At 46.3% G+C, this 1,054,631-nt stretch overlaps 408 protein-coding genes across 408 annotated transcripts; 210 read left to right on the top strand and 198 right to left on the bottom strand.

Annotated features, from left to right (window-relative positions):
* Positions 1 to 1,880: 1,880 nt before the first annotated feature.
* Positions 1,881 to 3,857, bottom strand: N7469_000408 (serine hydrolase domain-containing protein; the record flags this gene model as incomplete). Its single annotated transcript, XM_056639328.1, has 5 exons — positions 1,881 to 1,891; positions 1,960 to 2,756; positions 2,811 to 2,844; positions 2,912 to 3,076; positions 3,134 to 3,857. 5 exons carry the CDS (start codon positions 3,855 to 3,857, stop codon positions 1,881 to 1,883), a joined length of 1,731 nt encoding a protein of 576 aa, XP_056505085.1.
* A 377-nt stretch (positions 3,858 to 4,234) lies between these two features.
* N7469_000407 (fungal specific transcription factor domain-containing protein) lies at positions 4,235 to 6,268 on the bottom strand (the record flags this gene model as incomplete). Its single annotated transcript, XM_056639327.1, has 6 exons — positions 4,235 to 4,884; positions 4,954 to 5,234; positions 5,293 to 5,514; positions 5,569 to 5,997; positions 6,053 to 6,124; positions 6,222 to 6,268. The coding sequence occupies 6 exons, from the start codon at positions 6,266 to 6,268 to the stop codon at positions 4,235 to 4,237; spliced, it is 1,701 nt and encodes a 566-aa protein (XP_056505084.1).
* Positions 6,269 to 7,535: 1,267 nt separating this feature from the next.
* N7469_000406 (uncharacterized protein) lies at positions 7,536 to 8,399 on the bottom strand (the record flags this gene model as incomplete). Its single annotated transcript, XM_056639326.1, has 1 exon — positions 7,536 to 8,399. One exon carries the CDS (start codon positions 8,397 to 8,399, stop codon positions 7,536 to 7,538), a length of 864 nt encoding a protein of 287 aa, XP_056505083.1.
* A 2,826-nt stretch (positions 8,400 to 11,225) lies between these two features.
* N7469_000405 (uncharacterized protein) lies at positions 11,226 to 12,091 on the top strand (the record flags this gene model as incomplete). The annotated part of the gene is made up of 2 exons (XM_056639325.1): positions 11,226 to 11,324; positions 11,420 to 12,091. 2 exons carry the CDS (start codon positions 11,226 to 11,228, stop codon positions 12,089 to 12,091), a joined length of 771 nt encoding a protein of 256 aa, XP_056505082.1.
* A 1,087-nt stretch (positions 12,092 to 13,178) lies between these two features.
* Positions 13,179 to 14,078, bottom strand: N7469_000404 (class I SAM-dependent methyltransferase; the record flags this gene model as incomplete). The annotated part of the gene is made up of 1 exon (XM_056639324.1): positions 13,179 to 14,078. One exon carries the CDS (start codon positions 14,076 to 14,078, stop codon positions 13,179 to 13,181), a length of 900 nt encoding a protein of 299 aa, XP_056505081.1.
* A 3,081-nt stretch (positions 14,079 to 17,159) lies between these two features.
* On the bottom strand, positions 17,160 to 17,656 carry N7469_000403 (uncharacterized protein; the record flags this gene model as incomplete). Its single annotated transcript, XM_056639323.1, has 2 exons — positions 17,160 to 17,264; positions 17,351 to 17,656. The coding sequence occupies 2 exons, from the start codon at positions 17,654 to 17,656 to the stop codon at positions 17,160 to 17,162; spliced, it is 411 nt and encodes a 136-aa protein (XP_056505080.1).
* An 811-nt stretch (positions 17,657 to 18,467) lies between these two features.
* N7469_000402 (hybrid sensor histidine kinase/response regulator) lies at positions 18,468 to 22,271 on the top strand (the record flags this gene model as incomplete). The annotated part of the gene is made up of 3 exons (XM_056639322.1): positions 18,468 to 18,757; positions 18,808 to 18,949; positions 19,017 to 22,271. The coding sequence occupies 3 exons, from the start codon at positions 18,468 to 18,470 to the stop codon at positions 22,269 to 22,271; spliced, it is 3,687 nt and encodes a 1,228-aa protein (XP_056505079.1).
* Positions 22,272 to 23,524: 1,253 nt separating this feature from the next.
* On the top strand, positions 23,525 to 24,895 carry N7469_000401 (kinesin family protein; the record flags this gene model as incomplete). The annotated part of the gene is made up of 1 exon (XM_056639321.1): positions 23,525 to 24,895. The coding sequence occupies one exon, from the start codon at positions 23,525 to 23,527 to the stop codon at positions 24,893 to 24,895; it is 1,371 nt and encodes a 456-aa protein (XP_056505078.1).
* Positions 24,896 to 25,591: 696 nt separating this feature from the next.
* N7469_000400 (putative 2-methylcitrate dehydratase) lies at positions 25,592 to 27,387 on the bottom strand (the record flags this gene model as incomplete). The annotated part of the gene is made up of 3 exons (XM_056639320.1): positions 25,592 to 26,208; positions 26,275 to 27,052; positions 27,127 to 27,387. 3 exons carry the CDS (start codon positions 27,385 to 27,387, stop codon positions 25,592 to 25,594), a joined length of 1,656 nt encoding a protein of 551 aa, XP_056505077.1.
* Positions 27,388 to 31,794: 4,407 nt separating this feature from the next.
* Positions 31,795 to 32,229, top strand: N7469_000399 (uncharacterized protein; the record flags this gene model as incomplete). Its single annotated transcript, XM_056639319.1, has 1 exon — positions 31,795 to 32,229. The coding sequence occupies one exon, from the start codon at positions 31,795 to 31,797 to the stop codon at positions 32,227 to 32,229; it is 435 nt and encodes a 144-aa protein (XP_056505076.1).
* Positions 32,230 to 32,583: 354 nt separating this feature from the next.
* On the top strand, positions 32,584 to 36,024 carry N7469_000398 (uncharacterized protein; the record flags this gene model as incomplete). Its single annotated transcript, XM_056639318.1, has 4 exons — positions 32,584 to 32,847; positions 32,908 to 33,173; positions 33,233 to 35,300; positions 35,359 to 36,024. Coding segments are annotated over 4 exons (3,264 nt in total), but the record flags the coding sequence as incomplete, so codon positions are not given.
* A 585-nt stretch (positions 36,025 to 36,609) lies between these two features.
* N7469_000397 (uncharacterized protein) lies at positions 36,610 to 38,182 on the bottom strand (the record flags this gene model as incomplete). The annotated part of the gene is made up of 4 exons (XM_056639317.1): positions 36,610 to 36,858; positions 36,914 to 37,792; positions 37,851 to 37,954; positions 38,047 to 38,182. 4 exons carry the CDS (start codon positions 38,180 to 38,182, stop codon positions 36,610 to 36,612), a joined length of 1,368 nt encoding a protein of 455 aa, XP_056505074.1.
* Positions 38,183 to 40,331: 2,149 nt separating this feature from the next.
* On the top strand, positions 40,332 to 42,397 carry N7469_000396 (Proton-dependent oligopeptide transporter family; the record flags this gene model as incomplete). Its single annotated transcript, XM_056639316.1, has 7 exons — positions 40,332 to 40,695; positions 40,747 to 40,924; positions 40,976 to 41,124; positions 41,178 to 41,286; positions 41,348 to 41,487; positions 41,542 to 41,728; positions 41,779 to 42,397. The coding sequence occupies 7 exons, from the start codon at positions 40,332 to 40,334 to the stop codon at positions 42,395 to 42,397; spliced, it is 1,746 nt and encodes a 581-aa protein (XP_056505073.1).
* Positions 42,398 to 44,332: 1,935 nt separating this feature from the next.
* Positions 44,333 to 45,203, bottom strand: N7469_000395 (carbonic anhydrase family protein; the record flags this gene model as incomplete). Its single annotated transcript, XM_056639315.1, has 2 exons — positions 44,333 to 44,709; positions 44,756 to 45,203. 2 exons carry the CDS (start codon positions 45,201 to 45,203, stop codon positions 44,333 to 44,335), a joined length of 825 nt encoding a protein of 274 aa, XP_056505072.1.
* Positions 45,204 to 46,454: 1,251 nt separating this feature from the next.
* N7469_000394 (MDR family MFS transporter) lies at positions 46,455 to 48,416 on the bottom strand (the record flags this gene model as incomplete). Its single annotated transcript, XM_056639314.1, has 6 exons — positions 46,455 to 46,756; positions 46,805 to 47,308; positions 47,367 to 47,750; positions 47,821 to 48,016; positions 48,090 to 48,104; positions 48,168 to 48,416. 6 exons carry the CDS (start codon positions 48,414 to 48,416, stop codon positions 46,455 to 46,457), a joined length of 1,650 nt encoding a protein of 549 aa, XP_056505071.1.
* Positions 48,417 to 48,920: 504 nt separating this feature from the next.
* On the top strand, positions 48,921 to 51,082 carry N7469_000393 (uncharacterized protein; the record flags this gene model as incomplete). Its single annotated transcript, XM_056639313.1, has 3 exons — positions 48,921 to 49,023; positions 49,099 to 49,403; positions 49,463 to 51,082. 3 exons carry the CDS (start codon positions 48,921 to 48,923, stop codon positions 51,080 to 51,082), a joined length of 2,028 nt encoding a protein of 675 aa, XP_056505070.1.
* A 333-nt stretch (positions 51,083 to 51,415) lies between these two features.
* Positions 51,416 to 51,820, top strand: N7469_000392 (uncharacterized protein; the record flags this gene model as incomplete). The annotated part of the gene is made up of 1 exon (XM_056639312.1): positions 51,416 to 51,820. One exon carries the CDS (start codon positions 51,416 to 51,418, stop codon positions 51,818 to 51,820), a length of 405 nt encoding a protein of 134 aa, XP_056505069.1.
* Positions 51,821 to 52,034: 214 nt separating this feature from the next.
* Positions 52,035 to 53,839, bottom strand: N7469_000391 (fungal specific transcription factor domain-containing protein; the record flags this gene model as incomplete). Its single annotated transcript, XM_056639311.1, has 7 exons — positions 52,035 to 52,605; positions 52,662 to 52,778; positions 53,063 to 53,133; positions 53,237 to 53,371; positions 53,423 to 53,437; positions 53,555 to 53,766; positions 53,821 to 53,839. The coding sequence occupies 7 exons, from the start codon at positions 53,837 to 53,839 to the stop codon at positions 52,035 to 52,037; spliced, it is 1,140 nt and encodes a 379-aa protein (XP_056505068.1).
* Positions 53,840 to 55,379: 1,540 nt separating this feature from the next.
* N7469_000390 (CDR ABC transporter) lies at positions 55,380 to 57,367 on the top strand (the record flags this gene model as incomplete). The annotated part of the gene is made up of 6 exons (XM_056639310.1): positions 55,380 to 55,398; positions 55,467 to 55,938; positions 56,022 to 56,104; positions 56,163 to 56,657; positions 56,696 to 56,892; positions 56,951 to 57,367. 6 exons carry the CDS (start codon positions 55,380 to 55,382, stop codon positions 57,365 to 57,367), a joined length of 1,683 nt encoding a protein of 560 aa, XP_056505067.1.
* Positions 57,368 to 57,688: 321 nt separating this feature from the next.
* Positions 57,689 to 58,183, bottom strand: N7469_000389 (uncharacterized protein; the record flags this gene model as incomplete). The annotated part of the gene is made up of 4 exons (XM_056639309.1): positions 57,689 to 57,758; positions 57,828 to 57,898; positions 57,995 to 58,069; positions 58,175 to 58,183. The coding sequence occupies 4 exons, from the start codon at positions 58,181 to 58,183 to the stop codon at positions 57,689 to 57,691; spliced, it is 225 nt and encodes a 74-aa protein (XP_056505066.1).
* Positions 58,184 to 58,912: 729 nt separating this feature from the next.
* On the bottom strand, positions 58,913 to 59,204 carry N7469_000388 (uncharacterized protein; the record flags this gene model as incomplete). Its single annotated transcript, XM_056639308.1, has 2 exons — positions 58,913 to 58,969; positions 59,016 to 59,204. The coding sequence occupies 2 exons, from the start codon at positions 59,202 to 59,204 to the stop codon at positions 58,913 to 58,915; spliced, it is 246 nt and encodes an 81-aa protein (XP_056505065.1).
* A 3,491-nt stretch (positions 59,205 to 62,695) lies between these two features.
* N7469_000387 (uncharacterized protein) lies at positions 62,696 to 64,161 on the bottom strand (the record flags this gene model as incomplete). The annotated part of the gene is made up of 3 exons (XM_056639307.1): positions 62,696 to 62,731; positions 63,002 to 63,073; positions 64,054 to 64,161. 3 exons carry the CDS (start codon positions 64,159 to 64,161, stop codon positions 62,696 to 62,698), a joined length of 216 nt encoding a protein of 71 aa, XP_056505064.1.
* A 5,630-nt stretch (positions 64,162 to 69,791) lies between these two features.
* N7469_000386 (uncharacterized protein) lies at positions 69,792 to 70,079 on the top strand (the record flags this gene model as incomplete). The annotated part of the gene is made up of 2 exons (XM_056639306.1): positions 69,792 to 69,915; positions 69,940 to 70,079. 2 exons carry the CDS (start codon positions 69,792 to 69,794, stop codon positions 70,077 to 70,079), a joined length of 264 nt encoding a protein of 87 aa, XP_056505063.1.
* A 981-nt stretch (positions 70,080 to 71,060) lies between these two features.
* Positions 71,061 to 73,075, top strand: N7469_000385 (cytochrome P450; the record flags this gene model as incomplete). The annotated part of the gene is made up of 7 exons (XM_056639305.1): positions 71,061 to 71,259; positions 71,314 to 71,446; positions 71,575 to 71,766; positions 71,827 to 71,978; positions 72,048 to 72,274; positions 72,343 to 72,614; positions 72,670 to 73,075. The coding sequence occupies 7 exons, from the start codon at positions 71,061 to 71,063 to the stop codon at positions 73,073 to 73,075; spliced, it is 1,581 nt and encodes a 526-aa protein (XP_056505062.1).
* A 166-nt stretch (positions 73,076 to 73,241) lies between these two features.
* Positions 73,242 to 73,784, bottom strand: N7469_000384 (uncharacterized protein; the record flags this gene model as incomplete). Its single annotated transcript, XM_056639304.1, has 2 exons — positions 73,242 to 73,627; positions 73,769 to 73,784. The coding sequence occupies 2 exons, from the start codon at positions 73,782 to 73,784 to the stop codon at positions 73,242 to 73,244; spliced, it is 402 nt and encodes a 133-aa protein (XP_056505061.1).
* A 1,088-nt stretch (positions 73,785 to 74,872) lies between these two features.
* Positions 74,873 to 76,906, top strand: N7469_000383 (uncharacterized protein; the record flags this gene model as incomplete). Its single annotated transcript, XM_056639303.1, has 4 exons — positions 74,873 to 74,891; positions 75,253 to 76,042; positions 76,102 to 76,318; positions 76,394 to 76,906. The coding sequence occupies 4 exons, from the start codon at positions 74,873 to 74,875 to the stop codon at positions 76,904 to 76,906; spliced, it is 1,539 nt and encodes a 512-aa protein (XP_056505060.1).
* A 1,190-nt stretch (positions 76,907 to 78,096) lies between these two features.
* N7469_000382 (uncharacterized protein) lies at positions 78,097 to 79,822 on the top strand (the record flags this gene model as incomplete). Its single annotated transcript, XM_056639302.1, has 7 exons — positions 78,097 to 78,257; positions 78,322 to 78,335; positions 78,400 to 78,472; positions 78,526 to 78,857; positions 78,916 to 79,497; positions 79,561 to 79,676; positions 79,733 to 79,822. The coding sequence occupies 7 exons, from the start codon at positions 78,097 to 78,099 to the stop codon at positions 79,820 to 79,822; spliced, it is 1,368 nt and encodes a 455-aa protein (XP_056505059.1).
* Positions 79,823 to 80,651: 829 nt separating this feature from the next.
* Positions 80,652 to 81,695, bottom strand: N7469_000381 (sterol desaturase family protein; the record flags this gene model as incomplete). Its single annotated transcript, XM_056639301.1, has 1 exon — positions 80,652 to 81,695. One exon carries the CDS (start codon positions 81,693 to 81,695, stop codon positions 80,652 to 80,654), a length of 1,044 nt encoding a protein of 347 aa, XP_056505058.1.
* Positions 81,696 to 83,005: 1,310 nt separating this feature from the next.
* Positions 83,006 to 84,192, bottom strand: N7469_000380 (cytochrome P450; the record flags this gene model as incomplete). The annotated part of the gene is made up of 2 exons (XM_056639300.1): positions 83,006 to 83,457; positions 83,517 to 84,192. The coding sequence occupies 2 exons, from the start codon at positions 84,190 to 84,192 to the stop codon at positions 83,006 to 83,008; spliced, it is 1,128 nt and encodes a 375-aa protein (XP_056505057.1).
* Positions 84,193 to 87,670: 3,478 nt separating this feature from the next.
* Positions 87,671 to 88,906, bottom strand: N7469_000379 (biotin synthase; the record flags this gene model as incomplete). The annotated part of the gene is made up of 2 exons (XM_056639299.1): positions 87,671 to 88,627; positions 88,700 to 88,906. 2 exons carry the CDS (start codon positions 88,904 to 88,906, stop codon positions 87,671 to 87,673), a joined length of 1,164 nt encoding a protein of 387 aa, XP_056505056.1.
* Positions 88,907 to 90,094: 1,188 nt separating this feature from the next.
* On the bottom strand, positions 90,095 to 90,890 carry N7469_000378 (uncharacterized protein; the record flags this gene model as incomplete). The annotated part of the gene is made up of 2 exons (XM_056639298.1): positions 90,095 to 90,148; positions 90,210 to 90,890. The coding sequence occupies 2 exons, from the start codon at positions 90,888 to 90,890 to the stop codon at positions 90,095 to 90,097; spliced, it is 735 nt and encodes a 244-aa protein (XP_056505055.1).
* A 1,027-nt stretch (positions 90,891 to 91,917) lies between these two features.
* Positions 91,918 to 93,181, bottom strand: N7469_000377 (uncharacterized protein; the record flags this gene model as incomplete). Its single annotated transcript, XM_056639297.1, has 2 exons — positions 91,918 to 92,022; positions 92,075 to 93,181. The coding sequence occupies 2 exons, from the start codon at positions 93,179 to 93,181 to the stop codon at positions 91,918 to 91,920; spliced, it is 1,212 nt and encodes a 403-aa protein (XP_056505054.1).
* A 554-nt stretch (positions 93,182 to 93,735) lies between these two features.
* N7469_000376 (NAD(P)/FAD-dependent oxidoreductase) lies at positions 93,736 to 95,103 on the top strand (the record flags this gene model as incomplete). Its single annotated transcript, XM_056639296.1, has 2 exons — positions 93,736 to 94,531; positions 94,604 to 95,103. The coding sequence occupies 2 exons, from the start codon at positions 93,736 to 93,738 to the stop codon at positions 95,101 to 95,103; spliced, it is 1,296 nt and encodes a 431-aa protein (XP_056505053.1).
* Positions 95,104 to 95,648: 545 nt separating this feature from the next.
* Positions 95,649 to 97,736, top strand: N7469_000375 (putative very-long-chain acyl-CoA synthetase family protein (CefD1); the record flags this gene model as incomplete). The annotated part of the gene is made up of 4 exons (XM_056639295.1): positions 95,649 to 95,658; positions 95,723 to 95,851; positions 95,906 to 97,247; positions 97,319 to 97,736. The coding sequence occupies 4 exons, from the start codon at positions 95,649 to 95,651 to the stop codon at positions 97,734 to 97,736; spliced, it is 1,899 nt and encodes a 632-aa protein (XP_056505052.1).
* Positions 97,737 to 99,628: 1,892 nt separating this feature from the next.
* Positions 99,629 to 101,555, top strand: N7469_000374 (putative MFS maltose transporter; the record flags this gene model as incomplete). Its single annotated transcript, XM_056639294.1, has 5 exons — positions 99,629 to 99,865; positions 99,989 to 100,243; positions 100,300 to 100,548; positions 100,606 to 100,912; positions 100,975 to 101,555. The coding sequence occupies 5 exons, from the start codon at positions 99,629 to 99,631 to the stop codon at positions 101,553 to 101,555; spliced, it is 1,629 nt and encodes a 542-aa protein (XP_056505051.1).
* Positions 101,556 to 101,975: 420 nt separating this feature from the next.
* mcsA (putative citrate synthase Cit1) lies at positions 101,976 to 103,525 on the bottom strand (the record flags this gene model as incomplete). Its single annotated transcript, XM_056639293.1, has 3 exons — positions 101,976 to 102,179; positions 102,253 to 103,398; positions 103,478 to 103,525. The coding sequence occupies 3 exons, from the start codon at positions 103,523 to 103,525 to the stop codon at positions 101,976 to 101,978; spliced, it is 1,398 nt and encodes a 465-aa protein (XP_056505050.1).
* Positions 103,526 to 105,043: 1,518 nt separating this feature from the next.
* On the top strand, positions 105,044 to 108,491 carry N7469_000372 (putative mRNA-nucleus export ATPase (Elf1); the record flags this gene model as incomplete). The annotated part of the gene is made up of 2 exons (XM_056639292.1): positions 105,044 to 108,364; positions 108,438 to 108,491. The coding sequence occupies 2 exons, from the start codon at positions 105,044 to 105,046 to the stop codon at positions 108,489 to 108,491; spliced, it is 3,375 nt and encodes a 1,124-aa protein (XP_056505049.1).
* A 760-nt stretch (positions 108,492 to 109,251) lies between these two features.
* On the top strand, positions 109,252 to 112,662 carry N7469_000371 (beta-glucosidase; the record flags this gene model as incomplete). Its single annotated transcript, XM_056639291.1, has 3 exons — positions 109,252 to 109,938; positions 109,989 to 110,151; positions 110,273 to 112,662. 3 exons carry the CDS (start codon positions 109,252 to 109,254, stop codon positions 112,660 to 112,662), a joined length of 3,240 nt encoding a protein of 1,079 aa, XP_056505048.1.
* Positions 112,663 to 114,746: 2,084 nt separating this feature from the next.
* N7469_000370 (putative IgE-binding protein) lies at positions 114,747 to 115,418 on the top strand (the record flags this gene model as incomplete). Its single annotated transcript, XM_056639290.1, has 2 exons — positions 114,747 to 115,001; positions 115,053 to 115,418. 2 exons carry the CDS (start codon positions 114,747 to 114,749, stop codon positions 115,416 to 115,418), a joined length of 621 nt encoding a protein of 206 aa, XP_056505047.1.
* An 876-nt stretch (positions 115,419 to 116,294) lies between these two features.
* On the bottom strand, positions 116,295 to 116,612 carry N7469_000369 (uncharacterized protein; the record flags this gene model as incomplete). The annotated part of the gene is made up of 1 exon (XM_056639289.1): positions 116,295 to 116,612. The coding sequence occupies one exon, from the start codon at positions 116,610 to 116,612 to the stop codon at positions 116,295 to 116,297; it is 318 nt and encodes a 105-aa protein (XP_056505046.1).
* A 2,880-nt stretch (positions 116,613 to 119,492) lies between these two features.
* On the bottom strand, positions 119,493 to 121,115 carry N7469_000368 (malate synthase; the record flags this gene model as incomplete). The annotated part of the gene is made up of 1 exon (XM_056639288.1): positions 119,493 to 121,115. The coding sequence occupies one exon, from the start codon at positions 121,113 to 121,115 to the stop codon at positions 119,493 to 119,495; it is 1,623 nt and encodes a 540-aa protein (XP_056505045.1).
* Positions 121,116 to 122,509: 1,394 nt separating this feature from the next.
* N7469_000367 (glutamine synthetase family protein) lies at positions 122,510 to 124,126 on the bottom strand (the record flags this gene model as incomplete). The annotated part of the gene is made up of 4 exons (XM_056639287.1): positions 122,510 to 123,203; positions 123,259 to 123,311; positions 123,374 to 123,630; positions 123,703 to 124,126. The coding sequence occupies 4 exons, from the start codon at positions 124,124 to 124,126 to the stop codon at positions 122,510 to 122,512; spliced, it is 1,428 nt and encodes a 475-aa protein (XP_056505044.1).
* A 583-nt stretch (positions 124,127 to 124,709) lies between these two features.
* On the top strand, positions 124,710 to 125,729 carry N7469_000366 (putative short-chain dehydrogenase/reductase family protein; the record flags this gene model as incomplete). The annotated part of the gene is made up of 4 exons (XM_056639286.1): positions 124,710 to 124,762; positions 124,833 to 125,372; positions 125,425 to 125,608; positions 125,676 to 125,729. The coding sequence occupies 4 exons, from the start codon at positions 124,710 to 124,712 to the stop codon at positions 125,727 to 125,729; spliced, it is 831 nt and encodes a 276-aa protein (XP_056505043.1).
* Positions 125,730 to 127,307: 1,578 nt separating this feature from the next.
* On the top strand, positions 127,308 to 127,689 carry N7469_000365 (uncharacterized protein; the record flags this gene model as incomplete). Its single annotated transcript, XM_056639285.1, has 2 exons — positions 127,308 to 127,399; positions 127,494 to 127,689. The coding sequence occupies 2 exons, from the start codon at positions 127,308 to 127,310 to the stop codon at positions 127,687 to 127,689; spliced, it is 288 nt and encodes a 95-aa protein (XP_056505042.1).
* A 687-nt stretch (positions 127,690 to 128,376) lies between these two features.
* On the bottom strand, positions 128,377 to 130,233 carry N7469_000364 (uncharacterized protein; the record flags this gene model as incomplete). The annotated part of the gene is made up of 6 exons (XM_056639284.1): positions 128,377 to 129,380; positions 129,431 to 129,703; positions 129,760 to 129,790; positions 129,850 to 129,987; positions 130,041 to 130,071; positions 130,127 to 130,233. The coding sequence occupies 6 exons, from the start codon at positions 130,231 to 130,233 to the stop codon at positions 128,377 to 128,379; spliced, it is 1,584 nt and encodes a 527-aa protein (XP_056505041.1).
* Positions 130,234 to 130,896: 663 nt separating this feature from the next.
* N7469_000363 (uncharacterized protein) lies at positions 130,897 to 133,391 on the top strand (the record flags this gene model as incomplete). The annotated part of the gene is made up of 18 exons (XM_056639283.1): positions 130,897 to 130,982; positions 131,051 to 131,084; positions 131,138 to 131,280; positions 131,330 to 131,358; positions 131,417 to 131,419; positions 131,469 to 131,533; positions 131,592 to 131,663; positions 131,716 to 131,830; positions 131,878 to 131,956; positions 132,006 to 132,040; positions 132,092 to 132,120; positions 132,170 to 132,202; positions 132,253 to 132,277; positions 132,334 to 132,535; positions 132,598 to 132,855; positions 132,902 to 133,049; positions 133,098 to 133,176; positions 133,231 to 133,391. 18 exons carry the CDS (start codon positions 130,897 to 130,899, stop codon positions 133,389 to 133,391), a joined length of 1,596 nt encoding a protein of 531 aa, XP_056505040.1.
* A 3,789-nt stretch (positions 133,392 to 137,180) lies between these two features.
* N7469_000362 (sugar porter family MFS transporter) lies at positions 137,181 to 138,862 on the top strand (the record flags this gene model as incomplete). The annotated part of the gene is made up of 2 exons (XM_056639282.1): positions 137,181 to 137,378; positions 137,438 to 138,862. 2 exons carry the CDS (start codon positions 137,181 to 137,183, stop codon positions 138,860 to 138,862), a joined length of 1,623 nt encoding a protein of 540 aa, XP_056505039.1.
* A 2,007-nt stretch (positions 138,863 to 140,869) lies between these two features.
* Positions 140,870 to 142,257, top strand: N7469_000361 (intradiol ring-cleavage dioxygenase; the record flags this gene model as incomplete). Its single annotated transcript, XM_056639281.1, has 5 exons — positions 140,870 to 141,119; positions 141,172 to 141,327; positions 141,380 to 141,522; positions 141,580 to 141,745; positions 141,806 to 142,257. The coding sequence occupies 5 exons, from the start codon at positions 140,870 to 140,872 to the stop codon at positions 142,255 to 142,257; spliced, it is 1,167 nt and encodes a 388-aa protein (XP_056505038.1).
* A 767-nt stretch (positions 142,258 to 143,024) lies between these two features.
* Positions 143,025 to 143,807, bottom strand: N7469_000360 (uncharacterized protein; the record flags this gene model as incomplete). The annotated part of the gene is made up of 1 exon (XM_056639280.1): positions 143,025 to 143,807. The coding sequence occupies one exon, from the start codon at positions 143,805 to 143,807 to the stop codon at positions 143,025 to 143,027; it is 783 nt and encodes a 260-aa protein (XP_056505037.1).
* Positions 143,808 to 145,082: 1,275 nt separating this feature from the next.
* Positions 145,083 to 146,333, bottom strand: N7469_000359 (cupredoxin domain-containing protein; the record flags this gene model as incomplete). Its single annotated transcript, XM_056639279.1, has 4 exons — positions 145,083 to 145,667; positions 145,728 to 145,796; positions 145,860 to 145,895; positions 145,962 to 146,333. The coding sequence occupies 4 exons, from the start codon at positions 146,331 to 146,333 to the stop codon at positions 145,083 to 145,085; spliced, it is 1,062 nt and encodes a 353-aa protein (XP_056505036.1).
* Positions 146,334 to 149,131: 2,798 nt separating this feature from the next.
* Positions 149,132 to 149,549, top strand: N7469_000358 (uncharacterized protein; the record flags this gene model as incomplete). The annotated part of the gene is made up of 3 exons (XM_056639278.1): positions 149,132 to 149,188; positions 149,236 to 149,276; positions 149,327 to 149,549. The coding sequence occupies 3 exons, from the start codon at positions 149,132 to 149,134 to the stop codon at positions 149,547 to 149,549; spliced, it is 321 nt and encodes a 106-aa protein (XP_056505035.1).
* A 1,165-nt stretch (positions 149,550 to 150,714) lies between these two features.
* On the top strand, positions 150,715 to 151,750 carry N7469_000357 (sulfotransferase family protein; the record flags this gene model as incomplete). Its single annotated transcript, XM_056639277.1, has 4 exons — positions 150,715 to 150,791; positions 150,860 to 151,055; positions 151,111 to 151,412; positions 151,471 to 151,750. The coding sequence occupies 4 exons, from the start codon at positions 150,715 to 150,717 to the stop codon at positions 151,748 to 151,750; spliced, it is 855 nt and encodes a 284-aa protein (XP_056505034.1).
* Positions 151,751 to 151,931: 181 nt separating this feature from the next.
* On the bottom strand, positions 151,932 to 152,777 carry N7469_000356 (uncharacterized protein; the record flags this gene model as incomplete). Its single annotated transcript, XM_056639276.1, has 2 exons — positions 151,932 to 152,422; positions 152,534 to 152,777. 2 exons carry the CDS (start codon positions 152,775 to 152,777, stop codon positions 151,932 to 151,934), a joined length of 735 nt encoding a protein of 244 aa, XP_056505033.1.
* A 1,396-nt stretch (positions 152,778 to 154,173) lies between these two features.
* On the bottom strand, positions 154,174 to 156,389 carry N7469_000355 (putative phenol monooxygenase; the record flags this gene model as incomplete). The annotated part of the gene is made up of 5 exons (XM_056639275.1): positions 154,174 to 154,559; positions 154,617 to 155,070; positions 155,133 to 155,155; positions 155,223 to 156,000; positions 156,057 to 156,389. The coding sequence occupies 5 exons, from the start codon at positions 156,387 to 156,389 to the stop codon at positions 154,174 to 154,176; spliced, it is 1,974 nt and encodes a 657-aa protein (XP_056505032.1).
* A 1,159-nt stretch (positions 156,390 to 157,548) lies between these two features.
* On the top strand, positions 157,549 to 158,586 carry N7469_000354 (t-SNARE; the record flags this gene model as incomplete). Its single annotated transcript, XM_056639274.1, has 4 exons — positions 157,549 to 157,600; positions 157,669 to 158,132; positions 158,187 to 158,466; positions 158,522 to 158,586. The coding sequence occupies 4 exons, from the start codon at positions 157,549 to 157,551 to the stop codon at positions 158,584 to 158,586; spliced, it is 861 nt and encodes a 286-aa protein (XP_056505031.1).
* Positions 158,587 to 159,766: 1,180 nt separating this feature from the next.
* Positions 159,767 to 161,942, top strand: N7469_000353 (flavin-containing monooxygenase; the record flags this gene model as incomplete). Its single annotated transcript, XM_056639273.1, has 8 exons — positions 159,767 to 159,982; positions 160,008 to 160,050; positions 160,162 to 160,355; positions 160,405 to 160,569; positions 160,622 to 160,787; positions 160,844 to 160,912; positions 160,963 to 161,655; positions 161,755 to 161,942. The coding sequence occupies 8 exons, from the start codon at positions 159,767 to 159,769 to the stop codon at positions 161,940 to 161,942; spliced, it is 1,734 nt and encodes a 577-aa protein (XP_056505030.1).
* Positions 161,943 to 162,428: 486 nt separating this feature from the next.
* Positions 162,429 to 164,823, top strand: N7469_000352 (uncharacterized protein; the record flags this gene model as incomplete). The annotated part of the gene is made up of 7 exons (XM_056639272.1): positions 162,429 to 162,516; positions 162,584 to 162,638; positions 162,708 to 162,807; positions 162,867 to 163,244; positions 163,303 to 164,063; positions 164,116 to 164,399; positions 164,453 to 164,823. The coding sequence occupies 7 exons, from the start codon at positions 162,429 to 162,431 to the stop codon at positions 164,821 to 164,823; spliced, it is 2,037 nt and encodes a 678-aa protein (XP_056505029.1).
* Positions 164,824 to 165,021: 198 nt separating this feature from the next.
* Positions 165,022 to 166,024, bottom strand: N7469_000351 (putative short chain dehydrogenase/reductase; the record flags this gene model as incomplete). The annotated part of the gene is made up of 3 exons (XM_056639271.1): positions 165,022 to 165,530; positions 165,587 to 165,937; positions 165,994 to 166,024. 3 exons carry the CDS (start codon positions 166,022 to 166,024, stop codon positions 165,022 to 165,024), a joined length of 891 nt encoding a protein of 296 aa, XP_056505028.1.
* Positions 166,025 to 167,216: 1,192 nt separating this feature from the next.
* On the top strand, positions 167,217 to 169,037 carry N7469_000350 (uncharacterized protein; the record flags this gene model as incomplete). The annotated part of the gene is made up of 5 exons (XM_056639270.1): positions 167,217 to 167,460; positions 167,524 to 167,836; positions 167,890 to 167,969; positions 168,026 to 168,634; positions 168,685 to 169,037. Coding segments are annotated over 5 exons (1,599 nt in total), but the record flags the coding sequence as incomplete, so codon positions are not given.
* Positions 169,038 to 169,246: 209 nt separating this feature from the next.
* N7469_000349 (SDR family NAD(P)-dependent oxidoreductase) lies at positions 169,247 to 170,149 on the bottom strand (the record flags this gene model as incomplete). Its single annotated transcript, XM_056639269.1, has 1 exon — positions 169,247 to 170,149. The coding sequence occupies one exon, from the start codon at positions 170,147 to 170,149 to the stop codon at positions 169,247 to 169,249; it is 903 nt and encodes a 300-aa protein (XP_056505026.1).
* A 429-nt stretch (positions 170,150 to 170,578) lies between these two features.
* N7469_000348 (uncharacterized protein) lies at positions 170,579 to 174,649 on the bottom strand (the record flags this gene model as incomplete). The annotated part of the gene is made up of 1 exon (XM_056639268.1): positions 170,579 to 174,649. One exon carries the CDS (start codon positions 174,647 to 174,649, stop codon positions 170,579 to 170,581), a length of 4,071 nt encoding a protein of 1,356 aa, XP_056505025.1.
* A 721-nt stretch (positions 174,650 to 175,370) lies between these two features.
* On the bottom strand, positions 175,371 to 177,029 carry N7469_000347 (uncharacterized protein; the record flags this gene model as incomplete). Its single annotated transcript, XM_056639267.1, has 5 exons — positions 175,371 to 175,788; positions 175,846 to 176,205; positions 176,262 to 176,423; positions 176,498 to 176,909; positions 176,972 to 177,029. 5 exons carry the CDS (start codon positions 177,027 to 177,029, stop codon positions 175,371 to 175,373), a joined length of 1,410 nt encoding a protein of 469 aa, XP_056505024.1.
* Positions 177,030 to 179,372: 2,343 nt separating this feature from the next.
* N7469_000346 (aldo/keto reductase) lies at positions 179,373 to 180,504 on the top strand (the record flags this gene model as incomplete). Its single annotated transcript, XM_056639266.1, has 4 exons — positions 179,373 to 179,524; positions 179,588 to 179,852; positions 179,901 to 180,228; positions 180,305 to 180,504. The coding sequence occupies 4 exons, from the start codon at positions 179,373 to 179,375 to the stop codon at positions 180,502 to 180,504; spliced, it is 945 nt and encodes a 314-aa protein (XP_056505023.1).
* Positions 180,505 to 181,118: 614 nt separating this feature from the next.
* On the top strand, positions 181,119 to 183,198 carry N7469_000345 (methylisocitrate lyase ICL2; the record flags this gene model as incomplete). The annotated part of the gene is made up of 6 exons (XM_056639265.1): positions 181,119 to 181,527; positions 181,596 to 181,884; positions 181,936 to 182,348; positions 182,401 to 182,824; positions 182,878 to 183,131; positions 183,191 to 183,198. 6 exons carry the CDS (start codon positions 181,119 to 181,121, stop codon positions 183,196 to 183,198), a joined length of 1,797 nt encoding a protein of 598 aa, XP_056505022.1.
* Positions 183,199 to 183,896: 698 nt separating this feature from the next.
* Positions 183,897 to 184,610, bottom strand: N7469_000344 (uncharacterized protein; the record flags this gene model as incomplete). The annotated part of the gene is made up of 1 exon (XM_056639264.1): positions 183,897 to 184,610. The coding sequence occupies one exon, from the start codon at positions 184,608 to 184,610 to the stop codon at positions 183,897 to 183,899; it is 714 nt and encodes a 237-aa protein (XP_056505021.1).
* Positions 184,611 to 186,148: 1,538 nt separating this feature from the next.
* N7469_000343 (uncharacterized protein) lies at positions 186,149 to 188,373 on the bottom strand (the record flags this gene model as incomplete). Its single annotated transcript, XM_056639263.1, has 3 exons — positions 186,149 to 188,018; positions 188,071 to 188,221; positions 188,283 to 188,373. 3 exons carry the CDS (start codon positions 188,371 to 188,373, stop codon positions 186,149 to 186,151), a joined length of 2,112 nt encoding a protein of 703 aa, XP_056505020.1.
* A 1,144-nt stretch (positions 188,374 to 189,517) lies between these two features.
* Positions 189,518 to 189,785, bottom strand: N7469_000342 (uncharacterized protein; the record flags this gene model as incomplete). Its single annotated transcript, XM_056639262.1, has 2 exons — positions 189,518 to 189,694; positions 189,747 to 189,785. 2 exons carry the CDS (start codon positions 189,783 to 189,785, stop codon positions 189,518 to 189,520), a joined length of 216 nt encoding a protein of 71 aa, XP_056505019.1.
* Positions 189,786 to 191,067: 1,282 nt separating this feature from the next.
* Positions 191,068 to 192,346, top strand: N7469_000341 (uncharacterized protein; the record flags this gene model as incomplete). The annotated part of the gene is made up of 4 exons (XM_056639261.1): positions 191,068 to 191,238; positions 191,295 to 191,794; positions 191,847 to 191,914; positions 191,961 to 192,346. Coding segments are annotated over 4 exons (1,125 nt in total), but the record flags the coding sequence as incomplete, so codon positions are not given.
* Positions 192,347 to 193,534: 1,188 nt separating this feature from the next.
* On the bottom strand, positions 193,535 to 195,061 carry N7469_000340 (DUF3237 domain-containing protein; the record flags this gene model as incomplete). Its single annotated transcript, XM_056639260.1, has 5 exons — positions 193,535 to 193,563; positions 193,628 to 193,922; positions 193,999 to 194,319; positions 194,423 to 194,914; positions 194,993 to 195,061. 5 exons carry the CDS (start codon positions 195,059 to 195,061, stop codon positions 193,535 to 193,537), a joined length of 1,206 nt encoding a protein of 401 aa, XP_056505017.1.
* Positions 195,062 to 196,353: 1,292 nt separating this feature from the next.
* Positions 196,354 to 198,644, bottom strand: N7469_000339 (Rad21/Rec8 N terminal domain protein; the record flags this gene model as incomplete). The annotated part of the gene is made up of 6 exons (XM_056639259.1): positions 196,354 to 197,532; positions 197,602 to 198,055; positions 198,130 to 198,264; positions 198,344 to 198,484; positions 198,536 to 198,572; positions 198,626 to 198,644. The coding sequence occupies 6 exons, from the start codon at positions 198,642 to 198,644 to the stop codon at positions 196,354 to 196,356; spliced, it is 1,965 nt and encodes a 654-aa protein (XP_056505016.1).
* Positions 198,645 to 199,411: 767 nt separating this feature from the next.
* Positions 199,412 to 202,162, bottom strand: argEF (bifunctional acetylglutamate kinase/N-acetyl-gamma-glutamyl-phosphate reductase; the record flags this gene model as incomplete). Its single annotated transcript, XM_056639258.1, has 3 exons — positions 199,412 to 199,467; positions 199,527 to 201,450; positions 201,554 to 202,162. 3 exons carry the CDS (start codon positions 202,160 to 202,162, stop codon positions 199,412 to 199,414), a joined length of 2,589 nt encoding a protein of 862 aa, XP_056505015.1.
* A 1,631-nt stretch (positions 202,163 to 203,793) lies between these two features.
* N7469_000337 (SNAP receptor SNC2) lies at positions 203,794 to 204,435 on the bottom strand (the record flags this gene model as incomplete). Its single annotated transcript, XM_056639257.1, has 3 exons — positions 203,794 to 203,813; positions 203,907 to 204,135; positions 204,325 to 204,435. The coding sequence occupies 3 exons, from the start codon at positions 204,433 to 204,435 to the stop codon at positions 203,794 to 203,796; spliced, it is 360 nt and encodes a 119-aa protein (XP_056505014.1).
* Positions 204,436 to 206,443: 2,008 nt separating this feature from the next.
* Positions 206,444 to 207,732, top strand: N7469_000336 (glycoside hydrolase family 76 protein; the record flags this gene model as incomplete). Its single annotated transcript, XM_056639256.1, has 2 exons — positions 206,444 to 207,109; positions 207,163 to 207,732. The coding sequence occupies 2 exons, from the start codon at positions 206,444 to 206,446 to the stop codon at positions 207,730 to 207,732; spliced, it is 1,236 nt and encodes a 411-aa protein (XP_056505013.1).
* A 529-nt stretch (positions 207,733 to 208,261) lies between these two features.
* Positions 208,262 to 208,794, bottom strand: N7469_000335 (uncharacterized protein; the record flags this gene model as incomplete). The annotated part of the gene is made up of 3 exons (XM_056639255.1): positions 208,262 to 208,389; positions 208,469 to 208,653; positions 208,757 to 208,794. 3 exons carry the CDS (start codon positions 208,792 to 208,794, stop codon positions 208,262 to 208,264), a joined length of 351 nt encoding a protein of 116 aa, XP_056505012.1.
* A 487-nt stretch (positions 208,795 to 209,281) lies between these two features.
* Positions 209,282 to 210,616, bottom strand: N7469_000334 (phosphatase PAP2 family protein; the record flags this gene model as incomplete). The annotated part of the gene is made up of 3 exons (XM_056639254.1): positions 209,282 to 209,900; positions 209,964 to 210,472; positions 210,551 to 210,616. The coding sequence occupies 3 exons, from the start codon at positions 210,614 to 210,616 to the stop codon at positions 209,282 to 209,284; spliced, it is 1,194 nt and encodes a 397-aa protein (XP_056505011.1).
* A 4,033-nt stretch (positions 210,617 to 214,649) lies between these two features.
* On the top strand, positions 214,650 to 215,074 carry N7469_000333 (uncharacterized protein; the record flags this gene model as incomplete). Its single annotated transcript, XM_056639253.1, has 2 exons — positions 214,650 to 214,778; positions 214,811 to 215,074. 2 exons carry the CDS (start codon positions 214,650 to 214,652, stop codon positions 215,072 to 215,074), a joined length of 393 nt encoding a protein of 130 aa, XP_056505010.1.
* Positions 215,075 to 217,531: 2,457 nt separating this feature from the next.
* Positions 217,532 to 217,837, top strand: N7469_000332 (uncharacterized protein; the record flags this gene model as incomplete). The annotated part of the gene is made up of 1 exon (XM_056639252.1): positions 217,532 to 217,837. The coding sequence occupies one exon, from the start codon at positions 217,532 to 217,534 to the stop codon at positions 217,835 to 217,837; it is 306 nt and encodes a 101-aa protein (XP_056505009.1).
* A 190-nt stretch (positions 217,838 to 218,027) lies between these two features.
* N7469_000331 (uncharacterized protein) lies at positions 218,028 to 220,304 on the top strand (the record flags this gene model as incomplete). Its single annotated transcript, XM_056639251.1, has 4 exons — positions 218,028 to 218,378; positions 218,449 to 219,642; positions 219,689 to 220,091; positions 220,177 to 220,304. The coding sequence occupies 4 exons, from the start codon at positions 218,028 to 218,030 to the stop codon at positions 220,302 to 220,304; spliced, it is 2,076 nt and encodes a 691-aa protein (XP_056505008.1).
* Positions 220,305 to 220,969: 665 nt separating this feature from the next.
* On the top strand, positions 220,970 to 222,239 carry N7469_000330 (DODA-type extradiol aromatic ring-opening family dioxygenase; the record flags this gene model as incomplete). The annotated part of the gene is made up of 4 exons (XM_056639250.1): positions 220,970 to 221,257; positions 221,308 to 221,480; positions 221,544 to 221,704; positions 221,779 to 222,239. 4 exons carry the CDS (start codon positions 220,970 to 220,972, stop codon positions 222,237 to 222,239), a joined length of 1,083 nt encoding a protein of 360 aa, XP_056505007.1.
* Positions 222,240 to 222,456: 217 nt separating this feature from the next.
* N7469_000329 (L51/S25/CI-B8 domain-containing protein) lies at positions 222,457 to 222,993 on the bottom strand (the record flags this gene model as incomplete). The annotated part of the gene is made up of 4 exons (XM_056639249.1): positions 222,457 to 222,512; positions 222,583 to 222,615; positions 222,673 to 222,802; positions 222,841 to 222,993. The coding sequence occupies 4 exons, from the start codon at positions 222,991 to 222,993 to the stop codon at positions 222,457 to 222,459; spliced, it is 372 nt and encodes a 123-aa protein (XP_056505006.1).
* Positions 222,994 to 223,457: 464 nt separating this feature from the next.
* Positions 223,458 to 224,304, top strand: N7469_000328 (mitochondrial pyruvate carrier family protein; the record flags this gene model as incomplete). The annotated part of the gene is made up of 4 exons (XM_056639248.1): positions 223,458 to 223,654; positions 223,757 to 223,772; positions 223,903 to 224,039; positions 224,100 to 224,304. 4 exons carry the CDS (start codon positions 223,458 to 223,460, stop codon positions 224,302 to 224,304), a joined length of 555 nt encoding a protein of 184 aa, XP_056505005.1.
* An 833-nt stretch (positions 224,305 to 225,137) lies between these two features.
* On the top strand, positions 225,138 to 226,814 carry N7469_000327 (putative extracellular exo-polygalacturonase; the record flags this gene model as incomplete). The annotated part of the gene is made up of 7 exons (XM_056639247.1): positions 225,138 to 225,462; positions 225,554 to 225,920; positions 225,976 to 226,034; positions 226,086 to 226,246; positions 226,299 to 226,589; positions 226,637 to 226,711; positions 226,770 to 226,814. The coding sequence occupies 7 exons, from the start codon at positions 225,138 to 225,140 to the stop codon at positions 226,812 to 226,814; spliced, it is 1,323 nt and encodes a 440-aa protein (XP_056505004.1).
* A 496-nt stretch (positions 226,815 to 227,310) lies between these two features.
* Positions 227,311 to 227,811, bottom strand: N7469_000326 (uncharacterized protein; the record flags this gene model as incomplete). Its single annotated transcript, XM_056639246.1, has 1 exon — positions 227,311 to 227,811. One exon carries the CDS (start codon positions 227,809 to 227,811, stop codon positions 227,311 to 227,313), a length of 501 nt encoding a protein of 166 aa, XP_056505003.1.
* A 1,301-nt stretch (positions 227,812 to 229,112) lies between these two features.
* On the bottom strand, positions 229,113 to 230,649 carry N7469_000325 (FAD-binding oxidoreductase; the record flags this gene model as incomplete). The annotated part of the gene is made up of 3 exons (XM_056639245.1): positions 229,113 to 229,246; positions 229,305 to 230,460; positions 230,518 to 230,649. The coding sequence occupies 3 exons, from the start codon at positions 230,647 to 230,649 to the stop codon at positions 229,113 to 229,115; spliced, it is 1,422 nt and encodes a 473-aa protein (XP_056505002.1).
* Positions 230,650 to 232,350: 1,701 nt separating this feature from the next.
* On the bottom strand, positions 232,351 to 235,384 carry N7469_000324 (non-ribosomal peptide synthetase; the record flags this gene model as incomplete). The annotated part of the gene is given in 2 exon segments (XM_056639244.1): positions 232,351 to 234,594; positions 234,605 to 235,384. The coding sequence occupies 2 exon segments, from the start codon at positions 235,382 to 235,384 to the stop codon at positions 232,351 to 232,353; spliced, it is 3,024 nt and encodes a 1,007-aa protein (XP_056505001.1).
* A 1,426-nt stretch (positions 235,385 to 236,810) lies between these two features.
* N7469_000323 (uncharacterized protein) lies at positions 236,811 to 239,361 on the top strand (the record flags this gene model as incomplete). The annotated part of the gene is made up of 7 exons (XM_056639243.1): positions 236,811 to 237,579; positions 237,635 to 237,777; positions 237,830 to 238,276; positions 238,336 to 238,518; positions 238,566 to 238,731; positions 238,871 to 238,997; positions 239,061 to 239,361. 7 exons carry the CDS (start codon positions 236,811 to 236,813, stop codon positions 239,359 to 239,361), a joined length of 2,136 nt encoding a protein of 711 aa, XP_056505000.1.
* A 21-nt stretch (positions 239,362 to 239,382) lies between these two features.
* Positions 239,383 to 239,793, bottom strand: N7469_000322 (molybdenum cofactor biosynthesis protein F; the record flags this gene model as incomplete). Its single annotated transcript, XM_056639242.1, has 1 exon — positions 239,383 to 239,793. The coding sequence occupies one exon, from the start codon at positions 239,791 to 239,793 to the stop codon at positions 239,383 to 239,385; it is 411 nt and encodes a 136-aa protein (XP_056504999.1).
* A 3,232-nt stretch (positions 239,794 to 243,025) lies between these two features.
* On the bottom strand, positions 243,026 to 245,568 carry N7469_000321 (Zn(II)2Cys6 transcription factor; the record flags this gene model as incomplete). Its single annotated transcript, XM_056639241.1, has 3 exons — positions 245,358 to 245,568; positions 245,045 to 245,215; positions 243,026 to 244,962 (listed from the first exon to the last, which is right to left on the bottom strand). The coding sequence occupies exons 1-3, from the start codon at positions 245,485 to 245,487 to the stop codon at positions 243,026 to 243,028; spliced, it is 2,238 nt and encodes a 745-aa protein (XP_056504998.1). The 5' UTR covers positions 245,488 to 245,568.
* A 2,436-nt stretch (positions 245,569 to 248,004) lies between these two features.
* Positions 248,005 to 248,484, top strand: N7469_000320 (cupin domain-containing protein; the record flags this gene model as incomplete). Its single annotated transcript, XM_056639240.1, has 3 exons — positions 248,005 to 248,099; positions 248,159 to 248,390; positions 248,455 to 248,484. The coding sequence occupies 3 exons, from the start codon at positions 248,005 to 248,007 to the stop codon at positions 248,482 to 248,484; spliced, it is 357 nt and encodes a 118-aa protein (XP_056504997.1).
* An 891-nt stretch (positions 248,485 to 249,375) lies between these two features.
* On the top strand, positions 249,376 to 251,468 carry N7469_000319 (putative serine/threonine protein kinase; the record flags this gene model as incomplete). Its single annotated transcript, XM_056639239.1, has 3 exons — positions 249,376 to 249,928; positions 250,002 to 251,316; positions 251,381 to 251,468. The coding sequence occupies 3 exons, from the start codon at positions 249,376 to 249,378 to the stop codon at positions 251,466 to 251,468; spliced, it is 1,956 nt and encodes a 651-aa protein (XP_056504996.1).
* A 393-nt stretch (positions 251,469 to 251,861) lies between these two features.
* On the bottom strand, positions 251,862 to 252,462 carry N7469_000318 (uncharacterized protein; the record flags this gene model as incomplete). Its single annotated transcript, XM_056639238.1, has 3 exons — positions 251,862 to 251,948; positions 252,018 to 252,380; positions 252,451 to 252,462. 3 exons carry the CDS (start codon positions 252,460 to 252,462, stop codon positions 251,862 to 251,864), a joined length of 462 nt encoding a protein of 153 aa, XP_056504995.1.
* A 382-nt stretch (positions 252,463 to 252,844) lies between these two features.
* N7469_000317 (uncharacterized protein) lies at positions 252,845 to 253,778 on the bottom strand (the record flags this gene model as incomplete). Its single annotated transcript, XM_056639237.1, has 2 exons — positions 252,845 to 253,673; positions 253,744 to 253,778. 2 exons carry the CDS (start codon positions 253,776 to 253,778, stop codon positions 252,845 to 252,847), a joined length of 864 nt encoding a protein of 287 aa, XP_056504994.1.
* Positions 253,779 to 255,251: 1,473 nt separating this feature from the next.
* On the bottom strand, positions 255,252 to 257,091 carry N7469_000316 (uncharacterized protein; the record flags this gene model as incomplete). Its single annotated transcript, XM_056639236.1, has 3 exons — positions 255,252 to 255,283; positions 255,460 to 256,809; positions 256,956 to 257,091. 3 exons carry the CDS (start codon positions 257,089 to 257,091, stop codon positions 255,252 to 255,254), a joined length of 1,518 nt encoding a protein of 505 aa, XP_056504993.1.
* A 1,549-nt stretch (positions 257,092 to 258,640) lies between these two features.
* N7469_000315 (uncharacterized protein) lies at positions 258,641 to 260,155 on the top strand (the record flags this gene model as incomplete). Its single annotated transcript, XM_056639235.1, has 2 exons — positions 258,641 to 259,651; positions 259,709 to 260,155. 2 exons carry the CDS (start codon positions 258,641 to 258,643, stop codon positions 260,153 to 260,155), a joined length of 1,458 nt encoding a protein of 485 aa, XP_056504992.1.
* A 431-nt stretch (positions 260,156 to 260,586) lies between these two features.
* On the top strand, positions 260,587 to 261,223 carry N7469_000314 (copper transporter family protein; the record flags this gene model as incomplete). Its single annotated transcript, XM_056639234.1, has 2 exons — positions 260,587 to 261,047; positions 261,109 to 261,223. The coding sequence occupies 2 exons, from the start codon at positions 260,587 to 260,589 to the stop codon at positions 261,221 to 261,223; spliced, it is 576 nt and encodes a 191-aa protein (XP_056504991.1).
* Positions 261,224 to 261,797: 574 nt separating this feature from the next.
* On the top strand, positions 261,798 to 263,874 carry N7469_000313 (uncharacterized protein; the record flags this gene model as incomplete). Its single annotated transcript, XM_056639233.1, has 4 exons — positions 261,798 to 262,052; positions 262,189 to 262,453; positions 262,528 to 263,195; positions 263,260 to 263,874. 4 exons carry the CDS (start codon positions 261,798 to 261,800, stop codon positions 263,872 to 263,874), a joined length of 1,803 nt encoding a protein of 600 aa, XP_056504990.1.
* A 430-nt stretch (positions 263,875 to 264,304) lies between these two features.
* Positions 264,305 to 265,771, top strand: N7469_000312 (uncharacterized protein; the record flags this gene model as incomplete). The annotated part of the gene is made up of 2 exons (XM_056639232.1): positions 264,305 to 264,335; positions 264,402 to 265,771. The coding sequence occupies 2 exons, from the start codon at positions 264,305 to 264,307 to the stop codon at positions 265,769 to 265,771; spliced, it is 1,401 nt and encodes a 466-aa protein (XP_056504989.1).
* A 2,143-nt stretch (positions 265,772 to 267,914) lies between these two features.
* On the top strand, positions 267,915 to 268,924 carry N7469_000311 (palmitoyl-(protein) hydrolase; the record flags this gene model as incomplete). Its single annotated transcript, XM_056639231.1, has 6 exons — positions 267,915 to 267,997; positions 268,054 to 268,065; positions 268,131 to 268,221; positions 268,289 to 268,342; positions 268,399 to 268,769; positions 268,825 to 268,924. The coding sequence occupies 6 exons, from the start codon at positions 267,915 to 267,917 to the stop codon at positions 268,922 to 268,924; spliced, it is 711 nt and encodes a 236-aa protein (XP_056504988.1).
* Positions 268,925 to 269,273: 349 nt separating this feature from the next.
* On the bottom strand, positions 269,274 to 270,083 carry N7469_000310 (uncharacterized protein; the record flags this gene model as incomplete). Its single annotated transcript, XM_056639230.1, has 3 exons — positions 269,274 to 269,776; positions 269,886 to 269,985; positions 270,042 to 270,083. The coding sequence occupies 3 exons, from the start codon at positions 270,081 to 270,083 to the stop codon at positions 269,274 to 269,276; spliced, it is 645 nt and encodes a 214-aa protein (XP_056504987.1).
* Positions 270,084 to 270,758: 675 nt separating this feature from the next.
* On the top strand, positions 270,759 to 271,864 carry N7469_000309 (putative short-chain dehydrogenase/reductase family protein; the record flags this gene model as incomplete). The annotated part of the gene is made up of 2 exons (XM_056639229.1): positions 270,759 to 270,942; positions 271,005 to 271,864. 2 exons carry the CDS (start codon positions 270,759 to 270,761, stop codon positions 271,862 to 271,864), a joined length of 1,044 nt encoding a protein of 347 aa, XP_056504986.1.
* Positions 271,865 to 272,255: 391 nt separating this feature from the next.
* On the top strand, positions 272,256 to 273,176 carry N7469_000308 (NAD-dependent epimerase/dehydratase family protein; the record flags this gene model as incomplete). Its single annotated transcript, XM_056639228.1, has 1 exon — positions 272,256 to 273,176. One exon carries the CDS (start codon positions 272,256 to 272,258, stop codon positions 273,174 to 273,176), a length of 921 nt encoding a protein of 306 aa, XP_056504985.1.
* Positions 273,177 to 273,722: 546 nt separating this feature from the next.
* Positions 273,723 to 274,851, top strand: N7469_000307 (nascent polypeptide-associated complex subunit family protein; the record flags this gene model as incomplete). The annotated part of the gene is made up of 4 exons (XM_056639227.1): positions 273,723 to 273,768; positions 273,818 to 273,905; positions 274,368 to 274,540; positions 274,613 to 274,851. The coding sequence occupies 4 exons, from the start codon at positions 273,723 to 273,725 to the stop codon at positions 274,849 to 274,851; spliced, it is 546 nt and encodes a 181-aa protein (XP_056504984.1).
* A 251-nt stretch (positions 274,852 to 275,102) lies between these two features.
* On the bottom strand, positions 275,103 to 276,472 carry N7469_000306 (uncharacterized protein; the record flags this gene model as incomplete). The annotated part of the gene is made up of 2 exons (XM_056639226.1): positions 275,103 to 276,333; positions 276,390 to 276,472. The coding sequence occupies 2 exons, from the start codon at positions 276,470 to 276,472 to the stop codon at positions 275,103 to 275,105; spliced, it is 1,314 nt and encodes a 437-aa protein (XP_056504983.1).
* A 691-nt stretch (positions 276,473 to 277,163) lies between these two features.
* On the bottom strand, positions 277,164 to 277,551 carry N7469_000305 (uncharacterized protein; the record flags this gene model as incomplete). Its single annotated transcript, XM_056639225.1, has 3 exons — positions 277,164 to 277,344; positions 277,436 to 277,476; positions 277,534 to 277,551. 3 exons carry the CDS (start codon positions 277,549 to 277,551, stop codon positions 277,164 to 277,166), a joined length of 240 nt encoding a protein of 79 aa, XP_056504982.1.
* Positions 277,552 to 278,014: 463 nt separating this feature from the next.
* On the bottom strand, positions 278,015 to 279,752 carry N7469_000304 (histidine phosphatase family protein; the record flags this gene model as incomplete). Its single annotated transcript, XM_056639224.1, has 4 exons — positions 278,015 to 278,390; positions 278,474 to 279,230; positions 279,287 to 279,332; positions 279,411 to 279,752. 4 exons carry the CDS (start codon positions 279,750 to 279,752, stop codon positions 278,015 to 278,017), a joined length of 1,521 nt encoding a protein of 506 aa, XP_056504981.1.
* Positions 279,753 to 281,347: 1,595 nt separating this feature from the next.
* N7469_000303 (uncharacterized protein) lies at positions 281,348 to 283,846 on the top strand (the record flags this gene model as incomplete). The annotated part of the gene is made up of 4 exons (XM_056639223.1): positions 281,348 to 281,745; positions 281,810 to 281,921; positions 281,992 to 282,668; positions 282,736 to 283,846. The coding sequence occupies 4 exons, from the start codon at positions 281,348 to 281,350 to the stop codon at positions 283,844 to 283,846; spliced, it is 2,298 nt and encodes a 765-aa protein (XP_056504980.1).
* Positions 283,847 to 284,765: 919 nt separating this feature from the next.
* Positions 284,766 to 285,217, bottom strand: N7469_000302 (uncharacterized protein; the record flags this gene model as incomplete). The annotated part of the gene is made up of 3 exons (XM_056639222.1): positions 284,766 to 284,798; positions 284,859 to 284,926; positions 284,977 to 285,217. 3 exons carry the CDS (start codon positions 285,215 to 285,217, stop codon positions 284,766 to 284,768), a joined length of 342 nt encoding a protein of 113 aa, XP_056504979.1.
* A 2,330-nt stretch (positions 285,218 to 287,547) lies between these two features.
* On the top strand, positions 287,548 to 289,261 carry N7469_000301 (SH3 domain-containing protein; the record flags this gene model as incomplete). Its single annotated transcript, XM_056639221.1, has 2 exons — positions 287,548 to 288,972; positions 289,034 to 289,261. The coding sequence occupies 2 exons, from the start codon at positions 287,548 to 287,550 to the stop codon at positions 289,259 to 289,261; spliced, it is 1,653 nt and encodes a 550-aa protein (XP_056504978.1).
* Positions 289,262 to 289,952: 691 nt separating this feature from the next.
* On the bottom strand, positions 289,953 to 290,722 carry N7469_000300 (uncharacterized protein; the record flags this gene model as incomplete). Its single annotated transcript, XM_056639220.1, has 3 exons — positions 289,953 to 290,199; positions 290,245 to 290,643; positions 290,700 to 290,722. The coding sequence occupies 3 exons, from the start codon at positions 290,720 to 290,722 to the stop codon at positions 289,953 to 289,955; spliced, it is 669 nt and encodes a 222-aa protein (XP_056504977.1).
* Positions 290,723 to 291,531: 809 nt separating this feature from the next.
* On the top strand, positions 291,532 to 293,130 carry N7469_000299 (putative MFS transporter; the record flags this gene model as incomplete). The annotated part of the gene is made up of 3 exons (XM_056639219.1): positions 291,532 to 291,715; positions 291,787 to 291,887; positions 291,937 to 293,130. The coding sequence occupies 3 exons, from the start codon at positions 291,532 to 291,534 to the stop codon at positions 293,128 to 293,130; spliced, it is 1,479 nt and encodes a 492-aa protein (XP_056504976.1).
* Positions 293,131 to 293,338: 208 nt separating this feature from the next.
* On the bottom strand, positions 293,339 to 294,941 carry N7469_000298 (sugar porter family MFS transporter; the record flags this gene model as incomplete). The annotated part of the gene is made up of 2 exons (XM_056639218.1): positions 293,339 to 293,636; positions 293,689 to 294,941. The coding sequence occupies 2 exons, from the start codon at positions 294,939 to 294,941 to the stop codon at positions 293,339 to 293,341; spliced, it is 1,551 nt and encodes a 516-aa protein (XP_056504975.1).
* A 1,058-nt stretch (positions 294,942 to 295,999) lies between these two features.
* On the top strand, positions 296,000 to 296,538 carry N7469_000297 (uncharacterized protein; the record flags this gene model as incomplete). Its single annotated transcript, XM_056639217.1, has 2 exons — positions 296,000 to 296,334; positions 296,364 to 296,538. The coding sequence occupies 2 exons, from the start codon at positions 296,000 to 296,002 to the stop codon at positions 296,536 to 296,538; spliced, it is 510 nt and encodes a 169-aa protein (XP_056504974.1).
* Positions 296,539 to 297,399: 861 nt separating this feature from the next.
* On the top strand, positions 297,400 to 301,409 carry N7469_000296 (2-alkenal reductase; the record flags this gene model as incomplete). The annotated part of the gene is made up of 3 exons (XM_056639216.1): positions 297,400 to 297,428; positions 297,484 to 299,995; positions 300,051 to 301,409. The coding sequence occupies 3 exons, from the start codon at positions 297,400 to 297,402 to the stop codon at positions 301,407 to 301,409; spliced, it is 3,900 nt and encodes a 1,299-aa protein (XP_056504973.1).
* Positions 301,410 to 301,634: 225 nt separating this feature from the next.
* N7469_000295 (uncharacterized protein) lies at positions 301,635 to 302,375 on the bottom strand (the record flags this gene model as incomplete). Its single annotated transcript, XM_056639215.1, has 1 exon — positions 301,635 to 302,375. One exon carries the CDS (start codon positions 302,373 to 302,375, stop codon positions 301,635 to 301,637), a length of 741 nt encoding a protein of 246 aa, XP_056504972.1.
* Positions 302,376 to 302,930: 555 nt separating this feature from the next.
* N7469_000294 (uncharacterized protein) lies at positions 302,931 to 306,043 on the top strand (the record flags this gene model as incomplete). The annotated part of the gene is made up of 4 exons (XM_056639214.1): positions 302,931 to 303,930; positions 304,884 to 304,906; positions 304,969 to 305,611; positions 305,706 to 306,043. The coding sequence occupies 4 exons, from the start codon at positions 302,931 to 302,933 to the stop codon at positions 306,041 to 306,043; spliced, it is 2,004 nt and encodes a 667-aa protein (XP_056504971.1).
* Positions 306,044 to 306,317: 274 nt separating this feature from the next.
* N7469_000293 (lipase family protein) lies at positions 306,318 to 309,836 on the top strand (the record flags this gene model as incomplete). Its single annotated transcript, XM_056639213.1, has 2 exons — positions 306,318 to 306,665; positions 306,735 to 309,836. 2 exons carry the CDS (start codon positions 306,318 to 306,320, stop codon positions 309,834 to 309,836), a joined length of 3,450 nt encoding a protein of 1,149 aa, XP_056504970.1.
* An 898-nt stretch (positions 309,837 to 310,734) lies between these two features.
* Positions 310,735 to 311,683, bottom strand: N7469_000292 (C2H2-type zinc finger protein; the record flags this gene model as incomplete). Its single annotated transcript, XM_056639212.1, has 2 exons — positions 310,735 to 311,441; positions 311,509 to 311,683. The coding sequence occupies 2 exons, from the start codon at positions 311,681 to 311,683 to the stop codon at positions 310,735 to 310,737; spliced, it is 882 nt and encodes a 293-aa protein (XP_056504969.1).
* A 9,035-nt stretch (positions 311,684 to 320,718) lies between these two features.
* N7469_000291 (DNA repair ATPase SMC5) lies at positions 320,719 to 324,624 on the bottom strand (the record flags this gene model as incomplete). The annotated part of the gene is made up of 6 exons (XM_056639211.1): positions 320,719 to 321,858; positions 321,912 to 322,039; positions 322,093 to 322,165; positions 322,219 to 323,103; positions 323,168 to 324,082; positions 324,157 to 324,624. The coding sequence occupies 6 exons, from the start codon at positions 324,622 to 324,624 to the stop codon at positions 320,719 to 320,721; spliced, it is 3,609 nt and encodes a 1,202-aa protein (XP_056504968.1).
* A 240-nt stretch (positions 324,625 to 324,864) lies between these two features.
* N7469_000290 (uncharacterized protein) lies at positions 324,865 to 325,234 on the top strand (the record flags this gene model as incomplete). The annotated part of the gene is made up of 2 exons (XM_056639210.1): positions 324,865 to 324,978; positions 325,052 to 325,234. The coding sequence occupies 2 exons, from the start codon at positions 324,865 to 324,867 to the stop codon at positions 325,232 to 325,234; spliced, it is 297 nt and encodes a 98-aa protein (XP_056504967.1).
* Positions 325,235 to 326,034: 800 nt separating this feature from the next.
* Positions 326,035 to 328,061, bottom strand: N7469_000289 (ankyrin repeat and BTB/POZ domain protein; the record flags this gene model as incomplete). The annotated part of the gene is made up of 3 exons (XM_056639209.1): positions 326,035 to 327,565; positions 327,677 to 327,762; positions 327,828 to 328,061. The coding sequence occupies 3 exons, from the start codon at positions 328,059 to 328,061 to the stop codon at positions 326,035 to 326,037; spliced, it is 1,851 nt and encodes a 616-aa protein (XP_056504966.1).
* A 627-nt stretch (positions 328,062 to 328,688) lies between these two features.
* Positions 328,689 to 330,981, top strand: nimA (serine/threonine protein kinase nimA; the record flags this gene model as incomplete). Its single annotated transcript, XM_056639208.1, has 3 exons — positions 328,689 to 328,740; positions 328,805 to 328,857; positions 328,918 to 330,981. 3 exons carry the CDS (start codon positions 328,689 to 328,691, stop codon positions 330,979 to 330,981), a joined length of 2,169 nt encoding a protein of 722 aa, XP_056504965.1.
* A 948-nt stretch (positions 330,982 to 331,929) lies between these two features.
* On the top strand, positions 331,930 to 332,780 carry N7469_000287 (ADP-ribose diphosphatase; the record flags this gene model as incomplete). The annotated part of the gene is made up of 3 exons (XM_056639207.1): positions 331,930 to 332,118; positions 332,190 to 332,430; positions 332,539 to 332,780. The coding sequence occupies 3 exons, from the start codon at positions 331,930 to 331,932 to the stop codon at positions 332,778 to 332,780; spliced, it is 672 nt and encodes a 223-aa protein (XP_056504964.1).
* A 452-nt stretch (positions 332,781 to 333,232) lies between these two features.
* On the bottom strand, positions 333,233 to 334,117 carry N7469_000286 (uncharacterized protein; the record flags this gene model as incomplete). Its single annotated transcript, XM_056639206.1, has 3 exons — positions 333,233 to 333,520; positions 333,590 to 333,784; positions 333,860 to 334,117. 3 exons carry the CDS (start codon positions 334,115 to 334,117, stop codon positions 333,233 to 333,235), a joined length of 741 nt encoding a protein of 246 aa, XP_056504963.1.
* Positions 334,118 to 335,345: 1,228 nt separating this feature from the next.
* Positions 335,346 to 336,179, bottom strand: N7469_000285 (WW domain binding protein 11; the record flags this gene model as incomplete). Its single annotated transcript, XM_056639205.1, has 1 exon — positions 335,346 to 336,179. The coding sequence occupies one exon, from the start codon at positions 336,177 to 336,179 to the stop codon at positions 335,346 to 335,348; it is 834 nt and encodes a 277-aa protein (XP_056504962.1).
* Positions 336,180 to 337,603: 1,424 nt separating this feature from the next.
* On the top strand, positions 337,604 to 338,227 carry N7469_000284 (uncharacterized protein; the record flags this gene model as incomplete). The annotated part of the gene is made up of 2 exons (XM_056639204.1): positions 337,604 to 337,882; positions 337,997 to 338,227. 2 exons carry the CDS (start codon positions 337,604 to 337,606, stop codon positions 338,225 to 338,227), a joined length of 510 nt encoding a protein of 169 aa, XP_056504961.1.
* A 1,216-nt stretch (positions 338,228 to 339,443) lies between these two features.
* Positions 339,444 to 340,035, bottom strand: N7469_000283 (ribonuclease P Rpr2/Rpp21/SNM1 subunit; the record flags this gene model as incomplete). Its single annotated transcript, XM_056639203.1, is given in 2 exon segments — positions 339,444 to 339,693; positions 339,707 to 340,035. The coding sequence occupies 2 exon segments, from the start codon at positions 340,033 to 340,035 to the stop codon at positions 339,444 to 339,446; spliced, it is 579 nt and encodes a 192-aa protein (XP_056504960.1).
* A 365-nt stretch (positions 340,036 to 340,400) lies between these two features.
* Positions 340,401 to 342,545, top strand: N7469_000282 (ATP-dependent RNA helicase SUB2; the record flags this gene model as incomplete). Its single annotated transcript, XM_056639202.1, has 5 exons — positions 340,401 to 340,653; positions 341,282 to 341,692; positions 341,766 to 342,126; positions 342,189 to 342,446; positions 342,500 to 342,545. The coding sequence occupies 5 exons, from the start codon at positions 340,401 to 340,403 to the stop codon at positions 342,543 to 342,545; spliced, it is 1,329 nt and encodes a 442-aa protein (XP_056504959.1).
* Positions 342,546 to 346,542: 3,997 nt separating this feature from the next.
* N7469_000281 (ketopantoate reductase family protein) lies at positions 346,543 to 348,812 on the top strand (the record flags this gene model as incomplete). The annotated part of the gene is made up of 5 exons (XM_056639201.1): positions 346,543 to 346,576; positions 346,713 to 346,833; positions 346,916 to 346,956; positions 347,053 to 347,482; positions 347,549 to 348,812. 5 exons carry the CDS (start codon positions 346,543 to 346,545, stop codon positions 348,810 to 348,812), a joined length of 1,890 nt encoding a protein of 629 aa, XP_056504958.1.
* A 95-nt stretch (positions 348,813 to 348,907) lies between these two features.
* On the top strand, positions 348,908 to 349,231 carry N7469_000280 (ApbA-domain-containing protein; the record flags this gene model as incomplete). Its single annotated transcript, XM_056639200.1, has 2 exons — positions 348,908 to 349,047; positions 349,117 to 349,231. The coding sequence occupies 2 exons, from the start codon at positions 348,908 to 348,910 to the stop codon at positions 349,229 to 349,231; spliced, it is 255 nt and encodes an 84-aa protein (XP_056504957.1).
* A 1,363-nt stretch (positions 349,232 to 350,594) lies between these two features.
* N7469_000279 (DASH complex subunit HSK3 family protein) lies at positions 350,595 to 350,840 on the top strand (the record flags this gene model as incomplete). The annotated part of the gene is made up of 1 exon (XM_056639199.1): positions 350,595 to 350,840. One exon carries the CDS (start codon positions 350,595 to 350,597, stop codon positions 350,838 to 350,840), a length of 246 nt encoding a protein of 81 aa, XP_056504956.1.
* A 131-nt stretch (positions 350,841 to 350,971) lies between these two features.
* Positions 350,972 to 351,915, bottom strand: N7469_000278 (histidine phosphatase family protein; the record flags this gene model as incomplete). The annotated part of the gene is made up of 4 exons (XM_056639198.1): positions 350,972 to 351,035; positions 351,098 to 351,310; positions 351,405 to 351,668; positions 351,740 to 351,915. 4 exons carry the CDS (start codon positions 351,913 to 351,915, stop codon positions 350,972 to 350,974), a joined length of 717 nt encoding a protein of 238 aa, XP_056504955.1.
* A 323-nt stretch (positions 351,916 to 352,238) lies between these two features.
* Positions 352,239 to 352,631, bottom strand: N7469_000277 (uncharacterized protein; the record flags this gene model as incomplete). Its single annotated transcript, XM_056639197.1, has 1 exon — positions 352,239 to 352,631. One exon carries the CDS (start codon positions 352,629 to 352,631, stop codon positions 352,239 to 352,241), a length of 393 nt encoding a protein of 130 aa, XP_056504954.1.
* Positions 352,632 to 354,088: 1,457 nt separating this feature from the next.
* Positions 354,089 to 354,781, bottom strand: N7469_000276 (uncharacterized protein; the record flags this gene model as incomplete). Its single annotated transcript, XM_056639196.1, has 1 exon — positions 354,089 to 354,781. One exon carries the CDS (start codon positions 354,779 to 354,781, stop codon positions 354,089 to 354,091), a length of 693 nt encoding a protein of 230 aa, XP_056504953.1.
* A 432-nt stretch (positions 354,782 to 355,213) lies between these two features.
* trm44 (tRNA (uracil) methyltransferase) lies at positions 355,214 to 356,299 on the top strand (the record flags this gene model as incomplete). Its single annotated transcript, XM_056639195.1, has 1 exon — positions 355,214 to 356,299. One exon carries the CDS (start codon positions 355,214 to 355,216, stop codon positions 356,297 to 356,299), a length of 1,086 nt encoding a protein of 361 aa, XP_056504952.1.
* Positions 356,300 to 356,668: 369 nt separating this feature from the next.
* On the bottom strand, positions 356,669 to 358,540 carry N7469_000274 (CorA family magnesium transporter; the record flags this gene model as incomplete). Its single annotated transcript, XM_056639194.1, has 3 exons — positions 356,669 to 357,248; positions 357,298 to 357,935; positions 357,998 to 358,540. 3 exons carry the CDS (start codon positions 358,538 to 358,540, stop codon positions 356,669 to 356,671), a joined length of 1,761 nt encoding a protein of 586 aa, XP_056504951.1.
* A 431-nt stretch (positions 358,541 to 358,971) lies between these two features.
* Positions 358,972 to 359,991, bottom strand: N7469_000273 (uncharacterized protein; the record flags this gene model as incomplete). The annotated part of the gene is made up of 1 exon (XM_056639193.1): positions 358,972 to 359,991. One exon carries the CDS (start codon positions 359,989 to 359,991, stop codon positions 358,972 to 358,974), a length of 1,020 nt encoding a protein of 339 aa, XP_056504950.1.
* A 369-nt stretch (positions 359,992 to 360,360) lies between these two features.
* Positions 360,361 to 361,704, bottom strand: N7469_000272 (metal-dependent hydrolase family protein; the record flags this gene model as incomplete). The annotated part of the gene is made up of 1 exon (XM_056639192.1): positions 360,361 to 361,704. The coding sequence occupies one exon, from the start codon at positions 361,702 to 361,704 to the stop codon at positions 360,361 to 360,363; it is 1,344 nt and encodes a 447-aa protein (XP_056504949.1).
* Positions 361,705 to 362,368: 664 nt separating this feature from the next.
* N7469_000271 (uncharacterized protein) lies at positions 362,369 to 364,912 on the top strand (the record flags this gene model as incomplete). The annotated part of the gene is made up of 10 exons (XM_056639191.1): positions 362,369 to 362,406; positions 362,459 to 362,578; positions 362,656 to 362,690; positions 362,756 to 362,890; positions 362,945 to 363,486; positions 363,544 to 363,668; positions 363,722 to 363,870; positions 363,924 to 364,099; positions 364,161 to 364,344; positions 364,410 to 364,912. The coding sequence occupies 10 exons, from the start codon at positions 362,369 to 362,371 to the stop codon at positions 364,910 to 364,912; spliced, it is 2,007 nt and encodes a 668-aa protein (XP_056504948.1).
* A 205-nt stretch (positions 364,913 to 365,117) lies between these two features.
* On the bottom strand, positions 365,118 to 366,147 carry N7469_000270 (alpha/beta hydrolase; the record flags this gene model as incomplete). Its single annotated transcript, XM_056639190.1, has 2 exons — positions 365,118 to 365,889; positions 365,978 to 366,147. 2 exons carry the CDS (start codon positions 366,145 to 366,147, stop codon positions 365,118 to 365,120), a joined length of 942 nt encoding a protein of 313 aa, XP_056504947.1.
* Positions 366,148 to 366,933: 786 nt separating this feature from the next.
* N7469_000269 (uncharacterized protein) lies at positions 366,934 to 369,067 on the top strand (the record flags this gene model as incomplete). Its single annotated transcript, XM_056639189.1, has 6 exons — positions 366,934 to 367,130; positions 367,180 to 367,345; positions 367,403 to 367,498; positions 367,568 to 368,268; positions 368,324 to 368,653; positions 368,728 to 369,067. The coding sequence occupies 6 exons, from the start codon at positions 366,934 to 366,936 to the stop codon at positions 369,065 to 369,067; spliced, it is 1,830 nt and encodes a 609-aa protein (XP_056504946.1).
* A 169-nt stretch (positions 369,068 to 369,236) lies between these two features.
* On the bottom strand, positions 369,237 to 371,219 carry N7469_000268 (purple acid phosphatase family protein; the record flags this gene model as incomplete). The annotated part of the gene is made up of 3 exons (XM_056639188.1): positions 369,237 to 369,621; positions 369,672 to 370,805; positions 370,870 to 371,219. The coding sequence occupies 3 exons, from the start codon at positions 371,217 to 371,219 to the stop codon at positions 369,237 to 369,239; spliced, it is 1,869 nt and encodes a 622-aa protein (XP_056504945.1).
* A 784-nt stretch (positions 371,220 to 372,003) lies between these two features.
* N7469_000267 (F-box protein) lies at positions 372,004 to 373,678 on the bottom strand (the record flags this gene model as incomplete). Its single annotated transcript, XM_056639187.1, has 2 exons — positions 372,004 to 372,596; positions 372,664 to 373,678. The coding sequence occupies 2 exons, from the start codon at positions 373,676 to 373,678 to the stop codon at positions 372,004 to 372,006; spliced, it is 1,608 nt and encodes a 535-aa protein (XP_056504944.1).
* A 562-nt stretch (positions 373,679 to 374,240) lies between these two features.
* On the bottom strand, positions 374,241 to 376,410 carry N7469_000266 (WASP family protein; the record flags this gene model as incomplete). Its single annotated transcript, XM_056639186.1, has 4 exons — positions 374,241 to 374,272; positions 374,341 to 375,076; positions 375,129 to 376,124; positions 376,201 to 376,410. 4 exons carry the CDS (start codon positions 376,408 to 376,410, stop codon positions 374,241 to 374,243), a joined length of 1,974 nt encoding a protein of 657 aa, XP_056504943.1.
* Positions 376,411 to 377,358: 948 nt separating this feature from the next.
* On the top strand, positions 377,359 to 377,673 carry N7469_000265 (uncharacterized protein; the record flags this gene model as incomplete). The annotated part of the gene is made up of 2 exons (XM_056639185.1): positions 377,359 to 377,494; positions 377,603 to 377,673. 2 exons carry the CDS (start codon positions 377,359 to 377,361, stop codon positions 377,671 to 377,673), a joined length of 207 nt encoding a protein of 68 aa, XP_056504942.1.
* Positions 377,674 to 378,041: 368 nt separating this feature from the next.
* On the top strand, positions 378,042 to 381,351 carry N7469_000264 (ssDNA endodeoxyribonuclease RAD1; the record flags this gene model as incomplete). Its single annotated transcript, XM_056639184.1, has 6 exons — positions 378,042 to 378,089; positions 378,160 to 378,328; positions 378,386 to 378,473; positions 378,765 to 379,241; positions 379,295 to 380,384; positions 380,446 to 381,351. 6 exons carry the CDS (start codon positions 378,042 to 378,044, stop codon positions 381,349 to 381,351), a joined length of 2,778 nt encoding a protein of 925 aa, XP_056504941.1.
* Positions 381,352 to 383,617: 2,266 nt separating this feature from the next.
* On the top strand, positions 383,618 to 384,847 carry N7469_000263 (uncharacterized protein; the record flags this gene model as incomplete). The annotated part of the gene is made up of 1 exon (XM_056639183.1): positions 383,618 to 384,847. The coding sequence occupies one exon, from the start codon at positions 383,618 to 383,620 to the stop codon at positions 384,845 to 384,847; it is 1,230 nt and encodes a 409-aa protein (XP_056504940.1).
* A 1,112-nt stretch (positions 384,848 to 385,959) lies between these two features.
* Positions 385,960 to 388,285, top strand: N7469_000262 (uncharacterized protein; the record flags this gene model as incomplete). The annotated part of the gene is made up of 6 exons (XM_056639182.1): positions 385,960 to 386,089; positions 386,179 to 386,313; positions 386,371 to 386,625; positions 386,679 to 386,805; positions 386,863 to 387,721; positions 387,785 to 388,285. 6 exons carry the CDS (start codon positions 385,960 to 385,962, stop codon positions 388,283 to 388,285), a joined length of 2,007 nt encoding a protein of 668 aa, XP_056504939.1.
* Positions 388,286 to 389,251: 966 nt separating this feature from the next.
* On the bottom strand, positions 389,252 to 389,904 carry N7469_000261 (translation initiation complex factor eIF1A; the record flags this gene model as incomplete). The annotated part of the gene is made up of 2 exons (XM_056639181.1): positions 389,252 to 389,680; positions 389,884 to 389,904. The coding sequence occupies 2 exons, from the start codon at positions 389,902 to 389,904 to the stop codon at positions 389,252 to 389,254; spliced, it is 450 nt and encodes a 149-aa protein (XP_056504938.1).
* Positions 389,905 to 390,432: 528 nt separating this feature from the next.
* N7469_000260 (uncharacterized protein) lies at positions 390,433 to 390,921 on the top strand (the record flags this gene model as incomplete). Its single annotated transcript, XM_056639180.1, has 1 exon — positions 390,433 to 390,921. One exon carries the CDS (start codon positions 390,433 to 390,435, stop codon positions 390,919 to 390,921), a length of 489 nt encoding a protein of 162 aa, XP_056504937.1.
* A 642-nt stretch (positions 390,922 to 391,563) lies between these two features.
* N7469_000259 (putative chitin biosynthesis protein (Chs5)) lies at positions 391,564 to 392,973 on the top strand (the record flags this gene model as incomplete). The annotated part of the gene is made up of 2 exons (XM_056639179.1): positions 391,564 to 391,635; positions 391,765 to 392,973. 2 exons carry the CDS (start codon positions 391,564 to 391,566, stop codon positions 392,971 to 392,973), a joined length of 1,281 nt encoding a protein of 426 aa, XP_056504936.1.
* A 446-nt stretch (positions 392,974 to 393,419) lies between these two features.
* On the bottom strand, positions 393,420 to 394,802 carry N7469_000258 (putative aspartate transaminase; the record flags this gene model as incomplete). Its single annotated transcript, XM_056639178.1, has 3 exons — positions 393,420 to 393,484; positions 393,551 to 393,656; positions 393,720 to 394,802. 3 exons carry the CDS (start codon positions 394,800 to 394,802, stop codon positions 393,420 to 393,422), a joined length of 1,254 nt encoding a protein of 417 aa, XP_056504935.1.
* Positions 394,803 to 395,658: 856 nt separating this feature from the next.
* On the bottom strand, positions 395,659 to 397,001 carry N7469_000257 (protein HGH1; the record flags this gene model as incomplete). The annotated part of the gene is made up of 5 exons (XM_056639177.1): positions 395,659 to 396,474; positions 396,539 to 396,652; positions 396,708 to 396,811; positions 396,877 to 396,922; positions 396,981 to 397,001. 5 exons carry the CDS (start codon positions 396,999 to 397,001, stop codon positions 395,659 to 395,661), a joined length of 1,101 nt encoding a protein of 366 aa, XP_056504934.1.
* Positions 397,002 to 397,345: 344 nt separating this feature from the next.
* On the top strand, positions 397,346 to 398,356 carry N7469_000256 (inositol monophosphatase family protein; the record flags this gene model as incomplete). The annotated part of the gene is made up of 3 exons (XM_056639176.1): positions 397,346 to 397,463; positions 397,520 to 397,601; positions 397,687 to 398,356. 3 exons carry the CDS (start codon positions 397,346 to 397,348, stop codon positions 398,354 to 398,356), a joined length of 870 nt encoding a protein of 289 aa, XP_056504933.1.
* A 114-nt stretch (positions 398,357 to 398,470) lies between these two features.
* N7469_000255 (lipase ROG1 family protein) lies at positions 398,471 to 401,592 on the bottom strand (the record flags this gene model as incomplete). Its single annotated transcript, XM_056639175.1, has 2 exons — positions 398,471 to 401,372; positions 401,543 to 401,592. 2 exons carry the CDS (start codon positions 401,590 to 401,592, stop codon positions 398,471 to 398,473), a joined length of 2,952 nt encoding a protein of 983 aa, XP_056504932.1.
* Positions 401,593 to 401,972: 380 nt separating this feature from the next.
* Positions 401,973 to 403,367, bottom strand: N7469_000254 (uncharacterized protein; the record flags this gene model as incomplete). Its single annotated transcript, XM_056639174.1, has 1 exon — positions 401,973 to 403,367. One exon carries the CDS (start codon positions 403,365 to 403,367, stop codon positions 401,973 to 401,975), a length of 1,395 nt encoding a protein of 464 aa, XP_056504931.1.
* A 431-nt stretch (positions 403,368 to 403,798) lies between these two features.
* Positions 403,799 to 407,762, bottom strand: N7469_000253 (inositol polyphosphate kinase VIP1; the record flags this gene model as incomplete). Its single annotated transcript, XM_056639173.1, has 3 exons — positions 403,799 to 403,901; positions 403,953 to 405,297; positions 405,362 to 407,762. The coding sequence occupies 3 exons, from the start codon at positions 407,760 to 407,762 to the stop codon at positions 403,799 to 403,801; spliced, it is 3,849 nt and encodes a 1,282-aa protein (XP_056504930.1).
* A 960-nt stretch (positions 407,763 to 408,722) lies between these two features.
* Positions 408,723 to 412,137, top strand: N7469_000252 (rRNA-processing protein UTP21; the record flags this gene model as incomplete). The annotated part of the gene is made up of 6 exons (XM_056639172.1): positions 408,723 to 408,842; positions 408,951 to 410,213; positions 410,245 to 410,442; positions 410,507 to 410,767; positions 410,832 to 411,470; positions 411,529 to 412,137. 6 exons carry the CDS (start codon positions 408,723 to 408,725, stop codon positions 412,135 to 412,137), a joined length of 3,090 nt encoding a protein of 1,029 aa, XP_056504929.1.
* Positions 412,138 to 412,358: 221 nt separating this feature from the next.
* Positions 412,359 to 414,144, top strand: N7469_000251 (PIN and XPG domain-containing protein; the record flags this gene model as incomplete). The annotated part of the gene is made up of 2 exons (XM_056639171.1): positions 412,359 to 412,615; positions 412,680 to 414,144. The coding sequence occupies 2 exons, from the start codon at positions 412,359 to 412,361 to the stop codon at positions 414,142 to 414,144; spliced, it is 1,722 nt and encodes a 573-aa protein (XP_056504928.1).
* A 553-nt stretch (positions 414,145 to 414,697) lies between these two features.
* N7469_000250 (rRNA-processing FCF1 family protein) lies at positions 414,698 to 415,447 on the bottom strand (the record flags this gene model as incomplete). The annotated part of the gene is made up of 4 exons (XM_056639170.1): positions 414,698 to 414,779; positions 414,838 to 415,200; positions 415,257 to 415,316; positions 415,377 to 415,447. 4 exons carry the CDS (start codon positions 415,445 to 415,447, stop codon positions 414,698 to 414,700), a joined length of 576 nt encoding a protein of 191 aa, XP_056504927.1.
* Positions 415,448 to 416,568: 1,121 nt separating this feature from the next.
* N7469_000249 (uncharacterized protein) lies at positions 416,569 to 418,135 on the top strand (the record flags this gene model as incomplete). Its single annotated transcript, XM_056639169.1, has 2 exons — positions 416,569 to 416,763; positions 416,846 to 418,135. 2 exons carry the CDS (start codon positions 416,569 to 416,571, stop codon positions 418,133 to 418,135), a joined length of 1,485 nt encoding a protein of 494 aa, XP_056504926.1.
* A 1,106-nt stretch (positions 418,136 to 419,241) lies between these two features.
* On the top strand, positions 419,242 to 420,204 carry N7469_000248 (sulfotransferase family protein; the record flags this gene model as incomplete). The annotated part of the gene is made up of 2 exons (XM_056639168.1): positions 419,242 to 419,910; positions 419,968 to 420,204. 2 exons carry the CDS (start codon positions 419,242 to 419,244, stop codon positions 420,202 to 420,204), a joined length of 906 nt encoding a protein of 301 aa, XP_056504925.1.
* Positions 420,205 to 422,098: 1,894 nt separating this feature from the next.
* On the top strand, positions 422,099 to 423,154 carry N7469_000247 (Aryl-alcohol dehydrogenase (AAD); the record flags this gene model as incomplete). Its single annotated transcript, XM_056639167.1, has 1 exon — positions 422,099 to 423,154. The coding sequence occupies one exon, from the start codon at positions 422,099 to 422,101 to the stop codon at positions 423,152 to 423,154; it is 1,056 nt and encodes a 351-aa protein (XP_056504924.1).
* Positions 423,155 to 423,725: 571 nt separating this feature from the next.
* On the bottom strand, positions 423,726 to 425,286 carry glkA (glucokinase glkA; the record flags this gene model as incomplete). Its single annotated transcript, XM_056639166.1, has 2 exons — positions 423,726 to 425,030; positions 425,110 to 425,286. The coding sequence occupies 2 exons, from the start codon at positions 425,284 to 425,286 to the stop codon at positions 423,726 to 423,728; spliced, it is 1,482 nt and encodes a 493-aa protein (XP_056504923.1).
* Positions 425,287 to 426,558: 1,272 nt separating this feature from the next.
* Positions 426,559 to 428,047, bottom strand: N7469_000245 (M20 family metallopeptidase; the record flags this gene model as incomplete). Its single annotated transcript, XM_056639165.1, is given in 4 exon segments — positions 426,559 to 426,850; positions 426,867 to 427,007; positions 427,071 to 427,885; positions 427,946 to 428,047. 4 exon segments carry the CDS (start codon positions 428,045 to 428,047, stop codon positions 426,559 to 426,561), a joined length of 1,350 nt encoding a protein of 449 aa, XP_056504922.1.
* Positions 428,048 to 428,513: 466 nt separating this feature from the next.
* N7469_000244 (uncharacterized protein) lies at positions 428,514 to 429,295 on the bottom strand (the record flags this gene model as incomplete). Its single annotated transcript, XM_056639164.1, has 4 exons — positions 428,514 to 428,519; positions 428,552 to 428,842; positions 428,901 to 429,060; positions 429,129 to 429,295. The coding sequence occupies 4 exons, from the start codon at positions 429,293 to 429,295 to the stop codon at positions 428,514 to 428,516; spliced, it is 624 nt and encodes a 207-aa protein (XP_056504921.1).
* A 1,762-nt stretch (positions 429,296 to 431,057) lies between these two features.
* Positions 431,058 to 431,981, top strand: N7469_000243 (Mic19 family protein; the record flags this gene model as incomplete). The annotated part of the gene is made up of 3 exons (XM_056639163.1): positions 431,058 to 431,116; positions 431,295 to 431,352; positions 431,445 to 431,981. The coding sequence occupies 3 exons, from the start codon at positions 431,058 to 431,060 to the stop codon at positions 431,979 to 431,981; spliced, it is 654 nt and encodes a 217-aa protein (XP_056504920.1).
* Positions 431,982 to 432,258: 277 nt separating this feature from the next.
* Positions 432,259 to 434,935, bottom strand: N7469_000242 (ribonuclease P/MRP protein subunit POP1; the record flags this gene model as incomplete). Its single annotated transcript, XM_056639162.1, has 2 exons — positions 432,259 to 434,526; positions 434,603 to 434,935. The coding sequence occupies 2 exons, from the start codon at positions 434,933 to 434,935 to the stop codon at positions 432,259 to 432,261; spliced, it is 2,601 nt and encodes an 866-aa protein (XP_056504919.1).
* A 393-nt stretch (positions 434,936 to 435,328) lies between these two features.
* N7469_000241 (Zn(II)2Cys6 transcription factor domain-containing protein) lies at positions 435,329 to 437,334 on the bottom strand (the record flags this gene model as incomplete). The annotated part of the gene is made up of 3 exons (XM_056639161.1): positions 435,329 to 436,327; positions 436,379 to 436,709; positions 436,757 to 437,334. The coding sequence occupies 3 exons, from the start codon at positions 437,332 to 437,334 to the stop codon at positions 435,329 to 435,331; spliced, it is 1,908 nt and encodes a 635-aa protein (XP_056504918.1).
* A 1,000-nt stretch (positions 437,335 to 438,334) lies between these two features.
* On the bottom strand, positions 438,335 to 440,003 carry N7469_000240 (vitamin H transporter; the record flags this gene model as incomplete). The annotated part of the gene is made up of 3 exons (XM_056639160.1): positions 438,335 to 438,732; positions 438,783 to 439,289; positions 439,346 to 440,003. 3 exons carry the CDS (start codon positions 440,001 to 440,003, stop codon positions 438,335 to 438,337), a joined length of 1,563 nt encoding a protein of 520 aa, XP_056504917.1.
* Positions 440,004 to 440,504: 501 nt separating this feature from the next.
* N7469_000239 (uncharacterized protein) lies at positions 440,505 to 441,665 on the top strand (the record flags this gene model as incomplete). The annotated part of the gene is made up of 1 exon (XM_056639159.1): positions 440,505 to 441,665. One exon carries the CDS (start codon positions 440,505 to 440,507, stop codon positions 441,663 to 441,665), a length of 1,161 nt encoding a protein of 386 aa, XP_056504916.1.
* A 213-nt stretch (positions 441,666 to 441,878) lies between these two features.
* On the bottom strand, positions 441,879 to 444,033 carry N7469_000238 (putative MFS drug efflux pump; the record flags this gene model as incomplete). The annotated part of the gene is made up of 8 exons (XM_056639158.1): positions 441,879 to 442,289; positions 442,354 to 442,484; positions 442,543 to 442,915; positions 442,971 to 443,350; positions 443,420 to 443,576; positions 443,631 to 443,689; positions 443,742 to 443,820; positions 443,881 to 444,033. The coding sequence occupies 8 exons, from the start codon at positions 444,031 to 444,033 to the stop codon at positions 441,879 to 441,881; spliced, it is 1,743 nt and encodes a 580-aa protein (XP_056504915.1).
* Positions 444,034 to 445,125: 1,092 nt separating this feature from the next.
* Positions 445,126 to 446,071, bottom strand: N7469_000237 (PaaI family thioesterase; the record flags this gene model as incomplete). Its single annotated transcript, XM_056639157.1, has 2 exons — positions 445,126 to 445,503; positions 445,655 to 446,071. The coding sequence occupies 2 exons, from the start codon at positions 446,069 to 446,071 to the stop codon at positions 445,126 to 445,128; spliced, it is 795 nt and encodes a 264-aa protein (XP_056504914.1).
* Positions 446,072 to 446,616: 545 nt separating this feature from the next.
* On the bottom strand, positions 446,617 to 448,507 carry N7469_000236 (ubiquitin-specific protease UBP6; the record flags this gene model as incomplete). The annotated part of the gene is made up of 3 exons (XM_056639156.1): positions 446,617 to 446,687; positions 446,746 to 448,416; positions 448,492 to 448,507. 3 exons carry the CDS (start codon positions 448,505 to 448,507, stop codon positions 446,617 to 446,619), a joined length of 1,758 nt encoding a protein of 585 aa, XP_056504913.1.
* Positions 448,508 to 448,714: 207 nt separating this feature from the next.
* Positions 448,715 to 449,624, top strand: N7469_000235 (actin-related protein 2/3 complex subunit 4 family protein; the record flags this gene model as incomplete). The annotated part of the gene is made up of 8 exons (XM_056639155.1): positions 448,715 to 448,717; positions 448,772 to 448,797; positions 448,855 to 448,974; positions 449,034 to 449,068; positions 449,129 to 449,274; positions 449,334 to 449,459; positions 449,516 to 449,560; positions 449,616 to 449,624. The coding sequence occupies 8 exons, from the start codon at positions 448,715 to 448,717 to the stop codon at positions 449,622 to 449,624; spliced, it is 510 nt and encodes a 169-aa protein (XP_056504912.1).
* A 632-nt stretch (positions 449,625 to 450,256) lies between these two features.
* On the bottom strand, positions 450,257 to 451,346 carry N7469_000234 (tRNA wybutosine-synthesizing 3 family protein; the record flags this gene model as incomplete). The annotated part of the gene is made up of 2 exons (XM_056639154.1): positions 450,257 to 450,754; positions 450,879 to 451,346. The coding sequence occupies 2 exons, from the start codon at positions 451,344 to 451,346 to the stop codon at positions 450,257 to 450,259; spliced, it is 966 nt and encodes a 321-aa protein (XP_056504911.1).
* Positions 451,347 to 451,936: 590 nt separating this feature from the next.
* N7469_000233 (DUF2461 domain-containing protein) lies at positions 451,937 to 454,703 on the top strand (the record flags this gene model as incomplete). The annotated part of the gene is made up of 8 exons (XM_056639153.1): positions 451,937 to 452,513; positions 452,590 to 452,705; positions 452,879 to 452,932; positions 453,049 to 453,068; positions 453,131 to 453,201; positions 453,275 to 453,477; positions 454,292 to 454,432; positions 454,665 to 454,703. 8 exons carry the CDS (start codon positions 451,937 to 451,939, stop codon positions 454,701 to 454,703), a joined length of 1,221 nt encoding a protein of 406 aa, XP_056504910.1.
* A 1,207-nt stretch (positions 454,704 to 455,910) lies between these two features.
* On the top strand, positions 455,911 to 456,405 carry N7469_000232 (uncharacterized protein; the record flags this gene model as incomplete). Its single annotated transcript, XM_056639152.1, has 3 exons — positions 455,911 to 456,056; positions 456,101 to 456,126; positions 456,185 to 456,405. The coding sequence occupies 3 exons, from the start codon at positions 455,911 to 455,913 to the stop codon at positions 456,403 to 456,405; spliced, it is 393 nt and encodes a 130-aa protein (XP_056504909.1).
* Positions 456,406 to 461,329: 4,924 nt separating this feature from the next.
* On the top strand, positions 461,330 to 462,434 carry N7469_000231 (Zn(II)2Cys6 transcription factor domain-containing protein; the record flags this gene model as incomplete). Its single annotated transcript, XM_056639151.1, has 3 exons — positions 461,330 to 461,512; positions 461,621 to 461,947; positions 462,039 to 462,434. 3 exons carry the CDS (start codon positions 461,330 to 461,332, stop codon positions 462,432 to 462,434), a joined length of 906 nt encoding a protein of 301 aa, XP_056504908.1.
* A 3,202-nt stretch (positions 462,435 to 465,636) lies between these two features.
* Positions 465,637 to 466,379, bottom strand: N7469_000230 (uncharacterized protein; the record flags this gene model as incomplete). Its single annotated transcript, XM_056639150.1, has 2 exons — positions 465,637 to 466,027; positions 466,300 to 466,379. 2 exons carry the CDS (start codon positions 466,377 to 466,379, stop codon positions 465,637 to 465,639), a joined length of 471 nt encoding a protein of 156 aa, XP_056504907.1.
* Positions 466,380 to 468,037: 1,658 nt separating this feature from the next.
* Positions 468,038 to 471,998, top strand: N7469_000229 (serine/threonine-protein kinase; the record flags this gene model as incomplete). The annotated part of the gene is made up of 5 exons (XM_056639149.1): positions 468,038 to 468,630; positions 468,692 to 469,420; positions 469,472 to 471,333; positions 471,384 to 471,707; positions 471,766 to 471,998. 5 exons carry the CDS (start codon positions 468,038 to 468,040, stop codon positions 471,996 to 471,998), a joined length of 3,741 nt encoding a protein of 1,246 aa, XP_056504906.1.
* Positions 471,999 to 474,320: 2,322 nt separating this feature from the next.
* Positions 474,321 to 476,068, top strand: N7469_000228 (fungal specific transcription factor domain-containing protein; the record flags this gene model as incomplete). The annotated part of the gene is made up of 4 exons (XM_056639148.1): positions 474,321 to 474,755; positions 474,814 to 475,087; positions 475,154 to 475,513; positions 475,581 to 476,068. 4 exons carry the CDS (start codon positions 474,321 to 474,323, stop codon positions 476,066 to 476,068), a joined length of 1,557 nt encoding a protein of 518 aa, XP_056504905.1.
* Positions 476,069 to 477,097: 1,029 nt separating this feature from the next.
* Positions 477,098 to 478,516, bottom strand: N7469_000227 (NAD(P)/FAD-dependent oxidoreductase; the record flags this gene model as incomplete). Its single annotated transcript, XM_056639147.1, has 2 exons — positions 477,098 to 478,201; positions 478,307 to 478,516. The coding sequence occupies 2 exons, from the start codon at positions 478,514 to 478,516 to the stop codon at positions 477,098 to 477,100; spliced, it is 1,314 nt and encodes a 437-aa protein (XP_056504904.1).
* A 456-nt stretch (positions 478,517 to 478,972) lies between these two features.
* N7469_000226 (pyrroline-5-carboxylate reductase family protein) lies at positions 478,973 to 479,957 on the top strand (the record flags this gene model as incomplete). Its single annotated transcript, XM_056639146.1, has 2 exons — positions 478,973 to 479,015; positions 479,098 to 479,957. 2 exons carry the CDS (start codon positions 478,973 to 478,975, stop codon positions 479,955 to 479,957), a joined length of 903 nt encoding a protein of 300 aa, XP_056504903.1.
* A 184-nt stretch (positions 479,958 to 480,141) lies between these two features.
* Positions 480,142 to 481,074, bottom strand: N7469_000225 (uncharacterized protein; the record flags this gene model as incomplete). The annotated part of the gene is made up of 2 exons (XM_056639145.1): positions 480,142 to 480,865; positions 480,932 to 481,074. The coding sequence occupies 2 exons, from the start codon at positions 481,072 to 481,074 to the stop codon at positions 480,142 to 480,144; spliced, it is 867 nt and encodes a 288-aa protein (XP_056504902.1).
* A 462-nt stretch (positions 481,075 to 481,536) lies between these two features.
* N7469_000224 (Aldehyde/histidinol dehydrogenase) lies at positions 481,537 to 483,346 on the top strand (the record flags this gene model as incomplete). Its single annotated transcript, XM_056639144.1, has 2 exons — positions 481,537 to 482,143; positions 482,250 to 483,346. 2 exons carry the CDS (start codon positions 481,537 to 481,539, stop codon positions 483,344 to 483,346), a joined length of 1,704 nt encoding a protein of 567 aa, XP_056504901.1.
* Positions 483,347 to 485,145: 1,799 nt separating this feature from the next.
* On the bottom strand, positions 485,146 to 486,677 carry N7469_000223 (proline dehydrogenase family protein; the record flags this gene model as incomplete). The annotated part of the gene is made up of 2 exons (XM_056639143.1): positions 485,146 to 485,950; positions 486,022 to 486,677. 2 exons carry the CDS (start codon positions 486,675 to 486,677, stop codon positions 485,146 to 485,148), a joined length of 1,461 nt encoding a protein of 486 aa, XP_056504900.1.
* A 1,249-nt stretch (positions 486,678 to 487,926) lies between these two features.
* N7469_000222 (peroxiredoxin family protein) lies at positions 487,927 to 488,829 on the top strand. Its single transcript, XM_056639142.1, has 4 exons — positions 487,927 to 487,980; positions 488,143 to 488,255; positions 488,414 to 488,577; positions 488,646 to 488,829. Exons 1-4 carry the CDS (start codon positions 487,934 to 487,936, stop codon positions 488,823 to 488,825), a joined length of 504 nt encoding a protein of 167 aa, XP_056504899.1. The 5' UTR covers positions 487,927 to 487,933; the 3' UTR covers positions 488,826 to 488,829.
* Positions 488,830 to 489,535: 706 nt separating this feature from the next.
* On the bottom strand, positions 489,536 to 493,861 carry N7469_000221 (Mtc5p; the record flags this gene model as incomplete). The annotated part of the gene is made up of 1 exon (XM_056639141.1): positions 489,536 to 493,861. One exon carries the CDS (start codon positions 493,859 to 493,861, stop codon positions 489,536 to 489,538), a length of 4,326 nt encoding a protein of 1,441 aa, XP_056504898.1.
* A 471-nt stretch (positions 493,862 to 494,332) lies between these two features.
* N7469_000220 (E2 ubiquitin-conjugating protein UBC13) lies at positions 494,333 to 494,987 on the top strand (the record flags this gene model as incomplete). The annotated part of the gene is made up of 4 exons (XM_056639140.1): positions 494,333 to 494,385; positions 494,455 to 494,543; positions 494,624 to 494,755; positions 494,812 to 494,987. The coding sequence occupies 4 exons, from the start codon at positions 494,333 to 494,335 to the stop codon at positions 494,985 to 494,987; spliced, it is 450 nt and encodes a 149-aa protein (XP_056504897.1).
* A 2,057-nt stretch (positions 494,988 to 497,044) lies between these two features.
* N7469_000219 (60S ribosomal protein eL24) lies at positions 497,045 to 498,065 on the top strand (the record flags this gene model as incomplete). The annotated part of the gene is made up of 3 exons (XM_056639139.1): positions 497,045 to 497,095; positions 497,337 to 497,480; positions 497,778 to 498,065. 3 exons carry the CDS (start codon positions 497,045 to 497,047, stop codon positions 498,063 to 498,065), a joined length of 483 nt encoding a protein of 160 aa, XP_056504896.1.
* Positions 498,066 to 499,285: 1,220 nt separating this feature from the next.
* On the bottom strand, positions 499,286 to 499,923 carry gup1 (glucosamine 6-phosphate N-acetyltransferase; the record flags this gene model as incomplete). The annotated part of the gene is made up of 2 exons (XM_056639138.1): positions 499,286 to 499,375; positions 499,447 to 499,923. 2 exons carry the CDS (start codon positions 499,921 to 499,923, stop codon positions 499,286 to 499,288), a joined length of 567 nt encoding a protein of 188 aa, XP_056504895.1.
* Positions 499,924 to 500,809: 886 nt separating this feature from the next.
* On the bottom strand, positions 500,810 to 502,858 carry N7469_000217 (class II fumarate hydratase; the record flags this gene model as incomplete). Its single annotated transcript, XM_056639137.1, has 6 exons — positions 500,810 to 501,013; positions 501,090 to 502,107; positions 502,197 to 502,312; positions 502,406 to 502,443; positions 502,510 to 502,554; positions 502,640 to 502,858. The coding sequence occupies 6 exons, from the start codon at positions 502,856 to 502,858 to the stop codon at positions 500,827 to 500,829; spliced, it is 1,623 nt and encodes a 540-aa protein (XP_056504894.1). The 3' UTR covers positions 500,810 to 500,826.
* A 455-nt stretch (positions 502,859 to 503,313) lies between these two features.
* Positions 503,314 to 504,605, bottom strand: N7469_000216 (alpha/beta hydrolase; the record flags this gene model as incomplete). Its single annotated transcript, XM_056639136.1, has 3 exons — positions 503,314 to 503,586; positions 503,692 to 504,009; positions 504,075 to 504,605. 3 exons carry the CDS (start codon positions 504,603 to 504,605, stop codon positions 503,314 to 503,316), a joined length of 1,122 nt encoding a protein of 373 aa, XP_056504893.1.
* Positions 504,606 to 505,134: 529 nt separating this feature from the next.
* On the top strand, positions 505,135 to 507,303 carry N7469_000215 (Zn(II)2Cys6 transcription factor; the record flags this gene model as incomplete). The annotated part of the gene is made up of 1 exon (XM_056639135.1): positions 505,135 to 507,303. One exon carries the CDS (start codon positions 505,135 to 505,137, stop codon positions 507,301 to 507,303), a length of 2,169 nt encoding a protein of 722 aa, XP_056504892.1.
* A 619-nt stretch (positions 507,304 to 507,922) lies between these two features.
* Positions 507,923 to 508,700, top strand: N7469_000214 (glyoxalase 3; the record flags this gene model as incomplete). Its single annotated transcript, XM_056639134.1, has 2 exons — positions 507,923 to 508,517; positions 508,576 to 508,700. The coding sequence occupies 2 exons, from the start codon at positions 507,923 to 507,925 to the stop codon at positions 508,698 to 508,700; spliced, it is 720 nt and encodes a 239-aa protein (XP_056504891.1).
* A 706-nt stretch (positions 508,701 to 509,406) lies between these two features.
* Positions 509,407 to 515,186, top strand: N7469_000213 (transcription factor IIF subunit TFG1; the record flags this gene model as incomplete). Its single annotated transcript, XM_056639133.1, has 10 exons — positions 509,407 to 509,885; positions 509,972 to 510,030; positions 510,091 to 510,446; positions 510,503 to 511,016; positions 511,085 to 512,427; positions 512,492 to 512,546; positions 512,982 to 514,279; positions 514,335 to 514,616; positions 514,689 to 514,941; positions 514,966 to 515,186. The coding sequence occupies 10 exons, from the start codon at positions 509,407 to 509,409 to the stop codon at positions 515,184 to 515,186; spliced, it is 4,860 nt and encodes a 1,619-aa protein (XP_056504890.1).
* A 553-nt stretch (positions 515,187 to 515,739) lies between these two features.
* On the bottom strand, positions 515,740 to 522,014 carry N7469_000212 (tetrafunctional fatty acid synthase subunit FAS1; the record flags this gene model as incomplete). Its single annotated transcript, XM_056639132.1, has 3 exons — positions 515,740 to 516,162; positions 516,224 to 520,860; positions 520,889 to 522,014. 3 exons carry the CDS (start codon positions 522,012 to 522,014, stop codon positions 515,740 to 515,742), a joined length of 6,186 nt encoding a protein of 2,061 aa, XP_056504889.1.
* Positions 522,015 to 523,040: 1,026 nt separating this feature from the next.
* Positions 523,041 to 528,705, top strand: N7469_000211 (trifunctional fatty acid synthase subunit FAS2; the record flags this gene model as incomplete). Its single annotated transcript, XM_056639131.1, is given in 5 exon segments — positions 523,041 to 523,231; positions 523,428 to 523,561; positions 523,666 to 524,534; positions 524,554 to 528,534; positions 528,595 to 528,705. The coding sequence occupies 5 exon segments, from the start codon at positions 523,041 to 523,043 to the stop codon at positions 528,703 to 528,705; spliced, it is 5,286 nt and encodes a 1,761-aa protein (XP_056504888.1).
* Positions 528,706 to 528,970: 265 nt separating this feature from the next.
* On the bottom strand, positions 528,971 to 531,019 carry N7469_000210 (tRNA (guanine26-N2)-dimethyltransferase; the record flags this gene model as incomplete). Its single annotated transcript, XM_056639130.1, has 1 exon — positions 528,971 to 531,019. The coding sequence occupies one exon, from the start codon at positions 531,017 to 531,019 to the stop codon at positions 528,971 to 528,973; it is 2,049 nt and encodes a 682-aa protein (XP_056504887.1).
* A 1,064-nt stretch (positions 531,020 to 532,083) lies between these two features.
* N7469_000209 (uncharacterized protein) lies at positions 532,084 to 532,452 on the top strand (the record flags this gene model as incomplete). Its single annotated transcript, XM_056639129.1, has 2 exons — positions 532,084 to 532,106; positions 532,164 to 532,452. 2 exons carry the CDS (start codon positions 532,084 to 532,086, stop codon positions 532,450 to 532,452), a joined length of 312 nt encoding a protein of 103 aa, XP_056504886.1.
* Positions 532,453 to 533,242: 790 nt separating this feature from the next.
* N7469_000208 (MCP1 family protein) lies at positions 533,243 to 534,335 on the bottom strand (the record flags this gene model as incomplete). The annotated part of the gene is made up of 2 exons (XM_056639128.1): positions 533,243 to 534,037; positions 534,102 to 534,335. The coding sequence occupies 2 exons, from the start codon at positions 534,333 to 534,335 to the stop codon at positions 533,243 to 533,245; spliced, it is 1,029 nt and encodes a 342-aa protein (XP_056504885.1).
* A 203-nt stretch (positions 534,336 to 534,538) lies between these two features.
* Positions 534,539 to 535,199, top strand: N7469_000207 (putative C2H2 finger domain protein; the record flags this gene model as incomplete). Its single annotated transcript, XM_056639127.1, has 3 exons — positions 534,539 to 534,547; positions 534,677 to 534,889; positions 534,918 to 535,199. The coding sequence occupies 3 exons, from the start codon at positions 534,539 to 534,541 to the stop codon at positions 535,197 to 535,199; spliced, it is 504 nt and encodes a 167-aa protein (XP_056504884.1).
* A 266-nt stretch (positions 535,200 to 535,465) lies between these two features.
* Positions 535,466 to 536,830, bottom strand: N7469_000206 (pyruvate dehydrogenase (acetyl-transferring) subunit E1 beta; the record flags this gene model as incomplete). The annotated part of the gene is made up of 4 exons (XM_056639126.1): positions 535,466 to 535,937; positions 536,014 to 536,300; positions 536,359 to 536,482; positions 536,586 to 536,830. The coding sequence occupies 4 exons, from the start codon at positions 536,828 to 536,830 to the stop codon at positions 535,466 to 535,468; spliced, it is 1,128 nt and encodes a 375-aa protein (XP_056504883.1).
* Positions 536,831 to 537,234: 404 nt separating this feature from the next.
* On the top strand, positions 537,235 to 539,131 carry N7469_000205 (metallophosphoesterase family protein; the record flags this gene model as incomplete). The annotated part of the gene is made up of 2 exons (XM_056639125.1): positions 537,235 to 537,395; positions 537,457 to 539,131. 2 exons carry the CDS (start codon positions 537,235 to 537,237, stop codon positions 539,129 to 539,131), a joined length of 1,836 nt encoding a protein of 611 aa, XP_056504882.1.
* Positions 539,132 to 539,250: 119 nt separating this feature from the next.
* N7469_000204 (enoyl-[acyl-carrier-protein] reductase) lies at positions 539,251 to 540,530 on the bottom strand (the record flags this gene model as incomplete). The annotated part of the gene is made up of 2 exons (XM_056639124.1): positions 539,251 to 540,292; positions 540,343 to 540,530. The coding sequence occupies 2 exons, from the start codon at positions 540,528 to 540,530 to the stop codon at positions 539,251 to 539,253; spliced, it is 1,230 nt and encodes a 409-aa protein (XP_056504881.1).
* Positions 540,531 to 541,058: 528 nt separating this feature from the next.
* Positions 541,059 to 542,325, bottom strand: N7469_000203 (NAD(P)/FAD-dependent oxidoreductase; the record flags this gene model as incomplete). The annotated part of the gene is made up of 2 exons (XM_056639123.1): positions 541,059 to 541,441; positions 541,497 to 542,325. 2 exons carry the CDS (start codon positions 542,323 to 542,325, stop codon positions 541,059 to 541,061), a joined length of 1,212 nt encoding a protein of 403 aa, XP_056504880.1.
* Positions 542,326 to 545,150: 2,825 nt separating this feature from the next.
* Positions 545,151 to 545,432, top strand: N7469_000202 (uncharacterized protein; the record flags this gene model as incomplete). Its single annotated transcript, XM_056639122.1, has 1 exon — positions 545,151 to 545,432. The coding sequence occupies one exon, from the start codon at positions 545,151 to 545,153 to the stop codon at positions 545,430 to 545,432; it is 282 nt and encodes a 93-aa protein (XP_056504879.1).
* Positions 545,433 to 545,871: 439 nt separating this feature from the next.
* On the top strand, positions 545,872 to 547,566 carry N7469_000201 (glutamyl-tRNA(Gln) amidotransferase subunit HER2; the record flags this gene model as incomplete). Its single annotated transcript, XM_056639121.1, has 4 exons — positions 545,872 to 546,007; positions 546,070 to 546,394; positions 546,449 to 546,624; positions 546,692 to 547,566. The coding sequence occupies 4 exons, from the start codon at positions 545,872 to 545,874 to the stop codon at positions 547,564 to 547,566; spliced, it is 1,512 nt and encodes a 503-aa protein (XP_056504878.1).
* Positions 547,567 to 547,762: 196 nt separating this feature from the next.
* Positions 547,763 to 549,610, bottom strand: N7469_000200 (SPRY domain-containing protein; the record flags this gene model as incomplete). Its single annotated transcript, XM_056639120.1, has 1 exon — positions 547,763 to 549,610. The coding sequence occupies one exon, from the start codon at positions 549,608 to 549,610 to the stop codon at positions 547,763 to 547,765; it is 1,848 nt and encodes a 615-aa protein (XP_056504877.1).
* Positions 549,611 to 549,992: 382 nt separating this feature from the next.
* Positions 549,993 to 551,591, top strand: N7469_000199 (snoRNA-binding rRNA-processing protein ENP1; the record flags this gene model as incomplete). Its single annotated transcript, XM_056639119.1, has 3 exons — positions 549,993 to 550,364; positions 550,431 to 550,678; positions 550,733 to 551,591. The coding sequence occupies 3 exons, from the start codon at positions 549,993 to 549,995 to the stop codon at positions 551,589 to 551,591; spliced, it is 1,479 nt and encodes a 492-aa protein (XP_056504876.1).
* A 4,502-nt stretch (positions 551,592 to 556,093) lies between these two features.
* hacA (transcription factor HAC1) lies at positions 556,094 to 557,249 on the top strand (the record flags this gene model as incomplete). The annotated part of the gene is made up of 3 exons (XM_056639118.1): positions 556,094 to 556,299; positions 556,356 to 556,840; positions 556,921 to 557,249. The coding sequence occupies 3 exons, from the start codon at positions 556,094 to 556,096 to the stop codon at positions 557,247 to 557,249; spliced, it is 1,020 nt and encodes a 339-aa protein (XP_056504875.1).
* Positions 557,250 to 557,770: 521 nt separating this feature from the next.
* N7469_000197 (putative SNF7 family protein Fti1/Did2) lies at positions 557,771 to 558,497 on the top strand (the record flags this gene model as incomplete). Its single annotated transcript, XM_056639117.1, has 2 exons — positions 557,771 to 557,815; positions 557,898 to 558,497. The coding sequence occupies 2 exons, from the start codon at positions 557,771 to 557,773 to the stop codon at positions 558,495 to 558,497; spliced, it is 645 nt and encodes a 214-aa protein (XP_056504874.1).
* A 518-nt stretch (positions 558,498 to 559,015) lies between these two features.
* On the bottom strand, positions 559,016 to 559,432 carry N7469_000196 (uncharacterized protein; the record flags this gene model as incomplete). Its single annotated transcript, XM_056639116.1, has 2 exons — positions 559,016 to 559,167; positions 559,189 to 559,432. 2 exons carry the CDS (start codon positions 559,430 to 559,432, stop codon positions 559,016 to 559,018), a joined length of 396 nt encoding a protein of 131 aa, XP_056504873.1.
* A 48-nt stretch (positions 559,433 to 559,480) lies between these two features.
* Positions 559,481 to 559,784, bottom strand: N7469_000195 (uncharacterized protein; the record flags this gene model as incomplete). The annotated part of the gene is made up of 2 exons (XM_056639115.1): positions 559,481 to 559,662; positions 559,697 to 559,784. The coding sequence occupies 2 exons, from the start codon at positions 559,782 to 559,784 to the stop codon at positions 559,481 to 559,483; spliced, it is 270 nt and encodes an 89-aa protein (XP_056504872.1).
* A 1,117-nt stretch (positions 559,785 to 560,901) lies between these two features.
* On the top strand, positions 560,902 to 562,185 carry N7469_000194 (uncharacterized protein; the record flags this gene model as incomplete). Its single annotated transcript, XM_056639114.1, has 1 exon — positions 560,902 to 562,185. The coding sequence occupies one exon, from the start codon at positions 560,902 to 560,904 to the stop codon at positions 562,183 to 562,185; it is 1,284 nt and encodes a 427-aa protein (XP_056504871.1).
* A 1,149-nt stretch (positions 562,186 to 563,334) lies between these two features.
* Positions 563,335 to 565,818, top strand: N7469_000193 (Zn(II)2Cys6 transcription factor; the record flags this gene model as incomplete). Its single annotated transcript, XM_056639113.1, has 7 exons — positions 563,335 to 563,507; positions 563,559 to 564,056; positions 564,120 to 564,644; positions 564,692 to 564,830; positions 564,881 to 564,957; positions 565,002 to 565,075; positions 565,130 to 565,818. 7 exons carry the CDS (start codon positions 563,335 to 563,337, stop codon positions 565,816 to 565,818), a joined length of 2,175 nt encoding a protein of 724 aa, XP_056504870.1.
* A 262-nt stretch (positions 565,819 to 566,080) lies between these two features.
* Positions 566,081 to 566,470, top strand: N7469_000192 (uncharacterized protein; the record flags this gene model as incomplete). Its single annotated transcript, XM_056639112.1, has 1 exon — positions 566,081 to 566,470. The coding sequence occupies one exon, from the start codon at positions 566,081 to 566,083 to the stop codon at positions 566,468 to 566,470; it is 390 nt and encodes a 129-aa protein (XP_056504869.1).
* A 367-nt stretch (positions 566,471 to 566,837) lies between these two features.
* Positions 566,838 to 567,768, bottom strand: N7469_000191 (uncharacterized protein; the record flags this gene model as incomplete). The annotated part of the gene is made up of 2 exons (XM_056639111.1): positions 566,838 to 567,536; positions 567,610 to 567,768. The coding sequence occupies 2 exons, from the start codon at positions 567,766 to 567,768 to the stop codon at positions 566,838 to 566,840; spliced, it is 858 nt and encodes a 285-aa protein (XP_056504868.1).
* A 446-nt stretch (positions 567,769 to 568,214) lies between these two features.
* Positions 568,215 to 570,303, top strand: N7469_000190 (uncharacterized protein; the record flags this gene model as incomplete). The annotated part of the gene is made up of 11 exons (XM_056639110.1): positions 568,215 to 568,336; positions 568,413 to 568,568; positions 568,696 to 568,870; positions 568,929 to 569,022; positions 569,073 to 569,158; positions 569,214 to 569,344; positions 569,395 to 569,524; positions 569,575 to 569,671; positions 569,727 to 569,996; positions 570,052 to 570,136; positions 570,186 to 570,303. 11 exons carry the CDS (start codon positions 568,215 to 568,217, stop codon positions 570,301 to 570,303), a joined length of 1,464 nt encoding a protein of 487 aa, XP_056504867.1.
* Positions 570,304 to 570,523: 220 nt separating this feature from the next.
* Positions 570,524 to 571,813, bottom strand: N7469_000189 (uncharacterized protein; the record flags this gene model as incomplete). The annotated part of the gene is made up of 2 exons (XM_056639109.1): positions 570,524 to 571,511; positions 571,605 to 571,813. The coding sequence occupies 2 exons, from the start codon at positions 571,811 to 571,813 to the stop codon at positions 570,524 to 570,526; spliced, it is 1,197 nt and encodes a 398-aa protein (XP_056504866.1).
* Positions 571,814 to 572,856: 1,043 nt separating this feature from the next.
* N7469_000188 (uncharacterized protein) lies at positions 572,857 to 573,936 on the top strand (the record flags this gene model as incomplete). Its single annotated transcript, XM_056639108.1, has 1 exon — positions 572,857 to 573,936. The coding sequence occupies one exon, from the start codon at positions 572,857 to 572,859 to the stop codon at positions 573,934 to 573,936; it is 1,080 nt and encodes a 359-aa protein (XP_056504865.1).
* Positions 573,937 to 574,074: 138 nt separating this feature from the next.
* On the bottom strand, positions 574,075 to 575,840 carry N7469_000187 (cytochrome P450; the record flags this gene model as incomplete). Its single annotated transcript, XM_056639107.1, has 3 exons — positions 574,075 to 574,760; positions 574,820 to 575,656; positions 575,708 to 575,840. The coding sequence occupies 3 exons, from the start codon at positions 575,838 to 575,840 to the stop codon at positions 574,075 to 574,077; spliced, it is 1,656 nt and encodes a 551-aa protein (XP_056504864.1).
* A 901-nt stretch (positions 575,841 to 576,741) lies between these two features.
* Positions 576,742 to 578,217, top strand: N7469_000186 (putative cytochrome b5 reductase; the record flags this gene model as incomplete). The annotated part of the gene is made up of 2 exons (XM_056639106.1): positions 576,742 to 576,871; positions 576,929 to 578,217. 2 exons carry the CDS (start codon positions 576,742 to 576,744, stop codon positions 578,215 to 578,217), a joined length of 1,419 nt encoding a protein of 472 aa, XP_056504863.1.
* A 3,333-nt stretch (positions 578,218 to 581,550) lies between these two features.
* On the top strand, positions 581,551 to 583,017 carry N7469_000185 (uncharacterized protein; the record flags this gene model as incomplete). The annotated part of the gene is made up of 2 exons (XM_056639105.1): positions 581,551 to 581,659; positions 581,741 to 583,017. The coding sequence occupies 2 exons, from the start codon at positions 581,551 to 581,553 to the stop codon at positions 583,015 to 583,017; spliced, it is 1,386 nt and encodes a 461-aa protein (XP_056504862.1).
* Positions 583,018 to 584,641: 1,624 nt separating this feature from the next.
* On the top strand, positions 584,642 to 585,114 carry N7469_000184 (uncharacterized protein; the record flags this gene model as incomplete). The annotated part of the gene is made up of 3 exons (XM_056639104.1): positions 584,642 to 584,711; positions 584,768 to 584,960; positions 585,015 to 585,114. The coding sequence occupies 3 exons, from the start codon at positions 584,642 to 584,644 to the stop codon at positions 585,112 to 585,114; spliced, it is 363 nt and encodes a 120-aa protein (XP_056504861.1).
* Positions 585,115 to 585,769: 655 nt separating this feature from the next.
* On the bottom strand, positions 585,770 to 586,537 carry N7469_000183 (putative allergen; the record flags this gene model as incomplete). The annotated part of the gene is made up of 1 exon (XM_056639103.1): positions 585,770 to 586,537. One exon carries the CDS (start codon positions 586,535 to 586,537, stop codon positions 585,770 to 585,772), a length of 768 nt encoding a protein of 255 aa, XP_056504860.1.
* Positions 586,538 to 592,515: 5,978 nt separating this feature from the next.
* On the bottom strand, positions 592,516 to 592,947 carry N7469_000182 (MAPEG family protein; the record flags this gene model as incomplete). Its single annotated transcript, XM_056639102.1, has 1 exon — positions 592,516 to 592,947. One exon carries the CDS (start codon positions 592,945 to 592,947, stop codon positions 592,516 to 592,518), a length of 432 nt encoding a protein of 143 aa, XP_056504859.1.
* Positions 592,948 to 594,109: 1,162 nt separating this feature from the next.
* Positions 594,110 to 595,774, top strand: N7469_000181 (uncharacterized protein; the record flags this gene model as incomplete). Its single annotated transcript, XM_056639101.1, has 1 exon — positions 594,110 to 595,774. One exon carries the CDS (start codon positions 594,110 to 594,112, stop codon positions 595,772 to 595,774), a length of 1,665 nt encoding a protein of 554 aa, XP_056504858.1.
* Positions 595,775 to 596,931: 1,157 nt separating this feature from the next.
* N7469_000180 (uncharacterized protein) lies at positions 596,932 to 597,371 on the top strand (the record flags this gene model as incomplete). The annotated part of the gene is made up of 2 exons (XM_056639100.1): positions 596,932 to 597,250; positions 597,304 to 597,371. 2 exons carry the CDS (start codon positions 596,932 to 596,934, stop codon positions 597,369 to 597,371), a joined length of 387 nt encoding a protein of 128 aa, XP_056504857.1.
* Positions 597,372 to 598,885: 1,514 nt separating this feature from the next.
* N7469_000179 (uncharacterized protein) lies at positions 598,886 to 600,512 on the top strand (the record flags this gene model as incomplete). Its single annotated transcript, XM_056639099.1, has 3 exons — positions 598,886 to 599,045; positions 599,099 to 599,812; positions 599,872 to 600,512. Coding segments are annotated over 3 exons (1,515 nt in total), but the record flags the coding sequence as incomplete, so codon positions are not given.
* Positions 600,513 to 603,085: 2,573 nt separating this feature from the next.
* Positions 603,086 to 604,746, top strand: N7469_000178 (sugar porter family MFS transporter; the record flags this gene model as incomplete). Its single annotated transcript, XM_056639098.1, has 2 exons — positions 603,086 to 603,293; positions 603,383 to 604,746. 2 exons carry the CDS (start codon positions 603,086 to 603,088, stop codon positions 604,744 to 604,746), a joined length of 1,572 nt encoding a protein of 523 aa, XP_056504855.1.
* Positions 604,747 to 605,323: 577 nt separating this feature from the next.
* On the top strand, positions 605,324 to 606,181 carry N7469_000177 (uncharacterized protein; the record flags this gene model as incomplete). The annotated part of the gene is made up of 3 exons (XM_056639097.1): positions 605,324 to 605,432; positions 605,513 to 605,698; positions 605,763 to 606,181. The coding sequence occupies 3 exons, from the start codon at positions 605,324 to 605,326 to the stop codon at positions 606,179 to 606,181; spliced, it is 714 nt and encodes a 237-aa protein (XP_056504854.1).
* A 48-nt stretch (positions 606,182 to 606,229) lies between these two features.
* Positions 606,230 to 606,623, top strand: N7469_000176 (Oxoglutarate/iron-dependent dioxygenase; the record flags this gene model as incomplete). Its single annotated transcript, XM_056639096.1, is given in 2 exon segments — positions 606,230 to 606,323; positions 606,334 to 606,623. 2 exon segments carry the CDS (start codon positions 606,230 to 606,232, stop codon positions 606,621 to 606,623), a joined length of 384 nt encoding a protein of 127 aa, XP_056504853.1.
* Positions 606,624 to 606,772: 149 nt separating this feature from the next.
* Positions 606,773 to 608,923, bottom strand: N7469_000175 (fungal specific transcription factor domain-containing protein; the record flags this gene model as incomplete). Its single annotated transcript, XM_056639095.1, has 6 exons — positions 606,773 to 607,261; positions 607,320 to 607,385; positions 607,445 to 607,683; positions 607,740 to 608,225; positions 608,281 to 608,344; positions 608,396 to 608,923. The coding sequence occupies 6 exons, from the start codon at positions 608,921 to 608,923 to the stop codon at positions 606,773 to 606,775; spliced, it is 1,872 nt and encodes a 623-aa protein (XP_056504852.1).
* Positions 608,924 to 609,402: 479 nt separating this feature from the next.
* Positions 609,403 to 610,221, bottom strand: N7469_000174 (SDR family NAD(P)-dependent oxidoreductase; the record flags this gene model as incomplete). The annotated part of the gene is made up of 1 exon (XM_056639094.1): positions 609,403 to 610,221. The coding sequence occupies one exon, from the start codon at positions 610,219 to 610,221 to the stop codon at positions 609,403 to 609,405; it is 819 nt and encodes a 272-aa protein (XP_056504851.1).
* Positions 610,222 to 611,851: 1,630 nt separating this feature from the next.
* On the top strand, positions 611,852 to 612,223 carry N7469_000173 (biliverdin-producing heme oxygenase; the record flags this gene model as incomplete). The annotated part of the gene is made up of 1 exon (XM_056639093.1): positions 611,852 to 612,223. One exon carries the CDS (start codon positions 611,852 to 611,854, stop codon positions 612,221 to 612,223), a length of 372 nt encoding a protein of 123 aa, XP_056504850.1.
* A 307-nt stretch (positions 612,224 to 612,530) lies between these two features.
* On the bottom strand, positions 612,531 to 612,966 carry N7469_000172 (CVNH domain-containing protein; the record flags this gene model as incomplete). Its single annotated transcript, XM_056639092.1, has 3 exons — positions 612,531 to 612,571; positions 612,627 to 612,742; positions 612,794 to 612,966. 3 exons carry the CDS (start codon positions 612,964 to 612,966, stop codon positions 612,531 to 612,533), a joined length of 330 nt encoding a protein of 109 aa, XP_056504849.1.
* Positions 612,967 to 615,440: 2,474 nt separating this feature from the next.
* On the top strand, positions 615,441 to 617,350 carry N7469_000171 (sugar porter family MFS transporter; the record flags this gene model as incomplete). The annotated part of the gene is made up of 7 exons (XM_056639091.1): positions 615,441 to 615,564; positions 615,617 to 615,670; positions 615,730 to 615,965; positions 616,020 to 616,137; positions 616,198 to 616,288; positions 616,343 to 616,628; positions 616,691 to 617,350. The coding sequence occupies 7 exons, from the start codon at positions 615,441 to 615,443 to the stop codon at positions 617,348 to 617,350; spliced, it is 1,569 nt and encodes a 522-aa protein (XP_056504848.1).
* Positions 617,351 to 618,831: 1,481 nt separating this feature from the next.
* On the top strand, positions 618,832 to 619,380 carry N7469_000170 (uncharacterized protein; the record flags this gene model as incomplete). Its single annotated transcript, XM_056639090.1, has 1 exon — positions 618,832 to 619,380. One exon carries the CDS (start codon positions 618,832 to 618,834, stop codon positions 619,378 to 619,380), a length of 549 nt encoding a protein of 182 aa, XP_056504847.1.
* Positions 619,381 to 619,756: 376 nt separating this feature from the next.
* N7469_000169 (uncharacterized protein) lies at positions 619,757 to 619,990 on the top strand (the record flags this gene model as incomplete). The annotated part of the gene is made up of 1 exon (XM_056639089.1): positions 619,757 to 619,990. One exon carries the CDS (start codon positions 619,757 to 619,759, stop codon positions 619,988 to 619,990), a length of 234 nt encoding a protein of 77 aa, XP_056504846.1.
* A 342-nt stretch (positions 619,991 to 620,332) lies between these two features.
* On the bottom strand, positions 620,333 to 620,992 carry N7469_000168 (class I SAM-dependent DNA methyltransferase; the record flags this gene model as incomplete). Its single annotated transcript, XM_056639088.1, has 1 exon — positions 620,333 to 620,992. The coding sequence occupies one exon, from the start codon at positions 620,990 to 620,992 to the stop codon at positions 620,333 to 620,335; it is 660 nt and encodes a 219-aa protein (XP_056504845.1).
* Positions 620,993 to 623,622: 2,630 nt separating this feature from the next.
* On the bottom strand, positions 623,623 to 625,429 carry N7469_000167 (uncharacterized protein; the record flags this gene model as incomplete). The annotated part of the gene is made up of 5 exons (XM_056639087.1): positions 623,623 to 624,222; positions 624,282 to 624,359; positions 624,418 to 624,706; positions 624,795 to 624,905; positions 624,960 to 625,429. The coding sequence occupies 5 exons, from the start codon at positions 625,427 to 625,429 to the stop codon at positions 623,623 to 623,625; spliced, it is 1,548 nt and encodes a 515-aa protein (XP_056504844.1).
* A 639-nt stretch (positions 625,430 to 626,068) lies between these two features.
* Positions 626,069 to 626,710, bottom strand: N7469_000166 (cupin domain-containing protein; the record flags this gene model as incomplete). Its single annotated transcript, XM_056639086.1, has 1 exon — positions 626,069 to 626,710. The coding sequence occupies one exon, from the start codon at positions 626,708 to 626,710 to the stop codon at positions 626,069 to 626,071; it is 642 nt and encodes a 213-aa protein (XP_056504843.1).
* A 678-nt stretch (positions 626,711 to 627,388) lies between these two features.
* On the bottom strand, positions 627,389 to 628,304 carry N7469_000165 (uncharacterized protein; the record flags this gene model as incomplete). Its single annotated transcript, XM_056639085.1, has 3 exons — positions 627,389 to 627,472; positions 627,524 to 627,612; positions 627,704 to 628,304. The coding sequence occupies 3 exons, from the start codon at positions 628,302 to 628,304 to the stop codon at positions 627,389 to 627,391; spliced, it is 774 nt and encodes a 257-aa protein (XP_056504842.1).
* A 1,996-nt stretch (positions 628,305 to 630,300) lies between these two features.
* On the top strand, positions 630,301 to 630,766 carry N7469_000164 (uncharacterized protein; the record flags this gene model as incomplete). Its single annotated transcript, XM_056639084.1, has 2 exons — positions 630,301 to 630,524; positions 630,607 to 630,766. 2 exons carry the CDS (start codon positions 630,301 to 630,303, stop codon positions 630,764 to 630,766), a joined length of 384 nt encoding a protein of 127 aa, XP_056504841.1.
* A 261-nt stretch (positions 630,767 to 631,027) lies between these two features.
* N7469_000163 (polyketide synthetase) lies at positions 631,028 to 643,376 on the bottom strand (the record flags this gene model as incomplete). The annotated part of the gene is made up of 7 exons (XM_056639083.1): positions 631,028 to 633,876; positions 633,933 to 635,768; positions 635,878 to 636,578; positions 636,629 to 638,912; positions 638,979 to 639,202; positions 639,262 to 642,323; positions 642,399 to 643,376. 7 exons carry the CDS (start codon positions 643,374 to 643,376, stop codon positions 631,028 to 631,030), a joined length of 11,934 nt encoding a protein of 3,977 aa, XP_056504840.1.
* A 1,413-nt stretch (positions 643,377 to 644,789) lies between these two features.
* Positions 644,790 to 645,875, bottom strand: N7469_000162 (zinc-binding alcohol dehydrogenase family protein; the record flags this gene model as incomplete). The annotated part of the gene is made up of 1 exon (XM_056639082.1): positions 644,790 to 645,875. One exon carries the CDS (start codon positions 645,873 to 645,875, stop codon positions 644,790 to 644,792), a length of 1,086 nt encoding a protein of 361 aa, XP_056504839.1.
* Positions 645,876 to 646,189: 314 nt separating this feature from the next.
* N7469_000161 (uncharacterized protein) lies at positions 646,190 to 647,515 on the top strand (the record flags this gene model as incomplete). Its single annotated transcript, XM_056639081.1, has 1 exon — positions 646,190 to 647,515. One exon carries the CDS (start codon positions 646,190 to 646,192, stop codon positions 647,513 to 647,515), a length of 1,326 nt encoding a protein of 441 aa, XP_056504838.1.
* Positions 647,516 to 648,014: 499 nt separating this feature from the next.
* On the bottom strand, positions 648,015 to 648,500 carry N7469_000160 (uncharacterized protein; the record flags this gene model as incomplete). Its single annotated transcript, XM_056639080.1, has 1 exon — positions 648,015 to 648,500. The coding sequence occupies one exon, from the start codon at positions 648,498 to 648,500 to the stop codon at positions 648,015 to 648,017; it is 486 nt and encodes a 161-aa protein (XP_056504837.1).
* Positions 648,501 to 648,876: 376 nt separating this feature from the next.
* On the top strand, positions 648,877 to 649,263 carry N7469_000159 (uncharacterized protein; the record flags this gene model as incomplete). The annotated part of the gene is made up of 1 exon (XM_056639079.1): positions 648,877 to 649,263. One exon carries the CDS (start codon positions 648,877 to 648,879, stop codon positions 649,261 to 649,263), a length of 387 nt encoding a protein of 128 aa, XP_056504836.1.
* Positions 649,264 to 649,393: 130 nt separating this feature from the next.
* N7469_000158 (uncharacterized protein) lies at positions 649,394 to 650,701 on the bottom strand (the record flags this gene model as incomplete). Its single annotated transcript, XM_056639078.1, has 1 exon — positions 649,394 to 650,701. One exon carries the CDS (start codon positions 650,699 to 650,701, stop codon positions 649,394 to 649,396), a length of 1,308 nt encoding a protein of 435 aa, XP_056504835.1.
* Positions 650,702 to 654,858: 4,157 nt separating this feature from the next.
* N7469_000157 (MDR family MFS transporter) lies at positions 654,859 to 656,667 on the top strand (the record flags this gene model as incomplete). The annotated part of the gene is made up of 2 exons (XM_056639077.1): positions 654,859 to 655,205; positions 655,263 to 656,667. 2 exons carry the CDS (start codon positions 654,859 to 654,861, stop codon positions 656,665 to 656,667), a joined length of 1,752 nt encoding a protein of 583 aa, XP_056504834.1.
* A 713-nt stretch (positions 656,668 to 657,380) lies between these two features.
* psoB (hydrolase psoB) lies at positions 657,381 to 658,664 on the top strand (the record flags this gene model as incomplete). The annotated part of the gene is made up of 1 exon (XM_056639076.1): positions 657,381 to 658,664. One exon carries the CDS (start codon positions 657,381 to 657,383, stop codon positions 658,662 to 658,664), a length of 1,284 nt encoding a protein of 427 aa, XP_056504833.1.
* A 1,219-nt stretch (positions 658,665 to 659,883) lies between these two features.
* Positions 659,884 to 660,303, top strand: N7469_000155 (2EXR domain-containing protein; the record flags this gene model as incomplete). Its single annotated transcript, XM_056639075.1, has 1 exon — positions 659,884 to 660,303. The coding sequence occupies one exon, from the start codon at positions 659,884 to 659,886 to the stop codon at positions 660,301 to 660,303; it is 420 nt and encodes a 139-aa protein (XP_056504832.1).
* A 5,033-nt stretch (positions 660,304 to 665,336) lies between these two features.
* N7469_000154 (uncharacterized protein) lies at positions 665,337 to 665,570 on the top strand (the record flags this gene model as incomplete). Its single annotated transcript, XM_056639074.1, has 1 exon — positions 665,337 to 665,570. One exon carries the CDS (start codon positions 665,337 to 665,339, stop codon positions 665,568 to 665,570), a length of 234 nt encoding a protein of 77 aa, XP_056504831.1.
* A 312-nt stretch (positions 665,571 to 665,882) lies between these two features.
* Positions 665,883 to 667,297, bottom strand: N7469_000153 (uncharacterized protein; the record flags this gene model as incomplete). Its single annotated transcript, XM_056639073.1, has 5 exons — positions 665,883 to 666,310; positions 666,376 to 666,443; positions 666,499 to 666,872; positions 666,961 to 667,065; positions 667,136 to 667,297. 5 exons carry the CDS (start codon positions 667,295 to 667,297, stop codon positions 665,883 to 665,885), a joined length of 1,137 nt encoding a protein of 378 aa, XP_056504830.1.
* A 1,291-nt stretch (positions 667,298 to 668,588) lies between these two features.
* On the top strand, positions 668,589 to 669,629 carry N7469_000152 (alpha/beta fold hydrolase; the record flags this gene model as incomplete). The annotated part of the gene is made up of 1 exon (XM_056639072.1): positions 668,589 to 669,629. One exon carries the CDS (start codon positions 668,589 to 668,591, stop codon positions 669,627 to 669,629), a length of 1,041 nt encoding a protein of 346 aa, XP_056504829.1.
* A 761-nt stretch (positions 669,630 to 670,390) lies between these two features.
* N7469_000151 (uncharacterized protein) lies at positions 670,391 to 670,978 on the bottom strand (the record flags this gene model as incomplete). The annotated part of the gene is made up of 1 exon (XM_056639071.1): positions 670,391 to 670,978. One exon carries the CDS (start codon positions 670,976 to 670,978, stop codon positions 670,391 to 670,393), a length of 588 nt encoding a protein of 195 aa, XP_056504828.1.
* A 2,784-nt stretch (positions 670,979 to 673,762) lies between these two features.
* N7469_000150 (ankyrin repeat domain-containing protein) lies at positions 673,763 to 674,440 on the top strand (the record flags this gene model as incomplete). Its single annotated transcript, XM_056639070.1, has 1 exon — positions 673,763 to 674,440. One exon carries the CDS (start codon positions 673,763 to 673,765, stop codon positions 674,438 to 674,440), a length of 678 nt encoding a protein of 225 aa, XP_056504827.1.
* Positions 674,441 to 675,155: 715 nt separating this feature from the next.
* Positions 675,156 to 675,872, top strand: N7469_000149 (class I glutamine amidotransferase-like protein; the record flags this gene model as incomplete). The annotated part of the gene is made up of 1 exon (XM_056639069.1): positions 675,156 to 675,872. One exon carries the CDS (start codon positions 675,156 to 675,158, stop codon positions 675,870 to 675,872), a length of 717 nt encoding a protein of 238 aa, XP_056504826.1.
* A 61-nt stretch (positions 675,873 to 675,933) lies between these two features.
* On the bottom strand, positions 675,934 to 677,892 carry N7469_000148 (fungal specific transcription factor domain-containing protein; the record flags this gene model as incomplete). The annotated part of the gene is made up of 4 exons (XM_056639068.1): positions 675,934 to 676,679; positions 676,733 to 676,998; positions 677,056 to 677,244; positions 677,318 to 677,892. Coding segments are annotated over 4 exons (1,776 nt in total), but the record flags the coding sequence as incomplete, so codon positions are not given.
* A 1,651-nt stretch (positions 677,893 to 679,543) lies between these two features.
* Positions 679,544 to 681,349, bottom strand: N7469_000147 (GMC family oxidoreductase; the record flags this gene model as incomplete). The annotated part of the gene is made up of 1 exon (XM_056639067.1): positions 679,544 to 681,349. One exon carries the CDS (start codon positions 681,347 to 681,349, stop codon positions 679,544 to 679,546), a length of 1,806 nt encoding a protein of 601 aa, XP_056504824.1.
* A 1,487-nt stretch (positions 681,350 to 682,836) lies between these two features.
* On the top strand, positions 682,837 to 684,152 carry N7469_000146 (uncharacterized protein; the record flags this gene model as incomplete). Its single annotated transcript, XM_056639066.1, has 3 exons — positions 682,837 to 683,222; positions 683,285 to 683,765; positions 683,832 to 684,152. The coding sequence occupies 3 exons, from the start codon at positions 682,837 to 682,839 to the stop codon at positions 684,150 to 684,152; spliced, it is 1,188 nt and encodes a 395-aa protein (XP_056504823.1).
* Positions 684,153 to 688,630: 4,478 nt separating this feature from the next.
* Positions 688,631 to 689,314, bottom strand: N7469_000145 (uncharacterized protein; the record flags this gene model as incomplete). The annotated part of the gene is made up of 1 exon (XM_056639065.1): positions 688,631 to 689,314. One exon carries the CDS (start codon positions 689,312 to 689,314, stop codon positions 688,631 to 688,633), a length of 684 nt encoding a protein of 227 aa, XP_056504822.1.
* A 786-nt stretch (positions 689,315 to 690,100) lies between these two features.
* Positions 690,101 to 691,829, top strand: isn1 (IMP 5'-nucleotidase ISN1; the record flags this gene model as incomplete). The annotated part of the gene is made up of 8 exons (XM_056639064.1): positions 690,101 to 690,125; positions 690,183 to 690,193; positions 690,276 to 690,296; positions 690,357 to 690,371; positions 690,435 to 690,582; positions 690,668 to 691,462; positions 691,530 to 691,669; positions 691,737 to 691,829. 8 exons carry the CDS (start codon positions 690,101 to 690,103, stop codon positions 691,827 to 691,829), a joined length of 1,248 nt encoding a protein of 415 aa, XP_056504821.1.
* A 483-nt stretch (positions 691,830 to 692,312) lies between these two features.
* On the bottom strand, positions 692,313 to 695,057 carry N7469_000143 (ATP-dependent 6-phosphofructokinase; the record flags this gene model as incomplete). The annotated part of the gene is made up of 4 exons (XM_056639063.1): positions 692,313 to 692,395; positions 692,606 to 693,749; positions 693,803 to 694,264; positions 694,320 to 695,057. The coding sequence occupies 4 exons, from the start codon at positions 695,055 to 695,057 to the stop codon at positions 692,340 to 692,342; spliced, it is 2,400 nt and encodes a 799-aa protein (XP_056504820.1). The 3' UTR covers positions 692,313 to 692,339.
* Positions 695,058 to 695,691: 634 nt separating this feature from the next.
* Positions 695,692 to 696,591, bottom strand: N7469_000142 (uncharacterized protein; the record flags this gene model as incomplete). The annotated part of the gene is made up of 3 exons (XM_056639062.1): positions 695,692 to 695,867; positions 695,951 to 696,180; positions 696,245 to 696,591. The coding sequence occupies 3 exons, from the start codon at positions 696,589 to 696,591 to the stop codon at positions 695,692 to 695,694; spliced, it is 753 nt and encodes a 250-aa protein (XP_056504819.1).
* A 1,221-nt stretch (positions 696,592 to 697,812) lies between these two features.
* Positions 697,813 to 698,586, bottom strand: N7469_000141 (glycoside hydrolase family 11 protein; the record flags this gene model as incomplete). The annotated part of the gene is made up of 3 exons (XM_056639061.1): positions 697,813 to 698,177; positions 698,233 to 698,267; positions 698,333 to 698,586. 3 exons carry the CDS (start codon positions 698,584 to 698,586, stop codon positions 697,813 to 697,815), a joined length of 654 nt encoding a protein of 217 aa, XP_056504818.1.
* Positions 698,587 to 699,967: 1,381 nt separating this feature from the next.
* Positions 699,968 to 701,192, top strand: N7469_000140 (zinc-dependent alcohol dehydrogenase; the record flags this gene model as incomplete). Its single annotated transcript, XM_056639060.1, has 3 exons — positions 699,968 to 700,085; positions 700,146 to 700,436; positions 700,501 to 701,192. The coding sequence occupies 3 exons, from the start codon at positions 699,968 to 699,970 to the stop codon at positions 701,190 to 701,192; spliced, it is 1,101 nt and encodes a 366-aa protein (XP_056504817.1).
* A 1,458-nt stretch (positions 701,193 to 702,650) lies between these two features.
* Positions 702,651 to 703,920, top strand: N7469_000139 (phosphatase PAP2 family protein; the record flags this gene model as incomplete). Its single annotated transcript, XM_056639059.1, has 3 exons — positions 702,651 to 702,733; positions 702,796 to 703,310; positions 703,370 to 703,920. 3 exons carry the CDS (start codon positions 702,651 to 702,653, stop codon positions 703,918 to 703,920), a joined length of 1,149 nt encoding a protein of 382 aa, XP_056504816.1.
* A 732-nt stretch (positions 703,921 to 704,652) lies between these two features.
* On the bottom strand, positions 704,653 to 705,289 carry N7469_000138 (NuoB/complex I 20 kDa subunit family protein; the record flags this gene model as incomplete). Its single annotated transcript, XM_056639058.1, has 2 exons — positions 704,653 to 705,103; positions 705,159 to 705,289. 2 exons carry the CDS (start codon positions 705,287 to 705,289, stop codon positions 704,653 to 704,655), a joined length of 582 nt encoding a protein of 193 aa, XP_056504815.1.
* Positions 705,290 to 705,676: 387 nt separating this feature from the next.
* On the top strand, positions 705,677 to 707,900 carry N7469_000137 (Zn(II)2Cys6 transcription factor; the record flags this gene model as incomplete). The annotated part of the gene is made up of 7 exons (XM_056639057.1): positions 705,677 to 705,807; positions 705,861 to 706,634; positions 706,685 to 706,751; positions 706,806 to 706,992; positions 707,061 to 707,220; positions 707,273 to 707,422; positions 707,471 to 707,900. The coding sequence occupies 7 exons, from the start codon at positions 705,677 to 705,679 to the stop codon at positions 707,898 to 707,900; spliced, it is 1,899 nt and encodes a 632-aa protein (XP_056504814.1).
* Positions 707,901 to 708,266: 366 nt separating this feature from the next.
* On the top strand, positions 708,267 to 709,204 carry N7469_000136 (Short-chain dehydrogenase/reductase SDR; the record flags this gene model as incomplete). Its single annotated transcript, XM_056639056.1, has 4 exons — positions 708,267 to 708,577; positions 708,647 to 708,754; positions 708,809 to 708,965; positions 709,019 to 709,204. The coding sequence occupies 4 exons, from the start codon at positions 708,267 to 708,269 to the stop codon at positions 709,202 to 709,204; spliced, it is 762 nt and encodes a 253-aa protein (XP_056504813.1).
* A 118-nt stretch (positions 709,205 to 709,322) lies between these two features.
* N7469_000135 (uncharacterized protein) lies at positions 709,323 to 709,729 on the bottom strand (the record flags this gene model as incomplete). Its single annotated transcript, XM_056639055.1, has 3 exons — positions 709,323 to 709,326; positions 709,385 to 709,553; positions 709,615 to 709,729. The coding sequence occupies 3 exons, from the start codon at positions 709,727 to 709,729 to the stop codon at positions 709,323 to 709,325; spliced, it is 288 nt and encodes a 95-aa protein (XP_056504812.1).
* A 970-nt stretch (positions 709,730 to 710,699) lies between these two features.
* N7469_000134 (uncharacterized protein) lies at positions 710,700 to 711,723 on the top strand (the record flags this gene model as incomplete). Its single annotated transcript, XM_056639054.1, has 2 exons — positions 710,700 to 711,211; positions 711,264 to 711,723. The coding sequence occupies 2 exons, from the start codon at positions 710,700 to 710,702 to the stop codon at positions 711,721 to 711,723; spliced, it is 972 nt and encodes a 323-aa protein (XP_056504811.1).
* A 237-nt stretch (positions 711,724 to 711,960) lies between these two features.
* Positions 711,961 to 712,341, top strand: N7469_000133 (uncharacterized protein; the record flags this gene model as incomplete). Its single annotated transcript, XM_056639053.1, has 2 exons — positions 711,961 to 711,994; positions 712,049 to 712,341. 2 exons carry the CDS (start codon positions 711,961 to 711,963, stop codon positions 712,339 to 712,341), a joined length of 327 nt encoding a protein of 108 aa, XP_056504810.1.
* A 20-nt stretch (positions 712,342 to 712,361) lies between these two features.
* N7469_000132 (NAD(P)/FAD-dependent oxidoreductase) lies at positions 712,362 to 713,531 on the top strand (the record flags this gene model as incomplete). The annotated part of the gene is made up of 2 exons (XM_056639052.1): positions 712,362 to 712,589; positions 712,656 to 713,531. 2 exons carry the CDS (start codon positions 712,362 to 712,364, stop codon positions 713,529 to 713,531), a joined length of 1,104 nt encoding a protein of 367 aa, XP_056504809.1.
* A 559-nt stretch (positions 713,532 to 714,090) lies between these two features.
* Positions 714,091 to 716,168, bottom strand: N7469_000131 (mediator of RNA polymerase II transcription subunit 17; the record flags this gene model as incomplete). Its single annotated transcript, XM_056639051.1, has 3 exons — positions 714,091 to 715,367; positions 715,436 to 715,821; positions 715,909 to 716,168. The coding sequence occupies 3 exons, from the start codon at positions 716,166 to 716,168 to the stop codon at positions 714,091 to 714,093; spliced, it is 1,923 nt and encodes a 640-aa protein (XP_056504808.1).
* A 232-nt stretch (positions 716,169 to 716,400) lies between these two features.
* N7469_000130 (glycoside hydrolase family 1 protein) lies at positions 716,401 to 718,600 on the bottom strand (the record flags this gene model as incomplete). The annotated part of the gene is made up of 6 exons (XM_056639050.1): positions 716,401 to 716,647; positions 716,712 to 716,850; positions 716,917 to 717,528; positions 717,623 to 718,106; positions 718,171 to 718,378; positions 718,434 to 718,600. The coding sequence occupies 6 exons, from the start codon at positions 718,598 to 718,600 to the stop codon at positions 716,401 to 716,403; spliced, it is 1,857 nt and encodes a 618-aa protein (XP_056504807.1).
* Positions 718,601 to 719,195: 595 nt separating this feature from the next.
* On the bottom strand, positions 719,196 to 720,698 carry N7469_000129 (glycoside hydrolase family 76 protein; the record flags this gene model as incomplete). Its single annotated transcript, XM_056639049.1, has 3 exons — positions 719,196 to 719,765; positions 719,825 to 720,528; positions 720,590 to 720,698. 3 exons carry the CDS (start codon positions 720,696 to 720,698, stop codon positions 719,196 to 719,198), a joined length of 1,383 nt encoding a protein of 460 aa, XP_056504806.1.
* Positions 720,699 to 722,682: 1,984 nt separating this feature from the next.
* On the top strand, positions 722,683 to 725,405 carry N7469_000128 (putative glycosyl hydrolase; the record flags this gene model as incomplete). Its single annotated transcript, XM_056639048.1, has 4 exons — positions 722,683 to 723,271; positions 723,328 to 723,822; positions 723,891 to 723,928; positions 724,002 to 725,405. The coding sequence occupies 4 exons, from the start codon at positions 722,683 to 722,685 to the stop codon at positions 725,403 to 725,405; spliced, it is 2,526 nt and encodes an 841-aa protein (XP_056504805.1).
* A 283-nt stretch (positions 725,406 to 725,688) lies between these two features.
* On the bottom strand, positions 725,689 to 727,291 carry N7469_000127 (uncharacterized protein; the record flags this gene model as incomplete). Its single annotated transcript, XM_056639047.1, has 9 exons — positions 725,689 to 725,770; positions 725,826 to 726,254; positions 726,309 to 726,496; positions 726,564 to 726,589; positions 726,652 to 726,692; positions 726,974 to 727,028; positions 727,076 to 727,110; positions 727,163 to 727,215; positions 727,271 to 727,291. The coding sequence occupies 9 exons, from the start codon at positions 727,289 to 727,291 to the stop codon at positions 725,689 to 725,691; spliced, it is 930 nt and encodes a 309-aa protein (XP_056504804.1).
* A 708-nt stretch (positions 727,292 to 727,999) lies between these two features.
* On the bottom strand, positions 728,000 to 729,178 carry N7469_000126 (uncharacterized protein; the record flags this gene model as incomplete). The annotated part of the gene is made up of 1 exon (XM_056639046.1): positions 728,000 to 729,178. The coding sequence occupies one exon, from the start codon at positions 729,176 to 729,178 to the stop codon at positions 728,000 to 728,002; it is 1,179 nt and encodes a 392-aa protein (XP_056504803.1).
* A 523-nt stretch (positions 729,179 to 729,701) lies between these two features.
* On the bottom strand, positions 729,702 to 732,213 carry N7469_000125 (putative carboxylesterase; the record flags this gene model as incomplete). The annotated part of the gene is made up of 4 exons (XM_056639045.1): positions 729,702 to 731,078; positions 731,139 to 731,403; positions 731,575 to 732,041; positions 732,109 to 732,213. 4 exons carry the CDS (start codon positions 732,211 to 732,213, stop codon positions 729,702 to 729,704), a joined length of 2,214 nt encoding a protein of 737 aa, XP_056504802.1.
* A 410-nt stretch (positions 732,214 to 732,623) lies between these two features.
* Positions 732,624 to 733,060, bottom strand: N7469_000124 (uncharacterized protein; the record flags this gene model as incomplete). The annotated part of the gene is made up of 2 exons (XM_056639044.1): positions 732,624 to 732,683; positions 732,743 to 733,060. The coding sequence occupies 2 exons, from the start codon at positions 733,058 to 733,060 to the stop codon at positions 732,624 to 732,626; spliced, it is 378 nt and encodes a 125-aa protein (XP_056504801.1).
* A 775-nt stretch (positions 733,061 to 733,835) lies between these two features.
* Positions 733,836 to 735,386, bottom strand: N7469_000123 (aldehyde dehydrogenase family protein; the record flags this gene model as incomplete). Its single annotated transcript, XM_056639043.1, has 3 exons — positions 733,836 to 734,459; positions 734,517 to 735,296; positions 735,354 to 735,386. The coding sequence occupies 3 exons, from the start codon at positions 735,384 to 735,386 to the stop codon at positions 733,836 to 733,838; spliced, it is 1,437 nt and encodes a 478-aa protein (XP_056504800.1).
* A 659-nt stretch (positions 735,387 to 736,045) lies between these two features.
* Positions 736,046 to 737,538, bottom strand: N7469_000122 (amidohydrolase; the record flags this gene model as incomplete). The annotated part of the gene is made up of 3 exons (XM_056639042.1): positions 736,046 to 736,817; positions 736,873 to 737,117; positions 737,167 to 737,538. 3 exons carry the CDS (start codon positions 737,536 to 737,538, stop codon positions 736,046 to 736,048), a joined length of 1,389 nt encoding a protein of 462 aa, XP_056504799.1.
* A 405-nt stretch (positions 737,539 to 737,943) lies between these two features.
* N7469_000121 (glycoside hydrolase family 88/105 protein) lies at positions 737,944 to 739,041 on the bottom strand (the record flags this gene model as incomplete). The annotated part of the gene is made up of 1 exon (XM_056639041.1): positions 737,944 to 739,041. The coding sequence occupies one exon, from the start codon at positions 739,039 to 739,041 to the stop codon at positions 737,944 to 737,946; it is 1,098 nt and encodes a 365-aa protein (XP_056504798.1).
* A 681-nt stretch (positions 739,042 to 739,722) lies between these two features.
* Positions 739,723 to 741,523, top strand: N7469_000120 (uncharacterized protein; the record flags this gene model as incomplete). The annotated part of the gene is made up of 3 exons (XM_056639040.1): positions 739,723 to 740,130; positions 740,218 to 740,495; positions 740,551 to 741,523. 3 exons carry the CDS (start codon positions 739,723 to 739,725, stop codon positions 741,521 to 741,523), a joined length of 1,659 nt encoding a protein of 552 aa, XP_056504797.1.
* Positions 741,524 to 743,190: 1,667 nt separating this feature from the next.
* Positions 743,191 to 744,002, top strand: N7469_000119 (uncharacterized protein; the record flags this gene model as incomplete). Its single annotated transcript, XM_056639039.1, has 3 exons — positions 743,191 to 743,226; positions 743,408 to 743,783; positions 743,842 to 744,002. 3 exons carry the CDS (start codon positions 743,191 to 743,193, stop codon positions 744,000 to 744,002), a joined length of 573 nt encoding a protein of 190 aa, XP_056504796.1.
* A 1,448-nt stretch (positions 744,003 to 745,450) lies between these two features.
* On the top strand, positions 745,451 to 749,998 carry N7469_000118 (putative RNA helicase/RNAse III; the record flags this gene model as incomplete). The annotated part of the gene is made up of 5 exons (XM_056639038.1): positions 745,451 to 745,657; positions 745,708 to 745,736; positions 745,783 to 746,084; positions 746,153 to 747,368; positions 747,430 to 749,998. 5 exons carry the CDS (start codon positions 745,451 to 745,453, stop codon positions 749,996 to 749,998), a joined length of 4,323 nt encoding a protein of 1,440 aa, XP_056504795.1.
* Positions 749,999 to 750,656: 658 nt separating this feature from the next.
* N7469_000117 (uncharacterized protein) lies at positions 750,657 to 752,041 on the bottom strand (the record flags this gene model as incomplete). The annotated part of the gene is made up of 3 exons (XM_056639037.1): positions 750,657 to 751,603; positions 751,758 to 751,956; positions 752,018 to 752,041. 3 exons carry the CDS (start codon positions 752,039 to 752,041, stop codon positions 750,657 to 750,659), a joined length of 1,170 nt encoding a protein of 389 aa, XP_056504794.1.
* Positions 752,042 to 753,224: 1,183 nt separating this feature from the next.
* N7469_000116 (uncharacterized protein) lies at positions 753,225 to 754,436 on the top strand (the record flags this gene model as incomplete). The annotated part of the gene is made up of 1 exon (XM_056639036.1): positions 753,225 to 754,436. The coding sequence occupies one exon, from the start codon at positions 753,225 to 753,227 to the stop codon at positions 754,434 to 754,436; it is 1,212 nt and encodes a 403-aa protein (XP_056504793.1).
* Positions 754,437 to 756,994: 2,558 nt separating this feature from the next.
* Positions 756,995 to 761,350, top strand: fphA (putative sensor histidine kinase/response regulator; the record flags this gene model as incomplete). The annotated part of the gene is made up of 2 exons (XM_056639035.1): positions 756,995 to 760,987; positions 761,042 to 761,350. 2 exons carry the CDS (start codon positions 756,995 to 756,997, stop codon positions 761,348 to 761,350), a joined length of 4,302 nt encoding a protein of 1,433 aa, XP_056504792.1.
* Positions 761,351 to 762,006: 656 nt separating this feature from the next.
* N7469_000114 (uncharacterized protein) lies at positions 762,007 to 763,823 on the bottom strand (the record flags this gene model as incomplete). Its single annotated transcript, XM_056639034.1, has 7 exons — positions 762,007 to 762,207; positions 762,274 to 762,681; positions 762,733 to 763,102; positions 763,158 to 763,316; positions 763,364 to 763,488; positions 763,536 to 763,629; positions 763,684 to 763,823. 7 exons carry the CDS (start codon positions 763,821 to 763,823, stop codon positions 762,007 to 762,009), a joined length of 1,497 nt encoding a protein of 498 aa, XP_056504791.1.
* Positions 763,824 to 765,214: 1,391 nt separating this feature from the next.
* Positions 765,215 to 765,865, top strand: N7469_000113 (uncharacterized protein; the record flags this gene model as incomplete). The annotated part of the gene is made up of 1 exon (XM_056639033.1): positions 765,215 to 765,865. The coding sequence occupies one exon, from the start codon at positions 765,215 to 765,217 to the stop codon at positions 765,863 to 765,865; it is 651 nt and encodes a 216-aa protein (XP_056504790.1).
* Positions 765,866 to 766,023: 158 nt separating this feature from the next.
* N7469_000112 (uncharacterized protein) lies at positions 766,024 to 767,034 on the bottom strand (the record flags this gene model as incomplete). The annotated part of the gene is made up of 1 exon (XM_056639032.1): positions 766,024 to 767,034. One exon carries the CDS (start codon positions 767,032 to 767,034, stop codon positions 766,024 to 766,026), a length of 1,011 nt encoding a protein of 336 aa, XP_056504789.1.
* Positions 767,035 to 768,971: 1,937 nt separating this feature from the next.
* N7469_000111 (cupin domain-containing protein) lies at positions 768,972 to 769,517 on the bottom strand (the record flags this gene model as incomplete). Its single annotated transcript, XM_056639031.1, has 1 exon — positions 768,972 to 769,517. The coding sequence occupies one exon, from the start codon at positions 769,515 to 769,517 to the stop codon at positions 768,972 to 768,974; it is 546 nt and encodes a 181-aa protein (XP_056504788.1).
* Positions 769,518 to 770,712: 1,195 nt separating this feature from the next.
* N7469_000110 (SDR family oxidoreductase) lies at positions 770,713 to 771,840 on the top strand (the record flags this gene model as incomplete). Its single annotated transcript, XM_056639030.1, has 3 exons — positions 770,713 to 770,732; positions 770,782 to 771,019; positions 771,073 to 771,840. 3 exons carry the CDS (start codon positions 770,713 to 770,715, stop codon positions 771,838 to 771,840), a joined length of 1,026 nt encoding a protein of 341 aa, XP_056504787.1.
* Positions 771,841 to 772,405: 565 nt separating this feature from the next.
* On the top strand, positions 772,406 to 772,999 carry N7469_000109 (uncharacterized protein; the record flags this gene model as incomplete). Its single annotated transcript, XM_056639029.1, has 1 exon — positions 772,406 to 772,999. One exon carries the CDS (start codon positions 772,406 to 772,408, stop codon positions 772,997 to 772,999), a length of 594 nt encoding a protein of 197 aa, XP_056504786.1.
* Positions 773,000 to 774,487: 1,488 nt separating this feature from the next.
* Positions 774,488 to 775,289, bottom strand: N7469_000108 (uncharacterized protein; the record flags this gene model as incomplete). The annotated part of the gene is made up of 2 exons (XM_056639028.1): positions 774,488 to 774,869; positions 774,931 to 775,289. 2 exons carry the CDS (start codon positions 775,287 to 775,289, stop codon positions 774,488 to 774,490), a joined length of 741 nt encoding a protein of 246 aa, XP_056504785.1.
* Positions 775,290 to 776,011: 722 nt separating this feature from the next.
* Positions 776,012 to 776,566, bottom strand: N7469_000107 (cupin domain-containing protein; the record flags this gene model as incomplete). The annotated part of the gene is made up of 1 exon (XM_056639027.1): positions 776,012 to 776,566. The coding sequence occupies one exon, from the start codon at positions 776,564 to 776,566 to the stop codon at positions 776,012 to 776,014; it is 555 nt and encodes a 184-aa protein (XP_056504784.1).
* A 221-nt stretch (positions 776,567 to 776,787) lies between these two features.
* On the bottom strand, positions 776,788 to 777,828 carry N7469_000106 (uncharacterized protein; the record flags this gene model as incomplete). Its single annotated transcript, XM_056639026.1, has 1 exon — positions 776,788 to 777,828. One exon carries the CDS (start codon positions 777,826 to 777,828, stop codon positions 776,788 to 776,790), a length of 1,041 nt encoding a protein of 346 aa, XP_056504783.1.
* A 365-nt stretch (positions 777,829 to 778,193) lies between these two features.
* Positions 778,194 to 780,363, bottom strand: N7469_000105 (transcriptional regulator family TF; the record flags this gene model as incomplete). The annotated part of the gene is made up of 2 exons (XM_056639025.1): positions 778,194 to 779,259; positions 779,312 to 780,363. 2 exons carry the CDS (start codon positions 780,361 to 780,363, stop codon positions 778,194 to 778,196), a joined length of 2,118 nt encoding a protein of 705 aa, XP_056504782.1.
* A 567-nt stretch (positions 780,364 to 780,930) lies between these two features.
* Positions 780,931 to 782,535, top strand: N7469_000104 (putative MFS monocarboxylate transporter; the record flags this gene model as incomplete). Its single annotated transcript, XM_056639024.1, has 5 exons — positions 780,931 to 780,962; positions 781,024 to 781,258; positions 781,328 to 782,176; positions 782,232 to 782,329; positions 782,382 to 782,535. The coding sequence occupies 5 exons, from the start codon at positions 780,931 to 780,933 to the stop codon at positions 782,533 to 782,535; spliced, it is 1,368 nt and encodes a 455-aa protein (XP_056504781.1).
* Positions 782,536 to 782,781: 246 nt separating this feature from the next.
* N7469_000103 (cytochrome P450) lies at positions 782,782 to 784,449 on the bottom strand (the record flags this gene model as incomplete). The annotated part of the gene is made up of 3 exons (XM_056639023.1): positions 782,782 to 782,954; positions 783,007 to 783,940; positions 784,000 to 784,449. 3 exons carry the CDS (start codon positions 784,447 to 784,449, stop codon positions 782,782 to 782,784), a joined length of 1,557 nt encoding a protein of 518 aa, XP_056504780.1.
* Positions 784,450 to 785,657: 1,208 nt separating this feature from the next.
* On the bottom strand, positions 785,658 to 785,903 carry N7469_000102 (uncharacterized protein; the record flags this gene model as incomplete). Its single annotated transcript, XM_056639022.1, has 2 exons — positions 785,658 to 785,669; positions 785,724 to 785,903. The coding sequence occupies 2 exons, from the start codon at positions 785,901 to 785,903 to the stop codon at positions 785,658 to 785,660; spliced, it is 192 nt and encodes a 63-aa protein (XP_056504779.1).
* Positions 785,904 to 788,312: 2,409 nt separating this feature from the next.
* rglA (putative rhamnogalacturonase B) lies at positions 788,313 to 790,415 on the top strand (the record flags this gene model as incomplete). The annotated part of the gene is made up of 11 exons (XM_056639021.1): positions 788,313 to 788,568; positions 788,622 to 788,723; positions 788,774 to 788,895; positions 788,950 to 789,019; positions 789,066 to 789,141; positions 789,191 to 789,242; positions 789,291 to 789,724; positions 789,777 to 790,023; positions 790,078 to 790,218; positions 790,276 to 790,332; positions 790,386 to 790,415. 11 exons carry the CDS (start codon positions 788,313 to 788,315, stop codon positions 790,413 to 790,415), a joined length of 1,587 nt encoding a protein of 528 aa, XP_056504778.1.
* A 170-nt stretch (positions 790,416 to 790,585) lies between these two features.
* Positions 790,586 to 791,393, bottom strand: N7469_000100 (alpha/beta hydrolase; the record flags this gene model as incomplete). The annotated part of the gene is made up of 2 exons (XM_056639020.1): positions 790,586 to 790,927; positions 790,980 to 791,393. 2 exons carry the CDS (start codon positions 791,391 to 791,393, stop codon positions 790,586 to 790,588), a joined length of 756 nt encoding a protein of 251 aa, XP_056504777.1.
* An 896-nt stretch (positions 791,394 to 792,289) lies between these two features.
* N7469_000099 (phosphotransferase enzyme family protein) lies at positions 792,290 to 793,102 on the top strand (the record flags this gene model as incomplete). Its single annotated transcript, XM_056639019.1, has 3 exons — positions 792,290 to 792,328; positions 792,380 to 792,584; positions 792,645 to 793,102. The coding sequence occupies 3 exons, from the start codon at positions 792,290 to 792,292 to the stop codon at positions 793,100 to 793,102; spliced, it is 702 nt and encodes a 233-aa protein (XP_056504776.1).
* Positions 793,103 to 793,487: 385 nt separating this feature from the next.
* Positions 793,488 to 795,171, bottom strand: N7469_000098 (uncharacterized protein; the record flags this gene model as incomplete). The annotated part of the gene is made up of 3 exons (XM_056639018.1): positions 793,488 to 794,233; positions 794,275 to 794,790; positions 794,850 to 795,171. 3 exons carry the CDS (start codon positions 795,169 to 795,171, stop codon positions 793,488 to 793,490), a joined length of 1,584 nt encoding a protein of 527 aa, XP_056504775.1.
* A 1,200-nt stretch (positions 795,172 to 796,371) lies between these two features.
* Positions 796,372 to 799,620, bottom strand: N7469_000097 (glycine decarboxylase subunit P; the record flags this gene model as incomplete). The annotated part of the gene is made up of 3 exons (XM_056639017.1): positions 796,372 to 796,427; positions 796,489 to 799,043; positions 799,088 to 799,620. 3 exons carry the CDS (start codon positions 799,618 to 799,620, stop codon positions 796,372 to 796,374), a joined length of 3,144 nt encoding a protein of 1,047 aa, XP_056504774.1.
* A 1,157-nt stretch (positions 799,621 to 800,777) lies between these two features.
* N7469_000096 (putative phthalate transporter) lies at positions 800,778 to 802,671 on the bottom strand (the record flags this gene model as incomplete). Its single annotated transcript, XM_056639016.1, has 8 exons — positions 800,778 to 800,901; positions 800,968 to 801,429; positions 801,497 to 801,714; positions 801,782 to 801,927; positions 801,983 to 802,100; positions 802,165 to 802,293; positions 802,355 to 802,394; positions 802,457 to 802,671. The coding sequence occupies 8 exons, from the start codon at positions 802,669 to 802,671 to the stop codon at positions 800,778 to 800,780; spliced, it is 1,452 nt and encodes a 483-aa protein (XP_056504773.1).
* A 1,829-nt stretch (positions 802,672 to 804,500) lies between these two features.
* On the bottom strand, positions 804,501 to 812,708 carry N7469_000095 (type I polyketide synthase; the record flags this gene model as incomplete). Its single annotated transcript, XM_056639015.1, has 15 exons — positions 804,501 to 805,388; positions 805,449 to 805,932; positions 805,990 to 806,327; positions 806,390 to 806,464; positions 806,520 to 806,801; positions 806,856 to 807,722; positions 807,773 to 807,798; positions 807,861 to 807,957; positions 808,018 to 810,170; positions 810,226 to 810,675; positions 810,734 to 811,172; positions 811,225 to 811,337; positions 811,393 to 811,516; positions 811,572 to 812,085; positions 812,146 to 812,708. The coding sequence occupies 15 exons, from the start codon at positions 812,706 to 812,708 to the stop codon at positions 804,501 to 804,503; spliced, it is 7,413 nt and encodes a 2,470-aa protein (XP_056504772.1).
* A 745-nt stretch (positions 812,709 to 813,453) lies between these two features.
* N7469_000094 (mannoprotein) lies at positions 813,454 to 814,037 on the top strand (the record flags this gene model as incomplete). Its single annotated transcript, XM_056639014.1, has 2 exons — positions 813,454 to 813,792; positions 813,846 to 814,037. The coding sequence occupies 2 exons, from the start codon at positions 813,454 to 813,456 to the stop codon at positions 814,035 to 814,037; spliced, it is 531 nt and encodes a 176-aa protein (XP_056504771.1).
* Positions 814,038 to 814,267: 230 nt separating this feature from the next.
* On the top strand, positions 814,268 to 816,181 carry N7469_000093 (uncharacterized protein; the record flags this gene model as incomplete). The annotated part of the gene is made up of 2 exons (XM_056639013.1): positions 814,268 to 814,348; positions 816,053 to 816,181. 2 exons carry the CDS (start codon positions 814,268 to 814,270, stop codon positions 816,179 to 816,181), a joined length of 210 nt encoding a protein of 69 aa, XP_056504770.1.
* An 809-nt stretch (positions 816,182 to 816,990) lies between these two features.
* N7469_000092 (uncharacterized protein) lies at positions 816,991 to 818,073 on the top strand (the record flags this gene model as incomplete). Its single annotated transcript, XM_056639012.1, has 1 exon — positions 816,991 to 818,073. The coding sequence occupies one exon, from the start codon at positions 816,991 to 816,993 to the stop codon at positions 818,071 to 818,073; it is 1,083 nt and encodes a 360-aa protein (XP_056504769.1).
* Positions 818,074 to 818,775: 702 nt separating this feature from the next.
* On the top strand, positions 818,776 to 820,397 carry N7469_000091 (dienelactone hydrolase; the record flags this gene model as incomplete). Its single annotated transcript, XM_056639011.1, has 3 exons — positions 818,776 to 819,022; positions 819,079 to 819,516; positions 819,574 to 820,397. The coding sequence occupies 3 exons, from the start codon at positions 818,776 to 818,778 to the stop codon at positions 820,395 to 820,397; spliced, it is 1,509 nt and encodes a 502-aa protein (XP_056504768.1).
* Positions 820,398 to 821,041: 644 nt separating this feature from the next.
* N7469_000090 (class I SAM-dependent methyltransferase) lies at positions 821,042 to 821,866 on the top strand (the record flags this gene model as incomplete). Its single annotated transcript, XM_056639010.1, has 1 exon — positions 821,042 to 821,866. The coding sequence occupies one exon, from the start codon at positions 821,042 to 821,044 to the stop codon at positions 821,864 to 821,866; it is 825 nt and encodes a 274-aa protein (XP_056504767.1).
* A 249-nt stretch (positions 821,867 to 822,115) lies between these two features.
* N7469_000089 (GNAT family N-acetyltransferase) lies at positions 822,116 to 822,845 on the bottom strand (the record flags this gene model as incomplete). Its single annotated transcript, XM_056639009.1, has 2 exons — positions 822,116 to 822,360; positions 822,413 to 822,845. 2 exons carry the CDS (start codon positions 822,843 to 822,845, stop codon positions 822,116 to 822,118), a joined length of 678 nt encoding a protein of 225 aa, XP_056504766.1.
* Positions 822,846 to 825,546: 2,701 nt separating this feature from the next.
* Positions 825,547 to 827,139, top strand: N7469_000088 (aldehyde dehydrogenase family protein; the record flags this gene model as incomplete). Its single annotated transcript, XM_056639008.1, has 4 exons — positions 825,547 to 825,948; positions 826,018 to 826,490; positions 826,557 to 826,974; positions 827,032 to 827,139. 4 exons carry the CDS (start codon positions 825,547 to 825,549, stop codon positions 827,137 to 827,139), a joined length of 1,401 nt encoding a protein of 466 aa, XP_056504765.1.
* A 1,557-nt stretch (positions 827,140 to 828,696) lies between these two features.
* Positions 828,697 to 829,937, bottom strand: N7469_000087 (fungal specific transcription factor domain-containing protein; the record flags this gene model as incomplete). Its single annotated transcript, XM_056639007.1, has 2 exons — positions 828,697 to 829,524; positions 829,596 to 829,937. 2 exons carry the CDS (start codon positions 829,935 to 829,937, stop codon positions 828,697 to 828,699), a joined length of 1,170 nt encoding a protein of 389 aa, XP_056504764.1.
* A 1,714-nt stretch (positions 829,938 to 831,651) lies between these two features.
* Positions 831,652 to 833,172, bottom strand: N7469_000086 (uncharacterized protein; the record flags this gene model as incomplete). Its single annotated transcript, XM_056639006.1, has 1 exon — positions 831,652 to 833,172. One exon carries the CDS (start codon positions 833,170 to 833,172, stop codon positions 831,652 to 831,654), a length of 1,521 nt encoding a protein of 506 aa, XP_056504763.1.
* Positions 833,173 to 833,548: 376 nt separating this feature from the next.
* N7469_000085 (GMC family oxidoreductase) lies at positions 833,549 to 835,575 on the bottom strand (the record flags this gene model as incomplete). Its single annotated transcript, XM_056639005.1, has 4 exons — positions 833,549 to 833,754; positions 833,812 to 834,480; positions 834,552 to 835,129; positions 835,181 to 835,575. Coding segments are annotated over 4 exons (1,848 nt in total), but the record flags the coding sequence as incomplete, so codon positions are not given.
* A 1,736-nt stretch (positions 835,576 to 837,311) lies between these two features.
* On the top strand, positions 837,312 to 839,337 carry N7469_000084 (Sodium/calcium exchanger membrane region; the record flags this gene model as incomplete). Its single annotated transcript, XM_056639004.1, has 4 exons — positions 837,312 to 837,937; positions 838,084 to 838,279; positions 838,356 to 839,254; positions 839,307 to 839,337. 4 exons carry the CDS (start codon positions 837,312 to 837,314, stop codon positions 839,335 to 839,337), a joined length of 1,752 nt encoding a protein of 583 aa, XP_056504761.1.
* A 484-nt stretch (positions 839,338 to 839,821) lies between these two features.
* Positions 839,822 to 841,855, top strand: N7469_000083 (DUF4246 domain-containing protein; the record flags this gene model as incomplete). Its single annotated transcript, XM_056639003.1, has 5 exons — positions 839,822 to 839,890; positions 839,945 to 840,021; positions 840,074 to 840,152; positions 840,217 to 841,197; positions 841,262 to 841,855. 5 exons carry the CDS (start codon positions 839,822 to 839,824, stop codon positions 841,853 to 841,855), a joined length of 1,800 nt encoding a protein of 599 aa, XP_056504760.1.
* An 892-nt stretch (positions 841,856 to 842,747) lies between these two features.
* Positions 842,748 to 843,915, top strand: N7469_000082 (cupin domain-containing protein; the record flags this gene model as incomplete). The annotated part of the gene is made up of 2 exons (XM_056639002.1): positions 842,748 to 843,208; positions 843,270 to 843,915. 2 exons carry the CDS (start codon positions 842,748 to 842,750, stop codon positions 843,913 to 843,915), a joined length of 1,107 nt encoding a protein of 368 aa, XP_056504759.1.
* A 680-nt stretch (positions 843,916 to 844,595) lies between these two features.
* On the top strand, positions 844,596 to 845,293 carry N7469_000081 (acetyltransferase; the record flags this gene model as incomplete). The annotated part of the gene is made up of 2 exons (XM_056639001.1): positions 844,596 to 844,995; positions 845,070 to 845,293. The coding sequence occupies 2 exons, from the start codon at positions 844,596 to 844,598 to the stop codon at positions 845,291 to 845,293; spliced, it is 624 nt and encodes a 207-aa protein (XP_056504758.1).
* A 2,059-nt stretch (positions 845,294 to 847,352) lies between these two features.
* cat1 (catalase catB) lies at positions 847,353 to 849,795 on the top strand (the record flags this gene model as incomplete). Its single annotated transcript, XM_056639000.1, has 5 exons — positions 847,353 to 847,658; positions 847,722 to 847,947; positions 847,998 to 848,413; positions 848,487 to 848,651; positions 848,707 to 849,795. 5 exons carry the CDS (start codon positions 847,353 to 847,355, stop codon positions 849,793 to 849,795), a joined length of 2,202 nt encoding a protein of 733 aa, XP_056504757.1.
* Positions 849,796 to 849,968: 173 nt separating this feature from the next.
* treA (alpha,alpha-trehalase treA) lies at positions 849,969 to 853,372 on the bottom strand (the record flags this gene model as incomplete). Its single annotated transcript, XM_056638999.1, has 4 exons — positions 849,969 to 851,171; positions 851,230 to 851,517; positions 851,567 to 853,303; positions 853,361 to 853,372. 4 exons carry the CDS (start codon positions 853,370 to 853,372, stop codon positions 849,969 to 849,971), a joined length of 3,240 nt encoding a protein of 1,079 aa, XP_056504756.1.
* Positions 853,373 to 854,851: 1,479 nt separating this feature from the next.
* On the bottom strand, positions 854,852 to 858,717 carry N7469_000078 (hybrid sensor histidine kinase/response regulator; the record flags this gene model as incomplete). The annotated part of the gene is made up of 4 exons (XM_056638998.1): positions 854,852 to 855,114; positions 855,142 to 855,376; positions 855,418 to 858,538; positions 858,632 to 858,717. The coding sequence occupies 4 exons, from the start codon at positions 858,715 to 858,717 to the stop codon at positions 854,852 to 854,854; spliced, it is 3,705 nt and encodes a 1,234-aa protein (XP_056504755.1).
* Positions 858,718 to 860,658: 1,941 nt separating this feature from the next.
* On the top strand, positions 860,659 to 860,868 carry N7469_000077 (response regulator; the record flags this gene model as incomplete). Its single annotated transcript, XM_056638997.1, has 1 exon — positions 860,659 to 860,868. One exon carries the CDS (start codon positions 860,659 to 860,661, stop codon positions 860,866 to 860,868), a length of 210 nt encoding a protein of 69 aa, XP_056504754.1.
* Positions 860,869 to 861,734: 866 nt separating this feature from the next.
* Positions 861,735 to 862,766, bottom strand: N7469_000076 (fungal specific transcription factor domain-containing protein; the record flags this gene model as incomplete). The annotated part of the gene is made up of 1 exon (XM_056638996.1): positions 861,735 to 862,766. The coding sequence occupies one exon, from the start codon at positions 862,764 to 862,766 to the stop codon at positions 861,735 to 861,737; it is 1,032 nt and encodes a 343-aa protein (XP_056504753.1).
* A 125-nt stretch (positions 862,767 to 862,891) lies between these two features.
* N7469_000075 (fungal specific transcription factor domain-containing protein) lies at positions 862,892 to 863,617 on the bottom strand (the record flags this gene model as incomplete). The annotated part of the gene is made up of 1 exon (XM_056638995.1): positions 862,892 to 863,617. One exon carries the CDS (start codon positions 863,615 to 863,617, stop codon positions 862,892 to 862,894), a length of 726 nt encoding a protein of 241 aa, XP_056504752.1.
* A 509-nt stretch (positions 863,618 to 864,126) lies between these two features.
* N7469_000074 (uncharacterized protein) lies at positions 864,127 to 864,596 on the bottom strand (the record flags this gene model as incomplete). Its single annotated transcript, XM_056638994.1, has 2 exons — positions 864,127 to 864,276; positions 864,372 to 864,596. 2 exons carry the CDS (start codon positions 864,594 to 864,596, stop codon positions 864,127 to 864,129), a joined length of 375 nt encoding a protein of 124 aa, XP_056504751.1.
* Positions 864,597 to 865,504: 908 nt separating this feature from the next.
* On the bottom strand, positions 865,505 to 866,596 carry N7469_000073 (non-structural maintenance of chromosomes element 1 family protein; the record flags this gene model as incomplete). The annotated part of the gene is made up of 3 exons (XM_056638993.1): positions 865,505 to 865,741; positions 865,798 to 866,429; positions 866,482 to 866,596. 3 exons carry the CDS (start codon positions 866,594 to 866,596, stop codon positions 865,505 to 865,507), a joined length of 984 nt encoding a protein of 327 aa, XP_056504750.1.
* Positions 866,597 to 867,184: 588 nt separating this feature from the next.
* N7469_000072 (zinc finger CCCH domain-containing RNA-binding protein) lies at positions 867,185 to 867,929 on the bottom strand (the record flags this gene model as incomplete). Its single annotated transcript, XM_056638992.1, has 2 exons — positions 867,185 to 867,513; positions 867,629 to 867,929. The coding sequence occupies 2 exons, from the start codon at positions 867,927 to 867,929 to the stop codon at positions 867,185 to 867,187; spliced, it is 630 nt and encodes a 209-aa protein (XP_056504749.1).
* Positions 867,930 to 868,769: 840 nt separating this feature from the next.
* Positions 868,770 to 869,724, top strand: N7469_000071 (SDR family oxidoreductase; the record flags this gene model as incomplete). Its single annotated transcript, XM_056638991.1, has 4 exons — positions 868,770 to 868,806; positions 868,869 to 869,182; positions 869,216 to 869,619; positions 869,688 to 869,724. The coding sequence occupies 4 exons, from the start codon at positions 868,770 to 868,772 to the stop codon at positions 869,722 to 869,724; spliced, it is 792 nt and encodes a 263-aa protein (XP_056504748.1).
* Positions 869,725 to 870,462: 738 nt separating this feature from the next.
* On the top strand, positions 870,463 to 871,133 carry nctB (negative cofactor 2 transcription regulator complex subunit NCB2; the record flags this gene model as incomplete). The annotated part of the gene is made up of 3 exons (XM_056638990.1): positions 870,463 to 870,484; positions 870,663 to 870,922; positions 871,014 to 871,133. The coding sequence occupies 3 exons, from the start codon at positions 870,463 to 870,465 to the stop codon at positions 871,131 to 871,133; spliced, it is 402 nt and encodes a 133-aa protein (XP_056504747.1).
* Positions 871,134 to 872,396: 1,263 nt separating this feature from the next.
* On the top strand, positions 872,397 to 874,444 carry N7469_000069 (uncharacterized protein; the record flags this gene model as incomplete). The annotated part of the gene is made up of 3 exons (XM_056638989.1): positions 872,397 to 872,426; positions 872,487 to 873,822; positions 873,882 to 874,444. 3 exons carry the CDS (start codon positions 872,397 to 872,399, stop codon positions 874,442 to 874,444), a joined length of 1,929 nt encoding a protein of 642 aa, XP_056504746.1.
* A 634-nt stretch (positions 874,445 to 875,078) lies between these two features.
* Positions 875,079 to 876,236, top strand: N7469_000068 (putative C2H2 finger domain protein (Kin17); the record flags this gene model as incomplete). Its single annotated transcript, XM_056638988.1, is given in 3 exon segments — positions 875,079 to 875,152; positions 875,172 to 875,458; positions 875,527 to 876,236. The coding sequence occupies 3 exon segments, from the start codon at positions 875,079 to 875,081 to the stop codon at positions 876,234 to 876,236; spliced, it is 1,071 nt and encodes a 356-aa protein (XP_056504745.1).
* Positions 876,237 to 876,480: 244 nt separating this feature from the next.
* N7469_000067 (glycoside hydrolase family 32 protein) lies at positions 876,481 to 878,602 on the bottom strand (the record flags this gene model as incomplete). The annotated part of the gene is given in 7 exon segments (XM_056638987.1): positions 876,481 to 877,063; positions 877,103 to 877,110; positions 877,121 to 877,357; positions 877,426 to 877,533; positions 877,549 to 878,252; positions 878,311 to 878,392; positions 878,447 to 878,602. The coding sequence occupies 7 exon segments, from the start codon at positions 878,600 to 878,602 to the stop codon at positions 876,481 to 876,483; spliced, it is 1,878 nt and encodes a 625-aa protein (XP_056504744.1).
* Positions 878,603 to 881,719: 3,117 nt separating this feature from the next.
* On the top strand, positions 881,720 to 883,760 carry N7469_000066 (uncharacterized protein; the record flags this gene model as incomplete). The annotated part of the gene is made up of 2 exons (XM_056638986.1): positions 881,720 to 882,041; positions 882,115 to 883,760. The coding sequence occupies 2 exons, from the start codon at positions 881,720 to 881,722 to the stop codon at positions 883,758 to 883,760; spliced, it is 1,968 nt and encodes a 655-aa protein (XP_056504743.1).
* A 551-nt stretch (positions 883,761 to 884,311) lies between these two features.
* On the bottom strand, positions 884,312 to 888,783 carry N7469_000065 (pleiotropic drug resistance family ABC transporter; the record flags this gene model as incomplete). Its single annotated transcript, XM_056638985.1, has 2 exons — positions 884,312 to 888,117; positions 888,177 to 888,783. 2 exons carry the CDS (start codon positions 888,781 to 888,783, stop codon positions 884,312 to 884,314), a joined length of 4,413 nt encoding a protein of 1,470 aa, XP_056504742.1.
* Positions 888,784 to 890,202: 1,419 nt separating this feature from the next.
* N7469_000064 (fungal specific transcription factor domain-containing protein) lies at positions 890,203 to 891,753 on the top strand (the record flags this gene model as incomplete). The annotated part of the gene is made up of 4 exons (XM_056638984.1): positions 890,203 to 890,359; positions 890,626 to 891,410; positions 891,467 to 891,610; positions 891,697 to 891,753. 4 exons carry the CDS (start codon positions 890,203 to 890,205, stop codon positions 891,751 to 891,753), a joined length of 1,143 nt encoding a protein of 380 aa, XP_056504741.1.
* Positions 891,754 to 893,050: 1,297 nt separating this feature from the next.
* Positions 893,051 to 894,183, bottom strand: N7469_000063 (zinc-binding alcohol dehydrogenase family protein; the record flags this gene model as incomplete). The annotated part of the gene is made up of 2 exons (XM_056638983.1): positions 893,051 to 893,997; positions 894,072 to 894,183. The coding sequence occupies 2 exons, from the start codon at positions 894,181 to 894,183 to the stop codon at positions 893,051 to 893,053; spliced, it is 1,059 nt and encodes a 352-aa protein (XP_056504740.1).
* A 1,753-nt stretch (positions 894,184 to 895,936) lies between these two features.
* On the top strand, positions 895,937 to 903,390 carry N7469_000062 (type I polyketide synthase; the record flags this gene model as incomplete). Its single annotated transcript, XM_056638982.1, has 7 exons — positions 895,937 to 896,146; positions 896,212 to 896,356; positions 896,418 to 896,686; positions 896,748 to 897,110; positions 897,174 to 902,438; positions 902,511 to 903,180; positions 903,239 to 903,390. 7 exons carry the CDS (start codon positions 895,937 to 895,939, stop codon positions 903,388 to 903,390), a joined length of 7,074 nt encoding a protein of 2,357 aa, XP_056504739.1.
* Positions 903,391 to 905,341: 1,951 nt separating this feature from the next.
* N7469_000061 (uncharacterized protein) lies at positions 905,342 to 906,964 on the top strand (the record flags this gene model as incomplete). The annotated part of the gene is made up of 1 exon (XM_056638981.1): positions 905,342 to 906,964. One exon carries the CDS (start codon positions 905,342 to 905,344, stop codon positions 906,962 to 906,964), a length of 1,623 nt encoding a protein of 540 aa, XP_056504738.1.
* A 1,493-nt stretch (positions 906,965 to 908,457) lies between these two features.
* N7469_000060 (prolyl hydroxylase family protein) lies at positions 908,458 to 909,971 on the top strand (the record flags this gene model as incomplete). Its single annotated transcript, XM_056638980.1, has 2 exons — positions 908,458 to 908,740; positions 908,800 to 909,971. 2 exons carry the CDS (start codon positions 908,458 to 908,460, stop codon positions 909,969 to 909,971), a joined length of 1,455 nt encoding a protein of 484 aa, XP_056504737.1.
* Positions 909,972 to 910,173: 202 nt separating this feature from the next.
* Positions 910,174 to 911,861, bottom strand: N7469_000059 (uncharacterized protein; the record flags this gene model as incomplete). Its single annotated transcript, XM_056638979.1, has 2 exons — positions 910,174 to 911,039; positions 911,111 to 911,861. 2 exons carry the CDS (start codon positions 911,859 to 911,861, stop codon positions 910,174 to 910,176), a joined length of 1,617 nt encoding a protein of 538 aa, XP_056504736.1.
* A 5,380-nt stretch (positions 911,862 to 917,241) lies between these two features.
* Positions 917,242 to 918,357, bottom strand: N7469_000058 (uncharacterized protein; the record flags this gene model as incomplete). The annotated part of the gene is made up of 3 exons (XM_056638978.1): positions 917,242 to 917,889; positions 917,950 to 918,016; positions 918,086 to 918,357. 3 exons carry the CDS (start codon positions 918,355 to 918,357, stop codon positions 917,242 to 917,244), a joined length of 987 nt encoding a protein of 328 aa, XP_056504735.1.
* Positions 918,358 to 919,207: 850 nt separating this feature from the next.
* N7469_000057 (uncharacterized protein) lies at positions 919,208 to 919,800 on the bottom strand (the record flags this gene model as incomplete). Its single annotated transcript, XM_056638977.1, has 2 exons — positions 919,208 to 919,500; positions 919,563 to 919,800. Coding segments are annotated over 2 exons (531 nt in total), but the record flags the coding sequence as incomplete, so codon positions are not given.
* Positions 919,801 to 920,511: 711 nt separating this feature from the next.
* N7469_000056 (pyridoxal phosphate-dependent decarboxylase family protein) lies at positions 920,512 to 922,134 on the top strand (the record flags this gene model as incomplete). The annotated part of the gene is made up of 2 exons (XM_056638976.1): positions 920,512 to 920,530; positions 920,585 to 922,134. The coding sequence occupies 2 exons, from the start codon at positions 920,512 to 920,514 to the stop codon at positions 922,132 to 922,134; spliced, it is 1,569 nt and encodes a 522-aa protein (XP_056504733.1).
* Positions 922,135 to 923,051: 917 nt separating this feature from the next.
* On the top strand, positions 923,052 to 924,366 carry N7469_000055 (uncharacterized protein; the record flags this gene model as incomplete). Its single annotated transcript, XM_056638975.1, has 2 exons — positions 923,052 to 923,756; positions 923,830 to 924,366. 2 exons carry the CDS (start codon positions 923,052 to 923,054, stop codon positions 924,364 to 924,366), a joined length of 1,242 nt encoding a protein of 413 aa, XP_056504732.1.
* Positions 924,367 to 924,703: 337 nt separating this feature from the next.
* Positions 924,704 to 925,942, bottom strand: N7469_000054 (NADH:flavin oxidoreductase/NADH oxidase; the record flags this gene model as incomplete). Its single annotated transcript, XM_056638974.1, has 1 exon — positions 924,704 to 925,942. The coding sequence occupies one exon, from the start codon at positions 925,940 to 925,942 to the stop codon at positions 924,704 to 924,706; it is 1,239 nt and encodes a 412-aa protein (XP_056504731.1).
* Positions 925,943 to 926,847: 905 nt separating this feature from the next.
* N7469_000053 (amidase signature domain-containing protein) lies at positions 926,848 to 928,860 on the top strand (the record flags this gene model as incomplete). Its single annotated transcript, XM_056638973.1, has 7 exons — positions 926,848 to 927,111; positions 927,166 to 927,288; positions 927,349 to 927,997; positions 928,066 to 928,115; positions 928,171 to 928,308; positions 928,376 to 928,673; positions 928,742 to 928,860. 7 exons carry the CDS (start codon positions 926,848 to 926,850, stop codon positions 928,858 to 928,860), a joined length of 1,641 nt encoding a protein of 546 aa, XP_056504730.1.
* Positions 928,861 to 933,186: 4,326 nt separating this feature from the next.
* N7469_000052 (cytochrome P450) lies at positions 933,187 to 934,829 on the top strand (the record flags this gene model as incomplete). Its single annotated transcript, XM_056638972.1, has 3 exons — positions 933,187 to 933,497; positions 933,545 to 933,781; positions 933,836 to 934,829. The coding sequence occupies 3 exons, from the start codon at positions 933,187 to 933,189 to the stop codon at positions 934,827 to 934,829; spliced, it is 1,542 nt and encodes a 513-aa protein (XP_056504729.1).
* Positions 934,830 to 935,171: 342 nt separating this feature from the next.
* Positions 935,172 to 935,615, top strand: N7469_000051 (uncharacterized protein; the record flags this gene model as incomplete). The annotated part of the gene is made up of 1 exon (XM_056638971.1): positions 935,172 to 935,615. The coding sequence occupies one exon, from the start codon at positions 935,172 to 935,174 to the stop codon at positions 935,613 to 935,615; it is 444 nt and encodes a 147-aa protein (XP_056504728.1).
* Positions 935,616 to 936,336: 721 nt separating this feature from the next.
* N7469_000050 (HET domain-containing protein) lies at positions 936,337 to 938,350 on the top strand (the record flags this gene model as incomplete). Its single annotated transcript, XM_056638970.1, has 2 exons — positions 936,337 to 937,605; positions 937,733 to 938,350. The coding sequence occupies 2 exons, from the start codon at positions 936,337 to 936,339 to the stop codon at positions 938,348 to 938,350; spliced, it is 1,887 nt and encodes a 628-aa protein (XP_056504727.1).
* A 697-nt stretch (positions 938,351 to 939,047) lies between these two features.
* Positions 939,048 to 940,754, top strand: N7469_000049 (uncharacterized protein; the record flags this gene model as incomplete). The annotated part of the gene is made up of 1 exon (XM_056638969.1): positions 939,048 to 940,754. The coding sequence occupies one exon, from the start codon at positions 939,048 to 939,050 to the stop codon at positions 940,752 to 940,754; it is 1,707 nt and encodes a 568-aa protein (XP_056504726.1).
* Positions 940,755 to 941,514: 760 nt separating this feature from the next.
* Positions 941,515 to 943,323, top strand: N7469_000048 (cytochrome P450; the record flags this gene model as incomplete). The annotated part of the gene is made up of 5 exons (XM_056638968.1): positions 941,515 to 941,809; positions 941,891 to 942,276; positions 942,342 to 942,958; positions 943,009 to 943,085; positions 943,148 to 943,323. The coding sequence occupies 5 exons, from the start codon at positions 941,515 to 941,517 to the stop codon at positions 943,321 to 943,323; spliced, it is 1,551 nt and encodes a 516-aa protein (XP_056504725.1).
* Positions 943,324 to 944,098: 775 nt separating this feature from the next.
* N7469_000047 (acetate uptake transporter family protein) lies at positions 944,099 to 945,021 on the top strand (the record flags this gene model as incomplete). Its single annotated transcript, XM_056638967.1, has 2 exons — positions 944,099 to 944,722; positions 944,782 to 945,021. The coding sequence occupies 2 exons, from the start codon at positions 944,099 to 944,101 to the stop codon at positions 945,019 to 945,021; spliced, it is 864 nt and encodes a 287-aa protein (XP_056504724.1).
* Positions 945,022 to 945,477: 456 nt separating this feature from the next.
* On the bottom strand, positions 945,478 to 949,353 carry nrps6 (putative nonribosomal peptide synthase; the record flags this gene model as incomplete). Its single annotated transcript, XM_056638966.1, has 1 exon — positions 945,478 to 949,353. The coding sequence occupies one exon, from the start codon at positions 949,351 to 949,353 to the stop codon at positions 945,478 to 945,480; it is 3,876 nt and encodes a 1,291-aa protein (XP_056504723.1).
* Positions 949,354 to 951,917: 2,564 nt separating this feature from the next.
* On the top strand, positions 951,918 to 952,916 carry N7469_000045 (uncharacterized protein; the record flags this gene model as incomplete). Its single annotated transcript, XM_056638965.1, has 1 exon — positions 951,918 to 952,916. One exon carries the CDS (start codon positions 951,918 to 951,920, stop codon positions 952,914 to 952,916), a length of 999 nt encoding a protein of 332 aa, XP_056504722.1.
* A 353-nt stretch (positions 952,917 to 953,269) lies between these two features.
* Positions 953,270 to 954,360, bottom strand: N7469_000044 (putative oxidoreductase, 2OG-Fe(II) oxygenase family; the record flags this gene model as incomplete). The annotated part of the gene is made up of 3 exons (XM_056638964.1): positions 953,270 to 953,914; positions 953,975 to 954,041; positions 954,098 to 954,360. The coding sequence occupies 3 exons, from the start codon at positions 954,358 to 954,360 to the stop codon at positions 953,270 to 953,272; spliced, it is 975 nt and encodes a 324-aa protein (XP_056504721.1).
* Positions 954,361 to 958,417: 4,057 nt separating this feature from the next.
* On the bottom strand, positions 958,418 to 959,144 carry N7469_000043 (uncharacterized protein; the record flags this gene model as incomplete). The annotated part of the gene is given in 4 exon segments (XM_056638963.1): positions 958,418 to 958,712; positions 958,753 to 958,903; positions 958,999 to 959,040; positions 959,060 to 959,144. The coding sequence occupies 4 exon segments, from the start codon at positions 959,142 to 959,144 to the stop codon at positions 958,418 to 958,420; spliced, it is 573 nt and encodes a 190-aa protein (XP_056504720.1).
* Positions 959,145 to 960,526: 1,382 nt separating this feature from the next.
* On the bottom strand, positions 960,527 to 961,552 carry N7469_000042 (TauD/TfdA dioxygenase family protein; the record flags this gene model as incomplete). Its single annotated transcript, XM_056638962.1, has 3 exons — positions 960,527 to 961,102; positions 961,164 to 961,373; positions 961,427 to 961,552. The coding sequence occupies 3 exons, from the start codon at positions 961,550 to 961,552 to the stop codon at positions 960,527 to 960,529; spliced, it is 912 nt and encodes a 303-aa protein (XP_056504719.1).
* A 1,299-nt stretch (positions 961,553 to 962,851) lies between these two features.
* On the bottom strand, positions 962,852 to 964,065 carry N7469_000041 (zinc-dependent alcohol dehydrogenase; the record flags this gene model as incomplete). The annotated part of the gene is made up of 3 exons (XM_056638961.1): positions 962,852 to 963,781; positions 963,849 to 963,897; positions 963,950 to 964,065. The coding sequence occupies 3 exons, from the start codon at positions 964,063 to 964,065 to the stop codon at positions 962,852 to 962,854; spliced, it is 1,095 nt and encodes a 364-aa protein (XP_056504718.1).
* Positions 964,066 to 964,514: 449 nt separating this feature from the next.
* On the top strand, positions 964,515 to 966,003 carry N7469_000040 (uncharacterized protein; the record flags this gene model as incomplete). Its single annotated transcript, XM_056638960.1, has 3 exons — positions 964,515 to 965,257; positions 965,314 to 965,717; positions 965,786 to 966,003. 3 exons carry the CDS (start codon positions 964,515 to 964,517, stop codon positions 966,001 to 966,003), a joined length of 1,365 nt encoding a protein of 454 aa, XP_056504717.1.
* Positions 966,004 to 966,367: 364 nt separating this feature from the next.
* N7469_000039 (fungal specific transcription factor domain-containing protein) lies at positions 966,368 to 968,493 on the top strand (the record flags this gene model as incomplete). Its single annotated transcript, XM_056638959.1, has 3 exons — positions 966,368 to 966,855; positions 966,907 to 967,373; positions 967,424 to 968,493. 3 exons carry the CDS (start codon positions 966,368 to 966,370, stop codon positions 968,491 to 968,493), a joined length of 2,025 nt encoding a protein of 674 aa, XP_056504716.1.
* A 608-nt stretch (positions 968,494 to 969,101) lies between these two features.
* N7469_000038 (uncharacterized protein) lies at positions 969,102 to 969,819 on the bottom strand (the record flags this gene model as incomplete). Its single annotated transcript, XM_056638958.1, has 3 exons — positions 969,102 to 969,515; positions 969,544 to 969,637; positions 969,725 to 969,819. The coding sequence occupies 3 exons, from the start codon at positions 969,817 to 969,819 to the stop codon at positions 969,102 to 969,104; spliced, it is 603 nt and encodes a 200-aa protein (XP_056504715.1).
* Positions 969,820 to 970,154: 335 nt separating this feature from the next.
* N7469_000037 (uncharacterized protein) lies at positions 970,155 to 970,592 on the top strand (the record flags this gene model as incomplete). Its single annotated transcript, XM_056638957.1, has 1 exon — positions 970,155 to 970,592. One exon carries the CDS (start codon positions 970,155 to 970,157, stop codon positions 970,590 to 970,592), a length of 438 nt encoding a protein of 145 aa, XP_056504714.1.
* Positions 970,593 to 971,510: 918 nt separating this feature from the next.
* On the top strand, positions 971,511 to 972,599 carry N7469_000036 (major facilitator transporter; the record flags this gene model as incomplete). Its single annotated transcript, XM_056638956.1, has 1 exon — positions 971,511 to 972,599. The coding sequence occupies one exon, from the start codon at positions 971,511 to 971,513 to the stop codon at positions 972,597 to 972,599; it is 1,089 nt and encodes a 362-aa protein (XP_056504713.1).
* Positions 972,600 to 973,232: 633 nt separating this feature from the next.
* Positions 973,233 to 974,852, top strand: N7469_000035 (uncharacterized protein; the record flags this gene model as incomplete). Its single annotated transcript, XM_056638955.1, has 7 exons — positions 973,233 to 973,364; positions 973,422 to 973,469; positions 973,527 to 973,783; positions 973,847 to 973,992; positions 974,049 to 974,257; positions 974,328 to 974,410; positions 974,465 to 974,852. The coding sequence occupies 7 exons, from the start codon at positions 973,233 to 973,235 to the stop codon at positions 974,850 to 974,852; spliced, it is 1,263 nt and encodes a 420-aa protein (XP_056504712.1).
* A 1,938-nt stretch (positions 974,853 to 976,790) lies between these two features.
* On the bottom strand, positions 976,791 to 977,342 carry N7469_000034 (uncharacterized protein; the record flags this gene model as incomplete). Its single annotated transcript, XM_056638954.1, has 1 exon — positions 976,791 to 977,342. One exon carries the CDS (start codon positions 977,340 to 977,342, stop codon positions 976,791 to 976,793), a length of 552 nt encoding a protein of 183 aa, XP_056504711.1.
* A 1,220-nt stretch (positions 977,343 to 978,562) lies between these two features.
* On the top strand, positions 978,563 to 979,124 carry N7469_000033 (Zn(II)2Cys6 transcription factor domain-containing protein; the record flags this gene model as incomplete). Its single annotated transcript, XM_056638953.1, has 3 exons — positions 978,563 to 978,622; positions 978,680 to 979,001; positions 979,078 to 979,124. The coding sequence occupies 3 exons, from the start codon at positions 978,563 to 978,565 to the stop codon at positions 979,122 to 979,124; spliced, it is 429 nt and encodes a 142-aa protein (XP_056504710.1).
* Positions 979,125 to 980,413: 1,289 nt separating this feature from the next.
* Positions 980,414 to 981,213, bottom strand: N7469_000032 (putative extracellular soluble lytic transglycosylase; the record flags this gene model as incomplete). Its single annotated transcript, XM_056638952.1, has 2 exons — positions 980,414 to 981,020; positions 981,080 to 981,213. 2 exons carry the CDS (start codon positions 981,211 to 981,213, stop codon positions 980,414 to 980,416), a joined length of 741 nt encoding a protein of 246 aa, XP_056504709.1.
* A 3,874-nt stretch (positions 981,214 to 985,087) lies between these two features.
* N7469_000031 (uncharacterized protein) lies at positions 985,088 to 986,233 on the top strand (the record flags this gene model as incomplete). The annotated part of the gene is made up of 3 exons (XM_056638951.1): positions 985,088 to 985,138; positions 985,210 to 985,923; positions 986,003 to 986,233. 3 exons carry the CDS (start codon positions 985,088 to 985,090, stop codon positions 986,231 to 986,233), a joined length of 996 nt encoding a protein of 331 aa, XP_056504708.1.
* Positions 986,234 to 987,519: 1,286 nt separating this feature from the next.
* Positions 987,520 to 988,185, top strand: N7469_000030 (SGNH/GDSL hydrolase family protein; the record flags this gene model as incomplete). The annotated part of the gene is made up of 1 exon (XM_056638950.1): positions 987,520 to 988,185. The coding sequence occupies one exon, from the start codon at positions 987,520 to 987,522 to the stop codon at positions 988,183 to 988,185; it is 666 nt and encodes a 221-aa protein (XP_056504707.1).
* Positions 988,186 to 988,635: 450 nt separating this feature from the next.
* N7469_000029 (uncharacterized protein) lies at positions 988,636 to 989,691 on the top strand (the record flags this gene model as incomplete). The annotated part of the gene is made up of 3 exons (XM_056638949.1): positions 988,636 to 988,704; positions 988,763 to 989,006; positions 989,087 to 989,691. The coding sequence occupies 3 exons, from the start codon at positions 988,636 to 988,638 to the stop codon at positions 989,689 to 989,691; spliced, it is 918 nt and encodes a 305-aa protein (XP_056504706.1).
* Positions 989,692 to 989,965: 274 nt separating this feature from the next.
* N7469_000028 (uncharacterized protein) lies at positions 989,966 to 991,770 on the bottom strand (the record flags this gene model as incomplete). Its single annotated transcript, XM_056638948.1, has 5 exons — positions 989,966 to 990,078; positions 990,134 to 990,322; positions 990,375 to 990,983; positions 991,039 to 991,450; positions 991,501 to 991,770. The coding sequence occupies 5 exons, from the start codon at positions 991,768 to 991,770 to the stop codon at positions 989,966 to 989,968; spliced, it is 1,593 nt and encodes a 530-aa protein (XP_056504705.1).
* A 788-nt stretch (positions 991,771 to 992,558) lies between these two features.
* Positions 992,559 to 994,102, top strand: N7469_000027 (putative MFS pantothenate transporter; the record flags this gene model as incomplete). The annotated part of the gene is made up of 3 exons (XM_056638947.1): positions 992,559 to 992,728; positions 992,791 to 993,208; positions 993,266 to 994,102. 3 exons carry the CDS (start codon positions 992,559 to 992,561, stop codon positions 994,100 to 994,102), a joined length of 1,425 nt encoding a protein of 474 aa, XP_056504704.1.
* A 562-nt stretch (positions 994,103 to 994,664) lies between these two features.
* Positions 994,665 to 995,905, bottom strand: N7469_000026 (uncharacterized protein; the record flags this gene model as incomplete). Its single annotated transcript, XM_056638946.1, has 4 exons — positions 994,665 to 995,144; positions 995,197 to 995,474; positions 995,624 to 995,639; positions 995,855 to 995,905. The coding sequence occupies 4 exons, from the start codon at positions 995,903 to 995,905 to the stop codon at positions 994,665 to 994,667; spliced, it is 825 nt and encodes a 274-aa protein (XP_056504703.1).
* A 1,374-nt stretch (positions 995,906 to 997,279) lies between these two features.
* N7469_000025 (uncharacterized protein) lies at positions 997,280 to 997,540 on the bottom strand (the record flags this gene model as incomplete). The annotated part of the gene is made up of 1 exon (XM_056638945.1): positions 997,280 to 997,540. One exon carries the CDS (start codon positions 997,538 to 997,540, stop codon positions 997,280 to 997,282), a length of 261 nt encoding a protein of 86 aa, XP_056504702.1.
* Positions 997,541 to 998,230: 690 nt separating this feature from the next.
* Positions 998,231 to 998,875, bottom strand: N7469_000024 (GNAT family N-acetyltransferase; the record flags this gene model as incomplete). Its single annotated transcript, XM_056638944.1, has 3 exons — positions 998,231 to 998,259; positions 998,310 to 998,789; positions 998,842 to 998,875. 3 exons carry the CDS (start codon positions 998,873 to 998,875, stop codon positions 998,231 to 998,233), a joined length of 543 nt encoding a protein of 180 aa, XP_056504701.1.
* A 520-nt stretch (positions 998,876 to 999,395) lies between these two features.
* N7469_000023 (putative vesicle-mediated transport protein (Imh1)) lies at positions 999,396 to 1,003,214 on the bottom strand (the record flags this gene model as incomplete). Its single annotated transcript, XM_056638943.1, has 4 exons — positions 999,396 to 999,438; positions 999,496 to 1,002,508; positions 1,002,577 to 1,003,108; positions 1,003,206 to 1,003,214. 4 exons carry the CDS (start codon positions 1,003,212 to 1,003,214, stop codon positions 999,396 to 999,398), a joined length of 3,597 nt encoding a protein of 1,198 aa, XP_056504700.1.
* Positions 1,003,215 to 1,004,279: 1,065 nt separating this feature from the next.
* On the top strand, positions 1,004,280 to 1,008,717 carry nte1 (lysophospholipase; the record flags this gene model as incomplete). Its single annotated transcript, XM_056638942.1, has 2 exons — positions 1,004,280 to 1,004,434; positions 1,004,490 to 1,008,717. 2 exons carry the CDS (start codon positions 1,004,280 to 1,004,282, stop codon positions 1,008,715 to 1,008,717), a joined length of 4,383 nt encoding a protein of 1,460 aa, XP_056504699.1.
* Positions 1,008,718 to 1,009,356: 639 nt separating this feature from the next.
* N7469_000021 (uncharacterized protein) lies at positions 1,009,357 to 1,009,904 on the top strand (the record flags this gene model as incomplete). The annotated part of the gene is made up of 2 exons (XM_056638941.1): positions 1,009,357 to 1,009,525; positions 1,009,621 to 1,009,904. 2 exons carry the CDS (start codon positions 1,009,357 to 1,009,359, stop codon positions 1,009,902 to 1,009,904), a joined length of 453 nt encoding a protein of 150 aa, XP_056504698.1.
* A 416-nt stretch (positions 1,009,905 to 1,010,320) lies between these two features.
* Positions 1,010,321 to 1,010,936, top strand: N7469_000020 (uncharacterized protein; the record flags this gene model as incomplete). Its single annotated transcript, XM_056638940.1, has 2 exons — positions 1,010,321 to 1,010,556; positions 1,010,672 to 1,010,936. 2 exons carry the CDS (start codon positions 1,010,321 to 1,010,323, stop codon positions 1,010,934 to 1,010,936), a joined length of 501 nt encoding a protein of 166 aa, XP_056504697.1.
* Positions 1,010,937 to 1,010,995: 59 nt separating this feature from the next.
* Positions 1,010,996 to 1,011,379, top strand: N7469_000019 (RTA1 like protein-domain-containing protein; the record flags this gene model as incomplete). Its single annotated transcript, XM_056638939.1, has 1 exon — positions 1,010,996 to 1,011,379. One exon carries the CDS (start codon positions 1,010,996 to 1,010,998, stop codon positions 1,011,377 to 1,011,379), a length of 384 nt encoding a protein of 127 aa, XP_056504696.1.
* Positions 1,011,380 to 1,012,444: 1,065 nt separating this feature from the next.
* On the bottom strand, positions 1,012,445 to 1,013,171 carry N7469_000018 (MARVEL domain-containing protein; the record flags this gene model as incomplete). Its single annotated transcript, XM_056638938.1, has 4 exons — positions 1,012,445 to 1,012,598; positions 1,012,662 to 1,012,790; positions 1,012,865 to 1,012,968; positions 1,013,025 to 1,013,171. 4 exons carry the CDS (start codon positions 1,013,169 to 1,013,171, stop codon positions 1,012,445 to 1,012,447), a joined length of 534 nt encoding a protein of 177 aa, XP_056504695.1.
* A 2,088-nt stretch (positions 1,013,172 to 1,015,259) lies between these two features.
* Positions 1,015,260 to 1,017,747, bottom strand: N7469_000017 (actin-related protein ARP5; the record flags this gene model as incomplete). Its single annotated transcript, XM_056638937.1, has 5 exons — positions 1,015,260 to 1,015,289; positions 1,015,347 to 1,016,123; positions 1,016,179 to 1,017,119; positions 1,017,175 to 1,017,495; positions 1,017,552 to 1,017,747. The coding sequence occupies 5 exons, from the start codon at positions 1,017,745 to 1,017,747 to the stop codon at positions 1,015,260 to 1,015,262; spliced, it is 2,265 nt and encodes a 754-aa protein (XP_056504694.1).
* A 418-nt stretch (positions 1,017,748 to 1,018,165) lies between these two features.
* Positions 1,018,166 to 1,018,676, bottom strand: N7469_000016 (DASH complex subunit DAD4; the record flags this gene model as incomplete). Its single annotated transcript, XM_056638936.1, has 5 exons — positions 1,018,166 to 1,018,194; positions 1,018,287 to 1,018,371; positions 1,018,427 to 1,018,471; positions 1,018,539 to 1,018,595; positions 1,018,674 to 1,018,676. 5 exons carry the CDS (start codon positions 1,018,674 to 1,018,676, stop codon positions 1,018,166 to 1,018,168), a joined length of 219 nt encoding a protein of 72 aa, XP_056504693.1.
* A 199-nt stretch (positions 1,018,677 to 1,018,875) lies between these two features.
* Positions 1,018,876 to 1,019,448, top strand: N7469_000015 (uncharacterized protein; the record flags this gene model as incomplete). The annotated part of the gene is made up of 1 exon (XM_056638935.1): positions 1,018,876 to 1,019,448. One exon carries the CDS (start codon positions 1,018,876 to 1,018,878, stop codon positions 1,019,446 to 1,019,448), a length of 573 nt encoding a protein of 190 aa, XP_056504692.1.
* A 780-nt stretch (positions 1,019,449 to 1,020,228) lies between these two features.
* Positions 1,020,229 to 1,020,876, top strand: N7469_000014 (uncharacterized protein; the record flags this gene model as incomplete). The annotated part of the gene is made up of 5 exons (XM_056638934.1): positions 1,020,229 to 1,020,259; positions 1,020,325 to 1,020,351; positions 1,020,406 to 1,020,454; positions 1,020,510 to 1,020,525; positions 1,020,580 to 1,020,876. 5 exons carry the CDS (start codon positions 1,020,229 to 1,020,231, stop codon positions 1,020,874 to 1,020,876), a joined length of 420 nt encoding a protein of 139 aa, XP_056504691.1.
* A 467-nt stretch (positions 1,020,877 to 1,021,343) lies between these two features.
* pfy1 (profilin) lies at positions 1,021,344 to 1,022,097 on the bottom strand (the record flags this gene model as incomplete). The annotated part of the gene is made up of 5 exons (XM_056638933.1): positions 1,021,344 to 1,021,475; positions 1,021,567 to 1,021,701; positions 1,021,768 to 1,021,846; positions 1,021,986 to 1,022,001; positions 1,022,070 to 1,022,097. 5 exons carry the CDS (start codon positions 1,022,095 to 1,022,097, stop codon positions 1,021,344 to 1,021,346), a joined length of 390 nt encoding a protein of 129 aa, XP_056504690.1.
* Positions 1,022,098 to 1,022,727: 630 nt separating this feature from the next.
* On the bottom strand, positions 1,022,728 to 1,024,033 carry N7469_000012 (ADP-ribosylglycohydrolase family protein; the record flags this gene model as incomplete). Its single annotated transcript, XM_056638932.1, has 3 exons — positions 1,022,728 to 1,023,107; positions 1,023,335 to 1,023,780; positions 1,023,876 to 1,024,033. The coding sequence occupies 3 exons, from the start codon at positions 1,024,031 to 1,024,033 to the stop codon at positions 1,022,728 to 1,022,730; spliced, it is 984 nt and encodes a 327-aa protein (XP_056504689.1).
* A 2,519-nt stretch (positions 1,024,034 to 1,026,552) lies between these two features.
* Positions 1,026,553 to 1,028,620, top strand: N7469_000011 (uncharacterized protein; the record flags this gene model as incomplete). Its single annotated transcript, XM_056638931.1, has 2 exons — positions 1,026,553 to 1,027,407; positions 1,027,469 to 1,028,620. 2 exons carry the CDS (start codon positions 1,026,553 to 1,026,555, stop codon positions 1,028,618 to 1,028,620), a joined length of 2,007 nt encoding a protein of 668 aa, XP_056504688.1.
* A 452-nt stretch (positions 1,028,621 to 1,029,072) lies between these two features.
* Positions 1,029,073 to 1,030,818, top strand: N7469_000010 (alpha-keto acid decarboxylase family protein; the record flags this gene model as incomplete). The annotated part of the gene is made up of 1 exon (XM_056638930.1): positions 1,029,073 to 1,030,818. The coding sequence occupies one exon, from the start codon at positions 1,029,073 to 1,029,075 to the stop codon at positions 1,030,816 to 1,030,818; it is 1,746 nt and encodes a 581-aa protein (XP_056504687.1).
* A 1,815-nt stretch (positions 1,030,819 to 1,032,633) lies between these two features.
* On the top strand, positions 1,032,634 to 1,034,424 carry N7469_000009 (fungal specific transcription factor domain-containing protein; the record flags this gene model as incomplete). The annotated part of the gene is made up of 5 exons (XM_056638929.1): positions 1,032,634 to 1,033,023; positions 1,033,084 to 1,033,360; positions 1,033,408 to 1,033,595; positions 1,033,649 to 1,033,823; positions 1,033,874 to 1,034,424. The coding sequence occupies 5 exons, from the start codon at positions 1,032,634 to 1,032,636 to the stop codon at positions 1,034,422 to 1,034,424; spliced, it is 1,581 nt and encodes a 526-aa protein (XP_056504686.1).
* Positions 1,034,425 to 1,034,864: 440 nt separating this feature from the next.
* N7469_000008 (uncharacterized protein) lies at positions 1,034,865 to 1,035,885 on the top strand (the record flags this gene model as incomplete). The annotated part of the gene is made up of 2 exons (XM_056638928.1): positions 1,034,865 to 1,035,259; positions 1,035,327 to 1,035,885. 2 exons carry the CDS (start codon positions 1,034,865 to 1,034,867, stop codon positions 1,035,883 to 1,035,885), a joined length of 954 nt encoding a protein of 317 aa, XP_056504685.1.
* Positions 1,035,886 to 1,036,172: 287 nt separating this feature from the next.
* N7469_000007 (DUF3632 domain-containing protein) lies at positions 1,036,173 to 1,037,162 on the top strand (the record flags this gene model as incomplete). The annotated part of the gene is made up of 3 exons (XM_056638927.1): positions 1,036,173 to 1,036,535; positions 1,036,606 to 1,036,678; positions 1,036,729 to 1,037,162. Coding segments are annotated over 3 exons (870 nt in total), but the record flags the coding sequence as incomplete, so codon positions are not given.
* Positions 1,037,163 to 1,037,258: 96 nt separating this feature from the next.
* Positions 1,037,259 to 1,043,291, bottom strand: N7469_000006 (RNA helicase SLH1; the record flags this gene model as incomplete). Its single annotated transcript, XM_056638926.1, has 1 exon — positions 1,037,259 to 1,043,291. One exon carries the CDS (start codon positions 1,043,289 to 1,043,291, stop codon positions 1,037,259 to 1,037,261), a length of 6,033 nt encoding a protein of 2,010 aa, XP_056504683.1.
* Positions 1,043,292 to 1,043,610: 319 nt separating this feature from the next.
* On the top strand, positions 1,043,611 to 1,044,524 carry N7469_000005 (palmitoyltransferase YKT6; the record flags this gene model as incomplete). The annotated part of the gene is made up of 6 exons (XM_056638925.1): positions 1,043,611 to 1,043,631; positions 1,043,705 to 1,043,763; positions 1,043,827 to 1,043,850; positions 1,043,914 to 1,044,283; positions 1,044,343 to 1,044,435; positions 1,044,489 to 1,044,524. The coding sequence occupies 6 exons, from the start codon at positions 1,043,611 to 1,043,613 to the stop codon at positions 1,044,522 to 1,044,524; spliced, it is 603 nt and encodes a 200-aa protein (XP_056504682.1).
* A 592-nt stretch (positions 1,044,525 to 1,045,116) lies between these two features.
* On the bottom strand, positions 1,045,117 to 1,047,792 carry N7469_000004 (extracellular dihydrogeodin oxidase/laccase; the record flags this gene model as incomplete). The annotated part of the gene is made up of 7 exons (XM_056638924.1): positions 1,045,117 to 1,045,254; positions 1,045,316 to 1,045,351; positions 1,045,410 to 1,046,312; positions 1,046,367 to 1,046,442; positions 1,046,494 to 1,046,713; positions 1,046,780 to 1,047,042; positions 1,047,788 to 1,047,792. The coding sequence occupies 7 exons, from the start codon at positions 1,047,790 to 1,047,792 to the stop codon at positions 1,045,117 to 1,045,119; spliced, it is 1,641 nt and encodes a 546-aa protein (XP_056504681.1).
* Positions 1,047,793 to 1,048,227: 435 nt separating this feature from the next.
* Positions 1,048,228 to 1,048,837, top strand: N7469_000003 (uncharacterized protein; the record flags this gene model as incomplete). The annotated part of the gene is made up of 2 exons (XM_056638923.1): positions 1,048,228 to 1,048,384; positions 1,048,464 to 1,048,837. The coding sequence occupies 2 exons, from the start codon at positions 1,048,228 to 1,048,230 to the stop codon at positions 1,048,835 to 1,048,837; spliced, it is 531 nt and encodes a 176-aa protein (XP_056504680.1).
* Positions 1,048,838 to 1,050,527: 1,690 nt separating this feature from the next.
* Positions 1,050,528 to 1,050,970, top strand: N7469_000002 (cupin domain-containing protein; the record flags this gene model as incomplete). Its single annotated transcript, XM_056638922.1, has 2 exons — positions 1,050,528 to 1,050,553; positions 1,050,604 to 1,050,970. The coding sequence occupies 2 exons, from the start codon at positions 1,050,528 to 1,050,530 to the stop codon at positions 1,050,968 to 1,050,970; spliced, it is 393 nt and encodes a 130-aa protein (XP_056504679.1).
* A 635-nt stretch (positions 1,050,971 to 1,051,605) lies between these two features.
* Positions 1,051,606 to 1,052,653, bottom strand: N7469_000001 (NADP-dependent oxidoreductase; the record flags this gene model as incomplete). Its single annotated transcript, XM_056638921.1, has 2 exons — positions 1,051,606 to 1,052,394; positions 1,052,438 to 1,052,653. 2 exons carry the CDS (start codon positions 1,052,651 to 1,052,653, stop codon positions 1,051,606 to 1,051,608), a joined length of 1,005 nt encoding a protein of 334 aa, XP_056504678.1.
* Between the last annotated feature and the right edge of the window lie 1,978 nt (positions 1,052,654 to 1,054,631).

The raw sequence follows: 1,054,631 nt of genomic DNA, 5'->3' as shown, positions 1-1,054,631 counted from the left end.
TGCTTTCGCATTTGGCGAAGTAATCTTGCGTGACGGGCTTTATCTTATCTAGGGCTGGGAAATACATTGAAAAGAGTTTGGCTCCGCCGAGTATACTAAATCGTGGTCAGTTTGAATATACTCGTGATCTGCGAGATGTAATTCAGATCGCGAGGGGCTTTGACCATAGATTTTCTTCATTAGAAGCATTGAATGACAGCATATAGCCCTAATCCAGTTATTGTCTAGTACATATGGCCATAGGGTGTGGAGAACAGGGCTTCCCGTCCGCTCAGCTGTACTTAAGCCAAATACTAAACGCAGACATTAACCAAAGAGCTCTGGATCTTCAAATAGTGTCAGGTTTTATGTTAGGGGGGGTAAGTGCGGATGATATGGGTGAGAATTCTGGAGAATGGGGTGAGAGAGATGAGAACAGGGTGAGAGCGGGTGAGAACAGAATGAGAAGGGGTGAGAAGATCTGCTGCGATATATTGGTCTTTTCCAGTATACAATGATTGATAAATAAAGGTCTGAGAATGCAAATCAAATCTGTTATTCTTGAATATATATACATATATATGTTTGACTTTGATTAATTGATACAAAATATTTTCTGAAGAAACACAAAAGGAATTGAATAAAAGAAATATATAAAAATAAGAGAACAATATTGTTTGTTATAAATAGTTTGTTTCAGCAATAATCAAAAATTATAAAAATACAAATATTAAATTAAATACTATTGATAATTTCCATATCAATTTAAAATTATTAAAATTTATAAATATCTGATAGATAAAGATTTTTTTGCAACAAAAAAAAATAGTCAATGCAAATGTCTTCAAAAAGAAATCTGATTTTATTTTTCAGTTATAGTGACGAGGGGGAAAACCGTCGGCGATCCTTTTCACGGCATCCTGTGAGATGTAGTCACCGAAGAAAGTGCGGCAAGAGAGAGCACAGTTCTCGCTGAACATGGGCATGAATGACATTGGCTTCAATGACTTTGATGCACTTGCTGCAACAAATTTCTTAAAATATATTCCAGCATCTTGTCTTGTACTGGGAGATATGTTGAAATTGTCTTGTTGGTAAACAACAGTGTAGATCCCCTGCGATACTCCGCGTGAGCTTTTCCCTAAAGTATTACCCATGCTTTATGACCAAGCAAATCCTTTGCAATCGGAACAATGCATGACTTTTCATATGAAGGGAATTTGAAGATTTCGTGAGCGATGCATCGTTCAGAGGCGAGAACAACGAATCTGTAAGTTTAGATGTCAAAATGGATAACCTCGATCTAATGAACGAGCAGCATAGGACGTACTGATGAAGAATAGAGACGCAGCTGAGAGGACCATTCGCCCACTGTGCTCAGTATAACTCAGATATGGGATTGATGGCTTGGAGGAATGGACCCATCAATAGAATCTTGAAGATAAGCCCAGCGATAGGCCCCATTCCGCTTGAGGTACATAACTTTTCACATATTAGCGCGCTCGATGGGTTTCAGCAGTGACCATCAATTACTTTGGTCTGATAGTACTAAACCAGTAAATGCAGGTATCATGTACTGCCAAGTTTCTCACTTCAGAAGAATTGAATGTAGACAACGGATGAAATCCAGCCTATCGTCCACAAGCCCTTCCAGTCCTTGTTGCCAGGTAAGAGATGTATTCAACCTATCGGATGATATTGTCTTCCATCTCATTCCTTGGCTCTTACGTGGTGGTGCCATTTCAAGTACTATGGACTATTTCTGGAGTTCCTGAAGAGGTAAGTTAGACTGAATACCTTGTGGAGCTACACACTTGCCGCGTCAACGATCTTGATTTTAATCTAATGACCAATAAGACAAACAAAATGTACAGTCCATGCCACACCATTACCCATACAGGTCACATCTCTACTACAATGATTAGCACCACATAAAAGCCAAAGTAAATGAATACAGATACGTCGCATCGACCTACTTACCTTTCTTTAACTGTAGCTCAAGAGCCGAGATCTCAACCCCAATAGCTTTTTTATCGCTATCCACGTCAAAAATAAACGAGTCCAGCGCACGACCGTGGTATTTCAACCTATCCACATCCATCCACGAAACACAAGTCGGCGTCCCAGCATCGGCAAGCTCATTCTTATCCTGCAAAACGGCCCTGAACGCCACCCTCGAACCACCCGCTCCTGTCTCCGAGACCAGTCCAGTCGGGTACAACCGGACACTCAACGCGTCCGGATCCTCAACCCCAATCAACGAGGCCAAGGTTTCCCTAAAATCTGTCCCATTACTGACGAAGCTTTCGACATACATTCCAGGCAGCTCATCAACAGACACAGTAATAGAGGAATTTAGCCCAGAAGAGGCGGTGTATTGGCCACCAAACTGAGCGCCCGCCTGCTTAACGGCCATCTCCATCAACGCAGGCAAGATAACATCACCGATGATATCAGCGTGCACGTTCAAGTCTGGAGCTGACACACTATCGGCTGCGAGTACGGCGAAGCCGACATTATAGTCTGGCACGAGACCGATGTAGGAAGTGTACTGGCTGATGCTGCTGTAATAGGTATAGATGTCTACCATTGAAGTATTGGGGTAGTCACCGCTGCTGTAGATGATCCATGGGTAGCCGATGGAGTTGGATGGGTTGGATGTGTGGGTGACTGGTTTGAGCCATCGATTTGTTTGGGTTTGGGGTAGGAGGCTTGAGTTGAGTATTGCTTTTCCGGCAATGGAGAGGTCGCTGATTGTTGAATACATCGAGAGTGCTCTGTATCTTTGATTAATTTCAGTTTGACTATGGGGTCAGGAGCAGAGGAATTACGCTTCTTCTTGTCTATGGTGAGGGGGGCCAGCCGCTGCTTTTGGGGTCTGTTGGGATGTTTTCGGATGAATTGCGTAAAGGGTTATGCAGGCCTGTTTTACCGAGGGAGAGTGGCTGGAGGATGCGACTTTTGAGAACATCGTCGAATGGCTGGCCTGTGATCCTCTCTATGATGTAGCCTAGGATTTGGTATCCAATGTTGGAGTAGATTGGGGTTACTCCAGGAGGAGCAACTGGAGATTGCTGAGCTAAGATGTCAAAAGGCCCTGACAAGTAGATATATTAGAATTGGATATGTAGTAGCGAGGGAGCTAGTGTCATACTGGCCGGATTGCGGTTAATGGATGTGCTATCATTGGACGGTGGTAATCCATAGTCGACGCTGGAGCCCTCTTTTCCCGTGTCATCCGCACAGTCTAGAAGCAGGATGGTTAACTCGCTGCTAGGTGCATGTTTCTTTTGAAAATCCTCACAGCTCCTAGGAAGGCCTGCCATATGACTTGCTAGTTGGCCCACAGTAATATTTTCCCAATCCACATCCCGAATAGGGTCCTTTTCCGCGCGGATACCCTTCGTAAGTGAACCTAGCTCAGGGAGATACTTCGTCACGGGTTCACTCCAGATGCTGTCGCCTTTCTCAATTAGAGTAATCCAGACGAAGAAGATCTGCGTAAGTCCACCGATGCGATAAATGCTGTCCCGACTCGCATGTTCAACTCGACTGGAGGATCCTTTCAATGAAGGGGCAGTGTAATGATAGTCGAAGAAGACTGGACTGTCACTCGCGGTTCCCTGGTTGGTAGAGAAAAGTGATACACTGAACGAGGTGGTATTGGGAGAGACATCCCCATGGGGACCGGAGCCTTGGCTAATTTGCTCATCAAATTTTTTGGTGAGATTGGCCAGGGCAGACGTTAATATTGATGAGTCCTTGTCGAGCGTGAGTGCTGGGAAAGCTGGTCCTAAGAGCGGACAAGGAGTAAATGAAGATACGGAATGAAAAAAACAAACGACGGTGAAGACGATGGTAATGTATGATCCAGACATTTGTGACATAGGATAGTGCTTCTGATGTTTCTACTAGACAACGTTATCTCTGGGTGACTTGGGTTGGATATTTATCTCCAACGTCTCGGGCCGGAGATAAACAAATCTGAAGCTATCCTGGCCCCAGCATTAGGATGACCGGATCGGATATGCGACTAAGCTTTGATACAAACGCTAACACAGCCTCGCGCAGAAAGGAGCCTTATCCATGGACCAGCATTAGATATCACGACTAGACAAGATACAGAGAAAATTAAGTTTAACAATAGACAGAAAAAAAGCTTCGAAAAGACGACACGAATAAAGTCAGTAGCAGGGATGTACATACACATCCAGGCACTGGCCTAATCACCGTAGGCTGATTAATGCGAAACGTGTTATAACCAATCCGTCATCATTTCAAGGCTTGAAGGGATGAAGAAATCCGCAGCCAGCTGGAAGTCATCCCCAATCAGTGGCGGAAGGCCCGATACGTCCAAGGGAGCAATCGAAGTGTCATACGGCCTTCCAGTTGCAGCATCTAGACCTGCATCTCCTCTTTCAGCGAAGCTCCGCGGAGGCAAATCTCCTTCAGGGTTATCAAAGTTGCAATCGAACCAGCCCTGGATGCGAGAAACGCGTTTCTCAAAGTCAACAAAGACGTCCCGCTCGCCATCCAGATCTACCTGATCTGTAGATAATGCTTCCAGGCGCTGACGCAGTTTCTCTAGAGTTTCCGGCCATGTGTGAATCTGTGGAAGTAGTGCCGCTTTTCCCATACTTGACGCGGCGACAACTTGTCGGGAAGCAACCAGTATGCAGAGCGCCATTTGTACCCACTGCGTGTTGTTGAACGCCTGCTCGCCTCCTAGTGGAAGCCCCAAGTACATGTTTAGAATATTCTCTGCCGCGGTCAGGCCAGAACAAAAGATCTCACCCCACCAAGTCTCGGAGACTATGGAATATGCCGATGACAGTGGGATTTTCTGCGAAAGACTCAGTTGGTACAAACATAGCTCTGAGCTATAAAGCTGCATGGCCATAACCGCTGGATGGTTGAACAAAGCAATTCTCAGTCTACCCGATACATTATTGCAAGGGTTACGAGGGTACTCACGAGTTTCATAAAATCCGAGCGGCAGTTGATTGCGTAGTTTATCCAAGTCAGATTTAATGTTGCTGACATACAGCCCCGCCGCAGAACCTTTGCTTCCCAGCTCCATGCCATGATTCCAAGAGAGGTTGTTTAGTTTTTCCGCGATAACCTGCAACTGGAATATGTGCAAGATGTATTTGTCATGAGAGACTTCACCTTCATCGTATAGGGACTGGCAGCATTGTTCGAGGTAAGGGGTTATATTTGGGAAGCAAGACGGCTTATGTAAAAGAATGGCAATTCTAACACATCTAATCTCAGTAACTGCGGTGCATGATTTGGGGGCAATGAGAAGCTTACGTAGATGATAGGTAATAGCACCCAACAACTGCTCTCTGCTCATCAAGACCCCAGTATGGTCGAGAATATTTATCATCGTCAAGGGCATATTCCTTGTTGAATTTGATCGCCGTCTTCCACGTCTTAGTCTGTGGTGGTCTATCTAATCGCAGCTCGACCATAAGACCTATGGCCAACTGTAAGAACTGTGTGTAGCGATAGGGTCGCGAGTGATAGTGGGACCTGTCAAAAGTATGTTAGGGAATGGTATTGACGGGTAGTTTCAAGGTTTGTTACCAAGCTAAAAACACCAGCATTCCTTGTAGCAGCTCAAACGAAACTTCTCCGTTCATGACCATGCGAGAAGCAATGACCTTTTTCATTTCCTTGCCTAGCAATCTCTGAAGTGGCATGTTGGAATATGCCGCAGATGCAAGTACAGCCAAGAAGAGGAATGGCTTCTGCTGCCGGAGATCCGAAGCCTGGACCTGCGGCGAGATAACGACGAATGGAAAGTGTAATATCATATCCGTCTTATAGATATCGATTAAAGCCTGCGCAGTTTTCATATCGACTAGACCTTGCGCAATGACGTCTAACGTCGTTTCGTCTATTTCTTGCCCGTTCAGGCTGTGTGTAGCATTCCCACCCGTAGTTCGGCTTGCTGGGATTAATTTGGAGTAGGTCATGAGTTCGTTTACCCTTGACTCCAGAGCTTCAATCTGCCTACACTGTGAAGTGAGCTATAGAATATGCTAGTCCTTCCACGAGGTCTTCCTACCGATCTTTCTTGAACCCCTTGAAGCGCCGACCAGTCTCACGATATACACATTGTTTGTTTAAACGCGCACACCTATACGTATTTAATTAGCGATCGTCTAACAGTTAAAATAGCACAAATACACCGTTACCGAGAGCAGATCTTCGTCTCTTCACTATTTCGTACACACCGAACCTTGGACTTGGCACAATTTTGACAGGTGCTTGAAAGCGGCATAGTGCTCAGTATTACCGAATAAAACCTGCAGTAAGCGTTCAAAGCTTTCCCTTTTGCGGGTTTTGTTGACGAAATACCAGTTTCATGTTCACCATGTAGTCGAGAAATCACAACGTAAGTTGTATGATGGTCAAGACAGAAGGCGCTTGAAGTGAGGCTGTGCAGCAGTCAAACAGTTAACTAGTGAATTAGTGCTTACCTAAGGTTCCTGACGACGGAAAACACACAGTGAGACAAGATATCTATATTGAGACTTCTGGGCTCTCCGCTCTGCGGATAACAACAATTATGCCACAACTCGCTTTTTCGACAATCTCTTTTACTCTGTCATTTTGTCAATCCTTTTAACTAAGTCTTCAAAAGTCATTGCTTATATGTATTCATATTCAAATTGTCAAGACGATGTAATTAAAATGGCTGTCAATTTTGCTGTCTTGGCGGGGGTTTCTCCATCTCTTTCTTCAAGGGAAGTGGCATCTCCTGTCGACCATCCTCAGCAAGTGGTCTTCGAAGGTCTTCCATCCATTTTAGGTGAGGTGCTTCAAATGTGTGAAGATAAAACAATATAATGAAGAGCAGGACATGCGGATTGAAGAGAAGCGATCGCCGTAAACATTTTCTTGCTGATTAACATATCCCTGCTGCCGTAAAAGGCATCGAATTAGCTAGAATGGGCCAATCAATGCCCTGGAATAGCCCATTCCGCAATTAAGCGGTTAAGGCACAGGTCGTAAATGGCTTGCTTCTGCGTCATGCAAATTGGGCCATTGTCGAAGGCGGAGCATGTCAGGGTTCCTGAGGAAGGCGGGTATTCCATTGAAACTTCTCGGGGAGTGCCTATGATGAGCAACCGTAGTGACCGGCCGTGAATGCTGATGCGAAGAAAAGAATAAGTGTTTGCTTGTCAGGTAAACTTGGCTTCCTCGCAACTTCGCCTGGCACTTTTGCCAGTTCAAATCTAGCGACAAGAATTCAGACTGAGTTTCTACAGCTTCTACTCGTGCAGCTTAGGCGACAAAGTTAATAACTCTACAGGCCGCCCTCGTACGCATCCTGGGATTCTAGATCTTGAAAGTGAATCTAGAAGTGAACCAGGCCATATATACAATTCGAGGACCAGATGCATTTCTAAGGGAAATTGTTCCTTTATAGACAACGAGGAAATAATCACGACCGTACAGCGAAGTTCCTGGTCTGATCCAACCTCATCTCACAGCAGATCCCCGTCCCCATTCTCAAGATAGACGAACGTAACTCCATGAATAAGTCAAGTTTGCGAACAGGTCAAATTGTTGAAAGGAGCCAGCAATGGCGTCGGGTTGCCGTTGCCGTCGAGCAAATAAGAGGCAGCCACATTTGTATCACAATGTGTGACAATTTTGTTACCCGAGTTCCAAAATATCTTTTCGATCCATTCGATCTGTTGTCCCCAGGCGAAGAGTTCGTTCATGAATTCTGACGACTTGGCCCACGAGCTACTCGTCGGAGCGTCACAGTTCAGCTGCCTCGGTGCAATTTCGGTGATCCATAAAGGTTTGTCGTTGTACTTATTACGAAAGGTGTTGATAGCAGTCTTGGCGTCATCGATTGTGTGGTTATAGATATGGACGCTGTGCGCATAGAAATGGTCTCTGCATTTGCATTTCTCATAGAACTCAGGAAGCCAGCTGCTCATTGGGAAGGCCGGCACTGGTGCGATGAACTTAGTATGCTTTGCAGTCGTTTTCAACAATGGTTCAATAAGATCAGCAGCAGCTTGAGGAGTCAATTTCGTCTTCCCTGTTTTATAATCCCAGTCGGGCTCGTTGAATGTGAGCAGGAATTCTGGCGGACTTGTGCTGGTGACCATTCTAATGGCCTCCTGAACAGCATCTCTGTTGTCACCCAGCATGGGTATTTTCTTCTCATATTGATGCTCATTAAAGGTTATCCAATTCTTGGCGGCTGGCATCTTGGAGAACCAAGAAAACAACTGAGAGTCGGGGTGCGATCCAGGCCCAGTCTTATTACCTGGCCCATTGAAGACAATATTGACAAGTCCAGCTGAGCACTTTGCCGCTACCCCTGGCGGCGCAGTCAATATGCCATATATGGCCATCGGTAGGAGCGATGTTGATAACGTTAATTTCATGTTGAAGTTGTTTGAAGATGATCTATCTTGTCGTTTGGTTTTGGTTGATGAGCGGTTGTGAAGAGAGGTGGTGGGTAGAGACGTCAGACTTTATATGAAGACCAGCAAGAGGAAATCATCACCCAAAATAGTCTCTGGTGGCCTTAAAGTACATCCCTTTTTCTGTCACAGCCTCTCAGCTCCGTCGAAATGCTCATATCCATCCATCATAGGGCACAACTTGTGTTTCCCAGGTCGCCTTAAGCCTATGAGGACCCAACGTTGCATTTCAGTTTAGATCAACAGTACCGATTACCATTTATCGCGGATGAAGGGCGGGATGAGTACACGAACCAGCCAATCCATGAATGGCCAGGTCAGGCGGAGGTCGGCTCGGGAATCAGCCCTCTATTGTGGAGATCGGCTCGGGGATCAGATTTGTCATTGACGCTTCTACGTTGGAGATCATCCTGCCACCTCGCGGTAGGTCAATGAAACTTTTTAGAACTTTGCTTCATCCACGGTCAGTCTGGGTTTCTTTAAGTTTTCCCCATGCACTAGAGTACAGTAAAGCCAAAGTCAAGAGGGAATCACACCATCCATTCTCTATATCTTTTGTCCACTATTCTGTTATTGAAAATATAATCTCGAATCATTGATACAATCAGTACATAGTCCCTCTTTATCGCCATGATAATTCTGGGCCACTTGGTACAGGAAAGAAGAGGCAATCAATAAGGCTGATTCTGAATTCTGGTACAGAATCATTTTTTCTCTGTACTACCAAATATTATTAGTTGATTTAACCTTGCGATTTTCCCTGGGACGTAAATTACTGCTCAGAACTGCATGTATCTATCTTGATATGTTTTTGGGGATATAAGTTATTCAATTGTAACCATGTTGGCAATTTATTCCGACGAGTACGGTTCCTTGTATGCATTAGTAAGATATTAATTTTTCTCTCCACCTGTGCCACGGAAATGAGCTATCAGTGAAAACCAATCCCATTGCTCAATCATAGAAAGTGAGGTATATTCATTCCCTTGCCTCTTTGAATCGAGCGACGAATCTCTCATATTCATACTCTATCAAGGTATCTCTGCCGGCGCAAGTATCCGGCAGAAATGTGCATCGCCACATTGTCGGTCCGAATTTTGCTTTTCTATGTAATATCTTGCTTTTAAGATGGAAATTCCCAACTCGTCAGTGGATAAGTCCTGAAAATCGCAATAGAATTATGGATACCCTACTGCAACACTTTTAAGGGCCTGGGAATACTTTTTCCCTGATAAAGCCACGAAAACTTACAAAGAACGGATTTTAAATCATCGTAGCCGACGTTTCTCAAATTGAATACCATGGAATACCCAAGCACTCGACCTCAGTGCGAATAAATAAGCAACCCCAAAACCAACGTGGAGAACATCCCAAAACATGTCCAGATAATATAATACATAGTCATCCCACCAAGAACTAAAAGTATCCTCAAAATCATCACATTTTGTCGTACATGGCCGCTGTTCCCAGCCCGAATGAGATTAGTCTAATTCATGAATTACACGTCTATGCCCCTTGTGTTTAATATCCAGGGACCCAAGCTCGTGCGGAGGAGGCTGCCCAATTTCGTGGATAGCAGTTTGTTCTGACGACATTTCGGAGGCTTGCCAAGCTGAACCATCCCTGTAAGATACATCTTGTAACGCAGACTGCGTTTGCGAAGGAGCATACGTGGGTTGAGGTAATGGCTGCTCCTCGTCGGCGACAAGCTGTTTCCTGCGGCTGCAGCAGGTAACGACCTGCTTCCTGAATATAAGAAGCAGAACTATTGTCACTGCTGCAAATGAAACGACTACTACACCGGTTATTGCGCCGCCAGATAGGTGGTATGTTTTATCTTCTGGCGAATCCGATCTAGATCGTATGATACGATTGATTTCTGCTGCCGCTGACAAGAAAATAAATAATGTCAGTGTCTAGCAGAACAAGTGTCTGAAAGTATTAAGTCTTTGGGAAGGGTTTGCTCTATTCAAAATTTACTCACTGTGCGAGAGGTTGGAAGTGTTTGTAGTCATCATAATAAATCCGTACAAAAAGAAGGTATTGCTTCAAAATAGATTGTTGGAACGCCCAAGGGTCCGAATCTCTTCAGTAGGTTGAATACTTGCTCATGAATCAGAAGGGGTGGAAAAGATAAAAACTTTGTCACAGAAGACTTCATAGTTGTTTGGAATAAAAATATTAGATTTGGGATCGACATTCGCTGCCACGAGGATTTCGGATCGGCGATACTACTGGGTGGAGTCGGTTTAAGCCTTATGGTTGCGCAAAGGAGGGGCCTTCGGGACGGAGATCGTGTTACAGCTTGAGGGCGAAGAAGCCTTGGGACGCCTAATCTCTGCACAGAAAAGGTATGCCAATGGCCGAAAGCGAAGGGTTGATCGGTCGGAGATGGGCTGCACAGCCCTGTCGCAAAGCCGATCAATGAAAAGGCACCGAGACGTCTCGATTGGGTTGATTACTGGTACTTAAAGTTTCAAACGATCGTATCAATGGATTTTTTACCAAGTATGGCTGGCCCGCCTTTTTTATCTGTTGGCACACCCCGACTCTATTGCCTTTGAAGAAGGGTTTGTAGCACACAGGTTATCCAAGGAGACACTTTCGGATTTTATTCTGAATAATTCTAAGGGAGCCCGACTAGGAACTGTCTTTAGAAATGTCCTCCGGCTCGAGGACGATAATCTTTGATATTGTGAAGTAGTCGCGATTAGTCCTTGATCACAGCGCTGGGAGAACTTCCATTCTGCCGTTATTGATCAGAGCAGAAGAAACACATGGTCTGAGATGGATCTTGAAAGTGACATAACGCACGCATCGAAGCCTCCATCGGTTCTGTGGGTGTTAATTTGTGTTTTATGCGTGTGGCAGGGAAACCGCCACGGGGTATGCGTGCGCAGGTACTTGGACGCCTTAAGCCTCATATGTATGACGGGCTATCTCCAAGTCCAGTTATTCTTAGTTCTGCCCCTATTTTAAAGAGATTCGCCAAGGCTCATCACGACCTGGGACAAGCAACGATCTCTTTTCACGCAACTTCTACCCCTGGCGAGAACCTGATTACATATATTCGAACACTGCTCGTCGATTTTTCCTTATTTACAAGATTGTCACTCAAGAGACTCGCTACTGGCGGTCGATTGCGAAAGAACACCAAGGTCGGGGCATCGACTGCTGCGATATCTGCGCCCGCGAGGTGGGAACTTCAGAGGGAGTTTGTGATCAGTGCAATGACGAGGTTTCCAAAGTCAGCGAAGATTGGTTCCGAAATGCGCTCGCTTCTTGGGGAACGGCCCATTGATTACGAACCTCTCGACCCAGAGCCTCCACGATACGGGCGACACAAGCACTTTGAGATCAATGATAATGAGTTAAACTATAATAATGTCAGATTTGAGAAGATCCTCAATTTCTATGAGGAGCTAGACGAGCTTGAGGGATACAACTATTTACAAGATTTACGAGCGCAAGCTGTGACGTTCATTGTAGCTCATAGGGAAGCAGAGTGGCCTTCGAGGAAAAAAAAAGGTCGATTGAGAAATCTTCAGATACTGACAGTACGAATAGGCCTGGGCAATGAGCGGCTCATGAGCGAATTTTTGAAAGGCACGTCCATCTTGAGCGGCCCTGACCATGAGCGTGGGTGCTCATGAGCCTGCTCAATCCGCACAAAAATGGATACCCTTTTGCATTATTTAATACCAGTAATTTTGGTTGTACTGTAATTAATCCATTAGCTATGGCAAATTACCAAAATTACTATTTCTATTGTACGAAGAGAGATATATATGCAACATTTGTACTATTTTTTTTTGTTGTTGTTTTAATTTCATTTTTTTTTTTATAATAAATATTTTTAAAAAAAATCTAAATTGAAATACCTGAATAAAAATAGATTCATTCTTGATTTATTTTCTGAATTTTCTATATTTTGTTGTACTACAAAATGACTAAATCAAATAGTAAAATTCTTCTGATCGGAAACGGGGATATACCAAAAAATGAGATCTTAAGTGGTCTGGCTATTTATGAGCGGCTCATTTTTATTAGTCAATCATTAGCTATCTAAAGCGGAAACCGGAGTGGACACAAATCAAAACACCCAATCATTAGTTGATCTGTATTGTTATTATATAAATATTCAGAATTATTTATTGAATTAATATTCATGCCTGAGTATATATCTACGTAATGTAGTAGGCAGTATCCACCTGCCCACCAGCATAGGGATTATGTAAGGAAATTGGCCTAGTTTGGAAGGGAGCTTATATACATTCATTTAGATAGCATCTTTAGCATCACACAGAGTCATTCACACGAGTTACAGTCTATTCGAGAAACTGCTAGCACATAGCCCTGGTTGGGGTGTTGTTTACCCTCATCCTTCTGCCCCATTCGGCCTGCACGTACCGGCCGTGCTGCCTTGAGCATCCTACCCCGTTACGTAGATATATAAAAGACACAGGTATCCAAGATACAGATTTCTCGATTGCACATAGTAAGATTAGGTGTTGGGACGGACTTTTTTAGGACTAAGTCTGGAAGGACTAGTTAATAATCTCTATAATGGAGCATAATTGGCGTTCTAACTTGCTACACTTTTTGACGACAAACGAGCACCGAATATTACTACATTTGACGCCGTTTTAAAAAGCATTCATCAATAATTGATGGATTAAGACCGCCCGAAATTATCTAGATATATCAATGACTAACAAATAGCTATATCTGGTTGTAGTTTCAAGAGGAAAAAGAAAGAGCCTCGCGCACAGCATAAGGCACCGGTCTCTTCTTTGCAATACAGACAACCCTCGGAGTCGTGACCCCAGCACCGCGCCCGGCCTCCTCATATGCCTCCTCAATAAGGTCATCAAGAAGTTTCGCCTCTTCCTCTCGTCCATCAGCCTTCATCTGGCCATTGAACTCCTTGACAGTCATCAGGTGAATCTCTGTATCGTGGCAGATCAAGTCCGGCCGCCCATGATAAAATGTCAACTGACTCTCTTCAAACCCATGCTTAAGCAAATGCAAAGGTAGATCAAACACCCAGTCATGGCGACCCTCCGAGTGCACAAAGTCCCTAATCTTGTCGAGTGCCTTTGTCTCAAGTTTATCGTCTGTCTTCTCAACATAGGTGTGTGCGGTACTCAAATCGTCCCACTGGATCCAGCCACCGGGCTTGAGCAGCTTGATCACATTCTTGATCACAGGGCTCGGGTCTCTTCCTGAGATGGTAAGGAGGAGAAGACGTAGGTGGATCACGTCATATCGCTCCTCCAACTCGGCCGGAACTTCGTCGAAAATGTTCCAGTTGTAGAGGCGGTGGATGTTGCTGGGGCGCCACGCAGGGGGCGGAAGTCGAGAGAGGTTAATGTCAATTCCATCGAGAATAGCATTTGGGAAATCGTGAGCCGTGTCAAGAAGCCAGAGGCCTGTTCCTGCAGTGATTTCGGCAATACGAGGGTGATCTCCAGCGGCGTCTCTGATGACGGGGTGCAGAGTATAGCCGAGGCATTGTTTCCAAATGAGGTATTGGTAGTTCAGCCGTTGGCTTCCAGCGTGGCCATTGTCGAGGAGGTAGCCCTTCCCTTCGCGCAGGCCGAAACCAACGGTATGGTTGAGGGGCGAAGTCTCGGTCATGTTCTGGAATAACTTGGATGGAATCAATGGATATATGGGCAGAGAAGGAGTGATAATGATGATATCGAGTAATTGATAGATAAGGAAGTTGGAGGGTAATAGTGCCCTATTTATGTGAAATACCCATGGTGAACGTCAAGGAGCCATCGTGCTATTTTCAATAATGAAATTGGACGAAGTCGATCATCGTTCGGAAAAGGACAAAATTACCAAGCTCGTACGGGCTGAGTCCCTGATCGTCAAGAGTAGTACTTGACTAAGGAGTACTCCTACATCGTCACAGATCTACGAGTGGTTGACCGATCTTTCAAACAACCTACCCTAGGGTATAACTACCAACCAATGAGTCGCCGGCCTCGGAAAATGCGCGCCAGTATACATGTCAGAGGTCCGATGATAAATGTAGGCCCGTATTCCAGATACCCAGATGAGATTTTTCTGTATGAGGACTTAGCTGTTTCGATACCGTAAAATTACAATCACTGCGACAATGCATACTAAGAAGGCTCAATCCACAGGCCATAGAGCGTACTCTCCTTGGTATGTGGCCCTAGAATGGGATATCTTGTCTCGGGTCTCATGATGTGATTTACATTTGGTCAATATATGTCCACGACCTGCATAATATGGATTCAGTACATCTCTGTGAAACCATAGCATCAAGTATTATCGGTAGTGGGGTAATACGAACAAAACTCTCACATCGAGCTCTTTTAGTTTTACTTGTAGCGATCGACGTCTCAGTTTCCTAAAGAGGTCTTAGAAAAGGAATTCTATAAAGCTTTGTGGATGACACCTAATTACCTATTAAACTATCTATTGTTGAGTAACCAGTATTAATATTGATTGTACTACTCAAAGAGATCTTCAAAATCCGCAGGGGCTGATCCACACGAGCTGAACTTCGGCACATGCGGAGCCACTACCTGCATAAAGGACTATACTACTAGTGTAACGGGATAGGATGCTCGAGACAGCACGGTCGGTACGTGCAGGCCGAATGGGGCGGAAGAATGAGGGTAAACAACACCCCAACTAGGGCTTTCTGCTAGCACTCTCTCGAATAGACTGTAACTCGTGTAATTGAACTCTGTGTGTTGCTAACGATGCTATCTAAATGAATGTATATAAGCTCCCTCCCAAATTAGGCCAATTCCCTTACATAATCCTCCTACTGGCAGGCAGGCCGATACTCCCCCACTACACTAGGTCATACCGTCCCAAAGAAGCAGGATATCGAGGCTATATCCAAGAAAGCTTCTGTTCAGCCGAGATTGTCACTGCAGTACAATTTGAATCTGGTCGATCGGCGTTTACTGTCCTTATGGTCGTGCCGCGGTGCAAGCGTAGTAAATGCCTTATCAGAAGTCGAAAACAGAAAGGTTAGGTTTCCACATCCTGACCATGTAGTATCATACTGTCAGTCGGTGTCTATGTGTACCCCCACAATCAGGGGAAACATTAGTCTGACAGTTTGCCTACATTAGCAGGTTCTCTCTCCGAGGATTTTCCACTACTATCGTCTTTGAATCATTCAATCGAGCTCCTCGGGATCTGTTCGAATGATCTCCCCCCCCCCCTCTCCCCCCCTAAACAAATAGAATAGAATAGCACTTTACCGACACAAGATACTATATGCTGTGGTGCAATCGTTGTCGACGGCGAAGCTCTTAACATTTCTCCGACCCCGTCAGACTGGTGAGCTCGCAAGAACCCCAGAAGCTGCAGAATCAGCACCAGTAGGAGTGCCAGCACAGGCACAGGCACTAAGTGAGTACGAATATGAACCCGAATCAGAACGCAATCTTACAACAGCTGCATCAGTCCAAGAGCAGCGGAGCGAATATGGGAAGACCCAGTCCTCCTCCTCCCAACCGATGTCAATTCTCTGGGAATCCAGATCCACAGACGCTGCTGAAAGAGGACTAGGCGTTGTTTCGTGGCTCTTCAGGGTCCTTACATACCACGGAACGAGGTCGATAAGGAAATCCAGGGTGTCAATGTACTTACAAGGGTTCGTGATATTGACGATCTTCCCACGATTCAAGATACGGGTTTTTGACCTCTTTCAAAGGCTTTTATTCTACTTACACGGTTCTTCCTCTGCGTGGCGCACAAACTAGGTAGTTTGTGTGCTGGAATGTACTAAAAATACAGTATAATCTGCTCCTCTAACATATTCACAAAATAGAAAACGATCCTTTCGTGCAAATATCGATACACATCATATCTCCCTACGTGCACTCAATCTTCACGATATAATTATCGATCAGATCACTAGATCTATCCACCAAAGAATCACCATTTGCAAAACCTGAGATCCCTGCGATGGGAGCCTGTCATATTGATGATAAATGGGCTATGAACTGCGTAAAGGGAGCCTCCACCACGCAAGCCCTTGCGTGGGGAGGTATACCCGACTGGAGTTGGGTTTGCCCGAGATGTATTTGATCAGTGACTATCCAAAAGTATCTCAGCCTCTTCTCTCAACAGGACGCTCTGAATGGGCTATCCATATGCGAATTCTGTTCGGGCTTTGGTATTTTGCGTCGACTATACTGTACCCATCTAACACGTGAGATTCTGTTATCCATTACTCCTGGAGAGTACAGCAAAAGACCGTAGATGTGTATGTCATTAATTCAGTTTCAGCTCTCTTTCTTTTGTATTATTTTCAAGGTATTTCAATTTCTTTAAGAGCTGGATAACGATGGAGCAAATAGGCTCCGACACGTAGAGCCAAGCAAAACTTCCGAGCAAATTATCCCTAACAATGTACACGAAAATTCAAAACTACGTATTTCCATCACTTCACTGAACATGCTCGTTTCCATTGCCTAGATATAAAGCTAACGATTCGAGGCTTCCCATATGGATACCTGGCCGGTAAAGTGAAATAATCGTCGACTAACGGTAAAATTGTGATGAAACTGTAAATATTTGGAAGGTCCATGTCTTCTTTCAGGTCCTTAAGAAATTCATTTATCTCTTTTTCGTTAGTCTCGAACCCTCGAGAAACTTGACAGCACCAACATTCGATTGTGCAATGACCAATTCCTCTTCTCCGACCTCGCAATTTACCTAAGTGACAATTTTCGCAACACCTGCAGTCTCGCCCACAACAACCACCTCTGGATATACAGTCTTTGACAAGAGAGTCGCGAAGGTACCACGCACGATCTTCCTCTGATTTCATCAAATGTCATCTTAAGCGGCTTTGGGGGTAGTAGATTCTCAAGTCTATGGGTGGCAGTTTCCAGCCCAAAAAGGACCCTTTCTAAAGTTTCATGTTGCATATCGTACTTTTCAAGTTTATTTGACTCCTCGTCGCTTCGATCAGTCTTCAAGAGAGCCCGTTTTTTTCGTTCCAAACATTCTGTTCGCTGCACTAGACATCGCAGAACCTCATCCATTTGTATGATACCAGACAAGATGGACACATCCACCAGTGATCCTTTTCCGTATGTCAATACCCATTCCTCTTCCTCGTTTAAACGTATGAGCTTGAAGTGGCTGGTATAATCGGCAAGTTTAAGCGCATCCCAATTCGAGCGCTTCATGGTAAAATCGCCAGGCATGACTTTAATTGCACCGAACGATACAATTTACGACTCTGAGATTGTGTGATACTTTATATCAAGCAAATCAAAAGGTGTTTTTGAGGTCTTGACGTTGAACACAAAATTGAAAAGAGCAATGAAGAGAAGTCGCGGGACTAGATTTACCATGAAACATGGTATCATAATGCGATGCACCGCCGCCCAGAAGAGCTTAGTACTTTGTTCTCATAAAGTATAGGTAGAAATTAGAATGATGACGATATTCTAACCTTGGAAATGCCCTGAGCCTAAGCATTCCACGCGTGCCCGGTACGGGGTCGGGAGGGAACTGTAGTGGTCATAACAAGTACATCGGAAAACGATGCCTGCATGCCTGTTGTCAATGTTATGTAATGGATCTAGCCTGATTGGGGTTTCTAAGCCCACAACTCTCCTGGTATATTCTTCCATGGTTCCCCGAACCCGAAATGCCAAGACAAGCTAGACCTTATTGTGAAAGATACAAAGAATAGTAGCTTTCCGGTTTTTTTTTGCAAATACAGGTACTTACAGAATGAAGTTATACACCATATACTTACATGTGTAAGAGAGTGTACGATCACAATACCGGTTGGCTGGCTGATCACTCATTTATGGCAGGCGGTGAAGATGTTGTGGCTTGGGATAGAGTTTCAAAAATCATGTTTTCCGCAAGCATTCGGCAAAGGGACAATTTTATAATATCCGGCGATCGCTCAAGCAATTAGAGATAATTAAATATATTCCGTCGCTTAGTCTATCCCAGTCTATGTGATACAAAGTATTTTGATGTCTTGTTTATCTGTCAGAAATGCGATATCAGAAAAAGAAGGCGCATCGGGCCGATAGGCGATCGCGGGAGGTCTATCGCTATTTTCAGCCAAGCAATCCAGCTGCGTTGAATTCAACGTGGCTTCCTTTTGGCAATGAATCGAATTCAGCAGCGAGCCTATCGGCATCAACCCCCGCTTTTGCAACGGAGGCTTCCACATCTGCAAAAGTAATCCACCAGACTAGTAGTCGGCACAGTTCCAATACAACTTTGACATCTTTCGCACAGCTTGCAGCGTTAGGTTTGAATGCCGAGCGCTGTTTAATTACGTATTTGAGGCGGCCCCTGATCCATCGCTTTCGGAAGCTAAACGAGGCAGAATCATTGATCGAGAAACACAATACAACCTTGCGGAAGCGACGCGAACGATTGATGTCAGTGATACCAGCTCATTCATCAGTCCAGGGGATGGCCTTTGGCTAGGAACTTCTACCGTGAAGGAGGCATGGAGCTTATGTCAGGTATGCCTTTCAGTTTGGCCTGAAGTCTTTATTTGTACGACTGATCCCATTCATTCATTATTCCAAGGAAACAATTGCCCTTGAAACAGATGACCTGTCTCAGAGATATCCATCATTTGTCGTTAACAATCTCAAGGAGGATGCGCGTTTTGATTCTCTACCATTTGTACAGGGCTCGCCAAATTTTCGATTCTATGCGGGAACACCTTTGAGGACAGAAAATGGTATAAATATAGGCTGTTTGTTTATTCTGGATCCAGTTCCACGCCTTGGTATATCGGAAGTCGAGAAAAGGTCATTGGGAACTATTGCTTCCCTTGTTATGGACTTTTTGCGAGTGAGCCGACAGGCTTCAGAAGGGAGGCGTTCTTCGCGTTTATCAAGAGGACTAAGACACTATGTCGAAGGCAGCTCAACATTCATTCACAATATTGAGTCATCAACACATACAAGCTTGCAGAGTTCGTCTTCTCGGTCCGTTCGCTTTCGGTCTACATCAAATAAATCGAGCAGCAAGAGTTCTACGAAACGCTCGAGCAGATCTGGCACTGGCGATACACAGTCACACGAAGTTCCTTCGGACGGAAGGGCCCCTATGACATCTTCTGATGCGTCGACGCACGTTTCCGACGATGACGAAGAAATCAGCAACGCTCCACCTTCCAATCAGAAAAATAGCCAACAAGGTAATCGATGGGCATTCCAGCGCGCCGCAAACCTGCTCCGGGAAAGTCTAGAATTGAGGAAAGGAGGTGGGGTTGTGTTTCTGGAGCTCGGAAGTAATCACATTATCCAAGAAGAGACGGGTGCATTTTTCTCTATCGAAACAAACATACCTGCTCCACTTCTGGCAATATCGACAGAAGATGAGCCTTTCGAAGTTTCTGAAGGCCCGAAATCTCTCCCAGCTGCCTCAGACGTTGACTCCGCTTTCTTACAGCAAATAGTTCATCGTTATCCCAGAGGCAGGTTGTGGTCTTTTCATCGCGATGGCACTCTGACATCATCGGATGAGGAACGACTGACCGGCGGCTCCGCCAGTGAGGCTTCTGACAGCGGACTGAAAGATACCCGGCAACGGACTAAAGCTACTGAGACAAGTATGCTGAACGCATTTTTCCCTAAAGCCAGCCAGATCATGTTTGTTCCACTTTGGGATGCAGCTGCATCTCAGTGGCATTCAGGCTGTTTCTGTTGGAATACCGACGAAACTGATATCTTCAGCCCTGCTGTTGATCTCAATGCTGTTATGGGTTTTGCTTCGTCTGTTATGACCGAGGTCAATCGGGTTGACTCTCTCAGAGCGGATCGTCGAAAGGGAGACTTTATTGGCAGTGTTTCTCACGAGCTCCGTAGCCCTTTACATGGTATTCTTGCTGCTGCAGAGTTTTTGGAAGACACTTGTCTTTCTGGATTCCAAAGCTCACTGATCGAAACTATCAGGTCTTGTGGCCAGACTCTACTGGATACTATGAATCAAGTACTCGACTTCACCAAGATTATGTCGTCTGATAGGAAGCAGAAGCGACTTTCACGAATTGCTCAAGACATATCGGAGCCAAGCACTCGACGTGTCTCACGCCTGGATCCACTTGTGATCACGGATGTCTCCCAGCTTTTGGAAGAAGTTATTGAAAGTGTTTGCCGAGGCCATTCGTTCGGGAAAAAGTCTGCCGCTAAGATCGATCAAACAATGCGTGTGGCTACTCAGTCTTCATCATTTAGTGGCCATTCCGATAAAGATCCAACAGACAGTCGAGAAGACGTTCAAGTGATCATTGACATCAAAAATGGTGACTGGATGTACTTGACTCAACCAGGGAGCCTGCGTCGTGCTGTGATGAATATATTAGGGAATGCCCTGAAATATACTCATCACGGCAAGATCGTTGTTCGGCTGGAAGTCGATCATCAACGCTTGGATATACCGCGTCGTCAAGGTTTGGAAGACGAAGTCAAAATTACCGTCTCAGATACTGGAAAGGGAATCTCTAAATCATTTTTGCGGGAAAAGCTTTTTAAGCCATTCAATCAGGAGGACCCTTTAGCAGTTGGAACAGGACTTGGGCTTTCAATTGTCCGCAGTCTGGTGAGGAATATGAACGGGAGAATCGGAATCGAAAGTAGGCCGAGCGAGGGCACTACTGTGACTTTGATGTTACCACTCGCGCGCCTTGTGGGGAAAGATACGTCCTCTGTAACCCCTCACTCAATCCCAACCTCCTCAGAGTTGGATCTTCATGGCCTGCGACGACTTCGCCATTCACATGCTCATAAACGTTTTGCAATTTGGGGTCTTGAAACAACCGCTATGGGCCAAGACGACATATTCTGGGCGGCAATCCGAGAGTATATGACAATGTGGTTTTCAATGCAGCTTGTTCCTCTTTCCCCAAATGAGGAGGTCGATTTGATTTTGGTTAAACAATACAATACAAGTCGGATTGCACGTCAATTGTCTCCTGGATATCGCGGCCTAGTCCTTGCATTCTGCAATGATCCGGCGGAATTTCGGAAAAATGAGAATGAAGTGTCGGAAATTACCTACAGGTTGGCTTTTGTATGGCTCCCATGTGGACCACGCAAATTAGCAAGGGCTATTCTCGAGATCCTCGATTCGTCTTCTGAAGAAGACAACTACCACTCTGGCACGCAAGGTCCCAGCTTAGCCAAAATTGCACCCGCTCTTTCTCCCAATATTCAAGCCAACTTTACTCAAATTCCTGACGCGGGAGTATTGAATCCGGAGAAAGATGCAATGCATAGGACTACAGAATCGAGCCTTGCGAATGGCCCCGCTCCATTTCAAACAACCGAAGACACTTCATCTGCCATTAGACCATTCCCAGCTGCTGAAGCTTCGGCATCTGACATCGATAATTCCCAGAAGCATCAATGCGCCCCACGGATCCTGGTTGTTGAAGACAATGAGATCAACCTTAAACTGATATTGACTTTTTTGAAGAAGAGGGACTATCATGTACTGGACGCCGCTACAAATGGAAAGATGGCTGTCAACTTGGCAGAAAATAACTGTATCGGTTATGACATAATCTTTATGGATATGTCGATGCCAATAATGGATGGATTTGAAGCAACGCGCACAATCCGGTGCATTGAAAGAGAGAAAGATGGGGGTAAAGCTGCATTTATAGTTGCATTTACTGGGCTGAGTAGTTTCGAGGATGAGACTAAAGCATTTGCAGCGGGTGTCGATATGTTTCTCTCAAAGCCTGTTTCTTTTCGAGACGTTGCACGGCTTCTTGATGACTGGGAAATCAAGCGGAAAGATAGCTCCAAGGAAGTTAGAACTGCCTCGTAGCTTACCATTTGCTCAAATTTGGATGACCAATTTATGCTACTGGGAGATAACTGGGAGATATTCATTAACCTCAAAGTAAGTACAAGAGTAGATTTGGCTCTAGGAGCTACGCTAGTGGAAGGATTGATCAGAAAATTTCGGCTAAGGCAGGCGAAACCCCAAAGTGGCAACTTTTGGGGCATACAGGTAAAAAACACAGTTGTCGCCAAAATAATGGTCCGGTAATTTACAGTACGTTTCCAAAACAGATGAGGCTGATAAAGGCTCTTCCGAGAATAGTTTAGTCTCTCTTAGCATTTAGAGTTCGGGGAACAATGAAAGAGTACGGGTGATGACACCAATTTCCGGAAATACTGTACGTGGGGATATGCAAAAATAAAGAGATCCGAGGATCCTTCAATTGTAAAAGGTGAGCTCTATATAGTCAGAAAGAAGAAAGTAAGTCACCTAGTGTTTGTTCATGAAGTGAAAAAAGGCCGTTTCTTTCAAACAGACTCAGTGTGATACAGGGCAGGGTCTTTGTACGGAAGAATTGGCCAAAGTGGTGGAACCAGGGACTGTTACAACCGTGATTAACGTAAAGGGCACTGATCGGATGGACAGAACGCCGAATAGTATTCGGCGTTCTCTATATAGTATATAGTCGAGATAAACTATTCCAGCAAGATCGAAAAACCAAATACAGTAATGAATTGAAGCATACCCTTCGTAACACCCCAAGGTCTAGTCTATTAGAAACTTCGTACTGGTCTACTAAAAAAATCAAGGATGCCTCCTTGACGTGTGTATGTATAATTGCGGGCCGTTTATATCCATACAGGATATTCGGTAATAAAAAGTAGTTAAGACCCATTTCACAATCAGTCATTCGTACTTTGGTATCTGAGAATTGTTTATGCTCATACACAGAATCTTTGGAATGTGCCCAAGCACGACTAAAGTTCTCGGTCCACTTACAAGAATGCATCATATAGTGATACCAGGCTTTGGAAGATTCATTCTCCACTGATATCCACAGTTTGCATATGATTGTCTCGAGCCAATATACCCGTATATTTATGGCGTGGACGCCATACCACTTTTGGGTGTTTACGAGAGGCTCCACTTATCATCCACAGTTCCCATTTCACCAAGTCAGGACCTCTCCTCTATGGCCTTGATTTCCATTCTTCTAGGCTTTCAGGATAAATAAGGCAATTCTCAAGTTCAGATTGTCTTCCACGAAATATATTTTCTTCAGGAGATATTTGTCGATGGCCGGGCGGGAAATGAACACACTCAAGGCATGGGCGAGGTGGCGGCCCCTTGACTCTACTGAATCTCGAAATGGAGAAATTATACGTGGATCCGACCAGGACCATGATAGTCAACAATTTCGGATCTCGATCGCTGCGCCCGCCCAAATCCAAACGCTTTCAAGCCGTGAGAAATCCTGGAAAAGTGGTTGTGCGTTTGATGGAGTCATTGAGCCTGGTGAGAACAACCAGGCTGTATACAAACGCGTTGTGGCACCCATCATTCCCGACGTGTTGCGGGGCCGGTGTTGCAATTTCTTTGCATATGGGCACTCGGGAAGCGGTAAAACACATACCATGGTTGGCTACGATTTTGCAAACGAAGACGAATTTGGGTTGTGCTTTGCAGCAGCGCGTCAGCTGGCGATTGCCCTTGATGGAATCAACGCAGAGAAACATACAGACAATTTCGGCATTGGCCTTCGAGTGTACGAACTTCGAAAGAACAGTGCATATGATCTACTCAACAACCGTAATGAATGTTTCGTCCGCGAAGGCCCTGATCGACGAGTTTATATCCGAGGCGAAACAGAAACGCTAGAAAACGGAAAAGTCAGGGTCCGACCGATTGTTACCAGGTCATGCTGGAGTTTCGAACAGCTCCAGCAGGAACTACAAGATGGTTTGAAGCATCGCAAGACCGCAACATCGACTATACATGACCAAAGCTCACGTACGCATGCAATCATCGAGATGGAAATTATTACTAAAGACCTCCTTGCTGCGCGTGACAGCGTCGTTGAGCGGCAATCAGAGCTTGTTCCAGTGGGGAAGCACGCAACAGATGTTTACATTGAGGAACAACTTCGTGCAATGATTCAAACCAAAGATGGGAAATACATACCAAACCCAGATTACAATGTGGACCAGAAACGTATCAATGATGCGGAGACGAGGAAAGCCGAGTTTGAGTCTCGAGTCAGAGAGGCAGAGGAGCACGAATCTGAAGTTTTCGCTAGGGCTGCTCATGTTCATCAATGTGTTGGTGGAAAGCTTATTTTCGTCGACTTGGCTGGTGCCGAATTCCTTTCAGGTATAACTGGACCTGGGCTCAAACAAACCCCTCAGGAGAAACAACAAGGGAGGCAGATTAACACAGATCTTCTTGCATTGAAAGAGGTGATTCGAGCCAGATCGCTTGCTCAATCGCGTATCCCATATAGGTCTTCTCCATTGACCATGGTGCTCCGTCAACACTTTGAAGCATCAAGTGATGCTCAATCGTCAATCATTGTGACTGTTTCCCCGGGGGCGGAGCAATACGCAGCTACAATGAATACATTGAAGTATGGAGATCTGGTCGGATTAGCAAATAAACACAAGGGATAAATAGCCATAGATTTGAACATCAGAAAAGCACGCATGTCAACTTTTTGCAAGCTAAATGCCATTTACAGGATGTCTCACGGCTTAGACATGGTAGGTCTCTCTCAATAAAAGAAAAACTATGTACGAGCATCGTGGATGTAGAGTCATTGCCAGCGAATTCATCAAGACGGTAGCCGAATTTGAACCATTCGCGGCGAATTTCGGCCTATTTCGTGGATATTAGTGGTTTGCTAGAAATTCACAAGCGGTGGAAGCTTACTGGGACTGATCCATCATTTGCAAAGAACCAGAGTAGACCTTTTATAAAAGTAGCTATTTCATCAAGGATCCTCTGTCGACCCTCAGCATCTGCCGTAGGCCATTCATCATTCATACCAATGAGATCAGTAGAAAGTACTTAGCCCAGTTTATCTCGCTGCAACTATTCTATGTTCATTATTAAAAGGTTTTTTCTAGGGTCATGGGCCGGTGACAAAATGCGTTGATGACCGGCTATTTGTGAAGCAGGTTTACTAGACCTGCTTCGAGGTAGTACCTCAATATAACTGAGCTGAGGGAAGTAATTGATCTACTGGCATGTCGTGTGGAAGACAAGGCATAACGAGAGTAGCAGTGAACAGCTAATGGTGAATGAAAAAGTACCCAAATATCACATTCTATACAGTTTTGCTATGAACCAAATATGTAGACTTCCATCTAGGAAGACTCGATAACCTTATCCTTGACATAAAGATCGACATACTGGTCAACATCATAGTTCTCCAGAGCAGGACGGTCCCAGCCGACCTTCAGGAGCTCATCAACACGAGCCTGGTCAAAGTGAGCCGAGATGTGACGCTTGTACTTGGCCAGAATCTCGGGCTTGGCCTCCTCACGACGGAGACGGTGGCCAAGGGGTGCCTCGACGGAGACCTCCTCGAGAACGGTGCCGTCGTTCAGGGTGACGGTGAGAGCGTTGGGGATAGTACGCTTGGTGGGGTCGTGGTAGTCGACGGTGAATTGGGGGTCCTCAACACACTTGATGCGCTTGCGCAGGTCCTCGACCAGAGGGGAGGTGGCGGCCTCGGATCCATCGGCGTAGTCGGAGGCTGTCAGGCGGTTGAAAGAAAGCATGGTGGCAACCATGTACTGAACACAGTGGTCACGGTCGGCGAAGTTGTCCATGGCCTTGAATTGCTTGTCGATGATACGGATGCAGGCCTCGTGTGTGCGGTTGGTGATCTCCTTGATGTCTTTGGCGCTCTTGCCCATCTCGGCGAGCTTCTTGTTGATGATCTCGGCGGCTTCGATGGCGGTTTGAGAGTGGAACTCAGCTGTGAGAGAAATTATATTAATTTCATGGACAAATTTCTTCGAAAAATTGAATTGCATTGACATACCAGGATAGGAAACCTTGAAGAGAACATTCTCCATGACGTAGCTGCCATAGTCACGCTGGAACTTGAACTTGTTGCCCTTGAACAGGACATCGTAGAAACCCCAGCCAGGGGCAGAGAGAACAGTGTGAAGACCACCCTCGCCCTTCTGCACCTTCAGAACAAGGTTGACAGCACGCTGGCAGGCATCACCGGCGGCCCAAGACTTGCGGGACATGGTGTTAGGGGAATGGCGGTAAGTACGCAGACTCTGGCCATCAACCCAGGCCTGAGTAATGGCATCGGCGGTCTGTTTCTCGGTGAGGCCGAGCATCTTGGAGACGACGGCAGTGGTAGCAACCTTAACAAGGACAACGTGGTCGAGGCCAACCTTGTTGTAAGAGTTTTCAAGGGCCAGAACACCCTGAATCTCGTGGGCCTTGATCATAGCCTCGAGCACATCGCGAATCTTGAGAACCTTTCCATTGCCCAGGTTTCCACCAGCACGGTTAGTACGGGAAATCCAGTCAGCAACGGCCAGAATACCGCCGAGGTTGTCGGAGGGGTGACCCCACTCGGCTGCCAGCCAGCAGTCGTTATAGTCGAGCCAACGGATCATGGCACCGATGTTGAAAGCACCATTGACGGGATCGAGTTGGTAAGGGGTACCAGGAACGCGGGGTCCATTGGGGACGACGGTGCCTTCGACGATAGGACCAAGGAGCTTGGCGCACTCCTTGAACTTGAGAGCCTCAAGACCACATCCCAGGGTATCCAGGAAGACCAGACGAGCAGTATCGAACTGTAGCAAAATGGTCAGTGTCATTCCCGGAGCGGGGTATATTTTTTTGTTGAGGTGATTTCAGGTCCACTCACAGCCAGGTCAGAATCCACCTTGTATTGGTGAATATAGTCGGCCATGTCCTTGATCTCAGGATCGTAGGACTTATCGGCCTGAACCGGCGGGGCAGCAGATTGACGGGCAGCCATGGTGGAAAACTGTGAAGTCCGAATTTGACGAGGGACCAGTTTGGAAGCAGGAGAAGGAGAAGTGAAGGTAGAAAATCTGGAGACGGGGAGGCGGGCCCAAGTGCGGGGAGATGAGTGGGTCAGCCGTCGCACGGCGGGAAGGGACATTGTGGGATTGAGGGACAGGTGGGAAGTTGTTGAGTAACAATGACTCAAAAGAAGAGGGAAGGATGATTGGGAGGAGAGGAGGGAGGAGAGGAGGGAGAAGATAAAAAGAACCAAAGGTGTCAAAAGGGAAGAAGGGGGGAAGAGAAGAACAGGAGGAGAGAAGATCAAAGGCGGAGAGGGCGGAGAAAAAGGAAGTTGTCAAGCTGACTTCATTGCCGAGGCCGGTCGGTTAGTGTCGGCTGAGAATCAACAGCTTCATTATTTACCCAGTATTGAGCATATATATATATATGGTACATATATTTGCTAGAGCAATTCATTATCAATTGTATTGACTATCAAGTTTAATTCTGACTACTTTACTGAATATCTTTCAGTATAACACACTCTACAGATACACAATCAGCTGCAACATGAGCGACCGGCGACTTTTTTCCTCATACACTGCTATTCCAATTGACTTTCTACTGTCCGAAAATCGGAGGTATCAATTCAATGTTTGATTGGCAGAAACACTAAAGTGAAGCGTCTAACGACAGTACTAGAGCTACAGCTACAGCTAACATACTCAACAACATGCGTACTAAACAATATAGCAAAATCCGATGATCGGAGTATTCTGTCCCAACGAATTGACAACATTCCCATTTCTTGTTTCCATCTTATCTTATTTACTCAACCCCGGCACATTTGCTTCTGTACAAGGTAGCCGCATCCACGCCGGCGTGCAGCTCCATGTTTCCTCGGCCCGGTCTCGGTCTCCTCGGCTCCCGACCTTCACATGGGGTGATCACCCACTAACACATCCTGTCTGCTTCACGATCAGTGTGAGTCGCTGCATGACTTGTAACATAGAATATGCACGGACACAGATAAGATATTTAACTTAGCGTTCCAACTTTATCTGATCCAAATGTGTCTACATATTTGTACATAGTCCGCTTCTATTAGGTAAGCGGTTCATCTGTGGCAGTAGCAGTGGCAGTCAGGTCTCAATAGCTACCACCGTATCGAGGTCGGCGCGAACATTTGAATGCCGTGTGAAATCAATTCTTCTAAAATTATTGACATTGATAGAGTTACTATGGTTTTTCGTTTTAATTCATCGGGGTAGGTTACTCATACACTTCTACCTACGAAAGACGTTGCAGTGGTAGCCCAAGTCTCATGGTCGATATATTTAAGCACCATTCACAGCAATCACCCCTTCAGTCTCTTAGATTTTTTCCGCAGTTCTGTTTTTCGCTTTTTAAGTGCACTCGTAATTACATCTATGGAACATGATGGCATCACCTTGAATGGATAGCCAATTGTGCCATCTTGCCATCTGGCTCGGATGGAACATCTGCATATATATATCCTGAACCAATGTAGGGTACCGACAAGGTCTCACGGGCTTATTTCACAAATCAAAGTTAATTGTTACCTTGCCTGTATCGCATTGTATAGGATATTGTCAGTAACCCCCCCCCCCGGAATAGGTATTCGGGGGGGGATCGTAGGTACGAACAGATCTCAGGCCTCGCCTGACGTTGAGCAACAACTTTGTTAACCGAAAGAGTATTGAAATACTCTTTCTCGACACACTTGATCGTGTCTTGAATGACCCAACCCAATTAAATTAAATCTTGTTGGATGCTGCTGAAACATCACATATTGGGAGCCCGACCTGATCTGAGATATCACAATCAGTTCAAGATTGCGTAGACTAAATTTCGGGATTTGCTGAGATAAAATTTGTGAGATAACACTTGGAATCTAATACATAGATTGACTCGATCCTTTCTACGGGGAGGTGCAGTTCTACTACTATGACCTAGGTTGTACGGGCAGTATGAGAGCATGGAATTGCTACTGATATTAGTCAACCCATTGGCTAAATGACGCCTACTAGTGTATTAAAATGCAACAATAGCATTTACTAATGCGGTCTATTGCAATCTCATAGTAGTACTACGAGATTAGTATGATATGGATGAATAATGATACGGGTTCGCGGTGTAATGCATACTGGGTTCCAGTGGAGCCATAATATATTTTGAGGGGGGTTGGCTGGGGGGTAGATTCAACTCTAAATTGAATCTACCAAACGGAGGGTCAAACTTGAATATAATAAATGGTATTTTCGACTCTCATCCTAATACCCATTAAAGCTAGTTTGTTAGTTCTGGAAGTGCTCCTTGACCGCAAATTGGTCGTGGAAAAGCCACAGAATATCAAAACGTGGGAACTTATATCCTCACCTCAGATAACACGCATCATCTTACTGTAACTCACACTTTGCTTTATGCTCTTTCTGCCCCCGTCCAATAACGAAAGGTCACGAAGGAAATGGATGAACCAATGAATAAATAAAGAGGACTCCGAGTTAGAGTGCATGGATGCATTTCCGGCAGGTGAATGCGTGAAGTACATGAACTCCAACCCCGATTTAGCTTTCGCGGTGGTTTTGTATTCTTGCGGTGTGAGTCAATAAATACACCCAGACCTGGGCATGAATTGATGATGTTTACTACCTGGAGCAGCATCATCACTTTGGTTAATTGGGGATAGATCATTAATTCTCTCGGAGTTGTATACATGTCATATAATAATGTAAGTGGCTTTACAAGGACTGTGGAATTCCTAGTGGCATTGTTGCACTATTCAATAAATCAAATTCATTATCATGAAATGCATGGACATATTTACTTGAGAGAAATGGAGTAGCCAAGGCAGAATTTCCAGACAAAGGAAATTGAAGAGAACAAACGCCGACTACGCCAAGGCACCAAATCGAGAACATTCATTGAGGGCACCCATCAGTAGGGGAATAAGAGGCTTGGCAGAGTGGGCAGCGGTAGTGTCGATATTCAAACCAAGAAGAAAGACATCGTAAATGAAAAGCATGATGACATCGGTTAAGCACGAGAATCCCACTATCTCGTCGGGTATCTATTCTTGCAGCTCCACAACATGAGCCATCTGAGGGTGTTGATGAGATATCTTCTCCAAGAGGCTGGCGGCGGGGTAGATGGGCGGGTTTCGGGCAGGCGAGATTAGAAGTCGACGATAAGGAGGAGAGGCAGATGGGGCTAGAACATGGTCAGTCTTCTTGTAAGGTTCAAGGCTCTTGGGAGTCGTCTAAGCGTGGAGGCTGAGAGGACTTGGCACATTGGGCAAGGCTTGGGATAATGAGTTAAGATAAGAAGAAGGGAAAAGAGGATCCGGCCAAGATGTCTAGTTCGAACAAGTCTTGTTCGACAATGATGCAGGGTCTTGGGGATAGCGTGGTGTAATAATGATGTGACAACAGGGAAGACAAAGCGATACGCAAGACCCAAGAAGCTCCAAGGCTGAACAAGGTGCCGAAACTCCGAATGCCCAGATGCCGAGAGTATAGGCACATAATGGGGCACACTCGGAGAGCCTTATAGGGCCACTTTGTCCCTGGCCCAGCCCTGGGCATCTGGGCGTTCCCCGCATCACATCATATTGAACCAAGCCAAGAATTTGGTGCCAGGACTATCCCAGCTTCAATGCGAATACGCATGCGGGATGACCATATGTGCTAGTTCGGAATGACAGGATGTAGGTAAGAAGTAGAGATGGAAGAGAGTGAACGTACCAGGTATCTGTAGCATATTGCTCAATATCACTATTTGTGGTTTGCTGTTCGAGCCATCTCTCCACAGAAACTTGTTCCATAGAAGTGCTTAATGGTAGAACTTGATTTCCAGAACGAGAAGCAACGGCAGTTGCAGCGCGTCTTCTCCTGCGGTACCACACCAAGAAGCTATTTTGTCGCAGTCCAGTGTTAGCTTTGTCCGACCTTCGAGACGATTCGCATGCATAAAGTGGACCGGAAGGGACGCCAAGACGGGTCTGTGTACTCAAGCCCAATGCGCTAGCGCGAAAACTCACATTGGAAGGATGCTGATAATCGAAAACAGTGCAATAGCCCCAATCACGATCCCTATCACCTCACCTTGGGGAAGGGTGGCATCCTCCAGCATAAGTGGAGAGCATGGGACCCCGCAAGCCTGGGTCCACGCAAGAAGAAAGATGTGGAATACGAAAACAGGGACTATAACGCGGATCGCCCAATAATCGACCGTCTGCTTCGGTAGAGTCGGGAAAGATGAACACTTCGAAGGTGCCCTGCTCGTACAGCGTGGATCAGATCTCACAGGCTAATGCTAGACCATGCAGAAAACTGACAGAGATCAACCGTCGACCATCCTTTGGAAGGCGGAGTAGAGTTATCTTAGTCACGAGGTGGCCGAACGTTGAAGGTTAGCTTGAGAGGCGAATATTTGCCACCAAAAGAAGGGGAAGAGCGGAGGACCGTTTTTTTTTCTACCAGGAAAACCGACCTGGACGGGCGGGCAGATTTGAACCGCTCGGTGGACTCTCAGGCCTCACATAATGCAGGATTGCCAAGAAAAGCCGAGGATGAGCCAAGAAAGAGACGTGTCGGGAAAATGCATCTTGAAGCGAGAAAAAGGAGAGACTCGTCCAGCGCGGAACGCCAAGCCCTGCTCAGAATCCCGCTCTTGGCACTCCGCGACTGTCTCCGCCAATCACCGCCGTGTGGCGGCTCGTAGCCGAGCCAACGCCGAGACCAGTCGTGTGCGTCATCAGGGCCTCGGCGGAAAACAACGAGGGATGCGCCAAGCTGGGTCCGCCGGAGCCAGAACTATGGTTGATGGCCTTGATTGGCTTAGTAGAATTGAGATTCCCCAGATTAGGGATGTAGATTTTGGAACCGCTCTTGGGGGAAATGGTGGGACCCCGTTTGCATCACCGGACAAAGTCACCATTCGGGACCGCCGGTGCTCCGATGCTTGGAACGATCCCTGATGGAAAAGTTCTGGGCGTCGGACTATTTATATCAGCCAAGGACCCCATGAGGGGAGAAGAAAGAAAACTTTAGATTCTTAAGAATACAAAAGTGTACTTTAGTTCGGACTAAGGATCAATATCTTACTGCCATAAGAGTAGATTCTTTCCTGACTACTACTACCCCGTGTATGGACTCGCATTCTCTTCAGGATACTTTCTACATGACACCTCCTTGAAGAAAGATTCATAGACGTATACGTGACGACATAACCCAGTGTCGTTTATCAGAGCCTGTATCCTTGTTCAACTCACCAACCCCAAACCCTCTGTGCATACAAAAACAACTCTCTTTTTTTGAGGACACTCCTAGACACTCGCGTGATGTCTAAGGAGAGCTCCCGAGCACAAGGCTCCAAGTCTTCCAGCGATGTATCCACACAGTATCTTTCCAAACCAGCACACAGCCTCACTTATGAGGAGGTGATCCAAGAACTTGGCACAAACTGCGACGATGGCCTGACTACAAGTGAAGTCAAGGAACGGTTGGAAAAGTATGGTGGAAACGTTTTGGAGGGAGACGAGGGTGTCTCTTTTGCGAAAATCGTCATTCGACAAATCGCCAACGCTATGATGTTGGTAAGTATAATAGGATTTTGGGAATCGAAGTGATATAATTTGCTAATGATATTTCATTAGGTCCTTATTATTGCGATGGCCGTTAGTTTCGGTATCAAATCATGGATCGAAGGTGGTTTTATTGCTGCTGTCATTGCACTCAACATTGTAGTCGGAGTTTACCAGGACTTCGCTGCTGAAAAAACAATGGACTCTCTACGATCTCTGAGTTCGCCTACTGGCGTGGTGACTCGTGATGGGAAAACCCAGACAGTTCCTGCGCAAGAAATCGTCCCCGGTGATATGGCAGAGTTAAAAGTTGGAGACACGGTCCCTGCCGATCTGAGGTATGTTGAAAGTTCCAGCAACATTTAGCGGTAGGCCTTGGCTAATTGAAACATAATAGACTTGTTGAGGCCATGAATTTTGAAACCGATGAAGCTTTACTTACAGGTGAATCACTCCCTGTTCAGAAGGAAGTCGATTCTACCTTCGACGTGGATACCGGGCCCGGAGACCGTCTGAACATTGTCTACAGCTCCTCTACCGTTACGCGTGGCCGTGCTAGAGGTGTTGTCATTGGAACCGGAATGAAGACTGAAATTGGTGCCATCGCTGCCGCCCTTCGTGGAGGCGACTCGAAGCGTCGCCCTGTCAAGCGTGGACCCGAAGGTGAAACAAAGAAGCGGTGGTATATCCAGGCCTGGACATTGACCACTACCGATGCCATTGGTCGTTTCCTTGGAATCAACGTTGGAACTCCACTGCAGCGCAAACTCTCTAAGCTTGCACTTCTGCTATTCGCTATTGCCGTTGTGTTTGCGATTGTTGTTGCGGCCTCAAACGATTGGCGTGGTGATAATGAGGTTATTATTTATGCTGTCGCTACAGGCCTGGCTATGATTCCTGCCTGTTTGGTTGTCGTTCTGACCATCACAATGGCAATGGGTACTCGGCAAATGGTGCAACGACATGTCATTGTTCGAAAGCTGGATTCCCTTGAGGCTCTGGGCGCTGTTACCAACATCTGCTCGGACAAGACCGGTACTCTCACCCAAGGTCGCATGGTTGCCAAACGGGCGTGGCTTCCGTCAGTTGGTACATACTCGGTTGGAGCATCCACGGACCCTTTGGACCCTCAAGAGGGAGAGCTCAGTTTAACAGATGCGGCTCCCGTGGAGCTGGGCCCTGATTCTCGTGCTGGTGATCCCGCTACACCAGAGGGTCTTTTGAAGCGAAACGCTCTTCTGAAGCCATTCCTCGACGTTGCTGCGCTTGCTAACCTTGCCCACCTGCACAAATCCGCTAGCGAGGGATGGCAAGCTCGTGGAGAACCCACTGATATTGCCATTCAGGTCTTTGCCTGGCGCTTTGACTGGGGTAATGACCGTCTTGTCAAGGGCGAGAAGCCTATCTGGAGACAAAAGGCCGAATATCCCTTCGACTCAAGCGTGAAAAAGATGTCCGTTGTCTTTGCTAAACGCGACGAAGACTCCGGAGAAAATCGCGAAATGGTTTTCAGCAAGGGTGCCGTCGAACGCGTGCTCGAAGCTTGCACAACAATTCACTGGAAGTCCGATGAACCTGTTCCTCTTACCGACGAAATTCGTAACCAAATCCTTCAGAACATGGAGGCATTGGCCAAGGAGGGTCTGCGTGTTCTCGCATTAGCTGGCCGTGAGCATGTTGGAAACAAGGAAAGCAATGAGCCCCTTCCTCGTGAGGAGATTGAAAAGGACCTTGTCTTTTACGGATTGATTGGTCTTTATGACCCGCCCCGGCCTGAAACCGCCGGTGCTATTGCCCAATGCTATAAAGCTGGTATCTCCGTTCACATGGTCACCGGTGATCACCCAGGCACTGCTCGTGCCATTGCTGCACAGGTTGGAATTATCCCATCGAACATGGATATGGTCGCCAAAGACGTGGCCGATGCAATGGTTATGACCGCAGGAGAGTTTGACAAACTATCTGAAGAAGAGATTGACGCATTGCCAACTCTTCCCCTTGTCATTGCTCGCTGCGCCCCTAACACTAAAGTCCGTATGATCGATGCTCTGCACCGTCGTGGAAAATATGTCGCCATGACTGGTGATGGTGTGAACGATTCTCCCTCCCTCAAGCGAGCTGATGTTGGTATTGCCATGGGCCAGAATGGTTCTGACGTGGCTAAAGATGCCTCGGAACTGGTTTTGACAGACGACAACTTTGCTTCTATTATCAACGGCATTGAAGAAGGTCGCCGAATCTTCGACAACATCCAGAAATTCGTTCTGCATTTACTCGCTGAGAACGTTGCTTTGGCGATCACACTACTTATCGGTCTTGCATTTAAGGACGAGAGTAACCAATCCGTCTTCCCCATTGCCCCCGTTGAGATTATCTGGATCATCATGATTACTTCTGGTCTTCCCGACATGGGTTTGGGAATGGAAGCTGCAGCACCGGAAGTTATGGATCGACCACCCCAGAGTGTAAGTAGAATGTCCGTTTTTGTACTAAATTTAATGGTGGTATGCTGACTTTACGCAGAAACAAGGTATCTTTACCTGGGAGATTATCGTTGATACCCTCGTCTACGGTGTTTGGATGGCAGCCCTCTGTCTATCCGCCTTCGCTCTCGTTATGTTCCGCTGGGGCGATGGTGATCTTGCCATGGGATGTAACACACAATATAACGATGCTTCTACTGATTACACCTGCGACACTGTATTCCGTGCTCGAGCTACAACCTTCACCTGCATGACTTGGTTCGCGCTATTCCTTGCATGGGAGATGATCAATCTTCGCCGCAGCTTCTTCCGCATGCAACCCGACTCCAAGCGTTATTTCACCCAGTGGATGTTCGATATCTGGAGCAACCGTTTCTTGTTCTGGGGTATCATGGCCGGTTTCGTACTTGCCTTCCCCATCTTGTACATCCCCGTTATCAACCACAGCGTCTTTAAGCACACTGCTATTTCATGGGAATGGGGTATTGTTTTTGTTGAGACTGTCCTGTTCTTCGCTGGCATTGAGACTTGGAAGTGGTGTAAGCGAATCTACTTCCGTCGCCAGGCACGCAAGCAGGAGAAGAAGGGACATGAGGGTGGTGAGCAGGCTTATCTTGGAGATTTCAATCGATACATCTCCATGAGCCGCTCGGATACTCAGGCCTCCACCAACAACGGGATGAAAGTCGAGCAGTCGATGGTCTGAGCATAGAAGATGAAATGTTTTCTCATGAGTTGTGATTGAATTGCACCTGGTGGGCAATTTTGTATCGTGGTCATCTAGCGTATAATTGATAAACATATAGATTTCTTATTTTAGTTTTGCTGGATACCAACTAGACATATTCAATAAATGATGAATTTGAAGCCGAGCACTTCCAAAGAGATCGAATAGCATGTATTTGGGCAATAGAACCTGACTTAGGTGTGTCATGTCTAAAATTCGAAGCTGAAAGTGCGGAGATTTTAGAATCGGTTGCTCAACCTTCCAGGGCTCTCGGAAATGAAATTGATTTTCAAGGTTTGCTAAACTATTATTGGCCTCTGGAATTCAGGAAACTTCCGAAGATAAACATAAATTGATTTACTTGCATTAACTAGCTGGACATGGAAAAATATTCAGAATTGATTATCTGCACACCTCCAAGCAAATGAGCTACGTATCGGCCGTTAAGATACCAAAGCCGTATTCCCGTATTCCGGCTCGAATAAGCCTCTCATATAAATATCAATATGCTCATGAAAAATATGTGACGAGAAAATAACCTTTCGGAAGGTTATTTTTTCGCGTTCATTGAGGCATCTCAAGGCCATTACCCTTTGACTCTGATTCCTGTGGCACCTCCTCGGGATAATCGATTTCTCGCCAATGCTCAAAGACACAAGCACCCTTCCTAAGAGAGCCGACTGTTTCCCAAACGAGACAGGCAACATACATTGCCATGATGACCGAAAGAATCTCTGTAGCGTTGAGATGATGGGCAAGTGGCAGTAAAATGGTGATCAGAGCTGTAACTGGGCGCATGATAAGACGAACATGCTGCACAAGAGTCAGCAATATGTCAGAATTTGTATTAGTGAAAGAAGACACTTACCTTCGTCATCATCAATGTACCAGGCTCATCTTGGGAACCATGGACCAGGGCTAAGAGGTATAGACACATCATTCCCACGCCAAGGCCTTCACAAAGCAGCCACCGCTGGGGATCTTCAAAGTCCTTTTCAGCTACCGAAGCTGCTGCGACGTGTCCACCGGCCAGAAGACTAGCAATGAGTGGCAGATGAAGCACAGCAAAAGAGAATGCAGTATATACATTGTGTCTGAGAGGATGCGTGCTATCCATAGACCCATCTGCATGCGTGTATAGCCAATTCAAGCAGAATGCAATGACCAAAGTCCAAACGGCACGTAGGAGCCTCTCGTTCAACCCAATAGCAGCGTTGGAGCCCTTAACGATAAGGTAGAGAAACTCGCCCAGAACAATGATGTAGAATGCCGCAAATCGATCTATCTCATGTGGAATATCCACGGCCGTGGAATATTTCACGCGAAGCAACTTCTTCGCTGCAGGACAATAGCAGAAAATCCATGTAATTTCTTCCAACGACACCGCGACCGCAGCAGCGGCAATCTTACCTCGAATCGGTACGGCTTCGAAGTAAAGCGGGATATAAATACATAGACAGATAGTCGACAAACCGACCCACAATCGTTGTTGTCGGCGGTGGTGATAGTCTGCGTAGGAGAAGACCACATGCGCAAGATTGCAAGTGATACGTGCGACCATATACGAACCCACTGCTGCGCGCATCGCGCCAATATCCTCATCGACCAGAGGAGCATTATTTCCATAGACAACCAGCACAGCCATCAACCAAAGAATTAGCAGACGTTGGAGGAGGTCGTCGTTATAGAACGAATTCATTAACTCGCGAATGTCGCTCCATACATGCCATGATGGAGCCAAGACTAGCTATAAATGCGCTGTTAGATTCGCATGACGAAATTTTCTTCCGGGATGAAGAACTCACAATGTACTTGACCAGTTTGGCGCCCGAGATATCTTCAGCTAGCGCATCGGCGAAGTTAGACAAGATCGCGACATATAGCAAATCGAGGAACAGCTCAAAGCGACCTATACAATTATGATATATATAAGTCAGCATTCTCTCAATTCTCGAAAACCTTGTCTCGGAATGCGTCGGCATTCCAAACAGATGTGCTAACCGGCTTGTCTTTCACAGTCATGACGTTTAACCAAGCGACCGTGCTCAAACCATTGAAGAGCTTTGGGCTGACGAAGTAAAAAACGCGGGTTTTGCGCTTTCAAATCATGCTCGTCGATGCCAAGAGCGTCTGACATCGTGTCACCACTTTTCGCCGCAATCTGTCGCAAATTGGGTGTTGGGAAGGGAAAAAAAGGGACGTGCTGATGCACGAGGGTGTTCGCCAGGGATGCGCAATCTTTGAGCTTAGCTGATCTTGGCCGATCTTCGTGTGCCCCACGTCTCTTGGCGTTCTTGGCCTTTTTGTCTCAATTTTGTGCCGGATTGGGTTGCCCGAGAGATAGTTAGGGCTGGACCCGGGTTGTCAACGGTTCTTTTTATCAACGACGTACCCCGCAAGTATATACTTTTAGCAGACATGGCATGGCTTGGCTGGGAATATATCGGAGGTCGAAGTAGACCACAATCCATCTCCAATGGAGACGCGAAGTCTCCTATGCACCCTACTCTGGGATGCGCATAACGTCACTGTCGCGGAACATGGGAATATCTCGTGATTTTTTTCAAAATGCTTTCGAACTTTCCAGGGATTTTAGTATACGCTTTTCAGCAATAGGTGCCTGGATTGCTGGAGAATCGAACACTGAGTTTATGGATTGCAATTAGCTCAATTTTGGACAAAGACCGAATTATATACAAGCCATCAAATAACTTTAAAACTAATCTTTGCAAGTCGAAAAAAGGAAGAGTTCAGCGATATTATAAATGGTAAAAAGCAATCAATATATACCTATATTTCCACACGGGGGGCTCTTGTTACGTTAGATGATGTTGTTTTCACGCGATTTTTTCTAAAAGTAGCAGTGGGTAAGTAGAGGTAGAGCTTACATGATATTGAATTTAATATCCCAGCCGCCATCCTGCCGAAATATCCATAATTCTTACGTAGAAATACACTATTGAGACCCCATGACGATTTGGAGCTATTTCAAGCTATCTTGTGCCATTCTCAGATCGATAAATACGTAATCTTATGAGCAGGAATTAATTTCTTTCTAGGGACAATCCCGATGGAAGGTCCCAATCCGTAGGGACGGGTTGTGATGGTCTACATTTATCTTGGTTATTTTTATTTTATTTTCTTTCTTTTCTTTCCTCGGCGATTTTTGAGAAGTATAAAAGTCAACATGGGTAACAGCGCTTAAGAACACTATTCTTTAATAGGGTAACGGCCGATTTCTACTTGCATTCACCCCAAAACTCGGAAATCCCCTTTAACAGCGTTCCAAGGAAAAATTCCTGGATTCTATCATCAAGCTTTCAGGTCTGATGTCAATTGGCATCTCAAGTCGATGAACTATGAAGAGCAGATCTCCGTCAACTACGATGTTTCAAGACTAGCAGTAAAGGTTTATTCGCCTCACTGGTATGATCACATACGGGAAAACAGATTGATACCAATCATGAAGTTCGTCATACCACCGCTTCTGGCTCTATTTGCGTACTTGGAAGAGCGCTATGAGGTCGTACGCTCAGTCTGGTCGACGTCTCGACCAATTGAGGGCGACGAAGCACGGTATTTGGGTTTGGCAAAATTTAATACTTTTAGATGTATAACCTATACGTTGATCTGCCGTAGAGGTGCCAAGGTCATGGAGGTCATGCCATAATTAGAGCTATTCTGATTGACTCGTCATGATTGCCAGCTCCAATAAGTTGCAGATAATAATATCTACAAAATAATGAACACTGTCAAGCCGAAAGAAGTTAATTATGGTCTATGTGCGACAATTAAAACGAACGGATATCGCCTGTCTTAGACCCCTACTCATAGTCTTCGTCTACGAAAGAAATACTGAATGTTTCATCGGCTAATATAGGGTCTTGACTAAAATAGATTTACAGAACATTAAAATACTTCATGTTGGTGGGATGTATCAAATCCGAAGTGGAAGGAAGAAGCTTGAGACACTTTGGATTTCATTTCTGGTGCAAAATGAATGGTAATTTGTATCGTTATTGTGTTAGATGTCATAATCTGCTGTATGTATTGCCCACGCGCCGAATCACAAACAGTCTAGACAATGAAAGAAAATGGAAGCCCGACGGTCTCCGAGTTGGCCCCCATCCTGCCCTCTGCCGAGTCATACTTTCTGTTTTTCTCACCGTCTTTTCTCTTCATTTATAAATTAAGTCGTCCTCTCTTCTCTCTTCTGGCACGATTTTACCACGAACGCTTGACCGAATATATAACAAGCCTTCTTACTGTCGATCCTTATTTTGAGGATGTCGAGCATCATGCCCGATTTGCGCGGCTCCGTGGATTTGACCACGGAATCTGATTTACAGTCACGGTTGGTGATGGCTCCGCAGGATTTGAATTTGAGCTATAATACTGATGCCCGAGCCCCTTTTTCTTCCCCGGAAGCAGACCAGAGAAATAGTCTTTCGTCTAAGGGCCAAGACATCGAGGCAGCTGCCACGAACCACACTATACCTACCTCCGGAGCAGATGACGGTCGCGTTGCTACCGAGGAGGAAGTGTGTAATCTAGTTCATGTCGTCGACAAAATCCCGACGCGGGTGTGGATAGCGTGCATCGCGGGTGTCCTGGAGCGCTTTGCTTGGTACGGAGTGACAGCTCCGCTACGTTTGTGAATCCTGCTCCCTATGTGCGTTATGTGGCTGACTGAAATTATAGAAAATTACCTACAAAATGAACCCGGTGGTGCGGTGCCCGGAGTGCTCGGCCTGCGCCAGGCTGCTGCGTCAAATATCGTCAATGCACTCATTATTGGATCCTACATTTCATCAGCACCTGCTGCAGTGATTGCCGATAGCTGGCTAGGTCGCTACAAGACGATGATATACTCTGCCATGTAACAAAACTTTCTTATTCTGCCATATTCTGGATCGCTAATTTGAAGTAGTGTCGAAGCGATAGGGGCCACAGTTCTTTTCACGACTTCCCTTCCAGCTGTTGTCAACGAAACCGCTACCTTGGCCGGTGTTATAATTGCTTGCGTATTGCTGGCCATAGGTTCAGGTGCATTTAAGACTACTGTAGTGCCTTTTATCGGTGAGTCAATTTCCTGAATCTCAAGATCGGACTCAACGTCTAATACCTTTTAGCCGACCAATACGATGAGACCGAGTATCGAATCAAGATAACCAAGGACGGAGGAATAGTAGTCACTAGCCGAGAGTTGACTATAACATACATATACAATTTTTTTTACTGGTAAGACGGGCTTTCGTCGATTTGAGTCCACCCTGTTTTGGTATTAATATTGGATGTACAGGTGTGTTAATGTTGCGGGCTTCGTGGCTGATTGCACGCCCTTACTGGAACGATATGTCGGCTTTTGGCTCGCGTACTTGATTCCATGCTGCGCCATGGGCCTATCCTTGTCGCCGGTTATACTTGGTCACAGACTATTCGGTGAGTCTTCCATCCTGATACCGCGGTATAAACGAACTGACATGATTACAATAGTGCGAGCGACGCCAAACAGCAACGTGATGCCCCAGGCATATACTGCACTCAAATATGCCATTATGGGTGGCTTCAAAATGGATGCTGCCAAGCCAGAAACCCAGCTTCATCAACATGGACGCCAAGTCCCTTGGGAAGACTCGTTCGTAGAGGATCTCAAGAGATGTCTTCTGACCTGTCGAGTACTGTAGGTGAATTATCTACCCCCAGGTGCTGCAAGCACTAACATCGACTCAGGCTTGTGTTTCCTATTCACTGGCTTTGTTATAATCAGACATTCAATAACCTGATATCGCAAGCTGGACAAATGGTCACATACGGCATTCCGAACGACATGATGAAAATAGCAGGAGCCATCTCAGGGATTTTTGTAGCGCCCTTTATTCAGAAGCTGCTTTATCCATGTCTAACAAAACGAAGAATATCATTCGGCCCGATTGCAAAAATAACGGTTGGGTTCATTGCGTTGACGTTGTCTATGGCTTACACCACCGTGGTTCAGAAGCTTATATACCAGACGGGTCCATGCTATGATGCACCATTAGAGTGTGCTGCCTCTGAGGATCACACGATTCCGAACCAGATTTCCGTCTTCCTCCAACTTCCAATCTACTTCGGTGGTGCATTCGCGGAGGTATTCTGTCTTACCACGGGAACTGAGTATGCGTATAACCAAGCGCCTAAAAGTATGAAGACTCTGGTACAGGCGATTTGGCTCGGTATGGCTGGAGTTGGGACCATTCTTGCCCTGGCATTCACTCCACTTACAAAAGATCCCAATCTGGTCACTATGTATGCCATTCTGACTGGTCTACTGGGGGGGAGCCACCATATTGTTGTGGACTCTATTCCGTAGCTTGGACACGTTGAAAATGGAGTCCTAGGCTGAATAGAGGTGCTTACATGCATGCCCCTGAGCAATATTATAATGAGCTAACCTCCCATTATATCGGGGTTCCGCATTTCGGATTCCTAGAAAAGATCTGGGACGAACTTCAAGTACGATGTGTTTGGTATCTGGAAGAGCTGGCATGGGCCGTGCGGTACCTCGAGTACCCTTTTGAACAATTTGGAATGGCCATTTGAGTTTCTGGATGAAGGTAGAGGGAACTGCCAGTGGATAAATATTTTGAAAGTAGGAACGGATTTGAACGCTACGCGATTTTACTGGTGTTGATAATTTGGGAATGCATCGATATACTTCATGTATCTTCTCACCACCCTAACTTCGATCCAGTGACACTGGACACATAAACCGTAGTAAAGGCTCATGCTAAGCCTTACGTACAGCTTTTCCGCATGACCCCATACTTAGCTCCAACACGACATGGCAGAATCTCGGAGTGGGCCTGCCATCCTTGGAAAACTCGATGGTACATATACGTAGTACTGTACTAGGTGTGAAATCGATTTGGTTAGCTTGTCAGTTCGAAATCGCTAGCAAAAACCTTCTAGTTCATAATTTGGTATCAATTGGACTTGAACACGCATCAACTCCATTCTCCCTCAATGGTACGATGGTCAAATTCCCTAGCTCACATGTCTTTCCGGATAGGGATCCCACAACCAGAGTTCATCAGTCAAAGTCGAAATTCAAATTATGAGAGAGAAATAGATGTGTAATAAATAAAGTCCTTTGTGAGAGGTCTCTCGCTCAAAAATGTCTTGCGGCGTAGATCTAGAACGAGTACCTTGTAAGAATCAATGACAATCTACAAAGATTCCCTCTACCGAAGACTCTGTTCATAATTACCTTCTTGCATATTGAAAAGCAAAGTTAATCAAATTTAATGAAATCATCATCCTACTCTCCCATTTATTTCATTGTGATCCTATTCACCACGAGAAAATCCTCGGGTTTCACTGTATTTGAATACGCCACTCCATACCACGTAAAAACATACCATGGGGATAGGATAGGGGTAAAAAACAATGGAGCGTAAGCGAGACATATGTCAGCCTGGCACATGGACCCGGCACATGGCAAAGTCGTAGGTTCGCGTCATTTATCCTGACGTTCCGATTTGCTCTATCTGGTCCGGTTACGAGGCCCGCGGGAGTAAACACGGGATATCGACGGAACCCTAGAATCCCAAGGACTTGGATAGGAAAGGTTCGCGAAGCGGGTCAATGAGCCCATTGTTAGCTAAGATCGACAGGGCTGAGGTCCCAGAGGACACTATTTTTTCACTTGACGGAGTTCTCCGAATAGACGACATTTGAGGGTGATACTGGTGCGTTCACGAGTAATCAAACGGTCATTTCCAAACTGCTTTACATCTTTCTTGAACTTAAACAAATAGTATCTTTGTGCCGGATGAGAGGTATAATTGACATCGACATTTAAGGGGTCCACCTCAGCTGCAAACTTTTCGGGGTGCATCGCGATCTCGGACTCCACTTCGTCTGCCAGAAAGATCTGGCACTAGCGAGGCCTAAACGCTTGTATTGAACAAGCCCAGTTCCCACATGGCCAAGCGAACTATAATCCCCGCTTTGCTTTAGAAATTTCCGGAACATCTGCGGTATTCTACACATGTCCTGGTTCGACTTGTCGTCTCCTGATAACAGAAGTATATCGAAAACAGGTCAAGTTTGTTAATTTATTTTCACTACATCTTATTACAATATTTTGGTATTATGGATGGGTAAGACATAGATATAGTAAACACACATTAATTAATTATTGATAATAGAGACAGCCACGTACTCCAAAAACACGGCAGTTTCAAGATGAATGCATAATAGCTGACACGATTTCAGAATCATATTCATGCCTCCCCAGAGCAGATTAGTTGAGCTTCTTGGCGGCAACCTCGAGGAGGTTGTCCTGTCCAAGAGCGTTCTGGGTGTAACGGGCGTTGAACTTCAGGACGTGCTTAACAGCGTTGTAGCTTTGCACATTCAGAGGCAAGGGCTCGGTGCTCAGATACCAGGCAACACCCTCAGAGCAAGGGGGGGTGGTGAGAGAGCCGTTGTAGTAGTAGATGCCGTGGGAGTGGAGGTGAGCAGTCAGACCCGAGAAGTCAAGGGGACCGGTCTTGGTGTAAGTACCGGGAGTGGCAATATCGTCGATATGAGCGAAGACGGAGTCGAACAGAGGAGTGGAGTAACCAAACTGTGAAAGCTCAAAGACGAAGCCGACGACAGCAGCGGCACCAGCTAGTGCTTGTTAGAAGGTCTGTGGGATAAATTCGATCAGGAAATAACTTACCAGCGTTCTCGAAAACGAAGTGAGCCTCCATTGGGAAGTACTCATCGTTGATGCGGTGCTCACTAGGAGTGTGGAAGTGGAATTGGGCAAGCTTGTAGGAGTTGTCCTTGGTGACAAGAGTGCCGTTGGTCAGGACAACCTCGAGGCCGGAGCCCAGATTCTCAAACTTGGCCTCGTCGGCCTTGGGAACGTTGAAGCGCAAGGAGTTGGTGTTGACATAGTCAATATCGTCAGTCTCGATGACAATAGGAGACTGACGCTTGCCCTTAGAGCAGGCAGAGTTTTCCTTGTCCAGACCGTACCAGTTCAGAGGACCACCGGTGTTGGTATAGTTGAAAGGGTTGATATCAACGGTGCCATCAGCAGAACGAGGGAGGAGAGATGTGCCGTGTAGGCAAGACGCAGAGGCCGCAGCGATAAAAGGAAGGACGGAGGTAGCGAACTTCATCTTGCTCTAAAGATTATAACTTAAGAAAGTAGATAGTCGAGCTTGACACAAAAGTCTGGCGCTGAAGTAGGCTTTTATAGTCTGCACAACAAGCTACCAGTCATTCAAATCTACTAACTTACGCGAGAATCGAATACAGATATCTCGTAAGATTACTGTGGAAATCGCTCCTTTTCCATGAAAGGTCCATTGGTGCGGGTCGAATAGATCGATGCCCCATAACCACTTTCAGAAACAGATCGACGGCTTTGAAGCCATCTTCGCCGGCATTAATCGGACAGAGAGCTGAATGTGGAGAAGATCCTTTTCGCTTTTTATCACTGTGCCATTAAGGGTATAGAAAGCTCCATAATGGCGGATTCTCGAGGACTTAATATTTCTTTTAACCCGCTCCGCTGAGTGGAACACCGGATCTCTCCTGAGTAGAGCACCGGATATCCACCTGTATGATTCAATCGAATCCTTTTCTAACCAGCTTACGCGATTCCGCGAGATCGGGATGATCATTGCCTCATTACCAGTGACTAGTTCAGAAGTAGTTCATGGTAGAGAGGGTTGGTATTATGGTATGGCCAATGTACAGAAAACCGAGTGGTGGGTCGTCATATAGGTTACGTCGTAAACTAAGTATTTCATGGTGAAGTACTTTTGTACTAAAGTTCATAGCTATTAGGGAAAGAAAAAGCTTCGAAAATGGATTGGGTCGAATGTAAAGGAGACGGGCAGACTCGTGACACTATCGAAAACTGGCTCAGACTGGACGCCGAATAAACATATAACATATAATGAAGCTGTTGTGTATTCTATGTGGGAAAGCTGCCTTTGATACAAGTCTGGTCAAATGTATCCTTTTCCTCTTTTAGGGTTCCTAGACCTCGCGAGCCCCGGGAAATGAAATCTTACAGTGATCCACCTGAAGTTTCCTTTTGAGGCTTCATAGGGAAGACAAAGGTTTTGTGTAGCCTGAGCTTTCCACTCCATGAATACCTTGATGAAGTCGAAGGTTTTCATGGAACAAATTGCAGTCTTGAAAATTCATAAAGAGTCTGTTGCTAGGCAAAATGCCTCCTAGCCTGAGCTTCAGCTGGACGTCATTTCAAAAGCATTACAAATAGAATTTTGAACTCAAACTTGCATCGTAAGAATTCTATTTATCACTCATTCATTCCACCACAGTGGTGGATCAATAGAGTTCAGATAGCTGATGTTGAAGTATGAAATTTGATCTTCCTGATATTCAAAAAAAGCCTGCTAAACAGCCGTTGGAGGCAGAGATCCTGCCAGTTTTGTCCGGCGGACACCCATGCTCACGACGGTTGCTGTGCTGGAGGCGATTATTGCCACAAGAAACGCAGCTTTAAGACCCTTCATGTAAGCAACCAGTATCTCCGATAACTGAGCAGAGCTAAATGCTTGACGCAGCTCGGTAGAACCCGTTTTCAAAACAACTTTTGGGTCGATGCCTGATATGTTTGGAAGAGACTTGAGGAGAACGTTGTCAAGAGCAGACTGTCCCGCGGAGACAAAAACAGATCCACCGAGTGTTTGGACAGCTGTTGAAGTTAGTTTAGTCAATAATTGGGTTGTATGATATTACTTACTTAGTACCATTCCAGTTACTGATGGGAGGTCGGATGGGGCAGCGGTTGACTGTGCAGTGACTACAGGGACCTGGAAACACCACCCAATCCCAATCCCAGTCAGGATCTGAAATCCGATCCATTTCCCCGATGATGAGCCAATGTGCAATGTGTAAAGTAGACCGGACCCAATAGCTGTTACGCCAGCACCAAATAAAAGAAATGGTTGAGGCCGTTGAAATTTGCTAAGAGCAATACCTGATAATATGGTTGCAATACTCTGCGCAAGAATCAAAGGGAGATTTCTGATTCCACTTTCAGCAGCGGAGACACCGGACACAACCTGGAAGTAGATTGGAAGGTAGTATACCAAGAGGAAAAATGTCCCGGCGAGAAGGTCAATATAGATCATTGCAAGGATAACGTTGCGTTCAAACAGCCGGCCTACCATAGCGGCGCGTTCTTTCTGCACCCATTGCACGACGACATAAACCGTCAACAGGACGCCAAAACCAACCAAAGTCCCTATGACGGTAGAATCGTTCCAGGATCGAGATAATCCCCCCCCACTGAAGAGCCAGACAATAGCACACCATAGCTCCAATGAGAAGGAAAGCACCAGGAAGATCCATTTGTAGCAGCTTCTCCTTCAAATCCTCATTCAGCAGGGAAGATGGAGGGGGTGGCCGGTAGAACAGAAGAATTATCATACCCGAGACTCCCCCGATGGGTAAATTGATATAGAAGCACCATCTCCATGTCGCATGACTGGTAAAAGCACCCCCAATCAACGGCCCTACTGCGGCTGCAATGCCATATGACGCGCCAAGTATACCGATATATGCAGGCCTCTGCTTAGGAGGAGCAGAGAATGCGATTATTGTGAAAGCCCCAGAGGAGATACCCGCGCCTCCAACGCCAGTGATGGCCCGTCCAATGATAAGTGCAAGGCTATTCGGTGCGACCCCTAAAAGAAATTCCGTTGGATTAGACAAGAATAGAAAGAGCTCATAGGTCCAAAGATGAGGTTTGCCTACCGCATATCAGGCTTCCGATTTCAAACAGCACAATCGAAATCAAGAAGGAGATCTTCAGCGGAAAGTATTTGTATATTTTCCCCCACGCAGCCTGAAACCCACCCAGCGTTATGAAGAAAGCTGATCCATACCATCCGACGAGATCAATCCCACCAAATTCGTCTGTAATTCGCGGTATGGCTGTTGCAACGATTGTCTGATATTGTCGATGGATCATGTTAGTCCTCTGCGTGGTATATGCTGACTGTAAATGCAATAGAACCACTCACCATATCCAAAGACACCTAAAGTCAATCACCAGATCAGCAGGGGACCGTTCGAATTCTGTCGTAGATATTGAAGCTTACAAGAAACATGCTCAATGCCAGCGCCATAACTGTCATGAGAAGGGCGAATCCCTTCTTGTTAGATTTTGTCGCGTCAATTCCGAGATCCTTTGGTTCAGAGGGACGGTCAACATCTTTTCCAGCTTCAATTTGGACATCGCATGGTGTTTCGTGTCGACCAGCATCGTCACTCTCTGACGACTTGTCACATAGGAGATTCGACGTTTTTCCAATTCTGAGGTGGCCCTGCTGCTGCGATCGGGTAGTCATCGCGGCTTGTGCAAGTTGCTTGATCGCGATTTTACTAGAACAAATGATATTTGTAACATGATTTGGAAAGAATGAGGTCCTTAAGTACTCTCTCCGAGGCTTCTGTTAGAATTCAATCTTCCCCCGAGTCGGTGGTAGCTTACTACATGCCACTGCTAATAGCCTCCGCATTTCCTGGTGAATCTCCGCCGACTCGGCGGAAAATGCAAGACCCATCGAGGAGATCGACCAATTGTTGCGTCTCATCAAGTACAGCCCACCTCAACACGCCTCGTTATTCAAGCCTCTGATCAATCACTTGGCATCCCTGAAGGAGAGAATACAATAGACTTTTGTAGCTTTACAGTCAAGATAGTCCACGGGGCTTTGTTTGTCTATCGATCTGGGCCACCCTGCTGATGTCACGGTGTCCAAAGTGCGCCGAGTGGGTCTGTCTCTAGGACACGAGGAAGTTGGATATATCTCGGCGCATACTGGGACGTCCTCTCCAGCTCACAATTGAATATGGGTTCGTCTCATCGCGGCGACGAGACAAACTTGTCTCCTTTGGACGCTGAACAACCCCCTCGAAAGAAAGTTCGCAAGGGTACCCGAAGTTGTTGGGAGTGTAAGTACAGAGACAAAAGGCCCAAACGCTCCCACTTTTATCATCCACAGGGACATAATTGACTTTGGAATATAGGCAAACATCGGAAAGTTCGCTGTCATTTTGAAAGCGATGGAAAGCCCAGTTGCAAAGAATGTATTTCTCGAGGATCAACCTGTCGAAGCCAGGACTTGCCTGAGCCCGAAAATCCTCGCGAGTCTGATCGTTCAAATTTAAACGAGCGGATGACTCGAGTTGAGCTTCTTCTGGAGAAAGTCTTGCAAAAATTAGACGGTGCCAATGGCGCTGCAAGCCCTAATCAATTCACTGCCCTCAGCACCTCTGAAGCGGCGACTCCAGCAGACAATGCTCCAGTTTTGTCACTCTTTCAAAATGAAATCGTAAGCGTTTATCCCTTTTATAATACGGGCTTGTTACTGATGGTCTTCTCGTGATGTAGATTGGATGCCGTCAGTCTAGTCCCACTGTTATTCACAATACCCTGCCTGTGAAGAATGGGCGAGACATGGACAGACTACGACATGACCTACTGGTGCTAATGCTGCCCGAGAAAACAATCCACAAGATATCAGAGGCGAGTAGCTGCTGGTGGCTACTCCGAGCACAATGTTTCCATGTTTATGAACAGTCACTGCTGCCTATACCATATCCGCAACTATCCAACAGCCATCCGACTCTGATTACGATGTGTCTTTTATGGGTTGCCATAAGTCTTCAGCAACTTCCGACGGACTGTCCGATGGGCTTTCTCAATCTTCCGTGCTCTCCAAAGCAGCTCATTGAGCAGTACATGGCGGCGGCAGGTTCGTTGGCCAGTCTCAATGAGGACATGCTCAGCAGTCTCGAAGGGATTGAATGTTTTATCTTACAAGCAATCATACATAATAATGACGGAAGACTCCGGAGCGCCTGGACATCTTATCGGCATGCCATGAATATTGCCCAGATCACGGGACTGCACTCTCCAGTGCCCGCCGACAGAGAGCCTGGGCAAGTGACATCGAAGGCAAGCTTGATATGGGGCCATATTATCCACGCAGATCGATATCTTTCACTGATGTTGGGGATGCACCATGGCATCGGCGACGTCGCTTTTGACTCTCGATATTTCAGCGATCAGAAACCGAGTTCAGGCTCTATGGTTGCTCTTGGTCGGATTGCCGGGTCAATCATTGATCGTAATCAGACCTTCGGCGAAATGACCTCAGGAATGGTACGCATGACACAAACCATAGATGCGACCCTGGGAGCAATTGAGCTTCCCTCAATAGATCTACGAATAGCTCATGTGTCACAACACAGAACCATCGAGCGAGCAAAATCATATTCAGAACTTATGACCCATTTATGGTTCCATCAGTTGACTGCTTGGTTACATCTACCCTTCCTTCTCAAACCAAATATTCGAGATCGTTATGACTACAGCAGAAGATCTTGCTTACAGGCATCCCGAGAAATGATCAGTTGTTATACAAAAATTCGAGATCTTACTTCGGGGAGTTTCTGCTGCAAATCGCTCGACTTCCAAGCGTTTACTGCAGCAGTGACTCTTGTACTCGATATGCTGGGACCAGGCACTATTGTCTCTGGCAGTCAGAGTGACTGGGCAGCTGTTGAAAGTGTCATGGCGGTTCTACGGCAACAGAAAGATGCTGAATTCCCCGGTAAGGTCGCAACGCGAGGAGTTGCTGCTCTAGAGACACTCATGGGAATAGTCAAGCACAATGCTTCCGAGCAATCTTCACCCCATGTACCAGTGTCTCTTCAGCAGGAAGGAGAAGGTCATATCAAGATCGAGATACCTTATTTTGGTAGTTTCCTGCTCCATCGCAACGCACGTAAACATATTGACGTGGCCCAGTCTCAGACTGTCGCTGATGTATCCCCCCGCCAGAGCACTTTACCAACTCCCGTGGACAATACAAATACGATAGAGGAATCTCAACTGGCGCTGTTAGATCTTGGGCCAGATTTGGATCTTTGGACATTCGATGTTGACCTTTCGACGCTGCCTCCTTTTCTCTCCGACTTCGGGGATAACTGGGACTTAGGGTTATAGCGAACATACAAGTCAAAATATCCAACCACATCCCCAAAATGAAGATAATGTTTCATCGTACTCTACTATTATTCTTATTAAAATCGATCAAAATCAATCAAATGACTCCCTAGGAGAAGACTCACGCGCACGCTTACCAAAAAAGCGGTGAAAACAAGTCTCATGCGGAACTGATCAGCGGATTGGCTAAAGACTAGCGCTTTAGTCAAGGCACGTCCAGTTTTCCCCCGCTCGAGTCTCAACTGCACAACATCTGTCCTCAGAAAGCCGAGGGCAATATTCCTCCAAAGGCTGCTAAATTAGACACAAATAAAAGTCTCATTTTCTATCATAATGATACCTGTCGCCGGCGCCTCGCGCCTATCACTTCAAAGCGCCGTGAAAGGCCTCACATCCCAGACCCGACTGGGAACCCCACATACCAGCTTCGGCACACTCCGGACTCTCCCCAAACACACGACCCATCATCGAGTGGAAGTGGGCTCCAGATCAGCATTCTCTACACGAACAACGAGTTTAGGTACCGCGCAGAGTCAACGAAAACCAGATAACAATTATTGGGGATCCAAACCGTTCGGCACACCACTAGCTATGAGCTTTGAGTCCCTAGGCATCCGCAAGAACATGCAACTATTGGTCATGCTTGTTCTAAGTGTGGGTGCTATTTTGGAGGCTTTTTTATGGGGAGAGAAAGTTTGGATTTGGTATAAAGGGGAGGAAGGAGATCGTCTTGATTAAGTTTGATCCAGCTGGACTGGACAGTTGGTATTTGCGGGTGAAATTACTTTGTTCTTGTTTTGAAGCAGATTGCAATATACCTCTTTTGTCTCCTTTCGGATATCATACGACTTATGTCTGGAAATCCTGGTGAACATACCTCCGAGCCATACTATGAGACGGGCGTAACTAGTTGAGTGTCAGGGTTAATCCATGACTTCCAAATAGAACGACATCACATCCCACTCTCAGTTCCCGGATTGAAATGCGGGAAGTCGAACAGATACTTTAGATCAATACCGAGTAATCCTAAATCTTCGACGCGGTAGCTGGGATCATCGATAAGCGGAATAAAGAGCTGATTTTCACTGTCATCAGTAGACCCGACATTCCACCTTGGTGTTGATATGGATTCAGGTACCAGAAATGCTTGCGAACTCGCTAGCATTTGCTCATCGGAATCCGAAGCAGCGTGCTGGGTTGCTATCTGTGGGTTTTCAATTGCCAGGGTTGTCGCTCGTACTGCGCTTGGCAGTTCCGATTGCATCGAGAGAGTGCTAAGATTCTCTTGGTTGATTTGACGCTTGCGCTGACGTTGGTTTACAACATATTGCCGAGCTAAACGTGCGAATTTTGCTAGCAAAGATCCAGGTAGGGTTCCTTTACTTGCAAATTCCAAGCGGCTAAAGTGATCGCCGGCAATGTCCAGTAGAGCAAGACTCAGCGCGGTCTCAGGATGTTCGGGGTTGTGGACAACAAGATCGAAAATAATCATGAGGCAGGACAGAGGCAGAACTGCGAGGATCCTGGGAAATTGTCAGAAAAATGCTTGGATATGGTCATATGTGGGTTTACGGCCAACCATATTGGAGTGGAGGGAGAAACTTCGATGAAAGTGGTCAACTCGAGTACCGATCGAGCAGTCCTGATGAGGTCACGCTTTAGATTCATCTGATGCGTGGCTCCCAGCTTGGCGGAACTGTAATGAAGCAGTGTCCATGATAGAGTTAATGAAGCATGCAAATAGAGATAATGCGTCAGTAAAGCAATTCTTTGAGCGTTCGCTTCCTTTAGCAACCGTGGCTTCAATAGTTCATTTGCTCGAAAGCGTATCGGAACAGAGACTCTCCATTGCTCCAACTCCTCAAGATGGCTTGAACTCTGGCGTTGTATTTCGGAGAGGGCTGACTGATAGCACTGATGGTGAATAGACTGGTATGAATCTTTGAAACCAGCCGAGCGTATTTGATGAAGCTAAAAAACCAGTCATAGTCCTCGAAGTTTGACTCTTCAACATCGGGAATGGAACAGCTAATGTTCGAGTCGTGCGGAACCTAAGAGATATTAATAGCTGAGCAGGGATTATGAAAGGGTCAATTTATCTACCGAGGATCTTCCCGTCGTGAAACAAGATACTTTCTCCAAAAAGTAAAGTACCAAGAACGTGCACCGAAGGGTACCCTCACTTTCAGAGTTCAAGCGATTGAATCCAAGGCCCTGTGCCATTGTTGCAGCCCCTGTAAGGAAGAGTGGCTCAAATTGAAAAGCAGAAGCTGTGGAAGAATAGAGTGCCTAAACAGAAATTAGGTGAAGAGGAGCGGCAAGGACGACTTCTCAACGCACCATTGCCATAAGCGCCTATAAATAGCAAAGAAGAGTCAGCGAGTGAAGCATACGATCATGTAGCTTTGATTGACGAGCTTGTATTGCGGTCAGAGATCCACGAAGAAACACCAGTTCTTCAAAGTTAGATACTAAATGCTCGAAGTAAGACCAGGCCTCCCCAGTCCCAGCTTCAAACGTCCCGCCATCATTGTTCTGACAGCCAATGGCGACAACGGCATAGTAAAGCGCCGCAAATGCCTTGTCGGATGCAAGTGAGTGCAAGAGACCAGATGCCGAGATCTGGTTTCTGAACTCTTGGGGATCAAGGAATGGATAAATTGGATGTACTGCTTCAAAGTAGACTGTAATGGTTTATTAAATAAATTATCACATAGCAAAGACGACTATATTCACACCGACCTTGAATATGCCCATCCAAAATGTCTCGACAGGGAAAGTAATGACCACTTTCCAAACCTTGTTCGTGGAATACAGTCGCTAATGAAATGGAGCTTGTTCTTTTGATTTTTGTGGCTACAACCTCTTTGATATCATCCAGGAGTTGGGCAAGTCGATTGTGACCACGTCTGTCATTAATTACCCGAACTCTCTTGGCTGGGAAAAGAAAAATGTTGGGAGTTGATCCTTGAATTGTGGTCAACTGAGACAAATTGTTTTCATTGTCAGTTGTGGTCGCACTCTATCCTTTTGAGTTACCATACCTGATCTGGATGATTGGCATTTCCTGGGGTTCGAGAAGCATGTCGATCGGCGAGCAGTGAATCTATGTATAGTTCTGATGATATGGTTGTTCCACCAGCGTTAGTATCGAAGGAATCATTCCCTAATAATCTTGGCTTTTTGAATTGATCATTTTCTATATATCTGCTCATTAGTCAGGTCCCTCTCATCAGATTCAGTAATTGGAATTATTTGGTCACCGTACCTGGTTGATCAAGCTTCCGCTTTCGTGGCTTCTTGATATAACTGAAACAGCACCGAGTATTTCGAGACTTTCCAAAATGTGTATCAATAGATTTCTTTCCGTAATCCTATCAGTGACAATATAGATATCTCATCAAGCAAAGCTCACATGCATCAGCATTCTTCCTGATTGATTATATCAATGTGTCAGAACAAGCATGCATGTGTGACTTCGGAACTTACTGCACCGACCCTTTCGGGCCCGGCACGCATCGCATGCTTTGTGTAGCACTTCCGACATTCAAAATAAATCAGCGACGGTGTAATGCGAGAAATGATTTCCTCTCGGACGGTGGAAAAGTCGGGATAGTCTTAAAACAAGCCAGATTTACGGCGCCGAAGATAGTGGCCAATCATATTGAGAGGGTAGAAGCATTTATGACCCAGATCGGCGCCGTTCGGATTTTGCCAAAATTAGCAATTAGATATACATCGACATCGATGTGAGGCAAATGTTTGGTTGTTCTGTGTAAGGGGTATTGCCTTTTTGATGTATTGGATTCGCACCTTCAACTGGGTTGTTCCTACAGACGAAATAGTTTTCAAGTTCCTAAATTTACTGATGCAAGACTCCTGTAATTTAAATTCTAGCGAATAAAGTAGCTAATATATAGTTATGAACCAGCCGTCATGATAGGACGGTGAGGCTTTTCTGATTTACGGAAGGAGTTCCACATCGGCGCCGAAGCATTGATATTGAGATGAAGCAAATCGTCTCGGATCTTCCTTTTCTACATCTGCCCAGTAGTACATGTTCAATCTTTATGTTAAATAGCGTCATCAAAACAACTTAGAGTTCTTTGTTGATTGGACAGCCTACTTAATGACCACGTCCTTGCAGAGATCCCCTCTGTGTACCAACTTCAACGCTCGTGAGCCCAAAGTACTGTCTCACACATGATCGATCCATTATCATGACTGAAGTATTTAGACTTGGTCATTATCTTTGAGTCTAACACAAGCATTCAACAGCCCAAAAGTGCCCTTTTCAATGTCTTCTAACAAGAGAGGTATGTTTGCGCTACCCAAGCATCGCTTCAATTCGAGCTGCGAGCTCTAAAAACTTCAACCAAAACAGAGAATCTGCATAATCAAGAGCCAGCTGAGGAGAGATTCGACAATCGTGGGGCCATGCCAGCTCCCTCTGAGAAAACCGACTCCCAAGTGAAACGGTCTCCAAGTCCCTCTAATTCTGGCCATTTCGAAAGCAATTTCTCCGACCTATTCCACAAGTCCGATGGACTCACTCTTGACCCCAATTCCAAGGACTTCAGTCCAGCCGAATGGGCCACAAGATTCATGCAACTGAAATCTCGAGACCCCGATCGATATCGTCCACGAAGTGCAGGTGTGTCCTTCCACAATCTCAGTGTTCATGGATTCGGCAGCCCGATTAACTACCAGAAAGACTTTTTCAACGTCTTCCTGCAAATCACTGATCTATTGTCAGGACTCATCAATCGAAGAGACCAGAAGATCGAAATTCTACGGGGACATAATGGACTCACGCGAAGTGGAGAAATGCTTCTCGTTCTGGGACGTCCGGGCAGGTAAATCCAGTTCATACTCCATTCAAGAAGCCAGCCTTCGAATTACACTGCAGAATCAATTCACTGCTAGTTTCCATAAATAGTGGCGTCTCAACTTTTCTCAAGACAATTGCAGGAGAAACAAAGGGACTGTATCTGGATACCGAAGCAAAATTCAATTACCAAGGTTTGTCCCTTTGCTAGCTTGAAGTAAATCGCATGTCGCTGACCATGTTGATCTATAGGAACCCCAAGAGACTCCATGCGGCGTGAGTTCCGCGGTGATTTGATATATCAGGCCGAGACAGACGTACACTTTCCACAACTGACAGTCGGTCAAACTCTTCTCTACGCTGCCCTAGCAAGAACACCAGCAAACAGACCCCCCGGTGTATCGCGCGAGCAATACGCGGTACAGTTGCGTAATGTGGTCATGGCTGTTTTTGGTATCTCTCATACGGTGGACACTAAGGTTGGTAATGAGTTCGTTCGCGGTGTCAGTGGTGGTGAGCGGAAGACAGTGAGCATCGCAGAAGTAGCTCTCTCATCTGGCTCTATCCAATGCTGGGACAGTAGTACCCGTGGACTTGACAGTGCGACTGCTCTGAAATTTGTCCAAACTCTGAAGCTTCCGGTCGGTTTGACGGGTACTGCCGCCGTTGTGGCCCTGTATCAAGCATCACAGCAGGCCTATGAGGTGAGGAATATCTTCAAAGAGCCCTCCGAGTTTCGGAATAAGAGTTGACTAACGCAAGGTCTTAAACATTTGACATGGTAGCTCTCCTATACGAAGGACGTCAGATTTACTTTGGCCCGATCGAGTGTGCTAGAGAATACTTCACCGACCTTGGATACATTTGTCCAGGTCGACAGACCACTGCTGATTTCCTCACTTCTCTCACGACTCCAGCCGAGCGAATAGTTCAGCCCGGATTTGAAAATCGAGTACCTCAAACTTCGGAAGAATTCGCAAAGGTATGGGAAAATAGTAGTCTCTTCAAGGATACGATGAAAGAGATCATCCATTTTGAAGAGGAATATCCAGTCGGAGTTCCATGTCCATTGTTCCGAGCTCGAAGTCACACTGATTCAACCCCCGGACGGTACGAGCTGTGGGGAATACATGGCACCTTATCTGCAGCTGGCAGGTGGAGAGGTCTACAATCCAACCGACATGGCTGGCTGCCAATATTTTCAGTTCTCAAATTCAGACATGTACCTGGCAGCCGTCTCTGTTTACTATGATGAACGCTGGCGCAATTTCGGCTTGGTATGGGCATACGTGGCCTTCAACATCTTCGGCGCGCTGTTCTTCTACTGGTTTGTGCGGATTTATGGAAGTCCAAGTCTAGCTCAAACGGTAGCCCGGATTACCAAGGCCTGTTCGATCCTCAAGTGGAAAAAGAAAGAGCAAATAAAATCGAAACGTGAAGAGGACCAGAAAGGTTGAGACGGTTGCCAATTTTTATTTAGTGAAAAGGTTTTCATTTCTAGCGCATATGGAGATTCGTGAACGACAATCGTATCCTTTAATTCATCAGCGTGCCTGAAATAGCCAGATAACCCCATTTTTCGCCTATTGGTGGCACTGGGCAATTGTCTCTGTCACAAACCATAGACAACGGCCGTTTGGTGATAGAGGGGTCGGGGGCTTCGATTCCTCGCTCTGGATGCGGTATTAGTGGAATTGCAGAGTCGGTGTCGTCGCTAATGGGCGCAAGTTCATAGTATTAAGAAAATCCGGCAGTTCTTGGATCGTAGGCAACGGAGCTCAAGCGCTAACACCGGGGAAGCAATCCGGGAGACCCTTCTTGTGTTTGTTCGAGGCATGCTCAAGGAGACTATCATTTTGAAGCCACGTTAGAACCGAGTAAGTTGAACAGAAGAAAATAGAGTACTAAACCACATACGCAGGGGCTTTAGTAGTCTGCAGGAAAGTCTGTTTGCAGACCTGGCATTGGATGCTCATGGCCTTCTCATTCTAAACAAGATGTAAGCGACCCGAACAGGTCCCTTTAACGGCAATCGCCAAAGGAAAAAAAAGTGCCCATTTGTATGATTTTGAATTTTCACATACGCTCTTAGTCTGCGACTTGGCGACACTTTTGCCTTGGGTCGCGTTGCGCTCACGCTTTTGCTGGGCTCTGGCTCCCTATGGAGAAATCATTAGTTGACCTGTACGTTAGCCAAGACAGTCCAGCAGGATGTGTGAAAATATCACACAGCCCACTGAACCATCATGAGGATTTCCTCTTACGTTTCCCATGGTTGCGAGTTTCTTTGTGGTTGGGGAATGGAAAAGGGAGAAAATTTGCGACGGCGTTGAAGTCGGGGGAATTTCAAGTGGGACCGGGGGGCAACATTGCTGATTGGTTAGTCTTTATTTATCGGACCAGTGGGATGGTCGAGTATTGTATGAAGCATGTAACTATCCTATACTTACTAGGGCTAGTATGCATGGGGGATTTGTTCGATCCGTGAATAAAAAAAAAAGCAGTGGATATCATTTGCGGAGTTAATAAAATCAAAATATATATAATAAAAGATGATTCTATTAATGGTCTACAGTAAGATTGATTCCTTGGATACTTCGAATTGACAAAAAAAGAATAGTATTCTTTCTAAGTTGACGCTCCTAGTAGTGCCATTTGATAAAGAACTTGGAGGTCTACTTACCATGCTTGAACAGAATTTGTATCTGATCACTAAACTAAGAATATTTGTCAGTAGTCCTCACTGGTTTTCACTTAGAAAGAGGCTGTCGTCCTGGACAAGATTAATCTGTGGCATTGCCAACATTGACAGTCTCCCACCGGAAAATGAAGGCGTTTCCACATATCTCGCAAAAAAGGTGTTATGGAATCATCAGTTATATGCACTGAGCCCATCCTAGCATCGAGTTCAGAGGACATTTTATCCATGGCAACGACGGTCGCGTCTTTTCTATCAAAAGGGATCAAGGTGAGCCGCCCGACCTGAACACTAATCATTGTAATCAATTCTGCGATTTCGGACGTCGGATGAGACTTCGTTTTGAGTAATAGACTAGCGTCTTCAATTGTAAATTTGATAATTTGACATCGGTGTCTAAAACATACATTCGCCGCGTTCATGTTGCCCAAGTCCCTGAGCAGTTCCATTTCAGAAATGAGACCATCAAGAAGCTGAGAAACTCGCTGTGCACTTTTGGGGTCTTCTGCGAGGGCATTGCTCCATTCTGAAAGTGATTCGGCGAAGCTATCACGGGCTCTGGCATAGTTAGCAATATTTTCGCTCCACGCTGACATGACTGGAAGAGAGTAAAGTCGATCTACTACCTCTAGATCAACCAGCCGTCCGATGAATTTCAACTTCCAGTGCGTTGATTCTTAAACAAGGCTATCTCAATCTTTTGCCATCCAAACTCTAGCTCTCGATAAAAATAGAAGCGGTTTTTGAATCGCGGCAGACAAAAATTCTTTGCCTTAAAGAATCGGGAACAATGGCATGTATATTCAAAGCAGGAGAATGGGTATCATTGAACCGCATACTTCAAGATAAACAATGCTTTGTCAAGACACAGCACAAGAGAAATGTAACTCAAAGACGATTTATTCTTTGTATATCTCTTTGATTAGTCTAAGGTTATCACAATTAGCGGATGATTTTCCCACACTGTGTTATCACCGAAGCGACAAGGGCTTGTCGCTTCGGTGATCTTACAAAACCTCCAGGTTTTGTAAGATCCATCTTATAATGGACGTATAGCCCTTTGTTTTCGAGTATCCGATATTCTTGAAGTCCAAGTACAAGAAGTTTTTTTTTTTTCAGTACCACCAAGATAGTAACAATGGCTTTAAGTCGAAATATATTCTTAAGGTCCCTTTGTCGATAAGGCGATAGATATAACCTAATTATAACTCGAGGGTTATAAAAGCAGTTTCAAATCGAATCAAAATATCTCAGAGTATTACATCAATTTATACACTCAGAGATCGCATCCAAAATATTTGGGGCAAGAACGATAGCCTACACTAAAAAATCTGACACATAGACCAACATTTTCAAGATTTAGGAAAAAACACTTTCTTTCTAAGATAATGCCAAGGGACAAAAAGACTCGCGCACGCCTGTTATAAGAGCAAGGTGCTATTTGCGAAAGGTGGATAAGTAATACCGAGTGTTTAGTCTTCTGTCCAACTTCGAAAAGTGATTTCACATTCGAAAATGTGGATGAAAACTATTGGGATATCAACAGCCATCCAGATGGTCTTCCAAACGGTACAGTGCCGACCGTTATTGCCTTCCATATTGGAAGACAAAGATATACTATTTCAAACCCTAATCATGCTGGGGATAGAAAGCCAACGGATCGACTCGATCAATATAGCTGTAAAAAGCGGAAACAAATCCCCGGTCGTATACACCGAATTCATAGAGATTGTGATAGGTATTCAGTTCACAGCAGAAACAATTTAGATCTCGATCTTTTCTTATATATCCAGGGTCTCCATTATTGTGAAACTGGTAGATTAGCGCTATCCTTGGGGATGTAGAGATTTGAATTCACAAGCTTTATAATATATGGTTTTTCAAATAGCCGGATTTCATAGATTGTTGAAGCTTTTGAGTGACTGAGCTCATACTCTATTTCAATATCAGAGGGATTTAGCGCTAAAAAGCAAGTACTTTGCAAAGGCATAGTCTCTCCTTGAGCTACATAAAGTATAACGCGACTGAGTGAAGCGTGAAGACTTGCCTTCTAGATTTATATAAACTCATTATATAAGCATAGTTCAGATCATGTGATCTGGGGATCCAGCTGACCCCACTCCTGTCGAGCTTCAATCATAGTTCTCGTGTCAGTCTTACTGCAAGAGGTGAACCCATTGAAGCAACTAGAAATGGCAAATCAAATACAATCACTTCTACAGTATCTCTCAGTTGCCCTTTCAGCGATACCGAGTAGGTACTCTAGGCCCAAACACAACAAATCTTCAATACAATGCGGATGATATAACAGAAGTTGTCCCATGGCCGGAGTTCAGTTATTCCAATGTTATTCAACACTATAGATAAGTACTAAATTTGAAACAAATACAGTCTGATTCCTTTATATCTCCGTCTGTGCCACTGAAAAATAAGCCAACTTTCTATCTTCATTTCGCCGATCTGGTTATGACTTGTGTTCGACGCATTCTACGAACTGGTTTTGAACAGCTTTCTCCGCAGCTTGCAATTCTACAGCTATCTGAGATAACAATAGACAGAGAGAGATCGGCTAAGGTAATTGATCAGTTCAGACCAGATACTGCATTTATCGTAGTTGGAGCCAGTCTCCCCATAGATGTTAATAGAGCACCCGGGGACTTGAAGATATCTTGGAAATAGAGATCTTCAATACAATTTTCGCAAAACCTGGCAGACCGTCGAGAGTTCAAGCAGGTGTTGGCCCAAGTAAACTTTTATATAGATCAGCACAATGTCCGGCACAGTTTTATCCTCTCCAACGTTGAACTTGTCGCCGTGAAAGATCTCGATAGAAATGGTCGGTTAGCTGTTGCTGTATCAGTTCTGTGGAGAAGCGGAGAGGACGGTCAACTTTCGGTGTTACTAGGATTATGGTATCTCGGGATGCTGGCAGCCGACAATGATTACTGGGCTTTGAATTAGGCTAATTTAATTTACTCGACCTCTAAATATTGCTAACTCTAGGAGATTGGAGAACCGTCCAGGATGGCCTTCCATACTCGGAAACCAGAGATACCATCTCAAATCCTCATTGTTTGACACGGTAAACTTATATTTTACCTATACATAACAAGACGAGTCCTTTCTTGTATGTTGAAGGATGAGATGCAGATGTCTATAATTGGAAGTCCAAAATCCCTTGTAAAAGATCAAATGCAAACCGAACAAACAGCGCAAACGAAGCAACAGATTTCTTATCCCTCAGAAGAGACATGCTTCTGGAGACTGTAATCAGTATGACCGATGCCACGTCACTCCTAAAAGCGCCACGTCATCATCATCATCAATATGCCTTGCCGGTCATAAAGTCATTGAGCGTTAAGTCAGGTAAGTTTGGGGTTTCTCAAAAGTTGCTACTCTACACACACACACACACACACACACACACACACACACACACACACACACACACACACACACAATTCATTAACGCCCGGCGGCTGAGCCGAAAGGGCAACTATCACTAATCTATCAGTACATGCATGTTTGAGCATACGCCGTGTCGCCTTGGAGCCCATATAGTATTTTCTTCCGTATTTGACATCTCGGCTTTCAATCTCATAGTTGACTCATTAGTGCGCCCCGAAACTGGTGCAACAACCCACACTCTTTGAGACTTTCTCTTGCCCTACCGCCAAGTTGCACTAGTCTATTTTTGAATCCTTGCGAAATACCCCCGTCAATATGACATGTATTGCTTCTGACATAGATTACATATGGATTTAAATATGTGTTTGCTTGTAAATTCAATACATCTCCTACCTCAATGCCCCTCATCCCATATAGGCTTTTTCGGTCGGCGCATCTTGACGATCAATCATAAGCGGTCGAACCAAAGATGGCTTCAAACCTAACTCCTTCGAGCATGAGTTTAAAATGACATGATCCACAGTGGGAAATTTCCTATATCGGAGAATGCAGAGGCTGCTGGCTGCAACAGGATTACTACCCTAAGAATCTGGACATCAAAAGGCGCTGAGCGACTTTGCCCGCGAAATTTGGTTCGCAATCATGATACAGTATACATGTAAAGCAAGAATGATAATCACTAGACCTTTGTATTCACATAAGGGCATAGGGAAACCTAACCAAATAGGGAAAACCTATACCAAGGTCACAACAAGGCTCGGCTGGTATAATCCCGACGAACCGTCAGGACTTGGGCACCATGACATATCCTACAGGCCATCACGCACGTAATGACATAATGAGCGAGGTATCATAGTCCGACAGTAAGTTCTTACCTATTTCAGTTGTCCATGCATGTACGATGCCACCCACACAGGGTTAGGTCACTAGCATGGATTAGTCTGGAGATACTCTTCAAAATATCTGTCAATGATTAGTCACTCACATAATCGGGGCTTCGACTAGTCACACTGTCCATTCTGAGTTGGCCTTGCATTCCCAATAAACATCTCGTTATCTTAAAATAAATCACTCACTATTTGCCTATTTGTTCAGTTAGCACAGGATTCTCAAGATTGGTTCTGTGTCGTATATCTAATACTTACTTGCTGTCCATATATACATATATTGGTGAGCTGTGTTCTCAGTCTTTTCTCTGAACTGTACGATAAATACTCACGGTCTATTCGCATACATATATTCTCAGTTATTTTAAACTCGAAATCATCATCTGAATAAATTGTCAATCACTTACCCCCTGTACCCATTTCATCTAGGTCAGCCTTATGCTCTTATACTTCTAATCTCATCTCACAAATGAACGGCTGTCACTTACTGCCTGTCCCCATTCCATCTGGGTCAGCCTTGTGCTCTTGTGCTTCCAATCTCATCTCACAAACGACTGTCACTTACTCACTATCCCCATTCAATCTAAGTCAGCCCTGTTTTCTCAGTCTTCTCTCTCAGTTGGAGGGTTGACACTTACGTCCTGTTCATATTCCATTTCAGTAAGCCCTGTGTTCTCATGCTCTCAATCTCATCTCAATTATTGAAGGCCTTTCACTTACGATCTATCCAACACCCCGTCTAAATTAGCCATGTACTTCTGATTCAATCGAACAAATATTGACCAGTACTTACACCCTGTCCATATATTGTCACAAATCAATCCTAAATCCTCCGATATTCTGTCAATTAGGCGCTGGTCACTCACCATCTGTCCAGGTGCAGCCTCAGTCAGCCCTGTCATTTCGATGTTATCTCTCAATCAAAGGTTAATTACCACATACCGGCTGTTCACACATCATTCCAGTCAGTCATGTGTAATCACTTTCCTGAAACGTCTTCTACTTACCAACTGGCCAAATTTCATTTCAGTCAGCCCTATGCCTGCTCTCAATTCTATCTCCGAACGATAGATTGTTTAATCACATACTGCCCAAATATTGTCTCGATTAGCCCTGGTATGTAAATTCTGTTTCAGAATTTTCGTCGTACCCCTCTCTTCTCAATCATATTATTGCTTTCAGTGTCGACGTCCGTTGCTGGTCGAGCCATCACTAAGGTAGCGAAGATAACTGCGAAAATCACTGCGAACACCTTCATATTGCTGAATTCGGCGTGTTTAGAAGATTTAGACTAGATAGAGACACCAAAAGATTGAGAATGTAACTGCGATTGCCGTGAATGTTTTTGAACTGTTCCGAGCCCCCCCATCTCCTACTACCTAAATATTTATAGGAAATTCGATGCCCAGCAAATAGTAAGGGATAAAAGCGGTATTCACATGATAGCAATATCCTTTGCTTTTTCTACCTAACTTCCAATACATGACGTTATGCGTGCATTTCAACGTTACACAGCTGTGATATGCAATAATCTGTGTCATATTTTGAAAAGAAGAATAAATCGATTCTACAGAGCGAGAGGGTCTAATAGCTAGTCAATCATGTTGGATGGAAAAACTTGGCAAACTGGGCCGCAAATTAGGTCGGACCCTTTGGAAGCGAGGGTGTAAAAGCTATGTCATCCGGGAGGGGAAGAAAGGGCTATGGCCCAGTTTCTCCCCTTGCTGATGATTCCGACTAAATCACAACATCTCATACACATTGTTGGATTTGGTTCCAGAGGTTTTGTGTTATACGCACGGTGCCTGTGACATATTGATCAGTTGTTGACCACCGGCAGAAAGAAGTGACCCTTAATGCCTTGCTAGGCTCAAGTACGTAAGCAAGAACCAAAAATCTACATACGTGGGGACAAGATTACCTTTTGTTCCAATCATCTGCAATGATTCACCTGAACTGGACATCTTGTTATCTCGACTTGCTCTTGGCTGCGTGGGTCATGCTAACGATTCAGGTCCAAGGATTTCATGATAAAGAAGGTAACCGAAAATCGAACCGTCGAACGCCACTCTTGAGCCTCAAGCCTGGCTCACTTAAGCGATTGAGGAAAGTGACAGCTGGTATCATAGTGACCTTGGCTTTCCTTTTCGGGGTTTCAGCAATGGTGCATTTCAAAAATGTACATGGAGCTACAGTACTGGTTTGTTGGTCACAGCATGTCTATAATGTCGGCACTATTATTTCTGAAAGAAGGATCTCAAAAATATCCTCTAAGGAGACCGATGAGACTACATTACATACAAAGTCTTTTATATGCTGACTTCGTATATTTTAGTACTGTATATTTGCTTCATTAATAAACATATATGAGACCAGCAGACATATATCTATTCACAACCTTCTTCCTATTCAGCTAATCAGAGCTATTCCGCTAGTGATACGTGTTTGGTTTGTTTTCAAGTACCAAAAACTTCTATATTATGGCCCGCATGTCGAAAATGGCCTTTGGCACTCTCATCTTTCGCACCGACCACATTAATACACCATTCAAGAAAAGTATCAAAGCCTCGCTCCGGATCTTTCTCGTAGTAGTCCCAGTTCCGCTTAATAAACGCCTTGAGCTCAGCAAAAAACTTTTCAATTGGGTTCAGGCACTATCTTCACCCGTGCATTCGCACATATCTATTCAAGTTCTTCTGACCGGTGAAATGATACATTGTCCATGACCAGGACGGAATTGGGCTCAGGCCATCGTCTGCAATGTTGGAGCAGTTGAACTATAAAGTCTTCGAATATAGTGGTATCTGTAGAACCACGGAAATCATACGATAGAACAATTTTATTCTATGTATACGCGGGTAATATCTGGTATCTCTGATCTCGATGGAATTGTGTTACTTGCAAAGGAGATATGCTATGTGGTACCCAGTCTGTCTGTCTAAAATCTATATATTTGTCATATCCAGATTCATCAGTGTAGACTAGGTGGTATAATTTAAAATCAGATAGATTATGCAGATAGTAATCCCGCAATTCGGTATTTTGTTCTTTAGTATGTCTCTATGCTGTTTTTTTAGACCAATCTCTCGCTGTAAGGGTCCTTCTGACACTGGAGGTTGTAACCACAGCCTGAAACTCATCCCATAGGAATACAACCATCTCCTCAAGATAGAGACCAGGTTTCTCATATAGATAATTACAGAGGACTTCAATCATTAAGGGCGTTACAGTTCGTTTTTGTCCTACTCGGGTTTGTGGTGCATATAAGCTTCCAAATTGTCGCAAGTTGTTGCGGATACTGATGATGGTCTGCTTGCTACATTCAGCCCGTTCAGCCATTTCAGATGTGCGGAAAGATTCACTCTCGATCATATCACGGATGAAAGCAAGCTTTGAAGGTGAGAGCCTTGGAGCCATATCGCCCGCACCAATAAAGGCAAACAGGAAGCTGTTGCACATGAAGTTCCTGATTGTTACGCAGGGAAGAGATGTCGGAGCAATTGGGTTATGTAAGAACGCTGTGGAGCCGCCGTGATCTCGGCTAAGGAGAAAGGAGGTCACCCCCCATATAAATTACTATGGGGTGGTACTTAGGATAACCTTAGACAAGACATTAACCATTCTGTCGATTTCAACCTTGTTGTACACCGCCTATCGTAGCTCTTATACATTCGATAGGGATTCGATAGACAATCGATATCACATGTGAAGGGCTGAAGCAAGACTTAAATTCAATCTAACTATGCCACAAACTGTGTACAAAAAGCTTAAGGAGGGGAAGTTTATCCCGCGCGTTCTCCACGTCAACATACCAAGGTCCCGTGGTACACGTGACCAACATCGGGCACTGGCCCGTGACATTAGTTACACAGCAACTCCCATTAAAGGCCTTACGATTCAGGCCTCACTCAACCTTTCCGTAACAATTCGGATCATCTTCGGGAGGGCTACATTGTGATAGGTTTATAACCCTACAAATCAGTCATACCACGTTTTTTAATCTATATGAATATTGACCATCCTCTACTCCGTACCTTCCCCGATATATGACATAGGAAACCAATCCACATTATAACTTGAGAAGGAAATTTGAGGCCAGTAAGGAGAAATTGCTAGGCAACCATCTCGCATGATTTGCTAATATATTTCCACGGGATTCCATTCAAATCTCGTACCTATCTCGTAATTTATATACCAAGATATAGTACCATACTGGGTGCCTTTTTGGACGTCCATCAAATTGATGCGATCCGCTAAATAATTGATCTGCGCTAAGGCCTTGGCGGTGGGGCCAGAACAGAGTGACGAAGAGTGTTTCCGTTAAGCCGATTTCGAAAATGACTGTAGGCTTCGATAGTTACAGTATAATGACTGCGTATGATGTGTATAATCATCTTACGCTGCCAGTCATTCAGGTTTTGCGCCATTTTGTAACGGCGTAGGGCTTGATCCTTGCCTATGTTGGGCAATTTGATTTGGAATCAAAAACCTGGCATGGGTATTTTTAGATCGGTGACCAATATGTAGCATTACAGCCTTCCCCCATATGGATTTTATGTCCAAAGTGGAGACCTAATCTAAATTACGAAATAACTATATCTGGACATGGAGATCATGTGGTTACAGTTTGAAAGGCCATCTCTCCCCTTCCGATATGGGAGGCGATGCTGAGCGGATCAGTAGCCAGACTTCTTATACGCTGTCTTTCAGCCAGGGATGAAAAGTTGCGAAAACACTTGAAATCAGTTTTCATTCAATAATCTCATAAACCAATAGTTGCAATATAAAATACTCAGGCCCAAAGGCAAAATATATAAACGCCTCGACGCGCGGAAATTCCGCCTCTTAAAAATCTGGAGTGTGTAGTCAATCAGACCTTGAAGCAAAAAAGCGAGCTGTTAAAGATTTTCGGAACCACCAAGAATTTTTTCTGTGCCCTGGTGGAGTGGCAGGCTGGTCTTTATCACTGTAGCCCATTCATTTATATTATATAGAAAGCGACGGGCTATTCCAATTTGAATTCCAATTTGAATTCCTCGTTGAACAAAGAATCCAGCATCTGGATTCTCAAAGATCAGTTCAAGATCGAGATGATTTTCCAACATTATCTGGCAGATCTTCCGAAAATCTGCTTTGTACTTCTTGTCGGTGATGCATAATTCCAGCTATTTGCAGTAGTCTCTTACTGCTGCTTTCCGAGAACCAGAAATTACAAAAGGCTCGTTGAATATATATTTGGGTAGAAATAAAATTACTATTAATATATTCGCGGTTTGCGCTGGCAGGACATTGATGATGGTTGGAGAATATAGTGGTCCAGTCGATGTTGTATCTATCTTTTTCGACTTTCTTTCTATCTGACTTTCCAGAACTAGATCCCGACAGATATCGCTAGAAATATCATTATGACAATCAAGGCTTTCACCACTATCAATATAGTCAATAAATCTTTCTAGATATAAGATTCTCAGTTTGTAATATTTCTTATCTATCGGATTCTCCCAGCACCAATCAGATCTAAGCAGACATATACGAATATTATACTATATATAGTTATATACAATACTCCATATTGCAGTTTGCCCAGTTCTCTCCTGAGCAGCAATATAAGTCTCTCGCTTAGCTACCATTCTGCTTATTGCAGATATACAGCCTCTTTTGTCGACTTTTCTTGATGCTAATATATACTGATCTTCATGTTCACTTCTATAACTAAAAACGATAACTACAGTGAGCTTCTTGGCGATACAAAACAAATTGCTCCATTTATATAGCTGCTTCTCTACTGATTTCCAATCGATATTAGTAGAATTGCAGAATTTTTCGATCTTTCTCTAGATCCAATCATTCAATTTCGTCGTAATATCTGTGTCCTCAGATCGAACTCTCTGGTGATACTTCTTTTTCATTTGCAGTATATCTTCAATATCTGTTTTCAGAATCTCCTTCCAATATTCGCTAGAGACTACAATCAAATTTTCTTCTGTCACTCTATCAACTATTTTTTGATTCAGTAAAATCTTCTATTCAATTGTATAGCAGATATATTTCGGAGACATCTTATTGTATTTGTCACCTTTTTCCTATTCGACAAATAGTAGAAAATTAAGTTGATCCAATTATGGCTGTTCTGTGGCACAATACGGAGCAGAACTCTGGAAGTACAAACTTGCGGATATACTACCGAAGTTACCAGAAGTAGGGACATACTTCCATAGATCGATCATCTGGGACTGAGTGTCATCTTCAGCGAAATAGCTCTGATTCATCGCGAATATCTCTGGAATTGCGGAAAGCCTAAAACTGTAAGTGGTTAGTCAGAAATACCTGACACCCAATAAAGATTCGCAGCCGCCACATGGCAATAAGCAATAGTGATCTCGAAACAAATCTTACTGTCAAGCTCCGCCTATCACTTTGACCCAAGATAGACACCCAGAACAGCGCCAGATCCTCTGCAGTGAAGCAACTGAGTGATGGAGGAGAGAAGATTCCCCCGGTCGCCCAGTTTAGTTCGCTCTGTTTGCATGGAGTCTTCTAGACGTACAGGTCTTTGACCTTTGATTGTTGTACCTATACAGATGGATACATTGGTAGGTATTATTACACTGTATATACACATTGGTAATTTACGCCAAGTTCATGTTGGGTAAGCATATCATGTGATTAGGGTTTGAAATAGTATATCTTTGTCTTCCAATATGGAAAGCAATAACGGTCAGCACTGTATACAACTTTCAAATATGCAAGCAATCGATATTCCGGAGCAAGCATATTGAAGATATTGCCAGATTCGGCAGCAATGATGATGTCGGTCCCTGGATTTCTGAAGTTTCCAAGGCAGCTTACCAGCATTGCTTTCCTCTTTTTACGCCGCGGCACATCTTCATGGTTAATGTTTGCGAGCATGGCACGAAGGAGTTCGTAGTTGAGCGTCTCAACCTAGGAACTGAGTCCAAAGGCTTTGAAAGTGGCACGCCTGAGTTCCAGCAAATTCTTGGTACTCGAGTTGGTAAGACTGTGGCATACATTATAGTAAATTCATTCGACCCTGGAACGCGAAAAATTGCTAGGATTGCAATGTGGTTGACTGGATTACCAGCTAGATTCATTCAAGCTCGGTTCGATATTGAGGTTACCAGTCGGTCATCCTCAGAAACTAGTCCACGACTTTAGGAAGGATCAATATCGGTAATCGAAAAGTGCAGATATGGTGGTAGACTCAGCGGCACCCTGAGATCGAGATGATTAGAAGCGACGGATGCTTTTCTGGGATTTCGTACTAACTCTTAGTAAACTCGTACTGATACAATAGATAGATCAGATCCATGTCTCCATTTTACTGCAAACGAATGTCATAACACCTGCAATATGTTTTGGAATTTCATTAGCATTGATTTCCTCTTCGATTGAATATGTAAACCACTTAGATCACGTTCAAGTCTTCCGAGTCATATCCTATTTTAGATTGTGCCGATAGTAAGACGGAATGTTCAAGTAGCTGACACTGGCTATGTGGGAGGCTTTTGTCGAACTTCTCGTCAATTATACAAATTCCCCAAACGGAAAGCGTACTAATTCCAGCACCAGGCGATTTTCAACATCGTGCAGGAATGGTGCAGTGACTATCCTCATTGAGGCCGGAGCGGCTCAGCTATCCAATTACGTCGTCGCTAAGTCGGCCGAACAAAATATTAACCGATTCAATTGGATATGAAAAACCTCGGCCCCACCAACTTGATGCCTGGAACATTTCAGCATTCAGAACCATATAGAAAAACGATTGGAGCTGGTCTTTCTTGTCGATACGCACAGAGCACTAATTGGAGAGACTAGCCATCAGGTCCCACAAACAATAAGACCTTGGCATGACATGACCAGCCCTAAGACGAGCTAAGATGTGTCTTCATCATTGCGGAGCCCAATGGGGAACTGTATGGATACCTTCAAGAAGGCTAAATATCTAGCTGCATGCACTGCCGAGTTGATTGAAACAACCACACGTGCTAAAATAGGTCGGAGAATTCTCAGGGTCACACCCCACAAATATTTAGTTCCGCTTGGGCTGTCGTTGTTTCTTTTTTCTTCTGAAGCGTGTTAGGATTTCTCAAGTTGAATATTGGCGATCTGAAGCTTTTGGGCTTTCTCCAAGTCAAGATGGTGTTGATACAGCAACTGGCCATCTTAGCCATCTGTTTTATCCTATTCTTTGCTTTGCGAAGAGCATTAACTCCAAAACGCACTGGAAAGCTACCACCTGGTCCAAAAGGTAAACCAATTATTGGAAATTTGCTTGATCTTCCACCCTCGGGCCACCAAGAATGTGTACATTGGCTCAAGCATAAGGAGATTTACGGTGCGTATTCAAGGTTTCTGAAAACTCGTTTCGTGCTTTGACACATTTGAACAGGCCCGATAAGCTCTGTTACAGTTCTTGGGAAGACAATCGTCTTGATAAATGACCGAAAGCTGGCAGTTCAAATCCTGGAAAAGAACTCTGCAAAGCATTCGTCCAGGCCTCGACTTGTCTTTGCTGATGAATTGTAGGTTCTTACCATCCTCTTTTAATCGGAAACCAGCTGTAGTTTAGCCTGCTGGGGCCGAGGGTCCGATTTAAAGACTCTCAATGGGTCAAAGTCTTGCCTAGTAAAATACTAACTGACTGCCTCAGGTCGGGATGGGGACAAGCGCCCTCAGGCCAAAATAATACTCCTCTTTTGCGGTCATATCGACGCGCGATGGCCAAAGTAATTGGCACGCGTGCATCGGCATCGAAATTCGACGGGTTATTAGAAGATGAGACTCGCCGCTTCGCATGGCGAGTTCTTCAAACCCCCGAGAAATTTGTCGACCATCTCAGGACGTAAGTTCGAACAGAGAGTTATTTCCATAGTCTTATCACTAAAATGACGGCCTATGAAAGTGAGGCAGGTGCTTTTATTTTGAAGATCACATATGGATACAATATCGAACCCCATGGAGAAGATCCTCTCGTGAGTCTAGCGGATTTGGCGCTTCAACAATTCTCCAATGCCATTATTCCAGGCGCCTGGCTTGTTGATATGATACCAGCCTGTGAGTATTTAAACACCCCCGAAAGAGTCTTTTCTTTGGTTGAATGGGGTTTTTTAATACAATTTACAGTGAAGTACATTCCAGAATGGTTTCCAGGTGCAAACTTCAAGAAAATCGGCCGTCAATATTTTGATACATTGACGAAACTGGTAGAAAACCCCCTCTCATTCACGAAATATCAAATGAAGGAGAAGAAGGAGCGGCATTCATTTACATCTTCACTTTTGAATCAAGGCGAGGATGAGAGCATTGTCAAATGGTCTGCTGTGGCGTTGTACGGTGGTGGTGCTGATACGGTAAGGAAATCCTGGAGTTTCTTCCCCTTTCGTATAGATCCGATCATGAATTAATGATGCAAATACAGACCGTCGCTGCTCTCGAAGGATTCTTTTTAGCAATGGCGCTATTCCCAGATGTCCAGCGCAAAGCCCAAGAAGAGATCGACCGCGTGTTTGGCAAACCAACATTCCCCACAATGGCTGACAGAGAGAAGCTGCCGTATATTGAGGCAGTTGCCAAAGAGGCACTTCGATGGCACACAGTCGCAAATCTCGGAGTTCCTCATCGGACTGACGAAGACGATATCGTTGAGGGTTATCTCATCCCGCGAGATGCTATGCTTATCCCGAACATCTGGTATTTGAGATCCGCACTTGCCGTGAACTCACCTTCTTTGCTAATTATACGACAGGTCATTCAACAACGATCCAGAGCTCTATCCCGAGCCTCGAGTTTTCCGACCCGAGCGATACATCCCCTCCGATGGCAGTGATCCTGCGATTGACCCTGCGGACGTGAGCTTTGGATTTGGGAGAAGAATATGCCCTGGTCGTCTTATTGCCGATGCTTCTCTTTATCTCACCATAGCCAATACTTTGGCTGTATTCGACATTAGAAAACCGATCGGTGATGATGGAAAGGAGGTGGAGCTACCCCAGGACTTTACCCCAGGGATCATCAGCCACCCTATCCCTTACAAATGCCGAATCACGCCTCGAAGCGAAGAACATCGACAACTTATTGTCGATTTTGAGAAGTACACTCCGTTTGAGAATAGTGATGCGGGTGATTTGGAAAAGTCTCTCCAGGTAAATTAGACTGACTTTCATTTGATAATATTTCATAATTGCCAATAACATTCAATAAAGCACCTTAACAATAGTTGAGATTGCTATATATACTGGCTCCTGAATAACCGTGCACTAAGTTGATACACTTGGGAACCACTATGCCATAGCTTCTTCAATTTCATCAAACCACTCTTCAAGCATTGGATGGAGGCAAACCTGGCATGGAAATAGATATAAAGTCTCCTTCGTCATCTTCGTCCGTAATATTCCACTGCAGGGAAAGGACATCGTCATGCTCAGTTTTCTTGGCATAGAACAACGATTTGTACTTTCCACTATCACTTTCGACAAGTGAAAAGTGACCGTACCAAATAAATTTGGTTATTATTTGGTTCGACGTCGCATTCTGGGTAAAACCCATTTGGTGATCGGTTGGGTCTTGACCGGGAACGAAAAGTAGTTGCTGATTCTGGCATGGCGGCTTGCTGGTACCATTTCCGGTTGCATTGGCAGTTGGATTGCCTACCATTGGGCCGGATGAGCCCGGGATGGCTAGAAGATATGTCAACTCGTGCTGTGCTGTATGTTGCTATTTTAGGTTCACTTACAGGAGACCTGCCCGGCATTGGTTGCGTTAGGCGGAGTTCTGTTTCCTACGGCAGCATTACCTGGGCATATTTGTCAGTAAAGCATGGTGTAGCAAATAATAGAAAATCTAACCATCAGAGTAATACATCGGGGATCCTCCAATATTGTCACCAAACGCATAGAGACTATAGGAGTCCGAGGAGGATGATCTCGATGCCACTTGTGCTGCTGGAAGAGCAGATCCCAAAAAGAGACACACAAGGCTGACTGAGGCAACTCGTATCGTGAGTGGAAATCAAGAGAGCCAACACAGAGAAGATTAGTGTAGTGAAGACAATCCAAAATGCGAAATCCAGACTGCACGAGAAATGAATTACTTTATGTATCTTGACTTTAAAAGATTTACATTGAAGACTTCATTCACTCGACTTATAGCCCCTATCGCAGGCCCTACCTAGTCCACACAAATTCCTCACTACTTGATGTAGTCCATAGAATTTTAGGATTTCGGAAAGAACTTTGCAGGGAACACATCGTAGTGCGATGACTGCTAAAAGGCTCATTGTCCGGACGTGCATAGTCAGCGTGCAGGGTTTATATGGAGAAATATGCCTCAGCATATCGAATCCAACTACACGTACTACACAATCAAGGCCCTATTATACTATTATGGGGAATCTTGGCTGGGAGCGGCTTGCGGCGGAGCTGACGTTGGCGTTGTCAAGCTATGCCCGAATTAGTTTGAAAATATCGGTGATAGTGGGTCGAACCAGCCGTCCGGGGGCGTTGGAGTGCTCCTATCTGAGCTTGATTCCAAAGTTATTGGAATAGGGCTGATCTGGTCAGTAATCGGATTTGTAGATCGGCGGTATCAAGCATTGTAAGTAACATTGGAACTCGTGTACTGCTTTTTCTTCTTGACTGCTTTTCTAGTTATTTTCATTGTTGTCATCCCATTTCTATGCGTGCAAATATTCTGAATTTTTCCAAGTAATACTCTATGAACATGAACTTCTCTTGTGGAATATTGAATCTAACAAGAATAGCATGCTTAGCGGCATGATCGGCAAAGTATAGACCCATGCCACTCCTCAGCTTCACGTCCATGAGGGGCCCAGGTTATCTCACGCTCTATTTTCCTACTATGCTCGAAGGATGATCATCAACAAATGATACGGCCGGTGTACATCTGGATGTTGCCTATTTTATCTGCTTGAAAGGTCGTTCCGTTCAAGAATGCAGATCATCAAATGTGGTAAGATTTTCCCATCGCCATACTCTAGTTCTGTCTATTATTAAATCTAAACCATTCAAATGGAAACCCCCCTGAGAGATTCACATCAAAATATGTCTATTTAGACATAGTTCACTCGTTTCATTTCATTCTTACACAGCCAAAATGCTTGTGATCCTCTCATTATTCTTTATTTTTGTCTCTCGTTTAATCTCTTGATCAATTCTGTATCTAGCACCATGAGACCGATCTCGACATTGTCGTTTATATGCGGACTTGCATCTTCAATCTCCGCCGCATTCATTCCAGAGCCTCATTTGAATTCCCACACCTCAAGATCGGCTATACCCTGCGGAAACTCCGCTGCTACAGCATGCAAAAGAAACACAGCAAGCACACGGTAGCAGTGGTGCGATTACAATATCCACACCGACTATATCACCAACTACTTATGTCACTCGAGAATACCGGTTCAACTTGGAGCAGATTATTGTGGCACCGGATGGTCGTTCGAGAAAGGCAATTGCAATTAACGGTTCTATTCCCGGGCCTACTATTGAAGCAAATTGGGGCGACGAAGTCGTTGTACATCTGACGAACGGCCTTTCCAATGATTTGCAAAATGGAACTAGTATTCACTTTCATGGAATTCGCCAATTCTGGGCAAACCAGGACGATGGTGCTGTTTCAATTACACAATGCCCGACCACACCGAACAACAGTATCACCTACAGATGGCGTGCTATGCAGTATGGCACGACTTGTTATCATTCTCATATTGGATTACAAGCCTTGGAAGGATTGTTTGGTGGAATTGTCATCCATGGTCCTGCCAGTGCCAACTACGACGAGGATAAAGGCGTTATCATTCTGAATGATTGGGATATTAATACTGTGGACGAGCTCTTCTTGAGTGCTCCAACGGAGGTTCTTCCCACGCTCGAAAATGCTTTGATGGTACCAATGTCTTCGGTCAAGATGGAGCAGCAAACCAAACTAGCACTCGCTTTAATACTTCTTTCACTGAGGGGACATCTTACTGGCTTCGTCTGGTCAATGCTGCGTGCGATACTCACTTCAAATTTCCATCGACAACCACACCATGACCGTTATTTCGAACGACCTTGTCCCAATCAAGCCTTACAAGACAAAAATCTTGCATCTTGCAATGGGTGAGTAGTCATGATAGGCTACTGAAATGAAATTTTTGCTGACAACATTCCACTGACAGGGCCGCGATACGATGTTATAGTGAAAGCAGACAAAGAGGCCATTGCGAAGGATTTTGGATGCGCGCAATTCCTCAAACAGCTTGCTCTGAGAAAAAGTCACCAAAAAATATTAAGGGAATCGTTTACTATGGCGATGAACTTTCAACTCCTACCACGAGCGGCCACACCTATACCGATGGCTGTGACGACGAGGCTATGTCGGATCTAACTCCAATAGTATCCAAAACTGTTTCCACTAGTCCTTTCTAACAATCACTCTCAGCCTGTCTCACTTGGGACGAATTCGGGTAGTCTCTACCGATGGAAACTCAATTCCACCTCGATGCACGTCGATTGGACGATCCAACCCTAATGGAAGTTTACCGAGGCCATCACTCCTGGGTTAGCACCAGTGGAGTGATAGACCTCCCCCACAAGGATGTGTGGACAAATGTCGTCATTGAAACTACCCTTTCTGTGCCTCGTCCAATTCATCTGTACGGGCATGACTTCATCATCATTGCCCAGGGAAGTGGGACAGATGATGGTCAACCTACCACTCTTAGCAGGCCCCTGAAAAGAGACACCGCGATGTTGCCCGAAAATGGACACTTGGGTATTGCGCTTAAGACGGACAATCCCGGGGCTTGGCTTATGCATTGTCACATAGGATGGCATTCTGAGGAAGGCTTCGCTATTCAGTTTGTTGAACAGTACGATGAGATCAAGCCTTTGATCGATTATAAAGATCTAAACGATAATTGCAAGAGCTGGGATAAGTATGAGAATATGTACATTGTCGAGCAAGACGACTCGGGAATTTAAATGATCATTTGTTATCGGGGTTTGTGTTTGTCAAGATATGAATACTGTATGGCCTGCGTCATTTGCTTCCAAGGCCAATGCAATCCTTCAGAGACCTTAGTAACTCGGCCTAGTGTTAGGTAAAGAGTTTGGAAAATCACGTCCTCATTGAATGTACTCCGTACATGCCAACTCATTCCCCAAATTTCTCTGATTTGCCTCATATGTGGAGAACAAAATCCCACACAGCAATTTGGGGTAACGCGGGGGGAGTCTGGTGCAGTTTCAATGACATAAAAAACTGTCAATATCTCGGGAATGAATTGAGTAATAGAGTAAATTTATTCCCGAGCCCTTCTCCTTTGGTTCCTGACCCAATGTTCCTCAAGTAGAATGCTTGCCCTGAGAGATGAAATGTCTTCTTATGCAGTGGCAACCATGCGCTTCGAGCCGCACTCACCCATGGCTCGAATCAGCCATTTGATGCTTCTATTAGCCACCTATTACTGATTTCGGCAGCCTTACCACCATCGGATTCTAGCCGAAGGTCTCGGGATTGGCTGTCCTGTTCTTCCAATTTCACTGCAGACTATTCTATAGACATAGTTTCAACTGCGAATACCTCTTGAACAAGTGAACAGACAATTGGTTCACTTCTTGACATTACCTTCCTCCATTTCGGATTCTCATCATTTCCGGCTACCGTCGGGGTAGCCACGCGAGTCCCGGCTTCCGGGTTCTTGTTAGATAATAGAATTCCGAGCCGAATATATCATTGGTTTATATCTGCATCAAAGTGGAGCAAAAGACCCGCCGCTGAGCCTTGAAGTGGACCGAATGGACGCTTAATTCTGTCTGTTCGCGACAATGTCCCCAGGCTCTTAATTTGTATGACCTAACTGGACCCCTTCCAGACATTTTGCACCCCGTAATTCAATATACTCTTAGAAATTCGAATGACTACCGATAAGCCCGATACCTCCCGCCTTTTCCCAGCCTTTAGCCCCGGAATTTTTGCCCCAAACCTTCCATAAAAAGCAGTCTGTCGCGGGGTTCTCGGCTGTCGCAGGCGACGTTGAGCTCCACTCACGGTGAGCAGAGGATTTTTGCACACATACATATGTCTTCTTGTCTTTTCTCGTTCTTACTTCTTCTTCTGCTTGATTTTGCTCTATTTTGCATTTTATAATTGACCCTTGTTCATCGCCGAAATGATCATGGAGGGAGTTCCTACACATCCTGACCCCGTTGATTCGGAGGCAGGATCTGGATGGAAAGAGAAGGAGTTTGAGGGTAGCAACATGCCGCAATACCAAGATGCCTTTGGTGATGAGACCAACGCAGAGGTTAAGTACAAGACTATGGAGTGGTGGTAAGTTGAATAGCTATATAAACATTCCTTGGAAGACATAACATCTAACGAACGAGTACTCTAGGCAAGCTGGAATGTGTAAGTAACACGAGCTATTCAGTGATCATTTATGTCAGAGAAAGGGCCTTTCTAATTGAACTAGTCATGATTGCCGAGTCCGTTTCACTTGGTGTCTTGTCTCTTCCCGCAACTCTGGCTTCTCTTGGCCTTGCACCGTATGCAACGCCCTGCGTTATTCCTGGAATATATTTGTGCTGACACTCCCTAGCGCTATCATCCTTATCATTGGCCTCGGTCTCTTGGCCACTTATACCGGATATGTCATAGCGCAGTTTCATCAGCGATACCCTCATATTCAGAATCTTGCCGATGCGGGTGAGGTTTTATTCGGCGCGTTTGGACGCGAGCTTTTTGGTATTGGCCAGCTCTTGTTCTCCATCTTCATTATGGGCAGCCATATCTTGACTTTCAGTGTCATGATGAATACGGTCACTGAGCATGGTACTTGTACCATGGTTTTCACCACCGTTGGATTCGTAATCTGCATGGTCTGCTCGCTGCCACGTACCATGAAGAACATGACATATATTTCGTGTGCTTGTATGTGTCTGTTTCTAATTTTGATTTCTTAGCAATACTGACACTTTGTCCCTTACAGCTTTTGTCAGTATCTTGACTGCTGTCATCATCACTATGATTGGTGTTGGCATCCAAGGACAAGTTGCTCCTATGAAAGACACCATCCACACCGATCTGTTCCACGCTTTTACCGCTGTTACTAATATCGTCTTCGCCTACTGTGCTCATGTTGCTTTCTTCGGTCTTCTTGCTGAGATGCGCGAACCCCGTGACTTCCCCAAGGCACTTTACATGCTACAGACTTTTGAGATCATCTTCTATACTGTTGCGGCTGTGGTTATCTACTACTATGCCGGTCAGAGCGTTACTTCCCCAGCCCTGGGATCTGCCGGTCCAGTCTTGAAGAAGGTCGCTTATGGAATTGCTATTCCAACCATTATCGGAGCTGGTGTTGTCAATGGACACGTTGGATTGAAATATATCTATGTTCGCCTTTTCCGCGGTACTGACCGCATGCATCGCCGTGATTTGACATCTTACGGCACCTGGGTTCTCATTGGCCTCACCTGCTGGATCATTGCTTGGATCATTGCCGATGCTATCCCTGTCTTCAGCGATCTGTTGAGTCTGATTAGCTCTCTTTTCGCTAGTTGGTTCAGCTGTATGTGTTACCTGCCCCGAAAGGCCTTCTCTGTAGTACCTGATGCTAACTCTTCCATTGCAGATGGCCTGGGAGGTGTTTACTGGCTTCACATCAACCGTGGACAGTGGTTTTCGTCCCCTCGCAAGATCTTTCTCTCGATTGTAAATGTCTGCATTGTTCTGATTGGTGGCTGCATGGTAGGTTATCATCTTACAATCGTTGGTCTCGACTTTATACTAATCAAATACCATAGTGCGGTCTTGGCCTTTACGTCTCCGGGAAAGCAATCCACGACGACGCCTCCAGCAACTCCTTCTCTTGTGCTAGCAACACAGAGGTATAGAAAATGGGTGTTCGATATGATAGAGCTGTAAGACTTTTTCTTTAATTGGTGATTGTACATTGCCCACCACTTGTGTATATGGGATTGGCTTTTTGTAAAAACTAGCATGTGGCTTTTAGAGATAGACATGAATATTCAAGTTATTTTATTGTTCTGTTACATTCAAGTATGCTCTTTTTCTATCACCAGTATATCAAAGCGAGATTGCAGCGGAGTATACGACAGATACCAAGCATTTGCCAAGCAAAATCTCCATGATATTAGCTGGCCGATGCGTGAAGGTCCAGTTAGTCTGTATGTCTTGGCATAAGTTGATGAAGAGAGCCGTCCAGAACTCCGATTATCCTATATTTTTATAGGGTGTATTGAATTGAGGTCGTAGAAGTTGGATTTCTTTGCGACCTGAATTTCTCCTGCCCGGAGGCAATGATTAGTAGGTTTCTCGTACACCAATTTGTTCGGCAATGGGTGAATTGCAATAGACTTGGGGATCAACCTACCCTGGCGATTATTGTATCGATTCATCCGCAATCAAGGCGAAAGCGGCAAATCGAGTGGCATTTGAATGGGAACACTCTATTCACTTTGGTTTTCTTTACAATTTAGTCTATTTTACTTGATCATAAGGGCTCGATCCTCATCAGACACAAACGACGTGGCTTTAGGTAACTTCGAGTCCACGCTTTGGCAAACTTGAACTTTGTTTCATTAAAACTGTCAATAGTCACAATGACTCAGAACGCTAACAAGACAACACCAAAAGGTACACTGATCATCACTCATGTCAAAGGAGATGCAGAATCATCACAGAATATATGCGAAGAAGATATTAGAAAAGCGGCATAGTAGCCACATTCTCATAGTCAATATTCGCCGGGACTGACTCTATCCGCTCAGTACAAGTGCCAAAAATCTTGTCCCAGAGTCTAGTCTGCTTCCCATAGTTGTGAGACTTTCTCCAGCCCTTGCGATGATGCAAATCATGATCCTCAATAACAATCTCCGCATCCAGCATCTGCAAAAGCCAGCTCATAGTAGATGGAACAGTAAGGTGTACGCGTAGACCGGAATGCCCAAAGACCTCAGCAAAAGCAACATACTGGTGACAAATCCACCATTCGTAAAAGCCCATCGGCAGGCCCATAAGGCGAAGACTCGCGTACGTGAGAAATGGAACACCAACCATATCGAAGAATTCCTGCTCGTGGTCTGCGTACGCGGCAAGGAGTGGGTTCGGATGTTTGGTGAGATGGTGTGTTCGGTGGAATTTCCAGAGAAATCCCACGTCGTGCATCAATCGGTGATACCAGTAGAACCAGAAATCGAGGACAATTCCATATAGCCCGATTTCCAGAGGGAGCCAGGCCCAGGCTAGAGAGGTCGGCAAGGCGTCGCGGTTATAACAAAGGTAAGTTGCCATAATCAGTCTTGATCCAGTCGTTTTATACAGAGATGCAACCACCTTGGCGATGCCGACGTCTGGTACTCCATCACGTTCGTGTTTGTCACCGTCTAAGAAGCCATATATGTGGCCTAATCGCCGCAAAACGTGAACTTGGTAAATGACTGTTGCATTAAAGGCGAAGAAATACAGGTTGAAAGCGGCGAATGGTCCCAGTGTCCGGCCGGTCATCGTCATGTACGTTTGATGGAAGATCAATGGCAGGGCTGAGTAAAAGAGCACCCAACGTTGTAGGGACCATTGTGGCATGAAAGGAACCTTTTCGTCCTTAGAATGCACGGGAACCTCTTTGTTCAACTCTTGTGGGTGGGCATTCAGGAGCTCCAAAGCCCAATGATTATGATTCCATTCTTTGCGGTCGGCGGTGCGCCAGGTGGATTTCATAGAATCCTTGTTAAGTGGCGTCTCCATGATAGCGTACTTCTAGTCTTCTGCGGGACTAGATATTTCGGTACTATCTATGAATCGCGATGGGTCATGGTGGGAGGGAGAATTGTGTTTATATCTAAAGCGCTGACCCTGGGCATGTGAAGACACAAAACTATGATATCGCCCAGGGTGGATCTAGTTTCCCAACAAAAGGGCATATCAAATGAGATGCAAAGAATATGGTAAACCGCATGGCAAACCGGGGCAGATCCGCCGGTACATGTGAACTTCTCCCCGCATGAACTACCGAGGACGTCGTGGTTAGACGACGAAGATCACGAAAATCCTGGCATCTACGGAGACTGGCCGCCAATCCGGGGTGTGATTATGGAAATGTATGCAGATCTAAAGATCAAGGTTATTCTCCATGATGCACATATTGCTGGGACTTCAGCCTCGTGCAGAACAGTAGCCTCGGCTAGCCCTAATGTGAAAGTCAAGATCGTAGATCATCACCCAGGAACAACTAGCTCGCTTAAATCAGGGCGATATAATTGGCTTTTGTACTTCAGGGTAGATCCACCCTATCGAAAAAGCCAACCCAAATCGGAAACCTCTGCGACCATGTTGGGGAGAAGAAGAATCTGGAGAGATGAGTGTTACTAGATGGCTATATGGTTATATGAAAGAGCCTATTCGGAGTTCGGAGAATGTCGAATACAATTCCTTTACAAAACTTGATATTTCCCTCGTGTCCTGCATAATGACCACATAACTGCTCGTTCGGCCGATCTCGTAGAATCGAGGATTAATTTGCAACCGTGCAAATTAATTTGGTAATATTTCTTCCCATTTTCAGTGTTTAGCACGAAGTCAAACGGGCTTGCGTGAACCAAAAATATCTCAGAATGGGTTGATCAAGATCTGAAAATAAGGTATACTAACAACAACCCGCCGACTGATTTTGAACTTACAGGCAAATGGCGTTCTCATATCGAGTAACTTTTGCATTGAATGACACTATTCATGACGTCCAGTTCAAATTATTGATGGGTAATGATAACTTTTTGAAACCCCAGACTCTGGAGTAGGCCAGTAATACATGGGAAATCATCCATAGCCAAAAGGATATCATACATATGCAATGACGACATGCTATCAGCAATATTACGGGCATGATATTAGCTCTCTAGGTCCTCGACGGTAAGCTTATTCCAGTCGAAGTCACGCGAATTCATACAATCTCTAGAATGCTGTACCAACAAATGTGGACGTGGCATCCCAAATTTCTCTTGGTTTTCCTAGTACTCCTTCGCTCCATGTTGCTTTTTTTTTCTTTCTTCCCATTCCAACTAGGCCTTACTTCCAGCTACTTCCAACGGGATCTCCGGGGTTCGTCGCGTCAAATTGATCCGCAATTCAGGATGCGCGACAACGGTGTACGCACGATCCAATTGTGCACCTTCAGCAGGGACCTTGACCGAAAAATCATATTTCATAAGAATGTGGCAAAGGACGATCTTGATCAAGTATCCCGCGAAGAATCGACCCGAGCATGCTTGATTTCCATGTCCGAAGCCCATGTGCTCCGGGCTAGTGGAGACATAATTGAAAGATGACTGGCTTGCTTTATTGGCTTTCTGGCGCAGATTATAGAATCTGTATCCGTCGAAATTTTGACCATCTGGCCAGACGGAGGAATCCATCATCATGTGAACGCCGGATATCATGACGACTGTGTCTTTGGGGATCACAATTCCGTCTGGTAAAGTGACGTCCTCCATGGCCAGTCGTTGAACGGGGACTAAATACGGGCGTAAGTTGCGACTGGCACTGCTGTGGTCTGAGATGAGATAGACTTACCGTAGGACTCTGGGTGTAGACGCTGGCTTTCTTTCATAACACTATCCATCAAATGTAGGTTTTGCAATGCGGTTCTGCTGAACCCTTCCTTTCCAATCACCTCGATGATCTCACTGCGTAGATCCCTAATCAATTGATCCTTTCCAGAGATATCCGTCAGAATTTCAGTTAGAGCTTCAGTGCCAGCATCGTATGATACAAAGCAGATGGCAATGATCATTGACACAAGGTCCGGTGATTCATCATGGAATGCCTTGTTAAGCCACTCCACAGGACTTGCGGGGTTCTCTGCCGGCTTTTGCGAATTCAGTTTGGTGACAAGAGGCTTTGTAAGTTCTCGGAGGCTCTCGAGCCGATTTTGAATGAGCTTGCAGCGGGGATTGAATTTTGCCGCAATCTTTCGCACGGATTTCGGCCAGCTTCGAAGTTCATGGGCTGCGACAGTAGACATTTTGATATAGTCCGCACTGAGTCTGATCCACTCGGGATTTCGGTAAATTTCCTCTTCGTTAAAGTAAATTCGCGATAATATTTGTCCTACGATTTTCCACATCGTTTCTTTCAACATGACCTCGTGTGTTTCTGAAAATGAAGGGTTAGCGCCAACCCTCTGGTCAAGAGACGGTACAAAATACCAGTTTTGTCGGTCCAGTTCTGGCGGAGCGCATAGTCGCATTCTGAGTTGATCGGTTCCGTGAAGGTTGCTATATTTAATTGCATGAGCAACGATCATTGATGCTAAAGGGTATTATTTCAAGATGCTGCAAAACTTACACAATGACCTCGTCAATACTTGTATGACCACTTCTCGAACAAATCTCCGGTCACTGCATGCTTGCATATGCGGCTCGAACCCGTGAATTCCACTACTCGTTCTGAATTTCTGCAGTCTGTTAGTTGTGTTCTCACCAGGAACACCATATAACTTGCGTGTTGGATGGCTTTCATGAAGCTCAGGCGATTATCGTTTCGAATGGCATCGGCATATTTATAATTAAGAATCAGGTTAAATTTGGAATCGGTATAAAGATAGAAAGCGTCGCCATGCTATGTAAATTTTTCCATACAACAGTTAGCCATGCTCCTCGATAAAAGGAAGTTCCTTTGACCTGGCTAGGTACCAACCAACCTTCTTAATAGAATCCTTAATGACATGCGGGGCACCAGTCAAGAAACGGTCTCTGGCATTCCTATACCCCAATTCATACCATTTTCTACCAACAACTGGTAGCCCAGACGGATTTTGTAACTTGGGGGAATTGTGCCATATCAAAAACAGTACAAAGATAGCAAATCCAAGTATAGAGTAGCGAGGGTTCGAAAGGTCGTCAAAGGAAACATTGCTTGTCGTGCTATTAACCAAAAAGGGATTCCATTTCTCGTTGAATTCCAGCTGTACCGTGCTTACATGCTGGATGAACTCCATTTCGCACAGAGTGCCAGTTGCAGAACTGGATCTTCAACTAGCAAATAGTTTGCGGAATTAACCACCTACAGATATAGCCCGTTGCTGGAACTCTCTCTCACTAAATACATTGACCGGATCCGTTTTCACCATACTCCTTGCTGTCCAGCTACACATTTCCAAGTCCAACCTTGAAGAAGCAAGGACTGGTGATGCAAGTCTAGTGTTTGTGTGGATCCTCCCCTTTTATGTGGGGCGTTCTGCAATGCGCATATGCACGCAGTAGATCTATCTGCACTGCTACTTTGAGTTATACATATGCGTGCGTAATATTTATTGACTTTTCGGGGTATGGTGAAGTACATACGAAGCAGTCAGTTCGGAATTGCTCCAGAAAAAATCAAAGTTGATCGTGATTACGTGCGAAATTGGGGCGAAAAATGCGATCTATAAGTTTGTGGCTCTACCATTTATCTGGACTCAGAAGTCATAGTCGCTTTTGCTTTTCTCTTGGAACCTGAACTATCGCCAAGATTCTGTCCACGAACGTACTTTTGAGTTCCAAATCCGCGGACGGAGTATTTACTCGGAGTATTTAGTCGGAGCTGGGATGTTTCCGGGATGGCTCTGTAGTTGTAACAGGAGTTGATCACGATCATCGCGCTAATAACTTTCTCGAGACCACAAAAGCTGCGCAGAACATTCGCTATAATAGTACTATCATGATACCTGTATATGTACATTGCCTAGGATACAAAAGTCTACCAAATGATAGAAAGCCAATTCCACGAGAATCCAGCAGAAGAAATAATCAGATCGGGCCAAGGATCGAGAATTCATCGATCTACAAGCCGTTGTGTAACAAGCAGTGCATGATCCAGGCAGCCTACATAAGCTCAGCTGGTCCACTGCAGCCGATCGTCGCGAGACCCCAAGTATACTATGTATGTAAGTAGTCAAACTTACTCAGAAGCGATTCATCTCTGGATCCTTGGACATCAATTTCAGCCAATTTCAGCATAAGGAGCTGGCTAGAAGCAGGTGTAAACTCCGATGGATTCGTGCAGTCTAAATATGATTAGGAGTGCATGGGAAAGAATACCAGTAATAGGTGATTATACATACCAGGCTGGAGATAACATATTACGGCCAAAATGACTTGATTGTATGTATCTCTCCACTATTCTGGACAGAGTAATGGAAGTTATGCGACAGTACTCAAAGGAAAAAAGAAAATCATACATCCAATCGTGCACTCAAGAATACTCATTAGATTTTACTCGGTCGCCGTTCCAACTGCACTACACAATTAGTACTTAATATATAATATACGAACAGCTTAGTCTTAATATTATGCCACATTGTTGTGATTTTCTTCTTCTCGCTTCTTCTCGGCCTGTGTTCTCCGCTATATCCATAAGTATCTCCAGATACATTGCACCTCGTCAGTCCGTATAGAATGTTCATGAAAATCCTTGTCACAACAGCCAGAAAAGAAGCATTTCAAGCGATTAGTAGTTCGTAGCACTTCAACTTGGCTACTAGTCGGGCTTGATCTTTGATTTCTTTGCGCACTCTATTTATGTAGTACATAAATAGAATGCGCCTCAGCGGCCGAGACTGCGTATATAAGCCAGATAATGCGATAACACCAGTGCCAGCGAATGAATATGAAATTAATTTGAATTGAAATACTACATTATAGTTAGAGAAATATTCCAAAGCTAATTCATAGTATATTGGTGTTATTGCCAAGACAGCCCTGGACAATGAGATGCATCAGATCTATCGAGCATCCGCAGTGGCAATCGTCCTGCATGTTCAGCTGCTTTCCCATATGTAGATACATACAATATGTATTGAATGCTTCAAATTCTGCAAGTTTCCTTCTCAGCCAATAATATAGCAACTCAATATGTAATAAATATTTGACCCTGCATAATCCCCTGACCCTCCAGCCTCCAGCCACAGTTCCGAATTATCCTTTAACATGCCTGGACCCCCCAAAATTCATTTAAAACTTTCAGAAACAGAGAAGTCGAAGCAAATGCCCTGCCAATACAAATAAAATGCTGATAAATCTATGATATCTCTGGGTATCACGTTTCAACTCAATCCTTTATACCGAGTATCTAGGCAAAAGGAAGAAAAAGCGACCGAGACTAACCTCTCCTCCAATCTATTACAGTACTATCATCTCTCTATGAACCATCTAAACTACTATACCCATAAGCGGGATCTGATTCTTAGTACGGAGTGTACACCTGTGAACCATTAGCCCACTCACGAATATACTTAGTTAAGACGTGCTTCTGCATCCGAAATGCCCGGAATCTCCCTGAACGACCCGATCTCGGAACTTTATTAGCAACGACTGGAAGAAATCGGGGTTCTACTAAAATCACCCAATCATCCCCGATGCAATTCCATTCGAAATGACCAAATCGGAGAAGCCTTTCCGGGGATCGTCTTTCCCGAGGGACTTTCTTCTAGTCTTGACGGACGTCAGTGGATCATTTTGGAGTCTGTAATAGAATCGGCTGGACTCAATGCAGAATTCACAATTCTGGTTCATTGGAGTAAACAAGTTGCTTTATCTTGGCTAATCCTTTGAAAAAAAAAGTATACCTGCTGGTAGGAGGATCCTGATTAATGTGTACGTATCTATAGAATTCGATTTCGCCAAGCGACCGTAGACTAAAACTTCATTTTGCGGGCTATGCCCAACTTATATCTAATAACATAAATCTTAAGTGCTAGCTGCGACCGGCGCAACAGTCTCTGCCTGGTCAAGAGGTGCCACAGACGGAGCCTGTTTAGGCTCGGGCTTTTCAAAGCTCTTCATAGGATAATATCCCCATTTCTCAAACATAATACGATCCTCACCCCATCCATTGCACTCAGTCGTAAGCATCTTCTCACCGGTAAACACTGCATTAGCACCGGCCTGGAAACAAGCCACTTGCTGCTCCTCGGAGAGAGCAATGCGACCGGCCGCTAATCGCACAATAGTACCAGGCATCACGACACGCGCGGTCGCAACAGTTCGTAGAAGTCGGTCGAAGGGAATCATTTTCCGATCACCGAGGGGAGTTCCAGGAATTGGGACGAGAGCATTCACGGGGAAAGATTCGGGGTGTTTGGGCAGGGAAGAGACAGTGTGTAGTAAACCGATTCGGTCCACGTCGGATTCACCGAGACCCAAAATACCACCGGAGCAGACGTTGATTCCAGCATCACGGACATGGTCAAGGGTACGGAGACGTTCATCGTATGATCGGGTCGTAATAACATTGGGATAATACTCGCGGGAAGTATCCAGGTTGTGGTTGTAGGCTGTCAAACCGGCATCTTTAAGCTCCTTTGCTTGGTGCTCGTCGATCATACCGAGAGTGACGCAGACTTCCATGTTCATTTCACGAATCCCAGAGATCATAGATTTGACATTCTTCAAACTAGTCTTGCGACCACGCATGTCACGCCAGGCGGCACCCATACAGAAACGAGTACTACCGTTTGACTTGGCAATTCGGGCTTTCTCGAGGACCTCGTCGACGGGACTCATCTTTGTAGCTTTAAGACCGGTATTGTGTCGGGATGATTGAGCGCAGTAGGAACAGTCCTCACTGCAACCGCCAGTCTTGATGTTCATCAATGTACACATCTGGATGGCGGATGGATCATGGAATCGTCGGTGAACGGCTTGCTGCAAGATATTAACGTCATATTCTCTTCGCACAGAAGTTAAATCAAATGATCTATAATCGTTCAAACTTACCGAAGCATGTGTGAGCAGGTTCAATGGGGTGTTATACACCTGGGCCACCTCCTCCTTAGTCCAGCTCGTCCGCGGGGCAGCGGCTGTCACTGCCTCGGCTAAAGCATTGGGAATTCTGTTTGGGATGGCAGTGCTAGCAGGACCCTGGACGGTCCCGTAAGATCGTACCAGAGACCGAGGAAGAGATCGAGACAAAGGGAAAGACATGATGTGTATAGAAGAAGTGTAAAGGAAAGAGAAGAAGAGAAGGAAGACGCAGCAGCAGCAGCAGCAGCAGACGGTGGGAATCTGGTAAGATTCACCGGGGAAAGTCTGTGGGGAAAGCAGAAGTCATTATTGGTTCCAGCGGGCTCAGGGCCAACTTTAACTGCAGATTTGAAGCTGGCAGGGGATGGGTCACCGTTAAAACATTTTAAGTAAATCAGTTGGGTAACTCGAGGAGTTACAAGGAAAGCTTTTCCCACTTTGATTGACTCACACGGACTACGGAATGTCTAGAGGACTCCGAGATCCGATCTACTGTAGTACTATGTAGGAGTTTTCCTTGGGGATTGTTGAATAGTTGAATTGCTTGCTTGTCCACTCCCCCGATGACTCGTTGGGATCATCATTTCTGAATATTTTTCCAATCATTTTCCCTCGGAGATGAAACTGATCGACCATGGACCATCCCCGACAGTAACCGCAGCTGGTCTATGCTTTCTTTTTTTTTATCAGATGTGAATCCCAAACCAGGACTCGTCACGATCATCAGTCTCGTAAACTCGTCTAGTCACACCGTAAACGCTTGCGGTACCATCGGTTCTGGGTTCTGTTGAACCCGCTCGTTGCGTCACCGTTTATCAGGGTTCCACCGGTCCCGTGATAACCAATGATCATTCCTATATTTGAAGGTGAGGGGGGGCCAGAACGAGAGAACGAGAATGGTGAGAAGTATGGCCCGTGCTGATCACTGCCCTACAATGTGAGTATGTTGATTCCGAGATTTCACCGGGTGCCAATGTGGGAGTTACTGTATTGCTGGTGCCTGTGATTTATACTATGTAGTAGGCTACTTGAACTGGTGATAAATTTCCTACACTATGCTAGTATTGCAATGATAGACATTCTGAATGTTCATTAATGGTTATCCTATTTCGTTCTAGATGTATCCCCGGTACCCTCACTAGGACAGTATAATCATAGATCTTCTTAATCTTCAATTTCTTGGTTGAATCGGCCACCAGCCCGAGTTTCGGCCTTTCCAGCCGGTCGCGAAAAAGACACCCCCAATAATCAAAACAACATTGCAGTTTAACACTATTCGAGCCAAACAAACTAAAAGGTACAAGAAGGGTATCATAAAAATGTAAAATGCTGGAAACCTAGTAGAGACAGTGTTGGGTTCGATAATGTTCAACTTGATGCTCCAAAGAGAGTCGAAGGAAATAGTACCAGATCGCGTGCAGACTAGTATTTGAAAGATGAAACGAAATCGGAACAATAAGTTCAAGACATATGTTGTACATACATCATTCACAACTACCGTCCCCCTGGTCGCGGAAGAATAATTCGATCGTATATCAGAACGGTCGCAAAGAGGCTCAGTAACTTCACACAGCGCAGTAGGCCCGCGACAGCCTACTTCTTGACCGATACGCCATTGTGCAGTCTCGGAATGAGCGGACGCATCATCGGGTATAGGAGTCAAATAAGGCACAGTGACGTGATGGATGGATGATGGGTGGAGTGCTGCTGGGGTCGGGGTATTGTCCTGCGTAGATGAGCCAGGGGCGGCTGTCTCTTCTTCCAGAGGTTCAATTTCCGACGAACTCCCATCTATGTAGCTTTCCACTTGAGATAAATCTGGACTCGGGACAATTGGTTCGGATTGTGCTCGATGGAAATCCTGTACAAGTCCACGCCATTCGGATTTCAGTTCTTGTCGGCGGGTTTCGCCCGCTGCGCCATGTCGTCGTTCTTGAACTAATAGCTTCGAAAGTTGATCCAAACTAATTTCAATTGAACCGCCATCCCTTTCAAGTTGTGCGACACTTTGGACGAGAATGAGTCGTGCTTGAGATAGTCGTTGCTTGCCTAGTTCATGATTACAAGGCCTGGTGTCACCAGGTATTTTGGTGCGTCCGAAGCAATTGACCTGTTCGCCCAGCGAGATGTGGAGTATATCTCCGAGGGAAGTCTCAAGCGACATTTCCGGCGAGTCTTATGTTAAAGAATAGAGTAGATATGGATGTGGACACAATACTACTAGTACCAAAAGAATAGTAGACCACTCAACTATGGAGATTGAACTCGAATGATTCTCGAAAGGCTTGATTCTCGAAAGGCTTGATTCTCGAAAGGCTTGATTCTCGAAAGGCTTGATTCTTCTCATTTCCGGGACAACCATCGCACACATTTATGTCCTTCTATAGAAGCAGCAAAAGCTAAGCCTCGAATTCAGCCTTAGCTAGGATGTCCAGATTTAGAGCATTTTGGGATTCAATCAGCCACAGTGCATGTTACGCGCCGGGACTAAGTGAGGGGTGCATGGTTAGCCCCAGGCAGCAAGAAACAGACTGATCAAATGGGCTTAGGATGGGGGCCATTCAGGCAAAAATTCAGAGAATAGCATAGTGGAAAGCGATTCAGGATCTGAATCCCTGTTGAAATTGTGGCTGATGGGAGATGCCTGGATTTTAGAGGAACGCTCGGATGATTTGGAGATCAAGGTTGATCTGAGCGGGCCGAACCCTCTACTCGTACGTAGTATGTATAAATGTTTGAATGATCTTAACAATCGGCATTACGATACTGGAGAAATAATACTATTTGAAGGCACCTAAATTGTCTAATAGTACAATAGTAAACGATTTATGAGACTATTGGGAAAGGAGGATATTGGCAGTGCTCAATTCAGGTGCTGGGGCTATGCGCATTCGTACTTTTGCACGACCAGGGTGTGTTACAGGAAGGGGTTAGTATGATGCACAGAGATGATTGCAACTTTCTCCCCTAGCTTAGTCCTTGAATGACGTCAAATAATATAAACGTTCAAGCGAATTGAAATTCGCTTGAACGTTGAAAGAGAAGGTTCTCTGTCGTTGCTGGATGAGTATCTTGAGGCTAACCAAGATAAGATTTCATATTATCGCCCGTTGACAAGGAGTGTAGATTTTATTGGCAGGCATAACGATTTACCATTAGCATTATGTGGCGTAGCCATGTCTGGATTCTATCTAAGAATGCTTCGAGTGATCAAAAATCTCATGCTCTAGACTCGCTTGAACAAATGCTGCTGTTCCATGAACACTGTCGTACAGAAGAGGTTGCGAGACGTAATACTAGACGATCAGCAATGAACCAACCGAGAAGCAGGTAATATAAAACACTCACATCATAAGTAGCGGAAGAGTTCAAGCTACAAACTGACACAGTCCCATTATAGTCCAGTGTCCCATTTTTGTTCTCAACGACGAACGTGTCAACGAGATGGCTATAACATTGCTCAGCAGTCTTTCTTGCTGCTGCAGCGAGTTGGTTGGGAAGGTAGCCAAGTCTGACAGCTCTAAATAAAGCAGTCGTAAACATGGCTGATCCACTGGACTCGATGTAATTCCCTTGTCGTCCAGGTTGAGTCATGACCTGCCACCAGCATCCAGTATTAGGATCGGCAGCGGAGATCACGGATTTTGCAAGTTGAACGAGTCTTCGCTGAATGTATTCTGACAGACGCTTTGGAAACGGTGAAGATAGCTCTAAGCTATCGACAAGCGTCATCAGATACCATCCCAAAGAACGGTCCCAGACGATGGGACTAGCCCCAGTAACTGGGTTGGCCCAAGAAGCTTTTTTCGAGGCATCATAGCCGTGAACAAGAAGACCGGATTCATTTTGGTAGCAGTGAGTCCATAGAAGATCCAGTTGATGAATAACATCGTCTGTGACCGTACTATTCTGCGGATCGAAATGTGTGGTGTAAGACAACAGGAATGGAATCAGAGAGTACATTCCATCAAGATAGCTCCAATTCGGGTACTCAAAATACCAATACCCACCGAGCGCGTTTTGGGGCTGAAGGTTGATAGAATCGCGCAAGGCATGTAGAGCATCTGAGGCGGTAGAGGTGTGAAATTCTTCGAATTGATGTAACAGTCCTTTGCTGGTGGATAACCGGTCAAGGGGGTAAGTTGTATCCTTTGTAGCATTGCGAAGATAAGGCGTGATGCTATCTGTACTGGTTTGCAAATAATCTTGCCAGTCATTCTCTGCGCATACGGAGCCGGGTGTATGGTAATGGTTGACTAGCCGGATGATGGCGGATTGAAAGAATCCCACTTGGAGATAGGTCGACGCTGACGGGGTTGAATCCCCTGGGACAATCGCTTGACCGCGTGAGATGACGCTGTCCGCCATCCAGACGGAATACGGACGATCACAGGCTAATACATTCTCGATGGAGAGAAGTACCAGGGCAAAATACCCGGCAGAGTGAAGATGCATCTTGCTTTTGTTCGAAGTGAAAACAAAAGACTGACTCCGATCAGCTCGGGTAGAAGCCTTGCCGATCATTTCCGTAGAAGGCGATGTTGATTGATGAATCGAATGGAATTCCACAATCAATACTATTTGTTGTGACATGCTAATAATATTAGTATAGTGCATTCAATGAGGAACTGAGAAATTTCATGAATTTCATGTATGACTTCAACTTGACGCACAGCCCAGAAATATATATACAACACCGCTGTGATGCTAGGGGTAAAAGGAGTCAACTTTGTTAAATCTTCGATAGCTATAACCAACGTCGATATATAGAATTTTTTTTTGTCATAACGAGTTCACCATACCAAACAGCAAGTTCTTTGCCAAAATCAGAGGCAATGCTGAGTGCTACCAGGATATAACAGAGATCCTTATGTACCAAGTACAGTCGTGGGTTGCATCAGATCTGCATAAAACTTGACTCGACCAGCATTACACCATTTTTGAGCGGGGAATTCTCAGCCATCTCCAACAAACTGCATCAAATATTCTACCACCACCATCTCTCCAAAATGAACGCAGAAACTCTCATCGTCGGAGCAGGAATTTTCGGTCTTAGTACAGCCTACCATCTAGCCCAGCGTAATACCGACCCATCAACAATCATCGTCCTAGATCGCGCAAGCCCGCCATCAGAGCATGCCGCATCTACAGACATCAATAAGATCATTAGAGCAGACTATTCAAATCCACTATATATGGAACTCGGACTTGAAGCTATCCAAGCATGGCAAAATAACCCTCTCTTCAAGGATGAAGAGGTTTACCACCAGACAGGGTGGATCATGTGCGATGAATTGGGCAGTGATCTTGGAGAACGAATTCGACAAAACTTCCAGACATTCAACCTTGATCCCATGCAAGAGTTCAAGGAAGATGATATCCGCAGAAACTGGGATGGTCTACTTGAAGATGCAGATTTGAGTCCATTCGGCTCGTTCTATTTCAACCCGCTAGCTGGATGGGCAGATGCCGGTCGCGCATTGGAAGTGATGGCGAGGGAAATTCAAAGGATGGGAGTTCGATATGTCATTGGTGAGGCAGAGCAACTTGTCTTAGGAGAGTCCAAAGTCAAGGGCGTCCAGACTAAATCTGGTGACATTATCATTGCGACGAAGGTGGTGCTTTGTACTGGGGCTTGGACGAGTTCCTTGATCGCACCGACCGAGGATGTTCTTGATATTCCTGTTCAAGATCGAGTCGAGACTCAAATGACTGCAGCAGGTGTCTGTGTTGCACATTTACAGCTTTCTGAGGAGGAAAGGATTCGATTTAACCAGTTACCGGTCTACGTCTACGGAGGACAAGGTGGGATTCCACGATTTACACGCAGTAGCTTGATGCAAGACATATTGAATTATTATTGCTAACTTCAAACAGGAGAAGTCATTCCACCCACCTCATCTGGAGTACTCAAATTTACCAGTTCGACCTCCTTTCAAAATACCATTCAGACATCCACCGGGTATACAATTTCCATCCCCACGAATAACCAATCAATCGTCCCGAAAACGTTACAAAACGAGTCAATCAATTCTATCAAAGCTCGACTTCCCCAAATTCTATCAAAAGACCGCCCAGTCGACCATTATCGACTCTGTTGGGATGCAATCACACCAGATCAACACCCCCTTATAACGCAACACCCTCATCCCCATTTATCAAACCTGTATCTAGCCGCAGGCGGTTCATTCCACTGCTGGAAATTCCTGCCCACAATCGGCACATACGTAGCGAATGTCCTGGCAGGAATTAGCAACGGAGCCAGCCGTGATTCAGCATGGACTTGGAAGAAGACCGAGACCGAGGGAAATGACTTGAATCTGGGCGGGGTACATTCAAGCTTGAAACCGAGCAGACAACTCAGAGATATCCACTAAAATACCCTGTGTACATTGTAAGTACTCCGTACAGTGGGATAGCATCCACTGTGGGGAATCTCAACAAATCTCATAAAGGTTGTGAGCGAGTTATGCAGTGCAGAGCGGATCCATGCGGAGTCGAAGATGAAGCCGAGGTTAGTCCGTAATAAAATGAGCACAAACTGTGCAGCGACCCCATCACTATTTATCGTATTCCCCGCATTCTTCGCTGAATGGGAACCTTTAGTGGAACTGTCAGTGGAGAATTAAGGACTGATCAATACGGAAATACGCCAGGGGATTCGTTGATGCAACCAGCTCGTCCGTGCGGAGGCGTCCATTTGTGCCGAGGATCGATGGTATTCGGTTTATACCTTCTCCTCTTTACTTCGAATGTTCCATCTTCATTCAATTTCGCTTTTTCTTCTTCACTCCGTGATAGAGGTAGCTTGTTATTGGGGCAAATCTTTACCATTTCTTTGTTTCTTTTCTTCCTGTGAGACCTAACCGACGATCTACACCGAAACCGACGCACGCTAGGGATAGCATTTCTCCAACTCATCATGGATCTGGGTAAGGAACCATCAGGGGAATAACACTTAAAAAACAAACACAATTAACCCGATGTTGAATATAGGGACCGTCGCCGCGGCAGTTATAGGAGGGACTACAGTTGCAGCATATCTCGATGCAAAATTCCACATCAAAAAGGATGTTTCAGCAGTCTTGACCCTGCGAAAGGGCGAACGCGAGTATGCGCGCGCTGGTAAGTCTATCTCACTGAATAATAATATAAATTCATCCATCTAACAGTGAATAGTCAGTCAAGAGAAGGGAAATCCATGGTTTGTCTTTGTCGAAACCGCAAAGCAATATCCTAATATGACATGTCTCTGGACCCGAGACCGATCATACACTTACAAAGACGTACTCCAACAAGCCTGCCAATATGCGCATTTCTTCCTGTCACGCGGTGTTAAAAAGGGTGATTTAGTCGGATTTTACCTTCAGAATCGTTCCGAGTTCATCATTGCTTGGATTGGTTTGTGGAGTATAGGTTGTGCACCCGCAGCTATAAACTACAATTTATCCGGCGACGCATTGATCCATTGTTTGAAAATCAGTGGAGCGAAATTAACTCTCGTCGATGAAGACCAGACATGTCGAGCACGTATTGATGAGGTTTCAAATATCCTTACGAGTGATCTGGGAATGGATCTGGAGACATTGGATGAATCCTTGAAAGTGCAGATTCGCGGATACCCGACGAGCCTCCCACCAAAGGACCTTGCCATGAAAATCGACGGTCAGTTCCCGGCCATTCTCCTTTATACTTCCGGAACAACCGGTATGCCTAAGGGTTGTGCCTTCACCATGTCCCGTCTATACACAACTCTATACATTCGTCGTGGTTCAATGGGCGATACAGAGGGACCCCGCGGTGATCGCTGGTATAGTTGTATGCCTCTTTATCATGGCACCGCCGCTATCAGCTTGATAAGTTGTTTAGTCGGAGGCGTGAGTATCGCCCTAGGACCGAAATTCAGTGTTCGGAATTTCTGGAAAGATGTTCGAGATTCCGAGTCCACTGTTTTCGTATATGTCGGTGAAACTGCTCGATATCTCCTCGCTGCACCTCCATCCCCTCAAGATAAAGTTCATAAAGTCCGATGTATGTATGGAAATGGACTTCGACCAGATGTATGGGAAGCATTCCGTGAACGATTTGGTGTTGCGGAGGTTGGTGAATTTTTTAATAGTACTGAGGGTATTTTCGGGTTATTTAATTATAACCGTGGTCCATTTACAGCGGGGAGTGTTGGCCATCATGGACTTTTGATGCGTGGTCTTTTACATAATGTTTTTGTCCCTGTGGCTATTGACCCCGAAACTGGCGATGTCCTTCGAGATCCGAAGACTGGATTTGCTGTTCGTGCATCTTATGAAGATGGTGGAGAGATCGTGGTGAATATTCCTGAGAAGCAGGCGTTTCAGGGATATTGGCGGAATGAGGATGCGACGGAGAAAAAATTCTTACGTGATCTTTTTAAGAAAGGTGATCTTTATTATCGATCTGGTGATGCTCTTCGTCGACAGAGTGATGGTCGATGGTACTTCCTTGATCGTCTTGGAGATACCTTCCGATGGAAGAGTGAGAATGTGTAAGTCTTTCAGCCCGCGTGAAATATCACCGCTACCCTTGATCATGAATCTAATGAGATCTTTTCCATAGGGCTACCGCCGAAGTCTCCGAGGTAATTGGTCAATTCCCCGGTGTCGCAGAGGCAAATGTATACGGTGTCAAACTTCCAAATCACGAAGGTCGAGCCGGATGTGCCGCACTCCAAATCAAACCTGAAGCAAGGCAAACCTTTGATTATGCTGCTCTTGCGAAATTCGCATATTCCAAGTTACCTCGATACGCAGTGCCGATATTCCTGCGGATTGTCGAAAACTCGACGCATATCCATAATCATAAGCAGAATAAGGTTCCGCTTCGTGATGAGGGTGTCGATCCTAGTTTGAGAGGGACCAAGGTAGTTGATGGTGCGGATGATCAGATTTTGTGGATTGCACCTGGGGAGAAGGATTATTCTGTTTTTGGGAAGGATGAGTGGGAGAAGATTTGTAGTGGACAGGCGAGGTTGTGATTGTTTGTGGATTATACTAGTAGATCTTAGAATAAGCTACAGTTAGTTTTGCTGGATGATACAAGCATGTCTTAAGTATTTCTTCAGTTTGGGTGCATTTGTGACAAGCGATGATCAACGTAAAGTAGATGAACAACGTTCAAGGGTAGTGCTAGCATACCTCTAGTCATGATACCCTATAGTGATGGATAGGATCTCAAGTATGAGTTTTTTTTAGTGGGAAATCCAGCTTGAACTGATGCTACATCTTTCTGCCTTCAAACTATAGTAAATGCGGATAGTTCCTCGTGACATGCTTGGTTGCTCCTGTAAACAGTGTAAATTCTAGATATACAGACCAATCGGGTTGGTGCATTTCTACTTTACTCCTACCAAGCCTGGCGAGTGCGGCTGCATGATTAGTTGCGCTTTGATTTCCACCGAATTTGTGGCGACGCCACCGGCCATTTTATGTGGAGGGAAGCGTGAAAGATGGCAGATCAAGATGTGTGGCGCAAGCTTGATCATCTGAGATCGTTATTCATCTGCAGTAGCTGTGTATCAATAGGTTATAGAAATAGTCTCTTCGGGATATGAGAAAAGATAGGATCAGTGGCGTATCTGTACGAGGAACAAAGTCTTCATGGAGAAGGTTGCAACGAAAGGTCCGTTCTGGCCAGGTTGTGAGCGACAGTAGCATCGGATTGAAATGGAAAAACATAAAACGGTTGGACAAAAATACCCGAGATCGATGGCAACCGCGCGCTAACCAATATGATCTGGAGAAACCAAGTCATTCCGAGTTCAGCCCGGATTTCACCTGATGAAACCAACGTCTTCGTTCCAACTCAGGCAACGAATGATCCGATTACTTGAATCCTAGAAGGATTCTTGAACAACCGTGCACGACACTCGAAATGAGATCTCATTTCTTGTTCGTAAATGAAACATAATGAAAGTTTGGCCCATCACATGCGGGTTGCACGGTCATCTTCCTCTAAACCGCATTTCGTTAGATTGGCCGGGGAAGAGTGGAGTCGCGCAGTCAGACGAGTCGAGACATCCTGGCGAAGACCCGGATGAGACCAGGGTCAGACCGAATGAATTCAGAGTTCATTTGATTGGTATTCAAACCCAAGGCAAAAAAAGAATGGCCGGATTGCCATTGCCACCGAGTTCACTGTAGTATCCAGTGTGATTCTCCTCCGCGAGTCTCTAGTGAGAAGTGGAATGGAAGTCTCCACTGAACAGTCTTTTGCGTTAGACTACTTTTAGCGGGTCATCCTAGGATCTTCTGAGATTGGAAGTCCGGGGTCTGGGGTCGGTTCTCCAGATTCTCCAGGTTTCCACGGGGTATTCTTGATTCCAGATCTGTTCAGCAGTTCAGCTTGATATTGGGGAATGGGATCTTCTCATGTCTGTAATGTACATGATGTCCAACTAGACTCTTCCACTGCTCACACTATGTTACTTCCACACTTGAATGTTCAGTATTGAATCTTGGCCCGCCGGTAATGGCTTATGGCTTAGCTTTTTTTGGTCATGGCGTCTTTCTGGGATGGCGACAAGCCCCCCCCCCGCTTGAATTCCACCAACCAAAGTGATGCTGCATTGCTGAGACTTGGTGAGACTTAGAACACTCTCGGATGTTAGCTTAGACGAGCTTAGTTTTTCGGCTAATTGAAATGTTGACTCGGGAAAAGCCCGATAGAAAGCCCGAAAGATCAATGTATTAATTGTTCAATGTTGTATGTTGGATGTAGGAGTGAAGTGGAGGAAGTGCCTACTGACCTTTTTAAGACTTCCCCTTTTCCCCCACTCTTCTCTTCTTCTTTTCTTCTTCTCTTCTTCTTCTTCCTTTCACTCTTCACTTTTCAACCACACTTCCCCCTATGCTGTAGGGAATATTCACCATGTCTGAGAAAGAAAGTAGTCATCATCATGATAAGGATCATTCTGATCACTCAAATGATCAAGATCACGCCAAGGTCGAAAAAGTCGAGATCCATCAAGATGAAGTCCTCGCCAATCCAGAACTGATGAATGATGCGTTCGAAGGTGAAAACCTCGAACATCAAATGGGTAGTTGGGAAGCTGCCAAGAAACATCCTTGGGCTTGTTTTTGGGCTTTCATGATGTGCTTTACCATTGTGAGTTTCGTTTCCCCGCAGAGTATCGTTTTTCTCGCCCCATGCGATCTGCATCTCAGCTGATCGGATCTGATTTTACTATTTACTATGTAATACGATGCTGATATACCTGTGATTGGATAGGTCATGGAATCCTTCGACATGTTCTTGAATGGCAACTTCGTCGCTCTCCCCGCTTTTCGTGAAAAATACGGGGTTTATCATTCCGATGGTTGGGTCATTCCCACTCGCTGGCAAAGTGCTCTTTTCCAAGCCGGTCAATGCGGTGCGTTCGTCGGTGTCTTCGCAGCTGGTCCCGTTACAAATAGACTGGGTTATCGATGGACCACTATTCTCGCTTTGGTTTTAATGAACGCCACCATTTTCGTCTCCTTCTTTGTGAGTCGCCCGTTCCCCCTTCAGCCTTAAAAAGCTTATCAACTAATCGAGTATAGGCCAATTCCCTCACTTTGTTGACAGTTGGTCAAGCGCTTGAAGGTGTACCATGGGGTTTCTTCATTGCCAATTCTCCCGCGTATGCCTCGGAGATTGTCCCCATCTCTCTACGTGGTGCTTGTACTGCTACTCTGCAGATGAGTTGGTCTATCGGTTCGATTATCGTCGCTGGTGCTACATACGCTTTGAACAAACGCGGTGATGAATGGTCCTGGCGTATCCCGCTGGCTCTGCAATGGATCTTCCCTGTAAGTTTGCTCAAACTATACCCATGCGCTACTTTTGTGCCTTGGCTGACTGTATAGACCCCTCTGATGCTCCTCGTCTTCTTCGCCCCCGAATCGCCATGGTGGCTCATTCGTCGCGGACGGAAAGAAGAGGCTCTCAAATCGATTAAGAGTCTTGGAACAAAAGATCCAGCCGACGCCCAGCGATCCCTAGCCATGATTGAACGTACCGTTGAAATCGAAGCAAATATGGGCGGTGCTCCCTCCCTTCTAGATCTTTTTAAGGGAACAGATCTACGTCGAACAATCATCACTTGCTTGATCTACGCTTCTCAGAATTTTGCCGGTAACCTGATTGCCAACCAAGCAACCTACTTCTTCGAACGTAAGTACAGCCTGCAGTTCAACTCAGTCTACAAGATGAAGTGCAAAGCTAACTCTCAACAGAAGCTGGAATGTCCCCAGACCGAGCCTTTCAACTCAACCTCGTCAACGCATGCCTCCAATTCTTCGCAAACATCTGCTCCTGGTTCGTAACCGCATGGTTCGGCCGTCGAACTTTGTACCTCTGGGGCACAGCAGCAAACATCGTCCTTCTAGTAATTCTCGGAATTTGCGCCTCAATCGCCCAAAACAACTCAACAAACTACGCCCAAGCCTCCCTGGGGATTCTAATTTCCTTCGGTTACGCCTTAACCCTTGGACCCATCTCCTACACCATTATCGCAGAAACGTCATCCGTCCGTCTGCGCGCGCTCAGTACCGGTGTCGGTCGTGCTGCGTACTACATCGCGGAAATCCCAATGATTTACCTCTCTTCCCAGATGCTCAACACCACTGGCTGGAACCTGGCGGGTAAGTGTGGGTATATTTGGGCGGGTACTGCATTGGTTTGCTGGGTTCTGGCTTACTTCGGTCTGCCTGAGCTTAAGCATCGGTCTTACCGTGAGATTGATATCCTGTTCAACCGCAAGGTTCCGGCTAGGAAGTTCAAGAAAACTGTTATTGATGTCCATGAGAATGAGTGAGATTTTTTTTTTCGTTTTGCGGTGCTGTTCTTGGGGGATTTATCAATACCCGGTAAGATTCGTTTAGTGGATTAGTTATGCATTACTAGGGAGTCCATATAATAGAATATCATACTGGACATCATCAGGCTATGCTGATAGTTTGAATATTTACTGTATGGAGCTAATTTGCGTTGCTTGGGTAGCACTGATTCACCACTACTTGTCATTATACCACAAAATCAAAATACTCTACAAATCTACAAGCCTACCAGATACTCAAGACAATGAAGATAACATATTTCTATAACATCAATCGAATCTCAATACAGACAAGCAATCTAAACAAAAGCAGAACGGACTCAAATAAATCGCTAGCATCATTTTCATCACTCACTCTCTCCAACCAGGAAAGACGAGTCCATCATATCAAGAAATGGCTTATTTCTTCAGGAGACCGAGTAGGTTAATGCTCTTAGGACGTTCAATGGGCATACCCAAAGCACGATCCCAGATTAATTGAACCAGGGGTCCAAGAGTACGACTAACGCCGAAAGCCACGGTGTAATACAGTGGTTTCTGGAATCCGTAGTGATGGAAGAGAACGCCGGAGACGGCGTCGACGTTGGGATGGGGGTTTTTAGTCTGATACATTCGTTAATATTGACAGAATTAATGGAAAGGGTTAATTCAGGACAAGGGAAAGGGCAAAGCTTACCTTTCCGTGCTCGGTCAGAACACCAGGGGCGATTTCAGAGTTCTTCTTGACGAGTTGGAAAACGGGGTTGGCGAGGACATCGGGACGGGTAGCGGCAAAGTCCATTAGAGCCTCGAAACGGGGATCGGGTTTACGGAGAACACCGTGACCGTATCCTGGTACGACACGACCTGATTTCAGAGTATCCCACAGGTAATTGCGGACATCTTCCTCGGTGAACTTGGTACCGATGTGATCCTTCATAGCCAGGATCCAGCGGAGAACTTCCTGTGCGGCGAGACCGTGCAGGGGACCGGCTAGACCGAGAAGACCGGCAGAGTAACTGAGGAATGGATCGCTGAGAGCACTACCCACGAGGTGAGTTGCGTGAGCAGAGACATTACCACCTTCGTGATCACCGTGCAGAGCAAGGTAAAGACGAAGCAAATCGTGGAAATCCTGATTCTTCTCGCCTCCCTTACCGAGCAACTCGGCGAAATTGTAAGACCAATCCTGAGCAACGTCAAGCTTCTGCGTACCAACGAGATCAATTTCATTGGGGCGGAAAACAAGAGCTGCAACGCGGGGAATCTTGGCTAGAAGCGAAATACAGTCGTCAAAGGTAGGTTCCCAGTACTCAGCCTTATTAAGACCTTTCTCATAAGCCTGAGCGAATTTAGACTCAGTGTTCAATGCAGCGACAGCAACAGAAAGTTGGGTCATTGGATGCATGTTTTTAGGGAAGGATTTGATTAAATCCAGGATATGGGTGGGTAATTCGGATTTCTCGGCCAATTCCCGACTGAAGGCGCGGACTTGCGCGGTGGATGGGACTTGACCGGTTAAGAGGAGCCAGAACATAGCTTCTGGAAGCATTTCAGTTCCAGATGTACCCTTGGGTAATTCTTTCTGACAATCTTTGATTGTTTTGCCGTGGAAACGAATTCCCTCGTCGGCGTCGAGAACGGATCCTTCCCAGAGCATGGCCTTGAGGCCGCGCATGCCGCCGATAACATTGCCGACTTTGACTTCACCGATGGTTTCGTCACTTTGAGCCTTGACTTGTTGGAGGAGGTCTCGCTTAGCGGGAATGACCTCCTTCAGGGTGGTCTTGAGATCAGGCTCGGCGGTCGCATATGTGCGGGCCGAGATGAGGGGGCGAGAGGTCTATCTTAGTTAGCTTGGTTCAATTAATTGTTATGGCTAGTTGGCTAGTTGGCTAGCTGAGTAGAACATAGGAATTTACCTGAATCAGACGGGAGGCATGGCGGGTGGTTCTGAAGGTCAGAGCCATTGTTGAGTGTTGGGGGATGAGGGTCTGGGGTAGAAGTGTGGGGCGAGTTCAATTGCGGGGGATCTGGGGATGAAGATGAGGTGAAGAGGTGAGGATATGAATTGAGAGAGAAAAGGGAGGAAGTGAGAATATGAAAAGGTGAGGAAGAAAAGATGAGAATGAAGAATGAAGCAGGGCAATATTGGAAGAGTCCAACGTGATCGACCTTTCGTGCAGGACGGTTGGCCGCGGGGTTCATTTCAACCGAGGCCCGGGCGGCTGCATGCGGAATCACACATACAATTAGTTAGTAGAGTAGAGTAGAGTAGAGTAATATGTTTATCAGTATAATAGTAGAAATATATAATTTAATAGCTACTAATCCCAATACTCTTATCATTAATATCCCGTTCATTAAGATACTGATATAGGTATGCATCCTGATATCCAAGGATATAGACATAGGTAGGAACCTCGGGCCGGTAAGCAGCGATACTCGGATGGATGGGAAAGTGGCCTGAGTGGGATGAGTTCGGAATAGATTAAGCTACTTTAACTAAGTTAGTTCACTACTGTAGACCATACTTATTACAGTAGGAGCTTCTAGGGCTGTACTTTTGTTCGGTAGTAAGTACCACCCGAACAGTTCGGGTTATTCACATGTACATGGATGACTAACCGAGTACACCCTACTCTGGTGTGTAGCTAGTAGATACCCCTGTAGCAACTTGTTACAAAGTAGTATACGTTGATACAAGCCTTTGCGTTAATGTATATCTATAAACACCGCGGTATTTTATAGTTTATATAATAGATCGCAAGATATATAGTCCTCGTATATGTTCTAGAATGAGCTTGCTCACGGAGACTGTTAGAATGAACCCGATTATCAGTTTTAAAAGAGAGACTAAGTCGAAAGTTGTGATTACTAGCTGTAGGAGTACTGCAATAATCGCATTGCAGTACTACTACAGCTAGTATACTCACTGTTGAATGAGTCTACTATGTACGCGGATGTATACGTCATGTACTGCTCTCAGCCACCCAGCCACAGCCACTCCCTCACCAGCCACAAGGCACAGTGTATGACTAATCTACTGATAAGCCCGATCAGGCTAGCGCCCTCGTGCAATCTCCTCTACTGTGATTGGTCAACCAACTCACCCAAACAAAAAAAAATCCATTTTGGTAAGCAAAGACCAAAAGACCAAAAGCCAAAGACCACTCAATTTCTCTTCCTTTCTTCTTCAACTCTCCCCTCTTTGTACAGTTTAGACCTTTCGGTCGGTTGGTGTCTTGTGTTGTTGATCTGTTTTATATTCAAAGTTCTCTTTGAGGAATATTACGTCGTTTCCTCCTCGATTCGCCGATTCCTTTTTGCTTATATTTTTTTTTTCTCGCTCCCCCTTGGGCCCCGGTTTGCCCCGCCCCGCCATCCATATCGCCGCTTTCTTTTTTTATTCTCCGCGCTTTCTCTTCTATACTCCTTGGTATCCACGCGAAATCCTCGAGCTATTCGAGTCGCGATTTCAGGAGATCATGCCACACACCGTCTCACCCTCTGAGACGCCCGTTATGCCGACCGTCGTCGCCAAATCCCCCTCCGGGGTGCCCCCCACCAACGAAGAGATTTCTTCTCTCCTAAACACAATCTTCAACGCCGAGACCTCCCAGCAGTCCCTTGATGGCGCATATGCTGTAACCAACCTTCTTATTCAGAGTGTCGGCACTGCTGGTCTACTCAACTACAATGTCCTGGCTGAAGCCCGTAAGGCCGCCACCGATAAGAAGAACGGCGCTAAGCGCGAGAGTGCCATGTTGATCATCGGCGCCCTTTTTGAGCGCTTCCCCCGTGAATTCCCTCTCAGTGAGGCCGTTTTTCTCCTCAAGGACGAAGGTATTCTGAGTGTTGTTCTGGATTCGCTGGCCGACAAGGGTGCAGTCGTTCGCGACGCTGCCCAATACGCCGTGGACGCTCTGTTCGCCTGCCTCTCCCCCGAGGCTAAGGTCAACGCTCTGGTCCCCGCCTTGGAGAACTATCTGAGCAAGGGTAGTGGAAAATGGCAGGGTTTCGTGGGAGGTTATGCTCTGTTGGAAAAACTGGCTGTCGGTGCCCAGATGGGTACTGGTTCCCTGGAGGAGGAACGTGAGAAGGATATTCAGCGTGAGGCAATGGGTAAGACTCTCAAGGAGTTGATCCCTATTGTTGAGAATGGCATGCACGACCTCAAGAACGAGGTAGCCAAGCAATCCACCAAAACCATGAATGCCCTCACGAGCCTGCTCTCCAACGATGATGTCCTCCCACGCATTCCCCTCCTCGTGAAGACCATGGAGCAGCCTTCCCCCCAGACCCTCCAAAAGGCCATCCATGCTCTGTCGCAAACCACTTTCGTCGCTATTGTTACTTCTCCTGTGCTCGCCCTTCTCACTCCCCTGCTCGAGCGATCCCTCAATGACCCTACTACCCCACAAGAAACTCTCCGCCAGACCGTTGTCGTCGTCGAGAATTTGACCAAGCTGGTTCACGATCCCGCTGAAGCTCGTACTTTCTTGCCCAAGCTTCAGCCTGGTGTGAAGGCTGTTAAGGACCGCGCTTCTCTGCCCGAGGTTCGTGAGCTCGCCACTCGTGCTCTGGATGTCATGGAGAAGGCTATGACCGATAAGGATGTCGCTTCTGGCTCTGTCACCAAGACTACCCCCGAGGAAGTCCTCGCTTTCTTGAACCCCAAGATCCAAGAGCAGGGTGGTCTGGTCGGTTTCGGCGACGTCAAGTTCCACGACCTTACTAAGTCTTACATCGCCAGCATGGTTCGGGAGTCTGTCAATGCTCGCATGCTCGATCGTATCCCCTCCAACATTGGCCCATACCTCCGTGGTCTGCTTTCCGAGGAGAGCATTGAAGCTATTACTACCGCCGCCAAAGAGCACTTCACCGCGGAAGATGAGCGCAAGTTCGGTAAGCCTGTCCAGGCCGATCCCAACGAGGTTGTCATTGTCAACGCAAACTTCTCCCTCGCATACGGTGGTATGCTCCTGCTTTCTCACACCAACCTGCGTCTTGTCAAGGGCCACCGCTACGGTCTTTGCGGTCGCAACGGTGCTGGAAAGTCTACTTTGATGCGCAGTATCGCCAATGACAAGCTTGAGGGTTTCCCTCCCCCTGACGAGGTCCGCACTTGCTTCGTCGAGCACAACCAGGGCGAGGATGCTGATCTCAGTATCTTGGAGTATGTTTCCAAGGACCCCGCCGTTGCTGGCGAGGGCAAGGAGCACATCAGCAGTGTTCTTCTCGAGTTTGGTTTCACCGATGGCCCTGAGGGTCGCCAGTCCCAGCCTGTCGGCTCCCTGTCTGGTGGTTGGAAGATGAAGCTCGCTCTGGCTCGTGCCATGCTTCTGAAGGCCGATGTTCTGCTTCTTGACGAACCTACTAACCATCTGGATGTTGCGAACGTCAAGTGGCTGCAGGAGTACCTCAAGAAGCACACCGACATCACTAGCTTGATCGTGTCTCACGACTCTGGCTTCCTTGACGAGGTCTGCACCGACATCTACCACTACGAGCAAAAGAAGCTGGTCAACTACCCCGGTAACCTTGCCGACTTTGTCAAGGTCAATCCTGAGGGTAAGAGCTATTACACCCTGTCTGCCTCCACTGTGCAGTTCAAGTTCCCTCCTCCTGGTATCCTGTCCGGTATCAAGTCCAACACCCGCGCCATTCTCCGTATGACCGACTGCTCCTACACCTACCCTGGAGCTTCCAAGCCATCCCTTCAGGGTGCCTCTCTATCTCTGACTCTTTCGTCCCGTGTCGCCATCATCGGTGGTAACGGTGCCGGAAAGTCCACCTTCATTAAGATGTTGACTGGCGAAACCATTCCTCAGGGTGGTAAGGTCGAAAAGCACCCCAACCTGCGTATTGGCTATATCAAGCAGCACGCTCTGGAGCACGTTGAGATGCATCTTGAGAAGACTCCTAGCCAATACATTATGTGGCGTTACGCCAACGGTGATGATCGCGAGGTGTTTATGAAGCAGACTCGCATCTTGACTGAGGAAGACAAGAAGCAATTGGAGACTCCCATTGATCTGGGTGATGGCCGTGGACCTCGCCGTATCGAGACTCTGATCGGTCGTCAGAAGTACAAGAAGACCTTCCAGTACGAGGTCAAGTGGGTTGGACTCCTCCCCAAGTTCAACACCATGATCTCCCGCGAGACCCTGATTGCTCGGGGCTTCAACAAGATGGTCCAGGAGTTCGACGATCACGAGGCTTCCCGCGAGGGTCTGGGATACCGTATTCTCGACCCCAAGACCATCTCCAAGCACTTCGAGGACGTCGGCCTTGACCCCGAGATCGCCAACCACAACGAGATCTCCGGTCTGTCTGGTGGTCAGAAGGTCAAGGTTGTCCTGGCCGGTGCTATGTGGAATAACCCCCACTTGCTGGTCCTTGACGAGCCTACTAACTTCTTGGACCGTGATTCCCTGGGTGGTCTTGCAGTTGCTATCCGTGATTTCAAGGGTGGTGTCGTGATGATTTCTCACAACGAGGAATTCGTCGGTGCTCTTTGCCCTGAACAACTTCACATCGCTGATGGTCGTGTCGTCAGCCGTACCAACACCGCTATCAGTTTGGACCGTTTTGAGGATAGCGCTACCAACTCCCCTTCTGCCCCTGGCACTCCTGCCGTCGCCTCATCCGCCGCATCCGCCAATACCAGCGCTGCCCCTTCGGCTGTGAACTCCGGTGCTGAAGATAACGGAGAACTCAAGTTCCGCGCTAAGAAGAAGAAGAAGATGACCCGTGCTCAAATGAAGGAGCGCGAGACTCGCCGTCGTCTCCGTCACATCGAATGGGTATGTGTCTCGCCTCATCCTGCCTGGTGCAGTTTCTATAAAGACCCTTTGAACACTGCTAACTTTTTACTAGCTTAACTCGCCTAAGGGTACCCCCAAGCCCGCCGACACCGATGACGAGGCTTGAACATATTAAGGAATGATGCGTAATGGATATCCGATGTTGTATTTCCTTGCATACCTTGCCTTTGGGATTGATAGACGGCGTTTTGGGCTTGATTTTTGATTATTAGATATGATGCATCTGTTAGAACTTATGATGTCGACCATGAACAAAAGTTTGATTTTTTGGATGTTTTCATTATTCCCAGTATATTATCCCAGTATATATGCCGTAGAGTGTAGTGTATTAAATACCTAGTCATTACAATGCGTTGCTTCAAGAAATAGTCCTCCGGCCACTGCCCTCAGCGCGGAGCCATGAAACCATGCAATAACGGCGAGTCATTATCAGGAACAGTATTTACTAGTATATCCGTCGTCGAAAAGAGGATCATCGTCGAGCACCTTCACGTTCCAAAGTTCCCTGGTCATTCTGGATGAGAGGATGTCATGTCATTCATTGTTTGATTAGACATAAGTTGTACAGCACATTAAATATCTGCCATTGGAGAAGCTTTATTTTTATTTCGATTTTGTGGGATACAAGACTATTCGATGCATTCGAAAGTAGAGCAGAAGCGTGTACAAACTAATGCAACGTTGTATACTTCCAGTCACCTGACCTCCTTCCCCCGTCAACCGCCATCAAAAGAATCTCCCATTTAACATCCTCCACTACCAATCCCAATTGTCTGCAATTCAGTCCTCGAGCAGATAATACGCAGGATGTACGATAATACCCGACAATAAATGTCCGCCGGATCCAGATCCAGACCTAATCAGCGATGGCTCGATCCTCTCGTACCAAATCCGGCGGCGCGCGCCGCGGAGACTACGAATCACTCGATAACGAAATTCCGGTCGACGAACATACGCATACGAGGGAAGCCGAGAACCAGCTATCCTCTGATAGATTTGCCTCTCGGGGAAAAGCAGATGATGTTGACTTGTTATCCAGTAGCGACGAATTCACCGAGAACGAAGCGGACGTTAAACTTCTACCACTGAAGGAAGATACAAGGCGCGGACCATCTAGTGCACGCTCGAAGCGTAGGGTAGTAATTGAAACACCCTCTGCTAGCTCGTCCAGTCTCCTTCCAGAAGGAGGTGAGCTCGGGGATCGGGGCACGGATGAGGTCGCTGTACCGAAGGAACAACGAGATGTTGGCAAGCGCATTGAGAACTTCCTCGAGACGGAGCGGAAGAATGTATTGGCGGACTCATTCAGGACGGATATCGAAGATGCGAATACAGACTTCATTCTTAGTGATGATGAAGACGAGTACGGGGTTCCTGTTAAACCGCGCGAGATCCGGGATGAGTCTAGATTACTACGATTGAAGAATGCTATCTTCGGGAAAAGGACCTGGTGGCATATTGGTTTCTTCTTTGGGGCTGCTATCTTTCTTATATTCTTTGCTTTGAAGGGCCTTGCTTGGATTCGTGGTGATAAAGGTGCAGGGCAAGAATATGTGAGTTTCCACACATTGAGGTTTATGATGAGTATGGCTGATTTCTCTAGCGTCCTGTTTCATGGTATCCTGCTCCTCTGGGCGGTACTAGTTCATCCTGGAGCGAAAGCTATAGGAAAGCTCACGATATGGTTGACCAAATGAATCTTGTTGAGAAGGTCGGCATTACAACGGGGACCGGGTGGCAGATGGGTCTCTGTGTAGGAAATACCGGTATGTTGACTTCCAAGCCGACGTCTATCTGGCGATCTCCCCCGGGAGCTTATCCGACAGGGCTAGACTACGACTCCATTTTATTCCTCCCATTGCTCAAATTGCTAATACCTAATCACAGAGGGTGTCGACTCTGTTGGCTTCCCGTCTTTATGCCTACAAGATGGACCGCTTGGTCTCAGATTCGCAGACAACATTACTGCTTTCCCTGCTGGAATAACAACAGGCGCAACCTGGAATCGTGATCTCATGAGAGCTCGTGGAACTTCTCTAGGCCGAGAAGCTCGTGCGAAAGGAGTGAACGTTATTCTCGGACCATCAATGGGTGCCATGGGACTGATGCCAGCTGGTGGTCGAAACTGGGAATCATTCGGGTCAGATCCTGTATTGCAGGCCGTCGCGGCAGCAGAGACTATCCAAGGGATTCAACGGATTGGTGTCATGGCGACGGCGAAGCACTTCGTGTTGAATGAGCAGGAGCATTTCCGCCAACCAAACGAATGGGACAATGAATACGCAATATCATCTAACATTGGCGATCGTGCTCTTCATGAGGTTTTCGTTTGGCCATTCGCCGAAAGTGTTCGCGCAGACGTTGCAAGTGTCATGTGCGCCTATCAAATGGTCAACAATAGCTATTCCTGTGAGAATAGCAAACTGATCAATGGAATCCTCAAGGATGAACTCGGCTTTCAGGGATTTGTTCAGTCGGACTGGCTGGCACAACGATCCGGCGTTCAAAGTGCTTTGAGTGGCCTCGACATGAGTATGCCAGGTGATGGTCTTAAGTGGGCTGATGGCGAGGCGCTTTGGGGACCACAGTTGACAGCTGCAGCTCTGAACACCTCCGTCCCAATGGAGCGCTTGAATGATATGGTGACGCGTATTGTCGCAGCTTGGTTCCACTTCCGACAGGACACCTGGGAAGAGCGCGGCCCTAATTTCTCCTCTTGGACGAACGAGAAAATGGGCAAGTTACATCCAGGAAGCCCCGATGATGATTCCCAAGAAGAAGTGAATAAGTTCGTGAATGCCCAGGTGTCTCCAGGATCCAAATTACATTCTACAATCGCCCGTCAAGTCGCCGCCGAAGGCACAGTCCTTTTGAAAAACGTCAACAATACGCTTCCTCTCTCGCGAAGTGCTTCCCGACTGAAAGGGAAATATCGGGTCGGTGTCTATGGCGAGGACGCAGGTCCTGGAAAAGGTCCCAATTTCTGTGCCGATCGTGGCTGCAATCAAGGTACTCTAGCATCAGGCTGGGGCAGTGGTACGGTAGAATTCCCGTACCTAGTCAGCCCCTGGGAAGCCCTTGAGTCCGCATGGTCAAATGAGACAGTTGACGTTCGTAGTTATCTGACCAACGATATTGCATATGAAGATCTAGTGGAGCAAGACCTGTGTCTTGTTTTCGCAAACTCAGATGGCGGTGAAGGTTTCATTCACAGCGACGGCATAAATGGCGATCGCAATGATCTGTTCTTACAGCGCAATGGCACAAACCTGGTAGAGGGTGTTGCTCGACAATGCGGAGATGGCCGAGGCCGAACGGTCGTTGTGGTGCATTCCGTCGGGCCCGTCGTGCTTGACCCCTGGATCGACCTACCAGGTGTTCACGCCGTGTTGTATGCAAACCTTCCTGGCCAAGAAAGCGGGAACGCCTTGATTGATGTGCTCTTCGGTGACGTTGATGCTAGTGGACGCTTGCCCTACACCATCGGCCGATCTCTCGAGGATTACGGTCCCAGTGCGCAGGTGCTATACGAGACCGACGATGCAGTCCCCCAAGCCAATCTCGACGAAGGTCTATATATAGACTATAGACACTTTGATCGGCATAATATCACACCCCGATACGAGTTCGGTTTTGGTCTCTCGTACACTACCTTTGACCTTTCTGATCTCAACATTCATCCCCTGCAAGAAAAGTCTCGACTCCCGCACCCTAGCCAAAAGAGCGATATTGAACCACCCACATATGATGACAGACATGATATACCCGAAGATTGCTTGATGCCGAAGGATTTCAAGCCTTTGTCCAAGTATATCTACCCTTATCTCTTGACCACCGACGGCACCGAGAAAGGAAAATACCCCTACCCCGAAGGATACGACAAGAAACAAAAGCCGTCCGAAGCCGGGGGTGGACCGGGCGGAAACCCATCTTTATGGGAAGCCATGCTCGAAGTATCGGTGAAGATCACCAACACCGGTCCCCGAGCAGGTAAAGAAGTTATCCAGCTTTACGTCTCCTTCCCAGAAAGAGTTGTCGAACACCGCGGGATGTCCTTGAAACAAGAAGAGATCGACTTCCCCGTTCGCGTTCTCCGTAACTTCGACAAGATCTCATTGGAAGCCGGTGAGTCGAAGACGGTCAATATGACATTATCCAGAAAGGATCTTAGTTATTGGAGTGTTCGAGCACAGAATTGGGTCCTACCGACGGAGGGTACTTTTAAGATTTGGGCTGGGAGGAGTTCTCGGGATTTGCCATTGATGGTTGAGTATTAGCCATTTTGATATCCATGGCATCGTCGATACCTATCAAACACCTAGGTAGCTTTTTACTTTCAGGATTATTTGTACATACACTCTGTATAATTTACGCTAAACCTACGCTAAGCCTTGGACCATTTTCAATTGCGAATTGATTAAGAGTAAATGCCGGGATACCCGGTGGGAAAACTACTAACATACTAGTAGTGGAGATACTCTGAAGCTATCAGAAACGGCGCGATTTAGTGTCAGGCTTGGATTCCACGGACGAACTTCTATGGCACATCCACCAGCACTGCAGAAAGTCCCAAGGTTGTCGTTTAAATCTATTTGGATACTTTTATGTACATGGCGCTTCTGCCGGACTTGGTTGTCTCCAGGGTTGTATAATATGCAGAATCAACAGAGTCTGCTGCAGATACAGTCGAGTACTAGTAATGAGTAGATCATATTAGTAACCAGGGTCGATGACATATTTCCAGTACTCTTATACAGTAGTACTATTAGCAATCAACCAGTTGGTGTCAACTTGAATCTATTCCGAACGGGTGTACAAGTATAGATCTGAACATTTCTCGTTTCACTCGACATAAGTGCTGCAACTCTCGCATAACTCACAACTAAAAAAAGAAGCTTCTATTCTTACTGAATGAACTAGGCAGAAGAAACCAAAAATGAGACAACAAAGCTAAAAAACACTAAGAGGGCCGAAGAGGGCCGTGGCGGTGCCGAAAACACCGATACTCCTCCATGTCGATCCCTTGATTCCTGTCAGAAACAGATTGCATCGAAACTTCCAGACCGACGCAATGTCCCATCTCCACCGAGAAAGGTCCCTGAGTATCCATTCCATGCGAAGAATTGCCAGCCGAGGATGGAGGGCGATCAACATCACCTTGCAATTGTCCTCGATTGCGATCTCGACGGAGGCCGGTTGAGATACGGGGAACTCCGTCTCTGTCAAGGTAGGACCTTGGTTGATCTTGTATCTAATCGGACTCACATTCTGATTGTGATGTCAAGTCCGTTCAGCCCGAGACAAAGTGGAACCCTAATGGATCCGTCCCAGTCGCCACGCCCGTTAAGCCACACTCGCAATTGTAACACTCGAAAAAACTGCATCGTACACTTTGTATACAGGATACACAATGTGTCGTGATGACTGTGACCCTTGAGAAATCATCAAGATGCAGGGCATTGCTAAGACATCGTCGATCCCTACTTCTCTCCGCCGGCACGTTATTTGGCTGAAACGACCCACCTGTCAGGGTCTTCCAGGAGTTTCTGAGATCGGATACATATATGACGATCCAGGGTCCAGACAACATGATAATTCAATGTGCTCAATCTATCCATGACCAATGTCCCGATTCAATATGGAAAAATATCCCCTACGGCCGAAGGAAGCGTTGTACATCTCGTACTGAATGATAAACCTTCAAGGTCGTTTAGGTACGAAAGCAAAATAGCATTCAGAATTCTCTGGGTGTGGCTGTCGATCACTGCAAAAGCGCAAGTGGATACTTCTGCAGCAAATGTCTCAGGTTTCTCATATCATCCAATGACAATTTCCGGACCCTGAACCGACCTCCTAAAAGGGGAAATCATGGAGCTTTCTGCCTTGATACTGTACAGAGATGGAACCGATGTTCTTTCTACGACTTGTCATCAATTGGCCAATTCCTCTGCTTAACTCGACGCTATTCCTAACATCGAAGTTCCCGATGCAATTATCTTTTAAAGAAAATATTCCGCAGTAGCACTGGTTGCGGGCCCTTTGCTTGATGCTGCAGAGCAAATCCTGGTCCGCGAGCTATGATATCAAATTTATTCTTAGTTGCAGCGGGGACAATATCGAAGTCAAGTGAAATAAGACGGCGATCAAATCCATCTTGGGCGATTGGGTCTTAAAAACGGCACATGGGGAAAATGAAGTGGAGGAGTGGAATATAAAACTCGCTCATCTTGTGGAGAGGTCATTTACCTTGACAACATTTATAGACTCCCAGTTTTCCACCCTTGATTCTGTTGTTTTATTTTCGTCTTATTTTGCTACCAACCAGTCTTTACAACTTATTTTCAACCTACTTTCGTTCATAATGAAGGTCTCCGCCCTGCTTTCCCTCATTCCCCTGGTCGCCGCCATGCCCGGCCGCCGCCAGGAGTCTTCCTCCTCTTCAAGCGGTTCTTTCGGCGTCACTGCTGCTCGCTCCGGCTCGCCCATTCACTTCCTGCCTCTGACTGCTTCCGGCTCTCACTTCTACCTCGGTGGAAAGAGTCAAACTTACACCCCCGAGGGTGTTCCCCTTAACAAGGCTACCAACGACACCATCCTGACCGGCAGCCACTACCTCGTACGATTGACTTGATCCCATTCAATAATTCACAAACTAACAAGTAAATAGGACGTTGTTGTCCCTGGCGGCCAGGAGATCTACGTCGACGCCTCTGGTGCTCTCTCTTTCACCCAACCCCACTCGGCTTACATTCCCGAGGGCTCCTCTGAGGGTCCCTTCAAGTACACCCCTGGCAAGGACGGTGGTCTCGGCTCCTGGTCCTATGGCAACGGCTTCATTGCTTGCCCTACTAGCAATGCCACTGCTACTCCTTACAGCCGTCGCCGTGCCGCCTCTGCCGCTAAGTGGCAGGTCTTCTCTGCTCAGAAGAATGCCACCGTCCCTACTGGCAACATCAACGATTGCCTTGGTTTCGACGCTCTTACTGTGCCTATCAACACTACTATTACCCAGCCTGCTTGGGAGTACATCTAAATCGCTCGTTGAGTGATTGAAATTAATCGTGTATAAAGTCTAGACTTTGTGCTCTTGACTTGTTTGTTAGGAGACCGATCTGGTTTTCTGGAGACTTGCCATTCTAGTTGAATTGTATATTCGGATTTGATCTGCTATTTTTATTTGCACATAAATGACCACATTCCTTACGATCCTTTTATAGAAATGCATCATGAATCAAGGAGAATTTCACGGTGTATCGCATTAGTTTATTGTTGTCGGCTTCTGTCTTTATCAACACTAGCACCATAGTGAATTCTGTTCCGAGTATGCAAATAGAGATCTATATTGGTACCGGCAGGCAAACCCTAACTTCACTCGTGCGCTTTAAAATGCTGAGCAATGCATGGCGCTCCTTGAGCAGTGCACCAAGAACCCGAATCAAAAATGAATCAAAAATGGACCATGTATCAAATTAGTAGTGCAGGATGTTGCGCCTCTCCTTATTTGATACGAGATCCGCTTCACCTCTATCAATGTTAAGCCACTACACTTTTTTCTGAATTTTCGATGAACTGGGCCTACCGGTTCATATTGCATGATCTGATTCATTGAACAACCGATCCAGTCCTAGTAATAATACATCACGGGGTACCCATGCAAAGAATCATCATAGCAAACGTTTGCGCCCCAAGTTTCCAAGAATCTGAAATTCTTAGACAATTTCTGCCACTAACGTCATCTCCATCACGACCGATGGTCATATTAACGTGTCGAACCCAATAGCCAGTCAGGATTCCTGTGTAGTCAATGCATGTTTAGCTCACATCTTTACATGCATGTCATGAAAATAATGGCGACAAATGTCACATCACCAGAAAAAAAAAAGAGTAACACCTAAGAAAGTGGAAATCCTCACTTGTGATCTCGTTTATGCAATGACTCTCTCCTTTGATCCCTCAAACAGTGTTCCGTATCCATGAGCACATTCTGTAAGGACCTCCCAGCCTTCGACCCAGTCCCTATCCTGTCATCATTGAGTAAAGCAGTAGAAGCAACTTTAATCTGTTGCTGGTAATTATCCTCATGGTCCTTTTTAGCCAAAATAGCTTCGGTAGGAGCTTCATGGCCGGGATCGGAATATGACGACGATCGCTTTATTGTTTTCGCGGTACTCAACGTCGGAACATGATTCGTCGATGCTGCTTCTTGGCTATGAGGTCGTGAGTCCATTTTTGATGTGGGGATTTGCAGCATGAGAGAGTGGGAATAGATGGGGAAGATTGTTTTCGTTGAAGATTTCTGAACGAGATGACCTTCTTTAATAAATAGCCCACATTCCCCCTTGCAAATTCTTTGGTCAAAAAACAAACTCGCTCCTCGTTTGATTCCTTTTTGATTCGTCGATCTGAACTCATCATGACGTCTGATGTGAAGCCCATCCCTGACTATATAGCCACCACCAAATCCAAATCACAGGAGGGAACTTCTACAACAGTTACGAATTCTATCATTTACCAAGTATTCAAGAGTTGATGAATCAAATGATAGTCATAGTGGAGCTGTCACATCCCCGGACGATATAATCGTGCTGGGTAGATGATTGGTCGGGATTGTGCGACTATAGTAACCTGATCACCGTGCGAGTTACTTCGTACTTTTGACTCTCATTCATTTCCAACAGCCGGAAAAGTTACATAGTATTCATGACTGAGCTGCAAGTAAATGAAATACTTAGCCTATAGTATTTTATTTAGTGATGTACGGTTTGGACCAGTCATCCCATTTATTACTTTCAATGATCGCAATCTCATCGTTCTTCACTCATTCCTGCTAACGCTCCCTGCCGTAATTGACGCGACGGTTCAATCCTAACCACCAATTTGAATGACAGCTACTGAACTCATCCGGCTCCTGCGAGAGTACCCATGAAGGGTATAATGCGCGACAGCGACCTTCAGTGATACCCGGACAATCCGAGACACACAGCCCGACCAAAACAAGGTAGTGTAAGTGTTCTCTCCACGGAACGTCTCAATATCAGAGCCCGATTTCGAACCGATTCAATCTTCAAATACTACACATTTATCGTGAATTCCCCCCGAATCGTCGATCGTTGATCTAGTACTTATTTCGAGGGTCATATATGTGACCTCCAGAAGCATCGCCGTACATTCTGCTATGAGGAAGGTAAAATCGTTGGATGGAAACATACTGGGATGGGGAAACTCCAAGCAACTATACTCTTGTCCAAGGCATCCTTTACGAGAACTTGGTAAATTTGAAAGCTCGGTATTCAGCCGTTCCTTTCGCCAAACAACTAGCTTCTAAAATATCAGGCGTAATGCCGGCAACTGTGATACAGCACAGCCATAGCTGGCCGAATAGATTGTTGTTATATCGGAATGGAATGAATATCATCTTCAAGATATTCAAATTGAGGGAAGAACATGCCAAGATGTAAGATTGAGGCTGCCAAGCTACATGGGACTATTCTCTTTTCATCATCCCACTTACCATTTCGAGTATACCGGACCGCAGGCAATTGCAAAGTGGTTTTGATTTGCTGGTTCTCCATGAGTAAATAAGTATCTGAGAATAAGAGTAAATCTTCAAATAATCTTTGTGTCGATTAGTGTGATGCCGGCGAAGACACGAGTTGTATGCATGGCGACCATACTTGAGTCCTGGCTGGCAGGATGATAGCCAATGTTGTGGTTTGCACAAATAGTATAAATACTTCGCCTTTTCATGTTGTAAATCACCTCGACTCCCAAGCTTGAACAGTCAGAGACTTTGGTATAACAGTCAAGTACTATAAGTCGATTTACATTTCGCCAAAGTCCACAACGACTTCTTCAAACAATTTCACTGAGGACTCAAGTATGGTCGCCATGCATACAACTCGTGTCTTCGCCGGCATTCACAGTAATCGACACTCCCCTCGTCCGTAAAGCCCTCGAATTCGCCCAAGCCCATCACGACCCAATCTCACTCAACCACATCTACAGATCCTGGATCTTCGGCACACTAATTGGCTCCAAAATCCCATCCTACTCAGATTTCAACCTAGAAATTCACGCCGTATCAGCAATTCTCCATGACCTAGCTTGGGATTATACCAGAGTTTTTGCAACAAAAAGCAAACGATTCGAAGTCGATAGTGTAAATGCTTCCTCGGATTTTCTCACTCGTAAAGCACCGGAAGTTGATGAGCGACAGCTGCAGATTGTTTGGGATGGTATTGCGTTGAATACCACCCCTAGTCTTGCTCGGTATAAAGAGATCAAAGTTGCTCTGTGCCATATCGGATCACGGACGATCTTATGGGTGTCGAATTTCCCGGTGGTCTTTTGATGAGGGAAGAGTATGATGCTATTGTCATCGAGTTGCCGTTGCTTGGTTTGAAGGAGAAAGTGAAGGATTTGCTTGTGGATTGTGTAAGTATAAGCCGGAGACTACTTATGATAATTTTGTGATGGATTTTGGTGAACGTTTTGTTCATGGGTATTCTGGTAGAGAAACTTCCTATTGATATGCTGATGAAGCCCATTGAGTAGTATTTCTGGGATTGGCCAGTATTTACTGAAGCTTACCTTATTACCTCTCTTATATTTTCCTTTTATCCAACTTATCTTCTATTGCATATACAAGCCCCATACTAGTGGAATTATGAGACTGAACTAGAATCCGAGGCCGTCAGAGGGCTAAGATTGAACCGTTATTGAAGGCTATGCGCTTTAAGACTATGTAAACTCCATTTCATCTTACTCAAATCAAGTACTGGCCAGAGTCGTCTGATATACACAAGTGTCGTTGTATATCAAATCAAAGATCAAGGATCATGACGTCACGGCTCCATAGCTGGGACTACTCACCAGGCTGACGGAGAATAAATACATTAAAAATGACACAATGTATACGAATGGTAACTGGTTTATACGAAGGTGGGTGAGAACAAAAAGGAATGTTATACAACAATGCTAACTAAACTAATCAAATTCACACAAAACGACATATTTCGTTTGCGTTCCATATAAAAAGAAAGGGTATTCATGATCATCACACGGAGCATTAACCATCCATCCCAGAAGGGATCAAGTCCGATCAAGCTTAAAGCTTCGCCGCCTGTCCAGCAGAAGAAATCTCGTTGTACAGAAGACTAGTCAAGAAATCGGCATAATCCTCACCAGTAACCTGACCAGCGAAATAACGCGCAGCAAGCTGGTACTTGTTACCCTTAGGACCCTTCGAAGCAAGAGCATCAGCCTGCTCTTGAAGAAGACGAAGAGCATAGCTCTTATCAACCTTCTTGCCCTCGGATGTGGAGACATTGTGCTTAGCCCACTGCCACAACTGGGAGCGGGAGACTTCCGCGGTAGCGGCGTCTTCCATCAAGAAGTTAATAGGGACGCAGCCGATACCGCGGAGCCAGCCTTCCATGTAGCTGAGGCCGATGTTCAGGTTCTTGCGGATTCCGTCCTCGGTGATCTTTCCGGGGACGTTGGTGTTTAGGAGGTCGTTGGCGGTGATGTGGACGTCTTCGCGGCGGACGAAGAGTTGGTTGGGGGTTGGCATGTGCTTGTTGAATACCTCGGAGGCAATGGCTGCCAGGGCAGGGTGAGCGACCCAGGTACCGTCGTGACCGGCGCGAACCTCACGGAGCTTATCGGCGCGAACGGATTCCATGGCCTTGTCGTTGGCGGCGGGGTCGTTCTTGACGGGGATTTGAGCGGCCATACCACCCATAGCGTGGACACCACGACGATGGCAGGTCTTGATGAGGAGCTTGACGTAGGCGTCCATGAAGGGGACGGTCATAGTGACGTCTGAACGGTCGGGAAGGACAAAGTTGGGGTTGTTGCGGAATTTCTTGATGAAGGAGAAGATATAATCCCAGCGACCGCAGTTCAGACCGGAGGAGTGGTCGCGCAGTTCGTAGATGATTTCATCCATCTCGAAAGCGGCCGTGATGGTCTCAATCAGGACGGTACCACGGATAGTACCACGGGGCAGACCGACGTAGTCCTGGGCCAGGTTGAAAGCGTCGTTCCAGAGACGGGCTTCGAGGTGAGATTCCATCTTGGGCAGGTAGAAGTATGGGCCAAAGCCACGGGCCACGAGCTCCTTGGCGTTGTGGAAGAAGTACAGACCGAAGTCGAAGAGGGATCCAGACATGGGCTCACCGTCAACGGTGAAGTGCTTCTCATCCAGATGCCAGCCACGAGCACGAGCGATGAGAGTAGGCAGGGTTCGGTCAGTGCGGAGCTTATATTCCTTACCACCCTGCTTGAAGTCGACCTGACGGCGAATAGCATCGTACAAGTTGACCTGGCCGTTGATCATGTTCTCCCAGGTAGGAGCAGAGGAATCCTCAAAATCAGCCATGTAGGTCCAGACATCGGAGTTCAAGGCGTTGACGACCATCTTGCGGTCAGTCGGCCCGGTGATCTCAACACGGCGGTCAACCAGACCGGGAGCTGGGGGAGCACCCTTCCAGGCGTCATTTTCACGAATGTGCTTAGTCTCGGGGAGAAAGTCGAGCAGTTGACCGTTATCAAGGGCAGCTTGGCGGTCGATACGGCGTTGAAGCAGGGACTTGCGGGTGGGGTTGAAGGTACGGTGCAGAATAGCGAGGAAAGCACAGGCGTCCTTGGTGAGGATCTTGCGAGCTTCTTGAGGGATGTTACCGAGAATGGTGACACCCTGAAGGTGAACGTCGGCAGATTGGGCCATGGTGGTGATGATGACGATGGGGAGACGTTAGGGTTGATACAGATGCGGAGTGTATACTAGTATAGATGTACAGTCGAATATAAGTGCACCCTCCACACAAACTTCAAATTTTATTCAAGAGGAGATGATAAAATGAAAATGAGAGAATCTCATTTGTAGGATGTCACCATTTATATAAATCTCCGCAGGGAATAACCAGCAAACCCCATTCATCCGAGGAGTCGACGTCAGGATCCGTGAGCCGCGGCTGTCTGGCGGGCCAATGGGAATGTCCACTGCATATCACAGACATTGAATAACCGTTGTTTAGCCTTGGGTAATGGGGAATCCAAGTGGATGCCAGTGTTGAGTCAAGTTAGATAATTGCCGGTCGTCGGATATTCAATTACTCGATTTCTTTACCATTATCACTCCTCAGTCACCTCTTGGACTGCAAATTACTCGATTGTATGAGGACGGGTTATCTATTCACGTGACTTTCCCACGGCCAAAGTGAGCTCTCCCCAACTTTTCGACGACGAACTCTCAACTGTTCTCCACATCCATCCACAGTCTACCTGAATTGTCCAATCATTGTTGATCCTCTCGGCCGACATCGCCACTTTCCCGTTATCCTACATTAAACAACTGCCCGATCTTCCAGACCCCCGAAAAAGCTCGGGATGCGCCGCAGCCCGATCGGTGACCTCGGCGGATCCGCCAGAGGAGCTTTCTCGTCCGGATGGGATGGGAAGGGGTCCTTATAGATTTTTTTTTTGCTCTCGATACGTGTCTGTGAAGGATGACAGTCACGCTGTATCGATCATCATTATCTTAAAAGTTTCCTGGTGTTGGCTTGAGCTTGTCCTCCTATTCCACCCGAAATGTGCCACTCAACGCCTCTTCTTTCATCCCCCGCACACCCGAGATCCAATCAGCCGCGGCTCAGAGGTGTTCCCTACGATAGTGTACGATGTACATATGCAGTTGACTCCGTATTGGAAGGGGAGTGAACGGTGTGGCAGGGCTGGACTCGGGTGATGCTTGTCGGTCTCGGTGATTATCGTTCTGGCCGAATTGTCCCGGGTGAAGAGAGCTCTTCCGGTGCGTCATACATACATGTGATGGCATGTGAATGCGCCAGCAGAGTACATCACCACGGAGCGCAGCGAAGCGAAGCGAAGCGAAGCTCCAAATAGCTACGGGAATAATAGAAAAGTAAAGCGATGACCGAGTATAATATGTTTATGGAATAACTGGATTCATTTATAGAAGATATTGCGCCCAGCGCGGGAATTATATACAACTTACAAGAACAATCAAACCGTCTCGATATACCGCCGCACCTCCCTGCAAAATAGTCAGCATACACAAACAAGGATATAAGATAAAAGATATAATCCAAAGGATGGGACTTACCAATCAGTAACAGCTTCCTCCCAAAGACGAACCTCATGTTCTCTCGTTCCGCCAAAGTGCTCTACGAAGGAATCCCCAAAGATCTCTCGCGCCACACTCTCCGGCCGCGTGAAGGTGGCAATTGCATCCTTGAGGTTCTTCGCCAATCGCACTCCTTGATCACTCGCACCACCCATATCCTCTCCCTTTGACAACGGTGGGACCGGAATCTCCAGCTTCTTTTCCACGCCGCGCCAGCCCAGAGCCATGACTGCTGCCAGCACGAAATGTGGATTCGCGTCTGCGCCAGGGACTCGAACTTCGAAGCGTGTAGATTTTGCGCTAGCGGTGGGTGGTGCGATGATTCGGATGGATGCCGCGCGATGCTCTAGACCCCAGGAGACGGTTACGGGGGCCCAGAAATTCTCGACTAGACGCTTGTAGGAATTGATCGTGGGCGCAAAGAGAGGCATGATATCTGGCAGTCCGACCAGCAGTCCTGCCAGGAAATGACGGCCGAGATCAGAGAGGTGTGCGATGTCCGGGTACTGCGGCGAGGGGTCGGGTGTGTCACGGATGAAGGCGTTCGTGCCGTCGGTGTTAACAAGAGAGATGTGCATGTGGCCGCTGTTCCCAGGAAGTCCTTGTCGCGGTTTCGCCATGAAGCAGGGAGTAATACCGTGCTTAATGCCCTTGGCTTTTACGACATATCTGTGGGTTGTTAGCTATGGGACTCTGTTACGTTGCCGACTGAATTGTTTCTCACTTGAAGAGGGTGGCTCTATCGGCCATTTCCTTTGCTTCACCGAATTGTAATGCCTTTACGAACGATTAGCCCGGATGCGACCCAGTAGACCAACTTGACCAATTTCACTACTCACAGCTTCGAACACCCCCGGACCGCTCTCCGTATGCCATCCCTCAATATCACAGCGGAAAGCTTCGCAGTCATCAAAGATTCCATAATAATAGTCCTGGTTGTGCAATGGTCGTGTGATCGAGTATCCAAACATACCCTCTGTAAGCGACGGCAATGAGTCGACCGGGTTATTCTGAAGGAACAACGCGGTTTGAGATGCCGCGCGTTCAGGAGAAGGATGATCACTGGGTGCGCGGAATTGGTAGAATTCGTATTCGGCTGCAATAAGTCAGTAATTTGTTGCGAGCGTTTCATCACGCTATTTTGTTTATGCTCCGGATGAGGTCATACCGCCAGCCATGGCCCGATAACCTGCCGCCTCAGCCCTCCCAGCAACAGTCTTCAACAGACCCCGCGGGCATGCACACACAGATTGACGGGTATCAGGATCCAAAAAGCTGATCAAGAAGAATGCCACATTATTCTCCCAGGGGATACGACGAAAACTGGCCAGGTCCGGTACAGCGACAAGATCCCGGTATCCATTTTCCTTGTTGCTGATTGTCAGCTCTTTGAAGTAGGTCTGATCATGCTGGTCCCAGCCAAAGATAACCGAGCAAAACCCGAATCCCTCAGTCACAATTGATAAAAACTTCTTCTTTTGCATCAGCTTGCCTCGTAGTTGGCCGTCGACATCAATACCGGCTACCTTGACCATGCGGTCATGTTGTAGTATCTCGGCGACATTCTCGGGGGTGACCACTGGTGTCGACATGGCGCAGTGGTATATGGTGTAAATAGTGAAGCTGAACCTGGAGCTAAATGACAAAGAGTGACGAACAGCTTAAGAACTTGACTGAAGTAGAAAAGACCAAATCAACTGAAAGCCGAAGCTGAAGGAGGCCCCGCGGACCTGCTGACCGCATTTGATAAGTCGACCTTATCGGGACCGCGGTGTTCTGCTTGAGGAAACCGCGATCGACCTTATCGGCGCTTATCAGCGCGGTCCGGGACCGCGCTGCTTCCATGTTGGGCAGCCGCGCTCCAGCGAGACGACGGCGTCGCATAAAAACGGCTTAGTCACCGCGGGGAATAGAAGAGCACTGGGGAAAGCTGAGCTGTTCAACACTTCAAAGAATCACAACTCTCAAATTGTCGAGGTGAGTCTACTCCCAAGGGCCAATGCTATAATACCAGGGTGCGACGCAGCTTCCAGTCGCCTTTGTCCCCGCATTCCACAGCACATTGTTTCACGATCAACCTTGCAGCGATTATCATCGCTAACACCATCTCGCACAGTGCCCCTCCTCTATAACATCACCCCTCACATTACAAACCTCTTTTTTTAAAAAAAAATAATGGCCCAAGGACGTCTTCAAGGCAAGAATGCCATCATCACTGGTGCCGCGGGGTAAGTCGTCTCTCTCTACACCCAGCAGCTTCAAAAAGAGCTCCAAGAACCCTCACTAACAACAACATAGCGGTATCGGTCTCGAAACCACTATCCTCTTCGCCCAGCAAGGCGCCAATGTCCTCCTAGCCGATATCTCCGAGCCCGCCCTCGCCAAAGCCCTCGCCCGAGTTAAGGAGCTCGTTCCTAACGCCGGTCGTCTCGAGACAATCCGCTGCGATGTCTCCAAGGAGGCTGACGTGCAAGCCATGATCGAGTCCCAGGATAGCTGGGGTGGTGTTGACGTTATCTTTAACAATGCAGGCATCATGCATGCCGATGACGCCGATGCTGTCGATACCTCCGAGAAGATCTGGGATCTGACTCAGAGCATTAACGTCAAGGGTGTTTGGTTCGGCTGCAAGCACGCTGTTCTCAGCATGCGCCGCAACAAGAAGACCAAGGGTAGCATCATCAACACCGCTTCTTTTGTTGCTCTCCTCGGTGCCGCGACTCCTCAGCTTGCGTACACTGCTAGCAAGGGTGCTGTTCTGGCGCTGACTCGCGAATTGGCTATTGTACATGCTCGGGAGGGTATTCGTTTCAATGCTCTTTGCCCCGGTCCACTCAAGTTCGTTTATTCCTCATCCTCCTTCCTGCTTCTGTACTAAACAAGAAACTAGCACCCCTCTCCTTCAGGACTGGCTCGGTGACGACCACGCCAAGCGTTTCCGTCGTGAGGTCCACTTCCCCAGCGGTCGTTTCGGCGAGGCTATTGAGCAAGCCCAGGCTGTTGTTTTCCTGGCTAGTGACGAGAGCAGCTTCGTCAATGGTACTGACTTTGTTGTTGATGGTGGTTTGAGCAAGGTATGTTATTTTTCTAAAATGTTTCTTAGCGCGGGGTCAGATCGAAGACTAACCGCTTTCTTGCTAGGCTTATGTTACCCCGGAAGGCCCCGCTACTGTCGGCCCTAAGAACCAGGCTTAGGTTTAATGTTGTGGATTTGTTACGAGTTTTCTTTATTTCATTCTAGATTGGTTATGAATTCATGGATATGTCACGGCGCTATTTCTCGGGTTGAAAGATGCCCGCATACTAGATATCCGCATGTACTCGTAGTGACTAGACGTGAGTCTACCCACGTACACAATGGTCGGCCTGAGCAACTGAACCTATCAGGAATAATGTTAGTATTGAACTATATTCTCCAATTGGTAAATTATAATTCCGTCCACCCACATTGATGACGATGCCAGAGTATTTTGTTCGAATTCAAGCCCTGTTAAGATCCATAGCACCAACCGGCCACTGAAGACAATTTGCAGCTCAATATCCAAGTTCGTGTTCAGTATCACTTAAGTCCAGCATGAAACAATATTCGCACGCAATTTGAATAGACACAGTACACACTGCATCTCCTCTGTTTACACTGGTGTTCCTATAGTGGCCGAGTACCACAGAATGTTTTTTTGTGGACGCGTGGTCTTTGCTAGACCTACCAGGGGATTTATATATTTTCGTATCGCGAAAGCTTAGTGTATATTCAAGCTTAATGTGAGTTGGAACTCACATTAAGCTCGAATGTATTCTTCTTGCTCAGCTTTCTAAAGGATCCGATCGACTAACCTGCATTCCAAAGCATCTGAAAGTTTCAGAGGCTTGATATATTTCCCAAAATATTAAAGGTCTGAAGAATTGCTACCTAACTCGAGGTACAGTATCGTCAAAGGCCCATGGGATTTGCTTAGAAAGGAGGGTTCCAATTTTAATTGTTCTCAATTAATGAGTGTATTATTTGTAGGTGCTACGTACTACTTTAACTAGGTAGTTAATAGTGATATAGTTCAATTGAACAAACAATCTAAGACGCTCGGAGGGGGCCTTCATGGCCATGTTGCCCTGTTGGGCAATTGTTCATGATACCTAGACTCTAAGAGTACCATCCCATCTCTAGGAAGCTACAACCTGTCTTTTTGCTTCATACCTTGATTTGGACAGAGTCTTGCTTAAGCCACGGCTGGGCCTCACTCGTCGACTAATGTTTCAGCCCAATTCATCCTGCATGGGCGTACTACTATGTCCGTGGTATACAAACAGACGTACTAGCTATGTATGTGTTTGGTCATCACAGCTCTTCTGTCAAGGTTGATTGGTTGGAAAAGATTCCTCCGGTGGGCTGTGCAGAACTAATTTGTGGGGGAACCCTAAGAGCCGATATTCGGATATTACAAGCTATGTTCAAATACTGGATATTATGAGATATGAATGAATAGCTTGAATGAAGTAGAGCACCATGAATCTGCTGAATGTACTTAGATATCTTGATTTATCAGTCATACCATGGTCAAGGCATCCAAATAGGTGATGGTAGTATGATCGCGTGTGGCCTGATTTGATGCGGCATCTTCTCCACGTCATGCAATCCCCGCATTCCGGCGATCATTAAAGTCCGGTGCACGCGCCGCGCCTTTTCTCCCTTCTTTCACTCTCATCTGCGATTTCTCCTATCCCTCGCGATCAATCCAAGCATCATTCTGCAACTATCATATCTCAAATCCGTACAACATGTCTTCTCACGCGTTCCCGGGTACAAACAAGTCTTCTCAATATCGTTCCCACCCATCCGGCCCGAGCCTCAAACCTAGAAATGGACGATGGTAAAGTGCCCGTGCCCCTTTACGAAAATCGAGATCCCTGAAGCTTCGTTTTCAGTCTTACTTCCTATTGAACTCTGTACTGACTTATGCCCAGGTACATTCCTCTTGTCGCAGCCATCGGTCTCGGATTTGGAGCATACAACTACTACACACAAGCACAAGCTCGTCACGAGTTCGCCATCCTGGAAGAAGAGAAACGTCTAGCCAAGAATCGGGAACTCATGGACGCCTACGGTAGCAAGGACAGCTTAGAGGATGTACAGCAAGCACTGGAGATGTACGGCCGGTAATGCTTCCATCATCGTTAAGCCGAACTGAGCCGAGCCGAGCCGAAACCACCCGGTTCGGAATGCCGTCGGCTGAAATATCGAATCTTCACGGCATTTGCAATGCGGGCGTTTGCATGGTCGGGAAGGCTTTCTAAGGAGTTTAGTCTTGATTGCATTTGAGGAGTTTGGGATGTATCTTTATTATTATTCAATCTTCACCGCAAGTCGGTGGTCTATGACCTAAATAGGACAATGGCACTTTTGTTAATTCCAAGGTGTGTTATTCTCGACTTCAACTTTTTAGCCATGGAGTTCCCAGCCGGTTTCTCTAAGGGAATTTATTCAAGACCGTTGAGCATAATGTGTTGCGTCACTGGCGAATGCAGTCTACTGGTTTGGCATAGTTCAACTTGCCGGTCCAGATTCCGTTGGGAATTCGTCATTTGGCGATCTTCGTCCTAGTTTCACTCGAAGCTCCACCGCGCCAGCTTTCCCATGCCCTTGTTGTCTAGTACCTAGTTGGCTACGGTATTAGTCTTGGCCAAGAGGACGACAATATTTAGAATGTGAATTTATTCTCAGACCAAGGACTTGAACATTGGCCATTTCTAGTAAATGTCTCCTATATACAACTAACTACAAGAAACTGCTAGGTAGCAATTTCTTGGAAATATCATCGCCACATATTCACACCTTGTATTGTCCTGTTCAACTGCTGGAGTAGAAGCTGCTCACAGGCCACCCATCAAAAACTGTGTAATCCGCCAACGGCGAAGATCCATGTAACTTGCTGTAGTACCTGCGGTTTCCACAATACTCGGAGGTATCCGTGACATTACTGCATTTCTTCTGAAGCAATGCTGCAATTTGTTGACCAGCATCACGACCTTCAAACCATGCACCATGCAAGAATCCAAAATACTGCGCACTCGTCGCCTCACCGGCAAACCAAAGACGATTTACGTTTGCGCGCAGATTCTCATGCATCTCCAGTGTAGTTGAAGGGGGCCAATTTGAATAGCTCCCGTATGACCAGGGTGTCATGCTCCAGCGTGGATACATGAAGGCAGTGGGTTCAGGGATATCCTTTTCTGGATACATGTCTCGAAGGACTTTCATGACTTCTTTCTTGGTTTCCTCGTCGGACTGGCGCTCGACTCGGTATGCCTCCTGTGATACGACAGTGACGAAGATAATATTCGATTCGGGAATGAAGCCTGGTGCCGAGAGAGATTGCCAGACCGGGTAGTATCCTCTTGTGGTTGGGTCTGCGTAGAGGAAGTACTGGGTATCACGGGGCCAGAACGTCTCATTGAATTGTAGGAAGATCTTCGTGTAGGTACCCATGCTGAATTTCTCGATCGCGGTCCGTTTCCAGTAAGGTAGTTTGGGATTGAATGTTACATTGCTGTTTTGAAGGACGCCGAGAGAAAACGTACAGACGGCATATGCGGCCCGGACACAGCTTCCATCATCCTTATGGATCGTTACTCCATCATCTGTGTAGCTGATATTCGTGATGATAGAGTTCAGCTGAAGACGTGGGTCGTTCTTCTTTAGAAACGTCGAAGCCTCGCCATTGATCAAGTGGTTATAGCCACGTTGGTCCCAAACATAGTTGTTTGCATCGCTGAATTGATTGAAGGTGAGGTTCTCGCCCGCAGCTCCAAAGATGAAAGAACTCTCTTCAGGCGAGTAGGCATCCTCCCAGTCTATCCAACGTTAGAATCGACGGTCATGATTGATGATGATAACAACAAACCCCATTCCCACCATTCCACAGCTTGAGCCTTCATATCGTCGACTTTGGGTCTCCACCCAGCCAGTGCAAGGCCAGTGCGAGCAGTCTGATCTTGCAGGTTTTCCTTCAGGAGAATACCAGCCTGTTCGGCTGCTCCATCGTACAAGTCTTCGAAATCATCGAGGAGAGAGGCGTAATCATTAAATCCACTGTCGTCGTAGGTCAAGATGGAACTATAGTTGGAATAAGTGTTGTTCAGATTCCACTTCTTCGCAAATGTCCAAATTGGATTTTCTATTCATGTCAGTCGTAGATCAATCTTGACAGGTCTGAATCTGATTTGATCTTACCAGGACCACCAGGAGAGCCAAGGCCTTGTACCTATGGAAGTCAGTGATCGAGCTCCCCATACTTTTCCAAAAGAAACAATGACAACTTACCCAATTGGCACCTAATTCCACCTTGTAAGGCTTGCCATTCTCATCCTTGCCAAAGTCCGTGTGCGCAACACGTCCACCAAGAGTATCGCGGTACTCAATGATGACAAAGTCATCAATAGATGAATTATGCAATGCTTGCTAACCGAGAATTAGATCGGAAGCTCCAACCACATGTCGCGGAGACAACTCACAGCCGCGGCGACGCCCGCCATTCCACCTCCCCTGCAAACAATGTTAGCGCGGATCCTTTCACGCTCCACTTAAAGCTCGAACTTACAGAATTGCGACCGTTGTCTTCGTGCAGGACGCGTCGTCGCGTGCCTTGACAACCGCCGCAGTACATATCTGCGCGGCCAATACAGCCAACAATCCCTTGCAGAGCATCGTGCGATATCTCAGAGATGGTTTCAGAAAGGAAAGAAGAAAAAAAAAACATACCAGCCACGCGCAAATACTTATAAGACCGCGAGCAAGTCCACTTCGCTGCTTATCACCGCCTGGACGAGCTCCACCGCCGATACCGCGATCGACAGAGAGCCATGCGAGGCGAAGTATATTGCATCTGCAGCCCTGGGGAACACGACTAGAAACGATTTGGTAGGTACATGCGGAGAATGACAAAACAGGGAGGACAAGCCGGGCCGTTCAATAGCTTTGATAAGCTTTGTGGAGGATGCCCTAATTCTGTACAGCTTCATTATCCCAAGATCCTTTTACCTCGGGGCGATAAGACCGGAATTGTGGATATTGTGGATATAGTGGAGTATTCTCTCCAACTCCATTCGATCTTCTCTTCTTTCATGATTGTTCGCTATTGGTCTGCCCGCTGATAACTGCTGAAGTTGTAGGTAATGAGATTCTTCCCCGCATGCTAGCGAGTTGTAACCCTGTCGGCGCTATCCGTTAATGACATGGCCATGCGATGATTGAGATGCATTTGGTTGATACTTAGTAGTCGCCGAGACTCTACTCTGGTCTATTCATATCTATCTGTTCTTTCTTTTCTTTTTCTCTACGCAACTGCTTCTTCTTGATATCTACTTCACCATGAAAGAAGCACCACTACAAGATGATGATGCTCAACTCGCATCTATGGGCCACCGGCCCGAGTTGAAGCGTCAGTTTTCGACCTGGTAAGATCGACATTGAAATCGCACACATTTCGATGATACTCCGTACATGGTTGCTAACCATGCTGCAGGGCAATGCTAGGTTTGGCATTTGCCGTCTTGAACGTTAGTATCCAATCTGGCGGAACCAGATGAAAGCTAATGCTCGAGCTACTCAGTCATGGACCGCGCTCTCAGCTAGTCTGTCGATTAGTCTTACCTCTGGTGGTAGCACAAGCGTCATCTGGGGTCTTGTGACTGCGGGGTTCTGCAACATGTGTATTGCCTCCTCGTTGGCTGAATTCCTTTCGGCTTATCCGACGTACGTGAATGCTGTTGAGTGATGTTGGAAGGGATACTGACAGTTATAGCGCGGGTGGTCAATATCATTGGGTTGCTGGTAAGTCAAGTTGTCAATACAATTGAGATTTACGAAAACATGGCTAATTAAAAACTAGTTAGTATGTATTGTACCCGTGCGAAATTGGCAAGCTTGTACTAATCGTGTAGTCGGGTGGCCGAAATGGGTTCCCATTCTATCGTGGGTTACAGGATGGATTAATGTCGCTGGGTGGGTAAGTGGATGGGATATACAAAGCGTGTTCCAACAAATGGAGAACTGACATCTCTTAGGTTGCATTGGTAGCCACCAACTCGCTTCTATCCAGTCAACTCATCGTGGGCATCATCTCTCTCATGCATCCGGTTCGATGAAACATTCTTTCTAGCGGAGTAACCGACATCTAATAATGACTAGAGCTATGAAACTCAGCGCTGGCATCAATTTCTTATTTACATTGGCTTGACAATGGGAGCATTTTCCATCAACGCGTTTATGAACTCGATTCTACCAATCATTTACCGCGGCGCGTGTATGTAGCCCTGATTGTGTGTTACAGTCTATTGCTAACAACTTCAGTCACTTGGTCTATTGGTGGCTTTGTGATTGTATCAATCACAGTACTGGCCTGCTCCTCTCCTGAATATAACTCGGCCTCGTACGTGGAATGACACCTCGTGTATTAGTCGGTTGCTCACAAAATGTAGTTTTGTTTTTGGAAATTTCGTTAACAGTACTGGATGTAAGTACTGTCTTCTTATCGCTAGTACAAGTGTGTTCTAATATGTTCTAGGGCCCGATGGTGTTGCTTGGTTACTTGGAGTAAGCAACCTTCCTCAAGCTCACCATGCACAGACTCTAACAGAGACAGCTGTTACAAGGTGGACTAGGAGTGACCGCATTCGTTAGTTCAAGCTCTCTATTTGTATTAACTGCTTGCTAACCGGTCTGTAGGATGCAGTTGCGCATATGATCGAGGGTAAGATCTCGAAAATTAAAATGCAGCTTGTCTAATCAAGAGACTAATTCGACCAGAGGTTCCTAATGCATCTGTCGAAGGACCAAAGATTATGGTTTCGTGTGTTGGCATTGGTACTTTCACTGGATTCATCTTCCTCATTGTCTTACTTTTCGTCGCCGGTAGTATGGACTCAGTTACCACTTCCGCAGCTGGACCATTGCTCCAGATTCTATACGATGCTACCAAGAACAAGGCTGGAGCCATTTGCCTATTGATGTACGTGTATCCAAAGGTAACAAGGTAAACGCTATGGTAAAGAAAATGCTCACACGATACAGGCTTCCGCTGGTTTGCTTGATTCTGGCTATCCTCAGTGTCATGACAACAAGTAGTCGCATGATCTTCGCTTTTGCTCGGTGTGTTGCCCATCCAGATAAACTATTCCAATCACTCACTGACATCCTTAGCGACGGTGGTCTTCCCGCATCTCGCTTTTTCGCTACTGTTCATCCTACCTTGAAGCTACCTCTTAATGCGCTCATTCTGACAGTAGTCGTGGTGATCTGTTTCGGATGTATCTTCCTGGGATCCTCGAGGTAATTTGTCCTTCTTTGACTTTAAATTCTTCCACTGACCAAAAAGTGCCTTCAATGCGATTATTTCTGCCTCCGTCGTGGCCCTTGATTTGTCCTATGCGATGCCTATCCTCGTCAATTGCCTGCAAGGCCGCAAGGCCCTCCCCAAGGGAAAGTGGAAGCTTCCCAATGTTCTCGGATGGATCGCAGATATTGTGAGTCTCCTTTATCGAATTCCTGAATAGAATACTTATCAAAATTAGGTCGCCCTGTCCTATATTGCCCTGACGACTGTTCTCTTTGTCTTCCCTCCCTCCAGCACTGTGACCGGGAGCAGCATGAGTAAGAATCCCCCTACTTGTGAAATTATAGAGCAGTAGACTAACCAGGCTCTAGACTATTGCGTCGCTGCTTTTGCGGTCATTATAATCATATCCGCTTTCCAGTGGGTTGTTGACGGCCGCAAGAATTTCACTGGCCCTCGTATCGATCTCGCAATCGACGCCCTCGACACGACTCCAACGAATGATACGCATACTAACGAGTATGAAAAATAAATCATCTGCGTCACTGCTTAAAATTTGAAGGAGAATACTTTAGTCTGTCTTGAATATTTCTTAATAGCAGGGACATCAAATATCCATGAGGCACATGTACTCCATAACCTAGTAGGTTAGCAAGCACCTTGTGCAGCAGAATTAAGTACATTCAATGTACACAAATTATGGAAGGAAATGAAGATTGATAAAAGACTTCAAGTTGAACTCATTTAAAGTGCCAGCTCTAGAATCATACCGCCCAAGGTCTAACTGTGAAGTCACATCCTTTCCACGGGGTATAAAATTTTCGATGAACACATTCACTCTTGGAATAGAGATCTATATAATATTACTTGTACCAACTAGAGTGCCTCCAGATCTAGCGTTGCAAGGATTATTTATGCGAATGCAAGTCCTAATGCTCCAAGCATAACAATAGCTCCCCAACGGGGCAGATCAATAGAGGCAGCTATTCCAGTTTTTGTGCTGCTAGCACCAGTCTCGAATGCAGTTGAGTCCGCAGTGCCAGACGTTGAAATATCGCATATGGATCTCATTGGGCAAGATCCACTGAGTAAATGAAGTTTATAGGGCACACAGGAATGTATGATGATGATGAATTCATTCGCCGGGTGCAACTTACAGTCTATATCAAGGCTGATATGGGGGAATGCAGTCAGGCCAGCCGACAGCTGTAGATAGTGAAAGTCAACCACACATCGATCAACTTCCCCCAGTGGGAGCTCACTTGACCATAAAGAATTGAATTGGGAAAATGAAAATATTGCATGAGCACAATCAAGTTCTATACCCCCTCAACCATCTAGTAGGGACTCGAATGCGCGCGGGAAAAATGCCCAAAAGTTTCCGCAATGCTCATATCTTCAGGATAATGGACGTTCCGTTAGAAAATTTGAAGAAAGAGATAGAAACAAAAGTACCTGATCAGTAGGAATCTTACTATTTTAACGAACAGGATTATATCCATTTTCTGTATTTTACTAAATATACAAAGCCGCTCTTATGCAATATAGAGGTATATTTTGCAAACCACTGGTCAATTTGCAATATATATATATTCCATCCGAACTGCACAGCACTCCTAACACATTGTTGGTAGTAGCGGCGCATTAATGTTTGATATTCCCAAGTTGCTCCAAAAAGATCATCCATTGAATGGAAGGTAGAAATAGCGAGGGAGTTACAACGGGTATCAATTCGAGATTGAGAGAGGAAAAGGATAAGATTTGAGGTACTTCGAGATGACAAATTCAACTTAAAGTAACTAGTCTAGTCTCTAAAGAGAAGATGAAATTCTGCTAACAGTCACGATCGGACAAAGAATAAAACAGCATATAGAGTTCCTTAAAAAATGGACTATATGTATCAGAAGCTAAATATGTTCCATTCAAGGAGATTTATTATGCCAGTTGGCTCGACAATCTAGAAGTTGGAAATTTCGATTCGGTTCGGGTCGGATCTTGGATATAAGTGGAGAAGGAAATCTTCGGTTTGGCCCGAGAAAATAAATATGGACTGGTGCGATCGACCATTCATTATGGGCACAATCGTTTGGGCTCCGAAACAATCAATGAAAAAGACCGTTGCAGGGGCTTTGATGGTCAGTGGAGGGAGAGATCAGCAGGGGCTGCCCGGGCCGTTAGAATATTCCTTGTTCCTTGCTGATCCTTCGATACATATGTGAGATTAGGATACCAAGACAGTCATGGATTTGTGGAACGATGCCGTCTCATGAGTATATTCATCTGCTAGACCTATGCAATTCCAGGTTCTTGCTTAGCTTTCACGAGAACGGGACAGACTGAAACGGGGCACATCTCCTCCGGCCGGGAAATTTTTTTACCCCTTTCTTCCTGGAGATGATTTCCTCGGCAATTACAAAGTGGGGAGTATTTTGGTGCATATGGTTTTGAGTACGTGGAGATCTGTCAAACTCCTTCTCCCCAGACTATTGCATAGGGCTATGGAGAGACAGAGTCTTGGATTGCTTGAATCGGCCACCGGTGAGCCAAGAGAGTATCTTGAGAAACGCTAGAACGCTGTCTCAAACGTGAGGATACCGTGGTAGAAGGATTGAGGAAGATGCAGGCCACGGACAGCCAAGGTTTTGTCCCGGTCACGAATGCCTTCAAAGGCGTTGGTCCGATATTAGCCCGGCACGGCAAACCTTGGTAAGGTGACACTTCTGCCTTTGTCTTTCCCCGCTAGTCTTTTAATGGGTGAAGTAGAGCGTACTATGTAGAAAGAAGAAGAGAATTTCTGAGAACGGCCTCGATAGGACGCCACGAGAGGCGCCAAGCGACCGTCGACCGCCAGAGACAAAGCCCAGCGTCTAAAAATTCCCCACAGGTGTACCCCGTCAGATCGTCTTACTGGTTACTGACCCCGTGGGAAAAATCTCAAGTTGCTCTGGGGGTGGGACCGCGCGGGATATTGGATGGCCAGAGTTGGATTTACATACTGTATGAGACTTAGTAGGGTACCATCGGGAATCGGGCACGGTGACTCGACTCTGACTTACCTTTACCAGGTAAAATGGATGCATGTCATGGTTGCGTTTGAATCATTCAAACCAATCAAGTCGAGGGACCATTTATTTTGGGCGGCCCAGTTTGCCGTCAGACGATTTGAGTCGCACGGTCTATTGGAAAATGCTAGCGTGTGCCTTACGCTAGAACACCAGTGGTTTGAGAAGGCATTTGCCCGTTTCGTAAGATATCAGTAGTTTTTTCTATGTACTCCGTACACCTGCCGGTTTTACAAGAGACCAGGGCATGCATAAACCCCCCCATATACCGCTAAAAGAAATCGGACATGGCCGGGAGGTCACCCGATCGGCTCACGCGACTCGGGGGGGCTGAGTCCATCGTTCTATAGAAGAATAAGAACATAGAAATGACTATTTCGGGGTGCCGAATAGTGTCTCGGTCCCAAATCTTTCGGGTCACGACGCAGTGAAAAAAAATGGTTGAAAAAAGTAGGCCCTGGCCATGTGGCGCAGTTTGCCCTTGTTCCTCGTAGGACTTTCACCAATCGCTACCGATAATTCCCCGGACCCCAACCCTAATTCAGACACCATCTCCGCGTCCCGAGGAACAAATCCGCTGGAAAGTGTCCAAGCCCGGGCTGGACCCGAGTTCCTGTATGGCTAGGTCTATGCTAAACGAATCCTGGGGAGATATTGCCCCCATAACTCTGCCATGATTAGCGAATCAGCTGTCTTCCAGCGAATTTTAGACAGCTTGATCCGTGCAGACCTTTCCCCGGGTTCTGTACCGCATGGCATGTCCCTCTCATTTCGGGGTAGTCTGGATCCCTGCATTAAGCTCAATTCGATCTAGTCATGGTTCGAAATTGACGATTTTCTCGGATGTCAGAAGGTTCGAGCAGTCAGAGTCCACCAATCTCCCAGCGTTCAGCCGAGTCTAGCACGGCGATGGCCGTGCTTCGCGTGCCGAGAGTGGCCAAAATCCGTAATCAATGTGGTTTCGCTTCGCTTGTTCGTGGGACTAAGTGGTTTGGTTGGTTTTTTCCTCCACCCCCAGTTCTTTTCAGTCCGGGGATCGTGGCTCTCATGCAACCCCGGCCCCAGGTTATAAACTGCCTGGTTTCCCCCTCTTTGGCATCTTTCTTCCTTTGTATACCACACTTTCTTCACTACCACTCTTGATTCTCTAACACCCTCGACAAGTAATATCACTTACTACTCTTCTAAACATCACTACTTCCCCCACCACTCCAACTATCTCTGCAGATCTAACTCTCGTGCCAAGAGTAATCGCCAAGATGCCTGGTGGTGCAGTCACGACGGTGACTGACTCTTCGGAGACGGTCGACGAGCGTCGCGTCGAAGCCCCCGTCACCTTCAAGACCTATCTCATGTGTGCTTTCGCTGCATTTGGTGGTATCTTCTTCGGTTATGACTCCGGTTACATTAGCGGTGTCCTCAGCATGGACTACTTCATCGAAACATTTGAAGACCTGGTACGTATTTGATCTATATCTTGACCATGCCGGAAATGATAAGCTAACAATGTTTGCAGGACAAAGCAACTACCCCAAGTGACAAGTTTGTCATTCCCTCCTCGCGCAAGTCTCTCATCGTCTCTATTCTCTCGGCTGGTACTTTCTTCGGTTCCCTCATCGCTGGTGATCTGGCAGATTGGTTTGGTCGTCGATTCACCATTATTGCTGGTTGCATTATCTTCATCATCGGTGTGGTGCTCCAGACTGCTTCAACTGGTCTTGGTCTTCTGGTCGCTGGTCGTTTGATTGCTGGATTCGGTGTCGGATTCGTGTCTGCTGTTATCATCATGTACATGTCCGAGATTGCTCCTCGCAAGGTTCGTGGTGCTATCGTATCCGGTTACCAGTTCTGCATCACTATTGGTCTCATGCTTGCCTCTTGCGTTGACTATGGCACTGAGAACCGTTCCGACTCTGGTTCCTACCGTATTCCCATCGCTCTCCAGATGCTTTGGGCTGTTATCCTCGCTGTTGGTCTTTTCATTCTTCCTGAATCCCCTCGTTTCTACATCCGCAAGGGCAAGAAGGAAGAGGCTGTTCATGCGCTTGCTCGTATCCGTGGCCAACCCCAGGACTCCGAGTACATCCAGGCTGAGATCAACGAGATCGAAGCCAACTTCCTCTATGAGATGCAGGTCATTCCTCAGGATGGTTACTTCAACAGCTGGCTCAACTGCTTCCGTGGAAACATCTTCCATCCCAACAGCAATGTCCGTCGTACTGTTCTTGGTACCTCTCTCCAGATGATGCAACAGTGGACTGGTGTCAACTTCGTCTTCTACTTCGGTACTCCCTTCTTCACCCAACTTGGCACAATCCAGAACCCCTTCCTTATCACCATGATCACCACCATTGTCAATGTCTGCTCGACCCCTATCTCCTTCTACGCCATTGAGAAGGTTGGTCGTCGTCCCCTGCTTCTGTGGGGTGCTCTGGGCATGGTTATCTGCCAGTTCCTGGTCGCCATTATCGGAGTCACTGATGGAGACAACAACAAGGCTGTCTCTGCCATGATCGCCTTCATCTGCATCTACATCTTCTTCTTTGCCAGCACATGGGGACCTGGTGCCTGGGTTGTGATTGGTGAGATCTTCCCTCTGCCAATCCGTTCCCGTGGTGTTGCCCTTTCCACTGCCTCCAACTGGCTCTGGAACTGCATCATCGCTGTCATCACCCCTTACATGGTTGATGCCGACCAGGGCAACCTGGGTCCCAAGGTTTTCTTCATCTGGGGATCTCTTTGCACTTGCGCCTTTGTCTACACCTACTTCCTCATCCCCGAGACCAAGGGTCTTACTCTGGAGCAGGTCGACAAGATGATGGAGGAGACCACCCCGCGTACCTCAGCCAAGTGGAAGCCCCACACTACCTTCGCTGTCGAGATGGGTCTCGATGACGAGAAGTCTTCCGCTGTTCCCCAGGTTACCCAGCACGAAGTCTAGATTGGATAGTGTGTTTCATACTCTATCTGAAATGACGCGTCTATTCCATCCTCTTTCGTTTGCGTTGGCTGGGCCTGTTGATTAGCGCAAATACCAGGGTATTCGTCTGTTTGTGCTTCATAATACTACCACATAAATGTCTCTTTAATATGGAATTATGAGTCGATGTATCTTTATGTTAATTCAATGATAATTTACAAAATGCTGTGTTCCCTTGTAATCAATCGGAAACCCTGCAAAAACTATGATCTCAATATCTTGTGATGTGGTAGCATACCAACAAAGAATAGAAGGGCATAGTAGCATGAAGGAAGAATGAAAGAAACCCCATACTAGAGAAATAGTATAAGAAATTCCAGTCGAGGCGAATAGTATTCGCCTCGACGAAATGATCAATGAACTACGGCTTTCCAGAAATTCAAATGACCCACAAGTGCGTGAGCTTCGTTCTAATCAACCATGTCATTCAATTACGATGGCTGAAATTTCCTAAGCCCCAATTCTTCCATTACTCGTACTATACCCGTAACAGCGAGTATAAGCTTATGTTAGTGAGTATACACGTATGCAATGGGTCATTTATTTCATCAGCTTGCACTCTCTATCATCATCCACAATGAGCCACACCTTTATTACGGGGTACATGAAACCAAAAATTCTCCGCAAGACTTCCAGATTCTACGATACCAGCAAGGCGCACTCTCCATGAACTTCCGCTCGGCAGATCTTCGGGATCGCCCGGGCGCAAGCATCTGCCAAGCCCGGTCCGCAAAATTCATTTTATGCTTGGCGTGTTGAATTTTCCATGATTACGACTTCAAAGCTCTTCGCAATAGAACCGTTCTACTAGGATATTGAGGTGAGTTCCTCCAATTGTACCGAATACGTAGCTACTGATATGTTTGCTACTGTTTGGCGCAATATATACTGGATTTGTGATCGTTTTATCACGGACGCCGCCGGTGGAAAAGTGCCAAGAAAGAGTACGTATGCGAAGTACGTTGGACTTGCAAGGGAGTTGGTCAGGGCAGAACATGCACCTTATTTCAAAGGGTAAGGATCTACAACATCGTACCAAACTTCTGTCAATATTTGACACTTGTTAAGCCGATTAATAATATTGTGGCTTATCCCGTTATACGTCTCTGCTCCCAGTTTTGGGGGTTTCTCTTCTGTTTGAGCCGTGACTATTCTGGAGCGGATTGCACCATTTTGTGATTTGAGGAAGACTGATTTGTATCTGCTGCATAAGCACTTAATAAAGACTACCGGGTTGTCATTTATATTGATGGAAGCATAGCACCTGCCAATGGCAATGTGACAATACTGCTGCATATTATAATCACATCAATAATCAATGGTCAGTTACTACAGCCCTGCGGCGAAATACAATGCTCTACTAGTACGCCTCGTCATCGTTGCAGATCTGTATAATTTCCTCCACTTAGATGTGTCTAATTTTGTGTTAAGGGCCACGGCCTGTTCCTCTTAATCCTCCATGTGGGGAATTTGCCCTTCGCAACTTGTGTAGAAGCACCTTGGCGGAGCTACGCGTGTTTCTTTGACATGTAAACGTATCTAACGCTTGCCCATCAGGGTCAACGCCGACGAAAGTGTCCCTCGATGAAGTACCGAGGCCCAATGAGCTCTCCCAGGACGAATTTATCTGAACCACGACTCTCCGTCTTTCCAATTTCTAGATCACTAGGGACATGGCACATGCTCCGCTGTGGGACCGGTGTTTACATGTTAATGTCTGCTGGCGCAGAAGGTGAGAAATGTACTTTCTCTGATTTGCTGGTCTTGGTGGGCATACCTCCATCACTTTCGTCAATCCAAGACTTGTGCCGCGGCCCCTCTGTGGATGGGTCTATCTATAGATGGCCGTCTTTTCTATAAAGACAGGATGATCCGCTGCTGGAGAATGGAATCGATCATCAGACACTCCATTCAAAGCCCGATTGTCTCTTCTAAAGTCCTCATCTTGAAGATTGTGATATAACCATTATGGTTCAGCTCGCTTCCACTCTTGCTGTCGGGCTCTTCGGCTTGACCAGCGTTGTCTCTGCACACCCCGGCCATGACCACAAGGCTGAAGCCGCCGAACGTGCCCTTTTCATGCGCAATGCTCCCATCCAGTCCCGCAGTCTATCTCAGTGTGCCTCGCAGTTGAAGGCTCGTGGCCACGAGAGCAAGAACGTTGCCCGCCGCTCTGCCGCCGTCAAGAACCTCCGTCGCCGTCGCGGCCTCAAGTCTGGTTCGAAACCCTGAACGTTCCATGTAACAAAATTGTGTCTAACAATTCATAGACGCAAACTTCCTCAAGGCTCGCGACCTTGACAGCATTCTGGCTACTTCTCACGCTTCCAACTTGACTGGTGTTGACTTCAACACCGACCCCAACGTTCTGTTCTCCTCTGAGGGTACTTGTATTCTTGCCCCGGATGTTACCCAGGGACCTTACTGTTCGTCAATTGCCTCCTCGTCTTTCAATCTCCGTACTAACATTATACGAAGATGTTACCGGTGAACTTATCCGCCAGAACATTGTCGAGGACCAGGCTGGTGTTCCTCTGTACATGGATATCCAGCTGATCGACACCAACACCTGCGATCCCCTGCCTAACATCTATACCGATCTCTGGCACTGCAATGCTACTGTATGTCACTCCAGCATCCATGATCTCTCAAGACTAGATCTGACCATCCTTAAATAGGGTGTATACTCTGGAATCAGCGCCAGCGGGAACGGCGACTCTTCCGATACCAGCAACCTTGACAACACTTTCCTTCGTGGAATCCAACCTAGCAATGCCGATGGTGTTGTCCAGTTCGAGTCCATCTTCCCTGGCCACTACACTAGCCGCGCTACTCACATCCACGGTATGGAATCGCTTTCACAGCTAATTGTCTGTTATCCAAACATATCTAACAATTTGCTAGTCCTGACCCACCCTGCCAACGAGACTACTGTCCTGCAGAACGACACAATTTCCGGCCTGTATTCTTCCTCTTCATCCCACGTCGGTCAGCTTTTCTTCGACCAGGATCTCATCACCAAAGTTGAGAAGACTTCTCCCTACAGCACCAACACCCAGGATCTCACCACCAACGCTGACGACAGCATTCTCTCCGAGGAGGCTGACACCATCGACCCCTTCATGGAGTATGTCCTCCTTGGTGACTCCGTCAGTGACGGTATCTTTGCTTGGATCTCTGTCGGTGTTGACCCTACTGTTGACACTGATGTTACCCCTGCTGCCTACTACACCGAGCAAGGTGGTGTCGAGAATGAGAACTCCGGTATGGGCGGTGGCGGTGGCAGTATGGGTGGTGGTGCTCCCCCTGGATTCTCCTCCACCTCCAGCGCTTCCTCCCGTAGCACCAGTGCTTAGATTGATTCTATTTTCCCGGAATTGATTTATGGATGGTGAATGGCCAATTTGGAATCAAAAATATTTTGCGATTTGACTATCCTTTCTTGATCTATTTGATGGCATTCCTTTGTGATATGTCACTCGATGTTGTCTTGATAGTTTAATTACTTTTATCGTACCATCGCGATATTTGCCCATTTGGGTTTGATAGCGCATTTATTTCAATGTATCATCTTATACTTATTTTCATATCAAGACTGACTCGGTGGTCTGACCTATGTTTGACTTAGTAGTAGCTGATTCGCAATGATCGACCTACTGTAACAGTTATGAGACTCTGCAAGATCTCGAGAGGACCAACTCAGCTCAAAGTCACACCATTTATCGATGGTGAACTTGATTTTTTGTTAATCAGACTTCATTTGTAGGACACATACTTCGTCACTCGACATGTGGAAGTCCAATCTCAAGAAGATCGTAGTAGATCAGATCCATTTCATTCAAAACAGCACGTATAGCATGAAGGGCAAAGGTATCGGAAGAAAAGTGTCTAAGTAGACGCCATGAGCAAAAACTTGCACCGATAGGACATGCCTGTGGGAGGAATACTGGATTTCAGAAGGTACGCAATGTTGTAATACTCTCATTCCTTTGTAGAGCTTCATGTAAGTTATAAACTTAGAGGCTCTTGTGAAGCGATTAATAAAGGCATGAGAATACATGTTCAATTAGTTGCTTAAATAAATCGAGTAGTGGGTCCACAAAATATGAATTCAAACCTCCCCTTAACCCAGCAATACCTGGGGTAGGCTCTTCCAATTTCGTCTCCGAGACATGCCTTCGCCCCAGTAAGCCCACACTGCCTTTCGTGCTCCATCTACAACTTTCATGTGATGCTTTTCAAGAAATTGAGAAAAGATATGCATGATAACCGTCCTGTCACTAGTCGACACAGCCAGACGACCCACGATATACAAAGGCCAGGTCAGGGTAGCCATGGGCATAGACAAAACACAAACCCGAAGAACACTATCGAATGCAGACCTATAAGCCTCCTCGTCCTTCGTTTCAAAAACATTTTGATCTGAAGCTGAATCCTGACGAGAGGACGACAATGTCATGCGTAGTATTAGAATTCCGCAAAATCTGTACGCCCGAGCAATTTGTAGCATAGCTTCCATATAAGCATCGGTGGATGGCCCGATGGACGACTCTACCGGCCATGCCTCGAGGCTTTCTATTAGACTCTGTGCTTCCGACATGCCATCTTGGCCCAGACGGATGCGACCGATCAGATCGGCCAAGCGATACATCAAAGGCCATAAGCGCCCGGCACAACCGAAGACAGTATCGATTGTATCCGGTAGCTCTGGCCCGCGTATTCCATTGACCACGAGAGGCTGTCTCCCAAGTGATAAGGCGAGCATCACATTGAAGTACTGGAAGACTTTGTGGAAGAACTGTATTTCGGGGCCGTCGGAAGCTTCATCTTGATATTCCAGGAACACCTTTGCACCTTGGAGGTGACACCAGGCATTACTTGCTGAATTCCCAAGGACGATCTGCATTTCATTGTTAGTAAATACTAGGGTCGAATGGCATAATGTCGCGCAAGGAAGACGCACCTCATAATAAATTAACAGCAAACTACTTGCTAACAAATTAATGCGAGCACCCGCGTCTATTTGTGGCGAAGAAAGCTCCGTAGCCAAAAGTGTCAACGCTTGCGAATGTAGATAAGTCGCACGGTCGTGAGTCTCTGCTCCGAGGTGATACAGATGTGCTGCAGCAACAGCCTCCACGGCCCGTTGAACTTGCGTTGAGCAAGTAGTTCGAGGAAGAATATGAAGTATGAACGGATTCGAGATATTAGGCTGTGGAAATGAAAAGCTAATTAAATGGGCGACGATATTTGAAAAATGATAAACAAACTTCGTCTCTGCGCTGCCAGGCTGCGCGGGGAGTAGCACTGGCCGGTGCGACGTGGAATTATTCAAGTTTGCAGCATCTAGATATTCTCGCACGCGTTCTCGTGTTCGACCATATTTTACCATAGACCAGTCTGGGTAGATGCATTCCAAGTGACGATCCACGCATATTTGACATGATGGTTGAGCTTCATCGCATTTCTTACGACGTTTGCGGCTGCATATAGAATTACGTTAGCGCACTCGGAGTTTCCCGAGAAGAAGACAGAAGTCCCAGTATGTGATACCAATTCAAACATCCCCATCTTGATCTTCTTTCTGGACCGCGAGGCATGCCGTGGTTTTATATCACTCCGATCCTGCAGAAATCACACTCGGTCGCCGATGTGGGGATCTGACGATGATCAAGGATGAAACGCCATGTGATGGGCTTTATGCTTGTATATTATTCACCAGGGCATGTTCTTTCGTGAACTTCCAAGCAAAGTGGGGTTCGTAGTGTGACATTCCCCCTCCTGGAAGAGGGGGGATGTCACGGAAAGATCATGCAGAATGCGGAGTTGTGGGTTGTGGCGGGTTGAGCCGATAGTATGTTTTGAATATCTCTGGCCACCGCGGGATTGATCATGCAATAACAGACAGTAGATAGTTATAGTGTATGAGAAGTATAAAATATTAGAGACAAGTAATATGCTCTCAGCGGTACTAGGTGATATCATCTCACGTCGAGTACTCTACAAATAATAATAAACTATAGATTAAATGACAGGAGAAATTTGGTATAAACCCGACGCCAATCAACAGATAGACAAGAATTTCAAACAATGCAAGTTGATAAAGAATAACAACATCCCTGACAGACCCAAAGAGATCGTCATCCCAATAGAAAGCTATCCATTCCTAGTGTTTTTCTTTTCATCTCTCGTTTGACGATTCCGGGAGCTGGTGAATACTGTGTGTTGCGTCCAACTCAGACGGGCCCTGAACCCGAGCATTGAGAGAGGGATCCCAACTCCAATGTCCAGATGGTTGTGGAGATGAAGAGACTTGACTAGGTGCCGTCTCACCAAGTTGAGGTGACATTGCACTGTAGCGATTGTAATCTGGACCTGTGACCGAAGTTGTGTCTGTCATAGGTGGCTTTCCAGGATTGCTAGCCACATCAGTACCACCACCATTCGTGTTATTGAACATTGCCCAGCGAGCCGTTCGCTCATTCCGACCATCTTCGGAAGACATCCACTTCTTATAGACTCGATTTCGGCCAAGTAAGAAGAAAAGAGCAACCAAAATACCAACAAAGACAACACCAGCAACGGCGATTCCGGCGATGGCACCCTTGCTAAGACCGCCACCACCAGAAGAGCCGCTGTCTGAACCCGAGTCGGAACTTGAGCCGGAACCATCGCTCCCCTCTGCTGGCATTTCCTGTCCCGGAACTAGCATGTATGGGTAAGAAAGCGCCTTGCTGTATTGTGATTGAAATGTTTGCGAAGAGTTCTAACAGACAGGCATCTAATTAGTATTGTTCTCGTGAGTTCAGACTTTGAAGTCACATACCGGATTGATAACACCGACCATTCCATTGTCTCTGCATGATCCAATGGCAGTACAGTAGAAGAAAGTTGGCTAGTAGAGCAAATACGTTAGATGTTTCGCGCAGTATGCAGATGTTTGGAGACAATTTCTTACCTGAGTGTCATTAATTACTACTGACCATGTTGGTGCCTATACAAAGAGTTGTCAGTAATAATTCTGAGACATGACTGAAAAAGTTGGCCGAGTGCGACTTACTGGTCCATTACTGTCAAAGTCTTCAAAGGCTCCCGAGTAGAATACCCCTTCATCAGCCGGAACGCAAGGTGCTCCATAATCAGCCTTGACGACGGAGTGGTTAGTCGGGTAGAACTCGAAGACAACTGTATCTCCGGGATTTGCTTTAATGGTATGCGGTACATAGGCGTGTGGGCTACTCTTGGGCCCGACTGAGATTGTGTGTGTCGCTTCTCCGGTTGATGTACTTTTTGAGGAAGAAGGTGTCGTCGACTCGGACGTCGCGGGAGTGGCGGCTCTGGTCAACTCGGTAGTTGAAGACTGTGCACCTCCTAGGTCGACCAGCGTGATTGACGCCAGAGCAGACCAGAGAAAATGCCGTCTAAGCAGCATCTTCGTAGGAATTCAACGATAGTGACGATCTGCTGTAGGATATTGGCGATAGTGAAAATGAGGAGCGGGGAGAAAAAGAGGTCAGTCGATTATGAAAGACACTCAGTCGAATACAATTTAGGGCCAGCACATTTAGGCTTGGCGTATGGCTGAGTGCTGAGCTTTGTCGGGCTTTGTTTTGGGTCAGCCTCGCTTGTTCCGTTCAAGGATAATGAGTCTTAACCTATTTTGAATCAAAGAGGGTCAAAGGATGTTATCCTAAAATATTGCCGGGCTTCTTTCAGATCCACCCATGAGCCCGTGAGCTCCCAGATGTCGATTCAATTATCATTGTGTGTCAAAACTTGGGATACACTTCAACAAAGGTGGGGCCTTCAACGACCACGAGGCTTTTAGCCTGTTGATATCCAATCGAAAGACTTGTGGGCTTCGTATAAGATTACCAGAAACGGAATCGTGGATCGATGGGTCATTAATTCTGCTATTGCGCCTCTTGAAAAGATAGAATTAACTGCGGACTCTCTGCAGTCAGCAAGGCTCCCAATGGTACCAATATTAGATTGGATGAGCTGCCTGCCAAGACGCACTAGGGGGGACGGGGCTTTTAGGGTCTGTGCCACCAATCTACAAAGGGACCTAAGTTGGTATGATTTTAACAAGAATCCGAAACACACCAATGCAAAATTTGCAGATTCATTGTAGAGAAGCAATGCAACTATTAAATATTGAGTGACGAACTATCCCCATTGGTACCGAGAGGCTTTTCAATCATATATTCTTGGGGAGATAATATACTAGCATCAGAAGAACGGACTAGCTGCCGAACCAGGAAATAGTCCCACCTGTCAGCCTCAGAATTCAGCGTGGGGCGGCCACAACTTCATCACAGGGAAGGCTGTGGTATACCTACATATACCGCAGCATTCCCTGTCGCTTCTTCTCGGCAAATCCGAGGTCTGTGCCAAATGCATACAATGTGACAGTCGTATATATCCTATGTATACCTCCGGTAGATAAAATGATGGATTTCAATGTCATCGTAAATCAGGTTGAGACAATATCCAATCTATGAATCATGGACGGAACTTTTGGCCATGGAGAATTAGACCTACTAGCATTTCAGAGGACGACCGATGTTTAGCTTTCCAGTGAAGATAATATTACAGGAACGAGGCCCTGGAGGAGGAAGAAAATCCCTTAAGCGACAACAGGGGATGATGTTACATGTTGATCTTATTAAGGCGTCTTTGTCGGATCCATAGAACTTGAAATTGGCCGAGCCTCGTGCACTAGTCTACTGACCATCCTCAAAAACGTTGGAAGTCCCTACTTGTTTCTGTCTAAATAGTATACATCTGATTTTTCTTCTCCAGCAAGCTCCACTTCGGTCTATTCCGTACATAACAGTTTGATGAGCCGGGACTTATCAATGAGGTAGTTCACTGCGAGAACCGACATGATTGCTATCTCCCAATGATTCCCTGGGTTGCACTCGATAATCAGCCCTACTGTGTCGGGGACCCATACCAAGTTGGCACACCGCCCAGCCCCCTATCAACTCTCCCAGTCTTTTGAAAGATAGACTTTGTGGCCAGGGCGCTATTAACTGATGAGCCAAGTGATTGGGCGAGAGGGTCTAGACTTTTTTTGCAGACTCTCTTTCTCTTCTCTCTAAATCCAAGTTCTGGGATATACCAATTAATATAACGTTCTGACATTTGAATTCCATGCATCAAGTACTATGAAGGATTTGTTGTGTGCTCAAAGGGCTCTTAGATTAGCTCGACTGGACACCACTAAATATTCAACGGCGAATACCAGCCACTTCGGTATACCAATCTTGAAGATCGATATGACTAAACACGCTCAATTTGCATATTCGATCTGATCCTTTGCATTCTAAATCCTCAACGCAATGGACGTAATCTTACCTGAAAGATCAAATTCCGGGTTTCAAGTCATTGGCTAAGGCATAATTTTAAAGCTGGAAACATCGAGACATGCGGGCGGAATAATCTGTCACTGGTGCTCTTAAATCTCAAGGGAATGCAATTCTCGATGTAATCTACAATAAACAGGCTGTATACTTTTGAAAGGCTTCGAATGTTTCTCGATTGTTTTGTTCCTATTACGAGCTAGCCCTAGTCCAGCTTAGCGTGAACCTTCCCTCTCACCCCACATTATCCAACTTGTCTGATTGGCTACCAAATTACCGGTTCAACGCAAAAACAGGCGCTGAGTCAGCCTCATTTCATTCCCTTCCTGACCCCATGGCTATATTTTCGTTGACTTTGGAAGGGAAACATGTCAAATGAGCCAGTAGACCCAGTATGAAGCCTAGAATTTCGAACTTTTGAGATTCATCTACTGACGCGATGTAAAGGACCAAAATTCCTTCTCGGATGAGTCCGACGACTCCGACGGGTCGCAATCGTAGGTTCCGCGGTATCATCGTCGGGAGATCGTCTCACCACTCACCCGTCCTCAACAGAACATGTTCAGTTAGCACGTCTATCTTCAATGGATTGATTGAGAATAGGAGAAGGTTTGTTCGACTGATTCCTACTCTTTTCAACGAAAATTAATCCATTATCTTCTCAACGAAGATACCAAAACTACAGGCCGGGCTACTCCTTGTAGGTTTGCTTTTGTTTGTTCGTCATTTAATCACTGACGCTTGAAGTGTGCCTTCGGATGAACTTCAGCTCGAGACATAGGAGGCAGGGTACGTACAAGAGAAGCCAAGATTGAATTGACTGTTCGTCTCATGTTGAAGTAGACATGTGGTTGCATTGCTCATGGAAAATGTCCAAAAAAATGTCCATTTCCGAGCACCGATAGGGTCCAACCCACAAGTACGCTTTAACCAGTTCCTTGAATGTGGCTAAGCTGATTTGTACAGCGCATTCTAGACGTTGGGACAGGACAAGGAACATGGGCCATGTAAGCAGGCCAATTCAGCAGTTTTAGCTTTCAAGCTGACATATTACTAGTGAGGTTGCTGATCAATTCCCGAGTGGTGAGACACATCATTCATTCCGTCGCCGGTGGCAATTTTTACTGAATGTTCCGCTAGCCATCGTTTGTGGTGTAGCTTTATATCCACCCCGGCTACTTGGGTACCACCCAACTGCATTCTCGAAGTCGATGATATTTCTCGAGAATGAGATAGCACCCCGAAAGAATGGAGTCGAACAGTATTCGATACTGCAGTGAGGTCAGGAAGACCAATGGAACTATATGATGTATTTGCTCCCATGATCAAGGAGGCTGGCTTTGTGGATACTCATGTCCATGAACTAAATGGCCCATTGGGACATGGCCGAAAGATCCAATGCGCAAAGAAGCTGGCCTGATAAATCTCCAACATTGGCAGAGTGGCTTGGAAGGTTATTCCATGCACCTCCTCACGAACCACGACGAGCCTACACCCTGGTCAAGGGAGGAAGTTATGACATTCGTGGCCAAGGTCAGGAGTGGCCTTGCTAATAACCATCATCACCTTTATCATCTCGCGTAAGCACCGCGGTATTTTTTTGAACTATAAGCCACGGCTGATGTTATGACAGTAAGTGCGTGTGGGCTCCCAAACTCAGCTTCGATGAAAAAGCAGTCAGATCGCCAAGACCAGTAGATTAGAGCAAAGGCTTGAATACTGAGATGTCTTTGACAACTGACTGTCCGTGCTAGTTGGGCTCTATTTGACCAAGTTATTTTGCTCCCCCAAGAGGCAAGAGGCTTTTGATCGCTATTGGGAATCTTTTTATGTGATGTCTACCTACTTGAAGAGTTCTAGCCTACGACGCATACCATCTCAACGAAATTTCGCTCATATAGAGACTATACCACTGCTGCTCCAGCCGGTGATTAGGTGTTGGTAGATACCTCCAATAAAGTCCTTTTCTTGCTGATGGAGAAGGCTTTCTGGGCATGGGTCTTTCACATAATGGACTTGTAGCGAGTGCAAGGTTCCAAGGTTGTTTAGGAGTGCTGAACGACATAGGGTTGCTAAATACAAAGCAGTATGAAGAAAGCGCTAAGGAGGGATCGACGAAAAGGAGGAGCTGAAACTACACGATCAAGCCATAATTATACCAGGATAAATACTACGCTAGTGCGGCCCCGCTTAATGCACTTCGGACGTCTCTGGCCGTAAGCCAAAAGGGGCCTTGACGAAAAACAACGGGTATCATCTCAGGCAGAAATTGATTCGCCAAAGAAGTTGTCGTAGTCACGACCTATTTCAGGAGGCGTCAATGCAAAGACAACCAGTGTGGCTCTAATCCTCGTAGTGCCCGCGGTCTGTGCGGAAGACCCTCAGCTCTCTATAAATGGGTGGGCTGCCTGACTAGACCTTCAATCCAGCAACAATTCTTGCACCATGTCTCGAGAGGTGGATAAGCTGCCGACTCCTACTGTGATTCGGAGGAAGAAGGTAATAGTTGCGAGCGCGAGTCGGTAAGATCAATAAGAAAACCTTTTGTATAGGGGAAAGCCAGTGCAGCACATCTACTAAAGCTATGTAGCTCCGGGACACTTGGTCTTTATGAAGCGATGAAAATCCTGGGATATCGCCCCTACCATCTCTTTGAGACGGTTACTGTTCATGGCGAGACACATCTCAAGATTTTCAAGGAAGCATTGATTGCCCAGTTCAACTATTTCTCCGGTATAAGGCGACTGAGAAAGCCGGATGTGGAGAAGTGGCTAGCAGACTACGACGTAAGTCATATACTACAGGCATTTCATTAGCTATTCGCAAACTTACCAGATATAGGCAATCGTCGAAGTCCCAAGCTATTTGGGAATGGACATGATCGACGCTTATGCAGAAGACCCCGATGTCAAATTTATTCTTACCGAGAGGGACCCGAAGAAATGGGCACTCTCTTTCAACAACACATGTTACAATGTAGCAAAAATGGCAACAACCTTTCCATTGAACATTCTAAAATATTTCCAAGCCGATTTGTATCAGTTCTTGGAGGTGAACAAATTGGTCTACCAAGCCTTTGCAAATGGAACAATGCCAGGTGACCCCGATAACGAGGATTCGCTTTGTGACTATTATTCCTCATAGTGAGTTCCATTCTACTTCTTAATTTGGATAAAGTTACTAAGAGATAACTCCCAATAGTATCAAGAGAGTCAAATCAACCATTCCCGCAGATCGGCTATGTCTTATTCGGCTGGAAGACGGAATTGACTGGGACACCATTTGTCCTTTCTTGGAAGTCCCAGTTCCAAAAGAGAACTATCCAGACAGAAATCAGCCGGCCCGTTTTGAGGCTCTGATAGGAACGTTCCTGCAGCCAAGGATTCTAACAGCAATGCTGAGATGCGGTGCGCTAGTATTGACAGTACTGGGAGCTGGTGGCTGGGTCACCTTCAATTATGGACCGTCCGTACTCCCATGATTCATGGTTATTACCCCCACTTTGAATAACGCAGTCCGAGATGCTTACTTATCGATAGGAACTTTGAATGTAAAATTGAAAATGTTGTTGGCTTCTAATGAAGTTCAATCAATTGCATATGAATTCTTGGTTGTTTCTTGGTAGAATATGCTGATCTATAAATTGAAAAAAAAAAAAGATATCAGGACCTGCTCGAGAGCTCTTGTTGGCTTTCCCCGTCATCATCCTGTTCCAAGTACTGCGCACTCTTTTGAAGCGAAGGTAGTTTTGTCGCAATCACAAAAGTGCAGACAGCGACAATAGCGACCTCAGGCAACATTGTCAAGACCAGATAAGCAGTGGGGTTTCCTTTGATAGCGTTAAATGTCATGTTGCTGGAGATAATGAATATGAGTGAATATGCGAGTCGAATGGCTAGCAAAGGTACGCAGACAGTAACTGCATGTAGTGCCCACTTTTCCACCTCGAAGTATTCATGTCGACGGACCCAGAAAACAACGAAGACACCAACAAGGTAGATATAGATCACCGCCAATAAGCCCATGCTAGCCTGACTCCATGCGGTAGGAAGAAGAGGGTGTTCGACATGCATGACGGAGACCCATCCTCCGATTGAAATTCCGATATCAATCCAGGTTATGAAGGACGGAGCCAAGAACATCCATTTTCCGACTATACAGATGACTTTGTTTCTATTTGTGTGATCAATAAGTACTTGCTCTGAGGTTATGAGCAGCATCGCCTCTTACATTCTTTCAAGAAATTCCAATAGAAGAAATATACTCAATATCATTCCTAGTGATTCGCAAACAAATATGGCGGCCCATAGTCCTTGCGTATCTTGGTGTATCGTGGCTAGCTTGCAACTAGCCCCGATAATCCTTAAGAGTGTGAAAAAGCCAACACAGAACCAGCCTATTCGTCGGGTCCATCGAAAATAAAGAGCGTAAACGAACGGTACGGTGAATGCGACAATTTGGGCGGCAGCAATACCATCACGATATGTGAAATCGCCATTGCCAGCCATCTTTGGAATAAATAACACGAGATTGCGCAATTGAACCGACTCAGCTTGAAGCAAAAATAGGGTCAATCCTGGGAAGGAAATGCTCATATAGTTCAACAATTAATATTCAAAGACAATCCTTAGGCTCTTTATAATCATCAAAACCTGAATATTCTCCAAGCCTTACTAGGCAGTGAAGCTATTGATGAATAACAAAACTATTCTATAAGTGGCCCATACAAACCCGCAATAGTCTGGGCGTGCAAGAAGGGCAGCAGTCACGAGCACACGTGATTTTCGGCCGAATATCCCTCCGGTCAATTTCGATGTTGAGAATTCGCATTTTGCATTGCAGTTTTTTTTTTTTTGTTGGCGATCTGTCAATGCCCTAAGGCGCGTCTTGGGGGCGGTTTTCAGCCCCCACCGATGTCTGCAGATTGGTGTACTTACAAACCAACAGAGGGTATATGCCGGTAGAATGGGTATCTGAACGATCCATATCAATGAGAGATTGCTTGATATGGTGGAACTTTCCCTCTGATAAGCACTGCAATCCACGGCGAGGACATGGCTTGCTCCAGACGACGATGGGTAGGAGGCGTTCGAGTTGACTGCGTATGCTGACACGAGCCAAGAAATGGCCAATTGCGCTGATCCAAGGAAAATCACTACCAGAAGTGGAAATAGTTGAGAGCGTCTGAAATGATGCTATTTTAGTTACAAACTGAATGTTGGTGGGAGATTGTCTTGTCATTAATTCTGTACTACTGCTACTGTTTCAAGGACCACTCAAAAGGATTTGCGAAACTTTTGAATCCATTTCTACTTTTCCATACTTGTCCTTTGACCTGGACTTTTGTCCTGCATCGAGTGCGAAGGAATGCCACAATGTTCACGGTGTGGTTATTTGATATTGATGACTAGAATTTATGGGCCCCAGGAGACTCAATATACATTCTTAAAGTCTTAAATCATTAGCAAAAGGTTACAAGCATAGCTCGATACTTGAAGTCAAGAGCACACTGATCCTCAATTTTTTGGCTTCTTACGTTTCTCTATTCTCTGATGTACCTGGGAGGAGTTTCGATGATTCACGGGATCCAACTCTTGAAACAGTACGAGTGCCTGTCAACTCGACAAATTCAATTTTCTTCTATCGTAGCAAGACGAATATGTTCTTTGCCTATTGAGGATACATGTTCATTCCTCTATTCCGTGGAAACCTCAGCGAATGTGACTATACCGAAGACAAATATATGAAAATGATATAAGAACTGGCCAACTTATCGATTTTGGAGGCACTCGGGTTTCTACGGATAATTTGGACTATTGAGAAATCACCCAACAGAAGTGCAAAATAACTCGGGGATATCCCCTTGGAATATAGATATGGGATTAGAATTTAGAGACTTGTCATCTATACAGTACGAATCAATGATTCTAAGAATTTCTCCAAGCGCCCAACATCCTGCAAAGAAGCCACGATTCCAACATATCCATCTGGTCGAACAACCGCCAATGCTCCTTCTACCGAATTGACGCCATAGGTTTTGTACACATCATCCAGTTCAAACCCACTATAAAATGCCATCTCGGAATAACGTTTGATTTCGGACGGGATATCATTCCACATGAAATCCCTTTCCAGTCGAGGGTGGATCACAACCTGCTCGATCACGGACGGAGGGAATCGCAGAATAACATTTCCAAGGGCATTAAGAGTCTTCGCTGAGACCCCTTGTGGATTCAAAAGATCGGTAGAGGTAAGGCACAATATACGGAAACGGCCTGTAGATGCAAAGTCTGGAATATTGTTAGTATTGTATTCCATGTCATATCCAAAAATCGAATTGATTTTACCATCTTGGAGATCACGTCGATATCCATCCGCATGTCGGACAAGACGCACATTCAATAACCTCCGACCAGGCCGCAAAAGACCGGATAGATAATCATTGCCAGAGATTGGGTTCACATAATTGCTGTCTCGATTGACGGCAATGTTCTCCGGATACTCGATTCCACAACCGCTGGTGAAGCCGTTGCCCCGACTGAAAACTTCCAGAAATTCTTCATGCGTTAGTCCTCCAACTCCATCTTCAGATGGTCCGATCTTGCCGGAAAACATGGACGAGAAATCCCGATCAAATGCGATAAGCTCCTCGGCGATTGTGTGCCGCTCTGTATGATATGTTTGAAGGATTGGGTCCGATTTGTCATTTGCTGCGCTTGGGGTGAGTCCGTGAATTGAATATGCGAGTTTCCACGCTAGGTTGTAGGAGTCCATCATTGATACATTCATTCCTTGACCGGCCTGGTGGTTGCATTGGTAAGTTGACAGATTAATCAATAATAATAGGAGGCCCGAGTACAAACCTTTGGGCTATGGGTATGACAAGCTGGAAGATCACCGTTAGCAAAATTGCACGTCTTTCACTTCTCCTGTCTGAATGCTACGGGGCATACCATCACCTGCTATAAAGACACGATCTACTCCTTTCGAGTCCTTAACTGAGAAGTTATCCGTGACACGCTGGCCAATCTGATATGCGGCCCACCAATCCACCGCACCGTCTTTCTTAGGTCTGATATAGTATGGTTTGAATGCAGCGGCTGCATTATCAAAGATCATCTTTTCAGTGACTTGACTGCGCCGAGATCGAGCATCAGTCGGTGGTGTGCTTGTCAAGTTCGACACTTCTGGGTCGTCATTATCTGGATTGACATCTCCTGGGACTTGGACATATAATCGCGTGAGATAATCTCCTGTCGCGATCCTTTCCCGTGGAATTACCATCACCGAGCCTGCCGGTGAGTGAATTGCACATCGACGTCTAATATCAGGGAAATCGGTGTCGACGATCAAATCAACAACGCCCCAGATGTGATCTAGCGATTCACCTTCCAGCTTCAATCCCATGCTGCGACGAACGACAGAATGGGCACCATCTGCACCAACAAGGTATTTCGTTCGCACCGTCCGTTTGTATCCCTCTGTCTCCATTTCACAGAGGACAGGGAACTCGGAATCACCTGCCTCGTCAATTCTAACGTTAATGAGCTTTGTGTTCCTCTGTACCCCTCGTTTCGAGTATCTATGGAGATCTGTCTCTAGGATTCGTTCAATTCGACCTTGATGGATGGTGACTTCATGGGGGTATCGAGCGGGGACGGAAACATCCTGAATAATAGATGTTCGTTCAATAATTTTCTCCTTGTCATTTGAGGGATTCCAAAAGGCGACCTGCGCGATTCTGTTAACGATCACTCCTCTCATTGAGCGCACTTCGACCGAAATACCTGCCACATCTGACAACCTTCAGTGAGGATCTCATCCGCTAGGCCAAGAGACTTGAGTGTCTCCAGCGTTCGAGGTTGAAGTCCATCTGCTTGTCCCGATTTCAAAGTTGTTGACTTTGCATCCACGCAAAGCAGCGACTCGTCACTCAATCCATAGCGTGCTAGAAGTAAATTGAGCATAAGACCAGCCGGCCCAGCACCTGCTATTACAACTTCATATTTTTCAACATTATTTGCTTCCGGTATCGGAGAAAAACGAGGGAGTGGAGGTGCGAAAGATGGCAGAACGCGCAGCTCGCGCGACGCGGCAGCGTACTCGGTGAAGACTGGCATGGAGTTGATTGATACGTAGTCGCTAAAGAATCTACAGGAAGACAATTGCAAGATTTACAACAAAGCGACGAATTTATATTCAACCAGCTAAGAAAAGATCAATGGGGACAATCTCTTAGAAAATAATGGATAGCGGGGAATGAGGGGAAAGATGGGAGAATGTGCCTGCACACCTGTGTTGGATCTGGTGGATCAAAGCGTGTGAAGAGCCAGTTAGAGCGACGAGAACGAGTTGAAGTGGATTGGTGAGATTCTGGTAATCAACAGTCAGAATGGCATTCCGTATGTTCGGATTTATACGACGGCTATATATTCACGATGCCAGTGGATAATTCCGTGTCAGTATGCAATGAGTACGTATGCAAGGTCGATATAACAATAAAACCAATGGGATTATGCGAAACTGGAAGATTCAATGGAAGGTACTTGTATCATAAACAAGGGACTTTGCTGAGAGGGCTTGCCATCACACCGCGAGATCACGCCGAATAAACAACATATACAGATCACGGGCTGCGATGTTAATTGGAGGTGCCAGTTGTCTGCTCAAATATCTATTTGAGCGAGTGGAGGAATAGAGTGCAGATAGAGTGCAGATGGCGTGCGGCCAACGTGCCTTTTATCTCTGAAATATACGGTCGCATCGACCAAGTGCGGAAGTTCAGTTGTAGCTTTACTACTTAAATCCAATGAACTAAATTAAATAACGAATGAAACGGCCGATTGATCTTTCTAACGTCAGCCTGCGGGAGAGAAACCACTGAAGCTCAGCTTCATGCTCGCGCCTCTCGCACTGTGGACTATTTTAGGAAAATTGAAGCATTAGCCTCGCATTTTGGGGGCTGCAATCGACGCTAATGATGCTTCGCCCCCAAGAATACTGCGAACATGAGAATCTGATGGCCTTATAATTGCCAGTGTTAGGCCCCCCCAATAGAAGAGAAAAAGTAAATTTCTAGATTTATATTCCCTAGGTTTAGGCATCTTGATTTGCACGAGAAATCTTCAAGTTGAAGTATACATCTGCCTTGTGTCTGCCAAAGATCACCAGTCCCGCATACTCGGCTTGAACAAGGCTTGAAGATATAAGACGCCTCGAGCCAACGCAAAATTTGAGGCTGGAAGTCAGGCAAAAGATTACCATCTCGACGAATTCAAGATGAATGGGTTCACAGAAGATTTAGAGGCAGGCGCTACAGACACTGGCTACAGTATGTGACGCAAAAGCAACACTATGCTCGTGGGTGAGAAGAGAACTATACTGACTCCCAACTTGAAGACCCTCCATCGCTCCAGCAGAATGGTTTCCAACATATCCTGCAAACGAGACGTCTGATTAATGAAGAGCTGCAAAAAATCGAACAAACTCATCACACTCTTCTCCGACCTGCCCAACAAGCCCTCTTAGATGCTAGCAACTCGACAGAAGACTATCAAGCCAATTCACGTCTTACAGCAATCGACGAAGAGATCTCTGAATCATTCAGACGAATTCGAGGACTGATCGCTGATCTAAAAGCCGCCTCTGATAGAGCGGATCCTCGTATCGAAGAACAGATCAAGATCATCGGCAATTCAATGGAACAACCTTTGCAAGACTATCGTATGGAGCAGACGCAATTTTCAAAGAAACTTCGTGAGCAGGTCCGAAGACGCTATGAGATTTCGCACCCAGATGCAACAGAGTCAGAAGTATCACAAGGCGTTGAAAATGTGATTGAGGGCGGGGAGCAACTTTTCGCGGTATGTAATTTGATACCAATGAAAGCTTTCTGATAAATTCTGATCAATATATAGGTCCAGGGTGTACGAAGTCAAATGGCCAATGACGCCCGAAGTGCAGTTCAACAGCGTTCGGAAGCCATCCGCAAGATTGAACAGGACCTTATAGCCGTTGCTGCTTTATTCGAAGAGGTCGCTGAACTTGTGGAGGAGCATGAATTCAAGGTCGAGAAGATTGAAGAAAATGCCATATCTACTCATGATAACATACGAGGGGGTAATGAGAAGCTTTCTTTTGCGGTACAGAGTGCGCGTAATGCGAGGAAATGGAAGTGGTGGATTTTACTAGTGTGTAGTAAGTTTTCGACGAGGTTATCTTTTCATCGGATTTTTAGCTAACGTGATTGTAGTACTGATCATTGCCATTATTGTTGGTGCTTCCGTGGGATGGTGTAAAGCTACCGACCACTGCTGAGATTTCCTGCTCTGTTATGAATACCTTTGAGAATCCTATGAATACTATATCCTAGCAGGATATAATTAATGATTAACGCGATTCAAGTCTTTTTGTCAGTCGCATTCTCCAGTATTACTGGAAGACATAGTAGATCTTCCATTGTAACACTATGAGAACTTCATTCCAAACTGCCAAAGGATTTCAAGTCTTCAATCTTAATTTAATCACAATGCCGTTGATATAATTCACAATTACTGAGCTGTTACAACTGCCTCGAAACCAGATAATTCCGCTTCAACGCGGAATTTTCCCTCGTTGCCGACGCTATTCGGATATAAACTCAACTTCAACAGCCGGACCCGGCAGATGATATGATGGACTACCGACATCTTTTATCATTCCCAGCACACTCACGATCAAACAAAGCCCAAGAGAAGATATAATCTTATCCAAATTTACTGGTTTCCTCCATAGCTGTTATTGTACGAGAGAAGTTGCTTCTATCGGCTGAAATTGCAACTTCCTGTCTTGCAAACATGCCTTTAGCCTGACAGCGTGCACTGCGCCGAGGACTAGCGCACCCCCACCGTGACAACACACTGACAAATTCACTCGATCTCAGAGCCAAGGTCAAAACACAAAGCATACCTTGAACTATACCCCCGCAAATGGCGTTTTGTGGGGTACTGACAGGCTGGGGGATTCCCGGTCATCCAGTCAGGGCTCAACCGTCGCTAAATTACCAAGTACACGCTTGAGCCTCGGCGCTGATCTATAAGATCAACACCCCGGAAGTTAGAAATGCTCCATAAATCCGAGAATTGTGGATCTATCATGGGGGTTTTCCAGGTGTTGAAAGGAATTCAATGCAGAGAAATCGGGGAGGAAGGCTATTGTTGGCGGTTTGCTGGTTAATCTTTCCTCTATGGGTTCTATGTGTGCTTACTATGACTAGACTAGTGAGGCAATATTGACAGACCGGATATATGTTCGGTTGCATAGATGGTATAGAGAATACAGTTCAAGTCGTTTAATAGTAAATCCCGACTCCGAGGCTTATATCTTCTCCGATCTGTTTGTCACTTAAGAGATCGTGCGGCCTTCAAGTCTTAGATGACAACACCAATCCGAATACGACTTTAGAGTCATTTTCTGTGGTCTATCACTCCCGCGCGTTTCATACTTATTTGAACTCAATATGAAGCGTATTTCTCGTGTCTTCAGCAGCAGCCCAAAGCCTGTCCCTGTTGTGTCCCAGCCAGAGACAGCTGCCCCGGAAGCACCCAAGCATCTTCTGGAAGATCGGTCTATTGATGACAATCGACCTCTACGTGTTCTGGTCATTGGAGCTGGTATATCTGGGATACTCAGTTGTATTCGATTCAGACAGAGGATTCAAAACTTAGAGATCTGCGTTTATGATAAAAACGAAGATATAGGGGGGGACTTGGTTTGAAAACAGATACCCTGGATGCGCTTGTGGTGAGTACCAATCTTTTTCCATCCTGGAAGACAGTCCATCCTAGCACTCCATACTAGCATCACGTAGTATACACCATCAATGAGATTACTGACGGATATCCCAACCCTTAGACATTCCGGCCCATACATACCAAGCCACCTTCGAGCCTAATAAAGAATGGTCTACCTTTTACGCAAGCGCTCCAGAGATTCACAGATACTGGAAACATGTCGTCGATAAGTATGGGTGCATGGATTATATCAAGTTGAGACAAGAAGTCACCTCCGCTACATGGGATGAGAAAAGCTCTAAATGGAAGCTTGAAGTGAGTATATGACTGCCGATCGAGGGCCTACTACTAATGACATTATCAGATCCAAGATTTGGAGACCGGGTCCACATACAGTGATGAGGGCAACATTGTCATCCAGGGAACAGGATCATTGAACAACTGGAAATGGCCACAAATCCCAGGCTTGCACGATTTCAAAGGCAAATTGCTGCATAGCGCTCGTTGGGATGAAGAATATGACTATTCAGTACGTGTTCTGGACTAAAGGAACCGGGTCCACATGGCTGACATACTGAAAGGATCAACGGGTTGCCGTGATTGGCAATGGTTCAAGTGGAATCCAAATTGTTCCTGGAATTTTGTCAAAGGTGACACACATCGATCACTACGTGCGCAGTCGTACCTGGGTGTCTCCCACTTTTGCCAGAGACCACATTGAGAAACATGGGAAAGGCGACGATAACTGTGCGTGATGTACCATTTTCCTCTTTAAATTAGACTTCAAAGCTAACCCTTAGAAGTCCATTTCTCGGCAGAGGATATCGAAAGATTCAAAGCCAATCACGAAGAATATCAGAAATTTCGAAAGGGTATATCTTAAACCCCTGAATTTGAAACGAATTGGGCTAAAACTTCTTAGGTGTGGAGCTCGAACTTCAGTCCATTCATGGGGCTACTCTTAATGGACACCCAATGCAAGTTGGGGCCCAGGAAGCCTTTATAGAGAATATGAAACGCCGATTAGCGAAAAAGCCAGAACTGATTGACGATCTCATCCCCTCGTTCCCCCCAGCATGCAGGCGTCTTACGCCAGGACCAGGTTATCTGGAAGCTCTGACCGATGCAAAGGTTGAGATGATAAGATCTGAAATCGCCAAGGTCGATGAAACGGGTATAATAACCGCAGATGGACAACACAGACCTATCGACGCCATAGTCTGTGCGACAGGCTTCGACACAACTTGTACACCTCGCTTCCCAATTCGTGGACGTAACGGGCTCCTGCTATCTGAACGTTGGAAGAAGACTCCCGAAACCTATATTTCAGTTGCGACAGATGGGTTTCCGAATTATTTCATTTCATTGGGACCAAATGCTGCCTTGGGTGAAGGCAATCTACTACTTCTTATTGAGAAGGAGATTGATTATTTCACCGAGTGTGTGCAGAAGATGCAGCGTGATAATATCCGAGCCATGGCTCCGCGCAAAGATGCAGTTCGTCGATTCACGCAATATTGCGACGAATATTTCAAGGGTACGGTTTTTGGAGGTAAATGTCGCAGCTGGTATAAAGGGGGAACGGAAGAGGGTCGGATTATAGCCCTATGGCCTGGTAAGTACAGCCACCTTGATGTTTTGTTCTATCCTGATCTTGGATGCCCATCTTTCATCTACTGATTGGATTTCAACTAAATTGGAATTATCTCCCTAGGATCCTCCCTACACGCGATGAAAGTATTCAAACAGCCGAGATGGGAGGACTTCGACTATGAATACATCAACGACAACCCATTTGGTTGGATTGGCGATGGATGGACGGACAATGAGAAGAACAACAGAATAAACGTAGATTACTTGGATGATGACCAGATTCAGTTTCCTGCTCTCGGTGAAACTTAAGGTCCAATTTTGAGAGAGACTTATCCAACCATAAGGAGCAACGCGTGTGGATACAATTGCACTATAGCCATGGAAATACACCATTGGTAAAACCTTCCGATAAGGCATAAATCGAGAATTCCTGATATAGAGTCTGTTCAGCAGTATATGCCGAGTTTCAATACCACTTTCAATCATTTAATCGCGTCAAAAATATATCAATCAAGACTATTTTTGGTCAATTTGGTTGATTTACGACGGTCGTGATATCATCCAATTACCATACAATACACAACCTGTATTGAGCCAAGTACCCTTCACGCGTCATTTTGCGGATCCGCACTCCACTCGGTACTTGAGATCCACTAAAACACCGTAATACCAATACTAGACCTCCCCTCGACCTTCAATCTTCGGGGGAAATTCCAACTTTGTTGAACTTTCCCACCTCCGCAAACCCTCCAAAGAAGATAACTCTCTCCTTTCTATCTTCCCCAATGGACAATCATGAAGTCCGCAGACAAGCACTTTCGCTGCACTGTTTGTCAGCGGAGCTTCACACGCATTGATCATCTGAAGCGACATCACCTGCGCCGTGCGTCCCTACATAATTGATCCCCCCCCCGACTTCGGCTTCGGCATGATAGCTAAACGTGGAGCAGATTCCGGTCAGAAACCCTACTCCTGCATATTTTGCTCTGAAGCTTTCGCGCGATGGTACGTTAGACCCTCGGGAATATTGCAGTATTATCTATTTTATGGAGCTGTGCCGCTGATATCATCAAGCGATAATCTTCGCGATCACTATACAGATTGCGCCCAACGCGGGGATCGCAAAATCCCCGAAACTGGCCAGAGGGGTCGCAGGCGACATGCTTGCCAATCAGTGAGTGTCACGATCCTAGCTTTAGTATAGTCTTTACTGATCATAGATATGCGGAATAGTGTACCTCGATGAAGCTCCGCTGCGACGGTGGGAGTCCTTGCGCAGCGTGTGTGAAGAGAAATCTCCATTGCAATAATGAACGACTTGTTCGCGCCGAAACCTCCGACCTCCTCGAAGATGCAACAACACATTCACCCACGTCGAATATCATCAATGAACCCCCGGGTTTCGATTCTCCGTCAGTTAAGCCTGAAATATACGGCCAGCCTTCGGATCGCGGATCGATCAAGTTCTTGTTGAATGGCGGTACGGATAGCTTTACTGAGAAGTTTCACTTACCACCGCGAAATGACCGTGCTCGGGGAATGGAATTCCATAATCAGGTTGAAATGCAAGAGGCTGCGGGGGGGATCATTCGCATACGTGTCGGAGAATCGGTCTGAATATGCACCATCAATGGTTGGCGCGGATCCAACCTCGCTTCAATTTTTCCAGGATACATTCCTGGACTTCTTCAGTGGACCATTTGGTGATCCGTCGAAGAATTCTGAGGATCCTTTCAGTGGTCGAGTTGCATTTGAGACAATAACAGGATGGCAAGACCCAAATTTATCCCTCCAATCCGATTCACAAATTTTCGAACCAGAGCGGCCATTCGCAATGGCTCTCATTCAGTCTATTTTGGCCAGGGCATGGACTGTACCACTTGATGCTAAAGGCCAGGAAGAGATATCTACCGGTCTTAACTTTTTGCTCACAACGGCACGGATACGCAAATTTGTATCACTCTATCTCAGGTATTGGCACATCAACTGCTCACTCTTCCACATCCCTTCCTTCGACCCGGAGACGACCTCTCTGCCATTACTTGCTGCCGTCACTCTCATGGGAGCTATGTACAGCTCTGACCCACGAGAAAATCACATTGCTAAACGTGTATTGGACTTCGCCGAGCTTTTCGTGTTCTCTAATCCAGTTTACTCACCGGAGACTGAGGTTGCATCCAATTTCACCGGAAACAAGAGCTTGGACGAAGAGGAAGACAATTGGGTTAAATTCCAGAATTTTTTGGCGGGCGTCGTGATGACGATCGTTCAATATTGGGCAGGAAGTCCTGCATCTCGTGACCGCGCAATGGAGAATCGATTTGGTGAAGTAGTTAAGGTTGCTCGACGTCTTGAGCTTTTGAAGTGCCGACATCAACAAAGTGAGGAAATGCAAGAACATCTTTGGATTCAAACAGAATGTCGGATTCGGTAAGCCTCTACTCTTTTCCTTTCAACACCCCTTCTAACAAGATTTTTACAGTGCGGTCAGTGTCATATCATTGCTGGATGGTGCTTTTTTGTTTTATCAAAATTATCCATGTCGTATGACCCATTCAGAAATGGAGAGTGAGCTCCCTTGTGAAGAATCACTTTTCCAAACCGAGCACCCATTTTCACAGCCCAACTTCCAGTTCACTCGTGGAATCACAATTTACCAGGCCTTCCAAAGTCTTTTCGAACCCATCAAACAAGAGTCGGCTGGTCCTTCCACTGTTGTTAGCCAAATGAGACTGACTGTCTTGGATACATTTATCTTGATTCATGGTACGGATTTCCCACCCTGCTAAATCACATTCAAAACTAACGAAGCTTCACAGCTTTATTCACATTCATCAATTTACACATGTCACTAGTTGGACTGCTGAAAAAGCAAAGCTTGGTCACGCAATCTTTACACAACCCGAAACGCCCTGAGAGCAGCAAAAGCATGATCCCAGAGGACTCCCTTCTGACCTCCATTCGAACGGCTCTCACGCGATGGCGGGATTACTGGGTCGCCGTTCGCAATCAAGTCTCTAGTGATGAGTGGGCTATAATGGGATTCTACAAAAATGGTTACAATTTCTGGCTAGTCTCGCAGCTCCTCATCACAAATAAGGATGCTGTCGACGTTATTATGCAAATGGAGGTCCATTGTGAGGACAAACTTAAGAAATTGAGGGTCTTGCTAGAGGATGAACGAGATTAATTCGGTCCTCAATATTTCAGCATGGTTAATACACGGATCAGGCGTTTATGTGGTCAATTTCCTGGATAGCCAGTGACGGGTTCACGGCACAGAAAGAACTGGGTTTGCTAAAGATTGTGTTGGCTATTTTGAATGATGACTTTACGATCCATTTCTATCAAGATTCATCCTTGTAATTGCAGCGAAAAAAAATTCTCCCTATGCATAGCCTAAATTCCAAAAATTCTCAATATTTCTTCCGGTATTTTCATCAACATACTCAGGCGCCTCCGCAAATGTGACATTTTCCCCGTGCAATTCCGCCACTTTTCCACTCAACGATGGATCATTCATAAGGTTTGCCACGGCAGTCATCACGGTAGACATGGGTGTAAGTATCATAGATTTGAACAGATCAGAACTTGGCGCGATGTTGGTTTCTAGCAGTGCTTGTGAGTAAATGTATGACAGAGCATAGTAAAGTAGCGAGCGGTGGATGCTGGACTTACCAACAACAGCAGGTGCCAATGCATTAATTCGAATTCTTTTGGCTTCTAGTGTCCTTGCAAGAGATCGTACAAGTCCAACTACGCCATGCTTCGTAGTTGCATATAATGGCGCCATGGGAAATGGGTAGAGTCCTGCATTCGAAGCTGTGCAAACAACCATACCTCTCGACCCATTGACAACTTCATTCTTGGAAATGTAGTAGATTCCAAGCTGCACGGCTATAATCTCATGTTACCAGAAGTTCCCTGAATATAATGACCGGTAGCGAACGTACTGTAAATGCATCCAATCAAATTGACATTCAAAGTGGCAAGCTCTGGTTTCATCGGACCTTCACCATCTACATCTGATGGCAGCAGACTTCCCTTTTCGGTAATCCCAGCATTTGCGAATACCGTATCGATTTGACCCTGTTGCTTGTATATCTTTTCAAAAATAGCAGCTTGGCTTTCCCAGGAAGATACATCACATTGCTCGAACGTCACACTCGCAGAGGGAAACTCATCGCGAAGTTGGCTCAATGTTTGCGCACCAGTTGTAGCATTGATATCTAGAATAGTCACATGGGTGTTATCCTGGTTGAGAAAATGTTTCGTGATTCCCAGACCAATGCCCGATGCTCCTCCTGAATATAATATCAGTCCCAACTGCAAATTTGACAATATTTTTCTAGCTTCATACCCGTGACGACAATACTTCGTTGTGGCGACATATTCGAAGATTTGCTTCAAAGTCTTCAAGTTTCAAGACTCCAATTGAGATATTTCGGTTTATTACTGGAAGGACTAATTCCGCATTCTTGATGTGCCTCACCTCGCTGCGTCACAAAAACCCCTCTTGTGCTCCGCTCTCCACATGTGAGAGTGGATCAGGGGGGAATTCCGGTATTGATGAAGCTTAAGCCTATTTGGAGAACGAGGTGCGTTTGATACTTTTTTTGCCACGGTTTTCTTACCACGTCGGCTAGTCCTACCCTCCGATAACCGAAGGCATACTCTGTATGTTCGCTGTGCTTGGATATGCCAGTCCTCGTTAGTGGCGGATTTGCGGATATGTTTGAATTTAGATTTCGTGGCGTACTGGAGAAGTATATCCCCGCATCACGTACCCCCAAAAATGTCAAATTGGATCACTGAATGATTTTGTAAGTCTGCCGTTCTCGAAACCGTTTTAGACTTGTTGAAATTTCAGAGGAGATTGAGCTGACTCATACCTATTAATGAGGGACTGCATTAGCGTAGAGCAAAACCCCCCTATTGGTACTAGAAATAATACATTATTTGATGGGCCGATCAATATCAGTTCATTAAGCTGCCTAGTTTGTACTGTTGAGGTCTTTTCGGCTGATACTCACTAGTATCTCCCGGTAACTTTGAATACCGTGTAGCTTGCAGAGCGAATGCTGACAAGCATCCAGTCGTTAAGTCGATCTAGTCCAGTGCCAAATGGTGGGCTTGTTCGTCGAGGTGTACCAATGATTGAAGGTACAAGATCCTTGGAACCAGATTCAAACCCTCCACACCTGCTCGTCTGTTCGCTCGAACAATCCCCGTGGGGGACCCCGGATTCAGATTCATCAAGCTCTCCACTTCTAGACTGACAGCCCCATATTGTTTTCAGATACTAAGCGTGACTAGTCTTGTATTTATGGGTAGAAAGTTAATGCTGTAAGACTTATTGACAGGGGATACATCTTGTGCGTAGTCAAATACCCAGCCAAGTTTCATTCTATCTATCAAGCTCTTTTAGCAACTCTTCAGCCCCGACAGCATACCGGGATACCAATTTGACACATAAAGACCGCTGTCGACTGTTTGTCACTTCCCAGTGCGAATTGGGAAACATTTTGTCTGATTTTCTGCCTTGCCGCCGTCCAGGCCCATTCCATTCAAAGTCACTACAAAATGCCTCTCGGCATTCTGGACGACAGTAAACTAGAGCATATTCCAGGAACTGCTCCTCTGAATGGACTGAGTAATACCGACACTTACTCAGGAATAGATCCTGGATTTCTCAAACGCGACCAGACTGGGAAAATTGTTCTCGTCCCTCAACCTTCGGATTCTCCAAATGACCCCTACAACTGGTCACGCACCAGAAAAGAATTGTTCACACTCACATTCGCATGGGGTTGTGGATGCGTAGGTGGTAAGCGTAACTTCCAAATGGAACAGAGTCTAGCATGCTGATTTGTATTTCTCTCATTTCTAGCCGTCGGTCCGCTCCTTGGAGGCGCTTTTGTCCCACTTGCAGCAGAGTTCGGCGTTTCCCTCTCTACATTCATCTCGGCCGTTCAAGGTGGTGCAATTGCGGCAATTGCTGTTGGAAGTCTGATATTTAATTCTCTTGCCGTGAAATATGGGAAACGACCTGTATATCTGGGCACAACGGTTGGATTGATGGTTTCTTGCTTTTGGGCTGCTGAAGCGAAAAGCTTCGAGTCCTTTGTCGCAGCGAGGGTATTCTGTGGACTTTGCATGGCACCATTGGAAGCATTGGTCCCTGCATCTATAGCAGACATCTGGTATGTTGATTCAGGATCTCACCGGAATGATGTATATTGATCCACACGTCAAGGTTCGTTCACGAGAGGGGATTCCGTACGGCTGTTTTCAACCTCGGGGTTCTTGGTGGTATCAACCTGGCTGTTCCCATTGGTGAGTCCATATCAACCATCAAATAATGCAAAAAGACCCGAGCTAAAGGATGGAAGCTGCTGCCATCATCGAGTACGGCTCTTATCGCATCGCACTACACGGAATGGGAGGAGCATTTGCTCTGACTCTGATCATGGTGTTTTTCTGGATGCCAGAGTCCGCGTACACCAGGAAAGCTTTAAACATTGATACCGGAGAGACAACAGTGAGTATACCGAAGAATACATTCAGAACTTTCTCTAAAACTCTCCAGATCTCGGTCGATGAGAAAGGGACGTTAGAACAACTTGAACATTCACATAACAGTACTTCCGAGCCCACGCAAAACGAGATCCCGATTTCGTGGGCGAGACGACTTCTGCCATATAGTGGATATGTGAACAACGTTTCATTGTTGAATACTCTTATTCGGCCTTTCTATCTCGTGGCCTCTCCAGCTGTGCTATGGGCTATCATCCTTTTCACAACATGCATATCGTGGTTGGTCGGCGTATCTCTCACGCTTTCACAGATCTTCTCCGCACCACCCTATAACTTTTCAGTGGTTGGTGTTGGCGCGACGAACCTATCATCATTCGTTGCTTCTTTTCTGGGTACACTGACTGCAGGGCCGATGATCGATGGTTTAGTCAGTAGAATGTCAAAAATGAATGGGGGAATATTTGGTATTTGAAATTGCTCCCATTTGTTGGACTAAGTGCTGACATGGCTACAGAGCCCGAATTCCGACTGCCTATCATGGTGACGTATCTTCTATTTACATCGACTGGGTTCTTTGCATGGGGTCAATCTTCATACGCGCAAGATCCTTGGCCAGTGCCAGTGATTGTGTGCTTGGGTTTGATCAACTTTGGCGTTCAACTTGGCACGACTGGCGTCGTGACTTACGTCGTCGATTGTCATCGAGAAAAAGCTGGCGAAGCATTCGCGGCCATGAATTTCATCAAGAATCTCTTTTCATTTGGATTGTCGTTCTATATCAATAGCTGGATTGAAAATCAAGGGGCTCGGAACTGCTTTTTCACCATGGGAGGTATCACAATGGGTGTCACATTATTCACCATTCCAATGTAAGTCATTGGGGGGACAGGCTTATCTTGATGATACGAGACGCCATGGGGACTGATAACTTTCTTAGGTACATTTTTGGAAAGCGAGCCCGGAGCTGGGTGCATCGACATGGAATTGCAGATAGGCTATGATTTCAAAGTTGAAATCATAAGTATATATTTACAGGGCACGCTCTCAGAGTATGAAACTGAAATACCATTCAAGCTTTAAAGAGTCATGCGAAATTTGAACAAGTCCCTTTCCACAATCTGATCTTTCTTGGTCTCCAATTCCTTCATATCCCAGTTACTGAACACAAATCTTCCATTAAGCCACTCTCGTCGTTCTTTAGCTAGCCACACAATAGTGTCAGCAGGGAGTTCTAGCTCATCGGTGAGTGAAAAATGCATGAACGAGGGAAGATTATCTGCCATATCAGTTTTGATCCCTCCGGGGTGCAATGAGATAACGACTAAGCCATCTTCCTCATGATCACGCGCAAGGAACTCGCTGAATCGCACATTTGCGAATCGAGAAGTTCCATAAGCAGATCCTCCGTAAGTCAAGAGGTGGGCCCCAATGGAAGAAAGGTTGATCACAATCTTGGTATCTGACTTCAAGACGAAGGGCAAGAAGTAATGACAGCTAAGGAATGTTCCTTTGAAATTCACATCCCACCCTTTCAACCATTCCAGAGGATCTGACTCAACCACAGTCTTGTACTCAGGCAGATACCCTGCATTGTTGACTAGAATATCTAGTTTCTCCCCAAACACCGATCGATATTGTTTAGCGGCTTCTTTGACAGAATCATTCGAGGTGACGTCCATTTGCAGCGGAAGCACATGAGGACGTTCAACCCCGGCTTTTTCGGCTTCTTGATATATGTTTTTCGTGACTTCTTCCAATGAAGATCGTGCGGCGACGGCGATGTGTGTACACCCTGCCTTAGCACAACGCACAGCAATGGCGCGTCCAATCCCCTTAGAAGCTCCGGTGATTAAAATGGACTTGCCAGAAAGCTCACTACCAGTTGGGGTGATATGGGGATATGTATCATGGTGGTTTTCGACGAATGCTGCCAGCTCGAAAGCATTGTTTGGTCGAATTTGGTCCATAATAACCTCCATGGTGGTTCTCAAAAAGTATGAAAGTTGGATGGGATGGTGCTTCAAGCGGTGTCTTAAACTGATAATATGTTTTCACAATTGTTTGGTTAGGAAGAACCATCGGGATTCTAGGGCTCTTTATACGTTGAATTTGTCATGCTTGGTGAGCAGGAGTTGTGACGATCGGGGTTAACTACAACTAAGACCGACATGACATATCTCCGGACGATTCCCAATGGTGGGAATATTCACTGATGCCGAATTCGAATTTCTCATGAGGCTGCTATGTGATACGCACCATCCCAGAAAATGGCCCTAAATAGCCCCGGGTGGAACCTTCGATTAGCGACTAAAATTTACGAGCTTACATGACGTCAAATATCTCCACGCAAGCTATATTCGAGCTACTCAGACCTGCAAAACTTCAAAATAAAACAAAGAAATATAGTTTCAGGGGCCGGAATGAATGAAGGCTCCCCAGAGAATCGGGTGTACTCCTTTCTGCCTCATCACGCTTATTGCATTGTGGAGAGCAAAAGGCGCTCGATCCAAGTCAAGACCATCTTGCCCAACCCGCTGAAGTTTTGCGTAGAAAAGACCAGATAGCTCGGAGGAAATCTCATCAGATACTTTCCACAGGGTAGAGATAACATGTGATACCCCTGCGATATGAAACCCTCCAGCGATATGTATACCTTCGTCTCTTAAGAGAAGATCTTTACTTGCTCCAGATTCGCAAGCGGAGAGATAGACAAGCTCACAACTCTTCAAATTGAGATTCAACAGCGTTCGGACTGATAACGGAGGTGATTTCGTTTGCCAATCCTGCAACATGATAGCGCTCCGAGATGGATCCTTGTCATCAGCACGCGCGTGGCATGCGAAGTGGAGAATAGCTGTGTCTGGAGATATATTTGTTTTCACAGATGGCGTGTCAGGCTGCATGAGAACTTTGACGTCGAAATTAGCCAAAAGCGCCTTTTCTACAGATTCAATTTCGTATTGGACATCCAGGTTGCCTGCCGACCCGAGGCCTGGGGTTTGAGCCATAGCTGCCACCAGGACTTTTGGGTTGCTGCGAGATGGGAATGATTTGCGATCGGAAGAACTCTTTCTGATATAAGAGAGAGCCTTTAAAGAGTTTGTGTACGATGACACCGCAACATCGTGCACGCATCTGGGTCCTTCGTTCTCCGAGGACGTGTCGTTCTCAAAGTCTCCTGCGGCGTGGATTGGTAGGGTGCTTATCCATCCAGTCGAAACCCATATTATTCTTGGCTTCTCTGAAGAACTCTTCTCGTAGATCTTCCATTCAATTTTCTCCATTATGGGCCTTGCAGCAACTTCCCAGAGCCATTTCATGATGACGTTATACTCGGAGAGTGCCTTGAGTTGGTCTTCGTCTTTACCAAGCGAATATAGTGCTACTGCAAACCGTAGCGCATACGATTTGACGTCTGTCACATTGAAACCGGGAAGCGAAATGCTATCAATGCCATTTGAAGTGATGATAATTGCATCGCTTCGGTACAAGCTGGCGTTGATGAAGACAATAGGGGCATCATTCGCGTGAAGCTGAAGATCTGAGGGAACATCCGAGGTTTTCAAGAAGGAACCGAAGCCTGGCAAAGATCTAATTTCTTGGAGAGTCTGCCGGTATGCATCGGCCTCATTGTGGCTTTTAAGTCTCTTCTCATCACCGGCAGATACAAAAACAAGTTTATCCCCGCTTGAAGTGTCCGAAGAACTTGATTTCTGCAGTACGCGCTGCTGCAGTGTGCGAAAACGCTTAGCGAGTTCCGGATTCTGAGCCTCCAGAGCGTCTAGCTCGCTTGGTTGGCCTTGAATACGATCCCAAATGAAGGCTCTCCCTGATTCCAAACGGTGTATCGCGGTACTCGGATCATCACCGGCAAGTAGCGACAAAGCAGCCGCTGTACCTGGAACGTACTGGTATTGCCGAACAAATTTCAATTGCGATAATCGGTTTTCATGCATGAGTATAGCCTCAGGGAGCAGGTCCAGACAAATAAGAATATTATCCCGGGCTCGTATTGGGTCGTGCATAATATCATTTGCAATTTCAGCCGCGATAGACGCTACGTGGATGCGATCAGAGACCGGTAGCGCAGCGTTGCGGGAATATCGTTCATAATTTTCGAGTCCTTTACGAGCATCTTCAATGGAACCTGGCCCTGGACCTCTCTTATAGGTATTATATCTGAACCGAGCTTGTCGCTGGATCACCATCCAGTACAATGGATGACTCTCTGTCAGCACATTGGAGGCTTCCTGTAATGCTGCTTCAGTAGCTTGGAAATCGGAGTCTTTCCCAGTATTATCCGCAAGAGTAGATTGAGCCGTAGCTTTGTTTACTAGTAGGATGCCTCGGACTGAGGGTGAAGCTGTTCCTTGCTCGGCGATAGCTTTGTCGTAATGTCGGATGGAGTTCTCTAGATCTGCTAGTTGTGATGTGACTTTGAACGAGTTCTGGTAAGCATCAGCAACTAGAGTACCCAAGCTAGTTCTCAGGTCATCGCCCAGATCTATAGGTCCTTCAAGTGCTGCAAGCGCAATTTTTTGTGATTCTCTCAAATCATTCACATCTCTTTTGGCTTCAAACCGTAGCTGAAGAGCATAATTCAAGTTCGCTGCACGCATTCCAAATCGCCGTGTTCGATTATCAATTTGTGACATGCTTTTCTTGAAGTATTTGACTGCAGATTCAATGTCGGCCTCGGACCTCCAATGAAGAAATCGCTGGACCATGACGCCTCCAAGGGCAGCGGATATCATGAAAAAGTCTCGACTTTTCTTTCCTTCATTCTGACCCTCTAGCTGGGTTAGAGCTTCCTCATACGACTTGATTGCTTTTTCCAAGTTATCAGGGGATGCATTGTGAGTGAAAAGCTGCGAGTATGCATGACCAAGGTCATTTAGAGCAAGTGGCCGATATGCGTAATCTTTTGGCATAAGATCAGCAGTCATCTTGAATGCCATGCAGGTTTTCTGCAGCAATTCCGGGTTTGGCATGAAATCATAGAATTTTCGACTGGTCTTTGCAACTACCCATGCAGCTGACGCTTGTTCAATATTATCACCTGGTCGACACTTCGTAAATGCTGTCGTTGCTGCCGCAGTAGCTGCAATGAGATCTTGTATGCCACCAGTTTTGTCAGATCGATCGATCAATGCGACTGCAAGAAGCCGATAACGTGCCGACAAATCAGTGCTGTTTTGATCTTGGATCGACTTTTGCGCAAAGTCAACTGCTTTATCAATGTCACCTGTGTCCCCACTCACTTCATACAGAGAATGATATAAAGAGGCGCAACAGGAGAATACAAGTCCAGAGTCTCGATGGCCTGGAGGAAGCTCATTATTCACGTCGTCCAGTATATTCTTGGCCTCTTGTAAAAGAGTCATTCCCGAAGTTGGATCAATCAATTTTTCTGCTTTTGCTTCAAGACACCTTGCCAAGCCAAGCTTAGGTTTGATCGCAAATGGGAAAGATATGATAGCATTTCTCCACACGTCGCAAGCTTTTTGAGCCGGATCTGCTTGTCCCATGAACTTGGCATGCAGTTCCTCAAGGTCTGCAAGCTCTCCCGTGAAGCCTTCCCAATGTTGATCTTCAACTGTCTGGAATGCGATTGCTTTATTGAGCAGCTCAATTGCTCTAGCGCCATCTGATACTTGCTTACTTACTGCATAACGTGCCTTTAAAGCCAATGCAGCATTGTGGTGAATCATTCCGTATGGAAGGTGTGGCTCAGAGGACAGGCCCGGGTTAGCATCACATATCCGAAGCGCATTCTCATGAATCTTGATAGACTCCGCCAGCACAGCTTCCATCTTCTTAACATCATCCGCTCGGAATTGATACAAGAATTCGCCCTTGTTGGAAAGATGACGTGCGCGGACTGGAGACTCCCCCGCATGTTCGATAGCTTTGTCAAAAAACGTCAAGGCCTTTTCTTTATCCGTCGGTTGTTTTCCCTGTTTATATCGCTGCATATAAACGACGGCAAGGTCACAGGCCCATTCACGAAGAACCTCGTCAGTCTCCTGCGCATATTCTATTGCCAGAGAGTAATATCGAATCGCTTTATCAAGATCTGACATGTTTTTGCTATTTTTCCATTTCCGCTGGTATAACGCACCCATATGGTGATTTGATTTTCCGCGACCCGGATGGGACTCCGGTACATAACGAAGAGACAATGCTTCCAAAGCAAACGCCATGTTTAACTCCTCGTCAGTTTCAAATTGGATGTATCTAGCGAAGGCTCGTTCGGACTGGATATGGCAGAGACCGGGTCGATCGGGATGATCACCGGCATGCTGAACAGCACATATCAATGCTTTTGCATTATGAGGGAGAGTTCGAAGATAATTTGGATCATCAAAAAAGTCGCCAGGGATCAGGTCTTGCGTTATTGGCCGATCGCGAGAAAATGTGTCGTTGGCGGCGTTTAGAGTAGATTCTGGAATTTCGGCGCGAGGGGAATCAGTCGCCATGGCTGAGCGCGGACTAACGAAAGCTAGTAGTAATAGAGAGATATGAGTGAGGAGAGCTCTTGAGAGATCAGCTTAGGTCCAGACGTGTCATGATATACTCACGGGGACATCGCTGACACGTTCAGACTCGTATTGTATTTGTTGCCAAGCATGCACTCTTTAGCCCCCGGCGCCAACATGCACTGCGCCGTAAGCCTTATTTTCGCCTAATATTGCCAAATTGACTCTCGCAGTCAGCATTATATTATCAATTAATGATTGACGAACAAACTAAGCAGTTGGACTGGATGTTGAGATAGATGTACCTACATCTACTTCTATAGTGACTTCAATGCTGATGTTTCTCTTCTAATGATTCGTTTCTATTAATGTTGGCCTACTTAGAGTAGCTGGTTCTTACTAATATTTCCCCTTGTTCTCTTTTGGAGAAGAGCAAGTCATGTATACTACAGTAGTATGCTGTATGCTTTAGTATATTTATTTTCGCCGCGTGGCAGAAGCTTCCATAGTGAAGTTCTCGTCTATTATATCCAACTCTTTATCGACATTCTTCTCAATGGGATTATTTATAGGTAATAAACTTACTTATAGTAATGGCGAGGACAGAAAAAAGCGATTCGTGATCATTAGACAAAATATTTCCATCATCCGTCCATTCCGTGTAGATGACATACTATAGTCAGAGTCAGCTAGTCTAAGCAAAATTAATAGAAACGAATCATTAGAAGAGAAACATCAGCATTGAAGTCATCATAAACAGTGCAAAACAGTTTAACAGGGGTATCGAAAACATCATTCGGGCTTCATTCTTCGGGGTCGTTCTTTCTGGGCTTCCGGAGGGAGTCGCCGTCCCAGTAGCCTGACTAGATGTCTTTGATAGACTAGGTTCATTGTTTGAGGCAATATTTGCCGTGTTCGTTGTGGTTGGAAAAGTCGCGAATGTCGTGGTTGCAGTTCCTTGACTCGTCGCACTTTTCTCTTGGGGGTAATCATAATCCAAGCAAGCATTATAGTCATCCCAGTCACTTGAATTATCATCCTGCGTCTGCCATAACAGGTAGAGCGTATCGTTACACGGAATTTCAGGAGAATAGGACAATCCAACGTATCCCAAATCCTTCATCTCGGGTAGGTAAATACTTCATTGTATATCGCGTTAGACTTATACCTCCAGCGTTCAAGACGTCGCTACATACCTGCGCAGTTTTCCCCAGATATTAAACTCTTGTGCTGTTTCGATCGTTGAGTAGAAGCTGAGGGGGATGTCTGTGTTCAGTTCAGCGCGTACATTCGTCTTACCTAGAGAACCCAGGCTTAGACTAAACATTATTGGTGAGCGAACGGCCCAAGAGGGGTGTGACTCCAAGACAATGGCTGACCTTGATAGACCACCGTACGCTTCAATCGATCCATTGAGTATATGGAGATTCGGAGCATTAAATTCAAGCCTGTTGTCTTTGGTATCTTCGATATTGATGCGCAGTCCTTGTCTGGGAAAGTAGTCTGACGATGGCCACACAACGTATCCTACAACCTCCAGTTTAGGAACAGAAACACTGGATGGATATAAGATCAGCATGGACCTTCAAATCAAAGGACTATAATAACAGACCTTTTTACTGCCCCTGCGACTTCAAAGTAATCCGTTTTCTCGAGTGACGGTAGGTCGACGTCGATATACGGAAAATGTCTTTTGGGCCCATAGATAGAACAATCTTGCGAAGCGCAGAATTGCGTTCCCAAGTTGACTGTTTTCAAGGAGCCAACCTTTATGCTATATATTGCGATACCTTAGCAAAATTTCCAATACCATTGCATATTGCACTTTGTAACTCGTTGAATACGCACTCTAGCCAACTTCCACGAATTGAGACATCGTCGGCCTCATTCAAGGAGCTCAAATCGACCGATCCTGTATCTGATAATTGAACAAGCTCTAAATCCCCAATACTCTCAAGCTTCGGCATTTTCACGTCGCCTGAAAGACCAAAGAGATGCAAATGATCGATTTCGCGCAGCTTCTCCAGCTCAAATAGACCGAGTCCTTCGACGCCATCTTCGATCGTGGATATATTTCCTTGAAAGCTGGTTATTCCATCAAGAGAAAAATGCCCCTCATAATCGGCCTGAATGACAATATGTCCTTTCAATATTGTGCAACCCTCAAATGCATCCAGTTGTTCTGGGTTGTGGAGATCAAGGGTTGTCGCGATATCGCCGGTCGCACTGGCGTCGGTTCTGCATTCCTTTGTCTCGACACCTAAATTGAGCCAGTTAGTGTCTCATTTCACGCTTTATAGCAAGAATCAAATCAAACCATACCAAGACAAGACCTGAACGCGCCGAATGTGATTATCAAACCAATAGCGGAATACTTCATCGTCGCGGCAGATCATTCAAGACAGATAATGGAAAATTGAAAATAGACCAATCCACATGGCAGATATAATGAGTGGCCATTCTTTCACCGGTGAGTGCCAAGTTAACTCGGACCGTGATCTCAAAACTGCTCCATGCTACCCAGTGCAAATGGCATGCACCGGATCGTCTTGGCTTTGCCCATTGTGTTAGGCGATGAGAGCCTCATAGGGCCATTTCCAGGGGGAACATGGGGGCCGAGGGCTCTCATTCGTCTAGTTTCAGTGTCGAAGCCACACGCTCTTGGCTCTCAAAAAGAACAGACCAGTTCAGATGTTCAGATGGGTTTAAGTGGAAAACATGTCATTCCGGTGGCTGTGCGCATCTACCCAGAGCATTAGCGAAGGTTTGAAATGGGATGCATGCCGGTAGCAAATCATCTGGGCAAAATACTGTATCATAAACCAAATTGGAAAGGAAAACGATTTTCTAACAGCGGAGCCGACAAACAACAAACCGCCCCATAAAGAGCATGTCGCTAGATGACAAGACCAATAATAGTTGGGAGCTTTCTACTCTCCGTATACAGCACTGAATACTCAGTTAGCCACTGCTTAATTTACTAAAATTTGCGGGACGATCAGGCGAGACTTTGTCCCATTGTTGATTCGGCCCGCGAGCCTGGAGATTGGTTCGACATTGTCAGAAGCCCATTTTTGCTCGGTGCTGGCACGCATATAAAATTCATAGTTTGGATTAATTAATCCAACCAATCTAGGGAGTTGAGATGCAATATCAAACGAAGGGATATGGAATGTTTTGCAGTTTCCTCGAGCCTCAGTCGTGCTAGAATAAGCTCAAAGGATGGCAACTCCCATGATCCACTAGGCATTCTCTACATGATAAAACCGCTAAATTACTTCCTAATACCCTTCTAACAAGGCTAAGTGAAAATTCAGGGAAAGTTCGATATTCAATCGGAAATCACTGCCTCCAGATCCGTTGCCCTGGGTTGAATACCAGGTGTTTCGTCATCGTGGCAAAGTAAGTCCTCGATAAATTCCGATTCAAAACCACAAGATATTGTCTTTCCTATGCAAATGAGAACTCTTACATCTCTTTACTTGTGCTGACACCCAGACATTGTACCGTCTAGTAGCTATCATGACCTCCACCGATATTTCATCAGATACTCCATCCCAGTGTACCGCCGACTTTTCTCTCATTCCGGTATGTCACGATCGAGTTGTTTCTTTCTGCTTCGTAATTTCACTTATTGGTAACGATGTGACACAGATCGGATCACAAAGCTCCTCATTCTCTAAGACCGTCGCCGCTATCCAGCAGCTTATTCACGAATCAGGCTTAAGATACCATACACATACTACCGGAACCACTATAGGCAAGCATTTCGCATTACCTTGCATTAACCAGCAATTCGGAGAGAACTGATACTTTATTTAAGAAGGAGAATGGGACGAAGTTATGCGACTTATCGGCGTTGCTCATACTTTAGTTCATCACGCTGGTATCTCACGGATCCAAACAGACCTTCGCATCTTAACGAGGTATGCGATCCGACCTTATTCTCATTCATTTTCTGTTCCTGACAAAGCACTGGCACAGAACCGATAAGAAGGAGTCGATCAAGGCAGATTTTAAGTCAGATGCTGGAAATATCCCAAATGCATCGTGATCTTACCGTATCAATTTGTATGTAGAGCAGATTGACGAAGAGATTGTTTCATTACACTATATATTTGTATCTTCTGTATCCACAGGATTCTAAAAGATGGCCCATGCTAGAATAAGTAGCTGAGTTATCGAAATTAAATTCTAAGACAAAAGGTAATCCCTTCCCCCGGTCGGACAAAGTCCAGACATTGTAGCCGAGCGATAAAGAAGATGCACCATTGTCTCTACATAGCACGAATCCACACATCCAAGGCCCGATATCTCTACATACCGGTTATCATCAGGTTGAATTGGTATCGTAAACTTCGCCTGTGGCACAATACCGTCATACTGAAGTCAAGACAGAGCGGTCGAAGTGAACCAACAATACTTTGATACTCGATTCTCCACACAGTGGATATCGCATCACCAATCATCAAAACACCCCTACTTTAGGTACAGACCTTTACATCATTAGAGAGTCCACTTTTTTCAACTCTCACGGTATTCGCAAACTGGCTTATATGGTAGTCCATCCTGAAAGTCGAATGATCTGCCGTCATAACGGCGTCGCAAATCGAAGAAATTAGCGCATGTTTGTTCGTGTAGTAGAGACCCCATTAATTTAAATACAGGGAATATCTCTTCGTTTAGATAGCACAAATCGAATCTTCTTTCACATCACATCATCATGTCTCAACCAAACCAAAAGACCTACAAGCTCAACACCGGCGCCCACATTCCAGCAATCGGGCTAGGAACCTGGCAGGATAATGACTATCAAGAAAATGCGGTTCTCGCGGCACTGAAGACAGGATATCGTCATATCGATACTGCGAGATGGTATGTCGTAATAGTCCACCTTGCAAATTATTGATAATATGATCGCTAATTCATATTCACCAGCTATGGCACTGAACCTGCTGTAGGTCGAGCCATTAAGAAGAGCGGAATTCCCCGGAGCGAACTCTTCGTAACCAGCAAGTTGTGGAACAATAAGCACCATCCTGAGGATGTTGCCCCAGCACTACAGCAGACTCTGGATGACTTGGGCCTGGAATATCTTGACTTGTTCTTGATGCACTGGCCCGCGGCTTTCAAGTCTGGAGACGACCCTTTCCCTACTGATAAGAATGGCAAATTGGCTCCAAGTGATATCGATTATCTTGATGTGAGTAGTATCACCGAATGCGATAGTTACATGGCTAACAAAGATCAGACATATCGAGCTATGGAAGCTCTGATCACATCTGGCAAGACCAAGGCCATTGGTGTTAGCAACTTTTCCAAGAAAGAAATTCAACGCATTGTCGAGAAAGCCGAAATTGTTCCAGCCGTCCATCAGTTCGAAGTACACCCATGGCTACAACAGACCGATTTCATGAAATTCCATCAGGATAACGGCATTCACGTAACGCAATATTCACCATTCGGTAACCAAAATGAGATTTATGGTGGTCGCGAGAAGCATGGTCAATTAGTCAACGATGAGACACTCGTGGCTATTGGAAAGAAATACGGCAAAACATCCAATCAGGTTGCTCTAGGTAAGATAGTCCCATCACTAATACCATCCGCATTAAGACGTTATTTTCGCAGTCGCTGACAGTAATGTTCGTTTAGTTTGGGGCATCCAGCACGGCCGATCCGTTATCCCGAAGTCCAAATCTCCCGAGCGAATTGCGCAGAACTTCGATATCGCATTCACGCTTAGCGATGATGATATGCAGAAGATCGATAAGCTTGATAAGAAGCTTCGCTTCAACGATCCCAGCGAAGATTTTGGATATAAGCTCTACACGGACCTTGATGGAAAGGCTTAGTTACAGGACAAGGCTATTGTCGATATCTTAAAAGAAGTCTTTTTAAGTTATTTACCCACACTCATATAGTTAGTTGTACATGGACATTCCAATTTCTTGATAGAAGCCATACCACCTGGGAAACCTTGAGCTTGAAATTTAAGTGCTACTTCAAGTATATGAGTTCACTCATTGGATGCAATCGTATATGGCCTTCGCCTGGTTATTACCAGTATCCTTTGTAAAGCTCCAAGTCGCTTGGGTTTTACTAAGCTCCGTTGCTCCCGGTAAATAACCGGTCAACCCGGCTGCCAATGATGATTTTGTTTTTCTGCATTCACTCAGTGATATTGGAAAGTAGAAACCTGATAGACAGCATCTTCCAGTTGCTATTATCCCACATACTCTAAGTGGAGATGGTGGAATTAGTGGATAAAGTGGAAATAGCGGGTAAACCGGGCTGACTCAACTGGCGATTCTCGGAGTTCGCGGGGAACGGCAAGGTTCCCCACAATTTGGATTCGTCCGAGGCCCTTCATAAACATCATTCTTGCCCGAGGTCTTCTTCTTCTTCTCCTTTGCTCTCTCTCTCTCTCCATACCTCCTACTGATCACCATAGTAGCAGTATATCAGTATGCTTCGCACAATATCCCGACGAGTTCCACGTCAACTCCCCCATCTCCCCCAAACAACCACGCCATCTCGACTGGCCCTACGTGCCTTCACATGCGGTTATCCTCGGATGTCTCTACCACCCGTTCAACCACCCGTGTCAACGACACTCCCCTCCGATTCATATCAATTACTCTCAACGGAAGACAAGGCCGGTGCTGCAGAGGATGCGCTGTATGAACAACAAGTGCGAGATGTACAGGAATGGTGGAACTCACCTCGCTATGAGGGGATCAAGCGTCCCTATTCCCCCGAGGATGTTGTGAGCAAGCGTGGATCGCTGCAACAGACGTACCCCAGCTCTATAATGGCGCGCAAATTATTCAATCTATTGAATGAACGCGCTGCGGCTGGTGAACCCGTGCATACTAGTGAGTCGGACGGTTTCAGTTGGAATTTGTTGAGAATACGAAGCTAACCATGATCTGCGCGTGCATAGTGGGTGCGATTGACCCTGTGCAGATGACACAGCAGGCTCCTAATCAGGAGATTCTATATGTTTCGGGATGGGCTTGTTCATCTCTCCTCACTTCTACTAATGAGGTTTCTCCGGACTTTGGCGACTACCCTTATAACACCGTGCCGAATCAGGTTCAACGATTATTCAAGGCGCAGTCAATGCACGATCGGAAGCAATGGGATGCCAGACGCAAGCTTAGTGCTGATGAACGCAAAGCAACGCCTTATGTGGATTATATGCGACCAATTGTGGCGGATGGTGACACTGGGTATGTGTGATGCACATTGTCGAAGGGGTACCAAGGCTAATATGAACTTAGACATGGTGGCTTATCTGCTGTTCTCAAGCTGGCCAAATTATTTGCAGAGAATGGTGCCGCAGCTGTTCACTTCGAGGATCAGATGCACGGTGGAAAGAAATGCGGTCATCTCGCGGGCAAGGTCCTTGTCCCAATGGGCGAGCACATCAATCGTCTCACTGCAGCACGTTTCCAGTGGGATATGATGGGCTGCGAGAACTTGGTCATTGCTCGTACTGACTCGGAAAGTGGTCGATTGATCAGTAGTGCGATTGATGTTCGCGACCACGAATTTATTCTCGGTGTTACAGAGGAAGTAGAACCCCTCGCAGAGACCCTTCAAGCGATGGAGCGTGAAGGTGCCTCGCCAGCAGAAATTGACGCCTTTGAACTTGATTGGGTTAAGAAGCACAAGCTCGTAACTCTGGATGAAGGTACGTACCAGCTTTTCTACTCTCTTTAAATTTTCCTTGCTAACAATATCAGCTGTCGATGCCCACCTTGAAGCCGAAGGTGCCCCTCAATCTGCCCGTGACGCCTACAAGAGCTATGTTCAAAAGAACCCCGATCTCTCATTCTCTCGCCGTCGTGCCTTGGCCAACGACTACTCGAAGACCCCCGTCGTTTGGTCCTGCGATAGTCCACGAACCCGCGAAGGATTCTACCACTACCGCGCCGGATTTCCGGCAGCAACTAAGCGCGCAAAGGAATTCGCTCCCTACGCCGATCTACTCTGGGTTGAGACCGGCGACCCAGACGTTGCAAAGGCCGGCTCGCTTGCTGGTGAAGTACGCGCCGCGTATCCAGGCAAGAAATTGGTGTACAATCTGAGCCCATCATTCAATTGGATGGGCCAGGGATTCACCGAGGCATCGCTCAAATCATTTATTTGGGACCTTGCCAAGCATGGGTAAGTACAACACCAATTAGCAGTGTCAAATCTAGCTTTACTAACAGCATTAGTTTTATTTTGCAATTGATCTCGTTGGCTGGTTTGCATACCAACGCCACCATCACCACCGAGTTATCCCGCGCTTTCAAGGATGAGGGCATGCTGGCCTATGTCCGTCTTATTCAGAGTCGGGAGAAGGAGCTTGGTGTTGATGTCCTCACTCACCAGAAGTGGAGTGGTGCTCCTTATATGGATGGTATCATGGGTGCTATCCAGAGTGGAAGTAGCAGCAGCAAGAGTATGGGTGAGGGTAACACCGAGAAAGGTACGTCAATTCTTAATATCAATATTCCAGCTGATCCATCTTCTAATTTTTTGTACTAGGCTTCTGATTAAAATTTGTTCAAATACCTTGACATGCGTTATGCTACTAAGCGATTGCGATAGTTTGTTTCATTATTGTCTAGATACAAAATAGAATCCATTTCAGTGAGCTTATTTCGCGTTCAACTTCGCAAACTAGTACCAAGACTTTCTTCAGCTTCTCCGATTCTTGTGAATAGATTGAAATATTCGATTTAGACTGCGCTTCGCCAGAGGATCGAACAAGCATTTTATATAACATCACATCTGATCTCTCTCTACTCCTCAACACAGTACTTCCGGATATCGATGTCGCCGCCATAGGATTACCATTAGATTCGCCTTCTACCCATTTAGATTACGCGCATGTAATCAAACTTCATATTAAGGAATCTCGGATCTCTCATCTTGTCCAAGTGGACCTCCAATGATCCTGAACTCATGGTCCGTTATCCTCTGGACTCTGCTCTGGTGGGACGCGTTAAAGGTCTACGGGCGATAAAATTTGGTTTTTTTTTGATGCTTTGGAGAAGTTTCAGGCTCTCCTAATCTCAAAGTACACGAGATCCTATTGACCAATATTTTCGAAAAGGATAGCAGTCTACGAATACAATTACTTCCAGTGTTGAGTCAGTAGCTAGTTTCAAATCCAATCTATAAGTTTCCGGTCAATATAGTTGGTAGAGTTATATCTAATGATTCAAAATTGGTAATCAAATTAGCTACACTACTTATATCGAATCTCCCTCCTCCAGCGCAGGTTATCTGTCTTAACGACCGCAAATACATCCTCCCACTTTCGTCCACCATCCAGAAGGACTTCATCCTCCCCTTCCACCTTCACCTCAATCTGCTCGAGATACAATCGCACCGCCTGCATAATCTCCCGGGCACTTTCATATCCCCCTTTCCAGGCCTTCACCAGAATAGGCCCTAATCGCTCCTCTTCTAACAACTGCAACTTACCCTCCTTCACCCGTTTCTCATGATACTTCCACGCATCCTCATTTTCCCCAGGCTTTTCGGTCTCATCCAATGGATCAGTCGGCAATGACCACCTCTTCCCTTCACTATCTACATCCATCCGCATCAACTGCCAAACAAAAGTTGCCCAATCGGAAAGATCGATTTTTGGCGTCAGCACCGGAAACCCATTCCCCTGCACGGTGGGATAGTAGATTTCTGGTTCATATCTGGATCCATCTGGAGAATAAGGCCATTCATCGGTTGGGATAGTTGCGTTCACAAATCCTGATAAGGCAATTGAGAGATCCTCGCGGATCCATATCGTGCTCAGGCTAAAATCCATGAAGTACACTTCGTGTTCATGTAGGTAGGCTAGCATGTTGAGTGATTGCAGTGCCCAGCGATAGTAAAGCAAGAGGAGAGGTTCTCTGTTTGCCTTATTGGTGGAGGAGGGATTGTGGCCATTGGAAGACATGCGCGATGCAGGGAAGGTGGTTAAGAGCGGTAGTGTTGTAGCAGCCAGTGGCCCTGGATCCAGCTTTTCCAATAAATATCCCACGGGGAGGGGACCGAGATATCTACCCGCACCACGCAGTAATGCGGTGTTCTAGCAGTGATCGCAAGGATGATAGATAGGGAGGTCAAACTCACTTGACGATGCGGGGGTGAAGATCAATCTGTCTGTCGATATCTATATCTGGGGCATTGGTGCTGCTATGAGCCAGATATTTATAGATCCGGGGATACGCGAGGAAAGGATGAACCATTCCTCGGGTTCGACGCATGGATGTTCTTTCTCGCAATCTTCAAAGGCTACAATAGAGTCTTGGTACTTATGCTGCACGAAATATATCTTGTCGTATAACGCGTCGTAGAAGTCCTCGAGACGGTCGCCACAAACAGAGGGCACTACGTTTCCGTAACAGCGTAGATATTTGGACTGGCTGGGTGGATCGGGGGGGCTGTTCTAGATCCACACCCAAGTCCGAGGGTTTTCCAGGGTGGACTGTTGACCAGCTGGCTCCCATGGTGGTGGATTTTTGTTCCCCTTGGAAGAAAGGGGATTGAAAAAGAAAGAGTGAAAAAAGAAGGGTGGAGGGACGCCACTTGGCTATGGCTTAATATAAGTTCAACTTATAGTTAACCTATAGTTAGGGTTTAGGTAACAACTTGTTACCTAAACCCTAGGTAAGCCCTAGGTAACTAGAGGTCTGACACCCATTTTGGACTAGTGAATAAAACGAAGTACAGAACTGCAGAGCCTCAAGAGCTATACAGATTGGGCTTATACTCAAGAGAAGAGTGAAAAACGACAAAGCTGGGTTTGCACACAACTGTCAAAAGGTAATCAAAATTCTTAAATGAGCACTTGTCCTGTGAATATTTTCAATACGGATCTTTAGTATGGGTTGACGCCTATTTCCGGAAATACTGTATCAGCTAGGCCATTCTGCACTCGCGTCTAAACCCATCCAAAAGTTCAAGACTGATGCTCACAGAAATTTGTACTAATCGTAGATTCTACGAACATTTTTTTAACTTCTTTATGCTAGCTTAGAAAATAGTTTCGAGTGCCACCAAAGTCATAATGAGCACTATCTTTCAATCCGGAGGTACTACAATGCATTCGCTTCTACAGGTTGGAGCGAAAGCAGTTTCACCACTTGCACACACAGATTCTTTCTCGAACCCTCTTTCCAAACACGCTAATCTGTATCCCGCCTAGCCTTGTTTCAAGTATGGAATTGTATTGAAAGATCGTATCGTGCGGCGTTCAGCTTAATATATTACGTGAAGCCCGCTTTCACTTCATCCCGCTATGACAGGTTCCCCACTCTTGCATCATCTCCATCCTTAACACTTGGTAGAAACGTTTTTAGAGCGATAGGTCAATTTTCCTCACTCCATGCGCTCTAAGACAATCGGCAATAGTATTATCATTCAGGCAATTTCAACCTCAAGGCAGAAATTAGTCTTCAAAAATGGGATACAGTATGCAAGTATCTAATTTATCTACGAACTAATATTCAGATTGTCCGTTTCCCACGCCAGCAATGTTCGAGAATTAGACAGCGTACGCGGATGATTTAAACCAAGTTTTTGTCTTTGCTTGGCCAAGCATTTTCGTAATAAGTCGAGTGCTTGAGCATCGTGACCTAAAGATTTCCAGGTGAAAGCTAGATTGGTCATACTCGACAGCGTTTCGGGATGATCCTCGCCGAGCTTTCTCTTGCGAGTCTCTATCACCTGCATAAAGAGCTGCTCGGCCTCTTCCCGACGGCCATGTTTTCGGTATGTCGATGCCAGCTTATGCATACTCATCAACGTGTCGGGATGATCGTCACCGAGCTTTGTCTTGCGACTCTTTATTACCTGCACAAAGTGCTGCTCGGCCTCCTCTCCTCGGCCCTGTTTTCGGTACGTCGAAGCCAGGCTATGCATACTTGTCAGAGTGTCGGGATGATCCTCGCCAAGCTTTGTCTTGCGAGTCTCCATTACCTGCACAAAGAGCTGCTCGGCCTCCTCCCATCTTCCATCTAGCCAGTATGCTCTTGCCAACATGCTTGTGCTATCAATTACTTCTTCGTGTTCATCACCTAATAAAATCCTTCTTTGATCTCTCGACTTTGAAGCCATTTCTCTTGTATCCGCGATATTACCGCTTTGCGACGCATACCATGCACCTCTATAAAGCAATGTAGCCCATTTTTGTAGACACTGAGATGATTCTGGCCGCTGTGACATTGCGGATTTGACATGAGGAAAAAGTGGCCTGCATCTCTCCCAGTTTTCGTATTCACCGGTGGGAAATTCGTCGCACAGAATACTAATGAATTTATTCTTCCATTTCTTTATTTGTCCATCAGATTTCAACCATGCGCGCGTAGTCAGTTGTACCAGTCGATGCATTGTAAAAGAAGTACCGTTCTCACTGACAGATATGAATGAATAGTTCCTTAGTGTTGCGATATCATCTTCAAAATCGGAATCTAAATCAGATTCAGATATTTCCTCATCACTGAAGTCACTTGGGGATTCAGAATTTGATATTTCATTGGCCTTAGATTGATGCAAAATAAGGTTCTCTGGTATCCCTTGTCGATCGAAAAAGCTCATGAGAGAAAGTAATTCTGTAGCAGATGGCCTCGTTTGACGTATATAGTCAAATGACATCTGCCACGTTACCAAAATTGAATTCTTTGCTTCCCAGTCTCGGTAAGAGTAATCTGCCTCTTTTTTAAGAAGCTTTGTCGCTTCGCGATCATTCTTTAGGAAATCTCTTAGATATTGTGACACCGAATAGCGAGGCGCCTGATTTTGAATATAGCTGGAGGCCTGTACGATCGCTAGCGGCATGAACTCTAACGCGGTCACCAACTGCTGACTTTCTTGGCTATCACATGGTTGTTCAAGCTTTCTTTGGAGAAGCTCTAGTGCTTCGGACCCTTCCATGGGTTTAACCTCAATAAGGTCCTGGTGATGGACCATCTTTAGCGCAACCTTTCTGCTTCGGCTTGTAATAATGATAGATCCATTCCGGTTTCTGGGAACATATTCTGATAGTGGTTTTGTCAGGGCGTTTGTTAAGCCTATCATCGGATCTCCTTTATCTGCTACCGGACCCGAGCAAAGAAGCTGATCGTCATCAACGTTATCAAGGATACATACCCATTTCCCTATCTTCTCATCCCGAAGCCAGTTTTCAACCAATTTCAATATGTTAATTTTAGGATCTTGACGACCCGGGATTTTAACCTGGTCCGCAATATCCCGGAAACTTTCTTCGAATCGGGCTTTATTACTCGCATAGACCCAGAAAACCCATGTCGTCGGAGATTCGGATCGAACCTGGTACGAGTATTCAATGGCAAGTTGCGATTTCCTTTTGACTTATAAGTAATGAGCCAGGTATTTACTTGTCGGGCAATACTCACCCGACGCCACCTAGGCCCACTAACGCTATCCGCGACCCTGGCACTGAGCTTTGCTCATGAATCCGATTGAGCAGCGTGTTACGGCTGACAAAGTCTGGATCACGCGGGAATGGGACAGTCGATAGAGGACTAGGCGGGGTTTCCGGTCGCTCTGGGGTGAGAGGCGGTCATTAGGAAGTCGGCCTTTCGGTCGTGCCCGATTCCTGACTTACCCGGCGGGAGATGGAATTCCGCGTTGATCGAGCCACGATTGTCTCGGATCTGTAAACCCTGGTTGTTGCCCTGGAATGAGACCGGTGCCATGACCAACTAAATTTCCGTCGTATGAATTTCATTCGAACGGCCGTGGTCTCGTCCGCAGCTGAGGGAGGGGAACATCTTGAGCTTCACCATCAGATGACCCCACGGCGCTAAGACAGAGGACCAAATTAAGATTGGCAACTCACAGAGAGGGGCGGGTGGGGATCGGACCTTCCTGGGAAACGGATCGACCCAAGCCAGAACGCCCAGATCCCTCATAGCACGCGATAGACAGCAAATTCCTCTAGCTAAAAGCATGCTTGGACATTCGAAATTTGACATCTACTGTTGCCAGGTATAAACCGCACAGTATAGCAGTTACATGTCAAATTTGTTCTACAGTCAAGCTACCACATGATGATCCAGTCCCACCTCGCCTTTTTTGAGGCCCGCAGGTTTGAGATGGCCACCAATCTCCCACGTACTTCGGGGTCTCCAAGTCACGTGCATTTTCCAATACCTCGCATCCCTCGGAATTTTCGCCCAAAATCTTCTTGACTGCTCAGTGAGCAGTCACTCCTGTGGAAGTTGGGTGGTTGATAGAGAAGTCGAATTCTTGCCAGATAACCACACTGACAAGACGAATTTTCTTCTGTTTGCCTTGTTTGCAGGATCAATATTCTAGAATCCCTCAGGACCATACAAGCCTATTATGGATACTATTTTTACACTGCCATTTACAGCCGTACTGGAATAATGCCAAGAAAGGGGTTCAGGGTTGATTGACTGTAATAGGCATAGCGCAGTTTCAAAAGAGGGATTCAGAAGGAATCTCTGTGTGTAGGTGGTGAATCTGATTTCGATCCAAACTGTATCATCACGTCATTATGTACGATTTTTCACAATTACTCTCGAGCTTTATTACTGATATCTTCGTTCAGGACGCCATGTAGTAGGCCGAATAGCCCATTCGTGTTTTTATTAATTTTAGTCTTTTTTTTTATGTTTTTTTTTTTTTTAAAAAAAAAAAGAAAAGTATTTTTCAAAATTTCCCATACTCCCAAAACAAGAAAACATCAAAGCATGACCCAACTACCTAGCAAGCAATTCCAAGGACCGACCCGATCTTTCCTCAAAAGAGGTTCCGCTCATTATGAGATTGTAGAGAAGCGAAGCGATAGCTATTATGGAAAGGATAAGTGTCGGCTCATTTCTTGTCGGAGATCCGGCCGGACGAGGCAGGACTTTTTTTCATGCCATCATTGGGGCCAGCTGCTGTTCCATTGCCGGAGAAGCCGGGGGAAGAGCTTTCTGATTTGGTATTTTTGGCCGCAGCCACTTGAGCTCGAGCCGGGAAGCGGTTCATGTCATTGCCAGCTTTGGCCTGGTAAAGCTGTTATAATCTCACACATTCCTTGTTACAGTACATAACTTACATCTGCGGCCTGGATCATGGTAGCATCCGTTGGAGACATTCTTTGGCGACACATTTTGAAGTTGTAGTGGAACTTTTAGAAGGCTAAGAAGAGCGGTTGAGGATTGATTTGGAAAATAATACATAGAAGAATGATGAAGAATCTCAGGTAGATACTGAAAGGTTGAGGGTATTTATGCTGCGTTTAAGGAACGAGCCTAAGGTCGTAAGAATATTCTACAAACGAATATCCATTGATATTCCTGGGTTTTTCCAAAGCTTTCAAGGAAATTTGGTTTGACTTTTTATACGCAGTTTGCTCATCATAAGGTCATCTTCAATGGTTCGATTGATCTGTTCGTCAACAAACAATCAGGGATGTTCCGTACTTCGAGAACAAATATAGAAGTTTCTGTCTGGGCTAGTATGACAATCCTTGTGATTATAAGCTCTAATTGAGATTTTCAAACAGTATATTACTAGTCACATTCATTCTACTGAGGGAAGAAGACAATGAATGGCAAAATATGTCAGGCATTGAACGCCGGAGTGCAAATTCCCTATATTAACGGATCCCTCGAGAGATCAACAATAAATGACATTTTAGCGGGTACTTTACCTTGGATACATCCTAGTCATCATTCCCATAAGGTTAGCTCTGTTTTTATAACAGGTTTTCCCAGAATTCGAGTCTATTCCCAGGGCTTCAGGTCAATGTACTCTATGTTTCACAATACGGCCGTATTAAGATTTCCAAGAATCGATCTCACAATTGCAACCCCCAAACAATAAGAAATACAATGCCTCCCCCAGTAACACCCTCTTCATTAATTTCTTCAGCATTTCGCCCCGCAATCTCTGGACCGCACAGATTCCACACCTGTTTCAGATAAATCTCGCTCATCCAAAACCAGCAATAGCCCCACTCATCGAAGCTCCGCGCTTATCCCACACGAGGTTTTCAGGGTCTAGAATTAGTTGGTTTGATCTATCAATCGCGGTACATTAAAGCATTGGCCTTGCTTTATATTACGTTAAACATGGTATTGAGTATATATGGGGTATTTTGTTATTTAAAAAAGTGGTTATTGGTGTGTGGATGTTTCTGGGACTTGTCATTTTGCAACACTTTGGATTATATTTCCGGTAGGGTTCTACAAATAGGTTCTTTACCCAAGTAGGAATGTATCGAAAATAAATCAAGCTATATCTGAGGTAGAATATTGATGATTCCTTTTCGAAACAACATTCATCTCATTGTAGCCGTTGACTATCTTCCACTGTGGCATTTACCTAAACTTAGTACATCAGTCTCCGAGATAGGGCTTGACTTGACGCTCTAGGCCATATTTTCATCTGCAACTATGAATGACAGAACTCAAGGCCCGACAATCTTGGCGATATGCTGGATCCTCGTCCTCATCCCGGGACTAGTCCTAGCTGCCCGAATATGGTGCAAAGCATTCCTCAGCAAAGTAATCGGCTGGGATGACTTTGTTATCAGTCTCGCATGGGTACGAGTCTAACCCCCCCTCGTCATAATCTTCAACTGACTCACACGTGAGCAAAGATTCTCCAACTTATATACACGAGCCTCGTCACAAAGGCCATTCAAATGGGCGTGATCGGAAAACACATCGAAACAATCGAAGATCAAAACATCGTACCACCAGCCCTAAAACTAATTTACATATCATTTATCATCATAACCATCGGATGTGTACTCAGCAAGACTTCTTTTGCCATTACACTCTTGAGAATCGTGACTCGACCATGGATGAAGATCCTCCTGTGGTTCATCATCTTCACCATGAACGCCGCTATGTGGCTTTGTGCCGTGTGCTATCTAGCACAATGTAAGCCGGCAGCTGCTCTCTGGACTCCAAAACTCATGGGTACTGCTAAATGTTGGCCTACTATCGTCTTTGAAACTATTGCTCTTACGGCTGGTGCGTATTCCGGGTGTATGGATCTTATTCTTGCCATTCTGCCTTGGTCTTTACTATGGAATCTTCAAATGAAGAGGGGAGAAAAATTCGGAATCGCGATTGCGATGAGTTTGGGTGTTTTGTATGCCAATTATGATCTTCTTGAGCTTTGCAGTCACTGATTAAATTACAAGCGCCGCCGCCGCCGCATTCATTAAGACTTCGAAGCTAGTCAATGTCTCCAAAGTCCAAGACTTTACCTGTAAGTGCGACTCAGTCTATTGTAATATCGATATTAATATAACCAGTCTACTGTTCTAGTATCATTATCTGGGCATCAACAGAAACCGGTCTAACAATCTTAGCAACATCTATCCCATCCCTTCGGGTCCTCTTCGCTCGCATGAGATCCAGCTACGGTCAAGCCGAGAGACCCGTATCAGGAAGCTATACAGTGACTGGGAAAAGCTGCAAGAAGAATATGAATGCTCATAATGCTGATGGATACTACTATTATGCCGGAGAGCCAATAACTCTACTGGATCGAGGTGATACTAGTAGCGAGAAGAGTATTCTGAACAGATTTGGTGGAATCAAGCATACCCAGGAGATTTCGGTTAGCTATGAGAGGAATGTTTATGAAGATCAGCTTGAACATAGGATGGGCGCAGTTAGTCCTGGTCGTACTCTGTGATCTTGTCTGATTTGGTTGTTTGGTTTATGAGGTTATTTCCAATACTATCTAGCATAGGTATGAATGTGTCCCGTTTTAAGTTAGATGTATTGCATTTTCTTCAAGGCTTCACCTCAGGTGAACCCTTTCTGGGTGTGGTATATTATCATCATTTAAAGTTTCTCAATTGGTACACAAGATATTGAAAATATAGTGAAGATTTCAATGAACTACCAATACACTGTACACTAATGTAGGAAACATGAAACATCGTTCCTCAATAAAGCGCTAGTAGTAACTCATACTATACCAATTAAATGTTCATGTCCATTATAAAAATCTCATACATCGAAAAGACATACAATTTTTTTTAGGTAGTTATTCCTAGATTATAAAATACATACTAATACCAGGTACAGCGGTACCTTATACATGAAAGTATAGTGCCAAAGTACCATTTTGTGACGTACCGGAAAACCACCAGTTTGCTAATACCGAGGGGGTCCACATGATACATATACATTGCAGATACTGTACTCTACCAAACTTTGCGAACATGTGAATGAAATAATAAATATTAAATACTACGCAAATCGTACACTCATAGAGTCTATTCTATTGGTGATCGTAGCTGAATATACGAGTACGAGTAATTAGAACGGTTTCTGCAGGTGGATCCACAGTGTATACAGTAGCATGCTAGTATAGTTACGAAATATAGTAACTATTGACGAAGACGAACTGTATACTCGATTCAATCAGAGTAATAAAACTAAACAGAGAACCTAACGGGAAACATCTCGATCCGAGAAAAGTAACAGTAAAATAAAACAGAACCATCATCAGGAGGATTGGGAATTCCAATCCTCGGGAAAGAGTTACATCAGAAGGGGAAAAAGTAAATCAAAAACAGTCAAAACGATAGAGCAGGATGTCGATGAGTATACAAGAGGCAGCGACACCTTTTAAGAAGTAGATAAAAAGAAAGGAAGAAAGAAAGAAAGAAAAAAAAGAAACCCAAGAACCAAGAACCAATAAATTCATTCCATGTGGAAGTCAGCATATCGAAGTTTGAAGCTGGGAGAAGCTGATCAAGTTCCACGCTCAAAAGTGGTTCAGAAAACACCATTTTCCCCAATCGCAAAACATAAAAAGAAGACATCGCTTAAGAACGGACGGCAAGATCGTGAGTGAGGGAAGTCGGGTATTTCAGTTAACGCGGAATGCGTCGAAGATGACTATACACAAGTTAGTGAGGGCTCTTGTAATTAAAGCGGGAAACATTGAGACTGTGTAACTAACCTTCTTGTCCACGGCGACAGCCACTGCCGATCCACATAAGGGTATTCAAGAATGTGTACCGTTCATCGCCGGTCTCCATGCCCAAGTTGAGACGGTACTTGTAGCTACCAGGGTTGATACCGTCGGCCATTTGAGAGTCATTGACTTTTTCCAGGACGTCCTTAGCACCGGTCAGCCAGCCCTCGGCCTTGATGATGATAAAAGCCGCAGGTTCATCGGCGGTTTGAAGAAGGTAGTTGGCGCGGATATTGGTAGTAGAATCCTTAGTCACCACTTGAGTGTCTTGGCCACCGGGCTAAGATAGAAAAAAAAATATTAGACGAAACGATTCGCTGAGGCCACGGTAGGAGTGATATGACGCTGAGACTTACCAGGACAATTCCCTTGCCCCATCTACCGGCCCACTGTCCACCGATATAGGAGACCCATTCCCGATGACCCCAGATACTCGCACCAACACCAACTTTAGGGTTCATCTTGATGCTCATTCGGAAGTCAAGCTCCAGAGTCGGAGCCGGGATTTGAAGTGATCGGGCGACATCGCCTTCGGGGAAAGTGTGCAAGAGGTTGTTCGCCGGAATGGAGTCCTTCATGACACTGAGATAGGTCGGACATTCCAAAAGATGCTGGCGTTGACGACTGGTATTTTTGGCGCGCACTTGTTGGCAGTAGATGCATTGTACCGAGAGGCACTAGAAATACATGTTAGCGTTATGAATATGCGCCGGAATACGGGTGTTGGCCATCATCTCTACCAGGAGAAAGCTGGTCGGGGATTCCCGCGAGATAACTTACTTTATCTTCTTCCTTAGCGCGGAACTCCACAAAAGCCGCGTGCACATCGTCCAGCGGTGGCGCGGGCAAATTCGAAGTGCTTGACTTGGGCTTTGGTTTCGGGGTCGGACGCGACGGAGTGGAGGATGGGGGCGCGGATCCGGGGGGTCCTGGTGGAGGACCTGGGGTGGGCATAGGCGGACGATTCTGCAAACTCTGCAGAGGGGTCTGCATCGGAGTGGCATGAGGGTTCACACCATTTGGAATCATAGTTCCATTCGGGGTGGGAATGGCTGTTGGGCCTGTTGGGCCTGGTGGTGCGGCCGACGGACCGTTTGGTGTGCCGGGATATCCATTGGTGGTGGGTAGACCATTTGGGGTCTGAGTGGGCTGTGTAGGTTGGGGGGCGTTGGGATGACCACGCAGACCAGGACACTCTAGCAAGTGTTGTTTCTGACGAGAAGTGTTCTTTGCGCGAATCTGTTGACAATAAATGCACTGCACGGAGAGGCACTAAAACCGGGTCTCGTATGTTAGTAACGAGGGCGAACGCGTTGGTGCTGAAATATTACGAAATACACAGTCACGCACCTTATCATCTTCCTTGGCGCGGAACTCAACGAAGGCGGCGTGCACCTCCTGGTCGACCGTGCGACCCATGGCGAGAGTGGAGAGAGAGATCGTGAAGGTGTTTTTCTGAATCACTTGAGAATAAAAAGATCAGAAGTTACCAGTGGTTTGGGGGGGGGGGAGAAAGAGTCGGATAGAAAGTCGATGGGGTTTTGGGGGTGGGGGGGAGGAAAGGGAGAGGAGAAGGAGAAATGGAAATGGAAATGACCAGACGGAAGAATACTCAGCAATACCGCCTTACGCGCGGTATTTCACGCGGCAGTACAGCAGTATCACTGTATCACTGGTAGTGTCCCACAGTCTTAGCATAATTATATTAGTGAGTAGAGTTGAAAATAACAGTAGATTTAAATATTATAATAATAAAATAATTACAGTATTATTATTTTTTATTACTCTATTCTGCATTCACTCGCTGTCATTCAGCGCGTCAAGCACTGACCACTTATGCGCGCGGCAAGTACGCATACACAACAGTACAGTATGTACAGCACACCACTGTATACACTACACTAGTAAGGAGAATCAGTCATGACTATTACTCGCAGTAGTATCATTATAAGAAACAATCTCAAGTACAATATTAAATCTGTTAATACAATATCCTCTTCATGCTAGTCAACTAGCACACTCGATTTCGTATTCATAGCGACCGAGTCTATTGGCGCCAAGTCCACACACTCGCTTAGGCCAGGCTGCCATAAGAGAGTCGGGGATAGCAAGATGAGTACGGAGTACCTCTATGGTAAAGACATTGGTATCAGAAGAACATTAGAATATGAGAGTAAGTTAAATCAAATCTTATCTGATCTCGGTTTGGTTTACATTTACGTGTCAAATATGTAAGTATGTATGAGTATTATTACCCAATACTGTCTGTTCGACTTGTTCGTACGGAGTACGCGATACTCATACTCCATACTCCATACTTGCCAGTATTACCGATTGAACAATACTGGTGCTCATACAGAGTATATATTGAATACTAGTAAATAATAATAAACTGTAGTCGTAAATACTAACTAGTAGTAAATACTAATGAAATATAATTGAGTTGGATCACTACTGACAGCCAGTAATAGTAGAGAGTGATCTCACTCCTGAGACTAATAATACTAGCTAATCATTCTCGTATAAATATGCCCTGCTGAATATAACCTTACCTAGGGAACGAAATATCCATATTGGTTAGGGATAACCCGTCTGGCAATATCATCATGGCAAATAAATGAAGCTCACCACAAATGCCCCCTCAAAACAATAAAGAGTCATCTCAGACACCAGAATATTGTTACGCAACCCTCAAACACCACCAACACCACCTAATCCTCCACAACCCGTAAATAAATCTCTTCAGCTCGTGTACGAGACTTCCCTCCACCACCCTCACCCTGTGACACAATCAACCACCCCTCATTCGCAAGCGTAAGAATATTCATAAATGCCTGCGTAGCAATAAGCCGACTCGTTTCCGAGGGCGGAAAAATATCAGTGAAAGCAGTCGATGTGGTACGAACACGACCACTATCACCATCATCGATACCACCACGCATTGACAAAACATTCTCATGAACAAATTCATAAAAATTGAAACTCTCTTGATGAAGACTTGAAAGGTCACGTCTTCGACTTGCACGTTCTGGTCGCACACTCTCTCTACTAGAGAGTATACTGATATTTTCCCGGTCAGAAGCAAGTTCACCTTCTAAATATCGGGTAACATCCAGCTCATCGCCGAAATCAAGTCCGCTTCCACCAAGACCGAGTCCCATATCCTCCCGGTCTAGTTCGAGATAACTTCTTCCGGTGAGGGGACTGGAACTCGTGATTCTATTCCCGTGTCTTTGAACCGAATCATGACGGTGTTCACTGCTCATCCCAATACTGCCGTACCGCTGGACCTGGCCAGAGGAATGAATTGATGCACTGATGTTCCAGGGCATTTGAGAGTGTTCATCGATAACGCTGGATGCACGACGAGCGAATTCAACGTCCGGTAGATTCTCTCGTTCTTGGTTTTCGCGACCTCGTGGATTCTCGTCTTCTTTTGCTTCCTGTGATTCTGCCTCATATTCTCCTCCGAGAATTTCGAGTAAATTCTTTCCAGAGAAAGTGTCCAATGGGTGTGGTTCGCGATTTGCTCCAAGTCCTATACCCACGCCTCCGAGTCCCTTACCGTACACCCAGAATGCGGCGTTTTTCTTTGCAATTGTGGGGAGTTTGTTGTATGCCTTTTGTTTGGATTTTTGGGCCATGTTGGAAAGGTAATTCGTATTTGAATTGTAGAGGTCTGTGTTTCGTAAACTCGTTTGTTCGTCAAGAATGGACTCGTGGATCCGACGTTTGCGAGGTGGTGCGCGGTGTATTTCCGTTGGATCAATGGACGTTCCCTCGCATGTTCTGTTTTCTTGCTCTTTCTCTTGGTTTGTCGTCGTATTGATATCCAGGTCCATTATCACTTGCTCTGGAACGAGATTTTGGTCATGAGTGGTCATGGCCATCTTTCCCCGTTAGTGTTCACATTTCTCATTGAGGAAATACCTCGATATCTATCGCTGGGTCGAACTTACTTCCTCTTGATTAGGCATATCAAGCAATCCATCACTCAGTCGAGGCATGGAGGTAATCTTCCGTCTCTTCCGCGGCGAAAGACGACTAGAATGAAACTCAACGATATTCCCTTCCTCATCGAATTCGAAATCAGGCTGAAGAAGTACACCCTCTTCATCTTCTTTGCCGGTCAAAGGAGTCTTCCCGAATAAGCCATGCTTCACCTGAGACCCAGAAACAGGCCCAAACACATCATCAACTCCCGGAACGACTTCATCTGGTAATTGAATCTGAATATTATTACTCAGAGAAAATGTCGACTGAGACTCCGCTGACTTGGATTTACTCCAAAAACTTGAATTTTCGACGCGGCTAGTATAACCTTGATCAAAGACTGAGAAGTCGATATTTAGACCTGGTAGCCCTGTTTCGGGTAGGAAAGTTGGATCGTATGGGAGGATCAGAGAAGTTGGTCTGAAAAGGGTTGAAGTCGAATATAAGTATTTCTTTCGCTTCACTCATATCCCCCATTCAAGTGAGATACTTACTTGACTTTCCCAACATTCGGATCTAAGCCTCCACCAGGCATGAGTTTCAACATTGAAACCATTTTATCTCGCATCGACTGAGCGTCTAGGAGAGTGTATCCGCATTGTTGATTGTATATACTTGTCACGCCATACCTATATCATCTTCTCAGCACCTTCATTTCCAAGCAAGAATGCGCGATTCTTGGGTAATTGTAGTCAGAATATCACTTACAACATGCTACCCTGCAGTCGCAGAGCCATTGGGATTTCCGGATTGATTATAACTCTGCATGCGCCGGAGACGTTGACGTCGAGGATGGCTTTGCGGTTTATCTTGCGTGTTGTAGATTTGGGGCCAAGGGTTGCGGCCAACCTGGATATGGTAAGAATATTCCCATATTGAGGGATTTGAAAGGATAATTACCAGACTGTTGCAACGCCATGCTCTGGTGAAGTGAGGACTGGGTATGTTAGTTAGCTTCATATCTTATTTCTGGTGAGATGATGGTCTTACTTTCGTGGCTGTAGAACATGATGAGAATTCAATTTGATTGTAATTGTATCTTAAATCCAGGGTATACAGAAAGGGGATATGACGAGGAAGAGAAGAGGGAAGAGAGGGGGGGGGAGCAGGGTGAGGGTTGATGGGAGAAGAGGATTGAATGACCATCTTCAATTCAATCTGCAAAACACAATGGCAATACCCAAGGATACTTCAGAACCCGAATTAGATTGTACCTAATAATGTCACTACACCATTTGCTTCAAAAGTACTAGTTAGAGTCACTTCTTCCAAAGCTCATTCATCTACAATAGAAAGGAGGCCATTCATATACAATGCACAAGAAACCACTTTTCAGTCAACCCCAATCGCGCAAGACGGCGAGATGGAAATAGTAAAGATCAGGAAGAACAGAACTTGGAAGGGAAAAAAAAATAGAATGGAATCTAAGAAGCGGAACACCCAACAAAACTCTTTCAGACAAAAATCGATAAGAACAGCAAAGCCCAGTAAAGCTTGGATAAATCATGGTAGTAGATATAAAACAGCCCCAAAAAATCTCAACATCATCAACACGCCTGAATGCCCGTATGTCCATGGGAATACAACATCTAGGGATAACTGGAACATCAGGAAGAGCAAAATGAAAGAGCAGAAGAGATGTATATCTCCAAAGCTTGAGCGATAATCAATATAATCCGGGTCGGGGCCAATGATCATTCGCTCTAACAGCCCCCTGCCTTCCCAATTTTTTTCTCTCTCTTATTTCTTTTGGATCATTGCAGAGTAATCAACGGTTTACTCCAGGGGAATGCCCTCGTACTCGGAGTAGCCAAGGGCCAAGTTCATGTTCTCTGCGAAAAGTTAGTACATTACATTTTGAAAGGATCAATGAGACTCGGGAAATACTTACGCAGGCATTGAGTGGCGGCACCCTTGAGCAGGTTGTCGATGGTAGCGCAGACAACAACACGCTTACCGCTAGAGTGAACGGCAAAGCCACCGATCTCGACACCGTGACGACCAGCAATGTCCTTGACGAGAGGGGCCTCACCGGTGATCTTGACAAGCTTCTCACCGGCGTAGCGCTCCTGGTAGAGGTTACGGATATCACGAGAGGTCATCTCCTTCGCCAGAGGGATGCTGATAGTGTGGGAAATACCCTGGAACCAAACGGCGACGTGGGGGATGAAAGCGATGCTAGTGCCCAGTTGAGCGCTAATCTCACGCTCGTGAATGTGATCAGTCAGACTGTAAGGGATGAGGTTGTTGGTAAGGAACTGGACGTCGTTCTTGGGGCTGGGCTTGGTGCCGGCACCCGAGTAGCCGGAAACACCGAAGGTAGTGGGTTGACCACCCAAGAAGGGGACGAGAGGAGAGATACCGAGCTGAGCAGCGGTGGCGTAGCAGCCAGGGTTGGCAATACGAGTGGCACGAGCAATCTTAGAACGATCGACCAGCTCGGGCAAACCGTAGGTCCACTTGTCGTCAAATCGGTAGTCAGCGCTGAGGTCGACAATGACATTTCCCTTCTCAGAGCCTTGATCGACAGCATCAACGAAAGGCTTGCAGACACCGTTGGGGAGAGCCATGACCCAGCAGTCAATGTCACCGTTCTCGGACATCTTGCGGACGTCCTCGGGGCTGAGGTTCTCATAGATGATCTCGCGCTTGTTGTAGCCCTGGAGCTTCTTGCCAGCCAGCTCACGCGAAGAAACATGACGAAGATCCATGTTGGGGTGGGCGTTGAGCAAGTTGATCAGAGCCTGACCAGTATAGCCACGGGCACCGATGAGAGCAACCTTGGCAGGGGTAGCGTTGGAAGCGTTCTTCTCGCCCAGGGGTGGGTTGGGGTTGGTAGTGGCGTAGGTGCGCATTGCGTTGACGGCAACGGTAGGACGCACACGAGAGGCACGGAGGGCGTTAGAGGTGGAAGAGAAGGCACGCTTCTGCTCAGCAGAAGCACCGCTGACACCGTGACCCTTGGCGAAGCTGGTAGCGGCCTGGTGAGCACGGTGGAGGCGGGACTCGAGGTTGATGTCGCCGAACATCTGGCGACCGTTCTTGGTGAACTCCTGGACCAGCTGTTTGACTTCCTCGCCATTCTCAACACCGTACCAGAACAGAACCTGGCCGTCACGGCTCAGGCTACCATCGGCCTTGTCAAAGAACCAGGTCAGGTTCTCGTCATCCTCCTTGACAGTCCAGGCCAGCTTGGGGAAGTCCTTCTTGAGGCTCTGGAAGACATTATCGGCAACGTTGGTGAGCCAGCCGGACTTGGTAATAGTGAAAGTAGCTAGTTGGGCGATCAGGGAGCCCTGCTGGGGAGGAAGAACAACAGCGAGAGCCTCCATGGGATCATCGTAGTAGAGCTTGAAGTCATTCTCCTTCAGACCCTCGACATAGCGGTCAACCACAGCGCGCGCATCCAGACCCTCACGGTCACGGACCAGCACGTCCTTCAGCTTCTGAATATCCTCGATCTCGGAGAGGGAAGTCTTGACGTGGACCTTGTTACCCCGACGGATCAGGGTACCAGCACCGGAATCGGTGAACAATTCCTTCTGAAGATCGGCGGGGTGAATGATAGCGACACTGGAGGAGCGGGGCAGGTCGCTGAGCAGCTCCTTCATCTCCTTGATCTTGAGGCGAGTACCGTGGCGAACCCACCATTGAGTCATCAAGTGGTCGTACTCCTCGTCCAAGTTGATCGCAGAGATCTTCTCACCAGTATCACCGTTGAAGAGACCACCCTTCTCAGCCAAATAGACGATCTTCAAAGGCTGCAGAGCGCGAGCCAGCTCACCGGCCGCGACATCGGCGTTGACATTCAGAACCTGGCCATCGGGGGGTTTCGGCCATAGAAGTCAGAATGGGCAGGCAGCCAGCAGCGATAGCCGACTCAATGGGCTTCTTGTCGACACCATTGATCTTACCAACCAGGTTATACTTGGGCTTGTCGAGATAGCCGGCAGAGAATACGCCGGCGGTCAGAGGACGAGCACGGATACCCATTCGCTCCAGTTCCTCGACCAGCTTCATGTTCTCCTCCAGGAACAATTTGCGGGCCAACGAGAGGGTCTTACCATCAGTGACCCGAATACCGTCCTCGAATTGGGGCTCAACACCGGCATCCTCAAGCATCTTGTTGAGCTGGGGACCCGCACCGTGAACAACGATAGGGTACAGACCGACATGGTTCAGGAAAGCGAGTGCGGAAGACAAGGTCTGCAAGTGCTCTGTGATAATTGCACCACCGACCTTAATGACGGCGAATTGCTGGGAAGAGACGGAGGTAAAGTGGGAGAGATATTGCTGAACCTCCCGCTTAGAACCAATATTGCTAAGCAGTTGAACGACAGTGCTGCGAGTCGAACTCAGGTGAGCATCAGTAGCACGAGAATAACCACGGGCTTGCGAGCGAGCAGACTTCAGCTTAAGACCAGCTGTGAGACCAGCCCGGAGGGGAGTATAAGGTGCGGAGAAAGATCGGAGGGGCGTGGAGGAGGCTCTCCGCACAGCGGAGCGAAGGGACAGCATCTTCGACATGCGGCAGCTTCAATTGGGAACTTTGGGCGAAGTGACCGGGGCGAACTTGAGGGGAAAGTAATCCCCTTAGTGATTAATTTGTACAGAGAAAAAAGGGGCGGGATAAGAGGGGAGAGATAGAGGAGGGGAAGGAAAAGAAGAAGAGAAGAGAGAAGAGAGTGAACCATTCCGAGAGAGAGTGACTAACTCAGGCAGAATTTGGCAATTCTCCACCGCCCACCGCCTTCTCCTCAATCTTTTCTTTTTTTTCTTTTCGAGTGAATTTCCTTCACGAATGAGAATTGTTAGCCAGCCAATATTGATTTTTTGGTTAGAACATATTTATGCGCGTCTTTTCTACAAATTAGATCATTTCAATTACGACGCTCTTCTACAAATTGGGTTGATTCTCATGCACATCTCATCAATTTCCCCTCCCCCTTCATGGGCTACAGCGGTGTCGGCGCAAATCTCGCATCGATATAAGCGAACCAAAAAAAAAAAAATCAGATAGCCCATAATGACCCGATCAACCCACATTTAGCTGCAAAGTCTACCCGAGAAAAAGGTTGGAACTGATTCTTCAATATCGACTTAAGTCTAGTGCCAAGTTATCTGATCCTGTCGGCGACTGTGACTCGTGCGTGGCGTGGCTCGACTATCCACTTCCTCCACTCGGTCTGAGCTTTTCGTCCATTCAGATGATTATATGACTACGAGGACCCTACCCGGGGAGAGTCAACCGGGAGTCAACCAGGCGTCAGCCGAGTTACTGGGTCTGCTCGTACGAGATGAGCGGATTGTGTGCCAAGAGGAAGCGGGTCGCGGACTTTGTAACCTGTTCAGTCTCGGATCAGATATGATGTCCAAGTGTCAGGCGTACGTAGTACATGTGTAGGAGAGGTGTTGGAGTAGCAGTGGGACTAGCGGAGTCCGACAGACATTGGGATACGTAAATTGGAGGTGTAGAACGTACTACTAGCTACGGAGTTTGCCAGTAACGTACCATTTATGTGGTTGAGTAGCCATATCTCTGATGTTCCCAGGGCTATACTTGAGCTTAATGGTGAGTATGTTTACTACTGATTGTGTTTGTGTCTGAGATGGCTTACACTGATACAATAAGTACTTCTGTGCTATGTCCTGGTAATGTGCTCCATGCTGTCTACGCGAAACTGCACCACCAGAGAGAGTATCAGTGGAGACTCAGACTGCACTCTTCAGGCATTCAGGCATTAAGACACTACTGCAGCTGGCCAGTAATAAATAGCAATCGCATAATATGACAAACTAACGAGTATCATATACATTCCCCGGACGAGGGGGCAGGGCTTCATCCCATGCAGAAAAAATAATAACCCTAAACATCGGACGTCGCTCGTCTCGTCGGCACGGGAGGATGGTAAGGAATTTGGTCATTTCAACAAGCATAGCGCAATACAGCTGACAAAGGAAAAAGAAAACAACAAGCACAAGCACAAAAGCAGGAGGTATTAACGGTTAACGGCTGGAAAACGCGACACGGCCATGATTCCTCGACAAGTAAAAACCCGGTAAAAAGTTCAATTCATTTCCCCATGTTCCCAATTGAAAAAAGCACAACGCGCGTGGCTGCGTGAGATTGATTCGAGTGTCGAGTCGGTGGTTCACGTCTAGTGCTTGACAACCGCGACTAAATAAGAAAGTGATCATGTTAGCGGGAGATCCAACAACTAATCCAAATTCGCAAATCTTAAATTTGCAAACCTCCGGGGGTGTTACATACCCGGCACAATGATGACAACCAATAAGACAATCACGCAAATGACCAGGCATACGCGCATCTTCATGTCCTTCCACCACATCTGCTTGCGCACGCGGTTGGCGCCACGACGGAACCCCTGGGCTGATACGGCCAAGTTGTCCGTCTTATCTTGGAGGGAATCGAGGCGCTCACCACGCTGGGAGACCTTGTTGATATTCTCGCGCATGACGCCGACAGTGTCATCGATTTGCTATTGATTGGGTTAGTCTGACTGTTGTTGCCGCTGCCGCTGGACCGAACCCATTGTTTGGGTAGCAAGTATTCCGCAAACAAAGCCTGCGCGCTGTATACCGCGGTCTACATTTCGCACGCCGGCTTGTTTCACGGAAACATCATTTCACATCTTCGATCGGGGGTTTTTTTTTTTAGGAAGACTAACCGCTTGCAATGCGGCCGTTCGCTGATTGCCATTTTGGGAGCCACCTGCGGTTGCTGTCGCGCCTTGCCCGCCGGCAGGGATATAAGGATCGTAGGGCTGCTCGGAAGCCATTTTTTTGATTTGGGAGATGGATCTATAAGGAGTAGAGAAAGGGTTAGATATGTTTGGCGAAGGGAGGCTAGGCTTCCTCGATTTCGGATAATCAGGGTGGCTCGGATCTGGATGGGGAGGGAGTGGACTGACCAGGGGGAATGGAATATGTGTGGCGGGAAGAGAAGGATCGAAAGGACGGGGTTTTGAGATGACTGTGGCTTTCGAAGGGGGATATTTGAGAGAAGAACGTGGGAATGAAGTCGTGAATTGAATGGAAGATGGTCGATCTGAAGCTGACTGCCTCCACGGCGGGTTTCGCCCAGCGTCACGTGAGTGTGGCGCTGTCTCAAAGACCCTTTGGATGCCACAATTAGGTACATGACATTACATTATGGAGAATTAATTGGATTTATGATTGGAACAATCCAGAGAGTACAGTACTTGCTTAGATTTATTGAAATGGCCACTTTTTTTATAAAGTGGCTGTGGCAATCCAGTCACTGCACTTTAGTACACTGCAGTGTATGAGGCCAAACAACGCAACGTGGCAGTATACAACAACCCATAGATGCGATATCCAGTATTAGTATGCAATACTTCTAGACAGATCACTTTATATCAGGAAAAGAACATAATTACACTAAATAAACCCATCTAATGACTCTATTCTACCATTTAACCTTCCATAATATACCCTACATACACTGCTGTATCTCATTAAATCATAACTGTTTTGGTTGCTCGAGGAACCACTTCTTAATTTAGCAACACGCCCCGATTGTGCCGAGTTCAACTTTGAACTTCCCACCGCGCTTCCGACTATCAACCACTTGACTACGGAGTACACAACTTAATAAAAAAACCAAGCTCATTCCGCACAAGATACCTTTTCTATACTTAAATCCCCAGATCAGTGATCTCATTCGATTGTCGACCCAACTTTCGCACTCCCTGCTGTCTCGGGGTGTCTCCACCCCCTACACCATCGCTGCACTTTAACGCCAACAGGCAGGAGATCTGTCGATCTTAGTGCTCCGGATCTGTCGATTTATGTACTTACAGAGTCCTCGTTTGATCCTTCGAGAACCCTACGACACAGCCTCCTAAGTACTGCCTGATGGAGGCGGCTCTCTTGTCGGCACTGTCTCCGGACACAACCCAGGGGACGATGTGATGATATCTACCCGGTGATTTACCATCTTTACAGAGTACTAATGTAGAATACATCGACGACATCCGACTATTGCTTCAAGTCATTGTTATTACTCAAAACTCAAAACTAATCGAAAAAGAACACCCATCCGATTTTAGGTAGATTCGATAATGTTGCTACGTTCAGCCCTGTGCTGTCTAACGGCGATGATTTTAGATATCCATCACAAGCTACCGACTCGCTTTAGCCCCAATGTGACTTAACTCCATCTCTGAACCCTGGCCCCCATTCACCCTCCTGCACTCTGTAGGGCGAGTTCGCTCGCTGTTGGAGTAAACCTGTTTCATCTTTCGTCGATCCCCATTTCCTCGCATCTATATTGGGCTTTGCATATTCCTTCCATAGGTAGTGCCTGTGGTGATTCGCTCACACGTGTTCGGGTACTTTTTATATGCGGACTGCTCTACGGGACTGGGCTTGTTCTGCGGGATTAGACCAGTTCCTTCTGAACGGTTTCTTCGATCGTTCATATTATAATAACTGTAAATAGATTCCATACTCGCCTTTTACTTTTCTCAATCGTCCTCTTTTACCTCCCTTCTCTGTTCCACCTTGCTATACTCTCAAAATTCGTCAATTATCTTCAGAGTACTGAACAGCTATCCGCGTTTATTTCGTCTTTGCAATGAGGCGATTATGGTGGACAGCACTACTTCTCTCTCCACTGGCATCACAGGTGGCATTTACTATAGAGCTTGATCTATCATCTGAAGGTTTGCATCTGCTACTCACCACACCACCCAGTACAGATTCATTTAACCAGGTACATGACCAGACTCCATAAAATCAGCCGCTAAACATGTCGCAAAAGGCATGCTAAGCTACTACACTGGTTACCGTCCCGGAGACGTACCAGGCAACATCCCAGATCCATATTATTGGTGGGAATGCGGTGCAATGTTCGGTGCAATGGTCGAATATTACTATTACACCGGCGACGACCAATGGAACGACTGGACAACACAAGCTCTCCTCCATCAAACCGGTGACGACAACAATTACATGCCCGTAAATCAAACCCGTGCGATGGGAAACGACGATCAGATTTTCTGGGCCTTTGCCGTTATGTCTGCCGCCGAAACAAAATATCCCGATCCACCCTCCGACCAGCCGCAATGGCTTCAACTCGCGGAGAATGTATTTAATTCACAGGTCGCTCGGTGGGACACGTCGACTTGTGGCGGCGGATTGCACTGGCAGGCATTTTCGTATTTGGGGGGATATAATTTGAAAAATTCGATTTCGAATGGGGGACTTTTCAATGTTGCTTCTCGATTGGCATTATATACGCGGAACGAGACGTATTCTGAGTGGGCGAATAAAATTTGGGATTGGTCGGAGGATATCGGGCTTATTCGATCGAATTATTTCATTTATGATAATACGGATTCGAAGGATAATTGCAGTACTTTTGATCAGACGCAGCATGCTTACCTCCCTGGCGTTTACTTACATGGAGCTGCCAATATGTACTCTTTAGTAAGTCAATGGCACGACGAGATCGTCGAGTCTTGCTAATCACACTATACCAGACAAATCAATCACGGATATGGGAGAAACGAGTCCGAGGTATCATCAATGCTCTGGATTATTTCTTCGAAAATAAAAACCATAATGTCATGTCTCAGCCTTGCGAGGTAGCAGAGTGCAACCTCAACGAACAATCCTTCAAAGCATATCTCGCCCGATTCATGGGTGCAACAGTCCCACTGGCTCCGTTCACAGAGCAATCTATAATGACGAAGATTAACGCCTCTGCAATTGCAGCAGCGAAACAGTGTTCCGGTGGATCAGATAATAAATGTGGACTACGATGGACAGAAGGGGACCAATATGATGGGAGGACGGGCATTGGAGAGCAAATGTCTGCACTGGAGGTGATTCAGAGTACGCTTTCCAGACCGAAGAAAAAGCCTGTTTCTAATGGGAATGGGGGTACTAGTAAAGGGAATTCACCTGATGGTGGTGGATCGAATACGAAGGATACAAATGTGAAAACGAGGGATCTGACTAAAGGAGATAAAGCCGGTGCAGGGATTTTGACGGCTTTGTTTGCTTTGGTGCCGATTGGGGCGTTGATTTTCTTGAGTGAGATGATTTAACTTTTAGCTTTGATGTTGTTTTATATATTTTGGGGTTATTGGAGTTATGTGGAAAATGGTGGTTGCTTGGGCTTATAGTTAAATTTGTGAATATGCTTCAAGACCACTATCATGTGATACATTATGGCGCCTGCCTTGGTCAAACTAAGTACCATGGCTACCAATGAATAAGTTATTACGTCTAGAGTACTAGTCTAGGCGTAAATTACTGATTCATTAACCGGTACATTGTTAGTATTAGTACTTACTAAGAATGATTCTGAAATCCAGCACGTAGCCAGTAGGTATCAAAGGAAGATCCATGCAATCGTAAAAAATATAATACACACAGGCCAAATCCAAAGGCCACACGATAGCACTAGCATATAATACATAGTCCACAACATACCAAACTCCTGAGCAATCTACCATGAAATCCCACTCGAACGAGGCCATCACAGCACGAGCTATCGAGTATTCATTCTAGTAGACCACCCAGTCCAGTTGATTCATTTGAATTTCGTCCATCCCACAATATACGAAAGCAAGCTCATTTCTCTCCAAGCATTTCCTTCCGCATTTCCTCCCGTTGTACCTTAGCCTGCTCCTTAGCCTGCGAACGCTGCGCATCTTCGGCCGCACGTCGTCGATCCTGCTCTTCCTGCGCCGCATACCAAACTGCAACAATCAGCACAGATGTTCCAGCAAGTGGCCATCCCAACCACGCTCCAGGTACAACCGGTAAAGGTGAACTCACTCGACTTATCCGACTTAGACCATTCCTTCAATTTAGTCACGTAATCATCGAATTCCTGCTCACGTCGACTCCCCTGTTCTGCGGCGCGCTTTTGGAGATCTGGATTATATCTTTTTCGAAGTTCTTCGTCTGTTGGTCGGATGTATTCGACGAAGGCTGGACCTCCGATTGAGATGAGGATTCCTCTGCGCGTCTGTCAGTTTGTTTCTTTTTGCTTGACTGGATGAATTGAGGTATTGCGAGCTGCGAGGAGCGTTGTAAATTGTGAAGTGATGAGTGTTAATTTACCCTGCGATAACTTTGAACCAGAGTCCTGCACGAGACATTTTGTTGGGGGGTGAGAGAGTCAGGGTTCGTTTGGGGTGCAGTTGGAGTTGGAGTTGGACATCATCGCGATCAGCGCGGCTCTGATTTGCTGGAATGTGGGCGGTGAGTATAGCGGTGAGACTACATGGTCTACATCTACATAAGCCGACAGACACCAAAGAGACGATGTAGTTATGATGCTTGAGATTCTGCTTTAGTCAAGAATTAATCTCACGCGAAAGTGCATATTGGTGCGAACATTTGTCTATGGGATATGTACGAATACTATACTATGTAGAAGTATGTACGATTAATGTGGATAGTTCCAAGTCTCCGAGGGAGAACCGAACTCCACAATGGACCAATTCTCGAATAGGAGGAGATCGAGATGATCGACCTTGATCGACCTTCCCCAGATTATATTGGGGGCCATTGCAAAAGCACCATCTATAAAAAGCATATACCATGCTGTATATGTATATGTAGACACGGAAAAAAATAATGAAATCACCGCTCTAAATCATAGGTAGAGACTGCCCTATATCGGGGCGACTCTGCCTCCCTCCAATCCTCCTGTTTCCCAATATTAGGAGTTGGCTTTGCGATTCTCAGAATCCAGCAAATGCAATATTCAATCGGTAACAAGAGGAGTAGGACCCTATTACCGAAGAAACATACTGTCACCGAGACCATGGCCAAGACTGCGTCGAGCCAGTAGTGATTTGCGGTCGCGACAATAACGCTGAGGACGAGGATGGAGTATAGGAATGCGAGTGCTGTGTAAATAATTTGCGAAATGGGTGATTTTCGGACTCGCTTTCCGCGGAGTCGATGGAGGGTACCGGAGTGGTAAAGGAATGTGCAGCTGATGCAGAACGCGTAGGTGAAATGGAGACTTGGCATTGCGGCGAATTGATTGACGGATTTGCTGTTTACCCAGACACTTTCGGCGTGTTCTTGTCGGACTGTGTCGAAAAAACCGTATGATTCGGGGAGGAGGCGAGGGGGCATGCAGGGGTAGACGCAGAAGGTTGCGAAAGCGAGAAAGTTTCCTAGGGTCATGGTACGTCGGGCGATGGCGAATGTTTCGGCGTCGGGTGCTTCGTGATAGAACCAGGAGAGGAATCTGTGATATCACATTAATATTTATGGATATTTCCTGAAGGTCGTGGGGGAGGGATCGACTTACAGCACTGTGCCTGGGATATGAACGAGGGAGTAAATACGGTTGAAGAAGGTCATCATCGCCGGGGCATTGTCGACGAAAAATCGTTGATAGTCCGACTCCAGTATAGGGAACATCCATCGGAAGATAGAGTCGTGTTCGAACCAGAGAATATCTTCGCCGTGTTGTTGGGCAACTTGGACAACTTCGATTTGAGCGGGTAGTAGCCATTGCGAGATGGCCTTGGTGACGGAGTAAAAGAGATAATTAACGGCCCAATAGAACATTTCGATAAGAAAGGGATATTTCCACAGGATCCTGCTGTGAAGGTGATGTGCCCATCGTGAAGAGTCTGGGGTTTCAATGGGAATTCCACAAAATTTCTCTGGTTTTTGCGGACAAGGGGGTGATTGATCGCGGCCATTATTAGGATTAAAGTACTCGTCGTTCGATTTCTGTGTATTGCCGCCGAATATACTGTAGTTTTTGCGTCGATTGAGTATTAATGAGCCAAGCATGATGCTCACGACGACCTATTTGGGGTCAAGGATTAGCTTCAGCTTTCTATCTTCTCCGTATACTAGGTAAAGATATCGTATGGGCAAACTTACTATTGGCTCGAGCCATGAGTGCGACGCAAACTGTGGCTTACCCAGTTCAGGTGTACTGGACGACATGAAGAAGTAATAATAAAACAAAAAAAAAAAATAGAATGAAAGAAAGGAAGGAGAAAAACAAGAATGAAAGACCGGAAAAATCGACGGTCTTGCGAGGGGGAGATTAATGCTTAGGAATTAAGAAAAGGTGGGCTTCAGCCAAGCAAATAACAGACTCAAATGATCGACACCAAGGCTAAATGCCACCAACGAAGACAATACTGGACGTAATTTAGTCTAGGCGCACCACTGTACCTCATACAGAAACAGAGAAAGTATGGCCTTAAGATCGAAAGGGAAAAAACCTGCGCTGTCAAGAAGGGAGAGTACGCGTCTAGGGCATCAGGAAAAATTTCATTGGCTCGCACTCGCATCTATTTCAGGGTGGAAATCGGAGTTAGGAGTCCGGCTCTTGAATCGTATGGAGTCGCAGCAGGAGAATTCTTCGAAGCAGGTTTAGCGCGGAAGGGAGAGCGGGGAGTTCATTCTCCAATCTCGCTGCTGTAAGTGTACTAAAAGCATCATTGAATGATTCAGGCATAGAAATTTCGTCCAATCGCAATCCGGCACGAATACGTATACGATCCAACTAATGTCGTCGTACTAGTGGAAGTGGAAGTGGGCGGAACCTCCGAATGTGTACATAGTACAGTTACTAGTTCAGTCATGTACTTTAGATGGTCCAATGGATTTCAATTTTGTGTTAAGACACCCCGTACTCGTATTTCAGATGATCATCGATCAATATAAGGCTGGAATTAAATCTTAGATAAGCGGGTCTATCCTTGCGCTTTCAAGGGGTGTGATAGTACATTGATACAACCCCATGATGGAGTTTTGATTATTATTTTGTGGTTGTCATTGCTATTCTCTCAAGGAAATTTCTTTTCTGTCAAGTCCTGTTTCTCAACCTACATAGTATGATCCATGGATAGTGTCTCTATCATGTACATACACCGTACAAGACATGGCTCCGAAGTACATCTTGGCATAAGCCGGAGTTTCATGCGGACACTAGCCGGGTCCGAATCTGCATTACTGGGATGATCGTGAATAAGGGGCTGTGCCCTAGGATACATAAGTGGAATCGGCCAGACCGAGGAGACTGAAAACCAGAACTTGATTAAAATTCTTGATTATTGATCTTCGCAAACTTGAAATCGGAAGTTGGTCGCGCCGAGAAATAGGGTTTTCTAGAGTCGGCCCCAAATGTGTCAATCGTGAGACAACGTGGTGGAGTTGTGTCTCTGCAGAGTACGGAGGATCGGAAGCGGAGGAATCGGATACGGAGGATAGGATTCCCGGTTTGTATATTCTCGGGGTTCGGTTTAATATCCGTCCATATACGGAGTAAGCCCTGTCTTGTTCCTTGGTGGATCGATTAATCGAAGATCTGCATTTTTTTCTTCTTCATAAATGGTTTTGTGAGCTCATTTAGTCGAGTATAAATTGTGCAAAATGGGCACGCGATCAGTCACGCGACAGTGGCATTCCTGAACTGTCTACTTAAATATGAGTTTTATTAGTAGGAAATGTAATTAAGGAGAATGTTACTCTTTTCGCTAGTGTTAATTTAAATAGTTAAGTATCTTCGATTGAATCACTTGTGAGACATGTGGAAACAAGAGCCTATCACACAATCTGACATACATACTATGTAATATTTCGTTCGGTCCACGATCCCGACTATTGAACAAGGCTAGTTCATGCAGTGCGAAACCCAACATTGAGATAGACTTCTTCAAAGTTCACCGAGCTACAATTATGCTTCCGCCAGTTGCCGGTACCTAACACTAAGCTCAACCCACCCCAAATACACGTGGGTTTTGAATGGTAGCCAAGATTATGATCCTCTGTGCTCCATCTGCTATCAGAAACTAAGTCTCCACTTCGGAGTCGGAGTCGGTCGTGTCGAGACCGAACCGACCGTGAGTGAAGATGAACGATTGAAGCAGGTGAAAGTGAAAAGATTAACAAGAACAAAAGATGAAGACGAAAAAAATCTTGGCACTTGGCACTTGCGGGTGTTTTGTGTAAGATGTGGCAGTGTCTCTATACTAGGTGGCAGTCTCGTGGCTAAGTACATGTCTAGGGCAGCGAAGAAACTAAGCAAACACCGAATTTAGAACATTTTGGATATGGTCACACACTCCTCGAGGAGTACGCCGTACAGGCCTCCAAATTGAATACTCATACGCCAATGCTTCATGTAGACTTCACCGCCCATAGTATTACCATACAATACAACTATGAGGCTCTTTTCCGCAATATCACACTATCTACACTTGAACACAGACATCGGCAGAAGCCATTCATCCCTATCCAGTCTGGACTTTGGATCACAATTATTTGAAGGTTATCTGATTCGGCTTATTAGTACATTTGACCATCCTCATAATGGCTGGTGAGTACCGAGAACGCTCTCGCACTGTTTACAACGTCAAGACTGTTTCCTTTGACTAGAGTGAGCACCAGGGGAACGGGTGGCGTATTTTATCTTAAGGTGATCGCATAACAAATCTCGCCTTGGCTGCAAGCTATGTAAGGCGAGGCGGGGCAAGGAACGTATTCTCTATACTTGCACGACATTGAATATCAAGGAATCCATTCTGAGATCTACTGGCACAACAGCAACCCTGGAGGGTTCGACATGATTTACAGACTCTAAGAATGGTACATGGTAATTACTACTAGCAATTACCATGTATCGTCAAAAAGCGTGGGCTTCGTTTCGCCAAGCTATTATAGAAATGACCCTAAAGGAGACCAATATATCTGATAAATAACAAAACATACAAAATACTGAACCCAAATCAAGTATTCCCATTCTATATGTTTCTCGCGTTTATCGGAGATCGCCATCGACATCGTCGACCGCTTGTTCATTCTGACATGTAAAATCGCCCTCGTGACTTTGAAAAGGCCGAGAACGTCAGCTGCAGTGCGAGACCGATGAGAATAATTGTCTTCCCGAGAGATGAATGGCTCGTGCTTGAAATTATGCCAACGTCTACACATTGAACAATGAAGGAGAGGAAATCGCCAGTAACGAATTCTTTTTTGTCACCCAAGATGATTGAATGAGGGACAACGACTCTTCAACGAAGGCGACAAGCGACAATGACTCGACCGAAAAGCATATAGATCAAAGCTGCTATCAAAGCTAGGGCAACCAGAACACAGAGTATTTGAGCAATAAGAGGTATATCCTTGGGATATACCTCAAGCGATGTATCCTGCAGTTTCCACTTGGTCGTATCAGCGACGAGTTCCAAACTGACAGAACTTCGAGGACTCAAGGATCAATCGTAAAATAATGGGAGTGAAATGCCATGTTCAATCACGAATTGAAGTAAATATAAGAGCTATGGCTGTAAGTGAGAACGCCACTGCAAAGACAAACGCTGCCCGCAGTGAAGGGGTGTATTCGTAGATATTGTAAGTCATGTCGAACCATGTTGTGTCAATAGATCTCCAAACCTTGAAACGACATCCTGGAAAGCCATAATTATATAACGCATTTCCCCCAGTCAATTTTTAAAATTGTATAAAGGACCGGGCCTCCTTGACCACTTCACGGAGATGTTCTGAGAGCTAAACGTTGCTGCTACGAGGCTTGGGATGTTACACTCATATTCGAACTTGCTAAATGGATAGAGAAATAGCCAAGAATACTCTAAATTACCTACATTCTGATGTGCGAGCTTCTACTTCATAATCCATTGGCCGAAACCGAACATTCGAATTCAGGTTCTGGTTCAGATCCTTATTTTGATCCACTCATGTCGACAATCAACTTGAACGCATTTTGAAGATATTTACATATGCTGCGAGAATCAATTAGATATTTATTTTTAATTACAGTCTGGTAGGCATTGATTTTTCTTTCTTGACGATTGTTTTAATTTATTATTCAAGCTTACAATAGACAAGACAATAGTAGATCTGTAATTAGTGCATGCTCATACAAATTCAAGGCCAAATTTACCAGACTATAAAAACTTTTTGACGTGCTTCGTCTGAATATCATTAGCTAGAACGCTTTCTGCATCCAATGCCGATAGTATTAGGGTCAATTAAGCGGTGGTCCTCCCTCTCATCCTTCTCAAAAATAGGCTACTACGACTACACACCCTCTGTGGCCGCAGCTGTGATCCTTTGTATACTCTTCGGCAGTGTCACAGTATACCACATTTGGCTACTAATCAAACATAGAACGTTGTTCTTCATAGTATTTGTGTTTGGTTGCCTTTGTCTGTATCCCCTCTCTCAAATAAGCAAACCAGACTCATGCTAATCTTCATCGTCATCATAGTCGAAGTCGTCGGTTACGGAGCTCGAGCGGTTAGCGCAGACCAGAATCCGGACTACATTGTCCTCCCATTTCTCATCCAGAACCTTTTGATTTTACTTGCTCCTAGCCTGTTCTCTGCATCAATTTACATGCTCCTCGGCCGGATTATTCGCGTCACCGATTGAGACTCCCGATCTTTCATTCGCGGTCGATTTCTAACAACCATTTTTGTTTGCGGGGACTTTGTATCATTTCTCGTCCAAGTTGAGGTACAAATCCATTTCTACGTCTCCACTCTTTTTGGATGACAGTGGCTGACAGATACAGGCGGTGGAATGCTATCCGGTGCCAAAACCGCCGGTCAGCTTTCCTTAGGGAAGAAAGTCATCATAACGGGCTTAGTGGTCCAGGTCATATTGTTCGGATTATTTTTGATTGTTGCGTGTGTCTTTCACAAATGGATGAATGCTCGCCCTACCTCATCTTCATCGGATCCTCAGCTGGCATGGAGACAGTATCTGAAGATTCTCTATATTGCTAGTGGGTTGGTGTTGGTCCGATGCTTGTATCGTGTTATCGAATATGCCAGCTCATCCGAGGCATTCAAGGGTAACGAAATATATGGACATGTGTTTGATGCGATGTTGACGTTGGTTATAGTGGTGATATATGTCGTCTATTATCCCAGTCGCTTGTTATAGGCATCTAAGAGGGAGGAGTCACTTATAAATCATTTGTATGCTAATGTATAGATGGAGTGTTCGATAGATATAGAGTACAAGCGGAGCTTCAAGGAGTTTTAGGAGAAGACGAAAAGTATTCGTCAACTACGAACAGATAGTATTCTTTTGGTACCTGAAAGCGCATATACCATTTGGAAGTGGTATATGCGTTCTTAAATACAAATGGACCCAAGACAAGTAAGAATCTTCTTTTTTCAATCTCTCTGGGGGACAGCCTTGTAAGGTTTCAAGTTAATCTCAGTAATTCATCCATCTACACTTAGATCCATTAATGCCCATTTTGTAATCTAGGTGGATTATGAATTTGTGCCCACAAATCAGGTGTTTATGCTCCAAAATCTGTCCAGATACTCGTTCAGTGTTCATTTTCGTGTCAATGGATCAAATAAAGCGGATTTCGTTTCAAAAATTCCCCATTTTGATGTCAAAGTTGGGACTCTTGAATGGTTATAAATATTGCATCCATGCACATGGATGGATCTATCGATTCGGCGAATTGAAATTGAGTTTTCGTAGCCCAATGTTCACTAAATGGTGTTTAAGATCAGGAAATTCAGGTCAAATTGGTTCTGCCGATGTCTAATAAGAATCAAAGACGAAGGAAATGAAAATATGCACAGATAACAAGAAAAGATGAGAAGATGAGAATTTCTTGGCATTCGGGTATATTAGGTAATATGTGGCTGTGTTTTTGTTTTAGTGGCTGTGGGCAAACCTCCTTGTGGCTGAGTACATGTCTGAGGCGACGATGAAACTGACTAAACGCTGAATTATTACCAGTTGAATGAATACAAAGTTATGAAAATAGAATACTTTTCAGGCTAGCATTAAGGATGTTGATTATTTCTCCGCGACATGGCGATGTAGTTGATGTCTATGTACCACCGTACATCCCCCACGCACAAGTACTCCGTAGTTAATAATTAACTATACAACAGACTAACTAACTACATTGTATACTTTTAGACAAACTATGTAGACAGTAATGAGAAATATGAACTCTGGCTGAATATATTAAATTTCCCTTACTTCCTAGAGGTAACTTTTTCTTGGGAATGTAATTTCCCACTGTTCTACTCTGAGATGATCCGCTTGCAATTTCTTCTCTCCAGTGGACCCTCTTGGTCTGGCAGGGTCCAACTTGGAATTGTATTGAGCCATGGTTAGACTGAGTGGGGAGTTTCAACGGTATGTACTCGGCAGCCTGGACAACTGAATGAATAGATCTGCCTCCTTGAAGCTATGCTATGCGATACTCCTTGATTCAAGTTTGAGGCAGGGCAACTTCCTTGGAGTATCAAACATTATAATACTCTGGACGATTAGCCAATCTCATCCTGCAGCCCCTGATCGTCAGGCACAGTGCGAGCCCGATGAAGAACACACGATGAGTATGAATGGATTGGTCTAACAGCAATAGAAGAGTATGTACATCTATTAGCATCAAGTCTTATATTAATTCAGTATCAGAATATTAGATGTACCCATGGTATAGTGAACTATACATAGTTAGTACATAAATAAATGCATGGATGGATGTAGATAAAAGAATGGAGGAAGTGGGTCAATTTTAATGAAGAAGTCACCTGCCCGACGCCCCTCAAATTCCACTCCCCGCGAATCTTTGGAAACTTCAACTTGTTCTCTTGTGAGTTACTTCAGTTTTCATGGCGGACTGATTGTTTTCCACGTGGGACAAGTCTCGTGCGCATACCACTCATCTCACATACTGTCTGTAGTACATACTGACCACTGCAGTCATTCGGCCTCCTTGCTTGCGCACCAATCCCATTCGCAAACCCTCCCGTCCCCAATTTCCAACTTCGTCCCTTTTTTGACATCGCACTCCTCTTCTCAACGTGAGCGCTTGCTCTCTTCCCCTCTCGGCGAGCCAGCGCCATGGCATACCCTCCATCATCTCAGCGCCCGCCGCCTATGAGGCAATACGCGCCTTCTCCCGCCTCGGCCCCTGCGCCCTACGGTCAAGATGATATGTACGGCGCCGGCGACTATGCGCCTGATTATGGACCCGAGGACCCCGGTTATGGCTACCAGGCTGGTCCTCCGGCTCCTTATAGCTCATCGCAAGCACCGCGCTCGATGCGCCCACCAGGTCCGCCAGGTCCTGGCCGACCTCCAAATGGACGTGGTTATCCTGGCGATAGACCTCCCCCGCAGAAGCGCAGAGGACCACCACGTAAGTGATTTGTGCGAGACGCTTGAAGAAACCAAAATGGCTAACAGAGAATCAAGCGAACGGTCGTCCCCCGCCTGGTTTCGACAACCCTTTCCCCGCCGTCGGTCCCAGAGACCCGAGAGACCCAAAGAGACCCCAGAGACCCTAGAGATAGACGGGGCCCCCCCTCCTCGCGGCTTGGAAAAGGGTATGGCTGCGATGGATATCAATGGACGACCTCCTCCTCGTCCTCATACTTCGAATTCGCGTCGTCCTCCAGATATGCGCCAACCACCGCCTCGAGGAATGCCCCCAGTTCGTGGTAGAGGAGGTTATCCCCCGGGCCCTGGACGTCCGCGACCAGATCGCGCGGATCGCGCATTCACCGATCCAAACGGACCGATGCCAGGCCCTCCGCGAAGTAACACCATGCCTCTTGGACAGCCACCAGTCATTTACCCACCTCATTCAGCCTACCCCGAGCCCGATTACCCAGGTAGCCCAATGGGTGAGATGATGCCTCCTCGGCCTAGTACTGCGGGTGGCACGCGACCCCCTCGCAGTCGCCCAGTGAACGATATTGACCCGGGACTTATGATCCCCCCCGGACCCTGTGAACCGTGTCTCTTACGCACCTAAGGACTTTCTGGAGAGCTACTTTGACGGCGCGCCTCATGACGATGAACCGGACATGCCTAACTTCGACGCCATGCCAGCTAATACCATGGGACCAATAGACGAGATGGGACTGGATACGCCAAAACCCAAACCGACGGTGCAGACTCCCACATCCCCTGCATCTGGGGGAGGTCAATATGCAGCATTTTCCCCAGACTCCGGACCCGGAACCCCGCGTTCTCGATCTCATCCTAATCTCCGAGGTGATGGCCCTAACCAGTTTGAAAATGCCGGTTTCCAATTTGACATTCCACAAGAGACGCCGCCAGTACCTGGAATGCACCAGCCGGACGGCTCAGGATATGGATACGAGCAGATGAGTCCATATTCTGCCCACAGTCAATCACCCTATTCCAACCAACCGCCTTATCAACCTGAGCCCGCACCGGCGCCAAATGCAGAGCAGAACCCGGATGCGCTACCGCATCACCCAATGCCAGTGCCATTCCGACCGGGTCATGATCAAGCGGCAAAACCAGCCCCTGTCCGTCAATATAACAACCCAACTCCAGCTTCGGCACCGGCGCCGGCGCCAGCACCCGCCCAGGCTACCCCGCGACCCATGCCTCCTGATGGAATGGGAGCAGGGCCCGCGCCAGTCACGCAGGAGGAATTGCAGTCATTGCAAGCGAAGGCCCGTTCCAACCCCAGTGACCAGGCGACACAGCTCTTGCTGGCAAAGAAGCTTGTTGAGGCTGCCGTAGTCCTTGTGGAGAATAATAGCCGATTGGACACGAAGACCAAGATCAAGACTAAAGAGAAGTATATCGCAGACGCGCATAAATCTGTCAAGAAGCTTGTCTCTGCTGGCTACTCGGAAGCCCAGTTCTTCATGGCAGACTGCTACGGCGAGGGTTTGCTCGGTCTAGAAGTCGATCCCAAGGAAGCTTTTTCTTTATATCAATCTGCTGCGAAGCAAGGACATGCCCAGTCTGCCTATCGTGTCGCGGTCTGCTGTGAAATCGGCCAAGAAGAAGGCGGCGGCACAAAACGCGACCCACTCAAGGCTGTCCAGTGGTATAAACGAGCTGCGGCTCTAGGTGATACACCCGCAATGTATAAGATGGGCATGATTAATTTGAAGGGTCTACTCGGACAACCACGCAGTCCCCGCGAAGGAATCTCCTGGTTAAAACGAGCAGCCGAACGCGCCGACGCAGAGAACCCCCCACGCTCTCCACGAACTTGCTCTGATGTATCAGAACGCCGGTAGCAACGATGTTATTATTCGTGATGAACAATATGCCAGTCAACTCTTCCACCAAGCCGCAGAATTAGGCTATAAGTATTCGCAATTCCGTCTTGGAACAGCATATGAGTATGGCTTGATGGGATGTCCAGTTGATAACCGCACGAGTATTATTTGGTATACCCGTGCCGCAGCACAGGGAGAGCACCAAAGTGAATTAGCTTTGAGTGGTTGGTACTTGACTGGATCGGAAGGAATTTTACAACAAAATGACACAGAGGCGTACCTATGGGCACGTAAGGCCGCAACAGCCGGTCTTGCCAAGGCTGAATATGCGATGGGATATTTCACGGAAGTGGGAATTGGAGCTTCGGCTAATTTGGAAGATGCTAAGCGATGGTATTGGCGTGCAGCAGGTGAGTTTGCTTTACCTTTACCTTCCATTTACCTTTGCCTTCTACCTAGGATAGTGTTAGGGGTAGATTGGCTAATTTCTCGCAGCTCAAGGATTTCCCAAGGCGAGGGAGCGTCTTGAAGATTTGAAGAAAGGTGGACAACGGATGCAGAAGACTCGTCTTTCTCGCTCGGCTGTTAATAAACAGAGTGATGGAGATTGTGTTGTTATGTGATCGTTCTTTTGTCCACTTCGATCTGATCTGATCCTGATTCCCCCGACTTGTTCTAGTTTTAACTAGACTGACTCGACTCGCCTTATGTAACCTTTAATGACCCCAACGCTTGATGTACCATTTTTGTTTTTGTTTTTTTTTTCTTCTCTTCTTGCTGGACACCAGCTCTTATTCTTATATATTCTCTTTTTTTTTTTTTCCTCTTTGGATTGGTGTGCATACCCCGGAGCTAGGCTATTACATCAATAGACGGATTGTTCATATTTCAAGTAGTACCTAGTATTTTGATAATATACGATATCTACCTAGATATCGTATATTACCAACATCTCCCATGAACCTGAATATCAATCCTATCTTATTATACTCTTGTACAAATAATATAATATCATTCTAGTATACTATGTACTAGTATACTACATACTAGTTAGTATATGGCGAAATCAACTACCGCGGCCCTTTTCCGCGCTGACACAATCACTCCGCTTTCCATCCGTAAATCCGCGAATATTCATCGATCTTGCTAATCCTGAGTAATTCTACTAATTAGGTACTTCTAGATTATTCTCACCGACAGATTGATTTTCTTTCTCAAAAACACCCGACATCCACTCTCCCTTCTATCGTCCCGAATCAATCTACCTCGCATTGACAATCGGATATATATGTCTAGCTCGGGCACAACAGACCCCAACCCCAATCAACCCTCACATCCAACGCAGGATTCAAGCACACCCAATCGCAGAGCCCTCTACTCGCTCTTCGCACTCATTTTCGCCATCCTTATTGCCGTACTTGCACCAGTCAATCTGGATAGAATCCGTCACTTTACCCGCTTCGCTCGCTCCGCTACTAGCGGATCTGGATCTTCAGCACCAGCACCGCTTGAGTCGAGGGTACGCTCGAATCTTTCGAATATGAAGACACCGATTTATTTCCTCAGCCATGGTGGGGTACGTATCAGCACCAGCACTGAAAAGTATTGAATACTAATGACGTGCAGCCAAATGTGATGTATCAAACAGATCATCCAGCGTACAAAACACTAGGATCCATCGGCAAAGAAATCACGACGAAAGTCAAGCCCGATGCTGTGGTTGTTTTCTCTGCGCATTGGCAGGGTGGCGATGAGACTATTTATGTTAATACGGCTGAGATGACTGATCTGATTTACGAGTATGAATTTATCTCACTTAATTGTGCGGTGCATTGAGATAGATTGAATGCTGATATCACTAGTTTCTATGGATTCCCGGATCACTACTATAAGGAGAAATATCCTAATGTCGGTAGTAGAAAGGTTGCTGATAAAGTCCTTGCTGCGTTGACTGGTGCCGGGATTGAAGCGAAGGGTGTGAAGCGTGGATTGGATCATGGAGTTTGGGCTAGTTTTAAGTGTGGTATGTATATCCGCATCAGAACAAACGACATGGAAGAAGGGTGAAGTGAAGACCGTACTAATGCAAAAAAAAAGCATTCAACCCAGAAACAAACCCTCTAAACGTACCAATCGTACAAGTCTCACTATTCAACACCGAAGATCCAAATCAACACTACCGTCTTGGTCAAGCAGTCTCACACCTTCGCGAACAGAACATTCTCATCATTGTTTCCGGAATGGCGGTGCATAATTTGCGTGATCTGCGCTTTACATTTGGTGATTCACGGCCGATGCCGTATGCGATTAGTTTCGACGAGGCGCTTAAGGAGGCTGTTGTTACTGATCCCGAGAGTCGGCAGGAAGCGTTGGCGAAATTGTTGTTGAGACCTGATGCTAGACAGGCGCATCCTACTTTTGACCATTTGCTTCCTATTCATGTTGGGGCGGGAGCGGCGGGAGAGGATCTTGGGAGGAGATTGTGGACTTATCCGGAGGGAAGTATGAGTTGGGCGCAGTTTCGGTTTGGGGAGGTGGAGAATAGTAGTTCGCTGTAGCTGTCGTGTGCTGGTGGTGCTAGTGCTTGTGGTGAGATAAATGCCGTGAATTTAGTGTATTTGTTTCAATCTTCTCTCAATGAGTCTTCCGTATGCTCTGTTTTAGGTGGGTTTTAAGTGAGGTAGGTGCATGAATTTTGATGCTCGATTCATCTATAGGTACACATAGGATTGATGATTGAAAACGCGAAACGGAAATTAAGAATCGTGGTCAAATTTATGACTGCTTGACCAGGTTCGTGATGCGCTCTTCGATCTGGGAATCAGAAAGTCCTATTGAGAATTAGCATGTCATTCACTCAAAACCTCCCCGTCATTCGAATCTTCGGAGTCCAACACATACCAGACAGCGCCTCATTCTTCTCCTTTCCAAACTCTGTTACAGACTATGTATTAGCATAACCTTGCTGATCCGCGACGTGCATGTGCGTACCGTATCGGGCAAAGACTCGCGGCTCGGTACCCGAGGCCTCGCGCATCATGATGGGTGTGTGCGGGTTGTGCTTCTTCATGGTAGGGTAAGCGCGGTTAATGAAAGACCTAATTAAGTACAGAGCTGTTAGCTAGAGAGCCATTGGCGCGAGGAATGGCTGGTGTAGACAAGAGAGTCGGGGATCAGAGTTGGGTCGGGGAGGATAGGGTCGGAGTCGGCGGATGGGAAAGCTTGCCTTGTAGCGGCGCTCTGCTCAGAGGTCTGGCAGAAGAGGAAGCGGAGCTCCTTCAGGCCCTTGGTAAAGACGTATTTGCCGGACATGGTGGGTTGAGGGGGAAGTGGGATGAGGGCGAAGGGAGTTCTCAGTATCAAACAGAGCAAGAGTGACACTTTGGATCACGGGATTATTCGCGGGGATTCTGATTGGTCGGATGATTAATGCCTAAGGTGTTCAAAGTTACCCAATGGGGATGGTTTTATTGCCTGAGGCAGGAAAGGTAGGATTGCCTCTTTTGGACTAGTGGATGTGATTATATCAGCCTTCAAGATGGCTGTAATGCGATTCCAGGATACTCGAGGAGAATAAAAGAATTTAAATGATTAATTGAGAGATAACGATATATCTTCACTTTGTATATCCCCTTTTCTAGCAACACACTGCGCTGTGCTGCTCGTTAAAGAATTGCCATCGGAAAACTCCCTCCCCGATCACCGGACACTTCCGCCCTTCTTCTCCCCAACGACAACGACCTTCTCTCCACCACATCACTCTCCTCTCCACCGCCATGTCATCTCGTGTCGGCTTCCGTTTCTTCAACAACGCTCGCTTTGCGTTCCGCAATGCCTCTGCACCATTCCGCCGGCCGGGTGGTCAGGGCTGGCGATTCCAGAGCTCCGACGCCGGCGCCGCCGCCGCGGAGCAGCAGAGCACTTTCCAGCGCATGTGGAACAGCCCTGTTGGTGTGAAGACTGTGCATTTCTGGTGAGTTCGGAAGTTCAGCTTGAGAATCTGAGCTATGTGATGTTATATGGCCAGCGAATCGGCCTAATTTGTATGATTGTATGCTAACCGCGTCATCTGTAGGGCTCCCGTTATGAAGGTACGATTGATTCGAGCTTCCGTTTGATATTACTTCCTATGCTCTCTACACATTTTACGAATACCGCTGGATAAACAAGACTGGGAATATTGCGCGACAGACTGTTGTAACAGAATGCTGACTCTAACAGTGGGCCCTTGTCATCGCCGGTATCTCCGACTTCAACCGTCCCGCCGAGAAGCTCTCTCTCACCCAGAACGCTGCTCTGATGGGCACTGGTGCCATCTGGACCCGCTGGTGCTTGATCATCAAGCCCCGTAACGTCCTGTAAGTTGCCGATCCACATATCTTGTACCTTCCACGATGACGTTCGCTAATATGGCTTAGGCTTGCCGCCGTTAACTTCTTCCTTGGATGCGTTGGTGTTGTCCAGGTTTCCCGTATCTACATGTGGCGCAGGAGCCAGGAGGGTTCCGCCGTTGAGGCTGCCAAGGACCTGGAGCAAGATGTCGCTGACTCTGCTAAGTCTGTCGCCAAGCAGGCTGAGGGTGCTGTTGAGGGAGCTGTCAAGTCTGTCGAGAAGTCGAACTAAAAGACGGTATCCTCATGCGTGGGTAGAGTATGATGCAGGTGCTAGAAGGTCTTACTGGTTGGATCTGTGCAGGGGAAACGGGGGACCTGCATGATAGAGAATCTGGGTTCCTCATCGAGGATTTTCGATCTGACAAGCTCGCCGTGAATGATTGAAGTTTCGTTTCCCTGTTTCAATTTATTCCAGATAAGCCCGCTGTACATATAAATTGCAGTGATTTGTTTCTCTCCGTTTCTCAGTAAATCATATCATCCGTAGTCCTTAGTTATACTTCGTATAGCATACCAGACAACTTGCCTGGAGCATAACAAGTTGAGTTTCCCCTAGATTAGACTTGCTTATAGATAGAATGAACGAACCCGACTAATCACGCATCATCCTGAATGCTGCAGTCAATTTCTTCTCCACATTCAATTTCCCCGGGATTTTCCTCCCAATCGGTGAAATTTCTCCTAAATCTTCCTCCTATCGGACATCCTCAAGCCCTAAAATCGAAGCATTCCTCAATCTCCGTCCACCTCGCTAATAAATCAATGTTTTCAGATTTACGCCAAAGTCCCCATCTTAAAGCCCTCTCCACAATTAACCATGCCATTTCCCCGGAGAAAGCAGATTACCCCGCGAGCCTTCGTCTGCGGGTCGTGCTAGCGCGTGCATGGGGGAAGTCAACAATTGAAGAGTTTAGTGTAACTTATTTCCATTTTCAAATACCGGTATATAAAAGAAGGGGATGGCTAGGTATAGATCTAGTAGCGAACACTTATTCCAAGAATTCCCCCATAAATCACCCTTGAAAGTACCTCTGGGATAGCTGCTATCCAACGAGTCCCAGAATGAAGATCTCGAATACATTGACACAGGCCCTTGGCCTGTTCTTGTCATTGGGAATGACGGTCGATGCAAAGCCCCCTTCAGCATCGAAATATTCTCGCACCGAGGCTTGCAAACCGCATCATCCCTTCCGTCCGTTGCCTGTTAGTCAAGCTCGTACGCGAACTTGCCATGTTTCCAGCCATGGAAATGGAGTAGATGATTCAAAGAATATCCTCAAAGCACTGAAGAAGTGTAACAATGGTGGGAAGGTTATTTTCGACGAGGACAAGACGTATACCGTTGGTACGGCACTGGATATGACATTCTTGAAACATGTGGATTTAGGTACGTTGCCTTAGGGTGTCTGTAAAGCGACAATGTGCAAATAGTAGTTGAGCCATATTGATTAATAACTAACTATTTCCATGATTTGCAGAGGTCTTGGGTACAATTCAATTTACCAATGATACGGACTATTGGCAAGAACATGCATTCAAGCAAATTTACCAAAACGCAACGACCTTCTTCCAGCTAGGTGGTGAGGATGTTAATGTCTACGGTGGTGGTACATTGGATGGCAATGGTCAAGCTTGGTATGACCTTTACGCTGAAGATGCCTTGATTTTACGTCCGATTTTGATGGGTGTTATTGGATTGCATGGTGGAACTATTGGGCCACTCAAGTTGCGCTATTCGCCGCAGTGGTACCACTTCGTTGCCAATTCCTCGAACGTGCTTTTCGAGGGAATTGATATTTCGGGGTATAGTAATAGTAAGCATGAGGCGAAGAATACTGATGGCTGGTGAGTAATCTCTCGGCGAATATAATTCCGAAAATTCAATCTAAGCATGAATTAGGGATCTATATCGGTCGTCCAATATTGTCATTCAAGACTCGGTTATCAACAATGGCGATGGTAATATGTTGATCGAAAAACCTTTACTTGCACAAGACTAATACCTTCTAGACTGCGTTTCATTCAAGCCGAATGTTACAGATATCATTGTTCAAAATCTTCACTGCAATGGTTCCCACGGAATCTCCGTTGGCTCCCTAGGTCAATACCCAGGTGAAGTGGACATTGTCGAAAATTTGCTTATCTATAACATTTCCATGTTCAATGCATCAGTGAGTATGAGCCAGCTACTAAGAACTTTGGATGATCACTGACAAAATCCAGGACGGTGCCCGCATCAAAGTTTGGCCAGGAATTTCCTCTGCCATGTCGACCGACCTACAGGGTGGAGGTGGTTCTGGAAGTGTCAAGAATGTCACTTATGATACCATGGTGATTGATAACGTCGATTATGCCATCGAGGTGACCCAGTGTTATGGACAGAAGAACCTCACGCTGTGCAATCAATACCCCTCGAACTTGACCATTTCAGATATTCTGTTCACAAATATCAAGGGTACGACGTCAGGTAAACGTGATCCTGACGTTGGTACTATTGTTTGCTCGAGTGAGACGGTAAGTTGATATGAATCTGGACAAGGGAATCCTTCTGACCATCTTAGGTTTGCTCAAATATCAAGGCTACCAATATTGATGTACAGAGTCCGGATGGCGATGATGAGTTTGTCTGCACAAATGTGAGTTTCATCGAACTAGAGAGTGACCATGAAAAGTCCTAACTGACTTTAAATTAAGGTTGATAATACATTACTGGAGGTCAACTGCGCTGCTTCCAGTTAAGTTATGCTCCAAAAATTAGCGTTGAAAGTACATCGAGACCCTCCTGGGCGAAGCAAGCATTGAAATGAATGTTCAAGTTCAGAGAGAAGGATTTTCTATTCTAGCACTAGTATACATGCTCGCGTAGGAGTTTGAGCTCTTCTAATAAGTCTATAAATACCACATGACACACCATGCGAGGCACATGTCACTTTAGGGGTCACGGCTTTGCAACCACCTTTCAACCTCCCCCACGCTTTCTCGAAATAGCAAATCCGCATAGAGCCTATGCATCCCACCGATAAACTGCAAAAGAGAGCCTACCATATTTGGCCATGGATGAGAGGCTACTTGACAAGAATATTGTATGACTACATGGTCGCCTGTGCAGGTGTCGTTACTTTTCGATCTTGAAACTGAGAAACGGTGGATACCAGCGAAAGAAGTCCCATCTACACCAAAGCCAATATCGATATAACTTTGGATTTCTTCGGATGAGGGTTCTGGAATTTGAGAATCAATCACTTGGAATCCACCATATATCTTTGTTGATACCGGTAGAAGGGTAGACGTCGGAATTTGCTCGGGGCTCCACACCGGGGAGGCATTTTGTGAATTCATTGCTATTTCCTCTATTAGTTACGTTCTTCAATACCGAGAACACAGTCATACCCGAAAGATGAACAAGCTCCCATCGCAATTTCCGTAATACAGTCCTTTCAGGACGAAGGACTGCCCCACCGAAGAAACCTTTCGTGAATCTGGCGAGTAGTTCCTGATCCGAGATATCCCGTCGATGAGCTGGTATGGGGACACTGATATAACGTGTATCAAAGACGATAGATCCACCCCTGGGATCAACGATTTTATTGACAGATCTTGAATTGCGAAGAGAGTCGGAAACTGTCTGCTGCCGTGTCATTCGTTGAGGATCAATCTGGCGAACTGCTTTGTGAACCGTGTACGCATATGTGGCGGATGCAGCCGCGGCTGCGAATCCTGATATTTTTAATAACATATTTGATTTCATCGGAATGATTTGGATGTCGGTATAAGCGGTGGTGGAAAAGAATAAATAATATGGCTGTCAGATTGTTGAGTCATACTAGGATCAGGTGACAGCCTCGTATAGTTAGTCGCTATGCTGAGCAGGATTACATGGAAATATGACGAAACAAGATATTGAAAAGTGAAGAAAGGCCAACAGAAAGCTATCCAATGGGAAATCCAGCATCTAGAGCCAATACGAGTAATTGGGATAATGGATCAATTACCGAACAGACTAGGCATGGAGAAACCAGCATATCACAACTTCCATTCCTTGCTTTTCTTCTTCCCATTATTCACTTTCTAGTATCAATGACTGGAGAGGAAATTATACCAAGAAGCTATGAAATCACGTAGTCAACTCATCTTCGTGGATCTGTAGGATTAATATCTAAATAAGTTGTTTCTTCGAAGACCAGGCTTCGTCTGCGGTCTCCCAATTCATATTGCCTATACGGCGAAAGTATTCGCTATACAGCTCAGTACTTCCATGGGTTAATGATTGTACATTATACACTACTCCCATATCGATAGGTAAGCTGGAAAGATGATCAATACGCAGGCATCTGGAGCGGGGCACCCTTCCCTATCTACTACGTCGTACGAGGATCCTAAACGTGCGGGTAAGTTACCATCTTTGGTCTACGTGAAGACTTGATGCTCACTAACAAGGAATATTCATGGTCAAATGGTATACACCATAGGTATAGTACTTTGGCTATCTCGTGGCGTCTTATCCTGCTGGTAGTTTAAAGTAAGATGGAGGGTTGTGAAGATCATTACAGCCTCGATATAAGTGGATTGCACAACCGCGATATTGCCATGAATCTCAAAAAATGCTAACATTAAGTTTTCTAAAGACTTAGATGGGGAGCTCTTCTAATACTAACAGTAATCTGCGGCTCTGGTCTTGGATTTGGTCTTGAGATGGTTATCAAAACCGAATCGATTTGGTGTGCAGTCTTGAGATTCTAACCAAAATCTAACCGCAAAATCGAGAGGTCTTCAAATACTGAAAAAGCACAACGACTCTTGCGGTGAATATCGCAGTCTACTGGGCGAAATACCAATAAACAGATAGATATTCGATATAAATATGTAAAACTACTCAACACGGAATCGGCAATTTGTTTCAATAAAAAGCAAAAGAACTCATTACTCATCCATTTAAGACCAAATAAGGCTTCCTTGAGGTAAAGGAAGCCGTATTTGGTCTTAAATTGATAGAACAGTATGTGCACGTCTCTGCAATCATAGGCACCGAGTGCAACTCTACTCAGATTCCGTCAAAGATAAGCTCAGCGGATTCAGATTGCAGAAGAGATTATCCGGGTCATACTTTCTTTTAATGGAAAGTAGTCGATCGGCATTGACACCAAACATTTCTTTAGGTGTCCTACCATTATCTATATGACCAGATTAGCATACATTTACACAATTCTGTCGACTTGTTTTAAAAACTACCTTTTGTATATCCAACGAAGTTCGACACGAATGACGGAGATTCGTTCTTTGTTCTCTCCATTTCCTCCACGCACATCATTTGAATAGTCTCGCCCCAAGAAATGTATTCAGAATTGTTGGCGGAATCTTTCCACTGCAGAATCAATGCCCCGTTCAAACAGTCATCACGTCTAGGAAATGCGGTGTCTGTCACGGAGGTCTTGCAAATTTGCGTAGGATCGAAGAAATCAAGCTCGAGACAACTTTGACGTAGATCAGGCTCATTTTTTAATTTTATCGTAATGGTCTCTAAGAGCGAGAAGGCAAATTCAGCTCTAAGTGGTGTAGCCAACTGGACGCCTAGCAGTTTTTTTGGGCCTCCGGGGGGCACCAACGCGTTAAGTAGCGTATTCGCTTCCAAGTAAGGCTTCATCTGCATATTTTCTTCAATGCAAGCTATACTGAGTAGCATCTGGAAATGGTGCCTGCCTTCTTTTTCGGAACCGTTGAAGAATAATACAGTTGTGATGAGAGGTTCTTCATTCTCAGGTGACAGTGAGAAAACGCATTGTGCCGCAGCTTTTCCATCCACATGGAAAAGCGCAGAATTGAGGGCCTGAACAACCTCTGAAAGTTGATTGGGATGGTAAGTTATAGTACCATTCCATACCTCGTTATGTTGCGAATATCCTTGGAATACAAATTCGACCACGATGGCAAAGTTTTGACCAGCTCCGCGAAGAGCCCAGAAGAGGTCTGAATTTTCTGTGTCGGAAACATCCAGTATAGATCCATCGGGAGTGATTACTTTCGCTTTAAGAAGATTATCGATTGCAAGGCCGTACTGCGGAGTAAGATACCCATACCCCCCGCGAAGCGTAAGCCCTCCCACTCCAGTTTGGCTGACTGTTCCTCCAACCACAGCTAGATCATGTAAAGCAGCTGCCTCGTTTACATCACTCCACAAAGCTCCTCCCTCTATAGCCAACGTCTTTGTTTCAGGGCACACGATCACTCGATTGAGGCGGCAGAGGTCAAGTAAAATACCACCCTCAGTCGACGCGGAGGTATCTGTTGAATGGCCGCCGCCTTTTACGGCAAAGTCGATTTCATACTTCTTTACGAAGACCACAGTTCTTGCTACATGATCTGCCGTCTCGGGTATAACAACCACTCCCTTGCACAAGAATTAGCAACCACAATCGAGGGTATTGCAGAGAATGTCTGAAAATACCGGTGTTTGGTTTCCAATACTGGACCACCTCTTGGTGCTCGTGCTAAATTCACAAGAGCCCGGTTTAAAAACGTTAGATCCGAGCTGCAATTCTAGCTCCTGGATCTGAGCAATAGAGATCTTTGACCACATTTTTTCAGGTAAGTTTGAAAAGTTGTTTTCCGTAGCTTCTATTGAAACTCAAGGGTTAATGATTGTGCTTGTTTGTACCTGGTGCAACTTCCTGAAATTATATATGTTGATGTGTGTAGTTGAGTTATACTACTAGTATAACACAGGGAGCACTCCAAGTCTGGAACCAATCCCATGACAGAAACTGTGTAACCCCTAAAACTTCAAGTTTGAAGGTTTCAAGTTTTATACAAGGATGTATGAACGCAATAGGCCGCTTTGAGCTCAATCGACAACAAGAAACGCCTACCATCAAGTTCAAGAACTAACTTGGTTACGTGTCGATGATGCTATAAACGTCATTCAGATTATATTGATGACCTCTCGCAGCCAAAATAAAAATAGGAAAGTGTATGATTTGGCTGTAATGGGTCACCTATCGCTAAGATCTTGTTCTTAAACGCATTACATTGTAGCATCAGAAAAGGCCCGTCCGCACTCCCTTGCATAGAGGCAATATTTCCGTGTTTTGTAATGCTGGTTTCCATATACTATGTGCAGGAAACGGTGAGAAGCACAGTTGATTCTTGGCTGCATAATATCGGTGACTCGGTGTATGGTGTACGGACGTGAGACTCGGACAGCGTTGACAGCATGTTTGCCTCGTCACGTGTGGGTTTGGCATTGAAGGACTGCGCTTTGACTCGTCAGATTTAATTTGATTGATTCTTCAGGCCTTTCGCAGCCTAGTGTACGGCTGCATGCAGCCCACTAGCAATGTACATATATGTATACTGAATTAAGCTGCACGCATATCCAGCTTGCCGACGATTTGCAGCCAAGTTGCCGGGACCACATTTTGAGAATGCATCAAAGCGTGATTTTCCTAGCAATGGTAATTTTGTTGGAGGTGGAGAGCAATCAGGAGATATAATCAAGTCTGGGATCATATTATGCCACTTACACATAGTTCATATTGGCACTTGACAAATTACTTAATGGTCTACTCTGAGAATAGTAGTACTATTCTCAGATAATTTGGTGTGCTTTCCGCGATATCTATGTATAGAGAAGTATCCCAGTTCGTACCGACATTTTGGTAACCAGTATACTAAATTCCTTAACTAGTTAGTTGATTTATTATCATTAACAAATTAGGTTGAAAATATGTTGTATCAAAAGGCAACCGAAAATATCTATATTCTCTTGACAAGAGAGGCTGGCTGCCTTTGATCAGCAATGTCCAACCCAAAGAAACTTTATATCAATGCATTTAATTTTAATAATTTCATCATTTTCTGGATTTCCTGGATTTTCTGGCTTTTCTCTTGTTTTACGTGACATCCAAAACCCTGTTAGGCACAGTCTCCGTTGAGTAGCAATGCGTCGAGGAAATTTATTTTTCCTTTTTGCTGTTGGCTACAAAACCCCCCAAAACCCTAAAGCAAGTATAGTACCCAAAGGTGCTAAACTTTTTCTTGCATTCGGCTGTCGAAACAGTCTCTTCTGACAAAACGAAATGGCTTTATGGGAACTGAGTGACTGTCTATATTCAGATTCAGGCCATCTTCATTGTAATTACAGGTTTGGAAATATCTCTCTAGAAAATCGGTAATGCAAAAATCAAAATTTGCGTGTTCATTTAACTCAAGGACTTAAAACTTTCAGTAACCTCATCATCTCACCTTCAGCATCAGCTCGAAATGGTCCATCTAATATAACCTAAATACTAAAGTCACCTCTATTTACCCAGTAATCAACAAGTCTCCGTAAGAGGTCTGCATCAAGTGCCTTGTACCTGATGTCGGGACGGTCACGCAAGGCCCGAGTAGTGTTTTGTGCATCGTAGATAGGATTGTATGTGCCGGTTTGGATTCGACTATTATTCCCCAGGACAGATTCCTGTAGAAGTGGCACCATAGACTCCAAAGGATTTCCTGGGGAAGACTTTATCTTCTCGACCCAGTCATTGTAAGGTACCTGCTCCACCGAGAACCCAGCCTCATTGATAATTTCGCATGTACGTTCCATGCTTACCGACTGCGTAGGGTCTGTGGATACCAAATGGTAAGATCGGCCTAGGTTATCCATCTTGGATGCTATGTGCAGTATTGCAGAACACACATAGTCCACTGTGACCCACTCCAGGCGCTGGCTAGGCAGATATGGGAAGTTTCCACATTGAATGCAACCCACAATCATGCGACCAAAAAAATCATCAGGATTGCCGATAGCTCGAGAGCGATCCCCAATGATAAACCCTGGCCGATGAATGATAACTGGAAGGCCACGCGCACGGGATCGCTGAATCATCTCCTCCACTACCCACTGACTTTGAGAATAACCCATGTCGTAAGGCAATGATCCAGCGTGTCTTGATAGTGGCTCATCTTCAAAAACGCGTTCAACCTTGTTGATGAAGCCCGTGACGTTCCACACATCAATAGATGAGACGTACTGGAGGGACTTACGTCGACCCTGCACTGCAAGTCGGATTATGTTCTTTGTTCCGATAACGTTGGGTTCATAATGGGCTTCGTATGGTTCGCACCAATTGACACGAGCTGCAACATGAAACACAACACTCGCCCAATTAGCGAGCCAGTAAAATTTGTCCCTTCCAATTCCCAGATCATCATTTGCAAGCTCGCCATCGAGAACAATGACCTTCTGCATCATTTCCGAGCAATTATCCCACAATTCATACTTTTGGAGAGTCTGTCGGATACGGTCCTTCGCAGTCATACTCCCACGATGTCTAGCAAGACAAGCAACTTGTCTCACACAAGGCATTTCCAGAAGGGAACTCAACAAGTAAGCACCCAGAAAACCAGTTGCTCCAGTCAGAAAAACACGACCCTCCCCTTCCGATATCCAATCCGCAGGAGCTGCAATCTCGTCAGCCAAATGGGAATCCCGCTCCCACTTCAGCACCTGCGAGTGAGAATCGGGAGTGCCGCGAGAAACATTGAGTAAAGCTGAAAGGTTCTTGTATAAAGGTTTCTCATGGAGTTGGGCCATCGTTATCGAAACGCCCGTATGGTGCAAGATTTCTCCAAGGAACTGAGCAGCCTGGAGGGAACTCAACCCGAGAGAGAACACATTGTCGTCGGGGCGGATATGCGAGACACCAAGATAGTTTTTGATTTTTGATTGCAACCATTTTACGTTATCTCCATCGGTTGGTTCGGTTTGGGATTCTTCGCTAGAACGAGTCTCCACGTTGTGATTTTGAGTCTGCCCTTCCTCTGCTAATGCCTTTCGATCAACTTTGCCAGCCGGCGTAAGGGGAAATTCATTCCGAATATCGATAGTATCAGGAATCATATAGGGCGGGAGTTGCTCTTTGGCCCATTGAATGATTTGGTCTTTCTCGCATTCGCGACTGGTATCTTCAGGAATCACGTATGCAGTCAAATGATCAGAAGTCTCAGACGTGCTTTGGATGACGGTGCATGAGAAAACCTGTGGGTGATTCTCTAGGGTACTTTCAATATCTCCGAGCTCAATTCGATTTCCATCTCGTTTGATCTGATTATCTGTTCGGCCAATATAATCCAGAAGGCCGGTGGAATCTCTCCATTGGCCAAGGTCACCGGTTCGATAAACACGAATTGATTCACCAGGTTCCCCGCCCAGGTCGCCGCTATCTAAGTAGATGAATTTTTTGTTTGACTCGTCAGGCATGTTTAAATAGCCACTTGAAAGCTGGGGCCCGGAGACACATATTTCTCCTGCCGCTCTTATGACGGTAACAGGTCTCATATGTTCGTCCAAAAGATGTACTTTGGTGTGTCCAACTGGCCTGCCAATGCTAATATCATCAAATTCACACTCCTCCAAATCAATCAGATGAATCGTGACATAAATGGTCGCTTCTGTGGGTCCGTAAATATTCCACAGATGCTCTGGCGAACCCCCTTCAAGGACTTTCTTCACAGCAGCAGCATTCGCTCGCTCGCCCCCCTAGTAAAACGTTTCGTTGACCAGAAAACGTGTCTGGCATGACATGCGCAATAACATTGAAAATGGCAGCCGGAACAACCATCGCTGTTACTTTATTCTTGTCCAGGAAACCTTTGAGGGCGAGTGGGTCGGTAGCAATGAGTTTGGGAACTTGAACCACTGCTGCCCCGCGAAGAAGCGGCATCCAAACTTCTAGAAGCGATAGATCGAATCCAGGATTAATGAATGCGGTCATTCGATCTGAGGCAGTGAGAGTTGGTCCAGGGAAGTAGTTGATTACATGGAGAATACTAGCGGCGCGAATCTCGATCGGCTTTGGCTTCCCCGTTGACCCAGACGTGAAAAGAATATGGCTGCGATGTCCTTCTGGACACCCAGCCTGCACATGTATCTCTTTACATTTCCCCGTATTGCCCTCCTGCTCCAGGATATCTTCCACAGCCAAGACCTTGGAATCCGTAAACTGTTTGGCGAGGTCTCGATTAGTGACCACGAGATGAAGGTCAATATCACGAAGCATATCCGAGACACGCTTTGCGGGCATGTCCGGATGAATAGGCACAACGGTTCCTCCAGCTCGCAGGATGGCGACTTGTGAAATAATCTGCTGTATTCCCGGGTGAAGAAAAACACAAACAGGCTCTTCATTTGCGAAATCTTGCGATTTAAGAGCCTGGACTAGGAGATCCGCTTTTTTGATAAGGGTTTGGTAGCTGATTTCACGGTCATCTTCGATCACAGCGGTTGACTGAGGAGCGTCATTGGCAACTTGCACTAAAATACTCTCCATTTTGTAAGAAAGGAAGTAGCTTGGGATAGTAAAGTCTTTGAAATAAAAATAGTATTGATATATCGTGCTCAATAGTAATAAATTGATATCTTCCGTTGTAGAGAACTTGAATGATATTGATGATTGTTATTTATATTCGAACATATTATTCTGAGCCAAGCTCTACAAACATGATATTTCGTATTTTGTCTACTTCATACTATGCACTGCATTCTTCTGTGCATGATTCTGAGAGACATGCCGTCATTTCGCAGCCCCAAGCTCTGTATAACATCATATTGCCATCGCTACCCTGAAAAGGTCAAAACGTTTTGTAGAGAAAGAACTACTTGATCCCTCAACAAGACGACGCGTAATCTCGTCTTACATTAGGTCCAGCGAAAATGAGTAGTGCTTGCATACCGCTCTTCCTCGAATCGATCTGAGAGCTCGTGGGAAGTACTCAGTTGCGTGGCGATTCCCAGTTTGAGAATACAATGCATTAACGTTAATGCATTGTATTCTCAAACTGGGAGGAAAACCCTGAATTAGCACACCCGCGTGCCATCACAGTTCATGCTTTGAGTTTCTGTGTCACTTTCGGGTACAATATCCCGGGATATTATACCCGGAAAACTTGTAGTAAGTACGAGGCTTCTAGGTACGACTTCTGGCAGGATATCCATCCGCGGGTGTAACATTCACTTATGAAGATGGTATGAATAGACTCTTCCTAAGGCGAGGGGATTATATTTCCAAGATGCTACTTGTTTTGACTTTCAATAGAGATGCATTTCTAGAATTGCTAACTAAATTAGTTGAATGATATTGCGATCCCTGAAATGTCTCATCACCTTGTACCTTCAACGTCGATTATATCCTCGACCTGATTATGATCCTTTCTCAGTCTAGGAAGCCACCTATTATTACTTTTAAGTTTTCGAAAATGTCATCATTATGGTCTTTAGGGTTCCATTCACCCTGAAGATTTCTCAGAATCAAGGATCTCTCGTTTACATTCCCTGAACAGTACGTCAATCCATTCTTCGGTGTTATGATACAACCTCACATTGGATGGTGACTGGTAACCGAAGAAATGATTCTACATATTAGAACTTCACCTAATGTGAATATGATGACGCGTTTTTATTCAAGATGCTGCATGAGTAAAATCTTATGAATAATGGAAATATCCTCCTTCACGTTATAAAAGGCGTTCTGAATTACCACCAGACCGGGCAAGGAATTCAGGATTAAAGCTTCGCTCTGGATATAAGATCGTCTTTCAGAAGTGATTGTAGGTTTCACAAATACTCTTTCCATTTGCCGTGCAGTTATACATTTTGGTACTGATTATACTGATTAAACTAGATTTATTCTTCTAAACCGCTTTTCTCTACATAATCCATTGTTCCCCAGTTATCCTTTACAGCTACGCAACCCAAAAATGCACCAAGGACAACTTCTTTCTCAGCGTCTGCTGACCAGCATGAGGAACCTGAAAGAGAATAAGGGGGATATTATGTCTCCACCCAAACCGAGCCAGTTCGCAGGAATGGTTGATTTTGGGTCTAACGACACGCTTTCTCTTACAACTTCTGGGGCCCTAACAGAAGCCTTCTTGAGCGAACTAAAGAGAAACCCGGGTTTCAAGGTTGGGAGTACGTCCAGCCGTATCTTTGAAGGAGGGAGTAAATATTTGGATGATCTAGAGCACGACCTGGCTCAGATTCATAGGGCTGAATCAGCCTTATTTTTTGGTTCTGGGTTCGACGCCAATGTTGCTCTTTGGTCGACCATTCCACGGGAAGGAGACTTCATACTCCACGACGAGTACGTGCACGCAAGCATTCACGATGGTATGCGAAGAGGGAAAGCAGCTACAAATTCATTTCCCCATAACGACTGTGATGGCTTTCGAAGTCGCCTCCAAAATTTGATCGATGAACATCAAGACGTGGCTGAAGGCAAGGTATTTGTTTTCGTGGCTCTGGAGTCTTGGTATAGCATGGATGGCGATGCTGCTCCCGCTAAAGAACTTCTTAGCATTGCCAAAGGAGTACTACCTCACCAAAATACCATTTTTGTAATTGATGAAGCGCATTCCAGCGGCCTCCTGGGTCCAAGAGGAGCTGGATTTGTGACAGAGCTGGGGCTGGAAGAAGACTTTCAGATCCGTGTTCACACTTGTGGCAAAGCTCTGAGTTCCACAGGAGGTAACTCAGCCTTTCCCTAGACCTTTATCCTTATTGTATCTGACTGGCTGCACAGCGGTCATATTGGCTAGCCCGGCTGTTAGATCAGCCCTCCTCAGCTACGCACGGAACTTGATATTCTCAACAGCTCCTTCTTTTGTGACATTGGCAGCTGTAAGAGCAGGATATAACCTGATTACAAGTGAAGAAGGCCAAAAGGTGCGTGCTTCTATTTTCCACTGCCACATATTCTATCTAATGAAAATCAAAGCGTCGCCAACAGCTCCAGAAAAACATCCGTCTATTTTATGATAATCTAGTAGGTGATTCTGAATGGGCAAACGTCAAGCGTGAGGAAATTATTACTCTGCCCACGGAGAGAATGCAAAAGCATAATACCATCCAATCACCGATTATAGCCCTTGTGACACTGCCAGGAAAGGCGAACGACCTGGCAGAATATGTCCGACAAGCTAAATTCTGGGTCAACGTCGCGCAGTATCCAATTGTGCCCAAAGCACTGGAGCGGGTCAGAATCTGCATACACGCTCACAACTCAGTAGAAGAGATCAATGGCTTGACAACAAAAATACTGGAGTGGGCTAAGTCTCAGCATCAGCATCAGCCGCCTTTGAGCCTCTCGTGGAGCCAGCCAAGGTCAAAACAGGCTGTTACATTGGTCGGTGCAGGAACTCAGGGTACTCGATTAGCTTATATGGTTTGTCTTTTTCCTCATTGGTGTTTCTTCAACAGCAACTGATATGGGTTCCTCTGCAGTGGTCAAAGCTTGGAACAACCGTCTATCTACTCGATGAGATATCGGGCAAACCAAAAAAAGCGCTCAATGATGTCGTCAAGCTTCGATTTAAAAATTTGTCATCGGAGAAGTGGGGAACTATACTGACTGGCTCCTTTGACATGATTAAGACGGCTTTAGAGTCTTCGTGGTTGGTCATTGAAGTAGGAACTTGTGAATTCCCTACATTGAGTGCCGCTAACTTTTTAAGTGTGTTCCTGAAAATCTCGAGAAGAAGCGAGCGGTACTGCAAGAGCTTGATAGCCATGCAAGCCTCGAAACCATTATAACATCTAACTCAAGTAGCTTCACCATCGCCGATATACTAAATAACTCGGAAATTGTCGACAGAGGTCGGTTTGCTAATCTTCATTCATGTAAGTTATTGAGAATCATCGCATGGAATCCACTGCATAATTCCATTTATTAACAGAAGTCGTTTACTAGATTGGCCTCCAGAAACAACAGGTTGGTGCTTAATGAGAAATCAAATTGTTCATCACTAAAATTCAGCAGTGGTCGAGATTATGGGATCGGAAAATACTCATCCTGAGATAATAACCAAGCTCATTCAGGAAACGAGAGCCCACGGCTTTGAACCTTTTCATGTTCGTAAACAATCTACTGGGTTTATTTTCAACAGGTAAGTCTCAGTTCTACTTCCCAATACATCGTTTGCAACCATGCAGAGCTAACCAGAACTCAGAATCTGGGCAGCAATCAAGCGCGAATCACTTGCTGTATTGCAGGAAGATGTGGCTTCTGTTGAGGAGATTGATTCCATCTACAAAGCAATAACCGGATGTCAGAAAGGACCCTTCGAGCAAATGGATATTGCCGGGTTGGACGTCATATTTGATGTTGAAGATCACTATACGGCCGTTAAAACACAGCTACCGGTGGGTCCTAGAGATCTTCTTCACCGCATGGTCTCATCTGGGAAACTTGGGGTGAAATCCCGCAGCGGATTTTATAGTTACAAAGAAGAGGAGCAAGGTCCGCAGTAGGCAGCCTGCTCTATGATGCCTCTAGCGGAACTTCACTAATTCGGTCGTGGTTCGTTGTTCGGCTTTTGTACGATCCAGTCTAGACAGCCCAGCTATAACCTGACCAGTGGAACGATTCAAAATTAAGCTCACATGCTCTTCGAATTCTGGTTTGTAGAAAATAAAGAAGTTGCCAGGTCGTACTTCAAAGGCTTTGTATTTGTTTGTGCCTTTCAAGCCTTTCTCTGGACCCGTAATGACTTCCCATTTCGGAAGGGTTTCGGTTTCGAAATGATGAATGATAAGTGCATGGCCTTCAAATTTGATGCTGATTGTTTCGCCTACGAGGGCAAAAGAGGTTGGCATGAGATGCTCGTCAAACCCCACTGAAAGCTCCTCTAAATTCGGCCATTGCGAGACGGATACGAAACCATTTGACTTGGTGGATGCCATGTTAGAGAAGTTGCTAGCCTTGAAATTGTTGAACAACTGAGTAACCTTGAACGATAATTATTTAGATATATATACAGACATATATGAATCTATACATATGTTGAGGTGTATTTTCCGCCACTTAATTTCCTATAGAAATGTCGCCTAAAGACGCCGGCAGTTGCTAAGGATCCAAGGATGGCCACTAGGGAATAACGCGAGCAAGATCCCCAATACTATAAGACATTCCCACTTACAAATGAATCCATATACCAGGGATACTGGATCTCCACAGCTAAGCCCTGTAACTATTGTACTGCAGTCTTTAGTAGACATGACTGGGTTTTCATGCGGCTAGTAGCATACCTACAAAACGCCTCCCAGGTTGCCATGAGGGAAACACTCAACGACAGCATAGAAAAGACGGAAAAGTTCTGCTGCAAGAAATTGATTTCAGTAGAGAGCTTTCATCGTATGGTGTTGTAGAACTACCTGAAGATCTTCTACCTGCCCAAGAGCTTCATTAGGGACGTTGGTGGCATCGACGGCCTTTTTCCATTCGAACATTTGCCTCGCACATATTCGAGTCCGGCATTGCTCGTCAAAAGTTGTGACCACGTCAGGGTAGACAAATTGGCTTATGGATATGCATACTAATTCATTGGACATAGATGACCTTAGATGTACAAAAATAAATATGAAGGAGAGCCGAAGCGCTGTCGGAATTCCGGCCAATCAATGAGCTTGATATCTCTCTGAGCATATTTAGAGCTGCGAAGTGCGTTTGGCTCGCACTAAATGGTCGTTCGCGGTTAAGTGTAAGATTGGAAGTACCCGAAACATTGATACTCTTCTGTGTTGAATGCTTCTCCGCATCTGACCAGATAACGCGCGAGAACCCTGCCTTAAATTGGATGAGTATCATACTAAGATCCTATTTCCCCCATTTTCTCATTGTCTTGTCTATTACTGCCTGTGTGTACAAATTAGCCCTAGTTAGACTCTGTATGTATTCCCAGCACATCCAGTAAGCACTTAGCATCTTCATCTATTCGTTTCACGATGATTTCATCAGTCATAATCGAACAGACGGCGATATAACTACCTCTCTCTACCTAGAGGTAGTTGAAGTAAGTTCCATGGGCATATCCCTCCCAGCAAGGCCACTTGACACGGGGTTGACCGACTTGGTACCATATCTTCGACGAAATTGTTGTTGAAACTCGATCAAACTCCATCTTGACACATCTCTAATCATAAAAAATTAAGCTCTTGGAAGCATCTGTAGATTTCTATAATATTCTGATATCCTGGTCCTAATTGAAATAGCGATATCTCGAGGTCTACTAGCTCGTTTGTTACGTAGAGAAGTGTTTCCAAAATGGTGCATTATACGATTCAAACCGGCGCATCAGATTATACTCCTGATATAAAAGAAATATGTTTACGATTAAGATAATACACAAATAATAAATGATCATCCCCTAGGTGCGTTATCCTTATCTCTATCTGGCTTGGTAGCACCTTCCTGACATACTTTATTTCCCCCACCTTCCTGCCTTAAGGTGCTTTCCTCCATAATCGAATCTCCCACCTTTCATCATCCTTTTTCTCTAGACTATCCTATCACGAGACCCTTGCAATTCTACGACGCATAATCGCCAACCCACATATCGACGAGGTCGATGATAAGGAGGCCTGTCACTGACAAAACAGCCAAAATGGCCTAATACTCGTCTATGGAATGCGACCTCCCCGACGAATGGGTGACTTTTATCATCCAGACAATCGCCGTTCGCACGCAAAGCAAACGATGGGCTTCAACCCTCGACAAAGATGGAGACGTGAGACGGAAGCGGCCAAACCATAGAGCCAACTTCCCTCGGCTGGTTCCACGCATTACCAAGCTTCATCAGCTCACGCAACTACTAGCTTTTTCAAAGGAGCGAACGGAAATCTACGCGTTAAAGTGGATATTCGATGTATGAATCTCCGCGGACGCGGGATAAGAGGTATGTCTGGGTCGGGAACGGGGAATTGCGCGAAAATAATTCCTTTCATCATATTTTGGTAAGTCTATCAACTGCCTCTGTAAATTGTGAATGCTAATAGATCAGTGGTGATCCCCGTAAATGGCCCAATACGTGGTCTTGTGCCGAGAGGATACAATCAGATGGATTATGTCTATGGAGAGGTCAAGGTCCGGGCACCTTTTCGAGAACCATGGATTAATTGCTAAGAACTATTCGGAGGATGGGAGGTGTTTAGCGGAAATTCAGCATCAATCAAATCAATTGGTTGGCCGACTTAAATTGTTGACTTCAATGTTAGATAAGTCAATTTCTCCAATACTAGTGCTTTGTCCAATAACTATTTCCCGGCATCTGCTGGTAAAGATTGTGCCTGGATTGATAGTGACCATCAACAAAATGAGGCACCGGAAGTCTATTCATACTTTTTCAATTACATGGGCTGTTGCTGGGGGCTCAAAATTGAGAAGGTTATAATGGAGGCTGTTCGACGGGACACTAGAGGCTAAAATCCGCGACGGCGTTAATATGAGTGCTGGTGAACTAGGCTAGCAGAGTCGTGAATGATTCTGGTATACAGTTCGCTGATAAGGGCAGTTAGAATGGGAACTCGGACCAGTGGGCCTACATATCCGAAGATTTGGGAGATTGGTAAGTTGGAAATGTAGTGAATGATGGCTGGATCCGGGTGCATTGCAGTGGCATTGGCAGTGGTAGCGGAATTAGCATCGAAACTGGCATCCATGCCAGTTAATGAATGGATTCAATTGGGAGCGGGCTTCTGGGAGACTGAAGTGCAGGTTTTGGTCATGTACAATATGAAGTGGTGAAATCTGTATAGGACCGATCTTGAACGGATTGCCTAGATTTGCAAGGGGGTTAGATATTCACGGCCAGAGGTGGCCAGAAAGTGAATCTAGAACTATCTACAGAAGCAGAGAGAAGAAATAAAGAGATCAAGGGCGAGTGGTCAGTCAACAAGGACACGATCGAGACCAGAAAGATTGGCTGAGAGTACAATTTGAACAAAAAAAAAGATCACAATAGGGCTTCTTGGTTGTCGTTATTCGTCACGATTATGTAGACAAGGTCCATCGGAAATGTATTAGGTCGGTACGTCGGGAGGAAAATGCTGATGGATCTTGGGTAAGATTCTTTTAGTGAGATCATCCGAGAAACACTGGGAATTTTGATTAGCGCAGATCAAGAAACATAACAACGTATTATTTACCTTCCCATCCCCATTCACCCATAACATTAACCCAATGCAATCTGCTTCGCACCGTTCTCTCAAATTCAATATTCTCCAGGGATGATAGAGCCGATCCTCTCCTTTTGGAAATGGGGCTTGTTCCTGTCGGAGCCGAGCCGCCTAGGTCACCAGGTGCTCCACGAACTTGGAAACCATGTGGAATATTGTCGGGTCCACGCAATGCTGAGGGTCCCTTCCCGTCACTTGAAAAGGAACCGGGACGTCTGCCGTTAGTGCTTATACTCGACTGTCGTCTCTCGGCTTTCAATGCGTCTCGACGAGACCAGACCTCTCTCATCACATCGAGACACCGATCAACTCCGCCAAGCATCAGACGAGACTGAACAGTGTTCCACCGATCCAGAACCCACTTTCGATCATCTTCCGTGTCGACTTCAGAGCCGGCTGCGAGGAGAGGAAACATTTGGATAATGATCGTTCGCGACGTATATGGAACCGTTGCGAGAAGAATTAAGACGCGTTTCGCGAGCTCTTCGGCAGGTTCAGAGGGCATTTCCGGCACTGCTTGATGTAGGTACAAGAGGGTTGCCCAACGATAAGCGTGTGCGACTTGGATGCTGTGTTGGACTTCGGACGTAGGATCTTCAGGTGGTTCAAACCACGTTGGTGGTTCCCACTGCTCAATCAAGGTCTTCAGCTCCATCGCCTGTGCCACAATTGACACGGAGTTTGTTGCTGTTTTACGGACCCGTTGGACAAGTCGGGCGACGCGACCTATTAGAGGGAACAGGGTCGATGCACAGCCCATCAATGGATCGATCTCATGGATCGCGTCTCCGGGGAGTTGGAAGATAGCGGGATTGAGGTCTTGAGGGCTCGATTCATCCAGAGAGGTTAATCTGGCGATGACATCCATATATGTCCAAGTATTATACAGGAAGCGAATGCGGTCGAGCTCCTCAGGTTGCAGGCCTCCTTGGAGACCCATATTTAGTAGCTGCATCATCAGTGCTTTGGCACCGCGTAAATGCTGGATACAAGTGCGTGTATTTTGATCCCAAGTGTCAGCAAATGCCAGGGCGAGACTGGTAGCTAAAGCAGTATCGGCCCGCATATTCTGTATCTGTTGCCTAAGACATGTAATACTTTGACGCATGTGTTTGACACCCTGCACTCGTAGCGATGGATTCTCTTTAGCATAGTGGAAAGCCGACAGAGCGAAAAGCGCATGGTACAATGCGGGTGTACTCTTCGCTAGAGGCCATATGAGGGTCCGCCATGGGTTCTCAGTTGCACCATCCTTGACAGAAAGAATACCGCATGTCATTTTATCAAAACGCATGGCCAGCATTTCTCGACTCTCCGGTGCTAAGCTGGGTTGTTCCGGTATGCGGGAGAAATCAAGTGCATCGCCATCATCACACGAGAAGCTCAGATTCCAGGGTCCACCCCCTGGGTCTGATTGTCGAATGATTTCTTCAATATCGCCGTTGTCATCCTCAAGCAACTGGGAAAAGCTGAGCCCCGGACTGCCGGAGGGTTGCATTTGCTGCGGACCAAAGAAGACTGGAACCGAGTGATCATCCAGATCTTGATCCGACATCAACTCATCTGTGAATGGCACTGAATGCTGGAAAGGTTCCAGGAAAGACAGAAAATCCAGAGGATCGGAGTCGGCAGGCATCGTCACACCCATGGGGGTAGTAGACTCAACGCCATTGGATGACTCGTCCGGAAGTTGAAACTCATCAAGGGAATGGTTTTCGAGTGAAATGTAGCTCTTGAAACTATCTGGCGATCCTCGAGGGCCAGTTTCAGGAGGCGTCACGTTAGAGCTGGTTTGCAAAAGAGTAGGCGGCGTCGACTGTTCCGTCCTCGGTGGAGTGGGAAAATTTTCCGAGTTAGCCAAATTTGTCTGCGCAGGCTGTGACTGCTGCGATGATGCAACTAGAAATGATGTTTTAGCGAAGACAATACGTAATTTATGATACAGAGTGATGCACGGCGGCATCTTTGGGAAATAGTGTACCCTTCTTGGTCTTCACAGTGGGCCGGCCCACGGCAAGATTAGTCTCCTCAAATGGCCGCCATTTAAAATCCTTCTTATATCCCCCACAGGTGACTTTACGGCGCTCGCACTGATGGCAGGACGGCTTCGTCTCGTCGCACTTCAGCCGCTTCGCCTTGCAGGTAATGCAACCTGGGCGAAGCAGATAAATGGGTCAGCGTTTTTGTTTTGATCGCGGATGATTAATTGTTCAGCCAGTAGCCAACGGCTAGGAAGACAGTCAAAATGCCACTGGCCAAATCACCAAGTCCATTAAAACTCGACATCATCGTACCATTGCGACTCTTGGTCTGTTTGGGTTTCTGGGTTGACTGCTTCGCCTTTCTGGGCGAGGCAGGCTTCCCGGCCGGAATGTCGGGCGAGTCTAGAATCGTGGACGGCGATGGGATTTTGATTGTTTCCATACCAAGGTGTCTAGTGTAACCTTTGGACCTCGCTGGGTCGAGAAGAGATGATGGATGAGAAATATCAAAATCCAACTCTGGACGAGCCTTGGACAGGATGGGGAGATAAGAGCGGGGTGCATGACGCGAATGACACGAAGGCGACGAAGATAGGACCGGGCCAGTCTCCGCCTGTGGATTACCGTTCCCTTGTCTTCCGTGAGATAAGGCCCATGCGGGGATGTCGATCTTGGAGGCGCTGAGGGGTAGATAATTGCAATTCCAACGATGCGAAGATGCGTTGGCAGAAGTCTACAAGCATATCAATATATTCAGTATAGCTCGAGATTGGCATTGGGGAGATTGGATCGAAGTGATCGTGAAAGAGCAGTATCATGTCAACGAATAACTAAGTACCTCGAGATGCTATAGAAAACTGCAGACTGGATCGACAGGTGCCACTCTTCCGCCGAGGCCTTGCAGGATGGTTGGTGGTTGGTGGTTGGTTCATGCGGGGAATACCCAGGTACAGGATGAGATAAGCACGTATTGATAGTGAATTTGAACATGTATCGTTTGTATGAAAGTGGTATCGGACGGGACCAATACCGGCCGATAGCCTACATGACGGTGTTTTGTACTGTTCCATTGATAAAAAACAATCAATACCGATTAGTTTTTACACCCTCTACAGTTGATAGAGCCGTCCTTAATGGAAGACTTCTGGAATTCCCCATCTAGCCTTCCATTTGGGAAAAGAATTCAATGATCACTATTCCAGTAGTAATCCATCAACAGCACCGTGTAATACAAAGCTCATTAGAGTGTCGGCATTCAAACTGTATCAGCCGTGAAATCACCTGCAGCATGGGGTAAGGAACTATCTACAAGGCTAACGGAGCTACCAGCCGTGAACCGAGCCTTCTCAGATCAACCACCTATCAGATGAAGTATACACTCAGCCAGATCAACTACCATGGGCCAGACTCTTCAATGATCCGATTCTCTTCCGACATGAATAGGTTTCCCCGCATTCTTCAGGTTCACGAGGATCATTCCAAGGCGGGGTGTTTGCTTCTTCTCTGTCAGCGTGGATGGTTTATATTCAAGGTGGAGATGCATAGTAGCCTCCCAAAGGGCATATAGCGAAGGGAATTTGTGCTGGTATCTTTGGGCTGATGTGGCGAGAGTAGCCATCCATGGCTACTTAACATGGATGTTAACTAGATGCTACCAGCACACAATGGGATAGCAGTGTCTTTCTCCGAAAGATAAGCTCTGGATTGCCTCTAGACCTCCAGACCATAGTCATTATTCTCGAAGGACATAGACTAACCCTTGAGTTATTGGTCACGCGGTCAAGTCGTTAGCCTATCCCGATTTCCAAAGGTTCTACAGTAACTCAACCCTCATCGTCTGAACATCGAGACAATGGAGGTTTATGAACTCTGCCAGTCACACTAATACCAACTTGTTGAACTGATGCGAGATCTCTTTATGGGAATTCTTTCCCTTCAATGCATCTGAGAGAATCATTCTATCCTCTCTATGGCGATGGATCGCTCGATCAGTCAAGATATCCACTTACCCTTTCGGGCAAAAGTATCCCGTGGACGGCGCAGTACACAGCTGACTTAATAGCCAATTTCAAAAGTATGAGCATATTGCGACTTCAAGATGCTGCATTAAGTGATACCAGGAAGACTTGCATCTATATTCAGAATAATAGTAGTTTCAGCTCTTTTCATGAGCCATATTTGCAACTTGGTCTTTGGTTCTTCTATCGTCGTATCCTTTTTACCAATCATGTACTTTCAACTCTAGCTGGGTGTTTATGCTGTATCAACAAGAATAGACAGAAAGAAATGCTATAGCATTATACTGTCACACAGTACTGTATTAGATCTATTCAGAAAGCCAAATTTCAGTGGTAGTCTTGTGGTTAAGACCAATAGTTCATATCTGAGTTCTTCTGCTGGCCCCGGTAGTGTTGAATAGGATATCCTCTTCCTTACTTCAACTCGTATATTCATACTATGAATGTACGAGTAATGTTGCAGCGCTTCACATTCTTAGTTATGCCTGTACAGTTACTGATCTTTCATAACTAGTATGCGATCATAAAGAGTACGACAGTGCCATAATTGTCTGAGCATAGTTCCATAAACCCTGCAGTAGTACTATCATTGCTATCAACCTCATCCGGCCAAGCTTATCTACTTCCCCTCACCAGCCCCTCATCAATTCGCAAATCACACATCGCATTTCTCACTATGGCTAATCTACTCAAAAGTGATATTTGAATGTCCTAGGTTCACCCTTGGCCTGCCTATTCAGGGGCTAAAATCCGATTGCTTTCCAAGTCCATGATGGAAGAAGTTGCCTCTACTCCAGTCCAAGAGCTATGGTGAACGTCCCCAAAAGGGATGCGCTTGCGAATTTCTATGATTGAGAGCATATAAAACGAGACGAGGGAATCAGTTATAGAATAGTTTTATCATAGTCTCCCCTATCAGGATATAGACTCCCATTTACAAGATGACCGGATTCACATACTACGCCAAGGCCCAGTCTACCTTCAAGCCGCCTCTCATCGCGAATGAAAACGCTTTCCTCGGCGATGTCATCTCAAGGTGAGTTCATACATAGTGAGTACTCCGCTTCAATAGTTCAATATACTGAGCCAGCCTAGCGACAAAGACAATGCCGAAAAGCCCATCTCCTGCGGGTTCTACCGCCTGGAAAAGGGGACACCCCTCGTCTACACCTACACCTACGACGAAATGAAGATCATTCTAGAAGGCCAATTTGAAATTTCCGATGAGACTGGACAAAAAGTGACAGCTTCCCCTGGTGATGTCTTTTATTTCCCCAAGGGGGTGACTATTACCTTTACGACACCCGACTATGGGCTAGCGTTCTTCGTAAGTAGGAGCAGTAGTGGGGAACAAAAACTATGATTGAGGGTCCAACTAACCGATATCGCAGACGGGTCAGCGTGCTGAGGGGCAAGTTTAGATTGGCGTAAGAGAGAGAGAGTATGTGTGTGAAAATACGATGTGAAATGAGATTTGCAAAAATGGTGGAAGATCCCCAAGCGGGCGGATTATAGTACTATGTACATACACATCATGCCTAATCGGGTAGTTTGCTTACCCTCGGACTATCACCCTTGCACGACCAACAAGACTAGTAAAGCAGCAACAAAGGAACAATATAAATACAATTCAATTATGAGGTGAAGAATCAATAATTGAGTAACTACTCTTTCGTTGTATTTCTCACACTCTATTATATGAAGGGTACTACCCTTCAATATATCCTTCCCCTTGACTTACTGTAGAACTGCTAGATACACTCGCACCTCACCTAATTTAATGATAATCTCCGATAGTCAAGACTAGCAGACCCTCCCATCCACTCGATTGGGTCAGGAACAGGAGGAGATGTCCGATGACCTGCAGCGCTTAATCCCCCCGAGTGGACCAAGTTCAGCTCGCCTCGATCAAGTCCGAAGTCTACACAGCCTGGCATGACGTGGGGAGGAAGAGTTGCTCAGGCAACAAAACCAAGAAAATAGACAAAAAGTGGATGAAGCTGAATCGAAGAAATCAAGATCCAGACGATCGGAGTGGAGGCGATCCTGTTTGTGAATTCTATTTTATAATTTATTACATTAGGATAGACAAATACTAATAGTGTAGAATATCCTACTCGCATTACATAGTAGTTTAATTGATTGTTGCTGACTGCAAGTACTCTCCGTCTCCGCCCAAACCTGCCTGATCCCAAGGGGGTTCTTCTCTCCCTTCTTCAACTTCAACCTCCTTCTTCCCCTCAAACTTGGGTTTCTCTCCATCTTCAATCTGATTGTTTCTTCTCATACACATACACATACATTCACTCACCATGGCTATCGATGTCGACGGTGGCCTTCGACTACCCAATCCCCCACCACTTCTTCATACTCGCTCCGGCAATGAATCCTTCGATCGCCCCTCCACCCCCGCCGGCAATGGCTTCACCAGTCCCCCACAAACCCCTCAAGGAAGTCCAAGTAAATCGCGAGCACCTCCGGGCGCTCTCGATCTACCAAATGTCTTCGATAAGGCCTTGAAATTGACACCAACATCCCCTTCAAAATCCACCCATAACCACTTCAATCATCCCATGTTCACCGATCGCGAGCGCGGTCCAGATGACTTTAACGAAAGTGTCATCCATCAGCGTCCGACAAGTCCTACGCGTCGCGCAAACAAAGAAAATACACCTCCGACCACTGCTCGTCTTCAGAAAGATTTGGGAGCCAACCCGACCCCCGCGGCCATCTCTCGTCATGAGCCCTATCAGCAGCGAGAGGACACGTCCAAGCGCCAGGTTCAGCTGCGCGGGCTGACCCCCGAGGAGATGGAGAAGTTACAACAACCTAAGGTCAAGCGTTTGGTAAATGTGACTCAATTATGTAAGTTCTGACGAAAAAAAAAAGGATCCTGGTCGAGATGAGGTTATGTATACTGATATGATACTGTTTGCAGACTTCCTCGATCACTACTTTGATCTCCTCAGCTATGTACACAATCGTCAGACCCGCCACTCTCAATTCAAGGCCGCCTATCCTGAACCTCCCACAACCCCCAACGAAGAATATGAACCAGCTCTCCTTAAATATCTCGGCCGTGAGCGCGCGCACTTACGGAAGCGTCGCACCCGTCTGCGCCAGCACGATTTCCAGATCCTCACACAAGTTGGTCAGGGTGGTTATGGTCAGGTTTATTTAGCCCAGAAGAAGGATACCCGTGAAGTGTGTGCTCTCAAGGTGATGAGCAAGAAGCTTTTATTCAAACTGGATGAAATTCGTCACATTCTCACCGAGCGCGACATTCTGACGGCCGCCAAAAGTGAGTGGCTTGTCAAACTTCTATATGCCTTCCAAGATGATTCGCAAATATATCTCGCGATGGAGTACGTGCCTGGCGGTGATTTCCGCACATTACTTAATAACACAGGTGTTTTGCACAATCGACATGCGCGGTTTTATATCGCGGAGATGTTCAGCTGTGTCGACGCACTCCATGTTCTTGGTTATATTCACCGTGATTTGAAGCCCGAGAATTTCTTGATCGATTCAACGGGCCATGTGAAATTGACCGATTTTGGTCTCGCCGCTGGTATGCTGAGTCCTGGGAAGATCGAGTCGATGCGGGTGAAGCTAGAAGAAGTGGGCAATACCCCTGTCCCGTTCGGCCGACCCATGGAACAGCGAACAATGGCCGAGCGTCGACAAGGCTACCGAACTCTACGTGAGCGCGAAGTCAACTATGCCAAGTCGATTGTTGGATCGCCCGACTACATGGCACCGGAAGTGCTGAAGGGTGAACAGTATGATTTTACGGTCGATTACTGGAGTCTGGGTTGTATGCTTTTCGAGGCCCTTGCCGGATATCCACCATTCGCCGGTGCGACAGTTGACGAAACCTGGCAAAACCTGAAGCGCTGGCAAAAGGTACTCCGCAAACCTGTATACGAAGACCCGAATTATTTCCTCTCGCGCCGGACGTGGGACCTCATCACCAAGCTGGTTGCTGCTAAGGAACAGCGATTCAAGAACATACACGAGATTCACGCCCACGACTATTTTAGCGAGGTTGACTTCAACCGTCTTCGCGAGCAACGCGCACCCTTTGTGCCGGAGTTGGACTCGGAGACGGACGCAGGATACTTTGACGATTTTGGCAATGAAGCTGATATGGCTAAGTACAAGGAGGTTCATGATAAGCAGCGTGCTCTGGAGGATATGGCCGACCGTGATGATAAGATGAGTAAAGGATTATTTGTTGGATTTACATTCCGGTATGTTCATTCCCCCTCGAATCCCATAATGAAGTACTGAAGTACTAATTGATTAATTTTCTAGCCACCGCAAGCCAGCTGTCGATAGCACCGGTCGCAGTTCGCCACGTAAACCCATTGCGACAGATGGTAGCTTCGGAACGATGTTTTAATAACACCATTTTATCTGATTGGGGTTTGCTTCACCTTATCTATCCTTTCCTCCCATTCATTGTTTCATCCGATTCCAAGCTGGCTTGATCGATGATCGAGAATGCGTATGTGTTTAATGGCGCTTCTTTCTTTTCTCTTTATTCCATGCATTTCTACTGCTGTGTTTGATTCCTTTGTACTGCAACTCACTAGTTCTGCTAGTTTATTCTTCATTTGGTTAAGGTGTCTTATGAAGGAGCTCTAAAATTGATTGTATGATACAATAGACGCAGTAATTAACGCAGTGAAATCACGATTCCATAGTACGTGTAGTGCAGTGTAGTTTGCAATAGTTGTACAATGCCATACAGTGTATTCATTTCAACGCCCCGACAATGAAGCTATGCCGTGCTTTAGTTCTCGGGCAATTGACGAACCATACGAAGAATCTCAGACTCGCCATCACCAATAACAGCACGACCATTCACCCAATCAACAGTCTAAGTCAATTAGCAACAGATCACCTCCACCAGAAGCCGAGACCAGGGTACGGAAAGAGAAATACTTACAACAGGCTTAACAAAGCTATTGCCATCAGCCTTAAATCTCTTAATAGCATCCTCGGCATCCTTCGCATCACGAATGAGTTCGGAAACGGCGTATGTCTCCTTATTTCCCAGACCGCCTGTTCCGGAAGTAGGCGAGATGTAATCCAGGATAGAACGGAGTTGGTCTGTTGTTGGGTTATCGGTTGTGATTTCCAATTCGAATTGGCCGCGTTGTTGCTTTGCGTGGGCGGAGTGATCGCTTGCTTGATCTTCTGTTGCTGAGGATGTGGCTTGGGCTGAGGCTTGTTTTAGGATGTTTAGGGTTCGGGTTGAGGCTGAGATACTGGGGGAGTGGAAGAGGGTGATTGGGTCGAGGGTTTTGCTCTAGATATCATTGTTAGCATGCTTCTCTGGGGGAGATGGAGCTGAAGCTGAAGCTGGGATTGAGACGTACGAAGCGAAACATCTTGGTGGGTTGGTATTGGTTTGGAATTTATGGGAAGATTGTAGAGAGAATTGTAGAGGAGAGAAGGTGAGGAAGAGGAGTGAAAGTGGAAGTTGAGTTGGAGTTGGCAGTTGGCGCGGGTGATGTCATCTCCAAGTTTCGCTGGGTCACGTGTAGCTCCCGTGTTTACTTCGGGTTGCCTCGGTTATTCCTCAATCCTCCACGATGTATAAAAGTACATTTTTGATTGGTCAGTCTAGCAATTGATGTTCATTGCTGGTATACAGGCAATCTGAGAGGAAGAGTGAGGGAGGGTCTTCGTAGTATAGCTCTACTGGAGTAGAGCTATACTATAGCATACCTATGCTTTAGGAAATTCATGGATGCTTCGGGAAGCCAGATATCATTTCTTCAAACCCGGTCTTTCAAGATTCGCAACAGCAAGTCCAGTCAAAATAACCAAATCCCGTATATCCCGGGTATCAGGTCCTTCTAAACCCAAGTCCAAATTCTCAAGAAAGACAAACCAATCCGGATTCATAACTGCAATAACACGATCCGGTACAATATCCATCTCTGTCTCCCTAGACGCACAAGTTATCCGACAAAGACGCGTATCCTCCCCCATTTCAAACGGTAAACTTGGTTTGGCCTCTTTATCCCTCCATCCCCAACTGTTATTCCGAAACCATGATATGACTCGATTAGATCGAGTCAGCTCCTGGGAGGTTTCATCTTCAGATGATTCATCTACCTTGCTGAACTGAAAATGCTCTCGCAATTTCTCATCGAATCTCCACCGCTCGTTATTGCTTAACCTCACCCATCCCCGATATTGTAAGCAGCAAGTGCAACAAAAAAGTGGGGGAGGATCGACGTCGATACTGCCGACAATGTTCTTTGGATTGAAAGTGAGGTTTTCGGGTTTGCTCTCCTTTAAGGATATCGTGTCCTCTTCGGATCTGGTGATGATGAAGTCACTTCGACTCAACTTGTACTTGCCCGTCTCTAATTGTGAAAGAGTCATTCCAAAGAATGCAGGACTCCACAGATTATATGCCGGGAATCCGTCTCCATCTTCCCAGTTGGGGGTTTGGCTGATCTGGAATTGAAGGCGTGGCTCGGAGGTGAAAAGCGAAATTATGGCTTTGTTCAAACCCTGTGGCTCTGGTTTTATTCGGAGGAGCTCTGTGTATTTGAGTTGGGATGGCTGCTTTGGTGATTTCGGACAACTATTAGAGCTGTTTGAAGCTAGTTAGTACGAGTCCTTTTGCTACAACGTCGTGAACGCATGTTACTCACATGGCTTCTGTATTTGCATTTACATCGGTATTCATTTTGGAGCCGGAAATGAGACTTATTTTTGAAAGGTCGTATACCAGAATGATAGTGGACAGATATGACAGATATTAAGGGACAGATATACGATAGTGCATTTGATCTGCGAATAATTTTCGACGATAATATGACTGAGAAATGTTATGTAGCTGACTGGGGTATTGGTTTAGTGCTGACTTTCAGCCTCATTTGACGTGTCATCCTAAAAGCTTTGGGCACGAACTTTGCAGGTATCCCGGTCATTTTCGCAAGCAACTCGTATAGATCGAACCCTGTTTTACTGTTGCCGAGGCCGATGTCCGCGATTCCTATTACCCTTCGCCAATTGCTGTAGAATTTCAAGATTTATACCTCGAAACCTTCCGTCACTCACAGAAGCCGGTAGCAAATCACGGCCTCATCAGGCACGCCAATAGCTATATTCTCTAAACACGGCTGATGCATATCTTGATTTCTACCAGGACATTGATAAAGCAAGTACTGAAGGTTCAGTACTTGCTTCGAACTCCACCTGTCCATGCGATTGGAAGATCCGACCTTACAGGTAGAGTCGTGCGCAACGATTTAAAGTGAAGCTCGATGCCGGGGTCATACAAGAGAAACAGGAGTGCCTCAGCCCCAAGTTAAGGAAGGCTCAAATATGTGTTCGTTGCACCGTAAATAGAATGATGGTCTGTCGATCTTCTCAGACCCTTTTGTGCAAAACGCTGGCGAGCCTTGAGTTGAAATATCTTACTTTCCTCACACCTGCAATACCTTCAAGTTCTGGGCTTAGTTCCAGTTCTAATTTCCATTCGATAACAAATAGTATTTTTTTAATTACACCGTGCACCTTGATTGTCACATCGAAAGCATCAAGGCCTCCCATCTTGTTCAATTTAGGCTCGAAATGAGTGGATTTGATCATTTTGAACAATTTCGTAAGTGTAAGTTTGTAAAAATAGAATTATTACTGTCATTCGCATCTAGCGATGTAGTAGCAAGGTACAGACAGTACTTAGTCTCTTTCAGAACCTGAACAGCAGCAAGAACAGCATAAGCACCATCCTTGGTCATCGTTTCGACCGCGACCATCAGTGTAATTACCTGCTCTTTGAGTTCTGGCATTCATTTCAATATTATTTGCATATCCTTGGTTAGCCACTTGGTAATTACCTCCCTGGTAGTTCATGCTATGGCTTTGGCCATTGTCTCTCGACTCAATATTATTTCTATCCCTTGTGGATATCGAAGTTATCTCCATATTGTTCAAATTTCCCTGGTCGTTAAATTGATCATTGTGGCCCAGGCCGTAGCCTCTTGACTCCGCGTAAAGCACATGCTGGGGTTCTGCTTCTCCAATTACCCTTTCATTTGCGTTATCAGCTGCTCCTTGAAATCTCCGTTTCCGTCTCTCTTTGGCCTGTTCTAATTCTCTTTCTGATTGCCTTTCAGCTTTTTCCCGCAGTGTTTGATTGTGTAGTCTCTTCACTTCACTCGGTGGAGGCAGTCTCGTTCGATCTCCCTTTGAACGTGCCGTAGATGCGTTTCTTTTCCACTCCATCCTTTGTTTCCTTTCTCTTCTTTCTTTCGCTTCGAATTGCTCAACCATTCGCTGAAAGTTTCGCTCCGCGATGCTAGCGGCTGCTTGTCCACGAGCTGGCACTTGATTGGGCGCTTTTTGTTCAAGCGGCTGCTGACGGGTGACATCGTCTTCTCTAACCGCACCTGTTTCCTGAGCTTCAATTTCTGGGCTGCTAGGCATCTGTTCCACATCTCCCACTGGCGCTTTTCCTTCGTACATCCTATCCATTGCTGTCTCAATTCGCTCCCTCTGTTCACCTTGACTTTCGCCTACTTCGTACTCTTCACATTTGTTCGCCAGAAACTCCCCGTGACTAATCTCCCAGATGGCGTCATATACTTTTGGCTCATTTGATAACCATTCGTAGTAAGGCTTGTTCAAAAGCTCACTTCGGTTCAAAGACGAGTATTGATCGATCCATGTGCGAGCAGCGACCTCCGCATCAGGATCATCCGCAACGACCAAGTCGGACTGGGGGTACAAACCTCCATGCATTGCTCGAAGCTCCCGAGCAAGCCCCTTTTGACCTTCTGGCCAGGGTGTTAAGCTCCCGTTGTCATACCTTGTACCGTATTTCATCCCATCCGGTGTAATGACGTCCGCTAGACGGGTACAGGACGAGAGCACCACATCAGGGTTGTCTCTCCTTAATTCTAAAACAACATCGATCATGGCTCGATCGACGCGGCTCTCGAACAGGATCTCTAGGTCAGAGAAGTCAAGGGATTCTCCTGTCAAGGGGTTTGCTGGGCCGTTCGAAGGCTTTTTTGATTCTGGATAACCGTGATAACCGAGGCCCAGGCCACTATATACAATTTCAAGCATGAAGTTGTATACGCCCTCGCCTATTTCAATATTAACAAAGGACTGAATTTGCTCTCTGGCGACGCTGGTAAGATGTTCCAGCGTGAGAGAATTCCAGCGTTCTTTAATAGAAGCACGCGGGCTCATCCCCCTTCGTTGCATTGCAAGATCAACCAGAGGTCCTGGATAAAAGACCATTGTTAAATTCGGACATTCGAAGAGTTGATCTGGATGAAATTGACGACCGTATTCTGCTCGAGCATACTGTCGAGCTCTGTGTATAAGCATTCCATAAGAAGCATATCGGATATTGTAACCCTTCAGAATTACATTTTGGCGCTGATATTCGGTATCGGATATGAACATTCGTGCTCGAGGATTCTTGACTTTGGGGTAATGTGAGGTAAACTCGACAATAGCCTTCGCAAAGTCGTCTTCTCTCAAATCGATTTGAAGCCCATAAGGGATTGTATGATCCATATGCATTGCCTGTCTCAATCGGGGCACTTTCTCATGCGCGCGGAGATATGTACTTGCAAAGTCGAGATTATCCAAATCCACTCGTCTAGAAACAAGCTGTGTTTCCTGGACCTGTTCGTAGGCGAGCTCAGACCAATCTTGTAATCTCCACGAAGTGACACGTTCGGGGCCTAGGTCATGGGCTATAAATTGATAGTTTCGAGTGTCAGGGCCAGAAGAGTCAGAGCCGAAGCGACAATCAACCTCATGGAGGAAAAAATTGTGTGCAAATCCCCAAGCAATGGCAGAGAGTGAATTTTCCACAATGTGCGCGGCACGTTCATAGTACCCGCGATGGCAGAATACAAGGCCAAATCTTCCTGGTCGTATTTTGTGCTGTATTCTGGGGTATCCAGCGTGCGCTCTTTTGATCGTCCCCGATGAGAATCTGCAATATACTTTCTTTTGTGCTGACCAGTCGTCATACCCAGGGGGGAGTTCGGGCAATTGTCTGCGATGGATAAATTCGCCCCTTCTCCTTAACAAATCTGCCATGGCGACGACAGTGTCTCAAATTCTCTCAATATACAAAGTGCTGATGTGTGAGAGGTGTGAGAAACCAGCTTAACTGCAAAGAGAGTCACAGTTGGAGGTTCAGGCTTGTTGCGAATGTTTTTGGGACCAGTAATACTTTTTAGACAAAATGATAAAGTAGGTAGTCGAGAGGGTAAGCTGTCGGCCAACTTTACCGACTACTTATATTACCAACTCACAATCTATAGAAATAGTCAAATACTGCAGCACCGCTCTCACTGGTCCTCCAAGCTTGATGCAAGCCCTAGCCTCATAAATAGAATGAGTCTTGGCGTGATGGTTTGTCTAGTATGTACATAAGCACTGAAGGTACAACACACGAATCCAAACATTCTTTGGCCACAGAAGAGACACAGAACCGCAGATAGCGCAAATTTGTAAATGTATTCTTCCGTATGTCTTGGTGTGGCTGTTACTAGTCAGTACCCAGTGGCAGTTAGTCAAGCCCTGGACTTTCGCCAATTGGTCAGGTTTATATTTGTGCTTTTCTCCGCAGTACAAAATCTTAAATGCCGTAGAGTATCTGGAGAAAATGTTAATTACGTTGATAGTCATGGCATGTTGGAATTCATGATCGGAAATTTCTGCCATGAGATACCATGAACCGTAAATACAAATGTGTAATTTATCCGTTTCTAGGGCATGGCACTAATGCGAGGTAATAAGCCACTCGTAATCATCTCAGAAACTGCAAGGAACCTCACAAGGAGTAAACTTCACAAGGAGTAGATCTGTCGGTATATCCTCTAAAGAGGAAATTAGGTTACTCCAACTATCCTCTGCAATGCCGGGCATTTTTAGCAGCCCCTAATGCCCTGAACCTGCTGATGAGACTGGCAAATTGTATCTATGGCGTAATGCAAGGCAGACTAGCTCATACTTTGATAAAGAATAGCCGGGGTCTTTCTTTCTTGCCACGCCTCATGCCGCAGACAGGGTTCATTTATAGCCTACCAAGTTGTTCGAGCCGCTTTCCAAAAGCCATGCAGCTTGTACGGGGGTGGCTTAAAATGCCTACTCCCTCAATTTCGTGGTGGCTATGGAATGGACTGCATGGATAAAGCCCGAAAGAACCCCGATATCTGCATGATCTTGTACAATCACCGTCAGCAGCCATCCTTTCCCCAGCCCCGCGAACTAGTCCGTTTCGCAACAGCCATGCAGCTCATGCCGTGGCAAGGCGGAATTTTGCTCTAGTTGGTTCGCCTCTCGGGTTGCTTTGGACGTTGGCATGCATCCATACCAATAAGCATTGGCTTGGGATTTCTCCTCTGTTATATTTGTGGTGGCGATGTAAGAACTTGATTTTTGTCTTACTTGCACTTAAATCAAGTCACGGTTGAGCCTCATTTAAAAACGTTAAGACATCATTTTGATAAGTCTATTAAAGTGGAAGAATAATCTGATCTTCTGTATACAACACTTTGACATTAATTAATGATGGAAACCAGAGAAGAGAAACTTGCAACATGGGCTGACCTTTCTGTCGATGGCCAGCAAGGTATCAGGTTCTTGGAAGGATCAATTCCTTTGGTCCCCAATAACCTCAATAACCAAGCTCGCTTTTCTCAAGATCGATATGAATGTAGTCAAATTGATCATCTCCTTCAAACAAACAACGATGGCTCTGATTTATGGCACTTCAAAGTGATATCCTTTCCCCAGATCCAACTGGGAAGACTCCGACTCTCCATGTCCAAGCCGGTCTTTCAGAATATCCAAGAGTCTTGGAACTTACACCCGCGCACCATCGAAGTTTTCCTCGCAAATAACGGTGTTTTTACGAATTTCCACTGCTCTCATAGTGGGCGCACCTATTTCATCCTGAAAGTGGCCAATTCGCGTACGACAGGTTTTGATTGCGCCTCTGTAACCTGTGACCCTTCTCATCGCACTACTTACGTCCTATATCAACACATTCGAGATGAAGATTCCGTCTTCGCTACTTTGACCTCTTCACTAGAGCGATGCATTGATCCTCTGTTTTTCATCGCCGCGCTTTATCGCTCACATCATCAGCAGATCGAAGCCTACCGAAATACCATCGACGATGCAATCCTCAAAATCGAGCGACAAACTGGTCTCGGAGTCCCCGCAAACCTGAACGGACGTCGTGCGAGCTTAGACAAAGAGCCAATGCATTTCAGTTCGAAGGGAACCATCCAGCAGCTGAGCTACTGCCAATCCGACGTGGCAATAATTAAACATGTTGGGCGGTGCTGTTTGGAATGCGGAGATTGGCTGGTACAGTTGTTCGACGAGACCCTTCTCAAAGAGCATAATACGAAGTCGAGCACAAATCAAATTGGAAAAGGCCTTGAAGTATCGAAGAGCCTCAGGGCAGCGCGGTTGATGAGTCGCGATGATGTGGAATACACGCGGCGAAGGAGTAAAATGCTGTTGTCGCAAATACAGCAAATAGGGGAGCGGGCGCAAAGCCAGACTAATTTTGTGAGCATTCAACATTAGGTCAGTAATTGATGTGCAGTAACTTATTGTTCATACCAGCTACTTGCGACCCTATCCCAAAGCGATACAGAATACTCCGCCTCCATCGCTATAGACGGGAAAAGTGATAGCAACGCAATGAAAGCCATTTCCATTCTCGGTGCCATTTACTTACCAGGGACATGCGTGGCTACACTACTCAGTATGGACATATTTATCTGGCGTGATGCAGATGGCACACTGAAAATATCTCCAAGTATCTGGATATACTGGACGATAGCGTTGCCATTAACTCTCGCGACTTTCGTTGTGTGGATTGCTTGGTCTAGAAGAGAAGACAGGAAGAGTGAGAAACGGTTGACCATCTCCCATACTAAGCCTCGTTTTGGGCCCGACAGTACTGTTCAGGAGAATACTGGCACTGTCTTAGACCAGGCTGGTGGTTCTGGCCATCTGGCTTTTTGGCATGAATGGGTGCCCCGTCGGCGTGATATATGGAGGGTGTAAGGTTTCAGTCTTCTCATGCTGCGATAAATAAAACCATCGACAAAGGAAATGCCCTAATCATGAGGCAAATCTAGTAAAGAGTACACATGAATTTGTCTTGCGACTGCCATATATCCATTCCTCATGTGGAGTCCGTAGAAGCAGAGGACCAAAACAGTGACGAAATTGCCAATTACGGCCACGGTAATTCCCAAAGCGATGAAAAAACAACTCGGTGGCTGATGAAGTCATTTTTGGGGGTTATTCGACTGTATTCTGATGAAGTGTAGTCATGAGCTCCCCAATGTGACGGTAACGGAAATCACCTGATGGGCAGCCTAAGAAGGCCATACAGAGTTTCCGATCCAGTTCAATTGGACATTACACATCTCCACTCTCAATTTCTCGCCACAATCAACCAGCCAGTTTGATATCTCACTATGGACCATTCAATGGGCATGGACTCAATAGATGGGATGGCCATGTCTGCCAGCTCGGGCTCCAGCTCCTCTATGAGCATGCCAGTGGTCTTCAGCGATTCCCACACCACGCCTCTTTTCTCCAATGCATGGAAGCCCAGCTCCCCTAGTACCTATGCAGGCACATGTATCTTTCTCGTTGTTCTTGCCATCATTTACCGGGGCCTTCTCGCCTTCAAAGCTGTCATGGAACGACGGTGGCATGCTGCTCATCTCTGCGGGCGATATGTTGCTGTTACAGGCAAGAATCATGAATCTGGCTGTACTGAGTCTATCCCCGATGCAAAAATTGGGACCTTGGTCGATGCACAAGGCGTTGAGGAGGATATCCAGATCGTCCGCAGCGTAGATGATGGCCCGATGCCATGGCGGTTTAGCGTTGATCTTCCACGTGCGGGCTTGTTGATAATCATCCTGGGCATTTCATATCTATTGTGAGTTGACTACACTACTGCATGAACTCGACCATACAATTTTCAAGACTAATATATTCAGGATGCTTGCCGTCATGACGCAAAATATTGGGTACTTTTGCTCGGTCCTCGCTGGGGCCTTTCTAGGGGAGCTGGGTGTTGGTCGCTACATCCACCTGAATGACCACGCGCATTGAAGAGCTACGATATTGTGTTGGAAAAGCACTTTCTTTTATATTGACCATTGAGCTAGCCATATCTTTGTATAGCCAGATACCAATTCTATCTTCAATTTTTGTCTGAACAATTCGATGCATGCATCATTTAATGCCAACGTTGGATCTAACCCAATACGGAGATATCCGCCTAACCTCATTCTGACTAGCGTAGTTGAACCCTGATCATCTGCGCTAGTCCAGATCAGGACAGATATAGTGGGGTGAATATCCAATATTGGCCAATCACATGGTCGAAGGAGCCGTAAATATTGTATTGGACAGGTACAAGTTGAAGGCTGCAATCTGCTCGCTGCTGACTAGGATTCAGACGGAAGGCTGCAGTTTTATTTTCCAGTGAAGAGGTCCCTTAAATTCGATCCCTGAAAATTCTAGACACACAAAGAAAATTCAGGCAAATTCAGGCACGCACGGGTAGGTTTGGACGTCGAAGACCCTTGGGTCCCTGGCCCGCTCTGACATCTCATCCACATTGACGTTTGTTTACACTCTCCAACCCTAGAAGAGCTCGAAGCATCACAACCACTACTACACAATGGAAGAATATCTTCTACAAAATGTACAGCGATATCAATTGCTCGTCAAGCGATTTGTGCCGCCGCCTGCCAAACGGAATGCTGCCCCCGAGCCAACGGCCAGCAACCTCGTCGTGGCGACGCGTATCCGCCCGATTCTGGAAGATGAAATATCGTCGGGGCAAGTGCCTGCTATTTTCACTCGAAAGAATGAGAGTGGAGTAGTTGATTTGCATGAACTGAAAAGGGTTGTACGGGGTTTGCCCACTTTGAATGTGAGTATTGACTCGCTGTGGGATCGGACAGAATCCACTCCCTGAAGTAACGATCTCTTCATTCGCCGAAGATCCCGAGATTTGCCTACAGTCAGCAACTGTTCACTTTCTAGGGAGGCTAAGTAGCTCTTTCTAGTCATCGGTCTACCAAGCTGGAAAGGTTTATGGCGCAGATTCTACAACTGATACCATTTACGAGGATATAGTGCATCCTCTTCTGCCATGGGTGTGGGCAGGAAACGTGGGAACTCTTTTCGCCTATGGTCAAACCGGATCTGGCAAAACATTCAGTATCAGCCGTCTCGAAAGATCCGTTGCAGGTGCTTTGTTTGATGGGTCATTGCCCGGAAAAAGAAAGATATTCGTCTCCATCTTCGAGCTTGCTGGGTCATCTGCGCGAGGTACGATGTCATCAATCGGAGGGACTAGAACCTATACTCCATCTTTCAAGTCCATTTGACCTAATCTCTGACAGATCTACTCTCCTCGCAACTGACCGGCCCCGCGCCTTTTCAACTACTTGAAGACTCCTTTGGAGATATCCAGCTATCAGGTGCTTCGGAATTCGAAGTCGGCTTTACTGGTGAGTTCCTACAGCTCATCGAGCAAGCTACCGCTTACCGCAAAACGGCATCCACGGAGAAAAATAGCGGTTCTTCACGAAGCCATGCTGTTTGTCGTCTTCGAATTGTGAACCCAGATGCCAATGTCGTGGACGATGGGTATCTTTACCTCGTCGATCTAGCCGGGTCCGAGGCTGCCCGCGATATCTTTGACCACAGTGCGGACCGAATGAAAGAAACTCGTGAAATCAACATGAGTCTATCTGTGCTGAAGGATTGTATTCGGAGCATTGCAGGTGTTAGCACCTCCAATTCGAAGAAGTCTTATGTTCCTTTTCGCCAAAGCACCTTGACAAAGACCCTCAAGCATGTATTTGACCCTTCTGGCGCCCGTAAATGCAAAACTGCGGTGCTTGCATGTGTCAATCCGAGTTTCCTGGATACAGGAGCAACGAAGAATACTCTTCGATACGCAGAGATGCTCTTCGCCACGCGGACGACACATAAACAGCCCGGCCATAACCCGAATGTGCCGATGACATGGTCAAACAAGGATGTCCGCCACTACATTGTCACCAAAGTACTTCTCATCTCATTCTATACTTTCTATCGGATGGGAAAAGCTAACATATGTTTTGATATAGTCTGGTAATCCATCAGTCGCACCTTTTGATCTCGCGCCGAACGAAACGGGCGCTCAACTCTTACGCCTACCAGTAGAGATCTTTGTGGAGCGATGCATGAAAACACCTGGAGTTACAGAAGATCAGGCTAGAGCCTTCCACCTGAAACTTTGGTCCTTACACACTGACTCGCAGCAAAAGCAATCTACAAAGAAAGCCGGTCAAGGGAGCGGAACGACGGATCGACAAACCCTCGCCATGTCAAACAAGTCCAGCCGAGACTTATCTGAAACCAGCCCAGGTCCTCCATTTATCGAAAGAATTCGCCCCGGTATTACTATCAGTTGGAATCCACCAGCCCATTTTCCCTTCCACCAAAAGTCTCAGAATCTAGCAGTTGTACTTTGCCCGCAGGATGCGGCTGGAGAGCACGCAGTTGATGTACGAGGGAATTTTGTACAGCGTTCCCAAAATGGAGAAAAGGCATTCCTTTGCGCGTTAGTCTTATCTGGTGAGACTGCTCTATCCTACGAGATCCATCTATGGAAGCAGTTTGTTGTTCCGGTACAGGATATGCAGGCGGAAGTAATTCTCGAGTATGATCCTGCAACACGATATTATCATATTTCGGTATAGTCTAGAATACAGCTCGGAGCTTCCGATGGCTCAATCTCTGCTCTGATCATGGAGGTGTCTCTTAGACTTTTCAAAATCAAAATCCATTTCATATCCACAACGATCAATCCATCATGTTCCAAAAGTAGTATATAGCACGCGGTGTGCAAACTTATACAAAAGACCCTAGATTCAGTCATCCATACCCAACTTCTCTTCCACCGTCATATTCCGCGTGAATATAGGCTAATTTTCATTGCCTGGTTCATTCGGATATATTTCTAGTGACCTCTGTCCGGGATGACAGGAACCCTAAGACCGCCCTTGCAGGCACAATGCACAACTAAGTGGGGCGACAAGATCTTTTGATAGTCCGACTCCGAGGTCCGATGGAACCGATTACTCCATTGATGATTCCACTTCTTCCTCTAATTAACTCTGCCACAGCATCATGGATCAATTCGAAAAGCTTCGTCCAGTCGGTATGTATCACTACAACACCTCCCAGTGCCTTTTCTTCCTAATCGACCACTAATCCATCAACATAGGACGGTTGGAAAAGTACTCTACTGCGCGTCATCAGGTTGGATTTTATCTGAACCTCGCTGTAGCAGCTACATATACGCTCCCCAAAGAGTATACACTTTCAATCAAGGACTATGTGTTCAAGGCATGCGCGGCTGTTATTGAAGAACATCCAATTCTGTCTGCTATTCCCGCGGCGGATGATACGCAAGAGCCGTATTTTGTGCGACTACCCACAATTGACCTAAATCAGGTGGTACAATTCACGCAGCGACAGCAAAAGTCATCAAACAGCACTCTTACTGGAGATAACGACTTAACTCCAGATTTAGATCTGCAGGCTGTGCTCCAGAGTGAACACAACAAGCCTTTCGCCGCGCCGAACCCCTTTTGGCGACTACACGTCCTACTCGACAAGGAGGATAATTCTCGCTTCACAGTAGCTTTGATTCTACATCACGCACTTGGAGATGGAACCTCCGCCAAATCATTCCATCTTTCATTTTTGTGCGCATTAAGATCTACTTCTGACGGCGAGATTTCGCACACTGTGATGACTCCGCAGGTTCCGCTGTTGCCTAATATCGAGGATATCCACCCCATGTCCCTCTCGTTCTGGTTTCTAGCAAAGAAAATCTTCCAAGCTAAAATTTACTCGCCAAGAGATCCGGGGCTATGGACTGGTTCGAAGATTCTGTTACCTACCAGCACCCGCATACGATTGGTGCCATTTTCTAAGAAATTGGTGGGTCAGTTGAGAAGTGCTTGTCGTCAGGAAAGCACGACTATCACGGCACTATTACAGACTGTCTATGCACGGGCATTGTTCAAGAATATTCCAGAGTCATTTACGCGGTTGAATTGCACCGGTGCTTTTTCCACTCGCAGATTTCTACCAGATATCATCACTGAAGGGTCTATGGGTGTTTTCGTCGCTGATATTGAAGAGTCATATACTCGTTCCACTGTGCTCCCTCGCGATTCTATCACATTTCCCTGGGAAGAAGCACGCCGCTCGCGGAAGACTATTCAAGCCGCGTTGGACCGCCAGGGTGCTGACACGGGACCTAATCTTCTAAAATTCGTCAACGATTATCAGAAAGAGCTTTGTCTTTCTAAGGTCGGGGAAGACCGTGATAAGAGCTTTGAGGTTTCTAATATTGGAGCTGTTGTGTTCACTGAGGATCCTAGTCTACCTTGTATTCAGGATATGGCTTTTTCACAATGTGCCAGTGTGATGGGGAATGCTATTGGAGTCTCGGTCGTCACGGGCGGTGATGGATGTCTTGTGCTGTCCTTGACTTGGCAAGAGGGTGTTGTAGAGGATGATATTATGGATGCCTCTATTGAAACCATGAAGGAGGAGTTGCGTTCTTTGTCCGTCGGGAAGTAGAACCTTTCATGTCTTGTATGGGACTATCTAATGTATAATAATCTTGAGCTCAGTTATTGTTCGAATTGTCACTAGTAAATTTGCATCGGCTCATACAATATTCTACTATCAGTTAGCACTCACTACTATCACCAGTGCGATCATAGTCGAGGATCCGCATTTTTTAGTTTCAATATGTGGATAAGTCTTGTATTAGACCCTATACTTTTTCTTATTCAAGTTGCAAACCTCAGAGGTGTGACCTTCCAAGGGATATTTTCTCAGTCACCCAGATTGTACAAGTATGTAGCGAAGAATGGCTTCGGGTCTCGACAGGAGATTGATAGGGACCATTTCCCAACACGTACAAATTCACTTCATCAGTGTTCATGCTGGATCCATTCCCTAACGCCTAGGTAGGTGGCTATAGGAATGCCCTGGTCCGCTGCACCATTTCTTGTCTGGAGCTATTGGCTCACCCCAGTAGGGATTCTGCATACATGCTATATGGTAGCTTCTATGCCAATTTTGTCTACCAGATCATCTTCCTTGTCACCTTCCTCGGTTTTATCGAATATACCGGCACGGGCTGGGTGCGTTGGTTATTCTTCTGGTGCAAGAAATCCCCATCAAGGCCGCATCACCCAGTCGATGATGATCTCCCCTCATTTGATAATCGACGAGACATTATGCTTGACTAAAATGATACAAAGCGATTAGCACCGATCTTAGATGTTTCTCGCATTAGCAAGTTCTTTGGTTGATCATTTGCCGCTCAAAACGTTTCATTACCTATCTCCCCTAGCCAAACGCTTACACTGCTCGGTGGCAATAGAGCAGGGAAAACCACGGTGATTGACATGATTCGAGAACAGTATCGACCTGATTTCGGAAACACTTTTGTTAACAGGCTCCCTATACTCACTCAGTTCCGAAAATTGCGACTAAACACTGGCGTGTGTCCACAAGATGGTGCGGTGGATAATTAAACAACTGTTCGCCAGACTCTGGAGTTCTACGCCACAGTCAAATTTCTGCGGTGCGTGAAGAAAAATTTGGACCAGGTTCTCGCAGCTTTGAATAACACTCAGTATCAGAAAATAGCTGCGAGAGCGTGGAGTGGTGGAACCAAAAGAAAGCTAAGCGTCGCCATTGCAATTCTTGGTATGCATCACTCCATTGTGTATTAGTTGTGATGGGCTCTGAAACCCTGCCCTCGTCCTACTAGACGAACCATCCACAGGCCAGGATGCCTCCGCGAAACGATTGCTGTAGCGATCCCTTAAACGACTTCATGCGAACCGCGCAATCCTCCTTACAACACACAGCATGGAGGAAGCCGAGGCGCTAACGTCCAAGGTAGCTATCATGCGGATGTTCGTATTAGTCTCTGGATCCTTTCAGGATTTGAATGGTATCTATGGAGAGCATTCCAACTCTTAGCTTCCCGTTGAAATGGCATGAGTGCCGATATCGTACGTGCGTAGGTACGGGATAGAGTGTTTGCAGTCTTTTCAAAATTGAGATTGAATGCTATACAATATTTCGATATAATATTTTCATCAAGTATGAGAAAAAAGATCTTAAGAAAACATGTCGGCCATGGAGGTCTTGAAGATGGGCGTTTTGGGCGAGCCTGGTGATCGAATTGGAGAGGGCCCTATCAGGACAAAGAGCCATCCATACGATGATACAAGTATTTTTGATAATTTTAGATTGATTTAGCCCCTCGCTTAAGAAACATGCGTGAACTTGGTGAAAGATGGTGAGTAATTTGTGTTGGGTGACAGATGTATATATCAATCATAGTCTCGTTGACATTTTCAAAATGCGTTGTCGTGGTGGCTGTGCTTGGTATTCAGTCTATACGTCAACATGAAACCATCAGTGGATCAAATTTTCCAACAGCAACTACTAGCGGTGATGTTCAATTTTCTATGATCTTCCAACATAGCAAGCAGTCACAAGCAAATGAGAAATTCAAACCAAGCCAAACTCCATTTTGATAGAAGAAGCGGTGAATTAAGCGGTGACACCGACGAAGGCATCCTCGCCAAGTAAATCCGGCAGAATAGTTATTGCTCAACTCGTCCATTCACTTTTCTTCTCTCGTCTCCTTTCTACATTCCATTCTTTGAATTGATACCCTCGATCTCACTTCATTATGGCTTCCCGCGCTCCCTATGTTGTTCCCGCACTCAAGAAACACACCGCGACGGTGATCATGGCCCATGGTCTGGGTGACAGGTTCGTCAACAATGTCATGCAGCAATCAACAACCCAGCTAATCTTCCTCCTTTTAGTGGTGCCGGCTGGTACGATCGAATCTAGATACATTTCCGAATATCAAAACATTATAGCTAACCATGGTCTGATTCAGGATGGCGCTTGCGCAAAACTGGCGTCGTCGCGGAATGTTCGACGAAGTCAAGTTCGTCTTTCCCAATGCGCCATCTATCCCTATCACAGTGGTAAGACCATTCGCTTTCTACATTATTCTGTACTTTTTTTAAGGGTACTAATTGAACTTTCGCATAGAACATGGGCATGAGCATGCCCGGCTGGTACGATATCTCGAGCCTCGGTAGTGACGTGAGTTCCTCAACTAACCCCCGCCAATCGAGTCCCCCACTGATGGCTTCCTATAGCTTCGCTCGCAAGATGAACCTGGCATTACCCGATCCCGTGAATACTTCAACAATCTCATCAAGGAGGAACTTGATAGCGGTATCGTTTCGTCGCGCATTGTGTTAGGTGGATTCTCGCAAGGCGGTGCGATGTCCGTCTTCACTGGCTTGACGACTGATAAGAAATTGGGCGGTGTCTTTGGATTGTCGTGCTACCTTCTTCTCAGTGATCGAATCAAGTCTTTCATTCCTGAACAGTGGGCGAATCAGAATACGCCTTTCTTCTTGGCTCATGGTGAAGACGATGATATCGTGAAGTACCAATATGGTCAACAGTCGGCGGAGAAGTTGAAGGAGCTTGGCTTGTCGGATGTCGAGTTCAACACTTACAGGTTAGTATTGCTTGTTCTCTACTTCGCAGGATGGAATTGCTGATCAACATTATAGTAATCTGGGCCACTCGGCTGATCCTACCGAGATCAACGATCTTGAGAAGTTCTTCGTCAAGGTCATCCCGCCTGAGAACAGCCAGTCGGCCGGCCTATGACTTGATGCAAGGAGTGCAGAAAGCGATTTCCATAGAGGATGGGGGTACACCTTCGTCATGGCCTTAGTGATGATTATCATTGCAGCCGCATGGTCAAAATATTTTTCTCGGTCTAATAAGTCTAAGCAGCAATGAACATATTCGATCTAGCTTGCGCTAGCTGCCAGGATGCATTCATGATAAATACATATCCAAAATGAAATGACTACTAGCAAGATAATCAGGCGCTTATCCAATGATGCAATACGAATGCAAGAGTAAGCTGCTGGTACTCAAAATAGCTAAGCAGTAACATAATAATGCAAGTCGTCGTCCAGTATCTTCCAAGTCAGTCATCAATCACCACCGATCACCCTCTCATAGCTTTCGCAATAGTATCTTCAATAGTCTTCACCATCGCAGTCGTATTCTTCTGATCAAACGGAACCATATGTTTCGACCCATGATCATAAAAAGCCGCATTCGCCGGCTCACATAACGCATACAACTTCATACTCTCCGGATACAATGGATCCAATTTCCCAACAATATGCGCCGTAGGAATCCTAATAGGAAACTCATCAGGTTTCGGAACCACATACTCAAGTCCTGAGCTCTCCCAGGGTATTCCACCGCAGAGGAAAACCGCTACTCGCCATGGTGGCGGCGAAGTTGGATTTGTTTTCGCGTGGTGGATGAGGAAAGCCGCGGCGAGAGCTGCACCCTGTGAGAAACCCATTACGGCGTCGAAGGGGCCTTTCTGGGCGGTTTCATTCTGGATATGTTCGAATGCATCGTTTAAGCCGGAGCTTGGAAGATCGGGGGATCGTGGGTAGTGATTGTAAAATGGTCCATCTACGATTCCTTCGAGTTCTGCGGAGTATAAGATTAGTCATTGTGGGGGGAGGGTAGTTCCAGTGAGATTGAAGTTTTATGCCTTCCCATGTACTACTAAGTAGTACTAGATCAGAGTACAACTTACCTGCTTCCACTTTGGCGTCTAAACTACCATTTATAAAAGTAAATGTATGGCCTTTGGCTTCAAGGGCCTGACGCAGACCACCGGTTTGGATCTCGAAGATCTATTAATTTGGCAAGCATTAGCGATTTATTTCGAAGTGGGGTGATGAATATGTACCTCGCTATTGGTACTAGCACCGTGAAGGCAGAGGAACCGCATGATTGAGGGTATACTAGAAGAGTAGAAAGAAGAGTAGAAAGAAGAGTAGAAAGAAGAGAGGAGAGAGAGAGAGAGAGATAGAGAGAGATGAAATGTGAAGGAAGAAGGAGGAAGTGGGCAAGTTGAAGTTCAAGTTTCTGCAGGATGTCAGATTGTAAGGTGCTGCAGGGGGAGGCAGCGGGGAAATGGCAGTAGGGATATGCAGGGAGTATTCTATAGTAGGAGCTAGTTAGTTAACTAGTTATCTATCTAACTATAGTTGACTAATTAATTGTGTTTATTAATTTCTAGTAATTTGACCATTTTTCATATTTCATCTACTCAATTTATCTAATTGATATTCTATAACTAGTCCAATGTTTACACAAGTGTATATACTATACTTCTTGCTTGGGTTCTTATCAGATCGTCTCGTGACTTTCCAACTTCTGTTCTTCCTCACTCTTCAATCTTCAACCCCTTTAACTCCCAAGTATTCTCTACTAGTCTATTGACTATGCAGAGCATGTATAATCTCGAAAATTTCACGGTTTTCAGCTCAACATCCCCGCTCGACCTTCTCGGCAACAGTCCATTCCAGTAGCGACATGGCGATCACCCTTCTCCGCGATCGGCGATCTGCCGTGAAGCTACAACTCATTCAACCATTTACACTAACCGCAATAACATCTCAAGATGGATTTGCGCGACCTTGCTGCATTCAGCAGCTTTGTAACACTTGGCTTGCGACGCCCTTTTGAAGCCTGGTCGAGCCTGGGTCCAACCCTGAATGAAACGACCGTCGGCTTGCTCGGTTCCTCCTTCAAACCTGAACGCGACATCCCCAACCTCGAAGGCAAAACGATTCTCGTCACTGGAGGTATGTTCAGTCTGGTATAATAAATTCACCAACGCAGATTTAGCTCACCATTTGCGCTTCAGGGAATGCTGGTTTAGGCAAAGCAACCATCCTCGAGCTCGCCAAACACTCCCCCTCACGCATCTATTTGGCCGCACGCACCGAATCAAAAGCTCACGATGCTATCGCCTCAATTCAGTCGCAGCTCTCTTCCCCCACAGATATTCGTTATATCCCACTAGATCTAGCCTCCTTCAAATCCATTCGTGCCGCGGCAGAACTCTTCCTCGCAGAAAATGATCGGCTCGACCTCTTGATTCTCAACGCTGGGACTATGGGTAATCCGCCCACTAAGACTGAGGAGGGGTTCGAGGTGCAGCTGGGTACAAATCATGTTGGTCATTTCTTGTTAACAAAGCTCCTTCTCCCGACACTACAGAAAACGGTCGACCACGTTCGCGCAAGCGGAGCGACTCCTGACGTTCGTGTCGTGACTGTTTCGTCTGCTGCCCACATCATGAGCCCGGCGACCTTTGAAGGACTAACCTCGACGTCATCACTGTTGTCGGGAAGTACCTGGCATCGCTACGGGGCATCCAAGGCGGCGAACATCTTCTTCGCTTCTGAGCTGGCCCGTCGACACCCAGACATTCTTTCGGTGTCGGTGCACCCAGGTGCGGTCAATAGTGATCTCTACATTCATGCAAAGGCTTCTGGCTCTTTTATGAAGCACACCCTGACTACAATCGGGTCAAGCTTCTTCCGAAGTACCACCAGTGGAGCTTTAAATACTCTCTGGGCTGTCGGAACCGCGAAGCATCAGCTGGTCAACGGTGCATACTATACCCCCATTGGCCTCCGGTGCGACGGTACAGAGTTTGTTCGGGATGTCGAGATAGCCCGGAAGTTATGGGAATGGACTGAAGAGCAGAGTTCCGAGTGAAGCTAAAAATGTACATAATTTCTAGGTGTGGTGTCATCACGATCTAGTACAATCTATATATCATCATGACCCGTTTGTACAAGGCTCGCCGATACATCCATCAGCTCTCATTTACCACAAATATCCATCCCACACGCTAGTCCATCAGTCTTCTTTCCTTCAATTGAATTGATAATCAGCCGAACTGGTTCGGCAATCCATTGAATGTTCAAATACCAATGTCATCATGATGATCCGACACCCAGTCATCCGACTCGCCATTCTAAATCCTCAACCCGGCCCATTGACCCAACACCTTCACCATTTCGCCAAAATCCCAACACGCTCTACCAAGGCTCAAAAATACAGTCTCTCCCCGGGCGTCCCTCAAACTCCCAATCCCAATTCCAAAATGGGCCGCATCGTCGTCACCGGTGGCTCAGGCAAAGCCGGTCAATACGTGATCACCGAACTGCTAGCCGCCGGACATCAAATCCTCAATCTCGACCTAATGCCAATGACCCGTCCAGACGTGCATACACTGAAAACCGACCTCGCCGACAGCGGACAAGTATTCAACGCTCTTTCTGGTCAATGGCAACTTCACGAACCCTTCCCCGAGGGTCTTCCACCCCGACCAGACGCCGTGATTCATTTAGCCGGATACGCACGTAACATGCTAGTTCCGGACAATGAAACCTTCCGCGCCAATACACAGGGAACTTACAATATCGTCGAAGCAGCATGTAAACTCGGGATTCGAAAAATCATCATCGCTAGCAGTGTTACTGTCTACGGGGTGAGTTTTGCACAAGGGGATGCCGATTATCCATATTTCCCCATCGACGAAGATCAAGACGTCAATCCCACGGATACATACGCACTGGCCAAACTATGTAATGAGCGCGTTGCTCGCGGATTCGCCGCGCGTTTCGGGGTTGATATTTACATTCTTCGAATTGGAAGACTTATTGAACCGGATGAATATGATGGGGAGATTTTTTATAGTTATGTTCATGAGCCTGCTCAGTGGAAGGTTCATGGGTGGTCGTATATTGATGCTCGGGATTTGGGAGGGATGTGTGAGGCTGGACTTCGGAAAGATGGATTGGGATTTCAGGTCTTTAATGCGACGAATGATACGATGACGAATGGAAGACGGACGGAGGAATTTTTGAGGGAAAATTATCCTGATACGCCGATCCGGAGGGATTTGGAGGAATTTGAGGCGCCGTTGTCGAATGCGAAGATTAAGCGGTTGTTGGGATTTCGGGAGAAACATCCTTGGAAGAAGTATTTTACGAAATGGAGGAAAGTAGAGAGTGATGGATAGTGATCGCAGAATGATTGATTAGTATTTTCAGCAGTGGGTGTATCCAGTGTAGAAGTGTAGACGTGTAAACGTGTAAATGTGTAGATGTATAAAGAGTGTAGAGTGTAGAGTGTGATACTCTCCACTCTACCGGAAAGAGAGTCGTTAGGGTTAGCCGAGAACAGCACCTCACCCACAAACCACAAGAAATAGAAGAAAGAAGAAGAAATGAAGTTTAGTTAGTAGATATACGTAGAGTAATATGTATAATATTGAAGCTATCAATGCTCAATTGAAGCTGTTCAATCTAAGAGAAAAGCAGAGAAAGTTGCTTAGCGAAAAGATCCACACAAAACGGAGGCGCATCATCTCCCGCCAACTTGAACTCTCCGACTTCAACCCCTCAACACAAAACTCGGTACGTCCACCCAGATCAGATCAGATCAGCAGAAGAGTTCTAGATTTATATATTCAACGGATTCTTTTGACTTGGTTGATTACTTTTCATTTTTACAATTTTCATTTTCTGACTCGACTAGATCCGATCACCCCACAAAAATCGACATCATGGATCAGGCTAAGCTGGCGAAGATGCAGGCGAGCGTGCGGATTGGTAGGTTGATTCTTGCTTTGATTTCGATTCATTTTGTGTGATTTTATAGTTGGATTATTGGACCTGGATTGTATGAACTACACAAGCTGGATACGACTGGATTTGAACTGTTGGAGGTGGAGGGGTGTGATGAAGCTGTGGGAGCTTGTGCCGCGATGACCACCACCACCACCATGACTAGCAGCAGCAGCATCAGCAGCAGTCTCGATCAGTTGGATAGTTCGAATACAGTCCAGGTGGAATAATCAGCTAGCTGTGTTGAGTCTACTCTATTGGTGATGAATCTTACTAACTTGAACGCTTAATAGGGTACGTATAATCCAATTTCTTTCGATTTCCCCCCACCGACTGTGACTCCCACTGTGATGCGATGCGATGCGATGAATGCGATGCGATTCGAATATCGGAATGGAATGGAATGATTCAATTGGATCTTTGCGACTATTCTAAATACTTTACATCTTCCGACCGGGTCCGATTTCAATTCCCAGCAGAGCAGCAGCATTCGCACAATCCTTCACATCGTCATCATCATCATCATCATCATCACCACCATCATCACCACACCACGATCACACACACTCGCTAACAAGTCGCAGAGGCAAGGGTACTCCCCGCCGCAAGGTCAAGAAGGTCACCCGCACCGCCGGTGCCGACGACAAGAAGCTCCAGGCCGCCCTGAAGAAGATGAACGTCCAGCCCATCCAGGGCATCGAGGAAGTTAACATGTTCAAGGAGGACGGCAACGTCATCCACTTCGCCGCTCCCCGCGGTAAGTTTCCATCCTTCATGTTCCTTTCCTCCACTTATTCCATGGTATCAATCTAATACGCTTGCTGAATAGTCCACGCCTCCGTCCCCTCCAACACCTTCGCCCTCTACGGTAACGGCGAGGAGAAGGAACTCACCGAGCTGGTCCCCGGTATCCTGAACCAGCTGGGTCCCGACTCTCTCGCTTCCCTGCGCAAGCTTGCCGAGAGCTACCAGAACATGCAGAAGGCTCAGGGTGAGAAGAAGGATGATGATGAGGATGATATTCCTGATCTGGTCGAGGGCGAGAACTTTGAGAACAAGCCTGAATAAATAGCTGGCGTTTTCTAAAATTTTCTAGCAATCAATGAATTGATTTGTTCAAGACATTACCACTCACTGCATCGCGATTGGTAATTGAATGATTGTAGTTCACTAGTACAATTTCATAAATTGAAAAGGGTAACCTCCGAATGATATTCATATTCCAATTGACGCCTATTAATGCTATTCCATCGTCCATGTCCAATACCATTTTGACTCTGCTAGCCCAGTCCAGCTCTACTCTCCTCTGATGTGCTCGCTCACGCCTCCTCCTTTAACCCGCACATGTCCGTACCCAAAATCACATCAATCATATACCAGAATCGCCAATAAGCATTCGACTTATCGGTATCGAAAGTTCCGTCTTCGCGGAGCATAGGTCCATCCCCGACAATATCACCCGTGAACCAACTAAGAATGGGAATAGATCGGAGAACTCGCTCGGTCAAGGTTGGTTGCGGCGGCAAGGCTTCAGTCAACGGGCGAAGTTTTGTGCGGCGCACGGTGGGAATGTGTGTCATGAATTCGGAATCGGGGTTTTGGTCTGTGGTTGTCGTGGCCGGTCGTTGGGTTAGAGTGGGCGAGGTACCGAAACTCGTTGATACGCCTGTTGTCGTTGCTGTCGATGTCGTCGATGTCGATGTTACTGGCGGTGGTACTGTGGCTGTGCCGGAGGTCGCGGTTGTAGTAGATTCATGCAATGATGTCTCCTCGTCCTCGTCATTGGCTGTACCGGCGAGATTTTTCATCGCGAAGGAACGCGGAAGAGTAGCTGGTCCCCGACCAATATCATTACTGCTCAGAAACGCGGTAGAATGTGCGGTTGTCAGGGTTCGAGGTCCTCCGCTACGTAATCGGTGCGAGTTGGAGGTTTCCACTGCGTCTTTGGGGACGGGGATATCTTCCGCTGGTCCATGACCGTGGTATAATTCGCAGAACACGAGATGACCATCTATTTCTTGTGGAGAATAGAAACATGCCCGATCGGCAGCTTGTGTGGAATCAAATGTCACCTTGATCCAGTGATATCCGCCATCGTAGCGCTTGGATTTGCGATTTGCGTCGGCGGAGAGGTTAGCGCGGATCACGACGTCGCCGCTGAAAAGTTGTCCGAATTGAGTGGCGGAGTTGGGATCACTGCGAGGATAATCTTCACAGATCATACCCTGTGAGATACGCTCGTATTTATCAATAACCTTCCATTCGCTATCCTTGGCCTTGTATCCACGAAGGATACATTCTGTCGCGACTTTCTCGGTCTGTTTGCGAGGATTGTCGAGTGAGGAGGAAGATGTTGATTTGGGGATTCCTTGGATCTTCTCTTCTTCTTGTTGTCTGGCGAAAAGTTGGCCGAATTCAGCGACGCTGGGGTTCTCGCGCTTGGCTGGGGTTCCCGTGCGAGTTCGAGACCGGGCATTGTCCCATCGAGCGTTCTTTCTTTTGCCGAAGGGTCCGTGTTCTTCTACTGGTCGGCGGGGATTGCGAGTATCACTGAGATTGAGTTAGAATGGACTAGAGCATTGGACGAGAGTGAGCAGAAGTCTTACTCTTTGTAGACGTATCCCCAGGGAAGCAAGTTGCCATTCTCATCTCTTGCGCGCTCCTCGGGCGGCACGGCGTGGTATTCCATGGGCGATGGAAGGGAGGAAAGTTTGTGTATTGGGGAGAAGCAGAAATGAAGCTGTAACTGGTCTAGCTGCTGGTCCAATGAAAAGGGAAATGAACTGGCTGAAGACGAGTCTGGCGAGCTTCAAAATTCGCCGAGGAACTTTTTGGTAAACAACGGCGCAGTCACGTGATATAGTATTGCATCGAACTATGCGATTATTGCTCGACCATAAAGATTATATACATAATTCAATTAATATAATTGAATGACCGACCGATCACTTCCAATTATTTGATTGGGTATGGCATCTGGCCATTTCCGGTACTCCTTGCGGGATCAATAGATGTACTGTTCGTGAGTATATCAAGAGCATGCAAATGGAGAAACCAATAGAGATTTGCACATTTACAATAATTAATAAATGAATCAGCTCAAAACATCCTCTTCTTTTCAATTTGTACTACCCTACTAGTAGACACGACTCAAATGAAGTATAGTCTCTTTCACGCCAGTTGATATTCCCGGAAGATCCGGGAACTACATCGACATCTCACACGAATACAACGATTGCATAGTCCTGATTGATTCTAGTAGCTCGGGGTAACATAGAGTACAAAAAAAAGATCTCAGTCTGTCTCCGTTGACATTAACCTAAACATACACTCCAATAGCGTACAATAACCCAGGGGTTCGGATTCAATTCGGAGCTCTGCTAAAAGTTCTGAAGCTGCGCAGTCGCCCACTCAGTTCCCAATTTCGGGGTCGATTGCGGTGTTCTTTCACTTTGCTGATTCGACTCGTTATCACTCTTCGCTTCCAATTGCTGACGCTTGGTCTTCGAGCTTTGTAGCTGTCCCTCCACCTGTTGAGCCTTTATTTCGGCATCGCGGATCCTGGGCAGAGATCGGGTTAAAAGGGGGTTTGCGGAAAATACGCATAGTATGCTTTCATTTGCGATACTATGCCCATCGCAGGGTGTCGTACTCTTGTTGGAGTTGTTGCAACTGTTCCTGGAGTGCTTTGACCTGTGAACGTGTTAGCGAAGGCCGCTATGAACGAATATATACTTGGGGAAAATGCACTTCTTCGGCTTTGCCCATTGTGGTGAGTTTTTGTGGATGGTACTAAATATGAAGATGTAAAAGAAATATCAACTTGAAAGTGAACTGGGAAATCGAGGTATAATTAATAATTGAAGATATAAAATGAAGAAAGGGAGGAATCTGCAAGGTGGTTTGTTCTATTTGTTTGATGACTTTGTTTTGATGAGCTAATAATGAAGTCAATCGGTATGGACTGACACATTTGCAGTTGATCTGTCATGTCCGTTTCAGATATATCATTTATACAATATATATAGACTAGTGAAGTATATTACAGTAATTAGTGGATGTATTATTATGCCCATATATACAGGTGTATATATACATTCATGAGTTGGTGTGAATATCATGATTCCATCTGATCTGATCTGGTCTGATCTCAGCGTTGATCAATCACCCCCGGCTTCTCCATCCTTCATACTATATAGTAGTACTAATGTACATTAGCTATCTGAAACATCTAATCTTGTCGCAGAAACGTGATTCGCTCCGCATGTCCCTCCAACCCACACACTTCGCCAAAATTACCAACCGCTTCCCCGCGGCCTTGCACGTAATCTATAAACTCCGCCAACGTGCAGGAACCGGTAGGCCCGGATCGACATGACGCCAGGGGCATAATGCGATCATTGATGTTGATTCGAATGTAGGGTTGCTCATCTTCGCCAGAGGAGCAACTCATCCGTTCAAGCGTGACTCGTGCCCCCATCGGTAGGACCGATGAAGTTTTCCAGAGTCGGTCGCTGGGGATATGTGTTGTTGGTAGATTGGTCTCGATGGGGTTGGACAAGATGCCTAATGCCGCGAGGAATGGGGAGATGTCTCCATCATGAACACTTGTATCGTTAGTTACTATACTATATCTAGTACTAGTGTAGGTCTGACAGAAGATATTGCCAGCATCTCGGAATATACTCACAAACTCAAGAAAAGCGTACCCGCTGTTGGTCCAGCTTGAAGTATGGAACTCGTTGCATTCAACCATAGCCACCCCATTGCACCGGCATAGGAGTTGCCTGGTCCAGCGCGGTAATAGTGAACAAGATCTCGAGCATACTCAAAGCTCTCCCATTCTTGCTCAGTAAACAGATTGCACCACGGACTCGATCCGCGCACGGTAGTCTCAAATGCACACATCTCTTGCATGCTAAATACTTCGACATTCCCTAACTTACCCAAAGAAGGGTTCTCCTTGACGAGTCTCCGTGCTATAGATGGAATGTAAATATCCTGAAATCGTGCCAACATATGAGCTCCGTAGTCATGGCCATGTGTGACATCTTCAAGATATCTCTTGCAGGTGTCTCCCGGTGTCAGTGTGTCGGCGCCTCGTTCAAATGTTTCGGGAATGATATCTAATTTTGCTCGGCCATTGGATTCCCAATTAAGGCCGAATAACCCCGATGCAAAATATTGGGCTGTATCAATGACACGCTGCGAGTCACTGGCCCATAATCGCGTGGTTGATTTGTCGGAGATCAAGTTGCCATATCTTGTTCGGAAGCGAACTCCCGACGTGAATGCAGTCAATGTTCCCGCGTAAGGACCAGTGCTGGTTAATTGTCCAAAATCCCGAGATGGGTCATCGGTAAAGTATGTCCAGTGATTGAGAAAGGCGAGGGAACCATTCAAAGGGACTCCTAGGGCCTTGACACGGTCTAAAAATTCCAGATGGCCTGGGGAGGAGAAGTTTAGTTGCAAAATTCATGGAAGAATCAAAGGATCAACATACGATTTCCGGCAGATTCTGTGGGGTATCTTTCCGCATGACGAGACATCTGCACTCGTTAGCTTCGCTTTCAGTTGAACATGTCATGATAGACACGAGAATCTCGAAAAAAAATAAAAGTCCATACCAAATGCACCTGATTAATTGAACACCCTTCAGGAGGCGCCAGATCCGTCAGTACACCCTGCTCATCAACTTTCTCAATCCAAGGCCCATAACCACCCAAATGCTCGAACAAATTCCAACCCTTAACAGGCTTCTTGTGTTTATTATTTTCAGCTACTCGAAGAGGATGGAACCAGGACTTCCAGCTAGCTCCCCGGGGAGTTGTGTTGTCGGATGCACCCCGGGACAAAGTGACCGAGTCTATTCTCGGTAACGAGGGCGATCCATGATTATAGAGGGTAATTGCGCTGAAAAGAATAATCAAGAAGACTCCGATCTTGAGGAACGACCGTATATAAGGCATGGTTCGTCACTGCTCAACAATCTTGAACTGTGATGAATTGGATGAGTTTGACTTGTGAGACGTTCAGGCTGGCCGATCCTCCGCCATGCCAAGCCCGACGTCAACATACTTCATCTATGAAGAATACAGACAACTCAATCCACTACAACATACCAATTTAGTAATATGGTACTGATCGTTCTAGATATTGAATCCAAATCACTCGGAAATTTTGTAGATTTAGAATTTGTTCAGAGTGTACAAACGCCAAATGGTAGAATGTACATATTCCAACTATTATCTTTCACCATTGGGCCAAGTTGGATCGCTTACGTACTGCATTGTAAGTAAATTTTGGCGATATCAGCAATCAACGGCCGAATGCACTTCTTGCTATCTCAGGTTTCAGAGGCTATGTTATAGGAAAAATAAGAAAAAAAGAAGAAGCATTTTGTGTAATAATGATAACGGTAACACTGCCGCCTCGGAAAGCGATATTGGCTCCCGGAGCCCAGCTGGATTAGTCCCCTTGTCGCCATGAGCACACTGATCACTCATCTTTGATGTTTTTTAATCACAATAGAGATATACATATATATTCTTTAACAGAAGATAAAACAAAAACCAATTTGATTTCTGCCTTTTGCTCTATGCACTGCCAGTGCCTTGTACTAATCCATCTGGATTAGTTCAGCCCCCTCCCACCACTACGCAAGTAGATTGTTAGCCGTAGCTGATCATCATCATTCATTCGAGTGCTCTTTTTTTTTCCAATTTTTATCATTTGATCAATTTAGCCTGCTTTAGATGTAGATGCTGCCATGCTATCGGGCTTGGACTGGAAGATAGGGAATAGAAGCTTCCGACTGGCAGGGTGATCTATACTAGAATAATGGGAGACACCGACCTTTCATCTTGTAGGCATCTAGCTATACTACGTCGGATTGAAGTCCACAGTAATGCTGCAGTTCAATCAAGATGAATTTATAAAATGATACACCACGTGGAGGTGAGTGAGTCTCTCTCTCTCTATCTCGTACTCAAAGACCTCCGCAAATTGAGCCACAAACCCTTCTCGAAAAAAATTTCCTCGCTACTCTAGATAGAACACTTATTTTGCTTCATCACCTCACCACTAATATTACTGTTCGTGTTCTGGTTGCACCTTTCATCGCATCCGGTGCTCTTGTAACAGGGAAGATCTAAACTAGGATACGACAGAAGCTCAGCGAAATGAAGCGCTGATGTATGGAAATGCGTGGCTATTACTATCTCCTTAAGGCTGTAGCACACTCAATATTTGACAGTCTATGTAGTTTCTATCCTGACAGAATTGGCCATCAATGCCTTTCGATGTTAGTAGCAGGTCAGTGCTCCATGCCGGGGTAGGTATGTAGACAGGGGCTAATATTTCCGGTCGATGTTGTGACCTTTCATTGGTCGGATAGGTCAACCGGCCACATGGAATCTACCACAGTGCTAGGGAGTCAGTACTTTGGTCTAGCCAGCTCAAAGTCAAGTAAGGGAGAGGAATATAACGGTAGCCGTATTTAATATTAGTACAGTCGCACTGGCAAGGATGCAGACACGCCGATTTCGAACAATTCAAGTCCACGATGGAACAGAACCTCAATTTGCCTTTGAATCCGGCTCTTGAAGGCATCTTTGGATCAGACTTGTTCTGTTTTCCGGGCTTTGTCTTGGATGAATCGCCTCAGCTGGAAGAAAATGATCCCTTGGAAGATTTGTGTTTCGACCACTATCTTGCGAAGCAGACTGAGGCACCGTTCGGTTTGAATCCTAACCCCATTCAAAGAGAACAAAGTGATAAAGTTGCAATACCACGCACACGCCAGGTAAAGAGCTGGAGCAGTCGATCTCGGGTTAGTCTCGCATGTAACTCATGCCGTACGATGAAAGCCAAGTGCAGCGGCCATCGGCCGGTGTGTGACCGGTGTGAAAGACTCAGGGTTGAATGTAACTATGGAGAGCGAAAGCGGCAGAATACTGGGAAGTATGCAATATATAAAGCAGATGCAGAGATAGAAGCAGTACTGACCAAAGCTGCTCACTACCAGGATGGTTGAAGAACTCAAATCTCAGATTGATGAGCTTGAAAATCTACTAAGTGAAATTTATCCAACACTCGATGCCAGGTCTGCCCATCTTGTTGATCAATCAACGGTGAAGGTAGCATGATTTCCAATTCCTGGAGAATTATGGGCGAGAAGAGGATTCTTTACTAACGGATGGCGCCTAGTTTGCAACACACTATCGACCCAAGCTCTCCCGCGCTGCTTCTTCGGTGACATATAACGTGCCTGAATGCCCTTCAGATACGCTAGGGTATACCCCCGAAGATTTCAGTATGCAAAGGGGCATTCGGATACCTGGATTTATCGGGGAATTATCAGCAGTTGCATGGCTAAATCGCCTCAAAATCACCCTTGAAAAAGACCATATAGTGCCTTCGAGCTCACAGCAAGATATGGAGGGACAGCCATTCCCACCGCTTGATTACTATCAGAATAGTTCTAAGATGGTCATTAACGAAGATGTTGATACACTGAAAAGACCAGAACGGGCCCTTGCAGATCATTTGATTAGAACATACTTCAGAGTTGTCCACCCTTTCTTCCCTATCATCGGCAAAATGGCATTCCTCAATCAATACAATCTGTTCTATTCAGATACAACAGTGAGGCCAAGAGATCAATGGCTAGCCGTATTCAACTTCATCTGCGCCATTGCACACATACACACCCCGCCAACACAAAAAGCAACTTCCAATGATGAACACGCTCATGCAATTCATTTTTCGAGAGGGTGGATGCTTAGTATGGATAAGACCTCGCTGCGCCATCATGAAAACTTGCAACAGGTCCAGATCGAAGGCTTGGCAGCATTCTACCTGCTCTCTGTTGGACAGGTCAATAGGTAGGTGAATAATCGCAGGAAAATGTCCTAGAAGGTTCTGTTCTGACCGTGTGAATTTTTTGTGCAGATCATGGAAATGCTGCCATGTTGCAATTAGCTCTGCTCTAGCCATGGGACTCAATCTTTGTAATGAAAGCACGGCTACTGCTCCACTTTCGAAAGAAATCAGATACAGGGTATGGTGGTCTTTGTATGTTCTTGATATCTCCCTTTGTGGAGTTACAGGACGTCCATTGGCAGTTTCTGGGAGATTCTGTACAACACCACTCCCATCACCCTTTGAGGAGAAAGTTTTTGCCACAGTGTCAATTCCAGAGCCCACTGAAGACAACATGGCTCAGAAGTATCTACAGAAAGAGCTCCCGGAACAAACTCGCCCAAATACATCGATTGAGTCTAGATTTGACAAGAGATCAGAACATCCATCATCAACAACAACACGCTCCCTGTTCAAAGATGAAACCTTTCCATCTTCCCGTACTGATCATGCCCCCGAAAGCGATTCATCATGCTTTCTTTACATCGCAACGCTTTCAACTATATTGCGTGACGTGATGGAAGACATTTACGCACCCAGTGCAGTGCAAAGAGAATGGGCACAAATCGAACTTAGGATCAATTCATCACTCAGGAAAGTTGAAAATTGGTTGCTATCTCTCCCTCTGTCATATGGCCTCCGGGACGCAGACGGGACCAGGCCTTTGAAATGTCAATCCAGAAGGCTTGCTTTACAACTGTGCTACACCAAAATCATGATAACGCAGCCGTATCTTCGCCGGCATTTGTCTACTTCTTCAGAAGCCTCGAGCTGCCATGAGTCCTCATATGACCCTATAGCAGAGATGTGCATCCAGAATGCAAGCCAGCTCCTGGACTTGCTACCAGATGAGCCCAACTTACCTTGGCTATTTGGTGTATGTCCTTGCTGGAGTGCGCTCCATTACATCATGCAGACGATAGGTGTCTTTTTGACCGCGTTAATTTTGCAGTTCGAGTTCTCAAATTCTAGCCGTATCGATATGGCCGATAGACTAGTGAAGGCATCAATGTGGCTAAGGGAGCTATTCAAGGTGAATGAATCTGCGCGTAAAGCTTGGTCAATTACTTCGGATATAATTGCAAGTCATAGCGCTCAGCTTGGCTTCTCCTCTTGGTCACTATCAGGAGCATTGATTTAATCTTTTATTCAGGGGACCTCGGCTTTAAATTATCTGCTATATAGCATATGGTTGCCAATGCATTGACTTTGACCGTAACACCAAATTCATCCGCTATTAGAACATGGAAGTTACCAGCCTTTTGACTGTAGAGGGAGGTAAGATGACCTGTAGGTAATGCTGCTGGAGAAAATGAATATTTGTTTGCAGATGGACACTTGCGGTGATACTGTCTATCAATGTTGTAGATGAGACTGATAGACTTTCCACATGTGGCATAATAAAGGTTAAAGCCTTTCGGTGATGGTGAACCTAACTTCAAACTGCGATATTTAGAATGGAACAGCCATGTCAGGGATCTACGTAGATAACGAAGTTTTTGAAGAAAGGAATCGGTTCTCTCCTGGGTACCCCACAGACTCTTAAAGTCCCTTCATGTATCAGGCATTGCACACATGCTCTTGGGCAGATTTAAGCACCACTTTCCTGTTCTGTTTATCAACATGGTTATTCGGTTGACAGGTTTATTGTTAAACGGAATCCATCAAAGAAGACCGAAAATTGGAACCGTGGAATGAGCCAGATAAGATTCAATTTATGAAAACCATAAATTGAACCTCACTGTAAGCAAAATGACACAATTAAAGAGGAAATCGATTATTCATATAAATAGTACTAGCTACGTTGTGTAAGGAGCGTACAATTGCTAATAAGCATTCAAATAGAAGCGAAAATGATATGAAAAACATCTCAAATCGTTGCGAGAACATCCGAGTTTGAGAAAACCACCCTTTGCATGCTTGTCAATAATCAAGAGCCGATTGGACTGAGAAACTCATCGAGGCTGAACAATAGCCCTCTCTCGTTCATGAGAGGCAATTGAAATGCGCTCTCGGCGTGACCGATAGCTTTCGTTGGATTTGGCGAGAATCGGCGTAATTTATTTTCCGTCGATTGCACCGATAGCGTGGCACTGTCAGATTTGAGTTGGATGGATTTTTGTTGTCAATAAATGTTATTGTGAATGACCTACCTCGTGACCACTGCAGCAGGCGGCGGTCTGGTTGCAGTAAGGCTCCTCATGAGGCGAAGAAGCAAAACCTTTGAATGTTCAGCCAACATCCGGAATTTAGGAAATATGTCCAACGTACCCAAGATGTTGATCTGGCCAATCAGGTCAAAAGACATACAAGCAGAATCTTCATGGCCAATGAGCTTTTTGACAAGGCCATCTTTGAGGAGGTCAAAATCAAGAAGGGACTTCTCCTCTTCATTCTTGAAAATTGTGCAGCATGCTGCGTTGCCGAAGGTGCAGACCTCCTTAGCTTGAACCCTTGTGCCCGTGCGCAGAAGAAGAAGCGCTGAGAGGGCTTGCAGCAATAGCCATGGCATACATTGCTTTGAACGTGCAGCTGAGTGCTCTCGAACCATTCCTCTGCGTAAAAAGAAAGCCCCAGAAAGGTTCTTGGCTATGACCGAACAGGCAAGAGTCATGCACCCAGAAAGGGGCCTAGGGTTTTAATTTACCCCCGGAAAAGATAGGTAAGGTATGAAGGTTACGAAAACTACATTTTTGAGGGCTTGCAGCCTATTCTCCTCTGCAGTGAATCCGACTAAAAGTTATGTTTGACTAAAGCTAGAAGCCCATATACTATGTAAGTTCTCTACATTAAATCTGACTCGCCGGTGAAGACCTTGAAATAAATGCAATTAAATCCTTGATAGCTTTTAGGATCTTTCGATCACTTATATCTGAGAGGCTTTTATAATATGATGGGTTCACTATCCGAGAGTCTATACGGTCCTGCGCGTGTCCAGTTCAAGAACACAGAGGCTTAGGGGGGTTGATTGGCTGCACGAAGGTAAGGCATGCATTTTTGTCTCAAGACTTGATATGCACCCCACACCACGGCGGAGTTGCGTAGGTGGGTGAAGTTATCCACTAACAGGTTCGGAGTAGTCTCCATGTGGCTTGATAGTGGAGTCCCCCTAGAAGACTCATTATGCGTTCATTGGCGGATCTTCTCTCCCGCCGCAGGTATTCCATGTGGCTTGATAGCGGTGACCCCCTTGAAGCCTCATTAGGCGTTCATTGGCGGATCTTCTCTCCCGCCGCCCGTATTCCATGTGACTTGATAAACGAGTGAAAGCCTCATTGAGCGTTCATTGGCGGATATGCTCTTCCGTCTGGGGAATTGGACCAGTGGCAGGGGTTCTTATATCGATATTTACAGTACTATGTCTGAAATTCGTGAGATTGCGCAAACTATCCCGTTCACAAGAAATGTGAAACTTTTGTAGACTTATATTATGGATCAAGTGCGCATCATCGATCCCGCTTCTAAATAAGGATACTTGCGCTGGAGTTGGACGTTCGGTCCTCAAATGAGCTTTACTGTCGAATCAAGAGTATACTAGTAGTCTATATAGCTTCAGCGGAGGAAATTTTACCTAATTGGTATTGGCATTCGACTATTCCAATAGTCGAATAAGGTTATTACTACGCATTGAGATTATTGTATGTCTGGTGAAAATAAAAGTAGATAGATGATAGTGCATGGCCTCTTACGGGATTATGCGTAGAATCAATGCTACCTAGATAATTTGCATCTATATAGGCGCAAAGTTCCTATTTGGCTGTTGAGAAATCCACCGGTCAAATTTCAATGACCCGATACCGCTGCGTTTGACCTTGACTATTGGTGCGAAAGATATCAGAACCAAAGCGAACGGAACATTGAGCCCTTAAATAATTGATAGACCTTCTTTATAATGAATGAAGATTTCAAATATGCTTACGTCCATGCGAATGGATTAGGCGTAAACAACTACAACATAGCTGAGAAAAGGTGAGTTCGATTTCGGACACGGAAGCTCATATAGATTTTCGGGTCATCATCACGAATCTCTGCGCCAGATTTACTGTGCCCGATTCAGAGTCCACCTGGGTTATGGAACAACCTGAACAACTTATACAGATATTTCGTATATAAATTGAGGATCACATTAACCTTCCGATGAATGCCGATGAACTGTAACTTCTCTATATTGTATTGGTGAAATTGATTCTTAGAATGCTCTTTTTGAATTTACGACTCATCTCTGAAAATTTTCTTTTAATGTTGTTTACAGTTGTTGTGCCTATTGCATTCGAGCAGTGTAATCATTACGTGAACGTATTCTGTATTTGCAAATGCAGAAGGGTACTGCAGGTTTTTCTATTTCTGAAGAGTATCTCGGGGTTCAGAGGCTTTGTTATGTTGTGATAACTTTCAGTGCATCTTGGAAAGACGAGCCTGCAAACTCGATTACACAAACTTGTTCATTAAGGTGAGCCTTCACTAGGAGCCAGCAAAAAGAGACATTAAGCTGGATCTTCAGTGTCGGCTGTTTCAAGTTAGAGAGTGATATATCTTATACCGAGAAAGAAAATGCATTTAATTTCCCCGGCCCTTGTGTTGTGGCATGACATCGACAGTGAAGAATTCCAGCCTGGGACATTTGTGTACGTGATTTGACGGTCAATGCCGCTGGAGGAAAATTGGTAGACGATACTATAAAGTTGCAGCATTCCATCCAATACAAAATATGAAGGGATCTTTCTTTATGTTTTTCTTCAGTACAACATCCACTTCGGAGTGCCCTTAACTCAAATAATGGTTCTCCCTCCAATATTTTGACCTTCCAACAACATCATCCCCTTGACTCTAAATCCCGTCAATATGCCTGTAGCAACAGCTACTTATCTTCAAAAAGCCGACACAATGTATGGCTTGGACCTTCTATCAGCCTCATCCGGCAATCAATATTTTTCTACAGATACCACAAACCGAACCCCTGATGATGGCATGTATCATCCATCTCAGGGCTTCATCTCCCATAACCAGGCTACTCAAACAGAAGCCATGGATACCCCAACAACTGCGAAAGTGGAAGTGGATAGTAGAACCGTGCAGTTGAGCCAACCGACAGTCCTCCAAATGGCTCAGCCAAGCACTCAACAGAGCGGTCATTCTATCACTCAATCAGCTTCGCGCCTTTCCGAGCCTGTGACACTTTTGAATAGTGGGTTTCACACGTCTCAACAAGCAGAAAATCTGTCTCAAACGGCTTTGAATCCGCTCGAAACTTCAGACTCATTCTCGTCTACTTCATATCAATCTCCAATTCCTCAAATGACATCCGCTTCAAGTTCTGGAGATTCGAGTCACGCAAGTGAGGCCAACACCTCAACTGTTATTGCCTTGGTTATTGTCGCACTTGCCACTACATTCATTGCCTTTTACATTCTATTTTGGCTTTACTTGCACGGGAAAAAACGACAGACAATGATTTTTAGCTCGAAACCGAGAAGTCTGTCCGATTGTGAGACTGTTACATCCATTAATAATCTCAAATCCGCAGAAAATGCAGTGCAGAGAAGTCAAGACCGAGAGACAAGATATTGGAAGAACACTTCGGAAGTTGTGCATTCATCCGCCAAGGATTCAGTTGAAGTATTGGCTCAGCCCGCACCTGCAATGACTACCACATTTCAGAACAGGATAGCTTCCTTCATTCACCACGAATGGAAAAGAGCAAAAAGCTATGGGTCAAAGATCGTGGTCTTCACTAGCAGTAAGGGAGGTCGCACTGACTTCCCCACACGCTCCGGAACCATTCGTTCTCATTACGGTACCAATGTCCCGTTTACCTCCAGTGCGTCTAGCTTCGAGTCTATCAGTCCTCTTGACCTCCAGATCCCAGGCTGGGCGAGTTTAACAGCGAGCGATAGAGGTGAAACCAGCATTCCTCAACAGGCAGTTCTATCAAGAAAGCCAAGTCCACCGATTTCTATCAAATTAATAGAAACTTGTAACGAGCAGCAAATTTTGCGCAAGCCAGTTAGCTCAAGGTCCAGCTATCGTTCGGTCAGCGCGGGCTCCAACCCACGTTCAGGATCGAGCTCAGCACACTTAACGCAAGGCGAAATAAGCCCTTCAGTTTACAGCACTCTCCAACCTATTGCACCTCCTCTGCTTCCAATGAATCTATATTGGAGGGATATTTTCCATGTGGAGATTGACTACCAGGCTCGCAGTCCCACACAACTGAGTATTCAAGAAGGCGAAAAGGTAGTTCTTATGCAGGCATTCGACAACGGTTGGGTAAGTTATCCTACCACACCACGTACCATAAAAAAGGTCATCCTCTGATTCTAGAAAACAGGTCAGTTGCTATAAGATGAACGGAGATGGAGAAGAAGGTCTTGTTCCGAGAGCCTACCTCTCCTCCTGGCCCTTCGACCGTACCGCTGTTTCAACGGCAGGCGGTTCAATTGCAGGTGGTTCAAAGACATCTTCATCTTCAATTTCTACTCCAAATTCTGTTGAACAACCGCGCTTTTACGCTTCTGATGTATCGAGACAAAATAGCGATGCAAAATTGCCCCTTTAATTCACTTCTCTCATTGATTGCCCTGTTTGTTTGTTTGTTTGTTTGTTTAGAGATAGGACTGTCTTTGGAATTATTCTGGCCAGCAGAGTCATTGTATAATAATGAATTGTTTTCTTCTCTATATTGGTCGTGACTAGAATTCCTGAATGAGGGTTTTGGGATCTCGCATTCTCCAAATTGTTCTGCCGCACAAAGTGTATTTGCAAAAGCACGCATATCATCCACTGCATTTCCCTTCTCCTCGGGGTACAGGATCCTTCACTTGTAAAATAAATGTTGACCAATATAATACCAAGGCTTGCAATATAACCCCATTACTTCTCCTGCTCCAGATTATAACTTTGAAAGATAGAATAGAGATCTTGACACTAATCACATCTTTAAATATATAAATAGTAGATCAAACTAGACATTGTAAGGTTACTGTCCATTAATGTAACTGAATATAGAGGTTCTCATAGTTATTGATTATGTGGCCGATCTTTTCACAACCACTTATCTATCAAGGGAAGATTTTAGTAGGATTTGCGGGATCCACAGGGTGGTGAGATACGTTACCACCGTATGCTCACTAACTACTAACTACTGATGTAAGCAACTACAAGTAGGTATAGTTACTAGTTGACAGGTATTAGATAAGGTAGAGATATTTTCCAATATAACTCACATTATTTATCTATTTATGATCTTCTCATTTTTCGATCTCCTCAATATCAAACCGCAAGTGGACGGCACATTCAGTAGGAGCAGGGCAGGTAACAACTCGTGCAATATGACGCGTACCCCGGGGAAACGCACCAAGCACCAGGTACGAAATCATTTTCCCACATCGGGTCCCTAATAACATGCCAAATATCTCTGGATCCCGAGCAAAGTCCCAGATTTGTGCACCTCCACCTGGCCAGCTCAAATTGTTAGCATTACGATATAAATGGTGCCTAAAAAATGGGTAAGTTTCATCATTGACAACCATATCCACGTACACTCTTTTCAGACTCTCGATAGGAAAGTTTCTTGTGTAAATTGCGTGAGTAATTTCCGAGATATTATGTCTGTTCATCCTTGGATCTCTTTTGATTGATTCGATAACGATCATTCCTAGTGCGGTGAATCCCAACCAGGTAAATGCTTCGTCGACGTGGACAAATCCTAGAAGATTGAGATTAGGATCAAGGCCATGTAGTTCATGATCAGGAAGCACTCTAGCTGGAACGTCTTTAACCTCCGAATTCAGCTCGCAGGTTTGTTTCAATGTTTCGTAGTCGAGATTTGATTGGGGGATGAAACAATTCGGTTCACTTGGGTCTTCCATCCACCGTCGGCGCTGCGATCCACTCCTTTGGAACTCAATGTATAGAGCCCCAAGGTCCTGGCTTTCATCACTGTCTGATTGTTCGTCGAATGGATTAGATGGAGAGTTATGAGATGGATTGCTTACCGGGAAACTTTCTTCTGGGCCATCTTGTGGGTTAGTTGGACTAGGCATTTCAAACTTCTTAGATTCTGGGACGCGATTTCGCACCCTGTAGTGTGATTTGGTCTTATAATAAATCGAACACCATCAAGAGAAGCTGCTTCACTCGAGATAATTTATATCCAAGGCTCATAACCGAAGAGTGAACAAAAATAGATGAATTCTATTATGCTTTACAAAGGCATTCATCGAGTTGCTAGAATATTTCGTGACTATTTGAAGACAAAGCGCGAAAAGAACAAAGGATAAAGAGAAGAGGATTTGATCAAGATTCGAGACAATAGGATTATCCGAGCTACGAAATCAGAACAACAATGACGATAACGGTCCTTATTCATTTGTGATATTCAATCACTTGGTCAAAATGTTTAAGCATTCGCCCAGAGTAATCCAAGGGATCTGCAGAGGCAAATTCGTCAGCTGAAGACCCTGAAGATCAGAGAACACCAGAGATAAGCAGTATGAGTGGCAGACAAACTCACACTGCAGGAATAAAAAATTAAATACATCATTGTAGAATATCTCTAAAATGATACACTCGTACAATGATATATGATATTGTTAATTCCAAGCCCTAACTTGATGATTTCCCGGCTAAAATGTGCGCCGATCCCGCATTTTCCCATATCGCTTGGCATTTTCGATCCCTTTTTCAACCTCCAATTTTCTCCCCTCTTCCCCGGGATCCCCCGCAAAACCCATATCCATTATATCGACATGCAGAACTAGTCAGGTCATACAGATTTTGCGAACACATTGGGCCATGCTGACGCTATATCTCACGCAATCTCAAGGAATGGAGAGGCAGGAAGAGACCAAGAGGGAGCGAGACGTGGGTCCGCCCATGGGCTACGATGATGGAGACAGGAATGAGGTTCCGATCTTAGAAGAGAAGATGGAGCGCACGCTGGTTAGGAAGATTGATCTGAATATCCTGCCGGTTGTGGTGTTGCTGTATCTGTTCAGTTTTCTCGATCGAGGTGGGTGATGCTATTCTGACTCATCTTTGCCTCGCTCTCAAACCATTGCTAATATTCAAGTTGCGTTTCAGTAAATATTGGAAATGCTCGCCTTTATGGCTTGGAAGAGGATCTTGGTCTAGTTGGTAACCAATATCAAATCGCAGTCTCCATCCTCTTTGTTACCTACTGCGTATGTAATTTGTCTTCCCCAGTTCAGCGCATGCTAATCTTGCTTCTAGTTCTTTGAGGTTCCTTCGAACCTAGTGCTCAAGAAATTGAGACCATCACGTTACATCGCGGCAATCTCCGTCATCTGGGGCATTATCGCGACTCTGACTGGCATCACTCAAAACTATAGCGGCCTCATCGCCTGTCGCGTCCTGCTTGGCGTTGTCGAGGCAGGTCTATTCCCAGGCTTCATTACTTATCTTACATTATTCTACAGTAAGCGTGAAATTGCAGTCAGAACCGCATATTTATTTAGCAGTGCTGCTATCGCTGGTGCTTGCGGTGGACTTCTCGCTTACGGTATTGGCTTTATGGATGGCATCAGCGGGCTACGTGGCTGGCGCTGGATCATGATTATCGAAGGCATTCCCACTGTGATATTGGGCGTGGCGACTTGGTTCTTCCTGGCAGATGACCCTGATACCGCCTGGTATCTGAACGAAGAGGAGCGCGCACTTGTCGCACAACGTCGAAGCCGGTATATCGGCCAGACTGAGTCTGCTCAAAAATTTCACTGGGCTGATGTCAAAGAGGGCGCTCTTGATTGGAAAATCTATGCCTTCTGCATTGGTCAGTTCGGTGTTGATACAATGCTCTACGGATACAGCACATTTTTGCCGACGATCATTGAAGGAATGGGGGATTGGTCTGTGCCTCAAGTGCAAGCTTTGACAATCCCTTGCTATGCGCTTGGTGCAATCGCCTACCTGATCGTCGCTTGGATCAGTGATCGAACACAGCACCGCGCGCTGTTCACATGTCTCTTCAGTGCGATTTCAGTCGTGGGATATGGGATACTGATCTCAGATTCCTCATCCGGGGTCCATTATTTTGGTGCTTTGATGGTTGCTCTAGGTCTTTACGTTGCCGTCGGTCTTCCACTTGCTTGGTTACCCACAAATATTCCTAGATATGGCAAACGCACATTTGCAACAGGCCTTCAACTGACCTTTGGAAATATCAGTGGTGTCATGTCACCCTTCCTGTACAAAACCACCGAGGCCCCACGATATGTTCGTGGAAATGCTGTCACTCTTGGTCTGGTGGGTTTCGCCGGCATTGTGTACGGTATTATGTGGCTCTGCCTCCGCATCATTAATAAACGGCGGGCACGAGGTCTGGAAGATGAAAGGATTTCCTCGATGTCGGAAGCTGATATACAAGAACTTGGTGACCGTAACCCACGGTTCCGATACAGCACCTGATGATCTTCAATGGCTTTGGTTCTTTTGGGTTTAGACTTCATGGATTTCGGTTATGACTAGAATTTGCAAAGTGAACACTAGAAATGATTTTTTTTTGGCGAGAGCTAGAGCGATCTACTACGATAGAAATTTCGGTTCAAAGATACAAAATTTGCGGCACCTTTTCCCCTTTATAAACCGAGCACTCCTCCCATTTAGCATAATACACTCAATTTTGGCCGGCGTGAGTGTGCTCTATCTGTTCAATCTGGGCCTTCAACTGTGTCCCTGGAGTTTCCTCATCCGGGGAAATTTTCGCCAACTTGCTAGCAACGCGAATAGTCTCCGAGATAGAAATGTTTTGTTGAAAGAGGTCCTCCAGTTTCTCGAGACTCTGCCCCATTGTTTCAGGGTAAAAGAAGTACACTGATCCAACATAGGTAAGTCCAATAAGAGTGTACACGATGTAATAGCGGTAACCAATATTTGCCAGAGCCACAGGCGTGATCATCTGAACAACAAAATTCCTATTAAATGTTAGAAATCATCACAGCAAGTAGAAAAACTTGTGATACCTACCATATCCAATGGTTTGCGATTGAGATCGATGTCATGGCCACACGTAGCCTGACGGGCGCAACCTCGGTGCCATAGAGAAAGCTTGGTCCTAAGAAACCGATAGGAAAAAAGAAGTTGAACAGAAATACAAAGAATGTACTTCCTATCGCAGCTCCCCGGTTATTTCCCGAGAAGCTTGACGTGATAGCCATCGACAACATGCACGATGTAATTCCAACTCCACAAAAGAGGAATAACTTTCGTCGGCCAAAGCGATCAACTGTAAAGAATGCGATGAAGGACGCGAGACATTTCCATGTCATCGCACAGGCAGCTAGGATACGCGTGGTGCCGTCTGAGAGATTCAAGTTGTCTTGAAAGATTGTGGTAGAATAGGTGCTTATGACTTGCGCTCCTGTCATCTGAATCCAGAATTGCAAACCGACGCATAGCATGAACCGATAGAACAACTTCCCATCCTTTGACGTAAATATATGCATGAGTGAGGCTGTGTTGCGTGCTGTTTCTTCGAGTGATAACTCTATTGATGCGATTTCTTGTACGACCTCATCGGAGTCTGCTCGCTTGTCTTTGATACACGAAAGCTGGAGGGATGCCTTTTCGGTTTCTCCCGCGCGGACGAGCCAACGAGGCGATTCGGGAAAGAAGAATATGGAGACGCATAAGACGAGGGATATAACCGTTGGTATTGCAAGTGGCACTCGCCATGATACTGCATGCTGTTGAATATGAGAGAACCCAAAGTTGATCCAGTAACAAGCTACATATCCACTTGTAATGAAAATTCCATCCACTACAACGTGTCTCCCACGATTCTCTGGTGGAGAGCATTCAGATTGCCATACAGGAACAATTGTAGCGAGCACTCCGACTCCAAATCCTGTTATTATCCTGCCAATGAAGAGCTGTGGTAGTTCGAATGAAGTGCATGATATGGCTTCACCTACGAAGGTCAAGACACCTCCGACGAAAATGGTTTTTCGGCGTCCTAGCATGTCTCCCAGAAAAGAACAAGAAAGAGATCCGAAGAATGCTCCAAGCGTAAATGATGAAATGTAAATCCCTTGAATCACAGAGCGATGAGATTTCAGCGAGCCAGTAGCGTTTGTCGTGTCGAGCTGAGGGAAACGGTCGGTCCAGCTTTGGAAGGATACCAACCCTCCCACCACGACTTGGTTATAACCGAATAGAAAGAAACATGGAAATGTCGCAAATATTGTTTGTAGTAAGTGAAGCGCCTTTCCTCGAGCCATGTTTATTCTTTTTCGATTTTGAAATCTTCCGCTGTGCTACTACTAACTGTGGGCTAGAGTTGGTCTTATAGAGGGCGACATTATTACCAATTCATGCTTTCAGAGAGCGGGGATACCCCAGTATAATTCCCCACAACTATGATTCCTTTGAAATACCTCAAATCATAGCCGTATGTTTGGATAGAGTGGATCGCTTCATTTGTCGAGTGCCGAAAGATTCAGCCGAAATCGGCTTTATGGCCATGCCAAGGGATAAGTCAGTGTTATTGATCAATATGATCCTTGAGCTCGCTAATTGTTTCTTAGAATTCAGTTTTGGATCATTTCACTTCAAAGATCGTTTTTGTGCTTCCATCAATGCCAACAATTTTGTAGGTATTCGATTGGCTGTTGGAATAAGCTGCTTTCTTGGGCTTGGCATAGCAATTTCTACTATGTCGACCTGCCAGCAATAGCCGGAAAGTAGCCTTGGTAGCGCCACTAGTTGTTCACAGCTAAAAGACCGAGACTGTTTCAAATAATTCACTTGCACTGGCTCATTTCATCCAGATGCAATCTTTACTTAGACATGTCAATTTGATTGTTCATTGAAAAGACACCGATTAGGCGTTGTCATTCTGAAATTTGGGATTCTTGTCTTTCCGTGTGTTTTATCCTATGTTCGATGTTTGAATGATTTGTACTGTCATTCAGCGTTTTCATTGTCTTTCTTCAATCCAGTTGTGATCAAGTCCTTTTGTTTTATCCGAATTGTGTCTCTTGTAACAAAGATGAATTTGCATGGTGCTGTATTGCTTCCGAGATCTATGCGGTTTCAAGTTTAGAGGCTCGCATTCTTTCATACACTTGAAGGATATAAATATCTCTTTTGCAAGGAGAAAATCTCTCATAATGCCCAGATTCACGCACCAACTTCGTGGCAGTTTAAAAACTGTTTCTTCCCTTTAATTCTTCAACCCTACTAATAACTAGCATTTATTTTTCCAAAGATCATCTAGGTCTTCTGATTGGCTAACCGCTTTTGATTCAACGGGGTAACTATTACTATACCCCCCGGCATGCCTCTATATGGTAGATTACAAAAGGCTGGAAGGCAGCGAAGGCGATGGATACGAGACCCATCACGCCCAAACTGCTATATCAAGAGAAACAATCTGACTCTCGAGTGCCTCTCGAATATTCCTGGTGTTGGCTTCCAGCTGATTCCTATAGCGAAAAACCCTCCCATCGGCCGAAAATCGCAAGTGGTGGAGTTGGATTTGCCTGACGAGTTTCACGACGGTGTTGAAGTATCTGTATTTCGCTCATTCGACATCCAGACCCCGAGATTCAAATGGACTGGTTATACTGGACCTGGAATAATCTGTCTTAATAGCATTGGCAGATATAGTCGGTGTCTCCCTAGCTCCGCATATTTCACAGATCTGTCAAGTCCTTTATGAGAAGGATTTCTCACTATTTCTCACTCGATAGCCTTAGGCACGTTTTTGTTACTACGGCCATTAACCATGATACCAATGGATTCATTACCCAGGAGCTGTATCGTGGAAGGCCTATCCTGGAACCGCAAGCATGGCATATTGGTACCCCGGCATAGGATGCTTTGCTTGGGACCAGAATTGGCATGGTTATTGCATATTTAGTATTAGGAGCCTATGAACGAGGTGCTAGGAGGATCAAAAGTATTACCATATGGCCCGATACAAGCGGCTGTCCAAATCTGCGATTTGATATTGAGCCAACTAGCTGGACGAATCCCAGTTGGATGACAACTGTGGTAAACCAATTTCAACTTTCAGAGTGAATATTTCATTTTTGTAGTTAGACATGAAGCAATTGCAGTAGATACTAGACTACATCATTTTTGATTCTCAATTCAATTCAAGAATTACGCACGCGCTGTTGTGTATACATCTTAATCTTCCAATTCCAGCTCGGACTTTGCCTGATTTACCGGGTTCGAGTAAACATATTCGTAGGATGCTATCATACCAGAATAGATGTCTTTATATCACTCACTATATATTCTCACTAAATCATAAAACATGGTCATAAAACATGGTGTCTCTGACATTTCCAGGGCTAGGAATGGTCTTATGACTAAATTCTAGCCTCAGGCAGACTCGGATGTGACCGCTCCTTTGAATGACTTCACACCGCATAAAGCCATCTCACGTTCTCGAATCCGACCATGCTGTGCTTGTGCTTGTGCTTGTACATCAAGTTTTAACGTCTGTATTACATACTCTCGTCTAATTCAGAGTAATAACACAAGAGGCTGAGATCATCCGAGAACCGGCTAGTTTGGTCAATCCACAATGCGGAAGCGGACTGGCAGACAATACAAAGATCCAACAGTCCCAACAAAAAAGAGATCGGAGCCAATTCGCAAAGATGTACAGCCTCGAGTTCCATTTTTCACTCGTCTTGAAGAGCTGATTGGGATTTTCACTTTCCAATGGATTTCTCCATTGATGACGAGGGTGCGTGCTCACCAGCATTTTGTCTTACGCAATGCAGTTGATGACTGACAAGTTACCAGGGGGGGCTCGATTCCCGCTGTCTTGCCTGATAGTGGTGCAGATGAAATCGATAGGACTATGGACAAACTATGCGAGAATTTCGATGTCCTCTTCCGTCGCCATGTCGTAAGCGGAGCCCGACATCCGTTAATGCGGACACTTCGGGATATTTTGTGGCCTGATATTTGGGCGTCGGGCATGTTCCAGCTACTGAGTGCTCTCTTACAACTTCTTGTCCCATTCCTGATCAGATATCTGATCTCGTGTACCATTGAGGCTCATGACGCCTTTGATCAGCGGCAAGACTCAGCTTATGTTATCCAGGGCCTGGGATTCGTTTTCGCTATTTCCTGCACGCAGATTTGCCAGACAGTCTTTGCGAGTCAGTTCTTATTTCGCGGACAAAGGCTCTCTTGTCAGACTCGAGTAGTACTCATGAATCAAATCTTATCGAAAAAATTGAGACTATGCAACAAGCCCAGTGCCTCTTCAACCATCACACATCGCGATACAGGCAAGTCGAGCAAAGAAATTCCCAACATGGCTTATGAAGATGAATGGACCAATACTCAGCTTTACACTTTGATCACGTCGGAGGTTACTCGAGTCCAGAATGCTTGGGAAATGCTTCACTATGTGTGGACAGCTCCAATTTCGATTGGAGTAGCAACACTTACATTGAAAGCCAATATCGGGAAAAGCGCTTTTTGGGGCTGTACCATAGTGGTCCTGGGAATCACTGTCATAACGGTCGCGATGGAACGCGTAGCCAAGTCAAAAAGGCTGATAACGAAGCTAACTGATCAGCGAGCATCCATGACTCACGAGGTGTCGAACTCCATACATCTCCTTAAAATATTCGGGTGGGAATCGAAATTCATGCAGCGTTTTGTAGATATCCGAGAACAAGAAACTGGGCGAATTCAAATAATTCACAGAACCCTCACTTGGATCCGCACAGTCTGGGTCCTGTTGCCGACATTTGCAACAATGGGATCTTTGATTGCATACTCTATGTCAAGCGATACATTTGAGCCGATGTCGATTTTCTCTACCTTAGCGACATTTAATGCATTGAGACCTCTTCTGAACATGCTACCCCATGTCATCGGACAGGTAACATCCGCCCTAGATTCGTCGTCCCATGTGGAATCATTCCTGTTAGAGGACGAGCCGGAGGATTATATACAGAAAACATCAACAGACAATTTTGCGATCCGCCTTAATCATGCGGCACTCAGCTGGTATAAAACATCTGAGATCGGCTTGCAAAAGAATAGTAGAATTGACCAAAGTCCGGCGTCGAAGGCATCAGCTACAAGATTCATGCTGAGGGACTTCAGCCTAGTCATCCATCCAGGCGAGATGTTAGCGGTGGTTGGGGTGACTGGGAGCGGCAAGTCATCCTTTCTGGAAGGGCTTATGGGTAATATGGATCTGGTTGAAGGCAGTATTCAGATTACTGGAAATGCAGCTTATTGCTCGCAACATACCTGGATGCAAAATGCGTCAGTCCGCGATAACATCTTATTTGGAAGGGATTACGACCCAGTGCGCTACAAGGAGGTTCTCCGGGCATGTGCTCTCCAGACAGACCTTGAAGAGCTTGTAGATGGAGACCAGACTCAAGTTGGGGAACGTGGAACCGCCCTTTCGGGGGGACAGAAATCCCGCATCAGCATTGCACGAGCTGTTTATGCCCAAACGGATATTTTAATCATGGACGACCCATTCTCGTCCATAGATTCCAACGTGGGGCAGCATATCATAGAGAATCTTCTTTGCGGAATCCTCAAACATCAGTGTCGGATAATCTCCACCCACAACCCTTCGATCATCCGTCGCTGTGACCGCATACTGATCATCGATGAAGGTCGCATCAAGGCAATAGGTAGCTTGGATCAGCATGTTAAAAATGGATTATTGGAAAATCACCTTATCTCACCATCGGCTGAGGAATGCCTCACTTCCTCTCCGCTTACAAGAAGTGATGCCGGCGAGCGAGTGCGGGAGAATGTCAGGACCACGGCTACAAACTCATCCATTAAGTTTATTCCACCTGCAGAGGTCTCCTGGGATGGATGGAAAACATATCTCGCGGCAGGCGGAACCCGGTTCAATTGCCTTATCATCCTTCTTTCTACAGTCATTGGAAACGGAATGGGTCAGATATGCAGCTCGTGGCTTTCATACTGGACGTCTGCTAAGTATTCTGGTCTATCAAGTAAGCAACATGCTGCAATCTACGCTGCTTTATCAATTGGACAGGGTGTTTTTCTTGCGTACTCTACGACGTCGATGATGGCTCGCGGTATAACTGCCAGTAAATATCTTGTCAGCCGGGCAACAGCTCGTGTTTTGCGAGCGCCGATAGCCTACTTTGAGACTGGATCCCTCGGTATAGTGCTTCAGCAGATGGCAGCCGACACTGCTATTCTTGATACGCAAATCTTTAATTACATTCGATTATTCTCGATGAAAGTAGTCACTATCTCGATGGTCATTGCTGTAACCATCTATCACTGTCATTACGTACGTTCTCCTATCTTCGAAACTCCGCCTTGAGAGTGACTCTGATGATTCATAGTTCTTGCTTGCTGTTGGACCCTTTCTCCATATTTTCCAGCATGTGGCTCGTCGCTATAGACGAATGGCTGTTAACTTACATCGACTCAAGTTAAAGCGACGATCGATCTTATATGCAAAAGTAAATGAGACATTATCTGGTATGAGGTGTATCCGGAGTTACGGCGTGTGGTCCAAGTTTAAAGGCGATTTTCGTAAGGACTTGCGTGCTTGGAATGAGATTCATCTCTTAAGTTCTGCCTGTCCGAGATGGCTCACTATCCGACTCGATACCGTCGGGATTGCGCTGACCTCGCTTGTTGGCATCCTAAGTGTTGTCCCATGGTTCGGTCTTTCGCCCAGTATATCCGGGATGTTGATCACAAATATTCTTTCTATATCACAGACACTCCCACTCGCAATGCGAAATATGCACGACACGATGAATTCGCTTCGTGTGGTTGAGGGGATGGTATACTACCAAAACAATATTCCTCAGGAGGACTCAACCTCCCCAGGCGAATCTGAGTCCTCGCCTTCGTCATGGGACCGAAATATGTATCACCCAAGGACTGGTCGAATAGAATTCCAGAATGTCTCGATGAGGTATCGGCCAGAGCTTCCTTTGGCATTAAACAGCATTAACCTTGACGTTCGTGATGGAGAGAAATTAGCAATTGTTGGTAGAACTGGTGCGGGAAAATCTAGCATCCTAGCTACGCTTCTTCGATTGACCGAAATATCCGACGGAAAGATCGAGATTGATGGCACTGATATCAGTTCGATGCGACTGAAGGACTTGAGATCAGCGATTGCTGTCATTCCCCAAGACGTCACTCTATTCGTTGGATCGGTCCGCTCCAACGTAGACCCTTTCAACGAATACAATGATTCTGAGATTTACAGCGCACTTGAAAGAGTAAAATTCGTTGACGACCAGGGCAAATCCCGCCAACATGAGAACGAAACTCATCATGATTCCCCTAGCAGTGCTATGAACCATGCTCTTGGTGCGGCTGTTAAAGAAGGAGGCGCCAATATATCCCTTGGGAACCAGCAAAAGATTGCACTTGCTCGTGTTCTTCTTCGCAATTCCAAGATTGTCGTTTGTGATGAGGCCACGTCCGCAGTGGACCATGAGATGGACGAACATATTCAACAGACAATTACACAGGTGTTTCACCAGAAGACCATCCTATATATCACACATAGGATACGCACAGCCTTTCACTGTGATCGAGTATGCGTTATGGGACAAGGCCGCATCCTTGAAGTTGGTTCGCCTGCTCAGTTATGGAGCAAGACTGAGGGAGATTTTCGGGCTATGTGTGATCAGAGTGGAATGTCAGAGAATGATGTGTTCAAGCAGGATTCTGCTTAGATGGATTATTTTCAAGTTCTATTGAGAGACCGAAAAGCTCATGTGGTCAAGCGTATAGGCCAGTCACAAGATTATACTATGGCTTCTGGTACATAATTACGAATGAGAAAATTCCAAGCAGTTGGTTGTGTTATTTATTTCCTACTACTTATAAGACTAGAAACGCGAAGGTTCCCTCAATGCGATGAATCAACTACCTGAAGTCTCATGAATACCTATTCATATTTAGACTCGCTCAACATCAAAACGCATATTTGCCGGTGTACCTGTATATTGTGAACGCAGGTCCAGAGATGGCCAAGTAATGATACGTGCAATTCGAACTGTACCTCGAGGAAACCCACCAAGGACAATATATGCGACTAACTTTCCGATTCTAGTTCCTAGTATAGCATCAAACTCGGCTGTTCCATGCTCCCAAGTTTGAGGCTGTCCGAGCTCGGTTTGGCCATCCTGTTTCCCCTCAGGCCATTGAATGTTGTTGACATTACTATAGAGCTTTTTCCTGATGAATTGCAAAGTCTCCTCATTGAGCACATCCGTGACGAAGATATACTTTAGATCTTCGATATTGAAAAGCGCATTGAATAATGCCAAGGTCACCTCTGATATTGATGGTGCATTGGAGCCTTTCGTTCTTTCAATATTATCGACAGAGATCATGCCCTCTCCCATCGCGCCAGACCAAAAAATTTCATCATTTGCGATACTCCAACTGCTATAAACTGATTTTGCAGTCTCGATTTCACGCTCGATATGAAGTCCGAGCAGGGGTAGCTGGTCTGTGATTATGATAGAAACCTGGTGACCATCGTTAATAGGGCCCTCAATGTTATATCTAGCTTGAATATCAATGAGCGTCAGTTGAGATTTCTTAATAAGGCAGCTTTGGTCGTTGGAATTATCTAGCCACTGTCGCCGTAGCTCACCGGCTTGTTGAAAAGTTCCGTATTTGTAGACTGACATATTGTTTACTTTTCCTTTTCTCTGGCTAGTAACCAGTTTGCTAGGACCGTATGTGGCTGATTTCGTAACATGATGATTTTATATCTCAGACTTGGGTTAGATAAATGAACTCAAAATACATTGAAACAATGGGCATTAGAAAACAAAGGCATAAAGGCTTACAAAAAGATAGTCCATATGCTACTTTTGATTTAAAAAGGGACAAAGTCTGGGTCGAGTCACAGTGGGAACCTCGAAAGCCGTTAAAGACTTCACGTTCAACGGGGCAATGATTATAGCAGGTCTTATTCTTTATGATTCTTTCAAGCATTTATTTCCATGCTTGGACACATCTTTACAATATCATTGTTCATTAGGTTTTATATAGACCTTACTACTACAATGTTGCATCCCAACCACTCTTTGTAGACGTGCCTCCAACGTCTATAGGAATAGATTCAAAATAATCGGAACCCACCATATAAAGTCTCGATGTTATTTCCAGCAGTATCTTCAAATCAACAGCGACTTCGATAGTAAAACATTCCCAATCATAAACGCATAGCCATCTCCAATATGGCTCGCCGTCTGAGTGATACTCTCAAGGATTGCTTGTGCTGCAGTTGCCTTGATAGTGATTCAAGCTCGAGTTCCAGTTCGCATCAAAGTCAAAATGCTCCTAGCCATCATACTCCTAGCCACCATACACCTAGTCACCATACACCTAGTCACCATACACCTAGTCACCATACACCTAGCCATGGTACCCCCAGTCATTTATCTCGAAATTCCGGTGAGACTACCAGTTCTAACGAGTCGACCTTTGCCGCTGCCCAACATTGGAACAAAGACGACCCTATCATCCAAGATGATCCTGCATTATCACATTTGAAATACAACAGATTTCAACAGGTTGGTCAACTGCGACAGAAGTGGATGGAAGACCCTAACGAGCCTGGATGTCCAGTTACCTTAACCACACTCACCTTCGCAGACCTTAAGCAAAGCCTGGGATTCTCTGAGCCCACTCCCGCGGATCTCGATAGATCTCTAAAGGCTCAAGCGGACCAACTTGGTCTTCCCACTTGGCCTTCTGCTTACTTTAATTTTGACCATGGTGCGTACAGTAGTGTTTTCACCTGGATAGGACAGGCTGGGCCTGGTGTAATTTCCATAAATGAAGTATTCCGAATCCCTACTTCTGACACGCCACGCATTGCTTATGTGACAAAGGCCATTTATGAGTATAAGTACCCCCTGTCAAGCTTGAAGCATGTGTTTGTGATGGACATAATTAACAAGAGCACGTATCACTTTTTTAAGAAGCGGCTTTACACAGATGACATCGGTCTTGCTTGGCCGAAACTGCATGATAATGCGAAAGACTACCCACCGCGGACATGGGAGTCTGGTACTTCAGAGTATGAGGGCCTGCTTGGAACACAGTTCGGTAAGGTTATCTCCTACTTGGTTTTGTGTGCTTATCCTAGGGGTACTCGACGGATCGCCCGGATCGTCACCTGGCCTATTCCTCCTTGTATGCGTTTTGATATCGAGAACATTTCTAATCAAGTCAGTAAATGTTTTCCTTTTATTCACTCGTTTCAATATTACGTTATGCATTTAGATTTCCCTTTCACTCTGATCTATAATGAAATATATTTTTTTTTTTCTTGTCACAATTTCGTTCGTAAATGATTTACATCGTACATCGTACCATGAGTTATATGAAACTAATTCTAGCTAATGTCACTTTAGTACTTGAAATGGCCATACATATGCACATATCTGCATCCTTCGAGACTCAATATTGCGACAATTGATAGCCTCGAACTGCTTGATGGTCGATCTACTATGTATGTGTCGATCGTCGGCCGCACAGCAACATGCACATTCCCGCATTCCCTGTCACAAACCATTCCAAAAGTCGTAAAAGGCCCGAAGAAATATCAAAATGAAATAAACTATTATCCCGAATATAATTAGAATCGAAGTCTCCTTTTTTAAGTTTCTCGCAAAAATAGGTCAATTGACAGTGTCAGCCCTGTCACTGTCGTATGTACTCCGTACTTCCGCTCTGTCCCATGCTAGTCTTCCCCCTGACAGAGCTCGGTCTCCATCATCGACCGAGGTCCATCGAAAATGAAGTAACCGACTCCACTTCACCGAATCCGGGGTCTTTGATTTGATTCCCCCGACACTACAATTTCCTTTCTGCAAGTTTACTTACAGCTAGTGAGGTCACGAAATAACGCAATGTCGGATAACTACGGTAGCTATCAGACCGAAATTTATGGCAAGGGGGCCCTGGCAGGTATTTTGCCCAGCGTAACGACGGACCCCCGTCTGCTGGAGGAGCAAGCAAAGCGGGCATTGGGCGTTCGTGCATTCAATTATGTGGCCGGGGGTGCGGGCGAGAAGGCAACGATGGATAGTAATCGGTTGGCATTTCGACAGTGGAAATTGTACGTTTCGGTTCTGTTTTGAGATATTGCTAATCTAATTCTATAACCCTTCGTGGTAATGCAGAATCCCCCCGGATGCTGAGAAGTGTTGGTCTAGAATCTATATCAAAGGATCGGTTCTCGGGCATGGAGGCTAATTCTCTCTACAGATGAACGGGCAAGATGTCTCAGTTGAGCTTTTTGGTAAGAAATATGACCATCCCCTCATTATGGCACCGATCGGAGTCCAAGGCATCTTTCATGATGATCGGGAAACTGGCCTCGCCAGTGTATGCGAAGAAGTCGGCGTACCTTATACAATGAGTACCGCAGCTACCAGCAGTATCGAAGAAGTGGCCGCTGCTAATGGAGACGGGAAGCGCTGGTATCAATTGTACTGGCCGCAAGACAACGATATCACGCTATCGCTGCTCAATCGGGCCAAGGCAAACGGGTTCGAGGTGTTGGTGATTACGTTGGATACGTGGTCGCTCGCGTGGCGACCGGCAGATCTAGACAATGCCTATGTACCTTTTATCAAGGGTGTTGGATGTCAGGTTGGATTTAGTGATCCGGTATTCCGGGAGAAGTTTGAGAAGGAAACTGGGTCTAAAGTTGAAGATGATGTGCTAGGTGCATCTCGGGCTTGGATTGGACAGGTTGTTGCCAGCGGCCCCCATACATGGGAGGATCTGGCATTCGTCCGGAAGCATTGGGATGGTCCGATCGTGTTGAAGGGCATTCAGCATGTGGATGATGCGAAGAAGGCATTGGAATATGGCTGCGATGGAATCACAGTATCGAACCACGGTGGTAAGTCTCCACTCCTTTGACGGTCTAGAATTGTCGCTACAGTACAGTAGTCCACTCAAGATAAGCAGGAATTGACTTTATTCGGGGCTATCAGGTCGTCAAGTTGACGGGGCCATAGGGTCCCTGGACGTTCTACCGGAGATCGTCGATGCAGTCGGCCATAAAATGACAGTACTTTTCGACTCAGGCATTCGTACCGGGTCTGATGTTGTCAAAGCATTATGCCTGGGTGCAAAAGCTGTGCTTATCGGTCGCCCAGTCATCTATGGCTTTGGAATTGACGGACGCAATGGAGCTCGCCAGGTATTCCAAGGGCTTCTGGCGGATTTCTGGCAAACTATGGGATTGGCTGGAATTCGCACAGTTGGCGAGTGTAATCGGCAGTTGATCCGCAAGGTACAACACGCTGGTGATATGAAAGCAATGATGTAGATCCCTTCTGTTGTTAGTTTCAACTAGTTCTAGACTGGTTGTTGCACAAAGTAAAACCCTAAGAGGATTATAGAAGATACCTCGAGGTACTTCCGGTTTGGTGGGGAACTCCCGCAATTCAGAAGTACCACTACGTCATTACCCACGCGTTATCACATGCTAGTATCAGCCCGGTTTGATTCTCAACAAAATGGATTAAGCCAACTATATTCAACTCTTTGCTTTTCATCTAGATGCTTTTTTTTATTGCTGTTGTTACTCTTCATGGCTCATAATGAAGGCACCTCTTACTATTGCACATAACCCTGAAAGTACAGACCCGAATACGGACATAGACGCCGACGCGCTCACTCATCCCCCACCTACTTCGGGCCTAACACTCCTCCCACGACCAGTCGCATCGTTTGTATCTCTGCTGACACAGTCGACTTCACTCTCGTTACGCGTCGGAACTTTCTTCGGTAGTGTTGCCCTCGATGGTGCTCGAGCGACCACATTGACCAGTCTCGAACTGGGTCGCGCCGTGATCGAGGGGATCCTAACGCGCGCCGGGCGAGATGTGGCTATTCGTAGTGGGGACGAGCATGGGAGAATCGAAGCAGAATCGCTGTTGGAAAGAAGTGTAAGTTCTGGGGCAACTATCCGCGAAGGAGACTCTCTTGGGGATGAGCTTATGCTGATATAGATCTAGTTAGCAACCTTGCATACCACGGTGACCTCAGCGTCTTTCTTTGCAGCTGCGACATTTCACTTCTCCTCGACGACACTATCATCAGTGGCAAATTTCTCACAGGCTCTTCTGTCGACACTCGATGCCATTCTGGGCTCCACTGAATCGTCACGGGCTATTGCCGCTATAATCACTCTCATCCGGCGGGAGTTTCGCTCCGTGGATGCCAGCCCCGGTGCTGAGAATATCGGCGTTGGAGACCTCTTCATTGGATCTGTTGGATTCGCGCTATTGCAACGCTGGGGAAAGAAAAAGTCCGAGCGAGTACTTCGAGAAAAGGGTGGAGACGAAATCGTCTGGGATACTGTCATTTTGGATAACGGAGCTAGAGCCGACGTACTGGAAACTCACCAATTGCAATTCTCTGATGCCAATCAAAATCACGATGAAATGCCTCCTGGGGATGGGCGGGCATCCTTCGTGATGCCTGGTAATAGTGATGAGGCTTTTGGTGCGGTGCGTCGCCGATCCAGCGTTGGCGATGCCCTCGCCGGCTCGCGACTATCAATCCCCTTGAACGGTGAACAGCAGATATCCGATGAAGACATTCAATCATATATCATGAGCCAGCTACCTCATGGCTGCCATGCCTCGATTAAATCTGAAGTATTGACAGCTCGCACGATCACCGTTGACATCTTTGACGACGACATGGCGGAGATCGCAGCTCCTCCTGGGACCACCATGATCGAGGAACGGTTCCACCATGATCAAGATTATGAAAGTGACAACGCGCCGGAGAACAAACGGGTCCCAAAACACACAGTCGTCTTTAGAACCGCGTTCAATAAATCCCACAGCACTCAACTACGCCCTCAGGAAGTTCCAAACCTGCCAACTCCGTCTGCGTTGCAACAATCTCAATCCCCTCTATCAACTCAGACATCGTCATCTGCCAAAGCAAAGCCTTTTCTGCAGAGATCACAATCTCAGCCGGATACCAGCAATTCTGTTGTCAAACGGCAGTTTTCAAGTCTTATCGCTTCCAGTGATCAGTCTCAAAAATCACCACCTAGCAGAAGTTCCTTCTCAAAATTTGCCCAGCGCGTAAAACCAAATGGCTCAGAAAGGACAGAGTCTTCCAAGCGACCTCCGCCCAAAAAGCCGGCTTCGAAATCCTTCAGTGCTGCAGGGGCCCCTACCATTCGTCCCCCTTCAAAGCCAGTCAGGGGAACTGCTGCCGTGAAAGAAGCAACTGCCCGTGAATCCGCTAGTCGAATGGAACCAAAGAAATGCCCAACTGAAATGCCAAATCGGCCTAGCACACCAATTCCAAATCGAGGACTACCACGATCCCCATATCCGGGTTCACCGCAGTCTCCTCGAACGACGACAAGACCACCCCGGGATGTTCACGATCGCAAGAACTCGAGACCAGGCCATTTCGCCGTTCGTGAAAGGAGTCAAGAATGTCTCCTCACACAAACAGATGCCTTTTCTCATCGACACAGAGGAGAGTTACGACCAGGTTCCCCAGCCACGACTCGACATGTCCGCAGCAGCAGTTCTATGTCTTTGACCAGGTCTGAAACAGATGGAACGATCTCGGTGGATGAGCATCGTCCAAGTTCGTCAGCACTGCATCGTCGATCCAAATCATATACTCCTAGTATGTACTCTCTTGCCACCGCTGGCTCAGAAACATCCCTTCTACTAGCCCATCGACCACGAAAAAGCGCCTACGAAGATACGGATACGATCCAAGCACTCAATCGCGACGGTCTTATTCCTGGTATCTTCCCGGAGAGACACTTTGTCCAGAACGTCCGTCGCTTCTGTCGATTCTCATCTGCCTCGTATGGAGCCAGTGCATTGAAAGTCATGGGTGTGCCAAAAGGAGACGCTAAGATCCCCCCTCGATATACAACAGATAGCCACGAGCATAGTGCATTTTCGGACCATGCCGGTCTCCCACCTTCTACCATCCTACTCTCCTCCTTCGTCGATCCAGCCGGTGGTTCCAACGCAGCTGGTGAAACAGAAAGTGGCTTCCCGCTCGTCCATTATCTCTCCATTGACCACGACTCTAAAGCAGTCGTGCTTACGCTCCGCGGAACCTGGGGCTTCGAAGATATCCTCACAGATATGACCTGCGACTACGACGATCTAACCTGGCAAGGTAAAAATTGGAAAGTTCACAAAGGCATGCACGCCTCTGCCAAGCGACTCCTCGAAGGAGGCGGCGGTAGAGTGATGATCACGCTCCGGGCTGCATTGGAGGAATTCACTGACTACGGCGTCGTGCTTTGCGGACATTCTCTAGGTGGTGGTGTCGCAGCTCTACTCGCAACGATGATCTCAGAACCAAATCCCACTCTTGCCGGAACTTCTTTTGTCACGGCTTCCTATCAACCGGCTCCGCGTCCACGCCTCTTGACAGGAGACAGTGAAACAAGTCTCAATGCCTCATCTTCGCCATCACAAGCATATACTCTCCCAAACGGTCGTCCAATTCATGTCTATGCCTATGGACCCCCGGCCGTGATGTCCCCGTTCCTCAGACGCGCCACTAGGGGTTTAATCACAACCATTGTAAATGGTAGCGACGTCGTTCCAAGTCTCTCCCTCGGTATACTACATGACATGCATTCTGTTTCACTATCATTCAAGTCCGATATCAGCGGAGCAAAATCCCATATCCGCCAACGTCTCCACGAGTCTCTGCGTCAAAGTATCATTCACAAGTTTTACGTGAATCAGCCACCGCTCGTGGTCAACGCCGGCGATGGAGTGGGTGAGGATGCCTGGGCGTGGAATACGCTTAATCTCCTCCGTGATGAGATGCGAGCACCGAAACTGGTGCCGCCGGGGGAAGTCTTTGTGGTCGAGACGATGAGGGTTCTGCAACGTGAGGCTTTTACGCCAGCACCGGACTTTGCGTCGGATTCTTATTCGTACCCGCGGCTTGGAAGACCTGCTACCCGGGTGCAGATGAGGTTTGTTCGAGATGTGGATGCTTGGTTTGGTGAGTTGAGGTTTGCTGGGGGGATGTTAAGTGACCATAACCCGGCCAGATATGAGACTAGTCTTGCGGCTTTGGCTAGGGGTGTACTTGATGAGTGAAGGAGACGATAATTTGGATTTGATATGATTTATGACTATGGTTAATACTTTACTATGATACTGACAGAGCGAGAATGAACTTGCTCTTTGGCGTAATATTGATGAAACTGACTGGATACATACAGTAGATAGAATTAGACAATTTGAAATACAACCAAAACAAAAAGCCTCTTTCACGGATCTTCATTCTCGGTCATGGTCTGTCCTGTTCCGTTCTGCTCTGCTCATCCACCATAAGCCCTAACCGCCACCGCCACCGCCGCAAGTCAAGCAAATGCTGTATGTCATGGTATTCTGCCCAACCACCCCATCATATCAAAATCATCACGCCACCGCAGAACCCCCATGCAAATCCCACGCAAAACAAGTAAACCATCCGGTAGTACTATCTACCTCATCCCAGTCTAAACGCCTTAACCACGACTACCCCTCACAAGTGAAACCCGCTGAACCCACCAACCCCGAAAATGCCTCATCCCACTCTCCACTCGATGAGGTTATTGTCCACTTAGTTGCATACTGCCAGGTGATTTAGAACTGCGCACTGATAAGAACAACAAAGTGGCATCAACCAATTACGTATTGTGAGCATCATACAGACTACTACCGTGCTCACAGCCTATTATACTACAGATGAGATGAGATGGAAGAAGTTCAGACATAGTAGATAATACATTTCTCATAAAATATTTAAGTAAAAAGAGAATCATCCATCTAAACCGGCCGTCCGATCCAGAAAATAGTCAAGGGTATCACGATCACGACTAGAAATCCACTCGAAAAACGCCAGCCCGTAGCGCCATACAGTAAAAAATAAATCATCTTCCATCATGTGCCGGAATTGAAGATGTAGAAGATATCAAACATAGAATCACAAAGTAGATGATATGTGTATCATCTAGGCAACCAGTGCCGTAGCAGCGGGAGGAACAGCACGACCAGAGTGGCAGCCACGCTCATGACGCTTCATGTTGCTGCGCACGGAGAAAGCCTTGCCACAACCAGCGTGGGTGCAGCGGAAAGGCTTCTCGCCCGTGTGCGAGTGGGAGTGAATGCGCAGGGACGAAGGGCGAGAGAAAGCCTTGTGGCATGTACGACAGATATATCGGTCGTGGTTCTGTTGATATGGGGCCGCGGTGCTTGGAGGGAAGTAATGGTGATGTTGCCAGGCAGGAGTGACTGGGGAGATGAGAGATGGCGAAGAGGCGGATTGGGGTTGGGGCTGAGATTGGGTTGTTTGCGGGAGTGTTTGAGGTTGAGAGTGAACTGGGGATGCGGTAGGTGCAGCAGATGGAGCTTGGGGGATTGGAGCTGAGATGGCCGGCGCAAAGGTGGTGGTTGCTTGCGGACGGTAGTAAATTGGTCCTTCGATCTGCGAACTGTAGGATGATACGCTTGGTGCAGGAGAAGCGTAGGGTCCATGGCGGTGGTGATGGGAGCTTGTTGAAGAGATAGATGTGCGGTGGACTTCTTTGGCCTCAATGGGAGAGCTGCTGTGGCTGTGACCGGAACCAGAGCCTGGACGCAGTGGTGGTGTTGGAGGAAGATGATTTAAGTCGTAGCGAGTATCACGCTGGTGAGCGGGAGGGCTCAGGCGTTGACGCTCTAGAAGTTCCAAGTCAGTCAATCTGTTTTGTATATATATGGAGTATAGTCTTTTAAAGATACTCACTGGCTGCATGACCATCGGCACCTTCAAGAAGAGCCGTGATAGAAGGCAGCGAACACTTAGGTTGCTCCTCAACTGGCGGCGACAGAGGTGGTTGCGGGGAGCGCTTGTATGCCGGGTACTCAGGCTCAGGACAAGCCCGCTTGGGGGCGGCATGGAGAAGATTGGCCAGATCCATGATGGTGGTGAAATAGTGTGGGGGGGTGGGAGGAGGAGGAGAGTATTTTGAGCCACAGGTGTAGAGCGAAGAAGAAGAGAAGGGACAGACACGAGGTTTATAGAAGGCGGGAGGCGGGAATCTCGCGTGGATGATCGCCAGCGGACGATGCCGATGGGGGTGGAAGAGTGGAGGGGAGTAATTTTAATTGACCAAAAAAGGTGAGACGGTCGGTTCCAAAGCTTAAATTGAAAGCAATAAAAGAATATATTTTTTATTTTATTTCCATTTAATTCATTCATTCTTTTTAGTCGGAGATTAAGCAGTGGATACAAAGTGCAGCAAGCAGGAAGGTATACTTCGGTATGTATATTACCATACGGTATTGGTCTAACTCGATATGGGAGGCCGGAAAGTCCCCGTCCTTCGGCTACGTTAGTGCAGATCCTGCTTACCTGTCACATTGCGTCCTGCTCCATAAACGGTTGATCGCACCGAACTGATCGTGTCGATCTGTTTCACCTGTTGCATGTTTGTGCAGCGATGCTTTAGTTCGAAGCGAGTTCAGCATACTGAAGTATGAATACATATAGTGATTGACTGATGAACCACTAACCCATTAGCTGTGTACGTGATTATCTGGTCAAAGTACTATCATATGCTATTTACTCTTTCTCACTGCATTAGTTTAATATTATCTACTCCGTAGCTCTTCTCTGATATATGTACTCACAAGCATACTTATACTGTGGCTAACAGCACATAGTTATACTGCAGTGTAAACCAAAAGGGAAGGTGAGAACAGCCAGTCTAACCCAATCCGTGCATAACTCCGATGGGGCCAAATCCTCCTTACATCAGCGTGCACGGTACTGTATTTAATACCACAATACGAGGCCATGTGGCTCGCTTAGGGCAACCTTGTTCGTCTTTAAACTTTCAAGCAGCATCAAAGGCATACGATGATGTACAGGCATATACTATCATTAAGGAAATTAGAATGGGGTCAGTACGAGGTGATCAAGGTTATACTTTGGACTCAGACTCTGTTTCTCTGTCAATGCTCGACTCGTTACTATTCTCAGAAGGTGCATCTCGTCGATCGCAGGGTCTCCTGAAGATCCAATCGACCCACGACTATCGCTAACTTAGGGTAAGCGATCGTCGATCTGCAGTTCTGGAAGGTGATCATGAGTGCTCTCTCTCTCACTGTCGCGTACTTGATAATCTGCTCAGTCTGTGCACTTTCTGCACATCGGGGATTGGCCGTTGGCGGGGCCCGCTCATCCCGGCCTCGTGGAAGCGAGCTCCACTGGGTCGTTTTGGGTGGGATCGCCTGCTCTGTGCGTGCCGTTGAGAATAGGAGTTACATACATACCTAGTCGGAATAGTTAATTGCTGTTGTAGGAGATTCAGTGAGGATAAATTGAGCATCAGATATTAGACTCCATACTCTATACTCCATAATATCCTCTGCGTGTAGTTATACTTCTCCTGATGCTTCAATCACGGGATCTCCCTAACCCTATATCAGAGCTGTCATAAATCACGCGACCGGAGAAACTGCCCTTTCTCTCATGCCTCCGTACATAGTCCGTCCACTACTGCCTACATACTATAGTTAACTATACAGAGTACAGTAGTATGTAAGCCTACTGCCTGGGCTAGTCCCGATGTCATGATCCGCGACGATCCTCCTGATCGCCTTCTCGAAAACCCACCCCCTTCGTCCTCGGCATTTCGTTCGGGATCGACTAGCGTCAGACCCGGTCTTATTATTCCACCCGCCTTGATTGGATGCGGCTCTCATGGTCACCATCAAGTCTTTCAATCTCGAGTACCCCTGGGTAATCGAATCCATTAATTATCAATCATCTCGGGTGTAATGGGGCTTGTCCCCCCCATATCGGACCCGGTGGTACCAGATTTGTACGGGAGTCCAGAACGTTGCTCTCCCACGTAGGAAGGTCAAAGAACCTTTTTCGACAGGTGGGTGCGGTCGCTCTTCATTTCCACTGAACTTTGCTCCGTTCAATTCTGTTGGGTTGCTGGTTCTGCTGGAACTCTGTCGACTTTTCTTTCCCTTCTCGTATACACCGCAAAGCCAAGGCTTTCTTCTAAATTATGGATGCTTTTTTCCCACCAACATTGAATCTGGATTATTTTTTTAAATTTCATTTTACTTTGTTTAAATTACCAACCAAAGGATGACCACTCTACCGGTGTCGCTAACCTTGCTGTGCACCATTCCCGGTCGCAGGATTCCTGGATTGCAGCTTGCTACACCAGCCCCTTATATTATATGCATTAGTATTCGGACGCAATGCCTAGTTGACGATTAGCTTGCTGCACACCGCACTTGAGTAATCCCTGAGTCAGGCTTCCTTTTTCAGCTATTCGCCCGGATCCGTGGGGATCGATCGGGGATCATCCGGGGCATTGGCCCCAGTGCCACGCGAGATCCCCCTTTTTCTCCTTCTTTTTTCTTTTTCTTTTTTTACCCTGCCGTACGTGTACGTACCCGCCCGTATTCTGACATCTCCATACGATATCCCTTGATTTACTTTTGCTTTTTTGCCTTTGCCTTTGCCTTTGCTCATCGTCACTGGTGGGGCTACGAAGCAGTGCAGCGTCGCACAGTCGAGCCACGGGGTTGACGAACACATGGCACTTGCATGCAGATACATCTGACCTATATCAGCTGAATGGAATATCTGAAGATTTTCGAAGTACATCAATTCAACCTCAAGAATAATATGATCATCACACTCCCTGCTTCACTGACTTTACACCGTGTGATATACTTGAATCTCTCTTCGAACTCTTACTCTCCTCTTCTACTACAAGTATAGACTAAGATCTGCAGCCCGGCGTTGCCCGTCTTGGGAAGGTGGTTAGTCCCGGCAATCTGGAAATCCGGGAATGGCGGGAAACCCGGTCCGCTTTTGTATTTTATACAGTACATAGTACTTCCTCAATACGTCCTGGCTGTATGGAGAATTGCCTCTTCTGTGAGTATACTCCGTAAATTGACCTCAGAGATCACCCCGGATCCGGCCCCTTCATCTAACGTCCCCCCGTAATTGCAGATTGCACTGCAGATGTGTAGATGCAGATTCAGCCTGCTGCATAAGGTTTCACTTCGATCTCTTCTTGGTCATTCGCCCGGATATAGTCAGCCAGTCTTGAATAGTAAGATCAATAGTTTTGATGGTCATTGTCTATGTTCTAAATTTATAGAGAACGACTATGTACTCCGTACTGCTACTAGTCCTCAGTAGAGGGGTTCCTACGGAGCAGATTCCTGATGTTCCAATCTTTGAGCCACAAGTTTTGCAATTTTTACTTTGCTCTACTGACGTGTTTCCTGACGCAGACCTGTCACAGCGCCTAACCTCCTTCCTTTTTGGGCGGGATCGCCTCGGTGGATCATCCCAGACAAACGCTGGCCATAGCTCCATTCGGGCAGTCTCTCCGACGCACTGATAGTATACATACTCGGTGCTTCACTATGTATTTTGGATAGACTAGTTGCAAGCTGTAGCTATGTACTACGTAAGCTGCGAGCCGAGGATCTCACGTCCTGATTCTCACCACGGAGTACTACTCCATACTACTAGTATGGGGACGGAGAATGTCTGAAGATTTACTCCGTTCCTAGGCAGTGACGATAGAATGAAACATCTCCATCAACATGTCGGCACCGAACTTGGGAGCCTTTGCCTCACCCGCCTCATTCCGGTGTCTCGTAAGATAATTTTAAAGTAAAAGCAAACAAAGCTATCGTGAAACCAAATTCCGGGATCCGTGTCTCTTCGTACACGGTGAAAACACAATGGCACATTTTCATGAACATTGACATATGTATGTAGAAATGTAGACACATTTGGGGTCACCAGTATATCATAGTAAGTAGAGAAACCCCCCTGACAAGGTGGTATGTACTCCATGCCTAGGTAGCATTATGCTAGGGGCTGTTATCAACAAAGGAACGCCTAGAACTTGAATCAGTCCAATACCACACGCGGGAGGCTGCGCAGATCGACGGAAGATCAAACGATCTCGCCTCGGACGACGACTGTGTCAGCCCGTGGTGAAACACTGCACCTGTTCGTCACTCGGGACCGAGGGTCGATCGCCTTGCCCCTCTACACCTCACTCCTGTCGATAATGTACACTAAGGGGCCTTTTAGTGCCGGGATCTTAGCGAACATCCCACCCGCATGCCGCATGCACGACCACCTACACTAGACTATCTTGGGTATAAACCCCGTGTGAGATCGTCTGTGGGTCTGACTGCCTTTGTTTTTTTTTCTCTGCTTTCACACTACGTGTGTTCTGTGTCTTTTCCTTTTTAGCTAGGTCGAGGCGCGTTACAGTAGCTATTTTAGGGAGGTGGTTGGTTCTTAACTCCGGACTTATCGGCGAGACGGAGCCTGTCATTTACATTTATAGCGTTTGTGGAGAGGAAATGGACCATAGTGGATGAAATCCAAGACCAGGAGCAGGAACAGGAACAGGAACAGGATCGTACACAGCAGCACATTAATTGAATACGTGGTACCTAGCATTGGCATTGGAAGTCGGTTAACGGAATTGCCTCGGACAAGGCAACCGCTGAACTAGCCCCTTGATTGTGATCCTTTTGAAAGTGGGTTTCTTCGTTCGCAGAAGGATTGTACGAAGGAGATCCGGTCTAGCTTGGGGGCCGTAAGCACAATTGTTGGTTTGATGATGGGATGGTTGGCGCTCCGAGAACTATGGAGTACCGAGTTAGGGTTACAGACTACAAACCAACTGAATTGAACTACCCCGTGGTGGGCAAGGGTACTACTGGTGTTCCTTTGTTTGTGCTATTGGTAAGTCCTGACTAAATTAATCCTTCAATTGCGCGGCATCATTGAGTCTACGTATGCAGTTTAGCTATACCGTCTTTTAGGATTTGTTTTTCGGTCCATTTCACATTCGTCCACTTCCCGATCCAAGTACGAGATACGGAGTTGACGGCGATCCTTCGGCCAAAAGCAATGTGTCCTACAATGCACTATACATAGCACATCCTTGGTGTGTTCTTTCTAGCAGTACATACTAATTAAAATTATCGAACCCTGGCATTGGTCGTCATTTTCCATAAAGCATGCGGTAGCATACGTAAATCCCGTGCTACTGTTTACATAGTACTCCGTAGATACTTCAGACGATGTGTTCACACTAATGGCAGATCCTAGATGATCGACCTCGCCATCGGCAATGAATTATTCCATTCTCCCTGACAGGCTTTCACCGAGGAATAAAGTTCAGCACATGCCTTGGACAAGGATACTTTCCACCGTACTCCGTAGAGTAGCAAGGATGTGCGATGAAAGTCCGAAATTTGCGTACTTCTCCGAAGACACCGTAAATCCTGTACTGTAAGATATCACATACGAGATAAATGCTGCGAGACTACTGTAGTTTAGAGTATTCCATACTGTACTATGCTCGAGCATTGTGGATCTCTCGAAAACTCTCCGTCTTCGTTTACTTTTACGCCTCCATTCTCCATCCTCCATCCTTTTCCCCCACTCGATACTTTCTCTTTCGCTATGACTGGTAGATCATACCACGGTTGCATTTCCATGCGACAAGTTCTCGGTCTCGATTGTCCCAGCGCCAGAGCGAGGGAGTGCACACCACTTTCTCCATTGGACCCCATCCTACCGGGAAATTCAACTAATTTTACACTTGCCGCCGGAGTCCATTGCTGGCGCATGTCTTACTTTGGGTTTATGGCTCGGATTGGAGATTGATGGAGTTGTATGCAGTTGTATGTAGAAGTGAGTGGGAATTCAGAGCCAAAGCCCTGCAGCTTTCAGGCCAACAATGAATGCAACTGCCAATGCAGCTGGGAAGGCAACCTGAAAAGTATGAACTGACTTATTTTGCTTCTTTTGCTTTTCCTCCACCCCCCACCCACCACCACTTTTCCTCCAAATATTCAGTTTCAGGGGATGTCATCTGCTCGTCCAGATCTGAATTTGCCCTGTCAAGTCAGACTCGTGGCCAGATTGTGCGACACGTCGTGCGACGCTGGGATCGGAACACATCCCTAGATTGGCGGGTACTGTGATACTTCGTACATATATACCTGGCAGGCATTGTAGTCGGTACATACCATGGCTTGTGTAGCCTGTCGTCCCTGTCGATATATCTCCGAGCCTCGACCACGTTATGGGCCGTTGGAGAAGATCCGATCATCACTAGCCTTGTTCGTAGGATTGCAGCTCTTGGTACTGTAGCTATAATACCATGTGAGATACACTGCATGATGCTAAGGCATGATATGCTGTTGAAGCCTTGAAGCTAGATGCTCGAGGATCGGCCGGTCGCGCCTCAGATCATTTCCATCTTACTTTCTACTGTACGATACTGCAGTCTGTGCTTGGGAGACTGTTACGTTGTGGATAGTGGACCTGTTGGCACACTCTGTTTGGTCATTGTAGCCGCCTGCATTTACTGTACAGTATGTACTCAGTATCACGCATGAGATGAGATACCGATACATCTAGTACTACATTTACAACATCACCTGGTTCGGTCATGAAAAACACGAAACATGATGCATCGTCCAGTCCTCGAGCCAGCCCCGTCATGGCGTCCGGGGGGCTGGATACTGGGAATCAACGATCTGGGCTGGATTTTCCATGCGCGGACACAATCAAGCCACCTTGTTTGAATCCCTTGGTCTTACAGGATAGAAGTGTCCGAAAGGATCCCCATGTTGCAGGGGGCTGAGAATTGGGCAGGATCCTCAGTGACGGGCGAGCGGATGACTGCGTAAGAGGTTCTCATCCTCAATTCTCCGTAGTGGAAAGAAATTAAACCAGGATCTCCTAGGGTCGGCTTACTGACACAGCCTTTCACGATATTGAGGCGGCGGGGTTTTTCTTAGTGCGCCATTTTTGCCTTTGCTTTTTCGTGGAGGGTCCTAGCAGTCACCAACCACATCGCATGGTATGGAGTCAATGTGGGATTTGGATGCCATCACCGAAGGCGAAAATGGAAGGGCGGTGAATCCACGCAAAGTGTCGAGTAGCACTGCAGGGGGGGGGGGGGCTTTCACTTTTTGGAGTACATCCAGTCCTGCTTGCATATGCTACTATGTAGATATACTCTGTAGTCCAAGCGTACGGAGAAGGGCCCCGCCAAACATGCGGAGGCAGTAAGAACATCTTGGTCCATGCGCGGGGGGTCATGTAGGCTGTACGGAACATGGAGTACATACATGCAATATGCGGTTGGAGACCGGTTTGCTGATGGATGAAACCAACCCACGCGCTGTTGAACGACTTTGACTGGCTGGTTTGCCATGAGGATTGTCGGCGGGATCGTGGAATATCGAACCAATCATCCCTTTCCCAACCTCCACCAAGCAGATGGGGCTGCAAAGATTGTCAGCCCTGTATCCTTTGTGCATGCAGCACCTATACATACATATGCTAGGCCAGAGGCGCAGAAGATGGCCAACACATGAATGGAGTAACCATCCAACAAGAAAATCCAAGAGTGTCAATTCCATCAAATGGAGTGTGGATGGTACTACACACCAAGATACGACACCCGGACCACTCTGAGGCCCGGACTGTGACCGAGAGGAAAAGTATGGGAGACAAAGGAAGGGGCGAAAAGGAAAAGCCAAAAACAAGAGGCAAAAGCAAAAGCCAGAGCCAAAGCAAAAGCCAGAGCCAAAGCAAAGTCAAAGCCAAAAGCCAGTCTGGGTCCCTGTCACTGAGCCACACAAAGAGACGATTTAGAGTTGGCCGTAGCGAGTCACTGCCCAACGTCGCCCAACGATTGGCATGCAAAACCTCCGAGATGGAGCCTGTGATCTGCAGCGGAAACGCCCGGTGGTCGATCTGCATGACACGGCGTAACGAAGCGTCTTGGCTTTTGTCCTGGCCTTACTGGCACGAGGATCTGCTCGCCGCCAAAGCGAAGTCGCAAGGGGGAAAGTGAAAGAGAACCAAGTCAAAAACATGGCAAAGAGCCCTGACGTTAGGCCAAGCCACGGCCTTGTCTCTTTCTGTCGTCTGGTCCGATCCGAGCAGGGATGCTCACATCCCTCTGGGATCGTCCCCCGATGGAGAACCTTCGAACGGAGGCCTCCGACTGTGTCTTTGGTCAATGCTCCGGCACTGACTTTGCGGCATTTTGTTTGATCGACAACGATCGGCTATGTAATCATAATGTAACGCCTATGGTTGATGCAGTCTCGTCACATCTTCGCTGGCCTTGATACTCGTGGCTTTGGCTTTGGCTTTGGCTTTGATTTTGACCTCCAACCCTCCCCCCTTCCATTCCTCCATTCTTTCAACTACCGAGAGGTTGGAAGAGGGGATGTGGACTGGAGCACGGACACGGAGTGGCCGATAATGCATGGATGGGATATTAATTAACCTCCTGGTGGGGCAAGGCTCTGGTCGTCATGGTTGATATCCGTTGATACCGGCAATTGGACTGGGAACTTTCCTGGAAGTTTCTTGGAAACTTGAATGCTTTGATCTGCGTATCTCTGTCAAGGCATCGGTATGAAGCAAGCACCTGTGATGTAGTGATGTAGGCTCTGTTTTTGGCACGAAAACCCAGCCCCCCGGCCCCCAACACCCCATATCAGAAATGGATGCCAGTGGAGCTGATTGAGATTAGAGTGGATGTGTGCTTGTGCTTTGACCGGTGTCCGCTTCAACAAGCCATGCGAATCTAGAATTTCTTGAAACCTTGAGCTTCGAAGGCCAGCTGCTTCGGATTCGGCAGGATATCAAAAATAATCAACATGATCATTACCCAGACATGCCGAACACGAAGGAAAGCTGCGAACTTCAATGCGAGGCAAAAGACAAAACATATGACGCTCAGTACGAAGATCAGGATTCACTCTCACGTTTAATTGCTCCAATCGAAATGTAATGGACTTGAATGAAATGCTAACTAGGATATCACTTTCGAACTCTAAAAAAAAGAACCATTGTTGAGTATCTCAAAATGCAAAGCACAATAAAGTAAAATAGAAATCTCCCTTAAGCGTAAACATCGACATGTTGTTGACTTGCAGTCCCTTGGGCTGTATCGCTGCCAACTGACCTTCCACTTTGCGCAGCGATCGCCTTCATGTTTCGAACCGCGAGGCTAAAGTCTAGTTTGGGATAATCCTGCGGCATGTGCTCACCACTGTAGATACAGAGCACCCTCATGCCAGGCTTGTAAGCCAGTCCGCTGAGCAACTTCGGCGTAATGAGGAAGTATTGACCTCCGCCACCACCGCCGATAGCATTGCCTTGCTCATCTGTGTCTCCCTCGCTTGATGCACAAGCAATGTCGACCAAGCGACCGTGCACCATACGCTCGTTTCGAGGGTCCATACCCTGATTGATCTCGTCGACGACACGGAATGGTGATGCAGAAAGCGATTGAAGTGCCATCAGGTAGAAGATAGTACTGACAGCTCGCTCTCCACCAGATTGGCGGTGCGCATTGAGGAGTGCTAGCTGCTCATTCTCACGGAACTTGACGTGGATTTCAATGGACCATTGATCGTACTCATACTCAGGTGAAGTCTCATCATTAGGACCAGGCTCGGCTTTCACCTTGTCCAAGCTGACTTGACCGGCACAACCAATACGTGCAAAGGAGTCAGAGAAAGCAGCACTGATCTTACTGATGAGAGCATCCAACCTGGGCTCCCATCGCTGGCGAACCTCGTCGATAGCTCCGCTGAGATCATTGAGTTTCTTGTCTAGATCCGAAAGTTTGCGCCTGAGTTTGTCAATCTGGCGCTCACGATGCTCGAACTCTTGGACCATGTTCTCGTTGCCTCCGTGGGTGAATTCGAGCTCGGCCTTTTTGGAATCGATGTCTGCATTGAGTTGGTCGATATTGTAGTCGGGTGCACTAATTGACTCAAGAGCTTCGCTGCCACCTTCGAGTGGTCGTGCTTGAAGAGTGACCTCCTTCGCTCTCTTAAGCATGTCTCTCCCCCTTCGAGTTGCTTCTTTAAACTCATTCGAGACTCGTAGCGCCTCTAGACGTTTATCCTCGAGGAGTTTTGCAAAATCAGCATGTCGAGTCCTCAATGTTTGCACATCTGAGTTCGCCTCAAGATGCAGCATTTCAGCTTTCATGAATTCTTCGTAAGCCTTGCGAAGGTCGTCGACCGCGTCCTAAGCATTGTTAGCATCTCTGTCCGGCCATTAGGCTTTGACAGCAATCTTACAGCGTATGCGATGGTAGCCTCGGCCTTTTCGACTGCTTTTTCATCTTGTCGATTCCGGATACCATGAACTCGCTCTCTCACTTCGGCAAAGAGCTCATGGAAGCTCTTAAGTTTCTGCTCTTGTTGGGCTGTAGGAAAATTAGTACACTTGTATGCACGGAGAAAATCTACTTTAACATACCAAGTTTTTCGGGAATCGCTCGCCATTGTGTATGTTCAGTCTGTTTTGCACTCTTCTCGGCTTCGATTGCATTCTGGTACAGCATGTCAGTAGATGGAAGATGAATGATACTGCTTGGAAACATACATATTCTTTTTGAAGTTCTCTGAAAGTGGTCGCAACTCGGGTCGCTTCCTCTTTCTCCTCCTGCATATTGCTCTCGAGTTCAGAATACTCCATTTTACTCCGGCGAATCTCCTCAAGGCATCGTTGTTTGAGCGACGCATCTGCTGGCTTCGACGTCCAAGCTTGAGCTGGTTTCACCGGCCGGACACGAGTTGACTGAGCGCCAGGGCCATACTCTCGACGGCGTGTGACTAGATAGCTATTTTTTCCAGAGACCCACGAGTTGAGTGGCCCATTTTCCATGCGCTCAAACGCTGCTTCAGAAATCTCCCTTAAGCCGACTGGCGTCTTGTTTAGTTGCTTTTCCATGCAGAGCATGGCAATGACTGGATCGGGTCCTGAGAGGAAGTCCTTGGCCCACCCATCGAACCCAAGGCTGCGGATATCCAGGTCGGGCGTCGTCATAGAGTCAAGAGATGCGGAGCACGTCCTAATACTAATATCAGAGAGCTTCAATTGCCCAACGAGATGCCTCTGAAGAGTGCGGAAGTCATTTCTAGTTTGAACTGTGAATGTAAAGAAATCCGTTCTCTGGAGAAGAGATTCCATGGCATCGGCATATTTTGGATCAGCTACAGAGCAAGTAATGATCGGAGGGCCAAAGACTTCTTTCTCGAACTTGTCTTGATTATCACGAACCCATCGCCATGCTTTGAGGGAGTCCGACGAGGCGTTCTGCAACTTGCTCTCTTGTTTGCCTGTCGCTGAGTCCAGGTGTTGCAATTGATGCTCGGAATTTTCAATTTTGCTCTGCAGCGATCTCAGTTGCTGTACTAAAGGATCTCTGCGTGCTGTTATTTCGTCACGCTTTGCTTCAAGTGCACGTTTCTCAAGTCTTTTCTCTTTCTGTAACACTGACATTAGCCATCTGGAAGATTTGATCGGACTATCCTCCATCAAGTCTACTTACCAGTCGTTCGTTATACACTTCGGGGTCAAACTCCACAGCCTCCTCTTCCTGTCGCCTTCTCAATCTATTAATGTCCTGTTGGACTTTCGTAGCCTCCTGTTTGTGTTTTTGGCCAGACTTTCGTTCTCCTTCAATGTCATTTCCTAGTTCTTTGATAGCATCTTCCAACTCTTTAATCTTTTCTGCGCGCGTTGTGGCTATCCGAGATAGTTGTTGCATTCGTTCCTTGCGATACTGCTTGGCGGCGGTGATTTTCTCGGCATAATCTTGTTTTCGATTGAGAGATTGCATTGCGGGCTCGAGTTCCTCCTTGAGCCGGTCATACGCTTGATCAACAGCGGCCTTTCTGTCTTTCAATACAGAAAACTCTTTGTGGTAGTCTCTATACTCGACTACAGGGCGCACAAGTTCAAGAAGCTCCATCTTTTGCTTAATGACATCCCTTTCACGCATTCTTTCGACAACCTCCCGTTGAGTCTCTTGTCTATCTTCAAGGTTCTTCAACGTTTCCCTGTCTGCCCGGTTGGCCAATTCGATTCGCTTTTGCTCGCCGCGAAGTTTCTTTAGGCCGTCATGCCATTCTACCATCTCAGGCCCAGCTGCCGCTCGCTGTGTCGAGTGTAGAAGTTCAATCGGTGTCAATGCTGCGAATTCGGCCACTTTATCTTGAGGTAGGAATTGGCACAGATTGTCGACCTGAATCGCGAAGGATTGCGCTAGCTGGCGGACTTCCTTGTTGCTAGAAGCTCGACCATTCAAGGTGAAACTACCTTTATTGCCACCGTCACGCTTGATAGTACGGGTGACCACGGGATTGTGGGAGAGCTTCGGTCGCCCAGCAAGTTCGATCTCTATCGTGGCTTCTCGGCAGCCATGTTTAACGAATTCACCGGCTTCTTTGGCGCGTCCGAGGTGCTATTCATCTCATATAGTATATCAGTACGTATCCTTGGAAAGCTGAAAGCAAGCATGCATCGTAATAGTCATACCTGAGGACCCCACCCAAGACCAAGGCAGATAGCACAAACCAATGTACTCTTACCAGTACCGTTAGGTCCAATCACCATGTTCAATTTGGGCCCGGGGAAGAACTCCGCTGAAGTGTAAGTCACAAAGTTCGTCACTTTAATGCGCACGATTGCACCTGGTTTGTAGCCACCCGGGCCAACTCCATGGTCAACCACTGGCTGCCGAGCGATAGCTTTTGCGCCTGCGACGTCCATGTCCTCGCTCGTCTCACTCTGCTCCCCGTCATCATCTGATTCACCTTCCCCTTCTTGAGCATTGCCGCCGTTGTCTTCATCGCTAGACTCGTCGTCATGGCTGTCATCCTCTGCGGGGGTCAAACGAGCGCGCTTGCTTATTGAGGTTGAAGTGGGGTGAGATGAGTCGGATTCTTCTTCATCTTCGGAATCCTCATGATGCCGACGTTGAGGAACCGATCTTCGAGCTGACATTCTCAAGTATTGCAGTAATCACCACCACTGTCACTAGCCATCAAATGCTCGTTCAGGGGGGTATATGAGGAACAAATTTCGGTTTGCTCAAGTTGGGTTGGTAATTCGCGTCGACGCGTCCACGATGATGTGTCCCAAAGAGGAAGGCGGAATGGTAATTGACACAAGGCGGTGAGACCTCGGCGATTCTCCGCGGCGAATTGAACGGCGGACAGTCTGCGTTTGCAGACTTCAAAACAAATGCCGTCGCCTCAGAATATACGCCGTCTGGTGTTGACGGCGGCCATCACTTCGATTACAATTGCAGGATCTCTTTATGGAGCTGGGATCAAGACTACGGAGGAGGTTGCTGAAGTAAGCCATGATATGCGCCGGAGGAACTCGTGAGCTAGTCAATAAATTCTAACTTTTCGTTACGATCAAATAGACCCAAAAGAAACGCCAGGAAGCTACATTTGATGAACAAATGAAGGCTCTTCAAGGCATGCGGTCGAACTTGACGGCTCGGAAAGGAATGATTGAGACTCAGATTCGCGACCTAGAGGAGAAGATTCAAAAAAAGCAAGAGAGGACCGCCAACAACCAAAACCAACCTGGTGGAAAGCAATAATTCAAGACCTTGGATATTTGTCGTTGAAACAATGATGACAATGTTCCTCACCCTGACATTGAGCTCCAAACTGGTCTGAGAAACTAGCATGCATGGCAGATGCCATGAGCTGGAGCTTGCCTCAGTTGCACGCAGCTCCATGCCCACCCAATGACGTCCCATCTCGACATTCGGCTGGACAAAAATGCTGACTGCACTATCTTGATTTGATCTGTCTGGTGCCAGTCATCCTTTTGCCTCGTGGATCTGCAAACGGACGACCGGCAGGTCATTGTTTCTACCCGCCGTTATAGCCGTCCCAGACACCCCCGGCACTTATTCCTATGATCCATTGTTGCCTCTGGTGGGTGCGAAGAGCATTGTCCCTTCTCCCATGAACTCTGTTCTATTACGCCACTCCTCTCCAAATTTGGCCAAGGGCCTCAATGAGCAAGGCGATACCGATACCGGCTTCAGCCGGTAGAATGGCTTGTCAACATCAAATCTAATTTATATGTGTAAAGAGTCTGTTTATATGTTGTCGCATCTATTCTTTTTTTAACAAACTATATGTATATATTACATATCTTTGATTGAACTTGAAATTTCGTGAATTATCCCAAAGTCTTAACAACTTGAATATACATTATATTCATCCATGAATATATATGGATATATAGCACATATATATTATATGTGATATAATGTATAGATATATACTATATAGAAGGTACTACCTTCTGCACTTGAGTCACTGAATCTTTAAACAATTGCAAAGGTGTCCAACATCATCTAAGATCCAATGTACATTGTATATCACTCTAAGCATCTAGATTGAGAGTCTCCAAAAGAGCATCCAGTTTTTCCATCAAAATTTGATAGTTCATCGCGTCTTCGGAGAACTCATCCTCAACAACGGCACCATCCAGGGTCCGAATTTCTCGGTAAGCACCAGCGTCATCAGCCTGCTCGACCGGCTTGGAAATATCCAAGCCTTCAACACCCTCAGTAATCTTCGAGACGTCCTCGGACTCGACATTGGCCTCGCCATTTGTGGGCGGTTCTTGCGGATGCCCATTTAGCATCTCATCGAGGCCAGCATCGTCAAATCGTAACCGGAAACGTTCATTCAGGTAGAAGCGAATGTCGTCCAACAATTCAATGGAATCAGTCTCTTGGCGAGCCTGGATACGAGACGCCGATTCTTGTATGAGTTCTGCGAACTCAGGTGAGTCAATGTGAGCCTCAAGTCGATATGCCAGGTACCGAGCGGCGAATTCTTCTAGTCGCTGAACTCGGGTTAACCATGCAGCTCGCATAATGGCGTATATATCAATGTCGTCTTCGTCTTGATCGCCTCTTGTCTTTGCTGCTTCTTCTTGCGATAGTCCTCCGCTTCCCAAGGTACTGATGACGACTGCGGCCTTGGTTTTGAGCTTCTCAATGAAAAGCATATCGGCTGCGAATAATACATCAACAGCTATATCCAGAGGGAAATCTGCTTTTTCGGTATAAAGGAATGTAAGGATGATATCTAATACTTCAGGTGAGCAGTCCACGTCAATTATATGCAGATTGTCTTTGACGTGCGCCTCGCGAAAAGAGGATGTGAACATGGCCTGGAAGAACTCCGAGCGAAGCAACATCGCTCGATGACATGGAAAAAGTGTAGATTTCTGCAGGCCATCCACTGTGGCCGTACCAGAGTCCTCGGCTTCTTCGGGTAGTTCATCAGCCCGAAGAAGAACATCTGCAAATATATGATTGTTGTGATCCCATTTCACATCGCTGGCCTTTGAAGTCTCGACAACAACTTTGTTCCCAAGAACATTGGTTCGGAACCATTCCTCCAATTGATCCCTGCCTTTGGATAGTTCCAAACTTCTTCTCTGTCGAGCAAGCCGTCGGTCTCCGCTGTCGAGTATACTATCCACCAGGCTTCGGATCTCTAGATACGTAGCGATCTTGTCGATACCTTCAAATACCTCGGACTCGGTGAACCCGGTTCCAGGGCCACCCCGCAATTCGCGCGGAGCCTCGCCCAAGTAAAGATACCGAATAGCTGCGCCAAAGGCTTGCGGTGGAATATGACTGGGGATTTTCCAGGTCGTCGAATCAGGGGCAGCCGATAACTTGCCATGGAAGTAAGGGGAGCGAGCCGCTAGGATGAATTTATGTAGGTGAAGCGACTCTTCGTTGGCGGTTACAATAATATCGGCTGTGACGGGAGAATCTCGAGTGAGGAGGGAAGCTATATGTGCCGCAAGGGGTTGTAGCGGGTCGGTAGACTTGGAATAGTCATATTCCAGAAGAAGATTGCGGATACGATCGTTGAGGGCATTATACAAGCATCTACCATAAACAGAGATATATTTCGTCAGCCCACGACGCTTACAAGAAAATACACCACTATACTCCAACTATTGGAGAGATAGTAAGCGGTATATGCAATTGAAAATTTACCTTTCACCTTGGAATGTATCCCGTTCACACAAGGCTCCGGATTCTAGTAATAGCCGGGCAACTTCATAATGGCCGCACAGACTGGCCTAGTGGTGGGGATATGGTTAATTGTATGATCGGGGTGTTGTGCTTGCGATTTCCTGGCACCTACCAAAATCAAGGGCGTATAATCGTATAAATCGCGGGCATTTACATTGACACCCTCGGTAATCTTTTCCTGGCAAACTTTCAGATCGCCCTTCCTACAGGCACTGCAGAGATCGCGAAATGGCTCACTCAGGTCCAGCGGATTGTCATCCTTGATATGGCCCTCTTGAATCAGTTTCTTCTCATTGTGCAAACTGATCTCCAGTTGATCCTTCCGCAGTACTGTCGGTCCATCCATTTTTTGTAAGCTCTACCAGAACCCAATATAACGCTGGCCGTCGAATTGCAGGGAAAAGCTGTGATGATGAAATGCGACTGTCCAACTGGGAGATTGCGGGACCTTATCGATAATAAATCATGTGATTAAAGCTCATCGTCACGTGTCCAGAATACCCTATAGTGAGACATCGTGAGTCAAGCATGGCTGTCTTCTGGTGCTAATGAAGGAAGATTCTGTCAGATAGTAAGGAAGAATGTATGGAACAAATTGTTCTGTGATATTTCATCTCCCAATTCATTTGTTTCAAATATACCACTCACTATACCAGGACTGCGTCAATGCTACGTACCCCCGTCGCGCACACCCGACCGCCTACCAGGAAAAGACAAGCGTCATGGCAGAGGGCGTTGCTGCGCAACCACCTCCACCCAAACAACCAGCGATCTTCTAGTCAAATGCACCGTTGCGTATCTTTTCTTCTTCTCTTCAATTTCATTCAACTAACCAAACAGGGTCTGCACACCTTACTCGTCTCTTCCATGCCCATTGAGCACTCGACCTACTTGTTTTCTTCTTTTTGTATTCCTATTCCTCGGCATCGTTGATTCTATTTTCCTTGTCTGCAACATACCTACATCTACAGCCATGGCGATTGCTTTGGCCGAGGCGGACAAGTATGAGATCTTGGAGAAGATTGGTATGCTTAAGTTCGCCCTGAAACCATGTGTTTGTTCTATGATCTTAACAATATCTTACTATAGGATGCGGTTCCTTCGGGATCATTCGCAAGGTGAAGCGAAAGACAGATGGATTCGTGAGTGTCTTTCATCCAATCGATGATGCAATTGCTGGGATGACACTAACATCGACATAGATCCTCTGCCGTAAAGAGATCAACTACATCAAGATGTCTCAAAAAGAGCGAGAGCAACTTACAGCCGAGTTCAATATCTTAAGCTCCCTTCGACACCCGAACATCGTCGCCTACTACCATCGTGAACACCTCAAGGCGAGCCAGGACCTATACCTTTACATGGAATACTGCGGCGGAGGAGATCTTAGCATGGTGATCAAGAATCTCAAAAAGGTCAACAAATACGCGGAGGAGGAGTTCGTTTGGCGCATTCTCTCGCAACTCGTGACCGCCCTTTTCCGCTGCCATTACGGCCATGATCCCGCAGAGGTGGGATCTAATATTCTGGGAGCCCAGGCTAAGCCTTCCGGCTTGAAAGGGAAACAGGGGCAAGTGACTATTCTTCACCGTGACTTGAAGCCAGAGAATATTTTCCTTGGAAGTGACAACACGGTCAAGCTGGGTGACTTCGGCTTGTCCAAGCAGATGCAATCCCATGACTTTGCCTCCACCTATGTCGGCACTCCCTTCTATATGTCACCGGAGATCTGCGCTGCCGAAAAGTATACCCTTCGTTCCGATATCTGGGCTGTTGGATGTATCATGTATGAGTTGTGCGCGAAAGAGCCTCCTTTCAACGCCCGAACCCACATCCAACTTGTGCAGAAGATTCGCGAGGGAAAATTCAACCCCTTGCCCGATTACTATTCTCCTGAGTTGAAGAATGTTATTGGAAGCTGTCTACGCGTTAATCCTGATCACCGCCCTGATACAGCCGCCTTGATCAACCTTCCGGTTATCCGCATTATGCGCAAGGAAAAGGAGGTCGTTGATCTTGGCAAAATTCTCCGGAGGCGCGAGGAGGTTGCTGTGCAGAAGGTCCGCGAGATGGAACAAACTTTGGCTAAAATGGAGAAGGAAAAGCAACAATTGAAGGCCGAAGTTGAGAGCACCGTCCGAAGAGAGTGGGAGGTAAAGGCTCGGTTGGAGATCGACAGACAAGTACAAAACGAATTGGATCGTCTTCGTAAGCGATTCGAAGGAGAAGTGCAAGAACGCGTGGCTATTGAAGTAGAAAAAGAGAAGGAGAAGCAGCAACCAAGGCACGCCAATTCTCGCGAAGAGGCTTTCCGAGCAAGTCTTCGTCGTTCAGGCTCTCGTGCATCATCTCGGACCAACAGCCAGACATCACGCTCCTCCGCCAACGATGACTCCAGTACCCCTTCCAGCACTGATATCAGTCAGCTTTCGCTGGAATCACCCACTTCCAACACCAAGAAGCAAAAGCGAGAAGCGCGGACTCCATTCTGCCGCTCAAAAACGACTGTGGTTGACTCTCCCCAGGATGTCCAAATGGCTGAACCTTCTCCTATCTCCATTGCTTCGCTTTCCTTGTCGCCGCGCCGTACCTCCGCGACTGCAGGCTCGCGAAACATTTTCGCAGAGGCCGAACGCCAAAAAGCCAAATGGGAGCCAACCCTAGCATACTCGGACGATGAAGACGATACCCCCGACCTACCTTCGCCTACTCGTCCCAAGGTCAAACCCGATCCATTCAAGGCTCCCCCACGTCCACTCCTTCGTCAAAACACGGCTTCTCTCGTCCAAAAGCTCAATACCCAACCACCTCTATTCCCTTCGAATGGATCTCGCTTACCTCAATCGACTTCTGTCTCTCCCACTCGCTCAGAAGACCGCAACGTCATGAGCGATAGCCGTTCTAGGTCACCTCACCGACGTCTATCTAAGATCCCATCATCTGCCAACCTTGCCGCGGACGCCGGTTCTCCGACGCGCAAATCTGGCAAGCAATCACCCTCCAAGGTCAACGCTGGTGGCGACGAGATGTATAAAGCTGTCATGCAGCGCAATATGGGTGGCCGAACCCTGGTAGAACTTGCACAGGCCCGTGCTGGTGGCCGTCCCATGGACGAGGTGAAGCGATGCGCCAGTGACTCTCGTGCAACTGCGCCAGGCCTCAAATGTTCCGAGCGTGAACCGCCTGCTATTTGGGACCCTGAGTGTGATGAGATGCCCAGTCCCTTTTTGGCTCGAGGCAAGAAGGTCATCCGCAACCTGCGGTAGACTTTTATTTTGATTTTCGACTTTTCTTGTCATTCCCCGATCATGTCGAAGCGGATTCATTTTGACCATCTTTCGGTGTAATGGCGTTGACGGTGATGGTCCCCCTGGGCTTAAAGATATTTGCTCTTTTTGTTTTCTCTCATTCTTGCGCATACCTTTCTGTTATGTCACGGTGTTGGGGCTGGTATTTTCTTATTTGAAACTGCATACAACTTCTCGTTGTTTGGCTCTACCTGCTTTTGCTGGCTACTGACTCGACTGACTACTTTATCTTCCCTTTGTTACGCTGAAATGTCCCCCAGATCCCTGCTTCTTCTTTTTTTTTAATCAATCCCCGGAAGAGGAGTTTCGTGTACAATTTATGATACATCAGTTTTTTTTTTTTTTAACTCTGGTGTCGGTTTTACTTTGTGGTTCTGGTCTTTTTTTTTCTTTCTTATTTTCACTTGCATGAAGCCCGTATCTTGGGCTTCCAATGCGACATGGTTTCTTTTCCTTCGTGGCGCACAGAGAATTTCTCCGCTGCCTTGCATTTCGCGGCGTATCTTTGATATGTGTCTGGCTTTTTCTTTTGAATTCTGTCTCTCTTTTGGATACCTCTTTCGCCGTCGTTCTCTTATTATCGACCGGTTTTTTTTCGGTGTTTGGGGTGTGGATATGGGGGCGTTTCTAGGCTGGCACTCGCCTTTGTTCTAGGTGTAGGTACATACAATTCCCGAACACGATTGTTCATTTCAAGATCTTCTTCCATTTTTGAGGTATCATAATATACTGTATCCATTTTGTAGATCTTTTGGTCTGCTTCCTTTTACCCTGCTTTGTCATCTTTTGGTTACCAGGGCATCAGACCGACTTCTTGGAGAAACACACTCGTCGCACGCATTCATTTCAAACCCTCAGACCCTTTTGTTTTTTCTTTCTTTTTTTGTTTGCGATTACATTTTCCGGATGACATATCTCAGATCTAAAGTGTTCCAACAGGAGCCATTGGTAAATAACACATTCCTGAAATTCCCACAGTCCAGCCACTCACCGATATTTCAGGATCCATCTGAGGCGAAATGGAAACGACTAGTCAAGACTACATACCTTGATCCAAATGGAGTCAAGAGAACCTGGGAATCTGCGGAACGAGTGGTAAATTTTTCATTCAATTTGCGATATTCCCAGTTTCTAGGGGGTGAAGCTCGATACTTACTCTAGTATAGACAAGACCGGCCGATTCATCAGTCGATGGCGTTGGGATTATTGCCATTCTGGATAAACCAGGAGGTCAAGAGATCCTTCTTCAAAAGCAATATCGTCCACCACTCAATCGAGTTGTCATTGAGACGCCGGCGGGCATGATTGATGCAGGCGAAACGATTCAGCAATGCGCGGAACGTGAGCTTAGAGAGGAGACTGGGTATTTTGGCGTTGCGGTCAAAACGAGCTTCATTATGTTCAATGGTCTGTTTGATCTTCCCTTTTTTATTGCCGTTGGATTGATATTGCGATGAACATTGCTACCTTTGTATTTTCCAATTCTGTTTTGAACCGAGAACTGATCTCCTATAGACCCGGGCTTTTGCAACACCAATTTCAACCTTGTTCATGTCAAGATTGATATGAGTTTGCCGGAAAATCAGCATCCAATGCCTGACCTCGAGGAAGATGAGTTTATTGACTCTTTTACTCTTCCCTTATCGTCTCTTTACGATGGGTTGCGGAAGCTCGAGGCTGAGGGGTATGCGATTGATGCGCGAGTCGGGTCTATCGCGCAGGGTATTGAGATGGCTAAAAATTTGGAATTTGATTAAGTCACAAGCTTACTTGGAGTTATTCAGCCTGTGCTCCAAGGCCTAATTTATTGATCGTTCGGGTTATTTCTACATCGTGGTATGAATGCGGGATCTATAGCAACGTTTAGACTAATTTTTTTTTCACTGCCCAGTTGGCATCTAAAAGGCTGCGCTTTTGTATTCATTTCTATTTCTGGTATATTAGTCGGAATTTCAGTGGTCGTTTATCAGTAGCTACTACTGAAGGGCCGTTCTCAACATCTGAGTTGCAAGACATTCCTGGCTGGACCGCAATTAAATATCCACGTCTGTGAATACTAAAACAGGCATATATAACTTCCATCACGGATGACAGAGAAGCAGAACACTAGACTACTGAATGGGTTGTTTCTCATGTCTCATTATTGTTATATTAAGAATTAAGTATAGTTCTTATCTAGTTTATCTAGTCATTATACAGACACAAAGGTCTAATCGACGCCAAATCGTAAGCTGCTGCTAGTTCTCGGACTCGAGATACTGCGGAAATCGTAAGGAGCCAATTTATGTCCTCCATCTTCGCTAATCACAGATCTCAATCCATGATCAAAGTTAACAACACATTGAATGGCACATGTCAGGCTCAATGCCGTGAAAATCACAGCTGTAATTGAGAAAAGTAGCATTTTATCTTTGCCTGCTGTATCAGCTCTCCATCCATCACCATAAAGAGTGATGATTCGGCTCAGGAAGTAGGCGATCAATGCGAGGTAACAAATCTATGTGAGAGTCAATAAAACGGTCTCACTTTTACCGAGAATAAGCTGCCTGGGAAGATGTAAACTCACGATGATTCCGATCATTGCCCACTTCCATTCTTTCCGAACAAACCAAATACCAAGAACCATGACAAAAAACACGACCGGTATCAAAGCCATGGTAAGTGAGTACTCTGGCTCCTCGAAATGAACATCAATGAGATTATATTGGATAATGAAACCAATAGAGAAGAAGAAGTTGAGCTTTGTCAAAACGAGGTATATCTGAATCAATGAGCATCAAAATTCTTGCAAAAGATAATCTCTTCAGATCTCAAAAGGGTTTTCAAATTCACTTACCTCGTAAGCCAGATATTTGATTTTAATAGCCGAGTCACCATGAATCCGTCGATAAATAACCCATTTATACTCTGAATGCACCTTATATGCAAAGTACCAAGTGGGTAGGATGCAAATGCCCAAGATAAGATTCGCTGCCAGCTCTGCAGGCTGAACATACGCCCAAAAGTCACGGTTTGTATGGACGAGAGTCTCCTTATGATTATCGCGATTCTGTGGTAAAGTAATAGATGTTTGCAGTAATTCACGGTATTGCATGGCTGCAAATGCGAGAATCAGACAATTGCTGATACAGATCGCCAGTAGGAGAATGTTATTTCTAGAATGGATTGCGTCCAGGGCTAGAAGTCCCGCGTAGAAACAGGCAAATATCAAGATAGCGATATCGATGGGCACCGTGAATGAAATTGTAATCTGTGTCACGGTAGATTTAACCCATATCTGCCATTGTGTTAAGATGTAACTGGGCAAGTGGGTTAGATTCTGTCGTATATCGGATGCCAGCCCTAGCGTGATCTTCTAGGCTGGTTTCTCTATGCTTGATATCGTTGTTCAATACTCACATTTGCAGTGCCAGAATTACAACAGCCTGTATACCCATAACCCCCGCAAATCCCCATTCATTTTTCGAGAACCGATTTGACATTTTCTCACTATCGCCTCTCTTGAAGCAGACTGGCTTGAAGTGGGTTGGGATTGCAATGGCAATCGTTAGGCTTGGAGCAAAAAGACTACGCAACGGTCCCTGAAATCTTCTAAACTTTTAAATCAAGGCCCCGAAATTCAGGTTTTAACGAAGTAAAACATTCTAACCAGATTTTCGGTGACCCCACATAAATTCGTCTATAAAAGGAAGAAGATCCGGTGGTGAACCACTCACTGGCAGTGTTCACGTACCGCAAAATTGGCAATTCTCCACTTTGGACCCTTTGTTCAGCTCCCATCGAATTTTGCCCTGAAGGGATTTTCCTTAGCTCCTTGGCTTCCATAACTATGCGGACTAGCTTGAATATATAGAAACTATTCTGGGATGTGATTTTTTTTTTCCTTTTATTTGTCTCTCGTATTCCGCACTGACTGACAATTCACGACGTATATATACTGTCCTCAGTACGATGATAACGTGTACCAGGCATTTTGTAAACTTGAGAACTACAGCACTCAATTAACACGGTGGAATTTGAATGGACCAATTCAATCACCAGTGCGTAGAACGTAAAATACTTTCCCATGAATGAAGAACCATTTATGTATATGGATGTACTCAAGTGTCTCTCCTAGTTCGCGGGGTGAAGTACACTGGCTCCGTAAAAGGGATGCCGATCCTCAACGTCTTTACGGAGTCATTGCATCGGGTAACCGGGTCTCGCTGTGGAGCAACATGCAGCCTTCGAATGAACCAATGGTTTCTGATTTTATAGGCGTTACTATTATACATACTGTATGTCACAAGTGGCTGTGTAAGGCTGCGAGGCGGTGCAGGCAGCTATGCTTCTTCATCGGAGACTTCCTCAATCTGAACGGTGCGCATCTCGCGATTAAATCGTGCCTCTTCTTCCTCCAAGGACCTTTGCTCTTCTGTGGATGGCTGTTGGGCCTCGGAATGTGAAGTCCCGACGCTGGCCTGATAACCGGCCTTCTCCAATTTATCCATTTCCTCTGGTTCGAGGAGCTTCCCTTGTCCCTTGATGGAATCTTGCTTCATCCGAACCGCCGCCGGAATGAATTTGTTCACAGCCTCTTGTCGCAAATTCCGAATCTCAGGTTGAGCTTCGTAGACAGTCTTAGACTCAACCACCGGGGGCTTAGAAGGCAGTGAGTGCGGTCCCCGACGTTCCGAGTGATCGTCTGGACCGCGTTTCCTCTGCGGTCGTGGGATTGGTGGTGGTGTATCTCGAGGCATCGGTATCCTGCGCACATCCTCGTCCGTCTCACTGCTATCACTCTCCTGATATCGTCGGAATTCAGAGTCGCGTCTCCGCTTTCCAAGAACTGCGTCGCCACCCTCCCGTCTGTGGCCACCTCCGCCATGGAATTTGGGGGCCTTGTCTCCGAGAGCTTCGCGAGCTTTCAAAACCGCCCGAAGGTCTTTTTCTAATGCCTCAAGGATCTCCTTATCACGAGGTCGTAATTTTTGACCCGACTCTTCCATAGACTTGAGATCATTAATTTGTCGCTCGATTCGCTCGGGGTTTCGACGAGCCAATTTTTCATTGCGGCGAGCCAGCGCCTCTGCCTTGCCTTTCTTCAGGCTCTTCTGCTTATCCTGTTTCCGTTGCGCAGCGGCAGGGTTGAAGGATCGTTCCTTATCTTTGGCCATGATTATGATAGTGAAGTGTTATCGGGTAGGGTTGGGGTAAATCGTCCGAAAGTCTCGTGAGGTCTCGCAGATCGGAGTTAGGGCTGGGGAAGCACGAATTGTCGAATCAAACGTAATGGCGTCGTTAGCCCCGTCCAAATTCTCTTCTTCCAAGTCTTAAGCCAAGGAAGTGGGCGCGTCTCGAACGGCGACTTTCTCTCACGTGCGAAATTAAAAAAAAAATGAAAAAAATTGTCAAGGAAATAGAAAGATGAAGGACGCGGGTGAGCCCAAAGACCCGATAGTCAGGGATTGGTAGAAGCGGGGATTCAATGACGGGCGAGACTTTCGCGGATGCAAGAGAGTGCAGCAAGGCGTGACCAAAGCGCGCGCAGTGGCTCCCAATCCCCTCTTAGAGCAGTTTTCCAGTCGGGCCGTCAGGTTGGAAGGGCCCGCAGAAGCGGAGCAATGAGCGGCAGTCTGGAGGCGATTAGAGGTTGTAGGGGTGGAGAGGCGCGTCTGTGAGCTGCAGAGAGTGTGTTCAGCCTCACTTCGGGCAGAAGTAATGTTAAAGGAGGATGGAGGTGGAGGTGGAAGTTGACGGTTGAGAGTAGAAGGTAGATGATGTCGTGAGTGTTGGAGGAAGTTGGATGAAGTGGGGAGAGTCGCAGGCGGAAGACCAGCCTTGCTCTTCAAGTATACAACTACAATGAACCAGCTCTCTAATAGTTAATGGTGTCTCAATATGTATAAGAGTAGACTATAATTAATACTGAATATTTGGAATATAACATTATTTAACAGATAGTGGTTATATTATTTATCATACTGTATCTCAGTAACTATTGCATACTATTCGAGCACAACTACATATATATCACCGGTCGAGCTACTCCATACCAACAATGTACGGCACTCTATAGCCGCAACCGGTGCAGTCAACCAGTATTGTTAGTAACAATACTGATTGGCTAGTAGTGGGATTAGATGATTGTGAAGGTTCATTGCTTGGTTCATTATTCTGTCATAGACTTTTACATAATTTCAGTTAGAATACAAAGTAGCTACCCAAGTAGATACCAGAAGATCGGAGATACAGTATAACTTACATGGAAGTCTCGCCGTACCCAATGTACTATGTACAGTACAGTTGCACTCCTTCGTATATCAAATCACCTTCCCTCTTCACACCTTCACATCTTCATCCCTTCACCTCCAAATCCAGATTCCTTCCACACTGCTGCTTCTTCAATCCTCCACTGCCTGGGATTGTCGGTGTGAGACCTCTTTAATCCCCTCTCTTCCACCTCTCCTCCAACCTAACACGCTGCGACAAACGCCCGCGCTTCTCCAACCCCTCCCCTCCCCCCGTCCACCATGACCTTCGGTCCGCTTGCATTCACCTCCCTAATCGGCTCGTAGGAGCATGTCTCTGCCGGGACCAAATGTCCGTCTCAGCACAATCGATTCCCGATACCTCGCTTGGCCTCACCTCTTCCGAGATTCAGATCCTCCGACAACAACAACAGATTGCCCTACAAGGTGGTCATGGCAGCAATGGGGTTTCCAGAGGCAGGGGAACCGGGAGAACCAGCAACTCCAGTTCGCGCGCCACCAGCGCTGCCAGCAGTCAAGGTCGCTTGCTGTTGGACCCCATGAGTCTACGTGCGCTGTCTCATCAGCTCGACGGGCTTCAGGCTCAGATCCGCGGCCGAATCGAATATGTGCGTATATCAGCATCCCCTTCGCCTCCCGACTGGGCTTACGACTCAAACTCACTGTATCTTACTACGATACTTAATGAACCATGACCAACTGATGCTAATTACCCCATTCAGCTCGAAGAACAAATGCAGCTCTCCGTCCAAAACACCTACGACCGCGCCGGAAATGTCATCCGTAATGCCGATGCCGAAATCGCCCGCACTCGCTCAATCCTCGCCGCTATCGACGACTTGGATAATGAGTTGGCTAAGATCTCTCATATCAGAGATATAGTCAAATCTTTTCGTGGGCGTATCGAGACTCTCGACCATCGCATGGATCAGAGTTCTCGACGGCGGCGCTGACCGACTTTCTTCACGACAATCCTATCCTACATTAATCCCCAAATAGCTTCCAGCAGCGAGAGATTTAGCAGAATTGCTTCGAGACTACCATTGATTGTATCGTGACCATGTCCCCAATACGTGATCACTTCTCCGCCTCACCGAAATACCGTCTATCAACCTTCATCTACTCCCAACCCACTCACCACTCACCACTCACCACTCACCACTCACCACTTTATCATTATCTCATCCTCACCGCATCTCTCCGAGTCCGATCATACAAAAATCAAACTCGAAAACCACAAAAAAAGAATAAGCTTATATACAAGCACCGTCCTCGCGGACATGTCTCCTTGGGTTTGCACAATCTGAATTGTCGACAGTCAGATATAAGAACTGCACGCCTCGCGGCACGTTTGGGATCATTGGACATTGTATGTCATCCATCATCCCAAGGAATTGCAGTGATTTGTTTACCTCCTTTTCTTTTCTTCTCTATGGCCGATCTTACATCTACATCTTTTGAACGCCCTTACTCTCGTTTTCAAGGCCCGCCGCAGGCCCACAAGTTTAATGACGACCACGACGATGGATTTTTCTAATGGCTTGTTTTCTTCTCTTCCGATTCGAGCGCATAAACATGATCTGGTTTTGCTTTGCTTGTGATTTATGACTACACCTGTGGTTTCGATTCCCCTCTCTGCATGTTTTATGTATATTGGTTTAGTCTTTCTGTTTTCTTGGCCATGTCAATACCAAGATGATCACATATTCGCTTTCATGCCGATTCCTGGTAGTTTCCTCGGCTTGCGGAATATTACAACCTTCAAATTCATCCTGCTAGCATTGCCGAGGCCCGTCTCCTTCCAGACTGTAGATTCAGGAAGAGGGATGGATGTGCCCGCAGAGGCCTATTCAATGCACATGTCCATCCTTCTCTAACCGCCAGAGATTTTTCCCGTTCACACCAGATGGAGAACGGATGATTGGCCGAAAAAGGCCCGAACCCTGATGGGCGACCATATGACCACACCAGAGCAGTGCACGGCCCGGCATCACGGCTAATGCCACTTAAATTGCCGTATCGCTTTATTGTGGTAGTCTCCCAGGAGGATAATATGCCAAGGTTCATAGTTCCTGCATATTCACATGCGGGATAACAGCCTCCGCGGCACTACATAGATTCGACATGGCATTATGAGGCTCAAAGTCTGCTGATTTGAGGATTTGGAATTCAAGAACCTCTATTTTGAGTCTCTGCCTTTGCCTGTTCTTGTGCCTGTGCCTGGGTCTGCCTTTGAATAAGTTGCCGACGTTCCAAGAGTTTCTGGCTTCTGCGTCCAGTTTCGGGAAATCGCTTCTCGGTTCCGCAAACTAAGCAGCGTATGACCATCACATCGGCCCAGGGCTTCTTGCGTCCTCGACTGGCATTTTGCGTTTCAATGGTGCAGGTTGTCCCAGATGAAAGGGGGGGTTTCACAACGCTTGCAGAATGACCGTTTGGTTTGTATTGGTAGACGTGTCAATGTTTTGAGGGATATGCCGTACATTTGAGAGATGTAGACTCTGGAAAGATTTGATGATGGAGCTTGGATTGTTCGTGGAGTCCGAGTTCCAACTTCAGTCTTAGCATTCTCTTTCGTAGATGTATAGTCTGCATTTCTAGACATCTGAGACGTTTCGTCCGTTTCAGAAACTTCATCGATATTTTTTCCAGTGGTTTTTGCAGCCTGCAGATAATTCGCGGCCTTCTCTAAGAACCCCATTCGGGCTTTGAGATGACTCTTGGCATTTTTACCTTCTTTCATCCCTTTCGCTTTCGCCATTGTGAGCCATACACTCCACAACCGTGGAATTTGAATGAATGAATGAATGATCATTCATGCATATCAAAGAATTAAGTCTTTCGCCAGCCTGATATCACGTGGATGCCCCATCCGGTCATACCACGTGACTCGCCGTCTTCGCATCCCTCGCCGCAACCCAGTCATCTCGCCCCCCCCCGTCGAACTTCGTCCTCCAACCTTTTCACCCAAAAGGACCGTCGCACATCGACAATTTATCTTTCTTTTTGTTCTCTGTTCCTAGTACCCCTACTTCCATCTTCTTTCCCTCCCATTCGAACTTTTCTTGTACGACAAGACGCGCACCGACCATCTTAACCTCAGCCTCATCCGATACGCCCATCAAAATGTCTCACGAGGAGGATCTCATCGACTACTCTGACGAAGAGCTTCAGACAACAGCGGCGCCCGCGACCACCGCTGCCCCCGCTGCTTCTAACGGAGATGCTGCTAAGGAGGGAGATCTGACTGTCTCTGGCGGTCGTCCCGACAAGAAGGGTAGCTACGTTGGTATCCACTCGACCGGTTTCCGCGACTTTCTGCTGAAGGGAGAACTTCTGCGCGCCATCACCGACTGCGGCTTCGAGCATCCATCGGAGGGTTAGTCTAACTTTTTTCCCACCTGCCTTCCTCCATCTTTTCAAGCTTCAACGTCCGTCCATCTCCGCGAGAATCATAAATCGGCCGGTATTGGCGAATTGGCCGCGTCCACAAATTTCTGCAGACGACATGAGGAGTATTTTTTTTCCCCGGGAAATGACACGTCTATACTGCCTCACATGGCCGAGTGAATGTTGCGTAATGGCACATGCACATCAAAATAGCCAAGTCACTGTCCAGCTCGGTCGTCATTACTTCCACGCATTGGCACTTCTTCCCTTGGCCTGGTCTGGCCTTGCCTGGCCTCCCTGTATCTCTGTCCCCCAACCTCTCTGGCTATTTGGTGCCAAGTGGAATGCAATGCGGCCTGAATTGTTGGTACTTCCCATCAATGGACCCCCCTCATGTCGTCTGTAGACAGACGTCCCAATACCGGAGTCTGGATTTGCGCTAGGCTGCCATCGGCAGTTGTGGTATGATCGATTCAAGGATCCTAGAAGATTACTTAGGTCTTTCGTGATGTTTGTCAATTGGTTTCGGGAGATGGACGGACATTTGCGACGCGAACTGTTTCTACTGCTTCATCTTGATCGAACACGAGTCTAACCACCGCTCCGCCTACCTACAGTCCAGCAAGTCTGCATCCCAACTGCCATCCTCAATGTCGACGTTCTTTGCCAGGCCAAGTCCGGTCTTGGTAAGACTGCGGTCTTCGTTTTGACCACTCTTCACCAACTGGAGCCCGTCGCTGGCGAGTGCCAAATCCTTGTGATGTGCCACACCCGTGAACTGGCCTACCAGATCAAGAACGAGTACGCTCGTTTCTCCAAGTATCTTCCTGACGTTAAGACCGCTGTGTTCTACGGTGGTACCCCCATTCAGAAGGACGTTGAGCTTCTCCAGAACAAGGAGACTCACCCTAACATTGTGGTCGCCACCCCCGGTCGTCTCAACGCCCTGGTTCGGGATAAGAAGCTGTCCCTTCGTAACGTCAAGGCTTTCGTTCTTGACGAGTGTGATAAGATGCTCGACCAGATTGGTAAGTTCTGAGGAAGCTTTCGACAAGTCAGCGTTCGCACTTTGCGTTTTCTAACAATCTTCTTTTTCCGCAGACATGCGCCGCGATGTCCAAGAAATCTTCCGTGCCACTCCTGCCGACAAGCAAGTGATGATGTTTTCCGCTACACTCTCCCAGGAGATTCGCCCCATTTGCAAGAAGTTCATGCGTAACCCCCTTGAGGTCTACGTCGACGACGATACCAAGCTTACCCTGCACGGTCTGCAGCAGTATTACATCAAGCTCAGCGAGCAGGAGAAGAACCGCAAGCTGAACGAGCTTCTGGACAACCTGGAGTTCAACCAGGTCATCATCTTTGTCAAGAGCACTCTGCGTGCTAACGAGCTCGACAAGCTTCTGCGCGAGTGCAACTTCCCAAGTATCGCTGTCCACTCTGGTGTCAGCCAGGAGGAACGGTAAGCCTTACACTCACCCCTCACCCGATCTCCTCTGGGCCCGACTAATCAAGAATATATAGTATCAAACGCTACAAGGAATTCAAGGAGTTCAACAAGCGTATCTGCGTTGCTACCGATGTGTTCGGACGTGGTATTGATATCGAGCGTATCAACTTGGCCATCAACTACGATCTTCCCGCCGATGCGGATTCCTACCTGCACCGCGTCGGTCGTGCCGGTCGTTTCGGTACCAAGGGTCTGTCCATCTCTTTCGTCAGCAATGAGGATGACGAGAAGGTCCTCAAGGACATCGAGAAGCGCTTCGAAGTCGCCCTCCCGTATGTACACAGACACCCATTCCGACTAGAACACAAGCTAACCAAAATCACAGTGAGTACCCCGAGGGTGGTGTCGACTCCACGACCTACATGGCTTAAAAGCTAGTTGATCCGAAGCTGTCAGCACTTCATTCTTGTTCTCTGTTTTGATATGGCGCAATAGCTAGGCTATGGATTTTTTAGGGCCGTAATGTGCGGACTCATGTATCGAGGAATCGAATGCTTTCCATTGTACTTTATTACATGCGTAGTCATGAACTGTGTAGTCCCTCCAAGTATAAACCCGAAGCTCTGTCTAAATTGTGAGGTCTAGGGTCTTCACCTGACATTCAAGCCACGGAGTACATAGTACATAAAACACGAAGAGATCAGCACAGGCGATCTGTTATTTCAGATTACCAGTGCACTAATTAGCGTAGCCAAGCCTTCAGTTTGGACTCTGTGGATCCGACGCTCGGATTCGTATCTGAATCAGGGTTCCAAGGTTGAGTGGAGTTGTCATTGAGTACACTGTACACTACAGTGTAATTATGTGGCATGTGTGCTTGCGAGATTGACAGTATTGATGAGTTCTAGTCTCTTCGGTGCCTAAGGGGTAGAATTGGGCAGCGCTTGCGAGGTTTATTTGCAGAGTATAAAGGTAAAGGACGTTGCGAACCACGAACCATGTATTACATACATAAGCACAACAAGGTGACCTTGATCTTGTATTTTCCATAGCTTCGTTTCATGCTAGGCAGGACAAGCAAGTGATATCCACGGGTATGGTACTAGTTCCTCCTCAGCTAGTCTTTTAGTTGGTTAGTAGCTGAATTATAATATACTGTGGACAGTAGATCCGGGAACGATTCCTTCCAATGAACCTCAACCTCAAAGCTACTGTATACGCGAGATTACCAGATCCCTCTTACATCCATAATATGGAGAGGAGAGCATTGCTTGCTTACTTTGATTCTGCTCCACCACGGGAACGCCGTTAAGTGTGATCAACGTGCAGAAATGAGACTTTTGAGCTGTCACTCCATTGAATATTTTGATAGGTTGATCGTGTGGTGATCGGCGGCGCAGCAGCCGGTATTTTCTTGACAATCTTTTCCTGTACTTCGTACTGTAATACTAGTTCTAGTCCTGATCCTGATCCTGACCCTGATTCCTTGATCCATTGATGTACAATATTGGCGTGAACTACAGAGTCCTTTGCACAGAAGATGTACGGAGGATGTACTTCGTAGCGGGTTAGGGTTTGGTGGTTTTTGATCGGCATTTTTTTTTTGGTGGCTGTGATTGTCTCGGTAGTAATTGAGAGTACGTGATCTTGGTTTATTGGTTAGTGGTAGACTAGTCATTTAGTATAAAGTATCTTTTTCTTTTTGACTGTACAGTAGGAAGAGTACCTATCAGGCTAATCTATCTGGTACAGATAACTATTTGGTACAGATAATCTGCGAGCGCAGATGTGTTCGCGACCGTGGATAAGAATACTCTAGACTAGAGATCAATACATAACTGTAGTAAATAAATTAATCAATCTAGCCTTCACATTCATCTGGACATGTACGGAGTACTTTATACAGCACTATCTTCGAGAATAACTAATTAGTACCTTTTACGATGGAATCTCCACTCTCAAACAAGGCACAGAGAAACTAACACGTCCAACTCTCTCTCGGACCTCGCCCCAACAACGCCTCCTGTCTCGCTTTAGCGTCGATGCGACCCGTTCAATTTGCTAGCTTTGCTTTGGGGGGGTGTTTGTCTCACAGAGCCCCTGTTCAGAATTTTCTTTTTCTTCTCCCGAGTGCATCCGGCGCCCTCCGCAGCCGCAGTGCCGTGGTGTGATGGACGGGTAGAGGAGAGCTGTGGGTGAGACAAGGCTAGTCTGTTCGAGATCGAGCTAGGATGATTTGATTGGATGCCCCTTTCTTGTAAACCAAGGGCAGTATGTATGTATGTACAGATGGAGTACTGTACCTGCTGTCCTGTACGGCTTGATCGAGGCTATCATTCTACATCGTAGAGTGTGTAGTACTTCATGTAACTAGAAAGGATCGTGTGCTATACAATACTCCGTATACAGACAAAGTACCTACTTTGTACATGCACGCGCTACAGCCTCCTGAATATCACGACAATCGTGAAGTCATGGTGCCCATCACTTCTTTGTCGAGCCGATCGAGTGATCTCATCGTGGCGAAGCAGATGTTTTCGTGTTTGAATATATACTGTACACAACTAAGTCGAGTAACTATATCAATGTACACATGATAGTGTAGATCGTGTTGTAAATAGAAGTTGCTATGATTACTGCGTTCGGAGATTACTGCAAACGTGGTTCCTGCGTACGTGTCGATAACAATGGCATGTACATTACACTCTATACACACTGTATTTCGTGTGTATAGAGTGTATTGTGTATTCTCGGAGAAAACCCACGGATTTAGGACTCCACTGGGAATGTGGTCCACTTGGTCTAGACTACTACTAACGAACTATACTATGTATACTTAGTACCATTTATTACTGGAGTAAAGATAAGACATCATCAATATAATTTATTTTATAGAATAGAGTTTTATGTACTGTACTCTGCTTATACTGTATATAGGATATCTCTGATAGTCTGTACTGATATACTGTATACTGTATGCTATACTGTACAGGGATGCTGTTTGCGGCACGTCGATCATGGCATGTACAACACCGCCTCCCCCTTCCTGCACATCCCTGCTCCTAGTCCGGAAAAAGAAAACAGCTGCATCTGCAGTGCATCTGTAGTACATAGTACATTACAAAAGCAGTTACTACAGTATGCATAGTATATCGTACAGTTAGGAGATAAAAGTACTGCAGTCATAACTCAGTGTACTATGTACGCGGAGGATGCGTGTGCAGTGGGGACTGACACGAGTCGTACGACCAGTACAGAATAAACAATGTATAGTAAACAATAATAACAGTATACATGAAGCTGTCTAATTCAATCTTGAATACTCGTACTGAGTACCACTGGAGAGTTATAGTGTATCTGTGAATAATAGTGCTATAATCATTCGTATTTAGTAGTATACTATATACTACATAGTGATCTTATGCAGATATAATACTACTATAGTGGTACAGGAGTACCCAGTAGGACCCTTCAACCAATCCTCTTCCAACAATCTCTACTATATATCATGATCTAGTGAAAATGTATCTTATACTCTGATATAATGAATATTCTGTATACTGTACACTCGGGGATAGTAGAATGCCGATCTAGTGGAGTCAGTGTGGCCCGAGCCAATTTGAAATAAAATTAACTAATTATAGCAAGCGTCTGTTCTATCATCTAGAGTGTTCATATTGATAGATTCTGTTATAAGAACTACATTTATCAGAGTACTCACAGACTTTTTTTGGTTGCTCTCTCTATTATACTGATATACTGAATCTCTATATGCTATACTATACTATACGTATACGGTATACTATACTGTATAGTACGATTGCGTGGAGGACTACGCGGCATCCCACTTCGACAATCATAGTATACTATGGTCATAATGATACCGTGTACATTAAGTATTATTTATTGTATTATATTATTATAAGAATACTATACTATAGACTATAGACTCTATCCTCATTCTATCTGCATCTGTATATACACAATTCCGAATGCAGTACTAAATACTTCCGGATTGAGACTGGCGGGGGATCCACGCCGTTAGAAACGGGGAAGTTCTGAGAAAGCAGGATTGTTTCGCTCGTTTTCTGCTTTCTGCTTTCTCCCCTTGGCTTTCTCATCTTCTCATCTTCTCAACTTCCTCATCTTTCCTTCTACACACACTCTCTCTTCCTCTCCTCCACTTGGACTTCATTGTTCATTTCCTTCGCTTTCCCCCCTTCTATTCGCCCTTCGCCCTCTCTCCCTCCCTACTCCCTCTCTTCCCTCTCTCATTCTCTCCCTCTCTCTCTCTCTCTCGCTCTCTTTTCTCGCCCTGCTTTGGTATATCCATCGAATTTCTCTCGGCCTCGCGCCAATTTCTTTTGAAGATTAGTTGGAATTGTGACTTGGTCCTTCCCCAACTTCGTCTTCTTTCCTTTTCGCACGATGGCGCCTCCTCCACGCTTGCGCATTTTGTCCGGTGAGTGTCCCAATAATTTCCCACCATCTCCCCTCGTCCATCCCCAATTTCTCTGAATTTCTCTTTTTTTCTCTCTCCTTTTTCACTTTTTCCCGCTCGCACAAGATGAGTCGTCAACTAAAACATGTTTGTACAGTCGGTGGAAACGCCATCTCGGCCTTCCTCTCCTGGAGATTACAGGCTACCACCTCCTGCGATGTCACTCTTGTCTGGAAATCCGGCTTTGAGGCCGTCTCCCAATATGGTGTTTCCTTCAAGTACGTCTGCCTCTGATCGCGAGAATCGCCCTCCAGTCGATCCTCCTGTTACTCACAATTTTCGCTTTTTGCCCTCTCACAGATCAAAAGCTTTCGGCAATGAACGTTTTAAACCCCGTCATGGTATGATTTCGCCCTCCCTTGGAAGTCTCTTCCGATCGATGCCCATTTCCGCGTTCGGGCACAAATGAGAATTCTAACCCTTTTTTTCTTTCGCAGTCGTTCGAGCCCCCGAAGAAGCCTCCTCCCGAGAAAGCGTCTACGACTATGTTATTCTCTGTGTGAAAGCTCTTCCGGACGTCTACGATCTAGCCTCCGTGATTGAATCTGTCGTCACCCCCCAACACACTTGTATCCTCGTCAACACCACAAATACTCTTGGAATCGAGTCCCATATAGAGCAAAGATACCCGACAAATGTCGTCCTCTCACTGGTTTCCAACGTCGAAATTACCCAAACTGGTCCCGCCGAGTTTGAACACCTCAATTCTAGCGAAATTCACGTGGGCGCAACCAGCAAGAAATCCTCCATTCCGACCTCTATACAGAATGACATGGCCGCGGCACTGGCTATGACGCTGAATACTGGTCAGGTCGATTGTAAGGTGTCACCAAATATTAGACAGGAGCAATTCGAGCGGATGATCGGGTAAGTCGCGTTCTTTATCTCTCTCTCAGACTATTGATGTGATGTGCTGACTCTGAAACACAAAAGACCGATCGCATTTCACCCGGCCAGTGTGGCATTCGATTGTTCGAATCCCACACAACTCCTGGAGAAAACCGGCGTTCGTCAATTAGTCACAGGGATTCTAGACGAACTCCTGGCTTTAGCCGCCTCCCATGGCTGTGATTTCCCTAGCGATTTCCGTGAGAAGACGATCGAAAGGATGACCACTTCCGATGCCCCCAGCACAATGTTCCAGGATTTCCAAGCGAGGCGCCCGATGGAAATCGAGAACTTCCTAGGATCTCCCATTAAACTGGCCACCGAGGCCGATTCATCCGTGCCCCGGATTGAGGCTTTGTACGCAATGCTCCACCACATCAATATCGTGAACCAGACCAAGCCTCGTCATGGGGACTCTCCCCCTGCGTCAATTATGGGCCAACCTCCTCCCCGCATGTCTTCTGTACCCCCGCAAGGTACCGGTCCAAGACCCCCGCTTAATGCTAATGGCGCGATGCGAGCGAGTCGGACACATTCAAGCATGGGAATTCCACCGGGCGCGCGACGAGGCCCGCCGCCAGGCATGATGCGTCCTCCACCTGGCGGTCCGATGCTCCCTCCAGGCAGTCGTGTTCCCCGTGATCCATCGTTGGAGGGTCTCGAGGAATTTAGTCACTTGGTACATTACGATGATATGATGGAAGGCGGATCGCCACGTCCAAATGGCAATGGTCATCCAGATGGTGGTGCTGATTTGGCTATTCGAGAGCGTGAACTTGCCCTTCGCCAACGGGAACTACACCTTCGGGAACAAGAGATGAGCATGCGACGTGGCCCTGGCCCTGGTCCTGGACGCCGTGGTCCCCCACCTCCTCGAGCGCCCGCTTCAGTATTCGATGAGGAGGACGAGGATTATTTCGACCCCATGGACACCATGGCGATTCCCCATATCGACCCTGATCAAGTGGACATGATGAGTATGACTTCGCGCCGCCGTAAAGGCCCCAGCAACAGCCAATTCCGCAAGAACCCCGAGATGGCCGCTGGCGGCCCTCCGATGCCTGCGAGCCGACCGTCATCATCAGCATTCGGCCGTTATTTTGGTCGCAAGCGCGCAAGCGATCGAGCGATGGCGGACATTCCCGGACTCCACGATTCGCTTATGGACAACCCAATGTTGAGCTACTCGTCGAACAGATACGGTGCCGTCGACCGGAACCAACTTCACGCCGACTCACGAGCGAACTCAATGACCGCCAGCCAAATGGGAGACTTCCCCCCCTCGCCCTTACCCCCAGAGCCGGCGTAACAGCCAGTCCCCCGGCGGACCGTTCCCTGGAGGACCTCCCGGACCTCCTGGCCCCGGTGGCCCTGGCGGTCCTCGAATGGGTCGCCCACCCACCCATGACCAAAATCTTGGACCCCCTGGTGGACCTCCCTATAACGGCCATCCGTCGCCGCCTGGAAATATGCGGACACCGGTTCCCCGGCATCCGTCAGGACAAGGCCCGGTTGGACCGCAACAGCTTGAGCAACACTACGGGGTGAGCAACTCCTTCCCTGCAAAGGGTCCCCCCCAAGAATAAAAGTCTGACCGGAAGTGCGAGTGCCAGCGCGGAGAGTGGTGATAGCGGGGCCAGTGCCAATATTGATTCCGAGGTATCAGCTCACAGCAGCCAGGCCAGCTTAGGAGACCAGCATAACATCACAGCACCAGCTGTGCATTAAAAATCTCGATTCAAAACCGATCGAGTCGAATCGCATCGAATCGATGACCGACTGAACAGTCACCTTTGACGGCTATTTTCCTTCCCCCCCCTCCTTTTCCCTTTCTCATCTCACCTGGACGACCAATAAGCGCTTTATATCAACCACCTTCTCTCTCCCTTTTGTCATGTTTGGACTTTTGCATCGTTCCATTCCACGAGGATTATTGTCTTCTTCGGTTACCCTCCCGTGGAATGCGATATTCGGTTAATACTCTGCGGCTCGCTTTTACATATACATGAGGGACATAGGGGCTTCTATTGCTTATCTGCTGTTTTTTTTTCCTCTTTTGGTTTCTCAATTTCGGAGTGGTTGGGATATGGGTTCTGCTTTCTTCTTTGTTCCGCCTTTTACCACTGCATTGATACTCATCTTGTCCTTTGACATGTCGATTGTTTTACCAAGGTCCTTTTGAGCATGCTTAGACTGGAAATCATCTTCCGACGGAGTACAGCACAGCGTCGCTCTGTCTCACCCGGCTACTCGTCTATAAACAAAAGGAAAACCTCTCACCCAGTCGCGACTACACCCTCGAACGTTCACCTCCCTGCATGACTGTACACTACCGGCGCCTTCATTTCTCTTTTTCCTTGACTCTTTTCTGGGCTCGTATACGTCTGCGCTTTCATTGCTCTATTGTCCTCAATATCATCATCTGTGCCTCCTGTGGCACTTTCCTTCATTGTCTGATGTTATTTCCTTATTGCTTTTATCTGGTATCGTTCTTGGCGCATGATGAAAAGAGCAGGAGGCTCATTTATTCGAGGTCTTGAGTTTTGATTTGCTGGACTGGTTCGCGCTGGATGGGGAAATTAATGACAGCGATGTCGCTGCGTCTGGACAGTTTCGTATTCTCATGGTGCACGAATAGACTTTTTTTTTCACTTTATTCACATACTGTACCCAATTTAGAGCTGTAATAATCATTTGAATTCGTGTCCGATACATTTGTATTTGAACTCGTAATATCTCCCACTCTCCGCGGGGACATGAGGTAAATCACGTGACCATATAAACAATCCCACGGATCAACAATCAAACAATCTCCCAAGTTTCTCTTTGCCTACACATTCCCACAAACAGAAGCTCAAACCAGCAAGTCCGACATCAAAGTCAAATCGACGCCCATAAAAAAAAGCATAATGCCCCCACTAAACCCACACCGCCGAACAGACTCCCACCCATACCGCGCCTCCATCCTCCCCCAAACCCCGAACCCATACGGTACAAGCCAACCCACGTCCTTCGGAGGAAGCATTGCCAGTACCGGTGCCGGCACCGGTGTTAGCGTAGGCATGGGAGGAGGGGAGGTAGTTCCGCCTCAATGTCCGCCGCGAAACAGCGACAATACGCACACCTACATTCGCAACTCGCACAACTTAACGCTAATCTGGCGGATACGGAGAATCTACTTCGTATGACGGCTGTTCAGGCGGGCGATATGCGGTTTTTGGGTGGGTATGTTGGGGCTCTTTTTATGGGATCTGCAAAGGTTATTGGGGAGGAAGGTGTTAAGGGGCAAGCTGATGGTGAGGTTAAAGTTAAGAGGGAGAATGAAGATGAGGAGTGAGGAGTGATTTCTTTCGATTTCCAATGAAGGATTTATTGTGAAGAATTGGTGAGTAATGTTTTTTTTTTTCTTTTGAAATATTCTAGATACTGTATGAGCTAATCGGTCTACTAAGCTGTAGAGTACATAATCTACTCGACCACGAATCCACCACCCAAAATTATGGCCGGTTCATTGATGTTATGGTGTTCATAGCTGGACTAGTTAGTCACTGCGTGATTCTCGAGGGAGAAGTATGTGCTTGGTGATTGACTCACCTTAATGTTCCGACACCACCGGCTTCCAAAATCAATGATGTCTCTGTCAATGGTTTACCGGTCCATCGCATCGCGAATGCGCGGAGGATATGACCATGTGCGACGATAAGGATATCGCCCTTGGAATCTTTACCTTCGAGACAGGCTCGATGGTACTTATCTTTTATTTCGATGATAAGTTCGTCAAGGCGCTTGATGACGTCGGAAGGGGATCTTTGAATGATGATTAGTTATATTGATTCTTATCAATCGGATCAAGTAAAGATCCGAATGTATTTTATATAGATGGTCATGATCGTGTACATACTCTCCACCAGGACATCCGTCCGTCCAAATATTCCAAGCACCCTCGCCTTTCTCCTTTCTCAGTTCCGCAATCTGTTTACTGGTTAAACCCTCATAATCGCCATAATCCCATTCACGGACGGCTTCGGTGATTTCGACTTTTGCGTCTGTACGAATTGGTTCAGTTTCTTCGTCTTTACGTTGAGATGTCCATGGTAGACGTTCGCGACAGCCTAGTTCGAGGAGTTCGAGGGTTCGTTGGGCGCGGGCGCGTGGGGATACGTAGCTGGGGAATACTTAGTGGTTGATTCTTGGACGGAAGTTAAGGAGTGGTATGTGAGAGAGGGGGGAATGTACACATGAACGACGTTCTTTGGAACGATAAGTCTGTCATTACCGACAAGTGCTTTGCCGGTTGCTTTGATTCGTTTCTCGCCGTTTTCTGTGAGGGGTAGGTCTGTTGTACCTGTGTGTCTACCATTCAGGGACCATTCTGTTTCGCCGTGGCGGACGATGAAGCAACGTGGTGCCATTGTGCGAAATTCGACTGAAGGGTAACCTGGGGGATGTAGGAGGAAGCGAAGAACAAGAATTGTGGAATGAACGAGATTCAACAGGAAAAAGACTCGTCTAACGTCATCGTGGTGGATAAGCTTATCGGGTCTTGGCACTGGCGGGGTGGAGTGGGGGGTGGAATCACATAGTACGGATTTACAAGTACATAGTACAGTATCTGCAATTGATTTCATCTCGACCAGTGAAAATAACAGCAATTGATTAGATGATCACTCATACTAAACTATAAAGCAAATAGGAATTGAACATTAAATCGAACCGAGGGTCCTTGTGACTGGTACTAACACTGCACCTCGAAGCTTTTGATATGCTTGTGCTTCTTGGACTCAGCACAAACATTCTTAGAATTTGCCTCGAGAGTCGCGACATCATCCTTTTTCGAACACTGGCTATCTTTATAGAATGTCACTTTGCAGTGAGAATTGACGTCCACTTTCATATATGCTTGGGCTCCTCCCTTGGGAAGATTATCTGTTTTGCATCCGCTGGTTCCACTACCTGCGAGACTGATGGGCGCGTCATTGCAGTGTTTATCTTTGAAAATGTTGAAGTGCCAGTTGTATTTGGTATTTGGGTGACTTGATGGTTGGACTTGGGGTGGGGGTGCGGCGGTAGTCAATGCTGGTAGGGAGATGAAGGCTAGGGCAGCGAATAGTCCGAATTGAAGCTTCATTTTTGATTGTGATGAAAACTAGTCTGGAAATCTTTGTGGCTTAAGGGACGCTCTGTGACGATGCGGTTTGGTGTGCGGTCAACTCAATTGATGGAGGTACTTGTATGAGTGGAATTGGCGGGACAAAATGGAGGAGATTGGACTTTGTGTCGCTTTATAGTATGTATTTGTTTAGTCTCTCCACGCAATTTTTACGCATCTGTGACAGCTACGTTGTGCTATCGACCATGGGTACAGCTATTGATGGGCATACAGTCATGCCGTAGCATCCGCCCCATGATTGTCGGATAACGAAGAGACAAGCTGCAGGAATTGGGGAGCCCAGGAGTATCCTAGACAAGAATACTCCTGCATGAATGTTTTTTTTTTAAATCATCATTGAGACATTGAATTGTACATAGTGATATGTTTAGCCCGTTTGTTGGAGGGGTTTTAGTTTCAAATTGCGCGTAGAGCATCGATTGACGTAGCATTTGGGATACATCCCGAGGTCATCTTGACGCCATCAAGCACAGCAGAATTCAGCTATGGAGGGAGACAAATAACCGCCTGAGTAGTAACCTAGTTACCAGATTGAATCTAATATGAACTTGACAACTATATTTGTTATTTACATTGCTGCCGTGAAATCGACCTCACGAAAGAATCATTCCTACAATGAAGTAATATATTCCAGAACTCATGCACAGTTGCTGTTCGAAGAGGAAGCTAACGGTGCTAAGATTAAAAGTTCATTATCATAGGAGAATACTATTCTGTTTGAATCCTCAACTTGATCAAATATTGGAGCAGTCCTACTATCTGGTACTCGCCTAGTACTCTTCCAATGGTGTAGTCTAATATCGGAGACAGAGGAAATAGTTCATACAAACGGCACATCTATCAAGTTAAAATACACAGCGCTGACAAGCTAACGCCCTCGCGGGGCAAAATTCGCTTGACAATAGCGAAATGGGCTTAGGTTGACTTGGCATGCCAATCTATACCAACATGAGGGTATTTAAGATGGTATACCTGCGCCCTGAAAGAGAAACGCCCTCAAGCTCGGAATAGGAGTCGAAATACCGAGTCTCGAAATATCAAATCGCCACCGTATTTATCATCGAAATCAATGGACAGTGACATCAAGGGAGCTCTTAGTACGGGCACGACGTTGCCAAAAGCGGCATCTCAAAACAGGATTGATATTGTGAGCTCACTACTGGATAAAGGGGGAAAAGCAAGAAAAAAAAATTGGAGAAAAGAGTTCTTCGCTGAGGATAGCAAGCTCTGCTCCGCCTCCAGGATACCTATTCCAACAGAGTCAAGGAGTATAGGTATACTCCTTGACTCTATTCAAGGGATTCCACATCGTCGACTTTGAGTTTGTGAGATAGTATGATATTTACATTAACTACCAGTGGGTATATGAATAGACTAAGATACAAGCTCAATCCACGAAAGTGAGAAACAAAACCTTATTCAATTGGTTTCTCAACACTCGCTTTCTCAGCAAGAGCCTTGACCGATCTTTTCTCCTTCTCCGATCCATTTCGTCTCTGTGCTGTATCGCAAAACTCGAGATCTCCACATTCACAATCTCCTCCACGGAGCCATCGATATGTGATACTCCATCTTTTTTCACGAGGTCGAACAGTACCATCGGATAAAGTATCATTTTTGCGTTTCTTGATGCCATGCGTCCAATGTAACCGGGCATCCCCAGTCATCTGCATCATGCTCCGAGGATTCAAATCAACATCGATGCGAGTTTCCCCTCGACGGAACTGCATGATAGCCGGTGCGCCAAGTGAAAGCGCATAGAGTTGATCATATGGAGCGTGCGCATCCACATGTGGCGGAATCCCAGCACCTGGTGGATAATATTGAAGACAGACCTGGTCTGGTGGTCGATCTTCGGTGGTGGGAATAAGAGGTTGTAGCCATTCAGGAAATTCCTTATACGGAATCTCTGGATCTATATCGAATGTCTTATAGTCAAATGTATATCCGTAATGAAGGGATATCCTTCCAGGTCGATCAGGCCATTGTAGTTCGTTGGTAAAGAGTGAGATGAGTCTTTGCTCATGTTCCTCGCTCACGAAATCGTTTTCCCAGAAGATGCCTGACGGTTTGATGGGCAATTCGTTAAATTTAGGTCTTGACTTCATTTCTCGACTCTTTCAATTTGTGACTTGACACTTAAATAGTTGGATGAAGAAGTGAAGAGGGTGTGAATGATATTTCCACGTGATGACAATTTCTGCCGTTTCTTTTCGTTTTGCCCCACAAACCAAAGTACATTTTGGACTTTACAACGTGCATCTTTATATTGAACCTCCTCTACAAGATATTATTATCACACGATCCAAATTACGGCTATATCAAATACCCGGAGCTACAATCTGAAAGCTGATACTCCAATGATTCTTCTACTGCAATGAAACCCGCTGCATTGTGACCTCAATCTTCTCTTCCGCAACGTAATCGCAAACAAGAGGTTACTTCCGCAAAAGAAACATGAAATTATGAAGATTTCTTCGCATAGTACTATAAAAGCCGATGCAGAAGAATGGCGCAGATTACCACCGAGCCGCACGAGTATGGCTCGCAATAATTTTGCCAAAGACACTGCCACGAATAAGAATACTTTGGTCCCGCATGACCTGGTGCAAAAGACTTACGCACGATTGAATGATATCTATGCCCAACGTCTGTGTGATAATTGGGCAGAAGAAGCTGAACCAGCTAAGCATGTCTTTGAAGATTTGGCTATCGCCGCATTTATTATTGAACTGTGGCGTAGTCTATATGACATCTCTCCTAAAAGTGAAGCGTTGGAACCCAGCAGTTCAAAATTTCCTGGATTCGTGGATATGGCCTGTGGGAACGGTGTCCTTGTGTATGTACTCCTGATGGAAGGATACTCAGGGTCAGGAATTGACGCTCGAAGAAGGAAGTCTTGGAAGACATTTCCTGAGTTCATTCAAGATCGATTGATAGAGAGGGTCTTGGTCCCTCGGCCTTTTATTCATGCGATTGAGTCTGATGATATAGACATGGAGTATGAATTGGGCAATTATCCCGAAGGCACTTTTATAATATCCAATCATGCCGATGAACTTACAATTTGGACTCCAATAATGGCGGCTCTTGCTCGCTCAGAAGCACCTTTACCATTTCTTGCTATTCCATGTTGCTCCCATTCCTTTTCTGGAGATCGATATCGATATTCACCACCACAGAAAGAGAATATCTCCCAGGAACTGAAAGAAGATGAACCTGGATCACAGAAGAAATTCACAATCGATCAAAACGCACAACCTGCTTCCGGAGACCTGAAAGCACTACGATTCTTGAAAGAGAAGGAGAAGACCGAAGAAGGAATATCTGAATCAATGTATGGATCATTGGCTGCGAAGACCATGGAGGTCGCGAGGGAGATTGGTTATGCAGTGCAAGAGAATAAGCTTCAAATCCCAAGTACTCGGAATATTGGCATCATTGGCACCCAATCGGTAAGTACTAGGGAATATAGAGATATTGAGAGGGTTATTTTGGGAATCGTCGAGCGCGAATGTGAAATGGATGGAGGGATCCAAGTTGCTGCGAAGAAGTGGGTTGAGCGTGCCCAGAATTTACATACAAGCATTGCAGAAGGCATTGCAGAAGGCATTGCGATGCATTGATTGTTAGATAATTGATTGTTAGAACCTATTAGCACAGTGGATTGAAAATTGAGAATGTCAACCCGAACTTTGTCACGCGGAGTTTTTTGATATCGAATATGATTTCCATTATCGACTCAACAGATGTCAATATGACCAGATTCAGTGAGCGCCAGACGGACTCTGAAAAAACAAAGGGTGGATGTATACTATATGATCGAGATTGTATTTGTATTGTATTTGCAAGCCCTGAAGCAGAGCAAGGAGCGAAGAAAGATGGTAATCGATAGTATACAAGAAGAACGGGAGAGATGAGAATCCCCAAATCAAACGCCAGATCAAATGCAACTCGCTATTCCATCCAAATGCAAATATTAATACGGATTGTTTCTAAGATGATGGCTTGGTTTTATCAGTGTTATCATGGTTTTGTGGGGTATCATCAGGCTGACATTCAGAGTTCAAAGCAGACTCGAAGCCTGCACTTGCTGCCGCCGTAGAATTTGGGATATTGGCCCCAGGGGACCTAGAAGCAGTACCAGCCGCACTTGCAGCTGCGGTTTGGCGGAGTCTCTTCATGCGATCAGAGCGTGCTTCACCGGGTAGACTACCCCAAACTGGTTCAACGGAATCAGCGCGCCAGTTGTTGCGTGGAGAAGCAATGCTGGCTCGTCGGGGTGACAATGGTGGTGTCAATGAGGCAGTGCCCACGCCACCTTCTCCCCACATACGCACACGCTGAAGCTTGCGTAGTCTGCCCAGTCCATAGTAGCAGACAACTGCGGTGAGAATAAAGCAGATGGCGGAGACACCACCGAATCCGAAGTCATCCTCTTCAATGAAGTTCTTCAAGTTCATTCCGTATAGAGCGGAGAAAAGGGTTCCCGTCGCTAGGCCTAGAGTTCCGATGCTAAACTTGAGGTCGAGAAGCATGAGAGAGTTGCGATTCGCATCGAGAATAGCCTTGACTCTGTTATGTATTAGCTTCACGTTTCTCCTGTTTTCGATGGCAAGCTTACACTTCTTCGGTGTTGCGAATACCAGTTACCAAGCTACCACTAGCCTGAACAATTTCATCGCACACCTTGTGATAAGATTCCAGGAGCATTTCCACCTCTTGATGGTCATCTTCTTCGCGCTCTTTGCCATGGGACCTCTCGGTGAGATACATGGCAGCTAGATCATCATCGGCCTCGAGCAAATCGTCAATGGCGTCTCGAACTAGTCGAGCTTTCTGCTCAAATGTACCAAGTTTCTTGGAGTATATAAGGAGATGTCGAAGCTTATCACGATCGATATCTTCTTCCAATGCACGAAGGACCCGAACAACCGGATCCCTGACTCCATTGAATTCTTCCTCCAGTCCCGTTGTAACGCTAATGAGGACGGCTTCCAACGCACGGAATTCGTAGGGCAGTGATTGTCCACCTTGTGCCACTTGCGATGATTTTTGACGTAGCTTCGCCTCAAGGTCATAGATAAACAATGATTGCATATATGAGTCTGTTGAACCATAGGCATCGAAGACAAGCACGCGATCCGACTTGATTAATACTCGGAGATGAAGAAGGTTTATGAGAATGGCGCTTGGTCGGACTAAGATGTGTGGTAGGGTAGAAGAGTCAATCTTGCGGAGGTCGCGAGGAAGAAGACCGTACTAAAAAGACAATCCAGTTAACAAAGCACCGAATAAATTAACAAGCATGCAATAAGACCAACCTTCGCAATCAACTCGAGCTTCCTAAACTCCCCATTCACCAGTGTCACATTCCCGTTGTTGTCGAATTCCGTGCATCGAATGCGAAGCTCATTAGAGGCCCTGGCAGCGAGCCCGCGACCAATGTTGAACATCCCCTCCGCCCCATCATCAATCAATGCAGGGCCCGCTCGGCTACCTTTATATTCAGCAGTTTTCTTCTGCTTCAGATCGAAGAGCCTTCGAAGGAGCGGCCGACGAGTAGTAGATGCATTACGGGAGATGATCAAAGGTTCAGCAACGGGTCGCGCATTTGTAGTCTGGGGTCGAGAAAATGTGCCAGGATGAACATCTGCTTTAGACTCCAAAGCAGATCGCGACTGACCAGGACACACCCAGTTTGAAGAATTGCGAGGTGACCCAGCTGGAAACTGCTCCAAGGCCCGAATGCGCGGTCGAGGTCGTGGCCGAGCGCAGATGCCTGGTCCGATTACAATCTCTGACTGCAATCTTAAGAATCGCAGCAGTGATGCCGACGGCACAGACGGCTTTAACGGAGACAGCATGCCTCAGTGATGTCAAAGAGCGCTGCGGGAAAAGGCGATGATCTCGAGTCGCGGCTTTTTTCCCGCGCGGACGAGATGTGCCGGAAGAAAATTGTTCCGGGGCGAAGTATAAACGAAAGAATGGGAAGGAAATGCAGAGTGTTTCAGGAAGAAGTTATTTATTTGAGATAGAAAGATAAAGTACAATTGCTTGAATTGTCATGCCAGATGATCCACGTGATACCTGGTAAAGCTGGGAGATTCTACATCCCGCTTGTGCAAACCTATGTATGTACCAAAACAGACTGAATAAACGGCCGCCGTCGCTTTTATGAGGATGTCTATCTAGGCTCAGACTGCGCTCAAATCATTCGAGTCATACTAATAACTAGTAGTTAGAGGCAAAACTTGCCAGGCATTATGCGGTATGTATGGGTTTCTCAAGACTATTTTCACGGAAATCCAACCATTGGCAGTAGTCGGTCTTCATCAGCAAAGAACAGAACAGCCAACTCTGCAATCGCCTGAGAATCATCATAAGGTCCGCAATCTCCATCAATAGAATCAACAGATCCCCATATTTTCGCGAGGTGGGAATTAAGATGGGAATCAGTCCAATTGAATGTACGTCCAAATTGACGGCACAATTCACCAGTAGCAAATGCATCAAATTCAAAATGGCCTTGCAAAGTAAGAACTCTTTCAGGATAGAAAAGTCCTTGAATAAGGCATTTGGAGGTATTTCCAATATTCATCCACGGGTCAGGAAGTGAAAGCGCATTTTGGTCCATGTGAGAAGGAATGTCTTGCGATGGCGTGACAATGTCACCATGTATGACTTGAAGTTGAACTGGTCGCTCCTTTGAGAATTGATCGAGTGAAGAGAATCTTGAACTAAATTGAGTGTTCAATATAATGGGATGAACACCGATTTCATGGCCTTGAATTGAAGGTTCAACGAAGATTTTGGAAATTTCTTTCCCAATAGAGCATTTTTGACCTTCTAATAGAGCTTGACCTATAAGTTGATGCCCGAAACAAGATCCATATATCTTGACAAAAGGAAATTCTGTAAAAATAGTTTGGATGAACGTCCGCAGTGCCGGAATCCACGGCAAATTATCGTATGCCGCGGCAGCGGCACCAGTAACCAAGATCACATCAATCGGACCAGCAGAGAACTGGTCAGTTGGGACGAACAGATTTCGAGGACTTGCGCGCATGAAAGAGAGAGGTGGGTATGAGCCTCCCACGACATCAAAAGCTGTGACATGGATTTCGATAGGGCCATGTCGCAAATTTTGTGCATTTTGGTTGAGACGTTTGGCTGCTGCTTGAAGAAGAGTGCGAAATCGCGAGCTGTGCAGACCACGCTTAGCATACACGGCGGGACAAGGTACGTCTGTGTCGAGGACTGCGATGTGTACATGGTTTCGAGGAATGTTTTCGTGGGATGGTTTTATGAGGGGCATAGTGGAGGGACGATGGTTAGGAAAGTAATTTCAAAAAAAGGATTATCAGCCCTCGATGTCGACTACTATAGCCAATAGGGTTACAAGAATACTGTCCGCTATTGGAAATACTGTAGTATCTTCTCGAGATGGGATTTTTCTGATTTAGAGAAAGTGACCCGCAGAAATCCCCCTCATTCCTGTCGGAGATCATCCGAGGGTTTGTCGGCTTGAGCTTCCGAGGAAGATATCCCTTCTACATGATGGGGCTGTCCCTTGCATGAGTGGACGAAAAGAACAAATTATACGAGAAGACTCTCTGAGAGTATCGGTATATAGTTGTTTTAGCTCAGAATGAGAATATCCAGAACATCATATAGATCATTTTCCTCATGTAGACTGTACACGGCACGGGTCATACATCGGATCTACAGATAACCACTCAGAACGCTTGAAAACCGGACGACCATCTTTGAGCATGGCTACCAGGCTTTTATCAACCCGATCTAAGACAGTAATGTCTTCAAGCGGGTTCTCTTTCAGTACGAGAATATCTGCGAGGGCCCCCTCTTTAATACATCCGAGCCGATCTTCCATTCCTAAGAGTTTAGCAGCGTTCACAGTGGCAGACTGGAGAATTTCCTTCGCACTGAGAACAGAGGAGCGAATTCTGAACTCCTCATTTTGTAAAGAGTGCAAGCCTGCTAAAAGGTCTGATCCGTAGCATATCGTTGCTCCTACCTTTTGAAGGGTTGATAGTGCAGATAGACCACTTTCAAGAACCTTGCGGTTCTTCTGCTGGCTAAATTCATCGAGGAAATGATCGAAGGGAGGCCGGGTCATGCCTTGGTATACAATAAGAGTCGGAGTGAATATAACACCCTTTTCTTTGCAGTAAATTGCAGTCTCCTCGTCAATGAAATTTCCATGTTCGATTCCTCTCACCCCGTTATCAACTGCGTGACGGATTGCATCGACAGTATAGGCATGAGCCGTGACGTAGGTTTTGGAGTAAGCTGCTGTTGTTGTTATAGCGCGAATTTCCTCCGCCGTGAATTGAAGCATGTCAAGTGCATCGGCTGGTGTAGCAACACCTCCTCCGCACATTATTTTGATAAAGTCTGCACCTTGTCGCAGCTCATCTCGTGTCGCGGCCAGACACTCTGGAACGCCGTCACAAATGCGGGCTAAAGCAGGCGAATGTCCACCACAGCATTTATACTCTACTCCCTGATAGCTGGCTCGTAGATCACCATGACCTCCTGTTTGGGAGAGTGCCTTTCCAGCGATGAAAAGCCGAGGTCCGATCACCAATCCTTCTTCTATAGCTTGACGAAGAGATGCATCTGCGCCACCCGTGTCGCGGACAGTCGTGAAGCCACGCAGCAGCATCTCTCGAGCAACAAATGCAGTCCGATATGCAAGAGTATTTGGGGTTGCCGATAAGATATCCTTGAGTAAAAGCGATCCTGGTGTTGCTATCAGATGAACATGGCAATCGATAAGACCAGGGCAGAGATACTGGCCCTCCAGGTCGACTGCGTTGGCATCGGCAAGTAAAGAGGGATCCGCATCCCCGGTTTTCACCTCAATTACGGAGCCGTTCTTTAATTTGACAATGGAATTAGGTACGACCTTTCCCAACTCGGTATCGACCACATTGGCATTATAGAAGGTTATCTCAGGCGGAGGTGTTTGAGGTAACCATGGCTTGCTGCGTAGATTGCTGGCCATCTTGATAGTGGATCAAAGTCGAAAGCCGATATGTGTTAATCGCTTCAAAGTTGAGGATTCTGGAGTGAGGAGAAGTGAAGAACAATCTGCAAGGAGACACTGACTTATCTCAAGCTGTACAATGATAAGCATTATTTATCATCATGGGGTAGAAGTACAAGTTCGTACTAGTTATAGATCCTTGTTAGTGTTCTACCTGGGGTTACATCCGTTCGGACCTCTTGAAGCGGGGAATCAAAGAGCGATTCACCCCAGCAGCTTATTATTCTGGTGGTGCGACTCCAAATGAGGATAGTCCTTATGAATAGTGCCATATCGCTTTGGGTCTGTCTTTGACTTGAAGTTGGTGGGTTGTTCTGTGCATGGTTGGATAACCGGCATGCATGATCATGCAATTCCCACTCTTTGCCATTCACAAATCTCGATAAAGCGATGAAATCAGGACAAGTCAGACTAGAAATATCTAGTCTTTATTTATTGTGGATTATTTCAATATCAATCAATGATAAATTACCTGTCTCTATCTAGTCTTTTCACTGCCACATGCCAACTCGGGAGCTTATCCGGTGGTCCCCACCGCATCGGACCGACTTGCCGACTCAACTTCTCCAACTCCGAGATAAACTCCAATGTCTGAAGCCGAAGTTGAACTATTCTATATACAATGGTAGCTTCAAATCAGAATTCACGATCAGCCAATGCGTAAGGTGCCTCGATTGTTCTTTAATCAATATTTCTGCTAAACCCGGTCCAGATGCGAGGCATGTCGTCGGCGGAAGGTGAAGTGTTCCGGTGATCAACCTTGTCGGGGGTGTTTGAAGCATGGCTGGAGCTGTACTTTTGGACATCCAGGTCGAAGGAGATTCTCAGAAGCGTGAGTCACTCACTGCTATATCTCAAACCGTATTGACCATCGAGCAGCCAGGTACAGCATCTTCTTGATAAAATTAGATCATACGAAGAGAGGCTGGGCGGTCAAGCTTCTGGTATGCCTTGGAAGTTATAACATTTCACTCGGAGAATATCCCATATTCTGATTGATCCATTACAGAGCCTGCGACGCTTTCACCAGGTGCTTCAGGTCCAAGTTCGAGCCGACAAGGCGATGCTGAAACATCGGCAAGCAATGGGCGCACTCGGCCTGCGGGTCTTTCTTACGAAGAAAGCGTTTCTGCAATAAGTCCAGGTACGTTATATCGACTTCTGACTTGGGAATCATTGGCTCTGATGACAGATTAAGCAACGGATCTCGCTTCTGGGCCGGCATTCGAGTCTCAAGCCAAATCCCTCCTGGATAGATCATATTCAAGTCCCCTTGAACCCTCCAGAGATACACAAAATACAAATTATGACCGCCCGCAATCACGATGGGAATCTGTTGATACGATTCTAGAGAATACAGCCGATTTTCTCCCTTCACTTGAGGAATCGCAGCATTTACTCGAACAGTTTCTCTTTTACCTTGGTGTGAGCCAACACTTTTTTGATTCAAGAACCTTTTCGGATACCCTCATGCTGCTTTTTCAGAGCCAGCAAACCCGAGAAGAAATTAAAAGATCTTCTTGGTACACAGAATATCTTCTCGTGATGGCAATGGCTAAACTCATGGACGTGGAATCCCCAGCCAACCATCCGCCCGGTTCCGCTCTTTTCACGGAGGCATTGAGTCGACTACCTCCACTACATCATCTTGGGAGCGAGGGCATCATTTCAGTCGAGATACTCACATTAATTGCCACATACCTGCAGTGGTGTGACAGGAAACATGATGCATATCTTCATGTAAAGCCACCTCGATGCGTAATTCAATTATATTTGAAATGGAACTGACTTTATAAGATCGGCCTTGCATTACGCCTAGCCATCGCGCTTGGCTGCAATCTCCCGGAGAAGGAGCAAGATTGCTTGCCTTCTCAAAGTGCTCATAGAGTGAGACTATGGTGGACGGTTTACATGTTAGACAGGTATGCTGCCATATGATGACTATACTCCCTATGAAAGGTTCTGATATAAGCAGGCGACTTTCGTCTGGCCTCGGCTTGGCTGCTGGCGCCGATGAGCGACAGCTTCGAGCTGGCTTTCCCCGACATGTGGCAGGCTTTCAATCTCCAGTTGCATTAAACATAAACGTACGAATTGCACGAATAACGGATGAAATTATGTCCTGTAGGTTTGGAAGTGAGTTTTCTACCTTGAATTGGATACTGACACTGGTAAAGCGCTATATGGGAACTCATCAATTACACAACTGGCTTTGGTCAAAACAATCCAGGATATATTGAAAGAATTATCAGACATCGGTAGATCATTCCCCACTGCACTTGTTTTGGATTTCACTCGACCTCTGGGGACAGTCACACGGACAGGTTCTTCTCTATACTTGATGCTCTTTCAGGTTCGTACTGAGCTATGCAGCCAAATTTGATAGCCGCAAAACTGACTTTATCCCTGCAAAGGCCATTATCCTATGCACACGACCGATGCTGTTGCGAAGTGTTCGGTTAAAGGTCGAGCAACAGCAAAAGACGGAAACGACAGAGGTTGTACCAGACATGCTTGCACGGCTGTGTGATACTTGCAGTGAGGCAGCCACGCGAAGCTTGGCAATATTGCATTCGCTACAGCGTCAAAAAACAATACGTAAGTCAGGCTGAATACTTAATGCAAATGCAAAAGCTCAAATCTTTAATACAACTTTCGATCAGCCCGGTACGGCTTTTTCGATCTCGACGCAACATTTTCAGCAGCGTTTGTTCTCGTCATGGAAGGCTTCATAAATAGTTCGCAAGGTGGACCGCCTCCAGCTTTGAAACAGGCTTTTGAGGTCCTACAGTTCCTCGCCCAATCAGGGAACTATGCCGCTGAACAGCGTCTTCAAGATATCTCGCAGTCTTGCTCTCATGTATGGCCAAATCATACTTTTAACATATCTTCACCAAATCAATTATCCCCTCGGGCCAATAGGAGCGTGGAAATGAGAGGTATTAATCGAGGGGATGAGAGCCAATTGCTGGAGCCATGGGCAAACCTACTTTCCACAAATACAGCTTTTGGTGTACAAGATGATTGGAATATTGATTTATCTGGGGAAGCGGAAGATATCTACTTCAGTTTCAATAACCCAACTCTCCCATTGACGGGTGTCGACTACACGGATTGGTTAGAGATTGAGAAAATACTGAATGGCCCAGAGGGGCTACCAGGCTAATAAGATAAGACTCGTCAGCATTTGGACGGGAACAAATTCAATTGTCGGTGGCTTGAATGACAAAGTACAAATCCCAGTCTGCATATGTGATATTGCACCTTTCGAGAGCGGCCTATGTACCTGTACTGGTATCACCAAGCAGAAGAACCAAGCCGTCAAGAGCAGATGGAAAAAGTGAAAGCATAAATTTGCTGTTCAGGCTCCCTCAAGCCTCAGCCTCTGTGCAATCCTCACCTGAATCTCGCGAATTATCAATAAAAAAGAGGATAGATCCGCTTAAAGAGGTAGCAATAACACTTCCATGATCCTCCCCTTCATAAACGTTCTTCTTCATAATTCCAACTCGTTCACTTGCCTTTAAGCATACATACATCTCATCACAATTATCTGCCATGCGCCGTTCAGCCGCGCTAAGTCGTCGCTTTGCGAAATCATCAGCGGACTCATCTTTCTGTTGCTCGGGTGTTTGCTCCAGGGAACCGTAAGACATCCAGACGAGAGGATGGTGGTGAACATCTGATGATTGATAAAATGCATTCTCTTCTTCTATGATGAATTTGTCATTCCACCAGATTGAAGGACTGGCAGCAAGGTATGCGTCAAAAGACGTGGGTGCAGTGAATAATGTATGAAGAGCAAAAAGAGCACCATACGAGTGTCCGAAAAGTGCTGTTTGGCGCACTGAGACCTTTTGGAAAATCTCGTTAAATAGGAAGCGATGGACCTGGTTGATGAAGCTAAGAAGAATGTCCGCTCCCCCGTGTGGTTGAGGATAAGATTTTCCATTCTGGTCTTTCGGTGGTGTATAGTTCTCGCATGGCGGGGTGAGATCGAATCCTCGACGAGAACTATAAACAGCATCAGACATTAGATAGGAAATGCCGACAATGATTGTTCCTAGTTGGTGACGATTGAGTCCATTTCGTCGTACGATGTCTGTGGCGGAAAGAAACATTGCATTTCCATCTACCAGGTAACTATAGATGAAGTGTTAAAAGGTTTTCAATTCGAGGCATTATTTGCCACCATTTGCCTGCGTAATTCCAGGATTTTATTTGGTCTTACATTACATTCGTTGGCTGTGAAATGTCAACAACTTGTTCCAGTGCTGGCCATCCCAATGGCCAAGCAACTTGAATAAGATATGGCTCATTTCCCTCGCTAGTGGCGCTCCAGTGAGCTATATTGGGAATGAGGCTATCATTCTTCTCAACGAACTTCCATTCACCGCTCATGGTTCAAGTTGTATGCTCGTCTAAATCTGTCAATATAGAGACGAGAAGAGATGAGGAACAAGTAAGCTACAAGTCGTAGAGGAAGGTAGGGCTATTAGCTCACTGTTTCTCGGAGTATGAAAATTGTCAACCACTTTCGGTCAAAATAGGCGAATCCCTTCTAGAAGTTCATGTTGGTGGGCACATTTCCAACTATCGAGCCACATGTATCCCGCCTCTCCCCGAGCCCGTGGGGAATCGAACGCCGAGAAAATCCCGTTTTATAGGGTCTCACCACTTTGAAAAGAGATGGGGCTCTCTTTAATCCTCTCCGAACCTCGTGAAAATCAGCCTATTCGGCTCTACTCCGTGATTAAAATACGGCGGGTTGTCTTGGCGCGCCCTTCTACGGCTTGGCAGAAGTTATCTGATTCGATCGTGACTCTGGGACGCGTAGGCTGGGGCGAATTCGCTGCAAATCAGATAAGATATACTTTTTTGATATAAGCCACGGTTAAAATAAGTTCCCCTGTTCGGGAATAAGCTTGCACTATAGTACAGTGACTACCAGTAAGTGCCATTGCCGGATTTTATGTGGATGGCAGTACGGGCGTCGTCAATTCAATGCCTTGGCATTTAATTTAATGCTTGAATAGGCCTCGGTCCCGGTCAAATTCCGATGTATACAAGATGGACACATAGGATTTTCTTTTGGCACTTGAATTTTAAATGCTGCAATTCCATTATCAAGCTTGTAAAGGGTCATTTCTAAGGCATAGTACATCTCTAGACACACGTGGCATGACAATGTCAAAGCAACTTGAACGAGATATTGACATCGTTCCTGTGAACACTGGACCAAGTGACATTCAAAATGATGCAGTCTTTGCTTCCGATCTGGAAAAAGGACCACAAATCTCCTCCAACGTGCAAGCCGGAGTTCAAAAAGCTGGCCTGTTACGTGCTGCATGGACGAGGCAAGGTCTGATTATGGTCTTTGCAGGGTAAGTTAAACCATTCGTATTAATGATGACCTGAGCTAATGTTTCAAAGTCTTTTCCTTTGTACGTTTGGAATCAACTTTGCGGACTACTCGACTCAGGTTTATACGCCGTACACAACCAGCTCGTTCAAGCAACATTCTGCCATGAGCGCAGCCAAAGTGTTGATGAATATCGCACGTATTTCAGCGTATCCTATGATAGCCAAGCTTGGAGACGTGAGTTTGCATTTGAGCTATCAACTATCATCAGAGACGAAGTTAATCTCTTCTTAGGTTTTTGGCAGAGCTGAGATGTTTATCTTCTCTATTTTTGCTTCTGCTCTTGGATATGTGATTTATGCTGCCTGCACGAACATAGCTCAATATATTGTATGTGATTCTCATTCTATATCGAACAGTATGCTTCGAAAAATCTCTAATGTTGACTCGGTAAAATAGGCTGCCGGTATCTTCGAAGCCATCGGATCAACTGGGTACGCTCTCACGCAGCAAGTGTTCGTTGCCGATATGACTTCGCTCGTCAATCGTGGCGTATGGTCCACACTTCCAGACTCTTTAACGACGATACCAACGCTTTATATTGGAACAATCGTTGCGGAGCGAATCCTCGCCCATTCAACTTGGCGTTGGGGCTGGGGAATGTGGGCAATTGTTCTACCTGTAGCTTCTGTTCCACTCATAGGAACAATGCTCTTCTATCAGCGTCGTATCCCGAAGACAAAAGCCTTGACCAGCAACTCTCTCGGATTGGAGTCTGGTCAGCCTTTGTGGAGAAAAGTCTTCCAGTTATTTTGGTACCAACTTGATCTGCCAGGCGCAATTTTCCTTCTGGCTGGGTTGTCTCTTCTACTTGTTCCGCTGTCCTTAACGGGCACGACGAATAGCGACTCTTGGACCCGGGGCTCTTTCATAGCGATGCTTGTACTTGGAGTTGTGTTTCTTATTGTGTTCTTGGTTTGGGACGCTTGGTTCGCTCGACAACCCTTTGTGCCATATCGTATGATCAACAACCGTACTGTCGCTGCGGCCTGCCTTCTTGGGGCCCTTGATTTCTTCCATTATTCGGTCTTTACTGTTTTTTTCACGAGTTACCTACAAGTTGCAGGCCATTTTGCTGCGGGACCAGCGACAAGAATTGAGTGAGTTATTACCCTAACACTGATACATCAGAAAACTTTCTCACATTTTCTATAGCAACTCGCTTCGAGTTGCTTTCCAGGTGGCCGGAATATTTGCCGCGTTTTTCATGAAGTATACGAAAAGGTCGCAGATATGGGTTCTGGTCGGCGTCCCGCTTTGTGTTCTTGGAATGGGGGTCCTGCTACATCTAGTAGACATGGGGAATGGCCAAGTGGGAAGCGAGGTGGCTTTTATAACAGCGAAGTCTTTGATTGGTATCGGTCGAGGCTTTTATCAGACTGCTGCCCAGGTTTCAGTCCAAGCAGTGGCATCACGACAAGAGGTTTCAGTCGTGACTGCAGTCTTTTTTGCTTCCATGAGCGTGGGAGGGGCAGTTGGTACTAGGTATGTTCGCACCACACACCCCATTGAATCTTGCGAAGCCTTCTCGAACTCTTTTCTGAATACTTGTCATATAGTGTTGCCGGTGCGATTTGGCGCAATACGCTGCCAGACAAACTTCGACAATACTTACCATCAGAGCTGAAAGACCAGGCAAACTCTATATTCGGCTCGATAGTTGTTGCTCGGAAATATGTCATTGGCACAGATGCTCGGAATGCAATTGATCGCAGTTATCGCGAGTCACAGAGGCTCTTGGCTATCGCTGCCTTGGTGTCGCTATCACTCATGCTCATTGTAATGTTCTTTTTGAAGAATATTAAGCTAGATGAGAATGGAGGTACAAAGGTCTCTGAAGTGCACGATAACTCGGAGGGCATGCCAGAACCAGAGCCAGGCAAGAAAAATAGTCAGTAGATATGGTAACTACAGGAAGTTGCTTGTGGGACTTTATGTACTATAATTTATTCACAAGGTAGCATCTCACATTACTCAATCAAAATATCAGTATTCCATTTCTATTCGAGATCAAATAAGCTTAAGAAATTACTTCACAACGTTGGAAACTTCAAATTTCACGTTCCAACTAGAAAGAACCACGAGGCTTCTTCCCACTAACAGGACTCTTGCCATGGTGACCTTGATGCGTCTTCTCATCCTTGAAAAGCCAAAGCAGATCACCAACTGATCCATCCTTGCCTTGAATATACTCCCATTTCAGCGCCGTAGAATTCGCGACAGTCAATTTACTGAATCCAAATTCCTTCTTATTGAGCACAGCAGTGATATTAGTTAAACCTTGTCCACTGCTGAACTCGCTGTGGCTTTCTATATTACCCGCCATACCGTTGACGATGTGTGTCATGGACTTTCCGGCGTTGGTCAGATAGGTGTTTTTGTTCACAATTGAAGACGTATCGATGGTTCCGTTGACACCTAATGGGTAAAGACGCTCGTACCAATGAATGTGTCTGTGAGAATTAGCTCTGGTGCATTCTAGAATGGAGAAATCGAATCTTACCCAGATAAGTATGCGTCAACGCCGTACTCAAGTAACAGGTCCTCGAAAGCTTCGCGTATCTTCTTCTGGTAAGAAGAATAGGCGGAGCTGTACATAGGCCGATGGCTCATTACAACCACCCAAGGTGTTTTCTTGCGGTCCACACTAGCCAAATCCTTCTTCAACCATTTATATTGCGCGTAGGACTTGGTGTTCTTTACATTGTCGACAGCACCGAAGGGCCCGCTATCTGTAAGGAAGGTCTCTGACTCTTTGGGGTGGGTCTCGTTGCCAGAGATTTCCTCTCCAAAGGACCACTCAGGACTATTAGCATAGTCCGTTTCGCCATCGATTGAAACGAAATGAGCAAGACCGTAGTCAAAGGAATACCAAAAGTTTCCAACACCTCCTGTTTCTGCACCCGGCATCCGGAAACGATGCTGGTAAGCCGTGAAGTTTCGCTGTGAAGGTGGACAGCTATAGTATGTAAGACCATCCTTTGTAGCCGTTGAGTTTGACTCGTTTTTGTTCAGATATGCTGTCAGAATGTTTCCAGGTCCATCAAATTCAGCACAAGCGGCTTCGTGATTACCGGGGAGAACCATGTAAGGAATCTTCTTGGTAACGTTTCCTAGCCATTGTTGCCAGAGATCCCAGTTGGATTCGTACAGGACGCTCATATCACCTCCCTGTGCGCTACCCTCGTTGGGAATCTCGCCCTTGGGCAGAGGAGTCTTATACTCGTCTGGCACGGTACTCTCTCCTGGAAGCGTTGTGCCCGTGCCGTTGTAACAGACAGGCCAGTCATCAGAGCATGGCAAGATCCCCGAATACCAATCGTCGGCATAACTGATATCTCCACCGTGCCAGGCAAATGCGGTTCCCTCATCTGCTGCTTGGGTCAAGTATTTGTGCGTGCCCTTGGCATTCGTGTAGCCCATATCGTTTAAAACAGCGACACTGAACGCTTTAGGATCACCGGCTTTCTGTGCCGTTGTGAAGCTCAGAATATCAGATGTGGTGGTTCCATTAGCACCAGGAATTTGATAATAGTAAGTCTTTCCAGATTCAAGATTATCAAGAGAAACCTCGTGGAAAAATTGACTGCACTGCGTGATAGCTTTGACTTGCGAGCACGAAGGGGTACGATCGTAACTGGAAGATTCATCAGGATTCAGCTCATTTCCTAATATTTTGAACGAACAATCAATTCACTTACGTATGAGTATATCCCTTTGCAATGCGATTGAGTCGTCGAGGATCTTTTCCCCACTTGATAGTAGGAGCCTTTCCTAATCCGAAGGGTGTCTGATAATGAACATGCATTCCATCAGGGATATACGACAAAGAAATCACATTGATGTTGTTAGTCGGGTGCGAGGAATATGGCTTCACAGCTGGTGGTTCCACCAACCGAGCGAATCCCTTTCCATTGCCATTTATAGTGGGATCAACCCAGTCACCAACGGGAACATCAGGGCCCTTGTAGGGATACTTGGTGTCAACTGTTGGGCGGCCGTTGACAGCGACAGAACATGCCAATAAGGCTGAGGCAATGGTAGCCTTCATGGTGAAAGGAGATATTCTATGATTTTGCAATTCATTGGCAATTCAAGGAAAGTCATTGCCTTTTTATCCTGTTTACGTCCGTGGTGAAGCATCGATGTACCGCGTATTAGTTGTTGGTGACAACCGCGCTTGTAATTCTCCACGTGCATATGCATCACGTATCGATTGGGGGGGGGGGGGCGCGTTGAAGCAATTTCCTGGCATTTTGTAGCCGAAAGAGCCGATGTCATAAGTGGAGAAGCTTGTGTTCTTTAGTGCGTCTGGAATTGTTTTAGTATCGATCTAGTCCCGGTCTGGCTGAATTCCGATGGCACATGGTGGTTAGTAGGCTAGCGATTGGATAGAGAAGGATTTGGAAAAACAGGCGAGCCATTCGCTTTGGATTACATCGATTAATATCAGGATTAAAATGACTAGGACATCGAATGCCCGCGTTGTGCTTATTTGTCAAAGTTGTGATTGGTAAACCCTAGTTTCGACATTTGAGGAACACCAGACAACATTCCATGTTTACTTTTAGGATTGCTGGATTCGAGTGTAATGTAAACTGAGTATCATTCAATTTTTACATTCACAGAGCTTTGACTCGACTAATTTTCTTCTGAATGGAGTGAAATAAATAGAATTATTCCAATGCTAGACGAAGCCATTACTTAAAACCACAGCTGACCTCCCAGTGCGATGAAAGGAATATGGGTGACATCGAAAGAGACTATCATGGAAATAACTTCAAGAATTGCAAACATTCTGCAAAGGCCTTTTAGAAACTTAGGCAGTAAATCACTTACCATGGAAGTCTCGTATACGACTCAGTACAAACAGGAGGCATTTCCTCAATTGACCCATACAAAGCCCATTCCGCCAATTTCTCAGGCTTCTTTTCCACCTCGTCATGAACAGCATATACCCATTTATAAAAATCCTCCAAATCATCATACATGCGCATCCAAGTCCGAAACCAACCATTTGACTCCCCCTGCTCCCTCTCTCGAATAATCCTCGCCTTATTAGAATCCAATACTCGCGCCCGCATCGCCATCCACACATCATACCGTTCCCGAAGAAATCCCAATTCCTCGACCGTAAAGTAATTTTCCATGGAGCACTGGGATCGATCTTTGCTTTTTACGAGATTATTGGGTTCTTCGGCTATGTTTCGGATTTCCTCTTGCATTGCTTTCGGTAATTTCTTTAGTTCTGGTTCGAAGAGGAGACAGTGGAAGCCGTGGCCCAATCTATATGTAAGTTCCGAAGCCATTTTCAGGAGATCTTTCTGGAGGCCATTTGCTAGAATCATTCCTAGTGGACCGGCTCCGTTTTTTTTGGCGTAGCATTGTAAGCAGCGCATGTCGTCGACCTCGTTTGGTGAGAGATTCCCTATGATTCTTGTCAGCCTTTTCTCGACCCATAGATCGTAAAGAGTCTATGGCATTTTAATACTCACAAGGGTCTCTGCAGGATCCACCAGAGAGCCTTGCGCCTGAATAAAATGCTCGATGTTCCTTCCACTTCTCGCAAAATGGACATCGAACCATATGCATCGTCCAGAAACGATCACGTACATCAACCCGATAAATCGCGTAAGATGGTGGATTAACGCTCGGTCTTTTGTTTTGTAAATTCTCCCAGAATCGAGGATAGAAGCGATCGAGAATAGTTGGGATCCTGAATTGACGGGCTCGAGTGTATGGAATTTCTGTCGTTCTATTTGTCCCAAGGAGGAAGATGTTTAATTGTCCGGATTGATACTTGCATTCGTGACATTTGCGTAGATGTCGATTATAACCACAGCGTATTTTCTCAATGGATTCCCTCTCAGCTTTGAAGATGGATTTTTTCTCATTGATATCTAATTGGATGAAGTTGGATAATGGCATGTTTTCGAAAACTTCCCATCCGCAATTCAAGAGTTCGTGGTATGTTTCGCCGATACGGGGGCCATAGGCAGGTTCGTTCCAGCGATTCGAATTAGCGAGTGCATATCTTCGTCGAATTCTTTTGTCTTGGATGTACTGCTCGGATTGGCTGCGCTTTTCACGCTTGGTATGCGGTAAATAAGGATTGACCTTTGGCGTGACATCCCACGTACTGATATGGGTTGATGCAGGAGAACCTGGGGAGGGTTTACGGTACGCTAGTCGGAGAAGGGAATGATTGTCGAACTGGTCCTCTGGTAGAAGACGAAGGCATCCAGTACATGCCCAGCGCATGGCCTTCCACTCTGGCGTCGTCCATCCTGGACTGAGATCATTGGTGGCAGGGTCGAAGAGGGGAACTATTCCACCCTCTTTTTCATCACATTCTAGGTGGAGAAGTCTTTCAAGGAAGTGTTTTCGGGATGGCTGGATGACTTTTCGAAAGTGACGATTGGTTTGGCTGGTTGATATCAAGCTGACGGGGTCTAAGAGGCGGATGATGGCACATTGAAGCTCGACGGGAATGCTGGTGAAAGACGCCATCTGTCGGAATTAAATTGAATTGTTCTTTTTTGGAGCTCACGAAGTCAGTCCACTTTTTATATCCAGAATAACTTTTGTTTTACAAAAAAAGGGCCAGTTATGTTGAAAGTGCCAAGTTCATCCATCCAAGCAGCTACTAGTCAATCGCGCGTAAAGATCGTCGGTGGGGGTGCTGCAGCCTTATATTTTGCCAATTTCGGGGAACGAAAGAGGAAAATCAAGCAATGATGATACAATTAAATATAGTATTCAGCGTTACGGTTGCTAAATTGGAACTTCCAGTGTGAATTATTGAGGCTTCTACGTTCTGGAACAAACAGAGCTCACGAGAATAAATCTCGATAAGCAATTTGCCTTCGAAGGATCTCACTTGCACTACATCTGCGAGAATATATACAATGTACACGGTTCCCTTCCCATGAGCGCTGGAAGTCAGACTTTTAGACAAAACGCTGCAACATAAGATAAAATGCACAATGTCCGCAAAACCATGCCCGCAATGACCGGTAGGTATCATGAACAAGAAAAGGCGCTCCAAAGCACCAGGGCAAAAAGGAACAGCTCACCAGTCGTCATCGTCGTCCTTCTCATCATCTGTCAAGAATAGTTAGCAGCTGGCTCATTTCCATGAATAACAATGGGATATAAAACAAGAGACTTACCACTTCCGCTAACCCGCTGCTTTCTCTTGCTCAGGGCATCTTGCAGCGCACCAGCCAGACCACCTTGCTGACCACCACCAGAACTAGATGCCGCAGCGGTTGTCTCGGCTGCACTACCCGGAACCATGGCAGCACTTCGATCTTTCTTGTCCGACTCCTTGACCTTCTTAAGGCCACCTCCGCCTTGGCCACCCGAGGCACGAATAGCAGCCATGAGATCGTCCCGTCCTCCAGAACTCTGCGGCAACGGCGGAGGTGCCCCTCCAGAAGGTGCAGGTGGTGGTGGTGGTCCTCCAGCTGATCTTCCCGGGGGAGGCGGAGGCGGTGGTCCGCCAGGTGCCCCAGAGCCAGGGACTGGAGGTGGAGGTGGAGGCCCGGAACGACCTGGAGGTGGAGGTGGTGGAGGTCCTCCAGGAGCACCAGAGCTTCCTCCAGGTGGAGGCGGAGGCGGAGGGGGAGGTCCGCCAGGTGCGGCTGCTGGGGGAGGTGGTGGTGGTGGCTGAGGAACAGATCGAGCAGGGGGAGGGGGTGGGAATCCTCCCGGTGGTCCAGAATCGGCCGTGGGTGATACAGGCGCTCGTGGTGGAGGCGGGGGAGGTGCAGCAGGTGTCGATGGCGCAGCGCGAGGAGGCGCAGGCGGAGGAGGCGAGGTTGGTCCCCTTGCAGGCGGGGGTGGTGGAGGACCAGAAGGAATTGATGAATTGGGAACTTTGGGGGGGTAGCTGAGGTGGTGCTGCTGCTGCAGGACTCAGAGCACGAGGAGGGGGAGGCGGAGGACCAGGTGGAACAGGGCTGCGACTTGGAGGTGCAGGCGGGGCGGAAACCTTGCGATCTCCTGCAAATGGTGGAGGTACCCCAAATCGTGGCTGACTGCCGTCCATTGGATCCTTAGGTGGTCGCGGGGGCGGAGGTGGACCAGGAACGGGTCCTGTAGCTGCTCCTGATGTTGCTCGAGGTCGTCTCGGCGGGACAGGCCCGGCGGGTTCGGCGTATTTCCCTGCATCTGCAAGTGGAGGCGGCGCATTGAATCTTCGAGCTGGCGGAGAGGGCTCACGAGGGGGAGGAGTAGATGCAACTTCTTCAGTCGTATCTGTTCGAGCTTTGCGAGATGGGGGTGGTGGTGGGGGACCACGTCGGCTTCCCGAACTTGTTCCGGTACCTTGAGGACTGATCGTATTCGCTTTGGGGGCAGCCGGAGGCGGCGGTGGAGGAGCGCGCGGTTTCGGTTGGTCGTCAACAGGAGGAGCAGGCTCGGCGGCGCCTTGCTTTTGTTGTATATATCCCATAATGAAATCGGAGTTCTCCGCAATTTGGTCTTCCGTAATACCCATCTTTTGCAACTCGTCCATCAATGGTTTCCATTCCGGATCTTTGGGATCAAACGGTAGTTCTGCCTTGGCAGGTGGCGCGCTGGGGGGTAACGAAGGAGGTTTTAACGATGGCGGTGCCGCTGGGGGAATAATTGACTGCGGCTGGTGAGTAGGATTGGGACCATGAGTATTGCGATGCAACAAGCTCCCGAACAAGGATCGACCCTTGCCATTGGAGACTGGTGCAGGGCCTTGTCCCCGAGAAGAGGCAAACGGAGTCTGTTTAGTCTCTTTGCTGACATTCTTCTCCCGCTCCTGTACTTTCTTGATGAATGTCTTTGCTTCCTTCTCGTCGGCGAAGGAGAGACCAGCGGCACAGTCTTCAAGCTCAAATGTGTGAAAAAAGGTTCGATCTTGGTTATAAGCGAAGTTGTCGTAGATTTCTTGATCCCAGATTACACCTCGTCCAGCAGGCTATGGCGATTAGTAGAGTCAGCTGGTTGAACGACACTCTCTTCTCATACAGGGCGTTGTGCTATGGACCACCTACCGAGACATCAACGATCTTCAACCAGCATGTTCGACCGACAAGGTCATTGCAAACTACCGCCGCGCCTTGGATACCAGTGTAGGTCCATCTTTGAGGGTCTGGATAGGCAACATAGAGTCGTGCGACAGCTACAGCAAAGATCTTATTGGCGGGTTTCGGAACATTTCGCTTAACCGTTTCTTTATCGGCATCGCTGAGAATTGAGGGCATGACGAATTAACGTTTGCCCGGGGAGGGGGGTATGAGAGATGTGAGGAAGAGAGAGCGTGACGTTGTTGAGTGGGGAGGGCGTTAGGCCGGTCGAAGGCGCATGGCAAACGGGCGGTGCAGCGGGATTGAAAGAGCGGACCCCAACAGACCGACAAATAAAGAAATGGTAGATGGGAGAGAGGATGACCCAGGGAATTCAATGTTCTCTTGAAAAATAAGAAAGGGTGGAAAGTGTGAGGTGGTATAAGAAAAAAAGGATCCGACCGGCGGTTGCCTTGGAGGAGAAGAGGAGGAGGAGAGGAGGTGAAAGACGAGAGTTCGCAAGGAGAGAGAAGGTGGAGGGGCCAGGGTATATTGGAGGTACTTGGCAGTACTCGGTAGTCCCGCATGTTAAGTATGGGCCAGGTGGTATTTTCTAGGTACTACTATGCGGGAGCCGCATGGAATGGGTTTCGATTGGGCCATATCAATTGGGACTGCAATTAGTGAAAATATATCCAGATCCAACTGAATTACGGATAACTGAGGTAGATTTGAAGAGTTATCTATGATTTAGGTAAGTTCTCATATATATTGTTCATACCATGGAGGAAGTGTGAGTAGATCAGTCGACCACGGAGGACTATTACCACAGGTATATTGTTTCGAATATCCAGTCTCTGTCCACAATCCTAGTATCTCGACTATGTAAAATACAGCTAATGCTAATTAGTTAAACTATTAGTAATATCCCATATATCATAACTTTGAATTATAATCCTCAACCTTGAATGACTCGCAAAATTATCCGTTGATTGTACAACGTTGACTGCCGCCGACGTCATCCCGCCGAGATCTATAAAACCGATGAGATCAACTCAATCTAAACTCTTCCTCTCCCACCTCACACGATTTTCCTTATTCATAACTACCAAATACAAATAACACTATTCTGATACAGCTTTAGCTATGCCCATCATTCCAGAATCCTCGGAATTCCCGTCAGCTCCTCAGAAGGAGGATAAGGGGGCTCCAAACAAGTCAGGCGAGCAGCAAAAGGCATCTGCAGAACAGCATCTATCCAAGGGCCCTCAAATCCCCAATGGTAAGTAAAATACTACAGATTGTATCTTCTATTTTTTTTTTTTATGATCACCATGAACAATCTCGTTTTGAGGCTTCCAGGTGTGCATAGCTGATCTATATATTGCAGACATGCCACCCAAGGCATCGAGGGAGGAAATCGAAGCACGTATGAAGGAGTTGAACAAGCCTGCTAGCTAGATTAGCGAGCTGTGCCTACTTTCTATGTCAAATAATCTTTCAACACTCTACTTAGGTAGTGAGCAATCTACTTGTACCTGAGTACATATGAAAAAAACTCTTCGCTCGATGAACTACTACAATGCAATTGGTCGTTTGTCTTAATTAAACAACCCTCACTCAACTCAGAGTAGAAATAATCTGAAATAAAGAGAATCAATCCATTACAATAGATATTTACTTTCTTCATCAATTTGAAAATAATCAAACTAAAAAGAATGAGAAAGTCCATTTCTGATGTATGCTCATTACATCATACACACGTGACCACGCGTGATCCTCGCCGACTCGACTCGTTTCTCTCTTCAACGCGTCAAGAAAGGCTCCTCATGCCTCCAGAACGAACAAATGTGCCGGTGAAGCTGTCCTTGCCGCTGGTAAGCTCACATGTCACCAAAATATGATCTGTTCACAAACTAAGCAGCTCTCCAAACCAAGCAATACCAGCAGGACATCTTCACCGAACTACGCACGGAGGACGAGCTGGTTATTCTGGCTCGTGGCCTCGGCTTGCTCCACTTGATTGCGAATCTACTACACTTTTACGATGCGGCGGGGAATAATTTGGTTCTGGTAGTCGGGGCTGACGATCAGGAGAATGACTGGCTCGGAGAGGGTATGTCTATGGATCTCAAGCATACATTTCCAATAAACTGATGCTCTGAAATGATAGCACTGGCGGAACATGCCGCGATAAGCAAGGCGCCTTTAGCCAGAGGATTGAAGAAAATCAATACGGAGAAGGCATCGGTGCCAATGCGGTGCGTTTGGCTCAAAATCACAGATGTACATGTCAAAAGATGCGCCGTGCTAATTATATACAGAGAGCGGATCTACCGCGAGGGTGGTATTCTGAGTGTGACATCCAGAATATTGATTGTTGATTTGCTGTTGGGTTTGTCATAAAACCATGATTCTCAGAGAAAAATATCTTCTCACCCGTGCACTAGATATGATTGATCCAGAGAAGATCACTGGTGTGATCATCTTGCATGCCGAAAAGTAGGGGACATTGTTTAGCCTGTCAAAACTCTTAGCTGACATAGTCACAGAGTCCTCGCGACATCCTTAGAAGCATTCATTGCTCGTGTTTACCGACAAAAAAACAAAAATGGCTTCTTGAAAGCTTTCTCCGATGCACCCGAACCATTCACCACCGGATTTGCCCCGCTAGCTAATATGCTCCGGAACTTGTTTCTACGCAAGGCATCTCTATGGCCCCGGTTCCATGTATCGGTGGCCGAGGCTCTTGAGGGAAATCGCAAGGCCGAAGTGATCGAGTTAGAGGTCCCGATGAGTTCAAAGATGCGTGAAATTCAAAACGCCGTTCTTGAATGTGTCGATGTCAGTGTCGCTGAGTTACGGAAGTCAAATACTGGCTTAGATATGGAAGAATGGACCCTTGACAGTGCTCTACATCGCAACTTTGATGTCATGATCCGACGACAGTTAACTCCCATCTGGCACCGCGTTAGCTACAGAACAAAGCAGATCGTTAATGCCCTGACTGATCTTCGAGGCATTCTTCAGTAAGCATGTTCTGTCAACGCTAGCCTGTATAAATCACCTAATCGTATACCAGTGCTTTACTTACCTACGACTCGGTGTCTTTCGTCAAATATCTGGACACGATCGTTACAGCTAACTCACCAGCCCCTGGAGCCAATAAACACAACGATTCGCCTTGGCTGTTCCTTGATGCTGCGCATGTGCTTTTCCAGACAGCGAAGTCCAGAGCATACGAGGGAAAGCTCAGCAAGGATCTTGATCGTCCCTTAGGGTCTACAACATTCTCGGCTGAACTACAACCTGTCCTTGAACCGCTTCCCAAGTGGGATGTTCTTTCCGAAGTCCTCGGCGAGATCGAACATGATGCATATCTCCACCCAGCAAGCCACGATGGCTCAAACAGCACCATCTTGATCATGTGTAGTGAACGACGAATATCCCGTCAACTTCGCGAATACATTAGCACAATGCACACTAATATCGGGCGTACATCCAAGAACGAAACTTCAGAGGATGGTCCTGCCGAAGATAAGTCGTCAGCGGGTGTTCTGATGCGCCGCCGTCTGCGTGACTATCTCAACTGGAAACGATCGCTCGCCAATATTAATAAAAACCTCTCCCTATCAGTTCGTGACGGCGACTCTGGGAAGCCTGGCATATCGTCAGGCCAACAACAAGGAAGGCCGCCACCAAATAAGCGCCGTCGAGTACGAGGTGGTGGAGCAGTTAATTCAGCCTCTGGACGTGTGCCAAATGCCAGCGTTCAAACGGATGTCGAAATGCCTGATCAGGTTGTGAGCCTTCTCAATGAAATTCAGCCCACAGAGGTTGAAGACAATCAAAAAGAAGAGATCATCATTGACGATATGATGGATATGGATGATTATTACGAACTTTACGACATGGACGACCTAATCATGATACATCCCTACGATGGAGAGAAAGATGGGCAGATACTCGAAGAGGTGCGGCCACGATACATCATTATGTACGAGCCAGACCCAGCCTTCATCAGGCGGGTGGAGGTCTATCGCAGCTCTCATGCCGGAAGAAACGTGAAGGTATACTTTATATACTATGGGGGGTCTGTGGAAGAGCAGCGCTACCTCAGTGCGGTGCGACGAGAGAAAGACTCTTTCACAAAATTGATCAAGGAGAAAGGCGTAAGCTCATCCCTACTGTATTGTCTACGACAAAATCCGGCTCACAGATGTTTTCCCACAGAATATGGCCGTCACATTATCGCACGATAAGAGTGCTGAGGATCCCCAAGAACAGTTTCTCCGTACAGTCAATACCCGCATTGCTGGAGGCGGCAGATTAGCAGCCACTGCAGCTCCTCCGCTGGTAGTAGTGGATATACGAGAGTTCCGAAGCGCTCTGCCTTCTCTCTTACATGGAAATAGCATGGTTGTCATGCCCGGCACATTAACCGTTGGCGATTATGTTCTGACGCCTGATATTTGTGTTGAGCGCAAATCAGTCAATGATTTGATTTCTTCTTTACGGAACGGTCGTCTTTATAACCAAGCCGAGAACATGCTTCAGCACTATAAGAATCCACTTCTTCTCATTGAATTCGATCAGAACAAATCATTTACCTTCGACGCATTCTCGACTGGTCCATCCTTTACGACTGAATATGGATTTTCCTCCTCTGGGTCAGCCATCACCTCGAGTACCAGTTCGCTAGCCAACCCCTCCAATCCGAAATCTCTTCAACATCTTCTCGTCCTTTTGACACTCGCATTCCCTCGTCTCAAGATTATCTGGTCCTCTTCTCCCTATCAAACAGCCGAAATATTCATCGAGCTCAAAAAAAATGCACCCGAGCCAGACCCAAGTCGAGCTGTTATTCTTGGCACCGGCATAGATTTCACAGAAGCTTCGGATTCAGCCAATGGCAATACGACAACTGGGATTCAAAGCCGAACATTCAATCAGCTCCCGCAGGATATGCTTCGTGCAGTTCCAGGGGTAACACCACAGGCTTTAGAACGACTCATCTTTGAGACCGATAATCTCTCCGAGGTTGCGAACATGGAAGTTGAGCAGCTGGATCCGATAGTTGGTAAGGAGGCTGCTCGGAAAATCGTTGGCTTCTTCCAGAAGAGTGTTTTTGAGGATTAAAACAGTAATTGGTTTGAACTAGTAACATGTAATTATAATCACCTTGAAGATAAATAAGTCATTATCTACAATGAGTACTACTCATTGTAGTACTTTGGATCTCCACTGACTAGGCGGCACACTATATACTTTGGAATTGGTATTACCGTATTCCGTACAAACTACTGCTTGGCTGTCCCCTCTACTTTTGACTAATTGCCTACTTTTTAGGGCTTAGTTACTTTCCAAGGCAGAAAGTTTCGCGAGAAAAAAAAACACTCGTTCACAACGAGTGAATATCGAACTTATGTCTATTCAGGCTGATACTGTCTCGTATGTGGATGGACTAGGATTAAAACACACTTTAAACTTATCCTCATATTATACTACGTTACTGTAACACGCTATTTACGTTTAATACAACAAAGTATGCATCTCCACCAGGAGATACGTACTTTTTATTCTATGCAATATCAAGAATGACACGGCCTCACTCTTCCAAGTGTTTTATTGTGCCGTTGCACTCGGACAGTAATCGTCCATTCTAGTTAGTTATTTAAGCCCAGGGCGTGCTTACTAGCAGATCAAGGGTGATCATGCATACCACCAAGTTCGTATAGCGTACAAGTCCTCCCCTGAGCAAATGCGGCTAGACAAGCCCTAGGACGAAAAGACGTCGCCAAGCGTTGCCTAAGTTGCCCGATAATATCCGGTAGGATGTTTGTACATAGTTATACAGTCATTACTTGAAGTTCCTCCGTTGCGTCCGTATCCGTGAGGATAGTCCTGTAGTCTCAGCTTTAGATCTCTTCCTTCTCTTTTCTCCTATACTCTCCACTGGTAAGGGGTGGGGTCGTTGTGAAGATCACATTCCCACTAATGAAAGGATACTAGACGTACTCAAATTTATCCAAAGTTATTTAGTTAAATGCGTGATAATTCCAACAAATAGTACATCATGTCACTGCATACGTTTTTTCATGATCTCCTTACATCCCGTGTGCTGGATACTTCGGAAATCGAGCGTGCGGGGATCGGAGTACAGTGATGCGCGCACGAGCTTCAGGGAACAGACCTCCAAAACCTGGCAAAAGTCGTAACGCTAGGTCCACCTGTTAAACGTCGCACGCGATCGTTTGCTGCGGGAAATACCGGTGGAGTCAGTGGGGTGATTTTGGTTGTCCCTAAACCGGTTGTATACCCGAGGAATATGGGGGAGTGTGGGAGGTTCCATTCAATCCTGTAATGCCCATGCAAGTGTTTCGATGTAGTTGGGCTTCGGTCTGAGGGAGGAATAGTGTTCATGTGGAAGGTTGCCCGCGTGCTGAGAAAGTAGAGTTTCCGATTTAAAATATAAATAATTTATTAGGGATGGTTTGTCTCGTGAATCGCTTCGACCATGGCTCTTGATACTCCTCCACACCTAAATTCGGCCCATCCCCTGAATGTCTAGATACGACCATGGATTCTTTACCGGTAGAAATCAAGCTGATGATATGCCGCTTTGTATGTTTCTATGGTTTCTTGTCCCATATTATGCTTTTGAGAATGCATCCTTATTGATCCTTTTCAGGTCAAAGCAGATTCATATAAAGATCTTTCGTGCGTGAGTCGAATTAATCACGCATGGTATAATACAGCGGCCCCGTTCGTCTATGAAACTTTGAGTATTGCCTTTCATAATGATGGAAGTCTTGCAACTCTTACTTCAGACGTAAAAAAGAATACCCACGGCGAACCCTTTCTGAAATTTGCCCGCAGACTAGATATTGTCTGTCTGCCGGATCCTTCTCGAAAAAGCTCCAAAGCACACCAAATCCGCGATGTGAAGAATAGAGCCCTTCAATCCATTGATTTCAGGTCTCCTGCTTCAGTCGATACATTTTTAGAACATCGACTTAAACGCTGCCATGACCAGGTGCTCCCATTTCTGGCCACCGAATCCGTATACTATAAACAGAGAGACTGGCAACCACTGGTGTCATTGATAAGTCGCCTGGAGCGCTTAACAGAACTCAACTATGTGATTCAAAATATCTTTCCATCAGAACTGTTTTCAGCAATCAGTGAATATCATCCATCGTGCCGTTTAAATGTCTGGACTCATCAATCTTTAAATCTGAATTTGCCAGACTACGGAGGATGCTATCCGGGGCCTCCCTCCAAATTCAACGATGCATTTGATCTCAACGTCCTGCGTTCACCTCAACTTCATACATTTTGCATGTATCACTCAAGGACACCGGGTTCGTCAAATCGTTCGGCTCCAGTCCAACTCACAGAAACTATGTTGTTCGCTCTGATGGCGTCCAATCTCAAACATCTCTCTTTCCAGGATCTGGGATACCTGACAGCAGAAGATGTAACAAGGGTCAAGAAGAAATGGCAAGACCTTTCTCTTACGGGGGACTTCACTCCAAAGGCATCTCTTGATTCGCTTTCCTTTGATTCCCATCCACCTCTAAGCCCTTGGGAAGAAGTGTTGTCAAGCATGACCCACTTAGTGGATCTTTCTCGACTGCGATCCCTCGAGATCGGCGTATACAGCAGTCCAAGTACGCTGAAGAATGTTGCTTCAGAGCTACATGGTCTCGAAAGGCTTTATATTAACATGCATCCATGGAAATTGCACCATGAGGACATTCACGCGGACGATGAGCAAATGGTCGCAGCGGTGCAAGCTTTCCGACCCCTTCGATATTTGTGTCTAGAAGGACTACGAAGCTTCATCTCGCTGCGTGATATTCTATCGCACCACGGCAGTACCTTGAAAGGACTTTTACTACAGTCAAGCACACATATGCGCAGGATATCGAACGTTGTGGACACGGGATTTAAATACCCTGTTTGGACGAATGGTCAAATTACCGAGATATCCCAAAATTGTCCGATCTTGGAGGAACTTTGTCTTCCTATCAAGCGTGATGAGGGTAGTCCACAGGAATGCGGGTTGTATAAAGAGCTTGGTAACTTCTCACGACTTCATACCTTGGTTTTGGATCTACACTATGATCCGAGACAGCGCCCCGTCACGCCTTGGCCTGTCGAACCTGCAACGGATACCGATTTACTCAGAAAAACATTCTCAAATGCGGCTGTGGACGAGGCTCTTGTGACAAAGATCTGGCATCTTATCTCATCAGCTCAACACAGTCGGTCTCTCAATAATCTTCGCGTCACGCCTGTTGGAATGGAGTTCTTCGATAAATCGGAACAACAGATTCTTGGACAACTTGGCCGTTCGTTCCTTGTGCGACCACCAATTAATCCGCAATCAAATGTGGAAGTTCAAGAGATTGGACGAGTAGCTTGGGAGCTGTGGTGGGAGAGTCAGGTTCGAGACGAATCGATGCATATTCCCAAGCCCGTGGAGCTAGTTTTACGAGAGTTGTGGCCAAGTATTCAATTGAGTCAAGGGCTGATCAAAGGCTGTCACAGCTTGACGTTGCAAGGTTGGGATATTTCTAATTCCTCGTCGTGGAGTCGACGGAACTGGCACCGAGCTAGAACGATCTAATCCTGGCGAATCATTGCGGTATTGGCTTCTCGTTAACTACTAGATGATCTTGCTGAGCATACAGAGCACAGGCCGAACACTCAGATGGGTAGATGGGTGCCTCTGTTTACTTTCATTTTTTTTTCTCTTTTCATGAAGCGTACATGCAACAAGTGATGTTTGCTTCTGCCCAGAAGCCTTGCGATTTCACATACCCAGGGCTTTTATATAGTATTTATCTCAACTCAATACAATCTATATCCCACTTCCTTACAATCTACTATCATACATTTACTAGTATGAGTACCAAGTTTGGTCATTGTCATTCTGCTATTAAGAATAGTTCTGTTGATAGTTACAAACTGCTTATAGAATATGACCCCCCCACCATACTTCACTCGCAGAATCGAACACCACTAGCAGCCTGATTTAAGGACGAAATCAGCTCGGATGAGCCCATCCACCCAGTGCTATTATGAAGCTATTCTGTATTCCTGTGAATAATTCCTGTGAATACTCATTTCAGTAACCCGGTGGGATCCGCATTAAATTCAATTTGATTTTAGTATATCATACAGATCAATGCTCCAAAAGTACGCCTCGTATGGAAGAGGTTGATTGATTTCAGTTTCACGTTCTCTTTAATCCCGGCTTTCTTTTCGCTCTGGATCGAAATATTTCAAATTCAATCAAACGCTACAGCTTCGAGTAAAATGTAACCTCCATCTATAAGATCGAAATGTGCTATCAGAAAATTTAGGTTCGAATCTATTAATCTGTCTTCAACATTGGAAGATCGATTTATGCCAAGCCTACTCAGTCCATGTTTACTTCTTCTCACCAACGCCAATACACAACAAAAAAGACCCTGATAGTATCCAACATCTAATACTAACTCACGGAAAATCTCCAATCTGAAGAGAAAAGCAACCAAGCGAGACACTCAGTCCGTTTCACAATTCTCAACGCCTACTTGCCGTCTTGGCGTTGCCCCAGGGGATCCACGCAGATCTGCCAAAATAGTAACGCCACGCAAGGGTCCACTAGAACGCCCCTGAGAGTGGAGAAATACTCAAGACTGCATGATCGAACCCTCTCGACTTTATGATTCTAGCATCATCATCACTCTATCAATGTATTGGAAAACGAGTCTCCTGGCCCCGGCCGCATTGGGGGTTATTGTTGGTGCGAGTAAGAATGCTCGCGATATTGATCCATGTGCGCAGATCACTCGTCTCGTGGCGGACGCCAATGAAAACAAGTGTACGTCATCTTAAATGGATGAGAGGGTGGTTGATGCTCATCATATGGGCGAAAGTCTTCATTTGGGACAAAGGTACTAACATTCACAGCTGCTACAACGGTGCCGCATGATCTGGCATACCAATGCCTAAAATCGATGCCATTTGAATCGGATCGAGCGACGACTTTTCTAACAAATGTGCGCAAGATACTCGAGTTTCAGTCAACAGTCGATTTCTTGAAAGGTTAGCTGTTTCATCGTCATTCGATCTTTTTCGGATTTGGCTAAGGTTTTCGCATAGATCCTCCATCTGGTTACAAGATGCCATCGGTTGATCTTCTCGGCGGGATTGATACCATCTTGGAAAAGGTTAAGGGGAGTGGCTACTCAGGTCAATTCGAGATGGACTTGGAGATATCCAACCTTATCAAGTCTGCACATGATAGTCATTTGGTTTTTCAGCTTTGCTCACAAACGATCTTTAATTATGTGATTGACTTGCCGCTTGTATCGGTTTCATCTGATGGGCTTTCACTTCCTGAAATTTATACATTGAGTAAGTGTATACTCAATCGCTGCCATTATCCAGTGACTAACATTGTTTGATAGGTGACGCAAAGATCAAAGAGGACAGTCCCAATGCCGTCTCGCCCCTTGTCTCTATTAATGGCACAGACGCAGCGAAGTATCTCGAGTCATTCGCTTTCAGTCAAGCCCTTCAAGATCGCGATGCACAGTATGACTTCAATTATTTTGTATGCGCATGCCAAATTCATTAGCTGATAATATCCAGATACAATCGAATATTCCCGGCCACGGCTCGTACAGTCACCAACACACCCACTGGCGTCAACGGCCTTTGGACCTCCTCTGCTGAATGGAGTGAGGGTTCTGAGTTGACACTCGAGTATGGAAATGGGACGAAGCAGACCGTCGAGAGAAAAGCATCTCCCAAAGAGAGATTCTTCAAGTACAATAACGGTACTGAGCTGTACAACATCAACTGTATCCCTCGTACATTAAACACCAACTCTGCCGTGAGCACCGGGACTGAAGAAGCCTCATCTGAAGTTCCAGGACTGCCTGAAACTACCTGGAAGAATTCTGCAAATTCAGTTGCAGGGTTTTTCTCTAAGTTGACCGGGTTAGAAGACACTGGCATAATCTTCCTCCCTACATTCTCGTCTAGTCCCCGAGAAGTCTCACAAGTGACAGTTGAATTTCTAAACAATGCCACAGAGGCCGGGAAGCAGAACATTTTAATCGATTTGACTGGCAACCCGGGAGGATCGATTTCCATTGGACTTGATCTTTTCAAAATCTTCTTCCCTGAGGAAACGCCCTATACAGCTACACGATACAGAGCGCATGAAGCGGCCAAGTACCTCACAAAAGCCGAATCAGTCGATCCCAGCGCCGACTCAAACAACCCATTCGCGTACAAGGAAAACGTTCGACCTGATCAAGAAACGGGCTTCAAATCCTGGGAAGACCTATATGGCCCACACGATACACTAGGAAGATCATCGTCTAGCTTGCTCGCAAACTTCAACTACACAGCTCTCTCATCGTCAAGTTTCCCCATCAATGGATATGGCCCTATCCCTCTAAATCCGCAAAAGGCACTATTCCCAGCGGAAAACATCGCAATCGTAAGTGAACCCGGTGGTGGCTAATCGCAAGATCTTTAGAATTACACGCTGACAAGAATATAGCTTACAAATGGCGAATGTGCTTCGACCTGTGCCCTCTTCGTTAAATTGATGAAGCGTCAAGGTGTACGTACCATCGCCTTTGGCGGTCGTCCATCTAATGGACCCATGCAAGGCACAGGTGGTGTCAAGGGTGGCCAATCTCTTCAAATCAACTATCTAAATGGCTACATTCAACAAGCAAATCAAGCGATTAAAAAGGCCTCCAATACATCTTCACCCATACTGTCCACCACGGAATGGGAACGATTCAATAAATCAAGTCCCAACCTCACGCCGTCATATACGTGGAGTGGTAATATCAATTTACGGAACGAGTATGATCCTGAGGATGGCAATACCCCGTTACAATTCGTCTACGAGGCTGCAGAGTGTCGACGGTTCTATACGCTGCAGAATTATATTGAGCAGGAAAGTACTTGGCAAGCTGCAGCCAAGTCGGTTTTTGGGGATGGTGGATGTGTCGAGGGTTCTACAGGTGGAGAAGGGAGTCTGGATGCTTGAACAAGTTTGCCTTGTCTATCAAGTACCTACTGGCATGATTTCAGTCGGGGATGTGTGATTTTGAATACCATTTCATACTAGAACTACCAGTGTGAAGTTCAAAAGTAGAATAAAAAATAGACATGGAAAATCGAAATACAGAGTAAAATATCCAATTTGAATCTTAGAAGAATCCATTCTATTCTATAACTAACGAAAGAAACCAATTTCGTATACACTATACATATATACATGGTTAAATCCCACGAGTTATCCTATATTCAGAGTTATGCTGGAACCAATAGTCCTGCTACTGATATTCTTCTTAGAACCATTGGTTCTCATGACTACAAGAAAAGGTATGACCAAGTATTTTCAATTCCGGTGACTTTTAAACATATCTATCACAAGAAAGGAATGGAAGGAAAGCAAGGCTAAACAGAGCAAAACAGATAGCATGCGATGCGATGCAAGGAAACAAGCCCGCAGGTTCATAATGCGTGCCTTGCAACCATTTTTTGTGTTTATCTCTGTAGCATGATCCCGAGTATTTTGAAGCAAACAGATATGGGAATCCTAAGAGATACTTGACTCCAAGAAACAACACCATCTATGCTTCCAAATCTCGAAATCGTCTAATCGACTGTCTCATACCCTGGTATCTTGTCGCAGGGGCGCCCGAGGGGGGAAGGGAGCCCTCGTTCCTCATGCTAGACCGAAATGGCGGGGGCGTTGCAGTGGCTGATGGTTGTCTCTCGAGCAAAGCTTCTTGTTACTCGCTGAGTTGCCACAGAAAGGACTGATCGTATGGAGGGAATTGTCTCGCAATAGATCAAGGTCCCAGCGGTTCAGGAGCAAAGCCACAGCGTCTGAGCCAATATCGACAAAGTAGGAGAAAGTATGGCGGTACATAGAAAATACCACTGGGTATCTCGTGGTATTCTCGCAGGGTACAGAGCATCGAACTCTGGGGTGGTAAGGGTGACCTTAGAGGTCGTCGACATCGATTTCCTTCTCATCCTCACTCTCGCGGTCCTCGTCGAACTCGACGTTGTCATCGAGACCATCATTGGCGTAAGTGTCGGTCTCGTTGATCTTGGCGTGCTCGGGAAGTTCACCGTAGGCCTTCAGACTGCGGGCCTCATCGGAGGTATACTTCATGATAACATCACCCTTCTCATCCTGGTAATCACGGAGAGAGAGCAGAATGATATCACCCTGGTTGATCCAGACCTTCTTGCGGAGCTTGCCACGAATGTGGGCCAGACGCTTCTCGCCATCGAAGCAAAGAGCCTCAAGGCGACCGTTACCCAGCATCTTCACAACCTGAGCATACTCTTGGCCCTCCTCCTTGAAGACGAGCTCACGCTTCTCATTGTCGTTCTCGTTCTTACCACGGCGACGGTTCTTACCGCCCTATTGTTTTGAAAAAGAAAAGAGTTAAGAATTGTTTCCAGTGCGGATTTGTGCGTCTCCCGTTGAAAGAGGTATCATAGCTCCAACCCTCCTTTGGGATGATCAACCTGCATCAAAATGCGGTCGGGCATCCACAGGAGGAGGATGGTGGCGGGGTGATACATTCCAACCAGGAGGGGTTGAAGAATATTTTGCGCTCTTACCTTTCCCTTGTTCTTGGGCATGGCGGTGGGGCACGACTTGCACTGGACTCGAGTCTAGCTGTGTGTCGATACTTTTCTTTCTTTTCCTAAAAGAAAGGAAGAGAAGAGACGGAGACTTTGGATTTTTCCCCGGAGTTGTCTGAAGAGAAAGAAGAGCGAGAAGAGAAGAAGGTGGGGGGGGGGGAGATTCTGTGCTGCAAATCTCGTGCTGAGGTAATCAGGCACCAAGGAGGCAAAAATTCAGACCGCCCGGCAGAATCGGCGGATTTTCTCGAGTTGCGACGAATTGGAGAGAAATAAAGACATTCAGTACATTCTGAATATCTGGGGGGAAGAAAGGATACCCATTCCCTATTTTGGGCATTTAGAGTCTCAAGCCGGCTTTCGACGCGGGTTTTCTTTCAACTTGATTGAAAGAAGTACAATATTCGTGCGCCTCTCAATGAAGCTTTTGGCTCATCCGCCATGATATCGAAGCTATACAGTTTACCGATCCTTTGATAACTGGTCGAGCGTGAAAGACTCCGTGACTGGCTTATTATCGTCATCATGAAGTCTACCCGAGTGTCCTCAAGACTGTCTGCCTCCTCCGTCAACTTTATCGTCCGTTACAACCCCAGACACACAATCCCAGTAGTCGCAAGTCGGTACCTTACCTCGCCGGGCCACCCTCTTCGACCCAAAATATCGCATATGTGGGACAATCGGAGCAAAGATGAACTGTGGTGGCGGGTGAATATTAATCTGCAACTATCTCAATATAAAAGGGTGGTAAGGTCGTGGGCGGCGCGAAGGGCACGTCTTGCTTTCAGACAAGCGTTGGCGCATCATGGGCTTGATATCACGGGGCATCCACTTCCTTCGAATTCCCATACCCCTCCGGATCCTCTGCTTGGATCTATGGAGGTGTTTGTGCAGTCTGCATCCTTGACTCATAAGTTCGATGTGATACAGGAAGATGCGAACTATCTTCTACAAGTCATTCTCAATCGGAAGAAACTACGTGAGCAGAAGGCTGGGTCAGCCCCAGCTGCGTGAGGCCCTCGATCTCACCCAGGGACATCTTTGTTTTGTCTCATTGTATGGATAGGTATTGGCGACCTTGTATATTGGGAGCATTTCACGGCGTTTGGATGTATATTATGGGGTGCATCACAACACTTTCGATTTCTTCAAGAGGGCCTTGTATTATTATCTACCTATCGGTCAGTCATGTCATTCTTCATAAAATGGCAAATAATCACTGTTCATCTACTCCATCCTGAGATTACCAGTATCAAATATCAATTGATTGTTTCGAACCTTATACTTGGAAGTATACTGGGATCAGGTGCCTTAAGGATAGACCAGACTGCCTTGTCGCATGTATACCTATACATAAAAATGGCCAAATTGTCCAACTTCTACATCATAAACATTAATTGCTCAGACTACTACTGCCTCTATTCATTCAATTAAATTTTTTTAATTCAATATCTACCAACCACTACATATAATTACTCAAGTTTATTGTACTATTCTCGGAGTATTGCAGTACTACTGCCATGCTCCGCCCCAATGACTAGCCTCGCTAATGTCGATCTGGCGGAATCAACGGGGAAATCCACCTCGTTCTTCCCCCCATCTCCTTTCAAACTCCCCTCTCCTCCCAGTTTAATCAAATCCAATTTCTCAACCACCATGCTCGTCTCCTTGACTGTCGGCAAGGTAGATGCGGGTGTCGCTGTTCTTCTCACCCAAGACAATCGCCTGGTGAGTTGAATTTCCCCCCCTGGTCGCATGGGAAACAAAACACAATCCTCCATGTTTACCATATACATAAACAATGAATGCCAATGGATTCGATGCCTTGACTGCAATATTAACAAATACCAAATCTAGATTGAGTTCCCCTCTGTTCTTCTCCCCAACGACATTTCCTCCGGAAGTATTGTCGATATCACCGTTGCGCGCAATCATGCCGCCGAAACAGCCAACGCAACCGCCTTCCAGTCGCTCCAAAAACGTATCCTGAACACTTATGGCGCTAAAGCCCCCTCTCCTCCAGTCCTCCGCCTACGAAATGCTACTCAGACCTCTCTCGTGTTAGAATGGGATCCAATCGACCTTGCGACCGCGTCCTTGAAATCGCTCTCCCTCTATCGCAACGGCTCAAAGGCTGGCTCCATCCCACGTCCTCTGGAGACGCGCAGCACAAAAATTAGCGGTCTGGCCATTCACTCCGAATACACGTTCCACCTGGTCTTGCGCACAACCGCTGGGACCTACCAGTCGGAGAAGCTGACATGTCGGACACACAAGATGACCGACCTGTCAGGTATCACCGTCACTCCTGGAGTGATGGATCCACACAGGAGGGAGGCGCTTGGTGTCGCTCTGGATCGTGTTGGTGGTAAGCTAATCGATTCTGTTCGCATTGACACCACGCACTTTGTCTGCACGGAAGGCCGGGGTCCACTCTGGGAGAAGGCTGTGGAGATGAATATCCCTGTTGTCGTGCCGGAGTGGGTAGATGCTTGTGAATCGGAGGGTACGATTGTCGGTGTACGGGGTTATTATCTCAATGCGGATCCCAAACTTCGTCAACTTGGTACACTTCATGGAAACTCACATCAACGAACCACGTCTACAATGTCGACTTCCACGCTCGCGAACCAGGGCCGTCCTAGTATCCAGCAGCCTATTCCCGAACCCACACCTGAAGAAGAGCCTGCTGCAGCTGAGCCACCTCTGACGCCTTTCCCTGGTGGTGAAACGAGCTCGCAGCCGCAGGCTCAAACACAAGAAGTCGGATCGGAGGATGAAGGTGACTTGCCTCCTCCGCCGCCGCCGCCAAAGGATGAGTCTGAGGAGTCAAGTGAGCCCGTTAAGACAAATGGGCAGACTGAGGACGCGCATGAGGAACCAGAGAAGGCAGATGAGGTAGAGCCCGAAGAGAAAACCAACGATGCGGAGCCCGAGGAGGATGTCAGCAAAGAGAACACTCTTCCGCAGAACATGCCTGACGAAGATGCCGAGGTGAAGAGCAAGACAAGTCCCAAGGGTAAGGGCAAGGAAGGAGAGGGTGACTTCAACGAAGTACCTCTTTAAGAAAGTTGGATTCTATCCCATTCAGACAGACGCCTATACGACTATATCCAGTACAGTTTTCATGCCACTACATTTTGAAAGCTTCTGTTAGAGCTTGGGGATTAAAGCTTATGATATCGATTCCCAATCCCCATGTTATTGTTCTAGTTTTACTGTTGATGTATAGTAGATAGCCTTTTTTTTTGTTTTCTTTACCTAATGCAAATGAACCTATTCACTTAGATAAATTCATTTTTGTTCATTTCTCTATGATTTTATTTTGTATCATAATTCGTTGTAGCATTTGAGGTTCAACCCCGAGTCAGCCCGCATGATGCATAAATAGTGGACAAATGCCGAAAGATAAATCACCCCATTGAAGAATTGAGTATACTCAAGTGACTCTTCAGGGTAAGTTGCTATGTTCAATCCGAGGAAAAAGTCATGCAATTTCCAGATCGTATTGTTTAGAGTACGTTTCGGACAACGTCGTCAATGGCCTGGGCCACATAGGCAACGTTCTTCTCGCTCACTATATGTATTGTCAGAATGATATTGGCTAATATAAGGTAGACATGTTTTGATAGGTAGAACTTACAGCCGCTGATAGAGGCACGACCAGACTTCAGCAGGTAGACGTGGTACTTGTCCTTGAGAGCGTAGACTTGCTTGGGAGTGAGACCGGTGTAAGAAAACATACCGTTCTAAGAATGTGAAGTTAGCAAAAGGAAGATGAAGTAATCTTCAAAGAAAAAAGATAGACATACCTGCTCCACGATGTGCTCCCATGTACCGGGGGTCTTTAAGCGAACAAGTTCATTATAAAGTGCCTCACGCATAGACTTAATGCGGGAACTCATAACCTGCAAATCCTGATGCCAATCCGCAGTCAACTCCTCACTAGTCAAGATCTTCTTCACAATCGTGCAACCAATACGAGGGCCCATAGAGAATTCACCACGAATCAAATGACAAAGGTTATTCACAATAACATCACGAATCGAAGTAGCACTACGATTAGTCACGTAATGGAAAGCACCAGTTCGCTGACCATATAAACCAAAGTTCTTGGAGAAACTTTGCGCAACACACATTTCCATATCGGGCTTATTGTTGAAGAAATAACGTACGGCCCAGGCATCTTCTTCGACGGATCCAGATGCAAAACCTTGATAGGCGGAGTCGAAGAAAGGGAAGAGTTTCTTTCGTTCACATAGATCTGCGATGGCGACCCATTGTTCTTTATTCGGGTCCAGACCGGTGGGATTGTGCGCGCAAGCGTGTAGCAGGACTGCGTCACCTTCCTGTGCATCATTCTCAAGAGTCGACATCATCCCGTCGAAATCGAAGGAGCGGGTTTCGGCATGGTAGTATGGGTATGTCTTGCGGGGGACACCAGCCAATTCCCAAATGGTCATATGGTTTGCCCAGGATGGATTGGATAACCAGACGGTACGTGGTTTCATATGGTGAGCGAGGAAGAGTGCACCTAGGTGATTTGCGCCGGTTCCAGCGACGGTCTGAACGGATGCAATACGGGCTTTCGCTTCTTGCTGGCTAGTCTCCGGTCCTTCAAATCCGAACATCAAGTCCCGAGCAATCTTCAGGAATGGCACGTCGCCTTCAATGGCGGTGTATTCGTGTCGCATCAGGTCATTTTCCTGGGCTAGTTGTTTCTCTGCTTTCTCGACGACGGGGAGTGGCCAGGGTTTTCCATCATCTGTGCGGTAAACGCCTACACCTAAGCTGACCTTTTGCGGGTGGGTATCGGCGAAGAAAGCACCGTTCAAAGCAAAGATCTCGTCCGGAGGGACCGGGGCGACGTTGAGACGGGTAGGGACTTTCTCCATTGTGGGTTATGGGATATGTGCAGATTGTACAGATGTGCAGGTATTGGAGTATAAGATTGAGAGAAGGTTAGAATTGAAAGAGAATCAAAAGCAATCGTGGAACAAACAAAACTCGAAAAGTCCCCCCCGCTGAGTCAAGCCGATATCGCCGGCCCGCATTTTCCTTTTTCTTTTTTTTTTTTGGTTTTGCCCCTTCGGGAAACCCCGCTTAATGCCGGCCATCTCGACTTTATATCAAGTAAGGAGTATCTTTTGCCTTTTGTCTATTTTTGTGTTGGTCACACGATGAAGATACCGCCAGTAGCCTGTTGCGAGCCATGGTTGGTGAGGAGAGGTGAGGTGAGGAGAGAAAGAGAAGTTGAGGTTGAAGTGGTTCAAGAAAGGATAAGATCGAAACCTTGTGATCAGCATTGGACGTCATTTTATGCGGGCTGACTGTCCAGCAAATCATCTTTGGATTTGATTTGATTTAGTTTCACAGGTATATAGATGTATTGGTCGAATGATTACAATTCAAATTTAGTGTTTGAATAATTAATACTATGAGCTAATGTACTACCCAGCAATAGTAAAAAAAGAGAGAAAACACACGACCTCATAGAATAATACCTATGATTTGGTCATCCATTAAAATATAGATCTACTAGATCTATATTTGAAGCAGCCGATAAGTCTACCCGTAGACTACCGTGACAATATTTGTACTGTAGCCCTAAAAACCAGAGAAAGTTATGCTACCTAGATTTTCCAAATATGTCAGTCACAGACCCGCCGTTTACATGAGACAAATGGGATAAATGGTAATAAATGAGTATATTGAGTGTATAGATGAGTAGATGGTAGATAGTAGATCTAACTAGAACAATTCAGTCACTTGTTTATCCTCATCCACTTTAGGCGCCTCGATCTGTGCCCGTGCATTGGCAATACCAGCCTCAGTCTTTGCCCCTTCACCCTCCTCATCACGCATGATAACTTGAACAAGTCGATCACAAGCCTCTTTCACACCTTCGTCTTCCACGTGGAGATGACATTCCCGAATCACCGGGTAAACCTTAACCCTGCGCATCAAGTCCCGACCTTCGCGAGTGGTGGTTAAGAGCAAAAGAGTCTCAACATGAGTAGCGATGATAGTAGGGTCGCTATCTCGCTTTTTATCCGGGGGTAGAAGCTGGAGATCGGGCAACATGTCCATCATATCCTCATCAGAGTACTCCTCAGGCCCGGTGATAGGCAACAAAAGGTATGGCAAGAGGTTGGCGGCATCCTCATCGAAGAGCATTGGGTGAGAAGGAACATCAAAAGCAACATTCTTGATGGTGGATGCTACACCTTTACGACGAATGTCACTCTTGTGTTCTGTGAAAACGGTCAATTTGGTAATGGGCACAACTCCGTCGTACTCTTGACGGGTGGTGAAGTAATTGCGTCCTGCCTCGGTTTGAGAAAGATCGGCGAAAAGATAGGATAGGTAGTCGAAGTTGGCATGCTTGTTGAGACCGCCCTCGGCACCTTTCACAAAGCAGTCCATCAATTGATCGATGGCATTGGCTGAGGTAGAAACTGATTCGGGTACGCGCCGTTTCAAGGTGAGTAACTTTTGAAGGGCCTCGGATTTGGCAAGGTTGGCTATGAGAGTGGCGAATTCATCGGCATTGGGTTCTTTAACACTCTTCTCAGCAATTAGAATCAGCATGCAGTAGTATCAAAGGGCTAAGTGGGCTGCAGTAGCATACCGTCAGTTTGAAGAGTAGAGTCTCGATAAAATCGTCATCTTCAGCCAAACACTTCAGAACCTCCTCATCACTGGATAAATTGATCAAAATCGTCAAGGCATTCTTCGCAATAGGCTGTCGAGGTATCAGTATCATCGATTCGAGCTGCGCGGGGCAGTGGATGACGCACGGTATAGTCGCGGGCGAGGAGTTTCAAGTCTCGAACGGGGAGTAATTGCTGGCGTTTGAACAGATTAGGCTCTGCAGAGGAAAAACCGACAAGATTCTCGCAAGCTAATAGGTCTCAGTATATGCTGCATGTCTCTGGAGTATATCGAATAAATTCATGACTGGCTTACCAATCTGGCGAATCTGGGTATTTCCATGATGGAGGAATTCCACCAACTTCAAAGTGTCAGTATAATCAAACAAATACAGTAGTATCCATCAATAGACTACACACCTCTTCCAATTCCGTCGGCATCTTTCAAAGGTTGTAGTGTTCGAGAGAAGTCGAAGTTGAAAAGGCGGCGTCTTTTTTTTTTCTGCCAAAAGGTCGAAGTGGGGGACGACGTCATTGTATTTTGCAGTATTCTTCAATTATTTGTTGATTTTAATTGATGAAATCGTATGAATTGTATAAAGATATTCAATCGAATTAATCTAGCTAGTTATCAAATGATATAATTAACTGTAATACCCAATTATGCTCTACTTTGCTGATTATGTGTGTAGATCATGTGCTTCCCCCCCCACTTCAACCTCATTTTATATTCCTCCCTCCTCCTCTTCTCCTCGTTCTTCACCAACATTGAACTACTTTTCACCATGGCCACTCCCAATTTGAATGAAATTCACGATACTCTCGTGGACCTCGCATACAAAGCAGGCGACATCATCAACAATGCCCTTCCGGAAATAAATGACCCTGGATCAAAGAAGAACAGTATGCCCTTCCTCCACTTCCACCACTTCCACCATCAGCTAATTAACATGATATAGGTGCTGATCTAGTAACTCAATATGACCGCGCCGTCGAGAACATGATCTCAACCTCTTTGAAGGAGAAATACCCCGACTACGCGTATGAATCTAGACATCCACCTACCCCACCTACTCCACTCTCAACATAGTACATATTGTGCAGTATATACTAACTTGATTATCAGTTTCCACGGCGAAGAAACCTACACCCCCGAATCCCCTCTTACAAACAAGCCAACCTTCATAATTGACCCAATAGACGGAACAGTCAACTTTATCCACAATTTCCCGCACGCCTGTGTATCCCTCGGCTTCGCGATAGACCGGATTCCCATGGTAGGAGTCGTTTACAACCCATCGAGCAATATCATCTACACCGCGATAAAAGGACAAGGAGCCTACAAGAATAAAGTTCGTCTCCCTCTCAAACAGCACCAGCCGGAACCATTGCAGGGTCTTTCGAATGCGTTGGTTAGTATTGAGTGGGGGTCTGATCGGGCGGGGAAGAATTGGGAGACGAAGGTGAAGACCTTTGAGAAGTTGGGGAGTTCGAAGGAGAATGGTGGTGCGATGGTTAGATCGTTTCGGAGTTTGGGGTCTGCTGCGTTGAATATTTGTGCTGTTGCTGAGGGGACGATGGATGTTTATTGGGAAGGAGGTTGTTGGGAATGGGATGTTTGTGCTGGATGGGTTATTCTTACTGAGGCTGGTGGAATTATTGTTGATGGGAATCCTGGGGGTTGGGAGACTAAGTTGGATGGGAGGAAGTATCTTGCTGTTTGGGGGGCACCGAGTGGACAGAAGGAGATTGTTGAGGAATTTTGGAGTTATATTCAGGGAACTTTGGAGTATTAGTTACTCCAAGTACAGTTGGTTGAGTGTATATATTTACATTATGTCCGGATCTATGTATATACCTATATACATACAGTATAAATGTAGGTACATTTATACTGTTCAAGTTCAAGTTCAAGTTCCTCGGAGTGCAGGCGACCAGCGATACCCAGCATCGTCCTCTTCGTCTAAACCGGATTCATACTCGTCATCTTCATCGACTTGTCGGTCTGTCCAACGAGCGGAGTCCTGTCGAGATACATCCGTGTAATGGGAATGGGTACGACCATGCGTGCTGACGGTCTTTTGTGATTCATTATCGGGGAATGGTTCCGCTGGGCCCGAACCCGGACCTGAGCCTTCAGGGCCATTTCCAGCAGCACTGTGAACTGGCGTGGCTTTGCTGTGCTCATTATACTCATTATGTCGGCTGTCTTCACATTGCCCTTCCACTTCATCGCCTGAACTGGTAGGTCCAACATTAGGGGACTTCGCCCGGTCAGAATCACGATTGAATGTGTCATCTTCGGCGATAGAAGATGGGCCAAAATGCGTGTCGACAAGGTGCTTCACCACAGGCCATCCATACGCATTAGTGAACATTCTCCGCACAATGATATTATTATGCGCATCTGGCTCAAGACGAACCAAGACTTTACGCCAGGATAAATCTCGATGATAAGCCCGTGCGATTTTCTCTTCAACCTTGAGTCCACTCTCGCCAGTTTGAGGCTGTCCAGAACTAGAAGATTGTTGACCAGGAGGAACGGTCTTGGAATTCTTATTCGGCATCGAGCCAAACGCCACCGTGCGTCGTTTCTCTGGCATAGGAGGGGGAATATCATCAGGGTGGTAGATCCGGTCATGGAAAATTGTTCTTGATCGAGCTGCTGGGTCGAATATGAATTCGCTGGGTGGCAATGGCGGCATAAGTAGATCTCCCGCGGACTCGAAGAAGGTTGTTTTCGGCGGTGTGTATACACCTTCTTCCTCTTCGTATATTGAATTACCACGAACAGGTGCGGGTGACTCATGCGTATCGAGATTGGCGAGTGTTTGGCTGCGTTTGTAGATCTTCGCGTGTTTTCCACTAGGTGTGCTATGTTTCACCTCCGGTTTCGTTTCTTTAGGTCGGAATAGAGATAGGAAACTGCTCAAGGGACCTGAATTCGGGCCGGAGTTCTCAGAGACAGAGTTCTCTTTGTGACCTGTTAATTCCATTGCACTGTTTTGATGAGAAGGTCGTTGTTGCACGAGAAACTGCTCTGGATTTGGTGACGAATTCTCACTCTCGGCGCCAACTGCTTCTTGACCTTGTAGTGTGGGCGCAGATGCACCCTCGCCTCCGCTGGACTCTGGGATGTCAGCAGACCGTGCCGTCTTGGAGGACTTGGAATTCGCTCCAGTGAGTTCGGCCCAGCCCCATTCCGCCATAGTTCCCACTATCCCATTACCTCGTCTTGCCTTTTCAACCCGATCAAGACCTCGCCAATCGAGAAATAGAAGACAGGAAGTTCGGAGCGGAACAATTCCATCATTAACAACATTCGAATAGACCGTTCGATGGTGAAATTTATGAAGGACTTCATGGGCAGGACCACAGGGCAGAATCCTTAATAGTGGTTTGGCGCCGGGGTCTGATGGCGCTTGATCTTTAGCTGAATCCCCTCGACCACCAATGATAGCACCCCAGCCACTTCGCACCTTAGGCGCTGTCCAACTCAATCCCAGATCTTGACCTGTTCTTCCAACAAGGCCCAGATCTAGAGCAAACCGAACATACATGGGATTCTCATTGCTGAGTCCTAAGAATGGCGTTGCCAGTGCGATGAAATTGACCGGTTGAATTCGGTTGAAGAATTCGGGCGAATGTTTCTGGATATAGGCAATGGCGTACGTTTGGATTAATCCGCCTAGCGAATGTCCGATAAAACTTATACTGGTGATCTGATAAGCGTGGTATTCCTCTTCGGGACCATCGCGAGTCTCGGGCTGTGAATGAGGCCCCGAGGAAGGCTTGGCCTGTTCCTTACGAGCACTAAAGGGACGAGTCAATGGGTTTGACTTGGAGTTCTTCAATGGGAAGTATGGTTGGTCTGGGTATGTCATGAGCAAGACATATTTTGCCAGACGTTTTCCAAGATACTGAATTCCACGCTCAGTACGAACGGCATTGCCAGAGAATCCCCGAACAATGACCTGTTCACTGTCTTCGGACGTATCTTTATTGACAACAGCATCGATGCTCTCTTTAAGATAGAGCATATCGGCGCCAAGATTACTATGCAGCCCATGTGTCAGAACCACCAAGTGAATTTTCTTCTTCGGTGTTTTGATAGTGGGTATTTGAGGTTGAGGTTGACTCTGTGGACCAAGTTCTTGCTGCTGCAATCCCTTTGTTATATCCGTAACTTCATTCGTTGGCTGGACTGGCTGGGCTGGTTGAGACTGCGGCAAGGAAGGACTATTCCATAGACTGTTCGTATCATCAATTCGCAACGTGATTGATTGTGAAAAAACTCCCTTGGTAGCAATCACATGCTCACCCCGTGATGCTGGCGACCAAAATTCATGGAATTTCCCCGGAGGACCCAGACTCGCCGTAGATGATCCACCACTAGAGAAAAACTCCATGGACTTCGCATCTCGACCGACCAGTAACTCAAAATGAACCACGGCACTACTTGAAAATACCACTTGCGACACGATCTCGATGGTCCAAGTCACGCTTGCATCATGTCCAGGTCCAATCTGACCAGTCTGTGAATTCGCGAAATGCGTGGGGATCTTGATTGTTGCATCCCAGTTTCCACCGGCTTTCAGATATGGTTCGAACTGAGGCACCCCCTGTGTATCTTGTTCGGTGTATTTGGTATTTGGGTCAAAGTTCGATGGGTAGCATGCTGCATATAAGGTATAAGGGCCATGGAGATACGCGGCTCGGAGGGGGATTGCGGAGGTATTCCTGACTCGGACTTGAAGTTCTGAAGGGATCGGAAGGATTGGATCTGATGCCGGTGTATATGTGAGAGTGTACCTGAAGAGTTCCAATTATATTAGCGGTGTTTCAATCCGGGTTGGTCTAGCTGATTCAGTAGGGGGGGATTATGCTTGTCACACTTGGCACTTCTCCGCACTCCGCAGTCACACGCAGAATAGTTCGGAGTTTATAAGACTAATATTGCAGAGACTGGAACTAAAACTCACCTAGCGATTTCCCCGACACGTACACTGCCAACTTGATGGACCAAAAGCATTTCGGAGTCTTTCTGGACTGTTTGACTCTGGCGCCAGCCCGCGAGTGTATGAAAGCGGGATGGGCCTTCAGCGCGAGGCGCTTGTGAAGTTTGTGAAGCTAAATAAGTTCGAGGGGTAATTAGCATCGAAAGTATTTAGTTGATACCACAAATATCTTTCCATGGTAAAAGCAGCAGAACCCAGCATCAAATACAAAAGAAGGCGGGGGAAGGGAAGAGGAAGAATTGAAGACGGAAGAGTCGGGGCTCGTGACGATCTCGTGATGAGCCCCTTTCGGCAATTCAACTATAAAACCGCAATAGAACAACAATATTCAATATAATCAGACCATTATTGTTATAATAAGAGTAGATCCTAATAGGGATTGTAGTGTCTGATACTAACTGACAATATTCAACACACTTCCTCCCTTTCTAATCTCCATCCATCCCCCCTTCTCCACAGCCACAATCTTCCCATCAACACAGACTCGTCTCCACCGTTCCTCTTCCTCGTCAAATTCAATCCGAACCATTTGGACCTCTTCGTAAAGAACTCCCTTCTCCTTCACATGCCCACCCCCTTGGTAAGCCAAAGTCATAAGCCTCATCGCATCGTCCGGTGAAAGAGGTCCAAACCGCAATAACCGCAAATCCCCCGATAAAACCTCCGAAGAAGGCGATATAACGAAATCCTTTTCTAAACGCGGTACCATCGTAGTCAGAACATACATATGTTCTTCCTCGGGGATTCTCCGTATATTACCAACTCCAATGGAAGTAGCAGTGGCAGTGGCAGTAGTACTCGAACCAGACACGGGTATGAAAGTAATCTTGCCCCGGAATCGATGAGAGTCGGATCCATCAGACGGATGAAGGAGTTCTTTCGCTGCCATTTGGAATCGTTCAGATCCGAATTCTCGATATTTGGTCGTGTCACTATCTGCTACTAATGCAGCATGTAATCCCCAACTTGCAACAACAGCACCGTACATGGTATGCGTTGTTTCATCGGCATTTGCATTTGCATTAGTATCTGCCTCTGCATCTGCATTGATGGGTACACGATCATTCCCCTCATTAACAACAAGTTGGCTACCAGCAGATAATTTCACCGTAAAAGTCGGTAATTTCCGCGATCTCCCTCGAAGTAGAGTCTTCAAACCAGAGGCCGGTCCAGATCGAAGTCCTATCGAGCTGGCCATGGCATTTCCAGTTCCACACGGGATAAGAGCGATATTAGGCTCAACGTTGATTTTCTTCTCATTTCGATAAAATACATCAAGTATATCGACTAGGCCTCCGTCTCCGGAAAGGAGGAGGATAGTTTGCGGGGTGGAATTTGTGCTTGTAGAAGCATATGGGAGGAAATTTGACTGTGATAATTCGGTGATTGTCTGCGCTGATTTCGTTTCGTAAATTGAGTAGTTCAAATTTAGATCTTCTAGGAATGGTTTCACGAGGGTGGTAAAGATTGTTCGTGCTGCTCCTGTGCCGGAACGTGTGGATATCACCACTTGAATTGGTTCTGGTCCCTGGAGGTATGCCGGGATATCTGTCCAGAATGGAGTTAGACTCGGCGGGATTGAGGAGATGTCAACATATTTCAGTTGAGTGGAAATGTCTCCGTTGGTGTTTTCATGCTTCAGAAACAGGACTCGGTGGCCTGATTCCTTTGGTACCACGCAGATGATATCGTTCAATTCCACCTGGTCTTCTTCGTTGTCGATGCTCCATTTGAAGGTACTTCCCTCAACTGAAGAAATGTCAGCTCTCAGTTCATTATCAGCGGACATATTGGTGAGTCTGAGCTACCCTGAATGTCGGGCTTGAGTTGCAAAGGAAGTAAGTAATATAGTTGGACAATCCCATGTGAAGTTTGATAAGCGCGGGGCTGCCCTAAACCCTCAACAATCGCGGTGGGGGCTGAGGATGATTCATTCATACGTACTCTAGGAGTATAGAGTACACATGCTTATTTAACTATTGATTGTAATTAACAGAAGACTGTTCTGTTAGTTTATATATCAGTTTTATCTTAACACTGGTACTACTACATTACAAAAATTTTCAAATACACACTGGTACAATTGGGCGTCAATCATAGAGACACGTAGTAATACAGTCTAACAATATCTACCACCTCTATATCCAACCGATAATAAGTAAAGACGTACATTATCACCTAAACGTACAGTTCTCCTGGTACAATAATCTAAACAGAGTGTCAGGCAGACTGCGATGGACTCTCGTGGTCCTCGACCTCAGCCTGCGGAGCAATGTGTTTGTCACTCAGGTTGACAGCAATGAATGACTTGGGAAGTTTGACCCTAGAGACAATTAGCAAAGGGCCCTTAGAAAAGTGAGAAGGAAATACTTACGTGTCGAACTTCGCCTTCAATGTCTCAATCACTTCCTTCCAGTCCTGATGTGCGGTCAGACTGCGTCGTGGGGCACATCCGATGGCGTGCCGAGAGTCCAGTTGCACATCAAGTGGATCAAAGGCATGACAACCGGGACTGATTGAAATCCGAATAGAGTAGTTGTTAACTTCTGATTCGCTATCTCGAGCCTCATATAATTCGAAACAGATCTGAGAAAGATAATCCAGTTCGGGGATCGCACTGCGGGCAATCTTGGTCTGAATCCCGCCTTCCAGAATGCAGTTCATGAGCGTGTAAATGTGGGATTCTTTGGTGAAGTAGAAAAATGATTTCGCGTCTGGTGATGCCTGCACTTCTTCAAGATCATGGACGATTTCTTGTAACAGAGGAAGCGAGGTGAGAAGACCAATCTCCAGCTTCTCGCTGTCGGTAATACCGTATTCCTGAGGTGTCACATAGTCAAATAGCACCTTTGCCAACTTGTAGAGCTCTCTAAGCTTGGACAGGCGTTCATCCATCTTGCATTTACTCGAGTTCGAGCCCGGGAAAAGCTTAAAATAATGGTCGTAGGAATCATCAAGTGCATGGAGGTGCGGCAACGATTCCGGTACATGGAGTCGCTTCTTCAGTCCAAGGCGATGAGCAAAGGTGTGACCGGAGCCTTCTCGTTCGTCAGACTTCTCTTTGTCATTAGACACATCCGATCCAGCCTTTCCCTCAGAAGCCGAGTCAGATTTAGATAAACTCTTGCCCTTGATGCTACTCCGGTCATCGTCGTCACGATCATTGTCTGGTGGCATGAAAACCCATTCCAGGAACTGTCGATTATGCAAAGCATCAAATTTCATGCTATCGTAAAGTTCCGATAGCTTGCTTGGGTCAACCTTCTCCGTGTCGCAGAACTCTGCAAAAAGTTTTTCCCATCGCTCCTTGAAAAGACGTGGGTCCTCTCCCGCACACCAACGTCCCTGGATATTACATATCTCAGGGCTTTCGGCGCCCAGATCTGACTGAGTCTTTTCATCGGGAGTGGGAGAATTCGTGGGGGAATTATTCGAGGTGGACTCAAGTTTGCTGAAATTGTGGCGCATCACACTTCGGTGGAATTTCATCAATTCAACAACCGTGGCCAGCACAACAGACGGCTCAGGAATATTGCTATCTTTGGGCCACGCAAATTGTGATGGAGCAGATCCTTCTCTAAGAAGAAGTTTCAGCTTCTTCTTGACTTTATCCATAACATCTTTCGCAGCATTTGAGTCATCAAGCAGATCCTTTCGAACCTGTAAGAAATCTTCTGGGATCTCCTTTTGATCGAGGAATGAACAAGCCCAGATTTGTGCTATCCATCTCGTTAGCATATAAACCTCCCATGGGGTCTATTGGGTATATGTTGCTCGACTTACCGCTGGTGCTAACTCTCCTTTCCGAGCTTGTGAAAAGACGAACATTGCTGAGAGCTTCCTTGTTCATCAACTTTAGATCGTCCCGCATATTCAGTCCGAGATCCTGAGACTGGTAACGAGCAGCGTGTGTAGGCTCTCCTCCCCACTTGATCACAAGCTGGAGCTTATCCAGAATGAGATCATTTTCCACGGCAGAGAAGCGCGAGAAAGTTGGCCCAGAGATTGAATCACTTCGCGTCTGGGACTTTCGCAGTGCTTCATGTTCTGGTGTCTCTCCAGGGATAGGTGAGAGAGGCTCTTCGGGCTCCGCATCGACCGAAGGTGTCGCTGCTGTCGCAGGTGCAGTTGTAGAGGCATCTTGATCTCGCATTTCTTCGGGTCTGCGCTTGCGGAACATGGGCTTAATTTGAACTTTTGTCCCAGGCCATCCACCCTTCTTTTCTAATGAAGTACGAAGCAGTTTCAGCTTGTCTATATCCTCCAGTCCCTGCTCCATAGCGATTTTGACTGCGTCTGAGACACTGGATAAGGCGGCTGCACCCTTAATGACCACCTCTTCCTGGTGACCTTTCAGCAGATCCACAAATGGCTGGCTATGAAAAGTGAATTTGAACTTTTGTTTCGGGGTACGATCGGCATGACGAATGACAGCCACCATTCCCTTCAATTTCCAGGAGTGCTTCGAGGCAGGAGGCGGCGGAGGAACCTCTTCATTCGTTTGGTGAAGCGACACGGCAGGCGATTTAGTGTTAGAAGGGCTATAACCGCGAGAATCAGAACGAGTGTCTCTCGGGGGCAAGCTGCTGAGGTTGGCCGGTGGATCAACGGGTTCAAGACCAGAGGAAGATGCAACAGAAGGTGTTGCTGTTGACACATCCGAAGATGGGGCTTCTTGAGACTTTGGGTTCTGGCCACTGTATAGTCTGGATGTACTTGGAGACTTGAGTAACGTCTTCAATGCTTGACGATGAGAGCCCGCCGTGCTTCGTCGGCTGGGACCCATGTCTGGCGACGGTGGTTCAGAGAATTCCATTGATCCTTCAACTTTGCGTCGATCGGCAAGGAAAGTATCGCGGAGAATTTTGGCGCACTTATCATAATAGTCATTGTTATCCTTGACAAAACTCCAGCCGTTGACGTCGATAACATAGCTGTTGTCTCCTACACGAAGCATATCAAACCCGCAGATTCTTTGACCGAATCCATTTGATATTTTAGAGGCGATTGCCGCTTCTTCCTTGCTCAATTTGGTGATATACCGAAGTTCCTTGCCATGGGTATTACGTCGAACCAGTCCATCCACGACTGGTGACTTGCGCGTTTCGGCGTGACAAAAGTCGGGTCCGACTGTGTATGCTTTGACATCCTCCGCATTATCCACCCGCAGGAATTGTTCGTATAGATAGCTTGCTCCGGTCTCGGTCACTGATCTGGGCACGGTTAATTCGGGATCGTACTCGGAGCTTTTGTTGCCAACTTTGCGGAAGAGCTTGCGGCCACCTCCACCATATTGCTGATCATTGGGGAAATAAATGTGGATATTATGATCTTCTCCATTCACAGGCTTTTCGACAAAAGGTTTGCGGAAGACTTTCCCATCCACCACCAGGGCCTCACCATCCTCGGACATGGACACTTTCTGCGTTTGAGGAGCACCACCTCCCGTCCCATCCTCTGGACCTTCTAATTTCACCCCCGTTAACCTGTAAATGTGTTGTGCGAGTTCGGCCGATTCAAGAACTGGACCACCATCACGATTGACCTCGAGTCTCTTTGGTGTCGGGACACCCATCTGGTCCAGAATTTTAAGACAGAGCCGACGATCCCACAGTACCTGTTGCATTGGCAAATCATTGACGCAAAATGGCTTGCGAAGCTTGGCATATGCGATCGCCTTATCCAGAGGAAACCCATCGGAGAAGAATGCAATCAGAAAATCACAGACCGGCCAATTCTCCACGGCCTCGTCCAAGATGACCTTATCACCGAAGACGATGACTTCAAATTCTCCTTTGGATTGAAGTCTTGTCAAAATATTCTGACTTGGTTTACTCCGAGCTTTCACGTCCAAGGCACAGACTCCAATCCTCCACGGTCTTGGAGCTCCAGGTTCCATTTCGCTGATTGAGCTAGCTGCGGTACTTGCAGCTGTACTCCCGCTGAATCTTCGAGGTGCGCGACTGGATGAACGAGTTGAATTGCCGATCAAAGGTGCGGAACGGGCGTCTGTGGCGACATCGGATTTATGAGGCTTGATCTGGGACGAGCTGTGCGATTTGGCCGATGTCTCTCCAGTCGTCTGATCTAAGTCGACATGCGGGACCGATCGGAGGATATCGACGTTGCTTTTCTCCGACGAGGTGTTGGCAGACATACCACTCATGTGGTCATCGGTATCCATGTCGGGGAGGGGGGGGGAATTCGTGGGTACGGAGGGGCAAGGCGGGGGAGAAATTTTTTATGAATTCGGGGACTAATCAGTAGGCAAAGTAGAGATAAAGTGGAGTAATTTAAAAAGGAATGAGACTAGACCAAACCAATTACCCTGATTGAATGAGGGTGATTGGGTAGTCCAACGTGGAGGAGAGAAGAGAAGAAGAAGTGAAGAAGTCGAAGTTGGCCGCTTTCGATTCGCGGGAATTGGCCAATGCAGCAGGTGCGCGGAGCATACACTTTGCATTTATACATTGTGTATGTATACGTATATATAAAGATTCAAGCGTAGATATAAATTATTATACATGTACTATAAATATATTAGATGAATGTAATAATTAACATATCCTCGCTTTACTCTTTCATTGCTGTCTGTATGCACTGTATATACTTGTCCATGCAGTTCGGCAAATGATGCTAGATAATCGCAGCTCTTTCTTTTCAGAACTCTTGTAGAGATTACCTCCTCTATTCCTTTTTTTTTCTATATATTCTATACAATCTCTATACTATATAAAGATATATACTCAAACATATATGTAATGAATGAATGTAAACTCCTCGTCTGGTCTCGCCCAGCGCAAAGCGGTGAGAGGGCGGTGAGTGGGCGGTGGGTAGGCGGTGAGAGCTCGCCGCGGAGGTCGCCCAAAAGAGAAAAAAGAGAGAATTGCATTCATGAATTGTGGATTATTTAGTTGGTTATATATATCGTAAATAAACGTGTAGCTTGAATAGTTCAAGATTAAATTAAGAGGTTGATCAAGAATGTCATTACTGCCAAATTAACATGTTAAAGTATAGACAAACCCCCATCATATCTGTTGCTCTGTCCACTGACCCACTTTTCCAATTTTCCAATCTCCAACGCCCCGACTTTTTTTTTGCGCATCGCATCGTATCGCTTCTTCGTTTGACCACCCCAACCATGCCGGCTGTGGCAAATGAACAGTTCGATCTGCCCCTGGCAAAGAGGCAGAAGAGAGCCCCCAATGTTCATCTTCAATCAAAGACGCGCGCTGGCTCTAAAATCTTCGCGCCTTTCCGAGTATGTTAACACCAAACCTCCACGAAGGCCTCACTGTGGTACTCGTATCGATGATGGTACTGGTGCTGCACTGACGTTAGTATGCTAGGATCAGCTGACATTTTATAGACATTAGGGCTTGTCTCACCCACCCCTGTTCCTTTCACCAGTGTGCGACTTGGTAAATCTACTTATCAAATCACCACCTCTGTGGGTCACTCGCTGCAAACATATGATCTGCGCAAAGGTCTGAACTTGATCTTCCTTACTCGTCCCGAGACTCCTGAAATTATCACCGCTACATATGCTTGGCAAGATAAGATCTTTGCGGCTTGGGGTCATCTTCGACCGCGGTCCTCGGGTGGTATCTGGGTGTTCAAGCGTGGCAAGCGAGTTGCTACTCTCGACAGCCCCGGTCTCGATGCCCCCATTGAACGACTAATGGTCTTCGGTTCGTGGATCGTGGGTTGCTGGGCTGGTGGATTGGAGGTGTGGAAGACCGGCACGTATGAGCACTATACGAGCCTGCGTCCTCGACCTGTCCCCGGCTCGTCTACTGATTCGGTTTATACGGGAATCCTCTCGAACATGCCAACTTATCTCAACAAATTATTCGTCGGACGAATTGATGGTGCCATTGATATCTGGAACTTGCGCAGTGGAAAGTTGATTTATACTCTCCCGGCTCCGGCTGCTGATGCCGGTCCCGTGACCGCGTTGCAAGCAACCCCAGCTTTATCACTTCTGGCCGTCGCCCATAAGAGCGGCGCTTTGTCCATTGTCAATGTTGACTCGGGCGAGCCTGTTCTTAGCTTAAGAGCCGCATCTGCCCGCACCCCGGCTATTTCATCCATTTCTTTCCGAAGTGATGGCCTCGGAGCCGGCCATGACGGTCGTCAGGCAGGTGTGATGGCTACTGCGGCTAGCGGAAGTGGTGATATCACAATGTGGGATTTGAATGAAGGTGGCCGTGTGGCTGGTATTCTACGTGGTGCTCATAGAGTCTCAAGAAGTGAATCTAGCATGGGTGTCAACCGTGTGGAATTCCTTGACGGCCAGCCTGTACTAGTCTCTACCGGAGATGACAACACCTTGAAGACTTGGATCTTTGATGAAACTCCATTCTCACCCACTCCTCGCCCCCTTCATTCTCGAGGTGGTCATTCTGGTGCAGTCAGTGCCCTCGACTTCCTACCTTCAGCATCAGACGGCTCCGAGTCAGGTGGAAAGTGGCTGCTCAGTGCCAGCAAGGACTGCAGTCTTTGGGGTCTTAGTCTGCGAAAGGATAGTCAGCACTCAGAGCTCTCCCAGGGTAATGTGGAAAGCAAGGCAAAGAAGCTTGGACCGTCCGGCTCTGGTGCTTCCATGGTGGATGCGTTGAAAGCCCCCGAGGTGACCTGCATGGCTTGTTCCTTGAACCGAGATGCGGGCATGGGGGGCTAAGACCGCGGGCCCTGTTTGGTCTAACCCTAAGGCCTCAAATGCCGACGCCACTAGTATGTTAGGGTGGGAAAGCGTTGTCACCGGCCACCGAGGAGACAAGTATGCCCGGACTTGGTTCTGGGGTAAAAAGAAGGCAGGACGCTGGGCGTTTGCTACAAGTGATGGAACTGAAGTCAAGGTATGTGAAATCCAGGATTCCCTGAGGGTGAAGGTATAAAATGCAGTCACTGACAATCAAATAGAGCGTCGCAATGTCACCATGCGGGACTTTTGCGGTCGTTGGTTCTGCTGGAGGCTCTATCGACATGTTCAATATGCAATCTGGTCAGCATCGTCAAAGCTTCCCAGCCCGTGCGCCCAAATCGGGCCTGGCAAAGCGTAGCACAATTGCTCTGTCTCCCTTGAGTGCCCAGGAGGCTAAACACACCAAGCCTGTTACGGGTTTGATGATTGATAACCTCAATCGGACGGTCGTCAGTTGTGGTCTGGACGGCAAAGTGAAGGTAGGGCTCCCATCCCCCATGTGGTACCCACTGCAGTCATGCTAACATGTTATGCTTGTACTAGTTTTGGGATTTGCTTTCCGGCTCACTGATTGATCAATTGGATTGGCATCCTATGGCTGCTGTCACAGGGCTTCGCTACAGCAAATCGAGTGAACTAGTCGCCTTCAGCTGTGACGACCTCTCAATTCGCGTCGTTGATCTCGAAACCAGAAAGCTTGTTCGTGAATTCTGGGGATGTGTTGGTCAAGTAAATGATTTCATCTTCTCTAATGACGGTCGTTGGGTTATTGCCGCCTCGATGGACTCCGTAGTGCGAGTATGGGATCTACCTACGGGACACTTGATCGATATTTTCCGGGTGTCTAGTACCTGCACCTCCCTGGCTATGCCTTCTACTGGAGAATTCCTGGCAACCGCACACGCAGGAAACATTGGCATCAGTCTTTGGAGTAACCGCAGCCTCTTCATGTCCATTTCCACTAAGAACCTTGAAGAGGATGTAATTGAGGATGTGGGTGTGCCGACTACCTCTGGTGAAAGTGGCGCGGGTCTCGTCGAGGCTGCATTCGTGGATTCCCCCGAGGAGGATGAGGCAGACGGACCTGTTCTTGTCACTGATCAACTACGCAAGGATATGATGACCCTGAGTCTGGTCCCTCGAAGCAGATGGCAGGGACTTTTGCATCTTGATTCGATTAAGGTTTGTTCGACGACTTAATCTAATAGAACAAAGAGCTCTTTCTAACTATACACCCCAGGAACGAAATCGTCCCAAAGAAGCCCCCAAGGCCCCAGAAAAGGCACCTTTCTTCCTGCCCTCTCTTCACGGCAAGGATGATACTCAAACGCCCAACCCAGCCACCGCCGCCGGAGCAGCTGAACTGGACTCTCTCATGCAGAGCGTCGACGCAGAGCGATCCAGAATTTCAAAGATGCAGTCCGGAGTCATCGGCTCCTCCGACTCCCCCATCTCGCAGTTCTTAGAATCGGGCCATGAGTCCGGAAACTACGATCCCTTAATTGAGCATCTCAAATCTCTATCGCCCGCCCGCGCAGATCTGGAGATTCGCTCTTTAGATCCTCGTGTACGTAGCGGTTTCTCAGAGCTTGTCGTTTTCGTCAATGCTTTGACCATGCGCTTGAAGTCGAGAAGAGACTTTGAACTTGTGAATGCTTGGATGGCGGTTCTCCTCAAAATTCATGCTGATACCGTCGGACTTTGTGCTCACCGTGATGAACCTGAGTATCGTCTCTTGCAGAAGGCTTTGGCTGCTTGGGCTCAGGAACAAGAACAAGAAGGCAAACGCCTTGCTGGCTTGGTTGGATACTGTCGTGGTGTGGTGGGCTTCCTCAGGTCTGCGCGGTAAATATCAGATTATTACTTGCTGTTAGGCGTACATATAAAAACATTGTTTTATAAAGAGTTCAAATTCATTATCTCGATACACTATATCATTCCCTAGTCGTATGTATTCTAGTTGCGATGTTGAAGCTGAACAAGTGAAGTTAGGGTTCTGTCTGACTAATCTGCCCTACTTCTTCAACCTCCACTCATCTCAACTTCTTTGCTCCACTCAAATATGTCAGGATGGGGATTTTATATCTCACAAGACATCTATTACCATGCGCCGAGACAATTACACTAGGATCTACAGAAGAAACTGAACTCCCATGTCTACAAACTGTAGTCATCGATGGCCCGAGCCTGGTATACGATGTTTACCATCGTTTACTCGCCTGTATGAGTCCAGCATGCGACATCTTAGATGTCCAACCAACATGCAATGAAGTGAGCCGTGGAGTCGTGATCTTTCTTCACAGACTTGCTATTCAAGGCGTTGACGTGTAAACTTCCCCTTTTCCTCACTTCGAACATGTCGCTGCCATTGGCTGGGTCTAACTCGCGCAGAAAACAGATCTGCTTTGATGGCGCTCTGCCTCTTTCAAAGCGCTCCACAAGACTATCTCGAATTGAAAAATCTAGATCTCGTCTTGAGGCATGTCGTCGACAAAGTTTTGCAATGAGAAAAGAATGTCGTCGTGAAATGTCGTCGGATGTTATATCATCAGCGATATGGCGATCTCGAAGTCTTCCAACTCGTTGGAAAAATCTTCCTGAAAACCCTTTTATGGTTTCGGCTGTTTTTGAAGATTTGATACATCGTTGGAATAAAACGAGTATCCAGCATGAATTCGACTTTGAGCTCGCGTGTCTTCCAGATGCAGAGTATCCCTGGTCAAATATCACGATAATGGTCCCAGGTGAAGCGGACGTTGGATGTGCTCGTGTTACGAAAATGACTGGTGCGGCTATTCTAACGAGTGACTCGGATCTTTTAGTTCATGATCTTGGTTTAAATGGGTCCGTCGCTTTCCTTAATACGTTGCAGTTGATTGAAGAGTCCCAGGAGAATTCAACTGCAACTGAACTTCGTGCACAGAGAATATCCCCGGCTGATCTGTGCCGGCGGCTTGGAATCCCTAATATCCAGCGGTTCGCTTTTGAACTTTCCAGGAATCCCCAAGCTCCATTTAATGAGCTATTGCGGTTGGCAAAGGAGTATGATGAAGGTGAAGAAAGCTCTTCGGAATACGTCGAATTTCTTCGGGAATATCGAGAAGATCACAGTTTGAACATGAAGAAAGACGTGCTCATCTCTCGTCAAATGGATCCAAGGGTCTCTGAATTGTTTTGGCAGTATGAATTGCCCGATACTTATAGTGAAACACCCCCGTTCCATGTATATCTTGGTCTCCTCCATGAAGATCATTCTCGACGATGTGCCTGGGAACAGGCCCGAGCTTATAGATCTCTTGGATATGCACTTTTGGATCTCAGTCGTCCAGAGAATCAGCGGTCTGGGTCTATACATGAATTTGTTCGAAGGGGCACTCGGGTCGTCGCCGAACAAGTTACTCTACCGGGCGAAAAATCAGTGATGTCGACCCTGAAATATCTCCAACAGCGTCTGAATATAGCTCGGGGCGTCTTTCAGGGCTACTCATTATCCGACTTCTGGTTCTTGTTCGCTTTTTCCGAGGTCTATGAGGAAATCTCAAGTACAGCAACGATTCCAAGTGCTAAGAAGCTTGAAAGTTTCTTAGGGAAGGGTTATATGGGGAATTCAGGCGCGGACTGGGCGGATATTCACCTTTTAGCCCAAGTTCAGGCTGTTTTGTATTCCCTTCGAATGTTGCAGCAATTCATTCTGATCACTGCCGCGACATATGATATAGGGCTATATCGAAATATGCTGGAAGACTTGCCCCCATTATACCTCCTCATGAGACCGCGCGGTGAAATTATTGGAGGTTTCTCTGAAAAAGAGACTTGTCGTCGAGCTGTTCAGCAGTTGGTCCAAAATTATGGTTGAGCATTAGCATTCTGTATATACAGTTTCATAATAAATTTTACTACTATTTAACATATAAACATAGTATGTCACTTGGAGATGTACTGGTACAGTGTCTAGATGTATGGCCTTTTTAAGAATTCCTCTTTTCTCCCAAAACCAGAATTCCGAGCCCCTTAAACTAGTGTCGTAATTCGCTTCATGGATACTACTGAGCTATGTACAAAAGCCGGTGCATTGAATATGCCCCGAACGAGCGCGTTTTTATTGCGCTTGGATAATTTTCTGAGAAACACAATGATTCCAGAGATGAAGTTCTGCTAAAATGCCACGTTGCTGCGGCAGATAGCCATAGTGCTAGGGTCACGAGGGTATCGAGAGTAATTTGTGACCAGCACAACATATTGAGATGTAAGCAGTAGCCTACATGATCACATGCATAAATGAGTTGTGTCCAGAAGAACACCGACACAACAAAATCAATCAGCCGATGCAATTCCAAAGAAATTTTTGCAGTGCCAAAATCAGGCGGTATAAAGCAGGAATGCACTCGGGCGGAGATCTGAGAATTCTTTCACTTTTCGGGTGCATCTGGGAGGCGCTCGATCACGTATTTCCCTCTTGCGACGCTCATGATAGGAGCACCGGGAATTTTACTAGGTTGTTATTAGCATCTCTGTGCGGTAGACAATCAGGGTAGACCAGGGAACCTACCGAATGCGTCGTTTGAGGTCCCTATCGTTAGTCGCAACGATATAAACACGATGTTTGATGAGACGATCCACAAGGCAGTCATCAGCATATGTCCCTTTGTGATCACATTTGATTCTCTCGAATCGAGGGTCCTTGGCAACGCGCAGTGCCAATCTGTATTTCTGGCCCAGTTTTTCCAATTCGGCAATCACGCAGTCTGTGATGACGGGTGTACACTTGGCATAGAGACAGTCCATCATTGTAGGAATGATTTCCAACTTGTGCTGGATAGTATGGGAAATGAAGTTGGTATCGACTAGCACTGAGTACGGGGGTGTCAAGGCGGTATTGTACTGAAAGAACATAGACGAAGGAGCTTGCGGTCTAGACGGGTCAAATCAGCAATCTGAGATGCCAGATGGAAATGAGTTACCACTCACGCCTCGCGGACAAGGTCATCCTTCTTATCCTTCTTCTCTTCCTTGTTCTGGTTCTCCTTCCTGTAACTTTGTCAGTCGTGGGGAACAGATATGGATTTGTTAAGCAAGTTCAGCACGTACAGGCGATTATCACGGAGCGAAATTGCTCTTTTCGCTTGTGCGAACTTTCGCGACTTCTTGTGAACACCCATCGCAGCGAAGACTTGAATCACTGTTGAACTGTCGATCCTCGAAGGCTGTCAAAAGTCCGAAAGATTTTTGTTATCGGCTTATCAGTGCTGACTCATCTAGTAGGCGGTGTGAAATTGAAAATCGACATCTGCGTATGTAATCATGTTTACGTCCTGTAGTCGAGCTGGAACAAACAAGACAAACAGATCTGACACTTTTTTTGACTGCAGTCACGATTTCACAATTGGAAGATGATCAACAAACCCGACAATCTGGAAGGACCCAGTTAAATCGAGCCTCGAATGCGGGCCACGTCGACGGTGATCTGCTTGACGCCGAGCTCTGGTTTTGTTTAGATTTAGGAAGTTCAGCTGTGTACATAGACAAATGCGTTCCACCTATTCGTGGCGAAAAGTGGCCGCTCCCTCCAAAGATACATATACATGTAGCCCTTACACGTGTTGCTATCGCTTGACGCATGTCACTCCCTATTTTAGCTCTCAAAGCTGATCATGGTCGATTAGATTTTGTTTTGTGGAGACGAGACAAGAGCTATTGAATGTCAATTCCTTCCATGGCAGGAAAAAGCGTCGAGGTGCCACCGCAGCATTGACATGTCCGTTTATTAGATTGAAACAGCCTCTTATTGGCACCATGAACAGTCAATTACTGCAAAAATACTTTAATCTTTCTTTCAATGACCAAACAAATTTTTTCTGGGGTATGATCTGGAACATCATGAAGGATGAAGCAGTTCCTGTTCCAGATCTCTTCAAGTAAAAACACTCTCCACTCTGTAAGCTTGGATAAGGAGTACCGAGATAGAATTGACCAAGAGAGGAAGGCCAATGGGTAGGGCCGGATTCGAGATACGTACAAAATACTGACATGTTTGGTCTCTTCGGTCGTGGACTGGCAAAAAGCGGATCTCTTGCGGGTTCATGGGGACGATCATGATGTGGAAGTGGGTCAGATCGACAACACAGTCTCGATTAAGGGATGATGACAATAAAGGCAACCGGTCGTGTGCTCCCTCGCTTAGTCTGATGGACAATCTTTCGAGAGTTTAAAGGGTTTGACGATCAACAGTTCCCCATGTTGTTGTTGACTGTTGGTTATCCTCTTGAACACTGGTGGAATGATGGAAAAGGGTGACCATGGCGCGCCGTTCACAGTTCTTTCGGAGCGACACAAGAAATGGACCATTGCAATTACTTCGCTTGTGACGTTTGTGTCTCCAGTCTCGGCAAATATATATTATCCTGCTCTCAATGAGATGGCAAGCGAGTTGCACAGCACCTCCTCGAAGATCAATCTTACCATCACAGCATTCATGGTAAGTTCCAATTAACCCAACGTATCCATATACATTAGTCTATCTAGGTCTTTCCAGTCAGCTCACTGGTTTTGATCTACAGATTGTACAGGGTGTAGGGCCATTCTTGGTAGCAAGCTTCTCGGATATATACGGCCGTCGAGTAACGTCCATCGCCGCTCTTATTGTCTATTTAGCCGTCAACATTGGCCTGGCCCTACAAAGCAGCTATCCTGCCCTGATGACCCTCCGGTGTCTGCAAAGCTTTGGCAGTAGCACAGCATCCATAGTCTGCACTTCGGTAGCAGCAGACCTCGTACCCCGAGCTGAAAGAGGTCGATACATGATATACTCGACTCTAGGTGTGACCGTAGGTCCGGCTGTTGGTCCAATTGTTGGTGGTATTTTAACCCAATTTCTGAATTGGCGAAGTACATTTTGGTTCCTTGCCATCTTTGCGGGCGTAATGGCAATCTCAATGCTTCTTTTTGTTCCGGAGACATGTCGTGCGGTCGTTGGTAATGGATCTGTCTCACCACCCCGGTGGAATCTACCTCTCGTGCAATGTTTCGGCAACATAAAACCCTCAAGTGATCCGTATTTATCGGAATGTGGCAAACTACCTCCTCCGCCTAAGCGACCGACGCCTTTAGATAGCATCAAGATCTCCATGGAAAGAGAGACTTTTGCTGTTATACTGTCAACCACTCTGTTATATTGCGGATACACTGCCGTGTTAAGCACACTTCCATCGCAATTGGAGGAAAAATATGGATTCAATCCACTGCAAGTTGGTCTATGCTATATTCCATATGGAATTGGAAGTCTTTCATCTCGATGGACAATAGGCACACTCATTGACTGGAATTTTCGACGCTTTGCCAAGATCCATGGGGTGGAGATAGTTAAGAATCAGCAATCGGATCTGGACAGTATTCCAGTTGAGAAAGCACGACTTCAAATTGTTATTCCCTTGCTATACGGATCTGCCGTCGTCATCGTGGGCTATGGTTGGGTCATGAATTATCGAACAAACCTGGCGGGTCCGCTTGTCATGCTCTTCTTTGTGTCTCATCTTGTTGCTGGGGCATCAAGCGTGCTAACCGCTTTGCTGGTCGATTTGCATTCCTATAGACCGGCTACTATCAACACCGCACGGAACCTTTTCCGGTGTCTAGCTGGCGCTGGCGCTGTGGCAGGAGCTGTTCCATTGATTAATGTAATTGGAATTGGGTGGTTTGGAACAATGATTGCTTTTATATGGGTTCTTTGTAGTCCTATCATGTGGGGTGTTTATTTCTGGGGCTACGATTACCGCCAAAGAAAAGTTGTATTTCATAAGAGATCGAGTGAAAGTTCGTCTGATGATGAACCAAATCGGGATACAAAATAGATTAGATTTTTTTAATTAATGAATCAATGACTGATGACTTGTTTGGACAATTCAACATTGTTTGATGTGAGCTGATAGGATGAAGTAAAGTAATGTATGTCTATGGCGCTCAAACAGACGCAATCCGTGTAGTGAACGACGGTGTTAGAAGAATCGCTGTTTTTACAAATAGAACCGCTATATTGTTTACTTATATTATTGTTTGCATAGAGCGAGATTAATTTACTTATTACTTAGTCTGTATTTCCCATGCTTATTCTATTTTGGATGATCAAAATCCGTATTACATGGTATCTTCGATATCTTGGTATATACCTATAGTAAGTAGGTGCCCAGTAAGTATATTAGTAGTTACTCTTATTATGTATAACTGAGAATCCATAAGCTTATTTGACACGGAATTTCAACAGCTTGGTTAACTATACTTGTCTAAAGTCGGAGGAATGATCGTCCAAGCAAATAGAAAGGGTGGCTCTTCTAACAAATTTCGTGGATTGCATGGCTTGCATCTATCCAGTAGCGTACATATCAGAGGTGTAGTAGGCCAATCGGGCTATTCATATGCTGACAGGTTTTAGGCGCTCAATCTAGCTTCGAGGGGGTAGGTTGTATCTTAAGGCAGCGGCCTTCTGTGAAATGCGATCACAATAAATACAAATAACACAAATAGAGTGAGTGGCCTTGAATGAGTACACATTGTTTATTTATTGAATTTGCAATTTGACGCGAATCAGCTCTTTCTCATTCCTAAACGTACGCGTCAGTGCCGTTTGTCAATCTTGCCCAAAAATAGCGGTGTTGTGTAGAACCGCAACTTGCTACTTCGAACAGTGTTTCTTTAGATTGCAACATATCCACTCACTAGATTTACAGCTATACCATGAGATTGATATCAATTGGTTGCTGGGAATAGATTTCCTTGTGCCTCTATACAATTTACGATTTGATTTATAGAGAATTTCAGGCCCCCAAACCGCATCCGGACTCTGACCTCCAATTGGTCCGCTCTGGGAATCAGGCGACCAACCATAGCTACTACTTATGACAGATCCTTTCTCCTGACTTGATGACAGTTTGGCTATTTTTGATAATTTTCAAGTCTCTCAATGTCGGCCCTCCAACGATTATTCTACGGGTTTCCCGAGCCAGCCCATCACAAACGCAGTAAACCTGTCGAGGTGCTATGCTTAGGCTTACCACGTACAGGAACCGAATCATTGAGCGTGGCATTGCGCACTCTGGGTCTACAAACATATCATGGCTGGGACTTAGTCTTCGAGCCAGATGGCAGCAAGTTACAACTCTGTAATGAGCTACTGCGCCGAAAATTCCACGGTGCTCGCGATGGCGACGTACAGATTTCCAGAGCGGAGTTCGACATTCTTATCGGTGATAGTCAGGCTGTTGTTGACTCCTTATGCCTTTTCTTTGCTCCTGAGCTGCTCGCTGCCTATCCAGATGCGAAAGTGGTTCTCAATCTACGTCCTGATATGAACGCCTGGTACCGCAGTATCGATAAGACTATCGTTCAAGGGGTCGATCAATCATGGCTTATGTGGGGGATGCAGTGGTTCTCCGCGGAGTTCCATTGGTTGTACAGTCTTTATTTGAGAATTGGATATCCAGGCGTGTTTCATGGCACCTCCACTACAGACAGCATCCAACAAAATGCCAAGTGGGTTTATCGCAACCATTGCAATATGATTCGGGGTATGGTGCCCAAGGATAATTTGCTTGAGTGGTCTGTTGAGGATGGCTGGGAGCCGCTTTGCAAGGTATGGCTTAAAGAGACCTGGATGTTCCCCAGAACTATGGCTGATAATGTATTATAGTTCCTCGACAAGCCTGTTCCCAACGAAGCTTTCCCTCGGACTAATACCCCAGGAAGCTACGCCGAACGTGCAGATGAGCTTGTCAAAAGGCGCATTGTTCAATGTCTACGTAACTTCAGCCTCACCTTCGTGGCTCTAGCCGGAATTTCTACTGCTGCTGTGATGTGGTATCAGGGAAGGATCCCAGAGACTGCAAGGTTGAGGGATCTTCTTGGGCGATTTACCGCGGTAAACTAAAAACAATTATCGTAATGGATAAATTTTGTTTCCGAGAATTGGGAGATTCTTAAGCCTTGGATATAGTTATAATGAGAGGTCCAACGGCATGATGAAAGTATCCTATCCTGGATTTCTTAATTAGTACATAGTAAATGTGCCCTGTCTTTCGCCCCACACCCTCTCGGTGTTGGTGCTCCAAGGCTCAATACAAGGTCAGATCTGATCAAAATGGAAGATAAGTAAATAGTAAGGCTTGACAGGAGAATATAATAAATGCACAGTTAAGTATGTGTGTCGAGCTGAAAAAGAAATAGAAAAACCACCACAAGGCTGTATTTCTTTATTTCCTTGTAGAACTTACATAAAGGCCTCTATGGGCAGATATCCATATCATCGGATGTCACTCACAGTGACAGGATGCGATTTGTTAAGTATAATAACTTGGAAATTATTATACTTCACCAAGGAGCCCGGGAGGGCGTTGGTATCAAATGGATAGGATAGACATACCAATGGCGTCGCGGAGCCTTGTACAGGATTATATATAATTAGAGAAATCTTGGAAGTTTAGTAGTTTACATCTGCTGGACCGCTTTCATGAGTATTCTAGCACTGTATTACTTCTCATATCTAGTTATCACAGAGATTGAAGGTAATTATCAAGCTTCCCTTTTCATAAAATCTTGAATTTGGTGAAATTAGCATCCTCGATACTCCACCGTTTTCCTCAGTTTCTTTAGCAGTCATCTATAGAGTTATTTAAACTTATAATATCAACTAGCCCCTATAGCTCAGTGGTATGAGCGCAGCACTTGTAATATTACCGTATTATAACGGTGATGGCATGCTGAGGTCCGTCGTTCGATCCGGCGTGGGGGCTAGCTTATCTTTTTTTCTTTTTTCGCCCTTTTTTGCAGAAGAAGTCTTGATGTTTGTTTTACTACATCATGAGAGGTCTCTTGAATCACGAATGGATGTATTTAATGATCCCTAAGCGCCTTTGACGGGTGTCGCTTTGAATCCTATAATCAGACCCAGGCACCCAGGCGCCAAACTATGACCCCAGTTCATGTTATGTAGTAGCTAGTAATATGAAAAGTAATGATTAGACAGGGCATTGGGCCAATACTACTACAACATTTCATTGGAATTGCAAAGGATGAACGTTAGAAGAAAGCACATCATTCAAAGGTGAATACCGACTGTTTGCAACCGCATAAAGAAAAGCAATGAGTCAGCAAAATGACAGAAAACTAACCTGAATAGGAATAGCCCATGATGTATATACCGGGGTCAGCGCGGAGATCGGAGTTAAGCATAACTTTTTGCACATCAGACAAACATTGCAGAATGACTGAATCGGGGAGTGATGATGCAATGAGATTATACACATTCGCAGAGCCACTGTCAGGGCATACGATGGGTACAGGGTTGTTCAAGATAAACATGGATTAACTATGATATCATACTGATCGAGGAAACAGCATCGGTTTAGAGTCATGGTGTTCGGTGTGACTTGGGCATCTCGTTGAGATGTATGAAGTGAAATACCTTGGTGGCCAAGGTAGACTAAAACCAGAGGCTCGATTCATATCTCCGGGTCCTCATGCATGATTCACCTCGGTTCGCATAATACACATATTGATCGACGGAGGAGTCTTAATTCCGGATGACAGACCGGAACCACAGTTTACCCATCCGAGTCGAACAACTCTATAAATACGAGCACCTACTTACCAGAGATAGACCATCACTTATCAAAGAAACACACTTCGAAAATTGAACACCTTCTTTCTGCCATCACAATGGAATCACTCTTCGCTCCCGCTCCCGAGCCAGTCACCCCTTGGGCCGGTACCGAGTACTCTCCTCCACTGCAGGTGTCCGAGTCTCTCCTCTCCAGCTAGGAGGAATGTCAATCGGAGACAGTTGGTCGCAGTTCATGGGTAGTATGAGCAAAGAACAATCATTCGCCCTCCTAGACGCCTTCGTTGAGGCCGGAGGCAATTTCATCGACACCGCAAACAACTATCAAAACGAGCAATCTGAAGCCTGGCTAGGTGAATGGATGACAGCCCGCAAGAACCGAGACCAAATGGTCATCGCGACGAAATTCACCACAGACTATCGCAGCCATGCTCTAGGAAAGGGTAAAACCCCGAATAGCTGCGGCAATCACAAGCGAAGCATGTTCAACAGCGTGCGGGACTCTCTCCAGAAATTGCAGACAGATTACATTGATATCCTCTACCTGCATTGGTGGGACCATACCACATCTATCGAAGAGATCATGGATTCTCTACACATTCTCGTCGAACAGGGTAAAGTGATGTACCTCGGTATTTCCGACACACCAGCCTGGGTCGTCTCAGCAGCGAATACTTACGCCCGTGCACACGGTAAGACGCCCTTCTCAATCTATCAGGGTCGTTGGAACGTGATGCGTCGCGACTTCGAGCGGGATATCCTTCCCATGGCACGACACTTTGGTATGGCGCTTGCACCATGGGATGTACTGGGTAGTGGCCATTTCCAAAGCGCAAAGCAAATTGCCGAACGAGAGAAAAATGGCGAAGGTTTGCGAAGCATGTTAGGACAAGGACAATCAGAAGATGAGAAGAAAATCTCGCAGGCCTTGTCTACTGTTGCGGCTGAGCATGGAATCGAGTCTGTGACTGCTATTGCGCTGGCATATGTGCTTTGCAAGGCACCGAATGTGTTTCCACTTGTGGGTGGGCGCAAGGTCGAACATTTACATGATAATATCCAAGCTCTCAAGATTCGATTGACGGCCAAGCAAATTCAGTTCTTGGAGCAGGCTACTGAGTTTGATATTGGATTCCCCAATAACTTCATTGGACCTGACCCAAGCACGACTGATGGAACTCCTGCAATGCTGATGGGTGTTTCTGGGCGATATGACTATGTTATGTCTCCCCGGGCTATTGGCTACGAGCCCGAACACTAAGGAATTTACATTTTATACTATTGACAATGTATTACCAGCTCTATCAATCAATTTGAGAGTCATTTTACTTCAGTTCTAACTAAAATTTCATAATATTGATCAAGCTGTAGATGCAAAATGTGTACTAAGATGCCACCGCGCCATTTCTGTGTAACTCCATACCGAAAGCCGGAACCTAATGTTACAATCCCACGTGAGGATCGATAAGCAAAATAGCAGAAGAAAAGGGAGAACGTATGCGGCGCGTGAGCTTCTGCATATCCCTACAGGGCCAGCCCTGATCAGACCAGGTTACCTCCCGTCAACCTCAGCTGATGCTTTCTGCTGCTGCTGAGCCCGAAGATCGACCAAGGAAAAATGCAAAGGCAAAAGGTGCGAGTGTGCGGATGATATCACCAGGCTGAGGGGAAAGAGGCCGCTCGTTATGATCGACCGAGACGCAAAAAGATTGGTCTAGCCGGGAAATCACCAAGCTACATACTCAAATGTACCACACCGTAGATAGCGAAGAAGATGGGTGATCAAATGATTCGTCAAGCATATGCACATATGAGCTGTCACATTTCGACGCTCATTCCTTGTGGGGGGTATGCAGAGTCTCGTCCTTGCTGGCAACGAGGGCAATAAGGGCTGCACCAACACCGCTTCCATCCTTGGAGATACCGATGCGAATCTTCTTGTTGCCTGCGTCTCCAACCTGGGGAACCTCCTGTAAGGCCTCCCGCATGTATCCCTCAAAGTTGGGGTAGAACTCAACCAGGCTGCCGTCAACGCCGACATCGACGACGTCATCAGAGTCAAGCTTTCCAGCGTCGATGAGAATGGCAGCAAGGGGCACAGCACTAAGACGGGCGGCTCGCTTGCCGATAGCGTGGACTAGAATCTTTACAGCCTCGCATTCGTCATTGCTCGGGTTCTCAATTTTCAGGTGATCCTTGAGGGCAGCCTTGACATCCACGTAATCCTTGGTGGTATCACCCTCGACCTGGCTCAACAAGCTGGTATCCAAGCCCCACTGGCGATAGAAGAGAGAGTCGGATGGTAGGGAGACCTTTGACGTCTCGCTGGGTTTGAAGATGGCCAACTTGGGGTTGTTGTGAATAGCCAAAAGAGCCCGACGCAGAATCTCACCCAGGAACATGCCAGAAACACGCTTCTCAAACATCTGAACACCAGGGTTGTTACTCTCAGCATCGAGATCATGGTCATAGACAGTGCTGGGTAGCACACTGAGGTGGTTATCAAAACTACCCCACTCAGCATTGATGATCATCTCCCCAGTAGACTTGTCATAGTGAGCATCCTTCATATGCTGCAGCTTGGTGATCTTGTCAAGCTTCTCCACGTAAGCGCCATTGGTACCTGTACCGAAGATGGCACCCAAAAATGTGCCGGTCTCACCGGGGGAGGTATAGGAGCGAGCCATCAGAGTACCAACAGTGTCATTGACCAGAGCAGCAACACGAACAGGCAGTTGAAGCTCGTCAATGGCGGACTGAAGCAAAGCACAAACATCGTGACCGACGGCATCAGGGATGTTGAAGCCCTTGGTCCAGCGGATCAGGGTTCCAGAGTTAATACCAAACTGGCGCACAGGGAAACTGAAAGTGAACCCCAAATCAAACAGATCTTGCTCGTGATTGCCATCCAGTCGTCGGCGCAAGTGGGCCTCAAAGTGTTCGTTGTGGTGAATGCGAAGGAAAGACTCGATCTGACGGGCGAGGAAAAGGAAAAGGTCCTTGGAAGTACCAGAAGCCATGAGCTCCCGCGGGATCATGATCTTGGACTGGGTCAGGGAGAAAGTAGTATCGCCATGCAGCTGAACGGAGCAAACACGGAAGTTGGTGCCACCGAGATCGACGGCCAAGTAAAGACCCTAAATGATAGGTTAGCGAGGGAGAAGAGGAGAGGGGGGGGGGGAGGATATTGATTCGGAAGGGTTCTGTCAGACGGACCTTTTCCGTGCCATTGGGTACAGCCGTAACGAAGGTAGGAATTTGGCTCAAAGTAGTGTTCTCCTTAGCCAAACCCTCATTCAGTTGGCGAATGTACTCAGAAACACCGCGCTGGACCTGCTCAGCGGGGTAGTCGAATTCGCGCGCAATGCGCGTAGCCTCCTCCACGAGAGACATGATGTGAGAAGTGGGGGGGAGGGGAGTAGAAGAGATGGAGATAGAGTCAGAGGGAGGAAAAGAGGGGAAGAGTAAGAAGAGAACAGAAGAAAAGAGTTAGACTATCACAGAAGGCTGAAGAGAAGATGGAGAAGAACAGAAGGGAAAGAGAAGAAGAAGAAAAAAAAGAAGCGCAAGTGTGGATGGCGGGGGGGGGTTTTCCCATGAGGTCAGTCCCTCCTCCGCAGCCAAGATACCTTTTACTCTCTTCGCACCAAGAATTCTCCGGGTTCACCGGAATCCATCATGAATAAAGGGCTTTGACTAGGGCTTATTTACGATTGACGAGCTTCTATTGACGGTTTTCTATCAAATGGAAGATCTCCGGTTTATCACTTGAGGATTCATTTACTACTTCTATGTATAGGAGTGGTGACATTCTATTTCCCACCGGATGCAGCCGTATCCCGCTACATTCCGCGGGGTCACACAACACTTTTGCCCTGCTTCTAGTGAAACCTCTAAAATGATTGTGATTGGGGACTAGAATTAATTCAAGAGGATAGAATTTAAATTGATTATTCAAGCAATTTTTTGGTTTGTACATAGTACATATCCTTGTTTTGTCCCGCCTCAAACCAATGACGCAGGAACTGTTCAACAACTACGGAGATGCAGCAGTGTGGAGGGCTGTGACTGGCTGTAACTGGCTCACAGTCCGCCATCCACGTTTCCCCGGGCTTCACCGGTGAGCGACAGCGGTTAAGACGCGGGCGACACGGGGGAAGGATTGCAGGGGACGGACATTCATGCACACAAAATGTTGCAGCCGGGGAAAAATTTGGGGAGCATGGGGAAACGAGAGGCGTCCTTGGGTCCGCTTGGAATTCAACTCTGAAGCCACTTTCTTCATTTGATTTGAGTATGTCTTTCAATTTGTGACTACTTCACATACTCCGTACTGTACATATCTAGACTAGACTAGCCTGTCACAATGGCAAAAGAGTACCAATGAGGGTGCATCGGGACGACTCGGCATCGAATCGGCAGCCTGGCGAGGGGTTGGACGGTCCCGAAGAGCGGGCCGAGTGTGCAGGCCAGTCCCGAGAAAACACGGAATGCATCGGTTTCGGTGACTAACAGAGCCAGCGGGTCTCAGACATTGTTCGGTAGATATATGCTGTCTTATTTCGTATGGACAGTGCCTCAAATAGTACTTTCAACGCTATTTAGCCATTCCGATAGGCGTTGCTGCTCATAGATACATGACAATTTACAAGCTGCACTGATCTTCTACCTACGCCCCCTCGCTTTCATCGAGTCTTCCCATTCAGATTGTACTGATTGGTAGAATTCATCATGCAGAAGGATGTCAATTCCAACCATCGCATTGGCCTTGCCCGCTCGGAGGGCTTCCGTGTGAGCAAAATCACTGCCAGCTGCTTGCTGGAACTCTGGTGTGTGCGGCATGTTGGACGCATTGATTTTGAATAGCGTTTGGATCCCAGGTTTCAAATACGAACAGTTGCCAAAGTCACTACTCAAACAATCAGTCAAATTCGTAAACCAAAAGCGTGCGTCAATTCTGCAGCAAAACTTACGAGCTTCCATTCAAAGCAGCCTTGGGCTGGGAAGAAGGGTCCAGGAAATCGGCCGGGTCAGAGTCGAGGCCATTTAACATATACTCGGTATACCGGCTCGCCAGCATTATGTTAGTCACCACGTCTTCATACAATGCGTCCCTACAATCATCAGTACTAGTCAACCTTGTCATTATTCTGTCCCTGTCCACTCTACCCACTCACCAGAATAGTTCAACTGAACAGCCAGTCGCAGCGGCAGCCGAATTGAAAATAGGAATCACTCGTTCTCGCAATCTTTCCAATGACACAGAATCATCTGCACGAAGAGAGAAACTACCCTCTGAATAATCAGGAATGACATTAACTGCCTTCCCTGCTTCCAAAATAATCGACTGAATGCTTTCCGTCTTTTTAATATGCTGTCGAAGAAGTGCTAGACCATTATATGCCATAACAATTGCATCGCAGGCATTCGCGCCATCCCAGGGCGCCGCACCGGCATGGGACCCTCGACCATGGAATTTGGCCCTGAATTTCCAGGATGCCTTAGACGACATTTGGGCGCTTGAGAAATCTGGCATTGGATGGGTCATCACCACAATGTCACAATCCTTCCATGCTCCGTGGTTAGCCATGATGTACTTCCCTCCGCCTGTTTCTTCGGCCGGAGTTCCAATAATCACTAAGGTCCCGGGGATACTGAAATGCTTCATAGCCGCTGCAACGCCTACCCCTGATGCGAGCGTTGATGTAGCGATAAGATTGTGACCGCAAGCATGTCCGATCTCTGGAAGAGCGTCTACATGCGAATTAGCCAGTCTTTGAGGGGCAATTGTTGGAACAGGATTAGGGCACGAACCGTATTCAGCATTATAACAGATTGTCCGTCCTCCATCGATCACAGAGAAGCGCGCTTCAAATGCCGTGTCTATACCGTAGACTCCAGTGTTGACCTCCCATCCAAGAGATTGGAGCCATTCGGAGAGGAGCTTGCACGCTTTTGTTTCCTTGAATTTCAGTTCCGGATTATTCCAGATCTAGAATCTTCAGTATGTGGTATGTGGGCCAGTCTCGGAGATGAAGGTTCGTGAAATCACCTCAAGATTTACTCTTCGCAACTCGGTGGAAGCTGAGTCAATAGCTTGAGAAACAAATGCGAGATGTTCATCGGAGAGACCAATATTAGTAGATGAGGACATAGTGCCGGTTTTGGAAGGCGATACAGGTAGTAACATATTGAAGAAGAGAAAGGCCAAAGGATCATTTATACATTATAAATCCCTTAACTCCCTCTCAGCGGTCATGATTTCCCGAGGTCTTATCGTCTGATGCCCGGTGTTTCTATCGCATCGACAAGTAGAAACGGCCGGTTCGGACGGGCCGCCCGATGCTTCCCCACACTCCCTCGGCTTTTGCTGGATGAAGTGTATGCATGATAGGTAAATGGTACTATCTACTAACTATTTCTACTAGTAAGTGATTCGAGATATCAGATGATGCAATGATTTATTAGAAAATCAATTCTTGTGTTCACAAAGTTGATTTTTGGATTGTGGAAGTCTCTCATTCACCGGAATAGAGAAATATATTCTGCAGAGAAGCCTCATCAAGTGAAAAGTCGGATAATGGGAGTCTCTGGGTAAGGATTAGTGACAAAATACTATTTTACTCCTGGGATAAAAAAGAAGACAAGAATGACATACGAAGCTTGCTAGCCAATCTGGTGTATCCCACGAATTATACTCAGAAATTGTATCAGTGTCACTGGGGCATGCTGAGCTTTCAAAGACCAATGGTACAGCGATAGTTTGGGCAAGCTGTTCCAGAGCACTACTTAGTTCACGGGCCTTGCTATCAAGATTGGCATTCGTGAACATTTCGTGAGCCTTTTCAAGAATGCCAATGATTTCATTACAATCCAGGTGATGGTAGGCAACCCTGCATGCATGAAGCAAATATTTTATTGCCGCTCCGAGTGAGGAGTCGGAATAATCCTAAAACAATCCAATTGTGTGAATATCTAGTAGCGTGACGCAAGGAAAAGAAGCTTACAATGGAGTATTTCAGGGTCAACTGGTAGTTCATGGACTGAATCGCGCAGCTCAAAAGCTCCACACCAGCACCAACGGTAAGTTTGATAAAGTGAAGACGAAGTGGGTGGATTTCAGATGTCCCTTGCTTTAATCCATGAAGGACATAGCCGTTCGTATACCTGGAGTAGTTAGTAATCTCAACAGCCAGAATGGACGAAAAGAACCCATTTTATTGCATAAAACATACATTCGAACAAGGTTGTATGGTATCTTCATCCTATTGCGGTCCTGCGGCTTTGAATAAGATTGATAGATTGGATCAACATCTGTGCTGTGACGATGAAACCACGAGTTCAACTTTTGGTTTGATTTTTCCAGTAACTCCATGTTCTCTGAGGATATTGGTTCGGACATGATGTTGTTCGGAAGTTGAAAATTCCTTCTCGCATGGCCTATAGACTATCAGCACCGTCAAACACAGGAGTTCAATCACAAGAGTTGAAAACACCATACTAGCTATTTGGAAAACTTCAAGGTAAGCATCGATTCGATAGTCAACGCTTCGACGGAAAGGTGAATTCAATAGATGCTTTCCAAGACTGGTGTATCGTCCAAGGTCACTGATGAAGTAGTTCTCATTGATGTGGCGCCTAGGAACATACACATGCAATCAGAGAATAGAAAGTTAACAGATACTAGTTGAAAAGAGCCATACCCCAAGTCCATGCAACAGAAAGACAACCAAGTTCTTGCTTGGTCCACATATATTTCATCCATGTCTGCATTCTGTATTTGCAGTCCAAGAGCTACCTCGGGAAGTCGTAGTTGGTATGATATCGATAGCGCAAGACCCCAAAGTCGACTATTTCGGTGCCAAACTGACATGAGAAGTATTCCTTTCAATGTATCAAGTGTTGGTGTCGGACCTAGTAATGTATCCTGTGCAAGCGAGTAGAACTCCTTTAGACAAGTATCATATAGTTCGGATGCACAGGCCCTAGCACCAATCGTACAGGTTGCTGCAAGAAGTAACGGAGACTGGCGGAGCTCTTCGAATGATGTACTCGTATTGTCAAAGAATGCGATAGCTTCACTACACTTCTCCTTGAAACTGGATGTTTTGCGTGAGTCATCACGTAATCTTGGTGATTGTCTGTAAATGACGGCAGCCGAAGACTTACAAGTCGTATAGGTGTCTGCACTGCACCTCGCTCAAAAGCCTCTTCGATATTAGGTCCAAGGGATGATCATCATTATTTGGAACAGTTTGGTGAAGAATATGTGCTGTAGTATTCTCTCTGTCCATAGTTGTATCAGAGTCGATGGCCTCCGGTAAACCAATATGAGCGGATATTCTTTCAACAGCAACTTGCGTTGATCGAAATGCATCAATCGTCGACTCGAGACCTTTTAGACGCATCTCCAGGTGGGATATCCTTTCATTTGCATCTGTACTGTAGGATTTTAGTTTTCAAAATAGTAGATCTTTGATACTAGGTACTATTGTTACTTTTCCAGATTTGTAGATACCGGTTGTTCCGCCGTTGGCTCTGGAGGTATAAAGGTGCAGTTGGAGCGACTACTAACGCATCTTTCAAAGATGTTAGTGATTTCATAGCATTCAAAGTTGGATTTCCGCGCATCAGTTTCTATCATGATACATACCTTGTACAAGGGCCATTGCCAGGCCCAGAACATTTGACCCTTCCATATGTTAGAAATTGTGTTGCATCTCATCTCTTAATTTACGACTTACTTGAGCTTACGACATAGCGAACAGGCAATCAGGGATCTTTTTTAAAAAATATGAAATGTTTAGACAAATTTTAGGCTGGAGAATGTATTTGGTGATTACCTAGACGGTTTTGTCACCGACGCGGAAGTTCTGTGTAGAATTCCATGAATGTCCATTTTAGTAGCAATCCGTCATCAGATGAGATTATACAGCCATTAAAATGTCCGCAGAGCCCGTCAAGATCAAATAAAATTCCGAAAGAAGGATTGGTCAAGTTTAAATCGAAACCCAAAGAGAATCTCGTTGCAATCGCATGGGGACCAATAATACATGACTAATCCCCACACGTGACCGAAGTATCGGAGCTTCGGGTGGACGCCCTCACTGCGCTCCGCCCTTCTCTCGTTCGATTTGAGGCATTCATTCCGGCCATTGACAATCATGGGTGCTGGCAATTCCAAGCCCGACGCTGCGGGCGGCTCGAAGCACGTATTCTCTAGGTAAATTGCCCCGAACATGCAGAAGCCCGCATGGAAAATGGGTTGGGCGCGGGAAAGCGAACAATCATATTCGACCATGTCGTCAATGATGAGCCATCCCATGAATGGGCACATGAGACCTTTGAAATTACTCAATATCCTCGAAGCAAGTGGATGCTAACCGCTGGTTTTAATATAGCAACTCGCCCGTCCAGTTCTCGTCAAATCTAGTTGAGGCACTCCAATCCACCTCCGAGGTTCGTTCCAGTCCTCTAACGCCGCCATCACAAAATACCCGGCACAAAATACCACATAGATGTACAGAATCATAACTCACAATCGAAATCAGACGGACTCCTCTCGTGCCAAGGCAATCGAGCTCGAGATTCAAAACCGCGTCTCCCAAGAACTTCAACGTCTCCGCGAACGCGAGCAGCAGACCCTCGCCGAGATCGAGAAGCGCCTCGCCGAAGCTAAGGACACAGGCTCTCTCCCCGTGACAGCTGCTACCGGACCCGTCGCCCCCTCCAGCACCGGATACCCCGTCGGTTCATTGAATCTGGATGCGCCGCGCATCCCTTTCGCTGGACGGGAATACGAGACTGCTGCCCCCGCCGCGGTTCCCGCCGAGACTACCCAGCAGCCTCTCAACCGCAACATCTCGCGTGAGACTGTGAACACCGAGATTGAGGCGCTACGAGCCCGTCTTGATGGACGGAGAAAGCTGGCTGAGCTGGATGAGGGTGTTGCCAAGGCCCAGTCTAACGTCATCGGCTGTCTGCGATTGAATGACCGTCGACCATTGGATTGCTGGCAAGAGGTTGATGCTTTTAAGAAGGAGGTTGCACGGATGGAGGCTGCGTTTGTGGATCGCATTGTGGGTTAGATAGCGCTCTTTTTGAGATAAAGACTGGTACTACGGCTGGACGTCCAAGGCCGTTTTGGAATTGTGTTTCCTGTCTCTGAGCAAGATCCTGTCTGGCTGCTGTACTGTATGTATAGATCATCATTTCTTTTTTACTGTTTGCCATGATTCTGCATGGGATGAAATTATCTTTCTGAATAAGCTATTGAATTCGTTTGTAATTCATTGGATTCTATGATTCATTGATATTTCATGATTTCGGATATTCAAATAAGCCACCAGGGTATCAAGTATTGAATTAAACAATCTCCCACCTTGCCAAACGGCCCACTATCTCACCAGAGGATCGAACAATACATAATTTCTTCTCAGATAGTTTTGCATCGGTTTCGATGGCCTTGGATAAGAGAATGGAACCAATGCCCGTTCCTTTTCCCTCCGAGAGATTGTAATTTCCAGTTGTCACGAAGCCAATAAGATCTCCCTCCGCAGGAATCTCCAGATGGCCCGATGGAGAATCTTCAGGTACGCCTGAAATTAAAGATTCCGTAAGTTGACGACGGGCCTCTTCATCGAGGACATCTGAAGATTTTTGAGGTTCAGTTTTCTCTTTCCTGCATTTCTGGTTCTCCGTAGCTAGTGCCAACCATTTTTCACGGAGAGGAGTTGTGGGTAGACGGTAGATGCGTGCACAGGGGGTAGGAGTGCCGCGGTGTATGAGCGACACTTGTACCGTCGAAAGAGCGTTAGCCCCTATTGGTGATTTGGTGAGGTTGGAAATGATCCTGTTAGTGTCGTTTGTGGAGAATCGCACGTTGTGAAGATCAGACGGAGGGATACTGAAATTGGATGTATCGCATGCCTCATTACCAGAAGGAGCTCCTTTGCTAGAAGTCTCCTGAGGCGGTCCTTGAACAAGTCTCCCCCAGTCGCAAGCCCATCCTTTTCCGATTTCACCCTTTGGCTGACCATTGCCCAAGTTAATACTGTCGTACTCGAGACGTCGACCTTTGGGACGACGCTCCCATTCTAGCCGAGCTTTCTCGGCTTCGTGCTGGTTCCATTCCCATCCGGCCTGAGTACCAGGAAAATCACCGGGGAACCATGCCTCGCCTGCTTCAAAGGAAAGCTGCTGTTGCTGTTTCACACCCCCGAATCGAGTGTTGCCTCCGCTCGAAAGTGGGTAGTACATGATCGAATACCAGACTGGGAGCACACATTTCCATGGCAGAAGCACTGTCCATGAACCGGGGGCGGAGTTTCGTTTAAGATGAGTCTGTGAACGGTTCGCGAGAATGATTACTGGTATTTGTGGATCCGTGGGCTTGGGAGAAGGAAATTTCCCAGGGCCGGCGAGTGTACGACGACGATTGATAGCCTTCTGGCTAGGAAGTTGTCGTGAAGCTGTCAGACGACTGGGGCGATCGAATAAGGAAGACGGACCTTGAGTATGATCCGGGGTCCACTTGGAGAGGAGAACAGCGAGGTCGTTCATCTGGGTTTCGCTGTCCGGAATGTTTAGAGTACGTGGAGGGAACTCAAGACGAGGATCGGTAGTGTTGAAAGACAATAATGCATTCTGTGGCAGCGATGCAGGGTTGGATACTCCCAAAAGAGCCGACCAGGTGTTCGCTGGGCTCTCTGAGGCTGGGGACTGGCTGTCGGATCCAGGAAAAGGTCGTAGAGCCGTCTGTAATGCTTCTGTGGAACCCGGACCAGATATTTCAATGCTCCCAATTTCAAACCTCAAGTCTTCTATCATCACTGGAGGATTCTGATGCTTCGATGCCACAAGAAGATCATTCCACAGCTGCAGGAAGGCGGATGGATGAACTCGAACCCAGAGTTTTCGTAGGGGAATCTTGGGCGTGGCCGGGGCATTCTTTGCGTCGACCATCTCTACATCTTCTGGTTGCAGCTGCACACACCATATGAGCCTAACCGGGGCAGTCGGTCTGGTAGGATGGTTTTTTTCATAAGTCCAAGCATGCAGTGACCTTGTGCCGGTTCTCCACTTCTTTCCCTTGGCTCCCCATGCCTCTTCACCATTGATACCCACAGACCGGAGAACAGCTTCAATGGAAGACTCTGTTCCTTCAAGTTGTATAGTAGACATATAGCTCATATCCCAAGCAATTGCACCACGGGCTCCGTGTGCCCTATGAGTGGGTCGATAGCTCTTCTCGGTTGGGGATAGGGGAATAGCAAACCGCCACAAAGGGTTTTTGCTCGTCGCCATATGTGCTCGTTTCGCATGAAACAAATGTGTTGGAAGCCAAGTCTTGCATTTTTGGCGCTTTCGGAATTTTGCGTCGGCAGGTGGTGGTCTTGATAGCTTGTTCTTCTTAATTTTGGGGATTCGTGGAGCTATATTAAATTGGTGACTCCCTTCTCGCTTCAATTGATTGTTGGTTTCTTGATCACGGGCAAGCTTGGCGGCGAGACGCTTGTTTTTTGTTCTGGCATTGAGGTTTTGTAGGCGTCGAGCAGATTCGAGACGGATACGCATAACTTGGGTTGGTTTGCGTCTTCGGGCCGTGACAGTTGGGGTGTTATCTTCGATCATCTATTCCACAATATTATCATTAGCTCATACTTGAACAAGAAACCGCCGTCAAGCTGTGTCAAATGGTATAATATACCTCGCGCTTCGCCCGAGTCCTTAACCTCCGAGGGACCCGCTTGACATTATGACTCGCTGTGCGCCGTCGCAACGCGCGAGGTACCTTTTGAAACGCCCGAGTTGTCAATGCATTCTTCGATCGCTGTATGCCATTCTCCAGCGCCTGAATTTCGAAAGCCCGAGCAGAGGCATACGCTGCGACATCAAGTTCGCCCGTTACGGAGAGCGCGGCATCGGTTGATTGCACGGCGAGTGTGCGCGCATCGAAAGTTTTAGCTCGCCTCAGGGATGCACCCGTAGGGCCAGAAGAGCCCGAGCTGAATGCCTTCCGTTTGGCAGGATTGAAGGACATTTGGTGGTGGACAGCTTGAACTGTTGCAAACGTGAAGAAGCGCGGAGATCAAAAAAAAAAAAGGTTGGGGCTTGGCGCGTCATCGGCCCCACGACTTTATTAGTTGGTTTGTATACATACAATAGGACTGTTATATACAGCTATATATGATGAATTTGGTAGAGAACTAAGAATGAGGCGAGTTATATTCATTTTGAACAATTCAATTGATGACTATCGTACAGTAAGTTACTACTCTACACTCCTTTGTCTTTCCCTAGTCTCCTGCTTCTTGAAGGTATACAGCTTGTAAGATCGGCTTATGGCATGAAATTGACGACTTGAATTGATGAGAATAGAATGATTTTGCCTTTTTGTTCTATCTTTATTCATAATTACTTGACTTTTGCACAATCAACTCCATTGTGGCCATGAAGAAGCTCCATCATCCAGGTCAAACAACTCCGAACATATCAACTCAGGGTAAAGGAAACCAACATTAGATGAGAGCGGGGAGTTTCCCAAGCTAGCAAGCGCAGTATAATCCGACCTGTCCTGTAAATACTCATTTCCAGAATTTGTGGGTATAGGCTGTCCCTTCAAGCGTAGCTTTTGAAACTGTGACGAAACAACATCGCTTAGCAGATGGGCTGCATGACATGGTAGGCCGATTGTTCGGAGCCAGGTGATAAGCTTCATAATGAGACGATCTAATTCGTCTACATTAACATCAGATACACGTAGTTGTTCGTCATACGTGTGAGTAAGGCGACAAAGAGTAAGTGCTGAAAATGTTACGGTGTGATAGATGTGGTCCGTTAAATGGCGGGTACGGTCATCAGTCGTGTCGATGGCCAGATTTATGATATTACTGGAGACTTCAATCATCTCTAATATTATCGATCCATCCAACAGGGCTTGAGGAGATCGGGCTGATTGATAATAGGCGAGCAGGTGGGCAAAGTGGAAGCCCATTTGAAGGAACTGAGATCGAGGCTCATCTAGAATCATGTTAATTGATGTGATAGGACATAGATTCAATATTATGCGGTGGTAAAGCACACCAAATAGGTTTTTCCAGTCTTCTTTCCAATCTTGCAATGAAAGCTTCGCATCCGATAAATCGACCTGTTGGTCCTGGGGACAGCATTTGGTGTATATCACCCAGTACAGCTTTACTTCAGCCACCATTCTGGCCTCGTAATTTTTGAAGCTACCATTTCCAAGGGGAATCTGGCATTTATCAACATGCTCTTGACTGAGCATTGTTTGTCTGCGCGTGCCAACACAATATCTGTTAATCAAGATGAGAAAACTTGTCAGGAAAGGGATATACGGTACTCCATGTGCCTTACTGTAAATGGGCAACACATAAATGATTCCAGAGACACCATGCGTCGGCTTGTGTCTTTTCTATTTGTATCTTTTCATTCATTGTAGAGAATTCGGGAAACACGGGCTTACAAATCCCTGTTGAAGAGCATAACCGGTCAGGAGCCAACTATCAATGCTGAGAGGTTGTTGACCAATCGTTGTAGACCACAGACTCAAGATGAGTGTCGCCTGAAAGTACTCAATGGGTTGTGGAGTCACAAGGAGGGCTTTTGAAATTAGATTCTTAGCTTCGCGAAATAAAGATGGTGCTAACTCGTCCGCAAGGCCTTGTGTTGTATGCCGCACAGCAATTAGAAAAACACTGCAAAGAAGCAGCGGAGACTTTCTCACTTGAGACAACAATACTTCGGTCGCAACATCTTCACTGAATCTTACCCATCGGCCATAGTGGAATCGAAACCTAGAAAGATGAGCATGTGGATTGTGTATTTCGGAACACGCACTGACAGCCTAAGAAGAGAATATGCAGTGGGTAAAGTGACCAGTCCGGCTGAAATCACATCTCCCAACATATTAGAATGTATGTCGAGCTGATTCGGGGATGAGACACCAGCATCAGTGGCAACATCACGAATCAGAATAACTGGCGCCGGTGCTGAGTCTGCCAGGATTCTCGATTCGGATGTTTTTGATGGTGCGTGAGTTGAGGTGCGATTTCCAGGAAGTTTAGACTGGCTATCTAAACGATCAACTAAAGCACTGACTGTTCTCTCGAGCTTGTCAAGTCTGATATCCGAGTCAACGATTGCCAATCCACCAAGGCGAACATTCGGGGCATACCTCGCATCCGTAGATGACCTCTGATCGGGGTTGGAATGTTTAGGGCTTTTACCGCCATTCAGTTGTCTCGAGGTTAAGTGAGGCAAATGGTCTTCAAGTACTTCAAATTCTAAAGAGCACGATAGAGATAGAGTATGACAGCGCAAACAGGTGTTTCCAACTCCTGCCTTGGCATAACAGCGGGTTTTGTTCTTGCGGCACGAATCACATGCCTTTGAAGCTCTTCCTAAGCGCAGCGGGGGCATGGCCTTGAAGTACCAAATGTTTCGAGTTCCCTTTAGTCTGGTCGAATGCACTCTGCTTCATAAATATCGTCTAAGACTTCACCATGTTAAAGGGATCGTCTTCATTGCCGATAAATCCCCACATGAGATGGCGCAATATCGCATCACGTGGTGCTCTATAAGACTGATGAAGAACTGAACGAACTAATTATTTGGTGTATTGAGAGATCGGAAAACGAAGTCAGTCATTGTCAAAGATGTAAAAGATATCTATATAATATTTAACAAACTTTTCGAGATGGAAGGTGATTATGGAGCGCCGTAGGTCTGTAACATACCTTGGAAATTATCAACAACTCTTTTTGATAACTGAGCAAGCTTACTCGCGTCCCAAAATATGCACTGCCAACCATTGATCCTTCGCCTACCCAACGGGTTGCTTCTGCGTATCGCTGGCTTTTTTTTAGAGGATAGAGACATTGCCTCTCTTCTATATTTTCTATTAACAATCCTTTGAGTTTGAGAAAAGTTTCAGCAACAGTGATATTAATTCCAAAGCTTCAGGAGCCTTGCTTGGTCGCGGAGGTTCTTGAGTAAGGAGGACGATTATGGGGAGACAATGACACCTGGTTATCTTTTGGATCAATAATAATACATTGCACTACAAATTTTGTTCGTCTGAATTTTACGACTCGGAAAACATCGAGTGCGGAAGAATAGTCTTTATGTTGTGATTCTACTTCCATAACACGGACTAGAAACAACCTGATACAGTGGAGATGTAACATAAATTTGGAACATACACTTATACTAATATACCTAGGGCTTTGATATGGCAGAAATAACAGTAGTCAGAATGGCAGAAAGAAAGATAATTTCAAACTAATGTTATGACACTGTTGCACTTGCAACACTACTGTTACTCGTTGATTGGGATGATTCAAATGGCATCATGTATTACAGCCAGTTTGAATGAGTGTATTCAAATGAAATGGCTTCTCCGGCTGTAGAGGACTAGTCGCTATACATCGACGTCCGTTCCTCTAACTTCAGAAGTATTCAAGTTATTCTCTGTCTCCACCCCAGAATCACCACCATCAAATATACGATAAAGCAGCTTCCAGACTAGAATAACTACTGCTGCTGCGATTGCACAAGTTGCAGCTACTATCAGACCGTACTTATATCGAGGAGCATCTGTCGAACTTGTTAGATCTTTCAAGTGTTGATCGGATATAATCATAATAATCACACCTTGTGTACGGAACAATTGATTTCCGGGGAAGTTTGCAAGCTGAATACACATGACATATGCGGCCAAAGCAATTGGGCGTTTATAGTCTTCCATTTTGGATGTGAGCCAAGCCGCACTGATAGCTTGTGCACTACCCATCCCCATTTGTGTCCATATAACACCACCTGAAAGACTATTCAGCATCTTGTATTCCTTGCATTGTTATCAAACGTACCATAGAGCACCCATTTTCCAACATTTTGTGGTGCCAATGCAAGCCACAGAAGACCAATGGCTCCCCACAAGTATCCGATGGATATGTGAATCCCACGCTCTTGCAATTTATCACTGCTGAAAGCGAGAGATACCGACCAGATCAAGGCACATATACTCCCTACGGAGTTGAGACCATTGGCCTGGAGAGACGTAAAGCCTAGAGACTTAATAATCGACGGTGCGTAGGTGTTCATAGGTGATATCATAACCATCGATAGCAGAGCGGCCACGAGATGGCCATATAGTCTCCAGTCGCTGAAGGTTTCCAAAATGTGCGATGGTAGGACGGGCTTTCCGTATCTGAGTGCTTTTGTTGGGTCGTTGCAAATGACTCGAGTGACAAGAATAGAAGCTTCGCGTGGTGTGAAAAGTGAAAAGTATTTTCCCAGAAATGACTTTGGCCTTGCTGCGTTATGAGGGAAATACACGTAGGCGACCACGCCCAAGAAGCAAGTTAGGATACCCTCTGGAAATTGTCAGCTTGAAATTTCAACAGAAGTAGCCAGACTTGTATTTAGATACCTATAAGAAATAGCCATTGCCATCCGCGCAGTCCCCCTCTTCCCCCGAGGGAGAGAAGTCCGATTGATAATGGCCCACCCAGAGCTCCAGCAAAGCTGTTCGCGGCCCAAAAAATCGCATACCGGAAAGCAAGTTCCTGATTTGTATAGAATTTGGAGATATAGAGGGCGAATCCTGGGATGTATCCGCCTTCAAGTGCTCCAATAAAAAACCGAGTTGCGCATAGATCGGCTGCATTCTTCATAAAGATCTGTGACCATGTCACAATACCCCAGAGAAACATAGTGATAGGCAGAAAACGTTCAGGCCCAACATATTTGCTGATCATGTTGAAAGGCAGCTCTGTAACAATAAAGCCTACTGTAAATAGGGTCTGCGCCAAATTTACGTCCTTATTCCCAACATTGATGTCGTTTCGGAGGCTGTCGGTCAGGGCATTCCCGATATTGGTGCGATCAAATTGCAAAAAGCAAAAGCAAAGAACGATCGGGGGCAGAATCAAGAAGTCTACTTTTAGTAGAGCCTTGCGAGTCTCTTCCGGGTCAAATTGAATATTGGCGTTATAGCCAGGAACCTCAATGGTCATGGTTTCGTCCAGAATGCTTTCCTCTTTGTCAGCCGTTCGATTGACAGAGCCTTTCTTGGACACAAAATCCATTTTGATTCAGAAGGGAAAGAAGATAGTCAATCTGATACTATAAGATTTATTCGCCTGAATAAATCTTGGGCAATTTTGTAGCTCCCAATGCCAGAAGGCAGCCCTAGTCGGGTAAGATTAACAATTTTATACATTCCGGCGAGCTGACGACTACCATATCGTCTTCGGATACGATTGCACAACCTCTTAGGGGATTGAAGATATCATGAAAGCCAGAATGGCGTGCTTATCAGATGAGCCTATCTTGAAGCTCGATGTCAACCCTAAGTGGTGGACCCTTCATTGATAAAGGGGACCTCCGTCCGTCCAAGCCGGCGGCATGCCGACGGTACCTACGGGATGCCGCCGGAAAGCTTTCTGGGATACATCTTGCAAAAGAAAATATAACTTAGCCTTATCTTCGCAATAATTTGAGTTATTGAATCAGATTTATCTACTTGGCAGACACTGCTTTTATTTTTTCTCAGGGTTTTCTATCAAGCATACAGCATCTCCTAAGCTATGGAACAAAACACTCTCAAGAGACGGGGCGTTGGCTTGACTGGGGTCGACAAGGAAAAGTCATTTGGAGGATTCACACTCTTCTGTCCTCTCACTAGTGATGCAGCGTATCTCATAGATATTGATGGGAATGAAGTCCACTCATGGAAGCTCCCTGGGAGAATCGGTCGACACGCAAGAATTCTACCGAATGGCAACCTTGCCGTCAACACACTTCGACCAGCTCCGAAAGAAACGACTAAAGATGGAGGTCCATTTCCGTTCCCATTCTTCAACAAATATGGAGGAGGTGTCATGTCTGAGCTTGATCCAAAAGGCAACATAGTTCGCCAATTCGCCGACCCACTGGGCCATCATGATCAATTTCACTATGGCGATGGACGTATCCTTTATACATCCCTCGAAGCTCTGTCACTTGAAGATTCTGCCAAAGTCATTGGAGGAGTCCCAGGATCTGAGATCGACGGAGTCACCTACGCCGATACAATCAATGAAGTCGACGAAGCTGGCAATCTCCTTTGGCAATGGAAGGTCTCTGAACGACTACCCAGGGAAGAATACCCTTTACAGCCTCATTACACTCGCGAGCACTATCCTCTCATAAACTCGGTTCTACCTTTGCGAGATGGAAAGCATATCCTGGCCTCAATGAGATCAGTCTCGGCTGTCATTATTATCGAAAGGTCCACTGGCAACATTGTGTGGAAGCTTGGTTCTGAAGTGCTCGCACAACAACACAATGCCACAGAAATGGAGAATGGAAATATCCTCATTTTTGACAATGGTGCCTTTCGAAACAATGAATCTATCACATATACCCGTGCAATTGAGGTTGATCGGGAGACCAAGAATGTCGTTTGGGAGTACCGTGATCGTTCGCAAATGCTCTACTTCTTTACTCCGTTCATGGGGAGTGCTCAAAGACTTGCGAATGGCAATACTCTTTTATGTGAAAGTGCTTTTGGCCGTTTATTTGAAGTTACTCAAGATGGGTATATCTGCTGGGAATACATCAACCCTCACTTTGCCCCATACCCAGATGATGTAACAGCGCGTATCTTCCCAGGAGAATCAAATGCTCTATTCAGGGCATATCGATATTCGATAGACGAGATTCCCTGGTTAAAGCATAAGTTGATTCGGCCAGCTCGACAAGGGTAACATGGGATGGAAGCGGGTCTAATCATTGTAGTAGAGCCTAGGGCCTAGCTACAGCTCGTGGGAAGTGTTGGAGAAATCACTGACAGCCGTTAAGAGAGCTCAAATGTAAATATAAGATTCCATTGGTCAGGTTGGAAAATTTATCCAAAATAATGAAATGATCAATCTTTCCTCCGGAGTATATGACATGAATGAAGGCACTTATATCCATATTCACATCACCACCGCAACATGGTTTGTCATGTACTTGGAAATATTGCCCAAAAAGCAGGAAGCCAAGATCGAAACGACTCCAAACGCAATACTGGCATAATAGACCCATTTATACGCCTCGGCATAAGCAGTTTGTCCAGCAAGTATCACTGCTTGATAACCTTGCTCATTCCCGGCAATCCCAGGGACGTGTCTGATCTCCTCTAGCAACGAGGCACCTGTGAGCTCGATCACCTCACCGATCACGGCGACATCTGTGATGTTGAGCTGAGTCACCATTACACCACCGATGTAGGTCTTTGCCAATGGAACGAATTTGGAGATGAAGACATTGTAGTAAATTGTGTAGCCGATACCTCCACCAACAACACGAATTGATAGAGTGAGAGCGGAGATTGTAGCAATCAGGTCCTAAGGAAGACAAGTGTCAGTTAAATATCAACAGCTACATAGAGGAATTGATTCAGGAACTCACATCCGGACAAATGATTGTAGTGATGATCGATGCGGGAACCACAATACCGCCAATTCCAAGACCAGCTAGGATGAGAAGCCCCCAAAGCTGGTAGAGGTTATCCACCCGGCCGATTGAAAGAGCACCGCAACCTAACATGAAATCGCAATTAGCATTCGATAGACCAAACTTTTGGCCCATTTTACTTACCAGCTGTCATGAGAACACTGCTTACGATCAACAACTCCTTGTTATGTCCACGGAAAACGCTGAGAAGCACGAGCACAATGCAAGCACCTCCCAAGATACCGAAACCAATAGGCAGACTACGAATACCAACATCAACAGGATCATGCCCATAGACATTGAATGACTCGGTAGGCCAGAACATCAGTACGGAGAAGAAATTCGCACCCGAAATGAAAGTGATGACAAGCGTGAGCCCAAGTGTCCGAGGCTCCTGCTTAAGTCGAGTTGGGAATATGGGATACTTGGCTCCGTAGATCTCCCAGAAAGCAAAGGCGACCAAGAGGAAAAATCCAATGATCAAAGGCGCAAGAACATGAGCAGAAGACCAGGGATACTATCGGAGGATTTGTCTTAGCAATGTGATTAGCAGAAAATAGGACCCAACGTACCATATATCCACCCCATTGCATACCAGCCAGAAAGACGATTAGGCCCGTAATACTTAAAAACCCACCGACAAAGTCAACACGAGATATTATTTCTTTCCGGCTTAATCCGAGGCTGTTATCTCGAGGGGGAGGAAAGTAGAAGAATATAGTGACCAGCAGCCCGAATCCATTCCAAGCACCGCAGAACGCGCCCACGTATCGCCAATCGCTATAGTACGCGATCAACTGGGCGTATAACACAGAGGGACAAAATGGCACGATCGAGAAGATTAAAACGGCAACATAAACACCACGCTTGCGAGTTGGTGCCATTTCGGAGGTGGCCGCCAGGGCAGTCAGTTCATTTATACCGGCACCCGCACCAGCAATTGCCATACCCGCTAGCTTATAGTCAGTATATGTATCGTACTAGCATGTTGTAGAGGTGGCACTTTCAGGATTATACTTACCAATGAAAATGTTCATGGTGTGTGCCGTACTGCTGACAATCATGCCCAAGCAGATGAGCGCGGCACCGGAGATAGCAACATAGCGGCGACCGAATAAATCAGAAAGGGATCCAACGAAGGGGCATACAGCAGCAAGACCGAGTAGGTTCGCGAGGACCTAGAAGTGGAGAATCAGTACTGCCAACTGCAAAGAGGGAAGAGATAATCGTACAAACCACACCCATCGGTCTGCTCCGCCAATGTCTCCGTAGATATAAGGAGGAATACCTCCTATAAGTTGTCAGTGTGAGTCAAGTATCCCTTGTGAGATATCTAGTCATACCAAATAGATATACAGGAATCTGACTGCCAGTCCACAGGAAAGCCATGGCCGTGAATCCCATGAAGCGACGAAAGGTCATCTAGAATATAACCATTAGCATGGCTGAAGACAACGGCTCATCAATTATCTGTCTGCATACAGGAATGTCTTTCTCTGACTCATGAAGATCCGCCTCATTGCCATCGGAAGCAACCACTTCCTGGTGACTATGGCGTCGATCAAGATCACTACCACTCTCTTGGTGATGGTGGATAGCCTTCTCATCCAACCCAACCGGTCGTTGGTCCTCCATTGTGTTTGTCATGATGGAAGGGCCTAATCTGGAGGCAATTCAGACTCAGAATAAAAGGCAAATGACTGTGCTGCGCACACAAGAGAAGAGATAGAGCAAAAGCAAATAGAACGCAGGCCAGATTCAAATCCCACCCTTGCTCAATCTATCTCCACTTGGGAGGGTGGGAACTGGATAGTTATAACTACGCATACCCACAATATTACAACATGACTAGTATCTACGCGACCATCCTACACCGCGATGACGGGCTAGAAGAAGGCCATTATTTGCCATGCCGGGTCCGTCCGTAGAAAAGCTCGCCAATGGGAGGACCGAGCGCTGGAACAGGGACTGATAACCCAAATGAACGCGCAGTCGTGTGGTGCAACTAAGCGATAGCCGGGAAGGGCGAGTCCAAAATCGAGAAAATACCGAGGCAGCTCAAAGATCTTGGCCGAAATGCTTAGGAAGAAGGACGAGTCATCTGGTGGACGCGGCAAAGAAATGCGGGGGTGAAACGTGGAGAAAAGTGGAGGTCGTCGATGACGGTTGCTTTTCCCCGGACGAAATGCCACAATGGGCGATCAGCCCCGAAAGTGTACTTTCTAGTGGCTAATTGTTGGTTCGGAGATATATTCATGAATGGAGGTCTATCAGAAATGGGTTTATTGTGTCTAGATTGTGATAATGTTCGTATTTCTTGATATCTGGCGGACTTTTCTCGACTTGGCGTTGAAAGGCGTCATCGATATAGTCAGCTATCTGGGTGTCGAATAAGGCCCGAAGCGAATTATATACTTTGGCAATGAGAGCCAGAGGCGCCGGAGCTCTGCAAAAATAGAGACACTACTGTACAAAAATGAAATGATGCAGGCGAGAAACGGGACTTGGTACTGTACATAGAGGAGGCGCCGAACAATAGATAGCCCATTGTGAGCGTGAATCACCATTCGGGCTCTGAAAAAAAGTCTCCTGATCTGAACCGGCCAAGGTGAGGATTCTTGGTGCGCCAATGTGATGATTCTTTGATTAGGCGTGTCCGCAATGACCATTTACGGAGTGCTTCGGAATATCCTGTTGGTAGCCTTGCAGGAATTCAGGGTCCATGGCTCAGAATGTCTCCCCAATAGTTCGAAGTTGAAGCTTCTTAGGAACAACGAAGATACCAGTTGCCTCCACACAAACCCGTCCTGTCATATCACGCAGTTGGCACTTGGCATAAGCCTTGTGGTCTGTGCTCCGCTCCTGATCTAGAGTTGTATGCAGGGAGTAGAAGTTCCCCGAATATACCGGCGCCCGGTAGTTAATATTGAGGTTCGCAGTGACACCAGTACGGGCCGGGAAACGTCGGATCGCAACGCGTCCGAGGTTCTCATCAATCACAGTGCCAAGTGCGCCGCCATGCACCATGGTTGGCCATCCTTCAATTCCTGTACCAAATGCCACAACACTAACTACCTTCATCTCCCGATCATTCCAAAACACTTTCTGTCGGTTCACGAAATGGGTTAGCTTGAACGGGATCCCGAGGTTCGGTAGTTGAGAGATTCGGCATTTATCTTGATTGCTGGCAGACAACCAGTACTTCGTGCTCCGTACGCCCCGTTCTTGATGCAGCCATACGACTTGGCCAACGTACCTGTAATCCCAAACCTCTACTTCCAGCCAATGGTCCAGATGTCAGCCGATGTGATTTCTGCTCGTCCGAAAAGTATTCGTATACGCCTGATTCGATGTAGTCTGGATTCTCTCGCAATCGATGTACGATGGGAAGTCCAACTTCATAGGCCCACTCAAGCTTCTTAATCATTTTCTCGTCTTCTGGACTCCCGGGAGCTGGAGGTGCAGCGAGCATTTGCTCTAATTGTTTCCCTAGGGCAATGCCCAGACCGCCGAAAATACCGACATAAATGAAGCGGCGCGTCCAGGGTGACGATGGAGCCGAGGTGTTTGTTTGCGCGCCGGTACTGTAGTTTCGCAAGGATAGTCGTGGGTTTCTAAAAGCGAAATTCGAGTTGATGAGCCGTTGCAGCCGCAGGAATCGAGTGGAATTCATTCTTGTTCACATCGCCGTTTTGCGGAGAGATGGGGATGGACAGATTGGCGTTGGAACAAAACCGAGGCAGGATTCACGTGATCCCATATCTACACATTTTAACGAGACATCATCTCCAATGTTTTTCAGTGAGTCCTACTATGTATTCGGACAAAATTTCGAAAAGGTTCAGTGAAAGAGACTGCAGCCCGTAATATTTGCTGAAAAGATCTTGTTTCTGAAGATGCTGGAGTACAAGACCTGCAAGCTTACCATCACTACAAAACTCACCCGGGAAGTATAGTATAGACTCAACCCTGCAAGATGCATTTACATGACCTCATGAATTTCGAATGAGAAGAGCCATGACGGCTGAGGTCCTACACTAGTCTAGCAAATCTCACGATGAGCTTACACTTCATCTACAATAGAGCTTGAACGGTTGTAAAATCATAATGAATTCCCAAAACCTCCAGCTACCATCCATATCAACTCATGATCATCGTTTCTATTCATCTAGAGGCGTATCTTTTTGTCACACGATAGGACATTCAATAATCAAGAAATTAATTGGCAGACTCCTGCTTGGGCAGCTCAATGGCACGGTAGAGCAGGATCAAGGCAGAGTGAGACTCGCCTGTTCAAAGACTGTTAGCAGGGATTCATACTTGATAGTAGGATAGAAATGCACTCACCACCACCAGAAAGGGTTTCAATCTTCTCGGCCTCAACCTCGGTAACTTTGTCGTCGTTGAACCACCACCACTTGCCGTCATCCTCGTCTTCGCGGCGCTTGCTACCGGCTTGGGTATTGTTCGGACGAGCCTGTTTCTTGACATAAGCCGTGTAGTGACCACTGTCGGCACTGGCTCCCTGGTGGGTAATGACACCACGTAGCTCGTACAAGCCAGATTGGTTGGTGCCGTTGTCCCCAGAACCATTCTGTTGGATTAACTCGTACAGCTCTTTCTTGGCGGCCTCGACAGCCTGGATCTTCTCTGCTTCATACTCAGCGTCGGTCTTGAAAGTCTCTTCCATGCTGGTATCGCCATCCTTGTCTGCTTTTGCCTTTTTCTCCTTGGCCTCTTGGGCCTCCGAGGTCTCCTTCTTCTTCTGCATGGGCTCCTTCTTTCCGCCAATCTCCTCCTCTTCCTTCTTCTGCTCTTCCTCGCGCTTGTTGTTGATCTTCTGGCGTTTGCGAGAGCGTTCAAGATCGATCTCATCCTTGCGGATCTCCCGAACCTTGTCACGGATAGGGATCACCTGTTTCTGAAGGGCTTCGGTACAGAACTCCACGATATCAAGCTCCGCAGGGAATGTCACCTTGCGCATAATCTTGGCCTTCTTCTGAGTCTCTCGTTTCCAAAAGAAGCGAACAAAGTGCACGGTAAGATACTTAGGGAGTCGAGCGATACGTGACCGCTTGGTGTAGAGTGCATTGCGGTCAAGTACTGGCGAGTGTTTCTCAATCTTCTCTTCCAATCCAGCCAGAATACCATCCTGGAGATGGTTCGTCTCCTTTCCAATGTGGCAGTCCAGCTTGAAGAAAACATCAGAGGAGGATTTCGGTTCTTCGCCAGCCTCCTTTGCAGAGGGGTCGTCACATTCAAGAGCAGACTCAAATTGGCCAGCAAAATATTTATCGACAAATGAAGTCTGGGCGGCATCGCCAGATCCATCCGAGATAGTCAGCTTAGCGCGCAACTGGTTGACAATCTGCGACCAGGCTTCCTCGGCGTCCTGCTGGGCATATCCACCCGAGTTACGATCTCTTTGGGCAAATTGGGGGTACGCAGTTCGAAGGGCGTTCAGGAACATGAGTGGGGGGATGCCCTCTTGCGTCTCCGACATTTGCTTGAACAGGTCTCGAAGAGACGCAGCCATGTCCCGAGAGCTATCCAGGCCTCCAAGGCCAAAGCTTCCGAGGTCAGAAAGACTAGACTGGCCCGCGCCACTTGGACGGTAGCGCTGAAGCTCCTCTTGTAGCTCAGGTACACTGCGTAGTGTTTGCAGGGTAGAGTTCAAGTAGCAAGTGTTGCCCAAGTTCTGCAAGCCAGCAGGTGTAGCTCCATCTTGACGAGCAATCTCGGCCTCTGTCATATCCTCCATAAACTTCATCGTCTCCTTGGGCCGGCCGAGGTCCGCTGATCCTTGACCTGGAGTACCCATCATCATGAAGGTCTGCCCTGGCTTGGCCTTAAGAGAGGACAACGGGGTATCATCCTTAAGCTGGCCACCCTTGATCAGTACCTTTTGACGATCCGGTTCGACTCCAGTCAGAGAAAACAGTTGGTATTTCAATGTCTCGCCGTTTGACTCTGGGTCGAGCTCGATTTCGTGGCGCTTGCCCGCGTGCTTAACAATGACTAATACTCCGTTAGCTAACTGGGTCCTGGGTCTCCGATATAGTTTGGGATGAAAATCAATAATTCACAACTTACTCGGGATGGACGCCATCTTGACGAGTCGCTGCGAGTGGAAGAAAATGCTTTGAGGGAGAAGGTGAGTAAACAGTCTGAGCTCCGGGGAAGGCGATGGAAGAGGCGTGGGGCCAGATGCAAACAAATCAAACAGGCAACCCTCCGTCATCACCGCCTCGCGGGACGTCAACTTCCCCTCGTCTTGGGAACATCTAGCCCTCCGAGTTCAATCAATACAGCAATCATGGTATGTTCCCTGTGTGTCAAGTATATGTTGATGGATAACTGATCATTGTTCAAGTCTCAATCCCTCCGACCCTATCTTCAGTGAGCTATATCCCGTCGTTGAGGTCTCACAAACAACACGTGCTAATAGACGCCTAGATGCTGCCGGTCATCCCTCACCGCCGCCCTCGCAATCTCCAACTTCGCTTCACAGACTTCCGAGCGTCATAATGTTCCTGAAATCGAAGCCAAGTCCTCTCCTGAATTGATTCTTAACCCGTGAGGCCCCCAATGTCCGCCGCGAAGCTCCCAGGTAACCTTATTAACCGTCCTTCCAGTATCACTATCAGCCGCAATGAACACGAGAAGCTTTGTATGTCTTAGTGAAGATTTAAGGGGTTCCTTACGATACACTCGCTGATACACTGTGTAGACATTGAGCCCTCCGTCAATTCGGTCAGAATAAGCTTGAGCATCAAGCAAGCAGACGAGATTGAGAAAGTCCTAGTCCACAAGTTCACTCGTTTCCTGCAACAGCGAGCCGAATCATTCTTCATTCTGCGAAGAAAGCCCGTCAAGGTATGCTGTAATTGACTTTGGGTCGTACAATCAAGACCCCTGTTAACATGACTCTCCAGGGATACGACATCAGCTTCCTTGTTACGAACTACCACACAGAGCACCTCCTCAAACACCAACTCGTCGAGTTCATTATCACCTTCATGGAAGAAGTTGACAAAGAAGTGTCGGAAATGAAGTTGTTTGTGCGTATATCGAACGAATGGTCTGCCTTGCTCTTCCTCATGCTAATTGACTACAGTTGAATGCTCGTGCACGATTCGTGGCTGAATCTTTCTTGACTCCTGTGAGTGTTACCATATTAATAGAGTGCGGTTGTAGACAAAGACTAACAATACCAGTTTGATTAAATTGCGAAGCGTTTCCTACCGTTTTCGATTTGCGGGCTGTCCCAGACACCCATACCCATGATTTGTTCTTCTTGTATAAGCAGTCATCCCGTGAAAGAATATCTTCCTGATACAAAAATTTCACTGCCAATATTTTTTTTTGGAAAATATGACCTTTCCTGACAAGACTTTGTCTGTTTTGACATTGGCTGTAGTCGTTCCAATGATGTATGCTCTGATGAGGCTCACTTTCTTCCATTACGACAAGCCCCGGCTTCAAACGTGGGGTCCAATCACAAGCTTACGCCAGACAATTTCATCATCAGTACCTTGCCTTTTACTTGCTTTTCCCCCCCAAATCAGGCTATCTTTCCACAATAGACCCTGGTGCTTTCCAGTTCGCTTTCCCTGGGCACAACACTTGTAGCTTGGATATGGCGGCGAATTGGATAGATGACGTACTCACTTCTGGGTATTTCAAGTTCCTGGTCGTCTAATTCTGATTTCACTATCAGCGTAGTCCTAGATGTCTAACTATAGTCGCCCGGTCCAGATTCTAATAGGGACATTCAGATAATACTGCACAGCCGCCCAAGCTCAGATTTCCATCAAGTTGTTTGAATAGTATACTTTTTTTAATTTACATTATCTCGTCATGAAAGCATATTTTCAACCATCTGATCCTGACCAGCAGGCTCGGCATCAACTTTTTGGCTCTCCAAGAGCTTCTTCCTCGCCAGTCCCTCAGCACGTTTCCTCTCTCTGCGAGCAACAGGATCCTCCCAACCATCCGGTTTACCCTTCGCTTTCCCAGAGCCCGAGCAAGCTTGAAGTAAAGTAGTTCTGAACCGGTCTCTCCGCTCAGAATTGACCTTGAATCGCTCATTCGACATGGCAATCAACATGGCGAGATACTGCTCCGTAACGAGACTGCGAATAACAGGCTCCATTGATTCATCATCTTCGTCGTAATACCCAATGACGGATTCGAATTGAAGACCGGCGGAACGTACCGCGACAATGGGACTTGGTCCATTTTCGCCTTCTAAACAGCGCAAACTTTGCAGGCCACTCTCGCGAAAACCCGAAGCTGATGCCGAGGCTAGTACGGGGTTTGCATGGGTCAGCGTAGCCGCCATAATGTGAAGGATCTAGAGTTGTGTCAGCGAGCTGTCAATCAATCGGGATATAGATGAATGATAGAGATGCCAGCATTGGCAACAACAATAGGAAGAAGAGGGGATGGAAGAAGAGAAAAGAGAGACAGATACATACCAGCGGATCATAATGGAACCGAACAAGTCTCAACGCTCGATCAGCCTTGGGAACTGGAGGTTTCCCATCACCAGGAACCAATCCAAACGCCTCATGCAGCGAAGTCGAACAATTCTCAGGAAACGGATCATGCGAAACATATAACCACCTCCCTGCACCTTTCCCACCAGATGGAGCAAAAACTCTCTGATCATCCTGTTCCCCATCTTGTTGAGATTCAAGTTGTCGAGACACAGAACCACCATCTCTCCTCCCTTCGAGAAAAACACTGATGCGCCCCGCACAACTACTCGTCGTAACTAGACCAGGTAACGCATTGATATCACGAATTAGATCCCGTACCCCAATATCAACAGAGCCCTTCGGTGAGAGATCTGTATACTCTTCATCCGGGATCGCTAGCTCTTCTATGATTTTGTTCTTGCGAGCTGTAAAGGGCGTTGGGATATTTTCTGGAAGTTGACCCATCGTGTGGGTGGTGATACTTTCACTTTCACCTCTTCTTTCCCAGAAGTTAATGTCAATATCAATGACAATGTTGAATAATCGAGCAGAGCAATTCCCACCCTTTGTACATACACCTCACAAAAATGGAGTATTACTGAAGAATGTGATTGCGTCAAACGGGTTCTGATAATCGGGGCGATCGGACAAATCGACGGGCAGAAAATGCCAAAAGGCGGAGATGGGCCTGTTCTTTTTTCGTATTACGCAGACAAGCAGAAATTCAAGCAGAAAAAAAAGCCGGTTTAAATAGAACGGCATGGCCCTCTTTTTCTTCTTTTGATTTCAATAATTTTCTATCCTCCACAATTAGAGTCAATCACGAAGGACACAGAATATTAAAAAGCGCAATCATTGAAATTCTGCAATATTGCACACGAGTTGTGTGAAAGGGCGAACAAAGCAAATATTCTCTACAAATACAACTAAAGCAAAAAAAAAAAAATAACGTAAGGTGAATTGATCTGGATCTGGATTAAAAGGGTCTGACTGGATATTCAATACGGGGTATCATTTTTTTCCCCTCATATCGATTTCAATTACAACCTCTACTTATGCCTCGACGATCGTCCCAGGCCGCCCCCGCGGCGCAAGCGCCAGAAGCGGCGCCAAAACGACGCGCTTCAGCCAGACTGTCCGCCTCGGAGGTGGAGGTCAAGAGGGTCAAGTCCAACATTGATCTGTCAGACAACAGCCAGGTCAAGTCGACAGCTAAAAAGAGCAAGTATTTTGAACCCGATAGTTCCGAAGATGCAGAGGAATCATCCAGTAACACCGAGGGAAATGAGTCCGACTCTGTTTATGAAGAGAAGGAGGATGGCGACTCGAATGAGGATGACCACGAACCCTCCGATCTGGACGAACCTGACAGTGAAGAGGAGGCAAAGAAATCAAAGACCAAGACAGGACGAGGAAGAGTGTCTGATGCAACAGCAGCAGCATCTTTGAAGGGTAAGGAACTCTGGCGCGAGGGTGTTCGTACAGGGTTAGCGCCTGGACAGGAGGTCTTCATCGCCAAACCCAAACCACGCGACCCCGGGGATGTGCCATACAAGGATGAGACCTTGCACCCAAACACTCGGCTGTTTCTACTGGACCTGGCCAAGAACAACGACAGGCAATGGCTCAAAGGTAACATGTCCTCATTACAGCCTGGTGCGACTGGGTGATCGCGGCAATCGAGTAAGCTGACTGGACGTATCCGCAGCGCATGACCCGGATTACCGCGCGGCGAAGAAGGATTTCGAAACATTCGTTGAAGCCCTAACGAGCAAGATCACCGATCAAGATAGCACCGTCCCCGAGTTGCCCGCAAAGGATCTGGTAAGTTTGATCAATGAAATTTGGATTTTCTTGCTGGTTCTTTTTTCAATGTCTTCTTTCTTTTTCTTTCTTTCTTTCTTTCTTTCTTTCTTTCTTTTTTTTTGATTTTCTTTTCCCTTCTGCGTCCCCGTTGTCTCCATAACTTCATCACCGCGGAACACTAACCAGGGTAGGTCTTTCGGATTCACCGTGACGTTCGATTTAGCAAGAATCCTCTTCCGTACAAGGTATGTCCATGACTTCCTCCACTAGCCCCAGCCCCAGTGCTGTGCGTGACAAAATCTCTTGTGTGACTATGACGATTTGTTAGCGACGTGCAGAAACACAGCTGACGGACGAATAGATTCATTTCTCGGCGGCGTGGTAAGTACCGTGAGGGCTGGCTGAGGGAGGGGATAGTGTGCAGTGTTACTTATGCAAGCTAGGTCCCGGACTGGTAAAAAGGGTCCTTATGCCGCGTACTATGTACACTTCCAACCTGGTTCTTGTTTTGTCGGTATGTTTTTTTTCCATCCCTCTTGAATTTCGTCTGCTCTTCCCATGTCTTTCCTCACCATTCGGTCTGATAGGCTGCGGGCTTTGGCATCCCGAGGCTGAGCCGCTCGGATTACTTCGCGAGGACATTGACGAAAACGCGGATCAATGGAAGGATGTTCTCCGAGCACCGGCAATGCGTCAGGAGTTTCTCGGGGGAGTAGCTGATGATGATGAGGCTGTGGTGAAAGCATTTACCCATCATAACAGGGAGTCTGCCCTGAAAACCAAGCCTAAGGTAAGTAGTCAATTCATTTTCTTCCGCCCCTGCCCTGGACTATGAACTCGCTCTCGCTGGCTCAGCTGGCTCAATGGCCCAGCTGGTCTAGCTGGGATTGTATGTCTTTCTCCCTCAAACCCCTCGATGATCGACCATCTGTACTATGAATGCCTTGTTATCATGAGAAGAGTTGCTCGTTGTCGGGCAGCTCTGGGCTTCACACGCGATCGGACTCGATCATTATATCAGAAGAAAGTTCATCGAGGGTATCAGCATGATCAATCTTGATTTGAGGGTCATCAGCAGCATCTCTTGCATCTTGAGAATAGCCTTGCTGTATGGATGAAGAATAATCCACGACGAAGTCCAGAGTACGCAGTCACGCGTTCCAGGCCGGGTCTCTGATCTCCGCCAATACACGCGGGCCGGAGAGGGGCGTAACGGACCAGACCGAGCGCCGCAGCTGAGCCTATGACAGCCATTGATGGATCAGGGTCAGCCTAGTAAGGACGATTTTGGCAGATCCATGGCTATTTGCCCAATTCCACAATGATGAGTCCAGCAGTGACTGCTAAGAATCATCGAGAAAAGCGAACAAACAAAACCAAACAGGAAAAGACACACAGCAATAACACAAACAAGAAGGAACGACCTGTTTTCGCTCCTTCCCCGTTCCGGCCCATCTGGTTCCATGGTTCAGACTGGCGCGGGCTCCACGTCCAACTTTGCCCTGCGCGAATGAGACTGCTCCATCTTCAATTCTTCATTTCTTACACTCAACACACACATTCACTGCCATCGTTTGAACATCTCACTAACTCAAGAATTTTAGGGCTACGAGGCTGATAATCCCAACATTCAATTGCTACGTCTACGTAGTTTCACCATCGGTCGACCCATCTCTGATGCGGAGATCATGGCCACGGATGCCCAGCACCGGATCGCCGCCCTAATTGGGGTGATGGAGCCCTTCGTAAGCAACTTGATCTATCTCTTCCCCCTACCTCCCTCCGTCCCCGCCGATTTTGCCCCGTCTTGACTAGTTCCGTTTCCTTTCTGAGCTAGCCACTTGGGTCCCTTGGGGGGGAGGTTTTTTTTTCTCCCCCTCCCTTCGCGCTCCCCAATCAATCAGTTCAATCATGGCTACACAGTCACACCTGAGGAGGGGGACATGCCTTGATAACCGCTGACCGCTCCCTAAACAGGTGACGTATCTCAATAGTGTCGTGATGCCCGATTCGTAACACAAATCAACTGCCCATGCTGCGTGCTTGAAGGGTACTCCGTATTGAGTTGATCAATCTCAAATCGGTCAATGCTTCGACCTGAATTAGGGCGCAGCTCCCGGCCAGTCCACCGTTGTGATAGTGGTGGGAGGGGAGGGGGGGTAAGGGATTACTTTTCCTCCCCCCCCCCATTCTTCCTCTCCATCCTCATGCTTCCATTCCATGGCTCTGGAACCTGACTTTCTCTTTGTTTCTTTACGCACCTGCAGTCCAAGCAAACCGGTCAAGTCTCCCGGCCATACGTCGTGAGATTTTGAACCCAATGGCGCCCTGCACTTGGCCATTTTAGGGGAATTGACCACGGAGTCGGAGGAAATATCCCTCTCAACCCCCCTCTTCCCTCTTTCTTTAATTCACACTATATAGGAAATATAACACAAAAAATTTCAAAGAAAAAAAAGGTCCCAGGCTTCTTCCCTGCATGCAGTGCTTCGTACTCCGTTCAACGTATACCAAAGTGTCACTGCACTCTCAATGCACCTCTTATCACATCTAGTTGCATTATGGTAGAGTCAGAGTCACAAGAGTCCTGCATTCTTCCAAGGTTTCTTTGAGATGATCATGGAGTAGCCCTTACTCTGCCCCTCGACTAGTACGGATACCCCTCTATCCCTGTCATCCATACAGTTGTCAATCCACGCTAATGATGTAGTCCTCCCAGAGGAATCCTCTGACAGGCGGATCGCATGCTGTACCTCGACTAGCGTTAGTCACAGCCCTAGCAGCCTAGTAACAAGGCTAGTCTGATGAAGGAAATAAGACAAAGCTTCCATGAAACGGTACACATCAGCTACAACAACCTTGTATCTCGTCACTGAGCCAATTGAAGTAGATCCGAGAAGGAAGACACACTCCCCACTACCAGTGCTCAAAAGTTCAGATACATTGGGCAGAGTACATACATACATACATACATACTGCAGGTTAGTTCAATGCTACTAGATAGTAATGAAATATCTCCAAGTAAATCATAGAACAACTTCGAGACGTTGAAAGCTATACACCACTACGTATTGTATAAAACCGACACACAAACAGATGTACTAAAAACTAATTGAAACACCATGAACTAGAATAACACAACAAAAAGAAAACCACCTTCTTGAACAGGCCATCCCAAGTGCAGTGGAACCCCGGAATCCCGGAGCTGAGCCAAATCACAGATATGTCTCTGCAAGCCGAGTCCACCGCGTCCACACTTCTGCACCTCATCTCATCTATGTACCCAACAAGCGCCAACGCCAGTGCCAACCAGCGCCCGCGTCCGCGCCCGCGCGCCGCGTTCGGCCCGTTGTCGGGCAAGCCCGCTAGGTAAAACCTTGGGTCCCTGCCCCTCACACCCTTCGTGGGTCCAGGCAGAGGAAACTCCGGACAAACCAAAGTAAGAAGAAATGTATGGAGGGGTCTTTTTTTTTCTTTTTTTCTTTTTTTTTTTTCAGTCCCCGATCAAGTTCCATATGGAAAGGACGGAGTACAGAAGCGTGAAGCTTGGGTCGGGACGGGACTCCGCCACGCTTGGAACTTTGGTACGGATGGAGGTGTACATTGTGCAAAGAGGGACGAACCGGATTTTGGATTGGAGGGAGAGGAGGATGGAAAAAATTGGGGATTTTCCAATCCAATCCAATCCAATTCGATCATTGAAGGGGAAGGTCCGTAGTCCGTCCGTAATTCGGATTGGGATTTTCGTCTCTTTTTTACATATTTTGTTCACCTTCCTGCTCTGGAAAGGAGCGTCAGTTGCGCTGATTTCCGATTCCATGGGTTTGTATGTACTGGTGCCATATGGTGGGAGCTAGTACGGGTGGGTATACTTTACATACATAATGTAGTCTCTATTGTAAGACTAGCGTGGGGAGCATATCACTAATCAAGTTGATTGAAAATTGGGATTGAGATATACACGCCAGTGCTGTTACAACTAGTTTAGGATACGTTCTAGGGGAGTTGTATCAACAGTGTTGGTATACACTGGGTGGGTCGGCGGTTAGGGCAAGCTACAGACTGCCGTGCGCTTGAAGAGTTTGATAGTTGGGCTGGGATAAGATTTACAGGAGATTGAGTTATCTAAACTGCTTTATAGTGGCTAGAGGATAGAGTTGACATGCTATATCAGTTAGTAGTCTAATTGCCAATAGTATTTGACGATGAATTGAGTGCTAGCACAAATAGCACCGTGGATTCAGCGTGATTGAGAATGCCAACCTTGGTAAGTATCCAATTGATTTCCCATCGGCAAAGTTCTAGCAGCATTTCCAAACGATCCTGGAAAGTAGTAGCAAATTAACCAGCTCTTGCATGTCTAATTGCATAGTCCTAGTTTGTTTTCATCGTCTACTACACGGCAAAATATTCCCCGCACAGTAATCTTTGGATTAGAAGCCTCAATAGCAGGTGTACGATATACGATGTATGCTGTGGTACTATATCTACCACGAAATATGTGAGGAATGCGTGCATCAAGTCGCCAACTAATCGACATCTTGATTCTCAGCCAGATCATCTACTGTGCGCGGCACCAACACACAGCGTGCAGGCCGGAGAATACTGCCGGGCCCAGTATCAGTAGACTTGACCTTACAGTATGCAACGTAGAAAACAGATCAGTGCATGGAGAAGCAGCTAGATATCATATAGACTACGTATAGTGCATTGCTCGTAGTATGCAGCATACTGTAGACACGATCTACTAGCGAGATGTATGCCAAGGCTCTATATCACATCCCAAGTATGCAAGATAACTGTTATTAGACCCGAGGCTTGAACTACTGTATGCACTGTGCTAGTCTACATTGTCAAGTGACGTCTCCTTGCACTCCCTTGCATATTATCACATCCTTTGATGCCCAAAAAATTAGGGTTTGTCGCCTGTGCGGGCGATCGCTGTTTGCTGTACTATGTATCCACGTGCATCATCCCGCATCTTGCATATCCCATCACCACTGTCAGCAACCGTCATCGTCATCAATCACCAATACTGCCACTCATTTCCCATTTCCATTTACTTCCTAATCATCATCGTTGGGATCATGTGCAGCGATAACCATGGTACACTTCTTGTCAACGTCAAATCCTGGTTGACACCAACTCGAGCCATGATATTAATGATCGCGCCAGGATCATCCTTACGAATGAGAAAGATCGCTCCTGCGCCGGCAAGCGGCAGGCCGAAAAAAAAAGAAAACAAAAGCAACGTGATCATCCCGTTCTGCACGACACATAGAAGCCTTTCACTCCGAAACGAGTTAGAATCGTTATCGGTGTCACCGCCCATTCACATGGGCCCAGGATAACGCTTTGGAAAAGCATGTCCATCACACGACCCTGGTCATGCCTGTCACCGAAATCCAAAGCTACATGAGTTACGAACTGTACAAATACAGTGCAGTATATCATGGTTCATCCAATACTAAGTCTCCGCATCCCCCAACTTTGAAGCCACGTCAGAGCAAAAGCCAGAGCGCGTCAGGAGAGATTGTGAATGGCTGAGCGGGTTCCCGTGACTGTTCAGCCATGCGGGCTGCGCCTATTAGTGCCCGACGGGCTCCATCCCTGCTGATAGACGCGCTCCGGGGTGGGTAACCAGCACACTCCAATAAGAAATAAGACTCGAACGGGAACAGAGAAGTGAAGGGAAGAAAAAAAAAGGAAAAGAAAAGAAAAAATCAAAACATAAGAAGCAAATATACAAAGGTAATGCACTAATGTACATGCGAGCCACTCCATTCAAACAAGAAAAACGGCCCGGATTCTCAAAACCTTCGACCATCAAAAGAACCAGCGGAGAAAAAGGCAACGTCGTAGCCTGCGGTCGGGCGGCGATTGGGTCCCCAATTCGGCGCTCAGTCCTCCCCGTTGGGTCCAAGTCGACTAGCGCGTCCCCAGGACAAACTGCATCGAGTGGCCAGCGATTTTGGATCGATGTGGAGCCCTGGAGATGGCGGAGTACTAAATCGTATGTGGTATACCAAGTCAAGCTGAACCGGCCACGCCAGAGAGTGGAGCGTGACGGAAAGTTGCGGCGAGTGAGCGAGCAAATGAAATCAATGAGAAAGGGAAAGGGAAGAAAAAATTGAAATAAATTAATATCCGATGAATGGTACGGAGGAGAAAAAGATCGGAAATACCACATGGCAAGTGGCAACCCTAGACCCTCATTGACGGTGCAGTACATAGTCACTATTCTAATGAAGTTGACTAGTATCACCAGAAGTAGGAATATATACATTATGTACATGGGAAGTCAAGCCTCGGCAATACATAGTACAATAAAAATTGATATGGTGGGCACAAATCAAATCACGAATCTCACTTTGAATTTTTTTTTTTCTATTTTTTGCCGTAATTAAAATTCTGAATTATTCGTCTAATTGATTTAATTCCAGATGGCACACATGCATGAGATCGGCGGGAAGGCCGGAGCGGCCCGTGGGACAAGTACCCCGACCATCGCAAAAGTTCGCAACAAATCTGACCTGGTGGCTTCATTTCTGACTTCCCACTTGCTTGGTTAGTTTCACCTGAAGTAGGCTGGGTACAAGTCGGATCCAATCAGTACATAGTACTGTGCTATGTACAGCATAGCCTGGTTCTCCCCTCCCTACCCCACTTCATCTACATCCTGCACATATGTACTATGTACTCCATACAATATCTCTTATCCTTTCCCCTCCATGCTAGAATGGAATTCTCAGAATCAGTGGACCAGGATTAGCGGTGACGAGAGGACACCCAACCCACCACCCCCGTACACAACGTGGTTGTGGCTCTGGAACAAGGAACCCGCCCCCTGTCAGCGGTCAACGCAGCGCTAATGCAGGTTACCTTGGCTCATGATGGGCTTTCCGGATCCAGTGCTACAGCCCTGGGAACTTAGGGCCCTCCACTTTCTTTCCTGGGATGGACTACCGTCGGTGATGGAGGGATCTGTATGGACAGGACGACGGAACGGGGGCTCCGCACTTGTCACCAGACATGCTTCTCTCTCGTATTGGAGGACAGAGGGGGGAAAAAAAAGGAAAAGAGGGAAAAGGGAATTTTTTGGGAATGGAGGGTGGCGAGGGCTGAACTCCACTCGTCAGCTGAAGTCTGATCGCCACTTCACACCGCCTCATCAGATCTCCAGTATAATAGCCAGTACTGTACAGTATACTACAGACTTAGTATACTGGAGTACACAATAGATAGATATAGTATAGATCTGTAGATATAAGTATTCTAGAATACAAAACAGTATACAGTTTATTGTATACATATACGTTCGTAGATATAGTATATAGAGTGTATTGAGGACTTAGACTAGAAATGTATAACCCCATTGGATAAGATTCGCCCCGACCCGAGCCCATCGCCATGGAAGAGAATCCTGGTTCCGCGGGCCCGGTTGCGGTTGTGCGACGACGGTCCGAGTCGTGTGGGTATCGATTGATTCATACATACCTATATATACACCTAGATACAGTATGATCTATATATACATAAGTAGGATAGAATAGATATAAGTATATCTATTCTATCCTACTCTACTATATCTATTATCTATAGATGTAATCTACTGTTATACACTGTACTCTACTGTACATACAGTAGTATGCTTGCTGACTAGGATCCACGTTTAAATCCGTGGTTTTCCAATCAGAAAATCGCCCCGAATAAATCATAAATCATTAAAATAATATCTGATTAAATGAAGAATTAAAATAATTAATACAGTAATTATTAAAATATTCAGTCCTTCCTATTTGATTCTCTATTGCTCACGTCATACCCCGAGCCTCTTCTTTTTGCTTTTCTCACTTTTTCTTAGTCCACCTTTTTCCTTTTCCCTTTTCCCTTTTCTTCCTTCTCCTCTTTTTTCTCACTTTTATATCTCATTTTTCATTTTTCCTATTTCCTATTTCCTATTTCATCTTTTTTTTTTTTCCTTTTCCTTTTTCTTTTTAGTATTTCCTTTTCCTTATTTCTTTTTTCTTCTCTTCTCCTCCGCTTCTGTTCGTCTTCCCAATTGGTTTCCTTGCAGCCAAACCTGCGCCAAACTACACTTTTTTCCCTTTCCTGCGTGACCGCGCTATGCTGGTTGTCGCCCGTGTGATTCGACTTGTCCCCCTTTCATAACTTACAACTCGACGTCACAATTCTGGTATTGGTTTACAGCCGTACTTCCTTGACTCATATCCCACCTCATCCCGCCTCCCCTGTTTCCTTTCTTTTTTACCACAAATGTCCGGTCCTCCGCCCCCCCCAATGGTCCCGGGGACTACGACCCTAATCGACCTCCACAATATCCTGCTGCTGCTGCTGCTCCTCCTCATCACCCTCCTCCTCCGCAGTGGAATGGTCAGGTTCAACCGGACGATCAACAACAACCTCCATATCAGGTATGATAGTCTGTTCCGTGATGCGACAGGTCTGTCCTGTGCGATGTGAGCTGTATCCAAAAAATAAAAGGTGTTAGTGGCTAATCCGTTGTTTCCCTTGCTGGGGTTTGACAGTATCCGCCACCAGCTGCTTCTTATCCTCCTCCTCCCGCCGACCAAGATCGCGCTTACTATCCCCCACCACATCAGTATCCTCCTCCGGCAAATATGGCGGCCATTCATCCGCATGCCCAAGGGCAAGATCCATACCGTCTCCCTCCACCCCCAGGAGCCTATCGTCCCGATGCCTATGGTCAACCTCCAGCGGCTACGCAAGTCGTACACCACTATCAAGCAGCAGCACCTCGTCAACGAACTGCCATTGCCTGTAGATACTGTCGCCGTCGCAAGGTATGCTCAAAGAAGGGCGCATTTCCCCTTCATCAAAAAACCACACCTGGTCTCAAGAGACCGAAGACGATGACGATTACTGACAACCTACGCTGTTTTGCTCTCTAGATCCGCTGCTCCGGATTTGAAACCTCTACGGATGGTCGCTGCACCAACTGTATTCGATTTAATCAAGAGTGCATGTTCACCCCCGTTTCGTCGCAAGCGCAGGCCTTTGTCCCCGCGCAAGTCGCCTATCCTCATCTACGCAACCAGCAGGCCGCCGGTCGTGGCAGCAACCCTGGTATGACCCTCTATGGGGCTCACGGCCAACCGCTTCCACCCCAGCAGCAACCCGAGACGACCCTACCGCCGCCTCCAGGGATGTATGGGCATCCATATGCTCGTCCTATGGATGGTGCCCCGCCACCCCTTGCTTCAGGGATGCCAGATCCGGTAAGACAGTTCATTCTCTCTCGTCTCCACGGCCTCAATTTTCTGTCCCCCTAACCGCGCGAGCGCTAATCTAATTGTTTTGTTTCTACAGAGACAGCCTGGTCGTCGAGGCTCAGGATCGGGGTTCGACTATCCCGATCCCACCAATGCCAATCTCGCTCCAGTAACGCCAGTGTCTACCCCCGGATACCAAGCTCACACCGCTCCGAGCCCCTACTATCCTCCACCGCATGATCGACGAACATCGCCGCAATCTGCATATGCCTATGATGCGCGCCATTCCTCCTCGCCTCACAGTTCTCCTTATCCCCCCATGGCGCAGGGCGGCCCGACTCCACCCCCCACCTCCACTCCCGGCGGCGGCGGCTCGGCACGCAGCGGCTTGAATGTGCGCGATATGCTTAACCCGGGCAACAACGATTCACACGGCCGCTCCAGCACCGACAGCGATATGCTCAATGCCTTGAATCGCCGTGGTCCCCAGTAGAAGTATCTCGAAGGGGGTTTTTTTCGAGATAGAATGCTGGAGGGAGATGAGTGGCAGGATGCGACGGGGAATGCGGAGATAGCGGAAAGAATGAAAGCCGGTGCTGGCCACACGGTTTGGGAGGAATTCGAGCTCCATGTGTCGGGGCTCTTCCGGTGCGATAGAGAAAGGCAGTTTGGTCTAATCGGAGCAATGCAGTGGGATCGGACTTTGTCGACGGATCTCTCGTTGTTTCTCTATGGAATTCGAACCCTCCACTCGAACCGATCACGACGATCCAATGGAACGCAACTAAAGAAACTTTTTTTTGCCCCCGTGTACGCGAATCGGAATCCCGAGAATGGAGGGTTGAAACACTCTTTCCGAGATATGTGACGTTTCACGATTCCTTTTTGACGCACGAACGATTGCTACACTATGATCCGATGTTGAGACCTCAAATGAAACGCGGACCTATGAGCTTTACGAGCCGCACGAACTTTACCCGAGATTGCCAGGACGATGGGATCATTTTTTTTATTTTTGATTATTGGCATACGATTTTTATTTTTTTTTCATCAACTCATTCTCATACATTTTTCCCCTTCGTTCTCCATCGACTCTGAGATTTAATTGCGGAATCTCTGAAACTGTTGAGTTCAACAACCTGGGTGGGGATCAACTTTGGAAGTCTTGCAATGTGCGGGTCGACAAAGTGATATCCCATTTTGTTTTCTTACTAGTCATTCGCAGCTTCGCCCTTCCCGGTTTCAACGGGGGAGATTGCGTTGAATGTTTGAGATCAAATGACCGAGGTCAACGCGAACATCCTTTTGGCCTGACAATATATTAAACGCTCGGACAATGGACACAACAGGGACAGACTCCATGCATTACGATCAACGAATACATCATACACACCATATTATATCATTTTGCCACTGTTTCTCATACAATGGCGGCAATAACATATTGTCACAAACTTCGGGCGGCTACTTTGACTACTTTGCGTCTGCGTTAGGGCTTGGTTGATCATTCGGATTTGTCAAATTTTCCTGTCCCTTTTTTTATACGCCTGTTACTTTTCATCTTTCCTCTTACTCGGTCTTGTTCACTGTCTTTCTTATTTCCCGTATATCGTTTTTTCTTTCTTAACTTTCTTTTCGTTTCGGAAGGCAACCTCAATACCGCGTTCGTCATGCAACAAAAGATGGTCGGCTGTGTGAATCTTTTTTTTATTGTTCAGTTTTCAGCTCTGTTTGCGTTCAGTTTAATGTTCCTGATTTGCGGCTATTGTCCTTGTTTATCTCGTTTGATTTTTCCATTTTTTTTTGTTTGTTTACTGGGAGGCTGTCTGATCACTCTTTTGTTTTTTACTGATTACCACATTTGCATCTTTTCGTTTATACCAGTTGGTCAATCTTTCCGGAGTATTCATAATTGTATCACTGGTTTCTAGATCTGTAGAATTCAGATCTATCTAGTAATCTTCCTCAACTAGTTTACTACTAGGTAGTAGTAATATCAGTATTGGATATCGCCTACATTTCTTCAGCCAGTCTGCTAGTATACTGGAGCATTTCCCACCCCAAACAAGGTACACAGAAGTAATACTCAAAACATGATGTCCATATTAACTCAGGTACTTTTGCCACATGCATCATTACGGCTAATCCGATCATTGGATTTAGCCGCGCTGCTCTAGCCGCGCGAATGCAGCCTGTCACGGAGAATTGATATTGAAGAGAAGTACCTACTACAGGTATAGACATGGTGTTTCATGTTGGTTTTGCGTACATTGCTGCACTGGAGTCCTGGATTTGTTTCCGTTGACTTTGAGATTTGGTGTTTGTTTGATTCTGCTTGTTTCTTTGCTTTTATGGGTTGGAAGGGGAGGTGGTTACGTAGAAGTGATGGTCTGGGAATTTGTTGGCAGGGAGATACATTGCGGACTAATAGGGATTTGGAATGGTTGCTTCGCGAATTAATTTGAGTAATTTCATTTGCTTTGTGGTTATTGAGATCTATGATTTACATAGTACTATCCTACCTTATGCCCGCTAGTAACTCGAGATCGAGTTAGGGTTCTTATTCAAAGATTTGATAGTATATATCCAGGGAATCAAACCAATAATTGGACAAAGATATCCGTAGATTCGCCATTTCCCAGGTCTAAACTGAATAGTGGGTTTCCTTTGTTAGTTAGTGAAAGTATCCTGAACTTCTACTTTTAATGGAGCAGTCTACGTCTGAGGAGTTGGCAAGATTGTGGTATTTATGGCTCGGCTGGAAACTTGCTTAATTATCAATGTCAGTGGACAATTGGTAGGTCAATAACACTAGTGCAAGAGAGTATCTAGGTATACATAGGACTATATGTGGTAGGTATTGTCATGGGTAGGGCCCATCCAGGTATCATGCGTAGCATTTTTACCTTTATCGAACTTTAACAATCCAAATTTGATATCTTATAGTTTTCTCATCATGGCCACTATGTGCCTTTGATGCCTTACAGATGGGTATCTCTAAGGCATCAAGCCACATTACTCACCTGGAACATGCTATGTTGGTAGTAGTATGTTCCAATGAAAATATATCTGCAATTTGGCGAGCATTAGAGGCATTTTGCTCTAATTGTAGTGGGGCTTCATTCATTATATGAAATTTCTCTATAATCTGGAGACTTCTGGGGATTTGGATGTTGTCCCAACTTGAAGGGATGTGGAGTGGGTTACCACTAATATATCTTAGTCTGTCCGAGCCACTGGGCCAACTGGAAGTTCAACTTTAAGATGAATATCAGATTGGATTTAAGACCTCGGTACTTAAAAAAGTCCCACATTTAACAGGTTAAAATAATCCCTTGATTGACAAAGTTTTGAAATTTGATTTCCAAGGGTAGTGGTTCTACAGCCTAGGATGGCGTACTATGAAGACTGGCCCGGATGGACACGCCGTTTTGCATATCAAAATCAAATTAAGTTTGAAATAACACGCCAAATGAGGCTTTAAGGTTGACAATGTTTGGATAGCATAACCATGCAACTTTGTAAACTGTACAGATAAATCAACATGATGTCCCGAAGTCTTACTAACTTTATTAACACCAGTAGTACATACTAGCAAATGCAGGGTCTTCTAAACAAATATGGAAACCTTGGAATTAACGCGTGAATTCAATACATTTGAGGTAATAAGACTTGTTCGAAGTTTTAAAATCCCATCAATGCTCCTGGTTAATCGCAACCTCATGCACATCTACGCCATCCAAAAACCAACGGCCCCGCCCATTCCCATCGGGTCCAATAAACATATCATTCCCACTCATCTTACGTTTACACATTTTGCCAGATTTCCGATCAAAAGTCCAATCTTCCAGGCCATAGCAGCGTTTCCATTTCATTTCATCATTGGCATTTTGAAATTCATACCAAAACCGAACAGCATTACGATCCTCACGAAAGGCAAAAAGTTCCTTTCGCAAACGATAACTCTTCTCTTTTTTCCATTTTGCCGTCAAAAAGGCTATAATGGCCTCTGACCCAGAGAAGAAATTCGTCCCCTTACGCCAAATGCAATTCGGCGTGTAAGCGTTCACAACTTTTGATCGGTCTCTGAATGATCAAGTGTCAGCGCTACACCGTACAAGGCACATAATTTGTATCCCATTGACAGAAAAAAAAATCAATGATTCTGACAAGCTACCGTAGAAACTAAAAGACCAAAGAGTTATGGTTGAGGCATGCGCGTTCATGTGAGCTCAGACTTGCTTTCGCACGGACGAAGTATTGAGGCGGAGAGGATGTAAGGGATGTGAATAGTAGTACCCTTACTCCGACCACATGGGTAATCTTGTGAAGTCAGGGCGCAAGGAAATCGGACCTACTGGGTATTCCACATGTTCTGAGCTGCTTTCACCTTTTGGTGAGCGGTTTCTTCGGTGAAAGGGGGTTTGATATCAACCATATTTGTGTGAAAACAGGATACTATCTGACTTGAGGAGGTGCTGTGGGGCGAATTCAAGTGGGATGGGTTTAATATATTGAAGATTGTATCTTGGTTTTGAGAATGTAAAGATGTGAGCTACAGAGACCCAAAGCTTCTAACATGGGTGGTGCCGTGTGCTAGCGAATTTCCCGAGACGAGGATTCGTGGCTCGGATGAGTCGACCATGATTTCGGGGTTTGGTGTGACTGTCGTCATTAAGAACCACTAAAGATCAGTTGGCTCGTGGAGACCGTTCGATAACAGCGAATAAGGAGGTTCAGAAGTTTGTGAGGTTCATTTTGGATCGAGAGAGGATAATGAGTAGTTGGATGGGTTTTTCGATAACATAAGCCTCTAAGTATGGGGTGCCCAGACGGAGAAGCTGTAGATCTATGAGAATGAAAAGGGAGTCGAAATGTTATTTACTACTAGTAATATGGGGACAATAACTCTATACTATAGTATAAACCCCGAGCTTTGAATGCAGCCCAGCTGTGAATAGCCCTAATTGAACCGTCACTGGCATAGTTGCGGGTGACGGCCACATACAGTACATACTTTTTTTTTTTAAAAAAAAATTAAGCTCAAGCCGACTATGACGACAAGTAAGCATTTCATTTGACGGAATTGACAACCAGAAAATTGTCCTTGTACATAGATTTGATAGCGATTCTAGGGAGTGGAATGTGAAGGAGTTACCCCTGTAGTCCCTTTGACCCGGATGGAATGCGATGACCCTTCCCTCACCAGACATTCAAACTGAAGTTAGAAGAGAAACGTGTACAGAAACACAGACTTGAACACTCTCCAAAAATTACGGTCAATCGTTGATTCACGTTGCCCATTGGATCGGATCATGTTCTTATGGGTGGTGGGCAAAAGATCATACGGAAGGCGTACTATGGTGGCCCGCCTGGTCAAAATACTGGAGAAAGATGGAGAAAGAGACATCCATCTTTGTAGGACAAATAGAAGACTGGACGATCGACATCTTTTAATTTCCAGAATTTACGACTTGATTCTAAAAGAAATGGAGTAAATAAACAAGAGATGTGATCGAAGTATACAGAAGTACTATAGAGTGTAGTTGTCGTGCGGGAAGAGAGGAAGGCGTGACATTCCAAACCGGTGGAATCTCGCTCGTCCATTCCTCAACCTTCTCACAACACTTCAGGTATGCCACGCGCATGCTTTCTCACCCAATTTCCAGTTTATCTCTTGATCTCGAGAGTCTGGTTGGTTTTGATTCTTCCTCGCCGTTCTCTCACTACCGGGTACTCACCTCCCGCACCTCGACTCGACTCGACTAGACTCGACTGGCTTCGACTTTCGTGATGCTGTGTTGACCGGACCATTGCCACTCTTTACAACTTCCAGGTATCACTGGAGCCGATCTTTACTTGTCGTTCTTTTATTTATTTATTGTTTTTTTTTTTCTCGCTATTCTAAGTCGTCAACATCGCTTAATCCTTCGCCTGATTCATATGTGAGCATAAGCCAAGAGGAAGTATAAGCTCGGGACACACTAGCTAATTAATGCGCGGCGTGTTCAGCTTTAAACTAATATCCAGCACAAGAAATCGAAAAAAAAATTAAATGTTTCTCTGATAAATACGACTCTTAGAAACACGAACAAAATGGATCACTCGATGCTGGATCTGAACGATCCTCATCGCAGACGTCAACCTTTGACAGATGCATCAAGCAGAATCAACAATGCCAGATCACCCAAGGTCGAGACTCCAAGAGTCCGCGTCGAAGACCTTGACCAGCTCAAGACCCCTGATCGCATGTCTATCACAATGAGCCCTACTCCCCGAGAGAAGGAAAATCAGAGACTCTCAGTCGTTACAGATTTCCAATCCGACTCGGCACGTAACTCGGTCCTGTCAGCCGCATCGATCTTGTCAAACAAAGGGAAACGAAAGACCCATGTTGGGCCATGGCAGCTGGGTAGAACCTTGGGAAAAGGTGCCACTGGTCGTGTCAGACTCGCCAAACACGCCGTCACCGGACAGACAGCGGCTATCAAGATCGTATCCAAGAAGTCAGCTGCTATGGTCCAGAGTGAGAGTATTGCTGCCATGGACCGAAATGCCAGTAACTTTTCGGGGTTTAGCAATGCTCGTCAGATGCCTTGTGGTATTGAGCGTGAGGTGGTAATCATGAAGCTGATCGAGCATCCTAACGTCATCAGTCTGTACGATGTGTGGGAAAACCGCGGCGAGCTGTAAGTTTTTGGACCTGCAGCTAGGGCGTGCCAATTTGCTAAATCTTTTTTTTTTTACCAGGTACCTTGTCCTTGAATATGTCGAGGGAGGCGAACTCTTTGACTATGTTTCCAAGAACGGTCCCCTGCCAGAGGAAGAAGCAGTCCGTCTTTTCCGTCAAATAATTGCAGGGTTGGGATACTGCCATCGTTTCAACATTTGCCATCGAGATCTAAAACCGGAGAACATTCTGCTTGACTCCCATCACAACGTGAAATTGGCAGATTTTGGCATGGCCGCGCTCCAGCCTGCGGGCCATTGGCTGAACACATCCTGTGGAAGCCCTCATTACGCTGCACCTGAGATCATTTACGGGCGTAAATACCGGGGCGATAGAGCCGACATGTGGAGTTGTGGGATTATACTGTACGCCCTGCTGACGGGATATCTGCCTTTTGACGGCGGTGACCTACCGAGCACATTACGCTTGGTTAAGAAAGGCGAGTATATGATACCGTCCGAGCTGAGTGATGAATCAGCCGATCTTATTCAACGTATTCTTCAAAAGCGTCCGGAGGATCGAATTTCCATGGCCAATATTTGGAGGCATCCTCTTTTGACCAAGTACGAAAAGCTACACAATGCCATGGCTGATTACTATATTGGACCTCCACCGCAACTTTCGGTGAAAGATTGTGGGCAGCCAGTATCCTGCGCCCAAGATATTGACATGGACATTTTGCGAAATCTGCAGACTCTCTGGCACGATGTGAAGCCTGATGCATTGGCTGACAGAATCCTGTGCATTGAGTAAGTTACGCACAATATTGCAAGACAACCAGAAGCTAATTCTCTCCCAAGACCAACTCACGAACGCATGTTCTATAACGCTTTGGTCAAATTCCGTGATGAACAATTAGAAAATTACCAAGGACAGCCATTGGAGTACTCCGCAAGCGACTATCATCACATCTCTCGCCCAGGAGGTAAGCCTCGCAGAGGTCGAAGCCAGAATGGACGTAACAGCCAAAAGCGCCGATCTCATATTTCTGCCCTCAAAGATGCCCGTCATCGCATAACTTCACCCCAGGAGCCGAAGTCGTGTGCTAGCGTGGAGAGTTACGATCCATACAGGTCACCCAAAAACCACAAGATTGCTTCCGAGGCTCAATATGCCCAGATCACGATCCACAGGGGGCCTGCTGATATCCCCGAAGAGGAGGAGTCCTCGCCCGTTGTCAAACCTCCACCATCCATAGCCGAGGAGGAAGAACCAGAGGAGTCTGATGAGGTCGACAATTCACAGTTCACAGTCCTGCAGAAGCGAAAACACAAGCCTAACTCGATGAAGTCTTTCCAATCTTCCAAAGTGCCTCATTCTAGCTCAAGATGTCCAGGCCTATCCACTCGCTCGACTAGCTACCGTCGCAATGTTTCCTTCCGTCACGCTCGCAACAAGTCTCAAGGCTCAACTAAGCCAAAGAGGCGGAAGACAGCTCAGAACCAAAGCCAATCCAATCATACTGACTTGAAGCGCTCACCAAGTGCAGCAAGTCTCCAAATGATTGCCGATGGCGTTGATGTTCCCCCTATGCCGAGCAGTCCGCCCCTTCCAGAACAGCCAACTGTTGTTCGCCCAAGTAGAGTTAGGGTCCGAAGCTTGGGTCAAGCAAGGAAAGTCCGCGAATCTGACATCATCTGGAAAGAAGACACACGAAAAGTCTCTCATGAACTTAGTCAGATCTGTGAGGAGGCTTTCAATGGCAGCTCTGTCACTACAATCCGCACTGCAAGTACTGGAACCGGATATGAGACACCAGCAACTCCAGTATCAGTGGCTAGCCAGGATCAATCTGTGGTTGTCCCAATTAAGTGTTCAGCTGAAATATCAAACGGAACACCCAAGGACTCTGGTCGCTCATTTAGTATTCAAGAGCTCACAGAGACTCGGCGCAAGCTGATCGAACATAGCAAGGGTCGCAATGATAACATTCCGGCTTATCTTTCTGGTGTGATCGGTCATCTAGACCGCTTGATTGACGAGGATCAACACCAAAATGGCTATCCTGCCGACAGAGAGATGAATTCTCTGATGGATCCCTTCATAACCGCAGAAGAGCCGCCACTCCCCGTCATCACTGAAGAGTTCGCTAGTCCTGTGCGTGGCGATGGTGAAATGACACCCAAGCTAAAGCACAAGCCTCGTCTACCTCCTCCAGGGCAGCGTGGAGGTGATCCTCGCCACACGATCCGCATGGTCCCACACAGCTCTTTGGCGTCTATGAGCGAAGTGAAGCCTTTGATGATTCGCAAGAAGGCGATAGGTCTCTCATCTGATCTTCCAGAAAGGGATTTCCAGAACCCCTCTCGCAACCTTTCCGCCAGTTCACGACAGAGTCGCAATGCGTGTGGCTTGGATCGAATTGAGGAAGCCCCAGTTTCGCCTGAGCGAAATACCGGTTCCTATAGTAAGAAGTGGTCGTGGTTCAAGAAAGGCTCGCACCCTCCGGCTAGTCCCCCGGCTCTCCCTCCGAAAGATCGAAAACAGATCATCCCCAGCAATGGTACTGTCGTTCATACTCCAGTTGACCTGACAGGGTCGCCTCCCAAGACCGAAGAGGCTCGTGTGCCCACTCGCAAGACATCTATGGAGCGCTTCGGTGGCACACTCTTGAAGAAACTTATGCCAAAGAAGTCGAATAAAAACATGCAGGCCGAGGCGGGTAAGTCATCCCTCTCAAAAGATCCCGACGAAAGCTAATCATTGCTCTAGATAAATCGCGACCTAACTCCAAGGATCAAAATCAGCCTTCGACAATGATGTGCAAGGACCTCTCTGGCCCCGAAAGCTCTTTCGAAGCAGACGATATTCATAGTCCCCCTCCGACCAAGCGTCTATCTCTTGCTAACCACAATTGGTTCGCACGAGTCTTCCAGATCAAACCGGCTTCTCGAGTAATTGCTCTCAACACTTCGAAGGTCAAGGGTCGCAAAGAGGTGTATAAGTTGCTTCGTGACTGGAGAGATTACGGCATGGAAGACGTGTATATGGACAAGAACAACAGTACCGTCCATGGCCGTGTGAGCGAGGCTAACTGTAAGTTATCGCACAATATCAAATTTTCATGCTTGAGTAAAATACTTATTTTCCACAGTCCTCCGCTTACGCGAAGTTGAATTCACCGCTGAGTTTTATACCGTACTCGAGCATGGTCGCCAGGCCAATCTTAGTCTAGTCCGATTCAAGCAAGAACGTGGAGCTGCATCTTCTTTCAATAAGGTGGTTGAGACCGTTCAATCCATGCTGAAATCCCGTGGCCTGGTTGTTGAAGATGCCGGCCGGGCGAAAAAGATGTCCCGAGTACTGGACACGGTACCTAATGCCTAATCCGCCTCTCAAAAGCGCCTCTTGCATTTTCCTTCCCCGTGCTTGTCACTTGCTCAATCCTGCGTTATAGCCAACAAAACCCCTCTTGCATATTGTTTCTTCCACCCCTCCAACCTTCCTTCTACAGATACCGACGCCAACCCGGCAATGCTACATCTCACCTATTCGCCGGTGATCTACCCTACCTTACGCTGCAGCCTTTTGATAAGCTGATTACCTTCCCCACACGCTCGTTTCAAGTACTCAACCCTTCCTCTCATTCAATTGAAATCTCCTTGTTTTTTATTATCAGTTTTTGTTCCAATTTCGATCTTCCTAAAACACGATATCGGCTTCGTCCTTTGACTCCCAGTCCATCCACTCCTATCATCCTCCTCCCCACCCCCTTCAGCCCGCATTTGTTGTACCCCCACATAATGCATAATCGAAGTATGCTGTCAATCCTCAATCCTAGGAAGATTTTCAACAGAAAGTGGGGTTTGTGTTTGCTCGTGTCTGTGTGGTAATTATTGAGTTGTACCTATAGCTAGTTGAATTCCATCAAGCGATTCTGTAACCTGATACGAACCTGCTATACATAGCCGCATTGATCTGCAATGTATGGAGATAGATACTTTGTATATGCTACTCCACAGTAGACCATGAATAATGATAACATATCCTTTCTAATGACATCTACATAGTACATACATAGCCATCCCGGCAGGCTTCCCGATAATCGGCGGATTTGCTATCCCAAAATGGTTTAGTGACCGGCAACCCTCCCGACGACACTTCTTTGCTTTTTGAACAATTTGGGGTTGAACTTTGAATAGGGCTGGATTTTGACCAGAACTATCAACCCTGGTACAAAGTATGATGGTTCCTAGTATCTGCTATGTGGACTTAGTCTATCTCCGGGGTAGACTGTGCTGTGTGACATTTTCTTTCCCCCGCTTTGGAACGTGCATCGCCTCCATTTGGGGTCAGCTGGGCTTCGCTTGGGCCTGTCACGACAATCCCGCGCCAATATGTAATTCATACACCGGAATATGCGAGTTGGCCCGACTCAAAAGTTACTGTTAAATGGGTATCACATAGATTATTATTGATTTTGTTTAGTCTCTTTGTATTTCATTTTTGAAAGTCGCTGCTATGTAGTATCAGTGGCTTTCAAGAACGATGACATCTATAGAAATCCAGTAGAAATCAATCCACTATGATAACATTACTGTATACATACTCCATGCTACACGCGCCTATCTCATTCAATCATCCACTCTGTCAGTGGCGATGTTTCCCTATCGTCTAGGCTTATCTGGTCCAACCAAGAAAAAGGAACCTGGCGGCTCCACCGGGACGAAATTCCCCCGCATTTTCGCCCAAGTTGATATTTCGCTTCATTCTGAAGACCACATCTCCTTATACTCTATCTATACTCTTCGGTCTCATCACATAGTTATTCCTCATGGCGGGCAATGGATCGCGTGTCACAAAAAGGTCCTTGAATGCGTAGGTTTTTTTTTTTTTCTACTTTTCTATATTATTATTATTTTTCTTTTCTTTTCGACATCCCCGATCTTTCCCCCATTTTTTCCTGTGCTTCTGTGTTTCATAAGATACTGATACCCTGTCTAGTTGTACTCGATGTCGCAGACAAAAGATCAAGTGCTCGGGAACACAGCCGTGTGATGGCTGTAATAAACGGAAATTAACCTGCATCTTTGATGACCGTGATCAAAAGATACTGGTTACTCGAGGGTATGATACTAATCATATGGGAAGCTCCGAGAGCCCCCGGCTAGCTCCCCGCCACCTTATAGATACTGCTAGGAAGACAATCTCGCTAATTCAGGATCAGATATATCGACGAATTGCATCAGAAGATTGCCAGTCTGCAGAAATCTGGTGAACGCATTGATCCTGTTCCACTTAGTCCCGATTATGCTGAAGATAGATCTCCCGGTCCGTACTTCCGCAACCTCATTCATGCACTGAACGCTCATGCATCGCAGATCTCAAGGATGACTCGCCACAGGCATCTCGATCATCTCACCATGATCCTGAGGAATCTCAGATCCATCAAGAATTAGAAGATCCTGCTTCTGTTTTAACTAACCCTCTGTCTACTGGCCCTCCGGCCTTTATGTCGGCTGATAATGGGCGAACATGTTCGTCGGCAGCCCACCCGTTGTGAATAACTGATGAATTACGCTAATATATCACCCCTACTTGCAGTCTATCTAGGAACATCTTCCAACTGGTCTTTCACTCGTCGAGTATTAAGCCTTACTCATGAGCACATCTATCAAGAAGCTTTACCTACAGGGGCTCTTCTATTCGATGGTGCAACTTATGATCTGGGATGGGATGGCCTACGAAAAAAGCCATTCGCCAGAGTCCCCGGCTGTGCCAACTTATGATCATGCAATGTACTTGATCAATGTAGTCAAATTTCGCTGTGGACAATTATATCATCTATTCGATGAGAACGAGTTCATGACCAACTTACATGAATTCTACTCAGAATCAAAGCCTCATGCAACCACCGGGTTGTGGTATGTTCATTTTCTCCTCATTCTCGCTTTTGGTAAAGGCTTTGTCAAGCACAAAGTGCAGGGAAATAGACCCCCTGGGGCAGACTATTTTGTCAAAGCCTTGGAAATGTTACCGAGTGTCATTGTCCTCCATGAAGAGCCTATCGAGTCCACCGAAGTTCTCTGCTGTGTTGCGCTTTACCTACAAGCATTGGACTGCAGGTCATCAGCCCACAACTATGTAAGTTCTTTCTTCGGGGCAGAATCAGATGTACAGAAACTGACTTCTTACTTTCTAGATCGGACAAGCCATGCGAATGGCAATGGCGGAGGGAATGCACACACAAATGCCAATCGAATACCTCGGCGAAAACATGGTTCAACGATGTCGCAAGATCTGGTGGACGGTATACATTCTGGATCGCGAGATGACTTCATTAATGGGTCTTCCCCAAACGCTGAATGACGAACAAATCAACACTCTTCTCCCCGAATTTCCCGGATCAATACAACGTACCTCTGCAATCGGGATGCACATCCGGCTATCTCGAATCATTGCCGAAATCAATGGCTGTAAGTATAGTCAACATCTACCTAGCTCGATACCTTAATTGACAGATACTCTTCCCTTTTTATCAGCCGTCTATGCCATCGACGGACGCATCAACCGAAACTTCCTCCTCCGCACCAAATCTGCTCTTGCAACTATAGCCAGTCTGGCAGATGAGCTTCGAAGAGCATTCCCCCTTCACATGGAACGAGATATCAGTGGCGTCTCCCGGATATCTGCATACCTTCATCTCCTCTATCATCAATGTATTGTCCTCGCAACCCGACCTCTATTATTCTGCTTCCTTAAAATCCGTTTCGAGTCACCAGAAAACTGCGTCGAGGTGCTCAACACTTCCCGAACCGTCCGCAACCTGATCCAAATGTGTATGGACTCTTCTCAACAGATAATCTGTATTCTCCGCAGTCTCCAAACCGAGGGCCTTTTAGGTAAGAAGCTTGAATCAAACCTCCCGCCTTGCTTGAACTTAGGAGAAATCTTACCATAATCCTATAGAAAGTTTCCTTTCCTTTGATCTCGAATCAATCTTCGTCTCAACAGTAGTCCTTCTAATCGGACCCGCAATCGATATGCGCTGGTCATACCCAATCTGGCTCGAAAAAGCATACGCAATATTCGAAGAAATCATCGAAAGCGGAAATCTCATCGCCAAATTCCGCCGTTCAGAACTCCATCTCCTCGATGAACTTTTAAGTTGTTTCCCGCAGGAACATCCAACATGTTTATCGGCTCCAGTTTCGTTTCCAAACACTGTCCTTACTTCCCAAGTACCCCTCGCCAATTCATTCCCTTCCTCAAGCCAGACTGCACAGGCACTTGATCATGATATCTTATCCGATCCAGGCGTTGGTGTTACTATGGATGGAGATTGCAGTTTCACGAATCGTCTTACTGCAGCACAAATTATGGCGGTGGCTGATTCGATCGAGAGTATTGATACGGAGTGGATGTCTAATGCAATGATCGAGCATAGTATATGGTAGAAAGACGATGGAAGAGGGCATGCATTGCGTTTTGACGGTATAGTGTTCATGATGAGCTTTCTTCAAGGACTGGAGGATGAATAATGACGATGATGACGATGACGATTATGTACAATGAACTTTTCAATATTAGGTTACGTTACTAGATCTCCTTTTTAAAAGAATTGTACCAACTTGAAGTATCATTGAGCTCCCTAGCTCCTGGATAGATTGCTCAAAGACTCATAAAGAAGTATACTGGCCCACTTCACCTTGACAAACGGCACATCTTCCAGCAGCTTTGTTGTGTCCAGCGTCAAACCATCTCACAAGATCACAAAATGCATCTGAGCCAGGCAAGATAGTTCTCTTTGGCGGATGGATACAATGATCATGACTCAGTCGGAAACGAGTCTCTGTACATTGTCTGATTTCCAGTATGAAAAAATGGCCGCAGCCCCCCTCGTCCTGTGTGATCGAGGACCTTTAGGAGACACATAATCTAGAGTCAGGGGGCTGTCATTGATTAACATGAACTTTGTATTATTCAGTGATTGATCACCTACCGAAGAGGTCTGTGTCTTTTCAATGCTCGAAGTCGACGGTAAGTTATAGAGAGAACTACTTGTGCTCTTTATTACTGCTACTAGTAGGGATTTTATTTTTCTTTGAGTAGCGGTACACCTGGATCAACTTGACGAATTCATTATCGGGCTCATGCATTCATAGATACTACCTAGTGTCTTTGGGCATCATCTAGAGTAGGTACTCTACATATGCCCAAATGTCTCGGGTGCTATCACACATCCAAATGCCCATCCCATTCATGAGCTCAGTTTGATTTATTTCAAATTGACCGGTGAGTTCAAGCCTCCGTATGAAACACATTGACTGGATGGAAATAAATCAAATTATTCCCGTCTCTCCACTATTCCCTTCAGATAGTCCTCGAATACAAAACTTTACAAAAACACTCTATCTATCTTATGTGACTGTGAAGATAACAATGCAAGTTTATCATTGAAGCTTCTAAAAATGACATGCTAATATCTACAGCTTTGACGCCTTGGCCGGTAAGATCTCTGCCAGCTCCTTTGAGCTTCCAAGACGCCAACTCACATCACCTCCCCAGTCAGCCTTGCCCTGAGATGTAGGCTGTTTCCAACGCCATCGGGCCACAGGTTGTTGACTCCCCGGAGCTGCAAGCATATCTGTAACAAATGATCCGACAATAGGGAACATTTTGAAGCCATGTCCTGAGTCACCAGACATAACAATAACCGAATCGGACATTCCGGGGATATAGTCGATGATGAAATCAGAATCATTGGTATCGGCGAACCAGCAGAGGGACTTCTCGACGAAAGGTCTGTCTGCAAGGGAAGGGAGAGTTTGCTTCAGCAATTGTCTTAGTTGCTTCTCATCCGCCTCTGGCAGGAAAGCACTCTCTTTCAGGGTTTCAGGAGAATACGAGATACCCGTTTTGGGATCAGTGTTGATATAACCACCACCCATGGGGCACATCTTCAACAAGTTTGTTTTGGGATCGGGTTCGAAGAAGAATCCCAAATCACGGGCATAAGTGACGGGAATTCCACGCAGGGCAGAAGTCTCTTCATCGGTGAGATGAACATGAGCAACGGACCATGATTTTGCCACGACAGTCTGGCCAAGTTGAGGCACTAAGCGACCAGCAGCGGCACCAGCAGCAACAATCACCAAGGAGGCAGGGTGGAAGCGACCGTTCTTTGTACGAATACCAGCACACTTCTTGGCTGTGGCGGTAGACACGTACACCAGCTCATCAACGGCTCCATTCTGCTCTCCCAGAAAGAAACGTACACCGGCTGCTTGAGCGGCACGATATACTCCAGCAAGAGCGGCACCAGAGTGGGCGTAGCCATCGAAACGGTTCAAGTATCCATTCCAGCCGGTCAATGGGCCATCAAGCTGCCAGCAAGCTTGTCGAACATCATCCTCACTATTCACTGGCACGACATGCGGTTGAATCTTCGAATTACGCTCAGCAGAGGCACGGAATCTGTTGAGAGTATCGGTGGCTTGTTGTGGAGCAGCACCAGATACACAGTGCAAGAAACCCACTTGGTGGAAATAAGGAGCGAAGAGGGGAGTTTTCCAGGCGTCAATAGCTTTCTATAGATGATCAACAAAGTCAGTCACTCTGAAACATCCAGCGAGTACACCTGCACCATGGATTTTATGTAATGATTCCATTTATCCTGTTGTCGGGCAACGTACAATTGTCAAGTCTGTATAGAATGGATCCTCATATTCCGCGCGAACAATCTTATTCAGATCATTGGCAGCAGACCAGCGAGGAGGAATATGATCATCCTTCTCGTAAACAGAAACATTGGTATATCCCTTCTTCACGAGATCCAATGCAGTCGAAAGACCAAATGCACCTCCACCAACAATAATAATCAAATCCGTCTTTGAAACACCCATGATGGGGGAAAGAGAGAATAATGAATTTCACTTCAAAAAAGAAACTATTGACTCGCTTCTATTCCGAAAGCTCCTATTTCCTTGATCATATATACCCCGCAGCCTATGCATTAAATGTCCAGAAATCGGTCTATCATGCGACACTCTCTCACTATAGCCCCCCCCCCCTCAGGTCTCTCGCTGTCAAGCGCGTTATCGGCCATCGGTAGACTACCCGAGTGGAGACGTTGAGGGGAGAAATGGCCATTCACGACGAAGAATTGTTGCTTCTCCACTGAATGTCGGAGGGGCTTCCGATTATCAAAAACTGCAGAGCTTATCGACTTGGTGGCGGGGAAGTTGGGGTCATTTTTTCGTGCTCGAAACTATTCGCTCTTTTTTTTTTTCACTATTCATCTTGAATAGCATCTATATTTAGATTGGAGTTATTCAAGTAGAAATAAAGAAAACTACATCATGGCCGAAGTCAAGTTCACAACTCTAGCACTTCTAGGATGTGGTGAGTACCCGATCTCCATCTTCTCGTCAATTGACAGAGCTCAAAGCTATCTAGTAGCAGAGCTAAGAAAAAAATGATACAGGAAATCTGGGAGGTGCAATCCTTGACAGTTTGCTCAATTCCACCACGCAAGAGTCTTTGTTCACTCAATTCATCGCCTGCGTGCGTAGTCAAGGCTCCGAAGAAAAATTAGCGACCCGATTTTCCCAGCATTCTAGTAAATTAACTATCAAGAGGGGAGACAATGTCCAAGCAGTCCGAGATGCCGATGTGGTGATTTTGGGCGTCGACCCGGCCGATATCGAGTTTGTTTTGTCGCAGGAGGGACTTCGCGAAGCATTAGGACATAAACTCTTGATTAGCATCGCAGCTGGATGGACGAGACAAAAACTCGAACAAACCATCTATGGCAGTGAGACCACCAACGAGAATAAATCCGATCGTGCCTGGGTGGTTAGAACCCTGCCGAATATCGCGGCTCAAGTATCTCAATCTCTCACTGCCATCGAAGTCTCGGAACCTACTCCTCCAGAGCACTATTTGAAAATTACGAAAGCGATTTTCGAGGGTATTGGCAAGGCTGTTGAGATTGACCCGAGGTTGATGAATGCTACTACGGCTGTTGGAGGCTCGACACCGGCAATGTTTGCGGTGATCTGCGAGGCAATGATTGATGCGGCTGTTGCAGTTGGTGTTCCTCGAGATCTAGCTCACACGATGATCTTCCAGTCAATGCAAGGTACTGCGACCATGCTTCAAAGTGGTATTCATCCGGCTTTGTTGAAGGATCAGGGCACATCTCCTGAGGGATGCACGATTGGAGGTCTTATGGTGATGGAAGAGGGAGGGTTGCGAGGCACTGTGGGACGAGGATTGCGAGAGGCTGTGACATTGGCTCGTCTAATGGAGACACAAGATCATGTTAATGATACTCGGCGTTGAGCTATCAATTACCTACTAGGCAGTAGAAGAATGTACTGGCCAATGGAGTATCAGGATTGTAGTTGATAATGTAATTTCGAGTGTCTACTTATGCTAGAACAACAAACAAGAAATCAATGCAAATTTCATGACGCATCAAGTTCAGATCTATTCATTGTGACTTCTTATTTCCCACTTCTTTCTCTCATAGATTTAACTTCCCATGAAAAAATGATCGTAGCTCTAAATTCGCAACACATCCAACTCCGAAAGCGGGTATAATTCGAATACATCGTGTAAATGTCGTGGAGGGTAAATATTGCTGCGAACGCCTGATACGATCAATCAGTGGCACTGGATGTTGACGCATATACAGATCGAGTCCTAGTAGATGTAAAGGACTGGCGACTAGCTGCGTCAAAACCGGAACGGTCATTTGTGTGATGACAGGTTTTGCACGCGGATGCGTCGCCATTCTATCAGGAATAGCCTCTGATAATTTAGGCGCAAGTGTGAAGGACCCAAAAATTGTCACACTATCACGTAAAAGAAAGATAGCCGTCGCAGTTCGAGCCACTGCACGATTCTGTACGATAGCAGGTCGTGCGACGTCGACAGCACCAGCTGCTGCAACGGGCGCAGCCTGAGTGCCAAAGATTTTGGCAAAGCGCATATCTTTCCACACTCCAAGAGGTACATTGATTGCTGTCGTAGTTATAAATGTCATCATTCCTGTAGACGAAGCATTCATCGCATTTCCAATGGTGTCGGTTCCATTGGCGACGGTAAAAGTCGACGCATAGAGAGCCCAAATGATTCCAAAAGGCACTTGAAAGACGAATCGAGCAGGATGTTTGAATGCTGATACAGCGTGATTTCGAAGGCCACGTATAAGAGATTGATTTAATAAGGATTTCTCAACTAAGGCACTATTCAAGATTAGTCTATATAGTATATCTATATTATGTTAGTTGGGCTATGAATAGTCGACTTACCGATCGATAATTGTTACTGCTGGAGCAACTAAAGTAGCAGAAGCAATTGCAGCTCCAACATCAGCTGTGACTTGACCTAATAATGATCTTTCCCAAGTATCCTGTCGTTTATTCGGCCTGTGTTCCATCGCTAGGTCGCCCATGATTCAATCTCCATAACTCAACGTCCAAACAATCATCGAGGGGAAATAGCTAGTCCCCAAAGAAAGAAAGAAAAAAGAGATAGATCGGTCCAGCTGACCGGTGGTTCCTTTTACTTGATTGTTCTATATTATTTTATTAGATTATTCCATTTCCATCCTTGTCGCAACAATGCAGGCTGTGGGGAACGACCATCGGGTTCTCCTCCCGATATCAACCACTCCCCCTTTGGAACCTCGCAGCATCGCCGAGATCCACCTCGTCATAGCTCCAGACTTACTGTAGCCCCGTTTATCGCGGGGTAGCTACTTCGCGTACCAGTTTGCTGTCGGCCATGCTTCCGATGGCAAACAACGAAATCCCGGGCAAGGGTCTTGGGGAATATGCCTTGATAAAGGTCGCTTCGTCGCCAATAGATCAAGACTTCATCAGTTCGGCTTCAACTTATCTTTCCCACGGCCGTCATGTCTTCCGCTACTCTCATGAACATGCGCATTTCGCGATCCTTTACTCCTCGTCTTCGTCTGAGCCCTGCTTGTCCTTTATATCAGATCCGCGGCAAGGCGACCACTCCCTTCCGTCTTCCTGATCCTCGTAATGAGCCTAACCCTCTGTATAAGAGAGGCTCTGAGGAGCGCAGCAAGCTCGAGGAAGCTCTAGTCAAGCTCCGTTCTCAACTCCCCGTCCAGAGCAGCATATACTACAATGGTCAGGCTCAGAAGTCCGCTCAATCTTGGGACCAACCTCTCCCCGCCGAGCACCAGACTACCTTCACCAACTACCCTCTCGCCACCAAGGAGCAGACCAAGGCTGCCATTGATGCGGCTCTGGGTGCTAAGCAATCTTGGCAAGATACCCCTTTCGTCGACCGAGCTGCTATCTTCCTGAAGGCTGCTGAGTTGGTGACTGGAAAGTACCGTTATGATCTGATTGCTGCCACCATGTTGGGCCAGGGAAAGAACATCTGGCAGGGTGAAATTGATGCCGCTGCTGAGCTGGCTGACTTCTTCCGTCTGAACTGCAACTACGCAGCCGAGATTCTCGAGAGACAGCCTACCCGTGGTAGTGATGGCATGTGGAGGTAAGCTATAACCGCCTTATATTGCGACCATTAGTGCGAGTGAAACGATGCTAACGCTTTTGCTACTATAGCCGTCTCGACTACCGTCCTCTGGAGGGCTTCGTTTACTCTATCTCCCCTTCAACTTCACCGCACTTGGTGGTAACCTGATCTCGGCCCCTGCTCTCATGGGTAACGTCGTTATCTGGAAGCCCTCTCCCTCCAACGTTTACGCCAGCAACCTCGTCTACAACATCCTCTTAGAGGCTGGCCTGCCTCCTAACGTTATCCAGTTCGTCACTGGTGACCCCGAGACCATCACCGATGTCGCCCTCTCCCACCGTGACTTTGCTGGTCTGAACTTCATCGGATCTTCCGACGTTTTCCGCTCTCTGTACGGCCGGATTGGCGAGGGTATCGCCAACAAGTCTTACCGCGAATTCCCTCGTGTCGTCGCTGAGACTAGCGGCAAGAACTTCCACCTCGTCCACCCTACCGCCGATATCTCTAGCGCTGTCAACCACACCATTCGCGGTTCCTTCGAATACCAGGGCCAGAAGTGCTCTGCCACTTCCCGTTTGTATCTCCCCGAGTCTCGCGCCGAGGAATTTCTTACCCAGCTCAAGGCTGGCGTCAAGGAGATTACCATTGGTAACCCCGACAAAGACCTTGAGGCATTCATGGGCCCTGTCATCCACGGCCGCTCCTTCGAGAAGATCAAGTCTATCATCGACCGCAGCAACAAGGATCCCTCCGTCAAGCTGATTGCCGGTGGTGACTACGACGGCTCCGTCGGTTACTACGTCAACCCTACTGTTTACCAAGTCAACTCTCCTGACCACCAGCTCTTCAACGAGGAGATCTTCGGACCTGTCCTAGCTGTCTACGTCTACCCCGATGCTGAGTGGTCCTCCACCCTGAAGAAGGTCGACGAGGCTGGTGGTGGTCTCGCCTTGACCGGTGCTGTCTTTGCCCAGGACCGCGGTGCCATCCGTGAGGCTGAGGATGCTCTCCGCTACTCTGCCGGTAACTTCTACATCAACTGCAAGACCACCGCTGCTCTCATCGGACAGCAGTCCTTCGGTGGTGCCCGTGCCAGTGGCACCAATGACAAGGCTGGTAGCTCCGATGTTCTGCGACGATTCACCAGCCCCCGTCTGATTAAGGAAGAGTTTTTCCCCCAGACTGGATTCACTTACCCCAGCAACCACTAAATTACGATGAGACATGAGCGGGTGCATGATTGTATAGTTTGAGGCACGGATTAGATTTTTTTCATTCGGAGTTTATTTTATTCAAAAGCTGCTATTTACTATTATACCAACGATTCATTCTGATATCAACATAGAAGGGTAGAAGTAAAAGATATAGATCTTTGATACCACTGGGATGGATCCCAATTCGATTCAATTGGATTGTCAGAATATCGAGTTCTTGAATTAAGCAAAAGAATGATAATAATCAAAAAGTAGCCTAGCTTCTTTACTTTGGAAAGTGTATTCGCTTTAAGCGTAGCCTGCTATGAAGTATACAGAAAGTTGCTATTCTCGCCTCTATAAATTTACCCCGCCACCCCTCCCTAAGCCGCTTATCCCGAAATGGCAATGCATCCCCCCTCGTTATACCATCTACAGAACCAGAACCCGCATTTGAATCACAAATACCTGGAGGTATTTGTGATTCAAATGAGTAACACTTCATGTTACGCATGGAAATACATTTGCCTGCGGGGCAGTGTTGGAGTCAAAGATACGCCAAGCATGATCTTACCCAGTCTAAGGTTAGACTGGGTGATGAAATCAAATGAAATGAGCATCAAGAATGAAAACTACCTGGAATGAATGAAGCAATCACCGTGGAAACAGTAAATTGAGCCTTGAGTGACATAGTTACTAAGTTCGACTTCAGTCTAGCAAATGGCTACAAGTAACAAGTAAGAGGAAAGCTATCTATCAAGTCATACATTCATCGTACGTCTCATTCAATTTTATAACATTCCCTCCTTCCAGCATGTATCTATGCACCCTCCGAGGCTTCTACGGAAGCCTTCACCGACTCTTTCAAACTTTCCATCTCTCCAACTACTATACCCAATCTAAACACCAAGTTGATGCCCACCACGTAGAACAACTAGCATCAGATTATAATATCAAGCTGGTAATTCCAAAAGAGGCAATATATCCCCATCCCGCCACATCCAACCTCCAAGTTTGGAATCACAGCCGCGTCTTCAACGTGTATCCACTCGGTAGGCCTCCCGTAGGTCAGCAGATACTATTCCATTGCAACCCACCTTATCAAACCTGCAATTATGCAAGAAGGGATTTACTGTACAGCCAATTTCCAAAGGGCGAGGAGGTGGTCGGTGTAACATACAATAACTCTATTTCTCGTAGACATGATAAGTCGGGGTGAAGACCAACGCCGCGATGTGTGAGGGTGTAGTGTAACATTACAATTAATAACTTAGTACTATCTTGCCCCGGGGTATGAATATCAATTTGTAACTGCTTCAGAGTAGTGGAGACATAGTCCACAGTCTGGTTTCATTCTACTGAATAATATTCCTAATGCTGACTATCGTAATTCTCTGTCCCACGGTTTACTAGACTATCGAGCTCAAGCTCCGGGTGCTCTCACCGTAGTTTCTTGTCCGTATTTCTGAATTATAAGCTAGGTATTTGTCGATGAAAGATCTTTAGGCTTGGCAGGGGAAATAGTCTGAATGAGCTCTAGAACTGCCCGGCTTTCATGGAATTGCTCGATGTGTTAGTAGCAATCAATTGTGGGATTAGGGCATGTATCGGACTAATACTACCACTGCCTTAACTCATAACTATTCTACGGATGAAGAAGGGGTGCAAACGAGTAAATAACTATTTCCAGTAGCTACTAGTAAATATCACACTAGATTTCTCATTGGAAATGATAAAGTAGACATCAAAAACATGGCATTGGTCTCGTAACACTTATTCCGTGTCTAATCTTCTGATTCGTAAATAATCTGATTGTCTTATTTCGAGAAAGAAAAAACCGATCTCAACCTCCGACCAAACTCCGCCTTCAGCGCGTTATACTCATCACTCGTACGTAGAACAGCATCACGATTCTCAATAGCTCTTCGCAAAAGGTATGCAAGACATTCCCCCATTCCACCCCAGGTCGAGCACTTGTAGACTTCAGGTGTACCGTCCTTGCCTTTGAGTTGCAAAAGTGAGAAACTGACCTCGTCAGACATGCCATGAAGCTGGGCAAAGCCGACGGGGACAGTGGGGAGACCAGCAGCAGTGCGCTGTTTGTGAAGTTGATGGGCGGCCATGACACTTTCTCTGTTGTGGCTGGCCAGGAAGAGGTTCACGGAGGGCCAGGGCTTGTTGGCGCCGAAGTCACCAATGGTCTGTTTCAACGCGCCCTGGGAAATGGAATTGTATGCATAATCGGTATCTTCTTTGGTGTCGTGGATGAGGGATCGTTCGTCGGAGGCAATGTAGGCACCGCGGACCAATTTGAGTCCCAGTGTGAAGCCTTCCTGCTGCGCAGCAGCAAGGTGCTTGGCTAATGTGTCGGAGGTGCTTTTCAGGTAAGCCTGATATGTGTTGTAGACAAGGGCGTAGCCATCACGGTTGAACTTGCGCATCAGATCCAGCGTCAAGCGGAGAATACCCCACTGGAAATGTTGAGATTCGGCATCGACGAGAATGCGTACGTTGCGTTCCTTGCATTTGGCGCAAACCTCGTCCATAGCGTCGATCATTTGTTGCGGTGGCAGCTCACCCTTTGAAAAAGCCTTGGTAACCTGAGGACCAGCCCCAGTAAGTCTAAAAATGAGAAAGTCAGATATAAGATAACAAGATGTAAGGGACATCTGAATGTAGACAGGGATGCTTACTTGACAGCCAGATAGTCACCATCTTCCAATTGCTCAACAGTCTCGATTGTACCAGATCTCCAAGCCTCAATGTTGGCACAGTGGGCCAGTTTCGGATCCAAAGCCTCACCAGCCAGCTGCTTTTCCAGAGCAGCAACTCCCAGTCCTTGTTCACTATTGGTGCTGTGATCAAAGACAGTCTCCTTTGCGTAAGTCATGATCACACCGCGGAATCCCATGTCTTTCAATTGTTTAATGGTAGCCTTTGTCTCGGTACTATTCTCACCAGCACAGAATTGCTCGTAGAAGGTCTTCTTCAAGATACCATGAAGGATTGGATTGCGGTCAACATCCAACAAGAGCCCTCTATTGGGCTTTGAAAGGATGGACATGGCCCAGAGGGATGAGCGGAGGAGGAGAGGCTTGGAAGAAATGGTAGATACAAGGAGAGATCGGAGAAGAACCCAAGTAGGGACAACAGATAGAGGAGGAAGGGAGGCTTGAGCAGGAGAGTCTGCATGAGCTTGCAATGTCGACGCAGGCCGACGTTGCGAAGATGCAAATCTCCGTTGCTGCTTAGAGGCCTTGGATGCTTTTTTGGGAATAACGGTGCATCTTGAGATGAGAATCTCGCTGGCACGAGGGCCTGGAGGCTTTCCAGCAAGCCAGAGAGTCATTGCTTAAGGTTGTTTGGGTAATCTTTGAGCAACTCTGGAAAATATGCTGTTTGTGGCAAGTCCTGACCAGTTTATTTATCAATGGATACCCCGCCTATCCAAGCTTCCCCGCGGTTCCATATCAATATCATCTCGTTATCTGAGAATCTTGTTTCGGGTGCGTGTCCGACAGAGCTATGGGGGAGCAACCCTGGGTCAGCGTAGGGTTTAGCAACCCGATATGGCAGTGTACCAAATTTCATAGATAATTATTTGATAAGGTAAATGCTTGAGCTAGAGCCGAATCAATGTATGACCGGCAGGGTGGCCGGCCATGGAGGAACCGGGCAAGGAACGGTGGCGGGCGAATAACCGGCCATCCTGCCGGTATGAACATGGGCGAAAGTCACGAAGTCGAATAAGACATTGATGGATGCAGCTGGGCACTGATACAATATCAGCCCTTACATATTTCAATTCTCAAATTTTATTTTGAAGAGCGGCAAACGAGATCTTGAGCAGGAATAGTTGACGGTGGTGCTCCCGATGTATAAGACGTGAGTCGGAGTAGCGCTGAAAATAGTCCACCTTCCGATGTGACTTCTACGTCGGGATGAAGATGATTAAGCTCTGGTATTAAAGAGCAGGTGATTGACATTGAAGGGCTTGCTGATCATTGTATATACTACAGTACGGCGTATGTCTGTATGTATGTATGTATAAACCCAGTCCCACGGGGTTCATGGAGGGTTGCAGATCGGAAATCGCGAATGACTCGGGAATCGCTCGGGAATCGAGTTCCGATGAGTGCCTAGTTCTTGAGGCTGATAAATATATCACGTGTTATGATCTCAAAAAGGAAGGCAATGAATAAAAGTCAAACGGCAGGCACGAACTTGTCCCTCTCGTACCACGTGACCATTTAGTAATAATCATCCTACTATAACCAGGCACCAAGGCATTCAGGCATTCACTGATAATAGGAATGCCCCGCTGATTACCGCAGATTAGCGTTCTCGCTCGGTCTTCTTGCTAATCCATGCGGTTCGGTATCTTTCTGCTTCGGATCACCTCATGGGGAAGGCACGTCCCACCAATTTTCGTCATTTGGGCTGATCCCGATGGGCCGATATGTGTAATCCCCTAGTTCCCGGGCTCCATATTAATATCTTCTGTTACTCTTCTACACCTTCACTTTCTTCCTTTTCATCCTCCCAACTTCTAACTACCCCCCCAATTACACCAATTCATTCCACATCACTCCCGCTTTAATCAACATGTCTCTTAAGGCCGGCGACAGCTTCCCCGAGGGTGTTACCTTCTCGTACGTGAAAATTTTCTTCCCCACCGGCTGTTTTTGCGGTACCTCGCTGTACCGTATATATACTCTGGCTCAACCTTCACCACACAAAAATGATCATGGCCATGGTCATACCCAATACATACTATACTAGGAACATCCATTCTAACTAAATTCTTTCTACAGCTACATCCCCTGGGCTGAGGATGCTAGCGAGATCACCTCTTGTGGTATCCCCATCAACTACAACGCCTCCAAGGAGTTCGCCAACAAGAAGGTCGTTCTCTTCGCTCTGCCCGGTACGTGTGTCACCACCACTTCTAATACTGTCTTCCATATACTTCTTCCTTTTCTCTCTCTCTCTCTGTGTGCAGCTGCAGTCTTTTTTTTTGCATTTACACCCCCACCCACTTTTCTTTCACAAGGTTCTCACGGCTGACCGCTCCCCTCCTTACAGGTGCTTTCACCCCCGTCTGCTCCGCCAACCACGTCCCCGAGTACATCCAGAAGCTCCCTGAGCTCCGCGCCAAGGGTGTCGACCAGGTCGCCGTTCTGGCCTACAACGATGCCTACGTCATGAGCGCCTGGGGTAAGGCCAACGGTGTCACCGGCGACGACATTGTAAGTTTCACTTGCTCTGGCCCATAGTGCAATTTTCAAAAGTATAATACTAATGAAATTCTCTCCAGCTCTTCCTGTCTGACCCCGAGGCTAAGTTCTCCAAGTCCATCGGCTGGGCTGATGAGGAGGGCCGTACCTACCGTTACGTCCTGGTCATCGACAACGGCAAGATCATCTACGCCGCCAAGGAGGCTGCTAAGAACTCTCTGGAGCTCTCCCGCGCCGACCACGTCCTTAAGCAGCTGTAAGCGCTAGTGTGGGATCACAATTGTTAAATCTGGGCTTAGACGGCGTATTGTTGAGGCTCTGAACATAGATTTTAGTCCGGCCTCTGATGCTTTCTGCTTGTCTGTCATCCAATAGAGGGATACCATCCTAATGAAGCTATGATCAATTCTTCTTTCATGTCGTAAACTCGGACCAGATAAAGGCTGGCTAGTTACTAGATTTCCACGTTAACCTTAATCGTGTACATCAACTACAAGTTGATGTACAATGTTCAATAGTATTCCACGGTTAAATATATATAGGGCAAAGGCACACACAGGCGCAATCAACATTGATCAGATAAGACGTTAGACTAATCTGTATTTAGTACAACTCAGTCTTGTCCTTGATTGGTTCCTAGACTTGCGCCGACGCGAGAGGCCAATGCTCATTTTTTGGCGAGGGTTTTGGCGCAGGTACCTCTTGGACCCCCAAAGCTTGATCTTCTACTATAAGGTTATAGTAGAAGATCAAGCTTGGAATAGACAGGGTCTAGGCCCAGTAGACAAAAGATCGACAGGATAAATTAGACGATTTACTATAAAAATGACAAACTTCTTTTGGGATGTATAAACTGTTCATAATAAATAATTGTAAATGGTATCATAAATTAAACATTGAAACATCGTGGATATCACTGATAAAAGAAAAACAAAAAAAAAGCCGATGAACCCCCCCCAAGAACGCCAAACTACTTCCATTTCCCCTTCGGCATAGCAATAGCCACAGACTTATTATTCTTCCTTCGATCATCCTTCTGTCTAAGACCCTGACTAAGTCCCCCACCCATCCCTCTAGCAAGCGAAGCAAAAGGTGAAGAAGTCTGCCAAACATCTAAATCATCCTGATTCTGCCCGACACCCCCTCTCCCCTGCTCCGTCGGCGTAGTCGTCCCACTCTTCTTCCCCTTCAACTCAGGACCACCACTCGCAGGCTCAGATTGACGACGACGATGTCGACTCTTTTCATGTGAGTGTGTGCGGTACGGTGTGGCGCGGGTTTCTTTAACGCGCGGTGATACAACCGTGGACTGCAACGCGGGCATGGGTACTTTTGCTGCGATATGCTCGGAGCAGAAGCAACCACATCCACTGGGACAAGTAGGGGGACTTGATGGGTTATGTATTTCGGCATTATTATCATTTTGCTGTAGGAACCAACGGTCATGACATTCAAAGCAACTGACATGTCCACAGCTGAGACAAGGGATTAGCATGCCTTCTACTGCTTCACCGCATATAACGCAGGGTAATTTTGTTGGCAGAGGTTGACGTGGTTTGCAATTTGAACATTTTGGAGAAGATTTGTTGCGATTCCGTTTAGATGTGGTGTCGGCAACGACGGGACCAGGTGTGAAAATGGAAATTTGCAAAGCATGACCGCAATTGACGCAGTGGCGTTGGAAATCGAGACCTTCAAATGCTGGTTTAGTGTCAAGGACAATCGTTTCTTGGAGAGATGTCATTTTTGAGCTGTGACTGCCCCAATATTGACTTGTGTGCATGTTCTCTGCATCCTCGGCAACGGCTCCGATCTTGAGGACTTCACTTTGTTGTACTGGTAAATCCCAGATCGAGAGGAGATCTGCGTAGGCACCTCGGTATGACCGGTAAAGCCATTCTTTGCTTCGATCGAGAAGGGAGTCTGGCGCAGACTCGTTGTCACCGTCAAACGCACTTCGGTTTTTAAAAGTTACTTTGAATCTTGCTGTGGGCTTGGTCGATTGTAAGAGACGGTCACTTTCGGCGTCAGATTGAGTCTTTTCCGTGCCTGGTGTCAATACATCGGGCATCGAGGTGATCTTATCGTTAGCGAGGCCCGAAGGCCTTCCTGGCTGATCTGCATATTGCTTCTTCTTGCCTAGGGTATGCGCCGGAGGGGAGGCAGACGATGGTCCGAATGTAAGTGAGCGCGACAACGAAGATGCCAAGACAGATCCAAAACCAGAACCACTCCGCGGCTGGGATTGCTCTGGCGATGCAGCAATCGAGACATTATGGCTCATGGCCTTTCGATCGGCAGCAATTCCACGCGGACGTGAAGCCACGGGAGGAGTGGTCCCTGTAGAATTTGGAGGTGTCGAATCGAAGCGCCAGATTTCACTTGATGGCCGTCCAGAAGTCTGGGATGGAATGGGTTGTGGCTCTCTGGGAACCGAGGAAGCAGGCGTGGTTAACTGGGATTTGTTCTGCACAGTTGAGGCGATAGATGAGAAGTCAAGAGAGAATGCCGGTTGTCCTGGCTCGGGTTCTGGTGTTTCTTGAGGCTTGCCTTCATGATTTGCTTCTAAAAGCACACATGAAAGCATCGCAACCATTTGTATATCGCCGATGCGCTCAAAATGCTCGAAAAGTGCCGGTACAAGCCAATGGCTCCCCATGGGATGATCTCCCCAACGAATAACGCTTCCAACCAGATCCTTGTAGAGTGTACTACTTTCCGGCAGCTGACTTGCGGTTGTGATATTCTCGCGCAGGGCACGCCTCAACCCTCCGGTGGGACTGAGAGGCGACCCAGGCTTTCGCTGAACATGAAGAATTAATTTGATCAGACCCCAAATTTGAGCCAACTCGTAGAATCCAGCGTCCAGGGCAACAGCAGAATTATGGGCACAAACATCTGTCCCCTTACCGCAGATACGATAATTGCGAGCAAGCTGTCGTTTGACGGGCAACAAATCACTAAGATCATGGATGGAGACTACGTTCCGAGCAACTTCGGATGATTTACTCGGTGCAGCCCCTCCAATTGACCGTTGAGAATGATCCGTAGACCGTGGCCGATAAATGCCGATGCTTCCAGCACTACGCCATGTTTGGGGTGCTTGGAATCGGGTTGTGGGTAACCCAGAGATAATGCCGGATGATGAACCTGATGAGCTAGAGGCATCGGAGTACGAATCATCGGAGTAATCGGATGCGCCATCATCTGTACTCTCAATAGTCCCATTCGTGCGTGGTCCTGGGGAGCTCGTCTGCAGGCGCCCGAAGCCCTCAAAGACCTTGTCCGTCCTTGATAACCTAGTCATCTCTTTGAACCCAATGTTGTCAAACAACTCGGTTGACTTGTCTTTCTTCGGTGGGAAGAAGCAGATCAGGCGACCATCATTCGCCCAGAGTGCACCACATGCTTTGGCAACTGGTACCATGACATTGGCGTTCACGGGACGAAGTAACTCGGAACTCATGCCCAACTCTTGGCTCTGTGTCATTCCGACTTCATCTTCATCGCTTGACTCGCCTTCTAATTCGCCATTGACTGGCGACTTGACATTTTCTCCTGTTTCGCCCAGAACCAAAGCGATGCTCTCCTCCAGCGAGCTTTCACCTAGAAGATAGCGTACGGCACCTTCCAAGCATCCTCGCTTCCTTGACATGTACGTTTCAGCGATGGTGCGAAGTTCAGAGATAAGTTTATTGGACAATTCATTCGTGACAGAATTGGTCTTCTGGCATGAGAACGTCGGGATGGCGGACTTCGGGTAGCTAACAGGAAACTTGATGTCAACCTTCAGGAACAGAGAGTCTCCATCTGTACCCCAAGGACCATTCAAAGAGATAGTGATTTTTCTCTGTCGAACATCGACCGATTCGAAGGCGACCTTAGTGAATTTCTCCCCCACATGACTGATTTCATCCCCAAGGGTCTCGATATCCCAACCGGAGATCTTAACTCCACGCATCCAAGCAATAGGGTTGGTATCGGCCCTCAGGTTCGACCGTGGCTGCATGCCTATATGGTTATCAATGCGAGCATTTCGAGTATAGCCCCGGGTGTGGGGTATAGAAATTGCATTCATACTTGGTCCACCGGGGTAATTTGTGCTCGAATTCACGTGCGCAATAGAAGAAGCAGACTCGATATCCTCGATATCCAGATCCGAGTTGACATCTCTGAAGCTACGATAGACAGCACCCAGACGAGTCACATTTCGAGTAGAAATGAATGATTTGCCCTTCTCATATCCAACGCGCTCGAGGATTTCAGGGTCAACTCGATGCAGACGAAGTTCTCGATCAGTTCCCCAAGTCACTAGCTGGAAGTCGCGGTTGTCAATCCCGTCCGTGACACCGCCCCGTGGTCGCCATAAGAACTCCTTCACTTGGCCTTTATGTCCGGGAAAGCTGTGTACTAATGGCAAATCATCCTCAGGACTAGCTCCGTCGCCAGCTCTGCGACTGTAAAGATGTAGGTCGCTGTCTCCTCTTTGGGGCATCGCCAGTACACCCCATCCGAATGGTGTGTTTCTCGCTCGCCACACGGGGAATGGCGTCTTGATCATTTTCTCTGGTTTCTCTGTATCCGATGTATAGTCCCAGAACTTGATGGTCTTATCGAGGGAGCAGGTCGCTACGGCGCCTCGCCGAACACGATTCCAGTCGACTCCATAAATCTTGGTATCGTGGGCCTCGATAGATCGAATCGGATATGCACCCATACGATCATCCCAAATTCGCAGGAATCTATCATGAGAGCTAGCAATGACATGGGGATCTTGTCGATTCCATTTCACCTGGGTCGCACCAGTGAACCAATCCGAGAAGGAGATGGCAGGTCGTGTGGGTGTACGCAAGTCCCAACAATGTATGAAGCTGTCGACGGAGCAAGTAGCGAGAAGATCCGGATGAAAAGCAGAGAAGTTGACGTCGGTGATAGCACGAGAATGGGCATGCAGCACATGTTCAATGGAGTTCTGCCAGGTCTTCATCGCCAGGTTCCAGACCAGAGCTTTCTGGTTTGAAGTACTCACGACCCATTGATCGCGCGATGCGAAAGGCGACCATTGTACATCGGCAACCTCCCATGGCGTGTGATGAGGCAGATAACGAGGTGGAGAATAGGGTGAGTCCAAGTCAATGACATGTAGGCCCTCCTTAGAAGCCAACACAACATCTCTCCCGCAAGGGGAAATTGACATAGACCCAACAGGTTGTTCCACATGGAACGAACTATTCTCATCAAAAGTCGGACTTTCAAAGGCCGAAGTAAGCGGCCGCGCCTCCATAGAACTCGACATCGTGGCCGCGATTAGGCTCGTTGGGAGGCCAATCTGGCCGTTGTAAGAGTCGCCGGGTCACAGAGCTATATTATAGAATGCGTCACATTGGGTACATTTAATCGCATGGTGTATATTGGCCTGTGGGGTAATTCGGAGATTGTTGACTGTCAATCGAAGTGAGGATCATCAAGATTGGACCTCGCGTGCCTCCAGAATTGCAGTTGGAGTTGGAGTTGGAGTTGATAACGCGGAGAAACGGCTGTGGCTGATTTGTTGTGGCGGTGCTGCATGTGACCTTCCGGCAAAGCCCCGCGAGTGCCCCTCCGCGACGTTGACGTCTTTCTGCTTGTTGATTTACCTTTTTGGTTGTTGCTTGCCGGATATCTCTCTTTCATATTTCCGAAGCCTGGAGTGTTTGTTCTTCGTGAATCTACTTTGACCGTATTTCCAGTTTTTATACCATTTGCCCACTGGCGATAAGCATTCGACATGGCGTTGCCCAAGCGGATTATTAAAGAAACAGAACGCCTGATGGCCGAGCCGTACGACATTACCTGTCCATTTCTGACGATTATCGGTTGCTGACGAGCTTTTTTCTTTTGGCAATAAAGTGTTCCCGGCATCAACGCGGTTCCTCACGAGGATAATCTGCGATACTTCGATGTCTCTATTCACGGCCCAGCTCAGTCTCCATATGAAGGTAAATATCTTTTATCTTTCGCTCACGCCCACTCTCGCACTCCTATATTCTAGTATGGTAACTAATCTCGATTCTTATAGGTGGAATCTTCCGTCTCGAGCTCTTCCTCCCCGATGATTATCCTATGACCCCGCCAAAGATCCGATTCCTTACCAAGATCTATCATCCCAATATTGATCGTTTGGGTCGAATCTGTTTGGATGTTCTGAAGAGTAAGTACAAGAGTCAATGGGGATATCGCTCTCGCCAGATCCTAACTACCATCCAGATAACTGGTCTCCGGCCCTTCAAATCCGCACAATCCTGCTCTCAATTCAGGCTCTTCTCGGTGCTCCAAACCCCGACGATCCCCTTGCCAACGACGTTGCTCAGCGGTGGAAGGACGATGAGCCCGCAGCTATCCAGACAGCGAAGGAGTGGACTCGTACTCATGCAATGACCTGAGTACGGCAAACTATGATGTGACCATGAAAAAAGAATAAGAGGAAGGGGTATGTTCCTAGCAAGGGCAAGATACCAAGGTCCTGATTGTTAGTGAGGACTTGATCATTCGGGCACAAGAAACATGGCTGGTGCCATTATCATATTTGAATTTTGATTACTTCTTTCAGAAGGCGTTGCATAGAATCCAATGCGTTGACTGGAGTTTCATTGCAGCCATCTTCTTCTGTGATATGCTCTATACAATTACTTTATCCATTGCTCTTCGAATCAAGACATTGAGCGGAAGCCTTCAACGTCTTATTTCATGATAGTTGTTGCTGCGTCTCATCTAAACGATAAGGTGATAGCTCCACAAGAGTATATCCCATACTCTTGTAGAGCGAATATATTAGTATGTGATGCATCGAGAAAATAGATGATACCGTCTACTGTAGAGATATCAGCAAATGGAATACTAGTGCGCTAGAGGAGCAAAATAGCACCACCAGCCCTATAGGTTCAAGTATGTAGCAACACAGTTACAAGACTGATCCCGCGCCATTGCACGAGCAATTCATCACGGGCTTAAGCTTCAGCCCTTGGGAGTTGTAGGAGAGCGTAACGTCAGTAACAAGAGGGATTACCCTATAACCTCATTTAGGTATTGAGCAAGTTTTAAGATCTCCCTGAAACAATTTCCAGAAAATATTGTTAATATCGCTGGGGTTTTGGAAACTTTCGCCTGGAATCCAATCACATTTTATTTTTGTTACTTGTGAAACATTGTGCATAGCGATACACTGAAGCATAATCAAGGCCCTGTTGGCCTAGAAGAGCAGACCCTTGCAACTATTACTTGAGCCATCTTCTCGAGAGAAAGTTGATCGCAGACATCATTGAACTGGATGTGGACGCCAAATGTATGGCTAAGGTTCAACCTTTTCACGATTATGTTGTTCACGTTAGCCTTACCAACGTCATTCAAATCCCTCACACTCCTTCAGCACGAGAGTTGTATTCACACAACTACTCCTTCGACAAGGATTGCAATGACATGACTGTAAGAGCTTAGTACCAGATGTGATAACAAGACTTTTCTCTTTTTGCTATGGGACAACATGGTTATCCTCAACAATACAACCAAACATTTGGTTTTGATGGCTGTAGAGAGCCATCGTTAGACTCTAGTGCACGAGACGGGTTGAAAGTGACAAGGAGATAATACAATGACTGAAAAAGGTTGTTTGTATGTCCAACAGACTGACTAATTCCAGATTTTCCTGCATTGGTCTACAGTTTAGTTACTATGTAGAATAGCGAGTACACTCTTCTACGTGTACTATCATATGCATTATTGACATTCTTGTTTGCTTTCTTGAGTATCTTTCAACACTTTGCATTTGAATCGTAGTCTAGCTAGTGTCTGACTTGATTACAGTAATCGAAAACGGTAGCCCTGACCTGCATGCTTTGAAGTACAATCAAAGAATTTATTCTCCAAGTTGCTGATCATCCGGCGAAAACGATAACCCACATCAGACATTTTGTAACATCTCCGTCTCTGAAATATCCTTGGAAGACATAGTAGACAGTTATTTATGGATGAGAGGAGGATTTGAAGGTAGGGTGAGCAGGATTGCGACAATAAGTGGTGTCACGACACATAATATGAACAGGCTAACAGCCACAGCTATTGTTGTTTCCAAAGAAGCCATAGTTGAGAAGATAGTAAAGTTGATTTAGCGTGATTATTGGTAGATATTGTGTGCTCAGGGGAAGTGAAGTGGAAAATTAGAACTTCTATCTGAATCATCTTCTCAATTGCTACTGATGGTTACCATCTGTTGACTTCCATGGAAACAAAATGTTTTTTGTATACTTCCAGCAGACTAAGCCTGATCTGGACTAGTCATATATTCAAGATGACATCGCTTTTCACGTGACTGGACATCCGCAAAGGGCAGAGTGCGACACGTGATCTCATTTAGCGAGGCGCACCACAATTGGGCCCCAGCAACGAGTTATCCGCGATTCCGAATTTCGACCATCACCCCAACGCCAACCGATACCCCGTCAAGATGCGTACCTACGACGACGCTTTCAGCGGCCAGAAGATCTACCCTGGCAAGGTGCGTTTATTACACCCTTGGAAATTTTGTGCTGGGAGGATATCGAGGGGAGAGGACGAATCTGTGCGAAATTCAACGGCATTCAACGACTTCACGACCAGCGACAGAATCACATACACCCTCGTTTTTTTGGAACCGCTTTTCCACGATCGCCAACTCCCCGTTATCCGCTGCGCACAAAATGACCTACATTTCACAATATAATTCGGTCTTGCTAATATCATCTTTTTCGGTATTGTAGGGTAAGATCTACGTCCGCGGGGACTCCAAGATCTTCCGCTTCCAGAACGGCAAGTCCGAGTCGCTCTTCCTTCAGCGCAAGAACCCCCGTCGCATTGCTTGGACCGTTCTCTACCGTCGCCAGCACAAGAAGGGTATCTCTGAGGTCGGTCATCACCAAATCCCCCCACCCGGACATTTCGAGATGTGGTGTATATGTGGATATGGAAGGGTCTGTGAAGGATTCAACGAAAACAAAGTCGAGGCAACCAACATACATCTTGTGTACAAGATATATCAACATCTATCGACATGACATATTCGACCTTCGACATTTGAAAAAAAAAAATACGAGAGCAAGAGGAGGAAATTCATCATCCACATTCACCATACACCACATCGCGAAATATCTATTTAAACCACCCAGGAACAATTACTGACCAGGAATCTTGATGGTATATAGGAGGTTGCCAAGAAGCGTACCCGCCGTGTCGTGAAGTCCCAGCGTGCTATCGTCGGTGCTTCCCTTGAGGCTATCAAGGAGCGCCGCTCCCAGCGCCCTGAGGCCCGTGAGGCCGCCCGCAAGCAGGCCATCAAGGAGGCCAAGGAGAAGAAGGCCGCCTCTGCTGCCTCCAAGAAGGCTGACAAGGCCAAGAACGCCGCCTCCGCCGCCAAGGGTGGTGCTGCCCGCATCCAGAGCAAGCAGGGCTCCAAGGGCTCTGCCCCTAAGGTCGCTGCCAAGTCCCGCTAAATCTTTTCTTTAACATAAAAAGAGAAAAGTTTTACGGTTTTTTCAGGCGGAACAGACTTGGGGGATATCGGGGTGTTGTTTTTCTTCCGTGGTTGAAGGGTTGCCGGATATGATTGAAGAACTTGCGGGCACTGGAGACCGGAGTACAGTACCTGTTTAGTTGAGGGTTGGTTTATTTAGACCAATCCCAACACCTTGTTTCTGAAACATCTTTTTTATGCACTATAAATGCAATGTCAAAAATGGGAACAAAGGAACCTCTTTTAAAATATTACCCTACGCAAGCAGCCCTCGCAGAACCTCAATCGCACTCCACCACAATCGATATCTCCGTCTGATGGCATTATGATCGACTAGTAATGCATACGGGCGAGTTTAAAGCACTCAAGATTATACTGTGTAATATTGTAGTTGTAAACTTAGAGTTGAGGCTCAGCTATAAGTACATCCGGTGATACATTGTCCCCTTATGTACTACTACTACTACTACTAGGTTACATTCTATATAGTACTATTCGAGGACATACACAATGAGCAATCGCTTACAATCGAGAGGTAGTCTAATACTAACAGGTGTTAGTCAAAGTTGAATCCCAATCCTTGAAATTATGATGAGCTGAGTATCAACATTAATTCCAAGGTTCTATACTCCGGGCTATATTTGACCTAATGCAATCTGTACGCCAGCCAATGTCACAAGTATCATGAGGTTTACCTGGGATAGTATTGAATCTCATTCCAGACCTAATAGCAACTCTTATCCGGCACTCTACCATCTAATACTGTCCTGTCCATCAGACCAACGCCATGATCTGTCCTACAAACACAAGCAAAAACATCTGACGCCCGAAATATTCACACCATGCAGAAGTTCAAGAATCTATGACGCAGAACAGAACAGAACCATCAGGGTACGCGACAATTTGATTTCTCCGAAATCTTGATCCCGTACCCCCATCACCGTCTCACTGATTTAAGTACCACACCCACTCCAGACGCATATATTTGTCTAGCAAAATGTGGAACCGAGAGATCTGCGGAATTTGTGTTCACGTGTATGGCACGACTTTGTAGGCAGAATGCTGGAAAGCAGACCTAAATCGAAGGTACCAGACTAAAAAAGAAATGCTCTAAACGCCATTCGCGCGTTCCGGGTCAGAATCCCGGACGAGGGAAGCAGATCAGATGGAGACCCGTTAAAGGCTGATGATTGGCAATACTCAGTAGTAGTGAGCCATTTCGAGACCAGCGCGCTTGAAACCGCACTTAATGTAGAAACCCTCATTGACCTCGGAGCAATCAAGGATACTCTGAAGGGAATCAGCAAAAGTGTCAAAAACAAGGGAGGGAGAAAGAGCATCAAAAGCGCAAGAAAACATACCTTATAACAACCAACCTGAGCAGCAACATAATCCAAAGCCTGAATGATTCTCAAACCAAGTTTCTTCCCCTGCTGACCCTTTTCAACAGCAATATCCTCAATATGACCAACAAGACCAAGGGAATGAATAAATTTCCGCTCGACAATCAAACTACCCGTTCCAACGACACGGTCTTCGCCATCACACACAACAAGCATGTAATACTCATCATTACGAGAAGCAATCCAGTCAAATCGTTGATCCCACTGCTCCTCACTGATTTCGCCAACGGTTGTCAGAACACGCAGGACATCGAGGTAGCCGCGCTTGAAGTCTGAGCGACGGAGTGGTCGGATGGTGTAGTCTGTTGGAAGGGAGGCGATGACTTCGGGGGAGATGAGAGATGCTGGGAAGAGAGGGCCGTCTGTGGATTCGAGGGATGTCATTGTTGGCTTTGAGGGGAGAGTGGTTGTTGTGGTGGTGGTTGGGGCGGTCATAGTGTGAATGGTGTGAATTGACGAGATGAGATCTTTGTACGGAGTAAGAGTTCCTAACACTCGGGTGGGTGTGATTTGGTTTGATGTCTGGAATTGGATGAAAGGGGATATTGCGGGATGATTGGAGGGGCGAATTTGGTTGGCGGGGTTTACTAGTGCAGATCGGTGATGTTGATGGTGGAAGTGTTGGTAGCAATAAAGAATTGGACACTTCAATTTGAACTGGGTATGGAGTAGAGAAGGAAAATTGAAACGAGGGAAGAGAAGAAGAAGACTAGAGAAAGGAGATGAAGTTGAGCTGAGAATCTTCGGTCAACAAGGCCAAGATTGACCAATCCACGGTTTCGCCGAGACATCCAGGGGGGACTTGGACTGTTTGGGTTTAGTCGGGTTTTTATTTTTATCTTCATTTTTTAGACAGAGTCGTCTATTTTTGTAATTTGATAATCTCAGCATTGATCTACTATATCTAGTATAGATTCAGTTAGATTGATTATTAATTTACAGCATGAAGAGCTGAACTATTTAATAACTTGGAGTAAGGCAAGCAGAAGATGTACCTTTTGGTAGACTAGGGCTAGTCTATCATTGAGAGAGATATATATATATATCCATATGGATGGATCCATATATACCTATATAGGTATATTTCAATGAATTGAAACCTCCATTGGAAGAGCTTCCAAGGAACCTAGGTAGGTTCACAACAGCTCTGTTGTGATAGGTAGATATACTGGGGTATAGTACGGCTGATATATAGTATGCCAAGTAGATAGGTATCTACTTCAAAATTTACTAGGCTTATTGGGATACTCAATAACGCAATACAAAATTTATTCAGTATACAGACCCAATGGGTATTTATCTATCTTTGCGTACAGAACGACATTTCTGCCATTTCACTTATTTGTGCTCCTTAGGAGCCAGCATCAGCTCAGGGCGCACATACTGGTCGAACTCCTCCGAGCTCAGAGCCTTAAGCTCCATAGCAGACTCCTTCAGAGTCAGTCCCTTCTTGTGGGCGTTCTTGGCCACCTTGGAGGCCATGTCGTAGCCAATGACAGGGTTCAGGCAGGTCACGAGCATCAGACTAAATCAATTGAGTTAGAAACTTGTCATTATAGCGCAAGGGATATACCCTAGTGGGAGCGGGGAGGGGGACATACCTCTCGTGAAGAAGGGAGTTAATGCGGGTCTCGTTAGCCTCGAGTCCCTCAACCAAGTGGGAACGGAAGCTGTTCATGCCATCGGAGAGAATGCGAATGCTGTGGAGAAGGTTGCTGATCATGACGGGCTTGAAGACGTTCAGCTCGAACTGACCGTTCATACCACCAATGGTGGCAGCAACGTGGTTACCCATCACCTGGGAGCAGACCATGGTAAGGGACTCGCACTGAGTAGGGTTGACCTTTCCGGGCATGATGGAAGATCCAGGCTCATTCTCGGGCAGAATCAGCTCGCCCAGACCACAACGGGGACCGGAACCAAGGTAACGGACATCTTGGGCAATCTTGAACAAAGAGCCAGCCAAGGTGTTCAGAGAACCGGAAGCCTCAACGATAGAGTCGTGGGCAGCCAGGACCTCGAACTTGTTGGGGGCGGTCTTGAACTCGGTGCCGGTCATCTTGCTGATCTCAGCAGCGACAGCCTCATCGAAACCCTTGAAGGTGTTCAGACCGGTACCGACGGCAGTACCACCCTGAGCAAGGAAGCGCAGGTGGGGGATGCTAGCCTGGACACGCTCAATGTTGCGGTCCAGCTGGGCGACGTAACCGGAGAACTCCTGGCCCAGAGTGAGAGGGGTGGCATCCTGCAAGTGGGTACGGCCAATCTTAATCAGGTGCTCGAACTTCTCGACCTTCTGCTGCAAAGCATCACGCAGCTTCTGCAGCGAAGGCAGCAGAGTGTTCTCAAGCTCCACCACGGCGGCAATGTGCATGACAGTGGGGAAGGAGTCGTTGGAGGAGGCCGACATATTGACGTGGTCGTTAGGGTGAACGGGCTTCTTGGAGCCCATGGTACCACCCAGAATCTCGATAGCACGGTTGGAAATGACCTCGTTGGAGTTCATGTTGGACTGAGTGCCAGAGCCGGTCTGCCAGACGACCAGAGGGAAGTGATCCAGCAGCTTACCCTCAGCGACCTCGGCGGCGGCCTGCTGAATAGCAGCACCAATTTTGGGGTCTATGATATTTGAAATTGGCGCATGTTAGATATTCAAGTCTCCAATGTTTCCCCCGCGTTTTGTATGCCTCCAGATCGTATTCACTCACCAAGACCGTACTTCATGTTGACGGTGGCGGCGGCACCCTTGAGAATACCGAAAGCCTTGACGACGGGGGCGGGCATGCGGTCCTGGGGTTGGTTGATATCGAAGTTGCCCAGGGAGCTATTAATTCCCATCCATCAGATCAGTCTGCTATTCTCATGCATCATACAATGTCGTCTTGGTGAATCGATTCGATGGGTTCGTTCGTCTTACCGTTGGGTCTGAGCACCCCAGTACTTGTCTCCAGGGACCTATATCACCCAAGATCATTAGCTTCACGACGAAACAATTGTAGGACAGCTCGCAACTGCACTCACCTGGATCTCACCAAAGGCATCACTCTCGGTACGGGAAGCCGAAGACTAAGATTCAGCGCATGTTAATGGGACTCAGACTCGGACACAAGACGTAAACACATCAAGTATGATGCATGACTTCATTTCCTACCATGTTGACAGTTGTGCTGAAAGCTCGCTTGTTGTTGTTGACGAACTGAAGGCGGGGAAATTGGCCAAGCTGACGAGAGTTGGAGCTCAAAGACCGACGAGTGATCGGAACGCGAGCAGCAGCCGACAGGAAATTGCGGGCTGCGGGGTTGGCAGCTCTGGTCGCATGTGTTAGGCTGGCCATGGAGCGCACCGCGGCTCGGGAGGTGGTGGGATTCATCATGGCGTGTGTAAATAAGAAATGTAAGTAATTAAAAGGAGAGAGAAAAGATGGGAAAGCCTGAAACTATGCGACAAGGCAAGTTTTAATTCCCAATGGCCAAACGTCAGAGAAGATCGAAAGAAAACAACAAGTCTCCCTTTTTTTTTCCTGGTCGAAAGACGAGAAGGGCTGAAGAGAAGAACTTCCGGCTGGCAATGCCGAAACTTCCCGGTATCGGCATTACATGAAATAATACGCGCTGATCCGGGATGCACTTTGAATTAGGTGATTAAGGGTCAGTATGGTAAGATTAGGTGGTATGGTATTGTAAGATCACTAGCGGCCCTCTTATACATTCATCCCTGGATGGAAGAGACAACATTCAACCAATTTAAATTTATGAAAATGATATCATAAATAACGAAACAATGTCATAGTGGTCGATATATATAGATATATAGATATATATCAACTCAGTTACTAGTACTGGCACTGCCAACCTCCCTCCTCAATGCGGCAATCACCCTACAATTATACAACCGTCCACCCTGGAGGATCCCATCAAGTCCAGCTATCAGATGTGGTGCACCAGCATATCGATGAAGTTCCACTCGGGTCCCGGCTGTCTCCAATTTATCTGCATAAGCTTCACCCTCATCACGAAGTGGATCTAGTTCCGCCGTTGATACAAGGGCCGGCGCTAGATTTCGAAAATCCGTAGCAAGCATAGGCGACATTTTCCAGTCCTAAAAGTGGATTTGTGAGCTTGGATTTTTCAAGATTGTTGCTTTTCCACTCTATCCATAGTATGAGTTATATATATATATATATATATAACTATCCCAACTTACATCGGTTGAAGGTGGTGGTCGAGGAACTCCTAGAAAATTTCGATGGAAGTATGCCATACGAGCTGCAGGAAGGGCCGGGGCAAATTCCATTTCCCGATACGATTCGTACGGACAATTGTCGCGATCGAATTGACCATCTGATGTGAAAACATTATGGAGATCACATATTGGAACAGTCAGAATCTGTAATCGTAGGGGAATGTTCGCGTCACGGCAGAGATGGGCGATAACGGCTGCAAGATGACCACCTGCGGAGGCACCACCAACAGCGAAACGATCAAGATCAAGATTGAACTCTTCTGCTTTTGATTCACGAATCTATACACCAGGACATGGTTAGACGACCCGACGTATATACTATATAGATATAGCGGGGTCTTTACCCAATTGAATGCCGTCCAACAATCATCCACCGGAATTGGATATTTATTTTCAGGAGCCAACCTATAATCAACATCAAAGGCAACCAAATCCCCATCTAAACCATCAACAATCCTTTTGCAGAAATCATGATCCACCTGTAATCCACCAAATACCCACCCACCCCCATGAAAATTAAGATAAGCAGCCCTTTCCTTCGAATAACCATTTTCATCTACTTTTGGCGCAGGCTCAAAGATTCGAATTGTGACTTCTCCACCATTTACGGGACATTTTTGCTCGGTAATACGAAATATATCAGGACCTTCAGCCCGGCCGTAGGAAATAGTATAGCGGATTGGATCCTTTCGGTATTTTTCGATAGGTATTTCGTGAGTATGTAGGCGGCCGACGTTGTATTTGTTGTAGTATTCAACATAGATGGGATCGAATCGTGGTTCTAGTTCCGGTGGAATACTATTATGGAGGGGTAGAAGGTGAGTCTGCGGTTGAAGGTTATGCAATTTAGGGTCGCCGTGGTCTGTTTGTGCCATGTTGTGCTGCCTTCTTCAAGAAGTCGCGTAAATTACACTGTAAATCTGGGTCAAGGCTTGATGAAAATGACGGTGATAATGAATGCCTAGGTGTAGTAGATGATGCAATCGACGGGCTGTTTGGCAGTACGTTACACAAAGTCATGTGAGTCAATATTGAATACTTAGCAGTATAGTCTGTACTTGGATCTCTAAGTACTACAAATGATCGGGAATACCTGACATGTGTAGGGGGACATGGAACAATAGTGTATTGTTCATAAAGCAGATCCGTTGTGCTCTCCTCGTGATCTACATTATTACTATAGCAGCGCCATACTATCATATAAAGGTCAAGTATCTTAAAATACTTGTATTTAAAAAATATAAATTACAAATTCCATTTACTATTTCTCCTATAAACAATGCTCATCACGTGCTGTGCAAGAGGGGTTATAAGGAGACTGCCTCAGGTTCTTCATCTGTATCAGCAATATCAACTTCGCTGCAAATTGTGCCTGTCACTTTCCCTCAAGCTGCTTCCGCCTCGATGATTGAGGGCTCGGGAAATTTCCCTTCTGGTAATGAGCATCAAGCGAGGCCGCGACATCGCCAGAGACGAGTTCAAGTAGCCAGAGCCTGTGACGCTTGTCGACTTCGTCGCACCAAGTGCGACAATGGCGTACCATGTTCAAAATGCATAGCCCGTGGAAACCACTGCAGTAATAGTGGTGCACCCAAAGCCTCAACTCTGACCGAGGCCTCTGAAGAAATTGCCAGCCTTAAGCTGAAAGTTCAGCAATTGGAAACAGAACTCAAGCAGCAGGCTTCTGATAACCACAACCTACCAGATCCTATATCATCGCCACGACCACCACATTCGGCTACAGGAGGGGATATCGCGCCTGGTTTGAAAAGGTATCGTGATGGTATACAATTCCGGCCCACGCGCGCTTCTAGCGAGACTTGGTTTGGGCCGTCATCCATCTACTTTTTCATCCAGCGTCTTAGCGAGTTCCTCAATCTCAAACTGCGAAAGGAGCATTCCATACATAGCTTGCACCCTCTATCAGCTAGTGACCATAAACTTCTAGACGTACCAGAAACGAGTCAACTTGGAAATACAAGCCGTTCATGCGCACGCCCAGCCGAAGACGTTCCAGCTGCCGGGATCTACCTGAGCCCTATACAAGAGGATTATTTCTTAAATCTTTACTGGCAAACGTACCATACATCGCTTTTCCCAATTGTGGATGAGGCTCAATTCAAGAATCATTATCAGTCTCTCTTGGTGAATGGCGGTCAGGATCGGAGACCGTCGGCCCTTGTCGACATTATAATTGCCATGTGTATGCAACTTGCAATATCCGCAACACCCACAGAGACTCAAGGAATTCTTGTTGAAGGCAAAGATGCACTAGTTGCCGGTCGATGGCACTATTGGCGTGGACAAAAGTTGCTTCAATACGAGCTTGACAGCCCGTCACTATCAACACTACAATGTCATTTACTTTGTGCTGTCTATGTATGTGGCGGATCCTTTCATAATATGGTGAATAGTACCGTGGGCCTAGCTGTAAGCACTGCTTATAGTCTTGGTCTACATCTCGATCCCCCGTCAACAATGTCCGAAAAGGATCGTGAGATACGAAGACGACTGTGGTGGGCAGTCTACATCATGGATAGTAAATCCGGGATGAAGCTTGGTCGTCCATTTATGCTGCAAAGCTCTTACACCATGCCGGCTCTACCTAGTGACACTCTTGAGACGGCTGCGAGCTCTGGATCCATGTTTGCTCCAATCGGACAGAAAGGCACATGGTTGACGTATAATCTACACATGATTCAGTTGTACATGAAAGTGCGAACAGCCTACATAGCATTCTATGAGCAGGATGCCCATTTACAAAAAGACCAGACCTTATGGACAGAACATGAGTCCCAAACATCCAATGTGGAATTTCTGAACACACATTCCCAGAGCCTTCGTGAATGGGCTGATCGTGTTCCAGAATCTCTCAAATTGAAGCGTCAAAACAATGGTCAACCCTTGTCCACGGATTTTACCTCCATTTTACTCGAGCCATTTACTCCTATTTGGCTGCAACGACAACGCCTACTCCTCGAGCATACATACCACCATCTTAGCATAAACCTTTATCGACCATTTATATCATTCACCTCAAAACCAGCTGCAAACTCAATAGCAGAGGAACTCGCCATAAGATGTGCTTCACATGCAGTAATGTTGACGTTGATTACGCACCAGATACTTACAGAATCAACACTCTTCGATGGATGGTACGAGGCCTTCTACTGTCAGTGGAATGCAGTTATGACCCTTATTGGGTTTGTCCTATTATTCCCACAGACAGCGTTAACCAACCAAGCCAAACACGCAATTTACTTGGCTATCGCGATCTTCGGTAATTTCGGCGCTAAGTTTGCTATAGCAGCGAATGCAGCGAAAATCGTCGGTGGTTTATCTGTTAAACTTGAAGTCCTCACAAAGCCGAATGAATCGGAATCTAACGTTACGATTATATCCCAAGACTCCGAAGCTATTCCTTCATCACCAGTGTCAATTGACCATGTCTTACCATCAGATGATCTTTTTGATGCACCGGTGTTCAATCTGTTTGATATGGCAGTCGACATTGATTTTTGGAAAAATGCTGAGGCGCTGTGGCCCGATCTTGATAATTTATCACAGTTCTAAGCGAGATCGTGAATGACAGCTAATTTATTCTCTTTGAAAGTCTTCATTGGGAACTTTATTTTATACCAAAAGCTAAGGTTAGCTTTTGGTATTGGAATACCTTTTCTCTTTCTGACTCTCAAAATGTATTCAATACGATTTCTAGTAGAGCTAGACGTGCTTTTCTTCATACTCGACCCAGAGTAAAATGTACAAATTAGTTACGCATATTGCTTTAGGCCTACATTATTCGTCAACCATTGAACTATCATCAATATGCAGTCATTACCATGCCATTAACCCTGATTAGGAGGTCTAGACCGCATGACATTCAATAAATACAACAGGTTCGGCGCGGAAAGGATAAATAGGCGAGGAAATGTGATTGAATATTTTCAAATGCTTAAGCAATCGAGTAAAGCCCGCACAATTTGAATGATTGGTAAATAGACCTCCGCAGTTCAGCCTCGAAGATACCGGAGTTGCGGAATTGCGGAGTCGCGGAGCTACGGAGTAGTAGTTATAGATCAGAACGTCCACTATAAATTCCCCATCTTATCATGGCCTTCTCAGATTAAATTCTCACCGCATCAAGCTATTCTACTATAAGGAAATTAACTACTCCAACATCTTCTTCGAAATGTCTCCTTCTCGCAAGGCACTCATCAGCATCACCTCGGCCCAAGCCACCCTCTTCCAAGGCAAAGAAACAACTGGACTCTTCATCAGCGAGGCTCTTCACCCATTCAAGGTTCTCACAGCGGCAGGGTTTGAAGTCGACCTTGCCTCCGAAACTGGGAAATACACTCCTGACTGGCTATCACAACAGCCAGAGTTTCTCAACGGCGATGATCTGAAGATCTGGAACGATCCAAACAGTGACTTCCGTCGAAAACTAGATAACCTACACAAGGCTTCTGACTTGGATAAGTCCAAATATGGCCTTTTCTACGCCTCTGCTGGTCATGCCGCTCTGATTGATTATCCCACCGCATCCTCATTACAGAAAATCGCCGAGGAAGTCTGGGCGAATGGAGGGGTTGTTGCTTCGGTATGCCACGGCCCTGCCATATTCGCCAACATTCTAGATAAGACAACTGGGGAGCCTATTATTAAAGGCAGAAGAATTACTGGATTTACGACTGAGGCTGAGAACACCATGGGAATCATGGCTGAGCTTCGAGGTTGGAATGCTGAGATGGTTGAGGAGGTTGCTAACCGCCTTGGGGCTACTTGTAAGTTTAACTAAAGCTTGACAGCTTTTGCAATAATTTGGGCTAATGCAAACTTTAGATGAACGCTCTGCTGGCATTTGGGATGACTTTCATGTTGTTGATGGGCGTTTAGTGACAGGACAGAATCCTGCCAGCGCAACGTCAACTGCCGAGGCGACAGTAGCGGTTTTTGAAGGTTTATGATTAAACATTCATCAATCGCTTCTAGTTTATCTGTCAGAATTGGATATGATTTATATGTTGACTAGTTTGTAAGATGAAAAACCTAAATAGAGCTATGGATATTGAGCTATAGATAGAACCATGAAGAATGGTCACAGCTGAACAAGTATCATTTTACTGCTGGAGAGATAGTATAAAGCTCATAAATATCTATTATAACTCATCTATAAAGTCAGTCATTCATTATATACTCATTCATTACAAATATATCCAAATAATCTCTATTTATATCCATTTTATACTTTTATACTCTACTTTTATACTTTGATATCATCTGATTTCGGCGGTGTGGGGCATCTCCCACTACCGCACTTTTTCACTCAGTCAAGTCTGATCTCCTTGAACCTCAAATCAATACTCGGTAATTGAATATTTACAGTATTGAATATCTACAGCTCAACTTTGCCTAACAATCAATTGCTCTCACCATTTCCACTCCGGCAATTCCCCTACAAACGCGGAAGCAGTCTTGTCCCCCGCCGCCCAGGGACGAGACGCTTCCCGCTTCGGACCGACTGGACTCGGACTCACCTTCAATCCACCAACACCACGACGACGACACAGACTTGGACCAGCCTGACCTCCCTCTTGATAATTATGGATACGAAAACCCACAGAACTCCGTGAATTCCTCCTCTCCTTCCTCGCCCAGCGAATCGGGACCTTCATGTCGCGCGCCCCTCTTATGCGCTCATCGCCTGCGCTGGGCTCATCGTCGTATGGAGCAGTGCGCATACCACGGGAGGACTCCGATGAGGCCGAAGTCAACCTTGCTGATCCCTCGAATCAATCAATACGACGCGATGGCACTCAAGATTCACGAACAAGCTCCGATAGCTGCATCGGCGGGCCCTCCAATGAGCCAACGATACACCGATCCAAGGGCCGACGATCCCAATCATCCGGTCGAAGAAAAAGTGGTGGCTGGTATAGGAGGACTCGTAGACCTTCTTCTGCTACCTCCGATGTAGGGATGGGTCCGGATTCGAAATATTCTTTTGCGACGGGTTTGGCTGTACCTGGGAATCCGGTGGTGCAGGAAACACCGGCTTCGTCGCCTTACATCACGAGTGATGAAGAAGATAGCTTGGATTTGGATGGTGAAGATACGAAATCTACTGAGGAAGATCCTCCGGATAATTCTCCGTAAGTTTTGCAGTCCCGGTAGCTCCTTGCAGATCCGGGAGCTCCCAGCGGCTTGGCAACGGCTTACGCTAATTACAATTTCATAGATACGCTCAAGTACGAGCTACTGTCGCAGCTACGGACAACATCACTCTTTCAATCAATAGTATGTGATCTATAGTTCTACTAGCATGCTATATTGCTTAATACCTAACATTTGCCTCAGCTCCGCGTATGTGGATTCTTTCGTTGCTGTTTTCTCTGACAGGTTCTGCCGCGAATCTCTTTTTCTCTCTTCGTTATCCTAGCGTTGCAATCACACCCATCATTGCGCTTGTTTTAGTTCATCCACTTGGAAAATTCTGGGATGCGGTCCTTAAACGAACAGGTGATCCTCTTGAGGTCTTTGAGAACGGATCCTTACATCACCGTGAATTACTCTCGGGAGAGATCGATGCTCCTGAAATCCATTGGATTTCCAGAATGCGTCTTTGGTTAGCCCAGGGTCGATGGAACGAGAAGGAGCATGCTTGCGTATATATCAGCAGCAATGTCTCTTTTGGATTTGCTTTTGCTACAGATGTATCTCCCCTCTTCGCAGGTCCATTTATGAAACATGATACTAACTACATTTATAGGTTATTGTGGAACAACACAAATTTTACCAGCAAGAAGTCCCAATCATGTACCAACTGCTCCTCATCATCTCCACGCAAGTGCTCGGGTACGCATTCGCTGGTCTTACCAGGCGCTTTCTGGTGCGACCTTCTGCTATGATTTGGCCTGGTACTCTTATGTCGACCGCAATGTTCTCGACCATGCACAAGACCACGAACAAGAAGGCCAATGGATGGAGTATCTCTCGATATAAGTTCTTCATGGTCGTGTGGACGGGTGCTTTCATCTGGTATTTCGTCCCGGGCTTGCTCATGCCTGCGTTGAGCTACTTCAATGTGATCACTTGGTTTGCGCCTAAGAACGTCGTGGTTTCGAACTTGTTCGGTGTGGCATCTGGCTTGGGAATGTTTCCGCTAACATTCGATTGGGCTCAAATTGCGTATATTGGCTCTCCTTTGTTAACGCCCTGGTGGGCTGCTGCAAACATCGTGACTGGGCTCGTTATTGTCATTTGGGCTCTTGCTCCCATCCTATGTAAGTTTGCTCGTTACATTTTCTTGCATACTATCATACTAGGAAGACTGAGGCTGACACTTAAAAAGATTACAAAAATGTGCTGTTCTCCTCGTACATGCCCATCCTTTCTGCGGCAGTCTTTGACAACACCGGCCATCCCTACAACGTCAGTCGAATCCTGACTCCAGACTTCTTGTTCGATCAGAAGGCCTACGAAGAGTACTCGCCTGTCTATCTCCCAATCACATATGTGTTATCTTATGGCGTTCAATTTGCCGCATTAACTTCGTTAGTCACCCACACAATCTGCTGGTACGGCAAAGATATCTGGCAGCAAACCCGGAAGGCCTTTGAGGAGCGTCGCGAACTACCCGGAATGGAGACATACCAGCCTCTTCGATCGGAGCAAGTTCCTCCACCAGGCCGTCGCAGCTTTGAATCCCCGGGCGACAACTCCCAAGATGCCAATCGAGATATGCCTATGGGCATGGAAGATGTTCACTGCCGCCTGATGAGACGCTACAAAGACGCGCCAATTACATGGTATCTCATTGTGCTTGTCACGATGTTAGCCATTGCAACTTATACCGTGGAGCATTACCCCGTCCACCTCCCGTGGTATGGCCTATTCCTAGCCCTAGGCATCACTTGCATTTTCTTCATTCCCGTGGGAATTATCATGGCCGTCACAAACCAGCATAGCAGTCTCTATCTCATCTGCCAACTTATATGCGGCATAGTCTTCCCGGGACGACCAGTTGCAAATATGATCTTCGTGACATACTCATACATCAGTTCTGCCCAGGGTATCAAGTTTTCCTCGGATCTCAAACTTGGCCATTATATGAAGATCCCACCACGCATCCTCTTCGGCGTTCAAATGATGGCAACTCTAGTTTCGAGTTTAACCCAAATCGGCGTTCTCAATTGGATGTTCGCCCACATCCCCATGCTATGCACTCCGCTGGCTATGAACGGATTCAATTGCCCCATTGCACGGGTTCATTTTAATGGAAGTATTCTCTGGGGTGTTGTCGGTCCACAACGCTTCTTCGGAAAAGACGGACTCTACAGACCCCTCGTATGGGCATTTTTAATTGGCGCGGTGGCACCACTAGGAGCATGGCTACTTGGACGAAGAACTCGAAAGAACTTCTGGCGAAAGGTCAATTTCCCCATCTTATTTGGTAGTTTGAGTTGGATTCCTCCTGCGACTGGATTGAATTTCTCAATCTGGGCACTTGTTTGTTTCGTGTTCAATTATGTGATTCGGAGGCGGAGGACGGCTTGGTGGGAGAAGTATGCGATGACTTTATCGGCAGCATTGGATTCTGGTCTTGCCTTTGCGGTTATTGTGGTCTTCTTCGCCTTTGTTTATCCTGGTTGGGTTGATGGATTCAAATGGTGGGGGACGGAGATATACAAGCAGGTGAGCATTCCCAACAAAGAGTAAGAGCGAGCAATTCAAAGATGGCATACTGACAAGTGAATAGGGATGTGATTGGGTTGCTTGCCCGTACAGGCGTTTGGAGCCTGGTCAAAAATTTGGTCAATAATGAGACCAGCCGTGACGCTTTCTATGTTTTATAGTTAAGAGATGGATACCACATTGTTATGAATGAGCTACGAATCAGATTATATTTACGAGTTTCCCGCATACTATGGAGCATAGGCATACTTCTATAGCTATCTTGCATTTATGACTTACTTTAACTGATACTTACATCGAACTTTTCTTAAAAGCCCCGAATATCTTCATCTTGCTGTCTTGATTTCCCTTTTCGGCAATTAATGCCAAGCCTCATGACTAAGCAGCGCTGACCTCACTTCTTCTCCGCGCGTCTCCCCTCCGTCAATCAGCCATCTCTCTTTGTTGTGCGATGCGCTCTGTTGATTGCGCGCATCGACAATTCTGATTCATCTCGAAAATGTCAACGCCGACGAATCCCTCGACTGGCCGGACGCCAACCGGTCCAAACGGAGCTCCGCCGATGCGAATCCGTCGTCCCCGACAAGCAGACCCCTTAGTTCGCCCAAAGAGGAGGAATGCAAAACCTGCTGGTGCTGCTCCAGGAGGTCTTGCACCAGCTGGATCTACAGCTGTGAAAACTCTTCCGACTCGTCCTCAATCATCAGCCGTCCAACCAACTTCTCACCCAGATAAGCCTACGCAGGCGGCGCCAGGCGAAAACGCCGTGAATGGGTTCAGTGGACCTTTGCTTTCGAACAAATACGTTGATTATCCGGTTGTGACGACAAAGCGAGCTTTGCGTGAAGGCATGAAGCATCATATTGCTCGATTTGCGGCGAAGCGTGGCGTAGATCCACGTGATGAATCACAGTTCACTCGTCCAGTCAGATTACACCGTCGTGATCCGCGAACACGGACTCAGGAACATCATCCCGAGAGAATGGTTGGACCGGATGGCCAACAACTTAGTGAGGCAGATCGTGAGGCGATGGATGCTCGAAAAGCGGCGCGAGAAAAAGAACGGGCGGAACATATGGCTCAGATTGCGCCTGCGGTTGGATCATCATCATCAAAAAGACCGAATGCGCCGAAGCAAAAGACTCAGCAAGTTTTTAAGTCGGATTTGACGCCTGAAGAAATCGCCAGAGCGAGAGTTCGGTATGAGGAGGCTTTGCCGTGGCATTTGGAAGATTTTGATAATCGAAATATCTGGGTTGGTAATTATGAGGCTGCGCTTTCGGAGACACATGCTGTTTTTGTCTTTGATAATGGCAAAGTGCGCATGATTCCTGCGGAGAAATGGTACAAGTTTAGTGCCAAGAGTCATTTCAAGGCTTTGACGATTGAAGAGGCAGAGAAACATATGGCGAAGCGCATCAAAGATCCGCGATGGTTCATGGAGAAGCAAGCAGAGATTCAGCAGCAGAATCAGCTTCAAGAGTTTGCCAAATCGCGCAAGGTGTTCTTTGGTAAACAGGGAGTTCAAAATGGAAGGGAAGGTCTTGAGGCCGGAGAAATGGATTTCGAGGAAGATCGATTCGCGGATGATGAGGAGCACAATGACGATTTATTCCAGGACCAGGATGAGGACGCTAAGGCTGCTGAGAAGCGAATTAAGGAAGACCAGCTGAAGGCCAACGTCTTCAATTTGAAAGAGGAAAAGGATTACGAGGAAGAAGAGAAACGCGAGAAATGGGAGAAGGAGGCTCGTCACACTATGGGTAAAAAGATGCGTAAGGCGCTTAAGAGGCGAGAGAAAAACTACGATTACAGTAGTGGATCGGATGCAAACCCATATACTGATGAGGAGGTGTGTAAAACGGCTTTACGGGGCTCATCTTGATCTTCGGCTAACATTGATATAGTCCTCGGATGACAGCGAAACCGAGCGCATGAAGGAAGAGGAGAGGAAAAAGGCTGAGGAGGAGAAGAATCAAAAAGACTCTGCTTCATCTAAGGGCAACAATACTCCATCAGGTCGACCCAAACACACGGATCCATTGAAGAAGTCGGCAGCATCACGCAAACGTCTTGGATCTCCAAATGCCTCAGACGCAAGTGGAACAGACACATCGCGTAAGAAGGCTAAGAATAAGCACGGCTCTACACCACAGCCTACGTCTCGACCACTTTCGCCGTCTGCACAGGTAAGCAGCATGCAGCATAGCATACTACAACCTTACGATTTCTGCTCAGAATTAACTAAAAACTCAACACAGGCCGGCAAGAAACGCGTCCGAAACATTCCCCTCGGCGGATCCGGATCTGGCAGCGACGTCGATGTTGCCGGTTCAGGCGGCGAAATGAGCGAAGGCAAAGCGAAGAAACTCAAACTGAACCCACCTGGAACATCTCGAGGAGGAACTCCTTCGGGATCCCGAGCCGGTAGTCCAGTTGGCCGAAGTTTCTCGGGAAGCCGAGCCAGTAGTCCTACAGGTATACACCTCTCCCTTCTTTGCCCTTCTAGTCCTGGTATATACTAATGAAGGAAAACAGGTCGATCAACACCGATCCCAACACAGCCTTTCCCGACGCCCGCGGAAATCCACGCTGCGATCCCGGCAACGGGTATCCAGAGTAGTGATTTATTGCGCAAGTTCCGACCTCGGATCGGTGATTCTAAGGAAAATCATCGGCGGTTCATTGCTATCGTTAAGGATGTTAGTGTTTATATCAAAGAGACGAGGTTGTTGCAGCCTGGTCCTTGGAAGGAGTGAATGTGGTAGTTTACGAACTGGACTGGAATGGACTGAACTAGTCATGGGGAGGATAGATGGAGACCAAGCTGGTGTAAAATATGGATCAGCTAGATGAATATTTAAGAATCTGGGATTTGAAATCAGCAAGATGCAGTAAGGGCTATTTGGAAGAATACCTATTCTGACTTGGATATTAGGTAATATCCAAGTCTATCTCGAGTCTATGTTAGGGTGACACGTCTGGTGAATTATGAAGACGTTACACTGTCACGTCGAAATCAAATACACCTATATTATATATATACCTATATATATTCTTCGCTTGGGTTTGGCTTAATTACGAGTACTTGAGAGAATATTGAACTGAAGTAATGAAATTGACTAAAATAAAATATACATGCAGCGCCAACAAACCAAAGACATATCACATCACGACCAAGAGGTCTTTCTATCGAAATAACATTAGGGGAATAAGGCAATCACAGCCTCCTCTACCACCATTCAATTCTCTATCACTCCACCACAATATAAGATTTAAGCACGAGCTTCACCCTCCTCATACTTATCCCAGTTAGCCAGGATTGAGGCAATACGGGGGGGAGTTCGTCAGACGGTAAACATCCTCGAAGTACTCCTTGGTAATCTCGAAAGGACGAGCAGTGACATTAGGAATGTATTTTCCAATCAACTTGCTAGGATCAATGGTGGTCTTGTTGATCTTCTTGAGCAAGAAAGAGCGGAAAGGCTTGACGCCGGATCGGAGGAAAGTACTGTGGAAGGGGACGTCGATGCCCTTCAGGGGGATAGTAGCGAAGCCACGCTCCAGGTTGATTGGGCGGGGCTTGGACTCGGTTTGCTTGACGCATTCTTGAATGATGCTGACAAGGTGAGCCTTGACGTCGTCGAGGGACATGCTTTGCATCAGGGCGGGAATGTCGATGTTTTGGGCCTTGAGGAAGTTGAGGAGGTTGGTGAGGCAGTCCAGGGCTCGGAGCTGAATGTAGTTAGTATTGCGTATTTTCACGAGTGTTTATGGGAAAGGGGGGGTTACGTACATCACCAGCAGCAACGTATTGCATGTTAGCAACGTTGTAGTTGACGATCTCCAGAAGCCAGCCAGTTTGCTCGGAAATGTTCTCCACGACATACTGCAAGGCCTGCTCGTTGAAGGTCTTCGAGATACGGCTAGGGTTGACAGCGCACATGGAGTAGTTAGAGCGACCTTGCTCGTCACGCTCGACGGCAACTTGCATGGTCAGACCACGGTAGAAGACGACGGACACCAAGCTCTCAATGGGCATGACATCGGCCAGGGCAGCAAGGGCCGAGTATTCACCCAGAGAGTGACCGGCGAAGCTGCTGTCGCGCTGCACCAGACCCTTGGACCGCATGTCCTCGAAGCTGGCCTTCTCCATGAGGGTGAGAGCGGGCTGGGTGAACTGGGTGGCGGACAGCAAACCGGTAGGAGAGCGATAGGTGTATGAAGCGGTAGTCTCGTCAACCTCCTTGAAGATCTTCTCCGACTTGATAGAGCCATCGGCATTGACGGACTCGAAGGTCATCGCCATGTAGTTCTGACGAATGGCCTTACCACGGGGACCACCGAAGTAAACTGTGAGCTCCTTGGGGTTGTTCTTGACGATGTCGATGATGGAGAGACCGTAGTTCTCGATGAAGTGACGATCAGCACGGTCCCAGACTTCCTTGGCGACGGGGCTACTAGCGTAAAGCTCCATACCCATGCCCTGCTCCTGAGAACCTTGACCTGTGAAGACGTAAGAGGTAACGGGCTGTTCGACCTCGGCCTCACCATCAAGGACCTTCTCCTCGGACTCCTTGTTGAAGGCCTCAACCTTGATCAGCTTACGACCAGCGATCATACCGACGTGCTGGAGCTTGACGGTGATCATGTCGTTGGGCAGAACCATACCGACGAGAGAAACGTGGAAGCCACGGACACGGCCGATGTTGTTCTCAGCAGCCCAAGTCTCGACCAAGCTACGCACGGCAGCGCTGCTGTACATACCGTGGGTGATGGTGCCGGGCAGGTTGGCGTAGCTGGAGAAGACACGGGACACGTGAATGGGGTTGTAATCGCCAGAGACACGAGCATAGGTCTCGTTAGAGGCCGGGGCACGCAGCTCAAGTGCAGTCTTTCCACTGAGCGGGATAGGGTTCTCGAAGTGGATGGGCTGCTCGATGGAGTTACCATTACGCTGGAGGTAGTCGATGACAGGGTTACCGTGGGAAGCACCGGCCTCATATTCGACGGAGGCAACTTGAACAACCTCCTTGGTAGGAAGCTCAACAAGGACCTGTCCAATGGTCTGGACATTGCTGAAGACAGTGTTGTTCTTGAAGCGGATCAGACTCTGCAGACGGAAAGTGAGAGTTTGACCGAGCAGCTCGATATCGCTCTCATCAACGCGGAACCACTCCTTGGAGCGGAGAATAGCGACATCGCGGCTAGTAGCCAAGTGAACCTGCATAGGCACCTCCTCCTTACGTTGGAAGGTATTCTCGAAGTCGGTGTAGGCACCACGGTACAAGAACTGTGAGGTGACGTGCATTATAGCCTTGCCCTCACGCTTGATAGTACCACAGACCTCGACCATCTTGCCTGACTCGTTATTGATGACAGCGTTGATCTGAGCAGTAGTGTCCAGAACATCGCCAACCTTCAGGGGCTGAGCACCGGGGACCATCTTGAAACCGTTGGACAGGTGAACAAGCTTGAGAAGATCACCGTCAATGGTACGGGGGAAGATGGGCTTGGTGATAGCCTTCCAGCCGGCAACAATGGCAAAGTCCATAGGAGCATAGACTTCCTTACCAGGGCGGTCGACGAAAGCCTCACCGGTGTTACCGACAGCGTGGACAAAATCAGCAACAGCCTGCGAGGTGATGGTTTCCTGGCCACCATTGAAAGTGGCGGTGGTAGGGGTGTCGAAGGGAACGTCCTTGTTGCCGAACCAAATACGGTAGTAGAACTCCTTGATGCGGTCGTTGCGGTCACCCATGACCTCACGGATAGGGGCGTAGCCAGTCTCCGGGTGGTAGGTGAAGAGGAAGTTCAAAGGAACAACACCATTCTCAGCAGTGCGTCCCTCGAAGAGAGTCAGGCTGATCTGGCCGTTCTCGTTGACCTTGGACTCGACAGTCTTGACAAGCTTGCCAGACTGGTAAGGCTCGCGGACGCTGATGACAGTCTTGGCAGGGTCATTGGGGTTGGTGATCTCGACGTAGAGACCAGCGGTGGGGGCAACAATGCGCTTCATGGGGTTGGTCTGGAAGCGGTGACCCTGGACATAGACATCGGCCTGGAAAAGGGCGTGGCGCCAGGAGTAAGAGTCACCAGCAAGGAGACGGAGCCACTGATCCTCATCAGGCAGAGTAGCAGAGGGGGAGGTAGACAGGCGGAAGCTGATCTTGTTGGGCTCCTCAGAGATGGTCAGACCATCGAGCTCCTCATCCTCAGCGCTAGACAGACGTCCACCGAAGTACTCGATGACAGGGACCTTAGACTTGTCACCGCCATAGACGTCACGGAGCAGACCGGTGATGTGACCCTTGTGGACACCGTCCAGAATGTCCTGAACAGGCTCATCAATGATGTTGGAAAAGCGAGCAGCCATGGGACCCTGAAGAATACAGGTACGGCCGACATCCTGGTCGACGACTGCCTCGAGATCCTCACTCTGCCACAGCGAGTCCTTCTTGAAGAAGTACTCGAAGTTCTCGTCCAGGACAGGGACGAAGGGAACGGGCTTCTGTCCACGGCGCTGGCAGAGCAGAAGGAAGTGCTGAACATCCTGAGCGTTAATCAGCTGAGAAGCAGCCTCAGGGTAGGCAGCAAGAATGTTATCAACAGCAGGATAAGGAGTGTCGAGTTCAGAGTAGTTCTGCAGAAGAGAGGCCTGGCCGTTCGCAGTAGTGAAACGCTCCTCAACACGGCGCAGGAAGTCACCAGTAAGACGCTTCAGAGAGTCGTCGATCCAGCGAGACTCATGAGTAACGTACATGAGCTCAACCATACGGTGAACAACCTCGGCGTAGGTCATGTCCTCAAGATCGACAGTCTCACCAGCAGCATTACGGCCGAACCAGACCTTTTGGAAGTCGTCATTGAGCTTCTTGATGATGTAGTTGCGCTGCTTCTTCAATTCAGGAACACGCTTGGCCTTGTCAAGCTTGAAGATCTTCTGGTCCATCTCCTGCCAGAACAAAACACCACGGGTAGCCAACTTGTGAATAGGCTCGCCCATCTCGGAGAGAACAGTGATAACACCACCGGTGGCACCCTTGTAGGTCTTCTCCCACTCAGAATCATCGACACCGGGGGCATCGGCGATCGCCTTCTTGGCGTTCTTAGAAGTGTGGGCCTCCTTGGCGATCATCATGCGGGAGCCGAACAGACAACCATCGAAGGGCATGGGAGGGTAGCCGAACTTGGCAGACCAGTTACCGGAGAGGTAAGGGTAGGTGTCCTCAGAGCCACCGAAACCACTACCAGCAACGAGGACAATGTTGTCCTGCTTGCGAATACGGCCGTACATCTGCAGAATGGGCTGGTGGAAGTCCTCGAAAGAGTGATGACCACCGCCACGACCACCAGTCCACTGGAGAAGGATGGGGAACTTAGGATTAGCCTTGGCAATGTTGATAACCTGTTGGATGGCATCAACAGAGCCAGGCTTGAAGGCAATGTGCTTGATACCCAGAGTCTCAATGTATTCGTTGGCAACCTCAATGGAGGGGACACCGGCACCAATGGTCAGACCCTCAATGGGGACACCATCGGCACGCAGACGACCGATCAGAGGGATCTGCCAAGCCATGGCGCGAGGGTTGACATAGATCAGGTTGACAGTAATACCACGGCCAGGAGGAATGACCTTTTCGATCTTGTTGATGGCTGCAGTCAAAGTCTTGGCGTTATAGTAACCACCGCCAGCCAACTCGATGTGGTAGCCAGCGTTCATGGTGGCAGCGACGAAGTCCCAGGGGACAGTGGTGGGAGTCATACCGGCGACCATGACAGGGGGAATACCGAGAAGACGACTCATCTTGGTATCGACGTAGGTTTGACCGGTAGAAGTCTGCACCAGACGGGGGCCATGCTCTTTGACCCAATCAGTGGCATACTTCACGGAGTGCTCGTCACGGTCGAACAGCTCGGGCTTGTAGCCAACCTCAGCGTTGGTACCATCCATCTCGCCAGCCAAGATAACACGGACGCCCGTACCATCCTTGTTGCGGTTGGTCAGAACACCGAGACCGGAGATGCCACCTGGGCCGAAGTCAACGATGTGAGTGGCACCGGGGAAAACGGTGGCCTGCTCCCAGTTAACGGGGTCGTGAGTAATCATGCGAACCAGAGCGGGAACGGCGCTCTCCTCGCCAAGTTCTCGCAGGTCATTGCCGCTCTTGGTGTGGAAGACTGGAATGACGAGAGACTTAGCGGGAATCTCCACATCCTCGAGGTCCTCGAGAATACGGTCATAGGCGGAGGTAAGGTACTGGCTGTGGAAGGGGGCAGTGATGGGAAGGAAGCGGTTGACGAAGCGAACCTTGCGCTCAGTGAAGGGAACACGGTTCTGGTCCAGACCAGTAGGGGCCTTGACCTTGCGCAGACGGAGGTTCAGACCATAGAGGGAGATGGGGGGGACCGGTAACAACAAAGTTGCGAGCGCTGTTTACCAGAGAAATGGCGATGTGACGGTCCTCGGGCAAATGCTGGTTGGTGGCATCGATATGTTCCTGGACCTGGGTGCGTGACAGGTCACGGATGGAAAGCATAGGAGTGGGAGTACCCTCGCCATTCTCAATAGAGTCTTGGAGGACAGAGGGAGCAATGGATGTGCGAGGGTAAGCCTGCTGACTGCGCAGACCGATCCAGAAAAGCATAGTCAAGGCATTGCGAGCAGCTTGGGCGAAAGACTCCCATGTAGTAGCCGTAGCAATAGCGGCCGCAGTCACAACACCTTGGGAGTGACCAGTAGTTCCCCGAATGCGCTCCAACAGATCACCGGGCTGGCGGCCGAGAACCTTGCAGGTGACAGTGTAGTGGGCAAGCTGGACTAAACCAATCAGAGGCAGACTGACAGGTGCAGAGACAAGATAGTCGGTGTCAGGTTGAGCGTCACGGTCCTGGAGCCAGCGAATGATATCCAGGCCCTTGGGGTACTGCTTGCTTGCCTCGGGATCCCGAGAGAGCGATTGAAGAAGCTCTGCAGAGGAGACAATCAAGTCCTCGACGAAAGAAGGGTAGGTAGTATAGACGGCACGCAATTCGTCGAAGTACTCCTCGATATTACCCTGACCACCAAAGACAGTGTAGATACCAGCAGCATCGTCGGAAGCAGCACGGAAGAGAGCCGAATCATAGGGCTTAGTGGGCCGGCCTGCGGCGGCACGTCCGGCATAGTAGGCCTCAACGACCTTGTTCTTCTTATCAACGATTCCAGGCAAAGAGGCAGCCACAGCGTGAACATCATTACCGCGCATAAAAGCACGCTCAAACTCATTTAGAACCAGCTTGAGAACTTCATCATAGCTTCCCTGGGTATCATCCTCACCAGCCTCAACCTCCCGAGCCACATGACCAATGTAGCGAGCGACCAGATCAGCGACGGATGAAGGCTCATCATCTAAAGCCAATTCATCTGTAGGTTCGGGTAATGATGAAGCAAAAGCATCTTTCAATTGCGAGGCGTGGAAATGAAGCGAAGTAGGAACGAGGAAGGAGAATTCGAGGGAGCCATGCGAAAGGATAAGAGGGCGCAGAGACTGGGAGGAGCGGGGGGTATTGATACCAGTCTGAGGACCGGTGGATGTGCCGTACATGATGTATTATGTATCTTCGTCTATTTGTTTCTCGTTGATCGTTCTCGTTCTGTTCTTTCTTCCTAGATCTCTAGAGTCGCGGTGTTGGACTGCAATTGTCAGTATACCAATATGCGGTCAGATATCAAGGTGGACAAGAAGGGATACCTCAATTGACTTTTCAGTACAATCAGTACTGATTGTCTCACACAGACAATAACACCACACCGAATTAAATAAAATAACAAATGAAGCAGAAAGAGAGTAGGAGAGGTGGAATAGTGGAGGAGTAGAAGGAGGAGGAGACAAGAGGAGAGGAGGTTGGCGTGAAAGTTCGAAGTGAAGTCGGAAATAAAAAAAAAAGATGAGCAGCCTTCCCAAAGTAGATTAGCGTGCCCCGCCATTCAACGAAGTCGCCGAATTTGGCGAAATTTCGTGGGACGCTGGGGCGTTGGGGTATTTGTGGTACGGGCAATACAGGACTTTTATTCACATATATTTTTGTATGACAAGAGATGTACCTTTGATCCCCCCCAACACTTCATACCCCACCCACTTTGTATACTTTTACTCCTTCGGCCGAAGGACGGCATGATTATTCAACTGTTTCCGTGCGTATGATTGGTCCGTGCCTGACTACACTGTGGTATTGTGCATCTGTTGTGAATAAATTACTGTGTATTTGTATTACCACTTGCTCTATCGCAACTTCCCACCTTTTTTTTTTTTGCCGGAAGAACCTCACCTTCTGCTCTCCCGCCGATTTCCTCCTCTTCCACCTCCTCTCCTTCTCCTCACATACCCTTAATTTCTCTTCCCCATTCAATTCTCTGGTCTATTGGGGACTGTTTCTTTTTCTTCTTTTTGACTTCATTATATCCCCCCCCGGGTCCCTTGATTAGGGCGAGTGCGACGCGCCTGGACCATATCGCTGATATCTTTTACTTTAATACTACAACACATAAATTCATATCGGATTTGATATCTCACAATTCGACCTTACTTCGCCTTCTCGATACCCTTTACCTTCCTCTTCTCCCTTCCATCATGCGTCCTGAGATTGAACAGGAGCTTGCTCACACCTTGTTGGTGGAGCTGCTTGCCTATCAATTTGCTTCACCTGTCCGATGGATTGAAACTCAAGATGTCATCCTCGCTGAACAACGTACAGAGCGAATTGTTGAGATTGGTCCCGCAGATACTTTGGGTGGTATGGCCCGCCGAACATTAGCCTCCAAGTATGAGGCCTACGATGCCGCTACCTCCGTGCAACGTCAAATTCTCTGCTATAACAAGGATGCCAAGGAGATTTACTATGATGTCGATCCTATTGAAGAAGAGCCCGAGCCTACTCCTGCTGAGGCCCCCGCCGCTGGTGGCTCGGTTCCTGCTGCTGCTGCTGCTCCCGCTGCTGCGGCTCCTCCTCCCCCCAAGTGCTGGCCCTGCGGCGGCTGTTGAAGATGCTCCAGTTACAGCGGTGGATGTTCTGCGATCTCTCGTGGCACAAAAACTCAAAAAGAGCTTGGCTGATGTGCCATTGACAAAAGCAATTAAAGATTTGGTTGGAGGTGAGTGTCAATGCTTTAAGACTCTCCTTCATTATATATCTCGTTACTGACAAAGTTTAGGAAAATCTACATTACAGAACGAAATTCTGGGTGATCTGGGTAAGGAATTCGGCTCTACCCCAAGAAACCCGAAGACACTCCTCTCGATGAGCTCGGTGCTGCCATGCAGGCTACTTTCAACGGCCAATTAGGCAAGCAATCCTCCTCTCTCATTGCTCGTACCGTTTCCTCAAAAATGCCCGGTGGCTTCAATATCACAGCTGTTCGCAAATACTTAGAAACCCGCTGGGGTCTGGGCCCCGGTCGTCAGGATGGTGTGCTCTTGCTTGCCATTACTATGGAGCCGGCCTCCCGTCTTGGTTCTGAGGCTGATGCCAAGGCATTCCTCGATGATGTCGCCAACAAGTATGCTGCCAGTGCTGGTATCAATCTCTCCACCCCCGCCGCCGGCGGCGATGCTGGTGGTGGTGGCGGCGGCATGATGATGGATCCTGCCGCTATTGACGCTCTGACCAAGGACCAACGAGCTCTGTTCAAGCAGCAGCTCGAGGTCATCGCTCGTTACTTGAAGATGGACCTCCGGGCTGGTGACAAGGCTTTCATTACCTCCCAAGAGACTCAGAAGGCTCTTCAATCACAGATTGATCTGTGGCAGGCCGAGCATGGCGACTTCTATGCTTCTGGTATTGAGCCCTCCTTCGACTCTCTCAAAGCTCGTGTCTACGACTCCTCGTGGAACTGGGCTCGCCAGGACGCTCTGAGCATGTACTACGATATCATTTTTGGCCGCCTGCAAGTGGTTGACCGTGAAATTGTCAGCCGCTGCATTCACATCATGAACCGCTCCAACCCCCTTCTCCTTGATTTCATGCAGTATCACATTGACAACTGCCCCACCGAGCGCGGCGAAACCTACAAGTTGGCCAAGGAGCTGGGCCAGCAACTCATCGAGAACTGCCGTGAGGTTATGGAGGTGCCCCCCCGTTTACAAGGATGTCGCCGTTCCTACTGGCCCTGAAACCACCATCGATTCTAAGGGTACCATCGGCTACAAGGAGGTTCCTCGCGCCAGTGCTCGCAAATTGGAGCACTACGTCAAGCAGATGGCTGAAGGCGGTCCTATTTCGGAGTACAGCAACCGCAACAAGGTTCAGAATGACCTGAAGAACGTCTACAAGCTTATCCGCAAGCAACATCGTCTCTCCAAGTCTTCTCAACTTCAATTTGATGCTCTTTACAAGGATGTCTTACACGCTCTGAACATGAACGAGAACCAGATCATGCCGCAGGAGAATAATAAGTCTGGTATCAAGCGTCCTCTCCGCCCCGGCAAGGTTGAGACCATCCCTTTCCTGCACTTGAAGAAGAAGAGCGGAGACAGCTGGGACTATAACAAGAAGCTCACCGGTATCTATCTGAATGTGCTGGAGTCCGCCGCTGCCAACGGTCTTTCCTTCCAGGGCAAGAATGTACTCATGACCGGTGCCGGTGCCGGCTCCATCGGCGCGGAAGTCTTGCAGGGTCTGATCAGCGGTGGTGCCAAGGTTATTGTCACTACCAGCCGCTTCTCGCGTGAGGTTACCGAGTACTACCAGTCTATGTACGCCCGTTACGGTGCCCGTGGCTCCCAGCTCGTCGTTGTGCCCTTCAACCAGGGTAGCAAGCAGGACGTTGAGGCCCTCGTTGACTACATCTACGACACTAAGAAGGGTCTGGGCTGGGATCTTGACTTCGTTGTCCCCTTCGCTGCCATCCCTGAGAACGGCCGCGAGATTGACAACATCGATTCTAAGTCTGAGCTGGCTCACCGTATCATGTTGACCAACTTGCTCCGCATGCTGGGTTCTATCAAGACCCAGAAGCAGGCACACGGCTTCGAGACTCGCCCCGCTCAGGTCGTTCTGCCTCTGTCTCCCAACCACGGTACTTTCGGTAACGATGGTCTGTACTCCGAGTCCAAGCTGGCTCTGGAGACCCTCTTCAACCGCTGGTATTCCGAGAACTGGAGCAACTACCTCACCATCTGCGGTGCAGTTATTGGCTGGACTCGTGGTACTGGTCTGATGAGCGGTAACAACATGGTCGCTGAGGGTGTCGAAAAGCTTGGTGTTCGCACCTTCTCTCAGCAAGAGATGGCCTTCAATCTGCTGGGTTTGATGTCGCCCGCTGTTGTCAATCTCTGCCAGCTTGACCCCGTCTGGGCCGACCTGAATGGTGGTCTGCAGTTCATCCCCGATCTGAAGGGTCTCATGACCAAACTGCGCACTGATATCATGGAGACGAGCGATGTCCGCCAGGCTGTTATCAAGGAGACTGCCATTGAGCACAAGGTTGTCAACGGTGAAGACAGCGGTGTCCTCTACAAGAAGGTTGTCGCCGAGCCCCGTGCCAACATTAAGTTTGAGTTCCCTAAGCTTCCTGACTGGGAAGAGGTCAAGCCTATCAACGATTCTCTCAAGGGAATGGTCAACCTGGACAAGGTTGTCGTTGTTACTGGTTTCTCCGAAGTCGGTCCCTGGGGTAACTCCCGTACCCGTTGGGAGATGGAGGCCAACGGCAAATTCTCTTTGGAGGGCTGTGTTGAGATGGCCTGGATTATGGGTCTGATCAAGCATCACAATGGTCCTCTGAAAGGCAAGGCTTACTCTGGCTGGGTCGATGCTAAGACTGGTGACCCCGTCGATGACAAGGACGTCAAGCCTAAGTACGAGAAGTTCATTCTTGAGCACACCGGTATTCGTCTTATCGAGCCCGAGTTGTTCAAGGGTTACGATCCCAAGCAGAAGCAGCTGCTGCAGGAGATTGTCATCCAGGAGGACCTTGAGCCTTTCGAGGCCTCCAAGGAGACCGCCGAGGAGTTCAAGCGTGAGCATGGTGACAAGGTTGAGATCTTCGAGATCCCCGAGTCCGGCGAATACACTGTTCGCCTTCGCAAGGGTGCCAACTTGCTCATTCCCAAGGCTCTGCAGTTTGACCGTCTGGTTGCTGGTCAGGTCCCTACCGGTTGGGATGCTCGCCGTTACGGTATCCCCGAGGACATCATTGAGCAGGTCGACCCCGTTACCCTGTTTGTCCTGGTATGTACCGCCGAGGCTATGCTGTCAGCTGGTATCACCGACCCGTACGAGTTCTACAAGTACGTTCATCTGTCTGAGGTTGGTAACTGCATTGGTTCTGGTATCGGTGGTACCCACGCTCTGCGCGGTATGTACAAGGATCGTTACCTCGACAAGCCTCTGCAGAAGGATATCCTGCAGGAGTCCTTCATCAACACCATGAGCGCCTGGGTGAACATGCTGTTGCTGTCTTCCACCGGTCCTATCAAGACACCTGTCGGTGCTTGCGCCACTGCTGTTGAGTCCGTTGACATTGGTTACGAGACTATTGTCGAGGGCAAGGCTCGTGTCTGCTTCGTTGGTGGTTTCGATGACTTCCAAGAGGAAGGATCCTACGAGTTCGCCAACATGAAGGCTACTAGCAATGCCGAGGATGAATTCGCTCACGGTCGTACTCCTCAGGAGATGTCTCGTCCTACTACCACCACCCGTGCTGGCTTCATGGAGTCTCAGGGTTGCGGTATGCAGCTGATCATGAGCGCTCAGCTCGCCCTGGACATGGGTGTGCCCATCCACGGTATCATTGCTCTGACTACCACTGCCACTGACAAGATCGGTCGCTCCGTTCCTGCTCCTGGCCAGGGTGTGCTCACTACTGCCCGTGAGAACCCAGGCAAGTTCCCCTCGCCACTGCTTGACATCAAGTACCGTCGTCGCCAGCTGGATCTGCGCAAGAAGCAGATTAAAGAGTGGCAGGAGTCTGAGCTGCTCTACCTTCGCGAGGAGGTTGAGGCTATGAAGGCCCAGTCCGATGAGACCTTCAACGAGTCCGAGTACCTGCAAGAGCGCGCTGAGCATATTGAGCGTGAAGCCGTTCGCCAGGAGAAGGATGCTCAGTTCAGCCTGGGTAACAACTTCTGGAAGCAGGATTCTCGTATCGCTCCTCTCCGCGGTGCCTTGGCTACTTGGGGCCTGACGGTCGATGATATCGATGTTGCTTCATTCCACGGTACTTCGACTGTTGCCAACGACAAGAATGAGTCCGATGTTATCTGCCAGCAACTGAAGCACCTCGGCCGCAAGAAGGGTAACGCTGTGATGGGTATCTTCCAGAAGTACTTGACTGGTCACCCCAAGGGTGCTGCCGGTGCCTGGATGTTCAACGGTTGCTTGCAGGTTCTGGAGAGCGGTCTTGTTCCTGGTAACCGCAACGCCGACAACGTTGACAAGGTGATGGAGAAGTTCGATTACATCGTCTACCCCAGCCGCAGCATCCAGACCGACGGTGTTAAGGCTTTCTCAGTCACCTCCTTCGGTTTTGGTCAGAAGGGAGCTCAAGTCATTGGTATCCACCCCAAGTACCTGTACGCCACTCTGGACCAAGCTCAATACCAGACCTACAAGAACAAGGTTGAGGCCCGTCAAAAGAAGGCCTACCGCTTCTTCCACAACGGTCTGATCAGCAACAGTATCTTCGTTGCGAAGAACAAGGCTCCTTACGAGGATGATCTCCAGAGCAAGGTCTTCCTTAACCCTGATTACCGCGTCAGCGTTGACAAGAAGACTTCCGAGTTGAAGTATTCCTCTACTCCACCCAAGACCGAGGACTCTGCCACCACCCGCCAAATGGTTGAATCTCTCGCCAAAGCCCATGCCGCCGAGAACTCCAAGGTCGGCGTTGACGTAGAGAACATTGATGCAGTCAACATCTCCAACGAGACATTCGTGGAGCGCAACTTTACCGCCAGCGAGCAGGAATACTGCCGTAAGGCTTCCTCTCCTCAATCTTCCTTCGCCGGTCGTTGGAGCGCCAAGGAAGCAGTCTTCAAGTCGCTTGGTGTTAGCAGCCAAGGAGCCGGTGCTGCATTGAAGGATATTGAGATTGGTTCCGATGCAAATGGTGCTCCTACCGTCAACGTAAGTTACAATACATCACCCCATCTCCATTGATCAACAACGCTAACGGGAGATCAACAGCTCCACGGATCCGCTGCCGCCGCTGCCAAGCAAGCCGGCGTGAAGTCGATCAATGTCAGCATTAGCCACAGTGATTCACAGGCTGTTGCTGTTGCCGTTTCGCAGTTTTAGTGAAATGGCTTAAGTCATGTTATTTTTTCCATTCGCATATAGATGCTTTTTGTTTTGTTGAGACGTGATGATTGTGATTATGTTTGTTTAGATTGTGCCAGTTTCGTCTCCTGGCGGTGTTTTATAATGGAGTAATGACATCTAATTTCCAACAATATACAGAGAAAAATTTATAGTAAATAGATAATGCGAAGTGTAGTTATGTAGATACAGCGTACTTTTCAAATTAACAAATCATTTATACATCGATCAATGCCGGCTGAAATCACGAGGCACGATTCAGAGGTCCCCAATTCGCACGTGGATTAATCTGATAGCGCACAAGTCGTTTCGTCGATGAGTCCCGGCCTAATTGTGCATCGAATCGGATTTTCGGAGACTCGGCAGCAGCAGCGTCCGTAGTTGAAGAACCAGGACCAGTTCCAAGGTGATGTTGTCTCCCGGATCGATATAGAGAAGCTTCAATTCTAGTCACCAGATCACCAACATTCTTCCCCTCCTCAATGTCACGGGTGAGTTCTGACTTGAGACGAGCAAGCCATGTATCTTCCTTGACCTCGTTCTGGTCTTCCGCAGTACCGGTACCAGGTGCAGGCGCAGGTGCAGGTGTGACATGGGCATGTCTCATAAGAGCAGCGCCGGGAGAACCAGGTTTAATAGAACCTTCTTTAACGGGAGAATGTTGACGGATCCATTCGCGCATGATTTCCCAGATAACAGACCAAGGGGCGTCTGTACGAATGGAATTTGGTTTTGCGTGGGAACGAGTTGATCTGTAAGAGAGGGAATGGATTGCGCCGCGGAATTCGTCGATTGGAGGGGTTTGACAATGCATTGCCTTTGATAGGGCTCCTAGGTTGAAGTAGAAGGGGTATGGGTCTCGGAGGGAGGGATCCATTTTTGGAATTATATTTGGGTATTCTCCGGCAGTAGCAAGGTCTGCATCTGCGTCTGCCTCTGAAGCGGAGGCCAGGTCGAGGTCCTCTTCCATAGCTGTTGTGAGCATTCCTTCGATTCGGGGGATTGTTTGGTAAGTTTCTTTGTCGAGGGATGGGAGAATCGAGAGGATTCGTTGAATGAATTTAGGATTATGAAGACGACCTCCCCACATCGGACCGGCGAGATGAGTTTTGAAACCGCAGTGTTCGCAATGGGGTGTTGCGGTTGGAGCTTGGGCTAGACTGTGATAGGACATTGGATTACCCTTTTTATCGAGTTTGGTCTTTGTTAAGGCGAGATATTGATTTGTCCAAGCGCCGCAGCCTGAATCACAGTTATAGTGAAGTAGGGTATTGCCAGCATTGAACTTGACTTGAGCCGGGGAGCGAGTGATTCGCACGAAAGTTCGCGCGTAGAAGTCGATTGATAGAGAGAGTAGCGGTTCAATTGCAAGACCGTACTTTGCAGCAGATGTAGCCAGACCGTAGAGAATAAGACGAAGACCTCCTTCATGCGAGTGGTTGCCTTTAATAGGGATTCCACCGTACAATGAAAATGCTTTCTCCGCATACCCGGTTGAAGCCCAGACTCCAGCATCCGTGCAAGTTACACAGAGGAGACCGCCATCCTTAACACCTTGAACAGCAGCGTCCAGGAACGGAGCTGCGGTACCGTAAGGGTCCAGGTCGATAACGTCGAATCTGGCACTTGTACCAGCCGTATACATATAAGCGCGTGCATCGCCAAGATTAGGCTGAATGCGACCACCCAGCTCATTGTAATCAATATTGGTTTTCATGGACTGAATTGCCGAAGGGGAGAGGTCGTTTCCGACGATTTTGGTAGCGATTGGAATTTCCGAGGCATATCGCAAGGCTCGAAGACCTGTTGCAGATAGAGCATCGAGGATGGTGAATGAGGAAGATTCTTCGTGTTTTCCGTTCGTAGCAGGAGGGGCAGAAGTGGCAGCAGACGCAGGTTCAGGAACAGCAGCTAAAGGCTGATCGATAGTCTCTGAATTTTCCGTGTCAATTTCTCCCTTTTTAGAGGTTGTCTGTGCCTCCTCGTCCTCACGCTTTCGCTTTTGGCCCTTTGAATTGGGAGCTGCATTGCGCCTCTTAGCTTTCGCATCTTGTTTCTGCTTTTTTAGGTCGATGACATGTTCACTGAAGGCGCGAATGGCGAGAACGCTGAGGTCGCGATTGAATTGTTGAATGGGGTTGTAAAAGACGGATTGAGACTCGTCTTCAGTTTTGAGGTCTCGTCTTGTTGCTTTTGAGGCGGCTTCTTGGGAGGGAGGGTTTAAAATGTGGGCTTTGCCTTCTTTAATGACATTGTATTGGGTGCCGCGGTATTCGACGAGTTTGGGCTCCATGGTAGCAATTGCGCGGGAATTGACGGGGAGAGAGTGAATATTGTATGTAGAGAAAGAGAGGATAGGAGAGAATATGCGACTAAAAGCGCATTTTGGGAACGCGGCGGCTCGGAGCGCAGGCGGCATGAAAGAAGAAGAAAAAGAAGAAGCGAAAAGTTGAAGTTGCGATAAGAAAAGCACGTGATGAGTCGCGGAGTACTTTCAAAATATTTAGCAGTATACATTCAAACTTAATTATAGTAAGATATTATAATTATTATATTCAATTAAGTAACAGTTGTAGAGGATGCTATTTACTACTCAATATGAGGACTGGTCTATATATTATATAGATCAACATAGTATATTCCGGAAAAGTACAATGTACAACACAGACAGAAATTGAAGTAGCTACTAGGGTATCTACTCTACTCATAGGTATGCCATTGATTGAAGATTGCACAGAATAAGTAGAATATAGCAGAGCAATACTTTAGGATATAGTATAGAGTAAACTATGAAATATAGCATTCCAAGTAGTCATTGTGGTAGTAGAGTACCTACTCAACTTATAGTTATAGTATCATACTACGTAGGATAGAATCATATTATAGGACATATCATATTCTAGTAGAGAGTATCGAATATTATATCAAGACATTGACTAGATAAAGGACCTGTTTAGTGGAATATGTCATAGTAGAAGCCAATTCCGTCAAGATCCACTGCCATTCTCAGAATATTGTATAACACGGTGGAGATATCAAAGAGAGTATCGCCACATTGCTGTAGAGCTCATAGTTGCGCTTGACCGCAACATTGAGCTGATACTCATAGAAATATCTAATAAGTCAATGATGTGCCTAAACTGAATTCTTGATTTGTGAATTTGAATGGCAGACTGTACAACATTTGTAGATCTTACATAGTCATGATGTCAAGTATGCAAGGACTTGGACGATCGCAGCCGAGAGCTGTGCAGTCAAGGTATAAAAACATGAATTCCTGCCATAAAACACAAGTAACTATTCTATTTCTTGTCGCCTCATAAGGACAATCGCAAATACCTCTATCTAAACTCCAAAATGCCTGTACAGTTCATCCAAGAGTACGTCCTTGTATTTCGTCCGACTTTGAACTTACTAATTCTAATACATCGATTTAGCCCTAACCAGGTCAACGACGCCATCGACGAAAGTTCTTCGAAACCCGTCGTCATCCATTACTGGAATCCTTCAATGGGAGAAGAATCCCCATTCTTGTCTATGTTCCACGATGCCGATGAAAACTTTGGACCCCAGCTCTCCCTCTACGTCGTCGACAGTGGCTTCATCAACCCTCCGCATTCTCCCGACGAATTGCCCTTGACTGCGCTTTATGTAGACGGGGACGAAAAGGAATCTGCTCCTTTCCATCCCGATATGGTCCAGAACCTTATCTACCAAGCAGTTTAATAGTTCACTTTTGATATGGAATGCCGGAACGACCTCGAACTATATGATTGTCTTTCGCAGTATTTCGTTATGAAATGATATGAATGATTTCTCTCATACTTCATGTGATGATTAGTTAAATATATCTAGTTACAAGTAATTGCAAAGGTTATGACGAAAATTGGGGTCTGGGTAGATTATCTACTTAAGCTAGCTCGTCGAACGGAATTAGCGAATTAGCAGGAAGTGTGGTTTGTCGACGAGGACATTGTATTTGATTTTGTTTTTAAGAAAGATACTAGAATGATCAAGAGAATGCAGTTCATAAGGACTTCTTTCGTCTTAAACTCGTATCAGTGTAATGTTCACCGTCGTAGATCTATTTTATAGGTAGGTACCTATACATGTACTACATGTATAGATCTAAGACGGTGATACTATCTATACATACGACGGGTCCTATGTATAACTACCTGCCAGGTAGTTATTTATAAGATACATACTATGTATCTGGATAGGTCCAAGCCTGGCAGTTTGCCTTAACGTAAACCTTTACAATTGGAATTCATTTTAATCTCCAGATTGTCCTCGGACTCGAATTCTCTTAAACACTAAAAGGTTCTACTTTGACTTCGAGAGGGAATTACGGAAACAATTGGTCATGTAATATACATTCAAGTGTAGAATAATCGGAGTAGAGAATGCATAGTAATACTATTACTTGTGGAGTAGTAGGGTAGAATAGATCAGAGTATGTAGAGAAATGATTAAAATTAGATATACAATAATACTAGTATATAGTGATACACTGCTACAACCACCCACCTATCACAGGCACTTGACTGTACATTTCATTCCATCCTTGTGCTTCCCATCCTCCTCCACTATCTCCTCCACGCCCAACAATCCCCAAAGCCCCTGCAAGCCAAACTCCCGCTCCAAGCACCGCAACCCCATTAACAACCCACCACATCTTTCGCGTCCGTCTTGCCCGATCCTGATTCTCAGAGTACCCAAGATATCCCTCCAAAGACCCCTTCGATCCCGCTCCTCGCTCCCGGCGAACAGTCGTAACCTTCCACCCCATCCAAGTAGCCCACCCACCAACAAAATGCCACACACTAGCCGCCACAAAAGCAACATAGAACAAATTCCAAAACACGGGACTTCTCGCAATTCCATGCGCAACATACCCCAATCCAACACCCGAACTACCGCCCTCAACAAGAACAGGCGTCAGTCGATTCACAAGAACATGTAATCCAACCAGCGGAACAACCGCATACCCCGTTTTTGCCTGGACCGAGACCCGAGGCCAGAACCGAAGCAAAGTGCGCTGAGCACGGGTTTCCGCGCCGTAGAGACGGGCTCGGCGTGAGGCGCGAATATTGCGAAGTGTAATGCCGGAAATGACGTGCGTGAGCACGGGGAGCGTGAGAATTAGGTGCTCTAGACCTGGAGCTTGGTAGATTGGTCTTGTGAGGAGGAGGTAGGGTTCACTGGCTGGAATCGATTGGGTGAGGAGTGGGATTAGAGAGGTATTCGCGAGGTGGAGGATAAAAAATGCTGTTGGGGGGGTATGTTGAGTATCGTTGGAGACTTGATACTACAATTTATTAGCACTCATGCTGATGAAAATACAATCACAAGCACATAAACCCAACAGTTACTCTGCAAAGAGGGGAGAGCATACATAGTGTGTCCCAGCGGTGACTGTGTAGACCGAGAAGAGAGGGCGAGAGAGAAGGGAAACCACAAGTACGTTTCTGTGGTTCGTCTGGTTTGGGGATGAATTGGCCATTTTCGAGATCGTCAAGGTCTGAGGTTGAGTCGTCGACTGGGGATGGGTCGAGCTCTTGCATTGAAATGATGGATTTGGCATCATCGGGGAGTGAAGAGGTCATTGTGTAATAGCATAAAAAAGGAGAATCGTATTAAGTCATTAAAAATAACAGAGAAGAGAAGAGAAGAGACAAAGAAAAGACGTGAAGAGAAGAAGAGGAAAAAGAAGAAGAAAAGCGGAGGAAAACAAGAAAGTTGCGGAGGTCACGCGGAACGGGCAGCTTCTGATAGGCTCGTCTTTCTTCTTCACTTCACTCCATCCAAAATGCCTCCAGTAGGTCTTCAGTCCCCTACTCAATTGAATATACTGACATATATACTAATTCATTAGCGAGCATTCACAAATCCAGCACCAAAGGTACTTCCCTCCCAATAATCCTCATTACAAAACTAACTCCACCAGACTGAATCAGCTAGATCAGCCTTGAGCTCATTTACCTGTACCCTCTGCAACAAGTCCTATTCCCGCCATCCAGAATATGAAGCACATATCGGTTCATACGATCATCAACACCGTAAACGACTACAAGATCTGAAACAGTTATCTCGGGACCCGAATGCAGCGGAGAAAGCGCGGCGCGCGGAACGGAAGGCGGATGCTGAGGCTGGATTGAGGGTCATTGATAATGCAAGTAGCACTGCAGTTAGCAGTGGGGGAGGAAGTGCGGGGAAGGGATTTAAGAAGGGGGGTTTTAAGAGTTCATTCGCTTCTGTTAAGGGGGGGTGGACCGGTGAAGAAGAATGTTCTTGGTGATGATGATGAAGGAGAAGTTGAGGAACAGAAGAAGGACAAAGGGAAAGAGAGTCAGAAACAGACGCAGCCACAGCAAAGAGGTCTGGATGTTGAGAGTGAGACTGATGAGGAGGATTATTATGATCCCAGAAGGCCGACGGGGTGTGCTGTTGGATGTGGAGTGAAGGTCTGATCTGATATGATCATCCGATGATAATAATGGCGTTTGGGGAGTATGGATACTTTTGGGTCTTTTGAATCTACTACACTAAAGTCACGCTTACTACTACTATTGACGATGTAATGCAAATCAATGTCTATCTATCGCAGATCTGACAGGTAATGGTACATAGCTCCAATCTGCCTAGAAGAATAACGACATGGAACACAATATAAGGAAAATGACAGATGAAAGGGTACTAGGCACATGGTTTTATTACTGCTCGCTCATCTCCTCCATTACAACCGCAGGACCTTGGCGGCCTGGTCGACAATGGTGTCCTCCTGGGGGAAGGACATGTTCTCGAGTCCGAGAGCGTAAGGGGTGGGGACCTCAGCACCGGTAACACGAGCAGCCGGGGCAGTCAGGTAGTCGAAGCCATACTCCATGGCCAGAGCCATGATCTCAGAAGAAACACCGTACATGGGGTATCCGGACTCAACGACCAGGAGACGACCGGTCTTCTTCAGGGAGGCAATGATGGACTCGACGTCGAGGGGCTTGATGGAACGCAGGTTGAGAACCTCGGCCTCAACTCCGTACTTCTGCTTCAGCTCGCTGGCAGCAGTGAGGGATTGACCGACGCAGCGGGAGACGGAGACAATGGTGAGGTCCTTTCCGGGACGCTCAATCTTGGCCTTGCCGAGAGGCAGGACGAAGTCGTTCTTTTGGGCGGCCTCGCTCATGGGGAAAGCCTGACCGTACATAAGCCTAAAATTATCAGATCAGTATCAGTGCTATCCGCTTGGCTCATCTATCTGCCCCACTTGACACTATTGACACTTACTCGTTCTCAAGGAAAACAACGGGGTTAGGATCGCGAATAGCAGCCTTCAGCAGACCCTTGGCATCCTCGGAGCTCCAGGGAGAGACAACCTTGAGACCGGGGATGCTTCCGTACCAGGCAGAGTAATCCTGGGAGTGCTGAGCGGCGACACCGGCGGCGAAACCGTTGGGACCACGGAAAGTGATGTTGCAAGGCTGGATACCACCGGACATGTAGTGAGTCTTAGCGGCGGAGTTGATGATCTGATCGATGGACTGCATGGCGAAGTTGAAGGTCATGAATTCGCACTGATAAGGTTAGCTCCACTCTGTACACTCATGTCCTTCATTGTCAGTTGCGACTCACAATAGGGTGCAGACCAGCCAGGGCAGCACCAACAGCGAGACCAGTGAAACCAGCCTCAGTAATGGGGGTATCAATAACCCGCTTAGGACCGAAACGGTCTAGAAGACCTCGCGTCACCTTGTAACTGGGAAAGTCAGCGGAGTTCATTCAACCCGCGGAAAAGTACAGTGCATGCAATGCAATGCGATCCATATACTTCCAACAATATCAACCAAATGGGAACTTACGCTCCGTTATACTGTGCAACCTCCTCACCCAGAATGAAAGTTTTCTGGTTACTCTCCAGCTCCTCAGCCAGAGCCTCGTTCAAAGCATCACGAACAGTAACCTCCTTAACACCGGACTCAGTAGCATATCCACGGGAGCGCAGAATTGAAGGAGCGCAAGCGGTCTGGGTGAAAGCAGGGCGAATGGTGGAAATGCGCGAAGAAAGCATACGGGCCGCAGGGCGGAAAACTCGAGGGGCGACCATGGCGAATGGAATTCGAGGGAGATAACTTATTAAAAAGGGAGAAAGGTCGCAGGGACAATTGAATAGCCCGCAAAGAAACAAATCACCAGCAAAAGGTGAAATTGAACCAAAAGCTGAGAAAGATGGAGCTGTTGGGGGAGGAGGAGGAGAAGCGCGAATCTTTTGCTGAGAGCAAATCCGATGTTGGGCGCTTATGTCAGCAGTGATCAGTCAGCAGTTTCACCGGATGCTCCTTCCGTGTGTATACGAGAGTTGCTCCTTCCTCAGTTACTGTACTTTCTTATATCAACTTCACCTCTTCTTTTCTGTTTTCCTTCAAGAATAACTCTGATATTCCTCAATATTCACAGCTGAAAGTTGATGCTATAGTCCTTTTCTCACTAATAGCTCTTGCGGAGCCCGCCATGAGGTGGTCGGTATTGCCCTTCCTTTTCCCGTCGGTGTTCGCCGCTCAGCCCTCCGCGCCCGCTCCTATCCGTACTCCGTTACGTGACCTCCATCTCGGGCAACTCAACTTTCTGCATACCACTGACACTCATGGCTGGCTAGCGGGTCATTTGCTGGAGTAGGCCGGAGGTTCCTCCTTACGTACATGTAATCAGATCTTACTAATCTATTATCTACAGACCCTCTTACTCGGCAGATTGGGGCGACTATATCTCATTCACCCAGCGGATGCGGGAAAAGATTGAAGCTCAAGGTCGAGATTTACTAGTTATCGAGACCGGAGATCGCGTCGAGGGAAATGGTCTTTATGATTCGTCTGAACCAAAAGGTTTATATCTTTCTGAGATCTTGAAACATCAACAGATTGATGTGATGACCTCGGGAAACCATGAACTATACAAACAGAACACCTCCGAGGCAGAATTGTTTGTCACCGTTCCCAATTTTCAAGGCAAATACCTTGCTTCTAATATTGATATCATCCATCCCGAAACGCAAGAGTTGGTTCCGCTGGCGGAAAGATATAAGAAATTCACGACTAAATTACAGGGAATTCGTATCGTAGCTTTTGGCTTTCTCTTTGACTTTACCGGCAACTATAATAATACCGTGGTGCAGCGGGTTGAAGAGACCATTCAAGAAGACTGGTTCCAAGAGGCCATTCATGAGAAAGAAGTCGATCTTTTTCTTGTGGCTGGACATGTTCCGGCTCATTCTCCCGAGTACAGGGCTATTTTCAGGGCAATTCGGTCTGTTCGCTCGGATATTCCGATTCAGTTCTTCGGCGGGCACGAACATATTCGAGATTATGCCAAGTACGATGAAAAAGCTGTCAGTCTCGCCAGTGGTCGGTTCATGGAGACCATTGGATTCATGTCCATTGATGGTCTCTCCACCGCCAATGGTCCCAGCGATGTTGCTAGTGGGGGACCCGTCTTTAACCGACGATACATTGATAACAACCTACACTCCTTTTACCATCACTCAGAGTCTGACGAGAACTCTTTTCCTACTGAAAAGGGATTGAATGTGTCTAGGCTGATTGCAGAGTCACGGACTGCCCTTGAACTAGACAAGATTTATGGGTGTGTTCCGCGAGATCTATGGATGTCTCGACGTCCCTATCCCCATGATGCTAGTGTGTATACATGGTTGGAAGAAGATGTTCTCGTCGAATCATTGAAGGATGGATCTAGAGGGGACCGCCCAGCAGTGGCCACTGTCAACACCGGTGCCATCCGTTTTGATATTTTCAAGGGTATTTTTACTCAGGATACTGTGTGGACTATCTCGCCATTTACGAATCAGTTCCGATATGTCAAGGATGTTCCTTATGATAAAGTACAACTAATTATGGAAGTTCTCAATAAACAGACTCGAGTGTTGCGAAGGGATGATGGTGGTGGTGGGCATTGTGTTGATGAGCTAGCGCCTCCTGCGCAAGTCAATCGACTAGCCAGGCGATGGTCTGCTTCGGAGATGGCTGGTACACAACAGATTCTCTCTGAAGCAACTGCTGAACCAGATGATGCCGGTGAAATAATTCCGGGATACACAACTAAAGATGATGCTGGTGACGACGGAGATGATACCATCCATTCTCCTATTCCCTTCTACCGCGTGCCGAATGTTATTCAGGCACTGATATCCGGGAATGATTCTACTCCTGAGACGGTCGATCTGGTTTATAATGAATTTATTGAGCCTTATCTTACGCTGGCTGCTAAGTTTGCCCAATTGAATGTTGACTTTGGCAAGGAGAGCGAGGCTTATATGCCCGGGTTGACGATGACGGATTTGATCTTACAATGGGTGAAGAAGAATTGGCCGTGTGATGATGCCATGCATACATAAGTCACGTATATACTCTGAATCTACTACACGAGGTGCTTATCAAGTACAATATCAATCGATATGTTACACTCAACTATTTAACTATTCAACATACACATCAACTGTCTGCTGTTGTCCGCTTAATCACCTCCAGTAAAAGTAAAAACACCCTTTCCACTGCGATAACCGCCCAGCGTTCCCTGAACACTCTCTGCCAATGCAGGACCTTCACTATCCCAACTCCATTCCACATTATCAACAGGGATATCATGGAACTTGCCAGACCGAGTGAGCTCCAACACATCTTTGATGGTATTCTCTTTCAACTCAGGATTCTTATCACCCCATTTACTAACCCAGAACCCATCAAACGACAAATTCTTAAAGATCAACAAACCCGAAGGCAAAGCAACCGGCTGTTTCGACATGGCTCCATAAGTAACCATATGTGAATCCGGCGCCAGAGTCTTCGCCAAAGCAGTGGCATTCTTTCCACCAACACAATTCAACGCCAATCGAATCGGTTCCCTACCCTGCCTCGTAACTTCATGCACATAATCCCTGAAGTTCCCCTGTAACATCTCTTCCTCCGTAACAACAGCCGTAGCACCAAGTTCCTTCAACTCAGCTTTCAAAGCCTCCGTTTCTTCAGGCGTGCCACGCTGTCTAACAACGTTCAAAGTCTTAATTCCCCACTCCCTACCAAATTGAATAGCAGCCCGACCAACACCACTATTCGCTCCATTCTGAATCAACCACTCCTCACCCGCACGCATCCAGTCCCAATTACAGAAATCCCGAATCATCCGATAAGCCGTGACAGGATTCACGCTGACGGTACCGATTTGTAATGGGGTGAGATTATCTTTGTTTTCGATACGGATTAATTGCGACTCATCGAGTTGGGCGTGTGTGCGCCAAGTCCCCTGTCCTGTTTTCTTCATGATGACCCAGTCGCCCTTTGTGAGATTTTTCACTCCTGCGCCTGTGGAAAGGACTTCGAAGGCGCCTTCATTACCGCCGACGGCGGAAGGGACTGTTGTGCCGAGGGTGGATTGGAAGGGTGGTTTCGAGGGATAGACGCCTTGGATTTGGTTTACGTCTGCTGGGTTCATTGGGGCTGTTAGAAGTCGGAGGTTTACTTGGGTTCCGTGGGGAGCGGAGATGGAGTGTTTGTGGAGACTATCATAGTTCAGTGAATGATCAGAAAATGGAAGAGAAAGGGGAAATACCTAAGAACATCCTTTGGTTCGCCGTATTTGGAGTAGACGAGAGCTTTGGCCTGGGTGTAGCCGTACATTGAGACGTATCGGCGGCCATTGGTGGTGTAGCTAGTAGGAAGACATTGTGGGCGGGTGGAGATGCGGGGAAGAATTGATTGAGTGCTTTTAGCAGCTCGTAGAGTGCTGCGTGATAGCATTTTTGTGGAGGTGAGTGAAGAAGAGGAGGGAAGAAGAGAAGAGATGAAGAAAAGAAGATGGGGAGAAGTTGAGGAGGATCGGATGACGTCGGGGTGGAGCTCGGGCCGAAGGAACTTCTTGCTACTCCGTGGTTTTTATTATATTATATATATTAGTATCTCAGTGTAGGATTATATATATATAGTATTTGATATCATATATTCAGTCAAGTTTCGTTTGGTATAATCATAAATGTGCTGCTGTACTGTTGTGGTAGTGTATGCTCGTGGGCTGCAATATGGAGTAGCCGATTCGGCATTACAGTAGAGTATAGCTTTGTAGCTGCGATGAACCAGTAGATTGACTAAATGTAGTTGGACAACTATTTTTGGCATTTCTCATTTCAATTAGCAGAATTGAAGTTCGTCTGGCTCTCAGGCATATGACCATTCCTCTGATGTGAAGTATAGTCCCAATACCTGGTCAACTATATACCCGAGGCACAATCATGCTGTTTGTAGAACCCAGTGGGTTCTAGAAGTCCTGCGCTAGGAATCCCGATTGTAGATATCATTATACTTCGCCAAAGCCTGTTTCTCAAGAACACCAGCTTCTACCCCTTCAAAACGCGAAGGACACAACGCTTTCATCAACACTTCATCATGAGAACTTCCCTTCCCCAAAACCTGGCGAGATATCAATTTCGCCGTTCCAGCGGCCGTAGTAACCCAAATCGCAGCACAAAGCCACAAATTAGACAAACCAGGAACCTTTCCAGCCAAAGGAAGATTATCCGGAGTTACTGAAAATATTCCATTGAATGGCTTCTTCTCGTCTGAATCCCCACTGGATCCTTGAACCAGGAATTGCTGACCATTCTTCAAATGCGCGGCTGCTTCTGATAAAACGGACTCAAAAGTCGATGGCCATGCTCCAATGGCGGTGTTAGATGGCACATGTTTTAGTGGGGGGGTGATCATAACTACCGAGTCCATCATGGTCTCCATGATCCCGGGCGTAAACATGATGATCTAGCCAGCGGACGAAAGGGTATGGTATTCCAGATCGACGGGGTCGAGAGTGTGTAAATGTATACGGGTGTGCGACTGGAATTATGGGAACTGGGAAGTCGATAATATTCTTTGTCAAAGTTTCAGTCCAGATTCCCGTAGCCAGGATCAGACGACTTCCATTTAGGTTTATACTACCATCGACAGAGTTGATGGTGGTAATTTGTTGATCTTCACTTGAGAAACCGGTGACTTCTGCTTCAAGGAGCTGGACACCCTGTCTTTGGGCTTCGTGAATATAGTAAGAAGTAATTTTCTGAGCATCCGCAGTTCCATCAGATGCAAAGTGTAGCCCTGCTTTTACCCGCCTGGCGTGGATAAAGTCTGGAGCCAGTGATGCAGCCTTCTCCGGTGTGATGAGTTCAGCTAGAAGACCGGAGGATAGAGCAAGTTCTTTCCGACGATGTAATGTTTGAATGCCATCCGGTGTTGATGAGAGCTCGAGACCACCGACAACGCTGAATCCATTGGGTACTTTGATATACTCGGATACGCTGTCTTTAGCGAGAATAGTCAGGACCGACGATTCATTGAGTTGGCCTACAAAGCCCGGTGCATGCCCTGTTGATCCTTGGAGTATGTCGAGGGATTTATCGATGAGAATCACTTGGTGCTTGTCTTCTTTGTCTTTTGAGAGGAAGTAGGCGAGGGATGCGCCGACTATACCACCTCCAATAATGAAGATACGATCAGACCCGGATTCTTGGGAATTGTTCACATCAGAGATTCCCACGGTAGAGAGCATTATGTTGGATATCTTTTACGACTCAAAATATTTCAGATGCGCCTTAATTTATCTTGTTGGTGGGGCAGTACGAGAATATCGTGAGATTATATCAAGGCCGATATCGGGTGGCTTCATACTTGGAGATTCTCGGCGGTGATTCGCTTAAACAATCCGAATGACTCAATTGTCTTACTTGGCATCGTGGCCGAAAGACATAAAACAAGGAAAACTACATAGTAGAATATATTCAATATTAAAGCCCAAGTGGCATTACTTACAACTGCTGCTATTTTTCAACATTGCAAAGGGACAAGCTAGAAGTATAACGATGTTTACAGACACTCCACGTCCACAAAATATACCCTTAAAGCCAAACCATGACGGATTTTATATTATTTCGAAGTATGAATTGGAGATGAGGGTCCTTTCTTCATGGGATGTTGCCCTAATGACAATTTTAGGATAGTCGGGCCCTCTCAGTAGCCATCATGAATCCTTTCACGCCAAGTAGGAAAGCGCTTGGATTGAATCTCTCCGGTGTAAAAGGTGGTTAAGATAAATATATTCCTAACAGAGAAGGCAGGGGGGGGGGGATGAACGTTCTACTGGATGAGTTGGCTTTTGCATGTCTCCAAGCATTTGCCCGCCAAGGTTGACAAGATGATCACTAATAGTCTGTTAATATCGCGAAGCCGTCTCGAATTTTAGCACTAACTACCCCATATAGTATGGTGGCTTAAATTGACAGTTGCTTCGCCCATTTTGAAAGCCAAAAGCCAGACCGCAGAACCATTATCCCATTTACAAGCCTAAGCTCTTTACCATGCCTCGTTGGACCTTTGAATATTCACCAGACAGTCTATCTGACTCAGAAAGAGAAACACTCGCTCAGAAAATCACCTAGACATACGTTGAGATTGGCATTTCTGCTTTTCTAGTGAATGTCTTCTTCCACGAACTTCCAACAGGGCACTTCTACAGTGGTGGTAAAGTCCAACTGGATGCCATTTTCTTCCACATCGATCACGCAGCTAGTGGATTTCCAAACGAGGATCGCCGTTTACGCTTTATCGCTCGAGTAAATAAGATCGTGCGGCCTATTCTTGAACCAAAGAATATCAAGTCGGAATGCAATACCTACGAGCACCCACGACCCATATGGCGAGTTGATTGCATTATTCCGCCACTTGAACATCCTGATATATGGCAACAATGGATTGATAGAAATGAGGCTGTCATATATGATGAAAGCAAGCCGTCTTCAAATCAGGACAAGGTTCAGTTTCTAAAAGGGCTGAATGATTAGAAGTACTACTCATCATCATTTACTACCGTTTGTATATATGTAGTACTACTATATAGTATACCTATACTATATTAGTTATACAAACTCACAGTAGCTTGCAAAATTGTTTTGCAATTTCAAGCTCATTCTTCATTTTTAGGCCCCAATGCCAAATATCTCTAACCGCAAGAAGCTAGCCTTGCATATCTTGACTTTGTGTCTTAAGTAACTATTGTCAAAACAGGAATGATGTACATAGTACAATTCATCTGACTGACCTCTGCCATCAAAATTACACCCCCACGTGACTATTCTCGCATAGGTCTTATTTACCAAGATTCAGGGTAAGAAATTACAAACCCTCAGTCTAACAACACAGGTTAACGAAGACTTGGTAAAGAGAGTTTAGAAAAAAGAGTGTCTATGAAAGCGCAAGTCGATTTTGTAAGCTACAGCCCTGTAGCTAGTAGCTTACAAAATATACTGGAGTACATGTGTCAGCTTATTCGAGTTGCTTGCTGAAATCCTTTACCTCGAATCAAAAACTCATGGATATACCACTTTTATGGTATGTCTCTGTGTACACAACTCACTTAGCAAGGCTGATTACCAAGATTAGAGGATTCAATTGTCATAAACAAATGCTAAGATCTCACGCATCGCCCCAAAGGCACCAGTGGGCACCCTCATAATGGCAGCTGGATATTTCCTCACTTCCACACAGCAACGAATCCTCCACTTCTTGAAACTGCCCTTGATGACCGATTAAGCAAGGTATCTAACTCTACGCTGGTTACTGAGCTACTGCAATGGCACCCTGCAGCAATCTTAGATCTCCGCAATACGAGCTGCATAAACTTAAAAAGCGCCCCAAATACTAACAAACAGACAACACGAGGCGCCGAGCCTTACCTGCGTACGAACTAGACTTATAAGGCCGGTGCTCCGCGGGACTCGGCGGTGATCTTGGTCACACGAGAATGATGGCTGCAGATTTACCTGCAGTTGAACAGCCAACTCAAAATTGGTCTCATCAATTAGTCCACTAGGCACCTTGATCCTACCGTGTTGGCTAAGAATCCCAGGCAATAGTCCCTGTATAGGAATGTTCCCTTGCCTCAACTACACCAGCTCTACTGGATGCTTTAGCCTCATCACATATCTCTGGTCTTGGTTTTTGAATGGACACAAACAAACAGCGCCAACGTTACATCGTCACGTAATTGAGCCAGTCTAGCCTCTTAAAAGCGTGATTGAATACTATTTTCTCAACGTGAGAGGTGGTACTTGCTCTTGGCAATTATATGACGCGTGGAAGAAGTCAGCAATTACTCTTTACGAATGAGGTTTTGAGGGATTAGGGCAATCAATATGAGAGCCAAGACGATCGAGGTCAATTTGGAAGCCTCTTCGAAGTCACGGTGAGACAGGCCTGGGCAAAGGTATAAATACCTTCAACTTTCCCTCCGAGATTGATTCATCAGACCAAAATCTCAAATTCTCTCAAATAAGCAGGCCTTTCAAAATTAGTTTCTACATATTCCTCCTCCGATTCAAAATGAAGATCTCAGCCAGCACCATCCTCGCCCTCATCACGGTTCTCCCAATGGCCAATGCCTGGATCTTCACCACTAAGAACGGCCAGTGGGATGGCGAGAAGAGCAAGGGCTGCACGAAAGCTCCCAACAAGAAGGGCACTTACTTTGACTGGAGTGCCCGTGGCTGTACTATCCGTATCTACAGCGACAGCAAATGCTCAAACCAGATTGGAATTGCCGATAGAGATTGGAAGAACCACCAGTTGAGCCGTGATATGGGGGCTTTCAAAGTCAGCTGCTGAATGGATTGAGATGGATGTGGCCATGAGTACTGGGCTGTGATCGATGTTTGATTCTGTTTCTTGATATCTATGTCTAGAACATTTTGATGTTACAATCTGCTACTCGATCAAACTGTCTATAATTGAATTATGTGTTTATTCCTGATTCTCATCAATCAATACAAATTGAAGCATGTTGACATAGATATCAAACTACTGTATTCCTTGATGCTATCTTATATCCAGCCATCCCACCCACCAATAACTCAATTGCATAAATAGCACATCTGGTAGTCATTTCCAGTACATTTAACCAATCTTCTAACTATATTTACACCTTGATTTGCCCTTTTTGTATCTCGCCGTCGACTTATACTTCAATCTGCGCACGGACCACGCGGCGATCTCCAATTCCGCCCGCCGCGCACTTCGTCTCTTTTTCTTCATACAACCTCCTCAAATGCCCTTACTACGCGAAGCAGAAAGATGTCTCGCAAACCAGCATGCGCATAAGCTGAATTCTTTTATTACCCCGCTCCCACGCGTGGGTCAGTGGTTAGATCGGGTGAAGGAAGCAGATCGGCGCAGGGAGCAAGGTACCAAGTCATCCAATCCACTAAGACATGATCACAAGCTAAAATGGGTCGATATGCGATAGGAAGCCCCAAATCATCAATAGACGGTTGTTTGATATCAATTAAGGACAATATTTGTACCCGCGATTTACCAACGACATGCGCCTCGGGAATTTTGGACAAATTCACCAGTCCGTTCAATGCGACGGTAGTGGAGCAGTTGGAGAAAGCTGGAGCCGTGATAGCTGGGAAGACCAATTTGGATGAATTCGGAATGGGATCACATTCAGTCCATTCGCGATTTGGGCCTGTCAGAAATTCCCGTCGAGATCATTCGGGAGAAGAGGTGTCTGCTGGTGGGAGTTCTGGTGGGAGTGCGGTGGCTGTTGCTGCAGACCAATGTTATGCGTGGGTGATGCAAATGTTCAAGGACTCGAGCTATATTCGCTGACATCCTCGCAGAGCTCTTGGGACAGACACCGGTGGCTCTGTCAGGTTGCCCGCTGCTTATACAGGGACGTTGGGATTCAAGCCGTCATACGGGCTTATATCGCGATGGGGAGTCGTGGCATATGCCAATTCACTAGATACGGTGGGAATATTGGGCAAGGACATTTCCAGTGTGCGAGATATCTTCTGTAAGATTTCCCAAATGTCGCAGCTGAACTATACACCATATTGTATGCAGAATACTAACCTCTCTAGCCATTCTCAACCAACATGATTCTCGCGATCCAACCAATCTCTCGCCATTCTCACGATCACGTATCCTCTCCCACCTCCAAGAAACTCCTCTATCCTCCCGTCTAACATCGGCCCCCCTTCGAATTGGTGTCCCACTTGAATATAACCTCTCCGAACTCTCACCATCTGTCCGACGAGCATGGCTCTTATCGTTAGCCAGTCTGCAACAGCAAGGTCATACAATTCACCCTGTATCACTACCAACAACCAAACACGCCTTATCAGCATATTATGTCCTTGCCCCAGCAGAAGCCTCTTCGAATCTCGCCAAGTACGACGGCGTCCGCTACGGTACTCGCGGAGACGGTCCAGATGGAACTGGCCAAGCGGACGGGTATCTCTATGCTAATACGCGAGGGACTGGATTTGGACCAGAGGTTCAACGTCGGATTCTCCTCGGCACTTTTAGTTTGAGTGCCGATGCGATGGATAATTACTTCATCCAAGCACAGCGTGTGCGGCGACTTGTGCAGCGGGACTTTGATACTGTTTTCGCGGCTTCAAATCCATTATCCGACTCGAACGATTCTGTTCGTTCCGGTTCAGACCGTGTTGATGTCATTGTCTGTCCTACTGCACCTTCATCCCCGCCACGATTGTCAGATCTCATAGGCAGTTCTACGAAATATTCACCTTTGGATGCATATGTTAATGATGTGTTTACCGTGCCTGCTAGTTTAGCGGGACTTCCAGCCATTTCGGTGCCTGTGACGGTGGATGCTGATTCTGAGGCCGATGCTGATGGACTGGCTGGTATTCAAATTGTTGGACAGTATGGAGATGATGAGTTGGTCATAAATGTTGGAGAGCTGCTTGCGGGTCGTCGACTTGCTTAGTTTGTACTATAAATTTGATATCACCTACTGTATAATATATTCAAACATCGATCTACATCTTTCACGAGCGAATAATAAAGCACCAAATCCAATCCAATCCTATTGGCATATCAATTCAATGGTATCAATCCAGTGGATAACCCAAACGCCTCCCTGGCATAACCAGCATATTGGAATACAATCAAGCTATTTTTCTTCATGTCATCTCAACATCTTCATCGACCTTAGGAGCAGGTACTTCCGCGCTAATCCTCGGCGTATCATTCACCTCATTACTAGCAGCATCCTCAGTCGAGTTTGCAGGTGCATCTCCTGCAGTCGGGGTAGCCTGGTGACTATTCGCCGCGGAGTCAGAAGCAGTATTCGCAGCGCCAGGTGCAAGGATAGCAGAGTCAAGTGCAGCACCAACACCCCCTTGTAGAACCTCGGAGCCACCAACACCACCAGAGGCAGTAGCATCTAATGTATTGTTGTTCTCAATCACGTCGCCATCGACGCCGCCCCATGTGAACATTGCCTCGACCTCATCGACAATATCAGCAACGACATCCTCAGCAATTTGATCGTTGAATCGATCGCCAATGGGAAGGATAGGCTCGCCAGACTCGGTCTGTTCAGGATGTCCAACCCACCACGGCCCTTCGAATCGACACTCGACTGCACCGCCACCGTAACAACTGACAGCGGGATAATAACCGATCATACCGTCGTCAGCATTTTCACGCTCGCCAATGCCGAGGTTATTTGTGCCATTCGCAAGGCGACTAGCCGGTGGAAGAAAAGCGTAGAGATCTTTGAATGGCGTTCCCATTTTAACTCCATTCTTGAAGATGGTGATGCTGGACCCGGGGAGAGTACGCAAAGAGGCATCTTCGCTATTCACCGGAGAAGGTTGTCCAAATGTGGGAGTCTCTTTCAAATTGAATGCGTAATCGCGAAGATATTTGGTGGAAAAGACGTTGGATTGCTGCCAGCAGAAATCGGACTTATAGTGAAAGGGAATACGGTCCCGAATGATATTGGTGGCGGTTGCTTGTGCTTTTGACGAATTGGTACAATCTCCATCTATATTGGGATCATAAGTACCCTCGACTATCTTTTTATGTATAGATAGTGGCGGGAGGGTGATGAGCATGCCGATTACATCGCCTTCATTGATAGCCTCGCCTTTGGGAAAGAAGAATTCGCAGCGCATGCGATTGACGACTTCTCCATTCAAATCTCGAATGCCGTATCCGTAGCAATCAACCCCGACATTTACGTCTAGATCTGCTTCACGTCGGGCGAATCCTAATCTGACATGACCACGGGACGAAGAGGTAGATCTAGATCCTCCGGGACGTGTGTCAGATTGTGAATCATTGACGACACCGCTTATAACTCGAGCTTCGTAATAATATGTTCCCTCTCGCACACAGACATTTGCGCGCGCGGTATGCCACGCATCATTCGTTGTGACTGCTCGCGCGTCCTCCGAGAAAGATATCGCGGCGGGAGAGTCTTCGAAACTAAATCGGGCATGGTAAGGGCGAATGTCCGTTTGACGGTATTTAATATGAGGAAATCCCGGATCAGCAATAGCGTAAGAGTATCGAAAACCATTCTTATTTGTCAATTTATCGACCACCTCATAAAATTCCCAACTCTTGCCTAGTACATCGGAGGTCTTCTTGGTGACGTAGCTTAACTGACGAGGTTGCGGGGGATAAAGGTCTGAGGAACGGGGCTCGGCGAGAAGAAGAGGGCGAAGAATGGAGAGATTGGAGCTTGGGATTGCATGACTAGCTGCTGCTGCGCGTTTCTTTGGAGGTGGTACATTTTCCGTGTCGAGACCTTTGGCTTCACGTTTCTTGCGACTATCTCTCTTGTTCCTCTTGCTCCGCGCATCCCCTTGAACTGAGGCATTGCTTCCTGGTGCTGGCGAAGATCGCGAATTCAATTCGGAGAGACTACCGTTGAGTAGAGGGCCATTGCTAGGAGGTATAATGGGAGAGTTGATATTAGATGAGGGTGCAGAAGAGCCCGGAGCTTGTCCGGATGCCATGCTCCTGGTGGAAAATATATCGGTGAGATATTCCCAGTGCTGATAATAGCTATAAATCAGTATAGACGGCAGTAATAGTCTCTTTGGCAACAATCCAAGCAATGAAATAAGACCGGCACAGAAGAAGATTCCCCGTCGTCCCTTTTTGACGCGAAGCAAACGCGGGCGGTCAGAATAAAACACGACAGAAACAGCGGCAATGAAGCGGTGAGTCTAAAGAAGAAGGCGGTCGCGATAGCAAAAAAGAAAAAATTACTGATTAGAAACACGTGACCGAGAAATTTACCCACAAGCGACGAGGATTGGAAGTGCAAACCGCCGGACGAGCTTGTCTTTTTACTCTGACGCCTCTAATTTTCTCTGATTGACGGATATTGTCAATATGCCCAAGGCCAACAGCTCGCGCGCCGCGGCAGCCCGTCGCCATAACCCTCTAGCGGACGATATTACGTCCGCGGGGCATCTCCGGACACAGACCAAGAAGGGCAAGAATCGATCACAGGAGGAGGGTGAAGATGGCGAGAATGGACAACGATTTATTGATGCGAAGATGTCGCGAAAGATCTTGCAGATTGGACAAGAGTTGGCAGATGAGGATGAGGCTGAGAGGAAGGTCGCCATGGGAATGAGCGAGACCAAGCCTAATCCTGCGTTTGAATTCGATACACGATTTGACGAGGAAACTCTTTCCGATGATGACGATAATGAGAAGTATGCGAATGACGAGTGGATTGATGAGGATGTTGAGGATGTGGTAAGAGAGTGCACTATACTTGTCTATGCTTGTTAGTGAAATATTTGAAGACTAATATTGCTATAGGAGGTTGATCCTAACGACCTTGACATGTTCAACAAGTTTATGCCGGGTGACCACGAAGAAGACCCTATTTTCCACCCCAAAGACCCTAGTGCCGCCGGTCCTACCAACCTTGCCGATTTGATTCTGGAGAAGATTGCCGAGCACGAAGCCAGACAGGCTGGTGAGCCAGGTGCGCCGAAAATTCAGGGTGGTGGACTTGCTGAGGATGCTGTTCAGATCCCGGCCAAGGCTGTGGAGGTGTACGAGAAGTAAGTTACAAGTTTCAGTATTGGACTGCTTGACTAAGCTAACAGTTGATATAGGGTCGGCATGATTCTCTCTCGTTACAAATCCGGTCCTCTCCCCAAACCATTCAAGATTCTCCCCTCTGTGCCCAACTGGCCCACTCTCCTCGATATTACTCGCCCCGAGAACTGGACCGGCAATGCCGTATATGCCGGAACTCGTATCTTCATCTCTTCCAAGCCACACGTGGCTCAAGAATTCATTTCCACCGTGCTGTTGGACCGAGTGCGTGAGGAAATCCACGAGACCAAAAAGCTGAATGTCCACACCTACAATGCCTTGCGCAAGGCTCTCTACAAGCCTGCTTGCTTCTTCAAGGGTTTGCTCTTCCCTCTTGTCCAGAGCGGCACTTGCTCTCTCCGTGAAGCCCACATTGTTTCCTCAGTGATTGCACGTGTTTCTATTCCTGTCTTGCACTCCGCCGCGGCTCTTCTTCGCATGTGCGATCTGGCCGCTGAACAATCTATGCGCTCTTTGGAAAGCACTGGCTCCGTGAACACCTTCATCCGTGTCTTCCTGGAGAAGAAGTACGCTCTTCCATACAAGGTCATTGACGCCTTAGTCTTCCACTTCCTGCGTTTCCGCACCGACAATGACACCAACATGGGCGATGGCCCATCCAACTCCAAGGCTTACAAGTTACCTGTCCTGTGGCACCAATCTCTCTTGGTCTTTGCTCAGCGTTACCGTAACGATATCACCGAGGACCAGCGTGAGGCTTTGCTGGATTTGCTTCTCGTTCGCGGACACAAGGATATTGGACCTGAAGTCCGCCGTGAATTGCTTGCCGGTCGTGGTCGTGGTGTTGTGATGCCTGATCCGGAGGCGCAGAATGCCATGGATGCTGGTGACGACACGATGGATGTGACCATGTAAATACCATTTGTTTGGTCATTGTTTCTCTTTTCACCCAAAAACTCCCCTGCATATACCACCTACGACCTGGTCATGAGCACGTATTGATGGAATGGCGTTATTGTTTCTTTTCTTTGTGCATATAATTCCCCTGATGTCGGAAGTAGAGTCGATAGATATAGTCTATGACTAAAAGCATTGATTTTACCAGTTTCTGTCAGTGTAGACTGAGCTTCGAAGAAATGTAAGATAGAATTGCCCTTGTGTAGAAGCCCTATGCAATCAAATGCGAATTCATGTCTGTTGACCGACGATGGAATTTACTCAAAATCACACTGCAGACTATTCATTGTCTTTGACATAATTTCAATAGTATTCTTTGGTTAAATTGATGTTTGCATGCATTCACAGCTTACCTTGATGTAGCGTTGACAAGTGTATACAGTACTACTCCTACAGTTTGCAGTCAAGAGTATAAAGTAGGGCTTTCGCTCCACAATTCTCATTCTTCACCACCACCAACCATTCACTTTAAAAAATACATTTAGCTTATAAATACTCCCTTGTGTCCCCCGTGATCCTCTAGGTTCTCCCCTTATTTTCTCTTCATTCTCTATTGATGAGTCTTGAATACATTGAATGGCTTGTGTACAGTCACGTGTTCTCCACTTTTCATCTCCACCCGCTGCATATCATCGCCCTTTATAGTATCTTCATGGTCATCAGTACAGTATATTCCATTTCATGAAGAGCGCCTTCTATTTCACAGAACAATGTATGTCTCGGGAGGTTTATATCTCGTCCTAGCGTCATTTTCACAGGGCTGAATGGGATTGAGCCCTCGTGTATTGACCAGCCCCGTGGGCCACCGCATATATCAACAGCGAACCAGACCACCCAAACATCTGACCAGCTCCAAATGGAGAGCCACACATCTCATATGCCCTTCGGTTTCCTGTTAAGGCATTTCAAAGCACACTTATGGGCATTTGTCCCTTCCAGCTCTGTCTGAACAGCTTAGTCCATCACCGTTAAGAACGACAACAGAGGTATAGCATCCTTGGTGGTATACTTCTTCTCAACCTTCCTCAACTCTATTCTGGTTCAATTCCGCTCTATCAAGGCCCTCAATATGGCATCAACGAAGAAGAAGTGGCACCATATCCTGTCTTGAGATACTGAGAAAAAGTAGCTCATGGCTGAGCACATTGCTCTCGCGGTTCTGTTATTTCGGTGCCAGGCAGGCAGCACACAAGGTTCAGTCTTTGCTACTTTCCTTTCTCTGCCAAATCTAACATGGCACGTAGTAGTCAGCACTCAGCTCATTTTCACTGCTGTCTACTTGCGGTGTCCCAACAGATTTTCGTGCATCTTGCCTCTGTTCGTCGTCGTGAAAGCGTGGGCCTGGTCATCTTCTCTGCTGGCCACCCGCGGTACTAGTCACAACTAGTAACCTCCGTTTGGATCACACTCTTTTAGAGCTGCAAATCAAGCGGAATGTCAAATGGAGAATAACTCGAAATAAATCGAATGGTCCCTGGAGCTTGCAAAATACCTTCTCTCAAGGTGTCGGGGTTGCACCGCCTGACTTTGCTTATCGCTCGAGTGGAAATTGGCTACGGGCTTGCAGTTTGTGTAACAAATGTGCGCGACAATGCGCTTTTCAGTGGATTCTGCGTAAATTGTGCCTTCAACATCCGATGTTTCGGTTTCAGGCACCTGATCCTTCTTCTGAAGATCCTTCTGTTGGCTTTGCGCTCATTTAGCCCAGATCATCCATTCATGTCAGCATCCTCCTCCGAACCTGAACATTATATATACAATTCTGAGATAGTCAAAGATTGCATTGAGGATAGTACTGATGCCCATCAGTATTGGGACCAGGTGGTCCCAATCTTTCTAGCCCGACAGAGCATGGTCCTCTTTCCATGAATTTCGGAGTGCTGTGCCAAAAGATCAAGAAGAAATGATGTGCTGTTTTGGTCAAAATCTTTATCTGCCTCAATCAGCGTTACGCCATTTACATCCCGGGGGAAATGGGGTCAACGGCAGAGCGGCTCGAAATCGTGCTGATTCATGGTGTTATGATTGATCTCGACTTTTTTTGCACCAGATACAAATTCCAGGGCAACGGGCAAAGCTATCTACTTGGTACGTTTCGGTCATCTTTCTCTGTCTAATTGTTAACTTGCTGAGAAGTTCTCAAGACCCAGAACATGGTAGGACACTGGTCCGCAACTTCTTTTAGGTGCTGAAACACTGAGAACGACCCTCCCGCTGTGGGTGAGCTGTTTTGGAGCAGCAAACTGGAAACAAAATCATTTGGGGAATTGGATTCCGATTCCAATACAGGTGGACCCCAATCGTCACCGTCAAAGACGATGGTCTGGATCCTCTTTTTCTCGAAGTGCCTTGTCCTTTTACCCCACGCTGCCCCATTTGGCAACTACAGGATCTGCCAACGTTATGCACTGGTATACTCATCTTCATCTGAGATATTACTGGTTGTAATATCCCTAAAGATGCGATGTGCAATGAACGGCGATCTATCTGCAGAACAGTCCCAATCGGGCTGTCCTCTTACTGGGTTAAAGAGCATCCAAGGACCTGCAGACTAGGCCTTGAGGTAATTGGAGTCTCTTCGCTGTCGTCAACTCCTTTCTAAACCATCGGGGATACAGAGGTTGGCACTTGTTGTCTGTTACATACCCTCATACCCATACAGTTCTTTGGTCGCGTGTTTTCCGAGATCAATGGCGCCAGCACAATTGCGCAAGACCAACAGATTCGCGCACTCCACGATCCCCCTGGTCTATGAACCTTCGCCAAAACTACGAACGAGGATAGCTACCCATTTATGTCATCCAGACACCAGCCGACCTGGTTTATTTATCTGGCTAGTTTTGAAGTATTCTCTGTTATATTTCCGGATAATGAGAGATTATTCAAAGACACGCCGGGGTTCTGTAATGCCGACTTTGCAAGCTGTACTAAGTAGTTAATGTAACTAATATTAGTGGGGTGACATAGGTATACTATGTATGCTACATGATAACTACATTTCTATATCGGACGTAGCAGATTTGGACAATATCGCTGGGCTGCTCCGCCGGGCACTACTCACAGTAGATATAGAGTACAATGATACAGAGATCATATAAACCCAACCTCGGCTCTCAGATATATCAAATTTTCACTAGATATATAATATGATATTGAATAATTAACTCGAACTGTATGCAGTGTAATGCAATCACGACAGCCTGGGAGTAGATCATGCAACGATCTCCACGACAAAAGTACCGATGTTCAGGGGCAGCAGATACAGTTGAATCAAAGTGAAACTGGTACTCCGTACTGTATGAATAGATAATCTCCGTGCTTTATTTAGTTAGAATGAAACGACTCCATGTTATTGTATGTAGAGTGGCCCTGGTATTGTTCTAGAAGGCTGCTACCCCTGAAGTTCATACACACTAATTAGCTTATACTACAGTACTTACTCCGTACGGAGGAATTGTAGTAGAGTACAACTGCAACATGACCCACCTGGAGTACGCGGAGGATATTCCAACTCATTCTAAGATGATCCACGAATTTAAGTGCAATGTGCGACGTGCACGGACTCGGTGGAGATGATCAGTCGTCACTGTGGTGTACATTATGTACTATGTACTGTACAATATGGATATCCATAGTCACTGCATGAGTCGACAGCTTACTTAGTATAAAGTCATAATCTACCGTACCGTACTGTGCCGTACTAGATACTGTCATAGGCAGAAGAAATGTACTCATTGCGTCAGTTCATGACGCGAAAGCACCACAAGAGGAACCAATGGAAACAAAAGACATTCCAGACCCCTTAATGTTTGGGACAGGGGCCAGTGGCGACGGCAGACATTCTTCCGGGCCCACTTGGTGTACACGGACAAGGAGGGAGAGTGGACGCCTGGATGTTGTATCCAATATGACTGGGCACAATCAGACTGCATACATGGCTGCATCAATCAGAATATTCCGTCCATAGTCGTAAAGTGCGAGTGATGTGCATATGTAGACACTCCGTAAAGTGTACAGTACTGGATCAGATTGGGGGCCTGGAATTGGGGCGGAATGGGGGCAATGCATTGGGGTGGAAGTACTATTCATAGCGAGGCTGAGTTCCTGGCTGAGTTGCAGTCGAATCAATCCATCAGTCAATCAGGGAGTGACTCCACAGTGGATCCGTTTCAGCCAAGTCAGCAAGTCAGCCAGGAGAGAAGAGGGGATGAAGTTGAGGGGAGAGACTAAAGAGAAAGGGGAGAAGGGAAAGGGAGAAGGGGGATCCCGGATCCCGTGACTTGTGGTTGTCCCTGTATCGCTCCTTCCTTATTTAAAGAGATCGTTCTTCCTCTTTTCATCTTTTGGACACAGTGTCCTCTCGCTGACTCATCTTGCTGACTCATGGGCCGACCGGGCTGATCTGTTCTCATCACCGGCACCGACTCACTCTCAGCAACATCACACTCACACATCACATCATGACGGATACGTTAAATCCTATGGATCTACCGGGGTCTCCAGTCCTCCCCTTAACGGTGTCTCCCGCAGACACTTCTCTTGATACTCCAGAGCCCGAGGGTGATCTGGATGAGGTGGAGATCAAGGAGGAGGACAAGAAGCCCGCGAAGAAGCGCAAATCATGGGGTCAAGAACTCCCAACACCAAAGACAAATCTCCCTCCAAGGTATGCAGAATATCAGCAATATCCTCAGCAATGATTATCTTGACTAACTTTGGTAGGAAACGAGCCAAAACAGATGACGAGAAAGAGCAACGCCGCATTGAGCGCGTGCTCAGGAATCGTGCTGCGGCTCAAACATCCCGAGAACGCAAGCGCTTGGAAATGGAAAAGTTGGAGACCGAGAAGATCCGCATGGAAGAACAAAATCAGTTCCTCCTCCAACGACTTACTCAAATGGAAGTCGAGAACAACCGATTAAGTCAACAAGTGGCACAACTCTCTGCCAAAGTTCGATCTTCTCGGAGTACCACTCCTATTTCCAACCAAGCCTCCTCTCCTCCTCCTGTCCCCGCCATCACCGAATCTCCTACTCTTACCCCGACTCTCTTCAAACAAGAAGGTGAAGAACTCCCCATGGAGCGAATTCCCTTCCCCACCCCCGCCACCTCCACCCTCGAATACTCTCCTACCCTTCAACCCTCCACGCTGGCTGAGGCCTCCGACGCGACACAACATCCTGCAGCGGTGTTGTGCGACCTGCCGTGTCCGTCGGTAGCCTCGAAAGCAGTGGCAGTGGAAATGGAAGCAGCAGCAACAACATCCACATCAACCACAATAACGCAGCGCTTCCACTCTTCGAGCTCGAGCCTCACAATGATATTACCGCTCCTCTTTCTGACGATGACTTCCGTCGCCTCTTCCACAGTGATTCAGCCACTGAGTCAAATCCTTCATTCCCTGAAGACGGGTTTGCCTTTGGCGGTCTCGACGGAGGAGATCTCTCGTCTTTTCCCTTTGATTCATTGGTTGATTTCGACCCCGAGTCTGTCGCCCTCGACGTCGACTCGACCGGTCTTTCGGATGAGACTGCTTGCCCGCCTTCTAGCGTGCAGCCCAGCCATGGCGCGTCCACTTCGCGATGCGACGGGCAGAGCATTGCAGCTAGCGGTTAGCGAGCAGGTCTCGCCGGAAACCCGGTTGACCGACGCCCCGGAGGGCCGACCGCGGTGGGAGTCGTTATTGACGATGGCTTGGGCAATCGAGCGACTCCAACAGAGAGATATGAAAATGAAATCCGGACGGCGACGCAGTTATGGAAAGGCATCGGCATTAAGGAGTTGGCGTACATTGTCCAGAGTTGGCAAACAATTGGGTTAATCTATTCTCTTCATAATATTATCCTATTATGTCCTCAGTAATCTGTCCATTGTAACGTACTATGTAAATGTAATATTAATAATTCCTCACAATATCTTCAATATAATACACCTATACATACAGTAGTAAACTTGTTGCCTACCGAATGCGGTAAGCGTTGCCACTCCGCCTCTCATCTTCTCCCCTCATCCTCACATCTTCTCTTCTCTTCTCTTTATATCTCACTTTTCTGGCTCTTCTCACACATTTACCTATCCAGTTCAGTCTCTACCTCGGTCTACTGTACTCTGCTATTCTAAGATCAACCACCTGCACCATGGTCCGCAAAGATCCCATCTTCGAAGCCCGCACCAATGTTAAGGTACTACTCCACCCCCACTACAGCACCATACCAACACCTCTATCACTATCTCTATTATACAAGTAAACTAATGAAATAAAAGCTCCACTCAAACCGATTAAAAAAAGAAGCCGCCCGCGCAGAAGCAACATTCAAATCCGAAAAAGCAAAAGCCGACCGCGCAATGAAAAACCGTGAATTCCAAATCGCCCGTATCCACGCCGCAAGCGCAGTCCGTGAAAAACGTCGTCAAGTAACCTTGAAATCTGAAGCAGCCCGCGCAGATGTAATAATCAACGAGTTAAAAGCCGCCCAATCAACACGCGATACATCTCGCACCTTGGCACTAGCAAGCCGGGGACTTGACGCTGCTAGCAAGAGCGTGAATCTTGAACACTTGGTGTCTCATGCGAATAATTTTTTGGCGAGGAGTGAGGACTTTAAGATTGCTAGTAGTGCGATCGAGGATGTTGCGCAGGGTGTTAGTATGCAGGAGTATGGGGCTGAGGGGGAGAATGAAGTTGATAGGATGATGGAGCAATTAGCTGATGAGGCGGGTGTTGATATGAGGATTGCGCTGGAGGAGGGGGGTGTTCCTGAGGAAGATGTTAAGGTCAAGGAGGGACAGAAGCAAGGACAGAAGCAGGAAGATGTTGAGGATGGGCTTGGGGCTAGACTTAGGGCTTTGAGGGCTGCTAATTAGGATCAGCTGAAGTCTTGATTATCTTTGGTGATGGTGGTGGTGTTTGGTGTATAGGCGTTCAGTCATGAGTTTGCAATATATCAGAGTATTTTTGCGTGTACAGAGGTCAATTCAAATACTCCTTGTATATAGTCCTAGTAAATTATTACGGTATGATAGAGCTGAGGATGAAGACAGCACTGATATCCTGACCTATAACTGCACGGATACTCTAGAATAACCCGTACGGATACCCTTATACTCATAAAATGCCAGAAATTGGCTAACAAGGATCAAATACCATTATCTTATATCAAGTAACATAGAAATGCCAAGTTTTGGCCAGAAATAATTGTCCTTGCTCTAATCTATGCAGAAAGTTCTCAATCAAGCATCGAATAAGAGACCATCTGATCATAGATTTACCTCGCGTGTTATTGTGAATCACTCTTGTCCTCCAAAAAATATAGCAAAAGTATCATGAAGCCCTAAATTCCAAACAAGTCTCGGCAATTCGCTTCACTATAAAACTGCCAGGTCTAGAAGGCTATATAAGAATCAACAGTCAAGGAATTCAAGGCGATATCACAGACTAATTCCTTGATACACTCATCACCATATATCCACAAGACCATGTGGAAATGGTCTTGTGGATGCTCAAGGTTGAGACCACCAACTTGTGCTTCCAAATCTCATTGCTGTTGTATGTTACCAATACTCTTGAAGCCATCCAGTTGATTCCCAATTAAGAAATCCGGACAGATGACCATCCTCTCCAGAGAGGATATTATGAGCTTTAAAATCCCCATGGATGAAATTAATCCGGTGTGAATAGTTGTGGGTATCATTTGCCTGGTTCCATGCTTCGAAGTATTGTTCTGTGGTATCAAACCGTGTCCCGAGGCGGGACTTATTAGTAAATCGTGGGATTCAGTTTCATTGGCAAAAGGGCCCATAATTTGTTCTGGCACTAGAGTACTCCGTCAAGGCGTATCATTAAAAGATCATATTCTTTCGGCATAAGGCGAGACCCATTCGCGCATTGGAATGATACAGTTTCTAAATTCGAACAGCCATGGCTCCTCTGAATTAACATCGAGGGGTCCGTACGAGTTTTCAAGTAAAATGCCCGATAATCTTGTCATTAACATTGACCAAAATCGATTATAGGGTTCATTAGGTTGTTCTCGTATGGAGAGTACCTTAGGCACAAGGCATACCAGTAGCTCGTGTCATTTGTATTGAGGCAGCTTCCTCTTTGCTGGTTCGATTAGACGATTTCAGTATAAGCCCGAAAGGCAAATCCATGATCCGGCTATCAAATTCTATGCCATACCATCCAGAATACCAATTCCATATAGTGTATAGGGATGTGTGCAGGATCCCATGCCCTTCTTCCGAGCTTTCCAGGGGATCGTGGGATTTTGGGTGTGATTTTGCAGATTATTGGGCTTATTCGCTGAGGCCAGGTGAAACCTGGGTGGAAGATTGATATAATTGAGCCCATTTTAACGTTTCATATAACCATGTCTGCTGATGGAAGGCAATATTGTCAATGAGCGGTATACCCAACGCTCGGAGAAATATTGATTATCCGATTGTGAGTATCTTAGGCTGGAATATGTTTTGATTCTGTATTCAATCCAATTAGAGTGCCGTACAGAACAAGGAATACTTGAAATATTTTTTGCAGTACTATCTTCTTTGAGTGTAGTTGAGTACATCTCTTACACTTAACCCCGAGTCAAATCCAATGGCAGTCAGCACCGGGGGCAATAAATCACCAGACTGATTATTTTTGTCTAATCTCTACTTATCAGAGCCGCATTTACATTTGGCTAGAAGCACAGCACTAAGTGGGACTCGCGAAATTAACGAAGAGAATGATTGGATTGGACATTTTAGGGCTTGCCGCTCGGCTTTTTTGTCCTGAGATGCTAAAGTGCTGATTTTGCATTTCACACCATTTTATATTCTCGAATACCTATTTTTGATAGTTCCAATTTATAAGTATACTCCTCTATAATAGAATTAATACTAAACGTACTCTAATATCCATACTTTCGCTGAGAACAACTCATCAACTCCTCTATCAAGTACAGTGCTATCCATCATCTCGCTGTTTGTTCTCCACAACTTGAACCATCCATCTATCCAATCATACACATCTTCTACCCGAATCCATCCCCATCCATCTTAGTTTGTCTCAAACTTCCCCCAATCTAGCCGAGTACAGAACTAGACCCTGAACCCTTAGACCTGGTGAACGCCTCAACTAATCCGCTCAGGGACAGTCATAGAGGCACGCTACCGTAAGAAAATTTTATTGCACGCCACCGACCACATAAAATCATGGCTGCAGCCACTACCCCTTTCGTAGACTCATTCGATCCAGGGCACTTCGGCGACGCTGGGCAGAGACAAAATGAAGACTTTCAAAGATCTTCTTCTACTCACCCTCGCCATATCGAGCCCTGCCTACGCAGCACCAGCGCCATGGCTAATCACCCAAGCAAACCAAGAGGTCCCTGTTACAGTATACGATTACTATACAACAATTATAACAACGACCATTGAACCGATTATTCCCACCGTGACAAGTCTACCCGAGGCTCTGTCCACAGTCACTCAAGTCAATACCATCTACGATGTAACAGCCGTTCAAAAGCTCTATCCTTCAGGGGTCGGCACGGTGGCAGACTTCAACGAGGCATACTATGTCACGGACGCTCACAAAAGTACCGTTTTCGTCGTTGATTTGACGTATACCGCGCCAACAGGATGTTCATCTTCCTGGACGACTACGACAGCTGCAACTTTGGTGGTGAACCCAACAGTCGAGGCACTACTCCCAAAAACAAAGACGAAGACTTCCTACTCGACTAATACGGAGTTGGCATTCAGACCGACGACTTATACATATGAGTCTATTTGGGTAGATCCTACTCAGATCCCGACTTCCTCGATGGATTTACTTCGTGATGAGTATCGACCGAGAAGTCTGTATACAGGGGGAGGGTGTTACTACACTTCTACCTACAACGAGGCTAGTAATTACTACCCTACCACCTATACCTCAGGGTCAACCTCTGATACCTCTGATACATCAAACTCTGATTATCCCTATCACGGATATTACTGGTACAATGTCGATGACTGGTACGAATATTACTATGGAATCAGTCTCCTCGGTATAATTCTCGCATCAGTCCTGAGCTGGGTCGGATTCTGGTTCTTACTCGGTATCCTAGAATCATGGGTACGTTTCCGTCGACTCATGCTCGGATGGCAGACTAGACGTGGTTTACCAGTATGCTGGTGTTTAATCGCTCTCCCGATCTCGTTGTTCTGTCTATTCGCATTCAAAAAGGGCTTCCGCGCGAGAAATCCCAGTGATGCGGCTATTTTAAAGCAACGCTGGGATAAAATGAGTGCTTGGAGGAAATTCAAACTTTTTGTCATTTGGGGATTTCGGTTTCAATATCCAGATGTCTTAGGACCTCCGCCTCCTAAGGTGAAGGTTAGTAAGAAGCCCGGGACTGAGGCGGGTCCGCCGCTTTTACAGGAGAGTCCTCCTGCTACTGGTGCTAGAGGAGATTCTACGGAGGAGATGGGTGAGGTTGTGCGGGGGGAGCAGCCTGTTGTACAGCCTTTGTCTAGGGCTGTTGTTCCAGAAAGTGAACAGATTGGACGGGCTCGTTCTTGTTAGTGGTGTTTATGCTAGCATGCTAGTGTTTTTAATTAATGCTTAATACTTGATGAGTTAATATCATATATCATGAGTTCTCTTATAAAAGTCGTGTGCGTATAATTAATTGCGTCCTTGCGGATGGGTTAGCCATTCTATAGTCTGAGCACAGCCAAGCTCTACTAGTGTGTAGTACATACGGAGATCACTAGATCACATACCTGTATGGATTAAAGTAGGCACTTTAATCGGACATTTACCCTGACAAACAACCAATTCTTCTAGACGCAGTCGCACTAGGAGAATGTGAAGGAGCCTTTGATGCTTTGGAGAAGCTTAACTACGACTTGCTAGAGGGAAATGGGGAGGGAATATGACTGCCTACACACAAGGATGTGATACATGCTGGAGGCTACTAGCCTATATGTATGCACTGAAACTCAGATAGACGTTCCGAGATTTATCAGTAAAGACCACTCCGGGGAGGCTCTAGTCTACTACTAGTACCTACTAGTATGGTATGATATAGCTTGGGTATGATGATCAATAACTTATTGAGATAGTTGGACAATGGAAGGTAATCCATTATCTAACTATCAACAGTCTCCGGGCTTATAATCCTCTTAGGCCATTGGATCTCTTTGAATGTATGGCGAACTTCCGAGTCTCGGAAATATATAATCACTGCACTTGAGCTATAAGGCTAGTTGATTTTATTTCCACCTAGAAATAAAATCAAAAGACAGCCCTGGGCAGGGCTATCTTTCGGCACGGGTCTCGACCTTTTGAGGTCAACATATTCTCATCTAGTAGATGAAAATTGCTATGGCTGCCACCAGATAATGCAATTGCAGAAAAAAAGAATAAGCGACACACTCGGTGATAGAGAAATGTATCCATCCAATCATTGAATGGAATGAGGACAAAAAAGAAATCTCGTGGTTATCTTTAGGAATAGCCGAACGCGGGGGTCGAACCCGCAACCTTGAGATTAAGAGTCTCACGCTCTACCGATTGAGCTAGCCCGGCAAGGGCTGTTGAAGTGTCGCGTGATTTATGGATCTATAAGCCACAAAGTATAAATATATACAACAGGGCATATATTTAGCTTAAGCTTATCTCCGCCCACCTCTCGTCTGCCCGCGATGGGAAGCATATCATGACAACACCATGGAGGAGTCGGCCAGTTCCCACGCCAAACAGCCTGCATGTCTAAGCTGTCGACGGAGTAAGATCCGCTGTAATAGACCAGCAGGGTATACCCGCTGTGAGAAGTGTCGCCAGTCGAATCTGGAATGTGTTGTGCCGAATCACCACCTGGGCCGTCAAAAGGGAGTCAAGAAGTGAGTAAAAGCAGCGAGTTTACACCTAGGCTGGATCTGACTATTCTCAAGTAAACGGAAAGGCCTGGAAAAAGCAATCCATCAAATAGAGCAGGCTATTAAACGTCCCAAGCTCGATCCATCCGGATCCTCGGATGAAGCTCAAAAGGCGATTTCCGGATTACAGGAACTCCTCTCGCGTTTTCAGGGCCAGCTGAAGAACCCCTCAGACCTAGAGGGAGAAAGTATTTTCTCGGACACGGAGCGAGAGCGTCCGCGTATTAGCTCTCCCCAGCGAGATCGAGATGAGAGCCTTGCTTTGGATGATGCGGAGAATCCGCTTCAGTTACTAGCTCGGGCCTCGGATTTACAGCTTTCGCCTGTTGGTGTGCGGCATGTTCATCATTCTCCTGTGGTACCACCGCCATTCCAGTCAGAGATTGTGGATGTGGAACAGAGTGCGAAATCGTTCTTTGTACCTGCGCGTGCGAATTTGGATGTTGGGGTTGATTTGGATCCGGTGGAGTTGGGTCTTGTTACATTTGATGAGTCTGAATCTTTATTTTCTTTGTAAGTGATTGCCTGGCTGTGACTGTGATATGTTTACTCTGGAGCTCCTGCTAATGATTACAGTTTCTACCAACACCTTGCTCATACGCGATGGGGACTGGATCCCCTCGTTCATACGGCGCGCTTTGTGCGCGCTCAGTCAGCATTTCTTTTCACATCTATCATGGCGGCCGCGGCACTGTTCTTACCATCTGCTGGAGCTCTGTCTAAGAGACTTTCAAGACATGTCAAATTTCTCGCTAATCGCGTGATGACCCATCGTCATCGCTCCGTGGAGATAGTCTTAGCCTTCATGGTGAATGTCCCCTGGATGGCACCGGGTGACAAACTTGGAGATGATGATACATGCTCGTACATTGCCATGGCACTGACCGTTGCCCTGGATTTATCATTGAATAAGATTGTCACGCCTTCGTCCAGCTTTGACAGGGATCTTCTATATCGGCTCGCTAGGGCGGATTGTATCGATGCAAAGAGAGCGTTGCATATGGATGGGTTTGACGACATAGACCCTCATTCCGAATGGGGGCGACGGTTATTGAGGCGGCGGGAGAGAACGTGGATTGCTTTATTCGTTGTGGAAAGAGGGTATGTATTCTTTCCGCAATATTATGGCTTGTCTAATATTACTTTAGTGTCTGCCTTGCTAGAGGGCGAAGCTATACTGTTCCTCCAACGGCACTCATCGAAAACTGCGATACATGGCATCGATCTGACATTGCGGATAGACGAGATGGGCCAATGAATTCGATGGCGATATTACGACGAGACTTGGTAAGTCGTTGATCGTGTCGTCTATGAACAAATGGGGCTGATTGTACCAGGACGAATTATTTAGGAAAGTCAAGTCCAGCTGTGATAGCTATCGCATCGGAGATACTGGCTCTGAGGCTGCCCATACGTGAGTCTTGCCAACCTCTTTTATGAACTTCGCTAATTATTAAGAATTAAAAATACCATCGAGAGTTTCTACGAGCATTGGTTTACCACCTGGGCCGTCGCAATCAGCGAGAATAGAGGTATGGTACTCCGCCCCTACAATTACGAAGAATCTCAACTTTAACTACCAACAGCTCGCTCCCTCCCACCATACGTCGAGATTCTAGTAACTCACACCCAACTCTCGACCTACGGCGGTGTCATCAATCACCCAACAGCCCCCACAGCAGTGAAGCGTTTCTTCCGCGCCGCCGGATTATCCTCGGCACTGAATGTCCTCCGCGCGGCTATCCAAGGTGAATCCCGATTGAAATCGATGCCCAACAACACCGTCATCATGATATCCTTCGCCGCATGCTCCGCCCTAAGTCTAAGCGTCACGCCAGGAGACAGTCGATCCAGCCTGGCCCCCAGCGTCCGAACCCTAATCGAAGAAACAGCTGGAGTCCTCGAACGTATTGGCGCAACTCCAGATCACAGAAATGGTGCATCAGTGCTATATGGACGATTCCTCCGCGAACTCATCCGTCGCGGACCAACTATCCCTCGTCAAGATCCACGAGTAGATATCCAAGACACTATGCCAGCGCCAACGAGCGCATCTTTAGCTGACCCATCGCTATCTGTCTCACAGGCGGCTTCGTCTTTACCAGGTGATATCTGGTCGGAACCATTACAATTCTCGACAATGTCAGATAATCAGATCATTGATGCAGTGAATCGCGCCGGAAGTGCATTCGGTGCATCTATACCGGATGTCCCCTTTGACGATATGTTGAGTTGGGATTGGCCGGATTTTACGAATGCCGATTTCCCTTTCTAGTTGTGTTTTTATACCCCGTACCATTTGAATGGATTACTTAGCATCCTCCTGGAATGGAATTTAATGTGGTTGGTGGATGTGAAGTGGAGAGTTGGGCACGGCATTCTTGTCCGACGTCATCAGTTGCTGCAATTTTGTATATAGTCAAATGACCTGCGCAACTTCAGTTATTCGCAACTCTCCAGTTTAAATACATTAATGCTTTGTCTTAAGTGTACAAGATACATGCGCTATTAGTATCTACGCTATACCATATCCCAACATGGTCGACCAAACAATGCTAGCCCCAGGTCCGGCGGGCACAAGCATGCTAGGCGAAAGAAATATCGATGCCGCAGCAAGAAGGGGCTTAGAACGACAATCCCGAGAGCAAAGTCTCCGAGAAGGGAGTGCAGGCGAGGATAAAGACGATCTTCAATACCCTGATTATATGAACTCAGACCCGAGTTACTCAGATCCCAGTCGGGATAAATCTGAGTCTGAGAGACACTCGCATTCGGATCCCGTCACCGAGGGGTTGTCAGAAAACCAGACATTTCAAAATGAGAGTGCGATTGGTGATTATAGTGATGGACCTATTCATTCGAGAGGTACGAAGAAGGATAAGGGTGGGATTTTGGGGAGGATGGTAAGGAAGATGAAGGGGAATTGAGCTGGGTGGATGAAGCGGCGATCTTTGAGTATATTTTCAAGTTTTTGATATGATTGAAGAGAGAGATACCTATCTCTCTCTTCAATCATCCGGGACCTCATGGAATCAATGCGAAGATATCAGATTTTCCAAAATCCAAGATTATGCCAAACTCATACAATGCAGATATCACAATACATACTTGTCACAGACTAGTAGAACTCACGATCGACGCCAAGTATCCAAACAAAGCTTAACACAGCAATGCATCATAGTGGAGAGAGCTGCATTCAAATGCCATGTATCCAAAGTGTAAAGAGGTAATTTTCATGCTTATCTACACTATTTACAGATCTCCAGCAAAAGTCGACCCACACCTTTAGACTGTCTACAACTTAGCCCTAGCAAAATTAGATCCCTCTCCCTCCCCAATAGCCTTGACAATCGCATCAACACTATTCAAAATCCACTCATTGCCCTCATCACTCGCTAACCACCGCGCCCCCTCCGCACCCTCTACATCCTCAACCCAAGATCCATCCTCCAAGGCCTTCCGCAGTCCAAAAACATGCGAGAGAACCTGCGGCCCAACACCCGACTGTGCACGCAGACATGACACCGCAACGAGAGAGGTTAGGATCCGGCCTGCGGAGGCAGCTTTACTCCGTCCCGCACGTTCAGTCGCCGGTGGATCCGATAGGAGGGCACCGTAGTGACTATTCAAAATAACAACAGGTAAATCCGGATGCGAATCCGCAAGACGGTTATATAACTTTTTCTCGAAGGGTCGATAAATCGAGTCCCAGAGGGCATGACCGCGATTTTGGATTTGGGCAATTGTGGCCGGTGTTGGCTGGCGGGTTGGTGTAGTTGAGAGGCTGGAACTAATGGGGTCTGGTAGACTTGTTTTGAAAGCATTTAGACAGTTGATTGTTCTAGGAATGCCGTTGAAACTGATGCATTTCAGTCCGATTTCGCGCATTAATTCGGCGATTTCCAGGGCGGTTTCGTGAGGGGTATCTTTTGTTGCCAGGTTGTAGAGGGCTGTTAGGGATTCCGGGGAATTCATTGTCATTGTTGCTGCTGTCTAGTAGATATTAGCATGTAACAACTAATTGAACAGCCCGGAATTTGTCCCAAGCTGTCTGTACTATACTCACCGACACGGCAAGCCATGATGGTTGCGAGACATTGTTGGCCTTGGCAGACTGTTGGAGATCCCGGTAAATAGCAGTGATGTTCTTCGGTGCTGGTACAGTATGCGGCCGAGCCGCCGGACTATTAATCAAAGCCTTGAGACTGGTCGACAGCTTAGACATGGCGTAGATAGAGGGAGACAAAGGAGGGAATCAGCCAAGGCGGAGAAAGAAGCGACTGGTAAACCTCGGCATTCACTTCTGCGCGCCGACCCGACAGGATCGGATGACAATACGATACCAAAAATACCGGGATCACGAGAAATACCAGAAACGCGCTTAGTCATATGCTAAGCTTAAACCGAACGACTGGAAGTCTGGGGAAAAGTGCGGGGAATACGGCTTGGCTCAACAATTTGTATTTGCTAATGATTTGTGGAGGGAGGAAATGGGCTGGTCAGCTCGAAGGCTTCGGAGGCTAAAAGTGCATGCCGAGTTCCAGCTAGGCAGTATTTTCTATCGGACCCTGTTTTGTCTGACCTTCTTGTGCTTTTCGGATTTTTAATTCCTGCATTCCCCTGCATCACGTTTCACGCAGTACCTCAACACATCATCACTTCAAAGCTAATATGGATCCCAAGCCAGACATCAAAGAGATGGAAGAGGCAAAGGCTAGTTCATTGAATCGTGTTGGAGATGAGGTGCGAGAGTCGAAATTGACGCGTTCGATTCTGCTCAAGTTGGATACACGGTCGGTTCAGTTCCCAATCCCCTTTCTTGGTGTGTGTTTTTGTTGAGAACAAGTGTACTGACACCAGACTTATCAGGATTTTGCCAATGCTTGCACTGCTCTTTCTGTGCTCATTTCTGGACCGCACGAATGTCGGCAATGCGAAGATCTATGGCCTTGAGAAAGATCTTAATATTTCAGATCACCAGTATGATATTGGGCTGACGGTGTTCTATCTCACTTATGTCTGCAGGTATTGCACTCTCCCCCCTCTCCTCCACCCCCTCCACATCTACAGCGGTCTACCTTATCCAGCGCCACCCCGAAGGCGAAGCTCAGACCTCTTAGAAGCTTGGCAATGCTAATCTACATTTCCCCAGTGAATTGCCAAGTAACTTGCTGTTGAAGAAGGCGTCTCCGAAGATTTGGCTACCATTTTTGACGGCATTGTGGGGCATTATTACAATGTGTTTGGGCTTTGTGCAGAACTTTGCCCAATTCACGGCTGTTCGTGCACTGTTGGGTATTGCAGAGGGTGGCTTGCTGCCGGGAATGGTATGTTCTGAGTCACCATTCGATTTGATTCGATGCGATTGAGAGCTGACTTCTCCAGGTGCTTTATCTGTCTACCTTCTATAGGCGTGGTGACTTGGCTTTACGCATTGGTCTATTCTATACAGCTGCTTCCCTTTCGGGTGCTTTTGGAGGTATGAATGTTATATTCTGCGCGTCCTGGGTTTTATTCTAAATCCGATAGGTCTTCTCGCCCGCGGTTTATCGGAAATCGGCCCAAGAGGTGGAATCGAAGGCTGGAGATGGATTTTGATTATCGAAGGTCTACTGGTAAGCTTTTCCATGAAGACGACTAATTATTATGGACCCCAGCTGATTCAAATAGACGTTTGCTTGTGGTGTGTTGAGTTTCTTGGTTCTTCCCAATAGCATCGAAACTGCGCACTTTTTGACCGAAGAGGAGCGCGAGTTTGGGCGAGAACGTTTATTACTCGACAACCCCAAAAGAGCGGACGGGTAGGTTGTACCACTACCACCTCATGAATGGCCTTGGCTAACCTCTACAGGACATTGGCTGCCGAAAACGATGGATTCAGGTGGTCGGAAGTCCGTCGTGGCGTCTTGGAGCCACAGATGTGGCTGTCAGCGTCGGCATACTTTGCAATTCTATCTGGATTGTACTCCTTCGGGTTGTTTGTATGAAGTCATCTCATCCGATTGAAGGACAATCGAAGCTAACTTCTTAGTTACCAACCATCATCGAAAGCCTGAACTTTGCCAAAGACGCTAATGAAGTCCAGCTGTGGTCTGTAATCCCATATGCTGTGGCTGCTGTCTTGACGGGTAAGTACCTTCATATCTCTAGATTTGCAAACCTGCTCCCGTGCTAACTTTTCAGTCGTCGTTGCTTTCGTCTCGGATCGTCTTAAGCTTCGTGGTGTCGTCATGCTGTTCACTCTCCCCGTCGCTATCGTCGGCTACGCGGCCATCGCCAATATCAAAAACGCAAAAGTCCAATACGGCATGACTTTCCTCATGGCCACCGGCATGTACGCGAGCGTGCCCTGTATCCTGGTTTGGATGTCGAACAACTCTGCCGGTCACTATAAGCGTGCCACGACATCAGCGATGCAGTTGGCCATCGCGAATTGTGGTGGCTTTGTTGCCAGTAAGACTCCATTCTTCTTTGTGTTTATCCAAACTTCTGACATGATTGGACATAGCCTTCAATTATCCCGCTCGCGACAAGCCACTGTATCACCGTGGACACACTATTATCCTTGGACTTCTAGTCTTTGCATGGTTTATGTGAGTTCTCTACACTACAACCCCTGTGTACATTTGCTGATGAAAATAGGATTCTTTTCAACGTTCTTTACTGCGCTAAGGTAAATCGCGACAAGCGAAATGGGAAGTATGATCAGTATGCGGGATACAATGATGATCGCAACCCAGAATTCAAGCTGGTTCTTTAATGAGCTATACGGATACAGATGCAGGATGAGTGATGATTTAAGGAAGAGTTTAATGAATACTTAGTATCATGATTATGCCCGGCAATTCCAACGTGTGACTACTTGAAATAACGAGCCATGCCTCCTTTAAACCATGTAATCACGATTCTCTTTATAAACAGCATGTTTACTTTGTATCTTGCATAATACTTCTTATAGATTTCATGTACACTGCTAATAGTCACCACCAACTCGTCTCCTTCCAATCCACCTTCGTAGCCGCATTCAAATCATCCACATTCAACATGTCAACTCCCTCCCGAACGAGAACCCGCCAAACATAATTCCTTAAATTGACGGGCCAACTTGGTGTGCCCCAGTACCGAACTTTCAAACCACGCCCATGCGCATCACGAATCTGATTGCGCAATTTAACCAGCTGGCCTTGCGAAAGCCGACTCAGCGGAAGCGATCCAATTGCCTTGCGGAAATCAACAGAGGCGTAGTAGCTGTTTTGCGGGGAGTAGGGGACATTCGCATGTCCTGACGAGGCGGTTGATTCGGGGAGACTTAGACCATCCAAAGGCGCATCGTAGAAGATATCGTGGTAGGTGTTTCTTGCAACTCGATAGAATGGTGCGTCGCCAGTGACGACTATAGTAATTGGTCGAGAAATTACATCCGACCCATTGGAAAAGGTGAGAAGGCCATGTTCTCGAAATGAGTGGAGTGACTCGATGAGGTATTCCCAAAGATGCTCTCCACTTTTGAAATCGATGAGAAGCACGAGAGTTTGCTTTGGATCTGTGGCGAATATACCGACAAGTTCATCTTCCTCATTTTGATCAAAGGTAGAACCCGACGAGAAGGCTAGGGATGTTCTGTTCAGTTGTGGATTATGCTGCTTCAGCATTTCTAGCAATGGATTCAGATATAGGCTTTGCAGTGTTTGGCCCCTTAAAACTGTTTTCCTGGTATGGCCGACACGGAGTAGGCCATTTTCGAGCCATATATCAGCTTCCACGCTGGTGCAGCCGGCTTCGAGGGCGGAAAGTAATGGTACACGCCTCCAGTAGTCGTTGTGTGAGTGGCAGGGGACAGGCGAAACACCATGCGTAAAATAATTTGTAAAGAGGGACGGTCTTGGTCTCGGGAGGAATCGATCCTTGCTACTTGACAGGTGAGCATGGAAGTTATTCCATGCTGAGCTGGCGAGAGTGATGAGACCGCTGTGGGATGATTAGCATGGCAATAATAATGAGGCTGGCTAGCATGTTTGATAGATGTAGATTTGAAAATGTAGATTCGGGAACCGGACGCACAGAAATACCAGAAACCACCAGAATGCTTTCTGGATGAATGCCCAGAATATCGCAATCTCAGACCATTGCCGAGAATTTCGCCTGCTGAATCTTGACCTCCTTTTATGATGGGAAAGAGACGCAGATGAGGAGGGGGGATTACGACGAAGCGGATCCTCCAGATCAGATACCTCAAGCATTTGATCTTCAGGAATTGGATGGAGAGACATGGTCAACTAAGAAGCAATCCTGAAGCCAAGCTCTGAGAAATGAGACTCGGGGTCAAGGTCAAGGCGATGGTGGAGGTTGTAAAATGAGAACTGGGCCCAAGTATCGTGACATGCCAAGAAATTATTTAAAGCTTGATTGCCATTACCTTTGTCGATCAAGGGAGTATTGAATTTATAGTATTTGTTTGCCTTGGGGGGCGTCAGTTCGTGAATGTGGAGCTGCAAGGTAGTTTAATGCGGGTGCCTAGTTAGGGTTTACTATGAGAGGATAAGGGCGTGGGAGTGTAGTTACAAAGGCGAACAGAATTTGACTTTCTCTGATGGCTTGGACCATAGGGTCCTATCTGAATAGAGTTACTTTAGGGTTTAGAATTGCGTGGCCTCATGTTTTCCAGGTCTGGTTGGTGGATGCCTTCAGATCATCTGCCATTACCATAATATTGTGGAACGATCCCGAGGCTTGACATGGGAAGGCCAATCTAGGCCTTAAGAAACATAAAAAGAAATACGATTGGATTGATTATTACCTCTTATGGAGATTGAACCTGAATGTAGTACCTAACTAGAGATATAATTAGTTGTGACAGGTAGTGATAGTGCTGGGCACCTTGCATATTTGTATTACTCCGGTTTCTTATTACCAACTTCCGGGGTATCTAGTGATGTCGAGAAGAGGATCAGAAGCTTCAAGACCTGGACTATGTATTTTTTTTTATCTATCTTTATTGTATGATGATCTAGATTATTTCTGCGATTTCAGGCACATAAGGCTCGGAATTTGTGACGCGCACACTGCTACTATTCGCAGTTTACAAAGATACAAACCGGGGTCTATACGACTGTGACTCTAGCACTTCGACACGTTCGCCAACCACGTTAACGTAGATATCCCCTCCCGCGATGATTGTTGTCCACGATACCAAGTACCCACATTATACATGATTGGATCGCTGAATCCACAAATCCACCAGACGATGAAGCAGTGAAGACGATCTTTGCGGGGTCGTTTCATCTTCACTTGATCAGAAACTTCAAATGCAAGCATGCAGTCAGGCATCTCCATAGGTGGTCTTGGAGCGAACTACAACGAGAAATTTGTCTGGATTAACTATGACGAGTTGAAGCGCGTCGACGCCAAGTGGATCCGTGGCTTCATCGACATGCATCTGATCGACAGTCAACGGGCAGACCAAGACCCGAACATGGGATCTTTATTCAAGGCAATAGACGCTGGATACCACACAATCCTGAGCCTGAAATGGAGTTATTCGAATCTTGATTTTCCAACACCAGGCAGCCCCGAAATGGCAGCTGAATTGCAAGTTCTAGCCCGGTTGCTCCCACTTGTCATGGGGAAAGTGGATATTCTAGTCATTGGCAATGAACCCTTCATCGAGGCAAAAGCGGACCAAAAAGACGAAAAGCTTAATTCATTCTATGAAAGCATGGCTCTGACTACCATCGAATTCCGCCAAAAGCATGACTTCGCCATGTCTACACGCCTATACATGGGAGCGCTGAACAGACTTGATCTCCCCGCCAAGCGTACACCAGGAATAGAACGGTTCTTAAGATTCATCGCCTCGAGACCCGAGATCAACGGCGTTGACTTACATCCTCATATGATGACATTTAATGGACACAGAAGTATGCTGGAATACTGTCTCGCCCGCATTCGACCAGATCAAACCTTCCTTGCGACGGAATTCACGATGGTCTGGCATTGGAAGAAACACATGGCCGACACAGTCTCGTCGTATTTCTGCACAAAATATGGATTTCCATCATCGACGAAGAATTATCAGGTTATTAGCGCGGCGATGGAGAACCCCTGGCCATTTGAGCAATGGAAGGAATACCTGGTTCATGAGTCGTGGTATATGCAATTTCAGGATTTCATCTCTGATGCGATGCAATTATATCGCTCAACTGGTCGACTTGCTGTGGCGACTTACTCTTTCTGCCCTATGCGCATGCGCAAACTTCCTCTCAAGCAAGATGATACCCCTTGGATGTTGAATGGGGTATATGCACCCTCGACGGTCCAGCTAAGAGCAGATGGCTCGAGATACGAGAATTTCCCTTGGGCCGGGGAGTTCATTCGCGCGCAGCGTGGGAATTAGTGAATTGAAACGGTCTCGCATCGCGCGTGATGGAAACGTCGAAAATGTCTACCTGTGACATTTAGGATTGGGTACTGTAAATAGAATGTATTGGATATTGAATAGATTATACAAATAACTTCATTCACGGATGGCAATCTACTCCGATTTTGGCGGCCACTTTACGCGACGTTCAGCACGCACGTACAAGTTGTTAGGCCGGATCAACTGGAACATAGGATCATACTCGATGGTTCCAAACTGCTCCTGAGTAAACTTATACCGATAAAGCAACTTCGGTAAAAAGACCTTAACCTCTTGCAGCGCAAAGTTAAATCCAATGCACATACGCGGACCCGCTGCAAATGGAATATAAGACGCCTTGTGGCGATTCTTCACTTGCTCTGTATCCCAGCGGTCTGGATCAAAGCGGGCTGGATTATCCCAGACAGCCGGGTTATTGTGGATGTGATGTAGCGCTGGGATGACGACTGAGTTTGTGGGGAGTTTATATCCACCAGGGAGGACCATGTCAATCTTTGCTGTGCGGGCAGGTTGATAGGAAGGATTGTGACGGCGTTGAGTCTCTTTGATGAAGCGGTCCATGAATGTGAGTTTATCAGTAATGTCTGCTGTAATGAGAGTGTCGGCGTTGATGTCGTTGTCAATGAGCTCTTGGAGAAGACGTTCCTGCATGCCGTCGTAGTTGACCAGAGAGTAGATCAACCAGGATAGAAGAGAAGAGGTAGTGGTGAAGCCGGCTCCAGTTGCGACGACGAGAGCTTGCATCAAGCTAGTCTTCGGCAGTTTCTCACCTCTATTATCTGTAGCACGAATGGCGTAATCTGTTCAATCATTAGCCACATTATCCGGAACAATGAGATCGTCAACAAGATATACTCACCAACCATGTTGGTAGCTTTCAAGGCAGCATCCTGAAGAGGGAGATCTTCGACACCACCACGTGAAGCATTCGCAATCGATTCATTAACCATCTCGGTAATGCGCCATCTAGCATCCCGCAACTTCTTCGGATCTCCAAAAGGCATTTTGGCATACCAGTCACCCCAAGCAGCAACCTTCTTATTCAATGTCAAAGATTCTGCGATACGGTATACCAACTCGTGAGGCGGGGCATTGGGAGAAGTGAAATGCTTGAAATCGATTCCAAGGACAAGCTTTCCAACAGCCTGTGATCCTAGTTTCAGCATGTACTGATAGACATTCCAAGCTTCGCCTTGCTCGTCCAATTCATCAAAGACACTGAATGCGTCCTCGACAGTCTCCTGCATTGTGGGTGCGTAGTGACGAACAGCCTTAGGGCCGAGTGCCGGGGGCAGAAACTTGTGTGCAGCACGCCATTCCGGGGTATCAGTGTCACCGAGGAAGACACCGGCTTCTTGGTTCTTGATGGGATGTAGTGGGTGGGCTTCGATTATCTTCTTGGTGAAGAAGTCGGACTCGGAAAAGACGATGGCTGAGAGTTGGGGATCGTTGGTATGGTATATCGTACGGCCCATGTTGGTGGTCTGGAAGATGGGGCCATATTGGTCAAAGAGACGTTGGTGATTTCCCAGATGATCGGGGTAGATTTCAAAGAAATTTCCCACGAATGGAAGTCCCTTTGGACCTGGGATTTCGCGGACTGGTTTGCCATCGATGCTAATGGCGACGGGTTCCTCATTCGCTAAGACATCGGCTACACTTGTGAGAGATGAGGTCTCCGATTGGAATCCGATTCCTTTCAAATGGTTAGCAAGTGAATTGCATAGCGCTGAATATAAGTTCGTACCATTCGGCTCAACAATGGCAAATTGACCAGCAATCAAAAATTGCAGACCTTGAAAATCTAATGTCGATTCAATCTCGACATGCCGTGCAGTAGAGCTAGGCTCACCAAGCAGATGAAATAATTTACCAGGCATTTTGGATACTGGTCTTTTGTGCAGAATCAAAAATCACCCAGAAGAATCATTGACATACTGTACGGAGCCAACGCAATTTATTTACAACGGCATTGCATAAAACTTTTCTCGGGAAAGACATGTTGTATTCGATGACTCCACTACAAACTAACTCTGATGCAAAATTTAATGCATGATTTGTGATATTTTCTTCGTCGTTGTGCAAGTTCTAGAGTCTGGATTCGAAATCCTTAAGCCCTCGCAGCCTGCCTCGGTAGTTTCAGTATCTCAATGGGCTCCACCGTCGAATCAGGAGATGATCGACACGGTCATTAATGAGAATAGGAGGTCAATCTGTTCATCAAGACGCTCATAATTGAAGAAAAAAGGGCCTGTATAGTTTTATGATAGCCGAAAAGGCCAAATTACTCTTCTATCAATATAAATGAACCAGTATATGCCTTTTGAAAGGTAAACGAAATCCTTGAGCCCCCTGAGCAAGTTAATGTTTAGCCATGCTTTGCCCCACCAGGCCCGAGATCAAGCCTGCGGCAAACCAGTTCAAAGGAAAAAGTATCTTCACATTTTACTTAATCGGGAATTATAATCGGGCCATCCTTCGGGATTGCAGTGGAAATGGCATCGGCACGCCGTACCGTTTGCGGGAACCGTCCGAGCCGCCGAGACTAGAATATCGTAGTTATTTTGTCCCGAGGTACAAAGATCAAGTAGAAAATGGCTCAAGGATTTATGCAAAGCGGATTTTAATTGAATAATTTTCGTTTGTTGGGTATTCGATTGTGCATGGGTTTTTGCGGCTCGTCTTTCCATCTTAATACTTCGACTCTGTCTTGGTTTTTGTGTATTGTTTTACCTTCTTTTCTTCCTCCCTGTTGCATCTCTGCTTTTTTTCGCCAGAAATATGGCAAATTCAGATGTCAAGGAGCTCAAGGCTCAATGGAAGACAGAAGTTGAACTGCCGGAGTTTACATTAAAGGATGTTGCGGCGCATAATACAAAGAACGATACTTTGATCGTCATTCATGGTCAAGGTTTGTTTCAACGATTTTGTCAACGAAAAAAAAAAAACAATTACTAACCTTTCCCAGTATTCGATATCACTGAATATCTCCAAGACCATCCCGGTGGTGCAGAGGTCCTTGTTGAAGTCGCTGGGAAAGATGCGACTGCCGAGTATGAAGATGTCGGCCACTCAGAAGATGCTCGCGAGATCATGCAGCCTTACCTTGTCGGAACTCTGAAAGATGCCCAGCAATTCGTTCGTCCTCAGGCTGTCCGTGTCGTCTCTCAGAAAGCCCCCGAAGAGAAGAAGTCATCTTCACTACGTGTCATTGCCATGGCTACTGGAGCCCTGACTCTCATTCCTGCCCTCTTCGTCTATAGCGGAAGCTCTGTTCATTTTTCCCATCTGTCCCACCTGCTTCCCAACCAAGCGAAGGGTCTCCGTCTTCCTCGTGGTGGTTTTGTCAATGGATTCCTAGCCGCGAGTATCATCTGCGGCTCTATCGGTGCGGTGGTAGCCAAACAAGCCAGTCGATTCACCAAGATCGAGTCAGGCTTTATGCGATTCCCACCGCGCATTAAGGCGAAAAAGGTCATTCGAAATGATCCGCACCTAACTCGCGGATTCCTCGAGCCTCAAAAATACCAGCGTCTGTCGTTAGTACAGAAAAATCAGCTTTCTTCAAACGTGTACCGCTTCGTCTTTGCTCTACCCAACGAAAGCACCGTTCTTGGCCTACCCATTGGCCAACACGTCGCCATCAAGGCCGAAGTAGACGGCAAAACCGTGACTCGTTCTTATACCCCGACATCCAACAACCTCGACCGCGGCCGCATCGAGCTAGTCGTCAAATGTTATCCCGACGGTCTACTCAGTGGTCGATATCTCGCCAATCTTTCCATCGGTGATGAAGTCGAGTTCCGGGGTCCCAAGGGCGCAATGAAATACACCAAGGGACTTTGCCGTAAGCTCGGTATGGTAGCTGGTGGCACCGGTATCACACCCATGTACCAATTGATTCGAGCAATCTGTGAAAACGACACCGATACAACAGAGATCAGCCTGGTTTACGCGAATCGCTCCGAGGCAGATATTCTTTTGCGCGAGGAATTGGAAACTTTCGCGCGTCGATACCCTAAGAACTTCAAGTTGTGGTATATGTTGGATACGCCGCCGGAAAACTGGGCGTATGGCAGTGGATTTGTAGATCAGAGTGTTTTAGAACAGCGATTGCCCAGTGTATCTCCTGATACGAAAATTCTTCTATGTGGACCCCCAGGAATGGTGAGCGCGACTAAGAAGAATCTGGCAGCTCTGGGATTCGCGAAGCCCGGGACAGTGACGAAGATGAGCGATGAAGTGTTTTGTTTCTAGGTCGATTCCATATGGGGAAGAGCCGAGGCTCTTTTACAGTAAATTAGATGCATAATGAGTCTTGAATTGGGTCTATTTCTTGTTTGAAATTTTCTGGGTGGAGCTTATTAGACAAATCAGAACCCTTGTATATCAACAGTCTCGGCCCGATCCCAACAATTTCGACATGACAGGCAGAAGATAAGCCCATAACTATACAGAGATGAAATGCAAGCAAGGCCAAGTCTAGGAAACTTGGCCCGGAGCTCCACTTGAGAAAGCTTTGTTGAAAAAATGCCTGCATAAAAAAAGGAGTACATGGTGAGCCGAGGTATATCTGAAAAATTCTAGGCGATTGCTTTGCTGTCAGCTGTCAGTCATTGTGGGCCTGCATTGCCAGTGAGTTATTCATGCTGATCATACATTATTTTTGTACCATGTAACGTTTTGTATACTATATATGCGAGCGAATGCAAGTATAGCAAGGACGAAAGTCTGCGTATTTACTATTCTATGCACTGAGTCAACTTTTAGGAAATGGGACCCGACAAATGAAAGGTAGAGTCAAGGCCCACAGCTGGAAGTGAGAACATTCATTATAAGATAGAAAGTAATTAAGATGAAAGTGAGATATTGAATTCAAGAAGTGATAACTGGACAGAATGGATTCTCGGTAGCTCCTTTGTTGAACTAAATACTTATGGACAGACCATGATCTATGCGAAACACAAATTGAATTCCACGCATCTAATCTATCAACGTTTTCAACATCCCAAGTCTGCGCAGATTTCTGGGAATTCTCGGACGCCTATACACCAACTGCTTTGAATTTCGAGCCTGAAATAGTTGAATACTTTCACCTCGAATCAGTTGTCCGCTCCATGGACTGCCATCTGTCATCCATGACAGGAAGGGCAGACCTCCAGGTCTGGGCTGGTATATAATCGACAGCATCTTCTTTTGCTTGGGACCCATGGTAATTTAGGAACAGCAGAGTAATGTGATAGTATGGCTGAGGAGAAATAATTGGGGCTGGGCTTGAAATAGTGCGATGAATGGGTAAAAGGAAAGGGAGTTAGGAAGTGAAAGTGAGAATAAATAGGTCGAGCACCTGCTACTCAGGTAAACTGGGTAAGGGGATGCGGACGACAAATACAAGTATTAGGGTAACATATGTAGCTATATAAGCTTTCAGAAAAGGTAGCATGTAGACGAGTCGCATGAGCTCTGATTCACATCGTGGTTCTGGTATGGTGTTCACAATGGTGAGTTTGTCTGTCGAATGTCTCATGCCAGTAAGAGAACACTCATGGCCCAGGATTCGTGTGTTGTTGATGCCGAATATTGTCTTCTTCGGATTCAGAGCCAACCCTGCCAAACACCCCCAAGCAAACCCCCCAGTAGGAGCGCTGTTGTGCCTCGTGCGCGCAGGCCTTTACCAAATGGAGTTGATCATTATCTTGTCAGAAATGATCGACTTAACAGTGAATGCGTGACTCGCATGCGAAGGACCTAAAAACTTACTTTATGATATTTGCCTGATATGATACGCGGAACCACTGACTTAACTTCCAAGTTTGTTGTTTGAACCTTCAAACAATGTGATGAAGTTTCACTGTGTAGACTGCGTGGAAGAAAGCTAGTCTTGTTTTGTCGAGAAGAAAAAAGAAGTTCTCGTTTGTTTATTTTTATTTTGAAAGGAAAGTCGATTGCAAGGCGCGATTGTCTGGTGTCTGTCTTTTTTTTTTCTGGGGAAGTGCATTTATATAGAGTGCCACATATAATATGATCAAGATATTGGAATATGCGAATAGGAACATGAATTATATTTTTTTGGATGGGCTTATATACTATCATTTTGGTATACTGGTCCATGACTGGTCGTCGAGAAGAAAGATGATCAATACCCAGTAACATTCTCAGGTATGCTGGAAGATTTCAAAGAATTGCGTGGGTTGTGTATAGTGATTATATCGCCGCACATTAGCGACTCTGTAAAGGCTGAAGCAGGAAATCCAAATGTGATGAAACAGAAGCTACACTACGAATCTTATCGACTAGAAAAACTGTAAGGTGTTTACGACTTCTCGCGGAAATCCGAAACTAGGGGCTCATCGTGATTGGGCAATAGGTGCTACGACAGCTCGAGGAGCTGAAGCTTGGGTGGAGAGGGATTCCATGACTGGTAGTACGTCCAATAATTTATATTGTGGTTCTATTTGACCTCGTTGGTCTTATATTGCTGCGAATGAACGACGATGCGCGCATTGCGATTGCTTATTGTGACCAGCGCGTGTTACACAGAGTGCTCGGGTCGCGGCGAGCCCCAGCTGTCGGACGTGTCTCTAGATTATTTCAGACAAGCAGTCAATACAATAGGAAAATTCAAGAGATGTCCTATTATAGCTTTTGGTTATGAATGGAACGAAGGGGAGGCTGTGGTCACAATGCTTATTTCCCTAGACTGGGGAACTTGAAGCTATCCACATGGTTAGCGGATACCAGTGGATAAAGATACGAGCTGGTCATAACCAAGATCTTCAGATCATGCGCTATCTCTGCAAGATTTCGTACTAAAGCTCGACCCTTTTTTGCACCCTGATGAACCCGATGAACACGAAGAGATTGAGAAGAGGCTGGGGCCCCCTGTGGGCCATCAAAATGATGTCAAGCCCCCAGCAACCAGGGAGACCCGCTATGACAGCCACCAAGTTCCAAGGATTTCTGATCCCGTGCCAATAAAATAGCTGGAGATGCGGTATTACACACTACCGACATGACACGACATTCTTTTCTCTGCAATATAACAGAATAAGTCAGTGACATGATGTAGGGAAACACAAAATGAGCGGTCAACCTACGTAAATTGCAACACACACCCGCACAAAACAGGCACAAACCACACACAAACTCTGCAACACACGCTGACAATTGAGATAAACCCCATTGCCCGTCTTGTGGTTGCACTACAGCCCGTAGTGCGCTGGGTCTTTGCCAGATTTGCCCCAGAAATCCCGATGAATTGCCAATCCTAGTTCGATGAGCGACCGCCAATCTGCACTATTACATCGCGATCGCGCCGATCTCTTCAGCTAAACCCAAATTGGCCGTGAACGATGGAGTCTCGACAAGCGCCATCCCCCCGCTGGGTCCAATGATAGTCAACTATGAGATCTGTCGATCGAAGGCCCAGCTGAAGATTGGTGTGAAAGCTGAGGATTCTGTTTGGCTTGACGAGTGGTTCCCCGCCCCTCCAAAGCAGAGCTGTCGATTTTATTTCTTTTCTTTTCTTCTCTTCTCTTCTCTCTTTCTTCTCGTTGTTCTGTCTGTGTATACTATACTGATATCCTCGTCATGTCGAGCGAGATCCCTGGACCTCCGGGTGTGCCACTGCTGGGCAACATCTTTGATGTCAACCCTAATGAAACTTGGAACTCGTTGAACAAGCTGGCCAGAGAATATGGTAAGAAAAAATGGAGGGGAGACAGAGAGACTGAGGTCATTTGGAGGCGCATCCAAAGCTAACCGAGTCATGTTTTTGTAGGTCCCATCTTCAAGATCAACGCTCTCGGTCACCAGATTGTTTTCATCGGTAATGTAGCTCTTCTCGAGGAAATCTGCGATGAGAAACGCTTCCGCAAATGTGTAACTGGCCCCGTTCTCGAAATCCGATACTCTGTGCACGACAGTCTGTTTACTGCCAAACATGACGAGGAGAGCTGGGGAATCGCCCACCGGATCATGGCTCCATATGTGACCCAACAAGCGACCGAGCAGGTCTACAAGGATATGCAGGAGGTTATTCCGGACCTTACCAAGAAGTGGTCTTCCAGCGAGAAGCAGAAGGTCCTTGCATCCCGAGATCTGGATGCTATCTTGGTAGCTTCCGTTAACAAGAGTTTTTTCAACCAGCGCTATTACGCCCTGGGCAAAGACCAGAAGAAGACTCTCGGCATGGTCGATGCCTTCGAGGGAGCTACTATGGAAGCCATGAAGCGACCTACTCGCCCTACGGTTCTGAACTGGGCCAACTTTCCCAAATTCTATAGCCAGACCAAGTTCATGCGCAACTATTGCGAAGAGATCATGAAGAGCCGCAGGGAAAACCCCAGCCAAGTCCGCCACGACTTGCTGGATGCCATGCTCAACAACTCCGACCCTCAGTCCGGCAAGAAGCTCAAGGACTCCCAGGTGATCGACGAGATCATCTCCATGTACATTGGTGCTGCAACAGCCGCCAACCTTATCTCATACTGCCTCTACTACTTAATCGAGAACCCTGAGGCGCACAAGAAGGCATGCGAGGAGATCGACCGTATTGTCGGTGACAGCGACGAAATCTCCCTCGAGCAATTGAAGCAACTTCACTACGTCGAGGCCTGCTTGCGCGAGTCATTCCGTCTGGCTGCACCTGCACCGGGTTTCAATATCGAGCCCATTGACCCAGACAACAAGGCCCCCATCATGCTTGCCGGAGGCGAGTATCAAATCCCACACGACCAGCCCATGATCGCAGTCTTGGGAGCCGTCAACCGTGACCCTGCTGTCTTCGGCGAGGACGCCGAGGAGTACAAACCTGAGCGTGTCCTGGGTGATAAATGGGATAACCTCCCTGCTGCCGCGAAGAAGGGCTTTGGTAACGGCAAGCGTGTATGCTATGGTACAACCTGGGCCTGGCAATGGTCTTTCTTCACTTTGGCCAGTATCATCAAGGAGAACTCATTTGAGTTCGCTGATAAGAACTACAAGCTGACCTCTAACGGTGCTTTCAGTGTGAAGCCGCTCGAGTTCAACCTGCTTATGAGTCCTCGCAAGAAGTAGATGAACTTGCGGAGATTAGAATGAAATTGATGGATTGTGAATTGTTTGCGTTTTATACCAAATGCCTTGTGCTATGAGGATTTATGTGAGAATGTCCGACTTGTTGGTTTCTTCGGTTAGTTAGCGCATTATGAATGTTGGTAATGAAATGTCTCTATTTGATTTTTAAATGATGATTTCAATTTTGACTGCAAGTTTCGATTTCGACTATTGAATACAAGAATTACGGTAGAAAACAAGTAGTGAATGTAAATAGAGGTGATTCCATGAAACCCTGCATGGTGCGAGATGTTGAGGCGAAGAATACATACCAATGGACGCCTGCCACACAAGCCTCACCAGAACTAAATAGCAGTATGTCCCATTTCTATTCTGGCTCGACTATGCAGGCTCTCTGATAGATCGAAGAAATGAGGTAAAGCAGCCCGAAATCCGGGGTATCATCGACCAAGGTAGATCTTACTGCATGCTGTTGCGTTGTCATGCGTTGTCACTAAAGCGCAGCCTATTTGCATACCAACGCCCGAGGAAACATTTATTGGCAAATTAGAATAGTTCGCAGTTCAGATTGGAACAAATGCTTGATCGACAGCAAACAGTGAGCTTGCCACGCCCTCATTTGGCTGATTCTTCAACGATGGCAGCCTGCCTAAATTGGACCATTGAAGAATGTTTGTTCGAGGACAATCTGTCAGCCTGTTAGCCAAAGAAGCTTTGAAAAAGCATCAACAAATATGTGAAAGAGCACGCCTGAGCTGAATAAATATCAATCTGTTCTAGCCAGGCACCGAACGCACCAGGTCCCCTGTCAAGGACTTCTCGTATATTTTTCCTTTCAAATTCAATGCAGGGGTTAGTTACCTTTTTGTTTCTATCATGTCGATTTCCGCGAATTACGTTTCAATTTATGGGTAGCGCGCAACATTTTCCCTCAATCGGCATAGCGGTACGCCTGATGCAACATTGTTGAGTGAGTCCTCAAGGAACGTATGACTTTGAGAGAAGCAATGGCCAGTACCACGAATGAAACTTTACTAATCGAGACAAACTAACGCACAAAGGGCAGTCTTGGCTCATTCGTCATGAGTAATAACTTGTCCGAGTCTCGAGTACTCGGGGAACCCGCGGAATCAACAACCATTTTTGGAGTAGACAACCGCGCTATGAAGCTAGCTTTGTATACTTCTAGGTCTGCGCGTTTGCTTAATCTCGTGGCGTCTCGGCATGATTTCTAGGCGTCCGGGCTGTGGTATAAGGATCCAAACCTAATGCATGCCTTACCTCCTCGTATAAGGTCATCCAGTCACGATCAAGGTATACATTTGGAAGGGGATTCCGGAAAGCTGCTCATTGGCAGTCTATACGGGGTTCAAGGTGCCTGACTTCAGTACTCTGCATGTTTGCGTTGTAGCCATAATTGGTTACTTCAAGGCATCCACTAACGTATGTCTGAAAGTGCCCTGATCAACTCTGCTTTTGGTACTAGGTGGCCTTACATAGCATCTTAAAAATGCTATAAATAGGATTTTTATTGCAGAGATAGTACCTCGCAAGTTCTCCCAGACTGATTATAAAGAAATTCATCAATTTTCCTCAAGCACCCAAAACCCTCCAAGGAGCAAGTATGAAAGTCTTCGCATCAGTCTTTGTTTTGTGGGCTTTTGCGGCCTCCCAGGCAATTGCTGCCCCTGCAGGTAAACTCCCATCTCAATGCCAACGCCTACGGTGAATCTATACTAATCAGTTACAGCTGGGGTAACAGATCTGGAAGCGCGCGCCGACTATTGCGTTAACATAAAAGTATGCCATGGGTATAATTACCAGGGTGGATGCTACAAAGAATGCAAGAGGCCCGGCACGGCTTATAAGATCAGAAAAGAATACCAGAAAAATGCTGGCTCGTTCAAAATTGGCACTAAAGGCTATAACTGCCAGATAGGATCGTGAGTTACTACCTACGTCTGCTGAAACTATGATAGGAGCTAATCTTTGTTAAGATTCGGACATGGCACGGATCCGGTGAATTACCCTGGGAAAAAGAGACTCAAGGATGACTGGATCAACAACATCGAAGGTTATCAGTGCAATAAAGTTTGAAACTTGGGCCACAATAAGTGGAGAAGGGAAACATTTGAAATGCACACTGGGGAAATTTGCTGTGAGATAGCTGATAAATCCCTAGCTTTTTATCATGGGCTGCTGCTCTTATACATGATGCCAAGAATTACCCCGTAGCCATCGAACCCTTCCAAGGGGCAACAGATAAATATCCACTATCATGAAACTAGATATAGTCAGTTGACCATGAAGTTAAACTTAATAAGATTAAGCTTGTCTTCAAACTGATTCGCCCCTTCGCCGCTGATTCAACAGTGACGGTTTGCCGCACTATGCCAAGAATGGAAATTGAACTACTCGGCCGCGTATGCAATAATGCGGTCATGGACCAAATTAGAACGGACATCTAGTCTTTTACTTGAAGTGAATGTCAGAAAAACGAATTTCGTTCTAAGTGGTGTACTATTCATGGAAACATTCAAAGATCCAGTCTGGTATATTGGGTCATGATAAGAAACAAAGACAAACACGAAAGGACCAGCCTCAGTCTCTATATCCACAAAGAAAGAAAAAGAAAATACCAACTGGGTATAGATCAAAGGGCAGCCCAGCGCACGCTGAGAAAAGGCATTTTGTAGTCTATTTCAAACTGCAAAGCAAAAGGAAAATCATCTCATTCACAGCTACAGCCCGTTTAGCCGCTGTAGTCAAGGGTGCAAGCCAGACGGACAGCACCGCCGGACAGGTTGCCACCGATACCACCTACATCGGTCTCAGCGGTAGTGTAGGCATTGTCAACATTGGCGGCGCCGGCAGTCATGGAGGAGCAAGTGGAACCGAGAGCATCACAGATCTTCATACCCGAGACGGAAAGACCGGCGTTCTGGGCAGCGATGGCAGAGACGTCAAAGCCGGACCAGGCAGAGTTGCCGGATGAGCCAAAGTCAAACTCACCCCAGGTGGAGGCGTAACCACCATTGGAGTCTGTGGGGATGGTAGATCCCTCGGCAGCAGCCCAGCCGCCCTGGGAATCCTGGTCGAAGGCGATGTACTTGGTTTCGCCAGCGGCGAGGGTGAAGGTCTTGACGGCGTTGCCGTACCAGCCGCTCATGGTACCGTCCTCTCCGTACTTGTTCCAGATGGCGACGGTCCAGTCATCGGTGTTGGAGCCGGTGAATTCAACGACGTACTGGTACTGGCTAGCGTCGGAGGAGGATACCTCGATGATGTTGCTGCCGTAAGGGCTGCCGACGTTACCGGAGTAGGTAATGCCACTGCCGGAGGCAGTGGTGACTGAACCAAAGCCCGAAGTAGAGTAAGAACCGCTTGATGGGGTGTTGGTCCAGTCAGAAGAGGCACTGGATGAAGTGGAAGTCTGGCGGCGGGCGTGACCCTCGAGAGGACGGGCGAGGGAGCCAGTGGTGAGAGCTGCCAGCAGCAGAAGAGACTTGGTGAACTGCATTTTGGTTGTAAGGATTGAAAGACAACTGAGAAGTTGAATATAGAAAAATATCTTCGAGTGGAAAGAGTTTCAATAACAATTGTATAAAAGAATGACAGGAGTATGAAACTTCCTTATTTTGGGAACTAAAAGAGTGTAGTTCTTTTTGCAAAAAGAGAGTGACTTGACAGTTCATTCATGATGGGGTGAAATGAGGATATAAATACCTTTCTAAATGCAAAGTCTTTGTGGCCCGCCGCCACGCTCGCCTCCACCATCTTCGAACAAGACCCAGAATCCAGTCGCAATCCACGGTGCCTGGTACCTGAAGGATGATCTATGGTCAATTGCACCGGGGTTGCATGTACGTCAGTGTGCGAATCGAGTTGAAGGTATAAGTTCCAGAAGGGCCGACGCCATGGGATAAAGTCGTGGCCAGGCTGTTATGGGGCGTTTTTGAGTGGATCGTGGCTTTCATTGAGACTGACAATTGGTCTTGGGATCGGGGAAGAACTCTTTCCGCGGGTCTACAAACACAATTCAACGGCGAAAGTTGTCATTGGAGTTGCGTGTGGTCCCAAAGTTCGAGGGAGGCGTGTTCCCCCGTTGTGTATGAACGATGTTTGTTGGAACGAGTGGATCGACCAAGAGAATCGCAACGGTGGATTGTAAGGGGTACACGTTTTGGTCCTTGGGTTAAGTCTAGACAGAGCCATGAGTCTCGGGGAAAGATCCTAGTCTATGTATACAACTGTCTATCTTTCACTCCCCGCATCTTACTGGAACACCCAAAGGTAGATCTTCGAAGGCGAGTTTTTGGGCTAATAAATGACATCTAGTTTTTTGGTACGTCCATGGGTATGTAGTATTGATTCAGATACGTTAATTGCAAATTCTTCAAAGGTTCATCTGCCAAGGGACACGAATACTGTGATGTGGAATCTATCAAACTTTTCACGCTGGAGACAAGTCAATGCTGGCTAAATGGACAGTTCGTGATTACAATCTAGTGCGGTGGGCCTTTTGACCGGCAAAGGAGTTCGGTGGAGGAGCCGGTCGTCAATCCTAACACTAGCGGCTTGTAAATAGGCCTAGACTTTGACTGAATTCTTAGCATGACGTTAATTGAGCTGTTATTATTCCCACTTCTCTAGACACGCGCCTTCAACCTGGCCATCTTGGCCAACTTGGCCAACATTCATTCCGAGGCATTTCATGTGCAATGCCAATATTATAGAAAACACTCTAGACACGCTGTCTCAAAAACCCCTCTCACAGGTCAAATTACGTATTCCCCGGCTAAATTTGTGTTGAGTTTGCAGTGTGCCATGGACATAGAATTAATGGCCCAGGGCAGAAAGGAAGCAGTGCTATTGGATATGAGGCCCATAAAGGTGGGTACAAAGTGGAGTGAATATGAGAGGTGGTGGAGAATGGCCATTGAAGTTAACGAATGACACAACATTGTCTTGTCTTGGCAGGGCAGGATGTATCATGAACCAATCAGCATAAGTCTCGGCAAGAATCCATTTTCAATTCCAATCCGAATCCATGGGAAAAAGTCTTGTGCCTGGGCTCGCTTACCTTCCATTGGTAGCTCCACAAGAGCAAGGGCAAGGGCAAAATAGTATATGAGACACAAATAACGAGACGAGCGGCTAGAGATTAAGGATCATGGTTGAAAAGGTGAACGTTTATCTCTTGATGGCGGCCCATTCGGTGACGATGGGCTAGAATATAGCCATCCTAGTGAGTAATGAGGACTGAAGTACGCGACATAGTGTGCTATAAGATGCTCCTAGCTTCTTGGCAGTTATTGGCCAAGTAAAATACCCACAAAACAGACAAAACCTTTGATTCTTGGCTGATATAAGCCTGTGAGGGCTTTTAACACCCGAACGGGAGGTCCATCCCATCCAGTCCCATTGAGACCCTCAAAGACCAATCACAAATGTACAGTATGCATACTTGTGACCCGCCGCTCTAAACTGAATTTGTACTGACCTTGTCCGCCGTCCTCCACTCAACCAAATAATCCCTAATTTCAGTGATGGCTGTTGGATACCCTCGGCGGGGTGTCTACGAGGAGCCCCCTCTCTCCTTATCCCCTCTCTGGGATCCACGAGTTCAAAGAGGGGCTTCATTGTCCAGAAACTCTTGGATTTGCGGAAATCTAAGCCGGTGAAATGCCGAGGGTCTGTCCAATGGCCTAGAATCGGAGAGAGGGACGGGCTTGTAGGATCACTTGTACACATTCCATGTTGGGTTTAAGCGTAGAAATGAATTGATCCACTAGCACATCAAATGTGCTTTGAGATGTTGACAGGCTCATGCTAGACCCGTTTGTGTGAGCTCAGAATGTTGACCCTGCGTATTGTGGTGGATCTAGAGAGCCCATTGTGAGTGTGTTCGTAGTATCAAGAGAAGAGACGGAGCAACCACCGGGCATTTTCACTAGCTGGAAACGTGTCTCTCCAAGGCAGAATATTCCGAAATGCAGTATTCGCTGTGATAACCTCAGAATATTTCGAGCAGAGCGCAAATTCGGCGCCAGGGGTAGATGATGTCATCGTATTTTGGTAGGAGGAATTCGATATCAAAACTCAACACGGTTATTTTGACCTCGATGGATGATTTGTAGAAAGGGCATCCGGGTAAGTTGTGGTGAGCAGCCCCTCGTAAATGGCTAATCGTTCACCATTTCTTTGCCAATGTGTCTGGGAGGAGGGTAGAGTAATCACGATCGGGATGCCGTGTGATCATTGTAAAGATAGCTCTGATGATGTAGTAAGTTAGAATCAATGAGTCCATATAGCAAATTTATCCTCTATGGTACACGCAGAACAATATCGAAGAGCCCAAGGGAAATCACAAAGCATACCTGAAAACGCTCTCTTCCAGAAAAGCTTTCAAAGGGCTATCAGATGTCCCCTAGGAAAACATGCATAAGATAAAAGACACCAAAACCGACACAAGCAACGCCCTTCCGTTAAAATTTGAGCAGGAGAGCATACGGCAAGACGAAAAATTGAGCGATCTTCGAAGAAGTTTTCGATGTTGTTGCTTAAACCGACGCAACAACATGGATGAAGAAAATGGCACCAAGGGCAGCAATCAGTATATCGCAGTCCAAAAGAAGCTCAGCGGCCTCCGTATAATTCTTGCAGGGTCAGATAAGATGATATCCATTGAAGATTACTCCATTGCAAATAGGTTATTCTCCACGTCCCACTCCTCGAGCCTAGTTTGCGTTCTCTCCGGTAGGCGAAGCTTTGCAAAATGGGGTTGCGTTAAAATATGAAGGACGATCGAGTTCAATATGCCAGAATTGTTAGCATGTCACTCATAGCAAATGTAGCACCTTGGTCTTAAACTCGTTATATTACCACAGCCAATTCTGGTTAAGCTGTCTGTAGCTTCATTGATTTGATGGTATTGAAGCTCGAGGACACTTTTGTATAATCCCGAAAAGGTCCCCGTACCGGCGGGGGTCAATCATCTTGAATTTGAAAGATGGGAAAAATGTGGAGCTTATTTCCATAATCTTCATGCATCGACTTCTTGGCTTGAGATATTCACTTCGGCAGATCCTCTAGGTCCTCCACAACAACAGCCGAGGAAGTACATACTCAGTGAGTCTCGAGCATCAAAATAGTAAGAAATAAGCTCGATGCCGGATTCAGCCGAAATGAATATCACCATTGAGCACTTTTAGCGAAACAAATTACCCAATCCGGAAGGGTGGCGAATATCACAATCAACATCCCGGTCATGTGAGAAGATTATTGGGCCTCAGAACGCCAGCAAAGCAGTGAATCCATGGTTCCGGATGATACATTCGGCAAGCCGGAAGGATGGGTACCTTCCGGTATATCGAAGAATGCCGAATTCTGCGAGAAGGTACAGTTCTTCTTTATAGAACTTGTACATTTCATATTATTCTCGACCCTCTCCCCGGATGATATTTCAGGATTGTAAACTGCCAAGACTAGTTGATATCTATATTATACAATAGATCGTATAATAACAGCCATCTAGACTGCTGTGCAGCCATAGAAAAATCCAATGGGGGACATGATAAACTCAAGATAGGTACTATAGAGGGGAGATATTCTGCAGTAAACAGCAGCCAACCACAGTAAATGATTATGGGTAAAGTAGGGCTGCAATACCCAGCCACTGACTCATTTCCCAAGTAGGAAGCGGTTTATACTTCTCGCTTGCTGCTACCTTCGTCAATTCCTGATTGCTGAGAGTATAAATCCCCTCGTCCTCTCCTTTCTTCTCTTCTCCTCCTACCACATCTTCGCATCTCCACCACTTCACTCCTTCACCATCAGCTTGCCGACTCGACTCACAAACAACCTTGACCAGTTCGACTTCAATTACCTCGACCTCACTTCTGCTTCGACTATCTCGCCAAGGATCACTCCAACTTCGATAACTTAGACTTCACCTCAACCTTCACTATTTCGACCTCGATTACTTCAACCGCGGCCAACTCGATACTCGACACTCGAATCGAACGCATACGCGGATTGGACAAGTCGGACTCGACAACTTCTCCTTCCACAGACTCATCCAGTTATTACGGACGACAAAATTCTCCGCTAGACGCGAGTCTAAGGGGGGCCTCGGGCTGACGGTGTCCCCAACGCTTGTGCTGCGACACATTGGTAGTAAGTTCTCAAGCCTTGGCTTGCTACTTCGACCCGAACAATGGGGCACGAAGATTCTCGCGGGCATCTGACTGGGGTGTGGCTCTGGGGGGTTCTTTCATGGGTCTGGCCGCTTGATGATTAATCCGTTCAGGGAATTGCTTGTTCATCCAGCGTTGGATTAGCTACCCAACAGCTGCATGAATGGGGAATCAACCTTGCGAAACGTGTTAAACCCTCTCGGAGGGCTGCGCACGCTCAACGGGGGCGCACGAGAATGGTATGAAAGTGGTTCAGTTTCCCTAGTGTTAATGAAATTTATCTTGTTATATCTCAGCTTCAATCGTAGTCATCCATCACGTACCACTCAACGGTAATTTGTCCTGCTCAAGCATCGCAAGCAATCTTTTCGTAGAACTTCAACTCTCCGTCAATACCATCGGCGCTTGTCACCCAGCGCCCACTATATGGAATAGTGAATCTGAAGCTGAAGGCTGATTAGAAATTCTCAGGCTGACACAAGCGGGCTAGTCAAGATGTCTTCTTCACGATCTTCACTCGTTAAAAAGCTCAGCCAGACTTGAATATTCCATGGAACAATCTTGGCTGACAGGAGAAAAGCGTCCATCCTTCTCGACTTTATTCTTCTCCGCACGAGTTTCATCTGCGGCCCTCAAATCTGCAATTGTAATACCCATGAGTCAACGTGATGGGCTGGCCAGCAGAGACGTTGCTCGAATATGAGGTACTTGGGGATCGATATCTTGTTCTTATGGTCTCTGAGTCGTGTGCCGAAGGCTCGAATGCCTAGTTCAAGCTTCATTGATGTACAATGGCGAGCATTCAGAATCTAACTTTCACAGAATTTAGCATAGCCAGGGCCGTCGTTATAGATGTCTGTTTCACTCGACTTCAGCTGATATACTCCAGTGTCGAAGCACGTTAGATACCATGAGCCCATGCCATTCAACACTTTCATTATGGTGTACACATGGATCTGCCATGTGGACTGCGATCTCGAGATCGCGTGCTGGAAGAAAATACACAGTTGGCCGACTCTTACCCTGCATCGGTAAAAGGTCTCTACAGATTATGAGAGATGAGTGGTTTTCTGACATTTCTATGATATACACAGTGATATTGCTCCTCTGAATCACTTCAAACATATCCCTCCATATGATGGCTGCTCCCTGATGGACGCCTCAGAAATGCACCGCCGATCCATAGCTACCAACAACCGCTTTCCATTATTCGAGGTCATCATCCAAGGACATTTCTGGATCTTCACATGCATTTCTTCTCCGTTCGCTGGAAGTCTGCCCACTCCTCCATCCAACACGATTAAAAAACGAGAAGCGCCGCCCGAGCTGTCATAATACCCAACAAGCATGACGAAAATGCAAACAACGAGAAGCGAAGCATCAATTTGTTCTCAGTCGCGTGGACAAGACTATGCACAATTCGAGTCCCGGTATATGCCCACGCGAGAAGGGCATCTATATCATCACTTTGTCCCGCGCGCGCGACCGCCAGCGTAAGAGCAATGGCATAGAACTGCGTCGGTTGCTCCATCAAATGATTATAATTATCTCTCTTCCAACGAGCAGTGGGTGGTGTCTGGGCCTCGAGTTGGCTTTTCGTTGTCGTGTTATCGACCTTCAATTTCTTGATGATCGGGATGTTAACGGCGTACATCCAGATTTCCATCGCCAGCGTCCACCCATTGAGGACGATTATAGGTCCTAATAGACCAGATGCAGGGACATTCAGCATATTTGCTTCGAATATGATATTAGAGGATGATTATGTTCGAAGAGGGTCGTTTGGTGCTGGAATCCCTTCATATAGCTGTCTCTTTTGCTGGCTAGGCAGAGGTATTATGAGCTCGTATTATTCCACCTTGGAGCTCGCGCTCGGTCTTTGCTTCGCCGATTGGGAGTCATATCATTGCGGGGCAAGGGACGAAATAGCCAGTCAGCAGTGATGATGGCTTTGGACTAACTCTTTGTGTGTATGCCAAGTCGGTGGGTCTCTGGACGAGCCCCGAGAGTCCGCGAGCATTGCTGCTTAGCCCGAAGAGAAGCGAAAGAACCCTTTTGTGCGAGCATTGAAGATTGGGAATAGTCGAACTTCTGATTGTCTGCTGCACACAGGGCCAGGTGGCTCTCATGAATGAGCTTGCCAGAGAAATATCCAGAAATTTCCACGTATGAGGCCTTGACTACAAATAGTGATCATTGTTTTGCAGGTAAATTGCTGCACTATACTCGTGGGTCAATACAAAATGACTGTACATTCAAAGTCATCACCTATTGCATGCTCTATCTGGTCTGAGATATGAGATCGAGTGGAATATCGGGCAGTGGAGGCATTTTCTTTCTCAATTCGTGGTTTCCGATTAGCCTAAATGTGCCGGTATAAACTAATGAAGTCTGCAGAACTGCAAGCTGGGGAAATGCGGGGTTTCTCCGCAATTCTACTCTGTTTCTTTTGGTTTGGATCTTATTCTACTAAGAGATTGCATGGGAAGAATCGATGGTCAACTCGGAGTCGTCCTTGAACAGTATATCTTGATACATATCACCCAGTCAAGATCCATCTTTCCTTCAATGGTGGATTAAGATGCACATTGGAACATTTTGATATCATCAACAAAGAACAAAGACCAGCCATATTCAATAAAAAATGGTATTTTATCCGAAAGCGGGGTCTATGCAGGTTGCTATGATTTAATGTGACGCCGGTACTCTCGCGGTCCTAGACTGAACTTGAACTTCCCAGGGTGATGGCTGCAGGCACCTAACTGGTATAAAGCTATCGATTCTGTCAGTTGGAACTGTTTGGTATATTTCAAAAGCATCATTCGAATATTATGATTATGCATAGATTAGTTGCGTCGTGCATATCATTGTTGATATTACTCCTCACACCTTCCATGGCCAAGCACAATTCCAGCTACCAAAACCCTATCCTACCAGGCTGGCACTCAGACCCTTCGTGTACTAGAGTTGACGATGTCTTTTTCTGCGTGACCTCTACTTTTGATGTTTTCCCAGGTCTACCAATTTACGCGTCAAAGGACCTTCTCGACTGGAAACTCGTCAGTCATGCGTGGAATCGCGAGAGCCAGCTTCCCGGGTACAGTGCGGGAACTGAAGGGCAGCAACTGGGGCATTACGCAGCAACAATTCGCTACCACGATGGGATATTCTACGTGATATGTGTTTATCTTGGCGCACCGGCGGAGACTGGTGTTCTTTACACTTCGAAAAATCCTTATGATGACTCTGCCTGGAGCGATCCGGTCATTTTTAATGCATCTTCTATTGATCCTGACCTGTTCTGGGACGATAATGGAAAGGTTTATACTGTGTTGTCGGGTATAACTCTTCAGGAAATTGATGTCAAGACCGGCGATCTTAGTGATCCTATCAATATATGGAATGGTACCGGGGCTGTCTACCCGGAAGGGCCTCATCTCTACAAGAAAGATGGATTCTACTACCTTCTCATCGCCGAAGGGGGTACAGAACTGAACCATTCGATATCGATTGCCAGATCAACCAATATCAAGGGTCCATACGAATCATACGCGAAGAATCCGATATTGACAAATCGGAATACGGATGAATATTTCCAGACGGTTGGACATGGTGATCTCTTCCAAGACACTAATGGTAATTGGTGGGGGACTGGGCTTGCAACCAGAGGTGGTCCATCTTGGAAAATTTATCCCATGGGCCGTGAGACCGTTCTCTTTCCAGTCACTTGGGAAAAGGGTCAGTGGCCGATCCTTGGGCCTGTGAAGGGGCGTATGACAGGATGGGCCTTGCCACCACGAACGAGAAAATTACCCGGAGAAGGCCCGTTCAACTCCGACCCTGATGTGTATGATTTCAAAGCCGGGTCAGAAATTCCGCGGAATCTACTTTACTTCAGAGTACCACGAGAAGGCAGCTTCTCAGTGACACGGAATGGACTTCGTATTATCCCGAGCAGGGGCAACTTGACAGGCATTCCTGGAAACGATGATCTAAGTGGACAAAAGGGTCTTGGGTTCATCGGCCGTCGGCAAACTGATACTTATTTCACTTATTCAGTCGACATGGACTTCAATCCGAAACGCGTCGGCCAAGAGGCTGGGGTCACTGTTTTTCTGACCCAAATGAATCACATCGATTTGGGTATTGTTCTCCTGAATTCACCTCGTCAAGATGAACCACCACGATTGTATTTCCGGTTCAGGACCGAAGCGAGTATCGTGGATAATTTACCTGCCGTATATTTACCACCTGAACCAGTCAAGGCCATTCCATTTCCGCATTCCTGGGTAGGTGAAAAAATTAGACTCCAGATTAACACGATAAATGAGACCCATTACGGATTCTCTGCGATGCCATCAAATCGTCCACACGCAGCCATTGAGATCGGGTCCGCTTCTGCACAATTGGTGAGCGGAGGTACTGGTACATTTGTTGGAAGCTTGGTTGGTGCCTATGCTACTTGCAACGGTTCTGAGGCTGGGTCCGATTGTCCGCAAGGGGGAGATGTTTATGTTGACCGATGGAGATACAACGGACACGGGCAGGTCATTGAGTAAATGTATAGATGAGGATCTAGAAACTGAAGAGTGGTGAATTTATTTGACAGGGCAATCTACTTTGTTTTACTTGAAATAGGTAATTAAAGGATCTTTCAAAGGTTGCTCTTTAATGTCTCCTCAAAGTTAAAGTTTCCTTCTGATCCTCTTGACCAGCAATCGGGTGAATTTCGAATTTGCAGAAGACAAAGAGGACTTTGTTTGAGGATCATGAGTAATGATAAGTCTCGGGAAAATGGATAAGTCCTTCGAGTCCCTAGAGATCGTTTCGGCTTCAATTCATGCTTGAAAATCAATATTTGGTAGGCACCAGTGGGTATAGTAAATGTAGCGGGAAGCATGTATCCAATTGAAAGCCAGGTGACGGCGCTGAAGAATCGGACATTAGGTGGGAGCTTGAAAAAGCGGCCACACCAGTGGGTATAGTACAATTGATACCATTCTTGTTTTCGCCCTTGTAGGGATGGCTGAGATCACACTCGCACTGGCTGACGTGAGTCGGAAATAAACTCCAGCAGTGGCTTTCAATTTGCCAGCTCTCTTTTCCTAGGGGGACGGACGTAACTGAGGTATCATCCGCAGGGCTGGGCGGAATGTTGAAGAGATTCTTGAGCTCTTGGCATACGCAACCCCGAAAAGGCTAGCTCCGAATTATAACTGACCTATTGAGTGTTTTCAACTATTGTAATCCTTCAAAGGTCTTGAATTAATGCAGATTTGATGTTGATCAAAGCCCGCAGTTTGATTCTCGTGATTCGGCGGAGTGGAGATGAATCTCAGGTGGTATTACAAGATGAACCAAGATCTCATGGTTACATTGAAGGGCATCAAGAAAGAATTTATTCATGCCATCAGAACCTTAATTCTCCGCGGGGAATACTCGGAGAGGAAGAAACAAACCGAGTGAAGTCATCGGGCTGGGAGGATGCCCCCGGGTTTCAGGCTTGGTTGGAATCCATCTTGACAGCGGCTATGATGCATTTGGTTTCATATCCCCGCATAATAGTAGAATTATGATGAAACACATGTATGTAGGGCGAATTTATTGGAGGCCCTTCATGAAGACCCTTCATATATAAGATGATGCCTGTGTATCAAAGTTGCTCATAGCGGAAACCATCACATAAACCACCTGAGGTTCGAATATTACCTACAAAATGCATCTTTTCAAAACACTCTTCCTGAGCTTCTTATTCGTCGTTCAAATCCCAGCGGCAGCAGTTTCAAAACATACAATGCTCGTACATTGCTTGAATAAAGAACTGGACAGCATGAATACCGAACATCAACTCAGTCCCGATAACTTGGAAAAGTTGAAGCGAGTCATGGATAAGAAGATCATGCAAATGTCCTTCGATAATCCAACGAGCGCAGAGCAAAGAAAGAGACCTGGTGCAGCAGAGATGGCTCGCAAGGCAATGCCAGGGGTTTCTCGCGAGACGATTGATACCATGCTTGACAGCCTCGGGCAATCAAGTAGGCATTGCGCAAATGATATACAATCGACAATATAACTTCCCTATTAAAAGGTAGCGACATTTCCCAACGGCCTCGGAAAGTGCGACTCGATAAATGTAACACGCGAAAGATGATTTGAATGTTCATGCTTTGTGTTTGAAAGCTAGCCCTTTGTTTTTTTTTTGATTTGATTTTGATTTTGATTTTTTTCTTTTTTTTGAGTTCATAATTCCATGCTGAGATATTTTTCGAACCTCTGATGTTTATCCTACATAAGATTTGTTAAAATATAAATGGATGTGAAGCAGGCCACCCGTCCTAGTAATGAGGACACCATATCGAGTTGATGACATGATGTACATTAGTAGAGTATCGGTTACCAGTGACTCTTTCGGTTCAAACTAGAGTTACAGGACCTCCATGGCTGAAAGCTTACTGAGAGACATGCCAATGCTTTAATAAAATGCGTGAAGATTGTAATTAACTAGTCCAGTGGTTCGAATAGCATGTACCGGAATAAACTGAATACGCCAACAGGCTCAAAGTTCAAGTTTGAACCTGCGAGTCCTATGACACGAAATCCTCCTGACGTGGGGACGTCATAAGAAAATATACATCTTCAACGAGGATCACCATATAAACTTAGATTATGAGTGCGGAAGACCAGGTGTGTTATATTAGCAGATCTTGGATTAACTCTCCCCGAAGTCCTATAATTAATACATGAGTCATGAGCTATTTGATTCAGGTTTATCTTACCTCATTTTCCGTCAATAGCTCACATTTCAGGCGAGCTTGGAGATTACTTGGGTGCATCCCTAGGAGATTTTACCCCGGCCCGAGCACTAAGGGATAAAGACTGTAAAAAAACTTATCATGATGAGATCATAATATATCATTCTCATCGTACAAGCTAATAAATATGGACCCCAATCAGAGAATTATGACCTTCTCTGGCAGGCAGAGATGCAACTATATGAAACTATCTCCAGCTAAGGCTCAGTACATACGACCATAGGGTGTGGAGAACAGGGCTTCCCGTCCGCTCAGCCGTACTTAAGCCACACGCCGGCAGGTTAGTAGTATGGTGGGTGACCACATGCGAATCCTTGCTGTTGTATGTTTTTTTTGCTTTTGTACATTTTGATCATCAATTCCTTAATTTTTACGCGCCCCGTTGAGTGGTGTGGATTGTAAGTCGGATACACGAGGGGATATGCTCTCGTGGCGGCCACCGCGGAGAAAAAAACATATCTTCCGGGCCCAAATGAATGGGATTTTTGAAGCAGCTGATCTTTAGGTATACACATTTCTAGTCTCATTGGCCGGAAAGTATATTCGTAATCACAAGGCCGCGTGGTAATTCCTCTACATGAGCTTTCTGAAATTCCCTGTATTTAGCTAGCAAAGTCCTTGCATATCGTCATCCCGGAGCTCTTAAGTTTCCTGACATTTTGGTACAAGCTCTTAAAAGTCATCCTTGTGATTCGTTAGGTGAAATATCTCCCTACATTCCAGCTCCTACACTGCATCACCATGACTCGAGCTGGCAAGATCTGCAGGAGCTATGGCCAAGAATGTAGATGTCTAAAATTGTCCGATGAAATGTCCGCCAGCTTATAAAATAGAATAAGGTAGGCTTATTGCCTAGAAATTAAGATTTCGCCGTCTATCAGCTCCGAAAAGATGGCATCGACTCAAACTAATAAAGGGCTGCGGCAGTTGAACGTTGGGATTGTGTTGATGCTATCCGCATCAGCTACCGCGGGATATAATGCTAGCCAGATCAACAGCCTGCTCGTGCTACCAGAATGTGAGAGCTTGGAGCCAGCAGAGATACATGATTTCAATACTAATTAGAGATAGTTTCTGTCTTTCTGTCCGGACTCGATTCCAATAAGAAAGGTCTCATCATTGCCGCCGTTTCGTTAGGTTCATTCCTCACCTTTATACCTGCCTCTTATATTGCGGATCGAATGGGTCGCCGAGCATGTGTTAGTATTGGAGCTTTGCTAGTTATAATCGCAGCCATAGTACAAGCTGCTGTCACAAACCACTGGGCTTTCTTTGGTGCTCGGATTGTTACTGGAATGGGAGTTGGTGTCTCACAAACAGCAGCGCCGCTTTTAATTGCAGAGTCCGCACATCCACGCCAGAGAAGAACACTTACAGGGTTATATAATGCCGTTTGGTTCTGTGGTTCAATCACCTCTGCTGCGGTTGCTTTCTCGACATTACCTATACCAAATAGCTGGTCGTGGCGAGTTCCTTGCCTAATGCAAATTCTTTATCCAACTTTACAACTAGTGGCACTTTGCATCATCCCCGAAAGTCCAAGATGGCTAGTTTCTAAGGGCCGAAAAGGACAAGCCTTGGCAATGCTCACGAGATATCATGGAAATGGAGATCGGGAAGATATTGTGGTACAGGAACAGTATGATCAGATCTGCAGCAGCATCAACGCCGAAGTGGATTCGAAATCTGCCTCTAAATGGAGCGCCTTTTTGAAGACCAAAGGAGATGCACATCGACTCGCAATTTGTATTCTTCTGGGTTTCATGCAGGAATGGACTGGAAATGGTAAGAATCAGTTCTCATCAACTCCCTCAACGAACATATGTCTAATGTGAAAAATTTAGGCATTATATCTTATTATCTCGGACCCATCCTAGACTCCGTCGGGATCAAGAAAGCTGCCCATCAATCCGCCGTCAATCTATCTCTGCAAATCTGGAATTTGGTATTCGCCGTGGGTGGTGCCAGTGCATCTGACCGATATGGACGACGTGTTCTCTGGTTGAGTGCGACTACATTAATGATGATATTCCTGGCAACCGTCACTCTAATGACTGGTCTCTTCGCGGAGCTTCACATCATTGAAGCGGGTATTGCTACTGTTCCTATGCTTTTCCTCTTCTGCGGATCTTATGACTTCGCATATATGCCCCTTTTCATCGCCTATCCAGCGGAAATCCTACCATTCCAGCTTCGAGCTAAAGGTCTCGCGATTACCCTCACGGTCGACTCACTCGCCTGCTTCTTCAACCAATACGTCAACCCCGTCGCGTTTTCAGTTCTTCACTGGCGGTACTTCTCGCTGTACTTGGGTTGCCTCGCCTTTTTTATGGCAGCCGTGTACTTCTTATTCCCCGAGACACAAGATAGGACTCTGGAAGAGGTTGCTCGGATCTTTGATAATAAGGATATCCCTTCTGCAGAGTCATCTGATGATGAAAAGCGCATTGGCGCCGTGCCATACACCCCGAAGAATGAATTCTAGGTAAGCATGGATCTAGGCGTATACGAATGGACACAGTGATGTTACATATCATTTACCAGTGCTTTATTTGAGTATTTATTTTGATCGTTCATGTTTTAGACAGCATTTAATCTCACTGAACAGAGCCGCTTGCCGTGTATCATAATGCAAGCGGCTTCAAGTTATCTCCGAACAACCTTTGAAGTATTTTACAAGTGCAGTGTACCTGGAACCCTGGGGATGAGAATAATGAGCAATAGAACCTCGCCAGTCGCAATCTCCCGAGCAGACGTCGAGGCTCATGAATTTAATACTGTGACCATGGCATTGCAATGCTCGTGAATACCTGAATATTGGCAAATTGAGTCTCAACCCTAACCTCGGCTTTTTCTGTCACGAAGATATCTCGTCGTACAGGTCTAGAACAACGGCCCATATTGACAAATGGGACCTGTGAAGCGATATCCGGCCTTCCGATGGCTTGTAAGTTTCAGGAGCGGAGGATTTAAAGAGACAAAACGTAAGGGAATTGGTATTTTCAATTCCATTATATAGCAGATATTCAAAAATGTAGTCTTCAAGTACACAATCGACTATATTTTACCTAAACGCTGCATATCGAAGCTTCTTCTAGTCATATCATTCCGGCGATGCCGGAACTAAGGCAGTCTGTTTGACCGGGGATGCGACACCCGAGGCCGGAGCTTGGGCTGAGTGTTACGCTTCGTCGCAGCTCGCTTGGGCCAGTCTACTCCACTGCGTTCCCGTGGGTCATGGCCAAGCGGGGGAAGTCGGAGAAGGCAAAAGATTGGGCCTTGCACGCGTGGCCAGGAGATTTATAGTCTCGAGATGATCGACTTTGAAAGGAATGAAAACTGTCCCTAAGTTGAGAGTCAAGCTTCTTTTCGAAACTCATCCTAAATGTCTAAATCTCGCGTCGGTAATGGAAGTGGGACTTTGTAAGGTTACAGCCGCCACTGTGAACCTAGAAATTAGATCTGCCAAGGCGAAATGAAATGCCCGTGCGAGTCGAGGCTCAAGCGCGGATTGGATTGAGTTGTGCATTGTACGTGCATCAGCAAGCGAGCTATGTCAAGAGCAGATATTTGAGACATATACAAGTCCGTAACAAGATCTTTAATAAGATATTGATATTGTAATTTCCCGAGACTGTGAAGAAATAGCAGAGTTTCTCTATCATCGCCAGATCTGGGGGCTCCCCATATGGAGTATTTGGTGGCAAGTAATCCACTTAAAGAGTCACACGGAGAGAGTGTTGCCACATCAGGATCGATTCCAGCCCATTTCTAGTCCCATTCCATGCGAATAAAATGATAAAATCGAGCTGAGGAGCATGACTTTCGATTATTTATATTCGAAGGTAGTCAGATTATCCTTGTGCACCTCAAACGTAGAAATACGCGGTCGCAACTCAAATTGGCACGGGCCCAACGTTGTCACATTGCCCTAGTTTCTCGGCAAATCAATCATTTGAGTCAAAAGTTAGAAGAATGTTCAGATTTAGAATAATCATGGTCTTCCATAGACCCTTGAATCTTTCAATTAATATCCATGATACCCCGGACTTCTTGCCTTGAACCTCCTCCATCCCGGCCAACGCCCCTTACCGCCGATACCGCTACTCGCAATTCCCCGGCATTTGTGATACTTTCCGCTAAACACGTGGATGGCGGCAGGGATATGACCTTTCCAAGAACTATGAGCAAACCTAGTTTGACAACTGCCGTATAGATGAGGTTTTTCGTTAGGTAATTGTACGTTAGTAATGTTGAAAGTATAGTTAGGGCATACGTTTGATATGCATAAGTTTAATTAAAGAATGGGCTGGTGCATACAATCAATTGAGATTGTATTCACACTGACACCGAGGCAATGGAGTGCTGTTGCAGTGTTGGCCATGACATCAAGAAACCCGCGTGGATTTTATAGAGCCATAAGAAGGACAAGAAAAGTACGATCAGCGTTTCCACACCTACATGGATTCGATCATATCACCCCGGATTTCATTTCATGTCCACATTCTTTCCCATTTCTCTCTCCATTCGATCTGTTACCAACAAATCTGGGCGTAGACCCATCGGGACCCCGTAAACCAAGCCCCTAATGCAACTCCCCAATGCTCTTTTGGGATAATAAAGAGAAACACGAGAAGCACGAGCAGCCTAAGCTGCACAAACAGCCACTACCCCGGACTCTACCCCGTATACCATCCTCTTTTGAGGCCGGGATGGGGCGACCCGGGGCCTGAAAAAGGTCATTCTTGTGATATTCTACCGAGGTCGGTCGCCTCCCGCCGCCTCCACAGTTGGAATTGTGGGGAAAAATGCATCAAGTCGGCACTGTCGTCGATCACCGGGGACCGGCGAGCACCGAAACTGCATCCTCGTACTTAGTGTTAAGTTCGCGCAACACTCTAACGCTTGGCATATCGCGATCTCCAACCTTCTTTATGATATAACAGAGGATTCTGGCAACAACGGTGGTTCATCTTGAATAGTTTATTTCATTATCACTCCACTTTCAAAAACTTCCAATTCTATTGACCCAGTTTGCCGGAATTGCCAATCGCTATCATGGGGAAACCATTCATGGGCTTCCGGGGTAATTCCCTTCTCAGAGCCGCAGTATGGCTGGTTGTTTGCCCGACATTTACTTGTTATGGATATAATATGAGTGTGGCCGGTGGTCTCTTGACGCTAGATGCGTTTAATCGCCAATTTCCACAAATGGACACGATTAACACTACGGGTGCTACTCAGCATGAAAATTCGACTATTCAAGGTTGGTGCACGACTCTATACTCCCATCGAGGTGTATATGATATCGCGGAATTTTTATTGGGATTTCCTCTAACGGACGATACTCAATAGGCACGGTTATCGCATTGTACACTGTCGGTGGTATCTTTGGTGCTCTCTCTTGCGTATATCTGGGCGATCTTCTTGGACGACGAAAAGTTATCTTTTTCACCAATCTTATTACTATCATCGGCGCGGTTCTTATGGCTTCGGCTTTCCACTTTGCTCACTTTATCGTTTCTCGACTTGTTCTTGGTCTGGGTATCGGTGGATACGTTGCCACTGTACCTGTATGGCAATCGGAAATCTCCCCTGCACACAAGCGAGGCTCGAATGTTGTGACGGATGGTATCTTCGTCGGTGCTGGTGTTACACTCGCCCTGTGGATTGACTTCGGCTTGTTCTTTGTTGAGGATAGCTCTGTTTCATGGCGATTCCCTCTTGCTTTCCAGATTGTGATGTCGCTGGTGGCCCTTATCAGCATTGTTTTCCTTCCCGAATCTCCTCGCTGGCTTATCAAGGCTGGACGTCGTGATGAAGCCCGACAAGTTCTTGCTGCGTTGATGGATGTCGATGAGGATGCTCCTACAGTCGAAGACAGCATTGTGTCCATCGAGACAGCTCTTCTTGTCTGCGGTTCCTCTACTTGGAAAGATATGTTCACAAATGGAAAGCAGCGTCTCTTTCACCGAGCCTATCTCGCCGCTACTGGCCAGATGTTCCAGCAAATGTGTGGTGTTAATCTGATCACCTACTACGCGACTACTATCTTCCAACAATACCTCGAAATGGACGCCGTCCGCTCTCGCATTCTCGCTGCTGCAATGGGTCTGATGCAGCCATTTGGCGGCTATCTTGCCTACTACACCATCGATCGTCTTGGTCGCCGACCTCTGATGCTCTGGAGTGCCGGTGCTATGGCCATCTGTATGGCTCTCCTAGCTGGCTGCACCTCAGACCCAGCAAAGGACAAGACAGGTGCCCTCGTCGTCGCTGTGATTGCCCTATACTGCTTCCAGTTCATCTTCACCGTCGGCTACTCCGGCCTTACCTTCCTCTACGCCGCTGAGATGGCACCTCTTCAGATTCGTGCGACCGTTAGCGCTGTGGCCACTGCTACCGTCTGGGCCTTTAACTTCCTGCTGGCAGAAGTTACTCCGGTCGGATTTGCTTCGATTGGAAGCCGTTACTATATTGTGTTCGCCGTCGTCAACGCCGCTATTGTGCCTTCTGTCTACTTCTTCTTCCCCGAGACCAAGGGTCGTTCCCTCGAGGAGATCGACGAGATCTTCGCCCAGTCAAATAGCATCTTCGACCCACCACGCGTTGCTCGTCGTATGCTTCGACTCCAGACTACTGAGGCCGTTGGCGGTTCCGAGAGTGGCGAGAATACTGGCTCTAATGACGATGAAGTCAAACCAGAGCTTAAAGCATAAACTATATGAGATATGATATATTGATCGAACTGGTTCGAAACGCTCACATCGAGTGATTATTACTTTTTCAATTTCTTTTGTTCTGAATATTTGAGGGCTATGAGTTTAACCCGAGGTTCCTTCGGCAATGGGCACATTCCCAGGCACAGGCCACTCGAAGGAAAGCCGGACTAAACCGAGACGAGACTGCAAACTGAGAAGTAGTGGATGAATTGTACATAGGAAGCATTGCGACAGATCTAGGAGCATACAATACCCAACAGAGATCTATTTTGGAGACTATCCTATTCTTTTTACCTTTTCAATTCTCGAATATCGTACAAAGTAGATTCCGTAGCATCCTATCTTATGGGGCCAAGTGCCACAGTGGGTCTGCCATGGGATTCTTTATCGATGGGTATGATAATTAGATAATGCTTTGACACAGCTGCATTGGAAAGATCCACTTGAAGTTTAAGCCTCGGCCGCGGGTTTAAGAATTTCCTAGAGAAAAGCATTGCGATTGATAGACCCGCGGCCGAGAAGATGGACGAGTACTGGATGAAGCGGTATATAGTTGACGAGATTGACTGCATAAATGAAGTTGAGTATAGGGTTGAAAATTGCAATCTACCAAATACATTTACACAATCCACAACATTCCAACAAAATGCAGTCCGAGCAGCCTCCAGTCATCGATTTTAGTCGTAAGTGTAGATGGGTGATTCATTTGCCTTATCTCCAAGTTTCTAGGTCCCCACTGACAATTGGTATTTATAATATGCAGCATTTTACGGTTCCAATGAATCAAAAAGAGTGTTGCTCATAGATCAAATTCGACAAGCTTGCGAACGTTTCGGATTCTTTCAGCTGATCAATCATGATGTCCCCGTAGAGCTTCAACATCAGGTTATCGATAAATGTAAAGAACTTTTCAAGTTACCTCTTGAAATAAAAGAGAAATATGCAAAAGGTAAGGCATTTACTTAAACAACAGTTTAAAGAAGTGGACTTTCTAATTTGCCGAAACCCGCCAGATATCGGAGGGTACAACCGAGGATACGAGTGCCTCAGGTCGCAAAATTTCGAGAAACAGGGTAAAGGAGACTTTAAAGAGGGATATTATATGGGCAAGGATCTTTCACTAGATGATCAATATGTGATCGATAAAAGATTCGGTCAAGGGCCTAACAAATATCCCGCGGAACTCCGCGACCCGAAGGAATTCCAGCGTGTGATGGACGAGTACCATGAAGTAATGACCAAATTAGCAAAAAATTTACTTCAAGTCCTGGCATGCACGTTGAACCTTCCGACGAACTATTTCGACGATTTCTGCGACCATCCGGTGGCCGCCCTTCGGCTGCTGCACTATCCACCGCAGGACCCAGCCACTACCGAGGTGGAGAAAGGCAAGTTACTATACCCAAGGCCTTATGGTTTGAACTTTGACTAAGACATGACTATAGGCATTGGTGCTCATACGGACTTCGGAGCAGTGACAATGTTGCTTCAAGATGAGACAGGTGGTCTTCAAGTTTGGGATAACCATTCCTCAGAATGGGTAGATGTGACTCCGATTGCCGGAGCTTACGTTCGTAAATCTAGGGAACATGATGATGCGATGGACGAATGATCGATATTTGTCAAATCTGCATCGAGTTATTAATAAAGGTGGCCATGAACGGTTCAGTGTGCCATTCTTCTTTTCCGGAAACCCGAACTATACCGTTGAATGTTTGCCTAGTTGTGCAGATCCGCAGATGGGAGCCAAATATCCTCCAGTCATGGTTCATGACTGGATGAGCGGGAGATTTGCGGATACGTATGGATCTTCAGAGGGTAAGGCATTCGGAGACTCTCCGTCAAGAAGTTGTTGCTGGTATGGATGGAAATAGGATTTGACGGGGTGTTTTGATACGACGATCATTGGAAATGAGCGACTGAGACATCTGTAGATCATTTCTATTCTATAATCGACGGAAATTAGATGTTTGATGAAGTGGAAGAAACAAAATGATAATATTGAATTATTGGATCATGGCATTCACATGTCAAATGCATTCAAGATATCCTCCCATGCTAAGTGATCCCCCAGAAGGAAGTCTGCCATTTGCGAAGAGAGCGGATCGGATGGCGACTCTTTGGAGATACTCTCTCCTTGTTCTTTCTCAGTAGCCTCCACTCGAGAGATAATTTCTTCTAAAGAAAATTGCTGTCGAGAGCCTTCTTTAATCGCCTTATTTGTATCCAACATGCTCTCAATTAGCCCAATACCCCTTTTCGCAATGCTGCTCTTATCCCGGTTCAATTGTAAGAACTGCAAGCTCTTCAAAGCTAGATCCTGAATTTGTTGAGTGTCAAATATCTGCCCATCTTCGTTTTTCGCGAATATCAATTCGAATAAAAGCCATAGTGCTGCTGTCAAGACTTGGGCATTTACGGTCCACAAGTTGCTGACGGTGTATGTGTATTCATTATCAGGAAGCGCAAGAAAGTTTGTAAGGTATCGACACATAAGAGGAAGACACGAAACCTATACCATAATTATTTAGTTCTGTGAAGCTTGCATATATCGCAGAGTACTAAATCACCTTCGTGTACGCAAACCACGGGTCCTTCAAGCTCAATATCTGAAAATGGCGATGGATCGAGTAGAACTGGCAAGAGTATTTCAGCGAATATCCAAGCTATTTCTTTCCTTGGCATTGACACTAACTTTGTGTGCAATTGAGAGTAATAGTATGGTCCTCTGCTGGAGAATATATCCCGGTATCCCACTAGTCTTGTGTCCGTTGGATTTGAAGAATGGCGGCATCTCCTCGACCAAATTTTTGAGTTCACCATCTGCCCGCAGGACTTCTGCATAGAGCCTTTTTCGATCATTCTCATCTCTGTCGTCTTTTTCATCTAATCGGCGGCACATTTTGTCTTGAAGATCCCAAATGATCACCGCCGCTATAGCAAAGAACCGTTAATGAGGTACTTGAAACATTGGTCTGGCAGGTCAATACCTCGATTCAAGATGGAAGTATAACTGCCTTGAGTATAATGATGTTGACTTTGGTCAGCAATGTCTCCCGAGGGACTCATTGCTAAATTTTGGTCCACGCAGTTCTTCGGCATCGGTGTGTCGAATTGTGAAGGGTGGATGTTGTAGGTATTGTTGTAGGGGATCTGTAGCCAATCTTGTCGAACCAAAAACCACCATGCTCTTTTAGAAACTTCGCGCTCAATTAAGAGCCGTTGTTTCGTATCTGTGTCGTTGCACTGGAGGATTTTTGACGGCGTTTGGGTATCTAGTCGATGAAGACCGAGACATTGCGCGATTCGGCTTGCACTTGCAAGTAACACGGAGATCCGATCTGATTGTCCGATGTTATGTCCAATATAAATCAAGAGACAAATGGCCTGAACGCTGTAAATGCTGTGATTTTTCATAAAGTCTGCCGTATTCAGAGTATCGATAGTCTTCTGATAGCATAGAAGTGATAGTTCAACTTTAGTCTGAGTCAACATGACAGGACCTCGTGGATTCAAACCCAAATAACTCACCCCCTGTAGTGGTATGAATCTCCATGTCCTGCAGCTTTGATGAATGGATGTGATATAGGGTGACCTGTCTCTTTGTTAGTCAGTTCGTATCGAGTAACAGAATGGCTGTATGCACCGCAAGCATGGCATAATACAAAGCAAGCCGCATTTGATGGCGAGACAAAGGGCTTTCAAACATCTCCTTGCATTGCTGACGAAAGGTGGGCATATGAACGACGTTATGCACCCATGCAATATTATCCTCGTGATAAATCATCATCTCGTCAACTTGTGTTTTCGTAAAAATCAGATCAATTGGCTGAGAAGTATTCCCATCTTCATTTTGCTGCTGATGATCGAGTTGTACTACACTGAGAATATTCTGTCGGCTCAATGCCAGAAACTCCAATGTCACAGCAGCATCTTGAGAAACCGTCTCCAGTATCTTGTGCTCATCTTGAGGCGTGGCAGTCTCAGTCATGCCTTCGGATTTGGCCGATAGTGCACTTGGTAAGGACGGAGTATCCACTTCATCCAACTCGTTTCGTGGCTGATAATCAATGTTCCCAGATCTAGCCGCAACGCTTGAGCCGGCCACTTTTTGTTGGATCATGTTATCCGCGACATTCGAGAAACCGCTATCAGTCCGCGTTCTCTCGGTCATACTTTGACGAAGTCGACATTGAGACTCAATTCCTCTCTCAATACAGGCAAGGCAAGGGATTCGCTTCGAGCAGCGCAACTTTCTTCTAGAGCATTCAGTGCACGAATAGGATGGACGCTGTCTCTTGATCGGAGTTCTCGACATCCGAGCACCGCCTGAAGATTTCATCTTGGCTTCTGCTCCAGTTGGTTCAGAAAAGGTCATTACATGTGAGCTATTTCAGTTCTAAAACGACAACCAGACATAATTTCAAAGCTTTGATATAACGGCCAACTCCGAGATGCGGGGAGAAACTAAATCTGATAGGAAGTCGGCTTATCAATTAACGTAATCAAACGCCGAACGGGCGCATCAGCCAATGCTATTTTGAGTATCGTTGTGAGCTTCGATGTAGCACTGTTTGAAATTTTGGGTAAATGACATGACTTGCAATTCAGGTTCTACTGCTAAACTATCCTTTTCAATCTTTTCGTCCTGAATCAAGGGTCACTGACCCATCCGCCATCTACAACATACGTGCTTCCTGTAACTCCGCTTGCTTCATCACTTCCTAAGAAGACAATAACCTTTGCAACATCCTCCGGAACAAGATCACGTTGCAGACTCTGGTTTTGAAAGACTTCGGCGCGATACTCAGGCGTCAGAACATCTTTTTTCTGCCTCTCCGTCGCAATGGCACCAGGCATAACACTATTTATTCTGATATTGAATGCCCCAACCTCTTTACTTTGAACACGTGTAAGACCCATTATTGCAGCTTTACAAGCGCCATATACTGGCGAGCCCGCAGCAGGTATACGCCAGGTGATAGATCCCAGATTCACAATACTACCTGCCCCGACGCTCTTCATACCAGGGATAATGGCCTGGGAAAGAAAAAACACATGCCTAAGATTCGTATTGACGTTGAAATCCCATGTCTCTGGTGTGACACTCTCCGTGTTAAGCCTTGCGCCTTTGCCAGTTGCTGCTGCATTGTTGATCAGTATGTGTACAGGTCCATGTTCTGCTAATATCTTGGTGGCAGTGGACTGTAGTTCGGCAAGATTGGACAAGTCACAAAAGTAGTAAATTGGCACTTTGATCGAAGGTCCTCCTCGCGAATCGGTCTGTCCCCTTCTAGCGGACACATTTTCGATGGTTCTCTGGGCTGATTCTTTGGAAATATCCAGGAAAATGACTTGGCTTCCTTGCAAAGCAAAAAGCTCAACGGTTGCGGCACCGATTCCTTCGGCACCGCCAGTGATAAGAACCGTCTTGTCACACAGACTGGGATAGATGGCAGGTGCTGTCGTCATATTGGCTTTTAGGAGGGGAAGAGGGATGTAGTTGTAGACGAGAAATTGGACCGATGATCAGATGTAACGGCAATTTGAAGCGGGGTGGCATTCCTAATTTATAAAAAGCCGATGCGGAGAAATAAATTACTTATTCAGCTTTGAGTATATCTTTCCGACTCGGAAAATGTGCTTTGATCCCTCCGATATGCTATGAATAATTGATATCAAGTTGTTGTTACGCAGAGTAAAAGACAACGTTTTACTCAACCGGGATTTACTTCGAGAAAAGAAAAGAAAAGAAAAACTACCTCAATTATTCTGTTCTCTCATAAACTCGACCAAAATGAATCCCAAACAAAAAAATCTCTCCGATCCATCATTGCAGGATATTGCCCAAATTTTGGCATCGTTTCGCACTGTAAATTATACCTCGTGGTCGGTCGTGGTCGGCCACATTGTCGACTGTCCCGATATCCACGAACCGCCATTCTACGTACCTAACTTGTGAAGGTCTTTCCGGAGTGAAATTCATTACAAATATCGAGAGGACAGCCAAATCTCTGTCCTCAACCCTGCTTCTATAATTTACGTGGGTCTATGAAGTGCCTCTTAGTTTTCCCTTACGGATCCGAAGCGCCTGCCCAGGCGCTAATGAGTATGTTACCTACCATAGAGTCTCACACCCAGGTGGATGTGAGACTATAACATGCTCATTGCTTCAATGTCTCTCCACAGATTTCAATCAATTTCTTGATGTTAAGTTCATAGATAAAAACAATGATTGTTGCCGTGTTAAAAAACGATTCGATCCCTGAATATATATCATGAGTCTACTGGTATAGGTAAAACGGCTTACTGTAAGTTCGGGTGTAAGCCAATTATACACAACACCCGTTGAGACTACCCCATTTCAAATTATTGTAATCTTTCCAGTTACTTGACTGGAAGTAGACGTGATAAAGCTCTTCAGTAGTTCCTAACTCTTAAGATATTCATCTTCATGATATACTTCATTCCGTGCCTCGGCCTACTCGGACAAACAAAAATGCGGAACCGAAAACCTGCTTGAATCCGCTTTTCCCGACGGAATTTTATTATCGACTGCCATGCAATCACCCATATGCATTGCCCAGAGATAGTCAGGTCGGATAGACCTGCTTGATGGGAAAGTGGCTAGACCGAAGAGATGGCTGCAGATGATCTCCTGGGGAAGCTTCGTCTAGCAATAAAGTAAATGCACGCGCCTAACTTTTTTATACCGCCACCATTCTGACTGGATACTAGAGAACCCCACGCAGCTATACACCGACTAAATTTATCGCGGATTGCATTGTGTCTGCCTCCTCGAGCCCACGATCCTTCATTATATACCCTTGGAATTTCACGATATGCCGAGCTATATTTTGGATTAGAAGAAGCATGGATATCATGCATTGGCGATCCTACGGATTGGATCTGTGAATGGACGGATGAAATTACCTCCAACGCGACAAATTTTAGTCATGAAGAACGAATACGAAATTTGCTACGCCTGCTTTACATGCCGGAGCTTCCTCGGACGAGATTTCTTCAAGCTGATCTTTCCCTATTACGATCAATGGACCCTCACGATCAGCGTTTGCCCCGATCAGGGGGATATGAAATCGAAATGAAGAACGATATTTACCAACGCATTATGAAAAAGCCCCATCTACTGGTTGCCTATACATGGATCATGTATTCTGCCATTCTATTCGGTGGGCGCGAAATCTGCGCTCAGCTTCGGAAGGCTGGACCGGAATTTTGGGGTTTATCGGTTGCAGATCTTACATCCGGTCGAACACCACCTCCATTGTCATTTTGGAAGATAGATGACTATATGACCGTTAGAACAAAGTTTCGTGAACGAGTTCTCAAAGCCGATGCTTTGTTAACGTCTCAGGAGAGACGGGAGATTCTCGATGAATCGGGAGAGATATTTCACAAGTTCAAATTAATGACCACTAGCTTAGACGAAGATACGAAGAATCTTAATATCTAATTTAATATCTCATTTACATATTGGCTTTCCTTTTGACACCACACTTAGTCTTACAACGTCTATTGAAATGGAATTACGGGACGTGTGCGGTATTTGTTGAATTCATTGTAACCTTCTAACGTTGGAAGCATACAGTTAGACATGGTATAATCGTAAAAGAGCGTGTTCACATAAGCAAAAGTATCCCGATTCCAGTTATTTTACCCTCCATTTATAATATGAGATATATTGTATATCATTTATGATTTCCCATCGAAGCCTTGGAACCAGCCAACGACAGTGTCATCGTACACTAGTATCGTATAATCTAGCAGCCAAGCTCGCCGTGGTTGTTGCTGATGCATTTGTCTTTCGATGATCAGCTTCAGTTACTCAGCCATGAAATTCAATGATAACGACTTACTCAAATCAATGTTCGCACGAACATATGGGTGGCCCTCCTTGACATTGCGGCACATGCACTCCAATTCAGTGTGGCCCCGGAGACTGCAGTGAATGCAAGATGCGGAAAGTTCACCACTGGTACTTTGTTAGTATTGTGTGTGCCCGAGAATTGATATTTTAACTGACTTCTTTCCACACTTCAGTCCTCCCTTGTTGTTTTTGATGCAGCGGTTGAGGTCAAGCGTGCTAGTTCTATATTGGCCATGCTCGTTTTCACGGCAGTCCGCACGAATTTGAGTTCCTCGTCCTTCAATGTTTTGGCAGGTGTCGGCGAATTTGGAAGCCCCTGATACCGCCATGGTGAACAGGGGCAGCAGAGCAAGGCACTTCATGAAGAATTGCATTATGGGAAAGAGTATTAGGTTGTTGGGCTTGTATAGGATATTTTTTCGTTGATGAACAATCCAATCGAAGGAAAAAGCTCATATTTATAATTCTCAATGCGAGGCATGCCGACCAGCGGCAGGCGTCCCGGTGGTTTCTCTCGGAGACCTACTATGACATACAACAAGAAATCCTGATGATCTTATGCGCGGCATAGTAAGGGACCAGAGAGCTCTCAATGCTCCTTGCTTAGATCTGTGATGCAAAAGACTTCATTCCACCGACTCCGAGAACTGATATCATTGTGCATGGATATTTGAGATGGTGACATGACTTGGATGGAATAATAAGCGGCCAGCCACATCCTTCTAATACCAGAAATTGACGAAGACCACCTAGCGAGAACCATTTGCCGTGCTGGTTAATTATTCTCTTTGATTCAGGAGTGAAAACTTCGAGGTGGGAAAATTAGGTCTGCACTTAAGCAAGATATACAAGCGCGGTTTGGCTTTACGAGATGGAGTGCATATCGTGGTCAAAATATCTTACTCAATTGCCTCAACAGATACAAGGTATCAGGAACAATACCCATTCTCCACTCATACTATTCCAGTCACTGAGGAGGATAGCGGTGAATTCCAGGTCAGGTAGCTATAGATCGACTGTACGTTAGGCAGATCATCCATTCTGCAAGGGACGTTGGACCCGCTCTATATCTGTGGGTTATAGCCAATAATCACTGCATCTTTTCGGCAATAGCACGAGCCCTGTGAAATAAAAGCTGGTGCACGGGGTAGATTAAACCAATAAGCGTTTTTGAATCGCCTACATCGTGGACACTTGCCCGGAGGGGCATGCAGCCATGAGGTACTGTACGAGTGCCCACACGTTCATGACAGCGATGGAGACATGCCTCTTCTCATGTCTTGAATTAAATTTTGCCATTTTTTGTATCCCTCGATTGTCATTCAACTTGGAGGTTCTCCTGATTATAGAGTTTGAACAAATAGGAGGCGATTTAATCCTCACAACAGCAAACACTAACGATATGCTGTGAAATTGTGAGGACTGATGCAAAAACGAAACAATATTTCTTCTTCAACAATGAGAATAGCCCTATCGCCGTGATGCAAAAGAGTTCATGCCTTCAGGCGCGTGGCTTTGACCCCGGAAAATGTCTCACAAATCAAAGGCAAGGGACGACAATGAGAGACCCGCATAGGAAATATATGACTCGCTCACTTTGCCCTGCGGGGGTTATGTGGCTGATCATCCGACCATCCAACATCCCAACCTCGAGAAAGCATGGCACCTAGAGACAAAAGAGTGAAAATCAGAAGGAGGATTTAGCCTATGAAGGAGTAACATTCTTTCAAAAGGCTAAAACCAATACAGCCACGCCCGTAGTGACTTTGACCTCTTTAGGAATTACAAATATCTTATCTAAGGAATTTTAATCATTGACCAGAGTATAGAGAGAGAAAAGGGCAACGAGAAGGCATAGAAAGCTCTGTAAGTTCTCTTACGGCGGGACACTCCCCATTCACATTAAGACCCGGTCTTTTAGGGCATCCCTGAGTCGTGGAAAATCCGGGGAAGCCAATTTTAACGCGGGGCGACTAGTCACTAGCTTCAAAGAAAGACGGACAATGGCCTGTAAGCTTGTTCATTCAACCAATAGCTCGACCGGTCACTTATCCATAAATGAGATAGACCCATACTTCCCGTTTGGCCAAGGAATATTCCCCGATTCCAGCCCAATCGCTTCAAATGTCCACTTAAACCCCAGTCGATTCTGTACAGACCCCTTTTAGGTCTCACGAGATGGAGGTGGCAAGTGTCAACCCAGCTGTCAAAGGGTGTCATGTCGCTTGAATGTATAGATTCGTTTCATTTAGCCTAAAGGTTTTCAGTAACATGTTGCTATTCTCGTATTTGGCTTGATTTAGGACTCGCCAACAGCAAGACAAAATGCTTAGCGAACAGGCTTTTTGATATTCTCCTTGGGGATCAGACCATGATGCTACAACAAAGGACATTGCATTCCTCCTATTTTGCCGCCTACAGTGAGAAATGTCAGACATGCCGACGAGGACAGCTGACTCTTCACTCTCAAACAAGAAGGCCATAGGGCTATTATAGCCTGGAATGCTCCGTGAATCTCGATTTGACCATGTGCCTCGGCTTTGCCTCCGCCTGGTTAGCTTCGCGACCGGGATATGGGAGATACAGGAACTCTCAATTTATCCTATTTTGCCGCGAACTGTAGACTAAATAAGCTGACTAGATATTGGACGGACCCTTCACTCTTTTTAAAATGTTCTAGCTCCGCCCGAAAACGACAGGACATCTAGGATCGCAATTTGGACCGGAGGTCGCAGAGATTTGCGCCTGAACATAATCAAAACGCTCTGATTGTTTGATATATTCCCTGCGAGTCTTGCTCAAAATGGGAAAAGATACATTCGAGCTTGGTGGCCAAGAATGGCCGAAGGTGACTTGGTGGAAGATGAAGGGGATGCGCTTTGTGTATTTGACATTGTGGGCAGCAATGATAACTTCCGCGACAAACGGTATGCAAAGTTCACTCAAGAAATTGAAAGTTTGCTAAAACGTTTTTCCCAGGATATGATGGTTCTCTGATGAATGGCCTCGAGGCTATGGAAACATGGAATGAATGTGAGTAGAGCACCTGCATCTCCCGAAGCTCGATTCACTGATTAGAGACAAATTTAAAGCCTACAATCACCCTTCTGGCTCAACTCTCGGTCTCCTTGCCGCGTCAATGGCGATTGGCTCGATGTTATCTATCCCAGTCGTTCCGTATGTCGCAGATATTTTCGGCCGACGAGCCGGTGTGGTAGTTGGCTGCATCATCATGCTTTTCGGCGTTGTTATGGTTTCAATCGGCTACAAGATTGCTTTGTTTGTGGTTGGTCGAATAATTCTTGGATTTGGCCTTGGTATTGCACAGGTAAACAGGTCTAGAATTTGGTGTTAGTTATTGAACATCCATTGACAAGAACAGGAATGTGCACCACTCTTGGTGACCGAGCTTGTGCATCCTCAGCATCGCGCCATCTACAGTACCATCTACAACTCCCTCTGGTATGTGGGTAGCTTGATCGGCGCGTGCGTTGCTCTGGGTATGTTTTATTCTATTATTATCTTAAGTAGAACGCTCTGTTGACTTGACACCTTCGAAGGTACAAATCATATTCACGGGAGTGCATGGTCATGGCGCGTGCCGTGTTTACTGCAGGGAGTTCCATCAATCTGCCAACTTGTGTTTATCTGGTGAGATTGGATTCATGAACGAAAGTCCGAAATATAAACTGACCTTGAACCCAGGACTGTTCCCGAATCTCCAAGATGGCTCATTTCGAAAGGAAAATTCGAGAAAGCGAAGCAAGTCCTTGCTTATGTCCATGCCGAGGGAAACGAAGACGACGCTCTGGTAAATGTGGAATTTGATGAGATCAAGCAAACAATCGAGCTCGAGAAAGAGTTTGAAGGTAACAGCTGGACTGAGTTTTGGTCTACCCCTGGCAATCGTCATCGTTCAATTATCCTCATCTCAATCGGTTTCTTCTCTCAATGGTCTGGTAATGGTATTGTTTCATACTTCTTGCCCCAGGTATGCTAGTGCATTTTCCAGTTCTTCTCGTTACAGACATGGCAGACTAACAACAAAGAAAGGTCTTGAAACTTATCGGAATTACCAACAGCAACACTGTCTTAACGATCAACCTCATTTTGAGTGCAGTAAATGTGGTTTCAGCCACCGGTATTTGCTTCTTCGTTGATTACTTCGGAAGACGAAAACTTTTCCTCACTTCTAGCATTAGCATGCTGCTATGCTACATTGCTATGACAATCGCACTAGCAAGATTTGACATTGCGGAAAGTGACCATGCTGCCAGAACTGTCATTGTCTTCATCTTCCTTTACTACATTTCCTACAACATTGGATTCAGTGGTTTACTGGTATCTTACTCGTCCGAGATTCTTCCATACAGACTTCGTGCTAAGGGATTGACAATCATGTTCTTCTGTGTTGACCTGAGTCTCTGGTTCAACCAATATGTCAACCCGATTGCATTGGAGGCGATCGAGTGGAAGTACTACATTGTCTATTGTGGTTTCCTGGCATTTGAAATTCTGGTCGTGTGGAAGTTCTACATCGAGACGAAGGAGATTCCATTGGAAGAGATCGTTAAGAAATTCGACGGCGATCGAGCCCTTCTGGGAGGAGCTGCTGCTTCGGAGAAAGCCAATCAGCTAACTGGTCAATTCCATGGAAATTCCGGATTTGATGATGAAAAGGCGATAACAACCCAAGTCGAGCTCAAGGCTTAGGTGTATGAAATTGCACGGGGAGAATTTCGCAATGTCCACTCGTGCTGAACAAACAATCGGGCATTTAATATTCGTTCTCTAGAAATCTTGGAGCCAATGAAAACTGTCTATGAACTGTGAATACTAGTACGAATAGTATCGGAGTAGATTTAGCGTAAATTAACCAATGCTTCGCATGGCAATAGCAGGCAGATACGATAATATTTACTTTCTAACAAAAGGCCTTGGAAGCTTTATACCCCTTTGGAGTTTCCAAATAGCCTACTAGGCTGAACCGTATTCAGGCATATTATCATTACTGAATAAATTAACTCATCGCGGAAAAGCAACACAGGACAAGCTAGAGCATCTGTAGACTGCCACGGATGAAAGGGCCGTGCCAGGATGAGACGTCCCCACCAAAATCTAGATACTGATTCTGTTTTCATCACAGAGTTTTAACATTCTAATAAATCGCAACATTTATCCAGGAGATCACGATACACGCCCGATATGTTCGTCATTCATTGATTTGCGTTTTCGATATTATTCGCCTAACCAGCAGTGGATTCCTTATCCTTTAACTTACCAGCATTATTCACGACCACTGAGCATTCAAAAGTTGAATAAGATTATAACAAGCTGTAATGCTCATGAAATTCAGCCTTGGATCTAACCTGGCTTGAACCTAGCCGCGTGGCTACGAAGGCCCCAGGCCGCTGAAAGCAGCGGGTAACACTAATCACAGAATGCGCAAATATACTTCAAGCCTCATGTTTGCGGAAACCAGTTACAGAATTGAATCTAAAGTATAAATTCTAAACTGAAATCTTGTGGGCATCTTGGCTACCCTCCGGCTGTGGCGTCTCAACCCGCGTGGATTGCCGAATTTCAACGTCAATCGGCTTGCCGTTTTCGGCTTCTCCGCATTTACAGATCCATACCAGCCATGAACTGTATCTTTGTATATTTCTGCTTCTGGTCTCTCGGAAAAGAATAAATAAAGAGAATCGATGAGACTGAAAAGTGCAGAATGTAGAGGATTGTTCGGTTCTTGTGTTTGTTAAAAAGTTCGTTACCATAAAATATACGGACTGACACAATATTAGAGATAGTTATCTCTAATGGGGTGGCAAATATGAGATCAAGACTTTATTATTATTGACAACCGTGGAAAGACCACGATCGGAATGTCTCCTCACAGAATCCCATGCGAGGCCCATGGTCTATTAGACCCACATAGAGTCATAAATTCTTCCACTTCATCAAACGTTGGCATTAAGATGAGATATTTCGTTTGTATAAATTTCCTTCCAGTCTTTCGAGAGATGAATATACTTCTTTTCATCAGCACTCAATCAAAGAATAAGATATTATAGGGTTTAATCCGAGCCAGCGTATATTTCTTGGGGAAAGAAAGGAAACATGTACGTCGTCTTTCATATAATCATAAGTTTAAAACTTCAGGCGAGTCTGACAAATACCTAGAAAGACACTACAAGATGCGTCTCTCACTTTTAGCTTTGACCGCTTCGCTGGCAATTCTAGCCACCGCTGCTCCAGTCAATAAACGCGATGAAGCCACAGAAGATCTTGGAGTGGGTGTCGGCCTTAACGTTGGCAAGCGCAACGAAGCCGCAGAAGATCTTGGGGTTGGCGTCGGCCTTGGAATTGGCAAGCGTGGTGAAGATGCAGGGGATCTTGGAGTTGGTCTAGGTGCTGTCATCGACAAGCGCAACGAAGCCGCAGAAGACCTTGGGGTAGGAGTCGGCCTCGGAGTTGGCAAGCGCAATGAAAACTTGGAAGTCAAGGTGAATGCCGATGGAACTGTTTCGAGCCTGAAACGGGACAATGAAGGCGAGGATTCCCTTATTGGGACTGACCTCGATGCTAATCTTGATGTGGGAAAACGCCATGCTGCCTCCAATGACGCATCTGGTGTTGGCGTCACTATCAATGCTGATGGTGGCGTTACGGTTGGAAAGCGAGCTGCCGGACCGGAAGAGGACGCCGATATTAGTGTCGGTGCCGGTGCAACAGTTGGCGTTTGATGGGCTTGTAATCAGTGAAAGCTTTGATTCTCAATGTATGGAGAGTGCTTTCTTTCATTCCTGAGCTGCATAATGTGAAGTGTTTTATCAATGATTGCCAGCAGTGTGTACGCTAGATATAATTACGAAACACGAATAATGAAAGACCAGAAATACTCAAATACTCTAAAGGAGGCACTTTTATTTATTGTTCATGTTGTTTCGGCGGACATTTCCAAGGGTCCGCCAGGTTTCTTTCTTGCCCCTCTTCTAGCCAGCAGCAAATCTCCATGTGTTACTTTTGAACCAGCAGTGTATTTTTTGAAGCTGACCATAAACACCAGAGAAAAAACACTGGTATAGGCAGTCAGCAATTGGCATTCAGAATCTTCATTGTATGACCGAAGGTACCGCAGACCCTGTCGATCACAGTCTCCCAGAGGAATGGGACAGGCAAGAGAGTGGAATTGTTGAGAATTCACCACCAGAATATCGTGAACAGCGACCAGGATCCCGGCACGGGAACGATGATGCTGGACCTCCAACCAGGCCATCGCCCGCCAGACACCCCAGAAGCAATCGTGGTTTTGGCCGGTGGTTCGGAGGCGCTAGTCACCCGGAGGAGCGTTAGGAAATAATGGAAGTCAAGATTAGAAATATCTTTTCGACTGTTTTCCCTTGGATTACTTCCTAGTACTTATTGGATTGACAAATTTAAACCACCTTAGTCCGTTTACGAGGGTTATATTTATGGCATTTCATTCAATATGGGTATTTCTAAGAGTCATAAGTCGCTTCACGTAGCCGGCCGGGGGTGTATCGTTAAATTGTCGCGTTTGGTTGTGGGAAAGGGAATGGTATGTTGAAACCTGTCGCTTTGGGTCGGATCCAAACTGGGGTTTGTTGAAAAGAGCTTCGCTTAGATCATGATTATTTTGGGGTTGCATAAGGAAGTCTTCGCGGGTAGTTTCGTTCAGGCGCGTTGGGATTTTTGAAGAATAAGCAGTACTGCTTTGTCGCCATGTCCCTTTACATAATCTATCAACTCATCGGAAATAACCTCCACAAGACCCTCTTCTTTCAATTTCTCAACTTCAGCCTGGAATCCTCCAGGGATCCAGATCTGTTGAAGAATTGTAGCAACAACAATACCCTTGGCCTTCGTCACTCGGACCAATTCCCTTAGAGCAGGGTCTGGACCGACGTGGCCGAGTGTGAAGGTGCCAACACAAGAAACGATATCATATGTGTCATCTTTCTGTGCAATTGGCTTATTCATATCAGCCTGTGCAAGATCCCGGTAGGCACCGGTGTCTCGTGCAATGTCCAGCATGGGCTGAGACAGATCAATGCCATCAATTGCTCGCGCACCGGACATCGCAAGAGCCTGTCCGACGAGACCCGTTCCGCAGCCAGCATCAAGGATCACGCTATCAGCGGGGGATTTGGCAGCCTTGTACTTTATGGCAGCTTGGGCGACAAGGACCGGAGCAACATAGCTCTGAGCAGCATCTCCAACTTCAGCGTTATATGTTGCAGCCCATTTATCGTAGATATCCATGCATTCCTTCGAGCCCGCAGCATCACGGGCCTGGCGAAGGTAAAGCTGGCTGGGAGGAGCAGATGCGGACATCGTGATAATAGAGCAAGTTAGGATATGAAAAGGGTGAGGGAAAGTCTCTTGGAGGAGGTGAAGAAGGATATCTTATGTTCTGCGTTGAAGATATTGTTTAGTTCATACCCGGTTCCACGGACGGGAGTTCCACCTTCTTATAACCCATTCTTCCCGTATATGATCCCCAATTGTCCTTTTTATTCAATTTTGAGTATGGCGTGATTCCATACGATGCGGGGTCGAGAGCAAAAGATTCCTAAAAGGCTGAGGCCTCGGCGATCGATGATGTCGGTGGATTATGATCCCGAAATGTTCCACCGGGCTTCAGGACAGGATGAAGTTGAATACATGTGAAACTCAATGACGATGACTTTGAAACACATTATAGATATAATTTCAGATAGCATCTGAGTTCGCAGCATTCTTTTTAATACCAATTGCTCATTTCATCAACGCTCAATCATTCATATCTTCTCGGCAAACTTGCAATATCCTCAACATCGTGAAACAACTCCAGTACACGAAGTATCGCAGCCAGAGCTGAACTCATGCGTGTGGTATTGTAAAGCATGGTATATATAACCTGAGACCTGATTTAATTAGCTGGTATAATTACCCAGCTAGCCAGCCTCTCTTGGCCTGTATACTTAGGTTCACCCTCTATGCATGGAGACGTCGAGGTCCCACCTGTTTCGTGCCCTAGCGCGTTTCCACGCGCCTCGCGTAGACCCCCGCTTCTGCTAACCACCTACCGTAGGATCGTAAAGGTTCCACGCGCCCCTCTAGCTTTGATATTGATCAATAGAAGCAGGTATAGGCAAACTGAGCTATACCCTTTTGAATGACGTCCCTTGGTTGGACAAGTCCCTCTTTAGCGGTAATTATAAAAGCATTACCAAAGCTAATAGTGGTCTCGTTTTCACGGCCATGATCTCTCAACGCAAAAGCTTTTAGTGAAAGAATGCAAGAATGCTAGCTTATGAACTAGTTACTGAATGATGTACTTAGTCATGGTGGAAATGCTTATCGATTAGACAGCTTCGGTCCGAATGTCCCGGCAGCAGGAAGATAAAGATAGTATCTTTTTTACGCAGGAACTAGTTTCGAAGGGAATCAATCTAGAACACGATTACCTCCTTTTACCCACTGTGCGGGGTCCGTCTCCCACTGCGTCAGCGGTGGCGAAGCACATGAAGAGCGGATGGATGTCTTCCGACCTAAGACGTTGCCTCTGGCGTGCAGGTGCGTTGGTCTCTGTGCATCTAGGGTGTATTTTGTGCAGTAGCTCTGTCACATATGGACCTATAGTCGTCGATCGATATTGCTGTGAGCTAATTTTCATTACATGAATACCTTTGTTAGAGATGCTTTTGTGATTGATTTCGTGAATAATATCGATTTGACATGGTATGATGCTGTGTATAGTGCATCACAGTAGACCCTTTTCTCCATAGTGTAGAAATATCCTCGCAAGCTTATAGAGCATCATAGATTCGCTGAGCAAGTGGATATCCTGCATTATTTTCTACTTCATAAACTGGGCGTACGCCACAAACCTTTGCTATAGAAATCAGACGTGAACAATTAGCAATTACTAGTAAGAGACGCACTTGATAACCCTGAACTCCTTCTTGCTGCCCCCTTGCCAGGAGATCAGCCTCACACACCAACTGGATGGCCTCCCCTGAATCAGCAACGTCGAACAGGGAACATAATGATAGAAACGATTGAGTTTCAACAAAAGGAGAAGCGGGGGTGGGACGAAAAGCCCCGTAAATCTCCCAACAAACTTCAATCAAGTGGGGTTTTATGCGGGGCCTTCAACATTGACCACATCATGAGAATCCTCTACAACAATTCAGGCTAGTGTAAGGCCTGAAGGCAGAAGTTATGCATGGAGTGTGTGTGGAGATCAATCCGCTCTCTGATCAACGAATCATTCTTGATACGAAGGATATTGCCATGTTTTTCGACCAAGCGCTATAGCCCTGGGGATTCAGAATGATCAGATGTCAGCACTCCGTCTGGGCTTGAGCCCCAAAGTCCAATGACGGCCCCACTGAATAGGGAAAATCCGGTTTATTGATGCATCAAAATTACAGGCAGCCAATGGTGACTTCAAGGGCTAGGCCCGACAGCTGACCAGCCGTGCCCTTTGAAGTTGACGAAAACAAATCGTAGAAACAGTTAGAATGTGCCATGATGGTTTCTGACGTTTTGATTTTTCCGGGTACCAAATGACCCGGACGACAGGACGTACGCTAATTTAGCCAAATAGTCAGTGTATTGCCTTGGTGTATTACTCCTGGTATGGCAGGTAGGAATGAGAGATAATGTGCGTCTTTGAACTTCGGACGAGGATTAGTATCTCAGTTGCAGTAAGCCAGGACTACTTTTTGGCAGAATAAATAAGCGAGAAAGAAATCAGTTTAAAGTGTAACATTTCTACAAAGAACTAAACTCATAATTATATTCACATAAGCCACTACGCATTTCCTATTAAAACGCGTACAAAATGAAAGCTCATTTCATCTGTGGAAAAAAACCTCCCTTGATTGTGCAGATCGGGAATCTAATTGATATCTTAAGACCCAGCAGTCCCATTCACAACTGATCATGTACAGCTACTTGGCTAAGATTTCTTGATTCTATTCCTTTGGCGGGATTCGCTTAGGTGCTTTCTTCAAGGTGGCTTGCTTTCCTAGCTGGCCGATGTGCTTTTGCGTATGATAGACGGTCCCGCGTGGAACCTTACCGAGATTCTCATAAGCCCTAAGTGCAGGAGGAACCTCCCTTTTGTTTTCAGGTAAAGAGCTCGTCAGATTGAACTTAGTTTTCGAGGTTGATACTACGAATTCGCCCGTTCCATTTGGCACACAGCCCACGAACATGAGATAATTGAGAAATGGCCCGTCAAGGGGCGTATCACACGGAGGTGAACCCCCGATGCCAGCGAGACAAACAGGCACTCTGATCCAATTTGTCAAACGTCTATTCCCAGCATCATTGAGCAAGCAAGCCTCTATCTCATATACCGGCCGATTCACACCGCCCATTGCTGTGATGAGTCCAACATGTCCCATACAAGGGAGCGCTGGCTCAGGAATTCCTGCGATGCCGGGATGATATGGACCCATCATCCGATCAATACACTCGGCGTTAAAGATCATGATACTGCTGCCTGTATCATATACAAATTGGAGCTCAGTCCACCATTGGTATCCGGGAATTCTGACGGCCAGATTGTACTATAATTACAGTCATGATCAATGGAGAATTTTTCCGGAACAAGGGTGGTGGATCTTACCATGTAAACCCATTGATAGCGAGGATCGGGAGGTATGGTGATAGAGCCATAACTATGCCCCATCCCAGGGCCAAAGAACTGCAAAATTCGATTAGCTTACCAAATGTCTAGATTCAAAAGTGGATATTCCTCATACTCCTTCGACCCAGAATGCGCTCTGGCCAGAATGGGCTGCATTAATGGCCTCGAACTCATCCCAGTGGAACGGACGTGGTTCGCACAACTGAACTCCTTCAGACCAGTAGGTCACTAGTCCTGTCCATTTTATCTTTCTCGATCTATAGGCGTCCAAGATTTTGTCGATATTCTGAATTTGATGATTCTCATCGCCGTGTTCTACTAGATGTGCTCGGGTTTGTTTAAGCGTCTTTATCCGTTTGTAGACACGATCATCTAGCCCCTTGGGTTCGTGTTTGTCTCTCAGCCTGTTCGAATTTTAGATCATCATTTTTCCTTTGATACATTTCCATGATGTTGATGGATCGATCAGTAGGTAGACAGGAAGGTTCTTACACAAGCGCATCTTTCTTTTTCTGATAATCCTTAAGTCTCAATTGGAAAAAATGAGGCATGATGTTGTCCACGATCCTTTCCTTGCATCGTACTATCTGGCCGTCGATATCACTAGAGAGTGTTAACATCTTGAATTCAATGATATCTTAGAAGGGCCAATCCTACTTTGGATCAAGATCAGGTTCCCGTGTGTTCCAATCAGCAGGCAAACTGTCAATATCAATCAAGGGTTCAGAGCCATGATGTTGCCATCTTTCTTGTCGAGCAGGCAATTCCGGCTCCGGTTCTGGTTCAAGATCCACAAACTCCTCATAGGATACATCGAGGTCCAGGTCTTCGACGTTGACACGATGTCTCTCTGTTTTGTCCCATGGAGACACCCTTGCTAAAGACTTTTCTTTTTTCGTCCCATACTCGTGTTTACTCGATTCCAAGTCAGACGTTTCAGTCCCCCGTTTCCGCTTCTCTCCTGGTCCTGAATTATTTCCCCGTGAACTCGGAGCACTGGTCGCGGGTGTTTCATACGACTGCGTTGTTGACGAGGACGGCTCACTCGAATAGTGACTCTTTGATGCTTGTCCGCTACTAGCGTTGATGTCTTCCGGGCTATTCCGAGTTCCTCGTCGTCTCGGCATTTTGAGGTCAATATAGAGGAATCTTAATTTGATCTGAAGCGTAGGTGCTGTCCGATGCTAGATTTCTCGAGTATCTGAGCAATGTTAAGTCAAAAGGGCACGCTTGAGACCCCCGATTCATTTCTTAAGCCAGGAAAAACAAAGAAGCGCCCACCAGGCATTGATCAACGAGCCCACATAATGATCAAGCGTCGGGATGAAAGGAATGACTTGAAATACATGGCGGAAGTGTCGTGTCAAAGAGTTTTCCCATCGAGTTCTTTCATCTTTCTCGTATACTGGACTTGAAAACAAAGAAACCTGCACACCGTCAGTCATGTCTGAAGCTTCTAACGAGCATGGCCTCAGTTTTTAAAATTGGGTATTTAGTCATTGTTTTTTCGAGGCAAATGGAGAACACAGGCGTAATTCCTTTTTATCATATTTCTCCATCGTGCCTGGAAAATACGTACATATAGATCTCAAAAGCCAAATTCTGGGTACCTTAAGGCTGTGGGCCCACAGGTGCCATCAAAAGGCCGCAAAAGGGTGTCATGGAATAATTCGGCCGTTGATGGTGTGGGTACAGTGATAAAGAACTACTATACTAGCCTAGCGGATAGAATTCAACGGCAATCCTTTGACTGAAGTTCAAAGAACTCATTTCCAACATCCCCTGATACCCCCATCAGCCCCAAAAACAGGATCCAACGCCGGGATCTCTACATTCCAACAAGCCTCGAATGTAGATGGATCCCCTTTCTCTTCCCAACTCCAATTTAACCCACGAGGATAAGCACCCATCATTGTGAATCCTCGTAACTCCACATTCTGCACCATGGCTCGCGGATCATCCGACTCAATTCCTCGTGCCTTGCCAGTCAAAGGCTTGAAGTCCGGGTTCGTCGTGAAAGGATCATAGCTCTTATGCGCAACACCTGCCGGAACAATCAACACGTCTCCCACATTGACCTCTAATAACAGACCACCCTCTTCAGGCGCATCGCCATATGTATGTTTTTCATTGTCGTCGTCGAGATCGGCTACTCCCCATCGGATACTTCCCGGCCCAGACACGACGATCATTGCTTCGTGGGTTTCTGGATGATAATGCGAGCGCTGTGTTCGACCGTACCGTGTAACCCATTGGACGTCCCAGCCATTCTTGAGAAATGTGTCGTAGGCGCGTGTAATGTCTACCTTTCCATCCCGGACAAAGGTGTTTCTATAAAGTAGGAGTGGCTTGGGAGAATTAGGTATTAATTTTGTGGGTTTAATGTCATATGTGCTTATTTTATCCATTTTGTGAAAGATGACGCCAAGAATCCATGAATATCCAGGTGCGGTAGACAGCGAGGGAGCTCAATATTTCATGGATACCTATTCCGATGAGTATTTGAAGATCAAGTTTCGTATCATGCAGTCATTGCGGAGACCTTTTCTTATAAAGCCGACTTGCCGATGTGCGGGGTTGATATGAGCCCGGTTGGTATCCCGATGCCTCAAAACAAGACGCGAGACAGGAATATTCTGGAACGCCACATGCCGGATAGGTTGACCAAAAAGAGCAATAATAGATTGGATGTACCAGCATGTCAGCGGTTTAATTTAGCTATGTTGCACTAATGCTCGGTTAACGGCAATGTGGCCGATTCAGTCGGAAAAGAAGCCGATACTGATAAACTACTTATGAGCTGATATATTGGCTTGAAGCCAAGGCCATTTTTGATTGGATATAAAGTACAGGTCAATTTACAGTTATGTCAGAGAAGAAATGATACTCTAGTGGTTGAAAGAATTCGAGAGAACGTGTAGTGACAATAAATACTGGGTTCCTTTCTTTTTTTTTTTTGGTAATCTGGTTTTAAATCTAGTACGAGGGACAGAAGATATTTAGTCCAGTTTTATCTCCAATCTACACCATCGATTTGAAAGGATTCCTACACATAACAAGACGCGATGGTCATAAAATGATGCATATCAAGGTAAAGTATACCCGCCGTCAATGACCATATTCGCACCGGTCATGTAGCAGCAAGCATCACTGGCAAGGAAAACGTAGGCCTGATAGGGTCAGGAAAATTTTATTAGACTGCGATAACGGAGAAGACTAACAGATTTCAATTCAGCAGGATCACAAATGCGACCACCAGGGATCATCGACAGCCACTTTTCAAAAAGCTCCTTAGGTTGCTGAGTGAGCACTGCAGAGTATTCTGGTTAGTACATCCATCCAATTCGAATCTACAAAATATCAAGACTTGCTTTCAGTCATAATAAATCCAGGCGAGATACAGTTAACCCTCGCAAAGTCTGTCCACTCAACAGCCAAACTCTTCGCCAAATGCACTGCAGCTGCTTTGGAAGCATTGTACGCGCACTGCGTCTGGGGAATATTCACAAGAATCGCGCTGACCGATGCTGTAATAATAAGATTGCCCTTGCCCTGGCGCTTGAATATCTTGCCAGCAGCTTGCGCAGTCCACATAACACCGTCGTAGTTAACACGATTATCACGAGCCCAACTTTCCTCGTCATATTCCAGATTAGGTCGATTAGTACAGGTGCCCGCATTTGCGACAACGACATCCAGTCGACCGTTACCAAATTCATTGACGACTTTGTTCAAAGTTTCACCCATGTTGCTGCGGCTGGTGACGTCGCACTGGAAAGCCTCAACGCGACGGCCAGTCTCAGATGCAATCTTTGCCGCTGACTCTGCAGCATCGCTGCTGCTGGTGTATAGAAGGGCGACATCGGCGCCTGCTTCAGCCATACCACGTACAACTTCGAGTCCGATGCCTCGTGCACCGCCAGTTACAGCGACGATTTTGCCCTCCAGAGAGAACTGGGACAGAACGGGGGCGTTCACGTTTGGGGGTTTGTAGAGGGGCATGTCTACCGATATGGTGAAGGAAAACAGGATGAAGATAATGTAATGGAAGTGAAGATTGAATTAACTGAATTTGCTATGTAGAAGATTTGAGCCTCTTATGGACTTGTTGCCCCTCATGATCGTATGTGAAAGTGGAGCAAAACACATCGGACTGGGGTGACAGTCATGCGAGGGGATAAACCACATAGAATTGTTAAATCAACCTCCATTTTTTTAGATTGTGACTTCTCTTACTAAATATGGTAAAGGGCAGTATTTGTATTACACTATTTGATTGTTGCATTTCGCAGATCACGGATACCAGTTATGAGAAGTTGCACGCCTTGAAACTTGCAATTGTAGAGACCAAGGTGATTGAAAGCATCTGATATGCTTTTGCTTGTCTTTGTGATAGTTTCAACCTTCCAGCTGTTCATCTTGTTCTACTGAATGTCATTGTTACTTGTTGAATATGATTCGAATTGAGCCGATTTGTGAAATGAGCATGTAATACGCATACAATCATGCACGCTACAACATTTGAATGGCGTTTGCAACATGAAAAACGAAGTTCAGCCATCAATTTTGATTGCAATCGGCAGGATTTCCCCTTTCGTTAAATCAAGCCGACATTTCCTTTCTCCACCGGCATATACCAACGTCTCTGAGCGGTGGTCTACATTGCCTTTTTTGCACTATCATTGGAATGTTCAGCATGAAAGCCAGAGTTCATCTACTCTAGTGCCAAATCCAGGTGGCGATGAGGTCCTCCCCGCGCGCGAACAGAGGTCTGTTCGCGCCTCACCAGTCGGGACTGGTGAGTCTCCACCGACTAGACTTCGCGTAGCCATTACTCAATTTGCAGTACGGAGTGCCGAGCCCGTAAGATCAAATATGATCGAAGCCGGCCCGAGTGTATTCAAAACGTGAACAATGGAGGTTTCTGTCAGTCATAGACAACGCGACATCATCAGCGCATACAATTCCCTCCAACGGGATTTACACCACTATATTAGGTTGATTATTTCCATCGCACATGGAATGTCTTCTATTGTCGTGCAGAAATATATGGTACAGCCGCTCTATTTTGCCGATCGATGTTTATCGTCGTGGAATAACAGACAAGAAGTTGTGGGACTTCTACGTAGCATCGAGCAATCACCTGGCCTGCCTACCGAATACCGAGTGAAGGGCTTGGCTAGTGATTGGTACATTTCATATGACTTGCTCTCGGTGCAGGAAAGTGATAGTCGTTAAAGGGCAGTATAAACCCGAATGTATCATCGGACCTGTTGGAACAGGCTTCATATACATCGCCTTTGCTCAAAATGTGAAATTCCTGAAGTCAATAAGCTGTCAAGAGTTTTTGACTGAATTCTTGGAGTCGTTGACTTTACATGGTTCAAGTAAACTATTGTGATCTTTTGTGTGAATCCAATCGGAGAACATCGGACAACGCCCTTGGGAAGATGTTGACTAATTTTGAAAAGAATAATTTGTGTAGACAAGATAATACAGCCAATGTGTAATCATTATCGAGGTCCGAAGAAGTATTAATACACAAACACAATGCGAGGCAGGTTTTCCTTTGTTCGGAGTGTTTGATGGTTGAACTCACGCCGAGACGCCGATTCTTGCGGCTGCTTTCGGGATGGAGATCTCAATTCAACGTGATTATTTTCCATTTATAGTTGTAGCTTGGATTCTTTTGGACGAATATATGAGGCTATATTACATGAAGCTACTCTATTTACGACAAATCGCGGATGTCTCCAACGTAGAGTATTTGTATTCGCATATCAGGTACTTCGGCACGGAACCAACAGTGGGCCTCGTCAAACGCGGGGACGAAGAATTTCCACGCAACCTCTGAATCGTCCATCAACCATCTCAAACACCCAACAGATTGCTTTATACAGCATCGGATATTTAAAGTAAAACACTTTACGAATACCTCTATCTCTTCTTCATACGCCGAGACACAGTTACTATTTTCCAATATCCAGATACCGCCAAGATGCCCATTATCAGGGATTTCACTCTTCCAAGTTCAGCAAAGCTGCTCGATGTGCCCGAAGCTTCAAGCTCAAAGCTTTTCCTTGCCTTCATTTCTGGAGATGATTCTGTCACAAAGCAGCCCTGGTGCCCCGATGTTCGTGCCGCACTCCCGCATATCGATGCTGCTTTCACGGCGCCCGATGCCCCGACGCTAGCGATGGTCTCGGTGGGAACGTTAGCAGAGTAAGTATTGGTCAGGAATCATTCCAAAGGATGATAACCCTTCGTTTGGAACTTTGAAACATGGATTAATGCGTGCGTTTAGGTGGAGGGAGCCCAAGAATATATTCAGGACCCTGTGGAATATTAATAATGTCCCGGCGCTGGTGCGTTATCAACGCGTTAACGGAGAGGTTACTGAGACTGGACGCTTGATTGAGGGGGAAATTCTGGATAAGTCGAAGTTGCAGAAGTTTATGTCTTGAGTTGGTCTGAGTCAATGTTATGATACAGTTGTTCTTCGGTGCGATTTGATCGGTCAACCAATATCCCAATCACTTACGACGAATGATTTTAACCTGGACTACTTGCTACATGATAGGAGGGATAGGTTAAGAGAATAACTGCCAGATGAATGGTATTTCCCCTATAACAGACTAACTCCAGAACGCAAGAAACAAATAAACACCAAGAAATAGACAAAATAAAAGAAATCCTGCGAACTTCCCTACATCATACCTGGGGATTCATTCTTTCAAGAGTCTCTGGCCAATCTGCAATCCTTTCCCTTTGCCAGCATTCTTCAAGAATTCCCCGATAAGAGGATTCATTCCCTTTTGTATGGCCTTATCAACCCACTCGGTCATATCGAGGACATCCCATTCCTCTTTCCCGTCTTTCTGCAGCATCTCTCCGATCCGGTTGGCAGGAATCACATTCTCCCCAGAGTGATGGATGTATTGAACCCCATTTCCGCGATCCCCAGTGACAGACCCAAGTAGACCATCAACAACGTTTTGGACAGACACCAAGTCCACAAATCCGGTCCATCCCTTCGACTCGGGGGCGGCCTTCAGAAGGTTTCCATATCGAACCACATTCGGTACGATGTCAGATTCACCTGCTCCTTCACCAGTAATGCTAGAGGGTCGATGGATGACCACTGGTAGTCCCAGCTCGTTGCCGACATTCTCTAACAGAACTTCGCTGACCCACTTGGTTGCCGCGTATCCATCCTTAAACCCTTCAGATGGGGGGTATGAGGCCAATGATGTAGGCTCAAGAGACTCTCCACCAATAAGCTTGCCGACTGTACCAGTAGAAACGAAATGAACTGGCACCTTTCTTGGTAGTGCGATCTCAACTAGTGCCTTGGTAGCTTCAACATTGGCGGCGCGTAGGGTCTTGTACGTCTTCAAGAAAGAGACATCAGCGCCGTTGTGAATAATCACATCGGCAGAGTTCGAGAGGGCGGCGAAGGCTGCGGTGGAGAGGCCAAGACGAGGAAGCGAGAGGTCGCCGGTGTGAATAACGATCTTCTCAGAGTCAATGGAAGAGGCGAGCTTAGTCGAATCACGAACGGCAATGCAGTGGATCTTAGTAATATTAGAGTCCTCGACAAGAGCCTTGAGTACGTTGTGACCCAGGAATCCGGTAGCACCGGTGAGAAGGACGGTCTGCGGAGGGTGGTGAGGGCAATTTGCTGAGGATTTGGGCTGAGAAGAGAGTAGGGTAGGAGGAATGGCGACCTCAGAGGCCCAATCGATCGAGTGAGAACTTTCAGAAGAAGCGGGGGTTATAAGCGAGGCCATGGCTGAGATAGAGCTATGCTCGAAGAGACGCAGTAGCGGGATGTCGATATCAAATTCGCGACGCACAGCGTTACGAAGGTCGATGAGTAGCATGGAATTACCTCCAACCTGGAAGAAGTCGGAGGCGGAGGTGAGGGTGTGCAGGCCTTGGCTCTGCAAAGGTAAGATAGAATCCCAGACACGAGCAAGTTTATCCTCTGTTGGGGTGAGAGAAAACTCGTCCTCCTCTTGCACAGAGGCGAAAGGGAGGCCAAGGGCTTGCAGAGCCTTTCTATCGGTCTTACCCGATGTAGTGAGGGGGATACGATCGATCGGACGAATGAAAGATGGGCGCATATACTGTGGAAGAGGCAGTGATGAAACTAGTTCCTGAAGGAACGATTGCGTGTTTGCTGTTGGGACCGTCGATGATAGCACGGCATGAGCGACGAGCATAGTTGGAGTCCCGACTAGAGTGACGACTACTTCGTTGAGTTGGCCGTTGGATGCAGTAAGGATGGATTTTTCGACATCCTGAAGTTCAATGCGAAGGCCTCGGAGCTTGACTTGGGTGTCGCCATCGATACGGCCAAGGATCTCGAGAGCACCGTCTGCATGGAGCACACCCTTATCTCCAGTCCGGTATGCCTTGCCAGAGAAGGAAGTCTTGATGAACTTGCGTGTAGTCTCTTCGGTGTTGTTCAGGTAGCCAATCGCAACACCTGCGCCGGAGATATAGATCTCACCAGGGAATCCGATCGGTTGAGGGTTGGAGTCTTCATCGACAATGCAAACGGCATAATTGGGAAGAGTTCTACCGGCGGTAATTTTTGGGGTATTGAGGTTGACTTCGAGTTCATTCGAAGACAAGGAGCACTCGGTTGGTCCATAGGCATTGAAGATACGGAGTGACTGCAGGAATTGGCTGGATAACTGACGGAATACGTCGATTAGTTCGGCTGAGAACTTTTCACCACCGGAGGTAGCAAACTTCCATGATCCGGACTTGGATAGGTTGTCTGCACCGTGACGATACCAAGCCAGGTATTCGGATGGAGTAGCGCTCGTGTAGGTGACCCTATGATCGAGGATGATCTGAGAAAGGGAGGAAAAGTCTTTACGGAGGGATTCAGGAACGATGACGAGTGTTCCGGCGTTAGCCAGAGCGATGAAAATCTGGTTCAAAGACATATCAAATCCGACTGAGCTTTGCTGGAGAACCGTTTCTGAGCCAAATCCGTGGGTAACAGTCAAAGACTCAACATGGTTGCGGAAATTTCCATGCGAGAGGACAACACCCTTGGGTACACCTGACGTGCCGCTAGTGAAGAGCATGGCAGCTGGGTCGCTGGATGTGAGGTTGGCCGCAGGGACGTGGGCTCCATTAGGAAGACTTGATACTTCCAAGACGTGGGTAGAAGATGGAAGAGCCAAATCGCTAGAATTGTTGACAGTAGATTCATTGACCAATACCGCAGAAGGTTTGCATTCGGCAACGATGACCTGTAGTCTTTCAGCGGGAATATTAACATCTAGAGGTGCGTAGATGGCACCAATTCGGTAAATTGCTAAAAGGGAGAAGACTTGGCTTGCCGAGGCGTCTTGGAACACAGCAACAACAGAACCCTTAGTAACACCCGCGCCGAGAAGTGCCGATGAGATGCGGTTGACCTCTGCGTTCAGCTGCTGATAGCTCCAAGACTGGCCAGTGACCTGCTTGATGGAAATAGTATCGGGGTGCTCGGCGATGATATTCTCGATACGGGCTGGCAGCGTTGCTGGCCAGGTTGAAGGCGAGTTTGGTCCTAGAAATTAACGTAAATGGAAGACTTCACGTGATTAGCAGTTTGGTTGAACTAACCTTGACCAAGCTGAACTGCATTGTGGATATCTTCCTTCGAGAAGAGTGAGATATCCTTCAGCGACTGTCCTGACATGCGAGAAACGGAACCTAGGAGCTTGAAGTACAAATCCAGCACCTTAGTAGTCTCCTCTTCTCCATATAGGGTCTTCTGCAGCATGAAAGTCACCCGTGTGTCTTGTCCCGGGTTTTCAATAATATCCAGAGAAATATCATATCCAGCTCTGGGCAGCGAGATTTCCGTGGTTGTGCCCGTCGCTCCACCAAACTTTCTAGTCTCACTCACTCCCTGGCGGTAGTTGATAAAGGCTTGGAACAACGGGCTGAAAGACGTGGACCTGTCGCATTCAACGTTCTCCAAGAGGACGTCAAATGGTAGTCGCGAGTGAGACATGGCAAGGTAAGCCTTGCGGCGAGTCTCCTTGAGAACGGCCTCGAAGCTCTGAGTGCTGTCGAGGTGGAAACGCAGGGGCAGCAAATTCAAGTACATGCCAATGCTCTGCGCAACACGGTCATCCCAACGGTTGGCATCTGCCATACCGATGCAGACGTCGGAAGTGCCGAGGAGCTTGAACAGGAGGATCTCAAAGACACCAAGATAGAAGTGAAAGATATTAGCCTTGAGGCGGTGGCAGGTCTCTTGGATCTGCTTAGCTAGGGCAGCGGGGACGATCCGGTTTAGAGAAACATGGGAATACTCCTCCAAAGGTTGGCGGGTCTTTGTAGAAGAGAAAGGCAGTAGTGGCAAAGCCGGGGGATGATTTGCGAGTTCGACCTTCCAGTATTCAATATCAGATTGAAGGCTACCGGAGGAGATTTCCTGGCGAAGTTTCTCCGAATAGTCGGAGTATTGGAACGTGTTCTTGGATAGAGGCTGTCCATTGTAGGCATGCTGGAGTGTTTGAAGGAAAACTTCCAGGCTAATTCCATCCAGAGTAATGTGGTGGGATCCAATAACGAGATAGCTCTTAGTAGGTGTCAAACACAGGTGGACGAGGCGAAGGGTTTCGCCATGCTCGAGGTCGTAGACGTGGTTCTTCAACTTTTCAAACTCCTCTTTGACCTGGGACTCACTGGCGACCACCTTCCTTTCAAGGAAAAGTCTTGATAAAGCAGAAATAGCCTGGACGGGCTTGTGATTCTCATCGGTGAAGAAGGAAGTACGGAAAGCTTCGTGGTGAGCAGCAATCTTGCGTACCGCATCCTCAAGACTATCCAGACGAAGATTTCCGTCGATTGCGACTAGAATGGTGCTGTTGGCAGTTGTTTGGTCTTTCATCAGATGCTTGAGAAACCAGAATCTAGACTGTCCAGGTGACATTGGGATAATCTTTTCAAAGTTGGGTGGTGGGGTTTTCTCAGCAGGTGGTTCAATCTCAGTGATACTCAACGTCCTTTTGATTTCCGCATCCTCAAAAGGAGTCTCAAGCGGCGTGACCACCATATCTACAGAGCTGTCAACATCTTCGCCTACCTGGCTTGACCCAGTGCTATCGCTTGCCAGATTGACACTAGGAACGGAGGGGGTTGACGCTGGGGTAAGTTGAATATTAGTAGATCCGCTATCAGAAACGGTTCCTTGTTCACCGTTGGAATGCGGTACAAGCTTGGCTGGCATATTGTCAATCGCATATTCGAGCAGCTGAGCAACTGAACCACCAGATAAGACCTTGAAGACAGGAATCTCGGTCTCGATTTCTTTGCCAAACCAAGAGCGAATCTCGACAGCAATCAAAGAGTCGACACCAAGGTCATCAAGGCCAGAAGCCAAGACGTGCGCTTTTTCAGTCTCGGATGGAAGTTGAAGGGAGATCTGCAGCTTCTGGAAAAATGCACCTGTGAAGAATTAGCACATTTGCTGAAAAGGAAAAAAAAGGAAAAAAAGAAACACCCCAAGAGAGAGGAACCAAGGTTTGAAAAGCGTGCATGGATACGAGACACTCACCTGATATAATCTCAAAGACTTCACTAGCATTGACTGCCTCCTGCAATCGTATCTTGACAGAGACTGCAGCAGTCTTCTTCTTCTCCTTCTTATCACCCGCCTCCTCGAGCTGAACGCAATGCTGGAATCGTGGGAAGTCAGCCCATGGCGGCCGCACCTCGGTCGATCTAATTGTCTCCAGTGCAGTAATGACTTCCGGATTCAAGTCAGAGCATGGATGAGATGCGACGACAGCCTCGGCAAAGCAAAGATGGAATTCACGCTCCGACATCATCATGAATCCAGTCTTGCGGAGGGCAGCGAAGATAGCATCACTGAATCCGCGATTGATATATCCAACACCCATAACAGCACCAATATGTAAGATGGACGCAGCCAGACCACGCTGACGACGCTGGGTAACCAGAGACGACATGAACATATTGGCAGTGGTATAAGCTGATTGACCACGGTTTCCGGCGATGGCGGTTACAGAGGAGAAGAAGACGAAGAAGTCAAGCACGTCATTCTGGAAGATTTCATCGAGGAAGATAGCACCTTTCACCTTGGGACCAAGGACCTTTTGCATCTTCTCAAATGGCATCTCGAAGAAAGAGGTATCATCAAGGACCATGGCACCGTGGCAAATACCGGCAATCGGAGGGTAGTTATGACGGAGATTTTCGACGAGAGTAGACAAGGCGGCTTTGTCGGTGATATCGCTATAATGTGTTAGTTCTCCTCGAATTCCATCCCGGGGTTTCGGACTTACTTAGCAAATGCCTCCAGTCTCACACCCTTCTTTGCCAGCAATTCAACCCACTGATACTCAATCTTGGGGTTTCTGCTTGTCAGTACAATGTTTCTTGCACCACGAGAAGCCATCCAGTCGCAAATAGACTGTGCCAGGTCACTGGTCAGACCAAACAGCACATAAGTTCTGTCTGGTCTGAATTTGACTTGGCTCTCTACTGTGGAAAGTTGGACGGGGTTCTTTGCGGTTCCCGTCCAGCTCACAATAGCCTGCTGAGACTGATCGACATCACTGCCTACCAGTTGCTCCAGGTCTAGAGTGACCAGTTCATTCACGGGCTGACCAGCTGAAGATTCAGCGGTTTCGATCAGAGCTCTTTGAACCACATCAGGCAGCAGATGTTGGATTGAATGGGCCCCGGAGGGCTCTAGCATCTGTTGAAGAGGACTGGCCCCATCTAGGTTGATCTGAAGGGAGGTAGCTGGCAAGCACGACGCAATCAACGAGCCACAAGAAGAGAAATTCTTTCCTTGTCTCGCAGCGCAGTCTACAAGGGTCGACACATCGGCGGGGATTGATGCCACCACTACACGCTTAGGAGAGTAGACGTCAATGAAGATCCAATCATCTGCTGATTTCGGCTGAGATGCAGTAGAGAAATGCACTTTAATATTGGTGTCTCCAGCGCGCTTGAGGATGCTGGAAGCGATAGCTGGGGTTGGCTCATGAACAAGCAATGTCGAGCCTGGACGGCAGACTGAAAGAATGCTGACCGATCGAAGCTCAACGGCGAGACTTGACAGGAATGATATCTCGTTTCCAGGAAGAATAGTAACTTCAATAGACTTTTCTGAAGAAACAAGGGCACGAGATCCATTTGTAGGGGTGACAGCGATGGTGGAAGCACCAGTGGAAAGGTTGACCCCGAGGACTAGATACGCTGTATCAGGCCGGGTAGCAATGGGCGCAAGGAGAGAGTGCGTGACGTTGATCAAGACTTCAGCGCCAGTGCCATGAAGGCTTTGTGAGTCAAGCAGACGACTAGCGAGGGATGCATCATGCATGAGGGTGTGACGAGATGAAGCATCGCTGGACAGCTTCACAGGGGCAGAATCAGAGTCCAGGGTCACTGTTTCAGTGATCGTACGCTTGAATGCATTGTAGCGGTTGTTGAGGGCCTTGCTCTGGTAAACGCGAGAGAGTACAAGATTACCGTTCTCATAGGCGAGCTCGTGCTCGTTTGTCCAGTGGAGCTCTTCAAGCTGTCCACCTCTCTTGAGTATATCACCTTGACGCAGACGCATCAGTGATTCCAGCAGCGAACGTGGGTCTGGCTTAGAGTTAACCTCAAGATCGAGGAATTGTAGTGTCAGGTCTGGATTTTCCAAGACCAAGCTTCGTCCCAGTCCAACAGACATGTTCATAAATGGGTTCTCAGATCGAGAACCCTGGGTGATCCAAAGGACCGTTCTCTGGGACTCGAACAGAGCCTGAAGTCCCTTCAGTGCCTTATCGGTCAACCGTTTGAATACAGGCTCATCAAGCTCGGTGAGAACAAGTATCGCGCTCTTGGGAGAGACCTTGGCGACATCAACATCACACAGTGTCTTGAAGATGGTGTGCTTGGTTCCAGTTGGGAGAAGTCGGAGGATGCCCTGAACCAGTCGGGTTGTGTTCAAGGTTTGGCCACCAACGAGGACAAGATCCAGCTCAGTGTCGACTGCGGCCTGGAGACCAGCTGCCGACAAAGGTTCACGGAGTAAAGCCACACGATCGTCAACTGCTTGTGATACAATGATAGCCAATGGGTAGGGAATTGCATCACTCTCAGGAGTCGAAGAATCAATACCAGAGAATCCACTCTGCAGAAGTGCATTGTGCCATTCAAGTGTCGAGATACACGGTGATAGCGTTCGTCCATCATTCTGGCCAAGCCACCAACCAGGTAAAGCACACATCATGAAACCGACACGGGAGACGTCGTTATTCGAAACCTCAAGGATGATCAGCTGGCCACCGGGCTTCAAGAGGCGGCGGGCATTTGTCAAAGTTCGGTGAATATCAGTTGTGGCGTGAAGAACAAGCGAAGCCACCACCAGATCATATGTATGTTCCTCGTAACCTTGTTGAACAATATCCTTCTCAATGTCCAGTGTTTTGAAGATCATCTTGTCACTGAACAATGAAAAGACTTCCTGTGCTGTCTCGAAGAACCCAGTCGAGATATCCGTGTAAGTATAAGAGGCGAATGAGCGTCCGATATCACTCATGATAAGCTTGGTGGCACCTCCAGTACCAGCACCTATTTTTCGAGCGTGTTAGTGAGGATGAATGTCTCAAGATTCGATTTGGAAGAAAGGCCAGATACCAATTTCGAGGATCTTCATGCGAGGGTCTCGGTGAACAACCTGCTTGACGGTCTTGCCAAGTAAGTAAGAGAATTCCTTTAATCCAAGACCAACCTCATAGAAGCGGTTAAGCAGGTTATCCTTGGTCATATGCTCTAGAATGGTCGTTTCTCCACGAAGAACTGGGGCAAGATGATCACCGACTTGACAAGCAAGCTGCATATCAACCCGGTGGCCGTGCTTCCTATATCCAAACAATTTATCAGCATCAACTCGGAGCATCAAATAGACGATCAAACTTACGCTTTGAGAGCAGCAATAGTCTCTTTATCGTCATTCACCCACTCGCTCTGGGCACAACTTCTGCTACCTGCTTTCACAGTTGTCAGAACGTCATTAAAGAAGTCAAACATGCGCTCGAAGTGCCACTCAAGACCCATTGTCTTTCGTTTCTCTTCTGGAAATTCTTCCACCGTCTTCTTCATGTAGTTGATGGAAACTCTCTCCATGGCGTAGGAGAATTCATAGTCCTCCTCTGTGGCCCGCTGGTCTCCCATTACGAGTTCACAGCTTGGTGCGGCCACGCCCCAGACATTCTCTGAGAAAATAGCTCTATCCATATCCGCTGTCGCCTCAGAGAATGCAACGACTTTGATACCCTCCATTTGCACAAGACCGGTACCATCGGGTGCGTAAATTTCCACGTCACCGTTGAGCTGACGAGTGGCTATCGGATTGCTTGTCAGCTGGGAACATGCGCTAACATCCGACGAGGGGATGAGAGTCTGTCGGCAGAGTCCAGCATTGACACGGAACGTCTTGATGCCAGTGGGAACGTGAAGTTGCTCAAGACTTCCATCACCGGGCCAGCAATAGGCCAGGAAGATGCCCTGGAGTGCAGAGTCAAGGAGAGCAGGATGGAGCAGCATCTTCTCGGGCTCATCGTCCTGTGGCGGAACCGTGATTTGGCTGGAGGAGAAGTTCATGCGGCGCTTGATAGAGGACAGGGTACGGAACCAGCCGCTGTAGCTGTATCCAAGAGGCTCGAGAGAGGCATAGAAGCGGTCCTGGGGAATGGAGACCAGGTTGGGGAGATCTGGCTGGCGAGTAGGGAACAAAGAGGATGAGCTTTCTCCGAGGGTGACGGTGATGCGTCCCGTTGCGTGTGTGGAAAGCTGATCAGCCTCGGCGCTACTGGAAGCATGGAAGACAAATGAAGCAGAATAGGTGTTTTCGCTAGTCATAGTAATACCATCAACGGCAAAGACTGTTTCAATACCGCTGTCTCCCTCGGAGAAGACGAGTGGCTTGCCGAGACTGAAATCGTGGACCTCAATCACAGCAACATCTTCTTCGTTGGGTACGATAAATCGCGCTGCTTCAACAGCAGTGGCGATGTATGCAGTGGCTGGATACACGACCTGCCCTTGAAGCTGGTGGCCATTGATCCAAGGCTTCTCGTTGAGACGAAGTAGATTGCGCCATCTCATCTCGTGCTCCATGATATCAGTGGTTCTAGTTCCAAGCAAAGGATTGGTTCCAGTTTTGCGACCAAGGAACGCCTTGGATGCACGAGTATTATGCCAATAGAGTGTATCGTGGTCCCAATGGTAAGTTGGAAGATCGGGGACCACACTGCGGCTGTTGTCCCCTGATACAAGCGAGTCAAAGGAGCGCAAGTCGAGCTTGTAGGTAGAAAGTTGCGACCAGATATATCCAAGAGCGTCGGAGACTGCCTCGGTATCATTCTTGCCACGGTGAATGACACCCGTATACAGGATTGGGTCTTTCTGGGTTTCTTGAATGGTCTGCACTGCTGGGCCCTTGAGTGCAGGATGTGGCCCTACCTCCACACCAAGATCAAATGCACCACCTGCGCTGGCCGAAACTACAGCTTGTGAGAAAAGAACCGGACGAACCATGTTATCAGCCCAGTATTGACCTGCGAGATCCTCGTCCCCGTGCATCTCACGTTTCTCGTACGTACTCGAATACCAAGTACAGTCCTTGGCACCTTGCTGCGGTTGGATATTACAACCCTTGAGTGCCTCAACATACCCGGTCGAACATGGAATCATGTGCGACGAGTGGTATGCCTTGTCGACCTTCAAGAGACGAGCAAACTTCTGCTCGTCTTCGAGGATTTCTTTGGCTTGCTCGATAGCATCACGATCACCAGATATAGTGACGCTAGTGGAGGAGTTGATAGCCGCGACTGCAAGTCGTCCCTTGAACATAGGAAGGTTGCAAAGCTCATTGGCATCTTCGAACGAAGTTCCCGCAGCCATCATAGCACCAGGTTTGCTGCTGGGTGTATGATGCGTAAAGTAACCTCGATAGTACGCGATTTTCACCGCGTCATCCCGTGTGATGCATCCGGCAGCATAGGCCGCAGCGATTTCTCCAGAGGAGTGACCAACGACAGCCTCAAATTTGACACCGGCAGCTTGGATGAGGTCGAATAGTATGATTTGGACAACAGTGCACAACGGTTGAGCGATTTGGGCAGAGTCGAGACGAGATTTCGAAGCGTCACAGAGGAGCTCATCCATTAGGGACCAATGTGGTCGTTCGGGCTCAGGAAGAGTTTGCAGAACAGCTTCAAGCTCCTGCACGACCTTTCTAGCGTATGGAGAGTGAAGAACCAGTTCCCTGCTCATGGTAGGCCATTGTGCTCCTTGACCAGTGAAGACACCCAGTAGACGAGGCATGCTTGAGGAAACCTTCGCACGAACGCCGATGTTCTGACCATTGCTGCCCTCACGGACTCGTTCCTTGATCTTGGCTTGGAGATCACTCACAGAGGAGGCTGAAAAGCTTGTCCTGATCGCATGCTCACTGCGGCGACCGTAGAGGGTGTAGGATAGATCCTTCAGAGATACATCGGGGTTTGCGCTCAGATACTCCATGTAGTCACCCAAGATCCCACGCAGTGACTTTTCAGACGCAGCAGAGAAGACGAATGGGGTGAACTGTTGAGAGGCAGCTGAGCTAGTCTCTTGCGGAGTTGGGGTGGTATAGTTCTCGAGGATAACATGGGCATTGGTTCCACCGAATCCGAAGCTATTGATACTGGCTCGACGAGGGATACCTTCTGGAAGAGCAGGCCATGTTTTCAGGCTCGTTGGTACTTCCAGGTTGGTGTAAAATGGTTCGATATTGGGATGGAGCTTATTGAACAAAAGATTTGGCGGGATGACACCGTGTTGAAGGGCGAGTGAAGCTTTGATCAGACCAGCCAGACCAGCTGTGCCCTCGGTGTGCCCAATAACCGTCTTGATGGATCCAACGTACAAAGGCACCTCATCCTTGCTTTTGACGTTTTCATCGGGGTAGAAAAATGATTGACTGATAGCCTCCGCTTCCTGTAGACAGAGTGAGTGATGGGCATGAATGATGAGTGGTGGACGTATCTTGGGAAGATGACAGGTTAGGCTTACCTTGGGGTCACCGGCGGCAGTTCCAGTTCCATGAGCTTCAAAGTATTGACATCGCTCTTTCGGGTTCAGCGGGTCGAGTCCGGCCTTTGCATAAGTCCGGAAGATCAAGTCCCTTTGAGCCGTCGAACTCGGCACAGTAATACCTTTTGTGCGTCCATCTTGGTTGACTCCACTGCTTCGGATGACGCACTCGATATTGTCTCCATCTGCGATAGCGTCACTCAGACGCTTCAGGATAACAGCAGCTACACCTTCACCACGAGCGTATCCAGACGCATCGACATCCCACATGCGAGATCGACTATCAGCTGCCAACATGTGAAGCTTACTCGCACCGACATATTGCATCGGTGCAAGAATCATGTTAGTTCCAGCGGCGACAGTCACCCTAGAGTCGCCACTCCGAAGCAACTGGACAGCCTGGTGGACAGCCACCAGGCTGGAGGAGCACGCAGTATCAATCGTCATGGACGGTCCATGCCAGTCAAAGAAGTAAGAGATACGATTTGACATAATGCTGCGCGCGTTACCGGTGGCTGTATACGTAGGCAAAGCGTTCACATCACTGTTAAGGAGATCCGAGTGATCTCCGCACATCTGTCCAACGTATACGCCGGTTTGAGAGCCAGCCAGAGACTCAATAGATAGGCCGGCTGCCTCGAGCGACTCATAGACAACCTCCATCAGCAACCGCTGTTGGGGGTCAATGGCCGATACCTCGATCGCCTTGATATTGAAAAAATTGGCATCGAAATGACGATGGTCCTGATCAATGAAGTAGGACTCAGTAACGTTCAATGTGCCATGGTGGTCAGGATTCGGGTGGTGATGAGCATCTGCATTGAACCGGTTTTCTGGGATGCGAGTGAGAAGGTCTCGCGGTTTGGTGAGAAGGTCCCATAGCTTTGATGGACTGGTGGAAGAGCCTGGAAATCGAAGACCGCTTCCAATGACGGCAATTGGCTCTTCGACGCTCATGATGGTAGTGTTGGTATGTTGAAACCGGATATAGTACAGAAGAGTTTACTACAATCAGATGATGTCGGAGAAATGTCTATGATCGAGGTGCATGCTTTGAGGTATATACACTAGATATGCTAGATTAACTGAATCTCAAAACTGCTTAGAATAGACTTGAGCCCTCGGTTTGGCCCGATTCTCTATCGACGCCGTCCATAATGTCGCGATGTGGCTGCAGAGCGAGGCTGACGGGCGTGGGTCAAGACGAGGCCACTCGGGACTTGTTTCTTTGGGGCGAATCGGGTTGGTGCTTCTGCACAGATGAGTAAGTCTGAGATATAGGCCGAGATGGTAAAAGAAGCTCGACTCGGAGAATCCTTCAGGTCGCGATGCGACCAATACTGAAACTACCGGCTGTCCACTGTGGGTCGGCGCGTCGGTGGTTCCCGAAGCATTGTGGCTTTGTGCAGAAATGGTGCCGCAGCGACCGTCCACTCTGGTTCAGTTGTCTCGATTTCATCTTGGACGATTAAACAACTTCATTCAATGGGGTTTTCGAATTTGTGCTCAGAAGTGTCTGTGACTGGAAGAAGTTTGTGATGTTTTCCAACCCTAAGACCGGCTGATACCGCCTTCCTAATCGTTACTATATTGCATCTTCATATTAATCCCCGAATATTTCACGAATATTTTGCCAATTTCTACTTAGTACATTTCAATATTGGTCGAGTAGTAAAATCTTCCTCTAGGATTGTTGATTGTACATTGCCGTTAGTACTCATTCGAATATCTGTAGCACAATTATGATAAATTATCGCATGCCCATGTGATCCATCGTAGTGAACCTTCACTATCTATCTAGTGTAACGGGATAGGATGCTCGAAGCAGCACGGTCGGTACGTGCAGTCGAATGGGGCAGAAGGATGAGGGTAAACAACACCCCAACTAGGGTGATCTGCTAGCACTCTCTCGAATAGACTGTAATTCGTGTAATTGACTCTCCGTGTGATGCTAAAGATGCTATCTAAATGAATGTATATAACCCCCCCTTCCGAATTAGGCCAATTCCCTTACATAATTCCCCTACTGGCAGGCAGGCCGATACTCCCCCACTACACTAGTAACTATATATATACTTCGTTATTTACGTGGTCAACGCTCTATGCTGATGGCAAAATGCGCATCAAAAAGATCACAGTCATTTCATCCCAAAATCTCAATTTTTGACAAAATTACCCATAAAGCAGATACAAGTATATACCTTAGTCCCCTGAGATACCGTTTGTTTCTTTAAGGATGGGAAATGCAGCTTTCTAGCCGACACGTTCTTTTCAGAAGACACTCGTTGAGTACGATAGTGGCAAGGGCACTGAAATATACCAAAAAAAGCGACATGGAAAATTTTCAAATCGAAACTCCAAAGGGGAAATCTATACTAATGGGTAGACCATCTTTTTCCCAGAAATTTCTCTACGTTTCATTTGCCCCAACCCATCGATCACCTTCTCCAAGCCCCCCTTGTTGATCTGGATTGGGTGCGGCCTTAGCTTCCCCTGCGAAATCAAAACTGAATACTGTTTAATCAAATCCGCAAACCAGATATGCAACTCCGGGTTCGCCTTGCAGTAATATCCTCCAGGTAAGTCAATCTCCAACCCCGTCATTTCTAATCCATTCACCCACTCCGCTTTGACTGACCTGCGCATTGTAGCAATTAGGTCGTGCGGTAGTAGCTCGAACCCGCAGTACCGGCCACCACCACGCCCAATTGCGGCATAGCAGTGCCTAATTGTTTTGGCCTCAGTGATTATATCGAGCGCATATTCCAGGGTATTACCCGTGTACGTGCGAATGTCTTCTCCGCAGGTCGGTGAATGGTAATCGAACGCCTTTTCAGCGCCATAGGATTCGACGAGGCCAAAATTCTTAGGTGAGCACGTTGTCACGACGTTATATCCTGATAGTCTCAACAGTTGAATGGCAAAGGTCCCACTTGCCGAGGACCCACCATAGACGAGTACATATTTACCATCCTCCGTGATGGGATTCTGCGGTGTCCCTGGTAGATTAAGAGACTTCCACAGCGCCATGCCCACACTGGACGTCGCGGCACAGCCTATTGCCGCCGCTTCTTCCCAGGAGAGGCTATCAGGTACGAGCCATGCACTGTCAGCTTCCTCAAGGATATACTCTGTAAAGGCGCCTACCCACGGCCGACGGCGCTGTGATGCCATTTGGGCTCCGGCAACGCGATCTCCAATCTTGAAGCCAGAGGTGAGTGCCGCTGTGTCTCCGAGGGCGATGATGGTGCCGGAGTAATCAGCCCCGTCGACTGTACCTGGGCAAGGAACACGCGCCGGCATCTTCCAGTCACAGTGATTCAGAGCCACTGCAAAGACCTTGATCAAAATCTGGCTGGATGAGGGTACGGGGATTGGTCTTCCCCTTGAAATCTCGAAGGAGCCGACATCCTCGGACTGTACGACAGCTCGCTGGGAGGTGGGGAGAGAATCCATGCTGTAGAAGACTTGAGGTTTGAAATTGCAGCAATTGGATTCTGAATCCCATCTTCTTTTTCGATGAAAAGTCGTCTTGGGGGCCAGTTGCTTTGGCCTTAGATTGAATAGATTGGTCGGTACTTTAAGGCCGATTCGGAACTTGTGGGCTTACATCTATATTGGTAATTCGGGCCGGTATTCAACTCAAGAGTCCGGGGTATAGTACCCCCCCGCAGCTTGGAAGTCAAAAATAGCTCAGTGGTTTACCAAAAACTGCTCGAGGACCTCCTCCACAGACGCAGCATTTGTGTTACGCACTATTCACTTGGAAAATGACGAAGATTCTGGCCGGAGCCGCCATCGTGTTGGCTGTCGCATTCGGCTCCTTCTTCTCCCAATCCTCCACTGTTACTCCTCCCGCCCCAAGATATCTTCCCAACGACTGGGATAGCACTTGCACGATCAGCAAAAGCGGTGCTTATGAAGTATATAGCGGTGATAACAGCTTTTCTACATCGTCGGCCGATCACCTCAGCGCCCTCAAGATCCACCCGAACATCAACAGTACAAATTGGGAGCAATGGGAATTCGACGGGAGCTCCCAGACCGGCCTCTCTAGCGTGTTGCTAGTTTTTTCGCGTGACCCATCATACTCTTTCTTCGGACAAGGAAATCTACGAATTGAATTTTACATCGCTCTTCCAGATGGCAAGCGCGTCGAAGTGCTCGACTACCTCGAAGAGTCGACAGTGGTACATTGTCCCGGACGGTATACGGCGGGCATGTGGAACAGTACAGACAGGTCATACTCGTTCCGTATCGACGACAATATGAAGAATGCCCAGCTTAGCTTCGATTCCGCAAAGATTCACGGAAAGTTCAACGTGACGTCCGATACAAGTTCGGCACTGGCCGATGGGACGCTTTGGACAGGAAAGGATGACAGGAAGGGCGTGTCTGAGCTTTCGCCGGGTCTTTTCTACGCGGTTCCTATTCCTGGCGGATTCGTCCAGATGGACGCCACCCTCGAGTCTGGCAAGCGACTAGTATTCAAAGGAAAAGGCGGCTCAACTCGTCTTTGGGCTAAAGCTGGCTGGCTGAATCTCTGTGGTGGATGGAAGAATATCCGCGGATGGGCTGGTCCCTATACGGTTGTGTACTGGGAACTAATCTCACGAATTAACAAGGGTGTCAAATACACTACTGGTCTTCTATTCCGCGATGGCGAACTGCTGGTCGGCACACGTAATGGAAATATCTCCCAGACGGAGGATTACACTGTCTTTGAGGATCTGTATGGTGGGGAGGTCAAAGGAAGCTTTGCTGATCAGAGTACTGGGCACAACCTCAAGTTTGTTTCGCCCGATCAGGAAAAGGAGTGGTCATTTGATATTGAGCATATGCATTCCTTTGTCGAATTCCGCGCCCCCGGCGAAGATGAGTACGGAAATAAGGGACTTGGTCAATCCGGTTTCACTAACAGGGTCTCCGGTGGTGAGGTTGGAGAAGATCGTGCGTATGAGGGACGAGGCATTACGGAAAAATGCCGCTGGCCAAAAGAATTTGGCAAATTGGCTCTGGCTATTGCTAGTGGCGCAGGATTCTTTGGCCCCAAGTTCCAAATGATCTTTATCAAGGTCGTCAGCTACCTTGTGTGATGAATGGATGATAGTTCCATAGTTGATTTTTCGGGTCTCGAGTTCTGCTGATTGATTTCCTTTCTCCGGGGGGATAATGTACTAGTTTGGGCAGTGTACGGTGATGCCTTGCCATAGCTATCTATATTCGGCTACCAGTACACCACATATCAAGAAAGAAATTACGATCTCGCAAATGAACACGAAGCAAATCTGTCTGATCTCACTCCTGCTGCGGGGCTATATTGCTAGGGCTTACGAAAAGGTACTACGTAGTTACTAGTGCTTCATACACAGAGTACTGCGACGTATGTAGATTGAAGAGCACTGCAGGGCTATATTCCTCCACTATTGCACACAGAGAAATCAGAAATTAAAAAAACTACTAGTAAACCAAGTGAAGATAGTATATCATCACATATCTGACTTGAAGTTCCATTCAAATTCCCAAACCCCACGTCGGCGATCCTCCGGGGTGTGCATCAGCTGCAAACCCGAAATCTTACAGATGCTAGCCCTACTACATCGCCGAGACCGCCGCCATAATCCAACAAATCCACGCAGGTAAATCAGTTATTAGCGCCCGGACCCAATTCATTTGCAACCATTTACCCATTGAAACTCTAACATTGTCCTTAGGAACCCCTTTCTCAATTGCCGCAATTCGTCCCAGTGCCATTTTCACAAACAACATGTGTCCCACGCTGAACAACAAGCCCAGCACATACCAAGTCGTCGATCCGGTAGACTGGAGCTGATCGTAGCGAGCCACAAGATTGAGTATACCGAAGAGGTAATTGAGCGGATATCCAATGATAAGAATCCATTGCCAGCGTCGGCCACCATGTGTCCACCAGGTTGGGAGGGTAATGTTCACGTGTGGACGAAGAAAAGATCCCATCCATGTTCCGAAGATGAGGTGCTCATCAAGAGCGAATTGCAGCGTAGCAGTAGAGCTAATGGCTGGAAGAAGACGAAGTAAACGAAGACTGGTAGATAGAGACATTAGGGGCTAAAAGAGAAGCAATTGGTTTCGTGCTAACAGCTAAAGACATCCAACTATTATTGCATTTAAGACCCTGCGATAAAGACTAGATCACATAACATGATTCTAGAAAGCTGAATCAATTAGCTGATTCTTGCATGGGATGGGTCGCCATTCAGCAAAAAAAAAAAAACAAGAATTAAAACCCCCCGACACGTACATAGAAAACTCCCGAGCAACATTCGGCGCGGCCTATCTCACCTCAGATCCGAGACACTAGACTGTATTCCTGAACATGATGATAACTGCCACTTGGATTCCAGCTTTGATGCAGAAATTGGGACAGCCTACACCCCATTCACGAATATTTACTTTCTTTTTGACATTGATATCCAAAATGACCACGGCACGAGCCCTAAGTGACGGTCTCGCCTACCTCCTCGCGTGCTTCAATGCATTCTGCATTCAAGCCCACCTCACATCGCGATTCAGCCCTGCTTTTTCCAAGAATCTCGCCACTCAACTACCGCACCATAACAAGGCTATCTTTTGGTGGCTTGGTGTTTCGGATGAGACACTCCGCTACATGTTCGTTTCCTTGAACGCCGGACTGGGACTACTGCTAGCTCTTCCGGGGTGGAGGAGCACTGGATTGAAAGTTGCTTTGGCCTTATTGTGCGTGGGCTTTACATCAGACATGAAACTCAAGGAAAAATGGCTTTTGCATTTTCTATCACACCTGGTTTTGCTTAGTATCACTATGGCTGCGATTTATGTCCGGTAAAATTGGAAACCCGGAGGAATGACACGAACTAGTCTATGAGATTGGGACAACTTTGAGAGAATGGGGAACCTTTATTCGGATTTTGTTTATCATCTACGTTATATATGCAAGATTTTCATGATATGTTCTACTACGAGGTAGCCAAAACCTCATTTAACTTTCTAATCTCTTCTCTTAACCCTTCCATGCCATCTCCATGTGAAGATTGTCCCGCTACCCCCTCTTGTGCCAGCACAAATCGTAGTAATTGCGGAAGCAGCATTTTCTTCCTCTCATCCTCAGTAGCGTTTCCAAGATTTCCCACCGCGGAGTTTGAAAGGTCGGCTGGACTGCATGGATAGCCCAGCAAGACCCCAATTTTGTTAATCAACCTTGCTACCACTTGTATCAGGATCAAAAGTTTAAGATCCGAATCGTGCGATATTGAAACGCCCCCGACCTGACAGCTTGAAAGGACAAGGAGGGCCTGTTGGTGCTGATCTTTGGAGGAGAGAGCGGCTCGAATACCAGCAAAGACGTGTCGACAAAGCCTAATCAGGTGGATATGACATGAGATTATCATCAGGCTGGTAGGCAGGTCGATGCCAGTTGCATTATTCTTGCTTTGCTGCTGACTGCTGTTGCCTTCTCTAAAGCAGAACAGGCTGGGTACGCAAGATCGAGAGGGCGGTGCAAGAAATCTTGAAGGGCTCTGCTGTTGTTGAATTGGGGGCCGATTGACATGCGGACTTGCTGATTCGCTGCTGAAAGTGGTCCCATTCGCAGTATTTATAATTTCCAACAGAAGGCTGTGAAAGTTTTGGAGGCCTTGAGTCATTGAATCCACAGCGAATGACAATCGGTTATCTTTGTGTAGTGGATCTATCATATCGGGGTCGATATTGCCAAATTCATCTACAATCTGGCCGGCGATGATGGACTGCTGGTGTAGATCCAAATTGAGAGAGGTTACTCTCTCGATGAGACTCTGTGAAGATGTTGATGAGGGTTTGGAGCTATCGCTGCTTTGACTGTTTCGCTTTTTGGTCTCCTTAGTCAGAGTGGGAGGCTCGATTGAGATGAAAGGCGAAGGCTCTACAGAGTAGGCTGTTGTGGAAGTGCTGGAAGGTTGGAGAAACGCTTGATCGAACCCGGTGTCGTACCAGTCGTCTGAGACGGAGGCAGAGGTACTTGCAAATTGATCATCACTCATATTGTTTTGTAAAACAACGTCAAACAACTCTTGATCTCGATGAATATCTTGCCCTCGTGCTTGGTTTATATCCTTCCTTTCGTCAAAGTCATATGCAAGCCACATATTCTCGTTTGTTTCTGATGTCCAATCTACTGTGTCCGAGAGACCTGACTGTGATATAGGGCCAGACTCTGGAGGACTGGTCACCTTATCTTGTCTTTCCCGCCGTTCCTTCGCAGTATCGCCGCGCTGCGGCCGCCCCATTCTAACGTTGGGGTCGACTATGCATACTGCACCTGTCTTTTGACATCTTTCGCATCCCTTGGGTGTGCGTATGCAGCGCAGCTTCTGGCCTCTGCATCTTTCACACGCTGCTGTGTGCTGGCGTTTTGTCTTCGTGACACGATTGAAATTCGATACGTCTGTAGAGGCCATCTCCAAAGCTCCATCGATAGGAGAGTTGAATAAGTAGTCAAAAAGGGATGATCCCGGGATAATGAAGCATTTCCGCAAGGATCATAGACTCACAGACCTAAGCCTTAAGTCCTGGTCTCGCTCCTCCTAACTATAAACAGATCAACTTCGCAGAATTCTTCCGGCTTTTAAGCCTTGTAAACAATGTAATTCAGCCCCCGCAGTCGTCTAACGGTACATATGGGTGCTATCGTTTGATTGCTCGATTTGAGGCATGGGAGGCGTGCTAAGATTAGTCAGTCCTTCAATCAGTTATCCAGTCTATCTTACAAACTAATACGAGGCTGTGAGGCATGCATTAGTCTACTTTGTATCCCGTATACTGGAAAGAGGAGCTCGGTTGACGTGGCCTGTTCTGGCTTAAGGACCCCGCAGCCCCCGGGGCCGAAGGCGACAGTAAGAAGTAACAGCCTGGGATTTATACTACTACCTAGTAGTAGGCTCACTAAATTAGTACGATATAGTGTTCTTGGGTCACCAATTAGCATACGCACTAGATGCCTTAGTGTATATGTCAATCTGAGCGGATATTTTCATCCTTCTCTCCTTGTTTTTATGCGGACGATAGTGATGAATATCAAGTTTCAAGTTGAAGTAAAATGATCTTCAAGATTAAGTTTCCTGCAGTGTTTGCCATTCGCAGTGATAATTTTACGGCCCGAGCTGCAGTGGATTCAGCTAAGAGCCTTCTCACGAGGCTAACTAGTATGGTTATTATCGTTCGGGAGCGAGACAATGCGTCGAGGCTGATTTCTTAGCGCCCACCAGTCTCATCGGGGATAATGAAAGGAATCTACTAGGCCTTGGGGACCTGGTCATGCCACGCCACAGAGTTTTGAGGAGTAAAACGAAGTCTTAAATGCTGCCGAAACCTTTAATAACGCAATCTAGATCGAATGCCAGAGGGGCTGGGCGGCGGGTAAGCATGCAGGTTAGCCGTGGCGCTACTTGAGAAACGCCACATAGGCAGACTAATCTCAAGCAGAGTCGGTCCGAATACAGATAGAATACGCTGCTAGACTAAAGAGGTTAACGCTGAGTTGGACACTTCACCTAAGTATCCAGATGTTCATTCCATAGTAGTGTTCTGTTTTTCCCCACTGGATCATTGGCCCGATCGGGGATTAGGCGGGCTAGGATGTGCAGATGCCATACTTATGGGCGAGCCAATTAGCTCCTTCAAAGCTAGTTAGGCCTCTTTCTTTTATAGAAACATATCAACGTCGGATCTTTTCAACGGCAGATCAAAGAATGATTGCAAAACTGATCTTTCTGCAAAGCTAGTTCATTTCGTATAGTAACCAGGCAAAAAAAATCCTGCAAGACACTCTACTCATCGGCTTTAGTCATACATAGTACAGTACTTCAGAGGCGCATTGAAGAAGCATATCAGCCAGTGAGATCCATATTCGCGATAGCGTCGTTCTTGGCAATTTCATTACTGGCCGAAAATAGCTGCCCCTTGCTGGATCCTTCGATACCTCATCATGGGGCGATAAACTCTGGAGTCACGCTTATTCTGCAATTCTTTCTCCTCTGAAGTGGATTGTAGCTCTTATCTAAACATACCTTCCTACTGCATTACTATGCAGTCAGATTGGGATCTACCCTCGTGGTCCAAAAAACCGGACGAACTGCGGCACTCCGTCCGAAGCCAAGACAGCAAGTTGGACATTAGCTTGCCTATTTAGCCGAGCGATCACCCGAGCCCAAAACTGTACGGAGTCCAAACATACAAATGCCCCACGTCCCCACATCTTCTCATTGTCCCTCGTGGCCTTTGGTCAGCTTACGGGATTATATATAAGCTGCATATTGCAGGATTCCCGATACTGCGGTCTTATTCCCTAGATAGAACTGTCTCTGCAATAGAATGCCTCCGTAGATAATCATTGGTGGACGAAGGTATTTATTAGTGGAGTAGCTTTGCGTGACCAAATGCAATCTCACTGAATACTACGTTTTTCGTGGTGATGTTGCTGATTGCCAGCGAATCGTGGATGTTGTAGATGCATCCCCTTCTTCTCCGCGGCGAAGACTTGCCCTAATTCGTGCCCTAATGCGTGTCCTTTGGAGTTGAGGAAAGTACGACCATCGAAGTTGCCAACTAAGGTTCTTTCCTAAGTTTAATATCTTCGTCTCCTTTGTACTTTCCTTTTTCGACTAATAGGAACATTGAATATTCCTATTTGGGCTTAGTTTTGTTTACATTCTATACTTCATTCATTCTCCGATGTATCAAACCTCCTCTTTTTCCATCCAATTCTATTTCTCAACAACGATATTGCTTTGACCACGACAACAATAATGATGCATGCTCGGATGTAGGGTTCGACAGATGGTTCACCTCCTTCTGTTGCAGGTCATTCCAAAGGAAACTCACAGACGTTATCTCAACAACTTCTCTTTTACTATCGAGTGGACTTGTTGTCATTTTAATGCCCGCTCCATCGTGTAAGTTTATTTACTCTTTTTCTTTGTGTGAGAATTGCCTAAACCATACCCGTCTTAGGATGGCCACAAATGACACCTGTTGGGGGGTCGGGTAGTAGACCGTACCTATCAAACATTATACACGTCTAGCTCCACTGTCAATTACCATCATTCAGTACTGCTGCTGCACCTGTTTCCAATGTAACCCAATCAGTGTCATCTCAAAAGCGTTGGCGGAGAAATTCACCTTCACAGATGGTGCTGAAGGGTCCGAGGGAACTACTTTTACAGGTATCTACTGATCTTTTTCCGTCCTCTTGTGTACACATTAATCATTCGAACAAGAGGTCTTTCTGATTACGCTTTTTTCTGCATTTCTCTTCAACGTTGAACCAACCGCACTGGTTGCCGATATCTGAAATTCAGCAACGTGTCCTGAGCGGCGGTCGGATCTACGAGAAGATGACTAGTCGGCGTGCTCTGCCGCTCTGCAGCATCAATAGTTCTTTCTAGTAATACTTTTATCATAGGTAAAGTAGTCAGCGAGGCATCGATAATGCAAGAAGAGCCCTTTCAAATCGCCGTTTCTTTTCTGCTGTTCAATTACGTCTCTGGCGGGTGTTTCAGGATGGAGGCTTTGTTTGCATCTGACTTAGTACGCGTAAATTCCTATGCAAAGCAGATACAATTGTGAGACGCTCTGGCCGTGTGAGTCCTTGGAATTAGATCCGAAGATTCAGTATTATGTTCCTGAATCAAATACTTATTTTATTCTCATAATCTTCATATCAAAACTGAAGAAGTGTAAAGAACGACCTCTATGCTAATTACACACTGAAGAAACCCCTGACTCACTCCATCGCCTGCACAAGATAGGAAAAGGTAGAAAGCAGCAATTGAGTCCGTATTAATGATATATCAGGTCTACAAAGCTTTATAAGCCGCCACCTTGCTCTTTCGTGCATGAGTCTGCATGTCTTTGTTTCGATAAACGTCTTAGGCTAGCACGTCGCAATAGCTCCACGGACGAAAAGGACGGGACTTGTCTAGACAAACAAACTAATACCGTTACAAGAAATAAGATTAGATTATCTTTTACCTATTTCTCCGATCGCCCGAAACCCAAACGTGCTTTAATGGCCCCCCCACATACTCCAAACACCCGCTGACTTCGTTCGGCTTACTGTATCACCTGCAGGCTTACAGGGATTTTTCAAAGCTGCTGCTTTCTCATATGACAGTCGGCGCTAGTTGTCCTGTAATGGTATTCTTGGTTAGCCGGTATGGTGAATATCCGAGATCCGGAGGACGAAATATTTTTCGTCCGGCTTGCAGCTATTGGGTCATACTATAACTATAAGTGTCGACCGCTTGTTTACTTTAGGTCACTCGGATGATCCCGAGGGTTTCGCTTCTAATACAAACGCCCGAAAAATATCTACGAGCTCGGTGACTTTGAATTTCTGGATTCAGCCAAAATAGTCGATTTTTCCGTCGACTGCGACGCCCGGAAGATGGCCGTGGATACCGAAACAACGACGACAACAATTCCAGTCACCGACTCGGACAGAATTGATGACCAGAACAACCTGACCTCAAATGCCATCCCACATGCAAGTGAAAAGACAGTCCCTGATTCCCCAGCCAGCGAACAGAATGAGGTATCCGATGAGTCGGAGGATAAGCCGACAAAGACCAAGAAGTCTTTCGGATTTTATGCGATCATCGTGGCACTCGCTCTGACGAGCCTTCTAACTTCGCTGGAGGCGACGATTACATCCACGGCACTACCTACCATCACGTCTGAGCTTGGAGGTGCCAGCCTTTATGTCTGGGTGGTTAACGGATACTACCTCACTCAGTGAGCAGACGAACCTTTTTCTCTCACATTTGATGATATTTCTAACAATCTCTTCAGAACAGCATTCCAACCCTTCGTCGGACAAATGGCCGACATCTACGGTCGACGATGGCCAATGATTTGCAGCGCGGCGATGTTTACTATCGGCAGTGGCGTCGCAGGAGGATCAAAGAACATCCAAACACTCATCGCAGGCCGCCTTCTACAGGGAATTGGCAGTGGTGGAATTCTAGTCCTCACCGAGATCATCATCTGCGACCTTCTTCCACTTCGCGAACGGGGCAAATACCTAGGGATGATCGTCAGCCTTGTGGGAATTGGAGCTGCCCTGGGACCACTCTTTGGTGGACTCATCGTGCAATACTCTTCATGGCCGTGGGTTTTCTACCTGAATGTTCCTATAGGAGGAGTAGCATGTCTTATGCTTTTCTTCTTCCTTCGCGTACGATCCGACAAGACACCGAACTACATGCAGCGTCTACGCCGCTTCGACTGGATTGGTAACGTCCTCTTCGTCATGTCAATGGTTTCAATCCTGATCGCTCTGTCCTGGGCTGGAACTGAATACCCTTGGTCCTCTTTCCGGGTCGTCGTTCCTTTAGTCCTCGGATTCGTTGGTTCTGCAGCTTTCGTTGTCTACGAAGGTTCGAGTTTCTGCGTCAATCCAACAATGCCTCTGCACATTTTTTCGAATCGGACTTCAGGCACTGCATTCGCCGTCACTTTCTTGCACACTTTATCTAGTGTCTCGGTCATGTACTTCCTACCCGTCTATTTCCAAGCTGTACTAAATGCATCACCATCTCGTTCCGGCGTCCAGCTTCTCCCAACCATTCTTTTCATGATCCCCGGTGCCATCGCCGGTGGAACCCTGCTCTCGAAATTCGGTCGCTACCGACCTCTCCAGCACGGAGGTCTTGCATTCATGATCATTGGCTTCGGTCTGTTGACTCTTCTCGATGCAGACTCCAACACAGGAGAATGGGTGGGATACCAACTTCTCGGAGCTCTGGGAACTGGTCTTGCACTACCTGTGCTCCTGCCTGCAGTGCAAGCACCACTCACCGAGGAGGACACCGCGCTATGTACCGCGACGTGGTCTTTCATGCGCACCTATGGTTTTATCTGGGGAGCGACTATTGCCACAGCCGTGTTCAACAATCGTTTCGATGTACTCGCACCGCGTATTACAGATACTACGATCGGGAGCCAACTCACGAATGGGAGAGCGTATGAGCTTGCAACTAAGGTTTTCATGAATTCTATCAAGGATCCTGTCACCCAAAGGGAGGTGAAATCTGTCTATGTGGATGCGCTGAATGTCGTTTGGTATGTCAGTTTGGCATTCGCGGGCTTAGGATTCCTGCTGGTCTTCTTAGAGAAAGAGATTACGCTTCGAAAGGAACTTGATACTAAGTACGCTATGGAAGAGAAGAAGAAGCCGGAGAATTCAGAAGCGTGATTATGAATTGAGAGATTGAGAGATGTGTGATGTAGAGATATGGACAAGCTATATACCCTTGTACATAGTTTTGCCGATTTAACATTGGTCAGTATGTATCCCGCGATGTCTGGAATTAATTCCATTTTTGTGCTGCTATCAATGTATCAATGAAGAAATTTACCATTCACTCTAGGATGATAATTAGGATCCACAGTGCCATATTGGTATTCAATAGACCTCACATTCTCACAGTCGTAGACTAGATAAGGAGTACCACGACTAATCAATATTATGAACGCGAAGTTCACCTTGATTTCATCACCTTTTTAATACAATGTAAAGCAATCATGTTTCGACCCTCTTCTCTCATCGTTTCCCCAAAGAGATCCTCTGAGTAAAGGAAAGTATGGGGCAAACATGAAAAGTCCCGAGAGGAAAGTTCCGAGCAGCAAAAACCCCCGAAAATAAACGTATCACCCGTGAGGTCCAGAATTTGACGAGAATAGAAAGTAGCGCTGAGGCCAATAATTCACCCAAGTGCGCCTGGTAGTAATTCCGAGTCGGGCTCTTGTAAACGACAAAACAGCAGTCAGCGTTGATTAGTATCTCTGTAGTTTGATAGAGTAAAACCCGGTAGGTCCATATCAAAGTTCAGGCCAATTGACCATCTTCCTGCAAAAAGAACATTGTCATTCTCACATTACGTCTTTACATCATCCACCACATACACAATGGCGAGTTTCCCCTTCTCCCCATCGTTCATGTTCGACTTCGAACTCACCCGTATCCTCGGATCTGCCTCAAGTGGCGGCTGCGAGGTCGGTGAGTTCAAGTCAGCCGTTGGCAAAATCAAAAAACACGATGCCGAGTCGTGGCACGCAGCCTGGAAAGAACAAGGTGAGCGCGCTGAGTCTATTGCCAACGAGGCTGCCGCCGCGGGATTCCGTATACCGGCCCGAAACGCCTATCTTCGTGCGTCGAATTATTTCCGCGCGTCCGCCTATATGTTCACGAATAGCGAGCCGCGCGTGGTTCCACTCTCTGAACGTTCGATCGCCAATTTCGAACGCGCCGCGGGACTGATGGATGGAGAGGTCATGTTTGTTGAGATTCCCTATGAAGAGGGGATCACGCTCACAGGATGGTTGTGTCTGCCGCCCAAGGAGGCCAGAGTTGAGGGCAAAAAGCCGTTGATCCTGTATGCCGGTGGTGCAGACGCGACGAAGGAGGAGCTTTATTTCTTGTATGGGCATACAGGGCCGCAGCTCGGGTATGCTGTGCTTTGCCTGGAAGGTCCTGGCCAAGGCATGTTGCTGAAGAAGTCGAAAATCCCACTCCGGCCCGATTTCGAGGTTGTTGCTGGATACGTCTTGGATTATTTCTCCAGTCTTGCAAAGTCCAGACCCGATCTCGAGCTGGACTTGGATAGAATCGCCGTGGCAGGTGCAGCAACCGGTGGATATTTTGCACTTCGAGCTGCAACAGATGCGCGGATAAAGGCTTGTGTTGCGGTTGATCCTTTCTTCAGCATGTGGGAGTTAGCCTTGACACGCGCACCACAATCCTTCATGAAGCTCTGGGAAAATGGTTGGGTAATGGATAACGTACTAGATACCTTCACCGACGCGCATTGCCGTGGCAACTTCCAGGCCGGATGGGAGATGAGTCTGGGAAAAAGCAGCATGGGAGTTGAAAAGTCTAGTGCCATGCTCCGAAGGTTCAAGGATTTTTCGCTCGAGAATAAGAAAGATGGAAAAATCCTGGAAAGGGTAACTTGCCCAGTCTTTCTTACAGGCCCTGGAAACGGTAGCGAGATGTATTCGTCCGCGGATGACAGCACTTTGAAAATCAAAGATATGCTGAAGAAGGTCCCTGCAGACAAGAAGGAGATTTGGTTACCTTCAGATGTCGCCGATGGCGGATTGACGGCTAAGATTGGTGCGTGGGCGTTATTGGCGCAGAAGACGTTTCTGTTTTTGGACAAGCAATTTGAAGTCAAACGCAAGGCTCTATGAGAGCGATTATATAAATGCTTACAATAGTCTCTTGAGGATTCTATTTCAACATAACTTCTATGAATTCACTATGTCCTCTACCTTCTCTATTTGACTCATTTTCCTTTCTTCAAAATAGGGACAGCGGTACATGCTTGCTGTTTACAGAGAGAATGTTCAACCGCCTGAATAGAAGTCGGGTTTATTTTTTTTCCTTTCGTACTTCAACTACAAACAACTCGAATTGCCAGGTAAATGGCATGAACAGCCCTGAAAAGTACTAAATATGATCACCAACAAATAGTGATAAACATGTACATTCCCTTCGCCTTGCTATCTTCTACTCTATCTTTCTTATTCCCCCCTAGATATTCTATTCATATAAGCATCTGCTAATGGTAATATTGCTCCCATTTGATGGGAAATTGATATAACTTGTACTTAGCCAATATATTATGAGGTTGCGGAACTACTGGCGACTTGAGATCATAGGAGAACGGCCACGTTTGATTCTTACAGATACAATGATGGAACAATCCATTCAAATGGAGACTCAGGTGTGGTGATAGTGAGACTGAAGTGAGTGAATCTAGTTTTTCTTGCCCCATGGTAGTATTACAACTATATTCTTTTAAGCCTAACAATATATAGCAGGAATTGGTGATATTTGAGGTCTACTCTGAAGTGGTATTTCCAGAATGGGCGGGCCGCTTTTTTGCAGCAAGTATCTGATGAAAAGGGGGGGTTACGCGTGCTGGATGGCAATTTCATGGGTATCCATGCCCATAAAACTGCCATCCAGCCATGATGGGATCATCCCCGCTGTTCGTATCAGGCAATTGCGAGCTAATCTGCAAACCAGTCCTAGCAGGCGGCAACAGAGCAATATCGAATCTCTTTCGTAAATGGTCAGCAACTGGAGAACTCCAGCCTCCTCAAAAAGGATATCTGGAACTCTTTTTCATAAATGGTCAGCAATTTGCACAACATCCGACTCAAGATTCCTCTGTTTCACAGAGTTCTATTATCTGGATAAAGGTATATTGTCTATTATCCATTATTTCACGTAGTTCTCTGAAATTAATTTATTGTGTTTTTAGAGCGCTAACTTCCAACAACAAGATCCTTATCTTTCCCGTCATGGATGACGACATTATATATTCTGTTTCTCGCATTTTTACAGCTATCAAACAACTGACAATATATCATCACAGACTTATCTTCTTGGTCTTCTTTCAATATGGAAAGCCAGTCTTCAAAATTTCTTTATTTCCCGCTGCTCCCAACGGAAATTAGACTTCTAATCTGGGAACTCCGTCTTCCTTGCCGAATGGCAGAGTATGACCCATCCTGGGAGCTTCTCTACGGCACACATCTTCGTCTGGCTTGTTATAGCAACTGTACGGCCCGAAGGGATTCTGAATTGCGCTCTATTGCCGTCGTCAATCATGAGGCGCGAGCTGTCGTTCTACGACATGGATGGTGGCTCGAGAGGACACCAGAGAACATGCCAGCGTCGAACGAAGATGACGAGTTTTCTCCATTCGTATGGCTTTCCATGAAACAATACGAGCTTCCCGTGATTCCGTCCCTCTGGGTACAACCTGCTCATGATACATTGATACATTGCAACTCAATTGGGTCCGGGATTGCTCCTTAACTATGTTGTCTGGGCCCACTCATAATCGTGACCCGATTCCCTTCTTTCTACACCAAGCTCTTGATCTCGGCATGCGCCGACTATCACCTCGGATGCAACCCTAAAGCGACCAGGGAAATTTGAATTGGGCCCAGACCTGGCATCTCTGGACAACTGTATCGAATCCCAAGTGCTAGCTTGCTCCTTAGTTCCATTACACATACTAAGATACGGAAAACCTCTTGAACCCTATTGACAGGAGTGGAATGGGATGTAGTAGTCATAGTGATTCAAGATGCGTTCATTATTTCTGTTCAGTATCCCTCTGACTGTCTACGGATGAACAAAAACTCCTAGATCCCCTACTGCTTTCCAAAGATGGATTCCACTCGATCCTTAATCTTGGTTTATACTATCCAATGAAGGTTATTTCCATTTTAATCGTATCCTCCACCTTTTCATCCGATCTATTTTTCTATTGCTATTCATAGTTAGAACATGGAATGGCATTCCATGGTACTACCACCAGGGATATATTTCTCAGGGCTCCGGGCAACAAAATACCCTTGAAATCCGGGCACGCCACTACTAGTACTAGTAAACTATATCTGGTTGTAATCATGATACAACTATTTAGGGCTATGATCATATCATTGGCCCTGACACTTGTGAAACGGAGTTGGAGTAGCTTCAATCCGTGGGTCAAGTAGGCGACACTTTTATTTAATAGCGGGCCGGTCTGTCAATCATTGTCCTATTGTGTCGAAAATTTCTCTCATCTTACAACTTTGCCCCGTAACTTTTCTTTCTGTCTTTCACCGTTCGATCTTGCGACTTCCACACGAGAACATGCGCCCAATAGTCACCTGAACATGGAGTATTTACGATTGTGGTTCAGACCCAGCCAGACATGGTCGTCTCCCGTTCCCAGCTTCCAGATAATCCGCCCCAATATCTACCGAATGACCACATTACCCGGCCTCCCATCCGATCTATTATTGAAGATCTTTGACTTGCTTCCATTTGTTGATCTCAAATGTCTGTCTCTCTGCAATCGACAACTCTATAGACTATCTTCCAGATACTACGGATATTCTTCTCGTTCTCGTATGTCTACAGTACTTGCCAGGGCCGACAAATTATCGATTCTAGCCCGGCTGGAAAGAGATCTGCCTAAATAGTTTGCTTGTTATTTTTGTCAAAGGCTCCATCAGTATGACGGATCTGAAAGCTTTGGACTAAGTGGACCAGTGTACAAGAAGACTTGCAGACTTCCATGTGATTACAAAGGTTTTGCATGGTGGAAAGAAGTTAGTGCAGGTACAACAATGAGTCTAGCAACCCATATCCATTTTACCCATTCACGGAACCGTATTTCCCATCACCAGCTTAAACTTGCGATGAGAAGGTATCGATTCGGTCCAATAGCTGGTATCCATCCTGAATCTTTATCTTATACGCAAATTCGTTTCTATCTTCATCCTTTACGAACTATTCCTTGGTTTCCACCGAAAATCAGTCCTTTTATACCTACTTTATTCTCGATAGAAGCACAGATATGCTCTGAACCTCTCGGTCTTCATATTAGAATGCAAGATATAATACTTTTTGACAGATGGGAAGATTCAAAAGTTGTTCCAGAATCAAATCCAATCAGCATTTACAATATCTGTTTACATATCAAACTTTCGAGCAAAATATCTGACTTGGATACACTAAATGCCTATCTAGTGCATTCAAGTTTTCTAGCAGGTACTAGAAAAGATCCACACATTAACTACACCTGTTCCAGATGTAATACAGTTTGTCTGATTGAAATATCACCAATTGAATCTAAGATTGCTCTGATTATGACAAGATGGATTAATCTCGGCCCTGGTCTCGACCACGAAGATCCTTTATGGAGAATCCGTGTGAGTTGGTCCTCAGCTCCTCGTCCGGAACAGCTTCCCCAGTCTATGATGACCAAAAATCCACGGTTTTGCTATGAAAACCAAGATCCCGAGCCGCTCGAGCGATTACAAATTCGCAATCTGTCCTATTTAACCAAAGGCAAATATCAAAAAGCAAAACCTTTTATCCGTCTAAACAGAGTGATGGGTTGGTATATCCCATACCAAGAGCTTTCAAAGGAAAGGAAGAGAGAATTTACTTGAGAAGCTTACTTCAAGAGCTCTATAGTCTTGAAGATGCTGACGGGACCAGCAACTACGATCTAGAGGTATTATGCCTAATATGTCTTTTGACGAGTGGAGTGCTCTATGGTCAATACACATGTCTCAATAGAGCTGGAACTAAATTCGAGATTTCTGCTGTTCTTGGCATGCGCGCTTGTCTACAATTGCTATACGAATATCGAAAACTTGAAGGTTCATTTGTTTCCACGTCCGATTTGGCAATTCTATAGCAAAGTGACAGAGGGTTCCGAATTAGCTTAAGGTAGGGGTATCAAAAGCTCGATATCTAGATTAGTAACTAAACTGATAATCAAGCAATAAAATTAAATAGGGGATCCAAATATAAGAGGATCGTAGTTTGGCACATAGAGAAAGAAGTAACGACTAGGTATACAAATGTCCACGATGGTTTCAACTCCCACTTTTTTTTCTTCTGCTCTCTCAATACTAAGTGAAACTAATCAAACACACACAGAGACACACACACACACACACATCTTCTGCCGCTACAATGGCCAATCGAAGCCACCTGGCTTCTCTCCCCCCCCCCCCCTCTCTCACTTCATTGTCCTTGCCCAGGTAAGTTGCTCTTTATTGACGCGGATGGACTCCATCTGTATATGTGGTGCGATGTTTCTATGGCTGCACATTTGGCCAAGATGATTTCTTCGTGGCTTGTTCCATTAGCATCGCAGAACCGTGAAGATTGCCGACAACCCGTCCAAGCGATCGCACGAATGCGCACACGATTATCCGCGGCAAACTCCACCGGCAAATGCTCTCACTGGGTTCCCCTGGCGAATGGTAGCACCGCGCTTGAACACTGTTCCTGACATTGATTCGTGAATTTCATTTTTACCCATGAGTCTCAATAAATCGCGATGACAGAACAAAAATGCCATTTTACCTCATAACTCTCTGAATGCACTGGAAAACCTTTTTATTCGTGACCCGATCTCTTTATTGAATAGTGTGCTGCTTCAAAGAAAACATATTTGATGACATTGGCCTGGCTGATGAGACCATACTGATTATTGTGTCATAACTGGGAATTCTCTCTTATTCATTGACATCAATGTTAGATGCTATCATCTGATCCCTCCCCCCCAAGTTCGTTTCTTGTACATCAAACTATTTCCAGAACCCCATTTCTGTGAATATACAATGGATCTCTGAATCCTCCGGATCAACTGCAACACAATGCCACTGCTCTACAAGGTATTTCACCCGACCTGAGTCAGCTCAAAGTAAATGTGTCATGCCTATTTGACAGAGGACAATCGCAGACCTGGTGGTCTAGAAACCTTTATATTCCATTGCCTTCTACTCGTTGCCAGTGGTCTTCAGTCAATTTCCCAGCTATCCAGCACTTGACGCATCATTCAGTTCCATACTCAAATGATCTGGTGTATATCCGCTGTTTTCACTCAGAACAGCTCTGGTGCCACATGGAAATTGCAGAGATGGTATTAGAGCTTCGCGCCAGTTTACTCTGCGTCAAACAGAGCCATGCTCCCGAAAGTCGATCCATGAATCAACCACGTCGACACTGCATGCAGATGGGCCCATAGTCCATCCGTGCCTGCAGTATATATTGACTGTTCGGTCATGATTATTGAATTGACGATTTTATAGGGCATGCCGGTTAATGGTCTGCAGAATTTGACCACTGAGCACCAGAACTCGACCTCCTCTAACCCGGCCACAACCTCGGTCTCCCTCCAAACATCCGGAGAGCGTAAGTGAATTCATAGAGATAGCTGCGTCCTTAGTATATTTTATATCAGCCTGAAGAATGGAATATTTATGAACCATATTATCAACATTTATCTCCTTCTATGTGGCACATAAGATGCTCGAAAATATTATCTGGGGTGTAGATGAGAACATTGCGATGAGGGAACAGCTCAAGCTAAGAAATGGAGTGCTAACTGCGTGATAATAGACAAGTTTAACCTTCCTCCTTGGACGCAGTGGCTGGTAGGGGCAGACGCTTTTTTGACTCTCACCGAGAAAGTGGGCAATTTTTTAATTTGGTATAATGACAATAAGGATGATCATGGCATGAAAGGAGTTGGGAATGGTTTTTGCAAAATGATTTTTGCAATTATGGTTGGATTTTGTCGGATTCCTCGAGGAATCTGGTGGGCCCTCAAGGCAATTGGCCGAGGATGTGTTTTTGCTTGGGAATGCATGATGTCTTGTAGTGGCTGGACTCACCTTATAGCCTTGGGGGCCAGTGAACCCCAAGTTCGGCCACGGTCTAATAACTCTGGCGCAGGTTATGCAATGACCTCCTGTGTTATAGTTTAGGTTGTCTTGTAGCCTTGACGGTGGTTGTACCGATGGTTTTGCAATTGTGTCAATTGGCTGCGCAATGCTGAATATGTATAGTCAACTGTATTCCGAGCCGGTCTGAGATTTCTAAGTACAAGATTTGTTATGTAAAAGACCAGCCTCAAAGCCCTAAATACGGCCCCAGTGTGAGATAATTAAGATTTAAGTATAGGGGATGATATCAGAACCACATGTGAATAGAAGCAGACTTGATAGAACCGATAGTAACTCGCGAATAGAGCCAATATCCAGACATGTAAGGGCAATCGAACAAATTCAAACTAACTAATTATCCATAGTGTCACATATGCTGCTTATATAGGCTCTATCCTGAAGGCGGAGCTCCGGAAAAAAAAACCCGGAACAATCTGAGACACAGGAGACAGAAGAGTTAAACCCAAATCAACAATCTGTATTTCATTTCCAGAAAGGCAAGTCATGTCTCGAGATATTACCTAGGCTTGACGTTTGCAAAAGCCATTCCCAAAGATTGTGCTGTTAGGTGATGTACCTTTGAAAATCCTTCATGGTTACATGTCCATGGGTGGTGTTGGTGATGGTTATGGTAATGGTGATGATGTCGGAAAAAGACCAAAAAGACAGACGAGGAAGAATCTCACTCCCTCAACCCCGATTCTTAAGGCGGAATACCTGCCCAGCAAGATTACTGATGCCTTATTTTACCTCTCGAAGGGATTATTTGCTGCGCAAGGTTGCTTCAAATTCAGCATTGTGGCCTCTGAAGACCACACCACTCGCATATTGTATGCATAAAATTTGAACTCTGCGAGTGGGCCATGACGGAATAGACATTAGGTATATCATAATAGTTACCATGTAACAGTAGTATACGGCCTACAGCGGCATATCTTCTTCTTGGAAGGAAAATATTAGGCCTGGGGTAGCCAACGAATGCCACCAGTTGGAGGCTATCTAGTTTGAAGCAACCTATACTTATTATTATTCAACTCATAAAGTGGGTATTAGGATTGGTGCTATGTTCTGGGTCCGTTACAGCAGCCTCCTCCATTGATCACCGCCCTCTGCATCATAAGATGATCTCCACAATAAAGTGCACTGTAAGTATTATTTCTCCCAATTTCGCGGCCTTGAACTCATCCTACTATAAGAAACATAATATTCTGTAACCTTCGTGATGCCCTTTAAATCTCGGTACTTGACTTCTCCATCATGAGGCGGCCCCGTGGGTGAGAGTATATGACCTATACTGTCTTCGGAGAGACGAGGTTGGCCATCGCTGACGGGCTTCATACTGATACTCGTCGTAGCATGATCAGAGTTCCCATCAAGTTGGGCCCATTTGCTTCGTGATCGTGAATTCGCATTGGATTCTGTACCCCTTGTTCCCGAGCCATGGCTACTTGTCGTCCATTGCGTTGAAGAGAATAGAGAAGGGAAGAGTTTTGCAAGTGGAGCCCACATCATCGGGAGGCAGGCGCATATTATGGCCATATTCTCTTCAATCATGGTCCAGATTGACGAGGTTAAGTCGTCTAGTAAGCAATATTGTAAGTACTTGCGAAAACAAGGGATGGTTTAGTGGGGCAATGGAACTCACAGGTAGTGTCCGGGCTCTTGGACGAAAAGTCGAGTGTTTGCATGCGAATGATACTGGTGACAGCAACACTGGATACCATTGATTAGCTTGATCTCAAGACATTTAATGATGATTCGAACTCACAAGGCACCAAGAGCAAAGACACACATCAAGGCAATTTTCCTACCCAGTACAATCTTCGAATTGTAAATCGGATACATCGGAAGAGCTAGGATGATGATATCGGTAGCGATCGAGAAACCAGCATTAGCATACCAATTAGCTGTAATATCAATGCAAGATCCCGGTATAGTCTTGTTCCAGGCCCTCGCCACCGGTATGCACTGGAATATTGAAGCAAAGAATGCTGCTATCATGTACGAGGCAATGATACACAACAGGATGTAGCATATTATTCGGAACCATCGTTGGATGAAAATGCGTAGGTAGAGCATCAATATGGACATTTTGGTCATGTTCATCGTGAGCTTGTAGAAGGCTTGACTAATGAAAAATAACTTGAGGTGAAAAGAAATATCAGTTTCTGATATGGACGCAAATTGAGGGAGGGCTCTTGAACGGTAGCAAAATCTGAAGGTCCCTTACCTTTAGGGTCTTTGCTTTATTTTCCTTCGTGAGGTTTGCAATATGTTGACCAAAGCCGTAAGTGCAAGAAGCCAACATGAAGGCCATGACTATGATAGCAAAAACCTTAATAGTACATCAGCGTGTGTGATCAGAGCACAATTAGGTATCCTTATGCATTGCGCAGAGAACTCACAGTCGATAACAAAATAGTCCAGTCATCCCACCCTAGACCTGACTTCGAATTCACTCGAGACCATACCCGAATCGCGACAAAGGCCGGTGTCAAGACCAGGAAGACGATACATGGAATTTGAATATCCAAGGCTTTGCTTGGACCTGGGAGATTCCCTGGCATCGCTAATATTCAGACCAGCCCCAAGTTATATGGCCGAGTAATCGTAGACTGATGCGAAACTACATATTAGTCTTGAAGTTGAAAAAACCCAACTAACGACAGGGCTTCGTCAAGTATGTATATTTAATATAATCCTGGTCATAAGTTACTTTACTCCGTAATGATTTCAGATAGCACTAATATGGTCTCGAGCGAATTAGCAGTACAGATACTAGACAGGGATTCCATTCAGTAGGATTCACCGTCTCATCGTAAGCCCGACGGAGCCTCGTCAATTTCCTTTTGAGTCCCGGAGTATCGGAGTCCTGTCTTTTTCAAGCCACAACTATATGAACAGAGCTACTAACGAGTCTAAAACCAGGCGAAGGATCTAGGTGCATATTGTCCAAAGCTAGCCCTGGTAGAAAGTACCTGACAAGCCACGAACTACACCTATCACGTCTTAGCGTCTGTAAGGTTACAATGGCATTTGATTAAATGGCTTTGTTTGTGGGGCTAAAAGTAGAATCAGGTGTACTTGGTAGGTCCGGTCGCGCGGAAACAAATTAAAAATGCATGATCTCGGCTGTATGCAATGCGAACGCTCTTTGCATCGCCTTTTGATGCTCCGTGCTTTTTGCTGGGGAAGCCTCAGCCTGGTTGCTTAGAGTCATTTGCTTTCACATCCGAATTATCCGTAAATGGCGCCAATGGAATAGACACCGATTTAGCTTAATACCAATTACATTGGCTTCCATCTGATATACTTTTACCAAGCGATGCTCGAGGATATGTTCAAAATTAGTAGAAATGCTTTTGCAACTCCGTGGCCCCCGCATCTACTCCTATATGATACTAAGACATTCCGAGTCTCGCTGCAGGTACTCCAGCCATTTCTGAATTGGTATTTACTCGATTTGATGTGCGTCAAAGGATTATTGAGTATCCTGAGAACTCAAGATCAAAAATCAATAGATTGTTTTTCGTGCGCCTTGCATAGCAATTTCTAATCAATTGCTCGTTCATTCAATCGCAGAACGTCGGTGCTCAATTGCTCCTCCGAGAGCTAAACGCATTCCATTTGAAGTCTAAGTGGGTCAGTCTTTGATTAGTAGGAAGCCCGGCTATTCCTTAGTGCTGGGAAGCTACGGAGTACATAAATAATTGTTTACATCACGGGAATTGAATAACTCTACGATTTAGTCATTCTCCTTGTTCTCTGCCTTTTATCCTCCATCCCCTCACTCTCCAACATCCCGCCATCTCTTCATTTTTGTACCTGAGGGAGATCTCCAAGCAGAATTATCGCACAATGAAGATCACATCAATCTTCAGCATCGCCTCGACGATCCTATCGTGCGCGGTGGTCAGCTCCGCACAATCCCCCGACCCAATTGGCACCATCTACCATGGGCCCGTACCAAAGAACCTACACGGATCAGACTATCGCTACCCATGGCCCGTGAAGCTATTCAACTTCTACAATCAGCGTCAAAACCTGTCAATGGCATTCATGGACGTCCCACCTCACAGAAAGCACAAAGAAGAGAAGGTCGCTGTCCTCCTTCACGGTGGAAACTTCTGCGGAGTTACTTGGTCTGCCACCGCGCGCAAATTATCGGCTGCTGGCTACCGGGTGATTCTACCTGATGATATTGGGTTTTGCAAGTCTAGCAAACCCCAGGGATACTCCTACAATGTGCATCAGCAGGCATTGAATATCAACAGTCTTCTCACAGCACTGGGAATCGAGAAAGCTACATTCGTTGGACATTCGATGGGTGGTATGATTGCCGCACGCTATGGTCTCATGTATCCCGAGACAGTCAATCAGCTCTTCCTAGTCGATCCACTGGGTCTTGAAGATTGGGTTGCCAAGGGCGTACCTTTCCTCTCTGTTGACGCCTCCTACGAATCGCAAGTCACGCAGAACTTCACCACGCTCAAGGAGTACGAGGCGGCTAGTTACTTCCATGGCGCTTCCTGGAAGCCCGAGTACGATACTTGGGTCGAAATGCTAGCCAACATCTACGCTGGTGATTATGGCTCGGACTACGCCTATGTGATGGCGCTTGTTACTGATGCGTTACTCAGCCAGCCTATCATCTACCAACTGCCTAACCTCAAGACACGGACTTATCTGATGGTTGGCGAGAACGACATCACAGCCCTTGGTAAAGCATGGTCATCTGCAGATGTTGCTAAGAAGTTGGGTGACTATTCCACCCTAGGTCCAGCAGCAGCAGCCTTGATTCCCAACTGCACTTTCCATATGTTCCCCGGATTGGGTCATGCTCCTTTTCTTCAGGACCCCAAGGCTTTCTACAAAGTGTTGTTCTCCTGGTTGGAATGATCGGCAACTCCCACTGTCAAACCTCTACACACTCGCTTGCTCTTCTATTCAAAATAAAATTTATTCACATATTTAATATTCAAGAGAATAGATGCATGCGGTCAGTAGCCTATAATTCGAAAATCTTCAATGCAGGAAATGATATGATCTTATTCTGCGATCAATTGAGGTTATAAAACAAAATAGCGTTTTAGGTCTTCACCGAGTGGCCTTTGGATGTATAAGTCGTGCCTACACTCTGTTTGGTTTCCGTCCAGTTCCTGCGGTGCGCAAGTTAATATCCGGTCAGCACTTGAACGACTATCTCAGCTAGTCTTGAATTAACTAACCATGGGAGTTAGTCAAGCTCTGTTTTGACTTCAAATGATGCATCGACCAGGACTTTCATGTTCATGTTCTTCATTCCAATCAGCATAGGGTGTCAATTTAGATTCACAAGTTGGGCCGAACCATCTCCGATGCGTATCAGAATAAGCTTTACAGGTCCATGTATGCATGCTCTAGTATCTAAGCCAGCAGGTAAGGAATGTTGCATTTGAAACGCCCTGGCCGAATGGCCACGGGCACGAAGCAGCATGATCGATTTGACTTGTATAGATCTGTCATGTCAGTTTTGTCAATTGTGTCACAAATTTCAGTCCTCTTCAAACAAAGTAGAACTCGCAGAAACATAAGATATTTCACAGTTTTGACTCCAAAACTCCGTTGCCAAAAATGCAGGTAGTGTAGAATACATGGTTTCAATCATCAAGAGCGTTCGGTCAGCAGTGTCGAGGCATTGGAGGTGGCTTCACTGCCCAAAGTCTCGCTGGGAGACTGCGATCTAGGTTGTGACCTGTTTGTTCACACGTCTCTTCTTCTTCGTTCTGTCTTTCCGGGGAATTGTCTCTTCCATCTAGCTTTTCGCTCAATTCAGTGTTCTCCACTTGATCGCTTTCAACGGCATCATCCGCAGCCAACAGAGCAAATCTATTCTCGGAGAAACTCTCGGCCTTCTTCGCGTCGGGCATGTTGTTCTCCCGATGGTGGTTTCCTCCTTGTAAGGTACTGAGGACATCGCTGAAGCCATCAATGCTGACGGCATGCGATAGGATCATCTCCTCAAGTTTGGAGTTTGTACGGGCCGGTTTTGCCTTTTCACTGCCGATAAAAGGATTGTGACTGATTTTATTCCCGCCAAGCCAGAAAAGGAAAAAGGTCAATAAAATCGCAGTGGAGGACCGCGAGGAAGGCACGCCGGGATAAGAAATGGAAGGAGAATTCATGAATCCATACTGGTCGTTCTTTCCTAGTTCACGCAAGTGCTCTTCTTCCTCCAAGACAAGTCGATTTCTGGTGTTGATCCACATTGCATGTTTTATACATAATATGAAATCTGATATATATATATATATATATATATGACTGACTGGAAAGGTTTGAAGTCAAGGAAGCTTGAGAGTCTTTTAGTATAAGTGAACATATATAGAGAGAAATAGGACTTCAGTCTAGGAGGAATAGTCGCGCAAAGGAGCCTTCCAATTAGTCAATATGTCGACAAGAATAGAGTGTAGGGAAGAGACTTGGGGTATCACAAGATACTTGATATTAATTGACTCATCCCAGGAAGATATCCCCAGCTCGGCTCCGTTCCGTACATATTCCAGTGGCGAAAATCCGATCTATTAGATATTATGATGGCGAACTCGGCATTAACGCCACAGTTTTGTTACTGGAGACCAATTCACAGCATTCCTTTTCCTTAATTCTAATGCCTAGGTTCTCTTCTCTACCATGACCTTTGCGACTCGCATGTTTTCACCGTGCTGTCTTAGGAGAATTACGGCGAAGACTGCATATCGTATTACAGTTGCAGTTGTACATCAGTTGACTACAACCGAGCATGTGGATGAAATCTGTTGACCGATGGTTAATGGCCAATAGTCAACCGTGGCAAACAGATGCATAGATTGAGATAAGCCTTAATACCGATGGATTTGTACCATGTTATTTGTTTTGACAATGTTTTTCGAATTTTCTGCTCGATCTTGTCCCTGAAATCCTCAGAGTCGATCAAAAAGGGAGGGCGCCGTAGTCAAGCACGGGAATTTTAAAGTGCATGGATACCCCAGCTGAAAAGGGCCGGATATAGATCACTCTAAGTCACCCGTACACACCTCATTATCACCTTGTTTATTGCGCACCCTTACAGTTCCAGCCACCATGCATCTACTTAGCCCTAACTCATTTCTAAGCTAATACATACGACCATAGGGTGTGGAGAACAGGGCTTCCCGTCCGCTCAGCCGTACTTAAGCCACACGCCGGCAGGTTAGTAGTATGGTGGGTGACCACATGCGAATCCCTGCTGTTGTATGTTTTTTTTTTTTGTTTTTGTTGAGTCGACGGGCTTAGTATGCCAAATTGCACAGTCTTAGGAACAGTTCTGATGATCTTGAGGATTTCGAGGGCAATTTGACAGCCTTAAATCTGGACAGAGACCCAAATCAAGTTCAGGCCATTCTTGTTCTGATGAAGAATGAAATTGAATATGCATTGTGAAGCGCGCAAAAGTAGCTTTTATTATGATGATGATGAGCTAGGGTTTAGGGTCTAATCCTCCATAGCGCCCATTTGGGTAGCTCTTTGTCCAGTTAGTTTCATCTATTATCTTCTTCTCTCCTTTGTGTGTGGATATAGCCTCTTAAGGAAACAGATTCCCAATCAAATAAGATTGTAAGATCAATCATACACCGTCAGATTTGACGCGTGGAATTAAAAAAGAGAGACATGTATTTGATTTTTGCGTGTTGCTTCGACTTAAAATATCCTAGATACACAATTCGGTTGCAGGATTCTTGGTAAACAAGTGACATTAGACCTTTATGGTCAAATTTTGCAGGGGTTCCAGGTCGCGCAGAGGGTTCCCGCCATTATCGCCATTAACTCCATGTACCGCTGGTATGAAGAGGCCGAGGTATGCTATGTTTATCTCGCTGACGTCCCATCAAAAAGGTCTTTCCAAAAAAGCAGATGGTTCTCCAGGGAATGAACATTACAAGAACTGGTTTCGCCGCCAGTTCTCATGTTCTAGGATGAGTCTTGGATGGAAATAAAATATGATGATATGCAAAGATGCATAGCAGACTGTACAAGTATACCACTTAGTGTTCTTCTGCTGGAAAAAGATCTTAGTGAATTCAGCATAGTACAAAGAATGTCATTGGCTGCAAAAAGAGAAAAACGCGAATTGAGGATCGTGCATACTCTTTGATGGGCCTTTTTGGCGCCAAAATGCCTTGGGTATATGGGGAAAGAGAAAATACCTTTATCAGACTTCAGGAGGAGATCATGCGTATTTCGGATGACCACAGTCTGTTTGCGTGGGAAACTCGAGATAACGACGGGCTACTAGCGACGTCTCCCAGTGCATTTCTTTACTGCCAAAACACTGTGCTTTGCAGTCCGTTCATGAATCGTGTCAGTCCTGTCACTCTAAATGGTGAGGGGCTCATCTAGAAGTTCGTTCTAGTGGAATCGACATGCGGGGCCTCGGAATGGCACTTCTACATTGCAGAAATGCCGGCGAGGAAGATGACAAGTATATTGCCATCCTCGTGAGGGACCTGAACATGGATATGGGACAATTCCGAAGGGTTCGACCAGAGGAGACTAGACTCGTTTCACTGAAAGACTGGAGGCTATCTCAATACTCGGCGAGAAAGGTATGCATACAGACACGGAAAACAGCTCATATGCGGAAAATCAAGCTTACACGATCGGGATCGCTCAATCAGCCAAATCCAGAGGAATACTCTCGGCAAAAGATCTCATGGATCGTGCAATTTGAGAACGCATACGCTTTATACGATGCAACAGAAGTGGGGAGGGTTGATCATATGTGGTTGGTACTAACATGGAGTGACATTTGGGTAGATATGCCGAGTCGTGCCAACGTATATCCAGGATGAATCCACAAGAAGCAAGTGGATGTGAAAGATCTATCCGCTGGGACCTGTCTCTCACTGGCAGCTGTATCAGGCAGAACATCTACAGCGAGATATTTAATCCAGAGAGGTGCAGCAGTGAACAGTCGAGACGATCTTGGCCGGACGCCATTGTTGTTGGCTGCTCGATATAGCCATACCGCCGCAATGTGGCTTCTTTTGAATATGGGGCCATCTCCCGAGTCTACAGATAAATTCCATATAACAGGATTGATGTACGCCGCTATGAATGGCCATGGAGGTACAGTAAATGAACTGTTAGACGCAGGGGCAACTGCCAACTCGCAGGGTGGTGAATCAGACATGACAGCATTGATGTATGCCGCTGCTAATGGCCATCAGAGTACATTGGAAGCTTTGCTTTATAAATGTGCGGCAATCAATGTGGCAGATGGGAACGGTCAAACAGCCCTGACACACGTCGCTACCAAGGGAAATGAAAACACGTTTAAGGCGCTCATACTTGGTGGCTGCGGTATAAACGTAAGGAATAAAGACGGCCGAACGCCAATATACTTAGCGGCTTCAAGTGGCTTCGAAGTTGTAGTGAAAATCATCGTTTCAAAAAGTTGTGAAATAGATGCAAAAGACACAAAAGGTCGCACCACCTTGTGGTCTGCCTCGCCCGGAAACAATACGGCCATAGTACAAACTTTGCTCAAAAATGGAGCCTCACCGGATGCAAAATCCGAAAGTGGTGAACGGCTGGGTGATATTGCTCATTTGACGGGAAACGAAGATGCTTATGAGCTTTTGCGTTTGGACGCAAAAAATGGATCTAGTGGCCTGCGCAGTATTAAGACACATCGGTTCTTCAAGACCTAACCGGGGGGTAATCTAGCTGCTTAAATTAGCAAACAGAATCAAACATGAATAAAAAAACGACGAAAGAATTGAGATATTTCAAAAGATGATACGATTGTTTGAGGTGGATGCCTATGGCATATATGCGGCCAGTACCGTCTCGGCAAACACTTGCTCCGTTCAGTGCTTGCCTGTGGTCTCTCTAGAGCTGCCCGTTCCCTGAGTATTTCGGGCGACATATCTGGCTTAGCATTGTCAATACCATTCCCACTGCGAGGTATAGCTTATTGATAAAGAGAAAGATCAGAGATGGCTGGGACGTCAATGTGATGAAATGAAAATAGGGTTATATTGATATATGATCGATGATAAAAGTTTGCTTTATAGTAGTCACAAGTGTAGTAGTTGACAGGACAGCCATTTCCTATTGCGCTAGTTATCTCCCCATTGACAAAAGATATAGTCACCAAGATCCTTAGAGGCTTCCAATATAGATTTCAAATCGACGAATCAAGGTCACGGAGTATAGAGTTACTTTGTTGCCCGTGCCGTGATTATTCATTGTTGACCACGGAGGACGGAGCCAAGAAACGACCCGCGCCGCGATTACGGCATCCTAAAAGATGGAAGTATAAAAGGACAACACCACAAACTGGGATCAGTGTTAATTATCAACAAACGAAATTGATTTACTAGCGGCCATACTATTGCCCAACTTATCATTACTCCTACAAAAATGGCTCCCATCCAAATCGGCTGCCCGCTCTACGATTACCAGACGATCGACGTCATCGGACCCTGCGATTTGCTCAATTCCGCGAGCAAGAAGCTCCTGGAGGGTATTAATAACTACGCCCCCGTGGATGCGAGTCTCCTAGAAAAGGCACCAGAATTCGTTTTCCATCATATCGGAGAGACCTTGGAGCCGGTGCACCTGCTTACGAGCTTTGTGACAATGGTGCCTACAGTCGCGGTGGACGATGTCCCTGAATTGGATATCCTCATAATTGGTGGTGATATCCCTGCAAAGACCAATCTTCCTCCAAAATTACAGGATCTCATTCGCCGCCATGTTGCCTCTGGCAAGCTACTGTTCACGACCTGCACTGGGGCCGCGGTTGTTGCGGCCACCGGTGCTCTAGACGGCAGGAGGGCTACAGTCAATAACCTCGAGTACAATTGGGTTAAGAAGAGATACCCAAATGTCCGGTGGACAATGGAGAAAAAGTGGATTATTGACGGCAATGTTTGGACTGGGAGTGGAGCTGTGGCGGGGATGGATATGGTCGCCCACTGGATTGAGAAGACGTATGGGCTAGATCTTCTTACGCAGGCGGCTTTGTCGCTTGATTATGAGCCGCGGGATGCTGATGGGATTTTCAATGTTCTGCCTCAGCGCTATGATCCGAACGGAAACAAGATTTCCACTCATGTCTTTCCTAAGGAGATCTGATGTATTTTTCATGCTGAAAGGGTCGTTTTGCAAATTTGAGATCCGGGGTATAGATAGCTTATCAGAAACCGCTAGACGATGAATTTGCAATGGAAGGAAATGTACCCATCAACATTAAATCACCCCAAAGCTGCTCATATTCTATTCTCTGGACTTCTGTTGCGATAGCACTTTGCAGTATGGGCTGACTCGGAGGCTGGAAGGTGTTGCGGCTCGAGTACCGCAATGCAGGGCAACGGTACTGCCTCTGCGAAGATGAAGCCTTTTCAATGGACGCAAGGAATTCGGGATGGGCATTCCGGCTATCATGATCGTGCATGTGACTCTCTTTTACTGACGTGTAGGAAGTTTTCACATTTCCAATGATCTCGGGCAGTCTCGAGAAGAGGCTTTTTGTAGGCAATTGCCTATCTGCAGATGGCTGGATGGCTTTCATCTGAGATGAAAGCAAATCAAGGTAATGTATTAGATCCACAGTGTGTTGTGCAATCTCCACGTTCCATTCTGGTACCTCTGGCAGTCCCACGGACAGCCTGTACAGCACGAACAATGTGAAGATAACCTGATACCATGCAGAAAATGGCAGGCTATTGAGATCTGCACTAGGAAGGGCGATGAAGTAATCGAGATATTCTTTTGTGAAGCTGACGCATTTGATAAGGTTGTTGATGACCATTGGGGATACAGATGAGATGGTAGAGTCTTCGTGTTCATTTCGACGTTGAGGTCTTATCAGCCCATAACAATACACCAAGCCCATTTCTTGGATTCGGATTTTGACTGCATAGTAAGCGTTGACCAGTAATGCTGTTAATATCGAATCAGCTAAATAGAGGACCCATAGATCGACAAGTTCCTACTTGCGTTGCGAGTTTCCGTTGATAAAGATGAGCACCATTCTTCAAACCGCATCGTGAATCTTTCGGCATGAATGTGCAACTGAGGGCCATAGGTACCTTCTGACCGATAGGTGTCGCAGATTTCCTCGGCAAATTGGATCGCTTTGATCACGGGGCATATTAAAAGGTCCGTCTCAAACTCTGGTTGGCTTTCCAGAATCATGGCACATAGAAGCATGTTTTTGTGGAATCGGAGATTATTGGGCTTTCCAGACGATATTGCTATTCTAATAAGATCAGTTCAAGGTCCTCTCCGGTTATTTGGACGAGGAATGGCGTCGTACACGCTAGACATATAATAGCAACCTAAATAAGCGCGGCATGATTCCAGGTTATACGCATCACCTAGCTCGGATTGCTGATCAAGCAAAACACTAATTTTTTGATCGAGGCGAAGGTCAACTGCAAGGCTGATTGCGATTTGTAAATACCTGTAGGTTTGCTGACTGCGTGGAACAAAGTCGAAGTGGAACCTGGCATTGATAAGTCTGCAAGTGCTCCCAAAAATGGACATGATAAATGGTATGCTGGGAACTGGTTTCCTACCATGCAATGTGAACAAGTAATCCTTGGAGGAGATCTAGATCTTGCTCGCCAGCTATGAGAACACGCTGACTGAGAGATTTTTTGAATTGCCTGATCAGAACATCTTGAAGGTGACAGTGACATGAAGCAGCAACAGCAACAGCTGCAAGTAATAGGAATGGGCGGTCTTCGGCCATTGATGCCACATTCCAGTGATTGGAGAATCTCACAAAAGGAAAATAGGATGCCATGCTGCGGAATCTGTCTAAAAGATGCGCAATAACGACAGGACTGAGTCCCAAGTCAGTGATCCAAGCTGTTTCCGAAGTTGTTGACAAATCTTGGGGACTCTTTAGTTTATCTCCGGTTCCATTATAGTTTGAGGTCGTATTCAAGCCCTCATCGAATTGTGGATAACCTAGATACCCTTGGCTCATCCAGTCGGCTGTTGGGTATGGGCTGTTACTTAAAGATCCAGAAATTGCAGGGAGCCCGGCATCCACATCGGCGGGAGCTTGGACGCCGCCAGTGGAAGCGCTTGAGTTTGAAAGAAGTCCGATGATATTGGTGAGTTTGGATTCAATATCAGTTAGTCGTCTTCATTCCTCCCTCCGTTGTCAGCAACACTGGTTCATTGAATAAAGGGCCTTTCATGGCCACTTACGGTTTCGCTCGTTGTGAAACCCGAGGTCGCTGTTTCAACTCTGGTAATATGCATTGTGATTTTGATCTGGCACATCTAATTGAATCAGCCTAAGGGGAAATACTAGGAAGGGAAATGTCGCGTACTTGTTACAAGGCTGTCCCGCTGTAGGTCGAATGCATTTTACCTTCAAAACACGGCATTTTTGGCACGCAGATGTCACTTTCTTCGGCGTAAAAGATGGATCTATGGGATTAATCGTATCCATCATCGTTAAGTTATATGTCGCTCTCAATGTTTAGAGTCAAAAGTTGAAAGGAGGGGCTTGGATGCGTAATATAGTTTCAGGCTGCCCAAACCCACATTAAAGCTGACAAATCCACATCCTGGCCCTATCAAAGTACGCGAGCATCAATATGGAGGGTGTTTCACACAGTAGGCCGCAGTAAGTCCGTGGGAGCAGTAATTGTCCTAACAGGACTACTAGGACTATAACTAATCCTAGTAGTACCCTTCAAGCTCACTATTATCTCTATCTTGATGGATATCTAGGCAATGTGCTGGATTGTAGCAAGATTATGAATCAAGAACTTGTTTCAAAAACATTAGAAATCCAGGCTAAGAATATAGTGGCATCCATTGTCTTGTGAGATTTGCCAGTGGTCCATTAGGCAGCTACTAAATACGTAGAATATATACCTAAACCATTAACCGTCTAGTACATACGACCATAGGGTGTGGAGAACAGGGCTTCCCGTCCGCTCAGCCGTACTTAAGCCACACGCCGGCAGGTTAGTAGTATGGTGGGTGACCACATGCGAATCCCTGCTGTTGTATGTTTTCATTTTTTTTATTTTATTTTTTGCTTTGTGTAGCCTTTTCCTGTCATTTGTTGAGGTTTTTGCCCTTTGCGGATACCTGTCAACGATTGAGATGCCTGGTCGCCTGCATCACACTCTGATCCAGTCCGAACTACATATTCTTCAGTGAAGGAGCACGATAAGTGTCTACGTAGACAGTAATAGAGACTGGATTTTAACTGACTGGCATCCTTTGTGGGTCAAACAGTTTGACTGTAACCTCTAATTGTAGTTCCACTTCATGGATGGAAAGACGTGAAATTATTGAATCGAAAACTCCATTTCCATTCATCTAGACGTAGTGTGGATTGAGCCAGGTTATTTTCGTAGTAATTTAAATATGTGCTTGTGACTCTCCGCAAAGTATTCCCTATAGAGTTCTCTTGCGACAGTCAAGAAAATACTGGTGGCATTCATTTGTTGAGAAAGAAAGAAGAAACAGCAACCAAAAAGCACAGGATTGCTATCGAAAATTAGTCTTATGTTCTTCTTCTCTCATTCTACATAAGATAAAGCACTTATCTAATACAAATACCATGATAGAAATCTCGAATGAACCTGCAAGCATTCCAGCTATGAGAGGTCCGAGAAATCCACCCAGGCCGAATGTCACGTCTAAAAAGGGAAATTACCTCTCAACGCTCCACCATGACTACCAAAGATTGTAGGATCTTGGGTTTGGAGATCATTTGTGAAATGCAGCTTGTTTATTACAAGCAATTCCAGCCTCGAATCCACCTTCGTCTAATAGTCTGCTAATATCGCATCGGAGATTTTCAGTGCCATGGCATAGAAAACATTCATGACATGAGCAGAAACCTGGGTAGGAGGAATAGACCCATCAATGACGCGAAGGCCTTGAGTGCCGTAAACCTTAGCCGTAGCATCAACCACTCCACCGAGTTCCCGAGTCATCATGGAACAAGTGCTCACGGCATGGTAGTTGGGACGGAAGTTGTGTTTAATGTAATCTTCCCATTCCTGGACGCCTGCGTCCTGGTCCAGATTATATCCGGGAAGAGTCTCACCATCAAAATATTCTTTCATCGTGCCTGTCGAGGAAAGGTCACGAGCAAGCTTTGTAGCCGCAGCCTGGCCGAGAAGATCTAGCTCATTGAGCAAGAACTTTGGATCATTGGCATATTGGAAAAGGTACGGGTCGCTACTCAGAACATGGACGGAACCTCGTGTGAAAGGAATCAAATCCCAGATATCGAAATTGATGTTGCCCTCGGTGTCCATAAAGAGTTCAGCGAAAGCAACATCGTCATTGAGAAGCCAGTCGCGATAGTTCTCATACTGGACCTTGAGTGCCGTCACGTTGTGGAAACCTCCACGGGAAACGGTCTCCTCTGCCCACTGGTCAATCTTGGTGTTGAGGAGGTCAGTTGCGTAGTCAGTTTGATCACCGAAGGTCTCTGTGAAGTTTGCGAAGTAAACTGCCTGGCCCTGACCCTTACCAGAAGCTTTTGCACGCGAGTGAACGGTAGTTGTGGTCTGGTCCTGCATGTTGATTCCGACAGGCAGTTCGAGGCGCTGCCCAATACCGGCATTGTCAAGTACAGATTTCATCCCAATGCCGGAATACTCCAGAATAAGTGGCGAGACAGAAGATCCAGCAGCCAACAAGACCTCACGCTTAGCAGTGACATTGAAGTTCACAGCCTTATTGGTTCCAAAATTTATACCAATTGCTTTGAGACCAGATTCGTCAAAAAGGACTTTCCCGGCCATCTGTCCGGTAAGGATATGCAAGTTGGGACGCTTATAGTTGGGGAGGAGCCACTCTCTACCAGCATCGGCACGATTTTGGTCCTCATGAAGGTTGTTGTAGATCATAGAGACACCTCGGGGGTGACCACAGAAGAAGTCCTCCTGGGTAGTGATGCCGAGAGAAGAGGTGGCATTCATCAAAGCGCGCATAATAGGTGAATAACTCTGACCGTTGTCACGGGGGCCAGCATGGACAGTCCCATTGAAGCCATGGCAAGAAGGATCAAAAGAGTGTCCAGCGGCAATTTGGGCTGAAGTAGGTGGGCGTGCAGCCTCAACATCATTCATATATTCGACCAAGTTGTCCCAATTCCAACCATCCATGCCAAAGACAGACTCCCAAGAATCGATCTGCACCTTATCAGGCCGAGTCCAAGAATTTCCATTGACCAGTGTAGAGCCTCCGAGCCCCTTGCCGGATCGAATGAGCATCGTTTCATTGTTGATCTCCATCTCGATGGTCTCGAATTGCTGGTCGACATTGGTGCCGAAGATCTTGCCGTACGTGTTGGGATTTTGGATTATCGGTCCATCGTTCGACTCGTAGAATCCCTTTTCGATCACAAGTACTGTGATATTGGAATTTTCGGTGAGTTTAGAAGCAACGGTGAGACCAGTCAGTCCGCCTCCAGCAATGACATAGTCATATGCCTTTCCGGCGACCTTTGTGGGGTCGGAAATAAGATGAGACTGGATGTCTACCTGATCCGAAGGGAGGTAGGACTGAGCCGTGCAAGCGGCGACGAAACAGAAAAAGAGTGATGCTGCGAATTTCATATCGACTGTAAAAGCCCTAAGATAAAAACGACGCTTGGATGGAACGAAGTTGATCAAAGCCTTGGAATTCGATTGTATATTAAGTTTATATAGACAAATCTATACGCATCAATCCCCCTTTGACCTATGATTGGAAGTCATGCAGACACGCGCCTTTGAACCTCAAACTAGATACACAGTTCGAGATCTTCATATTCAACTGCCACTTACAATCATACCGGTCTCAACGTCCATGCAGATCATCAAACTTTCGGCTAGAGTATCATCATCTTGGCGCCCAGTCCGATATCTCACTGAGAACCTACGCACACCGGTGACATTAATCGGAAAGACAAGTACTATAGTACCCAAGACAAATTTCACTATAATTGTATTATGATATCGTAGAAGTCATGTAAATTTCTCAGTGGGTAGTGATAAGACGAGATGGGCCAATAACTAGAGTTCATCCTTTACTGACACTTTGGGGATTTTGGCATGCGTTCTTAGGGTTTGTGTCTCAGCCCGTATAATTGAACTTGCATAAGGCCTCGTGTTCTACAAAATGTCTCTTTCCTGGTCTTTAAAACGAAGAAAACAGCCTATATTTGAGCCACATGTTGGAACGATGCTGTTTGGAGGAGGCTAAATGCCCTCGCAACATCAGTCAGATGATCATAGAAGTAAAAGATAAATTACGAAAGCTGACGATAGGGCCCAGTTTATTGTATTCACCCTTTTACAATGTCAATATAGTACAGCAAACTCATACATCGACGTGTGGACGCTAATGATTGGCAAATAAGATACCTACAACCCCTATTGCTATGTTGTAGGTGTAGCTGATGACGATCCACGAGCCGTAACACTTAGGATTCTAATCCAAGATACATAGTTCCAGACCAAATATCTCAGTAATACAGCATCAGGCTTACTCAGGGCCATTATACGTTATCTTGTCTAGGCATAACTTTAAATGCGGTGCCAAGAAGTATCCAGCATAATGATTTCCAAGGAAAGCTGCAAACTTGGCAGCCTAGCGTAAAGAACGGGCAACAAGGTAACCAACGGTCTAGATCTTGCATGATTCATAATATACGTTGGTTCTAGTTCAGTAAAGTGACAAATTAGCGATGAAGTCGAGTCGGCCCATGTGGCTTCGGCATGCCGAGTGCATGCCGAGTGGCGCCAACAGGATTGGCCGGGATCGGTGCCAAGAACAGCTTTCTGGATATTCTCAAGCCAAGAAAGGTAAGCTAGAGTTCAGTTTAATAGGGAATGTGGATCACTGACTGACGAAAGACAATTAAATCAGGTTTGATGCCAAGAAGAATACGAAGTAATGCGGAAATTGCGGTAACAAGGTTGTATGATTATCTTGTGCAAGTTGGGTCATCTCGGTGAGCTCAGCAATTCACAACTGTCCCTTTTACACCACATAGGTGAAAGGGGGGGTAAAACTGAAGCCTTTTCGAACAATTATCTTTTTGTCCCCCACAGTGCTCACTATGAAGGCATCTCAACTCTGCGTCGCTATAACCTTCCTATGGAATACTGCCTTAGCTTCGAGGCTTTACGCGGCTTCCTATGGGGGTTCGGTCTACTCGTTGGACTTGAAAGTGCATGAGGGAAGTCCAGGGATATCGGCTCTTTCAATATCAAAGGACTGTGGCTCCAGCCCATCTTGGTTGATGTTCGATAAAGAGAATAGTATTCTCTATTGTCTCAACGAAGCTATCGGAGCTCCCAATGGCAGCATCACATCTTTCAAAAGTCACTCAAATGGATCGCTTCAGACGATACAGCGTCTGAATACCACCGCCGGGCCTGTGATGTCAAATTTATACTCTGCACCTGGAGTAATTGGTCATGACTTCTTTGTGGTGGCTCACTAGTAAGTGCTTCTAGTACAGCCAGTATCTCCATTCGAAGGCTAATGTATCTCGGTTTCTGCAGCGAAACGTCCACCGTCTCAACATGTTCAGTAAACCGCACTAATGGCCACTTTGAGAAACTGCAAGAGTTTACCTATTCGATGCCCGGTCCTGGTCCGAATGCCGCTCGACAAGATGCTCCTCACCCCCATGGTGTAACAGTCGACCCTACGGGTCAATACGTTCTAGTCCCTGATCTTGGTGCCGACATTATCCGAATTTATCACATAAACCCAATGAATGGTTACCTGCGGCCACTTGAGCCATTTATTGCAAGTCCGGGATCTGGCCCAAGACACGGCGTTTTCTGGACTCCTAAGGGGCCAATTAGCACGGATTCAGATGTGTATTTTTACCTTGTGCATGAGCTCAGCAATACACTAACCGGCTACCGTGTCTCCTACAATAAACATGGTATGGCGTTCTCTCGGGTCTTTGAAGGAAGCACCTATGGGAACCATACAGCACCTTCTGGATCTAAGACCGCAGAGATTAGTATCACGGTATGTTATATTCCTGAGCTCCGTCAGCTTCTGTTTTAGGCGGATGATTAAAAATCAATACTTCAGCCCAGGAACAGTCATATTGTCGTCAGCAATCGTCTTGACAATTCATTTGGCCAGAAAAATGACTCAATTGCCATATTCTCTTGTGCTGATACTCACGGACGGCTTTTCGACGAGGTGAGATTTGTTGGCTTGTTTCCAGCGTATGGTTCGTCCCTTCGGAGCTTCGATATTGGCGCTACTCCTGAAACGATGGCATTAGCCTTGGAGAAAAGCCAGAGTGTGGCTGTGGCTAGTTGGAATGATCGAAAGGAGGTTCCTGGGAACCTCCTCGCGACAAAGAAGTTGGACGGCGATGTTCCTATGGTCGTCTGGGGCGTCTGAAGACTAGATAGCCGATATTCGGAGCAAAGAGCGTAGCCTAAGCTCCGAATAGACATTTCTGGTATAGTCAATATTTTCGTATTTCTATTGGTTATCATTAAAATAATGCTATTTTCAAGTATTCTAAAAAAGCCGAAACGAACATCGACGATTTGGTCTATGAGGCGCTGCTCGGCCTGGTTTGGTGAGGGTGGATCTCCAACGAATACACAGTTGGTCTAGAAAGCGTTAAGGTTCTTATTGACGTGCAATCACTTTGGAAAGAGAAACGAAGAATATTAGGTATAGAAATAGGGGCTATCAGTCTACTGCCCTTCTTGACGCCTCCACTTTCGATTTGCCATTTTCATCCAGCTTTCCCAGTTCACATCCAATTCTCAACCCGATTTTGATCACCTCAGCAGAGCACCTCAGCGATCATTGGGACAGGGTCCCAAAAAGATCAAATAAGAACAGAGAAGGATGAAGAATAGATGTCCTTTCTTTCCTCATATTAGAAGCAACAAGATGCTTTATTGCGAACTCATCCCACAGATTTAACCACTGACTGAACCAGCCTTGGTGAGCTAGACTGTTAATTATCCTCCTACACGTCAACCCGCCACAATCTAACGGGAGAAGGTTGGCGATTTGGGTGACTAGGTCTTCAAAGTCCTCCATTAAAGGTTAAAGACATTGTGCCATTAGCGTTTATCTGTTTTTCCCATGGGCGATGCTAGTTTGGAAATTTGACTTGTTCAAGATCAATGACTATCACCTTGCATTTCTGGTCACTGTGATCACATTGTATGGAAATATGTATCAGCTGACCAATCAAAAGCCTTTGGTAGTGATTCAATAATAGAAGTATAGTGCAGACTTTGTGCTGCTCTTTCTACGGTTCTTTCTACCAGTTCAAAGTCTTCGGAATGGTAATAGAAGCAGAAGTCGGTATGTAAGACGACTAGTTGAAGGTGTCAAATTGATGTTATACCGCTGTATACTACGCCACTGTCTACGAAGTATTTATCCTTCGTTCTAGCATAACTTCACCTCGTCTATCTTGCCTTTCATCGTCCTCTTAGCAACGCACCTTCTCACTGTAAATGCCACAATCAATAAAGAAACTGCTTCTTTCCTCTGGTTCTGCTTTCTCTTCTCCTCTTGAAGAACCTATATCAGCATCCTCCACAATATCTACTACACTCCCCACCTACGACCACTCATCCGACATTGCAAGCATGCCGTTTCATCTCTCTTGACGCTTCAAGCCTTCCGTTGATCATACAGACCAACTGAGGAAAATCGAAAGTGAATTCATCAACCAAGTCAAAACAGAACAAAGGGTATATCTTTGGTTTCGGAATGTCGCCGAGTATACATTCCACCAGCGACAGAACAGACTCCCTTTAAACCTCAGACATCCACACTCCTTCTATAAGTTCGACGAGGGGAAGCTCTTTATTCCAGCATACCGGGAGGCTCCAGTACTCGAAGGTATTCCCAGTACTCTCTGCTCGCGGGTTTTATATTTGATCAGCCACAAGCTGGGCTCAGCGGATCTGCTTGACACCGCTTGTACTTCAGCCACCGACCCCACGATCAGATTTGGAAACATTGCTGCTGAACCAGACTGATGATGGGCTCCTATAAACAGTGAGAACTTTACAGTTGCCATTGAGGTCGGTAACTCGCAAAGCAACACCGAGCTCGGGCGTGACACTAGACATTGGATCGAACATGCTGAATCAACTTTCCAGATCTGCATTCTTGAAAAACTTAGCAGGAATTCCGACAAGATCATATTTCCTGTTTGGAGACCAGCAAACCATGATATTTTCGGCTCACAGCTTCGCAGAAGACATGTATCTGCAATCATGACTGATAAATTGACCATCACTCTTTCCGGGCCCTTTGATCCGCTTCGATCACATTGCATTATCCAATCATCTTGCGACGGATATCGGATTACCTGTGACAAGCTTCACTGGGTATCAAATTCCGCCTGGTGTCAACGTCAACATCCAAGATAACATTGTTCATTTGGTCCAGTTCAGCAAACTCCATTGGATACCTGTCACAAATAGATACCATTGATAACGACGAAGACTTCTCTTTTTCTGTTCCCCTCTTGCTCTTCGTTTTCTCTTATTTTTCTTCCGCTGTTATTCTTGGTCCTTTTATTGTATACGACTTCTATGAGCTCACGATGTCCTGACGACAATAATGGTCAATACTCTTCCTTTGCTTTTCAAGTCGATACTATTTTTCACGTAACTAGCTCAGGTGTTCTATAGTAGAATAACAGATATCTGTCCGTCTATTGTCGAGAGGGTACCTTCATTGTACCAATTCAGCTGTCAATGCTCTAAAAAGTTATTTGCCACAGATATTGCTAGACACTATAGATTCGAGGCAGTCAGACATATCAAAGCAATTTTCAGTAATCACAAATTCGTTTGATCAAAGTCGAGCAAATTTGAGAAATATCACCTGCTAGGATGTATGTTATTCGTACTCGATCCCAAAATATCATGTGCTCGACATGGTGAGATACATTGTATAGACAATTATGTCTTCTTCATGCCTGTAGTATAAAGATACAAAGTTCAGAACCACTGGCATGCAATGCAATATGAAATATTTGGACGCTATGCGCTATATACGCTCAAACTTGTTATCGGGATTTTATAATCAACCGCTTCATGACCAGCCGCGTCACATTTGCAGCATTAATTCTATAATCGGTGGCTGGATTAACAATTGGACCATCTATTTTTCAATATTCATGCATCTTTTCTGCAGTCCAGATCATAATTTATGTATGTCAACTACTACATAACGTCTTGATTTCAACATCTGGGTATGTGATACGTTGAGACAGACCTTGGCGTGAATTTTGTATTCTACAACCAACGTGGCGCAACTCAACGTTGTAAAGTGAACAAATTATTGCTTCATCCATTCTACCTGTCGATAGAATTGGAAATCAGCGCTTCTATGCGTCGACGGAAGTACTTGAGATAGTTCCATTTCATTTATTATATAAACCAATATTAGAAACTTCGTTGGAGTATTCACTCATACTATGACCTAGAAGGTCAAGGGTTATAAGTCCAAGTGGTATTTGCTAGGATGTTATGGATTTTGGTGACCCTGAAAGATCGTATTATTTAATCTAATTATGTAGTACAAACAGGCTTGACCTTGTCTATAATAACGTATGTCTTGATTATTATATACGGTCTTGTAGGATTCAGCTGCGGTTACATTATACTAGTCGTTGATATAGTTTACTACTGGCAGATAAATAGAGGATCTATTTTCAATCCTTTAGTACTGATCAATCCTATGCGGGCTCTCTTTTATCTTTCTCCTTCCTCTACCATAGCTAGAGATGGATAGTTTTGATGTTACAAAGGCCCCGCTGGCATTCCAAGAATGGCGGAACACGTTTTGGTTCTGTACAATGTACACAAATGTCGCCTGGACAATTGTATATGTCGGTTTGATCCAGAAGTCGATGCAAGATCGCTCTTACGCGATGCCCTTGTTTAGCCAGTGCTGCAACATAGCGTGGGAAATTACATTTGGCTTCGTATGTCCTACCGACCACTGGCTCGTGACATTCTGTTTTCGATTAGCAGTCATTGTCAACAGTATAGTGGTTTACACTACGATTCGCTATGGCGCGAGGGAATGGGACTACGCTCCGCTTGTGAAACGCAATCTGGGGATGATTTACGTGCTCGGAATTGGAGTAGCGATAACTGGACAAATACAAATCGCGAAACAGCTTGGACGATCCAAAGCCTGCTTTATTATAGCCATTTGTTTGCAGGTTGTTCTTAGTGTTGGATCTTTATGTCAGCTTCTAGTGCGAGGCAGTACGCGAGGCTTCTCTTTCACACTTTGGTTTGTTCCCCCTAGGCCCCTACATATTACATGATCATCGTTCAAATGGTTCGTTACTGAGATCCGTAGGTTCTGGCGTTACAGCGGATCCATTGTTCTAATCCCCGAATTTTATCTTCGAATTCAGCATTGGCCTAATGAATATGAATTTTTGGCATCTCCGTTCATGCTATGGTGCTGTTCGATATTCCTTTTAGCGGATCTAGCCTACGGGGTGTGTTTCTGGTACATAAAAAAATCCGAGCAAGGGAACCAAATGGGTTCAGTGCAAAAGAAGCGATCATAGCAACTTGATGAAAGAGTTCCATCTTTTCGTTTTCAGCAGATACAAGAAGCTGGTTCAATCTGATGTCCTTGAGCGACCATTTCTAGAAAGGATGGAGTGGTAATCGTTTTAGACTCGGGGCTTTGTATTTACAGACCATGTCAAACAGGAGGAACTTGAGAACTATTCAGGACCATGCATGGCTGGATGAGTATCCATACAGTATTTGCACCTGTACTCAGTATATTAAGCTAGTCTGCAGTTTTACTACCATCAACCACCCACATAAACCCATATCCGCCATTTTAATTTTTCACCATTATGTCCTTATAGTCTCAAAGCTCGATCGCCCAGATTTATCCAAAGGAATAATAACAATTCTTGCCTTTAGAGCCGCCTTTTCCCTCAAACGAGTCTCGCTCCTCTTCTTTTCGCCACGATGGAGATCCATAATAACCATATCATCCAGATACTCATCCGGCAGATCAACCCGAATCAACACACCACGAGGCCGGAAGAATGTCTCATTCCAATGAGAGAGATGCCTTGAAAGCCTCTCGCCACGAGCACCAGCCATTGACGCGATCAAGTTTCTCCGCTCTTGTCGTTTCTTCGAATTTTTCGCAACAAAAACTGCGGGAATTGCACCTAACACTCCGATCATCACACCTCCCAGAGCAAGTGTACCAAGCCCTTTACCAATGACTGTTGTCCATTGTTGGCGTGAGAGTTTTGCCTCATCGCAGATTGTAGCTGTGAAATCATTCCAATTATCTTGAGTGATGTCGTATCGAGATAGTTCTTCTGGATATGCGAAGCCGGATGTTGTTGCCGATGTGCGGGATGGTACTTGGAGACCTTTACTTAGAATTGAAGAGTTGGCGAATCCAGGCTCGGATGAGTCGGGTTCGAGGAATTGATCTCTTGGCTTTTCATCTTCGACGGTATAGCCTGGAGATGGTTCATATGGAGGTAAGGCCGAAGGCCATCGAGCGTTTTCCATTTTTGATGTTGTAACTTGAATAGATGATGTCTCAAAAGTCATGAATAGCAAGTTCGGAAGAGAATAAGCAATTGGTTTTCAAAAACCTAGTAGTAGAAGTCAAGTCTGTTGAAAAAACTTTGAAGTATATGATTTTCCATGGATTTACACCCGAATATAAATTCCTGTCTACGAGCCTCCATTTGGAGGCTTTCATTATTAATTCTCACCATCACGTCACTTTTTCGCCAGTAATTCGTTTGCACTTTCGGAGTAAACAACGAGATGCGTCAAAGCAAGGCTTTTCCTCCAATACGAGTCAGTCCGCGTGGCAGTGCTGCCTAGGAGTCATCGTGTCTCATAAAGGTAAAAAGACAAAGGTTCAGCAGGTCCGATGTCCGCATTACTTCACCAAAAGTCCATCTCATCGTATTCCGATAGGGCGAGGATGGAGCTAGACCGGGCCTTAACAAACCAATTGCTTAATTAGGGCAAGGCATTTCACTACTAAAGCCAAGCCAAAAGACTAAAAAACGAGCAAATAAACAAAATCATTGTAAACCAATCAATCGGGACTTTTTACAAGGCTTAGGCAGATAGAATATCATCAAAGAATAAATGACATCGTATCGTGTAGAGTTTAGTCCGAACCGCCGTCCAATCAGGATGAATCTGATCCATCAAGACCCTCTCTGCATTCAACATGACTCACAAACTCACAAATCATCTTCTTGAGGGGACGTGCACGCGGAGTTCGGAGTTGAACATCTTCAACCAACTCGAGCTTGAAACTATTCACGATCAACCATGACGACCCGATATCGCGTTGAATGTAAGCATATACGCAATCCCTCTGCCTTGAGTTAATAGCCCTGTTGATCATTTCTAGATGCACTCAAGGTAACTTATCACCCCTGAACTCCGTACAGACGTGAAATGCGCTTTGTTTGTGCCCCTCATTAACTCCAACTCCGCAATATAGACACATCGTCGCGATCAGCTGGTAAGCACATCACATCTCGAATAATAATGCCTGATTTCCCAGCTAATATCTCATGCATAGATCGAATGGATCAAAGTAGGCTTCTAAATTCTTGCCTGGAATCAATCCCTTGCAAGAGGAATGCTAAGAATCGCGTAGGGTCTTCTAGCCGTGCCTTTCGTCCTACACTCCCAACCAACCGTCATCTATCAGAATCATAGCGAAGGTCTACAGACCATCGCAGCAGATACTCATCAACGATATGCAGAGATAATGCTAGATGTGGAGAATTTGATCGCCGACCATAGTAGGATCATCCACTTATCCCCACATATCATCAGTGGCACAAAGGAAGACCATCCCATACTAACCACCACTCTTCTTCACACCAGTTCATCATGAACAAGCCTCACTCCCAGGAAAATCCAAACTGAAACTCCTCGTTCCAAGCGTCGGATCCTTCTTTACAGCCCTGCACCTTCAAGATGCCTTCAACTACCAAGATGAGCGACGCTTCATCAGTCGTCGTCGTTTCGTAGCGCCCTCCTTCAACGACATCCGATTAACCCTAAACTCAGCCCAACTCCTCGGCCTCGTCCGAACAAGTTCTGTCGAACTCCTAACCTTCGATGGAGACGTAACACTCTACGATGACGGGAAAAATCTCACACCCTCAAACCCCGTTATCCCACGAATCCTCCGTCTCCTCCAACAAGATCGAAAAGTCGGGATCGTAACCGCAGCCGGATACGAAGATGCGCCTAAATATTATGAACGATTATATGGACTTCTGGACGCGGTTTATGAGAGTGTGACTCTTTCTCCGGAACAGAAGGCTGGTATTGTTGTGATGGGTGGAGAGAGTAATTTTCTCTTTCGATTTGATGAGTCGCAGGATTGTAGACTCTCTTATGTTCCGCGTGAAGAGTGGTTATTGGATGAAATGACGGCTTGGAGGGAAGATGATATTAAAGAATTACTTGATCTTGCAGAGAATGCGCTGCGGACTTGTAAGGAGGCGTTAAATTTACCTGCTGCTGTCCTAAGGAAGGATCGGGCTGTGGGTGTTTATCCTGTTAATGGAGTAAGGATTAATCGTGAACTTTTGGAGGAAACTGTTCTTGTTGTTCAGAATACAGTGGAGAGATCTGCCGTTGGGGCAAGATTGCCTTTCTGTGCTTTCAACGGTGAGTTTGATACTGCGAGGTCTACTTGAAAAGACTGGACATAAAAGTGGGATTCTGACGATTGCAGGTGGAAATGATGTCTTTGTTGATATTGGCGATAAATCCTGGGGTGTACGTGCCTGTCAGCGATATTTTAATGGAATTAATCCTAGCAAGACATTGCATATTGGTGATCAATTCTTGTCTGCCGGGGCAAATGACTTCAAGGTGAGTCTCCAGGAGTTCGCGAGTATCTCTTCTTCACGGGGCACTGCTCTAATATCCTTATTCTCAGGCTCGTCTTGCCTCTACTACAGCGTGGATCGCAAGCCCTGCTGAAACGGTTGATTTGTTGGATGAATTGGAGGCTGCTGTGCATTCACAGTAGAAGATATGGTGGACTTGATGAATATTGGAATGCTTGAATTACGTTACAGATCATCTGCATCTGAGCATATCAGTATATTCAACTTACTATTGGCCAAAGTTCGAGCACATTTCGGTAACGCCTCATTACTTTATAGTTATCATGCATTGACAGTGTTACACGTACTCTCCATACAGTAGAACAAAGTTAGGCTGAATAGGCTCATTGCGGTAACAGATCTATCTACCTGCTATCTAGCATATGCCCGGATCATATAAAACAGAAAGGGCCTGGCTCTCGAGTTAATTGTTGCACGACGGAAAAGTCGAGCATGTGTTGCGTAGAATCATACAAACATGAAGGGGCGTCGGCTGTCACTCTACCTAATGCTGAGTCGGACGAAACAGCGAAAGTGAGTGACGGGCTCATTCGTACAGATGACTGTTCCTTCCGGTCATTTCATAGGAAGCCATTGGACAATGGAGATATTCCGAAGGTGGACTGGGATGGGATAAGATGCCGTAGATCCCTTCAAGGGCTGTTCGGCACCGAAGGGATAGACGGGATGGATTGAACGGTAGAGGGTCCTGATGGGGAAGAAATGAAAATGTTAACATCCGGAGTTTAAGAAAGGGACAATCAATGTAGAACTGGGAACTGGGAGCTGTAAAAGTGCTTCTCGTAGGCAGCCGCATAGCCCACTGAGACAGCAGTGTCGCATCAAAACAGAAATCCAGGGGAACTCCATGGGGGAAAAAAGGGGGGGTATAATCGTGTCGTGGTGACGAATTACGTACTCTCGTAGCAGAACCAGCCCTCTTGGGAGCGCGATGCCGAGCGACCTGACAAAACATTGACAGTTTCCTGCAAGTCAAGCCAGAACTCGGACTTGGGACGACGGCGCTTCCAGTCGGTCTCAGTTGCTTCAAGACCATCGGCACCTCCCATGGGGGAGAAAAGGACTTGTGAGCCCTTGACACCGATGACAGACGATGAGAGGCCATCGGCGGCGATGGTCTCGCGGTCTTTTCCGGCGTAGGATTCGAGGTGCTGCATACACTTGATGGCCATGCGCAGGGCACGCACTCGATCCATTGGCGAGGGTTTACCACCCTGCTGGAAGTGACCGGGCACGGCAGCTCGGGATTCAAACTTGCCCTTAGCCTCTTCCTTGATCATATCTGCGACCACTTGAGTGGTGTAGGTGTTAGAGGCGCACTCGTTGCGCAGGATGATCTTTCCGGCACGGTTAGCACCCTTGTCGCGGATGAAGTTGTCACGCAGGAAGTCGATATCGCGCGACAACGTCTTGATATCAATACCCTCCTCGGGGATGTAGACAGCAACGGCACCAACGGCCAGACCAGCAGTCGTAGCGATGTAACCAGACTTGCCACCCTGGGTCTCAATGACGAAGACACGACGACGAGAAGAAGAAGCAGATTGACGGATGGCATCGCAGAAATCGATAAGAGTGTTCAAGCAGGTGTCGCTACCCAGGGAGTACTCGGTACCAGGGACGTTGTTTGAGATGGTAGCGGGAAGAACAACCATGGGGATCTTGAAGGCATCATACTTCTCGCGAGCTTGACGCAGCTCACTGACAGCTGTGAAAGCTTCGAAACCACCAACAACGAAGAGAGCGTCGAACTTGTACAGGTCGAAACACTTGGCTGTGCCCTCCATATCTTCGGATGGCAGACTACGGTTAGTACCGATATCTGAGCCACCTTCGTTGACCCAGGCATCGGATTCCAGCCACTTGACCTCCCGGACGGAGCTGATAGGCTTGTCAGCATGGTGACGGCAAAGACCGGGGAAACCGTTATGGATGGCGATGGGGGTGTGTCCGCGAGTCAGACAGTATGCGACAGCAGCTCGAGTGGCCGGGTTCATACCACCAGCAGGGGCACCGACGTGGATGATTGCAATGCGCATCCTCTGTGATTAGTTAGCTACCTAACTCCTCCAGGGGTTTATCCAGGTTGAATTACCTTCTCCTGAGGAAGATGCAACTTCGGGTGGTCGGGAGTCGCAGTGTTAAGGTATGCGTGATAGTATTCCTTGAACTCGGCATCACGGCGAGTCATGGCGGCCGCAAAGTCCTTTTCTTTGATTTTCTGGGTGACTTCTTGAGTTTCCTTGACGGCATCCATCAGAGGAGTGCGCAGAATCTTGTTCTCGCGAATAGTGATGACGGGGGATGGCGAGTCGGCGTCCATCTCCAACACGGCGCGAACAGCCTCAACACCCTGCAGAGTGGAAAGGGTGCGATCATAGGCGCAGGCGGCACCACCACGCTGAGTGTGGCCCAGAACGGTTGTTCGAGTGTCCAGGCCCAGACGATCTGTGAGGATATCCTTGATGGTCGAGCTCGAGATCTTGTTGAGTTGGCGGTCCTGCGCTCCCTCGGCGACAATAACGATCGTGCGACGCTTGCCTCGCTCCTTGCGGTTCTATATAGATTTTTAGCAAATCGGCTCTCCCTTCAAAATAACCGCGGGTACTCACCTTGGTAATGACATTGCACATCTCGTCCTCCCATCCATCCTTAGGAGGCATTTCCGGGATGAATAGCCAGTCAGCACCAGTGCTAATGGCAGACATCAGGGCAAGCCATCCACAGTGACGACCCATAACTTCCACAACGAATCCACGCTGGTGTGAAAAGGCAGTATCGAAAACATCGTCAATGGCGTCACAAATGCGAGTCAGCGAGGAGTAGCAACCAATTGTCGCGTCAGTACCGGACATATCATTATCGATGGATCCCACCAGACCGACAATATTCAGCTGCTTATAAGGCTCGACCTGTTGAGCAGTCAATTCACCCTCTTTAATGAGCTCCTCCAGCAAACCAGGCCATTCGGCACGGAAGACATCAGCACCAGTCAAACTGCCATCACCACCACAGACGACCAGAGCGTCAATACCACGAAGCACCATGTTCTTCGCAGCCTTCAATCGACCCGCTCGTTCACGGAAAGCCATGCACCGAGCTGAACCGATCAAAGTACCACCACGAGACAACCAGCCACGCACATCCTCCCAGTGAACTTGACGAATCATGTTGCCGCCATTGACCAGACCTTCGTATCCTTCGAACACGGCATAGGCCTCGCAATCACTGTGAATAGCCATTCGGACCACAGCTCGCACAGCACCGTTCATACCGGGGGCATCACCTCCGGAGGTGAGCACTCCGATACGGCGCTTCTTAACGTTATCGGGGATCTTGGTAGGCTCCATGTTTGCGATATCGATATCGACCAAACCCGGTCGACAACAAACAGGAGATTTGAATAGAGTGAGTTGAGAATAGTTTAAGAAAAGAAGTAATTAAAATCAGAGTCTCAACGGTTTGTTTGAAGCTCTCAAAAGATGGAGGGGTTGGACCAATTCCGGTGAGACAAAGTAGAGAAGTGGGGTGGTTTCGTCACTTTCGTTTGGGACTGAAAATGAAGTCAGACAAAACACTTGCGTTTTCAATGGATGGAAAAGGTGACTGACCTCCACTTGGAATGAACACAAACCAGATCAAGTAGAGTATTCCTCACTTCTTTCCTTCAACTTCCGGTTTGATGACTTTTTCTTGTCGTCGAAGAAGCAGAAAAAACCGGGTGATCGGCGGTTGATGTCATTGATATTTTCCCAATCTGGACTAGTGCGGGGAGCAGGTGATGCTGTCATGTGATATCACGACGGCCTAAGATCACGTGCCTAAATGTGACAGTGCATAATGGGAAATAGGGCTACTCTTTAGGGCTCTTCAAACAGGTGACGTCGTTGAGAAAGACTCGATTGATGAAGAACTTCACTACACTCTCTTATATACTTGTATACTTGCATACTTGCATACTTGCATACTTGCATAATTGCAGATTCAACGAGTGGTATATCCACCGTTTGCAAAGATGGTCTGACCAGTAATCCAAGTACCCTCCGTGCACAGGAATCGAATGATTGGCGCAATGTCTTGCACCATAGTCAAACGGTTACCCATGCCATTCGCCTTGTGGAACTCAACAGCTTCGGGTGATTCTTGCGGGTAGAAGAATGCTACAGTTTCATGAAATTGTCAGCCCATCAAATCTCCTGGCCCAGCCACCGTCTGGTTTTATCGGGGAAAGAAAAAAACTTACGAGTATCCATTGGGCCTGGAGCCACGTTGTTCACACTCACGCGTCGCGCTTGCAGCTCCTTGCAAACGCCACGGGTAAAGTGTTCCACTGGGGCCTTGGAGCCTGCATATGATGTGTAGAAACCAGTGAAAGCGCCCAACAGAGCGGTCACAATGGTAATGATCTTGCCATCGTCGGAGATATGGGCGGCTGCGGCCTTCAAGATGAAAAATGCAGCCTTGGAATTAATTCTGTGGCGCAACGATCGTTAGCAATCTTGCTGGTAATAAGGCAATGAGCGCATAGACAACTTACGCAAACATCGAGTCGTATTCCTCCTCGGAAATCTCGGTGATTGGCTTCTTCAAGACCTTGCCCACGGTGTTGACAACGATGTCAATCTTGCCAAAGTCTTTCAAGACCGACTGGAACAACTTATCCACATTTCCAGCACTGGTAAGATCGCCCTGATAGAAAGCAACCTTCTGATTGGGGTACTTCTCCTTGAATTCAGCTTCCAGTGATGAGGCACTGGCTTTGCTACTCTCGGAATTGTAGTGCAAGGCCAGGCTTGCACCAGAGCCGGCCAGTTCCCTCGCTGACTGAGCTCCGAGGTTCTTCACACCTCCAGTGATGAGAGCAACTTTGCCGTTCAATGCCATGATGAAGGACTATGTTCGGGTTGTGTAGAGTGATTCAAGGGTTATCAAAAGTACTAAGAGTAGAATGGGTACCTTCCGGTATACCAGTCAAGGGGCGCGAGAGTAAAGGGCCTTCCTTTATACCTTGCCGTCCTGCCCCGCAGTCCCAGGACCTTGAGTGAGGGCTATCTGAATGCCCTACAGTATGTTATGTAGAAGCCCGGTTACATCATTCGTTCTCTTCAATCGCGCTTATTGGTAGGAGTAGCGAAAATCACTCTCAAAAGTCCTGTACATACCGCAAAAAGCAACTCAACTGTCCCAGATCTTTGGGACGGATCTCGGAATGGCGGGGGTGGAAGTTCAAAAGGTGGCTGTTATAGCCAATGGGTTGGCTTCCTTGAGGAGTTTGCGCTGCGTGGAGAATGTAGCAGTGGGTCAATATCGTTCGCGCGGTCAATCAGTGGCGTCATGGAGCTCAGCTCGGTCGTGCCGAGACGAATAAGATCCATGGCTCAAATTCGAGTTAGCTTAACGCCGATGAATTGTCGTAGGCCGATGGCTTAACACCGATACATTATGTAGTGTTCGTGGGATAGTATGGCATTGTAGAGTGAATCTCAATCTCTTTGTCTGGCTCGCAGAAAAAAAGTACGAGTGAATAATGGACTCAGAGCTTGATCTTCGTCGGAGTTACCTTGTTAGAAATGATTTCACATGGACGAAGTGCCCGAATGTGATGCCACAAGCAGTACATACAATCGCAAAAAAAAAAAAATCTCAATCAATCAATCAATCAATCAATCAATCAATGGTTTCTACTCGCTGCTCAACAATGATGTGCAACGAACATATGTAGTTTACTAGTCCAGGATAATGCCCTTTGCAGTATTCAATTTCCTATTCATTGATCATTCCATAGCTTAATCGAGCCATACAAAGCGTGCGGTCCTCATGGAAATATCAGAAGAAAATAGTTATTCAATCTTCTCTATAAGCCAAGCTTTCACATAGAGCTCATATTCACTTGACACTTTCTTTTGATCTTTTAAGCCTACGGGAAGTCTGCATCATTTAAACAGCCAGTATCACTGGCCATGAGAAAAACAACCACACTGCAGCATATTGTCTCGACAGTCTACAAATCCCAAACTAAGAAAGCAAAGCAAATTGAGATTCAATCTAATCACTATTCGATTGACAAAATCCAATCCACCACTGTGTCCACGCTCAAGCATTAATCTAGCTAACAGTAATATCAGCAGAACCACTGCTATAATATCCCTCTGTAGCAACAATCATATAGTTGAACGAACCAAGGTCCATGCCCAGGTTTTTCCATGCATTAAAGTGATTTCCAGTAGTAACAGTTCCCTCAGAACGCTTGTTCTGACGAACGGACCAGTACTGGGTGAAAGTCGCAGTGCCCTCAATAGAAGGCTGATTGACTCGCTCACTGGTGTAAATGTCGTAGACACTTCCATCACTGGTAACAGTGCCCTTCTTGGTTGCGCCGCTGGAGGGGTTGTAAGTGCCGAAGTCTTCGACGATGTAGAATTCGATCAGGGGGTTTTGAGTCCAGCCGTAGACGGAGAGGTAGCTGTTTCCTGTATGATTTTAAGTATGATTATACTCAGTATCGGGGATTTTTCCGTGTCTTACCGTTGGGGTTGTAGGAGCCCTTGAAGGTAACCTCCCTAAGGCAGAGTCATGATTAGACTTTGCATACTAGTAGTATGCTCGGAGAATCTTTCAAACATACCGGCTACCACCAGGGTTCCAACCCTTTCCAGCAACGAAGTTTCCATCACCAGACCAGGTCACGCTGTACTCGCCAGCGGCACCGTTGGAGTAGGTGATATCGCCCTGGCCATCCGTCCAGAAGGAGTAGTAATAGCCATTGCTAGTTCCAGTCGAGCTGGAAGTATAAGATTCTCTCTTCGAGAGATCAGCAGTAGCACTGAAAGCGCCTGAAGCGAGAGCGAAGAACGAGAATAGCGAAGTCAGAGACGGCATTTTGGAAAATCGTAGTTCTTGGATGGAGGTTGGAATAGCTTTCGGTCTTGGATCGAGACATCTCCTTTATACATACTGTATACCCTGTACGTCTTGGCTAGACCAAGGAGGTCCACATCTGTCAAGCCGGGTCTTCAGGGATAGTAGCGCCATGACAAAATAAACTAAAGCCCCGACGCCATGTCTTCAGCCAAAACTGCGAGGTTTTGCCGGCGGGTAAATTGGCTTGATCTGTGCATGATTCTTCCAGATCTGTCGCTGCCAATCCCAATAATGGCTAATAATTGTAATTAGGCTAGACCCTTAGCCCTCTAAATGTCAGTTCTTCCGAACTTTGTGTTTTATCGTTGAACTTTCTCCTAATGGGGATACTACCGGAGACGGACATCTCGATATGGGCAGATTATTTTACCCACTTTTCCAGGCTCTGGAAGAAATTGCTCAAACGTATTGTGTAGGAGGATTGTCTCGGTTCTGTTTGGCTCCAGCTTTGTTACTGTTGTCGTTGATTTTATTGGTGGGTTAGCTTTGAAACTTGTCGTTGCTTCATGTTGACATGAGATGCTCCACTTGTTAGCAGCCCTGTGCCCCACCGGAGTGCCCCTGTTTTATCATAATTCCTGATCACTTACGGAGTAGATAGATCAGTAAAACAAGTGGAGTAGTTACAGGGTCGATCACCTTATTCATATTTGTCTAGTCCTTACGGGTGTTGAGTTAAGCTCCTTTGTAGCGGTCTGGAACATCAGTGTGGCCATGTCTGCTAGTTATCTTTCAAGTTGTTGGTATTTGGGAAGGTGGTCCATTGTACTCAAAATGCTGAACTGTTGTCTCTGATATCTCTTGAGACGAAACTTCCAAAATTGAATACAGTATTTGCAAGAGATACTAAGAAACTGCATTAGTTGGTGGGAGAGTATCATCGCCCATCTATTTCTCATTCTTGCGGAGAGCAAGTAGTACGACTCATGCAGCAAATGATGGGAACATCTTCCAACTCTTCACTCCTCTTGGTGTTGAACCTCCCATTCTACATTCCTTGCTCCCAATAGAAATTTTCCGACGCATCAACTTTCCATGCGGATCCGGTGACAGACTCAGATCCATCGGATATATGGAATTACAGTAGAAGTACGTGAACCCCACGTCCAAGAAGAGGGGAACCCCGGTAATCAACATCGCCAGCGTATAGAGAACCACCTTAACGAGGGGTCGAGAGGGGCTGCATCGAAGGCTGCATCGATTCTGTTCGCTCTCGAAAACAATACATAGATGTGCCTCGGTACTAATCGGTTATAAATTTTGCTTCTTATATCGCAAGAAGTACAGGCGAGTTGTGTTGACATCTCAGATCCTATACTCAACCAACTTTGTACTCACCATGGACCCCGCAAACGATCCTCAATTCGATATTCCTACTCTTTGCAAAGCTGGCGTTGTAGTCAATGAGGGGCCGGACTTTCGAGTTGAGATACAAATGGTGCCGGTTCCTGAGCCCGGTATGCACCGTAGCAAGTGGTGCTTTGCGTCTAACGAGCAAGGCTAAATCAACTCATCAGGACCTGACGATGTACTTATCCGACTCAGTCATACCGGCCTTTGTTCTTCAGATATCCACCTCATGCAGGGAGACCTAGGTCTACCACCCATGTCTACCTTCGGCGTGCGATCTCCAGGCCATGAAGGTGCCGGTATAGTGGTAAAGCTCGGATCAAATGTCAAAAACTTCAAATTAGGCGATCGTGCTGGAATCAAACCGATAACTGATACGTGTGGGACATGTGCTATGTGCTGGAATGATAAGGAGACGTATTGTAGAACTGCACTACACACCGGTCTAGCAGCGACTGGTCAGTACACACCAAGTCATCGATTTCTCGGTCTTGGTAATGGTTGTAGCTCATCTTGTTCTAGGCACATATCAGCAATACTTAGTTTCACCTGCCCGCTACGCATCTCCCATTCCCGACGGTGTTCCCGATGAAATTGCCGCACCAATAATGTGCAGTGCAAGTACTATTTATCGCTCCCTGGTCGAATCTAACCTTCGCGCCGGATCATGGGCTGTTTTCCCGGGTGGTGGTGGTGGAGTAGGCATTCAAGGTGTACAACTTGCCAAAGCAATGGGGATGAGACCTATTGTCATTGACACGGGATCCTCGAAACGAGAACTTTCGCTCAGAATGGGAGCAGAAGCCTTCGTCGATTTTAAAGAAGTTGATGATCCTGCGAAGGCAGTGATCGAGATTGCTGATGGAATTGGAGCTCATGGTGTATTCGTCACTGCACCCGCAGCGTATAAAAATGCCGTCTCATACATTGGAGATCGAGTTGGGGCCATGGTTATGTGTATTGGGCTTCCACCTGCCGGGACAATGGTTTTAGGGACGGATCCTTGTGAATTTATATTTAAGAATCTTAGTATCAAGGGGACCTTGGTGGGTAGTCGGAGTGATACGGCAGCTGCATTGAATTTTGCGAAGCGGGGTCAACTGAATCAGATTTGTGAGGTTTATCCTTTTAATCGGCTGCCTGAGGGAGTTGAGAAATTGCGCCGGGGAGAAGTTGCTGGGCGTATTGTGGTCAATTTTGATTGGGAGGAGTAATTTTATACATAGTATAGTAGTTTGATGTGCAGGAAACCTACTCGGTGTATTAACTCATACTCGGTATGCATGACAGCACTTATGGATCGATCTCAGTGACATTGCTGGGGATTTTAAATCAAAATATTTAATTTTCTAGGTAATAAAAAACAGAGTAAGGGCATGGAAATAAAGAATGAAAGCAAAAAATGGACTCGCGGGGAATCGAACCCCGGACCACTCCCATGCTAAGGGAGTATTATACCACTAAACCACAAGCCCGATTTGATGAAAGATGACTCATATCTTGGCATTATGAATCACAATCGCTCTAGAATGAATCGATTCTATTAGATGCCCATCTATGAATACAAGACCATGTCTGGTCCTGCAGAATGCGATTATCAGCGCACCACGTTGAAGTGGATATCTCTAATTATTTGATTAGAAGTATTGAGAATTCAAATAGAATTGATATGTATGTCAATATGGCTTAATGTCGAAAATCATTACGTCGAGTAATTGTTTAAGGAAATACAATGCAGTGGTATATATATTCAATACACACCACCACCATGATCTTCCTACAATCTGAATGATATAAAATTCACGACTCGCGAAACATCAAATTTTCGACCCCAACCCAACTTCAACCAAGCATACTATTGCATATTCTGTACATTGCTAGATTTTTGAATCTATTCAAGTTGTGCAATGCCTCGGTCCTTGAACGCAAATATCAATATGTAGTCCGTGTTACACCGCGGCGTTGAGCTATCTTGGCGCATTCTGTGAAGCTGTGAAATTCAACCTAAACCAAGTCATTTTTTATTCTGTAATAAATATAAAACAGGGGAATTATTGCCAGCACCTAGATATCCAGTTGATACTAAATGCTCCCAGGTATGTACATAGGACTAGTTACATACTATGAAGACCTGCTAACACAAGATAAGCATTGAAGACCAGACCACCATACTCAAAGTAAACTAGTGTCAAGCACAGCCCATCTGTAAAGTCTGTTCTGAATAGACCAAATGACCATGTAAAGTACAGCAAATCTTAAATAGCCAAGGCAACCAAATATCTAATAAAGAAGTGCAAAGTATATACTCCTCTCTTTACCGTATTAGGAATCTGATTCGCGCTCAGCCACCACTTGGCGCTTGGCCCCCTGATTAACCCATGAAATCATCATCGTCGATTTATGTCTGTTATTTCTTCCAACTCTCCTCTTCATTTAAGTCCTTTATACCCCAGCTAAACTGACAATTGATCCCCTCTTGACCATCACTCAAGTATTTGTGACTCGTCGCAAGACCCACCTAGGGTTCGCGATTACATCGCGCACGCGCCACACGCTACCACCTCATCACAACTCGCCCTACATCCCTGTCATTGTCATTCAAATCTCTAACAATTACCGAATACTCGATGCCAAATTCGTACTGTATACTGGTATACGTATAGATCGCGACAATGCAAATGCCTCTACAAGATCTGCTAGCGCGGATATCTACACTCTTGGTTATATCCTACGCGATTGATTGGATCTTTATCATGTACGTCGCTCTAATCGGCCCGAACTTCAACTTGAAACAATGAACAGCTAATTCTTCTACAGTGGGATTGCACTTATTGGATATGGATTCTCTAAACTCGACCCAAATCAACACCCCTTCGATCTAACCGATCCAACAATTTCCTTCCCCTACAAAGAGAAAGAGACCGTTTCGAACTCAACCCTCGTCTTAACAGGCCTCATGGCTCCCGCCGTACTAATACTCCTTGGAGCACTACTCATAGTCCCCGGATCAGCAACGGAAGGCGGTGCTCGTCCTTCAGTATCACAAATTCTGCGTCGGAGGGTTTGGGAGTGGAATGCTGGATGGATGGGACTTGCGGTTTCACTTGCTGGATGTTGGATGGCGACGCAAGGATTGAAGGATCTTGTCGGTAAACCTCGACCGGATTTACTTGCAAGATGCAATCCGAATTTAAACGCCATTGAGGAGAATCTTGTTGGTGGACTTGGTGTTGCTGGGGCACCTCTCATTGTGTCGTGGGAAATCTGTCAGGATCAATCTGATCGGTTGAAAGTAGATGGATTTTCGTCTTTTCCTTCCGGCCACTCTTCCTGTAAGCATTAAACACAACATCTTGGGTGATTGGGAAATATACTGATGTTTGCGATTTAGTTGCTTTCTCCGGATTGGCTTATTTGACGCTATGGTTCTGCGCCAAATTCTCCGTCGGATTCCCATATTTATCATATTTCCCAACAGAAGGCCAGAATTACTCCAATGATCGTACATCAGTACGAACACGCGGTGCAGCACCACCCGTTCTGATGATGATTTTTGCCCTCGTTCCCATCGCAACAGCTTCATTCATTGCCGCTTCGCGCTGGGCTGATTGTCGACATCATGGGTTCGATGTCATTTTTGGCTCTGCATTGGGTATAGTATTTGCGTACATTGGATTCCGTATGTATCATATGCCTATTCAACGTGGAGCTGGATGGGCTTGGGGACCGCGAGCTCGTCGTCGAGCTTTTATTCGGGGAATTGGATTTCCCAGTTCGGTGGGTATTGATTCCTGGTCTTATGTGTCGAAGGCTGAGCAGGGAAATGCGAATGGTGTTGAGACTGAGTATCGTGCTGCTCATGATAGTGGGTATGCTGAACGTGATGTTGAGAGTATTCCGATGGAAGAACGGGGGGTTCATGATGCGGCTGAAAGGGTATAAGTCGGGGACTGCCTTTATAGAGCTATTTCGGTACATTCTTTAATATATAGCATGCCAATGGATTGGAATCAATCAGATTAATCTAAAGATGTTGAACATGGGGGTTCTTTCATGCACAAGTTTGATCCTATGTAAGAATTGGTGGACCTTTATAGATATCGCGAAAAGGAGCGACCTTGCTTGGACTAGAACGCTAGAAACTCGTTACCTGCTCGTATGGTATATCACAGTCGAATTGACAGCTATCGCAAATAAATTTGAATCTAGGTGCTTTCAAGATAGAAGAAGACTCCTGGGAGTGATTCATCGGACGAAGAGTAAAGAGGCGTTTGCGAAGATATACGCAATCCCATAGAGAGTCGGGATGAATCCCATATACCCCGAGGCACAGTTATATCCCCTGAATGTACCAAGCTAAGCCGATTAGATGATGCAGATCGATGTATCTATAATGAACGCTTTAACCTAGTTGAGACTCACCAGTCCTACTTTTTTTCCCTTGAAGTACATAGAGCCAGTAATGGAACTGGCTGCATAGCACGGGTCTCGAGGAGTCTAAACAACTGCATTCCATTCGTCACAGATTCTCAAATAAAGTAAATGACATTTTCGGTAATACAAGTTCAGACTGCCTGTAAATTCCGCTGATGTAGGGACAGCTGCTGAGAGAAGTAGGCTAGACACGGTTGAACTCCGGGAAGTTGCAAAGCAGAATCAAAATAGACAGCTTGATCAACGCCTATACCACATTCTCGTAGTATGTGTCCTGCGCATCTTCTTCTGAATCAAGAAAATTCCATAGAGGAGTGCTTCTGGAGTGGGAGGACAACCAGGAACGTAAATGTCAACAGGTACGAGACGGTCCACACCACGTACAACACTGTAGCTGTAATGATAATAACCACCTCCATTGGCGCAGCTCCCCATACTAATAACCCACTTTGGATCAGGCATCTGGTCGTAGAGAAGTCGTAGAGCAGGACCCATCTTGTTGGTGACTGTTCCTGCAACGATCATCACATCTGCTTGTCGGGGCGAGGCTCGAAAAATAATACCGAGTCGATCTTGATCATAGCGTGGCATTGAAGCGCTCATCATTTCAACTCCACAGCATGCAAGGCCGAATGCCAGTGGCCATAGAGAGCCTTGTCTTTCCCAGTTGATGAGTTGATCGACTTTAGTCCTGTGAGATAGCCGGTGGAGTTAGAATGGAAGCTGAGAATGTTCAAGCGGAATACCGTACAATAAGTAACCAGCTGCTCCATCTTTGGTTCCATTTGATGGCACTGATAAAGAGGTTGGCTTTGGCCTTGTCAGCTTGTGCTGAGAGCGTGTCTGTGGTGATACTGTTGGTAAGAGAATCTGCCATGGGGGAGTTGGTCGATGGAGAAGAGATCTCAGCGAGAACATCTTTCTGGCAGTGGAGAAAAAGAAACGTAGAAAGAAGAATAGACAGAGGCTGATAGAAGGGGAATGCAATAGAAGAGAAGCAAAGACGTTTTGATAAAAAAAAGAAGAGAAGAAGGGAAAAGTGAAGAAGGTGCGGTCGTACAGTAAAAATGGACCAATCAGAACGCAGAGAAGTCGGCGAAGTCGGCGAGGTTTGCAGTTCGCGCTTTCCTCGACTTCGCCGATTTCAACTTGTCGCACCTGCCGAATTCGACAAACTTCAAGCACAAACAAACAGTTGAATCTATATTTAGATATAATTCTATATCTAGATCTATAGATCTATAGATTTGTACTTATACGACCAATGCCAGTCAAGGTGGCCTGTCAAGCTTGTCATGGCCGTCGGGTGAAATGTGATCGCGAGGAAGGGACTGCTTGTTCGAATTGTCGCCTTGCCGGACGTCATTGTGAACCTTTCATTTCACGCAGAGGACGGTATGTCTCCTATGCAGACAGGTTTGAGGTGCAGTGGAGCTAACGTCGTCTAGGAGGAGAAAGGAGCCTCTTTCATCTTCGCAGATTCAATTGCCGAAGGCAAGAGACCAAAGATACCCACAGCAGTACCAATATCAGCAGCATCAGTACCACCACCAACATTATCACCAGCACCAACACTCCCAGCAAGAACCCTGTTTCCCATCACTCAACCCAAGTGGGATCACGCCTTATGTGGGCGATGCGTCGAATCTCAATTATCTGATTCAACAATTTGGAAATCCATTCCGAGGCACGGCTGATATCCACCCTCTTGAAGATCGACTCCAAGCAGCAATGTTAAACAGATTGGGTCTCTCAACAACCAAAGAACTCGACCGAATCAACACATACACCACCGAAAGACTTCGACTCGAAGGTGCCTTCGAAGTCCCATCACAAGAGACCAGTAGAGCCCTTCTCAATTCATACTTCGATCATTCCCTCGCCTCATTACCCGTGATCGACCGAACTCGATTTCTACATTCTCTCGAGAACAATTCCACTTCCCGTCTCCTCTTGAATGCTGTTTATCTTGCTGGTACTTCCTACTGCTCGGAAGAGATCATCTCAGCAGCTGGGTTCCCATCACGATACCTTGCTAGTTTGACGTTTTATCGGAGAGCTAAAGCTCTGTATGATGCTGGGTATGAGAAGGATGCTGTTGCCACTATTCAGGGTACTTTCCTTATATGCCATTGGTGGAGTGGTCTTTTAGAACCAAAGGATCCATGGTATTGGCTTGGGATATCTGTGGGGATGGCGCAGGCACTGGGGATGCATCAAGAGTGAGTTATGCGTGTGCCTAGTTTGGATCTTGCTTATCTTTTTGTGATAGGAAGTCATACATCCGAATGAATGATGCGGATCGGAAAATCTGGAGACGATTATGGTGGATGATTTATGTTCGTCAATTGTTACTGTCTCTGAATCCTGTATACTGTTGCTAAGTCGATCAGGCTATGGACATAAATTTGTCAATGCTGCTGGATCGCCCTCCCCGTGTTCAAGGAAGGCTGTGTAATGTGAGACCGCTATCAGAAGATGACTTTGATTTGTCTTCAGATGTGGAGACAGAAGCTCCTGGGAGGATTCTCCCCGAGGCAGACCTCTTCGCCATTCATGCCGTTCAGTTGGCTCGCATTGGTACGTCCAATCCAGGTCACCCTGCAATCTATTTTTTGCAAGTTACAGTATGCTGAGGTTGAGTCTAGTGGACCAATTCTACACCATTAAATTCGATGAAACAAGTGCTCGATCGCAGGATGTCTGTCTAGAGCAGATTTCCCGATGGGCATCATGTTTACCAGCAGACTTTCAAAACATCACGGCGGACAGTAGTCCCTGGGCTATGATCACGAATATCCTTTACCAGTAAGTGCATGGAATGAAGATAAAAATGCGCGTATGTTATTAATGATATCAGGCAATACCGTCTGCTTTTACATCGAAGTAATCCCAGGTTCTCGCACAACACAGGACAAGGGACCCCGACATTCGAAATATGCACACAGATCTACCATGTCCTAGAACTCATCGTCCTGAAAGACCTAGCTTACTCAGCTGCAGCATCTATGTGAGTAATTTCGAGAGACAATTGAAGTAGAGATACTAAGTATACCAGCATTGCCCCTGTTCTATCCACACTTTCAATCCACATTGTAAATATCCACGGCGGAAATCCAGGCTTGAGAATGATTTCAGAAAATCGAGCTCGTTTCTGCATGAATATTCTGGATAAACTACAAGATCGGTTTCCTATCGTTGCATCCTCTTATCCGATTTTCGAGGCTCTTCTTAAGCGATATTCGGTAAATATTGCTTCAAATGATAACACTCGACAGGGTAATCTGCAGCCAAGTAATTTGGACAAAGGAGGTTCAGTGGGAAATGCTGCTGGTCAATCTACACATGATCCTCAACCTAGTGGTGATTACCAGGGTGAATTTGGTCATTTCCTGCAAGATGGTATGGGTGCGACGTTCTCTTTTCCACTTCCCTTTGGGAACTTGTTTGAGGATATTCTTCTTAGTTCACCACCGCCGGAAGACTGAGTGGATACTCTCTTTAATAACTGTATATTTAGGCCCTGATTAAATGCGATCAATCTTGAAGCAGATATTCCTAGTATACCCCAGAGCGGATCCATAATTATTCGTCCAATTTGAAGTAACAAGATAATGTAGAACATTACCAGGCTAGAAATAGAGATACTATAAGAGTATCCTCTCATCGATAGTATTATTATTATCATCATTCTCAACTTTATACTTAGTAATTCCACAATTTCATAGTTATTAATAACCACCGGATTTAACGGAATTAGTCAAATAACCTCCACTCCATCAACTTCAACTTCATCAACTAACAAACACCCCAGCTTAACCACTCTCCCTCATCCCAAATCATATATCACAATCATGGCCTCATTTCTCATCACCGGCTCTTCCCGCGGTCTAGGACTAGCCCTCGCAAAAAGACTCGCATCTCTGCCCAACGGCCAAGTGGGAACTATCTTCGCGACCGCTCGGCAGGATAATTCTCCGCAATTAAAGGAACTCATTGGTCAATCTTCCGGACGCGTTGAATTCGTGAATTTGGATGTTACTAGTCAAACGAGTGTCCAGGAAGCGAGACGATCGGTTGAGGAGAAGTTACAGGGGAAGGGATTGGATTATTTGATTAACAATGCGGGCGCGTTGGATTGGAATAATGCTGGGGTTGTGGGGATGTAAGTGTTCCTGTAGATTTGAATGGCTTATTACTTAGATGATCTTGACTTTGCTAATGAGATTCAAAGGGACAATCTGAATGAAATATTTAATTTGAATGTCACTGGAGTACATGAAGTGACGCGGGCTTTTCTGCCCTTGTTGCGTCGTGGAGAGAAGAAAGCTGTGATCAATATGTGAGAGGTACTCAATGCTCGTCAACATGAACTTAAACTGATGGAATGAAATAGTTCGACGACTCTTGGGTCTATCTCTCGAGCTCATGTCTATGAACAATCGCTTACGCCTGCTTACAAGATTACCAAAGCTGCGTTGAATATGCTGAGTGTACAGTATGCGCAACAATTCGCTTCTGAGGGATTTACGTTTCTGCTCGTCAGTCCTGGTGTAAGTCTTTGATATAGGGAGATAGAGAGGAAAGTTTTATTGACGTATCTTAGTGGCTGCAAACCGATCTTGGGGGTTCCAGGGCGGATTTGCCGGTTGAGATTGGCGCGGAGAAAGTGGTTGATATAGTGCTCAAGGCTCGGCCCGCTCAAAATGGTAAATTCGTTAATATCCACATCCCAGGTTGGGAGAATGCTTCGGGAAATAATCAGTATGAAGGGGGCGAGATTGAGTGGTAGGCTACGGGCTTTACTACAGTACGGAAGTTCAAGCTACTTTACGGAAATAGATAGTTTCAATGATTGTTTTAGATACAGTGTATTCTGATGATATGTGTAACTTGTGATAGTAGAGGATTTAGCTATAACGTGATGTTAGACCATTGAATTGTCTTCTCAAGGAAGATATTTGAAACTTACCCATCACACTTGTGGCTACCCTCCTGGGACGAGTCCTTGCATCCACTCTTGCAAAGCTTGGGATGACCAACGATACCGGGGTTCTTGCAATGGAAGAGGACATTCTTGATATCCTCGTTCTCCAAGTCACTGCCCTTCAGTACATCCTTAAGGTCGGCTTCGGTGAAGCCTGCATATAGTCAGTTAGCGGGCCAGACTAGAAGGATGAAATCAAATTGACTATAACCCACCCTTAGACTTAATCAGAACATCTGAGCAATAGTCAAAGCTAGGGGTGCAAGTCTTGTCAGCCAGACCTGACGAAACAAGGGCAAAGACCGCGAGCAAGACCGAGGAGAACTTCATCTTGACTTTTGGAGGAAGAAGATGGAAATCGCAATTGAGAGAAGGTGTTGCTCATTTTATTCTCCCCGCAAAGAAAAAACAATCCATACATTCCTCTCAGCTTGAAAAGCTTGGTGCGCATGTTTCTGGTGGGAATGTGAGTTGTTTGGTATGAGGTTACGCCATGCTGCATACCGCGCATACCAGATGTCGGCATACATAGCCGTGAAAGATCAGGGAAATTAGAAATGAATGAATGATTCTGTTTATTGGCTCGGCTTGGTATAAAGATGCCATGGTGTCTGATACCCCAGAATGTACAGTACGTACATATGTAGTTCGCCATGTGAACCTGTCATTTCTGCATGAAAGAGCTACTCGACGGGAATTTACATCAAAGTGTTGATATGATCGATGCATCAAGCCGGCACCATTGTGTAATAATAACTGCCTTCATCTGTGCATAGTAGATATCATAGATATAGTAAACCATAAATGCAGCAAAGTAAGTCAACTATTAACAAACGCCATCGCACTCTCTTCTCCCAATGCAGCCAAGCCAACGAATGCAAATAGTCTCTCAAAGCGTCTACTTACCCTCGAACCAAAATTGAATCACTGACTTCCAGCTTCCTTTATGTGATAAATTGAGACATAACTAGCCAAATTCTGCACTAGTTCGCTTTTTGGTGGAAATTGAGACTGCTCTGGTCCCTGCCAAGCTGGTAGTGGATGGGGCGGAGATTGACAAGCGAGGTCTTTGAGCCTCAGGGCCATAAAGTGATGCTCCACAAATTGAACTACTGTAGATTGAGGAGAACACCTCAAAGTGCATAAAATGGAGGTTAATTTCCACCGGCCAGTTTTAGGGTCCGACATGGCTTTGTTCCTTTACGAGACAGTCTGATTCTTCTCCTACAAGCAACTCTCCCTCGAAAAGGAATCAAAGAAACCCCCCCTTTCAGAAAGAAATCGAATACTTCATACTAAAATGACGACCCTAACCGTCCGCGGCACAGTCTTCAGTGATGAAACAGGCCCCTTCACAATCCCAAATTATCGATACACGTTCCAAAATAATGGCCCTCTCACAACAACATACATACCACCACCAAGATGTACAGATCCAAGCAGATTGACCCTCGCATATCGAGCAGGATTCAGAGAAGAGGAGGAGCATTTACCTCCGCGTGGCTTTTATAATGTGGACTGCGCAATGACCGAGTATTTAGATTGCATGCCCACATCCACCACGACACCAATGACAATGGCAGAGGAACAAAGTGTACCGATTGGAGTATACTACTCACCTGGTATTCATTGCCCCAGTGGTTGGGAGACGATTGCACAAGCTGCACGCGACGGTGACAATGTTCCTACAACTTCTGGGGCGATGAGCTTGAATGCGCCCGAGTCGATGAGCTTTCCATATCACTATTATACGGCTGCATTGATGGCCAGTTCTTTGAAACCTAGTGAGACCATCGCGGTCTGTTGCCCAAGGTATGCAATGTCCCTACTTCTATTGAGTATCCTCAACTAATATGTTCATCAGTGGCTACACAGCTGATAGATTCGGCGGATGTTGGGATACAGTCACATCTTATACCCCGACAGCAGGATGTCAAGTTTATGCCTCAATGCACACGACTTGGGACTTATCTACCGAAACATATACGGCCTGGGAAGCTGAAAGAACAAAATTACATGCCGTTAATGTTCGAAGTTCTCTCACTACCATAACTTACACTGAAACCTGGGACTCTGATCTCGCGACACTCCTTACGCCTTTCGCTTCTGTCACTGCTGTGACTATGATTCATCACGAGTCTGATATCAAGACGGATGCAAAAGTAGCTACGCAGACTGGGGATATTGAAAAGGCTGTCAAATCTACACCAAATACTGCTGCCAGGTTACAATCGAGGAGAACCTTATGGGATGGACTTGAAATGTCGCTAGGAGCTTCTGTTATTGCGATTGTGTTGGGGGCTGCTATTATCTTGCCTCTTTAGTACATAAACTTGTATATATTCTCTGTCGCAGTCTGTATAGTCTTCTCTTTATATAGAATAATAATAATATTTCAACTCCAACTCAACCTCGGCTTGAACCATCCAAACCATTCCTAACGAGGCATCTCCACGCGCAGAAATCGTCAAGATAAGATAAACCCCGCATGAAGATGGGATATAAAATGCATCTTCATCCACTCCTGCATTTACAGCCAACATACTATTGCACAACTCACAATGACATCCAACAAGAACTGTGACATCGAGCAAAGTAAGACTAATAAATAACCTCCGATATGATATTCACAACTAACAAATGAACAAGTTACCAAACTCGTCAACGCAGATCCAGGCTTACCAAGGGAAAGCCCAACATCATCATACTGGCAACAACCACCACACTTTCTCTCAAACATTCAATCCCCAACTCTCCCCAAAGAAAAAGACTATGCGATAATAGGATCCGGAATAACAGGTCTATCAATCGCCAAAACACTTTTGGCATCCCACCCAACAGTCAAAATCACAATTTTAGAAGCTCGAACACTTTGTTCGGGTGCTACGGGCCGGAATGGCGGACAAATGGCCGCTAATGTGGGGAGGAATATAGTCATTTAGCGACGATTTATGGATCAGAAATGGCAGGGAATATTGCGAAATTCACGTTGAAGAATTTAGAATGTATGAGGGGATTGATTGAGGAGTTTGATGTGAAGGAGAGTAGTGAAGTTCAGGAATTGAGGAAGTTGAGGGTTTTTATGACGGGGGAGAAATTTGAAGCGTTTAAGGAGAGTATTGAGAAGTTGGAGGGGGATCATCCTTCTTTGAAGGGAATTTATAGTATTCTTGATGGGGATGCGTTGAAGGTATCCCTTTTCTTTTCTTTTGAATGATATCTGGCTGATCTGGTATTTGCTGATGATTGACTCTAGGAGTATGGAATTCATGGCGCTGTTGGAGGAGCATTACTTCCAGCCGGTACAGTCTGGCCATATCGACTTGTGACGAAGGTTTTTGCGGATATTTTGAAGAAATATCCAGATCGTCTCACTATAGAGACTAATACCCCGGTGAAAAACGTGGAGTATGATGCTGCATGCGCAACGCAGAATGCATATACACTTCATACATCTCGCGGTCCACTTCGTGCTGGGAATGTCATTTATGCTACTAATGGATATACGGGACATCTTCTTCCAAGACTTCGAGGTAGGATTCATCCTTTCAAGGGGACGATGACGGTCCAGGATCCGGGTCACTCTGTATCGAATCAGGGAGAGAATATCTCTTGGGGATTTCACTACACGCCAACGTATGATGCTGCGACGGGAAGATCGGGGTATGGATTGTATTACCTGGGACAGAGTGTTAAGACAGGGTATTTTTATTTTGGAGGTGAGGATGCCAGAGTTGACGAGACTGTTTCTGCGGATGATAGTTTTGTAGGCGAGCACTCTGTTGCGCATCTGCGAAGTGTTTTGCCTGGGTTTTTCGGAAAGGATGCGTCTCCCCATTGGAAACTTGTGAGTTCTTGGAGTGGAATAATGGGCTTTTCGTCGGATGGATTACCCTTGGTTGGACGTTTGCCGTCTTCGCTTTCCGGGCGTAGTGGTCAAGGGGAATGGATCGCAGCTGTATTTAATGGGTATGGAATGGCGAATTGCTTGTTAAGCGGAGAGGCTGTTGCTTTGATGGCTTTGGGCAAAAGTGTTGATTGGCTTCCTGGGGCATATAGGTTGGGCGAGGAGAGGTTGAAGAGTGCTTTGACTGAGCGAGAGTCTGTTCAGGCGTTGACTGCGAAACTGTAATTAAGAGAGTTCCTAGGGATGATGAGCTGGATCTAGCCCTTTTCAATTGAAATGATTCATTTGATTCTTGGTAGAAAGCCACCCAATGGCGTATTTTGATCGATTGATTTATGCATAGGAGTTGATTATAGACACGGCGTCCAAGTACCACCACGCTGGAGGACAGCCATGATATTAGATATTGGAATTTCTTCGCAAGTAAGAACGTAGCAGATTACTGCAATTCTCTTTCAGGCTTCCCATTCCGCAGTTCCATCTCTTCGTCGTGGCTTCAAATTCGAAGATTGTAAAATTCTGCAACCCCACTCTACCAGTGATGCGCGGGATGCAAAAAACAAAAAAGCTTCAAGCCTCACAGCACAAAAAGACAATGCTGAAAGAGCAAAAAGATGGACTCGCGGGGAATCGAACCCCGGACCACTCCCATGCTAAGGGAGTATTATACCACTAAACCACAAGCCCGCTTGTTGTGGTGGATCGGACGGAAAACGGTCTCAGATGCCGGTGGAGAATCGGGCCCGGCCCGATTGATATCGGCAGAGAATCGGCGAAGAATCGGCTAGCTCGATGATTCGGCCACAGCGAAGGCCATTGCAGAAGAGTGTTGGTTTAGACTGTCGGGTAAATGCTGCAGTTTCCAGGTCTTGCGACTTGAATCTTGAGATCGGTCTTCTGCGGCTCCCATACTGACTTCGTCGATGTTGCGTACTAGATAGGTTTCAAGGGAGAGCTGGTCGCGGGATAAAGTGATGCGCATTTTCTTGTGTTTCTCCGGGTGGTCATAGGCAAGTAATAATTCACCCATATGAGGGTACATGGGAACCCACCATTTCTTGTCTTGTGTGTTGGTAGCCTTTTCAGCCTCCTCGGTCGGCGTAGATGAAACTTTCATGACAAGGTCGAGCAGAAGAAGGTGGGCAATAGCCGCCTCTACCTCCTCTCTCAGACTGAGAATTCCGGGAGATTTGAGGTCTGAAATTGAAGGGAGACTGAAGGAGACATCGTATTGTGTGCCAAAAGGTGGGAATGACATATTCGTCTTCATTTTCACAGTGAAAGAACTGTTGGGCATGAGAAGGTTGCCCTGGAAAATGGACTCAATGGGTCGTAAGGAGCTCGAAACAAGACGTTCAAGGGCATTCGAGGAGGAAAGCTGATGGGATATTTTCCAACTGGAAAACATGTTGGCCGTGGATTTGGGAATCTGGAAGCCTGACGACCGTAGAGTACTGGTGATGTCGTGGATGAATGATTCGAGATAACGGGCCTGGCAGATGTGCTGGAGGTATGCGAGGGCAGGACGTAAAAGATGATATTCAGGATTAGGCCGTTTCTTTGGAGTCAAAGGAGGTGGAATCTGCGTTCGTCGATGTAGATTTTGACGATGGGCAAAGCACAGTAGTACGCGCATAGAATGAGCTACACCATCTGCAAGCACGGAATCTTGATGGGATGATTCCTGCTCATCAGAAAGAATATCCTCGCTGACATCCACCAGATCAAGTAGAATCTCCAAATCATCAGCTGCCGGAATCTGAATGAGATTCTGGCGTGTCGTCACACCACAGCTCGCCATCGACCTAGCTTCTCGAACCAATTCATGAAACAGTTCATCTTCGAAAAGAGAGTCTCGCGCTTGAAGGATCCGTTGTTCAATCGTTTCTGCATCACCAGAGGCAGTGCCGACCTTTGTACACCCTGTAACCTTCGAGCCTCGCTTCACGCGAACCCTGACAAAGCGTGAACCTGTTGGTACCAATCCCTGATCCAATACCAAGCTTCCATCATTGGTGCGACGTAAAGAAGCTAATCCACGATCGCGGAAAGCAGGCGTAGCTGGTTTCAATAGTTAGAGCGGGGGGTTCACCAGATAGGTATGCTCATCTGTTTATGAGTTCACTCACCTTCAAGAAATCCATACTGCACACCGAGAGACTGTCTCTCCCGTGGAAGCCTGGAGACCTTCCATCCTTGATCTTTAACCGCCAGCACCAAATTCCAGTATTTCGTCTCTGCCTCCACTTCTTTCTCCAACCGCGATGCCGCACCCAGTAGTTTATTAGCTGCCGAGTTGAAGTTCTGAATCCTCCACCCTCTTGAGACTGTCGCAATGTCTTTATTCGCCGATTCTGGTTTCGGAGGAGGATGTACGACTTCGGAATTGAGCGAGCCAACGGGTGCGATTTGTTTAAGATATGCGGACATTGAGGTTTCGGCTTGACGAGGGGCATGTTTGGACAATAATAGCGATACAAAGTCGAGAGCGAACATCGTTTCCATATGGGAGGCCCTATAACATTATCTGATTAGCTTCAATGTTCTTAAACCTAATCGTTCGTCAGGAATCTTCTCCCCATGGGTGGTATACATCGCAAACTGGGTTATCTCCGCGCGCCGCTTGTACAGCTCCTCCTTGCGCTCAGTGGTATCCATGTCTTTTTTGTCGTCGTTCTCCTCTGAATCCACCGGTCCTCCATATTCCTCCTCTTCTGCGAGCTTCGAAAGAAGAACTTCCTCATTGACATTGCGAAAGTTACCCCATTGTTCATTGATCTGGGCGATTTCAACCGGTAAAGTATCAGGACGGTCGGATTTCTCCACAACAGGACGAAGTGGAAGAGTAAATGAATCAGCCATAATTTCAAAGGGCAACTTCCATTCAACAATCAATTAAAACCTGAATTGGGCGTTGAACGTGGAGAGTTGCGAGGTTGAAGTGAGGAGAAGCCGCGGAGGGCGGTTGATATCACGTGGATCGGGCGGATCAACTGGGAATTCCGAAGTATAAAAGGGCATCATTTACAATATTTACAACATTTGGGAAGAAATAGCAGAGAAAGATGATTGAATTCACTATTTACATAATATTCTAGCCTTTATTACCCTGACGAGTCTTCACAAAGTCTACAAGATCGAAGAAACTCTTCTTATAGTGACGTTGCTGAGTCGTACGATTCACCACCTGAATGCCAAACTGGGCTGAATAGTCACCAAATTCCCAATTGTCGACAAAACTCCAGGCGAGAGCTCCCATGACATGAACTCCATCTTCATAGATAGATTTGAGGATTTCAGACATGAAGGAGAGGTAGTAAACACTGCGGGGAGAGTCAAACCTGGATTGAGTCAGATTAGCAGGGTACATTGGATAGCATGAGTATTAGTAGAGGAGAAACATACAGCTGATCAGGAAGATCCTTGTCTGCTTCTCCATAAACAGGAAATCCAAATTCAGATACAAAGACTGGATGTCTGAATGTATTCCATAAGTAAAGGAGATATTCCCGGAAGTACGTTGGTGTGATATAAACATAGGATTCTAGTTGGTTAGCAAAGGGCCCCCAGGAGACAGCACTAAGAGTAGCAGAATAAGTGGAAAACTCACCAGATCGATACCCTATATTCCATCCATAGATATTCTCAGTCTCCTGCTTCACACAATAAGGGAAAAGCAAATTTGACTCGGCTGTACTCTTCGAACACGTCTCAATCCCTTCATCAGCCGGAGAAACCACCGTCGCCGTATAAGGATCAATGCCAAAGAAATCCGAAGTGCCATTAATATACTTCAATTCAGAGTCATTCAAAGGCTTTGCACCGGGCAAAGTATCCAAAATGGATTTGGGATATTGCTCGCCACGAAAGATTGGATTTCCAAAGAAACCCAGCTGCATCTCATTGAAACGATTGGCAGCATCGACATGACTAGAATTCTTGGGATTCTTGGGAACTCCAAAATTATCATTAAATTTGATGCCGAGCTTGCCTTTGGCTTTCAATTCGTTGTGATAGAATTTGTAGACTTGGGCATGGGCGTGAACTACGTTGTCAACACCCTGGAAGTTGAACGCGTAGAGCAATGGCTCGTTGAACGTCACCCAAATTGGAACTCGATCGGCAAAATGGGTCAGAAGGACTTTTCCATAGTTCACGAAGGCGTCGACGAAGGTTTCGTTTTGATATCCGGCATTATTATAGCCAATATCAGGGTGTTTTGCTGAAAGGTTGTCAGTGGAAGTGTATCAAGAGATTAGTCTGCGAGTACCAGTATACTATACTGATGCTATAACAGTACTTGAAGATTGACATACTGATGTTATCACTTGCGACGAACATGAGTGGACTGTCAAAATGAAGCATAGTCACCACGGGTTGCATTCCAGCGTCCAAAATTGTATTAATCAAGTCGTCATAATGGTCAATGGCTTGTTGATTGACCGGAGTTCCAGGATGAACAAATGGTAGGATTCGAGACCAGGGGATGGTAAAACTGTAGTATTCGACTCCCATAGCTGCCAATCGCTGAATATCCTGCTTATAGAAGTAGTAGTTCTCATTGGTGACATAGTCCTTTGGCCTGCTGTCCGCAACAAGTTTCTCAAGTAAAGACGGAGAGCGGCCCTCGAGAGCAATTGCGCCTTCAATTTGGGCTGCACTACCTGCAACACCGAATACAAAGTCTTCTGGGAAGTTATAACAATCGTTGGGACCGAAGTAGTCACTTGGTGGAAGAACGAGCTCGCTTGTTGGGATGGGAGTTGGGCTGACGGTCGTCGAGTACATTCCAGTCGTTGTCTGAAGATGAACAAGTTAGTCGAATCAGTCAAGTGACTCAAAAACCCACTCAAAAGTTACTCACATAATTCTGGAGATCCGCTGCCTGCCACATAGAAGACCATGCAGCTTGTCCGTAGGGATCATCATGATCAGTTGCACTGATCACCGTCTCACCCGGTAGCCAACTTCCCCAAGTTGTCGTTGACAAAGACGTGAAATGTTTAACTGCATCTGTATATGCTGGTGCATATGTCTTTGTTGTAGTGGGCGAGGGCATAGATGTTGCATATCTAATATTGTAAGTGTCTGCCATCATCTCGTCCACGCTGTACGACTAGGACCTACCGAACTGTCTCATTGAGTGTAAACGAAAACGGTTGAAAGTAATAACTCGGTGAAGCAGTAGCCTGTGTGCATTGAGATCGAGCAGAATGACCCTTCGTCGTATGGAAGATCTCCTGGGCCTCAACGGCTGCTACAAGACCCGCGATTCCTAAAACTGTGTATCTCATGACTGCGAGATGACCACAAATACTCGTATATGCCCATAGAATCAAAACGGGAGTAATAGTCTTCACTTAATATCCCCGGGATTTGCTCTGTACCCCCACGCATAATGAATACAACGTCGGGTAATTGTCGGTGCAGAAAGGCGCCCTGAACCTTAAAAGATTACAATGTGGAGTGCGTAATGATATAGTCAGGGAGGTAGCAGTCAGGTTTAGGAGTGGATCAGCATTTCCATCGGGTCTGTTACACTGTTTGGTCGTATACTCCGTTTTTTTACCGGTCCAGCCAAGAAGATTGCCCCAGTTCCCCGCAAGATTGAAGTGGAGTAAAAAAAAAAGGGGACAACCGAGGTTAAGAGGACGAGAAAGTGCTTGAGTGGTACTATATCTAGATGAGATCCGGATAATCCGGATTGTATATTCCGGATCTACACGTTATTGGGAGTATCAATTTCATAGAATGAAGTATACAAGTATCAGTTTAGAATGAACCAGCTTCCCGAGTCCTGCAACTTCGTTTACCAAAAGATATTCACAGAAAAACAAAGGCCGAGCAAATGAACAGAAAATATAAAAGAATCCTGGGAAAGATGATCATCTAATCCCAGCATAACCATGTAGCTGATCCTCCAATGGCAACCATCATCATGGCAGTAAGAATGCCCGCTCCAGCACGATCAGCCGTTGTGATTTTACGCATCAAACTCGAAGGCCTAGGCTCTTCTGGTTTACCACCAGCACTAGGATCACCTTTACTAGTACCGCCATTATCATCTGTAACTGGGGGAGCAACGCGAGTAATAAGGTTAGACTGAATCACTTCGAGAGCTGCCATCTGTTGGCCAAAGTCTCTCGTATTATCCCATTTCTTATCAGTCCACTTCAACCCGCAGGATCTTCCTTTCGGTCCACCAGTACATGTTTTCGCAGCTGCTTCGGCAGAGGCTTTGAGTCTGGGCATGATTTGGTCATAAGTGAAGGGGGCCATTTGGGTGGTTGCTCCCATCCATCGAGCGAGATATCCTTTGAATGAACGCTGATCGACCATGCAGGTGTTGACGGTCTCGCATGCGCGCTCGTACATCACATTTGGTGCCTCTTTTGAGAAGAAGACGTCCGTTGCATCGAGGACTTTTTGAGTTCTTTCTTTCCATTTCTTGCTTTCGGTCTGTATTGAATATCGTGTTAGAATCGGCACTTTTGCACTGTGAAAGAATGAGCACTCACCAGGTTGTACATGTTTGCTGCTCCCAAGAGATAAACTCCAGCATTATAAGTCCACTCGATCTTGTTCTTCTCGGTGCAGTTATCCAGATCACTTGCGCCGTCCCAGAAATGATATTCCGGAGTCATGAAGCCGACATTGTAAGTCCAATCCCATGCCTTTTCAGCCCAATCGGCATAAGTCTGATTACCGGTATATTTCGCAAGACGAGCAGCCAGATTGAAGAATCCACCAGTGGAAATCGTGTTTTTGTAATTGTATCCATTATTCCAAGTGAAGATCTGCCAGCGCAATCCTCCACCACAAGACGAGTCGTCCCATCGCGGCGCTTGAGTGTTGAAAGTTGCTTGAGCCATTTCTAACCAACCAGGTTTGTCATCTGGTGGATTAGGGAAATTTCGCTCTGCGGCAGACATGGCTGTGAATCCCCAGAAAGCCTGATCATCATTTCCTTCGGTCTTGGTTTGATTATTGGGCATGAAAGCGGCGTTATCTCCAGCTTGCCATAGCATCCCCTGGATAGTCCAGTCATTCCATTGATCATCCCCGGTCACGAACCAATAATCAATAATGGCGTTGAACATGGCTCCGGCTTCCCACCAGTAGTATGGATCTGGTAAGTTACCAGGATTGTCGCCGGGTCGATATCCAGTGTAGTAACTCATCATGTCTGTTGCGACTATCTTGGCCGCTTTTTTCACGGATTCTGCGACGGATTAGCTCTGAAATGTATAAAAATGGCTAGCCTAGCAAGCGCGTTTACTCACCATTGTTATCAGCGTCCAAGTCCAACGCCTGAACTGACGATAACCCAGCCAGGCCCAGGGCCAGAAGGCCTGTCCATGAAGGCCGGGAAGTGTGACCAGCCATGCGCATGAGGAAGTCGAGAAGTCGATTTATCGAATATTCAAGTTAATATGATAATTGGAGTCGCACTCACAACTCCATCTCACATCCCGCACTGACAGAAAGCGAAGTTATTCAGCAAGCAGGTGTGCAAATGCAATGTGCAAATGCAAGAAGACAGCCGTCCAACATTAGAGAAAGCAAAACCGCAGGACCGTGTGGATCGAATAGCCACATTCCAATAACACTAGGAGCTGGCATGGAAACAGGGCGGTGCCCTGCAGTGACAACGACGCCCTGGATAGGGGATCAGAGCCCTAGACCAGCACGCTCGACCGCTTCAAGTGTTTCTCCCATCGCAAAGATCCAACTAGACCGAAACCAGGCGGGTTTTTCGAACAAAGTGCAACATAGAGACAGTCAATGTATCTTGCTTCCCATGGTTCTGGACAACGGCGACTCCACGATGGGGATCGAGTGGGAATGCGGGCGGGATCTGTCAAGGTGGACATGTGATGGGTTGATGGGGATGAATGAGGGCGATGAATGGACAGGGATATCTTAGAGTTCCACTCTTGATTGCTTTTTGGATGGTTCCTGGTTGAAAACGACGATGCAACGGCGCATTCCGGTGTTGTCATTATCATCCCTTTCCGGAAAGGAGGAATGGTTAGATACATACGTGTCCTTGATGATTGAGCTTGGAGGCCATAAAAAGGGGAAAAGAAATTCAAGCTACGGTCGTGCACTGGCAATAGTAAAAGAGGGATTTTGCTGTTGTTAGTATTAAGAGTGAAGTTACTGATAGAAGGGGCACGACGTGTATAAGATGTGAGTGCTGCATGACATGCAAAGAACCAGCAAAGGGATTCTTTTTGAAAAGCAACCTACTTAAATGAAAATTGTCTCTGCATTTACGATCCAACAGCGTACCCTGGACTCAAGACTCTGATTTGTATCTTCTATTTGACGTAGATCCCAAAGGTGTTGAATACCCCAACGCACATAGTATGCGATAAATCTATGTCAACAACCAAACGAATTATCTATTTATGCATTAAAATACGAGATCTCTGATTTAGAGAGTCCTTAGTCTAAAGCTAAATTGACTTAATCATTCTTTCTCAACACCACTAGAAAGAAATACGAGATAGCTTGCATGTTTTAAAAGACCTTATCTCTATAGTTCCGTCACAGAACTTTTTTTTTCGATTCTATGTTATAAATCAGCTAAGACCACTATGTAGTAAACAGATTTCTAATATAATATCTTGAAGTAAGATTTTGTAGAGATATGAGATTCTAATCTATGGCATTTACTAGTCGCACGCGGGACTTATGCTATAGTATACTGCTGTGCTAGGAACTGGTTTACTTCTCTTAGCGCGTCTCTGACTTCGCTATAAGTATTAGCTACCATCTGACTTCATGTATATTCTAATTAAAAGTACATATCTCGGTCACTTCAAAGAATATGAGAAAATACCGGGGTATATGAAATGACATAATTAATGACTGATGGTGACCTAGTCCCTTCTAGCTTACTACTAGTACATATTGTTCCCCCATGTCATCAATACCACAAGATATCCAACCATACATTACCCTGATGAAGAGGAAGTCTATTCATTGCCTCGAATAGGAAATTCGTGGTTCATCACACGATTAACCGGGGAAATCCACTTGTTTTACCGGAATCGCCGACCACCAAATCAACCCTACTAAACCAATCTGGGCCAAAATCTTGCAGTCAACACTACCACATACTCTATAGATCTACCACGGTTGTAAAGGAGAATTTAGTCTGATCACAATGCAATGCAACTTGGACTTTGGCAATCTTCTATTCTGTACTTCAATGATCGCAATATTTCTATAGCCAAGCGCACTCACAATAACACTTGTGAACTTCAAGTTCAAGTTCAACTCGAAGTTGAAGAGTTGCAAATCAATTTAATCATTTTCTGCTAATACGATGCGTTTGAATATACACAGAGGGCCTATAACCCTTACTATGGCACTATGTGGCATTTTAGCGGCTGCCAAAGGAGAGCCTCTCGTGTCCAAGGCTGGAGATAGGGCTATTATTCCAGGCTGGCATCTCCAGTCTGCCACGCGCGTCAAGGACGACATGTCTGAATTGTCACTACCTGGATTCAATACCACGCACTGGTACCGCGTTGAATCGCGAGGGACAGTGATGGCAGGTCTAATCGAGAACGGAATCTACAACGACACACATTTGTTCTTTTCGGACAACATGGGTAATATCGGGGACAAGGAGATATTTCGTGCTCCGTGGCTTTACAGAGAAGAATTTACAATGAATCCATTGGATGGACAGTACTTCAATCTGATTACTCACGGTATCACTTCGAAAGCTGATATCTATGTGAATGGTGAACGTATCGCGTCGAAGGAAGAACAGCAAGGCTCTTTCGGTGGACATACTTATAACTTGACGAGCCAAGTCCAGTCAGGCAACAACTGTATTCTCATTCGAGTATATCCCACGAACTATGATCGGGATTTTGCCCAGAGCTTCGAAGATTGGAATCCTCATCCCCGGATAATGGAACAGGGGTCTGGCGCCATGTTGAACTGTCTCAAACGGGGACCGTCTCAATGTCTCCCTTTCGAGTGAATACTGATTTTACAGGGTTCCCGAAGCTAGATGATAAAGAGCAAGTCAATGTCACACTGAAGACCAACCTGGTCAATCGAGCACCCAGACCAATTCGTGTCACCCTCAACGGCACCATCGAGCCACCCAACCATGACGAGCCGACTCGATTTATCCGAGACTTCCACTTAATGCCCGGAGAGGAAAGGACAGCTTCCGTCAGAGTCGGGATCAACAATCCTGAAATCTGGTGGCCTGCGAGTTGGGGACCACAGTCTCTGTACTCGGTTCATGCGACCATCTTCTACGATGACAGCGGAGAGACCTCAGATGTATCTCGCACCCAGCAATTTGGAATCCGAAGTGCCTCCTCCTATGTTAATGTACATAATGATACCGCATTCACTGTCAACGGGTACCCCTTTAAAGTCATGGGCGCTGGTTATGGACCAGATATTTTCTTGCGCTATGACGAAAATCGAGTTCGAACCATCTTGCAATACATGCTCGATATGGGCTTGAACACCATTCGTCTAGAAGGGAAAAAGAGCATCATGACTTCTATGGAATGGCTGACCAAATGGGACTGATGGTTCTAGCTGGATGGGAATGCTGCACGAAATGGGAGGGCTGGAAGGTGAGGATCTAAATACCGATTAGAATCGGAAAAGACATATCTTGACATTTGATGGGCTAATAAAAGGGTATAGCATAACGAAGACGGCCATGGATATCTATGGCAAGAATCTGACTACTCCGTCGCTCGTGATTCTATGCTTCACGAAGCTGAAATGATGCAACCGCATCCATCTATGCTTGGATTCCTAGTTGGGTCCGATTCCTGGCCCAATGATAGAGCAACGGAAGTATATCTGAAAGCCTTGAAAGAAATGGACTGGCGGAATCCGATCATTGCATCGGCTAGCAAGCGTGGATATCCCGAAGCCCTAGGCCCGTCAGGAATGAAGATGGATGGTCCATACGACTGGGTACCGCCGAATTACTGGTACGGAGATGATAAAGGTGCAGCCTTTGGCTTTGGATCTGAGCTTGGTGCAGGAGTTGGTACTCCTGTGATGGAGAGTTTGAAAAGATTCATGGCAGATGATGATCTGAAGACCCTTTGGAGCAAACCCGAGGAAGGACTGTACCATATGTCGAGCAAAGAATCCTCTTTCAATACACGATCCATATACAACAAGGGTCTCTTCAGTCGATATGGGAAGCCGATCAATCTGGAAGATTATGTCCTGAAATGCCAGATGGCAGACTATGAAGCCACTCGTGCCCAGTTTGAGGCGTATTCCGCTCACCAGAATGCCTCTCGCACTGCGACTGGCTTGGTATACTGGATGTTGAACAGCGCATGGCCTAATTTGCATTGGCAACTTTTTGACTACTACTTGAGCCCAATGGGCTCATATTTTGGGACTAAAGTGGGATCGCGCATGGAGCATGTTGCGTATGACTATGGGAACGAAGATATCTGGCTCATCAACCATTCCATCGACAGCAAAGGCGATCGTCAAGTATCCGTTGATCTCATTGATATGAATGGTAAAAAGGTATCTAGTTCTAGAATCAAGACTCAAACATCACCGACTTCATCTAAACAGCTCCAGTCAGTCAGTGGGCTTGAAAAGATCAAAGACCCTGCATTCCTCCGTCTGATACTTGAAGATGGAAAAGGGAAACATGTAATTAGTCGGAACGTCTACTGGCTCTCTTCAAAGCCTGACATACTTGATTGGTCGAATTCGACTTGGTATTCGACGCCAGTGACTGAATATGCGGACTACACTAAGATGCACTCCTTGAAGTCTGCTAGTGTCAAAGTAAAGATTACGAGTTCCAATTCGAAGACTCAAGATGGATGGACCTCAAGAAATATTGAGCTGGAGAACAAGTCTCCAGTCCCGGCAGTATTTGTGAACTTGAATGCGATTGACTCGCAGGGCAATGTGATTGCACCTGTCTATTGGTCCGACAACTATATCACCCTTTGGCCGCATGAGAAGATTAATCTTTCTGTTCAATTTGAAGGAAACCTTACCTCTTGGAGTGTTAACATATTAGGCCGAAACGTCAAGAAACAGAGCGTCAAGGGGGGATGATAGGGAGAATCACTGAGGATTATTGCTGGAGCTTGGAATTCGTTAGATGAAGATATACTTGATACATGCTAAGTTGAATATAGCTCGATATTACTCCGAATTTGAACGATAAATAAGGAATGCAGAAATTTTGCTCATGTTGACACCCTCAAGGTCTTATATCAGGTACCACTAGAAGGAAAGAGCAATATAAATCTGTATAAATTTGTACAATGAGTGATGATGTCTCGATGCTCACTCCTATCCCTATATCATGCTGGATATCAACCAGTCCGCAGATTCTCTACTCTTCTTGCTTCACTTTAACCTCAGCTTCCATAGCTTTCGTCTCTTTTTCAGTGGGCTTCCGTCCCCATACTCTCCGTCTAGATCATGTCAGCACCGGCGCGAAGTCGACAAATAGGCAAAGCAGAGACATACACGTATTGATACGCATGGGTTTTCGAGTCCGCCAGTTCCTTCCGAATGCTGGCAAGATAAACATGCACTTCATCCGTGGTCCATGGTTCAGGTGCTCCAAATTTCGTGAGAAGCCACATTGCATAACCCTCCAAACCCGCTGACCAGTGATGATAATTGATTCGACCCGCCTCCTTAAGGACTTCGTTCTTAGCCCACGGACCTAGCGGAAGTCTGTAGAGGTGTTCATGTACATCCACGAAACCAGCCTTCTCAATGGCGGCTTTCATTGTTTCTTGGGTCGTGAGTGAGCGACCGGCTCGCTTCCCACAGGCTATAAAGTTGTCTCCCCACCGAGCAAGAAGACTATCTTCCTTCAGAGAGCCGTCGTCGCTGTATAGTCGAATGTCGAATTCTAACTGCTCAATCCAGCCGCCTACCTCCAGATTACTAGGGTCGCGTCAGTTCACAATGTCTCGATTTATAAGGTCTGGAAAAACGCACTCGTAGCATCGACGGTAAAGTGTGTCCCAACCGGCGTCGTCAAATGCTCCTAGGAGGATACGAAGATGGATGAGGTCGAAGGGCTCTCTCCAAGTCCATTCGCGGAGGACATCGTCGACTTCGAAGATACAATTCGGGGGCATCCAGGTTACTGGGGGGAGGGAAGATATCCACACCGCGAACAGTTGCTATATTGGTTAGAATGCTTGTGTCTCGGATAGAACATTAGGATTGGACAAAGAGCGTAGAAATTACCGGATGGGTAGCTATCTGCCATGTCACTATTCGAGGAGGAGTCAGAAACACTCTACCTGCCGTGTTCTTCCAACTCGAGGTGACTTACATTGCCCATGATCCTTTACCTGTGCCGATGTCAAGTATATGCTAAGGCAGAATTAGTCCCAATGAATGAGAACTTGAGTAATGGAATGTGCAAACCTTGGGGTTCTCTTTGATAGGTGACCGATGAAGTGGATTTTTCTGGTGATAGTCTAAAACTAGACATACCATATGTCTGGGCTGGTCAGAAAAGGGGCGAAAGAAGAAAAAGCAAATTTCAAATACCCATTTTCCAAGGACTCGAATTGTTGCTCATCAGAAGGACTCCTAATAAAATGGCCGGCCTATATTAGTGGGGCATCAAGGACAGTTGATCTGGCACTCACCAGTAGTCGTTCTCTTTCATAGCCTGGTATCTGTTTCCGTCAACAAGATGCACCCCTGAACATATGAATATCATAACGACCTTCGACCATTCTCCATGATACCCTTAGCAATAGTCGAAGCAATGGAAGTAGTTTCTCTGATCGGCTGTCAGATTGAATCGTAAACCAAGCAAATCCCCATAGACCCACGAATTAAAGTCATCCTGATACGCTTCCTCCTCCATAGTATAGAAATCCGGATCCTAACATCGTCAGACTCAAGGCAATGAGCAATATTCTTCAGGATACATCTCTTACCACGGCTATCGAGTCTCCCATTATGGCGATGTGTTAGGTAGTGTCAAGAGACAGATTTAATTTTGAAACAGGACTGTCGCCGACGAGGGGGATGCACCCACCTAACCCACTCACTTAACCCACTAATCCGCTGGTTACCAAACTCGGCCGGACACAGCCGAATCCATTGTGACAATGCTGAGTAAGTGTTTGAGATTGTGTTGCAACTAAGAGACTAAGGAATTAGTTCAATGATTAGCCCGACAATGAAACAGACGTTATTGGATGGATATCGAAGGATGCGGTTCAAAAGTTTGAAAGAGAATCGCCTTGTAGTATGGGCCCACTTGTCTTGCAGGACATTACATTCGCGTGGCATGAAGTCTACAATGCTAGTGTAAGTATAAAGCTGGGCGTTATGCGCTAGGGTGGATTTCCTGACGGTCAGGCATGTAGAAAGTACGAAATCATGTTCACAACATTGGAATGAAATGTGTGTTTTCATGTGTTTGTCTGCTTGAATAGCGTTATTGTATTTTTATTTGAAACCAGGATGGCACTTGAAGGTAATTCAAATTCATACTATGATGTATATCAGTCCACCACTGTAAGTTGCAGTGATCAACTGTGTATAAAGAATGCTACAGGTGACAAGGCATCCAAGTTACTAGTAAAAAAACGCTTACATGTAAACAGCAACATGTCCGATTATCATATAAATCAAATCCACACAATTTGACCACTCTGTCCTCATGGATTCAGTACACAGTTCCGCAACAAGCCAAGAATCTGCGGCATCTTATTCCCTGAATATTCAACCCCAAGCACCGAAGGACTCTTGGGATTATCAGAATAACACATATGCAAATCCTTGTCAGGCATAGACTGCAAAGCCGGTGCTTTATTCATATCCAAAAAAGCAAGAAGCTCTTTCGTCGGAGACGTGGCCCATAAATAATAAAGCGAAATCGTCGTCAACGAACTGAAGCCCCGAGTTAATTCTGTGAGAACAGATATCCAATTATTGTCCGGCGCAAGCGAAACATGGTATAAAGTAAGAGCAGTTAAATTCTCACGCACTCGACGTAGAATATTCACTAGATCCGGTAATCTGACTGACGTTCTGAATAAAGCCAACTCCTGCAACTGGGAGAATGAGGCCGTCTCGGCAAGCTCGTGCATGAATTCAGATGCCAAATCCTGCGATCCTAGATTTAAAAGAAGAGTCTTCAGATTCGGTGCACTGAGTACCAATTCTAGCAAAAACCCGAAATTGTCGAGTGTGAGGTATTGTTCCAAGGACAGTTTTTGCAAATTCGACCATACGATTTTGAACTGTGGTTGTCGATATAACATCTTCGGTATACGTCGCATATCCATAATCAATGTCCGTGAGTATTTATTCGCATAAATGAGGTGAAAGGAAGAAACAGGTAATCGAGAATCCACGACCAATGCGAAGAATACTGCGACTGCATCGGTGATGGTTACATGGTTCATGTCCGGATGGCCCTCGGGGTATCGACAGAAGATGTAAAAGGAGCGGCAATTCGTTAAATATTTGATCAAATTATCTCGAAGAAGACGGATCGCATCGACTTCTAAAGGAGCTGATATTGGACCCCAAGGATGACGATCCCATACAAGGCCGCGACCGACGCCATTTTGAAGCATAAACGCCAGGCCGTGGACGTATGGCCTTATGGCTGCATTTTGTGAAAGCGTGTTGATTCGAATAAGGCTTTCCTCGGATAAATCGGTCTTTATTGAGGAGAATGATCTACGTGCAAAGTGATGGAAGGTCTTCTTCTGAAGGTCTCGACAGACGAGGCGGAGGGCTAGTAAGCTTTGATTGTCAGCTTTGCTGGCGATGAGTTCGATCAGCTCGACGGCGAGAGTAGGAAATAGTGGAGGATTATTTGGCCTCATAGCTGCAGCAAGTCTACTTTAAAATCAAGTAGAATTTATTGCGAATATGTATATGAAAAAGAAGGATTCATAGCAAGCTCAAAGACGAGAAGACCAAGTCATGATGAAAGTGGAGCTGTGGAGCTTCCCCGGATTTGATTCAAAGGATTTCCCGTTGATAACCCCTCATTCTTGTCACTTTGTCACTTTCGTCACGCGGAGAAGGCCATGCGGAGGGCCCCGGAATCAAATTCGTGCGCGATGATGGGCTGTGGTAGTGGAGTGGAGACGAGTTGGACCTATGATATGCAGGTGGTTGAGGGGAAATCTTGGAAGAGAAGAATATCTACACTCGGGATAAGCTTGAAGTGATTGAGCATTATTATTAAAGATCGTATTCCTCGTTATATACATTCCTCTGGCTATTATTCTGCCAATATTAGTATACTAGGTCGTACTCGTAGGAGCATGGAAGCCCTAGTTCAGACTCCACGGTGACACAACTGTGAAACCCGAGTATTATGAGCTACACTAGAGTATGCTTTCATTGTTCCATCGTATCGGCGAACTCCTTCCACATCCTGCATCGCTCGATTTGTGCCTTTGGAACAGGTTCCATTTCAGTCTTGTTTGTCTGAAGCTTCAACCTCTCTCCAGTGCCATTCCCCCAATTATCCCACTCGGGCGCATCCTTGTTCCGTAGAGTATTGGGATCCAGTGTTTTGATAAAACTCAGATAATAGTCCATCGTAATGGGGACTATTTTCTTGTTGGTATTGGCAAATGATAACGAAGGGGTGTTGGTTTGTTGTAGGCCAAAGATCGCAACAAGATCTAACACATGCGGTACACCTTTACCGGCTTCGATTTGGGTCTTGTCTTGCACGTTGAATCGATAGTTCCAGACTTTGTTAGAATTGTAGTGCTTTGACATAGCCGCAGTCATCATATTACCAGGACAAGTGAAGGTGGATTCACCGTATGCCGCGGCAGCAGAAGGGAAATATGCTGCATGTTTGGGTAGAGGATCCATCAGCGGATAGACCTGATTGATAGTTTTCAGTTGAGTCTCGTTCAGCTTTGGATAGTTGTTCTTCATGAACTGCGATACTTCTTCTGGACTGGTTGCATTGACTGCAAAAGCTGTCCCTTCGTTGGTATCATCCGTGACGACCAGTGGTACATGAATGATCTTGTCCTGTTCAAACGAGTTATAGAGAAGATCACTGACAAGACTTCCATCAGTGACTGGCAAAAAATACCAAAGTGGTGGCGGAGACTCGGTGGCACCAGGAAATGCAGACTGGACATCGTATTCTTGCAGAGTATCAATATCAGTCGATCGCAGACACGAAAGACTGTTCTGCGCATTATCACAACCAAGCTGCTCAACAAGGCGTTTATACTGAGGCTCCATCTCTGCGACCGTTCGTTGAGTAGGCCAAAAGGTAGATTCGGCCACTGCACCAACGAACAGGTTCTTATTTTCACCTCCATAGGCAGCTAAATGTAGAGCAACCGAGCCAGCACCGGCCGAATCACCATGAATCACCACATGGTCAGGATTCCCACCAAAGAGATGAATGTATTTCTGAACCCAAGAAAGAGCCTTCCGTTGATCCAGCAGACCGGCATTAAGATCACCATCTCGCCGTACCTCTTCACTAGCAAGGAATCCAAGGGCACCGACACGATAATTGAAGTTGACAAAGACGATATCATGACCGGAATTATGCACAACCTTACTACCATTGAAATTGTTGTTGGCATTAGTTGCATATCCGCCTCCTTGGATGAAGAACCACACCGGAAGACTCGAATTCACAGATGCATGTTTGGGCTTGAAGACGTTGATAAAGAGGCAGTCTTCGGCTTTTGAATCACTAGTGGTCTGGCCTGTACCGATACAAACTGGACCAAACTATCCCTTTGTTAGCATTGAAGACAACATACCACGATGCTTGATAGAAAAATCTCTTACAGTAGAGGCATCTTGCACATCGGAAGAGGGTTCCGGGTCTTCAGGTGCTCGAAAACGAAGGTCATCGACGGGCGACTTAGCAAATCGCATTCCCAAATACTCATCAACGTCATTGTACAAGGATCGTCCTTGGTAACGTGCGTAGCCCAAGTCCACGACAGCAGATTTGGGAAGTGGATGTGACGAGGTGAGAACACCGGCGACAACGCCGGCAATTACCAGCAATATCATGAAAATAGTCATGATATATGTACATATGTTCGCTCTGAAGGTGGAAAAAAAAACAATCAGCTCCACTCAGCCCTCCATTTTTGACTCAGCAAGACACCTGATAGTTAACAGGGGCAGAGATATAATGCAAGGGATGAGATACAACCGTGCGACTTGGTGTTTTCGGTATAGACGGATTTGAAGGTATCTAGATAAAACCACGTACCTGAGATGATGCTTGATGCCAATACAGAGACTGTCACGTCTAGAGTCAACCTTGACACCAACGAAATCGCGTATTCCGGAACATTTTACACCGTTCTCGCGGTCCTTCCATTCGTCCGGAGGGGGATATGGTGATCGATCAAAGACCAAGGCATAAGAATAGACTAAACTGCGGGGAATCTCTTGATTTTTCCCGGTCCTGAAATATGTCGGGTTGAGACGAATAGTGAAAGTCTTGCGGATAAATGCTTCGTCGTGAAACTCATTCTCGGCAGATATCTGCTCAACACCCTGATCCAATGAACTTCTCCCACCCTTTACGAGCGTCAACTCAATCGTGAGACTCGATGCCCGATTCTTTCCTTTAATTGTCCCTTTGGCTACGTTCTCATTGAGACATGGCGGGTCTAGCGCTCGCCAGTTGAATCCGGCTGCGATGGAGGCAGTTTGGTCGGGTTGATGCCATAACTAGAAATTTTAGTAACAAAATTAATTAAAGGAAGAGAATTTGTTCATGAGAACTGGATGTTCTCACCTCACCAGTGCCGTCGTTGCGAAAAATTATCCTATTGCTGGCATTTTTCACATTCCAATAATCGGCCGTGAGAAGATCCAGCACGGTCAGGGGACGGCCAAGCATGCTTCACCACCATCTGCTCGCATTCCAAATCCACTACTAATATGCACAGTCCAAGCGAAACGTCAATGCTTAGAGGAATAGAGTGGTTGGTTAATGCACGTTCATCGGGTTGTCGTCGTTGAAACGTTGAGGATACGCCGGTCGCTGGAAAAGTCGATCTTAGCTTTGTTCGTCAAGCCACGATGGGGCGATTGACGCAATTAGGGAGAAGATGCACTTGGAGAATGTAGTCAACACATCACAGGTATCAGAGGAAGAAGTATATGAATTTACTAGAGAGAATATTCTAAATGAAGATGGAAATGGAATGAAGTGAATTTTATAGAAATACATTGGGGTTTCCGATCAAATAATGGTAAAAATACAGTATCTCGTAACTCGTCATGTCTTAAGGACTCTTTGCTAGCAATTTAATAGACGTGATGACTACCACGTCCATCTGTGCCATGCATACGTCGACTGCCAGCAGCCTGTTTTTGAATTTACATCAATCTTAACCCTGGGATATTGGAATGGTGATAGAACATACCTTGACGCCAGGTCGATGAGTTAAACTGCCCTTCAATCTCAACATCGCACCAGAGAACTTATCGCCGATACTTGGCTTTCGATGATGATGATGATGCTGAGGTCTGGTGGTACCCCAGCGACGTTTTCCAGTCGTAGTTGTATGATGCGTTGCTGGAGCTGGGCCACGTCGAGTGGTAGTTGGAGCTGGACCATGTCTAGTTGTTGTGGTCTTCGTCTTCACAGTCTTTTTTCTGGCATTTGGGCCGCGGAGGCGAGTCATGAGGGTTGGCTTAGACGAGCGAGTTGTTGTGGTAGCTGGACGACGACGATGAAACATTGTGTTGGTTGTCAGAGTAGAACTAGTATAGATTTGGTAGAAAGAATAGCCAAGTTGCTTGAAGAGATGAAGATGTTAGACGGAGCTGTGTCGTTGGAAATTGCTGATTGTAGTCGACAGAATTCCATGACTAGAGACTGTTATTTATATGAATACAAGTAAATATATCCTACAAGCTGTTTGACACCCAACGTATGCCAAGTAATCTATCATTCGCTAATTTCAAACGGTGGTGAACCCTGAGGTGAGTGGCGCACACCCGGAACGTCATCCGTAGAAGATGATCGGCGTTGAGTCGCCTCTGCATGTTCGCAATACAAGATAATCACCCTATCAGTGTTTGCTATTTATATTAATTGCAACAAGGATCATCATGCTTCACAGGAGTTGGGTGACTGATATTTTTATCGAGGAATTTGATAGGATGGACGTGTCCAGGGGAGGTGATGTCATTATAACCTCCTGACCGACAAGATTGGAGCTTTGTGCGTATGATATAGAAAGTAGGTCTTCAAAGTTGAAGATACGCTTGAATCGTCATTCGCATTGGTGTACAATGAATTTCGAATGGTTCATTTTGAATCTGACGCGTCGGCGATGATGTCAAGGAATGTCAACAACGAACAAAGAATATAGAAACCGCATACACTGAGTTTTGAATACCCGTTCAGGTGGAATACAGGACGAAGGTAATATCTACTCGTAATTGAAAGATATCATGTACTTATTCAATGCGGTAAAATCATACGTAGAGACAGCCACCGAATACACCCATCTATGCCTTCTTCAACCACTGGGTTTGCGAATTGCAATACCCAAGCAACCCAGACAAACCCCATTCAACTCCAAGACCACTCTGTTTGTGACCTCCAAAGGGAGCATTGGGCGCTACATCGAAATGCGAGTTAGTCCATACAGCGCCAGCCTGCAACTGATCCGCAATTCGCTGACAACGCTCGAAATCCTTGCTCCAAACAGAGGCGCCGAGACCAGTATCGGGGGCATTGGCCTTCTCAATAACGTCATCTTCGTCAGACCACTTGATAACAGGAAGAATAGGAGCAAATGGTTCTTCTTGCACCACACGTGAAGACTCGGGCGGGTTATCGATGATAGTTGGGTGGATAAAATATCCCTTGGAGTCCTCGATTGTGCCACCCAGCGCAGCCTTGAGGTTCTCCGTCGAAATAGAACTGAAGAGATCCTTGGCCTTCTCATATTGCATCTTGTTCTGCACTGGGCCAAAGAATGTATCTTCTTCGGTACCATCGCCAACCTTCAGCGTCTTGACGAAAGTCACCAGCTTGTCAAGGAATTGATCGTAGATGTTTTCGTGAACATAAAGACGCTTAATCATCATGCATATTTGCGAGCTGCAAAGGTAAGAAAGGATCCCAATCTGAGAAGTGTTAGTTTTGAATATATGCGCTTTGTGACTAGACATGCAGGGACTGACCTTTGGAATAATAGCGTCAATATCAACATCGTCGCAGATAATACAGGGATCATTTCCGCCCAATTCAAGAGTCACTCGCTTCAAAGTCTTCGCACAGCTAGCCATCACCCGCTTACCAGTGATGCACGATCCAGTAAATGAGATTTTATCAATACCAGGATGTTCCGTCATCATCGGGCCGATACTATTATCACAGCTAACACTCTGCACCACACCAGGAGGGAAGAATTGCGTTGCCAACTCAACCAACTTCAGATCACAATATGGAGTGAAAGGCGACGGCTTCACAATGATAGTGTTTCCAGTATATAAAGCTGGAGCGATTTTACCGACCGCCAGAAGAACGGGAAAATTCCAAGGAACAATGGCACCACAAACACCGATAGGAGTGTATCGCTGAATGATCTTGCGCTCCTCTGTTTCCTCAATTGTATTCGTTGGAATCTCAATTGCAGTGAGTCCACGAATCCAAGTACTTGCCATGCCGACCTCCACAGCAGATTGAGATAGAGGCTTGCCCTGTTCCATGGTCAAAGTTTTGGCGAAGCCGTCGGCATTTGCGTTGATGGCATCTGCGTAGGCATGTAAGGCCTTACGACGTTCCTCGAAGGAAGTCTTTGACCACTTCTTGAAAGCATCCTTGGCTGCGATGACGGCCTTGTCCAGGTCTTCTTTGGTAGAAACTGGGACCTCGGGATTGGGCTGGGAGGTCGCGGGGTTGATACTGTGTCGAGTATTTGTAGTGGAGACGAGTTGATTGTTAATGACAGTTTGGAATTTCTATATTTGTCAGTCAATTGCAAATCTCAAGCTGCAGGGTATAAGAAAGTTGCATACGGTAAACTCCAGTAGAGCAGAATTTGTCCCCATGATGAATTTGACAGCAGTGAAATCGAGAGAGGAAATAAGAAAAATGGTCTGAAGAAGAGAGGAGCAAAAGAAGAGGGGCTACCATTTATAGTGGCTTATCAGGCCACCTTTGAAAAACGTACTAAGCGTACTAATGGTTTGGCCAAGCCTTTAATGCCGTGAAGCCGCTCCGAACATTCGTAAACAGTCAGCTTAAAAGCCACTCCATGGAAAATGATCGTATCGTGGATCCAAACTCACAGCTATGATCATTGGATAGAGTATCTCCATAATCTCAAATGGTGTCTAAGCCCATGGGAAGAATCCCCAGTCTCAGTAATTGGGCTGATAGCGCGGGGATGTGGAGCATCAGACAGTGCGGGGAATGGCAGAAGATGACCAGAAAAGACTTCGAAGCCCGAAAACTTTGTGATATGCGGGTTTATGGATCGGCAGCTGATTGTAATCGGGAGGTTACGCCGGCATCTCCTCTCGAAAGGTTGAAGATAGGTGGTCCAAGGCATATCGGATGGCTGTTTAAGTTAGGAAGAGGAAGATAAGGAGAATAGTTAGAGACAGGAATCATAACTGTCTTATTATACACTACAGTAGTCCTAACTACCTTTTTTTTTGGTACGAAACATCCTCGTCTTACATCCTCACCTCGTCAAAACTCTAGATTATTCGACTGGCCAGCGGCCTTTCATCTTCATTGACAAGCCAGCTCTGTCAACAACCTCACGACTCCGTTTCTTAGCCTCTTCCACAATTTCCTGCTCATCCATGGTTAGTAGTTTGCCATTTTGAACCAGAATTTTACCATCGACCACTACAACATCCACATCGCGTCCAGTAGCCGTATAAACCACAGCACTGGCAGCATTATGCCACGGCTGAGTGTGAATCCCACGAACATCAATCGCCACAAAATCAGCCTTCTTGCCAATTTCGAGACTTCCAATCTTGTCATCCAGTCCCAGGGCTTTGGCTCCATTAATGGTTGCCATCTCCAGAACTGACTCTGCGGGTACCGCGGTGGGATCGTACGAAATGCTCTTGTGAATGATGGCAGCCAGTTTCATCTCTTGTAGTAGATCACAGGTATTATTGCATGGAGCACCATCGGTTCCCAGGCCAATATTCACGCCTGCATGCTGTAAATCAGGGACACGGCAGATTCCAGACGCTAGTTTGGCGTTGGAGGTCGGGCAGTGAGCGACGTGTGTTCCTGAACCCGAGAGTAGTTTGATATCCGAGTCATCCAAGTGGACCATGTGGACAAGAACGGTTGTTGGACTGAGAAGACCGACTGAGTCGCAGTAAGACATTGGGGTGTGTGACACAGAAGAGAAGAAGTCTCTATCTGCTTTGACCTCGGCACAATGCATGGTAACTGGAATGCCCTTTTCGCGAGAAAGAGCAGTCATTTCCTTGTATAGGGTATCAGAGACACTTGAAGCAAAGTTAGCACTGATTTGTTCTTCTTTGGATGAATGGCATTTCATACCCTCCGGGAGTTCTCGCTCCAAACCACACACGAATTCGGTCATTTGCAGCACCATTCCACTTCTCCCACATCTTCAGCGTACCCAGAAGTGAAGTTTCTCGATTCTCCACAAGACCAGGATGCATAGCCCAAGCATCATCTTTAGCATACTTGGCAATGTCCATAACAATTTTACCCAGACAACCACGAATACCGGATTCATCGACCGCACGCGCCAGGCCATCAAAGCCATACCGATCCGCGAACTAGAAGAAATCAATCGATAACAGGAACTGCGTCTTGATATGAACTTACCATGCTCTCCAAGAAACAAGTTGTTCCGGATTTCAGCATCTCGCCAATACTCAGTCGAGCAGCCGCATATCCATCCGCCTCGGTGAAATTACCCTGTAGCACCCAGATACGCTCGCAAAGCCACGAAACGAGTTCGAGGTCATCGGCAGTTCCACGGAGCAATGTTTGCGCGGTGTGCATATGAGTCGAGATCAGACCGGGGATGATTATGCGACCAGAGAGATCGAGTTCCTGCTCGCCTGCATAACGCTCCTTCAACAGGGCAGTTTTGCCGATATCCGCGATGATGTCGTTCTTCACATAGATAGCTCCGTCCTCAATGATGCGACGTGTGCCATCGATGGTGATGATGGTTGCATTTGTATAAAGCATGGTGGATGAGCTGGTTGGGACAGGTGGGTGGGTGGGCTTGGGATGAGTACCAGTTGGGTTGTTGGATGGTTTTAATATTGAGTTAACACACGAAGCATAGTACTAGGAGAGCATGCGACTTCTACTCGCATTTAATCGCAAAGGATAACCCCTCTTCATCGTTCCACGGAGACCGGCGACCCCCACTAAGAGGGGCATATGAAGAATCGTGATAAGAAATGCGGACCAGTGCGGATATGAAATGATCAAAAAGTGTTAGAGAACCCACATCGCCGATTTCCGGCGACTGAATTGAAGGAATTACGAGAAATTGACGAACTGACGTATATTGTTGTATTTCATGTCTCGTCTATCCCATGCCAAATCTATTGAATGCACCATGAAAGCCAGCAAAGATACTTGAGACTACAGATATGTCCGAAGATATTCACCCAACGCCATGATGGCCATTGCCTGACCATACGGCATTGACGTGAGAGGAATATCCTTATAAAACTGCAAATTTGGTCCCATGCCCGTGCCGAAACTGGTATTCAACAATTCACCACTTGGATCGATATCTTTCAACACAGCTTGAATAGCCTTCTCCGCAACAGGCGTATACTTCGAACTAATATAGCGCTTGCGCACAGCTTTAAGAATACCATAGGCGAATCCTGCCGTTGCAGATGCTTCCAAGTATGAATCTGGGTGATCAAGTAGCGTATGCCAACCTCCAGACTCGGCCTGGACGCGTGAGAGAGCTTCAACCTGGGCATCGAGCGTTTCAATCAAGTGAAGACGAATGGGGTCGGTTGGTTCGAGATCGAGAAGTTCAATAATCTCAGGAATGACGATTGTCACCCAGCTATTTCCGCGTGCCCATCGTGCATCTGCGAAGTTGTGTCCTCCATCCTCGAATGTCCATCCATGGAACCATAGTCCGGTCTTTGTGTCGAAGAGGTATTTGATGTGTGTGAGGAATTGCTTCTTTGCTTCTGCGATGTAGTGTGGTCTATTCAACAATTTGCCTATCTTTGCAAGTGGCATGACAGTCATCATCAAAGTGTCGTCCCATAGTTGTTGATAGTTCTCTGTAAGATAGGTGATGTGTTGCATACCACCATATTTGGTGCGAGGGAGATCGTGCATCGCCCATTCAGCCCATGCATCGAGCCATGGAAGATATGTGACATTCCTTGTCTTTTCATAGACATATGCGAGTGTGAGGAATGGAGACATCGTGTTGATATTCTTCGTTGTGCCCTCGGCGAAACGCCCGGCAAACCAATCCTCGATGATCTTCAACAAATTCTCATCGCCTGTCATTTCATAATATTTCCAGACACCATATAAACCAATACCATGTGTCCATTCCCAGCCATGCCAGGATTTTGTGTCGATAATGCGACCGTCTGCCAGGGGCATCAGGAATTTTCCGGACTCATCTTTAATGTTGACCAGATTGCTGATAACGAGGTTAACAACTCGATGAATTTCGGCTGAAGGGAGCTTTGATGCCATTTTGCTTCGCGTCAAAGATGAACGTGAATGATTTTTCTTGACCTTTTCCAGTAAATATCAAGCGTGATTCCTAGCAATAAGTATTGCCCCTCCATGATTTGCGGAAGAATTCTCATCGCGGGCCTCCACAATCCCCGCGCGAGCCAAGATTACTTCGGGATAGAAGATACCGAAAGGCTTCGCTAGCTCGCATGGACCCAATCTTACTTGATGGAACTGGGGTTAGCGTGAATATTTCAACACTAAAAGAATGAATTGCTCAATAAGCGAAGTCAGTCCCAAGAATGTCCTCGGTTGATTGCTTCCCCGGAATCTTCCCAACGCGGGGGTCAGTTCATTTGATATCCAATCCCCATGTTTGCACCCCGGGGAAAAGACTATCTCTCCAGGATTGGAGATGCCAAGACATCCAGGGATATAGCTGCCCTTGAAAGGATAATTGGTTGGTCGGCTCACAAAAGGGTTTGATGGCTTGATGGGAATGCTTGCACAGGCATAAGACGGCCACTTTCGAGTCTTGTGACGGCTAAATAGGTTAGTATTTCTGACCACTGTGGTGTGGTTGACGCTTGGCGATGTCTTCTTTATAAGGAGGTTTGAGAACCCCTAGAAGGGTTGCTTAGCTTGATGTGAATTTGTGTCCGATTTTCGTTTCCTTTTGCAGTACGCAGTCTGGCAAAAATGGGTCAGAGTGGCCCCCCTTCTTACATTGGAAACGATGGAATTGAGACAGATAACGCTCGACAACCATCAATCGAGTTGAATCAGCGTGATACAAAAGATGTCCAAGATGCAAAGGATAAGGATATCTCGCACGTCGAGCGAGTTTTGTCACCCACTGAGTACGATGATTTGAAGAAGGAACACATGGACTTTTCTCGTGTCGACAAGGAAATTCAGATGTATGCTGGTCGAGGCCAAGTCGAAATTGATGAAGCCACCAATGCGCGACTGAAGAAAATGATTGACCGACGCGTGTTGGTAATCATGATCTGCACGTATTTCCTCCAAGCACTGGACAAGGGTACCATGTCTTTTGCCTCGATCATGGGAATTAAGCAAGATGCCGGCCTTGAAGACGGTCAGAAGGTTGGTATTTACCATGGCGAAAAGCTCTATCTTTCTCTTTTCTTTTCTTTTTCCAAATATCAAGCTGCTGACACACGTTCTTTCTAGTATTCCTGGCTTACAACCTGTATTTACATCGCCGTCTTGATCGTCGAGTACCCTACCAACTGGATCATTCAGCGAGTTCCCATCGCCAAATACCTTGGGATCAACATCTGTATATGGGGCTCTATTCTGGCATTACACGCCGCTTGTAAGAATTTCGCAGGACTGGTTGCGGTTCGTACCTTGCTGGGTATCTTCGAGGCATGCTGTCAGCCTACCTTTGTCCTCCTCTCGTCCATGTGGTACAAACGTGAAGAACAAGCAGCTACTGTCACCTATTGGTATGTGCAAACATAGCCTTTTCCTTTAATATCTTCAATACTGACTCGTCAACAGGTATATGATGAACGGTGCTCAGCAGGTCGTTGGCGGTCTCCTTGCTTACTGCTTCACCCTCATCGGACGTGATAAGGTTCTCAAGTCATGGCAAGCTCTCTTCCTCACATACGGAGTGATATCTGTTTTCTGGGGTCTCTTCGTCATATATTGGATGCCTGACTCCCCCATGAGGGCGAAGTGCTTCAGTGAAGAAGATAAGCGGCTCATGGTCGAGCGACTCCGATCGAACCAGACTGGTATCCAAAACAGAAAGTTCCGCGCCTATCAGATGTGGGAGGCATTCCGTGATCCTCAAACATGGTGCTATTGCAGCGTGCAAGTGTTCACTACACTTCCGACCAGTGGTCTAGGTGCATTTGCCGGTATCATTATGACTGGCTTCAACTTCACCACGCTCCAGAGTCAACTCCTCGCCATGGTTCTTGGATTTTATATCATCTTCGTCTTGTTGACATCTGCTTGGCTCGTCAAGAGGTATAAACAAAATTTGCTTGTCATGCTGGGATTTGTTATTCCTTCATACATTGGAACTATCGTCCTCATGACTGTCCCAAACACTACTCTGGCAACCAAGGTCGGCCTGCTCATCAGTTACTACATTACTCTCTCTTTCTGGTCAGCCCAAACCCTTACCCTCTCAATGGTCTCTCGGAATATTGCAGGTCAAACAAAGAAGGCCACTGTAGTCGCAATGACTTTCATCTCTTGGGCTGCTGGAAATGCGATCGGTCCTCAGGTCTTCCTCGACTGGGATGCACCTCGTTATCACATTGCGTGGAGTGTCCATCTAGCGTGCTACGCTTGTATGACAGCTGCCGTGATTTTCTTACGCTTCCATCTCATTCGACAGAATAAGAAAAAGGATCAGATGCTTGCTGAACAAGGATTGAATGCCGGTGACCCAAATCTTATTCACGCTTTCGAGGATAAGACCGATCGCGAGAATATCAATTTCCGCTACGTCTTCTAAGGGACTGAGACATTGATGTTGATTCATTTATACCTTTAATCTTTGGTTTCATCAATTCAGTGACTTGCAACTTGATATAATTATGGATAGTAATCCATCCTGTCTCCTAAAAGTAGTGTTCAATGGAAGATAATCATTAAGGAATATATTATCCACAAAAACACTTGCTTCCAAATATTACCTTCCCAGTCTTCCAAGACTTTGTAATATCTGCAAAACTACAATTTCGAGCACCATCTGGGTATATTTATGATCACCAGCACCAACCTCCCAGGGTTCAGAGTACCTGAACATATCTCTATCTGCGGCTTAAGCCCCCGGGTCCAATAGAATTGTAAATTCAAGCTGTTGGTGGCCTTCATATACATTTGGGCCTCCGCAAGCTAGCATACCTGTCGATAAATTGTGATGTTGTAGTTCATGCAAACACAAGACCAGCACCAAAATTTTGACAGGCTTGGGATATACCGGATTGACGAGATTTTCGGCTCGGTGCCGACCGACCAGCAAATTTAATCAAAGGAAGACAATGGTTTGGCTAGCCTGGCGACTAGTAGGTCGACACAGGTTGAACCTGGGCCAACCTGATGAAAACGGCGGGGATATCAACTTCTCCATTGCGGAGATGGAGCTATTTTTCTTGCTTTCGCCACCATATCTAACTGGAAACCAAAGAACTTCAGGATAAAATTATGATTTTACTCCATTGGGCTCAAAGCTGCATTCTTAGGTTGCTAATCATTCTTGTTGTTCATGGTAACTTGAACTTGGAGAACAGACTATATATTCATCTGGCCATCTAAGCTTGCGGCTTAAACCCATTTCCTAGCCCAAGTTGTCCGATTAACCTAAAAATTAAAAAAGAATAAAAAAAGAATAAAAAAAGAATAAAAAAAGAATAAAAAAAGAATAAAAAAAGAATAGTTGTACTCCCCGAACAAAGGGCGAGATCGAGGAATCCGGGCCACGAGACGATGGGGCCAGGAATGTGGGCAGACTGGGGGCCAACCCAATATGAATGCAATCTACTCCGTACGCGTGTTCATCCTTGCATTTGTAATTTCTTCTCCATGTGAGACGCCTTCTGTCGAACCAATTACCTTCGAAAAATGCATTTTTCTCCGCAATCCTCAGCCTTTACGCACTTTTAGTCCTTGATCTTCGATCCAAAAGACCCACGGTGGAGCAGAAAGTTCGCACTTCTCCATGTGCCTGATCGCATTCCAACTTGCTCGCTGCCTGTAAGGTTATGCAACGTTGGGGATCTCCCATGATTCTTCCATCTGGGTTGTTCGGTTCTTCTTTGTAGTGTCGATGTGATTAATCGTCGAGCCGGTGTTGATCATTGCTTAGCAGGGACTAAAAGGCGACCATGCATCCAGGCTTTTTGTCCACTGCATGGACTTTTTAAGCATGGTTTAATTCCCCGATGTGATTCCGAGAGAAATTCCTGCAAAATACAAGGATCGAAAAGTCAGTCCCTCAACTTGCGTCTCCGTGGAAAAAGTGCAGTGATCCCCCGTGGGTTCGGACATCTTTATGAATATTCTTCTTTTATGTATTCGCGTGTCCATCTCGAAAGCGATTCCTGTCATATTTCTCTGCATGGCGAGTCATCCAATCTCCTATCACATACCTCTTCCACCTTGAATCCTTAGCAGGAGAGCATGAACATCCAAGGATACGGTGCTACAGTTTTGGCCGTGAGTTGGGCTGAGGGCGCCATTGCGTTATCCCTCCTATTTGCTCGCATATACACAACCTGGAAGATCACGCGACAGGTCCGCTTGGATTTATATTTGACCCTACTTACCTTTGTATGATGACCCATCATACGAAGCTTGAATATGTCCAAAAAGCTGACTCGACTATCGTTGGTACCAGATCTTCGCCATTGCTGGTGTCATTCTTGTCACAGTAAGCGTCGCCTACGGAATTGGAACACATAAGGACGATCTATCTGCAAGCGATAAAACAGCAGCTATAAAATGGGGTTGGATTAATCAAGCTCTCAGTATTCTCGCGACTTCATTGGGAAAATTGTCTATCGTGGCTTTTCTACAACAGATCCATGGCCCGGAACATCGTGGTCGAGTGATTGGATTATGGGCACTTGCTACAAGCAATCTGGTCGTCAATGTTGTTACGATTGCGATTATAATGACCCAGTGCTCGCCGCCGGGAAAACTATGGAATGATAAGCTGCAGGGGAGCTGTAGCGGAAGACAACGCAATGAGGCCATTGCTTATTTCCAAGGGAGTGAGTGGGAATATACTATATTGTCAAGAAGAATTACTGATCAGGATTCCTGTACCAGGTTGGTCCGCATTCTGCGATTTGGCTCTTGCGTTATACCCGATAGTCTTCCTCTGGTCCGTGAAACTTCGAATGCGAGTTAAGATCGGTCTTTGTGTCTTGATGGGATTGGGTGTTATGTTTGTCATTAATAGTCCCTATTCACTCAGTGCTCCGACCTAACTGTTTATTAGTGCATGTGTTTGCTCGATTGTGAAAACGACTCTCGGACTGCCAGCCCTTAAATATACAGAAGATGTTACATGTAAGTCTGGCATGGAAACCATTACGCCTCAGATTCTAAGAAACCATCAGATTATCTCGCCCGTCTAATCATCTGGAACGAAACTGAGAAATGGGTTGTTCTAATTGTTGGATGTATACCACCAATCCGTCCACTCTTCATCTCCCTCTTTCGCAAAATGGCAACAAGCACCAAAATCAGAACAACATCAGTCTACACCAAGAGAACTGGCAGAAACGCAGAACTACGTTCTTACTGTCATGGATCTAAAACTTATCCTCATGCGCGCCATATGTCTCCATCACTGTCTACTGCCCGGGAAAGCAATGAAAACATCCTCGCTATGGAAGATGGGGCTATAATGAAGACGACCGATATTAGCCTAACATATGAGTCTGGCTCGCTTCACAGAGAAGCATCTGAGCCTAGCGGATATGTGACGCCAAATGAAAGAATATAAAGTGCGACATCTACCATGCTGGTGATGCCATTTGACATGACCTAGCCTGCCACTGATGATATACTGCTTGAAGCAGTATTAGTGTTAGTACATATTTATAGCCCTGATACACTACTAGTGTTCCCGGTGCAATTGATTTTTTATACCACTATCCGTGGCCTACAGAAACAGATATCTGGATGAGATCCCTTCGAAATAAAGCCTGGCATGACTTTTAGCATTCTACCCTAATGAAGCTCTTTCTTTCCAGACGGAAGTTTGTACCACTTCTAGTCTTTCAAAATTATCAAAGACTTTTCTATTCTGGTTTTTTTTTTTTCATTATATTTTGTGCTAGAACTCAAACTTACTGGGTTAATTAATCAAAACTTACTAATAGTAAATTCTATGACCTCAACCAATGCAGCAAAAAAGAGGAGCAGACGTTGTATAGCCCCTATCCAGATAGTAATCTCTTTCACTTGTTCTTCGTTCAATATGAGACGTGCGATGGTTCATTTGAAACCGAGTACATAAATACGCTTCGAACTGCGATAGACAAGCCCGAATGGAGGCGATATGGACAGATCACGGCGGTTTGTAGATATATTCTACGCTAGCCAAGAATCGCATGGAAATATTCACAAAGAAAATAGTTTCTCATCAAAATAAAACCAATTCAGAACTGGTCTGGCTGTTCTCATACCCCTGCAACAAACCTCTTCTCTATTCGTTCGTTCCATCCATCCATCAAGCCTGGCGGTGGAAGTTTCTGTGGGTGAAAAGTGCCGTTGGACCCACGCCGCAAACAAAGCTTCCCCGCCGATTTCTTTCAGGGAATGTTCCCATGATCTTTCTTTCATGTCCTTTGATTAATTTTCCACGTTTGAAGCTTATTAATCCTCTTCCAATTCACTTGTATGATTCCTTTATAGAAAAGGACCCGGTATGGTCCTCGCTAGGTTGGCGAGTTCAGGGGGACAGATGGGCATTCCAACCGACGACGCTATAATGGACGAGGGGAGGGATTCTTCAATGGAGATCGATTCGGAAAATCCAAACTCATCAAGCGCAATGAAGGATGTTTCTTTCAGCCCGCGAGGGTATCAACTTGAAATGCTGGAGGCAAGTATGAACCAGAATATCATTGTAGCGGTGCGTTTTCAATGCCTTTCTCGTGATGATGAGACTGACCCCATTCATAGATGGATACTGGCAGTGGGAAGACTCATATGTATGTCGACTCATTTCGTTGTAATCAACTAAACTGATCGAATTAGAGCTGTTATGCGTATAATAGCCGAACTGGAGAAATGTCCTTCGCATAAAATGGTCTGGTTCCTGGCGCCTACTGTTGCTCTTTGCTTCCAGCAATATGAAGTTCTTACCAACCATGCCCCGAAATTTAAGACCAGGGTATTGACCGGCTTGGACAATGTCGATAGCTGGACCGAACAGTCTGTGTGGGACAAAGTACTGCAAGATGTTCGTATCGTCGTGTCTACACACGCCGTGCTGTCGGATGCTTTGAATCACGGCTTTGTGAGGATGTCGCAGTTAGCTCTCCTGGTATTTGATGAAGGTAAGATTGCCTTTTAGATTATTCACAAGGTTCGATATAGATGATCCAGAATTAATTGAGCATCATAGCACATCACTGCATGCGCCGACACCCAGCGAATCAAATCATGCAGTCCCATTATCATCCGATGCGTGAGAAATTTGGTCACAGTGCGGTGCCTCATATTCTTGGACTAACAGCGAGCCCAATTGTCCGATCTAAGCAAACGGAGCTGAAACTGATAGAGACCAACCTGAATGCTGTGTGTAGGACACCCAGGGCCAACCGCACTGAGCTGCTGGAATGCGTCCATCGACCCAAGCTAGAACGAATAGATTATCTTCCATTGTTCCACAATGGAAATGGTATGAGAAGTCGATGTTTGCCTCTGCTCGAGCGTTGTATCGAACAATGCGACATTCAAGATGATCCGTACATCGACTTCTTGCGCCTGAACCTAGACACGTTTGCAGATACCCAGGAAGCCGTAATATCCGTTAAAACGTTCTGCAAGAGCCAACTCGTCAAATTTCTGGATAATAGTATCCACATATATGAGGAGCTTGGAGGATGGGCCGCTGATCTCTTTATTGAGACGTCAATCAAGGATTTAAACCGTTCTCTCGCCTACGACAAGGAGTTGAATGGCATCGATCGCATTGAACGTCAATATCTCAAGGACCTTCTCTTGCACATCCCTTTTCCAGAGTGTAGAGGTGAGCCATACCATCTCTCACCAAAGTTGGAGGCGCTGCTGGGGTATCTGAGGCAAATGGACCAGTCCGACTTCTCTGCAATAGTATTCGCCAAAAGGAGGATTCTCGTTGGCGCCTTAGCCAAAATCCTAGATACCGAAGCTTACCACGGATGGGAGTCTCGCGTTGCCTCTTTCGTGGGATGGTCATCGCAGTCGGACCGAAGCGAGTTTCTTGGGAATTGGTTAAGTCGAGATCAGCAGCGAGACACACTCGGTGAATTCAAAGCCGGTAGAAAGAATCTCATCATAGCAACGGATGCTCTAGAAGAAGGGTTGGACATTAGTTCATGCAGTCTAGTCATCTGTTTCGATCAACCGGCAAACCTGAAATCCTTCGTGCAGCGACGTGGAAGAGCCCGCAGTCAAAAATCCACATATATGATCATGGTATCTCAGGAAGATGAAAAGATGAGTCTAGGAAAGTGGCAAAAATTAGAAGAATTCATGATCCAAACTTATCAAGATGATGAGAGACGACGGACCGAAGCAAATGATATTGAAAGTCAGACCGAACCAGTTTCTCGTCGATTGTTTGTGCCTTCAACCGGGTATGTTCTTCTGATCTTCCTCCAGCTTCCTTCTGCCCTAACTTTTTTCTTTCACTCGCAGTGCTTGCCTATCAGCCGAGGAATCAGTTCAACATGTTCATCATTTCTGCTCACTTTTACCACATTCAAACGATTTTGAGAATCGGCCTGTCTTCACTTTCGAAGAAGACTCCTTTGGCCTCGTTCGAAGTACACTTCTCCTCCCACCCTCGGTTCACCCAGCTGTTCGACGAACACCAGGCCAATCCTGGTGGAAGACTGAAAGAGCGGCAGTTAAAGAATCGTCCTTTCTCGCTTACGAGGCTCTTTGGAATTATGGTCTGGTCAACGATAACCTGCTTCCCGTGAGACACGCAACAGAGCTCGAGATGTCCAAGGAAATGTCTGCCACAACTCAGGCCGGTTCAGCCTGGATTTCAGGACAGTTCGATCCATATGAACGCCTGGCGAGGGCGTGGAGTTCCGCTGGAAGATTTTATCAGACTGTAATCACATTTTCCATCAATGGGGTTGTCGACCCAGACCTCACGACTTCGATGGTCCTCCCCATGCTGGTGACCATGCCTGCTCCCATCACGCTCTACTGGTCACTAGAAAGACAGATCGAAGTACAGTTCTCTCCTCCAACAGTCCTCGATGGTATTACCCCAGGGCATCTCTCGACGATGCAGCAAATAACCAAGTTGCTTCTAGCAGCACCCTCGTCATATGGTGGGAATCCGAGAAAAGAGGACTATGTCGTGCCTTTCGTACCTTGTATCCCACCAGCCCAATTTGAAGATTGGATTCGCGATAAGGATGGAACGGACCTCGTTATGGAGATGTACGAGCGTGATCCGCATATCAAGCTGGTTGGCTTCATTCGAGACACATCCATCTATGCCGAAGCCCGCGTATTCATCCGATGGATCGTGGATTCAAGCAAGAATGCCGTCCACATCGAATGTCAGTCTTTACCACCTCGACGGAACCTCCTCAACCCTGCGACTATGTACCTCGAAGCCAAAATGGGCGGTGCGCCTGCTCAACCCCCAAAGATCCAAGCCATTCCCGCGACAGGATGTACAATGAGCAGACTCTCCGCGAGTACTGGTATCCTTGGTCGATTCTTCTCTGCAATCCTCGACAGATTCGAAGCAACATTGGTCGCACAGGAATTGGCAGATACCATCCTGAAGGTCGTCAAATTCGAAGAAATCGGCCATGTCTTGACGGCCATCACAATGCCCATCGCCCAAGCAGCAACCGACTACCAACTATATGAATTCTTCGGTGATTCCGTTTTGAAATTCACTGTGGCCTGCCAACTATTCTACAAGAATCCAACATGGCAAGAATCGCGACTTTCCTCTGAACGAGATAAATTCATCAGTAACGCCAATCTCACTCAAGCTGCCTTGAAGGTTGGCCTGGATGCATTCATCTTAAATACTCGTTTTACACCGACGAATTGGTCTGCGCCTTCGATCTCCGAAAGGCTTTCTCGAGAAACGCCGAAGCGCCAACTCGGTAATAAAGTCATTGCTGATGTTGTGGAGGCATTGATCGGAGCTGCTTATATGGATGGTGGTATGTTGAAGGCACAGAAGTGCCTTTACCGGTTTCTGCCAGACATCGATATTCTACAAGGAGGTCTTCCATTCATTGTGCGAGACGAAACGGCCAGCACGGTGAATCTACCGGAGTCCATGTTGGCTCTTTTGGGGTATAATTTCAATGATATCTCGCTCATGAAAGAAGCGCTGACACACGCTTCAGCGAGTCATGATGGATCCCAAAGCTACAATCGACTCGAATACCTCGGCGACGCAGTTCTCGATATAATCATCATTTCCACACTTGTAAGTATTCCGAAGAAGATTCCTCAAGGTCAAATGACACTGTTAAAACATGCCTGTACAAACGGCAATCTTCTCGGATTCCTCTGCATGAATCTCTATATCGATGAACAAAGCCCCGATTCCAACGCGAACTCCAATCGAACCTATCTCCACGACTTCCTTCGCTACAATGGAAACATAGTCTCTAAAAGTCGTCAATCAAGTCTAAATCGCCACGCAATCTACCTAAACGAAACAATCGCCGCCCTCCAATCCGATACCCAATATCCATGGCTACTCCTCGCTCAGATGCACGCAGATAAATTCTTCTGCGACATTCTGGAGTCAACTATCGGGGCAATATTCCTCGATTCACAGGGTGACTTGAATGTTTGCACAGCATTCGTCGAACGAGTAGGCGTCCTACGTCTTCTCCGCCGATTCATACAAGACGAAGTCGACGTCCAACACCCCCGAAATAAAGCCCAGGGATTCGTTAAAGAGAATCGAAGAGTTGAGTTCAAGATATCGGGTAATCTGAACAATTATACCTGTACCGCGCGGTATGGGCCTAAACAAGGGCCCTTGGAAGATATTCTTGCTGTTCATGGCGTGACGTATCGTGAAGAGGCGGAGGTTAGAGCGGCTTATGCGGCTATTCCTTTACTTAAGGATAAAGAAGCTGAGAATGCGATGCAGGATGAACAGGTTAAGGTTGAAAGAGCAGCGCAGAAGGCCGAGACAATGAGGTTGAAGAAGAAGAGGAAGCATGAGGCGAAGTTGCATGAACAAGGGAATACGGATGCTTAGAGTACATTGGGACTATTACATGGTGTTTGAATATATTGAGGGCGTTTCATTTTGATTTGCTTTCATTTTCATTTCTGTTTTCTTTCAGATCTTAGAGATGGGAGAGAATTGAATGGGGAGTTGGAGGATAATTAAAGTCTTCATTTGCTATGGAGATATAAGCAACTTTGAATCTTATTGAATTATTTATCTAAGAAAATTATAACTACCTCATAGACAGTACTATTAATCAAATAGGAGTTTCAATTTCAATACATTAGAATGGACAAGTAGTAAGATGATTCCACGGTGTGTCTTGCTATATGAGCCGCGAGATTTGATATCGTCGCATACTACTATGTCCACGGAAAGCAAGAGACATCAATTTCAATAATAGACTGAGTCCTGTATAATCTGGAATGATCGTGCCACAGGCTTCGAGCTTAGGTCTTCCACTACTTGTCGAACTAGCAATGGTAGACGTAGTGACGATGACTGGTCTAGAAGTATATACATCACTCTTAAGATGCGATATACAGGCTATTCATGGACCAATTCTTCGTAATCCGAAAGAACTCCCGAAAAACTGCCTCGGGGAGAATTGCTATTTGCAACAACAGCCTCAGTAGAGTGTAGCATGACAGCAATATTATCAATTTGGACAGCAACAAGTTATGTACTATTTCTTGCCCCCTTTCCTTTTGGAGCGTCTGACTGGCTCTGATGCAGTCTTCTCTTCCTTAACCTCATCTCCAGATTCCTCCTTAACTTGCTCCGCATCACCCTGTTCAACGTCATCTGCGCCATTCTCCACCATGACAGCATCATCATCCGTGTGTGAAGAGACGTCTTCCGTAGACGTTTGTCCAGCATCCCAAGAGCCACGACCCGGTGCCCTTTGCTTCAAAGTGGACAGCATCTTAGACGTTTCGCTCTCAACTCCATTCCAAGCCCCGCAGCTTCCACAGCGCCATCGGCCAAGTTCCTCTGGTGTCTTGATACCCGGCGGAGCTTGACCATTTACTAATCGACACGAAGCGCATATCATAGCCATCCGATTCCGCGGCTGCATCTCGTCTTCGCCCAGGAGGACGTCGAGAAGTCTATCGTACCAGTGCGGTTGTTCGATGTATTGGCCGGAGCCGGAGCCGGAGCTAGTAAAGGCATTTGGCGCGAAGCCTGGTTCATCGGATTGCGGGGTGTGAGAAGGAGGGGAGGGAGGTGTATTCGGTGGGAATTGCGGTTGATCCGAGACTTGCTGGGGTGGAGACGGGTAGCCCGGTAGAGGAGAAGGGATAGATTCAGATCCGGCAAATGGTTGACCCTGAGGAGAAAGGCGTCGAATATTGGCCGTTGGGGGTGGGGGTAGACCTGTTCTTGCGACAGGCTGCGAAGGAGTCACGGGCTTTTGTTTCTCGTTGGATGCGGGTCCAGCGTTGGCATTTGGGGATTTCGACTGTTTAGGAGACTCGCCGCCGTACTTTTCTAGTAGTTGTTGAGTAGAATTGTACTTTGTAGCCACTTTCAGCTTCTCGATCGTCTCGTCGCGTTGTTTATTGTATTCATTCAATCGACGTTGGATTCTAGAGATACGATAATCGAAAATCCGAGAGCCAAGAGTGCGAACTGCGTAGATACTGGTGAGGATTAGCTAAGTTCATTCAGATGAAAGCTATAGATATAGCTTCAAGCTCAGACTTAAGCTTGATGGAGCTCGGCTGAGCTGCGCAGAGCTGACTTACAGAACTGGACCACCAGCGATGGCAGCATATTCCTTAACCCCCCCAAGTCTCCCATCCTATCACCAGCGCAAGAACAATCGTATAAAATAGATATGCAAAGGTCGAATAGAGAGTCCACAGGGCTTTAAAGCGACGAGCCGAGGATCGGTTCTGGTCAAGACGAGAAGTGGCCTCTGCTATTTTGGAGGACAGAGTGGACAGTGTTTTCTCAAACCCGGCGGGGGAAGTATCCTCGCCCTATTCATTCATTAGTAACTGTCAATCTCCATGGAAAATAGGAAGATTATAAGATACTCACTCTCCAAGGCCACAGCGAGACCATCTTTGAAGTTGGCAACTTTCAACGCGTTGGCGGGCGGCAGGAAATAGCCACGGCACGTGCTTTTCCTTTTCCTCGCCCTACTTTTTTTTTTTTGCGACTTCATCAACTGCAAATCATACAAAATACAATTTATCCATTCATTTTCAGCTATTCGAAGGTGCTCTTAACTACTAGAATGTTGATGGCGATCCTACATACATAGCTAGGGGTCATTCGAGTGACTTGAATAGTAGGATGAAGCTAGTATACAGGTCGAACATCAAACAAAGAAACAACATCTCCACGCAGATCAGCTGCAATGATTTCAAATTCATCCGAATCGGATTGACCCGACTGACTCGACTGATTCGTCGACAAATCTGGCCTTTTACTCGCTTTTATCAGTCCTCGCAGCGCCATCAACGGTCAAAAATTGATAGTTGCGTCAGCTCATCTGGACTTTCTTTGTTTGCCGCATCACAACCCTGTCTCGCGCGACAATAGCTTCGGCCATGCTTGATCTAAGTTGACCATTTTGAATCATATTTAATGCTGTGCAAACTTTAATCAGCTTCAATTGCGCAGGGGATAGGTTATGGTGACCTCGAACTTGAATACAATCTTCACGCCATCTCGTTTTTGAGGTATGGGAGATCCGGATCGATCTTCCTTCCAATGGTGGAGGCTCAACAGTTAATATTGGGCTAAACGCTACGGATTGTCCTGTCACTTTGGCTCCACAGTTCGTGCGATGGATCGCATTCTGGCCCTCGAGGAGAAACTGTTAATCGAGTAGAATTTCGTGCCGTCATTCCGTGCTACGATGTCTACTTACCCACCTCTTCTCGTTTCCTTGATTGCACGAATCAGGATGTTTTCCGCACCGTTGGATACCCATCACACTCCGTCTAACCCTATCGTCGTGAATACATCGGGCATCTACATGAATGACAAAGCTCGCCTGAAGCCCGTGAACACCCCTTCTACTTGTCCCGGCTGAATAATCGCCCGTTTTCCTTGGCCATGTGGGTTGTAGTACGCCATAGGAGGGTATTAGATGCGTTTATCCTTGTGGGAGTGACCTTCATGGCTGCATAATCCCCTGGTCAAAATTGAGTGACTTCGCCCTTTTTTGAATTTTTTTTTCATTCTCAATTCTACCGGGTTTGGCTTTCGTAGCCAAAGCCATTTGTGTATGTTCATCATGGTTGGAGGTGGGTTTGAACAGCCAGCATGGTCTTCGGAAATTAAGGAATTTCTGATGAGCAACATGGTTGTTGTAAAGGTATTCTCCATGCTCGCAGTTGCATTCTATTGCTCTCTTGAAGTTGCTCTTTCTTGTCTCGATATCTTCAAACGATACTGGGGCCTGTACTTCTTCAGCATGATGGTTGCTTCCTGCGGTATCCTATTATTTATCACCCCAATTCAAGTCTATTTGACCACCAATACAAATGAGCTTGCAATGGTGATTCCATCCCTCATCGGCAACTGCTGTATGGTCATTGGTCAGCCCGTGGTCCTCTACTCGCGCCTGCATCTCATCGTTCAAGATGTTTGCCGCTTTCGCTGGGTCCTTTGGATGATTATAATCAATTCGATTTCTCTGCCTATTCCAGGGGCAGCTCTTAACTACGCATATACTTTCTACGGACGTTGCCGACTCGCCGCTTCAATCGTTGACCGGGTCCAAGTCGTCGCGTTCACAGTGCAAGATCTAATCATCTGCTCAATCTACATCGTGGAAGCGTTCCGTGCCCTCGGCCCAATCCTAGAATTTCGTGGAAAGGGAGGTCGAAATGTCATTATCTACCTCATCGCCGTTAACGTCGTAATCATGATGCTAGACGCTCTATTGCTCGTGGGTGATCTGAAAGAACCATATCTAGTGGTCAGTCTAAGAGCATTGATCTACGGTCTAAAACTAAAGCTCGAATTCACCGTTCTAAACAAACTTCGCTCATTAATGTCCTCCCATAATTCATACGCCTTGAATTCAATCCAAAGTGAATCTTCCGGATGCAGAAATAGTCGATGCAGCGGTAGTCAACCTTCGCGACGATCTAGTGAGTTGAAGATCCACGCGATATACAACATGTTGGCCAGCGGTCGTACAGCAAGTCAGGCTCCAAGAGACGAGGAGTCTATGCCGGGGCCGGGAGATTCGCGGACAGAAGATCCAGTTGCAAATACTTATCAGCTTTCTATGGAGAATGCTGAATCTAGAAGGACGAGACGAAGGGTGTCTCAAATGTGGAGTACACCTGAGTTTCACCAGGTTCTTCGAGAGGCCTCTTCGAATGAGAATATGCCTACTTCACCATCTCCGAGTGCGATTTCGTTTGGTCATTATCGTCGTCCTGGGCAGGAAAATAGGACAGATGTGCCTGGGATTGGACCCTCTGCGACACAGTAATGACAAGCTCAAACAAGCACGTCAAACTCGTCTATCTTGATATTCCCTTCCGGGTCTCTAGTAATATCGGGGCATTTCTTCTCACATGCCCGAAGGCATTGCATATCGTTCTTTTGTGGCCCGTCCTACTATACTATAAGTTACTAGTAGTTGAGTATCTCTTATTGTCTTAATCATGATGGTGTGGCTAGATTTGCTTATATCGCCATTGCTTCTTTCTATGACATTCTTTCTAGCTTCCCTTCTGTCGGATTTTCTTTCTCCAGAGTGGTTCTCTGCTTCTGTTCTATACCCCTGATAGCATCCCGTGCGGTCTATTGTCTTTGGGCGGTCTTGTCATTTGGTGGTATTGTGATTAATCTTGTTTGATCATCGCGTGTCTGCATCCTCATTGAAATACATTAATCTCAATTCTTGAATTTTACTTTCTCCAATTGATTTTTTCCTCTTCAACTTGTACTAAATAGTTTGTACTTCCTGAGTGTATGTATACAATGCTAATATAGCACGTGACTATGTGCTCAACGACTAAGCCATTTCCACCAATCAGAATGCAGTGAAGTAGACAATCCTACGCTTCAACTAGTTATTACAGACAGGAGTGAAGAATCAAAGACAACCGAGACTCATAGATGAAGAAGTTGACGAGGTGTTAGCCTAGCGCGGAAAGATAAACTCGCCAAATATATCTAGCACTAGTTAGTGTCAGTACCGAAGAATGTGAATTTGGCCCCGATGCATATCCCACAGCGCTGCTTAGATGTAGGTACATCATCCATATTATACAATATATGACAATATAGGTATATTGTACTGTGGACTATTTCTGGCAGTTGCGCTCATCATCAGCACCTCTTTGCGTACTGCCTCTCTGAGCGAGTTCATATAACTATTCTAAAACATGAAACACAGTTCTACTCTTTCCAAGTTCAGCTGGGATGCTTGCAGGCTGACTGCATGCCGTACTCTAGTCTTATAATACGCGAGTATATCGCCACCGCACAGTCCAGATTGCCCGTTAGTTCAAAAAGTAGTGTAGCAGCAATAGTGAGACCAATTCATGTCTTTTTCTCATTCTCCTCCGCTGACACTTCTTCTCATTTTTTAAATATCTCCCAAATCAACGAATATAATTGATATCAGATTGGACTAGTCTCCCAAGTACTGGGGTGATCCCGTGACTCCCTGTGACTTCCTCAACTTCGACTTCATCCCAGCAAGACTTCACCCAATCATCACATTTCGCATCCTCTGAAATCATCATCAATTCTATCCAATTCGAGTGACTGTTTACTATTTTCGGTCATCAGCATGGAGTTGATTAGTGGCAAACCATTCAGATGGCCTGATTTCAGATTTCAGCCAATGGGCGAGTGAGTTCGGTTGGACTGCGCAATGCTGCTCAGCAATCCACTGAGCCAGGAAGGAACTGTTGGAATGCCCGTGGAGCAGAGAAAAGATCAACAGTTTGTACCTTTTATCAACTGCAATTTCGTCATATTGCATGGTACCTGTCTTGTAAGCCTCATCTCATCATCCAGCAATGATGCAGAGACGCCCGTTGACTGCCCTCTCCACAGCCATGATGTCATGAAAGTCTTCACGCAGCAGTGCAGTATGGTCATATCATCATGATGCCTTTGGGTCCCACCAGACTCAAGAATCAAAGACTGTACGTACCAGGTACACTCTATTCCTAGGGTTTTCCGCCCGGTTGTGCGGTACCGAGTACGGACCCCTTCAGCCAGCTCAGCCACCAGCGGAATCTCATCCCAGTGGTTAGAACTACACGATCCTGTACCACTGGTACTGTACACCGAAATCCCATTCATCAAATGCTCGGCCCGTACTCTCTCGCCGACCGCCCCAGTCCAATATGATTCTCATCCAATCCGATTACACAAGGTTCCGACCTGTCGGATGAATCCTCCCCCATGGAGCATCTGGAGCCTCTTTGGAGTAAGTGGGCTTGTTCACTCCATCTTTGCGCGCCTAACGTCCAATCGCGCTGGACACGCACCCGAAGGTGGTCGGTTGACAGCGGATTGCACATCGCTACCCTTTTTCCTTGCTTTTGTCCACATGTTGACCTTCCACTCTCCGCTTGCCCCTCTATAGGGCTTTTTTTTTTCGCATTCCTCTCCACTTGATTTTGTCTTCTCCAGATCGTCATCTCATTTCCATTCTCTCGGGTTCCATCTCTCCCAGGCACACTTCCTTGTGCACTGCAGTGCGATCGCCACGCCTCGCTGGTGGATAACGCTCCTTGATGAGATTGACTGCAGAGATCCACTCCACTTTGACTCGGATTCTTGTGGTGTTATACTCAAGGGCATCGATATTCATTGCCCGGGCGGCTTGAAGTCGTATATAAAAGTTCACCACGGACTTTTTGATAAGCCTGTCCGTTTGTCCTTTGTACGACCTACCGCTTTGCGTTTCACTCGCGACTTACGACTGCTACAACTGAGATCTTTTCATCCCCACCCGTCTAGGCTCCTCGACCAGTCCCTACAGGGTATCGGCGCGTCGTTCTCGCCGCAATCACCGTCGCAACGATGTCGTCCAACCAGGAGAACAATAGTCGACCAAGTACAGCGCGACAGCGATCGGGAAGCGAAGGCGCCACGTTCCGACCAACATCGATCGACGTCTCATCTTCGATAGGTTCTCGAGAACGATCGCAGTCTGTCACACAGAACAATCAAACACAGGCTCCGAACCACGGGTTTGACAGTAATGACCGTGTATTTCCCATTCGATCGGTCGTTTCGGTAGATCCCAACGCTGCGCAGGCTGCCCATTCTTCACAAGCCCGGGGTCCAATCTCACCCACACGAGATGGAGCAGGAGCTCGCCAATACTCGATTATATCCGCCCAAACTTGGAACAATCTGCAGACCGAATCGCCGCCGCAAGTCCAGTCACCGCCGCCTCCACAGCCCTCAGCCGAACCAAACCCCGAGCCTACGATTCCCGGAGATGTTCCCCGTCACGAAACGCATGCTACCAATGATGAGCTGGAATTAGGTGCACACTCAATGGTATCTGAGCTGATTCAACACCCGGAGTTCGCCAAGGTCAAAACGGAAAGTCGCCCCGGTATCAGTCCCGCCAGGCAATCTGAGCCAGCTCAGAGGCAGGACCAGCAGCAACAACAAGTACCCAAACATCTACAAGGTCGACACCATGGACATATTACTGCCCGGTTCAAGCACGTGGAACTGGAAGGTGGTCACGCCGTTATCACCGGGAGAGGTGGCGAAGCATTTCAATATTGTGAAGACGAGCCCATTAGATATCCTGGTGCAGTGCAGAGCTTCGGTTTTATGATTGTTATGAGAGAGGAGTCTCCAAATCAACTTGTGGTCCGCATTGTCAGCGAAAATTCCGCTCAATTTATCGGCTATACACCGAAGCAATTATTTGGGTTGGAAAACTTCTGCGACATTCTTAAAGATGACCAAGCAGACGCTCTACTCGACCATATCGACTTCGTTCGAGATGACGCCTATGATCCCGTTGTTGACGGGCCGGAAGTCTTTATTCTCTCAATAACGGACCCTGCGGGAGAGCAACGTCGATTTTGGTGTGCTGCTCATGTCAGTCAATCTCAAAAGGACATGATCATCTGTGAATTCGAATTCGAAGACGACGAAATGAACCCTCTGAATGTTGCTGGGCAGTCAACTCCGGCTGTTCCCATTGACACGTTAGGGCTTATACCGAATGCCGAGCAATTCGCTGCGAGCACCATCAACATTAGTCAACCCCTGCGTGTTCTACGCAATGCCCGCCGTCGACGGGGAGAGGCAGCAGCGATGGATGTGTTCAGCATGCTTACGCAGATTCAAGAACAACTCGGTCGAGCCCACGATCTCGACCAATTGCTCAACATCGCGACCGGTCTGGTCAAGGAACTTACCGGCTTCCACCGTGTGTTGATTTATCAGTTTGATAGCAGCTGGAATGGCTTGGTTGTCGCTGAACTTGCTGACCCGAAGGCCTCGATTGATTTGTATAAGGGACTTCACTTCCCTGCATCTGATATTCCCGCTCAGGCTCGCGAACTCTACAAGATCAACAAAGTCCGCCTACTCTATGATCGTGACCACGAGACAGCACGCCTTGTTTGCCGGACCGTTGAAGATCTTGAGAACCCTCTGGATATGACGCATGCGTATCTGCGAGCGATGTCTCCGATTCATATCAAATACCTAGCTCATATGAAAGTTCGGTCATCCATGTCTATCAGTATCAATGCCTTTAATGACCTCTGGGGATTGATCTCATGTCACTCGTATGGAGACCGAGGAATGCGTGTTTCATTCCCTGTCCGGAAAATGTGTCGACTTCTTGGAGACACCGTCTCTCAGAATATCGAGCGACTTTCGTACGCTTCTCGACTGCAAGCTCGGAAGTTGATTAACACTGTTCCAACTGAGGCGAACCCCTCCGGATACATCATTGCATCCTCTGATGACATGCTGCAACTATTTGGCGCGGATTATGGTGCCCTATCAATCCGTGACGAAACAAAGATCTTAGGCGACGGCGAGCATTCTCAGGAGGTACTGGCCTTACTGGAGTTCATCCGAATGCGCCAAATCAACTCTGTCATGGCGTCTCACGATATAATAAAGGATTTCCCTGATCTTTATTATCCGCCCGGTCTCAAAGCAATATCTGGACTTCTCTACGTTCCTTTATCCACCGGTGGCAATGATTTTATCGTGTTTTTCCGCAAAGGCCAACTTACTGAGATCAAATGGGCCGGAAACCCTTACGATATTTCCAAAAGAAAGGCTACCAAGGGATATCTCGAGCCCCGCAATAGTTTCGCTGCTTGGCGAGAGACTGTACTGAGTCAATCGCGAGAGTGGTCGGAAACGGATGTCGAGACAGCTGCTGTTCTGTGCCTTGTATATGGGAAATTCATCAAAGTCTGGCGACAGAAGGAGGCTGCTATGCAGAACTCGCAGCTCACAAAACTGCTGCTGGCCAACTCTGCTCACGAAGTCCGCACGCCTTTGAATGCTATCATCAACTATCTCGAAATCGCACTTGAAGGTACACTCGACAACGACACGCGTGAAAGTCTTACCAAGTCGCACTCAGCCTCCAAATCTTTGATCTACGTCATAAACGACCTATTAGATCTGACAAACACCGAGAAGGGCCATGAATTAATCAAGGATGAGAAGTTCGACCTCTCAGCGACGTTCCACGAGGCGAGCGACATGATGTCTGGCGAGGCAAAGAGGAAGAACATTTCGTACTCGGTTTCTGCTTATCCTGGTATTCCTCCGACTGTTTTAGGAGATCAACGGCGCGTCCGTCAGGTATTTTCTAATCTGATATCCAATGCCATTCAACAGACCAATTCTGGAGCCGTCACCGTGGAAATGTGGCCTTCAACAGCCCAGGCTATAGAGGGTCATTTCGCCGTCGAGATGATGGTTGTGGATACCGGCTGCGGCATGTCAAAGGAGAAGTTGGAGGCTATGTTTCAAGAGCTCGAGCAAGTTTCAACGGATGAGGATTATTATTCTGATAATCAAACCGAGAACGAGACTGAAGATTCGTCTCAGGCTGGAACCAAACAGGTTCTCGGCTTGGGCCTTGCATTGGTGGCTAGGATCGTCCATAACATGCACGGTCAACTCGGTGTGAAATCAGAAGAGGGCAAGGGAAGTCGTTTCAAGATAACGCTGCAGTTTAAACTGCCAGAGGGCGTCTCCTTTGGCCCCACAACCTCACCCAGTCTCCCTCTACATGCTTCTGTTCCACCAACACCTATGATATCGGATCGAGAATTCACTCTACGTCGGGGTGTCTCTGACAGCCGTGAGGTGCGCCGGCGTAGTTCCGATAGTCTTAGAAGTGGAGGTAGTTCTCGCAGTGGCAAGAGTCAAGCAGATCGACTCATCAGTGCTATGCAAGAACCTCCTTTCCCCCACAGATCTCCAAGTGGAAGCGTTGATAGCAAGCATGTCAGATTCCAACCGACCAGCCCCCCGGTCTCCAACCTAAGCCAAAATTCCCAAGGCATTGCGATGTCTCCACGTGGCAGAAAGCTCTCGTCGTCATCCGGAAAGGATCCCTTGGCGAGCCTAGGAACTGTCACACATACTCCCCCGTCAACACTGCAACCCACGAAAACACCACCTACACCTGGCACTCAGAATGTTACCGATTCTGGAGTGCCCATTGGTGCTCTTCGCATCTCTGAGCGCGAACTCAAGCAGCGAATGCAGCAACAAGAAGACCATTCGTATTTCCCTTACACTCCTGCTGACCCGCCTGGTACCGTCGAAACCGTTTCCACGCCGCCGGCTCCAACTTCTACAGCACCAACATCTATTTTCCCGGCGCAGTCTTCTTTGTTACATGTGCTTGTCGCAGAGGACGACCCGGTCAACGCAAAGATTGTCCAAAAGAGATTGACGAAGCTGGGCCACACAGTTGAATTGACTGGAAATGGAGAAGCCTGTGCGAATGCATTTTGTTCGAACAGCAAGAACTTCGACCTTGTGCTGATGGATATCCAAGTAAGTACCGGTTGCAACAAATGTTCCAACGCGCTGTTACTGACAAGAGAATAGATGCCAATAGTCGATGGATACACCGCCACTCAAAGGATTCGCGAGCACGAAGCAAATTCAACTTCTAACGATATGTCTGAGAAGGCTAGACAGAATGCTCGCATTCCAATCTTTGCGGTTTCTGCGTCTCTTGTCGAGGCCGAACGGCAGAAGTACATTAACATTGGATTCGATGGCTGGCTCATGAAGCCCATCAACTTTGATCGAGTCAACGTTCTATTGAAGGGCATATCCGATTTTGAAGCGCGAAAGAGCGCAATATATCAGCCTGGTCAATGGGAGATTGGTGGATGGTTTGACCATCGTTGAATCTTTCGATTGCCTGTGTGACCGTTGAAATGAATCTGGCAAAACCATACCGATCTTGTCTGATTCTTCATTCCAATTGATTTCCATACGCCGACAATCTTTCAATGCCACAAATCATCAAACCCGAAATACATCTGCAGACAGCAGTGCAGTATAATCACTCTTCACTTTCGACAACCTACTATGCACCATAAACGACAATCCCCACACATAACTCACGTTGACTTGACGATATTACCTCACATTGCTCATTATTTTGCATCCCAGCCATGTACACGAATAAAGGGTCTGGTTTCATTTCGGCGTTTCATCTTTTAGTTCGCAAAAATACGATACCCGTTTTTCATTTTTCTTGATGATTTTCTATGAGAAACTTCAGGTGTGACGATGTGCCATGTTCACGATGTTCTTTATGTCTTCATGTATTCTATTACTTTAAACCTGCTATATAAAGGTCGAATAAACTAGTACATAGTGCTTTCTATCGAGTTATACTGACATGCCGGCTACAGGTACTACCAGTGATACCCAAACACTCGGCAGTGTCCCTGGGGGACCATTTGATAGTTGGAGTTTATATGGTAATACTGGACTGCATTGTCCAGATGGATGAGTATATTTCCAACATAGCACCTCCTTTTTCTCACTAGCTAATTTCACAGAATGTATCGGAAGCTCTCGATCTCCGTATCAGTCTTGTTGGACAACTCGTCTCGCAGTTCCGCTGAAACGGTGATCTCTTCAGGTCGACCATATAGCCTATCACGACGACGATTCTCATAGATGTAGTAGAAATACAACACAATCAAGAAGAAAATGCTCAACACAAGACCGGACATGGCAGCCTTGATACCAGTCTATAGAAGTCAGCATGAAACGATAGCAAAGGCAAAACACCGGTTAATATCCAAGGCATAACTCACTGGGTAAGAAGGTTCCTCTGAAGCAAGAAAGAATTGAGGTCCAATAACATTTCCAACACAATAAGAAATGAAAAGTAAAGAGCTAACGACACTCTTCTTCGAGAAGCCCGCTACATTCGACGTAACAATACTCAAAGAAATAGGCAAATTGATAGCATAAACGATACCAATGCTCAATCCAACCATTCGACCAACTTGTTCTTCAGGATTGAGTTTCCAAATTAATAACATCCCAACGACTGAGACGAGAGTGTTAAATATTTGTGCTAGAACCCGGGAATGTGGAATCCATGTTACTGCCAGCGAGGTTAGGATTAGGAATATTATTTGTGCGGCGCCTTGGGGCATTTGCATCAATAGGGCTTTTAGATCTGTGAAGCCAAATCCTGCTGTTATAATCGATGTGAACTATGGTAATCGTTAGAGAGGATTCCTTGCGGTAGTAGTAGTGGTTCATACCGTCGTGATACCTCCATTACACAAGTTAGAAGTTAATGAATTCAACACCAGACACCACATTTGAGGATCTTTGAGTGCTTGAACAGCTTGTGACCATTTGAATTTCCCATTATCAAGGACGCCTGTCTTGTTTTTTATAGTGCGTTGGATGGCGATGGCTCGTTCGTTTTCGGTTAGGAAGACTGTTTTATCGACTGCGTCAGGAAGAAAGTAGAATAGAACTATAGCGTAGGCAGAGGTGAATGCGCCAAGGATTAGAAAGAGAAGCTTCCAGTGTGCGATTGCTGTTGTATTGATATTGCCAATGCCATAGGCGATTAGACCTCCAACGAGAACTGCGATGCAATTCCCAAAGAACCATGCTGATTGTCTAGAGATAGTGGTTACAAGAAATGAATACGTTGGTAAATTGAGTTTGGGCATACCGAATAGGCTGCTCCTCTCTTTTATAGAACATTCCTATGAGTAGAGTGAATCCAGGCGCAATGGCAGCTTCACCGACGCCGAGAAAGAAACGAGCACACATCAGGCCAGTGAAGTTGGTTGTTGCGGCGTGACACATCAGGATGCCACCCCAGATGAACCTATGATATATTAGATGGTCATTTTGGTAGAGGAAAGAAGAACATACACTGAACATGCCAGATACTTCCCAATCGGCAGTCTCACGATCACGTACGAACTCGGCCAACTCCAGAAGAAATAACCGAAATAGAAGACAGCAGATGTCCATGAATAGTTTGAGCCGCGGAGGTTCTGCAAAGATTAGATTTGAAGAGGCAATATTCCGCTGTGAAAGGTACCAGGTCTTCTCGCAAATTGAAAAGCGTTGCTTGACTCAGAGCCAATTTGTCAAGAAATTGAAGGAAATATGCAATTCCCATTAGCGGTATGAGACTTTTATATTATCAGCAAGCAGTAGGATATTCAGTAGTTGCACGCATAACTTACTAGAAGTCAAGTTTTCGAAGGACCCTTCGCTCTTCTTCGGGTGTAGCTTCCACCGCGAGCATCTGTCCAATATCAACATCGTGACGGACAGGCTCGATATCATGCTTGAGATCATGTTCTAAATCACGTCCCTCCGACATGATAAATGCACGTAGAAATAAATCGATAGAGAAAGAGAAATCATTCCAAGATTAATAGCACCGCTCCAAGCCTATTTTAATCTCAAAACACGCGGAATACAATCGCGGCATTTCCATCCCATCTGTTGAAATAATCTCTTCATCGGCGTTAACTTCCCTCCCACCTCCGACAACGCAGGGACAAAGTCGCTTGAACCTACCAATATGGATAGACCCGGTAGTTTTCCGCGGTGGAGAGACGCCACAACAATGAAGCTTAATATTACACGACCAATGGGTTCTCCGTAGATTTTTTGAGAATTGCCATGATTTGATTTCCCCGTGAGAAATCTTCTTGCGGGGAATACTTGGACTGGATTGGTCTCATCCCCGGATTTTGACCTAGTTGCACCGGCTATGCAGCCGGGGCGTACCCGGTCTGGGGATGTGGGGGTTACTCTGTGGTCGGGAGGGAGATTCGGCAGATTTTAGATTTTTCATAGACTAGTGAGGTTGTTAGCTTTTGGCTAGTGGTTAGTTCGGATGTTCGAGCTTGTTTGAGGGGGCTTCGGGGGGGTTCCGTTTGATGAGGAGGGTGTTCATGGTTCGGCAGATGATGGACGGATAAAGTGATGATATTGATGATGATGGGTGGAAATATGAAGATAGTCAGCTATTGGGGCTAGCATTGCACGGTGTCCTTTCTAATACGATAATATTTGGAGAAAATAAGTAAAAGAATAGTTGGATATTGTCCGTGGGGCGGTGTTTTCTAGTCAACCCGACATCGGGTGGCAGATCTATGGAGAGTGAAGTGCAATTTTTACTGTATAGATAGCAATCCATTGATGAAACGACGAAGCTACCACCATTGACAACTTGAAATATTAGAATACCATCATCAAGTACTGCTTCTGTATATACCATCTCTCACTACTGGTGGTCGATTCACCCGAATTTGCTCATGAATCCCGAAGCCATTGGCATTGACAAGATTTGCTTTTCGAGTGGAACAATCTGGCTCAGATTTATAGAGTCTCATAAGCTAGTGTCAGACTAGAAGATGGTATTTTCCTGTACCTGTACCTGTTTCCCTTCACGTGGAGAGAAGCTTCCCACTCCAAGCCTGTTACCTATTCCCATTGTTGAGTCACAACATTTGAAATTCGAAGAAATGAGAGCCATAGATTGTTCGAGCCATAAACATCAAGAAATGCTGATAATACATCCCAATAACCGATTCCAATCTGCTCTGATGAAGCAAAAGTCTATCCATGCACTGAGATTGATTGTATAAAAATGCACCCATACCCATATACGTAGTACGTTAACATGACGCATTAACCACCCTCACCCCATCACCAAAAGACTTTTGCTTCTACTAGGAGCTACTCCAATCCAATCAGAATACAATGGAATCAAAAATAACAATCCATCACGGTCCCTACGAAACCATCCCCCAAAAAACCTCACCAGGCCTCTCATTCCTGAAATCCTTCCTCCCAGCCCTGGATACCCTAGATCCAGCATCCAACTCACTAACACCATTCTTCACACCGAATGCACCGATTTTGATTGGAAGTAATCCACCCAGCACCGCAGATGCCACAATTCCACTCCTTGAAATCCGAAGCAGACATCTTTCGCACTTTCATCATCATATTCATATTGCCTGGGACATTGATTTGTCGGACATAGATCGTGCAAAAACAAGCACAACCCCAAATGCAAAGGAAAACGCAAACGCGGTTATAGACACAGGTGGCGATGGGATTGGAACATCTGATAAGACAACCCTATATGACCCGCTCCCGGGGGCGATGCGAATGAAAAGAACAGTCATGTTCGAGGCGACGAGTTGTACAATGTTCAAGGGGGATCCGGATGAGTTCAAGGTCAAAATGAGGGAGTTTAATATTCTTGATTTGGAGGGTGATGTTGGTGAATTGCAGGTTGTTGAGATGAGGGTTTTTATGGATGGGAAACCTGTTCAAGCGAGGGCACAGGAGTTGAGTGCTGGTTTTGCTTTTGCGGAGGGAGTTAGAGAGGCGGAGCCTTCATGATCAGTGTTCTATATACTAGTACCCGTGAACTTGTAGTTGGAGGATATCCTTAAGAGTGCTGTGTTGATGATTGATAAAGTAGAAAGTAATATATGATATGTAATTGGAATTATGTAGAAAGGGTACTAGTTATACATCAATCAATATACATCGTAGGGTCATGATAAATGAGGACTATTCGTGTCACGCGTTGAAGGACGAATCCTTCTTTCTGACATGGGCAGACTTTCCATAGAGAGACTGTTCATGTTCATCCCCCAACCGCGGAATCTACCACGAGGTTCTCCGGGCGAGGACTCGACGGGTGCTGCATGCGTGACGTCTGAAGTCAATTGTGACGGATCCACGAAACCTGGATATTCTTCGTTCTCAAGGGAAGTGGGTTGTGAACGGTGGGTCTGCACTAAAGAGACTAGTTTGCCCAATACACCGAATTCCAGCTTCAGCTTTATACTGTAGACCATTGGTTTGAGAGTTGTTTGTAGTGAGTAGTAGCCGATATACTCGGTGACCAATAGTGCAACGTCCAAGATGATGATCACGAAATTGATAGCCAATAACTCGTACATGATTTTACTTCTCCGTCGGTCCTTTTCGGGCATTAGGCTGAGTAGTTTGACTGTTTCTGCGATGTATATGCCGGAGATGACGAATTCCTGCGCGCAGAACCAGGCCAATTGCATGCGTTCCATGACATTGTATCCGCGGATGAAAGGCGGTGATTGAATGTATGCGGTGGCGAAGGTGAGGACGGTGGTTGGGATAAGGAGGAGGATTGCGTCGATAATAATTAACCATAAGACGAAGCGGAGGATTTTCTGGTTTTGTACGACGAGGTGGAGACGAGAGTAGAGGACGACAGATTGGCCTGGGACCATCACGTAGAAACCAATTGTGGAGAGAGTGAGAGAGAGCCATAGAGGGGCGAGGGCGAAGAATTCGAGGATATAGGCGACAGTGTGTGGGATGACGCCGAGAACGACGGAGAGAAGTAAAGTCCAGAAATATAGACCATGGTAGTGCTGGAAAGTGAGGAAGAGGAGAATGAACAGTTCAATGGCGTTGTATAAGGCGATGGACGAGAAGACGATCATGAGAATGCGCACGGTGAAGTTTCCACCTTTATAGCCTCCGATGAGGCCATCTGGGGGTTCTGTGAGGACCGACATGGTATCGCTGGCGACTATTTACAGTTTCAGACTGTATACTGCAATAATATGGCGCGGATGTGTTTGTGCCAGTGCGAATGCTGCTATGATATTGGTGGGTAGAAGGCAGGGCGAGGCCCTGAGAGGAACGATCGAGTCAAGAAGGTGCAGCTGGATGCAGCCATTATCCTAGGGGTGAAAGTAGGACATGAGGAGGGTAGGAAGTATATCAGCTGAGGCAATGAAAGGCGTAAGTCAAGTCGAGTCGAATGGTTGTTCAATATCGAGGTCGCGAGCGACAGGGTTTGAGTGCGGAGTGCAGGCGCAGGTGCAATGCAGGAGTAACGCAAGCGCTGAATTGAAGAGGAAAACGACTGAGGGGTTCACAATTCAACCTTTCGACCGAGGAGTTTCAGCACGAGGTCCACCGGTGATCAAATGGCCGCAATTGTGGACTTGCGACTGCAAATTGTGGAGGAGACTGGGGAAGAGGGGCGGTGGATCAGCAGTCAGAAGCGAGCAGATCAGCAGATCAAAATGAGTACTCGAAAAAGAGTACGATGCGTATAAATTATCGCGTCTATTCAGGTCTGTTCTAGAGGGAAGTTGAGTGAAGCGTAGAGGTGAAGTCGAAGAAAGTAGGGCAGAAAATTGGAAGCAGCCGAGGGTTGCCGAGCAAAATTGGGGTTTGCCACTTCTTCGCCCGAACGGATGAGCCAATCCAATATAAAATTGAATTGAATCCGCAGGTACAATCTAATTTAACTTTGTTCGACTAGACTTGCTAGTGTCTATACTCCAAGGAGGTCCTTGTCGATGCTGTTTGCGAATCTGCCACTAAATATGATATCCCTTCCTTCGCAGACGATAGCCGGCTGCTGCTCTGCGCCACGAGGAGCGAACAGTCCATCTCTACCCCCACTGTTTCAATTTTTGTCCCGTCAGATTTCACTCGGCATTTCTACCTCGTCTCTAAAAATTCGCCTCTACAGCCCGGGTTTTCATTCTCCTAGTAGCCGTACATAGTAGTGTCGGGGAAAAGTCGGGGGAACACGGGGAAGACGGAGATGGAGACGGAGCACAGACCGAACGCGTGCGAGGTTATGCCGTGTGGAGAAGACGCGGGGCCCAGACCGGAGGCTACGCGGTGGTATGACAGTTATGAGCATTGGGGAAGGGTAAAGGATGAGAGAGCTTTAGATTTGCCTTGGGGTTTGTTGATATTGTGAGTGCTGGATTGATTTCTCTCCGTCGAAAGCAGAATATCTTGGCTGCCCTTTTTCCCACCGCAGCTTGGACCCCCATCGCTTGGATCATGATATGCAGGTCTGTGCCACCGGGTTATCATTTTGCCAGTCTCCCGGGTTTTGTTGGTTCCTGGGTTCCTTTGCCGTTGACCCCTGCATTAACATGGCGCATTCGGTTGTGGTTTTGTCCAGTGGAGGCCAGATCGGGTAAGGGATGAAGACATGTTTGCTGGTCTGGATGCGAGCAGGCAGGCCCTTCATATAAAAAGCCGGGGCCAGCTTTTTATCCCCTCGGGGTACAAGTTGCTTACTTCAAGCGGAGTCTGCTTGAAGTTGTCCATCTATGCTGCGGGCTGAGCAGTTATATGGGCAGGTGTCAGGAGTTGTAGAGTCGTAGATAATGAAGTCCTTAGGAGATGCTGCTTTCTACTGAACCGGTGTATGAATGTGCTTGGGGTTGCAAGTTATGCATTGTATTTCTGGGCATGGCATCCCTCGATCAACAGATCCGCTATGGATTTTGCCAGTATCCAAATACAAAAAATAGTCTTCATAATATCAACTGCATAGCCAAGTCGATGTTGTGTCTCCGCATAATACTAATGCTATTAAATAGTATTATTATTATTGTCGCGATCCTATACAGCAGTTGTCATTCACGTCCACAGCAAACTGACACAATCTCGCTGATCAGACACCGCTGCGACGAAATCACTCCTCTTCAGGATCATAGATCGGACCAGCAGGCGTCTTCTCCAACCTCACTCCATCCTCTGTAATAATCTCTTGACTAGGCACAACAACAGCAAAAAGCCTAGCAACATCCTTTCCCCGATTCACCCATTCATGATTCGTCCCACGACAAACAACAACATCATGCGGGTTGAGTATCTTCTCTTTCCCACCGTCCGTAATCATTCCCACAGTCCCAGATAATACAACAAAATAGTCCAGACTCAGAGTTCGATGCATCCACCCCGATTCAGCGGGTGGAAGGTCCAGAATTCGACATGATGGTCCCTTGGTATCGGCCAGTGGTACAAGGGTCTTGTGGGGATCTGGCAGTGGGCGCATGTTATCAGCGGGAAAGCCGCGCGATCGGTGGATTTGTACGACACCGAAGCCAGCGGATGGTCCTGGGGTGGTGAATTCTGGAGCAGTTGTTGGGTCGTAGGGGGTCAACCATTCGTCAGAGACGAAGGAGGCATTGCCCTTTGTATCGTGTTCCGCGATGACGCGGCGGATTGGCGTGTCCATTTTGTGTCAATGGGTTAATATTGCTCTTCAGAGATGCAATTGAATTGAATTGATGATGATGATGTCTTGTGACCCTAATGAGCTGTTATTGAGAGTATTTATATCCCATTGCGCTCGTAGCGTGAGCTACTAGTATAGTTTGTAGATACGACCGAAAATACTCTTGACTGTGGTGAGATTGAATTGATTGATAATCCCGAATTTCTCATACTTGACCCTATTCAGTCCCGATGCAATATTAGATCGCGAGTGATTGGACTGCTATGTACAGCCTTGTCTAAAAAAAATGGGGCTTAAAGTGGGATTAAGCTTGATTTGTGCGGCTGATTGCCTTGGCGATGCTGTCTTTGGCTTACAAATGCAAGTTTTCTTCAATTCTCACGCCGGCGTTAATTTTGAGAAGGCCGAAACACGAATATTCTTACTAAAGATCGATTGTAAATAAGCAGATCCATATAGAATTTTCGAATGGTCACGTCACAAACGGGTCCCTAAGGAATTCACCAGACGAACTACCTAGTTCAGGTAGCATGGTTGCAGTTGAGGGGAAGCAGGGTAGAGCATGGAGACAGGCGTGGAATGATCGCTATCTTTCCAGTCCTGTCTTTCGAGATTTCCTTGTGCGCATGGAACGGACCGAGGCTGTTACAGGGATTTTCTGTGTTGCTACCATTCGGGGTGTTGTTTTTGCACGGGATACTCATCACATATTGACTATGCCATAGGTGAGCGTTGATTTTGATGACGCATTGCAATTTACGGCTAACACTGAGAAGACTGGGCCCTTTCCCTTCGCCTGGGGAGTAGGGGCCAGGAGGGTGCCCAAGAAGGGGCTTATTACTTCTCGCCCATATGGGATGAATTATGCGTGATGAAGTTTAGTGTTTATAAAAATCAGACCCCAATCTTTAAGATAGAGTCCATAAACACTTGTGAACAACCTCTATGATTTGAATACCCGGGAAGGCCCATTCCCAGTCTAAAAGACAGCAGACTTTGCAAAAATCTATGAACGATCTTATCATCATGGTACCCCCACACAGTACATAAATTCAATGGAGAGGAGAGTGGATCGTCGTAAAGCCGACATGATTCTCCCCCCACGCGGGGTAGACAATGAGGTACAGTGTAATGATGAATCTCTCCTTCACAACACTTCAAAAGAAGCTACGAGTGACTATTGAGCTTGATAAGTATGACCGTCAACACTCCATCGTAAGATCTCTCCCAATAATGTACTCGTGGCATGAAACTAACGTACCAGCTACGTCCTGGTAACTGGCGCAACAGGGTTTATCGGCGCACATGTCGTCGATAACCTGTTATCGAAAGGACTCAAAGTCCGTGGCTCGACAAGATCAGCAAAGAAAGGCGACGAGATGAAGGCCGCACGCCCTCAATACGCCTCAAATCTCGACTTCGTGGTCGTCGAAGATTTCACCAAGATTGGTGTCTTCGACTCGGTCATGGATGGGATAGACGCAGTGATTCACGTCGCAAGTGTAAGCTAAGTCCAGTATTCGCTCTTCAAAACAGCAGATCCTGACATTAAAAGCCCTTCTTCTATGACACCACAAACAACGAACAAGAATTGATTCAACCCGCCATCAACGGCGTCAAATCAATCCTTAAGGCCTCCGCCCAACCCGGCACTCAAGTGAAGCGCATGGTACTGACCTCCTCATTCGCATCTATCGTCGATGTCAACACCCAACATCCATCAGACTTCACATACACCGCAAAGATCTGGAATCCTCTCACCTACGAGGTCGCCGTGGACCCAACATCCACCTCCGTCGAGGCGTACCGAGGATCGAAGAAATTCGCGGAGCTAGCTGCATGGGACTTCATCAAGAACGAGCAACCACCCTTCGATCTAGTCACTCTGTGTCCACCAATGGTCTTCGGACCGGTAGTTCACCCAGTCCCAAGCATTGAACAGCTCAATGAATCCAATTCTGTGCTGTGGAGTGTAGCTGCGGGAGTTGACCCTTTACCTGGTGCTCGCGTTCCAGCCTGGATTGATGCTCGCGATTTGGCAGAGGCGCATGTTCAAGCTCTCTTAAGACCGGAAGCGGGTGGGAAACGGTTTCTTCCTGCTGCGTTGGAGCCATTCTCGTATGAATATGCCGCGGATATCATTAAGGAGGAATTTGAATGGTCGAGGGATAAAATTCCTTCCAACTATAAGGCGGGATCAAAGCCTACTTGGCCGTATGGGGTTGATGGGAAGACTGTGGCAGATGAATTGGGAGTGAGCTATCGCAGTTTCAGGGAGACGGTTGTTGATTTCGTTGGACAGGTGAAGGAGAAATTGACTTAAGTTGCCTCAAATAGACTATCATTGTTTGTTGTTATGTCAACCTGTATTAGCCATATTGTATCAATGCGGTCTTTATCGTCAGTGTCTCGACATATTTCCCTCTACCATTCTTTCGGCCCTCTTCTACCATAGTATAAAACAGAAGGCAGGGTAACTTTCGGAATATTTTGTCGCCAAAAACGTCAGTAAATAGTTCCAAATTTATGTTACACAGATTACAGACCGGATTTATTGTATGGCTGATACTATATTATAAGGTGGTTGGTAAGTTTCTGGTCAAAGTAGCAGGATAGGTACCTTCGTCTCCTCGCCATTAACTCTTTCCACTCGACTCTTGCTCTCTCGCCTTTTCACCTTATCTTTCCAAGACTTCATCTTCTCAGTGCGTCAAACCAACATCACTTGCAGAATTTCAATCCCTGAAATCCACGGGTAATCTCGTAAGTGATTCCGTGCTCATGGTGTTCTGTATCAATGACAATCACTCACAAAGCCAGGATCAGGCTTATTCTTTTCCTACAATCATTCCTGATTTCCTCAACATAGTTTGGCCAGCTGAGGGAAAATGCTCGCTCGCTATGAGCTTGATCACTCTGAAACAGAAATGTGCCAGCCTTCATCAGGAAAAGTTTCGCGCTTTGCCGAATGTCATCATTCCGTGGCCTTCTTATACCTCATTCGAGGTGTCAATATCGTCTCCACCACCCGTCTAGAACAGACAGAAATTTCGAGCCCTCCCTTTCCTGGAAACGATTTTGTCAATCCAGCCGAGGCAGCTGGGGATACAAGACTGGCGGCATGGGAGTTCCCTAAGAAGACACGCCTCACAGATACAGGCGTCTATCTTGCAATCAAATATTTGGGTCGCGGAGATCGCAATCGACGACACCCATACGACTTCATACATATTGGACATATTTTCAGAGGCCGAGTACCATCCGGGAAACCTGTTATTCTATGGGCTCATGGTCTTGCATGGATCGCAGTCTGGCGGAAAAGTCATATTCTTTGCCTAGAAAAATTAGCCCATCGAGCGGGATGGCTGCTGGAGTCTGGCCTTGAAGAAAAGCAACCCTCTGGGGATGCAGATTTCCTGGCTGGAATTGTGCTAGCATCAACAGATATCTTCCCCTTAGAGGCTGGAGCGTTCGAAGTGTAGCTGACGAAGCATCAAAACCCAGAAAATCCCCTTTCGACAAGGCGAGGTCGGCATCGAGGATGAATCACGAATTTCTGTACCGACTGGAAAGATCCTTGTGATTGATCTCACCCCCGACGGCCCTCAGCTTACGCCGATACATAAGGTCCCCTACTTCAAGCGATCCTGTGCCAACTTGAGCAAGCAGCGGATTCCACCGCACGAATCGGACTTTTCTCCTGATGAACTTTTTGCGGATGATGATAACAATCGAAAGGATATATTGGGGGGAGAATTATTTCTATTCGCCACGATATCCGAAGTAAGATGGTTCAAAATCAGCAATCTCAATCATGGAAATTTCTCCTGATGATAAACAGTCATACAAGACGGAGTCTAGCATCCCTGCTTGAGCGCATTTTCGAGCATCGTCTCAAGACCTCGACTAGGTGACTTTGGTTCAGCCAGGTCAGATCTGAACTGATAGGCCTCCAGACTGGCCACCGTTGATACCGTCATCAAAAGCTTCTTTGCCCATACCCGTTGAGACCATTGGCCTTATTCACTCCCCAGTCCTCCAACACCAGAATGTTTACCGTCTTCTCAAAGGCCTCTCCCAGAATGTGAAGACCCGCAAAGTCCACTCCAGCTCGCGGCAGACATGCTGGGATCTTCATATCATCCCCTTAACATCCCAAAATCCGAGATGATCACAAAAATCGTGGAGTCAGCTACAGCTAATGAAGTTCAGGCACTGTATCTTGCTTATTGCGTCGTCGATGACCAACGAAAAAGGCGGAAAATTTATTAAAAGCAAATCTTGATCTAGTTTGAAATGCAACATGTACGGCACTCAATAGGCAAAGCCGGTGCAGTCGGCGAGTGCTGTTAGAAGGTCCACCTTTTACATTATTCGGCCCATTATCCTTCCCAATCTAAACGGGTACCATCAACCAAATACTTCAGATTCTTCTATGTAATTCTATGGAATATCAGTCATCATAACAGTAGCTACCCAAGTAGGTAGCAAGATCACGGAGATACAATTCAATAAAGATTTGAATAATCCAGGTTAGAAGAAGAATGGATAGTGTATGCTACTTCAGTTAATCTCAATTCGGAGAAGCAATGATACCAGTAAGGAAGATAGTTGTTCTAGAAGTAAAAGCAGTGATTCTTCTAAAAATACTTGTCTACTGCACCGGTTGCGTCTATGGAGCGCGGTGGGACAGCGAAGGGCCCTGAGATCTATCCACGCACTCAAGTCCCGTTGAGAACAGCGAGTATGCTGGAATAGCAACTCCCTTATATAGACTTTGCAGAATATCCACAGACAAATCCAACTTTGCAGATAAACGCAAACTTGGCTCTTGTGATTCCCACGATTTCCCCTAAATATTGAGCCCTTTTCACATAAAAACAAATTGGTTCGTATAATCTAAGCCACGTGGTAGAAAGCTCATTTTCCAATACCAAAACTCCATTGCCTCTGAAATCTCTGCCCACAGTTCATGCTATGCAAACTGGCACCTCCAGGCCACCGGCTTCAGTCAGCGATACGAAATCAACCATGGTGATCAACCCAGATCCTCTATTAAGAAGAAGATTTTTCAAGGGATCATGGCACCCGATAGTGACACCGCACTCGAGAAAGAATATTATCCCTTGACGAAGTTTCATGATCAGAGCAAATTGTTCATCCGAAGTCAACTCATCAAATACAGTCGAGGCGACAATGCCAGGTCTTTTCTCGGATATCATGATATAGCCCTCGGGGAAGACACTTGAACACAGTATTTGTCCACTGAAAAAGCAGGTTGCGAAGCAATCCTGTCGATCACTGCCTTCATACTTTGCTAATCTCTCGTAGACAGATGTTTCAATGATATATCTATAAAAATGTGTCAGTTCAAAGGACGAAAAGGGCTTGAAACTCGGAAATCGAAACATACTCGTTATATCTTGACGGCGCCCAACATTTCGCCATAGCCTTATGGCCTCGATAGAGTACTTCAAAAACAACTCTGGCATTTGGACGATCTGCGGGATTTGCCTCAGAGATAATCGAAACACACTCAACAGAAATCTTTGGGGTATTGTCATAGCCACAGATTATCGTGTTTCTTGTTATAGCGAAGGTCATCTCGTTGTTGACCATGTCGAAGGAGATATTTGGTGTTTGCTCGGTGGGGATCGGATATCCGGGCATCGATTCACAGGTTTCATATTTCAGAACTGGCGTGCTGGGTATTGATGGGAAATTGAGATCAAGATTGAGACCCCAACGTAGGGCAGTGGGACTTTCGCTCATATTGATACACGTCAAGTTTGAAGTAATTCAGGCTACTGTATGGATATGAGAATAGTTGTGTTGAAGGTAGAAGATATAAAAAAAGCCATAGTTTATGCTATTCTATTTTGGATTATTGTTCGGGAGAGTTAAAAGTGTAATTTGGATCTATAGTTCAGTGATCTCGTGGAGGACTAGGAACCCCGGGAACTTCCAAATCGGGCAATGGGAATGAGCGAAAGGAGAAGCGGAAGAATATAGAGGCGTCACAATATAATCACATTGACCCACGAGATCATTTAGATATCGCTCCACAGTATTGGTGGAGGGGTTTGTATTGTAGGTCTCATATATCTAAGGAAATGGTAATTGCCATGAATGAGAGTCAAGGAACTCGATGTATAAAAGTTCAACCTAGAGCATGAAAAGATTCGCAAATCGTCATTGCATGAAGAGAATAGCCCCCCCCCCCCCCCCCGATCCATTTTGCTCGTATTTAAATATATTTATAGTCCGCCAAAAAAGTTGGCAAAAGATACAACAAGAAAAGACTGGTGTATGCGCACCCGGGCATGTTTGGTGCGCCTCCATGTGTAACTTAAAGTGGATTTACTTTGCACTTACCTCTGCTCATACAAATTTGAGTATCTATTAGTTTGGTACCCGGACAGAAATACTAACATCCATAAAATATAAACGCCCCAAGGATAAAGCTTGTAGTATTATCAGGACCAATAGTAAAATTACTCACCATCAAACCCCTCATCATAAACCTCAGCTTCAAGCTCCCTCTCCTTAATAACCAACTTCTCAGCCGGCAAGAAGACAAATAACAACCTACACCATTTTTTTCCATCAACATTCCTAAATGAATGAGCCGTCCCTCGTTGAACCACAACATCACCACGTCCCAACCTCCTCACATCGCCCGAATCAAGGACAAGATCCACACATCCCTCCAATACAATCCCATAGTCTAGACTCACAGTCCTATGCATCGGTGTGGCTTTTCCAGGTCGCAAATCAATCATTCGGAAGACGGTTCCGTTCTCGATCGTGATGCCTGGTGGTTGGTGGAGGAATTCGTCGTACATGGCTATGTCTGCCTCGTCGGCTATCGTTGATGGACTTGAGGTTGTTGCGTAGAGGAGGGCAATTTCTCCGTCGGTTCCACTTGGTGTCGAGGGCATATATGAGGGGATTTGGGCGTGGGATACGAATACTGCCTCGCCTTCTGTGCTGTGGGTGGTGATGTGTCGGTGGATGTGTGGGAGGTCGTTTTCCTTGTGGCAGACCATTTTGCGGGTGCATGGAGTGGATCTTTTATCAAATGAAGAGATTTGTTGAGGGTTTTTGGTAGTTAAAAGAAGGGATGCTGGTGTTGATGTTAGTATTTGAATGGCAGGGTTGCTATCATGACGGCATCATTGGATCAGTAGTATACCATTCGATGTGGCGCTGTGGCGGGTCAACTTCATGTTTAACACTATGAGACGTAAAGGTGGCATTATCGTAATGGTTAATTAGTAGGACTCCTGCTAGGCTTTCCGATCATCTGTGCGAATTTATTGTCTAGATGATTCTCCAACATGTTCTTATGCCCCTTGGAGATGCCCAATTTAGCATCCATCTGCGCCGCCATCTTCGCAATACACTCATCAATACTCGGTCCATCTTGAAACTCTGTATTGATGGGTATACATCTTGCAACAGCCTCCCGCCAGATAGCTTCCAATTCTTCTCTCCAGCCTAGTATATCCGCAAGGTTTCGGACGCCGTCATCACAAGAACCAAGTAAGCAGATATCTTCATCCCGACACCCCATATCCCCGGCATGATCCAAATTAACCAAAAGACGAGGAACGCCTCGAAGGACTGCAGAAGGGAGTGAAGAACAAGGCGCGACTTTCAAGCTTGTTCCCATGACAATTAGTAGATCCGCCTCATCAATGAAGTTCACTTTTGCATCGTACTGGGCTGGAAGAGCTTGGCCGAAAAATACCACATCAGGTTTGACCGGTGCATTGCATCCGTCGACCAAACAGTAAGGAACATCACCCGTAGCAATGGCCTTCTTCATAAGATGGTCCGGATAGAAAGCATTGCATTTCGAACAATGCTGACTCTTCCAATTACCATGAGTCCATAGGACTTTGTCCGCGGGCACCCCAGCAGTTTCTTCCAGACCGTCGAGATTCTGAGTAAAAAGGAAATGAAGCAGATGTTTCTTCGCGAGGAGAGCGAGAAATGCGTGGGAAATGGTTGGTTTGAGATTCCCTGGGTGACGAGCACGAGCGAGTCCGTAGAAGAGTTCGGGTGAATGTGAAAAGTAATTTATGTGGAAAATTGCTTCTGGGTAGGGGAGTTTGAGTGGTGCGAGGCGGTCGTAGAGGCCTGTGCCTGGTGAACGAAAATCTGGAATTCCTGCTGAGGTACTGATGCCAGCTCCTGTCAGCACGACGATGCGCTTGATTTCGCCAGATTTGATGCGGTCGGTGATGGAGTGGATGTTTGGGTTGGTGATTGTATTTGAAGGAAGAGGCTGTTTATTTGGGTCCATTTTATGGTGATCAAGTTAAAGCAAAAAGAACTATCTCGTTTAGATGAATTTCTGGAAAAAAAAACGCATTTTTGCTTTGGACTGGTGAATTTGTAATGAGCAGCCTCAAGATATAAAACATTTTTGCGGGGCAATAAACATACATCATGTGATAAAATAAGCAGAGCCTCATCGACGAGGCTGTAAAAGGAGATCGACAATTAACAGAGACGGGTTGGGTAAATTGTACTGGTTGGAAATTCAGTACAAGCAATGGCAAATAAAAAATGCCTAGGTAATATTGAAATACTAATAGAACGTGGAAAATCGTAAGATACAAACGAACTCTGGATAATGTACATGGCTGCCAGCTCGCTGGCACGAAATCACGCCTGTTCACAAATGCCGGTAGTATTGTTTAACTCGGTCAACATATCCATCCATTCCGGCGTATTCAATCCAGAGTGAGCACTATTATTCAGCATCTCCGACCAAAGGTCTTCCAATGGGATATCAGCCGCTGGGTTCGCAAAATCGAAGGAATGCGTAGTCGCGGACAAGTCTTGTTCCGAAGAAACATAAAGATTTTTGGCGGGCTGCATATCCGATGGCACTGGGAAAATGGACGGATGGGAAGCGGTCTCTGGGTTCATCGATTCCTGTGGAGGAGGGAGTTGCCGTTCCTGCTTCCAATGTTTTCGTAGAATCCCCATCATCGCATTGATACCTTCTCGGGCAATCGAGGATGTCTGCTGTGCCCGGCTGAGCATTCGACATGCCTCCAAGACCTCTTCCTTCCGCTTCTCAGCTAGAATATCATCCCAATTGAAGCATACGTCGATGAGGAGTGTCACAGCAGCCATGAAAACATGATGCATGACCGCCCAGAAGAAGGAACTATTCGGAGCGAACAAAGGTTCCTCCTCATCCATGATCCGCTTCACCTCTAACACCTTTCGAGCAGATTGTAATGAGACCACATGGGAGTAGGAGTATCGTGGATCTCGAGCACCCCGAACGAAATATTGGCGATGGAGACGACACAGTCGCGAATGGTATCCTTGCTGAATGAAGGCACGTTGCCAGGCAAGCATGGGCCGTTCACGATAGAGCTCGCTGAATTCTCGGCGTGCATGTTGATCATAACGGAAAAAAACTGGTAGCTCGGCGTGTGCATTGTGGAGCTTTCGATCCAGGTCGAGGATCTTCTCGTATGGGACATCTGCGCCTTGGAGATGCTCTGGGCCGATTTGGTCGACGATCTGTCTGCATACCTCAGCCAGTCGGAGTCGATGATGCGCATACGACATACAAGTCGGTTTTGACATCGGCTGCGCAGTATCACACGTCTCGATCTCCTCATCCTCAATATTGAGCGGTCGCCAGACGTTCATATGGCTGGGTTGGATACGGTATGTCCATTGCTGGGGTCCACTGAGGAATCCAATCAACCTAGAACCAGTGAGTCGGTGATAGCGACCTCATTTTGAAGGGGGGTATTTACCAATCGTACGATGCAAGGTCCCACCATAGTCTTCGCTTCAGCTCAACTTCTGCCCTATCATACCCATTTGCCTTCCTCTCTTCTATTTGTGAGGCGCTGTCCAACACATGTAAACCGAGACTCTGGGCTTGATTGATCAATGACCCGTGAATGAAAAACGGGCTGATTGTAGGGCTGAATGTGAGACAGGAAAGATGATGACTGATGATCATAGTGGCCTGGAGACCTTCGAGAGTTGGATAGGCGATATAATTCGCCTGGATGAGTGCAGCACCTGCCAGGAAGGCGGCTTCTCCGCTACATCTGTCGGCGATGTCAACTGACTCGGTCGGAAGTAGTTGATAGAAAATTGCCGATGCAATGATACTGAACAGCAAGGCAAGGTGGCCGAGGTTGACCGGTTGATTATTGGACGCGTTTTCGTAGATGGCCAGTATGTCTCGCTCGGTGCGATGAGCTACTATCAAATGGTACTGATAATCGAGATGGTTAAAATAGTAGGATAGCATGCCAAGAGCTTCGGGCTCTGATGGTAATAGAGAAAGGAGGTGAATTGTAGCGGGATTCTGGCAAGAAGGAAGATTCCCATCACGAATGAGAGTCAAGAGATTGCCTGATATTGTTGCTTGGCCTGAATCTGGTTGATTTGCACGGTTCTGGGTGATGTCATTTCGTAGAGGGATTGGCATGGCACTGGGTATTCGATGGCCCATGACGATCGTTTCCAGCCAGTCTGCTGTCGTAAGAGGGTCATTCCTCGGGGTCGACAGATTCTTCGTCTTCTTTTGAGGAGTCTGTGCCATGGAGGATGTAGAAGATGTCAAGTTTGGTGAACGTCCCGAGTCGATGTTTCGCTGTTCACTGGGACTGGCCGCCGGGCCATAGATGCCATAGCTACAAGACAGCCCTCGGGCGGAGCAGCTCCCACATGGATGGTTGCGATCACACTTAAGCTTCTTTTTGCGGCAGAATTCACAAGATACAGGGTCCTGTCGCCGGTAGCCTTTGGGAGATGGTGGAGGTGCAGATGTGCTCTCGAGTTTGCGCTTCATCTTGGAAGAAGAATGATAACAAACATGAGCGTGGCGAGAGAGAAGAGGGGGATAGTGAAAACTGATATGGGAATTCTAAGATCTAGCAGTAGGTTTGAAGTAGTCTAAGCCTCACGGAAAGAAAGACGATGATGATATGAAGAGGAGGAAGGTGAGGTGATAGCCATGAGGGAAGAGGAGGTGACTAGTCATGTGACTCTTCAAACAAAAAGGAGAGAGGTGACAAGTGACCTGTGACAACAGTAGAGAAAGTGAAGGACAAGAAGGGATGATTGAGGAAGAGTATCGAATTCTTGACCCGAATAGAATATAGAGTCGCGAAGTTTAGAGATGAAAGAGATGGCCCAGATGGATAAAAAGTGGGTCCGGAGAGTCCGGGCAGATCCGCCCGGACTCTCCGAGTGATTCTCAAAAAGGAAATTCTCTCTATATTCTCATTGTCTAGTCTCTTTATTTTAATCATGGAAATCACCACTAATATTTTCCTCCACTTCACACCAGATTGTTCTTAAACCTGACCAACTGGTAACTAATCTCAACTTCTTGTATACACATACATGCTGAACAATGGTCAACACATCTGATCTTGCCCAGTCCAAGTACGTTTGTGATTCTCTTCTATCTTCAGGTGGAATGTACCTAACAAACCCGCCTTGGCAGTCGACACGCTTGGCTGGTTATAATCGGTGCATCTACCAGCTTATTCTGCACTGTGGGCTTCATGAACTCCTTTGGCGTCTTCGAAGAGGTCTACGCCGCTGATAAACAACATAATGGTCTCTTCCTCGCTAACGGGAACCAATCAACAATCGGCTGGCTCGGTGCCATCGCCATTCTGTTTCTTTTCGGCTCTTCGCCAATCGCAGGCGCTGCGATGGATGCATTTGGTCCAAAGGTGTGTTCTTGCTATACCTGACACTCAACCCAAACTGTACCTTGGTCATATACTAACATACTGATCCAGCTGCTAACCTGCATCGGCGCTCTGGGAATGGTATTCAGCCTCATGATGATATCTCTTTGCAAAGAGTTCTGGCAATTCATCCTCGCACAGGGCATGTTACTCGGTATCTCCATGTCCCTGGTCTCTTGGCCGATGCTTGCTCTAGTCGCGAAAAGCGTCAATGCAAGAAATAGAGCTGCTGCGATGGGTATTGTTATGGGCGGATCTTCTCTTGGTGGTATTATATGGCCCATTGCCATTGACCAGATGCTCAAGAACCCGAAGCTTGGTTTCCCATGGACCATGCGCATTGTCGGTTTCGTGATGATTCCTCTCTTTGCTGTTCCTTGTACTGTCGTCATTCTACCTTCGCCGGTGCCTTCTTCTCCATCCCCGGTGGAGTCTCATCATATAGCAACTAGTGGGTCTGATACGGAGGGGCATACTCCAAAAGACTCAAGGAGTATACCTAAAGAGCTCAGCGACGACGCAGCTCGCGAAAAGCTTCCTCCAAGGAATGCCAGTATGAAAAACCAAGCAATCGCCCTATTCAAGAAACCCGCCATGGCCTGCCTATGTCTCGGTCTATTCTTTACCTACTTCGGAATGTTCTCTCCATTCTTCTACACCACCAGTTACGCTATTAGCAAGGGCTTCTCCTCGACCCTGGCTTTCTACACCATTTCCATCGTCAATGGATCTTCCTTCTTCGGCCGGGTCATCCCCGGTGTACTAGCTGATAAATACGGTCGGTTCAACTTGATCATTCTTGCCAACATCTGCGCTGCCATCACGGCTATGTGCTGGACCAAGGTGACTTCTGTTGCTGGCTTGGTGATCTGGGCAGCTGCATATGGCTTTGCATCAGGTGTATGTACTCTGCTGCCTCTTCTGTCTTTAGTACTGCAATGACTAACTCCTTCAGGGAATCCTTTCTCTTCAGCAAGCTTGCGCTGCACAAGTTGCTACTCCGACCACCATGGGCCTTGCTATTGGCTCTGTAGTTGGAGCAACTGCCCTATCGTATGATCCCCCTCTCCCCAATCTTATTCTGCACTGACTAACAACGCTATAGTGCAATGGCCAATATTCCGATCAGTGGTGCTTTGGTAGCGAAGCATGGATGGCTATCCATTGCGCTTTTCTCCGGCGTCTCCCTTCTTCTAGGATCCGTCTTTTTGATCGTCGCTCGCCTCTCCCAGGATCGTAATTTTCTCGCTGTCGTGTAATTTAACCACGCACATACTGTGTGTGGGATGGCGATTTGCTTGTCCTCGCTTCCAGATGAATGGATCTTGCCTTTGGTCTGAGCATTTTATCCTCCGTGTACTTCTAGCTACAATGATGACTTACAGTGTATTGTTATTGGTAGATGCAGAGTTGAAATAAAATAAAGCCACAGCGGCATTGATAAGGACAGCGAAAAGATTCATTAGAAAAACTTTCTTTACATAAAATCATCACAGCGTAGTTAATTAGATTTTGTCCGAAGCGTATAGCTTCACCGGCACACCACGATCATGCATCATCGTCAAATTCGAATTCTTAATCGGTTCCTGGCGGGGACTCGGGTCCGCATTCTCAACCGTATCAAAATGTTGCATAAGTCGAACAACGGTATAGCTCGCCTCTGTAAGGGCATATTGTTCTAGAAACACTTAGCATCAGGTCAGATACACCCACCAATCTGCAGTACTCACGACCAAGGCAGATCCGAGGACCTCCATTGAAGGGAAGATACTCCCATCCATGCTTCGCATTCTCTTCCCATCTCTCCGGACGGAAAGTTCGTGCATCGCGACCCCAGTAATCCTTTCGACGATGCATGGCGAACACATTGTAAGCGACGATTTGTCCCTTTCGCACATAAATCGGCGAGTGCTTATCCGGGCCTCCGCCAACAGGTAGAGACGTATCCTTCGTCGCGACACGGAAATTCACAGGGACAGGGGGTTGCAGTCTCAGAACTTCATTCAGGACATAGCGGAGATATTTCAAGTCCTTCAGTCTCGCTTGAGTGATTTCACCATTGGGACTCTTAATATCCCCGAATTCATTGACGATTTCCTGACGCAGACGAGCCCAGACGGATGGATGTTGGGAAAGATAGAAAAATGTCGAACTGAGTAGACTGGCCGTTGTATCGCGACCGGCAAGAAGAATATTCAACATATTGTCACGCAACATCTTTGGATCATCCGTTTCCGCAGCTAATGCTTCAAGGAAGATATACCGACCATCACCCTGTTTAGAATCGGGATTTCGCTTTCTCTCAAGCGCAACGTTAACGTAGTGATCGACGACTTCATGGACGCGACGATTCGCTTCGCGAAATTCCTTCGGATTAACCAGCCAGTATAGACCCTGTGCACGCGACCGCGCAGCGAGATAATCTTGTGCGGTAGTGAAAGCATCGGCGAATCCTTGTGCGTTGCGGACGGCCGATTTCTCGAGAACGCCGGTTGTTTGTGATGGTGGGAGCATGCAGCCTACTGATTCTCCAAAGAGGAAATGAGTTGCTGAGTCGAGGGTTAGTAGGAAGAAGAGGCGTTGAATATCGAATGCGCTTCGATCTTTGGGGATTAGATCGATTAGATGGGAGATGTGATCATCCAACATGGACAGATCAGCAACCTAAATCGTCAGCATCGTTCATACTCAACTGGTGACTAAGACCTTTGGATGATAGTTACCTGATCTCTGGCGAATTGAGGTCTCAACATGCCTCGAGCATGCGACCATCCTGCTCCATCAAGAGTAAAGATACCATCACCGAGCAGCGGATCAAATTGCTCGTGTCGGGTGCCAAGGCAGAAATCCTTGAATTGCGTAGCGAGGATGGCCTTGATATTCTCTGGTTCAATGGTGGTAATCAATCGACGCGATAGAAATCGCTGTCTGAATGTAGTTCCGTGAATGTCGAACTGATCGGCAAGGTAATCGATCCATCGCTTCTCGCGCACGGCTTTACTCAGACGTAGAAATGCGGGGATTCCAAAGAATGCGGATGATCCTTCAGCGGGATTCTCGCAATGCAAGGCCTTGGATTGTTGATAGTGACGGTGGACGTTTGCGATGTATCGCACGACAAGGAAGACCGCGGATAGCACGGCGGCTAGTTGGACCGCGGGGCTGAGTAACATCTTGTCATGCAATATTCCGACCGGGGAATATCTGTACGACAGGGAGTGTAAGGTAACGGGTAAGCAGTGGACGAGGTAGTGCTGGTCCCTGGTCTATGTATAAGGACCCAAAGGATGCAGTGGAGAGCTGAAGGAACCGGAAATCACGGCCATTCTATTAGATGCTGAAGATCCGCAACAGATGGTTATCCTCGGTCCAACTGCACGTGTAGATCGAGATACCAAGCACTTGAATGGGTCTAGGGCCGCTTCACGGAATGTGAATGGATGATCAACCTCGCTAGTCCTCGCTTGATGAAAGGCACACCATCGGATGTCCCCGATCGGCGCCCTGATCAGCTGTCTTCCACCAACGAAATAGCTCTTTGAGGGGAAAGTGGAGATAGTGAGATCATTCCATCGTTCTTCTGCGTCTTCCCCGGCTCCCCGGAATACTATTGCCCCGTGGGCAACGGCCGCGGCTGACATTTGCAACGGGTGTGAGCCGTTGATTATCTTGTGGGATTCGGGATGGTTCCGGGAATTTGTGAGTAATAAGATTATTGAGCAGGCGATCCTAACAGTTGGAAGTGATTATCCGTATGTGAAGTTGAGTAGTTTGGGAGCTGTGAATGTGATAAATTATAGATTACCCAGTCACAATTTCCGTACTAGGCTATCTATTCTTCATTATGGCAAATTTGGTTGAATTCTTTTCCCTGCCTGTGGGTCCATTTACTTTCAAGTTTGGTAGATTATGCATCGAAGTCAATGCTGTTGATAGAGAAGATCTCCGGCAAGCAACATTTTCTTTTCCGAGATAGCAGCCATGGCGTCTCGCTAACTAACATTTTTCACCGTGGTGGTGATTGAAATGTCAATATCTCCCACCGTGGACATTTGACAAGGAACTTGGCATTCCATTTCAACCTTCCCCTGCTCACGCGAAACATAGATCGTTCATCGCGGTCAGCCTTACGAAAAGCTCTCCTCCCCCTAGAGCGAGATTGCATGGCTACAACTCAATGAGAGCTACTGAGAGGGAACAACTCAATGTTTATCGGAGTCGGAATCAAATTTCAAAAGAATATAGAAATGAGCGTGTATATTCTACCATTTCCGAGACCCGATCCCAACTGGCACATGTAGTATCTAGCAGTGTGCTCTGAGCCTGTTTCCATGGTTGGAACACAACACTGCTACCACTAGTGGTGGTTTGAGAAGACACCTTATCTGCAGTACTACAATCGAAATGTCAGTAATACCACCTAGAAGGATTTCAAGGGAGGACTTACCCAGTTCTCGCTGCCAGATTGCTTTGTGCATTTCTTGCCTTCACAGCAAACGCCGTCGCCGGGGGTTCCGCTACCGATTCTGCACAGATCTCCAGGACAGTGGCACCTGGGGAAATCAGGGCAGTTGCCGGCGGCCAGCGCGAGGCCGAGGAATGAGGCGATCAAGAACATGTACTTCATTTTGGGGGACTGTGGAAGTTAGTAGAAACCTTTTTTTTTTTTTGAGAAGCCATAGTACATACTTGGCCGTTTGGATAGAGATCACACAAGTGAATGATGGTAACTAGAGATGATTGTTGATGAATATTTGGAGGTACAAGGAAGGGGTATTTATACACTCGAATCTCACGCTGTAGCAGCGGTATTCATAACACTGTTCTATCAGTTTGCTTGCGAGGAAGGGGGATTATCTTGGCAATCCTGCGGAGTGCGATGGTTTGCTGCACATTTTGGGAGGCCTGATGCTGAAATAGGTGATATGAATCGTTCCATGCACTGCCCGTGATTTTCAGACGTAAAGCTGCAAGTAAGCACACCTGAAGGATTCAGGGCCTCGAGGGGGCAGCTCATGATTGAGTGGAGTGTGGGGAAATTGTAGGAGGCCGTACATCTCGACAATGTAGCTAATGCAGCAATTGGCACATATCCAACTTCATCACAGTTGGGTGTTCTGTGGCGACCCGATAGCCGAGAATGATCTGCAGCGTATATGTATGAGGCTTGGTCTACGCCCATGCCTTGGCAATGTAGATGCCAGTAAGCATTAGTCAACCCACTGTCAATACATAAATTTGTTGGCATTTCGTACACGAGAACATTGCCTGCATGAATACTGGTGCGAGGGCAAGAATGCTGCGCGTGAGAAAGTACTTAGGTGGTACGACATTCAATGAACTGACTACTTGAAGGCATATTTCAGGCGACCCATCAGGCCAAGGCAAGATCTTTTTGTTACATCGCCTGCGAAAAGAGGGGGCTGCAAGCTTAATGCCAGCCACCAGAGCCAATAGTATCCACAGTGCAGAGCAACCTGCATGAGTGTTATGTACAAACTACCCAAAGCAAACCCCGGATGAAAGCTGACGACTTGGCAAGGCTCGTAGAAGTAGAAGTAGCATGATCAACGAGCAGATAGAGTGTGAACGAAATCACATTTTTTGGCTGAGACAAATCCCAGCAAACATTGGTAGATGGGCTTTCTAGGGCATAGCAAATGGGGATATTAGTAAGGGTATGGGTTATCAACTGGAATTCGAAATACCTCGGTCGACTGATGATTGAAATCGGATTGAAATGATCTACAAAGTACCTAGAAATTGTTCAGATGCACGACTAAACACTACAGCATCAATGGTTTTGGGAGTCTGAGGATCGTGAATTCCTAGAGTACGGCTTCTAGTGAGAAGGCCTTGAAATGCGCATGGACATTCAAGTCTTTAATTGCTAGTATGCAAGATCTTCGGGGCAATGGGACCTACAGATCCAGCCTTGGCTAACTGGAACTCAATTTCTCTTCTTCAAGATAGTCTACGAGTCTACCCAATATAGAGAGGCTCTCTGCACCCATCTAAGTGCGCGGGAAGTACATCTCCTTTGGTCGTGCACTATTAGAACTCCAATTCTACTAGTGGTTTTCTTTGACTACACTCCTTATGGCTTGACAGAACCCTCATTCTGTGTAAATGATAAGGTAAAATCACTCTTGAGGAAAGTTAAAATATACCACCGAGTCATTATCAGACAGACAGATAATAAACTTCTCAGTCGATTTGGAAATTTATGTTCGAACGAGCTACTTTTCAGGATCGGGAAACAATTGCTTGGCATGGACGAGCCCTCAAGTTGCTCGGAAAGAGAGATTTCGCATAAGATCATGAGGTTTTGCACGATTCAGGCTAGTGAAAGAATCATCCACCAGTGAAACAACCTGATAGACTGCACAACCCCCGCAAAAGCCTTGGCAATGGCATAAGCGAGGAGTCAGGATGAAGATTGAAAATGACTTCGGTCAGTCGTGGTAAAGGAGTCCGAGTGATAGGTCGATACTTGACATAACAAGGTCTATGATTCTGGAACAAAGTCCTTGAAGAAAGAAAGGTATTCTTAGCTGTCAATTAGGATTCTCCACTTGCACGGCCATGTCTTACCCAACTCCCGCGCCGGTCCCTTGAAACAACCAACTCCCACGTTGAATTAAGGGGCTCTTGGCAAACCTCTAGCTTAGAATGTGCAGAAAACCAGAATATGATGGTCTAGAAATGTTCGGATAGATGGGAATTACATACGGGATATTTCCATTCTAATAAACCCATCCGCTAATAAACTTACCGTGACGAAAGGGGATATGAACTGCCGTCAACCCCCAGCCTGAGTGAACATGATTTCACTAGATTGGTGGAACTGGATTCAAATGTAGGATGGTCTCCGAAGAGAATGCAGAGCCGGAGTATCGCTAGTGCTAAATCTCCACCGTTCAGAGTAGACGGTTTCAAATGTAGCGCTATTTCTTGGTGTCAGTATATAAGTAGCTCAAGTGAGGAAAGAGAGAATATCAATATCGCGACATTCTTTCCAGAACATCGCATCGCAATGTTCTCCCGCGCTTTGGGAGTTGCTGCTTTGGCACTTTGTGCTAGAGTAGCTAATGCTGCATTTGGACTCACCACTAACAGTGGCTCTTATGTGGTTGACGCTGGATCGTCGAATCCATTGAAATTCACTGTCTCCCGTACCAGCTGTGATATAACATCCATTGTCTACTATGGATCGGAACTTCAGTATCAGTCGACTGGTTCGCATATCGGATCTGGCCTGGGAAGCGCAACAGTTAGTGCGACGCAGAGTGGTAAGTTTGCATTACCCTCTTCTATGATCGTGAGGGAAAACTGATTATTCTAGGCGACTATATCAAGGTGACCTGTGCAACGGACACTTTGACCCACTACTATGTTGTTCATAGTGGAGACCCCATTATCTACATGGCAACTTATACTACTGCTGGTGAGTGGCAAAATCTGTAGGCTTTGCTCGACCAAGCTGACTTTGACGAGAACCCTCAATCGGCGAATTGCGATACATCGCCCGGTTGAACTCGGATCTCCTCCCTAATGAAGAGCCATTCGGTGATGTGTCGACGACCGGGGGCGGATCAGTTGTTGAAGGATCGGATGTGGTGAGTATTCTACTAGGGTTGTTGCAGGAATTTGGTGATACTAACTGCTGCTAGTTCTTGGTTGATGGCGAAACTCGAAGCAAATTCTACTCAAGCGAGCGTTTCATTGATGATAAGAGACACTGTAAGTATATTGCTACCGACTCAAGAGGGATCCTAACGTAAAAAAGGCGTTTCCGGTAGTGCTCATCGTGTTTGCATGATCATACCTCAGTATGAAACGTCTGCTGGCGGACCCTTCCATCGGTGAGTCAACTGAAACTGGAAAATCACAACCATCCACTGACATTTCCAGGGACATCAACTCTAACAACGGTGGCTCCTACAACTCTCTCTACTGGTACATGGTATGACAACCATTCCCAAAATCCAATCATGCATACTAACCAAGATAGAACTCTGGCCATGTCACAACCGAGAGCTACCGTCAAGGTCTTCACGGTCCATACATGATGTACTTCAGCCGTAGCGGTACCCCTGGTACAGACATCGACACTTCTTTCTTCGCTGATCTCGACATCAAGGGCTACGTGGCTACATCTGGTCGTGGATACGTTTCTGGAACTGCATCTGGAGCTGATTCCTCTTTCGACTGGGTGATCCACTGGTACAATGATGCTGCTCAGTACTGGACATACACTGCTTCCGGTGGGAAATTCAGTTCACCCGCCATGAAGCCTGGTACATACACCATGGTCTATTATCAGGGAGAATATCAGGTTGCGAAATCCTCAGTTACCGTCACAGCTGGCTCGACGACTTCGAAGAGTATCTCAGGATCGGTCACTACCGGGACGACAATTTTCAAGATCGGAGACTGGGATGGACAGTAAGAGATACTTCCACTCCAGTTATTGAATGTAACTAATCACCAAATGTAGACCGACTGGATTCCTCAATGCCGACAAGCAACTTCGCATGCACCCATCTGACAGCCGAATGTCATCATGGAGCCCCGGTACTTATACTGTTGGTAGTTCTCAGACTACTCAGTTCCCGATGGCAATCTTCAAATCGGTCAACTCCCCAATTACCATCAAATTCACTGCTACATCTTCTCAGACTGGCGCTGCAACCTTGAGGATCGGAACTACCCTTTCATTTGCCGGTGGTCGTCCGCAAGCAACCGTGAGAACAAATTTCCTTACCCTTGATCCCTAAACATACTAACATTGGGAACAGATTAACAGCTATACTGGCAGTGCCCCATCGGCACCCACAAACCTCAATTCTCGTGGCGTGACCAGGGGTGCTTATCGCGGATATGGCGAAGTATACGATGTTTCCATTCCAAGTGGAACTATTGTGGCCGGAGAAAACACGGTATGTGACCAGTTTAACATAGTGTAAGACTTGATCAAGAATACTAAACGGGATCAGATTACCATCTCCGTCATCTCTGGCAGCTCAGGAGATACATATTTGAGCCCTAACTTTGTGAGTAAGCCTTTACAGCTTTTATCGACAGAGACTAATTGAGTTTCATCAAGATCTTCGACTGCGTTGAACTGTTCCAGTGATTGGACGGACTACCTGCAATTGGTCTAGCATACGGAATACTGGAGATAGCTGATCTAAGACATTTCATTATCCACATATCGCCGTCTATCTAACTATCAAATATCTCACAGTATTATTCTATTCTGAAAGACCGAATACCATCATCAAGACTTGTAAAGCCGAAACACCATTAATTGCTCACAATCTCCTTGATCAAATTGGCCAGATCCTTCGATCGAGTCGCCGTAACACAATGGCCTGCATCGATATTGAAGACTCTGACCTTGTTCCCACTCTCCTTCTCAATCAGATCAATAGACTTCCTTTGGTAATCCGGAGGAAGCGTCAAGTCTTGCTCTGTAAAGATCCATGCTACCGGAACATGCACGTAAGCGGCATAAGTAAGAGGGTCTCTGAAGCTCTTTGCCGAATGGTTGCTGTGACCTTTCGCCAGTTCTTGTGCCTCAGTCCAAGAAACATCATTGTAGTTCGCCTTGGCCATGGCCTCCTCGCCTATCACCATATATTCGCCCTAGTGAAGTCAGAAATTTTGTACAAGAAACAATTGTTGTAGATCCGCTTACCTCGATGGGTACTTTATCGAATCCCAGGTCCGCAGCCTGGTCATAGGTAGTCTCGCCCACGGGAGGGGTGACGGTGGTGATATTAACAATCTGAATGACACCACCCGGCTTTCCAACCTTCTCTCTGTCTATCTTGAGAAGACCCTTGGCGCTTTCATTTGCTACAACCCCGCCATATGAATGGGGAAGTAGGATAATTTCTTTTCCTTCGTCGGCAAGTTTCTCGACGATGTCGTGGAAGACTGCGGCATCGTCGTACATTCCCGAGGATGGAGCAGGCTCCTTTCGGATAGCAGATTGCAGACCTTCGAGGACTGTGTCAAATCCAAGTGATCTGAGATTTTCAGCGAAGTTGTTGTATAAGGCTGGCGGCGAGAAAGAGCCTGGAATAATCACGAGAGTTGGACGCGACATATTGATTGCAGCGAAGAGAAGAATTGTTGTTTAGACAATGTTGAGATGAATGGATAATATTTATTCGATAGATAGGGCAGATGCATGATTAAATAGTTGTATCGTGAATCCCTCGACATTTAGTGCTTAGCATACTATGCTGTATTCATCGCATGTCCCAAATCCTCCGAACCGAGTCTCGGGGACAAAATTCAAATGACAAATGAAAACGGTAATCTGACGCCCGATTCCTTTTACATTACTACACTATTCCTTTGCTTTCTAGTGGCTGGTAAGAAATGCTTTAGCGCATTGACGATTCCTGTTTGTTTGCGCCGAGTGGAGCAATTATCGGCCTCATAATTGACCGTCGTCGGCGACATAAAATGGCCCCCACGAAAGAAGCCGCCAATCATCTTTGTCTACACTTATTGCGTTCGAGCTTGGCTTATATGGGATTAGATCCAAGATCACACATCCTCAAAGTGATGGCGCGAGGAGCGCCTATTGTTGCTGGAGGAGACATAGCTTTGACTAATCTTCAAGTTGCAATTCAATTATACCCATTCCATTCTGCTTTCGCTCCATAACTAATGATTCTCTTTCAAAGTGCCTTTGGGGGTGTCTTTTCATCTAAGGATCCATCATGGAACCAGCAAATAATTCATACTGCTCTACATGTCGTTTTACAGAGAATACCTCGTAGCGATTGACCTGGGACAACCACCGGTTCTTCAAGTTCTTGCGATGATCTAGGATGCCCTGTCTTCCAAAGTAAGATAGAGTCATTACCTGAGTCTAGCTTCTTCAAGGAGGGTCGAGCTGCTGCACTTCCGTTACCAAGCGAGATCAGAGCCATAGACGAAAAGTCAGACGATTATTTCGCTACATCATTTGAGCGCCCTACGCCTGTCATCATGTCATCTTTGGGACTACTTGTCAAATATGGAGGAGATGTGACCTACTCTGAGTTTCAGACCCAGCTCAAAATATGCGAACTGCTTTAGGCTCAAGGGCCGATCCCCGAGGTTTTCGGCTGGGCCGAGGATGGAGGCCAAGGATTCATCTACATGTTTTTAATCCATGGCGGTACTGTGGAAGAGAGATGGCGTGATTTTAGTGAAGACGAGAGATTAGCTGTCTGCAGCGAGCTCCGGAGCATGACCACAGCGTGGAGAGCCTTGACACAAGATCAGCAGGACTGTTATGTCGGTATGTGTTGCCTTTTGGATGATACACGTATCAAATCGTCATCTAACAGCTCTATTGCAGGTAATTATGACAGGAAGCCCCTCACTGAAGTATTCTTCTGGTCCGAACCAAAGTATCAGGGCCCATTCTATGGTGTTAATTCCATCCAGCAATTACAAGAGGCTTGCAGGATTGAGACCAATCCTGAGGCTCCCATAACATTCACTCACAACGACCTTGTCCCACCAAACATTCTCTTGACCCCTGGCCCCAATCCAAAAGTCGCAGCGATCATTGACTGGGCTCAGTCTGGCTGGTATCCTTCATACTGGGAGTATTGCAAGGCCCGGTATGTCAACGTCCTTTGGGGGGATACGCTTGAAGATACTGGAGACGGCGAGTTCCTGCAGTCCAGAGCAATCGGCGATAAGGCTCTTCAGAATGAATGGTGGACAAAATATCTGCCCCTTTTCCTGGATCCGGTGGATGAAGAGGGAGTTCGCCACCCATGGCTATATTTCGCACTAGGCCACGTCTGATTGTGCAACACAAGCGAGCGTTTGAAAACTCTTGAGCGTTTGGAATACTTTCATGCTCACTAGTCATCTACTCTGAAATGCGCATCTATATGATATTTCTTTTTTTTGGTGGTTGGCCGAGAACACACATTTCAATCCCGAGCTGAGGCGTATGACCAAGGCAGAGCCGCACTCATACGTTTAAGAAGACTACCAGATAGTCTGCTACTTACCTCTGCGCCAGTAATATATGGGTGTATATCGCCTGTATCATGATCCGTGTATCTACGTGCATATATCAAATGTTAAGAATACGGGTTTTCCCTTGAAAATGGGAATTCCAATCCTTATAAGCATTCACGATGCATGTCCTATATCCTCGATAATATGTATACAACAAGCAAATCTACCCTCTCCAATGAACCATTCTCCCACCCACCCAAACAGCCTTAACATTCCGATCATCACCACTCCAAACCCACTTCTGAACCATCTCCTCCCAAGATTCCGTCCCAAACAAATCCACATTCCCAACCGGTCCAGACTGAATCAAGCTGGTAGAAGGTGTTCCGTTCATATTCACCGTCGAAGAAAGCGGAGATGAGCCAGACATCCTCACAGATCCAAGCTCAATCAACTGCGCATCCCATACCATCCCAATCTCAAATCCACCAATATCATTCTCCATATTGACAACGGCTGCTCCACCCCGAGTAGCAAGGTACAAGCTTTCGGCGACAGATAGTTTCTCCCTTCCTTCGATATGCTGTTTCCCATATCCAGCATGAGAATGATACTCGATGAAATCTTTCGTGTGGCCCAGAAGTCTTGAAGCTAGACAAGCTTGTCTAGCAGCCTCCAATATGGAAGGACTATATCCACCACTAACGTCCGTGCCCAGACCAACAGTAATTCCCTCATCGATATAGTCACGCACTGGAGCGATTCCGGATCCCAGTGCAGAATTCGAGGCGGGACAGTGTGATATCTTTGCATCGCGCGCTTTAACAAGACTTCTCTCCTCCTTCGAAAGATGGACTGCGTGTGCGAGGATAGTTCGTGGCGTTAGCAGGTTATGCTGATCGTAGACAGCGGCGTAACTATCTGCTTCTGGGAATAGTTCTTTTACAAGAGCCACTTCATTCTTGTTCTCTGCAATATGCGTCTGGATGTGCAGTGGGGGGGGTTGTAACTAGCAGCTAATTGACCCAGCGAGGTAAGTGAAGGCCTGGAACAAGTTGGCGCAAATCGAGGCGTGACAATCGGTTTGACAAGAGTGCCCTTCGGATCTAGAGTATGGATATATTGAATTGTATCCTTCGTTGCGGATAATGAATCTTCGGCTGAAAGGTCCTTGTAATATTCAGGGCAGAAATCGGGATTATCCATGCAAACTCGACCGATGAATGCTCTTTGACCGCGTTTATGACAAATAGCTGCCAGAGCATTCGTTGCCGGGACGTGAATTGTTGCGAAATAGGATGCGCAGGTTGTACCATGGGAAAGTGTTCGTGAAACAACCTGGTCATAAATGTGTAGTGCGGATGCCGGTGCATCTGTCGGATTTTGGTCTTGACTTTTTCCGTTCATGGTTGGTTGAGCGCCGAATCCTGATTCTACTGGGAAGGTGTAGGTTTCTAGCCAGTCTAGCAATGTGGATGAGCCAAAGAGACCTGCATTGGGGTATTGCGGTGCATGAATATGGGTATCTGGGAGTAATAGTATTAGCAATGACTAAGGATGTCAACATATGAGTAATGATACATACCAATGAAACCAGGAAAGAAAAATTGATTCTTATCCTCACGAGCCTCGACGATCTTCACCTTTGTCGCACCACCCAGATTACCATTCGTCTTCCCATCCACATCGACCCAACCATGTCGACTCATGAATGCATAAAATGCCTCGTCATCTTGAGCTTTCCAATCGAATCCCTTTATTCGACCACTCTCAGCCGAGACCCAAAGCACACCTTTCGTGCGCTGTAGTTCAGGTTTCGCTGGTGATGAGGTTGAATCTGACTCGGGCAGACGAGCAAGCTGTATAAAAGTGCCTCGGTAGACAGTGAATTCAAATTCTTTCATCATATTGAATTCTCTAAACTCAGAACAGTTGCAATGTGACTAGAATCAATGTCTCGATGTCATGAGAACTTCAAGTTCAAGCTGTAAGACGAACGCTCAATGTGACGCGCTATGATATCGAGAACGCGGGGTGATTTTCGACTAAGAATCCCCTCAAAATGGAACACCTGTAAGTAGAACAAGTCACGAAAGAAAGACAATCTATCTCCACCAAAGTGACAGGATCAAGGCTCTGATATATCTTCGTTCTAAGGGTCAAAGCTCATGAAAGTGGCGGCACCGTCGCTAGATAATGCAATGAGGCTTCTGGATGAAACAGGACAATCTCCCAATCTCCTAGTGTCCGGAGTCCGGGGATATATTATCAAGGTTATTCCTTCTGAATTCGATAATCTTCTCCACACTTTCCTTGCATCGAGGAACTCACTCAAATTGTTTCTAGATTGTAGTTGTAAAAGATCAACAGGGCAGAGTTGGTGGCGGGGATCGGCTGCTGCCGACTTCTATTACATACATGTACAATAATTACTCTATCATTTCCTTTTATATTGGTGTATATGTGGGGTTTATTACGTATTGTATTGTAATCTTTTTGTTGATAAGAAAATTGCGGGTTTGCAGGCGGGCGAGAAATTGCACTCGCCCGCTTACAATTGAACTCGTGATTAATTATCCCGGGAATATCATGGATATCATGATTAATGTTATTGGAGAGGTCTTTATTGGATTTCATTTGATTGGATTGCTTCGCCTGGCACTTTATCTCACAATGAATGGTACTAGATGGGGGAACAATCACGGGGGAATGTACCTACAATCTATACCTATGGTAGGTATTTACTCGACATGGGCTAGACTGAACATACCTCTGTTCATTAGGTACACAGATGCTCCAATAAACCCCAACGACTCTCAATCCTTCAAAAGAAGACGCGCCTCTACCTACAAAAGAATACAAAAGGTACCAATATAACAAAGAAAAATTCTAGAATGGATTACCTATTTACAAAAAAAATCGCCCACAAATAAAGATGTTGAAAGAGTCTCACTTTTCAAACTCGTCATGATCATAATGCAAAAAAGGAGATATGTTGAATGTATACATCGAAAGAAACCTGCACCAGGCACAAAAAAAAAAAAACAATCACTCTAGCTCTAAGACTCGTTCAGAGTAGAGTCTAGAAACACATGGGTATCATATATCTATTCAGAGTCCTCGACGGGTCCACAGGTGCAGAAGAGGTTTTGGTCACCGAAGGCTAGAAGGAATTAGTATATACTCAAAACAAAAATGGACTGGGAGATAATAGGATAACTTACCATCATCGACACGGGTAACGCTGGGCCAGAACTTCTTCTCCAACAGCCATGGAAGAGGGTAAGCGGCAGTCTCGCGGGTGTATGGACGGGACCACTCGTTGGCTAGCAGGTCACGCTGGGTGTGAGGGGAGTTCTTAAGAACGTTACCCTCGCGCGGCTGCTTGCCGGCCTCGACGTCGGCGATCTCTTGACGGATAGAAATCAGAGCGTCGCAGAAACGGTCTAACTCGGCCTTGTTCTCGGACTCTGTGGGCTCAATCATCAGAGTGTTGGATACGGGCCAGGACATGGTTGGGGCGTGGAAGCCGTAATCTTGCAGACGCTTGGCGACATCAATAGCTTCGATACCGGCAGTTTCCTTGAAACCGCGCAGATCGAGGATGAACTCGTGCGCGCAGCGGCCGTTCTCGTTGGTGTAGAGGATTGGGTAGTGGGGCTTCAGACGAGCGAGGATGTAGTTTGCGTTCAAGAGAGTAATCTTGGTGGCGTGTGTAAGACCACGGTCTCCCATCATGTTAATGTAGTTGAAGGTGATGGGCAGGATGCTGGCGCTACCCCAGGGAGCGGCGGAGATAGGAGGGGAGGAGGTCTCGCCGCGCTTGGTCTGGAGATAGTCGTTGGCTGGGTGAGAGGGCAGGAAAGGTCGGAGGTGCTCGGCGACACCGATAGGACCAACACCGGGACCACCACCACCGTGGGGAATACAGAAGGTCTTGTGCAGGTTCAAGTGGCAGACGTCGGCGCCAATCTCACCAGGAGAGCAGAGACCGATCTGGGCGTTCATGTTGGCACCGTCCATGTACACCTGACCACCGTGCTCGTGGACGAGACGAATGGCCTCCTTGGCACCAGGCTCATAAACACCAAAGGTACTGGGGTAGGTGATCATGAAGGCAGCAAGCTCGTCCTTGTGCTTCTCACACTTGGCCTTGAGATCAGCCAGATCCAAGTTACCGGTCTTGGTATCACATTTGATGGTGACAACACGCATACCAGCCATGGCAGCGGAGGCAGGGTTGGTACCGTGAGCAGAGACGGGGATCAGGCACACGTTACGCTTGCCATCGCCAGTAGCCTCCTGGTACTTCTTGATGACGCGTAGACCAGCGAACTCACCCTGAGCACCAGAGTTGGGCTGGACAGTGACCTCGGCCATGCCAGTGATCTCAGCCAATTGTTGCTCCAGATCATCGATCATTTGGATGTAGCCCTTGGCGTTCTCAGTGGGCATGAAGGGGTGGATCTGGGAGAATTCGGGCCAGGAGACAGGGATCATCTCGGTGGTAGCGTTGAGCTTCATGGTGCAGGATCCGAGGGGAATCATCGAATGGGCGAGGGAGAGATCCTTGGACTCGAGGTGCTTGATATAGCGGAGCATCTCAGTCTCGGAGTGGTGGGTGTTGAAAACGGGATGGGTCATGAAAGAGGAAGTACGCTCCAAGCTGGCAGGCAGAGGAGTGACGGCGAGAGTTCCATCAACCTGAATGGGGGAGGCCTTCTTGAAAGAGGCGAAGACATCCAAGATACCCTTGACCTCGTCACGACCGACAGTCTCATCAAGAGAAATACCGACCTTGTTGTCACCGAAGCGGCGCAGGTAGATGGACTTCTTACGAGCGGCGGCAATCAAATCCTCAGCCTCGAAGGAGTTCTCAAGCTCAACGGCAAGGGTGTCGAAGACAGCCTCGCCCTCGGTGTTGGAGCGGACGGGGGCATTGTAGCCGAGAGCGACGAGCTTCTCACGAAGAAGAGCAGTCATGGAAACGATGCGCTGAGCAATGGACTTCAGACCGACGGGACCGTGGTAGACAGCATACATAGCGGTCATGTTGGCCAGCAGAGCTTGGGCAGTACAGATGTTGCTAGTGGCCTTCTCGCGACGAATGTGCTGTTCACGGGTCTGCAGAGCCAGACGCAAGGCACGGTTACCGGAACGATCCTTGGAGACGCCAACAACACGACCAGGAACCTTACGCTTGTACTTGTCGGCACAAGCAAAGAAGGCAGCGTGAGGACCACCGAAGCCCATGGGGACACCCAATCGCTGGGCGTTACCAAAAGCGATATCAGCACCGAACTCACCGGGGGCCTTGAGGACAGTCAGGGCCAGCAGATCAGTGGCGACACTGAAGGTACCGCCTTGGCCATGGATAGAGTCACTGAGAGACTGGAAGTCGTAGATACCACCCTCAGTATCGGGATACTGAGCCAGAACACCAATCAGGTGGTCGCCCTGTTCCTTGACCAGCTTGAAGTTGTCGGCCATAACATCACCAATCACGAGGTTGATTCCGAAGCCCTCGGCACGAGAGCGCATGACAGCGATAGTCTGGGGGTGGCACAGGTGGGAGACGACGAAGGACTTCTCGGCCTTCTTTTGCTTGGAGGCAGGCATGGTAGCGAAGGACATGGTCATGGCCTCGGCGGCGGCGGTGGCCTCGTCCAGAACGGAGGCATTGGCGAAGGGAAGACCAGTCAAATCGGCGGACAGAGTCTGGAAGTTAAGCAGGGACTCCAGACGACCCTGGCTGATCTCAGGTTGGTAAGGAGTGTAGCTAGTATACCACGCAGGGTTCTCCAGAACATTGCGAAGAATGACGGGGGAACGATAGTGCCGTAGTAACCAGTTCCGATGTAGGTGTTACCAGAGATATCAATGTTCTTGCGGTAAGTGTCCAGCAGCTTGAGCATATCAGTCTCACCAAGTCCACCCTGCACAGCAGAGCGATACAGGTTGATGTCGGCATTAGGCTCGGTAATCTTCAAGTTCTTCTTGGACAGAATATCCTCAGGTAGGACCTGCTTCACGAACTCATCCAATGAAGCTGCTGGCGGGTCTAAAACAGCCAGCATCTGTGAGGCCGCATCAGGCGAAGGGCCAATGTGTCGACGAGGGAAAGTATCGAGGGGTTGGAAAACATCCGGAGGGTGAGGATCTCCGTGGGCATTGACGGAGCTAGTGTATACTCCGCGGCGAGCAGCCGGAGTCTCTTTCTGAGTATGCACATCCCGACGACCACTGAAGGCTGAAAGTGTGACGGATCTCAAAGCCACGGGCGAAGGACCAACTCGCACACGCGTACGCATCGCGAGCTGGCGGCCACCACGCAGGGCAAACAAGGATGCCGCCATTGTGAGCTACCAAGGAGTGACGTATAGCTTGAGGGAGTGGGGGGGAAACACCTCAAAACACACACGACACACAAAGTAGAGGAGGGCGGGGGAGTAGAATGAGGGGGGAATTGAAGAGAATGAAAGAAGAGAAGAAAAGAACCGGGATCAAATAGAAATAATATTTAAGAACCGCATCGGGTTCTGTCATTTCCCGTTGGCCCAGGGCCGTAGGAAGGGTTCACCCTAGAATGACCGACCGACGGGCAACGCGGCGGAAAACTGCGATAACGGCGAGACTTGTGGATCGTGGATGGTGAACAGTTCCTATCGCACCAATCGTGAAGCAGTTGAAGTATCAAGTGGGTCAAGTTCCAATGAAGCTGGCGGTGGCAGTTCGGGATGGAAGAGCAGCGGAGTCGGTGGAGGTTGGTTTTCCGAGGGAAATTCAGTCATGTGATGAGCAGCATTAGAGTAGAGCAGTAGATAAGACATTATCTATGAATATACTGAAGCAGTAGGATTAAAGTGGAAGAATTTGATGAATGGGATCATAATTTAGATCCAATTGACTCAATCTTGGATATAAAATCGGGGCTTATACCATAATTATAGGTATGATTGTGATCCTGTGGTGTTGTGAGAACTATATAGTACAGTTATAGGTCATGTGATATCTATGTATCGCTCTACGCCATAGTGTACTCACTGTTGATGATCATCAATTTGAATAGAACCAGACAAATTAGAATACTCTTGGTACTATATACCATTCAGGACAGCATTCAGCTACAATTAATCTACCTGACTCCATGATTTTGTAAATTTGGAAGTTTCTTTGCATGTATACAAGGAATGAATGTAGTCATATATATACCTATATAGGATATAGTATATACACATCATCGCGTAAGATACCAGGAATTTTAGCAGTAGCAGACTTTAATCATCATTGAGATAGGAAAAATAATTATACTTTCACCGTTGTTGGTATATCATGAGCTGAAAACGTATTCAAGTATAGCACTCAATGGTGGAATACACTATACATTGTGCTCTGGGCACAACACATCATTTATACTACGCCATGTAATACACAGTTCATTGTCATTTGATCACTTCATTCAAAGTTCCAGACTAAATTTATCATATCTCATCACACATTCCTGGTTCCTCAACTAGATAGTATACCGGAAGTTAGGATCACCCTCAATCTCACGCTTGCCCTTATCCGCCTGTCGATTGCAGAACCACAACCACAAGCTCATACAAAGCACCGTAACAATGATTAAAATATTGCAACTAAAAACCTAACAGTCAGTACATCTCAAAATAAACCAATGAAGTTTCTGAAATAGGTTCACTCACGCTAATGCCGCATACATGCCGGGCCGATATTCCGGGGCATCTTGATCACGGAATACCAAACTACCAGCAATGCCACCAATACCACCAAATCCAACGAGAGTTGCACTGCTGAAAGCCCGAGTCCACTGACCACGCACGTTATTCGCTTGATAAGCCATGCAAGCCGGAATATTAGCATTCGCTCCGGCAACAGTGAAGAAGACACCCGCGTAGCGTGTTGCGTTACCCGTAGCAAATCCCATCATTGGAAGTCCGATGATACAAAGAAGAGCGTTGCCGATTAAAATTGCACCACGGACGCGGAATCGATCACCAATCCAGGCAGTGCTATACATAACTATGCCAGCAAATACATAAGGAGGCGCAACGAGACATTGGGCACGGCCGACGTCGAACTTCATGCCTTCCATCAAAATGATAGGAAGGAAGTAGGCGATTGCATAAGTAACTGTGGTGAGACAGCTATGGAATGTCAGTATGATCTGCCACTTCAGGTTCCCCGATATACGGACGTAGTAGATAAACGTACAAGAAGATTAGAGCAAAACCCCAGATTTTAGGATCAAGTCCAGGCTTAAGGAACTTCTTCAACGAAAATGCCTCGAGATGTCCGTCATTGCGGTCATTGTCAATTCGACGGACGATCCAGTCGCTTTCCCTTTTGCTGAGGAATTTCCATGATTTCCATGCACGATCGGGAAAGTCGACTAGGAAGACGAAGCAAAGCATTCCGATAAATCCGGTAATCTGGATATTTCTTGTCAGCAGTAGAACCAGGCCAATATGTTATTCACGATGAATTGAATGAACATACCACACCCTCGAGAATAAAAATCCATCTCCAGCCACCGAGTCCATGTGTACCGGCCAGCTGCATTAGACCGAATGCCAAAATACCAGAAAGTGCGGATGCAACGCAGCCGATGAGGTAGAAGATTGAGAATCGCTTTTGTACGTCGTCTAGGACAAATTAGCTTGTACTGGTCCGCACAATTGCGGGTTTTTCGTAACTCACATCGAGTATACCAGCAGGAAAGAAGATATACACAGCCGGGGAAGTACCCGGCTTCCAAAACTCCAAGTAGAACACGCAGTCCGACTAGTTGGCCCCAATTCTTGACGAACCCAGTTCCCTAAATGATCCGAGATCAGTATATCTACATATGGAGCCAATTTGACGATATTCGTGAAACATACAATCATAATCACGGCCCAGGTCATAACGATAGTTCCCAAGAAGATAGTTGGACCAATCTTGCGAATTAAGACGGTCATGGGTGGTTGAAAGAGGACATAAGGAACGAAGAACATGAGGACAACGATAGACTATATCCATTATTTTAAATTAGCGATATCATGTTGGATTCCTAGGAAAAGATCTACTCACATAGCGATTGCCAATATCCAAACGCAATTCCGATTTCAATCTTAAACCCTCGTCAACCTAGGGACTCCTAGGACAAGATGCATTCAAAGACGTTCAACTTACCCAGCAATTGCCGCAGCACTCAAATTAGTTCGATCCATTAGCGAAATACAATATGCCAATCCAGTCATAGTGACCAGTCGCAAATCAATACGCCGGATGATTCTCCGCTGTTCCTCCGGCGTAAACTCCTCCTCTTCGGTGCTGCTGGGCGTTTTTTGCGCAACATCTTCGATGCGATCATCATAGATGACCTTCTCGTCGGGCTGGGAGCCCATGATGTTAAGTTTATTAAAAACTCAAGGTTTGGCTAAGATATTGGTATAGGACGGGATGATCCTCTTTGACAAATGGATGTGTGACAGAGTTAAGACTTAATCGTGTAAGCCTGCAATGATAAATGCATGAAACGCGAGAGAAAAAACAAAATAACAAAGGCACGATCCCGCTTTTATCATCCCTGACCAACCTAACCAAGAGAAGAATCGTGCGGAGACCTGCAGATTCCCCCATGGTGTCACGGTCTACATCTAGCCCAAGTAGAAGGTTTCCCCCAGTCGGACAAGATACCTGATTGAGTTTCACCCTTAGACATCCGAGGAGCTACCGCAATACAATAAGCAGACTGACCATTAATGGTTCGTCTTTAGACGAGGACAAAACAGCTGTACATTTTCGCCCAGAAGGCTAGCCACGGAGTCTCCAGCTTCTCGCATAAACGAGAACAAGATTAGCCGACAAAGCAGAAATACCTCGGTGTTTTTCCAAGTTCTTTCGTTGCAGAGACAGATGTGGCCACTGATATTCTACTAGAGGAGGGGGGAATCAACCCCACATTTCGTGGGCTGGAACGAGTTAAATTCTTTGAACGGAGATAAGTGAACCGCTGTGGCGGTTTGTGCTTGATGATCTGGGGAATGCTGATGCGTTTGGATGCGGGGGAAGCTGCTTGGCGGCTTGGATTCTACTTGGCTGTAGCTTGGCAATGTGACACGACTAGTTCGAGTCATTTAGGTCTTGTAAGGCTTTTTTAGGGAGGTGGGAAATATTTATTTTATTTTATTTTTTGCTTTTCAGTTTTTGCTGGGGTTGGAAGCAGTGGTTGTCGATCTCGGAGGGTATTTTGATAGATATGTATGACTGTTGGCGTAGGGGTAATGCTTATCTACTTTAGTTACACAGCGTTCCAATAAAGGTTTTAAGATGAAAGGAGCGAAATGTACTTGCTTCACTCTTGTCTTGCCACTGGAATCCAGCATTGATCGCATTCTCATTCCCCCACTTTCATGTTTTGACGATAGGTCGAGGAACCACTCCGGTATACCCCGGAATCATAATTTTCTGATAGACAAAGAGAACAGCTTCCACAGAATATGGCTTCAAATTATCGTCTAGGCATCAGGTCATGCGTATAAGAAACTTCAGCCACGACTTTAATACGAAGAACACCATTCTTCGTCCTCGGTAGTTGTCTAAGGCCCAGGAAAAGGGACCGAGGAAGTTGGGAATATTGTCTCTCAATGCCCAAGGTTATTCTCCAAAGAGGAGAAACTCCCTTTCTCTTGGCAACTCATTGCCAGAGGCCATTTTCTCGCGTATCAGCTCCACTAATGTTGTTACATGCATCATGACCTCAACACTCAAGATCCGATGCATGTACGATGCTGCATTCATACAGCCTATTTAGCTCGGCCAATGAAGATTGTTTATTATATTTAGTCGTGCTCTTTCAGGATGAGCTGGACGAAGCTAAAACTGGATAGTACTTTCTTAGGCCCCACGTGGAGAAAGTGGGAGAGTTGGGATCATCCGGGGTATCGCGGGATAAAAAGGATCAGCAGGGAGAGGGGGGGTCTTCCTGGAATTGCACGATGGTGAACTGGAAAGAAGAATACTGGCAGCTGCAGTACTACTGTAATAGTATGTCACTACTTCGAATATAGATCAATATTTCATCGATTACTGCCCGCAACGTTGGTTTTTGGAATGTTGTTACGATTCTGTCAATTCCTCTCCTATGGACAGCGCTGAAGTTGGACCAGCCAATTGTCCTCCGAGCCACATTTGTGAAAAGATATTCTTCCCTTGATTCCCTGAGACTTATAGATTAAGTGCTCATATATTTGGAGCGCAAACTATCAACTACCAATCCAGCAAGCCCTTCAATAGTTGCCGCCTTGTTGATCCCAATTAACGACAGTTCCAAATCAAGAAAGCGACGAGCCCAATTGCGAATTTCCACAGTCATGAGAGAATCAATGGGCATAGCGGCCACTTCCGTGTAGCTTTGACCCCGAGCGAAGATGGAATAATCCTGGATAGTTCTCACAATCTCCATGACAATTTTTCCCACCTGATCTGGATCGTCGAATTTTGTTGGATCATTTTCCGCAATAGCAAGTAACTGTCGGAGACGCGAAGCACCTTGAATAGCGTTTTCAGCCGGTTTATGCTCAGTGTCCAGACTTGCGTAGTTACGAAAACGAGCATCCTGCCCCCAGAGTGGACGAGCAGAAGGATCTGCTAGAGATTTCGTGCTACTCATGCCGACAATGAAGTTATTTGATACGCGAAGAGATCCCTCGGCACACTTCACTGGGTTCGAAGGCCGTGAATGGATCATCGCAAGCTCGAATGAATCCAAAACCTCTTGCTCACTGAGTAGTCGAACAGCCGCGGATCGCATCCTTTCTCGAAGCTTGAGGTCTTGTGTTGCTAGGAAACCCACGTCATCAACTCCACCCAAATTTACCACGGACGCAGGAAGCCCTTTATCGAGGCGATACTGGGCAAATGAAGACACAAAAGCATTGCCTGAGGAGTAGTTAACTTGGCCAGCATTACCCATAACTCCTGTTATAGAACCACAAACGACAAAGAATTGGAGATGATTGTCAAAACCATCTAATGCGTGATGAAGGTTCCAAGTTCCGGTAACCTTTGCTGAAAGGACATCCTCCCAATTTTTATGGCTCATATCGGGTATGAATTGGTCCTGTTGATAAATTAGCTATCTTTATATTCGTGGTCAATGGGTGTGTGAAATACCACTTACCCGAACAATCATCGAAAGCTGAAGGATTCCCCCAACGGGCGAAGGTGTATCAAGGATCATGCCTTGAACATCTTCCATCGAAGTCACATCCCCTCTCACAAGGACCACATTGCAGCCTTGAACTTCAAGTTCTCGAGCAAAAGACTGGTCCTGACTGGAAGTTCCTGCCGAACGTGAAAAGAACACAAGATTCCGAGCTCCTCGTTCCACCATCCAAGTAGCTATCGCACGCCCAACGCCTCCAAGCCCTCCAACTAGGATGTATGATAGTTCCGGCGATAGGTGTAGCTGGTATTTAGATTTTGTGACAAAACCTTCCTTGAATGACTCTGGCCCAGGCATCTCCACTAGCAGTTTACCCATATGCAGGCCTCGCTGTAGACAGCGGAATGCTTCTAGGGTATCGGCACTAGAGAGGACCCTCTGGGGACGTATTGGAGAAATCTTCCCTTCCTCGTAAAGATTTACAACCTCGCGAGTGAGTCTAAACCGCCAAACATTAGTTGAATCCAAAGGTGGTTATATTGGTTTATAAATTCACCTTGCAAATTGACCTGGCTTCTCCACAAGACGAATCAAGTCCACGCCGAAAAATGCACGATTACCACCAAATGCCTCGAGCCCAAGAGTACCGTGTTCCATAAAATCTCTCTTGCCGATTTCAATCATTTTTCCAAATTCAGCAACGCATTTCCAAGAGGCTTGAAGAAGCTCTCCCGCTAGGGAGTTGAGGACGACGTCTACGCCTCGCCCATTGGTAGCCGCCATGAGGGTTGGGTGGAAAGATGCGTCGCGAGAACTAAAAATATGGCTTCGAGGTATATCGAAATGGTCAACAAGGTATTGTACCTTTGTCTCGCTTCCAACGGTGGCATAGATCTCCAATAGTATCAGCCATTAGTACCTCCAGCCTGGCAGAGAGATAATTTGCCGGTACTTACGTTTGCTCCAACCATTTGGCTCAGCTGCATGGCCGCTAACCCGACTCCACCACAAGCCGCGTGAATTAGGATAGACTGTGGATGTTAACTTAGAAAGGACACATTCGATACTTGTCATGTTGCCTCGTACCTGGCCCTTCTCCAGTCGTCCGATCTCAATGAGACAGTAGTAAGCTGTGCTGTAAACAACGGGCATGGAAGCGGCATCTTCAAAAGAAAGAGAATCGGGCGACCGGTTGCATCGATCTCGAGAAACTACTGTGCGCGTGCGAAACAATCCAGGCTTACAAACCATAAGTCTGTCTCCAGGTTGCAAGTCCTTCACGTTGCGTCCACAACGTCTTACCACTCCACTGGCTTCCATTCCAAACTCATCTTTGTGAGCCATCACACCTAATGCAATCATAAGATCCTAGATATAAGTTAGAACTATTGGGGGTTCAAAGAAGAGATTGATTTGCCGTACACGGAAATTGAGTCCCACAAACTTGATATCCACTTCAACTTCATCATGTCCCAAAGACGGGGACTCATAATCAGTCCAGTAGAGTGAGTCAATCAATCCATATGAATCAATGGTTAGTTTTGCGGATGGTTGTTCAGCGATTGGTGAAAGAGTAAGCTGGTGGCTCATAAAAGTCCACTGCATTCGAGGTATATGAATGACACCTTCATGCAAAGAGAATTCGTAATCTGCATCAGCTAACCCATTCGGCTCTGCCGGGTTGAAAAACTTATGGCAGATCTTCAACAATGCCTCTATCGTAACTGAGTCAAAATTATCAACTTGAAACGTTCCGAAATGAAGTTCCTGCTCTTGTCTAGCCGTTCGAGAAACACCCATCACGATTGAAAAGTCTGGATCTCGGCAACTCAACTCCACAGACTTGGTCAGCCAAAGAATTTGCGGGGCGGTATTTAGAAGTTCTTGGAACCACTTCCAGTTTGTTTCACTAATGTTATGGAAGAAAGGACCATCCAGATCTATCAATGATATCACACGTTGTTTTTGAGGAATCGATTCTCCGATTGTAAATCGTTGGACCGTGTGACCCTTTCGAACGAGATGCTGTTGGGTCTCCTCTATCCAAAGACTCTGACCTCGTTGATTTGCACAAAGGAGATAAATGAGACCATTTTGTGCGTGGTATTTAGGTGGAACTCGGGAGATTATCGTCCGATGGAGGTGGTAAGGAGCTTCCCCATTATATCCATCCACCTCGGCTCCTAGGAACCCGGCGCTCTTGAGATTGGCGTTCCAGACTTCGGTGGAAACTAGTCCTTCTTGGCCGGCATTTAGGGGACTATGGAATTCAGAAATTGGGAGAGCTCGCTTATAAATAGTTAGTTTTGTTGTATCTGGAAGGGAAGCGAGAGACTCACCACGAACTGGTCGAATATAGGCAGACCTCCAGGAGTGTCAACAAACACCGTTACAAAAATAACAAAGGAAAATTCGGAATAAACTTACCAGGACAATATTCACGTATTAAGAGTCTTCCACCCGGACACAGGAGGCTTTTGATGTTCTGAAGAACAGGTACCATGCAGGATCGCCAATCGTTGACCTTGAGAGAGAAGAGATTTGTTAGCCATAACTGACTACACAGGACGCTTTCAGAACTTACGTCTGACGCGATCACAAGATCAAAACTCTCTTCCTGAAAGCCTTGCTCGAATGGATCTTTGGTGATGTCTAGAGATTGAAACCTCATTCCTTTGTAACCTCCGAATCTCTCCTGGATGGCAGATCCAACCTGCCCCTTTTCTGTCCATGTATACTCAGAATAGAGAGCCTGCTCCCCGGAGACCAGCCAGCTAAGGATATTTGCTGTGAATTTTCTATCCTTTGCCCCGATCTCGAGGATTCGAAGCGTGGGATTGGAGTGTCTTAGAAGAGAAAACCATTCTGATAGATTACCGAGAGATGCAACCCAGTCTTCAAACATTTCCTTCGTTTCCTTATTTCGCTCATCCCTTTCCTTGCACAGAGACTTCTCAAAGGAGGCTTTGAGATTATTAATCCCCAGTCGCGCAAAATCGGAGATAAAATTTAGTTGCTTAGCCTTAAGGCTCTGTTCTAGGGTTTGCCAAGCAAGCTGCAGCTCTTCGATGCTCTTTCGTGCCCATATTTGCGCTTCGGGGAGCTCTTCAAGACCATTTGCTTCTAATAATTTGACCTGGCTTCCCAAATACTCGGTATAACTACCGAGGGCCTCGGAAGGAGGTTCTTTCCTGGAGACATCCCGATATGTGAGGATCATAGAGAGCATGCAAGCCCTGGCAAACAGAAGCAATTCATCGTGTTTCTTTTTGGGGTTGCTGAGTTGAAGATTACCCGGAAGGAAGTCGATGTCCGGCTGCCACTCCGCATACGAGAGCAATGGTATTCCAGAGGTATCCTTCTGGTTGATGTGGTCCAGTTGGACGAAAGTCACATCATGCATGGAAAGAACCTTCTTTCCATTGGCCACTAAAATCACATTTCCACGACCTTGACTCCCTTCGTAGCTAGTTCCATGGGCCTCAGCTACCATTTTACTCCTGCTTTGACCGATGCAGATCTCACCAATGTACATCGGAATGTAGAGATTAGTCAGATGGATCGATCTTCCATTGCACGCGGCGACGCTGAATAGTTGAAGGCACTCATCGATTACTGTGGGATGAACAGAAGCTCTTCTCTTACTTCCCTCTGGTTCTTCATTCAAGGATGCATTCGCAGTGAAGCTGACCGGATCTGCCGTTATAGCCTCGAGTCCTCGGAAACGCGGTCCATATTCCAGACCTAGCTTTGCTAGCATATCATACCAGAATTCCGATGACACTGGTCTAGAGAACTGCCGTAGTACCGGTGCGAATGCTTTTAAACCCTCGGCAGCAGGAAGAACCTCGCCGACGGTATGTTTAGTCCACTCGCTTCCATCGAAGGATGATATGGAAAATTCGTACCATTCTGAGTCGAGGCGATCACTTATTCGAACGGGTCTCATAGTCGTGACAAGCTCAACGACGTCGCTGGGATTCGTCGGTAGAATAAGAGGAACCTTCATGTACAATTTGCGAATCGTGCACTCAGTTGTATTTGCCAACTGAAAAGTCGCTTCATTGATCATTGCAATATAGCCCGCACAAGGAAACGTCACTTCACCACAAACTCGATGGTCATTCAACCACAGAACGTTCTTGGGACTAAGTAGATTCCTCCATGATGGCTCTAGATCAGTACCTTCTAAGGTGCGAGAGCCAAGGAGCTCGTGATGAGGATGCTGTCTGAATCTCCAGTTTCGACTAATTCGGCTCTCTTTCCAATTGCCGTTCTGTCTGTCCCAAGGGTATGCGGGGAGATCAACAAGAACATTACTAGTACCACTGACTTTAGCAAAATCGATAGGACAGTTATGAAGATAGATGGTCCCAATAGTATTCAGCAAACAGATAGTCTGGCTTTTTCCTTTGAAAAGGGTGGGCGTGTAAGAATTCTGAGTTTCCAGGGAGTTCGAGGCGAATATCTGGCGCAATGGGGATGACAGTGTTGAATGAGGTCCAATCTCCACAAATAAATTGGCGCTATTTTTTGGTTGACTGAGCAGTGTTTCAACGGCACTCGAGAAAAGTACAGGGGATTCCAAGTTTTTCCGCCAATATGCTGCATCTAGCTGAGCTGGATCCGACACCTTCGTGCCCAACGTTGTCGAATACATTGGGACCATTGTGCCCTTGGGAGAAATATGACTCGTAATGGCAGCCTCGAATGACGGTCCAACTAGTTCCATATCAGCTGTATTGATTTGTTAGTAACAGTTAAATCTAGGGCTGAGGACACTGGGACAAACGAGAATGATAGGCCACTTCAATTGGCAAATGCCGCACAAATGCCCCTGGCTTCTCTTCTTGTATTTTCTGAACTACCGCGATTAACTTTGACCTTTCGCCAGAAATGCTCACACTCTGAGGGCTATTCTCGCCGGAAATGGTGACACCCGTGACAAGAAACTTGCTGACAACTTTTCTATCAAGCCCAACAACAGCCATGCCCCCAGAGCGTGGAGCAGACTTAAGACATATACCACGAGTGTATGCAAGAGTTATTGCTGTACGCATAGAAATAGCTCCCGCTGCATAGGCGGCCACTATTTCACCACTCGAGTAGCCCAGTGTGGCGGAAGGGTGTATACCCCAGCTAGCGAAGAGATTTACTAGGGCAAGTTGAATAGCAGCACAAAGGGTCTGGGAATACTCTAACTCGTCGAAGAGGTTTGACGAGTGAGATTTTCTGAGCTCCGCTAGAGACAGTAAAATATAAGTTAGCTAAGGGTTATCCACTGCGATTGTGAAGCGCACCTTCTATGCTCCACTGTGGTGGAGAGGCCAGGTCCTGCAGCATCCCATCCATGGAGCGGATTTCGCGATGAAAGACTGGGAATGCATGGAGTAACTCTTTGCCCATTCCAGGCCACTGTGCACCCTGGCCGGTGAAAGAAAAGACCACTGAGACTGGCAAGTTACTAGGCTGAGCGGCTTGGTAAACCTCTTCCACCACAGACCCTGCACTATCACAAAGTAGGTATGCACGATGAGTCAAATGACCACGCCTAGATCCTAGAGTGTATGCAATATCTTTCAACAAATCCGGTCTGTTTTTGAGATACTTTTTGATGTCTGTGGTTCTCATATAAAGTGCTGCATCACTTCGAGCCGATGCAACAACAATTTGAGGTCGTAATGGCTCAAAGGAACCTCCTGATGTCTTTTTTGTAGCATCGAATGATTCCAGGATAACCTATGACGTTATATTAGAAAGGAAAAGTGTTTGGAAAAAGCGACATACTCACATGGGCATTGCTGCCTCCGATACCGAAGCAGTTCACGCTGGCTCGTTGCTTGCGGTTCTGAGGCCATGGAATGGGCTCGACAGGAACTTTCAAGCCCCCTTCTTTGAAAGGAACTAAACAAACCCGTGAGGAAGAATCCATTAATCTATGGAGGTCACTCGGGCGTACTTTTAGGATTTGGGTGTGAAAAGTGCATGTTCGGTGGAATTACACGATGTTCAAGAGCTATCACGGCCTTGATGAGCCCGGTTAGGCCTGATGCACCCTCACCATGCCCAACATTAGATTTCACCTGCGTAAGACCTGTTAGCGAAGATCGACTTGGCTCTTCTCTCATATTAACATACGGATCCAATGTAAACACCTTTCTTGCCAAATACTCGCGCAATGGCTGTGGTTTCCACAACATCGCCTACTTTCGTCCCCGTACCATGACACTCGACAAATGCTGTCTCAGAGATATCACGAATCTGAGCGCGTAAATATGCCTGTCTGATGAGATTCTCCTGGCTCTTGATATCCGGCGCAAATATTCTGGCCGACCTTCCGTCATAGTTAGCTGATGTTGCCCGAATGACAGCACGTACGTGGTCTCCATCTGCTAAGGCCTGATTCAAAGGTTTCAGATAGACTGCATTCACTGCTTCTCCGCGGCCGTACCCATCTGCGCTTGCATCAAATACCTTACAGTACCCATCTTGAGAGAGTACCATATTTTCGGACATGGTGACGCTCATTGCTGGTGTCAGCAGCATGTTTGTTCCTGCAACAATTGCCGAAAGGCAGGTTCCGTTATCAATTGCCTGACATGCCTCGTGCAAAGCCACTAGTGAAGATGAACAAGCGGTTAAAACGGTCATACTAGGTACTTTCAGTCATTTTCATGAGTTCCGATCATCGAGCTAGACTATGAATGCGTACCTCGGTCCTTTAAGATCAAACTCATAGGAGACTCGATTTGACAACGTAAATCCGCCGTTGGCAAAAGCATGCACACGCGGAATTGACTGCGTCTCTTTTGCAGTCAATTCATGCCAATCCTCACCGAAGACGCCAACATAGCAGCCGATATTTGAGCCTTGCCATTCCGTCTGCCCTGCATTCTCCATACACTCCCACACAACTTCCATCAGCAACCTCTGTTGAGGATCCAATTCATCCATTGAAAATCCAGCCATTTTCGAGAAGAAAGCATCGTCGGCCTTATTAAAGGAGTTATCATCAAGAAAATACCCCCGACGGGTCCTTACTGACTGGGGCTTTTCAGGATCATAGAAGGCGTCGATGTTATATCTACTTGGTGGTATATCTGACGAGCAGTCCCTTTTACTGACCAGGAGATCCCAAAATTGCTCTGCTGTACGAACATTTCCTGGAAGACGCATGCCCATTCCCACGATTGCGATTTCCGAAGGTCCTCTTTGATGACTGGAGCCATTTCCTGATCGGTTTGACCCGACTGTCTCGTTAAATGGATTTTTCATCCTGGTCCAATTTCGATCCAAAGTGCGACTACAGACGACACGGATGATTTGTTTCGGAGTTGGAGGTGTGGGAGGCTGGACGTTTTCTCTTGGGTGATATCTTGAAGCATGAGCACATCAATGGCCTGTAAATTTGACAAACTTGGCATGCTAGCCTCATGTCCTGATTCCCCTTCTAGTCACATCCGCCGATCATTTACCTTGCATCAAGTACATAGTACGGCCAACATTGCTCCTCCGTCCAGAATGCTTCCACCTTGTCCTGTGGAGATAAGATTGTTTTAACGCCGCTTTTTATTCTATTTATAGGACCAAATACCATGAGAAGCTAGGTAGCTTCTCATTCTTCAATCAAGCTTTCTTCCAAACAGTTGGATGGCTTAGAATGTCAACGAAATCAGTGAAGGACCTAAGAGTTGATCGCATGGAAGCCCGTCCGTGAGAACATAGGTTATGCAAGGGGCTGAAATATGGGAATTGACGAGATCTTTTCCAAGATCAGGACATCGGAGGAGATCCACTGTCCAAGTAAAGTGATTGGCATGGAGATGAATGACTCGTGTCAACATTCTTGTTTGCTCAGTTAGCAATGATCCGTCAATAACACCAACCTGCACGTATAAAATAATCTGCACAACCTGCAGGCCCAACGGAATTTTCCTCTCTCTTTTGTCGCCGATATTCGTCAACCACTCAGCCGGTGAGCATCTCGACCTATCGATCTCCTTCCCTCCGATATCTCAAAATGCGGTGGATCAAATTCAACGCGCTCCTTGCCGGAGCATTCTGCGCGGCGTCGTTCGTATCGGCTGCAACAAGCATCGGTCAGAATATTTCTGATATGCAGAAATTGGCCGAAAAGATCGGAGCTGCAAAGGATTCACTGGACAACTACAATGGAGGTATCCCTGCCGCTTTGGGAGTTGCCAGGTCCCTGATAGTTGCGCAAACTTCGGCCAAACATGCTCGCAAGAATCTCGCAGATCGAGAGCCCATGACCCCTGAAGAAGGGGATCGTTTCTACGAGAGCTATTCTGAGATGTTTCCTATTCTTTTGGATGCTGTTCACTCTGCCAAGGACAAGGTATGTTCCCAGCAAGGATTGGCCTCATTCAGCTGAAGCTGACATTTCTACAGGCTCCACTGTTCAACAAGGCTGGACTAGGCCCGGAGGCGAAGACATACCTTGATAACCTACACAACGAGAAGAGACTTTTCGAGAAGGAAGCTCAATCGCAAGTCCCGGAGGATATTTTTCGTAAAGTGCAGCCGTCTGCAAACCGCATTAGTGCGGCCTTTGATGAGGCAGATTTGGCATTTCAATCTTGAGAGTATGTATGCAAGGTAGAGCCCCTTACTGTGAAGAGGCTGGTGGTTGAGGATGACCTGTCTGACTCTCTCATGACCTTACATACCACGGGGAAATCAGGATTGATCTAGTTAATCATGGTTTCCACAAACAAGGGAATTTGAATACAATTGCTGTTTTTAAATGGAGCGCTGTTTTGTAACCCTGTCTCATCTTTTAGTCTTCAATTATTTCTATCACTCTTTACAAGATGCAGCCCTTCACTTTTTTGTCTCTCGTTGGCCTAGCAATGGCAGCTTCACACGGGCGAATGCCCGAGAAACGCGATTTGGTGAGGATTAGAGATTGATGCAGTATGCTATTTGGTCTACGCTACCTCTTACACTAAATTTAATTCTAGCACGTATGAATTTTTTCTGCCAAATGTTGTTTCGAATATATTGACTTTAACAACTTCGTCTCTTACTCTAGCCTGTATGTCAATCATCGAATGCTAATACTGGACATGGCTAATTTATCGGGCAGTTTGTATGCACAATCTATCTCATAGGCTCATATTGTTTCTGCGAGTCTAACAGGGCGATCTAGGTTGTATGTTCCATTGATGCACTTATACAGACGCAGCTCAACAAACTAAAATCGCCAGGATGTGAGTCAAAGGAAACAAATCCAAGGATTTAACATCCAGATTGATAAGACTAATTTATACATCTCTCAGATTGTACGTGATAAATTCCCCGACACTAAGAGTCCGACGTGACTAACGTAGAGCTTTAGCTTGTGTGTAGTCAAGTGACGCGATCTCTATTCGTCAATTGATTTCCTGATTTCGATCATTTAGGATGTATGTGTTCATTCACCTAAGCAATTGAACAGAATTTACAGAAAATTCACTAATGCCAAGAATATAGATTGTACGCGCTTGAGATTATATCATCAGAATTAAACTCCAAACTGATCCATGCATAGGGAGTATGATGCCTCGAGTTCGTTTTGTGGTATGCTCTTGGCTAATGTCACAGGCTGTATGTATACCCTCATCCCCGACAACCTACGTTCTCTCCAAATATCAATAACAGTGAATTTTAGCACGTATGGCACGTTTCTTTCCTACAAGAATGGGTCGTGTTTAACTCATATGCAAACTTAGGATGTAGGTTTTTACAGCTCAGCCTTACGATTGAAGTATTCTAAATGCTAACACATGTCTACAGCTCGTATGGGCTCGAATAATCTTAAACTTATAGATAGTCCTGCTGATCATTTGCTTCTACAGATGGTAACACCCCAGGTCCCCTTTTATTTGGGAGTACTGATATCTGACATTGTGCTTTTTCGAAACTTCGCAGGATGTGGGTTTAATCTTAGCTAATGGAATAAGTTTAATTTACTGATCTGAGTTCCCAGGATGTATGTAATCCAACATTGCGTGGTTATTCTCAGTCAATAAACGCAATACTAAAATTTTCCACAGGTGGTTTGTGCTCGTCTGGCCTCGAACCTTTACCAGGAGAATGACTAACCTATTGATAACATTGTGAAAAATCAGCAAGTAAGTTATTTCTTTTCCAGAGAAATGAAATAGATTGAACTTCATGGGCCACTGACAGTGATTATAGGCTGTGCGTATCCGGAAATGAATCGTTCTCGACTTCAAGCTGATGGCCCGTAATTGACAGGGTGTACGAGAACTCACTATCCCAAGAGTCTCTGATCTTTGATCGACTAACAAGTGCAGTTTGTACGTCTTGTCGTCTCCACCATGACCATGCATAACTGAGACAAGAGTACAGGATGTGCGTGCTACCCATTCACGATTTTATCTTCTAGGTTCCCTTGGGTGTGAAAACCCGATAATGTTGCCAGTGGATAGATTCTGAGATTATGACAGTGTGTATGTTATCAGTACTTTATTCAATACTTTATTTCATTGCTCGGCTAACTTCGATGAACAGACTGTGAGTGGACAACACCTCGGGACCTTCTAGTTGACAACTCAACACTCGCTTCGACCTCAAAATGACAATCCATATAGTTCGTAAGTATCTTCCTTACACTCGCCTTATTGGGTGAGGTTGTCGATGCTGCTGCTAACTCTGGCGCCTTAGGATGTGCGTTGGTCCTATCTGAATCAACATCAAACCTGAATATTCATGAAGGATGACAATCTACATAGTGCGAGACTGCCATTAAGGACCTCGAGAAGAAAAAGGTGCGCAATGAACCTCGAATTCATCTCTTCTACATCCAAATATTCATGTTAATTTGTTATGCAGCATCGCCATCCCAGTTCAGGGGAGACGCCCCCGTCGCATTCAAGCTAACTCAGTCACCCATGCATCTAATCACGATGGCTCGACGATACTTTCAGTGAACCTGAAACTAGCAGATAGATACTTTACAAGTATCGGATGCTCAGATTTGTTAGGTATTACGGGCAGTGAGCCTTGGTGCAGGTTTTCACCCTTTGTGGTTTTCCCTGTACTCTCCGTGCGAATGCAAAGGCAGGGATTAGATTATTTCAAATCCATTGAGACTTGAAGCTCTCTCTCTCAAATTTCCAAGAATGGTAAATTCCTCTGTATTAAGAGAATTCTTTCCGTATAATACAGTAATAAACAAAGTTTTGATGTCGAGACCCTCCATCATTATTACACTTATACATTTTCCTTCCATTCCATCGCACCTTCAACCTATTCGCATACAACAGAACAAAATTCTCCCAAGAAAAGACGAAATCAGCAGACAATCTTGTTACATACTATAGGACGCCTTACTGGGGTTATCAAATTGCGAGTGAATAAGCATTATCTTGGGGGCTAAAGGGTGAGGCTGAGTCCATGCCCCCCCAGGCGCATTTTGCCTTGGCTTATTTGCCAGTCGGAATGAATGTGAAGCTAATATCTCCTTATAATATCGCTAGCGCACAGTTATCGGATACACTCTTCCTACTCGCTTCTTGCGTTTCACATCATGGCGCGAAAGCCTGATGGAGATGTTCCCCTCCTGCCTATGCACCGTGATGGACCTCCACTCTACGACGATGTGACTAGGTCGTTCCCCTGGGACCAGACAGATTATTCTATCCCCGGAAGTTGGAAAGATACCAAGGACTGTTTTGAATTCCAAAAGTGCGGCGTATCGACATTCCACCCTCCTCTCAGTGAAGATCCACATCATCTCTACAACTTCGTTCGTAGGCAACTGACTATTCCGCCGCGATTGTTTGTCAATATTACAGGGTGGTTTGAGGAAAAACCCCATCACAGCATGAATCGAAGTTTCAAATTCACTCTCGACCTTACAAGCACCATAGTAGCGAGTCCACAGGCCGGAGATATTGGATGGAATAAGGTCTACGTGCCCGAGAGAACTGATGCGGAAGAAACCCACGGAGAAAATGAAAACAACTCACTCCTTGGCTCTGAATCAGGCTGTCCTGAAGCTGAACAGTCTGATCTGATGGGATGGTGTAAGGAATATTGCAAGGGTACCACCGGAGCGAAAGAATTTACGATACGGCGAGAAATTCAAGGGCTGGATTTGAAATTATTACAGGACGAGCTACAGTATTACTTGCGACAATCTATTCCAGACCTCCAGAAGATGGAAGTTGTTTGTTCAGCCCCGAATGATTTTATCACGATCTGTTCTCTACATTGGATCAATCGACTCCGGATGAATGCCTTTGTCTGGTGGTTCTGCGTCCTGACACAGTTATGGATTATCACCTTGCCAGTGGTGTGCTTTAATCTTAAGAGCTACCAAGTTGTCGACTCTGTGTGGAAAGTCTCTCGTAAAGTGAAAGATCCAAACGAATTGTCCGGTATAAAGAAGGTCTATGCACAAGGTCGTGATGAAGCAAAGATTGCGGACTTGTGGGCACCCACTATGATCCATGCAGCCAGATCTCGATTAAATGACGAGGAAGTACTAACTCTGAAAGATCTGGGCCGGTTTTTGCGACGGGCACAAGAGCGTTTGGATACTTTGAGAGCACTTGGGCTGGAAGAATCAGCAAATGGCCCAGCAGAGAATGCGCCTAGTGAGAGATGAAATATGATCGGGTATGATCAACTGTCGAATTTCGCTTTGACATGCTTCTTCGCTGTCATTGATATCTGTATCCATGCATTCCCCAGATCTTCAGTACAGAATCCACAGCCTCAAAATTGAAAGGCTGGAGACCTTCACGATGGAAATGATCAGGATAAGTATAGCTACTACCATTCTTAACTTGATGTGCATTGCTTGAATATAATTTACTAGTCCCATAGCTCTTTTGATTGCAAATTATGTTCCTGGTGCCTGTTCAACGCCTGGTACTTACCCTACTATGTACGCGCGTATACAGTCCAAAGTACCCAATCCATTCAAATTTCCATGAAAAAAAACCCATTCTGAAGATCATCCTATGCATTTCATAAATAGATCCACTCCTGCTAAACCTCGTCGAGTCTAGTTTGCAATCTTTAATTTATTTTGGATCATTTTCCATGGCAGACGACACAAATGACGTTGAGGCTTAACCCTGACAGACGCCAATGACGTAAAATGCCCGTTAGCTGTCATACGAGTTGATCAACCAGCTGGATTTCCCACGAGATTCATTTTTTGATCTTGTAGAGTATTGTTATTGATGGCGTGATAGTCACATACTATCAGGATTTTATTTCTAGCTCTTTTTCACATTTTCACAGACAAAGGCCTGTTTATATTGAGGGCGCAGGAATACTTTCTGCGGTCGCATACAATAAAATGGCAACGGTCTCTATTAGCGCCCCCGGACTAAGCAGTGGGCTACTTTATAATAACGGGAACAATAATGCACGGATTTGCATTACCTCGGAGACAGGAGAATTCGACAATCAAACGATTCAAGACTGGCAGGATGAGGGTTTCGACGTGGTTTATCTGCCTCTCAACGGCGGAGGAAAACAATATGAAAGCCAGCTGAAGAGTGTGAAAGAAGGATTAGGCGTTGGAGAGAACTACGCCGTGATCGGTATGCATTGTCTACTTTTTAGCATTACGAAAGACCTAACAAAATCTGTTGAATAGCCTATGGAGAAGCAGCCAGCTACTGTCTCGAGTACTACAGCAAATCACCAAACGCCAGCAGACTCTGTGGATTAATCGCATACTATCCGACCGTCATCCCCGATACTCGAACTCGCTTCCCTCTCTCACTGCCTGTCTTAGTTCACCTCGCGGGTCAAACGATCGATGTCTTGGTCCAACCACAGGCATTGGGATTACAAGGGAAAAGGCGACGTCAGACCAGACCACTTCAATCTGGTATTGGCACTGGCGAACGGATGAATCTTGCTTATCTAGCATTTACCTACGAGGATGCACAACCTGGATTTGCAGAGCACGATATGGAGGAATATAACAAAGTTGCTGCGGATCTCTCATGGAGTCGAACGATCAAGACTCTGCGAAAGGGATTCTCCCGCGATAATGACAACGAGAGACGCTGGGAGGAACATCAAGATGGTAGGAATACTTCTCTTGCATTTAGTATTGAAGTATTACAATTCTAACTAGTTTTAGCGAAATACTTTAGGTCAAATCTACAGAAGACGATGGAGGGATACGTCCGCGAAAAAGTCCCTGGTGTCACATATACTTCGACCATGTCCGGTGGAATCGGCAGCCATGCACTCCGTCGCTTCTACGATCACTATTTCATAGGCAAACTCCCTCCATCGATGCACATCCGCCTTTTATCCAGAACAGCCGGAGCAGACCGTATCGTCGATGAGTTATACGTCAGTTTCCAGCACACCACCGAAGTCCCATGGATGTTACCCGGTGTACCAGCAACCAACAAACGCATCGAGATTATTCTGGTCAGCATAGTTAGTCTACGCGGCGGCCGTCTCTATTCAGAACATGTCTATTGGGATCAAGCAAGTGTACTGGTTCAAGCTGGACTCCTCGACCCAAAACTCGCACCAAATAACCCCCATGGAATCGACCGTCTACCCATCGTCGGACGAGAATCCGCCCGTCGAATCTTAAACGAGGATACGGAAGTTGACCAGGAGGATTATCATAATCGACTTATTCGTCGTGCGCATGCTCGTGCGCGTAAAGCTCGCAGCTCCATGTCTTCACAGGCACCTGATGAATCCGGGGCTGAATTGAAGAGTGAGGCGGAGGCTTCTTTGCCTGTTAGGAATAAGGGGAAATCTGTTCAGAAGGATGATGAAGCTGAGTCTCATCGTACGGCGGCTGATATTACTGAGCATATGGTTGATGGTGAAGGGGCTGCTACTGAGACGGAGTCGACTACTAAGTCGAAGAATAGAAATGGGGATCAGAAGGCTTCGGTGGAGGACGAGGATGCTGAGAATGAGAATGGGCATTCTTAAGTTTAATCTTTTTTCCCAGTTGAAATTCAAAGTCCTCAACTTGAACATTGAATGTTAGCCCTTTGTTAATCGGGGATAATTTGGATGGCTGCCTATATCCATGCTTACTCTAAATTATAGGTTCGAGATATCAGGCAAATACCGCAAATACTGCTGCTTCTTGTATTCAATCTATATGCAATATACAGCATCTTTATTTCTTATCAGGCTTGAGTGTCCACCAATAGGTCAAGTGTCATATTACTGGTAATGTAGGCGGATGTAGCGCCGCGAGTCAGACACCAACTGGACATCCTTATATTGTATCGATAAGTCGTAATGATACCTCGGAATATGATTTATTTCCGGTTGATATCAAACAATTCGCATTCCTCGTCAATTCCAGCTTAACTTAAGTCCATATAGTGCTACTAGCTCTGGAGTAGCTGTGCAATTGGAGCTATTTCGTTATATCCAAGATCTTAAATGAGTCGTGTTGACGTGATATAAACACAACAACTAAAGGCCTACTACGTCGGGGACCGAACGTGGAAAAATTTGCCTGAAGTATCCACAATTTTCTCTACATTCTCTTCTCCAACCACTTTGATTTCTCTTCTCATTTCATCGAACCCCTTTTTATTGAAAAAAGAGAAACCCTCCAAATGACCTTCTCTTCTGAGCCACAGAATATTTACGATGACCCAGCCTTCTTCTCCGCTTATAGCACTCTTCCACGCTCAGAGGGCGGCTTGTCTAGGGCTCCGGAATGGCCTGTACTACTGAACATGATACTCCAAGACCAATTCCCTGAACAAAATAATAGCCAGGAAGGCTTAAAAGGAAAGAAGGTTCTCGACCTGGGCTGCGGATACGGATGGTTCTCTAGATGGGCGCGCGACAATGGTGCCACACACATCAGAGCCATCGATATCTCCCAGAAAATGATCGATCGAGCCAAACAATTCGAGGACTCTACTCAAACGACGAGCTTTGGCATCTCCTATGAAACAAGCGATCTTGATAAAGTCAGCTTCGGTGGAAGTTCGGAAGAAGATTCATACGATCTTGTCTATAGTTCCTTGACATTTCACTACGTCCAAGATCTCGCCCGACTTTATAGCGAAATTTGGACGTCTTTGAAACCCGGTGGTAAATTGATTTTCTCCGTGGAACATCCCATCTGTTCTGCCCCGATAAATCCAGGACCGGATTGGAAATGCGTTCGGGGAGAGGATCAGGAGAAAAAAGTTTGGCCGCTGAATTCTTATAGCGAGGAGGGTTGGCGTTTGACTAGTTGGTTGGGTGTTTCTGGTGTGAGGAAGTATCATCGGATGGTGCAAACCTATGTTGAAGTACTCTTGGAGAGTGGATTTACTTTGAAAGGATTGAAGGATTGGGTGCCTTCTAAGAAGGATGTCGCTGGGCATCCGGAATGGGCTGACGAAAGGCACCGGCCGTACTTTTTGCTGATTTCTGCCGAGAAATAAAACAGCTATAACAGGCTGTATTTTATATTTTAGACTTGGTATTAAAGTTTTTTCAGTAGTTTCATTATATCTTGGATACAGCATCTGAATAAAGACGAACGATCTCTTCTTTCGTGCTTTCAGTGCTGTCTTCCATCTTCAAAACGTTTCTAACCTGAAGGTCAAACTTATCCAAAGTTGTATCCTCAATGTGATATTCTCTCATGACTTCCATGGTAAAATATAGTCAAAATTCGCGAATAACACGTTTCAATCAGTACATCTCATTCCCCATATATAAGCAGTGCCCTTCCCACCATATTTATGCAACGCCATCGGAGTAGCTTCGACATCTCTGAATCCAAACCTCTCATATAGGTCATGACCGTCACGGGTTGCTTCAACCCAAAAGTCCTTAAGACCTAGACCTCTGCCAACCGAGAATCCATATCGCAGCAAAGCCGACCCGACACCTTGTCCGCAATATTCGGGGAGGACGCAAAGCGTTTGAAGCCCTGTGATTCTAGATTTCAGTAAATGCTCAATCAAGCATGCTCAAAATCTTACATCCAAATCGTTTCCCATTCATATATTTTGCCCTTACAAGAGTTGATTCCCCAATGAACTCATTGGCACAATCCACATTTGCCGTGGATGGCCATTGGGTTTCAATCTTAAAGTGCTCCACGATCTTAGGCTCCGTGAAATAATACCAAAGAGTCCAACCCATCATCTTTTCCTGTCCATTTGTGTCTTGAGTAACTGCTTTAAAAAAGTGCGCGGTCGGATCTTGTTGCATTTTGTTCACGAAGCCTTGTTCTCTGAACGCATTAACCTCGTCACTGTATGAACCGAACATTCTCTGATAGATGTTTGTTTCTGGCGTGTCTTTCTTTGCATTGTCATAAGCTATTGCTTGGGTTTGAGCTAGCGTCATACAATCTTCCTCCGTGGCAGGAATGACTTTGAAGTCGACCCTTGCTGGTGGAATAGCTCCCATGTTGACTGGTAAATCTGGAGTGGCGGTGAGGAGGAAAGGAAACATGCTTACTGCATATCCTGAGACGCTAATATATGGTGATCCCTGAGTCATATGTCAATTCAAGGGCGTGTATTAGCGTGGCTTCTTGGCCCCAAGGCTCTGACTATTCCTGTTTAATCCAGCTGATCATCGATGACATTCAAGGGTGTCAATGACTAGCCGGATACTGTGTTTGAATCAAGCTTAGAATGGCATGACCGATTCATGAAGTCCACCCATTTCATTGAATATCCTTCCATGTCTAAGACTTCGCCAAGAACCCCAGATTATGAGCCCCGCAAGGCGATCGGATCAGCAGCACTAAGTTCGCTGAAAATCACGATGGAGATGGCTTGAAGAGAAGCGAAGGGGGGCACGAATCGTTAGTATTTTCATCTCTCATTGTGTTCATGCTCTGTGCTCTGCGGCCCAAAGGGCCTTGAAATTACTGCATAATTTACTAGTATGAGATTCAGCCTCAAGAGTCCCTTTCAGATAAAAGAACTGAGTTTTACCGCAGACCAAATCCAGAGAGTCGAGTTTATGCCCCTGACTCATTCATTAGAATCGATGGTTGCCCGATAGTATCCAGGCGGACGCGTATCTGAGTTGGTCTGAGACTCTCACTGGCGCGAAATTTGATCATCACATCGAAGGGATAGAGATCTTTCAGTGCTTTTCAAATACTTTGATCATTACCTGATGTTGGGTAACATGATCATGTCTTCAGCTTGAGTGGATGGTTCTTCTGTGATGGTAACAGGAGACGGTTGATGTATCTTGTAAAGCGCGTTTGTCTATCCGATCCCAATCCCTGGAGAGTCTGAAAATCATTAAGCAAGGCCAACAGATTGAAGATATCGAATGTGAGTATAGCTATGAGAGTAATATCAATGCCAATTCTGTGTCGGCATATATAGTGAGCCCCTCAGTAATCCGGTGGGTAATGAATGCTTTGAATCTTCGTGGGAGCAAATGCGCAGTACCAGATACCTCGACATAGCGATGCATTTTGATCAGGTGTTCCAGTAGTAGCCAAGTTCTCTGTCATACACATCAATGGATTGAGATGCGCGGAAGACAGAATTATTGGTTGAACTCTCTCCCCGTCGGAAACCATCGCAACGGACTCGAAGGTTCCTCGGACCGCGCAGTGGGTCTCAGCGCGCTCACATATTCAGAATAAACGTCGAGAGCGCTAATCTCATAAAGACGAGGTAATTATCGAAACTCCAGAAGGTCAGCAAGTATCCGATTCACATCCGACATGGCACGTACATTCCGCGTTGCAATTCTCGAATGCGACACGCCAATCCCGCCTGTTGTCGATCAAGTTGGCAACTATGGAGATATCTTCGAGGCGTTATTGAAGAGAGGTCTATTGGCAGCCAATTCCACTGTGGATCTTCAAATCAGCAAATGGAATGTCGTGGGGAATCCGGTCTATCCAAATCCGAATGAATGTGATGCTTTTTTGCTTAGTGGAAGTAGTACGTTCTATACATACGACCATGCCGAACCTTTTAGTGGATGATGGCTAATCGGCGCAGAACATGATGCTTTTGCTGATGAGACTTGGATTGTGAGCTTGACACAATATATTCGAGGCATTGTGCAACATCATCGGAAGCCTGTTGTTGGCATTTGCTTCGGTCATCAAATCCTGGCACGCGCGCTGGGGGCGCGTGTTGGTAGAGGAGATGGTGGATGGGAGATCTCGGTGGAAGAGATAACTTTGACTGAAGATGGTAAGAAATTGTTCGGTCAAGATAAATTGGTATGTTGGATGCACCTTGTCAATGGGGTATGGAACTTGAACTTATCATTTTATAGCATCTACAACAAATGCATAAGGATGTTGTACATGAAGTACCGCAAGGCTGTGTCAACTTGGGGTATAGTCCTAAGTGCGCGGTACAAGGTCTATATATGCCCGGACTAGTCTGGAGTGTGCAGGCACATCCTGAATTTACTGAATTCATTATGGGATGTATCTTGGAGGCGAGGCATGATAATGGAGTCTTTGATGATGAACTATACCAGGATGGGAAGTCCAGGGCAGGAAAACAGACAGACGGGGAGAAGTTGGGAGAGAACATTGTTAGATTTATTCTGAAGAACTGTAAATAATTATCAAATCATTTATTATATTTTATTACTTTGCCTCTTGGTTCCAATTTGAAGGACCTATGCTTCTACCGGCTGGTAACTGTAGAAGCATAGGTATACCTTTAGTTACTTGTAGAAGTTGGTACTTCTACAGTCTATATAAATTCAAGGACAACTTGTCCTTGATTGAATCAAACATGAGCAGCACAACTGCTACACTTCCAATCTAAAGATATAAATAATATAATTTAGACCATTCCAATATATTCTCCCCATCTCAATCATAATTATTTTACCGATCTGCTCATAATTAAAATCAATCGTGGATATCTCTGCGATGACTAATATCACCTGATGATGAGGGGCATCGTGGAGACAGTCTCCAGCTCGACTTCCAATGGAATTCTCCCATTAAAAGACCGCGCGATAGGAACCTGTTCACCGCGCTATAAAGTCCGGACAGACCCCTCCGTGGAGTAGCTTGACCTTCAATTAGACATATTTGCGAGAATCCCCTAGACATCCTCATATCCTCACCCTGAATACTTTAGATATCTTCGCAACAAGCACCATGTCCAACCATATCAAAACTATCAACCCCGCGACTCATGAGGTCATCTTTGATCAACCGGGTACTTCCCTTCAAGAGGCTGCTCAAGTCGCCACAGCTTCGAAGAAAGCATTCGAATCTTATCGGAAGACAACTTTGAACCAGAGGAAGGAAATTGTGAAGCGCGCTCTTGATATTGTCGATACTCGTATCGATGATTTGTCTAAGGAGCTCACGACCCAAATGGGTCGTCCTATTAAATACTGCGCGGGAGAGATTAAGACTATGCGTCTTCGTGCGGAACATATGATGGATATTGCTGAAGAGAATTTGGCTGATCTTCCTGGTCAACCTCAGGAGGGATTTAGACGGTTTGTCAAGCGTGTTCCTCTTGGACCAGTTCTGATTGCCGGAGCTTGGAATGTAAGAATCCTTCCTTTTCAGTGCAATATTTATTCGTGGAGTACTTTGACTAACGGGTTGATTCTATAGTATCCCTACCTCACTACCGTCAACGCATTGGTTCCTGCCCTCATCGCTGGGAATACCGTCATCCTCCGCCCATCGCCCCAGACTCCTCTATTCGGTAACAGACTGGTTGAGATCTTTACGGAGGCAGGTTTGCCTAAGGATGTTTTCCAAGTCGTGCATATTGGAAGTCTGGATGTTCTTGACCAGGTGGCTCAGCTTCCTGAGGTTCAATCTATCTCTTTCACGGGCTCTACTGCTGGTGGAATTCGATTGCGCGAGGCTACTGCTAGCCAAGTCAAGCCTGTAAACCTTGAATTGGGTGGCAATGACGCTGCGTACGTTCGTCCTGATGTTGATGTCAAGAATGTTGCTGAAAACCTGGTTGATGGTGCTGTCTTCAACTCCGGACAGAGCTGCTGCTCTGTTGAGCGCGTATACGTCCATGAGAAGGTCTATGATGAATTTGTTCGTCTCGTGCAGGAGGATCTTAAGAAGTATGTCATTAGATTGACTACCCTTCGACTACCTTAAAACAACTACTGACTGGTATATTGTTACAGCTACAAACTTGGTGACCCCCATGATGAGTCTACAACTACCGGCCCTGTGATCTCAGCCCCTTCAAAGGTCAAGATTCAATCTCACATTGACGATGCGCTCAGCAAGGGCGCTGTTGATGTCACCCCGGAAAATGCCAGCTTTTCTTTGGCTACCACTGCTCTTAAGGGTAACTGGGTTGCACCCATCGTCTTGACTAATGTCAACCACGATATGATCACAATGAAAGAAGAGACCTTCGGCCCCGTTATGCCTATTATGAAGGTATCCAGTGACGAGGAGGCAATTTCTTTGATCAACGACAGCGACTACGGTCTAACGACTAGTGTCTGGACCAAGGATCTTGCTAAGGGTGAAGAATTGATTGACCAGATTGAAGCTGGTACTGTTTTCTTGAACCGCTGCGATTATCCTGCTCCGGTGAGTGCCCAACTCAATTCTTCGTTTTGAAGTTCTCGCGGCTAACAATTCTTTCAGGATCTGGCATGGACCGGATGGAAGACCTCTGGTCTTGGATGCACTCTTGGACCTCGAGCATACGATGGATTCACGAAGTTGAAGAGCTACCACATCAAGAGTGCCTAAGTAGCATTATTTTTTATTTTTATTTTTAACATATGATCGAAACAAAACTTGTACATAATGAATGCGATAAAATGAATTATACCCACGAATACTACTCATCCCCATAGACCTGGTTTTCTCAAGCTACATAGTAGACTACACATCGTCTGTACACGTACTCCCTCGATACTCTTCCAATCTCTTCGATCTTGGCATTCATTCATCTTCCTCCGACTGGTCCTTGTAGACCCACACCGCGGTCCGGGACCGCGCTCTCTTTCTCGAAGCGCGGTAATTTGTTTATCAGACATGAAGAGCTCGTGTTACCCCGCGTAAAATGTTTATCGTGTTGTGGGCAATGATTTTATGGATCCCAAGTTGGCATATGAGGATCGAGATACTCTCGCACCGTCGCGACATCAGTTCGGTGCGGCACTGTAGTGATATCCGAAATGTCATTTGTATCTGATTCTGCGATTTATATCTAAATAAATAAGTGGATATAATTAAAGATTCGCATACTATTTACTCTAGCGAGTCAGGAACACTTTTCTTATTTTCAAAATAACAAGAGAAATATTTTGGTGAAGTCCATAAAGAGACTCAGGCGGTCCAACCCTATACTTCGAATTTCTCAACATTCACTTTGACACGCTCTATTCCTAAAGTCACTAATAAGACACTCGGTCTCAGATGAACGATTAACTGTTGCATAAATACAAGTACCGGTAAATAAGACATCTTTAAGCCCACCAATGCTGCTGGACCGGCTATCTCGCCGACTTTGAACAGTATTATCGGCTGGAAAGGATGAATTTGTATCCGAGGTATGGATTCAGCGGGGATAATGTTGGGCATTGTCACAACTTTCAATAACACATCAACCTCGCATGTCTATATTCGGGGTGGAGATATTGGCACGAAGATGTCGACGAATTCAGTGACTACCACATTGAACCGGTTGTTGCTCCTATGTATTCCGAGGTAGGATAGACAATCCTATATCCAATATCGCTGATATCCTAAGGATGTCTCGATCGAATTACGGAGCGAGGTGAAGCTGTCTAGTTTGACCAGAGACACTTCTCTGTCTCTGGGAGCCTGGTGGATGGAGCGCAACGTGATAGAGACTGCTGCCATGGCTGCGCTGTTGGGCTTGCAATATGCAAATATGCATGTACCCCGAGCCATAGAGTAATTCCGATGCTGGCACGAAACCGGTCGTCTTAGATGCGCAAGGTAGGATCTAGTTTCCAATCTAACCACGGGAAGTCTCTAGGGTTTCTTGTTTACCCTTCTCCAATACCTTTTGATAAACTTTGTTCCCGGCTGGACACAAAACGATTTCGTCGGAAGCTTATCCCAGCGAACAATTCTATAAGGCGACCCAAGAAGCAGTAGTGTCCATCTCCTGGTGGATGTCGAGAGGCTTCGTCGATGCAAATGACTGTCTGTTGACGAAGCTCAATTCGTTGACGTCTAGAAGGCGAGCTCCTGGGGCACCCCGGTGTCATTGCCAGACGCCCTCTACTAAAAGAAACTGATGTTCGATAAGCATGTTTGTGAGGGAAAGCCCATTCAAGCAAATGAAATCCAGATTTGGTTTTGCTGCATTGTCCGACAGATATTCCAAGGGCCAGCCTCACCTTGCGGGAGCTGCCACATAACTTCAAGCAGAAGAAGCGTTCTCTGCATATTTCCCAGACCAAAATGAGTCGCCATCGCGATTAGTCGCGTTCTAAGACATTCTTGTTGTTCAGGTTTCACGAGACAAGAACCGACGACAGCAATAGGCCAGCATAGGCCGGAGTTAATGCGCGCCTCTGGAGATAGTTCGACCAGGTATGACATTGCTTCAGTAACGGCGGTCTGGATAAGACCATTGTAAATCCCATCCGCTGTATGCTCGTAACTGCCCAAGGAGGTGTAGAGGTAGATGAGCATTGCTTGTTGAAATATCAAGCCGGCGAGATACACCTCAGCAACGACGAATGGATATGGAGACCATCGTAAGATTTGTGCCTGAATAGATGCAAACATGGCCATATCATCGGCTGTTGGAACTACTGCAGGAGTCTCTTCCATCATCCATTGGCGGCCAAGATCGAAAATACACGGGATCAGGAGGAGGAGTTCAAGCCAGCATCCACACAGATTTCCGACATATTGGGTTTGTAGAAGTTCTCTTGCTCGTTGCTCAAGCTCGAGATTGAGAAATAGTTGTCCACTGAGACGAGCATCTATTGATATCATGCTCACGGTCGCTGTGTAGGAATAGTATTCAATCACGAAATCTTTCAATTCTCTCGGGACAGCGGTGTCGCTTTGTGCCAGGAGCTTTACAAGAAGTGTATTTGCTGCCGAAAGGTGATCGAATATTGTGCCTGTCATGTCACCCTTCGCAGTCTAATCCTTTGTTAGTAGCTTATCCCCTATAGATAGTAGATGGATAGTATATGAGTGAGTCCCTGTCTTACCTCTGTGAAACACATTAAAAGAGCACCAACTAGCAGCATCAGCGGATTTGACTCTTTTCCTTCGATAAACTCCGTCACTCCATGTCGAAATAGTTTGATTGCTTTGGAGTAATGTGAATGGGCGACTGCATCCGTCTCGTCCCGACGGCGAAACGCGCGATGGGCAGCACTTTGAGTGATGACCAGTTGGAGAAGAAGATCACTGCTAAACGCGAGCGGAACAATTTGAACCAGAAACGGATTGATTGGAGTTGATCCATTGGCCATGCAATCCGCAGTGGTGCTTAAATAGTGACTGAGAAGTTGATATGATTCCGGATCATATCCAGGTAACATGGACATGGTTCTTGGAACCACATTTCCAAAAGGAGCTCTCTGTATCAATGAAATATCACTACTACTCCCTGTTGAATGCCGACGATCTAAATGTTCATTTATTGGCGCAAGGTCGTCGGGCTCATCGCTGGCACTAACCGATGGCGACCCAATCGACGAAACCGAAGATTGCCGCCTTGAAGAAGGACTTGTCGAGAGTTTGATAGCTTCATGTTCATCAATGGTCTCTGGTAAACTAAAACGTCTCCCATCTCCAGATATCGCCGAGGATTCATTCTCTGGTCCGGAATTCCTTCTCCCAGGGATAGTTGTTGGCCATGAACATCCCAACTCATTTCGAGAACAACCTCCACAGATAGGCCGAACCTCATCGCACTTCTTCTTCCGACGCCTGCAGGTCCAACACCCCGTGCGCACACGAACTATGCGCGTTGTCCTTGGCTGTCGATCTGGCGGCATTCTTGTTTTTTTGTTAGGCTGAGGGAAAGGGAAAAGAACGCTATCAGCCACGATGGCGAGGAAGAAGGGGCGCGCTGATAAGAACGTTACTGTGGGGTAGAAACTCTATTGAACCAGTCTGCTTCACGCTGAATGGTCGAATTGGGGCGTGGTTTGGTTACGTAGGACGTGCAGATCCGGGCTATCAGGAGGGTTTCAACCTGATATCATGCAGTACGGGGTAGAGGACTTCGGAATTTACTCTTCGGCCGTGGGAAAACATTCTCAGCATCGTGAATGCAAACAAATGACTTCTTAAAACAAATTTCATCGCCTCCGGCTTATCGTGCCAAGCATTTTTGTATGCCGCAGTTACACACATGCGACCACGGAATGTCTTTAGAAGAGTATTTCTGCAATTTTCATTCTGACACTTTATGGACAGTATTTGTAGTATTTTTAAAAAAATTTTACTTGTCTTGATTTACCCCAATTTGGAAACTTTTATGGTCTATCAATCTGCTTCAGCTGCCAAATGGTTGGTCCACTCTTCCACCCACTAAATCCCTCCAAGTGCCTTTGAACCAAAGCGTGGCTCATTTTCAAAGGGACGAGTAGCATCGAAAGATTTACATATTAATATTGGCTTGGCTAATCCTTACAAGACTTGAGAAATTTCGAATCTCTCTGCTTGTCCTATCTACTGAGTCTCCTTAGAGACAGTAACCTACCTCACTACTGGAATATGACTGAGGTGAATGGGTTTCCCATGGAGAAGTTGCGACAATATAGCTACGTTTCCTTTAGAGGCATTCTATTTTGAAAGGACTTCAAGAAAAAGTCCTCCATGAATAAGATTGGGAAGTATACTGAATCCAAATACAAATACAAGTGCTAGTCTGTACGGAGTACAATAAGCAGAGTGAATTGAATTGTATACATCGTCCTGTCCTGCTTTTGATATTCACCCACTTGGAGGGCGTACTGCTGTCAATTTAATACTTTGGAATGAGTGGTATTTAATAGCAATGGGACTTGGCCGAACCTCTGATTTCCATTACAGATTCGCCATTTCATTCACTGGTCAATTTGGCGTACTATTAAATATCTGCTAGATGAACGAAATTTCCATGAATGCTAGTGCCAATCCGCATTATTATGAGCTTGAAGAGTCAAGCTTTCAGTCGAGCAAAGAAAATTCATCGAGTAAACCGTTATGCATATTCAGAGTTGACAATCTTTGAATGCATCTGAGTAGTTTTCATGACGTATAAACATGAACCTACTCATGACGCGATATCCCCAGGGTTGTCAGAACTAATGAATGACACTTCTCGATAAAATTCATGACTTCAATCTCATCATGCCACGCATCATTGTACGCCGCACTTAGACACATGCGACCGCGAAATGTCCCCAAGAAGAGACCCAATCCTGTACCCAATTCTTCACCTGTTACCCATGGGTTATCAATCTCGAAAGGCCCCTGTTGAGCCGGTATAAGTTTGTCAATCACCCCAAGACTGGAGATGGATGCTGAAGGAGTGGGATTAGGTGGTGGAACGGGCGGATCTTCTTTTCCAACCGGATATTCAGGCGTAGAAAGCTGCCAATACGACGGGACCATCGATATATGTTCCTCATCATTCTTAATGGCCAAATAGTACAATTTAACTTGATCAATGACTCGAAGCATTTCTCTCCGAATCTCAATTTCGCTTGGGGACTTTGCGGAACGATCCGGAACATCAAGATCGATTGCCATGCTCTGTCCTGAAACAGAATGGTAAACTGCAGCGGCATGGTCGGATGTGGAGAATGGTGGCTTGCAGTGTTCGCGCTCGTTGATCAATGAGTAGCTGATATATCGAACTGGTCGCTTTGTGGAGCGTCGCTCTTGGATGTCTCGTATGACTATCGCGATTGAAGCGTGGTATACATGGGTCACGCTAGCTTGAATCCCTTTGCATGCGAGGAGTATTCTGGATGAAATATCTGGTGAAATATCGAAAGCGACACGCTGGTGTGTACCTGGTATACTCCTTCCAGCCCGGAAGGGTATAATTGATATTTCAGCCTTTTTGCGAAGCAGAGTATTGTGATCGATTATCTTCTTGAATCTTGCCTCTCTCTTCGGAGTAAGAGTCTCCGGGATATCAGCCGCCATTCTCAACGGAGGACTGAGTCTTTTCCATTCATCACCAAAGTCTGGAACCATAAATGTATCAGGTTTATCGAATGCCCGAGCAGCATGACGAATAAGATTTCCCATCAAATGAAGCGACCCGATTCCGTCAATAATATCATGTTGTGATCTCAATACGATATCGATGGCTACCCGTTGCTTTTCAAGCTCTCTTCGCTTCACAATGAAGAGCGTTGGGAGCTTAGGAACTGGTGGATCTGAATTACACCAGTCCTGTCCAGATTGAGTATCAGTCACCATTTGAAACGTCTCATCAAGCCATGATTTCTTGTATTGCTCCAAATTGTCTTTTGGCAGTTGATGATAGATTTTCCGGCATCTTTTCAGTTCATGGTTATATTCAACCCACGATGCAATTGTAGGATGATCATGTCTTAGATACGTCCATGCTTTTTGCAAAGCTTCGATGGCGCGTGACTCTTCTATCTCACTTTCATCCGGAATATACAGGGAGACATGGGCGGTCATAGCGAAGAATGTCCGGCCTGTTCCGACGAATCTTCTAGCAAGCGTTGTGTAGAATTGTTCTACTTCGTCGATATCGCGCTCCCATCGACCCGGCGCAGTCTGCTGCCATGAGAATGCTTCTTTAGTCATTTTGATTTCTATATTCTTGTTGATTGTGCGTTGGATGAAGTTTGCCGGCAATAGAGGTCCTCAGGAATCGTCTGCTTTAAATCTCACGGTGATCCGTGAAGACAAAGGAAGAAGTCCGTGTCTAAAGAAATCGAAAAGTCACACGTTCCTCAAATACTTCACCAAAATTACTAAATCCAACAGGTGGGACTTCCAGCTGATCATATACGAGCAGCAGATGACGCATAAATTATTTGTTGAAATGCTTATACGATGTCTGCATGAGCCGAAGTTTAGCCGATGATCGATCTATTGAACTTCGGCCCGGCAACCCGGCCATTTCATATTCATTCAAGTTCATCTCTACAAAATCAATTATTGATTATATACGAATATCTTAGTCGCTCCTCCAGTCTTCTTTGATCATATCAGCGCCCTTCTCAGCGATGGCGTATACTGTTGCCTGGAGATGAGCCCCGATTTGCCTGGGCATGATACTTGCATCAATGACCCTCAACCCGCGTACCCCATAAACTCGTAAACGCTCGTCGACAACTCCAGTATGTGCGCCTTTTGAGCCTCCCATTGAGCATGTTCCGATTGCTATTGACTCATTAGACTAGACTCGGCCAGCTTCCAACTGGGTCTTGAGGGACTCACGATGCCAGTCAGTGATGGTATACTCCTCCATAAAATGCTCATCGGATTGTGTATTTGATGTATCCGAGTCTTCGTCAGGTGGAGGAAACACACGACCCTTGGTAATTTGGCTCAATGGCTCTGTTTCACAAATTTTGTCTGCGAATTTCCTTGCGAGAGTCATGACGCTCTTGTCATATTGACCGGGGCCCAGGTAGTACTTTGGATCAATGATGGGTTTATCGTCGACTGTGACTGGGTATTTCGCATCGGACTGGGGCTGAATATGGATTGATCCCCGTGATAATGGATATTGTAGCATTTGAAGCATAGTTGCGTATTTCTTGTTCGGGTCAGAGGTGAAGAATGGACTCCAATTCCCTAGGTCGAAGATATACTCTATATGCCCACGATCTTGACCATAGTTGATAGCATTTTGTGTACTTATATTAGCTCCCCTTGGCTCGCTTGTTTGTCCAGGAATGCTTTGTTTTATTCCAGGGCTGGAATCTTCGTTACCAGGCATGATATCTGATAGGGAGCAATAGGCGACTGAACAGGGCAATATTGTCCATGGTCCTGTCTTTGACGTTGCATAAGCACGATCTGCGGCTTCACGGAGAACGGGATTATTGACAATGTCATCACGAGACGAGAGTGTCGGCAATACTTCGTAAATGCTCGCAAACACTAGGTGGTTATTAGTGATTTGATTCTCCAGGTTCCTACCAATGCAACTCTAGAGCATTATGTCAACCTACTCATATGGTCTTGTAGATTTTCTCCCACATTCTTATTCTCGACCTTGACTTCGATACCTGCGGCCTGTAGGATATTCCGTGGACCAACACCGGAGAGCTCCAAGATCTGCGGCGACTGCACACTCCCAGCACTTAAAATAATTTCCCTTCTGGGTTTTGCTTCGAATACTTGCCCTTCTTTGCGTACTCTCACGCCAGTAGCTGTCCATCCCGAGTCGTTTCCCTCCAATATAATATTTAGAACGGTCGCGTTGGTGATCACATGAAGATTTCCTCTCGCTGCAACTGGAGCATAGTAAGCTGAAGCAGAGTAACTACGTGTTTGCTGACTAGGGTCGATGCTGCAGACCATATTCCATGCTCCAGAGTTTCTCCCGGTCAGACTATCGTCTGTAGAGGAAATACCAAGAGTATTCAGGGTTTCATGCCAGTACTGGTGTGCTTGTCCGTATTGTTTAATATGTGTTGTTTGAATTGGACCTTGAGATCCATTGAATTCTGCCTGATATGATGAGTTATAATACTTCTGATGCTCAGCAGTGGGTGGATGGAATGTCTCGCTGCGCAGAAAGTAGGGACTACAATATATGATCAGTTAAGAATGCATTTTTTATCAAGTACAGACCTACAGTAAATCATTCCAACCCCAACCAGGGTTACCAAGTTCAACCCAAGCATCATAATCATCACGATGGCCACGATTCCAAGCCATGAAATTCAACGCGCTTGTCCCACCGAGAACGCGTCCTCTAGGCCATGCAAGAGATCGACCCATCAGACCAGGTTGCGGGATTGTTTCAAATTTCCAATCATAATGTGACCCGATTGTTTCTCCATATCGACCTGGTACAGTAATAGAGCCTTCGTCTTCGCCGTTTAGAGCAGATGGACCAGCTTCAATTACCCCCACATGGGCTTGAGGATCTTCACTGAGTCGTGCAGCGACTACAAGACCAGCAGTTCCACCACCGACGATTAAGTAGTCGAATTGAATGTTAGAGAACTCCATAGGATTTTCTTTTGTGTCTGATATTTGGTATTGAATAGGTGTGTAGAAAGAAGTGTCATGTCAACTGGAAAGCAAAGCGTGATAATTTCTGCGGGGAAGCTAGATGGGAAGCCTTACAGCCTTGCTCTACTACGCATTATTCTGATAGATCACTACTAAATGAGGAGTATACACTCTGGAAGTTCAGATATGGATTATTATACTTCTATCAGACAAATGCGTCCTGCGTAATAGTTTTCAGTGGGCTACTAATTTAAAGGGCTCAGTACCATGCTGTATACCATCGGCAATAACACCTCCGTAAGCAGTATAATACAAGGAGAGCTTAATGCGTTCAATTTCAGAGTTAATAACGGCGAATTGACCAGGAGTATCAACTCATTATCTCGGATTTGACGAAATACTTGACCAATGAGCAATTGATAGAATGTTCGGTCTCTGGCCCTACGAAAAAGGGGACCGAGTTCGGTCCAAATGGACCCTTTGAACAGTGCTTGACTCCAGATGCTTCAAGACGGTCCACTTAAATCGTCTAGTAGCTCGTGTGACTGCTGATCAATAGACCCCTAGGGCTGCTAGATCTTCTATTGAATAATACTCCGTACTAGTAGAGTATGTAATGCTCATGCCTATGCTCTTTTATTGCAGCATTCCATTGATTCTATTAGACAAAGGCCAATATGAAGGCAGATCGTTATTTCAAAACACAATAGATACGATGCAATCTCCAATTTGTACTCGGCCGATTCTTCTGCCAAGTGTTTGATGTTTGTTTGTCTCGAGGGGACAGAAGGAATCGGGCGTCCCACAAATGCGAACCCCAACGATTCTTATCTAGGAAGTCGATCAACGGAGAAAAAAGAGACACAACATTACGAAGTATTATACGGAGTAAATGGATGACCACGACGGGCTGCTTGATCATCAATCGCCACATTCTTTTATGCCGGGCTAACGGTTAGACCTCTTGGTTTAGGGCTGAGTATTTCCCATATCGACCTCGTGGCATATCCTGCCCTACAATTCCAATCTTATCAACTTCCTCTAAGCCATGCTCCATTCTCAAAAGTGTAACGGCGAGGATGACCCTGAGAAATGCCTTTCAGGGGCCGAATTAAATACCTCATTCCCCCCCCCCCCTGAAACTAAATAATTGGTTGATAAATACTCCGTTCTCCATCTGCCCCAATCCAGTCCACCCGAATACGACACACGCTTATCTTCTTGGCAAGGGTCATTTGGGCTTGGCTTGAGCCCATCAACTTTCCCCCCCCTCCCGAGGGGATTGTCTTGTCCAAAGAATCCCCTCCCAACTTCGGTTAGTTGATATACCAAGACGCTAAGAAATGCCACGATCGATCATCTTCCCATGGCTTTCACGTGATTTCAAGAAATTGACATTCTCAAAAGGGGCGAAAGGAGGTCCGTTTAAAATGTCAATGTGGCGCTGACACTGTCAAAAGATCTTCTACAAGGTTTTTTTTCCCTTCGATTGGGTCGTTTATCAAACAAATCGCTCAGTTTTTCCCAGACGCGACAGCCACGCGATCAACTTCACGACATTCGTTTACACTCGTACACTCGTTTATTTAACACATTCCGACCCCAGTCATTCATACCAAGCGAATACGAAGAATAATCCAATCTCCTGAATCAAATATTAGGCCCACGAATTTCCCTCGATTTGCCTCGAACTCTGAAATTGACGACATTGATATTCTTCCCTCCCCCAGTACACACTTCGTCTCAGTATGGTCACAAATGGCAATGCAGCACGAAACGGGCATTTGCATCACAACATCGGACATGAGGAGGAATCGGGATTAATTACAGATTGTGCCCCTGAGCACAGTTTCGGAAGTGAGCATCGATTCAAGAAATGGTCTTCGAATCGTGGGTCATTTCTAAACTTGAACTACTCATGCTTTTCCGAGTTAGCAATGCTAATACATTATCCCAATTTCTTTCCTGAAGATCAAGATCCTGTCGAACCCAATCCCCGTAAAGATGGCGTGTCTCATCATGCCAGAAGACTATTCCACAAGAGTCAATCCTCTGCAGATTTTAGGAGTAGAGATCGATCATTGCCAGTCCATGGCTGTGCTGCTTGTGGACATCCCATTATAGCCTTCAAGGAACAGGTCAAAGTCCTACTTTCATTCAAGAATTCTATATCGCTCATTTTCGCGCTGGTCGCCATCGCTTTTTCCGCTCTGAATACCCCGGCTTTGGTTGTTTTTATATGGAATCTTATTGCCATCGTTCCATTGTCGATAACACTCACTTTTGCGACCGAGAGATTGTCTCAAGATTTGGGTGAGACTTCTGGAGCTCTACTTAATATTTCACTTGGGAATCTTGCCGAGTTGATCATCTTGTGAGTGAATTCTGCTATACTCCTGTGTTGGTCGTGATCTGCACTTATACAAGTACTATAACTTACCTTGAATTTTCTTTTAGTATGTGAGATATAATTGAGAATCTTAGAACTCGCAGGGAACACTCCATACTAACTGGAATTAGCACTGCATTAATGAAGAATAACATCAAAGTCGTCCAAGCATCTCTACTTGGATCGGTACTTGTCAATCTGTTGCTTGTTTTAGGGTCTGCCATTATCGCTGGAGGCGTGATTAGTCCTGATCAAACCTATAACAACGATGTCACTCACTCATTTGTCGGACTATTGAACCTGACTGTTTCATGTCTGATGATTCCAGTCAGTTTTTTTTTTTTTCTAACCTTCAATATTTCAAAATCCCAGAGAGGGAGAGTATCAGCTAACATTCTGATAGAGTGCTTTCTATGGGAGTGTCAAAAGCGTCAAGTCCGCAGACCACATGGCTTTGAATTTCAGCAGAGGAGTCTCAATCATTCTCTTAATCATCTATTTCCTCTATTTGTTTTTCCAATTCCGGAGTCATCCGCATATCTTCAGATCCAGATCGTTGGCATTCCCTGTGGAACACAACCCAGCTGACAAGCACACCTATCGACCATCATACGACCCAGTCTTTACTGATATCGAATCAAGACGTAACTCACTGGAGAGCATGAAGAACCACAACCGAACTCGTCCTGAAATGCAAGAGATTTCATCCTCGGCCGGGTCAACCTCCCAAACCCCAGTCGATACCGAGACAGGACTTCCATTGGCCCATCTGGATTCAACAGAAAGAGGAAATGCTTCCTACCATGGCCATTCGGCCGATCAGTTCTCCGAGACTGATGAGTCTCACTATTGTCGAAATTCCGTTCTGGCAGGCCGCACTGTATCATTATTCCTTCTGACTCTCTCCACGGTCCTCATTGCAATGTGCGCCGAATTTTTTGCATCCAGTTTCGAAGTTCTCAATGATAGAGGTGTGCTCGGAGAATCTTTCGTGGGCTTGATTATCATTCCCATTGCTGGTAACGTCGCAGAGAACGTCACTGCGGTCGTTGTCGCAGCCAAGAATCAAATGGATCTTGCAATTAGTGTTGCACTAGGCTCGGCCATCCAAATTGGTCTGTTGGTTGCTCCTATGATTGTTTTGGTTGGATGGGGCATGGGTAAACCGATGAGTTTGCACTTTGATAACTTTGGGATGATCACTCTCGTTGGATCTTCTGTGCTAGTTAGCTTCATCGTTCTTAAGGGAAAGACTAATTACCTGGAGGGTGCCATCTTATGTGCATGCTTTGCTGCTATCTCGTGAGTATTCTCCAGATCTTTTTCTCTATGACCTTCACTAATTGCTTAACAGAGTTGGAGCGTTCCTTTTGCCAATCGCTTAATCTATCAACGGCCGCATTCAATCTTGTTCCTGACCGTTCCATTTCTATCTTCTTCTACAATCTTTATATTTTTCATGTACACAATTTGTCCCAATATTGCTGGTGATCATTGGGTTTACCTTGCATATACAAATATCTTGGAGTTGTAATTGCCAACTCCATATACAATTTAGTCAAAAATATAATTCTTGACAAAAAAATCTCTTTAATTCAACAAGCACTTTATCAATTCTTCTAGACCTGTCGCTTAGATTGATCCAAATCAAATCAAAAGGTCAAGGCGCCACAGTTCTACACTAATTTAGTTTCAACCAAACCTGGACTTAGCGTTGTCTAGAGGGGCCATCTGCCTGGAATTAACCTCTTTCTGCCTGGACCCTCAGCGACCGCCACAATATTTAAAGACTCGCAATTTGGGGCTATTTCAACTTTTTTACAACACAATTTCACGCATTGGAGACGAGATTTTTTTTTCCTGCTCAAAATGACATCCGAAACCAATCCTCAATTGTCTATGCCAGGGTTTAACGAGAAATTGAATGTTGAGCCGAGGGTTAGTACTCGGTAGCTTTCCAATGGTATACAACACTATGCTGATAAATATCAGGCCAATGTTTTAGATGATTTCACACCTGGATTTCCAATGGCTTTGGACGGTTATCTCTTGGAGGAGGGATATATAGAGTATGTCGCATCAGCAGATGGAGATCATCGCACCATTTAACAATTGTTCTAGAGATCTAGTCACACACCGAGAGCTTGTAATGATGCGGGTGATGAACAGGATCATTGAGAAGCCCGATTGGAACACAAAGGTATGCTTGGAAATGAGTATCAGGATATTTCAAGGTTGAATCCCCTTCTGATAACTTTGGATAGGTCTTTGATGAGGAAATCATTGCCAAATGGCGCAATGAGATCGCCCTAAGCGGACAGGATGTGACGACCAATATGATGGATTGGATCATCGAGGAGCTTCAATGGAAGACTACAGTGCTCAAGGAGAAAGGTTTTGTGACAGTATTCGATGTCGGTGTCGTCCGATCTGATACGGCAATCTCCAAGGATCTAAAAGATGCATTGAAGGATGCCGTCAAGTCATTTGAGGATATCCCGGAAGATCAAAAGGACTACCATCCCGGATCCGATGATAAAGTAGTCGACCTTGTACACCCTTCGCTTTTCCCGGTGATATATGGTCGAACTCGCGTACTACCTGAGACGGTCATGGATCTGGAGAACTGCTTCAACTACATCGGGCAAGGGGAGACTATCCCCGAGCCTTCAAAGGAGGACTGCGGTAACCCCCGTTTAACTGGATATCGCTGGAATCGGCCCTATGATGGAGGTTGGCCATGCTACAGTACGAAGTTCCAGTGGCTTCCATGTGACGTGGAGCTTCTCGACAATGATCAATGCCGAATCATCTCATACATCAATAATGCGCACCCTGTGCATCACAAGTCTTTATACGAGACGGTTGAGAAAATAATTGCTCGAACAATCCCTCTTTGGGAACAGAGTCTTCCTCGGAGCAGATCTCGCAGGATTACGTATGATAATGTTGAGTATGGTGAACATTCAGAACCTCAGCCAATCCACCCAGACTACGAGGCTTGGAAGTTGTTAAGTAGTGAGGAAAAGAACGAGTTTTGGAGAAAGGATAGTGAGTGGAGGGCAGCTCGACCCATTGTTCTTCCTGAACCAGGTGATTTCGTTCCGCAGGCCAAGAAGAAGCTCAATATGCGCAAACGTTTCCCGAACACCAAGCTTCAAGTGATTGTGAAATTAGCGAACATTGAACTGACACCCGAGAAACCGAATTATGACGGAGGTTCCTGGCATATCGAGGGACAGATGGTAAGATTCACCTATCTTTGAACTCATTCGAGTACCAGGATACATATACTGATTTTCTGATTAGAATGAGCGTATCTGCGGTACAGCAATCTATTATTTCGACAACGAGAATATCACCGAGAATACACTGGATTTCCGTCAGCGAGGAATGGCCGATATGATGGACCTGAACTACGAGCAAAGCGAACATCAGTTTCTGCAGCAGGTCTATGGTTTTGGAGAAGATATCAGTGGCAGTGGAGGAGAAGACATCACTCAAGACCTAGGGGGTGTCATCTGCAAAGAAGGTCGACTCTTGGTATTCCCCAATACGGTCCAGCATCGCGTGTCTCCGTTTTCACTGGTCGATCCATCGAAACCGGGTCATAGAAAAATCCTGGCATTGTTCCTCGTGGATCCCCATCGTCGAGTCATCTCATCTGCCAATGTACCTCCACAGAGAGAGGATTGGGGTCTTGAAAAGCAGGGACTGGTTGATAAGGCGATTTCGGGATTACCGACGGAACTGCAGCATATGATTGTGGGAGATTTACGTCCGTTGATGAAAATGGAAGAAGCTAAGTCTCATAGACTCGAGCTCATGGAAGAGCGCGGGCTCAGGTCGGAGTTTAGTAATAAGGCTTTTGAAGCTGGTGATTTCAGTCTGTGTGAGCATTAGCGGGTCTGATATAGATTAGCTACATTCAATATAGCCAACAAGTTGATCTTATATCAGAGTTCTTGATATTTATGCTACTTTGAAATCAGCCTATATTTGAAGTGAAGTTGTAATGTCTGTTTAGCAAAGAGGCTAAGTGAACCTGAATTTTTGACTAGGAGACTTCGGAATCACCGGCAAGTGGGTATCAAAATGAAAACCTGGCAAAAAGAATCCCCAAGGATTGGAACAGCTGTACTATGTATGCTTCCAATGATGCAGTATTATACCAGTCCGGGAGACTCATTATTAAATGTCGGGAGAGTTACCGTTAATTCGCTGATGAATGCCTGTTCGTCCGTCGCAGCTTTTCAATATAAACGAGCATGCCCTAATTCCTAACTCGGTAGAAAATAGTACACCACCCTTTTAGCACACTCGTCTTATCGAGTTCATATCTATTTCTCTTCATAAAAGAACAGCATTTTGCTCTCTTTAAATCATATTACTCCTCTGAATGATTTCAGAAACTGAAACTTAGTCGCTACAAAGTGGATCGTGCAAATGGACTTCCACCTCGTTTAGGCAAATTCAAATGACGATCGTAATAGGTGGAGAATCGCATGCGCAACCTCTTTCGCAGGTTTCGACGCCGGACTGTTAGAAACAGAGTCCAACTCTGTCGATCCGGGTTTGCCGATGTATTCTCAGTGCTTCTGCAGACAGTTTCACCCGCGTAGGTGCATCATTTTGGAGATGAACTTCCATTGCGCAGTCCCCACGCCCACCAATTTTCCCCAATTAATACCATTAGCTCAATCCAGGTCCGGAATTTCCGACCAATCTTGAAGATGAATATAATATTCGACCCCTGCACAATTGACTGGTTTCCAGTGATCAATCAAGAATCAATATGTTGACGGCGCTGTGCTTCTTGCTCGCCTCCCTGGGTGTTGGCCTTGTCCAGGCACAGCCTACACTCGAGGATCTTTATCTCGACAATGCGCCATCCTCGCCGCGTCCATATGTTATTCCTCATTATGCAAACTCGCATTCTGTCACGATCGGTTCGCAGCTCTACCGCTTCACTGTCACCGGTCCATCATCAGACTATGCATTCACACTCATGAGCACCAATGCCCCTTTCAGTGGATCTTTGGGTGTGTTGCCTCATATTCATCGCAAGCATTATGAGAACTTCTTCTCTTTTAAAGGACGGTTTCAATTATGGACTCAGAAAGGTGAGAGTGAGCAGCAAGCTCGTATGCTCTCCCAAGGTGATTTTGGCTCTGTCCCTCGCAACACCACCCATACATTTCAGATTCTAGATCCTGATACCGAGATGGTTGGCGTGATTGTCCCTGGTGGATTCGAGTAAGTTGTCCTTCAAGTTTACATCTACAATGAGAAGATTCACCAACTCATATGTCACCAGGGATCTCTTCTACACTCTTGGCACAAATTATACCTCCGGGACAGACACACCTTACGTCCCCGAGGCAGTTAACAGCTCCTCCTCGACCCCAAGTGGCTCCATTATGAACAAGTTGCAATCCTTCGATGTCTACGCTCAACTCGGATTTGAGCCTCGACGCGATCTCGTGAATGGAACTGCCCCCATCGATAACAGTGAATGGCATACCGGTAACAATGATCTTGGGACTCCTGGACAGCCATACTTCCTCGCCAATGGTTACGGACCAAAGTATCTGAGCTCCGAACATGGATATCAAGTTGTTCAACCGCTCGTTTCGCCCAAGCAAGCCCAGGATACCAACTATACTCTCTCGACTATCTCGCTCAGCCGTCAGACTAAGAATAGTCCCCCTTCATACACCCTCGCTGGTGCCGCTGCTTTTGAGGTTTTGGAGGGTACCTTGTCTATCAAAATTGGTGATTATCCACTGGCTACCCTCCAGATGGGTGATGTGGCTTTCATTCCTGCCCGTGTACCCTTCACTTATTATACTGAGCTTGCCTTTGCCAAGGTGTTGTATGTGAGCAGTGGGCACAATGGTGTTGATCAGCAGTTGATTAATGCTGGCAAGAGTTGGGACTGGGTTACCTTTCCCAAATACTAGAATGCCAGCTATGGATAAGTCACTTGTCATTCAATATTTACCCACCTATCTCAATGGATAGACTTGAGAATGAATAGAATCAATTCCCATATTTTTAGGGTAGACTACTACCAAGCTTCCTCTGATGGCTTACTGAATTTCAGAATTTACTATTTCAAGTCAGCTTATGCCATGACAGATAGTCACCAGTATTTGTATAGACCATCCTCGCATTTGATTCGCTCGTCTGCATTACAACTGTAGTCATCTTCAGCCTAGTCTGACGAATCACAGCCACAGCTCATCTTCATTGATAGAACATTTTCCCAGATAGGAATATGAATTCCGTGTCAGAACTGCAAATATCACCGCCATCCATTCGGAAGTTAGAGTCTCGTTTTCACAGCCAATGAGTTATCGCAAGTGTAAAACAATTCCGTAGTGCCTTTCCAATTCCCACAATCACAAGTTTCAATCATCCAGTCTCGTCCGTCTTAACTCCATTATTATTAACTAATAAAGTAACGACCTACCCCAACTACAGAGGGCTCCGTAGTATATATAGATCAAGAACTCCGTTCTGTGTAACATCGCCCTACTGCAAAAGGCCCCCACTTATACGTGAGGAGTCAAGCTTTATTAAGCGCGTCTGCCCCTCGATCCGACGAAAACTTTTCTCGCCATCATTGAATATTGCAAAAATGGGTTCAATCAAGTCCAATCTCCAAATTCTACCAGCTACGGTGGATGATATCCCCACATTAGTCGATGTATGGTTCAAAGCCTTCTCAATCGACCCAGGGATGATGCAGCTATTCCCCGATACACCGAACATGCGAAAATGGATGGCAGAATATCATGCCCTTGATTTCGCAACAAAGCCATATCAATACTACATGAAGGTAGTTGATCCCGAGATTATTGACGAACATGGTTCCGTTCGTGTGCTTGCGTATGGGAAATGGGATACGGCCATGCCGAATATTCGCGGGCCTCGCTTTCCACCTTGGGACTCGGATACGCCTGGAACAGAAGCTACAAAGGTATTTGATGGTTTGAATGAGAGTCGGGATCGTGTCATGGGAGATCTAAAGCATTACTGTAAGTCCAGCCAAAGAAGAATGGGAGTTATTGTTTTTTTTTTTTTCGGCAATATCCACGCTAATCGCGATTAGATCTGGATATGCTTTGCACCCACCCTGACTTTGAAAGACGTGGGGCTGGTTCAATGCTTGTCAAATGGGGTTGCGATTTAGCTGACAAGGATGGTGTAGCTGCATACGTTGATGCTAGCAAGTCGGGTGCACCTTTATACGAGAAATTTGGATTCGTCGATCGCAGTCTGCCTGACCAGGGCGAAATTGCATCTATGGGTCGATTTCAAAAGACTTCCAATTGATGAGGTGTTAGACAGTCGGTCGAGAATGCGATGGCAAATTTTTTTGCGTGAGTTGAGTATATACTTGCGTGTTAGTGTTATACAGAACAGCCCATGTCCAGTACTGGTAGCATGCTACCAGGACTGCTGGTAGTAGCAGATGCTGCTCTCAGTCTGGTTCAAGAATGTTCTGGATAGAATTTTGTTTGATTGATAGATTCTAAACTACCAATTTCCACCTGATCATCAAATTGTTCGTCGGGTAGTATTTATTTCACTCGAATTTGCTCCAAGTGGGACTCGTACGGTGCTTAGCAGGCCTACATTTCAAAGCATCTGGATATTTAGACTATACAACGAGATTCGGCCGAAGAATTCTCCTCGGAATATGACTGAGCTCCGAAATTAACTTATCGAGTACTTCGTGCGCACAAGAGAATCCGGTCTGTCACGATATTTGTCCAGCACCATGCCATATCCGCAGGATCCTTTACGGAGTAATGTATTTAAAGCCCAAATTCGTGTATACTTCGCAGCGTACGACAAGAAAATATCAGCTATTTTTATCGCAATTCGTGTGATGAAGTTGAATTTCATCTTGGCTATCACATCCGATGAGCCATTCATAAGGCTTCTCAGAACTCGCGACCGGGATTTTAGATCCACAGACGCTAAAATTGCGGAGAGAGAAAGTACAGAGCCGAAAATAGTCAAGATGAACACTTTATCACTTGTATGGAATAGTTTAGAAGTCGCTTGCAGCCATCTCCTGACGATCACAAGGACTTTTTGACTGCCGCGTTTTGTATCGTCTATTGTGGGCCAGTCATTTCTCTTCCAGACCCTGTACAGTTATGGAGAGATGGATTTACACGAGACAATTCTACTGTTTCAACATCGATTGACCGAAGAGATCTACAGTTAACAACCCATTGATCCACCAGTCATAAAAAGCACCCAAAGGCAAAATAACTGCAGCTAGTGAAAATACCAAGATTCACACGTCATGTACTTACTCCGTACCAGCCCCAAGTCTACTTGGCGTTTTGATTTACTAAATCGTCAATTCTAAGTGGATATCCTACTTGTACCTGCTAGTGTGTAAAGATTATCCCTGGAGGGGGTGGCTGGAATTAGGGCAACACTAGGCACGGGAGTGCATCATCCGCTCCAGACCCGCGTCAATTACCAAGCAACACCTTTGGGGCTCGACCTTCATGCTTGGCAATCAACTTCGTCTATACTCCATTATAACCTGTGAGTTTTATCCCGCTGATTAACTGCCAAGAATGACAGCCCACAATCATTCTCTGTTTGATGAGAATTTGCATCATCGATTCCCATTCTTGGATTTTTCTCCGAAGTTGAGCCTGTTTCGCCAAGCCCCTGTATAATGCCGCAGTGCATCACGTACGGAGGTGTACAGACATACATCTCAACCACTCCGCAATCGAGCTCCACTGCACCAGAGCCAGGGCCAGAGCCCAAGTCATCATCCTGTGACTAGCCTGATATGCATGCAGCTTGGTAACGTACCATTTCTAGTTTGTATTATAGTATTTTGCAGGCTGGGCACGCTTTGCTGAATGTAATGTATAACTGTTATCCTGAAAGGTAACCAATCATGAACTCACTGTTGAGCACTCAGACAACGCTAGGGACCCAGGAACAGGTCTAAAGATCCACCGGCAACGACCATTGTACGACACCAATAAATTTGGACGATGGAAGAGGGTCTCTGCCGAACCATATTCCCCACTGAGCATGGGGTGTAGCCCAGTTGTGTTCCACATGCTGATAATTCGATTCTAGCCCGCGATGCTAGAATAATCATCTGGTTTTTGGTTGGTGAGCTGCACCACTTCCCATGTGCACTGGAAGATACCGGTGTAATTCCCGTCCGGACTGGACTGCAGAACCGATTTCGTATCTGTAGTCAGCCCCGCGAACTGGTTTCCTCGGCCTTTTTTCCCCTGCATATAAATAAGTCCTGCCCCGACCTTCGTGGATGAATTTTCCTTCCCCTCCGAGCTAAGCTGTTTTTTCTAAGCTTAATTCAATTCCTGTCCAGCTCGTCGCAATGCATTTGCTTGCGTTCGCCACGGGCCTTGTTGGCATTGCCAATGCAGCTTGTCCGTATATGACGGGTGAAGTGCCTGGCGACTATAGCCCCCATGAGCTTCACCGTCGCGCAGACGAAGGTGCTGCCGACAATACGGAAGAATTCCTGTCGCAATTCTACCTCAATGACAAGGACGCATATTTGACATCGGACGTTGGTGGACCCATTGAAGACCAGAACAGTCTCAGCGCCGGAGAGCGCGGTCCAACCCTGTTGGAGGATTTTATCTTCCGCCAGAAGATCCAACATTTTGATCATGAACGGGTATGTCGTCCGCTAGATGGTGATGAACATAGCCATAGGTATACTAATGGCAATTTTAATTAGGTCCCCGAACGAGCAGTTCATGCCCGTGGCGCTGGTGCCCACGGAGTATTCACTTCGTACGCTGACTGGTCAAATATCACGGCCGCATCTTTCCTCTCGAAAAAGGATAAAGAAACCCCCATGTTCGTCCGTTTCTCCACTGTCGCCGGCAGTCGCGGCAGTGCCGATACAGCACGGGATGTACACGGATTCGCAACACGCTTCTACACCGACGAGGGAAATTTCGGTAGGGCAACAGACCACGATAGAATCAAGCATCTTACTGACAAGACATAGATATTGTCGGAAACAACATCCCGGTATTCTTCATCCAAGATGCAATTCAATTCCCCGACTTGATTCACGCCGTCAAGCCCAGCGGCGATAATGAAATCCCCCAAGCTGCTACAGCTCACGACTCGGCATGGGATTTCTTCAGTCAACAGCCCAGCTCACTGCACACTTTGCTCTGGGCAATGGCCGGTCACGGAATCCCTCGTTCTTTCCGAAATGTCGATGGGTTTGGCGTGCACACATTCCGCTTCGTCACTGACAGCGGTAAATCGAAGCTTGTCAAGTTCCACTGGAAGGGTCTGCAAGGTAAAGCCAGTTTGGTCTGGGAAGAAGCTCAGCAAATCTCTGGCAAGAATCCCGATTTCTTGCGTCAGGATCTGTGGGATGCCATTGAGGCTGGACGGTTCCCGGAGTGGGAGGTAAGTTTATATCCAAGTCAAAGTGCCCAATGGTATCAGGCCGAACTATATACTCATGTTATAATCCCACCAGCTCGGCGTTCAAATCATGGACGAAGAAGATCAACTTCGATTTGGCTTTGACCTCCTCGACCCTACAAAGATCGTTCCAGAAGAAATAATCCCCGTCACGAAACTGGGTAAAATGACTCTAAATCGCAACCCTAGAAACTACTTCGCCGAAACCGAACAGGTCATGGTAAGTCCAACCACCTCGAACCCCATCCACACATCACGTCTAACATTAACCCCAGTTCCAACCGGGCCACATCGTCCGAGGTGTCGACTTCACTGACGATCCCCTCCTTCAAGGCCGTCTGTTCTCATACCTAGACACCCAACTAAACCGACACGGCGGTCCAAACTTCGAACAACTCCCCATCAATCGGCCCAGAACTCCAATCCACAACAACAACCGCGACGGTGCAGGACAAATGTTCATCCCATTGAACAAAGACGCCTACTCCCCCAACACCTTAAACAACGCCTCACCAAAACAAGCCAACCAAACCACCGGAAAAGGCTTCTTCACCACTCCCTCCCGCAAGGGTAATGGCAAGTTACAACGAACCGTTAGCTCAACTTTCGAAGATGTCTGGTCTCAACCACGACTTTTCTGGAATTCCCTCGTTGAAGCAGAGAAACAGTTCGTCGTTGACGCCATGCGATTTGAAAATTCAAATGTTGTCTCTGATATCGTTCGGAATAATGTTATTATTCAACTCAATCGAATTAGCAATGATCTTGCCAAGCGTGTTGCAGAAGCCATCGGAATTGAAGCACCGAAACCAGACCCGAGCTTCTACCACGACAATACAACGGCGCATATTGGTGCTTTTGGACAGAAGTTGCTTAAACTTGAAGGGTTGAAAGTTGGTGTTCTTGCTTCCGTGCAAAATGCATCTAGTGTTTCTTCCGCAGCAAGTCTCCAATCTCAACTTAAGGATGCCGGAGTGGATGTTGTCGTTGTCGCGGAGAGACTGGGTGATGGCGTGAATCAGACATACTCTGGTTCAGACGCTATTCAGTTCGATGCTGTTGTCGTTGCGGATGGTGCGGAGGGTCTTTTCAGTTCTCGCTCTTTCACTGAGAAACCTGTTAAGAATAAGGCTTCTTCGCTCTTCCCTGCTGGACGACCTTTGGATATCCTCGTTGATGCTTTCAGATTTGGAAAGCCTGTTGGTGCTATTGGGAAGGGTGCTGCTGCGTTGAGAGCTGCGCAGATTTCGTCGGATCGTGAGGGTGTTTATGCTGCCAAGTCTATTGGCAATGAGTTTGTCAAGGGACTCAAGGAGGGATTGAGGATTTTCAAGTTCCTGGATCGTTTTGCGCTGGATGCGTAAGTATTGAAAGAGATGTTTGTATAGTTATTTTTACGTGTTAGCTTTCAGCATTGTCATTTATTGTTATCGATTGTATTCACTGAAAATCAGTAAGAATAGATTTATGATAAATGGTGAAAAATCAGAGAAATTCTTATGTACAAGCAATATTGACTAAAGGAGAATTGCTCGCTTTAGACCGAAAACTGACGACGTCGCTTCATGAAGGATTCTGTGTCTGCCAGTCCAGTTGTTGCCCGAACATTCATGCGCTTAGCAAGGCCAGCAGTGGAAGAATTATTGCTGCCTTGGATCTCTCCAAGAATTGCCCATTCCGCGACTGTAGCTCCGGTGCCGTTCTTAGCTTCGACATCAATGGGGTCCAAAGCCTGGTTGCCCACAATAAGTAGAGAGGCATACTTAGATGCCGGGACTGGCGAGGACAGAGTGACGTTGGTAGTATTTCCGACCGGCATGGCAATGGCATCCAGGTTTGTAGTGTTAGCATTGTAGGGATCCGAAAGGTTCACGTTGTTCAAAGATGAAACTATCTGGTAGTCCGAATCCTGGCTTCCCATCGTGATATCCGCACTGCCAAGTGTCTTGTTGTGGAAGACCACCGTCGCATTGACTGGTGGAGCTTGTGCCCAGTCAAAATAGAAGCCCGAGACCATGGAGCCAGTATCCTTGCCAAATGAGACTGTGATCGCGCTGACGTTGGCAGCCCATGAGGGTTGCCACTTAGTCGAGGTTGCTCCATCATTGACCGAGATAGGGAATTGTCCGGGCTCGTATTCGCTTTCAGAGTGGACGGATTGGCACTGCACGAGATTTCCGGCGACCGTCTTCTTAGAGCCAATTTGTCGGTTTGTGAGGACCACTGGGCCATTAAGTGGAAGCTTGTGAACTGTGGTATCGTCATCCGGGCCAGCATGGATGGGAATAGTCGTGTTGGCAAAGCGCTGGTCCGCACTTTCCAATGGTGGCGCATCGGAACGACTAATCGTGGTGTGGGTGTAGTTAGACCAGGCAGAGATGGGCCATCCTCGCCAGTAGAATGTCCGATATTTCAACTGAGGGATCTGGGGAGGAAGGTTGGGATCAACCCGAAGATAGTCTTCGGGAAGGAGACGAAGACCCAGATAGCCGAAGATGGAAACCTGATTAGCACCACCATGTCCCGTTAGGAAGGGGAAAGCTGGGTGAGTACCACCGTTGATACTAGTATCATCGACAAGTTGCTCGGACATTTGGTAGAACGGGGCACGGGTGTATGGTCTGAAAGAATACAGTCCATAAGTGTAGGCCGAACATCCCGAGGGTGACATTTCATTTGCAACAGCGGAGAAGATAGCCCAAGTCATAGCCGGGCCGTCAGGAGACTGTTTGTTGGCATACTAGGAAAAGTCAGCATCAATGCAAAGACAGACAATATGAGGTGTTGTGTCAACTCACGTAGTCAAGGTCATTCAGCGAATCCTGGGCGCTGTAATTGGCAGTGTAGTCCAATGGAAAAGTATTCAGAACCACGTCGGCCTGCTTTACCGCAGCACTACCGTTCATCGTAGTAAATTCCAGCGTAACTCCATTCTCGCGAAGAATCAAAACGTTGTCGGCCATCTCATCCCATGTGGAGTTCTCTTCCAAGCCAAATTGTTGACGGAATGCATTCGCATGACGCAAAGTCTCCGCAATGAGTGGCATTGTAAAGCCACCCGCATCAACGTGATTAGCATATTCATCCTAGATATCATTAGCTAAGTTCAGCATCCTCTCACAAGCCTCGACTTACCGGGTCTGTCATGTTGGCCAGTGTCCAGTAGGAACCATTTCGAACAAGAAGGTCTGTGTAAAGGGTAGCCACCGAGTCGTAGATAGGGAAATGGTTCTCCTTGAAGAATTTGGTGTCACCACTAGTCACCCACTCGTTGACCATTGAAATACCAATGTCTCCGTTAAGATGATATTGATAGTCCCAGCAAGGGCCAGTAGCTGTGCAATTGCCGAAACGTCCACTTGTCCATGGATATGCAGCAGCAGAGGGAGAGAATCTTGTTTTGTTTTGGGAACCAGCGTACGCGGTCTTAATGTTCTCTTGTGCTTGGCTATACCTGTCCAGACGATAGTTGGTGATGCGCTGAGCGGCTTCAGGGTGAGACGTTGTGAGGCCGGGCTGCATCCAGACATCGGCATCCCAAAAGACTTGGCCACCGTATGAATCAGAGGTAAGACCACCAACAGAAATGCTATCCCGGTTCAAGGCATTGTTGGAAGCTTTTTTAATCGCATTTTTCCCGACGGTGTTTTGCAAAAGGTAATACGTGTTGACTACAGCATTGATCGCAGAGTCAATGATGATACTCTCCGCGGGTAGAGTTCCATTTTGAGGGAAAGTATAGTTATCGACTGAATCATCGGGCATAACGTTGGCCCATTCAGTGATGTGCGAACGGAGGGACTTAGCATATCCGGTTTTCATCGCTGAAGAGCAAGCTTCCTTGGCCACTTTTTTGGGTTCTTCGAAGGCATCAGTAGATGCGGCGCCGACGAACTTTGTCACTCGCACGGCTTTTCCGGCCTTGAACTTCACAGGTACGCTTTGGGCGATGGAGGAGTCGTTGCTGCTGATATATGGCTTATCGTTGACAAGCTTGCGCGACGACAGATCCACATCCGAAGTTCCTGTGATGTTGGCATAGACGTAGGCAGTGACATTGCTGATACCATTTGGCCGTACGGAAGAGAAGATAGCGCCCTCGTCTTCATCCGCTTCCACAAAATCAGAGCGCACAGCAGAGGCTCCATCAAGGACATTGGCAATTGAACCTTCAGTATCTTTGGTAGAAACAATCTGCATATCCACCACGGCCTGGTTGATATAAAGCTTGTTTGCAAATAGACGATAAGTAATCTGGAACGATCCCTTGTCACTCTGAGGTGTCCAACTATATGACCAAGCCAAAACACCCGATTTGAAATCATACGTAGAGGTAAAGTTGGAGATAGTGCTGTTGTCTACAGTCGCATCCAGATAAGTATCATCGCCAAGGTCCAAAATGAGGCCACTCCAGTGCGGAACACCACTGATAACGCTGTCCGATCCGTACTGAGAAAGCCAACCGAAATTGGAATCGTTGGTATTTGCCTGGGAGTCGAAGAAACCACTGATGGTCGCAAAAGCTTGCCGTCTCGAAAAGAGAGGCCATCCACTCACACCTTCACCGCCATCATCATCGCCGTCCATCTCAAAGAAGGGTCCGACGCTAGCGACATTGATACCGAAGTAGCCATTAGCAATAGAGCCACGCGATTGGAACTGGCCTTGTTCCAAGTTTGTGGTGGTGAGCAACCAGTTATCCTGATCCCAGGTGACGCCATCGAAGTCGGTTTCATAAATATTTTTGCTGGAGTTGGGCGCCAGTCCAGGTCCGCTGTACCTTTTCAGACATTTTGCGATGCGATGATTCGCAGTCGCGCCATCTACCAGTGTCGTAAGACTCAGTATCAAGGGCAAAGCCCGTGCAAAAGACTAGGTGATAATAATCAGCTTGGTTTCATTCAAATCTTATTCATGGGGAGTACTCACCTTGAATTGCATTTTGTTGTCTTTGTGCCCTGAAGGGCTTTTATTCGATAGTGAGAATAACAGCAGTGCGGGTGATTCCAGGCAACGAAACTCAATCCTTAGTGAAAGTGTCGGACAGCAGATAGACTGGGAAAGAAGGAGAAAGCCTCAACCGGAAGTGAGCAGTGGAAGTGAAGGATATATGAATGAGTTTTCAAGGAAATGAAGTGCCGATCCAATCCAGGAACCCCATCCAAATACTCCGTACTCGCTCGGGCCCTGTGTTGTATGATGGCGTCTGTGGGGAAGAGCAAAGTCAAAAGTCAAATCCTGGGGGGGGGCGATGGCGTGGTACCCGTGAAGAAGAACCCGTTTGAGGCAGGTCCTTTACGAGGCTGATGCCTTGAATGGTGGAGAAGAGAGTATCCAGCCAAGAAAGAGAGTTTAGTCACGAGAAGTAAGCCCAGAGAGGATGGCGTCTGCGGCTGTGTGGCTTCACAGTGGCTTCGGAACAGCCGGCAGCGGAGAAGAAGTGAACCATAATCTTTTGTAGCATGTTCCGTCGTGAAAAGACGGCATTCCGAGTTGACAGGCTTGATCATCGTCATCGAGTGTGCCGGGTAAAGTTTGGCCCAGACTTGAAGTTGTGGGGGAAATGTGGCTGGGGGCCCCGCAAATTGCCCGACAAACGTCCGTTCTGCAGATTGAGTGGGGGAGAAGGAAGATGAATTGGAGAGAGTATTTGGACTGAAAGAGGAATTTGTCGTAGTGTTGTCTGATTGGGGTATTAAATTGGCTAAGGGGAGAGTAGAAGAGAAGAGAAGAGAAGAGAAGAGCAGGAAAGAAAGGAGGAGAGAAGTGAAAGTGTAGAGGTAGATGATACCTTAGTCAGCCATACAAGAAGCAAGCATCAACAACATTTCAAGGAATTCCTTAAGCAGTGAAGGATTGATTGATTGATGGATATTAGAGACTGATAATGAGCTAATTTTACTATAAAAACTGTGGCTAGGATATATGAGATACCAGGTCCAATCCATTGGACTTGGTAAGATAGTAGTACTCTACCAAGTACTACGTATAGAGTAGGTACTCTATATATGTTGGTTAAATACTAATTAGATATACATTAGATACAAGAATAGTAGTATTCCGTACTAATTGGATAGACTTCAATAGTTGTAAGACACTATTTATTTGTTAGGAAGTGGGATATAAGCAGTGCTATCAAATATACTCATGTACAACTATTAGTAGATGATGAACCATATCTACTACATCAAGATTGTTGTTGGGACAATCTCCTGTTCTGGTTTTAATGCTGCTGGGATACCTACTACCTAGTAGGCATATAGCATATAGGACATCTTCACATCATCGTAGTACTAAGATTAACACTACAAACAAGATTACTGGTATAAAATAATGCAAAATAGTCTCCACTTTTTGAACGGGTTGAGTATACTCATAAACACCCCCAGCTCATGAGATGAGCGGCTCATGATGGCCAGATTACTCACTTGGTAGTTTGTCCTCAATCATTGGCCGCAATTTATCCAACCGTACAGGTTTAGTCAGGAAGACATCCATACCAGATTTGAATGCTTCGCGTTCGATATCGGCTTGTGCAATGCCAGTGAGGGCGCATATAAAGGTGCGTTCTTTGCTCTGCAGCGTCTTTTCAAACTCTCGTATTCGCCGAGTTGATTCAAGACCGTCCATTATCGGCATCGAAATATCTCCAAAATAAGACTTAGTGTTAGTTTCCATTGAATCTATACCATGGAATTATTCCAACTTACCCATTAGGATAACTGCAATTTCAAAATGATTTTTCTTGAAGGAATCAAGAGCTTCCTGTCCGTTTGGTGCAACTATATATTTGTATCCTAACTTCCGCATGTACGCGACAAGAATTCTAATGTTGATGTCATTGTCATCCACAAGGAGGACAGTATTTTGGAAGTTTTGTCGATGTTGCACCTTTTTATCCGCGGAGTCCAACTTCCATCCCGACGCGCGAGAATTCTCAACATTCTGATGGAGTGATTCCGGTAACTCGGTTTGTTCCCTCCAACCGTGACTCCGGGTCGCTGATTGCGCATTGCTTGTAATTTGCACTTGAAGAAACGAGTCCCCCCCCCGAACTCATTGGGAGTTAAAGGCAGAGTAGCGCTCGCCCGGAACTCTGCAATACCTCCTTTGTCACGAACCAAATCGAGCCGCCGTTGCTGACGTCGGAGGCAGGTTTCCAAAACTTTTGCCAGTTTTCGAGGCCCGCATGGCTGGCTAATAAATTCAAAAACATCTGCAGACATTTTCTGCCAAACGGCTGACATTGAATGTGCGATTCGAGGGGTTGAACAGACGATGATGACAGGCGGCGGTAATGATTTGTCTGCACTGGGCAATGAAGACAAGACAAGCGAGCTCACATCATCCAGTGATTCACATAGTGAGATATAAAAGTCACACCTGGGAATGCTTGATTCTGACGGCGTAATAACTTGGGTGTCCATATGAAACCAATCCCGACACAGCTTTCGTAATGACGAATATAACGCCGCGTCTCTATCAGAGGATCCTGAGTGGAAAATCCCAATAGATTTTGCGTACAGAAGCCCCTTTGTGGTCACAAAGAAGGACTCACTGTCCGGTGTATGGCCATCATATTGTTCGGAGATGTGATCAAGAGTTACTGTCGTTACAACTTCAGTGCCAACACCCTTATGAGACATGACCCGAATAAGTCCACCAAGTGAAGAGACAGTTCGCTTCGTGATATTGAATCCTAGGCCATTCCCAGGTGTCATATTATCTTCCTGCGAAAACGGAGCGGACAGTTTATTATTCAAAAATTCTTGTTCCATGCCACACCCGGTATCTCGAACAGTAAGTATGACGCTAGAGCTGGTGATTTGACCCGTGTGGTCGTCAAAACCCGCTGGGGCCGTTTTGACACCAACGTAGATGTAGCCCTCGCGGGTAAACTTCAACGCATTCCCAAATATGTTTGCAAATATCACATGCCAAGATCCCGGCGGGGAAGAGTATTTGAAGCTTTCGGCATTATCAATGTCGAGAACTATCGCAACACTGCCCTTCGGACTATTGAAAAATGTACAATCAGATCCAGGAGTGCTCCCAAAAGTGTCAGCAAAAGAGTAGCCGGCAAAAGCCGATTCAATGGCATCTTCTATCACTACATCAAGCCGGGTGATTGAGTGTTCATCAACATATACTGACTGTAGACCTTGCTCGAGCCCAGCTCCATCAGGAACCTGCGGTTTCACTAATTGAGGTTTTTGCTGAACATCATTGATACCGGCATACTGAAGAAGCTGGGTAATCGAGCCAAAGAGCGTGGAGGCACAGGAAATAATAGTACGCATGAATCCTCTTTGTAAAGCGTCCATATCAGTGTCATTCAGGATATCGACCGTACCAAATATCCCATGGAGAGGAGACCGAAGTTCATGACTCATTCCGGATAACAGGTCCATCTTTGACCGGTCAGCTAGAAGTGTACCAAGCCGGTGAATCTCAACCATGAGACTATTTCCAAATGCAGATAAGAACGTAAGGTCGTCGTCAGGGGTGAGAACACGGTGCGGAGCCCTTGTCCATGAAAGACAGCCTGCATACCATCTCTCCTTATTTGAATCCCATAAAGGCGAGAAAATAATGCTTCGGGCATTGGGGGCAAAATGCAGAAGTGCCGCAGCATCCTGACGTAGAGTTGCCTGGCGTGTTTTTTTCTTGCGCGTGCTGCCTTGAGACAAGTCTCTGGAAGTTCCGCCGCTGGTCTCGTCAGACGATATAGAGCCGTCTTCGCCGAAATTGAAAATTTTGCCATGAGGGTAGTGGCGCAACAGGTGTTTTAGGAAAGTCTCCGATAATGCTATCTTGTTATCGCACACTGGGTAATCATTCACGCTGGAGCCAACGGAAGTCGAGAACCCAAGTATCCTGCAAGGATTGACAATAGCGTTGCCGACATCCTTCGCAGGTTCTGCGCGAATTAAATGAGACCGTGGTAATGCATTTTGGTCAGTGAATTCATCATCACTTGAAGAGAAAATTTCGACGCTGCTGCCCTCAGAGTCGGATTTGGATGTATTCAGAAACGCCTCCTGGGACCCAAAGTTGGCGTCAAAGTAAACGACAGCTTCAACCTCCAAACTTTCGCGAATAATGTTGGCTGAGCGTGAAAACGCTTCTTTGACTTGAAATGTATATGATTCTTTCGGCGATTGGTTTATCGATTTCTTGTTTTCGGATGCCGTAATCGTCGACCGCAAACTCGGCTTGGAAAAATCGCGTGCACTGATCCCAGCTTCAATTAATACCTGCTGCTCTTCATTCATTGGGCTATCCTGATTGCGAAATTTATTGAGATTGTGGCGGTGAACAGACATTTGACGCTGGCAACGGTTGCTTGTCGTAGCTTGGTGATCATTGTCCAAAAATTGCATTTGTTGTTGTGATTCATCACTGTTGCCTTCAAAGATATCTTTTTGATCCTCGGACGGGGAGTCATCATTCAAATTAACCCATGTATTGCGTAATCCGCCTTTTCCCTCAAGAAAACTTCCAAGTCCAACCATCATGCGCTCACTTCGAAGATACTGCTGTCTAGACCTAGTAACCGCTAGATAATCCATAACGGTTTTGGAGATGTCGATTAAAAACCTGGTCAGATCGGCCGCCAATGGTTCGTGTGGTTTGTCGTCCAGAATGGTATAAGCTCCTATGACAATCCCTTTCGGGCTGACAATAGGACTGCACGCCAAGAAACGAATATCTGGAAAACCAGATATCTGAAGCCCTTCCACTTCTTCCTCCTGAAGAAAATCAGGGACCACTAACAGCTGATCATTTGGAGACTTCCAGAGAGCCTTGCAGAAACTTCGGTGATACGATACCGTGCAAGCCCCAAGCAAAATCTCATCACCCACATTGTGATCTGTCGTGTCGTTTTGCAGACTTATTGTCCGAGTAGCTTCAGCGAGGATGTGCTCCTCGTGTTGACCGAAAAAAGATATCAGTGCACGTTTTGCGTCTAGTCGCAAAGTTCCCAGTTGAGCAAATGCGGTCAGGACAGGATCAGGAGAAGGATGCGCGACGAATCCCGTAAGCTGAGTGTGTTGGTCGACATGTTGTAAACCGTGTGTTTGCAATCTGTACGGTGGCAAATATCTGTTACAGATCGTATAGTTAGCTAGTGTGGTTTCGAATTGTGAGATTATACCATGGATGAAGACAGGTATGATCTTGATTGGCTCGATTTACTTGAAAAACTCGCGTTCACGGGATGGACTGAAGCTAGACTGTTGATGTTGGTGGGGAGTCTCGCGTGGGCCTGGGGATCGAGACATTGCAATGTGAACAGTTTGATCAGCTATTTCAGCGAAAGAGGAAAAATCGGAGAACGCTTCCCTGAGGCTGGACGTAAAGCATTGAAATATTTGCGATTCAGTAGATGTATAGAATTTGGTTGGCGGATCGGGACAGTAAACGCTCGGTCGAGCCGCTCTCTATGCTGCATTGCATCGAGATATTCCAAGATTTTCACTGCCTTTCTTTTTTTTCCCTTTCTTTCTATTCTTTTTTTTCCCCTTCTTTTATTGGGGGAGCGAGGGATGCTCGATACGTCCCGGCGGCGATCATATTGGACGGGAATTCATAGCTGTGATTGGTGGGATCCGGCTCCGATTGTATTGCGACAACATACGCACCGAAATAGAAAAACTCACGATAATAACGTTGGAAGACCTCACCCTCGCCCCTATTCACAAACCCGTTAAATCCTGTATATATAGCCTAATATGTATATATATATATATATATATATTGGTGTAGGGCATCCTAAACAACTGAGTCCTAACGACAATGCAACGGAAGTGCGCCATAAACCATGCCAACCAAACGGTTGGCGGGACGAGTGGAGCATTGTCAAGATATACTCCTACAAGAGAGTGGGTTCTTTTTCATGATTGTCGAATGACTCGGCTCCGAAAGTAAGATCTGGTTTGGCTCACTAAGTTTACGGCAATATTTCGTCCCCCGATTTCAACTTGTGTTTTAAGCCAATGAAAGATTCCTGAAACACATTTCCGGCAGCTCTCCAAAACCCTTCTTTGGCTAGTGGGGTTAACAGTAGCGCGCAAACGGCCACTTTGGTTTCTTGATTTGAGAATTCGAACTATATCATAGGCGGGAGAGCACAGTAAGGGGAAAACGCGTCATCTGGGCAGTAGAAAAAGAAGAAGGCTAAATAAGGCTTACAGTTGAAAGTCAGGTGAAGGCGCTTACGCTCTTGAACAATTAACGGAAATTGTTTAAGGGGTGTGGAGTATTGATATGTGCCCGAGATATCAACGGTGAAGAACACTTTGTTGCGGCGTTTTCCGCGCTCGCGGGTGTCCGAGAGTCTTTTTTAGCCCTATTTCATCGGTTTGCTCGGCCTGAAAAATTATTGGCTAGATCATACTTTCACGCTTTTTGATTATAGTCATTTGACCGTATATTACATTATGTTTCTTATCCTTGAATAACTCTGGTGCAGAATAGCCAACGGTACCACAAGGAGTCAGCTGGAACACCACATACTGCCTTGGATAGCCCAAAGTCTGCACGTTTTACCACACCGATCTCACTGGACCCAACCTCGGCAATTGAGACAGCTTCTTCCATACAATCTTCATTCCCCAATCCTTTGTGGTTCGGTTTCTCGTAGCATGTTGAAGATATGGGATAAAGGAGAATATAATATTTTCAGGTTTGATGTCCCTGCGGGGCCTTGTAAGGCACATGGTAATAACTAATAGTAATGCTTGAAAGCCGGGCGATACTAACCTATGAACAATTCCCATGGTCTTGTGAAGATACTCCACGGCCCTTGAAACTTGGCTTGGGGATTAATTTTCTTTTACAAGGACGATCAACCACTTATCAACAAATCCCACACTCCATTCCGGAGCCAGCGGAGACTACGAATTCCATCACTGGTCTGGTAGAATCAACAGCACTCTTTGTCCAAGAACATCTGCTACTTTGCCAACGACCAAGAGGAAAGAAACCCCGCTAACGAAAACAATTCTGAGTTGTTTTTCTGTGATATGTGAAAAAAAAAAAATTTAAATGTCAGTTTTGTATTAGTGGCCCCCTCCCCCCCTAAGGCTACGCATGGCCCCGCCCCGAGGTTAGGCATCGGCCCCCTGTATGAGAATGGGTTGTCGGTTGTGGAAGGCATACGTTGAAAGGCGGAAGAAAATCGACCATATCATTTAGTACTCATGGATATACAAATGCCCACCATGAATGGGTATGAGGCAACTAGACTGCGACGCCAAAATCCGCATGATTCGGTGCGGAAGATTCTGATGATCGCTCTCACAGCTTCGGCTATCGATGGTGATGAGGAGAAGTGTCTGGAGGCGGGAATGAATGACTATCTTACAAAGCCTGTGCGGCTGGCTGTCTTGAAAGAGGAGTTGGGTCAGTACATCCAGACCAGAATGAAATAAGGAATTTATGAATGCTGTCACTTCGTACTTGTTTCTTGATCATTTGTTTCTCTTGATGCGAGTAAAACGTCAAAATGAGCTCAAAAATGGGCGAACAATATGTCAGGCACCACGCAAATCCACCTCATAAAAAGAGACAGCGGTGAATTGGCGACCACTTTGGGCTAATTTGATTTTGATTTTTTTTTTTTAGAATCCGTTAGTGGACAAGGTTTACAATTAACTCAAGTGATCAGTCTTCGATCTGTAGGATTGGGTCCGATCCCCAACACTGGCACAATATATCATCATCGTGTCTCTATGGTGAGACACGACAGTTTTGAGGTAGTGGAGTTGCCCCAGCTCTTTCACAGGTTGAAGTGGAGATATCACAGGCCCTCGCCGGTAAGGCTCGACGGTCATCGTAGAAGATTGATGCAATCGTAGTGAATCAATCATGTATTTGCAGCCCGAACAAAGAAGACAAAGTGTCATTTGAAGCGGGCTTCAACTGGAATCAAGATTTTAGTGGCATCATTTACCAGAACCCGCTTTTGATCTGCGCGCTTTGGACGGAAAAAAATGATTCTCACTTCCAAAATGACGAGACGTTTCCTGTAGAAGACGGATTGCATTTTAATATCATTCCTGACATGAATAATTCCTGACACAAACGGTAAAGTTGTTAATCATTTAGATAGAACCTCACTTAAGGTAACAAGATTTAGTCCTGATGAAACAAATATTCTTCTGGTAGATGAAGAGAAAATGCTTGCATGAACTCAGTGCTGATCGGATCGTACGGGAAATATGCGCTATCCATGGCATTTGCATCTCCAAGTAACGTATGCGTTAGATCAACGGCTGTGTAACCGCCACCATTGCTATTATGCTGCCCCCCTAACGGAAACAGAATAGAAAAAATTAGGTTCGAGATTCTGAATCTGACTGGGTTCAACTGGATGGGAGTCAATCGGGACATCTGGCGGTGATAAAGATGGATAAGGCGGCATGTCGCTGATGTTATATCCAATGCGTGTCGATAGTCGGCGGAGGGCGCCATCACACAGCTGCCACGCACGGTGTGACGAGTCACTATATTCCGCCATTGCATATAACCATCGGATAGACTTTTTAGCTAGCCGCACAAAAACCATCTCATCCTTCGGCACATGGTCGCAACCGAATGATAACTCCATAAGGAGGACTGTGGCAGCCTGCATGATATAGTGCAAGATACACCACCACGGTAACTGGTGATACAAGCGAACGGCATCTGGTTCGTCAGGAATGAGGTCAAGCATCCGTGTAGAAGCCTGCAGAGCTTCCACGGCCATCCTATGACCAAACGACGATTTCTCGGAGGGACTCTTCTGGCACGTATCGTGTCGGCAAAGGCACGGTCGTCCGAGCATGATCTTGGCGCTATAGTAGTGAAATGCCAAGTGCAACTTGGCACGTAGGATGCCACCATCATCATCTTCCTTGAAGATAAAGACAAACAGTTCGGGGAGATTTTTATACCACATTTCAATTTTCGTCTTAATCTCACCGATACGATCCTCAATGGTTGCCCATGGTTCCAGAACACAATCAACGGAATATACCTTATTGACAATCTGTTGTCTTATGAGCGTGAGATCGCAATAGTGGAGGTACCAGATGTTAGAAATGGTAGGCATAACATCAAAGGACTGTGCATCATGTGAATTTCCAGATTTATTAGACACCTCTTCTTCCACGTGTTGTGAAAGGATATTTCCTGAGCCATTTGATGTTTGGTCTAGGCCCTCATTAGTACGATTCAGACCTCTAATGGGCTGTGTGGTTGAACTGCTTTGCGGCTTTCCATTAACGAATGATTTTGGCAATGGCGACGTGCTCAAACAATCTTGAATGCAAGTCGGTCGACCAGTCATGACGCCTAGCATGTGTTCAAGTGTATATAAGCACCACCAAACTCGGGTTTGAGTCTTTTCGGGAATATTCATAATCGATTGGCCGCTGTTTCGGTTGATGCCAAGATATAAGGCAGATCGAATGGCTACAGCCACAATTCTGAACGCGCTGCTGGAGCATCAGAAACAGCCACAAACTGCAGGACACCATGAGGAGATACGTGCCGATTTACTTGACCCGATGATAATAAATAGAAGGCGATTAAGCCCTCTAACTGGATTTGCCGAAGGTCAGGCTTATCGAACAATACGTCTTCACTCATGCCGAGAGCTCTCGCACGTGTCAGGAATATCAGGTGGTCCTGGCTGTCTCCGCGCCAGGGGGCACCAGTCAGGTGCGCATGCTTAGCTGCAATGGCAAATATGGCATTAAGTATCGCCAGCCATTTGTCACACGGCCAAGTCGCACTATCAAAGAATGTACTGTACTGCGTATGCAATAGATTTCGATCAATGATGGGGAAACTGGGATCCACCGTGTCCATGTAATCATTAAAAAGATGGTTCGCCACCTGAGTGGACGGCAAACCGTAAGATTGCACCGGCGCTGCCACAGTCAAACTTTGATCATCCAGATGGTAATTCATCGTGTGAATAGCCTCCCCACCAACAGGCTTGGCGTTTTGGCTGCGTTTCGATTTTGCGGCCTGGGTGGGATCGCTCTGTTCTGCCTCGCCTTGCGACCGTTGCAGCCAAGTGACCTCCGAGGATTTCCCCATATATCCCGTAGCGCGAGAAGATCGAGTCAGGTTAATATCCTCGTCCACACGGTCAATCCCTTCTAAGGATCCGATCGATAGACGTGAGCTCATTTCCTCCAGGACTTCTATCTCCCCATGAGATGTTGTTGAATGAGATGACAGATCATTGGACGAATAAGCCGAATTCCAGCTATACTGTTGCTGAATTAGCGTATAATGGACACACCAAATATGACTGGGCACACTGAAGCAAACCTTCTCTATCAACTTCTTGATTCGACTCGCAGTTAAAGGGTCGGCCGAGCTTCTCACTTCCTGTAGCAAATTTTCGTATTGTTCTGTTTTCTGTGAAAGGCTTTCTACTTCTCTAATGGACGCATGATTAGTGTCACTGAACCAAATACAGACACAGCAAACAGGGTCATTTTACTGCTTTACTGCCTCGACCTAACGCATTAATCAGAGCAGCCTACCTTTTCGTTCTTTCTCTCCATTCCATTGAATAGAGACATGTTGTGGCTTGCAGCAATCGACATTGGCGACAGGTTGGGCGGTCGCCACTGCATTTCGTTTTGCGTTTCCGACAAGATTCGCATGCCCTAGCGACTCTTCGACTATTCCTAATCGCAGTCCTCGCGTGTCGTGGTACAGCGGGTTTTCCAGGAACTGGAGATGTCATTGGCAATGTTGATATTGCGATGATGCCGTTGGTTTTCTTCCTTAGTTGTGTTTGTGTCACAGTATTTGGGACCAAACATGGTCTCCGCGCGCTGTGATCGGACACATCAGTTTTTCACGCACTGTGCCTGGGTCTCCAGTGACAACACAATATCGTCACCTCGCGGATTGGTCTTCTTTTCCATACCTTTGTTTTCAGTTGACTATAATCGAGAGATGATTCCAAGAAGGCCGCGCGCTTCAGATCGTTGGAGCCGCCCACCTGAAGCTGCGATCCAAGATCTCGATCGAGCGTAGTGTTTGGCAATCGCCAAATCAACGTGATGTAGGTGTAATGGCAATGGATATTTTTGGGAGGAAGATATGATAAGCAGTGAGAAAGAATCTCTGTAGTAATACCAAATCGAATCATGAAGAGCAAGTTCGTCGGTCCAGATAACTAGTTCACTGTCTGACGTAATCGATAACATCACGTGAAGAAAAGCTCCGGGCTAAGTAGACCCATACACTTATAGATCTATGGATTTCTATCCTGTAGGAACAGAGCTGCTCTCAGACCAGGCTCATTATGAGCAGATCAGGGTGATCAAGAGTCGCTCAGAAGAGTCACGCGATAAATAAAGTATGACTTCCCCGTTTGCTTGAGGTTTGTGCGCTTACCTACTTCGAAAACGTAACTGGCACTTCTTATGTACAAGGGGTGGGTGTGGTAGAATTTAGTGGGTGAATGGAAGAATGAGCAATTTATTGAGGGAGCTGACCATGAGTTTGAGGACACTGGTTGCTGGACCAGATTCATTGGGCAAAAAGATGTGCCATCTGAGGTTGCAGACAAGATTCTTCTCCTGATGTGGATCTTGTACTTGTATGCGTTGTACACTTCAACTCTAAAAACCCCAAGGTTGTTACTACTTACTATAAAGTGCAGGATCTCGTAAAATAGTACCACCAATAAACCTTGGCATCGTTAAGTTTCATTAAAATATGGCATCAAATCCTTTTCTTTTTGAACAGGACAACTGGGTATATCAAGTCTGGTGTTGTCTTGTTGGGTCCTTGTGTTCGTTTCCTGCAAGGATTCTATCGCTGGAAATCGAAAGACTGCTCGTACCAGAGATTGAGCCTTTCGCTTCTGCTCCAAGCGTATTCCGGGATATTGAGCAGCGAGGAGTTTTGATGGTACTATCACAGTGCTGGTGCTGAAAGACTCTGCTATGCACTCGCGACCATATCACCGAGGCGATTGGACATCGACCATTCATGTGTAGGCTTTGGCTTCGTCAAACTGCTCGAAAGAGCAGTTTAGAGAGGAACTCCTCATCACTCCTCTTCCATGCTCTCTTCGTCGGCCCCATCCACTCCTGCGGGTACGCCAGAAGGTACATTTCGACCCTGTCTCCGATTAACCGCAGCGATGGCCCTCTCCCCCACAAACTTATCGCCCGGCCAATCCTGCTTGCAAACAGGACACTTTTCCGCCTGTTGCATACGAAAGTAATTGCGAACACAGTGATCATGTAATCGACCCTTACATTCTCGATCATCGCAGCGTTGGCCCTGAATATACCCGGTCAGCTTTGATATTCCTTCCCTTTCTCGAAATGTAAACTCACCACTGTAACAATCTCCTTACAAGCAGCGCAGAACTTTATCCGTCCACCCCGGCGGGATTCCTCTCGCTCAGGATCATCGTTATACGTCGATATCAACCAACCCTTCAACTCCATCAGCCCACGTGGTGTCAAAGTGAAATATCCCCCTCGACTCTTTTCCAACCATCCTTCTTCGACTAAGCTGCGCATCATAGTTTCCGCCTGTGTCATGCTGAGACTTTGGGCTGCCCCGCCTTGAGTAGCTTGTGTGGCGGGATTCTGCGATTGACGTCGGTCGCGATCACTTGAGGAGACTTTCGCTTGTTGTATTGCTTGCATGGAGGATATAGCCATCCCCTCACAGATGCGCGTATTATTGGTATCAAACATGTAGTCTAGGACTCGCTTGACGAAGGCGATTTCATCGGCTGTGTGTGTTGTTGCGAGTTGGGTTAATGGGTCACTTGTCGTGTTGACGAGGGCGTAGACTCGGTCTGTGGGTGTATCTGGGGAATCTTGATGTTGTTCTTTCGGGGTTTGACGGAGGGTACTTCTGATTTCCAAGTCAAATGGTGATATTGCTGTATTGGCGGCTGAAATGTAGGATGAGAAATGTTCTTGAGTGATATCTTCGGGGTCAATCGTTCGTCCTTCTAAGCACTAACTGTTAGTACGTTGGTAGAGTATCTTCGCAGCTAGACCTACCGTGAGTAGATAGAATGGCTGCAAGGACTGGTTGGGCCTCTTCGAGGGTCATAGAGGAGCGGGCCATAAAGGCCTGTAGAAATGCGCGATTCGCATCATTGTAATCTGAATCCATGCTGGATGCAGTAGATACTATCGTGTGGGCTTGAACTGTTGAAGTTGCAAAGTTGAAGTTGAAGTGACGCGAAAGTTGAAGTGGCACGCGTCGCCCGGAGCTGAGGTAATCTTCAGGTTTGATTGCATTTGGAGCAACGTAGAAAGCTGAGAAATAAGAATAGTTGTTAATAATATTTAGATCATAAATAGGTATTTATGGTACATGTTTATATATGCTGGTGGATCAGTATTTACTGTTTCCAAACAGTACTACAAGGTTGTAGGAGTACTACCAGCAGAGGTCATGCCAGACTACCAGGCAGTTTTATATCGAGGCCTACTAGAACAGAGTATAATTGAGATAAATGACCATTCAACTTGGAGACCATATCACCCGACTACCCTAGGATATCATACAATATTAAATGCAGTCAATATCATAATACAATATGGAAAAAGAAATCCAGAGGCACGCCCTAACTGCAAAAGATATAAAGCCAAACGCCGAAGCAAGTCAATCTTGCAAATTTTGTCCAACAAGAGAAAAGAAACAAACTGAGTCTCATCACTTAGATTCAAACTCAACTCCCACCCAACGAAAACACCGCTAGTATCTCCGTCGAGTAGGCTCAGGACTAGGACTCCGACTAACACTGCGCGCATCACGACCACGCTCTTTCAACCATTTCTTCGTCGAAAGACGAAGTTCCCGGTCCAACTCAGGTCCTGGATCCTTTCGATGAATGAAATTGCAGAATCCACCACGTACGCAGCCTTCGCCACTATTAAGTCGACAACAAGCTTCTCGGAAATCGGTGACGGGTGATAATTCACAATATATCGGTCTTGCGGCGTACCAGCGAGAATTCAATTTGTCGCATGCTTCCTGGGCGTCTTCTTCGTATTTGAATCTTGCGTAGACGTTTCCGATTAGGTCTGGATGTGAATATGTTAGTTAGATGTCCTCGGTAATGAAAGGGAAGGGAAGGGAGGATGTGGAGAAAGTGAAAGGGAGTGTCAAAGGTGGAGGTAAAATCAAGGTCAAACATACGATCATTGTTATTATCGCAAACGACTAGTTCCTCCAACTCGCCGTACTTGCACATCTCGCACCAAACGTCCTCGTAGAAAGCGTCGAAGTGGTTCTGCAGCTGACTCGGGTTCATCTTGCTCTTGGGGTCGTAGGCTGGGTTTTGATACATGTTCGGCATGAGGACAGTCTGTGAATAAGAGGGCTTGACATGTTTGCGTGAGCAGCGATCGCCGTGTCGACAGGCTCCGATCTTGTAGTAAAAGGAGCAGTTGACCTTGTCCTGCTCGGTTCCAAAGATAGAAGCAAGGTAGTTGGCCATGGTGTGTTATCGAATATTAACTGCAGATGTAAAGGGGGGGGGTATGGAGGGTGAGGTCACGAAGAACGTGAGAACGTGAAGGAGATGGGAGAAGAAAGATGGTCGAAAAGAGCGCGGAGGTTTGCGCCTTGGATTCATCGAAGAATGCCTGAAGTTTCTGGAAGGTACATGGTGACTAAGCGGTTGGCTTCCGGAGAATCAATTTTCCGATCTATACAGTGGCTGCTGGTGGAACAGCAAAGCAGAATTGACATCCTCGGAGAAGATTTCAATTTTTGGATTTATGCGAGCGATCAGACTCAGTTATTTGATATCAGTGTAATTGAAAGCAAATTTGACACCAGTGGATTTGATAACATTCCTAACACAGATCAAATGCAAGCCATCTGCCAATATGCAGCTTCTTTTTCACAGCCGTCTGATCAACAATCTATAATCATTGATTGGATCCTACTACCCCTGAGTCATCTACCATGACGGTTGCTATACTCCGTATCATTAGGCCTGCTTTTACTAGTAATACCTTCTTCTCTGGCTATTCGATTCTTTGGTGTAGTGAACATGCTGAGATAATCCGAGACCCGCGGAAATGACTAATCCCGAATCCCCCGCGGCTTGGAGCTTCCAACTCCAACTTCATTCATCCTCTCAATCATTACAGGTTTGAACACGATTATTGAAATCAAAAGTAAGTGAATTTCCCTTTATTCGAAATGATATTGTCCATATTATGAAACTTCCCGCATCATCCTGCAATTCCACTCCCATCGGCTTCCTATCTGCACGGGCAGCAACATTCCACTATATACATTTGTCGATACTAACTACAAAACTCCAGATATGTCCAAGACTCTCATCGTAACCGGCGCCTCACGAGGTAATCCCCCAATCCAATTCCCCATCACCATCAAAGCCCAAACTAAAACAACCCAACACCAGGCATCGGTCTCTGCATCGCCGAATACCTCCTCTCCGCCCCTCAATCGCACAACGTCGTGGTCGTTGCAAGAAGCGCCGAACCCCTCCAGAAACTTAAAGAAAAATATACCAAGCAAGTCGAGGTTGTAAACGGCGACTTAGCAGACTTCTCCCTCGCCCAAAAGGCCGTTGATGCAGCGGTATCTACATTCGGTGGCTTAGATGGAATGGTACTGAACCACGGTATTCTCGGCCAAGTAGGCAAAATCGAGATCGGCAATACCGACGAATGGCGTCAAGCTTTCGACGTGAATTTCTTCAGTTTGCTTGCTTTTGTACGTTATACAAAATATCAAGGTATACTCCAGTGTTTGCACTTGCTGACCAAGTACTCCGTACAGGCCAAGGCAGCCCTTCCACCTCTCCGCAAATCAAAGGGTAAAATCATATTTACTTCCTCCGGTGCCGCGGTATCAGGATACCCTGGTTGGGGCGTTTATGGAGCTACTAAAGCTGCAATGAACCATTTTGCGTTAACTTTAGGTGCCGAGGAACCGGACGTGACTTCGATCTCGATTCGTCCGGGAATGGTCGATACTAACATGCAACGGGAGCTGCGAGAAGACCACGCGACGAACATGACGCCGGAGATGCATGCTAAATTTACGGGTGTGCATGCGGATGGGAAGTTACTTCGTGTTGAACAGCCTTCGCATGTCATGGCGAAACTGGTACTTGATGCGCCGAAGGAACTGAGTGGGAAATTTCTTTCGTATGTGGATCGATTCCCCTTCTCGTTTTTTTCGCTCTTCTTTTTTTACGGGATGCTGACTAGTTCAGGTGGAATGATACGGAGTTGAGTGGATTTCAGGAATAAGAGGATTTAGAATTTGCATTATGATTAAGGGAGATGATTGGGGACTATGCTCTGTTCTGTTCTTAAATCTGTACAGCAATCAGTATCATGCTGCCAATTATGATGTTGAGATGATGTGTAGTGGCGAGATTGTAATCAGCCGAAAGATGAAAAGCAAATACATTTTATAAGCATTAGATGCAGTGCACCTTCATACTTAGCATGGAATGTAGGGTGATCATCATACAAGAGGGAATGGTGTAATATTGGAGTATCTGCATTGCATACCTATAGCTTAGATGGTTGTGGTGATGGCGGCGAAGTATTGTCGAGAAGTAATTGCCTAATCTTATATGAGTTAGCGGAGACTCGATAAAATTCTGATTGAAAACAAAGCAGATCTTTTTTTTTCTTTCAGTTCGTCCGTTTGGCTAGGACAGGTAAATCACCACGGTTTTGTATGATAGGGGCGACAACTAAAGTTCATCACGTAGAATTGGGGGAGAGGGTATGTTGCAAAGGAAAAGAAGAAACAGAACAAGCTTACCATTGACTGGAACTCGAGTCACCAACTTGCATTAAAGTGGTCACTCGAGGTTGTGTAGAAGAAAAGAAGTGAAGACGGAAAAAAATCGTTGAAGTATCCTCAAAGCGGTGAGTCACTTTTTTCTGCCGCGAAGGGGGCAGCGTTGAACCCCACGCAGTTTGCAGCTTTGACTGGGCCTTTTCTTCTTTGGAAAAAGTGAAGAGTCTGCCATCATGTCTGATCGAGAGTTTAACTGTGAGTTGTTGAGAAGAAATGAGTGAGAAGTCAATGAGAGATAGAATGAGTCATGCTAATGTCTCTGGATGGTTATAGCCAGCGATGATTTATCGCTTCCTAAAGGTGAGATCTCTATAATACACTTCAAAACAGGTCCTGCGGTTGATCATGGATTAACGTTATATTTGTTCTACAGCGACGGTTCAAAAGATTATTACCGAGATTCTGCCTCCATCATCCGGACAAACGTTCTCCAAAGACGCGCGCGATTTGCTGATGGAATGCTGTGTCGAGTTCATCACGTTGATTTCCTCCGAGGCAAATGAGATCAGTGAGAAAGAGGCTAAAAAGACTATTGCCTGTGAACATGTTGAGAAGGCCTTACGCGAATTGGGCTTTGCCGATTACGTGCCGGATATTCTTGCTGTTGCGGAGGAACATAAGGAGCAGTTGAAGGTGAGTACAGTGGGTGCTGAGGTGTTGGGAGCAGTGATAATCCTGTCCCTTGGAGAATGATCACAAGAATGATGACTGATTATGTGAATAGACTCGCGAGAAGAAGCAAAGTAAGATGGAACAGAGTGGATTGTCGGAGGAAGAATTACTTCGTCAACAGCAGGAGTTGTTTCGATCTGCGACGGAAAAGTACAATCAAGGGCCGGAGTGAATGAACCAAGGGCAACACATTCGAGATGACGAGGTTGCACCTTATGGAGTATACTTGAAGAACTGATCCGAGACGACTTATGCTGGACATAAAGAAAAGGGTTGCGGCGTTTTATATGATATAATTGATTGATTTGATATAAGCTTGATGTTTCAGGGAGTCACGGTCGAATAGCATTTTGGGCGGTTCAATTGATCATGGTATCTGCTGTTGCAGATCCAGCCTTTATTTTGAAGCTCCAACTTCTGCTAGTGTTGTACTGGAAAAACTGTAGATGATAGACTGCATCATCTATTAATCGATGTTACCAGGACTAGGGCGACTACCGCCATCAACTTGAATAAATGTGCTAGTTCAAGGTACTAGACTAGTACATTACTGAGAATGTACCTACTATTATATCATACGACTAGAATACTCGGATTTGATGTAGAATTTAATTCGAATCTGAGAAGCAACTGAGCCCTCGATCACATCGAGGGCTTAGTTGCTACTTTATTCAAGTTAAAAAAGGTTTCTACAGAACAAAGGTTTGTTCTGTACTACCAGTACAAAGTCACATAGTATGTGACTTCCAAGTAGTACTTGGGATAGAGACCAAGAGACAATTGAAGAATGGATACTATTGCTAGACAACCTAGAGGTTGTCTATTTGAATAGTATTCAGATCTAGTAGTCTACTACATTATTGCAATGTAGTACTAGATCTATGTTGAATGAATATTATTCATGGTGGTATAACATGGTATAGTATACCAGCCCTGGTATAATTGTTATAAGAAAATCAGCTGGAGCTGATTTTCTCGGAGGCATATATACAACGTATATTAGGGCAGGATCTTTCCTGTGGAATCAAGGGTATTACCTAAGTCAATACTAGGTAGTATTGACTGTAAATAATATTGATAATGATTAAATAATTGAGAATTTTATACTTTGAAGTAGAAATAGAATAAAAGATACTAGAATTATTTGTATATCCATGGTTTCTTGCGTAGAGAATAACTAATATTGTTGTTCTAAACTGATGTTGTTGCTGGATGTGGCAACAGTGAATACTATCCACAAACAACAAACCCTCCACGCACTCCCGCCTCAACCCATCTTACACGGACCACAACTGCTACAACCACGCACCCACATAGTTTCCACGCTCAGTGCTCACCGCCAAGGGGGAAAAAGAAAGGCGGCCTTCGTCGACCTCCTCGCCGCAACGAACCCACCGGTCCACGAGAAGTATTCCCTGGACGCCAAGCTCATCCAATGGCGCCCTTCAAGGATGAGCACATCCTGGTATATCCAATTTCTACATTCATATTTATCATTGGAACCTATCACTGACTTTTACCCTAGCTCATCCAACCTGGTTCAGGAACCACTTTGGCGCAACTGGGTCTACCTGAAGCCTACACCCCAGCCAAGCATCGTTTCCCAACGCGCATGTTTCCAGCAGAGAAGCCAGGCGAATATGAACCTCACAGAATTCGAAAGGTCACTACCAAAGTCCCTGCGCCGTCTACCACATCCAATGAGCCTCCTAAGGAGGATGTCGAGATGAAAGATGCTGCAAATGGAGCTACAGCTGAAGGTAATCCCGCTGGTCAAGACGCGTCTGGAAACACCGAGAAGACAGAGGAAGAAACTGTTGAAGAGACATACTACGAGGAAGACGTGTTTTCTGAAGAGGGAGCCGTCTATCCTATTCAGGATGGTCGCATTGTGAATCGCGAGGCGCTCTTTGCTTTGCTCCAACATATCTACAATCTGCTCTCTCCTCCTCTCCATACCCCAATCGTGATTGTCGCTCAGCCCATCTGGTCTGTGGAGGATCGTAATGAGATTACCCGGTTCGTCTTCGAGCATTTGAGTGCGCCGGCTTTCTCCTACGTCGATGCCGCGTTCGCTGCTATTTATGGCCTCGGCGTGAAGGATGCCCTTGTTGTTGATGTCGGTAAGACCAAGGCCGATGTCACCGCTGTCGTCGATTACCAGATCCAACGTCGTACTCGATCTGCGTCCATCCTTGGTCTTGGAGGTGACTCCATGACGGACCGTCTGCTGGAGCTGCTTGGATCTAAAGGATTCACTCGTGAAATGTGCGAGCAGCTCAAGCGCAGTGACATCACCGAGATTCTGCCCCCTGGAACTCCTCTTCCTGCTTCTGCATCACAAACTGCCCATCAGGGTGCTCCACCGGCTGCCCCAGCCACAGACTCGACTGGAAATCCTTCTGCTCCAACTGAGGGTGCCACTGAGAATAATGGAGATAACGACGAGGGTGTACTGGATGTCGCTGCTATTGTCAGTGGGAATACCTCGGAGTACCTCGCCAATATGGAAAAGGACAAGTCCAGCAATAAGAAGGCCGGAGCCGACCCCAAACAGCCCAAGCTTCCCAACTCACAGAAGTCCACGGCAAGCTTCCAATTTGAAGAGTTTGTCGAAATTGACGATGAGACCGCACCTGGCGGTGCCAAGCGCTACAAGCGTAACACCCGGGAGATCACTGTTGGTGTTGAGAGATTCCTCGCAGCAACTCCTCTCGAATGGGCTAGGGGCCTAATCAGTCGGGGAATCCTCGAGGACATTGCTGCACAGATCAACTATGTCATCAATGGAGTCGACGCTTCCCGACGAAGTGATCTTTGGAACTCTTTGGCTATCGTGGGAGCTGGAAGTAAAGTGCAAGGTAGGTTCTTAATCCAGTCTTTCTTCATATCACAGACTTCAGCTAAAATTCTTTGATAGGTTTTACCCAGGCACTTCTTGCTGTCTGCCAAGAGAAGTTCATCCTTGCACCATCTGCATCGTTCTTCACTTCCGAGATTCCTTCGACATTCAGCACTCCGCTTCCAACTGGCGGCACCAACACCCCTGCTCCGATGGCTCAAGGACAGGGTCAACCAGGCCCGATGTTCCACCCCGCTGCTCATGGGGTCAACCCTCTGCTTGTGGCTGCTACACATAACAACCCAGGCATGCCTCTAGCTCCAGGTACCCCTGGTATGGATCCAAACATCCAGCAACGGTCTAGCGGACATGTACAAGCCCCCAACTCCGTCAAAACCCTCAAATTCCCCGAATACTTCTCCGAGTTCAAGGATAACGGCAATAGAAACGCCCCCGGTGCTAGCTCTGGACCTGGAAGCACTTCACATGGCAGCCATGGTCACGAAGAAGCTATCTTCTTGGGCGCCCAGATTGCCGCGAAGATTTTCTTCGTCGTTGACCAAGGTCAATCCAAGTCCTTCATGTCTCGGACAGAGTACAACGAGCTTGGACCTGAAGGAATGCGGGAATACGCATTCTAAGCTGAAGTAGCAGCCAGGAGTGAACGGGAAAAAGGGGGAAAGGCGTTTGTTTTTTGCCGGGTGGGCATGACTGTACGACTCAGCGTGGCTTTTTGATCTTTTCAATTTATTCTTATCTCATCCAGCTCTTTCGCTGGCAGCTTGCGCTTGTTTGCTGAATCTTTTCTTTTTCTTGATATTCGAGAAAGATTTGGCGCATGGAGTTAGCTTACGCTTTTGTATGAGGGGTTCTTTTCCCTTTGTTATTGTCTTATTATGTATCTTTAGCACACTGTCTCTCCAATTGACTTGAGATATCTTTGAGGTTTCTTTTTCAATTGTGGAATCGGTTGTCGGTTTGGGGCTTCAATGTACCCGGCTATGGAGTGACTAGATATCATCAGCTAGTAATTCCAATCAATACTTTTGAATTGAACAATCTAATATTCTCTTCTTCCCTGTAGATTAATCACCTTGAAGGAGCATAAAGTATACTATATTCTATATTCTATATAGTATATTCTGTCCTACAGAATACTCCTGGGTATTATAAATTGTAGGGCAGTCTTATCAGTCACGTGCTCATCGCCACTCATCGCAAATCGCCGCAACTTCGCAACTTCAACTTTCAACCACTTCACCTCACACAATCAAAATGCCCAAAGCCGAAGCCGGTTCAACAAAAGCCATCGCAAATGCAAGTCGGAGGAAAGGTCTCGGTCGCCTGAGGTAAGTCAGCCCGAATCAGCTGCGATGCGGATCGCAAGGTTACAAGTAACGCGGTCTTAAAAGATAACGATACTAACGAAGTTGTGATTAGATGGTACTGTCAAGCCTGTGAAAAACAATGCCCCGACGAAAATGGATTCAAATGTCATGTTCAGAGCGAGTCGCATGTTCGACAGATGATGCTTATTGGTGAAGACTCCAAGTCTCATATTGAAGGGTTTAGTCGGGAATTTCTTAAGAATTTCATTGATACATTGAAGACGGCGCATGGGACGAAGTCTATTCATGCGAATCATTTTTATCAAGGTTTGTCAATACCGCGAGTATTTGGAGAGAACTAGTTGGAATGAGTAAGCTAATCGAGTGTCTTATAGAAATCATTCGGGATAAATCACATATCCATTTAAACGCAACGAAATGGAAATCACTCACGCAATTCGTGGCGTACCTTGGTAAAGAGGGAATATGTAAAGTTGAAGAAACCGAGAAAGGACTACATATTGCGTGGATCGATAATTCGCCGGAAACATTGCGGAAGCGAGAGGCGTTGCTTAAGAAGGAGAGGCAGGATAAGGGTGATGAGGAGCGGGAACAGAAGGCTATTCGACAACAGGTTGAAAGGGCTCAGAGACAGGCTGCTGAGCGGGAAAGAGAGAAGAAGGAGGAGGAGGACGAGGATGTTGAGGAGAGGATGTTACGGCGTGAGGAAGGGGAGAAGGTCAAGTTGGATTTTGGGTTGAAGGGGAAGACAGATGAAGCGACCCCTACAAGCGCGGGAAATGAAACGGGGACAGTTGCGGATACATCAGCTGTAACGACTGAGTCGGCTGCAGCCGATTTACCAGCGGATTCATCAAAGCCCAAGATCTCCATGTCTTTTGGTGCGCAGAAACCGAAGAATGTGTTCGCTTCGGGACCTAAGAAGAATCCGCTGGCTGGCAAGAAAGGGCCTGTTTTGGCGGCTCCAAAGAAAATGTCTGAGCAGGAGAGGATTATGAAGGCTGAAATGGAAGCTCAAGAACGGAAACGTTCGAGACCTGCTTCTGGGTTTAATAATAAGAGGCCGAAGATTTCTTTGTCGTGAATTTGGGGATGGAAGATGGAGCTTGTTTTGCGTGATATACCCTGTCTTTGTCTTCTAGAATGAAGTTGTAGCAATTATTTATTGGGAATGTGAATATTATAACACATGTTGCTGCATTTTTCTTCATACTATTATGTATACTATCCAAGTTGCATATCATTCAAAGGTGCTTCAGTAGTAAACATCACTCATTCACTCATATAGCAGCACTGGCGATGATCATACAGGACCATTCAAGCCCTAATTAATTCCCAGTCCACCAAGTATAATTTCCAGTCTCAGCCGGAGTATCAAAAACCAACATTGAACTACTATTCTTCGGTCGATCAGGCCAAACATTCAACAATCCATCCCAAATCTCAAATCGAGAATACTCAACTTCAACTCCGTCTTCCTTGAAGAAAAGAATGCCCGTACTATCCTCACGACTAGGATAGATCCGACTTGTCAATGCAAATCGATCATTTGCATAAACCTCAATTAAAGACCCATCCACGAAGATGGTGAGATCAATTGACTCGGTGGTACTCCTTGTTTTGCTGCCAGCGGTGGTATTCGTGGCGATCTCGTAGGGCTTGAAATATCCCGCATGAGTGTAATGAGTGAAGTTCTTGATGAGAGATGAATGACTCCGATCCACCCCGAGAGTATTATTCCTAGGATCGAAAAAGATATTCGTATATTCCTCTTGATTCGGCGAAGTTGCAACAGAGATACCAGCCAGACCATTAGTTTTCTCAATGCGGAGAGCAATTTGGTATGAGTTGGAGAGAGATTTGGGAGATATTGATAGTCTCAGTTTTACAACTTCGTTTGGTGCAGGGGAACTTTGTGTGATTTGCGCCGTGTTGAAGTCCCTTCACCACGTCTGGAGCTGGACGCACGCCGAGTGTACTTGCTGTCCAGCTTCCGTGAGCATTCTTGAAGAATCGTGCGTTCCCAGGGGTTTCGGAGGAAGAAGAGTGGTGGATTACGTTGGATGTGTTTTGGATGAAGATCTCTCGGGGAAGGGCGTACGCTCCTTGATATCCTTGTTGAACTGTTCCGAAGTCATCGAGATCTTCCTGGGCCCAACCCCACTGGAGACGGCGATTATTCTTTGTATCGTTGAACGAGGCGATCTGGTGCAAAGTAAGTATGAGCTCCGGCTTTGATAATGAGTAGTTTTGTAAAGATTTGATTAACTTACCGCGTATAATAAACCCCAGTCACTGGCACCGCCAGAGATAGGTTCGAAGGCAATACTTCCATTTGAACGAACGGAGATTGTTCCCTCGTTCCAGAGAGACCATTTATTCTGATGAAAACTTACATTGCCTCCTTCAGCACCCATACTAACGAAGTACCGATTCTCCAGGGAGAAAAAGTTCGAAAGTTCGAAGTTGAATCCGTAAGAACCGGTTTCCTCGATCAAACCCAGAGATGTATTCTTCTCTGGTTCCCATAGAGCACCCATGAAAGTCCAATCGGTGAGGTTAGATGCAGGGGCACGGTATAGAGGCATGCGAGGGCCAATCCCACGGATTCCAGATCCGAAGACTGCGTAGAAGTGAGGCTGGCTTGCGTTGGTGAGATCGTCTAACTCAGACCACGAGATGAAGTATGGGTCACGCCAGCCTGTGACGTTCCAGTTACCGGGAGGATCACTGAGAATTGGGTTCTTTTCGTAGTCTTTCCATGTAACACCTCCATCGGTGGAGAAGGCGAGGGCCTGACTTTCTGTTCCACGGGCGTAAGGCGTATTCCATGCTGTTGGCAGGCTAGATGCGCCGGTGTAGAAGAGCAAGAGTGTTCCATCGATTTGACCGGACAAATTGACTGGTTGACCTCCACCGGAGAAGATGGCGAGGTGATTGAATAAAGCTGGGTTGTGTTTTCCACTGCCTGTAGAATTGCTTGTGCCAATGGATTGGGCTTCTGAGTCTTTCCAGGCTGGAAGGTCGTTATCTGGATGATGGTCTACATCTGTCCAAGTGATGAGATCACGGGAGGTGGCGTGTCCCCACGAAACATTTCCTGTAAGAAGGTCAGTATTTTTTTATTTATTAGGTAGAAGATACTGGGGGTTACTGACCCCAACTGATATGATTTGGGTGATATTGATAATGGAGATGGTATATTCCTCGGACGGGATCGTACATGGGAGCACAAGGGTCCTGTCAAATTAGATTGATTCGAGGTGTAGGTCATTATCATGAAAGTTAACTTACATTCATCCATCCAGCCGGTGCAAGAAAATGAGAAGTAGGTCTCCATCGCTCAAAGAGGCTATTATTACCCATCTTCTCAATCATCTCCGCCGTAAGTGTCTGTCCCCACGACGGGACAACAGCAAGAGCTGCACCCAAGATGAAACTTGACCTCATTTTGACGATTATGAATTGAGTCCGAGAAAACAATTGATCTAAACAAGCAAATTCATTCTTTAATACGGCGAGAGCTCCCCCCACAAAGCGGCTTTTAATCGCGAGATCTTCGGGTATTTCGAGTTTAGTACTTGAGGTGGAGTGAACGGGGAGCTACCTCGGACCGATATTATAACTAGCATCTTTCTTGGTATGGAGTACTTGGTTTTCCGAATGCGGAGCGTTGCCACTAAGAACTTTACGATGAAAGTGCCTGCCAAGATGGAATTCGTCGTCGAATCAGGCGGTTGGGAATCATCCGAAGATATTCCTGGATATCTCCACGGATTCGCCGAGATCGATGATCAGCTAGATTTGTTACCTAAATGACCGTGAAGAAATGGGGAAATGGTCTGAATAATTTCATGTTTTGGAAATTACTCCGATCGAGAGATTTGAAGAAGGATTTTGTGGAGATTGTTGGGTGGAATTTCTCGTGATGTCATGATATTGTAGTGAATTTATAAACTTGAAGGTTCAGGAAGAAGTCTTGGATGATAATTGGGGACGCTAGTTTTTGGCTCGAAGATAGATAAAATGAAAGGACTCGAGACTTCAAGCGTGTTGATACTCCATTCTGTGACAATCACAGCTCCCAGAAGAGTGGTGGACCTTTCCGGTAGCTGTCTTATGAGAATGCACTATGAAGTGAGAAGTACTGCATCCTCCACCGGTTGCAATTATTATCAAATACCGGGAGACGAAGTACCAACCAATACTATTAATACTACTATAACATAGGTATTTTTTATATATCAAAACAGCAAATGCTGAGCCTTCGCAAGAGTACCGGTACTATTCCTTGGTATAACGGGTTGAAGGACAATTGGACTGAGAATCGTGGATTGACTTGACTATCAGCACCCATGTACTCCTATTGCTAGTAAGATTACCCGTAACTAGAACCGGCAATACAGGATTGGAGTCGCTATAGTAGTGGTATTCACGATGCTACCAGGCCCGTCATCGGAATCTCTTCATCGGATGGTCCTCTTCTTTTGGCTATATCTCATATGCCCATCATATCGCCAATATCAAGTCTGGAAGTCCAATAGCAATGTATAGTGGACATGTCACAGGCTTCGTAATAATGAGATCCATGGCCCTTGGAATAGTGCAAAATAAATGTGAAAAAGTGGTCATTACACTGAGAACCAGGTACAACGTCAAAGCAGCATAGGGTTCGAACAGCCGCTGCCCATCCACAATATCCGCTCCCACCACATATTACTTAGGCTAGCTTGGAGTTGATCCAATCAAGGTAAGCTTCGACCTGAATTTCAATAACGGAATAGTGACCCGCCTCTTCGGTTCGAGAGATAATTCCCACAAGAGTGCCAATTGACTCCACCACAGGTGAAGTTGCTTTGCACATGCTCGGTTCTATACCCTGGATGATAATTATGGGAAGAAGCCACTATTTTAATTTAATTCATAGACCGATTGGTAAGACTGAAGGTTTTCAGAAGCCATTAGAAGATAGCGATCTTACTGATGGATTTTGGCACATCATTTGGGCGTTGATGGCATCTCAGAAAGTAAATCCACCACGTTTAATTTTTCGAACATGCTGATAAAAATTTGTTGGGCGAAGAAATGTATCATCAGGGAAATCTCAATCAGGTCTAAATAGATACAGCCTGTCCAAGAGACTTTAAAGCGCCTTTGACCACACTATGGTGGAAGCGAGGTTTCCGTGGTTTTGTCGACACGGGGAGCTGATCGAAAGATAGTGGCTTTGGACATATCGAAACCTGGGCCTATCAAACAATTTGTTCAATGTAATGTCCTTTTGTTCGTGTGCACTGGCCGTTTGTCTTGCGTTGAAGAAAAATGTAGTGTGCATGGTGCAGAATATCCTGGGTTGTGAGATTTGCTATTCTTCTAGTGTAACGGGATAGGATGCTCGAGGCAGCACGGTCGGTACGTGCAGGTCGAATGGGGCAGAAGGATGAGGGTAAACAACACCCCAACTAGGGCTAACTGCTGGCACTCTCTCGAATAGGCTGGAACTCTTGTAATTGACTCTGGGTGATGCTAAAGATGCTATCTAAATGAATGTATATAAGCTCCCTTCCAAATTAGGCCAATCCCCTTACATAATCCTCCTACTGGCAGGCAGGCCGATACTCCCCCACTACACTAGTAACCTAAGCTCACATCTCAGGGCTGTCTTAATCTATGGAGTAAATTTCGATCAAGGTATTATTCTAGGAACTTATCTTCATGTCCACCGATGAAATAATGCATATTTTGGCCCCTTCAATAGTGTGCTGCATGAAGATGTACTGTGACTGAAGATGCATTGAGGTGACACAATGATCAAATCGAAATACAACCGAGGCTCCAATCTAGCATCACAAATCAATCCTGGATGGGGTCATGGTTGCTGGAAATTAACGGATTGGACATCCCTTCACTCGATATCGCTCAGATCCAACAGCACTAATGTTATGATGCTACACAAAACATTCACCGCAAGTTTCATTGCATATCATTTGTAGCCTCGGAGCTAACCCTATAGCGGAGATTGTCAAGGATAATCAAATGGAAGTAGCACGAGGTTATCTAAAGATTATGCAGGAAATTGAACATGCCTGTTCCCAGGTAACGCAGACCTACATGGCGTTACACGATATGCACCCCGCAGGAACTGCCTTTCGGATCTATATACTGAATCATCATGGCCAGGCACAAAAACATCGATAGGCCTGGGATATTCTGGATCTTTTACGAATTAACAGCCGATATTTATGAGAGTACAACATTGATGCACTCAATTTTAATGCCGTGGAATACTCTACATGCCGCTCGGCCTGTTACAGCCTGAACTGAACAGGCCAAAGCACCAAGATCAACACGTTGTGCCGGATAATGAAGCTATTCTAGGGGAGAAGATCTTTTTGAAAGAACATGTGGTGTCACGGCTCCGAAGATGGATAAGTCAATGGAGAAACTATAAATAAGCCGTCCCGTGACAGGTTGAGACCGCATCAATAAGGCGATTTTCAAGTCGCTTCTTCCTGCTATCAAACACTTAAATCTTTTACCTGCAAGAACCCAGCTTTCCATTCAATCATGCCCTATATTGCTCGGGCAGATGAGCTACCTGAGATTGCTCAACGAGGTGGACTTGTTGACCCTCGAGCTGATCATCAGCACGCCTTCAACAAGCGCATTTCTTGTCGAGATGTGACCGACTTCATTTCTAACACGGCTGAAGTCTCGCCATTGGAACTGCGAGACAAGAAAGCTGCCGCAAGGCACACTGCCGACAACAAGAGCCGTCTCTACAAGATCCTGGCCCGCACCAATGAGCTGAACCGGCCCTTTTCCGTCCGAGGAGCTGAACAGCCCATCTCAGACTTGCTTCCAGGTCTAGTCGTCAGCGGTGGTCTTAGTCGCTCTCCTGCTTTTGACTGCAATCCTGTTGTCTCCCACTGGGGGGGATCGTACCGATGAATACTCGGCAGAGGACCCAAATGCAACCGTCCGTCTTACCTCGACATGGAACACCGTCCATGTCCGTGGCGAGGGTCTTAACAGGGAGTCTCCCCATGGAGCTGCATGCTGGGCGCTGAAGAGTCATGGAATCAGCCCCATCGAGTCTGGTACACCCAAATTCTCGCAGCAATACGACTCTGAGAGCGATACATTGACGACAACCGTTAACCTGGCTCGTCGTGCCGATACCGAGAAGACTCAGGGTGTTCTTGGTGCCGCTTCAAGCATCTCTTGGTTGCGTAACGCTCGTGTGGCCGATGCTGTCGACTGTGCTGTTGGACTACTGTCTGATGCTGCTTTACTTCTGGAAGCCCGTGACAAGGTCGTCACTTCTGGTGGCAAGACGGAGAAGCTGGACTTTGCGGAAGTCCGCCTTGCTGAAATGCCTTCTTGGGCCTCTGCTCGAAAGCCCTTGGCTCCTAAGCTGAGTGGTGTCGCAGACTCCCCAGATCAAGTGACGGATGATCTTTTCGCGGCAGAACTGTGTCAAGGGCCTATCATTAACACTAGTATCTTCTCTATGTCTGTTGGTTATAACCGTGGAGTCTATGGTGGATCTATCTCTGGATTGTGGTCCATTATGGACTCTGCTTTTGTCCTTGACTACTCTATTGGTGTTCATAACTCCGCAGTCTCGGACAGACTCTCGTTTGCTTTTGCAGAAGTGACTGCTGCTGCTGAAGCTTCAGCCTCCGCTGGTCCCCATATTGACGATATCCGTATTGTCAAGGGCTGTAACTATGGATGCCTACGCCAAAAGACTATTATCGAGGATGATGACCCTATTGACTCTGCTCCTTGCATGGTCGTCTGGAATGACCTCGACCGACTTGCCCGTTACAAGCTTGCCGATGCTGTCTTCTGCCATGTCTACTATGACTCCGGTGGTGGTGAGCAGATGGCCGCCATTGCTGGTCTTGGATGCGTTGCGCATGACTGGATTGATCTTGGACCTGATATCATGTGCGGTGAAGTTTCTAATATCATCCCTTCGCTGACAAGGGGTTCTCTGGAAGAAGGACCTCTAGCCGAGGTTTATGCTCGTCTGATCGGTGCTATGATCTGGTACCGGAATAATGACCCTTACAATCCAGCAGCTCTTTGCCTTCTCTTCACTCACTGGTGGCAACTCTCCAACTGCCGTCACCGCCCTATCACCTTGCTTGGTCGAACAGACTTCGGCGTGGAAGCGGCCATTGCCCCTATCATGCCTGAAGGGAGACCAGAGCTAGAACACTTCCGAGCAAGTGGCACCCGAGTCGAGCGAGGACAGGGCCCCATGTCCAGCTCAGAGGAGCGCCTCAAAGCCCTGTTATCTACTGAAATCCTGCCCCAAACTCGCGCTGTCGTTGAACACTTGGTCAACCCTGTTCTTGACTATGTAAAGGGTGCCGATACTCTCCCTACCGAGAGCGAGTTTGTCGGACATGTTCTCTCCGCTGAGCTGGCTTATCCTCAAGGCCAGAAGATCCTGGAGCTTTGGGATCTTGCCATCGTCATGTGGGAGTGCGGTGCCATGTGGGGAGCTGGAATTGCTGGCCTTTGCTACACTCATACTGGAAAGGCCAACTGTGACCGTGCTCGTCATGACTTGGCTGATCACACTTGGACTTAGAGCGATGTCTACGAGTGATGTTGAATGAAGTCATGTAAGAAATGACATTTATCGAGCATGAGAATGACTCTTCAACTAAAGGAAGGGGAATTTATTGTGAAGTTGTTTTCGGTTCTTCTTGTAAGACGGCATATGCGCTAGAACCTGGATTATGTAGCTAGTCATAAGTCATGTCTCTCTAAATTTGATGAAATGAACATAATGAATATAAACTGAACCCCACTCAGTAGCTTGGATGGCGATAAAAGCGGCCTACCTCTAATCACTTCGCAAATGTGGAACTTCGGCTCAGAACGGCTGAAAAATGAAAAAAAAATTGCGTTAAATTTCTTACTTACAAAACTCTTTCAATCAAGATTGCGTGGAGAAAAAAAGAGATCTAGAACAAACAGAACAAAGAAGGACAAAGAACGTATTTAACTCAGGAAGAAAGAAAAAGGGAATGGAATGCAAAAAGAAGAATGCACAGGGTCTAAATGCCGGGATAAGAGGTGAGAAGAGACTGGCATGATCAAGACGATCTTCAGACGACAATTTATCAAAATTACAGTCTAGGTAGCACCGGATGCCTTTTTCCCTTTGGGAACTCGGGCTAACCAGTAGATGAAGACTGCCCCGAAGATATTGAAAGCAATATAAACCCACATAAGGCCAAAGTTTCGCCATGCATCATCATAGCTACTTCCAATTTGGCCAAGAAAGTCATCAGTTTTGCTAACTGTGCAAAAGAGGCAATCAGATTTTGCTTCTTTGTTGAGGATGTAGCCTGTCTTGACCCCTGCAATGTAGGGATTCATATATTCAGCACAGGTCTGGTTGAAAGGTGGGTTGAATTTCAAATATTCAACATCATCGCACGTCGCGTCTGCTCCCGCAAGACCCGTCGAAAGCATAGCAGAGACAAGGTACGTGAAAGGAGAGACACGATACATGAAGACCCAGAATCCGGGAAGAGCTTCTTTGGTGGCTAGAACACCACAGAAAATGAGACACAGTGAGAAGAGAAGAGAGGCAAGATTTCCACCGGTTTCAGCTAGTTCGATACCAGCAATCATCATGTGTGCAAATGTTGATGTGAAGAGAAGGAATGTCCAAATCAGAAGAAACATGAGACCGCCCTTCTCTGTGACCGACTCAGTCTGACTAGCATTGTTATATAGTCCAATTGGATAATACCAGCACACGAATATCAAGACAGCCATCAAAGTGTTCCAGGGCAATTCCACAATGATATTTGCCGTCATGAATGCTTTCCATGAATAAGCCTTTGAAGGCCGTTCACGGACCTCATAGAGTGATCGCTGCGTCACAAAGTTTGGCATGATTTGCTGAACAAGATTCCCAAAGATAGTCATCAACATGAACACAGAAAACATCTGATTCTGAAGTCCTTGGTTTGAGTTCTTGGAATTAAAAAACGAAAACCCAATGTATAACGAGGTCAACACACAAAGTGCAGCTTTTGACCAGATGTATATCGGACTTCGGTAATATTGAGCAAAGACACGAACCAGACATTCGTACAGCTGAATATAAAACGGGGCAGCAAATTCGGAATATGCATCAGGACCAGCTGTTTCTTTGGGCTTTGCAGCAAGGGTTTCTTTCAATTTAGCAAGGTCTTCCTTAACTTTGCGATATTCAGGGCTCTCTCGCCAAACCTTTGGCCATTCAATTTCACTGTGTGAGCCTGGTGCTGCACCGATCACTTCTAACATCCACTCAGCAGGATTCTCCCCTGAAGAGAGGGTTTGTGCACCATTTCGCTCGAAGTAATCAGACAATGTCTTGGAGTTTTCACCAATTTCGCCAAAGTAGATGGTTTTACCACCCTTTGCTAGGAAGAGCAATCGATCAAAACGTTGGAATAGCATTGCGGACGGCTGATGGATAGTGCAAAGAATGGCTTGGCCATGCTGTGTCAATGTATCGATGAGATCCAGGATTGACCATGAGGTTTGACTGTCCAATCCACTCGTGGGTTCATCGAGGAAGAGCAAAAGTTGGGGCTTCGCAGCAAGTTCGACGCCGATAGTCAATCGTTTGCGTTGTTCCACGTTCAGACCTTCACCAGGTACACCCACTACTGCATCTGCGTAGGCTTCCATTCCAAGCAATTTGATCACTTCATCAACATAAGCAACCTTTTGTTTGTGACTGACTGACTTTGGTTGACGTAAGATAGCGCTAAACTCCAATGCCTCTCTGACTGTTGATGTAGGCAAGTGTAAGTCTTGTTGTTGCACGTAGCCAGTTTTCCTTTGAAATGATTGATCGCGAGGCTGGCCATCTACAAGCATTTGGCCCGTCACTACGCCCATTGTAACTCTCGTAGCCAGGACGTCGAGCAATGTGGTTTTTCCAGCGCCAGATACACCCATCAAAGCAGTGCAAGTTCCAGGCTTTACCCATCCATCAACATTTTCCAGAATCCGCCGAGGCTCGCCTTTGATTTTGATATCGTAGCAAACATCTTCCCATTGGAAAATTGCTGTTTGACGTTGGATGGAAATATCTTCGGATCTAGATTCATCTGTCTTCTCATTGGTGTTGGGGACCGGGGCTGATTCTGCATCTGATTCACCACCAAGATATTTCGGCTGGTGACCCTGTCGAAAGAGCAAAACTTCGCCCTTTGATTTCTGCTCCGAGATATACTCTGTTGCCAGTAGATGAACCGCGGCAAAGAATATCAAGAAACCAATCATGATCCCCATATTTCTCCACAGATGCGATTTGACATAATCAAAGCTCATTTCTAGGTAAAGAGATCCAGAAACTTCAGTTGATCCGGCTTCAGCGCCCACAGTCGAGCAAATTCGGTTGGCCATGGAGAGCCCATCGTAGAAACCGCCCGAGGGTATGACCATCGCGCATTCAAATGTTCGGTCGTGGAATTCGTTGACCATGAAGCTTTCGAAGGAATACGCAATTGGATTGATATAGTTCATCCATCTAGACCAGCCCAGCATGTTGCGGGTTGGGATAGTGAATCCAGTGTAGATGACCATACCGAGAATTAAAATTGCAGCTGGCACAAGTGCCTGTGAGAGTGATCTTGATGCCGAAGCAATAGTTCTGAAAATCATCGACATTGTGAATGTAGTGACGACGGAGAAGATCCAGAAAGTGAAAAAGGCACTAGCTTCTTGACGCAGATTGGTCATAAAATACAGAGGGACGTTGAAAGTGACTGAGTTGATCATTTTGTAGGGGACATCACAGAGCATCGATGCCACAGCTTCAGCGAAGGGATGATAGAAAGCGAATCTGGAATGTTTCTCAACAATTGGTCGCTGGCTGTAGAGTGTGAGGATCTCTAAAGCACTGGAGAACGCATTGAGTAAGACAGCGAAGAACAAAAGAGCGCCCCGGGCGTAGAAACTAGCAGTAGTATCTGGCAACCGATAGAAAACAGATCCGATAATCAGTGCCATGATGAAGTTTCCAACAAGAGCCGTGATTGTCAAGCTGAAATCGCCACGAAGACGTTGGAACCCGCGAATGACACAGAGCTTAATCTGATTCAACATAGATATAGTGTATGGGGATCCACGACGTTGGTGCTTTGCCTGGATAGTGCGGTGGGCATTTGCAAAGTCATTGTAGGATGAACCACCTATGGGATGATCATTCTCGTATGTCTCAATATCCTTGAGAAGCGCAGCACGAGCACCACTTGTCTTCCATACTGCGGCAAACTCGTCCGGTGTCTGAGGTACGCGACCTTCGAAGCCAGGGCGAGTCTGTCTCTCCGATGGACTCGTAATTGATGTCAAAAAGTCGGCGGTTGTTTGACGATTAGGGCAGTCAAATCCCATATCCACGAAGTACTGCTTTGCTTCACCTGTCGGTCCAAAATAGATCTGTCGGCCTTCGTAGAGAAGAGTAACCTTATCAAATACATCGTACGCGCTCTGAGAGGCTTGGTAGATTGCAACGCATGCGGTTGTCCCCGAGTATTTGCTCATTAATGCCAAATTTTTGCAAAATTCAAGGGCATTGGCACTATCAAGACCACGCGTACTGTTGTCCCAACATTGCAAAGGACTTTGACTCAAAGTTATCTCTGCAATACTGACACGTTTGCGCTCACCACCACTAACGCCACGGATAAAATCGTTTCCGACGCGTGTGTTGACAGTGTGGGAAAGGCCTAACATTGCCATCACAACATCTCTCATATGCTCGGCGTACTGTTTAGTAGTGATACCATCGAATCGGTTACGAGGGGCCCGGGCCAATGCAGCGAACACAAGCGTGTCTCCAACGGAGAGCTGGGGGAAGTGGACTTCAGTCTCAGCTGAGTAGATTGCTTCGCCTCTAAATTTCTTTCTCATTTGCTTGGCCGATATTCCTATGAGAGAAAATGTCAACAAGGTGTGCTTTGACGAGGTCCAATCCTGTTGTACATACCTTGGTAGTTCACCACCGAGTCCTCGGACATTGAGATACCATTCATCTCGCCAGCAATGGTTTTGAGAAGAGTAGAACATCCCGAGCCAGGTTTACCTAGCACGACAAGCATCTCGCTGCTCTTGACAAGACCATCGAACTCGCGAAGGATTTGAATCTTCTGTAGTTTTGCACCCAAGAGTCGACGGATGATGGTTCCAGCCTCCAATAGACTGTTCAATACATCCTTTTGGTAGTCTGTGGGTGACCCAAAACCATGCACGTTGAGATTTTTAAAAGCGATACCCGCGGTTCGATTTGGATACTTTTCAGGGTCTCGTGAACGGATAGCAAGGAGATGCTTCATCCAACTGCGTGCACTGAAATTGGGACTATGGGGGTTGACATCTGATTCAGAATTATTAGTAGTGAAGGGATTCTCGAAATTTCCGCTGACGGAGTATCGGGTTGAGTGTCGAGTGAGTTGCCTTGCGAGTGCACCCACGCGAGCTTCCATCTTCTTCTCTTCATCCTCATCCTGGAGAGTGGCACCGCTGTTGCTCTTCTCAGAACCATCGTATTCATCCTCGGCCGTGATGGCATCCTCCGGAGTTGGGAAATCGGGCATGTTGTGACTCACGACGGATTGAGACCGAGGTGGATTTGGGTTGATTGTCCCCAGGAGAGACATATTGATCCGCTTTACTTCGACCCAGCAGTGTTTGTATACAAAGGCAAGGCCTTTGACTCAACCGAGCTGGAAACTTGAAGCTATCGTCACACTACCAAATGCCCAGTCGATGAAATAATCAGGACAACAATTGAGAGAAAAAGTCCTGCTAGATTGGATTAAGTAGTTCAGCCACTACTGGGGTATATCCTGGGGTGATACTCGCAAGCAGGGGTATTAGGACAAAGAAAATGAATCGGCTGGACAGGGGAAATTCAAAATCACAATCCTAACGGGAAAATGATCATTGTCACGCTGACGGATGCGGTACACAATAATTAATAGAGAAATAAATACGAGCAGATTATAATATAGTATGTGGCACTCTCTAGGCATGTAGAAGTGTAGAACCTCCGGCGGGCCGATCCAGGGCATTCCGGAATGATAGGACTGTGTTTAGGTCTACACTAATGTAAGAACGTCCGGATTCCGCGCCCAGACTTATACACTGATTCTCAATAAGTTCATAGCTTATTGAAAAACAGAGTACGGAATATGTAGATATGAAGTAAACCAGTAAAAAGGAAAATGGACTACTAGCAATCCAAGAAGATGAAGATACTGTTTTATGCCTGCATAAATTACACCCCGGTGTAATATTATGTATGCAGCCATATTCAAGATCGAATCAGCGAGTTTCAGGCCTCCACTAATCAATTCTACACTCAATCGATAAATATTTGAAACGAGCCTACAGATTTGCCTCCTTAACCAGCCAAGTCTCGTGGCAATATTCTCGAGCGCGATGGGAGGAGGCTCGGAGATTCAATCGGGGTGTTGAGTGCCGCAGGGCCGATATTATACAGTCTCGGAAGCGGAGGTTATAGCGTGTTCCGTCGATATTTTACAACATCAATACGAACGATGTGGTTAAAAAGGAACCTCCGGCATCCGAAACTGCAGATAGTCCAATAGGAATAGCCCAGACAGGGGGTTAAAATACTGACCCTGGTATTTCCTAAGTTGTCGCCCGTTTTCTCCCTCCGATTTTGGGTTTAATCTCTTTGTTCTCGAAGCTAAATCAACGTTAAACCGAGGAATCGACCGGCCCATTAATATTGCACTGAGAACTCCGCAACTGTCATGCCGCGAGATGCTTTGCGGGGAAGTCCCTGAGGATGCCGTGACTCTATTTTCTGAGACTATCGCGTCGTTCTATTCATTTTGTTGATTAATTTTAACTCTGCTGATACCCACAGCAACTGTTCTTCCGACCTTCGCGAGGTTTTTTGTCCAACCCTACCTCCGAGTTCATCTCGGCGGGAATTCGGAAGTTACTTCTCCGTCTCGCAGCCAGTTGGCCTCTGCATTTTTGACATGCCAAGTCCTAGTCAACAGTCGCCAGGTCCTCTGACCAGAACTCGGACTCAACAATTTCGAATCCAACAGGCAAGAGTAGAAAAATCGGGTAACCGAAATGCTGCGCCCATTTTATCAGATCGCGTTCGTAAACCTGGATGGAAAAGAAAAGTGGGTATGCTTCTTTGTGGCCCATCTACATCCACTGACTATTCATATCTCTTAGGCTTGTCTGGAGTGTCATCGCAGGAAGGTCAAATGTGACATGACTACAAAGAATAGATGCACTTCGTGTGAGAAGCTCAATGTTTCGTGCTCCGTCAACGAATACAGACGTCGTCGTAATAAAGAGAAGTTAGTCATGCGTTTTATCCTGTCTGAAGCTCAATTTACTAACCATGTGAGTACCCAGACGAAGTAAAATTGATCAACTTGAATCAGGCATCGAGCGAATGGAAAATTTCTTTGAAAGATTGGGCTTGATGCGTCCCCGTAATGACCATGCTCACCCTCCTTACTTTGGGGACCTGGCTGCGCTACCCGCACAGGATGAAACCAGCGCAACGTGGGATACCATAAGCGAATCAGAGCCGGAGAACTCAAATCCCGATGAGAATCATTTATCTATGCGTGAACCACCAGAGGGCGTGGATGAAGGCAAGGTTCCTTACGACGCAAAGGCCGACGACAACTCCATTCTGGGAGATCCGGCATATTCACATACCCCCATCAATCCCACAAGTAATGCAGACGCAAAAGCGTTGCCGCTCCATGAAGGCGATCAAGAAAGGACTGGTAATGTGTTGGGAGGAGAGGGCTTGTATAATTTCACGCCAATCTGTACTCTGGGAGTACCTGATAACGATCAACTTTTTGACGACATAAATGCCACGACAACTCTCTATCCTCTACCAGGAATTGGTGAAACCATGGCATTGTTTCTCGAGTTTCTCGAGAATTTTAATCTGGTAGTCCCTATTTTCGAGCCAATTTCGTTACTCTCGATGTGTGATGAAGACAGCATAGTCACTCTTGACCAAGCAGACCGTTGGGCGTGTGTTAATGTAGTTCTGGCATTGTCACATGTAACGCGCTCAAAGGGCTCTGATATTCGACAGTACAATTACCAACTGAGTTGGATGTACATGAAAAATGCATGTCATGTCGTGAACGCCTTATGCAGTGGACCACCAACACTCTGTGCAGCGCAAGCACTTTTAGGAATGGTATTTACCGACTTTCTATTTCTCGTAAACATTGCGTTATCTAACTCTGCTTCCAGGCTGTCTTCTTCCTTGGTATTCTGAGCAGTGAACCATGTGGTCGTTTAATTGCTTCCGCTCTTCGGATTATCCATCAGCTCTTGATAGTGGATTCCGAAAATACATCCACTGATCGGGGAGAGGATCTCCACCACCGTCGAATAGTTTTTTGGATTGCGTATTGTCTAGATCGAGAGTGAGTATCCCCGAGAAGTCCCGAAAATTTACATTCTTTTCTAAATCCATACAGCGTCTGTCTTCGAGCTGGGACACCCCTGGGCGAGAACGACGAGGACACCTATATTGAATTCTCACCAGGCCTATCAACACATCAATGTAAAATAGCATCCGAGAATGATGATGCCTATTTTGACGCCTTCAGGTCTTACTGCGAGCTCTCCGTGATTAAAGGCAAAATATACAAATTTCTCTGCTCAGCGGCGACTTCTAATTGCCCAATGTCGGATCTTGCCAGTACAGTAGCTACGCTAGATTTAAGGCTTCGGGAATGGAAAGCAAGTGTTCCCAAAAGATATCGTCCAGATGTTCAAGAAATTCCTTCCTTTCCTGGTTCCAGGGTGGCTATCCTATTTCTCAGTCTTCACTTCTCTTATTTCAACTGTCTGCTATCAATCCATCGAGTGATTGTATCACACGGCCCTGATATAAATATCGAACTTGCCAGGTACAGCAATGGCCTTTTATCAGACGATATTGCGCTGTTTTCTGGCATCCTATGTCAAAACGCAGCCAGGGCATCAATTAAATTAATGAAGCATATGCCTGGCGACAATCCATTTATTGCTGGGTATGTCAGAACCAATCCCCACTCCTGTTCATTGCTCTCATGCTTATTCTCATCTCACAACTATAGAATTCTTCTTCATTATCTCGTCGTGGCATCCACTACGCTCTCCAAAAACATCGTACATAATCCTCATTCCGCATCTGGCACATGGGATATCAACCTAATCAAACAAGTCGAGTGCTTCTTGTCATCTATGATGACCACGACGCCGAACGAAAGGATCCACCGTGTGATCAAACATTGTACTGAGTATCGCTGCTTAGCGGAGTCCGCAGTCAGTCGCGTTAAGGCCCTGTCAGTGTAATGGCAGTGTGTGCATTTATCATTCTTTATATTCCCCAGCACTTTTTGAAACGACTTCGATCTTCGATACCACGGGCCATGGAGTGACACAACACATAGTACCACTAGTAATTTTAGTAGTAATTTTTATGATGTTCATATTTCATGCTCCATCTCTATTCGATACTAACTACTAATCAGCACAGTGTGTCATGACCTTCCACCCTTACCGATATGCTATGTTTCACTAATGGGCCCAATGCTATTTGCGAGCGCATCGCTTACAAGTAGAATCTGCCAGGCTAATCGCGTGACAGATCAGTCATTGGAATAGTATAGGATATTTTAAGCCGGCTTGTATTTTCCAATTTTTTTTTTTCGAAAACTGACGTCCAAGTTCCGAGACTCAATTCAAGATAATCTACCAACAGCTACTAAATGTCGTGATTTCATGAAAGACTTGATTGAAGTCATTCGAGGACCCGCCCAAAGACTAAAGTAAAAAAATATCTCTTCATGAATTTTCAATCTGGTACACCAATTTACTGGCTCTGACCTTGCCCTCTCGGAGCAATTGAAGGCCACTCAACACCCCTTGCAAACCTCCCGACTTAACCTGGTACGGATGAGGCATGATGCGGCGCTCTTCGAGGAGCTTCTGCACTACACTCCACCATTTGACACCAAATTCAAAGTTGGCGCTATCAGGTGTGAATTCTTGCGCACTCATGCGGTAAGGCTCACCCAAAACATCATATGCCATCGAAACATTTGAATCCACGTCCTCGCGCGCAGATCGAACATCGAGAAGAGCATTGTAGGAGCCGCCCGCAGATGAAATTGCGGCACTGCAAATTGAAGCTGATTGAGGGGTGGAAATTGTGTCAAGCACAATCTCCAGAGCATCATCTGTGTCTTCTTTGATTTGCTCGCTGACCTCTGGGTCATGATAATCGAAAACAGCATGTGCACCGAGCTCATACATCAAGCTGCGATTGGCCTCGGAGCATGTTGTAACTACTCGAAGCCCGGACAACTTTGCAAGTTGAATAGCGAGACTGCCGGTAGCTGTCGCACCTCCATAAATGAGAATACTTGTTTCCTCAGATTCGTCGCCGTCAGAAGGCTTCTCGCCTGGGAATGGTAGTTCCAAGATCTGGTATAGATTTTGACCGACTGTCGTCAATCCCACGCCAAATGTAGCCGCAGCTTCAAAGGACATATGGTCTGGAATACGAATCTGAAGGTCTCCCTTCGCAATCACATACTCAGCGAATGCACCGCCGTTGAGACGAGCTGCATTGCTACCATGCACGAATCCAGCGACCCGATCACCCTTCTTGAAGGGCTTCGTAACCTGCGAACCAACTTTTTCCACGATTCCAGCATAATCACATCCTACAGTCGCTCCATTGCAGGAGACATAGTCAATGTGACGCCAATCCGTGGGGTTCAAGGCCACTAGATCACATCTTAGTCAATCAATTCATACATGACGTAAGGGTCATATGAAGAATGAAATTCAAATAGCATACCCGCTTTAGTTTTCACGAGGATATAATTTTCCGGTAGCTCAGGAATAGCAGCATCCTTGCGTAGCACAGCGCGCCCTGGCTCTTGAACAACAATGGCACTCTGGGTAGCCATTTTCACGGTTCGGCGAGTAAGTTGGTGGGGATAGAAAGACGGTGAGAGAAGAACAGGAAATCGTAACCCGTCAGCTCCGAGGTAAATCTTGTTGAAAGCAATTCCAGCCGGGGAAAGCTGTTTGTTTCGGGAAGGCCGTAGGGTGTATAATCGACACCTTTACAGAGTAGGGCCGCGAAAGACTGGATGGTGAGTGTGGTATGGTGGAGGCAAAGAGTTCCGGAACGAAGCTTATACGTGGAATCTTAGGAACTATCAGATACTAGTGACCATTTAGCGTAGACTACGACTCCAACGAGATAATATGAGTGGATCGTCAGTTTGTGGACATTTGGGGATGTGGGGGCGAGGAGTACCCCCTGAGTGTTCTCATTAATGCAGTGTAAGATTCTGAGAATGAGGAAAAGAAGATGAGAAAATCTTAGCGTTGTTAGTTTCAGGATACGGAGGTCCGAACTACAATTTGAAGATGGTTTCGATGTTGACTTGCCAAAAGATTATAGTTTTAGTGATATCCATAGCTTATGGTGCATGACTAGTGGCAAACGACCAGATCTCTAGCTAAGGTTTTTTGTAAAAAGGAATTGTATATTTCTTTTGTAAGTAATGTGAGATCCAACGACCTACTAAAATGTTTATCTCCTACCTTTTACAATTCCGAAATTGTTGAACTGGGGGGGGCTGACAAGCGAGGACAGGGTGTTTCTCCACTGCGGGATCGCAAGTCCGAGATCCTCTCACCCACGATGATATGCGGAGCATGTTTGGCGCGCGTGGACTGCCAAGACGGTCGAGTGGACTTTAGGTTGGCAATTGTGCATACCCTCAGCGGGCCGGTGGAGTATGCACTGAAGATCCTTTCCTGCATGCAGGAAAAGGATCTTGTAATACGAAAACACAGACTGGTAAACCGATTTCACAATCCTCCTGTCGCAACATTCCCCTCCAAAATGGCAAACCACCCTGCATGGGCGATAAGAGTAGGTGGGTCATGTTGCAGACAATTGTTAGAGGTTGCACGCGAGAGGATATCGCATGCATTATCATGATATCAACTTGCCCCTCACTGCTTGCGTTTTGTAGATATTGACGGGATTGACGATCCGGTTCGTGGATCAAAGGCTCCGCTTAGAAAGACCTTCTTCTATGATCTGCCATGGGGTTTGCTTCAGCCGCACATGCCAGGGAAACACAGTTATAGAGCCGACACTAAGATCCGTCTAATGTAGAATATATGCATGTTCCTCTTCAAAGGGTTAGGGTTGCCGCTATACTGGAGGGGCCAAGACCAGGCGGATCGACAAGGGTACATCTCTTTCTAATTTCTGTAATTTTATTTTATATTATCAATACACAGTACGGAGTACAGCGAGAACATGCCATTAGGCGGCCGACGACATACTGTACTAATCTGTACTAACTAGTACAGACTACGGAGGACTCGACTTACAGATGTAGCGTGAACTTACCTGGATATCTAGCCCTGTTCTTACTGAAGCTCGATGCTCCACACTACATTTCCAGGACGATGGATGGCCAGTCAAGGACGCGTGTGACGGCGAGTCTTCCCACACCTTGACACCGGCCTTGCAAGGTCCACATCTCCATGTTATTTGTCTGCCAGAACGATGGAGACTTCCCGATCCCGGGAGACACCCTCCGAGTATAATTAATACCCCACAGCATCCCGTCCTGTCTTGACCTTTTCGCAAAGCAACTTGTCTTCAACCCCCCCTTTAATAATAATTTCAAGATGCCCGGTATACCGACCGCGAAGGTCGCTGACCCAGAGATGGAGTCAATCGCGGTTATTGGCATCGGGTGTCGCTTTTCTGGAGGTGCGACATCAGTGGAGGATTTTTGGCAGATGCTATGTGAAGGGCGTACTGGACATGGAAAGATTCCCTCCAGTCGTTATGAGGCCTCTGCCTGGCATCATCCGAGCCATGAGCGAAAAGGCGCGGTATGTGGATTTCCTGAGTAGTGCATTGAACGGGAATTTCTGACTTTGTTAATTGCGACAATCAGATCAATCATGACAGTGGATTCTTCTTGCAAGAAGACCCTTCGCGTTTTGACGCGCCGTTCTTCTCGATTACCGCGAAGGAAGCGGCAGGAATGGACCCTGCGCAGCGACTTTTACTTGAGGTCGCGTATGAAACTTTTGAAAATGGTATGCTCCGTTAGTGCTGCTAATTTACACGAGAACAAGTCAACTAAACAGAATATAACAGGTGGAATCCCCATAGATACACTCCCTGGGAGTGATACGGCTGTATACTCCGGCTCAATGACAAATGACTATGAGCTTTTATCAACCAGGGATATTTATGACATGCCCCATAATTCTGCAACTGGAAATGGAAGAACCATGTTGGCAAACAGATTGTCATGGTTTTTTGATCTCCAGGGCCCGAGTATTATGATGGATACCGCGTGTTCTTCAAGTTTGACTGCGGTCCACCTGGCAGCCCAGGCTTTACGCTCTGGTGAATGTGGAATGGTAAGACCTGCATTCTATACATATTCGCTTCGTATGAACTGTGCTAAATCGATGAGACTAGGCACTTGTGACTGGAGCTAGTCTCATCTTACACCCTAATTTTACACAAAGGCTTTCTTACATGCACATGATGAGCCCTGATGGTACAAGCCACTCCTTCGACGAGTCCGCTAATGGATATGGTCGAGGAGAAGGTTTTGGTGCTGTACTCTTGAAGCCTCTTTCAGCTGCCATGGCTGATGGAGATAATATCCGAGCTATTATCAGAGGCACTGGTATCAACCAGGATGGACGTACTCCTGGTATCACTTTGCCAAGCCCAACATCTCAAGCCAACTTAATTAGGTCTACCTATGAACGGCACGGCCTTTCAATGAGAGATACGGCTTACTTTGAAGCACATGGGACTGGTACTCCAGTGGGTGTGAGTGAAAAATTCACTGATATCCAGCCTTGAGAAATAAGAAATGCTAACATGTACCAATAGGATCCGACAGAACTGTCCGCTGTTGGGATGACTCTAGGCCAAGCACGAACACCGACTGATGAGCCAATCTATGTGGGCTCTGTTAAGACAAACCTCGGTCATACCGAAGGTGCTGCTGGAGTTGCTAGTCTGATAAAGGTCATCTTGTGCCTGGAAAAAGGTACACTTGTTCCAAATGCAGGGTTCAAAAACATCAACCCCAAAATTCGACTAGACGAATGGCGTCTACGCCTTAGCGATAAAACGATGCCATGGCCCGATCACTTGCCGCAACGGGCGAGCATTAATTCATTTGGGTTTGGTGGTTCCAATGCCCACATCATTCTGGAAAGCACCAAGGAATTCTTTAAGGGCGATGGAGAGGATAAAGAGGCGACTCCTCACATTTTGGTTTACTCTACGTTCGATCAATCTGGTATTGAGCGTCTGAGTGAGAGCTGGAGCAATTATCTTCTCCGACGGCAGAAGGCCGAACAAGATATCCCATTGAAAGATCTTGCCCATACCATGTTGACTCGTCGGTCCCAATTGGGCTTCCGCAGTTTTGCAGTTGCGAACTCGCTCGATCAATTACAGACCACCCTCAAGAAAGGACTCCCTAAGTTTTCTCGTGCTAGCCGGAAAGCCCAGACCAAACTTGCCTGGGTCTTCACTGGTCAAGGTGGTCAATGGGCCGGCATGGGTAAGGAATTGTTGAGAATTCCCGTCTTCAAGGAGAGCATAGCTCGGTCACAAAAAGCCCTGACATCTATGGGCTGCCCGTTCGATATCGTTGAGGAAATCCGTCTGGATGGAAAAGAGAGTCAGATCAACCGGCCTGATCGCAGTCAACCTATCACATGTGCTCTGCAGATTGCATTATCTGATCTCCTAGAGAGCTGGTCTGTCCGCCCACAGGCTGTTGTTGGACACTCCAGTGGTGAAATCGCCGGTGCATACGCAGCTGGCTATCTATCTCACGAGGATGCCATGCGAGTAGCATGGTTCCGTGGATTCTTCTCGCAGCAGGCTGCCGAGAGTGACCGACGGGGTGGTATGCTGGCAGCTGGAATCTCTGCCGAGAATGCCAAAAAATATCTTGACCCTCTACCTCCACGTTCTGTCGTTGTGGCGTGTGTCAATAGCCCCACAAGCACAACTCTTTCTGGAGATGTTGAGTTCATTGACAAGCTTGAAGCACAATTGCAGGCTGACGGCCTCTTTGCTCGTAAGCTGCGCATTGACACAGCCTATCATTCGCCTCATATGGAGGATCTCGTCGAGGTTGTCGGTAATGCAATCGACTGTATCAAGCCGGAGGATCGGTATAATGGATCGATCCCAATGCTCTCATCCGTGACAAAGGAGCGTGTCTATCCTTCCGAGCTTGGTGGAGCCTATTGGGTCAGAAACATGATCAGCTCGGTCGAGTTCACAGCTGCCGTCTCGCAGGTTGCGAAGCTGAGTGAGTCAATCAAGGGTCGTCGCCGCCCAGTTCCTATCAAGTGGACTGCTTTACTGGAAATTGGCCCCCATTCGGTTCTGAAGGGACCGGTTTCCCAGATTCTCAAGGCCGTCAGTCCAAGCATGGTATCTCTACCTTACCACTCTCTAGTATCGCGGAACCAGAATGCCTTGCGAACCTCACTTGAAGTTGCTGGTATTCTTTGGAGTACTGGACATCAAGTAGACCTTGCGAAGGCCAATAGCTGTGTAGACTCCACTCCCCCAGCAATGGTGTCTGACCTACCCTCCTACCCCTGGAACCACCAAACATCCTTCTGGCACGAACCTCTGGAGACTGCTCAGTTGAGACAGCGCAAGCATCCGCGCCATGATATTCTTGGAGCGCCTCTAGACTATCAAAATACGCTCGAGCCTCGGTGGAGGAACTTCCTGCGCCTCTCCGAGAATCCCTGGATGTCTGACCATGTTGTTGCCGGATCGATTATGTTCCCAGCTGCCGGTATGCTTGTGATGGTTACTGAAGCAGCGCGTCAACTCGCCGAAAATGAAGCCAATGTCAAGGGTATTGAGTTCCAGGATGTCCATTTTATGCGTGGTGTCGTGATTCCGGACGACGAGAGAGGACTTGAGACTGTGCTCCAAGTATCTCCTCACCCAGGAATGCCTGGCTGGTATGAGTTCGGAATCTTTTCGCTTCCATCAGGAGGTGGCTGGATCCAACACTCTAAGGGTGCTTTCGCCACTCGATATGAGAATCGGGACAGTGTTCAATGCACGGAGAATTGGGCGGCTGCTGTAGCTCGCATCAAAGAAACACAGAATGTTGCTAAAGCCGGAGATATGAGCCAAGCATACCAATGGCTCTCCCAAACAGGAGGACTGACGGTTGGTCCGGCTTTCCAGACGATGACCGGGGTTTCATTCTGCGAGAAAGAGCCTCGAATTTGGATTTCTGGATTGGTGACGGATACAAAGCAAGGGATGCCCTACGAAAAGGAATCTCCTACTTATATCCACCCCACCACGCTCGACTGTCTCTTCCAGACCGCACTTCTCTCGTGCTCCGAGGCTCTATCAAACAACAATGCCAACATCCCTGTCGGAGTTGACCACGCATATATTTCTCTGGGCTTCCGACCCCAGGCAGGTGAGAAATTTGTGGTCCACACGGAAACACAGTATCGTGATGGGAAGTCAAGATCGCAATGTATTGCTTCGGATACATCTCTGTCCCAGCCGTGGGTTACTTTCGAAGGTGTCCGTCTAGGACAACTTCCTTTCAACCCCAACTCCCAGAAGCAACAGGATGTCAGCTCAGAGAGTCGTTACTCGTCTATCATTTGGAACGAGCATCTGGAGTCCCCTCTCGCCACAAATACAGATACCCGAGAAGCGAAGAAGGCTGCAGCTGTCGAGAATAGCCTTCTACAACCCGCTGACTGGTTCAACCGTCTCTGCCACACCAACGGTGATGCTAGAGCATTGATTGCTACATGTACCTCATCCAGCCCCTGGATTCAAAGCATGCAAACTCTTTCTCCTGGCCAAGGTAGTCGACCTTGCCTGAGCAAAGCCACTATTGCTCTTTGCGGCGCCTCTGATGATTTGAAGGAGCAAGTCTCAGAGCAGCACATTGGAACTCAAGTTCTTTCACTCGCTTCTGTTGAAGATCTCCCCGCATCTTTCACCGAGGCAACATATGACTTCGTCGTCATCGATGACCCAAGCGTGTGGGGTGGCAAGACTACAAACGCTGTCGTGTCCTCCCTGCCTATCATTCTTGATCAAGGTGGCTTTGCAGCAATCGGTGTCTCGGACAAAAATTTCGATCTTGCAGTAGAGACTCTTCAACGCTTTGTTGGACTGGAGATCCATGATATCACTCAAGATCGCAGCTTCATAATTGCCCGGAAGAGCCCTGATCCCTGGACTACCGACCCCGAGATTTTCGTTCTGGGTGGAAAGCAGAGCCCAGAATCACAGACTATCTTCGACAACCTCGCTAAGATCTTTACCACCCGTGGTACCCGCTTGGTACACGTCGGATTGGACGAGGCTGCTTCGCTGGCAGGAAAAACCGTCATTTCCTTGCTCGACTTGACAGGCTCCTGGGTCACCGAGTGGACCGAGAGTGACCTGAAGAGCCTACAAAATCTTATCAAAGCTCAGAACTTGCTCTGGGTCTCGCCATTCTGGAGCCAAGGTCCCATTGAGAACATCGGAAATGGTGCCATGGGAGGTCTATTGCGAACACTTCGCAACGAACATTGGAACACCACTATCCCTCAGCTCCTCGTTGATCAGAATGACCTGCAGAATGACACAGGAATGGCTTCGACGATCATGCATGTCCTCCAGTTGACCACACAAACTTCCACTCGCCGTTCGGATCTGGAGTACCGACTTTCCGATGGAAAGCTACTTGTCCCCAGAGTAATTGAGACACCAGATGTGGATGAGGCCATGCACACGTTGATGCATGGCCCTAGGCCCGTACCCTCGGAGCTTGCCCTCGAATCTAGACCCCTCCAGTTGAAGTATCAAGATGCAGATAAATTCCACTGGGAGGAACAAGGAGATATCCCTACTGAGCTCCCTCAGGATCACACCGAAATCAAGGTCGAGATGGCCACACTGTTTGATCTGAAGGGCGCTGCTGGTAAGACACCGGATACCGTACTTCCCATGTTCGAACTCATCGGCAAGGTCATTCGTATTGGCTCTGGTGTCCGTGATTTGGATGTCGGTGACAAGGTGCTCACTCTCGCTTCTCAATCCTCGCCACTTGCAACAACAATGCGCGTTACGGAGAGTGACACTGTCAGGATTCATGCCAACATGAATCAAGCCAATGTGATTTCGACTCCCCTGGCGTATCTGAACGCTCATCAGATTCTCACCAAGGTCGGACGTTTGGGCTCGAACGACTCAATTCTTCTCGCCGGTCCTCTCAGTCAGACCCTTCGAGCAATGATCGACTACGCCCTTGGTCTGGAGATGCAGGTCATTGTGGCCACTGACTCCCAGGAAACTATTGATGTGCTTATTGCTCGCTACCCAGCTCTGAAAGATCGCATCCTCAGTGTCCACAGCAGCCTAGAGACCAGTGTATCCAGACTGACCAATGGCAGTGGAGTCGATGCCAGCATTTGCTTTATGGCTGGATACCCTGGACGTGTTGCCGCGAGATGCCTCGCACCTGGTGGGCAGTATATCAACCTATCGAAGGACATGAAGCTCAGCGCTCTACCCGAGAGCTTTGTTGAGAGTGGTTGTGCTTTCTCTTCACCTCAGCTGCAGAAGATCTTCTCAGAGAAGCCTGGCAACCTTCACGCTTCTCTCCGCCAGGTCATTGACTTCATGAAGAGGCACCATCTGCTGGAGAACGTTGAGCCTTACGCCCAATTCCCTATCTCGGACCTCCAAAGCGCTCTTAAGTACTGCAAGGATAACAACACCCGAGCTACTCTCGACCTCCAAGCTTCCGGCAAGGTCCCAATTGTTCTTCCACTCCCCAACCTTAGCGGACTGCCCGCTCAGAATACATACATTCTGGCCGGTGGTCTGGGTAATATTGGACTGGCATTTGCAGAGACCCTGGTTGAATCTGGAGCTCGCCACTTGGTATTTCTCGGACGATCTGGCGTCGCGCAACATAGTCAACAATTATCCCTCGATCTCCTCCGTGGTCGAGGCTGCCGTATTGATATAGTCCGCTGCGATATCTCCAGGCCAGAAGACATTGAGCATCTTGCCTTCAAGATTCGAAGTATGAAGTGGAGTGTTGCAGGTGTTGTACAATGCACTACTGTGCTCAGGGTGAGTCCATATGACTACATTGTACTACTCAATCTTTCTATTTAGCACTTGCTAATATCTATTCTTTGCCAGGATGCAATGTTCGAAAACATGACATTTGACGACTGGAAGAAGTCTACTGATCCGAAGATTCGTGGAACTCTGAACTTACACAATCTCTTTTCGGACCAAAGCCTAGCTTTCTTTGTTGGTTTGTCTTCTGTTGCCAGTGTCATCGGCAATATGGGTCAGACTAACTACTCCGCTGGAAATGGATTCATTGATGCTCTCATGGCATGGCGCCGCTCTCATGGTCTCTCCGGTGTTTCTATCAACATTGGTCTTGTTCCAGATGCCAGTGGTCTTAGCGATATTTCCGAGGATCAAGAGCAGCGCCGTCGTCGTTATAAGCACCTGGAGGGTACAGAAATCATGACTCGTGAGCTCCAGACCTTACTACGAGTCATTATCAACAGCAATATCTCTTTGCCACCACAGATCGTCGCGGGTATGACAGATAATCTTTCTCGCAAGGCTCCGCCTGCGGACTGGCTCTTTGACCGCAAGTTCGATCATCGTCTGTCTCTCGCAGTGGATGACGAGGATGAATCCGCCATCTCCACTGCAAGCCTGCTCAAACAGGCTGATTCACCAGAGACAGCCACTAATATCGTCCTTGATGCTCTGAGCGAATACCTGGCAAAGGAAATGGCTACAACTGCCGATGCTATTGACTCAGATCTGCCTCTATCCGCGTTGGGAGGTAAGTTACTCGATATTTGTCTTACTCAATGCTTTGTGATGCTGACAATTCTTATTAGTCGATTCTCTCAAAGCTACAGCTGTCCAAAATTGGGTCTCTCGTGAGTTGGGCGCCGAGTTGACTTCCTTTGAGTTCCTTGGTTCTCAACCCACGAAAGCCCTAGCGAAGAAGATCGCTACAGCTAGTTCCTTTGTCCCAGCTTCAAACTAGATACGCAACCATTGGATTTCGGTAATTGGCGTTTTTGGGGGGCAAATCGTTGGGTCATTTTTCGGGGTAGAGAAGGGAATATGGGGAACCCACTGGTTGGAACTGTCCGCCGCCCTGACTTTGGAGTTCTTGTGATTGATTTGTTTTGTAGTTATTTATTCTTGTGATGGTTTCTTTTGACCCACTTCAGCGCCTCTTGATTTCTGTTGTTTTAGGTTTCTATTTTTTATTTTTATTACTTTTTTTTCATTTTTTACAGATCTCATGAACTCACATTTTCAAATCCACCACGAGGCAAGCAAGGTAAATCCTAAAACCCACCCTATGCATACATACATACAACACGTACAGTAGTGAAACATTGTGGGTAATTTACTTACAATACTTCGTCTTGAACTGTTTCATCATTTCAACATGTGCCCTCCATGTAAAATGGTGGATCCATTGAGTTCCACTTAGTCGAGCGCCTATCGCCAGCCACCACGACGGGTCTCGGTGTTCTCCCGGCTCCGTACCCCTGATCCTTGTCCATTTGTTATATGGACCTAGTATGAAGGACTAAGGACCATCCTTCATAGCTGCAGCTTTAGCCTAAGTAATAGCATGCTAAATCCTTCGGGCATGCCATTGAAACCAAGGCGCGCTGTAAAGAAGAGTTCATCTATCAAAAAAGACCATCCTTTGGTCCGTGGTTCCACTGGGTCAAAGGGGTTTGCGTTGCAGGCGGGTCCCCGCAGCCCGCAAGCAGCGGCCTATGCGTATTTCAAGACAGGAGCCAGATCGACGAGACTTCGATCTAGGCGATCAGATCAACATGTTGACAGAACTTTTCATGCCGAGGTGACAGTCTGTTGCGGAACAGATCTACGGAGGAGCTTTGGTTGGCTACCAGTACTAGCCCCAAATCCTGTGAGAATGAGACAGGTTTTTGTCAAATTCAGTCGAGTCAAATCTGGTAAACAAATGTGATACTGTACATGTACTCTCTTCTCCATACTATCAACATCTCCAGGTTACATGCACGTACTTTGGTTTCTCAAGGCCACCTTTTCTGCATCTGATAGTCACACCATCTGATTTCTACCCCAGCCGGACTCCGTAGGCATGCAGGGCAGAAAAAAAATAAAAAAATATTCAAAACGTGAGCATAATTTAAAGCAAGGCGGCTTTCTTTCAACCTCAATTGGAATAATTGGTTTGTACGGAGTATTCAGTAACCTATCGGGGTTCATCAATATTCCGTCTCTAGTGGAAAGTTTCCGGTTCTTCCCGCTATTAAATTTTCTTCTTTTCTCCTTCTTGATTTTCACCGCTAGAGCCTAATCGGTTATAAGTGAAAAATAGTTCTAGGGATGCTCCGTATAGAGTACTTGAGTGGAAGATCATTACTATCGGCATGACATCCATGGTTTTTTGTTGATCCATTTTGTCCCACCGCGGGGCGGCGGCCGAGGCTCTCCGAACATAAACTAATCCTCACAGAACCCTAAGCTGAATTTGAGTACGGAGTACACTATGTGGGCAATGTGAGTGGTGCTGGCTTATACCAGAGGGGTACATAGTGCAGTGTTGATCACAGGCTGGAACCTGGGTCGACATTCCCGGGACTCTGGCATCGGCGTTTGGATCAGCGAGGTAATCCATTGGCGCCGGTCAAATCTGTATTGAAAATCAACTGGCTGTAGCTGATGCATATCACTACCCCAACGGTGCTGCCGCCATCTCTGAAATCCCCACATGCGATGTGTAAACCGGGAACTATGGGGCTTTCGTGAGGGACTTTCCATTAAATCCTCTTCGGTTGGCTTTTTTACCCTCCCCTAGCCAGCCTCAACATAGAGAAGGTATCTACCCTCTTCTGGTCCCCCGCAAGAGAGACTATTTGTTACTCCCTTTGGGACGTGATCCGCTGAATCTCAACCTCTCAATTTTTCATCAATTTCCATCGGCCATGGCGGACGCCGAAAGGAAAGAATTGGGCCTCCCGAAACGCCCGGCAAAGGTGGTCCACAATCGATTGAACTCTGATAATACCATTTTCGAGCTTTACTTTTCAAAAAAGCCCCAGCCAAAAGATGAAAAGACTGCTGCTCTGGAAGATGATCTTGAAGCCCAGGCACCAGCGCCGAAGCGTAAGGCATTCTCCCGCTTGAGATATGGCATTCTTACTGTCTATCGACGACTTTTTGGTATCGTGTTCTTCGCAAATCTGGCTGTATTTTTATGGGTGATGATCGCCAATCGCCAGCTTTTGGCACTTGTCGATGCCACAGCAGTGAACCTGGTGGCTTGTGGTCTCGCCCGTCACCCAATGGTTGTCAATGCAATTTATAGAATTGTGTGCTCTGTGCCTAGATCTGCACCACTTTGGATTCGTCGCAGAGCCGCAAATGCTGCCCATTATGGAGGTGTGCACAGTGGCTGTGGTACGGCATCTTTAGTTTGGTATATTGGCTTCGTTGCTGTGGTGTCAAAAACGTATTTCACATCTTCGCCCATCAGTACTGCCTCAGATCACAAGTTCTCGGCTGCACCTGTGACGGTGTCATATATCATTCTTGCCCTCTTATTGGTCATGGTCATCGTGGCCTATCCCAAATTCCGCATAAAGATGCATGATTACTTTGAGCTCACGCATCGCTTTGCTTCATGGACTATCTTAGCTCTTTTTGTGGTCCTTGTCATGATCTTCGTCCATGAAGTCAGTAGAGCGGAGCTGGACAGCTTTGGCCACTTTTTGGTCACTCTGCCTGCGTTTTGGCTATTGATTGCAGCTATCATTGCTGTCGCTCATCCGTGGGTCTTACTCCGCAAAGTTAAAGTACAAACCGAGCCTCTTTCTACTCACGCCACGCGTGTTCACTTTGATCATACCCCTATCGCCTTTGCTAAAGGTATTCAAGTCACCAAACATCCTCTTCGTGATTGGCACAGTTTCGCCGGTTTCCCTGACCCGTCAACTCAAAATGTGAATGAGATTCAGAATGAAAAGCCGGTCGAGCCGGTCGAGCCGCAAGAGATCCGAGGCACCCCAGAGCCCCAAGAGAATCAAGAACCCCAGCAGCCTCGAAAAGTCATGAAGCCCCATGGTCATGGTCACCGTCGAAGCTGGTCTATCGTGGTTTCCAAAGCTGGTGATTGGACTGCTGATACCATTCAAAATCCCCCAGCATACCTCTGGAAGCGTGCTGTACTGATGCGTGGTGTTGGCTATGGTATGCGTGTTTTCAAGCGTATCATCATCGTTACTACAGGATCTGGAATTGGTCCTTGTCTTGGCTTCCTCGGTGACAAGAATCGACCTCTCATCAAGGTTATCTGGCAAACCCGAACCCCTGTCAAGACCTATGGCCAAGGTGTGATGGATCTTGTTCATCAAATGGGCCCTGACCCCATTATTTTCGACACTAGTCGTGATGGGCGTGTTGACATGCTTCCGACGGTGCGACAGCAGGTGGACGAATTTGGTGCTGAGGCAGTCTTCTGTATCAGTAACCCTGCTATGACCAAAAAGGTGATTTACGAGTTTGAATCCCAAGGTATTCCGGCCTATGGGCCTATTTTCGATTCATGACAAATGATTCATGACCCACGATACATGATATAGTATAGTACTGCATATCTTAGCTCTCGTTTTAGATCTGGGCGTGTTATAATTTTAGTTCCTGCCATATATCCGGGCATTTAATGCCAAATTCGGCTCAAAATTCAATGTAATACTTCTTCGATTGCCAAATCACACTTCACTCCAGTTTCTTACTGCCTAGGTACATACTGTAGAACCCATAAGTTGTGTATGTGATGCAGGATCAACGTCGGACCCCAAGGGATAGACGGGCGTCGCCGAGACCCGGAATGGTGTGCGCTGGTTGGAGCAAAAGTACCACAGCGGAAATAGACAAGAGGTCGATCTTAGCTTCCTTGGAAGGTGATTCAGAAAGAGATAATTAAAAAATGCGGCCAGTGTTTCACATTCCTTGTACGGGCGTCGAATAGTGGTCGGGTGGAGAAAAATAAAAGCCAATAGTCTTGAATGTAACCGATTGTAACATTGTACTATGTACGATCGGTTCTCGACAGCTGGTCAAATGGCTTAATTACCGGCACGGGCCGTGGTGAAGTGCAATATCCACCCGATTCTCCCGTACCGGAATGTTCGACGAGATGTAACCTTTGCCATGGGCCTTACGAATGGATTCCATAGTACATAGTATCTGCCAACTGGCTCAGCAAACGAAACACCAGCGAGGGGCCGAGCATGTAGCTGCCGTCGGGTTCCGATGTGAGCCAAAGTCTGCAGTCTCACTGGTGAAAGAATGGAGAAGTTCTTCGTTGTATTTCCCAAAAGAGATTGAGCGGTTATGGTGTTGTGACGATGACCTTGTACACTACCTGTTTGTAATGCAGAAAGCACGACCGTGGAAGCCAATGCGCTCGGAAATTATACATGAATTGAATGCAGGGCCATACGAATTGGTCTCATGCACATGGTGGTTGAAAAAAGGATCGCAATAAAATTGACATAATCGAATATATATCGCGCCGTCAGTGACTGAACGTAGTTGCTGGAGCCTCACATCCTGAAGATAATATCATCAGTTACAACCACGACCAACTTGTAGACCATCAATACAAAGTGATGATATTGTACCATCACGGCGCTCTCAAATTTATTTCAACTAGTCCTATCTTTTCAATTTTTTTTTTTTTAAAAAAAAAAAAATTGAAGTTGATTGAAGTGCCGGTAAAACTTTATTGCTGATTTCTTGACACTCATACTTGAGCTTTTATTTCCTTGTATCTTAATGGGTCTTGCTCAACTCTTAAGGAAACCAAAATCCCACACCCTTTCGCTTCAAAAATCCAATGTAAACCTACCGATGAAGATACGTTCAAACTGTCACTGTTGATCTAGTGAGAAGAGGATATCATCTGCTTTTGCCCGTACATGGGCCAGTCGGGAATTCGATTTTCCGCGACGCATCCACAAAAAACCCTAAGCAGAATGGAATCCCCACCTACTATCAACTCTTTATCGATTGTCAATTATCCCCAGACCAATCCATCATGGCCAGGTCTAAAGCAGCAAAGCGTAAGCGCAATGCGCAAGTCGAACTCCCTTCGAAAGTCCCAAAGGCCTCTACTATTCCTTCACCACCTCCCGATGCCTCGTCACTCGAGCCAAAGCATCTCAACACAGTTGTTTCCGACGAAGACCTCGACATCACAATCGAAACCCTCACGACCCTCGCACAATATCCCAACCTTACCAAGTCAAAAGCATGCAAGGATTTACGGGTCGCCGTGTATGATTTCCGCCAGGCGTGCACAACAGGAGCGAATGCTGCCGGTACGTACCGCTATAGTCGCCACTAAATCATTCAGTCATAGCTAATCGTCACATCACAGAGGGTGCGAATCTCACAGCTCGAATTACCGGTGCCTTAGCGGATCAGAAATACGTCGATGCCAGAATACTCCTTGCTGAAATGAGGATTAAGGGCGAGCAACCTAAGATTGGATCATTGTGCCGCTGGGTCCGGGATTTGGATGTTGTCAGTGGCCTTTCAACACACCCGGATTTTCTCGACAAAGCCCCAGCAGAGCGCAGCGCAAAAGATCTCGAGCTTCTAGGTGTTCTGGATGCCATCCTCCGTGTCAGTGCTCCGATCGATAATAGCCCTAAAGCTCTTCCTTCCACGTTCCCCATCGCCTTCCAATCGATTTGGGACCTTCGCCCCTCCACTCCACCTCTCCAGATTTATGCCTCGGTTCTTGATAAATCGATCCTCAACTATGCACCCAAATCTCCCTCTGCCATTCGCATCATCGAAGAAACCCCCGGCCCCCAACGCAAACCTCCGAACCACCACCCTGCAATCCTCTATACTACGACACCCAATGCTGTTCCTCTCGCACCTGTCGGCCCGAAAATAACATATCACCCGCACCCTGCTGTACCCGGTCTTGGTGTTGCCATGAACGTACTTTCCGAAGACGAATGCAAGGCAATCATTGCAGCCGGCGAATCCGTGAACTTCCTCCCCGATGCGCCGCTTCGTGAAGATGGGGACATGAGTATTCTAGCCCACAACTTCTACTGGGTCATTGATACCACTTTCCAAGAATTGCTCTGGTCACGAATCTCCTCTTATGTACCACCGTCAATTAATGGACGCCTCGTTCGGGGAATCAATCGACGATTCCGTGTATACAGATACGTCCCTGGGGCCGAATATCGATGCCACATTGATGGTGCTTGGCCTCCATCAGGAATTCTTCCGGATGATACGTACGTATATGATTCTTCGCCAGAAGACAAAAAACAAAGCTCTATGTACACCTTCCTACTCTATCTTAATGATGAGTTTGAGGGCGGAGAAACTACATTCTTCCTGCCGGCCGCTAGGGAGGGGACCTTGAACGCTTACCCAGTTCGGCCTGTCATGGGATCTGTCGCTATCTTCCCCCATGGTGAAGCAAATGGTGCTCTTCTACATGAGGGTACGGGAGTGAGGAAGGGCGCCAAGTATATCATCAGAACTGACGTGGAGTACGATGTCAAGCCTTCCGAGGAGTGAAACGACTATCCGAATACGAATAATATAAAAAGTATAGATGCTGAACAGCCAGAAAATCATGAATATAAGTCTCAATTTACCATTCATTTAAATGAAAATTTCTAGTAGATATTGTACCTCACTCACATTCTCATTCTCGAAATCATAGAATGCTCACCTGCTATAGAAGAATTCTCTGGCTTCACCTAACAGCGACTGTTCATCAAACACAAGTGAATGATGAAGCAACGTTGGGATCGCCGCCCGTGTATGTGAAAACCTGAGGATATGGACACAAATAGCCCGTTCGTGTCGCTAAGGTGTTCGAAGACCCGACGACGGCAGCAACGCCCTCTAGACGATCAGGCACTGTGCCATTCTCAACCCAGGCCCTCATGGTCTCAAAGACGGTCTGACTAGGATCAAAACCGAGGCCAAATCCACAATGGGTTACCCCGGGCGCAAGGAACAGGCGATAGTAGTCCGAAACATGGGGATCAAAAGCTGCGGCGCGGGTATAATAGTCCACAGTTCCATTTGTCGGAACTAATTGGTCTGCCATGCCATGCCAAGCCAGCATCTTGGTCCCGGATCGCTTCATCTTACTGAGATTCGGATTCGCGGTTCCAATGATAGATGCATATTCGTCAACTGATTGCCGGAAAAGATGGTCATAATCCGCACGAGCGAGGCCCTCGACGCTGAAATCAGGGTCTCGAGCTAGGAAAACTTTCACCCAGTCATCACTGACAGGGAACGGAATCACCGTGCAATTGTCGATAGATGTGCAAGTTGTTCCCAGCATTGAAGTGAGGCTAGAATCATAATGGAAGCCATACCATTCAAACCGGTCGTTCTTTGATCGAGGTCCCTCCCATATGGCCGCTACTAGCTGTGCCATCTTCTTGGTGATTGTGATTTCCCCGCTTGGATCCGCGCATTGCACTACTTGGCCGATTATAGAGGAAGCTTTGAAATGGCATTGACCAGGCAAAGCGATAATTCCGTCTTTGACACCGTCGAGCTCATCGCATTCTTCAATGGCGGCGTTGGTGAAGGCTTCAAGAACACATGTCGGTGGACGAGTATCTATCACAAGAAATTTGGGTTTAGCTTCTCATTCATTATACAATAAAGATCTTCCAGGATATTGAACTTACCGAGGAGTTGAGCCATAAACGGAGCCCACCAACCAGCTGGTGCAAATTTATCCCAACTCACTGCCGGAGCACCGCCAACAATTCCATCGAATAACTCTGGATATTGCTGAGCCATGGCATGTCCCTGTCTTCCACCAGTGGAGCAACCATGCCAATATGAATATTTCGGCTCTTTTCCATAGTAGATTTTTGTTGCCTGTTGGCCAAGTTTCGCTGCCTCTGCAATAGCCAAGCTAGAAAAGTCCTTTAAGGCCGGCCAATTGGTCTTTCCATCACTCGTTAGTCCCCAGTCTGCAGTCAATGCGTTGCCATCATGTCCTCCATCTGTGGAGGATGACGCATAACCTGCAAGAACAGGTGAGAGAACTTCGCTTTCGCCGCCAGCGTAATACGCGCCCCCACCATCCATGACAAAGCGAGAGTTCCAATCTTTTGGACTCAGTGGGAGCCCAATGTAGGTTTTAACGGTGTCATGTTTTCCGGGATGCGTGTAAGTCACTCGAATCAAACAGATATCTATGGTCGGTGCAGGGGTACCAGGTATGTTTGGTATGATTCCAACACCCCCAGTGGCGTTACGGCCGCTTGTTGAAAAATTATGAGCGGCAGTGACATTTAGAGAAGTAATATGAATATCTCTGAGGTTGAGAGAGGCAAACTGTCTAGCGGTACATGCTGAATGGCGAAATGAAGCGACTCCGTCAACGAAAGCCAATACAGCCGAAAGCAAATTGGATTTGCTGAGCATCATATTGACACGAACTAGTTGGTCCTCCAATGAAACGAAAGGAGTGAGTAGGATGAAGAATCCAGATCAGAGATATTTAGGGAAACATGTCTGCTTTATATGAGCAGAATCTTCCATCGTCGGAACCCAGAACAGAGAGTTCGCATCGGATAGTAAGCACGAGCATGAACTGTCGGATGCAAGGCGCAGTCGTTGGGAAAACATGCTAGACTCAGTGGGCGCAGATGGTTATACCGAAAGATCTATTCCTAGTAATTAGCTAAAAGAGAATCGAGGCTGATCGGATAATCACCGAGTATAAACCGAATTTGGACAATATGCAGCAGATGGATGTGTCTTCAATTGTCAAGACTTAAATTGGATATTGATACGGGCTTGGCATCTCTTAGTACACATACCTAATCTGGGGTATCACGTCATCATGTCTTAACAAGCCTATCAAAAGCTTCATGGATAAATTTATGCTTGGTGCCTGGGATGATGTGTCACATATAACTCTAAGAACGGTTCCACGGAGATTCCCCATGTAACAAGTTGCAAAAAGTCATAATAGCACGATATTGCCACGGCCGCGACACTGAGAACCAATAGCAACCACAAGGGAAGAAATCGTATGCGTAGACCTCAAGGCTTGAACAGCCATGATGACGAGATTTATACCACTATAATAGGACATCGATCATGTCCCAGAACATCAAACCAACTCAGAGTGAAATCCCACGTCTCTTGTCGGGCCCTCCAAACCCTTTGAACAACGTCAGCAGCTACAGAAAATGATTCAGCAGCTGTTCTGTCAGACATGTCCCGCATCCAGTGCAGAAGGCGATCCTGAACTGCTCTGTCTAGATCCTCACTTGCTGCTATGAAACAGGCCCAGAGTAGTGACGCATTGTGCTCCTCTCTCTCATTAGAGCCACATGCTTGTTCTATAAATCGCATCGCTTTCCTAACCGTTTCTTGTAGAATCATGGCGTTTATGTTATGGATCCGGCGGTAATAGAACAGTATAAGACTTTGATGCATGGCCAAAGCATTGTAGAAAGCCAGCGGTACAAGTAATATCGTCAAGATTTACATACGACATAGGTCTGTCGTTGCGCCATGGTACTAGATATCCATGTTTAGTAGCATAGTGCTCCCAAGATGAATCTTGGAAATTGTTGCGACCAGGGTCTACAAAAGTTTGTGCGCTTCAAAATTCAACAAACAAAAAACCTGGCACTATCGTCGGATCACCATTCAACCCCAATCTACATGAAAACTACAAGAATTTGCTCGATTGCGTTGGGGAAGACTTCAAGATAGACTCACTACGCGATTACATAATCGTCTTGGCCTGCCGTTTTGAAGTAAACGGATCCACCAGCTTATAATGAAGTCTCCCAAAAATTACTGATACCCACATCTTATGGCCCTTTGTAGAGTCCATGGATGAGTTACGAATGTATAGTCCATCTGGAGAGAGTATTTGAATATCGACCTTGGATTCTATGGCGGGATATCACTAGATTGAGATTGAGTTAGGGTTAGTTATCAATCGGTAGATAGGAAGAGTCTGAGTACAGAGTACAGCCATGTTAGACTTATGATACCTTATGTATGAGTAGTTCTATTTGCAGCAGGCAAGAACTATGGATTGAACTTTCTCTTTTTCTCGTTGTTTCCTCTTCTATTGCAGGTATCTCGATAGTCCCTGCCTTGATATAAAAAGGTAAACAAATATTTCTTGTATAAACAAGCCACTCCCTCCTCGTTTTTCATTTCTTCCTTTTTCTATTCTCCTTCATTTTCATCTCAGCTTATCTTCACCCCTGAATACCACCGGTAGTGTTGATTCTCGGAGACATTTCCATATTCAAGGTATGTATTCAGTTTTTCTTTACTTTCTTCCCCATCCTGTAGTATCCCAAGTCCAAATTCCACCCGTAGTTACTAGGGATATTTCCATGTCCTCTTATGCATCATTACTTGTCTTCCACATCGTTCACGCATGCTTCTGACCGTCCTTTTTTGCTGACTACAACCTTGCACATAAAGCCCCAAAAGAAATGAAGACCTCCCCACATTGGAAAGTCTAGGTACCTCTGTAACTTGAACCGTCTGCGGTCGGTGGTGTGCTGTTCTTCCGGTGTCGAATAGGATATCACACAGCGTTTTTCGCGTTCCAACCTGCTTCCGTAACTGGAGACATTCCTCGATCTCCGGATGTAGGATTGTGGTTCAGCAATCTGATCTGGTTGGGACGTTTGCTTGTCGGAGAAACGCAAACCTCACTATTCGATAACTGCTTTTCCAAATCGGATACAGCGAACGGGTGTACCAAGAACCGGTAAGTATCATTACAGGAGATGCGGAGCCAGCGACTGACACTGTCCTCTTTTGCAGTGACTGGTAGGAAGCCACTACCCTGTACAGGACAGAAGAAAGCGAACATGGGAATGAAACTCATTGATGGCAAAGGCTCTGAGAAAGGGGCAAATAACGTAAATGATCAACTTGCGTCTACGTGCGACATCTACTGATTCCATCATAAGATCTAGATATTTGCCTGCAATAAAAGCTAGCATGTCGTCCTGATATACAAGACTGAGAAGAGCATCAGAACTGTGTCAAAACAAGCGAAAGCTAGCTTGTCATCTGCACTCCCTAAAACCATTCTACCTCGTTCGCCTTATATTGTCGAGGTGCCACAGCGTCGATATGTGGCTTACCCAGGCAGAATACCTATGTCTATATAGGTATATCAGTTCCTGACATGGAGACAAAACGCTCTCCTTCTGAGTCCCTAGTCAGCTTCTACAGTGATACATCGATGTATCACTGTCGAAGTTAGAGCGGTTTCTTCTCTCCAACCGAAATCAGATTTCCAGTCGCAGATTCCCCTGAAAACCTACTAGGGTCCCGGGGTCATGTCAATTTTGATATTGTCTTGACAGCTACAAACTCCAATGAGACTCAGACGACTTCATTGGTGTCCGGGAAATGCCTATCAGTGATCACAACTGTGCCTTTCCACATGAAACAATGCGCACGATCACCATCTCCGCGACCAAAGAAAAGATGGTCTGCTTTCGTGAATATCAAGGCACAATGTCGTGAAGTTACCACACTTCTCGCCTATAAAAACGGGAATGGTCTTCCGCGCTTTTTAAGCCTTTTGTTTCGTGATGTTCTATGGTTTGTTGTTCTGTCTTCTTGTTGATTGTGGAGGAACCTTGTATACTACGAGTAGTCCAGCACAGTGAAACTATTGTTGATAGATTCTCTAACTCTGTTTATGGCTTATTCTTTTTGGAATAGTACATGATTCCATCCTGCGCGCTATGACAAAAAATGATTCGCATTGATGAAGCAATATCTGCACGTTTCCCGATCAACTATCGTCCTCACAAGTACTAATTACATTACCAACTAGTAGAAATAAAAGAATAAAAGAGAAACAAAATAATTTGCATCCATCAATTCATGCTTATCGTGCTTGCACGACTAAAATGGAAACCCAGTACTGACACTCGAGAAGTGCTGTAAATAGCGAATCTGCCTCGAAACAGATATCCTCCCTGGAAAAAGTCACCTCGAACATACTGAAGACCAGACTCATCAAATTACATAAGCTCAATTGGTTCACAACTTTCTGACTTCTGGGCTTCATCAACCTAATATTTCGACTTGATTGTGATTACATTGTCCTGCGGTAGCTGGTTCAGCTTCAGGACAAGTCTGTCAACAACGTTTTCTATGAGGTCCAGTGCAGCATTTGCGATTTCAACCTGGATCGTTATATTTCTCAACTCATTTTGGATATCCAATTCTATGTCTGGCTCTACAAGAGGAATGAATACACTAGAGCGCAACAATAAAGAGAAGTCTCGTTATTCCAGCTGATGTCACTCCTGACTGCTCTTCAGCGAGCCCTTACCATCCCGCATGCCTCCGAGACAGAATCTCCATAATCATCAGGAGACTCTTTCCGGCCGTGGTTCTGGAGGATCAGGGGTTGGGACGGATGGAAGATGGAAGAGTGGAGGGGAGGAGGGGAACAAGAGAAGATGGACAGGAAAAGAAACATTCCATACGGCAAGTGCCATCTGATAATGAGGCACAATCTGCACTATCAAAGTATACATTGCGGATACTTACAATATGTAGACTATTAGTCCGTCGTATAGTATACCACTATACCAGAGGTAGCCCTAATGTTCTCTTCCATAGATCTCTTGTCTCTTCTTTATCGGCATAAGTGAAAAGAACAGTTTCCACTGCCTTCGTGGAAATCCCCTACTAGCAGAGGCTCCTACCTCGATCTTCAGCGCGTTAAACAAGGGTGTTCCGCTTTGCCGCCGTTCGAGAAAGAGGTCTGGAGGATTTTGCAGATCTGACAGGGGAACGATAACTATATGGGAAGTCATGGAGCTGTTTTGCGATTGTTCTCGAGCACTTCGCTTGCGGATCTGCCAATTGATGCATTGATAATATACTCAATGACTAGCGAGCCTCGGGGCCAAATGGTCCACATTTCGCTCGAGTGAGACATTTAAATCTATTTGCATTATGATACTACGCAAAAAGCACCATGAAGAGAAAGAGAAACACTTATAGTACAGTGTGTCACCCTGCGACAATTTCTGTTCGTCTCTAAAGTTTTCCGACTCAAGGAGAACACTGGCGGAATGGAGCAAGCCTTGGAAAAAAGGATTGAGCAATCTGCGGAAACATTATCTCAGTAAGGCCAGAGTACCGTTCTGCACAGCGATGACAGCTGCACGGACTGTATTGAAGAGTTTCGACTCCGTCACCTCATCGAAATCACAGACGACCACCGTCAGTCTATCATTGTTTAAAAGACCGATCGATACCATACGTGATCTTCGAATGTGTCCAACACGAATGGTAGCCGGTATTCCACCGTTGGAGATCGGCCATTTCTATGTGCATCTTTGGCCACAATGGTACCACCGAGTCCATTTCCTTCTTGTCGGTATAATGAAGACCTTACGACCAGTTCTTTGATAAAGCTCCGGTTCGATGACTCTCGTAATCAATTGAATACATAGCTGTCAACAATGATTACGCCAGCTTTGTCGCAGGTCTCTTCAATGGCCATGTTAGCGAGGAGCAATTCAGAAATCAGAAATTATCGTTCCTGTATTTTACAAAACAAAGAGAGAATGGGTTGAACAAGTTTCTATATCAGTAATGGATTTTGGGGCCTCCACAAAGGAAACACCTTATTTAGTACATGAGCCAGACCCAGGTCCCGAAAAAAAAAGATCCTATTGTATTTATGAGCTAACTAGCTGCTACCACGCCCATACACGTGTTCTCAGAACCAGAAATATGTGCTAAATTTGACTCATCACACCTTTGGAGTCATAGAACTGCACTAAAATGAAGCCTGAAGCTCCTGTGCCATGCCACCGGAGAGTGTGGTTTGTTCCTTCTGAATGATATGTGGCAACTCATATGTTTCATACTTTTTCAGATACCACTGCTTCGCACTCGAGTCATCACCATTACTATCTTCAAACTCTGTCGAGTCCGATGCTCGCAGAAAGTAAGAGATAGAGTAGCGATCCTCAGCTTGAACTTGACCCGCCGGCAGCACACGATGCAATGCAGAACGAAGTCGCTTTCCCGAAAGAAAGCGTAGAGTGTCGCCAACATTGATGATTGCATGGCCAGGTCGTGGTTCAACGTATTTCCATACAGCTTCTTCGGGTGAGAATACCTGGAGTCCCCATTGGGGAGCATGCAAAATGGTAAAAGTGCCAATATCCGTGTGCATGTTTTGGCCAACTTTGCTTGGGTCCAGAATAGTTGGGGGATAGTGAAGGAAGTAAAGGGTGCTCTTTGATCGACAGTCATCGCGATGGTGGGTTTCAAGACGAGCTTCTCCCTTGAGGCCTAATTCATCAGATAGACAGTCCAGCAGAAGCTTGGAGATGAAATGGCACATGGCAGTGAATTGATCAAAGAGCAATAGGTTGTCTTGCACCACGGATGGAAGTGCCCATCTCCCATCTAGCTCCGACTTCCCAATCTTTGTTGTTGTTAGTGAGTCTTATAGCAGCTATTATCTTTTGAATCTCACCTTTAGAGCTTCAAATCCGTCTTTTTGCGATTCAACCGCTCCAGACTGATTTCCCACTGCCTTGAATCTGATTTGAATACAATTAGTCATCTAACCTTGGAAGAGAATCCAGACCTAACCAGGGCCAAAGACTCACCCATGCGATAGAGAGACAGTAGGGGTCTTCAGCTTCACTGCTGTAGGTTGAGCGAACCAGTCCTTGGCTAACCGATCGATTTCATCCAAATCTTTCCAGAACTTCTCGGATCCCTCGCTTTGGAGATTAAGGTAGAAGAACCCATCTTCCTCGCAGGCAGTGAGTAGCTTCTTCATCTCGGACTTATTCTTGTCGAACAGATTGTAGAACTGGATGGTGGATAGGTCCGCGGTGCGAACATCCTTGTATTCTTCAGGACGGCTGACGCTCATTTTGAGGATGATAGTAGGCAGAGTGCTATTATTGGCTTTGAAGTTGTTGTCGAGATACTGTTCATCGTCGAGTTTTGCAATCCTTTTATCCCCAATGTCAACTCTCGAAACCACCATGTAGCTAGTTTACCTAGTGGTCTGACTCTGATTTCGAATGGCAAATCTGGGAGCTTTCGCTACCATCCGGTCGGAGCATACGATTGCGAGGCCGCAGACACTCGGAGGTATAATTCGGGAATCGGCTTATTAAATCCTAAGGACTTGTGTTTTATCGGAGATGGCTTTTCAGTCCTTCCGGAACATTTTGTGGTCCATTCGTTCCCTTCTTATTGTTACTGGTGCTCGACAGAGCGATCTAGAAACATCCAACTAGCATCCGATAGCATTTCAATCTTCACTTTGGAGCTTGACTATCAGACCCTTTGGCGAAGTTTTTCGTACTGTATTTTTCTTTCTTTTTTTCCCTTCAGAATTGCCATTCTATCCATAAAGTAACGCATGACAATAAATTTCATCCTTGAATTATAAAATTACCCGTACTCTTTCGCCTCTCCAATTCATTGACAATTAGCGCTCTGGTTACTCTTTTATAACCTGAAAATGGATATAACATGGAAATAAAATAACCGGGTGGATCAGCCACTGAAAATTGAAACGCGACTTAAGTGTATGTTCGAAAATCAATTACAACTACAGAGATCTTTCTTTCGATAAGAAATTTGAACTGTCAACGTGAGATAGCTATACATATGCACGCAAACGGTGATCCATTCTGTGGGCAAGAAACCATAAATAGCTCGGTAGTTAAATATAAATGAAAGATGTATAATTCCCAGCAAAGCTATCCCAATCAGTGCTGAGCACCCGGACCTTCGACCATTGCAATAGATACCCCATTCATTCCATCAAACTCACTGTAATTTTTCATACCAAGGAGTTTGTTGAAAAGATGCATCTTGTCAGTCGTAAGGAGCATTGCACGCCGAAGATATGGCCACTGACGAAGTCTTTCGTTGAAAATGTCGAGCATCCAGCGAGCAAGGCCTGATCCTTGGTATGAATCAAGGATATAGAAATCGGTAAGGTAAGCAAATGTGACATTATCAGTAATCACACGCAGAAGTCCAATTTGCTTGATCGATCCTTGATACGGGATGAGTTATGTTAGAGCGTCTTCCTTGTACGGAAATAAAATTGCCACTCACTCGCACGCTCAAGGCTGATGGTGCCATTTGATTCCTGACTTGAGTCGATTTCGTAAAGCCCGAAACATAGGGAATTTTTGAGTGCTTTCAAAAGAGCAACTGCCGGCAAGTCGCTCGCCCACCATATCATATCGGAACCCAATGCGGCATTGATAGCGTCGACTTGAAGTAGTTTAGGATCGGTTGATAGTAAGTACTCCCCTCGATACCAATTTTGCGTATTCATCTCGAAGGTGAACTAGGCATCAAATAAAAGAGACCACAATAGTAAAGATAACGGTAATTTCAACTTAAAAGATATGCTAGAGCTGAAGGATCTTGCAACGAAGCAAGGAGAGAAAATAGAGATACTCAGCAAAATACATGGAAGGATGAGATTGGGTTCGCTGTCTGCGTGACATACAGTGGACCTACCAAACATATTTTTTCACGCTATCTCAATCCGACAGATGAGGAAATCCGGTAAAATTCCGAATTCTCCGAAAACTTGTGCGCAGTATTTAGCAAGCGATTATGCTTTCCAAAGCAAAGGTTTCTTAAAATTGTGCCTGAAAAATGGTCGGAGAATTTGTGTGACGATGAATGCTCCGAAGTTTTCCGATTGGGGAGAGACCTGCATACGTCCTTGAACTGCGAAGTATTTGACGAATAGTGAAGCCTTCATCTTCTATATATTGCGAATGAGATTAACCGAATAGACACGAGAGAAGAGGTGGAGATATTGAAACAACTTGAGACGACCTGGCTAGACAATTTAATATTCAATGGCTGCCAAGTAATTGAGAACACATCCGATAAAAGCTGAAGACAGTTTCCCTCAAGAAGCAGAAAGCCTTTGAACCTTTACTCGTACTCTTTCAAACAGCCCAGCACGTACTTAAAGACCAAATCCTGAGAAATTCTGCATAAGCATGGAGTTGAAAAATACCGAAGATAGATCATCCGCGAGATGGCAGCAAATCGACGAGGTAGAATTGAATGATACCCCTTACTTGGACTAAAAGCTGACCGATCATAGCTAGTGAAAATTGTCAAAAGTACGACATTTCAGAAGCTGTCCATACCAGAAGGGGCATCGCGGCCTATCGATCGAGCATCATCGAAATCGGAAACGGACGACTCTACTCAGGATTTTGAGAGGCTGGTCGAGCACCTCTCAGATGAGGGTTCTGGCCAGAAGGGCTTTGAAAATGCCGTTCGCATTCTAAGTGAACATTCGATAAACAATTCCTCTCCTGGATTCTTGGGAAAGCTAGTCTCTGCACCGTCTCCTCCTGGGGTCGCTGCTGATCTGTTTATTTCTCTTCTGAATAACAACGGACATGTGTGGCGTGCATCACCAGCCCTAACATCCATTGAGAAAGGTATTAGCGTCGAGCTGGCGAGGATGTTCGGTCTTGATGGCATCCATGCCGGAGGTATCTCAGTGCCGGGAGGAGCTGCTGGAAATATGCTCGCGTTGACTGTTGCACGTAATATCATATCACCAGATTCCAAACGACACGGCGTTGTGCCTGGCAAATATGCCATTTTTGTCTCAGATGCAGCTCATTATTCTGTGTCCAATGCGGCACAGATTGTGGGATTGGGTCAAGACTCTGTCTTCAAAATTCCAACGCTGGCAGATGAGACAATGGATGTTAACTTGCTCGAGACGGCAGTTAACAGTGCAGTTGAACAGGGCCGTGTGCCATTGTTCATCAACGCTACAGCGGGGAATACAGTCAATGGCGCCTTTGACACTCTCGATCGAATCGGAAAAATTGCAAGAAAAGCAAATGCCTGGTTCCATGTTGATGCCTGTTGGGGAGGTGCAGTTGCATTTTCTGAAAACCTAAGACATCTACTCAAAGGTAGTGAACAAGCGGATTCTATCGCCTTCAATCCCCACAAAATGCTAGGTGTACCTCTTGTTTGCGCTTTCTTGTTGACTCGTGATGTGAGGCATCTCTGGCTTGCCAATAAGCTGGATGCAGGGTATCTTTTCCATGACAGGAATGCACAGAATGACGCATCCAGTGTGACTGCTCAGGATAAGAGCGATGCCTCAAGCGACAGTGATGGAATCGACTGGCGAAACTCTAAGCTCTTGGACGGTGCTCCCTCTTTCGATAAAATAAGGGACCTAGCTTCACTCACAGTGCAATGCTCCCGTCGCTCTGATGCGACCAAAATGTTTTTACACTGGATATACTACGGAAGGTCTGTCATAGGCAATGAAGTTGAGAGAACTGCCGATGTCGCACAGTATCTAGCGAGGCTTGTGCAAAGACACCTTCAATTTGACTTGATCGGAGATGTTGAAAAAGTGTTTGCTCAAGTTTGCTTCTATTGGAGACCGAAGGCAAAAGCACACACGCAGACCACCAGTGTGCGTAACCCGGATATCAACAGTCGGAATACTCATGTTCTGTATGAGCGTATGACCGATGAGGGGTGGAGGATTGATTACGCTCCATATAAGTCTCATGGGGATTGTATTCGAATTGCATGCAATAGACTGACTACAAAAGATGAAGTTGAGGCTTTCATTATACGACTGAAGGATCAGGGAGAGTCATTGGGACTTTAACACTGAGTGTTACTAACACTCAGTGTTACTTTTGAATTTACACCTCTGCTAAAATACCAACAATTCATACTTGAGCCTAAAAAATAGAAGCACTTGTTGCACTTGATTGGGTGATTCAATATTCAATACCTATTGATATGTAATCAATTAGAAACAGAACACAAAGAAAGCATGTACCGTCGTAATACATATGTAGACTTCAAGTAACTTGTAATGCATAGAGATACTTGCATAACTACTGAACTACCAAATTAAAATCGAAGGCTGCATCCAAAGGTACGTGCCAAGGACCCGTGTTGTCACAAAGATGGGCCTTTCGAATTTCCACTATTGCATATCGCAAAATTTCTACTCAAGACGCCGATCGATACTGATTCGACATAATGCGCCGAACGATCAATATGCCTCCCCGCGTACGTGCCGAAAATGGCCGATCAATATATACGTAGTCGACATAAAATCATTCGGAGTTCGGAGGAAAGGCCCCTGCATGTCAAACAAGAAGTCTCCGAATTTCCGAATTCAATCAGTGACAGCCCTGACATTTATTGAATTAATGGTAATTATTTACTCAACACACTATACTACGTTGAGTAAATAATTACCTTTCGTAATAGGAAATCATTTGTAAAGGCAGTATAGTACTACTATACTAATAGTAGTACTATTAGCAAAATCCCATTGAACGCATTCAATCAATTGGCTTTGCGGTTCTTTGACCGCGAACCGATATATAACTGCAAAATAGTTATTTTGCAGTACTACAATCTGGAAGTAGCTAAGGAGTGCGCTTGGGGTATCAGAATTGCTCCCGAAAAATAGCAGGCCTCGCAAATCATTGACACGAAATACGATGCATGATCAAGAGAAGTGTTCACCTGCCAGAACAGAGGAGGAAATCCAAACACCACCACCTGATGGCGGCTGGAGGGCTTGGCTATGTGGTGGGGTGTACCTTCAACTCAGCATCGTCAGAATCAATCATTATTCTAACCTTTGGCGCAGTATTATGTGGACATTTCTTGTTTATGAACACATGGGGAGTCATAAACAGCTTTGGAGTCTTTCAGACGTATTACACAGACTTTCTCGACCGTCCATCGGGACAAATATCATGGATAGGATCTATCCAAGTCTTCCTTAGCTTTTTTATCGGTGGTTTTATTGGCCGCTTGACAGATGGTGGATATCTACGCCATGTCTTATTATCTGGAACTATAATGGTCACAATTGGGATTTTCACAGCATCGGTTTCTACTCAATATTGGCAATTCATTCTAGCGCAAGGACTATGCTGCGGTTTAGGAAGTGGCTGCCTTGTCACTCCAGCAGTATCGGTTGTATCAACTTATTTTGAAAAGCGGCGCTCATTGGCGCTCGGGGTCACTACATGTGGTTCTGTGACTGGCGGGCTTGTGTTTTCTGCGATGGCAAGGCAACTTATACCCTCGGCTGGAATCGACTGGGCATTGCGAGCGATTGGATTCGTGCAAGTATCCACGTTGGCTTTTGTGGTCATACTCATGAAACCCCGGATCAAAGCTCGGCAGGAGGGAAGACTTGTGGAATGGGCTGCTTTCAAAGAGCCACAGTTTCTCTTGTTCACCATTGGAATGTTTTTTGTACGCCAAGGCTTCTTTTCTTCGTCAAATATTGTTGCTTTTCTCATTTCCCAATGACTGACGATATCGACAGAACTTCTGGGCGGTTTTCTTCGGATATTATTACTTGGCATCTTTCAGTCGTGATGTTCTAGTTCCGCCTCTTTCATTTACAGAGTCCCTCAACATCCTCCTGATTCTGAATGGAGTCGGCGTTGTGGGTCGAATGGTTTCAAATCATTTCGCGGATACTGTAGGACCATTAAACATGCTGATACCAGTTTCTTTAATAGCGGGAATCGCTATGTTCTCATGGATGGCAGTCAGTACTTCAGGTGGCCTGTACGCCTGGACAGTTGTATATGGAATCGTTGCTGGGGCTATACTCAGCCTATTCCCTGCCGGTGTATCGAGCCTTACGGGTGATCTTTCCAAGCGGGGAGCACGCACGGGGATGAACTTCACAGTGATCAGTTTTGCTACATTGACGGGCAATCCAATCGCGGGTGCGATCATCTCAGCGCAAGATGGAGGATATATTGGAGCTCAGGCTTTTATGGGATCTTGCTTCTTTCTAGCTACAGCGATGATTTACGCAGCAGCAGTTGTTCGGAGGAAGAAACTTGTATAAATATCATATAAGCGTTAAATATTAGATATACTGCAAATAAACGGTCATCCGAGAGTCAGAGACTGGAATCTGAAAATGAATTATTTAAAGTTGAACATGTGCCGGAAGACCTTTATTAGTCGCTATCGACGGAATGAATTGCATGAGAACATTGAGAGTAAAAGTCTACAAACTTGGGGAAAGGAATTACTCTTCGCTCCTACAATAATTGTAATGACGTGGACTGGCTCCATGTGAGTCAGAATGAGGTGACTTTTAATTAAACTTAACGTACTGTACATAAGGAAAGAAAGCCGATGGAAAATGAAGTAGAAGATGTATTTGACAATCTATTTAATCACGAACTCTTATTGCCTGATTTCCCGCGACCTTCAAAACTCCAATCAATTTGCGTAGCCATCCTCACACTGACACCAAGCTCATTTGCAAAAGCTCGGACTAGGCCGGGGTTTTGCTGAAACCAGCGTCCAGCCTGTACTGCATCAATGCCAGAATTTACAACCTCTTCAGCAAGAGCACCAGTTTTGATTCCTCCAACAGCTGTGACAAGGAGTCGGTCTCCCACAGCTTTCTTGATTTCCTGGGCCAAATGCGCTTGATAAGCCGGACCAGGTTTGATGGCGATGGCAGATTTAGCAGAGATACCACCTGAGCTGACGTCGACTAAGTCGACGCCTTGATCAGCTAGAAGCGGAGCCAGTCGAACAGACTGCGCAACAGTCCAGCTTTCAGGGAACTCTTTCTTCAAGTCTTCATCAAATTCGAACCAGTCGGTCGCACTGATCCGGATAAAAAGAGGCATTGTATCCGGAATATTAGCTCTAATATCCGCGGAAATTTCCAACAGGAGCCTGACTCTATTTTCAAAACTGCCTCCATACTGATCAGTCCTTTTGTTGCTGACCGGACTCAGAAATTGGTGCAGCAGATATCCGTGGGCAGCATGGATTTCAATAGCATCGAAGTTGGCTTGTACAGCTCTCTTTGCCGCTGAGACCCAGTCCTTCTTCAAGACGTCGATATCTTCCAAAGTCAAAGCCTTAGGAACATTGTTGACTCCGTCCTCAAAAGGAATAGCAGATGGTGCAACCAGCTCATTTGGCCAACCTCCAACTTCCTCGACAGCCATAGCATTGATGCTCAACCAAGGAGCTACTGCACTCGCCTTTCGACCTGCATGGGCAAGCTGAATGGCAATCTTCTGGCTCTGGCTGTGAGCAAATTCGGTAATTCTTTTCAAAGGCTCAATTTGACCATCCTCATACAGTCCAAGGTCCTGAGGTGTGATACGACCAATTTTCTGTACGCCGGTCGATTCCATGATAGCGATGCCAGGACCTCGCTGCATAATTCCGCCCAGATGCGCCAAATGCCAGTCAGTAACATAGCCATCTTTGGCAGAGTATTGGCAGAGAGGAGCAAGGAATAGACGGTTTGGAAGTGTCAAACCCCGAATAGTAATTGGGGTAAAGAGTTTGACTGAGCCCTCGAGCTGTGTTCCTGCCGGAGGATTCTGAGCCGGCGTATAGTATGAAACTCCACTGGCGGCGACGTTGTCAATTACGGTTTGTGTCATCCTGAAATAAAGGCGTGGATTGGGAAAGAAAAAGATCGATAGTTAAAGCCAAGAGTAATATGAGCTTGGCTAAACTAGGGCAGCAAGTCCCAGAGTTGAAGAAAAAAGAATCTAGGGAAAAGAACCAGCTATCAGAGGGCAACGGAAAGCCTTTGATTGAGCCACAATTTCAATTGCAGTCGAAATGCACATTAGTTTATACAACCATATAGTAAACAAAGAAATCGACATTCTGGAACTCCATAGTGTGAGCATTGATTATAAATCGAGGTGGAGGGTCTTTACTCCGTCGTGTCTTGGAAAGAAACAGGGATGTGTGATTGCGCTAAAGCACTAATCATGCGAGACTTCGTGATGGGCGATCACGAAACACAACCCCTGTAACGGTGAGCCAGGGATATAATTATTTGATTGGATACAAGCAAAGAACCAACGATGCGGCCCCTTTCCTCCGAGTTTGCATTGCCACCGATCCTGCATTCAACAGAAACGGCCCGAATTGGAGTCTGCGCTATTGCCTCCACGAGATTTTCCATTGAACATTCGTTCTAATTTGTGACTGAACATGATGGAATACTAATGTACCTCATGAGAAATATGCACACATACTTTATGAACAACTGCTGGCAAGTTAAAGTAGCGGGAGCCTTTCTCATCTCCCCGTGGCCCACCTAGTGGCCAATCGGATATTCCTATTTTGCTGGGCGCCGTGGATGCTGCATCCACATTACCAAGCATTGGATTAGGAAATCAGGAAGACGATCGGATCAAGTTTCATTGTCTGTCTACTAACTGTATTATTCAGCTCACTATCTAGCAAAGTTGGTTGCTTTCGTAGTAAAAGTTTGAATTTTCTAAAACCGAATGCTCTTCTATGAAGGGTCAAGTTCACTCTGGATACCCAAATGTCGTGGCAAGCCATAGGCCAAAGGGCCCAAAATGCAGTGCTAGAATCTATTCCAGCTCGCTGGAAGCTGAATCCGAGACAATATAGTGACTTAACGGATGTTACCCACATACCTTATGAATGTGGCCTCATGACAAAAGATCAACTTGCCATAACAGAGCTCACAGTTATTGAGCTACTTGATCTTCTGAAATTGAGAGAAGTGAAAGCATCAGAGGTCCTAGAGGCATTTGCTGCTCGAGCTGCTATCGCCCACCAACTTGTACTATAAGCCAATCCTGTCCTTATGGAGCCACGCTGATGTTCTTCTTAACAGACAAACTGTCTAACTGAATGGTTTTTTGAGGATGGGCTCCAGCGAGCCAACGAACTGGATGAGGCCTTTGCCAATAGCGGCAAGCTACAAGGTCCCCTGCATGGAATTCCTATCGCATTAAAGGTAAAAAGAGTACATGGTTCATAATGGTAAATAATCTCACATGCTGATGTCAGACGCCAGGATGCGCATGAGATTGCTGGCCATGCTGTAACCATGGGCTATGTCGCGAGAAAGGACAACATCGCTAGGCGTGATTCCAACCTGATAGAAACTCTGCGCAATGCAGGGGCGATTTTCTTTTGCAAGACGACGATGCCCCAGTCGGGCATGGCCTTGGAAACGGTCAGTAATCTCTGGGGTCGCACCACAAATCCGTATAACAGGAACCTGGGAGCAGGTGGTAGCTCTGGTGGAGATTCAGTGTTAGTGGCGATGAGAGGCAGCCCGATCGCGCCCTCTACGGATATGGGAGGGTCGATTAGAGTCCCTGCTGCTTTCAATGGACTATATGGCATTCGGCCGACCTCTGACCGTATACCCAAAGGTGGGATGCAAAGTACAAATGGTGGAAATCTTACGATTAAACTCTCTTGTGGCCCTGTCTGCCATTCTCTGCAGGACCTTGAGTTGTTCACCCGGGTGATAAACTCGCATCCGAATCATCAATATGATGTGACATCTGTGCCTGTCCCATGGAGGGAACTGGGTGCTTTGGGACGTAAGCTTGCAATTGGGATCATGAAGTGGGATGGAGTTGTCATGCCCCATCCACCGGTCCTGCGAGCTCTTGAGCACACGAAAAAGGTCTTAAAAAGGGATGGCCATGAAGGTAAGCAAAAAAAAAGTCCTTGATCAGAAGTTATCCAGACGCGTTACTCTAATTGGTTTGGTCCAAAGTGCACGAATTTGAGCCTCCATTTGATTGCTGGGAGGCCATGAAAACTACTGTGAGAGGCCCCGGGATTTTGAAAACAGCACTTATGAATATTAACGTGGTTGCAGTTCGAAATTTATTATCAATCAGGATCCAGCACCACTGAAGCCACATTGAAAGCGTCTGGAGAGCCTATTATCCCTGCATTCGCCGAACTCCTTAGAATATTCGACCCTCAAGCGAAATCCGCTGCAGAAGCATTACAGGTGTGTCTCCATGTTGTTTCCAACCACGTAAATTGCTGAGATATACCGTAACTAATGCAGGTTGTAGTTAAATATCCACACGCGATTCTTGAAAGAGAAATTTGCAGAGGCGTGGGATAGAACTGCCGATAAAACCACCACTGGCCGGACCATCGATGCGTTGATATTACCTCCCGCTCCCGGAGTGGGCTATCCTCATGATTTCAACCTGTATTGGGGATATACATCTCTATTCAATCTTGTTGACTACCCATCCGTCATCCTACCGATTCTCAACTTTAAGGTAGACCCCAAACGAGACGTCTTGGACGAACAATATTCCCCGTTGGATACCAACCCCTTTGACAAACCCAACTATGAACTATGTCAGTGGCACTGGTAGCTTATCCTATGTTACAGACAGCAATCCTTGCTAACTGAGATTCAAACACAGATAATCCGGAGATGTTCATGAACCAGCCGAGCACGATCCAAATAGTTGGGCGTCCTTTCGAGGACGAAGAAATTATTCGAGTGGCATCGATCTTAGATGATTTATTTCAAACGCCATGAATAATGCCTCGGCAATATTGTGCGTGAAGAAATGCCCTGGCCCAAACAAGTCGATTGGTCCTTGCATGCCGGCGTATTGAAAGATTTATGATGTGCTTTTCTGGCACAATTTGCAAAAATGAATATTCTCGCTTTCTACTCCGTACTTCTGCTCCCCCGTAATGATTTATCATTTCCAGTTCGTAACACACGATTCAATGACGATGGTATCTAGACCTAACTCGGCTTTTTCTTTGCTCTTCCGAAAGGGTAGAAGGGTCTTCACAGTACAAGAGATTATATGGCGTCAAATTAACCATACCTACACACTTGTTGCTCAATTGGGGCCAAATATTACACTACCAACAATGTGGTCGAAACTGAGTTACAGCCCCGCACACACACAGGCTAAATCCTGAAGGATCAATGATGCGTTGGATTACGACTGCATCATGTCAATTCAAAGCTAAATAGCTGAAACTTCCCTCTTCCGCATGCTATGTTGTCCCCGTTGCTGCGGGGTGGACATTGTCGGCACACTTAACAATTTAAGAAAGGGGGGAAAGGGACCTCCCGAAGCCGAGCACGGCTAGCGTAAGCTTAATTTGCCCTTCGGCAAGGCAGTATGGCCGATGTCTTGTTCAGCATTGGATGAACTGTGCAGAGAGATTTTCATCGGAACGCCGGTGTCGGTGTAAGTGGACAAAGGAGGTCTCAAGCGGACGCTACTTGGACGCCTAATTCACCCGTGGCCGTCGATCTCCTGCCATTAGGGAGGTGGCTTGCAATATGGAGTAGATCCGTCACCTGAGACAAAGTATGTAACGTCCCGAGACAGTGTGTGCCACATCGGCATGACAGGGGTAGTTTGGTATTGAAATTGCCCAATTTTTGGCTTAGGGCCCAGCCATGCAATATAAATCCAAATGAAGATCGCATCATTTACACGGTGCGTAGTAAAAAGTGGCAAATACTGGAGTATCAAGGAAGAGGGTTTGTCGAGAAAACCACGCTAACAACATAAGCCGTCTACTGTATACTTAAATATCGTCATAGGTATGACGATGGATAAGATAGTTGCCAGTTTAGGTAAATGGTGATTAGTAGGATCAAACGAGAGCACCCCGAAGATTCCGTTCTTCAGGAATGAGTGCTCTGCATGGAATGTCACAGCTAATGCGGAGATCGTCGCTTCTGTGAATAAGGATGAAGCGTGAAGAACTACAACAAACAAAAGTACGTAGCGAGGGGAAATATGGGTCGTCATCACACTACATAAAGTAATTCTCCTTGTACTATGTACAGTGGCTCAAGTCGCTCCCTAACAGATCACAATGGGATATGAGTATGCGAATATACATGGGAACAGCATGAAAAGGCCAGCCTGAAGTGCCCAGCATATGATTGAGGTTGACTTCAAATGGCAACCATCGCTATCCAATTCCAGCGCACTTGAAAGGTGGAATTCGATCTCTTCCAGAACCTGCACACTACAAGCAGATCCATATCCCATTGGCTAAATGGCAGCCTAAGATGTTTTTGACGCGATCGCATCATACCCCTGGCTTGAACCAAGCTCTTTAACCAGGAGATTGGCAGCCACAAGCTCGGAATTTCAACCTCAAAAGGGACAAAAGATTAGATCTGTCGAATTCAAAAAAATGGGGGCTCGGGAGGAACGCTATGGCGCACCGCTAGTATATGCTAGTGCAGAGTATTGGCAAGCTCACCAGAACTTCTGGTTGAACTACATATATAAGGTTGGCCTGAGGTTGGAAAAGCCCCAAAGAGCGAGCTTTAGACTGTCTCCTGGATATTAACATTATTAATATCACTATAGAGTACAATATTATACAAACTTCGTGGGACATTGTTGTGTCCTTACTAGGAACGGTCGAATGGAATGGGAAAAAAAAAATTAAATTTTAGTTCCATTCGACCTGCATATCCCGACTGTGCTGTTTCGAGCATTCTATCCAGTTTCAATAATTACCTAGTCTTGTGTCCAACGACCGGTTCGCCCGACCCCCACCAGTATGCCCGGCACGGGCATGAAGGATTCAACTTTGCAGAGCCAAGCTGCCTTCTCGCAGCTTGACTACGACGCGGTTGACCCACTATCATTCTAGACCCAAGCCAAAAGATGATCTACGGTTGATTCCGACCCAAGAAAATCCTCACGTTGAATTTGCACAGGTACGTTTGTCAAAGCCGGGCCGGTTTCAAGCAATCAGCATGTGGTGTAACATACTGAACTGCAGGTAGCGATGGCTATTTTCAACAAGGTTGAAGCAATTCTGTCAATAAGTTAATTAACTTGGATGAAATTTATATGACGTGCTTTTGTTGTTTGTTGCAACGAGTGGCGACCGAGCACTACGACTTTTTATGCGGCTGGAACAAGCCTCTATAGACCTGTCTTGCCTCGACCTGACGATTCTCATCAAAAATGCCCTTTTGAAAAGACTCTTTCCTGGAAGCGTGAATTGATAGCTCAATCTCCGTTGTATTTCGACCGAATGCAAGCAATGGATCGCCCGAATCGCTCTCAGCAGCTTGCAAAGCGCCGAGAAGCATGTGAACGATGCCGGAGCCAGAAGCTGAAGTGTATTCGAACAGACGACAACGGAAATGAACCTTGTTTAAGATGCCTGCAAGCTCAGTCTGAGTGCATTATCAGCCTACGCAAGACGCCGGGACGTCCTGCTGGACGAAATAATAATCCCAGCCAGCCAAATTGCGCATATTACGACCAAGGCAGACGTACCAAATCAATGGATATTGAGAGTACAATTGATCCGGCAGTTTGTGATGCTACCACGTCTAATATATCTCATGACCTGTTTTTGATGTCTTCTGACTTCTCCATGGGAGGTGACAGTAGCGATAATACTGCTCGATTCTCCTCCAGTTCTTCTCCGGTTTATTCACAAGAGCTTATGGACTCTATATTCAATGACCCTGAGCTGGTGGCCGATCTCAACTTTGCATGGAACTCGCCTGGTGATCAAAATATGTTCCCTGGTCAAGGAGCATTCCATCACCTTGATCACAACTCTGATCCGGGATTCAAACTGTCAATATTACAACACAAACTTTCAAAGCAGCTGATATCCTTGAAATCAATCTCATGGGATGTCACCGCTATTATGAAATTGAATAGCAGCTTGTGTGTTTGCCAAAAGCAAACGTGTGCGGAAATGAGAAACTGCAATCCTCTGAACAGCACATTTGAGATTATTTCAGAGTTTGAACATCTCCTGAATTCCATCAGGGACATAATGAACTGGAAGGAAACACACGGAAGCTCAGGAGTCCGTCAAGAAATGAAATTCTCTTACTCTTTAACCGCCATGTCATGCTACGTACAACTGATCTGCATATACGACTGCATATTTTCATATGTCCTCAATCAGGCCTTCAGCAACCCTTCTGTGAGGGAGTTTATCTTACAATCGTCCCCGAACATGTCACTCGGGGGGATTTGAGGTCCCATCTGCGCCGAACTCCTGTGGTAGGCTATTTGCGGAGCTCATGCAGCTTAGAATCGAACCAATTGAGTTGGCATTGGGACTGCCAGCGGATTATTGCATCTCAAAGGCACCGAAAACGAAACGAATTCCGGACGGATTTGAGCTTTTTGGCGGAAAACATGGTGAATCATTCTTGGCTGCATTGAAAGAATCAGATTCTAGAGATACGAACAGTACAGATCCAGGCGTGATTGATGCGCTGAAAGAAAAGATTTCTAAGATACAGTCTATGGGATAAGAGGATAGAAAGGTATACTTAGAACTAGTTGGAAATAGGCGTCATCTTCGGCCAAACTGAATGGGTTAAGTCTGGTGCTCTGCTATTTTAGACTGCAATGTCACTTCAAAGAAGATGCTTCTTTCAAAGTAGTTCACTATATGTACACTGCGCGGTGCTGAAGTTTCTAGGCATGAGTTTTCATATTATAACCGCGATGGAGAAATTAAGACTTCCATGGCACAAATAATGGGTAGAAACTTGAAATCCATTTTGCCTAGTATATGATAGGACAGGGACTTATGCAAGCCAGATTTCTTGCGAAAGAATTCCCCCGACATATCTTTTATTAGCCTATCGGGGAGAATATTTGATTTATCTCTCCGCATTACAATCCTCCGATGGTCTCCGAGCCAGCGGACAAGGGTCCGATTATCTTTCACTATGGGTTTCCAATGAAAATGTCAAGTAAAGTAATAATTATTAACATCACAATTATAAGGGGCCTGTAGGAATTGAATGGGGCGTTAAATAATTTGAAAGTTTTGTTTTGACAGCAGTCCACAAAGTACCAATTGCAACTCGCCTACCTACAGCATGGTTGGTTTTGTCGAAATCGTCATCTCTCCTTGGGGTCTTTTCCTAGGACCAGCTCTGCTATCCCTATCTTTTCTATTTCCATATTTCTGGTCATTTCGCCATTTAAGAGATATTCCAGGTCCTCTCGCTGCGAGGATCTCAAATCTTTGGCTTTTTATTGTCTGCCGAGCGGGCAAGCGTTACAAATATGTTGATGAAGCTCACAACCAACATGGGTCCATAGTTCGAATACAGCCCAACCATGTCAGCATTGCTGACGAGGATGCCATTCAACTGATATATGGCCATGGTAGTGGGCTACTGAAATCGTCGGTCACCTTTTCTCTTGTCATTTTCCGATACTAAAGTCGTGCAGGGCTTGGTACGATGCTTCTCTTATCACAACAAGAAGTATTTTCACTTCCAGAGACCGCGCCGAACATTCTCGTAAGAGAAAGGTTGTCTCCCATAGCTTTTCATTGCAATCGATGCGAAATTTTGAGCCATTCATACAATCTTGGTTGAAGGTCTTTATCACAAAATGGGACGAGATTGCAGAAAAGAAAGATGAAGCCGATGGATTCGCAAATGTGGAGGCCCGAGTCTGGCTCAAGTAAGACTCCCATTCCCTAGTCTTGAGTGCATTAGCCGAATACTAACTTCAAAGTTACCTGGTGCTCGATATCATCGGCGATTTGGCATTTGGTGCTCCATTCGGTGTCCTTGAAAATGCCTCGGAAATTGTTCAAGTTCGCACAAGTGACAAGTCAATCCCTCTACCTGTCATAACGAGTCTCACAACTAGGAGTGAAATTGCAGCAACAGTAGGAACAATTCCAGAGATTCGTCCATACCTCAAGTGGATCCCAGATCCATTCCTTCACGCGGGCCTTACCGGTATGAATAATTTACGCAGCTTAGGGACTGCCCGAATTATTGATCGGCTAAAGAGCCCGCCAAGCTCCAGTCGCCATAAAGATCTACTGGAGCGGCTACGGGAAGGCCGAGATGATAAGGGAGAGCCATTCGGTCAGGGCGAGCTCACGGCTGAGGCTTTGACTGTCCTTATCGCAGGAACAGATACGACAAGCAGCACATTTGCGGCATTGATGTACCATGTTGTCAGGACACCTGGCGTGCTTCAAAAGCTCCAAGAAGAGCTCGACGCCGCTCTTCCCGTCGAAGCAGTGGTCCCTTCTTACGATCAAGTGAAAGACCTTACGTACTTGGGAGCCATTGTCAATGAATCTCTTCGGCATCATTCTTCCATTAGCCTGGGTCTACCTCGCCAGGTACCGCTCGGTGGCCAGGGAATAACATTCAAAGGCCACTACTTTCCCCCGGGAACTATCTTGAGCATTCCTATCTACACTGTTCATCATTTGGAGGAAGTCTGGGGCGCAGATGCGGGGGATTTCAAGCCAGAAAGATGGGAAAACATCACACCACGCCAGAAAAAGGCGTTTATTCCATTCAGTTCTGGCCCACGGGCATGTCTTGGGCGCAATCTTGCGGAGATGGAGTTAAGATTGATCACGGCAGCTTGGGCGAGGAGATACGATTTTATCCTGAGAAAGGATGAAATGGAGGTCAACGAAGGATTGGCAAGGAAGCCGATAGCTGTCAATGTTGGACTGAAGAGGCGAGAGATTTTGGCCTAGTCAATACTCAGTGAATGTTAACAAGATCAAGATCAAATGCGTTTTTCGTTAATTTTCGTCCGCTGCACATTTGACGTTGAACCTTCATTCAAAGGGCGGATATACCAACTGTAGTTGCTGCATCAAAAATATTTCGCAGCAATGGGAAGTAGTAGTAAAATAAGAACAAGACAAATGGATAAACATTCAGCTGACAGGATGAAGGAACCTGAACTTCCACTCTGCCTCGACCCATCGCAGCAACTGAGGAAGGAAAGTTGCTCGCTATCTCAATGATTACGACGGAAACAACCTACAATGCGTCGCCATGAGTTCTTGGGGTTTTTCCCAATAGAAAGAAATATGGTAATCTTCCTTTTCGAAGAAGGCCGTCGATCTGATGGCGCCGTTGACATGTTTGCCACAAATGCTCTCATTAATCGCATCCGAAATTTTGGGTTTCCTTCAGTTATGTCAGGTGTTGCTGCTTCTTTTATGAAAACGGGATTGGAAAATTCGAACGCCACTGTCAATGGTACCATTGAAACCACCAAAGTATTTGGCAGTGTGCAGTGGTACCGGTTGATTCTATCAGCCTTTTTGGTCGTTCTCGGGATCACAATTTTCACAGGCACAGCGGCTAGTAATAAAAAAGCCAACATTCCTTTATGGAAATCTTCAGCATTGGCACCGTTCTATCATGGATTAGAGGAGCTTGAGGGAAACGAATTCAAAAGTGCCAATGTTATGGAAACAACGGCAGAAAAAGAAGACGTTCGACTGCGGTATTCTGAGGCTAATGGATGATACCGCTACAGAGACCATAGAGTCATAAAGGATCCAAGTTGGAGCTCTGATTACCAATGCTATTATCCATTGCCTCCCTCTTTCGAATCGACGAGCTCAGTCTTCAATCTATCCATACACCCAAGACAGCTTAGCAAAATGTATGGCATCGAATACCTTCCCAAAGTTATGCGCATCTTAAGTATTCCATTCCCTCCCACCTACTAAACTCAGACGAATTTGCTAGCTTTTGAATCTCCAGTTTCTCTCAGACTTTCCCGAACCCCAAACTTGCGGTGGAGCATGCACATAGTTGTGCGGTGGATGGGTGAAAATAGGGTAAGCGCCGCTTAAGCGTCGCGCGGTCATCGCACTGACCCTCCTGCACTTGGCTCAGAAATAACGTTATTGGTTTACCTAGGCTTGGCTGAAACTCTGGTATCTTGGCATGAACTATATTCTCGGATCCCAACGCCAGAATTGGCCAAACGAACAACCAAGCTGAGTCTAATGTCACTCTGGGCCAGAGGACATCGACACATTGTGTTTCTCCTATCCCAACCTCGGCTCTGGCCCATCTCAGGGAATGTCAAGACACGCTGAGGAGATAATTGGAGGCTGAAACCCGACACCCACTTTTTCTAGGTGATAAATCGTAGGAAGCAGGTGGTGCGAAGAATATTCAGCAAACATTTGAATCCGTCACAGAAAGGTTTTGGGAGTCAAGTGGATCGTTTAAACTATGGAACATGACTGCTCAGCCAAAGTCATGTCCTTGTTGGAACAACCCAACGACATGATACTAATGCGGACAATGGAGGATGCGCTTGCAGCACCGAATTGTCCTGTATGCCGTATGTTTGTCCATGTGGTCGCGCAATATCAAGGGCGAATGCCTCCCGTGACAAAAGACAAGCAGGGCCACGATATCCATTGTCATACATCCTTTGGTTTTCCCCGGCCAAAAGTGTCAGAATTGCGTCTGGACACTCACGGGCAAGAGATCCAAAATGTCGAAGTGACCTTAGATTCTTTCTTCGCGGAAGACAAAGGCTATGCTGCCTACGGCAAGGAGTTACAGTCACAGTACAGGTTTCATATCAGGATAGGCATCCGAGAGCTTTCAACTGCCGATCGTTCGGTCCATATTTACAAAAGAAAGCACGAGACGGAAGATGGCACAATTCATCGCGAATTCCTAGTCCACTGGATCGAGAGTTTTACCAGCAACCACCGAGCAAAATGTTACGATATCCTTAAGCCAGAACCCAGTATCAGATCACGAGAATTCAGACTGGTTGATGTCCACTCTCTAAAAGTTGAACAAGCACCGCGCAACGGATCGTACGTCGCACTGAGCTATGTATGGGGCGCCAATGATCATTGGCTCCGGTATACCACCGACAACCGAGTGCTCCTGGAAGAAGACTCGGGTATCTTGCGAGCATACAGCCAGTTGCCGAGGACAATTCGTGATGCGATCGTCCTTACTCGGCAAATGAAACAACGGTATCTCTGGGTTGACTCACTATGCATCCTCCAAGACGACTTGGAAGACAAAATGAAACAAATTCCACTCCTTCATACGATATATGAAAATGCCGATCTAGTTATAGTGGCAGCTTATGGCTGTGATGCCGATGCAGGACTTCCAGGGGTTGAACCCCGCCGGTTTCCACTTCGAACGACGAGGAGAAGAGAGCATATCCACGATAAAGTCCGACTATTGTCTGGTTGTGATATGCTGGAAAAAATTATCAACAACTCGGTATGGCGGTCTCGGGGTTGGACATATCAAGAATTCGAAATGTCAAGGGCGCAGCTGATCCTCACGCCCGTCCAAGCATACCTTCGCTGTCAATGTGGCTCGGAGTCTGATGAAACCATCGCCTTGGACGTCTTCAACGGAGACGCCAAAGAGATGGGTTCAATCCGGGACCGAATATTTCAAAGCGAGTTCCAACCGGTTCAATATACGGAATTACCCTTGTGGAATGACTATTCGATTAGGGTGAGAGCATATTCAAAAAAAAAAACTTACGGCAGCTGAAGATATCCTGGACGGTTTTTCAGCTATCGTGCAATACCTGGAAAGAAAGTTTCATGTCCACTTCTTTTTTGGACTTCCACTGTCCCAGTTCAATACGGCCTTACGGTGGACGCATGCCGATGAATGCCTAAGCCGTAGAGAGTGTGTTATTTCCATCTGCAAAGATGATAAAATTATGAGATGTCCGCTTCCAAGTTGGTCCTGGGTTGGGTGGATTGGAGGGGTGACCTTTAACAACGATATGAATTCTGATGATGAACCAGTGATCTCTGAGGCAAATTGGAGAACAGATGTCCACCATATGCATATAACCGAAGACAATCCCCTTCGACACGTGCTTATTCAGGCCTTGACGAGTGAAACATATTTTGATTTGGGGGAGCGGCAATGGAACAATTACGAAGGTTATGGCTACCCGATACTTGATATGTTTTCTAACAAGAAGGTGGGACATATTGGCATGCCGAATGGTGCACTTTCGACAGGCCCTGGGCGAGGTAGATTTATTTACCACCGCCAAAGAAGAACCCGTACTACCTGGTACAAAGACAGCTTTATCCTTGCTAAGAAGCCAGAGGTCGTGGCGGATGTCCTGCTAGTAACCGCTGATAAGGACGGCATTTGCTTTCGGATTGGGTTGGCAAGCATCAATTGGAACGATTGGCTAGCAGCGAGGCCTATGGAGAGGATAGTAACTCTGGCGTAAATACTAGAGTTATTCCATATTCCAAGATGCCGGGTTATGCTATCTTTGGGATGGCAATGAACAAGGGGGAAGGGGGGGTAGAGCAGCGGACAAGTCGAGCTTCCCTTTCCGGAATGTTGAACTAACAGTATCGGCCCTTGGATCTATGGATGCGAAATTCGTTTTTTATTGGTCATTGGATGAAGACTGTAAACAATAATAAAAAGAAGTACGTCGTACAAGACGCTCACTCAAAGACTAGGAGACGAAAATCTTCTTGGTCGAATTCGAAACACTAAACCAACGAATATAAAAAACAGCTAGACGCAAAAACAGGAAAACAAAAACATACAACAGCAGGGATTCGCATGTGGTCACCCACCATACTACTAACCTGCCGGCGTGTGGCTTAAGTACGGCTGAGCGGACGGGAAGCCCTGTTCTCCACACCCTATGGTCATATGTATTAGCCTGGTAGTGAGTTAGGTCTATATTCCAATCATAAGAGCAGCTGATACGGTTGCTTCTTGGTTATAAAATGTGTTCTGCGCACCGTACGGTCGCATGTACTAGCTCACGGGTGGACTAGGGCTATATTCCGAGTGTGTGTATCGGTAGAAGATAACGTAAGTAATCACCGAGCGTTACAAACCACCGAGCGTTACACCTGACGCGTTTCTCACGCGTCGTTTTAGCATTACACTTTCAACCACCCACCATGCCACCAATTAGATCAACAAAACGCCTAGATTCAGAGCATCAAGAAGGCCGTATCCTACTTGCTTTAGATGCCTATAAAAAAGGGGAATTCAACAGCATTCGTGGTGCTGCGGCTGCTTTTGACGTTTGCCATATGACCCTTTCGCGCCGGTATAAGGGTATAACACAACGCGCTGCTACACGCGCAAACTGTCATAAATTGAGCCAAAACGAAGAGGATTCATTGATTGAATGGATAAAATCAATGGATTCACGTGGATTAGCCCCTAAACGCTATATGATAAAGAATATGGCCAATTTTCTGCTAGCAGAACGGGGCGATTCAGTATCCTATACAATTGGTCAAAATTGGGTCAATTGTTTTATTGCACATACACCAGATATTGTCTCTCGTTTATCTCGTCGATATGACTATCAGCGTGCTAAATGTGAAGATCCGAAATCTATTCAAAAGTGGTTTGATACAGTACAACGTACTATTATTGAACATGGCATTACAAATGACGATATCTGGAATTTTGATGAAACTGGATTTGCAATGGGAATTATCAGTCGATCCTATATTGTTACATTTTCTGAATACCAAGAAAGCCAACGAAAGATTTTGCAGCCTGGAAATCGAGAATGGGTGACAGTTATTGAATGTATCAATCAAACGCAGGCTATATCACCGACTGTGATTTTTAAAGCCAAAACTTTTACATCTACTTGGTTTACTATGGGACCAAAAGATTGGCATTACAATATTTCCGAAAATGGATGGATCAATGATCAAATTGCTCTAGATTGGCTTCAAAGATCTTTTATACCAAAGACTCAAAATCTGATCAAAGGTTCTAAAATTCTTTTGATTCTGGATGGTCATGGAAGCCACAAAACAGAGCAATTTGACTATCTGTGCCGACAAAACAATATTATATGGCTTTGTATGCCAGCACATTCGTTATATCTGCTTCAGCCTCTTGATGTTGGCTGTTTTTCGATTATTAAAAAAGCATATGGCGATTTGGTTCAGTCCAAAATGCGGTTTGGTCGTCAGTCAATTGATAAAGCTACTTTTCTTGTTTTGTATAAGGAAGCACGCAATAAAGCATTTGGTATTGAATCAACAATAGCCAATAGCTTTGCTGGCACTGGTCTAATATCTTTCAATCCCCAGCATGTGCTAGATAAGCTTACTATTCGACTGAATACCCCTACTCCTCCTGGCAGCAGTGGCAGTGATAGTATTAGCCATTATACACCACATATACCCAAACATACAAAGGATCTTCATCGACAAATATCTGCTATCAATAAACTGTTGAATCAATCAACAACAACAGCAAATTCATCTGATTTAGTTGTTGATGGTATTAAACAGATATCAAAAGGATACGAACGCATTCTACACCGGCTAGCCATTTCAGAACAGGAAATCAGCCAGTTGCGCATCGAAAACGGGCATATTAAAAGAAGCCGTGAAACAAAGAACAAAAGGATTGTTTATAATGGTAGTTTAACGGGCGCCGAAGGCCTACTGCTGGCACAAAATAAGTTAAACGACAGCAATACCGTTTCCGCGCGGATGCCATCGAGGAAGGTGAATCGGCCAATCAGAGACCACGCCAGAAGTGTACGGTTTGCAAGCAACCAGGGCATAAACGCAATAGATGTCCTGATAGGGTTGTTAGTTCAAATAGTTAAATTTAGTGGTGGTGGTTGAATGAATGGTGTTTTTATTTTATTGGTGGTGGCCGGTGTAACACTCGGTGGTTTGTAACGCTCGGTGATTACTTACGTTAAGTACAACGTGCACCTTTCATGATCATCCCGTCTAGAATGTAGAGGGCTCCAACATGAAGTAAGCCCCCATGCTTCCGGAAATTATCCCAGTAGCTGCGGGCGTGCGCATACCAAGTCCGAGGGGCGCAATTATGAAATCGCACAGCAGCCTTGCGACGATCATTCTCGCTCGGTCATTCACCAATAACCGAACTACAGTTACTCAATTTCAGAATTCGGAACCCCCAATGGCCGATCATGCAAATTTTTGTAGCATACACACTTCTCACGGACTGTATTTCGCTCTCATTATACCGAGACCTACGCGTACACAATATTTCCATACCTTTTTGATGGTATTCGACTCTAAATGAGGCATCTACTATGTGTTTCCATCAGTGTCCGAAATCTTCTGGTAATGATCATTCTGTAAATGAATATCTTCAATAGAAAGAAATTAAACGATGCTTTTCGCTTTTGGGTTTGATTTTGTATATGTTTTTCTTGATGTAAGCAACAGAGCCTTATTGTTTTGGGATGAACAAAGCTTTTTTCAACATCAAAACAGATCAAAATAGCCGTGTCGGTGGTCGGACTTTGCGCCACCGGTGCTACTTTCTCCGCAGACCCCCGCCTCTCGTTTATAAAACTCGCAAACATTCGATAGCTGAAGAAGCAGGAAAAGAAAACAGTCCGTCGACATGTTAAATTTGGTGGTCGAGAAGAGTTCTATCAGCAATATACCGGTGGTGATTGGGTCGCTGCTCGGGTTATATATTCTGGTACGTCTAACCAACACCCAAACGTTGAAAGGTCCTATTGAAGCGGGTCTGGACTTACATTTTTTGCATAAGAAAATCGTCTTTGATACCCTGAGAAATCCTCTCAATAGAATTCCGGGGCCAAGGGTTGCTCGGTGGACCAATTTAGTGCACGACTACTATTTGCTGAAAGGGCAGCAACCATACTATGTTCATAACCTGCACAAGAAATATGGTATGATTAAAAGCGAAAGCCAATGCCTGGAGGACCTTTCAGATTGAAGCTTGGAGTTCTAATATAGAAAACGCGCCCTAGGTCCGATCGTTCGAATCAGTCCGGATCGAGTCGATATATGCGACGCATATGCCGTTAGAGAAATTCACAAGACTCATACTAAATTCCCGAAGACAGCATTCTATCGCCAGTTGGTATCAGGAAACATCCACACAATGTTCTCCACAACAGACCCCCAGTTTCATGGTGTTCGTCGCAGACTCCTTGCATCTCCTATTTCCGACTCGTCGCTTTCTCATCTGGTTCCTCAAATTTCGAATCGAGTCGAGTATACCATTCAGAGAATTGCGGAAGAAATTAACAATCGCGGCGCTGCTGATATATTCAAATGGTGGTTATTCATGGCGACCGATATTATTGGGGAATTAAGTTTTGGGGAATCATTTAAGATGCTTGAAGCAGGGAAAGTAAGTTCCAACATTCATTCTTCCCGAGCAAATCTCGATCAGTTGCCGACATCAAAAATTTAAAGCCGACACAATATTCCATGGACTTGGCAAGAATATCTAGCCTCCAGCCTGTCCGAACGACATTTCCAACACTCATAAAATTCGGGGCTTATTTACCTCTTCCTTTCTTCAAGTCAGCGGCAGCTTCGGGGAAAAGAATTGGAATGTATGCGCATCAATCCGTTCAACGGTATGTGAACCATCTTGCCGAGAATCCAGAAAACCCGAAGCCTACACTTTTCACGAAGATGTTCGATATGGAGAAAAGTGGGATGAGCCAGTCAGATATTCGAGATGAGGCGCAAGGATATATCGTTGCTGGTAGTGACACTACCGCTATAACCTTGACATACCTTGTATATTCGGTTTGCAAAAATCCCGAAGTACAAACAAAGCTTGTGGAAGAGCTATCTCAATTGCCTGAGCCAGTTTCCGATCGAGATCTTCGTGATTTGCCGTATCTGAACAATATTATTACTGAAACTCTTCGCTTGCATACTGCGGTACCTTTTGGATTACCTCGAGCTGTACCACCTGAAGGTGCTCAGTTCAATGAACATGTCTTACCCGGCGGCGTAACGGTTTCCACTCAATCTTATAGTCTTCACCGTGATCCGAAGATATTCCCGGATCCTGAAAGGTATGATTCCGATGATGAATTCAAGGGGTAAATTGCTAATGATCTCATAGATTTAAGCCCGAACGATGGGAGAATACCACAAAAGAAATGAAAGACGTATCCTTGCCATTTGGTGGGGGATCACGCAGTGAGTGTTACATTTATTTTCACTCGGTATATATGGTCAATAGCTAATCTGATTTCTCCAAGTTTGCATTGGAATGCATCTTGCCCGCATTGAGCTGCGTCTCGCCACCGCATTGTTCTTCCGGAGATTCCCCGAGGCTCTCGTCTCAACAAAGGAGGGAATGAATGATGATGACATGATCATGAAATGTTTCTTTTTAATGGCACCATCTGGACATAGATGTCTGATTGAAGGATAACTTGGCTTTTCCTAGTTTAGTCGGTTTCGAATTCTGCTTGGAATCAATCCTCCATAGTATGAAAACATAAGGATGGGGGTCACATAATTAACCAGCCGGAGGGTATTCTCAAAATGTATTAACTTAATACACTTTGGGAAGTGCACATTTACAGGTAAATCCGTGATAATAAACTATGATATACTGTAATCTCGGCAGATGTAAACCCTGATTTACCCCGATGGTGTGCATTTTGGAGTCATCTGGGGTTACTCCAAGTGCAGCAGCTCTCCACAAAGTTTTCGCGTAAACGTGGGGAATGACGGAAGCTCCCTTAACCCGAACGCATGCAGTACTATCCCCACGCGAAAGTTTCGAAAAGTTTGGTAGAGATGGGTTCCGCGAGGACCAAAGCTAAAACCATGGTATTAATCACTGTGGGAAATGCGTTATTCGTTGGTCGATAATCCAGAAATTGTCGCAAAGTTCGGGGTAATTGCGGAGTGCTCATGATCGGCTTCACATGAGGGCTGAGATGCCCACTTTTCCACATTTAATTGATACAGAATTGCAAATGGTGGAAACTAGTTGGTTGATCCCCATAGTGGTGAATGATAGCTGGGAGCTAAAAGTTAATTCGCATTGGGTCTTAAATTTGCGATGACCCTTGTGTGCATAATTCCCTTCGTCCGTCTCATGGTCATATAGGGCGGAGTCCCTGTTCATGTCCTAGACTTTTCTTGATGTTCGAACTGCAACAATACTAGAGTTAGAGTGTACTGTTTTTCTACCCATAATGTCCAATACCGAGGTTGACACGGACAACATTAATGCCGGAAAATGGGAATCTGGTGAGAGCTATACTGGATCTTCCAACGATGAGACGCAGAAACACAATGGCGATATCGAAGATTTCGCAGACAGAAATCTAGCCCAAGTGAATACCGTGAATACTGTTTCAACGTATTATTCCCCCTTTGCCGGAGGACTTCAACCCGGGCTATATCGGCCCGGTCCAGTCGAGCGTCGCAAAATCGCCAACCCTGCACCACTCGGTCTTTGTGGGTTTGCTCTTACAACTTTTGTCTTGGGGTGTATTAATATGGAAGTTCGGGGGATTGCGCAGCCTAACATCTTCGTCGCGAGCGCATTGGCATACGGCGGACTTATTCAGCTCCTTTCTGGAATGTGGTATGGTACTCTCTTAATTGCGATGTTGGAATCAAATACTGATGGCTATGGAAGGGAAATGGGAGTAGGAAATACATTCGGAGCCACGGCTTTATCTTCGTATGGTGGATTTTGGATCGCTATGGCCATCACTTTCACTCCTGGGGGGTTTGATATTGAAGGTCAGCTTGAAAAAGCCGACGGCGGATCTCCCGCGATGTTCTACGATTCACTGGGAATATTCCTTATGGTGAGTTAGTGTTTTTTTCCTCGATTCAACCAAGAAAAAGTACGCTGATAACTTAATAGGGCTGGTTTATATTCACCTTCCTGATGTTCCTTTGCACGCTCAAGTCGACGGTCATATTCTGTTCGCTTTTCGCTTCTGTCGATATCGCTTTTCTACTCCTTGCGATCGGATACATGCGTCGCAATGAAGCTGAGGAGCCGAATGCGGAAATTCTCAAGGCCGGGGGGGTTTTTTGCCCTGTTGGCTGCCTTTCTAGCCTGGTGGGCGGCTCTGGCTGGTATTGCAGATTCGAGCAATAGCTTCTTTATTATTCCGGTTTGGCATTTCCCATGGTCTCCTAAGGGAAAGGAGTCCCGGAGAAAGGAGTGATTGAGAATTCCAGAAATGTTCAATTTTAATGAGGCTAACTCAATGGCCACGAGTTTCCAAATCTACGAGTACTACTATTGTCGTAAATGAATTCTAATTTATAAAGACGATTCGAACTTTGAGAGACAAATGGAGTTGTCAGAATTTCCGCGACATTTATTCTAGATGCATTGTACAAAGTCCCCACACGCTAAATGGATATGGTAAAAAGATTTTCACATACTTTTCTTGGTGTTCACATCAGGCTCTCGGCAACTCAGCACCAGACAAACGAAAACATCAGCAGATTATCTAGGGAAGTATCGGAACTCAATGAGGCATGCCATCCACTTCCCTCATTACTACAAGCACAAATCCAATTGACAAAACAGAAAATCCCCATCGACTTAGGCCATTTTTAAGGCTTGAGTGGGAGATGTTGTCAAAGGAGACACCTTGTGGCGATTCGATGGGGGCGTGATAGGTGTCGTTCCGATTGATCTTCTTGGTTGAACACCTGCCTTTTCGGCATTAAATGATACACGACCATCAGGGTTCTCTTCCAGGCGAAGCAGTGCTGCGGCAAATCGACTCAACATGCGCTCGGCATCATGTTTGACGACAAAGTTAGTCGACGCTAGTAACACTACATCCAGTTTATCTTTCCCAGGGAACGTCACCAACATAAGCGGAAACACGGCCCATCTGGAGAAGAACGGCTTGAATTTGCGGCAGATGAGGTCGTCGTCGACGCGCATGTCAAAGTTGCGGTCAAAATTTTGATGTAGTACGACTGAGTCCGGTTCCGTGTTCGAGGGCCAATTAGTACAATTGGCGACAATATCCCTCCAGCCCAGGGCATCAATACCTGTTGTCTGAACATGCTGTGCTTGAATTGCCTGTACAAGCTGGCGCCGGGTCCATTGCGGGTGAGCTCTTATACGAACGGGGATGACATTCGCACATGGCCCTATCACTCCCTCCGTTCCAGTCCAAACATTCACATACTGGCCAAATACAGCATCGTCGCGACCTGTTTCCTGGTAAAGTGTCTCCAGCCACGCTGCTTTAACCATACTAGCCTGCGTGGTTCCTGGCAGCGGATGAACCTCGGGGAGTTCTTGCTTAAATTTAGCTCGATGAGGGTTATCTTCCCGCGGTGCTGGTGTGAGTGGCAATGTAGGGGGAGATGCCGCTTCTAGAATCTCGCGCCAATCAGTGTATGATTTTTCTGTTCGCCGTCCGAAACATCTCCCGACATGAGTCTTAAACTCGTTTTGCCGCGCAATGGGCTCCTTCCGGTATGCGTGCCATAATCCTTGGATTAGCGGACGCACAGTTAATCCATCGTATTGTCCATGGCAGATACGCATCAGGAGAATATGGTGCTGGTCGTGAAGTGCCTGGACAAGAAAGAATCCAATTATAGGGTTATTGATATCATGGCGCTTGGCCACCTCTTCTGCCGCGAAGGTCTCCATCCAGCGAATAGCATCTGCTGAGTTTGTGCACTGGTAAACGATGAAAGGAACTCGTAATTTCCGCAGAACAACTTGAAGCAGTTGTTGTTGCCGAGAATGGTGGAAAACAGTGCGCAGAACGGCGTGTTCATCAACGAGAGCCTGACAAGCGCGCTCGAGTCGTGGTACATCCAGAGTACCATAGAGATGCAGCGGGTGACAGTCCACGACATGGTTCAATGCATAGCCAGCCTGTACCTCGAGGGCTGGATACACGTCTTGTATATTGTCCCGATCCAGTGACGGTGGAAGGTGCTTGAGGAAATTATCACGAATCTGTCCAAAAGTATCAAAGGCTGACTCGGACAATTCAGACATTGCTTCTGGGGCCGCTTTTGCCTGTTTAGCCACCGCCGCCAAAGACCACTGCCGTAGCAGATCTGACAGTGAGATTGTGAGTCCTTGGGCTCTTGTGAGAGTGACTATTTGGCGCGCTATTAGAGAATCGCCGCCCAGGTCAAGGAAGCTGTTGTCTAGTCCGACGTCGGCGATTGGTCGTCCCAGTACTTGAGCGCATATCTTCTGTATAATCTCCTCGGGGTGTGATTCTGCATCTCGGTGTAAAGCCCGGTGCACTGTATACTCGAGTAATTGTTGACGAGTACAAGCCGCTGCACGTTCACGTAGTCGGCTACGATGCAGTTTCCCAGTGGCCAGTCGCGGTATACTCGAGACCTCAACTATAGCCGCAGGAATCATAAACCCAGGAAGAACCTCTTGCAATTTCTCTCGCGCTGCTGTCATCGAATTCTGGAACGAGATTGTTGGGGATGCCAGAATAAAGCTTTCATTTCCATTGGCGGTACCAGACGATGATTGCAGCTTTATGAAAGCAACTAACATAGGTGACTGTCCATCGATGTCGTCAGCCGCGCAGATGATATCTGCTACTACAGCGCGGGCTTCTGGAAGAAGTGAGACTAAATGATGCTCCACCTCGCCCAGCTCCACACGCTGGCCGCGGATCTTTACTCTTGTACCCTTGCGCCCGACTAATTGGAACGAGCCATCGCGTGGGTGTTGTCGAACCAGATCCCCTGTACGGAAAAGCCGGCCCTTTACATGAGGACGTAGCGATGTCAGCCAGGGGGGACTGTTGAGAAATGCAGCCTGAGTCTGGCTATCTTCAAGATATCCGCGGGTCAGGCAAGGACTTTCCAATACCAGTTCGCCTTCTGCCCCAATGGGCAGCAACCGGAGTGGATCGTCGCGATCCACTACCCATCCATGACAGTAGTAAGGATGACCCAAGTTACTGGGATCAGCACCTGCGATCTGCCGCGCCACAAGTGTCCCTTTGGCATTTTCGGATTGTCCATAAAGCGAGTATAGTGTGAGATGACGCCACTTGTGAAGATCAGCCTGACACAAGCCCTCGCCTACCATAACAACCGTTTCGAGGGTCGGAATTACATCGGGGTCTATTGTACGCGCTACCGACGGTGTGAATGCTACCCAGTTGGCCCTTTTCGCGTGTATAGCGCCTGCAAGATTATCCTCCAGCTGCTTAGGGCTCGGTACACACAGACAGGCACCGCGAGTAAGCGGCGCTAGCTGGCCTGTTATACTAACAACGAAAGCATATGAGGCAAACTGGAAGACGCGGGACTGTTGTTTTAAGCCTACACTGTTGCAGTAGGCTTCTAACCCACTGACAAAAGATCCCTGGCTGATGATGAAACCTTTAGGCTCCCCTGTACTTCCCGATGTAAAACCGGCATACAAAGCGTGATGGGGCTGCACCGTGGGTAGATAGTGCGCCTTCGTTTCTGAGGGCATATCTGGAGAGGATACCAGGTCTGCGGAGAGTACTGGGACCTCGAGCTGAGCAGCTATGTCGGCATTCTGTGAAGATACCACGACTAACATAGCCCCGATTTTCTGGCATATGGTGCGTAGTCGCCTTGGGGGATGTGTTGCGTCCAATAACAGAAAAGCCCCACCGGCTTTTATGACTCCCAGTATAATCACCGTAGTGATCATTGATTTTTCTGAAAGGAGTGCGACAAACTTGTCTGGCTTCAAGCCCGCCACCTGTAGTCGAGCGGCAGCCGCTGTGGCGTGTTTCTCTAGTTGTTCGTAGGTGAGACGACCATCCCAGGCATCAATGGCTAAGGCCTGGGGCTGCTCCCGGCATTTCCGCTCAATCAACGGCCACAATAGCTCAGTCGCTGGCTCTAGTGGACCCTGATTGTTCCACTGGGCGAGCTGACTGAGTCCCTCTGGGCTGACACCATGAAGGCCAGCTACAGATTTCACGGCTGACGTGGTGACGAGTTGAAAGAGGTGTTTGAATTGACAGGTTATGCTTTTTGCCATCCCTGGAAGCCAGATGGTATCGTCAAGAATGGTATGTATAGTGATTGTGCTTTGTTGAATACTACAGAGCATGGCTGCCGAATAGCTTTGTCGTGACTCCCATGCCGCCGCCACATCGTGCTGGGTGTTCGGATCATGAACCACCAGTAGGAGTTGCGCGTGTTTGTTCTTATCCGTATCTTGCATGGTCTTCTTCAGAGCTGAATCTATCGTTGTGGCCCCTGATAAAGGGACGTGTACTGAAATTATACGTCCATTCTGCTGGCTCGTCGTGTCCAATATAACCTCGTCCCGCGAGCCTGTATAACTGGCATAAACGGTTGCCCATATCAACCGCAACACAGCCGTAATATCTCCCACTGGAGGACGAGACAGGAAAATTGTCTCTGCGGCGGTCATAGCTTTAATGCTGAAGGACCTGTGAGGCGGACCCGGGAAGAGCATAAGGAGGCGGAGTCTGTAGTCCAGTGAATAGAAGGGAGAGGATGTCAAATTGAGCTTTGATCACCCAAAAATCAAACTATTTGACTTTTCGAGGATTGTCATTTTAGGGTGTTCGTTGCGAGAAGCGGCTTATCGCCTTTCTCCTGCATGCCGGCGATCAACAAGGGTTGAGTCGCATTGAGCCGCTATGTAAGGGGATTTGACTCATTGAACGGTATCCACATCCTGACGAATGTTCACAATGACCTCTACTTCCGGATATGCTGCAACGAGCTCTGGCGCAATGGTTGCCTCAGCGTGATCGGTGATAGCGGCACATATTCCATCACATACAACATAGAAGTCGGCAGCAATTAATTTGCCAATCCGCTGCCCTTTAAGCAGTAGGCGATGCTAGACTATGGGGTCGACACAAATTTGAATCCATGCTAGCAAGTTTGGAAGCCGAGTTGCTCGATTCCTACCAGTAATGTACCTCTACCACCTGTATGACCTGTACTATATCGCAAAGATCCAACGGCGAATACTTGCATTGGCGCCGTGAGAGGACGTCATGACGTCTCAAGGGCACAAAGGTATTGCCTTAAAGCTTCTGTGACCGATATTATTGACGCAATACATGGCTAACGGACACACAATTCCTTTCATGCGCTTACCTTCCTCCGTCTTAGGTCGCTGTAGAAGGAATGGATCCTCACAGTCGCACTAGAGATGTAAGGAACGAAAAGACGGAGAAAAGTCGGTGTAAAGCTGTAAGGAGAGCTGCGTCTCTGATATTTCTGCGAAGCCTACCACGTCACTATTCGCGGACTCTAGTTTGAAAGTTTCTGTTAGCTTCTTCAGCTCTGTGCAAAGTGTTCAGCTATCCTATAGAGGCAGTCACTACTATCGACAATACTGAAGGCCACTCGTGCAGGTTTTACACTCCTCCTGCGCCAGCCACCGACTGAAAAACGCCGGTGGCTGGCGCAGCGAAGGGACATATGGCCTCGTATGCGGCCCCTCACGACTTTGAACATGGCCTTCGTGTAATCGGGTTCTCGTATTTCATCCTCATAGGTGAATCGGGGGCATACTATGTCACTGTGGTGAATCTCGCCTCAATATAGCGCGCGTTTTCTTCACTGCCAAATTGAAAACAGGCTGACCAGGTACTCATCGACCCCTGAATGATATTTAATCAAGAGATAAACGAGTAATGTCGATGATGCTTAGAAGTTAGCGAAATACTCGCATGCACGAATGTCGGTCGACTAGTGGCTAGAAATTGTACTGAGACAATGTACCATTTGGCCCAGTGGTGGGATGAGGAATGTACTACCTAGCGCATTCCTATCTAGAAAACAAATCGCCGACATTAAGTAGATAATCCCTAACTTTCAAATTTGAAAATGGTCATGTGGAATAAAGGTTTTTGATAAATGCTTGTATATTGTTTTGTAGTAGTTACTATTGAACAACAAATCTCCCGACTTGCATATAAGTCATAAATCTGCCCGATCACGCAACAGTAGTTTAATTCGACCAGTAATTCATCCAATGTACATGGGCATTGGCTGGTAGCGTAGATTCAATCCAGTGATTCGGGTTTGATGAGGACGTCGAAGTTCAATCAAAATGGTCGCGTTTTTGAAAAGTTTCAACGGTTCAAGTTGTAGCTAAATATCCACCTGGAAACTCAATTACGAGTAATACATTGATACTGTTGTGCTGCGATTTTGCTAGCCAGCAATGTATGAATCAATAAAGCATGACTCAAACACAGCCTTTTACTCCATCGAAGAGGAAACAATCAACACAATGAGATAAGGTACACTACACACTACATTGGTAGAAAGGACAAACTACAAAGCCCATATGAACAAATGTTCTAATCCAAAAGCAGCGTATCAGTTATCCTCCTCCCAGATCAGCCGTGGGAACGCCGGTCCTGGCAGCCACGCCCATGGGTGCATTGCAGCGGCGTAGTCGTTGGACATCCGCTGTATATTTAGCTCCGGGCTAGCTAGATGTCTGTATCCCTTAAATAGAGTATTTTTATTTGTGACTGCTAATGTGGGATTTGGAGCTGACCGCTTGTTGTCTGAGCATCGACAGAGACATCTATAATCCGTCCTTGCGGACTGTGGCTATCAATTCTGTATTTAGCCTCCAGGCCCCGGTCTTGTATTCGTACTGTTCTGCCAGGATGCATGCATTCACGCATGGGAAATTTCCACTTTGGGCAGAACCCTTATTGTTTCGCCCACGATTTCCTGCCAAAATACATTCTTGACGAGATCAGCAGCTGCGGTCAGAACAGGGTATGTGTGATGAGTTACACAATTGCAGCCTTTATAAGAAGGTTGACGGACGCAAGGGGAGCGGGTAGATTTGTACACGTCTAATCGACATACAGTGCTTGCCCAGGTGTAGAGTGTTATGCATATGTAGATAATAACACCGCCCAACGAGATTCGCTGGCATTATTTCGTCGTACGGGATTCCACCCTGGCTCGAAGTATTCTTACAGTGCTACTATTCTTCTGGTCCACGCTATTTCACGCAACAAGGAATTGTCCGCCATGACCAGAACAAGCGAGCCACCTCTATTGATTATCACGTTTCCGCGTTCTGCATCGAACCTCCTCATGCGGATTTTGTCATTACCCGATCAACCAAATGTCGTCGCGGAGGAAAGTGGCGGTTACTTCTTTTTACCGGCCTTGAGACATATACGCGATGCAAGACTGCTTGAACGACTCCCCGCGGAATGGTCTGATCAGGAGCTTGTGGCCATGCGACAAGTATTCCAGGCGTGTTACCACAAGTTCCAAGATCTCGTTGATGCGGCGGAAGCTGAAGGCAAGAGAGCAGTGATAAAGGAGCATGCGCCATTCCTGATCTGCCCTCAAGTGCAGGCCAATTTTGTGCACGAGGGACAGCAGCTCCATACTCCGATGAAAGTAGATATTGGCAAGCCTAATTGCAATCCGCTTGCCGCAGGGGTTCCAGGAAACGACACAGTCTTGCCTGATGAAGTGCTTTTGCGATGCCTGCCAGCGTTCCTCATTCGGCACCCGGCACTGGCGTTCCCGTCCTACTATCGAATGATGCTAAGTTCCCAGGGTGGAGATCACCAGAAATTGGCAAGGAAAATGAACGATTTAGCGGCAATCTGCACCTTGCGATGGACACGAACATTGTACGACTGGTATACTTCCGCATGGGAGGGGCAGAAATCGCCAGTTATTCTCGACGCGGCTGATATAGTCGAACAGCCCGAGTTGACACGCCACTTTTGTGACATAATTGGCTTGGATCCCTCCAAAATCCAGTTCGAATGGAAGGCTGTGGACCAGGAAAAGCTGGCCCAGCATCCTCTTTGGCTGCATACTCGGGCAACGCTGATGACCTCGTCGGGCATTACGCCTGGAAAGACATTCCGAGGAGTGACGATTGAGGAGGAGGAAGTTAAATGGAGGACCGAGTTTGGAGATACAGTCGCGACTAAATTGCTGCAGTGGGTTCAGGGAGCCATGGCAGACTATGAGTATCTTTTCAACCGGAGGCTCACCCTCTAATCCATATACACTGTGAAGGATGTGTCTTGCATCGAATTAGAAAATAGTTTTCCTCAACAAGTAACATCAAGTCAATCAATCAGCCAATCAATCAGCCAATCAACCAGTCAATCAACCAGTCAATCAATCACACTGATTTGCAGTTACACGTTCATGGCATGCAAATCTAATATATAATTGCTGAGTGATAGACCTTAGCCATCCAGGTGGATGGCTAAGGTCTGCTATGACTTATATTTGTATCGATTGCCAGATATAGTTGAACCCATCATTGTTCTGTCCACGCTCGCTGTGCCAACCCTTCATACCTCGCAACACAACATAAGCTTGCTTGGTGGTGCTATCAAGAAAAATCAGGCGCGTAGCTTTCGAAACTTCATGGTGACCCATTCCTCGCATGTTGGCACAGGCTCTCCGTTATAGCTCTTCTCATCAGCATGGCCTAGGCGCGGGATATTGTAGTTCTTCTTATCAGGTTGACCCATTCCCGGTAGTGGCGCCATCAGGGTTGACGGCTGCGGACGCATCAAGTATGCAAAGCTATAGCGGTCCTCGGTCCGACCCCCTGGCACTGAAACAACGCGATGAAGCACGCTGTGAAACTCGCCATTGCTGAGAATTTTCATGGCATCCCCCAAATTCACGATTGGGTACCCCGCTTTTGGTAACACATGCAACCACTCCGATGAATTTGCTGGCTGGATCTGGAGACCTGGAGAGTCTGTGAATAGGAATGTGAGCGACCCCATGTCGGTGTGCGCCGTCTGAGGGATACTGAAAGTCTGGTTTCCCATGGCTCTCGGATACCGCAGCAGCCGAACCAAGTTCAATGGGGATGTTGAGTGGCAAGACTGGAATGAGCTCGCCTCGGGCAATTGGCAGGCCACAGACAGTGTTTCGAATATTGCCTGAGCCAGGTCCAGGCAGATGGAACGGAATTCATCCAGACGATGCCGGGATTGCACAATGACCGGGGGAGCAGGGTGATCAGAAGAGATCTATTTTTGAAACTATCTTTTAGTTTGTGCAGGTCAAGCTTATTTGGAGTGAATACCTACCCCATAGCTTTCGAAGCCATCACGCTGGCCTTTGATACCTCCGACGTTACGTCCGACAGGCTTATATCTTGGACAGGTTAGCGAGACCTCATATTGGAAACGATCACCAGGAGGCATTATCACCCATTCAGCTTGTAAGGCCCCAGCTTATCCACATCAAACTTCATTTTCTCTGCCTCATCGATTTCGAAGAGGCTGCGACTCAATTGACTAATATCATCCTTAACACCCTTGAGCTGGAAATCATTGCCGAGATCCAAGTAGAAGACGCCATCTTCTTTCGCGGCCACCAGGAGCTTCCCAACCTCGTCTGCGGAACGCTCTTTCAGAGCCTTAAGGCTAACGGTTTTGAGCTGGGCAACGGGATCAAAAGCTTCTCGTGTCATTTTCTCAATGGTTCTTGTCTCCTGATTTGGAGCATCGTGAGCCGAAATATATCAAACTAAGGAAAACGGATACCTAGAATCTGAATAGATCTTCCGTTACACCTGGGTACTAGGGGTATTTGGCTAGGCTGCGAGGTATCCGAGTCCCACACGGTGCTAGGTACGTATTCGTGTGACGTGCCAAAGTGGATACTATATGTGTGTACTAAACACATATAGTATCTCTTGGCCAGAACTCCCCTTGCATTTGGGTAGTATCCGCGTATGCAGAACTACATACTGTACATAGAACATGTCAGTTGGAATGCCCGATACACCGCTTCTGTTCATATCAGACGATCTTCGATCCAGCCGTCCTGGCTTGCGGGTAGTGAATTTCGAGGCATTTACAGTGGTAGGACTTGAGTTTGAAACTACCTCCCTTACCGTGTACCGCACACCCCTTTCCGTATTACGAGTAGGATACCTATTCGGGAAAAAGAAATCTCTATATCTCTTCATTATTTTGTAATGAGGGGTACTTAGCAATACGAATAAATTGTTTCTATTCTACGAGGTTTTGTTACGGCATAAAAAGCGGCAGTATATAGGGGGGGTAGTTTCAAAGTAAAGTCCCGGCACTGTATTTACTGAGAGCTATCTTGAGCCTGGAAAACTTAGATGTGTTTCTAGATTATAATTATGAAAATTCACCAGACTTCAAATGTCCCTTCTCGCTTTATCGCTTCAATCTTATCAGATTACCCGGCTAATGCTTGAGCTGACATGCCGTTGATAGAATAGAATAAACGTGCAGCTGAGGGGAGGGGGTGCTATACCCTGACCATTGGCAGACTTTTATCTAGTAGCACTGCTGTTTCACTATTGTAGTTGTATTTCAGGTTAAGCATATGAAGAATCAAACGAATTCATAACTAGGCAATTTCAACGAGACACGGCATGACATACTCCTATAAATGCCCTATTTCATATATGGATTTTCACATTGGAGTATACTCTGTTGAAGAAAGTTTGAAATTTGTCACTGTATATGTCTGAAACCAAGTAACTAGTCCTAAATGTACCACCCCTCTGCTAATCGGACCATGGACCCATCCAGGAATAGATAGCTTGTATTGGCCATACAAATTCAAATCTATCTGGTTTATATCGGAATAACCAAAATCAGCTGCATTCTTGCGGTCTTGGATTGTTGAGCTTAGCACTTTCCTTTTGAAATTAGAATTGTTCACATCCCTCTTCAGATATTGGATACGGCCAATACTGGACATCTGACAGGTTTGGTCTCCCGACCACTTCGTTAGATATATTGTTTTCCGTTTCTACTACCACTCCAAGAGACTTGGAGGTGGTAGAAAGTGTTGAAGATATGTCTCCAAGTGCCGAGTCTCATCACACACGCACTATCTTAGTTGTTAGCTTAGTTTCTTCCATCATCATTATCATCATCATCACCATCATTATGCATCAATCTTCTCCCTCCACCTTCATTAGAAAGAATTGGCAAAAGAAAACAGGAAAAAATAGTGGTTTCAAACTATTATTACAGTACTGTGCTTTGGATACAGACCAGATGTATATAAATTTGTATAGCTAATACATTAATATCCTGCTCTACGATAGTCTGTGGCTCAAGTAGTAAAAAGGTGGCCCATATAACATCGCTTTTCAAACCCTGGGCATTTCTATAAATGGATAGATACCCATTTGGGCTCAAAAACTTGTTCCCACTCCCATTTCCATGTCGAATTCCATATTTGATATTTAAACTGGATTCTCTTACATATAACTTTTTCGTATGTGTTTTATGAAGAAGATAATCACAGCTCAAATTTGTCAGGTTCTTCGAAAGTGCTCTTTGCCATGTGAATGTATCTAATGGTTTAAATCTATTTTCGGCACAACAAAATTGGGGAAATGAGTGTACATTGAGCTTGAATTTCTGAGCTTCGATGAATGTCAGCAGGTTTACTTCAGCAGCGTCATTTCTAGTTGAAGGAACGTCCTCCAGATTGAAGAAGATTCTTCAGCCACGTCCCCAGTCATTGCCAGATGGGATAATCAATTCGTCTCAGATAAAGGAGAAAGACACAACTGGACAAGGTGCTACAAATTTAATTATTTGGAAATGCGTCCATATGATCCAGACTTCGGTTGTGTGATCCTCGAGACCATTCGTGAATGTTTTTCACAGAAAACTACAGAACAATGCAAAATGAGTCTAGCTCCATCATCACTATCATCCAGTATTCACTAATGAGATCGTGGCATCGCTTGAAAAAAGGAAAGATGTATATTTGAACGAAGGGATACAATAACGAAATGAGGAATCCCTATAAACGCTCCATGGCTGGATGACCTTCTACATTTCAGGTCATTTTGAATTTTGGGAACAACTAGATTTACAACGAATTGTGAAGGCATAAATTCCAAAGCCAATCCTAGTTGCCCCTGCGACTTCGTTCTTCCGCAGAGTATTTTGAAGCCCGTTCGGAACCTCCACATTAGCAAGCGAGTTGGATCAGCTTAGTTTGGAACATGTGAGAATGACCAATTCCTAGTAGACACTGAAAACTGGACCATCTAAACCGGCAAACTGGCCGATCGAGCGTTTCACTTTTCAGGTTGGCATCAGTATTCGATGCCTGCTGAGTATTGGCTCGACGGCGCGTACTTTTCTTCCCGTTTTGGCGCCCCTTTTTTGGGGGTGAAAGGGGCGCCGGCACAGGGAGCACCAGGGAACCTTAACAGTGGCGGCGTCCTCGCCAATGGAGAGTAGTGTCATGCCGTTGGGCATCTGCTCAGGTTGGATTGGGGAGGCTAACTGAGTGGTCTCCGTGGCAGGGTAGCATTCGGTCCTGCGGGCATCTCGCACAGATCAAAATACTTGATTTTCGAGGTCTTGTCGTCTTCAGAAGTTTGTATGGCGGATCACCTGGGAGCTTAATCGGACAATCTTAAATAACCCCAACTTTGGCGACAGTCGAGCCAGAAAGATTGCTGTCCAGAATTGCTCAGGATGCACGATTCGAACTTCCTCCAGTCGGTTTCGCAGGCCCATCATGGTGTTGGAGAAGGTGGGAACAGAGCCGTTTTCGAGGAACGTCACAGGAGTTGATTTGTGAAATCCCAAACGGAGTTCTAGTTTGACTGCATTTTGGTTTTGGGAACATCCAGAAATGCCCAGACACTGAATTTGATCACGTCCCGCAATGCATGGGGTTGGGGGATACAAAGGCGTCAGTACTCTTTTTGTGTAACTTAGCCCTAATTCATCTTTGAGCTAATACATACGACCATAGGGTGTGGAGAACAGGGCTTCCCGTCCGCTCAGCCGTACTTAAGCCACACGCCGGCAGGTTAGTAGTATGGTGGGTGACCACATGCGAATCCCTGCTGTTGTATGTTTATATATTTTTGATCTTTTTTTCAGGATTTGGCGGAGTATTTTGCCGCTTCGGTTTTCGTTCTGTTCTGGACTTCACCTGTTTACCAAGGTTTTTGCATCAATCTCGCCTCCATCCGCCGATCTCCGTAGCAGCAGCGGCAGCGACACGCGTGCATATTTGAGTCCTAACACGGCTCTACGGGATGAAAAATAGTGGTATATTCAACTATCGAAAGAATGCAGAATCTAGTAAATGGTGACCTACGTCCTCCCTAGCTCATAGCACGCCGAGAAGCTACGGCTTTACACGGACCAAGGTACAAGAATAAAGATGGCAGTATAGAGGTTCATTTTGATCTAGTCTGTTCGCAATTCCAGAGCTCTACACATGTCAATCGATCGAATAACCAATTTTCTATGCGTTCAACATATTCGAAAGGTCTTGATATTTGGGCCTACTGAGATTTGCAAATATTTTGCACTTTAGCCGGGGGATTATATCCTCGATGGATAAAGCAGTATCAACAATCTACGTAGTATAGTACGTGCTGCTGGGAGGTTCAACTGAGATAGCCCTCGCGAAGTAAGCAGATTTGATGTGCCCTAATTTGCGTACCGGCTCCAGGAACGCAGCCATTTCCCGTACTTTGAACGTCAGTCTGGTTTGATTCAGGTATCAGGTGCTGACTTACTCTTTCCGATATATAAGGCAGGGGTACCATCGTAACGGAAATGAAACCTAGGACAGTAGAAGCTCACCCAATTCCCAGGGATTTTAACATCCGTGGACCAGCTGAAGGTAAGGCTCCCCCCGAAGGAACTTCGAAAGAAGGTGTTTCCAGCAAACACACTAGCCACATATCTTTGGTATGACTCACCAAGGTGGTTGAGAATAGGCTGGAAGGCAAGATAAAACCCAGGTGCAAAAAAAGCAGTGCCGATGATCGGAGCAATCCATGGAACGCTTTTGAGATAGTTCTTTAAGTCTTTCGAGGACAGCACACCTAGCTCTAGAGCTCCAAGCAAAAACGAAAAGAGAGACGGGAATACACGTGGCGCCAATCCGGCCGGGAACTAACCTCGCCTCGGGCTCTAGTCTAATATCGCAGTTGCGCAATTTAGGCTGATAAGAGAAGTAGAGCCAGATGATGTATGCTATAACCGAGATAATTGCACCGACAAGAATGCCAAAAAAGGTAACGTCATGAAGATAAAATTACAGGTCCTCGTAAAATGGAATGCTAACTTACGGCTTTGTTGGATAGCATTGAAATGGTAAATGCCATCAAAAACTGAAATCTCTGTTAGGACTATCAGTAGATCTCAACGCAGGGAGGATATTCGCACCAAATGGAAAGAATTCAAACCAGAGATAAAGTATATCATAGATCAGCATTGTGTGGATATTCACAAATACAATGGCCGGATCTGTGTTGCCGATGAAACGCCAACCTCATCAACTCGACATCCAACATGGTCATTTACCAAAATTGGGCTAATTTTGAGGCACGAGGCGTAGGAGATGCGACTGGCCAAACCAATGTAGCTTGCTGCTACAGTTAAAAATATGACCCAATAAAAATGAGCAGTAATCCAAGCCGAGAATGTGAGAATGTCGGAGCACGAGACTTGAGCTTACCATGGCAGTATGTGAACGGGGGTGTAATACAGAAGTGTTTATACGGAACGTAAATAGGGGACAGAGAAGATGGTGTATCTGCCCATTCAGTTTCTGCTAAATTCTTATTTGGCAATATCTAGAAAGCATCGAACTTCTCATTTGTAGTAGCCTTTTTGACACATTTCTAGGGTTTTTGCTGTTAGAGGCACGAATGATGACTTATACGTAGGCCGGTGCTCTCTTGATTGGAGAAATAGTCCAAGTTCTGTGCTAAAGAATGATCAGGTAGGTTTGCAGGATACAATTCCTGAATTTGCCTTGGCAAAAGCGCCTGCGCAGCCATCCGAATACTCGGTAGGTCCCAAATAATTGATTCACTGATAGTAGACACGGTACTTTCTTTCAACACATTGGCGCGATAACGAAGAGGTAACTCCCACTTTTGGATCATCATTTCGAAGACTGTCAGTTGCAATCCGTCCTGCTTGATATGAAGCAAAACCCGTACTGTATGGCAATCTGAGGTAGCGAATCCGGAATCCTGGACGGTACTGACGGACGGACATGTTCATCTATTGTATATTTCTGACGAAGGGCGGAGGTTATTTGACCAACTATCTATTGGAATATTCGCCAGGAACAACCGATGATTTGGCGGGAAGCCTGGGGAAACTGAGCGACGAAGCTATATATGATAAAATTGATAGCTTTAATTTGGACCGAAGAGTCGGTGAGTGCGGAGTTGCAGATTTGCTCTGATTGTTGTATTAATTTTCTAGGATTGCGGACGGATTTGGAAGGTTCCACTATCTATCTATGTGGAAAATGTGAGACTTTGGGATGTTATCTCAGAGGTTCTATTGTTACTTACGGCTGCAGCCCTTCTTAAACAGGTGGTTTGGCAGTAGCCCATTGAAGCAAACTGATTATCAGGATACCGTATACACATGAAGTTGAATCCATTGTTATATTTGCTGTACATTAGAGAGGCGAGATAGAGTATAGTAAGTAGACACTCAATCGGGTTCCCTTTTGTATCTGGTACTCAAATGGAAATTTGAGAAATGGTAAAATCTGGTAATCTGCTCAATGCTATGCTCCCTTGCACGGGAATGCGGAGATGAGCTTATGGCATTCCAACTCGAACGTTCGTATGCTCATTCAACCCCCCACGCCTGTGAACTGGAGTCATGTACAGTTGTCCGTCTCATGTCCCGCTTATATTTGCGGAGGAATGGCCCACCAACCGCTCTGTGCATCGTACAAGTATTGTCCCAGATAACCAAATCCCCCGGGGCCTGCCATTCAATCTCCACCGTGTTTCCCTTACGCGTAGCATGCTGAAACAAATTATTGAAAAGCGCCTGAGACTCATCTGGCTCTAGTCCCTCAATGTGGTGCACATGAGCTGCAATGTACAAATTCATTCGATCAGAGGTCTCGTGGAGCTGAACCAGTTTGTGCCGACCCATCGGATAATCAAGCGGGTTGATATGAGCGAAAGCTTCAGGCGCAGCCGTCTTCCGAGAATGGTGCATTGAATGACAAGCAATATAGTCATTTGACAGAAGTCTCTCCTTCAGATCGGCTGGAAGGTCATTGAATGCTGTTCTCGTGTCTGCGAAAGCTGTATGGCCTCCCATGCCCTGCGGTGGAAGCTCGTGGGCTAAAAGAAGAGAATATCCAGCACGGCGGGGATTGAAGCTAGAGTCGACGTGGAAAAGATCATTGCCCTGTGATTATAAATGGTCAGAGATGCTACATGTGCTTTATCTGAACCTTGACTTGACATACCTTGTTTGCTTGTCCTCGCGCACTGTCGGCGTCGAGGATGGTTCCGTCCAGCTCAACGTTACTAACATCGAATAACTCGGGATACTTGAGACGATTCTTTCGGCCAGCAGCAATATAAGGCTTCACGTCGTCGAGCTCCCCAAACTTTCGGGAGAACTCTATATGAGCCTCATCGGTCAGTCCAGTGCTGCGGAAGACGACAACACCATACTGTGGTATTTGATCAGTTTGTTGAAATGACCAAGTTCCGAAGCGCTACTCACTTCTGTGACCGCTTGAAATACTTCTTGAAACACCTCGTCTGATAGAGGCGAGGAAAAATCGACACCACTGATCTTTGCAGCGAATGTCGGATGTAGTTTCTTAACAGAGATGTGGGAAAAGGCCATTTCGTATGAAAGATTTTGGCAAATGTTCTCAGGGATGATCTTCCTATAAAAATTTATCGTATTGCTGATATTTTTGGACAATCCTACCAATCTACAGAAAATGATGCGTTTAAAGACTTTTTATACACCATGACATGTGAGTAATAGAACCTCATCAAAAGCCGATCCATAGAAGAAGACTGGACTCTAACCCGTCTATAGCCTTGTTGTATCATTCCCCGAGGTCGTGTAATCTAGCCATAAAGCTCTCCTGGTGTGGTCAATGTTATCTTTACCCATCTATTGCCCCGGGGTCCGACCACCAAGCTGCTGGCCTATGCCGATTTTGAAGAACCCAGCAACGCAAATATTGTTACTCTATGCAGAGCTTTCGAGATTCCTTGATTTCGGCCATGAATGTATTTTCCTTCACCTGGGACAATCACACTATGCAGTAAGTACCATGCGGAGGCGCGCGGTAGAACAAGTTAATCCACATTTCCGTTTTAAAAGTGTGACTGCTGATACACGGGCGAGCAATAGACAGATAATTCAATCTTTGTTCAATTCAAATGATTTTGGATTGCATTGATCACGGCTATAGTCGCCTCCGAGAAGATCGTTCATTTTCGAGTTGCTCGGGAATGGTAAGTAGTGTAATGCGTGGACGCGAGAACTCTTGATTTGAAAATATCTTCTGAGGCCATTAGCCACAAAGGCACCAGGGTATGATATTTCAGAGGTCAAAAATATAGTTGTTTCGGCAAGTGAGCGTATCGCTGGTCTACACCTGTGTAAGACTCGAAGCCATTCCCCGATTCTGTTTTGTTTGCGCTGTCTGAAAGTTGGCATTCGTCGGATGATGGTAGCAATGGAAGAGCAACGAGAGAGAAGCGGTACAATCTTGGATGTTTTATGATCATTACCCTTTCATCGCTGGTGTCAAGTAATGAAAATAAATTCCGATTAGGTTTATATCATTCAACTGTGCTGTTGATCATGATCTGGAAGAACTGACCTGAGTCCAGGAAGTTTAGATGGATAATATACGAGAATTTGCTGAGAGTCAAAAATGGTACTATGCCTTCATGTAATCTCAAGGTGAGTGAATGACTATTAGTGTCACTGTCGTTTGAAAGAAAGAATAACTCAGGCTATAATATGACGGTATCTTCTAGGTAAGCTTATCCGGTCCCTACTAGTATAGCATCTTTCTCAACGCTACATTGCAGGTCCTTGAAGGAAATTTATCAACCTGTTATATTAGTTTGCATTGCAATTAAACCCAGTATAGTTCTTTGAAGTAGAAACACCGTTGTCTCAGGCCCATGATTGAAGATTTAGAACGACACGACCTTGCAATTTTCCACCCCTCATTTCCTCGAAGACGCGATCAATATTCTGTGCCTTTTCCACCCTAAAAGGGGTAGAAACAACTCTCTTCGCCATATCAAGAGTTTCAATAGCATCTTTCCGATTACCGACGGTGCTGCCAACAATCCTCAACTGCTTCGAGACCATGATATGTGGACAGGCGTTTTCGATAGGTTCTGGGTTACCAGGAACACCAACACAGACCAAAGTTCCATTGAACTTCAAGAAGTTCAATCCTTGCGCGTATGCAGCATTGCTAGCGCTGCAAATAACAACCGCAGAAGCTCCAGCACCTCCAGTGGCAGCCGTCACCATTTCAGCAGCGCTTTTCTTTTGATCGCCATTGGAGCAATTCGTGATATCGATAAAAACCTCGGCACCACATCTCCTGACAAATTCCTCTTTCGATCCGACATCTAGCCCAATAATTCTGAATCCCATTCCACGGCTTCCAAGCTGTACACCGAGATGACCCAGCCCGCCACCAGCCCCAGCTATGACGACCCAGTCCCCTGGCTTAGCTTTACTCTTCTTGAGAGCTGAATAGACCGTGACTCCTCCGCAAAGTAGTGGGGCAGCCATTTCGCTAGACAGTCCGTCAGGGATGGGGGTCACATAGTCAGCAGGGGCGAGAACAAATTGCTGGAATGTTCCTGGCCATGTGAAGCCGGAAATCTTCTGGTTGACGCAGACACCATCTGCACCAGAGAGACAAGGAGGACAATTACCACAGGCGAAAGATATCCATTTGATACCAACACGGTCACCAACCCGGATACCTGAAACTTCACTAGATGGACCCATTTCGGCCACAGTGCCGACACCTTCATGTCCACCAACTTGGCCACTTTTGATAGGTTCGGGTAGGAATTTCCACTGTTGATAATAAGCATTTTGGAAGGGGCTATATGAATACGATCAAATCATGAAGGATCCAACCCACTGTATTTGTCATCAGACTAAGATCTGAATGGCATACACCGGAATGGGTGCTATAATCGAACATGAGTATTGAATTTAGCGAGAACATCATGGAAATCATACATTTTCACCAGCACCTCTCCGGGCCCCGGAGTTGGAGTTTCGACATCCACGACATTGGTGGATATGTCTCCCGGCTTGTCGTAGACAATGGCCTTGTGTTTCCTTATAATATCCATTCCGTTGATTTTGCTTTCTTTACCAGGGGCAAAAATGTGTGAGGAAAGTAAAGAGAAAAGACACTGGCTGATTCAATTTCTCGGTTATGTTATATGCTAGCTTCTATCCCCATCTTGAACCGACTAGCGCACGCTACGAATCCTTAGTCGACTATAGTCGGGTCACGGGAGCCGATTTTCCAGAATCAATGCTTACAGATGTACCGAGAAGTACTCTTGATTTCTTTGAGATTATCACCGTCAACATACGGAATTACGTACTCGTAAGACTTTCTAACCTTTCCGGGAACAGGCTAAAGACAACTTTATTCCACTCGAGTATAGGTCTCATCATGGTGATTCGACCTCCAGCATTGGTTTAAACCTCTACTAATTCTTCCCTCACGGTCTCCAAGCCTCCCAATATATCTCTCGTCAATCGAAATATTTTTATTCCGCTTCAGCTGACCATGGACTGTTCAGACTCCAGCTTCGAAACATTTTTCAATGTTGTGAATGGGGAATGTCGCGGTGCAGTCAACTTCAAAAATGGAATTGATCTATCCACAGGGGAGAAGCTGTGGGATTGGTCAGTTACCTCGACGAAAGATCTGGAGGAAGCTGTGCAATTTGCGAATAATGTCTTCAAACTCTGGTCAAGGAATCCAATTGAAGAGAGAGCGGAAAACATCCGCCGGTGGAAGGAATCATACAAGTGGTACATTGAGAATTTCACCACTCTTCTCATAGCTGAATGTGGTAAGACCCGCGCGTTGGCAGCTGGCGAGGCGAATGAAGTTATTTCATTGTTTGACCATCACTTGCAATTACGTATTCCCGAAGAAAGAATTGAAGATGATCATCGGATTATCACTCCGCGTTATGTTCCCGTCGGAGTAGTTGCTGCCATCTGCCCTTGGAACTTCCCTATCATCTTGGCCATGGGCAAGATTCTTGCAGCAGTCTTGAGCGGCTGCTGCATTATTGTGAAACCTTCACCATTCACACCATATTCTGCGTTGAAATTGGTGGAGCTGGCACAACCATTTTTCCCTCCTGGTGTGATCCAAGTCCTTAGCGGGGATGATTACCTCGGCCCTGCCCTTGTTAGCCATCCTGATATCCACAAAATCTCATTCACTAGATCCGGCGCCACAGGAAAGAAGATAATGCAGTGCGCTGTCGCTACAATGAAGCGTGTGACTCTAGAACTGTGAGCATTTTTCAAATCCTCTCCAAAGAGAAAGGGTACTAATGATAGCTTTATAGTGGCGGTAATGACCCGGCGATAGTTTTCCCTAACGTCGACATCGAAAAGACAGCCTCTAAAGTTGTCCAGGGCTGTTTGGTGTTCTCTGGCCGGGCGTGTGTAGCCATCAAGAGGGTGTATGTAGATGAGGATATCTATCAGCCATTTTTGAATGCTATGGTGAAGGCTGCTTCGATGATTGAGGTTGGCAAAGCCACAGATAACAGCACAACGATGGGGCCTATGCAAAACCAGATGCAGCGTCAAAGGGCACAAGAGCTTGTCGCTGATGCTGAAGTTAATGGCTACACCTTTGCACTCCCATCACGATCTCTCAAGAATCAATCAGGGTATCTCCTCTCCCCAGCTATTGTCGACAATCCTCCTCCTGAGCAATCGCGCATCGTTGTCGAGGAACAATTCGGTTCGTAGCGTTTCAAGCCATTGTCGTATAGATGTCGCAGTGGCTAATATGATCTCTTTCCTGTTTAGGTCCTATCATTCCGGTGCTTAAGTGGAGTAACGAAGCGGATGTTATCTCCCGTGCCAACGACACGAAATCTGGACTTGGTGCCTCAATTTGGAACTCTGATGTAGCCCACGCCGAACGGATCGGAAGACAAATTCAGTCAGGGAGCGTTTTCATCAACTCCTGGGCAAAGAAAACGCCTCGGGGTATGCTTTCCGGGCACAAGGAAAGTGGAATTTGAGGGGAGTGGGGTTCAACAGGCATTTTTCATTATTGCAACGTGCAAGTCATGCATGTTTTCAAGTGAAGATGTCCGTGACCTGTGGAACCATAGTTTCTCCCACGCGAGGTTTCTCCGTCTTTTGCCGGCTAAACTATTTCTGGTGGCTTTTGCGGGGAATACCGAGGTCGTATAGATCTATCTCCCTACGACAGAAAGACTTTTCTCATACAGAATGAAATTGGCCAACTTTTTACTTCAAATATCTCCATTCAATGACTCGTAGTCGCAATATTCGTCTCTATCGCGCGTGCGAACGCTGTCGTCAACGGAAATTGAAGTGTGATCCGTGAGTAGCAACCCACTTGTTACTGGTGATACGAGCATGCTGATCGTTTCAAGGACAACTTCGCCGGATGGAAGCAAATCACCCTGCTTAGAATGTATACGTGTGGGTGAAGAGTGTATTCTTGCAGGCTCCCGGCGAGGAGGGGACTTTTCAAAGTTTCGACGCTCGACTCGAAAGGACAAGCTGAACTCAGTATCCACTCCAAACGGGGATGATTTAACCACACTTGGATTCCAACAACACCGTGAATGCGATAAGAAGACGGAGGACCCAATATATGCAGAATTAACCAATCCGGGAGATGCTCTTCAAATCCTTGCCAGGCTGGCTGCCAATGATCCGAACGTTTCTGACCTAGCAGCTCGGAGTTCACCAGATGGTGATTCTTGTAACGATGAGACCATGTTGAATGAGAACTCGATCAAATTTATGCACACTCCCGCTTTACAGTGCCCGCTTTCTGAGACAGAAACATTGGTGATTGGTATTCTTGGGCCCGAGACAGCTCGCAGTTTATTGAATCAGTAAGAATTTCCCTATACAATAAACCTTGGAAGATATGACTAATTTTATAGTTACGCCGACAATTACCATCCGTTCTGTCCACTTACACCTAAAAGCGTGTTAGCTACATCTGACGTTCGAAGGACAGCAATTAACGAACCGATGCTTCTTACAGTTATCTTAACCATCGCCTCAAAGGATGAGACAGCATACCAAGAGATTCATCAACAGTGCTGGCATTACTTAAAGAAGTACCTCTTAGACGTACTCCTAGCAGTGCCTTCAACCCTTAACGTTGGTACTGTTGAAAGCCTTCTTCTGCTTGCAGAGTGGGTTCCTTATCTACAGCTGGAGACAGGATCATATCTAAAACTATTTCCCGGAAATCTGTGCGCAGTTGAGGACAACATGGCTTGGTCACTTATCGGTCAGGCAGTGAGACATTCCTACCTTCTTCGACTTGACAAGGCATCATTCCGAGAAAAAGTCCGAGGAGAGTCGGAGGACGTGGTGAACCGGAAACAATTAGCCTGGATCTGTAAGGATCACTAGCCAACCAAGAGTCTTCAGCTTTGCTAATTCTCTTAGTTGTATATATCGCCGACCGTCAGATATCAGTACGAATGGGACAGTCATTTTGGTCCCGTGGCCCATCTCTATCGACAAGATTCACAGCTGATGACTTCCCAAGTCTTAGACTCAGTGTGGATGCTGAGCATAACTATGCCCAAGTACTACAGGCTACAATTGAGCTCACGCAGCTTCTACATAATGCACACGATATTCTATACTCATCGAAAGAAAGAAGAATGCAAATGGTCCATTGGGGTGATTATAATCGCTATCTAGATGACTTCCGTCAGTCTTTATCCGCATGGAATGGTCGTTGGGGCAAAGTCGACGCATCTCCAAAGCTATACAGCACATTGAGGATTGTGAAAGAGTACGTACGCCTATACGTATGTGCATTCTCTTTCCAATCAATTCTATCGAGAGCCATTCAGGAAAACCGCAGCCATGATGATATTAAATTGGCCCCGGGAAAGGTCTCTTCTCTTTTTCCCCAGGGAATCATGGCCACTCCAGATGGAGTGTATGTCTTCGAAGCAGTTGACTCTGCACAAAAGATTCTTGTTATTGCTAGTGGCACGGACCCGGTAGCACATATCCGCTATATGCCATTTCGATTCTACGTATATACCATCTATTCCGCTGTCTTCTTATATAAAGCGGCTGCTTTTGGTGCCTTTTCACCGTCGCAGCATAAGGATATTGTGGAACTTGTCCAACGATTTATCCGCATTCTTGATCAAGCGGCAACATCTGATTCTCATATCGGATATCGCTATTCGAAATTGCTGAAACGCATATGGCTTTCAGATGTGAACAACTCATTGCAAGAAAAGGATGGAAAATTGACACCACAAAATCATCAAAATGCTATATTTCTAACAAATGGAGATTCGGTGACCTATGCAAATGGCCGTTACAATGCTGCAAATCCAGAGATGCATGTTCCAGTTTCTATGGACGTGCATACTCCCGACTTCAATCTATTTTGTCCGGACTTCTCTACTCTGGAGTCTGAACTCTTTGATATCAGCGCAGGGAATTTTGGGTTTCCTATTAATTTTAACCACCCAGATCTATCTTCCTGATCCCTCCATATACTGCATTCACTATCTATACTGTCAAAAGTATAAGCTTATTGAGAGTTCAATTCACTATTTCTGGTCACTTAATAAAGTATAAAATCCTACTTCTCTTGTACTATGATATCTTCAAGATATCATAGTACAAGAGAAGTAGCGGACAAAAGAAAGAGAGTAATTAATTCTATCATACTTTTTGCTAATCGCACCACCTTTGCTGCTACTTGGACCATGGACCTTTCCAGTAAAAAGCAGCTTGCATTGGCCATGCAGATTCAATGCAACTGGTGTATATTATAAATACAATGCCGTGACATTAATTTGAAGCTCTCTTTCTTTCTATAGAAGTTTACTCAGTTTCTTTCTACAATTTCAAAAGTTTCAGAATAATAATGGAAACTTAAGCTTGAATATATACTTGGAAGTGGTGGGTGAATAAAATTGGTCAGCAGGTTGTCTCGAATTTATATCACACCGCTATACTAAATGTAAGGACGGAATGTATGCAAATTTATGTTGCCCACCAGTAGTGATACCATACAGCTTTTTCTAGATAGGTCCATAGTCCAAGTAGTAAAAGTGGTGGTCCATGTAGCAGCCCTCTGGTTTTGTTCTCAACTCCGGCTCGGGAATAGATTCAGGCAATCTACATGGATAGCTTCTTCACTCTTTTCTTGGGCGTGAAGACACGCTCTAGCCTCATTTTCCAAATCCCGCTCTTTTGCTGCAGCTCTCCACGGCGCTCGGCCTTCCTTCAACAACCCTTCAACCTCCTCCAATGTCTTTCCTGCCGTCTCAGGGAAACGGAAGAACACATGAAGCGCCATTGCAAAGCTAAAAGCGCCGAAGATCAAATAAGATTTCCATTTGATATTCACAAAAGCTGGCGGTGTGAAATAGCTCAATGCGAAGTTGAACATCAAATTGCTCGCAGTGGCGAGTGCAACAGCCTTTCCTCGAAGACGCAGGGGGAACAGTTCGGGGGGGATAGACCCAAGAGACCGGTCCCCAACTAGGTGCAAAAGAGGCTACCGCCAGATATGAACAGGCAATTACCATTTTCACGGGGGTACTGGTTATTGACCAACTTTCCTCTGCGACGTGATTCAAACCTCCTGGCGGTTCCGGGGAACCATAGCCTCCCATTAGCCTATTTCATATGGGATGTATTGAATTAACCCATCTCGTTGCACTATATGCACTCAAGATACTATCCCTTGTTGAAGAAGAAACAGACCTCGTCCCTGAATACCGCTTCCATACTTGGTCCAACTGCTGCTCCATGTACAAAATGCTTGTGATCCAGGATCGGATATGGGACGCGAGGGACATGATTACTGCACTGGTAAAATCTGACCGGCCAGTCAACATATGGCAATGGATATTCAACGCTGATATCTATTCACGAGACGCAGTCGCCCAGCTTTTCCTTGACTGGAGCATGCAGGTGTATGATTCATCTACTTATCTCGCTATCCTTGATATTTTGGTCAGTGTTGCCAGGGGGCTAGGCTCACTTTTACCAAATGAACAGGATCTCCAGGCAGCAGAACTGTGCTTACAGCATGCATATAAGATAGCAACCTGTCTGAAGGAGAATACCCCCCCGGACAGTCAAATCTCGGTCATATATGCACTGGGTTCTTGCCGAGGAGGACTTTCACAGAATGAAGTTGCCCAGGGAAGATTCTCTCAAAGACAAAGGTTTCCCAGGTTTGAAGATCTTGAGAGGGGCCCTTCCGATCTACGTGCCTATAAAAAACGAGAATCCGACATGGCGAATCGTCTATGGGCGAGCGAAAAAGCAACCTGTGGCGCTTTTGGAATCCACGCTTCAAGCCGCACGTGAGCTAGGTGACTATGCGATTGAGGTTTGGTGTATTGAACAGATTATATCCTGTTCACCAGAGCCTCCAGTGGAGCGATTTACCCAATTGTCCCATGTTCAAAAGACTCTCATGGGCGATATATTCGGATACCAACGAACCTGCATGTCAAAGTTTCTCCTTGCGGAAACAGACCAGGCGCGAGGGGAGCTATTGGATGAGTTGGAAACGATACGCGCACAACGTCGCACTAGCTTTAGCTACTCGCTAACCGATTGATGCGAGGCCAATCAGGCGATGAAAATGTGTATGTTTCTTCTGGATCTCCAGTGCCTGTCATAATAGTTTGGTTGCTAAAGCTTTGTTAGCCATTCCCGCATTGCCCCTTCTTTATATTGCTCTTCTAGTGTGCAGCTTCCTATGGAGTGCCCTCCTGCGACTCATCGTTGTATTCCTTGCGACGGTACTTTTTATGACGATTTTAGGCATTCCTGAAGCTAAAATGATACAATTATTCGTTACCGGAGCGGCGTAGGTCTTTCTCCCTTAAAACTCTCGCTGTTCACCGACTGACAAGAATAATTAGATATGTGATGCTTCCTCTATAGCCCTAACGTAACTTTTGGATAGTACATACGACCATAGGGTGTGGAAAACAGGGCTTCCCGTCCGCTCAGCCGTACTTAAGCCACACGCCGGCAGGTTAGTAGTATGGTGGGTGACCACATGCGAATCCCTGCTGTTGTATGTTTTTGTTTTTGCTCAGCTTGGTTCTAAATACGAGGCTTAAGGCTGATCGTGATTGAAATTGATGAACGTGGACTTGAATATCACAAAGGGGCTCAGCTATCTTACATCTTGATTTGATACCTGCGTCCTAGTCCAAGGCAGCCTATTAGTAATTACGGCGATATGAGAATGTATTCGCCCAGGAGCTCTGGCCAGATTGAATGATATTGACTTCCCGGGAGCTGTAACGGGTATTTTTGAAGGGAGTATATGGTGTAATCGCCCATCGAAGCCCCACAAGCAAATCCTTGAATACCCGCTACACCCGCATATTTTCCGCAGAACCCCGCAAGCCATGCAATGACTTCGAACTTCCACCTTGCCGTTTCAACGGTCTTCCAAATCCCGTACTACATACTCCAGATAAAAAGTTAGGAGGAACTTCCTCTCTTATTTTTGATTAACAACATGAGACGAATAACCGTCGCGCTCTCCAGCTTTACAAACCTATTCAGCGTTGGAACAGTCTACGCCTTCTTCATCTTGCAAGCGCAAATCCCCCGAATTCTGAATGTCTCCGGTCCCTGGACCTTCGCTCCCTTTGGTGTAGCGTGCACTGGACTATGCCTCGGGGCCTTCATCAGTTCATCTATCATCTCCAATTTTGGCGCCCCGCGTGCTGCCACCATTGGAACTATTGTGTGGGGAGCTAGCCTTGCGTTAGCCGGCTACTTCCTAGCGCGCAATACCATTGTCGCCTTTTTTGCGTCTTTCATTATCGGTGGTATTGGTGTTGGTATCACTTATCTGGCTGTTGTTGTTATGGTCGGACAGGTATTCCCGGATCGTAAACTTGTTCGGAGCGCAATCGGGCCCATCAGTTTCTCGACTGCAGTGGCGACATATCTGATACTAAACATGCATCTTTCATTTGATGGGGTCGATGCCGTGTACTTTGCAAATATTCTCGCAGTTGGAGGTATGACCTTTCTCATGGTGGCATTGGTGACTCTTCGCATGATCCCCAGGAACATGAGAAATAGTCCAGTTGCAACTGGATCAAACGATGAGGTACAAGACGTCCCCGGACAGAAATTCCTCTCAACCCTGCTATTCTTCAATGCCTTGCCCGGAATGACCGTATTTGCCGCATTACAGCCTGCAATCTCTTGGTATGAACAGACATCCAGTCGCGAACTGGTTCATTTCTTACCCTGGAGCATGATTGCCCTTGCTAGTGGAGGCATTTTCGCACCGACGCTGAGCGCCAGAATCGGGCCTCGAATGACCTTTACAGCATTATTTGTTTTTCGCGGACTCCTTTTCCTCACGCTCTCTGAATTGGAAGAGCCACAGTTGGCTGCTCTTGCACTGCTTGCAGTTCTTTTCGCGCATGGCGTCGGTTTTAGTCTACTTCCTGGACTGCTGGCGGCTCGCTGCAAAAACACCACACATTTCTCCTATTGCTATGGTCGAGTTCTTATTTTCTGGGGACTTGCTGGAGTGGGGGGGATGTATGTGCAACACCTTCTCTGTTCTCTTAAGTGGAAACCCTAGTACACTCAGTTTGTTCCTTGGGCTGGTAATGATTTCTTGTGGTGTCGCTTTGCTTGCTTTCCCGCAGCTGGGAAGCCCCGTGTTTGTTAATTGAATCCTTTAAACATTCCCTTCCAAGATCGCAGCCATCTCATACTATTCATATTTAAATCCATGGATTTATACCCGATATTGTAAATTATGCTATGTAATCTTTTTTTAAAAGAACGGTGATTTTGGCAATTTACAGATTCAGTAGGGTTAGCTCATGCGGGCCGGAACTTGCGGCTATTGCGGATGTTGTCCTGCACACCTGCGAAAAATCATTTCAAGGTTCCAACTTTAACCCACAGAGAATCCTTTTTATTGGCCCCTGGGTCCGACATTAGCATACTGAGCCACTGAATTACTTTGATTGCGCCAATCTTGTTCTAAGAATTTACGCCTTCTCATGACATTCCAGATATGGATATCTAGCAGTACTAGATGCCACTGGAGTATAGTATCTAAGGAAGTATATCTCGGCGATGCTCCGCCGCTCCTGCATCATCTTCAGCCCCCAGCAAATTACGATTCATCAGAATACCACCGCGGGCTCGACGCATTGTGAATGACTTTGATTGTCCGTCCTTGCTATTAGAAGGCTATTCGAATATGGAAAACAACCTTTCTACACGTGGAAACACCTTGGCAGACCAAAAGCCTGTATTTCTCGATGTCTTGCAGGACATTTGGGATCCAGTTGAGAATCCCAACGGCATTGTGAATATTGGACTTGCCGAGAATGTAAAACCCAATGATTGCAGGATGCTTGAGCATCATCGTTATTAACTTATCTGCTAGACCCTCATGCACCCGGAGATGAAAGATTTCTTGAATTCGCAATCCCAGGTAGGACGATTGAAAGTTCACCAGTATAATGCCCAGAATCGCTAATCAAATGATTAGCTTCATGTTGATTCACATTCGTTAACCTATGGTGATGGCTTCTCCGGTAGCCAAAGGTTGAAGGAATCCCTATGTCATTTTCTGAATAACCAATTTGCCCCGGTAACCCAGCTTCACCCCTCTCAAATGGCTATTACATCTGGTGTGAGCAATGCAATTGAGGCTGCGGCTTGGGCTCTCTTTGATCCTGGAGACCACGTCATGGTTGGACGTCCGTACTTCAATGCATTCCGTACAATCTTTGGAAGCCGTGCGGGGTGAGCAATCGGTGGCACCCAGTATTGATTGAATCCCCGCATAAGCTAACTTACTCTTGTTAGTGTCGAGCTTTTAGAAGTCAAGTTTGGAGCCGTGGATCCGTTCAGCTTTGATGCCATTGATCAGTATGAGGTCGCCCTATTTCTTGCTCGAAAACGTGGGATTCGGGTCAAAGCACTTGTGTTGTGCTCACCTCATAATCCCCTTGGTACAATAATTCCTTTTTCTTGGTTCTAGTTTGGCCATTGACTAACCTTTAAAAAGGCCGATGCTACCCCGAGGACATTATAAAGGAGTATATGAGGTTTTGCGGGAAACATAATCTCCATTTGATCAGTGATGAAATTTATGCTCTGTCTGTCTGGAACAATCCAGAGCTCCCGGAAGCAGCGCTGTTCAAATCTGTGCTGTCAGTTCCACCCAAAGGACTGATCGATCCCAGCATGCTACATGTGGCGTGGGGCCTTAGTAAGGTGATATTATCCCAGCTGCTGGATTATCTCGCATCTCCTATGCTGAGAATCAAGAGCTAAAGGGAAATAGGACTTTGGGGCGACTGGTCTTCGTATCGGATGTCTTATTAGCCAGTCAAATAAGCACATCTTAGATGCGGCAGATGGAATATCGTGAGACAAAAACCTACATCATATTGAGAATCCTGCCCTAATAAACCCGAGCAGATTGTTTAATTTCCCTTCGAGTTTGGCAGACAAGCTTACCTCATCTATATTATTCGACAACGAATTCACGTCAAAATACATCGTGACGAACCAGCAACGACTATTGGAGAGCTATTGCTTTGCGACAAAGTTTCTCAATGACCATGGGATCTTATATCACAAGTCCAATGCCGCCTTCTTCCTTTGGATAAACCTTGGCGCAGCCACCAAAAACTCGAAGATTAGCGATGATGAAATTCTGGGAAGACTCCGTGCCAAGAAAGTGTATATCGCGGCTGGATCGGCGTACATGAGTGAAGAGACGGGATGGTTTCGAATGGTGTTTGCCCATCCAACAAATGTGCTGGAGAAGGGTTTCCGCCGCATGGTTGAGGCACTGGATATCTGAATCCAGTAAAACGTTCAGGTTAAAATATAAAGATGGGAGGTGCTGATTAGACTGTCGAATTTGATACAATCATACTCAGGAGCAGTGGACAGACACAGAGAACACAGTCTTCAGCTTGGGACTGGGCCATTCCACTTACCGGAATGAGCGACGCTAAATGAACTATTTCTGTAACTAGTCGGACCACTCTTTTTGCTACTTGGACCATGGACCTCCCAATAAAGACTCTTTATTAGTAGTTTGAATTAGCCATACGAGATGATCGAATATAACAGTGGTTGGTTCTGCTAATATATTATTTTTATACAGAATATGTCAAATCTTCAGAAAAGAGGGTTGGGATCCTGCTCTACGCTGGATTACGCGACGTGATTCACCGAATAAAAACCAGCACCATGACAGCCACCGAATCGCTTGTGGCCAGACCCGCAATCTGGGTAGAGGATACTATAAAATCCCTGCAAAACGTCAGATATGACACAGTTTGGGATCTGGAAGAGTGGAGGACCGTAGCTGCTCGAGTGGCCAACAAGGTAAGGCCACTCCAAACTATACATGAAGCAGATCTACCTCCAACCACACCACTTCAACGAGTCAACTCAGGAATCGCATACCGGACTAGCTCTCTTGACCAACAAAAGCTTGATCTGTTCGAGATAGATTGGGGCAAGCGTTTGAAAGCAGTGGATCTAAAAGGCTGTGGGCTAGCCTGGCTTGTATTATCCATTTTTATATGGAGATGACTAGGCTCTGCAAAACATTGTAGGCACAAAATGAAGTGGGTACTCTGTAATGTATTTTCTTAAACTAATTCTATCGATTGAAATACAAAGGATTTTTCGTGAGAAAGGGTGTTTCCGTTGAGCCAAAGCATAGAATTCTATTTTCTGCAATAAGAGTCAAGGATAGCGGTACATGGGCTAACTTTGCAAGCGAATCCTCATAGATATATCTTTTGGTTGATAACGACCAAGAAGCCCTATTGAATCATCTGTCTAGTCTTGCACACATTATACGTATTGTATCAAAGAAAAAGTTAACCACTTACACGCCGACATTGTTTCTCGAACCCGGCTTCCAAGCACACTAATTAGTCTCTGTCCTAGCGAGCGTCGGTTTCAAATCTGATATTTATCAAAAATTCGCAACATGTCTTCTATCATTGCCTGAAAGAGCTTACAATCCCTGCCTCTTATGGCACGTTCTCCGCTATTTTCATTCTGTCCTTGCATTTGGAATATTCGGATTTAATGAGTAAGTCCGACGAGAATACATTTTAGAAATGCAGCTACTCCACTCTGCTGATATTAGAAATTACCTTGGAGGTAAAGTTATATAAATATTTGAGTGAAAACCTACTACGCCATGGCCAAGTATTCATCACCATCAACAATCCAGATTCATCAAGTAAGTTCAACCCCCTCGCAGTCAGCTATCTGGGTCTTTCTCGACGAGCCATTCTCTAACCCGTCGCATCTTTTTGTTAGTTGAAGAATTTTTGCATAGCCGAATTTATACGATCCTTTCCCACAAAGACCCGCATAAAATGCAAAATTTTCAATACACATTCTCCCAGACTGGGCACCGTGACCGGTGCACAATTTATACCCCCACCGTCGGCATCGCCCGTTCATTGTCCATTGATTATTGCCCTGCATGGGGGAGGATATGATCATCAATATTTCGATGCCACTCCAAAGACTTCTCCTACTGTGGCAAGTACTGCCTTTGGAGTTCCCTTCGTTTCTGTGGATCGTCCTTCATATGGTGGAACGAGCTCTGTCCTACCAATTCCGGATCATTCTTCCTCCCATTTACAGTCTGGTGACTTATTACATCGGCAAATCATTCCAGAAATCTGGAGGGAAATCGGAATTCCCAACAGTTGCAATTGTGTTGTGGTTTTTTGCCACAGTTTTGGAGTAATGTCGGGCACGGTCACGGCAGCCATGCATGCAAAAGACGAAAAGCCGTCATACTCTCGGATATCACCAGATCATTTAAAGCATGCATCAATTCTGGAATCGAGGTCGAATAGTCCCACCAATGGATGTAGAGCAGATCGATATAAGAAGTCTGCAATTTGCGCAGAGACGCGTCCACACTCACCTTCATTGAATTAGCATTGTTGCCGCCGTAGTTTGATTGGATGCGGTTTTTGTGATGCGTCATGTAGGCATTGGTGTACTTGGTTGCAAGCACGATCTCATCCCGATTTCCACGCGATGCCATCCATTCCCCAACTATTGTCTCCGACTGTCTATCCTGATACCCACTGGCGGTATCAATGAAATTCCTTCCCATGTTGTAGAAGTGATCGAGAATCTCGAAAGCCTTCTCACGCGAACACTCCCCATAACGGCTACCTTGTTTGCCTCCAAATGTCATGCTCCCTAGGCATAACGGTGATACACGGACAGCTGCTGCTGGCGCAAGTTGACGATGACGGAAAAGAGGGGAGGAATCGGCGTTCTTCTCAAATGAGCTCATTGTGGATGTGTTGTGCAAGAAAGGTTGATCAGTATGGTGCACTATGGGATGGTACAACGCGCCTCAGTAATAGAGCACTCGGTATCAAGTTGTCGTCATGCTTTCAACGCTCAAGCACCAGTCCGTAGTATCAACATTAGCTTTATACTTGGACTTGATGGCAGTAAAAGGGCCGGTATTACTCCGCTTAAATCCGATCGATTTGATGACAGGATCCATAACCCACTGTGAGCTGCTTGCAAGAATTGAAACAATTCATCAATGAAGTGCATCATCATCTCACACACTACACTTGACCTTAATACACCGGGTTTTGATGACAGTAGGCTGCGAAGACTTGGATTCAATGGTCACTTAACTCCGATAACCAAACTCCGAAACGTTTTGATCTTGAATCGCAATAGGAGTGGGACCTTTGACAGCAAGTCGAACGTAATTTTAGTTTCTATTCATACAAATTTCCAGTATGTGTCTCGTCAATATTTCGATGGTCAGTGCAACTGGCAACATCGGCAAGAGTATTGTGAAGGCCTGTTAGGTCCGACGGACTTTCTCAGTCTACCCAACCCTCTTAGGTATTGTTGTGCTGTTGGAGCTAACCCTGAAGAAATCATAGGCTTTATTTTTCTTCCAGATTTTCAAGAAGATCAAATTTGGGATTCAAGAGATAGATTGTGTCCAGAGTGTCGAACTTGTCTTCAGAATCGGTTACTCGATACTCATGCGGTTGAGTGGTTGGAAGTGCAGAATAGCTAGAGAAATGGATACACATGTACTATGATTTTATGATATCTTGAATTAAATTATAATAAATGGTGCATTTTTCAATACACTATCACTTTCAGATCATCTTCACTGGGTTCTATTTTATTACAGAGACCACTAGGTTTAGAAGGGATAGTTGGTCACGGAGGGCTGACACAATCTGCTGCATTGGCTCTCAAAGCCGATGAGAGGGCTCTTAGCCAACAGATTCATCGAGTTCAGGAGCATATTTTGAACCTTGAACACTGTCTTCGTCCACTAAAGAAGCGAATGACCCACTCGTAGGGAAATTCTGGCACTAATTTCCAGGGGGCTGGGGGCCAATCTTGACTCTTTAGCTCCCCACTTTCCTGCCACCTTGCAGTCGCTTGTCAAGTCGCTGTAAATGATTCAACAAACCTCGTGTAGGTAGCGATGTACAGATAAGCCTAGTGTCCTCGGCATATCTGGAAATCATGGGTGGCATTCCATATCAATCCCAGGGGTGCACGGCCTGCAGAAAACGCAAGGTCAAGGTAAGCCAGAGAAAACCCTTGGCACATGCGCATAGCAATATTCTTACTATTTGCTAGTGTGACCTTGGAAGCCCACAATGTATGCGATGTATCAAGCGGAGAATCTCCTGCCCGGGCTACGAAAAGGGTCGATTTATCCTCTATCAAGACGCAAATGCGGCATCCGAAGGTGGCCGCCAGCAACCATTGATGTTATCTCCCGTGATGCCTGCTAGCTCTACATATCGATCACAGATATTCTCCAAGTTCCTCGAGTCATCATTTCCGCTCGAGATTGTCTCCTCAGATGAGATCGATATTCTTCCCAGCTTGATAGTGAATATTTCAACGCGTCCCGTCAAAAGCGAGATGCTGGAGCGAGCTCTGGCAGCCATTGCGTGTATTTACCTTGGAAGAACCCATGCAGACACGCATTTAACTCAAATTGGTATTCAACATTATAATATCGCGATCAGACACATGTCTCAATTGCTATCTCACCAAGTTCAAACCGAGGATATGATTTATACGACTGTTGCCTTTCAAATGATTCAGGTTCGGGCCCCCCCCACTCTCCCAAACTTTCCTGGAAAGGGCTTTCCTGTATTCAAACACGAAATTCTAACATGTCGCTATTTGTACCAGAGTTTCCATTGCCCATATGGTCTTCGTGTCTGGTTGGCGCATATGGCTGGTACCAATGCGCTCCTACGACATTGTTATCAAAATAGATCCATCGAAGCTCCGATTAATGACATTTATCGAAAGTTACAAAAAATGATGATGGTAATATACTCTGTTATCTTCTCTTCTTTTGACTTCTTTTGGGTGCCGATTTTTCTAACGGTTCTCCCAGATATACTCCACAGTGGTAATGGAGTGGCCTAAGGAAGACTACAGATGTCTTCAGCAATATTCATCTCGAGGTACTCCTCTTGATGATCTATTCGAGCTGTTCGCTGTTGAAGCCTCCTTGCTTTCCACGACGGGAAGGATCAATCACTCTGACTCTCAAGCCTGCGAAACATTCCTGCGGACTTGTTTATCGCACCGCGAGAGAATACTGAGATGGTACTGCCAAAATCAAAGCTATATCGGAGGCTCTCCAATAACATGCGATCCTCGAGAAATAGAGTGCCGAATACCGCTAGGAGATGATTTATTTGGAGCTCCGTACTTATTCAAAACACTTGATCATCTGAGACTTCATGTGCTCTATTGGACCGCTCTCACTATGGTCCAATCTTTGATATACCAAGCCAAGATTTTGGTGTTGGCCAATTCAGATTCTAGCAGCATATTTCCAGTTGACCCTGGCTCCCACGAGGAATATCTGCTTGCAGCCCACTACGCAGGACAAATATGCAAGACAATACCCTTTTGCCTTCAGCCACGAATGAAGCTTGCAGGTGCACGAGCCATCATAGCTTCGATTCCACATATATGCAAGCCATTCATTCACTTAAGGGATGAGAGAAAGTTTCTGTGGTGTCAAAACGTTTCATGTGTCCTAGATGACTTTGGCTTTCATATGGCCACACAACTTCGTCGAACTGCTTCTCAATACTGGGATTTATCCGAGGACCCAAACATCAATTCTGCACTCAGTCTGTCTTTGAGGTGGGATATATCGGAAGACATGTCAGGAGGATTATAGGCCACAAGAAAGATCTGAATTTGAGACTTTATTGAGGAACAAAAGTTCAACATGAAACTATGGAAAGGGCATCAATTCGACACATTCAGACTCCAGTTCATCGTCTAAAATTATCCTCTAATCAACATGTGCGATTGCGTTCACTTACTAAGCTTTTAGCATTTGCTTCCATCGCTGCAGGACTGGTCGCACTTGTAAGTTCCAATCCAGTTATCGTCACCGTATACATCCAGACCCATCAACCAGCCATTCAGCACCTGGTGCAGATAATCCAGGTTCTGCGGAACGCCATTCGATTGTCCTTCGGAGGAACATGGATAATCCTCCGTGAGTCCCTTGTTGTCGTTCAGACCACTATCAGCCGTGAACCATCCATTATATGAGCCAAAAGCCTGGATCGCATTCCCACCAGCCGAGTCAATCTGCGACTTGAGGTAATTGGTACCAGCATTGACATTATCCTGCACATCATCCGTGCATTCGCCATTCGGATAGTTGTCGCAGGAAACCTGCATCAACCCCGGTGTAGGGCCACCGGCATCGGCGTTACAAGAGGATTCCTGCATTGCGAGGACTGCGAGGATGACGGGGTCGACATCGTACTTTGATCCTGCACTCTGGAAGTATTGGTTGTATTTCTTGCAGGCGGATCCAATGCCGTTGTAGAAATCGTCCAGTGAAATATGATAGATGTCTTCGAGGGCTAGGAAAGGTGGGTTCCAGCCATCGTCGGTGATACCAGTATTAAGCCAGTCCTCAGATCTAGTGGAATGATCAACAAGTTTTATCAATGCACGAGTCAATTTAGAAGAGTATCTTACCCATTGGGTCCAGTATCTGAAGTGACATCTTCAGTCGCGCCCTCGGCCTTAGGGTTGGACCCGACACCAGGGTTGGCGGACTGAGCATTTGCGAGTGCGACTCCCAGAGCGAATAATGCAGCAGACTTCAACATTCTTGTGGTAGACATTTTTACTTGTAATCATAGAAATGGAAATTCGATATTCAAATATCCAATTTGGTTGATCAGAGTTGTTTTTCTGCTTAGACGCAAGTTCAAGTTCGAGTGGCCATGGAACTGCGCCAAATATATAATACTTTAGCAGTACCATGTGGCAACATTTAATTTGCATCCTCGCACCTCCTTTCTTCTTTGAGCTTAAACATTGCATTGAACTACATACAGAACTCACAAGATAAGTGGTACTTCTAGATGGGTTTGTTTAGAGGAGTTGCTGCAAAGAGTAAAGTTCAAGTCGATGTTGTATTTTGAGGGAGAATAAGTGGGATACCAATTTCCCAAAGGATGCTAGCGTATTTACCGGCGTGCATTCATTTATTGGTGGGTGAATGTCTGAAATTCACAAAATTGCAGGCATGCTGTACGGAGTACAAGGTTCTGGATAACTAGAAGCCGGGACTAATCTTGTAATTCAACTTCAATGACATTATTGACACTCCAATGGTAATTGTTAAAGCATCCGCCATTGCAAGTTCGCCGAGTTTTGCCGCGGAAGTTGAAATGGTGGACTATTCAGCGCCGGCTGATCATTGCTAAATCAAGGCATACAAAAGAACATTGTGAAACAGGGGTTGAACTAGAGTTTGGAAGATGATTGCCCACATGAATTGAAACAGTGTGCGGAGTACGAAGTACATATTCACAAGTCCTAATTCATGCTATCTGATAAATAATATAAGTATACTGAGGTCTATGGAGTAGGAATACTGGGAATTCCTACAGTGCACAATGGAATTCAATCAATGGGAGAGATGGATGATGAAGACGAGTCAGAAGGATGCTCAGATTGCTTGGGAGAAATATCTCTGTTGGAGCAGGGCGCGTTCGTCTCATGTGCAAGTCGATTTCAATGCTGTGTTCTCAGTCAAGGTCAATGAGCAATCGAATATCCAAGGCTCAATTCATTTGACACCAAGCGCATTCATAGTATCTCACCTTTGGAGCTTGATATTATCATCAACTCTCACAAGAGAGTCCATCATATCTAATTATCTTGAGCTGGCAGAGTGGCATCGAGGTACTTACCAACGAACCCCCCGGTTTTCTCGGCAACCATTTTCGAATTCCAAGTAGAACCCCATACTATATAATCAGTAGAATCAAGACCTTATTTGGTCATTGGTCTGGTCGTATGAAGCTCTGTGGCCTTCGTATTGTATTTGCACGCCGAAGGAGCCATCCCTGCATAGAAAATCGATAGAAACTGTATGCGATGAGCTATCATGGGCGTTGTAGGCTCACTAATCTGCGATCTTGTAGCCTCAAAGGCAACTCGGAGTCGGCCAAGATGAAGTCAAAGCGAAGGGATATCCTGCAGCGATTTATGCAAACCATGATCTGACCCCAGCCTTTTGACCAGACACGGAACGCCAGAGAGAAACGCAACTTGACTGGAAAAATACTGTGCGTACTATCCTGGGATAGGGGATGATTTCGTGGCAATGTGAGCAAGAAGACGCGATGAAGCAGAAGTTTGGACGCGAGGAGGCAAGGGATATCTACTCCGGAGCCAAATAGAAGACTGTTCTGGGGGCTCCTGATGCATCAAATGGGGTAAATGGATATCTTGTGTTCTAGATCCCGCCATGACCCTACTATGTACAGTCATGCCTCTCTCTCGGAGTGCTTCCCATTGCTGTGCATGTATAGTACAGACCACTCCTACCTCGTACCTACATACATATGTAGGTCGATCTCAAATTACCAATCTCAACGTCTTTGTTTGAATTGGGACCGCAGCAATCAAAGTGCAATTTCAACAGAGGAAGATTCCGGAGTCTAGCCCTTCAAAGACCAGGGACTCTTCATATTGTGGTTGATTGCACGTACATGGTTTATTGGTAAGATAGCGTGCGAATAAGTGAAGTTACTTTCCGTTAGCGAGTGGTCACCATTGAAAGGAGGTGCCCAAAATTAGTAAAATAGACAAGGTTCAAAGTAACGCTCTTTGTCTTCGAGTACTCCATACTAGATAGCCGGATTCCGAACCACGAATTTAGGGTTTTACAAGGCAAAATCAGCGTTGATGATAGACCAGCTTCCACGAGAGCTAGAGTACTAGACAGCATATACATACATACTGTGCATATGTACAGGAATTCGGACGATCACATACTAAATTGGTCCTAGCATGTACATTAATTATCGCACTCATTCGGAGATCGAATGGGCGGTTTACTCCGGTTACACACCAATGCCATTTTGATAGAACTGGATCTCACGTGTGGGCCAAATCTGAGACTTTTCAAGCAAAACTCCATTATTGACGGGGCAAATTGCTTACTATTTCCAGGGTCCTGGCCACTCAAGGAAGTTTTTTCTAATCCGACCCACGGAGACGGGCTGAAAGTCGTGAGTATCGAGCATTGAGCGGTGGGCCACAGTTCCGCTGTTTGTTTGTTTTGATTTTTTGATGATTTTGTTGGCAGTGCTGCAGCTATGGAGAAAGTACCCCGAATGAGATCCGTGTTTATCCCCGCTTATCAACAAGTGGGAACTGACATTGTGGGTCATGGTAAGATTGAACTGGCGATGGCCGGTGGATTTCGCAGCTGCTGCACGCCCCCTGAAAAGCCGAGGTCCACACGTTCGCAGGGTCTATTTCGGTGGCTTGCACCATAACTCAGCCCAAGGTATAGTGCCTCTTCAATTTCGATGTATCTATATTCATGCGCCAGTTCCTGCAGTAGTCTTCTTCTCTTGTGCCTTTTGTCCCTTTTTTGAGGAGGATTCTTGGGGGAAAACGGGGTAGAGCAAGCCCCAATTCATGTGCAATGCGCGTATCCAAGTGCAGCATAACTTATTCCAAGGTACGGCTGTGGCCCCCGGATTTTCCCTGTTTCCCTATCCCCCCAGTGCTCAGGCCGGCCGCCACGCAATGCAAGGAATAAGTACTCCGTATACCGTACTCGGGTACAATTGAAGTCCAACGGACGAGGCGGAGTAAAACTCGAAAATTGCAATGAGCGGTCTACTTTGCCTACCCCTGTCGCGTCGAGGCATGAACCGCGGGGTTCACAGCTTGAACTATCAGACGTGGGATGGTCAAGGTACATATTGATGCCTAGTTCAATCCGCAAGTGCCATCTGCAGGTACAAGCTGACTACCGAGTGCATGTATTAGGTTGATAGTCCTCCATAGCATGTAGCACTGGCACTACCGAGAGGCATTAAATAAACTCCAGTGATGTTCAAGTTACTTTGTGTTCTTCCAGCAAACCGGTTCACCCCCTGAGCCTCGCAGTGCTGTCACGAGCGCAAAAACAAGAGACGGGGCGATAACCTACACTAGCCAGGCCGAGTACAGTGGTCTGCGAGTGAGATCCGTCACATATTGCAACTACGGCAGCTAGTGGCTCGGGGGTGGAGTTCGCATTGCATATTGAGTTTGATTATCCACGCTAGTTCCACAACATCCAGCCGGCTTTGTCTGCAGTTGTGATGAGTAACAGGGGCAAACCAATGAGAAACTGGCAGACGAGTAAATGGACCGGCCTCGTCGTATACCGGTACCCTTTTTTACTTGCTTGGCAGGCTCTTTTTCCATGAGGATCGACAGTGGCTCTCCTTTTTGACAATGTGAGCGTGGAAGTCCGGACTCTCAGGACGTTCAGTCCATAAACCTACATTATCTGACCGATTTCCATATCTCTTTTCCTTCTTTCCTCCAACTGCTTCGTTCATTTGCTTAGGCTTTGCCCACCGTCACTCTTTTTTGCTGTTCTCAGCGTCCATTCTTTTCCGAACCAGGATACCAATTATCACGTCTTTTTGATTCTTTACGCAAACCTACGTTCTTTTCGACAAGATGAAGCAAACTATTATCCCTTCCCTCGTGGCCCTGGCTGCTTCCTGCTCCGTATGTAGCATGATCGACTCTACTAGCCTCGAATGGACTACAAAGATGCATGAAACTAATATTTGATATAGGGCGTCATGGCCACTGAGGACCTCATCAGCGTCCCCGTTGGTCTCTGCGCTGCCATCCTCGGTGAGGCCGAGTGCAAGCAGCAGTCCTCCACCAACGGACTGATCAATGTCCCCGTCAACGGCTGTGTTGCTGCTCTCGGCAAGGCCAAGTGTGACCAGGCCTCCACCTCCAGCAACGACAGCGGCTCTCTGATCAACGTTCCCATCAACGTCTGCCTTGCTGTCCTCGGCGAGGCTCACTGCCAGCAGAGCTCCAACGACAATGGTGGTCTGATCAACATCCCCGTCAACCTGTGTCTCGCTGTTCTGGGTGAGGTTGACTGCAAGGATGGATCTAGCCAGACCACCTCTGCCACCCCTGCCACCACTACTCCCTGTGACACTGAGACCAGTGAGATCGTGAAGTCCACCGTTATCCCCGGTGCTTCCACCACCCAGGGTTCCGCCCCTGCTACCACCACCCCCTGTGACACCGAGACTAGCGAGATCGTCAAGTCCACTGTCATCCCCGGTGCTTCCACCACTGGCCCTGCTTCTGCTGCCGCTACCACCCCCTGTGACACCGAGACTAGCGAGATCGTTAAGTCCACCGTCATCCCCGGTAACTCTGGCTCTACCGGTCCTGCTGGCCCTGCCCCTACTGGTCCTGCTGGCTCCGGTCCTTCTGGCCCTGCTCCCACTGGCCCTGCTGGTACTCCCTCCGGCTGGTCCCCCGTTGCCCCTAGCCCCTCTGGCTCTGCTGGCTCCGTCGGCCCTAAGCCCCCCTGTCACTGTCACCTCTACCCGCTACCAGACCGTCTGCCCTATCTCCGGTGGTCCCTCCAAGACCACTTCTCTGCGCCGTGTGACCCCCACTGCCCCTGCCCCCATTGCTTCCGGCTCTGGCTCCGTCACCAGCGCCGTCCCCGGCACTACCGGCACTCCTTCCTCCAGCCCCGTTCCTTTCAACGCCGCTGGCCGTGCCACCTTCTCCGGCATCGCCGTGGCTTTCGGTGCTCTCTGCGCCTTCGCCATGCAGATCTAAATGTAGATCTGAGATGCTCTGGACCGGGGCGTGGGTAGACTGTCAGTGACAGTTGACATCTCTCCCTTGTCTTCAATTTCTTGTCGACAGTCATGTTTCCTTTCAAGCTGGACATAGTCCCTATATTTTACTTCTGTTCTTAATGGGCTCAATCGGCCTGAATTCAGCAATCATAATTCCATGATAAATGCCTCTCGATTCACCCCATTTCTTATACGCTTACGTTCTTCATGTCCATGTGATATCTTAGCAGCGTGTCTTTGCTACAAAATTCTTTCTCTTTCATTGTTCCTGGTAGAAGTACATCGTAGGACAAGCTGCAATACGAGCCCACGTATGATCTCTAGTAAGGTATGGTGATTTCAGGTCTATATCTTGAGGAGAAAAGACCAAATTGTCTCCTTGTGGTAATTCTTCAGCTTAAACTTCCCGTGACGTTGATCCATATAATCCTCATGAAGTATGAGCTAGTTTTTCATTATTTCTGCTTCTTGGTGGCCTCGAATCCATATTTTCCCTCCTGCCGCCGAAGAAAGCCATGTATGTTAGAAAATTGGATTCGATTGGAATCTTCGAGGTTGTTTTTGTTTGGTTATCTTTATTGGGTCTCCAGACTTGCAAAGTATACAACTTGACATGAATATAGCGTGTATCATTCTTTTAGGCAAACTCGGAACGACAGAAGGTAACCTTGTTTTATTATTGTCGAATAATAGAATGGATACTCGATTATCGAGCTCGAAATTTACAAGTCTTGTTCACATACGTGAGAAACAAGCATGGAAACGCTGAGTTGGCGCCCTGCTTCGTATTTTCAGGGTTGCTACGCTAGTTGCAGTCTACTAAAATAATCATCCAATACTATCTCCAATACTACCAATAGCAAATTTAGCCCCATGCTTGGCTGATGTCGGCACTTGACATCATCAGGCCACCAGCGGTGATTGTCATAACCAGTGGTGATTGTCATAATATATCGTAATCATGACCCTATTCTAAGATCATTCATTGATATGAAGATTATTTCACGGAGAGCCATCGAATACCAAATAGCACATTAGCGACAGCTTTGTTGTTTCCGGAATCTAGTACATATGTATACAGCTCTCCGAAAGACAGAGATCGATATCTTATGCGTCGGGGTATCTGGAATTCAGTCATTTTTCAGAACCTGAACAGCCATGATACGCTATCAACTGCATCGCACGACCCTGTCGGCGATTCTGTCCATCTTATTCGTGACACCTCTTCTCATAGCAGCCGATGGATTGCCAAGTCTTCGCATAATGCCCCTCGGAGATTCCATCACCAAAGGCAACGGATCTCCCGACGACAATGGCTACCGGGGAAAACTTCGAGCGAAGTTGATTTCTGCCCAGAAAGGCACAAATGCAAGTACCGACATGATCGGCAGTCTTCGGAACGGAGATATGAGAGATAATGATCATGAAGGACATAGCGGGAAATTGCTGGCTGATATTCGTGAATATCTCGAGCTTTCGCTTCCGGCCAAGCCTAATGTTGTACTTGTTCACGCTGGTACAAATAATATGGACCTGGAAAAGGATTTGGATAAAGCGGATACTTTGATAGAGTCTATTATTGATAGACTCATCGAGGGATCTCCGGGTGTTACTGTGCTTGTCGCTCCTGTGATTTGGGCCAATGATTCTCGCATGCAAGTGAACACCGACGTCTTTAACATGGAATTAGGTGTTATAATTAACCGGAAGCAACAAGATGGACAGCATGTTCTCCCAGTCCCAATTGAAATTACCTTGGATGATTTGTCCGATAAAAAACACCCCAATGGTGCCGGTTATAGCAAAATGGCGGCCGCGTGGCACGATGCCATAATTGAAGCCAGTTCCAAGGGCTGGATTCAGCCTCCTGTTGAAGTGGATCCTGGGAAATTGCTCGGGATGGGCCTCGGCTATGGGAATGCAAGTTGAGATGTTGAATTTGAAGAATGGTGGAAGATAAAAATAGCACGGGATATACTGCGGTACTGGTTCTGGGCTATATACTTCACGTTTCAATATGAGTATTCCACACTAATTAAATCTAAACAACTACCCTAGTCTAGTAGTACCAGCACTAATCGTTCCTGTAGATGAAGAATCATTCATCAAATCAAGCTCACTCATAATTTTTGTCTTCAATTCTTCGGCTAATTACTGCAGTCTCTTTTAATCCAATCAATCATCGTGGGGTAAATGTGGGGGTTTCATCTACTCTCGCTTACTCGTTCATTCTTGACTCATTCAACTTTCTGCTTAGCAATCACTAGCAGTCTATGTCTTGTACATCAACTTGCATACAAATATCAAACCGCTTCAAGTTATCGTCAGAGGGTGCATCTGACTAACTGCGACTGATTATCTAAGGTAAAAATCGACACGATGTCGTCCATCGCCATTTCAGACGACAATCCATTCCAAAAGTTGATTACTGAAACAGGCAATGATTCTGTGAGAAATACTTCGCTCTAATTGATACCATTTATCTCTATACTAACTTTTCTACTAGAGACAATTGCAAGATGCCTACGAAAGTCATCGAGTCAAACGTAATGCGCAGCAAAAGGCTGCCATCATGGCCGATGATTTCCCAGGCTGGAAGATAGATGATATTCTCATGCGACTAGATGGGCCTCGAAAGGAAGATGGATATGTCGATCCTCGTCATTGTTTGGTCATTTGGGCGAGACCACCCTCTCCTATTTGTGAATTGGTTGCATGGCTACAGAACGAGTTGAAGACTGTCGCGCCTTGTAAGTGCAATGGAGATATCTTTTGTTCATTACCAATGCTGCGCCTCCAATTGAGAAGTCCTCCTAACTGATCATGACAGCGCTTTGGATGATGCCTCCAGAAAACCTGCATCTCACAATCCTTGAGCTGGCGCATTCTTTGACCAAACCGGAGATCGAAGATCTTGTTCAGATTTTGAAATCTGCGACAAATGGCAGCCCAGACCAGATCCGTACATATCCCAAAACCCACAAGTCACGTCTTCTCAAGCCGGTTGTTAGCTTTGATTCAGCCGCGCTAGCTCTCAGTTTCCTTCCAGCTGCCGGTGAAGCTACCTCATCAAATGGGATCAGCGATGAATACAGCTATCACCATCTCCGCCGAGATGTCTTCGAACTTGCTCGTCAAGCGAAGCTTGATGTTGGCTCGCGCTACATTGTTCCGTCGGCACATGTCACAATTGCACGGTTCATCAATCATGATGGGTTCACCACTGATAATGGGGAGGACAAGTGCCAGCTTGATCGTGCTAGTGTCAGGCTGCTGATTGAGAAGATTCAAGAGATAAACGAGGAACTTGTTTCCGATTACTGGCCTCGAACGGATGGTACTATACCTGATGGAGGCGACTGGATTGTTGGAGATGACAAAGGATTCACAATCCGCAGGGATCGCGTGTGGTATGGAGGAGGTGAAGATGTATAGCGCGGGATGGTTCACATTATATGCGTACTACTGAAAGAATGTCTTGCTTTGGCGCCGGTGCTGTTCAATTGCTGCTTATGAGGTATTCATCCCGATAGGTCACGGTATCGATAACTCAGATTCAACCCCAGCCAAGGTGCGACAGAGTAAATTATATGCATACCGTGCATGTGGTATATACCACCTGGAGTGACCGTTATAGCACAATGAAGTAAGTTAGAAGTTCAATTGCATCAATGAGTCTCTTGTATAATGAACGTTCGAGATACTAGTATCAAGACAATGCCTGCATAATCACCTCAGTCATCATCAACGCACTTTCATCCTCAAGTCGTCGTCCAACTAGCTGTAAATTAACTGGCATCCCATGAACAGAGTCTGCATTGTCTATTGAGAGCGTCAGTATTTTATCTAAGAAGGGACACAGTAAGAAATAACTCACAGTTCTTTCTAATGCGCGTATCAACATCCCCTAACGACTCCTCGCTAGCATAAGCTGAATCAATAATTCGATCGGCATAAACTCCACAAGGAAAAGAAACAGCCGGATAATCGAGTACATTAAAGACACCAGTATAGCCAATATATCCGAACTTCCCATTCTCAACACCACTGTATGGAGTTGTCGGACCTATCACAACGTTAATGCATGAGCCCCCGCTGATGATAATCAAGAAACTCACAAAGTATAGCATCAATACCACTCTCATTCCACCGGTCTAAGTATGCTTTGCAAACGGTATTACGTTCCAGCTGGAGCTGCCACATCTCATGAACACCCAGTTCCACTGCCTCGGAGTATGCCTTCATCTCTGGTCGAAATGGTTCCCCTGTAGGTTCGAGCAACTTCTGTACAGACTTTCCGCCATCAGCGACGAACATGCGAGCGAGAATCGAGAGTAATTGAGTATGCAATTTTGGCTCCCAGTTAATAATCTCGTGGCCGGCATTTGTCAATTTAGCGACAGTGTCTTTCATTGCTCGTGTAACCGGTGGTGTGGGGGTGACTTGTTCATCTTGCCAGAGTACGGCGAGTTTAAGCGTTCGTTTGGGAGCAACGGTACGCCAGGGAATTGGTAGACACTTTGGATCGTTGATCCAGGGTTGTTGGCCGACGACGGTTTTAGCCCACAGTATGATTTCTTCTAGAGATTGGGCCATAGGACCATTGACGCTGTTCACGGCTTCTTGGCCTGCGAGTCCGGAGCGAGTTTGGAAGTTTGGGAATCGACCGGATGAGGGTCTGATGGTGAAGATTCCCGTGCATGCGGCAGGAATTCGGAGAGAACCACCTATCAATGAAAGACGTGAGGTGAGTTGGTAGAAATGGATGTTGGAGGGGGTTACCAATGTCTGTTCCTACTCCCAATCGACTGCCTCCAAATGTGATCAAGGCTGATTCTCCGCCGGATGAGCCTCCAGAAGTCAGGTTGCGATTGCGAGGGTTGACAGTGCGGCCAAAGATGTTGTTGACTGACTCTGCTATCATCATGGCAGTAGGAACATTTGTCTTGACGTACAGGACAGCGCCCGCTTCGAGTAAGAGATCGATCAGAGTGCTGTTATAGGTTGCAGGGTCATTGGCAAGGGAGGAGAATCCGACCGTCGAGTCATGGCCGATGATATTGAAATTGTCTTTGATTGAAATCGGTAGACCGTGAAATGGTCCCTTTGTTCTGCCTGTTGATCGGCGATATTCATCTAATTCTCGAGCGCGGGCAATGGCCTTGTCGAAGAGGACTTCAGACAGACAATTTGTCTATTTGATATTATTTAGCCTTGCTAGGTATATTGTGGATATGTGTTTACCAATTGATGGGCTGCGGCTGCGGCTTTGCAGAAACAACGGGTGACTTCTTCGGATGACCAGGATCCAGTCGCTATATTGAGGAGAATCTGTGTCGCAGGTGTTGAGGTTATCTCCAGTTCATGTTGGGTGAACCACCCAGATGCCTTTGGGAAGTTTGTCACATCTTTCTGGTCTTCCGGAGGGAGAATGTCTGCTGGGATGATCCATTTGGTGGGAATGGATGCCCTGAGGGCATCGCGTTTTTGAGCTGCAATAGTTTCCCATGTCATGATAATATATTTACTTGTGAGCCAAACTGAGATAAATCCCACTTCAGAGACACAGACAGACTTCAGAAATTGATTTATTTGTATTCTGCCGAAGAGGGGTCTCGGCCAATTTGCCGTGTTTTCCCATAGATCCACGCGACGTAGCCCTATTTTCTGATCTCTGCGTCCCACCTCTTCCACTCTCGGTATAGGAAATGCACCGTGCTCACTCGTCAAAAATTGGAGTCCTGTATAAGGATATTGTTCATTCAGGTGATTCGTTCCCATTCCATCCCTTTATTCGTTGATAGGACATCCTCCTTCAGCGTCATCCAATCATGCCCATCCCAAAAAATAAAAAAATAAAAAAATAAAAAAAGAATAAGAATAAAAACACAACCATCAACTCTTCAATAAACATTTCCTCGATATCCCCCACTTCTCACAGATAAGATATCTAGATTAGTTACCAATTCCGGCAAGTTATGTATTAACGCCAAGCTCTTCGGCGAGCGCTAATCCTTCTTGTGGAGCTCATCCCCGCACTTTTTCGCGAGCCTCGGGCAAAACCAGACGATCTTGACACCGATAGCGGCCATTCCTTTGATAGACAAGAGATATTGTCTCTAATTCCCAGCTATCTCAACCGGAAATGTCACCAGATAACAATCGGTCCTTTACTATTTGATCCGTCGAGTGCGGAGTAACAAAAAAGGGCGAAGATAAAAAAGGGGTCTGTCCTCCGCGAAGTCAGAGTTTTTTCAACGCGGATTTCTTCACAACAAGATATACAAAGACGGATTTCCATGATGGGCCTTTTTGGCTCGTTTAAGTCTTACTTGAAGGGACATGAAAGTGTCCCTGGTGAGGCTAAGTTGCTTCGCAAAATTGATACTTTTATTTTGTCGTTTTGCTGTCTGTGCTACTTTGCGAATTATTTGGATCGGAGTAATTTGAACAATGCTTATGTTTCAGGAATGTAAGTTTGGAATCAGTATGAGTCCTAAAAGACTTGAGATTCACTAACGATACTTCATACAGGAAGGAGGAGCTTGATTTCAAAGGCAACGAGCTGAATGTTATCAACACCGTTTTCACGGTTGGGTATATCGTCGGACAATTACCCTCCAACCTTGCCGTGACATATTGGCGACCACATCTATTTTTTCCGTCAATGATGGTCATTTGGGGTGCTTTGACAATGGTCACTGCTGCAGTACATAATCCCCAGGGGATCATGGCTATTCGGTTCTTCCTAGGACTGGCCGAGTCAAGCACCTTCGTCGGAACCCACTACATCCTGGGATCCTGGTACACGGAGAAAGAATTAGGGAAACGAAGTGGTATATTCACTGCTTCAGGGCTTGCTGGAACGATGTTTGGCGGTTTCATTCAAACTGGCATCCAGTCTTCTCTTGATGGTGCTCGTGGGCTTTCGGGATGGCGATGGCTATTCATCGTATGTGTACACGGATACAGATCAATTGGATTATCTCGGAGGCTAACCAGCTAATAGATTGATGGCCTGATTACCATTCCAATTGCCATTTACGGATTCTTGCTGTTCCCCGATACTCCCACGACAACAAAAGCCCCATACTTAACCTCAGAAGAACGCGCCATGGCCATCGCGCGTATCCCAGAATCTGGCGCCGAAAAGGTCCCTCTAAATTTGAATTTCGCGAAACGCGTCTTCACGACTTGGTATTGGTACGCTTTTGTTATGTTGTGGGTTATTGCGGGTGAGACGGAATCATTCTCATCCAATGCGTTACTGGCTCTATACATGAAATCTCACCCTACAAACTCCTACACTGTCGCTCAATTGAACAATTATCCGACGGGTGTTCCGGCAGTTGGAATCGTATCCACGCTATTCTGGGCGACAATTACTGATTTCATGGGTGGGAAACGGTACTTAGTTGGATATTTCATTGCTATTACCGGAATTATCACGTCTGCCTTGATATTGACCCGCTTCGACGATACTGCAGTCGTATTTGGAGCTTATTACTGGGCTGGTGCTGTCTATGCATGTCAAGCGACCTTTTTCGCTTGGTGCAATGATGCTATGCGCTATCAGAATGATCGTTTCAGGTCAGTGGTCATTGCTAGTATGAACATGGGTAGTAATGCGGTGAATGCTTGGTGGATACTACTATTTTATTCTGCTGATTTCGCACCCCGATTTACGAAGGGTATGTGGGCTATGATTGGATGTTGTATTGCCTTGGCTTTCTGGACGACAGGAATTGTTTTGATGACGGTTCGTGATGAGAAGAGGAGTGACGGTCATGACACGCGAGTTAGGGATATTGATACGAAACAGGTGGATACTATTAGAGAAGTATGACAGCAGTCTTTTAAATATCGAACGCTATTAATATCATATGAGTATAATTTCAAAGCTTTAAAGCTCTGTGCTTGAGAGCGTATACTACCTGGAACGATGGCTGGTACTTGAGACACCTTTCTTGTTGATGTAATCGTGAATGAACATCATGTCAATGTTGAAAGCAACAGCCCAGAGACGCGTGGTTATTATTTGTTGCTGCAAGATACCTAAGATTAGATATATTGCAATAGCTCAAGGCTTAGATATCGGACAGCTCCTACTGAAACAGCCGAGCAACTGAACGGGATTTTTATGTTATTCGATGTTGTTGTATACATGGCCATCAATGAGTATATTTGAAATCCTGGAACGAAACATAAAGGAAAAAAGCACCACCAAAGGCCAAGGACAATGTCATTTCATTGATCGCGCCGCACACCGACACCGAGTAAAAAAAAAAAACAATATAACGAAATTCAAAACAAGACGGATTAGGGATATCGTGTGACCAGCAAGATTGCGCGGAAACGGAGGGAGGATATTATTCAAATTGACTGTCCAACAAAGCGAATTGAACGCATCATGGTCCAAGTGGAAGACCATGAGCCTCTTGCTTCGGTACAGTTCCGTCATCTTGATTCTCATCTGGACGCATGCGCTTGTTTGGCTGAAAATTATTGCCCATGAAGTTGGTTTCTTCGTGGGGCTTGCGCATGAGTCCCGCTGACGCGATGCGGTTGAGAGAATTCATGTCATCATTTGGATTGCCGGCATGCTGCCCTTGGTGGGGGCCAGAGGGAGCGACCATAGATCCGGCAGGGCCACCTAGGCTGCTGGTGAGGGAGAGCTCGGGGCGTGGTTGGTTAAGATCGATGTTCGGGGGTAACTCGGGGACTTCAGCCTGCAGGTCCATCAGGCGAGATTGAAGGGTGATCACGTAGTCACGCAAGGCGTAGTTCTCATTAGAGAGCTGCTTAATTTGTTCATTCCTGGCATCAATATTCTTGACTTCATCCTCTAATTTCCGGATGTAAGTTTCTTTCCGCTGGCGGAACGCACGCTATTTGCAGGGTCAGCGGAGAGCTTTAAGGAGTGGGATCATGAAAATTTACCTGGGCAGCTCTGTTTTGAGCGGCACGCTTAGAGGTTGACAGCTCACGCTTTCCACCATGCGTCTTAGGGGTGTCATCTGGAGACCCTTGATGAGGCTGAGTGGGAGTTTGCGGGGCGGCGCCCATCATGGCTGCTCCTGAGATGGCGGGATCAATGTTAGCCTGTTCCCGCGATCCAGCAGGATTAGGCTGCAGGTGATGCTGCTGCTGCTGCTGTCCGGGTGGTGCTTGTCGTTGGCTCAGGTTATGCTGAACGGCGAGAAGCTGGTCATGAAGGACTGGCAGATATCAACATTAGCGTCTTATTCTGATAGGATCACGCCATTGCCGATGTAAAAGCAATCGCGACACAAGACAGGACGAATTGTATCCTCGTGTCGTGGTATTATCTAGAAGTATCATGCTTTATGTAGTTGTATCCACATACCCTGGTCATCATGGTCCTATAACGCCATTGTTAGCGGGCGAATGTACAAAGAGGGGCAATGAGGACACGGAAGAGCCGGGAGTCAACTCCGGAGCCCGACCACGCGTCGTAGCAACGGTGAAGGGACTATCCCGGAGCATCGTGAGCGTCTCGCGACTTCCATCGCGATAGATGTACTTGGCGCGGGAGACGATCTGATGATGACAAACGCGTCGAAGAGTGGTTGCTTACCTGAGCAGACTGCATACTGGGATGCGGCGCTGGTGCCAGCGCAGGTTGCATGGATAGTAGGAAAAAAGGGGTGAGAGAGTGCGCAATTGAGCAGGGAATACGGTCTGCTCAATTAATTTAGTATAGAAGGCCTTGTGAGGGCAAAACCTCGAGATATTGGATGTTGAAGCTGGAATGAGGTAAGCAGTTGAATGGGATGATGCTGTAAGCAGAAGTTGCGAATTACTTAAGACGCGTGGAGGATGACTCAGATCGCTGCATTGGGAGGCGGTGGGTGATGGCAGTTCAATCCACAGCATAGATACAGCCTACAGCCTACAGCCTACAGCATACAGCAGTACACTGCATACATTATTGAATGTAACCTTGTCTAATGAAAATACGTACTCATTCACTTCTAACTCTAAGTTTGTCGATTTTCTATTCACACACTTCAACGTCGTTCCCATTGTTGTCCGTTCCGTTTGCACATCACATGACCGTCAGGTCACCTAGTCATCTCTGCTTTCGGTACATCGGAGATTAATAGCTCCGCGATCCGAATGATGTCATTGCGCTGCAGCCTCGCAACGAAATATAAAAAGATATAAAAATACAAAAATATAGAGAACATTACTGTCGATTGCTATGTACCATGTCACATATCACGTCGTAACGTACATTAGTACCATAGATCTCTACGAAGTCCGTTTTTATCTGAAACATTTACATTACTCCACAGTCAAGTCAAAGATAGCTGATGTCAGCGGAGCCAACTGCAATACTTCTACACACTTAGTTTGAATGAAATGTAGGACAAAAGGCATATTCTGTTCTTGGATCCTTCAAAGGGGACTTAGTATAACCAGAGTATCAAAAGTATAACTTTGCATGCCGGCACATGGTATCACTGCTAGTGAATGCGATGCCACTTTCTGCGTATGGGACTGACTTGCAGCTTTGCAATCCAAAATCTCCGCAGCAGGCTGTGGTATCACATTTGGCATGGTTAGCATCAAGGTTTCGGAGAAGCGTGATCATTATATTTATGAACATCATCTCAATGAAACTTCGTCCGTGCAAGAGGTGAACCCTTGGAGAGATAGGTAACTTGACCATCCCAATCCAAAGATTTACTTCTATACACACCAATCAAAGCATCCGCGTTAACGAGCTGACCATAAACATCTCCATCCTTCAAAAGGTACTGTTGAATCTGCTCAAGGCTCTGGATCCGAGTAATAACTTGTCAGCTCAAGCCATGTGTCATCGATTGAATGGTCATCTGGATCTTTCTCTGCTCTGTTTCGTATACCTTCAAATTTTCTTCCCACCACTGAGGCATGATACCGTCTCCGATTCTCTCGTGGCATCGTTGGATATTAGCTTCGATATCACTAACGCGCTGCTTAATATTTGTTCTTATTCGGGTGTCTTTCAAACTTCCTATTCAGGAATATCATAGTCATCGGGATTCCACGCTGTTGGTACTTGCGTATAATCCCTGATAGGAGGATTTTGAGCTTCAGGACGAACATAAGACCTGATGAGTGCGGAACCTATTAGAGCCGACGTTGGTGGAGAGTCTTTAGGGCATAGACGAAATGATAGATTTTGTCGTTTTTTGGCCTTTGTTGTGGATTCGGGACATTTGTCCTCCGTCTGGAACGGATTGTTGGCGGCTGATTGGTATTTGTGGATGGCCATGGTTGTTGATCGTGGGGGTTCATCGGGTTTGCGTTTGCTAGAAAACATATCGCAGTCTCCTTTTGACGAAATTCAGAATTTATTATTTCTTTCGCTTGGGGGGAGTTGATTCTCATAGATTCCAAATTTGCAGTGTTTTGCAAGTTTAATTAACAACTTGTGAAGACTTCGGACATAATCGAGGTATTTATGATTCGAATACTTCAACAACGTGGTCAATAAAGAATATTAAAAATAGACTTATTCAACAAAGACTAGCGAATCTCTAAGTGTATGAAATGTCTACCTCTTTGACCAGGAGAATGTAACCAATGAGAGTGCGAGTGGATGTCTTTCAGCTTCTTCAACTCCCTGGTACATTCAGTCACGATAGATTGTATTTTGACTCTTCTTTGTAGTTTCAAGATACTGGATACTGTATTTATTCAACATCAACATCATCTTATGGCATTTTTCTTGACTATTTGCAAATGACCACGATAGTGAGATGGTATGGTAACTTCAACACCGTGAAGCATCACCATGCCCCGCAAGACCAACAAAAGCCCATCAAAAACCCTCTACTAGTAATTTTCTTTTACATTCAAGTTGTAATTTATCAGAAGTGCATTATATCATTATTCCGTAGTCCTATCCGATCCAAAGGTCCAGTGCAACAAGCCATTCTATTCTAATTTATCAACCATAGCCCTAAATATTCATCACATCATCACCATCACCTGTAAAGCAGTCTACTATGTTAATATACAAAGAAACAACCCATCTAAACCCCCCTCAGCCAATCTATTCAAAGCCTCGCCCTCAACCATCATCTTCATCCAATCATCCATCCCCTTCGCACCAACAGCCTCGTAAAATTTAATACTAGGCTCATTCCACTTAAGGACACTCCACTCCAATCTGCGTCCCTTAATTTCCAAAACCTGCCACGCCAGAAACTTCAATAGCGAAAACCCATACCCATTCCCGCGAGCCTCAGGCTGAACATATAAATCTTCCAGATAAATACCCGGTGCGCTGCGCCATGTACTATAATTGAAGAAGTACAGGGCCATTCCCACCGGGGTTGGTTTGGGGTTTTCTTCGGTTGGGTCCGGGGTAATTAGGGCTGTGTAAACTGAGCCTCGCTTTGGGGGTTCATTGGCAAATGAGAGTGTTGCGCGAAGACTTTCTTCTGTTGCTTCGACTTCGTCTAGGGCTTTTTCGTAGGAGGCTAGTTCTCGGATGAATTGGAGGATTAGAGGGACGTCTGGTATAATGTTAGCGGTGGATAAGTCAGGTGAAGGAGGATGTTTATTTACCCTCTTCTGTTGCTAGATGGATCGTTGGTGCCATTTTGGAAACTTCAGGTGCTTTGAATACTTTGATGCGCTTTGGAGGGGTTTGTGGAGGAATTTGCGGAGCTCGGAGGATTTTATGATGCGGAGAATGCAGGTGGATCCCCCGGGAGAGAAGAAGATTGGAGAATGAAGAGAGAACCGGTTTGGCACCCACTTGATGAGGTAAAGATAGAGGAACGAGAGTGAATAGTATAAATGAAGAGCCCAGAGTGTTCTCACAACTCCTTTTCAAGGATCAAAGCTCGTGATCCTGTAAGCAAGAATGTCTTTTATATGGCCAATGTCGGCACTCTCCGAAGAAAACCCCACTACTCGGGGGATCCGAAGTCTTCACTTTTTTTTTCCTTTTTAGGAGAATGTCAAGTAAAGGGCGTGTTAAGGTCGAGTATCCAAGAGAATATTCCGACGAGACAGTGTGAAACTTAAGGGTATGATATAGCTCTACACTAGATAACAAAGAAGCGGTATTATACAGGAGGATCAAGGATGAGCGGATATTGAAGAATCAAAAATGATCATCGAGACATGATAGCAGACATCCACTTTTGTTCGTCCGTTCTAGAAGAGATAGTCAGTATAGTTTCGAGTATATGCGTGGGTGGTAGCTACACTCACCGGTCGAAATGGAGCAGCATGCCCAAAACAGGAACAAGCTGCTTCTGATAATTCTTATCCTTCTGCTCCATAAATTGCAAAAGCACATTCTTCAAATACATATAGTCAATGGCACTTGCATTACCAGGTCCAGTTCCAGTCGGAGTCTCACTTCGCTGGATAGAAGCACTACGCTCCTGTCCAGATGGAGACGCAAGTCCCCGACGTGAACCAGAGTCCATAGATGATCGTGACGATTGTCGACCAGATGGGGATCCGCGCAGACGAACGTCTTCGCCGAGGGTCTTGTGTGATTTGCGCATCTTTTCAAGTCGATTGTTGGTTTCTTCGACGGATCGGCGAAGTTCTGCTTTCTCTTTTTCTAGATCGCGCACTAGTCTCTCGCTTTCATCGAGTTGTTCGCGTAAGCCGGACATCGCTTGACGGATTTCTTCCACCTCTTGCGTTGATTGTTCGGAGAGAAGTTCGAGTTCATCACGGCGACGACGCCAGTCTTTCTGCGACTGCTCGAGTTCCTCTTTGTCTTGTTCGGCTGTGCGAAGGGCACGCTCGGCCTCGCGCACTTTACCCTTGAGATCTTCGATTTCGCGGGCTCGACGACGACCTTGTGTACTGGCTTCGTCTTCGGCGCGGTCTCGTTCTTCAACGGCAGCTTCCATTCTCTCTTTGAGATCGCGGACCTTGGTTTCGGTTCGACCCTCGATCTCATTGAGGAGGCGGCGCATGGACTCGCCTTCACGAGTTCGCTCGCTGAGTAAACGGTGGGCATCGGCCAGTTCTTCCTCGAGACTATCGCATTTTTCACGAGCTTCCTTCATCTGCATCGCCATCTCGGATGTTTGGTCGCGCATGCTGTTCATCAGCGACTGTGCACTGGCATGTTGCGCCGTCTTCAGGGAAATTTCCTCCCGTAAACCTTCCAATTCTTTAGTCACTGAAGCCAGCTGTTCCTCAACCTGGCGGATTTTGTTCCGAGAAGTCTTGAGATTGTCTTGAGCCTTATTCAGGTCTCCGATGGTCTTCTCATTGGCTTTGATGGCCACTTGTTTTTTGCTCTCGGCGGATCGTAGATCAGACTGTGCCACAGTGAGGTTCTCTTCAGCCTTAAGACGACTGTCAGACTCTTGTCGGATCTTCTTATTCAGAGTCTTAACCTCGTTGTCTCGCTCCGTGATCTTAGTCTTCGAATTGCGCAACTCGGCACGCAGGTCCTCATGTTTAGCCTCAAGAGCGATCAATTCTGTGTTTTTGTTGGAAAGGGTCTCTTTCATGTTCTTCAATTCCGAGGATTCTGCACGCAGGTCACGTAACTCGGGCTGAATCTTCTGGATAGTTTCACGCAGATCGGTAAGATCCTTGAATCGAGTGGCAGCCAATTGTTGCGCGGCTGAAAGGTCGGTCTCCAAAGTAGCTGCGCGAATCTTGATTGTTTCGAATTCTTCCTTCAGGCTCTTGTGCATCTTCTCGGAATCAGCAGTACTAGATTCATTGGTTGTGCGAAGCTCAACAAGCTCCTTTTCCAATCTGGAAATGGTCTCCTCCAACGCTGACTTCTCTGCAGTCAACTCCTTGATCTTGTCCTTGGATTCCACATGCTCTTGTCCCAAATTGACCAATTCATCTCGAAGAGTCTCGATCTCCTCTTTCATATCCTCCTCGCCCTTCAATTTCGAGCTGAGGCGATCGATCGCTGCCTCCTTCTCTTCAAGGAGATGTGTAAGTGACTCAATCTTTTGCTTGAGCTCATCCAGCTCAGCAGAAGGTGTAGACTCTGGCTGTGTTGGTTCCTCCATGGGGGTAGTAGCAGCAGGCTTCGCAGGTTCATCGGTTGCCTTACCACCCTTCTTCTTCTTTTTATTGTTCTTCTTCTTGCCTCCACCGGCGCCACCACTGGCAGCAGCAGACTGGGGCTCTGCTTCCACTGGTGCACTGGTCTCTGGCTGTTGCGTCTTTTCAGCTGGAGCAAGACTCTTGCGAATCTCTTCAAAGTCGGCCTCTCGTCCAGCAGACACGTTGTCCTTGGCGGTCTTCCAAGCGGCGCTGTCCTTCAAGTTGTCATCAACAAAATTGACAACCTTTTGGAGTTGAGCAGAGTCCTCGGTCTTTTGGTTGACTTCTTTCTTCAGATCTGCAACTGTTGACTCGGTCTCCTTCAACTGAGATCGGAGACTGTCCACCAGACCTTGAACCACATCGAGCTTCTTCTTGCTCGCCTCTTTGTCCTTCTTCGCTTGCTCGAGCTGCGAGGTTAATTCGGCATCAGGTTCAACCTTTTTCGAATTAGCGGCATCGTCGACATTGGCTTGCAGCTTCTCGATCTCATCGCTCTTGTCTTTCAGGTCCTTCTTGAGTTGATCCGCTTCCGTGGTGGCCTTGTCCAAGGATGTCTCTGCGGATGAAAGCTTTTCCTTCAGCTCATCGACATCCTTCTGCTTTGAAGTCTTCAGATCCTTGATCTCCTCATTCAACTTGTCTTTGGTGTCACGTAATTCGACCAACTCCCGTGTAGATGTCTCCAGGTTCTGAACCATGCCTTCTGTCGATTCGCGAGTAACGGATAAATCTGTCTTCAGCTTCTCGACTTCGCTTTTGAGACTCTCGATCTCCTCCTCGCGCTCTTTCAATTCTCCTTCTAGGCGAGGAACTTCGTTGTCAAATGAGAAGAATTCCTCGCTGGTTTCTTCGTCCTCTTCCGGGGTCTTCTTCTCTTCCTTCTTCGCTTCTTTGCCGGTATTCGTCTCTTTCTCTCTTTTGAGACCAGTGACCTCGTCCCAGGCCTCTTTAGCTGACTTTTGAGCTTCCTCAAGCTTCTTTTTGTAGTCCTCTCGCTCTCCAGTGACACGCTTGAGTTCGTCCACAACCATGTCGCTCTTAAGAGACATTTGGTTAAGGTATTCGGTGAGTGCTTTTGGTTCGCCGATCGAGGTTAGGGGTGTATTCTCACGGAGGGCGGCTTCGAACGGTTCGATAGAGAGGACACGCGAGTGGGCTACCCGGTAGGCTTTGAGGAGTTCTGCAGAGAAAGGAGATCTGTGGTTAATAAATGGGGTGACAATTAATTCTTCTTGCTCTGACGCATACCACGGTATCGAGACTCCAGCTTGTCCATCCGACGCAGCTTTCCCTTGATCTCGGCTGGTAACTCAGTCGAGACCTGGTCACCAGACCCGGCATCGGCAGCGGCAGCATCTTCCTTTGAGGGTCCTTTGTCTGTTGCTGCCGTTGTGCCCTTGGCATTCTTCTTGTCCGTTTGGCTTCTCTCTGTCTTGCCTTCTGCCTTGTTATCACCCTCCTTGGTCTCCGCATCCTCCGCGCCCTCACCGTCAGCGGTGTTTACCTCGGAAGGAGCATCGGGAGTCTCTACACGAGGTGTACCAGCCCGACTATCAGATTCATCGTCGCCGATAGCAAACTCAGCCTCGAATTCTTTGGGATCGGGGCCGCGGACGGGAGTACCAGAGTGTCGTCTTTGACGGGGTCGTTGGCCCGGGGAGAGATTGGTGTTATTGGAATTAGGACGGCGGGCAGAGGCAGAACGAGAGAGATTCTCTTGGGCGGTCTTTTGGCGAGCCTGTTCCTCTGCAATGCGCGTATCGATGGCGTCGCGGATGCGCTGGGTAAGCTGTTAGTTTTGTGGACAACTTGGAGGTGTAGGTAGGTTGAGATGGGCGAGCTTGACTTTAGTCAGATAGCGTGAAGAGTCAACATACCTGAAACATCGCCGCGACTGGTGTCTCCGATCCACCTGAATATCAGCAATGGGTGAAAGTTGGCAGTTGGGAGTGTCAAGAGGGAAGATGACAGTGAACAGCGGGAGGAAGCTGGGCGGAGCGGAGTGGAGGCGGAGAAACACAAATAGATTCCACTACACATAGTATATTGGGCAGTTATTTATTTATTTATTTATTTATTTATAGAATGAGACTGCTGGAATACTATCAAGGTGATAGGAAGTATATTCATTGAAAATTGTACTCTTTAATATAATTTTACTGCTAATCCTAGGACTGTGGATAGATGTGCTAATGTACATATACGGGTGTTGTATAGACTTACAGTATAAGTCCCGTGACATGTCGCAAGCATTCTACAACGGACATGCAGCTGGTGGCAGATGAATACTATTCATCTACTAGATAATACTAGTAGTATAAACATTTGTATGATGTATTCAAAAACTATTGGGGGTCAATGGTATCAAACAATATCGGCTGGAATTATCAATATCTTTGAATATTATTGAATACTGTTATTGTAAATACAACAACACTTGATGCCACACTTGCATGGTACTAACATCATACGCAAGTTGCTTAGTCTATGCAATTTGACTGAACAAATTAGAATTGTTATTAAATACTGCTTAATGTATTGGTATCTAAAATATAACTAGAAATAATCATACTAATAGATATTTATATACGGCTATAATATTGTACACTGCTGTATCCCGTGACTCTCTGATCGTCGTATCTCACCTCAATTCACACCTCAACTCTTCTCTTCCCCCCTCTTCTCCTCCACCATCCACCGCTGCCAGGACCCGCACGTTTCTGATGTCCCAGTCGTCTTGGCTGACTTCTACTGGTGCCCTCGTCTAGAAGCGGGGCACCCTTCACTTTAGCTTCAATCATGGCTTCAGGTTCAGGTTTATCTCTGAACGGTCTAGCTCCCTCTATGGCTCTGAGCTTAACCGCGGCCACCGCGGCCAACTCGGCGGCCACTTCGACCTCATCCGTCCTAACGGCCCCCCCCCACCTTTTCCTCCCCCAGCTCCCTCAACAATGGCAGGGTGGCTCGGTTGGTTTTTCACTTTTACCTTTCAGGTCGTTCCTCGCGGCTTGTACTGGTTGATCACTTTTACCACCATTACCTTGCCCACATGGCTATTCACGCTCTTCTCCATGAGCTTGACTTTCACAATGAATTTCACCACTCTGTGAGTTGACTACACCGAGTACTCATAAGAATCAGCTCTCTAACGTTCTCAATAGCATGCTCATCGTTTTAGCCATCGTCTCTACCGTCAGCTGGTTCATTCGATATCGGTTTTTGAATATGTACAGCCGTCTGCCCCCCGAACCCCAACGCAAAGAAGCTCAAATCGATCTTTTCCCCGATATCCCAGAAGGCGACTCCAAACCGGGTCTCGCCAATTATCTCGATGAGTTTCTCAGCGCTATTAAAGTGTTTGGCTACCTCGAACGCCCCGTCTTTCACGAATTGACCCGGACAATGCAGACCAGAAAGCTCATCGCCGGCGAGACACTCATGTTGGAGGAAGAGAAAGGTTTTTGTCTGGTGGTAGATGGCCTTGTTCAGATCTTCGTCAAATCTACCCGTGACAGGAAGCATGGTTCTGAAGAATCTCTCCACTTGGACGAGGCCACATCAGAGGAAGAGGATAGCCATCTTCACGGTCGACAAGGATATCAGCTCTTGACAGAGGTGAAGAATGGCGCGTCCATGTCATCTTTATTCTCTATCTTACAGCTGTTCACGGAAGATATTCAGCTGCATAAATCTCGCAGTCACAGCTCAAGCATGTCGATGACAGGCGGTCCTCCCCACACGCCGGTTCCAGGTTCAATCCCGACCAGCCCTCGCACCAACATGATGGAAAGCCCAAATTCAACCATAAGAAATAATAATAGCGACACAACTTCAACTACGATCACAGACCATACAGATCCCCTCCCTGCTGTTCCCCCATTACACTTGGACGACAGTGATGCGGCTACCTCAAAACAACCACCGCGGCAATCCAAAGGGCGACATCGCAAGTCGGTCCATCCAGATATCGTCGCGCGAGCCACCGTAGACACCACGATTGCTATAATCCCAGCCAGTGCTTTCCGTCGCCTGACTCGGGTCTACCCACGCGCCACTGCACACATCGTACAAGTGATCCTCACGCGCCTCCAACGAGTGACATTCGGAACCGCACACTCATATCTAGGTTTGACGACCGACGTCCTTGGTGTTGAGCGACAGATATCCAAGTATACAACCTGGGACCTGCCGAATGACCTGAGAGGCGGGGCATTGGACCGACTGAAGGACAAGTTCATGCGTGAACGAGATCGTCTTGGCCCCGAGGAAGTGTGTAAGGGAATTGCTCTTCATAACCCCTATGCAGGACGTAGAAGACGCTCAAGCAGCTCTCTCCGAAAGGATGCTGTGCTGCAAGCGCGTGTGAGCAGCGAACAACGTCCTGTGATGACTCCTCGCCTGCCAACAATGTACAACGGAGACAATGCGGGTGTCAGCCCCGGCGATTTACTCTCCACCATCCAACTGTCTCGATTCGGTCCTCGCCATGAACTTTTGGGTCCGCGCTTGGGAACTCCCACGGCCGAACGGGAGCGCGTGCCTTTACGCCGCGCAGGCATGGATGGAAGGCCATCTCCGTTCCAGCGAAAGGACTCTGTTGATGAGGATAGTATATTCCGTGAATCCATTCTAGACTGCATGATGAAGGGCATTGGATTGACCGAAAGCACAAGAGATTCTTTACGAGATGGTAGCCATGCTTCGGGTGATGCTTCTCCCAGACTGTTATCTTATGACTCTCGTCGCCAGAAGGCTGTTTTCTCTAACGCTTTTGGGTTCATCGACCCTTACGAGGGATCTGGAGACGGCGAGACTGAATCTATGATGTCCATGTCAGTGACAAGTGCAGGTGGGACTTCACCCGTTGTCAATCTCCGTGAAGAACTTCGCCATGATATCGAAGTGGTTTATTTCCCGAAGGGCTCTGTGCTAGTCGAACAAGGCGAGCGTCCTCCGGGATTGTACTATGTGGTTGATGGCTTCCTAGATGTGGGAATACCTGTGAATGATCGCGGTGATGATCTTGTTGGAACCTCTCGACCTTCTGCCTCGCAAGCCCAAGAAGAGCTCTTCCCGAAGCTTAGACGTACAACTACAGGGTCCTCGCGCGCATCGGGTGCTACAGCAGCAGGCGATACTCGTCGAAAACCCCAGTCTCGAAAATCTCTTTACTTGATTAAACCGGGTGGCATGCATGGCTATGTTGGTGCTCTCGCATCTTATCGTTCCTACACAGATGTTGTTGCCAAGACTGATGTCTACGTGGGATTTCTGCCTCGGATGTCACTTGAGCGAATCGCAGACCGATATCCAATTGCTTTGCTTACTCTGGCTAAGAGAATTACGAGTCTGCTTCCCCGTCTGCTTCTTCATATTGATTTCGCTCTCGAGTGGGTCCAGGTAGGCGCTGGTCAAGTGATTTACCACCAAGGCGATGAGAGCGATGCTATTTATCTTGTCCTCAATGGTCGCCTGAGGTCTGTTGTCGAAGGCCAGAATGGCAAAATTACTGTCATCGGGGAGTACGGTCAAGGTGAGAGTGTGGGAGAATTGGAAGTCATGACTGAATCTACCCGACCTGCCACTCTCCATGCGATCCGAGATACCGAACTGGCCAAGTTTCCTCGCTCATTGTTCAACAGCCTTGCGCAAGAACATCCCGGTATCACAATCCAAGTATCGAAGCTCATTGCTCAGCGCATGCGTGATTTAGTCGAGCGTCCTTTATCCGAGAAGAGTCCCGAACAAGGTCAAGTCAGTGGGGTGCAAACCGCTACGTCCACTGTCAACCTTCGCACAGTCGCCATTCTCCCCGTTACAGTGGGCATCCCCGTCGTCGAGTTTGGACAACGCTTGCTTAATGCGTTACATCAGATTGGCGTGACGCGAGGAGTGACATCCTTGAATCAAGCTGCTATTCTGAATCATTTGGGCCGACACGCTTTTAGCAAGATGGGAAAACTTAAGCTTTCGCAGTACTTAGCTGATTTGGAAGAGAAATATGGACTGGTGCTGTATATTGCCGATACCAATGTCAACTCTCCCTGGACACAGACCTGTATCTCACAGGCAGATTCTATACTCCTCGTTGGTCTTGCCGAGTCATCTCCCAGGATCGGTGAATATGAACGATTCTTGCTTGGTATGAAGACCACGGCACGCAAAGAGCTCGTCCTACTTCATGCGGAGCGGTACTGCCCCCCTGGATTGACTCGACGCTGGCTGAAGAACCGAGTATGGATCAATGGTGGACATCATCATATCCAGATGGCATTCCGTCTTTCCACTGAGCCTTCGCATCCGCAAACCAAAAAGTTCGGCACCGTTCTGAAGCAACGAGTTCAGATCCTGCAGGCAGAGATCCAAAAGTATACTTCGCGTCGAATCCAACAAACCCCCCTATACTCTCCCCAGACCCCCTTTAAAGGCGATTTCCATCGCCTCGCCCGTCGTCTCTGCGGTAAATCCGTCGGCCTGGTTCTTGGTGGCGGTGGTGCACGAGGAATTTCCCAAGTCGGCGTGATCAAAGCGCTAGAGGAAGCTGGTATCCCAATCGACATTATCGGCGGAACATCAATCGGATCTTTCATCGGTGCTCTTTACGCCCGCGACGCAGATGTTGTGCCTATGTATGGTCGCGCGAAGAAATTCTCCGGCCGAATGGGTAGTATGTGGCGATTCGCTTTGGACCTTACCTATCCGACTGTCTCGTATACAACCGGCCACGAATTCAATCGCGGAATCTTCAAAACCTTTGGTGACAGTCAGATCGAAGATTTCTGGCTTGAATTCTACTGCAACACCACAAACATCAGTCGGTCTCGTCCGGAGTTTCACTCATCGGGCTATGTATGGCGTTACGTGCGTGCATCTATGTCTTTAGCTGGTCTGATCCCCCCAATCTGCGACGAAGGCAGTATGCTCTTAGATGGTGGGTACATCGACAATCTAACAGTGGCACACATGAAATCACTCGGCGCGCACGTAATTTTCGCCGTGGACGTCGGTTCAATCGACGACAATACACCCCAAGGTTACGGCGACTCTCTTTCCGGATTCTGGTCTATTCTGAATCGTTGGAATCCATTCTCCTCCTGTCCTAATCCGCCTACACTATCCGAGATTCAAGCCCGACTGGCATACGTATCCTCGATCGAGAATCTGGAACGTGCCAAGAATACGACTGGGTGTATGTATATGCGGCCACCGATCGACCCATATGGCACCCTGGATTTTGGTAAATTCGATGAGATTTACCAATTGGGGTATGTTTATGGCAAGGAATTTTTGGATCGATTGAGGAATGAGGGGTCTTTGCCTATTCATGAGGAGACGGAGGAGAAGAGGAAGTTACAGCGTACTATGGCGCCTAGACGGGCGAGTATCTGATTGTGTCTCGTGATGATCATGATGCTAGACCTGATGCTTGCTTCTACTCTGGACTTGACTGTATATTCGCACGTACTAAGGTCAGATTTTTGGTGTGATAGACGGCGTTCAACACCGTATGCATTGCACTGCTGATACCTTTGCTTGTTCAACCTAATGATAGAAGATAGACAATGAATGTTAATATCACGGTCACTTAGCGTTTCATAATTTATTCGAGCCACAAATATTCAATCTTGAATCTATCCGATGTGTACGCTCCACCTGAACAGCCACAATATTCGCCACATCTACCCAGTCACCAGTTGAATTTCCAAGATTAAACATCTTTAATCAAATGTTATGAGATTGCAGATCTGTTCCAGTTAGTCCACGTGTACATCCAACTAATCAAATGCCCTCACGCACCTTCATCAACCGTGCACTTCGTCATTCTCGAATTTCCAGGTCATTAATCTGCCATTGACGTCATTTTATATGCAATTAATATAAACAAACTCAAATCGACGAGAATCCTGTATATAAGGCCTTGATATCAGAAAGCCCGGGATACTTCAACGTCTGAAGATATTCCAGATATTGTCACATTTACCAAAATCGGTATACGTCGAACTTGCATCGCTGAGAAACGAGTACACGATGGTGAAGGATAATCTTCCAACATCCCAGGATAAATCGAAACAGTCATACTCAGAATGGGTGAAAGAGACGTATAACTCGCAATATGAGAGTTGGATGCCCTGGATAGAAGATCAGTATTTGAAGTGGTTTGGTAAGGGTGATAATAAAGCCTCTTATACTACGAAAGGTAGAGTACCACATCACCACGAACATCCCTAGTATACAGTTGGCCCGGTGGGTCCTCTAACTGTAATTGAAATGAAAGTGTGCTAATAGTAATAGACTCCCTCTCCAAAACAAAAGTTAGCGGTGTCAACGAAGTCGACCAAGTTCAAGATGATGTCTCGAATCTAGTTGGTAATCAACTTGGTGATCGGGGTGTTTTAAGTCCTGTTGGTCAGGTTGTTTCTAAGGAGGGTGTTAATCGGGCTGAGAGGGGTGGGAAGGGTGAAGACGGAAAGTACTTTTCAGGTGGCAGTGGCGATATTGGTGGTGCTGGGGATAAAATTGGGCAAGGTATACGAGGTGGTGTATCTGGGTTCAAGGGGGTTCTGGGTGGGAAATAATTGGAACCTGCCACCATCTATTAGAATCGATGGTGGTTGGTTCGGTTCGACTGTTATTTTGTATATTCCAGAGATATATTTCATTAATAGTTACTAGAGCCCTCAAGACATATACAGCCTTAGCCCACTCGGCGGCTCGGTGTGTCGCAGTTCTAGAGATATTTCAGGAGAGACTTCTTCCCCAGAGTCAAGATAAGGAAAATGGCAACGATGAAAGAGCAGATACAAATACAGTCACCGTTGCCCAGCAAGGACCCGAAAATTACGTCAATTCGTAATCGTTTTCTACGGATATACTTCCTGTTTCGAAGCCGAAGCAAGAAACGGCAAGGCTAAGCAGATCTTTTGAAATATAATTCTCTATACAACCAGTGTGTGGCTAATTCCCGCCACTATAACTATCTAATGCCTAGGCAATGGATGTGGGTTTGTTGGGGAAATATAAAAGCGTAGACTCTTCCTACCGATTGGAATCGATCCTGTTTCTTCTCTGGTCCTCAGATCTCCGACTGAACTTTGAGTCTCGTCTCGATTACTCTCTCAGACCTATACGTTTTTCTCTTGTTCTTCCTAGCCCTGACTGGCTATCATTGTTGCAAGGCTTACCGAACAAGGGCTCGCTTTTGCATTGCATTCTGCATCGGTGGCATCTGTAAGTCTTTCAAATCCTGTGAGATATCCAATATTGTGTAATTTGATTCTGACTTATTCTCGTTATCAGTTGAAATTATTGGTTATATCGCCTGAGCTGTCTGTTACAACGATAGCGCAGACCTGATTCCCTACTGCGTCCAGAGTGTCTTCATTCTCCTCGGTCCAATTCTATTCGCACCTTCAGTTTATATGGCCCTTGGGAGACTCATTCGAAGTACCGGTGGAGAGAAATACTCGCTCATTCGAATTGAATGGCTCCCGAAAATCTTTGTTGCCAATGACATGATATCATTCTTAGTTCCAGGAACTGGGTCTGGAAATGATGGCCATGGGAGGGTCTGGCAAGCACAGCCAAGGGAATTACGATTGCTGGATTAGTTACTTAGCTGATTATGTTCAGTATATTCATTTACACATCAATCGTCTTTGAAAGAAGAATGGATCGGTTCTCTGCCGGGGAAAGCTCCCCATCGTGGAAGAAAGATCTTTACGTACTGGATGGTATCAGTGCATTGATCATGATCCGTTCTATAGTCAGCGTTATTGAATATGTCATGGGCCAAAAAGGCTATCTGTTGAGTCACGAGTGGGCCATGTATATATTTGACTCTCTACTGATGTTGGGAGTCATGGGGATTTGGACCTTCTGGTACCCTGCTGGCCTTCACGAGCACGTTCGACCAGACTCTGATATGCTGCCCATGCAAAATTTTGAGGAAATGATGAGCAAAGCGTTATATATCCTGATTTATTTCCCCTTTTTTCTCAAGGTTAAGGGTGCAACCTGGAAGCTCTCGTCGATTTCGAAATCTATTCATTGAAGAAGTCGAGATGGATCTCGACTTCTTCAATGGAACCAGAACCATTGGTGATATATATCTTTGACTTCGTTCAATTTGAGATAGCATTGTTCTCAGCCTCCCGCACCTCTTCAGAACTGTGCTCTTTATCCTCGTACATGCGCCAGGATTGATCATCGATATTCCCAACCAAGTCTCGTTACTGAGCCAAGGAATGTCTCAAACAAAAAATCAGTTGTCAGATTCCACCGGGTGGATAAAACCTTCCAAGGTTGGATAAATTAGCTATTATCCAGCCCGTACGAGATCCGAAATATCCATATATGGATATAACATGAAATTTCTAGCTTAGATTAGATAGCAAAAGCGTCAATACAACAGATGTGAGTCGAATCTGCAACTGAATTGATTTTGAATATCCCGAGCCTGTGCCCTCTCAATCCCTTTCTTATTCATGTATTATATTTTCCAGAAAGATTGTCAAGATTTTTCATAAGACAAATGCACACCACGCATCTTCGCCCCCACGCGGCTGAAACGGGCCGGCGTAGATGATAGACTCTTTTATCTTCGTTTATCAGTTTGGTTTAGACTCTAAGCTTGACAGGTTGGAACTTCTTTTGGCTCTTCGAGACGAATTTACGAGTTTCGTACCACTCTTTTCAAGACGGCAAACCCAGCTCTGTATGCACAGCGCAAAACGAAACTACGGAACTACATGTAGGGCCACGGTTTGGCCAGCTACATCCATTCGTGAGGGCATCTACTCTAAAGAAATTAACCATCTTTATCGCGTGATTCAGAGCGATACGAGTAAAAAGAAAACATATCATAAATTAAATAACTTAAGGTATCCAACAAAGATAGAAATAAACCACCCACCCCCATCCAATCATATCACATTATATTCAAAATGATTCTAAACCATACACCAAATCCTCTGCTCAAACGAGATTACCGAACAAACAATCCATAAAATGGATGAATATACAATACCCCAGAACAAACACCTTACCCACATACACCGGGCAAGAAGACATCACCATCCAAACATGCATGATATCCCAGGGTCCCTCATAAACCCATTTAAACGGTCGTAGTAGGCGCAGGACCTACCGGGGCATCTAGTGGTGCACGCGTACCATCATTCTTTTCCTGGTTCGTTGAAGTCGGGGCATTTTCTTTACGGTAGGCCCATAGTGCAGCGACTTCGAGGAACATTCCGAAGAACGTGAAGATGCTATAGATGAAGGTATTAGCTGATGTCTTGGTATAGTGGAATGAATTGTGTGACGGGACGTACAAGGCAAGGAAAATAAATGACTCGTTGGCTTTCTTCCGGGGGCATGTTACACCGGGCGGGGAGTTGAAGTAGCACAAGGTTTTGCTTTTGTTATAGTCTTGGGCCGCAAAGATGAAGGCTGTTAGCCAGCTGTTTGTTGATGTCATGTTAGTTCTGTTTCCAAATGGTTGATGGTGACTTTCGGGACTGCGAAGGGAACGTACAGGTAGGAGAAGACTACGTCGATTAGGAGGACGAATTTGCTTAGTGCTGTTGGGAGGAAAGGGGAGATAAATGCTGGGAGGAAGAAGACAACCGATAGGACGGCCTATGAATTGTATTAGTTGATGGGATATGTGGGAAGGAAGTTGGGAATACTCGTACGATGACTTCTTGGTAGAGGATGTGTTGGCCGTGTGGACCATGTTTGATGAAATATGAGGTGAGTCCCATGACAATGACAGCACTGGACCATTGCAGGGTCCGAGTTGCCAGCTGGAGTGGACGTGAAATAGTTGTTGAGAAAATCATGATGAAAGGATGCCCAACAATAGATCGTAAAGTCGTGTATCAATATAAGATCGATGGGATGGAAGAAGGCCGGATTATACCTGTAGACTGTATATCAAGTATAATAGGGGAGAAAATTCAAAGGATGCAGATGCGCACAACCGGCGTGGGTTGTTCTTTATATCCTCTATCAGCGATCTTAGCCCAATATTGTAGAAGAATCAATCAAGATGGGAAGCTGAACAGGCCCATAACTCACCATGAGACACAAACATCACTAGCGCCGAGTCAAAAGTCGAATCTGCAGGTAGACTGGTCCGCGCCAGCAAGGATCAGACAGTTTTTGGACCTGTTTGTCAGGCCATTTCCCCAGATGCATGATCATGGTATACTCTGCATGAAGCCTGTTTGGTGTGTTGTGGGATACAGGGGGGCTACAGGGGTGGATTTACAGTCTGGATTTGGCATGTAGTCCTCTTTTGTTCTATTCATTACGTCCTTGCTTTTGGTTGTCATTACCAATAAAGACAATCTTGACATTTAGAGATATGGGTTGTTTTCTTATGTTTACTTTTGTCGATTATTGAATTTGGGCTGACAGCATTGAATGCGGAGTAGGCGTGATACACGAGCTTTGCTTTTGTGGTAATGCACGAGCTGAAAATAAAAACATGCAGATGATAAAATAAATATGTATGTCCTTCGTAACAAAAGACAGTTAGTTATTCTGAAATTATCCTTTCAGCACTATTACACCGTTTGAAATGTCGACACAGACCTCTAGCATGATATCATTTCATGATCTCTTCAACGAGCAGATATTACCAGTTTCACAGCTTCGATACCAATTAGTCCAGAAGCTCACCTTACAGTAGTGACATGGACTGTCACCAGTAGTTGCAGAAGTACGCAGTCGGACTCACACATCGGCACTAACAAACCAATCGGGATAGAACGGAAATCAACAACTGGAAATCAGCCAAGACCGAAGTTCTTGGAAACTTGATCCCGTCAGGTGTCAGTTGATACTTGCAACGAATGATTTCCTTTGCCAATCATCTATCTGGGTACACATCACACCACCTGGGCACCCACGGAGTAGCAAATGGTAGCTATGAGAGTGGGAAGGAATACTTCGTGGATCTGCAGAAGACTGAAGATCGCTCGGATAGGGCCAGCCTGTTGTATACTTATAGCGGGGTTCCTCCCTACAGAATACCTATTCTGTAAGTAGGAATGTTATTATGATCTACAGTGGCGTCGGCTTAGCTGTCAAGATAGACGAAGGAGAGTTGTTGGGTTTTATGGCTAGCCAGGGGTTGTATATTCTATCCCTTCAAGTTAGTACCAACATGTCAAAATAACTCTTTTCAGTGCACTCACTGAGTGAGACAAAGCGAATAAATCCTCGTATTTGATTCTTTGAAATGAAGCCTTTCCACAGCCCTGTGGTAGAAGTTCTATCCTAAGTGGAGATGCCTCGGATATGTTTCGTGGATGGGATGGGATAATCATGCAGTGACACGCCACGTCCACAATTGACGCAATTCGGCGCAGCAATTTACTTTTGGTTTGACTTATACTCGGTAAATTTGCTCTATCTGACAAAGATATAGCTTGTAAACTTGATTTTAAGCATTGAGGATGAGTTGCGCTAGTACAACAAACAAGTATACCTATACTTGTCCCAGTTCTAGGTAGAACTGGGACTCGGAAGTGTATATTTCAAAGGGATAGCCTGGGGTGTGTGCTATCCACTCAAGAAAAAAACAATTTCAGTATTCTCAGATGACACCTCGAACCTCAATAAATCAATAAAGAAATTGTTTGCATGTACATGCCAGCATAAACGAATGTCTCAAATCCCCAGCTTGCTAGGGAAAACGCAAGGGAGACCAAGTTTATAGTTGAACTATACAACTTAAACTTCCTGCAGGAACATCTCAATTTAGGGCTAGACTTGAACACATCAATCAATGTGATTGATTTGCCAGGAACATACTAGACACAACTGTAGAATTGAATTGAATTTTATATTACCATCCTGAAAGCAAATATACCTTAAACCGCCCTGACTCCGAGTCCATAGCGCCTGATATACGCTCATGATCACCACGTAACATTGCCAAGTTCGTGCTCCTGTAATTCGTTAGTTTGAAGATTCTCAATATTTTGATTGGTGCCACTGCTACTCACCTTGATATACTCGCTACCCTTCTCAAGATAATCCTGTCTGGATATAGACGACCGACTGAAGTCCGCACTAGAAGCCCACTGCGCCGCGCCCTTCCACGCGTCAAGAACAGGATCTTGCGCGCGGCGAACCCGCAGATCTGCATCAATAGGAATAAAACCACGGAGTTCGTTGCGGAAACGCTCATCGAAGCTGGTGAAGAGGGTGTTACCTCCCGTGAGGAAAACGTCTTTCAGGAGACGGGATCGGTCTTGTGTTTCGGAGAATCTATGGTTGATGATATCTGCGGCAATCTCAACGAGACCTGATTGATCGACACCGGCGATAGAAGGCTTGAAGACGACTTCCGGGACGCGAATGCGTTCGACATTTAGATGGAGCTGGTGTGCTTCGCGTTGGCTTTCTGGGTCAAAGGGCCATGGTCCGCGTAAGAATGCGTGAACGAGACTCTTAGTCCAGTCCGATTGGGCGGCCAAGGTGTGGTTCTCTGTGAAATCCGGGTCATACTGAAGGAGTTCTTGCTCGAGGCTGTTTAACATTCCACCGAGATCTTCCTCCTCTTCATCGTCACTTTGTTCGTCCTTTGCAACAGTTCGATACACACCCCAGTCGTCGTCATTTGCACCGAAGTCATCGTCATCCCCACCACGCCGGCGCTTTTTGGGACCGTCTGAAGCGAGATTGGCAAGGGTCTTCATGCGCTGTTGGCTAGCCAGGGATTTTCGATTTCCGAGATCCGCTTTCATACGGTCTCGGTCTTTGATTCTTTGTAGAATGCTCTGTAAATCGGTGTTAGTACATTCTAGACATGCAGTAGTCGGTTTTGAAACTTACCTGTCGGTTCGCCCGTCGCTCGGCAATCCAATTATCAAAATCGTTCTCGCGCTTCTCGCGGTCCAGACGCTCCTCCTCTTCGCGACGGGCCTTCTCTCTCTCCTTCTCTGCTTTAGCGCGGGCGCGAGCATCAACATTGGACTTCATAAGGCGCTGGTGACGCTTCTCCTTCAGGCCAGCCTCATCCAGCTCCTCGTCGGGGGTATCCAAGAGAGGAAACGTCATTTCCTCTGGTTGTTGTTCCTCCTCTTCGATACCCAGATCGCGATTTCGAGATCGTTTGATAGACTTTTCTAAATCCCGAATCATACGTTCCAGATGCACCTCATCCTTGATATCCTCCGCTTCTAGAATCCGACGTTGTTCCTTTTTCGTCTCGGAGGCGAGTTGTTCTTGGATATGCTTCCAGTATTCCAATTCCTGCTCTTTCTTGACCAGTTTTTCCAAACGCATCTTAGCCGCCTGTTCTTGCAAACGTCGGCCACTTTCCTTCTTGCGCTCCGCGATGCGCGCCAGTTCCTCCTCGGACTTCTCTGGCACGACGTGTTCGGTGAAGGGATACTGAATGACATGGTCACGAGCTTCCAATCCAGTCCAGTCCAAGTACTTGCTTAGCTCGCCATCGAAATCCTGGGAGACATAGCAGTGTTTGTGCACGAGATCTTCAACTTGATGGTCGGAAAGTTTGGTGGGGAAGGTTGGATATTTCAGCTTGAGCAGCTTGGCGAGGTATTCGGCGTTGTTGAGACCGCCCCAGTTCAAACGCGAGCAATTGGAGAGGAGAGGTTTCGAGTCCAATACGGGGATAACATGTGTGGAGGTGTGTGAAGAAGAGACGATCAATCCGTCTGTTCCTTTGTTGTACCGGTAAGAGAAGAGCGAGTCGATACCGTAGCCGACGGATGGGGCGTTGTAGCATTCGAAGAAGATCTCATTCATCACTAGATGGTCAGCAAGGTAGAGACATGAGGTTCTAGCCGGGAAACTTTTACGTACTCTTTCTGGGGTATCCGAGATTGGCGATTGGTTCTGTCATCACAATTGGTCGATCGACGCCGGAGCCGGAGCCCTGCACGCCCATCTTAAGGAAGATATAATCCAAGATACCCTCCATGACATCCCAATTGCTGACAACACTTGATCCCGGGTCAAATGCACCTTTCAACTGTCCACGAGTAGTTGCATCAATGTAAGCATCGTATCCGATAAATTGGCATTGGCGAGCGAGCTTGCGATCACGGTATCGACTCATGACGGGAGGAAGGACGAAACGGGGGGCTTTATCGAAGGACCAACCGGCCTTGACAAGGTGGGAGCCTAGATAAATCAGAGAGTGAATATAATCGGGGTTGGTGTAGCCGAAGCAAGCTTACCATTGTCAATGACAATAGCACTGGTATCCGGGTGAGCCTGGCTTTGCGCGAAACCATCTGGCTGTGGAGGCTGATAGCCTTTGAAGGGAAAATCGGGTACAGTATATGTCTGTGGAGGGGGCTTCTCAACGCGACGCTCCGAGGCATTGACGGCGTAGCGCGAGGGTAGGACGGTGTGTACTGAGGTGATAGTCATGGTGGGCTTCGCTGGGTTGCTGAGCTGCGGCGCTGGCGAGTTGCGCTGGTAGAGTGCGCGTGGGGTAACCAGGAGGTCGAGGGAAGAGATTGAGATTTATCAGAGCGAGTTCATGGTCGTCAAACTAGCAAGGGATATGCGATAGACTGGTATTTTGTCAATTGAGAATGTTTGCGGGAGAGAAACAGCTGAAGTCGAAGTTGAAGTTGAAAGGGCGAAAGGCGGAGGTTGCGAAGGCGGACAGCTCAGGCGGAGACAAGCCAAGTTTATATTGATTAGATTCAGTTGAGATAGATTATTATTATAATTATAATTATAATTATTATTATTATCTTAGAGATACTTGGAGATTATCGATAGAATAGAGTATTTATCATTATATTCATCTCATTCATTTAAGCTCATTCTGTACTGCTGTCTAAGTTGGGTTCTTAAGGTTGTCGGTGGCTGTATACACTATCAGCATACCACACTATCTCGGAGGGACACCACAATAACACCAGGATGCATCCAGGATAGACAAAGTAAAGGTAACTTACCTTCAAGATGGAAGAGCACATTCGACTGGTAATTCTTGAACATCTGAGCAACCAATTCGACGTTCATGTTCTGGATATTCACTTCCTAGACGGTGTCAACAAACATCCACGTCTTCATACACACCACAGTTGGGATATACCTGAAGACTCTTGTTCATAACCATCACGGCTTCATTGAGTTTTTCCTGGGGAGCATTAGCAATGGACCTCAGCAACTAACAGGATCCCTTCAAACGAATGGCGTAGACTAACCACATTGGTGATGATACGCGACAGCAGAACAGACTGCTGATGTTCATGGGGACTTTCCTGGAATAGAAATTAGTTTATATTGTTCACTCTTCTTTATCTTTCTCGCTGAGTATTCCTCGTGATTTCACTACGTACCATGGCAATGTATGACTTTTGTCTGTAGAAGCAGAAGAAGAAGAAACAATCGAGTTGGGCTGCCGCGGATGAACGACCCAGTCACATGACTTTATACAAGGGAGAAGCCAGACAACTTCAACTTCAATCACTCTCGACTCGCCGACTACGATCTCCCGACTTCTTTTAATCTGACAATTTCCTACTCTTTTTGACATTCAAAATGCCTCCCGCTGCAAATACCGCCAACGATGAAGCCCACCAGCAACTCCTCAACCAGCTGGACATAGGCGTCCTCCCCAAGCCCTTCCGCAACCCACACTGGAAACCCTCTCAACGCCGCAACAAGAACCTCAAACAAATCATATCGGAAAACTCACGCAAAGAAGCCTCCGTCCTTGCCACGCAAGCCAATTCTGGCGCAACAACCCCTTTCACTGGAGCTTCAGCTGCAGCCACCGATGGATCGCAGACACCCGCCGAGGGAGCCGGGAACAAAGCTCCAAACCTAGCACAAGCATCGCAGAATTTATCAACATTAGTCCTGGAGAAGAATGCTCGGGCATATGCGACAGGGCCATCAGTCACATACACCAATATTGAATCTGCGCCTTCGCTCAATCCCGCGCATCAGCGACACTATTGTGATCTTACGGGGTTACCGGCTCCGTATACGGATCCGAAGACAAGATTGCGATATCATGATAAGGAGATCTTTGGAGTCATTCGACATCTTGCGCAGGGTGTACCGGAGAGTTACTTGGAGGCTCGTGGAGCTCATACGGTGTTGAAATAAGGGGGTTACCTCGCTTCGAGCACTCATTCTTTACCGAAGTACATTGTACCAAATTGCGAAAGGTATGCATTGTTTCTCAGAAGTGAATGATATTGCATGATTGCATGGCTAAACTAAGTCTATTGTGTACGGTAGTGTCCGGCCATCCAAGTCAAGCCCTTTCCACCCCACCTGCTCCTCTCGAAACAGGCTCAAGAAAGCGCTCCGGCTTATTCGTGACCATTTCTGTTCTCCGCCTTGTGCCAGGATGCACTCGACTAGTACCGACACTCCAGGGGAGGGGGTATCAGTTACAGCAATGCTGTCGTCGCGGCGTTGGAGTTGTACCCGTGAGGTATCTCCACGTTTTGGTAGATTCTGTTCATGTCCATGTTCATGTTCATCTTCAAATGACCAGATAATGACCAACTACAATCCCTGCATTAGAGGAATAATTATATCACAGCACGCATTAAACTGATCAATAATTATCTCATCATCTTTCCACATAATTCCTGAAGGAAGAATTGCAGTAATTGTGCTTCTCAATTGAAGTAATGAAGTAGTCAAAAAAGAAAGAAAAGGAAAGAAAAATGAAATCGCCGCTTAAACAAGCCACCCTCACCGCCCGGAAATATTCGGCAGAATCCCAAAACGGAAAGTGTTTTCTTTTGAAGCTCGCCTCTTTTCGACTTTCTGCTTCATCTTCGCTTTCTTCTACTTCTTCTCTTCCTCAGGTCTTTCCCCTCGAGTCCGTTTCTTTCTTTTTTCTCTCTATCTGATCCTTTTTGTATCTTCTCAATGCCCGGAATGTGGTTGAACGAGAACCAGAGTACGTTATTACCCGTGCGATAGGCATCCAACACTCCTGAATAAACACGACTAACTCATATACAGAGATCGGAGTGGTCTTCTGCTCTGCAGGTGAGCGCTGATATAACTACAGTATCCTCTGTACTGTGTATACTAAGTCCCTAGGTGGCCTCTTCCTGTTCGGCGGCGTCCTCATGTTCTTTGATCGATCCCTGTAAGAATACTCCCTGTCTTATCATCCACAGTAACTAATATGTACTCTTTAATAGACTCGCAATGGGAAACGTGCGCATCTAATTCCCCTCAATACCCCTCTACTCCTTTAACTGATTATCCCAGATCCTTTTCCTAATCGGCTTAACCCTTATAATCGGCGTCCAAAAAACAGTCGCGTTCTTCTCTCGTCCGCAAAAATTAAAAGGAACCGCAGCATTCACCGCTGGAATTATTCTCATTCTCCTTCGCTGGCCTTTAACCGGCTTCTTGATTGAACTATACGGCCTCTTTATTCTCTTCGGCGATTTTCTTGTTACAATCGGTCAATTTGCAGGCAACATCCCTGTTATCGGTCCTTATATCCAATGTGGATTGGAGATTCTCGCAGGGGGTCGGAGTAATGCCGAATTACCTGTGTAAATGTTAACATATGGGGTTATATTGGAGGGAATGCTGGGGTGTACTGTACTTCGCTGTGATGGCGGTTCACGAAGATACGGGCTTGATGTAATTTACTAATGACATTCACCATGAGGTTTCAAGTCGAATTTGCATTGTTATTCGACTGATTCGCATCAGATGGTCATGCTATACATAATAGAGTAATAGAACTGATGATTGTTTAATCTCACGATTCATAACTCCAAGTGTATCAAAGGAAATTGAACTGTGCTATCGCATATTGCGGGATCTACTCCGAATCCTACCAGAACCCATCTCATAAACAGTGGAAAATCAATCATGCTTCTTTATTTCCTATCTCACAGGCCTGCGCCAACGCGATGCCGTGAAGCCGATCGATTAAATCGAACCATCGACACCGCAGTATCTACACCGCTGGACGATCGCAGCCACTTATTCCGCCAGCTAAAATTTCTTCACCTTGTTTATTGCGGGTTGTTAATGTAATCGACTAGGTTCTCAACGACGGTAGCGGCGTTGGTAGTCTGAGCGCCCTCGCCGTGGTGAGCGATCATGGTGCAGGCAGTAGCGCGGACGACGATAGCGCCGGTCTTGCCCTGTTGAGAGTTAGTTATAAACCCCCTTCTCTCCCAGTGGTATTTATGGGGTGTTTTTTTTTCGAGAACTAGAGCGTTGAGAAGTTCATACCTTCTTGCCGTACAGACTGCGCTCGTCAGCCTTGATGGTGACGAATTTCTCGCCACCGATGGAGAAACCGTTGGCGAAGGCATTATCGGGGGAGGTGAAAGCAGCAGCCAGGGTGTTGATGTCATCTTGGGAAAGCTAAAGTTCATTAGATATCGGACGTTTTTGCGTAGATTTGGGCGATCAGAGGTACGTACCTCGAACCCGGGGGGAGCCCGCCTCCAGGCCGGAGAAGTCGGCGGCAAGAATACCAGCCTTGTCGAATTGACCCGAGCCCATCAGGCTGTTATCGCAGTTAGTGTAAATTCAAATTCATCAAGATAGTGAGGTTTATGTTTGTGTAGGTATTGGTGGGTGAATATGGGTGGGTGTTGCTCTGTGGATTTGCATTGGGTAGGAGGCGCGGGGGAGGGGTAGAATACCTGGAGTCGACGTAGCCTGGAGAGAAAGGGTAGTTAGCAGGGGTGAAGAGAAGTGACAAATGAGATGTAATGTAGTGGACATACCTTGCCAAATAGCAGAGTGAGCGCCCATGATTGCAGAAGTGGATGGAGAAGGGAGAAAGAGAAGAGAAGAGAAGAAGTTGAAGGTTGAAGGGGGGCAAGTTGGCGGTAAACAAGCCCCGCTTAGTGGAGAGCTTGCATTATGTCAGTCAGCTAGTTAGTATAGTATAGTATAGTATACTATATTATAACTAGTAATAGTATAGTAGAGGGGTAATAGAATAATTAATTAATAGTTAATAGAATGAGTAGAGTGGAGTATATGATTGAGACAGTAGTAATGACTGATAATTGAAGGATAATGTAAGTGGAAGGAGATGCATGCGTCTGCAGAGTCGATGTATGCCCTAATTGAGTACATCATGTAGGTACACACAACATCTATTATGTAGACTGATTAGAGCGACTATTTTTCCTCTTCTATATTATATTGGAGTAAATAGCTATCGATAGTATAGCAAGCTCCAATAGTTCATAATCAACTTCAAATTAAACCGGGTCATTGATTCAATCTTAATATAGAGTGCATGTCTACATTATACTCCACAAATAAGATCAACACTTGTGGATGGGCATCCATGGAGATGGATAGAACCAAGATCTGATACTATACTATACTATAGGATACTATACTATAGTATACTTATATACTATGACTATGCTATTTCATCACAAGATCAGCAAACCTTCTCGCAATCTCAAAAATCTCCCTCTTATTCTGCATATCATCCACCCACCATCGCGGAATCGCATCAGCTCCATAGAAAACACCAGCCAGCGCTCCATAAATGGCCCCTGCAGTATCAGAATCTCCGCCAAGATTGACAACAGCCAAAGCTCCCTTTTCCCAACTGTCGTACTTGAAGAATCCCCAAAGTGCACACTCCAGGGTATCCACCACCCATCCACTGCTCTTCATCTGTCCACTACCCTTCCCTTTCCAATCTGCGACTCGTTTGTACCCCTTCATGCGTTGTCCAAGTGCATGATGTCTGAACTGGAAGCTTGCAAAAACATCACACATTTGCTCTTTCGATTGTCCTGTAAATGTAAACCGTTAGCGTTGAGTCATACTAACGTGATATAGAAATGGTATGTGGAGACCGAAAGGGCCTAAAAGTAGCGGTGACGCCGACATCAAAAATCGCGAACAAGACGAAGATAAAAAATAAAAAATAAAAAATAAAAAATAAAAAATAAAAAAAAAAAAAAACTATTTGACAAAAAAAATCGGCTCGCTAATACTACTCTGACAAGATGCAACTTACCTCTCATAGCCCGACAAATCAATTCAGTAAAAGCATCACAAGCTTCGAGACAAGCAAGAGCAGGATGTGTAATTTCACTCTGAGCACGAGCAACTTTTCGTGCAAATTTCGGATCTTTCCATAATATCACCCCGACCGGAACAATCCTCATTAGACTTCCATTACCAGATTTATCTTCGTGGTCGAGGAGATCATTGACTTTAGCCTGTGTTTGTGTTTGTGCTTGTGCTTGTGTGTGGGGATCATTGCTTGGACTATTCTTCCATATCCTCAACGCTGCGCGCGTCGAATCTCCCATATCCCAAGCATAATCCGTTGTACTGAATCGTCCATCTTTCATCCACTGTAGATAATACTTTATAGAGAGGGTATGGTCGTATCTTCCTTTTGCGTCGATGAATGATTGTGCTAGGGCGAGGGTCATTGCCCCGTCATCTGAATATGAGCTGTACAGTATTAGAGTCATGTACTACTAGGACAGTGTTGAACTTGAGTGGATTGTTGATGGTCATTCCAGGACAGTATGGAGGACCATACTTACCCCGCTGGCTCATTGAATGGATGGACATGTTCGAACGATTGAATCGGGGGGAATGTTCCTGGGTCTCGAAATTGAACCGGTCCACCTAGAGCATCCGCTACACAAGTCCCCCATATCGCACCGAGGGCTCGTGATTTCAGTGAGAGAGAAATAGCCATGGTTATGGTGATGTGATGTGATGGGGATGTTGAGATGAAAGTGTGCTTATGTTCGGCTTAAAGCTGTCAGCATTGCTTATATCTTGGCGGGTTAGCGTGTTATTTTTATCGGGATACGAAGGACATCCGTGTTCACATAGAATTAGGGGGAAAATGCGACCAGATTAAGACTTACGATTTGATCTATTGCATGGTATACTGAATACTATTCTAGGGTTTCCAGGGTATGTCCCAGGTCTTTGCTCATAGAAATTCTTTATAAATCTGGTACTATAATCTGAATTTGTGTATTCGCAGTTGAGGCGCAGAGCCGCATCGATCTATCGCCAATAGGCGACAGCAATCAGATGAGTATTACAGCCTAAAGAATACTCATGATGCTACAACATAAGAAAGTGTACTGATCAAGGGATCAGATTTCATAATTTTAATATATAGTGTCATAATTAATACCTCGTTACGCCCGGCTAACTAATTCTAGCTTAAAATGGCCATTCGGGAATACGGTAAATTTAAATGACGAGGATCGAATAAAGACAGGTTGCATAGTGATATTCTTAGTTCCGAGATCGATAATTCCTTCATGACTTTTACTGTGATAGGTGCTGAAATTTTAATGCTTATTTGGTAGATCATGCTAAACCTGATGTGGGAGTACTTGAACATTAGTTTGAAACCACCTTGTTTCTGCCGTTCTTTCTTCGGTTCTTTCCACTGGAAATCACAGTATAATCCAAAGGCGGTATGTCCGATTCAATGGGCAAAACAAAAAAGCGGTAAGCGGTTGCGCGCAAACTTATGGTCCAACACTCTACACTGTATACAGCGTGACGGCAGCAGCTACTAGTATAAAGAACCTGTCGCAGGCTGCTTTCATAGAGGCATCCCTTCAGTGAGCCTTGTTCAATTTGGAAAAGCCCGAGTAGAAGTTTTATTCTGGGATGACCAACAGATGGCGGTCTTGTACAATCCTGTGATCCAATCTTATGCGCAAACTAAGAACGACACCAAAGAGAAAAAAAAATGGGAGCTCATCCAGATAAAACCAGAACTAAGAAGTATTGAGATTAATGGCTGAGACATTTGTGAAAATTTGATACCGATACTTTGGGTCTTACTGTGAAGTCAAAGAATTTAAACAAAATTCAAGATTTAATGAGAAAATATTATGAGAGGCTTGGGTGCGAGAATTGAGACATAAATTGCATGTGGGTGCAATAATATTCAATAAGAGCTCGTTGGAACGATAATGTAAGAATTAATATGTCAAATGGACATCGCCAACAATCAACTTGAATGCAACGGCTCGGAGATATGTCGAGGGGCGATAATATAGTGTATTCGTGTATTAATCTATAATCTGAATTTTCATGTGTATATGCCTGTATACAACAAAGTGGGCGCTCTGTATGATGAATAGAAATTGCACGATATTTCCATTGAAAATTAACCATACTGATCTCTCTATTCCGGACTTGGAACTCATTTTCACTTCACAATTTGGAAACTGATGCAATTATTGGAGCGGACCAACCTTGGCATCACACGATCTGACTCCAAGCCCGAAACAAATGAGATCCCCCAAATAGCCGATGTCAATAAATAGCCTGAGTCTGTGCCCTTTTCACATCTCAAGCCTCACCAATCCCTGTCTGATCCGCCCCAGGGACTCTTTTGTCTCGAACAGACTAGCCTGAGGTTTCAGTTTGGGGCTGAAACACCCCCATCTGCGCGGACGGAAGCCCCCAAGTGGCTCTCCGAAACGTGGACGCAAGTCAATCATTTTCGTGACTCGCATGTTCATTCGTTCTCAATGAAATAAGCATAGTGCGCCCCGATCCTTTCGATGCCCTTTTTTGGATTCTGTTTTGCCGGTCGTGCATTGGTCTGGGCCCCCCGTGGCGGTCCTGAGTCTTTCTTTTGTGCCGCGGTGAAATGGTCAATGCTAGCTGAACGAGGGCTATACGAGATAAGATTGGTCCTCGAATTCCGACCGTTGAGGCGCTAAGATTTCGTGTTTGATTTGATCCTGACTTTGATTCATGGTTTGTTGGTTTTTCTATTGTCCCCCCCCCCCTTTTGACCGATTGATTCTTCATAATACGGGATAGAGAGAGTGTATACTGATTTTTTTGTCTAGCCTGAATTCTTTTGTATCCCTTTGACACACGATCTGTGCCGGTCTTTGCTTTACCTGGAGGGGGATTAATTGGTCGTGGACCGCTGGTTGTCTCAAGTACAGACCTTGGCGTAATCGAGGATCCACCAGGAGACCATGCATTCTTCTCTGGTGCCACTCCTGCTGGTCCTAGTTAATTCATTCAATTAAATCAATTAAAAAGAGGCTGGCCCCTTCTCTCCCACGCGAGGATTTTTTTTGATTTTGATTCTGCTTGGCATCGAGGCCTTCTGGAAGGCTGTCCTTTCTTTTCCTTACGATCTGTGATCTTCTTTTCTTCCTCTGTTAATACTTCTTGGTTGATATCCAGGACTGGATCCTGTTTATCGCGAGTATCAAAATGCCTGCTACTATGACAATGGTCAGATCTCGCACTGCGCCTACAGAAGACGCTATTTCATTTCCTGTTTTAACTCATAGCGACGCTTTGCCACGGACCGATCTTCGCAACATCGATGAGAAGAATAAGGCACAAAAGAATCAAGAAAGTCTCGCCCAGTTTCAATTCCCTTGTCCTCAGGTGGGAGATCAACGATCAAGAAGAAATGGACCACCGGGAACAATTGCGACCTTTGATTTCCGAGTCACCGCGCCGCCAGATGAAGTCGTTCCTTCACATGCCCAGCAAGATCACAGTCCCATGGGAGTTGGCATTGCACTGGGAAGCCCTGGGATGGTGAATTCGAAAGGGAATCTCCCGCCACCACGTTTTGATACTTCGATATTCACCCAGGAACGAAAGGAACAACCACCTACTCGAAAAGCAAGCAAATGGAAGAAAATTGGAGGTTTATTTAGGGCTAAGAGTGCACTTGCATCTCCAACTCATCCAAGACCATCACTTCAGCAGAGTCAGTCGACAGATACGACAGGAGGAACTAGATTTAAGCCCAGAATCGAGAAGGCTGCGACTGAAGAATGGCCATGCATTGAGACAGATACCCAGATTTCGACCACTAGGAATTGCACTACTCCGTCGCGTAGTCGCAAATTCTCATTCTCGAACAAGAAATCTTCTCCAAAGGAAAGAAATGAAGAACGTGGACAAGGGCCGCGGTTGGATGTCAACATCCCCGATGTCCAAATGGAGCGATATAGCGTGATGTTCAGCAATGTCATGAACAAGAACCAAAGACCCTCACTGCTGGCCAGGAGGAGTAAAACGCTTGACAATCTCCATGTACCTCAGAACTCAGTCAGTCCGCAGTATCTCGACTAACCTGCGATATTTGAGCCTTTTGCTAACTACGTTCCAGGACTTCCTCGCGGCAAAAATTCCCCCAGTTCCCCAACGTCGAGCAACCTCGCCAGCTCGTTCTAGTTTTACACTCTTTCCTACTTCGCAACCATCCAAAGCAGCCGAAATACTTGGGACTCAGAATTATTCTCGCGGACCCAAACCTTTGCTTAGGTCGAATACACTGCCTGTAGAGAGCCCAAGCCAGGAACTACCACTTCAACCTCCACGAGTTATTCCCAATAATAACAGCGTCACTTCTTTTCAATCATTGCCAATCGGAAGCGTATTCTCCCAACAGTCACACACTCCGCGTTCATCCAGTCTGTCTTCTCCCTTTGACGATAAACCATTGCCTGCTATCAAGCCAGAACCCGAACCCGAATCCTCCGCGTCCCTCGAAAAGTCCACGAAAGACTCTTCTCCAAAGCCCTCGAATATTCCGCAGTCTCAATCACAAATTCCAACATCGAAGCCACAGCAGAATCCCAAACAGCGATCTTCGCCGCTCAAGAACGAGCGACATGTACAGGAAAGAGGACAGCAAGAGAGGGGGGCACAGCAAGAGAAAACGCGCGAAGAAAATGTAAAACAGGAGTCGGTACACCGTGAGAAGCGACGCCAGGAGCTAATGCACCATGAGAAAAACGACCAGTCTCAACTCCATCATCACAAGCAAAAATCTCGACCAAGCCGGCCTAACTTGACGATCAAAACAACAACTCCAACGCCACTCCCACGGCCTACCTTGAAAGAAAGACCCGTCCGATCTTCATCAATCCCAATTTCCGAAGAGAGCATGCCAAGAATAGTCACAGATGCGCCAGGAATGACAATGTCCCCTTCACCACTCTCATCAGGTTCGATGTCAGCCATTACTCCCCAACCAACACAAAGACTTCCTCAACCCGCTCGATCAAAATCAAGCAAAGCAGGAAAGAAAGAAGCAACGACAAACGGAGAAACGCAAATCATTCAATTTTCCACAGCGAGATCAGTCTCAGTATCGAAGGGTAAGAGACAAATGCTCGTTCCGATTGGATCTAGGGTTGACCATTTCGATTCAAATGAACGGTTCGTGGATAGGAAGGCATTAACTCCGACTATTACGGAGGTTGGGTATGGACATCGGCCTGCGAAATCCCAGCAACTTCAGATTGAGTCGCTTTGAGCTGCCTTGAATCAGTTTCTACCATTCATTTTATATTCTATTTACATTGGTTTCGGCATTTCCCTGCATTGGGGTGGTTAATAGTTTTAATTCTTCTTGGACATACTAGTTACCAATTTATTTTTCTTTGAACATCCTGCCATTATTCTGGTCTAAACTCAATATTGTATGATTAAATACTATGATTTCGGACTGCTGAAAATATAAAAGATGAAGTTTCTCGGGGATTTGTCTCAGTGGATCTCTCGGGGCCACCGAGGCACAACTGGCACCAATCAAAGTGTCAACGTGCGATGGAGGGAGCTATGCACATCTCGGAGCCTCCGAACATCACGGAAGAGTCCGAGTTGGATATTGTCTCAATAAAAAGCACAAATCTAACTCTTACAAACCCTCCTTTCACATCCTCAAACAATCTACCACTCTGTGAAAAACCCAGGCGGTTATAAATCATGATTCAGGAAATTCCACTCACAGAATATCTCTTCCGAAGGCTTCATGCCATCGGCCTACGCGCCGTCCACGGCGTGCCAGGTGACTACAACCTCACACTCTTGGACCACGTTATTCCTTCCGGACTAGAATGGATAGGAAACTGCAACGAGCTCAACGCAGGCTATGCTGCAGACGGATATGCGCGAATAAAAGGAATTGGCGCGATCGTCACTACTTTCGGCGTGGGTGAACTATCCGCTATCAACGCCATTGCTGGCTCCTACGCCGAAATGGCACCTGTCGTTCACATTGTTGGTACACCTATTCGTGATTTACAGAAGAAAGGCGTCAAGCTTCATCATTCATTCTGTTCGGGATCCTCGCGTGATTATGAGCTTTTTGCCGAGATGTATGCGAAGATTACTGTTGCCCAGGCCGAACTAGTGAACGTTGAGGATGCACCGGCTCAGATAGATCGTGTTCTTCAAGAATGTGTGATACAGTCCAGACCTGTTTATATTCAATTGCCTATGGATTTAGTGGATGCTATGGTTCCTGCGTCTTTATTGGCAACGCCGTTGGACCTTCTTCCTGCAGTGAATGATACGTCTCTTCAGTCTGGAGTTTGTGATTTGGTTGTTCACCGAATTCAAAGTGCGAAACAGCCGATGATTTTGGTGGACGGGGGTACTTCGCGATATGGTCTGGTGAAGCAGACTGAGGATCTTGTCAAAGTTACCAATTTCCCAACTATGACCACTCCGTTCGGAAAGGGTATTCTAGATGAGACGTTATCGAACTTCCACGGTATTTATGCTACGGTTGGAAGTGGAAGTGAAGATTACTCTTCCTACGTCGAGCATTGTGATCTTATCATGAATATTGGACCTGTACACAGCAATGTGAACACGTACTATTTCGCCACTGTTCCTGACAAAGCTGTTTCAATCTCTATGGAAAGAGATTCTATCCAAATCGGCGAGCGTACGTGGAAGATTAACATTGCTGCTGTTCTCGATCAAGTTGTCGCGATATTAAAGAAAGATGGAGTGCCTACAATGCCATCCTACCCAGCTCTCCCAAATGTACAACAAACACTCGCAACTCTGCCATCCATTTCCCCATCCGAGAAATTCAACCAGAGTATATTCTGGCGGCGCATGTCGCGGTTTCTACAATCAGGTGATATCGTCTTGACTGAGACCGGGACTCCCAGCATGGGAGGACGTGATTTCGTGTTACCAAAGGATACCACCATTATTAATTCCGCAATTTGGCTCAGTATTGGATTCATGTTACCTGCCACTCAAGGCGCCTCCTTAGCTCAACGCCATCTAGCTGGATCCGAACATCGTGTCGCGGGTGGTCGTACGATTCTTTTCCAGGGAGATGGAAGCTTTCAAATGACAGCTCAAGAATTGAGTACAATTATTCGGCAGAGACTTGATGTTATTATTTTCCTGATCAATAATAATGGATATACCATCGAACGACTGATTCACGGGCCAGAAGAACATTACAATGATGTGGCTGCGTGGAAATATCTCGAGGCTGCCTCCTTTTTTGGGGGTGATGATCAGTCTTCAAGCTATCCTATCTGCAAAGCCAAAGTTAGTACCTGGGGCGAGCTTGATAGTATTTTGGAGAATCCGGAATTCCATTCGGGTAAAGGGTTAAGAATGGTGGAGGTCATGATGGATATGCAAGATTGCAATGATACGCTGAGGTTGTTGCTTGAGATTTACAAGACGAAGAAGGAATAATGATAACTTGGGAGGGCAATAAGTAATATGTGTATGTGAAGTAGATATCCTTTGAAATATTATGATTCTGATACTTACTTGAACATTCCTGGTATGAAATTAATGCTTTCTACTCCAATACAGTAGAATTCGAAACAATTTCCACCTCGTACCCGAAACAGCGCTAGAGTAAACAGCCCTATTATCGCAGAACGTCTTAGTGACCTCCAGAAGGGTCATTCATTCATTTCAGATAGCTCAATATACTCAATTCTCTTCTTATTCTGATTCCAGTCCTCTGATTGGCTAGTAACCCCCCCTGTATTCACATCACTGAACAGTCAGATTGCTGCTACATAGTAATAACGACGACTGATGAAACTAAACTATTTCGGGCGTAATTTTCCACCTTCTCTTTCTTCGACAACAATTGTCACCGTTCACTTTTCCCACTATCGTTTGGTCCTACCAGGTAGGGTCATGAAAGCTGAAGGGCTTCCTTGATTTGCGTGTCCTCATTATCAAAGTAGCCAATTTTTCCTTGCTGTAACCCTCGTTGGCCAATCCATTAAATACCCGGTCGCACATGTCTTCGATTGCATCGATACATCTTTTTCTATCGCCCTCCTATGTAATAAATGTTGTCAACGTCGGTGCGGTAACCAGCGACATCTGCGGCACTTGTGGTGTGCTCCGCCCAGACCTGATTCTAGTCTCTCGTCACATCAGTTGCCTCGCGACAATACCTAGCCAAAGCATAGCGAACTTCAGCAGAGACACCAATTATAACGTAGTAACCTTCATTGTCAAAACCAGAGACGAACGCCGAAAATGTCTTTGGTCTCCCCGGTAGACAACAGTCCGCAGTGGCGATTTGTTCGATACAGGATGCAATGTTATCAAGACCCTTACAAATCCACCGGGAGAAGTAGTCAAAGCACAATGGATAATCGAGTAGAAATTGACCCCACAGGCTTCGAGACGAGCAACCTAATTTTATCGAACATGGACTGTCTCATCAATTCAAGGGCTTCTATGTCAGTTTTGTATACAACGGACAAAAATCGGGCCGAGGCTCGGAGGCTTCCGGAGGGGATATTCGGACATCCTTACACATTTTTGGATATCAAATCATTAAGATGCCACCTTCTCGGACAGACCCGAGATCCTCCCCGGCTAGCCGGAAGGACCAAAGTAAAGTAATCTCTGCGTGAGTGGAATGAGATCAGACCTGAGTTGGGTCATTAGGAACGACCTCACTAATCCATGCCGAAGATGTATGAACTGCAAGAAGAAGAAGGTCAAATGTTCAGGTGAATATCCTTGTGTATACTGCACAAGGCGTAATCTTGTCTGCACTTTTCACGAGTCCGAGCAAAGAAGGTTATACTCTGCGGCGTATGTTTATCAATCTCAGCCCGGTCATCTTTCGGAGAAGGTTTAGCCTCATGCAGGAATAGACGAATACAAGAGCTGGAAGCTCGACTGGCCCTCTATGAGCCGCAAAATATGACGGATGCATCTCCTTCGGCTATTTCCTCAAATTTGAGAGATGCGAGATCATCACCACTTGATCGTGTGCCACAACGTGAAACATTGCCTACACAGCGTATGACTCTTGCTATTCCATCTTTCCTAATGAGATTACTCACTTGTAGTAAAGGTATTACTGCTGAACGTGTAATTGGAGCAAGTCAAGACTTTGGAGATCACCTCCAGAGCCTTTTTGAACGACGATCTACCCAGTCTGTAGAGAACCGCCGGTCCTCGCTCACTACATCAACGCGGGAGGCATTGTTTCCAACACACAGACCCAGAATCTACACCAAGAGCAATATGGAAGAGCGCCCTCCAGTTCCAACTGAGAGTGAAGCATTTCAACTACTCGATGCAATCATGCTTTATTTCTACGAACCTCAGCATCTGTTTGATGCAAGAGAAGTCTCCGATCGTATTTCCATGTTCTTTGAAAGCCCCCAGAGCCAGCTTCAGAATCCCACTATCTGGACACTGCATATCATTCTTATTTTCGCCGTTGGGAGACTTCTAAGAGGTGAAACAGATGGCGGGAGCCTACTACCTGGTTTCAAACTATTTACCTTCGTTGACCAAAATTTGCCAAGCCCTACCCAACTTCGAAAACAAGGTTTAGCTGGGATAGAGGTTCTCGCATTGATGGTTGTTTACTTGCAGAACATTGATCAGAAGGATGATGCATCAATCTATGTATGAGTTACCCTGCATATACCGCGATCTAGTGGTCTGGATACCAACTGATGATCCCAGGCCGGACTTGCAATCAGATTAGCTATCATGCATGGTCTCCATCGAGGTCACACAACACAAAGGCTTCGACGGTCCGAGTCTACGCATGCAAATCGGCTGTGGTGGACAATCCACATGCTTGAGAAACGAATCGCAATCGCTACTGGATTTCCATTAGTAGCATTAGACGATACCATCATGGATACCTCTCTTCCAACCGATTCACCTGGGTTTCCAAATCCATCTTCAATTCGCATGAATATTCGAATCGCACAAATACAAGGGAAAATATACTCTGGTAAGATTGACCATCTGCCGAGCCAAGATAATTACTGACTCGCGAAGTTATTTATAGCAGCGAGCCTCACCCAGAGGATCTTTTCCTTGCCAATGTCCAAGAGATAGTATCTTCTCTCACACAACTGGCACACCACATCTCTCATATACCTTTGGCTGGAGCTTCGGCGTTGGGACATCAGATGTCGAGGCGAGAGCAACGAACCAGCATATCCCTTTATACTGTCCTCTATACTGTATGTGAATTGCCTCTAACGGGTGGGTAATTGCTTACACAACTTTCCCATAGACAATAATGCTTACACTTCGACCGGTCATGCTGCACCTTACAAAGTCGATTCTAAATGCTGAAACAACATTTGCCCAAACGACGAAGGACTTTCAACAGCTATCGTGTACATGTATAGAAGCGGCTCGGAGAAGTATCGAGCTCTTAATGGTGGCAAAGAAGGAGGACATGATAGGTTGGTCCATTTTAGTTCGATAATAGAAACGAAGATCTAATTCATCCAAGCTAAATTCGGATTTTTTGATCTTGACACCATGTTTTCCGCCGGATTTATAATGCTCCTGGCTGCTATCATTGAAGCAGCTAGCCCCGAGCATAGTGCCAGCATGGTCCCCTTCAAATCAAGTCCAAGTATATTGGAGGCAATCACGTTACTCGATTACCTGGGGACTTTCAACAATGAAGCGGCCATTCAGCGACGAGACCAAATTCAAAAACTTTACGACAGAATCCCATCATTGGTAAGACAGCCTCATCCGTCAGAGGTATCTATTACTAGTGAGGGAAATCACCGACACAATGCACTCGCGGAGGGTATACATGCTCCAGTCTACCCAGATGAGAGCCATCAGGGAATTGGTCGAGTACCACAATCCCCGAATATAACAGATAACACAGGCATTGAGGGATGGACGGTAAACTCTCTGCCCCTGCAACTTCCTGATGATCCGCAGAGAATGTATACATTATACCATAACGACGACTTCACTTTGACTGGTGGAGATGTTGCAGACTTTGAGGAGCTGGAGAGACATCTTTTCGGGAATGGGGGTTAAAAAATGATAAATTTCCAAGCGAAAATAATTATTGACATTAAATTCATAGCATTAGTTGAAGACTGTTGGCCCAGATTCGATAATCACATTCGAGGTTCTGAATATTCCAGGAAAATCTATGGGTATATTTTGGATGATAAAATGCTCAATTCCAAAAGATACAAAATAGTCTCCAGACTATACATGTGAGAATTAATGAGTCAGTCTCATGTCTAATCTGGCATGATAGTCATAAAATCATATAAATATTTACCTCTTCGCCTGGACGTGCCGACGTGCCTCGTTGTGACTATTGCGAATTGACGCCAAGCCAATCGACACGCCGGAGTGAGTCATCTATAGAAAAAAAGAGTATATACATCCATTCAATCCCACGAACCAAAGCAGAATTAGAAATATTTGTCCTAAATTCCCTTGAGAAATACAGTTGGTCTTTGAAAATGGCCTCTGCGTATTCGCAGGACCAATTGACCAAATATCTACAATATCTCAATCTTCCGGCTCATTACGCAAAATACATACACAATCCAGAATCATTCCCAAAGACCGAAGAAGCTCTAACCACACTTTTCCGATGCCAAATTACAAGATTTCCATACGATAATTTATCCGTCCACTACTCCGCAACAAATCTCGCAGACATCGATCCGCAAAATATCTATGTGAAATTTTTGGGTCCAGATGGAAACGCACCCACCGGGCGCGGAGGATATTGTCTTGAATGCAGTATATTCTTCCATCATGTCCTTTTAGGCCTTGAATTCTCGGTTTATATGACCGGTGTCCGAAACAGAGAGCGAATTGATGGTATCCCACAAGGTGAATTCAAGGGATGGTAAGTGCATGATTTTACCCATGAACGACGCTGACCTACCAAGCAATCTATATTAATTCGGTCGCAGGACTCATATCGTGAATATTCTACAACTTCCAGGTGGCCAGGAATATCATCTTGATGCTGCATTTGGTGGTGACGGTGCTACGAGACCTTTGCCCCTGATTTCAGGACAAGTTCATACCAATCTTGGGTCGCAAGAAGTTCGATTAATTCATGGAAATATGCCAAAACAAAACCGAACCGAACATAAGGTGTGGATGTACCAGTATCGCAATAGCAAGGAGAAGGACTGGAATAGTTTCTATAGTTTTGCGGAGTTGGAATTCTTCCAGGATGACTTTGAAGTTATGAATCGATTTACTAGTTGGGATGCGCGACAAAAGGGGAATTTCTGGGTTGTTGCTTTTATTCGAAATGGTGAAACTCGTGAATTGCCTCTTCTTGAAGGTGAGGGTGTTAATACTGATTCGGAAGATGTCTATGTGATTGGCAAAATTATGTTTGTCAATGATGTTGTGAAATTGAATATGGGTGGGAGAACGAGAGTTATTGATTCTTTCGAGACAGAAGAGGAACGTTTGGCTGGGTTGAAGAAGTATTTCTCGATATCTTGTTTGAAATAACTCTGCATATACAGGAATGAGTCCCGTTCCTCCATTTTTGCTCCGTGATAAGCAGCGACAAAAATACAATACACTGTTAAATAAAGACAGATCGCAGGTTCCTGAAGAATACAAATCTCCGAATGTAACCCCAAGCGCGTGAAAAGAGTAAAACGTGTGATAGGCCGAGATTGATCCGTGAATTTTAGTTGGCCAATCCAGCGGGGGCTTATAAACTATTCTTCTGCGCCGCGGGGTTCAATTACAGCTTCATCTTTACTTTTCATCAAGTACAATCAATAGCAGACATGAATATCTTAACAGACGAGAAGCTTGATTTAACAAAAATCATCCCGCGTGGAGGCAACTCTGATCTATCAGAACTGGAACAGGACTTATTCAAACTACTTGCGGACGTTGTCCAGCCTGGTAATACGATAACGCCACAGGCAGCAGCAGAAACTATCGACGAGTATCTTCGAAGTCTTCCTGGAAGAACTGAAGAGAAGAAAGAAGATGTTAAAGTCGTGGAGGATTTCTTGCATACGCTGTGGTCGTTGTTAATTGCCGTCGTGGAAAATACACCTTACAACCATCCTGGACAGGATCGACTGCTCGCTACTTTAACATCATTGATTAAGAGATCGGAGGGATCTTATGAGATTTGGGGGGTAAGTGATACTGCAAAGTCTCATATAAAAGTTCATTTTTTCGTTTTCTGATTTAATCGTGTATATTCAGCAATCTGCCCTTCATGTCTGGGCCGATTTACCCTTGCTGGGCCCCATTGTAAGGGAGAATTGGGGATGGACTGGTAAGTCAAGACCCAAAAATTACTACTATTTGATATTAATGAATTGACAGCACCATCAACTACAAAAGCATCATACATGGAACTAGATGGTGCCACAGAATGGATCAATCTCAATTCCTTCGCAGCCCGTCTTGTTGGAACTGAACTGGTAGACTGGGAAACATTCCCAATTTGGTCTCTACGTGACGCCTTTGAAGAACCATTTCGCACGAGGGTGGAAAATGATGTTTACGACTTGATTGCTGCGCAATGGGTTTTCAACGCTGGGAAACTTATTTACGCAGTGAGTTGCGAGGAATCGACTGTTGAGAACCCGAGAATTACGAAGGGAGGACCTCTTTTCGACGGGGAGAGTGGATTTAATGTGAAGAGGTGGGAATTTTGGAAGAAGAGAGCTCAGGAAATGAAGGAGGTTGTTTCGGAGGATGTGAAGGGTATTGCTGCTTCGGTTGTTGAGAAGATGGTTGAGATAGAAGGAGATACGAAGTAAGAGATGAAATGTAGAATAGGTCTGGCATTTCTATATGCAAATCTAGATGATTTTTACTCATTTCTTCGTGGATTATATGCAGGACACTGTTTATGCCTTGCTGGGCGCACTTGGTGGCTGAATAGCCTGCGTCGTCGGACCAGTGTCCACATCCACCTCGACATTGTTCAATGACCATTGCATTCCGATGTACGAGTCACTAAAAAGTTTGACATTGACTCGGGCGGTGCCAGCTGTCGTGACAGAGGATGACTCGGCAAGGGCAGCAGCATTGGGGAATTTGACTAAGGAGCGAACGTTGATAGTTCCGTCGGTTTTACCCTTGCTTGAGCCCTGGCCTTGCTTGATAGATCCAGCACCGGCGCCACCCTTGCCATTGTACTGCCTCGAGTTCGATGGCCACGAGACTCGCTTGAGACCGAGAAGCTCTCCATCGGTCCCGTCCGCGCGAGCATTGCAAACGATCAGGAAGTAGCCCTCCGTTTGAGGCTTGGGGAATCGCGGAGCATAAATTCTGTACTCGGAATGCGTGGGTGCATTGTGGCGAGTAATATTGATAGTCATGCCCTTGGACGAAATGCCTGCGACAGAAATGGAAATGTTGGGAAGATGGGAGATGGCCTTCGGGAAATGACCTGGGAGGTTAAGCCTCTTGGCCATGCCAAAGACTGAAGATGAAGGCTGAGAGGATAGCGCGACCAAGGAGGCTGGCAAGCCTTGAGGTGGCTTTTCAACGGGGACTCCAGGAAGGATTGACAGAGGGTGGTCCTCCGGCCAGCGGGCGGACTTGATGCACTGGAGGAGAGTGATCAATTGCTGACAAGCAGGGATGTATCCGAGTTCAGCCATCACATCGATGGAGGCTTGAATAATACGAATACCCTGGTCCAGGACTGATGTTTGATCACCGACATAATCTGATATGGGCAGATCGATGCGTGACATGTATGCCTGCAATAACAGGAAAGCCTTGACATGCGGATCCCACATCGGCACGTCACCCATCGATTCGATGGAAAGCGGCAGGTTCTGAGCGAGTTCAGCATTAATGAGATCTTCATTGTGTCGGACAGGCAGTTCATCAAACTCGGTGGCAGAGCACATCCAACTGAGAACATCCTGGAATGTAGGATCACGTTTGGCATGAGACATCAAATAGCGAATCGTCTTATGCGAAAGATAGTAGTAACTCATAATCTTGCCAAATGGCGTTGAGTCAACTTCGCCAGTCGCCGAGTCAACAAGAACACAAGAGGATTCAGCCAAATCATTCAGGGATTTGTCGACCAACTCGATCATGAAGTCCTGCGCAACAGCCTGGGCGGCCATAGTATTTTGCTCCTCGGCAGAGATCTCAAGTCCATAATAGGATGGATTCTTGTGTAGACGACGGAAAAAGAATGTCCAAGTCAAATAGTCCAGAGCGTCCTGCTTGGTTGCGATTGTACCAGCGGAGGCTTCAGCGCCCAAGTGGTTATCCAAGACCTTGTGCAGTGTCGACTCGACGGGGAAGCCAGTATGAAGGAAATGCTTGTAGAAAGCTTTCTTCGAATCTTGCGTGAAGATGCGAGCAATACCTGAATTATCGAACTGGGGACGTCCGGCACGACCAAGCATTTGCAGAACATCGGTCAAATCCATGTCGCGGTATCCTTCGATCTTTGCATCGAAGAATTGGGTTCCTTTAACAACGACCAGATGAGCGGGCAAATTGACACCCCAAGCGAGGGTACTGGTAGCCACCAGAATCTGGATTTTGTTATTTGCAAACAGCTCTTCCGCGAGTTGTCGATCAGATTCGACGAGACCGGCGTGATGCAAGCCAATTCCGAAGCTCAGTGCTTCGCGCAAGGCCTCGTCCTTCACTCGGGCCAGATTCAATTCCAAGTCATCCTCGGACATTCGGACAAACCGACGAGGATTGTCTTCCATACCACAGTAGTTAATCAAGTCTTTGGCGGTAAGACGAGTCTGTCGACGCGACGCGACAAAAACAATGACTGGCTTCTCTGGGGAGTGGTTCTTGATCGCTAAGAACGTAGGGCGATTCATAGATTGCATCAGTGGGCAGAACCCTCGCTGCTCCGGGAAGCCATCAATGAAAATCTCAAGAGGAACAGGTCGAACAGAGTGGCGGAAGTTGTAGAGTCCCTCCTTCACGCCAAGCCAATTTGCAAGATCTGTTGCATTAGCACAGGCCGTGGACATACCCATCAGACGGACAGACCCCTTAGACTGTGATGCAATATAGTTCATACGCGACACAATGATCTCGAGAATAGGGCCTCGATCTCCACCGAGTAGATGAATCTCATCGATGATAACAAGACTGACCTTGCGAACGTAATCACGAGTCTGCCAACTACGCGAGATACCATCCCATTTTTCAGGGGTAGTAATAATGATATCGGCATCGCGGATGGTGCGGGTGTCGGGGGTATTGTCACCAGTCAACTCGACTAGTTTCAACCCCATCGGACCAGTTAAACGCTTACGCCAGTCTTGAACACGCTCACGAACAAGGGCCTTCATGGGTGCGATATAAACAACCTTGGACCCAGGCTTGTCGCGGAAAGCCCACCACATCGCCAGCTCGGCTGCGACGGTCTTTCCACTACCAGTCGGAGAGCCGAGAAGAACATTCGCTGGTGTGTGGTAGAGCAGATGGAAGATTTGCGTTTGCATAGGATTGAAGAACTGGAATCTTTGCCCGTAGAGCTCCTCGAGGATCGGGTTCTGGAGAGCGGAGATAGGCAGCGGCTGAAGGTTCAACAAGTCTGTATACACACTCTCCGTGTCGGGACGAATGAGATGTTGAAATGAGACTGGGCTCACTGTTTCAGCACCAAGCCAGCGATCGGAAATGAGGCGGACGTATATTTGACTCGGCAGAGGGTCGGATAGAGGAATAGTGAAGTTCAATTCATGATCATCATAAAGCTTCTTGCGGTTAAGAATGAAGTACTCATGGTGATAGATTTCCGATGTCTCCGAGTTTTCAACCCAGACCCAAAATGACTCCGAAGTACCATGGTGGCGATCGTTCCACGAAAATTCGGGATAGATGGAGAGGCGAATGCGAAGAACGTCACGATTCAACGGGGCAATTTCGGTCTCAACACTCAGCGTAGGAAAATTGTCCAGGAGTCTGCCGATGGTCTTCCCCATTTTCTGGTTGTGCACAAGCTGGCCAATCTCCGCAGTATCCATCTCCCGCATTGACTCGATCGATGATGCAGGCAGGCGTTCATCTAGATATCTGAGGACAGGCTGTGGTAGGTCGAATTGGCGGAACGGATGATCGAATGGCCAGATTTGTTTCTCTATGGACTTACACAGAGATAGAAGGACTTGGCATTGATATCCCCATCGGCGATTCAATGCGATCATAAAGAGAGCACGACAAATACGAGCAGAGTTTTGAGCCACGTATCCCATGTCAGACACAAGAGCAAAATCATCAAGTCTCGAACGAGAGATGTGAGCCTGAAGCAGCAGATTAGTCTTTGCATGGGGCGAATCATTGCCGCCCTCCACCTCAGTTTGAGCGACCTCGTCACGAAGTCTTTGCAACTCCTTTGACTCTGTATCACGCGACTGGATATTGTCGAATTCACCACTCATGCTGATCATCTTCAAAACATCCGCTTCACCGGCGCGAGAGCGCATCATCGTATTGAAAATCTCCACGCTGGTTTGCAATACATAATACTGGCTAGCGATACGACCGACATCCTTCGCTTTCAGATCTTCTGTCTTTTCATTGAAGATGATCATTTGGCTCTTCTGCAAAGTCTGAGCTGCATTGATGATGAGTTGTCGTCTCCGTTGGACAAGCATCGGGTCATCACGGAGTTCAGCAAATTCAATACCATAGTTGCGAGGCTCTCTCTTCATACGAACGAAGAGGTACGAATAACCAAGCCACTGAACGGCTTCTGGAACAGATGTGACAGTTCCAAGTGAGATCTCAGCATTCAAATTATCCACGAGCCGACTTGAGAATCTGGATTCAATAGGCTGTTGCGCCGTCACAGCAGATAAGTAATGATGTAGCTTGTCATGGGTTGTGCAAATAAAGCCAATGCCAGTATCTTGGAATTGAGGACGTCCAGCACGACCAAAGATCTGCAACACATCGAGAATACTGAGGTCAACAAATTTACCTTCCTGGGGGTTATAAAGTTGGGTTCCTTTGATGACAACTGCAGCAGCGGGAAGGTTAACACCCCAAGCAAGAGTAGCAGTACAACACAGCACCTTGATGAGACCTTCTGAGAACATTCGCTCCATCAAGTTTCGGTCACTCCGACTCAGACCAGCGTGGTGGGCACCAAAACCACTGGTAAAGAGATCACGGAGTTCTCGGGCGCGAGCGTGTTTCATGTCCCGTAGTCCATTGGTATAGTTCTCATGATCATGAGAGCTGAAAAGATCGTCACAACCGTCATCGATGGCCATCTGCTTCAGCATGCGAGCAGTCATGACAGTATCTTTGCGTGAATGGACAAAGACCATGACTTGATGTCCGCGTTCCAGCATGTCGCGCACTTTTTCATATGCAACTGCATCGATATTTTCTCGAGACTGCTTGCTACCAGGCTTTCCTTTAACTCCAATGAAATGTTGCTCGAGTGGTACTGGTCGAAATGACGAATCAAAGAAGAAGAGACCCGCCATCTTGTTGACTTTCAAAAAATCGGCGACATCAACATAATTGGGAAGTGTCGCTGAAAGACCAACAATACGAATGAGAGATTGGGTACTTTCAACCTGACGTTGGGTTCTCGCAACCAAAGACTCGATTACAGCACCTCGTTCATCATGCAGCATATGAACCTCATCAATGATGAGAAGTCGCACCTTTTGAACGAGCTCCGTGTCGCCCGTACTCTTGCGAGTCACCACATCCCATTTCTCAGGGGTCGTGACGATGATCTGGGTATCAACAATTTCCCGCTTGGTCAACTGCATGTCACCAGTCAGTTCGCGGACCTGGATTCCCAGCCATGCAAGGCGCTTTCCGAGCTTTTCGGTCACCTCTGCGGCGAGAGCTTTCATGGGTGCGACGTAGACAATCTTGAAATCGTCTACTTGTACCGTGAACTCGGTGGCATCCGGCTCTTCGAGGGGGTTTGGGACTGTATTTTTCCCGATGGCGTTGAGGATAGTCAGCATCGCAGCATCGGTCTTACCAGCACCAGTAGGAGCACAAATCAACATATTCTCGCTAGTCTTGTAGGCGACATCGTAAAGTAGGCTCTGCATGCGGTTGAGAGTTTTATATCCCTTAAAGGTGCCACGGCAGAGACCATCAAGGCCTGATATTTCTACCAACTTTTGATCTCTTGCCAATGACCCAACTTTGGTAGCGGGTATCTCAAACTCTGTATATTTTGGTTCCTCGAGCTGCTTACTACCAACTGGCAGTCCATACTTCTTTCCGTTGGCCGATAACATATTGCCCGAAGTGTGGGCTTTGAAAACGTGGGGGTATCTTGGCTCGGAGCGGGTCTGAGCAGCCATGAGAGGGGCATTTTTGTGATCAAAGTCCCGTTGCCAAAGAGCCTCTTCTCTCTCAGCTTTGGTGAGAAGCTTTCCTTGAGCCAGACCATCCGTTTGTGATTCCACCCTGGATCCTTTGTCTGACAATATTTCCCCGCGGTGGGCGATAAGTTCAATGACTAAATCCAAGTCGTCAAAGCCGACGATCTCCGCAAGTGACATCTGCAATTCTGCATCATCACTATCAGCAGCAAGCGTTGCCAGAATTTGCTGGGCAAGCTCGGCAGAGTCCATGCTCGAGTTGCGAAAAGCCAGCTCCCGGCATTTCCCATCTAACCAAACCCGATTGTAGGATGAAGATCGAGAAATGTGGGGAGAGGAAACCTCCTCTAAATCCTCCAGGTCATCCGTAGTCTCTTCATCAGAGCTAATCACATCCCAAACATCATCCACCGTTCCTGGAGAGGAATAATCATCGTCGAGGTCGAGCTCAATATCGCTTCCATAGCCAGTTGTAGAAGGGTGGGGCACGTCTTTGGGGAGTTTCAAATCGGCAATGGCCTGGCGCATCGCAGCCAACTGAGACAGCCATTGTGACTCGGCAGTTTCTGCATCCATAATGACCGTTCAGAAGTGCCTGATGAGAAGTGAAGCGAGATGAGAATCGAAACTATTGAAGAGACTCGCCGGTTGTTTGGAAGTTGACAAAGACGAGGCGGTGAGAAGAAGCGGTGAATATTCTGCCAGGCTGGTCAGGCCGGCGGAGACATCGTGGCGATCAGGAGGCCATCTACTCTTTGAACCCCTCCATCATCTGTGGAGAGTTGTTTTGCTTGGAGCAGTTTGTTTTTTACTTCTCTTCTGTCCGCTGTGGCCCCTTTGAATTATCTCTTCTATATCACGTTTCTACGCGGCTGTTGACTACCCCACCACCATCATGAAGATCCTCTACATGGGCGTACGTTGAAACATCATGATGACCGCTTGGTTTGCTTTCTTGTGGCCAGTTGCTGATTTTCCTGCTTGGGTAGGTTCTGCGGAACGACTCTCAACCTGCCCTTCAGCTTTGTGGCGAGTCGGATCTCTCCAGGTAAGTCCTTGCCCGCATGCTCTTACGGTATGCCGTCATAGAGCTAGCGTTAACCTGGAATAGCTTCTCTCGATTCACCCGCGGAAAGTACGCCAATATCTTCCCCCTAGTGAGCTGAGACCGAGTCAAATGTCTGACATCTTTACGCAGCTATGAGGAGTTTCTGATGCTCTTTACCCGTACTGTGGCTGAACGCACGAAACCCGGTCAGCGTCAGGATATCGAGGAGAAGTCATACACATTCCACGTTTACGGCCGGACCGAGGGCGTGGCCGGTGTGATCGTTACTGATGGCGAATACCCGTCCATGGTGGCTCACCAACTTCTCTCTAAGATCGTCGACGAGTTCCTCACCAAGCACCCTCGCACATCTTACTCTGATCCTACTCTCCGAGAGAACGCTTGCCCGCTGCCCACCCTCAAGGAATATATTGTGAAATACCAGGATCCCAACCAGGCAGATAGCATTATGAAGATTCAGCAGGAGCTCGACAGTACCAAGGTTATCCTGCATAAGACTGTATAGTTCTCTCGTTCTTGGCGGTGCTATATCTTAATTCTTTGGCTAATGGTTTATAGATCGAGAGTGTCTTGGAGCGTGGTGAGAAGATTGACTCCCTTGTCCAGAAATCAGATGGACTTTCCAACCAATCTCGGATGTTCTACACTCAGGTTTGTCGAATTCTCCGTATTTCTGTATTACTCGTCTACTAACTTCAACACAGGCTAAAAAGCAGAACTCCTGCTGTGTGATTATGTAACTTATGTTCTATCACATTTTCGCAGCCTTCTTTTTTCAAATTCTGATGTGATCCGTGAGACGGGAGTGAGCAGGGTGAGCCTCGTGCGAGGATATACCAGGAGCTTACGTTATGGGGTAGAGATGATGAGCTTGAGATCAAGTGTGTTATTTTCTTGATCCTTATTCATGATCAACGGCATTGTGTTTTGGTTTTTTGTTGATGGACTACAAGCTTGACTGTGAGAGCAATATTTTTGGGACTGATCAATTCCACATAATGAATCGCCGCAATTTGCATGCACAAACAAATACCATCTTTCAAAACTTATCCCCTCCTCCTTGACCTTCCTATATTCGCGGCATGGCAAAATTTGAAACATTCATGGGAGTTATAAGCCTGATCTTTGATCATAAATAGACTCTTTCGTCGCAATCCACTCAGAAGTCAAGTCATAATGGGCCGAGATCACCATCTACGCTGTACTATGAAGGAAATAAACTCCTTCAAAGTAACTACTGCGCAAGTATTGCTTCAAAGCAGCAAGTCTGGCATTTCCGTTCTAACGATATTTTTATACTAGAGAATGAGAACCTTGATAATAGAACGTATACTAAACACCAGAGTCATACTGATTCACATCATCGGCATGCACATATTTATCCCAGCTAGCACATGTGGATTTGAGTACTCCTGCATCATACGTGATATCCGAGACTCTCTCCAGGAATTGAACTGCAAATCCCTCAGACTAGTACGAACATTAGCATTAAACCCTAGTCAAAGATCAATGAAGAAACATTCCCACTTACAGTGTGCCAGGCGATATGACAATGCATGAGCCATGTCTGAAGTAAAAACGTCAGCAAGGTCTGAAATTACGCTTCAAGCACAGCTAGAACTTACACCAGGATTGTTCGTCTTGAATGCGCCAACAATATACCCACTCGCAGGTAACATAACAACATCTCGACGTGGTGCATTAATCAAAGTCAGATTGCCAACCATACTGCTGTCAAAGTTACCATAGCCAGCCTGGAGAAGCCAGAAGTCGTGACCATGGAGGTGCATAGGATGGTCTTGGGCGAAAGGACTATGAACAACGAAGTAGACCCATTTATCAGCCTCGGGAAGACTAATCAGTCGCTGTCTTGCGAGCCAGGTATCATTTCCCTCTGACACTTGAAGAAGAGTTGGGTATTCCCACTGCATATGCAGAGAGGTTCTGTTCATCAGCCAGAGCATTGCGTTATCCGTGACCTGCACTTCGACGTTCTCGCCTGCCTTGTAAGTATAGGTATCCGAGGCATCGACTTTCAGGTAAGGGATAAGGTTAGATGGCTCTTCGTCCGCACAGGAGTCAGTGTAGCTATATGCAGACGTAGTTGGGTCGGCGGTCGAAGAGTTATCATATCGAATGATTGCCTTGACTTTGTCAGTTGCATCGGTCTCGCTGCAGGATGATTGAGGAATGGCACGCATCCAGAAATTGCCAGTTTGCAGTTGCTTGCTAGTGACGATTATATCATAACGCTGTCCCATGCCGATGCTAAGCTGTGTAGTATTAAAAGGATGGATTGGCACAAAGTCATTGGCAATCACTTCCATTGTGTGATTATCGATCATAAATCGGAAGTGTTGATCTGCTGCAGCATTGACAATCCGCATGCGATATCGTTTACCACTTTCAAAGACCGTTTCGAAGCGAGATCCCTTGTCATTCCAAGTGTTTGTTCCGTTAATCAAGCCGTTCGGCGCAGTCGGTGGGCCGCCAGTTGCTGCTTCTAAGACCAATCGATCTGCAGTGGTCTTCACCATGATTGTTAGATAGTCTTCGATCAACGAATTACTATTAGTACGTACGTGGTACCAATCATTCAAAAAGACATGGCCAAGATCAACATCATAGTTGGAAGTCGCAGGGCCGTTGATTTGTATTCTGAAACTCATTAGTATGTCCATCACTGCAGGATGAATTGGGTGAACATACCCTCCAAAAACTCCATTCCACGCCTGAACATAGAAATGAGAATGATACCAGCCGGTGCCGTATTCGGTCGCTCTCCATTTGTATGTGTAGGATTCACCTGGGGCTACGGGGCACTGCGTTATACTAGCAACACCATCCATATGGCTTGTCCAATTCTGACGAATACCATGGAAGTGAAGACTGCTACCATTGTTTTCCAGAGAATTGGTGAGATGGATAACTAATGATACCATGGTCAGGGAATATTTCCAATCGTTCGTTAAATTAGTTCAAATAGATCACTCACCGACAGTATCTCCCCAATCGGCGATGATCGTAGGCCCAGGAAAAGATCCGTTGATGAGTTGGACAGGAACCTCGACGCCATCAGGAGAGGCTGTTGTGTTTTCGATGTTAAACCAATATTCCCGGGTGATTCCGGTATCCGGTACGTGTGAGTAATAGTCGGTCGATATATTGAAACCCTCACTCCAGCATTGTCGATTGGTAGGACTGTTTACACAGGTTGTATCTCGTGAGTATTTGCCAGGAACCGAGACACCGAGTGCACTTGTCCATGTAATGAGTGACGATAGAAGAAAAAAGAGAAATGCATCTTGATTGTATTGGCTGGATAAGCCAGATGCTGGAAGAAAGTGGAAAGTCGCTATTAACGAACGTGAGTAAACGAGGGAAAGTTATTGAAAAACGTAACTAGAAACACAACTTGGTATATCTAGATCCTGGAGAGGTGCAAGACTGCTACTTCTAGTAGAATAACGTGAAATATGATTAAATTCAAGCTAAATCGATAGTGCATGTCCATGTATGGGTACTGCAGGGCCGCGACCATCGTAACCGAGAGATCAGGAAAACAGTAGAGAAATATCTCTTTCAAGGTCCATGGTCGAGAACTTGTGGGACCGTTTCTACTTTAGTCAAGCGTATCAATGATAGCACACGATCATCGGACTAGTTCAGTGTCGAGAAGGTAAAGATCTTCACATTTTTTTTCTTTAGACACACTTATTCAGCGGAGGGTGTCCCCCGAGAAATACCCAGATCAAAGAGTGATACATACTAGAGCCTCCCTATGGAATTACTTGAAAGATCGTTCTGAATTAACATACTACAAGTATTAATTCTCTATCGAGGCATATGCAAACCAATCTTGCGCCATCGCAATACCGATTCTGTCCAGACAGGACAAGGCATACTCTATTTCAGCCTTGTTCAGGGACAGACCAATTATAAAATGGATCCAGAAAACAAACTATTTGACCATATTGCGCCACGGCTGACGGAATCAACATACGACATCCTGCTTGGAAAGTGAATGAGAGATACTTCTTGTGGGGCAGAAGATGGCCATTTACAGTCGCGGCTGTTAAATCTTTCTCCGGCTGTTTGATATCGCTGGATTTTCGACCGCGTACGCGTGCTAAATAGTGTGCAAAGCTTATTCTAGCGTCTAAAGTGGAACTGATGATCGTAATAGTTTGTGCTTAATTCGATTCTAAATTTTTCAGCCTGTTGGATGCACATTCCGAGCCGATAGTTGACATTCGGTAAACAATTGTTGAGTATACCAATTAGCTAGTCTTCTACCTTGATACATTTTCCAATTTGGCTGATAGCTCCTTCGCAGAGATAGTACTGTTGTGTCCTTTCATATTTTCTTCCTCCACGTGTTTTTGGTTGGCATTGAAAATTGCACATTACCAGTCTTTGACCTATCTCAACCCATTCTAAAGAATGCAGCTCCTTTACCTACTCTTTGCCGTCTTGCACTTCGGGCTTGGCCTAGCTTCTACGCACCAACATACCAAACGGGGCGCAGAGACAAATGCAACAATCTACGCATACGGTGCAAATGCCTCTTCATGGCCCATCGCATACGGCGTCAGCGATGGTATGAATTATGTCCACCAACTTCTTACCTGAGAGATATTCTAACGCAAATTTAACATTAGGACTACTGTATATCACAGAAGATCCGACCGTTACCGACGGAATCCTCCCTATTGAATGGGATCTAGCATCCATCACGGGTGAATGTTGGATCGCAAACGCAACCTTCGTCAACGGCACGAAAGTCGGTTCAATGTATATCAAGCCCGAGCAAGGCAACGCTGTCGGCATCTTGCCACAGACGCGGGTCGCATACTTGAATGGGACTGTATCTGGCTTTGCATTGTTTGCGACTCAACTTGTTTACAACAACAATACACTCCTAGAGGCGCAGTTCTGGGCAAAGTCGACGAATACCACTGGGGTCTATAGTTTGATGTGGACACTAGATGACAGTGAGCCAAATGGCGACTTTCCTGTTGTTGTGAAGGCTTCCGAGGACTCTTCGGTGTAAACATCAGGAGGATACGGAATAAACATTTCTGAAAATGACGGCATTCTACGAAGTGGGCTAGCATATCCTTTTAACTGCAACCTCCATGATATACAATTGAAACTATTTTGGAGCGCTTCTTACCATTGCTATATTTGAAACGACTTAGTGAGCTATATCGCAATCTCACAGCTTCCACAACAAGAAAACATCAAGAATGGTTCAACTGCTAGGTGACGAAATCTGTCTGGTGGAAGACCACCAAAAAGAAGATCATCGAGGAGAATTCCGAGTCATACTCTGATAGTTGAGGCCTGGTGGTGGACTGCATGGGCTGGATGACACCTAATGGCAAATATTACCAAGTCAAATATGATTATAAAAAAATAGCCCTGAGCCTCGTATTAGAACTCGAAAGGGTTAGAACGTGTGGGTGCAAAATCGCAATGAAAACGAAAAAGTCCAACTTAAGCAAACTTCATGACTTGCTTCTGGTTATAAATGCTGCAAACAGAACGCGTATGCGTATACTGCAAGCATGCTGAGTCTAAGAGAAAACTGGCTTGTTTCTGGTATACCCCAATCAGCATAGGACGATAGGAGAATATCAGATAAGGCTCGGACGCAATTGTAACTTACTGTATATAGAGTATTGAGATATACCTCTTTGGGTTTGAGTAGCAGTGATAATCGGCGAGCGAGGGTACAGACGCAGTCTAGGACGAAAATCTGGTAGGTCGACGTGGGAAACTAATTATTGGTCCTTTTGAGAGTTCCGTCCGTTGATATGACAAGTTGGCAACCCTCAGTAAGTACATGTTGAGTGGATTGTATCGATGCACTGGAATTAAGCAAGATAAATCGGCGTGCTTTATCTCCATAGCTGTACCTACAGCTACGGATATAAAAGACAGAATAGGTATCCTGTCTTCATTCTATCTCATCTACTTCTTCTCGGGTAACTTTATGAAGGTTCATAATACATTAAATCTTGGAAGATTATTGGATGGCCGGAGCCCTGGAGATATTCATATTCTCCCAAGGCTGCGTTTGGGCAGCCACACGCTGCTTTATCAAATGACCAACCTTTGTCATCTGGAGCACTTATTTCGATAGACCTGACGGAATCAAGAGCCTGAAGTTCACGACATTTACTATGCATGATGTTCGTTTAAATATTGCCTCATACGGGAGCTACGGTTAGGATCGTTCTTCCAGCCATCTAGCATTTCCAATGTCAAATGGATCAGCATATTGGTGGGCGCCAATAGAACTCATGTATTTTTTATTTTTCCCCTTCAAACCGTTTTGCCCAATTAATCAAGATTGTACAGTATTCGACAATCTGTGGCATGGGGCTCGACTCCTCCAGTGGCGATGCTCGGGAATCCATCTGCATACATTTCACGGATAGCCTATTCGATCTCCGCCAAACACAATCACTCAACACGTCACCGCTAGATCCGTTCAATAATTGAGAAAAGCATTCTTGGCGGCTCACATAGGCTATTCGGATCTAGGGACTCCTAGTGGTCTGTTGTTCTTCTAAGGAAACCATTACTAAACACGAATCAGCCAGCAAGATTCTGATACGACATAAATAACACCCGATTCGCCGTCAAATGCAACTATAGTCAAATCCTACCATTGACGGTTTGAACGAGTTATTTTAACTTACAAGAAACTCCATCTCTATCAAACCAATCTCAATATGCAAGAGCCTACCTATGACCGCAGGTATGTACGAATCAAATCTCCCGTGATTCCAATTTAGTAACACATCACAGCCGCCCCATGCCGGAGATCAACATGGCCTATCAATATCGATTGACCAACGTCCCCGGCAAATCAATCGTGGGATTGCGTGTTAACTTCCCGCCAAATGGATCTACTCCCCCTCACAGACATGGACAATGCTGTGTGTCTGCTTATGTGGTTTCGGGAACTCTTCTGAACAAGATGAACGATGGCCCGATGAAGACCATCGAAGCTGGCGGTACTTGGTACGAAGCTCCCGGCTGCCATCACCGTATCAGTGATAATGCTAGCAAGACTGAGCCCGCTGTTCTGATCGCGACGATGGTGTTGGATACCGATGTTCTTGAACGGGATGGCATGGCTGCGCTTATTCAGATTGATGAGGAATACTGTTAAGAAGATGGAGATGAATCTGGATTATCGATAAGATTGATGATTCGCAGATTGGAAATAATTATCGGAATTGAATTAAAATGTGAATGTGTATGTATCGTCAATTCTAGACGTGTAACTAGTTTGTTCTAATTCCTAGATAGCAAAATTGTTGGAACAATATAAATCTCGGTCATATTTCATTGAATCTTGGAAAACAAATATATGCTAGCCTGAAACTGGGCGATAGCAGTCATTTAGCGGAGTATCTACCTAAGTCGATATCTAAATCATTTAGATATTTTGACATGATGTTAAAAACTCAACATAACGAAGACTTGAATAAGCTCAAGGAGCGTAGTGAATACGTACTACTCTACAATTGGAAGATTCATAGTCCAACGAGTAAAAATGGTGGTCTTCCAAAAGCAACCTGTTTGAAACCCTAATCAAATCACACGTTGATCCTGATATTATATAGTAATAGATTACTTCCTTTTCATGATAAAAATCCACTTTTGAGTAAGCTTGAAGAAAGTTTCCATGGACCTTAATAGTCCATATTGCTGATTTATTTAATAATTAACATAAGAGTAGAGTAGCATATCAACTATTTTACGCATCCACCACTACAGCCTCCCGTGTGCATAGGCCAACCCTCAAGCCGTGACCTTAATCACCACCTTGCCATTAGCATGCCTCGTCTCCACCTTATCGAAAGCCCTTTGAAAGTCCTCGAATTCGACTACACTATCGATCCGTGGCTTGCCCATGCCCGCATCAACTATCTTCGTGATCTCGGCGAGGTCACTGCCGCGAGGCTGGACAAGAAACCAAGTTGCCTTGGCGAGCTTTTTCGACGCTAAAGACGCAGGCTTGACGCGATCGGGTGAATCGGATACGCTGAGAAGCACGCCGCCCTCTTTAATGGCAGTCCAGCATGAAGCGAGTGAGTCGCCTCCAACGCAGTCGAGCCCCATGTCACACTGTCTCGAAGACGGGTCCTGAGAAGCCCAATCGGCGACTGACTGTTTGGTGTAGTCGACAACATCTGTTGCGCCGGCCTTTTGCACTTCTTCAAGTTTGGAGGGACCCGACACGGCGACGATAGCGCCGGCGCCGGCCGCAGCGGCAAGTTGTACGGCCCAGCTACCGACGCTACCACTCGCCGCCGTGATGAGTACCCTGACCTTGCTATTGGCTTTACGAGCCTTGATATCGCCACCCTGTGTGGTGATGGCCCGTGGGTCGAGTAGACCGTGCTCGAAAAGCGCCTGGTAGGCGGTTAGGGAGCTTAAAGGTGTAACGGCGGCTTCAAACCAGTTCTGTGTTTTGGGCTTGAGGGCCAAGCTGCTCTTGTTGATGAGCGTGTAGTCGCTCAGACAGCCACGGCGTTCGGCCTGGTTGCGGAAGTACACCTCATCGTTAGGCTTGAAGGGGGGACCCTTCTGGGGCCGTGATGATGATGCCAGCTCCCTCGGTTCCAGGTACGCGCTCGCGCTTGTGCTCACCGGAGAAGGCATCCGGGAAGTTGCGCTCCCAGGTGAGTTCGGCAAGACATGGCGATGTAGCCTTGATCTGTACGAGGTGCTCTTCGGTATCGCCTTCATTAGGCAGAGGGAGTGCCGTCTTAGTGAGGATGAGCTTGTCGGCATTGGGGTCCGGCTGGATGACTGCTCTGATATTTTGGGGTAGGTGAGCGGCCATAATGTCCTTCACGTGGCTTTTTTGAGGGTGCTGGTTATGTATTGCTGTAGTTATTCGGCGCTCTTTTGCTAATTGAGGTAGTTGATGTCCTGGTCTGCATGAGGATTGTCCCACTGCTCGACCCACCCCTTCCTTTATATAGGCAAACGAAAGCGAAGCTCTGGATCGGCCTTCGGATATCAACATCTTGTGACCGGCCAGGTGTGGCGCCGGTCGTCCCGTTTCATTTTCAATATGGCGCAGCTTATACGAGGGAAACGTCGATATAGTTGGAGGTCTGGACGCCCGGGCGAAACGATATTGGCTAGTGGTGATGTCAGCAACGCAACGGGTATCCGTCAACCTTAAAGTGAATAGGCTAATGGTGAAATTAGGGCTAGTCTTTCCCGGGTATTTTTGAGCGATCAACAATAGTCTAGGGATTTAGACGGATTAGCCCCAATGTATGTGGAAAAATGCCCGATACTATCAGAAGGTGCAGGTAAGGATGTTGTAGGCGATGTAATCAAAAGGAGTATTTATGTCGAGCCTTGACTATGTATCATGCGATCAGGGTTTCCAAGATCCACATTATCTTACCGACAAGCAGGTAAATTCCTTCAATTGATATTAAACCAAAGAGTGTACCGACAGAAAGCAGTATCTAAATGAAGTTATGATTTAATGAAACTGAGATATGAGCGATGAAATTCAATAGTCATTGGCCTTGTCCACCTACGGATGTGAATAGCCGAGAAAACAATTTGCATCACCCTACCATCTTGTACATTTGAGGTAATGTATTTTGGATGACGGCAGACTAGGTCTCGCCGGACCAATGGATCGTGTCACAGCTCAATTGTCTCGATTTAAGGCGTGAATGGGGTTGCAGGGCTTGGGTTAGTGTAAGATGAAGGGAAATGGCGACATGAATGGGCGTGCGTGGATGGGAAATTGGAATATACCGGTATTCGTAGACCTGACTGGGAGACTCGAGTGTCTATACTTAGCCAAGAAAGCTCTATCCCGATTATTGATCATGGTACGCGTGTTGATCGCCAGCTCCGTGCCAATCCCGAAATTGCGAGGCTCTTCTGGGTAGAAAGGTCCGCTCGATCTACTTTCAAGCTACCTGATTGATCTGCACCACGTCAACTACCGAAATCTGATGATTTTTACCATTCGCTCATCATTTTTGACTCGATGAGGATCGAGTAAACAAGCTGTACCGAAAGTACTGTATTCAGTCTACAACGTATTCTACTCTCGGACGAAGCACATTTGCACCACAAGAGACACCATTCATTATTATTTAATATCTCAATATCCGAGCATAATTATCTTGGACAGAGATGTTATAATTTTGAAAATTGTATTGAGTATGATGTTTCATGGTGCTTCACTCGGTGGTGGAATACGTTACGACAGTGCCGATCATTCGAAGGACATCCAGACTACTCTGCATGCATTTTGTCATGTGTTCTCCTTCTACTGTAAGTACATTAATTCGCCATATGCGGGTCTTCTGAGATCCATTTTTGGAATGCCAAAGTTTGAGACTGAATACGGGGTACGCAAAAGTGCGCAATCTTGAACCGGCATTACATGTTCCGCGTCTGCTCACTCTTACATTTGATATTCCTTATTACTAGGAAAAATTAAGTCAAGTAGAATCTACTACATAGGGCGAGACTGAAGAAACTGAACTAAACAGGCTATAATTAGTGTCTGGTTTGGTATGAACCCACTTGCCGGCCCCTGTTAACTATTTGTATACAACACTACTGTAAATGCGACGCTGATACAGTTTCTTTGGCATCAACTTCCCACCACGCAACAATCTCGAAGCACGAATTGAATTAGATTCTTGATTTTTAAAATGCTTCGGATGCTGCTGTTGCTCAATCACTCAGCCCTATGTCCAATAAGATAAAATAAACACTCGTAACTGTCAAAATGTCAGTCTTGTTCGTCATCATCTGTGGGGAGACCCACTAAA

This window comes from Penicillium citrinum (genome assembly GCF_028827155.1).
Source record: "Penicillium citrinum strain IBT 23319 chromosome Unknown utg000001l:1.0-4955037.0:1.0-4956770.0, whole genome shotgun sequence".
Classification (NCBI taxonomy): Eukaryota; Fungi; Ascomycota; class Eurotiomycetes; order Eurotiales; family Aspergillaceae; genus Penicillium; species Penicillium citrinum.
The sequence above is the reverse complement of the archived record's forward strand: the minus strand, read 5'-3'. Positions and strand labels throughout refer to the sequence as shown.

Excerpts from the sequence above, each read along its gene's own strand:
- N7469_000222 (XM_056639142.1), top strand. The coding sequence starts at position 487,934 with ATGTCTCTTAAGGCCGGCGACAGCTTCCCCGAGGGTGTTACCTTCTC. Across the intron at positions 487,981-488,142 it reads CCCGAGGGTGTTACCTTCTC|CTACATCCCCTGGGCTGAGG; the intron begins GTACGTGAAAAT and ends TTCTTTCTACAG. Across the intron at positions 488,256-488,413 it reads CGTTCTCTTCGCTCTGCCCG|GTGCTTTCACCCCCGTCTGC; the intron begins GTACGTGTGTCA and ends CCCTCCTTACAG.